This window comes from Ranitomeya variabilis, chromosome 4 (genome assembly GCF_051348905.1).
Source record: "Ranitomeya variabilis isolate aRanVar5 chromosome 4, aRanVar5.hap1, whole genome shotgun sequence".
NCBI classification, from domain to species: domain Eukaryota; kingdom Metazoa; phylum Chordata; class Amphibia; order Anura; family Dendrobatidae; genus Ranitomeya; species Ranitomeya variabilis.
Window position 1 is genome coordinate 345,240,655 of NC_135235.1, and position 1,153,433 is coordinate 346,394,087.

Sequence of the window (1,153,433 nt, forward strand, 5' to 3'; positions counted from 1 at the left end):
TTTGTGTTGAGGTAGAATTTAGAACACAAATCACGGAAAAAATAAATAGGCTTTCTATGGCCCACAATTAGAGAGAGAGGTGGCACACCCAGGAGTCAAGACTGGCACACAAGCTGAAAGGGCAATATTACTCTCCCACTGTTTTTTTATGTATTTTTTTTTTTTGTTTCAGGGAGACTTTAGAAACCAAATAATAACAAAAAAATAAATAAAAATAAATAGGCTTTCTATAGCCCACTGAATGAGAGATAGCACACACAGGAGTGGCACACAAGCCCTGACTGAGGCCAATATTTTTCTCCCACTGATTGATGTAGTGTTTTTGTGTTGAGGTAGAATTTAGAACACAAATCACGGAAAAAATAAATAGGCTTTCTATGGCCCACAATTAGAGAGAGAGGTGGCACACCCAGGAGTCAAGACTGGCACACAAGCTGAAAGGGCAATATTACTCTCCCACTGTTTTTTTATGTATTTTTTTTTGTTGTTTCAGGGAGACTTTAGAAACCAAATAATAACAAAAAAATAAATAAAAATAAATAGGCTTTCTATAGCCCACTGAATGAGAGATAGCACACACAGGAGTGGCACACAAGCCCTGACTGAGGCCAATATTTTTCTCCCACTGATTGATGTAGTGTTTTTGTGTTGAGGTAGATTTTAGAACACAAATCAAGGAAAAAAAAAAAAAAAGGCTTTCTATGGCCCACAATTAGAGAGAGAGGTGGCACACCCAGGAGTCAAGACTGGCACACAAGCTGAAAGGGCAATATTACTCTCCCACTGTTTTTTTATGTTTTTTTTTTGTTTCAGGGAGACTTTAGAAACCAAATAATAACAAAAAAATAAATAAAAATAAATAGGCTTTCTATAGCCCACTGAATGAGAGATAGCACACACAGGAGTGGCACACAAGCCCTGACTGAGGCCAATATTTTTCTCCCACTGATTGATGTAGTGTTTTTGTGTTGAGGTAGATTTTAGAACACAAATCAAGGAAAAAAAAAAAAAAAGGCTTTCTATGGCCCACAATTAGAGAGAGAGGTGGCACACCCAGGAGTCAAGACTGGCACACAAGCTGAAAGGGCAATATTACTCTCCCACTGTTTTTTTATGTATTTTTTTTTTTTGTTTCAGGGAGACTTTAGAAACCAAATAATAACAAAAAAATAAATAAAAATAAATAGGCTTTCTATAGCCCACTGAATGAGAGATAGCACACACAGGAGTGGCACACAAGCCCTGACTGAGGCCAATATTTTTCTCCCACTGATTGATGTAGTGTTTTTGTGTTGAGGTAGATTTTAGAACACAAATCAAGGAAAAAAAAAAAAAAAGGCTTTCTATGGCCCACAATTAGAGAGAGAGGTGGCACACCCAGGAGTCAAGACTGGCACACAAGCTGAAAGGGCAATATTACTCTCCCACTGTTTTTTTTTTTTTTTTTTTTTTTTTGTTTCAGGGAGACTTTAGAAACCAAATAATAACAAAAAAATAAATAAAAATAAATAGGCTTTCTATAGCCCACTGAATGAGAGATAGCACACACAGGAGTGGCACACAAGCCCTGACTGAGGCCAATATTTTTCTCCCACTGATTGATGTAGTGTTTTTGTGTTGAGGTAGAATTTAGAACACAAATCACGGAAAAAATAAATAGGCTTTCTATGGCCCACTCAGTGAGAGATGGCACACACAGGGATGGCACTGTAGCAGAAATGCCAATCTTAATCTCCCACAAGAAAAAAAAAAAAAAAACAGGGACTGTCCTACAATTACTATCTCCCTGCAGTAATCTAAGCCAGGTATGGCAGGCAGCAATAGGAGTGGACTGATGCACAAATTAAATAAAAAGTGTGGACAAATAAAAAAGATAGCTGTGCAGAAAGGAACAAGAGGATATGTGCTTTGAAAAAAGCAGTTGGTTTCCACAGTGGCGTACACACAGCAATACAGCTATCACGGAGCCTTCTAGGGCAGCCCAATGAGCTACAGCGCTGAGGAAAAAAAAATTTAGCTTCCACTGTCCTGCAAACAAAAGGTGGTATTGGACAGTGGAAATCGCTACAGCACAAGCGGTTTGGTGGTTAGTGGACCCTGCCTAACGCTCTCCCTGCTTCTGACGAAGCGGCAGCAACCTGTCCCTAAGCTCAGATCAGCAGCAGTAAGATGGCGGTCGGCGGGAACGCCCCTTTATAGCCCCTGTGACGCCGCAGACAGCAAGCCAATCACTGCAATGCCCTTCTCTAAGATGGTGGGGACCAGGACCTATGTCATCACGCTGCCCACACTCTGCGTTCACCTTCATTGGCTGAGAAATGGCGCTTTTCGCGTCATTGAAACGCGACTTTGGCGCGAAAGTCGCGTACCGCATGGCCGACAAGCACAGGGGTCGGATCGGGTTTCATGAGACGCCGACTTAGCCAAAAGTCGGCGACTTTTGAAAATGAACGACCCGTTTCGCTCAACCCTATATATATATATATATATATATATATATATATATATATATATACGCACACTGTTCGGGCATGTATGCCCGGACAGTGTTTTCAGATTACGGAGGATTCAGATTTCTAATGCTGATCATCATCATGATCTGGCTACAAATCGGATCGTAATTTAAAATAACGATCAGCCTGAAAATCGTAATAAATTACGATCTTCAGTGATCAGATCGGCCAGCACTAATTCCAAATATGCAGCATTGTACTGGCCATACCTGTCCTGGATGCTGCCCCGGAGTTCAGCCTCGCCTGTCTGGGGCATGCACGGGCTGAACTGCCATTGCCGGCTGATTCCTCGGCTCTCGTAGTTCAGTCCTGCAGATCCGTGGACAGGTCGGGCTGAACTCCGGAGCTCAGGTGAGATACGCCATGATTTGCAGAGGCATTTTGCCTGCTGCTTGCAAGCACTTTTTAAGCGCTTTGGCAAAACGCTTCTGCAAATAGGGGACGTGGCCAAGCTCTGCTATGGGCGTGGCCATGCCTTGCTATTGCCTAAACCGAGCGTTTTTCCAGTGGTTTGCAGGCATTTTTCAGGAGGTTTCCCTCTTGCCCATTCCCTTGAATGGGCAAGTTAAGCACGGGATCCGCCGGAAAATAGCTTTGAAGCTATTTTCCGGTGGGGCGTTTTCTGGCCCCAGCTGGAATCTGCCCGTAACCCGCACCATAGACATGAAAGGGCGGGTTTCATTCAGGAAACACAGCACGGAATACGCCTGTAAATCCAGCTTGTCTGGATAAAGCCTGAGGCTTCGTGCCCACTGATGGAAGGGGATTGCGGAGCGGCATCTCCGCAGCGGCTGTAATTGCGGTAGCAACTGCAGATCCCACAGGAATCTATTTGTGCCTGCAATTGTGGCCACTATTGTGGTACCCTAATTCTGTATCAAACTCTTCACTTAACTCTATGGATTTAGGTGCAGCTTTTAGTGCAGGATTTCAGCCTCTTATCTGAATGGCTGGAATTCTCTTTGTATAATGGCAGCATACATTGACATGCTGCACTGCATGTTTTTTTTTTGTAAACAAAATTTTTTCATCAGCATGTGGATGGGATTTACACATTAATGCTGCATATGACCCCAGCCTAATGGACCATTCAGTTATGCCTTAGGCCAAAAGCACACTGGTGATTTTACTGGCGTTTTTTGCATCCTGCACAATCCTCTCAATGAGACAGCATAGTCACGAACGTCCGCCCTGCCCACCCGACGACTAGCGCGCCCATCCGCTTGAATGGAACACCTCATTCAGGCGGGCGGCCCTCCCAGTCATTCATTCAGACGTCTAGCCGCACGCCGCGTCTGGATGCGGCTGTCAACTAGACGGCCGTTCAGCATGGCGGCGATCGGCCGTGCTGAACGGCCGTCTAGTTGAAGGGTCTAAAGGTACCCTAAAAATGTGACCTATTTCAAGTTTGGAAGTAATTTTAATTTTAAACAAAAATATATCATTTTCCACTGGGACAATATATGTTGTAAAAAACTATTGGTTGGCCCCTTCACACTAGATTTTGCTTCAGTTTTTTTATTATGAAATCCGAAAATCTGGAGCAAAATGTGTTTTTAATGTGAGATATGAACAGAGGCTTCTGATTAGGACATTTTTTGGGGGGAATTTATCCCAAAATTCTCTGTCTGCTGCTTGTTACACTTTTTCTGTTATTTCCTCTACTAATACTTTCATTTTAAATTAGGAAATGGACACAGCCGTATGTTGATATTTGGAACAAGAGACAATCTCCATCTACGTGCACAAAGTAAAGAGTGGTTTGCTGATGGCATGTTTTTCACTACACCAGCCTTGTTTAAGCAACTTTACACAATCCATGTAGTCCACAGCGGCCTTGTTGTTCCGCTAGTGTACACCTTGCTGACAGACAAGAGCCGTTCTACATACCAGAGGTTGCTGCAAGAGCTGAAGAACTTGCAGCCTGGACTGCAGCCAGACAACCTGATGTTGGATTTTGAACTAGCTGCAATACAGGCATTTGAAAGTGAATTCCCCAACCTTGTGAAGACTGGTTGCTTTTTCCACCTATCACAGTCGGTTTGGCGTAAAGTTCAAAATGAAGGACTCAAGATGCAATACCAAGGTGACCATGATTTTGCCCGTTGGATACGCATGATACCTGCCCTGGCCTTTCTACCACCACAGAATGTTGTGCAATCATTTGAAGAGTTGGTGGAAGATCCTGACTTTCCACAAGAAGCAATACCTATTGCTAACTATTTTGAAGACAGCTATATCGGTCGAATGAATCGCAGAGGACGTCAAGCACCTTTGTTTCCAATTCAATTCTGGAATGTGTATGAGCGTGTATGAACATTGAATGATCAACAGCGAACAAATAATGATGTCGAAGGATGGCACCGTAGCTTTCGAGAAACATGTGGTACTCTTTTCCAAAATATATACCGGTTCATTAACTGTCTGAAACATCAGCAAGAGCTCCATAGTTTTGAAATTATTCAGATAATAGCAGGAAATCCCATTGCTGCAAGAAACAAAAAGTATGCTGCAATTTCAGCAAGGGTTAAACGTATCGTGCAAGATTTCAATAATAGAAGCTTGATGGATTATCTGAGAGGCATTGCCTAAAGCTTTGAATTTTAGTTCATGGTCACATATTGTGTTTTGAGAGCAGTGTTCTTAGCTGTAAAATAATTCAAGCATTATAACCTGTAATTTGTATTTTCTCTTTTTCTCTAATCCTTCCCCTCTATACCTTTTTATGTTTCTTGTTTAAACAGTTTTGATACATACAGTTAAAGCATAACTCTACAAAAAATATGTTATGTTATAGTACCTGTGCCCATGATATTCATTTCCAAAGGAGACCTTCCAGCAGCTTCACTTCTGTGTGAAAAGTCTCATCCAAGTTAAAGCTCCATGTGCTGCAGGATTTCAGTGGTTGCTAAGGAGGTTGTTTCCCCTTAGTAGCAGTACTTGTGGATGGATTCTAGAGGGTGTGGCTGCACAGGAGCATGCAACTAGCAATATATTCCCTATGATGTATAAATAGCTGCTGGTTTACAGCCCTCTGCAAAGCCCCCCTATGTGTTCCATCCTGTAATGGCTTTACACAGGCAGGGGGAGCCCTCCTCTTGTCCAGGACAGAGCACATGAGCGGAGGGTGAAGGGGAGCTTTGCATAGGGCTGTGAACAAGCAACCCTGAATGTTTCATCGTGAGCCAGGATCCGTTCTGCTACCAAGGGGGCACGACCTCCTTAGTAACCAATGAAATCCTACTATTTTCCTGTCTGTTTGTAAAATTACTCATCTAGAAAACAGTTTTAAAATAAAAAAACTAATTTGATCAGAATTATATATCTTAGACTCATATGGTGTATTATTAGTGATAAGCAAACCTGCCAATGTTCAGTTCAGGCAGGTCTTTCCCGGATGCTTAAGATCCAGGAGCAAATTGCTAGAGGCAAAACATCCAGGGATGAACTGCTGGGGGCAAAACATCTGGGGGTGAAACATCCGTGGGCGAACTGCTGGGGGCGAAACATCCGGGGGCGAACTGCTGAGGGCGAAACATCCGGGGGCGAAACATCTGGGGGCGAAACATCTGGGGACGAAACATACGGGGGCGAACTGCTGGGGGCCAAACATCCGGGGGCGAACTGTATGGGGGCGAAACATCCGGGGGCGAACTGCTGGGTGCGAAACATCCGGGGCGAACTGCTGGGGGCGAAACATCCGGGGGCGAACTGCTGGGGGCAAAACATCCGGGGGCGAACTGCTGGGGGCAAAACATCCGGGGGCAAAACATCCGGGGGCAAAACATCCGGGGGCAAAACATCCGGAGGCAAAACATCCGGGTGCAAAACATCCAGGGGCAAAACATCCGGGGGCGAAACATCCGGGGGCGAACTGCTGGGGGCGAAACATCCGGGGGCGAACTGCTGGGGGCGAAACATCCGGGGGCGAACTGCTGGGGGCAAAACATCCGGGGGCGAACTGCTGGGGGCGAAACATCCGGGGGCGAACTGCTGGGGGCGAATCATCCGGCGGCGAAACATCCGGGGGCGAACTGCTGGGGGCGAAACATCCTGGGGGCGAAATGCTGGGGGTAAAGTGTACCTGGGGGCGAACTGCTGGGGGCGAACTGCTGGGGGAAAACTGCTGGGGGTGAACTGCTGGGGGCAAAACTTCCTAAAACCGTCTCCAGCATATTGCCCCCAGTCTGTCTCCAGCATATTGCCCCCAGTCTGTCTCCAGCATATTTCCCCCAGTCTGTCTCCAGCATATTGCCCACAGTCTGTCTCCAGCATATTACCCCCAGTCTGTCTCCAGCATATTGCCCCCAGTCTGTCTCCAGCATATTGCCCCCAGTCTGTCTCCAGCATATTGCCCCCAGTCTGTCTCCAGCATATTGCCCACAGTCTGTCTCCAGCATATTGCCCCCAGTCTGTCTCCAGCATATTGCCCCCAGTCTGTCTCCAGCATATTACCCACAGTCTGTCTCCAGCATATTATCCACAGTCTGTCTGCAGCATATTACCCACAGTCTGTCTGAGTCAGACATAAAGAAAAAAAAAAAAAAGTAAAATCCTCACCTCTCCCGTTCTCAGCGCAGGTCCCGTGCACTCAGCGTCTCTCCGGCTCTGCAACACTCAGGACAGAGAGGCTGAGCGCGCAGTGATGACGTCATCGCACCCTCTGCCCTGAGACGTCGCAGAGTCAGAGGGCGCCGAAGACGCTGCAGCTGCCGCAGGAACCAGGAGAGGTGAGTATTAGAAGGGGGGCCCAATGCCAGCGCTGGCGGCGGGGGCGGGGGCCTGGTCGTGGCGGCGGTCGGCGCCGCCCGAAGATTTAAAGGGCCCGCGTCTCCCTTTTTTTTTTTTTCTTCCTCCTCCTCCTCTCTGGGTCGGAGCCGCCCCCGGCATTGTGCCGCCCGGGGCGGCCCGCCCCCCGCACCCCCCTTCCTACGCCACTGCCTTCCTGTCTGACCGGTGAAGTCTGCGCCATTAACACCTTCCTGTCTGACCGGTGAAGTCTGCGCCATTAACACCTTCCTGTCTGACCGGTGAAGTCTGCGCCAGTAACACCTTGAGAAGTTCAATAAAAAAGCATTGGCTAGGTTCACATTGCGTTAGGGCAATCCGTTTAGCGCTAGCGGATTGCGCTAACGCAATGTATTTTTAGGGGTCGCGTTTGGGGTTCGCGTTAACGTCCCCGCTCTCGCAGATCCCCGATCTGCGAGAGCGGGGAACGGACTTCGGGCGCGCCGCGGACGCTGCAAGCAGCGTCCGAGGCGCGCTACAAAAGAGCGGCACATCGCTAGCGCGAGCCGAAAAAGGCACGCGCTAGCGATGCGCTTCAGGCAAAAAGAACATTGCTGTCAATGGGTGCGCTAACGGACCCGTTGCACGGCGTTAATTGCGACATTTTCGCCGTGCAACGCTGTCCGTTAGCGATCACCCAAAAACGAAATGTGAACCTAGCCTAAAAAACCCTGAATTGAGTATGAGGATCCAGGAACCAGCTCTGATGTAGAGGCCTCCGTGCTGAGCTGTGTACAGCGGAGGGATTGTCCGAGGTCCTCGCTCCCGCAGCTCCGAGCTACTGCCCTCATCCGTCTACAGAGGACGGAGTGGTTATGGGGAAATGCTGGAAATATCACCTCCGATGTAGACGCCACCCTCCCGCACACACAGCCGCAGAGCCGTCACCACACACACTGCAGCTGTACCGTCGCAAGTTCAGCCCTCCCACAGACACACAGACACACAGCAGTCACCACGATGCTGAAGTTGGTTTCTTATTCAGCAGTTTCTTATTCGGCTATTTTTTATTTTCTGTTTTTTTTCAGGTTTTTCAATAAAAATAAACCATTCTAAGTATATAATATTATGCGGTCATGTGCCCTCTTGTGAATACACTTAAAAACAGATAAAAATATTAGAAGGCTGGCACAAAAATGGGCATCAAAGTGGGCACTGAGGTATGGTATTAAAGGTGTTAAATGGCTTTGTGCCACTGATCTGACACCTGACTTGCATACCTTGTGATGCCACACATCAAGTTCCTGTCAATCCAGCCTGGCACAAATGGGTTCTGGGCATCAGAACTGGCATCAAAGTGGGCAGAGAACCAATTTTCACACATGCGAATAAGTAACAGCTATTTTTAAGGGGTTAAATGCCTTTGTGCCACTTATTAAACACCTGATTTACATACCTACTGATGCCCCACATGAAATCCATGTCACTCCAGCCTGGCACAAATGTGTTCTGGGCATCAAAACTGGCATCAAATGGGGCAAATCGCCCATTTTCACTGATTTGAATAAGTAACAGCTATTTTTAAGGGGTTAAATGCCTTTGTGCAACTGATCTAACACCTGATTTACATACCTACTGATGCCCCACATGAAATCCAAGTCAATCCAGCCTGGCACAAATGGGTTCTGGGCATCAGAACTGGCATCAAAGGGGGCAAATAGCACATTTTCACAGATTTGAATAAGTAACAGCAATTTTTAAGGGGTTAAATGCCTTTGTGCCACTAATCTAACACCTGATTTACATACCTAGTGATGCCCCACATCAAAGTCAAATCACTTCAGCCTGGCACAAATGGGTTCTGGGCATCAAAACTGGCATCAAAGGGGGCAAATCGCCCATTTTCACAGATTTGAATAAGTAACAGCTATTTTTAAGGGGTTAAATAGCTTTGTGCCATTGATCTAACACCTGATTTACATAACTACTGATGCCCCACATGAAATCCAAGTCACTGCAGCCTGGCACAAATCGGTTCGGGGCATCAAAACTGGCATCAAAGTGGGCAAAGCACCCATTTTCACAGATTTGAATAAGTAACAGCTATTTTTAAGGGGTTAAATAGCTTTGTGCCACTGATCTAACACCTGATTTACATACCTACTGATGCCCCACATGAAATACATGTCACTCCAGCCTGGCACAAATGGGTTCTGGGCATCAGAACTGGCATCAAAATGGTCAAATCGCCCATTTTCACAGATTTGAATAAGTAACAGCTATTTTTGAGGGGTTAAATGCCTTTGTGCCACTGATCTAACACCTGATTTACATACCTACTGATGCCCCACATGAAATCCATGTCACTGCAGCCTGGCACAAATGGGTTCTGGGCATCAGAACTGGCATCAAAGTGGGCAAATCGTACATTTTCACAGATTTGAATAAGTAACAGCAATTTTTAAGGGGTTAAATGCCTTTGTGCCACTAATCTAACACCTGATTTACATACCTAGTGATGCCCCACATCAAAGTCAAATCACTTCAGCCTGGCACAAATGGGTTCTGGGCATCAAAACTGGCATCAAAGGGGGCAAATCGCCCATTTTCACAGATTTGAATAAGTAACAGCTATTTTTAAGGGGTTAAATAGCTTTGTGCCACTGATCTAACACCTGATTTACATAACTACTGATGCCCCACATGAAATCCAAGTCACTGCAGCCTGGCACAAATCGGTTCGGGGCATCAAAACTGGCATCAAAGTGGGCAAATCACCCATTTTCACAGATTTGAATAAGTAACAGCTATTTTTAAGGGGTTAAATAGCTTTGTGCCACTGATCTAACACCTGATTTACATACCTACTGGTACCCCACATGAAATCCATGTCACTGCAGCCTGGCACAAATGGGTTCTGGGCATCAGAACTGGCATCAAAGGGGGCAAATTGCACATTTTCACAGATTTGAATAAGTAACAGCTATTTTGAGGGGGTTAGATGCCTTTGTGCCACTGATCTAACACCTGATTTACATACCTACTGATGCCCCACATGAAATCCATGTCACTCCAGCCTGGCACAAATGGGTTCTGGGCATCAAAACTGGCATCAAAGTGGACAAATCACCCATTTTCACAGATTTTAATAAGTAACAGCTATTTTTAAGAGGTTAAATGCCTTTGTGCCACTGATTTAACACCTGATTAACATACCTAATGATGCCCCACATGAAATGCATGTCAATACAGCCTGGCACAAATGGGTTCTGGGCATCAAAACTGGCATCAAAGTACTCAAATCACCCATTTTCACAGATTTGAAAAAGTAACAGCTATTTTTAAGGGGTTAAATGCCTTATTGCCACTAATCTAACACCTGATTTACATACCTACTGATGCCGCACATGAAATCCATGTCACTCCAGCCTGGCACAAATGGGTTCTGGGCATCAGAACTGGCATCAAAATGGTCAAATCGCCCATTTTCACAGATTTGAATAAGTAACAGCTATTTTTGAGGGGTTAAATGCCTTTGTGCCACTGATCTAACACCTGATTTACATACCTACTGATGCCCCACATGAAATCCATGTCACTTCAGCCTGGCACAAATGGGTTCTGGGCATCAGAACTGGCATCAAAGTGGGCAAATCGTACATTTTCACAGATTTGAATAAGTAACAGCAATTTTTAAGGGGTTAAATGCCTTTGTGCCACTAATCTAACACCTGATTTACATACCTAGTGATGCCCCACATCAAAGTCAAATCACTTCAGCCTGGCACAAATGGGTTCTGGGCATCAAAACTGGCATCAAAGGGGGCAAATCGCCCATTTTCACAGATTTGAATAAGTAACAGCTATTTTTAAGGGGTTAAATAGCTTTGTGCCATTGATCTAACACCTGATTTACATAACTACTGATGCCCCACATGAAATCCAAGTCACTGCAGCCTGGCACAAATCGGTTCGGGGCATCAAAACTGGCATCAAAGTGGGCAAAGCACCCATTTTCACAGATTTGAATAAGTAACAGCTATTTTTAAGGGGTTAAATAGCTTTGTGCCACTGATCTAACACCTGATTTACATACCTACTGGTACCCCACATGAAATCCATGTCACTGCAGCCTGGCACAAATGGGTTCTGGGCATCAGAACTGGCATCAAAGGGGGCAAATTGCACATTTTCACAGATTTGAATAAGTAACAGCTATTTTGAGGGGGTTAGATGCCTTTGTGCCACTGATCTAACACCTGATTTACATACCTACTGATGCCCCACATGAAATCCATGTCACTCCAGCCTGGCACAAATGGGTTCTGGGCATCAAAACTGGCATCAAAGTGGACAAATCACCCATTTTCACAGATTTGAATAAGTAACAGCTATTTTTAAGAGGTTAAATGCCTTTGTGCCACTGATTTAACACCTGATTAACATACCTAATGATGCCCCACATGAAATGCATGTCAATACAGCCTGGCACAAATGGGTTCTGGGCATCAAAACTGGCATCAAAGTACTCAAATCACCCATTTTCACAGATTTGAAAAAGTAACAGCTATTTTTAAGGGGTTAAATGCCTTATTGCCACTAATCTAACACCTGATTTACATACCTACTGATGCCGCACATGAAATCCATGTCACTCCAGCCTGGCACAAATGGGTTCTGGGCATCAGAACTGGCATCAAATTGGGCAAATTGCACATTTTCACAGATTTGAATAAGTAACAGCTATTTTTAAGGGGTTAAATACCTTTGTGCCACTAATCTAACACCTGATTTACATACCTACTGAAGCCCCACATGAAATCCATGTCACTCCAGCCTGGCACAAACGGGTTCTGGGCATCAGAACTGGCATCAAAGTGGGCAAATTGTTGTGAATTCTGTTTGTGGGCTCCCCCGGTGGTGTTTTATGGTAGTGTCACTTATGTGCCTTCTTCTATCCCTGATTACCTGTTGCCACCCATTAGGGGAGTTTCCTATTTAAGGCTGCTTGGCTGTTAGTTCTATGCCTGCCAACAATGTATCAGTAGCATTCTGTTGCATTCTCCTGCCTCCAGTTCCTGTTCAGCTAAGTTGAATTTTGTTTCTAGTTTATGCTATTTCTTGTCCAGCTTGCTGCAATGTGACTCTCTGCAGCTGGAAGCTCTTGTGGACTGAAATTGCCACTCCAGTGGCATGAGTTGTCACTGGAGTTTTAAAGTAATTTCAGGATGGTGTTTTTGAGTAGTGTTTTGAAGTTGACTGTGAAGTAACTCTTTCCTATCCTTCTGCTATCTAGAAAGCGGACCTCACTGTGCTAAATCTGCTGTTCATCCTACGTGTGTCTTTTCCTCTTAACTCACCGTCAGTATCTGTGGGGGGCCGCTATCTCCTTTTGGGGTTCATCTCTGGAGGTAAGGCAGGCCTGTATATTCCTCTGATAGGGGTAGTTAGATCTCCGGCTGGCGCGTGGTGTCTAGGGCATCGTAGGAACACCCCTCGGCTACTTCCAGTGTTGTGTCAGGTTCAGGTCACGGTCAACTTTAGTTTCCATCACCCGAGAGCTAGTCCGTTTTGTTATTTTTATTCCCCTGCCATTGGGGTAATCATGACGGTTTGGCCGGCCGCTATGTGTTAAAACTATGCACTAAAGCAGGAAAGGATGTGAAAAGGTTTTTTTTCTCTGTGTTTGGAAAGTGCATCTTAGTTGCTCATTTGTACTCCTTGCTTAAACTGCAGTCTTCAGCCTTTTTTTTTTTTTTTTCCTCTCCTCTTAATCTCTGAATGGCTTTGGTTACACCTGTTTGAGTCATGGATCCACAGAGTTTGGTTGCAGGTCTGAATAACCTGGCTACAAAGGTCCAGAACTTACAAGATTTTGTTATACGTGCTCCAATGTCTGAACCTAAGATCCCTATGCCTGAATTTTTTACCGGAGACAGATCCCGTTTTTTGAATTTCAGAGAGAATTGTAAATTGTTTTTGTCTCTGAGATCTCACTCTGCTGGTGATCCTGCACAACAGGTTAAAATTGTTATTTCTCTACTGCGGGGTGACCCACAAAGTTGGGCATTTGCATTGTCGCCAGGGGATCCTGCGTTATTAAATGTAGATGCGTTTTTTCTGGCTTTGGGGTTGCTTTATGAAGAACCTAATTTAGAGATTTTGGCTGAGAAAGCCTTGATAGCTCTTTCCCAAGGGCAAGATGAAGCTGAGATATACTGCCAAAAATTTCGTAAATGGTCGGTGCTTACTAAATGGAATGAGTGCGCTCTAGCAGCTAATTTCAGAGAAGGTCTCTCTGATGCCGTGAAGGATGTCATGGTGGGGTTCCCTGTGCCTACAGGTCTGAATGATGCCATGAAATTGGCTATCCAGATTGATCGGCGTTTACGGGAGCGCAAATCTGTGCACCATATGGCGGTATCTTCTGAGCAAAGACCTGTGCACCATTTGGCGGTGTCTTCTGAGCAAAAACCTGTGCACCATATGGCGGTATCTTCTGAGCAAAAACCTGTGCACCATTTGGCGGTGACCTCTGAAAAGGCACCAGAGCATATGCAATGCGATAGAGTTTTGTCTAGAGGCGAACGACAGAATTACAGGCGCAAAAATGGGTTGTGCTTCTACTGTGGAGATCCAGCTCATGTTATATCAGCATGCTCTAAACGCATAAAAAAGGTTGATAAAGAGGTTGATAAATCTTTTTCTATGGGTACCTTGCAGTCTAAATTTCTTTTGTCCGTGACATTGATTTGTACTTTATCATCTGTTACCGTGGATGCTTATGTGGATTCTGGCGCCGCTCTGAGTCTCATGGATTGGTCCTTTGCCAAGCGTTGTGGGTTTGATTTAGAGCCTTTGGAAGTTTCTATTCCCCTAAAGGGTATTGATTCTACACCTTTGGCTAGCAATAAACCACAATATTGGACACAAGTGACTATGCTTCTTACCCCAGACCATCAGGAGATTATTCGTTTCCTTGTCTTATACAATCTACATGACGTCTTAGTACTTGGATTACCATGGTTACAAATTCATAATCCAGTCTTGGACTGGAGATCAATGTCTGTGTTGAGCTGGGGATGTCGGGGGATTCATGGGGATGCACCTTTGGTTCCCATTTCTTCATCTACTCCCTCTGAGATCCCAGCATTTCTGTCAGATTTTTATGATGTCTTTCAAGAGCCTAAAATTGATTCTCTTCCTCCTCACAGAGAGTGTGACTGCGCTATTGAGTTGATTCCCGGTAGTAAATTTCCTAAGGGTCGCTTGTTTAATTTGTCTGTACCTGAACATACTGCTATGCGGGAGTATATCAGAGAATCTTTGGAAAAGGGTCATATTCGCCCCTCTTTGTCTCCACTAGAGGCAGGGTTTTTCTTTGTGGGTAAAAAGGATGGTTCATTGAGACCTTGTATCGACTATCGACTTCTGAATAAGATTACAGTTAAATACCAGTACCCGTTACCTTTACTGACTGATCTGTTTGCTCGCATAAAGGGGGCTAAGTGGTTCACTAAGATCGATCTACGTGGTGCGTATAATTTGGTGCGGATTAAGCAGGGGGATGAGTGGAAGACCGCATTTAATACGCCTGAAGGCCATTTTGAGTATTTGGTAATGCCTTTCGGTCTCGCGAATGCCCCTTCCGTTTTTCAGTCCTTTATGCACGATATTTTCCGTGAATATCTGGATAAATTTATGATTGTGTATTTGGATGATATTCTGATTTTTTCGGAGGACTGGGAATCTCATGTTCAACAGGTCAGGAGAGTTTTTCAGGTTTTGCGAGCTAATTCTCTTTTTGTGAAGGGCTCAAAGTGTATTTTTGGGGTTCAGAGAATTTCCTTTCTGGGATATATTTTTTCCCCTTCATCTATGGAGATGGACCCTGTTAAGGTTCAGGCTATTTGTGATTGGATACAACCTACTTCTGTAAAGAGTCTTCAGAAATTCTTGGGATTTGCTAATTTCTATCGCCGATTCATAGCGGGTTTTTCTGCCATTGCTAAACCTTTGACTGATTTGACCAAAAAGGGTGCTGATGTTGCTAATTGGTCCTCTGCGGCTGTGGAGGCCTTTCGGGAGCTTAAGCGCCGCTTTTCTTCTGCTCCTGTGTTGCGCCAGCCTGATGTGTCGCTCCCTTTCCAGGTTGAAGTAGATGCTTCCGAGATCGGAGCAGGTGCAGTTTTGTCGCAGAAAGGTCCTGACTGCTCAGTGATGAGACCATGTGCGTTTTTCTCTCGAAAGTTTTCGCCCGCTGAGCGAAATTATGATGTTGGAAATCGGGAGCTCTTGGCCATGAAGTGGGCATTTGAGGAGTGGCGTCATTGGCTTGAGGGTGCTAGACACCAGGTGGTGGTCTTGACTGACCACAAGAATCTAATTTATCTTGAGTCAGCCAGGCGTCTGAATCCTAGACAGGCGCGCTGGTCGTTGTTTTTCTCCCGATTTAACTTTGTGGTTTCATATCTGCCTGGGTCTAAGAATGTGAGGGCGGATGCCCTCTCTAGGAGTTTTGAGTCTGACTCGCCTGGTGATTCTGAACCTACTGGCATCCTGAAGGATGGGGTGATATTGTCAGCTGTCTCCCCAGACCTGCGGCGCTCTTTGCAGGAGTTTCAGGTGGATAGGCCTGATCGCTGTCCGCCTGGTAGACTGTTTGTCCCTGATGACTGGACCAGTAGAGTTATCTCGGAGGTTCATTCTTCCGCGTTGGCAGGTCATCCTGGAATTTTTGGCACCAGGGATTTGGTGTCTAGGTCCTTCTGGTGGCCTTCCTTGTCTCGAGATGTGCGTATTTTTGTGCAGTCTTGTGATGTTTGTGCTCGGGCCAAGCCCTGCTGTTCTCGGGCCAGTGGGTTGTTGTTGCCCTTGCCTATTCCTAAGAGGCCTTGGACGCACATCTCTATGGACTTTATTTCTGACCTTCCTGTTTCTCGTAGGATGTCTGTCATCTGGGTGGTGTGTGACCGTTTTTCCAAGATGGTTCATTTGGTACCTTTGCCCAAATTGCCCTCCTCCTCTGAGCTGGTCCCTCTATTTTTTCAGAATGTGGTGCGTTTGCATGGTATTCCTGAGAATATAGTGTCTGACAGGGGTACTCAGTTTGTGTCTAGATTTTGGCGGGCGTTATGTGCCAGGATGGGCATCGACTTGTCTTTTTCGTCTGCATTCCATCCTCAGACTAATGGCCAGACTGAGCGTACTAATCAGACTTTGGAGACTTACTTGAGGTGTTTTGTGTCCGCTGATCAGGATGATTGGCTTGATTTTTTGCCATTGGCAGAGTTTGCCCTTAACAATCGGGCCAGTTCTGCCACTTTGGTTTCTCCATTTTTTTGTAATTCAGGGTTTCACCCTCGTTTTTCGTCCGGTCAATTGGAGTCTTCGGATTGTCCTGGAGTAGATGCTGTGGTTGATAGAATGCATCAGATTTGGGGACAGGTTGTGGACAATCTGAAGTTGTCCCAGGAGAAGACTCAACAGTTCACTAATCGTCATCGGCGTGTTGGTCCTCGTCTTTGTGTTGGGGACCTGGTTTGGCTGTCTTCTCGATTTGTTCCTATGAAGGTCTCGTCTCCTAAGTTTAAGCCTCGGTTTATCGGCCCTTATAGGATTCTGGAGGTTCTCAATCCTGTGTCCTTTCGTTTGGACCTCCCAGCATCTTTTACTATTCATAATGTTTTTCATCGGTCATTATTGCGGAGGTATGAGGTACCGGTTGTTCCTTCTGCTGATCCTCCTGCTCCTGTGCTGGTTGAGGGTGAATTGGAGTATGTGGTGGAAAAGATCTTGGACTCCCGTGTTTCCAGACGGAAACTTCAGTATCTGGTTAAGTGGAAAGGCTATGGTCAGGAGGATAATTCTTGGGTGACAGCATCTGATGTTCATGCTCCTGATTTGGTTCGTGCATTTCATAGTGCTCATCCAGATCGCCCTGGTGGTTCTGGTGAGGGTTCGGTGCCCCCTCCTTAAGGGGGGGGTACTGTTGTGAATTCTGTTTGTGGGCTCCCCCGGTGGTGTTTTATGGTAGTGTCACTTATGTGCCTTCTTCAAATCCCTGATTACCTGTTGCCACCCATTAGGGGAGTTTCCTATTTAAGGCTGCTTGGCTGTTAGTTCTATGCCGGCCAACAATGTATCAGTAGCATTCTGTTGCATTCTCCTGCCTCCAGTTCCTGTTCAGCTAAGTTGAATTTTGTTTCTAGTTTATGCTATTTCTTGTCCAGCTTGCTGCAATGTGACTCTCTGCAGCTGGAAGCTCTTGTGGACTGAAATTGCCACTCCAGTGGCATGAGTTGTCACTGGAGTTTTAAAGTAATTTCAGGATGGTGTTTTTGAGTAGTGTTTTGAAGTTGACCGTGAAGTAACTCTTTCCTATCCTTCTGCTATCTAGAAAGCGGACCTCACTGTGCTAAATCTGCTGTTCATCCTACGTGTGTCTTTTCCTCTTAACTCACCGTCAGTATCTGTGGGGGGCCGCTATCTCCTTTTGGGGTTCATCTCTGGAGGTAAGGCAGGCCTGTATATTCCTCTGATAGGGGTAGTTAGATCTCCGGCTGGCGCGTGGTGTCTAGGGCATCGTAGGAACACCCCTCGGCTACTTCCAGTGTTGTGTCAGGTTCAGGTCACGGTCAACTTTAGTTTCCATCACCCGAGAGCTAGTCCGTTTTGTTATTTTTATTCCCCTGCCATTGGGGTAATCATGACAGCAAATCACCCATTTTCACAGATTTGAATAAGTAACAGCTATTTTTAAGGGGTTAAATGCCTTTGTGCCACTAATCTAACACCTGATTTACATACCTACTGGTACCCCACATGAAATCCATGTCACTGCAGCCTGGCACAAATGGGTTCTGGGCACCAGAACTGGCATCAAAGTGGGCAAACAGCCCATTTTCACAGATTTGAATAAGTAACTGATGTTTTAAGGGGTTAAATGCCTTTGGGCCACTGATCTGACACTTAAAATACACAGAAAGTGATGCCCTGCATCAAACCCAGGTCCCTTCAGCCTGGCCCAAATGGGTTCTGGGCACCAGAACTTGCATCAAAGTGGGCAAACAGCTAATTTTCACAGATTTGAATAAGTAACTGATGTTTTTAAGGGGTTAAATGCCTTTGGGACACTAATGCGACACTTAAAATACACAGACAGTGATGCCCTGCATCAAACCCAGGTCCCTTCAGCCTGGCCCAAATGGGTTCTGGGCACCAGAACTGGCATCAAAGGGGGCAAACAGCCCATTTTCACAGATTTGAATAAGTAACTGATGTTTTTAAGGGGTTAAATGCCTTTGGGCCACTGATACGACACTTAAAATACACAGACAGTGATGCCCTGCATCAAACCCAGGTCTCTCCAGCCTGGCCCAAATGGGTTCTGGGCACCAGAACTGGCATCAAAGTGGGCAAACAGCCCATTTTCACAGATTTGAATAAGTAACTGATGTTTTTAAGGGGTTAAATGCCTTTGGGCCACTGATCTGACACTTAAAATACACAGACAGTGATGCCCTGCATCAAACCCAGGTCTCTCCAGCCTGGCCCAAATGGGTTCTGGGCAGCAGAACTGGCATCAAAGTGGGCAAACAGCACATTTTCACAGATTTGAATAAGTAACTGATGTTTTAAGGGGTTAAATGCCTTTGGGCCACTGATCTGACACTTAAAATACACAGAAAGTGATGCCCTGCATCAAACCCAGGTCCCTTCAGCCGGGCCCAAATGTTTTCTGGGCATCAGAACTGGCATCAAATTAGGCAAACAGCCCATTTTCACAGATTTGAATAAGTAACTGATGTTTTTAAGGGGTTACATGCCTTTGGGCCACTGATATGACACTTAAAATACACAGAAAGTGATGCCCTGCATCAAACCCAGGTCCCTTCAGCCTGGCCCAAATGGGTTCTGGGCACAAGAACTGGCATCAAAGTGGGCAAACAGCCCATTTTCACAGATTTGAATAAGTAACTTATGTTTTTAAGGGGTTAAATGCCTTTGGGCCACTGATACGACAGTTAAAATACACAGAAAGTGATGCCCTGTATCAAACCCAGGTCTCTCCAGCCTGGCCCAAATGGGTTCTGGGCACAAGATCTGACATCAAAGTGGGCAAACAGCACATTTTCACAGATTTGAATAAGTAACTGATGTTTTTAAGGGGTTAAATGCCTTTGGGCCAATGATCTGACACTTAAAATACACAGACAGTGATGCCCTGCATCAAACCCAGGTCTCTCCAGCCTGGCCCAAATGGGTTCTGGGCACCAGAACTGGCATCAAAGTGGGCAAACAGCCCATTTTCACAGATTTGAATAAGTAACTGGTGTTTTTAAGGGGTTAAATTCCTTTGTGCCACTGATAGCAGAGTGCATACATATAGAACAGGGAGCCCCACAATAAAACCAGGTCTCTTCAGCCTGGCCCAAATTAGTTCTGGGCATCAGAACTGTCATCAAACTGGGCAAACAGCCAATTTTAACAGATTTGAATAGGACCTGCTGTTTTTAAGGGGTTAAATGGCTTTGGGCCACTGATCTGACACTTAAAATACACAAATAGTGATGCCCTGCATCAAACCCAGGTCTCTCCAGCCTGGCCCAAATGGGTTCTGGGCACCAGAATTAGCATCAAAGTGGGCAAATATAGTGGGTTGGTGTCGGGAATGCCTTGGTTACAGCATCAAAACCCTGTTATTAACTGGGTTACTGAGGAAATTGTTCACTGGTCCTTATCTAAGTCCTTGAAGTCTGTATCTGTGTTGTCTGTCGGTCTGGAAGCTATTCCGGAGTATCTGAAGGTCTTTGAAGACGTGTTCTCTGAAAGCGAGGCTGAGGTTCTACTGCCACATCCATCTTTTAATTGTGCCATCAATTTAATCTGCCTTGTCCTGAGCAGCTGCCCATGAAGGAGTATATTGCCGAGAGTCTTCGTAAGGGGCATATCCGCCCTTATGTTTCTCCTGTGGCAGCTGGCTTTTTCTTTGTAAAGAAAAAAGATGGTGGTTTGAGTCCTTGCCTCGACTTTCGGAAACTCAACAAAATCACTGTGAGAAAAATTTACCGACTTCCTCTCATTCCTGACTTGTGTAACCAGTTGTCTGGGGCCAAATGATTTTCAAAGTTGGATTTGTGGGGAGCCTATACTTGGATAAGTGTTTGAGAGGGAGACGAGTGGAAGACGGCGTTTCTCATGTGAGAAGTTCTTTTTGAGAATCTTTTTACGTCCTTCGGGCTAACAAACACCCCTGGCCATTTTTCAAAATTTTATTAATATTGTGTTTGCTGATCTGATCGGTCACTTTGCGATTATTTACCTTGACGACATCTTGGTTTACTCCCCTGACAGTGAAACCCATTTTCACTATTCGCGTAATGTCCTTCATAGACTCAGGGAAAAACTACTTTTTTCAAAATTTGAAATGTTAATTTTATGTACAGGAGTTATCATTTTTGGGTTTTGATTGTTTCCAATGAGGGGTTTCGCATGGATCCCAAGAAGGTGCAGGCTATTAGTGATTGGGTTCAGCCCCGTGACTTGAAGGGTTTGCAACTAGTGATGAGCGAGTATACTCGTTACTTGGGTTTTCCGGAGCACACTCGGGTGGTCTCCAAGTATTTATGTCTGATCAGAGATTTAGTTTTCCTTGCCGCAGCTGCATGATTTACAGCTACTAGACAGCTTGATTACATGTGGGGATTCCCTGGCAAACAGGCAACCCCCACATGTACTCAGGCTGGCTAGCAGCCATACATTATGCAGCTGCATCAACAAAAACGAAATCTCTGAGCAGTCACAAATACTCGGGAGACCACCCGAGCGTGCTCGGGAAAGCCCGAGCAACGAGTATACTCGCTCATCACTATTTGCAACGCTTCTTGGGGTTTGCAAACTACTATCGAAAGTTCATCAAGTGTTTTTTGCAGGTAGTTAATAGTGATGAGCGAATATACTTGTTGCTCGGGAAATCTCCGAGTATTTGTGACTGCTCATAGATTTAGTTTTTGTTGACGCAGCTGCATGATTTATGGCAATTATGGCACTTAGCCTCTCTCTTCCCACTGCCCTGTAGCGGTGGCAATGGGGTAATAGTTGGGTGGTTGATGTGACCTTTGAATTGTAAGGTCACATCAAGCCCGGCTTAGTAATGGAGAGGTGTCAATAAGACAGCTATCCATTACTAATCCTATAGTTGTTAGAGGTTCAATAAAGACACAGCCAGAATAAAGTCTTTTAATTAAATAAAACAATAAACACATTTTGCCATCTTTATTATTCAGCTAATCCATGAGACGCCCTCGATCTCCTGTAATGAATAATAAAAAAAAAAAACAACAATATACCTGTCCGTCGTTCTGTCCCACGCAGTAATCCATATCTGGGGAAAATACAGTTTGCAACCAGGACTGTGCTAAGATGCTACCAGCCCAGCTGCAAACTACTGGGGAATGAGGAGATGCTGCCAGCGCAGCTACAGAGACTAGTGGTGAAGTCACTGAGTCTACCCTCCCTGCTGGCCTGACCTGCGCTGAACTCTGGAGCGTGGGAAAATGCCAGTTCATTTTCCCACGCTGCAGAGTTCATTGCAGTTCAAGCCGGAAGGGAGGGCAGACTCAGTGACATCAGCACTAGTCTCTGTAGCTGCACTGGCAGCATCTCCTCATTCCCCAGTAGTTTGCAGCCATGGCGATTGCATTTCAGCACCGCTCCTAGTTGCAAACTGTATTTTCCCCAGATATTGATTACTGCGTGGGACAGAACGACTGACAGGTATGGTATATTGTTGGGGTTTTTTTGTTTTGTTTTTTTTTAATTACAGGAGAACAAGGGCGTTGTATGTATTAGCTGGATAATAAGGATGAAAAACTGTGTTTAGTGTTTTATTTCATTAAAATACTTTATCCTGGCTGCGTCTTTATTGAACCTGTAACAACTATAGGATTAGCAATGGATAGGAGTCTATAAAAAGAAGATACACTGGCACTGAAGAAAAGTACTGAAGAAAAGTATAGCTTGTTTCCACGTTATTTTAGTGGGCGGATCTTTTTAGCTTGCGGGAATCTAGCAACACTGGGAAGACCTAGGCGGTGCTATACATGAATTTGCAATAATCCGAAGAAATAGGCATGAAGAAAAAGAAAATTGCAGCACTCACCCGTCAGTCTTCAATTCTTTAATGCAAAAAACAATCCATTGTAGGATGTGGCACAGAGACGGCTTGGGCTAGTGAGGGGAGCGGGAGTGTGCAGGAACGAGACAGACGACGGCCGTTTCGCGCGATTGCGCTTCTACGGGTCCATGTGAGTTGTGTTTGTGGCGTCATTTCCTTTTATAGGATTCAGACATTACACATATTAAGTGAATACAAAAAATTAGTGCTTTAAAAACAACATCATATTACTCGAACTGCAATAAACAAAGGTACAACCATTTAGATGAACACCGACATATCTAATTTTTCATTTAATCCCCAGGGGCCCTGTGCACTTGTCTTCAGGATCCACCTGGCTTCCCTTTGCAAGAGTAATTTGTTATGATCGCCCCCTTGTTTAGGAAAATTAACTATTTCTAATCCGGCAAATTTTAATACATTTGGGTCACCTCTATGGCATTCCTGTACATGTTTAACAAGGCGTACTCTGCCTTTTCCTGTGAGTATGGAATTATAATGCTCACGGAATCGTATCATGAGGGGCCTGATTGTTTTGCCTATATAAAAGCGATTGCAGGGGCAGAAAATAACATAAACGATAAATTTACTCTTGCATGTTATGAAGTCTTTAACTGTATGGTAGTGCGTTCCTATCTTCAACGGGTTATCCGTTAGGTGAAGGGAGCACATACTACAGTTCCCACATTTGTGATTACCCGGTGGGGCAGATTTCTCGATCCAATTTGCATTCCGTTTTTCTATACGATTTTTTACTACCAGGTCTCCTATATTTTTCGAACGTGTATATGAAAATAAGGGGGTGGTTGCCGTGAAATCTGCATCTTTCTGGAGGACGTGCCAATTTCTGCGAATTGCCGCGTGTATTTGATTATCTAGAGGGCTGTGTTTAAATATAAAAGGAAATTTACGATTTGCACTATTTTTATGTGTCTCATTTGTCTTTTTATTTTTTCCTCTATTTCCCCTCTTTAGAAGATCTACTTGGGATAAAGCTGTTGCACGTATCTCCGCTTTATGTAATAGATGTTCTGGATACCCTCTTGATATAAAGCGTGTTTTTAGCTCGCTTATTTGTTTTTTATAAATTTCCTCACAGTTGTTTATTTTTCTTAGTCTTACCATCTGGCTAAACGGGATACCGCACTTAGTGTGGTGCGGATGGGCACTATTGAAATGTAAGACGCTATTAGTTGCTGTATCTTTTCTATGGACACACGTTACTAGTGTGCCCTCTTTAATTTCCACCTTTACGTCTAGAAACTCCAACTCACTCCCTCCATACACCGATGTGAATCTCATGTTTTCGTCGTTTTTTTCGTTTAAGAATTTTACAAAAGAATTAAAGGATTCCTCACCCCCATCCCAAATTATAAAAATATCGTCTGCAAAACGCAAAAATAAACGTATGTGTTTTAAGAAAGGGTTCAGGGGGCCGGTGACATGCCTCTCCTCAAACACTGCTGAGAACAGGTTTGCGAAGACGCATGCCACCGGAGTCCCCATCGCCGTACCAACCTTTTGGCGATACCACTTGTCCAAAAATTTAAATGTATTATTAGACAAAACAAAATCCAGACTGTCAGTTATAAATGATATGAAATCCTGATCTTTCCCCGTGTTCATTAAAATCCGGCGAATTGCATCTATTCCCTTTTGTTGTGGGATCCTGGTGTAGAGACTAGTAATGTCTATAGATGTTAAGATGTTAACATCTATAGACATTACTAGTCTCTACACCAGGATCCCACAACAAAAGGGAATAGATGCAATTCGCCGGATTTTAATGAACACGGGGAAAGATCAGGATTTCATATCATTTATAACTGACAGTCTGGATTTTGTTTTGTCTAATAATACATTTAAATTTTTGGACAAGTGGTATCGCCAAAAGGTTGGTACGGCGATGGGGACTCCGGTGGCATGCGTCTTCGCAAACCTGTTCTCAGCAGTGTTTGAGGAGAGGCATGTCACCGGCCCCCTGAACCCTTTCTTAAAACACATACGTTTATTTTTGCGTTTTGCAGACGATATTTTTATAATTTGGGATGGGGGTGAGGAATCCTTTAATTCTTTTGTAAAATTCTTAAACGAAAAAAACGACGAAAACATGAGATTCACATCGGTGTATGGAGGGAGTGAGTTGGAGTTTCTAGACGTAAAGGTGGAAATTAAAGAGGGCACACTAGTAACGTGTGTCCATAGAAAAGATACAGCAACTAATAGCGTCTTACATTTCAATAGTGCCCATCCGCACCACACTAAGTGCGGTATCCCGTTTAGCCAGATGGTAAGACTAAGAAAAATAAACAACTGTGAGGAAATTTATAAAAAACAAATAAGCGAGCTAAAAACACGCTTTATATCAAGAGGGTATCCAGAACATCTATTACATAAAGCGGAGATACGTGCAACAGCTTTATCCCAAGTAGATCTTCTAAAGAGGGGAAATAGAGGAAAAAATAAAAAGACAAATGAGACACATAAAAATAGTGCAAATCGTAAATTTCCTTTTATATTTAAACACAGCCCTCTAGATAATCAAATACACGCGGCAATTCGCAGAAATTGGCACGTCCTCCAGAAAGATGCAGATTTCACGGCAACCACCCCCTTATTTTCATATACACGTTCGAAAAATATAGGAGACCTGGTAGTAAAAAATCGTATAGAAAAACGGAATGCAAATTGGATCGAGAAATCTGCCCCACCGGGTAATCACAAATGTGGGAACTGTAGTATGTGCTCCCTTCACCTAACGGATAACCCGTTGAAGATAGGAACGCACTACCATACAGTTAAAGACTTCATAACATGCAAGAGTAAATTTATCGTTTATGTTATTTTCTGCCCCTGCAATCGCTTTTATATAGGCAAAACAATCAGGCCCCTCATGATACGATTCCGTGAGCATTATAATTCCATACTCACAGGAAAAGGCAGAGTACGCCTTGTTAAACATGTACAGGAATGCCATAGAGGTGACCCAAATGTATTAAAATTTGCCGGATTAGAAATAGTTAATTTTCCTAAACAAGGGGGCGATCATAACAAATTACTCTTGCAAAGGGAAGCCAGGTGGATCCTGAAGACAAGTGCACAGGGCCCCTGGGGATTAAATGAAAAATTAGATATGTCGGTGTTCATCTAAATGGTTGTACCTTTGTTTATTGCAGTTCGAGTAATATGATGTTGTTTTTAAAGCACTAATTTTTTGTATTCACTTAATATGTGTAATGTCTGAATCCTATAAAAGGAAATGACGCCACAAACACAACTCACATGGACCCGTAGAAGCGCAATCGCGCGAAACGGCCGTCGTCTGTCTCGTTCCTGCACACTCCCGCTCCCCTCACTAGCCCAAGCCGTCTCTGTGCCACATCCTACAATGGATTGTTTTTTGCATTAAAGAATTGAAGACTGATGGGTGAGTGCTGCAATTTTCTTTTTCTTCATGCCTATTTCTTAGCAATGGATAGGTGTCTTCTTGACACTTCTCCATTACTAAGCCGGGCTTGATGTGACCTTACAATATAAAGGTCACATCAACCCCCAAACTATTACCCCATATACCACCGATACAGGGCAGCGGGAAGAGAGAGGCTAAGTGCTGAAATTGGTGAATCTTAAAAATGCGACATTTCTGGGGAGGCTGAGAGCTAGTGTTTGTAGCCATGAGGGGTCAATATCCATGGCCCCTTCCTAGGCTATGAATATCAGCCCGCAGCTGTCTGCATAGCTTTTTCTGGAATTTAATTATAAGGGTACCCCATGTCATTTTTGGGGGGCCACCCTATTTTAATAGCCAGTAAACACTAAAAATACAGCTGTGGGCTCATATTCATAGCCTGGGGAGATCGATGGGTATTAACCCCTTCTTAGGCTATAAACATTGGCCTCCAGTCGCTGGCTTTCCCTCTCTGTATTGGAAAATTACGCGGGAGCCCGCAACATTTTTTCCCCCAAAAATAATCTTTTATTAATTACATACATGTCCTCTAATTTGCACACACACTATACTAATTGTATTGATCACTGACATATACAGCACATATCTAACTATTCTGCATCTACTTAGTGTATGTACACCATGTCTTCTATCCTGTCGGCTCCAGCAGTGATTTTAGAGAGGCTGACAAATGAATTACCGGCTATTCTTCTATGTATCTCTCTCTGCAATATAAAGACTATATATATATACAGTGTATATATATATATATATATATATATATATATATACATATATATATATATATATAACCATATGCAAGAAGAAAGAGAAGGCACTCACCGATCTAAATTTCCCAACTTTATTTCATCTTAATGTTAAAAAAATTCCATGGCCGGGGGAGTGAGGAGCGGAGTTCTTGTGAGCAGGGATAGACGACGGCCGTTTGTGCTTGCGCTTCCACGGGTCAGTATTTTTTTAACATGAAGATGAAATAAAGTTGGGAATTTTAGATCGGTGAGTGCCTTCTCTTTCTTCTTGCATATGGTCATGGATTTTTGTGTATTTTCAGAAGAGCACCTATGATCTTGATGCATGGCTGATGCTAGGACTATTATTCATTAACTAGATGGTGGCCCGATTCTAACGCATCGGGTATTCTAGAATATGCATGTCCACGTAGTATATTGCCCATTTACGTAGTGTATTGCCCAGCTACATAGTATACAGCACAGCGACGTAGGATATTGCGCAGCTACGTAGTATATTGCACAGAGCCACATAGTATATTGCACAGCTTTGTAGTATATTGCACAGCCTTGTAGTATATTGTCCAGCCACGTAGTATACAGCAGAGCCACGTAGTATATTGCCCAGCCTTGTAGTATATTGCCCTGCCACGTAGTATATTGCCCAGCTACATAGTATACAGCACAGCGATGTAGGATATTGCGCAGCTACGTTGTATATTGCACAGAGCCACATAGTATATTGCACAGCTTTGTAGTATATTGCCCAGCCTTGTAGTATACAGCAGAGCCACGTAGGATATTGCCCAGTGACGTAGTATATTACCGAGGCACGTATGTGACAGGGCCAAAAAATAAAAAATAAACATACTCACCTAACGATCCGAGGGCCCCTTGTAGTGTATCATACTCACCATTCTTGTCGCTGCTCCTCGGCGTCCCGTGTCTCCTCTTCCTGGGATCCTGTGCAGATGGTAGTGCTCGGCTTCAGGAAAATGGCCGCGGGATGCCGCGCATGCGCAGATCGAGATCGCGGCGGCCATTTTCCTGAAGCCGAGTTCCATTGCAAGTGCCAGGGCTGGTGGGAGCAGGACCTATGAAGACGTCGCGGTCACATGACCGTGACGTCACGGCAGGTCCTTGCCGCACACCAGCCCTGGGACGGGACCGAACCGCAAGCTGACGATTGTAATGGAGCGGTCCGGGGAGCGTGGCGAGGAGCGAGAAAGGCGGCGGAGGGTGAGTATAGCAGGTTTTTTTTTTTATTTATTATTTTTAACATTACATTTTGTACTATTGATGCCGCATAGGCAGCGTCAATAGTACAAAGTTGGGGACACACAGGGTTAATAGCAGCGGTAACGGAGTGCGTTACCCGCGGCATAACGCGGTCCGTTACCGCCGGCATTAACCCTGTGTGAGCTGTGTATGCGGGCGCGCCGGCAGTGAGTGCGGGGAGTAAGCGGCCATTTTTTTCTGGACTGTGCGCGTCACTGATTGGTCGCGGCAGCCATGACAGGCAGCTGCCGAGACCAATCAGCGAACGAATAACCGTTACAGAAGGACAGACGGAAGTACCCTTAGGCAATTATATAGTAGATACCTGAACCCGAAATTTTTGGAAAACCTCGTTTCACAGACAGCGCCGGTCGTTTTTGGTCTTCTTGGCGTTATATATATATATATATATATATATATATATATATATATATATATATATATACACACACACTAGCTATTGAACCTGTTCTACGCCCGGGTGGCGAGCATTTATATTGGTATATGGTCTCCATCCTGGTATGCGCCTCTTCCATCTTGCCCCCTAATCTTGTCATGTGCTGCTACCATCTTGCACCCCCATCCTGTCATACGCTGCTCCCATCCTGCGCCCCCTTCCTGTCATGTGCAGCCCCATCCTGCGCCCTCATCGTGTTTTGTGCGCCTCCATCTTGTCATGTGCTACTCTTTTCCTGTGCCCTCATCCTGTCATGTGCTGCTCCCATCCTGCGCCCCTATCCTGTCATGTGCTGCTTTCATCCTGCGCCCCATCCTGTCATGTGCTGCTCCCATCCTGCGCCCCCATTCTGTAATGTGCTGCTCCCATCCTGCGCCCCCATTCTGTCATATGCTACTCCCATCCTGCGCCCCCATTCTGTCATGTGCTACTCCCATCCTGCGCCCCCATTCTGTCATGTGCTGCAACCATTCTGCGCCCCCATTCTGTCATGTGCTGCTCCCATCCTGCGCCCCCATTCTGTCATGTGCTGCTCCCATCCTGCGCCCCATTCTGTAATGTGCTGCACCCATTCTGTGCCCCCATTCTGTCATGTGCTGCTCCCATCGTTGATGGCCCCCATAAGATGCTCCATAGCATAATATTCCCCGTATGCTGCTGCTGCGATTTTTTTTTTAAAAATGACAGACTCACCTCTCGTCGCTGGGCGCTGAGTGCCTAAGCAGGCGGGAACACCAGCGCACTATGGGGGTCAGGTGCTGGAGTCGCCGCTGGCTATTGCCCCCGGTGTAACAGCGTGTCCCTCCCCCGGCCTGTGTCCCTGGACTGCTATGTAATCAGGCTTGAGTCAACAACCAGAAGGGGGAGCTTTCCCTCATGGAGGGATGGATCCCAGGACACAGAACAATAGACTCATGTGTTGGCTGATTCAATTGTGTAGTGACTTGCGAAGGGCTGGGATCGTATGCTGAGGCGAGATCCTGGTGCCCGTGTGTGGAGGGTTAAAAGCTGCCACGTGGAATGGTGTTGTGTCCCTCATCTGTTGGATCCAGTAAACCCATCCCAGGATTATTTTTCTTTTCCCTGGCTTCGGATTGCCAGGTGGCGCCCCCGGATCTGCTCCCTTTGTGTGGACTCATTGTAGACTAATTACGGACGCTGCAGAATTACTTTAATTTGTGTTGTCCCAGTTCCCTGTTCCGATAAATTTTATTGGATTGATTACTGGCGTGGTGTCTCTTCCTGCTCCGTCGCATGCCCCATCACACCGGGCACTTGCGATATTCACCTGTCCCTGTTCCACCGCCGTGCGCCACTCTGTCATCTGTGTCCTCTGGCTGTGACTGTTGAGGCAGGGGGCACGCACTGACCACGTAATCGCGCCCTATGACCTGAACGTCACAGCCAGAGGATGCGGAAGACCCGGCGGTGGAACGTGGACAGGTGAATATAGCATGGCTCACCCTCCCCCTTCATACTCACCCTCCTGGTGCGTCTCTGCTTCTCCGTCGGAGATCGCGGAATTCGTTCAGTGCTTACTCATACCGCGATCTCCTGGGCCACAATCCTCCTCCCCGGATGCGTCACACTGTGGGATCCAGACTGTGCAGACGCGTCGCGCTTGCGCAGTCTATAAAGGCTTTGGACAGAGTGACGCTATCAGCGTTATATATATATATATATATATATATATATATATATATATATATATATATATACTGTATATATATATATTTGTATACACACACACACCACACATTTATTCTATGTGTATATCTCTATTCTATCGTAATCTAACCTGTCACTCTGATTAAAATGTACGTGGCTGATCATTTGCCGGCTTTTAATCTATCTATCTATCTAGAATATATATATACATTTTGAAGAATATTACGTTTTAAAACTATGTGTAAATGATTACGGTAATAACATTTCTGTATGTAAAATCTCATGTTAAAATCGCACTGCAGTCGGATGTAGATCGGGTGTTAGGTGTGAAAAGTCAGATTGTACTCACACACAAAACGCCTGACACTCACATGACACTTGCATTGCACTCGTCAGACTTTCCTAGTGTGTAAATCGCTAGTGTGTTTCCAGCCTGTGTATGTAATAGTGGTGTGAGATCAGTGGCCAAGGTCATTTAACCCCTTAAAATTCAGTTACTTATTCAAATCATTAAAATCAATGCCAACTTTGATGCCAATTCTCACGGCCAGAACCCATTTGGGAAAAGCTAAAGTGACATGAATTTCATGCAGGGCATCAAAATGCATGTAATAATGGTGTCAGATCAGTGGCCCAAAGTCATTTAACCTCTTAAAAAATCACTTACTTATTCAAATCTGTGAAAATGGGCTGTTTGCCTACTTTGATGCCCGTTCTGATGCCCAGTACCCATTTGGGCCAGGCTAAAGGGACCTGAGTTTGATGCAGGGCATCACTGTCTGTGAATTTTAATCGTCAGATCAGTGGCCCAAAGTCATTTAACCCCTTGAAAACATCAGTTGCTTATTCAAATCTGTGAAAATGGGCTGTTTGCTGACTTTGATGCCAATTCTGGTGCCCAAAACACATTTGGGCCATGCTGAAGGGACCTGGGTTTGATGCAGGGCATCACTGTCTGTGTATTTTAAGTGTCGTATTAGTGGCCCAAAGGCATTTAACCCCTTAAAAACATCAGTTACTTATTCAAATCTGCGAGAATGGCTGTTTGCCCACTTTGATGCCAGTTCTGGTGCCCAGAACCCATTTGGGCCAGGCTGGAGGAACCTTGGTTTGATGCAGGGCATCACTTTCTGTGTATTTTAAGTGTTGTATCAGTGGCCCAAAGGCATCCAACCCCTTAAAAACATCAGTTACTTATTCAAATCCGTGAAAATGGGCTGTTTACCCACTTTGATGCCAGTTCTGGTGCCCAGAACCCATTTGGGCCAGGCTGGAGAGACCTGGGTTTGATGCAGGGCATCACTGTCTGTGTATTTTAAGTGTCGTATTAGTAGCCCAAAGGCATTTAACCCCTTAAAAACATCAGTTACTTATTCAAATCTGCGAGAATGGGCTGTTTGCCCACTTTGATGCCAGTTCTGGTGCCCAGAACCCATTTGGGCCAGGCTGGAGGAACCTTGGTTTGATGCAGGGCATCACTTTCTGTGTATTTTAAGTGTTGTATCAGTGGCCCACAGGCATTTAACCCCTTAAAAACATCAGTTACTTATTCAAATCCGTGAAAATGGGCTGTTTACCCACTTTGATGCCAGTTCTGGTGCCCAGAACCCATTTGGGCCAGGCTGGAGAGACCTGGGTTTGATGCAGGGCATCACTGTCTGTGTATTTTAAGTGTCGTATTAGTGGCCCAAAGGCATTTAACCCCTTAAAAACATCAGTTACTTATTCAAATATGTGAAAATGGGCTGTTTGCCCCCTTTGATGCCAGTTCTGGTGCCCAGAACCCATTTGGGCCAGGCTGGAGAGACCTGAGTTTGATGCAGGGCATCACTGTCTGTGTATTTTAAGTGTCGTATTAGTGGCCCAAAGGCATTTAATCCCTTAAAAACATCAGTTACTTATTCAAATCTGTGAAAATGGGCTGTTTGCCCACTTTGATGCCAGTTCTGGTGCCCAGAACCCATTTGGGTCAGGCTGGAGAGACCTGGGTTTGATGCAGGGCATCACTGTCTGTGTATTTTAAGTGTCGTATTAGTGGCCCAAAGGCATTTAACCCCTTAAAAACATCAGTTACTTATTCAAATCTGTGAAAATGGGCTGTTTGCCCACTTTGATGCCAGTTCTGGTGCCGAGAACCCATTTGGGCCAGGCTGAAGAGACTTGGGTTTGATGAAGGGCATCACTTTCTGTGTATTTTAAGTGTCAGATCAGTGGCCCAAAGGCATTTAACCCCTTAAAAACATCAGTTACTTATTCAAATCTGTGAAAATGGGCTGTTTGCCCACTTTGATGCCAGTTCTGGTGCCCAGAACCCATTTGGGCCAGGCTGGAGAGACCTGGGTTTGATGCAGGGCATCACTGTCTGTGTATTTTAAGTGTCGTATTAGTGGCCCAAAGGCATTTAACCCCTTAAAAACATCAGTTACTTATTCAAATCTGTGAAAATGGGTGATTTGTCCACTTTGATGCCAGTTTTGATGCCCAGAACCCATTTGTGCCAGGCTGCAGTGACATGGATTTCATGTGGGGCATCATTAGGTATGTAAATCAGGTGTTAGATTAGTGGCACAAAGGCATTTAACCCCTTAAAAATAGCTGTTACTTATTCAAATCTGTGAAAATGTGCAATTTGCCCACTTTGATGCCAGTTCTGATGCCCAGAACCCATTTGTGCCAGGCTGGAGTGACATGGATTTCATGTGGGGCATCAGTAGGTATGTAAATCAGGTGTTATATCAGTGGCACAAAGGCATTTAACCCCTTAAAAATAGCTGTTACTTATTCAAATCTGTGAAAATGTGCAACTTGCCCACTTTGATGCCAGTTCTGATGCCCAGAACCCATTTGTGCCAGGCTGGAGTGACATGGATTTCATGTGGGGCATCAGTAGGTATGTAAATCAGGTGTTATATCAGTGGCACAAAGGCATTTAACCCCTCAAAAATAGCTGTTACTTATTCAAATCTATGAAAATTGGTGATTTGAGTACTTTGATGCCAGTTTTGATGCCCAGAACCCATTTGTGCCAGGCTGTATTGACATGCATTTCATGTGGGGCATCATTAGGTATGTTAATCAGGTGTTAAATCAGTGGCACAAAGGCATTTAACCTCTTAAAAATAGCTGTTACTTATTCAAATCTGTGAAAATGGGTGATTTGTCCACTTTGATGCCAGTTTTGATGCCCAGAACCCATTTGTGCCAGGCTGGAGTGACATGGATTTCATGTGGGGCATCAGTAGGTATGTAAATCAGGTGTTAGATTAGTGGCACAAAGGCATTTGACCCCTTAAAAATAGCTTACTTATTTAAATCTGTGAAAATGTGCAATTTGCCCACTTTGATGCCAGTTCTGATGTCCAGAACCCATTTGTGCCAGGCTGCAGTGACATGGATTTCATGTGGGGTACCAGTAGGTATGTAAATCAGGTGTTAGATTAGTGGCACAAAGGCATTTAACCCCTTAAAAATAGCTGTTACTTATTCAAATCTGTGAAAATGGGTGATTTGCCCACTTTGATGCCAGTTCTGATGCCCAGAACCCATTTGTGCCAGGCTGGAGTGACATGGATTTCATGTGGGGCATCAGTAAATATGTAAATCAGGTGTTAAATCAGTGGCACAAAGGCATTTAACCCCTTCAATACCATACCTCAGTGCCCACTTTGATGCCCATTTTTGTGCCAGCCTTCTAAATTTTGTATCTGTTTTTAAGTGTATTCACAAAAGGACACATGACCGCATATTATTATATACTCAGAATGGTTTATTTTTATACAAAAACCTGAAAAAAACAGAAAATAAAAAATAGCCGAATAAGAAACTGAACGAATAAGAAACCAACTTCAGCATCGTGCAGTCACCACGTACTGCGCTTCGTTTACCCCGCAACACCTCAGCACGTCATACGTCCGCGTCACGTGGTCCGGATGAGAGGCGTCTGGTGGGCGGGAGAGTGAGCGCCGTAGTTGGCTTTTCGCGGGAAAGCTGAACGTGGCTCCTTCTGGCGGCTGGCAGCGGAGGCTCCACTGGTCGAGGTCAGGCTCGCGTGCTTTCTTGTTGGGCTCTTCGCGCCGTCACCGCTGCGGTCTTTGCTGCGCTCCCGGTGTGTATGATGGAGCGCGCAGTCCGCCATCCCAGAGCGGCACAGCCGCAGAGGGCGGGAAGCTCCGCTTCTAGTCCGGCCTGTGCTGTCATTCAGACTTGTGCGGCAGGCCGGCTGGGGCCGTTTCCTTCCATCTCTCCCCTGTGTTTCTCTGGCTCCACCATAATTAACCGTTTGACCAAGTTTGTGCTTTTCACCTTCTTCCTAGCGCTATAATGTTTTTTTCTCGGCAGCATCAGTGCATGAGAGCTGGGATTGTAGAGAGAGGCGGCCAGCGCAGTGGGATTGGGAATAACCGGAAATTCCGCCCGTGCTGGGTTCCCGGTATTATGACCTGGGAATGTAATCCCCCGGATCTGGCAGTCACCACCGCACCAAAGCTGTCCTGTTTTTATATTATTAAGTGGGAAAACCGCTCCACAGTTTGAAGAAAATAAAATAAATCTCTATCTCCTGGCTTTCTGCCCCTTTCTAGTTACACTGGTGGCCCTGTGACGGTGTGGGGTGATTTTTCGCCCTGAGCTGACTGCTGCACATTTTTGATAGCATTTTTTTTGGGAGTGCAGAGACGAGGATTCTGGAGTTACCCATTCCCATTTTCTCTTTGGCATTTAACCCTCCGTCAGGGGCAATATGTTTCATAACGAGTTTAGGGGCATTGCACCTGTCCGGCACAGGCTAGAAAATTGGCTATATTTTCCTTTTTTAGCCCCTTCCCGACCTGTGACACCACGTAGGCGTCACGAAAGTCGGTGCCAATCCGACCTGTGACGCCTATGTGGCGTCATGGAGGGATCGCGTCCCTGCAGATCGGGTGAAAGGGTTAACTCCAATTTCACCCAATCTGCAGGGACAGGGGGAGTGGTACTTAAGCCCAGGGGGGGTGGCTTCACCCCCTCGTGGCTACGATCGCTCTGATTGGCTGTTTCACTTTCAACAGCCAATCAGAGCGATTTGTAATATTTCACCTATGAAAATGGTGAAATATTACAATCCAGCCATGGCCGATGCTGCAATACCATCGGCCATAGCTGGAAACCCTGATCTGCCCACCGCCATCGATCGTCTCCCCAGTCCTCCCCCCCCCCGTCCTCCTGTCCGCTCCCCCCCGTCCTCCTGTCCGCTCCCCCCCGTCCTCCTGTCCGCTCCCCCCCGTCCTCCTGTCCGCTCCCCCCCGTCCTCCTGTCCGCTCCCCCCCGTCCTCCTGTCCGCTCCCCCGTGCTCTGATCCCCCCTCATACTTACCAAGCCTCCCAGTGTCCATCCGTCTGCTCCATGGGCGCCGCCATCTTCCAAAATGGCGGGCGTATGCGCAGTGCGCTCGCCGAATGTGCCGGACGGCAGATTCGTTCTAGGTACAATTTTGATCACTGATAAAACCTATCACAGTGATCAAAATAAAAAAAAATAGTAAATGAACCCCTTCTTTATCACCCCCATAGGTAGGGACAATAATTAAAATAAAGAAAATATGTTTACTTTTATTTTTACACTAGGGTTATGGTTTAGGGCTAAGGTTAGGGTTAAAATTAGGGATGTGCACACGCTGCGGATTCTGCAGCGGTTTCCCATAAGTTTACAGTACAATGTAAACCTACGGGAAACGAAACCCGCAGTGCACATGCTGCGGAAAAAAAGCGCGTGAAACCCCGCGGTTTATATTCCGCAACATGTCAATTCTTTGTGCGGATTCCGCTGCGGGTTTACACCTGCTCCAATAGAAAACTGCAGGTGTAAACCCACAGCGGAAACCGCACTAGAAACCGCGATAAATCCGCAGTTAAAACCGCAGTGGTTTTGCACTGCAGATTTATCAATTCCGTTGCGGAAAATTCTGCAATGGAATCCGCAGCGTGGGCACATACCTAAGGCTATGTGCACACGGTACGGATTTGGCTGTGGATTGGCCGCTGTGGATTCGTAGCAGGTTTCCATCAGGTTTACAGTACCATGTAAACCTATGGAAAACCAAATCCGCTGTACCCATGATGCGGAAAATACCGTGCGGAAACGCTGCATTGTATTTTCCGCAGCATGTCAATTCTTTGTGCGGATTCCGGAGCGTTTTACACCTGTTCCTCAACAGGAATCCGCAGGTGAAATCCGCACAAAAAAACGCTGGAAATCCGCGGTTAATCCGCAGGTAAAACGCAGTGCATTTTACCTGCGGATTTTTCAAAAATGGTGTGGAAAAATCTCACACGAATCCGCAACGTGGGCACATAGCCTTAGGGTTAGGGTTGGAAATAGGGCTAGGGTTGGAAATAGGGTTAAGATTTGGCTTGTGGTTAGGGTTAGGGGTGTGTTGGGGTTAGGATTATGGTTAGGGTTGGGATTAGGGTTAGGGTTGTGATTAGGGGTGTGTTGGGGTTATGGCTAGAGTTTGGACTAGGGTTAGGGGTGTGTTGGGTTAGTGTTGGAGTTAGAATTGAGTGGTTTCCACTGTTTAGGCCCATCAGGAGTCTCCAAACGGAACATGGCGCCACCATTGATTCCAGCCAATCTTGCGTTCAAAAAGTCAAATGGTGCTCCCTCCCTTCCGAGCCCTGACGTGCGCCCAAACAGTGGTTTACCCCCACATATGGGGTACCAGCATACTCAGGACAAAACTGGGCAACAACTATTGGGGTCCAATTTCTCTTGTTACCCTTGCGAAAATAAACAATTGCTTGCGAAAACATAATTTTTGAGGAAAGAAAAATGATTTTTTATTTTCATGGCTCTGCGTTATAAACTTCTGTGAATCACTTGGGGGTTCAAAGTGCTCACCACATATCTAGATAAGTTCCTTGGGGGGTCTAGTTTCCAAAATTGGGTCACTTGTGGGGGGTTTCTACTGTTTAGGCAGACCAGGGGCTCTGCAAACGCAACGTGACGCCCGCAGACCATTCCATCAAAGTCTGCATTTCTAAACGTCACTACTTCCCTACTGAGCCCCGACGTGTGCCCAAACAGTGGTTTACCCCCACATGTGGGGTACCAGCATACTCAGGACAAACTGGGCAGCAACTATTGGGGTCTAATTTCTCCTGTTACCCTTGTGAAAATAAAAAATTGCTTGCTGAAACATAATTTTTGATTAAAGAGAAATTATTTTTTATTTTCACGGCTCTGCGCTATAAACTTCCGTGAAGCATTTGGGGGTTTAAAATGGTCACCGCACATCCAGATTAGTTCCATGGGAGGTCTAGTTTCCAAAATGGGGTCACATGTGGGGGAGGGCCAATGTTTAGGCACACAGGGGCTCTACAAACACGACATGGTGTCCGCTAACGAATGGAGCTAATTTTTCATTCAAAAAGTCAAATGGCGCTCCTTCCCTTCCAAGCCCTGCTGTGTGCCCAAACAGTGGTTTACCCCCACATGTGAGGTATTAGTGTACTCAGGAGAAATTGCCCAATACATTTTAGGATCCATTTTATCATGTTGCCCATGTGGAAATGAACAAATTGAGGCTAAAATAATTTTTTTGTGAAAAAAAAAAAAATACTTTTTCATTTTTACAGATCAATTTGTGAATCACCTGGGGGTTCAAAGTGCTCACTATGCATCTAGATAAGCTCCATGGGGGGTCTAGTTTCCAAAATGGGGTCACTTGTGGAGGGAGCTCCAATGTTTAGGCACACAGGGGCTCTCCAAACGCGACATGGTGTCCGCTAACGATTGGAGCTAATTTTTGATTGAAAAAGTCAAATGGCGCTCCTTCCCTCCCGAGCCCTGTTGTGCTCCCAAAAAGTGGTCCATCCCCCCATATGGGGTATCAGCGTACTCAGGACATATTGTACAATAACTTTTGGGTTTCAGTTTCTCTTTTTACCCTTGGGAAAATAAAAAAAATTGTTGCTAAAAGATCATTTTTGTGACTAAAAAGTTAAATGTTCATTTTTTCCTTCCATGTTGCTTCTGCTGCTGTGAAGCACCTGAAGGGTTAATAAACTTCTTGAATGTAGTTATGAGTACCTTGAGAGGTGCAGTTTTTAGAATGGTGTCACTTTTGGGTATTTTCAGCCATATAGACCCCTCAAACTGACTTCAAATGTGAGGTGGTCCCTAAAAAAAAAAATGGTTTTGTAAATTTCGTTGTAAAAATGAGAAATCGCTGGTCAAATTTTAACCCTTATAACTTCCTAGCAAAAAAAAAATTTTGTTTCCAAAATTGTGCTGATGTAAAGTAGACATGTGGGTAATGTTATTGATTAACTATTTTGTGTCACATAACTCTCTCGTTTAACCCCTTTCTGACATTGGACGTACTATCCCGTCGAGGTGGGGTGGGCCCGTATGACCACCGACGCGATAGTATGTCCAGCGCGATCGGCGGCGCTCACGGGGGGAGCGCGGCCGGGTGTCAGCTGACTATCGCAGCTGAAATCGGGCACTATGTGCCAGGAGCGGTCACGGACCGCCCCCGGCACATTAACCCCTGGCACACCGCGATCAAACATGATCGCGGTGTGCCGTCGGTACAGGGAAGCATCGCGCAGGGAGGGGGCTCCCTGCGGGCTTCCCTGAGACCCCCGGAGCAACGCGATGTGATCGCGTTGCTGCGAGGGTCTCTTACCTCCTCCTCGCTGCAGGTGCCCGGATCCAAGATGGCCGCAGCATCCGGGTCCTGCAGGGAGAGGGAGGTGGCTTACCAAGTGCCTGCTCAGAGCAGGCGCTTGGTAAGCCTGCAGTGCTGTAAGTTAGATCAGTGATCTGACAGAGTGCTGTGCAAACTGTCAGATCAGCGATCTGTGATGCAAAGAAGTAAAAGAAAAAAAAAATTCCACATGTGTTAAAAAAAAAATAAAAAAATAAAAATCCTAAATAAAGAAAAAATATATATATATTTTTCCCATAAATACATTTCTGTATTTAAATAAAAAAACAAACAATAAAAGTACACATATTTAGTATTGCCGCGTCCGTAACGACCCCACCTAAAAAACTACATAACTAGTTAACCCCTTCAGTGAACACCGTAGGGAAAAAAAAAACGTGGCAAAAAAACAACGCTTTATTATCATACCGCCGAACAAAAAGTGGAATAACGCGCGATCAAAAAGACGGATATATATAACCATGGTACCGCTGAAAACGTCATCTTGTCCCGCAAAAAACGAGCCGCCATACAGCGTCATCAAAGAAAAAATAAAAAAGTTATAGTCCTCAGAATAAAGCGATGCCAAAATAATTATTTATTCTATAAAATAGTTTTTGATCGTATAAAAGCGCCAAAACATAAAAAAATGATATAAATGAGGTATCGCTGTAATCGTACTGACCCGAAGAATACAACTGCTTTATCAATTTTACCAAACGTGGAACGGTATAAACGCCCCCCCCCCCCAAAAAGAAAGTCATGAATAGCTGTTTTTTTGTCATTCTGCCTCACAAAAATCGGAATAAAAAGCGATCAAAAACTGTCACGTGTCCAAAAATGTTACCAATAAAATCGTCAACTCGTCCCACAAAAACCAAGACCTCACATGACTCTGTGGACCAAAATATGGAAAAATTATAGGTCTCAAAATGTGGAGATGCAAAAACTTTTTTGCTATAAAAAGTGTCTTTTAGTGTGTGACGGCTGCCAATCATAAAAATCCGCTATAAAAAATGCTATACAAGTAAATCAAACCCCCCTTCATCACCCCCTTAGTTAGGGAAAAATAATAAAATTAAAAAAATGTATTTATTTATTTTTTCCCATTAGGGTTAGGGTTAGGGCTGGGGCTAGGGTTGGTGCTAAAGGTAGGGTTAGGGTTGGAGCTCAAGGTAGGGTTAGGGTTGGGGCTAAAGTTAGGGTTTGGATTACATTTACGGTTGGGATTAGGGTTGGGATTAGAATTAGGGGTGTGGTTAGGGTTACCGTTGGGATTAGGGTTAGGGGTGTGTTTGGATTAGGATTTCAGTTAGAATTGGAGAGTTTCCACTGTTTAGGCACATCAGGGGCTCTCCAAACGCGACATGGCGTCCGATCTAAATTCCAGCCAATTCTGCATTGAAAAAGTAAAACAGTGCTCCTTCCCTTCCGAGCTTTCCCGTGCGCCCAAACAGGGGTTTACCCCAATATATGGGGCATCAGCGTACTCGGGACAAATTGGACAACAACTTTTGGGGTCCAAGTTCTCTTGTTACCCTTGGGAAAATATTAATTTGGGGGGCTGAAAATCATTTTTGTGGGAAAAAAAAGGATTTTTTATTTTCACGGCTCTGCGTTGTAAACTGTAGTGAAACACTTGGGGGTTCAAAGTTCTCACAACACATCTAGATAAGTTCCTTGGGAGGTCTAGTTTCCAATATGGGGTCACTTTTGGGGGTTTCTACTGTTTGGGTACATCAGGGGCTCTGCAAATACAACGTGACGCCTGCAGACCAATCCATCTAAGTCTGCATTCCAAATGGCGCTCCTTCCCTTTCGAGCTCTGCCATGCGCCCAAACAGTGGTTCCCTCCCACATATGGGGTATCGGCATACTCGGGACAAATTGGACAACAACTTTTGGGGTCCAATTTCTCCAGTTACCCTTGTGAAAATACAAAACTGGGGGCTAAAAAAATCATTTTTGTGAAAAAAATAAAATAATAATTTTTATTTTCACGGCTCTGCCTTATAAACTGTAGTGAAACACTTGGGGGATCAAAGCTCTCAAAACACATCTAGATAATTTCCTTAGGGGGGTCTACTTTCCCAAATGGTGTCACTTGTGGGGGGGGGGGGTTAATGTTTAGGTACATCAGGGGCTCTCCAAACGCGACATGGCGTCCCATCTTAATTCCAGTCAATTTTGCATTAAGAAGTCAAATGGCGCTCCTTCCCTTCCGAGCTCTGCCATGCCCCCAAACAGTCGTTTACCCCCACATATGGGGTATCGGTGTACTCAGGACAAATTGCACAACGTTTGTCGTCTAATTTCTTCTCTTAAAGCAGGGTGTGATTAGTATAAGGCTGGTTTCACACTTGCGTTTTGATCTGCATGCGTTTTTGAAAAAACGCATGTGGTGAAAAAACGCATGTAATCGCGGCAAAACGCCGCGTTTTTTAGACGCATGCGTTTTTTTTTTTTTTCCCCCATGAAAAAATCAACTAGAAAATCCACTAATAGTAGAATTAGCTAGGGTTAGGGGTAGCTTTTTATTAGAAGAATGTCCTGGTCACCCTAACCCTAACCCTACCCCTAACCCCTAAACGTAACTGAAATACGTGGCACTGAAATACGTGGCACTGAAATACGTGGCACTGAAATACGTGGCACTGAAATACGTGGCACTGAAATACGTGGCACTGAAATGCGTGGCACTGAAATGCGTGGCACTGAAATGCGTGGCACTGAAATACGTGGCACTGAAATACGTGGTACGTGGCACTGAATACGTGGTACGTGGCACTGAAATACGTGGCACTGAATACGTGATACGTGGCACTGAAATACGTGGCACTGAAATACGTGGCACTGAAATACGTGGCACTGAAATACGTGGCACTGAAATACGTGGCACTGAAATACGTGGCACTGAAATACGTGGCACTGAAATACGTGGCACTGAAATACGTGGCACTGAAATACGTGGCACTGAAATACGTGGCACTGAAATGCGTGGCACTGAAATGCGTGGCACTGAAATGCGTGGCACTGAAATACGTGGCACTGAAATACGTGGTACGTGGCACTGAAATACGTGGCACTGAATACGTGATACGTGGCACTGAAATACGTGGCACTGAAATACGTGGCACTGAAATACGTGGCACTGAAATACGTGGCACTGAAATACGTGGCACTGAAATACGTGGCACTGAAATACGTGGCACTGAAATACGTGGCACTGAAATACGTGGCACTGAAATACGTGGCACTGAAATACGTGGCACTGAAATACGTGGCACTGAAATACGTGGCACTGAAATACGTGGCACTGAAATACGTGGGACTGAAATACGTGATATGTGGCACTGAAATACGTGGCACTGAAATACGTGATACGTGGCACTGAAATACGTGGCATTGAAATACATGGCACTGAAATAAGTGATACGTGGCACTTAAATACGTGGCACTATGACTGTCAGAAAATGTTCATTAAACGGTTAGGGGTGAGGTTAGGGGTAGAGTTAGGGTATGTTTCCACTGTCAGGATGGCCGGCGGTATCGCCGCAGCGGCGAAGCCGCTCGGCGCTAAGCCCCGCCCCCTTTCTGGGACGCGATCATGCCGGATGTGTTAACTCTTCACATCCGGGATGATCGCTCTCTCCCATAGCGCCCTGTGATATGCCTTGCGGGGACGCTGCGTCCCCGCAAGGTGAACGGACATGCTGCGATCTGAAAAGACGCGCAGCATGTCCGTAGTCGCAGGGCCGCCGCGTGCGGGTTTCCACGCATAGTGGAGACGGGATTTCATAAAATCCCCTCCACTATGCTGGAACATCTGGACGCTGCTTGTTTGATGCTGCAGCTCTGCGCAGCGTCAAAAAAGCAGCGTTTCCTGACCGTGGAAACATACCCTTAGGGTTAGGGTTTGGATCCCTTTATCACCTTGATGGTGGTGGGTGGCTTTTCAGTCTGTTTTCTGGTTTTTTTCTATAAAAACGCATGCGTTTTTAACGCAAACAAACGCATGTGCTTAAAAACGCATGCGTTTACATAGACAGCAATGCATTTTTTTGCCGCGAAAAAACGCATGCGTTTTTTCGCGGCAAAAAAAACGCGCAAAAAAATACTACAGGTTGCATTTTTGAAAAAGAACGCATGCAGAAAAAAAACGCATGCGTTTGAAAACGCGACCAAACGCGTACAAAAAAAACGCATGCGTTTTCAATGTTAACCCCTTCACCCCCAAGGGTGGTTTGCACGTTAATGACCGGGCCAATTTTTACAATTCTGACCACTGTCCCTTTATAAGGTTATAACTCTGGAACGCTTCAACGGATCTTGGTGATTCTGACACTGTTTTCTCGTGACATATTGTACTTCATGTTAGTGGTAAAATTTCTTCGATATATCTTGCGTTTATTTGTGAAAAAAACGAATATTTGGCGAAAATTTTGAAAATTTCGCAATTTTCCAACTTTGAATTTTTATGCCCTTAAATCACAGACATATGTCACGCAAAATACTTAATAAATAACATTTCCCACATGTCTACTTTACATCAGCACAATTTTGGAACCAAAATTTTTTTTTGTGACGGAGTTATAAGGGTTAAAAGTTGACCAGCAATTTCTCATTTTTACAACACCATTTTTTTTTAGGGACCACATCTCATTTGAAGTCATTTTGAGGGGTCTATATGATAGAAAATACCCAAGTGTGACACCATTCTAAAAACTGCACCCCTCAAGGTACTCAAAACCACTTTCAAGAAAATTATTAACCCTTCAGGTGTTTCACAGGAATTTTTGGAATGTTTAAATAAAAATGAACATTTAACTTTTTTTCACACAAAATTTATTTCAGCTCCAATTTGTTTTATTTTACCAAGGGTAAGAGGAGAAAATAGACCACAAAAGTTGTTTTCCAATTTGTCCTGAGTACGCTGATACCCCCTATGTGGGGGGGAACCACTGTTTGGGCGCATGACAGAGCTCGGAAGGGAAGGAGTGCCATTTGGAATGCAGACTTAAATGGATTGGTCTGCAGGTGTCACGTTGCATTTGCAGAGCCCCTGATGTACCCAAACAGTACAAACCCCCCACAAGTGACCCCATATTGGAAACTAGACCTCCCAAGGAACTTATCTAGATGTGTTGTGAGAACTTTGAACCCCCAAGTGTTTCACTACAGTTTACAACGCAGAGCCGTGAAAATAAAACATATTTTTTTTCCCACAAAAATGATTTTTAGCCCCCCAAATTTTTATTTTCCCAAGGATAACAAGAGAACTTGGACCCCAGAATTTGTTGTTCAATTTGTCCCGAGTACGCTGATAACCCATATGTTGAGGTAAACCCCTTTTTGGATGCACGGGAGAGCTCGGAAGGGAAGGAGCACTGTTTTACTTTTTCAACGCAGAATTGGCTGGAATTGAGATTGGACGCCATGTCGCGTTTGGAGAGCCCCTGATGTGCCAAAACAGTGGAAACCCCCCAATTCTACCTGAAACCCTAACCCAAACACACCCCTAACCCTAATCCCAACGGTAACCCTAACCCTACCCCTAACCTGACCCCTAACCGTTTACTGAACATTTTCTGACAGTCATAAGTGCCACGTATATAAGTGCCACGTATATAAGTGCCACGTATATAAGTGCCACGTATATAAGTGCCACGTATATAAGTGCCACGTATATAAGTGCCACGTATATAAGTGCCACGTATATAAGTGCCACGTATATAAGTGCCACGTATATAAGTGCCACGTATATAAGTGCCACGTATATAAGTGCCACGTATATAAGTGCCACGTATATAAGTGCCACGTATATAAGTGCCACGTATATAAGTGCCACGTATATAAGTGCCACGTATATAAGTGCCACGTATATAAGTGCCACGTATATAAGGTACTCAAAAATACGTGGCACGTAAATATTTCAGTGCCACAGTATTTCAGTGCCACGTATTTCAGGCACTGAAAAATACGTGGCACTGAAATACGTGGCACTGAAATACGTGGCACTGAAATACGTGGCACTGAAATACGTGGCACTGAAATATCGTGGCACTTATATACGTATATAAGTATATAAACGTATATTTCAGTGCCACGTATTTCAGTGCCACGTATTTCAGGTTAGGGTTAGGGGTAGGGTTAGGGTTTTTTGTTTTTTTTCTTGTTTTCTTGTGTTTTTCTATAAAAACGCATGCGTTTTACCGCGTTTACATGCATTTTTTCACACATGCGGTTTTTTTAAAAAACGCATGCAGATAAAAACGCAAGTGTGAAACCAGACTAAAAGACGCTTTTTATAGCAAAAAAGTTTTTGCGTCTCCACATTTTGAGACCTATAATTTTTCCACATTTTGGTCCACAGAGTCATGTGAGGTCTTGTTTTTTGCGGTACGAGTTGACGTTTTTATTGGTAACATTTTCGGACACGTGACCATTTTTTATCACTTTTTATTCCGATTTTTGTGAGGTAGAATAACCAAAAACCAGCTATTCATGAATTTCTTTTGGGAGAGGCGTTTATACCGTTCTGCGTTTGGTAAAATTGATAAAGCAGTTTTATTCTTCAGGTCAGTACGATTACAGCGATACCTCATTTATATCATTTTTTTATGTTTTGGCACTTTTATACGATAAAAACTATTTTATAGAAAAAATTATTATTTTGGCATCGCTTTATTCTGAGGACTATAACTTTTTTATTTTTTTTCTGATGATGCTCTATGGCAGCTCGTTTTTTGCGGGACAAGATGACGTTTTCAGCAGTACCATGGTTATTTATATCCGTCTTTTTGATCGCGTGTTATTCCACTTTTTGTTCAGCGGTATGGTAATAAAGCGTTGTTTTTTGCCTCGTTTTTTTTTTTTTCTTACGGTGTTTACTGAAGGGGTTAACTAGTGGGGCAGTTTTATAGGTTGGGTCGTTACGGACGCGGCGATACTAAATATGTGTACTTTTATTGTTTTGTTTTTTTAATTTAGATAAAGAAATGTATTTATGGGAATAATATTTTTTTTTTAATTATTTATTTAGGAATTTTTTTTTTTTTTTTTTACACATGTGGAAATTTTTTTTTTACTTTTTTACTTTGTCCCAGGGGGGGACATCACAGATCGCAGATCTGATAGTGTGCACAACACTCTATCAGATCGGCGATCATACTTTCATCGGAACAGGCTGCAGCTTTCATCTGCTGCCTGCTCCGACCCGGAAGTGCTCCCTGCAGGACCCGGATGCAGCCCCCCGGCCATTTTGGATCCGGGGCCTGCAGGGAGAAGACGTTCGGTACGAGGTGAGTACATCACCTTGTACCGATCGTCTCAGGGAAGCCCGCAGGGAGCCCCCTCCCTGCGCGATGCTTCCCTGTACCGCCGGTACACCGCGATCATGTTTGATCGCGGTGTGCCGGGGGTTAATGTGCCGGGGGCGGTCCGTGACCGCTCCTGGCACATAGTGCCGGATGCCAGCTGCGATATGCAGCCGACACCCGGCCGCGATCGGCCGCGCTCCCCCCGTGAGCGCGGCCGATCGCGTATGACGTACTATCCCGTCGGTGGTCATGGGGGCCCACCCCACCTCGACGGGATAGTACGTCTGATGTCAGGAAGGGGTTAAATATAGGGGGGAAAAAACGCATGCGTTTTTTGTGCAAAAAACGCTGCAGACAAAAACGCAAGTGTGAAACCAGCCTTAGACAATAAAAATTAACTTTTAATAAATATTATTTAAAATGGAACCAATTAGTAACCAAACACAAAAGGACTCACAAGAAAAACACATCCATAGGCATGCCTAAACCACAAACAAACCCCGAGACTTGGAGAGTCTGAATAATATCCGTCTCCGGGGAAAAGGATCTCTCACCGCATGAGATCCATAAGTAAACATTACTCTTCAGTCCTGTATTCCATATAGGCAATATCTATAGATTGCAAGAACCACGACCGGTATATAAATCAGAACGATCTCACCTCTTTCTTTTTCTTCCTCTAATATGGATGAGATCACCTGGTATTGGCACTGTGTCCGAGGGGGGGGCTAATTTCAGCCACGCACTGACCCACATTGCCAATAAAAAGCTCAAACCCAAAGTAGACCATGCATTTCCCTACGCGTTTCGTATATCAACTCATCAGGGGAAAAATCCATGTAACCTCTCCAACTTTATGGGAGAATTTGGATGCGGGGTACAGAAATCACTGACACGCAGCAATCGCTGCTATTAAATAGCCCGCTGAGCTCATACCTCTGCTCCTGGGCTCACGTCATTTCCTGGGCGCCCAGCATGATACGCAACGCTGGACCGCATACGTCACTTCCGGTGACGCGCTATTTGCTTCCATAGCAACGCGCCACATGACCATACTTCACGTCACTGGTCTGAGCGTCTCCGTTGCTAGGTGACTTCTGGAGTCCAAATACAGCGCTGCCATGGGCCAGGTAAAAAAAGGAAAGAAACCTGAGGCTGCGCTGTCATATAAGAAATGTATTGACCCTTGTGCCGTCAGAAAATGGCAAAAAACACGTGCCTCTCCGTACTCAATACTACAAGGGCATTTCTACCTAAAGTAATTCTACCTAAACCTCCTAATAGGAAGGGGAATCTCAATGTCCGACACGTACGGGTTAAGAAAAAAGGGGGAGAACTATGGATCAAGAGGCAGATGACCTCAGTGATCTGATCACAGCTTCAAATACACTGGCAAAAAATCATCCTGTAAGCACAGGACATTATACCCAGATTAAACCATAGAAAGAGGACACCTGAGAGAGACGGCGGGGGCCAGAGCCCAGGGCACATAAGAAGGTAAAAAAGAAAAAAACAACCACAAAAAAGGAAAATAGGGGGACTGGTGCACCGAAATAATAAGTTAGAGGGATAGTATCATGGTGCCACTCTCGGAGCTCACCCTAAACAAGCTCCTAGTATCTTTCACCTACCTTGCAATGGAGGTTGGCACCCTAGGACAGATGACGCAAGAAAGGCGCCCCCATTCCACGGCGGCTAGCCCTATTAATGGCCCTAACAGGCCCTAATGAGAGAAGCAGATAGAAGGTAGAATAGAATTAATTTCATATAGTTAAAACCCTTTATATTTAACCTTCCAAGAAACAACTATATGTCAATATTTCATTAAGGCCTCTCGGTGTTTGCGTCTTGAGGTGAAAAATCCACTTTGTTTCGCACTGTAGTAGCATCTGGTCCCAATTCCCTCCCCTCCTTGGTGCACCAATCCTATCAATCCCCATGAGTCTCAGATTCAGTCTGTCGCCATTGTGTTCATTGTTTGTGTCTGGCTAGGGGTGTATCCCTTTTTAGAGCTATATCCCTCAGGTGTTCGCCGACACGTCTTCTAAATTCGCGGATTGTTTTCCCTATATATTCTAAACCGCATGGGCATACTGCTCTATATATTACCCCCTTGGATCTGCAGTTTATAAAATGATAGATTTGATACTCTCTCCCAGTTACTCCACTAGAGAATTTGGATCCTATTGCGATCACGGGACATGCCACACAACCACTACATCTGTGGCACCCCTTCGGTAGACTTGGGAGCCACGTGTCCTTCACCGGTGGTGAGTAGTGGCTATGTATTAATCTGTCACCAACCGATTTGCCTTTTTTAAAAGTAATCCTGGGAATAACCCCCACCATCTCTCCAATGTCCTCATCCATGGCCAAAACCGGCCAGTGTTTCTGCAAAATAGTCCGTATCTTCTGGGCCCCATTATTATATGTAGTGACTTATCTGCACAAAGAAGTATCTTCCCTTTTCTGAGCTGGTACCAATAGACTACTCCTATCGACTTTATTGACCTCATTATAGGCTTTTCTAAGGATCCCCTCCAAGTATCCCCTGGCCAAAAAGCGCATCTGCAGATCATCTGCTTGTATTTTATATTCCTCCTCCGAGGAACAATTGCGCCGTGCTCTCAGATATTGGCCTTTAGGAATGCCCTTCTTCAGAGGTGTCGGATGTTGGCTATCCCATCTGAGAAGGGCATTCGTTGATGTCGGTTTTCTGTAAGTCTTGGTGCTCAAGTGTCCATCTGGCATTTTCTGGACACATAAGTCCAAGAACGGTAGCTGTTCCCTGTGATGCGCAAAGGTGAAAAACAGGCCCAAATCATTATTGTTTAATTTTGACACGAAATTCGTCAGGCCTATAACATCCCCATTCCAAATTAGCAGCACATCGTCAATATAGCGGGATCAAAAAGCTATATTGGCTTGCTCTTCCATAAAGGGATCCCCAAAAACAATGGTCTCCTCCCACCAGCCCAGGAGCAAATTTGCATACATAGGTGCACAAGAATTAATGTTACCTTCACACTGAACAACTTAACAGCGATATCGCTAGCGATCCGTGACGTTGCAGCGTCCTGGATAGCGATGTCGTTGTGTTTGACACGCAGCAGCGATCAGGATCCTGCTGTGACATCATTGGTCGGAGCTAGAAGGCCAGCACCTTATTTCGTCGCTGGATCACCTGCTGACATCGCTGGATCAGTGTGTGTGACACCGATCCAGCGATGTCTTCACTGGTAACCAGGGTAAACATCGGGTTACTAAGAGCAGGGCCGCGCTTAGTAACCCGATATTTACCCTGGTTACCAGTGTAAATGTAAAATAAGCCAAACACTACATACTCACCTTATGATGTCTGTCGTGTCCCCCGGCGTTCTGCTTCCCTGCACTGTCAGCGCCGGCCGGCCGTAAAGCAGAGCACAGCGGTGATGTCACCGCTCTGCTTTAGGGCCGGCGCTTACAGTGCAAGGAAGCAGAACGCCGGGGGATGCGACAGACATCGGAATGTAAGTATGTAGTGTTTGTTTTTTTTTACATTTACACTGGTAACCAGGGTAAACATCGGGTTACTAAGTGCGGCCCTGCGCTTAGTAACCCGATGTTTACCCTGGTTACCCGGGGACTTCGGCATCGTTGGTCGCTGGAGATCTGTCTGTGAGACAGCTCTCCAGCGACCACACAGCGATGCTGCAGCGATCGGCATCGTTGACTAGATCGCTGCAGCGTCGCTAAATGTGACGGTACCTTTACCCATTGCAGTACCCCTGAGCTGGTGGAAGACAGAACCATTAAACAAAAAGAAATTTTTAGTCAAACAGAACTCGAGTAAATCCATAATGAACCTAATATGTCCCAGATATTGTTGGCCCCTGCTTCTAATGAAGTACTCCACAGCCCGTAGGCCATCATTGTGTTTTATGGAAGAGTAGAGTGCCTCCACATCGATGCTACAGAGCAGGGCCCCTGGTTCTAGAATTAGACCATCTATTTTTCTTAATAGATCCATTGAATCTCTAGTGAACGAATTTAACGATGTTACGTAGTTCTTTAAAACTTCATCAAGGTAAATCCCAACATGGTGCCAGACTATTGATCCCAGAGACTATAGGTCTCCCCTTGAGGGGGACCAGTCCCTTGTGGACCTTTGGCAAACAATAAAACGTTGCCATCACTGGGTACTGAGGCAAAAGAAAATCATATTCGTGTTTATCAATCAAACAATCAGATAGGCCCTTATCCAAAATCACCTTGAGTTGTTTCTTAAGCAGAGAGGTAGAATTTAAGGAGATCTTTTCATAATTTTTAGGATCTTTAAGAATCTTTTCACACATAACCACGTAGTCCTCATGATTCATGATGACCGTGTTTCCCCCCTTGTCTGAGGGTTTAATTATGATCTTGGGGTCCTTCTCTAGGCCCCTTAAAGTCTCCATCTCTATTTTGGAAAGGTTATACTTCCCACCCATTGGTTCGTTTTCTAATCTCTCCAAATCTCTGGTTACCAGCTCTTCAAAAATATCAATTGCAGACCTGTCACTCTGCATTGAGGGCATTTTTCTACTTTTGTTTTTGAGCTTGGTAAACGGACCCACACCTGTAAATTCCGGAGTGGAGTCCGCTAGGTTGTACAAAAATCTCACATCCGCTAATAGGGAATCTGGTATATCCATATCTCTGCACGTCCGTTTATCCTCTCTAATAAAAAAAACTTTTTCCATTTAAGCTTTCTTGTGAAGAGGTGTAAATCTTTAATACCTTCAAAACTTTGAAAATTAGAGGTAGGTACAAAGTTAAGACCTTTGTTCAACACCTCAATTTCTAAATCGTTCAGATTTCTAGAAGAGAGATTTATCACTTGAGGGGCCAAAGGTTGTATCAATTCTTGTAAGACCGAGGGTGCTGTCAGTTCCCATTGGGCCGAGGATTGTGTCAATTCCCGTTGGGATTGGACCTGGTACTTAAAAAATATTCTCGATCTAAAAAACGAGCCCCTCCTGACCTATTGTTTGTACGCCCTCGTGGGTTACCCCTCCCTTTTTGTTTACCTCTAGTATTTCTTGGGCGTGTGTCAGAATCGGATATATCCGTATCTGTAGATGAAATGTCAGTTTCAAAAGTCCTATTAGGTGGTCTATTCTGTGGTAATTGGTACGCTTTGTTTTCTTTGAACTCTTGTAAATCTCTTACAAAGTTCCGGTGTTTCCTTTCTTTAAGATGGAATTGGTATAGTTCCACAGAGTTCTGTAGGACCGTTTCTTTGGAAGAGAAGTCAGGTTCTGCAGAAAACGTTTTAGTGATCTCTATATGCTCCCCAAAACTCACGTTCAAAGCTGTCAATGTTTTTTTCTCCTCTTCTAGGAGGATATTCATAAGTCTCAGGGAACTAAGAGTTGCCTCTTTTTCCCATTGCTCATTTAAACCATAGTTTCTTTATCTAAATCCTGGTTGTAAGTTAATCCTCAAATGGCGGGGAACTATGCCCGCCTTAATATAATTTTCCAGTCTTTGAACCTCCCACCAGCTACATATCTGATTTTTGTAAACCTTAGTTAGCTCTTTAAATGCATTGTTGTATGATGGTGTGTATTTTGGCTGCACAAAATTACCGTCCGAGAAAACTTCCTTCGCCTCCGCTACCCAAGATTCAGTATTTATCTCCCTCTTTAGAAAACCAGCCATGCCCCAAATGCTAGAAGATTTTTGTACAACCTAGCGGACTCCACTCCGGAATTTACAGGTGTGGGTCCGTTTACCAAGCTCAAAAACAAAAGTAGAAAAATGCCCCCAATGCAGAGTGACAGGTCTGCAATTGATATTTTTGAAGAGCTGGTAACCAGAGATTTGGAGAGATTAGAAAACGAACCAATGGGTGGGAAGTATAACCTTTCCAAAATAGAGATGGAGACTTTAAGGGGCCTAGAGAAGGACCCCAAGATCATAATTAAACCCTCAGACAAGGGGGGAAACACGGTCATCATGAATCATGAGGACTACATGGTTATGTGTGAAAAGATTCTTAAAGATCCTAAAAATTATGAAAAGATCTCCTTAAATTCTACCTCTCTGTTTAAGAAACAACTCAAGGTGATTTTGGATAAGGGCCTATCTGATTGTTTGATTGATAAACACAAATATGATTTTCTTTTGCCTCAGTACCCAGTGATGGCAACGTTTTATTGTTTGCCAAAGGTCCACAAGGGACTGGTCCCCCTCAAGGGGAGACCTATAGTCTCTGGGATCAATAGTCTGTCACCATGTTGGGATTTACCTTGATGAAGTTTTAAAGAACTACGTTACATCGTTAAATTCGTACACTAGAGATTCAATGGATCTATTAAGGAAAATAGATGGTCTAATTCTAGAACCAGGGGCCCTGCTCTGTAGCATCGATGTGGAGGCACTCTACTCTTCCATAAAACACAATGATGGTCTACGGGCTGTGGAGTACTTCATTAGAAGCAGGGGCCAACAATATCTGGGACATAATAGGTTAATTATGGATTTACTCGAGTTCTGTTTGACTAAAAATTTCTTTTTGTTTAATGGTTCTGTCTTCCACCAGCTCAGGGGCACTGCAATGGGTAAGTCTTGTGCACCTACGTATGCAAATTTGCTCCTGGGCTGGTGGGAGGAGACCATTGTTTTTGGGGATCCCTTTATGGAAGAGCAAGCCAATATAGCTTTTTGGTCCCGCTATATTGACGATGTGCTGCTAATTTGGAATGGGGATGTTATAGGCCTGACGAATTTTGTGTCAAAATTAAACAATAATGATTTGGGCCTGTTTTTCACCTTTGCGCATCACAGGGAACAGCTACCGTTCTTGGACTTGTGTCCAGAAAATGCCAGATGGACACTTGAGCACCAAGACTTACAGGAAACCGACATCAACGAATGCCCTTCTCAGATGGGATAGCCAACATCCGACACCTCTGAAGAAGGGCATTCCTAAAGGCCTATATCTGAGAGCACGGCGCAATTGTTCCTCGGAGGAGGAATATAAAATACAAGCAGATGATCTGCAGATGCGCTTTTTGGCCAGGGGATACTTGGAGGGGATCCTTAGAAAAGCCTATAATGAGGTCAATAAAGTCGATAGGAGTAGTCTATTGGTACCAGCTCAGAAAAGGGAAGATACTTCTTTGTGCAGATAAGTCACTACATATAATAATGGGGCCCAGAAGATACGGACTATTTTGCAGAAACACTGGCCGGTTTTGGCCATGGACGAGGACATTGGAGAGATGGTGGGGGTTATTCCCAGGATTACTTTTAAAAAAGGCAAATCGGTTGGTGACAGATTAATACATAGCCACTACTCACCACCGGTGAAGGACACGTGGCTCCCAAGTCTACCGAAGGGGTGCCACAGATGTAGTGGTTGTGTGGCATGTCCCGTGATCGCAATAGGATCCAAATTCTCTAGTGGAGTAACTGGGAGAGAGTATCAAATCTATCATTTTATAAACTGCAGATCCAAGGGGGTAATATATAGAGCAGTATGCCCATGCGGTTTAGAATATATAGGGAAAACAATCCGCGAATTTAGAAGACGTGTCGGCGAACACCTGAGGGATATAGCTCTAAAAAGGGATACACCCCTAGCCAGACACATAAACAATGAACACAATGGCGACAGACTGAATCTGAGACTCATGGGGATTGATAGGATTGGTGCACCAAGGAGGGGAGGGAATTGGGACCAGATGCTACTACAGTGCGAAACAAAGTGGATTTTTCACCTCAAGACGCAAACACCGAGAGGCCTTAATGAAATATTGACATATAGTTGTTTCTTGGATGGAAGGTTAAATATAAAGGGTTTTAACTATGTGAAATTAATTCTATTCTACCTTCTATCTGCTTCTCTCATTAGGGCCTGTTAGGGCCATTAATAGGGCTAGCCGCCGTGGAATGGGGGCGCCTTTCTTGCGTCATCTGTCCTAGGGTGCCAACCTCCATTGCAAGGTAGGTGAAAGATACTAGGAGCTTGTTTAGGGTGAGCTCCGAGAGTGGCACCATGATACTATCCCTCTAACTTATTATTTCGGTGCACCAGTCCCCCTATTTTCCTTTTTTGTGGTTGTTTTTTCCTTTTTTACCTTCTTATGTGCCCTGGGCTCTGGCCCCCGCCGTCTCTCTCAGGTGTCCTCTTTCTATGGTTTAATCTGGGTATAATGTCCTGTGCTTACAGGATGATTTTTTGCCAGTGTATTTGTAGCTGTGATCAGATCGCTGAGGTCATCCGCCTCTTGATCCATAGTTCTCCCCCTTTTTTCTTAACCCGCACGTGGTTTAGGTAGAATCACTTTAGGTAGAAATGCCCTTGTAGTATTGAGTACGGAGAGGCATGTGTTTTTTGCTATTTTCTGACGGCACAAGGGTCAATACATTTCTTATATGACAGCGCAGCCTCAGGTTTCTTTCCTTTTTTTACCTGGCCCATGGCAGCGCTGTATTTGGACTCCAGAAGTCACCTAGCAACGGAGACGCTCAGACCAGTGACGTGAAGTATGGTCGTGTGGTGCGTTGCTATGGAAGCAAATAGCACGTCACCGGAAGTGACGTATGCGGTCCAGTGTTGCGTATCATGCTGGGCGACCAGGAAATGACGTGAGCCCGGGAGCAGTGGTATGAGCTCAGCGGGCTATTTAATAGCAGCGATTGCTGCTTGTCAGTGATTTCTGTACCCCGCATCCAAATTCTCCCATAAAGTTGGAGAGGTTACATGGATTTTTCCCCTGATGAGTTGATATACGAAACGCGTAGGGAAAATGCATGGTCTACTTTGGGGTTGAGCTTTTTATTGGCAACGTGGGTCAGTGCGTGGCTGAAATTTGCACCCCCCCCCCCCCCCCTCGGACACAGTGCCACTACCAGGTGATCTCATCCATATTGGAGGAAGAAAAAGAAAGAGGTGAGATTGTTCTGATTTTATATACCGGTCGTGGTTCTTGCAATCTATAGATATTGCCTATATGGAATACAGGACTGAAGAGTAATGTTTACTTATGGATCTCATGCGGTGAGAGATCCTTTTCCCCGGAGACGGATATTATTCAGACTCTCCAAGTCTCGGGGTTTGTTTGTGGTTTAGGCATTCCTATGGATGTGTTTTTCTTGTGAGTCCTTTTGTGTTTGGTTACTAATTGGTACCATTTTAAATAATATTAAAAGTTAATTTTTATTGTCTTATACTAATCACGCCCTGCTTTGATATACATTTTTTGATTGGTGGTCATTGATTTATCCTAATTTCTTCTCTTACCCTTGGGAAAATAAAAAATTGGGGGCGAAAAGATAATTTTTGTGAAAAAATATGATTTTTTATTTTTACGGCTCTGCATTATAAACTTCTGTGAAGCACTTGTTTGGGTCAAAGTGCTCACCACACATCTAGATAAGTTCCTTAGGGGGTCTACTTTCCAAAATGGTGTCACTTGTGGGGGGTTTCAATGTTTAGGCACATCAGGGGCTCTACAAACGCAACATGACGTTCCATCTCAATTCCAGTCAATTTTGCATTGAAAAGTCAAATGGGGCTCCTTCCGTTCCGAGCTCTGCGGTGTGCCCAAACAGTGGTTTACCCCCACATATGGGGTATCAGTGTACTCAGCACAAATTGTACAACAACTTTTGAGGTCCATTTTCTCCTGTTACCCTTGGTAAAATAAAACAAATTGGAGCTGAAATAAATTTTTTTTTTTTTACACAAAAAAGTAAATGTTAATTTTCTCTAGTAACCCCCCACGACAGCACACCTGGAGGATGTTATCCCTTTCCTAATAGGGACAGGAGATGACCAAGAGGTTAAATAACCCCTCCCTCATCCTCCCCCCTCAGTGTTTTTTCCTGTCCCTACTAGGGATGAAGAGGTCATCCCAGGTGTACTGTGCCGGCAGCGGTCACCGGGGGATATAAGCATTATTGCCGGGCAGCTGGGACCGGACTTACGTCTCTTCCCCGTGCGCTGCTGCCGTCTCTTCTGACTCGGGACTCTCTGCCACCATTCCGCACCTTCAAGGCAAGGTCTGGGGCATTCTTCGGCTGGAGGCCTCTCTGAGCTCTCCAGTCCTTCTCCTCCTCCGTGCGCACGTGTGAGGACTTCCGGTCTGTAGCCGGCGGCAGGATGTGACTTCAGACGCCGGCCGGCTTCAGTGGATTGGAAGGTCCTTTTGCGTTCCACGCTGGAACGTAAGGTGAACGGCGCGGATTATGTCGGCGGTCTCCCTCCCACGTACATCCGGACATCGGAGAAGGAGGTCCTCTATCCATGAGGTCAGGTGCTGCAGTCCGGTCGCCTATATTAGTCCCCGGACAGGAAGACATCTCAGGTAGGACCACTGTGTGGTGAAGACCATGGAGATGTCTGCTTCCTCGCGCTCTGCATCTGCAGATCCCAGCACCATCCCGGCCCCAGTGAGTAGTCTGGCCCAGGGTGTCCACTCCCTGATGCGGGTTATAATCTTATGATTCCTTCTCCCCTTCTTTTTTAGGGGGACAAGGAACTCGCATCAGGAAGCAAATATACATCTACCCGCAAATGCGCAAGTTTGTATGAAGAAGCTGTCCTCTTCATACAAGAAACCATTGTGCAAGGAGTGCACAGAAAAAATTATCAGGGAAGAGCAGCCATCTCTGATGGAAGAGATCAAAGGCTTAATCCAGCATGAGATTAAGTCCTCGCTGGCCACTCTTTCCCAACCTACACCCTCTCCTAGTGCTCCGCCTGAGGCTAAGAAAAGGAAACTTAATCCACAGGATGAAGGGCAGGAGGACTCTCAAGGGGAGACGTCGGACGAGCCCCCAGAGGAGGGTGAATTATCCTTTGACTCTGAAGCTTTCCAGCAAGAGAGATATTACTTTTCTTCAACTGATATAGAAGAACTCCTTACAGCGGTAAGGAAGACTATGGAAATCGAGGAAGAGAAAACGGCTCAGTCAGTACAGGAAAAGATGTTCGGAGGGCTTCGCTCTAAGAAAAAACAGGTGTTTCCCATTCATAAGAATATCCGTGATTTAGTTCTAGAAGAGTGGGAATCCCCAGAAAAAAGGCTGACTACTCCAGCAGAGATTAAGGACAGATTTCCGGTAGATGACGAGACAGCTTTATGCTGGTCGGAGATTCCAAAAGTGGACATCCAGATTGCTAGGGTAGCCAAAAAACCACGCTACCGTTTGAGGATGCCTCCCAATTGAGAGAACCTCTGGAACGTAAGATGGACGGACTACTAAGAAAGTCGTGGGAAACGTCAACATCCTTACTGAATATCAACTCCGTATCTACCTGTGTTGCTAGGTCAATGCATCGCTGGCTGGGGCAACTAGAAGAGCACCTGTCCTCAGGTACCCCCAGAGAGGATATTCTAGCCTCATTACCTATCTTCCAAAAAGCAACAGGCTTCTTAGCGGATGCCTCCGCAGAAGCAGTGAGGGTAACAGCGAGATCATCTGCATTGTCAAACTCGGTAAGACAAGCACTTTGGCTAAGGTCCTGGTCTGGAGATATGACCTCTAAGATGAGGCTGTGTTCTATTCCCTTCAAGGGGAAGTATATGTTTGGACCTGCCCTGGATGATCTTCTGGAGAAGGCTTCAGACAAAAAGCAAACCTTACCAGAACCCAGGAACCCTAGAAAAAGGCCCTTCCGCACTCAGCAAGAGCATACTCCTCAGTATAGGGGAAAAGGCAAAACGGGGCGTTGGAGTTATCCAAAAGGGGGAAAAGACAGGAATCTTTTTCTCTCCCAGACCCAAAATCAAAGAAAGCAATGATGCCACCATGGTGGGGGGTCGAATCTCGAACTTCCTCCCATACTGGCAAAAGATCTGTGTAGATCAGTGGGCCTTAACATTGGTCAGAGAGGGGATGAAGATAGAATTTGTATCATATCCCCAAAAAAGACAACAAGATTATCGACACCAAAGCTACAATCTACATTAATAGCGGGAGTACAGGATCTCTTAGCCAACAATGTAATCTCCACAGTCCCGGAGAACGAGAAGAACAAGGGTCATTATTCCAACCTATTTATGATAAAAAAACAAATGGAACTCATCGGATAATAATCAATCTGAAACCTCTGAATCAATATGTAACCTACAGAAGATTCAGGATGGAATCCGTCAGATCGACAGTGCCCTTAATAGGACAAGATTTCTTCATGGCGACTATAGATCTACAGGATGCATATTATCACATCCCAATTCATCCAACTTAACGGAAATTTCTAAGGTTCACAGTCGCCAGAGGGAAAGAGAGAGACCAAACGGGAGGACATTGAATTGAAAGTGGTCTATCTTCAGCCCCAAGGATCTTTACAAAGATCATGTCCGAGGTAATGGCCCACATCAGAGGTCGGCATATATGCATAATCCCGTACCTCGACGACCTCCTGGTAGTGGCTCCCACAGTTCCAATTCTACAGGAGCATCTTCAAACAGTCCAGATCTTGTCGTCTCTAGGTTGGGTGATAAACCCCAAAAAATCGGATATGTTTCCATCAACGACAAAGATCATCTTAGGAGTACTGTTAGACTCCTACAACCAAACATCTTTTTTACCCGAACAAAAACGGACCCTGCTCACATCAAAGATAAGAATGTTGCTGGACAAGAAGAGAGTATCTCTGAGATGGGCCATGTCGGTTCTCGGGACCATGACATCATGCATCCAGATGGTGGCATGGGCACAAGCCCACACCAGAATACTCCAGACTCATATTCTGTCAATCTGGGATGGATCCCCAGATTCTCTAGACAAAAACATCCGAATACCACCGCACGTAAAGTCCTCATTGACATGGTGGTTGCAAAAGGAAAACTTAGCCAGAGGAGTTCCCTGGTTTCAGGACCCAGCGGTGACTATAACAGTAGATGCCAGCGGAAAAGGTTGGGGAGCTACGGTAGATCAACATATATTCCAAGGAGACTGGCCAATCGAAATAAGTCGACGATCCTCGAACTTCAGAGAACTAAAGGCGGTAGAGGAGGTCCTCAAAGCAGCAGTAGCTCTTGTTCAGAATTCCCACATAAAAATATACTCGGACAACATAACAGTTGCCCACCTTCGCCATCAGGGAAGCACAAGACACGAGGATCTAAAAATATCAGCCAGAATATTTTCGTGGGCCGAAGAACATGTTCTCTCTCTATCTGCCCTACATATAAGAGGAGAAATAAATATACAAGCCGGCTTCCTGAGCAGGACAAAGATCCATCCAGGAGAATGGAGCCTAGACCCGGAGGTCTTTCAGATACTGGCCAGAAGATGGGGACAGCCAGAAGTAGACCTATTCGCAAACGGTCAAAACACAAGTGAACCAGTTTTTCTCGCTAGATCCAACCAATCCGGGGCTAGGTGTGGACGCATTGGTCCAGCCATGGACATTTACACTGGCGTATGCGTTTCCTCCATTACCAATTCTACCAAGAGTCCTGCAGAAGATAAGAGCAGAGAAGGTCAAGGTAATCTTGGTGGCTCCATTTTGGCCCAAAATAAGCTGGTTCGGGATGCTAATCAGCCTAAAAATAGATGGACCGATAGTACTCCCTCCGGTCAGAGACCTCCTTTACCAAGGGCCAATACTTCATCCAGATCCCGAGAGATTACACCTGAATGCCTGGCTTCTGAATTCTCAATTCTAAAGGCCAAAGGGCTATCAAAGAACGTCATTAAAGGGAACCTGTCACCCCGTTTTTTCCGTATGAGATAAAAATACTGTTAAATAGGGCCTGAGCTGTGCATTGCAATAGTGTATTTTGTGGACCCCGATTCCCCACCTATGCTGCCGAAATACGTTACCAAAGTAGTCATTTTCACCTGTCAATCAGGCTGGTCTGGTCAGATGGGCGTGGTGTCTTCCACCAGATCTTGCTTAGTTTTCCGTTGGTGGCGTAGTGGTGTGCGCATGCCCAAGGTCCCGAATCCACTGCACAGGGGAGTGAAAAGAGCGCGATGTGCGCTATTTCATTGGTGATCGGTGGGGGCGGCCATCTTCCTTTGGCTGCGTGTGCGCAGAAGCAGCGCTCTGCTGGCCGCGGCTTCAGGAAAATGGCCGCGGGATGCCGCGCGTGCGCAGATGGAGATCGCGGCGGCCATTTTCCTGAAGCCGAGATGCGAACTCTGCTTCAGGAAAATGGCCGCCGCGATCTCCATCTGCGCACGCGCGGCATCCCGCGGCCATTTTCCTGAAGCCGCTTCTGCGCACGCGCGGCCAAAGGAAGATGGCCGCCCCCACCGATAACCAATGAAAGAGCGCACATCGCGCTCTTTTCACTCCCCTGTGCAGTGGATTCGGGACCTTGGGCATGCGCACACCACTACGCCACCAACGGAAAACTAAGCAAGATCTGGGGGAAGACACCACGCCCATCTGACCAGATCAGCCTGATTGACAGGCGAAAACGACTACTTTGGTAACGTATTTCGGCAGCATAGGTGGGGAATCGGGGTCCACAAAATACATTATTGCAATGCACAGCTCAGGCCCTATTTAACAGTATTTTTATCTCGTACGGAAAAAACGGGGTGACAGGTTCCCTTTAAAACATTATAAAAAAGCCGAAAGGCGGTAACCAATTCAATCTATCAAAAAATTTGGAAGACCTTCATCACATGGAGTGCTCCTGAACGGCCTAACCCAGACAGGCCAAACCTATCCAGGATCCTGGATTTTTTACAGGATGGGCTGGAAAAAGGTCTCAGACCCAGCACCCTCAAGGTACAGGTGGCAGCCCTGAGCTCTTATTTTGACCAATCTTTAGCCGACCATAGATGGATAAGAAGATTTATGACGGCGGCATCCCGCATTTCTCCAAGGCCCATAAATATAGTCCCATCCTGGGACCTGAATATAGTCCTGAAAGGACTTACACTTCCACCTTTTGAGCCCTTGTCATCAATAAGTATGGACAAACTCGCTTGGTAGACAACCTTTCTGGTAGCTGTAACTACAGCCAGAAGAGTCGGTGAACTACAAGCCCTGTCAATCAATGAGCCCTACATGAAGATTCTACAGGACAGGCTTATCCTGCGATTGGATCCATCCTTTCTCCCAAAGGTCATCTCTGATTTCCACAAGTCGCAGGAGATAATTCTTCCTTCTATCAGGAACCAAAGAATGAAGAAGAAGAAGAACAACAATTCCATACTTTGGATGTTCGGAGAATGGTACTTTATTATCTTCAAGCTTCAGAGAAGATTAGAAAGGATCAGAATCTGTTTATTCATCTTCTCGGCCAGAATAAAGGGAAGAAGACTTCCAAATCTACAATTGCGAATTGGATCAAAAGAGCAATTTTGGAGGCTTATCAGATTCAAGACCTCCCACTGCCAGAAAAATTCACAGCTCATTCTACTAGGGCAACAGCTGTCTCCTGGGCCGAAAAAGCCAGTGCTTCCATTGAGCAAATATGCAGAGCTGCTACGTGGTCCTCGGTCCACACGTTTTCCAAACATTACAGGCTAGACCTGATGTCAAAAGAAGACTTGGCCTTCGGAGAAAAAGTCCTTAGAGCTATAGTCCCTCCCTAAAGATTACTCTTGGGTACTGCTCCAGGTGTGCTGTCGTGGGCGGTTACTAGAGAAAATAGAATTATTCTTACTGTTAATTCGGTTTCTAGTAACCCACCACGACAGCAGGAGTAATCCCTCCCTTCGCTTAGTATATGTTCTGCAAAGAATAAATATAATTTGAAGCATTCCTTCTCCTGTGGTCCTTTATAATAACACTGAGGGGGAGGATGAGGGAGGGGTTATTTAACCTCTTGGTCATTTCCTGTCCCTATTAGGAAAGGGGTAACATCCTCCAGGTGTGCTGTTGTGGTGGGTTACTGGAAACCGAATTAACGGTAAGAATAATTCTATTTTTATGTAAACATTCCAAAAATTCCTGTGAAACACCTGAAGGGTTAATAAATTTCTTGAATGTGGTTTTGAGCACCTTGAGGGGTGCAGTTTTTAGAATGGTGTCACACTTGGGTATTTTCTGTCATATAGACCCCTCAAAATGACTTCAAATGAGATGTGGTCCCTAAAAAAAAAATGGTGTTGTAAAAATGAGAAATTGCTGGTCAACTTTTAACCCTTAACTCCCTAACTAAAAAAAAATTTTGGTTCCTAAATTGTGCTGATGTAAAGTAGACATGTGGGAAATGTTACCTATTAAGTATTTTGTGTGACATAGCTCTGTGATTTAAGGGCATAAAAATTCAAAGTTGGAAAATTGCGAAATTTTCAAAATTTTCGCCAAACTTCCGTTTTTAACGCAAGTTATATCGAAGAAATTTTACCACTATCATGAATTACAATATGTCACGAGAAAACCGTGTCAGAATCGCCAAGATCCGTTGAAGCGTTCCAGAGTTATAACCTCATAAAGGGACAGTGGTCAGAATTTTAAAAATTGACCCGGTCATTAACGTGCAAACCACCCTTGGGGGTAAAGGGGTTAACAGAATAAAAACTCAAAATTTGAAAATTGCGAAATATTCAAATTTTTTGCTAAATTTCCATTTTTTTACACAAATAAATGCAAAAATTATCGACCTAAATTTACCACTGACATGAAGCCTAATATGTCACGAAAAAACAATCTCAGAACCACTAGGATCCGTTGAAGCGTTCCTGAGTTATTACCCCATAAAGGGACACCGGTCAGAATTGTAATAAACGGCCTGGTCATTAAGGTCAAAATAGGCTGGGTCATGAAGGGGTTAAAAATTTCAATGCTCTAAAAATGATCAGTTACCTTAATAGGAATGTAATAAATGAGAATACACATAATCAGGTGGAAAAAAAAATGTTTAATAACCAGAAAAGTAATGTTTCTATGTCTTGAGCATCCTCCTCACTCTCTCCATCTTGATCTGTATCAGACACATCTGGACATTCATCCACATCATCTTCTGAATCAATGTCACTTTCTTCCCCTAAATCTTCTAGCTGTAAGGGGTCTGTCTCATTATCAAGCAGTATATTTTGCACTTGCTCAACATGAAGGGCATTTGACAAGTCAAATATTCTCCTCGCCATTTCAGAAGAAAAGCTGAAGCAAGAGAGAGAATGTGTTAGGGCGCAATGTGCCTGTGAAGCACACTCTTATTTATAACAAAACCTTCTATGACAAATCCACAAATTTAGCACTAGCTATCCATAAAACAAGCCAAAAAAAAACAATTGGGATGAATAAAAACAGCAAATGCTAAAAGTCAAAGGTGTTAAGCCCCCATCTCACTAAGCGAGATCGCTAGCGAGATCGCTGCTGAGTCACAAGTTTTGTGACGCAACAGCGACCTCAGTAGCGATCTCGATATGTGTGACACGTAGCAGCGACCAGGCCCCTGCTGTGAGATCGCTGGTCGTGTCGGAATGGCCTGGACCTTTTTTTGATCGTTGAGGTCCCGCTGGGTAGCACACATCGCTGTGTTTGACACCTTACCAACGACCTCGTTGACGACTCAGACACTGAATCGTCATAATAGCTCCCATTTGACATCGTTGTACAGGTCGCTACAGGTCGCTGGTGAGATGTCAAACAGTGAGATCGCAACAGCGATCGTTGGAAGATCTCACTGTTTGACATCTCACCAGTGTTGAGTCCTTCTCGGTCCCTGGCTTACTAGAAGTAGGGATCCGAGTAAAAATCACGCAGCACAAAAGTTGTGTGATCATATACAGGGGAAGCCCAGGAGCACGTCTGACTCACTGGACTCTACCCCTCCTTTAAAGAAGTGAGTTATACATTTACAGACATGCGCACAAGCGCTCATATTTACTAGAGATAAGGTACAGCTTCTGGTATCTAGGTAAAAGGTTACAATATCAAGAAGGAATGCGTCCATAAAAGGAAATGTCAACTTTACTTAAGTTTCCTGAAATAAGCCAGATGTCTCAGGAGAAAGACACAATGGATTCTTTCAGTCTGATCTCCACAATTCCCCCCTTTGACATATTCTTTTTTATTACCTCAGGGCCAAAGACAAAGCCTTTATTTTTGGTATTACACATGCACACACTTATATTATTAATAAGAGAATCAAATCTAGTATTAATTCTTCTATCGCAAATTATTTTCTTCTTTAGCAGTATACTAAAATATATAAAAACAAAAATTAGTACAGTAATATTAATTAGAATCACTAGAGGATAACATAAGAATAAAGGAAAAAAAAAAAAAAAAAAAAATTTATACTCTTGCATCTATTACACAAAGTTTATCTGTGCATACTGAGATACCCTTGAGCACAATCTGGAATAGTACGTATATGACTACAATAATCATAACTATATGTATTATGCTCTGCATAATCCCAGCAACCCACCCACCGATTCCTCTGAACCAGTTGGCTGGGTTAAGAAAAGAAAAGGTATCTGACCACCAGTTATCCTTATTCTGGTCATTATCTTTGTCATACTGATCTCTGAGTCGTTGTACGTCCTTTAATTTAAATGTCATGTACTAATTTTCTATGATGTTGTACGAATCTATTGTTCAAAGGGGCTAGAGAATTTAGTCTATCCCATGCCTCCGTTGAGATTATCATTATTAACATCAATATCATGAGTTTATACTGCTTTTTTGCAATGGCTTGCATGTATCCATGATGCCTTTCCTTCAAGCTTGACTGATGTAGGTGTTGTCAACAGGACTTGGAAGGGTCCGTCAAACCTTGGTTCTAGAGCCTTTCTGGTGTGTCTTTTTACATAGACTTGATCACCAGGTTCCAACTTGTGACTTCCTTCTGTGTTGTCAGGATCTGGAAGGGAAGCAAAAACTTGTGCATGCACCTTAGTTAATTGTTTCTGAAGATTTTGCACATAAGAAGTCAATGACTCAATATTTAACACAAGTTGCTGTGGAAAATAACATCCTAAATTGGCAGTCCTGCCAAACAAAATTTCATATGGAGACAGTTTAGTCTTACCCCTTGGGGTATTGCGTATTGAGTAAAGGGCCAGTGGAAGGCATTCTGTCCAAGGCTTTCCTGTTTCAGCCATGGCTTTCTGTATTTTTAATTTTAAAGTTCCATTCATGCGTTCCACCTTACCAGAACTTTGAGGATGATACGGAGTGTGTAACTGACTTTCAACACCCAACATTTTCAGTACATTTTGAAATATTTCTCCAGTGAAATGAGTACCCCTATCTGACTTGATCACTTCAGGGAGACTGTAACGGGGTATCAGTTCGGCAACCAGTTTTACAGCAGTGTTTTTAGCTGAAGCCTTCCGAACTGGATAGGCCTCTGGCCACCCCGAGAACATGTCCACACACACCAACACATACTCATACCCATTACTTTTTGGCAGCTGGATAAAGTCTATCTGTAATCGCTGAAACGGATAGAGAGGTCGGACGTGGTGCTTCATAGGGGTCTTTGTTTTCTGTCCGGGATTATGTGCCAGGCATATAACGCATGCAGCACAATAGTCTCTTGCGTAGTTGCCAAAACCTGGAGCCAACCAGACTTGCTTTGCCAGTAGTGTCATTGCATTCGCAGACACATGAGTAGGGTGGTGTAGTCCACCAACTACAATCGGGTACCAGGCTCTAGGTAGACATATTAGTCCATCTTTCTTCCAAATTCCCGCTTGTTCTTCTGCCCCTTCCTTTTTCCACCTGTCCCTCTCCTCTTCTCCTGCATCTTCCTGTGCTTGTCTCAGTCTATCTTCAGTATTTTCTGTGAGGTTTACAGTATGAACCTGTTGTAAGGGTTTGACTGCTGCTGCTTTGGCTGCTTTGTCAGCCCTATCATTTCCCCTAGATTCCCTAGTGTCGAGTCTCACATGTGCAGCTACCTTAATTACTGCTACTTCTTTTGTTTCTTGTGCAGCCTCTAAGATCTGTTTGATCAAAGAAGCATGTTTTACAGGTTGTCCTGACGCTGTCATGTAACCTCTAGCTCTCCAGATTACTCCAAAGTCAAACACAATACCATGTGCATACCTAGAATCAGTGTATATATTAGCTGTCTGATTCTCAGCTATTTTTAGCGCTTCGAACAATGCTGTTAGTTCTGCTTCTTGTGCAGACTGTTTTGATGGAAGTGGTTCTGCTTTGAGAGTTTCAGATTCTGACACAACTGCATACCCTGTATGGAAGTTACCTGTGTCATCTGCAAACCTACTACCATCTATAAACAGCTCTAAATCTGGGTTTTGAAGTGGTGTTTCGGATACATTGGGTAAGCCTGCCGTTTCTTGCAAAATGAGCTCTGTACAATCATGTGTGTCTGTAGGGAAAAAATTTGCGTGTGGATCAGTGTCCTTATTCCCCCCTTCAGACTCGAGAGGTAGCAGTGTAGCTAAATTGAGAGTCTGAAGCCTAGCAAATGTGATAGTAGAGGGGAGCAGCAAAGAACACTGCAGCCGTAAATGTCTAGCCATAGAAATGTGTTTTGGTTGGACCTGGTTTAATATCCCATAAACATCATGTGTAGTTTGAACTGTGAGTGGATGCTCTAGGACAATTTCTGATGCTTTGTCCAACAATAGCGAGACAGCAACAACCACACATACACAGGTTGGCGCTGCCCTAGCTACTGGATCTAACCTTGCTGAAAGATATGCAATTGGTCTTTGTTTCCCTGCATGCTTCTGGGTAAGAACTCCTGTAGCATGGGAATCAACTTCTGCAGCCATAAGCTGAAATGGTTTTGTGTAGTCTGGTAGCCCTAACGCTGGAGCTGAAACAAGGGCATCTTTTAATTGTTGAAACGAAATCTGACCTTCTTTTGTCAACAAATAAGGTTCACTTTTTACACAGTCATACAGTGGTTGCATTAGTTGACTGGCATGTATAATCCATTGTCTACAATGAGACACTATTCCTAAAAATGCTCGTAGCTGTTTATGATTTCTAGGCTCATTCATCTGTCTTATTGCTTCAGTTCTTTGAGGTGTAAGATGCTTTTTACCTTGAGAAATGCAATGACCTAGAAAGACCACTTTGGTCTGACAAACTTGTAGCTTTTGTCTATTCACTTTACACCCTTCTTTTTCTAGAAAACATAGTAAACTTACAGTGGACCTTTCTGCGGTTTCTAGATCTGGGCAGCAAAGTAGTATGTCATCCACATACTGTAAAATTACTACCTGTGGTTCGGGTTCAAACCTTTGAAGAACTGTTTGTAGGGCATTTGAATAAAGAGTAGGGGAGTGTATCATTCCCTGTGGAAGGCGTGTCCACGCCAACTGTTTGCCCTTAAATGTAAATGCAAACAAATGCCAACTATCTTGGTGTAAAGGAACCGAGAAAAATGCATTTGAAAGATCTATTACAGTAAACACTTGAGAACTGGCTGGTATCTGTGATAGTAACGTATGAGGATTGGGTACAACTGGGGTGATTGGATCTAGAACTTTGTTTATCTCTCTTAGATCGTGCACCATACGATATTTGGGTGTAGAGCCTTTATCTAAAGTTCTCTTTTTGACTGGAAACAGAGGGGTATTAGCAGGTGATTGGATTTCCACTAAAACTCCTTTTTCTCTGTAACCCTCTATTTGTTTTGTAATCGCTAGTTCCTGCTGGGCACTCACAGGGTATTGTCTGAGCTGTGGGAGAACAGTTCCTGGTTGCACAGATAGTTTTACAGGAGAGATATGCAATAATCCCACATCAGTGTCACCCTGTGCCCACAGTGTTTCTGGGACCGTTGAGAGGTCTAGATCTATGGTGTACTCTTTTTCTTCAGTATAATCCTCAAAAGCCTGAATTCTGACATATTGTTCTAATGATTCTGCATCATCAGGGATAGTCAGCATAACTGTGCCATCTTCCCTAAAATTGATGTTAGCTTCTAATTTCTTTAGTACATCAGTTCCTAACAGACATGTTGGGGCACCTCTGGCATACAAAAATCTGGATGCAAAACATTTAGGTCCTAACGAGACCTCTAGGGGCACAGTATATGGCAGTGTTCGAATTACCCCATCATAACCCTCAGCAAAAGTTGTTTGTTCTGAAATATCTTCCGGATTCGGAAGAAAATCTTGATTCAAAATTGAGGAAGTTGCACCTGTATCTATCAAAAATGGAATCTCTCTCCCCCCCACATTCACCTGTATCATAGGTCTTCTAGCTGGTAGGGAAGTTTGTAACACATCGAGTCAATCTGAATCTGGTATGGGACCATCTATGATGGTAGATTTCTGCTGGTTGTCAGTTTGGGGAGGGTTATTTCTGGGAACAAATTTGCCTGACTTTATATCTGCCAACTTTTTCCTGCACGCTCTTTGGAAATGACCTGGCTTTTTACAGTAGTGGCAAGGAAAATTATGTCTCGCTCTTCCTCCTGTATTAGCTTGTGCTATTCTAACAGGCTTGCGATTCTCTCTCATATCCATGGCTATTCCTAAACATCGTTGTTTCACAATATTTGGTTGTTCAATTGTTCTCCAATCTGGAGTAGAGGATTTAAATTTTTCTCTGATTTTCGGATCTAGCCCCTCTATTAATTGTTTTGTAAAAAGTCTCCTTACTGAAGCATCAGTCAAATCCAATCCTTCATCCCTAAAGCTATTTTCTAGTTCTTGACTATATTCTTCAATACTTTGCCCAAATTTCTGCATAATCACACCTGTAGACCCCCTTTCCCTCTGTTTTCCTCTCATGAAAATTATTAATGCCTCTGTGAACTGGGTGCCTGATGCTTCTGTCTGTAAGGCACCCCCTTCTGCCACTGGTCTGTTGGGCTGTAGGTGTGTCAATAATTCCTGAAAAAAGTCCGGGGGACATTTTCATTCTACATAATTCTTCCCCGTCCGCCCAGACCCCAGCATGAGTCTGCATGATTTGTTGTATGTATTGTGCAAATCGGATAGGATATTGAGTGGGATCAGGCGCATTATGCAGGAGGGACATACCCTCGGCTGGAGACCATGGAAAATACTGTCGGGTCTGATGATATCTAGTTCCCATTACCCCGTCAGCACCAGGTTCCCTAAAGGGTCTTGGTACTACCCTAACAGGGGCAAGTACAGTGCCATATCTAGGTGTACCACAGGCTAGGCAATCATTTCTCCAATCTGGATTTTGTTGTCCACAGTGTGAACATTCCCATCCTCCTACCCCACCAAGATTGGGATACAAGGCTGGAAATTGTTTTCCTCCTTCTGCTCTTCCAGATGGTACAAATGATTGGGCTTTTGGATCTAGGTAAGGTGGTGGGATTATGTCACAACTTTTTCCCTTCCCCATGATCCATTTGGAAGTGTCTGGATCGTACTTCCAATTCTCCTCTTTAGCTGTTTTTGAGACCTTTATCATACAGTGTATGATTTCTTCCCACCCATTGTCTTTGATAATTCCACCTCGTTCTTTACTCAGTCTTTCCCATTCTGTACTGAACATAAGTGCTTCTGAAATTCCCAATTTTTCTCTTACCCTTCTAATCTGTCTTCTGACTGTCTTTCCACATCTTTCCTGTATGATATCTGCTGCTTCCACTTGTCCTAAGACAGTTTTGGTCTGTTTATTTCCCATTTTTCTTTTCAATATTAGCTATGACTACCCTAGGTGACGTTTGGACAACCACTTCCTCTGTTGGTGGCGTCTCGTTGCCTTCTCTCCTAGGGAGCTAAAATATTGAAGGGCTTGTCTGCTCCATTCTTCCTAACGTGCAGAACGTACTTAAGTGCTATTATGCACGCAAACAGACCCAGCAACACCATACAGATCACAAAACTTTCTGTCTCAGCATACTTGTCCCAGGCTCATGAAACCGCGTCCTGGGCTCATTCTATCATACCTTATCCAGAAATGAAGGAGGTTAAGCACTTAATGAGAGTCAAGCATGGGCGGAGGTCTCCCAGAAGGACGCTACCACATGACCCAGTTAGGCTGACTTCCGTGTATAAGGAACTATATTCCGTGTATAAGGAACCCCAACTATTTCGGCTTATTTTTCTACGCACTTTTGCTCTTCTTTCACAACATGTCACAACCTTCACACTGCTCACACACTGCCAGGGACTAGACTCATAAATCTATACAATATGGTAACCCGAGTTCTATAGGTATCTACTCACTACTAGACTAACCCAGCATGACACGGCTCGTAGAGATCTTTCGGATAATACAGGGCAGATAAAAGAGAACTAATAATGTCTCTTACCTGGCCAGGTTTTTAGTTCATTTGCCGTCCATTATCCCAGATCTCCGTTGTCCGTATCCGCAGGTAAATCTCGAGCAAATACTCTCGCCTCGGGTCCCTGTTCGGTGCGCCAAAGAAATGTTGAGTCCTTCTCAGTCCCTGGCTTACTAGAAGTAGGGATCCGAGTAAAAATCACGCAGCACAAAAGTTGTGTGATCATATACAGGGGAAGCCCAGGAGCACGTCTGACTCACTGGACTCTACCCCTCCTTTATAGAAGTGAGTTATACATTTACAGACAAGCGCTCATATTTACTAGAGATAAGGTACAGCTTCTGGTATCTAGGTAAAAGGTTACAATATCAAGAAGGAATGCGTCCATAAAAGGAAATGTCAACTTTACTTAAGTTTCCTGAAATAAGCCAGATGTCTCAAGAGAAAGACACAATGGATTCTTTCAGTCTGATCTCCACACCAGCGACCACATAGCGACGCAGCAACGATCCCTAACAGGTCGTATCGTTGTCGGGATCGCTTTAGCGTCGCTAAGTGATACGGGGCCTTAACGCATTCAGGGGCAATGAGCCGGAGAAGCCAAAACACTGATATCTGATCTCCTGCAGCTCTGCAGCACAAGAGGCTTCTCAGGTTTCACACAGCCTTCAGTCTGTGTGCACACATTGCTGATTTTTCGCATTTTTTCCCGATAACGCTATAAAACCGCAAAAAAAAAGCATACAATATGCATCCTATCATTTAGAATGAATTCTGCAATTTTTGTGCACATGATGCGTTTTTTTCTGCGAAAAAGACGCTTCGCGGTAAAAAACGCAGCATGTTCATTAATTTTGCATTTTTTTTGTGGATTTCCCACTATAAAATGCATTGGGAATTGACGGGAAAAAAACGCACCAAAAGCGCGGCAAAAACGCATGCAGAATATCTTGCAGAAAATTTCAGGTTTTTCTTAGGAATTTTCTGCAAGAAATCCTGACGTGTGCACATAGCCTTAAAGTTAGGAAGGTACTGGGAGGAGGGTGTTTCCCAGACAAACCACTGAAAATAGAGAAATGAAACTAAGTGAGCTGCGCCTGTCAGATCAGTTGCCCCTGACGGAGTGTTAACATGACTTTAAATTGTAAATTTTGATCTGACTTTTCTTGGCCACAGTGTTGACAAAATGTGTCTTTTTTTCAGTTTCTTTTTTTGAGGGGCGTGAAACTTTTGAATTTTGTTACAAGGTTTTTTTTTTTTTTTTTTTTTTTTATGCCCCTGTGACTTGAAAGGAATCTGTCTCCAGGTGTTTGCCAAGTTATCCAAAAACAGAATGAAGAGGGGACAAACATCCTGAATCCAGTGATGTCACTTACTGGGCTGCTTCTGGTCTTGTTCATCAAGCAGGTCTCTAAATGAGGAGCTGTGTATAACCGTGCTGACACTGTGCATAGGCAGAAAGCTGCCAATCCGTGAGGGCTGGGGTTACATAGAGCTGTGAATATGGATGACCACATGGCAGCAGGTTTTAGTTCTCTAGTAGTAATCTACACTAAGCAGCTCAGTAAGTCTACGTTCACATTTGCGGTCTGCGCCGCAGCGTCGGTCGCCGCATGCGTCATGCGCCCCTATATTTAACATGGGGGCGCATGGACATGCGTCGCACTTGTGTTTTGCGTCGCATGCGTCACTGCGGCGCACGCGTCCGGGCGCAGAGGACGCAGCAAGTTGCAATTTTGCTGCGTCCAAAATCAATCAAAAAAAGGACGCATGCGGCGCAAAACGCAGCGTTGTGCATGCGTTTTGCTGCATTTTTGTTTGCGTTGTGCGTTGCGGCGCCGACGCTGCGGCGCACAACGCAAATGTTAACGTAGCCTAGGTAATACATCACTGGAAACAGGGTCTCTTGCCTTACATTATGCTGCTCTCCGATTAGTTGGCAAAAACCAGGTGACAGAGTCCCTTTAACCCCTTTACCCCCAAGGGTGGTTTGCACCTTAAAGGGACTCTGTCACCTGAATTTGGAGGGAACAATTCTCTGTCCTCCCTGGTACATGCCTGCACAAGGCAATCTTGCCTTACGCAGGCGTGTACTATGGAGGACAGAGAATGAACTTCATTCCAATATTGCAGCCAGCGGATAAGGAAAGGGTGAATCAAACACCCGAAAACCCCGCCCACATGACTGAAAATTGTTCCCTCCAAATTCAGGTGACGAGTCCCTTTAATGACCAGGCCAATTTTCACAATTCTGACCACTGTCCCTTTATGAGGTTATAACTCTGGAACGCTTCAACGGATCCTGATGATTCTGACACTGTTTTCTCGTGACATATTGTACTTCATGATAGTGGTAAAATTTCTTTGATATTACCTGCGTTTATTTGTGAAAAAAACGGAAATTTGGCGAAAATTTTGAAAATTTCGCAATTTTCTAACTTTGAATTTTTATGCCCTTAAATCACAGAGATATGTCACACAAAATACTTAATAAGTAACATTTCCCACATGTCTACTTTACATCAGCACAATTTTGGAACCAAATTTTTTTTTTGTTAGGGAGTTATAAGGATTGAAAGTTGACCAGCAATTTCTCATTTTTACACCACCATTTTTTTTAGGGACCACATCACATTTGAAGTCATTTTGAGGGGTCTATATGATAGAAAATAACCAAGTGTGACACCATTCTAAAAACTGCACCCCTCAAGGTTCTCAAAACCACATTCAAGAAGTTTATTAACCCTTCAGGTGTTTCACAGGAATTTTTGGAATGTTTAAATAAAAATGAACATTTAACTTTTTTTCACAAAAAATTTACTTCAGCTCCAATTTGTTTTATTTTACCAAGGGTAACAGGAGAAAATGGACCCCAAAAGTTGTTGTACAATTTGTCCTGAGTACGCCGATACCCCATATGTGGGGGTAAACCACTGTTTGGGAGCATGGCAGAGCTCGGAAGCGAAGGAGCGACATTTGGCTTTTCAATGCAAAATTGACTGGAATTGAGTTGGGACGCCATGTTGCGTTTGGAAAGCCACTGATGTGCCTAAACATTGAAACCCCCCACAAGTGACACCATTTTGGAAAGTAGACCCCCTAAGGAACTCATCTAGATGTGTTGTGAGAGCTTTGAACCCCCAAGTGTTTCACTACAGTTTATAACGCAGAGCCGTGAAAATAAAAAAATCTTTTTTTTTCCACAAAAATTATTTTTTAGCCCCCAGTTTTGTATTTTCCCAAGGGTAACAGAAGAAATTGGACCCCAAAAGTTGTTGTGCAATTTGTCCTGAGTACGCTGATACCCCATATGTGGGGGGAACCACCGTTTGAGCGCATGGCAGAGCTTGGAAGGGAAGGAGCCTCATTTGGAATGCAGACTTAGATGGATTGGTCTGCAGGCGTCACATTGCGTTTGCAGATCCCCTAATGTACCTAAACAGTAGAAAACCCCAAAAGTGACCCCATATTGTAAACTAGACCACCCCCAAGGAACTTCTCTAGATGTGTTGTGAGAATTTTGAACCCCTAAGTGTTTCACTACAGTTTATAACGCAGAGCCGTGAAAATAAAAAATCTTATTTTTTTCCACTAAATTTGTCCAATGTGTCCTGAGTACGTTGATACTCCATATGTTGGTAAACCTCTGTTTGGGCGCACGGGAGAGCTCGGAATGGAAGGAACACTTTTTCAACGCAGAATTGGCTGGAATTGAGATTGGATGCCCTGTCGCGTTTGGAGAGCCCCTGATGTGCCTAAACACTGGAAACCCCCCAATTATAACTGAAACCCTAATCCAAACACATCCCTAACCCTAATCCCAACGGTAACCCTAACCACACCCCTAACCCTGACACATCCCTAACCCTAATCCCAACCCTATTCCCAACCGTAAATGTAATCCAAACCCTAACCCTAACTTTAGCCCTAGCCCTAACCCCTAGCCCTAACCCCTAGCCCTAACCCCTAGCCCTAACCCCTAGCCCTAACCCCTAGCCCTAACCCCTAGCCCTAACCCCTAGCCCTAACCCCTAGCCCTAACCCCTAGCCCTAACCCCTAGCCCTAACCCCTAGCCCTAACCCCTAGCCCTAACCCCTAGCCCTAACCCCTAGCCCTAACCCCTAGCCCTAACCCCTAGCCCTAACCCCTAGCCCTAACCCCTAGCCCTAACCCCTAGCCCTAACCCCTAGCCCTAACCCCTAGCCCTAACCCCTAGCCCTAACCCCTAGCCCTAACCCCTAGCCCTAACCCCTAGCCCTAACCCCTAGCCCTAACCCCTAGCCCTAACCCCTAGCCCTAACCCCTAGCCCTAACCCCTAGCCCTAACCCCTAGCCCTAACCCCTAGCCCTAACCCCTAGCCCTAACCCCTAGCCCTAACCCCTAGCCCTAACCCCTAGCCCTAACCCCTAGCCCTAACCCCTAGCCCTAACCCCTAGCCCTAACCCCTAGCCCTAACCCCTAGCCCTAACCCCTAGCCCTAACCCCTAGCCCTAACCCCTAGCCCTAACCCCTAGCCCTAACCCCTAATGGGAAAATAGAAATAAATACATTTTTTTAATTTTTACATTTTGAGCTAACTAAGGGGGTGATGAAGGGGGGTTTTGATTTTACTTTTATAGCGTTTTTTTAGCGGATTTTTATGATTGCCAGCCGTCACACACTGAGACGCTTTTTGAAACTGTTAAACTGTAAAGCGCTGCGGAATATGTTGGCGCTATATAAATAAAGATTATTATTATTATTATTATTGCAAAAAATATTTTTTGCCTTACCACATTTTGAGAGCTATAATTTTTCCATATTTTGGTCCACAGAGTCATGTGAAGTCTTGTTTTTTGCGGGACGAGTTGACGTTTTTATTGGTAACATTTTCGGGCACGTGACATTTTTTGATCGCTTTTTTATTCCGATTTTTGTGAGGCAGAATGACCAAAAACCAGCTATTCATGAATTTCTTTTGGGGGAGGCGTTTATACTGTTCCGCGTTTGGTAAAATGGATTAAGCAGTTTTATTCTTCGGGTCAGTACGATTACAGCGATACCTCATTTATATCATTTTTTTTAATGTTTTGGCGCTTTTATACGATAAAAACTATTTTATAGAAAAAATAATAAATAATTATTTTTCCATCGCTTTATTCTGAGGACTATAGCTTTTTTATTTTTTCTTTGATGATGCTGTATGGTGGCTCGTTTTTTGCAGGACAAGATGACGTTTTCAGTGGTACCATGGTTATTTATATCCGGCTTTTTGATTGCGTGTTATTCTACTTTTTGTTTGGCGGTATGATAATAAAGCGTTGTTTTTTGTCTCGTTTTTTTTTTTTTTTTCTTTTGCGGTGTTCACTGAAGGGGTTAACTAGTGGGACAGTTTTATAGGTCGGGTCGTTACGGACGCGGCGATACTAAATATGTGTACTTTTATTGTTTTTTTAAATTTAGATAAAGAAATGTATTTATAGGAACAATATATAATTTTTTTTTTTTAATTTTTTTTATTTTTTTTTACACATGTGAATATTTTTTTTTTACACTATAACATTGCCCCGGGGGGGCATCATGTTATAGTGTAAGATCGCCGATCTGACACTTTGCTGTGCACTGTGTCAGATCGGCGATCTGACATGCACAGCTCCTGGAGGCTTCCCGGCGCCTGCTCTGAGGAGGCGCAGTGAAGCCACCTCCCTGCAGGACCTGGATGCCGTGGCCATCTTGGATCCGGGCCTGCTGCAGGGAGGAAGAGGTAAGAGATCCTCGGAGCAACGCGATCACATCGCGTTGCTCCAGGGATCTCGGGGAAGCACGCAGGGAGCCCCCTCCCTGCGTGATGCTTTACTATACCACCGGAACACTGCGATCATGTTTGGTCACAGTGTGCCGGGGGCGGTCCGTGACCGCTCCTGGCACATAGTGCCGGATGTCAGCTGCGATAGTCAGCTGACACCCGGCCGCGATCGGCCGTGCTCCCCCCGTCGGTGGTCATACGGGCCCACCCCACCTCGACGGGATAGTACGCCCGATGTCAGAAAGGGGTTAAACCTACATTCGCTTGATTGGTTACACAATATATTGCAAAACTACACCATTACAAAACCAAGCAAAACTGGAGCCACGACATGATCACATCATTAAAATTACATTAAGGCTATGTGCCCACGTTGCAGAAATGCTGTGGAATTTCCGCAGCATTTCCACAACTCCCTGCCGCGGGTAAAACGCATGTGGAATTCGCATGCGTTTTCCTGCAAAACACAAGCGTTTTGCAAGCTTTTTTATCTTGCAGAATGCTTGCGTTTTCCAAGCATCGCTTGGAAAAGTGATGGACAGGTTGGTCACACTTCTCAGGCATAGTGCTTGACAAGTGTGACCAACTTTTTGCCTATGCAGCATCAATAGTAAAAGATAGTATGTTAAAAATAATAAAAAAATAAAAAATATGGTTATTCTCACCTTCCGGCGGACCCCGATCTCAGCGGCGCTCGCGATACGTTCCGTTCCCATGGATACTTTGCGCGAAGGACCTTTGTGACGTCACGCTCGCTTGACCCCGACGTCATCTCAGGTGATTCACGCAATGCATCCCTGGGAACGGAAGCCGCTGCGTGCACCGCTAAGAGTCGGGAGGACTCCGGGGGCCATCAGAAGGTAAGTATATCCTTATTTTTTATTGTAATTCTTTTTTTTTACATGAATATGGATCCCAGGGCCTGGAGAGAGTCTCCTGCAGACCCTGGGTACCATCCGCACATGAAGCGCTCACTTTACGCATGGTGGGCATAGCCACATGCATAAAGTGAGTGTTTAAATGCAATCCTATGGATGCAGAATCACAGCGATTCCGCAGAAATAATGAACATGCTGCGGATTTTACCACTATGTGATTCGACAGCGGGAAAATCCGCAGCATGGGCACAGCAACTGTGGAATCCCATAGGATTGCATGAAAATGCATTTTTTAAGCGTTTCCGCTGCGGCAGAAACTCATAAAAAACGCAACGTGGGCACATAGCCTAAAACTTACAGAGATGTTAAGGTCTTTTGGTGATGGATCTGAACGAGTAGCAGCAAATTGATGAGACAGTCACTTATAGTAGTAAATATGGTTCAAATATCCCTTTTACTGTGAAATGGTAATGTACAAGATGCAAGTACCATATTCAGTTATTACGTAATCCAATGAGATATATAACCCAAAGTGCCAGTGCAGGGTCCCAAAATACTTAAAAAATCAACATGTGTTTCATGTGAAGCCCACCACCCGTACGCCGAGTGTAATCTCATGTGCTAGTATTGTATCACAGGTGTGCAGAAGTCGGAGAACTTAATGTCTCCATCCTGTGAGTCTGCATATATCAGTCTTCACTTGGATGACTTGTAAGTGCGATCCAATGTTTTGTGCACACCCGTAGACTTGTATGGGTGCGTGCAGGGGACATTGGCCAGCGTCTGACATAAGTTACGGGTTCGTGTCACTCCTGAGGCGGGAATCTTGAAAATGGCACCTCTTATAAAAGGTGCCTTTTCCCTACCATTTTGTCTGCACCTCCAGTGACCCTGCCGACAGAATTGAGGAAGGGAAACAAGCCCGAGAGATGCTGAAGAAGCAGGCCCTCCGTGTAGGGTAGTTTCCTGCTAAAGGGGTGGGTGAGTTAAATAACTCACCCCTTTTTTTACTTTAAACCAATGTGATGTCCCTCAAATGTATTTTATTATAGGACAGGCCTAGAAAAGTGCTCAATAAATCAAAGAATAAGGAATGTACACTTTTTAGAGCCAAATTCTTACCATCCTATGACAAAAAGTTTTGCCAATCTGGCATAGAGAAGACAGTGGTGGAGGAATCCTTGTCACTAATGTATAACTTGAAGGCTATTGTAAAAATGGAGGTTAGGAATGCGCTTAAGGGACTTAAGAATAGGACCCCCTATGTTCCTGCTGAGAAGTTGGGTACAAGCTCTTACAAGGGATGGGGAATTGGAAAGGTTTTATTCAGATGTCTCATCTCCATTCTCCCCTTCAAACGATAATGAAGGTATCTGTGTTTCCCAGCAGAGGACACAGACAAATTATTCAAGGCTTTTAGTTACAATGAAAATTGAGGACATGAGGGTATGTGTCCACGGGCCGGTTAACATCCGGATTAGCTGCGTATTGAACTCTGCATACAACCGCAGCGTTGAACCCGCAGCGTCCAGATGTTACAGCATAGTGGAGGGGATTTTATGAAATCTCGTCTCCACTATGGGTGCCAACACACATCCGGCGGCCCTGCGTTTACGGAACATGCGGCGCTTCTTTTTAGAACGCATGTCTGTTTACCTTGCGACGACTCTCCATCGCCGCAATGTACATAATAGGGTCCTATGTATAGGGTGGGGAAATTCCGGATGTGTGCAATGAACACATCCGGAATCACCAGGCGTACAGAAGGGGGGCGGTGCTTTGGGCGGAGCGGGTTTTCCGCTCCGTCCAAAGCACCTTCAGTCTGGACAGTGGACACGCACCCTAAAGAACCCAGAATCGTACAGGATGTGATGTTTGGGAGGTTGGAGGTGAGGAAACAAATGTTTCCCAGTTCATAAGGATGTATCCTCCCTGAAAAAAGAATGGGAGAAGCCTGATAAGAGGTTTCATTCCAAAAGGAGTTAAAGGAAAGTACCCCTTTGAAGGACATCATTCTGAGAGTTGGGAAAAGGCCCCAAAAATCAATGCAGCCATTTCTCTTACCCCCATGACGGCACCACGGAGAGAGGGATCCGCCCTCAGGGACAGGAAACCCACAGGTTAAAAAGGCGGGACCTCTCCTCCACCTCAGTTCAGTTTCCTGTCCCTGACGAGGAACCCACAGCTTACCACTCCATTGCGGGATTCCGGGTACCATCGGGCCGAATTCAGGCAGCGGGGGGCCCTGCCGTGGTCATAGATAAAGGCTTTCCCTGAAGGCACATTCCGGGGCCGGCGGGTCCTGCGCGGTATGTGCGGGGAGGAGGCAGTGAAGAGGAGCCAGTCTGCCTCTTCCCTGTTTTCTTCCACAATAGCTGGTAATAGGTAGCGGCGGCTACCTGGGATAACACCGCCGGCTTGAGGCCCAGGAGAGGAGGTGATGGGTGCTGCGATCCCCTCCGTCCCTCCTGGAGGCCAGTAACTGTAGCGCGCGCGTGAGGTCCGGCGGCAACTTACTGCGCAGGCGCGGGGGGTTACTTCTGGGGCGCTGCGCAAGGTACCTCTGGGTAGACTGGATGTTGCCTTGCGCCGCACACTGGAGATAAAATTGGCGGGGAAGCTGGACACCGCTGCTCAAACCATACCACGATGAGTGGAAAAGAGCAGTCGTGGAGGAGACTCCACAATCCCCACCGGGAAAAGACCCGCAGGAGCGCCGTCACCCACAGAGGAGACAAAAGCAGGACCAACCGATGCAGCGCCGCTGTTCAGGATCCCAACACAGCAGAGGCTCCAGTGGATCCAGGAGGAAAGCAACGGTTCAAATGGAGGAGGCATCCCCAAGACCAGAACCGGTATCTTCCTCACGTTAGGAGGGTAAGTGACCTCCGTGAAGGTATATATTCTAAATAGGGGTTTATTGTATTTCTTAGGGGAACAAATGCCAGGCGAAAACAAAACCTAGTGTGCCCGCTCTGCTCAGCAGATTTACCAGCTACGTGGACAAAAAAAGCTCTGTGCCTTATGCATAGAGAACACCTTAAATGAAGAGACCCCAAGATTTGTGCCTGAGCTCAAAGACCTAATTAAAACCCAAGTAGAAGATGCGTTAAAGAGTATAAAAAGCCATAAGAGAACATGCAGAAATAGGCCCCCGGATTATAGTTCCAGCGAGGAAGAGAGCGCACATTATAGTTTGGATAGCTCTACGTCCTCTGCATCATCCTCTGCATCCTCTGATGGCGGCCGCAACTGTTTCCCTATTGATGAAACAGATGCGTTGGTGAAAATGAACAACCATGGGGCTGGCAGACACTCGTTCTAAAAAAACCGCACAAGACCTTATGTTTAGTGGCCTAGAACAGAAGAAACATAGGGTATTTCCGTTAAACGAAAAAATACAGGCCCTAATAAAGGAGTGGAAGAGGCCAGACAAAAAAGTCCTGTTAACCCCTAAAAGGAAATATCCGTTTGACGACCCAGCTTGTGCTTCATGGGGAAAAGCACCAAAATTAGATGTCGCTATCGCTAAAGCTTCTAAATAATTCGCCTTACCCTTAGAGGATATGGGAACCCTCAAGGATCCTATGGATAAGAAAACGGATGTATTCTTAAAAGGATCCTGGGAAGCTGCTAGCGGAGGGTTGAAACCTGGGATAGCTGCCACATGCACGGCCAGGGCATTAATGTTTTGGCTGGATCACCTGGAGTCTCAATTAAAAAACAAAACACCAAGAGAGTCTATATTGGACTTTGTGTCAATTATGAGGGGAGCAGCGGCGTATTTAGCAGACGCCTCCATAGACTCAGTGAGGCTGACAGCAAGATTAGCTTCATTTTCAAATGCAGCCAGAAGAGCATTATGGCTAAAGTGCTAGCCAGGTGACTTACAGACGAAGGCAAAGCTATGCTCCATACCGTGTGAAGGGGAATTTTTATTTGGGCCTACCCTGGATGATATCCTCGAAAAAGCCGTAGATAAGAGAAAAGCTTTTCCTGGATTTCCCACCCAATCCGATAGGCGGCCCTTTCGTGGGAAGAAATTTATGCGAAGACGTCCCCCAAAAAACCAAAAAGATGGATGGGAAGATAAAAAATTTAAAAGGGGAGGCTTCATGTTCAACAAACCGGATAATAAAAAACGGTCCCAATGAAGGTGCGCCCCAGGTAGGAGGGAGACTGACGTACTTTCTCCAAGCCTGGGAAAAGATATCGGGGAGCACTTGGACTTTAAATATTATAGAGACAGGCTTCTAGGGTGTTTACAAAACTAATGGCGGAAGTAATGGCCCACATAAGGGAGCAAGATATATTGATTGTCCCTTATCTGGACGACCTCCTAGTGATGGGCAGATCTGCTCTACATTGCAGTCAGCAACTAGACAGAGTAAGGGTACCGTCACACAATGCCATTTTTATCGCTACGACGGCACGATCCGTGACGTCGCAGCGTCGTATGATTATCGCTCCAGCGTCGTAGACTGCGGTCACACTTTGCAATCACGGTGCTGGAGCGATGCCGAAGTCCCCGGGTAACCAGGGTAAACATCGGGTTACTAAGCACACGGCCGCGCTTAGTAACCCGATGTTTACCCTGGTTACCAGCGTAAACGTAAAAAAACCAAACAGTACATACTTACATTCCGGTGTCTGTCCCACGGCGTTCTGCTTCTCTCCACTGTGTAAGCACCATAGCCGGAAAGCACAGCGGTGACGTCACCGCTGTGCTCGCTTTCCGGCCGGCAGGCGCTCACAGTGCAGAGAAGCTGAGACGCCGGAGGACAGACACCGGAATGTGAGTATGTACTGTTTGTTTTTTTTACGTTTACGCTGGTAACCAGGGTAAACATCGGGTTACTAAGCGCGGCCCTGCGCTTAGTTACCCGATGTTTACCCTGGTTACAAGCGAACATATCGCTGGATCGCTGTCACACACAACGATCCAGCGATGTCAGCGGGTGATCAAGCGACGAAAGAAAGTTCCAAACGATCTGCTACGACGTACGATTCTCAGCAGGGTCCCTGATCGCTGCTGCGTGTCAGACACTGCGATATCGTAACGATATCGCTAGAACGTCACGAATCGTACCGTCGTAGCGATGAAAATGGCACTGTGTGACGGTACCCTTATGACAGCCCTATAAAATCTAGGGTGGTTATTGAATCTGGAGAAGTCCAGACTTATCCCAACACAAGTACAACAATACCTAGGGATAATAATAGACTCGATAAAGCAAGAATGTCGTCTTCCAGATGTAAAAGTGTCCAATATGATACAACTAGTGGACCATTTGAGACATTCTCCAGTCGTTACTTTAAGGAAAGCAATGTCCATTCTAGGATCAATGACGGCTTGCATTCCAGCAGTCCAATGGGCTCAGGGTCACTCCAGAGATCTCCAGTGGGAAATATTAGATGCAGAATTCCGCTTAAAAGGAGATTTAGAGAAGCGATTTAATATATCTTCACAAACAATAGCTTCCCTAGCGTGGTGGACAGACCCGTCCAATCTCATCAGAGGGGTTCCATGGGTATGGCCGGTTTCAGTAACCCTGACCATGGATGCAAGCCCATGGGGTTGGGGAGCCCACCTAAACGGTCAAATTGCTCAGGGTCCTTGGTCAGGGGAAGAAAAACCCCTCACTTCAAACATGAAAGAGCTTTTGGCAGTAAAATATGCCCTCAATCACTTTTTAGTTTCCCCTCCGTTCCCATCATGTAAGGGTACTAACAGACAACAGGGTGGTTGTGGCGTATTTGAATCATCGGGGGGACAAGGTCACAACCTCTGATGAAAGTGACAAAATTCATCCTGACACAAGTAGAAGCCAACCTGTCCTCCCTGACAGCCCTTCACATCAAAGGGACGGAGAATCAGACTGCAGATTTTCTAAGCAGAACACAACTAAAACACGGAGAATGGGAATTAAACACAGAGATATTCAATCACATAGTGGATCATTGGGGGTCCCGGATATAGATCTGTTCGCGAACAGTCAAAACCGGAAAACAAAGGCATTTTGCTCAATAGATCCACAGGGGAACCCGGTGACCCTAGACACCTTTCTAATTCCCTGAAATTTCAGACTAGCTTATGCTTTTCCTCCGATAGCTTTAGTTCCATTAGTTCTAAAGAAGATCAGGGAGGACAGAGCAAGGGTGATCATGATAGCCCCGTTCTGGCCAAAAAGAACATGGTTTCCATGGCTACGCCTAATGTCCATATCAGAGCCTTGGGTCCTCCCAGATATCCCAAACCTTCTGCGCCAAGGGCCAGTAAATTATCCACAAATAAACTTACATATGACGGCCTGGAATTTGAGAGGAAACTTTTAGGGGGAAGGGGGTTTTCTCCAAATCTAGTTTCAACTCTGTTGGCCAGTAGAAAACCAGTAACTGCGAGAGCATATAGTAAAGTTTGGAAAAAATTCCTCTCTAGTTCCGGTATTGGCCTATCAGAAAAAAATCCCAATTCATGAGGTACTGGAATTCCTCCAAAAAGGGTTAGAGAAAGGCTTGGCAACAAGCATTCTAAAAGTTCAAATAGCAGCACTAGGCGCCCTTTATAACCATGACTTGGCAGGGAACCACTGGGTTAAAAGGTTTATTAAAGCTTCAGCTAGGTCTAGGCCTGTCATTCATCACAGTTCTCCTCCCTGGGATCTGAACCTAGTTCTTTCGGCATTGACTAAAGCACCTTTTGAGCCCTTATCACAGGCTTCCTTAAAAATAATTTCATTGAAAACCTCTCTACTGGTATCTCTAACCTCAGCTCGCAGGATCAGTGATTTGCAGGCTCTTTCAGCCTACCCACCTCTAACCCAAATATTAGAGGACAGAGTGGTCCTTAGGACTGATCCATCTTACCTTCCTAAAGTGGCATCAAAATTTCATAGAACCCAAGAAATCTCTTTACCATCCTTTTGCCCAAATCCCAGAAATGAAAAAGAAAGAACTCTGCACATGCTAGATGTGAAGAGATGTCTAATCCTTTATTTATCAGCCACAAGGGAGTGTAGGAAAGGGAGGGCTCTGTTTGTCTGTTTTCAGGGGCCAAAAGAGGGACACAAAGCTTCAAAAGCCACGTTGACGAGATGGGTAAGGGATGCCATCACCCTGTCATACACCTCATCCGAGGAAGCGGTTCCAGACACAATTAAGGCCCATTCAACCAGATCGGTGGCAACCTCTTTGGCAGAGCGAGCTGGAGCATCGATTGACCAGATATGTAGAGCAGCCACTTGGTCCTCTCCCTCTACATTTTTTAAGCACTACCAACTTGACCTATCTCCTGCTTCAGACTTAACCTTTGGTTGAAGAGTTCTGGAGGCAGTAATCCCACCCTAAATACACATTCTTTGAAATTCTCCGTGGTGCTGTCATGGGGGTAAGAGAATATCGTAATTACTCACCGATAACTGTATTTCTCTGATCACATGACGGCACCCGTACATTCCCTCCCTTCACATATGGGTGTGCACACTACTAATGTTTGTCACGCGGTGTCGCAAAAAAAACCAAAAAATCAAAAACTGTATAGTTATGATGGTTTTTGTGCGTGTAAATAACCAATTAAATTACAGCTGAAGTCCTGTTAAGGCTCTGTAAACCAAACTGAGGTGGAGGAGAGGTCCCGCCTTTTTAACCTGTGGGTTTCCTGTCCCTGAGGGCGGATCCCTCTCTCTGTGGTGCCGTCATGGGATCAGAGAAATACCGTTATTGGTGAGTAACTACGATATTTGCATGTATCCAGAAAATTGGTTTTACCTTTAGATGACTCAGTGCTCTTAAATGGGACCCCTTAAATAAAAAGGCAGAAAGTTTCCTAAAAAGGGCTTGAGAGTCTGGTACTACAGCATTTATACCAAATATCTCTGCAACATGCATGGGAAGATCACTGATTATATGATTAGATCAGTTGCACTCTCAGGCTACTTTCACACTAGCGTCGTGCACTGCACATCACTGTGTCGTTTTGTAGAAAAAAACGCATCCTGCAAAGTGCTTGCAGGATGCGTTTTTTCTCCATAAACTTGCATTAGCGACGCAGCGCGATGCATTGCCCCACGTCGCAACCGTCGTGCGACTTTTGCGTCGGACCGTCGCCACCAAAAAACGTTGCATGTAATGTTTTTTGGTGCGTCGTGTCCGCTTTTTCCGGCCGCGCATACGCGGCCGGAACTCCGCCCCCTCCTCCCCGCACCTCACAATGGGGCAGCGGATGCATTGAAAAACAGCATCTGCTGCCCCCGTTGTGCGGCGCTTTCACTGCTTGCGTCGGTACGTCGCAACGATGCAATTCGTCGTGCGTCGTACGACGCTAGTGTGAAAGTAGCCTCAGATAAGAAAATAAATGCCCATGGGATCAGATTTTAGCCAGTTTTCCAACTATTCAGAAGGCGGATAATTTTTCTAACGGACGCCTCTGCAGACTCGGTAAGACTCGCGACCCCCTAGTGTGCATTATCCAAGTCTGCTCACCAGGCTCTTTGGTTGAAGAACTGGGAAGGAGATCTCCAGTCGAAAAGTAAGTTATTCAGTATTACATGCCAAAGAGAATTCCTTTTAGGGCCAGTCCTAGATGATACTAGCGAAGGCGGTAGATGGCAAAAACGGAGTCCCCGCTAATTCCTTTCAGAGAGGTCCTGGAAGAAGGCAGTTTGCCTTTATAATGACAAGAGACCCAAGATGGAAGGGGAAAGGCTTTAGCTGTGACTTTTCCCCTGATCCACTAAAGAGGTTAAAAAGTCATCCTGTCTGGGTAAAGATTTAGGAAAAAAAAACCAGATGGATCTTAGACACCATAGAGCAGTGGTTAGAGCTAGAATTCAATTCCCAGCCGCCAGAAAGATTCTTGGTTATACAAATCCACTTCTCGAAAGCAGAACAGTCCTTAGAGCATTTTCAGTTTTAAGCCCTTCCCTTCGGGTTGTCCATGACCCCGAGGGCGTTCTAAAAAAAATAATAGCGATATCTGCTCATTTCCGAGAAAGATGTATTGTTCGTCCCATAATTAGACAACTTCCTGGTAGTGGGGAAAAGAAGATTACACTGCAATCCGGTGGTAAATGTCGTGACCAGTGTTTTATCTTCTCTGGGATGGCTGTTAAATGCAAGTAAATCAAAAGTGATTCTGGAGCAGAGAAAAGTATTTTTGGGAATTCTGCTAGATTCATGCAAGCATGAGGTCTTTTCTCCCAGAGGAGAAAATAGACAAGATAGCGGCAGTAGTTTCCAGTCTGATCAGCAATCCAATAGTATCACTGAGGAGAGCCATGTCCATCCAGGTAACCTGTCATCATGCATTCGTGCAGTAGCATAGGCACATTCCATAACGCTCCAGTGGGGGTTCTGAAGGCAGAAAAGAGATGCAAATGGACACCTAGACTGGAGAATACGGGTGGCAAGGGCAACTCGGGAGTCCCTAGTTTGGTGGCTCTGTCGGGAGAGCTGTCACATGGAGTTCCTGGTAGCTTTTGAATCCATCTGTTATCCTCACGGATGAAAGTCCCTTTGGTTGGGGGCACTTGCGGAAAACAGAACTTTTCAGTGGCAGTGGTCACGGGCTCTGAGACAAGCTACCTCAAATCTGAAGGAACTGACAGCAGTCAGGTTGTCTCTGGTAGAAGCATTACCTGGCCTAAAAAAAAAAAAAAAAAAAAAATTGTAAAGATTCTTACAGACATCAGAACAGCAGTGTTTTACTAAAAAAAAAAAAAAAAAAAAAATCAAGGGGGCATGTCGCTGATGGCCAAAACCGAGAAACTCATGGTGGTGGCAGAAGATAATCTCCTGTCTCTATCAGCAAATTAACTGAAAGGAAAAGACGATATCAAAGCAGACTAAGCTGTCACCAGCTATGTTAGGACAGTGGTCACTAAACCTGTCAATATTTCAGAAGATAGTAGCACTATGTGATCAGCCTTAAACCTTTTTCTTCCAAGAACAACCGGAAGAAACACCAACCATAGTGGAACCTGAAACCGAGCTACCAGCCTAGACCTGCTCACCAACTGTATGAACCTCACTATCCATGGCTGGTCAGCAATTTCTTTCTCTGTCCCCGATGATGGCATCACGGAGAGGGGATCCGACCATCAAGGACAGGAAACCTACAGATAAAAAGGCGGTACCTCTCTCCCGCATCAGTTGGTTTCATGTCCAAGGATCATACCTGTGGATCGTCGTGTTATGCCAGGCCCGGCCAGACCGATCTAGGCTGCGGGGGTTCCCTGCCTCGGCTGGCGCGGTATCCTGTGGCGCCACCACCACAAATGAGATGTACTGTTCAGAGTGGAGGCTTAGGCTACTTTCTCTAGTCACCTTCCACGATGGCATATGGAGGTTGTCTCTTTGCCCTAATGGGGAACAGGAAACACAGAGAGGTTAAAAGGACCTCCCACCTCCCACTTGCCAGTGTCTTTCCTGTTCCCCATGGGACAGGGAGAGGTTTTCCATGTGCTGTAGTGGCCGGCGGCTACGGTACCTTCAAAGCAGGCTCTGCCTGTATAGCCGGGCAGCAGACTGTCGCTTCATGCCTCCTCTTTACGCTGCTCCCGTCGTCCTGCTCGCAGGTCCTCGGGACCCCCTCCCGGCCTTCCCGCGCCCCCACGAGGGCAAAGCAGGCCTGGTTCCCTGACCGGGCTCCTCCTGGAGTTGCCCGGCGTCCTCCTCCATGCTGTCGGCTCGGCGTCCCGGAAGTGACGTCAGCGGCTCGCGTGTGTCACTTCCGGTTTCTCCATACACTGAGAAGCCGGTACTTCCGGGTTTCGCCGGCTGGCGTGTCGGACCTCACAGCTCCCTCACCTGGATCCTGGAGGGGGATTAATCGCTGGAACAGGTGCTAGGACGGCGTCCATAAAACCCTGCTGAACCACCACTGAGGTAAGGCTATTTTCCCCAGTATGGATGGTTCTTCATGCCCCGTACCTGCGGAGCCCAGCGCCACCCCTGCCTCTGTGAGTGTTTGCAGGGATGGGATCCGGGAGGAGTGTAGCAGGGGTTAGAAGTCCTCACCCCCCTCTCCCTTTATATATTTCAGGGAGAAAAACCTGCCCCTAAAGGTGCCAATAGGAAGAAGTGCCCTGTCTGTTCCATTAAATGCCCTCCTAACTGGGATAAGAAACTCTTTCAGTCATGTACTGACAGAATAATAAGAGCTGAGCAGCCATCTCTGTTGGATGAGATTCGCTCACTAGTAAAACAGGAGGTACAATCTTCCCTGGCAGCTTTTACTCCTCCACCCCCACCTCCACCTCCGCAGCCGCAACCTCATTCCTCGGCTAAGAAGAGGAAGATTCAGGTTGTGGAATCCGACTCTGATTCGGACCTCTCTCATGCCTCCTCTGTTGGATGGGAGGATCCAGCATCACCTAAGGCTGAGGTCAGGAAATACCTTTTCTCCTCAGACTATATTGAGGATTTAGTCTCTGCTGTCCGTAACACCATGGGACTAGAAGAGGAACCTGTACCGCAGTCCATACAGGATCAGATGTTTGGGGGTCTTTCATCGGAAAAGAGAGTGGGCTTCCCAGTTCATGCTAACATTATCAGTATGATTAATCAGGAATGGGAACTACCTGAGAAGCGTCACAGTACCCCTTCAGAAATGAAGCACAGATTTCCGCTTGAGGATGATCTTAAATTGGACATTCCCAAGGTCGATGTGCAGGTGGCTAGAGTCGCCAAAAGAACTGCACTCCTCTTTGAGGATTCTTCACAATTGAAGGATCCCATGGATAGAAAAATCGAAAGTCTCCTCAGGAAATCATAGGAAACTTCTACGTCTGTCCTTAAGGCTAACGTCGCCTCCACCTGTGTGGCTAGAGCCCTCTACTGCTGGCTTGAGAAATTAGAAAATCACATATCTCAAGGTACCTCAAGAGGCGAGATATTGGATTCCCTCCCCATTCTTCATAAAGCTACAGGGTTTTTGGCGGACGCTTCTCTGGAATCCGTAAGAGTCGCCGCCAGATCCCTTGTACTTTCCAACTCCGCCAGAAGAGCTCTCTGGCTTAAGCTGTGGAGTGGGGATATCACCTCTAAAGGCCCCGTCACACATAGCGAGATCGCTAGCGAGATCGCTGCTGAGTCACAAGTTTTGTGACGCAACAGCGACCTCAGTAGCGATCTCGCTATGTGTGACACGTACCAGCGATCAGGCCCCTGCTGTGAGATCGCTGGTCGTGTCGGAATGGCCTGGACCTTTTTTTGGTCGTTGAGGTCCCGCTGACATCGCTGAATCGTTGTGTGTGACACCGATCCAGCGATGTCTTCACTGGTAACCAGGGTAAACATCGGGTTACTAAGCGCAGGGCCGCGCTTAGTAACCCGATGTTTACCCTGGTTACCAGCGTAAATGTAAAAAAACACAAACACTACATACCATCTGATGTCCGTCAGATCCCTCGCCGTCCGCTTCCTGCTCTGACTGAGTGCCGCCGTACAATGAGAGCACAGCACAGCAGTGACGTCACCACTGCGCTCTGCTCTCACTGTACGGCGGCACTCAGTCAGAGCAGGAAGCAGACGGCAAGGGACCTGACGGACATCAGATGGTGAGTATGTAGTGTTTGTTTTTTTTGGTAACCAGGGTAAACATCGGGTTACTAAGCGCGGCCCTGCGCTTAGTAACCTGATGTTTACCCTGGTTACCCGGGTGCTGCAGGGGGACTTCGGCATCGTTGAAGACAGTTTCAACGATGCCGAAGTCGTTCCCCTGATCGTTGGTCGCTGGAGAGAGCTGTCTGTGTGACAGCTCCCCAGCGACCACACAACGACTTACCAACGATCACGGCCAGGTCGTATCGCTGGTCGTGATCGTTGGTAAATCGCTATGTGAGACGGGGCCTTAAGGCTAAGCTCTGCGCCATACCCTTTAAAGGAGACTACGTCTTTGGTCCAGCCCTAGACGATATTCTTGATAAAGCTACCGACAAAAAGAAAGCGCTCCCGGAGCAAAAACAACCTAAAAAACGTTTTTTTCGTGGCCCACAACCTCAGCCCTCTCAAACAAGAGGTAAAGGAAAAACCGGTAGGTGGAGCTACGCAAAGGGTAGGGGAATAAATATTTTTGTCCCGCAGCAGCAGCAGTCCCAACAGGACAAACAATGACTCCGACCCGGTGGGGGGAAGACTCTCGAAATATGTGGGTCAGTGGGAGAATATCACCAGTTCCCACTGGGTTCTCAACGTCATCAAGGAGGGCCTTTTAATAGAGTTAATTTCTCCCCCCCCCTCAGGGTCTAAAGATCACTTCCCTTCCAACATCAAGGGATCGCAGTCTATTGTCCTTGGGTCTCAAGGATCTTATGAGATCAAATGTAATCTCCCCAGTACCACAATCAGAATGGGGAAAGGGACACTACTCCCGACTCTTCCTGGTTCCCAAACCTTCGGGAGACGTCCGGATTATTATAAACTTAAAGGGTCTGAATCAGCATGTGAAATATCGCAAGTTCAAGATGGAGTCTGTAAGATCTGCGATCCCTCTGATAGAACATCACTCCTTTATGGCTACCATCGACCTCAAGGACGCGTATTTCCACATCCCTATTCACCCGAGACACAAAAAATATCTCAGGTTTGCGATACAGGGGAGTCATCGGGTGGAGCACTTTCAGTTTGGAGTCCTTCTCTTTGGCATCTCCTCAGCACCGAGGGTGTTTTCCAAGGTGATGGCAGAAGTAGTGTCATTCATCCGGAAACAAGGTGTTTGCATAGTGCCCTATCTGGACGATCTTCTGATAGTAGCTTCCACCGAGATAACCCTAATATCCCATGTCTCAACCACCCTAGAGATTCTGAGATCCCTAGGTTGGTTTCCAAACCTAGAAAAATCTCAGCTTCAACCTGCAAAAACCAGGAGATTTCTGGGAGTAATTCTGGACTCAGCAAAGCAAATGTCCTTCCTCCCAGACGATCACAGACTTCCCTTACTAACAAAAATCAGCAAGTTCAAGGAGATGAGGTCTCCTACTCTACGAGAAGGAATGTCACTGTTGGGCTCCATGACAGCCTGCATACAGTTGGTGGCTTGGGCGGGCTCAAGCTCACTCAAGGACCCTTCAAGCCCACATTCTAGACAATTGGGATGGTCGACCTGGCACTCTTACCAAGAGGATCCACACTCCGGGCAGAGTGAAAGCTTCCTTGACATGGTGGATGAATCCCAGGAACCTTCTGAAAGGTGTATGTTGGATTCAGTCCCCTCTAACCACGATCAAAACAGATGCCAGCAAGAGGGGCTGGGGAGCCATAGTAGACCATGTCCCCTATCAAGGTCATTGGAGCCAATCAATCACCGAGAAATCGTCAAACTTCCGGGAGCTCAAAGCCGTGGAAGAGACACTATTAGCGGCAAGTCATCAGGTTTCTGGACAGCATGTCCAGATATACTCAGACAACATGACCACGGTGGCTCATATCAGGCACCAGGGCAGTACAAGGACCCTCAGTCTAAAAAAAGATCTCCGCTCGAATCTTTTCCTGGGCCGAAAAACACCTACTGTCCCTGATGGCAATCCACCTGAGGGGTACTACAAATATTCAGGCGGACTACCTAAGTCGCCAGGATATTCATCCTGGCGAATGGAGCCTGGATCTTCAAACATTCAACATGTTGGTACACAGATGGGGTCATCCAGACGTCGACCTCTTTGCCTCTCACCAGAACGCAAAAGTCGAAACCTTTTTTTCCTTGAACCCAAGAGGCAATCCGAGGGGGTTGGATGCTCTAACCCAAGATTGGCAGTTTCACCTGGCTTACGCATTTCCGCCAATCCCAATCCTTGCCAAGGTTCTACGGAAGATACGCCTGGAGAGGACTCAGACTATCCTGATAGCTCCATTGTGGCCCAAAAGAAATTGGTTCAACTTAATTATCCAACTACAAGTGGATGGACCGGTAATGTTACCGATAAAGCACGATCTTCTTTCTCAGGGTCCCATTCTCCACTCAGACCCTCAGAAGTGGAGCTTGGCGGCGTGGTTGCTGAAGCCCAGGTTTTAAGAGCTAAAGGACTATCAATCCCTGTCATAGCTACTCTCCAAAAATCAAGAAAACCGGTAACCAACGCCATCTACAATAAGATTTGGAAAAAGTTTTCCTCATTCTGTCTGCCTAACCTTCCAGACCCTCTCAAGCCTAATATACCCATCATATTGTACTTTTTACAAAAAGGCTTGGTAATAGGTCTCAGGCCCAGTACCCTCAAGGATCAGGTCTCTGCACTTAGCTCGGTCTTTGACCAAGATTTAGCGAGTCATCCCTGGATTAAAAGGTTTGACATCAGCTACTAGAATGAATCCTAGAAAACAGATCATAGTTCCCCCATGGGATCTCAATGTAGTACTCCAAGGTCTGACAGGTCCACCCTTTGAACCACTATCTTCTTGTTCTCCACAAAACCTAGCCTATAAAACTGTGTTTTTGGTAGCCATTACTTCAGCCAGAAGGATTGGTGAATTACAGGCCTTGTCTACACGAGAACCTTATCTTCTGGTGAGAGATGATTCAATTGTGCTTCGTCTTGATCCGTCCTTTCTTCCGAAGGTTATCTCTGACTTTCATCGTTCTCAAGAGATTTTCCTACCAACCTTTTGCCACAATCCAGCAAACTTGGAAGAAAGATGATTCAACACCTTGGATGTTCGCCGTATTCTTTTACAGTACTTGGACCAAACCCGTACGTTCAGAATTGATCATAACCTATTTGTCCATCTCTCAGGACAAAACAAAGGGAAAAAAGTAGATAAAAGTGCCATCGCTACATGGATCAAGAAAGCTATAACGGAAGCCTACCTCGCTCAAAACAAATTGCCTCCAGTAGGGATCAAAGCCCATTCAACAAGATCTACATCGGTTTCCTGGGCAGAAAGAGCAGGCGCATCTCCGGAGCAGATTTGCAGGGCAGCAACGTGGTCTTCACTCCATACCTTCTCTAAACATTACAGACTAGATGTATTGTCCAATAAGGACTTAGCCTTCGGCCGTAAAGTACTCCAGGCCGTTGTCCCTCCCTAGTGCCAAATTAGTTTGTATTCCTCCATATGCCGTCGTGGAAGGTGACTAGAGAAAATAGAATTATTCTTACCGTTAATTCGGTTTCTAGGAACCTTCCATGACGGCACTAATTTCCCACCCGATACATATTCCTGGATTAGTTCTGGGATTCTAAAGGTAAACCAGTGCTATGGTCTCAGTTGTAAGTCACTGGCAAGTGGGAGGTGGGAGGTCCTTTTAACCTCTCTGTGTTTCCTGTTCAACCTCCATATGCCGTCGTGGAAGGTTCCTAGAAACCGAATTAACGGTAAGAATAATTCTATTTTCACACTTGCGTTGGTACGGGTCCGTCGCTAAGCGTCGGCGCGCCGTACCGACGCATGTTGTGAAATTTGTGCACAACTTGGGCAGCGGATGCAGTTTTTCAACGCTTCCGCTGCCCATTCTAAAGTCCGGGGAGGAGGGGACGGAACGTTTTTTCGTGCCAATGGTCTGCCAAAACACGGCTGATCCAGTGCATCATGTCCATACGTCGCGATCCGTCGACAGTACAAGTCAATGGGCAAAAATGCATCCTGCGAGCACATTTGCAGGATCCTTTTTTTGCCCAAAACGACGGATTGCGACGTACGGTGAAAGAGGCCTTATCCGGATGTCTGAGAAATTTCTCTTTTGCTTGTAACTGTGGGCCTGTTTGGCATCTTCAAGCATGGCTGTAGCTCTATGCATTATATTGCGTGCCTCTGTGTATCATATTGCATCATAGTGCTTCTATGCATTATATTGCGTGCCTCTATGCATTATATTGTATGCCTCTGTGCATCATATTGCAGCATAGTGCCTCTGCATTATATTGCGTGCCGCTGTACATATTGCATCATAATACCTCTATGCATTATTGAGTGCATCATATTGCATTATAGTGCCTCTATGCATCGTATTGAGTGCCTCTGTGCGTTGTATTGCATCATAGTGCCTCTGCATCATGCGGAGTGCCTCTGTGCTTCATATTGCATCATTGTGCCTCTATGCATCAATATTGAGTGCCTCTGCATCTTGTTGCATCATAATGCCTTTATGCATCATTGAGTGCCTCTGTGCTTCATATTGTATCATAGTGCCTCTATGCATCATATTGAGTGGCTCTGTGTATCATAATGCATCATAGTGCCTCTGCATCATTGTATTATAGTGCTTCATATTGCATCATCGCGCTTCACAGTGCCTCTATGCATCATATTGCATCATAGTGCATCATTGTGCTTTTTTGTTTCATATTGCATCAGGGCTTCATAGCGCCTCTATACATCAAAATGTGTGCTTACGCGCATCTTATTGCATCATATTGCTTCAGTGCCCCTGTGCCTCAGGGGGTATCATTAGTGTGTCATAGTGCCTCTGTGCTTCATAGTACTTCGGGCTTGGTGCCTTTTTCGCCTCTGGGTCAGACCTTCTGACTTGTGCCTTGTTGCGTTGCTGCACATCGTATCGTCGGCCTATCACATCACATTTTTGTCTTGGGCCCCAACTCTGGCTTATAGAGTCCTAGTGGTTTTGTACCCAGATCCAACTTCTGTTGCTTCATTCTTTACAACAGGGCTTAGCCAAACAAACAGCTATGCTTGAATTGGCTTAGTAAATTAGCAGTTCTTCCGTTTGGAACAGATCTCTCAAGTGAGCTACTACCTTGAGTGCCAAAGGCAGGTCTCCTTAATAATTAGTTTTAAAAGGTGACATATTTTTTTTTTTTTTGGATCAGCCTTTAAAAGGACATACTACTGTCCTGGGAGCAGAAAATACCACGAGGTGGAAGGAAAGAATCCTTCCTGACTCCACACACGGCAATCAGGCTAGTTTCCTTGATCAACATCCGGTAAACAGATTCTCGTCCCATAAGTTTATTGTATTATGGTTACCAGTGACGGCATCTCTGCCTTTGGTACCTTGTGACGAATCAGCAGCACTGTCAGGTTGCAGAGGTTCACAAACTCTCTTCTCTTAGGGCTCCTAAGACAAAGGAAACTGTGTCTGTCTCTAGTAATTGTAGGAGATATTACCTGTTGGATGGTGTATTCCTTAGTTTCAATAATATCCAACCCTTACTTGGGGTTTAGACATCAAAGGATTCAGAATAGACGTGATCTCCTGGATGAGTAATGTGTGTACATCCCAATGCTCTGCCATTATCCATGTGCTAACTGTTATTGGTTTGATCTTCCCGCAGTCCAGGATCGGAGGCTAGGGCGCACACGCGGTGTGAGTGCGCCCCTATGACACAAGCAGACGCCGCGGTGCATGACTGGGTAATCCAGTCTGAACAGGCACGCGTCACTTCTCCAAGTCCCGTCCTCGTGGAAATATGGTGCAGGTGGTCGGGGGCCAGTACTCTGAGCCCTAATATGTGGCAATGGTCAAAAGTCTGGTCATGCAGACTTCACTGGTGCAACTCCTCAGAATATTAACCATAATATTGATTCTGAATGTTTCCAGGAGTGGAGAAGACCATATAGGAACTGTAACAAAACACTCCGGGATCGCCTTTGCTGGGGTCAAAGGTCACGTGGTTTGTGCATTGAATTCTAAGGCGACAGCAGGTTTCCAAGTTGGCTGACCTCAGGTCAGATTTATTAACGTGAAAGCAACATAGAAAAAACAAAACATAAAAAATAAATCCTAGCCTGTCCGGCACTAACTAAACCAATAAGCTGCTATCTAACAACTGGGGGGGCTTCTCCCACCCAGCTAACAACACACAGTCCTTGAGCACAGCTCTCACTCACGTTTGTCTCACACAGACAGGCAATCTGTGTGCCCCAGGCTGACACCGGAAACCCCCAGCTGGTCATGCTTTATTCCTGCACTCATTAACCCATCATTATCCTGAAGATACTGAGCGGTCTAATTCACATAGGACAAATACCTGGGCGAGATATACCTGCCCCCGACTACCAGACCGACATGATTCTTAGATATCCTCCCCCCCTGCTCAGACCACTCAGGTCGAGCAAGAACACTCTCGAAACAGTGTACTCGAGACAGGGCATCAGAGTAAGCCTGCAGGGCAAGGAACCACCGGGTTACCCGACTATTACGGTCTTTGTGGAGGTGCATCCACTTGAGAGGGGCATGGTCCGTGACCAGCCTAAACTTCGTACCTGCCAGGTAATACTTGAGGGAGTCGAGAGCCCATTTAATGGCTAGACACTCTTTTTCAACCACGGCATACCTCTGCTCATGTACATTCAGTTTCCGGCTGAGGTAGAGGACCGGGTGTTCGACTCCGTCCCTCACCTGGGAAAGTACAGCTCCCACCCCAGTATCAGAAGCATCAGTTTGCACCACATATTCGCTGCTGAAATCAGGAGTCACAAGTACGGGCTGAGAGCACAAAGCTCGTTTCAGGCTGTGGAAGGCCTCTCCAGCCGCTGAGGTCCATTTTACCATGACGGAATCCTTCCCTTTGGTAAGATCCGTCAAGGCCATGGCTGCAAAATTGGGTATGAACCGGCGATAATAGCCGGCGATCCCCAGGAAAGCCTGTACTTGTTTCTTGTTCACTGGTTGCGGCCAGCTCTGAATTGCCTGTATATTGTCGATCTGTGGTTTAACCACTCCTCTGCCAATCACGTAACCCAAGTATGTGAGTGAGTACCAGTGGTACGTGAGTACCAAGTATTTGGTGGGCGGGGCCCCTTATCCTCCGATTTGGTGGGCGGGGCCCCTTGGCCTCCGATTTGGTGGGCGGGGCCCCTCGGCCTCCGATTTGGTGGGCGGGGCCCCTCGGCCTCCGATTTGGTGTGCGGGGACCCTCGGCCTCCGCTTTCGTGGGCGGGGCCCCTCGACCTTCGATTTGGTGGGCGGGGCTCCTCGGCCTCCGATTTGGTGGGTGGGGCCCCTCGGCCTCCGATTTGGTGGGCGGGGACCCTTATCCTCCGATTTGGTGGGCGGGGCCCCTCGGCCTCCGATTTGGTGGGCGGGGCCCCTCGGCCTCCGATTTGGTGGGCGGGGCCCCTCGGCCTCCGATTTGGTGTGCGGGGCCCCTCGGCCTCCGCCTTCGTGGGCGGGGCCCCTCGACCTTCGATTTGGTGGGCGGGGCTCCTCGGCCTCCGATGTGGTTGGTGGGGCCCCTCGGCCTCCGATGTGGTGGGCGGGGACCCCCGGTCTCCGATTTTGGAGGGCGGGGACCCCCGGCCTCCGATTTGGAGGGCGGGGACCCCCGGCCTCCGATTTGGAGGGCGGGGACCCCCGGCCTCCGATTTGGTGGGCGGGGACCCTTGGCCTCCGATTTGGTGGGCGGGGACCCTTGGCCTCCGATTTGGTGGGCGGGGACCCTTGGCCTCCGATTTGGTGGGCGGGGACCCTTGGCCTCCGATTTGGTGGGCGGGGACCCTCGGCCTCCGATTTGGTTGGCGGGGCCCCTCGGCCTCCGATTTGGTGTGTGCTCTGCCTGGGGCCACTGTGCTCTGCCTGGGGCCCCATATGCTGCCTGGGGCCCCTGTGCTCTGCCTGGGGCCCCTGTGCTCTGCCTGGGGCCCCATGTTCTGCCTGGGGCCCCTGTGCTCTGCCTGGGGCCACTGTGCTCTGCCTGGGTGTAGGACACTGGTGACGTCACTTATCTCCGGACATTAGCTCCGGACATTAGCTCCGGACATTAGCTCCGGACAAAGCCACGGAAGTTGGCACAAATTGCCGGAAGTAGTATTCTAGGCAATTATATATTAGATTTTAATGTTATCAGTGTTTACCTTTGAACGTTTATATTGTATTGTCCTGTCACCAGCCATGTGTACGATTATCGGCCGAAAGCCTCTCTGGAACCAATAATCACCCCATGTAAAGGTATCTTTATAAGTTAAAGATTCAGAATACTATGACTTTTATCATATCCTGAACAGTCCAGTTTTTTATGAGCCGTTAAGGTTTTCTGGTTGAAGTAAAAAAAACTGAGTGTTTACAGTTTGAAACCATAAAATGTTGAAAAATTATGTCATTCTTGAGTATATCACTCAATGGTGCTCATAAACGTGTCAAATTTGATCTATAATATACTTTAATATACGTTACTTTAATCTTTAATATACTTAAGATCAGGGCCCCAGACATCACACGGGGGGTCTGAAACACCGCACAGTGGTCCAAAATATCGCTGTGCTGTGCCTGGGGCCCCATATGCTGCCTGGGGCCCCATATGCTGCCTGGGGCCCCTGTGCTCTGCCTGGGGCCCCTGTGCTCTGCCTGGGGCCCCTGTGCTCTGCCTGGGGCCCCATGTTCTGCCTGGGGCCCCTGTGCTCTGCCTGGGGCCACTGTGCTCTGCCTGGGCCCCCATGTTCTGCCTGGGGCCACTGTGCTCTGCCTGGGGCCCCATAAGCTGCCTGGGGCCCCTGTGCTCTGCCTGGGACCACTGTGCTCTGCCTGGGGCCCCATATGCTGCCTGGGGCCCCTGTGCTCTGCCTGGGGCCACTGTGCTCTGCCTGGGGCCCCATATGCTGCCTGGGGCCCCATATGCTGCCTGGGGCCCCATATGCTGCCTGGGGCCCCTGTGCTCTGCCTGGGGCCCCTGTGCTCTGCCTGGGGCCCCTGTGCTCTGCCTGGGGCCCCTGTGCTCTGCCTGGGGCCCCTGTGCTCTGCCTGGGGCCCCTGTGCTCTGCCTGGGGCCCCTGTGCTCTGCCTGGGGCCCCTGTGCTCTGCCTGGGGCCCCTGTGCTCTGCCTGGGGCCCCTGTGCTCTGCCTGGGGCCCCTGTGCTCTGCCTGGGGCCCCTGTGCTCTGCCTGGGGCCCCTGTGCTCTGCCTGGGGCCCCTGTGCTCTGCCTGGGGCCCCTGTGCTCTGCCTGGGGCCCCTGTGCTCTGCCTGGGGCCCCTGTGCTCTGCCTGGGGCCCCTGTGCTCTGCCTGGGGCCCCTGTGCTCTGCCTGGGGCCCCATAGGCTGCCTGGGGCCCCATAGGCTGCCTGGGGCCACTGCTCTGCCTGGGGCCCCATATGCTGCCTGGGGCCCCTGTGCTGTGCCTGGGTGTAGGACACTGGTGACGTCACTTAGCTCCGGACATTAGCCCCGGACATTAGCCCCGGACATTAGCCCCGGACATTAGCCCCGGACATTAGCCCCGGACATTAGCCCCGGACATTAGCCCCGGACATTAGCCCCGGAAGTTGGCACAAATTGCAGGAAGTAGTATTCTAGGCAATTATATATATATATATATATATAATAATATAATTGTCTAAGGGTTTTTCCATCTGTCTGTCTGTCCTGGAGATCCCGCGTCTGATTGGTCGAGGCCGCGAGGCGGAAGCCGGGGACCGGGAGAGGGCAAAGAGTGGAGGGTAGAGGGGGCTGCAAGAATGCCGGCCTGTGACGACGTATTGTGTGCGGGCACCCGGAGTCCTGCATGTGTGGACAGCCGGGGCGTGGGAGTCGGGGCACCGGGGAGAAGGAGCAGGGTCCCCCGGGAGAGGGAGCAGAGGCGCCCGAGTGAGAAGCAGGGGCGCCGGGAAGAGGGAGCAGAGCTGCGGCTACGCCAAGCATGTGCAAACCTCCAACATCTTGCGCCCAGAATCCCCGATATCCTGCACCCCCAACCCCCGACAGGCGCAGTCCTCTCGCGCATTGGCGCGGGATTTGAGACATGCTTCGCTGATTGGTCGCGGGCGGCCGGGAGCAACCAATCAGCGATATTTGTGCGGGATTTAAACACCACTCACAGCGCTACATACATACATGCATGCATGCATACATACATCTAAGGGTCACTTCTGTCTTTCTGTCTGTTACGGAAATCCCAAGTCGCTGATTGGTCGTGGCCATTATGCCGCGAACAATCAGTGACGGGCACAGTCCAGTGGCGAAATGGCCGCTCCTTACTCCCTGCAGTCAGTGCCCGCTCCATACTCCCCTCCAGTCAGCGCTCACATAGGGTTAACGGACCGCGTTATGGCTCGGTGTAACGCAGTCCATTAATGCTGCTATTAACCCTGTGTGACCAACTTTTTACTATTGATGCTGTCTATGCAGCATCAATAGTAAAAAGATCTAATGTTAAAAATAATAATAATAAAAAAAAATAGTTATGTACTCATCCTCCATGGGCCCCTCGGATCCATCACAGGCCTTTCCCGCTCCTCGCGACGCTCCGGTGACCGCTCCATGCATTGCGATCTCACGAGATGAAGACGTAGCGGTTTCACGAGACCGCTACGTCATCAGCTCGCAAGACCGCAATGCACTCTTGGGACCGGAGCGTCGCGAGGAGCATCGGTAAACGCCTCGCCTGGATCCGAGGGCCAACGGAAGGTGAGTATATAACTATTTTTTTTTTTAATTATTATTATTATTTTTTTTTTAACAGGGATCTGATGCCCACATTGCTATATACTGCGTGGGCTGTGCAATATACTGCGTGGGCTGTGCAATATACTGCATGGGCTGTGCAATATACTGCGTGGGCAGTGCAATATACTACGTGGGTTGTGCAATATACTACGTGGGTGTTCTATATACTACGTGGGTGTTCTATATACTACGTGGGTGTTCTATATACTACGTGGGTGTTCTATATACTACGTGGGTGTTCTATATACTACGTGGGTGTTCTATATACTACGTGGGCTGTTATATACTAGGTGGGCTGTTATATACTACGTGGGCTGTGTAATACACTACGTGGGTTGTTATACAGTCATGGCCAAAAGTATTCACACCCCTGCAATTCTGTCAGATAATACTCAGTTTCTTCCTGAAAATGATTGCAAACACAAATTCTTTGGTATTATTATCTTCATTTAATTTGTCTTAAATGAAAAAACACAAAAGAGAATGAAGCAAAAAGCAAAACATTGATCATTTCACACAAAACTCCAAAAATGGGCCTGACAAAAGTATTGGCACCCTCAGCCTAATACTTGGTTGCACAACCTTTAGCCAAAATAACTGCGACGAACCGCTTCCGGTAACCATCAATTAGTTTCTTACAATGCTCTGCTGGAATTTTAGACCATTCTTCTTTGGCAAACTGCTCAAGGTCCCTGATATTTGAAGGGTGCTTTCTCCATCTCCAAACTGCCATTTTTAGATCTCTGCACGGGTGTTCTATGGGATTCAGGTCTGGACTCATTGTTGGCCACTTTAGAAGTCTCCGGTGCTTTCTCTCAAACCATGTTCTAGTGCTTTTTGAAGTGTGTTTTGGGTCATTGTCCTGCTGGAAGACCCATGACCTCTGAGGGAGACCCAGCTTTCTCACACTGGGCCCTACATTATGCTGCAAAATTTGTTGGTAGTCTTCTGACTTCATAATGCCATGCACACGGTCAAGCAGTCCAGTGCCAGAGGCAGCAAAGCAACCCCAAAACATCAGGGAACCTCCGCCATGTTTGACTGTAGGGACCGTGTTCTTTTCTTTGAATGCCTCTTTTTTCCTCCAGTAAACTCCTTATGTTGATGCCTTTGCCCAAAAAGCTCTACTTTTGTCTCATCTGACCAGAGAACATTCTTCCAAAACGTTTTAGGCTTTTTCAGGTAAGTTTTGGCAAACTCCAGCCTGGCTTTTTTATGTGTCGGGGTAAGAAGTGGGATTTTCCTGGGTTTCCTAATATACAGTCCCTTTTCATTCAGACGCCGACGGATAGTAAGGGTTGACACTGTTGTACCCTCGGACTGCAGGGTTGCTTGAACTTGTTTGGATGTTAGTCGAGGTTCTTTATCCAACATCCGCACAATCTTGCGTTGAAATCTCTGGTCAATTTTTCTTTTCCGTCCACATCTAGGGAGGTTAGCCACAGTGCCATGGGCTTTAAACTTCTTGATGGAACAGATGATTGGCCTCGGGGAGACCAAAACATCCAACACCGCGGAGACACCATCACGTGTTTCTCAACGCAGTGATCCAGAACACTGCCCCCATCCCTTATGGGAAATATGCAAATGCATGTAGGATAGCTGCGGAGACACCATCACGTGTTTCTCAACGCAAGCAGTGAATAGCCAGACCTTTCCCCGGGAAGGAACAGCCGCGGGAAGGGCAGCATCCAGTAAAGGAAAACATCCAATACAGGAAAACCACCTATGCCAAGCATGGTATCCATCCACAGACAGCTGTTTCGGGGTGTTTGCCCCTCATCAGTGTGGAGTAGGAATCTGGCTATTAGGAGTAGTGCCTAGTAAAAGGCTGTGAAGGAACAGATGATTGGCCTCGGGGAGACCAAAACATCCAACACCGCGGAGACACCATCACGTGTTTCTCAACGCAGTGATCCAGAACACTGCCCCCATCCCTTATGGGAAATATGCAAATGCATGTAGGATAGCTGCGGAGACACCATCACGTGTTTCTCAACGCAAGCAGTGAATAGCCAGACCTTTCCCCGGGAAGGAACAATATTTGCATATTTCCCATAAGGGATGGGGGCAGTGTTCTGGATCACTGCGTTGAGAAACACGTGATGGTGTCTCCGCGGTGTTGGATGTTTTGGTCTCCCCGAGGCCAATCATCTGTTCCTTCACAGCCTTTTACTAGGCACTGCTCCTAATAGCCAGATTCCTACTCCACACTGATGAGGGGCAAACACCCCGAAACAGCTGTCTGTGGATGGATACCATGCTTGGCATAGGTGGTTTTCCTGTATTGGATGTTTTCCTTTACTGGATGCTGCCCTTCCCGTGGCTGTTCCTTCCCGGGGAAAGGTCTGGCTATTCACTGCTTGCGTTGAGAAACACGTGATGGTGTCTCCGCAGCTATCCTACATGCATTAAACTTCTTGATGACACTGCGCACAGTAGACACAGGAACATTCAGGTCTTTGGAGATGGACTTGTAGCCGTGAGATTGCTCATGCTTCCTCACAATTTGGTTTCTCAAGTCTTCAGACAGTTCTTTGGTCTTCTTTCTTTTCTCCATGCTCAATGTGGTGCACACAAGGACACAGGACAGAGCTTGAGTCAACTTTAATCCATGTCAACTGGCTGCAAGTGTGATTTAGTTATTGCCAACACCTGTTAGGTGCCACAGGTAAGTTACAGGTGCTGTTAATTACACAAATTAGAGAAGCATCACATGATTTTTCGAACAGTGCTAATACTTTTGTCCACCCCCTTTTTTATGTTTGGTGTGGAATTATATCCAATTTGGCTTTAGAACAATTCTTTTTGTGTTTTTTTTCATTTAAGACAAATTAAATGAAGATAATACCAAAGAATTTGTGTTTGCAATCATTTTCTGGAAGATACTGAGTATTATCTGACAGAATTGCAGGGGTGTGAATACTTTTGGCCATGACTGTATACTACGTGGGCTGTGCTATATACTAGGTGGGTTGTAATACACTTCGTGGGCTGTTATACACTACGTGGGCTGTGTTATACACTACGTGGGCTGTGTTATATACTGCGTGCGTGGGCTGTTATATACTACGTGGATGTGCTACATACTCCGTGGGCTGTGCAATATACTCCGTGGGCTGTGCAATATACTCCGTGGGCTGTGCAATATACTCCGTGGGCTGTGCAATATACTCCGTGGGCTGTGCAATATACTCCGTGGGCTGTGCAATATACTCCGTGGGCTGTGCAATATACTCCGTGGGCTGTGCAATATACTCCGTGGGCTGTGCAATATACTCCGTGGGCTGTGCAATATACTCCGTGGGCTGTGCAATATACTCCGTGGGCTGTGCAATATACTCCGTGGGCTGTGCAATATACTCCGTGGGCTGTGCAATATACTCCGTGGGCTGTGCAATATACTCCGTGGGCTGTGCAATATACTCCGTGGGCTGTGCAATATACTATGTGGCTGTGCTATTTACTACGTGGGCTGTTAAAACTACGTGGCTGTGCTATACACTACGTGGCCGGCTGCGAACAAACAGTGACAGGCGCAGTCCGGCCGCAAATTGGCGCAGGATTTGAACCACGCTTCTCTAATTTGTCGCGGCGGGCCGAATCCTGTGTATTGAATGTATTATTCTAAAATCTTCATAAATAAACAACATACATATTCTAGAATACCCGATGCATTAGAATCGGGCTACCATCTAGTTTGAAATAATCACACAGACTCCTTTATTGAATCTAAATTTACCATACTTGCTGAACACCTAACAAACAATCAAAAAATAATAATCCAACATATAATACTATCCTGTCTGACGTAGTCCATTTAATACCATGTGTTACACGGCGATCTCGTGTAGAACAGTACTGGTCTACCTGGCCTCCGGCGATACACTGACAGGAGGTAATTGCTCCCACAGTGTATCACTGAGCCGCCGTGAGAGTTCACCTGAGTTCATCAGCTCCGGTGCTTGCACACACACTACCGCTGTGTGAGAACTTTCTCACGCAGCGGTACTGTAAGTGAGAGCATCGGAGCTGATCAGCTGATGAACTCCAGTGAACTCTCACGTCGGCTCACTGATACACTGCGGGAGCGATCACCTCCTGTCAGTGTATTGCTGGCAGCCAGGTAGAGCAGTCACACATCCCAATGTGACTGTTCTACACGTGAGATTGCCGTGGGACACTCTGCATTAACCCCTTCATGACCGTGGGATTTTCCGTTTTTCCGTGTTCGTTTTTCACTCCCCTCCTTCCCAGAGCCATAACTTTTTTATTTTTCCGTCAATTTGGCCATGTGAGGGCTTATTTTTTGCGGAAGGAGTTGTACTTTTGAACGACATCATTGATTTTATCATGTCGTGTACTAGAAAACGGGAAAAATATTCCAAGTGCGGTGAAATTGCAAAAAAAAGTGCAATCCCACACTTGTTTTTTTGCTTGGCTTTTTTGCTAGGTTCACTAAATGCTAAAACTGACCTGCCATTATGATTCTCCAGGTCATTACGAGTTCATAGGTAAAAAATAACCTAGTCATGTTAGGTGTCTAAGTGGTGAAAAAAAATTCCAAACTTTGCTAAAAAAAAAATAAAAAAAAAATTGCGCCATTTTCCGGTACTCGTAGCGTCTCCGTTTTTCATGATCTGGGGTCGGTTGAGGGCTTATTTTTTGCGTGCCAAGCTGGCGTTTTTAATGATACCATTTTGGTGCAGATACGTTCTTTTGATCGCCCGTTATTGCATTTTAATGCAATGTCACGGCAACCAAAAAAACGTAATTCTGGCGTTTCGGATTTTTTTCTCATTACGCCGTTTAGCGATCAGGTTATTGCTTTTTTTTATTGATAGATTGGGCGATTCTGAACGCGGCGATACCAAATATAGTGTAGGTTTGATTTTTTTTTTATTGATTTATTTTGAAATTGGGGCTAAAGGGGGGTGATTTAAACTTTTATGTTATTTTTTTTCCACATTTTTTTTAACTTTTTTTTTTTACTTTTGCCATGCTTCAATAGCCTCCATGGGAGGCTAGAAGCAGGTACAACTCGATCACCTCTGCTACATAACAGCGATCATCAGATCGCTGCTGTGCAGCAGAAAATCAGGTGTGCTGTGAGCGCCGACCACAGGGTGGCGCTCACAGCTACCGGCGATCAGTAACCATAGAGGTCTCAAGAACCCCTATGGTTACAATACTGAAGCATTGCCGACCCCCGATCATGTGACGGGGGTCGGAGATGACGTCATTTCCGGCCGCCTGGCCGGATGCGGTAGTTGAATGGCGCTGTCTGCGTTTGACAGCGGCATTTAACTAGTTAATAGCGGCGGGTGAATCGCGATTTCACCCGCCGCTATTGCGGGCACATGTCAGCTGTTCAAAACAGCTGACATGTCCCAGCTTTGATGCGGGCTCACCGCGGAGCCCTGCATCAAAGCAGGGGACCTGACGTCGGACGTACTATCCCGTCCGACGTTAGGAAGGGGTTAAATGGACTACAGCGGAAAGGTTGATTTTTTTTTTTTTCAATTGTTTACCAGAGACATGGACATCAGGGGGATTAGGCGTTCAATGAGTATGTATTGTGTATGTGAACATGTAAATGTTTTGATTTTTTTTTTTTTTTTTTATTTGCAATTGAGCACAAGCGCCGGATGATGAGACTATTCTCCCATCATCGGCTCATGGTGTCTGTTATATGTGACAAAACACGTAGTTGTCCCATCAGACAACACCTGGGTACACACACACACGTGCACACTCCGCGCAAGCACAGACACATGCACACATTCTCCGCCAACGGACACACACGCGCACACTCCGCCCACGCACAGACACACGTTCGCATTCTCCGCCCACGCACAGACACGTGCACACTCCGCCCACGCACGCAGACACACGCGCACATTCTCCGCCCCTTCACACATGCCCGCACATTGTCCGCCCCTTCAGACACGGGCACATATTCTCCGCCCCATCACAGACGCGCGCGCACATTCTCCGCCCCTTCACAGACATGCGCGCGCACATTCTCCGCACCTTCAGACATGCGCGCGCACATTCTCCGCCCCTTCAGACATGCGCGCACATTCTCCGCCCCTTCACAGACATGCGCGTGCACATTCTCCGCCCCTTCAGACGCGCGCGCACATTCTCCGCCCCTTCAGGCGCGCGCGCACATTCTCCGCCCCTTCAGGCGCGCGCGCACATTCTCCGCCCCTTCAGACGCGCGCGCACATTCTCCGCCCACGCACAGAGACACACGCGCACATTCGCTGCCCATGCACTCTTCCTCTTTCTGACATCCTTTCCCTTTCGCAGCGTTTTTGGCAGCAGATACTCAGCAAATAAGCAAACCTTTTTTCAACTGCGTTTTTCCTGCAGAATTGACTGACAATTGAAGTCAGTCAAAAATGCTGCAGAAACCCCAAAAGAATTGACATGCTGCAGAAAATAAAACTCTGCAAATATGGAAGGAAATTTACTGATCATGTGCACAAAACTTCAGGATTGTCATTGAATTACCTTGCTTTAGTATTCCTTTGCGTCTTTGGAGCATTTACACACGTAAAAAAAGCTGTGAAAATGCATCAAAAACGCATCGTGTGCACAAGCTCATTCAGACGGCCGTATTACTCGCACATCGCATTCCTCGGACTGGCCATCGGCTCTCCTGACCTCAGCGTGACAGTATGTATTTCTATGCAGCTGTCACACTCAGGTCGGGAGAGCTGACGCCCAGTCCGTGAAAAGCAATGCAATTCTACTGCAAGTAATACAGCTTTGCGATGCAATCCTTCCGCGAGTAATACAGCTGTATTACTGCGCCCTGTTATCTTTGTGTAACCACAGGGATAACTGTCTCCAGAACAGACCACCGATAGCTGAATGTAATATAAGATCTTTTAGCTTTTCAGTTCTACTACTCACCAGAGCTGTCACTCGAGAAGGAGAGCCTGGCCTGCCAGAAACAAGAAAGTGAGGAAGCTGAAATGAATACATTGCTCTAAGCTGCTCAAGAGAGAACTTGAGAATACCTATTTAATAAAAATAAATATATATTTTCGTTTCAGGATTTTGGAATTCTGGAGTGTTCATCTTTGGCTTAAGGATGCAGCGCAGTATAAAGTAAGTTTAAAAAAAAAAATAGTGATACAAGCTTAATAAACTCTGCAGTTCTGCAACGTGTATAATAATTGCAATTATTACCTAGGAAAGCTTGTTTCTCGACTGTTGGCCTTTCTAAAGAGACTAACACTTACCAGATGAAAAAAGAAAATAAATGTTCATAAGACATTTTTGAGATTGCTCAAATATCAACTTTCTCGGCAGCACTTAATCCTGTGTAAACATAACTGCAAAGAGACAAAGATATTCTGTGCACACAGAATAATTGTTTGGATCATTGGGGCTGTTGGCCTAACACTTGGAATGAACTTTTATAACTCCTTAAATGCTGAGTACTTTGCTAATATCTCTGCACTTTAGAGGAGGCAAAATAAAAAAACAACAAACATTTAATAATTCCACTCTGCAGCCATTATTACATTGTGTTCAATTCAACATGAAAAAATTGTTGAAAGGTCCTCTGTAAAGGTTACCCTGGTCAAATTCCCTCTTTGTGTGACCATCTGAGATATCTAAGTGATCATTACAGAGGTTGTTTGAACATGATAAATGGGTAAAATTGCAATGTGCTTGTAAAATCAAGCGACTTATCAGTTTATTAAAAATCTTGTGTTTGAGAAAGAGAGGGGTTTTCTACAGTTTGCTGCTCATTGAAAAGGTTACTGGCCATTGCTGCGGCAGTCTGTCAGAGATGGCCGGTTTCCTAGGCAAGGGATGCATTTCTCTTTGCTTTAGGCCACTTTGATAGTAACATAGTAAAATGGTTAGCAATGCCAAAAAAAATAAAATTGTCCATCCAGTTCAGCCTTTATACCGTCAAAATAAATCCCCAGATCTACGTCCTAAAGAACTGTAAGATACAATATTGTTATGCTCCAGGAAGACATTCAGGTCTCTCTTGAACCCCTCGACTGAGTTCACCTTCACCACCTCCTCAGGGTAGGAATTCCAGATTCTCACTGCCATAACAGTAAAGAATCCTCTTCTATGTTGGTGGAAAAACCTTCTCTCCTCCAGCTGCAGAGAATGCCCCCTTGTGACCGTCACCTTCCTTGGTATAAACAGATCCTCGGAGAGATATTTGTATTGTCCCCTTATCTATCTATATATATATATATATATATATATATATATATATATATATGTATGTATGTATATGTATATGTATATGTATATATATATATATATAATCGTGTAAGGGGCACTTCCGTCTGTTTGTCTGTCTGTCTGTCACAGAAATCCCAAGTCACTGATTGGTCGCGGCTGGCTGGCCGTGACCAATCAGCGACGGGCACAGTCCAGCCGCGAAATGGCTGCTCCCTACTCCCCTGCAGTCAGTGCCCCCTCCATACTCCCCTCCCAGTCATCTCCCGCTGCCCACATAGTGTTTTAGCAGTCCGTTAAAACGACTGCGTTACACCGCGTCAGAACTCTGTGTCATGAACTTTTTACTATTGATGCTGCCTATGCTTCGCTGATTGGACCTGGCTGGCCGCGACCAATCAATCAGCGATATTGGCACGGGATTTAAACACCGCTTAAGTGATCGGTCGTTAGCGGCCGGCTGCGACCAATCAGCGACAGGCACAGTCCGGCCGCGAATTGGCGCCAGATTAGAACCAAGCTTCGCTGATCGGCCTGCCGGGTGCGACCAATCAGCGATATTGGCGCGGAATTAAACCCCCACTCACAGCGCGACGTACATACATACATACATACATACATACATACATACATACATACATACATACATACATACATACATACATACATACATACATACATACATACATACATATTCTATAATACCCGATTCGTTAGAATCGGGCCACCATCTAGTATCTAGTCTAGTATACATGGTTATTAGATTGCCCCTCAGTCGTCGTTTTTTTTTTTAGACTAACTAATCCTAATTTTGCTAATCTCTCTGGGTGTTGTAGTTCCCCCATCCCCTTTATTAATTTTGTTGCCCTCTTTTGTACTTGCTCTAGTTCCATTATATCCTTCCTGAGAACCGGTGCCCAAAAGTGTACACAGTAATCCATGTGCGGTCTAACCAGGGATTTGTACAGAGGCAGTATAATGCTCTCATTATGTGTATCCAGACCTCTTTTAATGCACCCCATGATCCTTTTTGCCTTGGCAGCCGCTGCCTGGCACTGGCTGCTCCTGGTAAGTTTATCATTAACTAGGATCCCCAAGTCCTTCTCCATGTCAGATTTACCCAGTGGTTTCCCGTTCAGTGTGTAATGGTGATATTGATTCCTTCTTCCCGTGTGTTTAACCTTACATTTATCGTTGTTGAGCCGCATCTGCCACCTCTCGGCCCAAGTTTCCAACTTATCCAGATCCATCTGTAGCAGAATACTATCTTCTCTTGTATTGACTGCTTTACATAGTTTTCTATCATCTGCAAATATCGATATTTTACTGTGTAAACCTTCTACCAGATCGTTAATAAATAAGTTGAAGAGAATAGGTCCCAACACCGACCCCTGCAGTACCCCACTAGTCACAGCGACCAAGTTAGGGAATAAACCATTTATAACTATCCTCTGCATTCTAACACTAAGGCAGTTACTTACCCATTTGCACACATTTTTTTCCAGACCCAGCATTCTCATTTTGTGTACCAACCTCTTGTGTGACACAGTATCAAACGCTTTGGAAAAATCAAGATATACCACGTCCAATGACTCACCTTGGTCCAGTCTATAGGTTACCTCTTCATAAAAACTGATTAAATTGGTTTGATAGGAGCGATTCCTCATAAACCCATGCTGATATGGAGTGAAACAGTTATTCTCATTGAGATAATACAGAATAACATCCCTCAGAAACCCTTCAACTATTTTACTAACAATAGATGTTAGAAATCATACGAAAAAACAATAGCCTAAACTCCCAAATGTAACCATAACATACTCAAATAACTACTATTTGCCATGCGATTCATTTTAGAAAAATATACATACAACTTTATTAGTAATACAATACAAAAAACAGGCAAACAATAAGTGCAAAGATAAAAACAAGATCACTGGACAGGTCAAACTACAATGATGCATACAGGTAATGACCGGTTATCCATACAGCCCAGGCTGCCCGGGGCTTCAGGAAAATGGCCGCGGGATGCCGCGCGTGCGCAGATGCAGATCGCGGCGGCCATTTTCCTGAAGTAGAGTTCGCATCTCGGCTTCAGGAAAATGGCCGCCGCGATCTCCATCTGCGCACGCGCGGCATCCCGCGGCCATTTTCCTGAAGCCCCGGGCAGCAGAGCGCTCCATCTGCGCAGGCGCGGCCACAGGAAGATGGCCGCCGCCACCGATCACCAGGGGAATAGCGCAGATCGCGCTCTTTTCCCTCCCCTGTGCAGTGGATTCTGTACTTGGGCATGCGCAAACCACTACGCCACCAACAGAAAAATAAGCAAGATCTGGGGGAAGAAACAGCGATATCACCACGCCCATCCGACCAGACCAGCCTGATAGACAGGCGAAAACGGCGACTTTGGTAACGTATTTCGGCAGCATAGGTGGGGAATCAGGGTCCACAAAATACACTATTGTAATGCACAGCTCAGGCCCTATTTAACGGTATTTTTATCTCGTACGGAAAAAACGGGGTGACAGGTTCCCTTTAAAGTCCCCCATAACAAAGACCTCATTATGGGTTGCAGCTTAATCTATCTGCCTTAGCATGATTTCTGTTATATTTGGGGGTCTGGATCAGACACCAATGTGAATTTTGTTACTATTTTTCCTCCATTTATTTCGACCCATATGGATTCGACATCCTCATCAGACGTCCGTGTTTGTTCGTGTACCCAAAATTTGATCCGCTTGTCATCAGTGTTTTGGATCAGAGTTTCATCAGTATTTGGTCTGTGTCCGTTTTTACCAGTAGTGTTTCCTAAGTAATTTTCACGTAAGATAAATATAAAACTTCCCTATCCAATAGAATGTTATTCTCAGACAATGCATGAATTACGCATTGATGCCCTCTATGCACTTTCTGTTTTTCACAGACCTCTAGACTTGTATTAGTATTTCTTTATCGCTTCTTTGGGGGACACAGTTAACCATGGGTGTATGCTCCTTGGTATTCCACGCTTCCTCCCCCGAGTTGGCCCTGGGGTCCGAAGCGGAGTCTCAGTCATTTTCTGACCCTGACACGGACCAGACTTCCAAGCTTCAGGATTTGGTCGACAGCCTCATATGGGCCGTTAATCAGACCCCCACAGGACAGTTCTCATTCAAAAAGGCTAAATGACCTTCCCGGATGTTTTCTAACCACAAGAAGTTTAAAGGAATCTTTACAAAACACTGGGAACACTTGAAGTTCTTTCCGAGTAAAAAATCAATTGGATACTCTATATCCTTTAGGCCGGAACTCATTAACAAATTGGACAGAGATACCGACCGTGGATTCCCTGGTCTTTTGCCTATCCGCCAAGACTGTTCTCTACCTGTCTGATGGTTCCTCTATCAAGCACTTCACTGACAGTCAGAAGCGAAATCAGCCTTTGAGGCTGTTAGTCCGTCCTTCGGTCTTGCCTTTACTGCCACGTGGGTAGCCAAGTCAGTCTTCTCCTTGGCAAAGCTTCTCCGGCAGGGCATTCTATCAGCAGCCCTCCCAGACGATCTGGCTGATCTTGTGGACCAGATTGCCCATGCAGGAAAATACTTACTCGCTGTGTCCCTGGATGCTGCCAGCTGTTCTGCCTGTGTCACTAGCAATGTTGTTGCCATGCAACGAATTCTCTGGCTTAAGACCTGGAATGTGGATCCGGCTTCCAAGAAGTCAGTTACAAATCTCCCCTTCCAGGGGTCACGACTCTTTTGGGTATAAGCTGTATCAGCTCATCTTGGACACTACCGGAGGTAAGAGCACCTCCTTTCCTCAGCCTAAGGGCTCATTTCCACATGCGAGGCACACGTCCGTGTCTCGCATGTGGAAACCAAGCTCTGGTGCCGGCACTCAGGAGCGGAGCTGTGTAGCTCCATGTGTTCCTATGCGGCCGCACGCTCCGCTCTGGAGTGCCGGCTCCACTGCTTGGTTTCCACATGCGAGACACGGACGTGTTTCTCGCATGTGGAAATGAGCCCTAAGCCTAAACACCATTTCATCAGAAGACGTTCTCTTCAGTTTTGTCACTTCTCCTCTTCTACGATCTCCTCTCAACAGGACCATTCCCCTGTCCAGCGGGAGAGAAGAATTCCATCGTTCATCGTGCTCCTAACTGACACACAAGGGATCACTCTTCCAAACCCTCAGGGTCTTGCTCTATTAGACTCTATTCAGCATGACAGGTCACCCCCACCTGGGAATCATCCCATGATGGGTGGACATCGTCTTCTTTTCCGAGACACGTGGCTGTTCGCGGTTGATGTGGCATGAGTCAGAGAGATCTTTACCACAGGCTAAAAGATAGAATTTTATTGTCCCGCCCTCCAGTGGCACCGGCTCAGGTTCCAGGGTTCTTTCAAGCCATCTCCTCTGAGTAGGATACATCTTGCCTGTTCCATTTCAAGAATGCTTTTCTGGTTTTCAATCCAACCTCTTTATTGTTCCAAATAAGGATTGTTCCCTCCGTCCGATTCTGGATCTCAAACATCTAAACAGTCTAGTGTGTCTCCTTCATGTCAGGATGGAATCCTGTCGCTTTGTAATTGCCTCTATGAAACACGACTAGTTTTTCTGCTCGGTGGACATTTAGGATGCCTACCTTCACATTCTGATTTGTGAACCATATCAGATTTCTGATTCCCGATTCAGGAGAAAAACTATCCGTTCACAGCTCTGCCTTACGGTATAGTGTGTACGAAGGTGGTGGCAACGGTCTTGGTCATTCTTCGATCCAAGGAGATAAGAGATAATTACTATCTGGATGATCTCCTGATCAAGGGCTTGTGTTTCCGAGACTGTTTTAAGAGACTTCAGATGACCATGGACACCATTGCCCATCTGGGCTGGATAGTCAGCACGACAACATTTTCCCAGACTCCAGCTCAAAGCCTAGAATTTCTAGTCTTGTTGTTTGATACCGCTCACGCCAGAGTCCTCAATTCAGTGGAAAAAATCTTGGCTCTGTCTGGAGATTCATTCGTTAGACACTCATCCCCCACATTCCTTTTGTCTTCATGAGCGTACTGGGGAAGATGATTGCCGCCATGGAAGTTGTGCCCAGTTCCATACCCGTCCCCTCCATCTGGCTATAGACTAGGAGTATGTGTTCTGTCTCTGAAAATCACAGATAGGACATGTACTTGAAACGCGGACATCTGATTGAGGCTTTATAAGTTGTGCTCTGGAGCTTGCCAGGTGGGTGGCTCCATTGCCTCTGCTCTCCTTGAATGCTGTCAGGCAAGACTGCTTCTGCTAACAGCATTGGAGAGAACTGGTGATCTTCAGGGTTGCTTCCCCCATCCTCCTTCAACAAGAAGGTTGTTGGGAACTCTCTGCTTGTAAAGTAATCGATATAACAGAAAATCTTTAACCCCTTCGTGACATGCGCCGTACTAGTACGGCGCTGCCGGCACTGCATTAGTGCCAGCCGCAGTAGTAGTACGGCGCATCGATCACCGCGGTCTCGCGTTGAGCGCCGCGGTGATCGGTTGCGGGTGTCAGCTGTATATGACAGCTGACACCCCGCAGCAATGCCCACGATCGGCGCTATCGCCGATCACGGGCATTTAACCCCTCTGATGCCGCTGTCAATAGTGACAGCGGCATAGAGGGGGATCGCGCAGGGACGGGGGCTCCCTGCGCTCTCCCACCGGAGCAACGCGATGAGATCGCGCTGCTCTGGTGACCTGGAAGGAGTCCCCGGATCCAAGATGGCCGCGGGACTCCTTCCGGGTCATGAGATGACCCTGCTTGCCGGCGTCTGCTGAGAATTCCTCATAGCAGGCGCCGGCAAGCCTCTGCAATGTGCCTGTCAGATCGGTGATCTGGCAGAGTGCTGTGCACACTGTCAGATCACCGATCTGTGATGTCCCCCCCTGGGACAAAGTAAAAAAAAAAAATTTTCCACATGTGTAAAAAAAAAAAAAAAAAAAAAAAAAAAATCACACAATAAAAGTACACATATTCAGTATCGCCGTGTCCGTAACGACCCCACCTATAAAACTATATAACTAGTTAACCCCTTCAGTGAACACCGTAAAAAAAAATAAAAAAACACGAGGCAAAAAACAACGCTTTATTCTCATACCGCCAAACAAAAAGTGGAATAACACGCGATCAAAAAGATGGATATAAATAACCATGGTACCGCTGAAAACGTCATCTTGTCCCGCAAAAAAAAAAGCCGCCATACAGCATCATCAGCAGAAAAATAAAAAAGTTATAGCTCTCAGAATAAAGCGATGCAAAAGCAATTATTATTTTTTATATAAAATAGTTTGTGTGTAAAAGCGGCAAAACATAAAAAAATTACATAAATGAGGTATCGCTGTAATCGTACTGACCCGAAGAATAAAACTGCTTTATCCTTTTTACCAAACGCGGAACGGTATAAACTCCCCCCCTAAAAGAATTTCAGGAATTGCTGGTTTTTGTTCATTCCGCCTCCCAAAAATCGGAATAAAAAGCGATCAAAAAATGTCATGTACCAGAAAATGGTACCAATAAAAACGTCAACTCGTCCTGCAAAAAACAAGATCTCACATGACTCTGTGGACCAAAATATGGAAAAATTATAGCTCTCAAAATGTGGTGATGCAAAAACTATTTTTTGCAATAAATAGCGTCTTTTAGTGTATGATGGCTGCCAATCATAAAAATCCGCCCAAAAAACGCTATAAAAGTAAATCAAATCCCCCTTCATCACCCCCTTAGTTAGGGAAAAATAATAAAATTTACAAAAAAAATATTTATTTCCATTTTCCCGTTAGGCTACTTTCACACTAGCGTCGGTACGGGGCCGTTGCGCTGCGTCGGCCCGACGTACCGACGCATACTGTGCAAGCGCCGCACAACGGGGGCAGCGGATGCTGTTTTTCCACGCGTCCGCTGCCCCATTGTGAGGTGCGGGGAGGTGGGGACGGAGTTCCAGCCGCGCATGCGCGGTCGGAAATGGTGGACCGTCGGCACAAAAAAAGTTACATGTAATGTTTTTTGCTGCCGGCGGTCCGCCACAACACGACGCAAAGCGTCGCTAATGTTAGTCTGTGGGAAAAAAACGCATCCTGCAGATGACTTTGCAGGATGCGTTTTTTCGCCAAAACAACGCATTGCGACGTATGCAAAAAAACGCTAGTGTGAAAGTAGCGCTAGGGTTAGGACTAGGGTTTAGGGCTGGGGTTAGGGTTGGGGTTAGGGTTTCAGTTAGAATTGGGGAGTTTTCACTGTTTAGGCACATCAGGGGCTCTCCAAACGCGACATGGCGTCCGATCTCAATTCCAGCCAATTCTGCTTTGAAAAACTAAAACAGTTCTCCTTCCCTTCCGAGTTCTCCTGTGCGCCCAAACAGTGGTTCCCCCCAACATACGGGGTATCAGCGTTCTCAGGACAAGTTGGACAACAACTTTTGGGGTCCAATTTGTCCTGTTACCCTTGGGAAAATAAAAACGTGGGGGCTAAAATATCATTTTCGTGGAAAAAAAATATTTTTTATTTTCGCGGCTCTGCGTGATAAACTGTAGTGAAACACTAGTTGGTTCAAAGTTCTCACAACACATCTAGATAAATTCCTCGGGGGGGGGGGGGTCTAGTTTCCAATATGGGGTCACTTGTGGGGGGTTTCTACTGTTTAGGTACATCAGGGGTTCTGTAAATGCAACATGACACCTGCAGACCAATCCATCTAAGTCTGCATTTCAAACGGCGCTCCTTCCCTTCCGAGCTCTGCCGTGCGCCCAAACAGTGGTTCCCCCCCAATGTATGGGGTATCAGCGTACTCAGGACAAATTGGACAATAACTTTTGTGGTCCAATTTCTCCTGTTACCCTTGGGAAAAAAAAGAAATTGTGGGCTAAAACATCATTTTGTGGAAAGAAAAAAAGATTTTTTAATTTTCACAGCGCTACATTCTAAACTTTAGTGAAACAATTGGGGGTTAAAAGTGCTCACCACACATCTAGATAAGTTCCTTAGGTGGTCTTCTTTCCAAAATGGTGTCACTTGTGGGGGTTTCCACTGTTTAGGCACGTCAGGGGCTCTCCAAACACGACATGGGTTCCGATCTCAATTCCGGCCAATTTTGCATTAAAAAGTCAAATGGCGCTCCTTCCCTTCCGAGCTCTGCCATGTGCCCAATCAATGGTTTACCCCAACATGTGGTTTCTCCTGTTACCCTTGGTAAAATAAAACAAATTGGATCTGAAGTAAAAATTTTGTGAAAAAAGTTAAATGTTCAGTTTTTTTTAAACATTCCAAAAATTCCTGTGAAGCACCTGAAGGGTTAATAAACTTTTTGAATGTGGTTTAGAGTACCTTGAGGGGTGCAGTTTTTAGAATGGTGTCACTTTTGGGCATTTTCTGTCATATAGACCCCTCAGTCACTTCAAGTGTGAGGTGGTCCGTAAAAAAAATGGTTTTGCAAATTTTGTTGCAAAAATTAGAAATCGCTGGTCAACTTTTAACCCTTATAACTCCCTAACAAAAAAAAATTATGTTTCCAAAATTGTGCTGATGTAAAGCAGACATGTGGGAAATGTTGTTTATTAACTATATTATGAGATATACCGTAACTCTCTAATTTAAGGGCATAAAAACTAAGTTTGAAAATTGCTAAATTTTCATAATTTTCGACAAATTTTTGTTTTTTTCACAATCATGAAGTACAATATGTCATGAGAAAACCATGTCAGAATCACCAGGAACCGTTGAAGCGTTTTAGAGTTATGACCTCATAAAGTGACAGTGGTCAGAATTCTAAAAATTGGCTGTGTCACTTAGGTGAAAACAGGCTTTGGGGTGAAGGGCAGGGGCGTAACTACCGCGGTCGCAGCGACCATTGCGACCGGGCCCCGCAGGTCAGGGGCCCCGGGTTGGCAGGTCAGTGCAAATGCCAGAAGAGCCGGTGCCAGTAGTGGGCCGCTGCACTGTTTAACCCCCCCCCGTGCCGCCGTGTCCTGGGCAGACTGCAGCCGCCGGGAGCAGCGCGGGCAAAAGGAAAGGTGAGGAGAGTTTTTTTTTTTCTTTATAACTGGACTGTGGGGCCATTGTCGGGGGGGGGGGGGGGGGGAAGAGAGATGTGCGGGCTCTGCTGTATATATCCCTGTGCGGGCTCTGCTGTATATATCCCTGTGCGGGCTCTGCTGTATATATCCCTGTGCGGGCTCTGCTGTATATATCCCTGTGCGGGCTCTGCTGTATATATCCCTGTGCGGGCTCTGCTGTATATACCCCTGTGCGGGCTCTGCTCTATATACCCCTGTGCGGGCTCTGCTGTATATATCCCTGTGCGGGCTGTGCTCTATATATCCCTGTGCGGGCTCTGCTGTATATATCCCTGTGCGGGCTCTGCTGTATATATCCCTGTGCGGGCTCTGCTGTATATATCCCTGTGCGGGCTCTGCTGTATATATCCCTGTGCGGGCTCTGCTGTATATATCCCTGTGCGGGCTCTCCTGTATATATCCCTGTGCGGGCTCTCCTGTATATATCCCTGTGCGGGCTGTGCTGTATATACCCCCTGTGCGGGCTGTGCTCTATATACCCCTGTGCGGGCTCTGCTGTATATATCCCTGTGTGGGCTGTGCTGTATATATCCCTGTGCGGGCTGTGCTGTATATACCCCTGTGCGGGCTGTGCTCTATATACCCCTGTGCGGGCTCTGCTGTATATACCCCTGTGCGGGCTCTGCTCTATATACCCCTGTGTGGGCTCTGCTGTATATATCCCTGTGCGGGCTCTGCTGTATATATCCCTGTGCGGGCTGTGCTGTATATATCCCTGTGCGGGCTGTGCTGTATATATCCCTGTGCGGGCTGTGCTCTATATACCCCTGTGCGGGCTCTGCTGTATATACCCCTGTGTGGGCTCTGCTGTATATACCCCTGTGCGGGCTCTGCTGTATATATCCCTGTGCGGGCTCTGCTGTATATATCCCTGTGCGGGCTGTGCTGTATATATCCCTGTGCGGGCTGTGCTCTATATACCCCTGTGCGGGCTGTGCTGTATATATCCCTGTGTGGGCTCTGCTGTATATATCCCTGTGCGGGCTCTGCTGTATATATCCCTGTGCGGGCTCTGCTGTATATATCCCTGTGCGGGCTCTGCTGTATATATCCCTGTGCGGGCTCTGCTGTATATATCCCTGTGCGGGCTCTGCTGTATATATCCCTGTGCGGGCTCTGCTGTATATATCCCTGTGCGGGCTCTGCTGTATATATCCCTGTGCGGGCTCTGCTGTATATATCCCTGTGCGGGCTCTGCTGTATATATCCCTGTGCGGGCTCTGCTGTATATATCCCTGTGCGGGCTCTGCTGTATATATCCCTGTGCGGGCTCTGCTGTATATATCCCTGTGCGGGCTCTGCTGTATATATCCCTGTGCGGGCTCTGCAGTATATATCCCTGTGCGGGCTCTGCAGTATATATCCCTGTGCGGGCTCTGCTGTATATATCCCTGTGCGGGCTCTGCTGTATATATCCCTGTGCGGGCTCTGCTGTATATATCCCTGTGCGGGCTCTGCTGTATATATCCCTGTGCGGGCTCTGCTGTATATATCCCTGTGCGGGCTCTGCTGTATATATCCCTGTGCGGGCTCTGCTGTATATATCCCTGTGCGGGCTCTGCTGTATATATCCCTGTGCGGGCGGGGGGACCCGGGGTGTGCTGGATCGCCCCCAGCACATTAACCCCCAGCACACTGTGATCAAACATGATCGCAGTGTTCCGGCAGTATAGGGAAGCATCGCGCAGGGAGAGAGCTCCCTGCGGGCATCCCTGAGACCCTCGGAGCAATGCGATGTGATCGCGCTGCTCATAGGGTCTCTTACCTCCTTCTCCCTGCAGGCCCGGATCCAAAATGGCCGCGGGGCTGCATCCGGGTCCTGCAGGGAGGTGGCTTACCAGCGCCTGCTCAGAGCAGGCGCCTGGAAGCCTCCCGGCTGTGCATGTCAGATCGCTGATCTGACACAGTGCACAGCAAGGTGTCAGATCATCGATCTGTCACTTTACTGTGAGCCCCCCCCCCCTTCCCGGGGCAAAGTAAAAAAAAAAAAAAAAAATCTTAAATAAATAATAATTAAAAAAAAATTGTTCCAATAAATACATTCCCTTATCTAAATAAAAACAAAACAAAACAAAAGTACACATTTAGTATCGCCGCGTCCGTAACGACCCGATCTATAAAACTGTCTCACTAGTTAACCCCCTTCAGTGAACACCGTAAAAAAAACAAAAACAAGAGGGAAAAAACAACGCTTTATCATACCGCCGAACAAAAAGTGGAATAGCACGCGATCAAAAAGGCAGATATAAATAACCATGGTACCACTTAAAACGTCATCTTGTCCCGCAAAAAACGAGCCGCCATACAGCATCAGCGAAAAAATAAAAAAGTTAGTCCTCAGAATAAAGCGATGCAAAAATAATAACCGTATTTTCCGGCGTATAAGACGACTTTTTAACCCCTCAAAATCTTCTTAAAAGTCGGGGGTCGTCTTATACGCAGGGTACAGACAAATGTGCATATGGTGGGGGGGGGGGGGGGGGAGTGGTCCCGATGACGAAGGGAGGGGGCGACTCACAGGAAAGTGTGAGTGGAGTAGCAGCCCCCTATTGCCTCATTGCGGCAGCGTGGGGGTCTCTGTGCTGGAGAGCGGCGGCTCCTCATTGCGGCAGCATAGGGTTTCTGTGCTGGGAGCTGCAGCTCCTCTTCGTGCCGTGGGGGCTCTGTGCTGTGGGGGCTCTGTGCTGTGGGGCGGCGCATCTTATTGCAGCATCGGGGCTCCTCCGGCATCTCAAGGGAGACGAGATCTGAATCTGAGCATGCGCCGCCCCCAGCGGCCATTTTCCCGGAGGCCACCGCATCACAGCAATGGAGGTGCCGGTGCCTCCGGGCTTTGAGGAGATGCCGGAGGAGCCCCGACGCTGCAAGAAGATGCACCGCCCCACAGCACGAAGAGGAGCTGCTGCTCCCAGCACAGAAACACTATGCTGCCGCAATGAGGAGCCGCCGCTCCCCAGCACAGAGACCCCCACGCTGCCGCAATGAGGTAACAGGGGGCTACTCCACTCACACTTTCCTGTTAGACGCCCCCTCCCTTCGTCATCGGGACCACTCCCCACCCCAAAAGGCACATTAGTTACCGGCCCTATAAGACGACATACGGCATATAAGAAGACCCCCGACTTTTAAGAAGATTTCATATTTTAACTGGAAAAGTTGGGGGGTCGTCTTATACGCCCAGTCGTCTTATATGCCGGAAAATACGGTATTTTTTCTATAAAATAGTTTTTATCGTATAAAAGCGCCAAGACATAAAAAAAGGATATAAATGAGGCATCGCTGTAATCGTGCTGACCAGAAAAATAAAACTGCTTTATCCATTTTACCAAACGCAGAACGGTATAAACGCCCCCCCCAAAAAAAAATAAAAAGAAATTCATGAATAGCTGTTTCTTGGTCATACTGCCTCACAAAAATCGGAATAAAAGGCGATAGTCACGTGCCCGAAAATGTTACCAATAAAAACGTCAACTCGTGCCGCAAAAAATAAGACCTCGCATGACTCTGTGGACCAAAATATGGAAAAATTATAGCTCTCAAAATGTGGTAACGCCAAAATATATTTTTCCAGGTCACCACCTGACAGCAGACTGGAGGACGTCCTTCTTATCCATCATGGGACAGGAAACACGAGAGGTTAAAAGGACCCCCCCCCCACCACCCTTCAGTGTTTTTCCTGTCCCATTATGGATAGGAACGGACGAGAGGTCTGACCGTTCTGTGCGGGAGGTGTGGATCGGGGGGCTTTGCCTCACCCTTCCTACCATGAGGCACCCGCTGGCCGACACCCGCCCGAGGGTCCCTCTGCCTACCAGTGTAGTGCTGCTCCTGGTATGAGGATCGCTTCTCCCTGCTGGGGGCTCTCGATCCTTACGTCGTGCCCTCTGGTGCATGCGATCCCGCGCGGCAGCCTCTGGTGATGTCGACGTTTCCATGCGGCCATCGGGGAAGCCAAAGCACGCTGCACCGCACTCTGTTTCCGGCCGCGCGTCACTTCCGGTTTGCGGCCTAAGGGGGCGGGCGGCATCTCTGCAGCCGCAGAAAGTTTGAAGCGGTCAGATGGCGCGAGATGCTCCAAGAAGAACAGAATAAAAAGGGTATGTGCTGGGGCATTAGCGATCTCCAGAGGAACATGGAGGACGCAGCTAGATCAGAGGGACAGGAGACCATAGCGCCAGTAAGTGGGGCAGGAGCCCTGTATTATATGAATTCACTATACTAGTGATTGCTATGTGTTCTTTATAGGCGGCCTCCTTGCCTGAGAAATCCTTAAAGAAGCCCAGCAGGAATAAAAAGTGTCCTATCTGTGCGTCTAAGATGAAGGATACCTGTCAGAAGCCCCTGTGTGAAGCATGCACCTGCAGGATCATAGGAGAGGAGCAGGCGTCTCTTATGACAAACATGAGAGCCATTATTAGAGAGGAGGTTCAGGCTTCCGTATCCGGCCTGGTACTTCCTCAGGCCTCACTTCCAGAAAAATCTAGGAAAAGGCCGAGGGAAAAGTACTCATCAGGAGACTCATCTTCCGTGTCAGACCTAGAAGAGGAAGAATAAAGTAGAGAACCTCCGGAGAAAGGGAGAAGATATTTATTTTCCGCTGCAGACATGGGAGAACTGTTAGAGGCTGTACGTCATACTATGCAGATTGAGGAGCCGCAGCCATCCTGTTCTGTTCAGGATGAGATGTTTGGTGGCTAAAGGTACCGTCACATTAAGCGACGCTGCAGCGATATCGACAACGATGCCGATCGCTGCAGCGTCGCTGTGTGGTCGCTGGAGAGCTGTCACACAGACAGCTCTCCAGTGACCAACGATGCTGAAGTCCCTGGGTAACCAGGGTAAACATCGGGTTATTAAGTGCAGGGCCGCGCTTAGTAACCCGATGTTTACCCTGGTACCAGTGTAAATGTAAAAAAAAAAAAAACACTACATACTTACATTGCCGTGTCTGTCGCATCCCTCGCCTTCAGCTTCCCTGCACTGTGTAAGCGCCGGCCCTAAAGCACAGCGGTGACGTCACCGCTGTGCTTTGCTTTACGGCCGGCACTGACACATTCAGTGCAGGAAGCTCTGAGCAGCAGCGCGGACGCCGGGGGACGTGACAGACATCAGAGGGTGAGTACCATATATACTCGAGTATAAGCCGAGATTTTCAGCCCAAATTTTTGGGCTGAAAATGCCCCTCTCGGCTTATACTCGAGTCATGATCGGTGGTGGGGTCGGCGGGTGAACACTGTCATATACTTACCTAGTTCCGGCGTTCCTGTCGCTCCCCCTGCCTGTCACACGGTCTTCGGTGCCGCAGCCTCTTCCCCTGAGTGGTCACGTGGGACCGCTCATTAGAGAAATGAATAGGCGGCTCCACCTCCCATAGGGGCGGAGCCGCCTATTCATTTCTCTAATGAAGCGGTGCCGGTGACCGCTGATAGAGAAAGAGGCTGCGGCACCGAAGAACAGCTGTCCGGGGGAAGGAGCGGGACGCCAGGAGCAGGTAAGTATCGCATATTCACCTGTCCTCGTTCCACACGCCGGGCGTCGCGCCATCTTCCCGGCGTCTCTGCGCTCTGACTGTGCAGGTCAGAGGGCGCGATGACGCATATAGTGTGCGCGCCGCCCTCTGCCTGATCAGTCAGTGCAGAGAGACGCTGGGAAGATGGCGCCGAGGAGCTGCAAGCAAGACAGGTGAGTATGTGTTTTTTTTTTTTTTTAATTGCAGCAGCAGCTATGGGGCAATAATGGACGGTGCAGAGCACTATATGGCACAGCTATGGGGCAATGGTGCAGAGCACTATATGGCACAGCTATGGGGCAATGGTGCAGAGCACTATATGGCACAGCTATGGGGCAATGGTGCAGAGCATTATATGGCACAGCTATGGGGCAATGGTGCAGAGCACTATATGGCACAGCTATGGGACAATAATGGTGCAGAGCACTATATGGCACAGCTATGGGGCAACGGTGCAGAGCACTATATGGCACAGCTATGGGGCAATAATGGTGCAGAGCACTGTATGGCACAGCTATGGGGCAACGGTGCAGAGCACTATATGGCACAGCTATGGGGCAGTGGTGCAGAGCACTGTATGGCACAGCTATGGGGCAATGGTGCAGACCACTATATGGCACAGCTATGGGGCAATGGTGCAGAGCACTGTATGGCACAGCTATGGGGCAACGGTGCAGAGCATTGTATATATGGCACAGCTTTATGTGGAGTATCTATGGGGCAATGGTGCAGAGCATTGTATATATGGCACAGCTTTATGTGGAGCATCTATGGGGCCATAATGAACGGTGCAGAGCATTATATGTGGCACAGCTTTATGTGGAGCATCTATGGGGCCATAATGAACGGTATGGAGTATCTATTTTTAATTTTGAAATTCACCGGTACCTGCTGCATTTTCCACCCTAGGCTTATACTCGAGTCAATAAGTTTTCCCAGTTTTTTGTGGCAAAATTAGGGGGGTCGGCTTATACTCGGGTCGGCTTATACTCGAGTATATATACGGTATATAGTGTTTTTTTTCACTTTTACAATGGTAACCAGGGTAAATATCGGGTTACTAAGCGCGGCCCTGCGCTTAGTAACCCGATATTTACCCTGGTTACCATTGTAAAACATTGCTGGCATCGTTGCTTCTGCTGTCAAACACGACGATGCACGCCGATCTGACAGTTATTAGAGCAAATATAGCAGCGACATCGGTTGGTTGCTCGCTCCATGCACCTGTGGTTAGATGACCTTCGGGATCAATTAACAGCTAAGACTCCTAGGGAAACTATTCTGAAATCCCTGCCTCTGTTAAAATTGGCAACCACCTTTCTGGCAGATGCCTCCGCAGAATCTGTTAGGTTCGCAGCTAGGGGTCAATCCCTATCTAATGCAGCCCGAAGAGCTATCTGGCTCAAAAGCTGGTCGGGAGATATGCATTCTAAGAATAAGCTGTGTTCGATACCCTTTTCCGGGGGCAGGGTCTTCGGACCTGTCCTCGATGATATCTTAGAGAAAGCCTCAGACGTAAAGAAAGGGTTCCCTGAAGAAAAGCCTAAAAAATTCCAGCCCTTTCGTAGACCCCGCTATAATCAAAAACCAGATTACAGGGGTAAAGGGAAACAAGGTAGATGGAGTTACCAAAAAGGAGGGGATAGCAGGCTTAAAACCAAAGACTCGAGCTACTCAGGTTCGGGTTCTAGCTACCGGAGAAAATGATGCCATCAGAGTAGGGGGTCGTCTAGCCGAATTCCTAGAGGGATGGCGGGAGATAACGACGAGTCCTTGGGCCTTACAGGTTGTGTCCCAGGGGTACAAAATAGAGTTTATATCTCTCCCTCCCGAAAGGTTCCTAGTTTCCAGCTCCCATCTAAAATTGTCATCCCCCATGTGGTCAGATATACAGGACCTCCTAAAAATGGCAGCAATTGTTCCAGTACCCCCTCAGGAAGAGTACAGAGGTCATTACTCTAATCTCTTCTCAATAATAAAGCCGTTGGGAGAATCGAGAACAATAATAAATCTAAAACACCTAAACAATTGGGTGTTATACAAGAGATTCAAAATGGAGTCAATTCGGTCAACCGCTCGGTGTGAGACAGCTGACAGGTGAGTATGAGGGACAGAGGACAGGGGGATGAAGGAGGATGGTAAGCCGCCCGCGCCATGCAAGATGGGAGAGGGAGCGGGAGCGGAGGGGGGGGGGGTGGAGAGATGAGCCATGCATACAGGGGGGGGGGGGGGGTGGTGGTGGAGAGATGAGCCACGCATAGGGGGGAATATGAGTCATGCATACAAGAGGTGGGGGGGATATGAGCCATGTATACAGGAGGAGGGGGAATATGAGCCATGTATACAGGGAGGGGGGAATTGTGAGCCATGCATAGGGGGATATGAGCCATGCATACAGGGGGGGGGGGAATTGTGAGCCATGCATACGCGGGGGGATATGAGCCATGCATACGCGGGGGGATATGAGCCATGCATACAGGAGGGGGGGGGATATGAGTCATGCAAACAGGAGGGAGGGGGCAATATGAGCCATGCATACAGGAGGAGGGGAGAATATGAGCCATGCATATGGGATGGGAGGAAGATGAGCCATGCATACAAGATGGGAGGGGGCATTATACACTATTGAGCATCATGTGGGGTCATTATACAGTATTGAACATCATGTGGGGTCATTATACAGTATGGAGCATAATGTGTGGCCATTATACAGTATGGAGCATCATGTGGGGTCATTATACAGTATGGAGCATCATGTGTGGCCATTATACAGTATGGAGCATCATGTGTGGCCATTATACAGTATGGAGCATCATGTGCGGCCATTATACAGTATGGAGCATCATGTGGGGTCATTATACAGTATGGAGCATCATGTGGGGCCATTATACAGTATGGAGCATCATGTGTGGCCATTATACAGTATGGAGCATCATGTGTGGCCATTATACAGTATGGAGCATCATGTGTGGCCATTATACATTATGGAGCATTGTGTGGCCATATTTTTTTTTTGTTATAATTATTGTGTGTGATCAGCAGTGCTAAATTGGTGTGGTTGGGACTTGGGTATGGGTGTGACTAGTTGTGAAATGGGTGTGGTCAGAGGTGTGGCCTAAAATTTGCTGCGGCGCAACCTTTATACCTCTTTCCCTTCAAGAGTTGGGAGGTATGGTACCACATTTGCCAGATCACAGCAAGTGCCGCAAATCCCATAGGGAATGAATGAAGCCAAACCGTTTTGCCGTAAGTGATCCGTTACGCGGCAGATGTGAAAAAACTGCCCGATCTGCTTGCAAAAGGCGACTTTCACATCAGCGATTCTTGCCAAAGTCACTGCCGATAGTGTCATACTCACCAATGGGAGAGGCAGCGCTAAAAGGGCCTAGGGCAGCAGAAACTCTAAATACGGCCCTGGGGAGGGGTATCGTAATGTGCACTCTAGATCTAAAGAGTGCATATTACCATTTACCCATTCATCTAAATCACCAGAAGTTTCTGCGGTTTGCGGTAAATATGGAAGGAAAAATCTACCATTTTCAATTTCGCTGTCTCCCCTTCGGCCTGGCATCTGCTCCCAGAGTTTTTACAAAACTTATGGTAGAGGTGGTCGCCTATCTGAGAAATCGGGATATAATGGTAATTCCTTGTTTAGACGACTTTTTAATAGCGGCAGACTCCATAGGCCAGCTCAGGTTCAACTGTCAATCCGTCATTTCCACACTGGAAACTCTAGGGTGGATCATAAATTGGGGAAAATCAGACCTAATACCAAAGTCAAAAATAAAATTCTTAGGAGTCATGCTGGATTCGGAGACAAGAATGTCCTACCTACCAGTAGACAGGCTAAAGGGCATAATAGAAAAAGTCCATCACTTTTCCCAAGGCCGGAACTCTATCAGAGACGGGATGAAAATCTTGGGATTAATGACGGCCTGCATCTCTTGCGTGAGCTGGAGCCAGTTTCATTCTCGGCAGCTTCAGCAGAGAGTTCTGATGAGCTGGAACAGAAAACATAACTCACTAAATCGGAGGCTAAAACTCTCTTTCCAGATCCAAAGATCCCTGAAATGGACTCTCTCCTGGAACCTTTGGCTAGGGGTACCATGGCTTCAAACCCCGAGTGTGTCAGTCACGACAGATGCAAGTCAGCAAGGTTGGGGAGGTCATGTTCAAGGAAGATATTTCCAAGGTCGTTGGGAAAGGAAGGACAGCAAGAAGTCATCGAACTACAGGGAACTACACGCAGTCTGGAAGGTCTTAACAGCTGCGCAGCAGCATGTAAAAGTCTTTTCAGACAATACGACAACTGTAGCCTTCCTTCGGCATCAAGGAGGCCCAAGACGTATGGCGTTGCAAGGTCTGGCGGAACAGATCTTCAGATCGGCAGAAAAGTCGGTACTGTCAATCTCGGCGTTGCATTTGGAGGGGTCCAAGAACCAGTTGGCGGATTTCCTCAGCAGGAAAAGAGTATCTCCGACAGAGTGGGAACTGAACAACGAAGTCTTCAAAAGTCTTTGTCACCGTTGGGGGAAGCCGGCTGTGGATCTGTTTGCTACCAAACAAAATGCAAAGGTCAAAACCTTTTACTCCCTAAATCCCGGGGAAAGCCCAGCTGCGATCGATGCCTTCTCACAACCCTGGAACAACGGTCTTCTGTATGCATTTCCTCCTCTATCAATGATTCCAAGAACACTCAGGAAAATCTGCGAGGGCAAGGCCAATGTCATTCTCATAGCTCCTCACTGGCCAAAACGGAGTTGGTTTCCGTTGTTAAGAAGGCTATCAGTAGAGAAACCCCTACGGTTACCAGGAAGAGAGGATCTTCTGCTACAGGGTCCAGTTCTACACCAGAATCCAGGAGCTCTTCAATTGGCGGCCTGGATCCTGAATGGAAGGTCTTGAAGGCAAAAGGTCTTTCAGATGACGTCATCTCTACCCTCCAAGCCAGCAGAAAACCTGTGACATCAGCTATCTACACAAAAATATGGAAACGATTTTGTGGGTTTTGCAGGGAGATGACAGTTGATACTGACCATCCAAATATCCCAAAGATCCTTGACTTCCTGCAGTCAGGATTCCAAAAAGGCCTTAGGCCTAGTAAATTGAGGGTCCAAATAGCGGCTCTGAGTGTGTTTTTGGATTTTCCACTTTCTACCCACCCCTGGATTAGTCGGTTCTCTAGAGCAGTCCAGAGGCTAAAACAGTTAATTAGGAGATCGGTCCCGCCATGGGATCTTAATTTGGTCCTGAATTTTCTATGTGAACAGGCGTGGGACATAACAGGGGGTATAGATATTAACAAACTCTCTCTTAAAACCGTGTTTTTAGTAGCAATCACGTCGGCAAAAATGTTGGGGGAACTACAGGGCTCTATCAGTGCTGAACCCGTATTTACAGATCTTTGAGGATAAACTAGTGCTAAGACTCGACCCGGCTTTTTTCCCTAAAGTCGTCTCACATACGAATATGAATCAGGAGATTGTATTACAGTCATTTTGCCAGTTCCTTAAAAACCAAAAAGAAAGATTTTATCATAATCTGGACGTGAGAGAGACGGTACTCATGTACCTTGAGTCATCTAGGCCCTGGAGACAAGATAACAACTTGTTCGTTCAGTTCAGGGGTCCGAATAAGGGGAAAAAAGCGTCTAAAGTGACTATTGCACGGTGGATAAAATCCACAATCAGTTTAGCTTATAAAGCTAAAGGGCAGTGTTCCCCGGTTAACATTAAAGCCCATTCATCTAGGGCCATGGCCACGTCATGGGCAGAGAAGGGGGGGGGGGGCTCCGGCAGATCAGATCTGCAGGGCTGCATCATGGTCTAATCCTAGTACCTTTTCTAAACATTATAAGTTAGATGTGGTATCGCCTCAGTTGGCTTTTGGTAGAAAGGTACTTCAAGCAGTGGTCCCACCCTAAATACCATTCTCCTTTGGTATTTCTCCAGTGTGCTGTCAGGTGGTGACCTGGAAAACAGTTATTAGACCTACTGGTAATTGTATTTCCAGGAATCCATCCTGACAGCACTATTAGTTCCCTCCCTATTGTATGATCTTTATACTCAAGTGATGTAACATTTGTATGATTGATTATTTTGTTGGAATAAATCTTGTTTTTTGCATCCATCCAGATGTGTTACTTTGGAAAAGCACTGAAGGGTGGTAGGGGGAGGGTCCATTTAACCTCTCGTGTTTCCTGTCCCATGATGGATAATAAGAAGGACGTCCTCCAGTGTGCTGTCTGGATGGATTCCTGGAAAAACAATTACCAGTAGGTCTAATTACAGTTTTTGCAATAAAAAGCGTCTTTTAGTGTGTGACGGCTGCCAATCATAAAAATCTGCTAAAAAACCCGCTATAAAAGTAAATCAAACCACCCTTCATCACCCCCTTAGTTAGGGAAAAATAAAAAAAATAAAAAAAATTATTTATTTCCATTTTCCCGCTAGGGTTAGGGCTAGGGTTGGGTTTGGATTACATTTACAGTTGGCATTAGGGTTAGGGGTGTCAGGGTTAGGGGTGTGGTTAGTGTTAGGGGTGTGTTGGAGTTGGGGTTAGGGGTGTGATTGGGATAGGGGTTAGGGGTGTGTTTGGGTTAGGGTTTCTGTTAGAATTGGGGGTTTCCACTGTTTAGGCACATCAGGGCTCTCCAAACGTGACATGGCGTCCGATCTCAATTCCAGCCAATTCTACGTTGAAAAAGTAAAACAGTGCTCCTTCCCTTCCGAGCTCTCCCGTGCGCCAAAACAGGGGTCTACCCCAACATATGGGTTATCAGCGTACTCAGGACAAATTGGACAGCAACTTCTGGGGTCCAATTTCTCTTGTTAACCTTGGGAAAATTAAAATTTGGGGAGCTAAAAAAATTTTTTGGTTCAAAGTTCTCACAACACATCTAGATAAGTTCCTTGGGGGGGTCTAGTTTCCAATATGGGGTCACTTGTGGGGGGTTTCTACTGTTTAGGCACCTTAGGGGCTCTGGAAACGCAGTGTGACACCTGCAGACCATTCCATCTAAGGGTACTGTCACACAGTGCAATTTTGATCGCTACGACGGTACGATTCGTGACGTTCTAGCGATATCGTTACGATATCGCAGTGTCTGACACGCAGCAGCGATCAGGGACCCTGCTGAGAATCGTATGTCGTAGCAGATCGTTTGGAACTTTCTTTCGTCGCTTGATCACCTGCTGACATCTCTGGATCGTTGTGTGTGACAGCGATCCAGCGATGTGTTCGCTTGTAACCAGGGTAAACATCGGGTAACTAAGTGCAGGGCCGCGCTTAGTAACCCGATGTTTACCCTGGTAACCAGCGTAAACGTAAAAAAACCAAACAGTACATACTCACATTCTGGTGTCTGTCCTCCGGCGTCTCAGCTTCTCTGCACTGTGAGCGCCTGCCGGCCGGTAAGCGAGCACAGCGGTGACGTCACCGCTGTGCTTTCCGGCTATGGCGCTTACACAGTGGAGAGAAGCAGAACGCCGGGGGACAGACACCGGAATGTGAGTATGTACTGTTTGTTTTTTTTACGTTTACGCTGGTAACCAGGGTAAACATCGGGTTACTAAGCGCGGCCCTGCGCTTAGTAACCCGATGTTTACCCTGGTTACCCGGGGACTTCGGCATCGCTCCAGCGCCGTGATTGCAACGTGTGACCGCAGTCTACGACGCTGGAGCGATAATCATACGACGCTGCGACGTCACGGATCGTGCCGTCGTAGCGATTAAAATTGCACTGTGTGACAGTACCCTAAGTCTGCATTCCATATGGTGCTCCTTCACTTCCAAGCTCTGCCATGCGCCCAAACGGTTGTTACCCCCCACATATGGGGTATCAGCGTACTCAGGACAAATTGCACAACAAGTTTTGGGGTCCAATTTCTCCTGTTACCCTTGGAAAAATACAAAACTGGCGGCTAAAAAATAATTTTTGTGGAAAAAAATATATATTTTCACGGCTCTGCGTCATAAACTGTAGTGAAACACTTGGGAGTTTAAATCTCTCACCACACATCTAGATAAGTTCCTTAGGTGGTCTACTTTCCAAAATGGTGTCACTTGTTAGGAGTTTCAATGTTTAGGCACATCAGGGGCTCCCCAACCCAACATGGCGTCCCATCTCAATTCCAGCCAATTTTGCATTGAAAAGTCAAACAGCGCTCCTTCCCTTCTGAGCTCTGCCATGCACCCAAAGAGTGGTTTACCCCCACATATGGGGTATCAGCGTACTCAGGACAAATTGCACAACAACGTTTTGGGTACAATTTCTTCAGGTAACCTTGGAAAAATAAAAAATTGGGGGCGAAAAGATATTTTATGTGAAAAAATATGATTTTTTATTTTTACGGCTCTACATTATAAACTTCTGTAAAACACTTGGTGGGTCAAAGTGCTCACCACACATCTAGGTAAGTTCCTTACGGGGTCTTCTTTCCAAAATGGTGTCACTTGTGGGGGGTTTCAAAGTTTAGGCACATTAGTGGCTCTCCAAACGCAACATGGCGTCCCATCTCAATTCCAGTTAATTTTGCATTGGAAAATCAAATGGCGCTCCTTCCCTTCCGAGCTCTGCCATGCGCCCAAACAGTGGTTTACCCCCACATATGGGGTATCGTGGTACTCAGGACAAATTGTACAACAACGTTTGGGGTCCAATTTATCCTGTTACCCTTGGTAAAATAAAACAAATTGGAGCTGAAGTAATTTTTTTGTGAAAAAAAAAATTAAATGTTCATTTTTTTTTAAACATTCCAAAAATTCCTGTGAAGCACCTGAAGGGTTAATAAACTTCTTGAATGTGGTTTTGAGCACCTTGAGGGGTGCAGTTTTTAGAATGGTGTCACACTTGGTTATTTTCTATCAAATAGACCCCTCAGTGGTCTTAGTGGTCCCTAAAAATGAGAAATTGCTGGTCAACTTTTTAACCTTTATAACTCCCTAATAAAAAAAAGTGTTTCCAAAATTGTGCTGATGTAAAGTAGACATGTGGGAAATGTTACTTATTAAGTATTTTGTGTGACATATCTCTGTGATTTAAGGGCATAAAAATTCAAAGTTGGAAAATTGCGAAATTTTCAAAACTTTCGCCAAATTTCCGTTTTTTTTACAAATAAACGCAGGTAATATCAAAGAAATTTTACCACTATCATGAAGTACAATATGTCACGAGAAAACAGTGTCAGAATCGCCGGGATCCGTTGAAGCGTTCCAGAGTTAAAACCTCATAAAGGGACAGTGGTCAGAATTGTAAAAATTGGCCCGGTCATTAACGTACAAACCACCCCCGGGGCTTAAGAGGTTAATGGATCCCACTGATTCTGAGATTTTTTTCCGTGACATATTGTCTTTCATGATGGTGATAAAATTTCTTCAATATGACTTGTTTATTTGTGAAAAAAAAAAAAAAATTTCAAACTTTTGATTTTTATTCCCTAATTCAGAGCGTTTTCTCTCTACTGTGCATCAGCATAATTTCTTTCCCCCATGACGGCACCACGGAGAGAGGGATCTGCCCTCAGGGACAGGAAACATACAGGTGAAAAAAGCAGTACCTCTTCCACATCAGTTCGGTTTCCCTCCCTTCACGTGTGGGTGTGCACACTAGGATTAGTTATCTATATATAGTGACGCTGTGCTTCTAAGCTTAAAATTAAAATATTTTGTTTAGTTTAACCGTTTAAGTTACAGCTGAAGTGCTGTTAAGGCTCTGTAAACCAACTGATGTGGGAGAGAGGTACCGCCTTTTTCACCTGTAGGTTTCCTGTCCCTGAGGGTGGATCCCTCTCTCCGTGGTGCCGTCATGGGATCAGAGAAATACCGTTATCGGTAAGTAACTATGATTTTTTGAAACATTTTTTTTTTCTTAGGAAGTTATTTTGTTTATAAGTTGACCAGCGATTTCTCTAATTTTTAAAGCAAAATTTACAAAACCATTTTTTTTACAGACCACATCTAGTGACGAGCGAGCACTAAAATGCTCCGGTGCTCATTGCTCGGGTCTAGCAAATTGGAATACTCAGGTACTCTGCCAGAACAACGTGCCCAATGTAAGTCTATGGGAAACTCAAGTATTTTTACTGCGATCCCCCCAAGTGTCCTTTTACGGTCTAAAAACGTCTGAAAATGATGGAAACACTGCTCAAATGACACGGGAACATCATGGGGATTGCCCCTGGAAACATTTTTGACTCCTAGGTCACAGCTGTAAGCAATGTTGTCAGAGTTTCACGCCATTTTTACAGGTGCACCAAAAAACATACAAAAACGAAACCAAAATAGATTTTGCTGGGAAATATGTTAAGGTACATACTTTCCAGGGTAATGACTTGTATATAAGGCAAAATAATTAACCCGAGACGAAAATGTTCCTCCACCACTTTGGCTATGTTAACATGCAGCGTTTTTGATGCATTTTTTAACTTTCACATTGCCTTCAACCAATACAAATGCATTCACTGGGAAATGTCATTATAACATTTAACAACCGTAGCTAGCCATGTGGTGTGTGACAGATAAGGAGACACATCTTATTTCATTTATGAAGGAGGGACTCCTAGGCTTCTTTCACACTTCCGTCTTCCAAATCTGCACAGGATCCGTCAAGACGTTGAAATGACGGATCCTGTGCAGATTGTGGAAAACGTGTGCACTGGGCCCGTCTTTCTGACGGACCCGTTGAGCCTATGTGCACCTGTTGTGTATGCGTCTTCGCAGCGGTTTTCCGCTGCAAAAACGCATACACAACACAAACCAGGTTAAAAAAAATAAAAAAATTGCAGTATTCTCACCTACCGGTGTTCCCGCGCAGCGATGCTCCCGGCAGCTAGCGTTCCTAGTAATACACTGCGAAATCTCACGAGACCGCGACTTCTCGCGAGATTTCGCAATGTATTACTAGGAAGTAACGCTAGCTGCCATGAGCATCGGTGACGCTGCGCGGGAACGCCGGTAGGTTAGAATACTGTGATTTTTTTTTTTTTTTTAATTATTTTTCACATTATATCTTGTTACTATTGATGCTGCATAGGCAGCATCAATAGTAAAAAGAGAAAGAGAGTGATGGGAAATTCTTCCACGCATGTTCTCTTTGAAAAGGCGGGACCTGCTTTTCACAGGCAGCGACGCATTCTGCGCCCATAGGCTGCTATTGTAGCCAGTGATGGGCAGATCAGGATGCGTCGCTGACCGTTTTTCTGACGTGCAGAAAAAACGTTCCTCTGAACGTTTTCTCTGCCCGACGGACCGTTTTTTTATGCAGGATCCAGTGAAAGACGATTGAAACGGATGGCCATCCGTCACAATCCGTCGCTAATACGAGTCTATGAGAAAATGCAGGATCCTGCAAATTTTTTTGCAGGATCATGCATTCTCAAAAAACTACGAATTGTGACGGGAGGTGAAAGACGGAAGTATGAAAGAGGCCTTAAAGTCACAAAGCCTATTTTTAGAGGGGCATGAGGCAGCATTAATATTCTTAACCCCTTAAACCCCAATGGGGGTTTGCATGTTAATGACCAGGCCACTGTCCCTTTATGAGGTTATAACTTTGGAATGCTTCAATAGATCCCGATGATTCTGACAATGTTTTCTCGTGACATATTGTACTTCATAATAGTGGTAAAATTTCTTTGATATTACCTGCATTTATTTGTGAAAAAAATGGAAATTTGGCGAAAATGTTAGAAAATTTTGCAATTTTCCAACTTTTAATTTTTAAGCCCTTAAATCACAGAGATATGTCACACAAAATACTTAATAAATAACATTTCCCACATGTCTACTTTACATCAGCACAATTTTGGAACCCAATTTTTTTTTTGTTAAGGAGTTATAATAGAGTCATTTTTACACCACCATTTTTTTTTAGGGACCACATCACATTTGAAGTCATTTTGAGGGGTCTATATGATAGAAAATAACCAAGTGTGACACCATTCTAAAAACTGCACCCCTCAAGGTGCTCAAAACCACATTCAAGAAGTTTATTAACCCTTCAGGTGTTTCACAGGAATTTTTGGAATGTTTAAATATAATGAACATTTAACTTTTTTTCACACAAAATTTACTTCAGCTCCAATTTGATTTATTTTACCAAGGGTAACAGGAGAAAATGGACCCTAAAAGTTGTTGTACAATTTGTCCTGAGTACGCCGATACCCCATATGTGGGGGTAAACCACTGTTTGGGCGCATGGCAGAGCTCGGAAGGGAAGGAGCGCTATTTGACTTTTCAATGCAAAATTGGCTGGAATTGAGATTGGACACCATGTCGCGTTTGGAGAGCCCCTGATGTGCCTAAACAGTGGAAACCCCCAACAAGTGACCCCATTTTGGAAAGTAGACCCCCTAAGGAACTCATCTAGATGTGTTGTGAGAGCTTTGAACCCCCAAGTGTTTCACTACAGTTTATAACGCAGAGCCGTGAAAATAAAAATTATTTTTTCCCCACAAAAAATATTTTTTAGCCGCCAGTTTTGTATTCTTCACAAAAATGATCTTTTCGCCCCCAATTTTGTATTTTCCCATGGGTAACCGGAGAAATTGGACCCCAAACGTTGTCTAATTTGTCCTGAGTACGCTGATACCCCATATATGGGGGGGAACCACCGTTTGGGCGCATGACAGAGCTTGGAAGGGAAGGAGCGCCTTTTGTAATGCAGACTTAGATGGATTGGTCTGCAGGCGTCACATTGCGTTTGCAGAGCCCCTAATGTAACTAAACAGTAGAAACCCCCCACAAGTGACCCCATATTGGAAACTAGACCTCCCCAAGGAACTTATCTAGATGTGTTGTGAGAACTTTGAACCCCCAAGTGTTTCACTACAGTTTACAACGCAGAGCCGTGAAAAAAGTATTTTTTTCCCACAAAAATGTTTTTTTTTTAGCCCCCCAAATTTATTTATTTTCCCAAGGATAACAAGAGAAATTGGACCCCAAAAGTTGTTGTCCAAATTTTCCTGAGTACGCTGATATCCCATATGTTGGGGTAAACCCCTGTTTGAGCTCAGAAGGGAAGGAGCACTGTTTTACTTTTTCAAAGCAGAATTGGCTGAAATTGATATCTGACACCATGTCGCGTTTGGAGAGCCGCTGATGTGCCTAGACAGTGGAAACCCCCAATTCTATCTGAAACCCTAACCCTAGCCCCAACCCTAGCCCCAAAATGGAAATAAATACATTTTTTTAATTTTATTGTTTTTCCCTAACTAAAGGGGAGATGAAGGGGGGTTTGATTTACTATTTATAGCGGATTTTTGTGATTGACAGCTGTCACACACTAAAAGACACTTTTTATTGCAAAAAATAGTTTTTACGTCTCCACATTGTGAGAGCTATAATTTTTTGCCATATTTTGGTCCACAGAGTCATGTGAGGTCTTGTTTTTTGCGGGTCGAGTTGATGTTTTTATTGGTAACATTTTCAGGGAAGTGACTTTTTTTGATCGCCTTTTAGTCCGATTTTTGTGAGGCAGAATGACCAACAACCAGCTATTCGTGAATTTATTTTTGGGGGGCGTTTATACCATTCCACGTTTGGTAAAATTGATAAAGCAATTTTATTGTTCGGGTCAGTGCTATTACAGCGATACCTCGTTTATATCATTTTTTTTGTTTTGGCGCTTTTATACGATAAAAACTATTTTATAGTTAAAAATAATTAGTTTTGCATCGCTTTATTCTGAGGACTATAACTTCTTTATTTTTTTCCCTGATGATGCTGTATGGCTGGACAACATGACGTTTTCAGCGGTACCATGATTATTTATATCTGTCTTTTTGATTGCGTGTTATTCCACTTTTTGGAATAACTTTTTGTTTGGCAGTATGATAATAAAGCGTTGTTTTTTTGCCTCGTTTTTTTTTTTTTTTTTAACTTTATAACATTGCCCCAGGGGGGGCATCATGTTATAAGGTCAGATCGCTGATCTGACACTTTGCTGTGCACTGTGTCAGATCAGCGATCTGACATGCAGGGCTGCAGGCTTACCAGCCCTTGCTCTGAGCAGGCGCTGTTAAGCCACCTCCCTGCAGGACCCGGATGCAACCCCGTGGCCATTTTGGATCCGGGGCCTGCAGGGACAAGAAGGTAGGAGACCCTTGGAGCAACGTGATCACATCGCGTTGCTCCGAGGGTCTCAGGGATGCCAGCAGGGAGCCCTCTCCCTGCGCCATGCTTCCCTATACCGCCGAAACACTGCGATCATGTTTGATCACAGTGTGCCGGGGGTTAACGTGTCAGGGGCGGTCCGTGACCGCTCCTGGCATATAGTGCCGGATGCAATAGTCAGCTGACACCCGGCTGCGATCGGCCGCACTCCCCCCGTGAGCGCGGCCAATAGCATATGACGTACTATCCCATCACTGGGAATTAAGTCCTAGGTCACCTTGATGGGATAGTACGTCATATGGGATTAAAGGGCCGTTATTAAACAGTGGGTCTCCTATGCTGTTATTGCCTATACAGTGAGAGGCTTGGCTGGCAAGAATTACGATACACCTCAATACCACTTTCACGAGCGGTACAGGAGGCTTCCTGAAAAAATGTTGCATTGAATGCAAGGCCTGCCCTGCTATCAAGTCATATGCACCCCAAGAATCCTTTTAACCCAGGTGCTGGATGGCCGCAGGAAAACCCACTTGACATTCTTCAGTAGGTCCTGCCATACTGTATCCTTCCTTATGCATTGAATGAAAGGGCTGCCTTGACAAAAAAAATTGCACACACCCCAATCTTCCCCTTGGAAGAAACATGGAGGAGGTCCTCCTGAAAAAAAAAAAAAAACCTGTCCCATTACAAGGACGGGGTCTCCTAGACTTGTAGTGCCCATACGCTAAGTTGTATGGGCCGAAAAATATTTCCACATGGGGGGTACAATTTTTAAATAATATTTTATGGGGATCATAGACACCCTTGCCAAAAAATTGACTGGCGGCTGTAGCAGCATAGAACACGTTGACCCTGGTGTTCTAGTGGCGGAGAAGGATGAGACGTGGAGCAAGGCCTCATTAAAAAAAAAATAGGCCCAATTTAAAGGAGCTGGTCTCCTAGACTCGTATTGCCCATACACTAAGTGTATGACAAACAATTTCCCATGGGGGAGTAACATTTTTTTTGGTTTAAAATTAGTAACAGGCATCATAAAAACACCCTTGCGCCAAAATTTTGTGGCTTTTGCATCACGGAATATGTTCACCCTGGTGTTCTTGTGTTTGTGGATGATGTGGATAAGGAGGAGGATAACACCAAATAGACCAAATCCGGAAGCGTATACCCATGTGTGGTTGTGAAGAGGTGCATGAGAATACACCTCCACAAAAAAGACAATGTATTAGAAAAGGTTATGTTTCGCTGTTTTCACTTGGTGTACAAAAGTATTGCCCAATCCAGCCCTTGTTCATTTTTATAAGAGTCAGCATTTTCAGTTGACAGGCGGATGTGCTTATCAGTTATAATTCCTCTAGCGGTACTAAAAACCCGCTCTGACAGAATGCTAGCAGCAGGGCAGGCCAGGCCAGGACCTCCATGGCATAGAGAGCCAGTTCATGCCAGGTGTCCAGCTTGGATACCCAATAATTAAAAGGCACAGAGGAATCACGGAGGACATTAGTACTATCAGCAAGATACTCCCTCAGCATCTTCCCAAACATTGCACTTCTTGTGACAGCACCCCTTGCCTCTGTGCCGTGGTGCGATGGGAGGGTCTGAGAAAACTGTCCCAGAACTTTACCATTGTTCCCCTGCCTGTGCTGGATTGTACTTCTGTCTCTCTCGCTTGTACTTCTTGGTTGTACAGCAAACTGACATCTGCTGCCAGCGTTCTCAGATGGGATTTTTTTTTTTTTTTAGTAATTCCGCTACAAGGATTTTCTAGTACTGCACCCTTTTAGTACACCTGTCTGCCTCTGTCACACATGACCATGCCTGGCTGTATGTTCAGCGTTGCCGATCAAAAATCTGACTGCTCTTTTAGCGCTGTCTACAAATCTTCAGCATTCTGCGGTTTGTCACCTTAGCAGATTAGCTTCAGCACAGCCTGTTGCCACTTGGCTGAGGCAGTGCTGCCAGCTTCTGACTGATGTGCTCATTTCAGAGATGGAGGCTGAAGAGGAGGAGTAGGTGCAGGAGCTGTAGACTGTATGGGCAACCCTGATTGACGTAGGGCCCGCAATCCTCAGCGTTGGGAGGATGTGTTCCATCCCAAGGTCCGACTGGGTCCCGGCTTCCACTATGTTAACCCAGTGTGCTCCCAGTGAGATATACCATCCCTGCCCACAAGCACTTGTCAACGTGTCTGTGGTTAGGTGGACTTTCCCAGAAACAGCATTGTTGAGGGCACGGGTAATGTAGTGGGACATGTGCTGGTGTAATGCCGATACGGCACACCGGGAGAAATAGTGTCGACTGGGGACCGAGTACCTTGGAACGGCCGCCATTCAGGTTGCGGAAAGCTTCCTTCTCAAAGAGCCTAAAAGGCAACATTTCGAGCTCAAACAAACGAGAAATGTGAGATTTTAGTACTGTGGCCTGTGGGGCATTGGCTGCGTATTTCTGCTTGCGTTTCAATGACTGGGGTATAGGCAACTGAAGGCTGCCCTGGGACAAGGACGTGGATGGGCTTGATGATGGTGCTGATTGACTGCGGGCAACAACAGTTGCAGGGCAGGAGGCATTTTCGCATGCACCGTGGACTGGGGATTGGCCTTTACGCAAAACAGTGGTGTCACCTGCAGACAGTGTTCCTGGAGCCTGTTGTTCGGCCAACAGTTGGGTGCTTTGCTGCCATGTGCCTGATCATGCTGGTGGTGGTCAGGCTGTTAGTTAGCTGATGCGGGCATTGCAGGTGCTGCAAATAGCCTTTTTGGGGTTATCGTCAGAGTCTTTAAAAAAATAACCAGACTCTGGAAGATCTAACAGTTGGAATGGCAACTTCCGTCATGTTGGTGGTATGGGGAACGGATGCACGCCGTCTGTCCGTGGCCACCACACTACTTCCTGCCTGTTGGGGTGCTATGCCTCCTTCCCCATATGTGCTGCTGTCCTCGCTCTGCATGTCCCCCTGCCAGGTTGGGTCAGTTACTATGTCATCCACCACCTTCCACATCCGCATCCTGGTCCTCCTGACCTTTCTGTCAATTGTCTCATCATCATCATCCACCTCTTGTGACACTTTCCCACCATTGCCTTCATGTGACCGTGGCTGCTCAAATCTTCGGGCATCGCTACATGCGATCTCATCTTGCCCCACTTCAAGTTGACCGGCCGAGAGTCTGGAATCTTTAACCCCTTCCCGACCTTTGACGCAGCGTATGCGTCATGAAAACCTGTGCCAATCCGACCTATGACGCAGCATATGCGTCATGGTCGGATCGCGTCCCTGCAGGCCGGGAGAAAGGGTTAACTCCAATTTCACCCAACCTGCAGGGACAGGGGGAGTAGTACTACAGCCCAGGGGGGTGGCTTCGCCCCCCTCGTGGCTACGATCGCTCTGATTGGCTGTTGAAAGTGAAACAGCCAATCAGAGCAATCTGTAATATTTCACCTATAAAAATTGGTGAAATATTACAATCCAGCCATGGCCGATGCTTCAATAGCATCGGCCCTGGCTGGAGACCCTGATCTGGCCCCCCCACCAACTGATGGCGATGATCTGCAGCCGCCGTCAGTGTTCCTACCCCTCCGTCCTGTCCTAAGCACCTTCCTCTCCCCTCTGACCCTCCCTGTCCTCCCCTCCGCCCCCCCCCCCGCTGTCCGATCGCACCCCCCCCCATACTTACCTAGTCCGGTGTCCCTCCCGGTGTCCTCTGTCTTCTCGCATGGGCACCGCCATCTTGGAAAATGGCATGCGCATGCGCAGTGCGTCCGCCGAATCTGCCGGCCGGCAGATTCGTTCCTTGTACATTTTGATCGCTGTGATAGGTTCTATCATAGCGATCAAAATAAAAAAAAATAGTAAATCACCCCCATAGGTAGGGACAGAAATAAAATACAGAAAACATATTTACTTTTGTTTTTCCGTTAGGGTTAGGGGGAGGGCTAGGGTTGCACTTAGGGCTAGGGTTGCACTTAGGGCTAGGGTTGCACTTAGGGCTAGGGTTGCACTTAGGGCTAGGGTTGCACTTAGGGCTAGGGTTGCACTTAGGGCTAGGGTTGCACTTAGGGCTAGGGTTGCACTTAGGGCTAGGGTTGCACTTAGGGCTAGGGTTGCACTTAGGGCTAGGGTTGCACTTAGGGCTAGGGTTGCACTTAGGGCTAGGGTTGCACTTAGGGCTAGGGTTGCACTTAGGGCTAGGGTTGCACTTAGGGCTAGGGTTGCACTTAGGGCTAGGGTTGCACTTAGGGCTAGGGTTGCACTTAGGGCTAGGGTTGCACTTAGGGTTAGAATTGGGTTAGGGTTACAATTAGGCTGCTTTCACACATCAGATTTTTTGTTTCAGGCACAATCCAGCAAATCCGGAAATAAAGGGATCCGTTTTTTTTACACGCCGGATCCGTTTTTTTCCCATAGAGTTGTATTAGCGCCGGATTGTGCCTGAAGGACATGCGTTTCATCCGTTTTGTTCTGGATCCGTCCCTTCAGGCTTTTTTGCCGGACACAAAAAAACGTCCCCTGCAACGTTTTTTCTGTCCGGCGAAAAAGCCTGAAGGGACATTTCCGTCAATAAACGCATCAATCCGTTCTTACACATCGGGCATGCCAAGAAGCTATGATTTCGCTTCTGGTGTCTCTCTCTCTCTCTCTTTCTCTTTCTCTTTCGCCTCTCACCTCTCTCGCCTCTCTCTCTCGCCTCTCTCGCCTCTCGCCTCTCTCGCCTCTCGCCTCTCTCGCCTCTCGCCTCTCTCGCCTCTCGCCTCTCTCTCTCGCCTCTCTCTCTCGCCTCTCTCTCTCGCCTCTCTCTCTCGCCTCTCTCTCTCGCCTCTCTCTCTCGCCTCTCTCTCTCGCCTCTCTCTCTCGCCTCTCTCTCTCGCCTCTCTCTCTCGCCTCTCTCTCTCGCCTCTCTCTCTCGCCTCTCTCTCTCGCCTCTCTCTCTCGCCTCTCTCTCTCGCCTCTCTCGCCTCTCTCTCTCGCCTCTCTCGCCTCTCTCTCTCGCCTCTCTCTCTCGCCTCTCTCTCGCCTCTCTCTCTCGCGCGCCTCTCTCGCGCGCCTCTCTCGCGCGCCTCTCTCGCGCGCCTCTCTCGCGCGCCTCTCTCGCGCGCGCCTCTCTCTCGCGCGCGCCTCTCTCGCGCGCGCCTCTCTCTCTCGCGCGCGCCTCTCTCTCTCGCGCGCGCCTCTCTCTCGCGCGCGCCTCTCTCTCTCGCGCGCGCCTCTCTCTCTCGCGCGCGCCTCTCTCTCTCGCGCGCGCCTCTCTCTCTCGCGCGCGCCTCTCTCTCTCGCGCGCGCCTCTCTCTCTCGCGCGCGCCTCTCTCTCTCGCGCGCGCCTCTCTCTCGCGCGCGCCTCTCTCTCGCGCGCGCGCCTCTCTCTCTCGCGCGCGCCTCTCTCTCGCGCGCCTCCCTCTCTCGCGCGCGCCTCCCTCTCTCGCGCGCGCCTCCCTCTCTCTCTCGCGCGCCTCCCTCTCTCTCTCGCGCGCGCCTCTCTCTCTCTCGCGCGCGCCTCTCTCTCATGCGCAATAACGAATGCCGGATCCGTTGCATCAGTATTTCGCACCGGATCCGTTTTTTAGCAAATTTGCCGGATTTAGCCTGAAACAAAAAGCCTGATGTGTGAAAGCAGCCTTAGGGTTGGAATTAGGGTTAGAATTAGGCTATGTGCACACGGTGCAGATTTGGCTGCGGATCCGCAGCGGATTGGTCGCTGCGGATTCATAGCAGTTTTCCATCACGTTTACAGTACCACATAAACCTATGGAAAACCAAATCCATTGTGTCCATGGTGCGGAAAATACAGCGCGGAAAGGCTGCGTTGTATTTTCAGAAGCATGTCAATTCTTTGTGCGGATTCCGCAGCGTTTTACACCTGCTCCATAATAGGAATCCGCAGGTGAAATCCACACAACACTGGAAATCCGTGGTAAATCCGCAGGTAAAGCGCAGTGCGTTTTACCTGCAGATTTTTCAAAAACGGTGCGGTAAAATCCGCACACAAATCCGCAACGTGGGCACATAGCCTAAGGGTTGGAAATAGGGTTAAGACTAGGGTTAGGGGTGTGTTGGGGTTAGGGTTGGGATTAGGGTTAGGGGTGGGTTGGGGTTAGTGTTGAAGTTAGAATTGAGGGGTTTCCACTGTTTAGGCACATCAGGGGTCTCCAAACGCGACTTGGCGCCACCATTGATTCTAGCCAATCTTGCGTTGAAAAAGTCAAATGGTGCTCTCTCCCTTCTGAGCCCCGACATGTGCCCAAACAGTGGTTTTCCCCCACATATGGGGTATCAGCGTACTCAGGAGAAACTGGGCAACAACTTTTGGGATCAAACTTCTCCTGTAACCCTTGGGAAAATGAAAAATCGTGGTCTAAAAAAATCATTTTTGAGAAAAGAAATTTTTTTTTTTTTTTCATGGCTCTGCGTTATAAACTTCTGTGAAGCACTTGGGGGTTCAAAGTGCTCATCACACATCTAGAATAGTTCCTTGGGAGGTCTGGTTTCCAAAATGGGGTCACTTGTGGGGGAGCTCCAATGTTTAGGCACACAGGGGCTCTCCAAACGCGACATGGTGTCCGCTAATGATTGGAGCTAATTTTTCATTCAAGAAGCCAAATGGCATGCCTTCCCTTCCGAGCCTTGCCGTGCGCCCATACAGTCGTTTACCCCCACATATGAGGTATCGACATACTCAGGAGAAATTGCCCCAAAAATTTTAGGATCCATTTTATCCTGTTGCCCACGTGAAAATGAAAAAATTGAGGCTAAAAGAATTTTTTTGTGAAAAAAAAGTACTTTTTAACGGATCGATTTGTGAAGCACCTGAGGGTTTAAAGTGCTCACTATGCATCTAGATAAGTTACTTGGAGGGTCTAGTTTCCAAAATGGGGTCAGTTGTGGGGGAGCTCCAATGTTTAGGCACACAGGGGCTCTCCAAATGCGACATGGTGTCCGCTAAAGATTGGAGCCAGTTTTTCATTCAAAAAGTCAAATGGCACTCCTTCCCTTCTGAGCCCTGCCATGCGCCCAAACAGTAGTTTACCCCCACATATGAGGTATCAGGTTACTCAGGAGAAATTGGACAAAAACTTACGTTGTCCAGTTTCTCCTTTTACCCTTGGGAAAATAAAAAAAAAATTGTTGCTAAAAGATCATTTTTGTGACTAAAAAGTTAAATGTTCATTTTTTCCTTCCATGTTGCTTCTGCTGCTGTGAATCACCTGAAGGGTTAATAAACTTCTTGAATGTGGTTTTGAGCACCTTGAGGGGTGCAGTTTTTAGAATGGTGTCACTTTTGGGTATTTTCGGCCATATAGAACCTTCAAACTGACTTCAAATGTGAGGTGGTCCTTAAAAAAAATGGTTTTGTAAATTTTGTTGTAAAAATGAGAAATCACTGGTCAAATTTTAACCCTCAAAACTTCCTAGTAAAAAAAAAATTTGTTTCCAAAATTGTGCTGATGTAAAGTAGACATGTGGGAAATGTTACTTATTAACTATTTTGTGTCACATAACTCTCTGGTTTAACAGAATAAAAATTCAAAATTTTCGCCAAATTTCCATTTTTTTCACAAATAAACGCAGAAATTATCGACCTAAATTTACCACTAACATGAAGCCCAATATGTCACGAAAAAACAATCTCAGAACCGCTAGGATCCGTTGAAGCGTTCCTGAGTTATTACCTCATAAAGGGACACTGGTCAGAATTGCAAAAAATGGCCAGGTCATTAAGGTCAAAATAGGCTGGGTCATAAAGGGGTTAGAGGGAAAACTGAACAGCTCTTCAGAGTGTCCAAATGTGGGATCAGTTGTCTCAGGGCACTCAGCTTGATGGGAGGAAGGAGGATCAGGGTGAGTAATATAGAGTCCACACTCACGGCTATTCAGACTTGACCTTGTGGAAGATGTGGTGGTGGTGGCTAAGTGACTGGAAGCATTATCTGCTATCCAACCAACAACCGTTTTACGCTGCTCTGGCTTCAATAGTGGTGTGCTGCGGTCCCCTAGAAACTGGGACAGGAAGGTCGAGCTAGTAAATGTGGGTCTTTGTTGTGGCCCAATTTTAGCTTGGCCACGGCCTCGTCCTCTGCATGCACCATGAGCATCACGTCCACTTCCCCGTCCCTTGCCCATTTTAAATGGACTACTGAAATATTTCAAAAGTTCAATACAAATTGATTAATTTTGAGAACTTGTGATCAGTGTGCTGAAAAAACACACTTTTGATTGTTGGTAATTTTTCTTATTTGTTTTTTAACAAATTTTATTAACCCCTTCCTGACGTCGGACGGGATAGTACATCCGACGTCAGGTCCCCTACTTTGATGCAGGGCTCCGCGGTGAGCCCGCATCAAAGCCGGGACATGTCAGCTGTTTTGAACAGCTGACATGTGCCCGCAATAGCGGCGATTCACCCGCTGCTCTTAACTAGTTAAATGCCGCTGTCAAATGCAGACAGCGGCATTTAAGTACCGCATCCGGCCGGGCTGCCGGAAATGACGTCATCGCTGACCCCCGTCACATGATGCTTCAGTATTGTAATCATAGAGGTCCTTGAGACCTCTATGGTTACTGATCGCCGGTAGCTGTGAGCGCCACTCTGTGGTCGGCGCTCACAGCACACCTGATTTTCTGCTGCATAGCAGCGATCTGATGATCGCTGTTATGTAGCAGAGGCGATCGAGTTGTGCCTGCTTCTAGCCTCCCATGGAGGCTATTGAAGCATGGCAAAAGTAAAAAAAATGTGAAAAAAATAAAAAAAACATACAAGTTTAAATCACCCCCCTTTCGCCCCAATCAAAATAAATAAATTAAAAAAAAAAAATCAAACCTACACATATTTGGTATCGCCGCGGTTCAGAATCGCCCGATCTATCAATAAAAAAAAAAAGCATTAACCTGATCGCTAAACGGCGTAATTAGAAAAAAATCCGAAACGCCAGAATTGTTTTTTTGGTCGCCGTGACATTGCATTAAAATGCAATAACGGGCGATCAAAAGAACGTATCTGCACCAAAATGGTATCATTAAAAACGCCAGCTTGGCACGCAAAAAATAAGCCCTCAACCGACCCCAGATCATGAAAAATGGAGACGCTACGAGTATCGGAAAATGGCGCAATTTTTTCTTTTTTTTTTTTTTAGCAAAGTTTGGAATTTTTTTTCACCACTTAGGTAAAATATAACCTAGTCATGTTAGGTGTCTATGAACTCGTAATGACCTGGAGAATCATAATGGCAGGTCAGTTTTAGCATTTAGTGAACCTAGCAAAAAAGCCAAGCAAAAAAACAAGTGTGGGATTGCACTTTTTTTGCAATTTCACCGCACTTGGAATTTTTTTCCCGTTTTCTAGTACACGACATGGTAAAACCAATGATGTCGTTCAAAAGTACAACTCGTCCCGCAAAAAATAAGCCCTCACATGGCCAAATTGACGGAAAAATAAAAAAGTTATGGCTCTGGGAAGGAGGGGAGTGAAAAACGAATACGGAAAAACGGAAAATCCCACGGTCATGAAGGGGTTAATAACTAGAGTAAGACACACCAAAACCAGTTCAAAGGAGCCCTCAAATGCAACAATTTTTAAAACAGATAGGTGGCATCTGACAGAAAAACCACAATGTTCAATATGTGGCTTTTTTTTTTTTTATATATTTTTGAAAAGAAAATTACTGTCACGAAGTAATCTAACACAACTCCAAGAAACTGGAATGTATGTCTGAAAAGCAAGTATTCGGAGACCACACATAGGCCAGGCGTCAGACGGAGATAAGACTAATCAAAATGTGGCCTTGATTTTTTATTTTTTTTGGCCCACCAAAATTGTCAATAAGTAGGCTGACACAAAAAAATTGAAGTACTAAAATTGTAAAATATTTAGCGCAATGATATGAGATGCGTGTGGTGTACAAATCACTGTGATAGGGGGCGTGGCTATGTAGTGAAGGAGAGAGGACGCACACCGAGAAAGCTCTGGAATCCTTTCACTATCCTGTACTCAAGACCCCTATTCACAGCGATATATTGCCACCGCTGGACCTCCCTGATTCCCGGCGGCTCTTCTGAACTCTGTGGGGAAACCACTGTGACCGGGAGGCTCCGGGGACAGAGGACTTCGGAGCAGACCCGTGGCGAGGAGGCGGCCATTTTCAGTGGAGCGCGCTTTGCTGGAAGGAAGTGCTGCGCAGATCCCTGTTGGAGCCCGGACCTTACCCTGATCTCCGGGTAGTTGCCGATGCCTGCGGTGGGTGCCGGGGGCCTGTAGTGCGGCGGGAGCAAAGGAGACCCGTGCGGAGGCGGTGCCTGCGTGGAGTGGCTGTTATCTCTAAAGCGCGCGCTCCAGCAGGTGGAGACGCGGCTCCAGCAGGTGGAGACGCGGCGCCATCTTTTTCATCTTTGCGGCGCTGTATGGGCAGGTGAGCAAGTATAAATTCTGGACACACTGAGGGGGCGTGTGGAGTGTGCTCTGAAAAATTGAGCCCAGCACCCCTCATATTTTCAATAAGACACTCTGCCTATTAGTGCCATTACTTTGGAGGGCCCCTGGAACCCCCTTCCTGGCTGCTACCGCTGAGGGCACAGTGAGTCCTCCCTGGTGCATAACACCCTAGTGAAACCCTGGGACCGTCGTACCTGTAGCCTCTCGGCTCGCTACAGATATCACTCTGCCATAGCTCTGCTGTGTCTGTACGATCTGCGACTCTGACCTTGTTAATCATGCAACGTAATAAGGGCTCGGGAGCAGCTGATAAATTAAAAGAATTTGCCAGAGTTGATCCCTCTGATAGTGCACTAACTCTTAAAGATAACCCCTCTCAGGCGCAACGCAAAAATCATCCCTCTGATGGCGCTGAGGGAGGCGAACAGGAGGAATTAACGCTCAAACAAGCGTTTGACCAATTAATGCAAGCTATTTCGCTAACCAGAACATCCCTCACAGAAAAAATAGAGAATGTGCATACTGAGGTGGGACGCCTCCGTCAAGATATGCAAACTATGAAGGGACGTATTACAGAGGTGGAGACGAGGGTGTCCCGTGCAGAAGATACCATTGTACCCATGAAAGCCAAGTTGACAAAAGTAGCTGACTCTATTAATGCCTGGAAACAAAAGGCGGATGACCTAGAGAACAGACTGCGCCGGAATAATATTCGATTTATTGGTCTGCCAGAACGTACAGAGGGTCAACAACCTGAGGTATTTTTGGAGGGATGGCTCAAATCTTCTCTGGATGTTGAATTTTCTTCAACGTTTGCTGTGGAAAGAGCCCATCGAGTACTTACAAAACCTCTCCCACCCGGGGCCCCACCTAGACCTTTTCTGGCACGGATCCTTAATTGCAAGGACAGAGATACGATCCTGCGATTGGCACTGCAAAAAAGCCCCATTAAATTTAATAACGCTGTGGTCTCGATCTTTCCGGATTTTTCCTTGGAACTTCAAAAACAAAGGGCCAGATTCATGGAGATCAAGAAGCAACTCAGAGATAGAAACATCATCTACTCAATGATCTAACTGGCTCGTCTCCGGGTTATCCATAAAGGCTCCTCTGTGTTCTTCACGGACCCAGCGGAGGTAGCTGAATGGCTACGGTCTCATGGGGCGTCTTGTGCAAAGGAATCCTAAATGCATCTAGTCAAGTCAAATTCTTTTGAGTACTAAATGTGAAGCTCTCTCGGGGAAATGTCCAGATTATCAACAATGCCGGACGCTGAATCCAGCGAGGGTATCCCCTTACTTTTTCGATAACGAGAGCACAGGACGTGGCTCCTACATTGTTTGGTTCTTGTTTAACTTTTCCTTTTCTATAGGTTTTCCTTGTTATTTTAGTAGAATCTGCCGCCGACGATGTTCTTGTCTTCTATATGTTACCTTTGACCTTTGCCTGAGTAATATCACATACCATATTTGGATAAGCTAACATGGGATCTGAAATAGTATGTATGACATGGAATGTACGAGGTATTAAGTCCCCCCCCGAAAGAAAATTAAGGTCTTTTCGCGGATTAGACGTCACCACCCACATATAGTAGCCTTGGTGGAGACACACCTGACCAGAGATACGGCCCGGTGTGTGCAGAAACCGTGGGTACAATGGCATATACATGCTTTCCATACTAGCTACTCGAGAGGAGTTTCATTATTAATACACAGAGATGTTAGATGGGAGGCTAGGGAGGCCCGAAGGGATTCTGAAGGCCGGTTTGTTTTTGTGCATGCGCTAATTAATTCTAGTGAATATGTGATTTTATGTATTTATAACCCTCCCCCGGCTAATATGTCAATCCTCCGGATGGCAATGAGCTTTGCTCTAAACTATCCAGATGCACAAGTCATTTGTATGGGATACTTTAATTTAGTTATGGATAATAGCCTTGATAGACTGAGATTGGATGATGAGAGATCTGGGGAGACCCCCTCTTTGGTCCCGACCCAGCTGGCATCATTTATGGAGGGCAGTGGATGGTTGGATCTGTGGCGGATGCGTCACCCTGGAGTGAAAGGGTATACCTGCTACTCATCTACTAAACGATCCCTGTCTCGCACAGATTACATATTTAGTTCCAGCGGGCTGGCGACATGGGTGGTTAGTGTGGAACACGGTAATAGGGGGATATCAGACCATAGTCCGATCATACTTAAACTCAAATTTGGGCAACCAAGGAGCGGTGTAGTCTGGAAACTGAACCCCTTTTGGCTGAAACTATTGGACCATAACGACAGAACAGTGGATCAGTTGAAGTGTTTCATTTTGTCTCATCCAGAGCCCCAGAATATCAATTTATTTTGGGATACCCTCAAGGCATACTTGAGAGGATGTTTGTCCTCCACAATTTCATATATAAAGAGAGTGACTTCGAGAGAGGATGATGGGGTGGAGCAGAGACTGAGAGAAGCGGAGGCCGCATATATATCTAATCAAACTAGTGGTAACAGAATGGAGTGGTTGACCTCACAGAGACTGTATACTCAACATATGGACACCAAGTCTTTAAAGACTCCATAATAACAGGGTCTGTACCACAGGACTGGCGTATAGCAAATGTGGTGCCAATATTCAAAAAAGGGGCAAAAACTGAACTCGGTAATTATAGGCCAGTAAGCTTAACCTCTACTGTGGGTAAAATCCTAGAGGGCATTCTAAGGGATGCTATGCTGGAGTATCTGAAGAGGAATAACCTCATGACCCAGTATCAGCACGGGTTTACTAGGGACCGTTCATGTCAGACTAATTTGATCAGCTTCTATGAAGAGGTAAGTTCCGGACTGGACCAAGGGAACCCAGTGGACGTAGTATATATGGACTTTTCCAAAGCTTTTGATACGGTGCCACACAAAAGGTTGTTACATAAAATGAGAGTAATGGGGATAGGGGAAAATATGTGTAAGTGGGTTGAGAGCTGGCTCAGGGATAGGAAACAAAGGGTGGTTATTAATGGAGCACACTCGGACTGGGTTGCGGTTAGCAGTGGGGTACCACAGGGGTCAGTATTGGGCCCTCTTCTTTTTAACATATTTATTAATGACCTTGTAGGGGGCATTCAGAGTAGAATTTCAATATTTGCAGATGACACTAAACTCTGCAGGGTAATCAATACAGGGGAGGACAATTTTATATTACAGGATGATTTATGTAAACTAGAAGCTTTGGCTGATAAATGGCAAATGAGCTTTAATGGGGATAAATGTAAGGTCATGCACTTGGGTAGAAGTAATAAGATGTATAACTATGTGCTTAATTCTAAAACTCTGGGCAAAACCGTCAATGAAAAAGACCTGGGTGTATGGGTGGATGACAAACTCATATTCAGTGGCCAGTGTCAGGCAGCTGCTACAAAGGCAAATAAAATAATGGGATGTATTAAAAGAGGCATAGATGCTCATGAGGAGAACATAATTTTACCTCCATACAAGTCACTAGTTCAACCACACTTAGAATACTGTGCACAGTTCTGGTCTCCGGTGTATAAGAAAGACATAGCTGAACTGGAGCGGGTGCAGAGAAGAGCGACCAAGGTTATTAGAGGACTGGGGGGGTCTGCAATACCAAGATAGGTTATTACACTTGGGGCTATTTAGTTTGGAAAAACGAAGACTAAGGGGTGATCTTATTTTAATGTATAAATATGAGGGGACAGTACAAAGACCTTTCTGGTGATCTTTTTAATCATAGACCTGAGACAGGGACAAGGGGGCATCCTCTACGTCTGGAGGAAAGAAGGTTTAAGCATAATAACAGACGCGGATTCTTTACTGTAAGAGCAGTGAGACTATGGAACTCTCTGCCGTATGATGTTGTAATGAGTGATTCATTACTTAAATTTAAGAGGGGACTGGATACCTTTCTGGAAAAGTATAATGTTACAGGGTATATACACTAGATTCCTTGATAAGGCGTTGATCCAGGGAACTAGTCTGATTGCCGTATGTGGAGTCGGGAAGGAATTTTTTTTCCCCATGGTGGAGTTACTCTCTGCCACATGGGTTTTTTTTGCCTTCCCCTGGATCAACATGTTAGGGCATGTTAGGTTAGGCTATGGGTTGAACTAGATGGACTTACAGTCTTCCTTCAACCTTAATAACTATGTAACTATATAAGTCCAAGCGTAAGCTATTTTTCGCACGTCAGTCATATTTTGAGTTGGGAAATCAAACTGGTAAATTTCTAGCCTATCTGGTGCGTCAACATAATACATCTAATACAATACTGCAGGTCCGCGCGCCAGACGGTCTACTGATTTCCACACCAGAAGGAATACTTCACTGTTTTTATAACTATTATGAGTCATTATATACCTCCAAAAGTGGCCTCGGCGTCTCGCAATGTTTGGATTATCTGTCAGATGTAATATTTCCCACATTGAATCCCACTCAGCGAGATTTTATGGATGCTAAATTTACATTGGAGGAGGTAGAATACGCAATAATGGACATGTCCTCTGGGAAAGCTCCTGGGCCAGACGGGTTTCCCGTTGAGTTATATAAGAGATATCGGGATATACTAGCGCCACTCCTATTGAAAGTACTCCAGGGTATATGGGAGGGGGGATGTATGCCCGAGACTTTCTATGAAGCACATATTGTCATACTCAAGAAAGAGGGGAAGGACCCTTTGGAATGTGGCTCCTATCGACCCATATCATTAGTTAATGTAGATTATAAAATCTTCACTAAAATCCTGGCCATTAGACTAAATTCCATTATACTAAATCTTATTCACCCAGATCAGACTGGCTTTATGCCGGGAAAAAACACCTCTATTAACATTAGGCGAGTTCAATCAATAATCCAATATAGTTCCTTAGTGACGGATAATAATTGGGCATTAGCATCCTTGGATGCGGCTAAGGCCTTTGATTCTCTTGAATGGCCCTTTTTGTCAGTATGTCTACAGAAATATGGCTTTGGAGACAAGTTTCTAAGGTGGATCAATGTATTATATATGAAACCTAAGGCGCGTATAATTATAAATAGCTCCATCTCTAAGTCTCTCTCATTATCTAGGGGAACTCGTCAGGGGTGCCCCCTCTCGCCGGCTCTTTTTGCTCTTGCGATAGAGGCATTGGCAATACGTATGAGATCCTCCCCTGATATCAAGGGCATAGACATAGCGGGTCGGGTAGACACCATCGGCTTATATGCCGACGATATGGTGATATTTATGGACAAGGCAGAGGAGACACTACCAAAAGTGATTGCTACTATAGATGTCTTTAGTAAATACTCCGGCCTGTATATAAACTGGGACAAATCTGCTCTATTGTCTCTCTCTTGTACCCCAATGCCAAATCTTGAAACTTTGTCCTTGTTACCTGTCGTGTCCAATTTCAAATACTTGGGTATCTATATGTCCCAAAGTAGTAACTCTGATCTACGACTCAATGCCTATCCATTATTAGATTTAGTTAAATCCAAATTTGCATCCTGGAGCAAGCTCCCACTATCTGTTGCGGGCTGTATTAACCTAATAAAAATGATTTTACTCCCGAAACTCAGTTATTGCCTTCAACATAGTGCAGTACCAGTACCTAAGTTCCTCTTTATAAATTTATTTAAACTCCCAGATCACTTCCTTTATATGGGGGAAATCCAGGCCCAAACTTAGATTGTCTGTTTTGCAGAGGCCTAAACGGGGGTGGGGGTGGGGGGGTGGAGCGGCATTACCGGATTTTTTTCTATATTACCTGGCCGGGCAGGCTAAAGCATTGGTCACGTGGATGCTTGGTGGTTGTCTTCCTAACTCTGAACATCATCTGCTTCATTCTGCTCGGGTGGAATGTCCACTGAGCTTTTTAGAATCAGAAAAAATAAGTACCCCTCACCCACTGCCCATGCTTCGATTGGCACGATTGGTCTGGAGACAAATAAAGGTTGTGGGATTTACAGATATTATTGCTGAAATGCCCCTTTGGAAAAATAACTACTTTCCGACGCTGCTAAATCACCCGTCCACTGATTTTTGGGTGATGCATGGTGTTACCTCGGTAGGAGATTTACATGACCAGGGGTCCTTCGAACAATTGCAGTCTAAGTACGATATTCCAAGATCCCAATTTTTTCGTTTTCTACAATTAAGATCAGCTTTCCAGTCGTATATGAGGGGGGTGGACATAGGCTGCACAATTTCATCTTTACCTCTGATAGGAATCCTCAAATCCCAGGGACCCCAGGGCCTTATTTCTTCTTTATATACACCTATTTGTTGTCAGTAGGGACGGGATCAATTATAAGACTCATTAAAGGGAAGTGGGAGAGACTCATCCCTGAAGTACAAGAAGAAGAATGGGAGGAAATTTTAGAATACCCACTTACAGTATCCCCGTTGGTTAATAATAGAATGACACAACTATATATAATATATCAATCGTATTTGACTCCCATACGGCTTTTTAAGATGGGTCGACTTCACTCCTCAGACTGTCTGCGTTGTCATTTACCAGACGCAGATTTTATCCACATGATGTGGAGTTGTCCTATTATCCTTCAGTATTGGAAAGAGGTGACATCTCTACTTTCATCCATAGTCGTACCTCCTGTTCCCCTTGAGCCATTAATTTGTCTATTTGGGGTGTGGGACGAGGAGGCCTGGGGTCATCATGTTGGGATTTTTTTACGGGAGTCACTCTTTATGGCGAGGAAGGTGGTTGCAATGCGGTGGATGGGAGGTTCATGCCCCTCCCTCAGAGCCTGGGTTGAGTTAGTCATTTCGGTCATACCATATGAACGTACGCTATGCCAAAACAGAGAATGTCCAGGTAAATTTGAGAAAATTTGTAGCGGATGGAACGCCTCTCACCTCACTTTATAAATTTCTTGTTAACTGTATTAGTGCAAAGTGTCAAATTTCTCTAGATGTTACGCAAAGGAGGATGCGAGCTTATTGTCAAGCGGCAGAAAGGTAGTTAGTAGGATATAGTTGTAGCTCTGGTTTAAGGACTAAATTTTCATGACTCCATGTTAGGTTGGAATGGAGAAAAAGATATGTTGAGCATAAATTGTAATTTTCAGTCATGCATACAATGTACATGTTCCACATTGACTGTAATACTAATGAATGCAAATATGTATATTGTATATTTCACTTTATGGTTAATAAACGAATTAAAAAAAAAAAATCACTGTGATAAACACAAGAACTGTAGCTAAATATTTTTTGGCCAGCTACAGATTTTTGGTCAGCAAAATGGTGTCCAAAAATGTTATAAGACACTCCAAAAAATACTGTAGTACCAAAAAAAGGCCAGAATTTTCTGCGCACTCACATCTGATGCCTGGGACAAAAAAAAAAAGACTTTTAAATTGTTAGATTTTCACGCTCTTGTATTGATATGACCTGGCTTTAGTCTATAGTGTGACCAAGCAAATTAATGTAGAAAAAAGTGGGCTATGGATTGCCTTCTAATAAAAATAGCAGATATAAGCTGCAAAAAGCAAAAAAAAATCCTACCAACTGATGCCTGCAGCTCGGTATATATAAAACACTCAGCAGCAGACAATAATGGAGCTTTTTGATGTATACAGGGATATCTATAGACTCATACAGTGCCTGCAGGCCTTGCACTGATGTGGATATGTGCACATAGACTCCCCTGCCTACCTAGCGCTGCAATCTATATACCCCCGAACTAGCCCTAAAAAGGACTGTTGGTTTATCAGGATTTGTGGATTGAACACTAGTAGACCCACACTAACTAATAAAAAGTAAGAATCTGACCCTATCTCAGCAGCAGCTCTCCTTACACTAGCTGACTCCGGAGCAGAATGTGGCGAGCAGGGCGGCGCCAGGTCTCTTATAGATCTGATGATGCTGTGTGGCCAGCCAATCACTGTAATACCACAGCAAAGATGGCTGCGGTATTAGTGCATGGCAGACAATCCCTGCATTGTTGATTGGTGCTCTAAAAAGCACCAAAATTAAAAGGAGGAGACCCGAGCTCCTGCCGAATAAGCCCAGAAATGCTTTGTGCTCGCTGAGCACACCGAGCACAGTGATACTCGGCTGAGTAGTGGCGAGCACGTTCGCTCATCACTAACCACATCACATTTGAAGTGACTTTGAGGGGCCTATGTGACATAAAATGCACAAAAGTGACACCATTCTAACAACTGCCCCCCTCGAGGTGCCCAAAACTGCATTCAAGTTTATTAATGCCAGTTTCACATTTGCGGTTGTGTCCGCAGCGTTTCTTCCGCAATAATCCGCATGCATTGTGTAGTCCTATATTTAACCCCTTCAAGGCCCTTTTTCGTTTTTGTTTTCGTTTTTCACTCCCCTCCTTCCCAGAGCCGTAACTTTTTTATTTTTCCGTCAATATAGCCATGTGAGGGCTTATTTTTTGCGGGACGAGTTGTACTATTGAAGGACACCATTGGTTTTACCATGTCTTTTACTAGAAAACGGGAAAAAAATTCCAAGTGCGGTGAAATTGCAAAAAAAGTGCAATCCCACACTTGTTTTTTTGCTTGGCTTTTTTGCTAGGTTCACTAAATGCTAAAACTGACCTGCCATTGTGATTCTCTAGGTCATTACGAGTTCATAGACACCTAACATGTCTAGGTTATTTTTTATCCAAGTGGTGAAAAAAAATTCAAAACTTTGCTTAAAAAAAATAAATAAATAAAGTGCCATTTTCCGATACCCGTAGCGTCTCCATTTTTCGTGATCTGGGGTCGGGTGAGGGCTTATTTTTTGCGTGCCGAGCTGACGTTTTTAATAATATCACTTTTGTGCAGATACGTTCTTTTGATCGCCCGTTATTGCATTTTAATGCAATGTCGTGGCAACCAAAAAAAAGTAATTCTGGCGTTTTGAATTTTTTTCTCGCTACGCTGCTTAGCGATCAGTTTAATGCTTTTTTTTTATTGATAGATCGGGCGATTCTGAACGCGGTGATACCAAATACGTGTAGGTTTGATTTTTTTTTTAATTTTATTTAGGATGGGGCGAAAGGGGGGTGATTTAAACTTTTATGTTTTATACATTTTTTCATATTTTTAAAAACATTTTTTTTTTTACCTGTGCCATGCTTCAATAGCCTCCATGGGAGGCTAGAAGCTGGCACAACTCGATTGGCTCAGCTACATAGCAGCGATCATCAGATCGCTGTTATGTAGCTGAAATGCAGGTGTGCTGTGAGCGCCGACCACAGGGGGGCGCTCACAGCAGGCCGGCATCAGTAACCATCGAGGTCTCAAGGACCTCTATGGTTACCATCCTGACACATCGCCGACCCCCGATCATGTGACGGGGGTCAGCGATGACGTCATTTCCGTCCGGATGCGGTAGTTAAATGCCGCTGTCTGCGTTTGACAGCGGCATTTAACAGGTTAATAGCGGCGGGAGAATAGCGATTTCACCCGCCGCTATTGCGCGCACATGTCAGCTGTACAAAACAGCTGACATGTCGCGACTTTGATGTGGGCTCAGCGCCGGAGCCCACATCAAAGGGGGAGACACGGCATGCGCTGTACTAGTACGGCGCATGTCGTGAAGGGGTTAACAATAGTAGCGCAAGCATCTGCGTTTGATTGCGTTTTGCCACGTTTGACGACGCATGCGTCGTTTCGCCGTCTGCGGTTTGGCGCGGTAAATGCTACATGTAATTTTAGAGGCGTCAATTTGCCGTCTAGAAACGTATGCGGTTGTTAGCGGCAGAAATGCGCAAAAAAACGCATTGCTGTCTGTGACAACGCATGCGGCCGCAAGCACATGCGTTGCACCAGAGAAAAACATGTCTAGACACTGATTAGCCACCCCCCACATACAAGGTGATAAAGGGAGGGAGTGGACAGTTGCATGTCACTATGAAGCAGACAGAGAAGCAGAGGAGACAGACAAAAGCAGCTTGGAGGAAACAAGAACAATGTGAGTATATCCTAGCCAATGCCTTTATTTTCTATTTTATGTCTCTACATGTCTTAATTTCTTTCATTTCTTCCTTTCTGCATGCATCAGAATGTCGTCTTCTTCTGATGAGGAGCAACGTCCTGGGCCTTATGAAGTAGAACATGTCAGGGAAGTGAGTGCTCACCTCCTCAGATTGGTAAGTATTCACTGTTGCATCTACACATATGACAATTTTTGGGTTTCATTTTTTTTTTAGAGCACTTCTTCTACTGCGGCAGAGACTGGGCAGGAGCAGCGGGTTCACGGACGAGTGTCAAGGCGGCAGCGAGTAAGTATACAAGGCTGACTGTTTACTGTATCCTCACTTCAGTATTCTTGAATCTTCCTTTCTGTACTTTACTCTTTCTTTAGAATTTTCTTCTGGACTCCTTTTGTATCTTAAGATAGCAACCACAGCCAATATGAAGCCACCCAGGGGTGCGCTGCATGGGACTCGGCTGACCCCTTATACAGGTATACTACAATATACATTCCTCCTCGGGCTGGACTATTATTGTGGGTGTGACAGTTTCATGAGATTTTTCAATAGGCACTGCGGTATATGGTTCAGTCTCCAGCTAGCCTGCTACTATCTAGGTCCGCAAAACTGTGTACTTGGTGTGGATTGTATAACTTATGAGTTCTGCACTGGTTTATACTTTTATATAAATTTTTTTATATATATCTGATTTTTGCCATTTTTTGCACATCCTTTAACACGTGGTTTGTGAAGCAAGTACACTACATCACAATTAAATATTGTAGTATCTTTATTATACTGTGCACCTATTGCGGATACTGTCAGTATATACCCTGGTGCTTTGGCACAACATTGCACATTGCACTTTATTTTGCCCACTTTTGCACACATATTATGAATTAATAGTGTCACATACATGCCATTTTAATTTAATAGTATATAATTCTATATTTATTCATCACATGGCACTTTAATGACCCCTTACACTATTAGTAGTAACTAATGAATTTTACATGCCCGCATGTCCTTATGTATATTCTACTCTGGGAGGTTGTATTAACCTGATATTCCAATATAAAAAGGTCAGCCTGTATAAACTCCCCTATTGCTTTTAGTATTCTAATTCTTTTAATTTTATTCCCATGTGTGCGCACAATTTCTATATATTATATGTATTATATATGTTATATTGCTGTCAATTTAAATAAAGGCATTTTATATCTCACTCCTGCTTGGTGTTATCTCTGGGTGGCTCCATATTGGCTGTGGTTGCTATCTTTGGGTAGTGGGTTTCCACACTTCTCTCCACAGAACACGTATCACTGGAGGTTATAGAAACTTATTAAGAATATTTTATTTATTTATAATCCATTGGTATACAGTGATCGTTGTTTCTGTGGTTGCGTTAATCCTTTTGTATCTTGACTTTCCTTATTCATGCCATTTCTCATCCTCTGTCAAGCAAAAAAGGCAGAACACTGCTGCGCTAACACATGCAAACATGAAACACAGAAATTTAACTGCATTACTGCACTAAAAATATGAAAAATGAGAGCGTTTAAATATTTACATGGAGACGTTTATTCTCAGCGAGGAAGGAAAGCGTAGGACCTGGTATAAGAGAGATGCCGTAAAGTGGCTACCAGGTACACATAAAATTGGCCTTTTTTATGCTCTAAACGCTCTCATTTTTCATATTTTTAGTGCAGTAATGCAGTTAAATTTCTGTGTTTCATGTTTGCATGTGTTAGCGCTGCAGTGTGCTGCCTTTTTTGCTTGACTGCATAGGAGTTGGTGACTCTAAGGTTCAGCACCTGTTCACACTTGATCTATGTTTGGATGTGACGGTCAGTTTTTTCAAATGTATTTCTCATCCTCTGTTTTCTTTCTTTTCCTTATGTTAATGTATCCAACATTAATGTCTTTACTTAATTTTTAGGTTCCAGAACGGGATGAAGACCTCATAGAAAATGACCTCCTCATCTCCCTGGTCCAGGAGCGAGGCCCTTTGTGGGACATCCGGGTTCCACAGCACTCGGACAATGTGACGATCCGTCACCTATGGAATGAGGTGGCCAAAGCGATGTGGGATGGCTGGGACAACGCCCCGACACGGGTCCGAACTGCATTTGGTAAGTATTGCAATGCAGTGTGAAGCAGCAGAGACCTTGGCCGTGCTCACACAACTGTGTGTGATGAGAGAAACTCCTGAGAGTTTCTCTCATCACACACAGTTGTGTGAGCATGGCCAAAAGACCATTGTCTAACCATTATGTTTTGTTTTTTCAACAGTGGGCAGAGTCAAAACACGTTGGCGTTCGATGAAGGACCACTTCAACAAGGACCTGCGTCAAGAGAGTTGTGTTCCCAGTGGTTCCGGAGCAAGGATCCGAAAGTACAAATACCATCGCATTCTGGCATTTTTAAGACCAGTCCTTGCCCAGAGAACGTAAGTATTTCTCCCGTGCATTAGATTGTGTTGTATTGCCATAATCTGTATGTTTCTATTCCACAGGAGTTGGCGTCTGGTTAATTTTTGGTATAATTTTTTTTTCCTTTCTTCACAGCACATGGAGCAGCACTGTTGGCCCAGGTTCTGGAGCGGTCCTTCATCAGACAGCCACGGACCCGTTCCAGCCATCCAGCAGCGCTGCAGCAAGTGGGCCTGCCACACAAACTGGAGACCAGGAAGCTGGTCCATCAGGTGTTCCCCTTTCCCAGTACTCTGCCTCTGCCCCTTTTTTTTTGGGCTCCTTCCGGCAGCAGCAGAGGGCATCGGGCAGGTCCCTCATGCGCGAGTTTTTGCACTTGAGCTCGGTTTTTCACGAAGGACTCAAGGCTTTGGGTGACCGAATGGATATTTCCCTTAGCCACATGAATACACGTATCCAGGAGGTCACCAAAAGCCTTGACCAAGTAAAAGCCGACCTCCAGAGGCCAGCACATCATTTTTTTAACCAAATTGAGCAGGGCATGTCGAAACACCTTACTCCTGATCTCCGACTTAGTGTCATGCAGGCCTGCAATGCTGCTTACGTGCAGGGTATGCAGCAGAGTCGGTATTTTCAGCAGACTGTGGCGGCATATCCACCTGTGCCTTCACTGTCAAGATTAACCTCAATGCCGACCTCTGCTGCATACCACTGCATGGCCACCTCTAATCCTAGCACTCCCAGTCACCACTACAGCACCACCATGCCGAGTGCCTTAGGACAGCCCACCGCCGCCACCACCATGACAACCACTGCTCCTGCTTGGACCTCCTCCACTGACACCACGATGCAGCAGCAGGACCCTGGCATGGCCTTCAGTACCGCCACCACCACAATGCAGCAGGACCCAGGCATGGCTTTCCGTACCGCCACCACCACGATGCAGCAGGACCCAGGCATGGCCTTCCGTACCGCCACCACCACGATGCAGCAGGACCCTGGCCATGGCCTTCCGTACCGACACCACCACGATATATATATATATATAATTAGACAAATGGAGTCAGAAAACTGTCTTTTTTAATAGATAAAAAGTTATAACATTTATTATATATCAAAATTATATTCAAATCATCGATTAAAATAGTAGTAAAACACATATAGTCAATACAGAGTTACTCTGTGAACAACGGATACAGGTAACAGAACCACACTCCACACTAATATAATCTAATCCGACCTGAGGTCACAGGTTCAGAAATGTAAATAGTCCATAGCATTATTAAACACTAAATGTCCCACTGGACCCCATCAAAAATCAATGTATAGGACTGGACCTCACCCATATTGGTCGTAGTGTGGAAGTGGAAACGCCAGCCCCTACGCGCGTTTCGCGTAGGCTTCTTCGGGGGGCCGTACAGAGTGTGTCACTGACAGCGTATTTATAAAACTACCGCACATGAAGTTAATTTCGGGACTCCATCATCGGCGCATGCGCACGCGACGCGAGCGCCGGAACTTGCATCGCCGCGCAGCTTTCCAAGCGACGCGAGAGGTCAGGGAGCCATAACCATGGCAACCGTGACCCGCACGCTTCACCCAATAGGCGCCAGCGGCGATGCTCCGGACCGCAAACGTCACAGGCATGCGCACAAGTCCCTAATAGAAAGCAGGTAAGAGCCGGGAAAAGTGCATATCACAATATAAGATGTGTCATCATTATAGGTTTGTCTCACCCTTCCAGTGCGTCTCAGGCCTCTCATGTGTCAAGCCCTATCCCTGAACTACCAGACCACACAAGTTTCATTGCCCCTTCTCCTGCCACCTCTGCGTCGTCCACAGTTAGCCAGGCCTCACCGCTTCACACCCCCGTTTACATCACTCTACCCCAAGCAGGCGCAGTTAAATAAAAAGTTTGTGTATAAAAAAATAAATAATATTGCTTTTCCCCCAATTATGTGTGGTTTACTTGTGTATTTTGCCGCCATCAACACACACCGTGCGCCGAACACTTAAAAGTTTTTTGGCCACATCATAGCTCCAGTAGTTAGCAAGTAAAAGATTGCAGCTTTGTGTGTCTTTAGTATAGAGATATGAGATGGGCCAAAAAATTAATAATTGTATTATCTCCATAATCTCTTCCTTCTGCTTAGTCTGTGACTAGTGTTGCAGACTGAAGAGAAAATGGCGGAAATAAATACAATGCAGAACTATACTCAACGGGTCAGGTGCCCAAAAACTCATTAGTTAGGACACCTGACCTTGTGAGTAGAGAACTGCCTTGTATAACCTCCATTTTCTCTTCTGTGTACGTAATCTATTTCACACAAAGTGAAGGGACGATGGCCTTCATTCAAGGCATACCTATGCTCACCTGGACATGTGTCAGAAATAGTGAATGCATGAGGTTGTTATATGTGCATCATGAATTCATTATTTCTGACACCTGACTTGATGAGTATAGATCTGTTTTGTATGACAGCCATTGTCTCTTCAGTCTGTGTCCAATGGATACTGCAGAACAGAATCAGGACGCAATGACGTTAACAACCTTTAAAACAACATGGCTGCCGTCACACTAGCAGTATGTGGTCAGTATTTTATATCAGTATTTGTAAGCCAAAACAAGGATTGGAACAATTATAGGAAAATTATAATATTAACATATCTAGCACCTCAGCCTTTATCACCCACTCCTGGTTTTGGATTACAAATACTGATATTAAATACAGACCAAATACTGCTAGTGTGAGGACAGCCTGGGTTTGTAGAGGAAAGACATAGGAGACACGGTCAAGACACCAAAAAATAAAGTTTATTAACGAGAAATATTTGTAACATTTAAGAAAATAACTTGTACAGATAAAATCCAAAAAGAACATTTACACAACATTGTCCTGCCATGACACACGTCCAATATCCGAATCAAAAAAGGCAGCAAATTGGTTCCGCATGTGGCCAACTTCAGCTGTTGAACGCAGCGGGTGATGCTGGTAATCTGGCAATGGGTTTCCAACAGGTTCATCCAGTTCAATGTTGGGCCGCTCCTTTGCCATCATGTAATTGTGCAGAACCACACAGGCTTTGACCACCTCGTCGACTGTCTCCATTTTTAGATTAATGGCTGATGCAAAAAAGTGCCATTTTGAGACAATCCCAAAGGTACACTCTACTGTTCTTCGGGCCCTGGTCAGTCTGTAGTTAAAAATCCTTTTAGTGTGGTTAAAGTCCCGGCTGGAATATGGCTTCAGTAGGTTTTTCACACATCTGAAAGGCCTCATCACCAACCAAAACAAATGGCATTGGTGGACCTTGAGTGTTGGGGAGAGGTCGTGGCCGTGGAAAATTAAAATTTTTGCCATACACACGGCGGCCCATATCAGAGTTCTTAAAAGTCTGTGAATCGTTGCCACGGCCAAAAGCTCCATTGTGCACGGCGATGAAGCGACAGTCCGCATCGGCTATTGCCATGAGCACAACATAAAAATATTTTTTATAATTGAAGTACTCTGATCCTGTTCTGGCTGGTTTGATAATGCGGATGTGCTTTCCATCCACCGCTCCCAAACAGTTGGGGAAATCACACTCACTCCAGAATTTTTCCGCAATTCCAATCCACATGCTCAAGGTGGGTAGGGGTATAAACTCATCCCGGAGTACATTCTACAACGTCTGGCAGGTGTCCGCAACTATTCCGGACAGGGTAGAAATTCCAAGCCGGTATTGGAAGTGGAGGGATGATAAACTCTCTCCGGTTGCCAGAAATCTGGAAGAAAAAAAAAAAATTACAATCAATTCTATTTATGGTGGTGTTATGCTAAAGACATAAAAGCAAATACCAAAAAAAAACATGTCAGAACACCCAAAATTAGCACTGCCATTGGTTTAGATTTGTTACGTACCTTAATGTAACCAGCAGACGTTCCTCTGGTGGAATCGCTCTAAGGAGCTGGGTGTCCTGTCTCCTTATGGCTCCTTGGACACGAGCAAACAAATTCCGGAACGAGTCTTGCGACATCCTTGTATATTCCGGGAATTTGTCCGGGTTGGCATTAAGCTCGCCATACAGCGTGTGATAGACTCCACTGCTCTCACATAATTCAATAATGGGGTGTCTCCAAAAACGCCTACGACGTCTCCTTCTCCATCTTTTGCGATTTCTGTCTTGCTCCCAAGCAAACGCACAGGCAAGAAACAGCTTGATGCATAAATCCAGGTTGAAATAAAAGCTCTCCATGCGAAGATCCATTATGACACAGGATACAGTAGTACAAAAAAGGTAGCGGGCACCACAAAGCATAAGTGAGTCAGGGATCAACCATATGCATATGAGAAAGACTATGAAGAAAAACTAAGAAAAAGGATATGCATAACACTGGGATCGACCATGAAAAGATAACAACTTTATTCAAAAAGGCACATCAAAACGAGACATACATTTAAAAACATTTAAAAACAGAAAAAACAGCACATAGCTAGTAGGCTACATGCTACCCCCCAGACAGTTGGAGACAAATGTCATTTTAGCACTGAACAATGTGACAAATATTTAGAGAAGGTGCGTGCATATGAATTGAAACACTTACACTAATAAATACTCATACCACCAAATTATACCATACAGACATCAAACAGTATTGTGGACAAAGGTATAATATATACAAAATTTAGGCTCAGAGTATGCCCCCTCATGCACCATAAGAATTCCAATGAAAGCAAAACAACCTATAGGATGTTAACCAAAGAACTGGGGGTAAGATAACCACATATTAGATAAAGATATACCACCCAGAAACAATAGCCAAGTTGTAAAGGAATATATCACCTAAAGACCAGGAGCGAGGCAGATAGTAAACAAGGAGCCCAAAGTGCAAGGATGCCGAGTAGAAATGAGATAGTTCAAATATAAAGTGCTAATGCTGGGGAGAACTGGAGCCCCACGCGTATCGATGCTACAAGGGCATCTTCCTCAGGGGAAATGAGCCTAAATTTTGTATATATTATACCTTTGTCCACAATACTGTTTGATGTCTGTATGGTATAATTTGGTGGTATGAGTATTTATTAGTGTACGTGTTTCAATTCATATGCACGCACCTTCTCTAAATATTTGTCACATTGTTCAGTGCTAAAATGACATTTGTCTCCAACTGTCTGGGGGGTTGCATGTAGCCTACTAGCTATGTGCTGTTTTTTCTGTTTTTAAATGTATGTCTCGTTTTGATGTGCCTTTTTGAATAAAGTTGTTATCTTTTCATGGTCGATCCCAGTGTTATGCATATCCTTTTTCTTAGTTTTTCTTCACAGGATACAGTAGCACACTGTTAAGATTTCAGCAGTCCTAGGGTCTATATATAGAGATCCCATAATACACGCCCTCTGTAGTCCCATTGGCGTTGTCTAGTTATCTACATTTCTCTAGTCACCTTCCACGACGGCATATGGAGGTTGTCTCTTTGCCCTAATGGGGAACAGGAAACACAGAGGTTAAAAGGACCTCCCACCTCCCACTTGCCAGTGTCTTTCCTGTTCCCCATGGGACAGGGAGAGGTTTCTTCATGTGCTGTAGTGGCCGGTGGCTACGGTACCTTGGCAGGCGCTGCCTGTGTAGCTGGGCAGCAGATGGTCGCCTTAGGCCTCCTCCTTGTGCTGCTCCCGTCGTCCTGCTTGCAGGTCCTCGGGACCCCCTCCCGGCCTTCCCGCTCCCCCACGAGGGCAAAGCAGGCCTGGGTTCCCTGACCGGGCTCCTCCTGGAGCTGCCCGGCATCCTCCTCCTCCATGCTGTCGGCTCGGCGTTCCGGAAGTGACGTCGGCGGCTCGCGCGCGTCACTTCCGGTTTCTTCATACACTAAGAAGCCGGTACTTCCGGGTTTCGCCGGCCGGCGTGTCGGACCTCACAGCTCCCTCACCTGGATCCTGGAGGGGGAGGGGGATTAATCGCTGGAGCAGGTGCTAGGACGGCGTCCATAAAAGCCTGCTGAACCACCACTGAGGTAAGGCTATTTTCCCCAGTATGGATGGTTCTTCATGCCCCGTACCTGCGGAGCCCAGCGCCACCCCTGCCTCTGTGAGTGTTTGCAGGGATGGGATCCGGGAGGAGTGTAGCAGGGGTTAGAAGTCCTCACCCCCCTCTCCCTTTATATATTTCAGGGAGAAAAACCTGCCCCTAAAGGTGCCAATAGAAAGAAGTGCCCTGTCTGTTCCATTAAATGCCCTCCTAACTGGGATAAAAAACTGTCAGCCATGTACTGACAGAATAATAAGAGCTGAGCAGCCATCTCTGTTGGATGAGATTCGCTCATTAGTAAAACAGGAGGTACAATCTTCTCTGGCAGCTTTTACACCTCCACCCCCACCTCCACCTCCGCCACAGCATCATTCCCCGGCTAAAAAGAGGAAGATTCAGATTGTGGATTCCGACTCTGATTCGGACCTCTCTCATGCCTCATCTGTTAGCTGGGAGGATCCAGTATCGCCTAAAGCTGAGGTCAGGAAGTACCTTTTTTCCTCAGACTATATTGAGGATCTAGTCTCTGCCGTCCGTAATACCATGGGACTAGAAGAGGAACCTGTACCGCAGTCCATACAGGGGTGGGTGAAGCCCAGGAACATTCTGAAAGGAGTATGCTGGATTCAGTCCCCGCTAACCACCATCAAAACAGATGCCAGCAAGAGGGGCTGGGGAGCCATAGTAGACCATGTCCCCTATCAGGGCCAGTGGAGCCAGTCGATTTCCGTGAAATCATCAAACTTCAGGGAGCTCAAAGCTGTGGAAGAGACCCTACTAGCGGCAAGTCATCAGATTTTGGGTCAACATGTACAGATATACTCGGACAACATGACCACGGTGGCCCATATCAGGCACCAGGGCAGTACAAGAACCCTCAGTCTAAAAAAGATCTCCGCTCGAATCTTTTCTTGGGCCGAAAAACACCTACTATCCCTGACGGCAATCCACCTCAAGGGTACTACAAATATTCAGGCAGACTACCTAAGTCGCCAGGAAATCCATCCTGGCGAGTGGAGCCTGGATCCCCAAACATTCAACATGCTGGTACACAGATGGGGTCATCCAGACGTCGACCTCTTTGCCTCTCACCAGAACGCAAAAGTCGAAACCTTTTTTTCCTTGAACCCAAGAGGCAATCCCAGGGGGTTGGATGCTTTAACCCAAGGTTGGCCGTTTCATCTAGCTTATGCTTTTCCGCCAATCCCAATCCTTGCCAAGGTTCTACGGAAGATACGCCTAGAAAGGACTCCAACTATCCTGATAGCTCCATTGTGGCCCAAAAGGAGTTGGTTCAACCTAATTATCCATCTACAAGTGGATGGACCAGTAATGTTGCCGATAAAGCACGATCTTCTTTCTCAGGGTCCCATTCTCCACCCAGACCCACAGAAGTGGAACTTGGTGGCGTGGTTGCTGAAACCCAGGTTTTAAGAGCTAAAGGACTATCAATCTCTGTCATAGCTACTCTACAAAAATCGAGAAAACCGGTAACCAACGCCATCTACAACAAAATCTGGAAAAAGTTTTCTTCATTCTGTCTGCCTAACCTTCCAGACCCTCTCAAGCCTAATATACCCATCATATTGGACTTTTTACAAAAAGGCTTGGAAATAGGTCTTAGGCCCAGTACCCTCAAGGTCCAGGTCTCTGCACTTAGCTCGGTCTTTGATCAAGATTTAGCGAGTCATCGCTGGATTAAGAGGTTTATGACATCAGCCACTAGAATGAATACTAGAAAACAGATCATAGTCCCCCCATGGGACCTCAATGTAGTTCTCCAAGGTCTGACAGGTCAACCCTTTGAACCACTGTCTTCTTGTTCTCCACAAAACTTAGCATATAAAGCTGTGTTTTTGATAGCCATTACTTCAGCCAGAAGGATTGGTGAATTAATTACAGGCCTTGTCTACACGAGAACCTTATCTTCTCGTAAGAGATGATTCAATTGTGCTTCGTCTTGATCCGTCCTTTCTTCCGAAGGTTATCTGACTTTCATCGTTCTCAAGAGATTTTTCTACCAACCTTTTGCCACAATCCAGCAAACTTGGAAGAAAGGAGATTCAACACCTTGGATGTCCGGCGTATTCTTTTACAGTACTTGGACCTGACCCGTTTGTTTAGAATTGATCATAACCTATTTATCCATCTCTCAGGACAAAACAAAGGTAAAAAAGTAGCCAAAAGTACCATCGCTACATGGATCAAGAATGCTATAACGGAAGCCTACCTCGCTCAAAACAAATTGCCTCCAGTAGGAATCAAAGCCCATTCAACCAGATCTACATCGGTTTCCTGGGCAGAAAGAGCAGGCGCATCTCCGGAGCAGATTTGCAGGGCAGCAACGTGGTCTTCACTCCATACCTTCTCTAAACATTACAGACTAGATGTATTGTCCAATAAGGACTTAGCCTTCGGCCGTAAAGTACTCCAGGCCGTTGTCTCTCCCTAGTGCCAAATTAGTTGGTATTCCTCCATATGCCGTCGTGGAAGGTGACTAGAGAAAATAGAATTATTCTTACCGTTAATTCGGTTTCTAGGAACCTTCCATGACGGCACTAATTTCCCACCCGACATATATTCCTGGATTAGTTCTGGGATTCTAAAGGTAAACCAGTGCAATGGTCTCAGTTGTAAGTCACTGGCAAGTGGGAGGTGGGAGGTCCTTTTAACCTCTGTGTTTCCTGTTCCCCATTAGGGCAAAGAGACAACCTCCATATGCCGTCGTGGAAGGTTCCTAGAAACCGAATTAACGGTAAGAATAATTCTATTTTTTCTCCTGTAAAATTTGTCACCATGCGCACCAAAAACGCAAACGCAGGGAAAAAAACGCATAGAAAAGCGTGCAAACGCTGCGTTTTTTTAACTGCATTCGTTCCCGCATGCCTCTAAAAAAAACTTAGCGTTTGCACGCTTTTCTATACATTTTTTCCTGCACTTGCGGATGCGGACTAAACGCTGCGGATTCTAACACAAATGTGAAACTAGCCTAACCCTTCAGGCGCTTCACAGGAACTGATGCAATGTGTAAGGAATAAAATACATTTACCTTTTTTTTTCAGAAAAAATTAACTTTAGACCTAAACTTTTTTCATTTTCACAAGTGTGACAATAGAAAATGGCCCCCAAAATTTGTTGTGCAATTTTTCCTGAGCATGCGATACCTTATTTGTTGGTGCACAGCAGGGCTCTGAAGGGAGGATTGCCGTTTTAAATGTAAAACATTCTGGAATGATTAGTAGACGCTATGTCGCGTTTGGAGAGCCCCTAATGTGCTTAAACAGTGGAAACCCCCCCACAAGTGACCCAATTTTGTAAACCACTACCCTCAAGGATTGTATCCAGGTGTATAGTGAGCATTTTCAACCTACAGGTACATCACAGAATTTGGTAACATCATGTTGTCATATTGTTGAGCACAAAGGCTCTCTACTCCAGTTTGCATCAGATGCTCGGTTATGCTCCAAATATCGCGTTTGCTCGAATGACGTGCTTGAATCCCCACCCCGTATGTTTTGCGGCTGTTAGACATGAAATAGATTAACTTTTTTTTTTTTTTCTTTTGATCTCTGCGATAGGATCTATCACAGTGCTCTAAAAGAACCAATAGGAAAAATTTGCTATCGTTGCTGGGTACCGGCAGGTAGATTTTTGCGGGTGCACTGCGCATGCTCCTGCCATTTTTTTTTTTTCTTTTTCAAGGCGACACCGGGCTGGGGGACAGATCAGGAGGGCCCCCATTTTTCTCTTTTCGGACATGTATATCACGACAGGAAGTAATTGCAACAGTGGTACCCTTTTTTTTGTGATTGTCGTTATTCCTTGAATAACTGCAATCATGAGATCAAGGATCGAAAAATCCTGCCCTAATTATGTTCTCCAGGGTCTCCGCTACAACCGATAGCTGAAACCCCTGAGATTTTCTGACTGGGGGCGCCACAGCCTTACTCCTGATTGTCGTTTTAAAATTGCAATGAGAGAATAAGTACCCTTAGCTGTCGCCATTTAAACACGTATCGGCGGTTGTTAAAAAAACTTTTCTTTTTCTTTTCCTAAGTTAGTTTTGAAGTTTTTCACAATCCTAAATCACATACAGTAAGAATGTTTGTTTGGATGTGAAGTCATGTTCTAAAGATTATCGAGACATTTTCCGAGTTCAGTAGCAACAATTCAATGTTTGTTCAGTTTATATGCACATACAAGGCGGATGGCAAATCTTCACGTTCCAGAAGGTTTAAGGCTGGTTTCACACTTGGCGTTGGGCAGAGCTGCGGAGGACTGCGTAGTTCCTCCGTTAAGCCCCGCCCACTGCCACACCTCTTCCATTCAGCTCCCCCTACGTCTGCATACCTATCTTTAACATTGGGTACGCAGGCCATGCTGATGTATGCGGATGCCTCCACATGCGTCGTTTTGATGCTGCACCAAACTGCATTGAGCACAACATGTTGCATTTTGTTGCGGTCGGCGCAGCGTCAAACCGACGCATGCGGACGCATCCACATACATCCGCATGGCCTGTACACCCAATGTTAAAGATAGTTACGCAGGCAGCGTCGGACTGGCCCACCGCAGAACCGGAGGATTCTCCGGTGGGCCCAGGCCCTGACACCTGCTGGCATACAGTGCCAGCAGTGCCTAGGGCCCCCGCTGTTCCAGGGGCCCCCAGCAAGTGGGGTGTCGCTAATAGCACACACCACGCTGCTGCTATGGGGCCCCCAGTACCAGCGGAGCAGCATCGGGTGACAGGAAGCCAAAGCCTGTCCCCGCTGCTAAAGTGAAATGAATATTCATGCTTCCCCACGCCCCCATGGGCGTGGGGAGGAGTGAATTCATTTCACTATAATAGCGGGCAGCGTTTGCCGCAAATTGCGGCAAAACACTGCCCGCTATCAGAGCCCGCAGACCCCCTGCCCCCCCCTGCTCCCTCAGGGGCCCCCCAGCTCACACGGCCGCTATGGGGCCGTAAGCCAGGGGTCCCGGCGCCAACGGCGCCCCCCAGCGCTCGTTAATGGGGAGAGAGCGTCAGATGATGCTCCCTCTCCCATGATTCCCCTCGCTGCTGACACACAGCTGGTGCGCGATGACGTCACTTCATCACGCACCTGCTGTGTGTGAGGCTGACAGCAGCACAGCTCCTGACATTGGAGTAGAGTCGCTGCTGGAGTCAGCGTGGGAGCGAGGAGGAGAGCTGAGTATTGTGCTTTTTCTTTTTTAAATTATTGAGTCCTGGTTGTATGGGGCAGGGGGGGGTTGGGGGGGGTGAGCTGCATGATGCCCTATGGGGCAGGGGGTGAGCTACATGATGCCCTACGGGGCAGGGGGGTGAGCTGTATGATGCCCTACGGGGCAGGGGGGTGAGCTGCATGATGCCCTATGGGGCAGGGGGGTGAGCTGCATGATGCCCTACGGGGCAGGGGGGTGAGCTGTATGATGCCCTATGGGGCAGGGGGGGTGAGCTGCATGATGCCCTATGGGGCAGGGGGGTGAGCTGCATGATGCCCTACGGGGCAGGGGGTGAGCTGTATGATGCCCTATGGGGCAGGGGGGGTGAGATGCATGATGCCCTACGGGGCAGGGGGGGTGAGCTGCATGATGCCCTATGGGGCAAGGGGGGTGTGAGCTGCATGATGCCCTATGGGGCAAGGGGGGGTGTGAGCTGCATGATGCCCTATGGGGCAAGGGGGGGTGTGTGAGCTGCATGATGCCCTATGGGGCAAGGGGGGTGTGAGCTGCATGATGCCCTATGGGACAAGGGGGGGGGGGGGGCTGCATTATACTCTGAGGCTGGTTGCATTATATTCTATGGGGGGACTACGTTATATTCTGTGAGGGGGATACATTGTACCCTATGAGGGGGCTACTTTATTTTCTATGAGGGGGCTACCCCAACCCCTTCTACATAATTAAGACGTGTACTACCTTATGTTATACCCTGATATTAGGGCGTTTTTTCGCCCAATTGGTGGTCTTGTATTTATTTCTATGAAGCTACATAGTGGGCCCCAAGAATGATTTTCTCTGGTGGGCCCAAGGTGCTCCAGTCCGACGCTGTACGCAGGACTCATGCAGATGCAGATGGAGCTGAATGGAAGAGGTGTGGCAGTGGGCGGGGCTTAACAGAGGAATTACGCAGCCCGCCGCAGTTCTGCCCAACTCAAATGTGAAACCAGCTTAAGCAGGTCATCACTCTGGTTTAGGCTTGGGCTATACATATTTCACCATGCTGAAATCGCAGCAACACATTACCACGTTGATTGTAATGATTTTCTGTAGTGTCGTATTCCATTGTTCGACAGCATCACAAATGTTTTCTAAATGTGTTGGATACTCTGTCGCTGGTCGCAAGTCATATGTAATACTCTTGCCATAGAATTCAATGCAAGGCGCATGTTACATGCCACTTGTCCAGACTTTGTTGTAGCTGTGCTGTTTTTCTTTACTGAAAAATCAGAGTTTTGAAATACTCATGTGACAGCAAGTTGCACAAACGTTTTATCGCATGACCCTTGTTACTGTGTAGCCTCAGCCTTATGGTGCTAGCTTCATACCAGTTCCAGCAGGGCTGGCTCCAGGTTTTCGTGGTCCCCGGGCGAAAGAGTCTCAGTGGGCTCCTTTAGATACCTCAATTCATGATGCACAGATACGGCAGAGAAATATAAGTATAGTACAATGCCAAAGAGTTCACTTCTTACATTACATGAGTGATATCTATAGCTCAGAAACTGGACAGTATAGTCCTCCATACAGTATTATGGGCACCACATAGTGCTCTATACAGAATAATGATCCCCATATAATGTTCCATACATAATAATGGACCACATATAATGCTCCATACAGTATAATTGACCCATATAATGCTCCATACAGAGTAATGGACCCCATATAATGCTCCTCCATACAGTATAATAGACCCCATATAATGCTCCATACAGTATAATAGACCCATCCATTATACATGGCTCCATCCATTCTCCCATTGATGCTGTGAAGTAGTCCTATGCCTTTAGCAGAGAAACACCCCCAAAACGCAATGTTTCTACCTCCTTGCTTGACATCCATACAGAATAATGGACCCCATATATTGCTCCATACAGAATAATGGACCCCATATAATGCTCCATAAAGTATAATGCCCCATATAAGGCCACATACAGTGGGGGGAATAATTATTTGATCCCTTGCTGATTTGCCCTCTGACAAAGACATGAACAGTGTATAATTTTAAAGGTTGGTTAATTTTAACAATGAATGAGAATATCAAAAATAAAATCCAGAAAATCACATTATATAAATTATATAAATTTATTTGCATTTTGCTGTGAGAAATAAGTATTTGATCCCCTACCAACCATTAAGAGTTATGGCTCCCACAGACCAGTTAGGGTAGATGCACACGTTGCGGATTTGACTGCGGATCTGCAGCGGATTTGGCCCTGCACATCCGCAGCAGTTTTCCATGCGGTGTACAGTATGTGAGGACTCGTGCCAAAAAACGAAAAAGGTGAACCCTCTGGACCGTGACGATGAACCCCTCACGGACGAGCTGACCAGATGGACCGCCCCCTATACAGGGAGTGTTAGGGGCAGGCCTGCGAGGGACTATCGCCACAGAAGCTGGAGGATCTAGACGGAAAATAACGGACTGGCGATGACGGCAGGAAGTCAGGATAGATGGGAACTGCAGAGACTAAGAACGGGAGGGTATGACGAAGACAGAGGCCTGGCGGGGAACAATACGGAGACACTGAGACTGACGGGAGCAAGGCAGGGACACGGGAGCATAGAGGGGTACCGCAGAGAAACTGGAACTGATGGTAACATGGCAGGTACACAGGAAACAGACACGGCACTGTAAAGAAAAGCAGAGACCCAAGGTCAGAGGACAAGGAACGCACAGGGACCATGGGCGGCCAGAAGCACTTGAAAACACAAATGATCATCAGGCACAGAGGGGCAGGCGGAAGCAGTTTACATACCAGAGCGGCGCAGCACTTCCGGGTGAAGGTCCTCCAAGATGATAGAGAGGATGGGAAGAAGCGCAGACAAGATTAGAAGTGCGCACGCGCAGTGCTGAACCTGGCGTGCTCACGCGCCCGACGACCAGCAGAGGGCGGAAGTGCGCGCTGAGAAGAAGATGCTGCAGGAGGAGAGACGCGCTGGGACGCCGAGAACAGGTAAGTATGACAGGGCGCAGGGAGCGGCGGCATGACACAGTACAATGTAAACCTATGGAAAACAAAAATCGCTGTGCACATGCTGCGGAAAAAAACATGCGGATTCGCAATGTGTTGAAGGTAAAAAATAACAAACAAAAAAAAACAGTACATATACAGTTCATACTCGCCATCTACACCTAATCCCCAAAGCCCTCGCTCACCTGAAACAAAAGCTAAAATAATAAGCCTGGGGAACCTCAGGCACCAGGGCCATTTCCGGCCCTCGATAACCTTTTATCAGGCCCCCGAGCAGATTCTCAGGCACCGCATTCTTGGGCAGGGAGCTGTATTTTGATTACAACCAGCTCATTAATTTCTTCTTGCTCTGTTAGCACACACATGCAGTGTTCACTACTGAACACTGAAGGGCATGCAATGAAAGATTTTGTCCTTAAACCAGTGCCAGAGTCAGGATGTACTTTGTGGGCGGAGTTTGTACTGCCCCCGAAGGATGGTATAAATATCCAAATGGCCCTTGGCAGAAAAAAGATTCCCCACCTCTGTAATAAACCAACAATGTACTCCCTGTGTCTGACGTAATCCAATTAATACGATTGTCCCACAACGATCTCCAGTGGAGAGCTGTAACATCAACTGATGCGACCACTCTCCAGGGGCTGCGGGATACAATGACAGAAGGTGTCCTTCCGCACTGTATCCCTCCACTGCTGTGAGTACAGTAAAGTTCTTACTGTCACTTGCGGCACAACTGCGTGGGAAAATTCCCACGCAGCATTGCCGTAAAGCGAGACAATGAACTAAAGTAACCTTTTCAGTGATGCACTGTCAGTGGTGTGTCACTGGAGGCCTACAGAGCAGTCACATCTCCTGATGTCACCGCTCTTTAGGGGAGATCGTCGTGGCACACTCGTTATTATTTGGACTGCATCTGACAGGGAGTATACGGTTGGTTTATTATTTTATATTTTTTTCAGGCGATCGAGGGCGTCGCAGGAATTAGGCGTGTTTGTAAGTATGGTGAAATTAAGAATATTAAAATACTTTTTCCAGGTCACCACCTGACAGCACCATGGAGGACGTCCTCCTTATCCATATAAAAGCGTCTAAGGCAACCATTGCGAGATGGATCAAATCTACAATTAGTTTAGCTTATGAAGCGCAGTGAAAGAGTTCCCCGGATGATCTTAGAGCCCATTCATCTAGAGTCATGGGCAGAAAAGGAGGGGGGGGGGGGGCCTTCGGCAGAACAGATCTGCAAAGCTGCATCCTGGTCCAGCCTTAGTACCTTCTCGAAACATTATAAGCTAGATGTAGTATCAACGCAGTTAGCTTTTGGTAGAAAGGTGCTTCAAGCAGCAGACCCACCCTAAATACCATTCTTCTTTGGTATTTCTCCATGGTGCTGTCAGGTGGTGACCTGGAAAACGGTAATTAGACCTACCGGTAATTGAATTGTATTTCAAGGAATCCATCCTGACAGCACTGTTAGCTCCCTCCCTAATGTTGTTCTGTATACTCATGTGATGTAACATTTGTATGACTGATTATTTTGCTGGAATAAACCTTCTTTTTGCATCCATCCAGATGTTACTTTGAAAATCACTGAAGGGTGGTAGGGGAGGGTCCTTTTAACCTCTCGTGTTTCCTGTCCCATTATGGATAAGAAGGACGTCCTCCATGATGCTGTCAGGATGGATTCCTGGAAATACAATTACCGGTAGGTCTAATTACCGTTTTTCTGGCTTTGTATCACGAAGTGACTGTCCAAGCGTGACACAACCCAACGGGTGGTCGGTCACAAAGCGGCGAGACTCACAAGGGAACACCTCGGACATTTTAACAACGGTGGGCCCTGCGATAGGGAACGGGGAAATGGACATCTCCTGCACTCTCCTAAGGATGTGCCCTGATCTCCCTGACGTCCCTATACAGGTTTTTTTCAACCTGTCGCCGAGCAGGATACCTAAGCCCTCGCTTGCCCTGCACCTATCCCTATAAGGCTTCTTTCACACTTCAGTTGTTTGGCATCAGTTTGCTCCGACATCATGACGGATCCGTCAAAATTGTTGAGAAAACCGTTCTAACGGATCCGTTTTTTAGACGGATCCGTTACATAGATGCGTCCGTTAGAACCGTTTTTCCATCCGTTGTAACCGTTTTTTGACGGATCCGTTTTTTAAAAAAGGAGGATCTCAATGTGATTGGCTACTGGAAACTACTGGGAAACTATATATACAGTGTATTTACACCACATCTTTGAAAGGTTGTAGAGAAAGTGGCAAAGATGGAAGGGGTGCTGGCGAATATTGTGAAGATATGTGTGGATTTCACTTTTGAGGCTAATCGGTTGGCAGTCATCGTTCGAGACAAGGAGGAAGAAAGACTGCGCATCCTGCGGCAGCGGCGGAAAAGAAGGCTGTGGATCCATCCTATCACAGCCCAACGCATGACCCGTGGCGTTTATTCCGCACTGTACATTGAATTGAGGGAAAATCCTGAAAAATTCTTCAGCTATGTGCGCATGAAAGCGGAAAATTTTGAAATTTTGTTAAGCAATGTTGAAGAATCAATACGGAGACGAGACATCCAGATGCGCTTCTCCATATCACCAGTGGAGCGTCTGATGGTGACTATTCGGTAAGCTATTCTTTTTTTTTTTAATGATTCTCATTCATCAGACTTATAACTGTAATGTTGTTTTTTGAAGTTTTTATTAATTATTGTCTTTTCCTTTTGTTAACAGATTCCTTGCAACTGGAGAATCGTTTTCATCCCTACATTTCCAGTACAGGCTTGGGATATCCACAATCTCAGGGATCATCAGAGAGACCTGGCATTGTGGGATTGCTTACAAGCTGAATACATTCCAGAGCCATCACAGGAGAGGTGGCTGGAGATTGCCTACAATTTTGAAGAAATATGCCAGTTCCCAAATTGTGTGGGAGCAGTCGATGGGAAGCATTTAAGGATTGTCAAACCTTATGGCTCTGGATCAGAATTTTACAACTACAAAAAGTACTTCTCAATTGTATTGATGGCCATAGCCGACGCACACTGCAAATTTATCACTGTGGATATCGGTGCGTATGGACGCGCAAATGACTCCCAGATTTTTAAAACTTCACCAATGGGGCGTCGTTTGTATGGAGAGACATTTGACTTTCCACCGCCTAGACCTCTCCCTGGAACCACCGGTCCACCATTACCATTTGTGTGCGTTGGAGATGATGCCTTCCAGCTTTCACCACACTTGATAAAACCCTATGGAAGTAGTGGACTGACCCAGAGGAAGAAAATTTTTAATTATCGCTTAACCAGAGCACGAACAGTTGTGGAATGTGCCTTTGGCATATTAACTGCTAAATGGAGAGTCCTACTAACTGCAATTAAACTGCAGACTGACACTGTTGATGATGTGGTGAAGGCTTGTGTGCTACTTCACAATTTTGTATTATCCAAAGAACATGTTTCCCTGGAGGATAATGTGTCAGAAATCACCTTGCGGGATTAACACAACACAAGATTTCGCAGTCCAGTAGCAGTCTCCAGAATGTGGGACAATTTTGCAGACTACTTCATGTCTCCTCAAGGATCAGTTGACTTGGCAGTACGAAATGGTGTAAATTTTTTTTTTTCACACTTGTAAATATACCATGTTTTTTGTTTTGTTACAAAACCTTTGGACTTTAACCTCGCAGTATTGTATGTTTTGTACCGGTACCCTATTACACATTTTCTACTGTTACTTTTACCATAACCTTGGTGGCTTTTATACAGTTAAAAAAAAAAAAAAAGACAGACAATAAAATTGTTTTTAAACCAAAAAAAGTTTTATTTATTTACAAGTTTACAGGTTCTCATAATTTGGGGTGGAGATAGTAGCGGAGGGGCTGACAGGGCGGACCACATCGATAGTGGGGGACAGGACATCACGGGGAGGAACAGAAGTGGAATGGGTGGTGAAAACATGAGGTTGGGCAGGGAGTTGAGGTACAAATGTGGACTGTGGGAGGTATGGTGAAGGTGTTGGTGGGATTGGGAACGGTGAAGTGAAAGGGGAAGAATGGAAAGGGGAAGGTAGGTACTGGGAAATACTAAGGGGAAGGAAGGAATGGCGAAGGAGTAGAAGGAGGATGGACGGGAGGAGGAGGATGGAGCGGAGGAGGATGGACGGGAGGATAGATGGCGGCTTGAGGGGGGAAAGGTGTTGAAACATGAAGGGTAGGTGGAGGGGCTTGGGACATCGCCTGCGCTAGAGCAGTATGGCAGCCTTGCATCACATGCATCTGCAGGTCAGGAGTTAAATTTTCCATGTGCCTGAGGACCGACTGAAAAAAACAGTGTCTTGGTGACTGGTTTGCATCTGAATGCATCCTATCCAGAGGACTGCTGAGTTCAAGTATGCTTTTGTTAAGCATATTGTACCCAGCAGATGTTTGCTCACCCAAAAGCTTGATGGCATTCTGGAAGGCTGCATTCAGATGCAAAAACTCCGGCGCATAGCTCCTTTCCTGACCTCTCTGGCGCTGCCGTCCTGACCCCAAAGGTGGTCTAGATGTTGTGGCAGTGTCAGACGGGTGGGGTAAAGGGAACTCTAACTCATCACCTACAGCTGCAAGTGACGAAGTCCGCCCTGCTGCTCCAGCGCTGGTGGATGGGGCCGAGGGATCACACAAAAGGGAAGGTACAGATACAGAGGGGTCGACGTGCTCCCTGGTGGCGGACTCCTGAGAGTGCGCTCCAGAGGGATGCAACTCTGATGCAGGCTGCCGAGTGCTGCAGACAGTGCTGTTAAAGAAGAAAAAAAATATAGTATCTTGATATTACAATTGCCCTTGCTGCCAAAAAAAATTGAAGGTTACACATTTTAGCAGTTTGACTGAAAACATGTGGTGTTGAATATTTACCTTCTGCTCAGCAGCGTCGACCGGAGGAACGAGAGGGCTCTGGCATATTTATACCTGCTCCTGCGTCTTCTAGATCCACTCGGGGCCTGCATCTCCTTGTTAAACTCCCTCTTGAAGCGATCCCTGAGTGACCTCCACCGCACGATAACCCTGTTACCTGGAAAGATAAAGCAAAAATTGGTTACTATACAACACATTAAATCATGCTAACCTAAGTTAGTGAAGTGTGAATACTTACGCGCTAGATCCTGGGCCCCAGCGTCGAGTTCCTCCCAGTTCTCCAGAACAGCACTGCACACTTCCTCCCATAGCCGTCGGATGATGAACTGGTCAGCATGGTGGCGGTCCGCCATGTTCCACAGCGGCTTCCGATTTTGAACCTCTTGTATGAGGGTGTCCACATCTATCCCCTCCACTTCCTCAGCCTGTTCTTGAGCACGCTGTGAAGCCTTAACAAAAAAAAAAAAAAAAAAATTTATAAAGGGAAAGATTATACCACATGAATTTTAAAGTTTACTATACACCAAACCAAAAAGGAACTTACTCTTCGGCGACCGCCGCGATTAGCATTCTGACTATGGGAGGTGCTTTGAGGAACTCTAGGTTGAGCCCCAGATTGTGAAGACTAATAAAAAAAGTAAATAAATAAATTATGTGCTTGGATGGAGGCATATGTACTGTGTATGTGCTGTGCTGAATGTTTGTTGGGTGTAGTGTGTTTTATGTGAGGATTTGTCTCTGCAAAACTTACACTATGCGCTCCCGCTCCTTGCATTTCTCCACCCTGCCAGTCTCCTTCTGGAAGCCCCTCTGCTTCAGCTTCCTGTGAAAACAGAATAAATACATATAGAGTTCAAAAACATATGTTACCAGAGATGTACCCAAAAAAATTTATGAAGAAAAAAAAAAAATCACCTCAGGTGGCTGACGATGTGAGGGGGAGCTCCCAGAAGAAGACATTATGGTCCTGTTTTCTAAACTTGGGGGGGCCTGGCTGCGTCTGTCTTGGGTCCTTGCTGCGTTTGTCTTGGGTCCCTAAGAATCTGCAAGTATAAAGAGAGTTCAAAGCTACTATTCAAAAGGATAGATACAGCTTTCAGGACTTTATACTTACATCTGTTTTCCAAACTTGGGGGGCCTGGCTGCGTCTGTCTTGGGTCCTTGCTGCGTTTGTCTTGGGTTCCTTGCTTGGTCCCTCTAAGAATCTTCCAATTTAAACACAGTTTTAATTAGAATGATTATGTATTGGTATGCCAACATACATTTTGATTCCCCCCCCAAAAAAAAAAATTATTACACCCTAAAAAAAAAAAAAAAAAAAAAAAGTGTTAACTGTTACCTTCAAACTTGATATGCTTGATGCGCAAGCTGCAAAACCCTCCACCTCCTGTTTCCCCCCCAAAATTCCTTGAAAGCAACACCAAAACTACTTCAAACTTGATATGCGCCATGCGCATGTTGGTAAACCTACCCCACCCCCTCCTCCAGACAGTTTCAACCTTATAAAAAATTTCCCTCATTCAAAGTTAAAATACCAATACCCAAAAATGTTAATTATGATTACCCTAGAGTTACTATTTTCTAAACCAGATAACATTTTCTATACCAAAGGTTTGCATTCCGCATTTGTATATAGAACCTCAAACACCTTTATTGAATGTAGACCCAGTTTTTAATTTATCTTGAAATCATACTACGAACAGTTTTGTGGAATTTTTATTACAATTTTTTTTTTTTGTTGGAAAGTAGGAGCTACACTGCTCTTTATTTTAAATACCAGTACAGTATGAAAAATAACTGCTGGCTGCTGGCAGGGTCTGTCTTGCTGGCTGCTGGCAGGGTCTGTCTTGCTGGCTGCTGGCAGGGTCTGTCTTGCTGGCTGCTGGCAGGGTCTGTCTTGCTGGCTGCTGGCAGGGTCTGTCTTGCTGGCTGCTGGCAGGGTCTGTCTTGCTGGCTGCTGGCAGGGTCTGTCTTGCTGGCTGCTGGCAGGGTCTGTCTTGCTGGCTGCTGGCAGGGTCTGTCTTGCTGGCTGCTGGCAGGGTCTGTCTTGCTGGCTGCTGGCAGGGTCTGTCTTGCTGGCTGCTGGCAGGGTCTGTCTTGCTGGCTGCTGGCAGGGTCTGTCTTGCTGGCTGCTGGCAGGGTCTGCCTTGCTGGCTGCTGGCAGGGTCTGCCTTGCTGGCTGCTGGCAGGGTCTGCCTTGCTGGCTGCTGGCAGGGTCTGTCTTGCTGGCTGCTGGCAGGGTCTGTCTTGCTGGCTGCTGGCAGGGTCTGTCTTGCTGGCTGCTGGCAGGGTCTGTCTTGCTGGCTGCTGGCAGGGTCTGTCTTGCTGGCTGCTGGCAGGGTCTGTCTTGCTGGCTGCTGGCAGGGTCTCTCTTGCTGGCTGCTGGCAGGGTCTCTCTTGCTGGCTGCTGGCAGGGTCTCTCTTGCTGGCTGCTGGCAGGGTCTGTCTTGCTGGCTGCTGGCAGGGTCTGTCTTGCTGGCTGCTGGCAGGGTCTGTCTTGCTGGCTGCTGGCAGGGTCTGCCTTGCTGGCTGCTGGCAGGGTCTGCCTTGCTGGCTGCTGGCAGGGTCTGCCTTGCTGGCTGCTGGCAGGGTCTGCCTTGCTGGCTGCTGGCAGGGTCTGCCTTGCTGGCTGCTGGCAGGGTCTGCCTTGCTGGCTGCTGGCAGGGTCTGCCTTGCTGGCTGCTGGCAGGGTCTGCCTTGCTGGCTGCTGGCAGGGTCTGCCTTGCTGGCTGCTGGCACGGTCTGTCTTGCTGGCTGCTGGCACTGCGTTCTCTCTGCTTGATGGCACATTGAGGTATGTCCTGTCCTGTTTATATAGTTTTGGGGTTGTCTGGGCAAAGTATCTACTTTTTGGAGCATGCTAAATTGAAAATAGCGGATTGGGGCGACAGATCCGCCAAATGACGGTTCGTGACGGATCCGTCGCCCATAGGTACCCATTCTAGGAAATGGCGGTCGTGACGGATCCGTCGCCCATAGGCACCCATTCTAGGAAATGGTGGTCGCGAACCAATTAGGCGCAGACAAAAAATGTTACAATGTCCGTCAATGTCTTAGACAACGTCCGCCAAATTTCGATGGATCCGTCTCATGGCGGATGGAACGGATGACCATCCGCCACAATCCGTCGCTAATGTATGTCTATGGGAAAATAGCGGATCCACAAAAAAAAAATGGCGGATCCGCTGTTTGAGGAAAATGGTGGTTTCAGACTGACGCCAAAAGACTGAAGTGTGAAAGATGTGAAAGAGGCCTAAGTAGGGAATTGGCAGGTGAGAGCACTGGTCCCACCGCTGCACTAATACAACACAGGGGAAGATAAAGACAACAAAGGGACAAAGAAACAATAACACCACACTTGGCTTTCTTTGCTGCAATGCACCGCAAAGCAGAGTGAGGCACCAGATAAGAATTCAGCAGAAGTACCACAGCACTCGGCCAGCTCATTCTCCACCCAGGTTGGTCTCCAAAAGGACCTGTATAACCAAGTGGTTACCACCAACATCAACTGACCCAGTAGCAATGCAATAACACCAGCGGCCACCGGGGGGGGGGGGGGACTGCATTAACCCCTGATGACCAGAAAGGAAAAAAAGGTTTTAATCAAAGGAAAACCAGATCTGCCACAGATCCAAACATGGTTCATGACAGTACCCACCTTTCAATGAAGGGCCTCTGGACACTCAACACCGTACCTCAGAGATAACCTACGGTGAGGATGCCTCGATCCACCAGAGTTCACCTCTGCAGTCACCTGACTCTCAGGTTTATGGCAAACGCGGCCTGATGAAAATGCGAACAACGTAGGCTCCGGAGGCGCCACAAATCTCCAGAGCGCCGACCTGGGGAATGAGTTGTGTACATGCGTAACTGGGGGTAACTCCAACTGAAAATTCCCCGGGCTGAGAATGGCCGACACTCGATATGGCCCAATCACCCTGGAACTCCAGGTCCCAGTAGCACACTTCCACCTGATATTTTTGGTGGACACCCATAAGTACTCACTTAAGTACTTCATAAGTAATTCACACATAGGTCTGGACCTGAACCTTTCTTTATTTTCACACATACTTTGTGAAAATTCTTTGAGGAATTGACAACAGAGGCGTCCCCCTGTGTCACTACACACATCCCCACCAAGCTCAAAGGGAACCACCACCCTCTCCTGACCCCTCCTGCTAAGGGGACTACGACACTCAGGGTTAGCATGTGGTGAGGGTTGTCTTGCCCCTACTCCCTGGCAGCACCTCTGCTGCCCCCACTGGAGAAGGAGTAGGTTGTAGAAGGACGGCAGAGATAGTCCCCCGGGCAGCAGCCCTCACGAGACTGATCCCAACTGACCACTTCCCTTGACCGCCAATCTATGACGGGATTGTGCTTTTTCAACCAAGGGAGTCCTAAAACAATGAGTGTTGGCATTCCCCCCAAGACGACAGGGACTCCCTATACGCAGGTGTATATCATCCACAACCTGGGTCACCCACCCCTGGCTGAGTGGTACAGAGTCAATGGCCTGGATGCTTAGGGGTTTAGTTAATGTCCTACACCTCAGGCCATGGGTCTGGACAAAAAGAGCATCCACCAGATTGACACCTGCTCCACTGTCCACAAGCATTGGTATACACTCAGTTACCCCACCAACCACTACTTCAGCTGACAGGGTACACTGAGGAGAAGAAATGGAGAAAATATACACTCCCTGGTCGCCTCCCTCCACATGACCAGGGGGTCACGGCTTCTTAGGTGGTAAAGGTATTTTGGCGTTAGCTGGGCAGACACCTATAAAATGACCGGTCTGCCCACAGTAAAAACATGCCCCCACACCACGGCGAACCGAAGGCAACCCCGTTTTGGATACAACTCCTCCCACCTGCATGGGTTAGTCCGCCTGCTCAGGTGGGTCCCCCTCCCTAGCAAGGACTACCGGGGGCATGTTTGGTGTATGTCTCTCCCTCAAGCTCCTATCTACCCGGATGGCAAGGGACATGGCGGCTTCCAACGACTTGGGGGCAGCGTACTGCACCAGAGTATCTTGCGACCTTGGGGACGGACCCTGCACAAAATGGCCCCTAAGGGCAGGGTCATTCCACTGTGTGGCCCACCTCCTGAACTCTGAACAATACTCCTCAGCCGTCCAGCCCCCCTGCTTCATCTTACGGAGTCAGGATTCCGCCAGAGTGACGCTATCAGGATCACCATACACCAGCACCAGAGCCGTAAAAAACGTGTCCACCGACCGTAGTGATGGAGACCGGGTCGGCAGGGAGAAGACCCAGGATTGGGGATCACCCTAAAGAAGGGAAACTATGATTCCCACCCTTTGTTCCTCACTCCCTGATGGACGAGGGTGGAGCCTGAAGTATAGCTTACAGGCCTTAACCCCTTCCCGACCCATGATGCCTATGTGGCGTCATGGAATGATCGCGTCCCTGCAGATCGGGTGAAGGGGTTAACTCCTATTTTACCCAATCTGCAGGGAGAGGGGGAGTGGTACTTCAGCCCAGGGGGGGGGGGTGGCTTCACCCCCCCCCGTGGCTACGATCGCTCTGATTGGCAGTTTCACTTTCAACAGCCAATCAGAGCGATTTGTAATATTTCACCTAAAAAACTGGTGAAATATTACAATCCAGCCATGGCCGATGCTGCAATACCATCGGCCATGGCTGGAAAACCTGAAGTGACCCCCCCCCACCCCACCGATCGCCCCCCCAGTGCTCCGTTATGGGGTCCGGTTCCCTCCGTCCTGTGCTCCGCTCCCCCGTCCTCCTGCCCGCTCCCCCCCTGCTCCTATGTCACCCCCCCGGTGCTCCGACGCCCCCCCCGTGCCCCGATCTCCCCCCCCTTATACTTACCAAGGCTCCCGGTGTCGGTCCGTCTCCTCGCTGGGCGCCGCCATCTTCCAAAATGGCGGGCGCATGCTCAGTGCGCCCACCGAATCGGCCGGCAGATTCATTACAAGTACATTTTGATCGCTGTGGTAGGTTCTATCACAGCGATCAAAATAAAAAAATAATAAATAAACCCCCCCCCCCTTTATCACCCCCATAGGTAGGGACAATATTAAAATAAAGAAAATATATTTTTTTCTTTTTCCACTAGGGTTAGGGTTAGAACTAGGGTTAGAACTAGGGGTAGGGTTAGGGTTACGGGTAGGGTTAGGGGTAGGGTTATGGCATGTGCACACAGAGCGGATCGGCAGCGGATCCGCAGCGGATCGGCCGCGGATCGGCCGCGGATCCGCAGCGGATCGGCAGCGGATCGGCAGCGGATCCGCAGCGGATCGGCCGCGGATCCGCAGCGGATCGGCCGCGGATCGGCAGCGGATTGGCCGCGGATCCGCAGCGGATTGGCCGCGGATCCGCAGCGGATTGGCCGCGGATCCGCAGCGGATTGGCCGCTGCGAATTCGAAGCAGTTTTCCATCAGGTTTACAGTACCATGTACACCTAAGGAAAACCAAATCCGCTGTGCCCATGGTGCGGAAAATTCCGTGCAGAAACACTGCATTGTATTTTCCGCAGCATGTCAATTCTTTGTGCGGATTCCGCAGCGTTTTACACCTGTTCCTCAATAGGAATCCGCAGGTGAAATCTGCACAAAAAAACACTGGAAATCTGCTGTAAATCCGCAGGTAAAACGCAGTGCCTTTTACCTGCAGATTTTTCAAAAATCGTGCAGAAAAATCTCACACGAATCTCCAACGTGGGCACATAGCCTTAGGGTTAGGGTTGGAATTAGGGCTAGGGTTTGAAATAGGGTTAAGATTAGGCTTGTGGTTAGGGTTACGGATAGGGTTAGGGGTGTGTTGGGGTTACAGTTGTGGTTACGGTTGGGATTAGGGTTACGGTTGGGATTAGGGTTAGGATTAGGGTTGGAATTAGGGTTACGGGTGTGTTACGGTTGTGGTTAGGGGTGTGTTGGGGTTAGGGTTGTGATTAGGGTTATGGCTACAGTTGGGATTAGGATTAGGGGTGTGTTGGGGTTAGTGTTGAAGTTAGAATTGAGGGGTTTCCACTGTTTAGGTACATCAGGGGTCTCCAAACGCAACATGGCGCCACCATTGATTCCAGCCAATCTTGCGTTCAAAAAGTCAAATGGTGCTCCCGCCCTTCCAAGCCCCGGCGTGCGCCCAAACAGTGGTTTACCCCCACATTTGGGGTACCAGCGTACTCAGGACAAACTGGGCAACAACTGTTGGGGTCCAATTTCTCCTGTTACCCTTGCAAAAATAAAAAATTACTTGCTAAAACATAATTTTTGAGGAAAGAACAATTAGTTTTTATTTTCACGGCTCTGCGTTATAAACTTCTGTGAAGCACTTGGGGGTTGAAAGTGCTCACCACACATCTAGATAAGTTCCTTCGGGGGTCTAGTTTCCAAAATGGGGTCACTTGTGGGGTGTTTCTACTGTTTAGGCACATCAGGGGCTCTGCAAATGCAATGTGACGCCCGCAGACCATTCCATCAAAGTCTGCATTTCAAATGTCACTACTTCCCTTCCGAGCCCTGACGTGTGCCCAAACAGTGGTTTACCCCCACATATGGGGTATCAGCGTACTCACAACAAACTGGGCAAGAAATATTGGGGTCCAAATTCTCCTGTTACCCTTGTGAAAATAAAAAATTGCTTGCTAAAACATCTTTTTTGAGGAAAGAAAAATGATTTTTTATTTTCACGGCTCTGCGTTGTAAACTTCTGTGAAGCACTTGGGGGTTCAAAGTGCTCACCACACATCTAGATAAGTTCCCTTGGGGGTCTAGTTTCCAAAATGGAGTCACTTGTGGGGAGTTCCTACTGTTTAGGCACATCAGGGACTCTGCAAACGCAACCTGATGCCCGCAGAGCATTCCATCAAAGTCTGCATTTCAAAACGTCACTACTTCCCTTCCGAACCCCGACGTGTGCCAAAACAGTGGTTTACCCCCACATATGGGGTATCAGCGTACTCAGGAGAAACTGGACAACAACTTTTGGGGTCCAATTTCTCCTGTTACCCTTGGGAAAATAAAAAATTGTGGGCTAAAAAATCATTTTTGAGAAAAGAAAAATTATTTTTTATTTTCATGGCTCTGCGTTATAAACTTCTGTGAAGCACTTGGGGGTTCAAAGTGCTCACCACACATCTAGATTAGTTCCTTGGGAGGTCTAGTTTCCAAAATGGGGTCACTTGTAGGGGAGCTCCAATGTTTAGGCACACAGGGGCTCTCCAAACGCGACATGGTGTCCGCTAACGATTGGAGCTAATTTTCCATTCAAAAAGTCAAATGGCACGCCTCCCCTTTCCGAGCCTTGCCGTGCACCCAAACAGTGGTTTACCCCCACATATGAGGTATCTGCATACTCAGGAGAAATTGCCCAACAAATTTTAGGATCCATTTTATCCTGTTGCCCATGTGAAAATGAAAGAATTGAGGCTAAAAGAAATTTTGTGTGAAAAAAAAGTACTTTTTCATTTTTGCGGATCAATTTGTGAAGCACCTGGGGGTTTAAAGTGCTCACTATGCTTCTAGATAAGTTCCTTGGGGGGTCTAGTTTCCAAAATGGGGTCACTTGTAGGGGAGCTCCAATGTTTAGGCACACAGGGGCTTTCCAAACGCGACATGGTGTCCGCTAACGATGGAGATAATTTTTCATTCAAAAAGTCAAATGGCGCTCCTTCCCTTCCGAGCCTTACCATGTGCCCAAACAGTGGTTTACCCCCACATGTGTGGTATTGGTGTACTCAGGAGAAATTGCCCAACAAAATTTAGGATCCATTTTATCCTGTTGCCCATGTGAAAATGAAAAAATTGAGGCTAAAATATTTTTTTTGTGAAAAAAAAGTACTTTTTCATTTTTACGGATCAATTTGTGAAGCACCTGGGGGTTTAAAGTGCTCACTATGCTTCTAGATAAGTTCCTTGGGGGGTCTAGTTTCCAAAATGTGGTCACTTGTGGGGGAGCTCCAATGTTTAGGCACACGGGGGCTCTCCAAACGCGACATGGTGTCCGCTAAAGATTGGAGCCAATTTTTCATTCAAAAAGTCAAATGGCGCTCCTTCCCTTCCGAGCCCTGCCGTGCGCCCAAACAGTGGTTTACCCCCACATATGAGGTATCAGCGTACTCAGGACAAATTGGACAACAACATCCGTGGTCCAGTTTCTCCTTTTACCCTTGGGAAAATAAAAAATTGTTGCTAAAAGATCATTTTTGTGACTAAAAAGTTAAATGTTCATTTTTTCCTTCCATGTTGCTTCTGCTGCTGTGAAACACCTGAAGGGTTAATAAACTTCTTGAATGTGGTTTTGAGCACCTTGAGGGGTGCAGTTTTTAGAATGGTGTCACTTTTGGGTATTTTCAGCCATATAGAACCCTCAAACTGACTTCAAATGTGAGGTGGTCCCTAAAAAAAATGGTTTTGTAAATTTTGTTGTAAAAATGAGAAATCACTGGTCAAATTTTAACCCTTATAACTTCCTAGCAAAAAAAAAATTTGTTTCCAAAATTGTGCTAATGTAAAGTAGACATGTGGGAAATGTTATTTATTAACTATTTTGTGTCATATAACTCTCTGGTTTAACAGAATAAAAATTCAAAATGTGAAAATTGCGAAATTTTCAAAATTTTTGCTAAATTTCCGTTTTTTTCACAAATAAACTCAGAAATTATCGAACTAAATTTACCACTAACATGAAGCCCAATATGTCACGAAAAAACAATCTCAGAATCGCTAGGATCCGTTGAAGCGTTCCTGAGTTATTACCTCATAAAGGGACACTGGTCAGAATTGCAAAAAACGGCAAGGTCATGAAGGGGTTAAAAACCAAAAATTTATCTCTCCCTCCAGAGAACCTGTCAGGGAGAGATCTTGGGTTCTGGTTGAGCCTGTACCTGAGCCGAGGCCCAGAATCCCAACAACTGCTGCAGATGTTGTACCACCTCACCACGCAGCATCTTAAACTTGTTAGTGAGGGTCTGAAGCATTAAGCCCCGATGACCAGAAAGGTTTTAATCAAAGGAAAACCAGATCTGCCACAGATTCACACTTGGATCGTGACACTTTTTTTTTTTTTTTTTTTAACTCTTTCGCTACTATAGGATTAGTAATGGATAGGTGTTTTATTGACACCTCTCCATGACTAACTGGGCACCTTACAGTAGCAAATGTCACATTAACCCCTTATTACCCCATATGCCACCGCTACACGGCAGTGGGAAGAGAGGGGCTAAGTGCCAGAATTGGCGCATCGAACAGATGCGCCATTTCTGGGGCGATTGCGGGCTGGTGTTTGTAGCCGGGGGTGGCCAATATCCATGGCCCCTTCTTAGGTTATGAATATCAGCCCGCAGCTGTCTGCATAGCCTTTCTGGCTATAAAATATAGGGGGACCTCACATCATTTTTTTTTTTTTTGGGTCCCCCTATTTTAATAGGCAATAAAGGCTATGCAGACATCTGCCGGCTGATATTCATAGCCTGGGAAGGGGCCATGGGTATTACCCCCTTCCCAGGCTACAAATATTGGGCCCTGGCCGTTGGCTCTCCCACTCTGGCACAGAAAATGATGCGAGAGCCGCATTTTTTCCCAGTTTTTTTGTTTTGCAAAATTAAACATATTATTCATTAATAAACATCGGCCTTGCTATTCTATATCTACGGATATAGTATTCCAAAAAAGGAAGCAGCACACTACTGTCTGTGAATAAGGAGCTATTTTATTTAGCCCAAGATGGCGACATTTCGGTTTAGTGTATCAAACCTTTTTCAAGCAGTGCTTTAACCCCTTAACGACCGCCGATACGCCTCTTAATGGCGGCAGTTAAGGGTACTTAAACCACAGCGCCGTTAATTAACGGCGCTGTGAAAAAAAGTGTATAGCGCCCCCCCAGAGTCGGATTTTCTCTTGGGTCTCGGTTGCTGGGGGTAGCCGAGACCACACATGATTCGGGTCGGTTTTTACTGACCCCCGAGTTGCGATCGCTGGTAATTAACCGTTTACTGGCGGTCGCAAAACGTCACGAAGGTCCTTCTCGGCACAGCATCTTTGGAACCGGAGCGCCGCGTGCAGCGCCGAGAAGATCCGGACATCAGAGGGTGAGTATAACCAATTTTTATTATTTTTAACATTACTATTGATGCTGCATATTGCTGCATATGCAGCATCAATAGTATAGGAGTAATCCCGCAGCGGAAATCGCAAAACAAACCGCGATAAATCTGCAGGGATAACCGCAGCGGTTTTGCCCTGCAGATTTATCAAATCCGCTGCGGGAGAACCCGCAGAGGACCCCGCAAAGTGTGCACATAGCCTTACTGTGACAATGACAGTAGATACATTTTAAAAAAACAGATCATAGAGCTTGTTGTAAAGGATAGTGTGCCTATTTCATTATTTTCATGACCAGCTTTTATGTGTCTGAATGGGGAAATGGCCCGCAAGCTTGGTGTTTCTCTGGAGAGAGAGAGAGTATTAGAAAATTAGTAATCGAAGAAGCTTTTAAACAAAAGGAAGAACTTAAACTCTCAAGGGACGCTTTTTGTTTCTTAAATTAAATGCCTGCACACGTCACAGAGTGAACTATTTTTGCCATCAATGTCCGATTTGTTTGTGACAAAAATTAAATAGTTACCAAGACATTGGCAGTAAAAGACACCAAAGCTCATCACACCAGTGAGTTTCTCCAGGTCTTGGTGGAAAAGGTTCTGCAAGACTATGAACTTAGAAAAGAGCAAGTTCTTTCTGTCGTAACTGACAATGCTTCAAATATGATAAGTACTATTAAGCTAATGAATGAGAGTAATGATGGTGACCAGAATCTAGAAGAACATTCTGAGTCCACAGACACAGAAATGTTTGAAATAGAGGATCACAGTATTGTAACTGAGGAACAAACTGAAGTTGCTTCAGATGAACAGCAACATGATAGTTTAGATGATCTTGTTGAAACTGTGTCAATAAGTTCTTTCATTCATCACATGCGCTGCGTTGTGCATACGCTACAGCTGGCTATAAGAGACAGTCTGCAAGAAGGACGTGCTGCTGCACTGATTGGCAAGGTGAGAAAATTGGCTACTGTTGCCAGAACCCCTAAAGTTGACTCAATTTTGAAGAGACGTGCTGGAAAAGGGGCAATTATTGATCAAGCCACACGATGGGGCAGTACTTACTTAATGATTCAGCGCTTGGTTGAACTGAAAACCTTTCTTGTAGACATGGCTAACCCTCAACTGACGCTAAATGAAAGTCAGTGGAATCAGGTGACTGAGCTGGAAAAATTGCTAGAGCACCCATTTACAGTGACTAAAAAATTACAAGCAGAGGACTTAACTCCAGGTATTTTCTTAAAGGAGTGGAAGAACCTGATGTTTCGTCTGTCCCAAAGAGGAGGGTTAATTGCAAGTGGCATTGCTACATCAATGAAACGGAGAGAGGAGCTACTAATACAAAATAACATTCTTTTGGCAGCTGTTTATGTAGACCCAATGCATCGGATTCTTCTAGATGATCAATAGCTAACTAAAGGAAAAGAAGATCTGTTTGAAATAGCAGTAAGGATGAAAGGGTGGCAGAACAGTCAGGAGGAACAAGAAGAATTTGGTTGTCCTGCCACATCTTCAGCCTCATCAACTGATGAAGAATTTAATTTCGAAAAATGTTTGGATCACAAGGACCGTGCAAAAGCGTTCCCGCATAGAAGGAGAGTCATCCCCATCAAAGAACACAGCCAGTACATTTCAGCAGAATTTTTCATGTGCACTAAAAGAAATTGAGAAATTTGAACGTTCATCAAAAATAACAGTGCAACAAGCGATTCCTCTGTATCCTGACACTGTCATAGATGTTGCCCGAGTGGTTACTGCTTTGCCACCAACCCAATTTAGTGTAGAGAGGTTGTTCTCTGCTCTCAAAATAATTAGATCAGATTTGAGGGCATCCATGAAGGAGGATCTGACAGAGGCAATACTTTTTCTAAGGACAAATTTATAGATTTATTATTAACTGCATAACCGTGTTTAATGCATATTTACTTACAAGAGTTTATAAAAGTTTATAAAAGTTATTTGCTATATTCTAATTGTATTCTAATATAGTTTTTGCTATAAGTGGTCTGATTACTTATATGATGGTGAGAAACTGAATACCCACGATGTTAATATTTTACAACAATTTACATTTATTGTTACGAATTGGCCATTTATGTAGGAGTCGGAGCCGGAGTCTGAGTCGGAACCTGATAAAATCCAGGAGTCGGAGTCGCAACTGTGGCTTACCGACTCCACAGCCCTGGTTTAGGCACATAAGGAGCTCTCCAAACGCGACATGGTGTCCAATCTCAATTACAGCCAATTCTGCATTGAAAAAGTCAAACGGCGCTCTTTCTCTTTCAAGCTCTGCCGTGCGCCCAAACAGTGGTTTACCCCCACATATGGGGTATTGGCGTATTCAGGAGAAATTGCACAACAAATTTGTGGTTCATTTTCTCTTTTTACACTTGTGAAAATAAAAAAAAAAAATGGTTCTGAAGTAAAATGTTTGCAAAAAAAGTTAAATGTTCATTTTCTCCTTCCACATTTTCAGTTCCTGTGAAGCACGTAAAGGGTTAATAAACTTCTTGAATGTGGTTTTGAGCACCTTGAGGGGTGTAGTTTTTAGAATGGTGTCAAGTTTGGGTATTTTCTGTCATGTACACCCCTCAAAGTGACTGTGAGATGGTCCCTAAAAAAATGGTTTTGTTAATTTTGTTGTAAAAATGAGAAATCGCTAGTCCACTTTTAACCCTTATAACTTCCTAACCAAAAAATGTTGTTTCCAAAATTGTGCTAATGTAAAGTAGACATGTGGGAAATGTTATTTATTTACTATTTTGTGTGTAATATCTCTCTGATTTAAACGGAACCTGTCACCCCCAAAATCGATGATTAGGTAAGCCCACCTTCACCAGGTTCTTATCTACAGCATTCTGTAATTTACCAAATAATTGTCTAAGGGTCACTTCCATCTGTCTGTGTGTCTGTTGCGGATATTCATTGGTCGCAGCCTCTGTCTGTCGTGGAAATGCAAGTCGCTTATTGGTCATGGCAAAACGCCCACAACCAATCAGCGATGGACACAGTCCGGCGGCAAAATGGCCGCTCTTTACTCCCCGCAGTAATTGCCCGCTCCATACCCCCCTCCAGTCAGCCCTCTTACATGGTTAATGCCAGCGTTACGCAGCTATTAACCCTGTGTGACCAACTTTTTACTATTGATTATGCGTATGCAGCATCAATAGTAAAAAGATCTAATGTTACAAATAAGAATAATAATAAAAAAAAGGTTATTCTCGCCCTCTGACGTCGCGGCTGTCCTCGGCAGTGCAAGCGGCAGGTTCCGGTGCCAAGGATGCTATGCAAGAAGGACCTTCCATGATGTCACGGTCATGTGACTGCGACGTCATCACAGGTCCTGTGCGCATACCAACCCTGAGACTAGAAGCTGACGCGTACTCCGAACACAGGCTCCAGGACTTCAAGGGGCCTTCGGAAGGTGAGTATATGTTTATTTTTTATTTTAACTCTTTTTTTCACCACGCATATAGTGCCCACATTGCTATATACTACGTGGGCTGTGATACATACTGCGTGGGCTCTGTTATATACTACATCTCTGTGCTATATACTAACGTGGCTATGTTATATACTGCGTGGCTGCTATGTACTGCGTGGGCTGTGTTATATATTACGTGGCCAGTGATATATACTGCGGGGCTGTGCTATATACTGCGTGTCTATGTACTGCGTGGGCTGTGCGTGGCTGTTATATATTACGTGGCCAGTGTTATATAGTGCGGGGGCTGTGCTATATACTGCGTGGCTGCTATGTGCTGCGTGGGCTGTGCTATTTATTACGTGGCCAGTGTTATATACTGCGGGGGCTGTGCTATATACTGCGTGGCTGCTATATACTGCGTGGGCTGTGTTCTATATTACATGGCCAGTGTTATATACTACGTCACCTGTGTTATATAATGCGTGGCTGCTATATACTGCGTGGGCTGTGTTATATAGTACGTGGGCTGTGTTATATACTGCGTGGCCTGTATTAACGAAAACAAGTACCACTGATACATCACCTAAAAATAAGTACCAGGATATAATATCCTATACATCTGGACAAACTCCCTATCACAAGGACACTCCGCAATAATCCAATCCTACAGCAAAAAATGGAGTAAATAGTCCCATACAAACGTATAAAAATAGTAACAATAACTTTTATTATAAATACTTAGATAAATACAGACTAACAAAACAAAGTACAGAATGGTGCACATACAGGAAACACAGGCTGTAGTCACAGAATGGGCAAGAAAAACGGCTCACACAATATAATGCATGCAATATAACTGCAATCATAGAAAGTGCCTAGTGCAGTGTAAAGTGCCTCAGTAATTGCAACTATATCCCTATCTCAGGCAGAGTTCCTATGCAAATCATGTCATACATGTGACTATAGGAGATATAGAAAACAAAAGTGAACCGCACATCTTACCCATAAATCTAAGCCAGTCTGTGTCAGTAGCAGCCCCTACTGGGGAGTATCATACCACTGCAAATCTACCAAGACCCGGCCGTCCCTCTAAACTTTCATCTCAAACAAGGAGAAGACTGATCAGAGATGTAGCCAAGAGGCCCATGATCACTCTGGATGAACTGCAGAGATCTACAGCTGAGGTGGGACAGTCTGTCCATTGGGACAACAATCAGTCGTACACTGCACAAATCTGGCCTTTATGGAAGAGTGGCAAGAAGAAAGCCATTTCTCAAAGATAACCATAAAAAGTGGTGTTTAAAGTTTGCAACAAGCCACCTGGGAGACTCACCAAACAAGTGAAAGAAGGTGCTCTGGTCAGATGAAACCAAAATCGAACTTTTTGGCTACAATGCCAAACAATATGTTTGGAGTAAAGGCAACACAGCTCATCACCCTGAACACACCATCCCCACTGTCAAACATGGTAGTGGCAGCATCATGGTTTGGGCCTGCTTTTCTTCAGCAGGGACAGGGAAGATAGTTAAAATTGATGGGAAGAAAACCTGTTGGAGTCTGCAAAAGACCTGAGACTGGGACGGAGATTTGTCTTCCAACAAGACGATGATCCTAAACATAAAGCAAAATCTACAATGGAATGGTTCACAAATAAACGTATCCAGGTGTTAGAATGGCCAAGTCAAAGTCCAGACCTCAATCCAATCGAGAATCTGTGGAAAGAGCGGAAAACTGCTGTTCACAAACAATCTCCATCAAACCTCACTGAGTTCGAGCTGTTTGCCAAGTAAGATTGGGCAAGAATTTGTCTCTCGATGTACAAAACTGATAGAGACATACCCCAAGCGACATGCAGCTGTAATCGCAACAAAAGGAGGTGCAACAAAGTATTAAGTTAAAGGGGCCGAATAATATTGAATGCCCCACTTTTCAGTTTTTTATACAAAAATAAAGAATACATTTCGTTCAACTTCACAATTGTGTTCCACTTGTTGTTGATTCTTCACCAAAAATGTATATTTGGTATCTTTATGTTTGAAGCATTATATGTGGGAAAAAGTTGAAAAGTTTAAGGGGGCCAAATACTTTCGCAAGGCACTGTATCTATATATATATATAGCTATATATGGATATCTATGGATATATCCATAGATATCTATAGATATCCATCTATAGATATATCCCTAGATCTTTCCATAGATATAGATATATACTCCTATCTATCTATCTATCTATCTATCTATCTATCTATCTATCTATCTATCTATCTATCTATCTATCTATCTCTCTCTCTCTCTATGGATATATCTCCATCTATCCATGGATATATCTATCTATCTATAGATAGAAGGAATGAGATAGAGAAAATTTAATTTTAAATTTGAAAAATTAAATTAAATTTAAATTTGAGCAGCACAAAAATACAAAAGAAAAGAAAGAAAAATCGGGTGCAGAGCCCCCCCAGGCATTGACCAAACCTCAATTATAGGAATCCCAAAAAAATGGAGGCAGCACGCCATTCTCAGTGAAAAAGCAGGAGCTACTTTTATTAGCCCATCTCATTGGACTCCTAGAAGGATAGATGGATGGAATGAGATAAATAGATGGAATGTTATAGATAGATGGAATGAGATGGATAGATGGAATGAGATGGATAGATGGAATGAGATGGATAGATGGAATGAGATGGATAGATGGAATGAGATGGATAGATGGATAGATGGAACGAGATGGATAGATGGAACGAGATGGATAGTTCTATACATAGATCTATAGATATTATTTAAAGATCTCTATCCCATATCTATCTACCGATCTATCTATTATCTATTATCTATCTACCTATCTATCATCTATCTATTATCTGTCTTTCTGTCTATCTGTGTGTAATGGAGTGGGTTGGACAAGAAATTACATCACATCTTTTTTTTTTTTTTGTTATTCAATAATAGATCTTTACTTAGCTTTCAAAACGCATACAAAAACGCTTCGAATCTGCGCAAGAAAACGCACCAAAAACGCCCCGATTTTTACCTGCCAAGAGATGTGGATTCAGTGCGGAAAAGTCCGCAGACAAATCCGCAGGTTGTGCACATACCCTTAGACACTCCTAATCAACTCGTTACTTGCATTAGAGACAGCTGTCATACAAAGTCTCCTATATAAAAGACTCCTGTCCAGACTCAATCAGTCAGACTGTAACCTTTACAATATAGGCAAGACCAAAGAGCTTTATAAGGTTGTCAGGGACAAGAGCATAAAAAATTGGGCAATTTATGAGCTAAGTATTCTCACTCTTTCATATTTTCTAGTGCAGTAATGCAATTCAATTTTCATATTTCCTGTTTGCATGCTATAGCGCTACTTTATTTAGTTGTGTATGGAGATGGCTACTCTTAGCAAGCACCTATTCATACCTGATTTCTGTTTGAAAGGGACGTTCAGTCTTTTGATATTTGTAGTGACAAAATCATAGACCCGCACAAAGCTGGAATGGGCTACAAAACCATATGTAAGACGCTGGGTGAGAAGGAGACAACTGTTGGGGCAATAGTAAGAAAATGGAAGAAATACAAAATGACTGTCAGTCCACATCGATCTGGGGCACCGTGTAAAATCTCACCTCGTGGGGTATCCTTAATCATGAGGAAGGTGAGAGATCAGCCTAAAACTACACGGGGGAACTTGTTAATGATCTCAAGTCAGCTGGGACCACAGTCACCAAGAAAACCATTGCTAACACACTATACTGTAAAAGTTTACAATCCTGCAGTGCCCGCAAGGTCCTCCTGCTCAAGAAGGCACATGTGCAGGCCCGTCTGAAGCTTGCCAATGAACACCTGGATGATACTGAGAGTGATTGGGAGAAGGTGCTGTGGTCACTTGAGACAAAAATTGAGGTCTTTGGCATTAACGCAACACGCCGTGTTTGGAGGTAGAGAAATTCTACCTATGACCCAAAGAACTGTCAAGCATGGATGTGGAAACATTATGTTTTGGGGGTGTTTCTCTCCTAAGGGCACAGGACTACTTCACCTCATCACTGGGAGAATGGATAGAGCCATTTACCTTAAATTCCTGAGTGACAACCTCCTTCCCTCCGCCAGGACATTAAAAATTGGTCGTGACTGGGTCTTCCTGCAAGACGATGACCCAAAACATACACCAAGGCAACAAAGGAGTGGCTCAAAAAAAAGCACATTAAGGTCATGGAGTGGCCTAGCCAGTCTCCAGACCTTAATCCCATAGAAAACTTATGGAGGGAGTTGAAGCTCCGAGTCGCCAAGCGACAACCTCAACATCTTAATGATTTAGAAATGATCTGCAAAGAAAAGTGGACTCCTGACATGTGCGCAAACATCATCATCAACTACAAAAAAGTCTGACTGCTGTGCTTGCCAACAGGGTTTTGCCACCATGTATTAACTCTTGTTTGCTAGAGGGGGCAAATACTTATTTCTCACTGCAAAATGCAAGTAAATTTACATAATTTATACAATGTCATTGTCTGGATTTTATTTTTGATATTCTCTCAATGTTAAAATTAACCTACTCTTAAAATTATAGACTGTTCTTGTCTGTCAGTGGGCAAACTTACAAAATCAGCAAGGGATCAAATACTTATTTCCCCCACTGTACATAATGGGCCTCATATATTGCTCCATGTATAATGAGCCCCATGTAATGCTGCATGCAGTATATGATGGGCCCTATATAATGCTCCACACAGAATGGGCCCCGTATAATGCTCTATATATGATGGGCTTCATATGCTCCAGTATATGATTGCGCCCCATATGCTGCTCCATATATAATGGGCCCCATATAATGCTTCAAACATTAAAAAAATAAAAGCACCTCTCCTCGCTGGCTGCTGCTCTGCTCCGGACTCCTCAGTGTCACCATCTTCCAACATCTGTACTGTCACTGTTTAGGCAGAGGGCGCACAGTCGTGACGTCATCGTTCCCTCTGACCTGAAATTTCAGAGTCAGAAGACGCTGAAGATGCCGCAGCGCATGAACAGGGAGAGGTAAGTATTGTTAGTACAGGGGCCCTGAGCAAGCGGTGGGAGGGTCCACTCATTGGGCTGGCACTGGGCTCCCAAAGTACACCGGTGTCCTCGACGGCGAATGGGGCCCCGGCACTTGCCCGGGTGCGAACACCAACCCTGAGTGCCAGGAAAGCTTATTCCACTGAGGCTATGCACACATCTTGCCCAGAAGAAGCTGAGGCTTCAGTAGATGCCATTTGAAGGATTTGTATTTGGTTTTCTACTTTTTTTTCAGCCACAAATTTTTCTTTTTCTTTTTTTTTTTGTACATCTGAAGTGATAACATATTTTGGCAACGTACCATCACTGTGGATGAGGGAAATACCTATTTGCTGACATCACAATTGTCACATTTTGACTAGCACAAGTAAAATCTAAAGTATGAACTGCTGACAATCACTGGCCACAACATTGTCAAGGCAAGATTTGTACATTGCTTGATCGTTCCCATGACAAGCACCTAAGAACAGAGTTTCCCTCCTCTCCTGAAAAGTAGTGAAGGTTCTTGATGGATGAGCAGTGTGTGTGTTTACACATAAATCATGATTTTCATTCCATTTGTATGTTCCTCTTGTAACAGAAGATGGGGCTGTAACTAAAGTTTTGAGTTTAAAATACCCCTTGTTTTCACATTACGTGAAAGCCTCATGTTATGTCTCTAAATCCATGCCAGTTGTGAATACCAAGCTTTCAGCAACAAGTTGTAGTACGTGTAAAAGGAAGCCTGCTATTTGTCCCCTGCCCTTATGGAACAGGTGGGATAGCGATCGTGCTGACAGAACAGATAATCAATGATACTGGACAGATGGGAAACCATAAACTATATCCAGAACCCTTTGTGTGGAAGTGGGCAAGGATCAGACACTGCTTCTGATCTTTACGTTATCCTTTGTCAAGGACTGATGACATTACGGTTTTCTCATATTTTATTAGGGGTTTGGATTAAATCCCGTGATAAAGCTTCTATCGGTGTCCTCTGGAATTTGTATGATTGATTTGCTAATGTAAATTTGCTTGTGTGTGCTCTATGGATGCTGCTGGTTTTGACCTTGGCGGCACTAGTGTTGCTGTTTTATTTATTATTATTATTATTATTATTTTTTTTTTTTTGTGGAATAAAACTTTACACACCATGCAAAGCATCTGTATTTGATTTCAAACTATATAGGTAGTTAAAATTTTTTTTTTTGCCAAATTGGCACTTTAAAGGTCCATCTACAGTAAAAGATTATCGTGAATGCGCATTGCTAGGGACAATGATTTGACCACAATCTTACAGTGTAAGCAGGCTCCCAGTCTCACAAATAAGCAAAGTGCCTGCTTTGTGTAAAATTACTTTTTTTTCTTTTTAATGATATAAACCAGGTTAAAAATGATCATTCTCGGCAACTCCTCATCCTGTGTAAACAGGACTTGTGCTGAGAACGATGGCAGCCTGTGCTCACAGAGAAGACTGTTTGTTCTCTACCTGCAGGTGTCTATGGGCTTTTCCAACCAACGATCAGTAATTCTTTCCCAAACAGCGGTCCTGTATTGCCGCAGTTGAATATGTGCAAGACCTTTTTAGTAGGGAAACATGCAGGCTGATGGCGGGGAAAATGACAAAACCATGTCATCCCAGGAGGGCCAAAATTCTGAGGGTATTTTCATGGAGGTCCTCTGACCCCTATCCTTCCTGGTGCCGCGGCTGCTGTGGGTGGAGACGTGGCTCTGTATGTGTTACTATCTCCATCGCTTTTATGGGAGTTTTGTGTGTGGTTTAGGCTGTGTGAGCTGTGTTCTGATCGCCCATAGATGTGGCTCTGGGGCATCAATAGTACTGTAAGAAGTGCCAATACAACTTGCTCAGCACAGTGCTTTTTCTTTCCGGGTGGCCACTGTTCTGTCTTCTGTGGGTCAGGTTTATAAAAAGCTCCGTGCATGTGGGATGTGAGCACATAGGGATCTCATTCCATGTCACTCAGAAGGGCTTCAGAGCGCATCTGACAGCTGCAGAGATTTGAGACTTCACAAATCTAAAGGCTAGTTAACACCCTTTGAATGAAGATCATGGTAGTGGGTGCAAATCACATGTTATAAACCTAATAGATTAAAAAATACATTGTTTATGTGAAACGGCTTAAGCTTTTTCTGTTCTGTGCAGCGACAGAGTTCTGTGGTCGCCTTTAGGTTAAAATGCCGTTTATATACAGTACTGGGCTTCTCGTAGATAACCATTGTGTATTGTTTCTCAGTTTCTTTTAGCTATACTGATATGTTTCCTCATTGCCCCTTCTGAAGTGTCGTCCCTTGCACGATGCATTTTTATGTCTGGAAGTACATTGCTTTGAATATTTGGAGACTACTGCAATAGTGGACATGTATGCTTGTGCTGACTTGGCAGCATAAAAAAAAAAATTTAAGTGGTTGCTTCATGATGATCGCTCCTGTGCATATGTCCTACCGTACTAAGGCGTATGGACATGTGAGCCAAAATGGCAGCCAGACTGTTCAAGTGTATCCTGTTGTAGCTGACTCGAGGTTACTTGTGTTATATGGACGGCCGCCATGTGGTGATACATTCCGCACTGAAGTGGCCGCTGCAGATGACATACCATGCTGCCAGTGACTTCCCCCAGAAAAATCGGAACTCTGCTAGCTGACCACCCATGGGGCTGAATTTTTAAAAGGGTCGTCATTTTATTTTACCATACATGACATTTTGTGTGTGTATTCCTACATATAATATATGCATTAATCAAGTGTGTGTGTGTATTTGTTTGTATCTTTGTGATGATTTTATTTTTTGGTTGCCAAATAAGGTTTTTTAAGATCACAATTCAATTTCATTCTCCAGATAGATGATTATATTTTAACTCGAGGATTTAATAATTTTACCTTTACTTTTACTCTCCAGGTCGTTTTTTCAGCCCAAAGGAGAAGCCGTTATAAAGAAAGAAAACAAATTAGCTGAGACTGAGCTTTGTCCTAAAGAAAGGAAATCTTGCATCAAAGGGAAAAGGTGCGTGGTTGTGCAGTGGGATAGTCTTGCTAGCCTTGGACTGCCAAGCATTGCTATTTTGTGTAGTGGAAGAAGTTGGGAGCATCTGTGATGAAGTGGCTACAATACTGCTTCATCCTGAGGGTCCGCTGTTAATGTCATATCATGCTTAGGAAAAACCCCTTTGAATTTTTTTTTGTTTTTGCGCGGGGTTTGTTTTTAACTACAGGCCTGTTACTTTAAGAAGCATTGCATTTGTAGCTGACCCTTACATATGTGGCCCTGGCTAGTTAGCAGAGACCTCCTTTGTGTCTATTTTCCATTTGAATCTTCTTTTCTCCTTTAAAGTACTGAGCTCCTGCTGAAAGAAAAAAATGGTAAATTGTCTGAAGAAGATGCCGATTCTCCCACAAAACGTGTTTCGAAGAAATCGGCACAAGTTTTGAGAAGTGAAAGTGAAGATGAAGAATTGATGGATGTTGAAGTGTCAATTGCAGGAAAAGATATTAAACCTGAACCAAAGGTAAATTGGAGATCCCAAAAAGGAATCTGTCACGCTCTTCGTGCCGTCCTACCTGAGGGCAGTGTGAAGTATTGATAGACCATGATTGCCATTGTCATAAGATCAGATGTGCCAGGAGGCGGACATGCAACGGTTACTCAGGAGTCCTCAGTATACATCAGTTGTCCATCGGTGACTGGCTGCTCATGGATACTAGGTCTCCTGCACATGCTCTGCAGATAATAAATATACATTTTCTGCAAACTATCACAAGAAAAATAATTGACCCAACATTGAACTTGGTGGTTTTGCCCCCCAGATGGAGCAGCCTAAAACTGGTGACATGGAAAACGGGTTAATGTATAGCAGATTGTAATAAAAGCTACAGCTGTTATCTGCAAGGCAACCAGCAGGGGGTGCACTTGGCCTATCTCCATTTTCTGCAAGTGGCACCTCACCTTACAGGCAGTGCATGTTTGGGTGAGCTGTGCAGGATTTCATGCCTCCAAGGCCAGTACTGACCAATGTAAATCAATAGGACTGTGTCAGATAACAGCTCCCCCACATGGGCCCGAGTGTACGTGTGAATAACATTGCAGCATGCACTATTCTCTTGCGAGTGTTCGATTACTCGCCTGTAAAGGGCCTAGAGGCAGCATGGCCCAGGACTACCCTTTCTTCTCTTCCAGAACTGTCAGCTTGTAAATGGAGGTTGTGTGCGGGTTCTGCACGTCTCCCAGCAGCTCTGAGGCCATGTTCACACTTTGCGGGTTTTACCGCGGAACCGCGGCGATTTTGATGCTGCGGGTCCGCAGCAGTTTCCATAGCGTTTCCATTTACATGTAAACCCTATGGAAACCGCAAACCGCTGTGCACATGCTGCGGGAAAAACCGTGCAGAAACGCAGCGGTTTACAACCCGCAGCATGTCACTTCTTTGTGCAGAATCGCAGCGATTCTGCACCCATAGAAATGCATTGATCCGCTTACTTCCCGCATGGGGCTGTGCCCACGATGGGGAAGTAAGTGGATAATGTGCGGTTGCTACCCAGGGCGGAGGAGAGGAGACTCTCCTCCAGGCCCTGGGAAGCATAAATAGTGTAAAAAAAAAAAAGAATGAAAATAAAAAATGATGCTATACTCACCTCTCAGCGCTGCACGCGGCCGTCCGGTTGCAGGGTTGCTGTGCGAGCAGGGCCTGAGATGACGTCGCGGTCACATGAGCGGGACGTCACGAAGGGTCCTTCTCAGCACAGCATCTTTGGAAACGGAGCGCCGCGTGCAGCGCCGAGGAGATCCGGACATCAGAGGGTGAGTATATAACCATTTTTTATTATTTTTAACATTACTATTGATGCTGCATATTGCTGCATATGCAGCATCAATAGTATAGGAGTAATCCCGCAGCGGAAATCGCAAAACAAACCGCGATAAATCTGCAGGGATAACCGCAGCGGTTTTGCCCTGCAGATTTATCAATTCTGCTGCGGGAGAACCCGCAGAGCACGCCGCAAAGTGTGCACATAGCCTGAAGGTTTCCATTCTTGGGCGTTTCCTTTTGAATCCTTTTGAATTATTAAATCTCAATTTCAAGTCCCAAACTTCTAAAGCACTAATCTGGCCGCTATTTACCACGCCGGATGCTAATATCTGTAGACGTGACCTCACCGGCCTGATCACCACCTAATGCAGAAGCGAGTGGGGAAAAATTAACCCTTTTATCTGTCGCCCAAACTCCCGCAGTTTCTCAGTCGTTTTAGTGAAATGGCGTGGGACTACTAATGGGTCCCGCTGGGAATTGGCTTACCTCTGACCGTCACGCTACATGAACTGCCTTCTCTGGGTTACAGATGTTGTGTTCTTGAGAGCAGCTGTTTTATTTTGGAGCATGTTACTATATGGGATGCTTTTCTCACAGACACTACTTTCTCTGTATTACCTGCTGCTGTGCCTTTAAAGGCTTCACTCCTCTTTATCCGGAGCGTTCCTGCCTTGTTTTGTTTTCCAATCCCTATCACAGGGAGCTGCGACCCGTCTCACTGTACACAAGCATTAACACATTTGAAAATACCTTGAGTATGTCATTTACACCCCTCTTTTAGTGCTTAATGAATTGATCATTGGCTGTTGTTTAGCTGCAACCACTTGTTACAACAGGTGCAGTTACAGATCTGACATTGCAAGTCCTACGGCTGTGGAGATTGCCATGACACTTAGGACTGTAGGCTGGACTCCAGCCAGGAGATTCTTGCTCTGTGTTGCCTGAAGCTTTTAGGATCAAGGCCAAAGAGGTCTAAGTATATCAAGGTGTCAAAAAAAGTGTTGAAGTTTGTTCCACCAAACCAGATCCTCATTTTCTTGCTTAAATAGGCAACATTGGCAATCCAGTCTAGTCTTAAGGTACCTTCACACTAAGCGACGCTGCAGCGATATTGACAAGGATGCCGATCGCTGCAGCGTCGCTGTGTGGTCGCTGGAGAGCTGTCGCACAGACAGCTCTCCAGCGACCAACGATGCCGAATCCCCGGGTAACCAGGGTAAACATCGGGTTGCTAAGCGCAGGGCCGCGCTTAGTAACCCGATGTTTACCCTGGTTACCAGTGTAAATGTAAAAAAACAAACACTACATACTTACATTCGCGTCCCCCGGCGTCCGCTTCCCTGCACTGTGTGAGCGCCGGCCCCAACAGCAGAGCGGTGACGTCACCGCTGTGCTTTGCTTTCCGGCCGGCACTGACACACACAGTGCAGGAAGCTCTGAGCAGCAGCGCGGACGCCAGGGGACGTGACAGACATCAGAGGGTGAGTATGTACTGTTTTTTTTTTTTTTACTTTTACAATGGTAACCAGGGTAAATATCGGGTTACTAAGCGCGGCCCTGCGCTTAGTAACCCGATATTTACCCTGGTTACCATTGTAAAACATCGCTGGCATCGTTGCTTTTGCTGTCAAACACGACGATACACGCCAATCTGACGACCAAATAAAGTTCTGAACTTTCAGCAACGACCAGCGATATCACAGCAGGATCCTGATCGCTGCTGCATGTCAAACACAACGATATCGCTATCCAGGATGCTGCAACGTCACGGATCGCTATCGTTATCGTTGTAAAGTCGCTTAGTGTGAAGGTACCTTAACTCTCTACTCTTAAAGGGGTTGTATCAATTCAGGACCCAATAGCACCTTATCCAAGCACGATCACTGATCACTAATAGCACGTTATCACCTATCATGTGGAAAACCAAATAAATATTGTATAGCTGTGTATGGAAGAAATTGCTTTACAAATAGTTACTGTAGGTCCATTTCTCCTATTACCCCTTGTGAAAATGAAAAATTAGGGGCTAAAGCGATATTTTATTGTAATCAAAATTTGTTTTTATAGTTTTCAAGCGTCTGCATTGTAAAATTCTGTGAAGGACTGGTGGGTCTGACATTTAGTATACGCCTAGATGAATTCTTTGAGTGGTTTAACCCCTTCCCGACTTGTGACGCCACGTAGGCGTCATGAAAGTCGGTGCCAATCCGACCTGTGACACCTATGTGGCGTCATGGCAGGATCGCGTTCCTGCAGATCGGGTGGAAGGGTTAGCTAAAATTTCACCCGACCTGCAGGGACAGGGGGAGTGGTACTTCAGCCCAGGGGAGTGGCTTTGCCCCCACATGGCTACGATCGCTCTGATTGGCTGTTGAAAGTGAAACCGCCAATCTGAGCAATTTGTAATATTTCACCTATGAAACTTGGTGAAATATTACAATCCAGCCATGGCCAATGCTGCAATATCATCGGCCACGGCTGGAAACACCGATCTGCCCCCGCCACCCACTGACAGCGGCGATCTGCCACTGTCAGTCTTTCCTCCCCTCTGTCCTATCCTCCGCCGCCCTCCCCTCCGTCCTGTCCTCTGACCCCCCAACCCCCGTACCTCCCTAGTCCTGGTGTCAGTCTTCAGCGATGGGCGCTGCCATCTTCCAAAATGGCACGGCAGATTCATTCCAGGTACATTTTGATCATTGTGATAGGTTCTATCACAGTGATCGAAATAAAAAAAAAAAGGCAAATAAAGCCCCCCTTTATCACCCCCATAGGTAGGGAAAATAATGAAATAAAGAAAATATATTTATTTTTATTTTTTCATTAGGGTTAGGGTTTCGGTTAGAGTTAGAATTAGGCTATGTGCACACGGTGCGGATTGGCCGCTGCTTATTCGTGGCAGTTTTCTATCACGTTTACAGTACCATGTAAACCTATGGAAAACCAAATCCGCTGTGCCCATGGTGCAGAAAATACTGTTCAGAAACGCTGCGTTGTATTTTCCGCAGCATGTCAATTCTTTGTGATTCCGCAGCGTTTTACACCTGTTCCTCAATAGGAATCCGCAGGTGAAATCCGCACAAAAAACACTGGAAATCCGCGGTAAATCCCCAGGTAAAACACAGTGCGTTTTACCTGCGGATTTTTCAAAAACGGTGCAGAAAAATCCGCACACGAATCTGCAATGTGGGCACATAGCCTTAGGGTTGGAATTAGGGTTAGGGTTGGAATTAGGGTAGGGGTGTGTTGGGGTTAGGGTTAGGCTTGTGGTTAGGGTTGGTATTGTTGTTGGGGGTGTGTTGGGGTTAGGGTTGTGGTTAGGGTTGGGATTAGTGTTAGGGGTGTTTTGGGGTTAGTGTTGGAGTTAAAATTGAGGGGTTTCCACTGTTTAGGCACATCAGAGGGTCTACAAACGCGACATGGCACCATCATTGATTCCAGCCAATCTTGCATTCAAAAAGTCAAATAGTGCTCCCTCCCTTCCGAGCCCCGACGTGCGCCCAAACAGTGGTTTACCCAAACATATGGGGCATAAGCGTACTTAGGAAAAATTGCACAACAACTTTGGGGGTCTAATTTCTCTTGTTACCCTTGGAAAAATAAAAAAATGGGGGCTAAAAAATTATTTTTGTGGGAAATTTTTTTTTTTTTATTTTCACGGCTCTGCGTTATAAAATTCTGTGAAGCACTTGGGTGTTCAAAGTGCTCACCACACATTTAGATAAGTTCCTTGGGGGGGTCTAGTTTCCAAAATGGGGTCACTTGTGGGGGGTTTCTAATATTTAGGTACATCAGGAGCTCTGCAAACGCAACGTAAGACGCCCGCAGACCATTCCATCAAAGTCTGCTTTTCAAAACATCACAACTTCCCTTCCAAGCCCCGACGTGTACCCAAACAGTGGTTTACCCCCACATATAGGGTATCAGCGTACTCAGGACAAACTGGTCAAAAACTTTTGGGGACAAAAAGAGAAATGATCCAGCTGGAGGTGGAGGCAGTTCAAACTTTGTGAGACTTTATTAGACAACTAAACCGATAAATAGTTCTTCAAAATGAAAAATCTTTACATAGCAAACACCTGGCACACCAGTGAGGAGGATCAACGCGTTTCAACTATGAAGTCTTACTCATGATCTACCTGATGCAATGAGAGCATATATATAGTGTGCACATGACATTGATTGGACAAACAATTAAAAATGCAAAAAAAAAGGAAAAGAATAAGGAAAATCACCGGTTAAAATTATCATAGAAATAACAGATTGACATATGAAGTACCCTTAAGAGACATTGCTTGAACATTACTTGAACATAAATTAATATTGCTTTATTAAATCATGTCTAGCATTAAGGCCATAGGGAATACGTGTGTCTAACATGAACATCCAATACGTTTCCCGATTAAAAAGTTTCTGCTGTAAATTACCTCCTCTCGGAGGTTTGTAAACCTTTTCTATTCCACAGAATCTGAGGCTAGTTAAATTACCTTTGTGCACGTTGTAAAAGTGTCTGGACACAGCTGAGGCAGAGAGGGCTTTAGAATTCACTGCATCTGATAGATGCCGTCTCACTCGTACTTTCAGTGGACAAGTAGTGCAGCCTATGTACTGAACTTTACATGTAATACATTCTATTAAATACACTACATTTTCGGTGTTACAATTAATGTAGTCATGTATATCAAATTGTTTATGGTTATGAAAAGATGAAAATTTGTTGGTTTTATGCACATAGTTACATGTTTTGCAACGAGTGGCTCCACATCTAAAAAACCCTGTGGCGTTGAGCCATGTAGCTCTGTTAGTGTCCCGTGGAGAGCTGGAGAATAGACTTGGAGATAGGATCGAGCCCAAGGTGGGAGCTCGTTTAGCAACGAATTTGATATCGCTCTGTATTAAAATTCGTTTTAGTTTGTCATCTTGTTTTAGCATGGGTAAATGATTCTTGACAATATCCACGATCTGCCTGTATTGTGAGCTATATGGGGTACTGAATACTACATTATTATTGTTTTTCTGGGGATTATTATAAGTAGATTTATAGTTTTTCGTTGTTAATAAACTTTTGCGATCTACTTTGGAGATTTTTCTACGTGCTTTGTCCAGATTCCATTTAGGATACCCTCTATGAGAAAGACGCTCACAGGTTTTCTCTGTCTCTGCCAAAAAACGTCATTATCAGAGCAATTCCTTCTTGTTCTGATAAGTTCACCATATGGAATGTTATTTATGACATGATTTGGATGGCAGGAATTGGCTCTAAGAATTGAATTACTTGAGGTAGGTTTTCTATAGGGAGTAATCTCAACCGTATGTTTTAGTGTATTACCTGAGAGATTCAAATCCAAAAAAATGGTGTGTTTTTTCTGAAAGGAATGGGTGAATTTTAAATTAAAATTATTATTATTAATATGATCAACAAATTTAGTCACTTCCTCTTGTGAACCCCTCCATACTAGGATCAAGTCATCTATATAGCGACCATACCATACAATATGTTTGCATATATCGTTATCATCATTGTAGATATGGCTCTCTTCCCATTTCAACATAACAATATTCGCTAAAGAGGGCGAAAATTTAGCGCCCATGCTCACTCCCGTTAGTTGTCTGAAAGACCTATTGTCAAAACAAAAGTAATTATGATTAAGTAAAAAGTCCACTGCGGAAATTGAAAAACTTTTTGTATCATTATTATAGGCAGAGTATGTATCCAGATAGTATGACAAACTCGACAATGCCACTGAATAGGGAATTGATGGATATAAGCCTACCACATCACATGTAAGCCATGCATATTCTTCCTTCCAGTAAAATTGATCAAAAACTGAGGTTACATATTTTGAGTCCCGTATGTAACTAGGGGTGTTTTGCACCAATGGTTGCAGGTAATGGTCCACCCAAGATCCCAATCTTTCCCCTATGGAACCAATACCTGCAACTATTGGTCTCATTGGGGGAGGAAACACATTTTTGTGTATTTTAGGGAATGAATGATAAATTGGTGTAACTGGATGATCATTTTTTAAAAATTCTGCTATTCTATCGTCAATAACATTCATATGTACACCTTCCTGTAACAGGTTGTGCAACAATGAGTTAAATTCTTCGGTGGGGTTAGAACTAAGTTCTGAATACATCTCCTTATTTTCCAAGTCTTGTAAATTCAGTTTTTTATACAGCCCTGCGTCTAGTAACACAATAGTGCCTCCTTTATCTGATTGTCTTATTATAATATCCTGGTTATATGTCTCTTAAAGGTACTTCATATGTCAATCTGTTATTTCTATGATAATTTTAACCGGTGATTTTCCTTATTCTTTTCCTTTTTTTTTTTTTGTTTTTTTTTTGTTTTTTTGCATTTTTAATTGTTTTTCCAATCAATGTCATGTGCACACTATATATATGCTCTCATTGCACTATCAGGTAGATCATGAGTAAGACTTCATAGTTGAAACGCGTTGATCCTCCTCACTGGTGTGCCAGGTGTTTGCTATGTAAAGATTTTTCATTTTGAAGAACTATTTATCGGTTTAGTTGTCTAATAAAGTCTCACAAAGTTTGAACTGCCTCCACCTCCAGCTGGATCATTTCTCTTTTTGTCTTCATTTGCTGTGGGCGCTCACCCTGAACCGTGCTGGGCGTTGGCAGGTCTGGGGATTTCGTCCAAGACCGGTAAGCTGACTATATTCCTTTTTTCTTTTGTTAAAAACTTTTGGGGTCCAATTTCTCCTGTTACCCTTGTGAAAATAAAAAATTGCGGGCTAAAAATAATTTTTTTGAGGAAAGAAAAATGATTTTTTATTTTCACTGCTCTGCGTTATAAACTTCTGTGAAGCACTTGGGGGTTCAAAGTGCTCACCACACATCTACATAAGTTCCTTAAGGGGTCTAGTTTCCAAAATGGGGTCACTTGTGGGGAGCTCCAATGTTTAGGCACACAGGGGCTCTCCAAAGACGACATGGTGTCCGCTAACGATTGGAGCTAATTTTTCATTCAAAAAGTCAAATGGCGCTCCTTCCCTTCCGAACCCTACTGCGCACCCAAACAGTGGTTTACCACCACATGTGAGGTATCGGTGTACTCAGGAGAAATTGCCCAGCAAATTTAGCTTGTTGCCCTTGTGAAAACGAAAAAATTGAGGCTAAAATTTTTTGTGGGGGGAAAAAAAAGTACTTATTAATTTTTACGGTTCAATTTGTGAAGCAACTGGGGGTTGAATGTGGTCATTATGCATCTAGATAAGTTTCTTGGGGGTCTAGTTTCCAAAATGGGGTCACTTGTGGGGGAGCTCCAATCTTTAGACACACAGGGTCTCCGAACACGACATGGTGTCCACTAAAGACATTGGAGCCAATTTGTCATTCAAAAAGTCAAATGGCGCTCCTTCCCTTCCGAGCTCTGCCGTGCGCCCAAACAGTTGTTCTTCCCCCTCATATGGGGTATCGGCGTACTCAGGACAAATGGTACAACAACTTTCGAGGTCCAGTTCCTCCTTTTACCCTTGGAAAAAAAATTGTTGCTAAAAGTTCATTTTTGGGACTAAAAAGTAAAATGTTCATTTTTTCCTTCCATGTTGCTTCTGCTGCTGTGAAACATCTGAAGGGTTAATAAACTTCTTGAATGTGGTTTTGAGCACCTTGAGGGGTGCAGTTTTTAGAATGGTGTCACTTTTGGGTATTTTCAGCCATATAGACCCCTCAAACTGACTTCAAATGTGAGGTGGTCCCTAAAAATAAAATGCTTTTGTAAATTTTGTTGTAAAAATGAGAAATCGCTGGTGAAATTTTAACCCTTATAACTTCCTAGCAAAAAAAAAAAAATTGTTTCCAAAATTGTGCTCGTGGAAAGTAGACATGTGGGAAATGTTATTTACTATTTTGTGTCGCATAACTCTCTGGTTTAACAGAATAAAAATTTGAAAATTGGGAAATTTTCTAAATTTTGGCCAAATTTCCGTTTTTTTTCACAAATAAACGCAAATATTATCGGCCTCCATTTACCACTAACATGAAGCCCAATATGTCATGAAAAAGAATCGCTAGGATCCGTTGAAGCGTTCTTGAGTTATTACATCATAAAGGGACACTGGTCAGAATTGCAAAAAATGGCTAGGTCATTAAGGTCAAATAGGCTGGGTCATGAAGGGGTGAACTTCCATAATGGGGTCATTTTTTTTTTTTTTTTTAAATTAATTTTTGGCACCTCTGAGTCTCTGGACATGCGGCATTATGTCCACGATCTATCCCAGTCAAATACTGATCCTTCCTTTCCGTGCCATGCCTTGTGCCCAAACAGAAGGTTCTGTCCACATATGGGCTATTGCCACTTAGTGTTAATTTGGTAACAAATTGTTGGGTCCGTTTACTATTCCCTGTTGTGAAAGTGAAAGATGTGGGGCTTAAACTAGTTTTAGTTAAAAGAATGTAATTTTGATTCCACTGTTCAGAACTGCTTAGGAAGCATCTGAAAAGTTAAGTCTTCATAAATATAGGTTTGCAGACTTCCAGGGGTGCAATTTTTAAAATGGTATCAACCTTGGGTAATAGTTGATATACGCGCACACCTTAAAGGGCCACTGTCTCCCCCCTCCAGACGTTATAAACTAAAAGAGCCAACTTGTGCAGCAGTAATGCTGCATTCTAACTAGGTGGCTCTTTTAGTTTTAGGTTCAAGTATACCCCAAAAAAAGCGATTTGATACTTAGCCACCATTGCTGTCTCTAGCCAGGGAGGCGGCTCCTCACTCCCCAGCTCGAAACGCTCCTCTGCCGTCACTCACATCTTCTTGGTCTTTCTGCGCCGCCCCCTCAGCGCTGTTTACGTTTTCAAACCGGCGCCTGCGCTGTGTAGTACTGTTCTGCGCAGGCGCAGTAAGCTCTGGCCGTCTGCCGTCCAAGCTAGGCTTGCACACTGCGCCTGCGCGGCAGTGCGGCCACCCACCTTTGGAATCCCAGCCCCGCACTGTGCATAATGCATAACACAGTGCGGGGCTGACGGCGACCAACGATCAGGCCCCTGCTGGGAGATCGTTGGTCGTTGGGGAATGATCAGGACCATTTTTTGGTCGCTGATCACCCGCTGTCATCGCTGGATCGGCGTGTGTGACGCCGATCCAGCGATGTGTTCACTTGTAACCAGGGTAAATATCGGGTTACTAAGCGCAGGGCCGCGCTTAGTAACCCGATATTTACCCTGGTTACCATTGTAAAAGTTAAAAAAAAAAAAAAAAAAAAAAACAGTACATACTCACATTCTGATGTCTGTCACGTCCCCCGGCGTCCACAGGGTTAAAACTGCTTTCGGCAGGAGCGCTGCTAATGCATGCGCTGCTGCCGAGAGCTTCCCTGCACTGACTGTGTAACACAAGACCTCTCTAAGAAACTCATATAGATAGGCCACAAGAATGTATAGTTAAAAAATACAAACTTTATTTCAAACAAAAGAGAAAAGGTATCTCAATCATAAATATAAACACATGAATGTAATGTTAATGATGCCTCCAATCTAACATAGGTCCTGGTGAAAAAAATCCATACAGTATCTAAATCTCATACAGTATAAACATATCATTCGATATGCCACCTAGTAGCTATTAATATAGGTGCATCAATATGATAACGGCAGCTATACAGACAGGTTAACCCCTTTCTGACATCGTACGTACTATCCCGTCGAGGTGGGGTGGGCCCCCATGACCACGGACGGGATAGTACATCCAGCGCGATCGGCGGCGCTCACGGGGGGAGCGCGGCCGATCGCGGCCGGGTGTCAGCTGCCTATCGCAGCTGACATCCGGCACTATGTAAAAATAGATCAATGGCTACATTAGTCTGTGCTAAAAACTAAGGAAAATGTGAAATATGTGAAATAGGAAATAGCATACTGGCTTATGAACTTTATGAACAAACACATGAGATTTTTAGCACAAGATTTGCAAACGTTGTGAGCCCATTCACCAAAACGTCAAGGTAATCTCAGATCGAATGGGTAACTACACTGACTGGTGTGAACACTTACTTGTGGTATCTGAGCTGACTGCCTAATGTGAACACTTACCTATGGCTAATAACAGGATAAAGCCTACTTATATAGGAGGCTCAGAACCAACTGTGTTGAGATGTGATTAAAACCTGGAGAAGGGCGGGACGTTCAAGTCAGAAAATAGTATATAGTAAATAGATCAACTGACCGAACAATATATATATGTATATAAATAATTTGTAGCCAAAAAAATTCAAATACAAAAATAGATCAATGGCTACATTAGTCTGTGCTAAAAACTAAGGAAAATGTGAAATATGTGAAATAGGAAATAGCATACTGGCTTATGAACTTTATGAACAAACACATGAGATTTTTAGCACAAGATTTGCAAACGTTGTGAGCCCATTCACCAAAACGTCAAGGTAATCTCAGATCGAATGGGTAACTACACTGACTGGTGTGAACACTTACTTGTGGTATCTGAGCTGACTGCCTAATGTGAACACTTACCTATGGCTAATAACAGGATAAAGCCTACTTATATAGGAGGCTCAGAACCAACTCTCATGTGTTTGTTCATAAAGTTCATAATCCGGCACTATGTGCCAGGAGCGGTCACGGACCGCTCCCGGCACATTAACCCCCGGCACACCGCGATCAAACATGATCGCGATGTGCCAGCGGTGCAGGGAAGCATCGCGCAGGGAGGGGGCTCCCTGCGGGCTTCCCTGAGCCCCCCGCAGCAACGCGATGTGATCGCGTTGCTGCGAGGGTCTTACCTCCCTCCCTGCCTGCTCCAGACCCGGATCCAAGATGGCCGCGGATCCGGGTCCTGCAGGGAGGGAGGTGGCTTCACAGAAGCCTGCTCAGAGCAGGCACTGTGAAGCAGCCTGCGCTTCTCTCAGATCGGTGATCTGTCAGAGTGCTATGCAAACTGGCAGATCACCGATCTGTATTGTCCCCCCCTGGGGCAAAGTAAAAAAGTAAAAAAAAATTTTTCCAAATGTGTAAAAAAAAAAAATAAAAAAAAATATTCCAAAATAATGAAAAAAAATATATATATTATTCCCATAAATACATTTCTTTATCTAAATAATAAAAAAAACAATAAAACTACACATATTTAGTATCGCCGTGTCCGTAACGACCCGACCTATAAAACTGGCCCACTAGTTAACCCCTTCAGTAAACACCGTAAGAAAAAAAGAGGCAAAAAACAACGCTTTATTATCATACCGCCGAACAAAAAGTGGAATAACACGCGATCAAAAAGACAGATATAAATAACCATGAAACCGCTGAAAGCGTCATCTTGTCCCGCAAATAACGAGCCGCCATACAGCATGATCAGCAAAAAAATAAAAAAGTTATAGTCCTGAGAATAAAGCGATGCAAAAATAATTATTTTTTCCATAAAATAGTTTTTATCGTATAAAAGCGCCAAAACATAAAAAAATAATATAAATGAGGTATCGCTGTAATCGTACTGACCCGAAGAATAAAACTGCTTTATCCATTTTACCAAACGCAGAACGGTATAAACGCCTCCCCCAAAAGAAATTCTTGAATAGCTGGTTTTTGGTCATTCTGCCTCATAAAAATCGGAATAAAAAGCGATAAAAAAATGTGACGTGCCCAAAAATGTTACCAATAAAAACGTCAACTCGTCCCGCAAAAAACAAGACCTCACATGACTCTGTGGACCAAAATATGGAAAATTTATAGCTCTCAAAATGTGGTAACGCAAAAAATATTTTTTGCAATAAAAAGCGTCTTTCAGTGTGTGACGGCTGCCAATCATAAAAATCCCCCCTTCATCACCCTTAGTTAGGGAAAAATAAAAAAAAAATGTATTTATTTCCATTTTCCCATTAGGGCTAGTGTTAGGGTTAGGGTTGGGGCTAGGGTTGGGGCTAGGGTTAAGGCTACAGTTAGAGTTGGGGCTAAAGTTAGGGTTAGGGTTGGGGCTAAAGTTACGGTTAGGGTTTAGATTACATTTACGGTTGGGAATAGGGTTGGGATTAGGGTTAGGGGTGTGTCAGGGTTAGAGGTGTGGTTAGGGTTACTGTTGGGATTAGGGTTAGGGGTGTGTTTGGATTAGGGTTTCAGTTATAATTAGGGGTTTTCCACTGTTTCGGCACATCAGGGGCTCTCCAAACGCGACATGGCGTCCGATCTCAATTCCAGCCAATTCTGCGTTGAAAAAGTAAAACAGTGCTCCTTCCCTTCCGAGCTCTCCCGTGTGCCCAAACAGGGGTTTACCCCAACATATGGGGTATCGGCGTACTCAGGACAAATAGGACAACAACCTTTTGGGGTCCAATTTCTCCTGTTACCCCTGGGAAAATACAAAACTGGGGGCTAAAAAATAATTTTTGTGGGAAAAAAAAAAGATTTTTTATTTTCACGGCTCTGCGTTATAAACTGTAGTGAAACACTTGGGGATTCAAAGTTCTTACAACACATCTAGATAAGTTCCTTGGGGGGTCTAGTTTCCAAAATGGGGTTACTTGTGCGGGGCTTCTACTGTTTAGGTACATTAGGGGCTCTGCAAACGCAATGTGACACCTGCAGACCATTCCATCTTAGTCTGCATTCCAAATGACGCTCCTTCCTTTCCGAGCCCTCCCATGCGCCCAAACAGTGGTTCTCCCCACATATGGTGTATCATCGCACTCAGGACAACTTGGACAACAAATTTTGGTGTCCAATTTCTCCTGCTACCCTCGGGAAAATACAAAACTGGGGGCTAAAAAAATAATTTTTGTGGGAAAAAATTTTTGTTTTATTTTTACGGCTCTGCATTATAAACTTCTGTGAAGCCCTTGGTGGGTCAAAGCGCTCAAAACACATCTAGATAAGTTCCTTAGGGGGTCCACTTTCCAAAATGGTGTCACTTGTGGGGGGTTTCAATGTTTAGGCACATCAGTGGCTCTCCAAACGCAACATGGCGTCCCATCTCAATTCCTGTCAATTTTGCATTGAAAAGTCAAACGGCGCTCCTTCCCTTCCGAGGTCTCCCATGCGCCCAAACAGTGGTTTACCCCCATATATGGGGTATCAGCGTACTCAGGACAAATTGTACAACAACTTTTGGGGTCCATTTTCTCCTGTTACCCTTGGTAAAATAAAACAAATTGGAGCTGAAGTAAATTTTTTGTGAAAAAAAGTTAAATGTTCATTTTTATTTAAACATTCCAAAAATTCCTGTGAAGCACCAGAAGGGTTAATAAACTTCTTGAATATGGTTTTGAGCACCTTGAGGGGTGCAGTTTTTAGAATGGTGTCACACTTGGGTATTTTCTATCATATAGACCCCTCAAAATGACTTCAAATGAGATGTGGTCCCTAAAAAAAAATGGTGTTGTAAAAATGAGAAATTGCTGGTCAACTTTTAACCCTTATAACTCCCTAACAAAAAAAAATTTTGGTTCCAAAATTGTGCTGATGTAAAGTAGACATGTGGGAAATGTTACTTATTAAGTATTTTGTGTGACATATCTCTGTGATTTAATTGCATAAAAATTCAAAGTTGGAAAATTGCGAAATTTTCAAAATTTTCGCCAAATTTCCGTTTTTTTCACAAATAAACGCAGGTACTATCACAGAATTTTTACCACTATCATGAAGTACAATATGTCACGAGAAAACAATGTCAGAATCACTGGGATCCGTTGAAGCGTTCCAGAGTTATATCCTCATAAAGGGACAGTGGTCAGAATTGTAAAAATTGGCCCGGTCATTAACGTGCAAACCACCCTTGGGGGTGAAGGGGTTAAAGTGCATGGTGCCTATGTTTTTTATATATATATTTAACCGTGGCTTATTTTTAGTTTTATTTTATAACAATACCACACATGATTAGAAAAAATCTATGGTGTACCCATACATATAATTAGCCACTGATATGCCTCAGATACTCCAAAGCCAAATACCGATATCAAACTTAATGGACTGATCTGCTCAGTCTCCCTGTAATAAAGTGCAAATGTGCTGACAGGAGGTACTATAGAGGAACCTGTGTCAGAGATCTAACAATAGTGTTGTAGCATAGCAGACCAAAGTCCTCAAAAGTGAGGACTTTGGTCTGCTATGCTACAACACTATTGTTAGATCTCTGACACAGGTTCCTCTATAGTACCTCCTGTCAGCACATTTGCACTTTATTGCAGGGAGGCTGAGCAGATCAGTCCATTAAGTTTGATATCGGTATTTGGCTTTGGAGTATCTGAGGCATATCAGTGGCTAATCATATGTATGGGTACACCATAGATTTTTTCTAATCATGTGTGGTATCGTTATAAAATAAAACTAAAAATAAGCCACGGTTATATATATATATATATATATATATATATATATATATATATATATATATATATATATATATATATATATATATATATATATATATATATATATATATATATATATATATATATATATATATATAAAACATAGGCACCATGCACTTTAACCTGTCTGTATAGCTGCCGTTATCATATTGATGCACCTATATTAATAGCTACTAGGTGGCATATCGAATGATATGTTTATACTGTATGAGATTTAGATACTGTATGGATTTTTTTCACCAGGACCTATGTTAGATTGGAGGCATCATTAACATTACATTCATGTGTTTATATTTATGATTGCGATACCTTTTCTCTTTTGTTTGAAATAAAGTTTGTATTTTTTAACTATACATTCTTGTGGCCTATCTATATGAGTTTCTTAGGGAGGTCTTGTGTTACCTAGTAATTTTGAATGTGTTATGCTATATATTTATGGACTAATTATGTATACCTGCACTGACTATGTCAGCGCCGGCCGTAAAGCAGAGCACAGCGGTGACGTCACCGCTGTTACTGCCGGCGCTGACACATTCAGTGCAGGGAAGCTCTCGGCAGCAGCGCGTGCATTAGCAGCGCTCTTGCCGAAAGCAGTTTTAACCCTGTGGACGCCGGTGGGGGACGTGACAGACATCAGAATGTGAGTATGTAGTGTTTTTTTTTTTTTACTTTTGCAATGGTAACTAGGGTAAATATCGGGTTACTAAGCGCGGCCCTGCACTTAGTAACCCGATGTTTACCCTGGTTACCCGGGTGCTGCAGGGGGACTTCGGCATCGTTGAAGACCGTTTCAACGATGCCGAAGTCGTTCCCCTGATCGTTGGTCGCTGGAGAGAGCTGTCTGTGTGACAGCTCCCCAGCGACCACACAACGACTTACCAACGATCACGGCCAGGTCGTATCGCTGGTCGTGATCGTTGGTAAGTCATTTAGTGTGACTCCAGCTTAAGACTGCATCTTGCCTGGCAGATGATGGCTAGGATTTTCAGCTATCTTCTGCCTCTAAGGCCAGTCTCACACGTCCAGATAATTCTGGTACCCGAGAAAACGTTACCGGAGTTATCCGTGTCCGTGGGATCCGTTTGATGTCCGTGAGTATGTTTTTAGGGTCCGTGTGCTGTACGTGTGCTGTATGTGTGTCCGTGTATTGCAACAATTTTTACAATTTTAACCCTATGACAGGAAAAACGCACACGGATGGCACACGGACAGCATCCGTGTGCGGTACGTGTTTACACGGACCCATTGACTTTAATGGGTCCGTGTAATCCGTGCGCTCCCACGAACACTGACATGTCTCCGTGTTTTGCAAACGGACACGGTCCGTGAAAACACGCTGACATGTGCAGAGACACATTTATTTTAATGTGTCTATGTGAGTCATTGTCTCCGGTAAAAGGAAACTGTCACCACAAGTACCGGAGCCACTGACGTGTGAAACCGGCCTCACAGCTGCTGGTGGAGCAGAACCACCAGCAGCTGTTAATCTGTTAAATGCCGCTGTCAATCTCAATCTCTGACAGTGGCAGTTACTGCTCGCCAGCAGAGAAGCGCATTATTCAATCTGCCTATTGGCTCCCCCAAACGCTATTGTGAAATGCCGATGGGTTGCTTTGATGCCTGGGGGTCTGTTTGAAATCCTACTGCCTGTTATAACAGTACTGACATTCATAACAGACATTTGATTTTTGCCATGTACAACACTACTGTAGTACATGGCACAAGCGATCAGACAATTACAAGTCTAAGTCCCTTAAGGGCACTAACAAATAATGAAAAGTGGAAAAAATGTTTTTACCCTCTTTCTGACCTCGGACGGGATAGTACGTCCGAGGTCAGATCTCCTGCTTTGATGAGGGCTCCGGTGGTGAGCCCGCATCAAAGCCGAGACGTGTCATCTGTTTTGAACAGCTGACATGTGCCAACAATAGCGGCGGGTGACAGTGGCATTTAACTACCGCTTTCGGCCATGCAGCCGGAAATGAGCGCATCGCTGAGGTCACGTGATCGGGGGTCAGCGATGTGTCGGCATGACAACCTGAGGTCTTCTTGAGACCTCTATGGTTGTTGATGTCGGCTTGCTGTGAGCGCCAATTTGTGGTCGGCGCTCATAGCAAACCTGTAATTCAGGTCTGATCTGATGATCGCTCCTATGTAGCTGAGCCGATCGAGTTGTGCCAGCTTCTATCCTCCCATGGAAAAAAAAAAATATGTGAAAGTTTAAATCACCCCCCTTTCGCCCCATTCAGAAATAAAACAATAAAAAAAACCCCTACACATATTTGGTATCGCCGTGTTGAGAATCGCCAGATCTATTAATTAAAAAAAAAAGATTAACCTGATTGATAAACAGCGCAGCGAGAAAAAAAAATTGAGACGCCCGAATTACGTTTTTTTGGTCGTCGCAACATTGCATTAAAATGCAATAACAGGCGATCGTAAGAACGTATCTGCACCAAAATGGTACCATTAAAAACGTCAGCTCGGCACGCAAAAAATAAGCCCACACCCGATCCCAGATCACGAAATATGGAGACACTACGGGTATCGGAAAATGGCACAAGTTTTTTTTTTTTTTTAACAATGTTTGGAATTTTTTTTCACCACTTAGATACTAAAGAACCTAGACATGTTTGGTGTCTATGAATTCGTAATGACCTGGAGGATCAAAATGGCAGGTCAGTTTTAGGGTATGTTCACACGTTCCTGATTTCAATCCTTTTTTTTGAGGACTAAAACCGCAGCTCTTGGCGGAAAACGCAGGTGCGTTTTTGGTGCGTTTTTTGATGCGGTTTTTGATGCGTTTTTTATGCAGTTTTCTCTGCAGATTGTGTTTGACACAAATAAAGCTTTAACTGCAGTGGGGGAAAAAAAAAAGAAATTGTCATTTCCTTGTCCAACCCTTTTCTTCTTCCATCCTCCATTTTGGGACTAAACACCAAAATGAGTGGACGTGTTTTGAATGACAGCGCTCCGCAGAGTGCTGAGCGTAGGCCAGATCACAGCCCGCGGATCCAGCTCTATCCAGCTATTTAAGTCTACGTTCACATTTGCGGTCTGCGCCACAGCGTCGGGCGCCGCAGCGTCGCCGCATGCGTCATGCGCCCCTATATTTAACATGGGGGCGCATGGACATGCGTCGCACTTGCGTTTTGCGCCGCATGCGTCACTGCAGCGCACACATCCGGGCGCAGAGGACGCAGCAAGTTGCATTTTTGCTGCGTGCAAAATCAATCAAAAAAAGGACGCATGCGGCGCAAAACGCAGCGTTGTGCATGCGATTTGCTGCGTTTTTGTTTGCGTTGTGTGAACATAGCCTAAGTGCCACGTATTTAAGTGCCACGTATTTAAGTGCCACGTATTTAAGTGCCACGTATTTAAGTGCCACGTATTTAAGTGCCACGTATTTAAGTGCCACGTATTTAAGTGCCACGTATTTAAGTGCCACGTATTTAAGTGCCACGTATTTAAGTGCCACGTATTTAAGTGCCACGTATTTAAGTGCCACGTATTTAAGTGCCACGTATTTAAGTGCCACGTATTTAAGTGCCACGTATTTCACGTATTTAAGTGCCACGTATCACGTATTTCAGTGCCACGTATTTCAGTGCCACGTATTTAACTGCCACGTATTTCAGTGCCACGTATCACGTATTTAAGTGCCACGTATTTCAGTGCCACGTATTTCAGTGCCACGTATTTCAGTGCCACGTATTTCAGTGCCACGTATTTCAGTGCCACGTATTTCAGTGCCACGTATTTAACTGCCACGTATTTAACTGCCACGTATCACGTATTTCAGTGCCACGTATCACGTATTTCAGTGCCACGTATCACGTATTTCAGTGCCACGTATCCCACATATATATAACGTATAACACACTGACAGGAGCCATAGTTCCTGTCGGTGTGTCACTGCGCATGCGCGAGCGAGTTTTCCGGCGGTCATTGACCCCGGCACTCTCGCTTAACGGCAGTGCTGCGTGGGAAAGTTCAACGCAGCTGTACTGCCGTTAACCGAGACGCCGGAGCCATTGAACTCCGGAACAGTACGCGATACACTGCTAGGAGCTTCGCTCCTGGCAGTGTATCGCCGGAGAGCAGCCGATCGGCGTGGGACACTCGTTTTATGGATTCTGCGGACAGGGAGTATGAATTTGATTTTTTATTTTGGGATTTTATCTAGGGGATCGAGGGCTTCGCCTACCAGTGTGCTGTTGGTGAGTATATACTCTGTGTTATATGTTGTATGTACTGTGTGTCATGTATGTGTATTGTGTGTAGGTGTTTTGTGTAACTTTACAATTGTGCTAAGTCGCCGGACACAGGGACAACTCTCCCATCCTAATACCGGATGGGAGTAGTAGTCCCATACGGCGACTTAGCACAGTGGTGGCACTAGCGTCGCATGGGAACACACACACACACACACACACACACACACACACACACACACACACACACACACACACACACACACACACATACCAAATTAATCAAACGGCCGACACGATCCCCATGCGACGGTATGCCTCCATGTCTCTCCGCCCAAGCACTTCCGCCCACGCACTTCCGGCCGCTTCCCCGCACTTCCTGCTGCAGCGGTTCTGCACCACAAACCGCAATAAAACCCGCGGATATATTTTTGATCTGCGGGTTTTACTGCGGGTTTGACCTCACAATGGAGGTCTATGGGTGCAGAACCGCTGCTGTTTCGGACAAAGAAGTGACATGCTCCTTCTTTTTTCCCGCAGCTATTCAGCGCGGCTTTTTTTTTGGAAATTCAGGATCGTGTGCACAGTGGTTCCTGTTTTCCATAGGGTACATTGTACTGTACCCTGCATGGAAAAAAGCTGCGGAACCGCAGCGGCAAAACCGCTGCGGTTCCGCGGTAAAAAACGCACTGTGTGAACATGGCCTTAGCATTTAGTGAACCTACCAAAAAAAGCCAAACAAAAAACAAGTGTGGAATTGCACTTTTTGGGCAATTTTCACCGCACTTGGAATTTTTTCCCATTATCTAGTACATGACCTGGTAAATCCAATAATGTCGTTCAAAAGTACAACTCCTCCCGCAAAAAATAAGCCCTCACATGGCCATACTGACAGAAAAATTAAAAAAATTATGGCTCTGGGAAGGAGGGGAGCAAAAAATGGAAAATCCCAAGGTCATGAAGGGGTTAAAGTATAAAAAAAAATATAAACTTTCAAATCGCCCAATTTTACTCAAATACTGCCATCATCTCCAAACTTGGTTTCACCTTTCTGACCAGGCCAAATTTTACAGTTCTGACCAGTGTCACTTTGTTTCATCTTCAACGGATCCCACTGATTCTGAGATTGTTGTTTTTTTTTTCCTGACATATTGTACTTCATGATTACTTACGTTTATTGTGAAAAAATCGGAAATTTGGCAAAAAATTCGCAATTTTCAAACTTTTTTATTTTTATGCCCTCAAATTAGAGAGTCATATCACACAAAATAGTTCATAAATAACATTTCACACATGTCTACTTTACATCACTTTGGAAACATTGTTTTCAATTTAGAAGGGTTTAAATTTAACATACTGTAGTAACATAGTTAGTAAGGCCGAAGACAGTTGTCCATCCAGTTCAGCCTACATTCCGTCAGAATAAATCGCCAGATCTACATCCTTCTAAAGAACCTAAGAATTGAGCAAATGAGCGATTTCTCATTTTTCCAATAAAATTTACAAAACCATTTTTTTAGGGACCTCATCACACTTGAAGTGACTTTGAGGGGTCAATATCACAGAAAATACCCAAAAGTGACACCATTCTAAAAACTGCACCCCTCAAAGTGCTCAAAACATTCAAGAAGATAATTAACCCTTAGATGTTTCACTGGAATGAATGGAATGTGTAAGGAGAAAATGAACGTTTTTAAAATTTTTATTTTTTTACTTTAGACCCCATTTTTTAATTTTGACTAGGGTAAAAAGAGAAAGTGGATCCCAAAATGTGTAGTGAAATTTCTCATGAGCATGTAGATACCTCATATGTGGGAGTAAACATGAAGAGATGAAGCGACATAATACTTTTTGAATGCAAGATTTGCTGGAATAATTAACGGACGCCATGTCTCTTTTGGATACCCCCTGATGTTCCTAAACAGTGTAATTCCCCCAAAAGTAAACCCATTTTGGAAACTAAACCCCTCATGCAACTTATCTAGATGTGTGGTGAGCACCTTGAACCACCAGGTGCTTCACAAAAGTTTATAACATTGTCATGAAAATAAAAAATCTAATTTTTCCCACAAAAATGTATTAGCCCCAATTTTTTTTGTTTTCACAAGGGTAACAGGAGAAAATGCACCATACAATTTGTTGTGCAATATTTCCTGAGTAGCCAATACCCAGTATGTGGGGGAAAACTGTTGTTTGAGATCATGGCAGGGCTCTGAAGGGAAACAGCGCCATTTGTCGAAATAGGTTAAAATTGTCTGGAATCCTTAGTGAACGCCATGCCGCATTTGGAGACCCCTGATTTGCCTAAACAGTGTAAACCCCCCACAAGTGACCCGATTTTGGAAACTAGACCCCTTAAAGAAACTTGTCTAGATCTGTAGGGAGCACCTTGAACCCCAGGTGCTTCACAGAATTTTATAACTTAGAGCCATGGGAAAAAAAAAGTTTTCCCACAAAAATGTTTTTAGCCGCAATTTTTTTTAAAATTTTCAAAGGGATTACAGGAGAAAATGGACCCCAAAAATCTGCTGTGCAATTTGTGTGCACAGATACCCATTATGTGAGAGAAAAATACAGTCTGGGTGCACGGCAGGACTCAGAAAGGAAGGCGTGACATTTTGGAACGCAGACTTTGATGCTGGTGTCATGTTGCCTCCTGGAGCGCAGATTTTTTAATAGTTTAGAATAGTCTGCAGACTCCATATACTGAGCCCCTAAGTGCTAGAAGAGCAGAATTCCCTCCCTCTTCAAGTGACCCCGTTTTGGAAATTGTACCCTTTTATGAATTTACAGATGTAGTGATGATTTTAATTCCATGAGTGTTTTCCAGAAACTTGCAACCGTATATGTTGCTGAGTGAAAATTGCAAACTACCATTGTAGTGCCCAGCTCACACTTCTGGAGACACACAGCCATAAATTAGGCGGGCTCTCATTGCTACAGAAATGCCAAAAATGTGGACGCTAAATGTGATTTAGGCACACTGGGGCTCAGAAAGGAGTAGGGCATTTGGATTTGAGAGCACAGTATTTGCTGAATTTGTTTTGGGAGCGAGAAGCGATTTAACTTTTCCAGAGCCCTTTGTACTACCAGCAACGTGGAAGCCCCCTATATTTCTGTTAACAGATGGCAGATCTGATTGGGGAATTGCTTTTTTTGTGGATTTATTTTAAGCTTTTGTTGGGAACATTTTACACAACATTTTGGAACAACATTTATACTGTGCACTATGTTGAGCACTTACTTTCCTTCTAAATCTCCGAGTGACGCAACAGATGAAACTCCCGAGGGATCCATTCACTATAATGAGGCAACAGAGTTACTCTGGACTCCGTCTGGCCTCTATTCAGCGTTGTCCTTCTTTTCAGAGGTGCATAAAACTTTGTGGCCAACTGTGCTTTTATGCATGCCTAGAAGGACGAACTCCGCTGAATCATAGGTTGCCAGACTGCATCCACAGTGCTTCCATCTGCCTCATTATAGGGAGTCTTCTGCTGGGGTTCAGCCTGAATCACATATTTCAGACATTTATACAGAAACTGCGCTCAGTGCAGGATAAATATGACTAGGAAAAAAAGAGCCAGCTCACCATTTCCAGCTGAGCACGGAACTTGATCCTGATGAGATATGAGATAATGGAAAAAACAACGTGTTCCAGCTTGATAAAAATAAAAAACTTTAATGAAAAACATTAAAAGCAAAATGCACAAAAGCTCCGTTCAAACAACACCATGACCCTAGTGAGTAGGGTATTTATTATTAAATACAGAAACAAATAAATACAAAAATATATGGAAAATAATAACATGAATACATAATAAATATAAATCAGTCATATTTTACTCAATAGTGGAACATAATTTCATTCCTTTTGTTTAACCTCGCCTGCATTACAGTGAGTTAAACATCTACCGTTGTAAATTTTTTTTTTTTTATATATAAACATTTTTTCTATACATCATCTGATTTTGCCAAAGACCGTCTTCAGAAAGCCGCACAACTTTTTTCTGATTCTTCCAATGGAAACATTGAGTCCTCTGATGTCTCGAATTTATGGACTCAGTTGCATAAATTAATGATTCAAGAGACTAAAACATGGTGGGATTACACCACCTAGAATAATTGTTTCCAAAGACATGATTCCCAGAGGTTTGAGAATCAAGAAAAAATGTACCACTGTTTTTTGTGAACAATTTTTTAATGAATGGAACAGTATCCTCAGTACCTGTTCATTGAATTTGATGCGTCTCATTATCAAATATGAGGAATCAAAATTGTCGGACATACAAAAGGAGATAGATGTTACTAAACAGAATTTAAATATACATGTTACAGCTATTGAGAATAATGCGTTTTTTAAAAAAAAACACAGGATGATATCAACAAATTGGAAGATGAAATTATGTCAAGAAAAAAAACGCAAATTCCAACGGGATTTGGAGGATTATTCTTCCAATAAAATTTATGATTGGAATGAAGATGATTCCTCAGCCAGAACACCAAGATCTATTTTGAGAAATACCTATTATAGGAAAAAACATAATAGACCGTATGTGAGTTTTAGCTCACGTGATGGTGATTCTGGTGATAACAATCCTAGTATGTCTGACTCCTCTACTAATGAATCTATCAGCTGCAGTTCAGCCAAACACTTTAAAGGGCCACTGTCACCCCCTCCAGCTGTTATAAACTAAAAGAGCCACCTTGTGCAGCAGTAATGCTGCAGTCTAACAAGGTGGCTCTTTTAGTTATTGATTCATTTATTACCTCAATAAAGCGTTTTAAAAATTGGCCACAAATACCAGATATTGTACCGGGAGGCGGTCCGAATCGTCCTCTAGCAATCTCCCAACTGCCGTCACTCTTCTCTTCAGGGGCGATGGTCGCCGCCCCCTTCGCGCTGTTGCTTCTTAAATCCGGCGCCTGCGCTGTGCGTGCCTGCCTGGGGCCCGCACTGTGTTATTCATTATGCACAGTGTGGGGCTGGGGTTCCTGGGCATTCGCACTGCGCTTGTCAGACGCTCCCCCGGTCCCCTGCCTTCCAGCATTGCCGGAATATACAGGTTTCATTGCCGACGTTTTGAACAGCCACAAAGAACAACGCTGGAAGGCAGGGGACCGGGGGAGCGTCTGACAAGCGCAGTGCGCATGCCCAGGAACCCCAGCCCCGCACTGTGCATAATAAATAAGAGTGCGGGGCGGGGATTCAGGAACAGGGTGGCCGCACTGCCCGCACAGGCGCAGTCAGGCACCCTGCGTCTGAGCTGTGACTGACAATGAAGACTGCGCAGGCCCCAGGCAGGCACGCACAGCGCAGGTGCCGGATTTAAGAAGCAACAGCGCTCAGGGGGCGGCGACCATCGCCCCTGAAGAGAAGAGTGACGGCAGTTGGGAGATTGATAGAGGACGATTCGGACCGCCTCCCGGTACAATATCTGGTATTTGTGGCCAATTTTTAAAACGCTTTATTGAGGTAATAAATGAATCAAAAACTAAAAGAGCCACCTTGTTAGACTGCAGCATTACTGCTGCACAAGGTGGCTTTTAGTTTATAACGGCTGGGGGGGGGTGTGACAGTGGCCCTTTAACAAGACAAAAAATGCAAGAGGCGCGGCGGGCGCAAGCACAGAAAGCAGTTCTGGCAGGCAAACACGCCGCAAAAAAACTACACAGAAATAAATGTGGATAATGTATTAAATTTATCTTCCAAAGTGTTTTTACAAGAACAATTGGAGGTTTTGTCTTATGGATTGAATTTTGTTCTTGATAATGACTTTAATTTATTTTTTACCATTTTGGACCGCAACACGTTTGTTCGTAATCTTACCATTAAAAAAAGCTTTTGGTCTGATGAAAGCATTACTGAACGCAGTTCTGAGGTGAATCATGAGAATGAATTTAACGCATTAGATTTTCATGAGCAGGTTTCTCTTTTGGCACTGCAGGAGTTGCAACATGTGAACGAAGCACCTGACAATTTGATTCATCAGTCTAATAACTTTAAAATCAAAAATCCTTTTTTTTATCCAGTTCAAACGAGACTGGACTGTATGAATAAATTTCAAGATGTTATTGAACGGGAACTTAAGAACTTGAAATATAATGCGTCTGCCAACAATAAATCTGGTAATTTATCCAGCAAACACAGGAAAGCTATTGAGGACATTAAGAATATGAACGACATTACTATTAAAATGCCTGTTCAGAAATGACCGTACAGATAAGCGAGGGGGAGGGGTGTGTCTATATGTAAAATCTTCCTTAAAACCCATCCTGCGTGATAATATAGGTGAATTTAATGAAAATGTAGAGTCCCTGTGGGTGGAGATAAGGGGAGGGGGAAAAAATAATAAATTACTGATAGGGATTTGGTATAAATCTCCAAAAATAATGGAAGCAATGGAGAATATCCTCGTAAAGCAAATAGATGAAGCTGCGACTCAAGGAGAAGTCATTATTATGGGGGACTTCAACTACCCTGAAATAGATTGGGGAACAGAAACCTGCAGTTCCAGCAAAGGTAATCGGTTTTTGACAACTATGAGAGACAATTACCTTTCACAACTGGTTCAGGACCCAACAAGGAGGGGGGCACTGCTAGACCTAATATTAACCAACAGGCCAGACCGCATATCAAATATAAGGGTTGGGGGTCACTTGGGGAATAGTGATCACAAAATAATAAGTTTTCATGTCTCCTTTAATAAGATGGGTAGTAGGTGGGTGACAAGGACACTAAACTTCAGGAGGGCAAATTTCCAACGGATGAGAGAGGATCTTGGTGCAATTAACTGGGACAATATCCTGAGACACAAAAATACACAAAGAAAATGGGAGACGTTTATTAGCATCCTGGATAGGACCTGTGCACAATATATACTGTATGGGAATAAACATACTAGAAATAGGAGGAAACCAACATGGCTAAATAGAGCTGTAAGGGGCGCAATAAGGGACAAAAAGAAAGCATTTAGAGAATTAAAGGAAGTAGGTAGTGAGGAGGCATTAAATAAATACAGAAAATTAAATAAATTCTGTAAAAAGCAAATCAAGGCAGCAAAGATTGAGACAGAGAGACTCATTGCCAGAGAGAGTAAAAATAATCCCAAAATATTCTTTAACTATATATAAGTAGTAAGAAACTAAAAAATGACAGTGTTGGCCCCCTTAAAAATAATCTGGGGGAAATGGTGGATGAGGATGAGGAAAAAGCCAATATGCTAAATGACTTTTTTTCATCAGTATTTACAAAAGAAAATCCCATGGCAGACAAAATGACTAGTGATAAAAATTCCCCATTAAATGTCACCTGCTTAACCCAGCAGGAAGTACAGCGGCGTCTAAAAATCACAAAAATTGACAAATCTCGGGGCCCGGATGGGATCCACCCCCGAGTACTGCAGGAACTAAGTACAGTCATTGATAGACCATTATTTTTAATCTTTAAAGACTCCATAATAACAGGGTCTGTACCACAGGACTGGCGTATAGCAAATGTGGTGCCAATATTCAAAAAAGGGGCAAAAACTGAACTCGGTAATTATAGGCCAGTAAGCTTAACCTCTACTGTGGGTAAAATCCTGGAGGGCATTCTAAGGGATACTATACTGGAGTATCTGAAGAGGAATAACCTTATGACCCAGTATCAGCACGGGTTTACTAGGGACCGTTCATGTCAGACTAATTTGATCAGCTTCTATGAAGAGGTAAGTTCCGGACTGGACCAAGGGAACCCAGTGGACGTAGTATATATGGACTTTTCCAAAGCTTTTGATACGGTGCCACACAAAAGGTTGTTACATAAAATGAGAGTAATGGGGATAGGGAAAAATATGTGTAAGTGGGTTGAGAGCTGGCTCAGGGATAGGAAACAAAGGGTGGTTATTAATGGAGCACACTCGGACTGGGTTGCGGTTAGCAGTGGGGTACCACAGGGGTCAGTATTGGGCCCTCTTCTTTTTAACATATTTATTAATGACCTTGTAGGGGGCATTCAGAGTAGAATTTCAATATTTGCAGATGACACTAAACTCTGCAGGGTAATCAATACAGGGGAGGACAATTTTATATTACAGGATGATTTATGTAAACTAGAAGCTTGGGCTGATAAATGGCAAATGAGCTTTAATGGGGATAAATGTAAGGTCATGCACTTGGGTAGAAGTAATAAGATGTATAACTATGTGCTTAATTCTAAAACTCTGGGCAAAACCGTCAATGAAAAAGACCTGGGTATATGGGTGGATGACAAACTCATATTCAGTGGCCAGTGTCAGGCAGCTGCTACAAATGCAAATAAAATAATGGGATGTATTAAAAAAGGCATAGATGCTCATGAGGAGAACATAATTTTACCTCTATACAAGTCACTAGTTCGACCACACTTAGAATACTGTGCACAGTTCTGGTCTCCGGTGTATAAGAAAGACATAGCTGAACTGGAGCGGGTGCAGAGAAGAGCGACCAAGGTTATTAGAGGACTGGGGGGTCTGCCATACCAAGATAGGTTATTACACTTGGGGCTATTTAGTTTGGAAAAACCAAGACTAAGGGGTGATCTTATTTTAATGTATAAATATATGAGGGGACAGTACAAAGACCTTTCTGATGATCTTTTTAATCATAGACCTGAGACAGGGACAAGGGGGCATCCTCTACGTCTGGAGGAATGAAGGTTTAAGCATAATAACAGACGCGGATTCTTTACTGTAAGAGCAGTGAGACTATGGAACTCTCTGCCGTATGATGTTGTAATGAGTGATTCATTAATTATATTTAAGCGAGGACTGGATACCTTTCTGGAAAAGTATAATGTTACAGGGTATATACACTAGATTCCTTGATAAGGCGTTGATCCAGGGAACTAGTCTGATTGCCGTATGTGGAGTCGGGAAGGAATTTTTTTCCCCATGGTGGAGTTACTCTTTGCCACATGGTTTTTTTTTGCCTTCCTCTGGATCAACATGTTAGGGCATGTTAGGTTAGGCTATGGGTTGAACTAGATGGACTTACAGTCTTCCTTCAACCTTAATAACTATGTAACTATGTAAAAAATGAGCGACAAAGGTGGACTGATTGTCGTCATGGATTCTGAGGATTACAAAAAGGGCATTTTGGGGCTATTATCCGATGTCGCTACATATAAAATATTATCCTCAGATCCCACCATTGCATTTAAGAAGGAAATAGACCAAATAATTGCAGAAGGTGTGACTTTGGGTATTCTCTCGGATAAACAAGCTGAATTTTTACAGGTGTCGCATCCTGTTATGCCCATATTACTTGGCTTACCTAAGACTCATAAAAAAGATATTTTTCCTCCGATGAGACCCATAGTTTCCAGTATTGGGTCTACTAATGAACACATGGGCCAATGGCTTGACTTTTTATTACAGCCCTTGGTCCTCAGGATTCCCGGTCACATCAAAGACACCAAGGATGTATTAAGCTCTTTATCTTGTAAAAAATGGTCTTCTGAATATAGTTGGCTTAGTTGTGATGTAATATCACTTTATACATGCATACCCCATGATGTAGCCATACAAGCCTTACAATTTCATTTGGATCGTTACAGTTCTTATTCTCAGGATTTGATTAATTATTTATTACAGGTGACTTTTTTTCTTTTGACACACAATTTTTTCTCTTTTGATCAGAAGTATTATTTACAACACACCGGTGTGGCTATGGGTGCTAAATTTTCACCATCGTTAGCTAATTTGGTTATGGCTTTATGGGTATATTTTTTTCTTTTTACACCCACTAATCAATTCTCTTCATTTATTCATTGGTATGGCAGATAAATCGACGATACATTAATTATATGGAAGGGCGATGTATCTGCCATACAATCTTTTATTATCCATATCAACAGTAACAATTACAATATAAAATTTATTTATGTTCATGAGAGATCTACTATTTATTTTCTTGATTTGGAATTGACTGGTACTCCTGATCATTTCATTTCCACGAGAACGTATTCTAAACCTATTTCTGGGAACACAATTTTACATGCTAACAGTAGCCATCCCAGGCACACAGTAAAGTCTATTCCAGTAGGTGAATTCTCCAGGCTTAAACGTAATTGCAATAACAATGACCATTTCAAAAATGATTTAATTAAATCCTGTAATAAATTTCATGAAAGGGGGATACCCAAATTGGATTCTGAATAGGGCATTCAACATAGTTTCCAATACAAATCAAAGTGATCTGATTTCACCTCACTTTCGTCATAATTCACACAGGCAAACGAAGGAATTCTCCAAAAAACCGTTTGTATGCTTGCAATATAGCCCTCAATTTTATGCCATCAAAGCTATCATTAACAAATCAATACCTATTTTATATGAGGATCCCATTTTAGCTAAAATATTAGATGAGGGTTGTAATATTGTGGTAAGGTGAGCACCAACATTGGACAATATACTATCTCCCAGCGTGTTTATTTCTAATAATAATAATAATAATAGATCGGGGACCTGGTTAGACTGTAAAGGTAGCTATAAGTGCGGCACAGTTAATTGCACTACCTGCAAACGAATGGTTACAACTAAAATATTTCATAACCATGATAATACTAATATTTTCAACATTCAGGAATTCATCAATTGTAACACTCGATATGTAGTCTACAAAATTGATTGCAGCCTTTGTCAGAAATCATACATAGGATGCACCATTAGAAAATTAAAAACTCGTATTACTGAGCATTTATATGACATTTCTAACACTAGAAATAACAGTTGTAATATTTCTTCTGTGGCCAAACATTTTATTGAACAACATGCACGTAACATCAACTCTCTAACAATTACCGGTATAGAAAAGATAAAAAAACCTCCTCGCGGCGGCGATATCGGCAGAGCTTTGCTTACTCATGAACCATACTGGATTTTCAACCTGGGGACTAGGTTTCCCGACGGGTTAAACAAAAGGAATGAAATTATGTTCCACTAATGAGTAAAATATGACTTTGATTTATATTTATTATATATTCGTTATTATTTTCCATATATTTTTGTATTTATTTGTTTCTGTATTTAATATATTCATTGTTTAAGTGTTTTTATATGTAACAGGACCTTCCAACATGTGACCTTCTTTGGGCTGCCGGATTGGCAGGGAGATCGCATTTATTCCAATTGGATTTATGGTAGTTGAGCTTTGACAAAGACCACAGCACGGTCGAAACGCGTTGCTTCACTCACTAGGGTCATGGTGTTGTTTGTACGGAGCTTTTGTGCATTTTGCTTTTAATGTTTTTCATTAAAGTTTTTTATTTTTATCAAGCTGGAGCTGGAACACTTTGTTTTTTTTAGGATAAATATGAACTGAGCCTTACTGCGATCTTTAAGCCACTTTGTTACCATTTTGGCAGTATGCTTCAGTTCTTCGATCATTTGGAAGACCCATTTCCACTCAAACTTTAACTTTTCCTGGCTGATGTCTTGAGATGTTGCTTCTGTATTACCACATAATCTTCTTTTCTCATGATGCCATCTATTTTGTGAAGTGCACCAGTCCCTCCTGCAGCAAAACAAACCCATAACATGATGCTGCCACTCCCGTGCTTCAAAGTTTGGATGGTGTTCTTGGGCCACTTTCACACATCAGTTTTTTGCTATCAGTCGCAAGCCATCGAATTTTCTTTTTCAAATATTTTTATTGAACTTTTAACATTTTAGAATATGGGAAAGGGGAAGGGAAGAAAAGTAGGGAAGGGAAAGAATTCCCCAAATGTTATGAGGAATGGAAAATCAGGCATTAGAAAACAGACCAAAGCACAGTAGCATAAATATACTCCAAGTATTTGTCACTTCATATTAGCATCTAATATTAAAGCATTCTTTCGATGTAGTAGAACAACAGGAAATTTTAGCAAGATAAAGTGTTGCTTAACCCCTTCCCGACATGTGACGGTATAGTACGTCACATGTCGGGACCCCCGCTTTGATGTGCGCTCCGGCGGTGAGCGCACATCAAAGCCGGGACATGTCAGCTGTTTTGAACAGCTGACATGTGCCCGCAATAGGCGCGAGCAGAATCGCGATCTGCGCGCGCCTATTAACTAGTTAAATGCCGCTGTCAAACGCAGACAGCGGCATTTAACTACCGCATCCGGCCGTGCGGCCGGATATGAGCGCATCGCCGACCCCCGTCACATGATCGGGGGTCGGCGATGCTCCTCCATTGTAACCATAGAGGTCCTTGAGACCTCTATGGTTACTGATTGCCGGTGGCTGTGAGCGCCCCCCTGTGGTCAGCGCTCACAGCACACCTGCAAATCTGCTGTGTAGCAGCGATCTTATGATCACTGCTGCATAGCAGAGCCGATCGGGCTGTGCCTGCTTCTAGCCTCCCATGGAGGCTATAGAAGCATGGCAAAAGTAAAAAAAAAAGGTTTTAAAAATGTGAAAAAAATAAAAAAAATATAAAAGTTTAAATCACCCCCCTTTCGCCCCAATCAAAATAAATCAATTAAAAAAAACCCCAACCTACACATATTTGGTATCGCCGCGTTCAGAATCGCCCGATCTATCAATAAAAAAAAGCATTAACCTGATCGCTAAATGGCGTAATGAGAAAAAAATTCGAAACACCAGATTTACGTTTTTTTGGTCGCCACGACATTGCATTAAAATGCAATAACGGGCGATCAAAAGAACATATCTGCACCAAAATGCTATCATTAAAAACGCCAGCTCGGCACGCAAAAAATAAGCCCTCACCTGACCCCAGATCACGAAAAATGGAGACGCTACGAGTATCGGAAAATGGCGCAATTTTGTTTTGTTTTGTTTTTTGCAAAGTTTGGAATTTTTTTTCACCACTTAGGTGAAAAATAACCTAGTCATGTTAGGTGTCTATGAACTCGTAGTGACCTGGAGAATCATAATGGCAGTTTTAGCATTTAGTGAACCTAGCAAAATAGGCAAGCAAAAAACAAGTGTGGGATTGCACTTTTTTTGCAATTTCACTGCACTTGGAATTTTTTTCCCGTTTTCTAGTACACGACATGCTAAAACCAATGATGTCGTTCAAAAGTACAACTCGTCCCACAAAAAATAAGCCCTCACATGGCCAAATTGACGGAAAAATAAAAAAGTTATGGCTCTGGGAAGGAGGGGAGCGAAAACGGAAAAACGGAAAAAGCTCCGGGGGTGAAGGGGTTAAGAACTAAACCTAGAAATAAATGCGACAATACTCAACTTAAAATTATAGTAGCTTAAGCGTAAAAAAACAAAAAAAAAAACCACTCTAAATACATGTTGCCTTCGTGTAAATCCTAAAAGTATTAGTGTTGTATCAGTATTATGTGTTGTTCAATAATGTTAATATACTTGCTTAAAAGTCTGTGAAGTAAAAGTAGATTAAATGTCGTATAATATATAATATAATGCCTTCGAAGTCCTAGAATGCGCATGGCAACCCTAAGACCTTGTGGAGGAAAGTTCGGTTTTGATGCAGGAAACAAACAAGAAAAGTAAAAATAAAAAAATAAACTTTGAAGTGGAATAAGTTGTTTCAGTTACTCAAATAACTAATCGTTGATTATTTGTAGATTTTTCATCCAGAACCAGTACCCATCCATGCTGTGGAGGGAGGACTGAAAGCGGCTTCAGAGGACTTGATTCCAGCACTTTTTAAAAATTCAATACCCTCGTCTGGAGAGGAAACGTGAAATAATCCTGACGGGAGCCTCACCCGGAGAGTTGATGATCTAGTCCAGGTGTAAGAGAGGCCAGCTCGTAGTAGTTCACGTGTGATATGCGAAAAAACTCTCCTATTTTGGAGAGTGACTTTTGACAAATCCTTATAAAAAACCAAGTGCTTGTATGGGGATGAAAGGAATCTCGGATTTTTTGAGATACCTAGGAGCGCGTTCCTCACCCAATTTGGGTAAAATGAAACAATAACGTCACATGACAGATCCTTAGGAAGCGTGGGCGGTCTACTTATTCTAACAGCTTTTTCGATCAGAGGACTTTCGTTAGAATTAGGAAATAAGTTGGAGATCATTGATGATACATAACTTTCCAACTGGGAAGCCTGGATCGTCTCTGGTATACCCCTAATCTTGATGTTATTCTTCCTTCTAAAATCTTCGAAATTGGCTAAATTAGTTTTTAGGAGATCCCTATTTTTCTGAATCTCCTCCAGCAATTCTGAGGGCTTGGATATAGTTTGGGAAATGTTATGCTCGTTTTTCCCGTATTTGTTGTTAAATGCAAATGATTCCGAAACAAGTGAAGTTCCAGCAGATATGACAGGAGGGTTTAACTCAGTGACAGTATTTACCGAAGCTATTATCTCTTAAAAAAGCTTTTTTATGAAAGCTTCGGATGCCTTTGAGTTGTTTGTTTGTTTAGGTTCAAGAATGACTTCTTTACCACAAAGATTCATTGTGATCAAAAATGTTTAAGAAGACACCATAAAACCCTCAGTCGGATAATCATCAGATGCCGGAATCTCTTCCAATAGTATTGAATCAGGGGAAGAATTTTTAAAACTGCGGTTTTCAGGCGCTTTAAATGACTCACAAGGAGCCTCATTTAATGAAGAACATCCAGAGAGGTCATCTGTATCATAATCAGAAATATCAGAATCATCACTGTTCGCATATAACTCCTTTGAGTTTGATCCCTCTAATCCCTCCAAAGATCCAGTAGAGCTATTAGATTGATCTGTCTCTGCTTCCTCTTCTTCTCCCCCCTCATGCACTCTTTTTTGAAGCTTCAAATCTATTAAAGGTAGTGAGTAGGGACTTATAAAACTCTGTATAAAACTTAGGATCGTCCATTATAGACTTTTGACTCAGAATTTTCCCCTAGTAGTGTTTCTATAAATCTCTCTTTCTGCATGCCTATGATGTTATGGCAGGAGGGGCTTGTTAGAATAGGGTTGCAGCTTAATTGTATTTTAGTTGTATCATGCTTCTCATTAATGCTGGTAAACCCAGCTAAATCCCCTGCAATGTGTTTACAGGGGAATGACTGCTCATGTGGAGTGGGAAGGTACAGCGCACTGCTTACCAACGCAGATGTGCCTCGGCCCTCTCCTGTCTTAAGTCCCGGTCTTATGTTGTCCGCTCCTGTAGCTGTGCTGTCCTCTTCCATGTCAGAGTTCCCTCGGTTCGGTGTCACGTCTCTCCTATGTGCAGCAGCTCACCGACTTGTATCTCCAATGTGAAGCTCCCCCGGCGCAATCTTGATACTGCTTCCTCTGCAGGCAGCGGCGCTCCTTCCTGTGTCCACTGTGCTGCGGTCTGTGCCGCAGTCTCAGTCCGGGTTCCTGTGGCTGCTAGGTTCTTCGGCACAAAGTCCTGTGCCCTGTGATTTAAGCTGTTCCTCCGGGTTTGGCTGGCCGGCTGCATCTTGAAGGGCGCCTGTTGTGGATGAGTCACCGCTTTGTTCTCAGCTGCTGCTTGCTTCCTCCCTGCACCCGGGTCCACCGCAGCTCCATGCTTCTTTCTGCTGCCGCTTGTTAGTGACAGCGTTGCTGGGAGAGGAGCTTTCAGCCCGGTCTGTGTCCCATGGGTCCGCTGTACTCCAGAGGTCCTCGGCTTAGGTGGGGTCCGGCAGAGTGTAGGCTTACAGGGTGCAGATCCGCCATGTTTATCTCCATGCGAGGGCAGCGCTCCTCCAGAGCCACGTCTGCATTTCTGTCCTGGAGAAGGATTTCTCTTCACCGAATTGGGTCCCTTCTTCTTATAATCGGTACCAGGCATGTTTATAAATGCTTTGGTACCTAAAATTTCCACTTTTGTAAGCTTTTAGTAGCTTGGATCTGGGAAATTACAGGAGCTCCTGTAAAATAGGTCTGCTCCTGTTCCCGTGCAAACCACGCCCCCCAAGCCGTCGAATTTTGAAAAAAAAAACAAAAACGGATCCGCCGACTGATACCGCCGGATCCATTTTTTTCTCATAGACTTGTATTAGCGACGGATGGCCTCACGTTTCATCTGTTGTTCGCCAAATCCATCAAATTGTTTGATCGGCGGCCGGAGACAATGGACAAAGTAACGTTTTGTTTCCATAAAAAAAAACGGATTAGTCGCCGTCCGTTTGCTAGAATGGAAGCCTATGGTGCCGGATCGTCAAATGACGGAATCCGGCGACGGATTCCATTTTTTTTTTAACTGAGCATGCTCCGATTTATTTGGCCAGCCCCCCTAGTTGGATCCGTCGAAACAACAGATCCGTCGCATCAGTTTTCCACAATCTACAACGGATCCGTCAAGCCAACGGATTGTGACTCACAGCAAAAAACTGATGTGTGAAAGGGGCCTTAGGCTTCCAAGCTTCTCCTTTTTTCCTACAAACGTAACAATGGTCATTATGCCCAAAAAGTTAAATTTTAGTTCGATCAGACCACAGGACATGTCTCCAAAACTTTGTTCCTGTGCATTTGCAAACATTTATCTGGCTTTTTATGTTGTTTTTTTTTTTTTTTTTTTTTTGAGTAATGGCTTCTTGGCAGACTGGCCTTTTCAGCCCATGTTGATACAGTACTCGTTTCACTGTGGATATGAACACAATCTTGCCAGCTTCCGCCATCATCTTCATAAGGTCTTTTGACCTTGGGTTCATATACACATGTCGGATCAAAGCACACTCCTCTCTGGGACACAGAACCCGTCTCCTTCCTGAGCAGTATGATGGATGGACATTCCCATCTTGTTTATACTTGCGTATAATTGTTTGTACAGATGAACGAGGCACCTTCATGTATCTTGAAATTATATCCAAGGATGAGCTGATTTCTCGAGACTTTCCCATGATACTACACACAGAAGCAGCGTGTTTCAGGTGTGCATTAAAATACATCCACAGATGTATCTCTAACTCTGATGTTTCCAAAAACATCTCGGGAGACGAGATCTCGGGACAAGATCTTGTTGCCGAGATTTGAATCTGAGCATGCGCCGGCCCGGCGGCCATGTTCCCGGATGCCACCGCAACATGGCATTAAGGCTACATTCACATTTGCGTCTTGCGACGCAGCGTCGTCGACGCATAACGACGCATGCGTCATGCGCCCCTATCTTTAACATTGGGGCGCATGTACATGCGTTGTCATGCATTTTTGTGCAACGCACGACGCATGCGTCGTTTGGCCGCACCTGGCGGGGCGCGGTCGACGCTACATGTTGCATTTTTGTAGCGTCGTAAAAACGCGTGCGTCGCACTTGCGTCGCCCGTGCGTCGTAACTGCGTTACAATCCCCATAGAAATCAATTGACAACGCATGGGACGCAATTGCGTGCGTCGTACATGCGTTGTGCGACGCATGCGTCGTTAAATAAAATTACACAAAAAGTGTCTAGACTGTGTCTAGACAGTGAAAAAACATCCCCCATATATAAAAAGCGTGTTTGCATTGTTTGTCACTTTTGCTACAGCGTACCACAGAGACCAGACCTACCAGAGCTCATCATCTGCTTTCAAGAGATGTAAGTATAGAATGATTCTGCGCATTTTAATGTTTTATTTTAAATTGTATTGCAAGTTGTGTATGTTTAGTTCTGCACTGTGGTTGTGTAATGGACATTGGTGTATTTTTATTCTGGTTGTGATGTATGGCGTTATATGATGGCGTTTCATTGTCTCCGGCCTTGTTGATTTTATTGTAAAGTATGGTGGTGTTTTCAGGATTGACTTTTTTTTTCCATTTTTTGGGGGGTGTTTTTTTATTCTGGTTGTGATGTATATTTCTGGCGTTATATGATGGCGTTTCATTGTCTCCGGCCTTGTTGGTTTTATTGTAAAGTGTGGTGGTGTATCCAGGATTGACTCTTCTTTCCTTTTTTTTTTGGTTGTTATTTTTTTTTCTGAAATCTATTGTGCTGTTTATTTTGGGTTGTTCTGTTCTGGGTGGTTCCACTGTGTTTTTTTTTAATAGAAATATTTTCTTTTTTAATCAGGTTCTGAAGAATTTTAGGGCTTCATATGTAGCTGTACTCTTTTATTTATTTTGTTATTTTTTTCTATTGTAACGTATGGCGGTATGGTTTGCCTTTTCTTGGGGCTTTTTGGAAATCAATGTTGTAAAAATTTGGCTTAAAAAAATCTTTGTCTTTTTGGTTTAGTACATAGGGTCTGTTGTTTATTTGTTTTGTTATCTTTCCTGGGACTGGTATTATGCTTTTGCTATACTCTGGCATTGTGTCGTCTCTGCCATTGTTTTTTCTTTCAATGTATGGCGGTGTTGTTTGCTCAGCGCATGTTCAGTTGTCATTGTACTATGCGTGCACTGTTCGTTGTGGTCGTAATGTTAATGTATGGATTTTTTGAGATTTTCCTATATGTGCCTCTGTATTGTGCATAACAAAATATATATATATTTTTTTCATTTTAGAATTTCATCTTATTAGTAGAATGGCAAGCGACTCGAGCCACACAACACCGCTGGGGAGTCCGGTGAGTACATGATCTACTGTTGCTTACTATTCGGTGTAATTTGTAGACTTGTCACTCAATTTTTTTTTAAACTATTTTCCAGGCTTCTTCAAGTGAGGAGGAACAGAGCCAGCAGGAGCAGCGACCTCAGGGCCAAGCTGTGGTGGCTAGACGGCGAGTAAGTATTTTTTCAAACAACCTAGTCAATTTTATTTTTTTTTTGGGGGGGGGGGGGAAGAAGGAAGGGAGGGAGACCAATTTTTATTTATATTGCAAACATTAATGTTTTCCTATTATTCTAGGTTTCACAACGGGACCAAGATGAGGGCATTGATGTAGACATCATGGTAGCATCAATCCAGGAGCGAGGCCCGTTGTGGGACCCCCGTGACCCCCGGCACGTGGACAAGGTGGTTTTGAGACTCATGTGGGCTGAGGTGGCCAAATCGCTGTGGGATGGCTTTGACAGCGCTTCACCCACAGACCAAGCTAAATTTGGTAAGTATTGCCGAAATGACGCTCTGACCCATCAGGCCAGGATACACAACCGTCTGTGATGTGTTTAACTTTTGTATCATCGCACACGGTTGCGTTATCAATTAAAAAAGTTTCTCTCAACCTAATATATTTGTTTGACTTTTTCACAGTCAAAAAATTGTCGTCATGACAGTTCCGACGATAAGCGTAAACCATGGCGGCCGTTACAAACGGCAACCATGGGTGAGTATAGCATGGTAATTTTTAAACACAAAATTTTTTTCAATTTTTAATATTGATGCGGCATCGGCAGTGTCAATAGTAAAAATTTGGTTACATCTTAACGGCGGCAACGGTTACCGCCGGTAAGTGTTTATCCATGACAGAGGGGAGTATGCGGGCGACAGGCATTCACTGCGGGGAGTAAGGAGCGGCCATTTTATTCAGGACTGTGCCCGGCGCTGATTGGTCGTGTCAGCCATGACAGGCAGCTGGCTGTAAGAATCAGCGAATTAACTTAGGACTGACAGACGGAACTGACCTGTTACTTTAAAATTTAAATTTGAAATAATTGTATGTGATGCAATGTTCACTTTACATTATACACAGGAGGTGGCGAATGTGAAATGTTATTTTTTGTATACTAATGTTTTCCTTATGTTTTCACAGAACACACAGCAGCACCCTCGAGCCTGTTCGGCCCTCTGGAGCGGTCCTTCGTGAATCGCCATCTGAACCGTCATAGCCATCCCACAGCGAGAGTAGGCTTGCACCACCATCTGGAGAACCGGCAGCCGGTCCATCAGATGTTCCCCTGGCCGAGGCCACTGGCGCTCCTTCCTTCGGGTTTTCCCGACAGCGTCAGCGGGCCTCGGACAGGCCGCTAATGCCCGAATTTTTCCATTTGAGCACGGTATTCCAGAATTGTTTCAAGGCGCTGGGCGATAGAATGGACACTGCTCTGTCCAATATCGACCGGCGCCTTGAAAATATGGAATTCGAGCTCTCGAGGCCGGCAAAACATTTCTTTAGTGCCATTGCGAAGGGCATGGTGGAACATCTTACGCTGGAACTCCAGATTTCGGTGATGCAGGCCTGCAACAATGTGTACGTGACTGCTCTGCAGCAGGCTCGGGTCATGGAGTCAGCGACTACAATGCCCGTAGTACCATCGCTGGCTAGCATGACTCCGACTCCTGCTGCAGAGCCGCCACACAGAGCTCTGCGTGCTGAGGGCCACCGCCGCCGCCACACCATAGAACAGAGCCACAAAGTCCTGCTCCTGCCAGGCCTTCAAGGACCCAAAGACGGCAGGCAGAACAACACCCAGAGGGAGAGAGGAGAAAACGGCCAAGAACAACAACCGCTACGGCGGCCCTGGCTGCTCCAATAACTACACCGAGCTCTCGGCAGGGGTCTAGCCGGAGCAGGAGTAGCCAGAGCCAGCCCACAGTGCCAAGGACACTGGTCGTGCCTCCTCCCTCCCCGCCTGCGTTGGCATTCTCGCCACCGTCGACCACAGGGTGGTCAGACGTTGGCATACCATCAAGTATTCTGCAGTATGGTGGTTCCTCCTCCTCCTCCACCCACTCCCAAACTGGTGGATATCAATCTCCCTTAATTGCAGAAGTTCCTACCCCTTAGAACCTTTCCCAATTTTTCGTTTTGTGTCACCCCTAATAAAATTGTTATTTTGGTAACCATATTGGAGTTTCTTGGTCTAAAATAAAGTTTGCACCAAATCACACCGTGCGCCGTATACACAAATCTTGTGTTTTTAACACCTCATATCTGCAATGTATGACAAAATTTTATGCAGTTTGTTTTTATTTTTTTGGCCTGTCTCTCATTGTACTATGAGTTGTTACAAAAACAAAGAGGCTTAAAAAATATATCAATTTTCAAACCTACTGTACTGGTACCGTCTCACATAACGATTTCGTTAACAATATCGTTGTTTTTTGTGACGTAGCAACGATATCGTTAACTAAATCTTTATGCGTGACAGCGACCTACGATCAGGCCCCTGCTGGGAGATCGTTGGTCGCTGCGAATGATCAGGACCTTTTTTTGGTCGCTGATCACCCGGTGTCATCGCTGTATCGGCGTGTGTGACACCGATCCAGCGATGTCTTCACTGGTAACCAGGGTAAATATCGGGTTACTAAGCGCAGGGCCGCTTAGTAACCCGATGTTTACCCTGGTTACTATTGTAAATGTAAAAAACAAAACAAAACAGTATATACTTACATTCCGGTGTCTGCCACGTCCCTCGCTGTCATCTTCCCCCACTGACTGACACTGTGAGTCACGGCCGTAAAGTAAAAGCAGAGCACACCGCTGACGTCAACGCTGTGCTGTGCTTTTGGCCCAGCACAGTGCGTGAAGCTGACGGCGATGGACGTGGCAGACACTGGAATGTAAGTATATACTGTTTTTTTTTTTTTACATTTACAATGGTAACCAGGGTAAACATCGTCTTAGCAAGCGGCCCTGCGCTTAGTAATCCGATGGTTACCCTGGTTAAACGGGGACTTCGGCATTGTTGGTCGCAGTAGAGCTGTCTGTGTGACAGCTCTCCAGCGACCACACAACGACTTACCAACTATCACGGCAAGGTCGTATCGCTGGTCGTGATCGTTGGTTAATCGTTTAGTGTAACGGTACCTTAAGGTTATTGGTCAGGTGAGGTGGTAGCAATGTTCACGTGGCCAAGTGTCGCCACTATTTGACTCTGGACGTATTCCAGCATCCTGAGTTCAATAGTGTTAACTCGCTAGAGTTGAGTGAACATGATCGTCTCCCTCCTTGTCAAGCAAAACACTTGCAGACTAGTAGCATATGGCCCCCGGCTTCATGGAGTGCGGATATGATCTGCAGCCACATGTTCAGAGGCTGTGTGACAGGCAGAACACATGCACATCCAAGGCCTATTTGTTGGCCTCGCCATGCATGTGTAGTGCCTGTCACACAGCCGCGGCACATGCAGCAGCAGAAAACCTGCTTCAGCCATCACGCTCCATGATGCCAGGTTCCATATGCAAATAGTCTGCAAGATTAATTGCTTGACAAGGTGGGAGCCGATCATGTTCGCTTTTAAAACTATGGAACACACGGCTATGTGAACAATTGGGTTGTTTTGTCAGAGTGAATTTGGGAACTGGTGCTCACATTCCTACATTTTGTGGTACACACATTTGGTTCTAGAACATTGGATTTGTTTTAATTTTTTTTTTTTATTGGCAACAACATTGTAACATAGGGGAGGATTTTTTTTTAAACGTAAAGACACAATAAAAAACTTTATTTCAAAACACAACACAGTAGAAAATCACGGTACTTAACAACATTTAAAAAACAGTACATTAGGCTGGTAAAATGTCATGGACTCAACAGTGTTTAATTATTTTTAAATGAGTGTTTAGATTTTTATTAATCACAATAATTTTACTTACAGTTACAGCAGGATAAAGTACAGTTTCAACATTAAACCATTTGATCTTGCCCTGACACACGGCCAACATCTGAAACAAAATATGAAGCAAATTGATCCCTCATCTGAGCAATTTCCAAAGTTGTCCTCAGAGGATGATCTTGGTAATCGGGCAATGGGTTTGGTATGGGTTCATCTAGTTCCACGTTGACTCTCTCTTTGGCAATAACATAATTGTGTAGAACCACACAAGCCTTCACCACCTGATCAACTGTTTCAATTTTCAGATTTATAGCGGATCCTAAAATCCGCCATTTGGAGACAAGGATTCCAAAGGCGCACTCCACAGTTCTTCTGGCCCTGGACAGTCTATAATTAAAAATCCTTTTTGTGTGGTCCAAGCCCCGACTGGAGTAGGGTTTCAGAAGGTTGGCACACATTTGGAAAGCCTCATCACCAACAACCACAAATGGCATTGCCGGCCCTTCGGTGTTGGGAAGAGGTCTTGGCTGGGGGAAATTAAAATTGTTCTCATATAATCTTCGGCCCATATCAGACTCCTTAAATGTCCGTGAATCATTGGCACGGCCAAACGCTCCAATGTCCACGGCGAGAAACCTGCAGTCCGCACCTGCAATGGCCATGAGGACGGTGGAAAAGTATTTTTTGTAGTTAAAAAACAGCGAACCACTTCTTGCAGGCTTTGTAATCCTAATGTGCTTCCCATCAACTGCTCCAATACAGTTAGGGAAAGAACACACTTGGTCAAATTTTTGGGCGTTGGCCTCCCATAACTCAGTTGTTGGGATTGGTAAAAATTCCTCCCGGAGATTGTCCCACAATGCGCGGCATGTGTCGGCAATAATACCCGAAAGTGTTGAGACTCCAATCCGAAACTGGAAATGCAGGGATCTCAAGGTCTCTCCGGTAGCCAGGAAACTGCCAAGAAGAAAAAGAAATAAATTTAATTAAAGTATGTACATTGTTATAAAATAAAATTACCATATTTTTCGGACTATAAGACGCACTTTTTTTCCTCCAAATTTGGGAGGAAAGTGTGGGTGCGTCTTATAGTACGGATATAGCATGTGGGGAGGGGGGCAGCAGCGAGTGGGATCGCACTGTTATCCCACTTCAGGATGTCCCCGCTGCCCGGAATCAGCTGCTGGGGAAAGCACATGGCCCCGCTGATTAAGTGCAGTGAATATTTATTAGCTGCTCTCCGCCCACCGATCAGCTGAGCGGGGAGCAGCAAATGAATACTGCACTTAAGCAGGGACACACAGTTTCCCCAGCACTGATTCTGGGGAGAATCTGTGTGTCCGGGGGAGGAGGAGGCAGCAGCAGGGGCCAGGAGATCGCTGTCTACCTGCCTGTGCTGGACGCTGAGCTGTCTGGTGCACAGGGAGGACCTGTGTGATGTCAGAAGTGGGCGGGCTGGAGCATCACATGGCAGCTCAGAGCCCTCCCTCTTCTGACATCATCATAGGTCCTTCAGACTCCCACCTAGAATCTGCAGCTTCCTCTTATGTCCTGCGCTGTGGAAAGGCAACAACAACAGGGAGGGCTCTGTGTGTGTGCAGCCATGGGATGCTCCAGCTTTTACCTCACAACAGTGTGGCTGGCTGCCACAATTAAGAGGTCAGTCTTTACAAAACACAATAAAGCACTCTGCCACTCCTTTGGTGAACTATAACTCCCAGCATGTCATAGGATCTGCAGGACATGCTGGGAGTTATAGTTCTCCCATGGGATTTTAAAGCAGCACTCCAGTGTTATTTTGCAGTGCTGGAGTGGTGCTTTCACTATAAGCCCTGTGCACCCATTCTTAGGGCTCATTTCCACATGCGAGGCACACGTCCGTATCTCGCATGTGGAAACCAAGCTGTGGAGCCGGCACTCCAGAGCGGAGCATGCGGCCGCATAGGAACACATGGAGCTGCACAGCTCCGCTCCAAAGTGCCGGCGCCAGAGCTTGGTTTCCACATGCGAGATACGGACGTGTGCCTCGCATGTGGAAATGAGCCCTTATACTCACCCTCCAGCATCTTCATATCGTACTTCACAGACACCACACTGGTCCCTCAGCTTCCAACATAATAACATACTATTATATATAATAACACCACATATAATAGTATGTTATTTATGTTATTAAATATTTTACCACATTTTTTTTGCTTCAAATATTTTTTTCCCTATTTTCCACCTCTAAAACCTGGGTGCGCCTTATAGTCTGGTGCGTCTTATAGTCCGAAAAATACGGTACATTTTACATCCCTCCCCCCCCAAAACAAAAAAAAAGGTTAATTAAAAATAGGGCACAACATAAAGTCCTTCAAATAGCTGCATTACGTACCGTAGAGTCACCAGCAGAGGTTCCTCGGCGGAAATTGATCTCCGGAGCTGCGTGTCCTGCTTGGTAATGGCTCCTTCCACCCAACGCAGAAGATAGCGGAAGCTGTCTTGAGACATCCTGGTATACTCAAAATATTTTTCCAGGTTCTCATTTAGCTCGCCAAACAAACAATGGTAGGCTCCACGGCTCTCTCAGACTTCCACTATAGGGTGTAGCCAAAAGCGCCGATGACTCCTCCGTTGTTTATCTCTTTTCCTTTGTTCATGAAAGGCGATAGCGTAAGCATTAGCCATGGCTAAGTCCAGCTCCATATTGAGGTAAATGCTCTCCATGGGACGCTCCATCTTGATGCTGTAAAATCACGCAAAATGGGAGGAATTCATCTATGCCGTGGTATATATACTAAAATTCCATTATACCCACCCTCTTCTATCCATTGGTGGTCTTATCTAGTGTCTAGACACTAATGAGGCTTTTCGACATGCTATTGGGTTAAAAAATTACATCATTGTTTGACAACGCATGCGTCGTAAAACGCTGCGTTTTTAAAAAAAAACGCAGTGAAACGCACAAAAAAAGCTGCGTTTTACGACGCATGCGTTTAACGCATGCGTCGAAAATGGTGCGTTTTTTGGTGCGTTCCTATTGCGTCATGCGTTGCGTCGACGACGCTGCGTTGCAAGACGCAAATGTGAACTTAGCCTAATGGATGAGCGGGTCCTCCGGGCTTTGACAAAATGCCAGCGGAGCCCCCCACGGAGCACAGAGAGTCGCTGCCACTGCCCCGGAGCACAGCCCACCACCACCACACCACAGAGCCCCCACCACAGCCGCACCAGCCTAGGAAGGGATTCTGCATCGGGACCACTGCCACAGGATTTATAAGTATATTGCGACCATGAGACGCACCCCTATTTTCCACCAAAATTTTGAGGGAAAAAAGTGCATCTTATGGTCCGAAAAATACAGTATTTTTTTTCCTTTTTAACTTGTTTCTGACCTCGGACTGGATAGTACGTCCGAGGTCAGATCCCCTGCTTTGATGCGGGCTCCGTCGGTGAGCCCGCATCAAAGCCGGGACATGTCAGCTGTTTTGAACAGCTGACATGTGCCCGCAATAGTGGCGGGTGGAATCGCGATTCACCCACCGCTATCAACTAGTTAAATGCCGCTGTCAAACATTGACATCGGCATTTAACTAGCGCTTCCGGCCATCCGACATGTGATCGGGGGTCAGTGATGCGTCAGCATTAACAACCAGAGGTCTCCTTGAGACCTCTATGCTTGTTGATGTTGCATTGCTGTGAGCGCCACCCTGTGGTTGGTGCTCATAGCAATGCAACATTTCTACTACAAAGGAGCGATCTGAGCTTCGCTCCTTTGTAGCAGAGGCGATCGAGTTGTGCCAGATTCTAGCCTCCCATGGAGGCTATTGAAGCATGCCAAAAGTACAAAAAAAAATAAATTTAACCCCGGAATAGTACTTCAGCTGGCAGATCCCCTGCTTTGAGGTGGGCTCCGGCGGTGAACCCACCTCAAAGCCACGACATGTCATCTGTTTTGTACAGCTGACATATGCGCGCAATGAGCGCGAGCGGAATCGCGATCCGCCCGCGACCCTTATCTAGTTAAATGCCGCCGTCAAGCGCTGACAGCGGCATTTAACTAGCGCTCCCGGAACTGCTCGCACCGCTGACCCCCGTCACATGATCGGGGGTCAGCGGTGCATTGCCATAACAACCAGATGTCTCCTTGAGACCTCTATGGTTGTTGATGGCCGATTGCTTTGAGCGTCACCCTGTGGTCGACGTTCAAAGTACACCTGGATTTCTGCTACATAGAGGTGATCTGTACTTCACCTCTATGTAGCAGAGCCGATCGAGTTGTGCATGGAGGCTATTGAAGCATGCCAAAATTTTTTAAAAAAAGTGTTTAAAAATATAAAAAAAATAAAAAATATATAAAAGTTCAAATCTCCAAATCAAATCAAAATAAAACAATAAAAAAAAAAATCAAACCTACACATATTTGGTATCGCCGCGTTCAGAATCGCCCAATCTATCCGTTACACCTTGGACATGCGCACACCACTACGCCACCAACGGAAAACTACGCAAGATCTGGGGGAGGACACCACACCCTTTTGACCTGACCAGCCTGATTGACAGGCGAAAACGACTACTTCGGTAACGTATTTCGGCAGCATAGGTGGGGAATCGGGGTCCACAAAACACACTATTGTAATGCTCAGCTCAGGCCCTATTTAACAGTATTTTTATCTCATACCGAAAAAACGGGGTGACAGGTTCCCTTTAAACTCTATAGCGCCACCTGTTGGAAGTCTAGCCAAATTAGTTCTCATGCTTCGCACTGACGAGGGCCAACAGCCCGAAACAGTGTCTGCGAATTGATACTGATTTGGCTTTTATCCGAAGTCATATTGCACGACTCGTTAAAGGGTTAATTGTGACTTGTAGGAATGCTACTTCCAACAGGTGCCGCTATAGAGTTTAACTCCTCTTTTTCTCTGCAGAGGCAATTTGCATATTATATTTCTGAGAGGAGCATTGCACGGCGAATAAGCCTCCTCACCTTAACGAGCAAGAGCTGGTTTGTCACTCTCCATAAGGAGAAACGTTACCCTTAAGACCCCAGTCCAGAGCCTCTCATCTAGGCAAATTAGTTCTCATGCTTTGCACTGACGAGGGCCAACAGCCCGAAACACCGAGTCTACGAATTGAGATACTGATTTGGCCTTTATCCTAAGTCATATTGCACGACTCCTTACCTTGACAAGCCAGAGATGGTATGTCACTCTCCATAAGAAGAAACGTTGCCACTTAAAAAAATATATAATAGTTTAAATCACCCCCCTTTTGCCCCATTCAAAATAAAATAAAAAAAAAATCTAATATTACTCATATTTGCTATTGCCGCATTCAGAATCGCCCGATCTATCAATAAAAAAAGGATTAACCTGATCTCTACACGGCGTAACGAGAAAAAAATTTGAAATGCCAAAAAACAAGTGTATGATTGCACTTTTTTTGCAATTTCACCACATTTTTTTCCCGTTTTCTAGTACATGACATACTAAAACCAATGATGTCGTTCAAAAGCACAGCTCCTCCAGCAAAAAATAAGCCCTCACATGGCCATATTGATGGAAAAATAAAAAGTTATGGCTCTGGGAAGGAGGGGAGAGTAAAACTAAAAAACAAGAATCCCCCTGGTCATGAAGGGGTTAAATAAAAAAATGGTGTTTTTTTTACCACTGTAAAGCAAAAACAAGCTGCATGTTTAGTAAAAAAATGCAATGGCCAGTAGGGTCTTGTCCTCATTTAGGTGTTGAGGATAAGACGCAGAACCGCTCACCTTTTGTGGTTGTCTGACACAACTGCTATAGAGCCTGTAACCAGGGGCACCAGCTTCCATGAAACATTAGGTGTAATTAGGCTACGTTCACATTTGCGTTGTGCGCCGCAGCGTCGGCGCCGCAACGCACAACGCAAACAAAAACGCAGTTGCGTTATGAACAAAAAACGCAGCGTTTTGCGCCGCATGCGCCCCCCCAAAGTCTAGACAATTTTTGCAATTTTTTTGGAAAACGCATGCGTCGTACAACGCACCACGACGCAAGTACTTGCGTCGTCTGCGTTGTCAATGCAAATCAATGGGAAAAAAAGGCGCATCGACGACGCAAAAGCGACGCAAACACGACGCATGCGTTTTTTAAAAAGTCGGCGCCGCAAAAAAAATGCAACATGTTGCGTTTGCCGCGCCCTGACAGGTGCGCCCTAACGCCGCATGCGGCGTACGACGCACCAAAACGCATGACAACGCATGTACATGCGGCGCCATGCGGCCCCAATGTTAAAGATAGGGCCGCACGACGCATGCGTTTTGGTGCGGCGACGACGCTGCGGCGCACAACGCAAATGTGAACGTAGCCTTAGCAGGATTGGAAGCATTGGTAGTGGTAACATTTGTAGGTTTACTGTCAACGCATGTCAAATATAGTGCTGGTGGGAAGTGGAAAAGAGCGAGAATACGAAGAACTGACTTGCTATGTGTCAGGCTATAATGCCGGCAAAAAAAATCTTTACATTTGTGCTTCCAAAAAAAAAAACCCCCTTGTAAAACCGCTTCATGATTTCACTTCTTAAAAGTGCACACACTGGAGGAGGTGATCAAAACTGTCTAATAGCAAAAGTGGCCCATAGCAACCAATCAAAGCTCTGCTTTCACTTATCAATATGAATTGTAATGAAATATCCACAATAAAACACTTGAGTATTAAGATTTTGTGGTTTCATTGTGCTGGCGAGGGATGAGAGCACTTCTATTTGTAAAATATCTAGAAAACCATGTATCATTTCCTATACACTTCACAAATACTTGTCGCTTTGTGTTGCCATTTCACATAAAATCCAAATAAAATAAATTTAAGTTTCTTGGTCTAACATGGAAAAAATGTGGAAATATGTAAGGTATGTGCACACGTTCAGGAATTTTCGCGTTTTTTTGCAATAAAAACGCATAAAAAACACATACATATGCATCCTATCATTTAGAATGCATTCCGCAATTTTTGTGCACATGATGCGTTTTTTTCTGCTAAAAAAACGCATCGCAGGGAAAAAAGCAGCATGTTTCATTAATTTTGCGGATTTTTTGCTCTTTTCCCACTATTTAATGCTTTGGGGAAAAAACGCGAAAAAAACGCATGCGGATTTCTGGCAGAAATATCAGTTTTTTGTCAGGAAATTTCTGCAAGAAATCCTGAACGTGTGCACATACCCTTACAGGGTATGAATACTTTTCAAGGCATTGACTATGTATCCATGATGCGCATGTGACAGTTATACTGTCTGTATGCTGACAGGCTGATCCTAAGGCAATGGTTCTGTAGATTGTAGCTTGTGAGCAGGGCCTCCCTCCTATAGGGGAGAATTATAATGTTTTTATAGTCTGTACATGTTCCCTCTCAACTGGAAAGTGCTGCCGAATGTGTTGTGCTGTAGAAATTAACAAATATTATCCTGCTCTGCTGCTATTACAGGCCAGTGCACTCAATGATGGCCCTGATAGGACCCAATGCTAGAATTGCTTTTTTCTGTGTCCTGCATCATAAAATGAAATGAAGGGAATAAAATAGTACCAATTAAACCCACTGCTAGTAACTAGTGATGAGCGAATATACTCGTTACTTCGAGATTTCTTGAGCATGCTCGGGGGTTCTGAGAGTATTTTTTAGTGTTCGGAGATTTAGTTTTTATTGCCGCAGCTGAATGATTTACATCTGATAGCCAGCATAAGTACATGTGGGGGTTGCCTGGTTGCTAGGAAATCCCCACATGCACTTATGCTAGCTAACAGATGTAAATCATTCAGCTGCGGCAATAAAAACTAAATCTCCGAACACTAAAAAATACTCAGAGAACCCCCGAGCATGCTCAAGAAATTTCGAAGTAACGAGTATATTCGCTCATCACTAGTAGTAACGCCAAAAACAACCCAGCATAAAGCTCTGTAAATGGAAAAGCTTAATTAATGGCTTCCAGAATATGATGCAGGAAAAAATTTCATTAGGAAGTATTTTTTTTCGTTTGCAGTTAGGAAACTGTAAAAAAATTTACAAATTGGGTAAGCATATTGATGCATAATATAAAACAAAATAATTTTTCTATTCTGCACAAAATGTATGCTGTATTGAAAAATAGTTTTTTTTGTTCATCCTGCCCCACAAAATATGAAAATGATGTAAAAGCTGTATTTATATAAAAAAATAACACTAGTGAAAACTACATCATGTTCTGCCACAAAATTTGCTTTCCTACTGTAATCTAAAGAGTTATTAGTTTCTGAATATGGTGACCCATGTGTATGTAATAGTAGTAAAGCATGACACTAAATAAATGTATTCCTAAAATTGACTTGTAGACGACCGTTAATGTCAATAATGAAAATAGTTTATAAATAAAATAAATCCTGAATTGCTGTTTGATTCCTCCTCCCAAAAAGTGGAAGCACAGGGCGAGAGCGCTCCATGTGAAAGCTACCCCGAGAGAGGGAGATACTCGCCTACTATGGTTATGTGAGCCAGGCACAACACTGAGGAAAAAGCATTGGAAGCCGAAAATCCTGTCGCGCTGCTGCACCTTCCGAATGCCCCTGGAAATGGCACAGGAGAGATGATGGGAGTAGTGAGCAGATTTCTCAGGGCGCCACGCTTGGAAACCTCCCAAAAAGTGTGATAAACCGTTACATGTGCATGAAAATGGCACCACTGAAAACTACATCTTGCCAAGGCAAGCAAAGTATAAGCCCACCTTCCGCTTTGCTGAAGGAAAAATGTGAAACTTATGATGCTCAGAACAGTACAACACAAACAAATGCATTTTATTACTTTTACAATACTTACAAAGAAAGAAAAAGCACATGGATTAGGTATGTCCATTATTGTATTGATCCACAGAATACAATTTGGACTCTGTGCAGCACATGAATAGATTAAAATTTATAAAACATCTAAAAAAAAAAAAAAGTTTTAATTTTCTTCTTCTCCCCTATTTTACCCCCACTTATAGTCAATGAAATTATCCCCGTGTGAGTGCCACTGACCAATACAACTCAAAAAGTCCTTCATACAGTACGTTGACTAAAAAATAAAATCATCATTTCTGGAATGTTATGAAAACAATTGCTTAGTCCTCAGTGCCCAAAATGTGCTAGTCCTGAATGGGTTAATATTAGTTAATGTATTCCTTCATGTAAGGTCGAGCATGTGCACTGGCAAACATGTAATTTAGTTTTTTTTTCTTATGGCTCAGATGGACCCCATTGAAGTTTCTGCTTCTGGCAGCAGCCCTTCCCCCAACACCTCCGGTCGCACTGGGTCACCCGATGTGCCGTGCGTTAGCATCCCTAAGCGGAAAACAGGTATTGTGCAAATAAAACCTTTTTCTACCCCAGGGCAAACTTCACCTGATGACCACAGAAATTGGCTAGCAGGGCTGAATCGTAAGGTCTCATTCAGACTGCTAGTTTTCACGGACACGTTCTGTGTTTTTCAAGGATATACAATGTGCCCCTTACAGCTTGTGGAGCAATGCACATGCCGGTGTTTCTTCATTGGCTGAGTGATTGAAAACATTCAGACATGTCCTATTTTGATCCATGTCTGTGAGAAAGGTGGACAGCACATGGATGCCAACAGAATGCAACCCATGCGCTATCCATTAACATTGCAGTGGCAATGATGAGGTTTGGCGATTAGTCACCACTTTCTATACACCCAGCACGTTCCAATCTGTCTCCGGCACAGTGAGTGCGCCGAGGTGTGATTACAGCGCACTCGCTGTGTAGTTCGCGGTGACAAACCGCCCCGCATTGCCCCAATGACTTAAAGGGAGCTGCTGCAGCGAGAATGTAACTTAATTTTCTCATTGTAGCTGTACGTCCCACAAGCCACACAGACGTTTCAAGATTACTTGTCATGAGATTGTGTCCAGTTTTTGCGCTTACTTTACCACTGCTCACCTGAGTATTCTGTGTTTTTTTTCTTGATTTGCTGTAAGCTTTCAGACTTTATTCAGCGCTATAGTCTTTACCATAGCTCATTGGGTAATAATGCAGTGCAGCCCAAAGCCCTGCCTCAGAGGATCCTGTGAGTCACGCTCACTTGGCAAAGGCAATAAACATTCGAACTAAATAAGTAGCCCAATGTATCTGGAACTGTATGGAGGAATGGAAAGCAGCAAAACAACTCTGGGACTACTCAAGGGAATAAAATAAGTGCAAAAACTGGTAACCGCTCCTTTAGTTCTGTTTACCTGCCGTTTACCCGATATCTGCCGGGAAATGCCATTTGTGGAGGTGACATGTTGTCTTTAAATTTGTGCTTGAAAATAATTTAAAGCAAATGTGCAAGTGATTTCCCAAATTAAATGATTTAAATTATTTTGTTTTAAGCACGTAAGCAGATACCAAAGAGGAAACTAGAATGTGCTGATGAAAAACCCAGCCTCCAGAAGGACGAACTCCATATCCAGGAAACAAGTGCGAAGCGCCAGCTGAAAGAAACCGGTAATTGTATAATTTGAGAATAGTATTGTTTGTTTAGGGTGGTTACTTGGGTATTGGCAGCACCCAGAAATTGTATACCTGTGTCTTCTAAAACAATCACTGACTAGTCCTCCAATCACGTGGCACTAAAGCAATGCATAGGGGATGTTTCTGGCTTGGAGCACCTTAATAGGATGCCTGTCAGGTTACCTAGCGGGACAATACACTGCAATACAAAGGAATTATGCAAGGGATCGACTGTTTGCCTGGCTTATAGTTAGACAAAGAAAATAGTTATAAGTTATAATATATGTGTAGGCACATGTTTAGTATGTGCATTATATTTATAGGAGCTGGAAAGTGGACAAGCACAGTGGGGTCTTACTCCCCGGCATAAAATAGAATAATTACTAAGAAAGGTTATACTAACCTAATGACATGGTTTTCATACCTTTACATTGCTGTGTGATCACAAACTGTGAACACGCGAGATGTCTGTGGTCAATTGTTTGTTGTCTGTGCTCTATAAATATTTCTAGACACAAAAATTACACAGAACTATACATATTTGACATTTTGTATGTTGTGAACAAAGAAATGAATTAAGAACCACAAATAATTTAACCCCTTAACCCCCAGAGCTGTTTTCGTTTTTCGCTCCCCTTCTTCCCAGAGCATAACTTTTTATTTTTCCGCCAATTTTGCCATGTGAGGGCTTATTTTTTGCGGGACGAGTTGTACTTTTGAATGACACCATTGGTTTTACCATTTCTTGTACTAGAAAACGGGAACAAAATTCCAAGTGCAGTGAAATTGCAAAAAAAAAGTGTAATCCCAAACTTGTTTTTTTGTTTTAACTTTTTTTTTACTAGGTTCACTAAATGTTAAAACTGACCTGCTATTATGATTCTCCATGTCATTACGAGTTCATAAACACCAAACATAAGTAAGGTTCTTTATCTAGGGGGCGTGGCCTGACTGTCCATGTGAGCGGACGCACGGCAGCGCGCTCCCGCTGCTGTTTCTAACTTTATCCTGACCGGTCGCCGCTGACCGGTTTCCTGTGGGGCTTACCGGCTGGTGGAGGGTCCTGGGAGCGCAGCGGTGCTCAGCGGCTGTCCCAGGGTCGGCAAATATGACCAGGAGACGGCAGAAGGATGTTGGAGCCGGGGAGGCAGGGGCTGGCCAAGATGGCGCCGATACCAGAGAGAAGGCTGACAAAGAGAACGCCGCATGTCAGAAGCGCATGGAGGTTGCGGCGAAGCTCCAGCAGTTCGCTAGAGTAGAAGCTGCAGAGGAGGCAGAGAAGGAAGCCGGAGCTGATACTGAGGAGGAGAGCCCAGCAGAAGAGCAAGAGGTACAGCAGGGGAGAAAGGAGAGCAGCATGGCGGATGTAGTGGGGGGACATGAAGATTTGGTGTCAGGAGCTGAGCCCACCCTCAGAGACGTTTTTGTGCTGGTTTCTTCATGCAAACAGTCCCTGACCTTGCAGATACAGGAGGTCAAGGGCGATACAGCACAGATAAACGCAGCCCTGCAGAAGATAGACAAACGTGTGGGGGTGGTAGAGGAGAGGGTGAGCACTGCTGAAGATCATATAGTACAGCTACAAAAAGCTGAGAAGAAGTTTGCTCAAGCAATATCAGAGCTGGCTGCAAAAAATGAGGATCTGGAGAATAGGTCCAGAAGGAATAACATACGTATAGTGGGTATCCCTGAAGAAACAGAGGGGAGGAATCCCACTGAGTTTATTGAAAATTGGCTGTTGGAGACCTTTGGTGGTGCGGCGCTGACAAAAGTTTTTGCGGTTGAGAGAGCTCATAGGGTCCCACCGAAACCACCTGTTCCTGGAGCGAATCCCCGTACCATGCTTGCCAAAATTCTAAATTACAGAGACAGAGACATTATCCTGAGGAAGGCTAGAGATATGACGGATTTGACGCTTGGAGGTCAAAGAATTGCTATTTACCCCGACTATTCTGCCCTGGTCCAGAAACAACGGATGATGTTCACTGGTATCAAGAGACGACTGAGGGAACTGGGAGTGCAATACTCCATGATGTTTCCAGCACGGCTAAGAGTAGTCGCTCTTGACAAAATTCACTTTTTCCAGATGCTGGAGGACACTACCCAGTGGATTGACATCAATGCTAAAAGACTTAAATGAAAAGGAGATTGAAATACTGGGGTCTTCCGGACGGGGGATATTTCACTGTCAATGGATAAGAGATTTGTGATTGATATTTGTTATGGGATGTGAAAGTATGAGGGTTGAGATGGGCATTACTCAGCAACTGGACTGGGAGTGTAACAATGTCTGCTGGATACGGGGGAGGAAGGGTATGCGGCGTACTAGAAGTTTATTTAGTTTCTTCGCATTTGCAATTTAATATATCTTGGAATGTTTTATTCTGTTAAGAAATGTACGGAATTTTGTTATATACGGTAGCGGGAGGCGGGTGGAGAAGGCAACGTTAAGAAGAGTGTTCGCAATGGGCGGTGGTGCCCCACTCTTGAAAAGAGGCAGAATGTGTAGTATTGGGGGGGCTAGGGGGGGGAAGTTGGGTTTTGGTAGGGGGGGTTAGGGAAGTTAGACAGCTCATAACCGGGAGCAATGACATAACTAGAGATGATGAGTCACATGATGGGGGGCCGCATTAAGATACTGAGCTGGAATGTGAGAGGTTTGGCGGATGTCTAGACGAGCCACGAGTTTGCAGTATGCAAGGGATCAACTTGCTTCAATGATATGTTTGCTGGAGACGTATTTAGTACGGGAGAGGGTGGATGTACTAAATAGACGATGGATTCAGAAGGGATACCATTCTACCTTTTCTACGTATTCAAGGGGAGTGTCAGTCTTGGTGCCTGTGGGAGTGCAGTATGAAGAGGTGAAGATATGCGTGGATGTTGATGGTCAGTACGTGGTGATACAGTGTATATTATATGGAGTGAGGTTGTGCGTTGCGGCAATGTATATTCCACCTCCCTATTCAAGTAAGAAGATTAGAGAGGTGTTGGAGCGGGTGGAACGATGGGGACCGACACCACTGTTGATTATTGGAGACCTGAATAATATTTGTGATGACTTTTGGGATAAAAATATAAACACCCAGAATAGGTCGGGGGGCACACTGCAACATTTGGCAGCTATGTTCGTGAAATAGGTATGATTGACCTATGGAGAGTTAGACATGTTGGGGAGAGAGGGTATTCATGTTACTCACCGGCTCATGCTACGTTGTCCAGAATTGATTTGGCTTTGGGTAATCGTCTGTTAGATACAATGGTGGGGGAGGTGCGACACCTACCAAGGGCCCTTTCAGATCACAGTCCAATTGAGGTGGAGTTTAGATTGTTGGGGATACAGAGGCCGTAAGTAGGAGAGAGTGGAAGATCCATCCTAATTGGTTACATAGTATGGATTTAGATAGTATAAGACAGGAGGTGATGGAATTCTTTGTTTTAAATGATGGGAGTACAGACGCTCTTAATGTTTGGGAAGCAATGAAGGCGTACTTGAGAGGGTTACTATTTAGAGATATTAGTAGATGTAAGCGGAGGACGAGGGAGGCAGAAAAGGCGGCGGTGGTTGAGCTGAGGGCTGCGGAAGACGAGATGGCAATATTGGGAACTCCTGAGGTTGGGAAAAGGTTGAGAACAGCGCAAAATCATATGGAGAAAATTCTGTTGGGAAAAGCTGAAAGGAAGAGGGAATTTCAGAGATTGATTTATTATCAGGAGGGAGAAACAGTGGGGGCATATGCAATCGCTGGTGGCTGCTGCCCAGAGAAGTACCTCATATGTCCACTCGTTGGTATCTGTCGATGGAAGCAGAGTATCTGAAACATCTGAGATTCTGAAGGTTTTTGCGGATTTTTATGCGGACTTATATTCTTCCCGGGTTGATGCGTCGGTCGGAGACGCACTGACTTTCTTGGAGGATCTGGGGTTGCCAAAATTGAGTGAGGTGGAAAGAGAGAGCTTGGAAGCCCCTATCACGGAGGAGGAACTGAGTCAGGCACTAAAAGGCATGGCTAATGGGAAGGCGTCTGGTGTCAATGGGTCACCCGCCGAAATTTATAAAAGCATGGGAGAGGTGTTAATTCCTAAATTAAAGCCTGTTCTAGAGGGAGCTAAGTGTCAAGGGTACCTGCCAGCTTCTATGAGAGAGGCCATAATAGTGGTTATTCCAAAGGAGGATAAGGATTTGGGGAAACTTGAGTCATATCGTCCAATTTCTTTGCTAACTATGGATGTCAAGCTTCTGGCCAAGGTGTTAGCTTCCCATCTGTCTAGTGTCATCACTAATCTGGTACATCCGGATCAGTCTGGCTTTATGCCTGATAGATCTACAGCGGTTAATCTGCGGAGGCTGTTTATGAATCTGCAGCTGAAGTCTGATAACTGTGGCCAGAGAGTTATTGCGTCCTTAGATGCCCACAAGGCAATTGACAGTGTGGAGTGGGGATATCTATGGCAGGTGTTGAAGTGTATGGGTATTGGACCGCAGTTTGTGTCTTGGATTCAACTGCTGTATTCGCTGCCGGTGGCTAGAATCGGAGTAAAGGGGGAGCTATCTCAACCTATAAAGCTGGCTAGAGGCACTAGACAGGGATGCCCGCTCTCGCCTCTTCTGTTTGCTCTGGCTGTGGAGCCTCTGGCCGCCAAAATTCGACAGTCTGTTGAAGTCCCCGGGTTTAGGTATGGGAAGGTTGAGGAAAAGATAGCGTTGTACGCGGACGATGTCTTGCTGTTTCTGGCTGACCCGGATGATTCCTTGAGGGGGGCCATTGGGATTATTGAGAGATTTGGATCCTTATCGGAGCTGACGATAAATTGGAGTAAATCGGTTCTGTTTAAGGTAGATGGCGTGGGAGAAAATGTGAGTGAGCCTATGGGGGAGGGGCAGCTTAGGGTGGCATCTCATTTTAAGTACCTTGGAATATGGATTTCGGTGCCAGTTATGGATTTTTTACATAGGAATCTGACTCCTGTCCTGGGTGTCCTTAAGGCAAAAGTGGATGCTTGGAATAAGCTACATTTATCGGTGGTAGGTAGGGTTAATCTTATTAAAATGGTGTTGATGCCCAAAATATTATATGTCCTTCATAACGCACCAGTTTGGATTCCACGTGGGAAATTTTGACAGATTAATTTTCTCTTTAGAGGTTTGTTATGTGGGAGGAAATATCCTCGTATTGGCCTGGAGACGCTTCAGCGACCCAAGGAAGATGGTGGTTTGGCTTTGCCTAACCCTGAAGTATATTTTCTTGCAGCCCAGAGTCAGCATTTGAGGGGCTGGGTACATGAGGCGTCGTCCAGTGCGGTACAACACTTGATGGAGGGGGTGACAAATCGACGTCCGGTGGTACAGTGTCTGGAAGATGGCTCATTGGGGGCTTTGGGGAAATTATATCCAACTGTGCTTTTGATACGTAAATTGTGGAACAGATTGAGGCAGATTCGGGAGGTTACGGGGCTAACTAGATTCTCACCGATATGGTTTAATAACAACTTACTGGAGTTTGCGGCATTGGGGGTACTACCGGAGTGGCAGGCTAAGGGAATCTATTATGTACATCAGATAGCTCAACGACGGGTGTTGAAATCTTTCTCCCAATTACAGTCAGAGTTTGGACTGAGACCCACAGGGGAATATCAATATGCACAGATGAAACACTCGTTTGGAGCTCAAAACAGGGGAGTAGGCATTAAGATCCAAGAAGATATAGTATTGGACTATGTATGTGGTGATGGGACTACAAGGGGGGTTATTTCCACCCTGTATAAAGACCTTCTACATACATATTTGTTAGACTTTCCTATAGAAGCGAGAGCTAAGTGGGAGAGAGATCTAGGCCCAATGGAGAATTAAACCTGGGAGTCGGTGTTGGAGTGGGTTCCACGAGTGTCATTAAGTGAACCGTATAGGCTGTCGCAGCTTTACATCATACATAGTCTATAAATCTCCGGAAGTTTTGCATAGAGCGGGGTTGCGCGCCGACTCTGAGTGCCCGAGATGCAAGACTGAATGCTGGAATTTACCATATGATGTGGACGTGTCCAAGATTGGCTGCGTTTTGGTTGGTTGTTCTGAGTCGTGTGGAAGGTGCGTATAGATGTTAGCTCCCGAGGGATCCGATAGTGTGCTTACTGGGATATGTGGATGAAATTGGAGTGGATAACAACTGGAAGATTGCAATTGCTAGGCTATTACTGTATTTTCTGGCGTATAAGACTACTTTTTAACCCCTGAAAATCTTCTTAAAAGTCGGGGGTCGTCTTATACGCCGGGTGCCGTCTTGTACGCCGAGTGCAGACACCAATGTGTATATGGTGGGTGGGGGGAGTGGTCCCGATGACGAAGAGGGGGCGTCTCACAGGAAAGTGTGAGTGGAGTATCCCCCATTACCTCATTGTAGCTGCAGCATGGGGTCTCTGTGCTGGGGAGAGGCGGCAGCTGCTGCTCCTCTTTGTGCCGCATGGGTGCTGTGCTGTGGGGCGGTGGCCGCCGCCCCTCCCCAGCACCCCACACTGCAGCTACAATGAGGTAATGGGGGATACTCCACTCACACTTTCCTGTGAGATGCCCCCTCTTCGTCATCAGGACCCCCCCCCCCCCAAAAGGCACATTAGTCACTGGCCCTATAAGACGACATACGGTGTATAAGAAGACCCCCGACTTTTAAGAAGATTTTATATTTTAACTGGAAAAGTTGGGGGGTCGTCTTATACGCCCAGTCGTCTTATATGCCGGAAAATACGGTATATATGGCTAGGAAAGTGATAGCACGGAATTGGATTAAGGAGGAACCGCCTGCGAGGGGAGAATTCCTTCAATATGTAAAGCACGGCCTCAAGTTGGAGAAGGGGGTTTACAAGAGACGCGGGAAAACAGAAACGTTCGATAAAATGTGGTCTCCGTGGATTGAATTGGGGTAGGGTAGGTAAAGGGAATGGGAAGCTAAAGGCCTTTGACTGGTGAAAATTGCTGGATGATTAGACGGCCTTAAGTGAGTTGAGTCGACTAAAGGTTCATTAATTCATTAATATTTTGATGGAGAAGTTCTAATGGAGATGAGCTGTTCTTTGGGGGCTGGGTGGGATTTGTTGGGAATGTTGGGGGTTTCTAAAGCTGGAAAACTTTGTATGTAACACTGTGAACTATGATGGAAAATGTAATGTTTATTCTTAATAAAAATCTACTTAAATTAAAAAAAAGGTTCTTTATCTAAGTGGTTAAAAAAAATTCCAAACTTTGCTAGCAAAAAAAAAAAGCGCCATTTTCCGATACCCGTAGCGTCTCCATTTTTCGTGATCTTGGGTCGGGTGAGGGCTTATTTTCTGCGTGCCGAGCTGACATTTTTAATGATACCATTTTGGTTCAGATATGTTCTTTTGATCACCCGTTATTGCATTTTAATGCAATGTCACAGTGAACCAAAAAAGCGTAATTCTGGTGTTCTGACCTTTTTTTATTGCTATGCCGTTTAGCGATCGGATTAATCCTTTTTTATATTGATAGATAAGTCGATTCTGAATGCGGCGATACCAAATATGTCTGTTTGATTTTTTTTTTTCTTATTTTATTTTGAATGGGGTGAATGGGGGGTGAGATATATGTATGTATGTATGTATGTATGTATGTATGTATGTATGTATGTGTGTATGTATGTATATATGTGTATGTATATGTATATGTATATGTATATATATGTGTATATATATATATATATTTTTTTTTAAAGACCTATTTTTTTTTTTTTTTTTTTTTTTTTAAATTTTGGCATGCTTCAATAGCCTCCATGGGAGGCTAGAAGCTGCCACAGCTTGATCTACTCTGCTACAAAGAGGCAATGCTCAGATCATCTGTATGTAGCAGAATTACAAACTTGCTATGAGCGCCGACCATAGGGTGGTCGAGGGTGCATACTGCTGTGCGAGATGTGAGCACGTTGTGCATTTGGAAACCCAGATACTGGATCTAAATGTGCAGCTGGCCACACTGAGATCCATAGACAATATGGAGAGGAGTCTTCTGCTCACAGAGCAGACGCTCAATGGGATAGATGAGGAGGGGGATGGTAGGATGGAGCTGCAGGACAGTGAAGTAGGTAGCTGGGTGACATTCAGAAAGCGGGGTAAAGGGAAGAGTGTCAGGGAGGCTAGTCCTGATCTTTCACACCCCAATAAGTTTGCTAAGTTGGCAGATGAGGGGGGTGCCAGTACAGGGGTAGCACTGCTGCAGCCAGGCACGTCCTCTGAAAGCCGGAGGAGTGACTGCTCCAGTAAGGAGGGAAATAGGAGAGCAGGGCAGGCCAGACAGGTGCTGGTAGTGGGGGACTCAATTATTAGGGGAACAGATAGGGCAATCTGTCACAAAGACAGGGATCGTCGAACGGTGTGCTGCCTACCTGGCGCTCGAGTCCGACACATCGCTGATCGGGTGGACAGATTACTGGGAGGGGCTGGTGAGGACCCAGCGGTCATGGTGCACATTGGCACAAATGACAAAGTTAGAGGTAGGTGGAAGGTCCTTAAAGATGATTTCAGGGAATTAGGCTGCAAGCTGAAAGCAAGGACCTCCAAAGTGGTATTTTCTGAAATACTGCCTGTACCACGTGCCACGCCAGAGAGGCAACGGGAGATTAGGGAGGTTAATAAGTGGCTCAAGAATTGGTGTAGGAAGGAGGGGTTTGGGTTCCTGCAGAACTGGGCCGACTTCTGAGTTGGCTACAGGCTCTACGCTAGGTATGGGCTGCACCTCAATGGGGAAGGTGCAGCTGTGCTGGGGGAGAAAATGGTTAGAAGGTTGGTGGAGTGTTTAAACTAGGGAATGGGGGGGGAGGGTATTCATTTTATAGGTGGGGAAGATAGTGCAGATAGAGACCTGGGCACAAATAAGGAAGTTGGGGGTGGCGGAGGCATGGGGGGTGGGGTTAGAACACTTAGTAATTTAAGAAAGAATAGAGGTACAGAGAGGAACATCAAGTGCATGTATACTAATGCCAGAAGCCTCGCCAACAAAATGGACGAATTAGAACTAATGTTGTTGGAACATAATTATGACATGGTGGGGATATCTGAAACATGGCTGGATGAGAGCCATGATTGGGCTGTTAACTTGCAGGGCTATAGCCTTTTCAGAAATGACCGTACAGATAAGCGAGGGGGTGGGGTGTGTCTGTTTGTAAAATCGACCTTAAAACCCATCCTGCGTGATAATATAGGTGAATCTAATGAAAATGTAGAGTCCCTGTGGGTGGAGATAAGGGGAGGGGGAAAAAAATAATAAATTACTGATAGGGGTTTGTTATAAATCTCCAAAAATAATGGAAACAATGGAGAATATCCTTGTAAATCAAATAGATGAAGCTGCGACTCAAGGAGAAGTCATTATTATGGGGGACTTCAACTACCCTGAAATACATTGGGGAACAGAAACCTGCAGTTTCAGTAAAGGTAATCGGTTTTTGACAACTATGAGAGACAATTACCTTTCACAACTGGTTCAGGACCCAACAAGGAGGGGGGCACTGCTAGACCTAATATTAACCAACAGGCCAGACCGCATATCAAATATAAGGGTTGGGGGTCACTTGGGGAATAGTGATCACAAAATAATAAGTTTTCATGTCTCCTTTAATAAGATGTGTAGTAGAGGGGTGACAAGGACACTAAACTTCAGGAGGGCAAATTTCCAACGGATGAGAGAGGATCTTGGTGCAATTAACTGGGACGATATCCTGAGACATAAAAGTACACAAAGAAAATGGGAGACATTTATTAGCATCCTGGATAGGACCTGTGCACAGTATATACCGTATGGGAATAAACATACTAGAAATAGGAGGAAACCAATATGGCTAAATAAAGCTGTAAGGGGCGCAATAAGTGACAAAAAGAAAGCATTTAGAGAATTAAAGGAAGTAGGTAGTGAGGAGGCATTAAATAAATGCAAAAAATTAAATAAATTATGTAAAAAGCAAATCAAGGCAGCAAAGACTTAGGCAGAGAGACTCATTGCTAGAGAGAGCAAAAATAACCCCAAAATATTCTTTAACTACATAAATAGTAAGAAACTAAAAAATGATAGTGTTGGCCCCCTTAAAAATACTGGGTGAAATGGTGGATGAGGATGAGGAAAAAGCCAATATGCTAAATGACTTTTTTTCATCAGTATTTACAAAAGAAAATCCCATGGCAGCCAATATGACTAGTGATGATAATTCCCAATTTAATGTTACCTGCTTAACCCAGCAGGAAGTACGGCGGTGTCTAAAAATCACAAAAATTAACAAATCTCCGGGCCCGGATGGGATACACCCCCGAGTACTGCAGGAATTAAGTACAGTCATTGATAGACCATTATTTTTAATCTTTAAAGAGTCCATAATAACAGGGTCTGTACCACAGGACTGGCGTATAGCAAATGTGGTGCCAATATTCAAAAAGGGGACAAAAACTGAACTCGGAGATTATAGGCCAGTAAGTTTAACCACTACTGTGGGTAAAATCCTGGAGGGCATTCTAAGGGATACTATACTGGAGTATCTGAAGAGGAATAACCTCATGACCCAGTATCAGCACGGGTTTACTAGGGACCGATCATGTCAGACTAATTTGATCAGCTTCTATGAAGAGGTAAGTTCCGGTCTGGACCAAGGGAACCCAGTAGATCAGAGGTCCCCAACCGCCGGTCCGCGGACCAGGACCGGGCCGTTGGGGTTTTTCAGCCGGTCCGCGGTGCCCCTGTTCAGCGGTCACGTGGGACCGCTCATTAGAGAAATGAATAGGCTGCTCCACCTCCCATAGGGGCGGAGCCGCATAATTCATTTCTCTAATCAGCGGTGCCGGTGACCGCTGACAGAGGAAGAGGCTGCGGCACCGAAGACCAGCTGTCCGGGGGAAGGAGCGGGACGCCGGGAGCAGGTAAGTATCGCATATTTACCGGTCCTCGTTCCACACGCTGGGCGCTGTCTCCATCTTCCCGGCGTCTCTCCGCACTGACTGTGCAGGTCAGAGGGCGCGATGACGCATATAGTGTGCGCGCCGCCCTCTGCCTGATCAGTCAGTGCGGAGAGACGCCGGGAAGATGGCGCCGAGGAACTGCAAGACAGGTGAGTATGTGTTTTATTATTTTTATTGCAGCAGCAGCAGCACAGCTATGGGGCAATAATGGACCGTGCAGAGCACTATATGGCACAGCTATGGGGCAACGGTGCAGAGCACTATATGGCACAGCTATGGGGCAACGGTGCAGAGCACTATATGGCACAGCTATGGGGCAATAATGGACGGTGCAGAGCACTATATGGCACAGCTATGGGGCAATGGTGCAGAGCATTATATATATGGCACAGCTATGGGGCAATAATGAACGGTGCAGAGCACTATATGGCACAGCTATGGGGCAATAATGGACGGTGCAGAGCACTATATGGCACAGCTATGGGGCAATGGTGCAGAGCATTATATATATGGCACAGCTATGGGGCAATAATGAACGGTGCAGAGCACTATATGGCACAGCTATGGGGCAATAATGAACGGTGCAGAGCACTATATGGCACAGCTATGGGGCAATAATGGACGGTGCAGAGCACTATATGGCACAGCTATGGGGCAATGGTGCAGAGCACTATATGGCACAGCTATGGGGCAATGGTGCAGAGCACTATATGGCACAGCTATGGGGCAATAATGGTGCAGAGCACTGTATGGCACAGCTATGGGGCAATAATGGACGGTGCAGAGCACTATATGGCACAGCTATGGGGCAATAATGGTGCAGAGCACTGTATGGCACAGCTATGGGGCAATAATGGTGCAGAGCACTATATGGCACAGCTATGGGGCAATAATGGTGCAGAGCACTGTATGGCACAGCTATGGGGCAATAATGGTGCAGAGCACTATACGGCACAGCTATGGGGCAATAATGGTGCAGAGCACTGTATGGCACAGCTATGGGGCAATAATGGTGCAGAGCACTATATGGCACAGCTATGGGGCAATAATGGACGGTGCAGAGCACTATATGGCACAGCTATGGGGCAATAATGGTGCACAGCACTGTATGGCACAGCTATGGGGCAATGGTGCAGAGCACTATATGGCACAGCTATGGGGCAATAATGGTGCAGAGCACTGTATGGCACAGCTATGGGGCAATAATGGACGGTGCAGAGCACTATATGGCACAGCTATGGGGCAATGGTGCAGAGCACTATATGGCACAGCTATGGGGCAATAATGGTGCAGAGCACTGTATGGCACAGCTATGGGGCAATAATGGTGCAGAGCACTGTATGGCACAGCTATGGGGCAATAATGGTGCAGAGCACTGTATGGCACAGCTATGGGGCAATAATGGACGGTGCAGAGCACTATATGGCACAGCTATGGGGCAATGGTGCAGAGCACTATATGGCACAGCTATGGGGCAATAATGGTGCAGAGCACTGTATGGCACAGCTATGGGGCAATAATGGTGCAGAGCACTATACGGCACAGCTATGGGGCAATAATGGTGCAGAGCACTGTATGGCACAGCTATGGGGCAATAATGGTGCAGAGCACTATATGGCACAGCTATGGGGCAATAATGGTGCAGAGCACTATATGGCACAGCTATGGGGCAATAATGGTGCAGAGCACTGTATGGCACAGCTATGGGGCAATTATGAACGGTGCAGAGCACTATATGGCACAGCTATGGGGCAATTATGAACGGTGCAGAGCACTATATGGCACAGCTATGGGGCAATTATGAACGGTGCAGAGCACTGTATGGCACAGCTATGGGGCAATAATAAACGGTGCAGAGCACTGTATGGCACAGCTATGGGGCAATAATAAACGGTGCAGAGCACTATATGGCACAGCTATGGGGCAATAATGGACGGTGCAGAGCACTATATGGCACAGCTATGGGGCAATGGTGCAGAGCACTATATGGCACAGCTATGGGGCAATGGTGCAGAGCACTATATGGCACAGCTATGGGGCAATAATGGTGCAGAGCACTGTATGGCACAGCTATGGGGCAATAATGGACGGTGCAGAGCACTATATGGCACAGCTATGGGGCAATAATGTTGCAGAGCACTGTATGGCACAGCTATGGAGCAATAATGGTGCAGAGCACTATATGGCACAGCTATGGGGCAATAATGGTGCAGAGCACTGCATGGCACAGCTATGGGGCAATAATGGTGCAGAGCACTGTATGGCACAGCTATGGGGCAATGGTGCAGAGCACTATATGGCACAGCTATGGGGCAATAATGGACGGTGCAGAGCACTATATGGCACAGCTATGGGGCAATAATGGTGCAGAGCACTGTATGGCACAGCTATGGGGCAATGGTGCAGAGCACTATATGGCACAGCTATGGGGCAATAATGGTGCAGAGCACTGTATGGCACAGCTATGGGGCAATAATGGACGGTGCAGAGCACTATATGGCACAGCTATGGGGCAATGGTGCAGAGCACTATATGGCACAGCTATGGGGCAATAATGGTGCAGAGCACTGTATGGCACAGCTATGGGGCAATAATGGTGCAGAGCACTGTATGGCACAGCTATGGGGCAATAATGGTGCAGAGCACTGTATGGCACAGCTATGGGGCAATAATGGTGCAGAGCACTGTATGGCACAGCTATGGGGCAATAATGGACGGTGCAGAGCACTATATGGCACAGCTATGGGGCAATGGTGCAGAGCACTATATGGCACAGCTATGGGGCAATAATGGTGCAGAGCACTGTATGGCACAGCTATGGGGCAATAATGGTGCAGAGCACTATACGGCACAGCTATTGGGCAATAATGGTGCAGAGCACTGTATGGCACAGCTATGGGGCAATAATGGTGCAGAGCACTATATGGCACAGCTATGGGGCAATAATGGTGCAGAGCACTATATGGCACAGCTATGGGGCAATAATGGTGCAGAGCACTGTATGGCACAGCTATGGGGCAATTATGAACGGTGCAGAGCACTATATGGCACAGCTATGGGGCAATTATGAACGGTGCAGAGCACTATATGGCACAGCTATGGGGCAATTATGAACGGTGCAGAGCACTGTATGGCACAGCTATGGGGCAATAATAAACGGTGCAGAGCACTGTATGGCACAGCTATGGGGCAATAATAAACGGTGCAGAGCACTGTATGGCACAGCTATGGGGCAATAATAAACGGTGCAGAGCACTGTATGGCACAGCTATGGGGCAATAATGGTGCAGAGCACTATATGGCACAGCTATGGGGCAATAATGGTGCAGAGCACCAGGGAAACAAGCATGGTGCTCCCACTCATTCTGAACCTATGGTAAGTTGAATCACATTCTCATTATAAATGTCATAATTATATGATAAGTATGCACTAAGCTCCATCCCTCCATAACCCCACCCCCATATGACCAAAGCCCCGCCCCTGCTCCACCCCCACCGGGCCATGGAAAACTGGTCTTGCTTAAAGCCGGTCCCTGGTGCAAAAAAGGTTGGGGACCTCTGCAGTAGATGTAGTGTATATGGACTTTTCAAAAGCTTTTGATACGGTGCCACACAAAAGGTTGATACATAAAATGAGAATAATAGGGATAGGGGAAAATATGTGCAAGTGGGTTGAGAGTTGGCTCAGGGATAGGAAACAAAGGGTGGTTATTAATGGAGCACACTCTGACTGGGTCACGGTTAGTAGTGGGGTACCACAGGGGTCAGTATTGGGCCCTCTTCTTTTTAACATATTAATGACCTTGTAGGGGGCATTCAGAGTAGAATTTCAATATTTGCAGATGACACTAAACTCTGCAGGGTAATCAATACAGGGGAGGACAATTTTATATTACAGGCTGATTTATGTAAGCTAGAAGCTTGGGCTGATAAATGGCAAATGAGCTTTAATGGGGATAAATGTAAGGTCATGCACTTGGGTAGAAGTAATAAGATGTATAACTATGTGCTTAATTCTAAAACTCTGGGCAAAACCGTCAATGAAAAAGACCTGGGTGTATGGGTGGATGACAAACTCATATTCAGTGGCCAGTGTCAGGCAGCTGCTACAAAGGCAAATAAAATAATGGGATGCATTAAAAGAGGCATAGATGCTCATGAGGAGAACATAATTTTACCTCTATACAAGTCACTAGTGCGACCACACTTAGAATACTGTGCACAGTTCTGGTCTCCGGTATATAAGAAAGACATAGCTGAACTGGAGTGGGTGCAGAGAAGAGCAACCAAGGTTATTAGAGGACTGGGGGGTCTGCCATACCAAGATAGGTTATTACACTTGGGGCTATTTAGTTTGGAAAAACGAAGACTAAGGGGTGATCTTATGTTAATGTATAAATATGAGGGGACAGTACAAAGACCTTTCTGCTGATCTTTTTAATCATAGATCGGTGACAGGGACAAGGGGGCATCCTCTACGTCTGGAGGAAAAAAGGTTTAAGCATAATAACAGACGCGGATTCTTTACTGAAAGAGCAGTGAGACTATGGAACTCTCTGCCGTATGATGTTGTAATGAGTGACTCATTGCTTCAATTTAAGAGGGGACTGGATACCTTTCTGGAAAAGTATAATATTACAGGGTATATATATTAGATTCCTTGATAAGGCGTTGATCCAGGGAACTAGTCTGATTGCCGTATGTGGGGTCGGGAAGGAATTTTTTTCCCCATGATGGAGCTTACTCTTACCACATGGGATTTTTTTTTGCCTTCCCCTGGATCAACATGTTAGGGCATGCTAGGCTATGGGTTGAACTAGATGGACTTAAATTCTTCCTTCAACCTTAATAACTATGTAACTATATAGCAATCCGGCATCAACAACCATAGAGGTCTCAAGGAGACCTGGTTGTCATGTCGATGCACCGATGACCCCCGATCGTTTGATAGGAGTCACTGGTGTGTGCATTTACTGCCGGATGTCCAGAAGCTCTTGTTAAATGCCGCTATCAGAGTTTGACAGCGGCATTTAACTAGTTAAAAGGCGCGGGTGGATTGCAATTCCACCCGTGCCTATTGCGGGCACATGTCAGCTGTTCAAAACAGCTGACATGTCACGGCTTTGATACGTGTTCACCTCCGGAGCCCACATCAAAGCGGGGGATATTGCCATCGGACGTACTATTCCATCTTATGGCGGTAAGGGGTTAAACTACTTTATATCCAAAAAATGGGAAATTAGTATTGGTAAAATTAGCCGTGTTGTGTTCGGGATTGAACTCTTGTTGCATAAATTATTTGTGTCTATGGTGTTTATTTACATGAGCCACATGAGTACATATGACAGTGTGTCACGCTTGGGAGTGTGTAATTGGAGGTCAGAAGGGAATCCCCTCTTTTCGTATTGTAGTGATCTGGTTTCACTACAATAAATTTATATATATATTTTTTTCAATAAACCACATATAAAATATCTTTTGAAACATGCATTTTCTCACTAATAATTTATTTTATGTATATTTTGTCATATGTACTCATGTGGATCACATAAATAAATACACCATTGACATTAATAATTCAGGCAACACGGATTCAATCCTGTATCCCAAACAAATCATTTTAAGCATATTACTGTATTTTTTGGACTATAAGATGCACCGGACCATAAGACGCACCCCAAATTTTCAGAAGGAAAATAGGGAAAAAAGTGTTAAATGGAGGTCCGTCTTACAGTCCTAATTCAACTTACCGGGGAGGGGTTTCGGCACTGGTGGAGGAGTAATCACAGAGGTTGTTCGGTGGTCCAGGCTGGTGGGTTGCCTCCGGGAAATCACATCCCAGGCTGGTGCGGTGGCCTGTGGGGCTGCGGGGCTCTGTGGTGTGGCGGCAGCGGGGCTCTGTTCTGCGTGGTGGGCTTCGCCAGCATTTCGTCAAAGCCCCCGCAGCTCCATTGCTGCGACGCTGTGGCCTCTGGAAAGATGGCCACCTGGGGTGGTGCATGCTCAGATTCAGATCTCGGCAACGAGATCTCGTCCTGAGATCTCATTGGCGAGATCTGAATGTGAGCATGCGCCGCCCCCGGTGGTCATCTTTCCGGAGGCCACAGCGTTGCAGCAATGGAGCTGCGGCGGCCTCCGGTCTTTGATCAAATGCCTGCGGAGCCCCCCACGCAGCACAGAGCCCCTCTGCCGCCACACCAGAGAGAGCCCTGACACCACCACACCACAGAAGACAGCTACAGCCGCACCAGCTGCATCGGGACCTCCGCTGCCAGGATTTGTAAGTATATTGCGACCATAAGATGCACACCCCCATTTTCCCCAAAACATTTTTGGGGAAAAAAAGTGCATCTTATGGTCTGAAAAATGCAGTAATTTCTCCTTTTTGGATACAAAATAGTTTATTTATTAAATTTGTTTTTTGTTGGTTTTTTTGTACTCGATATACAAAAGGTCAAATATATATAATTCTGTGTAACTTGTGTTTCACATCAAGTCTAGAAATCTTTATAGACCATAGACAGCAATTATTGAACTTTGAACTTCTTGGTGCCTTTATTTGAATTCAACTACTTTTTTTTTAAAGGCATAAAACTTCAAAATGATCTTAAAATTTCAGATATTTTCATAAACGCAAATCATATTGATTTAAATTTACCACATAATACAGTGTCAGAATCGCTGGAAATAGGTGGCAGTGTTCCACAGTTTTTACCCCATAGATTGACACTCTTCAGATTTGGAAATGTTGGCCTGGAAGCTGTAGTTAGGCTTTTAGAGGCGAATTTACTCATAATGTCATATTGTGAGTTTAGTTCCAGAAGGTTCTATGGCAGACACGCTGTGGGCCATTCCGACCTCCCCTCTTCTCACTCTGCCTGCTGCTTGTGTGTGTGTGAATCCAAAACCCCTCATTTCACCCCTCCCACAAGAATTTTTAAGGTATGTGCACACGCTGTGGATTACTCTGCAGATTTTTCCGGACTGATTTTTGTAAATCTGCAGGTAATCCGCACTGTGGATTTCCTGCGGAATTATTGTGTATTTACCCCATTTTTTTTTTGCGTTTTTTTGTGTGGATTTCACATGCGGTTTTACACCTGCCGATTCCTATTATGGAGCAGGTGTAAATCGCTCCGGAATCCGCACAAAGAATTGACATGCTGCGGAATAAACAGCGCTACGTTTCCGCGTGGTTTTTTTTTTTCCGCAGCATGTGCACTGCGGATTTGGTTTTCCATAGGTTTACATGGTACTGTAAATGCATGGAAAACTGCTGCGAATCTGCAGTTGCCAATCCGATGCGGATCCGCAGCAAAATCCGCAGCGTGTGCACATACCCTTATGGTTCTATGCTGCAGGCAGACCAGTCTCCCTAAAACTACTCATTCCCTCCTCCCGCATAATACCAGCCAAAACTGGTATAGCCACTTCCAAGCTGCATGGGTCTCTTTGTTCTATTAAAGGGATATATATTGGCACCTATCCGGCTAGAGATATAAGAATTATATATTCTGTATGTCCATCGATAGATCTATCACACACTGAAACCGCTAGCAGCTAAACGCAACGAGTGCCAAGAGTGGATTTCTCCTTCTGTGGGTCATGTAATTACTCCGTCTTTACATTTAAAAGAATCCCCATGATGTGGGGCATAATCTGACCGTGTCTTTCATATACAAGATTCATACAGCGAGCTAGGCATAAAAATACTTTTCATAATTCTAAGTAAAGGGGAGGTTTCAGCCTCTAATGTCACCACAGGGGGGAAAGCCTGGGATTTAGGCTAGGAAATAAGTAGTGAAGTGAGCACTCTTCAGTTGTCTTTTTGTCCGGGGTCTAGCTGCTATACAGCTGTTATATGCATCTTGATGTGTCTCCTGAGAACACGGCCAGCCATGATGATGCACTGACATAATGACCTGTAAACGTTCTTTTAAATTTTAATCCTTTTTTTATTTGTAATTGTATTGTACATATAATTCTCTCCTTTATAGTATCTTTTTAGGCTTTATAAACACTGCCTACCTTTTTTGAGTAAAATATAAAACTACTAGCTTGTCTCTTCATGCTCTATAACGAACTGTTGCGTCCTCTGAAGTGAATTACGCTACTGATTTGGGTTGACTCCGGACCCGGTAATCATTAGGAAATCGGATCTGATGGCAGCGGATTTGTCCTGTGCGTTGGGAGGCTTTGTAGTGACGGCGGTGTTGATAATTATGGTTCCCGCCTGAGTGGGAGTAGTTATATCGCCCTCGCTGCAGCGGGCCCGATAGCCAGTACATAGCAGGCAGCCTTTCTGGCGACTAATTACCCTAGGTGCAGTATCCTGACTGACCTGAGGGTAAAGGGGTGCTAGAGAGCTGCAGGTTCCAAACCGGAAATGGGATATAAATAAAACCCCTTCAGAAGGAACCAGGGGCAACCAAACAACCTCGGTTCGTGACAAATTGGTGTAAGCGGTGGGGATGATTAAGGTATTTTCCCTGTGTACTGTGACAGATTGGTGGGATCCCTGACATATCCGGTGGGATTCGTGACAACTCCTGTCAAATAAAATGTAAATGTGATCTATAATCTGAATCCATCAAGGTTTGTGTTTCTCCCAATAGTAATGCTTATTTATTGCGTCTCCTAAAGTGCTGCCAAATATGTTGGCTCTATAGAAATAAATGTTTTTGTTTTTTTTAACAGATCTAAAATCAATTAAATCGGAGCAGAAAGAAGATGCTGATAGTCTTGTCATTAAATCTTCAGAGCAGGTACAAGAAAAAAGTAAGTAGAAGAAATCTGAGTATAGTGCATTGGTGCAGTTACTTTAGTGTTCATGGCAATGCCAATTTAAGGGCATGTAAGTGTCATTAATCCCTTCACCCCCGGACCATTTTCCTTTTTTTTTGCGGTTTGCATGTGAGGGCTTTTTTTGCCGGACGAGTTGCACTTTTGAACGACACCATTGGTTTTACCATATTGTGTACTGGAAAACAGGAAAAAAATTGCAAGAGTCGTGAAGTTGCAAAAAAAATTCAATTCCAGAATTTTTTTAATTTTTTATCTATGTTTACTAAATGCTAAAAGTGACCTGCCATTATGATTCTCCAGGTCATTACGAGTTCATAGACACCAATTTATTTACGTGGTAAAATACAAATATTTGTATTTTAATTTTTTTTAATCAAAATTGGATATCTCTGTAATCGTACTAACCCGTAGAATAAAACTGCCTTATTATTATTAATAAATCAATTTTACCACACACGGAATGGAAAAACCTCCCCCCGCAACCCCCCCCCCCCCCCTGAATTCCAGAATTCTGTCTCCCAAAAATCGGAAAAGTGAAAATAATACATTAAAATTTTTGTGAAAAGGTTATGTTCACTTTTTCCTTCCACATTGCAAAAATTTCTGTGAAGCACCTGAAGGGTTAATAAACTTCTTGAATGTGGTATTGAGCACCTTGAGGGGTGCAGTTTTTAAAATGGTGTAACTTTTGGGTATTTTCTGTCATATAGGTCCCTCAAAGTCACTTCATATGTGATGTGGTCCTTAAAGGGAACCTGTCACCCCCAAAATCGATGGTGAGGTAAGCTTACCGTCATCAGGGGCTTATCTACAGCATTCTGTAATGCCGTAGATAAGCCCCCTATGTATCCTGAAAGAGGAGAAAAAGAGGTTAGATTATACTCACCCAGGGGCGGTCCTGCTGTGGTACGGTCCGATGGGCGTCTCTGGTCCGCTCCGGCGCCTCCTATCTTCATTCCATGACGTCCTCTTCTTGTCTTCACGCTGCTGCTCCGGCGCAGGCGTACTTTATCTGTCCTGTTGAGGGCAGAGTAAAGTACTGCAGTGCGCAGGCACCGGGCCTCTCTGACCTTTCCGGCGCCTGCGCACTGCAGTACTTGCCCTCAACAGGGCAGACAAAGTACGCCTGCGCCGGAGCCGCGGCGTGAAGACCAGAAGAGGACGTCATGGAATGAAGATAGGAGGCGCCGGAGCGGACCAGAGACACCCATCGGAGCGGGACCGCCCCTGGGTGAGTATAATCTAACGTTTTTCTCCTCTTTCAGGTAACACCGGCGGCGTATCTACAGCATTACAGAATGCTGTAGATAAGCCCCTGATGACAGTGGGCTTACCTCACCATCGATTTTGGGGGTGACAGGTTCCCTTTAAATAAAATGGTTTTGTAAATTTGGTGGAAAAATGAGAAATCGCTGGTCAACTTGAAACTATTATAAATTCCTAAGAAAAAAGTGTTCAAAAATTGTGCTGATGTAAAGTAGACATGTGGGAAATGTTATTTATTAACTATTTTGTGTGTGACAAAAAAAATTGCAACATTTTCCATGTACTTCATGATGAGGTAAAATTTGTTCGACAGGACTTGTTTATTTGTGAAAATATGTCCCCCCAAAAAAAATCTCAGAATCACCAGGATCCGTTGAAGCGTTCCAGAGTTATTACCTCATAAAAGTGGCAGTGGTCAGAATTGTAAAAATTGGCTTGGTCATGAAGGTGAAAACCGGCTTGGTGGTGAAGGGGTTAATGAGGAAAATAAATTTGGATTTCAGGCCTCTGCTGTAAGACCCTAACCATAGATTCTGCACTATGGAGCCTCCTGTGTTTTTCATTTTCCCTTCTTCTCTAGATATGGCAGTTGTGGCCATTTCATACAGTTGGGGGCACTGACTGGTTCACCTCATATTTGTCTCCATGAAGTGATGGAGCATAGCCCCCACCAGGGGAGATGATGTAGAGCCGTATCTGTGTGCAGTGATGAGGGATTTGATACCAGGAGATCCCCTCCCACAGTCTCCTGTGATACGGCGGGACTGCACTTACAGGAAAATGACATGTTAATAAGATTTACCTTTTCTGTATGTTTTTATATGTTTGGTAAATTATCAGTCTTTGTGTTTTTCTCAGTTTGTCTCATTTATACAGTAATAGCGCCACATTTGCTCTATGTAAATGCTATACATTTCATTCTTTATTTTTAAAATAGCTTTAAGCCATACATCTGTAAAGTCTGAACAAGATGTAGAGAAGTCTGAAAAATGTACTGCAGAAAAGTCTCCTGCGCCAGCAAAGGGGCCGAAAAACACTGGCAGGTGAGCCCCAAGTAGTTATTGAGCAATGTGTGTGTACTGTGATACTAATGGGGTCGTAGTGACTAGAGATGAGACGATTTGATCACTATAAGCTATAGCGCTTATCGAATGAGCTGCAGAGGGGACCCGGATACATGGAGCGAATCGGCCGATCAGCTGTCTGGCGCCGCAGCCTGTTTGTTGGACTCTCCATGCATGTGTTGTGAGTGTTGCACATCCGTGACACATGCAGCTGAGGTACTAAACAGCAGGAGCATGATCCGGGTTCTCTCTGCAGCTTATTTGGTAAGTGCTGTAAGTTTGCTGAATAAGCAGGAACCCGAACAACTTCGCTCACCTCTAGAAGTAACAATCCAGAAGTTGAGATTTGGTGCAGCCTATTAAACTTTGTGCACTCGTTCAGCATTTTTTGTGTTTTTTCGGCTGTTTTCCGCGGGAAAAAACGCTAAAGAAACATACATAAGCATTCCATCATTTTTAATGCATTCTGCAATTTTTGTGCACGTGCTGTGTTTTTTTCCACGAAAAAAACGCATCACGGTAAAAAACACAGCATGTTCATTAATTTTGCGGATTTTTCACGTTTTTGCCACTATTTATTGCATTGGGAAGCTCTGAAAAAGAAACGTGAAAAATCCGCAAAAAAAAGTGATAGAAAAAAAACGCATGCTCATTTCTTGCAGAAAAAGTCCGGTTTTGTTCATGAAAATTCTGCACACTTTCCTGAACATGTGCACATAGCCTAAAGAGGAGGCAGAACAGCTGGGCTGAGTGCCTCTTAGTTTCTGCTCACCCCTCGCTGAGCGCGGAGATGGTGATGCTTCCCGGTGTCCTGCGCTTGTTTGTATGAATCCAGGGAGGATGTCTGACTGCACAGACAGGTTCTGATCGGTTACTATACACCAGTGTTGCTGGCTGAGGTGTTGGGGTATTTATACCCGGTGAGTGACTTACACTGCATGGTAAGTTGGGTTGATACCATTTACACTGGACACAAGGTGTGTGTGTGACTTTGACTGTTGATTTAACCCATTGATGGGAATTCCCATATTCTTATATGGGTACAATTATAAAGTGAATCTACTGACAAGTAACTTTTGTTATTTTATTTAGTAGTAAAAATCCTTTCAATTCTCAAGAACAGAGTGACTTTATTTTTTTTGCTTATGCGTTGTTGCCCAGGTTTCAAGCCATCTCTGTAATCTTGTAGTTGTGTCTGAACCAATACAGTGATTACAAGATCTTTCCAATAGCGCTGCTGGCCAGGATCGCTGGAGTGCATGGTTAGCTCCCAATCTCAGTACCCCTCTACTCCTCCAACGTAGCGGAGGCAAAGCTGGCTTATATATCAACAGCTGGATCACACAGTTCAGACTATTGGCAAATCAGTGCAATTCGTTCAATGTGCTGCTATTGTCCTCATGTGGGCCTATAGAATAAGGATAACATGGCAGGTATACCTAATGGTGAATGGGGTTTAAAAAAATAATAATAAAATATAGATTTGCTGTTTTGATTTTCATTTTTCTGTTTAAAGAGTTAATGAAAAGTGATTAAAAAGTTGCAATAAAATGAATCCTCGAACTTCCCTGCTGACAGAAGGCTGTGGCACTCAGAATATGGCGACTCAAAAACAAAGGCAGCCTAACCTAAGTAAAATTGTCTTACACTGTAATATGCTATCACGCGTGTATAGAATATTCTAGATGAGTATAACCTGTATACTCAAAGCAAGGAAGTGTAATATCAAAAACTCGCCAAAAGATCGTTGGCCTTAACGGCTGACTATAATGCGCTGAACACAAATCTTTACTGATCACCTATACTGTGACTTTCTTATTAAATGTAAACCATTCAATTTTAGCTTTTTTGGTACCTCGAAGCAGGATGTTTCACAGAAAGAGACTGACTACAATCCTTCCAAAAGTGGCTACCATCCCATAAAGGATGCCTGCTGGAATATTGGCCAAATGTAAGTGTTTAACTCTGATTATACTTTGCTCATAACTGAATTTTTTATTTAGGATTTATGAAGAAGACATGAAATTTGCAGCTATGAGAATTCCCCTCCCCACATACCGTATATACTCAAGTATAAGCCGACCCGAGTATAAGCCGACCCCCCTAATTTTGCCACAAAAAACTGGGAAAACTTAATGACTTGAGTATAAGTCTAGGGTGGAAAATGCAGCAGCTACCGGTAAATGTAAAAAAAAAAAAAAATAGATACCAATAAAAGTAAAATTAATTGAGACATCAGTAGGTTAAGTGTTTTTGAATATCCATATTGAATCAGGAGCCCCATATAATGCTCCATACAGTTCATGATGTGCCCCATATAATGCTCCATACAAAATACGCCCCATATAATGCTCCATACAGTTTATGATGGGCCTCATAAGATGCTCCATATTAAAATATACCCCATATAACGCTGCACAAATGTTGATTATGACCCCATAAGATGCTCCATAGACACATTTACCCCATATAATGCTGCACGAATGCTGATTATGACCCCATAAGGCCTTTTTCAAATGTGAACGTCGCAATGCGTCATTCTGTGCAAAAAACGCATCCTGCAAAGTTGCCCGCAGGATGCGTTTTTTTGCACATAGACTTGTATTACCGACGCATTTCGACATATGGGCACACGTTCCATATGTCGTGCACTGGATGCGTCGGTTATTGGCGAACCGTCGTCACAAATAAAAGTTCATTGTTATGTTTTTTTGTGCGACGGACCCGCCATTTTCGACCGCGCATGCGCGGCCTAAACTCCGCCCCCTCCTCCCCGGACTGCAGAATGGCCAGCGGATGCGTCCATCCGCTGCCAAGTCATGCAGAGAATTCACAACGTCCGTTGGTACATCAGCCCGACGCATTGCGACGGGCCCGTACCGACGGAAGTGTGAAAGGGGCCCCATAAGATGCTCCATATAGATATTTGCCCCCATATAATGCTGCACAAATGCTGATTATGGCCCCATAAGATGCTCCATAGACACATTTGCCCCATATAATGCTGCACAAATGCTGATTATGGCCCCATAAGATGCTCCATAGAGATATTTGCCCCATATAGCGCTGCACATGGCCCCATTAGATACTCCATAGGGATATTTGCCCCATATAGTGCTGCACATGGCCCCATAAGATGCTCCATAGAGATATTTGCCCCATATAACACTGCACATGGCCCCATAAGATGCTCCGTAGAGATATTTGCCCCCATATATAATGCTGCACATGGCCTCATAAGATACTCCATAGAGATATTTGCCCCCATAGAGATATTTGCCCCATATAACACTGCACATGGCCCCATAAGATGCTCCTTAGAGATATTTGCCCCATATGCCGTTGCTGCGATAAAAAAAAGACATACTCACCTCTCGTCGCTCAGGCCCCCGGCACTTGCTATACTCACCTTTCTCGTTTCACCGCTGAGCGCCGCTGTGTCTTCTGCGTCCTCTGCACTGACTGTTCAGGCAGAGGGCGGCGCGCACACTAATCGCTTCATCGCGCCCTCTGACCTGAGCATCACTGCAGAGGACGCAGAAGACACAGCGGCGCCAATGGAGGAACGTGGCACAGGTGAATATGCCCCTGTTATACTCACCTGCTCCTGGTGCGGTCCCTGTAGCTCCCTGGTTCTCCGGGCCCTGACAGCTTCTTGCTGTAGGGATCAGTTACATGGCAACTCTCATTACAGTAATGAATATGTGGCTCCACTCCTATGGGAGTGAAGTTGGGTCCATATTCATTACTGTAATGAGCGGTACCATGTGACTGCTCACTACATGAAGAAGCTGTCAGCGCACGGAGAACCAGGGACCTGCAGGGACCGCGCCAGGAGCAGGTGAATATTATTAGACAGCTGCCGCTACCCCTCCCCTGCCGGCCCCTGGGAATGACTCAAGTATAAGCGGAGGGGGGCAATTTCAGCCTAAAAAAATGGGCTGAACGTCTCGACTTATATTCTATATACGGTAACTAATATGTACAAAGAGACTAACTTGTGTAATAACTCATAGTATGGCAGAGAAAACTCATGTTATAGCATCTAACAATAACACTTTATACACTTGTTCATATTAAAAATGTTTTTTATTTATATAGCACCAACATATACGGCAGCACTCAAAAATTAGGCAGGGACATGTACAGACAATAAAGATTATAGAGTAACACATAATTCAACAGTTACAGGAGTATTGAGGGTCCTGCTCACAAGCTACACGGATATAATGGGGGAGACACAATAGGTAAAAAGTGTTGTTCAGGTCCAGCCATGATTATAATGAAAGGGGTTATCAAATAAAGCTGCATGATCCGGTCACCATCCAGGTTCTATCGAAGTGCAGTTACCAAGTACTACTGGGTGCATGGAGGATGTGGAGACAGATGAATAGGAGGGACCAGATTCTGAAGAACAATTAGTAAGAGGGAACAATGAAGAGTTAGGTTAGTGAATTGAGGTTATGGGCCTGTAAAGAGGGATGTTTTAAAGCACACTTAATTATCTGGGGGCTAAGTATTCTTTTTGTCTGGGATAATGCATTCCAGAAAACTGGAGCAGCACGAGAGAAGTCTTGGAGATGGAAGTGGGAGGTTTGGTTAATATAGGATGTTAGTCTTAGATCAGTTGCAGAGCAGAGAGCATGGGTAGGGTGATAGAGATGAGGGAGGAGATGTAGGGTGGTGGGGATCCGTGGAGAGCTTAGTGAGTGTGAGGTAAGTTTATATTGTACTCTGAAGTGATTGGACACCTGGTGCAACGACTGGCACAAGGTGAAAGCATTGGCGTAGGAACAGTTCAAAAACATGAACCTAGCTGAGACATTCAGGATAGGTTGGCGATCCATATGTGAATGCATACATTTAAAAAAAAAAATCATCAATACAAAAATAAAATTGCCGACTTAGAACAGTGTCTAGACCGCTTGAAAAGTCAGCATAACGCCCTATCCATATCTTAACACCTTCCCATTATCCGCCATACATTTACAGTGCAAGTCTGGAGGGAGTGTATGAAAGCTGGCTTAGAGGCTGAGCTCTCCATATACCCAGCAAATAGTGGCTGTGACAGTTGTCTGCTTGTAAGGCCACGGTCAGTATTTGGTCAGTATTTTACATCTGTATCTGTAAGCCAAAACCAGCAGTGGGTGATAAATGCAGAAGTGACGTGTTTATATTAAACTTTCCCTCTGACTGTTCCACTCCTGATTTTGGCTATAAATACTGATGTAAAATACTGACCAAATGCTGAACGCGTGAACATGGCCGAAGAGCCGCAGTTGGATAGTCTAATGGCTTATTTTGAGCCAATAAAGGACTATTGATCAGTTGTAGAAATGCTCATTACCAATGATCGACACATCTCATCAGGCCAGCAATCCCCCCCCCCCCAATGAACAAATAAAACTCTTGTACGTTGGGTGTAACTTTTTTGTACCAGCATAGAAATCACTGTGTACTGCCAATAGTGTTCACGGCACACAGAACAATCATTTCACAGAAGTTCTTTGCGATACGAATTGTAGCTGGCTTGTGCTAACGGGCCATAGTACGACGGGTTGTGTATTAGGGACCAATACTCGATTTTCAGCAATTGCCGCACTTAAACAACATTATGTCAAACATAGTGGTGCTGGTTTATGTGTGTACATGAAATATCATATTGGTGAACAGAACTCTTCACACGCAAAGTATTATTATTGCTAATGAAAATCTGTGGAAATTTGCTTTATAGTGGTTTTTGCACTAAAGATCGAGTGTAGACTGTGATAGTGTGAGGTGCATGCAGCGTCTTATAATGTGCATGTGTGACTCCCTAACCTGTGAGAGCTGGGTGACACACTCATTATTTCACATGGCTCCTGATGTCAAGTGATGTGGCTGACAAGGCATGTTCCTATGACTAAGGGCGCTGTGGTGCGCCAGAAACGCGTCAGGCAAAGAGGGTTCCTCTCTCTTTTTTTAAAATTGTTTTTTAAAATGTTCTAATAAATTTTGGTTATTTTACTTACACTGGATGGAAGTGCTGGAAATTCCCATTTCTCCTTTCTGCTGACAAGGCATGCTAGCTCTGCCATAACATTCCGTCTTCTGCCATGGTTATTGACTTTCAGCACTGGTCGACGTTATTATTGCTATTTTTAGAGCACCATTGATTGCATGATGCTGTACATGAGAAGGGGTTACATATAAAACCCAAGTAGAAATTATAGTGGAAGATATAGAGCGAAGAGGACCCTGCCATTGTGGGCTTACAGACTGCTGGATAATGGGGACGAAGGCACTAGGTTCGGGTGGATTGTGGCAGCTCCGGTGAGGGTCAGGATGCATTGCCTGGCCTGGGAAGATGCAGTTTGAGTCTCTTTTACATAATGTCTTCTCAATTGCTCTTGCTACTATTTTTCTCTTGAGGTGTCGTTTTTTGACTTTCAGAGAAAGTCAGTATAATCAGCTCTTGTAATATCCAGTTTTTGTTACTAGTATCTATGGAAATGCATTGTGCATAATTTTGCCATAGTGAGGGGGGTTGTATGTGCAGTGCGTCTTCTGTGAAGTTAGGATGGATTGAATAATGGAAGGGTAAAAAGAGAAGTGCATTTATAAGTAAATGATAAATGGGTCTAGGAGTTTGGGATTTAGTTGGAGGGATCTTGCTGGAAGCAAATAATTTATTGCAGTAGGACGTATAGGTACAACATGCATAATATTAACCTTACTGCACACCATTAAATTCTGCATCTTGTGGTGTGGCTTGGCTGCCCATCCAGTGAGCTGCAAAACTCCTCAGCTCTGGTCTATTGGAGCTAAACAAGCATTAAACCTCTTGTCAGAGGAAAAGGTTGATAGTCTCCAGCTAAAATATTTTGAGCTCTTCTTGGAAGAGCACCTTGAAGATGTCACTGATGGTAGAGCACACTCTGCAGCCCCTCGCTCTCCTTGGACGTTTTCTGCAGCATTGATGTAGGAATTGATGCCTATTCCACCCCTTTACCTCCACATGTACTGCTTGTATGGCATGTGTGTACAGGCCGATTGGACACCGATTACTGGTAGCATATGGCCTCAGGGGTGAGGTTTACAGAGCAAGAGGAACAGAGCTATTAAATTCATATAATTAATCCGCAAAAATAGACAGGGATTAGAAAAAATATACAAGATGATTCAAAAAGGGAACAAAACATTACAATATGTACAATTACATGAAAAAATAAGGAATAGCAAAAGAAGATTTCTAAACCGCTCTATGAAAATGGCTCAGCGGAGAGACGCACGCCAATTGGGAAAATGAACAGAGCCAAAGGGAACTATGTCTTCCAAGCAGGGCTGTGGAGTCGGAGTCGTGGAGTTGGAGTCGGTGTCATGGAAATTGAGGAGTCACAGTCGGCGGTTTGGCTTACTGATTCCACAGCCCTGCTTCCAAGGACTGACAAATAACCCAGACCCAAATACTGCTTTTTATTAGCTTAGTTACACACCTCCCCTTGATTTGCTCATGTGGGGGCAGATTGTGGGATGTGCTGAATCTCTTAAAATTTTATGAGATCTCCAACTTACAGGATATCTTCGCCCCTGTAGGTTTCAGGCCGTAGATAATAGTCATATTTCTTATCGTGATTTTACCGTTGCCTAGAGATCAAACATGGCCTGGTTCGCATCATCTATTGGACATTTATTAAGTTGGAGGAGTTTTATTTGCACCATGTGCGATGTGAGTGAATGCGTCACTTCCATCCTTTCGCTATGACATGGAAAATCTACATCCCATAAATATTGGATCTATTGGATTTTTTCTACTTCTAGGTAGTTTTCCCTCTTCCCCATATGTTCAATGTGAGGGGGGCATGTCCCCCTCCCTGGAGATGTCTTATGGATTTTAATTTTTCACTATGATAAAGGGGTTAACAAAAAACTTTTCTTATATATTCACCTACCATCAGTGATCCAGCAGTGTGTAAAAGAGATGCCACAGTTTGGGCAACATGCATCCTCTGTCAGGTTCACTTTAAAGGAGTATTCTTGTGTTAAGAAATTGTTATATTTGAACAGCATGAAAACAAACACATTAAAAATTGACTGGGTTTTTCAATCTTCCTGTCATTCTTTTGCTTTGAGGGCTTTTATTTTACACAGTTTACAGCTTGTTGCCAAGGAGATTGATTGCCAGAGCTTGGCAGTGTGCGCAAAATTACCTTCCAAGCTAAGGAGTTAACTCCTGAGATATGCGCCATCTCCAGCCCATTAATTTGTATACAGCAGTCCGTTACTTACTTCCCCCTCTTCTGCAAAATGTATATATCAGAGTCCCCACCATTTTCCAGAGCAGTGTTCCTCATCACTGAATGGTAATCATGTTATTCAACTTCTGAACTGAACTACCTTGCATGACTTTTCACGCCATTCAATGTCAGCAAGCAACCTGAATGGTATCTAACTCATTCTGTGTCCGGCATTGAATCCTGCATGTATCTAGCTCTGCTAGCCATCTTAGCAAGCATATGTTATGGTATATAGCTATTCAACTTTTTTCTTCTTGTCCCTTATGCAGTGAGGTCATATAACTTGTTTTCAAAGTGGTGTATGATCTTCTTGACCTGGACATTTGTTTATCAGTTCACTACATTTATCGTGTCCTGCCGTCTCAACTTAGTTTGATTGCTAACGAGAGAAAAAAAAAAGTAAGATCTAAGAACTAGACTCCTATATATTAAGACATAGTCTGGGGAGGCATTTATGCGGGGGGGGGGGGGGGGGGTGTGTGCATTTTAATCGAAGTACAGTTATCAAAGTACTGGCAGCTATAACAGGGCCGGAGACAGGTAAGACAATCAAATAAATCAATTGCCTGTTCATTTGGAACAGAAAAACTACTCAACATATGCACATTTCGGCCCCTCTGTCCTTTCCTCTCCTATGTATAGCACTCACGCTTTGTTCACATTGCTAAACAGCGCAAAGCCATTCAGTCCCACCATCCAACACAAGAGACCCTCTCACAAATCACTTAACATCTGCTCACTCTTTCTATCCTCCTCCTAGTCGCAGGATACATCTCTCCCAACCCCGGCCCCCCTATGTTATAGCATGTCTAACTTCCCAACTGCTACACTCCGAAACCCTTCTAACGGGACATAGAATGAGTTATATACCATTCAGGTTGCTTGCTGACATTGAATGGAGTGAAAAGTCATGCAAGGTAGTTCAGTTCAGAAGTTGAATAACATGATTACCATTCATTCCATGCATGCTTTCTGCCTCTTTCAATTGTGCCCTTTGAAATTCTCGCTCAGTGTGTAATAAACTCCCCTTCATCCATGACTTCTTCCTTTCTAATTCTCTTAACCTCCTGGCTCTTACTGAAACCTGGATCCTGCAGTCAGACCCCACCGCTGCTGCTGCTCTTTCATATGGTGGACTACGCTTTTCTCATACCCCAAGATGGGACAACAGAGCAGGTGGAGGCGTTGGTCTGCTCCTTTCATCTAAATGTACCTTCCAAGTTATCCCCCAAGTACTCTCACTTGTCTTCCCTTCTTTTGAGGTCCATTCTGTCAGACTCTACATCACCTTCTCCATGCGAGTGGCGGTGGTGTATTGTCCTCCCGGCCCCCCTCATCAGTTCCTGGATCACTTTGCCACCTGGCTTACACATTTTCTCCTGTGACATCCCCATCCTCATCATGGGTGATTTTAACATCCTCATTGCTTTGCCCCCTCTCCCCATCTGATTCTCACCTTTTATCTCTAACTTCCTCTTTCGGCCTCTCGCAGCATACTAACTCTCCCAACACATGAAGACGGAAACTCCCTCGACTTGGTCTTCTCCCGGCTTTGCTCAGTGGACCTTTTCACAAACTCCTGTCTTCCGCTCTGACCACAACCTTCTTTCATTCTCTATCAAGAACTGCCATCCTGCTCAGGTCACCCCCACTTTCCAAACTTATGAAGAACTTGCAGTCATCATTGTCCCCTATCTCATCCATCTCATGTCCTGATTCTGCACTGAAGCATTACAATGAAACCCTGCAAAGTGCCCTGGATGAAATTGCACCTCCTATACATAGAACAACTCGGCATAGACGGTGACAACCGTGGCACGTGCTGCAAACACGTTTCCTGCACCGGTGCTCCCGGTGTGCCGAACGTCTGTGGAGAATTTCTTATCTACCCGAAGATTTCATCCATTATAAGTTCATGCTTAAAACATACAACTCTGCCCTTCACCTCTCCAAACAAACCTATTTCAACACCCTCTTCGCCTCACTGTCCAATAACCCTAAACATCTCTTTGACTCTTTTCATTCCCTACTCAACCCAAGAGTGCACGCCCCAACCACGGATCTCCGCGCTGACGATCTGGCCAACTACATCAAAGAAAAAATTTACCACATCTGACAGGAAATTACTTCCCAATCCCCTCATACCATGCACTGTCCTCCCTCCCCCACTGCATCTAGCTCACTCTCTAACTTTGAACCAGTCACAGAAAAAGAAGTAATCGGGCTCCTTGCATCTTCTCGCCCGATCACTTGCACCAGTGACCCCATTCCGTCACATCTCCTCCAGTCCCTTTCCCCTACTGTCACCTCTCACCTAACAAAAATATTCAACCTTTCTCTCTCTTTCGGTATCTTTCCCTCCTCATTTAAGCATGCCATCATACATCCATTACTTAAAAAGAACCATCCCTCGACCAAAACTGTGCCACTAATTATATACCTGTCTCTGATCTTCCCTTCATCTCCAAACTCCTCGAACGCCTGGTCCACTCACGTCTTATCCGCTCACTCTCTTCTCGGCCCTTTTCAATCTGGTTTCCACTCTTTACACTCTACTGAAACCGCTCTCACTAAAGTCTCTAATGATCTACTAACAGCTTAATCTAATGGTCACTACTCCATACTAATTCTCTTGGATCTCTCCGCAGCTTTGATACTGTGGATCATCAGCTCCTCCTCACTATGCTACACTCCATCGGCCTCAAGGACACCGTTCTTTCCTGGTTCTCCTATGTCTCCGACCGCTCTTTCACTGTATCTTTTCCTGGTTCCTCCTCCTGTCACCTTCCCCTTACTATTGGGGTTCCTCAAAGATCAGTCCTAGGGCCCCTCCTCTTCTCTTTGTATACCACCACTTTTGGACAAACAATCCATAGAGATGGTGCTGGAACCCAAATCTACTATGATGACACCCAATTAGACACTTCTCCTGATATCACGCCAGCCTTTTTAGAATACACCAGTGATTCTTACCACTGTCTCTAACATCATGTCCTCCCTCTATATGAAACTGAACCTGTCTAAAACTGAACTCCTCGTGCTTTCTCCCTCTACTATCCTACCTTTGCCTGACATTGTCATCTCCGTGTGTGGTTCCAGCATTACCCCCAAGCAACATGCCCGCTTCCTTTGGGTCATACTTGATTCCGAGCTTTCATTCACCCCCCACATCCAATCACTGGCTCGCTCTCTTCAAAAACATTTCTAGAATTTGCCCTTTTCTTAATTTCGACTCAGCATAAACTCTTACTGTTTCTTTTATTCATTCTCGTCTGGACTATTGTAACTCTCTACTAATCGGTCTCTCTCTTACCAAACTCTCCCCTCTCCAATCTGTCCTGAATGCTGCAGCCAGGATCATATTCCTCACCAATTTACACCGATGCCTCTACCTTATGTCAGTCAAAACACTGGTTACCAATCCACTCTAGAATCCAGTACAAAACTATTACCCTCACCCACAAAGCACTCCATGGCTAAGCACCGCCCTACATCTCCTCCCTGGTCTCAGCCTACCACCCTACCCGTGCTCTTCCTTCTCCTAATGACCTGAGGTTAGCTTCCTCAATAATCAGAACCTCCCACTCAGTCTCCAAGACTTTTCATGTGCTGCGCCAATTCCTTGGAATGCACTACCCAGGTTAATACGATTAATCCCCAATCCCCACAGTTTTAAGCGTGTCCTAAAAACGCATTTGTTCAGACTGGCCTACTTACTCAACGCATTAACTTAACTATCCCTGTGTGGCCCATTCAAAATGACTTAAACCATAATCAGGTTCCTTGCATCATGTTCTCATACACTTTATGCAGTTAGCCCTCTGTGTCTGTACTGTTACATATTTAGGCTGTTAACTGATTCATCCAGCTTTACATGAACACCTGGTTCTTACACTATGGCTGGTCCGAAAAACGAAAGCAACCATCCACGTCTCGTGTCTCCTTTTGTCCTCATAGTTTGTAAGCTTGCGAGCAGGGCCTTAATTCCTCTTGGTATCTGTTTTGAACTGTGTTTATTGTTATGATGTTATGTCTATTGTCTGTACAGTCCCCTCTATAATGTAAAGCGCTGCGGAATATGTTGGTGCTATTTAAATAAAATTATCACTTTTACAAGCCATGTGATTGTTCAAAAGCCTCATTATTTCTATACTAGATGGTAGCCCGATTCTAACGCATTGGGTATTCTAGAATATTTATGTTGTTTATTTATGAAGATTTTAGAATAATACATTGAATACACAGGATTCGGACTGCGCCTGTCACTGATTGTTCGCAGCCGGCCACGTAGTATATAACAGCCCACGTAGTATATAGCACAGCCACGTAGTATATAGCACAGCCACGTAGTATGTAACAGCCCACGCACGCAGTATATAACACAGCCCACGTAGTGTATAACACAGCCCACGTAGTGTATAACACAGCCCACGTAGTGTATAACACAGCCCACGTAGTGTATAACACAGCCCACGTAGTGTATAACACAGCCCACGTAGTGTATAACACAGCCCACGTAGTGTATAACAACCCACCTAGTATATAGCACTGCCCACGTAGTATATAACAGCCCACGTAGTGTATAACACAGCCCACGTAGTGTATAACACAGCCCACGTAGTGTATAACACAGCCCACGTAGTGTATAACACAGCCCACGTAGTATATAACAGCCCACGTAGTATATAACAGCCCACGTAGTATATAACAGCCCACGTAGTATATAACAGCCCACGTAGTATATAACAGCCCACGTAGTATATAACAGCCCACGTAGTATATAACAGCCCACGTAGTATATAACAGCCCACGTAGTATATAACAGCCCACGTAGTATATAACAGCCCACGTAGTATATAACAGCCCACGTAGTATATAACAGCCCACGTAGTATATAACAGCCCACGTAGTATATAACAGCCCACGTAGTATATAACAGCCCACGTAGTATATAACAGCCCACGTAGTATATAACAGCCCACGTAGTATATAACAGCCCACGTAGTATATAACAGCCCACGTAGTATATAACAGCCCACGTAGTATATAACAGCCCACGTAGTATATAACAGCCCACGTAGTATATAACAGCCCACGTAGTATATAACAGCCCACGTAGTATATAACAGCCCACGTAGTATATAACAGCCCACGTAGTATATAACAGCCCACGTAGTATATAACAGCCCACGTAGTATATAACAGCCCACGTAGTATATAACAGCCCACGTAGTATATAACAGCCCACGTAGTATATAACAGCCCACGTAGTATATAACAGCCCACGTAGTATATAACAGCCCACGTAGTATATAACAGCCCACGTAGTATATAACAGCCCACGTAGTATATAACAGCCCACGTAGTATATAACAGCCCACGTAGTATATAACAGCCCACGTAGTATATAACAGCCCACGTAGTATATAACAGCCCACGTAGTATATAACAGCCCACGTAGTATATAACAGCCCACGTAGTATATAACAGCCCACGTAGTATATAACAGCCCACGTAGTATATAACAGCCCACGTAGTATATAACAGCCCACGTAGTATATAACAGCCCACGTAGTATATAACAGCCCACGTAGTATATAACAGCCCACGTAGTATATAACAGCCCACGTAGTATATAACAGCCCACGTAGTATATAACAGCCCACGTAGTATATAACAGCCCACGTAGTATATAACAGCCCACGTAGTATATAACAGCCCACGTAGTATATAACAGCCCACGTAGTATATAACAGCCCACGTAGTATATAACAGCCCACGTAGTATATAACAGCCCACGTAGTATATAACAGCCCACGTAGTATATAACAGCCCACGTAGTATATAACAGCCCACGTAGTATATAACAGCCCACGTAGTATATAACAGCCCACGTAGTATATAACAGCCCACGTAGTATATAACAGCCCACGTAGTATATAACAGCCCACGTAGTATATAACAGCCCACGTAGTATATAACAGCCCACGTAGTATATAACAGCCCACGTAGTATATAACAGCCCACGTAGTATATAACAGCCCACGTAGTATATAACAGCCCACGTAGTATATAACAGCCCACGTAGTATATAACAGCCCACGTAGTATATAACAGCCCACGTAGTATATAACAGCCCACGTAGTATATAACAGCCCACGTAGTATATAACAGCCCACGTAGTATATAACAGCCCACGTAGTATATAACAGCCCACGTAGTATATAACAGCCCACGTAGTATATAACAGCCCACGTAGTATATAACAGCCCACGTAGTATATAACAGCCCACGTAGTATATAACAGCCCACGTAGTATATAACAGCCCACGTAGTATATAACAGCCCACGTAGTATATAACAGCCCACGTAGTATATAACAGCCCACGTAGTATATAACAGCCCACGTAGTATATAACAGCCCACGTAGTATATAACAGCCCACGTAGTATATAACAGCCCACGTAGTATATAACAGCCCACGTAGTATATAACAGCCCACGTAGTATATAACAGCCCACGTAGTATATAACAGCCCACGTAGTATATAACAGCCCACGTAGTATATAACAGCCCACGTAGTATATAACAGCCCACGTAGTATATAACAGCCCACGTAGTATATAACAGCCCACGTAGTATATAACAGCCCACGTAGTATATAACAGCCCACGTAGTATATAACAGCCCACGTAGTATATAACAGCCCACGTAGTATATAACAGCCCACGTAGTATATAACAGCCCACGTAGTATATAACAGCCCACGTAGTATATAACAGCCCACGTAGTATATAACAGCCCACGTAGTATATAACAGCCCACGTAGTATATAACAGCCCACGTAGTATATAACAGCCCACGTAGTATATAACAGCCCACGTAGTATATAACAGCCCACGTAGTATATAACAGCCCACGTAGTATATAACAGCCCACGTAGTATATAACAGCCCACGTAGTATATAACAGCCCACGTAGTATATAACAGCCCACGTAGTATATAACAGCCCACGTAGTATATAACAGCCCACGTAGTATATAACAGCCCACGTAGTATATAACAGCCCACGTAGTATATAACAGCCCACGTAGTATATAACAGCCCACGTAGTATATAACAGCCCACGTAGTATATAACAGCCCACGTAGTATATAACAGCCCACGTAGTATATAACAGCCCACGTAGTATATAACAGCCCACGTAGTATATAACAGCCCACGTAGTATATAACAGCCCACGTAGTATATAACAGCCCACGTAGTATATAACAGCCCACGTAGTATATAACAGCCCACGTAGTATATAACAGCCCACGTAGTATATAACAGCCCACGTAGTATATAACAGCCCACGTAGTATATAACAGCCCACGTAGTATATAACAGCCCACGTAGTATATAACAGCCCACGTAGTATATAACAGCCCACGTAGTATATAACAGCCCACGTAGTATATAACAGCCCACGTAGTATATAACAGCCCACGTAGTATATAACAGCCCACGTAGTATATAACAGCCCACGTAGTATATAACAGCCCACGTAGTATATAACAGCCCACGTAGTATATAACAGCCCACGTAGTATATAACAGCCCACGTAGTATATAACAGCCCACGTAGTATATAACAGCCCACGTAGTATATAACAGCCCACGTAGTATATAACAGCCCACGTAGTATATAACAGCCCACGTAGTATATAACAGCCCACGTAGTATATAACAGCCCACGTAGTATATAACAGCCCACGTAGTATATAACAGCCCACGTAGTATATAACAGCCCACGTAGTATATAACAGCCCACGTAGTATATAACAGCCCACGTAGTATATAACAGCCCACGTAGTATATAACAGCCCACGTAGTATATAACAGCCCACGTAGTATATAACAGCCCACGTAGTATATAACAGCCCACGTAGTATATAACAGCCCACGTAGTATATAACAGCCCACGTAGTATATAACAGCCCACGTAGTATATAACAGCCCACGTAGTATATAACAGCCCACGTAGTATATAACAGCCCACGTAGTATATAACAGCCCACGTAGTATATAACAGCCCACGTAGTATATAACAGCCCACGTAGTATATAACAGCCCACGTAGTATATAACAGCCCACGTAGTATATAACAGCCCACGTAGTATATAACAGCCCACGTAGTATATAACAGCCCACGTAGTATATAACAGCCCACGTAGTATATAACAGCCCACGTAGTATATAACAGCCCACGTAGTATATAACAGCCCACGTAGTATATAACAGCCCACGTAGTATATAACAGCCCACGTAGTATATAACAGCCCACGTAGTATATAACAGCCCACGTAGTATATAACAGCCCACGTAGTATATAACAGCCCACGTAGTATATAACAGCCCACGTAGTATATAACAGCCCACGTAGTATATAACAGCCCACGTAGTATATAACAGCCCACGTAGTATATAACAGCCCACGTAGTATATAACAGCCCACGTAGTATATAACAGCCCACGTAGTATATAACAGCCCACGTAGTATATAACAGCCCACGTAGTATATAACAGCCCACGTAGTATATAACAGCCCACGTAGTATATAACAGCCCACGTAGTATATAACAGCCCACGTAGTATATAACAGCCCACGTAGTATATAACAGCCCACGTAGTATATAACAGCCCACGTAGTATATAACAGCCCACGTAGTATATAACAGCCCACGTAGTATATAACAGCCCACGTAGTATATAACAGCCCACGTAGTATATAACAGCCCACGTAGTATATAACAGCCCACGTAGTATATAACAGCCCACGTAGTATATAACAGCCCACGTAGTATATAACAGCCCACGTAGTATATAACAGCCCACGTAGTATATAACAGCCCACGTAGTATATAACAGCCCACGTAGTATATAACAGCCCACGTAGTATATAACAGCCCACGTAGTATATAACAGCCCACGTAGTATATAACAGCCCACGTAGTATATAACAGCCCACGTAGTATATAACAGCCCACGTAGTATATAACAGCCCACGTAGTATATAACAGCCCACGTAGTATATAACAGCCCACGTAGTATATAACAGCCCACGTAGTATATAACAGCCCACGTAGTATATAACAGCCCACGTAGTATATAACAGCCCACGTAGTATATAACAGCCCACGTAGTATATAACAGCCCACGTAGTATATAACAGCCCACGTAGTATATAACAGCCCACGTAGTATATAACAGCCCACGTAGTATATAACAGCCCACGTAGTATATAACAGCCCACGTAGTATATAACAGCCCACGTAGTATATAACAGCCCACGTAGTATATAACAGCCCACGTAGTATATAACAGCCCACGTAGTATATAACAGCCCACGTAGTATATAACAGCCCACGTAGTATATAACAGCCCACGTAGTATATAACAGCCCACGTAGTATATAACAGCCCACGTAGTATATAACAGCCCACGTAGTATATAACAGCCCACGTAGTATATAACAGCCCACGTAGTATATAACAGCCCACGTAGTATATAACAGCCCACGTAGTATATAACAGCCCACGTAGTATATAACAGCCCACGTAGTATATAACAGCCCACGTAGTATATAACAGCCCACGTAGTATATAACAGCCCACGTAGTATATAACAGCCCACGTAGTATATAACAGCCCACGTAGTATATAACAGCCCACGTAGTATATAACAGCCCACGTAGTATATAACAGCCCACGTAGTATATAACAGCCCACGTAGTATATAACAGCCCACGTAGTATATAACAGCCCACGTAGTATATAACAGCCCACGTAGTATATAACAGCCCACGTAGTATATAACAGCCCACGTAGTATATAACAGCCCACGTAGTATATAACAGCCCACGTAGTATATAACAGCCCACGTAGTATATAACAGCCCACGTAGTATATAACAGCCCACGTAGTATATAACAGCCCACGTAGTATATAACAGCCCACGTAGTATATAACAGCCCACGTAGTATATAACAGCCCACGTAGTATATAACAGCCCACGTAGTATATAACAGCCCACGTAGTATATAACAGCCCACGTAGTATATAACAGCCCACGTAGTATATAACAGCCCACGTAGTATATAACAGCCCACGTAGTATATAACAGCCCACGTAGTATATAACAGCCCACGTAGTATATAACAGCCCACGTAGTATATAACAGCCCACGTAGTATATAACAGCCCACGTAGTATATAACAGCCCACGTAGTATATAACAGCCCACGTAGTATATAACAGCCCACGTAGTATATAACAGCCCACGTAGTATATAACAGCCCACGTAGTATATAACAGCCCACGTAGTATATAACAGCCCACGTAGTATATAACAGCCCACGTAGTATATAACAGCCCACGTAGTATATAACAGCCCACGTAGTATATAACAGCCCACGTAGTATATAACAGCCCACGTAGTATATAACAGCCCACGTAGTATATAACAGCCCACGTAGTATATAACAGCCCACGTAGTATATAACAGCCCACGTAGTATATAACAGCCCACGTAGTATATAACAGCCCACGTAGTATATAACAGCCCACGTAGTATATAACAGCCCACGTAGTATATAACAGCCCACGTAGTATATAACAGCCCACGTAGTATATAACAGCCCACGTAGTATATAACAGCCCACGTAGTATATAACAGCCCACGTAGTATATAACAGCCCACGTAGTATATAACAGCCCACGTAGTATATAACAGCCCACGTAGTATATAACAGCCCACGTAGTATATAACAGCCCACGTAGTATATAACAGCCCACGTAGTATATAACAGCCCACGTAGTATATAACAGCCCACGTAGTATATAACAGCCCACGTAGTATATAACAGCCCACGTAGTATATAACAGCCCACGTAGTATATAACAGCCCACGTAGTATATAACAGCCCACGTAGTATATAACAGCCCACGTAGTATATAACAGCCCACGTAGTATATAACAGCCCACGTAGTATATAACAGCCCACGTAGTATATAACAGCCCACGTAGTATATAACAGCCCACGTAGTATATAACAGCCCACGTAGTATATAACAGCCCACGTAGTATATAACAGCCCACGTAGTATATAACAGCCCACGTAGTATATAACAGCCCACGTAGTATATAACAGCCCACGTAGTATATAACAGCCCACGTAGTATATAACAGCCCACGTAGTATATAACAGCCCACGTAGTATATAACAGCCCACGTAGTATATAACAGCCCACGTAGTATATAACAGCCCACGTAGTATATAACAGCCCACGTAGTATATAACAGCCCACGTAGTATATAACAGCCCACGTAGTATATAACAGCCCACGTAGTATATAACAGCCCACGTAGTATATAACAGCCCACGTAGTATATAACAGCCCACGTAGTATATAACAGCCCACGTAGTATATAACAGCCCACGTAGTATATAACAGCCCACGTAGTATATAACAGCCCACGTAGTATATAACAGCCCACGTAGTATATAACAGCCCACGTAGTATATAACAGCCCACGTAGTATATAACAGCCCACGTAGTATATAACAGCCCACGTAGTATATAACAGCCCACGTAGTATATAACAGCCCACGTAGTATATAACAGCCCACGTAGTATATAACAGCCCACGTAGTATATAACAGCCCACGTAGTATATAACAGCCCACGTAGTATATAACAGCCCACGTAGTATATAACAGCCCACGTAGTATATAACAGCCCACGTAGTATATAACAGCCCACGTAGTATATAACAGCCCACGTAGTATATAACAGCCCACGTAGTATATAACAGCCCACGTAGTATATAACAGCCCACGTAGTATATAACAGCCCACGTAGTATATAACAGCCCACGTAGTATATAACAGCCCACGTAGTATATAACAGCCCACGTAGTATATAACAGCCCACGTAGTATATAACAGCCCACGTAGTATATAACAGCCCACGTAGTATATAACAGCCCACGTAGTATATAACAGCCCACGTAGTATATAACAGCCCACGTAGTATATAACAGCCCACGTAGTATATAACAGCCCACGTAGTATATAACAGCCCACGTAGTATATAACAGCCCACGTAGTATATAACAGCCCACGTAGTATATAACAGCCCACGTAGTATATAACAGCCCACGTAGTATATAACAGCCCACGTAGTATATAACAGCCCACGTAGTATATAACAGCCCACGTAGTATATAACAGCCCACGTAGTATATAACAGCCCACGTAGTATATAACAGCCCACGTAGTATATAACAGCCCACGTAGTATATAACAGCCCACGTAGTATATAACAGCCCACGTAGTATATAACAGCCCACGTAGTATATAACAGCCCACGTAGTATATAACAGCCCACGTAGTATATAACAGCCCACGTAGTATATAACAGCCCACGTAGTATATAACAGCCCACGTAGTATATAACAGCCCACGTAGTATATAACAGCCCACGTAGTATATAACAGCCCACGTAGTATATAACAGCCCACGTAGTATATAACAGCCCACGTAGTATATAACAGCCCACGTAGTATATAACAGCCCACGTAGTATATAACAGCCCACGTAGTATATAACAGCCCACGTAGTATATAACAGCCCACGTAGTATATAACAGCCCACGTAGTATATAACAGCCCACGTAGTATATAACAGCCCACGTAGTATATAACAGCCCACGTAGTATATAACAGCCCACGTAGTATATAACAGCCCACGTAGTATATAACAGCCCACGTAGTATATAACAGCCCACGTAGTATATAACAGCCCACGTAGTATATAACAGCCCACGTAGTATATAACAGCCCACGTAGTATATAACAGCCCACGTAGTATATAACAGCCCACGTAGTATATAACAGCCCACGTAGTATATAACAGCCCACGTAGTATATAACAGCCCACGTAGTATATAACAGCCCACGTAGTATATAACAGCCCACGTAGTATATAACAGCCCACGTAGTATATAACAGCCCACGTAGTATATAACAGCCCACGTAGTATATAACAGCCCACGTAGTATATAACAGCCCACGTAGTATATAACAGCCCACGTAGTATATAACAGCCCACGTAGTATATAACAGCCCACGTAGTATATAACAGCCCACGTAGTATATAACAGCCCACGTAGTATATAACAGCCCACGTAGTATATAACAGCCCACGTAGTATATAACAGCCCACGTAGTATATAACAGCCCACGTAGTATATAACAGCCCACGTAGTATATAACAGCCCACGTAGTATATAACAGCCCACGTAGTATATAACAGCCCACGTAGTATATAACAGCCCACGTAGTATATAACAGCCCACGTAGTATATAACAGCCCACGTAGTATATAACAGCCCACGTAGTATATAACAGCCCACGTAGTATATAACAGCCCACGTAGTATATAACAGCCCACGTAGTATATAACAGCCCACGTAGTATATAACAGCCCACGTAGTATATAACAGCCCACGTAGTATATAACAGCCCACGTAGTATATAACAGCCCACGTAGTATATAACAGCCCACGTAGTATATAACAGCCCACGTAGTATATAACAGCCCACGTAGTATATAACAGCCCACGTAGTATATAACAGCCCACGTAGTATATAACAGCCCACGTAGTATATAACAGCCCACGTAGTATATAACAGCCCACGTAGTATATAACAGCCCACGTAGTATATAACAGCCCACGTAGTATATAACAGCCCACGTAGTATATAACAGCCCACGTAGTATATAACAGCCCACGTAGTATATAACAGCCCACGTAGTATATAACAGCCCACGTAGTATATAACAGCCCACGTAGTATATAACAGCCCACGTAGTATATAACAGCCCACGTAGTATATAACAGCCCACGTAGTATATAACAGCCCACGTAGTATATAACAGCCCACGTAGTATATAACAGCCCACGTAGTATATAACAGCCCACGTAGTATATAACAGCCCACGTAGTATATAACAGCCCACGTAGTATATAACAGCCCACGTAGTATATAACAGCCCACGTAGTATATTGCACAGCCCACGTAGTATATAACAGCCCACGCAGTATATTGCACAACCCACGCAGTATATTGCACAACCCACGCAGTATATTGCACAACCCACGCAGTATATTGCACAACCCACGCAGTATATTGCACAAGAGTGCATTGCGGTCTCGCGAGCTGATGACGTAGCGGTCTCGTGAGAACGCTACGTCATCATCTCGTGAGATCGCAATGCATGGAGCGGTCACTGGAGCGTCGCGAGGAGCGGGAAAGGCCTGTTCTGGATCCGAGGGGCCCACAGAGGATGAGTACATAACTATTTTTTTTTTTATTATCATTTTTAACATTAGATCTTTTTACTATTGATGCTGCATAGGCAGCATCAATAGTAAAAAGTTGGTCACACAGGGTTAATAGCAGCATTAATGAACTGCTTTACACCGCGCCATAACGCGGTCTGTTAACCCTATGTGAGCGCTGACTGGAGGGGAGTATGGAGCGGGCACTGACTGTGGCGAGTAAGGAGCGGCCATTTCGCCGCTGGACTGTGCCCGTCGCTGATTGGTCGCGGCACAATGGCCACAACCAATCAGCGACTTGGGATTTCCGTAACAGACAGAAAGACAGAAGTGACTCTTAGATGTATGTATGTATGTATGCATGTATGTATGTATGTAGCGCTGTGAGTGGTGTTTAAATCCTGCACAAATATCGCTGATTGGTCGCGGGCGGCCGGGAGCAACCAATCAGCGAAGCATGTCTCAAATCCCGCGCCAATGCGCGGGAGGACTGCGCCTGTCGAGGGGTTGGGGGTGCAGGATGTCGGGGATTCTGGGCGCAGGATGTTGGAGGTTTGCACATGCTTGGCGTAGCCGCAGCTCTGCTCCCTCTTCCCGACGCCCCTGCTTCTCACTCGGGCTCCTCTGCTCCCTCTCCCGGGGGACTGTGCTCCTTCTCCCCGGTGCCACTGCTTCTCACTCGGGCGCCTCTGCTCCCTCTCTCGGGGGACCCTGTTCCTTGTCCCCGGCACCACTGCTCACTTGGGCGCCTCTGCTCCCTCTCCCGGGGGACCCTGCTTCTCCCCGGCACCACTGCTCACTCGGGCGCCTCTGCTCCCTCTACCGGGGGACCCTGCTCCTTCTCCCCAATGCCACTGCTCCCTCTCCCGGGGGACCCTGCTCCTTCTCCCCGGCGCCACTGCTTCTCACTCGGGCGCCGACTCTGCTCCTTCTCCCCGGCTCTCCGCACATGCAGGATTCCGGGTGCCCGCACACAATAGGTAGTCACAGGCTGGTGTCCTCGCAGTGCCCTTTGCTCTCCACTCTTTGCCCTCTCCTGGTCTCCAGCTTCCTCACCGCCTCCCTCTCTCACCCGGGCCGGTACAAGCACTGTCTGGTGCCCCGACTCCCGCGCCCCGGCTGTCCACACATGCAGGACTCCGGGTGCCCGCACACAATACGTCGTCACAGGCCGGCATTCTCGCAGCCCCCTCTACCCTCCACTCTTTGCCCTCTCCTGGTCCCCGGCTTCCTCCCCGCCTCCCTCGCTCACCCGGGACGGTACACACACTGTCCAGATGCCTCCATGTTCCCTCCTGGTCGGTACACTGTCCCGCTCCTCTCTCCTGTACACCGGCAGAGATGGAGACCACACCCCTTCCTGGAAATCAGCGTCGCTGATTGGTCGCGGCCGACTGGGCCCTGACCCATCAGCGACGCAGGATTTCCGGGACAGACAGACGGAAGTGCACCTTAGACAATTATATAGATATAGATGCCTGTATAGACTTCAGCACACTGATAATGTGTCACAGTAGCAGGAGAAGCTACTGACAAGAAGTATCACACTAGGAGGAATGCCTGCCCCCAACATCATGGAAGTAAACAGACTGGAAAGCAGTGTGCTGGTCAAGACTTTAGTTCAAATATTCCTTTAAGCAAATATGTTTGAAGAACATTTATTATGGCATTATTGAGTTCTACATGTCTGTCTAAAAATCCATTTATACTTAAATATAATTTATTTTCAAATTGTTTAGAGTGTAATTTTTTAAAGCACTTTACAAATTGTTATTCCTGTGATACTGCCACTTGTCTGACACCCAGAGAGCCTATCCCTAACAAAGGAGGTGCTTAGAGCGACCCCTTCCTTATAATGTGTGATAATGATCTTATTGAAGTCACTTTTTATGTTCTAGGGTCCCATATTTGGCTCTTGCACGCACTTTTGAGATGATAGAAAATGAGTCAGCTCGGTAAGTTTTCTTTTCTTATAGGGTACGTTCACACAAGATGCTTTTGCTGCTTTTTTTCCGCAGCAAAACCTGATCTTCTTGGCAGGAAAGAAGCTGTGTCAAAAACGCAGGTTTTGGTGCATTTTTTGTTGCGTATTTGGTGCGTTTTTGCTGCTTTTTTTCTTTGTCCATGCTAATGTCCTTGGATTTTCAGCAGCAAAAACACAGCCAATAATGATACCTGCGTTTTTGCTGCGTTTTTTCAACACCCATTCAAGTCAATGGGTGAAAAAACGCAGCTAAAACGCTGAAAGTGACATGCTCGATGTCCAAAAAAACGCAGCAAAGCACAAAATACTGATCAAACAGAAAACCAATGTATGTGCATGAGATTTCTGAAATCTCATAGGCTTTGCTGGTATTGTAAAAAGCAGCTGAAAATTAGCAAGCAAAATTAGCAGCAAAAAAAGCAGCAAAAACGCCTTGTGAACTTACCCTTAAAATGTAGAAAAAAATTGTGACCTAAGCCTTTGAGTTTTAGCTGCTGCTATTTTCAGTAATACACAGTAACCGTTCTTACAATGTCAGAAAATTGTGTAGTTTCTGAATAGTTAGCACTTGCCCATTTCTAGTAGATGTTAGGCTACTTTCACATTTGCATTCTGCGCCGCAGCGTAGGACGCTGCAGCGTCGCATGCGTCATGCGCTCCTATATTTAACATGGGGACGCATGGACATGCGTTGTTGCGTTTTGTGACGCATGCGTCTTTTTGGGCGCACGCGTCAGGGCGCAGAGGACGCAGCAAGTTGCGTTTTTTTTGCGTCCAAAATCATACAAAAAAAGGACGCAAAACAATGCGTTTTGCATGCGTTGTGCGTTGCGTCGCTGATGCGTCCCCGACGCAACACACAACGCAAATGTGAACGTAGCCTTAGGAAGAGTTGTGTTTGCTAATTTTTCAGAGCTTTGGTTTGTGTAAACCCTATGGCACTATAATTCATTAGGTTGTCCTTCAGTCAAGCACTCGGTCTCCGGCACAGCCTATCTAAGTAAGCACAGAGCAGGCTAGGGATCACAATTACTGTCCTGATCATGTCCATGTAATACGTATCACTAAGAGGTGAAACAGGAAAATGGCCTTAGAATCTTACTGCACCTTGATTTTTTCCTAGTACATACCTAGTGCTGTTAATGTGCATGTCCAGGTATGGAAAAATATTTAGAATTGCGAGTCCTCAGTGGTTGATACCTTTTAATGGCTAACTGAAAAGATGGTAACAAATTGCAAGCTTTCGAGACTACTCGGGTCTCTTCATCAGGCAGAGACTAATAAAAATTCTGAAGAATCACATATTTATGCACAACACAGCCCAGAAATAATGCCATAGATAAGACAGGTGACATGAAGCAGAACTACCATTATGTGAGTGATAAATGGTTGTGTCCGTAAATATTGGAATAGTTCATAGATTAGGAGTGTGAATGTTTTATTGTCCTCTGATTGGGGTCCGTTTCTGTTATGATGCCCCTACACGGTCTGAGGAACAAATTCCTTAATTGATGTAAAAAGACATAAATCCATGCGACACATTCATTCCTGCACTGAGTGTGTCAAAAATCGTCATCAGTTTATATTCCCATACTCTTCTGTCTCTCTGAGATTTAAAATTACCCTTTAATACAAGTAATTTCATGTCCATGATGCTGTGATCAGGGAGACAAAAATGTATTGCCACAGGTATGTCTATTCTTTACTTATTGTGTGGCGATGAGAGTTCATTCTTGTTCTAAGCTTTTGCCCTGTCTCCCCCACATACAGACCCCCAGTTGGACATTTAGTACAAATAATTGGGTACACCACAATAGATGTGATGCAGCTAAAAGCATCTGGGATCTTGTAGTCCTGATGTGAATTGGGGATCTCTATCTCTATCTTGTCTGTGGTCATTATAAATGGACAGGTTTTACATTTTTTCTGGTTGCAAGGATTTATAAGGTTTTATAAGAGAAAATTAGAAAAAAAAGTGAAGCAAAAAATGTGGTCATGACGCACTGTTATGGGGATCTGCTGCTGACACTATTATAGGGTAATGTCACCCAATTCTGTACTAATATCCCCCAACCTGGTATGTGTCATGATCCAGTCCTGAGTTTGTTTTCAGCTGTGTTGTCTCTGGACTGGTCATACAGCAGTTAATCCCCTCTGCCTCGTTTTGAAGTTGGCTGGGCTATTTCAGTCCTCTGCGGGCCAGTGTCAGCTATAGTTAATGCTTCCTGGCTTGAGCCCCTGACCTGTATAAGGCTAGTTTCACACTAGCGTTTTGGTGAGCTGCAGACTTCTCTGTGAAGCCCCGCCCACAGTCACAACTCCACCGCTCAGCTCCGCCCCTTCTGAATGCGGCCTGCGTACCTATCTTTAACATTAGGTACGCAGGTCGTGCGGATGTATGCGGATGCCTCCGCATGCATCGTTTTGACGCTGCAGAGAAAAAAATATTCCAACCAGCTGCATTTTACGTGGGTCGCCGCATCGTCAAAACGACGCATGCGAAGGCATCCGCGCGACCTGCGTATCTAATGTTAAAGATAAATTCCAGGTCGCATGCGGAAGTGGGCGGAGCTGAGCGGCTGTGGGTGTGGCTTCACAGAGGAAGTCCACAGCCCTCCGCAGCTCACCAAAACGCTAGTGTGAAGCTAGCCTTAGTGATCCTTGTGCTTCTGACTGCCTGTACTCGTGTATGACTCGACCTGATCTCTGGACTTCGCTCTTTGTTTTCCATCTCTGATACCACGCTCCCCGACTGGCTTCGACTCTGGCTTGTACCCCGACTTCGTCTTGCGTCTCACATTTTGGTTACCACGTTCCCGGTAGGCTCTAACTTCTTGTTTGTCCCTGACTACGTGTTTTGCTGTTATCTTTGGTACCTCAGCTCCTGACACTTTTGGATTCTACTCGTCTGACTACTCTTTCGTTACTTGTGGCACCTGTGCTGCTGCTCAGTGTTGCTACGCTGTGTGTGCATCCTCTCTTCCCTCACCAGCACCCCCTGGTGGAGGTTGCACTATACTGAACTGCAGCATCAAATTATAGTATGTATATGTTCCCAATCCAAGTATACATGGCCCCCTAATTCTCTTGTGTACATGGCCCCCCTCGTCCCCATGCTGGTACACATGGTCTTCCCATCCCCATGTTGGTATACATGGTCCCCTTATCTCCATGCTGGTATACATGGTCCCCTTATCCCCATGCTGGTATACTTGGCCTCCTTCATCCCCATGCTGGTATATATGGTCCCCTCATCCCCATGCTGGTATACATGGCCCCTCTCTTCCCCATGCTGGTATACATGGCCCCCTCATCCCCATGCTGGTATACATGGCCCCCTCATCCCCATGCTGGTATACATGGCCCCCTCATCCCCATGCTTGTATACATGGCCCCCTCATCCCCATGCTGGTATACATGGCTCCTCATCCCCATGCTGGTATACATGGCTCCTCTCATCTCCATGCTGGTATGCATGGCCCCTCTCATCCCCATGCTGTACTTGTTCCACTCATCCCCATGTTGGTATACATGGCACCTCTCATCCCCATGCTGGTATACATGGCAACGTAATCCCCATGCTGGTATACATGGCTCCTCATCCCCGTGCTGGTATACATGGCTCCTCATCCCCATTCTGGTATACATGGCCCCCCTCATCCCCATTCTGGTACACATGGCCCCCCTCATCCCCATTCTGGTATACATGGTCCCCTCATCTCCATGCAGGTATACATGGTCCCCTTATCCCCATGCTGGTATATATGGTCTCCTCATCCCCATGCTGGTATACATGGCGCCCTCATCCCCATGCTGGTATACATGGCGCCCTCATCCCCATGCTGGTATACATGGTCCCTTCATCCCCATGCTGGTATGCATGGCTCCTTATCCCCATGTTGGTATACTTGTTCCACTCATCCCCATGTTGGTATACATGGCGCCCTCATCCCCATGCTGGTATATATGGCGCCCTCATCCCCATGCTGGTGTACATGGCGCCCTCATTTCCATGCTGGTATACATGGCGACCCTCATCCCCATGCTGGTATACACGGCGCCCTCATCCCCATGCTGGTATACATGGGGCCCTCATCCCCATGCTGGTATACATGGCCCCCTCATCCCCATGCTGGTATACATGGCCTCCCTCATCCCCATACTGGTATGCATGGCGCCCTCATCTCCATGCTGGTGTTCATGGCGCTCTCATCCCCATGCTGGTATACATGGCCCCCTCATCCCCATGCTGGTATACATGGCTCCTTATCCCCATGCTGGTATACATGGCCTCCCTCATCCCCATACTGGTATGCATGGTTCCCTCATCTCCATGCTGGTGTTCATGGCGCTCTCATCCCCATGCTGGTATACATGGCCCCCTCATCCCCATGCTGGTATACATGGCACCTCTCATCCCTATGCTGGTATACATGGCACCTCTCATCCCTATGCTGGTGTACTTGGCCCCATCATCCCCATGCTGGTATACATGGCGCCCTCATCCTCATGCTGGTATACATGGCGCCCCCAACCCCATGCTGGTATACATGGCCCACTCATCCCCATGCTGGTATACATAAGTATGTGACCCTTTGTTTTCAGTATCTGGTGTGACTCATTGTTTAGCAAGCAGTAACTTCATTTAGAAATTGTCAGGAATTTTGGACCATTCCTCCCTACAAAACCGCTTCAACTCTGTTATGTTGGCAGGTTTTCTCCCATGATTGGCTCACTTCAGGTCATCCTACAACATTTCTATAGTATTAAGGTCAGGAGTTTGACTTGGCCATTTATTCTTCTTTCACCTTTGTTTTGTAGAATGTTCCATCTGCTCTGTGTCGTTGTCTTGCTGCATGGCCCTTATTCTTTTGAGATTCAGCTCAAGGACAGAAGTCCTGACCTTTTTCCTTGTTACATCATTTGTCCAGCTGTCCTGCCCCAGATACAGGCCCCCACCTTGAGACTGTCGTCGACGGTATGAGGTTTTCATGCTGTATTACAGTGTTTGTCTTAATTGAGACCTAAGGTTTCTTATTTAATCCTAAAAGCTCTATTTGGGTCTTGTCTATCCGCAAAACACTCCTCCAATGTCTTTCCTATGGGCATGAATGTTCTTCTTAGAAGGCAGTGACTTTCTCCTTGCGATCATGCAGTGCACACCATTGTTGTTCAGTGTCCTCTTGGTGGGTGATCCTATTAACATTAGCTAACCTGAGAGAGGCATTTTAAAGGGAACCTGTCAGCAGGATTGTGCACAGTAACCCACAGACAGTGTTAAGTCGGCACTGTTATACTGATTAATGAGACCTGGTAATGAAATCAGTCTTGTGGTTGTTGTGTAATCTTTATTTTCAGTTTTGAGTTAGATATGCTCCAGGGCGGCCTGTGGGGGTCTTTATGTGGTGCTCTGATTAGGTTTTCATAATGCAGACTGCTGACAGGTCACTGATGCCTAACTGACCGGCCCCCTAGTTTACATAATGAATATTATATACCGTATATACTCGAGTATAAACCGACCCGAGTATAAGCCGACCCCCCTAATTTTGCCACAAAAAACTGGGAAAACTTATTGACTCGAGTATAAGCCTAGGGTGGAAAATGCAGCAGGTACCGGTGAATTTCAAAATTAAAAATAGATGCTCCATAACGTTCATTATGGCCCCATAGATGCTCCACATAAAGCTGTGCCATATATAATGCTCTGCACCGTTCATTATGGCCCCATAGATGCTCCACATAAAGCTGTGCCATATATAATGCTCTGCACCGTTCATTATGGCCCCATAGATGCTCCACATAAAGCTGTGCCATATATAATGCTCTGCACCGTTCATTATGGTCCCATAGATGCTCCATAGAAAGCTGTGCCATATATACAATGCTCTGCACCGTTGCCCCATAGATGCTCCACATAAATCTGTGCCATATATACAATGCTCTGCACCGTTGCCCCATAGATACTCCACATAACTCTGTGCCATATATACAATGCTCTGCACCGTTGCCCCATAGATACTCCACATTAATCTGTGCCTTATATACAATGCTCTGCACCGTTGCCCCAAAGATACTCCACATTAATCTGTGCCATATATACAATGCTCTGCACCGTTGCCCCATAGATGCTCCACATTAATCTGTGCCATATATACAATGCTCTGCACCGTTGCCCCATAGATACTCCACATTAATCTGTGCCATATATACAATGCTCTGCACCGTTGCCCCATAGATGCTCCACATTAATCTGTGCCATATATACAATGCTGCTGCAATAAAAAAAAAAAGACATACTCACCTCTCTTGCTTGCAGCTCCTCAGCATCTCGTCCTGGCGTCTCTCCGCACTGACTGATCAGGCAGAGGGCGGTGCGCACACTATATGCGTCATCGCGCCCTCTGACCTGCACAGTCAGAGCGGAGAGACGCCGGGAAGATGGAGCGACGCCCGGCGTGTGGAACGTGGACAGGTGAATATGACATACTTACCTGCTCCCGGCGTCCCGCTCCTTCCCCCGGACAGCTGGTCTTCGATGCCGCAGCCTCTTCCTCTGTCAGCTGTCACCAGCACCGTCATTAGAGGAATGAATTATGTGGCTCCGCCCCTATGGGAGGTGGAGCAGCCTATTCATTTCTCTAATGAGCGGTCCCACGTGACCGCTGTACAGGGGAAGAGATGTGGCACCCGGAGACCGTGGAGACAGGGGGAGCGACAGGAACGCCGGAACTAGGTGAGTATATGACAGTCCTCACCCGCCGACCCCACCACCGATCATGACTCGAGTATAAGCCGAGAGGGGCACTTTCAGCCCAAAAATTTGGGCTGAAAATCTCGGCTTATACTCGAGTATATACGGTATATATATTAAAAAAAAATAAATGACATTTTGCAGGCAGGTGCCAGCACTGCAGCATGATTGCATCTATAATGTGTGATTAATTATTGTTTTTGATAGTGTACATACATTAAAAAAAAATCAGCCCAAAAATGATCCCGCTTGTGCAGTAGCAGCTATCGGTGATCCAAAAGGTGCTACTGCACTGGCACGTGATCTTTGTGGCCCTCACCTAGCGGTAATTCACAAGCATCGTTACTCTCCTATTAGTGCACAATCTGGCCATAGACTGATGGAGTGGGCAGCTGAGGACCGCCGGCTTCCCACAGTTAGGCAGCAGGGAGGCCGCTATCAGGAAGACCTCAGCAGTTATGCCCCTCTTTAACTTTATCTCATATCACTTTAGGTTTTTTCAACTGGTTAGCAGCACTCCTACATATTTATACTTTATTTTAAATATATATATTTTTTTATCTTTCTTTTTTAGTTTAAAAAACATAGAAACGTTGAGTAATTTTCTGCGCTCTGTCATCTGTTTGACTTCGGGGGATCTCTTGCCATGTATTTATCTCTGTCTGAACCGCCTGGGTCCTGCCTACGAAGGTCTGGAGCTGGGCATTGGAGAGACCATATTAATGAAAGCTGTAGCACAAGCAACAGGTAATGGAATTCCTAAACGTACAGAGCAAACTGGGGAGAGCGAACAATTTATAGCACCCAATTAAATTATATGCGAAGAAATTCTTAGAATCCCTTTATTTTTCACAAAGCACAGTAAATGCATTGTTGTTTTTAATATACTGACTGAGCCCAACATAGTTTTTCTTTTTGGTTTTTGTTTTATACTTTTTTCAATGCACTCACCTTCACTTTGCCTGGATTTGTTCCTATTGTTACCTAGTAAAACTTCATTTCCCATCCACATTTGCTTCTTCTCGGTGCCGCAGTCTGCTGGCTGGATCACCAAGTCATCTTTTGAGATAATTGTGCATTCCCTTTGATTGCTCCAGTGTAATGATGTCGGCGTTGCAGTCTGTGATAGTGAACACATCCGCTTATAGGGGCTGGGCAGAGAACGCCTGTGCCCTGCGTGGTGAAGCGGAGGTGTAATACCGTTCAGCTCTGAGCCTGGATCCTGCAAGAGTTAGCGCCGACGTCGCCAGGCTGGAGCCATCAATCACTTGGCCAGGATCCTGTACAGCTCTGATGACTGGGGTAACCATTTACACACAGAAGGAAGGTTTTATTTTTATAATAAAAGCAAATCCATAAAACAAGAACTGTAGCTACAAACACCATTTGCCTGCAAAAGCATGGGGTGAGATTAATAGGTGATTTTCTAATGTCAGCGTCCCTTTAATCTAGCGTTACATGATGCCATGTGATGCTCAACATCAGTCCTCGGAAAAGTCTTATTTGCGACTTGCTGACGCACGACTATTGTAGATTTCCGATGTTAATAATGCAGCCAAGTGGCTTGTAAGCCGCACATAAGTCACATGTCAAATGTGACTTACATTGAAGTCCTGGCAATTGTTGCCTGTGACCAGTGACATAAAAGCCAACAAATTTGGAAACATTTATGGCTCTTGGTTGCAGGTGATGATTCTACAACATAGAAATCATTATATGCAATGCTGCAATGTGTGGCTGTGATTTTAGTGTCACCCTACGCATTGCTGTGCAGCCATCGGCTTTAAAGGGTGTCTGTTAAATTAAAAAAAAAAAAAACAACTCACTGAAATTGTCCATATCCTTAACCCCCTCACAGTATAAGATGTGCAGTTACATCATATGTCGTATCCTTGACTTTCGCATCTTGCCCTGTAGATAATGGTGAATTTATTCAGCCATCATCTGCCTCTAACAGCCCCTCGTGGAGTTGAGCTCTGCTCGCTGTGCTTAACCTACCTAAATGTAACGTGCGCTGGGAGGGCGCATCATTTGCTCCCTGTGGCTGGCTTTCATAGATCATGATGTACTGCTCTTTATAGCACAAGCGATCGGATTGCATCTTCAACTCTCCTAAGGGGAATGTTAAATACACTAAAAATGGTGAAAAAAAGACAGCAAATGAATAATGTACAAAAGTTCAAACTTCCCTACTTTTGTCCCATTAAAAGCAAAACAATAAAAACCTAATTTTTGTGTATTTCTGCATTCAGAAAAGTCTAATTTATCAAAAAATAAAATAAATTAATTTATTAGTAAAGGGTGTACTGAAAAAAAAACAATTAGAATGCAAGAATTATGTTTTTTTGGCTGCTGTAATATTGCAATAAAATGCAATAATACGATCAAAATTGTATCTGCTCCAAAATGGTGTCTGTAAAAATGTCAGCTCAGAGCACAAAATATAAGCCCTCACACCGTACCAGATCCTGATAATTGAAAACGTACTGGTCTTCGAAAAAGGCGACATAAGAACATTTTTGGGTATTTTGTTTGAATTTTTATGTGCCATTCCATTATTGCATTAATTATTTTTTAAGTCTTATTTTTGTTTCCTATTAAAGAGTGAATATCTTATTAGTTTTCTCATGCTTGGAGCAAGGTCATTATATACCATGTAGAATTTAAAAGGCATCTGTCACCATATTTGACCCATCTATACGAATATGGGCAGACAGGCTACAGACTGCTGAAAAAATGTCCTCCCTGTGTGTCTCATATAGATGTCTTCTAGATAAATCCTCTTTTATGACATTATATAAATTACCACTTCCAGGCTCTGGGGAGGATGGTGCCCGAGAGATAATGTCACACCGCCATCGCCGTCTTCCCCCGACTCCCGCTATACTCACCTGTCCGCGGCGTCCCGGCGCGCTCCTGCTAGTCCTCCGGCATCTGCTGCTCTGCTCGCGCGGCCGGCTTCTGCTCCCCGTCGGATGCGTGCGCGCACTCACTTCAGCGGTGCACGCACACACTTCCCGTCTTGGTCTGGGCCGCTCCTTCCAGCCTCCTCTATGATCTTGGAGGACCCCGACCCGGAAGGTAACTCCCCGCACTGTTTATCTGCCTGCCTCTTTCTCATGACAGTGCCTGACTGTTATTTGTATCTTTCAAGTGATTAGGCTTCACGTTTCTGTGCTCAGCTTTTGCTCTGCTCCGTGATCCATGCTTCCCTGTGTTTCTCTGCCCTTTTTCTGTTACCTTGTCCTTCTCTTTTACTCTCTTCCAGTTCCTGCCTTCTTGTCTCCATCCTGTCCGAGTTCCCGTCATTCCCACCTGTCCGTGTTCCTGATACCTCGTCGTTCCAGCCTGTCCGTGGTCCCGTCATTCCTGCCTGTCCGTGTTCCTGTTACCTCGTTGTTCCAGCCTGTCTGTGTTCACGTGGTCCCGTCTTTCCGTATCATTCACCCCACCTGCCTTTCCGTGTCCCCGCTCTATTTTCGACTCCCAGTCCCTGGGTACCAGCTGCCTGGGCAGTAGTCTCCCCTGGGCCTGTCCCTAACGCTCCCTGTACAGGGGGTGGTCCACCAGGTCTACTCGCCCTAGGGAGGTTCGCTGTTGCAGTCCAGTGGGTTCACCTTTGGGTCCCACCAGCCCTTACAGCACAGTCAGGCCATGGACCCCGCTGGTGCCTCTGCCTCAACCCAAAAGGAACTGCTGTTCCTACGGGAGAATCAAACCAGGATCATGACCTTCTTAAAATCCATGGAGTTCCGTTTATCTGTGCTACAGCCCTCTGATCCGGGTAACACATCCCAACTGGCCGGTCTCCAGCAGGAACTCGCTCAACAACGCGACACCCAAGGTCATATCCACAGATGCCATATAATTGAGGATAACTGTCTTCTTTCCCTACAGTCAGCTGCCTCCGCCCCTCCCCAGGTTCCAGCTCCGCACCCACCGCCACGTCTGGCCAAACCCCCACGGTACAGTGGAGATCCTAAATATTGTCGGGGATTCCTAAACCAGTGTCAATAGGCATTTTGAATTATTCCCACAACAATACCCCACCGACCGAGCTAAGGTGACTTTTGTGCTGTCCCACTTGGAGGGAGAGGCGTTGGCCTGGGTTAATCCCGTCTGGGAGCGTGACAACCCTCTTGTCTCCCAACTTTCCACTTTTTTGGAGGCTTTGATGAGCCCGGACGTCTGTATTCTACCACTGAGTCCCTTTTTAACCTCCACCAGGGCACTCTTTCTGTTGGCCAGTACGCTTTTCGTACTTTGTCCTCCGAGCTGGGGTGGAACAATGAGGCCTTGGTGGGAGCCTTTTGGCGTGGTTTGTCTGCTCGGATTAAGGACGAGTTGGCGAGTCGAGACACACCAACGTCTTTGGAAGACCTCATCTTTCTGGCTACCCGCATTGATTTGCGCTTCCATGAACGTCTCTGTGAAGCAGCCAGGGAGAGATTTTCTCGTCCTTCTGTTCCTCGCAGTCCTCCTCGCTCGCGGAACCCTTTTGCTTCTGCGGTCTCCACACCTGAACCCATGCAAGTGGATCGCATCAAGCCAGCAGAACAGCGCCGCAAAAAAAGACTCGCACAGGGTCTTTGCTTCTACTGTGGCAGCGCCTCCCATCTTCTGCGTTCCTGTCCGGTGAGGCCGGGAAACGCCTCCGCCTAGGTCAGGTAAGAGAGGCCTCCCTAGGTGTCGGTGATACCTCTCTACCCTTGACTCTCTCTGTCTTATTGAATATAGGTTGTAGTCGCTTCTCTGAGGTAGTCTATGTAGACTCTGGAGCTGCAGGAAACTTTATTCAGCTTGAGGTGGTCAGCAAATTCCGGATTCCCGTTAGATCAATGGAGATTCCCCAGCAGAAAGCTTCGGTTGACGGTAGGCCCTTGCGGGAGACCATTACCCTGGTCACTGAAGAGCTGGAGCTACAAATTGGAGCCTTGCATCGGGAGAAGATTGCTTTCTATGTGTTGCCTTTGCTATCTTATACCTTTCTTCTGGGTCTTCCTTGGTTAAGAATTCATGAGCCCGTTCTGGTTTGGCATTCTGGTGATATTCTTCGGTGAGGCTAGACTAGACTAGATGCCTGCTCCCCGTTCAACCTGTAAGGTCTTCCCGGTCTACTACAGTGCCTGCAGGTTTGCCTTCGACCTACTCTTTCGCGGTTGTTTTCGACAAGAAGGAAGCAGAGCGTCTACCTCCACATAGTCCATATGATTGCCCTATCGACCTCGTTCCTGGCTCTATTCCCCCCAGGGGTCGAATTTATCCGCTGAACCCTCTTGAATCCCAAGCCATGACCGTGTATGTCCAGGAAAATCTAGCCAGGGGTTTTATCCGGAAATCCTCTTCACCTGCGGGCGCGGGTTTCTTCTTCGTTAAAAGAAAGGATGGAACGCTTCGTACCTGCATTGACTACCGAGGTCTCAACAGTATCACAATTAAGAAAAAATACCTGCTCCCTCTCATTCCGGAGCTCTTTGATCTGTTACAAGGAGCACAAATCTTTACTAAACTGGATCTCCGTGGGGCTTACAATCTAATCCGTATCCGCTCCGCATAAGAGTGGAAGACCACTTTTAACACCAGAGATGGACACTGAGTATTTGGTCATGCCCTTCGGTTTGTGTAATGCTCCAGCAGTGTTCCAGGAATTTGTTAATGATATCTTCCGAGACCTTCTGTACTCTTGTGTGGTAGTATACTTGGACGATATTCTTGTTTTCTCTCCAGATCTGTCTACCCATAGAAGGGACGTCCGTCTCGTTCTATTACGTCTGAGGGAGAATCGTTTTTACGCCAAGCTCGAAAAATGTGCCTTCGAATTGTCGTCTCTTCCGTTCCTGGGCTACATGATTTCTGATTCTGGTTTACGCCTGGATCTGGAGAAGGTATCCCCCGTGCTCAACTGGCCACATCCTCATGGTATCAAAGCAATCCAGCGTTTCCTTGGTTTCTCAAATTATTACCGGCCGTTCATCCCTCACTTTTCGTCTTTGACCAGTCCTATCATTTCTTTGATTCGCAAGGGGGCCAATGCTCACATCTGGACATCTAAGGCCGAAGATGCCTTTGTGTCTCTGAAACAAGCCTTCGCCACAGCTCCCATACTTCATCGCCCTGAGGTCAACAAACCTTTTGTCCTTGAGGTGGATGCTTCTGCTGTCGGGGCCGGAGCTGTACTTTCTCAGAGATCTCCCTCCGGGCGGCTTGTCACCTGTGGTTTCTTCTCCAAGACATTCTCCATTTCGTAACGGAACTATTCCATTGGTGACAGGGAGCTGTTGGCCATAAAGTTGGCATTGCAGGAATGGAGATACCTATTGGAGAGGGCTGTTCATCCTTTTAAGATCTACACGGATCATAAGAATTTAGCATATATCCGTTCAGCGCAAAGACTTAACCCTCGGCAAGCAAGATGGTTTCTATTTTTTGCCCGTTTTGATTTTGAGCTGCACTTCTGTCCTGGCAATAAGAATATCAAGGCTGATGCATTATCCAGGTCCTTCTTGTCTCTCGATATGGAGGAGGAACCAACGCACATTCTGGATCCCTCCAGGGTCATCATGGTAGCACCTGTCAGTCTGACTTCTTTACCTCCGAGTAAAACTTTTGTTGAAGAGTGCGACAGGAGGCTAGTCCTACGCTGGGGACATAACTCTAAACTTGCAGGTCATGTTGTACTCAAGAAGACTCACATGCTTATTTTTCTCAACATATCGTTTCTGACAGGGGAGTCCAGTTCACTTCTCGGTTCTGGAGGGCTCTCTGCAACTTTCTGAACATCACACTTGACTTCTCTTCTGCCTACCATCCACAGATCAAAGGCCAGGTGGAACGTACTAATCAAACTCTGGTGACTTATCTCCGCCATTTCTCTAACTCCCACCAAAATGACTGGTCTGATTTACTCCCGTGGGCTGAATTCGCATACAACAATCACGCCAGCGAATCTTCTTCCAAGGCACCCTTCATCGTCTACGGGCAGCATCCTGGTGTACCTCTATCGGTCCCTCCTGTCTCGGGTGTGCCGGCGGCTGATCTTCTGTCCAGGTAGTTCTCCTGGATTTGGCAGGAAACCAAGACCGCGCTCGAACAAGCACGCTACAGGATGAAAAAACATGCGGACAAGAGGCGTTTAGATTCTCCACTTTATCTTCCTGGTGATAAGGTCTGGTTATCTTCTAAGTTCGTCCACTTAAAGATCCCCTCGCGCAAGTTGGGTCCCCACTATATCGGACCTTTCGAGGTCTTGGCCCGCATCAATAATGTCTCAAACAAGTTAAGGTTACCCGCCTCGCTCCGCATTCCCAATTCTTTCCACTTTTCCCTTCTTAAACCAGTTGTCCTCAACTGGTTCCATGCTTCTACTACTCATTCTCCTCGGCCTGTCTTTGCTAATTATGTCTTTGAGGTTAAGGACATCCTTGTGATGAAAAAGCTAAGAGATAGGACCTTTTTTCTGGTTGAAAGGAAAGGTTTTGGTCCTGAGGAGAGATCTTGGGAGCCTCGGGAGAACATCCGGGCTCCCCGAATTTTGGCAAGGTTTCTTTCCGGTCTTAGGAGGGAGGTGCTTAAGGAGGGGGGTACTGTCACACCGCCGTCGCAGTCTTCCCCCGACTCCCGCTATACTCGTCTGTCCGCTGTGTCCCGGCGCTCTCCTGCTCGTTCTTCGGCCTCTGCTGCTCTGCCCTCACGGCCGGCTTCTGCTCTCCGTCGGATGCGCGCGCGCACTCACTTCAGCGGCGCACGCACACACTTCCCGTCTTGATCTGGGCCGCTCCTTCCAGCTATGATCTTGGAGGACCCCGACCCGGAAGGTAACTCCCCGCACTGTTTATCTGCCTGCCTTTCTCATGACAGTGCCTGACTGTCATTTGTATCTTTCAAGTGATTAGGCTCCACGTTTCTGTGCTCAGCTTTTGCTCTGCTCCATGCTTCCCTGTTTCTCTGCCCTTTTTCTGTTACCTTTTCCTTCTCTTTTGCTCTCTTCCAGTTCCTGCCTTCTTGTGTCTCCAGCCTGTCCAAGTTCCCGTCATTCTGTCATCCCGTCATTCCCGCCTGTCCATGTTCCTGTTACCTCGTCGTTCCAGCATGTCCTTGGTCCCGTCATTCCCGCCTGTCCATGTTCCTGTTACCCCGTTGTTCCAGCCTGTCTGTGTTCCCGTGGTCCCATCTTTCCGTGTCATTCACCCCTCCTGCCTTTCCGTGTCCCCGCTCTCTTTTCGACTCCCTGTCCCTGGGTACTAACTGCCGTGGCAGTAGTCTCCCCTTGGCCTGTCCCTAACGCTCCCTGTACAGGGGGTGGTCCACCAGGTCTACTCGCCCTAGGAAGGTTCGCTGTAGCGGTCCAGTGGGTTCACCTTTGGAGTCCCACCAGCCCTACCTCCAAAGCTTATTTTACATGAAGGGGAGTTACCAGTGTGATGTGTGTGGCCGCACTCTGCTCTCCTGATCTCACTGCAGAGCTGTGTGTGATTATACCTGACACATCTGCAGATTCCAGGCAGACAGAGCGGTAATACTGCTGCAATCCAGCAGAGCTGTGAGAGCTGCAGCTGATAATTTGTTTCCCAGAAAACGATTTTCATTTCTGTTCTGTGTACTTACAGTACTTGTCTCACACTGGTAACTCACATTTTTATTTAAAATAAACTCTTGAGTCAGCATTATCTTCCAGGAAACCTCCTCCCGTGATGCAGCTCATTTACATTTAAGAAAACCATGGATTTCTCTGGAATAAGACATCGGATCGCAGATATCAGGTTCCTATGACCTACATGCCCATTCAGACTGCTTAGGAGCGTTCATCCTAATGACAGATTCTCTTTTGAATCATTTTTGGAAATAAAGTGGTTGGCAGGTTTTAGAATGCTAACATATTTTAATGTTGCATGGACTTGAGTCCCAATGTTTTTTTCATTATACTGTTTATAAATGTTTGTCTTTTCCACATGTGCAGACCTATAGGGAATCTATGACCAAGATTCTGCTAGCTAAATCTGAAGGCGTGATGTAGGGGCAGATCCTTGGATTCCAGTGATATATCACTTACTGGGTTAATTGCTGCAGTTTTGATAAAATTAAAGTTTTGTTTGCTGCAGATATACCAGTGCTCTGAATGCTGATCTCTGAACAACCACGACCCACCACTGATGTTTGTACGCTGCACATAAGCAGAAAGCTGCAATCAGTGGAAGGCTATACAGAGCTCATGAATATGGAGGACTACATATCAGCAGGTTTACTAGTCCTCCAGTGATTTCCTGCTGATAAAACTGAGATTGTACCAAATCTGCAGCAAGCGACCCAATAAGTGAGGCACTGCTGCAATCAGGGTCTATGCCCCTGCATAATGCTGCTCCCAGATTAGATGGCAAGTAGCTTGTGACACATTCTTTGTACCATTTCATGTTTATTTAAATGTAATGTTTTCTCAGGTCGACAGTTAGACAAAATTAAGGCTGAAGCTCAGGAGAAGGGAGACCTAGGACTTGTTGCTGAAAGCAGTCGTGGTAATCAGCGAACCATGTTCACACCTCCCAAGCTCATGGTCCCAGGTGTTTTCAGCAAACTAAAAGAAATTGCCAGGATGACTGGGAGCGCTGTGAGTACCTTCATTGCAGACCCAGAAATACACATTGCTTCCCCTCTCAGGGGCCAGACTTTTTTGCGCTAGTTGTTGCACACCCTCTGATGCTGGTCATGCACATGAGATATGTGACTGAGACATCATTTGTCTGAGGGGAGACCGCAATGGCCAGATTGAGTAGGTTGGAATTTTGATAGTAGCAGCATATTACTCCTGTCGGTGCATTTTGGATTTTGCTTGGCAGCAGATTTACATATAATAATATATGTATGATGAACAGTTACACATTTTGATGTATATGTATTTTAAAATGAATGTAATATAAGGAACTTTTAACAAAAGCATCAATTCACCCATGGGCAGCAAGCCTCTGGAGACTAAGAGCCACGCTCCTGACACCAATACACTAAGCCTGGGGTCAGTGGCTACTCAGGCACATGAGGAAGAGTATTACACAGTCATTGGTTGCCACTAGGTTTACTTTCCCGCCGGAGGCCTTACACGTGTCCCCAGCGACATGGTCAAACAGTTGTCTATCAGACAAAAAATTGAAATATAATTTTATCCAAAAATTACCTGTAACCAAAATATAGTTCTGTTAGAGAATGTAACTTGATACCAAAAAAGTGTTTGGTCTCCTGTACATGCAATAGTGAAAAAAAATGGAAACCATTTGTTGGTCTTGAAAGCCAAAATAATCCCGTTCCTTTAAAAGATTAGTGCTTCATGACCAAGCCAATTTTGGCTTTTTTAAATTTTATTTTTTCTTCTCCGCCTCATTGGGGGACACAGACCGTTGGTGTATGCTGCTGCCACTAGGAGGCCGACACTAAGTGATACAAAGAAAGTTAGCTCCTCCCCTGCAGTATACACCTTCCTGCTGGCTCAAAGCTAACCAGTTCTTGCTTAGTGTCTGTAGGAGTCACTTGGGTCTGGTTCAGACCCCATCGTTTTTATTTTATTTATTACTTTTCTGTAAATTTTTATTTTTTAATTAACGGAGTGAAAGGGGCGACGGATCCTTTCAAGGTTCTGATCACCCCCGAACCATCAACAGGCGAGAACGTGGAGTGTCGCCTCCCCGTACGCTCTCCTGCGACGTGGGAAGCCATGCCTGAGCTCACTTTTGGGGCGACGGTTCCTCCAGGTCCCGATCTCCCCACACCAGCAACGGGCGAGCACGTGGAGTGACGCCTCTATTTATCCTCTCCTGGAGCCAGGCCTAATGCCGGACAACTGGTCCTGCCCACCCGGGGACTGAACTCCGTGGAAGTACAGAGGCCCCTCTCTATGGCGTCCGAGCTGCCCCCACTGTCCCACCACTGTGAAAGCGGATGGCACAAGGAGGCAGATGGTTCCTCTCCACCTCCCTAACAAAGGGATGATGGATTAAGGTTTAGCCCTCTATCCCTGCACTGTCCACGCTGCAATACCTGACCTGCAGCAGAACAGCATAGTCATCCACGGCGGCTCCATGCCGGGACGCGCACCAATTGTGAGTGGATCCAGTCAGCGATGGGCCCCTGCAGTGGGATATTAACATGCTGACAGGCAGACGCAGCTTCCCTGTGGCCCACCTCCCTAAGGTAACGCTCCGGACGGCTGCAAAAATTTACACCCCGGTTTCGGCCGATGTGTAGGCTGCATCCCGGAAGTCGCGCCCGCACTATGGCACGCTAAGGCGGCTCCGTTTTCTGTCTGGCACGGGCGCGTTCGCTTTTCTTGGCCCACTGCCCCTCTATTCTACCCCTGGCATTGCTCCCGCCGGCTGCAGAAATTTAGGCCCCGGCTTGGGCCTATTCATGGAAGTCACGTGGCTCCGCCCACATCACGTCTGTGGCTCTGCCCCCGAAATGGCTCGTCTCGCTCTCTGCGAGACTTTTATCACCTCTGCATCTACCAGTGGCCATCTTGGTCCACACGGCCGGCAGTGGCAATGGTTTTTTTGCATTAAGGGGCACAACGACTTTGCAGCCAAGTAAGGAAGTACTGCTCTCTTCCCTCCTGTACTTACGTGAATGACCCATGTTATTCCCCGGTCTTAAAGGGAACCTGTCACCCCCAAAATCGATGGTGAGCTAAGCTCACCGGCATCAGGGGCTTATCTACAGCATTCTGTAATGCTGTAGATAAGCCCCCGATGTTACCTGAAAGAGGAGAAAAAGAGGTTATATTATACTCACCCAGGGGCGGTCCCGCTGCGGTCCGGTCCGATGGGTGTCTCAGGTCCGCTCCGGAGCCTCCTATCTTCATTCCATGACGTCCTCCTCTGGTCTTCACGCCGCGGCTCCGGCGCAGGCGTACTTTGTCTGTCCTGTTGAGGGCAGAGCAAAGTACTGCAGTGCGCAGGCGCCGGGCCTCTGTCCTTTCCGGCGCCTGCGCACTGCAGTACTTTGCTCTGCCCTCAACAGGGCAGACAAAGTACGCCTGCGCCGGAGCCGCGGATTGAAGACCAGAAGAGGACGTCATGGAATGAAGATGGGAGGCGCTGTACTGGACCTGAGACACCCATCGGAGCGGGACTGCCCCTGGGTGAGTATAATCTAATGTCTTTTTCTCATCTTTCAGGTAACATCGGGGGCTTATCTACAGCATTACAGAATGCTGTAGAAAAGCCCCTGATGCCGTTGAGCTTACCTCACCATCGATTTTGGGGGTGACAGGTTCCCTTTAATGGAGGCGCATGACCAGTATTCCCTGGTTTTAAAGGCACATGATCAAGATTCCCTGGTCTAAAAGGCACATGACCAGCATTTCCTGGTCTTAAAGGCATTTGACTAGCATTCCCTTGTCTTAAAGGCACATGACCAGTCCAAAGCTGGTCACCCTAAATGAACTCAGGCACCCTCCGCCGCCAATCCCAGTTTATCCCAGAGTACCATAGTTCCCCTGAGTAGGCTTCATCACTGCCACATCCCATGGCTTCTCTGATCAAGAGATTGAAGCCCTCCGTGAACACTCTGTGACTCGGAGTGCTCGCAGGACCAATATATATGCTTCCTCTCCTACATGGGAGCCGTCGGCTAGCAGGGGCCGCAAGTATTCTAGAAACGTACAGGCATCTAGAAAATGGAAGCTTCATTTCCTGATCTCCCTCACCAATGATTTCCTGAGAACAAGACTCTGATATGGATCGGATACTGCCTTGTATCTGGACTCATCAGAGCTTCAGAAAAGGATGGATTTGCCTATTTATATCATCAACCAATCTCTGTTGATTGATGAGGGCTACAGTTCTACTCTAGATCACGCAGTGTCCCTCATAAGGAGACTAAACTCCCTCGCAGAGCATTTGTCATTCACCCGGACAGGGAGCGTCCAGATAAGCGATCCACTGGACAGAAGCCTCTGCAAGCGCGGTATCCTTTTTCAGCCAATATGCAAACACGTGGGGTGTCCCCTCCACGTATACCCCCCTGCGACGTGGGATGCCATGCCTGGTCTGATTCTTAGGGGCGACGGGTCCTTTTAAAGGGCACCGATCTCCTCACACCATCAATAGATGAGCACATGGAGTGTCACCTCCATGTATACTCTTCTGCAGCCAGGCCTAACACCGGAACCAGCCCTGTCCACCCGGTGACCTGAACTCTGTGGATGTACAGTGGCACCCTTTTTTGGCGTCCAAGCACCCCCCTCTGCATCTCCACTTATTTAGCAGATGATGCAAGAAGGCGGACGATCCCTCTCCACTTCCCTGTTAAGAGGGTGGTGGATCGAGGGTTCATCATTTTAACTCTGCACTGTCAAGAGCGCGGAGGTTGCAAGAAACAGCTTTTCCTGACCTTCTGGATGCATCCGCACATTCTGCCACTTGGCAGATTAACCGGGTAGAGCCTCCTGTGGTTTGTCTACCAGTATTCCTGCCCCAGGGGTCATCAATTAAAATTACAACGGACTGTCAGATAGTAAATCTGGTTCGGTCCGTCTTGCCGCCTCGGGTTGAGTGCTCTACCCTTCCTTAGCCACCGCATGGGTCGCTCGAGCAGTGGTCTCCTGGTCGGAGACCTTAATTACGTTGATTCACATCAGTAACCTTTTCCTGAAGACAGTACAGCTGGTCAATCAAAATTTCTTGAGCGGGTGACTAGCTGGTTCACGCCTCTCGGATGCAGCTAGTTGCGAGGCGCTGTCAGCAGCAAATGCCATTACACCCAGAAGGGCATTATAGCTCAGAGTATGGAAGCGTACTCTGCTTACAAAAAGCCTCTGACATCACTCCCTAGGATTGCATGTTTCCTATAGACCCAACCAGCAGTGGAAGAATTGTCCAGGACGTTCTAGATCTAAGGGATCTTGGTTCCAAAAAGGGAGTCCGAAAAATAAGACTGATTCTGGACCTCAAACTTTTACCAAGCTGGACATTGTCCTCCTTCTTCGGATGGAGTTCCTCCGCTCAGCCATTACTTCAACGGAAAAAGGGTGGATTTTCTGGCATCCACCAACATTCGGGATGCTTACCTTCACATTCCTATTTTCCCCTCTTCAAAAATTCCTTCACTTTTCCATTCGCAAACAACATTTTCAAGTCACAACCTTGTCTTTTGGCCTTGCTACCGCACCCTGAGTGTTTGCAAGGGTCATGGCGGCTGTCATGTTCCTCTTGCACCCTAGAGGCGTGGTCGTCCTGCCCTACCCGATCGACTTTCTAGCCGCTCCAGGACTACACTGAGTCATCTATATCAATTGCTATACCCTCTCTCTCCTGGGCTGGCAGCTTCATCTAGACAGGTTTTTCCTCTTTTCCAGCCCAGCAGATATCTTTTTTGAGGATTATCCTGCACACTTCCAAAGGGTTGGTATTTCTCCCTTGAGACAAGGCCGTGGCCCTTCAACTCAGAACTCACGTACTTGATCACTCATTCCATTAGATTTGCTGGGAGGGTCATGAGGAAAAAAGGTGACAGCAATGGAAGCGGTTTCCTTCGCTCTGTTCGTTTTCTGTAGGTCAAACAGGCATTCAGAGGATAGTCTCTGAGCTTCTTCCTCATTCAGGGGAGTTCCTTCCAGTTCAATGATTACTAGTGACTACCTATGCCAGCCTTCTTCTCCTAATCTTTGTTCTGGGGATCTGAACGATACGGCTAGTCCTACAGCAGGTCCTCTGCCTTCTGGCGGGTCACCCCATCCGAATTCAATTGGATAATGCCACGGCTGTGCCATACGTCAATCATCTAGCAGGTACCCTCCGTCAGTCTGCATGGACGAGGTACCTCACATTTTCTGATGGGCCGAGATCTATCATTCGGTGATCTAGGCAGTACACCTCCCAGGAGTAGATGTCTGGGTGGTAGACTTCCTCAGCCATCAGGGTCCCACCTCATGTGAGTGGGAACTTCTCCCGAAGTCTTCCATCAGATCTGTCTTCACTAGGGCACTCCAGATGTAGATCAGATGGTGTCCAGACTGAACGCCAATGTACTCGTGTTCATGGTTCGGCCTCAGGATCCAAGAGCCATTGCTGTGAGTGCTCTGGTTCTTCCGTGGTACCAGTTTCCATAACCCCCCCTTCCCCTACTTCCGAGAGTCGTTTGGAAGCAAGAAGGCCCCCTAGTTGTCCTGGGAGATCCGTACGGACCACGTTAGGTTTTTTGTTTGCGGAGCTAGTACTTTTTCCGACTTATTGCAACGAAACTGCAAGTATGGACTTTCTCGCAGGGAACACATGTGGTCCTTACCTTTCACATACCACTAGATCTTTGGGACCTTAAAGGGAACCTGTCACCCCTCCCCCCAGGCGTTTTTAACTGTATGAGCCACCTTTTGCTGCACTAATGCTGCATTCTGTCAAGGTGGCTCTTTTAGTTGGTGTCCCTGCCAACGCTGAAATAATCGGTTTCATAATTTGTCCCTCATACCTCTGTTTTGTCAGGGGGGCATGTCTTCCCCTCTGACACAAACTCCTCCCAGCTGTCACTCAGGGCCTCGGGGCACCGCCTCCATTTTCTTCATGAACGTCCCCGGCGCCTGCGATGTAAGTTCGAAGGGCAGCGCAAACTGCGCATACCCGAAAGAAATTAAAAAAAATAAATAAAAATGGTCCTGGGAGTCTTACAGTAGACTCCTTTTTTGATCAGGACAGACATTACTTTCAGGGAAGGTTGCTCCTTTTTTCTCTGCGATCTCTTCATCCTGACAAGTCTTCGGAGCTAGACGCTCTGTTCTTTCACACTTTTTTCCTTATTACCATAAAGGCAATGTTGTCCTCAGGCTATCTCCGTCCCCTGTTACCATGGTGGTATTGTATTCCCAATGTTACAAGGGCATCGTTCTTCCCTCATCTCTTTCGTCACCAGTCCATAAAACGGGAGGGATGGGTTCTCCATATTCTGGAAGAAGCGAGTGCTCTGAGTAGGTACGTATCGTGCACGGCGTCCATCCGAAGGTTGGACACCTTATTTGGGCTTCCTGACAGTCAGAGGAAGGCTTCCTGATGGTTACAGGAAGGGTTTAGCCATTTCATCGGCCATGTTAGCCTGGTGGATTGGTTACACCATCCAAGAGTTCTTCCAGGTTAGACTTCAGCCTAACTCCACTCCACTCTGTCGATCGATGTTTCTTGGTCTCTTGGCACCAGGCGTCGGTAAAGCACGCCTGCAAGCTTGCGGGTTTGTCCAGTCCGCATGCAGTCTTGAAGCACTATAATTCCCAGACTTCCGCAGATGTGAGTCTGGGCAGGCCGACTCTGCAGGCCACGGTGGCGCTCTTGTAAGTAGCGGTTTCACAGGGCCTGATCTGATGTTGTACCCACCCAGGGACTGCTTTGGGACGTCCCACTGTCTGTGTCCCCCCAATGAGGCGAAGGAGAAATAGGGATTTTTGTGTACTCACTGTAAAATCCTTTTCTCCGAGCCATTCATTGGGGGACACAGCTCCCACCCTGTTATTAACTTCTGCTTGTTTTATAGTTTGACATGCTATACTCTCATATATAATGCTATACTTTATGTTGTTGATCTCCTACTGCTTTTACACCGAACTAGTTAGCTGAGAGCCAGTAGGAAGGTGTATGCTGCAGGGGAGGAGCTAACTTTCTTTGTGTCACTTAGTGTCAGCCTCCTAGTCACAGCAGCATACACCCACAGTCTGTGTCCCCCAATGAATGGCTCGGAGAAAAGGATTTTACGGTGAGTACACAAAAATCCCTATTTTCCTTTCTATCAGCCTGTTCTAAAAGCCTAACTTTTTTTTCCCATTGCGGTTAGCCATGTGCTTGATTTCCCCCCCCAATCTGCACCATTTTGGGGTGCATAAAACATTAACATTCAAGGAGTCATCCATATTATCACATGCATGTCTATGCAACAGAATGAGGAGCTCTATACTCGTCAGATGCCCGCTGTGTGTTATAGCTGGGATCTGCATAGAACAGCAGCGATTTCGGGTAACGTCTTAATGACATGGACCAGTAGAAGCATTACAAATGCGAAACAGCCGTTGTCCTCTTTCCTTTCTCTTTCTGTATGCCTGCATGTCTTATGTCCTGAAGGTTGGAATAATGGACTTGAATTTTTATATGGATTGGTGAGTGCCACTCTTCCTTTTCTCTATCATGGACTCTAATCTACACACAGCTGAATGCCATTATATATCCATTACATCACACAGATTGAATGGCAAGGGAATAAATGAAAATACTGTGGCTTGATGCCGAATCATTTCATGGCTCATTTGTACATTTTAACTGATAGAGCTTGGAATAATAAATTCCACAATTGGATGTTTTAACCCCTTAACGACCACCTATAGGCTTTTTAACGGCAGCAGTTAAGGGTACTTAAACCACAGCGGTGCTGTGGAAACAGTGTACAGCGCCCCCCAGAGTCGGATTTTCTCTGTGGTCTCGGTTGCCGGGGGTAGCCATTTCCCCAGAGAACATGATTCGGGTAGGTTTTTACCGACCCCAGGTTGCGATCGCCGGTAATTAACCGTTTACCGGAGGCCGCAAAAAAATAAATAAATAACGCGATTTCCCTGCACCCGGCAGATCTTTGGGGTCTCAGCTGCCGGGGGTAGCCGAGACCCCAAAGAACATGATCAGGGTTTTTTCTGACCCCTGTTTTGTGATCGCCGGTAATTAACCATTTACCGGCAACCGAAAAAAAAGCGGTGTGTTATTCTCTGTCCTCTGATGTGATCGCACATCAGAGGACAGAGAAATAGAGGGATCGAGGACCCTGTTATACTTACCGGTGTCCCTTAGTCTTCTTGCTTCCCCTCCTGGCCGCCGGCTTCTTCCTCTGGGAAGAAAATGGCGGGCGCATGCGCAGTGCGCCCACCGTGATGTGCCGGGCGGCAGAGGAAGGTTCTTCCTCTTGTTTTATTTTGGTCACTGTGAGATCCTATCACAGTGATCAAAATTGAAAAAATAATAAATAATCCCCCCCCTTTATCACCCCCTCAGGTAGGAAAAAACAATTAAAAAAAATTATGTTTTTCCATTTTCCAATTAGGGTTGGGGTTGGTGCTAAAGTTAGGGTTGGGGCTAAAGTTAGGGTTGGTGCTAAAGTTAGGGTTACGATTGGGGCTAAAGTTAGGGTGAGTGTTGGTGCTAAAGTTAGGGTTTGGGTTAGGGTTGGGGCTTAAGGTAGGGTTAGAGTTGAGATTAGGGTTTGGGTTAGGGTTGGTATTAAAATTACATTTGTGATTAGGGTTAACGTTAGGGTTGGGATTAGGGTTAGGTTTGAGGTTGGGGTTGAGATTATGATTAGGGGTGTGTTGGGTTTAGGGATTTGATTAGTGTTAGGGTTGTAATTAGGTTTAGGGGTGTTTTAGCGTTAGGGTTGTGATTAGGGTTGGGATTAGGGTTAGGGGTGTCTTGGGTTTAGGGTTTTGATTAGGGTTATGGATTGGTTGGGATTAGGGTTAGGGGTGTGTTGGGGTTAGGGATGGAGTTAGAATTGGGGGGTTTCCACTGTTTAGGTACATCAGGGGGTCTCCAAACCCAACAGCCAATTTTGCGCTCAAAAAGTCAAATGGCGCTACCTCCCTTCTGAGCTTTGCCGTGTGCCCAAACAGTGGTTTACGCCCACATATGGGGTTTCAACGTACTCCGGACTAATTGGAAAACAACTTTTGGGGTCCAGATTCTCCTGTTACCCTTGCGAAAAAAAAATAAAAAATTAGGGGCTAAAAAATCATTTGTGGAAAAAAAAAAAGATTTTATATTTTCACGGCTCTGCATCAAACTTCTGTGAAGCAGCTGGGCGTTCAAAATGCTCACCACATATCCTGATAAGTTCCTTGGGGGTCTAGTTTCCAAAATAGGGTCACTTGTGGGGGGTTTCTACTGTTAAGGTACATCAGGCGCTCTGCAAACGCAACATAACGCTCGCAGACCGTTCTATCAAAGTCAGCATTCTAAAACGGCGCTCCTTCCCTTCCGAGCTCTGCCATGCGCCCAAACAGTGGCCCCGCCCACATATGGGGTATCAGCGTACTCCGCATAAATTGCACAATAAAGTTTGGGGTCCAATTTCTCCTGTTACCCTTGTGAAAGTAAAAATTTGGGTGTGAAAAGATCATTTTTGTGAAAAAAATGATTTTTTATTTTCATGGCTCTACATTATAAACTTCTGTGAAGCAGTTGGGGGTTCATAGTGCTCACCACACATCTAAATAAGCTCTTTGGGGGGTCTAGTTTCCAATATGGGGGTCACTTGTGGGGGGTTTCTACTGTTTAGGGACATCAGGAGCTCTGCAAATGCAACATGACGCTCGCAGACCATCCCATCAAAGCCTGCATTTTAGAACGTCACTACTTCCCTTCCGAGACCCGATCTGTGCCCAAACATTGTCTCTCCCCCCCTCCCCCCCCCCACATATGGAGTATCAGCGTACTCCGCACAAACTGGACAACAAATTTTCGGGTCCAATTTCTCCTGTTACCCTTGAGATAATAACAAATTGCGAGCTAAAAAATCTTTTTTTGAGGAAAATTATAAAGTTCTGTGAAGCACTTGGGGGTTCATAGTGCTCACCACACATCTAGATAAGTTTCTTAATGGGTCTAGTTTCCAAAATGGGGTCACTTGTGGGGGGGTTCCACTGTTAAGGCACATAAGGGGCTCTCCAAATGCGACATGGCCAATTCTGCATTGAAAAAGTCAAACGGCGCTCCTTCTCTTCCAAGCTCTGCCATGCGCCCAAACTGTGGTTTAACCCCACATATGGGGTATCTGCGTACTCAGGACAAATTGCACAACAACTTTTGGGGTCTAATTTCTCCTGTTACCCTTGTAAAAATAAAAATTTGGGGGCGAAAAGATAGTTTTTGTAGAAAAAATGTGATTTTTATTTTCACGGCTCTGCGTTATAAACTTCTGTGAAGCACTTGGGTTTCAAAGTGCTCACCACACATCTAGATAAGTTCCTTAACCCATTTCTGACATTGGACGTACTATACTGTCGAGGTGGGGTGGGCCCGTATGACTACCGACTGGATAGTACGTCATATGCGATCGGCTGCGCTCACGGGGGGAGCGCGGCCGGGTGTCAGCTGACTATCGCAGCTGACATCCGGCACTATGTGCCAGGAGCGGTCACGGACCCCCCCGGCACATTAACCCCCGGCATACTGCGATCAAACGTGATCGCAGTGTTCCGGCGGTATAGGGAAGCATCGCGCAGGGAGGGGGCTCCCTGCGTGCTTCCCTGAGACAATCGGTACAAGGCGATGTGCTCACCTTGTACAGAGCGTCTCCTCCCTGCAGGCCCCGGATCCAAAATGGCCGCGGGGCATCAACCGGGTCCTGCAGGGAGGTGGCTTGCCAGCACCTGCTCAGAGCAAGCGCTGGTAAGCCAGGAGCAGTGCATGCCAGATCGCTGATCTGACAGTGTACAGCAGTGTAAAAAGAAAAATATTCACATGTGTAAAAAAAAAATGTAAAAAAATTTCTAAAGATATATATATATATATATATATATATATATATATATATATATATATATATATATATATATATATATATATATATATATAATTTCCCATAAATACATTTCTTTATCTAAAAAACAAAAACCAATCAATAAAAGTACACATATTTAGTATCTCCGCGTCCGTAACGACCCGACCTATAAAACTATCCCACTAGTTAACTCCTTCAGTGAACACCGTTTAAAAAAAAAAAAAAAAAATGAGGCAAAAAACAACACTCTATTATCATACCACCAAGCAAAAAGTGGAATAACACGCGATCAAAAGGACGGATATAAATAACCATGGTACCGCTGAAAACGTCGTCTTGTCCCGCAAAAATCGAGCCACCATACAGCATCATCAGCGAAAAAATAAAAAAGTTATGGTCCTCAGAATAAAGCGATGGAAAAATAATTATTTTTCTATAAAATTGTTTTTATCGTATAAAACCGCCAAACATAAAAAAATTATATAAATGAGGTATCGCTGTAATCGTACTGACCTGAAGAATAAAACTGATCTATCCATTTTACCAAACGCGGAACGGTATAAACGCCCCCCCCCCCAAAAAAAAAAAAAAGAAATTCATAAATAGCTGTTTTTTTTGTAATTCTGCCTAAAAAAAAATCGGAATAAAAAGCGATCAAAAAAGGTCACGTGCCCAAAAATGTTACTAATAAAAACGTCAACTCGTCCCTCAAAAAACAAGACCTCACATGACTCTGTGGACCAAAATATGGAAAAATTATAGCTCTCAAAATGTGGTAGCGCAAAAAATATTTTTTGTAATAAAAAGCATCTTTTAGTGTGTGACGGCTGCCAATCATAAAAATCCGCTAAAAAACCCGCTATAAAAGTAAATCAACCCCCCCCTTCATCACCCCCTTAGTTAGGGAAAAATAATAAAAAAATGTATTTATTACCATTTTCCCATTAGGGTTAGGGCTACCGTTAGGGTTGGGGCTAAAGTTAGGGTTAGGGTTGGGGCTGGGGCTAAAGTTAGGGTTGGTGCTAAAGTTAGGGTTAGGGTTTGGATTACATTTACGGTTGGGAATAGGGTTGGGATTAGGGATAGGGGTGTGTCAGGGTTAGGGGTGTGGTTAGGGTTACCGTTGGGATTAGGGTTAGGGGTGTGTTTGGATTAGGGTTTCAGTTATAATTGGGGGGTTTCCACTGTTTAGGCACATCAGGGGCTCTCCAAACGCAACATGGCGTCCCATCTCAATTCCTGTCAATTTTGCATTGAAAAGTCAAACGGTGCTCCTTCCCTTCTGAGCTCTCCCATGCGCCCAAACAGTGGTTTACCCCCACATATGGGGTATCGGCGTACTCAGTACAAATTGTACAATAACTTTTGGGGTCCAAGTTCTTCTCTTACCCTTGGGAAAATAAATAATTGGGGGCGAAAAGATCATTTTTGTGAAAAAATATGATTTTTTATTTTTACGGCTCTGCATTATAAACTTCTGTGAAGCACATGGTGGGTCAAAGTGCTCACCACACATCTAGATAAGTTCCTTATGGGGTCTACTTTCCAAAATGGTGTCACTTGTGGGGGTTTTCAATGTTTTGGCACATCAGTGGCTCTCCAAACGAAACATGGTGTCCCATTTCAATTTGTGTCAATTTTGCATTGAAAAGTCAAACGGCGCTCCTTCCCTTCCGAGCTCTCCCATGCGCCCAAACAGTGGTTTACCCCCACATATGGGGTATCAGCGTACTCAGTACAAATTGTACAACAACTTTTGGGGTCCATTTTCTCCTGTTACCCTTGGTAAAATAAAACAAATTGGAGCTGAAGTAAATTTTTTGTGAAAAAAAGTTAAATGTTCATTTTTATTTCAACATTCCAAAAATTCCTGTGAAACACCTGAAACTTCTTGAATGTGGTTTTGAGCACCTTGAGGGGTGCAGATTTTAGAATGGTGTCACACTTGGTTATTTTCTATCATATAGACCCCTCAATATGACTTCAAATGAGATGTGGTCCCTAAAAAGAAAATAGTGTTGTAAAAATGAGAAATTGCAGGTCAAATTTTAACCTTTATAACTCCCCAACAAAAAAAAAATTTTGGTTCCAAATTTGTGCTGATGTAAAGTAGACATGTGGGAAATGTTACTTATTAAGTATTTTGTGTGACATATCTCTGTGATTTAATTGCATAAAATTTCTAAGTTAGAAAATTACGAAATATTCAAAATTTTTGCCAAATTTTCGTTTTTTTCACAAATAAACGCAGGTAATATCAAAGAAATTTTACCGCTATCATGAAGTACAATATGTAACGAGAAAAAAAATTGTTAGAATCACCGGCATCCGTTGAAGCGTTCTAGAGTTATAACTTCATAAAGGAACAGTGGTCAGAATTGTAAAAATTGGCTTGGTCATTAACGTGGAAACCACCCTTGGGGGTAAAGGGGTTAAGGGGTCTAGTTTCCAAAATGGTGTCACTTGTGGGGGTTTCCACTGTTGAGGCACATCAGGGGCTCTCCAAACGCGACATGGCGTCCGATCTCAATTCCAGCCAATTCTGCATTGAAAAGCCCTGCCGTGCACCCAAACAGTGGTTTTCCCCCACATATGGGGTATCGGCGTATTCAGGAGAAATTGCACAACAAATTTTATGGTTCATTTTCTTTTTTAACACTTGGGAAAATAAAAAAAAATTGGTTCTGAAGTAAAAAAAAAAAAATTAATGTTCATTTTTTCCTTCCACATTGTTTCAGTTCCTGTGAAGCACGTAAAGGGTTAATAAACTTCTTGAATGTGGTTTTGAGCACCTTGAGGGGTGTAGTTTTTAGAATGGTGTCAAGTTTGGGTATTTTCTGTCATGTACACCCACTCCCTCAAAGTGACTTTAAATGTGAGATGGTCCCTAAAAAAATGGTTTTGTAAATTTTGTTGTAAAAATGAGAAATCGCTGGTCAACTTTTAACCCTTATAACTTCCTAACAAAAAAAATGTTGCTTCCAAAATTGTGCTGATGTAAAGTAGACATGTGGGAAATGTTATCTGTTAACTATTTTGCGTGACATTTCTCTCATTTAAGGGCATAAAAATTCAAAATTAGAAAATTGCTAAATTGTAGTAATTTGCGCCATATTTCCATTTTTTCATAAATAATCGCAAGTAATATCGAAGAAATGTTACCACTAACATGAAGTACAATATGTCACGAAAAAAGTCTAAATCAGCAGGATCCGTTAAAACGTTCCAGAGTTATAACCTCATAAAGTGACAATGGTCAGAATTGTAAAAATTGGCTCGGTCATTAAGTACCAAATTGGCTCTGTCACTAAGGGGTTAAAGAAAATCTGTTCCTGTGCTGAGATAATCTTAAAAATGTGCCCATGCTGTGTAATAGCCATGCAGGAACATGCAGAAGACCCCTGTGCCGGTCATTGAGAATCTTCTGTGAACGCCAGCTCGTGGATGAAGCCATGCTATGCGTAGCACAAACAATCGAATGATCGCAGCTTCATGTCTCCTAAGGGGACAGTTAACCCCTTCACTCTGAAGCCTGTTTTCACCTTCCTGATCAGGCCAGTTTTTAAATTCTGACCACTGTCACTTTGACGTCATAACTCTAGAACTCTTCAATGGATCCAACTGATTCTGCGATTTTCTCGTGACATATTGTGCTTCCAGGTAGTAGTAAAAATTTCTTTGATATGACTTGTTTATTTGTGAAAAATTGGAAATTTGGTGAAAATTTTTCAATTTTCACTCTTAATTTTTATGCCCTTAAATCAGAGACTCATATCGCACAAAATAGGTAATAAATAACATTTCCACATGTCTACTTTACATCAGCACAATTTTTTAAACATTCTTTTTTTTGTTAGGACGTTATAAGGGTTAGAAGTTTGACCAGCGATTTCTCATTTTTACAACAAATTTAGCAAAACTTTTTTTAAGGGATCACTTCACATTTGGGGTGAGTTTGAGGGGCCTATATGACAGAAAATACCCAAAAGTGACACCATTCTAAAAGCTGCACTCCTCAAGGTACTCAAAACAACATTCAAGAAGTTTATTAACCCTTCAGGTGCTTCAGAGGAGTTTTTGGAATTGGAAGGAAAAAATAAACATTTACTTTTCTTTCACAAAAATTTTCCTTTAGAACTTTTTTTTTTTTTTTACTTTCACAAGGGTAACAGAAGAAAATGGACCAGACAACTTGTTGTGCAGTTTATCCTGAGCATGCTGATACTCCATATGTGGGGGGAAACCACTGGGCACACAACAGGGCTCGGTAGGAAAGGAGTGCCATTTCACTTTTTAAATGTAAAATTTGCTGGAATAATTAGCGGACGTCATGTCACGTTTGGAGAGCCCCTAATGTGCCTAAACGGTGGAAATCCCACAAGTGACACAATTTTGGGAACTTATATAGGTGTGTATTGACCACCTTGAACCCCCAGGTGCTTTACAGAAGTTTATAAAGTTAACCGTGAAAATAAAATCTAATTTTTCCCCAAAAAATCTTTTCTAAGCTCCAAAGTTTGTATTTTCACTTGGGTAGCAGTAGAAAATGGACACCAAAATTTGTTGTGCAATTTCTTCTGAGTTCACCGATACCTCACATATAGTCGAAAACTACTTTTCAGGCACAGTGCAAAGCTCAGAAGGGAAGAAACACTATATTACAGTCCAGATATAGCTGCTCTTGTTTGAGGGTGCCATGTTACATTGGCAGAGCCCTTGAGGTGCCAGAACAGCAGAATTCCCCGTAAGTGATGCCATTTTACAAACTAAACCTCTCAATGACTCAATCTAGGGGTACAGTGATTATATTGACTCCACAGGTGTGTCACAGAGTTTTATACCATTGGACAGTGAAGAAAAAATAATTTTCATTTTTATCACCAAGATTGTGTTAGTACAAGTTTTACATTTTCATACTAATAAATGGGTAAAAATGGCACCAACATTTGTCCCACAATTTGTTAAATGTAGAAATACCATATTTGTGGATGTACAGTACTGCTTAGCCATATGGAGAGACTCAGGAGGGAAGAAGCGCTATTTGCCTCCTGGAGCGTAGATTTTCCTACAGTAGTTTGCAGACTCCATATACAGAGTCCTAAGTGCTAGAAAAGCAGAAGTCCCTCCTTAAGTGACCAATTTTGGAAATTATACCCCTTTGGGAATGTATTTTCAGTAGTACCGTGTTTCCCCGAAAGTAGGACCCCCCCGAAAGTAAGACAGGGTGGGGGTTACGGGGGGGTCCTTCAATGTAAGGCCTCCCCCGAATGTAAGGCAGGGTTGGGGGGCCGCTGTGAAATGTGATGTCTTCACTGGTATCCATGGTAAACATCGGGTTACTAAGCGCAGGGCCGCGCTTAGTAACCCGATATTTACCATGGATACCATGGTAAAAGTAAAAAAAAAAAAACACTACATACTCACCGTCTGTTGTCCGTCACGTCCCCTGGAGCTTGCCGTAGTGACTGTCTCAGCGACGTCCGGCCGTAAAGCAGAGTCCAGCGGTGAACCTGCAGTAACAGCGGTTCACCGCTGGGCACCGCTGTTACGGCCGGCCGGCGCTGAAACAGTCAGTGCGGCAAGCGCCGAGGGACATGAAGGACGACAGAAGGTGCGTATGTAGCGTTTTTTTTTTTTTTTTTTTTTTTACATGGAGAGAGCTGTCTGTGCGAGCCCCCGACTCTGCAGCCGGCCCCTCTACAGTGAGAGCCCCCGACACCACAGCCGGCCCATCTACTGTGAGAGACCCTGACTCTGCAGCCGGCCCATCTACTGTGCAAGCCCCCTACACCGCAGCCAGCCCCTCTACCGTGCGAGACCCTGACTCCACATCCGGCCCCTCTACAGAGCGAGCACCAACAATGTATACAAGGAGGCCTGGAGGTCTTCCCTAATAAATATACCATGATGGGGGAGTGTGGAGCCAGGAAGGAGCGCTTCCCTAATACGGAGCAGCCAGTGTCGCACTAGTGGGGTCTTTACCTCACTGAGGATCAGCATCTTAGGGCGATGGAGACAAGTACGGCCGCTCCATACAGGCCACGTGCACCAGGGGCCACAGCTGTGTGGTGCAGGCACTTTTCCCATGTGGGGCCCCATAGTGCAGCCATGCCAGGAGCAGAGAGAGGGGCACAGTGCACCAATGCCTGCAGACCCATATGGGAGCAGTGATCTCCTGCAGGCAGACTACAAGCCCCAGCACAGCTCAGTGTGTTTTTTCTTCCTCCCCTTTCTTTCCCTTCTCCCCCGTCCTCGTTCCGGTCGGCCCATTTCCTTGGGTCTGGGTATCTCCATGGAGACTTCTTATACTTCCGGCGTCTATTCCTCCCTCTATGCGATCAGCGCGCATCTCCTCACTTCCGCCTCCTGCATGGCGGCAACCCAGCTGTATACACTCCGGATGATGATTGGTCCGTATATATGGTATGTAGGTTCTTACCACCACTACACTCACTTCCCCTGACGAAGCCGCTGCAGTTACCTTCGGCTAATGTAAGACCTCCCCCGAAAGTAAGACAGGGTGGCACTTTTTGGGGTAAAATTAATGTAAGACAGGGTCTTACTTTCGGGGAAACACGGTAGTAACGATTTTGACTCCATGGGTGTTTTCCAGAAACAAGCAGTAATTGATGTTGCTGAGTGAAAATCGCAAACTGCCGTTGTAGTGACCAGTACGCTTCAGTAACCAGTACGTTGCAGTCTCTTGCGTTATTCCCAGCCCTTGCTTCTGGAAACACGCACCTGTAAATTAGATGGGCTATCATCAATACAGAAATGCCGAACATGTAGGTGCTATATGTGGTTTAGGCACACTGGGGCTCAGAAGGGAGGAAGGCATTTGGATTTGAGAGCACAGAATTTGCTGAATTTCTTTTGGAGGGTGAGGAGCCATTTCACTTTTCCGGAGCCTTTGTGCTATCAGTAACATGTAAGCCCGCTATTTTTCCGTTAGCAGATGACTGACCTGAGTGGGGACTTGATTTTTTTGTATATTGAGTTGAAGCTTTTATTGAGAACCTTTTACATAACATTTGAGATCACATGTATCCAGAACTCTACGCTGACCACTTAAATATCAGGTGTTTTCATCAAAATCTCTGAGTGACGTGATTCAGATGAAACCCCTGGGGGAACCATTCACTACAATGAGGTAGCAGAATTACTCTGGACTCCGTCTGGCCTCTCTTCAGCTGTGTCCTTCTTTTCAGAAGTGCACAAAACTGTGGCCGATGGCATTTTTATGCAATCCCAAAAAGACTGATAATGCCGGATCACAGGTCCTATGGCGTCCACAGTGTCTCCATTTGCTGGGGGTTCTGTCTGAATCGCGTATTTAAGTGGTTTACCCCTGTGTAAGCACAGAGCGCTGGATAAAATTGAACCAAGCCTTACTGTGATCTTTGAGAGGCAGAATGAACAAATCAACAGCAGGTGAATAATTGGTTTTATTTAGTTTTTACGCTGTTCCGCTTGCAGTATAAGTGATCAGGCGACTTTATTCTTCGGGTCGGTTAGATTAGAGATACCAGATTTATATCGGGTTTTTATATTTAGCTGCTGTCACACACTAAAAGACGACCTTCTATTGCAAAAACTAGTTTTCGCATCCCTATATTTTGAGAGCTACAAATTTTCCATATTTTGGCTCATAGTCATGTGAGGGCTTGTTTTTGCGGGACGAGTTGACGTTTTTATTGGTACCATTTTCGGGCACATGACAGTTTTTGATCGCTTTCTATTCTGATTTTTGGGAGACAGAATGAACAAAAAACGGCAATTCAGGAATAGTTTTTATTTTAATTTTCTGTCCCACGTTATGGTAAATTGATTATGCAGCTTTAGGGTATGTTTCCACGGGCTGGATTAGCTGCGGATTGAACGCTGCTTACAGCCGCAACGTTCAATCCGCAATGTCCAGATGTTACAGCATGGGGGAGGGGATTTTATGAAATCCCGTCTCCACTATGCGTGCGAACATGCATCCGGCGGCCCTGCGTTTTGCAGATATGCGGGCGAGTCTTTTTAGACCGCAGCATGTCTGTTTACCATGCTATGACGCTCTGTCTCCGCCAGGGCTGTGGAGTCGATGTCGTGAAGTCGGAGTTAGTTTTGGTTGGAGTCGAAGTCGGTAGAAATGTACCGACTCCGACTCCAGCTTTAAAAAAAAATGTATTAATATTTCATAATTGAACTTTCATATGAATTTTATAAATGTTACTCAAATATATATGTTCTATCAAACTATGAACAACAGTGATAAGCAGTTCTGCTGGAGATAGACATTTCTTACTTCTTGCGTGTCACTGTTCTCCACTGCCCTTATCTAATCTTATACTCGGTTAACCTCATGCTGCCCCAACCCCCCTACTTACAATGTATGAAACTGAAAGTGAAAATGTGTTGCAAATTCTTAGTAGTAAAGCTCCTCCTCTAGACTAGATGTTTACTAGGTGTGCGTCTTCCAAGCATCTCACAGCTGCTACTCAGAAGAGGAAGACTGTAAGAAGTATTATCCTTTCAACAAACTTTGCATCAGTTAACTGTGAGTACATGAGGAATAACAGTATTACTGACCACTATATCAGTTGTACGACCTAGCAATAATTTTGTACAATTGTTTTTAGGAAAAACAATTGTTATTTGGATTGTAAATGCAGAATTAAAAACCTGAGAATGTCAAAGAAGCGTCACATTAAATCAGCTGTATTTGAACATTTCACCATCACTCAAGATAGAAAACATTATGTCTGTCAGTGTATGACAAATGATCCAGACGAAAACAAATGCTGTGAAGCCAAGATCAGTGCATATTCAGACAAAGATAAACATGCTCCTACCAGAGCTTCTAATCTAAAGAGACATTTACAGCGCTTTTATCCAGAAGTACTGAAAGCAGTGGATGAGAAAGACTGCATCCAAACCAATGAACCAGTGCCCAGCTCTTCCAGCCAACCAAAGGAGCAGAGAACTTTGCAGCCATCAGTTGCAAGATATTTTGTCAGTGACAAAGTTACTGTGACAATGACAGTAGATACATTTAAAAAACAGATCATAGAGCTTGTTGTAAAAGATAGTGTGCCTATTTCATTATTTTCACGACCAGCTTTTGTGTGTCTGAATAGGGAAATGGCCCGCAAGCTTGGTGTTTCTCTGGAGAGAGAGAGTATTAGAAAATTAGTAATCGAATAAGCTTTTAAACAAAAGGAAGAACTTAAACAAACTCTCAAGGGACGCTTTCTGTTTCTTAAATTAAATGCCTGCACACGTCACAGAGTGAACTATTTTTGCCATCAATGTCCGATTTGTTTGTGACAAAAATGAAATAGTTACCAAGACATTGGCAGTAAAAGACACCAAAGCTCATCACACCAGTGAGTTTCTCCAGGTCTTGGTGGAAAAGGTTCTGCAAGACTATGAACTTAGAAAAGAGCAAGTTCTTTCTGTCGTAACTGACAATGCTTCAAATATGATAAGTACTATTAAGCTAATGAATGAGAGTAATGATGGTGACCAGCAGCTAGAAGAACATTCTGGGTCCACAGACACAGAAATGTTTGAAATAGAGGAACACAGTATTGTAACTGAGGAGCAAACTGAAGTTGCTTCAGATGAACAGCAACATGATAGTTTAGATGATCTTGATGAAACTGTGCCAATACGTTCTTTCATTCATCACATGCGCTGTGTTGTGCATATGCTACAGCTGGCTATAAGAGACAGTCTGCAAGAAGAACATACTGCTGCACTGATTGGCAAGGTGAGAAAATTGGCTACTGTTGCCAGAACCGCTAAAGTTGACTCAATTTTGAAGAGACGTGCTGGAAAAGGGGCAATTATTGATCAAGCCACACGATGGGGCAGTACTTACTTAATGATTCAGCGCTTGGTTGAACTGAAAACCTTTCTTGTAGACATGGCTAACCCTCAACTGACGCTAAATGAAAGTCAGTGGAATCAGGTGACTGAGCTGGAAAAATTGCTAGAGCACCCATTTACAGTGACTAAAAAATTACAAGCAGAGGACTTAACTCCAGGTATTTTCTTAAAGGAGTGGAAAAACCTGATGTTTCGTCTGTCCCAAAGAGGAGGGTTAATTGCAAGTGGCATTGCTACATCAATGAAACGGAGAGAGGAGCTACTATTAAAAAATAACATTCTTTTGGCAGCTGTTTATGTAGACCCAATGCATCGGATTCTTCTAGATGATCAACATCTAACTAAAGGAAAAGAAGCTCTGTTTGAAATAGCAGTAAGGATGAAAGGGTTGCAGAACAGTCAGGAGGAACAAGAAGAATTTGGTCGTCCTGCCACATCTTCACCCTCATCAACTGATGAGGAATTTAATTTAGAAAAATATTTGGATCACAAGGACTGTGCAAAGCGTTCCCGCATAGAAGAAGTCATCCCCAACAAAGAACACAGCCAGTACATTTCAGCAGAATTTTTCATGTGCACTAAAAGAAATTGAGAAATTTGACCGTTCATCAAAAATAACAGTGCAACAAGCGATTCCTCTGTATCTTGACATTGTCATAGATGTTGCCCGAGTGGTTACTGCTTTGCCATCAACCCAAGTTAGTGTAGAGAGGTTGTTCTCTGCTCTCAAAATAATTAGATCAGATTTGAGGGCATCCATGAAGGAGGATCTGACAGAGGCCAATACTTTTTCTAAGGACAAATTTATAGATTTCTTCTTATTAACTGCATAAGTGTTTATTGCATATTTACTTACAAGAGTTTAGAAAAGTTTATAAAAGTTATTTGCTATATTCTAATTGTATTCTTATAAATCTAGTTTTTGCTCTAAGTGGTCTGATTACTTATATGATGGTGAGAAACTGAATAAGCACGATGTTAATATTTTACAACAGTAAATTTATTGTTACGAATTGGCCATTTATGAAGGAGTCAGAGCCGGAGTCGGAACCTGATAAAATCCAGGAGTCGGAGTCGCAACTGTGGCTTACCGACTCCACAGCCCTGGTCTCCGCAAGGTAAATAACACAGTCCTATGTATAGGGTGCGGAGATTCCGGATGTGTTCAGTGAACACATCCGGAATCACCGTGCGTACAGATGGGGGTGGAGCGGGCTTTCCGCTCCATCCAAAGCGCCGACAATACAGCCCGTGGAGACATACCATTATTCTTCAGGCAAGGAAGATCACAGCGATACGCCATTTAAATATATTTTTTTAACATTTTATCTTTCTGCTGATAGAGCTGCATGGTGGCTAGGTTTTTTGCAGTACAAAATGACATTTCCAGCAGTGCCATTTTTATTTAGATTCATCTTTTTAATCTCGTTTTATTGCACTTTTTGTTCAGCTGTATGAGAGAACATTTCTTTTTTTTCTTTTTTTGTGTAAATCAAGTTTATTAAGTTGCAAATGAAAACAGTTGAAATGAAATGTTCATATGCAATTATAGGCACATACAAGAATGTAGGAGTAATAAAATATATGGAAAACTTTATAAAAAAAACATATTTTGTCACTTTTGCATTAATCAACAAGTTGGTATAATTGCGATTTTGAGAGCAAATTGCCTCTAAGTTAAAGGTCTATTAATTTTGGTAATAGTCGCTTATAGTGTGTGTACCAGATGTTCCCACTATTCAACTGACAAATAGCCTGAAGTAAGACTAAATTGTCAGACAAAAGCAAGAGTGCCCAAACCCACCACAACTCCTAATGTCAGCTGGAGAATCTGGAAAGGGCTTAGACCATGTAAAGAGCAGAGAAAAAGTAGAGAAGAGAGGTAGGGAAAGAAGAAAGAGAAAGAAGAAAACAAAAAGGGGGGGGGGGGAAATCTGGTCCTCTGTCCCAACTGATTTGAATCTATGGTTCTTTATACGAAGGTATGGACGTTATATTGATGTTCGCTCTCTATAGAAGTGATGGATATGGGCCACAGGTGGTTCAACAGGGTCAATCAATGCAGCCAAGCATTCAGTTCCTCAGTCTGTCTGAAAGCAATCCAAGGAGACCAAGTATTAAACACTTTGCCTGAGGTTCCGGTATCCTGACCGATCAATTGTTCCATTCTATATATGTGGTTTAGTTCAAAAAGAAAATCAATACGTGAGGGGGACATTGATTGCTTCCAGAGACGGGGGATCAGGTTATGCGCTGCTGTTAGGAAATGTCATAGTAGGTTTTTCTTGAATTTGGCGATGGAAATATCGCATATAGACAGCAAGGCCAGTTCCATAGTAGGCTGGACTTTTGGAAGAGATAATTTGTTGTAAAGTGCAAAGCTGTTCAACCAGAAATTGTGTAAAGGCGGGCAGGACCGCCAGATGTGGGAGTATGTACCCTTGTCCCTCCAGCACCTCCAACAAGTATCGGGGGTAGTGGGGAACATGAGATGAACACTGGATGGACACCTATACCATCTAGTCAGAAGTTTATAGCTTCTTTCTTTGTAATCTGAGCAAAGTGAAGATCTAAAAGTGAATAGGAGACTCTTGAGGCGGACCTCTGGAGTCAATTTTTTGCTCAGTTCATTTTCCCATTTTAGGAAAAACATAGGAGGATCAAGTGAGGTTATTTGGTGTCCCTGGTACATTTTGTATAGCAGTGATATCGTATGAGTCGGGGGGACCCCACCCAGGCACGTGGACTCAAAGGGGGTAAGCTGTCTAAAGATGTCAGCCCGTCTAGACAACTCTATGAGATAGCTTTTAATTTGTTCATGGAAAAACCACGCACCCGGCGGCGGTTCCGTTTCGGCAAAGATAGTCCTCAAGGGCTTTATTGAGGTTTGATCTACATAGTCATGGACCACTGGACAACTATCTCTGTTTGTGTAAGAAAATGACCTTATCCTGGCCTGCTGGGAAGTCTGGATTATCGAAAATTGGAGTCAGGGGGCCTGGTATGGTGGAGAAATTTAATTTTTGAATGCCATATTTAACGAACAAAGTTAAATGTCTGGTAATAAAAGGCAGATAATCTCTCTGAGCCTTCCCAGGCCTTCCCTCCAGAAGTGTGTTGCTGAGTTATGTCCTGAGAGCTTCATCTCCAGGTCAACCCATTTCTTACTTAGCTTATGATGAAATAGGTCAAGAACGCATGTTCCAAGGGAAACATAGCTATAGAGCAAAAAGTCTGGAGGCCCAGTCCTCCAGACTGTTTACTTCTGCTCAGGAGATGGTACGCCAAACGTGGGCGTTTACCAGACTACACAAATCTCGTTATCGCTTTCTTGAGCCTGGAGAAAAAGGAAGCCGGAAGATATAGGGGAATGGTCTGGAAGAAATAAAGGAGACGTGGCAAAAGATCCATTTTGATTGCATTAATTCTTCCAAGCCAAGATAAATGTAGTTTGTTCCACTTCTCCAGGTCAAGCTCTGCGTTATTCAGGGCTATTTTATAGTTGGCATCATATAAATGTGAGGACTTGGCGGTTGTTTATACCCAAGTAAGTAAGGGAGTCTGAACGCCATCTAAATGGGAACGAGGAGCACAGTTGTGAAACTAGGGGGGGTGGTAACGAGATGTTTAATATTTCAGATTTATGAGTGTTAATTTTAAAATTACTTAAAGCTCCATAACTATTCAATTCTGATAAGATATTGGGTAAGCTGGTGATGGGAGAAGTAATATACATAAGTATGTCATCAGCGAATAGGGCTAGTTTGTGTTCTGCTGACTGGAGCTTCATTCCTGCTATGGAGGGGTTATTACGAATTGAAACTGCCAGGTGTTCCATGGTTAAACTATAGAGCAAGGGGGACACCCCTGTCTCGTGCCGTTTTGTATGCAGAAAGGGTCTGATAGTGAACCTTTCACCTTGTCCCGGGCAGAGGGGGAATCATAAAGGGCTTTAATACTCCACAGCGCTTTTTTTTGCAATCCAATACCTTTAAGTGTTTGGCACATGAATTCCCATTCAACTCTATCGAAAGCTTTTTCTGCATCTATCGACAGTAAACATAAAGGATCACCTTTTTTATTGGCTCTGTCAATCAGAGAAATAGATCTAATAGTGTTATCCCTTGCCTCTCTTCCGGGCACAAAACCCACTTGGTCCTGGTTAATCAGTAGGGGCAAGAGGCAGTTAAGTCTCTTTGATATCATTTTGTCATAGATTTTAACATCAATGTTTATAAGTGAGATGGAGCGGTAGTTTCTACACAGAGATGGGTCTTTGCCCGGTTTTGGGATAACTGTAATATGAGCAGTTAGGGCTTGGGGAGGGAAGGAGCCACCTGAGAGAATGAAATTGCATGTTGATGAGCATGAAGGGCACAACAGATCTGAGAACTGCTTATAGAAACCTGCTGTATAACCATCAGGACCTGGACTTTTGCCCAATTTCAAGTCTCGAATCACAGAGGTGACTTCATCCAGAGAAAAGTCGTTTTCGAGATCAGCTAAGTGCTCTGCAGGAATTGTGAGTAATTTGTTTAGTTGGATATATGAATTAATCTTTTCTTGGAACGAGTGGGCAGGGAGATCTTTGAATCGGCCCTTTGTGTTATAGAGTGAGCTTTAGTAATCATAAAAGCTAGATAGAATTTCCTTGGGGCTATGGACTTTCTTACCTTTAGCGTTTTTAATGTGTGGGATAAATGTTTGCGGGCCCCGTGGGTGTAAAGCTCTCGCTAGGTATTTACCGCTCTTGTTCCCTAGATGGTAGAATTGGCTTCTGATTCGCTCTCTAAAACAGCGAGACCTCTGGTCTAGGATTGTGAGTAGTTTCTGTCTAGCTGTGGATAAGCTTGACAAAAAGTGAGCGGGGAAAGGTCCTGCTTGTGTTGCGTCTCTAGTTTGTGAATCTGTGAGGAGAGATCAGCTATGTTAGTCAGGCGTTCTTTTTTAAGACTAGCTCCCTGAGAAATAAATACACCTCGTAGGACGCTCTTTAGAGCTTCCCATTGCATTGAGGGGGACGTTGGGTCGCCTGTATGGTTCGCTACAAAGCTCTCAATAGAACTCTTCACTGCCGATACACAAATCGGGTCCTGCAACAAGACTTTCATTTAGCCACCAGGAAAAGCTAGATCTCGTAGAGGGATCCATATGTATTGAAAAGTAGATAGGTGCGTGGTCGGACCATTACACAGACCCTATATCTGCACTCACCGCAAAATCCAACAAACACTGAGAGACAAAAAAAATAGTCGATTCTACTGTACGTAGAGTGTATATGGGAGTAGAAACTGTAGTCTTTTGTGCCCGGGTGGAGGACCCTCCACACATCTGCCAATCGTAAATCGTATATTTGTTTATTCTCTTTTTTAATTGAGGATGGTGGGTAAGAGGTTCTGCCCGATGAAACATCAACCAGAGGGTTCATTGGGAGGTTCAAGTCACCACCGAGGACTATTGGTAGGGTGCCTGCAAATTTCTCTAAGAGTCGTTTACATGTACTACCAAATCTTTGCTGGCCCTGATTGGGAAAGTATACATTTGCCAAGATGAGCGCACGTGATCCCAACGTCACCTTCAAGAAAACATATCGACCCTCCGTGTCAATTAATGATTCGAGGATCTCGGGGAGAAAAGATTTATGGAAGCCTATAGACACTCCCTTAGATTTAGAATGTGGGTTTGTACTATGGAACCACCTGGGGTAGTAGTGGGATGTACAATTAGGAGTCACTCCAGTCTTAAAGTGTGTTTCCTGGAGCATTAGGATTGAAATGTGTTGTTTATGATTAGAATACATAAGTGGTCTCCTTTTCTCTGGTATATTTAACCCTTTAACATTGTGAGAGCAGAATTTAATTCCAGCCATGTCGAAGGTGAGTTTCGAGGGCTTGGTAGTGTGGGCATTGGGACCAGATCCTAAGGGATTTTTGGCGTGGTTGTTGGGAAGAGGAAAAGAAGGGGGAAAAAAAACAAAAGAATGGAAAGGAAACTGAAAATAGAAAAAAAGAGCTAAGTGTATGGTAAGTGAGCACCTAAGGTGGGAAGACATAGTGTGGTTGTTTGGCAGGAAACCACCAAAAACTAGAGTCGGGGTGGGAAGAAGCCGCAGGAGAGAATCTGCCCCTATCCATCACCCCCGCAACCTAAGCAATAACAAATTATATCAAACTTTGATAACTGATATCTGGATCTGTTCAAACTAGATTCAGGTTCACGTTAAACGTGTGAGCAAAAAAGGAAGATTAATAGGTAAACCAACTATTCTATAACATTATCCCGGAGTCAAATAGCCGGGTTTGGAAACCAATAGAAAATTGTCCACGAGTAAGTATATGTAATTCAAAACCAAGTCAGTGGAAGCATCAGTGTAACTTATGACAATTTGTGAGAGTAAAGTAAAGTACTTCACAGGAGAATACATGCGATGAAGACTCCTCTTATGTTGGATCTGGAGGGGAGCCAGTCTTCTTGAGCTGCTTAGAGTGCTGTGCTTTCAGCCATCTTGGAGGGATATCTGGGAGTTGGGGAGAATGTGGCCAATCAGGAAGGTCGAGCTTTGGCAGCTCAAAAGTTCCCAAAAAGTTGGCCAGGTCACCCAGGTTACGAAAAATGGCTGTTTTCCCTCCTTTGAAGGCTATCGGCTGAAATGGGAATCCCCATTTATACGTAATGTCTTTCTTTGAGGAGAGATAGTAGGGGACGTAATGCCCTCCTGAGCTGTAATGTATGCCTGGATAAGTCTGAGAGTAATAGATTCTGTGTTCCACAGTAATTAATAGTGCCCCTCTGCCTGGCAGCTAACATGATGGCCTCCTTGATTTTATAATAATGTAGTCTGCAGATAACATCCCTAGGTCTCGACTCTGATGATGGCTTGGGTCCCAGGGATCTGTGTATACGTTCGAACTCTATTGAGCCTCCCTCTTCGTCATTTAAGAGTTCAAGGAATAGTTTCTGTACTGTAGAATCTAGGTCAGAGGGATTTATAGTTTCAGGGAGGCCACGAATTCTGATGTTGTTACGTCTGTTACGGTTTTCTAAGTCCTCCATTCCTGTCGCAAACTCCTCCAGTCTCTGAGCATGGCTAGCTATGACCTCTCTGAGTTTGTAATTCTTGTAGAATGATTTCCTGGGACTTCTCCACGTCTTCCACCCGGGACGTGAATTCTGATTTGAGAGCATGGAGCTCTTTTTTGTAAGAATTTTCAATATGGCAGGCAAAGACTTCCAAGTTTGTTTTGGTGGGAAGAGATCTGATAAATTTGCTAAGCTCATTTACAGACACATCATCTGGAAGTTCGTTGTTATCATCCCCTTCATCAGTCATTCTGTCAGGGGAGCCCTGGTGGGCTTGTGGATCATGTGGGTTGGAGCGATCACCTGAGGTCTTAGTGGAAGATTTGGATCTTGTGTTTCTGTGTTGGCTATGAGTATTAAGGAAACGATCTATGTTGCCGGAGTGGATATCAGAATCTGGAGGTAGTCCAGTATGTTTGTTGGTTTTGCCCATATATACCTGTGGGTCTTTAATAGCTGATATATGGTTGCGGGGAGGATCTGTGAGGCATGTGTGCCTACATCAGGCAGGTAATCTCCCCAGCAGCGAGTGCCTTTCCCCTATATAAGTTCTGAGCTCAGAGGGGGGTATGGTTTGGGGTCTTGTGGGCTGTAAGCAAGTCAATATATGCAGCCTTGTCTGTAATTGAGATTCTGCTCTCTAGTGGAGTCACTGCGTTTGGCGCCAAAGAGGGGGGAATCCAAGGAGGGGGGAAGAGAAGCTCAAGGAAGGCCACCACAATCCCAGACAGGCACAGCACCGCTCCCTCCACCTAGGTAAGACGAAGCAGCGGGATGCGAGGGGACGATAGAGGTAGGTAACGGGTGTACTGCGAACCATCATCAACAAGAGCTGGCGGCTCCCAGCTGCCCACGTGGTAAGATGGCCGCCGCTGCGATCAGTGTCCTCACCCTGCACCTCCGGCACTCCCACACTCACCGGGACCTTCTGTTTCGCTCCCTGCCTCGCGTCCCAGCACCTGCCCTGCAGATTCGTCCACCGCCGCGGCCCGTCCGTCGCTGGAGCTCTGTGAGGAGGCAGCAATGGCATCTCCCCTCCCGGCCGCTGCACACGCTGTCCAGCGCTCCTCTGCCTCGGGACCTCTCCAGCCGCAGGAAAGGCAAGGTGAAAAGCCTTATGTTCCCCTATCTCGTAAGGGTATTTTCTTATGTATAGATGCAGGTTTGGGGTCTCAGAACGGGAAAGTCTGGGGAGCCCAGGTTAGACACATCCACTCTGCTCTGAGTCCAGGCCACGCCACCTTTTTTTTTTTTTTAATACATTCTAGAACTGTTTGCATTTTTTCTGCTGCATCACACTGTTGACTAATGTACAGTCTGTGATCTATTAGTATACCTAAGTTTTTTCACACGTGCTGTTGCTTAGTTCTATTTCTCCCATTCTATAGATGTAATTTTTTGTTTTCTTGCCCAGATGTATAATCTTTCCTTTCTCCCTGTTAAATACCATTCTATTAGTCACTGCTTATTGTTCAAGCTTATTTAGATCCTTCTGAATCCTTTTTGTCTTCTCAAGTGTTAGCTATCCCTCCTAGCATAGCATCGTCTGCAAATTTGATCAATTTCTTCAGTTTCATTATCTAGATGTTTTATAATAAAGTTGATCGCTGGAGCCAGGACAGAGCCTTGTGATACCCCATTTGAAACACGCTTCCAACTCAATGTGCAACCATTTATTACCACTCTTTGACCTTGTCAAGCGCTGACAGTTTATAAAATAACATTGCGATGCTCCTGCATTGCCATGCTTCACAAGTGATCAGACTGCAAAAAGTGAAAGTCCCATAGTGGGACAAATTAAAAAAGGAATAAAAATTATATAAGGAAAAAAAAATATGTATTTTTGAGAAAAAAAAAATATACATTTGGTATCACCGCCTCTGGAATGACCCGACTTATAAAACTGTCCCAATAGTTAACCTAGTAACCACATCAGTGAACACCATAAAAAAATAAATGAAAAACAAGGCAAAAGCAATGCTTTATCATACCGCTGAAAAAAGTGGAATAAAACGCAATCAAAAAGATGATTGTAAATAAAAATGGTATAGCTGAAAACATCATCTTGTCCTGCAAAACACAAGTGGTCATACAGCTCCATCAGCAGAAAAATAACGTAGTTACAGCTCTCAATAAAGCGATGCAAAAATGTTATTGTGTAAAAGCGCCAACACACAAAAACAATTATATGAATGAGGTATTGCTGTAATTGTACGGACTCAAAGAATAATGCTGCCTTATCAATTTTACCACATGCGAAGCGACCTAAAAAAATACATAAAAAACAATTTCTGAATCGCTGGTTCATTCTGCCTCACAAAAATCGGAATAGAAAGCGATCAAAATATGTCATATGGCCGAAAATGGTACCAATTAAAACATGAACTCGTCTTGCAAAAAAAACAAACTGTCACATGACTCCGTTGGCAGAAATATGGAAAAATGGTAGCCATCAAAATATGGGGAGGCAAAAACTAGTAACATAGTAACATAGTTAGTAAGGCCGAAAAAAGACATTTGTCCATCCAGTTCAGCCTATATTCCTATATTCCATCATAATAAATCCCCAGATCTACATCCTTCTACAGAACCTAATAATTGTATGATACAATATTGTTCTGCTCCAGGAAGACATCCAGGCCTCTCTTGAACCCCTCGACTGAGTTCGCCATCACCACCTCCTCAGGCAAGCAATTCCAGATTCTCACTGCCCTAACAGTAAAGAATCCTCTTCTATGTGCTTGCAGAAAAAAAAAAAAAAAGTGTCTTGGTGTATGACCGCAACCACACATAAAAACCAATATATAGCTGGTATATTTTTAATTGCACCTATCCAAAGAATAAAGTCATCTAATCACTTATACCATATGAGGAACGGCGTTAATGATAAATCAATTCTTCACCTGCTGTTGATTTGTTCAGTCTGCGTTTCAAAATATCACTCCTTCCTTTCTGGACCTTGCCGCGTGCCCAAACAGTAGTTTTCCTTCACATAGGGGTATTTGCTTACTCCGGATAAATTGCACACCAAATTTAGTGGTCCATTTTCTCTTGTTACCTTTGTGAAAAAAAATTAGGGGCTACAAACATTTTAGTAAGAAAAATGATTTTTCTTTTCACGTATCTTTTATAAACTTTTGTGAAGCACCTTGGGGGTTCAAAGTGCTCACCACCCATCTAGATAAGTTACCTGAGGGGTCTCGTTGCAAAAGGGTGTCACTTGTGGAGCGATTCCACTGTTTACACGCATCAGGGGCACTGCAAATGCAACATAGCATCCGCTAATTATTCCAGCAAATTTTGCATTCAAAAAGTCAAATAGTTCTCCTTTCCTTCCAAGCCCTGCCGTGCACCAAAACAGTAGTTTTTGTCCACATATTGGGTATCGGTGTACTTCAGACAAATTGCAAAACAAATTGTATGGCGCAACTTCTCCTGTTACCTTTGTGAAAGTGCAAAATTTGGGGATAAAAAAAACAACATTTGTTTCGAAAAATGTAATTGTCTTTATTTTCACGGCTCAACATTATAAACTTCTGTGAAGCACCTGAGGGATGAAGGTGCTCACTGCACATCTAGATAAGTTCCATGAGTAGTCTAGTTTCCAAACTGAGGGCACTTGTGGGCATTTTTCATGTCTAGGCATACCAGGGTCTCTCCTAACGCAACATGGTGTCCGCTAGTTATTCCAGCATATTTAACATTAAAAAAGTCAAATGGCTGTTAGATATACTGAAATGATGTATGTCTGTGACCCTTAGGTTATTATATCTGTATGTGGCTCTTTATGTGAAGGTTGTTAATGATGTTGTAACAAAACTAAATGAGAAAAAATTGTTTCAATAAAAATGATTTGATTTAAAAAAAAAAATTAAAAAAATCAAACGATGTTCCTTCCCTGCCAAGAAACCAAAGAGTGCCCCCCCCACATACACATTGGGGTATCTGTGTACTCAGGAGAAATTGCACAACACATTTTTTGGTCCATTGTCTCCTATTACGCTTGTGAAAAAAAAATACAAAATTGGGGTTTATATTTAAAATTTTTGTGGAAAAAAAAAAATTAAATGTTCATTTTTTTCATTCCAGATTTTTTAATTCATGTCAAGCACTTGAAGGGTTAATAAACCACTTTAATGTGTTTTTTGAGCCCATTGAGGGGTGCAGTTTTTATAATGGTGTCGCGTTTGGGTATTTTCTGACAGCTTGCCCCTCAGTCACTTTAAATGTGACGTGGTCCCTTAAATAAAATGGTTTTGAACAATTTGTTGGAAAAATGAGAAGTCCCTGGTCAACGTTTAACCCTTATCGCTTCTTAACAAAAAAAGGTTTTAAATTGTGCTGATGTAATGTAGATATGTGGAAAATGTTATTTATTAACTATTTTATGTGACACAACTCTCTGATTTAATGGCATAAAAGTTAAGTTAAAAAATTGTGAAATGTAAAATAGTTTTGCCAAATTTTTCACAAATTTATTTTCACAAAAACACAAGTCATATAGAAGAAATTTTACCACTATCATAAAGTGGTAAATGTTACATATTGTACGTCATACATTTATGTATATGCTACATATTGTAATATGTCGCGAAAAATCCCCCCAGAATCCATGGGATACGTTTAAACATTCCAGAGTTGTAACCTCATAATGTGACATTGGTCAGAATTGTAAAATTTGGCTTGCTCATTAAGGTTAACCCCTTCATGACCTTGGGATTTTCCGTTTTTCCGTGTTCGTTTTTCACTCCCCTCCTTCCCAGAGCCATAACTTTTTTTATTTTTCCGTCAATTTGGCCATGTGAGGGCTTATTTTTTGCGGGACGAGTTGTACTTTTGAACGACATTAGTTTTAGCATGTCGTGTACTAGAAAATGGGAAAAAAATTCCAAGTGCAGTGAAATTGCAAAAAAAAGTGCAATGTCACACTGGTTTTTTGTTTGGCTTTTTTGTTAGGTTCACTAAATGCTAAAACTGACCTGCCATTATGATTCTCCAGGTCATTACAAGTTCATAGACACCTAACATGACTAGGTTATGTTTTACCTGTGGTGAAAAAAAATTCCAAGCTGCTAAAAAAAACAACAAAAAAAAACGCCATTTTCCGATACTCGTAGCGTCTCCATTTTTCATGATCTGGGGTCGGTTGAGGGCTTATTTTTTGCGTGCGAGCTGGCGTTTTTAGTGATAGCATTTTGGTGCAGATACGTTCTTTTGATCGCCCGTTATTGCATTTTAATGCAATGTCGTGGCGACCAAAAAAACATATACGCCGTTTAGCGATCAGGTTAATGCTTTTTTTTTTTATTGATGGATCGGGCGATTCTGAACACGGCGATACCAAATATGTGTAGGTGTGATTTTTTTTAATTGATTTATTTTGATTGGGGCGAAAGGGGGGTGATTTAAACTTTTACATTTTTTTTATTTTTTTCACATTTTTTTAAACTTTTTTTCTTTACTTTTGCCATGCTTCAATAGCCTCCATGGGAGGCTAGAAGCAGGCACAGCGCGATCGCCTCTGCTACATAGCAGCGATCTGCTGTTCGCTGCTATGTAGCAGAAAATCAGGTGTGCTGTGAGCGCCGACCACAGGGCGCTTTACTATTCTAAAGCATCGCCGACCTCCGATCATGTGACGGGGGTCGGCGATGCCATCATATCCGGCCGCCCGGCCGGATGCGGTAGTTGAATGCCACTGTCTGCGTTTCACAGCGGCATTTAACTAGTTAATAGGCGCGGGCAGATCGCGATTCTGCCCGCGCCTATTACGGGCACATGTCATCTGTTTAAAACAGCTGACATGTCCTGGCTTTGATGCGGGCTCACCGTCGGAGCCCGCATCAAAGCGTACTATCCCGTCCGAGGTCAGAAAGGGGTTAAAATTGGCTCGGTCCCCAAGGGGTTAAAACTATACAATTCCAGAACAGCCGTGCTCTATACACACTGCAGTGGTGTTCTTGGATACTGCAGCTCCTCTCCCATTAACTTCAATAACACCCCAGCTGATCTGATGATGATCTATATGCTAAGGCTGGTTCATCAATCGCATCTTGCTGATATATACAAGTTGTCTTCATAATGTAGCAAGATGCACAGTTGGGCTTTTCTGAAATGGCCCGTGGACTGATGCCTACACCTTAGTCTATATGCACATAATCCTGTCTGACATTTGGTGAATCGCATCCACAAATTGAAGATTCATCGGACTCCTTGTACAGCTCCAACACTCCTACCTGTCTGCATTGTGGACGGGTACACAAGCTTTGTGCCTCTTCGACTAGCATGGTCTCGTGACCAAAACAGACTATTGCATGCTGGAATATTTTTTTCACTGCCTTTGCGGAAAGGCAAAACCCAATTATCAAAACTATAGAACCCCCGGGGTTTGGTATCCAGGTTGTGGGTAGCGGAGGGTTAAATGGTAATCTGCCATCACTGTTCTGTCCTTCTAACAGGACAGGGGTTCGTTCCATGCATTAAAGGTTAATTACTATTAGTGTTTGGTTTTTGCTGTGTTATAGCACCACCCAGTGGTGGATAAATTTATAACCTGTGTTTTCCATGTAATAATAGAGTGTTGCATTATGGGATTGCACCAAAGCATCATGGGACAGGGGAATTCCCATTTTTTCTCTCTGTGTATTTTCCTGTTACACTCGTGTTATTCAGCTGTGTTGGAACTACTTCACTTGCTTGCCACCCTGGTTAGTTTATCCGGTAAGATTGCTATCCTTGTTCTTGTAATATAGTGTTCTATAGAATGTGATTACTGTATAGCAACTAGTACCCGGGAAATCTATTATTTGTGAGTTACTGTATGTAGCTGCATGTAGAAGTTGCATCATCCTGTATGCTTTCCCTGTTATAGTATCAGTTGTGCTGTTATGTGCCCAATACTTACTCAAATCATTTGTATTCTTATAGTTTTACCGCATTTCAATACCTGTTACCAATAAACAAGTTAGACTACAGAAAACAGTCTGCTTACTTTGGAAGACAGAAGTGGTTTATGCTGTATGTTGGATCACACACCGTATCAACGTGTATGAAGACAGAACAGTAAAACGGAAGCTAGGCGCCGGGATTACAGTAAAGGGAGGCTAGATGCCAGCGATAGCAAATACCACCTACGCAGCCGCTTGTACCACACCGCACTGCCTGCAGATACCGCAGCGGCCGCCATACAGTCACAAGTACCGAGAGTGCAGCCCACCAAACACCACACGTCTTAGTCCACGCTGAAGTCACCCCTACCCGCTCTGAGACGTCCTACAGCCTGCAAACGGACATAAAATGTCTGCAAGTCAAACATCTTCACTCAGGACGAGGTCCCAAACAAGCCGCTCTAGCAAGTCTTCCTCGAAAAGGTCTGCCACCCTCGCCCGAGCAGAAGCTGAGGCGGCGAAAGTGAGATCCTCCTTCGCTGCACAAGAGATGTAGTTGAAGTTAAGACAAGCAGACCAAGAAGCAGAAAGAGCTCGCCTGCAAGCAGAGCAAGAAGCAGAAAGAGCCCGCCAAGAAGCAGAAAGAGCTCGCCTGCAAGCAGAGCAAGAAGCAGAAAGAGCCCGCCAAGAAGCAGAAAGAGCCCGCCTGCAAGCAGAGCAAGAAGCAGAAAGAGCCCGCCAAGAAGCAGAAAGAGCCCGCCTGCGAGCAGAGCAAGAAGCAGAAAGAGCCCGCCTGCAAGCGACCTTAGAAAGGCTTTCCGCTGAAAAAGAAGCAGCAGCCGCAATAGCCAAAGCTGAGTTTTTAGAAGCCGTGGAGTTTCCTGAATCCGAGCGAGGCAGCGACATACGCGGACCAGACCTTGATCATCAGGACCCTGCTCAACACGTCTCAGAATATGTCCGCCAACATCCCAAAGTGGAAGACAACTCTGATCCGTTGCACCAACCAGCCTATACAGATTACCAGAGATCCTTCCTCCAAACACCGTACTGGAAGCAGGAAAGTATACTGCGAAACGACATTGATCACCACTACCGTCCTACGGAACAGAAGGTACGGCCTCCGCCCAGACTGACAGGGACACCCTTCGCCACTGAACGGGTTTATACAGACTTTCCTATGCCAGAAGCTCCTACCAGGTATGAGGATGCACCACAAACACCGCATAACAACAGCACACCAGCTCACGTCGGCACAGACTCAGCCACTATGAACTTTGCAAGGTTCTTTACCCGCCGGGAGCTGGTGACCAAGGGACTTGTAAAGTTCACTGATCGAGCTGAAAGCTACAGAGCATGCCGAGCCTCTTTTCAGAATGCCATCAGAGACTTGCATCTTTCCAGTAGTGAAGAGTTAGATCTATTGGTTAAGTGGCTTGGGAGCGAGTCAGCTGAACATGCCAAAAGAATCAGGAACATTAACATAAAGTACCCACACACAGGACTTCGTATGGTGTGGGAGAGACTCGAAGAATGTTATGGGTCAATAGAAGCTATAGAAAATGCTTTGTATTAAAAGAATTGATGATTTCCCCAAGATAGCAAATAAGGGTTATCAAAAGCTCAGGGAACTGAGCGACTTGTTAATGGAGGTACATGCTGCTCAGGCAGAAGGTGATCTACCAGGGTTGGCATTCCTGGACACTGCCAGAGGTGTCAACCCGATTGTCCAAAAGCTCCCTTACAACTTACAAGAAAAGTGGGTCAGTCACGGGTCCCGTTACAAACAGGCTCATAAGGTACCATTTCCTCCCTTTGGGGTGTTTGTAGACTTTGTTGCTCAGCAGGCTAAAGTTAGAAATGACCCTAGTTTCGATTTCACTATGTCATGTACCGCTGCCTCTGGTGTAAAACCCAGTAAAACACCAGTGGCAGTCCACAAAACTAATGTTACCTCCACAGGTTTTCCTTACAGGGCAAGTAAGTCCTCTCCAGAAGAGGACAAACCGCAGGATCTCAGCAAACACTGCCCCCTACACAAGAAACCTCATCCTCTACTAAAATGTAGAGCCTTCAGGGAGAAGTCCCTAGAAGACCGGAAGAGTTTCCTAAAAGAAAACAAGATATGCTTCAGATGCTGCGCGACAACCTCACACTTCGCCAAGAACTGTGAAACCAGTGTGAAATGCACAGAATGTAGTAGTGTGGAGCACAACACGGCCTTACATCCTGGACCACCCTCAGGGGTATCGTCGCGAGTAGAAGATTCTGCCGAAAAACAGATGGACACTGACATGAACACCCCAGTGGTCACTTCTCAGTGCACAGAGATCTGCAAGGAACTCGTAGCAGGAAGATCCTGCTCAAAGATCTGTCTTGTCAGAGTGTTCCCAGCGAGCCAGCGGGATAAGGCGATCAAGGTATATGCAATCTTGGATGATCAGAGCAACAGGTCTCTAGCTAAGTCCTTTCTCTTCGACACCTTCAACATTGCTGGTCCCGGCTCTCCGTACTCCTTGAAGACATGTGCAGGTACTGTCGAGACGGCGGGGAGGAGAGCAACTGGATTCAAAGTAGAGTCTATAGACGGTCAAACCTGCTTATCCTTGCCATCAATACTGGAGTGCAACCAGATTCCAGACAACAGGTCTGAGATACCTACACCAGAGGTAGCAGCTCATCACACCCACTTGAGATGTATAGCTCACCTGATACCAGAGCTCGACCAAGGAGCTCCTATCGTCTTACTTCTCGGAAGAGACATACTACGGGTCCACAAGGCTAGAGGACAGATCAACGGCCCACAAAACGCCCCATATGCTCAGAGACTTGACCTAGGATGGGTCATTGTGGGAGATGTCTGTTTGGGTGGAGCACACAGGCCGACATCAGTCAACAGCATGCTCACCAATACCCTTGAGAATGGACCCCCGTCTCTCTCCCAGCCATGCGAGAGCAGTTTCCTGGTTAAAGAATTGCCACACCACACCCCTCCACCTTGTCCGTTAGCTGATCCTTCCTGTGAAGACCATGCATGCGACGGTGAGCAAGATCATATAGGGTGCACAGTTTTCCACAGGAAAAGAGAAGACAACCAGGTAGCAATGTCCATAAAGGACAGACTGTTCTTGGACATCATGGAGCGAGAGATAGTAAGAGATGAATCAAAGAGTTGGGTCGCACCTTTACCATTCAAACCACAGAGGCAACGCTTACCCAACAACAGAGAACTTGTCTACAGTCAATTTGTCTCCCTTACACGCAAACTGCAGAAGGCACCAGAAACAAAACAACACTTCTTTACCTTCATGGAGAGAATATTCCAGAGTGGCCACGCGGAAATTGCACCTGTACTTCAAGATTCCGAGGAATGTTGGTACTTACCTATTTTCGGCGTGTATCATCCGAAGAAACCAGGTCAGATAAGAGTGGTATTTGACTCAAGTGCCAGATACGAAGGTGTTTCTTTAAACGACGTCTTCCTATCTTGTCCAGACCTCAACAACAGACTTCTGGGAGTACTTCTTCGTTTCCGCAAAGACGCAGTAGCATTTATGGCCGACATACAACAGATGTTTCACTGCTTTCTTGTTAAAGAAGAACACAGAAACTACTTGAGGTTCTTCTGGTACCGCAATAATGACCCCTACAAGGACATCATGGGATATCGTATGAAGGTTCACATCTTCGTGAACAGCCCTTCCCCTGCTGTCGCTATCTATGGCCTTAGACATTCAGCCAGAGAAGGTGAAGCGAAGTATGGATCGGATGTAAGATCTTTTGTGGAAAAGGATTTCTACGTAGATGACTGCCTGAAATCCACACCCACAGAGGAGTCGGCAGTCAGTCTCCTGAAAAGGGCACAAGAAATGCTCGCTTCATCCAATTTGAGGTTGCACAAAATTGCTTCCAACAGCCAGAAACTAATGGCAGCTTTTCCCTCTCAAGATTACTCAACTGATTTAAAAGACTTGGATTTAAGCACGGACTCCCTTCCCATGCATCGGAGCCTGGGTCTACTCTGGGATTTGAAAAAGGATGCATTCACCTTCCAGATCAGCGAAGAAGAGAAACCCTTCACGCGTAGAGGCGTCCTGTCCGTTGTGAACAGCTTGTACGATCCTCTGGGATTTGTAACCCCTGTAACTATCCAAGGTAAAATGATGTTGAGAGACTTCACCCAAGAGACATCCGATTGGGATGATCCACTTACCAGCGATAAAAGAGAATTGTGGGAAAGATGGAGAAATTCTTTAGAAACCCTGTCAAGTCTCTACGTGGCACGACCATATGCTTCTGTGCCTTCATCAGAAATCAAGGGGCAAAGGCTTTGTATCTTTTGCGATGCTTCAACCAAGGCAATTGCAGCAGTGGCGTATTTGAAAACAACTGACATCAATGAACAATGCCACGTAAGGCTTGTTATGAGCCGGACAAAATTGGCCCCACTCCGTGAACACACAGTACCCAGACTGGAACTCTGTGCAGCTGTGCTGGCAGTAGAGTTAGCTGAGCTTATCTCGACAGAAATGGACCTGGAAATCAAAGAAGTCGAGTTCTACACTGACAGCAAGGTAGTGCTGGGGTACATTTGCAATAAAACTCGTCGCTTCTATGTCTATGTCAGCAATCGGGTGCTAAGGATCAGGAGATCCACCGAACCTAAACAGTGGCACTATGTGTCCACGCACCACAATCCGGCGGACCACGCAACCAGATCCGTTGAAGCAAGACACCTTAAGGACATAACCTGGTTCACCGGCCCTACATTCTTATACCGTTCGATGCCATATGTGGACGAGTCAAACATCTTTGAACTGGTGGATCCAGAGGCAGATGAGGAAATCCGCTCTCAGGTATCCGTTCTACATACGGTGACTAAAGACAATCACCTCAAATCCCACCGTTTCAACAGGTTCTCAACTTGGGACTCACTTGTTCGTGCCCTCGTTCGTTTAATTCCTCAGACCAGTGACGGAACTTGTCTTACTGTTTTCGCCAAAAGAACCTGTAGGTGGCATCGGTTGATGCCAAGCGGGGAGTGTTCTGTCCTTCTAACAGGACAGGGGTTCGTTCCATGCATTAAAGGTTAATTACTATTAGTGTTTGGTTTTTGCTGTGTTATAACACCACCCAGTGGTGGATAAATTTATAACCTGTGTTTTCCATGTAATAATAGTGTTGCATTATGGGATTGCACCAAAGCATCATGGGACAGGGGAATTCCCATTTTTTCTCTCTGTGTATTTTCCTGTTACACTCGTGTTATTCAGCTGTGTTGGAACTACTTCACTTGCTTGCCACCCTGGTTAGTTTATCCGGTAAGATTGCTATCCTTGTTCTTGTAATATAGTGTTCTATAGAATGTGATTACTGTATAGCAACTAGTACCCGGGAAATCTATTATCTGTGAGTTACTGTATGTAGCTGCATGTAGAAGTTGCATCATCCTGTATGCTTTCCCTGTTAGTTATAGTATCAGTTGTGCTGTTATGTGCCCAATACTTACCCAAATCATTTGTATTCTTATAGTTTTACCGCATTTCAATACCTGTTACCAATAAACAAGTTAGACTACAGAAAACAGTCTGCTTACTTTGGAAGACAGAAGTGGTTTATGCTGTATGTTGGATCACACACCGTATCAACGTGTATGAAGACAGAACAATCACATATATCAAACAACCATGGAAAGAGTATTTACAGGGAAGCTGCCACTCGATTTATGCTACCCAATACATGGCCCACATGTATCAGAGCCTCGCCGCACAGTTACGGCCAAAATATTTTTCTCTTAAAACTGACGTTTAAAAGAAAACATAATTTGAGGATCTGGTCTGGGACTATAGGGAGAAACTGGATTAGTGCTCTGACTGCTTCTTTCAGCGCCGCTGCAGGTGATTGACATGTCTCTACCTATTTACTTAAATGTGAGAGACTTCTCAATCAACTAGAGCAGTGCTGAGAGAAGCTGACCCTGCTTTAGTCAATTGACAGGATTTGTGTGTGTTTACACTGTCCATAAATGTGTGTGAAAGCAGCCTTAGGCCCCCTTCACACGTCCTGGTGATTCATGTACTGGGAAAAAAACCAGTACTGGTGAGATCTGTGGTTTGTGTGCTATGCGTAAGTACCTATGTGACATTTGTATATCCGTTTGCTGTCTGGGAGTGGCATCCGTGTTCCCATCTGACACATACCGGTGCCTGGCAAAAGCAGTACAGTTAGCTGTTCCCAATTGCCAGGGGTAGAAGGAAGCTCTCATGATTGTCACTTTGTCTCCCTGAGATCAAGCGGTCAGGCGACAATGAGGAGAGTTGTATTCAGCATCCGCTGTGTGCATCATGTATTTAAAAAAAAAATAAAAAAAATGGCATGGGCTCCCTTGTAATTTTTTTTTAACTAGTTAATATTCTGGCATAAGGGCCAATAGCCATAAATGTTCCCAGGCTACTAGTATCAGCTCAGACCATTACTGGTTACTGTAGGGGAGACCTCTCAAAATTGACGTAGGGTCCCTCTAATAATCAAAAACCAGCAAAGGCTAAACAGACAGCTGTGGGCTGACATTGATAGCCTGGAAAGGGGCCAGGTATTATTGCCCCACCCCCCTCCCTCCCAGGCTACCAACATCTACCCTCAGCCGCCCCAGAAATGGCAAATCCTTGAAGATACACCAATTGTGGCGCCTAGCGTCTGCTCTTCTCAATTGCCCTGTGGTGGTGGAAAGTGGGGCAATAGGGTTGAGGTTGATATCACCTTTGTATTGTCAGCTGACATCAAGCCCAAGGGTTAGTAATGGAGCGGCATCTATAAAATGTCCCCATTACTAACACCATAGCAAGTTTTGAAATAAACACACAGCAATAAAAAAATCCTCTATTAGAAATAAATTGTCCCCGACCCACTTTTTCACATTTATTACAGTATGAATTAAAAATAAACAAAAAACATATTCTTCACCTGTTCAACTATAATCTATTTGTCCCACTGCGTAATCCATCTATTTTTTCTTCATTTGGATGCCTTTGCATGATGCGACCGTTCAGCTTGCTATCCAGGAGACACTAAGTTAAGAGTCAGTGGCCTTCGGTGATGTCATTGAGGTGACCACAGGTCACTGAAGCTGCGGTTCCCATGGGCGTCTTGTGTGCTTAGTGAGATCAGCCCTAGCATCTTGAGAATTTTCTCACTAGCGGTGACGTCATGAAGGTTACCGCAGTTCATCAGTCATCTCACAGTGAACAGTGTGGAAACAGCTGGCATTTTTTTCTGGTGTCCCCAGTAAAAGGGAAGGTGCCACCAGTTTTCTTGTAGTTTTTTTTTTTTTTGTGAAATTAAGCTTAAAATAGTAAATAAAATGTACTAATGCAATGTTTGCAAACATTTCTATATGAAAAATATTATATATTTTCTTACAAATATATATATTTACCACTAGGGGGAGCATTTTCCGTTTTAGACCTCAAGCAGCTATAGTGAGACTTACCAGCTTTACTGTTAGCTGGAAAATTGGGGCAGTAACTGCTGACATCACCATTTCCCTCCCCTTTTGGGTGGTCTAATATCCCTGGGGCAGATTGAAGAGCAGCATCACAGGGCAGCGCCATTTTGTGTGTGACTGCTCTGTGATCTGCCATCACCAGCAGTTACTGCATCAGAAACACAGCTACAGAGTTTACAGAAGAGCAGAAGAGAGTGGGCTCAGCAGCATGGTGGACTGGACTAAGAGTGAAGTGGTGTGTGTGTTAGTGATGTGTCGGTCGTGAACGAGCCAATACAAAGAGCTAGCTCCCTCCTGTGAATGAAAGGAGCCGAGTCTTTTTTTTTTTTTTCTTTCTTGTCTGGGCCTGGCAGCTTCTCAGATTCAGCCAGTGAAGTGTGACTGTGACTCATGTGGGAGGAGCAGACAGCAGAGAGGTAGAGTGGAGTCTGTGGACTGTAAATAAATGCATGTGAGTTACCATGTGACCCAAATAAAGGTGCAATATTACACTGGCTTGAGTGGCTTCCTCCCTGGTATGTGACTGTGTAGGAGGAATGACAAATGATATGTTCATCATCATCATCATCTGCAATGACCTCTGAGTTACCTTTTGTCCCAAATAAAGATACACTTTACTGTGGCCTCATCCATGGCATATATACATATATGGTACTAGATGGTGGCCCGATTCTAACGCATCGGATATTCCAGAAAATGCATGTCCACGTAGTATATTGCCCAGCCACGTAGTATATTGCCCAGCCACGTAGTATGTTGCCCAGCCACGTAGTATGTTGCCCAGCCACGTAGTATATTGCCCAGCCACGTAGTATATTGCCCAGCCACGTAGTATATTGCCCAGCCACGTAGTATATTGCCCAGCCAAGTAGTATATTGCCCATCCACATAGTATATTGCCCAGCCCTGTAGTATATTGCCCAGTCATGTAGTATATTGCCCAGTCACGTAGTATATTGCCCAGCCCACATAGTATATTGCCCAGACCCGTAGTATATTGCCCAGCCCACTTAGTATATTGCCCAGCCCACGTAGTATATTGCCCAGCCCACGTAGTATATTGCCCAGCCACGTAGTATATTGCCCAGCCCACATAGTATATTGCCCAGCCACGTAGTATATTGCCCAGACACGTATGTAACAGGTTAAAAAAGAGATAAAATAAAAAATAAACATATACTCACCTTCCGAGGGAGCCCTTGTAGTCCTGTCGCCTGTGTGCGGTGCACGAGGCAGCTTCCTGTCCCAGGGTTGGATGCGCGCAGGACCTGTGATGACGTCGCGGTCACATGACCGTGATGTCATGGAAGGTCTTTCTCGCATACCATCCTTGGCACTGGAGCCTGCCGCTTGCACTGCCGAGGAGAGGACGCGACGACGGAGGGTGAGCATAGCAGGTTTTTTTTATTATTTTTAACTTTACATTTTTTTACTATTGATGTCGCATGGCCAGCATCAATAGTAAAAAGTTGGGGAGACACAGGGTTAATAGCAGCGGTTACGGAGTGCGTTAAACACGGCATAACGTGGTCCGTTACCGCCGGCATTAACCCTGTGTGAGCACTGACTGGAGGGGAGTATGAAGCGGGCACTGACTGCGGGGAGGAAGGAGTGGCCATTTTTCCGCCGGACTGTGCCGGTCGCTGATTGGTCGTGGCTGTTTTGCCGCGACCAATCAGCGACTGGATTTCCATGACAGACAGAGGCCGCGACCAATGAATATCCGTGACAGACGGAAGGACAGACAGAAAGAAGTGACCCTTAGACAATTATATAGTAGATACAGGTTAAGACAACAAACGAGTAGCACGGGCTCTGTTCACAAGAGCCAACAATCTGAGGAAACAGCAATGCTAAACACAGTGTGTACTGCTTCACTAGATACTTATACAGGTGTGTAATGAGGCCCTCACTGTACAGGGAAAGACCTGGAACGATGACAGTATAAAAAGTATTTTTATTAAAAAAAGAGCCGGTTCACAAGCCGAAAGAGCCGGCTCTTTATGGTGAGCGGAGCCGGATCACGAATAAGAGACGGACTGCCCATCACTAGTGTGTGTATGGAGCAGCGTTTATCTGAGCCGAGCTGTCTGTGACTCATCCATCAGTAAAATAAGGAGCTCCAGGTCTGCAGTGAATGGCCAGGCATTGTGGAGGTAGAGATACATTGTATGGCAGAGAGAGACTGATGGGGGAGAGAGACATGTAGAATGATGAGTGAGACACATATGGAGCATGATGGGGAGAGAGATACACATGGAACAGCAGGGGTGAGACACGGAGCGTGATGGGGAGTGACCCCCCCCCATAGACCAGCACACTGCCATATGGATCATGCATAATGCTGCCATATCTATTCATCACATAATACTCCCATAAAAACCACACATTATACCGCCATATATATTTATTACATAATACTGCCATATAGATCACACATGGTGCCAGCATATATATTTTTTACATAGTACTGTCAAATAGACTACACTTGATGCGGACAAGTATTATGTGTGATCTGTATTATGGCATTATGTGTGATCTATATGTATTATGGCATTATGTGTGATCTATATGACGGGATTATATGTGATCTTTATGGTGGTATTATGTTTGATCAGTATGGTGGAATAATGTAAAAAATATATGACTATTATATGATAACTATATTGTGGGATTATGTGTGAGCTATGTGGCATTATTATGTGACAATTATATGGTGGTTTTATGTGTGATCTACATGGTGTTGTGTGTGATCTATATAACGGTATTATGTGTGATCTATATGGCGGTATTATGTGAGAAGTATATGGCGGTATTATATGAGAACACTGGCGATATTATATGAGAACACTATGGCGGTATGTGTGATCTATATGATGGTATTATATGAGAACTATATGGCGCCATTATGTGTGATCTATATGGCAATATTATGTGAGAACTATATGATGTGTATAGCCTAGGAAGAGGTTAATACCCATGGACCTTCCCAGGCTATGAATATCAGCCTGCAGCTGTATATTTAGCCTTTACTGGCTATTAAAATAGGGGGACTCCCCAAAAAACTGTGTGTGTGGTCCCCCTATAATTAACTAGTGTTGAGCATTCCGATACTGCAAATATCGGGTATCGGCCGGTGTGGGCGGTGCGTGGGCGGAGACTGCGTGTCTCTGTGCGGGCGGGGTCTGTGCGGGACCGTGGGTGGTCTGTGCGTGCCTGCCGGGGGGTCTGTACGGCCTCTCCGGGGTCTGTGCGGCCTCTCCGGGGTCTGTGCGCGACCGTGGATGGTCTGTACGGCCTGCCGGGGGGGCTGTACGGCCTGCCGGGGGTGTTTGTACGGCCTGCCAGGGGGGTCTGTACAGCCTGCCGGGGGGGGGTCTGTACGGCCTGCCGGGGGGTCTGTACGGCCTGCCGGGGGTCTTTGTGTCTGTGCAGGCATCGTCCGATGGGACTACAAGTCCCATCGGACGATGCCTGCTACACTGACAGTGATTGACACATTAGCCAATGATGGGACAGTAGTAGTCCCATCATCCGGCTAATGTGTTGAATATAAAAAAATACTCCATACATGCTACATACATGCTACATACATGCTACATACATGCTACATACATGCTACATACATGCTACATACATGCTACATACATGCTACATACATGCTACATACATGCTACATACATGCTACATACATGCTACATACATGCTACATACATGCTACATACATGCTACATACATGCTACATACATGCTACATACATGCTACATACATGCTACATACATGCTACATACATACATACTACATTCCTACTCCATACATACATATAACCAAATATTAGGCCTAAACAAAGAAAGCACTTCCATAGATGCAAAATAAATCAAAGGAACAACCGGAAGCTTGAATGCCAATAAAAATATCAATATTTTATTAATCACAAAAAACAAATAAAAACAAGTCTCATAGTAGCCAGTGGAGATACATGTGACAGAATAATACTGTCTGCATGCAGGAATATGCCACAAGATCAAGTGATACATACACACATGCCTAAAATAATAACAAAACAATTATATGTACAACTGTCCAAAATGTCTATATATGATCTATAAAGTTACAGTGAACCATGAAGGGAAGGGTTAACACCATAAGGTACAGTATGTAGCAAATATGCTTACAAGCAAAAGAGGAAACCCTATCCAGTTAAACAGGACATATAGCATATTGCACCACTAGTAGAAGGTGCTTATAGTGCATATATACGGCATGAGAGTAAATAAGGGCATATTACCAAAATACGCAGCTCAGTACAGGAACCCCCTCCTTCCTGACTAAAGAATGGGCAGCGGATGTGTTGAAAAACTGCATCCGCTGCCCACGTCGGGCACAAATTTCACAACGTGCGTCGGCCCGACGCATAGCGACGGACCCGTACCGACGCAAGTGTGAAAGAGGCTTTTATGAGCGTTGAATTAAAAAAAAAAAAAAAACACGGCATGGGCTCCCGTGCAATTTTCTGCGCCAGAGGGGGAAAGCTGACGGCCTGGGGCCAATATTTGTAGCCTGCTATGAATATCAGCCCGCAGCTGTCTGCGTAGCCTTTACTGCCTATTAAAATAGGGGGACCCCCCCAAAAAAAAATTACGTGGGGTCCCCCTATATTTTATAGCCAGAAATGCCTCGCTCGCAGACAGCTGCGGGCTGATATTCATAGCCTAGAGAGGGGCCATGGATATGGCCCCCCCCCCCCCCTGGCTACAAATACCAGTCCACAGCCGCCCCAGAAATGGCGCATCTGTAAGATGCGCCAATTCCGGCACTTAGCCCCTCTCTTCCCACTCCCGTGTAGCGGTGGGATATGAGGTAATAAGGGTTTAATGTTACCTTGCTATTGTAAGGTGACATTAAGACGGGTTAATAACGGAGAGGCATCAATAAGACGCCTATCCGTTATTAATCCAATAGTAAGAAATGGTTAATAAAACACGCACACATTAGGAAAAAGTATTTTATTATTCTTCATTTCACCATACTTGCCATACTTCAGCGCCTGCAAAAAACGTAAAATAATAAACCGTATGCTACCTGTCCGCCGTAGTCCAATTAATAACGAGTGTCTCATGACGATCTCCCCTATAGAACAGTGACATCGGGTGATGTCACTGCTCTATAGGACCCTCAGTGACACACTGACAGGAGACAATGGCTCCTGCAGTGCATCACTGAGAGGTTACCTTAGGACAAAATCTCACTTTATGGCAATTACTGCCTGGGAAAATTTATCATGCAGCAATGGCATAAAGTGAGACTAGGGCCTTTTTTTTTACAGCGGCAGAGGAATACAGTGGTGGAAGGATACCTTCCTGCCGTCATTGTATTCCTGGAGCCCCTGGAGAGCAGTCGCATTATCTGATGCTGCTGCTCTCCATGGGAGATCGTCGTGGGACACTCGTGGATTTCTGCGGACAGGGAGTATATGGGTTGTTTGTTTTTTTCATATTTTTTACAGATGACACTGGCTTCGGGGAACAAAATTACAAGTAATGGTGAGTATGTAATCTATGTTTAATGTACTGTATGTCTATATGTATGTATTGTATGTAATGTATGAATGTACTGTATGTAGTATGTATGTATGGAGTATGTATGTATGTAATGTATGTATGTATGTAGCATGTATGTAGCATGTATGTAGCATGTATGTATGGAGTATTTATTTTTATTTTTTTCATTCAACACATTAGCCGGATGATGGGACTATTACTGTCCCATCATTGGCTAATGTGTCAATCACTGTCAGTGTAGCAGGCATCGTCCGATGGGACTTGTAGTCCCATCGGATGATGCTTGCACACACGCACAGTGACCCCCCTCCCACGGCGCACAGAGACCCCCCCCTCCCACGGCGCACAGAGACCCCCCTCCCACGGCGCACAGAGACCCCCCGCCCATGGCATACAGAGACCCCCCCACGATGCACAGAGACCCCCCCACGATGCACAGAGACCCCCCCACGACGCACAGAGACCCCCCTACGCCGCACAGAGAGGGAGAGCGACACAGGGGGAGAGTGCAGCTTACCGGAGATCACTGGGACTGTGTGCAAGTGGCGAGGCGGAGACAGAGCAGGAGAAGCACACAGGGCAGCGTGTGAGGAGCAGGGGATGTCTGCCCAGAACGTGCAGTACCTGGAGTACAGAGGAGCAGGGAGGTAAATCACCCATACTCCCCACTCTCCTGGCTCCAGTCAGCGCTTCTGTCCTGCGATAGAGAGCAAGTGGAGCTCGGCAGATTGCACTGGGCTATAGTAAAATGGCGGCTAGTCACACCTACAAGCAGTGAGTTGTACAGCCCACAGAGGCGTGCCCAGCTCACTGCTAATGTGGCTGCAATGTTGGAGATAGGGTCAGCGCCGGGCTATTATCTCCTATGTCCATGGGGTGCCCTTTTCTGACACTGATAGTGTCGTGCTACTGCTGTGAACACGATGTCAGCCCCTAGTTCCTTCTTTCTACTCGTATAACACACGAAATCTGTTTTACATGCATTCAAGTCTTGGTTATAGCAGCATGTTATGCTACATTACATTGATTAATTAATGATCCACAAACGCGGCACCTTCCCTTTAAGGCTAAGCAAACAGATGTGAGCTATTAGTAGCCTTGGAACTTTTTGAGATATCTTCCCCTTTCCCAGATTAGTAACATCAGCCCCCAGCCATAGTCTTTTCCTCTGCTGATTATCAAAAATACGCTGGAGCTCAGGCCAATTTTCTTATTTAATTCTTTATTTTACAAACTGTCTACACAGCAAGTGCTGAATAAAACTCCTATCATTGTCACCTGGTCGCGCTGAGTTCAGAGGGATTAGGCGACAATGATCAGAGCTGTCTTCAGCACCCTGCGCCTGAGAACACGGTCCATATAAAAAAAAATAAATAACTTGACCTGTGCACACCACCATAAAATGCAATGGGTGTGTGTGTGTCCATATTTGCAGTCCTTAAAAAACAGACGTGTGCAGGTGGCATTACTCTGTGAAGAACTTCACTTGCTCTCCTTTACGTGCTCATTTTGTTTTATTGCAGGCTATGAACAAGAAGATTGATATCATTAAAGGATTATTTGTGGCCTGCAGACAGTCCGAAGCACGATACATAGCTAGGTATGTGCTTTCTAAAAGATCCTCTTATACTTTGCTTTATTCCTTTGTTTTTTCCCATTTTATGTTTTTTGTTACTTTTTTTTTTCTAGAGCTTTAGGAGGAAAACTCCGAATTGGACTGGCAGAGCTGTCTGTTCTTTCAGCTATTGCTCAAGCAGTTTCTCTAACGCCTCCTGGACAATGTGAGTATTGGCATGAATGTATCCCAATCCATTAATGTTACTGCATTTCTGAAAAGTGGAAGCGCAAGTGGTCATGTCTTCTAATGATGGGCCGGGGAAGCGTGGCTGTTCATGATCATAGGCGAGCACTGCAATTCAGCTCTGACCAATCACTTTAAGTGTTTTTGATCAAAACTAAAGTGACAAGGAGAAATTACTCTTAATTGCCAAGGTGGAGGTGGATCCATCCCAGTTACTAAGTTTCAGCCTTTTTAAAGTAACTACCAATGGGCATGCTTAATATAGTCACAAATAGATTCCAGGAGGAATGTTTGCCCCATCTATGTGTTCTCAGGCTTTGTTCATACGATAGTGAAAGAGGATTCATAGGAATCACAACCCTAAACACTGTGTTTATGTGGTCTATGAGTTTTGTGGTCTATGACTTTTGTGTCCAAAAATTCCAGATGGAACCACATGACCAAAACATATGTAGCAAATCGTCAGGGCCTGTACCACATCTTGCACACAAGTCATCTTCTCTTACCCCAATTTTAGGCATGAATTTGGGAGCCCTGTGTACCCGCTACAGCAGGTACATCTGTTAACAGCCTTTGTGCCTCACTAGTGGAAAGCTGGGGAATCAAGGATAATCTGTCATCCCACTGCTTGTTGTCAATTACCCCAACATCCTGCTCCCATTTGAAGACAAAGATATTTACTACTGCCAGATATGACCGGGACACATTTGAGATGGACGGCGACAAACTGGAAGTTGTAAAGGACTTCAACCTATTCTGATCAATGATCACTCAAGATGCAGCGACGACACAGGAAGTCGATAGGAGAATAGCTATGGGCAAATCAACAATTAAGTCACTGGACAAGGTCTTCAAATTGAGGAAACACTCACTGGCGACAGACGCTGCTCGTATATAGTCTGGTCTTTTCTGTAATAGCATATGGATGCGAAACTTGGATGATAATGAAACAAGATAGAAGAAGAAAAATCAACGTCTGTGAAACGTGGTGCTGGAGAAGGATGTTACCATTACCATGGATGGCAAGAAGAATAAACCAATTTGGATCAAATCAAGCCAGATGTGTCACTCGAAGCAAGGGTAACCAAGCTATGATATGCTTACTTTGGACACCTTATACGAAGAGAGCAATCACTGGAGAAAGACATCATGGTCGGAAGAATAGAAGGAACAAGGCAAAGAGAAAGATCAGCAGCTCCATGGCTGTTATTAACATTTCATCTGAATTAGAAAGCCAAAAATTGGAAGTGGCTCCACAATGCACGACATGTGAATTTTTTCAATTAGTTTTTTCCCCCTGTGTTGGTTTTACTTAAGATATTGGCAAAATCCTGACCAAATACTGATGTACGGTGAGGCCACAGTTAGGTTTTGTTCTGATTTTGATGCAGGTGTTATAGAGGCTAAAAAATAAATACATTCTTTCTCCCTATCCTCCAAATTACAAGTGTTGAGTTAAAAACAAAACTAACATTTCAGTGTGGTTTTGATTTACAAGCTTCATTTTGCAGTAAAAATGACCTGTTAGCTACGTTCTATGGATCGGCATGTTTTCGGCAATATCACATTAAACATAATATGTTTTTTTTTTATATTGCTCACTTAGGTAGAAAAAGGCTTCAGTTGCCATATTCTGAGAACCATGGGCAAAATAAAACAAAACGCTAAATAAGTGTGGTATTGCCGAATACATACTGATTGTAAAAAGGTAAAAAAATATTGCTTCGGTTGCCATATACTTAGAACCATTTTTGAGGGGGTCAACTAGCATTTTATGAGGGCTTTTTTTTGTGAGCGGAGCTGTTTTTATTTTTTATTTATTTTATTTTTTTCTGATCTCATTCATTTTCTTTTTCGAATGCAAAAAATGGTGATTTTGTCATTTTTTCCTTATATGCTCGAGTATAAGCTGAGGCACCTAATTTTACTACAAAAAACCTGGGACAACTTATTGACTCAATAGTATATTTGGCATTGTTCCCTCATCCCTATCCTGGTATGCATGGCCCCCTCATCCCTATCCTGGTATGCATGGCCCCCTCATCCCTATCCTGGTATGCATGGCCCCCTCATCCCTATCCTGGTATGCATTGTTCCCTCATCCCTATCCTGGTATGCATTGTTCCCTCATCCCTATCCTGGTATGCATTGTCCCCTCATCCCTATCCTGGTATGCATGGTCCCCTCATCCCTATCCTGGTATGCATTGTCCCCTCATCCCTATCCTGGTATGCATGGCCCCCTCATCCCTATCCTGGTATGCATTGTCCCCTCATCCCTATCCTAGTATGCATGGCCCCCTCATCCTTATCCTGGTATGCATGGCCCCCTCATCCCTATCTTGGTATGCATTGTTCCCTCATCCCTATCCTGGTATGCATGGTCCCCTCATCCCTATCCTGGTATGCATTGTCCCCTCATCCCTATCCTGGTATGCATGGTCCCCTCATCCCTATCCTGGTATGCATTGTCCCCTCATCCCTATCCTGGTATGCATGGCCCCCTCATCCCTATCCTAGTATGCATTGTCCCCTCATCCCTATCCTAGTATGCATGGCCCCCTCATCCTTATCCTGGTATGCATGGCCCCCTCATCCCTATCTTGGTATGCTTTTGGCCTCCTATATACAGCATGAGCCCCCACAGGTGTCAAGTCCTGCTGGTGAATTAAATTTCCATTTCCAAAAAGCTTGTCGGCAGAGGGAAGCATGAAGTGCTCTAAAATTACCTGGTAGACGGTTGCACTGACTTTGGTCTTGATAAAACACAGTGGACCTACACCAGCAGTTGACATAGCTCCACAAACCATCACTGACTGTGGAAACTTCACACCAGACCTCAAGCAGCTTGGATTGTGGCATTTCCACTGTTCCTCCAGACTCTGGGACCTTGATTTCCAAATGAAATGCAAAATTTACGTTCATCTGAAAACACCACCTTGGACCACTGAGCAACAGTCTAGGTCTTTTTCCCCTTAGCTTCTAGCATTGTCTATTGGTCATGAATGGCTTAATACAAGGAATGCAACACTTTTAGCCCATGTCATGGATACCTCTGTGTGTCTTGGCTCTTGAAGCAATGACTCCAGCAGCAGTCCACTCCTTGTGAATCTCCCCAAAATTTTTGAAAGGCCTTTTCTTAACCGCAGTCTTGAAAGGATTGTTATCCCGGTTGCTTGTGCACCTTTTTCTACCACACATTTTCCTTCCACTCAATTTTCCCTTAATATGCTTGGATACAGCACTCTGTGAACAGCCAGCTTCTTTAGCAATGACCTTTTGTGGCTTACCCTCCTTGTGGAGTGTGTCAATGACTGCCTTCTGGACATCTGCCAAGTCAGCAAGAAAAAAAGTTTACTTTATTGTGCCAAGTGCAACGTTTCAACCATAAAGGTCTTTTTCAAGCATACAATACAGTGGTAATGGCGGCCTTATATAGGAAGTGGTTTTACAACCACCAATCACCCACACAAGACTGCCCACATAATTTACTTAATGCAAGTTAACACTTACATAAATATACATATAAACTACAACGTTTCATAAAGGACGACCGGCAACATATAAATTGTGTACAAAGTGCATAGCAACATAATATAGTACAAATTTGTTATGTTGGGCTGGTGGTTAGGAACACTAGAAATGACCAGATGAGCAAACTAGCGATACAGGACGAGCTCTGGGAAGTGGGAGCTCTGCTGACCGCAACCCCTAATCCTATCACAACAACTAGAAATAGCCGTGGAGCGATCCTGATTCTGCCTAGACGCCTCTTCACAGCCTAAGAGCTATCTACCCCTAAAGATAGAAAATACAGCCTACCTTGCCTCAGAGAAATTCCCCAAAGAAATAGGCAGCCCCCACAAATATTAACTGTGAGTTAAGATGGAAGTTACAAACACAGGAATGAAATAGGTTTCAGCATAGGAGGCCAGACTTGACTAAACAGACTGAGGATAGAAAAGGTATCTTTCCGGTCAGCATAAAAAACTAACAAAAAACCACGCAGAGTGTGCAAAAGAAACCACCGCACCGGCTCACGGCGCGGTGGTGCCACTCTGCATCCCAGAGCTTCCAGCTAACAAGATAAATTCATTATAGCAAGCTGGACAAAAACACAGTGGTAACAAATAAGCTAGCAAGGACTTAGCTTTTGCTGAAGTAGACAGGTCATCTGAAAGATCCAAGTGAACTGAACCAGTACTAGGACATTGCCAGCTGGCATCAAGTAACGATCTGAGTGGAGTTAAATAGAGCAGCCAGCCGAGACCTGAACGAGATCAGCTGGAGAAGGAATCTCAGAACCAGCAGCTCCACTCACAGCCACCAGAGGGAGTCCATGAACAGAACTCGCCGAAGTACCATTCATAACCACAGGAGGGAGCTCGAGAACAGAATTCACAACACAAATTCCTGTTTAGGCCGTATGCCCAACTCCTAATACCCATTCACCAATCACTATTGCCCTCTCTTATATGTTTAAACTTTCAGCTAATAGCATAAGGCGTATCACAGCAGCAGGTCACATGTCGATATCCCACCAATAGATTGCAGAGCCAATCACCAGCTTCTACACAGCATGACACATTATAGATAAACCAATGCCCTTAAGCGTCATGTGTTGTTTATAGTAAACATTATTGCCAACCAATCGATGAGCTGCCGGCAAAAAGCACCAAAATCGCACAAGTACATCAGCCAATCAGCACTTACCTAGTGTTGAGTCCTCATCCGTCCCTGGCTTTCTGATGTAGAGAGATCCAAGTAAATAACACACAATACAAAAGGTTCGTGTGTACATAGACAGGGATCGCCCAGGAGCGCTTCTGGCCCCCCTGGTCTCTCACCCATCCTTTTTATAGCAAATGTTAGACTTTTTACAGACATGCGTACAAGTGCTCATATTCTCTAACAAAAGAGTATCTATTCTACTGATAACGTTCAACTTCTGGAATGTAGGTTAAAGGTCACAATAACAAGAAGGAATGCGTCCATAAAAGGAAATGTCTACCTTGCTCAAGTTTGCTCATATGAGCCAGACGTTTCTGAATAGGAAGACAAAATGGATTCTTCAATCTGATCTCTACAATTCCCCCCTTTGACATATTCCTTTTATAATCTATCACAAATCCCCCTTTAACATATCCATATTTTAGATTACCACAGGGCCAAAGACAAAGCCTTTATTTTTGGTATTACACATGTACACACTTATATTATTAATAAGAAAATCAAATCTAGTATCAATTCTTCCGTTTAACTCTCACAACCTTTTCTTTGTTTTGCAATAAGTATACTAAAATATAAAAACAAAAATTAGTACAGTAATATTAATTAGAATTACTAGAGGATAACATAAGAATGAAGAAGAAAATTTATACTCTTGCATCTATTACACAAAATTTATCTGTGCATACTGAGATACCCTTGAGCACAATCTGGAATAGTACGTATATGACTACAATAATCATAACTATATGTATTATGCTCTGCATGATCCCAGCAACCCACCCGCCGATTCCTCTGAACCAGTTGGCTGGGTTGAGAAAAGAGAAAGTATCAGACCACCAGCTATCCTTATTCTGGTCATTGTCTTTATCATACTGATCTCTGAGTCGTTGTACGTCCTTTAATTTAAATGTCATGTACTAATTTTCTATGATGTTGCACGAATCTATTATTCAAAGGGGTTAAAGAATTTAGTCTATCCCATGCCTCCGTTGAGGTTAATACTATTAACATCAATGTTATGAGTTTTATACTGCTCTTTTGCAATGGCTTGCATGTATCCATGATGCCTTTCCTTCAAGCTTGACTGATGTAGGTGTTGTCAACAGGACTTGGAAGGGTCCGTCAAATCTTGGTTCAAGAGCCTTTCTGGTGTGTCTTTTTACATAGACTTGATCACCTGGTTCCAACTTGTGACTTCCTTCAGTGTTGTCAGGATCTGGAAGAGAAGCAAAAACTTGTGCATGCACCTTAGTTAATTGTTTCTGAAGATTTTGCACATAAGAAGTCAATGACTCAATATTTAACACAAGTTGTTGTGGAAAATAACATCCTAAATTGGCAGTCCTGCCAAACAAAATTTCATATGGAGACAGTTTAGTCTTACCCCTTGGGGTATTGCGTATTGAGTAAAGGGCCAGTGGAAGGCATTCTGTCCAAGGCTTTCCTGTTTCAGCCATGGCTTTCTGTATTTTTAATTTTAAAGTTCCATTCATGCGTTCCACCTTACCAGAACTTTGAGGATGGTATGGAGTGTGTAACTGACTTTCAACACCCAACATTTTCAGTACATTTTGAAATATTTCTCCAGTGAAATGAGTACCCCTATCTGACTCGATCACTTCAGGGAGACCGTAACGGGGTATCAGTTCGGCAACTAGCTTTACAGCAGTGTTTTTAGCTGAAGCCTTCCGAACTGGATAGGCCTCTGGCCACCCTGAGAACATGTCCACACACACCAACACATACTCATACCCATTACTTTTTGGCAGCTGGATAAAGTCTATTTGTAATCGCTGAAACGGATAGAGAGGTCGGACGTGGTGCTTCATAGGGGTCTTTGTTGTCTGTCCGGGATTATGTGTTAGGCATATAACGCATGCAGCACAATAGTCTCTTGCATAGTTGCCAAAACCTGGAGCCAACCAGACTTGCTTTGCCAGTAGTGTCATTGCATTTGCAGACACATGAGTAGGGTGGTGGAGTCCACCAACTACAATCGGGTACCAGGCTCTAGGTAGACATATTAGTCCATCTTTCTTCCAAATTCCTGCTTGTTCTTCTGCCCCTTCCTTTTTCCACCTGTCCCTCTCCTCTTCTCCTGCATCTTCCTGTGCTTGTCTCAGTCTATCTTCAGTATTTTCTGTGGGGTTTACAGTATGAACCTGCTGTAAGGGTTTGACCGCTGCTGCCTTGGCTGCTTTATCAGCCCTATCATTTCCCCTAGATTCCCTAGTGTCGAGTCTCACATGTGCAGCTACCTTAATTACTGCTACTTCTTTTGTTTCTTGTGCAGCCTCTAAGATCTGTTTGATCAAAGAAGCATGTTTTACAGGTTGGCCTGACGCTGTCATGTAACCTCTAGCTCTCCAGATTACTCCAAAATCAAACACAATACCATGTGCATACCTAGAATCAGTGTATATATTAGCTGTCTGATTCTCAGCTATTTTTAGCGCTTCAATCAATGCTGTTAGTTCTGCTTCTTGTGCAGACTGTTTCGGTGGAAGAGGTTCTGCTTTGAGAGTTTCAGATTCTGACACAACTGCATACCCTGTATGGAAATTACCTGTGTCATCTGCAAACCTACTACCATCTATAAACAGCTCTAAATCTGGATTTTGAAGTGGTGTTTCGGATACATTGGGTAAGCCTACCGTTTCTTGTAAAATGAGCTCTGTACAATCATGTGTGTCTGTAGGGAAAAAATTTGCGTGTGGATCAGTGTCCTTATTCCCCCCTTCAGACTCGAGAGGTAGCAGTGTTGCTAAATTGAGAGTCTGAAGCCTTGCAAATGTGATAGTAGAGGGGAGCAGCAAAGAACACTGTAGCCGCAAATGTCTGGCCATGGAAATGTGTTTTGGTTGGACCTGGTTTAATATCCCATAAACATCATGTGTAGTTTGAACTGTGAGTGGATGCTCTAGGACAATTTCTGATGCTTTGTCCAACAATAGCGAGACAGCAACAACTACACGTACACAGGTTGGCGCTGCCCTGGCCACTGGATCTAACCTTGCTGAAAGATATGCAATTGGTCTTTGTTTCCCTGCATGCTTCTGGGTAAGAACTCCTGTAGCATGGGAATCAACTTCTGCAGCCATAAGCTGAAATGGTTTGGTGTAGTCTGGTAGCCCTAACGCTGGAGCTGAAACAAGGGCATCTTTTAATTGTTGGAACGAAATCTGACCTTCTTTTGTCAACAAATAAGGTTCACTTTTTACACAGTCATACAGTGGTTGCATTAGTTGACTGGCATGTATAATCCATTGTCTACAATGAGACACTATTCCTAAAAATGCTCGTAGCTGTTTATGATTTCTAGGCTCATTCATCTGTCTTATTGCTTCAGTTCTTTGAGGTGTAAGATGCTTTTTACCTTGAGAAATCCAATGACCTAGAAAGACCACTTTGATCTGACAAACTTGTAGCTTTTGTCTATTCACTTTACACCCTTCTTTTTCTAGAAAACATAGTAAACTCACAGTGGACCTTTCTGCTGTTTCTAGATCTGGGCAGCAAAGTAGTAGGTCATCCACATACTGCAAAATTACTACCTGTGATTCAGGTTCAAACCTTTGAAGAACTGTTTGTAGGGCATTTGAATAAAGAGTAGGGGAGTGTATCATTCCCTGTGGAAGGCGTGTCCACGCCAACTGTTTGCCCTTAAATGTAAATGCAAACAAATGCCAACTATCTTGGTGTAAAGGAACCGAGAAAAATGCATTTGAAAGATCTATTACAGTAAACACTTGAGAACTGGCTGGTATCTGTGATAGTAACGTATGAGGATTGGGTACAACTGGGGTGATTGGATCTAGAACTTTGTTTATTTCTCTTAGATCATGTACCATACGATATTTGGGCATAGAACCCTTATCAAGAGTTCTCTTCTTGACTGGATACAGAGGAGTGTTAGCAGGTGATTGAATCTCTACCAAAACTCCTTTCTCTCTATATCCCTCTATCTGTTTTGTAATTGCTAGTTCCTGCTGGGCACTCACAGGGTATTGTCTGAGCTGTGGGAGAACAGCTCCTGGTTGCACAGATAATTTTACAGGAGAAATATGCAATAATCCCACATCAGTGTCACCCTGTGCCCACAGTGTTTCTGGGACCGTTGAGAGATCTAGATCTGTGGTGTACTCTTTTTCTTCAGTATAATCCTCAAAAGCCTGAATTCTGACATATTGTTCTAATGATTCTGCATCATCAGGGATAGTCAACATAACTGTGCCATCTTCCCTAAAATTGATGTTAGCTTCTAATTTCTTTAGTACATCAGTTCCTAACAGACATGTTGGGGCACCTCTGGCATACAAAAATCTGGATGCAAAACATTTAGGTCCTAATGAGACCTCTAGGGGCACAGTATATGGCAGTGTTCGAATTACCCCATCATAACCCTCAGCAAAAGTTGTTTGTTCTGAAATATCTTCCGGATTCGGAAGAAAATCTTGATTCAAAATTGAGGAAGTTGCACCTGTATCTATCAAAAATGGAATCTCTCTCCCCCCCACATTCACCTGAATCATAGGTCTTCTAGCTGGTAGGGAAGTTTGTAACACATCGAGTCAATCTGAATCTGGTATGGGACCATCTATGATGGTAGATTTCTGCTGGTTGTCCGTTTGGGGAGGGTTATTTCTGGGAACAAATTTGCCTGACTTTATATCTGCCAACTTCTTCCTGCACTCTCTTTGGAAATGACCTAGCTTTTTACAGTAGTGGCAAGGAAAATTGTGTCTCACTCTTCCTCCTGTATTAGCTTGTGCTATTCTAACAGGCTTACGATTCTCTCTCATATCCATGGCTATTCCTAAACATCGTTGTTTCACAATATTTGGTTGTTCAATTGTTCTCCAATCTGGAGTAGAGGATTTAAATTTTTCTCTGATTTTCGGATCTAGCCCCTCTATTAATTGTTTTGTAAAAAGTCTCCTTACTGAAGCATCAGTCAAATCCAATCCTTCATCCCTAAAGTTATTTTCTAGTTCTTGACTATATTCTTCAATACTTTGCCCAAATTTCTGCATAATCACACCTGTTGACCCCCTTTCCCTCTGTTTTCCTCCTTCTGTTCTTCCAGATGGTACAAATGATTGGGCTTTTGGATCTAGGTAAGGTGGTGGGATTATATCACAACTTTTTCCCTTTCCCATGATCCATTTGGAAGTGTCTGGATCATACTTCCAATTCTCCTCTTTAGCTGTTTTTGAGACCTCTATCATACAATGTATGATTTCTTCCCACCCATTATCTTTGATAATTCCACCTCGTTCTTTACTCAGTCTTTCCCATTCTGTACTGAACATAAGTGCTTCTGAAATTCCCAATTTTTCTCTCACTCTTCTAATCTGTCTTCTGACTATCTTTCCACATCTTTCCTGTATGATATCTGCTACTTCCACTTGTCCTAAGACGGTTTTGGTCTGTTTATTTCTCATTTTAGCTGTTTCTACCCCAGGTGACGTTTGGACAATCACTGTGGTGATGTCTCGTTGCCTTCTCTCCTAGGGAGCTAAAATATCCTTTCAATATTTGCTATTTCTACCCCAGGTGACGTTTGGACAACCACTTCCTCTGTTGGTGGCGTCTCGTTGCCTTCTCTCCTAGGGAGCTAAAATATTGAAGGGCTTGTCTGCTCCGTTTCTTCTAATATGCAGGACGTACTTAAGTGCTATTATGCACACAGACCCAGCAACACCATACAGATCACAAAACTTTCTGTGTCAGTTAGCATACTTGTCCCAGGCTCATGAAAACCGCGTCCTGGGCTCATTCTATCACACCTTATCCAGGGAATGTAGAAACAAGTTCTATAGGAGAGTCAAGCATGGGCGGAGGTCTCCCAGAAGGACGCTACCTCATAACCCAGTTAGGCTGACTTCACCAATAACCTTGTTCTAACAATCGTGGCTTATTGTTCTACGTACTTCTATTCTTCTTTCACAACATGTCACAACCTTCACACTGTTCACACACTGTTCACACACTGCTCACACACTGTTCACACACTGTTCACACACTGTTCACACACTGTTCACACACTGCCAGGGACTAGACTCATAAATCTATACAATATGGTAACCCGAGTTTTATAGGTATCTACTCACTACTAGACTAACCCAGCGTGACACGGCTCATAGAGATCTTTCGGATAATACAGGGCAGATAAAAGAGAACTAATAATGTCTCTTACCTGGCCAGGTTTTTTTCATTTGCCGTCCATTATCCCAGATCTCCGTTGTCCGTATCCGCAGGTAAATCTCGAGCAAACACTCTCTCCTCAGGTCCCTGTTCAGGCGCCAGAATTGTTGAGTCCTCATCCGTCCCTGGCTTTCTGATGTAGAGAGATCCAAGTAAATAACACACAATACAAAAGGTTCGTGTGTACATAGACAGGGATCGCCCAGGAGCGCTTCTGGCCCCCCTGGTCTCTCACCCATCCTTTTTATAGCAAATGTTAGACTTTTTACAGACATGCGTACAAGTGCTCATATTCTCTAACAAAAGAGTATCTATTCTACTGATAACGTTCAACTTCTGGAATGTAGGTTAAAGGTCACAATAACAAGAAGGAATGCGTCCATAAAAGGAAATGTCTACCTTGCTCAAGTTTGCTCATATGAGCCAGACGTTTCTGAATAGGAAGACAAAATGGATTCTTCAATCTGATCTCTACACTAGTAAAATCAATGTTATTGCATTCTAAGATACGATCCTCAGAGCACTCAGGCGTGCGGACATCCAATCACACAAAGGTAAACAATGCCACATGGCTAATCATGTGACGCTGCCACCCCAGCCATGGGGACCGCACCCGCCCACAAACACGTCACCGGCACCTCACACAAGCACGCTAGCGTCACACCTTACCAGAGGACAGCCCCATCACATGAACGAACATGTGACGTCACACAAGGGAAGGGGGCGCGCATGTCGCTGAAAACACAATCGTAGTGGTATGGCCATATCCATAGCAACATACATAGGGCACCGCTAGGATGATGTAAAACAGCTATTATTACTCTATAACTCAAAAAAAGAAAAAGATAAGGATAACAAAACATAATATAGAATACACCTAGTGATTTCTCTACCCACAAAATAAATCAAATACAGGCGAACAGAGGAGGGGAAGCCAGGTCATCATATAGATAATTCAGGACACAAAGTCCCCTTTTCCATCGGTCGTCTAAGAACATTAAAACCTAAAATCAGATGATAAAATTACCAAAATACCGTATTTTCTGGACTATAAGACGCACCAGACTATAAGACACACCCAGGTTTTAGAGGTGGAAAATAGGGAAAAACATATTTGAAGCAAAAAAGGTGGTAAAATATTTAATAATATACTATTATATGTGTTGTTATTATATATAATAGTATGTTATTATTTTGGAAGCTACGGGACCAGTGTGGTGGCTGTGAAGTACTATATGAAGACGCTGGAGGGTGAGTTTAAGAATTGGGGGCACAGGGCTTATATTTAAAGCACCACTCCAGCACTGATAAATAACACTGGAGTGCTGTTTTAAGAACCCATGGGAGAACTATAACTCCCAGCATGTCCTGCAGATCCTATGGCATGCTGGGAGTTATAGTTAACCACAGGAATGGCAGAGTGCTTTATTGTGTGTTGTAAAGACTAACCTTTTAATTGTGGCAGCCAGCCATCTGTCGTGAGGTAAAATGCTGGAGCTTCCCATCCCATGACACCACAGAGCTCTCCCTGCCTCTCCACAGCACAGGAGGAAGCTTGCAGATTGTAGTGTGGTGTCTGCAGGACCTGTGATGACATCAGGAGAGGGAGGGCTCTGTGCTGCCATGTGATGCTCCAGCCCGCCCACTCCTGACATCACACAGGTCCTTGTGCTGGAGCACTCAGCACCCAGCACAGCCCCAGGCAGGTATGCAGTGATCTTTTGTCTCCCGTCTGGCTCCTGCTCCTGCCTCCACCAGACACATAGATCTCCCCAGCAGCTGCAGGAATCCAGTGCTGGGGAAACCATGTGTGTCCCTGTGAAGGACTATTTATTTGCTACTCCCGGCTCACCGCTCAGCTGACAGGTGGGCAGGGAAGCAACTAATGAATATTCACTGCACTTTAATGATCGGGACCATGTGGTTTCCCCAGCACTGATTCCTGAAGCCTGGCAGGGACATTTTTCTGCCTCCTGCCTCCCAGTGCAATCCCACTCGCTGCTGCCCCCTCCCCACGTTACATCCCTACCATAAGACGCACCCACACTTTCCTCCCAAATTTGGAGGAAAAAAGTGCGTCTTATGGTCAGAAAAATACGGTAAGTAACAATAAAAACAATCCCATACAGAATAGAGGCCACACAGTATCACACATCAGGAAGCACATATGTGCAAATTATAGTCCACACTTAGACCCCTAGGTTGTAATAAACCTAACCTAGAGATCCATTTAAGTTGTTTTTGTTTTAATAATTTAATCCTGTCTCCTCCCCTTCTAAGAATTGGTACACTATCAATAACTCTGAACCTCATTTGACTCACTGAATGCTTATTATCACAAAAATGCTTCGGAATTGGTAATTCCACCAGCTTAGTCCTGATGGTGCTCTTATGTTTACCGATGCGTGCTTTAACCTCCATGGTTGTCTCACCCACGTAGGTCAGCCCACATGGGCATACTATCATATACACTACATAACTAGATGTACATGTGTATCTATCTCTGATATAAATCCTTTTGCCAGTGTGTGGGTGTTAGAAACAAAAATTCCCTTTCAGCATATTACCACAGCAGGCACACCCAAGACAGGCAAAATTCCCTAATCTTGGGGGACACAATGTACTCTAGACAGAGACCTTCTCAGGGCCTATATCCGATTTAACGAGCCGGTCTTTCAGATTGCGTCCCCTTTTAAAAGAAAAAATAGGGGGTCGAGCAAATTCACCTACTTCCGGAAAACCTTGATGTAATAAATGCCAATGTTTCATAAGGATACCATTAATTTGCCTACTGGCTGTACTGTAGGTAGAAACAAAAGGAATTAGTTTGTTGTTACTTCTAATCTTCTTATTCCTTACGTCCGCTCTTGTCAAACTTCTCACTTTATTTCTATGGACAGTCACCTCCTTACTAGGGTAACCCATTAGTGAACTTCTTACACATCTCACCTAATCTGGGATCAAGTAACGAATCATCAGCTATTATACTACAAACTCTCATCATCTGGCTCCAGGGTAATGATTCAACCATCCTCCTCGGGTGGCGACTATTAAAATGCAATAAACTGTTTTTATCAGTACTTTTGACAAATAAATCCGTTTTCAGCACCAACCCTTTTTTATAAACCATAGTGTCCAAAAATTGAACACGTTCGCTGGAATACGTTAATGTAAAGTCCAATTCAGGGAAAACCCCATTGAGCTCACTATGGAACTCAATGAGCTCACTCAGATCACCTTCCCAAACTACAAAAATATCGTCAATGTAGCGCCACCAGGCCCGGACATGGGACCAGAATCTGGAACTGTACACATGCTGGTTCTCAAATACCGCCATGCAGATGTTGGCATACGTAGGGGCCACATTGGACCCTATGGCGGTACCTCTCAACTGCAAGTAGTAATCATCCCCAAAGAGGAAATCATTTCTCCTGAGGATGAACTCAAGCAGTGAGAGGAACAGCCGTGCACATCCCGGTACCATGGAAACAGGAACACATGGGCTACTTGCACAGTGAACAAGTCTGCAGGAACATGTTCACACACCACCAAGAAACTTGAAGACACAAAAGAGCATAGTAAAACCAAAAACACTCAGTTTCAAAAAATCACAGTAATCCGCAAGTGCTAGTAAAAAGATGTAAAAAACCAGGGTATTTGGTTGATACGTTTTTTGCAAAAAATGTATACTAAGCTGCTCCAACAAACGTGAAGGTATACCCATATAGAGCAGTCCTAACTGATGCATGCAATCCCTATCTGATGTATTTAAAAACCTGATCATCTGTATATTACCTGTGTGAACAGGGTTCAGAGAGGAAATGTCCATGTGGACACGCTGAGTGGAACAGCTTTTGTGCAGGTAGCCCACAAGGAGTGGTGGGTAACTCCCTAGTCTTGTAGACAAAAGAGAACAATTATAGAAACAGGAACACATGGGCTACTCGCACAGTGAACAAGTCTGTAGGAACATATTCACACACCACCAAGAAACTTGAAGACACAAAAGAGCATAGTAAAACCGAAAACACTTAGTTTAAAAAAAATCACAGTAATCCGCAAGTGCTGGTAAAAAGATGTAAAAAACAGGGTATTTGGTTGACGCAAGTGCCGGTACCATGTCCGAGACAGATAGCACCACATCAACTGCCGCCAGACCCCTAGCGTGTTCAATAGAGGTATACAAAGAAACAACATCAGATGATGCCAATATTGTATTTGACATTACAGTCATGTCCTCAATTTTATTCAGAAAATCATTAGTGTCCTTAATATAGGACATGGCTGATGAGGCAAGTTTACACAGAATTTTATCCAAAAAAATAGCAACTTTATTAAACATAGAGCCCCTGCCCGACACAATAGGGCATCCTGGAGGATTAAAATAATCCTTGTGTTTCTTAGGTAGTATATATATCAAAGGTCTAATTGGACAATCAACCAATAGATATTCGGACAACTTAGGGGTCAGTAAGACCATCAGACAAGGCATCATAACAAGAAGTTGGAGTTCTTTCTGAAACCGGATAGTAGGAGCTTCAGACTATCTGCAATACACGTTCTCATCAGCCAATTAGTGTAGTATCTCTGCCTTATACTTAATGCTATCCATCACAACCACTGCTCCACCCTTGTCCGCGGCCTTGATTGTAATGGAGTCATTCGTATACAGACTCTCAATAGCTTTCTTTTCTTCAGATGTTAAATTATGCTGATCACGATTCCTAAAATTCTTTTTTAATAATCCAAAATCCTTCTCCCCCGATTGAACATATGCGTCAACAAAATGATTCCTAGTCGGGGGTTGGAAAATACTCCTACACCCTGAAGAGAAAAACCTACAGTTATCACCCATTTGTTCCACATTTTCATGTTTTTTGTCCGAAAAAAATGTCAAACGGCATCTCCTAAAAAAAGAAAACAAGCCAATTTCAAGTTCAAACCAATCTGGTAAACTAGTAGGGCAGAAAGATAATCCCTTCTCAAGAACACTTAGTTCGGATTCAGATAGTGTAACAGATATTTACCACATAAGTCTTTTCAATTGGTTATTGATCCTTTATTTCTCTTCCCTGTTCTGTGTCTTCATCGTGGTATTGCTGGTTGTCCTCTGGTCCTGTAGCAGTCTTTTTCCTTTTATGCTTCCTGCCGATCGAATCCTTTGATAAAAAGTGAGCAGACCCAGATGCACCCATGTTGGAATCATCAGTTGAATCAGATTCCCCTATAGTGAAACCAAATTGCTGGTTCCTATCCAGTGCTCTCTTTCGCCTCTGTGGTTGGAACTTCTTGCTTCCTTTATTCTTATGAAAAGATGATTGCTGTCCCATATGCCATGGAAAAACCATTTTTATAGTCCTCCGTGTCACGGAACCATTAAGTTCTTTTCGTACTCTCAATATCCTTACGGAATTTCGAAGGAGTCTCCTCCAATCGGGTCTTATATGAACTCATGTCTTGTGCTGTCAACTGTGCAGCTATTTGCTGTTCCAGAACATTAATGTTCCTCTTAAGAGTTTCAGCTTCCATCTTTAAAAATTCAATGTTCAAAAGCATCAGATCAAAACAGAATTTGTTTGTGATGGACTCAAATTTCGCACAAAATTGTGTATTGTCAGCCATCAAAGTGGGCCGTAAGTGAGGTCGTAGGCCCCGAGGTATTCTGTGCACCTTATAGTATTCAGTCAATGTCAATATATGCAAATCAAGCGAAATGAGCCTCCTTCTCTCATTCTCAAATTTCCTCTTCAACATATCACTTGAAGGAATACTCAAAAATGAGTCATCAGTTTGAGTACCTGAAATGATCCGTGTAGCGTCGTCATCCGTATAGGAGAAAGCAATGGCACCATCCAGTTCACCCATATCTGGATTGATAGATTCAGTCATTATATATATCTCTCTGGTGCACGTCAACCAGAGCACAAAACAGTCTATATATAATTAGAAGATAACCGACAGCACAGCAGACATGTGGATGCAAGTCCTAGTTCCACTGGACCTGATGGAAAAAATACATACCAAGAAAAAATTGAAGGACCGCATCCAATCAAGGTGAAATATCCATTTCCTTTATTGTGCCAAATGCAATGTTTCAAACATAAAGGTATTTTTCAAGCATAGAATACAATGGTAATGGCGGCCTTATATAGGAAGTGGTTTTACAACCACCAATCACTCACACAAGACCGCCCACATAATTTACATAATACAAGTTAACACTTACATAAATCTACAATATAATTGTCTAAGGGTCACTTCTATCTTTCTGTCTGTCACGGATATTCATTGGTCGCGGCCTCTCTTTGTCATGGAATTCCAAGTCACTGATTGGTCGCGGCAAAACGGCCACGACCAATCAGCGACGGGCACAGTCCGGCAGCAAAATAGCCGCTCCTTCCTCCCCGCAAGCAGGGCCCGCTCCATAATCCCCTCCAGTCAGCGCTCACACAGGGTTAATGGCAGCGGTAACGGACCACGTTATGCCGCGGTGTAATGCACTCCGTTACCGCTGCTATTAACCCTGTGAGACCAACTTTTAACTATTGATGCTGCCTATGCGCATCAATAGTTAAAAGATCTAATGTTAAAAATAATTAAAAAAATAAAAAATCGTTATATACTCACCGTCCATCGGCCCCCGGATCAGGAACAGGCCTTCCCTGCTCCTCGCGACGCTCCGGTGACTGTTCCATGCATTGCGGTCTCGCGAGATGATGACGCAGCGGTCAAGACCGCTACGCCATCATCTCGCGAGACCGCAATGCATGGAGTGGTCACCGAAGCGTTGGTAACCGCTTCGCCTGGATGCGGGGCCAACGGAAGGTGAGTATATAACTATTTTTTATTTTAATTCTTTTTTTTTAACAGGGATATGATGCCTACATTGCTATATACTACGTGGGCTGTGCTATATAATGCGTGGGCTGTGCTATATAATGCGTGGGCTGTGCTATATACTACGTGGGCTGTGCAATATAATACGTGGGCTGTGCAATATACTACGTGGGCTGTGCAGTATACTACGTGGGCTGTGCAGTATACTATGTGGGCTGTGCAGTATACTATGTGGGCTGTGCAGTATACTATGTGGGCTGTGCAGTATACTATGTGGGCTGTGCAGTATACTACGTGGGCTGTGCAATATTCTACCTGGGCTGTGCAATATACTACGTGGGCTGTGCAATATTCTACCTGGGCTGTGCAATATACTACGTGGGCTGTGCAATATACTACGTGGGCTGTGCAATATACTACGTGGGCTGTGCAGTATAATACGTGGGCTGTGCAGTATAATACGTGGGCTGTGCAATATAATATGTGGGCTGTGAAATATAATATGTGGGCTGTGCAATATAATACGTGGGCTGTGCAATATAATACGTGGGCTGTGCAATATAATGCGTGGGCTGTGCTATATACTGCGTGGGCTGTTCAATATAATACGTGGGCTGTGCAATATAATACGTGGGCTGTGCAATATAATACGTGGGCTGTGTTATACACTATGTGTGCTGTGTTATACACTATGTGGGTTGTGTTATACACTACGTGGGCTGTGTTATACACTACGTGGGCTGTGTTATACACTACGTGGGCTGTGTTATACACTACGTGGGCTGTGTTATACACTACGTGGGCTGTGTTATACACTACGTGGGCTGTGTTATACACTACGTGGGCTGTGTTATACACTACGTGGGCTGTGTTATACACTACGTGGGCTGTGTTATACACTACGTGGGCTGTGTTATACACTACGTGGGCTGTGTTATACACTACGTGGGCTGTGTTATACACTACGTGGGCTGTGTTATACACTACGTGGGCTGTGTTATACACTACGTGGGCTGTGTTATACACTACGTGGGCTGTGTTATACACTACGTGGGCTGTGTTATACACTACGTGGGCTGTGTTATACACTACGTGGGCTGTGTTATACACTACGTGGGCTGTGTTATACACTACGTGGGCTGTGTTATACACTACGTGGGCTGTGTTATACACTACGTGGGCTGTGTTATACACTACGTGGGCTGTGTTATACACTACGTGGGCTGTGTTATACACTACGTGGGCTGTGTTATACACTACGTGGGCTGTGTTATACACTACGTGGGCTGTGTTATACACTACGTGGGCTGTGTTATACACTACGTGGGCTGTGTTATACACTACGTGGGCTGTGTTATAAACTACGTGGGCTGTGTTATACACTACGTGGGCTGTGTTATATTCTATGAGGGCTGTTATACACTCTGTGAGCTGTGCTATATACTCCGTGGGCTGTGCTATATACTACGTGGCTGTGCAATATACTACGTGGGCTGTGCAATATACTACATGGCCGGCCGCGAACAATCAGCGACAGACACAGTCCGGCTGCGAATTGGCGCGGGATTTGAACCACGCTTCGCTAATTGGTCGCGGCTTGCCGAATCCTGTGTATTCAATGTATTATTCTTAAATCTTCATAAATAAACTACATACATATTCTAGAATACCCGATGCGTTACAATCTGGCTACCATCTAGTATACATATAAACTACAACATTTCATAAAGGACGACCGGCAACATATAATTTGTGTACAAAGTGCATAACAACATAATATAGTACAAATTCCTCTTTAGCCCGTATGCCCAACTCCTAATGCCCATTCACCAATCACTATTGCCCTCTCTTATATGTTTAAACTTTCAGCTAATAGCATAAGGCGTATCACAGCAGCAGGTCACATGTCGATATCCCATCAATAGATTGCAGGGCCAATCACCACACAGCATGACACATTATAGATAAACCAATGCCCTTAAGCGTCATGTGTTGTTTATAGTAAACATTATTGCCAACCAATCGATGAGCTGCCGGCAAAAAGCACCAAAATCGCACAAGTACATCAGCCAAACAGCCCCGTCACATGAACGAAAATGTGACGTCGCCACACAAGGGAAGAGGGCGCGCACGTCTCTGAAAACACAATCAAAGTGGTATGGCCATATCCATGGCAACATACATAGGGCACCGCTAGGATGATGTAAAACAGCTATTATTACTCTATAACTCATCAGGAGAGGAAAAGAGAAGGGATATCGACATGTGACCTGCTGCTGTGATATGCCTTATGCTATTAGCTGAAAGTTTAAACATATAAGAGAGGGCAATAGTGATTGATGAATGGGTATTAGGAGTTGGGCATACGGCCTAAAGAGGAATTTGTACTATATTATGTTATGCACTTTGTACACAATTTATATGTTGCCGGTCGTCCTTTATGAAACGTTGTAGTTTATATGTATATTTATGTAAGTGTTAACTTGTATTATATAAATTATGTGGGCGGTCTTGTGTGGGTGATTGTAAAACCACTTCCTATATAAGGCCGCCATTACCATTGTATTGTATGCTTGAAAAAGACCTTTATGGTTGAAACGTTGCACTTGGCACAATAAAGGAAAACTTTGATATTTCACCTGGATTGGATGCTGTCCTTCACTTTTTTCTTGGTATGTATTTTTTCCATCGGGTCCAGTGGAGCTAGGACTTGCATCCACATGTCTGCTGTGCTGTCAGCTATCTCCTAATATACCGTATATACTCGAGTATAAGCCGACCCGAGTATAAGCCGACCCCCCTAATTTTGCCACAAAAAACTGTGAAAACTTAATGACTCGAGTATAAGCTTAGGGTGGAAAATGCAGCAGCTACCGGTAAATTTCAAAAGTAAAAATAGATACCAATAAAAGTAAAATTAATTGAGACATCAGTAGGTTAAGTGTTTTTGAATATCCATATTGAATCAGGAGCCCCATATAATGCTCCATAAAATTTGATGGGCCCCATTAGATGCTCCATATTAAAATATGCCCCATATAATCCTGCATAAAGGGTAATAAGGGCCCCATAAGATGCTCCATACAGACACTTGCCCCATATAATGCTGCACAAACGTTATGGCCCCATAAGATCATCCATACAGTCACTTGCCCCATTATAATGCTGCACAAGCGTTATGGCCCCATAAGATGCTCCGAACAGTCACTTGCCCCATATAGTGCTGCACAATTGTTATGGCCCCATACAGATGCTCCGTACAGTCACTTGCCCCATATAATGCTGCACAATGGTTATGGCCCCATAAGATGCTCCGTACAGTCACTTGCCCCATATAGTGCTGCACAATGGTTATGGCCCCATAAGATGCTCCGTACAGTCACTTGCCCCATATAGTGCTGCACAATGGTTATGGCCCCATAAGATGCTCCGTACAGTCACTCCCCCATATGCTTTTGCTGCGATAAAAAAAAATAAAAATCACATACTCGATCAGGACCCCCGGCACTTTCAATATTTACCTGCTCCTCGTGCGGCTCCGTCTTCAGCACTGACGTTCAGCAGAGGGCGTGCACTGACTACGTCACTGCGCCCTCTGACCTGAGCGTCACAGCCATAGGATGCTGATGGCACCGGAACGAGGAGCGGTAAATATCGCGCAGCGCTGCGCAGCGCTGTATACTCACCTACTGCTGGCGCGGTCCCTGCGCGTCCCTGCTTCTTCCAGCGCTGCATCGTCTTCCTGTATTGAGCGGTCACAGTTACCGCTCATTACCGAAATGAATATGCGGCATATTCATTTTGGTAATAAGCAGGACCATGTGACCGCTTAGTACAGGAAGAATATGCAGCGCTGGAAGAAGCAGGGACCGCGCCAGCAGTAGGTGAGTATAATTAGACAGCCCCCGCCCCCCTCCCCTGCCGACCCCTGGGTATGACTCGAGTATAAGCCGAGAGGGGGACTTTCAGCCCCAAAAAATGGGCTGAAAATCTCGGCTTATACTCGAGTATATACGGTATATCTGCCAAGTCAGCAGTCTTTTCCATGATTGTGGAGCCTACTGAAACAGACTAGGACCCTTTTAAATGCTCAGGAAGCCTTTGCTTTGATGTGTTTTGTTAATTATTCTAATTTACCAAGATACTGACTTTTGGGTTTTCATTGGCTGTAAGCCATAATCATCAACATTAACAGAAATAAACACTTGAAATAGCCACTTTCCCTGACGAAGCTACTTGGATTAGCGACACGCGTTGGGACCAGGCAGGCTCTTTCACTCCAGTGAGTGGCAAGTATATTCTATTCATTTTTTCTTTAATAGTGCAGACCACGAGCTTAATGTGGGACACCTATGCCTTTTTATATCATTGATCTATGTTGACCCATAGAGTTCTCTATTTTGTAAGTACTCTTATTATATGCACTTAAAATATGTGTTCATTATGTGTAATATGGCTATTATAGGTAAAAGAGTTTCCTACATTTTGAGCTTTTGGTTGTACTTTGCACATACATTGAATAATCTTCACTCACTGGAGTAGTTAAATTGTTTGGGAATATGTATTCCCCTCTGAGCCTGCTTGTTCACGTCCCTATGTTTTGAGGGGTGTTGATTTGGGTATGTTTTTATATGTTTTTAACCCCTTCATGACCCAGCCTATTTTGGCCTTAATGACCTTGCCGTTTTTTGCAATTCTGACCAGTGTCCCTTTATGAGGTAATAACTCGGGAACGCTTCAACGGATTGTAGCGATTCTGAGATTGTTTTTTCGTGACATATTGGGCTTCATGTTAGTGGTAAATTTAAGTCGATAATTTCTGCGTTTATTTGTGAAAAAAATGGAAATTTGGCGAAAATTTTGAAAATTTTGCAATTTTCACATTTTGAATTTTCATTCTGTTAAACCAGAGAGTTATGTGACACAAAATAGTTAATAAATAACATTTACCACATGTTTACTTTACATCAGCACAATTTTGGAAACAACATTTTTTTTTGCTAGGAAGTTATAAGGGTTAAAATTTGACCAGTGATTTCTAATTTTTACAACAAAATTTACAAAACCATTTTTTTTAGGGACCACCTCACATTTGAAGTCAATTTGAGGGTTCTATATGGCTGAAAATGCCCAAAAGTGACACCATTCTAAAAACTGCACCCCTCAAGGTGCTCAAAACCTCATTCAAGAAGTTTATTAACCCTTCAGGTGTTTCACAGCAGCAGAAGCAACATGGAAGGAAAAAATGAACATTTAACTTTTTAGTCACAAAAATGATCTTTTAGCAACAATTTTTTTTATTTTTACCCTAAAAGGAGAAACTGGACCACGAACGTTGTTGTCCAATTTGTTCTGAGTACGCTGATACCTCATATGTGGGGGTAAACCACTGTTTGGGCGCACGGCAGAACTCGGAAGGGAAGGAGCGCCATTTGACTTTTTGAATGAAAAATTGGCTCCAATCTTTAGCGGACACCATGTCGCGTTTGGAGAGCCCCCGTGTGCCTAAACATTGGAGCTCCCCCACAAGTGACCCCATTTTGGAAACTAGACCCCCCAAGGAACTTCTCTAGAAGCATAGTGAGCACTTTAAACCCCCAGGTGCTTCACAAATTGATCCGTAAAAATGAAAAAGTACTTTTTTTTCAAAAAAAAATATTTTAGCCTCAATTTTTTAATTTTCACATGGGCAACAGGATAAAATGGATCCTAAAATTTGTTGGGCAATTTCTCCTGAGTACACTGATACCTCACATGTGGGGGTAAACCACTGTTTGGGCACATGGTAAGTCTCGGAAGGGAAGGAGCGCAATTTGACTTTTTGAATGAAAAATTATCTCCATCGTTAGCGGACACCATGTCGCGTTTGGAGAGCCCCTGTGTGACTAAACATTGGAGCTTCCCCACAAGTGACCCCATTTTGGAAAGGAGACCCCCCAAGGAACTTATCTAGATGCATAGTGAGCACTTTAAACCCTCAGGTGCTTCACAAATTGATCCGTAAAAATGAAAAAGTACTTTTTTTTCACAAAAAAATTCTTTTAGCCTCAATTTTTTAATTTTCACATGGGCAACAGGATAAAATGGATCCTAAAATTTGTTGGGCAATTTCTCCTGAGTACGCCGATACCTCATATGTGGGGGTAAACCACTGTTTGGGCGCATGGCAAGGCTCGGAAGGGAAGGCGCGCCATTTGACTTTTTGAATGGAAAAGTAGCTCCAATCGTTAGCGGACACCATGTCGCGTTTGGAGAGTCCCTGTGTGCCTAAACATTGGAGCTCCCCCACAAGTGACCCCATTTTGGAAACTAGACCCCCCAAGGAACTTATCTAGATGCATAGTGAGCACTTTAAACCAACAAGTGCTTTACAGAAGTTTATAACGCAGAGCCGTGAAAATAAAAAATAATTTTTCTTTCCTCAAAAATGATTTTTAGCCCAGAATTTTTTATTTTCCCAAGGGTAACAGGAGAAATTGGACCCCAAATGTTGTTGTCCAGTTTGTCCTGAGTACGATGATACCCCATATGTGGGGGTAAACCACTGTTTGGGTGCACGGCAGGGCTTGGAAGGGAAGGCACGCCATTTGGCTTTTTGAATGGAAAATTAGCTCCAATCATTAGCGGACACCATGTCGCGTTTGGAGAGCCCGTGTGCCTAAACATTGGAGCTTCCCCATAATTGACCCCATTTTGGAAACTAGACCTCCCAAGGAACTAATCTAGATGTGTGGTGAGCACTTTGAACCCCCAAGTGCTTCACAGAAGTTTATAACGCAGAGCCATGAAAATAAAAAATATTTTTTCTTTTCTCAAAAAAATTTTTTTAGCCCTGAATTTTTTATTTTCCCAAGGGTAACAGGGGAAATTTGACCCCAATAGTTGTTGTCCAGTTTCTCCTGAGTACGGTGATACCCCATATGTGGGGGTAAACCACTGTTTGGGCACATGCCGGAGGTCGGAAGTGAAGTAGTGACGTTTTGAAATGCAGACTTTGATGGAATGCTCTGCGGGTGTCACGTTGCGTTTGCAGAGCCCCTGATGTGCCTAAATAGTAGAAACCCCCCACAAGTGACCCCATTTTGGAAACTAAACCCCCAAGGGAACTTATCTAGATGTGTGGTGAGCACTTTGAACCCCCAAGTGCTTCACAGAAGTTTATAACGCAGAGCCGTGAAAATAAAAAATCATTTTTCTTTCCTCAAAAATAATTTTTTAGCCCGCAATTTTTTATTTTCCCAAGGGTTACAGGAGAAATTGGACCCCAAAAGTTGTTGATCAGTTTCTCCTGAGTACGCTGGTACCCCATATGTGGGGGTAAAGCACTGTTTGGGCACACGTCGGGGCTCGGAAGGGAGAGAGCACCATTTTACTTTTTCAACGCAAGATTGGCTGGAATCAATGGTGGCGCCGTGTCGCGTTTGGAGACCCCCTGATGTGCCTAAAAAGTGGAAACCCCTCAATTCTAACTCCAACACTAACCCCAACACACCCCTAACTCTAATCCCAACCCTAACCACAACCCTAACCCCAACACACCCCTAACCCTAGTCTTACCCCTAATTCCAACCCTAAGGCTATGTGCTCACGTTGCGGATTTGTGTGGATTTTTCCGCAGTTTTTGAAAAATCTGCAGGTAAAACGCACTGCGCTTTACCTGCGGATTTACCGCGGATTTCCAGTGTTTTTTGTGTGGATTTCACTTGCGGATTCCTATTATGGAGCAGGTGTAAAACGCTGCGGAATTGCACAAAGAATTGACATGCTGCGGAAAATACAACGCAGCGTTTCCGCGCTGTATTTTCCGCACCATGGGCACAGCGGATTTGGTTTTCCATAGGTTTACGTGGTACTGTAAACGTGATGGAAAACTGATACGAATCCGCAGCGACCAATCCGCTGCGGATCCGCAGCCAAATCCGCACCGTGTGCACATAGCCTAATTCTAACCCTAATTCTAACCCTAATTCTAGCCCTAAGTGCAACCCTAGCCCTAAGTGCAACCCTAGCCCTAAGTGCAACCCTAGCCCTAAGTGCAACCCTAGCCCTAAGTGCAACCCTAGCCCTAAGTGCAACCCTAAGTGCAGCCCTAAGTGCAACCCTAAGTGCAACCCTAGCCCTAAGTGCAACCCTAAGTGCAACCCTAAGTGCAACCCTAAGTGCAACCCTAAGTGCAACCCTAGCCCTAAGTGCAACCCTAAGTGCAACCCTAAGTGCAACCCTAGCCCTAAGTGCAACCCTAAGTGCAACCCTAAGTGCAACCCTAGCCCTAAGTGCAACCCTAAGTGCAACCCTAGCCCTAAGTGCAACCCTAAGTGCAACCCTAAGTGCAACCCTAAGTGCAACCCTAACCCTAATGGAAAAACAAAAATAATTATATTTTCTGTATTTTATTATTATCCCTACCTATGGGGGTGATAAAGGGGGTGATTTATTTACTATTTTTTTTATTTTGATCGCTGTGATAGAACTTATCACAGCGACCAAAATGTGCAGGAACGAATCTGCCGGCTGTCAGATTCGGCCGGCGTACTGCGCATGCGCCCGCCATTTTCCAAGATGGCGGCGCCCATGAAGCAGACGGCCGGACACCGGGAGGGACATCGGAGCTAGGTAAGTATGGGGGGGTGGGACCGGAACACGGGGGGAGGATCGGAGGACCTGGGGAGCGGACAGGAGGACCGGGGGAGCCGACAGGAGGGAGGAGGGGAGCGGAACGGAGATCGGGGTAAAAAGGACGACTGGGGGGGCGATCGGTGGGCTGGGGTGGGGACAGATCGGGGTCTCCAGCCATGGCAGATGCTATTGCAGCATCGGCCATGGCTGGATTGTAATATTTCACCATTTTCATAGGTGAAATATTACAAATCGCTCTGATTGGCAGTTTCACTTTCAACAGCCAATCAGAGCGATCGTAGCCACGGGGGGGTTAAGCCACCCCCCCTGGGCTGAAGTACCACTCCCCCTGTCCCTGCAGATCGGGTAAAATAGGAGTTAACCCCTTCACCCGATCTGCAGGGACGCGATCATTCTGTGACACAGCATATGCGTCACAGGTCGGGAAGACACCGACTTTCATGACGCATACGCTGTGTCACAGGTCGGGAAGGGGTTAATGTTTTTATGACTGCAAGCACTTTGGTTTTTCAATAAAGCCCTTTTTCAGTATTTATGGGTTGTGTGCACACATTATTTGCGCTTCTTCTTTTTCTGTGCATTCTGTGTCTTAGGCGCATTAGTAGCACCCCTGGTATTTGCTTTATCTATGATGGTGCCCACTTATTTATTTCTTAAACACTTGAAGTAGATCACTCTGTTTGTAATGACTCTATATAATGAGTTCCTCTTTTTGTATTGAATAACTGAAATACCGTAAATTAATTTTTTGATGATATTCTAATTTAGTGAGAAGCACTTTTATATACCTCTAGTTAACTACCCAATATTTTTGGGAGTCCACTACTTGTACAATCAAAATACAAAATAATGCTTATCCTCTACTACAGTGCCGACGCTGTTCAAGCGATTTTGGCACTGACTCTCCTGGGAATTGTCATTGACATGTGATCTCTGCGACCAATCAGCGGCTGCTTCACTCTCCCCACCTTTAGACAATTAGCATACATCGGAGGAAGTGAGAGAATGCTGCTTTCTCTCCTTCGGATGTACAGTGAAGGAAATAAGTATTTAATCCCTTGCTGATTTTGTAAGTTTGCCCACTGACAAACACATGAACAGTCTATAATTTTAAGGGTAGGTTAATTTTAGCATTGAGAGAGAGAATATCAAAAATGAAATCCAGAAAATCACATTGTGTAAATTATATAAATGTATTTGCATTTAGCAGTGAGAAATAAGTATTTGATTCCTCTGGTAAACAAGAGTTAAAAGTTGGTGGCAAAACCATTGTTGGCAAGCACAGGAATCAGACATTTTTTGTAGTTGATGATGAGGTTTGAGCACGTCAGGAGGAATTTTGGTCCACTCTTCTTTGCAGATCATCTCTAAGGCTAGTTTCACATTAGCGTTCGAATCCGCAGCGTTTAATCCGCATCCGCAAGTGCAGGAAAAAACGCATGGAAACGCGTACAAACGCGGCGTTTTTAAGACGCATGCGGTTAAAAAAACACCTCGTTTGCACGCTATTCTATGCTTTTTTTCCTGCGTTTGCGTTGTCATGGTGACAAATTTTACAGGAGAAAAAGCGAGGTAACCAGAAACCGCCAATGGGACTACAGAGGGCGTGTATTATGGGATCTCTCTCTCTCTCTCTCTCTCTCTCGCTCTCTCTCTCTATATATATTATATATATATATATATATATATATATATATATATATATATATATATATATATATATATATATATATACCCTTGAACAGCTGAACTCTTCAGATTTTGCTCCTGTATGCTATGTCAGAATAGATCTTCGCATGGAGAGCTTTTATTTCAACCTGGATTTAAGCATCAAGCTGTTTCTTGCCTGTGCGTTTGCTTGGGAGCAAGACAGAAATTGCGAAAGATGGAGAAGGAAACATCGTAGGCATTTTTGGATACACCCCATTATCGAACTACGTGAGAGCCATGGAGCCACACGCTGTATGGCGAGCTTAATGCCAACCCGGAGAAATTCCATGAATATACAAGGATGTCGCAAGAATCGTTCCGGGATTTGCTTGCTTGTGTCCAAGGAGCCATACGGAGACAGGACACCCAGCTCTGTAGAGCGATCTCACCTGAGAAACGTCTGCTGGTTACATTAAGGTACGTTCCAAATCTAAACCAATGACAGTCCAAATTTTAGGTGTTCTGACATGTATTTTTTGTGAATTCTCCTTTCTGTCTTTAGCGTAACCACAACATAAATAGAATAGATTGTAATTTTTTGGGGGTTTGTTTTTCTTACAGATTTCTGGCAACCGGAGAGAGTTTATCATCCCTCCACTTCCAATACCGGCTTGGAATATCCACCCTGTCCGGAATAGTTGCAGACACCTGCCGGGCTTTGTGGAATGTACTCCAGGAAGAGTTTATACCCCTACCCACCTTGGACATGTGGCTTGAAATTGCGGAAAAATTCTGGAATGTGTGTGGTTTCCCAAACTGTTTGGGAGTGGAAGATGTAAAGCACATTCGCATTATCAAACCAGCCAGAACAGGATCGGAGTACTTAAATTACAAAAAATATTTTTCTGTTGTGCTCATGGCAATAGCCGATGCAGACTGTCGCTTCATCGCCGTGGACATTGGAGCTTTTGGCCGTGGCAACGATTTCCAGACTTTTAAGAACTCTGATATGGGCCGCCGTGTGTATGGCAAAAATTTTAATTTTCCACGGCCACAACCGCTCCCCAACACTCAAGGTCCACCGATGCCATTTGTTATGGTTGGGGATGAGGCCTTTCAGATGTGTGAAAACCTACTGAAGCCATATTCCAGTCGGGTCTTGAACCACACTAGAAGGATCTTTAACTATCGACTAACCAGGGCCCGAAGAACAGTAGAGTGTAACTTTGGCATTCTAGTCTCTAAATGGCGCATTCTTGCATCAGCCATAAATCTAAAAGTGGAAACAGTCGACGAGGTGGTCAAAGCCTGTGTGGTTCTGCACAATTATATAATGGCAAAGGAGCAACCCAACATTGAACTGGATGAACCAGTTGCACACCCACTGCCCGATTACCAGCATCACCCACTGCTGTCACCTGCTGAAGTTGGTCACATGCGGGACCAATTTGCTGCCTTTTTTTATTCTGATATTGGACGTGTGTCATGGCAGGACAATGTTGTGTAAATGTCCTGTTGTAATTTTATCTGTACAAGTAATTTTCTTAAATGTTAATAATATTTCTCATTAATAAACTTTATTTTTGGTTGTGTTGACCGTGTCTCCTATGTATTTCCTCTACAAACCAAGGCTGTCCTAAAACTGGCAGTGTTTGGTCGGTATTTAATATCAGTATTTGTAATCCAAAACCAGGAGTGGGTGATAAAGGCAGAGGTGCTAGTTATGTTAATATCATAATTTACCTATAATTGGTCCACTCCTTTTTTTGGCTTACAAATACTGATAAAAAACACTGACCACATACTGCTAGTGTGACGGTAGCCATGTTGCTTTAGTGGTAAGCTTGTTGACGTCATTGCGTCCTGATTCTGTTCGGCAGTATCCATTGGACACAGACTGAAGAGACAGTGACTGTCACACTAAAGAGATCTATAGTCATCAAGTCAGGTGTCATAAATAATGAATTCATGATGCACATATAACAGCCTCATGAATTCACTATTTCTGACACCTGTGCAGGTGAGCACAGATATGCCGTGTATGACCACCATCGTCCCTTCACTTTGTGTGGAATAGATTACGTACACAGAAGAGAAAATGGAGGTTATACAAGGCAGTTCTCTACTCACCAGGTCAGGTGTCCTAAATAATGAGTTTTTTGACACCTGACCTGTTGAGTATAGTTCTGCATTGTATTTCCGCCATTTTCTTTTCAGACTGCTACACAAGTCACAGACTAAGCAGAAGGAAGAGATTATGGAGATAATACATCTAATATTTTATGGCCCACCTCATATCTCTATACTAAAGACACACAAAGCTGCAGTCTTTTATTTGCTAACTACTGGAGATATGATGTGGCCAAAAAATAGTGTGTGGTGAAGTTTCTTATTTGGCGCACGGTGTGTGTTGCCGGCGGCGAAAGACACAATAAACCAAACATAATTGGGCCAAAAATTTTTTTTATTTTTTAACAACAAAAATATTTATTTAACTGCGCCGGCTTGGGGTAGAGTGATGTAAAAGGGGGGTGTAAATCACTGAGGCCTGGCTAACCGTGGACGACACAGAGGTGGCAGGAGAAGGGGCAATGAAACTATTGGGGTCTGGTGGTAGTTCGGGGATGGGGCTTGACACACGAGAGGCTTGAGATGCACTGGAAGGGTGAGACAAACCTGACATTACAGACACACTGGGAGGTGAAGGGGGAGGAATACTTAGTCCGCTGTTTTTTTTTGTTTGTTTTTTTTTGTGATTGCTGTGTTCTGGGAAGCCTCGGTGGGCTCATATGTCGTGGAATGGTCATGGTGGGTGACCTGTCAGGGTCCGGCTGTACTGTGTCAGAGTCCATAGTGCTCGTAGAGCGTGCAGCCATGCCAGAGTCCATAGTGCTCGTATAGCGGAAGGCCATGCCAGGGTCCTGCTGCATCGTTTTGGTGGCGGTACGGAAGGCCATGCCAGGGTCCTGCTGCATCGTGGTGATGGCGGTACGGAAGGCCATGCCAGGGTCCTGCTGCATCGTGGTGGTGGCGGTACGGAAGGCCATGCCAGGGTCCTGCTGCATTGTGGTGTTAGTGGAGGCGGTCCAAGCAGGAGCAGCGGTTGTCGTGGTGGCGGTGGGCTGTCCAACAGCACTCGTCATGGTGTTGGTGCTGTACTGGTGTTAGGCACTGCTAGGAATAGAGGTGGCCGTGCAGTGGTATGCAGCAGAGGTCGGCATTGAGGATAATCGTGACAGTGAAGGCACAGGTGGATATGCCGCCACTGTCTGCTGAAAATACCGACTCTGCTGCATAGCCTGCACGTAAGCAGCATTGCAGGCCTGCATGACACTCAACTGGAGATCAGGAGTAAGGTGTTCCGAAATGCCCTGCTCAATTTGGTAAAAAAAATGATGTGCTTTCCTCTGGAGGTCAGCTTTTACTTGGTCTAGGCTTTTGGTGACCACCTGGATACGTGTATTCATGTGGCTAAGTGAAATATCCATTCGGTCACCCAAAGCCTTGAGTCCTAAGTGAAAAACCGAGCTCAAGTGCAAAAACTCGGGCATGAGGGACCTGTCCGATGCCCTCTGCCGCTGCCGAGAGGAGCCCCCCAAAAAAGGGGCAGTGGCAGATGACTGGGAAAGGGGAACACCTGATGGACCAGCTTCCTGGTCTCCAGTTAGTGTGGCAGGCCCACTTGCTGCAGCGCTGCTGGATGGCTGGAACGGGTCTGTGGCTGTCTGATGAAGGACCGCTCCAGAACTTGGGCCAACAGTAGTGCTCCATGTGCTGTGAAATAAAAAGGAAAATTAAATACCAAAAATTAACCAGACACAAAATCCTGTGGAATAGAAATATACAGATTATGGCAATACAATACAACCTAATGCAAGGGAAGAATACTTACGTTCTCTGGGCAAGGATCGGTCTTAAAAATCCCAGAACGCGATGGTATTTGTGTTTTCTGATCCTTGCTCCTGAACCACTGGGAATACGGCTCTCTTGACGCAGGTCCTTGTTGAAGCAGTCCTTCATCGAACGCCAACGTGTTTTCACTTTGGCCACTGTTAAAAAAAACAAACAAAAACAAACAAACAAAAAAAACATTATGGTCAGAATAAGGACTTTTGGCCGTGCTCACATAACTGTGTGTGATGAGAGAAACTCCTGAGAGTTTCTTTCATCACACACAGTTGTGTGAGCACAGCCAAGGTCTCTGCTGCTTCACACTGCATTGCAGTATTTACCAAATGCACTTCGGACCCGATTCGGGGCGTTGTCCCAGCCATCCCACTTCGCTTTGGCCACCTCATTCCATAGGCGCCGGATCATCACGTTGTTTGACTGCAGTGGATCCCAGGTGTCCCACAACGGGACTCGCTCATTGACCAGGGAGATGAGGATATCGTTGTCAATGAGGTCCTCATCCCGTTCTGGAACCTAAAACCTAAATGAAGACATTAAATGTTGCATACATTAACATAAGGAAAACAAAGAAAACAGAGGCTGAGAAATGGCATGTATAAGGAAAGTCAAGATAAAAAAAGGAGTCCAGAAGAAAAATGTAAAGAAAGAGGAAAGTAAAGAAAGGAGGATTCAAGAATACTAAAGTGAGGATACAGTAAACAGACAGCCTTGTATACTTACTCGCTGCCGCCTTGCCACCCGACCGTGACTCCGCTGCTCCTGCCCAGTCTCTGCCACAGTAGAAGAGCTCTAAAAAAATAAAAAAAAAAAATTGTCATATGTGTAGATGTGACAGTGAATACTTACCAATCTGAGGAGGTAAGTACTCACCTCACTGACATGTTCTACTTCAGAAGGCCCAGGACGTTGCTCCTCAGAAGAAGACATTCTGATGCATGCAGAAAGAAAGAAATAGCAGAAATTAGGACATGTCGAGACAGAAAATAGAAAATAAAGGCAGTGGCTAGGATATACTCATTGTTCAGAGGCTTGTTTGCTCCAAGGTGCTGTGGTCTGTATGCTCTGCTTGGCTGTCTGCTGTGGTCTGTCTGCTCTGCTTGACTGTCTGCTGGGTAGTGACCTGCAAATGTCCACTACCTCCCTTTATCACCTTGTACCTTGTATGTGGGGGGTGGCTTATCAGTGTCTAGACATGTTTTTCTCTTGTGGAGCGCATGCGTTCACGAACGCAAGCAAACGCATTTGCTTGTGAACGCATGCGTTCATATAGACAGCAATGCGTTTTTCTCCTACCCCCATGACGGCACCACGGAGAGAGGGATCTGCTCTCAGGGACAGGAAACCCACAGGTTAAAAAGGCGGGACCTCTCTTCCACCTCAGTTCGGTTTCCTGTCCCTGACAGCTTACCACATCGTTGTAGGATTCCTGGGACCATCGGGCCGAATTCAGGCAGCGGGGGGCCCTGCCGCAGTCGCAGATGGAAGCCATCCCTGAAGGTACATCCGGGGTCAGCGGGCTCTGTGGGTATGTGCAGAGAAGAGGCATTGAAAAGGACCGAGTCTGCTCTTCTCTTCCGCAGCGACCGGTAATAGGTAGCGGCGGCTACCTGGTGTAATACCGCCGGTCCGAAGGCCTCATGGGGCAGGTGACGGCGGTCACTGTCAGGAGGCCCCAGCGCGGTGAAGCAGCGGCGGCTGCGGCGATTCCTCCATCCCTCGTAGCCGGCAGCCAGTGGAGTTGCGCGCGAGGTCGGCGACAATTTACTGTGCAGGCGCAGGAGGGGTCATTTCCAGGGCGGCGCAGGGTACCTCTGGGTAGACCGGATGTTGCCATGCGCCGCACAATATAGATAAAATAGGCGGAGAAACCGGTCACCGCTGCTCAAATTTTACCTCTATGAGTGGAAAAGAGCAGTCGGTGGAGGGAAATCCGCAACCCCCGCAGGAGAAAAACCCGCAGGAGCGCCGCCACCCGCAGAAGAAACAACCCATGCAGAACCACAGCTCAGGATCCCAATGCAGCAGAGGCTCCAGTGGATCCAGGAGGAAAACGGCGGTTCAAATGGAGGAGGCTTCCTCACGTTAGGAGGGTAAGTGACCTCCGTGAATGTATATATTCTAAATAGGGGTCTATTGTATTTCTTAGGGAAAGAAATGCTAGGCGAAAACCAAACATAGAGTGTGCCCGCTCTGCTCGGCAGATTTACCAACTGCATGGGCAAAAAAGCTCTGTGCCTTATGCATAGAGAACAGCATTAATGAAGAGACCCCAAGATTTGCGTCTGAGCTGAAAGATTTAATTAAAACCCAAGTAGAAGAAGCACTAAAGGGTGTAAAAAGCCGTAAGAGAAAACGGAAAGACAAATCCCCAAATTACAGTTCCAGCGAGGAAGATAGTGTACATTACAGCTCAGAGAGCTCTGCATCTTCTTCATCATCATCACCATCATCATCATCCTCTGCATCTTCAGAAGGCGGCCGCAAATGTTTTCTAATCGAAGAAACAGATGCGTTAGTGAAAATGGTTAGAACAACCATGGGGCTGACAGACACTCGTGCTAAAAAAAACGCACAAGACCTTATGTTTAGTGGCCTAGAACAAAAGAACAGGGTGTTTCCACTAAACAAAAAAATACAGGCCCTAATAAAGGAGTGGAGGAGGCCAGATAAAAAAGTCCTGCTGACCCCGAAACGGAAATATCCGTTTGACGACCCAGCCTGTGCTTCATGGGGGAAAGCACCAAAATTGGATGTCGCTATTGCGAAAGCTTCTAAAAAATGTTCTTTACCCTTTGAGGATATGGGAACCCTCAAGGATCCTATGGATAAGAGGGCGGATGTGTTCTTAAAAGGATCCTGGGAAGCCGCTAGCGGAGGGTTAAAACCTGGGATAGCCGCTACATGCACGGCCAGAGCATTAATGGTCTGGCTGGACCATCTGGAAACACAATTAAAAAATAAAACCGCAAGAGAGTCTATATTGGACTCTGTGTCAGTCATGAGGGGAGTTGCGGCATATTTAGCAGATGTTTCCATAGACTCAGTGTGGCTGACAGTAAGATCAGCTTCATCTTGTAGATTGTGAGCCTTCTTTGCAGGGTCCTCACTCCTCCTGTACCAGTTATGACTTGTATTGTTTAAGATTATTGTACTTGTTTTTATTATGTATACCCCTCCTCACATGTAAAGCGCCATGGAATAAATGGCGCTATAACAATAAATAATAATAATAATAATTTTCAAATGCAGCCAGAAGAGCACTTTGGCTGAAGAGCTGGCCAGGTGACTTGCAAACAAAGGCAAAGCTATGCTCCATACCGTGTGAAGATGATATCTTCGAAAAAGCCGTAGACAAAAAAAAAAGCTTTTCCAGGATATCCCAACCAATCCTATAGGCGGCCCTTTCGAGGGAAGAAATTTGTACGAAGACGCCCCCCCAAAAAAACCAAAAAGATGGATGGGAAGATAATAAAATTTAAAAGGGGAGGCTTCATGTTCAACAAGCCAGATAGTAAGAAACAGCCCCAATGAAGGTGCGCCCCAGGTAGGAGGGAGACTGACTTACTTTCTCCAAGCCTGGGAAAAAATATCTGGGAGTGTTTGGACTTTAAACATAATAGAGACAGGTCTGAAGCTGAAATTCCATACAAGGCCACACCACCAATTTGTAGTAACTCCGCAAAGGAAATCCGAAATCGAACAAATGAGCATCCAGAAAGAAGTCATCAGTCTCCTATCAAAAAATGTCCTACAGGAGGTGCCGCATCAGGAGGAAGCAACAGGGTTCTACTCTCCTCTTTTTCTTCGGACGAAGCCAGACGGGACTTTCAGAACAATAATAAATTTAAAGAAATTAAACAAATACCTAGTAACAGAAAAGTTCAAGATGGAGACAATAAAATCATGTGTCAGAACCCTTCATCCGTCTTGTTTCATGACCGTCATAGACTTAAAAGACGCATACTATCATGTGCCGATCCATCCGGATTGCCAAAAATATCTCAGGGTGGCAGTAATGATACAAGGGGAACTGAAACATTATCAATACAGAGCACTTCCATTCGGCCTTGCCATAGCCCAGAGGGTGTTTACAAAACTAATGGCGGAAGTAATGGCCCACATAAGGGAACAAGACATACTGATTGTCCCTTATCTGGAAGACCTCCTAGTGATGGGCAGATCGCCTCTCCATTGCAGTCAGCAACTAGACAGTGATGGCAGCCCTATCAAATCTGGGGTGGTTATTGAATCTGGAAAAATCCAGACTTATCCCAACACAAGTACAACAATACTTAGGGATAATAATAGACTCAACAAAACAAGAATGTCACCTTCCAGAAGCAAAAGTGTCCAACATGGTACAACTAGTGGACCATTTGAGACATTCTCCGGTTGTTAGTTTAAGGAAGGCTATGTCCATGCTGGGATCAATGACCGCTTGCATTCCAGCGGTCCAGTGGGCTCAGAGCCACTCCAGAGATCTCCAATGGGAAATATTGGAAGCGGAATCCCGCTTAAAAGGAGATTTAGAGAAGCAATTAAAAATATCCTCGCAAACAATAGCTTCCCTAGCTTGGTGGACAAACCCGTCCAATCTAATCAGAGGAGTCCCATGGGTATGGCCGGTTTCAGTAACCTGACCACGGATGCAAGTCCATGGGGTTGGGGAGCCCACCTAAACGGTCAAATTGCTCAGGGTCCTTGGTCACGGGAAGAAAGACCCCTCACTTCAAACTTGAAAGAGCTTTTGGCAGTAAAGTATGCCCTCAATCACTTTCTAGCCTCCCTCCGTTCCCATCATGTAAGAGTACTGTCAGACAACAGGGTGGTAGTGGCGTACTTGAATCATCAGGGAGGGACAAGGTCACAACCTCTGATGAAAGTGACGAAATCCATCCTGTCACAAGTAGAAGCCAATCTGTCCTCCCTGACAGCTCTTCACATCAAAGGGACAGAAAATCAGACTGCAGATTTTTTAAGCAGAACACAACTAAAACAGAGGGAATGGGAATTAAACACGGAGATATTCGATCACATAGTAGATCGGTGGGGGGCCCCGGATATAGATCTGTTTGCAAACAGTCAAAACCGGAAAACACAGGCATTTTGCTCAATAGATTCACGGGGGAATCCATTGACCCTAGACGCTTTTCTAATTCCCTGGAATTTCAGACTAGCTTATGCATTTCCTCCGATAGCGTTAATTCAGTTAGTTCTAAAGTAGATCAGGGAGGACAGGGCAAGAGTGATCATGATATCCCCGTTTTGGCCAAAAAGAATGTGGTTTCCATGGGTACGCCTAATGTCCATATCTGAGCCTTGGGTCCTGCCAGATATCCCAAACCTTCTGCGCCAGGGGCCGGTAAATCATCCACAAATAAAAAACTTGCATATGACGGCCTGGAATTTGAGAGGGAACTTTTAACTGACAGGGTGTTTTCTCCAAATCTAGTTTCAACTCTGTTGGCCAGTAGAAAACCAATAACTACGAGAGCATATGGCAAAGTCTGGAAAAAATACCTCTCTAGTTCAGGGGCTCCTCCCTGGGATCTGAACCTTGTTCTTTCGGCACTAACTAAAGCACCTTTTGAACCCCTGTCGCAGGCGTCCTTAAAAATAATTTCCTTGAAAACCTCTCTGCTGGTAGCACTAACCTCAGCTCGCAGGATCAGTGATCTGCAGGCTCTATCAGCTTACCCACCTCTAACCCAGATATTAGAGGACCGAGTGGTCCTTAGGACTGATCCATCCTACCTTCCTAAAGTGGCATCAAGATTTCATAGAACCCAAGAAATCTCCTTACTATCCTTTTGCCCAAATCCCAAAAATGAAAAACAAAAAAGAACTCTGCACACGCTAGATGTGAAGACATGTCTAGTCCATTATTTATCAGCCACGAGGGAGTGTAGGAAAGGGAGGGCTCTGTTTGTCTGTTTTCAGGGGCCAAACAAGGGGCACAAAGCATCAAAAGCCACGTTGGCGAGATGGGTAAGGGATGTCATCACCTTGTCATATACCTCATCCGAAGAAGAGGTTCCAGAGACAATTAAGGCCCAGTCAACCAGATCGGTGGCAACCTCTTGGGCAGAGCGAGCGGGAGCATCGATTGACCAGATATGTAGAGCAGCCACTTGGTCCTCTCCCTCTACTTTCTTTAGGCACTACCAACTTGACCTATCTCCCTCTTCAGACTTAACCTTTGGTAGGAGAGTTCTGGAGGCAGTAATCCCACCCTAAATACACATTCTTTGAAATTCTGTCCGTGGTGCCGCCATGGGGGTAGGAGAATATCGTAGTTACTCACCGATAACGATATTTCTCTGATCCCATGCCGGCACCCGTGTATTCCCTCCCTTCACATATGGGTGTGCTCACTACTAATGTTTTAGTCACACAGTGTCGCAAAAAAAAAAACATTATTTATATATATATATATATATATATATATATATATATATATATATATATATATATATATATATATATATATATATATATATATTAATAAAAAACCAAACATGTATGTATATGATGTTTTTGTGCGTGTAAATAACCAATTAAATTACAGCTGAAGTCCTGTTAAGGCTCTGTAAACCAAACTGAGGTGGAGGAGAGGTCCCACCTTTTTAACCTGTGGGTTTTCTGTTCCTGAGGGCGGATCCCTCTCTCTCCGTGGTGCCGTCATGGGATCAGAGAGATACCGTTATCGGTGAGTAACTACGATATTTTGGCGCATTCCTTGCGCAATCGACCGCATACGGTTCCAGGCGGCAAATTGACGCCTCTAAAAATTGCTACATGTTGCATTTCCGCGACAAGCCGCAGACGACAAAACGACGCATGCGTCGTCAAACGCGGCAAAACGCGAACGATCGCAGACGCATGCGCTCCTAATGTTAAAGATAGGAATACACAACGCATGTGGATATTTGCGTTAGAAACGCTGCGGACACAACCTCAAATGTGAAACCGGCCTTAATCATTAAGATTTTGAGGCCGTTGCTTGGCAACTCAGAGCTTCACCTCCCTCCATAAGTTTTCTATGGGATTAAGGTCTGGAGACTGGCTACACCACTCCATGACCTTAATGTGCTTCTTTTTGCCACTCCTTTGTTGCCTTGGCTGTATGTTTTAGGTCATTGTCTTGCTGGAGGACCCAGCCACAACCCATTTTTAATGTTCTGGCAGAGGGAAGGAGGTTGTCACTCAGGATTTTACGGTACATGGCTCCATCCATTGTCCCATTGATGTGGTGAAGTAGTCCTGTGCCCTTAGCAGAGAAACTCTCACAAAACATAATGTTTCCACCTCCATGCTTGACAGTGTGGATCTTTGGGTCATAGGCAGAAGTTCTCTTCCTCCAAACACGGAGGAATGCCAAAGAGCTCAATTTTTGTCTCATCTGACCACAACACCTTCTCCCAGTCACTCACAGAATCATCCAGGTGTTCATTGGCAAACTTCAGACAGGCCTGCACATGTGCCTTCTTGAGCAGGGGGGATCTTGCGGGCACTGCAGGATTTTAAACCCTTACCCCGTAATGTTACCAATGGTTTTCTTGGTGACTGTGGTTCCAGCTGCCATGAGATCATTTAAAAGTTTTTCCCATGTAGTCTTAGGCTTATCTCTCGCCTTCCTCATGAACAAGGATACCCCACGAGGTGAGCTTTTGCATGGTGCTCCAGATCGATGTGGATTGACATTAATTTTGTATTTCTTCTATTTTCTTACTATTGCACTAACAGTTGGTTCTTTCTCACCCAGCATCTTACTTATGGTTTTGTAGCCCATTCCTGCTTTGTGCAGGTCTATGATCTTTTCCCTGACATCCTTAGAAAGCTCTTTGGTCTTGTCCAAGTTGTAGACGTTTGTCTGACTGATTGAGTCTGTGGACAGGAGTCTTTTATAAAGGTGACTATATAAGACAGCTGTCTTTAATGCAGGTAACTAGTTGACTAGGAGCGTCTAACTGGTCTGTAGGAGCCAGAACTCTCAGGCTATGTGCACACTTTACGGATTGGTGTGCAGATTTTTCCGCACAGTTTTTGCAAAATCCGCAGGTAAACTACACTGCGGATTACCCGCTGATTTACCATGGTTTTTGTGTGGTTTTTGTGCGGATTGTACCTGTGGATTCCTATTGAGGAGCAGGTGTAAACCGCTGCGGAATCCGCACAAAGAATTGACATGCTGCGGAAAAAACACCCCTGTCTTTCCGCGCATTTTTTTTCCGCAGCATGTGCACTGCGGATTTTGTTTTCCATATATTTACATGGTACTGTAAACTCATGGAAAACTGCTGTGGATCCGCAGCAAAATCTGCAATGTGTGCACATAGCCTTAATGGTTGGTAGGGGATCAAATACTTATTTCTTACTGCAAAATGCAAATATATTTATATAATTTATACAATGTGATTTTCTGGATTTTATTTTTGATGTTCTATCTCTCAATGTCAAAATTAACCTACCCTTAAAATTATAGACTGATCATGTCTTTGTCAGTGGTCAAACTTTCAAAATCAGCAAGGGATCAAATACTTATTTCCTTCACTGTATGTGATACGTCTAAGGTGAGTAGAAGTGATATGTTATTGGGGGAACATAATGCTTCAGAAGACGTTGTGCCTAGTAGTTGACAACCCCTTTAAAACTGTGTTCACGTTTCGGATAGTCATTGTCTAGGTGATTTAGAATTTTGCCCTAAGAACCACAATCGGGGCTAGTGCATTAGATCTGCAGGCTGTGTGGAGAACTGTGTTTCTGGTGTTAAACGGGAAAACACATGCCAATTCCGCATGCTATATACCCGTGGCAGGAGTTGCAGAATTCCTGCGGAAATTTCCGCGGTAATTCTGCAACGTGTGCACTTAGCCTTAAGGAAATCCTGAAAACCTGATTTGTTGGGGACTGGAGTTTGGGAAACACTGATGTAAAGCATTGGTTGACTGTGATTCTTATTGTACAACATCTGTATACTCAGGTGTATGACTTCTAATTTGTTAGATGGGTTAAATGGTGTGCATAAGTGTTTGTTCTTATGTTATACGTTCATAGGTGGAAGTGCGCTCTCCTTCAGTTTTATAAGGGCCGATACAACCATTTTATGGTCCTCCTGAACCAATTCACAGATGACGTGTGGGGACAACAACATACCGTATCCATATATAGGGGGTTTTCTCCCATGCACAGCCATAATTTTGAAACCTAGAGGGGCAGAAAATAAGCACAACAAAAGTTTATATTTAGAATCTCTTCTTCAGCATTTCCAGATGGAGTATTAGATGCTTCAAAAGGAATGAGTACAGATGCCAAAAAAGCTTGGATTGAAGAGAACGCCATGATTTTGAAGCAGACATACTGGTGAGCTTCTTCTGTACATTGCACTTATAAATGTAAAGCAAATAAAGATGTAAAATCAAACAAATATGCTGATTTTATAATATCTGATTTGTCTTAAAGAATTGTATTGGATATTCTGGGGTGGCAATGCTCACTCAGCCAAACTTTCTATAGGCTCGTGACGGATGTATTGTAGTAAGTTACCGATGTGTGCAGCTGACGCTTTTGTGACGAGCTCACAAGCCATGTCTTAGACTAGGAATACCCAACCATCTCTGATTTGAGGTCTATACTATCACATTGATCCAATCCTAACCTCCCTAATAATGCATAAAGGGATATTAGCACCTAACACATTTTGTAGCGTATTAAAAGTATTACTTATTATTAATTTCTGTTAGGTTGTAATCCTGCACTCCAGAATGACTGAGACCATGCATGAGGCCATCTCTGTTATAGTTTGGGAGTTGCTAGAATGGCCCTGTACAAATATAATTAAGATAGGCGCACGCATACAGTGAAGATAGCCGCACGCATACAATGAAGATAGCCGCACGCATACAATGACGATAGCCGCACGCATATAGTGAAGATAGCCACACGCATACAATGACGATGGCTGCAACGCATGCACTGGGGTCAGGCAATACTCGGCTATTTTTTTGTATGGTGAATTCCAGAGATGGCCACCAGTAGTTCTTGTCATAGAATTTAATTGAGTACACGTCTAAGTTTAGTGCATTAAGATACAGTATGTATGAAAGTTACATTACTTTTCTTTAATGTTTTTTGCAATGACAGTTTCTGCACCTTTTTCTTTGTTAGTGAGTTGCCAAACTATGATCTGGTTATTCCTACCCTAGTGAAGCATGGCATTAAGGAGCTTCCTCAACACTGTAAACTTACTCCAGGTAATAAACATTCTTTTTTAGAATATTCTCTTGCAATTGAATGTTTTTCCAATGAGAAGTTATTAAATCACCTCTGTCCTCTTTTTTTAAGGGGTGCCTTTAAAGCCCATGTTGGCACACCCTACCAAGGGTGTTGGTGAAGTTTTAAAAAGGTTTGAAGAAGCTGCATTTACATGTGAATATAAGTACGATGGAGAGCGTGCCCAGGTATTCCTATCAGTTTAAAAACAAAATCTAACAACATGTTAAGCTATGTTCACACATCTGTTTTCCTCATAAATGAGCTGTAAAATAAGCAGCTTGCTGATTCAAAGAATCTAATGGAACACATCCACTTTTTTCAACGATTTCATGTGTCTGTGCTACTAAAATCAGTACATGTTATAATCCTGTTATCAGCTTTTTTTTCGGATCATATGTTGGCGCTATAGAAATAAAATTATAATTATTGATATTATCATAAGTTTCCAAACATGTCATTGGCTATTGGGATCCGTAAAAAAATAAAATGAAAATCTGAAGGCATTTTTGTTAGATTTTCAGCAGGTTTTATCTCTCCTATTTCGAAGTTGCGACAGGTGACCCTCCTTTAGTCTTTAAGAACTGAGAAAAAACATGAAAAGTGGATAACTTATGTGAGAATATCTGTCCATTTTTGATGGATGCAAGAACTGCAACAGATATGCATATGTAGTCATAGGCAAATGAATGAACATTTCACAGCAGCTAAATACATTATCCAAATATTTAATGTACCCATCTCTGCTTCATAGATCCATATACTGGAGAATGGGGAAGTTCATGTCTACAGCAGGAACCAAGAAAATAACACCACTAAATATCCAGATATAGTTGGCAGGATTCCACAGGTAATTGATTTCATTCCACTTGCTCCTCTCCATCCCTCTGTTCTAGCTTTTATTTTCTAGGTTCTTCTGTACTGTTTGTCGTCCACATCCATGAAGGTAATTGTGGTTCCGTCTGCCAGGAATTCTTCTCCTTTCTGATGTAAATATGCACACGTATCTCTGCTGGAAATCTGTGTCTAGATCAGGAGTGCGCAATCTATTTTCTCACATGAGCGTCTGTGACTGGTGTGGAGAGCGGAACCAATAGGATGTGATAAATTCTGCTCAATATTAATAACGTAATAATGTTAAAAACATTTTATTTTTGATAATAAAACATATTAATGTTCATTTTATTGCTTAACCTCTTTATGACATCCGCTATACATGTACAGCGCTGTGGGAGATGCGTTTCCGAAAAAAGTGCTGTACGGCGTGCCTATAGCGCGGGCTCACTCATTAAAAGCAGGTGTCATCACTATGAGAGCCGACATCCTGTGGCAATGCCCATGATCTCTGCTAGCGTCGGTCACAGAAGTTTAACCCCTTTGATATCGCTGTCAATAGCGACAATGACCTCGATCTGTTTGCAGAGTGGGAGAGCTCCACGTCTGCTCCGATTAACACAACGCAGGGCACGGAAAGTTACTGGGACAAGTTTTTAAAAAAAGGTAATAAACATTTATTTACATAACGTGTAATAATATTTTAACCCCTTAGTGACTGAGCCAATTTTGACCTTAATAACCAGGCCAATTTTTTACAATTCTGACCACTGTCAATTTCAGTGATAACTCTGGAACGCTTCAATGGATCCCACTGAGTCTGAGATTTTTTCGTGACCCGTTGTACTTCATGGTAATGGTAACATTTCTTCTATATGACCTGTTTATTTATAAAAGAAAAGATGAAATTTGGCAAAAATATTGAACATTTTTGCAATTTTCAAACTTTTAATTTTTGTTCCCTTAAATCAGTCACATCACACAAAATGGCTCATAAATAACATTTCCCACATGTCTACTTTACATCAGTACAATTTTGGAAACATAATGTTTTTTTTTGTTAGGATGTTATAAGGGTTATAATTTGACCAGCGATTTCTCATTTTTCCAACAAAATTTGCATAATTATTTTTTTTAGGGACCACATCACATTTGAAGTGACTTTGAGGGGTCTATAAGACAGAAAGTACCCAAAAGTGACACTATTCTAAAAACACCTCTCAAGGTACTCAAAACCTGTTAAAAAGCTGCACGGAGGAATAAGTACCCTTAACTAACGCCGTTAAAAGGTGTATCAGTGGTTATTAAGGGGTTAAATAAAAAATCACAAAATAAACAAATAAAAAATATTAATCCAATAAATACATATATTACTGTAAAATCAAAAAGTATAGATATTTTGTATCTGTGTCTGGAACAACCTAACCTATAAAACTGTCACACTTTTAACCCATTCAGTGAACACGTTTAAAAAAAAATATATATATGCTTTTTCATTATAACACTGAACAAAAAGGGGAATAAATTGTGCTTTGACCTTTTTAATGTATATAAAAAGGTATCTCAGAAAACGTCACCTTGTCCCGCAAAAAACAAGCCGATCTACAGCTCCATCAGCAGAGAAATTATAGCTCTCAGAAGAATTGTGGCTACACCCATAGATAAATTCACAGAATGGTGTAAATTCCAATAACTGGTCACTTGAGATGGGTTTACACTGTTTAGGCCCTCAGGGGCTCTGCAAATGGGACTCTGCAAACTATTCTAGAAATATCTGCACCGCAAAAGTCAAATAGCGCTCCATCACTCCCTGTCACGATATTGTATGAAATATAATATATGTTTTAGTCTTTTTTCTGTTAGTGCCATGCTGCGGGCTAACCCCCCCCCCCCCCCCCCCTCTCTCCCCCCTTTTCCCTCAGTGTGCTTGCTGGAAGGTGTGTGAAGCTGTTCTTTTCAATGGGTAATTTGAATCTAGTGTGTGAGCAGGGTGTGGCTTTAAACTGCAGGTGACCAATCCTGCAAAGCAACCTGTGGTTCATCCCTTCTCAGTCAGGAATGTCTTTGTCTCCAGAGTCCCAGAATGTAAAGATCTCTGACCTCAGTGAACTAATTAACCAGCCCTTTAGTGATGCCCCAAAGCTAGAGTATATAAGTCGCTACTCTTAACCCAGACTGCAGTCTGAGAGTTTTTGCCTGAGGAGCTGTATTATGCACTGGGACATCAGGGGTCTGCCTGCCAGCATGGGTTTGCCTCAAATGATCTGAACACATGTAAGTGTTATTTCTTATTTACTCCCCGTTTGTTTTATAATTACCTTGTACATATTTGCAATTGTCTCTTTTGTAACATCCTTGTAATATTTTTCTATAAACACTGCCTAAATTTTATGGAGTATAATATTTAATACTAGTTCGTTCTTCCTGTTCTAAAACGTACCCTAAGTCTTCTGAAGGGAATTACGCTACTGTGTTGGGTTAGCTTCGGACCCGTTTAATCGAAGCTGGTGGCAGCAATACCGTGTGCAGGCCTTCGGGAGTCATTGTAGCGACGGCGACATTAATAATTATTGTTCCTGCCTGAGCAGGAGTAGTTTATCGCGTCGTTGCGGCGTGCCCAATAGCCAGTACATAGCAGGCAGCCTTTCTGGCGACTAATTACCCTAGGTGCAGTACCTAATCTGACCTGAGAGTAAGGGGAGCGCCAGAGACCTGCAGGTTTCAAGTGGAACTGTAAGCGGGATATTCATAGTTCCCTGTAGTTCGTGGTATATGGAAGAGCAGTGGGATACCTAAAATAAGCCCCTGCTGTAAACTAAGTGGTCAATAGCCTTGTGTGTGTTTTTTTATCACATTGTAGCAGTGGAGGGATAACTAAGATAAGCCCCCCTGCGCATGTGATAGCCGTCTGTTGCCCTAAAGTCACCCCGATCCATGACATTGGTGGCAGAGGTGAGGAATCGTGACACTCCCGAGCCCTGCTGTGTGGCCAAATAGTAATGTGCAGCCTTATATGGGGTAGTAACACTTTCATGAGAAATTCTTTACCAAAATTACAGGGTTTTTTTTTTTTTTTTTTACCCATATTCCTTTGTGAAAATGAAAAAAATCTGGGGCTAAAACAGTATTTTAGTGATGATAATGTAATTATTAGTTAAATTAAAAGTCAAATGTTAAATTTCATTTCCACATTGCTATAATTCCTGTGAAGCTTCGTAACTACCCGACCTATAAAACTGTCCCACGAGTTAACCGCTTCAGTGAACACCGTAAAAATAGAGGCAAAAAACTACGCTTTATTATCATACCGCCAAATAAAAAGTGGAATAACACTCTATAAAAAAGTAGGATATAAATAACCATGGTACCGCTGAAAACGGCATCTTGTCCCACAAAAAACGAGCCGCCATACAGCGTCAACGAAAAAATAAACGTTATAGTTCTCAGTATAAAGCGATGCAAAAATCATTATTTTTTTATATAAAATAGTTATCGTATGAAAGCGCCAAAACATAAAAAAATGATATAAATGAGGTATCGCTGTAATCGTTTTGACTCGAAGAATAAAACTGCTTTACCAATATTGTCAAAAACGTGGAACAGTATAAGCGCTCCTGCAAAAGAAATTCATGAATAGCTGGTTTTTGTTCCTTCTGCCTCACAAAAATCTGAATAAAAAGCGATCAAAAAATTTCACGTGCCCGAAAATGGTACCAATAAAAACGTCAACTCGTCCCGCAAAAAACAAGACCTCTCATGACTCTGTGGACCAAAATATGGAAAAATTATAGCTCTCAAAATGTGGAGACGCAAAATCTATTTTTGCAATAAAGAGTCTTTTAGTGTGTTACGGCTGCCAATCATGATAATCCACTAAAACACGCTATAAAAGTAAATCAAACCCCCCTTCATCACACCGTTAGTTAGGGAAAAATAATAAATTTTTAAAAAATGTATTTCCATTTTCCCGTTAGGGTTGGGGCTAAAGTTAGGGTTAGGGTTGGGGCCAAAGTTATAGTTACGGTCGGGGCTAAAGTTAGGTTTTAGATTACATTTACGGTTGGGATTAGGGTTATGGGTGTGGTTATGGTTAGGATTAGGGTTAGGGGTGTGTTTGGGTTAGGGTTTGTTAGAATTGGGGGGTTTCCACTGTTTAGGCACATTAGGGGCTCTCCAAACGCGATATGGCGTGCGATCTCAATTCCAGCCAATTCTGCGTTGAAAAAGTAAAACAGTGCTCCTTCCCTTCCGAGCTCTCCTGTGCGCCCAAACGGGTTTACCCCAACATATGGGGTGTCAGCGTACTCAGGCCAAATTGGACAACAACTTTTAAGGTCCAATTTCTCCTTTTACCCTTGGGAAAATGCAAAACTGGGGCTAAAATATTTGTGTGGGGGAAAGAAAATGTTTTTTTTAGTTTTCACGGCTATGCGTTATAAACTGTAGTGAAACACTTGGGGGTTCAAAGTTCTCACAACACATCTAGGTAAGTTCCTTGGGGAGTCTAGTTTCCAATATGGGGTCACTTGTGGGTTTCTACTGTTTAGGTACATCAGGGGCTCCGCAAACGCAATGTGACGCCTGCAGACCATTCCATGTAAGTCTGCATTCCAAATGGAGCTCCTTCCCTTCCGAGCTCTGCCATGCGCCCAAACGGTGGTTCCCCCCACATATGGGGGTATCAGCGTACTCAGGACATATTGGGAAAACAAATTTTGTGGTCCAGTTTCTCCTGTTACCCTTGGGAAAATACAAAACTGGGGGCTAAAAAATAATTTTTGTGGAAAAAAAAAAAAGAGAATTTTTATTTTCACGACTCTGCATTATAAACTGTAGTGAAACACTTGGAGGTTCAAAGTTCTCACAACACATCTGGATAAGTTCCTAAGGGGGGGTCTTCTTTCCAAAATGGTGTCACTTGTGGGGGGTTTCAATGTTTAGGCACATCAGACAAACGCAACATTGTGTCCTAACTCAATTCCAGTCAATTTTGCTTTGAAAAGTCAAACGGCGCTTCTTCCCTTCCGAGCTCTGCCATGCGCCCAAACAATGGTTTACCCCCACATATGGCGTATCAGTGAGCTCATGGCAAATTGCGCAACAACTTTTGGGGTCCAGTTTTTTCTGTTACCCTTGGGAAAATAAAAAAAATTGGGGGCGAAAAGATCATTTTTGTGAAAAAAATATGATTTTATTTTTACTGCTCTACTTTATAAACTTCTGTGAAGCACTTGGTGGGTCAAATTGTTCACCACACATCTAGATAAGTTCCTTAGGGGGGTCTACTTTCCAAAATGGTATCACTTGTGGGGGGTTTAGGCACATCAGGGGCTCTCCAAACGCGACATGGCGTCCTATCAATTCCAATTTCAAGTCAATTTTGCATTGAAAAGTCAAACGGTGCTCCTTCCATTCTGAGCTCTGCCATGCGCCCAAACGGTTTACCCCACATATGGGGTATCGGCGTACTCAGGACAAATTTTACAACAACTTTTGGTGTCCAATTTCTCCTGTTCCCTTGGTAAAATAAAACAAATTGGAGCTGAAGTAAATTTTTTGTGAAAATGGTTATATGTTCATTTTATTTTTTTTAAACATTCCAAAAATTCCTGTGAAACACTGAAGGGTTAATAAACTTCTTGAATGTGGTTTTGAGCTTGAGATGTGCAGTCTTTAGAATGGTGTCACACTTGGGTATTTTCTATCATATAGACCCCTCAAAGTGACTTCAAATGTGATGTGGTCCCTAAAAAAAAAAATGGTGTTGTAAAAATGAGAAATTGCTGTTCATCTTTTAACCCTTATAACTCCCTAAAAAAAAAAAAAAAAAAAGTTTGGTTCCAAATTGTGATGATGTAAAGTAGACATGTGGGAAATGTTACTTATTACGGTAATTATTTTGTGTGACATATCTCTGTGATTTAAGGGCATAACAATTTAAAGTTGGAAAATTGCGAAATTTTCTAAATTTTCGTCAAATTTCCATTTTTTTTCACAAATAAACGCAGGTAATATCAAAGAAATTTTACTACTATCATGAAGTACAATATGTCACGAGAAAACAATGTCAGAATCAGCGGGATCAATTGAAGCGTTCCAGACTTATAACCTCATAAAGGAACAGTGGTCAGAATTGTAACAATTGGCCCGGTCATTAACGTGCAAACCACCCTTGGGGGTTAAAGGGTTAAAATATGATGCAGATGTGAATTAGTCATGTGGTAAATGTTAGTTATATCACACTAAATATTTAATAAATATCTGGTTTAAGGGCATAAAAAATTCCAAATTTGAAAAGTGCAACATTTCCAAAGCTTTTGCCAAAATTCAGATATTGAAATGTTTCATAACTATTACGTTATAAAGTGACACTAGTCAGAATTGTAAAATTTTGGCCTGGTGATGAATGTGAAAACAGGCTGAGGTGAAAGTTAACTGGTTTTCCCACAAACAAAAGTAATTTTAATCAACATTTTAATCAATATCAATAGATCTTGGAATGAAAGTCCCACAATTAGATGTGTTAAAAAAAAAAAAAAAAAAGTTTCTGTGCTGAGATAATATGAAAATTATTGAAAGCTAGATGGTGGCCCGATTGTAACGCATCGGGTATTCTAGAATATGTATGTAGTTTATGAAGTTTTCAGAATAATGCAATTTATATACAGGATTTGTTCTGCCGGGCACGACCAATTAGCGAAGCGTGGTTCAAATTCCGCGCCAATTCGTGGCCGGACTGCGCCTGTCGCTGATTGTTTGCTGCCGGCCACGAATTGGCCAGGGCCGGCTCCAGGTTTTTGAGGGCCCCGGGCGAAAGAGTCTCAGTGGGCCCCCCTCTTTCACATACCACGATTCATGACGCACAGATACAGCAGAGAAATATACCACAGCCAAGTAGCATATAACAAAGTCTACGTAGCATATAACACAGCCCACATAGCACAGGCCATGTAGTATATAGCACAGGCCACGTAGTATATAGCACAGCCACGAAGTATATTGCATAGCTACGTAGTATATAGCACAGCTCACTTAGTATATAACACAGACACGTTGTGTATTGCTCAGCCACGTAATATATTGCACAGCTACGTAGTATATTGCCCAGCCACGTAATATATTGCACAGCTACGTAGTATATAGCACAGCCCACGTAGTAAATAGCAGACACGCAGTATATAGCACAGCCACGTAGTATATTGCCCAGCCAATTATATTGCACAGCTACGTAGTATATAGCGCAGCCCACGTAGTATATAACAGCCACGTAGTACATTGCCCAGCCACGTAATATATATTGCACAGCTATGTAGTATATAGCACATCTCGCGTAGTATATAGCACAGCTCACGGAGTATATAACACAGCCACGTAATATATTGCCCAGCCATGTAATATATTTCACAGCCCACGTAGTATATAGCACAGAGATGCAGTATATAACACAGCTCACCCAGTATATAACACAGCCCACGTAGTATATAGCACAGCGATGTAGTATATAGCACAGCCCACGTAGTATATAACACAGCCCACGCATTATATAGCACAGCCCACGTAGTATATAGTAATGTGGGCACCATATCCCTGTTAAAAAAAAAAAGAATTAAAATAAAAAATAGTTATATGCTCACCTTCCGGCGGCCCCCGGATCCAGGCGAGGCGTTTAGCGATGCTCCTTGCGACGCTCCGGTCCCAAGAATGCATTGCGGTCTCGCGAGATGATGACGTAGCGGTCTCGCGAGACCGCTACTTCGTCATCTCGTGAGACCGCAATGCTGGCCCGGAGCGTCGCGAGGAACGGTAAAGGCGCCGGAAGGTGAGTATATAATGATTTTTTTAATTACTTTTAACATTATATCTTTTTACTATTGAAGCTGCATAGGCATCATCAATAGTAAAAAGTTGGTCACACAGGGTCACAGGGTTAATAGCAGCGTTAACGGACTGCGTTACACCGCGGCATAGCGCGGTGTAAAGCAGCCATTAGCCCTTTGTGAGCGCTGACTGGAGGGGGCACTGACAGAGAGTAGGAAGGGGCGAATACGTGGCCGGCCTGCGCCCGTTGCGGATTGGTCAGCAATCAGCGACGCGGGATTTCCGTTACCAACAGAAGTGCCCCTTAGACGGTTATATATATACTAGATGGCAGCCCGATTCTAAAGAATCGGGAGTCTAGAATCCATATATACTTTATTTATTCAAATGTAAGAATAATACAATTAATAAATAATAGTAAGAAAGAACAAAAAATGGCTGCACTCACCAGCTCTTGACAATTCTTGACAGTACGGCATATTTCTGATTGGTCGCTCGCGGCAGGCGGCAACCAATCAGAAAAGTGCCGCGCACCACGAAGGCATATATCTTTGTCCACCCTGAGCGGGTGTAGGACGCTGGTGACGTCACTTATCTCCGGACATTATCTCCAGACAAAGCCACGGAAGTTGGCACAAATTGCCGGAAGTAGTATTCTAGGCAATTATATATTAGATTTTAATGTTATCAGTGTTTACCTTTGAACGTTTATATTGTATTGTCCTGTCACCAGCCATGTGTACGATTATCGGCCGAAAGCCTCTCTGGAACCAATAATCACCCCATGTAAAGGTATCTTTATAAGTTAAAGATTCAGAATACTATGACTTTTATCATATCCTGAACAGTCAAGTTTTTTATGAACCGTTAAGGTTTTCTGGTTGAAGTAAAAAAAACTGAGTGTTTACAGTTTGAAACCATAAAATGTTGAAAAATTATGTCATTCTTGAGTATATCACTCAATGGTGCTCATAAACGTGTCAAATTTGATCTATAATATACTTTAATATACGTTACTTTAATCTTTAATATACTTAAGAACAGGGCCCCAGACATCACACAGGGGGTCTGAAACACCGCACAGTGGTCCAAAATATCGCTGTGCTCTGCTTGGGGCCCCATATGCTGCCTGGGGCCCCTGTGCTCTGCCTGGGGCCCCATGTTCTGCCTGGGGCCCCTGTGCTCTGCCTGGGGCCCCTGTGCTCTGCCTGGGGCCACTGTGCTCTGCCTGGGGCCCCATATGCTGCCTGGGGCCCCTGTGCTCTGCCTGGGGCCCCATATGCTGCCTGGGGCCCCTGTGCTCTGCCTGGGGCCCCATAGGCTGCCTGGGGCCCCTGTGCTCTACCTGGGACCACTGTGCTCTGCCTGGGGCCCCATATGCTGCCTGGGGCCCCTGTGCTCTGCCTGGGGCCCCTGTGCTCTGCCTGGGGCCCCATGTTCTGCCTGGGGCCACTGTGCTCTGCCTGGGGCCCCATAGGCTGCCTGGGGCCCCTGTGCTCTGCCTGGGACCACTGTGCTCTGCCTGGGGCCCCATATGCTGCCTGGGGCCCCTGTGCTCTGCCTGGGGCCACTGTGCTCTGCCTGGGGCCCCATATGCTGCCTGGGGCCCCTGTGCTCTGCCTGGGGCCCCATATGCTGCCTGGGGCCCCTGTGCTCTGCCTGGGGCCCCATGTTCTGCCTGGGGCCCCTGTGCTCTGCCTGGGGCCACTGTGCTCTGCCTGGGGCCCCATGTTCTGCCTGGGGCCACTGTGCTCTGCCTGGGGCCCCATAAGCTGCCTGGGGCCCCTGTGCTCTGCCTGGGACCACTGTGCTCTGCCTGGGGCCCCATATGCTGCCTGGGGCCCCTGTGCTCTGCCTGGGGCCCCATATGCTGCCTGGGGCCACTGTGCTCTGCCTGGGGCCCCATATGCTGCCTGGGGCCCCTGTGCTCTGCCTGGGGCCCCATATGCTGCCTGGGGCCCCTGTGCTCTGCGTGATAAAAACGCTAACATATGCCTCCTATTATTTACAGTGTGTTCCGCATTTCTTGTGCAAATGTTGCATTTTTTTCCACGAAAAAATCGCATCGCGGAAAAAAAAGCAACATGTTCATTAAAAATGCGGAATTGCGGGGATTCCGCACACCTAGGAGTGCATTGATCTGCTTACTTCCCGCACGGGGCTGTGCACACCATGCGGGAAGTAAGCAGATTATATGCGGTTGGTACCCAGGGTGGAGGAGAGGAGACTCTCCTCCACGGACTGGGCACCATATAATTGGTAAAAAAAAAAGAATTAAAATAAAAAATAGTCCTATACTCACCCTCTGATAGCCCCGAAGTGTTCCCGCCTCTCCGGTGCATGATCTCTCTTCCGTTCCTATAGATGGTGTGGTTCAGGACCTGTGATGACGTCACTGTCTTGTGATTGGTCATGTGACTCACGCGACCAATCACAAGCCGCGACGTCATCGAAGGTCCTGAACCACACCGGCATCTATAGGAAAGGACGCCGCTGAGGAGATCAGCTGTCTGCAGAGGGTGAGTATAACCATTTTTCTATAGTAAAAAGTTGGTCACACTTGTCAAACAGTATGTTTGACAAGTGTGACCAACCTGTCAGTCAGTTTTCCAAGCGATGCTACAGATCGCTTGGAAAACTTTAGCATTCTGCAAGCTAATTACGCTTGCAGAATGCTAAAAAAAAGCGAAAAAAACGCAAAAAAAAAAAAAATGCGGATTTCTTGCAGAAAATTTCCGGTTTTCTTCAGGAAATTTCTGCAAGAAATCCGGACGAGTGCACATACCCTTATAAGGAAGGCCGTTTTATCATTGGCCTTTATGAGCCACATATACAAATCTGTTCTAACTATTCTTTTCTATGTCTCCTAATAGAGAACCTTTTTATTACTTTATGTACATTGTTTTGATTGTTCTCAATCTGTTTTTGCTAGGTGAGGAAAACCACAGTAAAATCCTGTATCTTTGACTCGGAAGCCGTCGCATGGGACCCTCAAAAAAAGCAAATCCAGCCTTTTCAAGTTCTAACTACAAGAAAACGAAAGGTTTGTGTATTTTTTTTTTAAGATGAATATTTAAATTGTAAATTGTGTTGAATTGTGTTATCCACTGCCTGCTGCCTATGTAGAAAATAGGATGACCTCAAGATCCATTAGTTTAAAAAAAAAAAATATATATTTAAATTCCTATTGGTTGGACGAGCTGTAGTTTTGAATCTTTCACACTACAATGTCAGGTACAGGAATTAAAGGGTAATAATTAAGATGAGCTAAAATGGTGGGGAAATAAACAGCACATTTTTGTCTTTTCTTGTTATTTTTATGGTGTTCAAAGTGCAACAAAAATGACCACCATGTATCCTGATTTTACAGATTGTAATGATAGCAATACCAAACATATATGCAGAACCACAGAGTTGGTTATTACTAGTACTCTGCATACTTTTATTTATCATTGATAATTTCATGTAGGGATTTGTCTTATCACTGTGAATCAGCACTTAGTGCAGCAGCCCAGGTAGAAAGGAGTCGGACTCTCCACTGTGACAGTTGCCAGGCAGATTGTATGGTAAGTGAAGCATCTGGGTGAACTTAAAATGGCTGTAACCGTAATTCCAGTCAGAGTTCCAGTGAGCACCTCAGAGTAGTGTCACCAGCCAGTGAACTAGCCAGAAAACATGTGAGGGGGATTATATTTTTCCCCCTTCCAGTGGGCCGAATAGAGATGTACTGACTGGAAGAAACCTTTAGGATAGCCTGAGGATTAGGACCCTTGAGGCAGATGGCATTCCCTGGTCTGCACAGCACCCTTAGTCTACCTGAATATTACGCTGTGGACGCAGGAGGAGTACGGGCCTGGAGGGTGGTCCCCATAATGGAGCTGGGATAACAGGAAGGTCAGAGAAAGCAGGATATCGGGGTCTGTTGGGGAACCTGACTCCAGTGGGATAGAAGAAGACTATCGTGTCAGCTTGGATAAAAGGATGGACTCTGTTTACACTTGCTGTTTATCATGCCTCATATGTGCCGTTTCCGGAATCTGTCCCTCTGAGAAACTTTGTCATCTTCACATGTTATATTATATCATCTATGGCTGTGATCCTTTTTGTCTGTGTAACAAGTAAAAGTTTCATCTGTTTTTAACCTCTTTCCGACATCTGGTGTAATAATACGCCAATGTTGGATACCCTCACTTTTGATCTGGACTCCAGTAAGGTGAGACCACATAGTTTCTGGCACGTGTCAGCTGTTTTGAACAGCTGACATGTGCCGCTAACAACCGTGGGAGGAATTGTGATCCTGTTAACCCACTAAATGCCGCTGTCAAACTTACATTGGCATTTAACACGTGCCTCCAACAAGTGTGCCGTAAATCACGCCCATTGGTGACCCCCGTCACTTGATCGCGGGTCATCGATCGGTTGGCATGACAATCAGAGGTCTCCAGCAGACCTCTATGGTTGTGACTGCTGGATTGCTATGAGCACCACCCAGTGGTCAGCGCTCATAGCAAGTGAGGAATTCTGCTGCATACAGTTGATCTGATCATCGCCTGTATGTAGCAGAGCCGATCGAGTTATGGCAGTTTCTAGTCTCCCATGGATACTATTGAAGCATGCCAAAAGTGTAAAAAAAAAATAATTTTTTTTTTTTAAATATAAAAAAAAAAAAAATTCAAATCACCCCGTTTTGCCCCATTCAAAATAAAACAATCACAAAAAAAAACAAACCTACACATATTTGGTATCTCCATGTTCAAAATCGCCCGAACGATCAATATAAAAAAATAATTAACCCGACTGCTCAACGGCGTAACAAGAAAAATAGTCAAAACACCAGAATTACCTTTTTTTGTCGCTGCGACATTGCATTAAAATGCAATTACGGGTGATCAAAAGAACGTATGTGCACCAAAATGGTATCATTAGACTTCAGATCAGCGCGCAAAGAATAAGCCCTCACCCAATCTGAGATCACGAAAAAAAGGAGACACTACGGGTATCGGAAAATGCGTAATTTCTTTTTTTTTTTTGTAACAAAGTTTGGAAATTTTTTTCACCACTTAAATAAAAAAGAACCTAGACATGTTTGATGCCTATGAACTCGTAATGACCTGGAGAATCATAATGGCAGGCTAGTTTTAGCATTTAGTGAATAATAGTTAACAAGCAAAAAACAGTTGTGGAATTACACTCTTTTTGCAATTACACCGCATTTGTATTTTTTTTCCCGTTTTCCGGTACACGATATGTTAAAACCAATGGTGTTGTTCAAAAGTGCAACTCGGCCCGCAAAAAACAAGCCGTATTGACCGAAAAATAAAAAAGTTACGGCTCTGGGAAGAAGGGGAGCAAAAAATGAAAATACCTCTGGTCATGAAGGGGTTAAAGTTCATCTGCCTCCTGACTGTCCTGCCTCCTCACAAAAACCGTGGGGAACGCTACCATTACCACCACACAGAGAGGGAACAGTATAAGAACCAGTGATAATCCCCAGCAATTTTTGGCGTCACGAACAGGATCCAATCTCCGCATCTTCTATACCTTTAGAAGAAGAAGTTTATATGTTTCTCGAAGGAAGTTAATGAGAAAAATCTGCCTCAGAAAGTTGACGAAAATGTGTTTTTTTGCCTCAGAGTTAAAATGGCAGAACAAGTGACAGACTTGGAAAGAAAATAGCAGTCTATCGTAGTTGTGTACTTTCAAAAGAGCCTCAAAGATAACCCCGGCAACTGCGAGGAAAATGCATAACAAAATACACTCCATCGCAAACCAGTCCTGACTTCTAAGCCAAGACCCAATGTGCACCCCAAGGAAAGCTCCATTCCTGTGAGAAGCGTGATAGTGTTCCATCCTGGTAGTGTGTCTGACTACACCATCCTCATCAAGCATAAAGATGCAGTTACCGACACCTTTCTAACTGGGCTAAGGCCATGTTCACACTTTGCGGTTTTTGATGCTGCGGGTCCGCAGCAGTTTCCATAGCGTTTCCACTTACATGTAAACCCTATGGAAACCGCAAACCGCTGTGCACATGCTGCGGGAAAAACCGCGCAGAAACGCAGCGGTTTAAAACCCGCAGCATGTCACTTCTTTGTGCAGAATCGCTGCGATTCTGCACCCATAGGAATGCATTGAACCGCTTACTTCCCGCATGGGGCTGTGCCCACGTTGCGGGAAGTAAGAATGTGCGGGTGGTACCCGGGGTGGAGGAGAGGAGACTCTCCTCCAGGCCCTGGGAACCATATTTGGGGTAAAAAAAAGAATAAAAATAAAAAATCATGTTATACTCACCTCTCAGCGCTGCACACGGCCGGCCGGTCAGAGTTGCTGTGCGAACAGGACCTGCGGTGACGTCGCGGTCACATGACCGTGATGACGCCCGGGTCACATGACCGTGACGTCACGAAGGTCCTTCTCAGCACAGCATCTTTGGAACTGGAGCGCCGCGTGCAGCGCCGAGGAGATCCGGACATCGGAGGGTGAGTATAACCAATTTTTATTATTTTTAACATTACTATTGATGCTGCATATGCAGCATCAATAGTATAGAAGTAATCCCGCAGCGGAAATCGCAAAACAAACCGCGATAAATCTGCAGGGATAACCGCAGCGGTTTTGCACTGCAGATTTATCAATTCCGCTGCGGGAGAACCCGCAGAGGGACGCCGCAAAGTGTGAACATGGCCTAAGTGTTCATTCACAGTGATGATAAAACAAATCCCTGCATGAAATAATTCTAAACTTTAATAATAAATTAAAGTACCCAACTCTGGGGCCCTACATATAGTGTTGGTTTTTTTTTAATTTGTTTTGAACGTTAAAACTTTACTGTTTTGCCATTGATTTACCTTCCAATGGCTTGTTTTTTTGCATGGTAAGCTGACTTTTTAATGTTACATACAGCCTGCTTTTTACTACCGTTTTTGTGAGGAGCCGAGACTAAAAAATTGAACTTGTGCTGCCATTTTTATTTTTTTCTTACAGCCTGCTTATGATTTTTACTGGAGAGACAGGGGCTTCAGCTCTTCAGTCTCATTCCCATATGAATTCCAATGCTGATTTCTCAGTAATGGAGGAAAATGCTGGCCGTGCAAAGGTTTTGCTGGATTGTCTGTGAAAGAGCTACATGTGCATAAAGATAGTTTGGGGTGTGAAGATCTGATGACGGATTCCCTTTAAAAATTGTTGAACTGAACATTCGCTTTGCACGTTGTTACATACCCATATGTGTTTGATGTACTGCTGATTTATATTGCGCCTTAACGGTTTCCTTTGATCACCTGTCTTTGCTTTGGTTTATTCTACATCTTTATCTTATTGACTGTTGTAGGATGTTGAAGCTTCTGACATAAAAGTCCAGGTCTGTGTGTATGCTTTCGACATGCTGTACCTCAATGGAGAGGTAAGTAATGCACATGGGTTTTATCACTTCCATAAAATGTTAAAAACATAATGCTGTTCTTGTGTGGCTTTCTTACAGGTGTGACATTAATACTGACCATTTAACCCTTTGCATGCTGTGGTCAATAACAATTGTTATATAGGTAATTGGTTAAGGTAGGGGTCTCGTTCTCTCATCCCCTCCACCATGCTCCCAGTGACATGAAGCTGAGGATTGCTATTGCAACCCAGAGCTCTAATTATGTCCTTGAGATTTTACATTTAGGGCTCGCTCACACTGTGGGATAACACAACCAAATTTAATTCTGTTTTATTGGATAGCATTCTGCCCAATGTTATACTATGGGGCAGTGCAGATCTGCCATTTTTTTTTAAATCGGATCATGCGCCCCCAAACACGTCTATGGGTCTGTGTGAAACATCAGACAACACTTTAATGTCATCCAAGTGCAGTCCGACTTACACCTCCTTACTCCTCACCTGTGCTGTGTGTCTTTCAAGTTAGAGAATCAGAACACACTCAGATGACACTCAGATCAAACTTTGACAGAGTTTGTGCTGAGAGTCAACAGCAGATCCATAATCTATGGAAATTTAGGAGGTTTCTACAAAAAAAAAAATCTAACGATTCTCCACTCCGAAGATCAAATGCCCCAATTCCTGATGTGCCTAAAACTCATTTAGCTCAACACAATAGGGATGCAATGTATTGGAAACTAAGCTTGCATATGTGCAGTTTTCATTCTGCAACATCCACTCATGCTTATGTCTGGGAAAACACCCATGGAGACAAAATAGTCAGGAAATCTGTTAGGCTATGTGCACACTCTGCGGATTTTGTTGTGGATCCACAGCGTTTTTTTCCACACAGAATTGCACCAAATCCTCAAAGTGTAGCTCAGGCAATGTTAATCAATAGGAATCCAGAATAGGTGTGCACATACTCCGGAACATTCAGCACGGATTCCCAGCGTTTTATTTTCCGCAGCATGTCAATTCGTTTTGCAGATCTGCAGCGTTTCTGCACCCATTTACTTGCATTCAGTCGGTCAAATCCCCAGCTAAACCGCAGGTGTAAAAAGGTCTGCGGAAAAAACGCTGTTAGAAAGGAAGGAGGAAGAGTGTGTGAGCGGAGAATATGTGCGTGTCTGTCTTCGGGTGGCTGTGTCTGTGTCTGTGCAGCTGTGTGCGGGTGTCTGTGTGTTTAGCTAGGCATCGTCTGATGGGACAGTAGTCTCATCATCCAGTGACTGTGTTCAATTGTAAAACAAAAAAAAATAAATTCATACTTGCCAAACACCTAATCCCCGACGCCCGCTTCTCCTGCAACAAAAATAAAATAATAAACCAACATATATTTACCTTTCCGCCATAGTCCATTTTAATTACGAGTGTCCCACGACGATCTCACGTGTAGAACAGTCACATCGGGAGATGTGACCTCTCTACCCGGCCTCCGGCGCTACACTGACAGAAGGTAATCACTCCCGCAGTGTATCACTGCACCGCCGTGAGCGTTCATTGGAGTTCGTGCTGTCACTTGCGGCACCACTGCGTGAGAAAATTCTCACGCAGCGGTGCCGTGAGAGCATGAACTCTGGTGAACTCTCAGTGATGCACTGCAGGAGCGATCAGCAGGGTAGTGCTGTCACATCTCCCAATGTGACTTCTTCACTTGAGATCATCGCGGGACACTCATTACTAAATGGACAATGGGGCGGACAGGGAGTATTTACGTTGGTTCATTATTTTATTTTTGTTGCAGGAGAATGAAGAATTCGGGGATTAGGCGATGTTGTAAGTATGGTAAATTAAGATTCAATAAAGGAGTCTGATTATTTCAATTAAAGGACTTTATTCTGTCTGTGTCTTTATTTACCATATAACTATAGGATTAGTAATGGATAGGTGTTATAGACGCCTCTCCATTGCTAAACCATGAGTTTAATATCACTGGACAATACAAAGGTGACATCAACCCCACAAATATCACCATACTTGCCACCGCTACAGGGCAAGTGGGAAGAGCGAGGCTAAGTGCCAGAATTGGCACATCTATAAGATGCGCCATTTCTGGGGCGGCTGAGAGCTGATGTGTTGAGCCTGGGGGGTGCCAGTATACATGGCCCCTTCCCAGGCTATTAATATCAGCCTGCAGCTGTCTGCCTAGTCTTTGCTGGTTCGATTTTATATAGGGACCCCATGTCAATTTCTGGGGGGGGGGCCCTGTAAACCAGTAAAGGCTAAGGAAACATCTGTGAGCGAATATTAATAGCCTGGGAACCTTTATGGCTATTGGCTCCTTCCCCGAATATTAACATCAGCAGTCAACTTTCCATCTGCTGGTTATTAAAATTATGCGGGAGCCCACCCAATTTTTAAAAAAATATTTTTGAAAAATAAACAGATATTGCATTTCACGCAGATTTCTGAGGGTATGTTCCCACAAGTCAGTAAATGCGTCCAACCCGCAGCGGCCAGATGTTACAGCATAGTGGATGGAATTTCAAGAAATCCCATGTCCACTGTGCGTGCATCGGTGTCCGCAGCTTCCCTGCGGAGAAGGACATGCGGTGCTTCTTTCCAGACCACAGCATGTCTATTTATCTTGCTGACTTATTGTTTAGAGGTATTGCCAAGCCAAATGGAAATAGCCATCTGTAGACAATGTTTTTGCTTCTTACCGTTTCGTGTTAGTGGTTGAAGTTGTCTTCTTGAATCCAGAGTCAGTTTTGTGAGATCTTGGAATATTTGAATCTCATTTTCATCGTATTCAATTTTTTCCGTCTCTTGCTTATTGAGCGGTTTTGACATCATCCCTAATATCTGTGATCTCTTCTTTTATTGTTTGTGTAAAGTCTTTGAATAATTTTTTTATACATTCCGTTGTGGGTAAAGCCTTGATATAATCTTTTATATCTGGATCATTTTGAATTGTCAGTGTCTTCGCTATCTGACCATTGATTGGGCAAGGCTGCATCAAACGTCAGTTTGTGCGTGGAGCTGAGGGGTCTGCAGCCCTGGGAATATTCTGCAAGAGGACGTTTTTTGTTTTTGATTTTGTCTTGGTTTTTTGGGGGAGATTTGGATGGGTGTTGCAGGTCCGGGTCCGGCGCCTTCCATCTTGCAACGCCACCCTCCTGCTTCTTCATCGCTCCCTGGCGTTGGCGCTCCTGCTCAGGCATACTTCTCTGCCCTGTTGAGGGCAGAGTAAAGTACTGCAGTGCGCAGGCCCCGGGGAAAGGTCAGAGATTCCCAGCACCTGGGCTCAGAGTAAAGACTCTGCTCTCAACAGGGCAGAGAAGTATGCCTGCGCAGGAACGCCGATGCGGGGTAATGATGAAGAAGCTGGAGGGTGGCATCGGAAGATGGGAGGCGCCGGACCCGCAACACCCATCGGACCGGACCATCCCCCCCACGGGTGAGTATAATATGACTTATTTTTCTATTCTTTCAGGTCGGATCCAGGGCTTTTCTATAGCATTATAGAATGCTATACAATACAGTATATCAGCCCTGAAAGGCAGTGGCCATATCTTAAAGCAGCAAAATCTGCTGATATGTTCCCTTTAAAGGTTAAGTTTTATATGACAAAGAAGTTAAGTTCTATTTGGTGAATTCTATGTATTTTGGTGCTTATATACCTGATTTACGGTGAACAGTTTGCCAAAGAACAAATCAACTGGTCTAAAGAGAAATGGAGAAACATTTTGTGGACTAATGAAAGTAAAATTGTTCTTTTTGGGTCCAAGGGCTGCAGACAGTTTATCGGACGGACCCCAAACTCTGCATTCAAGTCACAGTACACTCTGAAAACTGTGAAGCATGGTGGGGCAAGCATGATGATATGGGCTGTTTCTCTTACTATGGTGCTGGGCCTATCTACCACATTCCAGAGATCATGGACCAGTTTGCATGTATTAAAATACTTGAAGGTCATGTTGACTTACACTGAAGAGGATATCTCCTTGAAATGGGTGTTTGAACAAGACAACGTCCCTAAGCACACCAGTAAATGAGCAAAATTTTGGTTCTGGTCCAACAAAATTGAAGTTATCGAGTGGCCAGCCCAATCCCCGGACCTTAATCTGATAGAACACTTGTTGTGTGATACTAAAAATAACATTTGAGGCAAAGCCAACAAATGCCAAAAAATGGGATGTAGTCAAAGCATCCTGGGCTGGAATAACAGTGACAGGAGCCAGAAGTTTGTTAGTTGGTTGACTGTATACAACATATAGATGTGAAGCAGTCCTAAAAAAAAAAAAACCCTGTGGGTATACGTCTAAATATTAGGTTAGTGATTCACAGGAATGCTAAATCCACACAAACCAGTACATATTGTGAGCTTGTAAAGACAAATACAGACACAATTTTTTTTTTTAACCACCCAATGTTCATTTCTGGTTTCCTGTTAAGTAGTTACAAATTCTATACATTTCTCTTCATGTTTTGAATTCGAAAACAGTGTGCAATGTTCCCAATACATGGAAATTAAAGCTGGTATAAAAATATTGTGATTAACTCGTGTTTTTGAACCCACTTTTATTTTGAACACTACTGTTTATACGGCTTACATGCATAAATGCCCTTAAAAGGAGAATGCAGAAAGTCACAGTATATTTCTCCTACGCCTTATTGGGGGACACAGGACCATGGGTGTTATGCTGCTGCCACTAGGAGGACACTAAGTAAACACAGAAAGAATAGCTCCTCCCCTGCAGTATACACCCTCCTGCTGGCTCTCGGTGAACCAGTTCTTGCTTAGTGTCTGTAGGAGGCACTTGGGTCTGTTTCAGACCCCACCGTTTTTATTTAAATTTTTGATTTTTTGTTCTATTTTTTCCTTTAACGGAGCGAATGGGGGCGACGCAGCCTTTATAGGCTTCGATCTCCTCCGAACTCCTCCGAACTATCAACAGGCAAATACGTGGAGCGTCCCTCCCGTATCCTTTCCTGCAATGTTGGATGCCAGCCCTGAGCTCATCTTGCGGGTGATGGTTCCTCCGCGTTCCGATCTACCCCCCCCCCCCTCCATAGCAGGCGACCACATGGAGTAGCCCTCCATCTACCTCTCCTGGAGCCAGGTGCATAGCCGGACATATTATGAATGGTGTCCGTGCAGCCCCCCTCTGCATCACCACTGATATAGCGGATGACGCATGGTGGCGGAAGCTCTCCACCCCCTCCCTGACTATGGCGACGGTGGATTGAGCCCCGGCCCACCGCATCTACCGTGAGCACACTGCGGGGGCCAAGGCGCTGGGGGGTCCTGGTCCCCAGGGTATGGGAGGTCCGCACCTTAAGCCTGTGTCCGTGGGTGGTCCGTAGTGCGGCAACCCCACAAAGGAGTGCAGCTAATGTTGGCGCTAATAGCGGTCGCGGCAATACAGACAGCAACCGCAGAGAAGTTTAAAAAAAAAAAACAATTTCCCTCAATACAGGCCGTAGTTTTGGCCACGCCCACTTTTCCTGGCGCTTCTCGTTCCCTGTGATGAGATCCCTCTTCCTGGTCTCGGCGGCCATCTTGGGACACCCACAGCCCTGATGCTGCAGCACTGCTCCAGCTTTTCCTATCACAGCCCTCAGGACTAGCGTTTTTCTCTGCCTACTCTGCGGACCTGCCCTGGGGACTCAAGACACAGGACCTGGGTAAGCTGCAGAAGCATAGCTTAACCCTTTCCCTGCTAGTAAGCGCTTTCCTCCAGGCTTTGCTATGTCTCAACCAAAGCCTCACAAAAGTCTGGGAAAACCCACACTGTATTCTTCGCTGCATGTACCTCTTGTAAGGTATCATTACCCCGGGGTCACAATACTGCATTATGCACAGCTTGTGAACCGGTGATGGCTCAGGAACCACCTGTTGCTGATACTGAACCCAATGAGCCTAGTCCCCCTGAGTGGGCTACCTTCCTTTCCCGGTCTATGGCATCCCTGGCAAAAGCGTTAGACTCGTTCCGAGACCCTACCTCTAACCAGGGCACTAATACGGACGAAGCTTCCGATGGTCAGAACCCCTCTTACTCCAGGGGTCGTACCTTGCCAAGGAGTTCTCACTCTTCCAGGAAAAGGACTCATGCCATATCCCCAGACCATCACAGGTTTTCGGGTTCTGAGAGCTCCACTTCTCGCTCCCCTTCCATTGGGGCTAATAGAGAACCTGTTTCAGAGGAAGATTCTGACACGTCCCTAGATCAGGAATTTCATCACGATCAGGAGACTCTCGACTCTCTAATTGTCAATGAATAAGGCTTTGAGACTTGAGGAGGAACCCTTATCTAAAACTGATCATGCCGTGTCCTTTAAGAGGACCAAACGAGCTCAAAGAGTGTTCGCCACTCATCCCGAGTTTAAGCAAATTGTTGAATCTCACAGGATCCGTCCAGACAAATGATTCACAGGGCAGAAGCCCATGGAGTCCAAATATCCCTTTGCCCAGGATCTAAGAAAAGATTGGTCACAATCTCCCCCAGTAGATCCTCCGGTATCGCGCCTGGCTACAAAATCTGTTTTATCCTCCTCGGAGGGCACCTCTATTAAAAATCCAACCGATCGTCAGATCGACAATATGGCGCGTTCAGCTTTTGAAGCCTCAGCGGCCGCACTCTTTCCATCTTTTGCCGCTACGTGGGTGGCTAAGGCTATGTCCCACTGGGCTGAGGTCTTGTTTTCAGCAGTACTGGATACCAATCCTCCCCCCGAGATAGCAGACCTCGCTACTCAGATAGCCAGAGCTGGAGATTTTGTAGTCACCGCGTCCCTAGATGCCGCTGACTGCGCTTCTCAAGCAGCAGCAAATACCATCACCATCCGGAGGTCCTTATGGCTCAGGGACTGGCGTGCGGATTCTGCTTCCAAAAAGTAATTGACTTCTCTCCCATATCAGAGCGGTCGCCTTTTTGGCAAAAAGCTCGACCAGTTAATTTCTGACGTCACTGGAGGGAAGAGTAAATTTCTTCCACAACAGAGACCCTCTCGGCCCTTTCGGAACCTGCAACCACAGGCTCGGTCCCGATTTTTTTCGTTACAACTCACACTGGTCCTCTACTTCCACAGCTACCGGTTCCGGCCGGGCACAACATGGAGACAGAGGTTCACAGGCCTCTTTTAAGCCTTCCCCTTCATGGAGAGGCAGGCCAAGGCAGCCGGGATCCAGAGGCGCCAGAACGGGCAGACCTTCCACACAATGACTCTGCGGTATCCGGGGGACACCCTCAAAGTAGGCGGCCACCTGCTTTCCTTCAGTGTCGCGTGGCTCTCGGTCGTTCACGACGAGTGGGTCCGCGATCTAGTGTCCTCCGGATACAAGATAGATCTCTTATCTCCAAACCGTTTTTTTCCTGTCTTCTCCTCCCAGGGCAAAGGCATCAGAGTTATTCAAAGCTATAAGCTCTCTGAGAAAAGACTGAGTTATTATTCCGGTCCCTCAAAGCGAAAGGTTTCAAGGTTTTTATTCAAACCTCTTCATTGTTCCAAAGAGGGATGGTACAGTACGGCCCATACTGGACCTAAAACTGCTGAACAAGTTCGTCAGGGTACGACTGTTCCGGATGGAATCGCTTAGTTCTATCATCGCCTCCATGGAAAAAGGCGAGTTCCTGGCGTCTATAGACATCCAGGACGCTTACCTCCACATTCCTATTTTACCTTCTCACCAAAGGTTTCTTCGCTTCGCAGTTCAGGAAGATCACTTCCAATTCGTTGCTCTGCCCTTCGGCCTCGCCACCGCTCCCAGGGTATTCACCAAGGTCATGGCGGCTGCCGTGGCTATACTCCGGAGAAGTGGTGGCGCTCCCGTATTTAGACGATATCCTCATCAAAGGCCCCTCTTTCCGCTCCTGTAAGAAAGCCGTGGCCATCACAAGATACCCTTTCTCACCTGGGGTGGAAGATAAACTTCAAAAATCTTCCCTAGTGCCGGCTCAGCGAATTTCCTTTCTAGGAATGATACTCGACTCGTCCTGGGGGTTGGTTCTTCTTCCCCCGGAAAACATCTGTCTTACAGCGAGAAGCTCAGAAGCGCTCTCAGCCTCGCTCTCACTCTCTGCGCTTCCGTATGAGAGTCCTCGGCAGGATGGTAGCAGCTATGGAGGCGGTTCCATTTGCCCAACTACACCTCCGTCCTCTAAAGCATGCCCTCCTGGCTGTTTGGGACAGGAACCCGTTCTCCCTAGACCGTCGGTTCCTCCTTCCCCAGCGAGTCAGACAGTCTCTCAGGTGGTGGACATTGAAATCCTCCCTGAATCAAGGGAAGTCTTTTCTTCCAGTACACTGGCTGGTTGTGACGACAGACGCCAGTCTTCTAGGCTGGGGAGCGGTGTTCCTTCATCACACTGCTCAGGGCCGCTGGTCCCCCCAGGAATCACGCCTTCCAATCAGCATCTTGGAAATCCGGGCGATTAGGCTGGCACTTCTGCAGTTCCATCGCTTCCTAGCAGGTCGCCCAATCAGGATTCAGTTCAACAACGCCACTGCAGTGGCATACATCAACCGCCAAGGGGGAACCTGCAGCACGGCGGCCATGACAGAGGTAGGCCACATCCTCCGATGGGCCAAGGAAAACCACTCAATGATCTCTGCGGTTCACATCCTGGGAGTGGACAATTGGGAGGCAGACTTCCTCAGTCGGCAATGCCTCGACTCTGGGGAGTGGTCTCTCCATCCGGAGATCTTCCACCAGATCTGCTGTCGTTGGGGAACCCCGGACGTGGATCTGATGGCCTCACGGCTGAATTCCAAGGTTCCCGACTTCATGGCTCGGTCCCACGATCCGGCAGCCATCGGGGCAGACGCTCTTGTACTCACGTGGCATCATTTTCGGCTTCTGTACATATTTCCCCCACTTCCTCTCCTACCGAGAGTCATCAAGAAAATCAGAGCGGAGAGGGTACCAGTAATCCTGATTGCGCCAGACTGGCCGCGCCGGGCGTGGTACGCGGGACTAGTTCAACTAGTTGCCGACGTTCCCTGGCGATTACCGAATCACGCAGATCTGCTATCTCAAGACCCCTTTTACCACCAGAACTCAGAGGCCCTGTGTTTGACGGCATGGCCGTTGAGTCCTGGGTCCTAACCAAGGTAGGTTTCTCTCCAGAAGTCATAGCTACCATAATCAACGCTAGAAAGCCTACGTCTGTGTATCTGTCATCGCATTTGTAAGACTTTCTTTTCATGGTGTAGCGACCGAGGACGTTCTCCCCTACATTTTTCCATCCCTTCCATTCTCGAGTTCTTACAAACGGGTTTGGACTTGGGTCTCGCCCTTAGTTCTCTCAAGGGGCAGATCTCAGCCCTGTCTGTTCTCTTCCAACGCAGGATTGCCAACAGATTACAGGTCAAGACGTTTATTCAGGGAGTCTCCCATCGGGCGCCCCCCCTATAAGGATGCTGTTGGAACCATGGGATCTTAATCTGGTCCTCGGAGTTTTGCAACAGGCTCCTTTTGTACCTCTACAGGAGGTTTCCCTGTCTCTCCTTTCATGGAAAGTTGCGTTTCTAGTTGCGGTCTATCAGACGAGTCTCCGAGCTGGCAGCCCTGTCCTCTCAAGTTCTGTTCCTGAATTTTTATCAGCATAAGGTGGTTTTGAGGACATCCCAGTCTTTTCTACCGAAAGGTGTATCCTCTTTTCATCTCAATGAGGAGATTGTCTTACCCTCACTCTGTTTGGCACCAGTCCATCGCATCGAGAAGGCCCTTCACACACTGGATTTAGTGAGAGCTCTTAGAAGATACATCTCGCGGACAACGTCTTTCCGCAAGTCAGATGCCCTACTCGTGCTCCCGGAAGGACCGAGGAAAGGGTTTCCCGCTTCCACGTTGACAATAGCCAAATGGATCCGTTCGGCTATTCAGGAGTCCTACTGAGTCAGAGGTCTTCCTGTCCCAGAAGGGATTAAGGCTCACTCCACTCAGTCAGTGGGTGTGTCTTGGGCCATCCGGCACCAAGCTTCGGCAGCACAAATTTGTAAGGCTGCGACTTGGTCCAGCCTGCATACCTTTACAAAACATTACCATATTCACTCTCAGGCCTTGGCAGATGCGACCGTCGGCAGATGAATTTTGCAGGCGGCTGTGCCGCATCTGTAACTTGTGGGTGCAAGAAGCAATTGCAGTTAATTGTTTCCCATCCAGGGACTGCTTTAGGACGTCCCATGGTCCTGTGTCCCCCAATGAGGCGTAGGAGAAAAGGAGATTTTTGTGTACTCACCGTAAAATCCTTTTCTCCGAGCCAATCATTGGGGGACACAGCACCCACCCTGTTAGCCTATTGGCTTTGGTTTTTGTTGAGTTAACTTGGTTTTTGACATAGTTCATCCTTGTTAAATATTAAGCTCCTACTGCTTTGTTACCGAACTGGTTCATTGAGAGCCAGCAGGAGGGTGTATACTGCAGAGGAGGAGCTATTCTTTCTGTGTTTACTTAGTGTCCTCCTAGTGGCAGCAGCATAACACCAATGGTCCTGTGTCCCGCAATGATTGGCTCGGAGAAAAGGATTTTACGGTGAGTACACAAAAATCTCCTTTTTTAAAGGGGTATTCTCAAGTTGACTCTTGAGCAGCTCTCTACTCTGCAGTTTCCTTCCTGGTTTCTGCCAGGACAGGCTTCCCTACTTGAGTGACAGCTCTGGTAAATAGAACTGTATTATTATTATTATGTATTTATATAGAACCATTGATTCCATGGTGCTGTACATGAGAAGGGGGTTACATACATATTACAGATATCACTTACAGTAAACAAACTAGCAATGACGGACTGATACAGAGGGGTGAGGACCCTGCCCTTGCAGGCTTACATTCTATTTTAGAACTATAAATCTCAGTAAATGTTCTGCTCTAGACACATAGCCATCAGTGGTTTGTTCTGGAGTCTACACAGTTACCCACTGTATTTACACAGAGACAACAGGGCATTTGAACAAGTACACATCAGTGATCTGTGATTAGGAGACATTCTCTCTGAGAAGCTGCTGCTTCGGTTTAGTAATTTTGGGAGATTTATAACAGTACCTTAATATGAACCCAGAGTGAGTGGGCTGGCTAAAGGGAGGCTTGTATGTTAGGAGTTAACCTCTTTCCTGGAATGTAACTACTGTGCACTCTGGCCTGTGTTGGCTCTTGTGCCCAATCTCCATGGAAATCAGCTGTACACTGTGAAAAATGGCACCTCTCTTTGCAGGAGAATGACAGCAATAGAAAAAGCAAGTCAATTGGAAACTTTCTTATTTCCATGCTGTTTAACTAATATTAATCCAATTCAATAACTTAAGAATTCCCCTTTAAGTGATACATTGTCATTTTTTTCTTTTCAGTCTTTAGTTAGAGAGCCATTTTCTAAGCGAAGGAAACTACTGAGAGAATCCTTTACTGAGCTAGAAGGACAATTCATGTTTGCTACATATATGGATACTTTAAACACAGATGAAATTTCTGAATTTCTTGATCAGTCTATAAAAGGTAATCAGGTAGCAAAAAATGTTTCCTCTGCTACATGAAAATATTTTTAAATAGCTAATTGTTAGTTCTTTTTGTTGTATGTAGATTCTTGTGAAGGCTTGATGGTAAAAACGCTGGAACAAAATGCAACATATGAAATTGCCAAACGTTCTCACAATTGGTTAAAGGTGGGTTTTGCGACATTTTTGGACTTTGTTTTATTTTTAGGTGGAGACTAGTAGTGAGCAGACCGATCTGTAAAGGAATGACAAAATAAATGCCTGACATCATTTCACATACTCATGAAAACTGAGACAGTTAGCAAATAGGTGGTGACCCAACGAGAAGTATAATATGTATAGCAGTTAGAGTAAAAATGTACTTTTAATAAATTTATTTAAAATGATAAACCGCACAAACAAAAACGCAAGGTGCAAAGATGAACACACATAAAGGTGTAAGGTATACACAGTACTTGCTGTAGACCTATTACTCTCCAGAATATTACTGGGGCATATGTTTGTTAGGGGATATAGTGTGTAAGGATCTTTAATTTAATTAATAAATGTATCAAGGCTGTGTATTATAGCATACCGTGTGCTTAGCATCTAGTATGTCATATGTTGCATCCGTTCAACCGTTCAATGAAACACAAGATTTAGTCAGCAGGTCTTGAATATGAATCAGATATAACGTATTCCTCGCTTTGTAAGACACTCCGGATTATAAGACGCACCCCAAATTTTGAGGAAAAAATAGGAAAACAAAATGGTGGTGCTTCTTATGATCCATGCGTCTTATTGCTTACCGGGGGTGGTGGCTGCGGTGAAGCTGGGTCGCTGTTGGAGGAGGCAGGAGTGGGGTGATGCTGCAGGCCACAGGCTGGGATGAATGGGTGTCCGACAGTGCTGCTGGTGTCTGGCGGCCATTTTACCAGAGTCCACCTCACAGGAAATCATGGGACTGCCAGGGGTGGAACCCGGCAGCATCGGAGACAGCTGCAACAGCATTGGGCAGCGCCGGCCGCGCACTAGCAGAGCAACGGGCAGCAGCGCCGGACACCCGCAGTAGCACCACCGGAGACACCCGCAGAGCACTGGGTAGCAGTGTCAGACACCCGCAGCACCGTCAGATGCCTCTTCATCCTGGCCTGCAGCAACTGTACCGATAAGGTACATTCACATTATAAGACGCACCCCTATTTCCCCAAAAAATTTTTTTGGGAAAAGTGTGTCTTATAATCCGAAAAATACGGTACTTAGGCCTCAATAGACACAACTTCGGGAATATGCCTCCGTTATTATCTTATTAACACGTTTCCAAATGATAAACATGCACCCCTCATAGGTATAGCATAGGTGATGGTGATTCTATAAACAGTCGTGTCTCCAAAATTATAACTCTTGTAGTATCATCTGGTCCCAGTCCTCCCTCTAGGAGGAGGGTTTATTCTGTCTATTCCCATAAAAGTTGTTTTTTTTTTTTACGATTGCTATCGTGAAAGTTGTTAAGGTGATTAACAACTGTCGTGTCCCTTATATTGACAATATCCCAAACATGTCCCCCTAATCTCTTACTGAACTCTCTTCTTGTTTTGCCTATGTATTCCATACCACACTCACATGGCCTTATAGACTACACCTATGGTCCAGCAATTGTTGAATTGTCTGATAAAATAGGTTCTGCCTGTGTAATTGCAATGTATTTGTTGGTTTTGCCGGGTTCACTTGGCATTGTTATGGCTACTTTCACACATCAGGTTTTCAGTATCAGGCTAAATCCGGCTAATTTTCAAAAAACCGGATCAGGCGAATGTTGCCGCCGGATCAGGTTTTTTTTTCCCATAGACTTGTATTAGTGCCGGATTGCATCGGATGACATCGCGTTTCGTCCGGTTTTTTGCCAAGTCCGGCAAATCTGCCGCTTCCAGTTTCTTGAAAAAACGTCCATTGCAACGTTTTTTGTCTCCGACGAAAAAACTTCCGGCTGTTTGCTACAATGAAAGCCTATGGGAGCCAGAAGGTGCCGGATCCAGCGGCCTGATCCGGTTTTTTAAACTGAGCATGCTCCAAATTTTTTTTATCCAATAAACTAGATAGGCTAGCCGGATCCGTCAAAAAAACGGATCCGTCGCATCAGTTTTTCAAAATCTGCGCCGGATCCAGTTTTTCCAACTTTCGCCGGATTTAGCCTGACACTGAAAACCTGATGTGTGAAAGTAGCCTTATACCATAAGAGCCCTGCAGCCAGTCGGTGGTCACTATTGCTTTGCTGTAGTCACTGCTTACGCTTGTCCCTCATTCATCCAGGGATTTGACTGATGGGCTCACATGGTAGAGCTCTCACGCAAACCTTGGCAGGCTCTGCTCCAATGGAACGGCGCTGGTGCAGGAGGCGACTGTATGTTTCTTTTACACAGGGGACTACTTCATTTAAAGGGGTATTGTTCAGGAAGTGGGCAACATAAGAGTACACTGATCAGATATCATGCCTATTTTTCTTTTTTTTGGTAATGATAGATGGTAATTAGTTCTCATATTTTATTTCAATATTTTATTTTTTCAGTTGAAGAAAGATTATTTAGAAGGTTTAGGAGACACCCTGGATCTAGTGGTAATTGGTGGTTATCTGGGAAGAGGAAAGCGAACAGGCATATATGGAGGATTCCTACTTGCATCATATGATGAAGAAAGTGAAGAATATCAGACCATCTGCAAGGTTTGTCTGAAATGTTAGACTGATGTGGTCAAATTGAATCCAGTAAATAACATGTTTTCTGTAGCTGCATTCACATCTTTGTGATGATTTCTCATTTTACAGAATAATAGATACATACAATAGTACCTATCTACCTGTGTGTGGCTGCACTTTTATTTAAAGGGGTCCTGTCACCAGGTCCAGTATTGTCTGTTACTGTGTTCCTGCTGCTCCTGAGTGTGTTTTTTTGTTTTTTTTTAAATCTGATATGATTGTAGATATACGGACTGCAGTTTTTCAACCATTAAACTGTAATTTACAATGGAGCATCATTCTCATTATCATTAACGCATCAGTCCAGGGTTTTTTTTATTTTTATCTCACCGCTGCAATGTTGCTTAACCCCTTAATCCCTTACGGCCTACTATCCCATCTAGGTGACCTGGGACTTAATTCCCAGGGACGGGATAGTACATCATAGGCAATCAGCTGCGCTCACAGGGGGAGTGCGGCCGATCGCCGCCAGGTGTCAGCTGATTATTACAGCTGACATCCAGCACTATGTGCCAGGGGCCGTCACGGACCGCTCCCGGCACATTAACCCCCAGAACACTGCAAACAAACATGATCGCAGCATTCCGGCGGCATAGAGAAGCATTGCGCAGGGAGGGGGCTCCCTGCGTGCTTCCCTGAGACCCTCGGAACAACGTGATGTGATCTTGTTGTTCCGAGCGTCTCCTCCCTGCAGGCCCCGGATGCAAAATGGCCGCAGGGCTTCTTCCGGGTCCTGCAGGGAGGTGACCTGGAGCACTGTCTGTCAGATCGCTGATCTGACACAGTGCTCTTCAAAGTGTCAGATCAGCGATCTGACACTATACTGTGTTGTCCCACACTGGGACAAAGTAAAAAAGTAAAAAAATATATATTTACATGTGTAAAAAAAAAAAAAAAACCTAAATAAAAGAAAAAAAAATATTGTTCCAATAAATACATTTCTTTATCTAAATAATATAAAAAAAATAAAGTACACATATTTAGTATCGCCACGTCCGTAACAACCTGACCTATAAAACTGTCCCACTAGTTAACCCCTTCAGTGAACACGTAAAAATAAAAAATAAAAATGAGGCAAAAAACAATGCTTTATTATACCGCTGAACAAAAAGTGGAATAACACGCAATCAAAAAGACGGATGGAAATAACCATGGTACCGCTGAAAACGTCATCTTGTCCCGCAAAAAACAAGCCGCCATACAGCATCAGCGGAAAAAATAAAAAAGTTACAGTCCTCAGAATAAAGCGATGCAAAAATAACTTAGCGCTAAAACATAAAAAATAATATAAATTTTGTATCGCTGTAATTGTACTGACCCAACGAATAAAACTGCTTTATCAATTTTACCAAACGAGGAATGGTATAAATGCCCCCCCAAAAGTAATTCATGAATAGCTGGTTTTTGGTCATTCTGCCTCACAAAAATCAGAATAAAAAGCGATAAAAAGTCACATGCCTGAAAATGGTATCAATAAAACCGTCAGCTCGTCCCGCAAAAAACAAGACCTCACATGACTCTGTGGACCAAAATATGGAAAAATTATAGCTCTCAAAATGTGGAGACGCAAAAACTATTTTTTGCTATAAAAAGCGTCTTTTAGTGTGTGACAGCCGCCAATCATAAAAATCCGCTAAAAAGCACGCTATAAAAGTAGATCAAACCCCCCTTCATCTCCTCCTTAGTTAGGGAAAAATAATAAAATTTAAAAAATTTATTTATTTCAATTTTCCCATTAGGGTTGGGGCTACAGTTAGGGTTGGGGCTACAGTTAGGGTTGGGGCTACAGTTAGGGTTGGGGCTACAGTTAGGGTTGGGGCTACAGTTAGGGTTGGGGCTACAGTTAGGGTTGGGGCTAAAGTTAGGGTTAGGGTTGAGGCTACAGTTAGGGTTGGGGTTAGGGGTGTGGTTAGGGTTGGGGCTACAGTTAGGGTTGGGGCTAAAGTGAGGGTTAGGGATGGGGCTACAGTTAGGGTTGGGGCTAAAGTTAGGGTTGGGGCTACAGTTAGGGTTGGGTTTAGGGTTGGGGCTACAGTTAGGGTTGGGGCTACAGTTAGGGTTGGGGCTACAGTTATGGTTGGGGCTACAGTTAGGGTTGGGGCTACAGTTAGGTTTAGGGCTACAGTTAGGGCTATAGTTAGGGTTGGGATTAGGGTTGGGGCTACAGTTAGGGTTGGGGTTAGGGTTGGGGCTACAGTTAGGGTTGGGGCTACAGTTAGGGTTGGGGCTACAGTTAGGGTTGGGGCTACAGTTAGGGTTGGGGCTACAGTTAGGGTTGGGGCTAAAGTTAGGGTTGAGGTTGGGGCTACAGTTAGGGTTGGGGCTACAGCTAGGGTTTGGGGCTACAGTTAGGGTTTGGCCTACAGTTAGGGTTTGGGCTACAGTTAGGTTTAGGGCTACAGTTAGGGCTACAGTTAGGGTTGGGGCTACGGTTAGGGTTGGGGCTACGGTTAGGGTTGGGGCTACGGTTAGGGTTGGGGCTACAGTTAGGGTTGGGGCTACAGTTAGGGTTGGGGCTACAGTTAGGGTTGGGGCTACAGTTAGGGTTGGGGCTACAGTTAGGGTTGGGGCTACAGTTAGGGTTGGGGCTAAAGTTAGGGTTGAGGTTGGGGCTACAGTTAGGGTTGGGGCTACAGCTAGGGTTTGGGGCTACAGTTAGGGTTTGGCCTACAGTTAGGGTTTGGGCTACAGTTAGGTTTAGGGCTACAGTTAGGGCTACAGTTAGGGTTGGGGCTACGGTTAGGGTTGGGGCTACGGTTAGGGTTGGGGCTACAGTTAGGGTTGGGGCTACAGTTAGGGTTGGGGCTAAAGTTAGGGTTTGGATTACACTAACGTTGGGATTAGGGTTGGGTGTGTCGGGGTTAAAGGTGTGGTTAGGATTATGGCCGGGATTAGGATTATGGCCGGGATTAGGATTAGGGGTGTGTTGGGATTAGGGGTGTGTTGGGGTTAGGGGTGTGGTTAGGGTTGGGATTAGGGTTAGGGGTGTGTTGGGGATCGGGTTAGGGGCATGTTCGGGTTAGGGGTGTGAGTTAGGGTTAGGGTTGGGATTAGGGTTAGGGGTGTGTTTGGGTTAGGGTTTCAGAATTGGGGGGTTTCAATGTTTAGGCACATCAGGGGCTTTCCAAACGCGACATGGTGTCCTATCTCAATTCCAGTAATTTTGCATTGAAAAGTCAAACTGCGCTCCTTCCCTTCCGAGCTCTGCATACTCCCAAACAGTGTTTTACCCCCACATATGGGGTATCGGCATACTCAGAACAAATTGTACAACAACTTTTGGGGTCCAATTTCTCCTGATATCCTCGGTAAAATAAAACAAATTAAAGCTGGGAAAAAAAAAAAAAAAAAAAAAAAACCATTTAACTTTTTCACAAATTTTTTTAAACATTCCCCAAATTCCTGTGAAATACCTGAAGGGTTAATACACTTCTTGAATGTGGTTTTGAGCACCTTGAGGGGTGCAGTTTTTAGAATGTTGTCACACTTGGTTATTTTCTATCATATAGACCCCTGAAAGTGACTTCAAATGTGATGTAGTCCCTAAAAAAAAAATGGTGTTGTAAAAATGAGAAATTGCTGGTCAACTTTTAACCCTTATAACTCCCTAACAAAATAAAGTTTTGGTTCCAAAATTGTGCTGATGTAAAGTAGACATGTGGGAAAGGTTACTTATTAAGTATTTTGTGTGACATATCTCTGATTTAAGGGCATAAAAATTCAAAGTTGGAAAATTGCGAAATTTTCTAATTTTTCACCAAATTTCCGTTTTCTCCTTCAGCTCATTGGGGACACAGACTGTGGGTATATGCTGCTGCCAATTGGAGGCTGACACAAAGTGATACAAAAAAAAGTTAGCTCCTCCCCAGCAGTATACACCTTCCTGCTGGCTCTCAGGTAACCTGTTCATGCTTAGTGTCTTAGGAGGCACAGGTCTGGTCTCCAGACCTCCCGTTTTTTCTTTTCTTTTTCTCCATGGAAGACGAGACGCAGGGGACGGACCTTTTTGAAGGGGTCCTATCTCCCTAAACCAACAGCAGGTGAGCACGTGGAGTGTCGCCTCCACGTATCCTCTCCCGCAACGTGGGACAATATGCCAGACTCAGCCCTGACCGCCCTAAGGTAGCAAATCCCTAGGCTGTACAGGCGCATATGGACAGTCCGTGCGGCCCCCACTGCATCACCAATGCTCAGACAACGGTGATGGAAGGAGGCGGACGGTCCCTCTCCTCATCCCCTGAAGGGAAGATGGAGCTATGGTGCCTGCACTGTCCTTTATACAGCCCCCTTCTAACCTTAATCTCTGGAGCCATGCGAGGTGGGGGGCTGGGAGGGCTTCTGCTGCGGCGCAGTTTTCCCCTGCCATTCAAGATGGGAAGCCTCGCTCCAGCCCCGTGCCCGTGTTCTCGGGCTTGTGCTTGGGAGTTCCCTGCTGCTGGCGGCGCCAGACCGCGGGCAGAGATCCCGTTCCTGCCTCCCTCTTCTGGGTCCGCCCCTCCATACTCGGGCGGGCCTCAGATAATTTAGTCCCTGGCTTCTAGTGCGGTTAGGCCGCAGGCAGAAGTCCCTCCCCTTTTAGCCGCTTCATCTTCCGGGGGCTCCGCCTCCTCATCCTCGGGCGGATGCCGGGGGGAAAAATTTAGCCCCCGGCTTCGGCCTCCGATAGGCCGTGAGTTGAACTCCGCCATTTCCAGCAGGACCATCCACCAATTGGGCGCATTTTTTATATGGGACATCACTGATGCTTCCTCCTGTGACGGGTTCCACAGGACAGCCGGAGACACAGGACTGGGGTAAGTGCTACTCCCCCCAGCCTGGCAGCTGCAATATATATATTCCTGCTGCTTATCCAAATTCTGATTATAACAGCAGCAGGTCCAGCATGTCTAGAAGGACCAAATCTCATACGCTTTTATATATGCCACATGTGTGGCCTGTCGGTCCGCTTTTCCGCTTGCCCATAGTAATCGTCTCTGTGAGGCCTGTGGTTCCGAGCACGCTCAGGAGTCTTCCCCTGCGACTCAGTCCAGTGTGTCAGGAGCAGAAAGTGTGGTCTTCCCCCCCCCCCCCCCCCCCGGAATGGGCTTTGTCTTTGTCGCAATCTATGGCGTCCCTAACAAAGGCCTTCAAGTCCCTTCAGACCCCATCTGGGCCCGGGCCCAGGGGCAGCGGTTCGCCTGCCCTGGAGAGGTCCTCTGACTCACAGTAGCCTCCGGCCTGCAGGGACAGCTCTCTCACTAGGCAGACACGGGGGAAACGAACCCACACCGCGTCTCTCGGTCCGTCGGGTGCATCTGCATCCCTTAGTTCCATCTCTCGTTCACCCTCACCGGCGGAGATTTGTGAACACGGTTCGGAGTACGATTTGGAAGGGTCCCTCAATTTAGAGGCGCCTGATTACTAGGAGTCAGTAGACAGCCTCATTAACGCCGTCAACCAAAACCTGGGGGTAGAGGTCGTATCCACCTTGGCTTCCGGTCATAAGATGTCTTTTTTAAGCAGCCCCATAGAGTTTTTGTTCTCATCCTGAGTTTAAGGATTTAGTACAGCGTTTATGGGAGCGGCCGGATAGGCATTCTCGGGGCAGAGGGTTCTAAATGCAGATATCCTTTTGTTCCGTAGGGAGTGGGCGGAATCCCCTTCGGTAGACCCGCCCGTATCTCGTTTGGCTTCTAAAGACGTTATTACCCATTCCTAATGGTCTTCTATTAGGGATCCAACCGATCGACTTATAGAAGGCCTGGTGTGTTCAGTATTTGAGGCCTCAGGCTCAACCGACTAGCCCTCTTTTGCGGCGTCTTGGGTGGCCAAGGCCATATCCTGATCAGAGTCTTTGAGGAGAGCTCAACAGGATAAGGATCTGCCATCAGAGGTGACCGGGATTTCGAATCAGGTCGCCCTAGTAGGTAACTATCTGATTAATACGTTCTTGGATGAAGTCTTACTGCTCTGCTCTATCAGAGCGGCCGATTATTCTGCAAAAAATTGGATCAGCTCATTTCTGATAACACAGGAGGAGAAAGCAAGGTTTAGGCAGCATTTCATCGCCAGTTTCAGGCACGTTTAAGTCTTTTCGGGTGGATCACAGCGGCAAATCCCGCTGGCCCAGGTTGACCTAATCAAGACAGAGATCGTCAGATCTCTTACAGAGCCAATCCATAGATCAGAAGGATCCTAGTCCCACAGATTTTCGGCCAAATATCTGTAGGCAGGCTCAGGTCGACACCAACATATAATTTTTTTCAGCCAATATGCAAACACGTGGGATATCCCCTCCACGTATACCTCCCTACGATGTGAGATGCCATGCCTGGTCTGATTCTTAGGGGCGACGGGTCCTTTTAAAGGTCTACTCCATGTATACTCCTCTGCGGCCAGACCTAACACCGGAACCAGCCCTGTCCACCCAGAGACCTGAACTCTGTGGATGTACAATGGAAACCCTTTTTTGGCATCCAAGCACTCCCCTCTGCATTACCACTGTTTAGCAAAGGAGGCGGACAATCCCTCTCCACTTCCCTGTTAAGAGGGTGGTGGATCAAGGGTTCATCATTTTAACTCCGCACTGTCAAAAGAGAGCGGAGGTTGCAAGAGACTGCTTTTTCTGACCTTCTGGATGCAGTCGGTCATTCTGTCACTTGGCAGATTACCTACCAGTATTCCTGCCTGAGGGGTTATCAATTAAAATTACTACGGGCTATCAGCAGATCTGATTAGTTCCGTCTTGCAGCCTCGGGTTTAGTGCTCTCCTTAACCACCCCTTGGGTTACTAGAGCAATGGTCTCCTGGTCGAAGACCTTTACTACTTTGATTCACAACAGTAACCTTTTCCCGAAGACAGTACAACTGGTCTATCAAATTTCATGAGCAGGAGACTAGCTGGTTCACGCCTCTTGGACGCGGCTAGTTGCGCGGCGCTGTCAGCAGCAAATACCATTACATCCAGAAGGGCATTATAGCTCAGAGTATGGAAGTGTACTCTGCGTTCAAAAATGCCTCTGACATCTCTCCCTTGGATCACATGTTTCCTATAGACAACCAGCAGTGGAAGAGTTTTCCAGGACGGTCTAGATCTAAGGGATTTTGGTTCCAAAAATAGGGACCGAAAAGTAAGACTAATCCTTGACCTCAAACTTCTTCCAAGCTTGACAAGGTCCTCCTCCTTCGGATGGAGTTTCTCCACTCAGCTATTTCTTCAACAGAAAAGGGTGGAGTTTCTGGCATCCACCAACATTCGTGATGCTTACTTTCCCATTCCTATTTTCCCCTCTTTTTCGCTTTTCCATTCGCAAACCAAACAGCATTTTCAAGTCACAACCTGGTCCTTTGGCCTTTCTACCGCACACTGAGTGTTCGCAAGGATCATGACGGCTGTCATGTTCCTCTTGCACCCTAGAGGTGTGGTCGTCCTGCCCTGTCCGGTTGACTTTCTAGCCGCTCTTCCAGGACTACGCTGAGTCTTCTATATCAATTGCTATACCCCCTCACCTGGATTGGCAGCTTCATCTAGACAAGTTTTTCCTCATTTCCAGCCCAGCAGATACCCTTTTTAACCCTAGTATGCGTGACATCAGAAATCTTCATATTAACGTATTGGGGCCTTTTAGGCCCCCATGCAAATCATATGGAAAAACACACTTGCATAACTTTTACAAGTTTGTTTTAAAACTGCTAAATAAAATATGATTAGTAAACAAAATTTTAATTATAATTTTTCACCGAAAACACCCCCAAATTTTTATTATTTCAAAATTTCACACAAACATATGAAAAAACGCATAGAACTCTATACCAAACTAGCTGCAGCTACATTTCTATTATGTTTCTTTTCTATTATGGACACATGAAACAGCGCTTCCTTTTTCTTCCTCCTGGCCCTGGAAACATCTGAAACTGTACGTCACACTGTTTCATTGCTTCTTTAGTTTGCTTTAGCAAGCCTTTCACGTCGCTTTGCTGTATCATGTGAGGCATTACAAGTTCATGACAAAGGTCCTTCAAAAATAGGTGTCTTCTGTCCTTCCTTTGTGCATTGAATTCTGGATGAGTTTCTGTTTAAATGAATGAATTTAGGGCTGCTACATCAAGCATATTTGAAAAAAGTACTACAGGCCATCATTTTGTTTGCCTCTTGCATGAATATTCTCCCACCATCTCATCCATTTTGTCTACACCTCCTTTTGTTTTATTGTAATGCAGGATGATTTCTGGTTTTAATTTTCTGTTATTGCTGTCAATACTGCAGTTGTGATGCATGGTACTGACTAAAATCACTGATTTCTCTTGCTTCGCTTTGTAAGATACCAAAGTCGCTTTGTTATTGAATCCAAAGACACTCTCATAAAGTGCTCGCTGACGATTGTGTTTCAGTGCTTCTGGAACTTCTTGTCGGTTTGGCTTGATAGTACCAACAAGTGTAATAACTTTTTGTAGCAGAAAATTGCCTAGTTCAATATTGGTGAAATAATTGTCCATGGTAATGTTTCTACCTGAATTGAATAATGGAACAGCAAGAGTTTTGACAATTTCTGACCCCAGATTCTTCTGTACTGGTGCACCAACCTCTTTGCCACCGTAGATTACGCCATTTATGCCATAATAATTTGCAGAATCACACAAGATTTTGATTCCATATTTGGCTGGCTTGCTGGGCATGTATTGTATGAAATTGCAGCGTCCTCTGAACGGTACAAGTTGCTCATCTACTGTAAGATTAGTACTAGGATTGTAAAGTTTGGTGCAGTTTTTTATAAATATGTAACACATATAACTGATAGGGGCTAATTTGTCTGTTTCAAACCTCAATGCACGTGTTAGCTTATCATCAAATTGAATGTGTCTTCTAATTTCCTCATATCTGTCCACTGACTGTCGCCTTATAGTGTGGATCAGAAAGTGGGTCCAGAAATAATTCTCGTTTTGGAACATCATACGATTTTTGACTCCCTGTCAGCAGTAAAAGTCCAATCTATGCATAAAGTTCCTCTTTTGAGATATTTTTCCTGGACTTATTTTTTGCAGAAGCGATACGTCTTCCTTCTAGGTTTGAACATAAAAGGACCTCTTCTGCAATATTGTCAGAAAAATAGTACAGAATGCGTCTTTAGGTGAAAAGTAACTGGGACTTCCCACCGCTCCTTGAGCCTGTCTCACAATATTATGGATTGCAGTATGTCCAACTAATGTAGGCTTACTGTCCCAAAAAACATTCGTTTTGGATGTTCTTCTTATCATTTCTTGAGGATCCACTGTATTCACTTATTCATCATCAGAGAAAGAATCACTTGAGGATGTCTGATTCTCTGGTGGCAGGTACTCGTCATCGGACAAAGATAATTCACTTTCATCATCATCACTTTGAAGCACAATTGCTTCAATCTCTTGGTCACTCAGACCCTTGGAGGAAGACTGTGCCATTGCTGACTAGATGTTAGCAAACTAAAAGAAAAAACAATGAACACAATCAGGGTTGTCCACTCTTTTCTTGTGTGTGACACACTGTAAGTGTAAAGTGCCCCCTTCCTCCTCTCATCCTCAGCAACTCTTAGGGTACTGTCACACAGTGGCACTTTGGTCGCTACAACGGCACGATCCGTGATGTTCTAGCGATATAGTTACGATATCGCTGTGTCTGACACGCTACTGCGACCAGGGACCCCGCTGAGAATCGTACGTCGTAGAAGATCGTTTGAAACTTTATTTCGTCGTCAAGTGTCCCGCTGTGGCGGCATGATCACAGCGTGTAACAAAGGTGTGCACAATATTCCCAATGTCCCGTATGACTTCTACATCGCAACTACGTCATGAAATTATCGCTCCAGCGCCGTGCATTGCAAAGTGTGACCGCAGTCTACGACGCTGGAGCGATAATCAAGCGACGCTGCAATGTCACGGATCGTGCCGTCGGAGCGATCAAAGTGCCACTGTGTGACAGTACCCTTACCCTTTATACTTTCTTTTAGGTGTTGTACAATTCCCTGGATGTCTGTAGCTCAATAGCTTGAGGCCATGTGCACACGTTCAGTATTTTTCGCGTTTTTTTGCTATAAAAACGCGAAAAAACGCTAACATATGCCTCCCATTATTTTCAGTGTATTCCGCATTTTTTGTGCAAATGTAGCCTTTTTTTCCGCGAAAAAAATTTCGCGGAAAAAAAAGCAACATGTTCATTAAAATGCGGAATTGCAGGGGGATCCGCACACCTAGGAGTCCATTGATCTGCTTACTTCCCGCACGGGGCTGTGCACACCATGTGGGAAGTAAGCAGATTGTGTGCGGTTGGTACCCAGGGTGGAGGAGAGGAGACTCTCCTCCACGGACTGGGCACCATATAATTGGTCAAAAAATAAGAATTAAAATAAAAAATAGTCCTATACTCACCCTTGATGTCTTCCCGCCTCTCCGCTACATGCTGCCGCTTCGGTTTCTGTAGCTGGTGTGCGGTGAAGGACCTGTGATGACGTCACTGTCTTGTGATTGGTCGTGAGCGGTCATGTGACCGCTCACGTGACCGCGACGTCATGGAAGGTCCTGCGCGCACACACCAGCTATAGGAAGAGGAACGGACGTCGCTGAGATCGTCTGGGTGAGTATAAGCATTTTTTTATTTTTTTTAATTATTTTTAAACATTCTCTCTTTTACTATAGATGCTGCATAAGCTGCATCTATAGTAAAAAGATGGTCACACTTGTCAAACGCTATGTTTGACAAGTGTGACCAACCTGTCAGTCAGTTTTCCAAGCGATGCTACAGATCGCTTGGAAAACTTTAGCATTCTGCAAGCTAATTACGCTTGCAGAATGCTAAAAAAAACGCGAAAAAAACGCGAAAAAAAAAAAAAATGCGGATTTCTTGCAGAAAATTTCCGGTTTTCTTCAGGAAATTTCTGCAAGAAATCCGGACGTGTGCACATACCCTTACCCTTTGCAGGCTTCTTAGAATCAGAGAAACTGAAACTGAATCAGACTTCCTCTCAACATCTTATCTTATCTCAGGTCCTTCACAATAAAGGTACCTTCACACGAAACGACTTTGTAACGATATCGCTAGCGATCCGTAACGTTGCAGCGTCCTCGCTAGCGATATCGTTTAGTTTGACACACAGCAGCGATCAGGATCCTGCTGTGATGTCGCTGAATAAAGTCCAGAACTTTATTTGGTCGTCCGATCGCCGTGTATCGTTGTGTTTGAAAGCAAAAGCAACGATACCAGCGATGTTTTACACTGGTAACCAGGGTAAACATCGGGTTACCAAGCGCAGGGCCGCGCTTAGTAACCCGATGTTTACCCTGGTTACCAGCGTAAAAGTAAAAAAAACAAACAGTACATACTCACCTGCGCGTCCCCCAGCGTCTGCTTCCTGACACTTACTGAGCGCCGGCCCTAAAGTGAAAGCACAGCGGTGATGTCACCGCTGTGCTGTTAGGGCCGGAGCTCAGTCAGTGTCAGGAAGCAGACGCTGGGGGACGCGCAGGTGAGTATGTACTGTTTGTTTTTTTTACTTTTACGCTGGTAACCAGGGTAAACATCGGGTTACTAAGCGCGGCCCTGCGCTTAGCAACCCGATGTTTACCCTGGTTACCCGGGGACCTCGGCATCGTTGGTCGCTGGAGAGCGGTCTGTGTGACAGCTCCCCAGCGATCAAACAGCGACGCTGCAGCGATCGGCATCGTTGTCGCTATCGCTGCAGCGTCGCTTCGTGTGAAGGTACCTTAAGCTCACAGTGTATACTCTCCTCATTACTCTCTACACAGCTCATTACTGTGTTCCTAAGGACCTGAGATGGTGTCATGGCCTTATCTCTTCCTCCAAAAATCACAGGACATCCTCATATGAAATAAATTATATGAACAACTGGATATTGCCAACTACGACATACTTGAGGATTGCCTGAAGTTTCAAAATTCTAACTTACGTAATTTTGCAGATAATAGCAAAAAAGTAAGCATGGGGGCCTTTTAGGCCCCCAATACGCATGCTAAGGTTAAGGATGATCCTGGACACTTCCAGGGGGTTGGTAATTTTCCCTTGAGACAAGGCCGTGGTTCTTAACTCAGAACTCTTACTTGACCTCTTATTCCATTCGATTGCGGGAAAGGTCATGAGGAAAAATGGTGACAGCAATGGAAGCTGTTTTCCTTCACTTCGCTCGTTTCTGTAGGTCAAACAGGCTTTCAGAGGGTAGTCTCTGAGCTCCTTCCTCATACTGGAGAGTTCCTTCCAGATCAGTGATTATTAGTAACTGCCGTTGACAGTCTTCTTCTCCCGATCGTTGTTCTGGGGATCCGAATGATACGGCTAGTCCTACAGCAGGTCCTTTGCTTTCTGGTGGGTCTCCCATCTGAGTTCAATCGAATAATGCCACGGCTGTTCCATACATCAATCTTCTAACAGGTACCCACGGTCAGGCATCATGGACGAGGTGCTTCACATTCTCTGATGGGCCGAGATCTATCATTCGGCGATCTCGGCAGTACACATCCCAGGCGTAGACCTCTGGACAGCAGACTACTTCAGCTATCAGGGTCGCGCCTCAAGTGAGTGGTAACCTCTCTCGGAAGTCTTCTATTAGATCTGCCTTCTCTGAGGCACTCAGATGTAGATCGGATGACGTCCAGACTGAATGCCATTGTACTCGAGTTCATAGTTCGGCCTCGAGATCCAAAAACCGTTGCAGTGAATGCTCTGGTTCTTCCGTGGTACCAGTCTCCGTAATCCCCCTCCGAGAGTCGTTTGGAAGCGGGAAGGGCCCCCGTGGTCTTGGAATATCCGAACGGACCACATTAGGTTTTTTTTTCTCTTTGGTTTGCGGAGCTAGGACTTTTCCGTCTTATTCCAACGAAACTGCGAGTAGGGTCTTTCTCGCAAGGAGTTTTCACATGTGGTCCTTCCCTTTCGCAAACCATTAGATCTTTAGGTCCTTAATGGTCCTGGGAGTCTTACAGTACTGTTTTTTTGATCCAGACAGACTTTACTATCAGGGAAGGTCTCCTCTTTTTTTCTCTGCGATCTCATCATCCTGACGAGTCTTTGGAGCTAGCCGCTCTGTTCTTCAGACTTTTTTTCTTATTACCATCAAGGCAAGGTTGTCCTCAGGTCATCCCCGTCCCTTGTTTACAGTCCACAAAAAGGGGGATGGGTTCTCCATATTCTGAACGAAGTTAGTGCTCTGAGTAGGTACGTATCGAGCTCGGCGTCCTTCTAAAGGTTGGACACCTTATTTGGGCTTCCTGACAGTCAGAGGAATGCTTCCTGATGGTTGCAGGAAGGGTTTAGCCATTTCATCGGTCATGTTAGCCTGGTGGATTCGTTACACCATCCAGGAGTCCTTCTGGATTAGACATCAGCCTAACTCCACTCCGTCGATCGAGGTTTCTTGGGCTCTAGGCACCAGGCGTCAATAAAGCAAGCCTGCAAGTTGCGGGGTCATCCAGTCCGCATGCAGCCATGAAGCACTATAATTCTCAGACTTCTACTGTTTTAAGTCTGGGTAGGCCGACTCTGCAGGCCGCGGTGGCGCTATTGTAAGTAGCATTTACACAGGGCCTGATGTTGTCCCCGCCCAGGGACTGCTTTGGGACATCCCACGGTCTGTGTCCCCCAATGAGGTGAAGGAGAAATAGGTATTTTTGTGTACTCACCATAAAATCCTTTTCTCCGAGCCATTCATTGGGGGACACAGTTCCCACCCTGTTATTAGCTTCTGCTTGTTTTGTAAATTGACATGTTATACTCTCATACATAATTTGACATGCTATAGTCTCATGTTGTTGTTGATCTCCTACTGCTTTTGCACCGAACTGGTTAGCTGAGAGCCAGCAGGAAGGTGTATACTACTGGGGAGGAGCTAACTTTTTTTTTGTATCACTTAAGGTACCGTTACACTAAACGACTTACCAACGATCACGACCAGCGATACGACCTGGCCGTGATCGTTGGTAAGTCGTTGTGTGGTCGCTGGGGAGCTGTCACACAGACAGCTCTCTCCAACGATCAGGGGAACGACTTTGGCATCGTTGAAACTGTCTTCAACCATGCCGAAGTCCCCCTGCAGCACCCGGGTAACAAGGGTAAACATCGGGTTACTAAGTGCAGGGCCGAGCTTAGTAACCCGATATTTACCGTGGTTACCATTGTAAATGTAAAAAAAAAAAACACTACATACTCACATTCTGATGTCTGTCACGTCCCCCGGCGTCCACAGGGTTAAAACTGCTTTCGGCAGGAGCGCTGGTAATGCACGCGCTGCTGCCGAGAGCTTCCCTGCACTGAATGTGTCAGTGCCGGCCGTAAAGCAGAGCACAGCGGTGACATCACCGCTGTGCTCTGCTTTACGGCCGGCGCTGACACAGTCAACCCTGTGGACGCCGGGGGACGTGACAGACATCAGAATGTGAGTATGTAGTGTTTTTTTTTTTTAACTTTTACAATGGTAACCAGGGTAAATATCGGGTTACTAAGCACGGCCCTGCGCTTAGTAACCCGATATTTACCTTGGTTACAAGTGAACACATCGCTGGATCGGCGTCACACACGCCGATCCAGCGATGACAGCGGGTGATCAGCGACCAAAAAAAGGTCCTGATCATTCCCATCGACCAACAATCTCCCAGCAGGGGCCTGATCGTTGGTCGCTGTCACACATAACGAGATCGTTAGCGGGATCGTTGCTTACGTCACCAAAAGCCTGACGTTGCAACGATATCGTTAACGATATTATGTGTGACTCAGCCTTTAGTGTCAGCCTCCTATTTGCAGCAGCATACACCCACGGTCTGTGTCCCCCAATGAATGGCTCAGAGAAAAGGATTTTACGGTGATTACACAAAAAATCCCTATTTTCTTGGTCTCCCATGACAACACTACGGAGAGAGAGGAGATCTGCCCTTCAGGGACAGGAAACCTACAGATAAAAGGGCGGTACCGCTCCCTCGCATCAGTTGGTCCTGTCCCTGACTGGGAACCTTTGTCGGCGCGGTACCTGCAAAAGAAGACGCCGTATCCAAAGGACAGGGACCGGTCAGCCGGGTTCCGGCAGCGAGGAGGCTCCTGCCGCGGCTCATCCAGTGCCCGAAGCTGCCATCGCTGGAACCGAGGGGTTCTTCAGGGTGTGCGGGAGGAGAATCGCCGCTACTCTGAGAGAGGAAGGGGCGCTAAGACACCCAGAGCTACTGTGCCGACAAGCGCACACTCCGGGTGTACAAAGATGGCCGCCGCTCCGGAAATTCGGTAGGACTTCCGGGTCATTGCCGCGCGCATGCGAGGTAGCGTTTTCTCCCCGGGGGACGTGACGTAAAAACCGGAAGCTCACCGGATGCTGGGAGGTGGCGCCAGATTCAAATAGGGAGATAGTGCACACATGCTTGTTGCACTACCTCCCTGGAAACATGGAGGACAGCGACGTGCAGCAAGAAGCGGAGCAGCAGCCGAGGCAGCAGCACCAGCATCATAAGAAGCAGGCAGACCCTAAGGGTACCAGGAGAAGTGGCTCCAGCAGTCATTCAACGCAGCGCAGCAGATCTGCTGCAGTGACCAATTCTCCTTCTCAAGAGTCTCCTCTACCAGACCTGGGCCTCCCTCCAGAACTGGTACCTACGTCCACGTCTGAATGGTGAGTGACCTCCGAGAAAGTTCATATTTTGTAATGGGGTTCCTTCTCCCTTAATAGGGAAAGAAGAGGTTGGAGAAAAAGAAAAATAGATCCTGTCCCACCTGTAACAAAGCTTTGCCGGTAGTCTGGAGCAAAAAGCTTTGTAACTCGTGTATTCAACGGTTATTATGTGAAGAGACCACCGATTTCGCATCTGAGCTGAAAACGATAATCAGATCTGAGGTTCAGAATGCCCTCACATCTTTCAAAAAAGTGAAAGATAAGAAAAAAGAGGTGGTATATTCCCACTCTGATCAGTCTTCATCTGAGGACACGGATTCCAATAAATCTGATTCCTCCTTTTCTTCCTCCAATGAAGATTCAGGCAGTCACTGCTTCCCGCTAGATGAGGTAGATACTCTAGTAAAAGCGGTTACAGCCACTATGGGGGTAGAGAATCCCCGTCCCGATAGAACGGCTCAAGACATAATGTTTGGTGGCCTGGGGCAGAAAAAGTGGAGAACATTTCCCGTAAATTCTAACGTCCAAACTTTGACTAAACCGAGGCATCTACTTCTTGGGACAAGGCACCTAAATTGGATGTCGCTGTAGCCAAGGCCTCGAAAAATTCGCTCTCCCATTTGAGGATATGGGTACCCTTAAAGACCCTTTAGACAAGAAAGCAGATACTTAAGGGGGCGTGGGAATCGGCTGGGAGTAGCTTGAGACCTGCGGTTGCTGCGACATGCACCTTCAGATCTTTAATGGTGTGAATTTACCGATTGGAAAAACAGATTAAAGACGGGTCACCCAGGAATAAAATGCTAGATTCAATCCCTGTAATTAGAGCAGCAGCAGCGTTCTTGGCAGATTGCTCAGCGGACTCCGTGCGCTTAACATCCAAGGCTGCAGCCCTCTCCAATGCAGCCAGAAGAACATTATAGCTTAAAAGTTGGCCGGGGGATCTTCAGACGAAACTTAAATTATGTTCCATTCCATGTGAGGGAAATTTCTTGTTTGGGGAGACCTTGGATGACATCCTCCAGAAAGCTGGGGATAAAAAGAAAGGATTTCCAAACCTGGCACCAGCTCCATTCAGACAGTCCTTTCGGAACCGGAGATTTTTTCGCTGAAGGCCCCCCCAGAGAACAGAGTAAATGGGACGAAGGAAGAAGGGACAGGGGTTACCTTTTTGGCAACTCCCGTGACAAAAATTCCTCTAAATTACATTTTTCCCTCGGCGGGGGGGGGGAAGACTCACTTTGTTTCTTCCCGCCTGGAAGAAAATATCCAACAATACTTGGATTTTAAATTTGATTCACTCCGGTCTAAAAATAGATTTTCTCTCCTTACCCCCCCCCAAAATTATGTAGTAACAAGAACAAGGTCCTCAGCTGCAGAGCAAACCGCACTAGAAAAGGAAATTATTTCCCTATTACAGAAATCTGTAATTCAGGAGATCTCGTCTCAAGAAATAGGAAGAGGGTTTTACTCCCCACTATTTCTAGTGCCAAAACCCGATGGCTCTTTTCGACCGATAATAAATCTAAAAAACCTGAACAAATACATAAAAAAACAAAGATTCAAAATGGTAACAAAATCTACCATAAAAAACTCTTCCCGAACTGCTACATGGTCGTGATAGACTTAACCGATGCATATTACCATGCACCCATCCACAAACAATCCAGAAAATTTCTCAGGATGGCGGTCTCCATAGATGGACAAGTAAGAAATTTCCAATACAGAGCCCTCCCGTTTGGAATCTCAATTCCTCCACGAGTATTCACAAAAAGTAGCAGAAATGATGGCCCACATAAGGGAACAACATATATTAATAGTCCCTTACTTGGACGATTTCCTTATTGCAAGCGACTCGGCTCATAGTTGCAGGGAACAGCGAGACCGAGTGATAACTATTCTGACTGACTTAGGCTGGCTAATAAATACAAAAAAAATCAAGGTTAGAACCCTGCCAAATTCAGGAGTTTCTCGGATTAACATTAGACTCCTAAGTTCAAGAATGCCAGCTCCCAGTTTCCAAAAAGGACAATATAATGAGTATGGTAGCGCAAACTCTACACAATCCCTCCATGACACTAAGGAGGGCGATGTCGCTACTGGGCTCTCTCTTTATGTCTGCCAGCAGTACCTTTCGCACAATTCCACACGAGAGAGCTTCAATGGCTTATGCTGGAATTGCAGTCAAAACTAAAAAACAATTTAGAATGTCGTATCACTCTAAATTACTCAGTTATTCATTCCCTTCTCTGGTGGGGAAAGAACCAAAACCTTTTAAAAGGAATCCCTTGGATAGCAAAAATATCTCGGGTAATAACAACCGATGCGAGTCCCAGGGGGTGGGGGGCTCACATGGAAAACAGAGTGGCTCAGGGAAACTGGACAGTTCAGGAACTATCAGCATCCTCAAACCAAAAAGAACTTTGGGCGGTGCATCGAGCTCTTCTATTTTTTGTAACTTACGTTCAAGGTCATCATGTCCGAATTTTTTCGGACAGAAAAGTGACAGTAGCGTATATAAATCACCATGGGGGAACAAGGTCTCAATCACTGATGAGTTCCTCCGCCAAAATTATCAGTCTTGCAGAGGAAAACCTACTATCCCTTTCTGCACTACATATTCAGGGGTTAAACAACGAAAAAGCAGATTACTTGAGTCAAACTCCGTTAAAACAAGGCGAGTGGTCCCTAAACCAATCTATCTACAACCAGATTACAGAAATGTGGGGGACCCCAACGATAGATTTATTCACCAATTTCAAAAACAAAAAAGTAAACATGTTTTGCTCACTGAACCCGAAAGGGAATCCCCAGGCCCTGGATGCTTTTCTGATTCCATGGACCCACAAACTGACATATGCTTTTCCTCCAATTGTTCTGATCCCGGCAGTCATTCGGAAAGTCAGAGAGGACAAAACAAAAATGATCCTTATAGCTCCGTTTTCTTGCCAAAAAGGACATGGTTTTCCTGGCTAAGGATACTATCGGTCTCAGACCCATGGATCCTACCGAATATACCAGACCTACTACAGCAAGGACCGATCTTCCACCCGCAGGAGTCGAACTTACATTTCACAGCCTGGATATTGAACGGAGACTATTAAAAGAAAGGGGGTTTTCGGACAACTTAGTAACTACTTTATTAAAAAGTAGGAAACCTGTTACTACTAAAGCCTACGGGAAAACTTGGAGAAAATTCTTATCTGTCTCCAAGGTGAAAGTCCAGGATGGACCTTCAATTGATAAAATACTTGAATTCCTACAAAAAGGTCTGGAACAGGGGTTGGCAGTCAGTACTCTAAAGGTACAGATAACAGCTCTGGGAGCACTCTATAATCAAAATATTGCAGCCAATCCATGGGTAGTAAGATTTATTAAAGCGGTAAAAAGGTCAAAACCTCTAGTTACTCAAAAAATACCCTCGTGGGACCTAAACGTAGTCCTTTCTGCACTAACGGGTCCTCCATTTGAACCCATAGACACAATTCCCATAAAAACACGATCACTTAAGACCATTCTTCTGGTAGCTTTAACATCTGCACGCAGAATAAGTGACATTCAAGCCCTATCCTCTAACCCACCCTTTACAAAAATATTAGATGACAGAGTCACTCTTAAACCTGACCCGGCATATTTGCCAAAAGTGACATCCACTTTTCATAGGTCACAAGAAGTATCCCTGCCGTCCTTCTGCCCAAACCCAAAAAATGAGAAAGAGCGAAAATTCCATAATTTAGATGTCAGGAGATGTCTAGTTCAATATGTAGATTTCACCAGGGAGTATAGGAAGGAAGGCTCTTTGTTTGTCTGTTTTCAGGGTCCCAGAAAAGGATTTCGGGCATCCAAAGGTACCTTGACAAGGTGGATAAAGGAGGCAATAGCCTTGGCGTATTCATCCACGGGGAATACGATCCCGGATGGCATAAAAGCACATTCCACAAGAGCGGTAGCTACCTCATGGGCTGAGAGGTCAGAGGTATCAATTGAACAAATCTGTAAAGCGGCCACCTGGTCATCACCATAAACTTTTTTTAGACACTATAGATTAAATCTAGCCTCTGTGTCTGACTTGACCTTCGGGCGAAGGGTTCTCGAGGCAGTGGTCCCTCCCTAAACTTAGTCTCTGCAATTCTCTCCGTAGTGCTGTCATGGGAGACCGGGAAAGTCATAGTTACTCACCGATAATGGTGTTTCTCGGAGCCCATGACAGCACCCGCTTATTCCCTCCCATCACGAGTGCGGTGAGCACTTATATATAACTTACGTAACATAATATAGGCACGGTGTTCCTCTAATAAGCAATGTTATAATATATTTTTTCTCTGTTGTAACTAACCTGGAGGTCCTCCGATGCTCTGTAAACCAACTGATGCGAGGAAGAGGTACCGCCCTTTTATCTGTAGGGTTTCCTGTCCCTTAAGGGCGGATCCGCTCTCTCTCCGTAGTGCAATCATGGGCTCCGAGAAACACCGTTATCGGTGAGTAACTATGACTTTTGTTTTCACAAATAAACGCAGGTAATATCAAAGAAATTTTACCACTATCATGAAGTACAATATTTCACGAGAAAACCATCTCAGAATCAGGATCCGTTGAAGCTTTCCAGAGTTAGAACCTTATAAAGGGACAGTGGTCAGAATTGTAAAAATTGGCCCGGTCATTAATGTGCAAACCACCCTTGGGGGTAAAGGGGTTAAAATCCACTGTGGCAGTGGTGGAAAAAGTGTGGGATCTCACAATAAGATCACAGACAGCTGTTTTATTCTCATGAGGATCACATTACTCTGACTGCCCATTGGCTCTTCTGAACTGAGTATGACCGCTGCATAGAAATGCATACTGTCAGTCAGGTCAGGAGAGCCGATGGCCAGTCGGAGCGATGCGATCCTCACGCTATACGGCTATTTACCACGCAGATCTCATGCTCTGACAGTGAGGAAGGTTGTGAAGGGTTTTCAGTTTTCACGCAGCATGTCGGGCCCCTAACTGAGATGTTTGTATTAGACAAAGTTGAGGGGAATGGGTCCTTTCAGTCATGTGGCTGAATTTCATAGGAGATCATTAGTTTCACCATGCATACTATATGCACATTCAAGTCCCTTTTTAAAGACAAGAAAAGTGTAAAAAATGGTTAAAGTTTAAGAAGACAATTAAAGTTTTGAGTCTCAGAAAATGGCGGCACAATCCCCTTTTTTAAACAGGTCTGAATATTCTAGAACCAGTGTAAACTATATGTAAAAGCTGTAAGTTTGGGGGGTGTTGGCCTGAGCGGCATGTGTGACAGATGGGCTGTGTCAGAGCTCCCACTCCGAATCTGGCTTTATCCTGAAATACCAGCAATAGTTTACCTCCATGGCAAAGTTTATAATACAGAAACTTTCTGTAGACACCGGGGCCCTGACCGAGAAGTCGAATATTGGCATGACCTACAGGAAGAGACAAGAAATGGAGTCGGTGAAGCTGCTGCATCCAATATAGGACCGGCGCTGAGCACCCTCACTCTATAAACAGAAGATCTGGAGCAGCAGCAAAGCTGGAAAGATTCGCCCACATGACTTCTGAACGAACAAGTACAGAGGACTGCAGTGATGAGGATTATTCCAGTTTGGCTCCGGAGGCAGAGACAGCGCCCAGGACCAAAGACTCCACAGCTAAGATGAATGCTGCCTTCCTCTCACAGTATTGTGAAGATCCCATGCTGATCGATACTGAGGGGAATATAAGGATGAATGCTGCAAATACAGCGTCACTGATGGCGGAACCCACAAGTGGGGTTGTATTGACTGCAGTAAATTGGGTAACTCCATTCTGGCCACACAAAGCACACAAATGTGAGACATGAGAACAGACATATTCTGTGTTAAGCAATCTTTGCTTTGCTTGGGGTTAATAAAAGGATGATGGGACTGGAGGGGTAAGTCAGCCATATGGAAGACAAACATCCACTACTGACTGGAGATCTAGGGAAGTTGGTGACCTAGAGAATAGGTCATGTAGAAACAACTTGCCTTTAGTGGGAGTTCCTGAGAAAGCAAGAGGCAGAAATCCTGTGGCATATTTTGAAGCATGGCTGCCAAAGATCCTGGGAAAAGAGGTTCTCACAGTTCATTACTAGTAATAAGCGAGTGTGCTTCTTACTTGGATTTCTCCGAGCATGGTCGGGTGGTCTCAGAGATTTAGTTTGTCAACACAGCTGCATGATTTGCAGCTGCTAGATAACTTGAATACATGTGGGAGTTGCTTAACAAACAGGCAATCCCCACATGTATTCAAGCTGTCTAGCAGCCGCAAATCATGCAGCTGCGTCGACATAAACTAAATCTCTGAGCACGCCGAAATACTCGGTGACCACCCGAGCATGCTCGGAGAAACCCGAGTAATGAGCATACTTTCTCATCACTATTCTTCACAGTAGAAATGGCACACAGGATGCTCACTCCATCCCCTCCACCTGGAACACCCCCAGTCCCTGTTATGCGACTGCTGCATTTTAAGGACAGAGACTCTATTTTCTGGAGGACCAGGGACCTCAGAGGCACCGTGGATGGCAATAGGATCACTTATTTTCCCTGCTTTCTCAATGGAAGTACAGAAAAAAGAGCACAATTTCAAGATATGTAAGAATGGCTAAGGAATCTGCAAGTACCATACTCGATGATGATTCCTGCCAAACAGGAGGTGACTGTTCATGGAAATATACATCTTTTTGACTTTCCCAATACTGTAATGATCTGGCTGGATACCAAAGAGAAGGCCATACGCAAGGGGGGACACTTGAATTTCATGTCACTTCTACTGATGTACGGTCCACAATTGTTAATGTACTGGCACCTTTGTTGTCCTAAACTGGACATGAAGAAAGCAGAATGCATCTCTAAACACCCTTGTTCAATCTTTCAATAAGATGTGAGACAGGTTGGTCTCGGACTCATTTGGGCTGTGGTCGTTAGCTAGATCTACTTCTCTCCATTTGAGAGAAGTGTCAAGACTTTTATGTTGATTATTTTTTCTATTGTCCTCTTCCCCTCCCCCCACCGATTTGGTGGGCGGGGTCACTCTGGGTCCGATTTGGTGGCCCGGGTCACTCTGGGTCCGATTTGGTGGCCCGGGTCACTCTGGGTCCGATTTGGTGGCCCGGGTCACTCTGGGTCCGATTTGGTGGCCCGGGTCACTCTGGGTCCGATTTGGTGGCCCGGGTCACTCTGGGTCCGATTTGGTGGCCCGGGTCACTCTGGGTCCGATTTGGTGGCCCGGGTCACTCTGCGTCCGATTTGGTGTCCCGGGTCACTCTGCGTCCGATTTGGTGGGCCGGGTCACTCTGGGTCCGATTTGGTGGGCCGGGTCACTCTGGGTCCGATTTGGTGGCCCGGGTCACTCTGGGTCCGATTTGGTGGCCCGGGTCACTCTGGGTCCGATTTGGTGGCCCGGGTCACTCTGGGTCCGATTTGGTGGCCCGGGTCACTCTGGGTCCGATTTGGTGGCCCGGGTCACTCTGGGTCCGATTTGGTGGGCCGGGTCACTCTGGGTCCGATTTGGTGGGCCCGGGTCACTCTGGGTCCGATTTGGTGGGCGAGGCCACTCGGGGTCCAATTTGGTGGGCTGCGCACCTCGGGATCCGATTTGGTGGGTGGGTCACTTTAAGAGTTGATATTATCTGGCAAAACTGTGTCTTGGTAGAGTTCGTAGGCGTTGGCATAGAGTCTGACTGCGCATATCAACGAGCTAATCAGCCAGGTGGCAGTTGGCAGTTATTTTTAGAAATTGCCTCAGAAATCAGGCCCATTATAAACGTATGGTAAAATTTACCCTATTGAAATGCATTGAAACACTTTTTTCAAACGCAAATTGCGCCAAAACTACAAATCCGATCGACACGAATAATACTTAGCACACCTCTTGGGGACGCTGGCTTCGAAATGACACCTCACTGGAGTCTGTGAGTGAAGCGGTTCGGGCCGCATTACGTGTGGACTGAATAATAAGAAGAACTAGATGGGTATTTCCTGAAGGAACTACAGATAGTGCTTTGGAATGGTGCCCGGGTTGCCCCAGCAAGACTTTCACACTTGGGTGCCCCTCAGGCGCTGTTTTGGTAGTTGTAGCCACTCTGGGTCCGATTTGGCGGGCGGCGCCACTCTGGGTCCGATTTGGCAGGCGGCGCCACTCCGGGTCCGATTTGGCGGGCGGCGCCACTCCGGGTCCGATTTAATGAGCGGCGCCACTCCGGGTCCGATTTGGCGGGCGGCGCCACTCCGGGTCCGATTTGGCGGGCGGCGCCACTCCGGGTCCGATTTGGCGGGCGGCGCCACTCCGGGTCCGATTTGGCGGGCGGCGCCACTCCGGGTCCGATTTGGCGGGCGGCGCCACTCTTGGTCCGATTTGGCGGGCGGCGCCACTCTTGGTCCGATTTGGCGGGCGGCGCCACTCTGGGTCCGATTTGGCGGGCGGCGCCACTCTGGGTCCGATTTGGCGGGCGGCGCCACTCTGGGTCCGATTTGGCGGGCGGCGCCACTCTGGGTCCGATTTGGCGGGCGGCGCCACTCTGGGTCCGATTTGGTGAGCGGGGCAATAATTATAGTCACAGATAGTGCTTTGAAATTGTGCTGTGCTATCACTTTAAGAGCTGATATTATCTGGCAAAACTGTGCTGGTGTGGTCATGTACAGTTCGCAGGCGTTGGCATAGTAACTGAGTCTGACTGCGCATATCAATGAGCTAATCAGCCAGGTGGCAGTTATTTTTAGAAATTGCCTCAGAAATCAGGCCCATTATAAACGTATTGGAAAATTTCCCTATTGAAACGCATTGAGACACTTTTTTCAAACGCAAATTGCGCCAAAACTACAAATCCGATCGACACGAAAAATACTTAGCACACCTCTCAGGAACGCTGGCTTTGAAATGACACCTCACTGGAGTCTGTGAGTTTAGCGGTTCGGGCCGCATTACGTGCGGACTGAATAATAAGAACTAGATGGGTATTTCCTGAAGGAACTACAGATAGTGCTTTGGAATGGTGCCCGGGCTGCCCCTGCAAGACTTTCACACTTGGGTGCCCCTCAGGCGCTGGTTTGGTAGTTGTAGCCCCTCAGGGTTGAGGCCACTCTGGGTCCGATTTGGTGGGCCGGGTCACTCTGGGTCCGATTTGGTGGGCCGGGTCACTCTGGGTCCGATTTGGTGGGCCGGGTCACTCTGGGTCCGATTTGGTGGGCCGGGTCACTCTGGGTCCGATTTGGTGGGCCGGGTCACTCTGGGTCCGATTTGGTGGGCCGGGTCACTCTGGGTCCGATTTGGTGGGCCGGGTCACTCTGGGTCCGATTTGGTGGCCCGGGTCACTATGGGTCCGATTTGGTGGCCCGGGTCACTCTGGGTCCGAGTTGGTGGCCCGGGTCACTCTGGGTCCGAGTTGGTGGCCCCGGTCACTCTGGGTCCGAGTTGGTGGCCCGGGTCACCCTGGGTCTGAGTTGGTGGCCCGGGTCACTCTGGGTCCGAGTTGGTGGCCCGGGTCACTCTGGGTCCGAGTTGGTGGGCGGCGCCACTCTGGGTCCGATTTGGCGGGCGGCGCCACTCTGGGTCCGATTTGGCGGGCGGCGCCACTCTGGGTCCGATTTGGCGGGCGGCGCCACTCTGGGTCCGATTTGGCGGGCTGCGCCACTCTGGGTCCGATTTGGCGGGCGGCGCCACTCTGGGTCCGATTTGGCGGGCGGCGCCACTCTGGGTCCGATTTGGCGGGCGGCGCCACTCTGGGTCCGATTTGGCGGGCGGCGCCACTCTGGGTCCGATTTGGCGGGCGGCGCCACTCTGGGTCCGATTTGGCGGGCGGCGCCACTCTGGGTCCGATTTGGCGGGCGGCGCCACTCTGGGTCCGATTTGGCGGGCGGCGCCACTCTGGGTCCGATTTGGCGGGCGGCGCCACTCTGGGTCCGATTTGGTGGGCGGCGCCACTCTGGGTCCGATGTGGTGAGCGGGGCAATAATTATAATAAGACTACAGATAGTGCTTTGAAATTGTGCTGTGCTATCACTTTAAGAGCTGATATTATCTGGCAAAACTGTGCTGGTGTGGTCATGTACAGTTCGCAGGCGTTGGCATAGTAACTGGGCCTGACTGCGCATATCAATGAGCTAATCAGCCAGGTGGCAAGTGGCAGGTACATTTCAAATTGCCTCAGAAACCCGGCCATTATAACCTATGGGAAAATTTCCCTATTGAAATGCATTACAATGAGGGGAAAAAACATTTTCAAACGCAAATTGCGCCAAAACTACAAATCCGATCGATACGAAAAATACTTAGCACACCTCTTGGGGACGCTGGCTTCGAAATGACACCTCACTGGAGTCTGTGAGTGAAGCGGTTCGGGCCGCATTACGTGCGGACTGAATAATAATAACTAGATGGGTATTTCCTGAAGGAACTACAGATAGTGCTTTGGAATGGTGCCCGGGCTGCCCCTGCAAGACTTTCACACTTGGGTGCCCCTAAGGCGCTGGTTTAGTAGTTGTAGCCCCTCAGGGTTGAGGCCACTCTGGGTCCGATTTGGCGGGCGGCGCCACTCTGGGTCCGATTTGGCGGGCGGCGCCACTCTGGGTCCGATTTGGCGGGCGGCGCCACTCTGGGTCCGATTTGGCGGGCGGCGCCACTCTGGGTCCGATTTGGCGGGCGACGCCACTCTGGGTCCGATTTGGCGGGCGGCGCCACTCTGGGTCCGATTTGGCGGGCGGCGCCACTCTGGGTCCGATTTGGCGGGCGGGCGCCACTCTGGGTCCGATTTGGCGGGCGGCGCCACTCTGGGTCCGATTTGGCGGGCGGCGCCACTCTGGGTCCGATTTGGCGGGCGGCGCCACTCTGGGTCCGATTTGGCGGGCGGCGCCACTCCGGGTCCGATTTGGCGGGCGGCGCCACTCCGGGTCCGATTTGGCGGGCGGCGCCCCTCTGGGTCCGATTTGGCGGGCGGCGCCACTCTGGGTCCGATTTGGCAAGCGGGGGCACTCTGGGTCCGATTTGGCAAGCGGGGGCACTCTGGTCCGATTTGGTGGGCTGGGTCCGATTTGGTGAGCGGGGCAATAATTATAAGACTACAGATAGTGTTTTGGAATTGTGCTCTACTGTCTACTGTTTATAGGCGTTGACATAGTAACTGGGTCTCACTGCGCATATCAATGAGCTAATCAACCAGGTGGCAGTTATTTTTAGAAATTGCCTCAGAAATCAGGCCCATTATAAACGTATTGGAAAATTTCCCTATTGAAACGCATTGAGACACTTTTTTCAAACGCAAATTGCGCCAAAACTACAAATCCGATCGACACGAAAAATACTTAGCACACCTCTCAGGAACGCTGGCTTCGAAATGACACCTCACTGGAGTCTGTGAGTTTAGCGGTTCGGGCCGCATTACGTGCGGACTGAATAATAATAAGAATAATAACTACATGGGTATTTCCTGAAGGAACTACAGATAGTGCTTTGGAATGGTGCCTGGGCTGCCCCTGCAAGACTTTCACACTTGGGTGCCCCTCAGGCGCCGGTTTGGTAGTTGTAGCCCCTCAGGGTTGAGGCCACTCTGGGTCCGATTTGGTGGGCCGGGTCACTCTGGGTCCGATTTGGTGGGCCGGGTCACTCTGGGTCCGATTTGGTGGGCCGGGTCACTCTGGGTCCGATTTGGTGGGCCGGGTCACTCTGGGTCCGATTTGGTGGGCCGGGTCACTCTGGGTCCGATTTGGTGGGCCGGTCACTCTGGGTCCGATTTGGTGGGCCGGGTCACTCTGGGTCCGATTTGGTGGGCCGGGTCACTCTGGGTCCGATTTGGTGGGCTGGGTCACTCTGGGTCCGATTTGGTGGGCCGGGTCACTCTGGGTCCGATTTTGTGGGCCGGGTCACTCTGGGTCCGATTTGGTGTCCCGGGTCACTCTGCGTCCGATTTGGTGGCCCGGGTCACTCTGGGTCCGATTTGGTGGCCCGGGTCACTCTGGGTCCGATTTGGTGGCCCGGGTCACTCTGGGTCCGATTTGGTGGCCCGGGTCACTCTGGGTCCGATTTGGTGGCCCGGGTCACTCTGGGTCCGATTTGGTGGCCCGGGTCACTCTGGGTCCGATTTGGTGGCCCGGGTCACTCTGGGTCCGATTTGGTGGCCCGGGTCACTCTGGGTCCAATTTGGTGTCCCGGGTCACTCTGCGTCCGATTTGGTGTCCCGGGTCACTTTGCGTCCGATTTGGTGGCCCGGGTCACTCTGGGTCCGATTTGGTGGCCCGGGTCACTCTGGGTCCGATTTGGTGGCCCGGGTCACTCTGGGTCCGATTTGGTGGCCCGGGTCACTCTGGGTCCGATTTGGTGGCCCGGGTCACTCTGGGTCCGATTTGGTGTCCCGGGTCACTCTGCGTCCGATTTGGTGTCCCGGGTCACTTTGCGTCCGATTTGGTGGCCCGGGTCACTCTGGGTCCGATTTGGTGGCCCGGGTCACTCTGGGTCCGATTTGGTGGCCCGGGTCACTCTGGGTCCGATTTGGTGGCCCGGGTCACTCTGGGTCCGATTTGGTGGCCCGGGTCACTCTGGGTCCGATTTGGTGGCCCGGGTCACTCTGGGTCCAATTTGGTGTCCCGGGTCACTCTGCGTCCGATTTGGTGTCCCGGGTCACTCTGGGTCCGATTTGGTGGCCCGGGTCACTCTGGGTCCGATTTGGTGGCCCGGGTCACTCTGGGTCCGATTTGGTGGGCCGGGCCACTCTGGGTCCGATTTGGCGGGCCGGGTCACTCTGGGTCCGATTTGGCGGGCCGGGTCACTCTGGGTCCGATTTGGCGGGCCGGGTCACTCTGGGTCCGATTTGGCGGGCCGGGTCACTCTGGGTCCGATTTGGCGGGCCGGGTCACTCTGGGTCCGATTTGGCGGGCCGGGTCACTCTGGGTCCGATTTGGCGGCCCGGGTCACTCTGGGTCCGATTTGGTGGCCCGGGTCACTCTGGGTCCGATTTGGTGGCCCGGGTCACTCTGGGTCCGATTTGGTGGCCCGGGTCACTCTGGGTCCGATTTGGTGGGCCGCGTCACTCTGGGTCCGATTTGGTGGGCCGCGTCACTCTGACTGACAGCAGGACAAGGGAATGGCTGATAACAGAGAGAAATAAACTGACAGCAGGACAGGGGAATGGCTGATAACAGAGAGAAATAGACTGACAGCAGGATGGAGGAATGGCTGATAACAGAGAAATAGACTGACAGCAGGATGGGGGAATGGCTGATAACAGAGAGAATAGACTGATTGCAGAACGGGGAATGGCTGATAACAGAGAATAGACTGACAGCAGGACAGGGGAATGGCTGATAACAGAGAGAAATAGACTGACAGCAGTACGGGGAATGGCTGATAACAGAGAGAATAATTGCGGGAAAAAAGCCTAATAAGAATAAATAGACTGACAGCAGGACAGGGGAAGGGCTGATAACAGAGAGGAGCTGATATTATCTGACTGACAAAACCTGTTTCCTAGTGGGCTCGTAGGCGTTGGCATAGTAACTGCATCTGACTGCGCATATCAATGAGCTAATCAGCCAGGTGGCAGTTTTGAAATTGCCTCAGAAACCAGGCCATTATACCCTATGAGGAAATTTCCCTATTGAAATGCATTGAGCAATGCTTTCCAATGGGGGGAAAACAATTTTCAAACGCAAATTGCGCCAAAACTACAAATCCGATCGACACGAAAAATACTTAGAACACCTCTCGTGGACGCTGGCTTCGAAATGACACCTCACTGGAGTCTGTGCGTTTAGCGGTTCGGGCCGCATTAATTGCGGAAAAAAGCCTAATAATAACTAGATGGGTATTTCCTGAAGGAACTACAGATAGTGCTTTGGAATGGTGCCCGGGCTGCCCCTGCAAGACTTTCACACTTGGGTGCCCCTCAGGCGCTGGTTTGGTAGTTGTAGCCCCTCAGGGTTGAGGCCACTCTGGGTCCCATTTGGTGGGCCGGGTCACTCTGGGTCCCATTTGTTGGGCCGGGTCACTCTGGGTCCCATTTGGTGGGCCGGGTCACTCTGGGTCCCATTTGGTGGGCTGGGTCACTCTGGGTCCCATTTGGTGGGTCGGGTCACTCTGGGTCCCATTTGGTGGGTCGGGTCACTCTGGGTCCGATTTGGTAGCCCGGGTCACTCTGGGTCCGATTTGGTGGGCCGGTCACTCTGGGTCCGATTTGGTGGGCCGGGTCACTCTGGGTCCGATTTGGTGGGCGGCGCCACTCTGGGTCCGATTTGGCGGGCGGCGCCACTCTGGGTCCGATTTGGCGGGCGGCGCCACTCTGGGTCCGATTTGGCGGGCGGCGCCACTCTGGGTCCGATTTGGCGGGCGGCGCCACTCTGGGTCCGATTTGGCGGGCGGCGCCACTCTGGGTCCGATTTGGCGGGCGGCGCCACTCTGGGTCCGATTTGGCGGGCGGCGCCACTCTGGGTCCGATTTGGCGGGCGGCGCCACACTGGGTCCGATTTGGCGGGCGGCGCCACTCTGGGTCCGATTTAGCGGGCGGCGCCACTCTGGGTCCGATTTGGCGGGCGGCGCCACTCTGGGTCCGATTTGGCGGGCGGCGCCACTCTGGGTCCGATTTGGCGGGCGGCGCCACTCTGGGTCCGATTTGGCGGGCGGCGCCACACTGGGTCCGATTTGGCGGGCGGCGCCACACTGGATCCGATTTGGCGGGCGGCGCCACACTGGGTCCGATTTGGCGGGCGGCGCCACTCTGGGTCCGATTTGGCGGGCGGCGCCACTCTGGGTCCGATTTGGCGGGCAACGCCACTCTGGGTCCGATTTGGCGGGCGGCGCCACTCTGGGTCCGATTTGGCGGGCGGCGCCACTCTGGGTCCGATTTGGTGAGCGGGGCAATAATTATAATAAGACTACAGATAGTGCTTTGAAATTGTGCTTGTGCTATCACTTTAAGAGCTGATATTATCTGGCAAAACTGTGCTGGTGTGGTCATGTACAGTTCGCAGGCGTTGGCATAGTAACTGGGCCTGACTGCGCATATCAATGAGCTAATCAGCCAGGTGGCAAGTGGCAGGTACATTTCAAATTGCCTCAGAAACCCGGCCATTATAACCTATGGGAAAATTTCCCTATTGAAATGCATTACAATGAGGGGAAAAAACATTTTCAAACGCAAATTGCGCCAAAACTACAAATCCGATCAATACGAAAAATACTTAGCACACCTCTTGGGGACGCTGGCTTCGAAATGACACCTCACTGGAGTCTGTGAGTGAAGCGGTTCGGGCCGCATTACGTGCGGACTGAATAATAAGAACTAGATGGGTATTTCCTGAAGGAACTACAGATAGTGCTTTGGAATGGTGCCCGGGCTGCCCCTGCAAGACTTTCACACTTGGGTGCCCCTAAGGCGCTGGTTTAGTAGTTGTAGCCCCTCAGGGTTGAGGCCACTCTGGGTCCGATTTGGCGGGCGGCGCCACTCTGAGTCCGATTTGGCGGGCGGCGCCACTCTGGGTCCGATTTGGCGGGCGGCGCCACTCTGGGTCCGATTTGGCGGGCGGCGCCACTCTGGGTCCGATTTGGCGGGCGACGCCACTCTGGGTCCGATTTGGCGGGCGGCGCCACTCTGGGTCCGATTTGGCGGGCGGCGCCACTCTGGGTCCGATTTGGCGGGCGGCGCCACTCTGGGTCCGATTTAGCGGGCGGCGCCACTCTGGGTCCGATTTGGCGGGCGGCGCCACTCTGGGTCCGATTTGGCGGGGGCGACGCCACTCTGGGTCCGATTTGGCGGGCGGCGCCACTCTGGGTCCGATTTGGCGGGCGGCACCACACTGGGTCCGATTTGGCGGGCGGCGCCACACTGGGTCCGATTTGGCGGGCGGCGCCACACTGGGTCCGATTTGGCGGGCGGCGCCACTCTGGGTCCGATTTGGCGGGCGGCGCCACTCTGGGTCCGATTTGGCGGGCGACGCCACTCGGTCCGATTTGGCGGGCGGCGCCACTCTGGGTCCAATTTGGCGGGCGGCGCCACTCTGGGTCCGATTTGGCGGGCGGCGCCATTCTGGGTCCGATTTGGCGGGCGGCGCCACTCTGGGTCCGATTTGGCGGGCGGCGCCACTCTGGGTCCGATTTGGCGGGCGGCGCCACACTGGGTCCGATTTGGCGGGCGGCGCCACTCTGGGTCCGATTTGGCGGGCGGCGCCACTCTGGGTCCGATTTGGCGGGCGGCGCCACTCTGGGTCCGATTTGGCGGGCGGCGCCACTCTGGGTCCGATTTGGCGGGCAGCGCCACACTGGGTCTGATTTGGCGGGCGGCGCCACACTGGGTCCGATTTGGCGGGCGGCGCCACTCTGGGTCCGATTTGGCGGGCGGCGCCACTCTGGGTCCGATTTGGCGGGCGGCGCCACTCTGGGTCCGATTTGGCGGGCGGCGCCACTCTGGGTCCGATTTGGCGGGCGGCGCCACTCTGGGTCCGATTTGGTGAGCGGGGCAATAATTATAATAAGACTACAGATAGTGCTTTGAAATTGTGCTGTGCTATCACTTTAAGAGCTGATATTATCTGGCAAAACTGTGCTGGTGTGGTCATGTACAGTTCGCAGGCGTTGGCATAGTAACTGGGCCTGACTGCGCATATCAATGAGCTAATCAGCCAGGTGGCAAGTGGCAGGTACATTTCAAATTGCCTCAGAAACCCGGCCATTATAACCTATGGGAAAATTTCCCTATTGAAATGCATTACAATGAGGGGAAAAAACATTTTCAAACGCAAATTGCGCCAAAACTACAAATCCGATCGATACGAAAAATACTTAGCACACCTCTTGGGGACGCTGGCTTCGAAATGACACCTCACTGGAGTCTGTGAGTGAAGCGGTTCGGGCCGCATTACGTGCGGACTGAATAATAATAACTAGATGGGTATTTCCTGAAGGAACTACAGATAGTGCTTTGGAATGGTGCCCGGGCTGCCCCTGCAAGACTTTCACACTTGGGTGCCCCTAAGGCGCTGGTTTAGTAGTTGTAGCCCCTCAGGGTTGAGGCCACTCTGGGTCCGATTTGGCGGGCGGCGCCACTCTGGGTCCGATTTGGCGGGCGGCGCCACTCTGGGTCCGATTTGGTGGGCGGCGCCACTCTGGGTCCGATTTGGCGGGCGGCGCCACTCTGGGTCCGATTTGGCGGGCGACGCCACTCTGGGTCCGATTTGGCGGGTGGCGCCACTCTGGGTCCGATTTGGCGGGCGGCGCCACTCTGGGTCCGATTTGGCGGGCGGCGCCACTCTGGGTCCGATTTGGCGGGCGGCGCCACTCTGGGTCCGATTTGGCGGGTGGCGCCACTCTGGGTCCGATTTGGCGGGTGGCGCCACTCTGGCTCCGATTTGGCGGGTGGCGCCACTCTGGGTCCGATTTGGCGGGCAACGCCACTCTGGGTCCGATTTGGCGAGCGGCGCCACTCTGGGTCCGATTTGGCGGGCGGCGCCACTCCGGGTCCGATTTGGCGGGCGGCGCCACTCCGGGTCCGATTTGGCGGGCGGCGCCCCTCTGGGTCCGATTTGGCGGGCGGCGCCACTCTGGGTCCGATTTGGCAAGCGGGGGCACTCTGGGTCCGATTTGGCAAGCGGGGGCACTCTGGTCCGATTTGGTGGGCTGGGTCCGATTTGGTGAGCGGGGCAATAATTATAAGACTACAGATAGTGTTTTGGAATTGTGCTCTACTGTCTACTGTTTATAGGCGTTGGCATAGTAACTGGGTCTCACTGCGCATATCAATGAGCTAATCAACCAGGTGGCAGTTATTTTTAGAAATTGCCTCAGAAATCAGGCCCATTATAAACGTATTGGAAAATTTCCCTATTGAAACGCATTGAGACACTTTTTTCAAACGCAAATTGCGCCAAAACTACAAATCCGATCGACACGAAAAATACTTAGCACACCTCTCAGGAACGCTGGCTTCGAAATGACACCTCACTGGAGTCTGTGAGTTTAGCGGTTCGGGCCGCATTACGTGCGGACTGAATAATAATAAGAATAATAACTACATGGGTATTTCCTGAAGGAACTACAGATAGTGCTTTGGAATGGTGCCTGGGCTGCCCCTGCAAGACTTTCACACTTGGGTGCCCCTCAGGCGCCGGTTTGGTAGTTGTAGCCCCTCAGGGTTGAGGCCACTCTGGGTCCGATTTGGTGGGCCGGGTCACTCTGGGTCCGATTTGGTGGGCCGGGTCACTCTGGGTCCGATTTGGTGGGCCGGGTCACTCTGGGTCCGATTTGGTGGGCCGGGTCACTCTGGGTCCGATTTGGTGGGCCGGGTCACTCTGGGTCCGATTTGGTGGGCCGGTCACTCTGGGTCCGATTTGGTGGGCCGGGTCACTCTGGGTCCGATTTGGTGGGCCGGGTCACTCTGGGTCCGATTTCGTGGGCTGGGTCACTCTGGGTCCGATTTGGTGGGCCGGGTCACTCTGGGTCCGATTTGGTGGGCCGGGTCACTCTGGGTCCGATTTGGTGTCCCGGGTCACTCTGCGTCCGATTTGGTGGCCCGGGTCACTCTGGGTCCGATTTGGTGGCCCGGGTCACTCTGGGTCCGATTTGGTGGCCCGGGTCACTCTGGGTCCGATTTGGTGGCCCGGGACACTCTGGGTCCGATTTGGTGGCCCGGGTCACTCTGGGTCCGATTTGGTGGCCCGGGTCACTCTGCGTCCGATTTGGTGGCCCGGGTCACTCTGGGTCCGATTTGGTGGCCCGGGTCACTCTGGGTCCGATTTGGTGGCCCGGGTCACTCTGGGTCCGATTTGGCGGGCCGGGTCACTCTGGGTCCGATTTGGCGGGCCGGGTCACTCTGGGTCCGATTTGGCGGGCCGGGTCACTCTGGGTCCGATTTGGCGGGCCGGGTCACTCTGGGTCCGATTTGGCGGGCCGGGTCACTCTGGGTCCGATTTGGCGGGCCGGTTCACTCTGGGTCCGATTTGGCGGGCCGGGTCACTCTGGGTCCGATTTGGCGGCCCGGGTCACTCTGGGTCCGATTTGGCGGCCCGGGTCACTCTGGGTCCGATTTGGTGGCCCGGGTCACTCTGGGTCCGATTTGGTGTCCCGGGTCACTCTGCGTCCGATTTGGTGGCCCGGGTCACTCTGGGTCCGATTTGGTGGCCCGGGTCACTCTGGGTCCGATTTGGTGGCCCGGGTCACTCTGGGTCCGATTTGGTGGCCCGGGTCACTCTGGGTCCGATTTGGTGGCCCGGGTCACTCTGGGTCCGATTTGGTGGCCCGGGTCACTCTGGGTCCGATTTGGTGGCCCGGGTCACTCTGGGTCCGATTTGGTGGCCCGGGTCACTCTGGGTCCGATTTGGTGGCCCGGGTCACTCTGGGTCCGATTTGGTGGGCCGGGTCACTCTGGGTCCGATTTGGCGGGCCGGGTCACTCTGGGTCCGATTTGGCGGGCCGGGTCACTCTGGGTCCGATTTGGCAGGCCGGGTCACTCTGGGTCCGATTTGGCGGGCCGGGTAACTCTGGGTCCGATTTGGCGGGCCGGGTCACTCTGGGTCCGATTTGGCGGGCCGGGTCACTCTGGGTCCGATTTGGCGGCCCGGGTCACTCTGGGTCCGATTTGGTGGCCCGGGTCACTCTGGGTCCGATTTGGTGGCCCGGGTCACTCTGGGTCCGATTTGGTGGCCCGGGTCACTCTGGGTCCGATTTGGTGGGCCGCGTCACTCTGGGTCCGATTTGGTGGGCCGCGTCACTCTGACTGACAGCAGGACAAGGGAATGGCTGATAACAGAGAGAAATAGACTGACAGCAGGATGGAGATTGGCTGATAACAGAGAGAAATAAACTGACAGCAGGACAGGGGAATGGCTGATAACAGAGAGAAATAGACTGACAGCAGGATGGAGGAATGGCTGATAACAGAGAGAATAGACTGACAGCAGGATGGGGGAATGGCTGATAACAGAGAGAATAGACTGATTGCAGAACGGGGAATGGCTGATAACAGAGAATAGACTGACAGCAGGACAGGGGAATGGCTGATAACAGAGAGAAATAGACTGACAGCAGTACGGGGAATGGCTGATAACAGAGAGAATAATTGCGGGAAAAAAGCCTAATAAGAATAAATAGACTGACAGGAGGACAGGGGAAGGGCTGATAACAGAGAGGAGCTGATATTATCTGACTGACAAAACCTGTTTCCTAGTGGGCTCGTAGGCGTTGGCATAGTAACTGCATCTGACTGCGCATATCAATGAGCTAATCAGCCAGGTGGCAGTTTTGAAATTGCCTCAGAAACCAGGCCATTATACCCTATGAGGAAATTTCCCTATTGAAATGCATTGAGCAATGCTTTCCAATGGGGGGAAAACAATTTTCAAACGCAAATTGCGCCAAAACTACAAATCCGATCGACACGAAAAATACTTAGCACACCTCTCGTGGACGCTGGCTTCGAAATGACACCTCACTGGAGTCTGTGCGTTTAGCGGTTCGGGCCGCATTAATTGCGGAAAAAAGCCTAATAATAACTAGATGGGTATTTCCTGAAGGAACTACAGATAGTGCTTTGGAATGGTGCCCGGGCTGCCCCTGCAAGACTTTCACACTTGGGTGCCTCTCAGGCGCTGGTTTGGTAGTTGTAGCCCCTCAGGGTTAAGGCCACTCTGGGTCCCATTTGGTGGGCCGGGTCACTCTGGGTCCCATTTGTTGGGCCGGGTCACTCTGGGTCCCATTTGGTGGGCCGGGTCACTCTGGGTCCCATTTGGTGGGCCGGGTCACTCTGGGTCCCATTTGGTGGGCTGGGTCACTCTGGGTCCCATTTGGTGGGCTGGGTCACTCTGGGTCCCATTTGGTGGGTCGGGTCACTCTGGGTCCCATTTGGTGGGTCGGGTCACTCTGGGTCCGATTTGGTAGCCCGGGTCACTCTGGGTCCGATTTGGCGGGCGGCGCCACTCTGGGTCCGATTTGGCGGGCGGCGCCACTCTGGGTCCAAGTTGGCGGGCGGCGCCACTCTGGGTCCGATTTGGCGGGCGGCGCCACTCTGGGTCCGATTTGGCGGGCGGCGCCACTCTGGGTCCGATTTGGTGGGCGGCGCCACACTGGGTCCGATTTAGCGGGCGGCGCCACTCTGGGTCCGATTTGGCGGGCGGCGCCACTCTGAGTCCGATTTGGCGGGCGGCGCCACTCTGGGTCCGATTTGGCGGGCGGCGCCACTTTGGGTCCGATTTGGCGGGCGGCGCCACTCTGGGTCCGATTTGGCGGGCGACGCCACTCTGGGTCCGATTTGGCGGGCGGCGCCACTCTGGGTCCAATTTGGCGGGCGGCGCCACTCTGGGTCCGATTTGGCGGGCGGCGCCACTCTGGGTCCGATTTGGCGGGCGGCGCCACTCTGGGTCCGATTTGGCGGGCGGCGCCACTCTGGGTCCGATTTGGCGGGTGGCGCCACTCTGGGTCCGATTTGGCGGGCGGCGCCACTCTGGGTCCGATTTGGCGGGCAACGCCACTCTGGGTCCGATTTGGCGGGCGGCGCCACTCTGGGTCCGATTTGGCGGGCGGCGCCACTCCGGGTCCGATTTGGCGGGCGGCGCCCCTCTGGGTCCGATTTGGCGGGCGGCGCCACTCTGGGTCCGATTTGGCAAGCAGGGGGCACTCTGGTCCGATTTGGCAAGCAGGGGGCACTCTGGGTCCGATTTGGTGGCCCGGGTCACTCTGGGTCCGATTTGGTGGCCCGGGACACTCTGGGTCCGATTTGGTGGCCCGGGTCACTCTGGGTCCGATTTGGTGGCCCGGGTCACTCTGCGTCCGATTTGGTGGCCCGGGTCACTCTGGGTCCGATTTGGTGGCCCGGGTCACTCTGGGTCCGATTTGGTGGCCCGGGTCACTCTGGGTCCGATTTGGCGGGCCGGGTCACTCTGGGTCCGATTTGGCGGGCCGGGTCACTCTGGGTCCGATTTGGCGGGCCGGGTCACTCTGGGTCCGATTTGGCGGGCCGGGTCACTCTGGGTCCGATTTGGCGGGCCGGGTCACTCTGGGTCCGATTTGGCGGGCCGGGTCACTCTGGGTCCGATTTGGCGGGCCGGTTCACTCTGGGTCCGATTTGGCGGGCCGGGTCACTCTGGGTCCGATTTGGCGGCCCGGGTCACTCTGGGTCCGATTTGGCGGCCCGGGTCACTCTGGGTCCGATTTGGTGGCCCGGGTCACTCTGGGTCCGATTTGGTGTCCCGGGTCACTCTGCGTCCGATTTGGTGGCCCGGGTCACTCTGGGTCCGATTTGGTGGCCCGGGTCACTCTGGGTCCGATTTGGTGGCCCGGGTCACTCTGGGTCCGATTTGGTGGCCCGGGTCACTCTGGGTCCGATTTGGTGGCCCGGGTCACTCTGGGTCCGATTTGGTGGCCCGGGTCACTCTGGGTCCAATTTGGTGTCCCGGGTCACTCTGGGTCCGATTTGGTGGCCCGGGTCACTCTGGGTCCGATTTGGTGGCCCGGGTCACTCTGGGTCCGATTTGGCGGGCCGGGTCACTCTGGGTCCGATTTGGCGGGCCGGGTCACTCTGGGTCCGATTTGGCGGGCCGGGTCACTCTGGGTCCGATTTGGCGGGCCGGGTCACTCTGGGTCCGATTTGGCAGGCCGGGTCACTCTGGGTCCGATTTGGCGGGCCGGGTAACTCTGGGTCCGATTTGGCGGGCCGGGTCACTCTGGGTCCGATTTGGCGGGCCGGGTCACTCTGGGTCCGATTTGGCGGCCCGGGTCACTCTGGGTCCGATTTGGTGGCCCGGGTCACTCTGGGTCCGATTTGGTGGCCCGGGTCACTCTGGGTCCGATTTGGTGGCCCGGGTCACTCTGGGTCCGATTTGGTGGGCCGCGTCACTCTGGGTCCGATTTGGTGGGCCGCGTCACTCTGACTGACAGCAGGACAAGGGAATGGCTGATAACAGAGAGAAATAGACTGACAGCAGGATGGAGATTGGCTGATAACAGAGAGAAATAAACTGACAGCAGGACAGGGGAATGGCTGATAACAGAGAGAAATAGACTGACAGCAGGATGGAGGAATGGCTGATAACAGAGAGAATAGACTGACAGCAGGATGGGGGAATGGCTGATAACAGAGAGAATAGACTGATTGCAGAACGGGGAATGGCTGATAACAGAGAATAGACTGACAGCAGGACAGGGGAATGGCTGATAACAGAGAGAAATAGACTGACAGCAGTACGGGGAATGGCTGATAACAGAGAGAATAATTGCGGGAAAAAAGCCTAATAAGAATAAATAGACTGACAGGAGGACAGGGGAAGGGCTGATAACAGAGAGGAGCTGATATTATCTGACTGACAAAACCTGTTTCCTAGTGGGCTCGTAGGCGTTGGCATAGTAACTGCATCTGACTGCGCATATCAATGAGCTAATCAGCCAGGTGGCAGTTTTGAAATTGCCTCAGAAACCAGGCCATTATACCCTATGAGGAAATTTCCCTATTGAAATGCATTGAGCAATGCTTTCCAATGGGGGGAAAACAATTTTCAAACGCAAATTGCGCCAAAACTACAAATCCGATCGACACGAAAAATACTTAGCACACCTCTCGTGGACGCTGGCTTCGAAATGACACCTCACTGGAGTCTGTGCGTTTAGCGGTTCGGGCCGCATTAATTGCGGAAAAAAGCCTAATAATAACTAGATGGGTATTTCCTGAAGGAACTACAGATAGTGCTTTGGAATGGTGCCCGGGCTGCCCCTGCAAGACTTTCACACTTGGGTGCCCCTCAGGCGCTGGTTTGGTAGTTGTAGCCCCTCAGGGTTAAGGCCACTCTGGGTCCCATTTGGTGGGCCGGGTCACTCTGGGTCCCATTTGTTGGGCCGGGTCACTCTGGGTCCCATTTGGTGGGCCGGGTCACTCTGGGTCCCATTTGGTGGGCCGGGTCACTCTGGGTCCCATTTGGTGGGCTGGGTCACTCTGGGTCCCATTTGGTGGGCTGGGTCACTCTGGGTCCCATTTGGTGGGTCGGGTCACTCTGGGTCCCATTTGGTGGGTCGGGTCACTCTGGGTCCGATTTGGTAGCCCGGGTCACTCTGGGTCCGATTTGGCGGGCGGCGCCACTCTGGGTCCGATTTGGCGGGCGGCGCCACTCTGGGTCCAATTTGGCGGGCGGCGCCACTCTGGGTCCGATTTGGCGGGCGGCGCCACTCTGGGTCCGATTTGGCGGGCGGCGCCACTCTGGGTCCGATTTGGTGGGCGGCGCCACACTGGGTCCGATTTAGCGGGCGGCGCCACTCTGGGTCCGATTTGGCGGGCGGCGCCACTCTGGGTCCGATTTGGCGGGCGGCGCCACTCTGGGTCCGATTTGGCGGGCGGCGCCACTCTGGGTCCGATTTGGCGGGCGGCGCCACACTGGGTCCGATTTGGCGGGCGGCGCCACACTGGGTCCGATTTGGCGGGCGGCGCCACACTGGGTCCGATTTGGCGGGCGGCGCCACTCTGGGTCCGATTTGGCGGGCGGCGCCACTCTGGGTCCGATTTGGCGGGCGGCGCCACTCTGGGTCCGATTTGGCGGGCGGCGCCACTCTGGGTCCGATTTGGTGAGCGGGGCAATAAGTATAATAAGACTACAGATAGTGCTTTGAAATTGTGCTGTGCTATCACTTTAAGAGCTGATATTATCTGGCAAAACTGCTGGTGTGGTCATGTACAGTTCGCAGGCGTTGGCATAGTAACTGGGCCTGACTGCGCATATCAATGAGCTAATCAGCCAGGTGGCAAGTGGCAGGTACATTTCAAATTGCCTCAGAAATCCGGCCATTATAACCTATGGGAAAATTTCCCTATTGAAATGCATTACAATGAGGGGAAAAAACATTTTCAAACGCAAATTGCGCCAAAACTACAAATCCGATCGATACGAAAAATACTTAGCACACCTCTTGGGGACGCTGGCTTCGAAATGACACCTCACTGGAGTCTGTGAGTGAAGCGGTTCGGGCCGCATTACGTGCGGACTGAATAATAATAACTAGATGGGTATTTCCTGAAGGAACTACAGATAGTGCTTTGGAATGGTGCCCGGGCTGCCCCTGCAAGACTTTCACACTTGGGTGCCCCTAAGGCGCTGGTTTAGTAGTTGTAGCCCCTCAGGGTTGAGGCCACTCTGGGTCCGATTTGGCGGGTGGCGCCACTCTGAGTCCGATTTGGCGGGCGGCGACACTCTGGGTCCGATTTGGCGGGCGGCGCCACTTTGGGTCCGATTTGGCGGGCGGCGCCACTCTGGGTCCGATTTGGCGGGCGACGCCACTCTGGGTCCGATTTGGCGGGCGGCGCCACTCTGGGTCCAATTTGGCGGGCGGCGCCACTCTGGGTCCGATTTGGCGGGCGGCGCCACTCTGGGTCCGATTTGGCGGGCGGCGCCACTCTGGGTCCGATTTGGCGGGCGGCGCCACTCTGGGTCCGATTTGGCGGGTGGCGCCACTCTGGGTCCGATTTGGCGGGCGGCGCCACTCTGGGTCCGATTTGGCGGGCAACGCCACTCTGGGTCCGATTTGGCGGGCGGCGCCACTCTGGGTCCGATTTGGCGGGCGGCGCCACTCCGGGTCCGATTTGGCGGGCGGCGCCCCTCTGGGTCCGATTTGGCGGGCGGCGCCACTCTGGGTCCGATTTGGCAAGCGGGGGCACTCTGGGTCCGATTTGGCAAGCAGGGGGCACTCTGGTCCGATTTGGTGGGCTGGGTCCGATTTGGTGAGCGGGGCAATAATTATAAGACTACAGATAGTGTTTTGGAATTGTGCTCTACTGTCTACTGTTTATAGGCGTTGGCATAGTAACTGGGTCTCACTGCGCATATCAATGAGCTAATCAACCAGGTGGCAGTTATTTTTAGAAATTGCCTCAGAAATCAGGCCCATTATAAACGTATTGGAAAATTTCCCTATTGAAACGCATTGAGACACTTTTTTCAAACGCAAATTGCGCCAAAACTACAAATCCGATCGACACGAAAAATACTTAGCACACCTCTCAGGAACGCTGGCTTCGAAATGACACCTCACTGGAGTCTGTGAGTTTAGCGGTTCGGGCCGCATTACGTGCGGACTGAATAATAATAAGAATAATAACTAGATGGGTATTTCCGGAAGGAACTACAGATAGTGCTTTGGAATGGTGCCTGGGCTGCCCCTGCAAGACTTTCACACTTGGGTGCCCCTCAGGCGCCGGTTTGGTAGTTGTAACCCCTCAGGGTTGAGGCCACTCTGGGTCCGATTTGGTTGGCGGGGTCACTCTGGGACCGATTTGGTGGGCGGGGTCACTCTGGGTCCGATTTGGTGGGCCGGGTCACTCTGGGTCCGATTTGGTGGGCCGGGTCACTCTGGGTCCGATTTGGTGGGCCGGGTCACTCTGGGTCCGATTTGGTGGGCCGGGTCACTCTGGGTCCGATTTGGTGGGCCGGGTCACTCTGGGTCCGATTTGGTGGGCCGGTCACTCTGGGTCCGATTTGGTGGGCCGGGTCACTCTGGGTCCGATTTGGTGGGCCGGGTCACTCTGGGTCCGATTTGGTGGGCCGGGTCACTCTGGGTCCGATTTGGTGTCCCGGGTCACTCTGGGTCCGATTTGGTGGGCCGGGTCACTCTGGGTCCGATTTGGTGGGCCGGGTCACTCTGGGTCCGATTTGGTGGGCCGGGTCACTCTGGGTCCGATTTGGTGGGCCGGTCACTCTGGGTCCGATTTGGTGGGCCTGGTCACTCTGGGTCCGATTTGGTGGGCCGGGTCACTCTGGGTCCGATTTGGTGGGCCGGGTCACTCTGGGTCCGATTTGGTGTCCCGGGTCACTCTGGGTCCGATTTGGTGTCCCGGGTCACTCTGCGTCCGATTTGGTGGCCCGGGTCACTCTGGGTCCGATTTGGTGGCCCGGGTCACTCTGGGTCCGATTTGGTGGCCCGGGTCACTCTGGGTCCGATTTGGTGGCCCGGGACACTCTGGGTCCGATTTGGTGGCCCGGGACACTCTGGGTCCGATTTGGTGGCCCGGGTCACTCTGGGTCCGATTTGGTGTCCCGGGTCACTCTGCGTCCGATTTGGTGGCCCGGGTCACTCTGGGTCCGATTTGGTGGCCCGGGTCTCTCTGGGTCCGATTTGGTGGCCCGGGTCACTCTGGGTCCGATTTGGCGGGCCGGGTCACTCTGGGTCCGATTTGGCTGGCCGGGTCACTCTGGGTCCGATTTGGCGGGCCGGGTCACTCTGGGTCCGATTTGGCGGGCCGGGTCACTCTGGGTCCGATTTGGCGGGCCGGGTAACTCTGGGTCCGATTTGGCGGGCCGGGTCACTCTGGGTCCGATTTGGCGGGCCGGGTCACTCTGGGTCCGATTTGGCGGCCCGGGTCACTCTGGGTCCGATTTGGCGGCCCGGGTCACTCTGGGTCCGATTTGGTGGCCCGGGTCAGTCTGGGTCCGATTTGGTGGCCCGGGTCACTCTGGGTCCGATTTGGTGGGCCGCGTCACTCTGACTGACAGCAGGACAAGGGAATGGCTGATAACAGAGAGAAATAAACTGACAGCAGGACAGGGGAATGGCTGATAACAGAGAGAAATAGACTGACAGCAGGATGGGGGAATGGCTGATAACAGAGAGAATAGACTGACAGCAGGACAGGGGAATGGCTGATAACAGAGAGAAATAGACTGACAGCAGGATGGAGATTGGCTGATAACAGAGAGAAATAAACTGACAGCAGGACAGGGGAATGGCTGATAACAGAGAGAAATAGACTGACAGCAGGATGGGGGAATGGCTGATAACAGAGAGAATAGACTGACAGCAGGACAGGGGAATGGCTGATAACAGAGAAATAGACTGACAGCAGGATGGGGGAATGGCTGATAACAGAGAGAATAGACTGATTGCAGAACGGGGAATGGCTGATAACAGAGAATAGACTGACAGCAGGACAGGGGAATGGCTGATAACAGAGAGAATAATTGCGGGAAAAAAGCCTAATAAGAATAAATAGACTGACAGCAGGACAGGGGAAGGGCTGATAACAGAGAGGAGCTGATATTATCTGACTGACAAAACCTGTTTCCTAGTGGGCTCGTAGGCGTTGGCATAGTAACTGCATCTGACTGCGCATATCAATGAGCTAATCAGCCAGGTGGCAGTTTTGAAATTGCCTCAGAAACCAGGCCATTATACCCTATGAGGAAATTTCCCTATTGAAATGCATTGAGCAATGCTTTCCAATGGGGGGAAAACAATTTTCAAACGCAAATTGCGCCAAAACTACAAATCCGATCGACACGAAAAATACTTAGCACACCTCTCGTGGACGCTGGCTTCGAAATGACACCTCACTGGAGTCTGTGCGTTTAGCGGTTCGGGCCGCATTAATTGCGGAAAAAAGCCTAATAATAACTAGAAGGGTATTTCCTGAAGGAACTACAGATAGTGCTTTGGAATGGTGCCCGGGCTGCCCCTGCAAGACTTTCACACTTGGGTGCCCCTCAGGCGCTGGTTTGGTAGTTGTAGCCCCTCAGGGTTGAGGCCACTCTGGGTCCCATTTGGTGGGCCGTGTCACTCTGGGTCCCATTTGTTGGGCCGGGTCACTCTGGGTCCCATTTGGTGGGCCGGGTCACTCTGGGTCCCATTTGGTGGGCCGGGTCCCTCTGGGTCCCATTTGGTGGGCCGGGTCACTCTGGGTCCCATTTGGTGGGCTGGGTCACTCTGGGTCCGATTTGGTGGGCCGGGTCACTCTGGGTCCGATTTGGTGGGCCGGGTCACTCTGGGTCCGATTTGGTGGGCCGGGTCACTCTGGGTCCGATTTGGTGGCCCGGGTCACTCTGGGTCCGATTTGGCGGCCCGGGTCACTCTGGGTCTGATTTGGCGGCGTGGGTCAGTCTGGGTCCGATTTGGCGGTCCGGGTCACTCTGGATTCGATTTGGCGGCCCGGGTCACTCTGGGTCCGATTTGGTGGCCCGGGTCACTCTGGGTCCGATTTGGTGGCCCGGGTCACTCTGGGTCCGATTTGGTGGCCCGGGTCACTCTGGGTCCGATTTGGTGGGCCGGGTCACTCTGGGTCCGATTTGGTGGGCCGGGTCACTCTGGGTCCGACTTGGTGGGCCGGGTCACTCTGGGTCCGATTTGGTGGCCCGGGTCACTCTGGGTCCGATTTGGTGGCCTGGGTCACTCTGGGTCCGATTTGGTGGCCCGGGTCACTCTGGGTCCGATTTGGTGGCCCGGGTCACTCTGGGTCCGATTTGGCGGGCGGCGCCACTCTGGGTCCGATTTGGCGGGCGGCGCCACTCTGGGTCCGATTTGGCGGGCGGCGCCACTCGGGGTCCGATTTGGCGGGCGGCGCCACTCGGGGTCCGAATTGGTGAGCGGGGCAATAATTATAATATGACTACAGCTGTATGCTGCGGGGCTCCGCGCTGTATGCTGCGGGGCTCCGCGCTGTATGCTGCGGGGCTCCGCGCTGTATGCTGCGGGGCTCCGCGCTGTATGCTGCGGGGCTCCGCGCTGTGTGCTGCGGGGCTCCGCGCTGTGTGCTGCGGGGCTCCGCGCTGTGTGCTGCGGGGCTCCGCGCTGTGTGCTGCGGGGCTCCGCGCTGTGTGCTGCGGGGCTCCGCGCTGTGTGCTGCGGGGCTCCGCGCTGTGTGCTGCGGGGCTCCGCGCTGTGTGCTGCGGGGCTCCGCGCTGTGTGCTGCGGGGCTCCGCGCTGTGTGCTGCGGGGCTCCGCGCTGTGTGCTGCGGGGCTCCGCGCTGTGTGCTGCGGGGCTCCGCGCTGTGTGCTGCGGGGCTCCGCGCTGTGTGCTGCGGGGCTCCGCGCTGTGTGCTGCGGGGCTCCGCGCTGTATGCTGCGGGGCTCCGCGCTGTATGCTGCGGGGCTCTGCGCTGTATACTGTAATAATAATAAGACTACAGATAGTGCTTTGAAATTGGGCTGTGCTGTCACTTTAAGAGCTGATATTATCTGACAAAACTGACCTGGTGGAGTTGGTAAGCGTTGGCATAGTAACTGTGTCTGACTGCGCATATCAATGAGCTAATCAGCCAGGTGGCATTTGGCAGTTAAGTTATTTTTAGAAATTGCCTCAGAAACCAGCCCATTTTAAACGTATAGGAAAATGTCCCTATTGAAATGCATTGAAACAATGCTTTCCAATGAGGGGGAAACAATTTTCAAATGCAAATTGCACCAAAACTACAAATCCGATCGACATGAAAATAACTTAGCACACCTCTCGTGGACGCTGGCTTCGAAATGACACCTCACTGGAGTCTGTGCGTTTTTCGGTTGGGCCGCATTAATTGCGGAAAAAAGCCTAATAATAATAAGAATAAAAAGAAGAATAAGAAGTTATCCACGATGGAATAACAGTATAGTGCTTTGTTCCAAAGCACTATAATAAGAAGAAGTTTACCACGGTGGAATAACAGTATAGTGCTTTGTTCCAAAGCACTATAATAAGAAGTTTACCACGGTGGAATAACAGTATTGTGCTTTGTTCCAAAGCACTATAATAAGAAGAAGTTATCCACGATTGAATAACAGTATAGTGCTTTGTCCCAAAGCACTATAATAATAAGAAGTTTACCACGGTGGAATAACAGTATAGTGCTTTGTTCCAAAGCACTATAATAATAAGTTTACCACGATGGAATAACAATATAGTGCTTTGTGCCAAAGCACTATAATAATAAGAAGTTTACCACGATGGAATAACAGTATAGTGCTTTGTTCCAAAGCACTATAATAAAATCTAAGAAATCGGATTACAATATGTTGCTTGAACCTAGGGGGTTCAAGCACCATAATAAAATATAAGAAATTGGATTACAATATGTTGCTTGAACCTAGAGGGTTCAAGCACCATAATAATAATAAGAAGTTAACTACGGTCGGATTACAATATAGTGCTTTGTTCCAAAGCACTATAATTACTGAAAATAGTTCAGAAAATCACCGCATCCAAAATAAGAAATTATATGGGGGCAGTTCTACGCTAAATTAGCACAAGCATTTAGACAAAAAAAGCGTATATTGAACAAAGTGGAAAAAACTTTACTAATATCAGAACAACATGTATATGTCACATATTGAAAAGTAGCCAATGGTGCTTGAAAATGCAATAATGTCATAGGACATGCCCACGGTTATGTAGAAATAACCAAAGCGTACTGCACTTATACTACCTAAAATAGTGACAAAGCTCTTAAAATTGCATAGAAAAATAACTTACCGCTGCCCAGGTGATGGTGCCACTTCCCCTACGCGCGTTTCGGCAGCGTGCCTTCGTCGGGAGGAGTGGCATCATAACCTAATCATACCCCTTTTAAACCCAGAGAGACCAATCACAACACAGCAGGTCCCAGATCATGTGACTAGTGAACAGGAAAATGGTGCAGGGGACGCCGGTATTTGTAGTTTATTCCTCAAGTAATAGCTGGATAAAGAGAGTACCGTCATGGGACCGTGGTGGATAGGAAGTCAGGAGAGAGTATGTCAGTATTTGTAGTCGATTATAGTTTTAAAGTATTTGCCGGGTAGAAGCCAAGTTAAATAGCCAAATGTCGGCGCATGCAGATGCCGACAGAAACGGATCAAATGGAGTGGACGAGGGCGTCACGGCAGAAGGCGAGGCGCCGTAGCCGGTCCGCAACCCATGCAGATATGTGGGCGGAGACCCTATCCAGTGCCCCGCCCACCGCCGGAGATTGACAGTCGTCGGCAACCTGTCCAGTGCGTCAGCACGCATACGCACCGGCCAAGAAAGTTTTACCCAGAATGGTGCGTAACCCACCCACTGCCCATCAAACCTACCACATCCGGGGCGGATGGATTACAAGGAGAATTTTTTAAGATGTATGCTTCCTTTCTGGTGCCCCGCTTGCTAAGTGTGAATGAGAACACATAGAGACGGGGATCGCTTCCTATGTCTGAGAGAGGCCATAGTTGTACTGATTTTAAAACTTGGGAAGGACTCTTCTCTCCTGGAGTCCCATTGCCATATCTCTCTCCTTCCAGTTGATGTCAAATTGTTTAAGTTACTGGCTCATAGTTTGTCCCGGTTTAAAACATCAGTAGTGCGTGAAGACCAAACTTCATTTATCCCACATAAATCTACTTTCATAAATATTAGACATCTGTTTCTGGGTCTTCAGCTTGGCTCAGTTAGGGAGGGCAATTCTGTCACTGGATTCTGCAAAGTGCTTTGACAGCGTGAAATGGAACTATTTATAGGCTGTTCTGGACAAAACGGATTTTGGATTTAGCTTCATAAGTTGGGTTAAACTATTGTATGTTTCTGCCAGAGCAAGAATTTGAGTTAATGGATGCATTTCTGAGCCTTTTAATCTCGGAAGAGCTACCTGGCAGGGGTGCCCCGTCTCCCTGTTGCTATTTGGGATCACTATAGTGCCATTGGTGGCCTTGGTTCAATCCCCTGGGGAAATTAGTGGATTTAGATTTGAACAGAGTATCCTTCCACGCTGACGACGTACTTCTATATTTAGAAGAGGTTCAAACTTCTATAATACTGGTGATGAATATTAGTGAGGAATATCGAAAGTGGTCTGATCTCCTGATAAATTAGTCAAAGACCGTTCTGATGGGGGGCCGTGGCTATGTAGTTGAAAAGAGCGGACGCACCTTAGGAGAGCTCCTATCATCCTGTGGAAATCCTGTTACTTAGACCCCCTTTAGAGCGGTTCTTTGGACTGATTTATAGTCCCTCTGGACCGTGGAAGACATCTGGCTGCCGTGGGAGTTCGAGAGGGGTGCGGAGGAGAACTAAGCTCGGCGGAGTCTGGGGGAGCACGAGGACCGGAGTGCAGTGGCGGCCATCTTGCAAGCGCGCGCTCTGATAACATAGAGCGGCGCCGACCTCTCATCAGTGCCGGAGTCTCCCCTGGCGTTCTGGGGATCTCCGGTGCGCACGCTACGGGCGGCAAGCTTCGGTGTGGCGGACGAAGGGGACTGCGGAGGGGTACTGGCAGTGGAGGTGACTCACCCATGAGCGCACTCTCTGACAGTGGAGACGCGTTGCAGAAGCCCATAACTGCAGCACTATTGGGAAGGTGAGCACACATCCTAGGCTTGTTACTGAGGGGACGAGCAGTGAGTGCTCTGAAAGACTGGGCCCTGCGTTCCCCTATCTGAGAGACATCTGTCCCATTGGTGCTTGAAATTTGGACGGTCTGGCCCCCCTCCTACAAGCCTCTCCTGTCGGTGCTGTGGGGTCCCCCCCTGTTCTCCAGACATACTGGACATAGTGTCTCTGAGACTGCCTAACAACAAAGAGGTGGGTGCGGTGTGTTTGCCCTGAGAAATTGGGCCCTGCACTCCCCTGTCATATAGATACTCTGTTCACCAGTGCCATAATATTAGAAAAATTAACCCCCTCCTTGCTGCTCCCCCCCCCCTCCCTGTGGAGACTGAGAGAACTAACGCCATAACATCAAAGGGACTAACCCCTTTCCTGCTGCTCCCCCCTGTGGTGACTGTGAGACCACACGTGTGTTGAAGTGGCTATTTCTATAAATTCTATCACTTAGGCCATGTGCACACGTTCAGGATTGTTAGCGTTTTTTTCGCGTTTTTTTCGCGTTTTTTCGCTATAAAAACGTGATAAAAACGCGAAAAAAAACGCTTACATAAGCCTCCTATTATTTACAGGGTATTCCGCATTTTTGGTGCAAATGTTGCGATTTTTTCCGCGAAAAAATCGCATAGCGGAAAAAAAAGCAACATGTTCATTAAAAATGCGGAATTGCAGGGATTCCGCACACCTAGGGGTCCATTGATCTGCTTACTTCCCGCACGGGGCTGTGCACACCATGCGGGAAGTAAGCAGATTATATGCGGTTGGTACCCAGGGTGGAGGAGAGGAGACTCTCCTCCACGCACTGGGCACCATATAAGTGGTCAAAAAATAAGAAATAAAATAATAAACAGTCCTATACTCACCCTCGATGTCTTGCCGCCTCCTCGCACGCTGCCGTTCGGTTTCTGTACCTGGTGTGCGCTGAAGGACCTCGCCGAATGACGTCACTGTCCTGTGATTGGTCGTGAGCGGTCATGTGACCGCTCACGTGACCGTGACGTCACGGGAGGTCCTGTGCGCACAGACCAGCTATACGGAACGGACGCCGGTGAGATGTCTGGGTGAGTATAAGCATTTTTTTATTTTTTTTATTATTTTTAAACATTCTATCTTTTACTATAGATGCTGCATAGGCAGCATCTATAGTAAAAAGTTGGTCACACTTGTCAAACGCTATGTTTGACAAGTGTGACCAACCTGTCAGTCAGTTTTCCAAGCGATGCTACAGATCGCAGGGAAAACTTTAGCATTCTGCAAGCTAATTACGCTTGCAGAATGCTAAAAAAACGCGAAAAAAACGGAAAAAAAACGCAAAAAAAAAAATGCGGATTTCTTGCAGAAAATTTCCGGTTTTCTTCAGGAATTTTCTGCAAGAAATCCGCAACGTGTGCACATACCCTTAAATTACCTGTCCAGTGGTCTCTTGAGGTACAATCTTGTGCTTAATAATACGGGACCTGAAATTGGAGTCCAACCTACCTATAATTACCTCTGAGACCACTTTGTGGAGTCCCTTTTGTCTGCCCACCATGCAGCACTCTAGAGGAGCAGCGGCTGCTGAAAAACTAAAAAAATACGCCAAGGAAGATACTCCTGATAATGTGCGCAATCTTAGAAATAATCCTGCACCATCTCAGCGCAAAAGTCATCCCTCTGATAGTAACGAGGAGGGAGAACAAGATGAACTGACTCTTAAACAGGCATCCGAGCAGTTAATGCAGGCTATCTCCCTCACTAGATCATCTCTTACGGAGAAAATAGAAGATGTGCATACTGAAGTGGGCCGCCTGCGACATGATATGCAAGCTATGAGAGGGCGTATTTCGGAGGTTGAAACGAGGGTGTCTCATATAGAAGACACTATCACTCCTATGGAGGCTAAACTGACAAAAGCTGCTGGTTCCGTCAATGCTTGGAAGCAGAAGGCAGATGATTTGGAAAACAGACTACGCCGCAACAATATCCGAATTATAGGTCTCCCGGAGCGGTCGGAGGGTCAGCAGCCCAAGCAATTTCTGGAGGATTGGCTTTAAGTCTTCACTAGGAGACGGATTCTCCTCGACATTCTCTGTGGAGAGGGCCCATAGAGTCCCGACGAAACCTCTTCCTCCTGGAGCTCCGCCACGACCTTTTCTGGCACGTCTCCTTAATTGTAGAGACAGGGATGCCATTCTTCGTCTGACGCGGCAGAAGGGCCTCATTAAATTCAATAATGCTACCATATTGGTTTTTCCAGACTTTTCCATGGAGCTCCAAAAGCAGCGGGCACGATTTATGGATATCAAGAAACAACTTAGAGATAAGAACATCATCTACTCCATGCTTTATCCAGCCCGGCTCCGTATTGTCCATAAGGGCTCCTCTTTATTCTTTACAGACCCAGCGGAAGCGGCCGAATGGTTGAGGTCTCGCGGGGGTCTAATGTGGAAGACTCCTAATCTGGGTTCTTTGACTAACGGCAATATAAATGGAGCTCTCTGTCTGGGTGCGAAAGATGTCAACAATACCGGACACTGAATTCAGTGAGGGTATCCCCTTTTCAATTTGACTGTGGGAGTATGGAGATATACTCCTCTATTGTTCAAGTTTTGTTTGGTTTGGTTTTATGTACCAGTTTTGATTGTTTACTGGGTATGGTTGCCGCCAATACCAGCTCTTTGCTCTGTGTGATGTCTCTGAACTGCACCCGAATAATAATGATCTGCATTAGTTCTTCCTTTAGGTGTAAACATGGGGTCTGAAATTATATGTATGACCTGGAACATACGAGGTATCAAAACCCCTCGAAAGAAAATCATGGTATTTTCGCAGATAAAAAGATGTCATCCTCATGTTGTAGCACTAATAGAGACACATTTAACGAGGGACACGGCTCGATGTATGCAAAAACCGTGGGTACACTGGTCTCTACATGCCTTTCACACTAGCTACTCAAGAGGGGTCTCTGTTGATACACAAGGAGGTTAGGTGGGAGGCCAGGGCGGCGAGACGTGATCCAGAGGGTCGTTTTGTCTTTGTGCATGCATTCATTAATTCACGAGAATGTGATATTGTGCATTTATAACCCACCCTGCTAATATGTCGGTCCACCGTATGGCTCTGGGCTTCTCCCTAAAATATCCGGATGCCAATGTTATTTGTATGGGTGACTTTAATCTAGTTATGAACCAATTTATAGATAGACTGAGATTAGATGACGCAGCATCCGGAGAAGCTTTACCTCAATCCCCCTCTCAATTGGCACTGTTCATGGAAGGTAGCGGTTGGCTGGACTTATGGAGAATAAGTCATCCAGAGGTCAGGGGGTATACTTGCCACTCATCTACTAAGCAGTCTTTGTCTCGAATAGACTATATATTTGGGTCGGGTGGTTTGGCATTATGGGTGGATAGTATTGAACATGGTAGTCGAGGGATCTCAGACCATAGTCCAATTATTCTTAGACTTAAATACGGGCAGTCCGATAATAATAAAGCCTGGAAATTGAACCCCTTTTGGTTAAAATTAATAGACTCTAGTGATAGGACAGTCGACCAGTTAAATTGTTTTATTTTAACACACCCGGAACCCCAGAACCTTGGTTCATTTTGGGATACCCTGAAGGCATACCTAAGGGGATGCTTATCTTCTAACATTTCCTATATCAAGAGGATGACGGCGGGGAAGGATGATGAGATAGAGCAAAGATTAAAGGACTCAGAAGCCACTTATATAGCTAATCAGACTAGCAGTAACAGAATTGAATGGCTCACTTCTCAGAGGCTATATACCCAACATGCAGATGTTAAGTCAAAACACAAACTATTATTTACCCGTCAGTCCTACTTTAAGCTGGGGAATCAGGCCAGTACACTCCTGGCCTTCTTAGTGCGCCAACATAATGCCTCCAACACAATATTGCAGATCCGTGCATCAGATGGCTCATTAGTTTCCTCTACTGACGATATACTTAAAGGTTTTTATGATTATTATAACTCATTGTATAAGTCTAGTAGTGGTTTTGATGTTTATGAATGTTTAGATTACTTATCGGATATAACGTTCCCCTCACTGAGCCCATCCCAGCAAGCCTTTATGGAGGCTAAATTTACTCTGGAGGAGGTAGAACATGCTATAGCAGACATGGCTACTGGGAAGGCCCCGGGACCTGATGGGTTTCCCATTGAATTCTATAGGAAATACTGTGACAAATTAGCACCTATCCTACTGAAGGTAATCAGGGGAATATGGGGAGGAGAGTCTGTGCCTGAAATGTTTTATGATGCCAACATTATCGTGCTCAGGAAGAAGGGGAGGGATCCTCTAGATTGTGGATCATATCGACCAATCTCTTTAGTGAACGTAGACTACAAAATCTTTACTAAAATTCTAGCTACCAGACTGAATACGACCATATTAGATCTTATACACCCGGACCAAACTGGTTTTATGCCTGGGAAAAGTACTTCCATTAATATCAGGCAGGTGCAATCGGTTATTCAATATAGTTCACTAGAACCGGATAATAAATGGGCATTGGCTTCGCTGGACGCAACCAAGGCTTTTGACTCCCTTGAGTGGTCCTTCCTCTTTGCATGTTTGCGGAAATATGGACTTAGGGACAAATTTCTAAGAGGGCTAGGCACACTATATGCAAAGCCTAGGGCGCGCATGGTGGTGAATGGCTCTATGTCTGCACCGTTTCCTTTACATAGGGGAACTCGCCAGGGATGCCCTCTCTCCCCGGCTTTATTCGCCTTGGCGATAGAGGCTTTGGCAATACGGATGAGGTCCTCTGTAGACATTAGGGGGATACATATTGCTGATCGAGTGGACATTATTGGTCTTTATGCTGATGATATGGTGGTGTTTATGGACCAAACAGAAGATATGTTACCAAAAGTAATAACGATGATTGATAAATTTAGTAAATTTTCTGGTCTCTATATAAATTGAAATAAATCTGCCCAAATGCCTCTCTCCCATGCCCCAATGTCATGCCTTAAAACTCTCTCGCTATAACCCATTGTCTCCAATTTTAAATATCTGGGAATACATATGTCTCAACGCAGTCAACTAGATTTACATCTTAATATATACCCACTACTGGACCTGGTTAAATCCAAATTTGCTACCTGGGATAAACTCACACTCTCTATGGCTGGTCGTATCAACCTGATCAAAATGATACTACTCCCCAAATTGAGCTACTGCTTCCAGCACAGCGCTATCTCAATACCTAAATCTTTCTTTGCAACCCTAAACTCCCTTACTACATCTTTCATATGGGTGAAGGCTAGGCCTAAACTTAAGTTAACCACTCTGCAGAGACCCAAACAGGGGGGAGGGGCGGCCTTGCCAGACTTCTACCTATATTATCTTGCCGGACAGTCTAAAAGGATAAATTCATGGATGCCCGGGAACTCCCTTCCTAACTCTGAAAACCATATACTACACTCAGCCAGAATCGATTGCCCGCTGGGGTTTTTGGAACTGGAGAGAATTAATGTTCCCCGTTTGCTGCCTCTGCTCCGATCGACACGATCAATATGGAGGCAAATTAAAAAAATAATTAAATTTGTTGACATAGCAGTCGAAATGCCACTGTGGAATAACATTTATTTTCCGGAATTATTGGGCCACCCGTCCACTGAGTTTTGGATATCGCATGGTGTTCTCTCAGTGGGTAACATACATAGCCAGGGGATTTTTATCTCCTTTGAACAATTACAAAATACTTATAATATACCGTATTTTTCGGACTAAAAGACGCACCGGACCATGAGACGCACCCCAAATTTTCAGAATAAAAATAAGGAAAAAAAAAAAATCAAATGGGGGTACGTCTTACAGTCCGAATTCAACTTACCAGTGAAGGGATCGGCACAGGTGGAGAAGTGGTCACGGGTTTTTCGGTGGTCCAGGCTGGTGCATTGGCCTCCAGGAAATCCCATCCCAGGCTGGTGCTCTCTGCTTGGGCAGAGGTGGAGGCTCTGTGCCCCGGGGCAGTGGCTGGGCCCCGGGGCAGTGGCTGTGCTGCAGGCAGTGGCTGTGCTGCGGGGCTGTGGCAGCGGCTCTCTGGGCTCAGTGGGGGCTTCGACAGCATTTCGTCAAAGCCCGGAGGCCCCCGCTCATCCGGCATGTTGCGGTGGCCTCCGAGAACATGGGCCCCGGAAAAATGGCCGCCGAGCCGGCGCACGCTCTGATTCAGATCTTGTTGCCGAGATCTCGCCCCGAGATCTCGGGAGACGAGATTTGAATCTGAGCGTGCGCCGGCCCGGCGGCCATTTTCCCGGCGCCCATGTTCTCGGAGGCCACCGCAACATGCCGGATGAGCGGGGGGCCTCCGGGCTTTGACGAAATGCCGTCGGAGCCCCCACTGAGCCCAGAGAGCCGCTGCCACAGCCCCGCAGCACAGCCCCTGCCCGCAGCACAGTTCCTGCCCGCAGCACAGCCACAGCTGCACCAGCATGGGAAGGGAGGCTGCATTGGGACCGCTGCCGCATAATTTGTAAGTACCATATATTCCGACTACAAGACGCACCCCCATTTTCCCCTTACATTTTTGGGGAAAAAAGTGTGTCTTGTAGTCCGAAAAATATGGTACCGAGGTCTCAATTTTTCCGCTATTTACAACTAAGATCAGCCTTTCAGTCACACGTACGGAATATGGGTGCAGGTCGAGCTATCTCATCTCTACCGTTAATAGGAATCCTTAATTCGCAAGGCCCTCAAGGACTCAATTCCTCTTTATATACCTATCTATTATCCATAGGCGGAGGATCTATTATAGACTCAAGGGGAAGTGGGGGAGGCTCCTCCCAGATACACTGGGAGAAGAATGGGATGAAATCTTGGAATCTTCACTTAAAGTCTCCCCATCAATCAATAATAGGATGACCCAATTGTACATTATATATCAATCCTATTTGACCCCGACTCGTCTCTTTAAAATGGGTCGTCTCCAATCAGCAGACTGCTTGAGGTGTCACTCCAGTAATGCGGATTTCATTCATATGATTTGGAAATGTCCTATTGTTTTTCATTATTGGAAAGCGGTGACGACACTATTGACATCCTTGGTGTCGATCCCTGTCCCACTTGAGCCATTGATATGTTTGTTTGGAGTATGGGAAGCGGATGCCTGGGACCATTACACTGGGATTTTTCTGAGGGAGACACTGTTTATGGCACGAAAGTTGTTGGCACTACGGTGGATGGGTGGTTCTAGCCCATCTCTCAGAGCATGGGTTGAATTAGTGAATTTGATTATTCCGTATGAGCGGACATTGTATCAAAATAGAGGTTGTCCAGCTAAATTTGAGAAAATATGGGGAAGATGGAACTCCTCCTGTCATACTTTATAAGTAGTAATAACTCCGTATATGCGTGAGAAGTGGGGTGTATGATTTTGGAGGCATTACTTACTTGCAGGGCGGAATTTATATAGAATTCTCCTTTTGGCGGCACTATATGTTAGTTTTAGAAGTTTTATTAGATGTTATTGTAATTAAGGTTATAAAATAGGATATTAACGATCAATATGCACTGTTTGCTATCCTTGTAATACTTTAGACATGGTAATGCATGGTAATTATCTGTAATTTATGGATAATGATGGATACAAAGCAAATGTGTGTGTGATTTATTCTGCAATTAATAAACGAATTAAAAAAAAAAAATAGACCGTTCTGATGGCAGTTGATCCTTTCCCACCAGACTTTATAACTCTACAATTACAGATACCAGTGGTAGATAAGTTTAAATATCTTGGGAAAAATAGAGTGAGACCAATGGAATCCGCCCACTCCACACTCACCCATCCTCGCAGAAATCTCAAACACCTCAATTTACACTCTGAGTCCCTTCCCCCTCTTACAGACATAGCTTCCTTACATGACACAGATGCTGCTTCCACTTTATACTACACCACAACAGCAGCACTTGATTCGGCCGCCCCCTTCAAAACTTGTACAATCAACAGGCAACCCTGACTGAACAGCCAAACCAAAGAACTGAGTGTCAGGACTCTGAACATTTTTTACCTTTTGCGCATTACTGCCCTTTTCCAAGATGGCGTCTTTGGTCTCATGTGCACTGTGTCTTCCTGCTATAAAACTCCACCCCAGCCTACAGTCTGTGCTAGAGTATTCTGCCTTGCATCCAGCTCCTGACCTCTGATTACTCCCTGGCTATACACCTGCTCCTGTGAACCTGTGTGGTGATCCTGCTACTCTGCTCTGAGTTCGTGCTGCATACACAAGTTTCCAGTAATCCTTCATCTGTTGTTCGTGTTTACTTCCATCTGCATTTGCTGGACATGTAAGCTGTTTCTGCTTTGCAATAACCTGAGACTATTAACCAGGCCTCCTTGGTTGAGCTAAGATATGATTTGAACTGCCTAATAAGCATATCTATCTGTGCCTGGACTAAGACAAGGATTTATTCGTGTCAAGTATCCTCAAGAATAACTGTGCTTCATAGACTTTCTGCTTGATTGCATTTTCCTCTGAAGTTTCCTATAGACTGCTAAGCTGCGTTTATTATTTGCACCAAGTGTTGTGGACTTGATTTTCTCTCTGCACCTGTTTGAAGCACCGTGTGATAATATAGACTTAACCACTTATAAAACTGTGTCCTGTAGTTGTCTTGTTCCACGCAAAGATTCTCCTGAGTTATTCCCTATAATTATTACAGGATACTCTAGCCTAAAAAAAAAAAGGAGACTGCTGGAACAATGACTGCAGAAAGCAAATTAGAGCAGGTGTTTTCCATAATTAGATCACTGCAGAAAGATGTGGAAGATCTGCAAAAGAAGTTTGGAAGCTTTGAACACAATCAACAAGTGTTTGGACAAACTTTGCAGGACTTGAGCAACTTCATGGCAGCCCAGGAAAACAAACTTGCTGGCATAGAGTCCCAGTATGGACGGGCTTTTCAGGACATAAGCACGCAAATAGCTGCACAAGTGACTTTACCCTCTGGGCCACCTCCACCAGCTGGCCCACCTAATTTGCCTCCATTCAGATTTAATGGTGATCGCGACAAATTTTGTGGCTTTGTGAATCAATGTATGCTATATTTTGATGTGCATGCTGACCGTTTTCCTACTGATAGATCCAAAGTATTGTGTGTAATAATGCTACTGACCTCAAGAGCGCTCGCCTGGGCGAATCCGATGTTTGAGTCTCGTGACCCACGGTTAAATGACTTGGATGATTTCTTGGCCGCTATGGCATTAATGTTTGATGACCCTAATCGCCGTGCAACCGCTGAATCTGCTTTGTTGTCTTTACGCCAGGCTAAATGTTCTGTTATTGAGTATGCCACTGAATTCAGGAGATTGGCGGTAGATACCAATTGGGACAGTTATGCACAATTGCCTATTTTTAAAAGGGGTCTGTCTAGTATTGTAAAAGATGAACTAGCCCGCTCTGAGTCACCACAAGAGCTAGAGACATTTATACAGCATTGTGTGCGCATTGACATTTGCCTTACTGAGCGTAGGCAGGAGAAATTTGCTGCATATAACTGTGTTTCTAACTTTTCCCTTCCTTCCAAATAGCCTGCAGGTAAAACCTCTCGGGAGGTGGAGGAGGTGCCCATGCAAACTGATTCCGTTCAGAGGCGCGAGATCAATGAGCGCTGGGAGCATCACCTTTATGAAAGTCTATGTTTCTACTGCGGCCAGTCTGACCACTTCTTGATCAATTGTCCTAAGTGTCCTAGACGGCCTAACAAGGTGCTAGCAGCAATGGGGGAGTATGACAACTGTGATGATGAATCTGACATCTCTGAATGTAGCCTGCCTTTAAATGCTGTATTCCATTCACTTTCTATGACTTCACCCCCCAAGCAGCTGAAGGAAAAGAACTCGCTGTTCTCTCCCTATTAAGATCCTGTGTTTAGGACAGTGGATTTCCAGTTCAGCTATGATTGACTCTGGTGCAGGTGGCAATTTCATGGATATCGCATTTGCCAAGGAACATGGTATTAAAATTCAGCAAAGAGCCTCTCCAATTACTATGGAAACAGTGGATGGGTCACCTTTAATCTCTGGGCCTGTGGATCAGGAGACCGTACCCCTTGAAATTTTGTTGGAGCCTAATCATCAGGAGCAACTTTCTTTCTTGCTAATTTCTTCTCCTCATTTTCCTGTGATTTTGAGGACATGGACACTTTGGATGGACACTTTGAATCTCTTGTGATGCCCTTCGGGCTTTGTAACGCCCCTGCAACATTTCAACACCTTGCTAATGACATTTTCAGAGATTTGTTGGACCAGTTTGTAGTGATCTATTTGGACGATATGCTAATCTTTTCTGACTCTCTACAGGAACATGAAGAACATGTCAAAACTGTTTTATGACGTCTGAAAGAGAACTATCTGTATATTAAGCGGGAGAAATGCGAGTTTCATCGTTCTGAGACACAGTTCTTAGGTTATATCATCTCTCCCCAGGGGCTGAACATGGAATCTGGTAAGATTCAGGCTATCCTTGACTGGCCGGTACCCAAGAACGTTAAGGAGGTCCAACATTTTATTGGTTTTGCAAATTTCTACAGACGCTTCATTCGAAATTTTTCTGATATTGTCCGTCCCATTACTTCCTTGACAAAGAAGTAAAAGCCCTTTAAGTGATCATCACAGGCTCAAGAAGCTTTTGATCGGCTTAAGATCTGTTTCACATCAGCACCGCTGTTGATAAACCCAGATCCAACACTTCCTTTCACTTTGGAGGTGGACGCTTCTGATAATGCTTTGGGGGCTATTCTCTCCCAAAAAACTGGAGAGAAGGGTCTGCTACATCCTTGTGCTTTCTTTTCCTGTAGACTAACCTCAGCAGAGAAGAATTACGACGTGGGAGACAAGGAATTGCTGGCTATTATTGCGGCTTTCAAAGAATGGAGGCATCATCTGCAAGGAGCTGCACAACAGATCATAGTGCTAACTGACCATCGCAATCTAGAGTTCCTTAGATCCGCTAGATGTCTTTCTTCTCGTCAGGCTCGTTGGAACTTATTTTTAAATCAATTTAACTTTATCTCGTACCGTCCAGGTTCTCGTAATGGGAAGGCTGATGCTTTATCCCGAATCCATGCTGCGGATTCCGTACCTGGAGCCCCGTCCAAGACCATTCTATCTGATGCCAATTTCATCGGAGTTATCCACGATCAGGACTTGTGGAAGGAGTGCAGGGAGGCCTATGAAGGTGATGTATTTCTGTCCAACCCTCCTGTGGATATTAATCTTGTCTTTAAGGGTGGTATGTGGTTCAGATATTGACGTATGTATGTCCCGGAGGTCGTCCGTCTGCAGATCCTCAAGTTGGTACATGACTCCAAGTTGGCTGGTCACAGGGGGTACAGAAGACACAAGAGTTCCTGAGCCGATTCTTCTGGTGGCCAACTTGCCTGAAGGATACCAAGGACTATGTTCTCTCTTGCGAGGTATGTGCCCATTACAAGACTCCTCATGTGGCACCTACGGGTCTTCTACAACCATTACCTGTTCCGTCCCGCCCTTGGGGGTCTATATCAATGGACTTTATTGTGGAGCTGCGTACATCGGGGGGCATGAATACAATCATGGTGGTAGTTGATCGCCTGACTAAAGCTGCTCATTTTGTTCCGTGCACCGGCCTCCCCTCAGCTAAAGATACAGTGAACTTGGTTATACAGAATGTCTTTCGGTTGCACGGGGTTCCGGATGAGATCGTCTGACCGTGGAGTACAGTTCACTTCAAGATTCTGGAAGGGGTTTTGCTCTGCACTCAATATTAATGTCTGTCTCTCTTCTGCTTACCATCCCCAGACAAATGGTCAGACTGAGCGTACCAACCAGACACTGGAACAATATCTAAGATGTTATGTCAGCCATCTCCAGGATGATTGGTTGAAGTTGTTGCCGTTAGCCGAATTTTCATATAATAATTCTCAGAACGCCTCCACTAAATTTACACTTTTCTTTGCCAATCTGGGTTATCATCCGTGTATTTTACCTAGGTCTCCAATTAATTCTCCGGTTCCGGCAGTGGAGGAAAGGCTGACTGCGATGAGACTGAATCTGGGGGTTCTGAAGGAATCCCTGACCACAGCTCAAGAACGTTATAAGAGATCGTCTGATAGATTCCGTAAACCTGCACCCATGTTCAAGGTAGGAGATTCCGTGTGGTTAGCAACTAAGAATCTGAAGTTAAACGTTCCTTCACAAAAACTTGCACAGAAATTCATTGCCCTTTCAAGATCAAAGGTATTGTGAGCTCTGTGGCCTGCCGGCTGAAGCTGCCTAGGACAATGAAGGTACCCCCAGTTTTTTATGTATCTTTACTAAAGCCTGTATCTCCTAATACCTTCCAGGGACGTGTTGTGCCACCTCCGCAGCCTGTGGTGATTGATGGGCAAGAACAATTCGTGGTGGAGGAAATTATTGATTCCTTGATTCGCAGGAATCGGCTCCAATATCTGATAAGATGGCAGGGATATCCCCCTGAGGAAGACTCCTTGGAACCTGTGGGAAACATCAATGCCCAACAGAAGATTTCTCCTTTTCATCAGAGATTCCCTGAGAAACCAGGTCCAGGATCGTCCTGAGGCCGCTTCTAAGGAGGGAGTAATGTCAGGACTCTGAACATTTTTTACCTTTTGTGCATTACTGCCATTTTCCAAGATGGCATCTTTGGTCTCATGTGCACTGTGTCTTCCTGCTATAAAACTCCACCCCAGCCTACAGTCTCTGCTAGAGTATTCTGCCTTGCATCCAGCTCCTGACCTCTGATTACTCCCTGGCTATACACCTGCTCCTGTGAACCTGTGTGGTGATCCTGCTACTCTGCTCTGAGTTCCTGCTGCATACACAACTTTCCAGTAATCCTCCTTCATCTGTTGTTCGTGTTTACTTCCATCTGCATTTGCTGGACATGTAAGCTGTTTCTGCTTTGCAATAACCTGAGACTATTAACCAGGCCTCCTTGGTTGAGCTAAGATATGATTTGAACTGCCTAATAAGCATATCTATCTGTGCCTGGACTAAGACAAGGATTTATTCGTGTCAAGTATCCTCAAGAATAACTGTGCTTCATAGACTTTCTGCTTGATTGCATTTTCCTCTGAAGTTTCCTATAGACTGCTAAGCTGCGTTTATTATTTGCACCAAGTGTTGTGGACTTGATTTTCTCTCTGCACCTGTTTGAAGCACCGTGTGATAATATAGACTTTACCACTTATAAAACTGTGTTCTGTAGTTGTCTTGTTCCACGCAAAGAGTCTCCTGAGTTATCCCCTATAATTATTACACTGAGACTGGCTTTCAGGGTTGCTGAGCGGAGATGGAAGTGATTCTGTTCTGTCGAGCACTTAATCGCATACAAGCAGTCCCTCGCAAGCTTCAAGTCTACGCTCACTGCCGCAAAACAAACTTACTTCTCATCTCTCATATCCTCCCTGTCCACAACCCTAAACAGCTTTTTAACACTTTCTATTTTCTACTCCATCCCCCAGCACCACCTCTCATTTCTGCTGAAGACTTTGCCTCTTTCTTTAAGCAGAAGATCGGTAATATCAGAGAAAGCTTTGGCCTGCAGCCCCCAATGCCCCTCCTCTTAACTGATCAGCTCTGTTCACCCAAAACCAGCTTCCCCACAATAACAGATCAGCTCTCCACCCTTCTGTCAAGATCACATCTCACCACTTGCACACTTGAACCGCTCCCATCCCACCGCTTTCCTAACCTCGCCACAGTCTTCATCGCAACCCTAACACGTCTCTTCAACCTTTCACTTGCAAATGGTGTCTTCTCCTAATCCTTCAAACATGCCTCAATCACACCCATCCCTCGACCCATCTCTTTGTATAGCTATCGCCCGATATCACTCTTCCTTATGCCTCAAAACTACTGGAACAGCATGTACATCTTGAACTGTCCTCCCACCTCTCCTCCTGCTCCCTCTTTGACCGGTTACAATCTGGCTTCCAACCGCATAACTCAACTGAAACTGCCCTATCTAAAGTCACCAATGACCTACTAACCGCCAAGAGCAAGCGACACTACTGTCTTCCTTCTCCTGGACCTGTCTTCTGCCTTTGGCACTGTGGACCATTCCTTCTTGTTACAGATTGTCATCTCTTGGCAACACAGATTTGGCACTATCCTGGATCTCATCATATCTAACAGACTGGACATTCAGTGTCTCCCTCTGCCACACCGCCTCCTCACCTCGCCCCCTGTCTGTCGGTGTTCCCCAGTGCTCAGTTCTAGGACCCCTACTCTTCATCTACACCTTTGGCCTGGGACAGCTCATAGAATCCCATGGTCTGCAGTATCATCTCTACGCTGATGACACGCAGATCTACCTATCTGGACCTGACCTCACGTCCTTACTGACCAAAATCCCACAATGTCTGTCCGCTATTTCATCTTTCTTTTCTACTCTCTAAAACTGAACATGGACAAAACAGAATTCATCATCTTTCCCCCCTCTCACTCTACCCCTCCACCAGACCTATCCATCAATGTTAATGGCTGCTCACTTTCCCCAGTCCCAGTCTTTGTCCAAGAAACTGCAAAAGTGCTCGTGCACGCCCTCACCATCTCCCGCCTTGACTATTGCAACCTGCTACACTCTGGCCTCCCCTCCAGCACTCCTGCACCACTCCAATCTATCCTAAACTCTGCTGCCCGACTTATCCACCTGTCTCCCCGTTATTCACCAGCCTCTCCTCTCTGCCAAGCCCTTCACTGGCTTCCTATTGTCCAGAAGCTCCAGTTCAAAACCCTAACTATGACATATAAAGCCATCCACAACCTGTCTCCTGCATACATCTGTGACATGGTCTCCCGGTACTTACCTACACGCAGCCTTCGATCCTCTCAAGATCTCCTTCTCTACTCCCCTCTTATCTCTTCTTCCCACATCCACATACAAGACTTCTCCCCGTGCTTCCCCCATACTTTGGAACTCTCTACTCCAACACATCAGACTTTAGCCTACCACGGAAACTTTCAACAAGAACCTGAAGACCCACCTCTTCCAACAAGCCTACAAACTGCAGTGATCCTCAGTCTACTGAACCGCTGCACGACTAGCTCTACCCTCTCCTAGTGTATCCTCACCCCCTGTATACTGTGAGCCCTCACGGCCAGTGTCCTCTCTCCTTCTGTACTTGTGTGTGCCTTGTATTGCTCATGTTTATTGTACTTGTCTACACTGTGTTCCAAATCATTATGCACAAAGAATTTAGGAGTGATAAGGTTAGAATTTTTTTGTTTGTCATTTAAACTCATTGATGGTGTTGTATATCACTGAAAGCAATTGCAGATACCTGTGCAAATTAGTTTGGCAGGTGTGTCCAAATAAAGGCAAGACTACTTAAGAAGGCTGTTCCACATTATTAAGCAGCCTACATTTTTTGCCAAAATGGGAAAGAAAAAGGATGTGTCGGCTGCTGAGAAGCAACAAATTGTGGAGTATTTAGGTCAAGGCATGACTACAATCAGCATTGCTAAGACACTTCATCGTGATCATCGCACAATCAAGAAGTATGTAGCTGATTCCCAGCACACTTGTGTGCGTGCTAAGGAAAAATTGAGGACTCTTTCCAACAGGCAATTGCGTAAGTTTACAAGAGCAGCTGCAAAAATGCCTTGTCATAGCAGCAGACAAGTTTTTGAAGCTGCTGGTGCCTCCAACGTCCCCAGAACAACAAGATGCAAGGTCCTTCAGAGGTTTACAGCTGTGCGTAAGCCATCCTGTTGACCACCTCCATCCACTTCACACAAGCAGAAACGGCTCCAGTGGGCCAAACAATACATGAAGACTGACTTCCAAACTGTTTTGTTCACCGATGAGTGCCGTGCAACGTTCGATGGTCCAGATGGATGGAGTGGAGGATGGCTGGTTGATAGACACCCCATGAAAACACGGCTAAGGTGCCAACAAGGAGGAGGTGGAGTAGTGTTTTGGGCTGGAATCATGGGGACAGAGATTGTCGGCCCCTTTATGATCCCTGAAGGGGTAAAGATGAACTCCATAATCTATGCTGAGTTTCTAAAACAACACTTCCTGCCATGGTTCAAGAGGAAGAACCGTGCTTTCCGCAGCAAGATCATTTTCATGCATGATAATGCGCCGTCTCATGCTGCAAAAAACACATCTGCATCTCTGACTGCTATGGGCATAAAAGAGGACAAACTTATGGTGTGGCCACCATCTTCCCCTGACCTCAACCCCATTGAGAACCTCTGGAGCATCATCAAAAGGAGTGTCTATGATGGCGTGAGGCAGTTCACATCTAAGCATCAGCTCTGGGAGGGTATTCTGTCCACATGCAAAACAATTGAAGCAGAAACCATCCAAAAACTGACAAATTCAATGGACGAGAGAGTTCCGAAGCTTCTTTCGAACAAGGGGTCCTATGTGCAAATGTAACATCACCTAGAATAAAGTTTTCACTTGAAAACTGTTTGATTTCATTTTGTAATAATCTGATAATGCTTATAACTTCACAATTGACCATTTTTTGTTCAAAATAATAAAAAAAAAGGTTGAAAACTCTGCTGTGCATAATAATTTGGAACATGCATTTTGAGTGTTTATTTATTTATTTTTTAAAGATACTGTTTTCATAGGCAGTTTGTTTCAAAACATTGCAATTATACTAGAATAGTAGATGACTGGAAAATAACAATGACTGCAATTCAGATGGGTAATTTAGAGAAAATATGAGGAAATATTATTTGCATAATAATTTGGAACACGGTGTATGTATGCTCCTTTTTTCACATGTAAAGCGCCTTGGAATAAATGGCGCTATAAAAATGAAAATACCAATCCCTTAATTTAGACGCCCTGCTAGCCCAATTCAGAACTTAGGTCAACAACTTCTGCTTTAACTTCTATACCTCTTAAATAATGCTCCGATCTGGATGCATAGGCAATTTTTCAATAAGATTAATACTTTGTTCAGAGCACTTATTTGGAAGAAACAAAATGCGAGGGTTAGATAAAAGATACTTCAGAGGAAAAAGGGGGATGGGGTCTTGGCAATACAAAATCCTTATGTGTATTAGATTTCATCACAAATGCAGCAGTTTAGAGGGTGGGCACCAGAAGAGGCATGTGATATGGGGGGACAATTGGTAAAAGAGGGTTCATGACTCATTTAATTTTCTTAGGGTAATACTGACCATTCTTATACCTGGGATGTTCAATCATATAGAATTCTGAGGACCTGATAATTGTTAAGGCCTTGTTACAGGCCGAAACATCTTGGTTCTAGATGTCCACTGGCTGATCTGACTGCATGTAACTGTCCTCTTTTATATTTTTCTACTATTCTGCAATAAAATGGAAGTTTTACACATAAGACCTCTGAAAGTGCAGCGGATTCTTCATCGTCGGGTCATACACATTTTTTTTGGATAATTGTTGGTTGTGCTAATCTATAATATAAAAGCCACTGCTGTAATGATATTACTTTTTATTAATTTATGTTGATATACTGTATGTAAAAGGCAAGCATATACACTGCTCAAAAAGAATAAAGGGAATACTAAAATACCACATCCTAGATATCACTGAATAAAATATTCCAGTTGTAAATCTTTATTCACTACATAGTGGAAAGCGTTGAGAACAATAAAACATAAAAATTATCAATGTAAATCAAAATTAAGATCTCATGGAGGCCTGGATTTGGAACGATACTCAAAATCAAAGTTGAACATCAAATTACAAGCTGATCCAACTTCAGTGGAAATGCCTCAAGACAAGGAAATGATGATCGGTAGTGTGTGTAGCCTCCACGTGCCTGTATGACCTCCCTAAGATGCCTAGATGCCTGGGCATGCTCCGGATGAGGCGGCGGATGGTCTCCTGAGGGATCTCCTCCCAGACCTGGACTAAAGCATCTGCCAACTCCTGGACAGTCTGTGGTGCAACGTGACGGTGGATGGTGCGAGACATGATGTCCCAGATGTGTTCAATCAAATTCGGGTCTAGGGAATGGGCGGGCCAGTCCATAGCTTCAATGTCTTCATCTTGCAGGAACTGCTAACACTCCAGCCATATGAGGTCTGGCATTGTCCTGCTTTAGGAGGAACCCAGGGCCAACCGCAACAGTATATGGTCTCACAAGGGGTCTGAGGATCTCATCTCGGTACCTAAGGGCAGTCAGGCTTCCTCTGGCGAGCACATGTAGGGCTGTGCGGCTCTCCAAAGAAATGCCACCCCACACCATTACTGACCCACTGCCAAACCGGTCATGCTGAAGGATTTTGCAGGCAGCAGATCGCTCTCCACGGCGTCTCCAGACTCTGTCACGTCTGTCACGTGGTCAGTGTGAACCTGCTTTCATCTGTAAAAAGCACAGGGCGCCAATGGCGAATTTGTCAATCCTGGTGTTCGGTTTCAAATTCCAAGCGTGGACGTCGGGCACTCAGACCATCCTCATGGAGTCTGTTTCTAACCGTTTGTGTAGACACATGCACATATGTGGCCTGCTGGAGGTCATTTTGCAGGGCCCTGGCAGTGCTCCTCCTGTTCCTTGTTGCACAAAGGCTGAGGTAGCGGTCCTGCTGCTGGGTTGTTGCCCTCCTACTGCCCCCTCCACATTTCCTGGTGTGGCATGTGTCCTGATAGCGCCTCCAGCCTCTGGACACTATGCTGACACACAGCAAACCTTCTTGCCACAGCTTGCATTGATGTGCCATCCTGGATGAGCTGCACTACCTGAGCAACTTTTGTGGATTGTTGAGTCCATCTCATGCAACCACGAGTGTGAAAGCAAAACCAACATTCAAGTGACCAAAACATCAGCCAGAAAGCATTGGTACTGAGATGTGGTCTGTGGTCTCCACCTGCAGAACCACTCCTTTATTGAGTGTGTCTTGATAATTGCCAATAAGTTCCATCTGTTGCCTATTCCATTTGCACAACAGCATGTGAAATTGATTGACAATCAGTGTTGCTTCCTAAGTGGAGAGTTTGATTTCAGAGAAGTTTGATCTACTTGGAGTTATATTCTGTTTAAGTGTTCCCTTTATTTTTTTGAGCAGTGTATTTTGTACTACATTCAGCTTCTTTGTTCTACTTGTAACTGTTTATTGTAAATTATAAGAAAAACTTGATTAATAAAATGAGCCTGTTAAAAAAAATAAAATAAAATAAAGCAGTAAGTTCGGTGTCACTGTAGTTATACTGTCCTGCAGAATCCTGTTGCTAGGTCATATTTACCGCACTGTGAAAGGCATAAAAAAAAAAAATACAATGGAGGAGCTGGGCTTTTTTTTCACCATTTCATTCCACTTTAGTTCTGTTTTCCAGTATTTTATATGGTAAAGTGAATAGTGTAATTCAAAATTACAACTCCCCTGCAAGAAAACGTCCTCATACGACTGTTTACCCGAAAAATACAGACATTATGGCTCTTAGAAACGGGGAGAAGGGGTTGAACACATTGTGCAGAGACCAGCAGTCAGAATTTGGCTGGTGGAGGCACGTACCGATTACACGCAGCTCATTTTAACTCACCTGCCCTCACCGGCTCAGCTTTTGAAGAGCTGCATGTAAACAGATTTTTATTTCTGTTGGGTATGTGGTCATCTGGAGAAGATGCCAATCTCAAGACTGGAATGAATTTTGTGTGTGTCAATAGTAGCGCTGTCTGTTTTCTGAACAAGTACTATTAACCCCTTTCTGTCATTAGACGTACTATTCCGTCCATGTGGGGTGGGCCCTACTTCCCAAGGACGGAATAGTACGTCCAGCACGATCGGCCGCGCTCACAGGGGGAGCGCGGCCGATCGCGGCCGGGTGTCAGCTGACTATCGCAGCTGACATCCGGCACTATGTGCCAGGAGCGGTCACGGACCGCCCCCGGCACATTAACCCCCGGCACACCGCGATCAAACATGATCGCGGTGTACCGGCGGTATAGGGAAGCATCGCGCAGGGAGGGGGCTCCCTGCGGGCTTCCCTGAGACCCCCGGAGCAACGCGATGTGATCGCGTTGCTCCGAGGGTCTCCTACCTCCCTCCTCGCCGCAGGTCCCGGATCCAAGATGGCCGCGGCATCCGGGTCCTGCAGGGAAGGGAGGTGGCTTACCGAGTGCCTGCTCAGTGCAGGCGCTGGTAAGCTTGCTGCACTCTAAGTGAGATCGCCGATTTGACAGAGTGCTGTGCACAATGTCAAATCACCGATCTGTAATGTCCCCCCCTGGGACAAAGTAAAAAAGTTAAAAAAAAATGTCCACATGTGTAAAAAAAAAAAAAAAAAAAAAAAAAAAATTCCTAAATAAATAAATAAAATAAAAAAATTATTCCCATAAATACATTTCTTTATCTAAATAAAAAAAAAATCAAACAATAAAAGTACACATATTTAGTATGGCCGCGTCCGTAACGACCACACCTATAAAACTATATCACTAGTTAACCCCTTCAGTGAACACCGTAAAAAAAAAAAAAAAAAAAGAGGCAAAAAACAACGCTTTATTCTCATACCGCCAAACAAAAAGTGGAATAACACACGATCAAAAAGACGGATATAAATAACCATGGTACCGCTGAAAACGTCATCTTGTCCCGCAAAAAACGAGCCGCCATACAGCATCATCAGCAAAAAAATAAAAAAGTTATAGTCCTCAGAATAAAGCGATGCCAAAATAATTATTTTTTCTATAAATTAGCTTTTATCATATAAAAGCGCCAAAACATAAAAAAATTATATAAATGAGGTATCGCTGTAATCGTACTGACCCGAAGAAAAAAACTGCTTTATCAATTTTACCAAACGCGGAACGGTATAAACGCCTCCCCCAAAAGAAATTCATGAATAGCTGGTTTTTGGTCATTCTGCCTCACAAAAATCGGAATAAAAAGCGATCAAAAAAATCTCCCGTGCCCGAACATGTTACTAATAAAAACGTCAACTCGTCCCACAAAAAACAAGACCTCACATGACTCTGTGGACTCAAATATGGAAAAATTATAGCTCTCAAAATGTGGTAACGCAAAAAATATTTTTTGCAATAAAAAGCGTCTTTCAGTGTGTGACGGCTGCCAATCATAAAAATCCGCTAAATAACCCGCTATAAAAGTAAATCAAACCCCCCTTCATCACCCCCTTAGTTAGGGAAAAATTAAAAAAAAATTAAAAAAATGTATTTATTTCCATTTTCCCATTAGGGTTAGGGCTAGGGTTGGGGCTAAAGTTAGGGTTAGGGTTTGGATTACATTTACGGTTGGGAATAGGGTTGGGATTAGTGTTAGGGGTGTGTCTGGGTTAGGGGTGTGGTTAGGGTTACCGTTGGGGTTAGGGTAAGGGGTGTGTTTGGATTAGGGTTTCAGTTATAATTGGGGGTTTCCACTGTTTAGGCACATCAGGGGCTCTCCAAATGTGACATGGCATCCGATTTCAATTCCAGCCAATTCTGCGTTGAAAAAGTAAATCAGTGCTTCTTCCCTTCCAAGCTCTCCCGTGCGCCCAAACAGGGGATTACCCCAACATATTCCAAAATGGTGTCACTTGTGGGGGGTTTCTACTGTTTAGGTACATTAGGGGCTCTGCAAACGCAATGTGACTCCTGCAGACCATTCCATCTAAGTCTGCATTCCAAATGGCGCTCCTTCCCTTCCGAGCCCTCCCATGCGCCCAAACGGTGGTTCCCCCCCACATATGGGGTATCAGCGGTCCAATTTCTCCTGTTATCATTGGAAAAATACAAAACTGGGGGCTAAAAAATAATTTTTTGGGGAAATTTTTTATTTTTTTTATCTTCACGGCTCTGCGTTATAAACTGTAGTGAAACACTTGGGGGTTCAAAGTTCTCACAACACAACTAGATAAGTTCCTTGGGGGGTCTAGTTTCCAATATTGGGTCACTTGTGGGGGGTTTCTACTGTTTAGGTACATTAGGGGCTCTGCAAATGCAATGTGACGCCTGCGGACCAATCCATCTAAGTCTGCATTGCAAATGATGATCCTTCCCTTCCGAGCTCTGCCATGCGCTCAAACGGTGGTTCCCCCCAGATATCAGGTATCATCGTATTCAGGACAAATTGGACAACAATATATAGGGTCCAATTTCTCCTGTTAACCTTGGAAAAATACAAAACTGGGGGCTAAAAAATAATTTTTGTGGAAAAAAAATATTTTTTATTTGCACGGCTCTCCGTTATAAACTGTAGTGAAACACTTGGGGGTTCAAAGCTCTCAAAACACATCTAGATGAGTTCCTTAGGGGGTCTACTTTCCAAAATGGTGTCACTTGTGGGGGGGGTTTTACTGTTTAGGTACATTAGGGGCTCTGCAAACGCAATGTGACGCCTGCAGACCATTCCATCTAAGTCTGCATTCCAAATGGCGCTCCATCCCTTCCGAGCGCTCCCATGCGCCCAAACGGTGGTTCCCCCCCACATATGGGGTATCAGCGTACTCAGGACAAATTGTACAACAACTTTTGGGGTCCAATTTCTTCTCTTACCCTTTGGAAAATAAAAAATTGGGGGCGAAAAGATCATTTTTGTGAAAAAATATGATTTTTTTTTACGGTTCTGCATTATAAACTTCTGTGAAGCACTTGGTGGGTCAAAGTGCTCACCACACATCTAGATAAGTTCCTTAGGGTGTCTACTTTCCAAAATGGTGTCACTTGTGGGGGGTTTCAATGTTTAGGCACATCAGGGGCTCTCCAAACCCAACATGGCGTCCCATGTCAATTCCAGTCAATTTTGCATTGAAAAGTCAAATGGCGCTCCTTCGCTTTCGAGCTCTGTCATGCGCCCAAACAGTGGTTTACCCCTACATATGGGGTATCTGCGTACTCAGGACAAATTGTATAACATCTTTTGGGGTCCATTTTCTCCTGTTACCCTTGGTAAAATAAAACAAATTGGAGCTGAAGTAAATTTTGTGTGAAAAAAAGTTAAATGTTCATTTTTATTTAAACATTCCAAAAATTCCTGTGAAACACCTGAAGGGTTAATAAACTTTTTGAATGTGGTTTTGAGCACCTTGAGGGGTGCAGTTTTTAGAATGGTGTCACACTTGGGTATTTTCTATCATATAGACCCCTCAAAATGACTTCAAATGAGATGTGGTCCCTAAAAAAAAATGGTGTTGTAAAAATGAGAAGTTGCTGGTCAACTTTTAACCCTTATAACTCCCTAACAAAAAAAAATGTTGGTTCCAAAATGGTGCTGATGTAAAGTAGACATGTGGGAAATGTTACTTAAGTATTTTGTGTGACATATCACTGTGATTTAATTGCATAAAAATTCAAATTTGGAAAATTGCGAAATTTTCAAAATTTTCGCTAAATTTCCATTTTTTTCACAAATAAACGCAGGTAATATCAAAGAAATTTTACCACTATCATGAAGTACAATATGTCACGAGAAAACAATGTCAGAATCACCAGGATCCGTTGAAGCGTTCCAGAGTTATAACCTCATAAAGGGACAGTGGTCAGAATTGTAAAAATTGGCCCGGTCCATAACGTGCAAACCACCCTTGGGGGTGAAGGGGTTAAAGGGAACCTGTCACCCCCAACATCGAAGGTGAGCTAAGCCCACCGGCATCAGGGGCTTCCCTACAGCATTCTGGAATGATGTAGATAAGCCCCTGATGTATCCTGAAAGATGAGAAAAAGAGGTTAGATTATACTCACCCAGGCGCGGTCCCGCTGCTGTCCGGTCCGATGGGTGTCGCCGTCCGGTCCAGCGCCTCCCATCTTCTTACGATGACGTCCTCTTGTCTTCACGCTTCGGCTCCGGTGCAGGCGTACTTTGTCTGCCCTGTTGAGGGCAGGGCAAAGTACTGCAGTGCGCAGGCGCTGGGAAAGGTCAGAGAGGCCCAGCACCAGCGCACTGTAGTACTTTACTCTGCCCTCAACAGGGCTGACAAAGTGTGCCGGAGCCAAAGCGTGAAGACAAGAAGAGGACGTCATCGTAAGAAGATGGGAGGCCCCGGACCTCGACGCCCATCGGATCGGACCGCCCGTCCAGGTGAGTATAATCTAACCTCTTTTTCTCATCTTTCAGGATACATCAGGGGCTTATATACAGCATTCCAGAATGCTGTAGATAAGCCCCTGATGCCGGTGGGCTTAGCTCACCTTCGATTTTGGGGGTGACAGGTTCCCTTTAACTAAACAGTATAGACTGTTGGTAGAACCTTGTGTTCCCCATCTCCTGTTTTCAAGAGCCACCATTTTCAGCATTATTTTAGTATTGCACATTTGATAGGTTTATCACCGGTGCAATATTAATGAAATCCGTAACATATAATCTGTTGGTTGATCTTAAGGACTAGAGATGTGGAAGGTATAGCAGAAAACCCAATTAACAGATTTGTTTTTTCATCTGTAAATAGGACTTTGGCAGTATGAGGGCCTTTCCTTTTTATAGCTATAATATCCTCTCATCAGCTGTTATTGATTCACTTAGCTATAGCCTAGGTCTTCACCCTATCTAGTCCTTGCTTATTATAGAAAGAACAGATAGCAGAAATACATTTGTATGCATTATTTAGCTACATTTAAAACTTTTTTTTTTCCCCAGATTGGAACAGGCTTTACAGATGAAGACTTAGAAAAGCATCACCGTTTTCTAAAGGTAACGGTTTCAGTGTAGTCTGATAATATACTGTTTTGTACGCATAATCATCCTATATGTAAAGTGTCTCTTGAGAGAGAATGAGGACTTGAACTCTTATCACCTCCTATTGGATGTAGCAATCTTAAGAGTCAATATCAACTCTTTAACAAGCCTTGCAATATGACTTGGGGTAAAAGCCAAACAAGAATTTCAATTTGCAGACAGTGTTTCAGCTTGCTGCCCCACATCAGTGCAAAGTATGAGATCTGAATTGACTAGGTGAGAGACTGAACGCCTTAATGACCACCGATAAGCCTTTTAACGGCAGCAGTTAAGGGGCATTATTCATCAGCGCCGCTTTGTAATGGTGCTAAGAAATAAGGTTATAGCACCCCCTGCATCGGAAATTCTCAATTTTTTTTTTTCGCAAATAATCACAAGTCATATCAAACAAATGTTACCACTATCATGAAGTACAATATGTCACAAGAAAACAATCTCTGAATCAGTGGGGTCCATTGAAGCGTTGCAGAGATATGACAACAGAAATTGACACTGGTCAGAATTGTAAATATTGGCTGGGCCTTAGGTCAAAATAGAATTGGTCACTAAGGCGTTAAAGATCAATGTATACAAGGCATTCTGCAGTCAGGTAGTATCAGGTTAGTGAACCAGATCGGGAACATTAGAATTGTTTTGTCCATAACATTGTGGATATAAAGATACTATCAGCTTCGCAATAAACTCCCTGTCTTATTTACATTATCTGCACTATTGATACTTTTGTGAGCAAGTTCAGCTATGACCATAATTTTTGAGGTTATGTTTCCCGATATTTGCTGTCTTCGTGTTAGTGGGATTTTGAATTTTGACATATATGCTGCACTGACTTTTCATCATCTTTTACCTCACCTGTATTCCCACCTCTTCATCTGATTATAATAGGGCATAACAGGGGAAGAGTGAGGGCACCAATCTCGTATCTTATAGGGGGCCAACCTCCAGAGTTATTTAGTATTAGAGAGGGAACACTAGGATTTTTTTGGGGGTAATTACTTTGGGTATAACTATGCACAGAGGACCTGTTTACACGATTATTGGAGTAATAATATATCCTGCACCCCAGGTAAAAATTAGAATACTGTAGGTTACACTGGTGTATTAGTGTTTTTTAGTCATTGTCAAAATAAACTAGATGGGTATTTCCTGAAGGAACTACAGATAGTGTTTTGGTATGGTACCCAGGCTGCCCCTGCAAGAGTTTTACACTTGCATGCCCCTCAGGACCGATTTGGTGGGTGGGGCACCTCAGGTGCCGATTTGGTGGGCGGGGCCCCTCGGGCCGATTTGGTGGGCAGGGCCACTCGGGGTCCGAATTGGTGAGCGGGGTAATCTACTATATAATTATCTAAGGGCACTTCCGTCTTTCTGTCACCGTTATTCGTTCGCTGATTGGTCTCGGCAGCTGCTTGTCATAGCTGCAGCGACCAATCAGCGACGCGCACAGTACGGAAGAAAATGGCCGCTCCTTACTCCCCGCACTCACTGCCCGGTGCCCGCATACTCCCCTCCGGTCAGCGCTCACACAGGGTTAATGGCAGCGTTGACCGTGGTGTAACGCACTCGGTTAACGCTGCTATTAACCCTGTGTGACCACCTTTTTACTATTGATGCTGCTTATGCAGCATGAATAGTAAAAATATCTAATGTTAAAAATAATAAAAAAAAATAAAAAATAGTTAAATACTCACCCTCCGGATCAGGAACCGGCCTTTCCCGCTCCGCGCGACGCCCCGGTCACCGCTGCATGCATTGCGGTCTCGCGAGATGATGACGTGCGGTCTCACAACACCGCTACGTCATCATCTTGTGAGACCGCAATGCACTCTTGGGACCGGAGAGCGCAACAAGCATCGGGTACCGGCTGCTCCAGGAGGTGCAACAAGCATCGTGTACCGGCCGCTCTAGGAGGTGCAACAAGCATCAGGTACCGGCCGCTCCAGGAGGTGAGTATGTAACTATTTTTTATTTTAATTCTTTTTTTTTTTTAACAGGGATATGCAGTATACTATGTGACTGGACAATATACTACGTGACTGGGCAGTATAACTACGTGGCTCTGCGCTGTATACTGCGCGGCTCTGCGCTGTATACTGCGCAGCTCTGTGCTGAATACTGCGCGGCGCTGCGCTGAATACTGCGCGGCTCTGCGCTGAATACTGCGCGGCTCTGCGCTGTATACTGCGCGGCTCTGCGCTGTATACTGCGCGGCTCTGCGCTGTATACTGCGCGGCTCTGCGCTGTATACTGCGCGGCTCTGCGCTGTATACTGCGCGGCTCTGCGCTGTATACTGCGCGGCTCTGCGCTGTATACTGCGCGGCTCTGCGCTGTATACTGCGCGGCTCTGCGCTGTATACTGCGCGGCTCTGCGCTGTATACTGCGCCGCTCTGCGCTGTATACTGCGCCGCTCTGGGCTGTATACTGCGCCGCTCTGGGCTGTATACTGCGTGGTGTTGCGCTGTATACTGCGCGGCTCTGCGCTGTATACTGCGCAGCTCTGCGCTGTATACTGCGCAGCTCTGCGCTGTATACTGCGTGGCTGTGCAATATACTACGTGGACATACATATTCTAGAATACCCGATGCGTTAAAATCGGGCCACCATCTAGTAATAATAATAATAATAAGACTACAGATAGTGCTTTGGAATTGTGCTGTGCTGTCACTTTAAGAGCTGATATCTGACAAAACTTTTGTGCTGGTGGGCTCAAGTACAGTTCATAGGCGTTGGCATAGTAACTGTGTCTGACTGCGCATATAAATGAGCTAATCAGCCAGGTGGCAGTTGGCAGTTATTTTTAGAAATTGCCTCAGAAATCAGGCCCATTATAAACGTATGGGAAAATTTCCCTATTGAAATGCATTGAAACACTTTTTTCAAATGCAAATTGCGCCAAAACTACAAATCCGATCGACACCAAAAATACTTAGCACACCTCTTGGGGACGCTGGCTTCGAAATGACACCTCACTGGAGTCTGTGAGTGAAACGGTTCAGGCCGCATTAACTGCGGACTGAATAATAATAAGAATAACTAGATAGGTATTTCCTGAAGGAACTACAGATAGTGCTTTGGAATGGTGCCCGGGCTGCCCCTGCAAGACTTTCACACTTGGGTGCCCCTCAGGCGCTGGTTTGGTAGTTGTAGCCCCTCAGGGTTGAGGCCACTCTGGGTCCGATTTGGTGGGCCGGGTCACTCTGGGTCCGATTTGGCGGGCGGCGCCACTCTGGGTCCGATTGGGCAGGCGGCGCCACTCTGGGTCCGATTTGGCGGGCGGCGCCACTCTGGGTCCGATTTGGTGGGCCGGGTCACTCTGGGTCCGATTTGGTGGCCCGGGTCACTCTGGGTCCGATTTGGTGGCCCGGGTCACTCTGGGTCCGATTTGGTGGGCCGGGTCACTCTGGGTCCGATTTGGTGGGCCGGGACACTCTGGGTCCGATTTGGCGGGCCGGGTCACTCTGGGTCCGATTTGGCGGGCCGGGTCACTCTGGGTCCGATTTGGCGGGCCGGGTCACTCTGGGTCCGATTTGGCGGGCCGGGTCACTCTGGGTCCGATTTGGCGGGCCGGGTCACTCTGGGTCCGATTTGGCGGGCCGGGTCACTCTGGGTCCGATTTGGCGGGCGGCGCCACTCTGGGTCCGATTTGGCGGGCGGCGCCACTCTGGGTCCGATTTGGCGGGCGGCGCCACTCTGGGTCCGATTTGGCGGGCGGCGCCACTCTGGGTCCGATTTGGCGGGCGGCGCCACTCTGGGTCCGATTTGGCGGGCGGCGCCACTCTGGGTCCGATTTGGCGGGCGGCGCCACTCTGGGTCCGATTTGGCGGGCGGCGCCACTCTGGGTCCGATTTGGCGGGCGGCGCCACTCTGGGTCCGATTTGGCGGGCGGCGCCACTCTGGGTCCGATTTGGCGGGCGGCGCCACTCTGGGTCCGATTTGGCGGGCGGCGCCACTCTGGGTCCGATTTGGCCGGCGGCGCCACTCTAGGTCCGATTTGGCCGGCGGCGCCACTCTGGGTCCGATTTGGCCGGCGGCGCCACTCTGGGTCCGATTTGGCCGGCGGCGCCACTCTGGGTCCGATATGGCGGGCGGCGCCACTCCGGGTCCGATATGGCGGGCGGCGCCACTCTGGGTCCGATATGGCGGGCGGCCCCACTCCGGGTCCGATTTGGCGGGCGGCGCCACTCTGGGTCCGATTTGGCGGGCTGGGTCCGATTTGGTGAGCGGGGCAATAATTATAAGACTACAGATAGTGTTTTGGAATTGTGCTCTACTGTCACTTTAAGAGCGGACATTATCTGACAAAACTTGTGACCTGGTGGGCTGATGTAGAGTTTATAGGCGTTGGCATAGTAACTGGGTCTCACTGCGCATATCAATGAGCTAATCAGCCAGGTGGCAGTTATTTTTAGAAATTGCCTCAGAAATCAGGCCCATTATAAACGTATTGGAAAATTTCCCTATTGAAACGCATTGAGACACTTTTTTCAAACGCAAATTGCGCCAAAACTACAAATCCGATCGACACGAAAAATACTTAGCACACCTCTCAGGAACGCTGGCTTCGAAATGACACCTGACTGGAGTCTGTGAGTTTAGCGGTTCGGGCCGCATTACGTGCGGACTGAATAATAATAAGAATAACTAGATAGGTATTTCCTGAAGGAACTACAGATAGTGCTTTGGAATGGTGCCCGGGCTGCCCCTGCAAGACTTTCACACTTGGGTGCCCCTCAGGCGGTCCGATTTGGTAGGCAGAGTCACTCTGGGTCTGATTTGGTGGGTTGGGTCAATCTAGGTCTGATTTTGTGGGCGGGGCCACTCGGGGTCCAATTTGGGGGGCGGGGCCACTCGGTGCACTTACTTTTCACACACGGGATCGAGGGTGCACTTACTTTTCACACACGTGACGAGAGGGTGTCATAGTCACTTTATTCCGATGTTTGACTTTGATAAATGATCATGTCCAAAATGGACACCATACATTTGCATAGCTGCCATCTTTGGAAGGTCAAGTTGGGGGTAATGGAAAGTTTGCCATTATTTCCTATGGGAAATTTTTTTTTTAAAATGCACTTTTAAAAAAAACTACAAATCAGATCGACACGAAAAATTCTTAGCACACCTCTCGTGGACGCTGGCTTCGAAATGACGCCTCACTGGAGTCTGTGCGTGCAGCGGTTTGGGCCGCATTAATTGCGGAAAAAAACTGAATAATAAGATTTCCATGTTCGGATTACAATAATAATACTAGATGGGTATTTCCTGAAGGAACTACAGATAGTGCTTTGGAATGGTGCCCGGGCTGCCCCTGCAAGACTTTGACACTTGGGTGCCCCTCAGGCGGTCCGATTTGGTGGGTTGGGTCAATCTGGGTCTGATTTTGTGGGCGGGGTAAATCTAGGTCCGATTCGGTGGGCGGGGTCACTTTTGGTCCGATTCTGTGGGCGCGGCCACTCTGGGTCCGATTCGGTGGGCGGAGCCACTCTGGGTCCGATTTGGTGGGCGGGGCACCTTAGGGACCAATTTGGTGGGTGGGGTCACTCGGTCCGATTTGGTGGGCTGGGCACCTCAGGGTCTGATTTGGTGGGCTGGGCACCTCAGGGTCCGATTTGGTGGGTGGGGTCACTCTGGGTCCGATTTGGTGGAAGGGGTCACTCTGGGCCCGATTTGGTGGAAGGGGTCACTCTGGGTCCGATTTGGTGGAAGGGGTCACTCTGGGTCTGATTTGGTGGAAGGGGTCACTCTGGGTCCGATTTGGTGGGCGGAGCCACTCTGGGTCTGATTTGGTGGGCGGGGTCACTCTGGGTCCGATTTAGGGGGCGGGGTCACTCTGGGTCCGATTTGGTGGGCCGGGCCCCTCGGGGTCCGATTTGGTGGGCCGGGCCTCTCGGGTTCCGAATTGGTGAGCGGGGTAATCTACTATATAATTGTCTAAGGGCACTTCCGTCTTTCTGTCCCACAACACTGCTACGTCATCATCTCGTGAGACCGCAATGCACTCTTGGGACCAGAGCGCGCAACAAGCATCGGGTACCGGCCACTCCAGGTGCAACAAGCATCGTGTACCGGCCGCTCTAGGAGGTGCAACAACCATCAGATACCGGCCGCTCCAGGAGGTGAGTATGTAACTTTTTATTTTAATTTTTTTTTTTTTTTAACAGGGATATGCAGTATACTATGTGACTGGACAATATACTACGTGACTGGGCAGTATGACTACGTGGCTCTGCGCTGTATACTGCGTGGCTCTGCGCTGTATACTGCGTGGCTCTGCGCTGTATACTGCGTGGCTCTGCGCTGTATACTACGCGGCTCTGCGCTGTATACTACGCGGCTCTGCGCTGTATACTGCGTGGCTCTGCGCTGTGTACTGCGCGGCTCTGCGCTGTGTACTGCGCGGCTCTGCGCTGTGTACTGCACGGCTCTGCGCTGTGTACTGCGCGGCTCTGCACTGTACTGCGCGTTCTGCGCTGTATACTGCGTGGCTCTGCGCTGTATACTGCACGGCTCTGCGCTTTGTACTGCGCGGCTCTGCGCTATATACTGCGTGGCTCTTCGCTGTATACTACGCGGCTCTGCGCTGTGTACGGCGAGGCTCTGCGCTGTGTACTGCGCGTGTCCGTGCTGTGTACTGCGCGTGTCTGCGCTGTATACTGCGCGGCTCTGCGCTGTGTACTGCGCAGCTCTGCACTGTGTACTGCACGGCTCTGCGCTGTGTACTGCGGGGCTCTGCACTGTATACTGCGGGGCTCTGCGCTGTATACTACGCGGCTCTGCGCTGTATACTGCGCGGCTCTGCGCTGTATACTGCGCGGCTCTGCGCTGCATACTGCGTGGCTCTACGCTGTGTACTGCGCGGCTCTGCGCTGTATACTGCGCGGCTCTGCGCTGTATACTGGGTGGCTCTGCGCTGTGTACTGCGCGGCTCTGTGCTGTGTACTGCGCGGCTCTGCACTGTGTACTGCGCGGCTCTGCGCTGTGTACTGCGTGGCTCTGCGCTGTGTACTGCGCGGCTCTGTGCTTTGTACTGTGCGGCTCTGCGCTGTGTACTGCGCGGCTCTGCGCTGTATACTGCGCGGCTCTGCGCTGTGTACTGCGCGGCTCTGCGCTGTGTACTGCGCGGCTCTGCGCTGTGTACTGCGCGGCTCTGCGCTGTGTACTGCTCGGCTCTGCGCTGTGTACTGCGCGGCTCTCCGCTGTGTACTGCGCGGCTCTGCGCTGTGTACTGCGCGGCTCTGCGCTGTGTACTGCGCGGCTCTGCGCTTTATACTGCGCGGCTTTGCGCTGTGTACTGCGCGGCTCTGCGCTTTATACTGCGCGGCTCTGCGCTTTATACTGCGCGGCTTTGCGCTGTGTACTGCGCGGCTCTGCGCTGTGTACTGCGCGGCTCTGCGCTGTGTACTGCGCGGCTCTGCGCTGTGTACTGCGCGGCTCTGCGCTTTATACTGCGCGGCTCTGCGCTGTGTACTGCACGGCTCTGCGCTGTGTACTGCGCGGCTCTGCGCGGTATACTGCGCGGCTCTGCGCTTTATACTGCGCGGCTCTGCGCTGTGTACTGCACGGCTCTGCGCTGTGTACTGCGCGGCTCTGCGCTGTGTACTGCGCGGCTCTGCGCTGTGTACTGCGCGGCTCTGCGCTGTGTACTGCGCGGCTCTGCGCTGTGTACTGCGCGGCTCTGCGCTGTGTACTGCGCGGCTCTGCGCTGTGTACTGCGCGGCTCTGCGCTGTGTACTGCGCGGCTCTGCGCTGTGTACTGCGCGGCTCTGCGCTGTGTACTGCGCGGCTCTGCGCTGTGTACTGCGCGGCTCTGCGCTGTGTACTGCGCGGCTCTGCGCTGTGTACTGCGCGGCTCTGCGCTGTGTACTGCGCGGCTCTGCGCTGTGTACTGCGCGGCTCTGCGCTGTGTACTGCGCGGCTCTGCTCTGTGTACTGCGCGGCTCTGCGCTGTGTACTGCGCGGCTCTGCGCTGTGTACTGCGCGGCTCTGCGCTGTGTACTGCGCGGCTCTGCGCTGTGTACTGCGCGGCTCTGCGCTGTGTACTGCGCGGCTCTGCGCTGTGTACTGCGCGGCTCTGCGCTGTGTACTGCGCGGCTCTGCACTGTGTACTGCGCGGCTCTGCGCTGTGTACTGCGCGGCTCTGCGCTGTGTACTGCGCGGCTCTGCACTGTATACTGCGTGGCTGTGCAATATACTACGTGGACATGCATATTCTAGAATACCCGATGAGTTAGAATCGGGCCACAGTCTAATAATCATAAGACTACGGATAGTGGTTTGGAATTGTGCTGTACTGTCACTTTAAGAGCTGATATTATCTGACAAAACTTGTGACCTGGTGAGCTGATGTAGATTTCATAGGCGTTGGCATAGTAACTGTGTCTGACTGCGCATATCAATGAGCTAATCAGCCAGGTGGCAGTTATTTTTAGAAATTGCCTCAGAAACCAGCCCATTATAAACGTATAGGAAAATTTCTCCATTGAAACGCATTGAAAGACTTTTTTCAAACACAAATTGCGCAAAAACTACAAATCCGATCGGCACGAAAAATACTTAGCACACCTCTTGGGGACGCTGGCTTCGAAATGACACCTCACTGGAGTCTGTGAGTTTAGCGGTTCGGGCCGCATTACGTGCGGACTGAATAATAAGAATAAGAAGAAGTTTACCACGGTGGAATAACAGTATAGTGCTTTGTTCCAAAGCACTATAACTAGATGGGTATTTCCTGAAGGAACTACAGATAGTGCTTTGGAATGGTGCCCGGGCTGCCCCTGCAAGACTTTCACACTTGGGTGCCCCTCAGGCGGTCCGATTTGGTGGGTTGGGTCAATCTGGGTCTGATTTTGTGGGCGGGGTAAATCTAGGTCCGATTCGGTGGGCGGGGTCACTTTTGGTCCGATTCTGTGGGCGGAGCCACTCTGGGTCCGATTTGGTGGGCGGGGCACCTTAGGGACCAATTTGGTGGGTGGGGTCACTCGGTCCGATTTGGTGGGCTGGGCACCTCAGGGTCTGATTTGGTGGGCTGGGCACCTCAGGGTCCGATTTGGTGGGTGGGGTCACTCTGGGTCCGATTTGGTGGGCGGGGTCACTCTGGGCCCGATTTGGTGGAAGGGGTCACTCTGGGTCCGATTTGGTGGAAGGGGTCACTCTGGGTCCGATTTGGTGGAAGGGGTCACTCTGGGTCCGATTTGGTGGAAGGGGTCACTCTGGGTCTGATTTGGTGGAAGGGGTCACTCTGGGTCCGATTTGGTGGGCGGAGCCACTCTGGGTCCGATTTGGTGGGCAGGGTCACTCTGGGTCCGATTTAGGGGGCGGGGTCACTCTGGGTCTGATTTGGTGGGCCGGGCCCCTCGGGGTCCGATTTGGTGGGCCGGGCCTCTCGGGTTCCGAATTGGTGAGCGGGGTAATCTACTATATAATTGTCTAAGGGCACTTCCATCTTTCTGTCTCACAACACCGCTACGTCATCATCTCGTGAGACCGCAATGCACTCTTGGGACCGGAGCGCGCAACAAGCATCGGGTACCGGCCACTCCAGGTGCAACAACCATCAGATACCGGCCGCTCCAGGAGGTGAGTATGTAACTTTTTTATTTTAATTCTTTTTTTTTTTTTTAACAGGGATATGCAGTATACTATGTGACTGGACAATATACTACGTGACTGGGCAGTATAACTACGTGTCTCTGCGCTGTATACTGCGTGGCTCTGCGCTGTATACTGCGTGGCTCTGCGCTGTATACTACGCGGCTCTGCGCTGTATACTACGCGGCTCTGCGCTGTATACTAAGCGGCTCTGCGCTCTATACTGCGTGGCTCTGCGCTGTGTACTGCGCGGCTCTGCGCTGTGTACTGCGCGGCTCTGCGCTGTGTACTGCACGGCTCTGCACTGTGTACTGCGCGTTCTGCGCTGTATACTGCGCGGCTCTGCGCTGTATACTGCGCGGCTCTGCGCTTTGTACTGCGCGGCTCTGCGCTATATACTGCGTGGCTCTTCGCTGTATACTACGCGGCTCTGCGCTGTGTACTGCGCGGCTCTGCGCTGTGTACTGCGCATGTCCGTGCTGTGTACTGCGCGTGTCTGCGCTGTATACTGCGCGGCTCTGCGCTGTGTACTGCGCGGCTCTGCACTGTGTACTGCACGGCTCTGCGCTGTATACTGCGGGGCTCTGCATTGTATGCTGCGGGGCTCTGCGCTGTATACTACGCGGCTCTGCGCTGTATACTGCGCGGCTCTGCGCTGCATACTGCGTGGCTCTACGCTGTGTACTGCGCGGCTCTGCGCTGTATACTGCGCGGCTCTGCGCTGTATACTGGGTGGCTCTGCGCTGTATACTGTGCGGCCCTGGCTGTGTGCGGCTCTGCGCTGTGTACTGCGCGGCTCTGCGCTTTATACTGTGCGGCTCTGCGCTCTGTACTGCGCGGCTCTGCGCTGTGTACTGCGCGGCTCTGCGCTGTATACTGCGCGGCTCTGCGCTGTGTACTGCGCAGCTCTGCGCTGTGTACTGCTCGGCTCTGCGCTGTGTACTGCGCGGCTCTCCGCTGTGTACTGCGTGGCTCTGCGCTGTGTACTGCGCGGCTCTGCGCTGTGTACTGCTCGGCTCTGGGCTGTGTACTGCGCGGCTCTCCGCTGTGTACTGCGCGGCTCTGCGCTGTGTACTGCGCGGCTCTGTGCTGTGTACTGCGCGGCTCTGCGCTGTGTACTGCTCGGCTCTGCGCTGTGTACTGCGTGGCTCTCCGCTTTATACTGCGCGGCTCTGCGCTGTGTACTGCGCGGCTCTGCGCTGTGTACTGTGCGGCTCTGCGCTGTGTACTGCGCGGCTCTGCGCTTTATACTGCGCGGCTTTGCGCTGTGTACTGCGCGGCTCTGCGCTGTGTACTGCGCGGCTCTGCGCTGTGTACTGCACGGCTCTGCGCTTTATACTGCGCGGCTCTGCGCTGTGTACTGCGCGGCTCTGCGCGGTATACTGTGCGGCTCTGCGCTTTATACTGTGCGGCTCTGCGCTCTGTACTGCACGGCTCTGCGCTGTCTACTGCGCGGCTCTGCGCTGTATACTGCGCAGCTCTGCGCTGTGTACTGCGCGGCTCTGCGCTGTGTACTGCGCGGCTCTCCGCTTTATACTACGCGGCTCTCCGCTTTATACTGCGCGGCTCTGCGCTGTGTACTGCGTGGCTCTGCGCTGTGTACTGCGCGGCTCTGGGCTGTGTACTGCGCGGCTCTGCGCTGTGTACTACGCGGCTCTCCGCTTTATACTGCGCGGCTCTGCGCTGTGTACTGCGCGGCCCTGCGCTGTGTACTGCGCGGCTCTGCGCTTTATACTGCGTGGCTTTGCGCTGTGTACTGCATGGCTCTGCGCTGTGTACTGCGCGGCTCTGCGCTGTGTACTGCGCGGCTCTGCGCTGTGTACTGCGTGGCTCTGCGCTGTGTACTGTGCGGCTCTGCGCTGTGTACTGCGCGGCTCTGCGCTTTATACTGCGTGGCTTTGCGCTGTGTACTGCATGGCTCTGCGCTGTGTACTGCGCGGCTCTGCGCTGTGTACTGCGCGGCTCTGCGCTGTGTACTGCGCGGCTCTGCGCTGTGTACTGCACGGCTCTGCGCTGTATACTGCGCGGCTCTGCGCTGTGTACTGCCCGGCTCTGCGCTGTGTACTGCGCGGCTCTGCGCTTTATACTGCGCGGCTCTGCGCTCTGTACTGCGCGGCTCTGCGCTGTGTACTGCGCGGCTCTGCGCTGTGTACTGCACGGCTCTGCGCTTTATACTGCGCGGCTCTGCGCTGTGTACTGCGCGGCTCTGCGCTGTGTACTGCACGGCTCTGCGCTGTGTACTGCGCGGCTCTGCGCTGTGTACTGCGCGGCTCTGCGCTGTGTACTGCACGGCTCTGCGCTTTATACTGCGCGGCTCTGCGCTGTGTACTGCGCGGCTCTGCGCTGTGTACTGCGCGGCTCTGCGCTTTATACTGCGCGGCTCTGCGCTGTGTACTGCGCGGCTCTACGCTGTGTACTGCGCGGCTCTGCGCTGTGTACTGTGTGGCTGTGCAATATACTTCGTGGACATGCATATTGTAGAATACCCGATGAGTTAGAATCGGGCCACCATCTAATAATTATAAGACTACGGATAGTGGTTTGGAATTGTGCTGTACTGTCACTTTAAGAGCTGATATTATCTGACAAAACTTGTGACCTGGTGAGCTGATGTAGATTTCATAGGCGTTGGCATAGTAACTGTGTCTGACTGCGCATATCAATGAGCTAATCAGCCAGGTGGCAGTTATTTTTAGAAATTGCCTCAGAAACCAGCCCATTATAAACGCATAGGAAAATTTCTCTATTGAAACGCATTGAAAGACTTTTTTCAAACACAAATTGCGCAAAAACTACAAATCCGATCGGCACGAAAAATACTTAGCACACCTCTTGGGGACGCTGGCTTCGAAATGACACCTCACTGGAGTCTGTGAGTGAAGCGGTTCGGGCCGCATTACGTGCGGACTGAATAATAAGAATAAGAAGAAGTTATCCACGGTGGAATAACAGTATAGTGCTTTGTTCCAAAGCACTATAATAATAACTAGATGGGTATTTCCTGGAGGAACTACAGATAGTGCTTTGGAATGGTGCCCGGGCTGCCCCTGCAAGACTTTCACACTTGGGTGCCCCTCAGGCGCTGGTTTGGTGGGCCGGGTCACTCTGTTTCCGATTTAGTGGGCCGGGTCACTCCAGGTCCGATTTTGTGGGCCGGGTCACTCCGGGTCCGATTTGGTGGGCCGGGTCACTCCGGGTCCGATTTGGTGGGCCGGGTCACTCCGGGTCCGATTTGGTGGGCCGGGTCACTCCGGGTCCGATTTGGTGGGCCGGGTCACTCCGGGTCCGATTTGGTGGGCCGGGTCACTCCGGGTCCGATTTGGTGGCCCGGGTCACTCCGGGTCCGATTTGGTGGCCCAGGTCACTCCGGGTCCGATTTGGTGGCCCGGGTCACTCCGGGTCCGATTTGGTGGCCCGGGTCACTCTGGGTCCGATTTGGTGCGCCGGGTCACTCTGGGTCCGATTTGGTGCGCCGGGTCACTCTGGGTCCGATTTGGTGGCCCGGGTCACTCTGGGTCCGATTTGGTGGCCCGGGTCACTCTGGGTCCGATTTGGTGGCCCGGGTCACTCTGGGTCCGATTTGGTGGGCCGGGTCACTCTGGGTCCGATTTGGTGGGCCGGGTCACTCTGGGTCCGATTTGGTGGCCCGGGTCACTCTGGGTCCGATTTGGTGGCCCGGGTCACTCTGGGTCCGATTTGGTGGGCCGGGTCACTCCGGGTCCGATTTGGTGGCCTGGGTCACTCCGGGTCCGATTTGGTGGCCCGGGTCACTCCGGGTCCGATTTGGTGGCCCGGGTCACTCCGGGTCCGATTTGGTGGCCCGGGTCACTCTGGGTCCGATTTGGTGCGCCGGGTCACTCTGGGTCCGATTTGGTGCGCCGGGTCACTCTGGGTCCGATTTGGTGCGCCGGGTCACTCTGGGTCCGATTTGGTGGCCCGGGTCACTCTGGGTCCGATTTGGTGGCCCGGGTCACTCTGGGTCCGATTTGGTGGGCCGGGTCACTCTGGGTCCGATTTGGTGGGCTGGGTCACTCTGGGTCCGATTTGGTGGGCCGGGTCACTCTGGGTCCGATTTGGTGGCCCGGGTCACTCTGGGTCCGATTTGGTGGCCCGGGTCACTCTGGGTCCGATTTGGTAGCCTGGGTCACTCTGGGTCCGATTTGGTGGCCCGGGTCACTCTGGGTCTGATTTGGTGGCCCGGGTCACTCTGGGTCCGATTTGGTGGCCCGGGTCACTCTGGGTCCGATTTGGCGGCCCGGGTCACTCTGGGTCCGATTTGGCGGCCCGGGTCACTGTGGGTCTGATTTGGCGGCCCGGGTCACTCTGGGTCCGATTTGGCGGGCCGGGTCACTCTGGGTCCGATTTGGCGGGCCGGGTCACTCTGGGTCCGATTTGGCGGGCGGCGCCACTCTGGGTCCGATTTGGCAGGCGGCGCCACTCTGGGTCCGATTTGGCGGGCGGCGCCACTCTGGGTCCGATTTGGCGGGCGGCGCCACTCTGGGTCCGATTTGGCGGGCGGCGACACTCTGGGTCTGATTTGGCGGGCGGCGACACTCTGGGTCCGATTTGGCGGGCGGCGCCACTCTGGGTCCGATTTGGCGGGCGGCGCCACTGTGGGTCCGATTTGGCGGGCTGGGTCCGATTTGGTGAGCGGGGCAATAATTATAATAAGACTACAGATAGTGCTTTGAAATTGTGCTGTGCTATCACTTTAAGAGCTGATATTATCTGGCAAAACTGTGCTGGCGTGGTCATATACAGTTCGCAGGCGTTGCCATAGTAACTGGGCCTGACTGCGCATACCAATGTGCTAATCAGCCAGGTGGCAGGTACATTTCAAATTGCCTCAGAAACCCGGCCATTATAACCTATGTGAAAATGTCCCTATTGAATTGCATTACAATGAGGGGAAAAAACATTTTCAAACGCAAATTGCGCCCAAACTACAAATCCGATCGACACGAAAAATACTTGGCACACCTCTTGGGGACGCTGGCTTCGAAATGACACCTCACTGGAGTCTGTGAGTGAAGCGGTTCGGGCCGCATTACGTGCGGACTGAATAATAATAAGAATAAGAATAATAACTAGATGGGTATTTCCTGAAGGAACTACAGATAGTGCTTTGGAATGGTGCCTGGGCTGCCCCTGCAAGACTTTCACACTTGGGTGCCCCTCAGGCGGTCCGATTTGGTGGGTTGGGTCAATCTGGGTCTGATTTTGTGGGCGGGGTAAATCTAGGTCCGATTCGGTGGGCGGGGTCACTTTTGGTCCGATTCTGTGGGCGTGGCCACTCTGGGTCCGATTCGGTGGGCGGAGCCACTCTGGGTCCGATTTGGTGGGCGGGGCACCTTAGGGACCAATTTGGTGGGTGGGGTCACTCGGTCCGATTTGGTGGGCTGGGCACCTCAGGGTCTGATTTGGTGGGCTGGGCACCTCAGGGTCCGATTTGGTGGGTGGGGTCACTCTGGGTCCGATTTGGTGGGCGGGGTCACTCTGGGCCCGATTTGGTGGAAGGGGTCACTCTGGGTCCGATTTGGTGGAAGGGGTCACTCTGGGTCTGATTTGGTGGAAGGGGTCACTCTGGGTCCGATTTGGTGGGCGGAGCCACTCTGGGTCCGATTTGGTGGGCGGGGTCACTCTGGGTCTGATTTAGGGGGCGGGGTCACTCTGGGTCCGATTTGGTGGGCCGGGCCCCTCGGGGTCCGATTTGGTGGGCCGGGCCTCTCGGGTTCCGAATTGGTGAGCGGGGTAATCTACTATCTAATTATCTAAGGGCACTTCCGTCTTTCTGTCTCACAACACCGCTACGTCATCATCTCGTGAGACCGCAATGCACTCTTGGGACCGGAGCGCGCAACAAGCATCGGGTACCGGCCACTCCAGGTGCAACAAGCATCGTGTACCGGCCGCTCTAGGAGGTGCAACAACCATCAGATACCGGCTGCTCCAGGAGGTGAGTATGTAACTTTTTTATTTTAATTCTTTTTTTTTTTAACAGGGATATGCAGTATACTATGTGACTGGACAATATACTACGTGACTGGGCAGTATAACTACGTGGCTCTGCGCTGTATACTGCGTGGCTCTGCGCTGTATACTGCGTGGCTCTGTGCTGTATACTACGCGGCTCTGCGCTGTATACTACGCGGCTCTGCGCTGTATAATGCGCGGCTCTGCGCTGCATACTGCGTGGCTCTACGCTGCGTACTGCGCGGCTCTGCGCTGTATACTGGGTGGCTCTGCGCTGTGTACTGCGCGGCTCTGTGCTGTGTACTGTGCGGCTCTGCACTGTGTACTGCGTGGCTCTGCGCTGTGTACTGCGCGGATCTGCGCTGTGTACTGCGCGGCTCTGCGCTTTATACTGTGCGGCTCTGCGCTCTGTACTGCGCGGCTCTGCGCTGTGTACTGCGCAGCTCTGCGCTGTATACTGCGCGGCTCTGCTCTGTGTACTGCGCGGCTCTGCGCTGTGTACTGCGCGGCTCTGCGCTGTGTACTGCGCGGCTCTGCGCTGTGTACTGCGTGGCTCTGCGCTGTGTACTGCTCGGCTCTGCGCTGTGTACTGCGCGGCTCTGCGCTGTGTACTGCGCGGCTCTGCGCTGTGTACTGCGCGGCTCTGCGCTGTGTACTGCACGGCTCTGCGCAGTATACTGCGCGGCTCTGCGCTTTATACTGTGCGGCTCTGCGCACTGTACTGCACGGCTCTGCGCTGTCTACTGCGCGGCTCTGCGCTGTGTACTGCTCGGCTCTGCGCTGTGTACTGCGCGGCTCTCCGCTTTATACTGCGCGGCTCTGCGCTTTATACTGCGCGGCTTTGCGCTGTGTACTGCATGGCTCTGCGCTGTGTACTGCGCGGCTCTGCGCTGTGTACTGCACGGCTCTGCGCTGTGTACTGCACGGCTCTGCGCTTTATACTGCGCGGCTCTGCGCTGTGTACTGCACGGCTCTGCGCTGTGTACTGCGCGGCTCTGCGCTGTGTACTTCACGGCTCTGCGCTTTATACTGCGCGGCTCTGCGCTGTGTACTGCACGGCTCTGCGCTGTGTACTGCGCGGCTCTGCGCTGTGTACTGCGCGGCTCTGCGCTTTATACTGCGCGGCTCTGCGCTTTATACTGCGCGGCTCTGCGCTGTGTACTGCGCGGCTCTGCGCTGTGTACTGCGCGGCTGTGCGCTGTGTACTGCACGGCTCTGCGCTTTATACTGCGCGGCTCTGCGCTGTGTACTGCACGGCTCTGCGCTGTGTACTGCGCGGCTCTGCGCTGTGTACTGCACGGCTCTGCGCTTTAAACTGCGCGGCTCTGCGCTGTGTACTGCACGGCTCTGCGCTGTGTACTGCGCGGCTCTGCGCTGTGTACTGCGCGGCTCTGCGCTTTATACTGCGCGGCTCTGCGCTGTGTACTGCGCGGCTCTGCGCTGTGTACTGCGCGGCTCTGCGCTGTGTACTGCACGGCTCTGCGCTTTATACTGCGCGGCTCTGCGCTGTGTACTGCACGGCTCTGCGCTGTGTACTGCGCGGCTCTGCGCTGTGTACTGCACGGCTCTGCGCTATATACTGCGCGGCTCTGCGCTGTGTACTGCACGGCTCTGCGCTGTGTACTGCGCGGCTCTGCGCTGTGTACTGCACGGCTCTGCGCTTTATACTGCGCGGCTCTGCGCTGTGTACTGCGCGGCTCTGCGATGTGTACTGCGCGTCTCTGCGCTGTGTACTGCACGGCTCTGCGCTGTATACTGCGTGGCTGTGCAATATACTACGTGGACATGCATATTCTAGAATACCCGATGAGTTAGAATCGGGCCACAGTCTAATAATCATAAGACTACGGATAGTGGTTTGGAATTGTGCTGTACTGTCACTTTAAGAGCTGATATTATCTGACAAAACTTGTGACCTGGTGAGCTGATGTAGATTTCATAGGAGTTGGCATAGTAACTGTGTCTGACTGCGCATATCAATGAGCTAATCAGCCAGGTGGCAGTTATTTTTAGAAATTGCCTCAGTAACCAGCCCATTATAAACGTATAGGAAAATTTCTCCATTGAAACGCATTGAAAGACTTTTTTCAAACACAAATTGCGCAAAAACTACAAATCCGATCGACACGAAAAATACTTAGCACACCTCTCAGGAACGCTGGCTTCGAAATGACACCTCACTGGAGTCTGTGAGTTTAGCGGTTCGGGCCGCATTACGTGCGGACTGAATAATAAGAATAAGAAGAAGTTTACCACGGTGGAATAACAGTATAGTGCTTTGTTCCAAAGCACTATAATAAGAAGAAGTTATCCACGGTGGAATAACAGTATAGTGCTTTGTTCCAAAGCACTATAATAAGAAGAAGAAGAAGTTATCCACGGTGGAATAACAGTATAGTGCTTTGTTCCAAAGCACTATAATAATAACTAGATGGGTATTTCCTGGAGGAACTACAGATAGTGCTTTGGAATGGTGCCCGGGCTGCCCCTGCAAGACTTTCACACTTGGGTGCCCCTCAGGCGCTGGTTTGGTAGTTGTAGCCCCTCAGGGTTGAGGCCACTCTGGGTCCGATTTGGTGGTCCGGGTCACTCTGGGTCCGATTTGGTGGCCCGGGTCACTCTGGGTCCAATTTGGTGGGCCGGATCACTCTGGGTCCGATTTGGCGGGCGGCACCACCCTGGGTCCGATTTGGCGGGCGGCGCCACTCCGGGTCCGATTTGGCGGGCGGCGCCACTCCGGGTCCGATTTGGTGGGCCGGGTCACTCTGGGTCCGATTTGGTGGGCCGGGTCACTCTGGGTCCGATTTGGCGGGCGGCGCCACTCTGGGTCCGATTTGGCGGGCGGCGCCACTCTGGGTCCGATTTGGCGGGCGGCGCCACTCTGGGTCCGATTTGGCGGGTGGCGCCACTCTGGGTCCGATTTGGCGGGCGGCGCCACTCTGGGTCCGATTTGGCGGGCGGCGCCACTCTGGGTCCGATTTGGCGGGCGGCGCCACTCTGGGTCCGGTTTGGCGGGCGGCGCCACTCTGGGTCCGATTTGGCGGGCGGCGTTACTCTAGGTCTGATTTGGCGGACGGCGCCACCCCGGGTCCGATTTGGCGGGCGGCGCCACTCGGTCCGATTTGGCGGGCGGCGCCACACTGGGTCCGATTTGGCGAGCGGCGCCACACTGGGTCCGATTTGGCGGGCGGCGCCACTCTGGGTCCGATTTGGCGGGCGGCGCCACTCTGGGTCCGATTTGGCGGGCGGCGCCACTCTGGGTCTGATTTGGCGGGCGGCGCCACTCTGGGTCCGATTTGGCAAGCGGGGGCACTCTGGTCCGATTTGGTGGGCTGGGTCCGATTTGGTGAGCGGGGCAATAATTATAAGACTACAGATAGTGTTTTGGAATTGTGCTCTACTGTCACTTTAAGAGCGGACATTATCTGACAAAACTTGTGACCTAGTGGGCTGATGTAGAGTTTATAGGCGTTGGCATAGTAACGGTCTCACTGCGCATATCAATGAGCTAATCAGCCAGGTGACAGTTATTTTTAGAAATTGCCTCAGAAATCAGGCCCATTATAAACGTATTGGAAAATTTCCCTATTGAAACGCATTGAGACACTTTTTTCAAACGCAAATTGCGCCAAAACTACAAATCCGATCGACACGAAAAATACTTAGCACACCTCTCAGGAACGCTGGCTTCGAAATGACACCTCACTGGAGTCTGTGAGTTTAGCGGTTCGGGCCGCATTACGTGCGGACTGAATAATAAGAAGAATAATAATAACTAGATGGGTATTTCCTGAAGGAACTACAGATAGTGCTTTGGAATGGTGCCCGGGCTGCCCCTGCAAGACTTTCACACTTGGGTGCCCCTCAGGCGCTGGTTTGGTAGTTGTAGCCCCTCAGGGTTGAGGCCACTCTGGGTCCGATTTGGTGGCCCGGGTCACTCTGGGTCCGATTTGGTGGCCCGGGTCACTCTGGGTCCGATTTGGTGGCCCGGGTCACTCTGGGTCCGATTTGGTGGCCCGGGTCACTTTGGGTCCGATTTGGTGGGCCGGGTCACTCTGGGTCCGATTTGGTGGCCCGGGTCACTCTGGGTCCGATTTGGTGGGCCGGGTCTCTCTGGGTCCGATTTGGTGGCCCGGGTCACTCTGGGTCCGATTTGGTGGCCCGGGTCACTCTGGGTCCGATTTGGTGGCCCGGGTCACTCTGGGTCCGATTTGGTGGCCCGGGTCACTCTGGGTCCGATTTGGTGGCCCGGGTCACTCTGGGTTTGATTTGGTGGCCCGGGTCACTCTGGGTCCGATTTGGTGGCCCGGGTCACTCTGGGTCCGATTTGGTGGCCCGGGTCACTCTGGGTCCGATTTGGTGGCCCGGGTCACTCTGGGTCCGATTTGGTGGCCCGGGTCACTCTGGGTCCGATTTGGTGGCCCGGGTCACTCTGGGTCCGATTTGGTGGGCCGGGTCACTCTGGGTCCAATTTGGTGGGCCGGGTCACTCTGGGTCCGATTTGGTGGGCCGGGTCACTCTGGGTCCGATTTGGTGGGCCGGGTCACTCTGGGTCCGATTTGGTGGGCCGGGTCACTCTGGGTCCGATTTGGTGGGCTGGGTCACTCTGGGTCCGATTTGGTGGCACGGGTCACTCTGGGTCCGATTTGGTTGGCCTGGGTCACTCTGGGTCCGATTTGGTGGGCCGGGTCACTCTGGGTCCGGTTTGGTGGGCCGGGTCACTCTGGGTCCGATTTGGTGGGCCGGGTCACTCTGGGTCCGATTTGGTGGCCCGGGTCACTCTGGGTCCGATTTGGTGGCCCGGGTCACTCTGGGTCCGATTTGGTGGGCCGGGTCACTCTGGGTCCGATTTGGTGGGCCGGGTCACTCTGGGTCCGATTTGGTGGCCCGGGTCACTCTGGGTCCGATTTGGTGGCCCGGGTCACTCTGGGTCCGATTTGGTGGCCCGGGTCACTCTGGGTCCGATTTGGTGGCCCGGGTCACTCTGGGTCCGATTTGGTGGGCCGGGTCACTCTGACTGACAGCAGGATAAGGGAATGGCTGATAACAGAGAATAGACTGACAGCAGGACAAGGGAATGGCTGATAACAGAGAGAATAGACTGACAGCAGGACAGGGGAATGGCTGATAACAGAGAAAAATAGACTGACAGCAGTACGGGGAATGGCTGGTAACAGAGAGAAATAGACTGACAGCAGGACGGGGAATGGCTGATAACAGAGAGAATAGACTGACAGCAGGACAGGGGAATGGCTGATAACAGAGAGAATAGACTGACAGCAGGACGGGGAATGGCTGATAACAGAGAGAATAGACTGACAGCAGGACAGGGGAATGGCTGATAACAGAGAGAAATAGACTGACAGCAGTACGGGGAATGGCTGATAACAGAGAGAAATAGATTGGTATTTCCTGAAGGAACTACAGATAGTGCTTTGGAATGGTGCCCGGGTTGCCCCAGCAAGACTTTCACACTTGGGTGCCCCTCAGGCGCTGGTTTGGTAGTTGTAGCCACTCTGGGTCCGATTTGGTGGGTGGGGCCCGTCAGGGGCCGATTTGGTGGGCGCTGTATACTGCGCGGCTCTGCGCTGTATACTGCGCGGCTCTGCGCTGTATACTGCGGGGCTCTGCGCTGTATACTGCGGGGCTCTGCGCTTTATACTGCGGGGCTCTGCGCTGTATGCTGCGGGGCTCTGCGCTGTATGCTGCGGGGCTCTGCGCTGTATGCTGCGGGGCTCTGCGCTGTATGCTGCGGGGCTCTGCGCTGTATACTGCGGGGCTCTGCGCTGTATAATGCGCGGCTCCGCGCTGTATGCTGCGCGGCTCTGCGCTGTATAATGCGCGGCTCCGCGCTGTATGCTGCGCGGCTCCGCGCTGTATGCTGCGCGGCTCCGCGCTGTATAATGCGCGGCTCCGCGCTGTATACTGCGCGGCTCCGCGCTGTATACTGCGCGGCTCCGCGCTGTATACTGCGCGGCTCTGCGCTGTATACTGCGGGGCTCTGCGCTGTATACTGCGGGGCTCTGCGCTGTATACTGCGGGGCTCTGCGCTGTATGCTGCGGGGCTCTGCGCTGTATGCTGCGGGGCTCTGCGCTGTATGCTGCGGGGCTCTGCGCTGTATGCTGCGGGGCTCTGCGCTGTATGCTGCGGGGCTCTGCGCTGTATGCTGCGGGGCTCTGCGCTGTATGCTGCGGGGCTCTGAGCTGTATGCTGCGGGGCTCTGCGCTGTATGCTGCGCGGCTCTGCGCTGTATGCTGCGCGGCTCCGCGCTGTATGCTGCGCGGCTCCGCGCTGTATACTGCGCGGCTCCGCGCTGTATACTGCGGGGCTCCGCGCTGTATACTGCGGGGCTCCGCGCTGTATGCTGCGGGGCTCCGCGCTGTATGCTGCGGGGCTCCGCGCTGTATGCTGCGCGGCTCTGCGCTGTATGCTGCGCGGCTCCGCGCTGTATGCTGCGCGGCTCCGCGCTGTATGCTGCGCGGCTCCGCGCTGTATAATGCGCGGCTCTGCGCTGTATACTGCGCGGCTCTGCGCTGTATGCTGCGCGGCTCCGCGCTGTATGCTGCGGGGCTCTGCGCTGTATACTGCGGGGCTCTGCGCTGTATACTGCGGGGCTCTGCGCTGTATACTGCGGGGCTCTGCGCTGTATACTGCGGGGCTCTGCGCTGTATACTGCGGGGCTCTGCGCTGTATACTGCGCGGCTCTGCGCTGTATGCTGCGGGGCTCTGCGCTGTATGCTGCGGGGCTCTGTGCTGTATACTGCGGGGCTCTGCGCTGTCTGCTGCGCGGCTCTGCGCTGTATGCTGCGCGGCTCTGCGCTGTATGCTGCGCGGCTCTGCGCTGTATGCTGCGCGGCTCTGCGCTGTATGCTGCGCGGCTCTGCGCTGTATGCTGCGCGGCTCCGTGCTGTATAATGCGCGGCTCCGCGCTGTATACTGCGGGGCTCTGCGCTGTATACTGCGGGGCTCTGCACTGTATACTGTAATAATAATAAGACTACAGATAGTGCTTTGAAATTGTGCTGTGCTGTCACTTTAAGAGCTGATATTATCTGACAAAACTGTGACCTGGTGGAGTTGGCATAGTAACTGTGTCTGACTGCGCATATCAATGAGCTAATCAGCCAGGTGGCATTTGGCAGTTAAGTTATTTTTAGAAATTGCCTCAGAAACCAGACCATTTTAAACGTATAGGAAAATTTCCCTATTCAAATGCATTGAAACAATGCTTTCCAATGAGGGGGAAACAATTTTCAAATGCAAATTGCACCAAAACTACAAATCCGATCGACATGAAAATATCTTAGCACACCTCTCGTGGACGCTGGCTTCGAAATGACACCTCACTGGAGTCTGTGCGTTTTACGGTTTGGGCCGCATTAATTGCGGAAAAAAGCCTAATAATAATAAGAATAAGAAGAATAAGAAGTTATCCACGATGGAATAACAGTATAGTGCTTTGTTCCAAAGCACTATAACTAGATGGGTATTTCCTGAAGGAACTACAGATAGTGCTTTGGAATGGTGCCCGGGCTGCCCCTGCAAGACTTTCACACTTGGGTGCCCCTCAGGCGCTGGTTTGGTAGTTGTAGCCCCTCAGGGTTGAGGCCACTCTGGGTCCGATTTGGTGGGCCGGGTCACTCTGGGTCCGATTTGGTGGGCCGGGTCACTCTGGGTCCGATTTGGTGGGCCGGGTCACTCTGGGTCCGATTTGGCGGGCGGCGCCACTCTGGGTCCGATTTGGCAAGAGGGGGCACTGGTCCGATTTGGTGGGCTGGGTCCGATTTGGTGAGCGGGGCAATAATTATAAGACTGCAGATAGTGTTTTGGAATTGTGCTCTACTGTCACTTTAAGAGCGGACATTATCTGACAAAACTTGTGACCTGGTGGGCTGGTAGAGTTTATAGGCGTTGGCATAGTAACTGGGTCTCACTGCGCATATCAATGAGCTAATCAGCCATGTGGCAGTTATTTTTAGAAATTGCCTCAGAAATCAGGCCCATTATAAACGTATTGGAAAATTTCCCTATTGAAACGCATTGAGACACTTTTTTCAAACGCAAATTGCGCCAAAACTACAAATCCGATCTACACGAAAAATACTTAGCACACCTCTCAGGGACGCTGGCTTCGAAATGACACCTCACTGGAGTCTGTGAGTGAAGCGGTTCGGGCCGCATTACGTGCGGACTGAATAATAATAATAACTAGATGGGTATTTCCTGAAGGAACTACAGATAGTGCTTTGGAATGGTGCCCGGGCTGCCCCTGCAAGACTTTCACACTTGGGTGCCCCTCAGGCGGTCCGATATGGTGGGTTGGGTCAATCTGGGTCTGATTTTGTGGGCGGGGTAAATCTAGGTCCGATTCGGTGGGCGGGGTCACTTTTGGTCCGATTCTGTGGGCGCGGCCACTCTGGGTCCGATTCGGTGGGCGGAGCCACTCTGGGTCCGATTTGGTGGGCGGGGCACCTTAGGGACCAATTTGGTGGGTGGGGTCACTCGGTCCGATTTGCTGGGCTGGGCACCTCAGCGTCTGATTTGGTGGGCTGTGCACCTCAGGGTCCGATTTGGTGGGTGGGGTCACTCTGGGTCCGATTTGGTGGGCGGGGTCACTCTGGGTCCGATTTGGTGGAAGTAGTCACTCTGGGTCCGATTTGGTGGAATGGGTCAGTCTGGGTCCGATTTGGTGGAAGGGGTCACTCTGGGTCCGATTTGGTGGAAGGGGTCACTCTGGGTCTGATTTGGTGGAAGGGGTCACTCTGGGTCCGATTTGGTGGGCGGAGCAACTCTGGGTCCGATTTGGCGGGCGGCGCCACTCCGGGTCCGATTTGGCGGGCGGCGCCACTCCGGGTCCGATTTGGCGGGCGGCGCCACTCCGGGTCCGATTTGGCGGGCGGCGCCACTCTGGGTCCGATTTGGCGGGCGGCGCCACTCTGGGTCCGATTTGGCGGGCGGCGCCACTCTGGGTCCGATTTGGCGGGCTGGGTCCGATTTGGTGAGCGGGGCAATAATTATAATAAGACTACAGATAGTGCTTTGGAATTGTGCTGTGCTATCACTTTAAGAGCTGATATTATCTGGCAAAACTGTGCTGGTGTGGTCATGTGCAGTTCGCAGGCGTTGGCATAGTAACTGGGCCTGACTGCGCATATCATTGAGCTAATCAGCCAGGTGGCAGGTACATTTCAAATTGCCTCAGAAACCCGGCCATTATAACCTATGGGAACATTTCCCTATTGAAATGCATTACAAATGAGGGGGAAAACAAATTTCAAACGCAAATTGCGCCAAAACTACAAATCCGATCGACACGAAAAATACTTAGCACACCTCTTGGGGACGCTGGCTTCGAAATGACACCTCACTGGAGTCTGTGAGTGAAGCGGTTCGGGCCGCATTACGTGCGGACTGAATAATAATAATAACTAGATGGGTATTTCCTGAAGGAACTACAGATAGTGCTTTGGAATGGTGCCCGGGCTGCCCCTGCAAGACTTTCACACTTGGGTGCCCCTCAGATGCTGGTTTGGTAGTTGTAGCCCCTCAGGGTTGAGGATTTGGTGGGCGGGGCCACTCTGGGTCCGATTTGGGGGGTGGAGCCACTCTGGGTCCGATTTGGTGGGCCGGGTCACTCTGGGTCCGATTTGGTGGGCCGGGTCACTCTGGGTTTGATTTGGTGGCCCGGGTCACTCTTGGGTTTGATTTGGTGGCCCGGGTCACTCTGGGTCCGATTTGGTGGGCCGGGTCATTCTGGGTCCCATTTGGTGGGCCGGGTCACTCTGGGTCCCATTTGGTGGGCCGGGTCACTCTGGGTCCCATTTGGTGGGCCGGGTCACTCTGGGTCCCATTTGGTGGGCCGGGTCACTCTGGGTCCCATTTGGTGGGCCGGGTCACTCTGGGTCCCATTTGGTGGGCCGGGTCACTCTGGGTCCCATTTGGTGGGCCGGGTCACTCTGGGTCCCATTTGGTGGGCCGGGTCACTCTGGGTCCCATTTGGTGGGCCGGGTCACTCTGGGTCCCATTTGGTGGGCCGGGTCACTCTGGGTCCCATTTGGTGGGCCGGGTCACTCTGGGTCCCATTTGGTGGGCCGGGTCACTCTGGGTCCCATTTGGTGGGCCGGGTCACTCTGGGTCCCATTTGGTGGGCCGGGTCACTCTGGGTCCCATTTGGTGGCCTGGGTCACTCTGGGTCCCATTTGGTGGCCTGGGTCACTCTGGGCCCGATTTGGTGGCCCGGGTCACTCTGGGCCCGATTTGGTCAACCCGGGTCACTCTGGGCCCGATTTGGTGGCCCGGGTCACTCTGGGCCCGATTTGGTGGCCCGGGTCACTCTGGGTCCGATTTGGTGGCCCGGGTCACTCTGGGTTCGATTTGGTGGCCCGGGTCACTCTGGGTCCGATTTGGTGGCCCGGGTCACTCTGGGTCCGATTTGGTGGCCCGGGTCACTCTGGGTCCGATTTGGTGGCCCGGGTCACTCTGGGTCCCATTTGGTGGGCCGGGTCACTCTGGGTCCCATTTGGTGGGCCGGGTCACTCTGGGTCCCATTTGGTGGGCCGGGTCACTCTGGGTCCCATTTGGTGGGCCGGGTCACTCTGGGTCCCATTTGGTGGGCCGGGTCACTCTGGGTCCCATTTGGTGGGCCGGGTCACTCTGGGTCCCATTTGGTGGGCCGGGTCACTCTGGGTCCCATTTGGTGGGCCGGGTCACTCTGGGTCCCATTTGGTGGGCCGGGTCACTCTGGGTCCCATTTGGTGGGCCGGGTCACTCTGGGTCCCATTTGGTGGGCCGGGTCACTCTGGGTCCCATTTGGTGGGCCGGGTCACTCTGGGTCCCATTTGGTGGGCCGGGTCACTCTGGGTCCCATTTGGTGGGCCGGGTCACTCTGGGTCCCATTTGGTGGGCCGGGTCACTCTGGGCCCGATTTGGCGGGCGGCGCCACTCTGGGTCCGATTTGGCGGGCGGCGCCACTCTGGGTCCGATTTGGCGGGCGGCGCCACTCTGGGTCCGATTTGGCGGGCGGCGCCACTCTGGGTCCGATTTGGCGGGCGGCGCCACTCTGGGTCCGATTTGGCGGGCGGCGCCACTCTGGGTCCGATTTGGCGGGCGGCGCCACTCTGGGTCCGATTTGGCGGGCGGCGCCACTCTGGGTCCGATTTGGCGGGCGGCGCCACTCTGGGTCCGATTTGGCGGGCGGCGCCACTCTGGGTCCGATTTGGCGGGCGGCGCCACTCTGGGTCCGATTTGGCGGGCGGCGCCACTCTGGGTCCGATTTGGCCTGCGGCGCCACTCTGGGTCCGATTTGGCGGGCGGCGCCACTCTGGGTCCGATTTGGCCGAACGGCGCCACTCTGGGTCCGATTTGGCGGGCGGCGCCACTCTGGGTCCGATTTGGCGGGCGGCGCCACTCTGGGTCCGATTTGGCGGGCGGCGCCACTCTGGGTCCGATTTGGCGGGCGGCGCCACTCTGGGTCCGATTTGGCGGGCGGCGCCACTCTGGGTCCGATTTGGCGGGCGGCGCCACTCTGGGTCCGATTTGGCGGGCTGGGTCCGATTTGGTGAGCGGGGCAATAATTATAATAAGACTATAGATAGTGCTTTGAAATTGTGCTGTGCTATCACTTTAAGAGCTGATATTATCTGCCAAAACTGTCCTGCTAGGGTCATGTACAGTTCGCAGGCGTTGGCATAGTAACTGGGCCTGACTGAGCATATCAATGAGCTAATCAGCCAGGTGGCAGGTACATTTCAAATTGCCTCAGAAACCCGGCCATTATAACCTATGGGAAAATTTCCCTATTGAAAAGCATTACAATGAGGGGAAAAAACATTTTCAAACGCAAATTGCGCCAAAACTACAAATCCGATCGACACGAAAAATACTTAGCACACCTCTTGGGGACGCTGGCTTCGAAATGACACCTCACTGGAGTCTGTGAGTGAAGCGGTTCGGGCCGCATTACGTGCGGACTGAATAATAATAAGAACTAGATGGGTATTTCCTGAAGGAACTACAGATAGTGCTTTGGAATGGTGCCCGGGCTGCCCCTGCAAGACTTTCACACTTGGGTGCCCCTCAGGCGGTCCGATTTGGTGGGTTGGGTCAATCTGGGTCTGATTTTGTGGGCGGGGTAAATCTAGGTCCGATTCGGTGGGCGGGGTCACTTTTGGTCCGATTCTGTGGGCGCGGCCACTCTGGGTCCGATTCGGTGGGCGGAGCCACTCTGGGTCCGATTTGGTGGGCGGGGCACCTTAGGGACCAATTTGGTGAGTGGGGTCACTCGGTCCGATTTGGTGGGCTGGGCACCTCAGGGTCTGATTTGGTGGGCTGGGCACCTCAGGGTCCGATTTGGTGGGTGGGGTCACTCTGGGTCCGATTTGGTGGGCGGGGTCACTCTGGGCCCGATTTGGTGGAAGGGGTCACTCTGGGTCCGATTTGGTGGAAGGGGTCACTCTGGGTCTGATTTGGTGGAAGGGGTCACTCTGGGTCCGATTTGGTGGGCGGAGCCACTCTGGGTCCGATTTGGTGGGCGGGGTCACTCTGGGTCTGATTTAGGGGGCGGGGTCACTCTGGGTCCGATTTGGTGGGCCGGGCCCCTCGGGGTCCGATTTGGTGGGCCGGGCCTCTCGGGTTCCGAATTGGTGAGCGGGGTAATCTACTATCTAATTATCTAAGGGCACTTCCGTCTTTCTGTCTCACAACACCGCTACGTCATCATCTCGTGAGACCGCAATGCACTCTTGGGACCGGAGCGCGCAACAAGCATCGGGTACCGGCCACTCCAGGTGCAACAAGCATCGTGTACCGGCCGCTCTAGGAGGTGCAACAACCATTAGATACCGGCCGCTCCAGGAGGTGAGTATGTAACTTTATTTTAATTCTTTTTTTTTTTAACAGGTATATGCAGTATACTATGTGACTGGACAATATACTACGTGACTGGGCAGTATAACTACGTGGCTCTGCGCTGTATACTGCGTGGCTCTGTGCTGTATACTGCGTGGCTCTGCGCTGTATACTACGCGGCTCTGCGCTGTATACTACGTGGCTCTGCGCTGTATACTGCGTGGCTCTGCGCTGTATACTGCGTGGCTCTGCGCTGTGTACTGCGCGGCTCTGCGCTGTGTACTGCACGGCTCTGCGCTGTGTACTGCGCGGCTCTGCACTGTGTACTGCGCGTTCTGCGCTGTATACTGCGCGGCTCTGCGCTGTATACTGCGCAGCTCTGCGCAGCTCTGCGCTTTGTACTGCGCGGCTCTGCGCTATATACTGCGTGGCTCTTCGCTGTATACTACGCGGCTCTACGCTGCGTACTGCGCGGCTCTGCGCTGTATACTGGGTGGCTCTGCGCTGTGTACTGCGCGGCTCTGTGCTGTGTACTGTGCGGCTCTGCACTGTGTACTGCGCGGCTCTGCGCTGTGTACTGCGCGGCTCTGCGCTGTGTACTGCGCAGCTCTGCGCTGTGTACTGCGCGGCTCTGCGCTTTATACTGTGCGGCTCTGCGCTCTGTACTGCGCAGCTCTGCGCTGTGTACTGCGCAGCTCTGCGCTGTATACTGCGCGGCTCTGCGCGGCTCTGCGCTGTGTACTGCGCGGCTCTGCGCTGTGTACTGCTCGGCTCTGCGCTGTGTACTGCGCGGCTCTGCGCTGTGTACTGCGCGGCTCTGCGCTGTGTACTGCGCGGCTCTCCGCTTTATACTGCGCGGCTCTGCGCTTTATACTGTGCGGCTCTGCGCTCTGTACTGCACGGCTCTGCGCTGTCTACTGCGCGGCTCTGCGCTGTGTACTGCTCGGCTCTGCGCTGTGTACTGCGCGGCTCTCCGCTTTATACTGCGCGGCTCTGCGCTTTATACTGCGCGGCTTTGCGCTGTGTACTGCATGGCTCTGCGCTGTGTACTGCGCGGCTCTGCGCTGTGTACTGCACGGCTCTGCGCTGTGTACTGCACGGCTCTGCGCTTTATACTGCGCGGCTCTGCGCTGTGTACTGCACGGCTCTGCGCTGTGTACTGCGCGGCTCTGCGCTGTGTACTGCACGGCTCTGCGCTTTATACTGCGCGGCTCTGCGCTGTGTACTGCACGGCTCTGCGCTGTGTACTGCGCGGCTCTGCGCTGTGTACTGCGCGGCTCTGCGCTTTATACTGCGCGGCTCTGCGCTTTATACTGCGCGGCTCTGCGCTGTGTACTGCGCGGCTCTGCGCTGTGTACTGCGCGGCTCTGCGCTGTGTACTGCACGGCTCTGTGCTTTATACTGCGCGGCTCTGCGCTGTGTACTGCACGGCTCTGCGCTGTGTACTGCGCGGCTCTGCGCTGTGTACTGCACGGCTCTGCGCTTTAAACTGCGCGGCTCTGCGCTGTGTACTGCACGGCTCTGCGCTGTGTACTGCGCGGCTCTGCGCTGTGTACTGCGCGGCTCTGCGCTTTATACTGCGCGGCTCTGCGCTGTGTACTGCGCGGCTCTGCGCTGTGTACTGCGCGGCTCTGCGCTGGGTACTGCACGGCTCTGCGCTTTATACTGCGCGGCTCTGCGCTGTGTACTGCACGGCTCTGCGCTGTGTACTGCGTGGCTCTGCGCTGTGTACTGCACGGCTCTGCGCTTTATACTGCGCGGCTCTGCGCTGTGTACTGCACGGCTCTGCGCTGTGTACTGCGCGGCTCTGCGCTGTGTACTGCGCGGCTCTGCGCTGTGTACTGCACGGCTCTGCACTGTATACTGCGTGGCTGTGCAATATACTACGTGGACATGCATATTCTAGAATACCCGATGAGTTAGAATTGGGCCACAGTCTAATAATCATAAGACTACGGATAGTGGTTTGGAATTGTGCTGTACTGTCACTTTAAGAGCTGATATTATCTGACAAAACTTGTGACCTGGTGAGCTGATGTAGACTTCATAGGCGTTGGCATAGTAACTGGGTCTCACTGCGCATATCAATGAGCTAATCAGCCAGGTGGCAGTTATTTTTAGAAATTGCCTCAGAAACCAGCCCATTATAAACGTATAGGAAAATTTCTCCATTGAAACGCATTGAAAGACTTTTTTCAAACACAAATTGCGCAAAAACTACAAATCCGATCGACACGAAAAATACTTAGCACACCTCTCAGGAACGCTGGCTTCGAAATGACACCTCACTGGAGTCTGTGAGTTTAGCGGTTCGGGCCGCATTACGTGCGGACTGAATAATAAGAATAAGAAGAAGTTTACCACGGTGGAATAACAGTATAGTGCTTTGTTCCAAAGCACTATAACTAGATGGGTATTTCCTGAAGGAACTACAGATAGTGCTTTGGAATGGTGCCCGGGCTGCCCCTGCAAGACTTTCACACTTGGGTGCCCCTCAGGTGCTGGTTTGGTAGTTGTAGCCCCTCAGGGTTGAGGCCACTCTGGGTCCGATTTGGTGGCCCGGGTCACTCTGGGTCCGATTTGGGGGGCCGCGCCACTCGGGGTCCGATTTGGGGGGCCGCGCCACTCGGGGTCCGATTTGGGGGGCCGCGCCACTCGGGGTCCGATTTGGGGGGCCGCGCCACTCGGGGTCCGATTTGGCGGGCCGCGCCACTCGGGGTCCGATTTGGCGGGCCGCGCCACTCGGGGTCCGATTTGGCGGGCCGCGCCACTCCGGGTCCGATCTGGCGGGCCGCGCCACTCCCGGTCCGATTTGGGGGGCCGGGTCACTCCGGGTCCGATTTGGGGGGCCGCGCCACTCCGGGTCCGATTTGGCGGGCCGCGCCACTCCGGGTCCGATTTGGCGGGCCGCGCCACTCCGGGTCCGATTTGGCGGGCCGCGCCACTCCGGGTCCGATTTGGCGGGCGGCGCCACTCTGGGTCCGATTTGGCGGGCGGCGCCACTCTGGGTCCGATTTGGCGGGCGGCGCCACTCTGGGTCCGACTTGGCGGGCGGCGCCACTCTGGGTCCGATTTGGCGGGCGGCGCCACTCTGGGTCCGATTTGGCGGGCGGCGCCACTCTGGGTCCGACTTGGCGGGCGGCGCCACTCTGGGTCCGATTTGGCGGGCGGCGCCACTCTGGGTCCGATTTGGCGGCCGGCGCCACTATGGGTCCGATTTGGCGGGCGGCGCCACTCTGGGTCCGATTTGGCGGGCGGCGCCACTCTGGGTCCGATTTGGCGGGCGGCGCCACTCTGGGTCCGATTTGGCGGGCGGCGCCACCCTGGGTCCGATTTGGCGGGCGGCGCCACCCTGGGTCAGAGTTGGCGGGCGGCGCCACCCTGGGTCAGAGTTGGCGGGCGGCGCCACCCTGGGTCAGAGTTGGCGGGCGGCGCCACCCTGGGTCAGAGTTGGCGGGCGGCGCCACCCTGGGTCAGAGTTGGCGGGCGGCGCCACCCTGGGTCAGAGTTGGCGGGCGGCGCCACCCTGGGTCCGAGTTGGCGGGCGGCGCCACCCTGGGTCCGAGTTGGCGGGCGGCGCCACCCTGGGTCCGAGTTGGCGGGCGGCGCCACCCTGGGTCCTATTTGGCGGGCGGCGCCACCCTGGGTCCGATTTGGCGGGCGGCGCCACTCTGGGTCCGATTTGGCGGGCGGCGCCACTCTGGGTTCGATTTGGCGGGCGGCGCCACTCTGGGTCCGATTTGGCGGGCTGGGTCCGATTTGGTGAGCGGGGCAATAATTATAATAAGACTATAGATAGTGCTTTGAAATTGTGCTGTGCTATCACTTTAAGAGCTGATATTATCTGCCAAAACTGTCCTGCTAGGGTCATGTACAGTTCGCAGGCGTTGGCATAGTAACTGGGCCTGACTGAGCATATCAATGAGCTAATCAGCTAGGTGGCAGGTACAATTCAAATTGCCTCAGAAACCCGGCCATTATAACCTATGTGAAAATTTCCCTATTGAAAAGCATTACAATGAGGGGAAAAAACATTTTCAAACGCAAATTGCGCCAAAACTACAAATCCGATCGACACGAAAAATACTTAGCACACCTCTTGGGGACGCTGGCTTCGAAATGACACCTCACTGGAGTCTGTGAGTGAAGCGGTTCGGGCCGCATTACGTGCGGACTGAATAATAAGAAGAAGAAGATGAAGAAGAAGTTATCCACGGTGGAATAACAGTATAGTGCTTTGTTCCAAAGCACTATAATAAGAAGAAGTTTACCACGATGGAATAACAGTATAGTGCTTTGTTCCAAAGCACTATAATAAGAAGTTTACCACGGTGGAATAACAGTATAGTGCTTTGTTCCAAAGCACTATAATAATAATAATTAGAAGTTTACCACGGTGGAATAACCGTATAGTGCTTTGTTCCAAAGCACTATAATAAGAAGTTTACCACGGTGGAATAACAGTATAGTGCTTTGTTCCAAAGCACTATAAATAAGAAGTAGTTATCCACGATGGAATAACAGTATAGTGCTTTGTTCCAAAGCACTATAATAATAATAAGAAGAAGAATTTACCACGATGGAATAACAGTATAGTGCTTTGTTCCAAAGCACTATAATACTAAGAAGTTTACCACGGTGGAATAACAGTATAGTGCTTTGCTCCAAAGCACTATAATAAGAAGTTAAACACGTTCGGATTACAATATAGTGCTTTGTGCCAAAGCACTATAATAATAAGAAGAAGTTTACCACGATGGAATAACAATATAGTGCTTTGTGCCAAAGCACTATAATAATAATAAGAAGAAGAAGTTATCCACGATCGGATTACAATATAGTGCTTTGTTCCAAAGCACTATAATAACAAATTTTAGGGAATTATATGTTCACATATGCTAATTTTAGAAGAAAAATGGTCAGCTTACCGGTCTTCGAAGAAATCCCCAAACCTGCCAACGCCCAGCACGGATCGGGGTGAGTGCCCACGCCAAATGGAAACAAGAGGAGAAATGATCCAGCTGGAGGCGGCTCAAACTTTATAAAGCTTTATTGGACAACTAAAAAAAATATAACGTTCTTCAAAAAATCTGCATAGCAAACACCTGGCACACCAGTGAGGACGATCAACGCGTTTCAACTATGGAGTCTTACTCATGATCTACCTCATAGTGCATTGAAAACATATGTATAGTATACACGTGACATTGATTGGACAAACAATTAAAAATGCAAAAGAGCATATTTAAGTGTAGAAAGAAGTAATTACCAGTTAAAATTGTCATGCATATAAATAGAATTAACATGATATTTACCCTTAGGAAATATTTCTTAGACATTAATATTGCTTTATTAAGTCTTGTCTAGCATTGAGACCGTGAGGGGTAGGAGTGTCAAGCATAAACATCCAGTATGTTTCCCGATTACAAAGTTTCTGTTGTAAGTTACCTCCTCCCGGAGGTTTATAGACCTTTTCTATTCCACAGAATCTAAGACCAGTTAAATTACCTTTGTTCACGTTGTAAAAATGTCTAGATACGGCTGAAGCAGAGAGTGCTTTAGAATTTACTGCATCTGACAGATGCTGTCTGACTCGCACTTTTAGCGGACATGTAGTGCAGCCAATGTACTAAACTTTACATGTGGTACATTCTATCAGATACACCACATTTTCAGTGTTGCAATTAATGTAATCATGTATGTCAAATTGTTTATGATTATGGAAAGATGAAAATGTATTTGTTTTTTTAACAGAATTACATATTTTACAACGATTGGCTCCACATCTAAAAATCCCTGTGGTGTTGAGCCAAGTAGCTCAGTTAGTATCCCGTAAAGAGCTAGAGAATAGACTTGGGGACAAGATCGAGCCCAAAGTGGGAGCTCATTTAGCGACAAATTTAATATCATTCTGTATTAATATTCGTTTTAATTTGTCATCTTGTTTTAACATGGGTAAATGATTTTTAACAATATCCACGATCCGCCTATATTGTGAACTATATGGGGTACTAAATACCACTTTATTATTGTGTTTCTGTGGATTATTAGATAGATTTACCATTTTTTGTTGTAAATAGATTTTTACGGTCTACTTTAGAGAATCTTTTACGTTCTTTGTCTAGATTCCATTTAGGATATCCTCTATCAGAAAGACGCTCACAGGTTTTCTGTGTCTCTGCCAAAAAAACATCATTTTCAGAGCAATTTCTTCTTATCCTAATAAGTTCACCATATGGAATATTATTTATGACATGATTTGGATGGCAAGAGTTAGCTCTGAGAATTTAATTGCTTGAAGTCAGTTTTTTTTATAGGGGTAATCTCATCTCAACAGTATGTTTGAATGCATTGCCAAGGAGGTTCAAATCCAAAAAATGAGTGTGTTTTTTCTGAAAAGTATTAGTAAATTTTAAGTTAAAATTATTATTATTTATATGATCGATAAATTTAACAGCCTCCTCCTGTGTACACCTCCATACTAGGATTGTCGTCTATGTAGCGACTATACCACACAATGTGTTTGCATATATCATTATCATCATCATAAAAATGACTTTCTTCCCATTTCAGCATAACAATATTCGCTAGAGAAGGCGAGAATTTTGCACCCATGCTCACTCCTGTTAGTTGTTTGAAAAACCTGATATCAAAGCAAAAATAATTATGGTTTAGTAAAAAATCTACTGCGGATATCAAAAAGTCTGTTCTCTAGCTCTTTACGGGATACTAACCGAGCTACTTAGCTCAACGCCACAGGATTTTTTTAGATGTGGAGCCAATCTTTGCAAAACATGTACCTTATTTTTCGCATTGTAAGACGCACTTTTGTTCCCCCAAATTTTGGGGGAAAGTGGGGGGTGCGTCTTATAATCCGAATCTGTGTGCTGTGCTGTAGAGGGGGGAGGGCTCTGGAGCGGTGTCAGGGGGCTGGAGTGGGCTGCTGAGACAGCAGGAGGTCCTGTGCTCCCTCTCATTAGCCTCATGTAATATTCACTGCACTTGCTGTCCTTCACCTTGGTGCTGAACCTGTGCCGAGTTGATTCACAAGGGAGCAGTGAATATTATATGTGCCTGCATCTCTCCCCCCCCCCCCCCCCCCCCCATCATGGATATGGCCCCCGGTCACTCTTATATGCCTCCCCCTGTACTGCTGGCAGGCACATGATAACATAACAAACACTTAACTCACCTTCTGATGATGGCTCCGTGCTCCCAGCTCCTCGGTACAGCACAGTAATGACATCACTGTTTGCCCAGGTCACATGATCCGATGCCTGGCAAACAGGAAGCACAACCGAGGAGCTGTGAGCACAGAGCCATCATCAGAAGGTGAGTTAAGTGTTTGTTATTTTATCATGTGCCTGCCAGTAGCACGGGGGGGGGACATGTGTCTGCCAGCAGCACAGGGGGGCATGTGTCTGCCAGCAGCACGGGGGGGCATGTGTCTGCCAGCAGCACGGGGGGCATGTGTCTGCCAGCAGCACAGGGGGGCATGTGTCTGCCAGCAGCACGGGGGGGCATGTGTCTGCCAGCAGCACGGGGGGGCATGTGTCTGCCAGCAGCACGGGGGGGCATGTGTCTGCCAGCAGCACGGGGGGGCATGTGTCTGCCAGCAGCACGGGGGGGCATGTGTCTGCCAGCAGCACGGGGGGCATGTGCCTGCCAGCAGCACAGGGGTGGTCATGTGATTGCGAGCAGCACACGGGGGGCATGTGTCTTCCAGCAGCACAGGGGGGGGGCATGTGTCTGCCAGCAGCACAGGGGGCATATAGTGACCGGGGGGGCTGTACCTGTCAGCAGCACAGGGGGGCATATTGTGACCGGGGGGCATGTGCCTGCCAGCACAGGGGGGCTTTTAGTGACCCATGGGGGCATTTAGTGACCCAGGTGGGCATATTGTGACCAGGGGGCCTATAGTGACCCAGGGGGGCATGTGTCTGCCAGCAGCACTGGGGAGCATATAGTGACGTAGGGGGCATGTATCTGCCAGCAGCACAGGGGGGCATGTGTCTGCCAGCAGCACAGGGGGACATATTGTGACCAGGGGGGCATATGCCTGACAGCAGCACAGGGGGGGGCATATAGTGACCCAGGGGGGTATGTGCCTGCCAGCAGCATGGGGGGGCATATAGTGACCCGGGGGGGGGGGGGGGCATATAGTGACCAAGGGGGGGCATGTCTGCCAGCAGCACAGGGGGGCATATAGTGACCAGGGGGGCATGTGCCTGACAGCAGCACAGGGGGGCATGTGCTAGCACAAGAATGGGGGTTATATAGATACCAGGATGAGTTAAATATGATTTGTAAGACTTCCACTGGCATTATAAGACAGACCCCCATTTAACATAAAAAAATATTTTTTTCTCTTTTTCTTCATTTTGGGGATGCGTCTTATAAAGCGAAAAATACAGTAATTATATTTATAAAAAAAAAAAAATTCATCTTTCCATAATCATAAACAATTTGTCATACATGATTATATTAATTGCAACACTGAAAATGTGGTGTATCAGATAGAATGTACCACATGTAAAGTTCAGTACATTGGCTGCACTACATGTCCGCTAAAAGTGTGAGTCAGACAGCATCTATCAGATGCTGTAAATTCTAAAGCACTCTGCTTCAGCTGTGTCTAGACATTTTTACAACGTGCACAAAGGTAAATTAACTGGTCTTAGATTCTGTGGAATAGAAAAGGTCTATAAACCTCCGGGAGGAGGTAACTTACAACAGAAACTTTGTAATCGGGAAACATACTGGATGTTTATGCTTGACACTCGTACCCCTCACGGTCTCAATGGTAGACAAGACTTAATAAAGCAATATTAATTAATGTTTAACCCCTTCATGACCTTGGGATTTTCAGTTTTTCCGCGTTCGTTTTTCGCTCCCCTCTTTCCCTGAGCCATAACTTTTTTATTTTTCCGTCAATATGGCCATGTGAGGGCTTATTTTTTGCGGGACGAGTTGTACTTTTGAACGACATCATTGGTTTTAGCATGTCGTGTACTAGAAAACTGGAAAAAAATTCCAAGTGCAGCGAAATTGCAAAAAAAGTGCAGTCCCACACTTGTTTTTTGTTTGCCATTCTTCCTAGGTTCTTTAAATGCTAAAACTGACCTGCCATTATGATTCTCCAGGTCATTACGAGTTAATAGACACCTAACATGACTAGGTTATTTTTTATCTAAGTGGTGAAAAAAAATTCCAAACTTTGCTAAAAAAAAAAATAAATAATAAAAATTGTGTCATTTTCCGATACCCGTAGTGTCTCCATTTTTCATGATCTGGGGTCATGTGAGGGTTTATTTTTTGCGTGCGAGCTGGCGTTTTTAATGATACCATTCCGGTGCAGATACGTTCTTTTGATCTCCCGTTATTGTATTTTAATGCAATGTTGCGGCGACCAAAAAAACGTAATTCTGGCGTTTCAAACTTTTTTTCTCGCGATTAGCGATCAGGTTAATCCTTTTTTTTATTGATAGATCGGGCGATTCTGAACGCGGCGATACTAAATATGTGTAGGTTTGATTTTTTTTTTTATTGATTTATTTTGAATGGGGCGAAAGGGACTGATTTAAACTTTTATATATTTTTTATTTTTTCACATTTTTTTTTACTTTTTTTTTTACTTTTGCCATGCTTCAATAGCCTCCATAGGAGGTTAGAAGCTGGCACAACGCGATCGGCTCTGCTACATAGCAGCGATCATCAGATCGCTGCTATGTAGCTGAAATGCAGGTGTGCTATGAGCGCCGACCACAGGGTGGCGCTCACAGCTACCGGGGATCAGTAACCATAGAGGTCTCAAGGACCTCTATGGTTACAATACAGAAGCATCGCTGACCCCCGATCATTTGACGGGGGTCGGCGATGCGCTCATTTCCGGCCGGAAGTGCCGGTTAAATGCCGCTGTCTGCGTTTGACAGCGGCATTTAACTAGTTAATAGTGGCGGGTGAATCGCGATTTCACCCGCCGCTATTGCGGGCACATGTCAGCTGTTCAAAACAGCTGACATGTGCTGGCTTTGATGCGGGCTCACCGCCGGAGCCCTGCATCAAAGAGGGGGATCTGACCTCGGACGTACTATCCCGTCCGAGGTCAGAAAGGGGTTAAGAAATATTTCCTAAGGGTAAATATCATGTTAATTCTATTTATACCCATGACAATTTTAACTGGTAATTACTTCTTTCTACACTTATATATGCTCTTTTGCATTTTTAATTGTTTGTCCAATCAATGTCACGTGTATACTATATATATGTTTTCAATGCACTATGAGGTAGATCATGAGTAAGACTCCATAGTTGAAACGCGTTGATCGTCCTCACTGGTGTGCCAGGTGTTTGCTATGCAGATTTTTTGAAGAACGTTATATTTTTTTAGTTGTCCAAAAGCTTTAAAAAATTTGAACCACCTCCAGCTGGATCATTTCTCCTCTTATGCTAATTTTACTCCCCTTTTGTTAATCTTTTATTTCACACTAAGTTGGTGAAGTAAGAAAGAACAAAATAAAACAATTATAAATTTGAGATCAATTAACTAAAAATTGGCACGTGCATATGTATTCACACCTTTTGCTATGAAGCCGTTATATTTTTGGTGCAAGCAAATACCTTACTTACTAAATTACATGCTTAGTGACAGGAAGTCCACCTGTATGCAATTTAAGTGTCACGTGGTCTGTCAGTATATACACACTTTTTCTGAAAGGTCACAGAGGCTGCACCATTAAGAAAGAGGCACCAATAAGCAAACACCCTGAAGACCAAGGACTTCTCTTCAACAACTTTATCCCTGACTTGTTTGAAGTCCAAGTCAGGATTGGGCTCTAAAAAAAAAAAAATTAAATATCTCAATCTCTTATGATCCCCGGAATACTATCACATCCATTATCATCAAATGGAAAGAACATGGTACCACAACAAACCTGCCAAGAGAGGATCGCCCACCAAAACTCTCAGCCTGTGATGAGAGCATCAATCAGAGAGGCAGTACGACCCTTAAGGAGCTGCAGAGTCCCAAGCAGAGACTGGAGTATCTGTCCATACGACCACAATAAGCCGTACATTCCATAGAGGTGGTTTTTATAGAAAAGTGAACAGAAAAATGCCTATATTTATAAGCAAGAATTGTAAAGTTCAGTTTGTTTGCCAAAAGGCTTGAGACTCTCGAAATGTATGGAGGATGGTGCTGTTGTCAGATGACACCAAAATTTAACTTGTTGGCCACCAAGGTAAATGCTATGTCTGGCTCCAAACCAACACAGCTCATCATTCCAATAACACCATCCCTACAGTAAAACATGGTGGTGGCAGCATCATGCTGTGGGGATGTTTTTCAGCAGCAGGGACGATGGTCTGAGTTGAGGGGAAGATAGGTGGTGGGAAATACAGGGATATTCTTGAACAAAACCTGTTTGTCAGTGCTTTGAGTCCAGGTCAGTTGTTCTAACATGACAATCACCTAACTCATACTGCTAAAGCAACACTCGAGTGGTTTAATTGCAAATTTGTAAATGTTTTCGAGTGGCCTAGTCAAAGCACACACCTTGATCCAATTGGAAATCTGTGGTCAGATTTGAAAATTGCTGTTCACCAGCAGAAGCCATCTAACCCGAAGGAGCTGGAGCAGTTTTGCCTTAAAGGGAACCTGTAAGCAGTTTTGGCTGATATAAGATACGGCCACCGCCTTTCAGGACTTATCTACAGAATTCTATAATGCTGTAGATAAGCCCCCAATCCGACATGAAAAAAAATGTTTATTATGTCGCAGGTCCGGCGCCTCCCATCTTATGATTGCTGCCCCCCTGTTGCTTCATCGCTCCCCGGCATCGGCGCTCCTGCGCAGGTGTACTTATCTGCCTTGTTGATGGCAGGGGAAAGTACTGCAGTGCAGTGCACAGGCGCTGGGCCTCTTTGACCTTTCCCAGAGCGCGATGTCGGGGAGCCATGAAGCAAGCAGGATGGCGGCAATCATAAGATGATGGGAGGCGCTGGACCTGCGACACCCATCGGACCAGACTGCCCCGCGGGTGAGTATAATAAAACTTATTTTTCTTATCTTTCAGGTCAGATCGGGGGCTTATCTACAGCATTATAGAATGCTGCAGATAAGCCCTGAAAGGCGGTGGCCGTGTCTTATATCGGCCAAAACTGCTGACATGTTTGCTTTAAGAATCGGGAAAAAATCACAGGTTGCAAGATGTGGAAAGCTCATAGAGACTTATCCAAAGTGACTTGCAGCTGCAAGTGCCACAAAAGAAGGCTCTACAATGTACTGACTTTAGGGGGGTAAATAGTTTTGCACACTGAAGTTTTCAGCTACTTTGTCCTGTTTGTTGTTTGTTTAACAATAAAAAGAAAACAAATGTTCACAGTTGTATACATGTTCTTTACATGAACTGATGCAAAACCTAAAAATAACCACATAAATTCCAGATTGTGAGGTAGCAAGGCACGAAAAAAAGGTGGTTTGCACGTTAATGACTGGGCCAATTTTTACAATTATGACCACTGTGTCTTTATGAGGTTATAACTCTGGAATGCTTCAATGGATCCCGGTGATTCTGACATTGTTTTCTCGTGACATATTGGGCTTCATATAGTAGAAAAACTCCGGCACACACAAATATAATAAATGAAAAATGTATTATAATAAACAATTCCAAAGTTCAGACTCCAGTAAGGAAAGAAAAAATATATTTTTGGAGATTCTTACAGACATGTATTAAACTCAACGTTTCGGCTATTTTGCCCTTTTCAAGAAATGTCTGTTATCTGTAACATATATAAACATTATTATATTAACATTGGATTCATGTCATAAGAGACTAATATAAAAAAAAGTTTAACCAAAACAAAAAACAGAAACAAAGGGAAGGTAGAGGATATGTGTGATATATTGCATAGTGTCCTAGCAATAATCATCGTGCATCCCATGTATTTTGTTATGCCAGAAACCACAATTGACAGCCCCTGTTATAGGTGTGACCAAACATAAGTGGTGCTGAGAAAGTATATACCACAAATTTGAAAAATTAGTACTTTACTTGATTATGCTCCGTTTTAGGAGAAACAGTGAGTCATTCTGTGGGATAGAATAAACACAATATGAGGAGCAGTCCATGCCAATAATATGGCCTAACACGAAAAAAGGGAAAGATAAGGTCATGATGACGTTACCTGGTAAACTTAGCCTAGAGGTAAAAGGGAAGTGCCCAAGTGGAAAGAGGCTGCGGGATCCAAGGAGACACGTCGGCGGTGGATTCGTGGTGAGGCTGATGGAGGAGGACGCAAAGTGCCGGCTTTTATATGTTTCCGGTATTGTATAGTTTCCGGTGGGGAAAGAAAAATAAAAGGTAATGTGCTGCAGCGCATGTGCCCAACGAAAAAGGCCGAATCTCGTGCTGGAGAGCCAAAGACCATTCGGTGTGCACTCGTAGATGCATTGTGGGATGCTCCAGAAAAGGCCGAAGAATCTCTACCGGAGGTGGTGTGCTGTGCTTATGCGTCCTTTACGATATGCTCCGGAAAAAGCCGACCGACTCGGGCAAAGTCGGAATAATAGGTGAGCATGCGTAGTCCTATCTTGGATCGCCGCCTGCAAGCTGTGGAAATAATAAGGGAGTTAATAACCTGCGTGGAACTTACCACTTTGTTATAATGGAACACCTTAATCTTTTTATATATTGGGCTTCATGATAGCGGTAAAATTTCTTTGATATTACCTGCGTTTATTTGTGAAAAAAATGGAAATTTGGCACAAATTTTGAAAATTTCTCAATTTTCCAACTTTGAATTTTTATGCCCTTAAATCACAGAGATATGTCACACAAAATACTTAATAAGTAACATTTCCCACATGTCTACTTCACATCAGCACAATTTTGGAACCAAATTTTTTTTTTTGTTAGGGAGTTATAAGGGTTAAAAGTTGACCAGCAATTTCTCATTTTTACACCACCATTTTTTTTAGGGACCACATCACATTTGAAGTCATTTTGAGGGGTTTATATGATGAAAAATAACCAAGTGTGACACCATTCTAAAAACTGCACCCCTCAAGGTACTCAAAACCACATTCAAGAAGTTTATTAACCCTTCAGGTGTTTCACAGGAATTTTTGGAACGTTTAAAAAAAAAAATGAACATTTAACTTTTTTTCACAAAAAATGTACCATATATACTCGAGTATAAGCCGACCCGAGTATAAGCCGACCCCCCTAATTTTGCCACAAAAAACTGGGAAAACTTATTGACTCGAGTATAAGCCTAGGGTGGAAAATGCAGCAGGTACCGGTGAATTTCAAAATTAGAAATAGATACTCCATACCATTCATTATGGCCCCATAGATGCTCCACATAAAGCTGTGCCATATATAATGCTCTGCACCGTTCATTATGGCCCCATAGATACTCCACATAAAGCTGTGCCATATATACAATGCTCTGCACCGTTGCCCCATAGATACTCCACATAAAGCTGTGCCATATATACAATGCTCTGCACCGTTGCCCCATAGATAGCTGTGCCATATATATAATGCCCTGCACCGTTGCCCCATAGCTGTGCCATATAGTGCTCTGCACCATTGCCCCATAGCTGTGCCATATAGTGCTCTGCACCGTTGCCCCATAGCTCTGCCATATAGTGCTCTGCACAGTTGCCTCATAGCTGTGCCATATAATGCTCTGCACCGTTGCCCCATAGCTGTGCCATATAGTGCTCTGCACCGTTGCCCCATAGCTGTGCCATATAGTGCTCTGCACCGTTGCCCCATAGCTTTGCCATATAGTGCTCTGCACCGTTGCCCCATAGCTGTGCCATATAGTGCTCTGCACCGTTGCCCCATAGCTGTGCCATATAGTGCTCTGCACCGTTGCCTCATAGCTGTGCCATATAGTGCTCTGCACCGTTGCCCCATAGCTGTGCCATATAGTGCTCTGTACCGTTGCCCCATAGCTGTGCCATATAGTGCTCTGCACCGTTGCCCCATAGCTGTGCCATATAGTGCTCTGCACCGTTGCCCCATAGCTGTGCCATATAGTGCTCTGCACCGTTGCCCCATAGATAGCTGTGCCATATAGTGCTCTGCACCGTTGCCCCATAGATACTCCACATAAATCTGTGCCATTGCTGCTGCTGCTGCTATAAAAAAAAAAAAAAAAAAAAACACATACTCACCTCTCTTGCTTGCAGCTCCTCGGCGCCATCTTCCCGGCGTCTCCCCGCACTGACTGATCAGGCAGAGGGCGGCGCGCACACTATATGCATCATCGCGCCCTCTGACCTGCACAGTCAGTGCAGAGAGACGCCGGGAAGATGGTGCGGCGCCCGGCGTGTGGAACGAGGACAGGTGAATATGTCATACTTACCTGCTCCCGGCGTCCAGCTCCTTCCCCCTGCCTGTCTTCTGTGCCGCAGCCTCTTTCTCTATCAGCGGTCACCGGCACCGCTTCATTAGAGAAATGAATAGGCGGCTCCGCCCCTATGGGAGGTGGAGCAGCCTATTCATTTCTCTAATGAGCGGTCCCACGTGACCGCTCAGGGGAAGAGGCTGCGGCACCCGGAGACAGTGGGACGTGCAGGGGGTGCGCCAGGAGCCCCGGAAGCAGGTAAGTATATGACAGTGCTCACCCGCCGACCCCACCACCGATCATGACTCGAGTATAAGCCGAGAGGGGCACTTTCAGCCCAAAAATTTGGGCTGAAAATCTCGGCTTATACTCGAGTATATACGGTACTTCAGCTCCAATTTGTTTTATTTTACCAAGGGTAACAGGAGAAAATGGACCCCAAAAGTTGTTGTACAATTTGTCCTGAGTACGCCGATACCCGATATGTGGGGGTAAACCACAGTTTGGGCGCATGGCAGAGCTCAGAAGGGAAGGAGCGCCATTTGACTTTTCAATGCAAAATTGACTGGAATTGAGATGGGACGCCATGTTGCGTTTGGAGAGCCACTGATGTGCCTAAACATTGAAATCCCCCGCAAGTGACACCATTTTGGAAAGTAGACCCCCTAAGGAACTTATCTAGCTGTGTGGTGAGCACTTTGACTCATTAAGTGATTCACAGACGTTTATAATGCAAAGCCGTAAATTAAAAAAATCATATTTTTTCACAAAAATTATCTTTTTGCCCCCAATTTTTTATTTTCCCAAGGGTAAGAGAAGAAATTGGACCTCAAAAGTTGTTGTACAATTTGTCCTGAGTACGCTGATATTCCATATGTGGGGGTAAACCACTGTTTGGGCGTAAGGGAGAACTCGGAAAGGGAAGGAGCACCGTTTGACTTTTCAATGCAAAATTGACAGGAATTCAGATGGGACGCCATGTTGCGTTTGGAGAGCCACTGATCTGCCTAAACATTGAAACCCCCCACAAGTGACACCACCCTAATTGGAAAATGGAAATAAATACATTTTTTCAATTTTTCCATAACTAAGGGGGTGATGAAGGGGGGTTTGATTTACTTTTGTAGCTGTTTTTTTAGTGGATTTTTATGATTGGCAGCCGTCACACACTAAAAGACGCTTTTTATTGCAAAAAAATATTTTTGGCGTTACCATATTTTGAGAGCTATAATATTTCCATATTTTGGTCCACAGAGTCATGTGAGGTCTTGTTTTTTGCAGGACGAGTTGACGTTTTTATTGGTCACATTTTCGGGCACGTGACATTTTTTGATCGCTTTTTATTCCGATTTTATTGAGGCAGAATGACCAAAAACCAGCTATTTTTTAATTTCCTTTGAGGGGGGGGGGGGGGGAGTTTATACTGTTCCGCGTTTGGTAAAATGGATAAAGCCGTTTTATTCTTCGGGTCAGTACGATTGCAGCGATACCTCACTTATATCATTTTTTTATGTTTTGGCGCTTTTATACGATAAAAACTATTTAATAGAAAAAATTATTATTTTTGCATCGCTTTATTCTGAGGACTTTAACTTTTTTATTTTTTCGCTGATGACGCAGTATTGCAGCTCGTTTTTTGCGGGACAAGATGACATTTTCAGCGGTACCATGGTTATTTATATCCGTCTTTTTGATCGCGTGTTACTCCACTTTTTGTTAGGTGGTATGATAATAAAGCGTTGTTTTTTGCCTTGGTTTTTTTTTTTTTTTTTTTATGGTGTTCACTGAAGAGGTTAACTAGTGGGACAGTTTTATGTCGGGTCGTTACGGACGCGGCGATACGAAATATGTGTACTTTTATTATTTTTTTTTATTATTTAGATAAAGGAATGTATTTATTGGAGCAATATATATATTTTTTATTTATTTAGGATTTTTTTTTTGTTTGTTTTTTCACGCATGTAATTTTTTTTTTTTTTTACATTTTTACTTTGCCCCAGGGGGGGGACATCACAGTAAAGTGACAGATCGCTGACTGCAGGGAGGCTTCCCGGTGCCTGCCCTGAGCAGGCGCTGTGAAGCCACCTCCCTGCAGGACCCAGACGTAGCCTTGTGGCCATTTTGGATCCGGGGCTTGCAGGGAGGAGACGCTCGGTACAAGGTGAGTACATCGCCTTGTACCGATCGTCTCAGGGAAGCACGCAGGGAGCCCCCTCCCTGCGCGATGCTTCCCTATACCGTCGGAACACTGCGATCATGTTTGATCGCAGTGTGCCGGGGGTTAATGTGCGGGGCGGTCCGTGACCTCTCCTGGCACATAGTGCCGGATGTCAGCTGCGATAGTCAGCTGACACCCGGCCGCGATCGGCCGCGCTCCCCCCGTGAGCGCGGCCGATCGTTCTGGACATACTATTCAGCCCTTGGGAAGTAAGGCCCACCCCACATGGACGGAATAGTACGTCCGATGGCAGAAAGGGGTTAAATGGCATCTGGCAAATGTCACTTTCAGGGAGCCTTATTTCAGGTTTCTGGTTGCCTTTCATGCACTTTCAACAACTGATGGGATTGTCTGATGGTACATCCCTATAGACTTTTGCAAGGACACCTGACATCTAGAGAGCACTTACTACGGCCATGCGGCAAGCAAGCCAAGTTAATTCTGTAACTACACAAATGTCTTATACTTGCTGTTATCACAGTTATTTTTATAAGCATGATGATCTATAAAGAAATCAATTTTACATCGGGTCTAGTCTTAACGAAATCCTACGCTCAAAATTTTTTATCATTTTCTCTTATTCATTCTAGGATCATGTTCTTGACAGTCCAAGAAGTTACTACCGCTGGGACAGTGCTGCAGAGCCAGACTATTGGTTTGAACCTGTTCAAGTCTGGGAAGTAAAATGTGCAGATCTTTCAGTTTCTCCTGTTCATAAAGCTGCAATTGGACTGGTAAGTCTTTATGCATCAGTAATAGCACTGCATATTTAATCAAAGATGGAGGAGAGGCAGTGGGTGCTTATGTACTGTTGAATGTTTACAACAGGGCTGTGAAGTCTGAGTCATTTAAAATGGACCGACTCACTCCTAAAATATATAATAAATTGGTACAGTAGTTCAGTGCAGAATGTGCTGTAAATTTTCTTATAATAATTTTGGAAACTTCTGAAATGTCCTATAAATGTCTGTTATGTTCCTGATCTAAGGATCTGGGCTTTTAGCTGAGATGAATCTGTGCTGCACTTTATGTACAGGCTAAGTAGTGACCAGTGCTGGGGAGTTGGAGTCGAAAGTCTGGGAAATTGCGGCTTCTGAGTCAGTGGTTTGGCTTACTGACTCTCCAGCCCTGGTTTACACAAATCCTGCCCTTGTCCCAAAACATCCACCAGGTTGTCCTCTCCATCAAAGGAGACTACATATAAAAAGCCCACGGACATTCCTACCTCAACTGTAAGGCATGCTTAGAAGAAATCAGGACAGAGCAGGTACGCAGATAAGTAGAAAAAAAATAAGTTAAGAATTTGATTAAGGTCAGCAGCCATGGACTTATAAGATACCGTATTTTTCGGACTATAAGACGCACCTTTTTCCTCCCAAAATGGGGGGTACATCTTATAGTCCGGATGTATGGGCTCTGGCTGAGGTGGGGGAGCGGTTTTGGTGGAGCATCGGGTCACAGGAGGCTGGATCCGGCGGCTCCGGCTAACTCCTGTGCCCGCTACTAAAGAGAAATGAATATGCACTGCAATTCACGCCCATGAGCGTGGAGGGCAATGCATATTCTTTTTTCTGGCATCCCTGGTACAATTGGCCCCATCCCTGTTCCTGGAATGTTGGTCCCATCCTTTTTCTTTTATAATTGGCCCCATCCTGTTCCTGGTATCCATGGCCCCATCAGGAAAGATTTTTAAAAAAAAGTCACCTACACAGCGCTCCCTCACAACGTCCTGCTCCGGTGCCAGCAGCTGCTTAATGCTTGTAAGCAGCGCATGGCAGGGACATCATGCACTGCTTACAAGCAGAGCACAGCTGCCAGAATACTCACCGGGACCGTTCATCAGAGGTCGCGGTGAGTATCCATTTCTCTTCAGTAGCGCGCCCTGTCGGCCGCCTGCTTCCTGCTGGGGCCAGCGGTCACGTGTGCCAATACTTAAAAGAAATGAATGTTCTGAATATTCATTTCTCTTAAGTATTGACATACGTGACTGCTGGCCCCAGCAGAAAGCAGGCGGCCAACAGTGCGCTCTACTGAAGAGGAATAGATACCCACCGCGACCTCTGATGAACAGTCCCGTAAGTATTCCGGCAGCTGTGCTCGCTCTGCTTATGAAGTAGCACATGATGTTCCTGCAATGCGCTGCTTACAAGCATTAAGCAGCTGCTGGCACCGGAGCAGGACGTTGTGAGGGAGCGCTGTGTAGGTGACTTTTTTTTTTTTTTTTTTTTTAAATCTTTCCTGATGGGTCCGTGGATACCAGAAACATGATGGGACCAATTATGAAAGAAAAAGGATGGGTCCAATCATACCAGGAACGGGATGGCGCCAATTATGATAGAAAAAGATGGGGCCAATTATACCAGAATAGGGATGGGACCAATCAAACCAGGACCGTGATTGGGCCAATCATACCAGGACTGGGATGGGGTCATGCATACCAGGACCGAGATGGTGCCAATCATACCAGGATAAGGATGGTGCCAATCATACCAGGATAGGGATGGGGCCAATCATACCAGGATAAGGATGGGGCCAATCATACCAGGATAAGCATGGGGCCAATCATACCAGGATAGGGATGGGGGGCCAATCATACCAGGTTAAGGATGGGGCCAATCATACCAGGATAAGGATGGGGCCATGCACACCAGGATAGGGGATATTACAGTACAATATTGACCATTTTTTTTGCTTCAATTTTTTTTCTCTTAATTTCCTCCTCTAAAACCTAGGTGCGTCTTAGGCCTCTATCACACTTCCGTCCTTTCAGATGTGTCGCACTGCATCGGCACGACGTATCGACGGATGCGTCAAAAATAGTGAAAACCGTATGCAACGCATCCAGTATTTCGACGGATCCGCTAGACGGTTCTGTCGAAAAACTGGATCCATTGTGTCCTTTTTTACTATCCGTTTTTTTAACGGAGCCGTTTTCCATACCAAAAAAAAAATGGGAGTCTCCCAAATGTGATTGGCTACTGGAAAATAGAGAAAACTATATATTGACTGTTTTTACACCCCATCTTTGACAGGGTTTAGAGAAAGTGGCAGAGATGGAAGGAGTGCTTGTGAAAATTGCGAACGTAGTTACTGATGTTATTTTTGAGACCAATAGGCTGGAAATAATAGTTCGGGAGAAGGAGGCAGCAGCAACAAGGAGGATTCTTCAACAGTGACGTCGCCGGCGACGCCTATGGATACTTCCCATAAACGCACAGCGGATGACCCGGGGCGTCTATTCAACTCTCTACATGGAGTTGCGGCAAAACCCGGATACATTTTTTAATTATGTTCGGATGAGGTAGGAACACTTTGATGTTTTGGTGGAACTTGTTGGGGATGTCATCCGAAGGAAGGACACATATATGAAGTTTTCCATCTCACCGGCTGAGCGGCTGATGGTGACACGGCGGTAAGCCTACTTGTTGTTTTAGTTTTTTTTACCGTTCATATTTTATGCCATGTAAACATGTTTTAACCAATGGATAACCACTTCAGCAGTGAACATGCTGCAGAAAATACTGCGCTGAAACAGTGTTGCATTTTCTGCAGCATGTCAATTATTTTATTGTTTGTGCCCATTCCACAGTGTTTAACACTTGCTCCATAATAGGAATGCACAGATGTAAAAATGCTGGTTTAAATGGGCACTAAAACAGAACAAAAACTTCCGCAGTGCCGTTTATCAAAACCGTAAAAAAAAATTAAAAAAAATTATATTTTTGAAAATTGCTTCAAAATGTAATGTTGGTGTTTGAAATTTTTAATAACATTTTTACAGTTGTGGCCAAAAGTATTGACACCCCTGCAATTCTGTCAGATAATACTCCGTTTCTTCCTGAAAATGATTGCAATCACAAATTCTTTGGTATTATTATCTTCATTTAATTTGTCTTAAATGAAAAAACACAAAAATAATTGTCCTAAAGCCAAATTGGATATAATTCCACACCAAACATAAAAAAGGGGGTGGACAAAAGTATTGGCACTGTTCGAAAAATCGTGTGATGCTTCTCTAATTTGTGTAATTAACAGCACCTGTAACTTAACTGTAACTGTGGCACCTAACAGGTGTTGGCAATAACTAAATCACACTTGCTGCCAGTTGACATGGATTGAAGTTGACTCAACCTGTGTCCTTGTGTGTACCACATTGAGCATGGAGAACAGAAAGAAGACCAAAGAACTGTCTGAGGACTTGAGAAACCAAATTGTGAGGTACCATGAGCAATCTCAAGGCTACAAGTCCATCTCCAAAGACCTCAGTGTTCCTGTGTCTACCGTGCGCAGTGTCATCAAGAAGTTTAAAGCCCATGGCACTGTGGCTAACCTCCCTAGATGTGGACGGAAAAGAAAAATTGACCAGAGATTTCAACGCAAGATTGTGCGGATGTTGGATAAAGAACCTCGACTAACATCCAAACAAGTTCAAGCTACCCTGCAGTCCGAAGGTACAACCGTGTCAACCCGTACTATCCGTCGGCGTCTGAATGAAAAGAGACAGTATGGTAGGAGACCCAGGAAGACCCCACTTCTTACCCCGAGACATAAAAAAGCCAGGCTGGAGTTTGCCAAAAAAAAAGCCTAAAACGTTTTGGAAGAATGTTCTCTGGTCAGATGAGACAAAAGTAGAGCTTTTTGGGCAAAGTCATCAACATAGAGCTTACAGGAGAAAAAAAGAGGCATTCAAAGAAAAGAGCACAGTCCCTACAGTCAAACATGGCGGAGGTTCCCTGATGTTTTGGGGTTGCTTTGCTGCCTCTTGCACTGGACTGCTTGACCGTGTGCATAGCATTATGAAGTCAGAAGACTACCAACAAATTTTGCAGCATAATGTATGTCCCAGTGTGAGAAAGCTGGGTCTCCCTCAGAGGTCATGGGTCTTCCAGCAAGACAATGACCCAAAACACACTTCAAAAAGCACTAGAAAATGGTTTGAGAGAAAGCACTGGAGATTTCTATGGTGGCCAGCAATAAGTCCAGACCTGAATCCAATAGAACACCTGTGGAGAGATCTAAAAATAGCAGTTTGGAGAAGGCACCCTTCAAAAATCAGGGACCTGGAGCAGTTTGCCAAAAAAGAATGGTCTAAAATTCCAGCAGAGCATTGTAAGAAACTCACTGATGGTTACCGGAAGCGGTTGGTCGCGTTATTTTGGCTAAAGGTTGTATTAGGCTGAGGGTGCCAATACTTTTGTCTGGCCCATTTTTGGAGTTTTGTGTGAAATGATCAGTGTTTTGCTTTTTGTTTCATTCTCTTTTGTGTTTTTTCATTTAAGACAAATTAAATGAAGATAATACCAAAGAATTTGTGATTGCAATCATTTTCAGGAAGGAACTAAGTATTATCTGACAGAATTGTAGGGGTGTCAATACTTTTGGCCACAACTGTATATGTTTTTCACAGATTCCTTGCTACCGGAGAATCCCTAACTTCACTGCATTACCAGTTTCGCCTTGGAATATCGACTATTTCCGGAATTGTGAAAGTGACCTGCCGCGCACTCTGGGATACTTGGCATCAAGAATACATTCCAAATCCGACTATGGACATCTGGCTGCAGAGTGCTGAAAATTTTGAGAAACTGTGCCATTTCCCAAATTCCTTGGGTGCTGTAGATGGCAAACATATCCGTATTTCAAAATCTGCAGGATCTGGCTCAGAGTACTTTAATTACAAAAAGTACTTTTCAATAGTACTCATGGCCATAGCGGATGCCAACTGTAAATTTATTGCTGTGGACATTGGAGCCTATGGCCGGTCAAACGACTCACAAGTCTTCAGAACTTCTCCGATGGGGCGTCATCTATATGGAGACAGCTATGATTTTCCTCCAGCAAGACCACTCCCGGGAACATCTGGACCACCTATGCCATTTGTGTGTGTTAGTGATAAGGCATTCCAGCTGTCATCACACCTACTAAAACCTTATGCAAGTAGAGATTTGACCCGAACCAAAAGAATATTTAATTACCGCTTAACAAGAGCCAGACGAGTGTTGGAGTGTGCGTTTGGCATTTTAACCGCAAAGTGGCTAGTGCTGCTAACTGCCATAAAACTGCACACAGAGACTGTGGATGAGGTTGTCAAGGCCTGTGTGGTGCTGCATAATTATGTTATTTCCCAGGAGCCAGTTTCCATGGATGATGAGGACTCACAGACAACCTTGTGGGATTACCAAAGCAACTCTGTTCGTGCGGCAGGTAGGTTTCCAGAATGAGGGACCACTTTGCTGAGTATTTCATATCACCTGAAGGCAGCGTTCCATGGCAAGACAACATAGTTTGAGATCTTTCTTTGATGTCTCTGTCAATAATGTTTCTGTACAAAGTGTTATGATTTTATTGACACCAAGTTTTATTACTTATTTCCCTAAAGTTTGGTATGTTTTCTAATTAACCTAATATGTTATACCTCTTAAACGTGTGTTATGTTTTTGTACCTTTTGTTTCTGTACTTAAATGAAGACACTTAACAATAAAATAGTTTTGAAACCAAACAAAATTTTATTTAACATATTTTTATAAAAAAAAAATTATAAACTTTGTGTCACACCAAATTTTTTGGAACCCTTTTTGGGGTAAACACTAATAAAAAAAATTATTTCAAAAAAAAAAAAAAGATTCCACATGTTTATTTTCAGACAAAAGATTTAAATTTGCTATAAGTCTGTAAAATGTAGTGTGGAGATACTACTGGAAGGGCTGGAAGGTTAGACCACGTCAATGGGGGAAAGCCTACTGGGTTGGGGTTGATGTGAAGTGGAGGGGGGGGGCAAAAACATGAGGCTGAGCAGGGAGGTCTGGTTGGACAGGGGATGGTGTTGGTGTAGGTGGCAAAGTAAACGGGGAAGGAAAGTTTGACAGGGAAGAAAACGCTGGGGAGGGCCTGGGTTTGGATTTGGGCCTGGGTTGGGAATTGGGGCTGGGTTGGGAATTGGGCCTGGGTTGGGAATTGGGATGGTAGTTGGGCCTCGGTTGGGAAAGGGCAAGTGGCTTGGAAAGGATTGGTAGGAGAGACAGTGGCTGTGTGAGGAGATGTGGGAGTTGGAGGGGCTTGGGTGATGACATGCACTAGAGCAGCATGACCCTCTTGCATTACCTGCATCTGCTGGTCAAAAGTCAGCTTTTCCATGCTCCTGAGCATTGACTGGAAAAACAGGTTGTTTGGAGAATCCCTTGCATCTGAATGCATCCTATCCAAGCGACTGCTATGTTCACTGATGCGTGTTTGCACCATGTTGAACCCAGCAGCCACTTGCTCTCCCAAAATTTTGAAAGAGCTCTGGAAGGATGCATTCAGATGCAGGGACGCAGGAGCATAACTCCTTTCCTGACCCCTCAGTCGCTGCCGCCACGAACCTAATTGTGGTCTAGAGGTGGCAGGATCAGAGGGGTGGGGTAAAGGGAACGCTAACTCTTCACCAGCAGCTTCAAGTAACGAAGGCTGCAATGATGCTTCAGTGCTGGCGGGGGTTGAAGTGGATGGGGCAGAGGTATCGGAAGGGCCAGACGAGGGGTCAGAGGGGTGGGGTCTACCGACGTGGTCCACGGTGGCGGACTCCAGAGAGATTGCTCCAGAGGGGTCCAAGGTAGAAGCAGGCTCCCGAGTGCTACAGAAGTTGCTGTGAAATAGAAAAAAAAACTATTTATATATTGTTATATATTGATAGGAAAAAGCCCTGCCTGAAACCAAAAAAGTTAGACAGGTAAACATGGTGAATTATTCAATGGGTTGTTGAATATTTACCTTCTTCTCAGCATCGTTGCCCGGAGGAATGACAGGGCGCGGCTGTATTTGTATTTTGACCGGCGTCCTCTTGAGCCACTCGGGGCCTGCATCTCCTTGTTAAACTCCCTCTTGAAGCGATCCCTGAGTGACCGCCACCGCTTCATAACCCTTTCACCTGTAAAGAGAAGAATGACATAAAAAAATGGGTTAAGTACAACACAATCCGACCTGCTCCACAAATTACTGAAATTAGACTACTTACGTTCTAGAGTCTGCTGCCTTGGATCAAGGTCCTCCTAGTTGCCTACAATGTTGTGACATACTTCCAACCAGAGCCGACGTGTGACTAACAGATCTGCATGCCTGCGGTCAGCCATATTCCACAGCGGCTCCCGCTCGTGGACCGCTTCGATGAGGCGGTCCACATTAAGTCCGGCTTCATCATCTGAGTCGGGAGCACGTTTTGAATCCTGTGAAAAGAGCAAAAAAAAAAAAAAACACATTAGTACACTGAAACACAAAAGCACCAAGAAAAAAAAAAACAAAAAAAACTCACTGCTGGCTGACCGCTGCGGCGATTACGACACTGACTCTGGGAGCTGCTGGGAGGGACCTTCATGTGCAGCAGACTAAAAAAAAAGGAAAAAGAATTATGTTGGATGTAGGCATATGTTGTATGTGTACTGTGATGTATGATGAACTGTTTTGTATGTGTTGGGTGCACTGTGATGTGTGAAGCGACTGTTTGGGCACAACTTACACTCTGTGCGCCTGCTCCTTTTTTCTCCATCCCGTCTCCTTCTGAGAGGCCCTCGGCTGCTTCAGCTTTCTGTGAAAACATAATGCATATAGTGTTTAACAGAAATTTTAACTAGAACACCAAAAACAAAATAATTTTTAATTTACCTCACTACGCTGACGCTGTTGAGGAGGGCTCCCAGAAGAAGACATTTTCTGCCGACTCGTTGGTCTCTGGTGTATCTGCAAGTATAAAGACACTTGTAAGCTACTATACAAATGATATTCGAAGGTTTGTGGTCTTTAATACTTACATCAGGAAACTGGCTTGATGGCTCAGTGTTCCCTGGTTGCTCGGTGGTCCCTGGTGTATCTGCAAAAATAAAGACACTTGTAAGCTACTATACATCAGGAAACTGGCTTGATGGCTCAGTGGTCCCTGGTGTCCTGGTGGTCCCTGCTGCCTGAGTGTTCCCTGATGGATCTGTAAGTATGAAGAATTTATACTTAGACCCACAAACCCCTCAAAGTAGCTAAAGTTAAAGATTTAAAAACCACCCTGCTCAAATGATCTGAGCAATGTTCAAGCAGGCCAACAAACGTTTTGAGAAACAACTTCAAAAAAATATACCCAAGGAAGACCTGTCTGAGCTGGATTACCTAGTTAATGTGCAAGCTGTAAAACCATTTCCCCACCCCCAAAAAAATACCCTCATGTAAAATTGAAATGCCTACACACCAGTTTAAAATGTCTTGACCACATATGTGATTTGAAAAGAGACCTAAAACTAACTTAAAAAAAATACACCATAAAAAATTTGCTATAACCTTTTATATTAAAAAAATAAACACTCAACCAACTGTGTATTGCATGTGTGGACACTTGTACATACACCATTTTAAAGTTTACCTTTGTGAAATGATACTACAGACATTTTGAATTTAAAAAAAATGTATTTATTTATTTTTTTTTACATTTTTTTTACCATCATAATTAGGAGCTAGAATGCTACAATACAATTAAAAAAAATAAATAAATAGCAAAAAACCAAACACACACGCAAGACACACACCCACACCACCATTATACCCACACACTGAAATCACACCACACTACTTTTAATTAACTACATCACAGTAGAAAAACATGCACGCGCAATCACCCAGACGCACGCACCTGAAAGCACACAGGAGCTCGCACAACACATGCACACGCACAAAAGCACACAAACGCATGCACAACACATGCACACACACAAAAGCAAACAGGCACACACACAGTGCATGCACACCCACGAAAGCACACAGGTGCACGCCAACACACAGAGATGCACATGCACAAAAGCACACAGGCAGACACACACACACGCAGACACGCACACACATGCACACAGACGCACGCAAAAATGGCAGTACTCACACTGACTGGTAGTCCTCTAGCTTGACGCTGGCTTCTGGCAGCACAGTCAGGCCTCTGGCTGCATAGGGTTTATAGCAGGCCTCTGGATGCTGGCTGGCTGGATGCTGTCTTCTTGCTGGCACATTTGGGGGTGAAGCCCCAGGCCAGGTTTATATAGATTTGGGGCTGTCTGGTGAAATTGGCTAAAAAATCCTGATTCTGAGCATGCTCAGTGTAAAAAAAAAAAAGGATTCCAGCTCTGGATTCCGTCATACGACGTGTCACGACGGATCCTGTGTCCATAGGCTTCCATTCTAGTCAACGACTTATGCTGCAGGATCCGTCACGACACGTTTTCCCTACTCAAGACAAAAAAATGTTTTTTCCAGACAACGGGCCGCCAAATTCCGACGGATCCAGTGCACGACGGACGCGACGTGTGGCAATCCGTCGCGAACCATTGCTAATACAAGTCTATGGGAAAAAAAACGCATCCTGCGGGCACATTTGCAGGATGCGTTTTTTTCCCAAAACGACGCTTTGCAACAGTTTCAAAAAGACGGAAGTGTGAAAGAGGCCTTATAGTCCGTAAAATACCGTATGTTCTGGCTACTAATGGCCGTATGTCAGCCTATATCACAGCTTCACAGATTCTTAGCTGTAAAACAACACCGGAATTGCGACTTAAAAACAATTGCACAGTAGAATTTTTTTTATCATTTCATCACACTTTTTTTCCCCTTTGTTTTATGGTAAAGTGGATAGTGCGATTCAAAACGACTAAATAACTTTCCCTACAAAAACACGCCCTTGAAACACCTGCATCAATTGAAAAATGAAAAAGTTATATCTTTTGAGAGATGAGGAAAAAACAAAAATGCAAAAACAAAAGTTCTGTGTTTAGAATGATGAGGGCACTTTGACAGGCATGGCCTCCAGGAAGGCAACTGCATTGAACAATTTCCTGAGCTGACAGTTGTCATCCAGCTGCCCTGAAAATAGGTTTTCCACAAGGGCAGTTTATACTCATGAGAAATCATTCATCCTTCTTGAACTCCTACTCACAGATCTCTTCTCTGTGTGTAGAGTTCAGAGGCTGGATTGTCCAGAATGGGTGCCGAGATACTCCTTTTAAGCATGCAGCTGTTCAATCAACATCTGATCTGCTAGTACCCACCATGAGGGGAGGCGGATCAGACTGATAGGTACCTTCCATAAGAAGTCTATGGAGGTGAAGGATCTCTTGAGATTCTACTGGTTGAAATTGGATGGTGGTGTTGGAGCAATGGTGTTGGATTATCCATTGGTCCACTTGACTCCTGAGGCATTGAATGTTACATGGCTTAATAAATGTAATTTGAAGGGGGCTTTTAATTATTCTTTTAATTGTATTTGTCAGGACACCACCTTCTAAAGTTTTTCCACTGGCTTGATAAATAAGAACAGAGAGTTTGTAAACTGTAAGTCATCGGGGCTGGTTATTTGGTGGCATGCCCGACGGAATTATGTGGGCAAGGCGAATTTTATAACATGACTGATGTAGACAAGCAAGGAAAATCAGTGACAACACTTGTACGGACTTTTGTATCATGGTGGTGATGGGAGATGCCTGAAATTTCCAGTGATTAAGTTGGTTCGGCCCTTTGCAAGAAGGTATAGGTTAGAAAACAAGGTCTTCCATATGGAAGCTCAGTGGATCTTTTGCCTGAAAAGTATTATGTCACGGAGTGTAATTGATGGAATCTGCTTTGTTTAATGTATCCAGTGGATCTTTGACGGCATGTTCTGTATGATTGGGGAGCATTTGCTCAGTTTTGTCAGTAGAAGTAATGAGTTGCTTTTTTTTGAGTGTTCTTAGCTGTGTAAGTGCTTCCTGATTTAATTGTGATAATTTGTGATTGTAATTTTTTATTGTTATATCTGTGGACCTTATGGGCAACTTTGGCCTTGCACTTGATATGGATGTATGCTGCATTATAGAATTTTGTAAGTTTTGCAATATTTTGTGTGATGTGTGGTAGAACTTAGTTATTTTGGGGATATACAGACTTCATAAATATGGAAGACTACATGGAAACTGGTATACCACTCCTCCAGTGATAATCTCCTTCTGATAAAACTGTGATTTTATCAAAACTACAGCAAGTAGCCCAGTAAGTGACATATTGCTGGAATCTGGTCTGCCCATTATGCAGCTTTCAAACTAAGTGACAAAAACCTGCTAGTAGATTCTGTTTAAAGTAGAGTCCTATGTACTGAGGCCTTGATGGTAGTCACATACTGGGACAAAAGGTGTCCTCATGTTGACCTCCTTTCATAGGAATAAAATACCTCTTTATATGCTTGGGACAGATTCTGCCATTACCAAGTTATTCTGTGTGTGAGAGTGTAACCAGCATATAGAAGGTGTTGACCTTGCCAACCAAATGTTACAGCCGCATAGTGCAGGGGAAAAAATTCAGGGTCTGGAATAAAAATGTACTCTCTTGCCAAAATGGCTTTCGCTTGTTCCCTCATAGTTTACTGAAAAGTAGAAGATCGGGTATCTTACCTCAAATATAAGGAGTTGATTATAGATATGTGTTTATATTATATTGTATAATTTATTATATTTTTGCCTTTCAAAGTAAATGCACAACTTTCATCAGGTCTAAGAAATCTTACGGTAGACAGTATTGCAATCGGCTGCTGTAAGATATCTGTTGACAGATCTGCTTTAACCCCTTCATGACCTTGGATGGATCCATACGTCCAGGTTGGTAGGTACTTACCAACCTTGGACATATGGATGTGTTGGGGTGATTTTGCGCTGACATGACAGCTGAGACCTGGCACTCACTGCCGTGAGCGGTGCCTTCCCCACTCCTGGCAATCAAATGCATCCTCAGACCATTCCAGCAAAATGTGAACTCCAATATGGCGCTCCTTCCCTTCTGAGCTTTGCACTGTGCCTCAAAAGTAGTATACCCCCACATAAGGAGTATCTGTGTACTCAGGAGAAATTGCACAACAAATTGTATGGTCCATTTTTCTGCTTTTACCCTTATAAAAATAAAAAATAGGTATGAAAGAATATTTTAACATTTTTGGATTTTTTTTTTATTTTTACAACTCATTGTTAAAAAGGTCTGTGATGCACCTGGGAGGGGGTTCAAAGTGCTCACCACACATCTAGATAAGTTCCTTCAGGGGTTCAGTTTCCAAAATAAGTTCACTTGTGGGGGAATTTCCACTGTTAAGGCAAATCAGGGGCTCTCCAAACGCGGCATGGTGTCGGTTGATGATACCAGACAATTTTGCATTAAAGTCAAACATGCTCCTTTCCTGGGGTATTTGCGTACTCAGGAGAAATTGTGCAACATATTTCAGGGTCAATTTTCTCCTGTTACCCTTATGAAAATAATAAAAAATTGTGGTCTAAAGTAAAATAAAATTTTTGTGCAAAAAAAAGTAAAATGTTCTTTTTCTCCTTCCACATTGTTTCAGTTCCTGTGAAGCACCTGAAGAGATAATGAACTTCTTGAAGTGGTTTTGAGCTCTTTGCGGATGCAATTTTTAGCATGGTGTTAATTTTGGGTATTTTCTGTCATGTAGACCCCTCAGTCACTTCAAATAAGATGTGGTTCCAAAATCTATTTACCGTATATACTAGAGCATAAGCCGACCAGAGTATAAGCAGAGACACCTAATTTTGCCACAAAAAATTTGAAAAAATTACTGACTCGAGTATAAGTCTAGGGTAGGAAGTGCAGCAGCTACTGGTAAATTACAAAAATAAAAATCGATACCAATAAAAGTAAAATTGATTGAGACATCGGTAGGTTAAAAGTTTTTGAATATCCATATTGAATCAGGAGCCCCATATAATGCTACATACAGTTCATGATGGGCCCCATAAGAAATACAAAAATATGCCTCATATAATGCTGCACAAAGGTTAATAATGGCCCCATAAGATGCTCCATTGAATAATATGCCTCTTATAATGCCCCATAAAGGTTGATGGCCCCATAAGATGCTCCATAGAATAATATGCCCCATTTGCTGCTCCATAAAGGTTGATGTACCTATAAGATGCTCCATAGAATAATATGCCCCATATGCTGCTCCATAAAGGTTGATGACCCCATAAGATGCTCCATTGCATAATATGCTCCATATGCTGCTCCATAAAGGTTGATGACCCCATAAGATGCTCCATAGAATAATATGCCCCATATGCTGCTGCAATTAAAAAAAAAAAAAAAAAAAAGAGAAACTCGCCTCTCATTGCTGGGCGCCGAGTGTGCTGTGTACCGAGCAGGAGAAGACACCGGCGCGCTATGGGGGCCAAGTGACTGAGTCACCACTGGCTCAGGCCCCGGCACTTACGATATTCACCTTTCCCCATTCCAGCACCGCTGTGTCTTCCGGCTCTCTGCAGTTACTGTTCAGGCAGAGGGCACACACTGAACACATCATTGCGCCCTCTGACTTGAACGGCAGTCAAACGGGGATAGGTGAATTTGGCATGGCTCATCCTCCCCTGTCATACCCCTTCCTTGTGCGGTCTCGGCAAGTCCCTGCTTCTTCGATGGTCTCCAGCGTGCGCCGGCAGCTTGTTCTTGTGTTCAGCGGTCACATGGTACCCCTCATTAAAGTAATGAATATGCGCTCCACGCCTATGGGAGTGGAGACACATCCATATTCATTACTTTAATGAGCGGTACAACGTGAATGCTGAACACAGGAAGAGCTGCAGGTGCTAGAGACCATCTGAGAAGCAGGGACGTGCAGAGATGTGTCAGGTGGGAGTGAGTATGATGTAACAGCTGCCGACCCCCTGGGACAATTACTCGAGTATAAGCCGAGAGGATGGGCTCTTTCAGCCTAAAAAAAAGGGCTGAAAATCTCAGCTTATACTCGAGAATATACGGCATATGATTTTGTAAATTTTGTTGGAAATAACTTTTAATTGTTATATCTCCTCAAAAAAAATTGACAAAAATTTTACTTATGTTAAGTAAACTTGTGGGAAATGTTATTTAGTAAATGTTTTCTGTTAACATAACTTTTATGCCCTAAATCAGAGTTGTTTGAAAATTGTTTAAATTTTTCACCAAATTCCGATTATTTTCATAAACGTAAGTCATATTGAACACATTTTATCACTATTTACCCCCACTAAAAAAAACAAAAAAACAATCTCCGAATCAGTGTGACCTGTTGACGCGTTCCAGAGTTATTACCACATAAAACGACACTGGTCAGAATTGTAAAAATTGGGCTCGATAAAAAGGTGAACACAGGCACGTGGGTGGAGGGGTTATTAAAGTGCACTCAGAATTCTACAATTCTGCAATCCCCAGCAGCCGCCTAATAGTGTGATGGAGCTGTGATGTTCTGCACCATTCATGGTGTACATTTGGCCTCTGTTGGAGCCAGTTATAGCTGATTGGTGGGGTGTCTGACCCCACTGAGCAGATAGTGATGCTATTGTGAGGTTTGGTTTACGAAGACCTCTTCACTGCCACTACAATCCTGCTCATAGAGGTATTACATTTACTTATTACAGCGTCATTGGGTCTCAGAAGAGCACAGATAATTTTTTTTTCTTGCACAGTTGTGCAGATGGCTCCATGGTTCCCTGCTCTTTTATTTGGCATTTGAAATAAATTAGTGACTGCAGCAGTCATTGTCAGTAGTGAGTGTGACATGTCCCGCATGTGCTCAGTCAATACCAGCATGGGAATATGGCCCCAGTAACATCAGGTGTGTGAATGGCATGTACTAATTACTCACGGACAGATATTACTGATGGATTTTAATGCCAGATGACTATGTAACATGAGGCAAAGACGTTGGCTCTTCCTAAATTTCATTTAAAATACACTGCTCAAAAAAATTAAAGGGAACACTAAAACCTCACATCCTAGATATCACTAAATGAAATATTCCAGTTGTAATCTTTATTCATTACATAGTGGAATGTGTTGAGAACAATAAAACCTAAAAATTATCAACGTAAATCACAACTAATATCCCACGGAGGTCTGGAGTTGGAATGATGCTGAAAATCAAAGTGGAAAATGAAGTTACAGACTGATCCAATGTCAGTGAAAATGCCTCAAGACAAGGAATTGATGCTCAGTAGTGTGTGTGGCCTCCACGTGCCTGTATTATTATTAATATTATTTTTTATTATTATTCTACATTTTTTTATAGTGCCATTTATTCCATGGCGCTTTACATGTGAACGGGGCAAAAATAGACAGGTACAATAAACATGAGTAAAACAAGGCACACACAAGTACAGGAGGAGAGAGGACCCTGCCCGCAAGGGCTCACAGTCTACAGGGGATGGTTGAGGATACACTAGGAGAGGGTAGAGCTTGTCATGCCGCGGTTCAGTAGACTGGGGATCACTGCAAGTTGTAGGCTTGTCGGAAGAGGTGGTATGACCTCCCTACAATGCCTGGGCATGCTCCTGATGAGGCTTCGGATGGTCTCCTGAGGGATCTCCTCCCAGACCTGGACTAAAGCATCCGCTAACTCCTGGACAGTCTGTGGTGCAACGTGACATTGGTGGATGGTGCGAGACATGATGTCCCAGATGTGTTCAACCGGATTCAGGTCTGGGGAACGGGCGGGCCAGTCCATAGCTTCAATGCCTTCATCTTGCAGGAACTGCTGACACACACTAGCCACATGAGGTCAACAGCACCTGCATATAGTCTCACAAGGGGTCTGAGGGTCTCCTCTCGGTACCTAATGGCAGTCAGGCTACCTCTGGCGAGCACATGAAGGGCTGTGCAGCCCTCCAAAGAAATGCCACCCCACACCATTACTGACCCACTGCCAAACCGGTCATGCTGAAGGATGTTGCAGGCAGCAGATCGCTCTCCATGGCTTCTCCAGACTGGCAAGTCTGTCACATGTGCTCAGTGTGAACCTGCTTTCATCTGTGAAGAGCACAGGGCAGGGCGCCAATAGCGAATTTGCCAATCCTGGTTATAACGGTCAAGGTTGGAAGAGAGTGGACCCTCTGGACCGTGGGAAGACCTACCCCGAGAGCGGACCTAGATGGAACCGACCCCTATACAGGGACCGTCAGGGCAGGCCCAGAGGTCACTTACCCACGGTGAAGTACCGAGAGGGACGGCTCACAGGAGGAGAACAGAAGGAAAACCGGAAAAGCGGGGACAAACTGGAGGCAAGAGACTGGAACGGAAAGGGACTGTGGAAAAGTAACAAAAGACAAAGTAAGCAAACACAAGCAAGCACAAGAGGTATAACCAAAGGAATATGAATAACAAAGAACGGAGATGGGAAATGCTAAGCACAGAACGGGCGGTACGGAGTACAGAGCATTGAACGGAAGATACCGGAAGTGCAGGGGGACCGCTGGCAAGGCTGGACCCGGAAGTGGAATGCCGGGCGTGCGCCGCTGTAGGAGAGAAGCGAGTGCCCGAGCGACGGGAGCGCGCAGCAGCAGGAACGGAAGCCCCAGCCGAGGAGGCAGAGCGGGGACACCCGGAGTCAGACAGGAGTGCGGCGGGCAGCGGAAGCGGTGAGAGTGCGGGGGGCAGTGGCAGCGGTAACAGTACCCCCTTCCTTACAATTCCCCCTGTGTAAACTGGCAAAAAATTTGTTACGAATACGAGGAGTGTCAATGTTCTCCTTAGGCTCCCAAGATCTCTCCTCAGGACCAAAACCCTTCCAATCAACCAAGAAAAAGTCTCTTTTACGAATCTTTTTAACAGCTAAAATATCCTTCACCTCGAAAACATTGTCGGTGCAAACAGGTTGTGAAGAGAAACCAGAGGAAGGATGGAAGCGGTTAAAGACCACTGGTGTAAGTAGAGAAACATGGAAGGTATTGGGAATACAGAGCGAGGCAGGCAATCTCAGCTTGTAAGCGACGTTGTTGACCCGACGCAGAATCTCAAATGGACCGACGTAGCGTGGACCAAGCTTGTAGGACGGAATCTTGAGCCTTATGTATCTTGAAGAAAGCCAAACTTTATCACCAGGCATGAAAGGAGGGGAATCCAAACGCCTCTTGTCGGCCAGTCTTTTCATCCTTAAGGAAGCTTTAACAAGCAAGTTCTTAACCTCATTCCAGATTGTGGAAAAGTTGCGAGCTAAAGAGTCTGCGGCTGGAACCCCAGAGACAGAAGACACTGGAAGAGGAAGACTAGGATGCTGTCCGGAAACCACAAAGAAAGGAGTCTTCGCTGATGCTTCACTGGAGTGGTTATTGAAAGCAAACTCGGCCCACGGAAGCAAATCGACCCAGTCATCATGATGAGCATTAGTGAAGTGTCGCAGATAGGCAGCTAAAGTCTGGTTGGTTTACTCAGCTTGACCGTTAGTTTGTGGGTGATAGGCGGAAGAAAAGTCCAGAGACACCCCAAGAAGTTTGCACAAAGCTCTCCAGAAGCGGGAAGTAAACTGAGTCCCCCTGTCAGACACGATGTGAAGAGGGGAACCGTGGAGTCTGAAAATGTTCTGGATGAATATCTTCGCTAGCTGAGGAGCAGAAGGTAGCCCAGATAACGAAACAAAGTGAGCCATTTTGGAGAACCGATCTACTACGACAAGGATAACTGTACATCCGGAGGAACTTGGTAAATCAGTAACGAAATCCATGGCAATATGCTGCCAAGGTGCCGACGGAACCGGAAGAGGAAGGAGATTGCCAAACGGTAAGTGTCTGGGTACCTTGTTCCTAGCACAGGAAGGGCAAGATGCGACAAACTCGTTGACGTCCAGACGTAACGTAGGCCACCAATAATAGCGAGAGATGAGGAGGAAGGTCTTCTTTGATCCTGCATGTCCAGCCACTTTTGAAGAATGACCCCAGGACAATACTCTCACTTTGTCTCTTATCAGAGACGAGGGTTTTACCAGGCGGAGGAAGAATCACTTGCAGTGGCGCCACCGTTAGGACTTTGGAGGGATCAATGATGTATGCCGGTTGTTCCACAGTATCGGAAGGCTGAATAGACCTGGACAATGTATCTGCCTTGACATTCTTGTTGCCGGGTCGAAAACGTAACTCAAACTCGAAGCGGGCAAAGAGAGACCATCTGGCTTGTCGAGGATTAAGTCTTTGCAGTTTGAAGATACGCAAGATTCTTATGATCAGAGTAGATTACGAATGGATGCACAGAACCCTCCAACAAATACCTCCATTCCTCCAAAGCCATTTTAATGGCCAACAACTTACGATCTCCAATAGTATAATTTTGTTCGGAGTTCGAAAAGGCTTTAGAATAGAAGCCACAGGGCACCACTCGACCTTCAGAAGTTTTCTGCGAGAGCACCGCTCCGGCACCCGTAGAAGAAGCATCTACTTCCAGAATGAAGGGTTTATTAACTTCAGGGTGATGCAAGACTGGTGCGGAGAAGGACTTCTTTAGAGACTCAAAGGAATTCTCAGCATCCAAGGTCCAGGCTTTTGGTTAGGAACTCTTACGGGTGAGAACAGAAAGAGGCTGGATCACAGATGAGAAATGCGGAATGAATTGCCTATAATAATTGGCAAACCCAATAAATCGTTGGATGGCTTTTACTCCACAAGGATGTGGCCAATTAAGAATAGCTGTTACCTTTTCAGGATCCATCTTCAGGCCGGAGTCCGAGATGATGTACCCGAGGAACGGCAGGGAAGTCTGTTCGAATAGACATTTCTCATACTTGGCATACAAGTGGTTCTCTCTCAGACGTTGCAGGACTTGGCGAACACTTCTTCGATGAGACGGAAGATCGGGGGAAAAAACAAGGATGTCATCCAAATATACCACTACACATGAGTAGAGAAGATCTCGGAATAAATCGTTGACGAATTCTTGAAAAACTGCGGGGGCATTACAAAGGCCGAAAGGCATGACCAAATACTCGTAGTGGCCGTCCCGAGTGTTGAATGCTGTTTTCCATTCGTCGCCGGAGCGGATACGAACCAAGTTATAAGCTCTCCGCAAGTCAAGTTTCGTAAAAATACGAGCACCATGAAGACGGTCGAAGAGTTCTGGAATGAGAGGCAGAGGGTACCTGTTTTTAACAGTGATGTTGTTCAACCCTCGATAGTCGATACAAGGACGTAAAGAACCGTCCTTTTTCTTTACGAAGAAAAATCCCGCTCCTGCGGGGGAGTTAGATTTCCGGATGAAACCTCTGGCCAGATTCTCCTTAATGTATTCAGTCATGGACTGGGTTTCTGCTGCCGACAAAGGGTAGATTTTTCCTCTAGGCGGAGAACAACCGGGCATGAGATCAATTGGGCAATCATAGGGCCGGTGTAGAGGAAGGCTCTCAGCCTCTTGCTTGTTAAAAACGTCCGCATAAGACCAGTAAGGAAGAGGTAATCCTTCAGGGACACAGATGGATTGTGTAGAGGTAACTGGACGAACAGACTGAAGACACTGTGCATGACAAGTGGCACCCCATCGCTGCACATCTCCGGTACGCCAATTAAGGATAGGCTCATGAACACGAAGCCAAGGGAGTCCGAGCAGTATGGCGTGAGAGAGGTTAGGCAGAACGTAGAAAGCGATCTTTTCATGATGAAGAGCCCCGATTTGTAACTCCACCTCTTCTGTAACCGAAGAAATTGTTTCTTGTAAGGGCCTCCCATCCACAGAAGCAATTAAACGAGGAGAGTCCAAAGAGAAGACTGGAATGCGAAGCCTCCGAGTCGCTTCAAGGCTGATAAAATTACCTGCCGCGCCCGAATCCACATACGCAACCTCGGAGGAACGACCCTGGTTAGAAATGAGTAAAACCGAAAGTTAAAGGTTGAGAAGGGAGTAGGAACACCTAGAAAGGCCTCTCTTACCTGTCCTAGGCGGAGGAGTTTTCCGGTCTCTCTGGACAGCTACGTAGCAAATGGGCGGCACTACCACAATAGAAACAGAGACCCTGAGTACGTCTCTCCTTTCGGCGTTGTTCTGCCATCTTTACTCGATCTATTTGCATAGGTTCAGATGAAGCGAAGGTAGTAGAGGTTGAGACAGGAACTCGAGGACTGCTGGACTGACGGGAGGAAGGGGAAGAGTAATTAGGTCTCCTCTCTCTAGCCGACTCACGAGAACGTTCTTGGAAGCGAAGATCTATGCGGGTAGTGAGCGAGATAAGATCCTCTAGAGTGGTTGGTGTGTCACGTCCGGCGAGCTCGTCCTTAATGCGGCTAGACAGGCCCCGCCAGAAAGCGCCTATAAGAGCCTCGTTATTCCATCCCAGTTCCGAAGCCAGAGTACGGAAGCGGATGGCATACTTGTCCGACAGAGAGGGAACCTTGACGTAAACAAAAAAGAGACTCCGTCGTGGAAGCTAAACGTCCTGGCTCATCGAAGACTTTGCGAAAGGTCTCTAAGAATTCCTCTTAAGTGAGACACTACGGGGTCATCACGCTCCCACAAGGGATTGATCCAAGCCAGAGCCTCCCCCTCCAAATGAGACACAATAAAAGCAACTCTAGCATGATCAGTAGGGTACTGCTGGGGCAGAAGTTCAAAATGGAGCCGACATTGGTTTAGAAACCCCCTGCAGAGTTTAGGATCTCCACTATACCGGGGGGGTTTACCCAAACGAGGAGGAGGATGAGAGGAGGGAATAGGAGTGGAATCTAGAGAAGATGCCGAGGCGGAGGTGGCAGGTACCGACTGAAGACTAAACAGGCGATCGTCTATAGATGCCATGTAACTCAGCATGCGGGTCTGAGTATCACGTTGTTGGGACAACTCCTGCTGAAGAGTCGCCAACTGAGCGGCATTCACAGGATCCGCTGCTTGCAGAGAAGTTAAGCGTGACTCCATGGTCTTCATGAACGCCATTATGCGCTGCTGATTATCGCGCAAATGGGCCAGCTCCTTCTGAGCCGAAAAGGGTGTACTAGTGGGGTCCATGGCCTGATTGTACTATAACGGTCGAGGTTGGAAGAGAGTGGACCCTCTGGACCGTGGGAAGAGCTACCCCTGGGTGAGCGGACCTAGATGGAACCGACCCCTATACAGGGACCGTCAGGGACAGGCCCAGAGGTCACTTACCCACGGTGAAGTACCGAGAGGGACGGCTCACAGGAGGAGAACAGAAGGAAAACCGGAAAAGCGGGGACAAACTGGAGGCAAGAGACTGGAACGGAAAGGGACTGTGGAAAAATAACAAAAGACAAAGTAAGCAAACACGAGCAAGCACAAGAGGTATAACCAAAGGAATATGAATAACAAAGAACTGAGATGGGAAATGCTAAGCACAGAACGGGCGGTACGGAGTACAGAGCATTGAACGGAAGGGCCAGACGCACAGACAATGCTATGACAATCAGGCACCCAAACGCAGGAGAGACTGCCTCTTATAGCAGAGGCAGAGACTGGATTGGTGGAGAAATTACTGACCTTTAGAAACCAGGAAGTGGATTACGCACAACGCGCCTGCGCTTGTTAGAGAAACTAGGGCGCCTGCACAACCCCTGCACTCCCCCAGAGACCGAAGATACCGGAAGTGCAGGGGGACCGCTGGCAAGGCTGGACCCGGAAGTGGAATGCCGGGCGTGCGCCGCTGTAGGAGAGAAGCGACTGCCCGAGCGACGGGAGCGCACAGCAGCAGGAACGGAAGCCCCAGCCGAGGAGGCAGAGCGGGGACACCCGGAGTCAGAGACAGGAGTGCGGCGGGCAGCGGAAGCGGTGAGAGTGCGGCGGGCAGTGGCAGCGGTAACACTGGTGTTCTGTGGCAAATGCCAAGCATCCTGCACAGTGTTGGGCTGTGAGCACAACCCCCATCTGTGGACGTCGGGCATTCAGACCATCCTTATGGAGTCGGTTTCTAACCATTTGTGCAGACACGTACATTTGTGGCCTGCTGGAGGTCATTTTGCAGGGCTCTGGCAGTGCTCCTCCTGTTCCTCCTTGCACAAAGGCTGAGGTAGCGGTCCTGCTGCTGGGTTGTTGCCCTCCTACGGCCTCCTTCTTGTCTCCCTGTGTACTGGCTTGTCTCCTGGTGGCGCCTCTGGACACTACGCTGACAGACATCGCAAACCACCTTGCCACAGCTCTCATTGATGTGCCATCCTGAGTCCGTTTCTCGACATCAGGCTGCTGGTCCAGGAAGATGGAGCTATACACACTGATATTTCCCGTAAGGAGACACCGGTGAATGCACTTCTCCATTCTTCCTCCTCTCATACTTATTCTACTATCGGGGCGATCCCAATAGGCAAATTCCTTCGAATGAGAAGGATATACACTTCTGAGGAATCTTTTGAGAGACAGTCCGTGGACCTTGGGAAGAGATTCCTGGCGCGTGGCTATAGCAGAAGTAGTATAAAAAGGGGCTATGCCCGTGCCAGGAATTCTAGATGTGATCTACTTCAGAGGTGTCAAACCGCATTCCTCGAGGGCCGCCAACAGGTCATGTTTTCAGGATTTCCTTGTATTGCACAGGTGATAATTTAATCACCTGCACAGAATGATTCCAGCACCTTGTGGAATGCTAAGGAAATCCTGAAAACATGACCTGTTGGCGGCCCTCGAGGAATGCAGTTTAACACCTCTGATCTACTTGCAGGGAAGAAGGAAATAAGACAACAGCGGGTCAAAAAATTAGGTACATTATTACTTTCAATCATCAATGGGAGACTATGCGAAAGATTATGAATATACATTTGCCAATTCTCAAAACTGAACCCACTCGCAAGATTCCTCCCAAATATACCCCTCTTGACTGCGAGAAGAGGGAAAAATTTGAAGGATATCTTGGTTAGGAGCCACTATGTGGCAAAAGAACCCAGGATGTTTGGGACGGGTAAGGGAAAATGGGGTTTCTACCCATGCGGTGATTGCATGGCCTGCTGGAATCATGTGCGAGCAACGTTGGTAACATCGTCCGATGGCCAAAGGGAGTTTAAGATCACTGAATATATCTCTAGCAGCACCACATATGTGATTGATATGGCTAAATGCCCGTATAACAAATTTTACATTGGTCTCGCATGACAGGAGTTGAGTTTGCACTCGCGAACATGTTAGAGACATTATGGCCGTGGGTGATGTGAGCGACGTTGCCCCGTTAAAGACCATCCCTCGCCACTTCACATCACACCATCAATGTAACCCTAAAGGCTTCAAAGTACTTGGCATTGACCGGGTAAGTTGTGGCATTAGGGGTGGCGATTGGAAGTGGAATTTGACACAACTCGAGTGCCGGTGGATAAATGTCTTGGATACTATGATTCTGGCAGGCTTAAATGAACAGTTAAGCTTTTCTTCCTTTTTATAGGTTATTGTATCTTCCCTACTTGGATTTTAATCTGTGTGTTTTTAATTTATCTATACAGTATATGTTCGTCCTATCATCTAATGTCGTCCACATTTCCACCCTTTGGTCTTTGAAAACCCGGACTATGATGCCTTTTTATTGAAGAAGCTCTGATTAATATCTGATGTCTGAAGTAACCATATCTCTGAATGGGATCTTAAAGCCTGCAGCTCAACACTCTAGAAATTTCAATATATAAATTCATTTATCTTTGTTTATTATCCTTATTTTTTGTTTTCTGTTTTTCAGTTTTTTATGTCTTGTTATTCAGAAGGACATTAGGATATGTTGGGCAATTTAATGGTGGTAGGGCCCTTTAAGGTGAAGGAGAAGGGCCATGTATCCAGTATTTTTGGACATACTATACTGACCCCTTTTGGGGCTGTACATGTATTTATTTGACCGCATCTATTATTATTTGGGTTTCTGGCCACCTTTCACATAATTTATTCTCCATCTGCTTATTTCTGACTTACTCTTCCCCTCTCTGGCATCACGAGCAGTTGCGCATGCCCGCTGCGGCCGGGTCCAGCATGCATCTCTCTGGTTTCCGTCTGTGACGCGGTTGGTATTTGACGTCACGAGGGATTTCCGTCTGACCCGCCGCGTCACGTGAGAAATTGTGGGAGTGGCGTCCACACGGGCCCAGTGCGCATGCGCCGGTAATGGCGCTCGATGTCCGGCACCTGTAACACACGCTTTTAAGGACTTAGAGGGACACACACAGCTACAGCCCCCGAGGAAGCACTACGCAAAACGCGCGTTGGGGCTGTGTGGACCCACACTAGCAGGCCATATGGGTAACAAGCTGCTGTCTGAGCTCCGTTGTAAGCTGCTGGGGTAGTGTAATTGGGCTGGTGGGTGCAGTTTGAGTGTTTTACACTCTCCCAGACAGAGCCCCTTTCCCCAGTTTGATCTCTGGCATTTTTGCACTATGCACTTTTCTTGCCATACCATGTAGCTTCAATGGGCTATAACTCTTTGATGTCAACCTTCCCAGCTGGTCCTGTTTTGGTGTTTGTGTGTCCCTAGTAGTTACACAGAAGCTCCCTCTGTACCCCATCCATGATAAGCTGTTTTAATGTTACATGTTTGTCATGTTTTGTAAGATTGTTAAATAAAAATAAATTTTTAGTACTTGGTTTGGACATGTACTCCATGTGTTTTTGTAGGAATTACAAAGGCTGAGGTAACGGTCCTGCTGCTGGGTTGTTGTCTTCCTTTGGCCCCCTCCACGTCTCCTGGTGTACTGGACTGTCTCCTGGTAGCGCCTCCAGCCTCTGGACTCTACGCTGACAGACACAGCAAACTTTCTTGCCACAGCCCGCATTTATGTGCCATCCTGGATGAGCTGCACTACCTGAGCCACTTGTGTAGGATGTAGAATCCGTCACATGCTTCCACGAGTGTGAAAGCACAACGAACATTCAAAAGTGACCAAAACATCAGCCAGAAAGCATTGGTACTGGGATGTGGTCTGTGGTCCCCACCTGCAGAACCACTCCTTTATTGAATGTGTCTTGATAATTGCCAATAATTTCCATCTATTGTCTATTCTATTTGCACAACAGCATGTGAAATTGTCAAACAGTGTTGCCTCCTAAGTGGACAGTTTGATTTCACAGAAGTTTGATTCACTTTGAGTTATAGTCTGTTGTTTAAGTGTTCCCTTTATTTTTTTGAGAAGTGTAGTTAAATTGACTGTTTAAATTATTTTGTTTTAGGTGGAAGATGAAAAGGGAATCTCTCTGCGTTTCCCTCGCTTCCTTCGCATTCGAGAAGATAAAAGGCCTGAAGAAGCAACAAACAGTTTTCAGGTACCTTATTATATAGATGTTTTCTCCCTGTACTGTTTTATCATCGCTGACATATATTAGCAGGTGTGGACAGCTGACAGGCTGTTAATTTGCATGGTCTAGATGAATGTGTTGTTGCCTTGTTGCGGACTATGTAGTTTTCAGTCTCTTTCGATATAATCTTCAATATGTGCTTTTAACACTTCCATTCTTTATGTATGTACTTTGTATCTATCGAATTGGCTGTTTTGAAAGTAAAACATATGATGTTCTCTCATCCTTCATCTAGTGTCATCTATTGAAAGTAGCAATCCCACAAGTCCGTATTGACCCTTTAATTAGCCTTGCAATTTGACTGGGAATAAAAGCCAAATCAGAATCTCAAATAGCAGATGCTGTGTTTCTGGGTATTGCCCCTTGTCAGTGCAAAGTATGAGATTTGATTTGGCTAGATGAGATCTAAGGGGTAAGTTTTCTCCTTGTGGAGAGTGACCTGCCAGGTCTGGCCTGCCACTATGAGGAGACTTAAATGTGTTGCAAACATAGCATGCCAGGCCTGGCATGTCACTCTTCACAAGGAGAAAACTTACTCCTTAGATCCCAGTCTTAGCCTCTCACCTAGCCCAGTCAGGGCTGATGAGGGGCAATACCCTGAAACACCGTGTCTGCAAATTGAGATTCTGATATAGCTTTTAGCCTAAGTCACGTGGCAAGGTTCATTAAATGGTCGATATTGACTTGTAGGATTGCTACTTTCAACAGGAGGCAGTAGAGTTCATGTCCTCTTCTTCTCTGAAGAGACCATTAGAATATTCATACTTCATGGCATCTGGCATGTTTAGCTTCAGTTCAAAGTCTTAGATTTGAGATCACTAATAAAAATGTGCCTGCACTGTATGTAGATAGACTTTAAACACTGTATAACACAAAACCTCAGTCATGGATAAAGCTAGAGGTGGGAAGAGAAGTATTCAAAGCGTTTCATATTCCAGTAAGGCTAGGTTTACATTGCGTTAGTGTAGTCCGTTCAACGCATGCGTTAAACGGACTGCGTTGCGTTAACACAAGTGCCGAAAAAGATTGCGTTATGCGATTGCGCTAGCTCAGATGCTCTATCTGCGCTAGCGGTGACGGACCCCGAAACGCTTCAGACCGCGTCCGAGGGTCCGTCACAGAATGACGGCACATCGCTAGCGCATGCCGATTATGGCATGCGTTGGCGATGCGCCCGTTAATAGGGGTTAATGGCAGCATTAACGGTCTGCGTTACACCACATTATGCCGCGGTGTAACGCAGTCCGTCTAACGGACTGCCATAATGCAGTGTGACCCCAGCCTAACTCTTGCCATTGTAGAGTTAACTATAGGCTTTTGGAAAAAGGAATAATGTTGAATGTGAAAACACTGGGTTCTAGAGCCCTGATCACTGACAGTCTGGACGGATGGACCTCCAGCGATTTAACAAGTTATTTTGGTAATAACACTTAAAAAAATAATAATACAGTGTATTATGTCAGAAATATCTGGATATTGCAAAATCATATTTAAAAAGTAATTTGCCTTTTTTTCTCCTTTTTTTTAAATTATGTATTCAATATTGTAGCTGTGTAATTTATTACAAAAAAATCTGTTGGAAGGCCATAGTGAAGACACATTTTCCTCCTGTATATCATTATAACCCAGTACACCGGATGTGTGTGCTTTATGGCAGCTGAAATATTTGGCAGCTGTTTAATAAAGAAATGTTTTTAGTTACAGGGAAAGCTACAATACAGTCTTTTTTGTCTCTTCTGTGTAAACTGTTATCCTAATTTACTGTAGATCTCACTTTATAGCAGTCATTTTGTCGTCTTAGGCTACTTTCATACTAGCGTCGGGCTCGGCCCGTCGCAGTGCGTCGGGCTGAGGTTACCGACGCTAGCGTTCTCTGCGCCGCACAACGGGGGCAGCAGATGCATTTTTCCAGCGCATCCGCCGCCCCATTGTGAAGTGCGGGGAGGTGGGGGCGGAGTTCCGGCCGCGCATGCGCGGTCGGAAAAAGCGGACCGCCGGCGGCAAAAACGTTACATGTAGCTGTTACATGTAGTTTCACACTAGCGTTAACTGCAAACCGTCACAAATCGTCTTATTGCAGAAAAAACGCATCCTGCAAAAGTGCTTGCAGGATGCGTTTTTCCACCATAGACTTGTATTGGCGACGCATAGCGACGGATTGTCATACGTCATGTACGTCGTACGACATATGCGTCGAAATTTGGCGACACGTCGTCTGGAAAAACGTTGATTGTAACGTTTTTTGTCTCCGCCTAAAAAACGTGTCGTGGCGCATCCTGCGGCATGCGTCGTTGGCTACAATGGAAGCCTATGAACGACGGATGCGTCGAGACACGTCGTACGACGCAATGCAGCGCTGCAATACTTATTTTACACTGAGCATGCTCAGAAGCAGGATTTTGTAGCCAATTCACCAGACACCCCCAAATCTATATAAACCTGGCCTGGGCCTTCAACCCCACATATTACCAGCAAGACCCAGAGAAGATAGAAGCCTGCCACAAGACTCCAGCCAGCCTGCCACAAGACTCCAGCCACCATAGAGCCAGTGTGAGTATTGCAATTTTTGTGTGCGTCTGTGTGCGTGTGCATTTGTGTCTGTATGGTACTGACTACAGCAAGAGCTTAAAACCTGAAGAGAACCAAAGGTCTGCCATCGTCCTGCAACAGCCAGTGCCCTGCTAGAGTCCAGATCCACCCTGATGCCAGCCACTGTGAAGACATGCAGCTCCAGCCGTGTGCGTATGCGTCTTCTGTTTGGGTCCGCCTTTGTGCCTTTGTACATATGTGTATTTGCATAAAGCTTATGTGCTTTTTTGTGTGTGTGTTTATCTGTGTATTTTCGTACGGCTGTGTGCTTTTGTATGTATGTCTTCATGTGCCTGCACCTTATTATGCCTTCGCCAATCTTATGCCTGTTCATGTGTTATGCTTGTGTTATGACTGCGCCTGTGTGCTTGCAGGCATGTTTGTGTGCGTCTTGTTGATTGCATGTGCATTTGTCCATGCCCTTAATTGGTTAATTGCCTTTTTCAGATGTATTTACTAAGTATAGTGGTCTGTGCAGCATGTGGTTTAAATGTGTGTTTGTTTGTTTTTCTCTTAAATTTTTTTTTTTTTTTTTTTTTTTTAAATCGGATGCATTTTTGTAAAGTCTAGTTGTCTGCAGCTTGTGGTTTGAATGTGTGAGCGTGCGTTTTTTTGTTTTTTTTTTCTATAAAGTGTTGATTTTTTAATTACTGTTGAAACCATTCCCAGTTACATAGTTACATAGTTATTAAGGTTGAAGGAAGACTGTAAGGGTACCGTCACACAGTGCCATTTTCATCGCTACGACGGCACGATTCGTGACGTTGCAGCGTCGTATAAGTATCGCTCCAGCGTCGTATACTGCGGTCACACGTTGCAATACACGGCGCTGGAGCGATAATTTCATGACGTATTTGCGATGTAGAAGCCGTTGGTTACTGTGCGCACATCGTATACAACCTGTGTCACACAATGCAATCATGCCGCCACAGCGGGACACTAGACGACGAAAGAAAGTTTCAAACGATCTGCTACGACGTACGATTCTCAGCGGGGATCCGGATCGCAGTAGCGTGTCAGACACAGCGATATCGTAAATGCATCGCTGGAACGTCACGAATCGTGCCGTCGTAGCGATCAAAATTGCACTGTGTGACGGTACCCTTAGTCCATCTAGTTCAACCCATAGCCTAACCTAACATGCCCTAACATGTTGATCCAGAGGAAGGCAAAAAAAAACCATGTGGCAAAGAGTAACTCCACACACACACACACAGTTGATGTACTTGCATTTAAAATAAAGAGCATTTCTGCACCTAATTGTGATGTAAAAAAGAAAAGAAAAAAGAAAATAATAAAATGTTTATTAAAAAAATGTCCGTAGTATCATTTCAGAAAGGTAAATTTAAAACTGTTGTATGTACCAATGGTTACACATGCAATACAGAGATGGTTGAGGGCTCATTTTTTAATAAAGGTTATACTTTAAAGGTTTTTTGGGGGAGGTGATTTTTGATAATAAAATGTGGTAAAATGTGGTAAATATATTTTTACATGGTGGGTTCACATTTCAAATTATTATTATTTTTTTTTTTTTGGACATGGAAATGAATGGTTAGGTGCACCTGTTTTGGGGTTTTGGTGTTCACCTTGATGAACATTTCTCACATCATTTTAGCAGGGTGTTTATCGTTAAACATTACCTAGTTCGGGGGGTGGTCTTAACTATAAATCCATTATACTTATTACAGATACACCAGGGACCACAGCCACTGACCAGCCCACCAGGACCACATCTTCACATCTTTAAAAGTAAGTTTTGAAGACCCCAAATCTGCTACTTCAATGTGTAGAGCAGATTGCAAGTGTCTTTTAACTTACAGAGACACCAGGACCACAGCCACCGGCCTTCCCACCAGGACCACAGCCACCGGCCATCCCACCGCCACAATGTCCTCTTCTGATAGCCCTCCTCCACAGCAACAGCGTGTATCGGTAAGTTAACCATAAAATTGTAATTTTTTTTTTTTAATTTACATTTTTGTTAATCACTACATGCATTAATTATGTTTAAACAGGAAGCTGAATCAGATGAGGAGCTGTCAGGGGACGAGACGGGTGGAGAGATGCAAGTGGAGAAGGAACCAAGTGTAAGTAGTGGTGAAACAGTTGCTTCACACATCACACTGCACCATACCCAAAACAGATTTTCATATATAACTTAACACAGAAAACATATGCCTACATTACAGAGAATTTGTCTCCTGCTGCTCCTGCTGCTGCTGAACAGTCAGCAAACCGTGAAGGTTCTCCCAGCCGCTCCCAGAGTCGGCGGAATCGTCGCCGCGGTCGGCCATCAGTGAGTTGTTTTTTTGGGGGGATTCTATTGGTACTTTTGTGTTTCAGTGTACTCATTTTTTTGTTTTTCTTCTTTTTTTCACAGGCTTCACAGCGTGCTCCCGCCGAAGACTTCGATGACATTGATGTTGACTGTCTCATCGAGGAGGTTCGCGAGCGGGAGCCGCTGTGGAACATGGCTGACCGCAGGCATGCCGATACCAGTGTCACCCGTCGGCTCTGGGAGGAAGTATGCCAGTACATCTTTCCGAGGTGGGAGGACCTTCTTCCACAACAGCAGAGCAAACTATGTAAGTATTCACTTTTCAGTGATGTTTTGAGCTGAATGTAATGTATTGCATTTGACAAATTTTTTTTTTCTTTTCATTCTTATCTTCACAGGTGGAAAGGTTAGGAAGCGGTGGCGGTCACTGAGGGATCGCTTTAAGAGGGAATTTAACGAGGAGATGCAGGCCCCGAGTGGCTCAGCAGGAAGGAAGAGGAGCAAATATAAACATGGCCCTGCCCTCTCCTTCCTGAGGCGAACCATGCTGAGTAGAGTGTAAGTATTCTACAGCCCACTAATAACCATGTTAACCTGTCTAACTTAGTTTAGTTTCAGTCAGGGCTTTTTCATATCAATATAATAATTTATTTTGTTTTTTCTTTCACAGCACCTTCTCCAGCCACCGGGCGCCTGCATCTTCCTCTGCGCCCTCTGGAGCGATCCCTCCTGAGTCCGCCACCGAGGGCCACGTCGGTAGGCCCCACACCTCTGACCCCTCCTCTGACCCCTCTGTCCCCTCCACTTCATCCGCCCCAAGCACTGGAGCATTATTGCAGCCTTCCTTACTCGAATCTGATGCTCAACAGTTAGCGTTCCCTTTACCCCACCCCTCTGATCCTGCCACCTCTAGACCACCATTAGGTTTGTGGCGGCAGCGACAGAGGGGTCAGGAAAGGAGCTATGCTCCTGAGTTCTGACATCTGAATGCATCCTTCCAAAGCTCTTTCAAAATTTTGGGAGAGCAAGTGACTGCTGGTTTCAACATGGTGCAATCACGCATCAGTGAAACCAGCCGTGAAACCAGCAGTCGCTTGGATAGGCTGCATTCAGATGTAAGTCAATCTCCGGCCAATCTTTTTTTCCAATCCATGCTCAGGAGCATTGAAAAGCTTTCTTTTGAGCAACAGATGCGGGTAATGAATACCTGCCATAATGCTCTACTTAAGGCCCTTCACAAACCCCAATCTACCCCCACACCTCCCCACACATCCACTACATTTTCGCCCCATTTCCACCCCAGGCCCCATTTCCACCCCAGGCCCCATTTCCATCCCAGGCTCCACCCCAAGCCCCATTTCCATCCCAGGCCCCATTTCCACACCATGCCCCCCATTACCAAACCCAGTCCCAATACCCACCCCAGTCCCAATACCCAACCCAGTCCCAATACCCAACCCAGTCGCAATGCCTAACCCAGTCCCAATACCCAACCCAGTCCCAATACCCAACCCAGTCCCAATACCCAACCCAGTCCCAATACCCAACCCAGTCCCAATACCCATCCCGGCCCCCAAACCAAATTTCTTCCCCAATGTTTTCTTCCTTGCCCAGCTTTTCTTCCCCATTAAGTATTCCCCCTACCCCAACACCACCCCCCTCTGGTCAGCCTCCTGCTTTTACCCCCCCCTTCCACTGCACCCCAACCAAGTAAGGTTTCCCCACCTATCGACGTGGTCCAACCTTCCAGCCCCTCCTCCGCTCGTATCTCCACCCCACATTTTGAAGAATTGTGATGTTATTTAAATGTTAAATTTTGTTTATTTTTAACAAAAAAAAGTTGAAAAGTTATTTGAAAAAAACAAATATCTGTTTTTTTGAAAAGAAGAAAAAAATATTAAAAAAGAGTTCAAATAAAATTTTTGATTTAAATTTAACTGTGTGTGCGCATTCAGTAAGGTATGGTAAATAATTAAAAGGGTAAAATAAAATTAAACACCACGTTTTAACGGTATAACATATTGGGTTTATTACCAGGAAAACCACGCTTTTGTAACTTTTTTTTTTTTTTTTTGGAGAAACACAATTTTTACAATCAAAATTCATGAAAAACATGTCACACAATGATGTCTTGCCATGGAATCTGCCCGACAGGTGACACAAAATAATCCGCAAACTGGTCCCTCATCCTGGTAACAGAACCTGTGGAGCGAACAGAGCTGCTGCGGTAATCCCACAAGGTTGTCTCCAGCTCTTCGTCATCCAAGGAAACGGGCTCCTTTGAAAGGACAAAGTTATGGAGCACCACACATGCCTTAACAACCTCGTCTACAGTTTTGGTTTGCAGTTTGATTGCCGTCAGCAGGACTCTCCACTTTGCCGTGAATATACCAAAAGAACACTCTACTACTCTTCTTGCTCGAGTAAGGTGGTAATTAAATACCTGTTTGGTACGGTTTAAGTCACGGCTACTATATGGTTTAAGTAGGTGCGGCGAGAGTTGAAACGCTTCATCACCTACACAAACATATTCCATGGCTGGTTCACTTGTTCCTGGCAGTGGTCTGGCTGGCGGGAAATCGTATGTGTCTCCATACAGGCAACGGCCCATTGGAGAGTTTTTAAAAACTTGAGAATCGTTGGACCCGGCCATAGGCTCCTATGTCCACAGCAAGGAACTTGCAGTTGGCGTCTGCTATAGCCATGAGTACAAAGGAGAAGTACTTCTTGTAGTTGTAGTACTCAGAGCCTGTTCCTGCCGGTTTAGCAATCCTGATGTGTTTCCCGTCTACGGCACCAACACAATTTGGGAAATGGCAAATTTGCGCAAACTGTTCTGCACTTCTCAACCAGATGTCCATTGATGGTTGGGGGATATACTCCATCTGTAAAGTATTCCAGATAGCCTGACAGGTCTCTTTCACTATCCCGGAAATTGTGGAAATGCCAAGCCGGAATTGATAATGGAGCGAAGTCAGAGATTCACCCGTAGCTAGGAAGCTGTAGAAAAAAAAAAAAAATGTTAGAAAAAATTGCACAGACCAACAATTTTAAATTTTTGGTTTCATGGTAAAGTTTCAATAAATGGCACTGTGAAATGTTTTTTTCTGATGGGACGCACAATAAAACCTGCATGAAACCGGTGTAAAATAGTGGAATGGCCTCAAACAATAAAAAAAAATTACATGCTGCAGAAAATGTTACGCAATGTGTCAGCGCAGTATTGTCTGGAGCATGTAATATGACATTCAATATGAGCAATGACATAAAAAAAAAAACAGTGGAATGTCCACAAGCAAAAAAAAAAAAAACATTCTGCAGAAAATGCAACGCAATGTTTCAGCGCAGTATTTTCTGCAGTATGTTATGACATTCAATATGAGCAATGACATAAAAAAGAGGCTTACCGCAGGGTCACCATCAGCCGCTCCGCCGGTGTGATGGCAAGCCTCATCCGTGTGTCCTGCCTTTGGATGACATCCCCTAGTTTTTCAAGCAAATAGTCAAAATGTTCCATCCTCATCCGTACGTAATTGAAGAATTTGTCTGGGTTGTGCCGCAACTCCAGGTAGAGAGTGGACTGGACACCCCGGGTCATCCGCAGTTCATTTATCGGATGTATCCAGAGTCATCTCCATCTCCGTCTCCGTTGCTGCAGAAGTATCCTCCGTCTTTCTGCTGCCCCCTCCTTCTCCCGCACTATAATATCCAGGCGATTTGTCTCAAATATAACGTCAGTTACCACACTCGCAATCCTACCAAGTACACCTTCCATCTCTGCCACTAAACTAAAACCCTCAAAGATGGGCTGTAAAAACAGTCACTATATAGTTTTCCATATTTTCCAGTAGCCAATCAAATTTGGGAGCCTCCCATTTTAAAAACGGATCCGTCGTAAAAACGGATGCAAAGGATGGTAAAAACGGATGCAACGCATCCAGTATTTCGACGGAACCGTTTAGCGGATTTGCGACAGATCCGTTGAAATGCTGTATGCGTTGCATACGTTTTTCACTTTTTTTGACGCATCCGTTTTTTCTGCAAAACGACGATTTGTGACGGTTTGCAGTTAACGCTAGTGTGAAAGTAGCCTTACAATGAAAAGTGCCATGTGTCCCACCGGTACTAAGCCTCGGTAATGTAGGACCCAGAGGAGCAGGCTCCAGCACATTTAGTGCTGAGAGGTGTTTTTATTAACCCACAGGTCCTGGTTTTAAGAGCAGCTGAAAGAGCTGGGTGGGATCTGCTGCCCACTTACCTCCAGTCCAGGTCTTGGACTGTCTAATTTAAGGCAGCTGTGGCTGTCTCACTTGGTCTGTGTGTTTTTCAAGGTGAAGAGGCCTTGCATGTGCTGCTCAGACCCTGCTGGAGTCTGAGAGGAAGAGACTTACATTTAAACGGGTGAGTCCGTGTGTTATATGGACTGGTTGTTTTTCTGTTTTGTTTGGTTACATATTTTGTTTACCCCAAAAATTCTGTGTTGTTTTTGATAACGCTGACGATTTATGCAGTCTTGGTAAACCGCCTCACCTTGTCATGCAACATCTATCACAGAGTCAATCCCTTACTATATATATATATATATATATATATATATATATATATATATATATATATATATATATATATATATATATATATACCGTATATATATATATATATACCGTATATGTGTGTATATATATATATATACCGTATATGTGTGTATATATATATATATATATATATATATATACCGTATATATATATATATACCGTATATATATATATATATATATATATATATACCGTATATATATATATATATATACCGTATATGTGTATATATATATATATACCGTATATATATATATATATATACCGTGTATATATATATATATATATATATATATATATACCGTATATATATATATATATATATATATATATATATATATATATACCGTATATATATATATATATATATATATATATATATATATATATACCGTATATATATATATATATATATATATATATATATACCATATATATATATATATATATACCGTATATATATATATATATATCATATATATATATATATATATATATATATATATATATATATACCGTATATATATATACCGTGTATATATATATACCGTATGTATATATATACCGTATGTATATATATACCGTATGTATATATATACCGTATGTGTATATATATACCGTATGTGTATATATATACCGTATATATATATATATGTGTATATATATACCGTATATATATATATATATATATATATATATATATATATATATATATACCGTATATATATATATATATATATACCGTATATATATACCGTGTATATATATATATACCGTATGTATATATACCGTATGTATATATATACCGTATGTATATATATACCGTATGTATATATATACCGTGTATATATATATATATATATATATATATATATATATATATATATATATATATATATAGATGTAGTACAGACAAAAAATTTGACACCTCATTTAAAGATTTTTCTGTATTTTCATGACTATGAAAATTGTAAATTCACACTGAAGGCATCAAAACTATGATTTAACACATGTGGAACTATATGCTTAACAAAAAAGTGTGAAACAACTGAAAATTTGTCTTATATTCTAGGTTCTTCAAAGTAATTATTATTATTTATTGTTATAGCGCCATTTATTCCATGGCGCTTTACATGTGAGGAGGGGTATACATAATAAAAAGAAGTACAATAATCTTGAACAATACAAGTCATAACTGGTATGGTAAAGTAGCCACCTTTTGCTTTGATGACTGCTTTGCACACTCCTGGCATTCTCTTGATGAGCTTCAAGAGGTAGTCACTGGGAATGGTCTTCCAACAGTCTTGAAGGAGTTCCAGAGATGCTTAGCACTTGTTGGCCCTTTTGCCTTCACTCTGCGGTCCAGCTCATCTCAAACCATCTCGATTGGGTTCAGGTCTGGTGACTGTGGAGGCCAGGTCATCTGGCGTAGCACCCCATCACTCTCCTTCTTGGTCAGATAGCCCTTACACAGCCTGGAGGTGTGTTTGGGGTCATTGTCCTGTTGAAAAATAAATGATGGTCCAACTAAACGCAAACCGGATGGAATAGCATGCTACTGCAAGATGCTGTGGTAGCCATGCTGGTTCAGTATGCCTTCAATTTTTAATAAATCCCCAACAGTGTCACCAGCAAAGCACCCCCACACCATCACACCTCCTCCTCCATGCTTCAGGGTGGGAACCAGGCATGTAGAGTCCATCCGTTCATCTTTTCTGTGTCGCACAAAGACACGGTGGTTGGAACCAAAGATCTCAAATTTGGACTCATCAGACCAAAGCACAGATTTTCACTGGTCTAATGTCCATTCCTTGTGTTCTTTAGCCCAAACAAGTGTCTTCTGCTTGTTGCCTGTCCTTAGCAGTGCTGTTAACCTGCAATTTCTGAGGCTGGTGACTCTGATAAACTTATCCTCAGAAGCAGAGGTGACTCTTGGTCTTCCTTTCCTGGGGCGGTCCTCATGTGAGCCAGGTTTCTTTGTAGCGCTTGATGGTTTTTGCAACTGCACTTGGGGACACGTTGAAAGTTTTCCCAATTTTTCGGACTGACTGACCTTTACTTAAAGTAATGATGGCCACTCGTTTTTTCTTTACTTGGCTGCTTTTTTCTTGCCATAATACAAATTCTAGCTGTCTATTCAGTAGGACTATCAGCTGTGTATCCACCAGACTTCTGCTCAACACAACTGATGGTCCCAACCCCATTTATAAGGCAAGAAATCCCACTTATTAAACCTGACAGGGCACACATGTGAAGTGAAAACCATCCTCGGTGACTACCTCTTGAAGCTCATCAAGAGAATGCCAAGAGTGCGCAAAGCGGTTATCAAAGCAAAAGGTGGCTACTTTGAAGAACCTAGAATATAAGACAAATTTTCGGTTGTTTCACACTTTTTTTGTCAACGCATGTGGAATTATATACTTCATAGTTTTGATGCCTTCAGTGTGAATGTACAATTTTCATAGTCATGAAAATACAGAAAAATCTTTAAATGAGAAGGTGTGTCCAAACTTTTGATCTGTACTGTGTATATATATATATATATATATATATATATATATATATATATATATATATATATATATATATAATATTTATTTATTTACATTTATTTATTTTTTTCACAAATATTTGAGCCCATGGATCCGTTATGTGTCCAGTCCACTTTGCAAGCCGGCGAGAAAATCTCGCCATACGGATGTCACACGGATGCTTACATGCGAGTAAATCGCATCCTCTCATTGCGCACGGATGACATACGGATCACTGTTCAGGCAATATTTCTGCGATTCTCGTCCTTGTAAAACGGACCGTTTTTTTTGTTTTTTTTAGAAGTTGTGTGTGACTCCAGCCTAAAGTAGATCCCCCACCATTAAACATAATTGTATTTTACTTACTGAGCAGAAGGGGTCTGATTGTCAAGACCTTGCAAAAGAACAGAGGCAGCAGCATTTTTTTCTCCTGTACAGCAGCACTGCCATCTATCTGCAGTGTAGGGAAGTGCAACACAGCCCTATGTATGTGAACGGAACAGCTCCCTGTACACCAGTGACACTTTGACGCTACGGGTATCGGAAAATTGCGCATTTTTGGTTTTGTTTTGTTTTTTTTGAAGCGAAGTTTGGAAATTTTTTTTACCACTTAGTTAAAAAATAACCTAGACATGTTTGGTGTTTCTGAACTCGCTTCTCTGCCCCTGACGAAGCCACCGTGAGTGGCGACACGCGTTGGGCTTTTGCCCCCCATGGACCCCATCCAGATCTTGGTCAATAATCTTGGCTCCTGTGGCTTTTAGCATGGCTGCTTGCATCTCCCTGTAGCCTGTCTGCCGTAATGTATACCTTTTGCCTCTGTCTGTGCTTGGGTTGGTCGTGTTCAATGGTTATCTGTACTGACATATACCATATATTGATGCCTTAATATTCTGAGAATCACTATTATTCCTTGTAGATTATCTCACATGCGCATATAGTACACCTTAGCATTATTATGTACTTTGATTATCATTATTACTAGATGGTGGCCCGATTCTAACGCATCGGGTATTCTACAATCTGTATGTAGTTTATTTACGAAGTTTTCAGAATAATGCAATTTACACACAGGATTCGGCCGGCCGCGAGCAATTAGCGAAGCGTGGTTCAAATTGCCACGTAGTATATTGCCCAGCCACTTAGTATATTGCCCAGCCACTTAGTATATTGCCCAGCCACTTAGTATATTGCCCAGCCACGTAGTATATTGCCCCGCCATGTAGTATATTGCCCAGCCACGTAGTATATAACACAGCCACGTAGTATATAGCACAGCCACATAGTATATAACACTGCCCATGCAGTATATAACACAGGCCACATAGTATATAGCCCAGCCACGTAGTATTTTGCACAGCCACGTAGTATATAGCACAGCCACGTAGTATATAGCACAGCCCATGCAGTATATAACACAGGCCATGTAGTATATAGCACAGGCATGTAGTATATAGCACAGCCATGTAGTATATTGCCCAGCCACGTAATATATTGAACAGCCACGTAGTATATAGCACATAGATGTAGTATATAACGCTGCCCATGCAGTATATAACCCAGGCCACGTAGTATAGAGCACAGCAATGTAATATATAGCACAGCCACGTAGTATATAGCACAGACGTAGTATATAACACTGCCCATGCAGTTTATAACCCAGGCCACGTAGTATATAGCAATATGGGCACCATATCCCTGTTAAAAAAAATAAAATAATAATAATAATTAAAATAAAACATAGTTATATACTCACCCTCCGTCGGCCCTCCGGATCCAGCTGAGGCGTTTACCGATGCTCCTCGCGATGCTCCGGTCCCAAGAGTGCATTGCGGTCTCGCGAGATGATGACGTTAGTCTCGCGAGACCGCTACGTCATCATCTCGCGAGACCGCAATGCATGGTCCGGTCACCGGAGCGTCGCAAGGAGCGGGAAAGGCCTCGGCTGGATCCGGGGGTCCAACGGAGGGTGAGTATATAATGATTTTTTTTTATTATTATTTTTAACATTAGATCTTTTTACTATTGATGCTGCATAGGCAGCATCAATAGTAAAAAGTTGGTCATACAGGGTTAATAGCAGCGTTAACTGACTGCGTTACACCGCAGTATAACGCGGTGCATTAACGCTGCCATTAACCCTTTGTGAACGCTGACTGGAGGGGATTATGGAGCTGGCACTGACTGCGGGGAGTGAGGAGCTGCCATTTTGCCGCCGGACTGGGCCCGTCGCTGATTGGTCGTTTTGCCGCGACCAATCAGCGACTTGGGATTTCCGTGACAGACAGAAGGACAGACAGAAAGAATGCAGTGGGTATTCTAGAATATGTATGTAGTTTATTTATGAAGGTTTTAGAATCCAATTAGCGAAGCATGGTTCAAATCCCGCGCCAATTCGCGGCCGAACTGCGCCTGTCGCTGATTGTACGCGGCCGGCCATGATATAGCACAGCCACGTAGTACACTGTGTTCCAAATTATTATGCAAATAATATTTCCTCATATTTTCTCTAAATTACCTATCTGAATTGCAGTCATTGTTATTTTCCAGTCATCTACTATTCTAGTATAAGTGCAATGTTTTGGAAAAAACTGCCTATGAAAACAGTATCTTTTTTTAAAAAATAAACACTCAAAATGCATGTTCCAAATTATTATGCACAGCAGAGTTTTCAACCTTTTTTTTTTTTATTTTGAACAAAAAAATGGTCAATTGTGAAGTTATAAGCATTATCAGCTTATTACAAAATGAAATCAAACCGTTTTCAAGTGAAAACTTTATTCTAGATGATGTTACATTTGCACATAGGACCCCTTGTTTGAAAGAAGCTTCTGAACTCTCTCGTCCATTGAATTTGTCAGTTTTTGGATGGTTTTTGCTTCAATTGTTTTGCATGTGGACAGAATACCCTCCCAGAGCTGTTACTTAGATATGAACTGCCTCCCGCCATCATAGACACTCTTTTTGATGATGCTCCAGAGGTTCTCAATGGGGTTGAGGTCAGGGGAAGATGTTGGCCACACCATACGTTTGTCCTCTTTTATGCCCATAGCAACCAGAGATGCAGATGTGTTTTTTGCAGCATGAGATGGTGCATTATCATGCATGAAAATGATCTTGCTGCGGAAAGCACGGTTCTTCCTCTTGAACCATGGCAGGAAGTGTTGTTTTAGAAACTCCACATAGATTATGGAGTTCATTTTTACCCCTTCAGGGATCATAAAGGGGCCGACAATCTCTCTCCCTATGATTCCAGCCCAAAACATTACTCCACCTCCTCCTTGTTGGCGCATTAGCCATGTTTTCATGGGGTGTCCATCAACCAGCCATCCTCCACTCCATCCATCTGGACCATCGAGCGTTGCACGGCACTCATCGGTGAACAAAACAGTTTGGAAGTCAGTCTTCATGTATCGTTTGGCCCACTGGATCCGTTTCTGCTTGTTGTAGTGGATAGAGGTGGTCGACAGGATGGCTTACACACAGCTGCAAACCTCTGAAGGACCCTGCATCTTGTTGTTCTGGGGATGTTGGAGGCACCAGCAGCTTCAAAAACTTGTCTGCTGCTATGACAAGGCATTTTTGCAGCTGCTCTTTTAACCTTATGCAATTGCCTGTTGGAAAGAGTCCTCAATTTTTCCTTATCAGCATGCACACGTGTGTGCTGGGAATCAGCTACATACTTCTTGATTGTGCAATGATCACGATGAAGTGTCTTGGCAATGTTGATTGTAGTCATGCCTTGTCCTAAATACTCCACAATTTGTTGCTTCTCAGCAGCCGACACATCCTTTTTCTTTCCCATTTTGGCAAAAAAATGTAGGCTGCTTAATAATGTGGAACAGCCTTCTTAAGTAGTCTTGCCTTTATTTGGACACACCTGCCAAACTAATTTGCACAGGTATCTGCAATTGCTTTCAGTGATATAAAGAGCCCTGACACACATCACCATCAATGAGTTTAAATAACAAACAAAAAAATTCCAACCTTATCACTCCTAAACTCTATGTGCATAATAATTTGGAACACAGTGTATATAACAGTCCACGTAATAAATAGCACAGCCACGTAGTATATAGTACAGCTACGTAGTATAGAGCACAGCCACATAGTATATAGCACAGCCACGTAGTATATAGCTAAGCCACGTAGTATACAGCACCGCCACGTAGTATATAGAACAGCCCACGGCGTATATTGCACAGCCACGTAGTATATAACACAGCCCACGGAGTATATAGCACAGCCACGTAGTATATAGCACAGCCCACGGAGTGTATAACAGCCCACATAGCATATAACACAGCCACGTAGTTTATAACAGCCCACGTAGCATATAACACAGCTCACGCAGTGTATAACACAGCCCACGCACGCAGTGTATAACACAGCCCACGTAGTGTATAACACAGCCCACATAGTGTATAACACAGCCCACGTAGTGTATAACACAGCCCACGTAGTGTATAACACAGCCCACGTAGTGTATAGCAATGTGGGCATCATATCCCTGTTAAAAAAGGAATTAAAATAAAAAATTGTTATATACTGACCATCCGTTGGCCCCCGGATCCAGGCGAAGCGTTTACCGATGCTCCTCGCGTGCTCCGGTCCCAAGAGTCATCATCTCGCGAGCCCTCAATGCATGGACCGGTCACCGGAGCATCGCGAGGAGCGGGAAAGGCCTGGGCTGGATCCGGAAGGTAAGTATATAATGATTTTTTATTATTTTTAACATTAGATCTTTTTACTATTGATGCTGCATAGGCAGCATCAATAGTAAAAAGTTGGTCACACAGGGTTAATAGCAGCGTTAACGGAGTGCGTTACACCGCGGCATAACGCGGTCCACTAACGCTGCCATTAACCCTGTGTGAGCGCTGACTGGAGGGGAGTATGGAGCGGGCACTGACTGCGAGGAGTAAGGAGTGGCCATTTTGCCGCCGGACTGTGCCCATCGCTGATTGGTCGTGGCTGTTTTGCCGCGACCAATCAGCGACTTGGGATTTCCGTTACAGACAGACAGAAAGATGGAAGTGACCCTTAGACAATTATATAGTAGATGGTAGCCCGATTCTAATGCATCGGGTCTTCTAGAATATGTATGTAGTTTATTTATGAAGATTTTAGAATAATACATTGAATATACAGGATTCGGCCGGCCGCGACCAATTAGCGAAGCGTGGTTCAAATCCCGCGCCAATTCACAGCCGGACTGTGCCTGTCGCTGATTGTTCGCGGCCGGCCATGTAGTATATAACAGGCCACGTAGTATATTGCACAGCCACGTAGTATATAGCACAGCCACATAGTATATAACACAGCCCACGGAGTATATAGCACAGCCAAGTAGTATATAGCACAGCCCATGGAGTGTTTAACAGCCCACATAGCATATAACACAGCCACATAGTTTATAACAGCCCACGTAGCATATAACACAGCTCACATAGTATATAACAGCCCACGCACGCAGTGTATAACACAGCCCACGTAGTGTATAACACAGCCCACGTAGTGTATAACACAGCCCACGTAGTGTATAACACAGCCCACGTAGTGTATAACACAGCCCACGTAGTGTATAACACAGCCCACGTAGTGTATAACACAGCCCACGTAGTGTATAACAACACAGCCCACGTAGTATATAACAACACAGCCCACGTAGTGTATAACAACACAGCCCACGTAGTGTATAACACAGGCCACGTAGTGTATAGCACAGGCCACGTAGTGTATAGCACAGGCCACGTAGTGTATAGCACAGGCCACGTAGTGTATAGCAGAGGCCACGTAGTATATAGCACAGCCCACGTAGTATATTGCACAGCCCACGTAGTATATTGCACAGCCCACGTAGGATATTGCACAGCCCAAGTAGTATATTGCACAACCCACGTAGTATATTGCACAGCCCACGTAGTATATTGCACAGCCCACGTAGTATATTGCACAGCCCACGTAGTATATTGCACAGCCCACGTAGTATATTGCACAGCCCACGTAGTATATTGCACAGCCCACGTAGTATATTGCACAGCCCACGTAGTATATTGCACAGCCCATGCAGTACATTGCACAGCCCACGTAGTACATTACACAGCCCACGTAGTACATTTCACAGTCCACGTAGTATATGGCACAGTCCACGTAGTATATTGCACAGCCCGCGTAGTATATTGCACAGCCCACGTAGTATATAGCACAGCCCACGGAGTATATTGCACAGCCCACGGAGTATATAGCAGCCCACGTATTATATTACACAGCCCACGTATTATTTTGCACAGCCCATGTATTATATTGCACAGCCCACGTAGTATATAGCACAGCCCACGCAGTATATAGCAATGTGGGCATCATATCCCTGTTAAAAAAAAGAATTAAAATAACAAATAGTTATATACTCACCTTCCGTTGGCCCCGGATCCAGGCGAAGCGGTTACCGACGCTCCTTGCGCGCTCCGGTCCCAAGAGTGCATTGCGGTCTCTTGAGATGAAGACGTAGCGGTCTCGCGAGACCGCTGCGTCATCATCTCGGAAGACCGCAATGCATGGAGCATCGCGAGGAGCGGGGAAGGCATGTTCCTGATCCGGGGGCCGACGGACGGTGAGTATATAACAATTTATTTTATTTTTTGTATTATTTTTAACATTAGATCTTTTAACTATTGATGCCGCATAGGCAACATCAATAGTAAAAAGTTGGTCACACAGGGTTAATAGCAGCGGTAACGGAGTGCATTACACCGCTGCATAACGCGGTCCGTTACCGCTGCCATTAACCCTGTGTGAGCGCTGACTGGAGGGGATTATGGAGTGGGCGCTGACTGCGGGGAGGAAGGAGCGGCCATTTTGCCGCCGGACTGTGCCCGTCGCTGATTGGTCGCGGCAAAACGGCCTCTACCAATCAGCGACATGGATTTCCATGACAGACAGAGGCCGCGACCAATGAATATCCGTGACAGACAGACAGACGGAAGTGACCCTTAGACAATTATATAGTAGATTATTAAGGCTGAGGTAGTACAAGTTACAGGTGAACCTACCAAGAGGTATTTTCCTCCTTTGGGCATTAGGGTGAACCCCACTTATTTATTCAGACATTTATCCATTCACTTTACGGTATCTTTTGGTTTAGTTATAGAGGACTGAGTATCAACCCGCCCTACCAGGTGCCAATATAAGTATTTGTTTCTGACTATTGTATGGGTTATACATGCCAGATCTGTATACAATGTTGTGACTAGCATTTATTTGTGGTCTCTTTTTTGGGGGGGGGTCTCCATCCATCAGAGAATTGTGTGTGTTTTTAAATGTTTTTAAGGTACTGTTGGGTCTGTTTGCACACTGTAATAAAGCTTTCATTGTTTACATTTTCGGTGATCTCCTTATCAGCGTGTCCTTTTCTCTTTTTGTGGATATCAGGAGCTTATTTACAGCATTCTATAATGCTGTAAATAAGCCCCCAATGTAAACTGAAAGATAAGAAAAACAAGTTAGATTATACTCACCCAGCGGCTGTCCGGGTCCGATGGGCGTCGCGGTCCGGGTTATACGATGACATCCTCTTCTTTGCTTCCTGTCGCGGCTCCTGCACAGGCGTACTTTGTCTGCAGAGCAAAGAATTGCAGTGCGCAGGCGCCGGGAAGGTCAGAGAGGCCCGGCGCCTGCACAGTGCAGTACTTTACGCTGCAGTCAACAGGACAGACAAAGTGCGCCTGCGCCGGAGCTGCAACAGGAAGCAAAGAGGACGTCATCGTATGAAGATGGGAGGCGCCGGACAGCGACGCCCATCAGACCTGACCGCATCGGGACCGCCTCTGGGTGAGTATAATCTAACCTGTTTTTCTCATCTTTCAGGTTACTTCCGGGGCTTATCTGCAGCATTACAGAATGCTGTAGATAAGCCCCTGATGGCGGTGGCCTTAGCTTATAGGTGAAAAATGGAGTGACAGATTTCCTTTAATTTTTGTTAAATTTTAGTTATTTTCGAAAATAGGATTTATTTTTATAGTCCTAAATTTCACACGATCATAAAGTAGAATGTGTCACTAAAAACAATCTCAGAATCACTGAGCTATGTACAACATAGAAGCATTCCAGACTTATTACCTCAGAAAGTGACATGTCAGACTTTAAAAATTAGCCTTAGCTACTACAGGTCATGTTTGCCATACTAGAGTCCTGGAGGTTGGTATAATACACTTTATTCAAGAATGAAAGGTAACGTATCACCTCAGAAATCACTCCTTACCTGCAGCTAGGGAGTTAATCTTTAGATAAGTAGCGTACAACGCTGCCTGTCCGCCATACTTCCAGTAGAAAATTAACTTATTTCTTCCCAGGATATGCCGGTCATGTGAGCCTGCACGGAGCAGCTGCAGTCACGTCTCTCAGCGCAGCTCACTATACTGAGGGCGATGGTTGTAAGCTTGTCCCGTCACTTTGACAGCTGACTCTGCAGCACAAAGTGCTGGAGCACGGTCGCAGCATAGAGAGCGGAGACTGTAGCCAGTCTGTGAACGCCTCTATGATTGAAATGATAGTTAATTTTTTAAGGTAGCTGCACTTTCATTATAGCAGTTGGGTAGGAATTAAACACTTTAATTAAGATAAAAGATGTTTTCTGAGGTGAAAGGTTCACTTTAATGGAAAAAAACACATGCTCCAGCAGTGAATAAGTGAGCTGAAGTTGTATTAGGTATCCATAGGAACGTGGAATTTTTTAAAAAAAATGTAGTAGTTTGCTTTATTTTATTTTTTGTTTAAACTGACGTTTCTATATTTGCACTTAATTATATTTTTATCTTTACTAGGTTGCAGAACTGTACAAAAAGCAGCAGCAAATACAAAATGTATCTGCAACAGAGAAAGGAGATGACGACTTCTATTAGAAATGTGCATGTAATTTGCACTCTTGTGATGGAGTAAACCGAAACTTAACGTGTAACTATTTTTTAATAAAGACTACCTTACAATTTCCTTCACATTTTCTTCTTTTCAAACAATTCAAAATATATGCATCTCTCCTGTTAAAAGTTACGTTATATTTATTGCTTGATGATGCTCTGTGAGACTGAACCATGTGTACAATTGTGTGTGTGTATGTGTATGTATGTATATGTATATATATATATATATATATATATATATATATATATATATATATATATATATACTAGATGGCAGCCCGATTCTAAAGAATCGGGAGTCTAGAATCCATATATACTTTATTTATTCAAATGTAAGAATAATACAATTAATAAATAATAGTAAGAAAGAACAAAAAATGGCTGCACTCACCAGCTCTTGACAATTCTTGACAGTACGGCACATTTCTGATTGGTCGCTCGCGGCAGGCGGCAACCAATCAGAAAAGTGCCGCGCACCACGAAGGCATATATCTTTGTCCACCCTGAGCGGGTGTAGGACGCTGGTGACGTCACTTATCTCCGGACATTATCTCCGGACAAAGCCACGGAAGTTGGCACAAATTGCCGGAAGTAGTATTCTAGGCAATTATATATTAGATTTTAATGTTATCAGTGTTTACCTTTGAACATTTATATTGTATTGTCCTGTCACCAGCCATGTGTACGATTATCGGCCGAAAGCCTCTCTGGAACCAATAATCACCCCATGTAAAGGTATCTTTATAAGTTAAAGATTCAGAATACTATGACTTTTATCATATCCTGAACAGTCAAGTTTTTTATGAACCGTTAAGGTTTTCTGGTTGAAGTAAAAAAAACTGAGTGTTTACAGTTTGAAACCATAAAATGTTGAAAAATTATGTCATTCTTGAGTATATCACTCAATGGTGCTCATAAACGTGTCAAATTTGATCTATAATATACTTTAATATACGTTACTTTAATCTTTAATATACTTAAGAACAGGGCCCCAGACATCACACAGGGGGTCTGAAACGCCGCACAGTGGTCCAAAATATCGCTGTGCTCTGCCTGGGGCCCCATATGCTGCCTGGGGCCCCTGTGCTCTGCCTGGGGCCCCTGTGCTCTGCCTGGGGCCCGATAGGCTGCCTGGGGCCCCTGTGCTCTACCTGGGACCACTGTGCTCTGCCTGGGGCCCCATATGCTGCCTGGGGCCCCTGTGCTCTGCCTGGGGCCCCATGTTCTGCCTGGGGCCACTGTGCTCTGCCTGGGGCCCCTTAGGCTGCCTGGGGCCCCTGTGCTCTGCCTGGGACCACTGTGCTCTGCCTGGGGCCCCTGTGCTCTGCCTGGGGCCACTGTGCTCTGCCTGGGGCCCCATATGCTGCCTGGGGCCCCTGTGCTCTGCCTGGGGCCCCATATGCTGCCTGGGGACCCTGTGCTCTGCCTGGGGCCCCATGTTCTGCCTGGGGCCCCTGTGCTCTGCCTGGGGCCACTGTGCTCTGCCTGGGGCCACTGTGCTCTGCCTGGGGCCCCATAAGCTGCCTGGGGCCCCTGTGCTCTGCCTGGGGCCCCATATGCTGCCTGGGGCCCCTGTGCTCTGCCTGGGGCCCCTGTGCTCTGCCTGGGGCCCCTGTGCTCTGCCTGGGGCCCCATGTTCTGCCTGGGGCCACTGTGCTCTGCCTGGGGCCCCTGTGCTCTGCCTGGGGCCCCATATGCTGCCTGGGGCCCCTGTGCTCTGCCTGGGGCCCCATATGCTGCCTGGGGCCCCTGTGCTCTGCCTGGGGCCCCATATGCTGCCTGGGGCCCCTGTGCTCTGCCTGGGGCCCCATGTTCTGCCTGGGGCCCCTGTGCTCTGCCTGGGGCCACTGTGCTCTGCCTGGGGCCCCATAGGCTGCCTGGGGCCCCTGTGCTCTGCCTGGGACCACTGTGCTCTGCCTGGGGCCCCATATGCTGCCTGGGGCCCCTGTGCTCTGCCTGGGTGTAGGACACTGGTGACGTCACTTATCTCCGGACATTAGCTCCGGACATTAGCTCCGGACAAAGCCACGGAAGTTGGCACAAATTGCAGGAAGTAGTATTCTAGGCAATTATATATTAGACTAGATTGTGGCCCGATTCTAACGCATCGGGTATTCTAGAATATGCATGTCCCCGTAGTATATGGACAATGATGATTCCAGAATTCGCAGCAGACTGTGCCCGACGCTGATTGGTCGAGGCAACCTTTATGACATCATCGTCGCCATGGCAACCATTATGACATCTACGTCGATACTGTGCCCATCGCTGATTGGTCGAGGCCTGGCGGCCTCGACCAATCAGAGACGCGGGATTTCCATTGTGACATCATAGTCGCCATGCTGTGCCCGTCTCTGATTGGTCGAGGCCCGGCGGCCTCGACCAATCAGAGAGGCGGGATTTCCAGGACAGACAGACAGACAGACAGACAGACAGACAGACGGAAAAACCCTTAGACAATTATATATATAGATGGGCATTTCCTGAAGGAAATACATGGTGCTTGAACAGCGCTACCAGCTTTACAGCAGCACTTTTCACACACGGGACTGGGGGGCACGCTTACTTTTGCACCCAGGGGCGCACTTACTTTTGCACCCGGAGGCGCACTTACTTTTGCACCAGGGGGCGCACTTACTTTTGCACCCGGGGGCGCACTTACTTTTGCAGTAAATCCTTTGTAAGTAAATCCTCCGATTTGGTGGGCGGGGACCCTCGGCCTCCGATTTGGTGGTCGGGGACCCTCGGCCTCCGCTTTGGTGGGCGGGGCCCCTCGGCCTCTGATTTGGTGGGCGGGGTCCCTCTGCCTCCGATTTGGTGTGCGGGGACCCTCGGCCTCCGCTTTGGTGGGTGGGGCCCCTCGGCCTTCGATTTGGTGGGCGGGGCCCCTCGGCCTCCGATTTGGTTGGTGTGGACCCTCGGCCTCCGATTTGGTGGGTGTGGACCCTCGGCCTCCGATTTGGTGGGCGGGGACCCTCGGCCTCCGATTTGGTGGGTGGGGACCCTCGGCCTCCGATTTGGTGGGCGGGGACCCTCGGCCTCCGATGTGGTGGGCGGGGCCCCTCGGCCTTCGATTTGGAGGGCGGGGACCCCTCGGCCTCTGATTTGGTGGGCGGGGACCCTCGGGGAGACTTCGCTTTTGTTGACGCAGCTGCATGATTTACGGCTGCTAGCCAGCCTGAGTACATGTGGGGGTTGCCTGGTTGCTAGGGAATCCCAACATGTATTCAAGCTGTCTATCAGCTGTAAATGATGCAGCTGAGGCAAGGAAAACTAAATCTCCATGCACTTACAAATACTCGGAGATCACCCGAGCGATGAGTATACTCGCTCATCACTAGTCCTTAATTATCTGGAGTCCATTTGGTGGAGGTGTGAATTGTATCCATGTAGTGACTCATAAATACAGGTGTTAAATTAAAGTGACTCAACCTGGATTTGAGTAACTTCATGGATACAATTCACACCTCCACCAGACAGACTCCAGATAATGAAGGATGCCTCTCCATTTGTAAGAAAATGCCTAATTTGATTTCCTTGGCTTCTTTCGGAGGAATCACACTTCCCACCCCCTGAACAAATGTTCTACTGTAGTATTTTTTAAATGTTGTGCTTTTTTCTTATTAATCTATTTGTAATCTTGCCTGAAGAAGGAGCCACTGTTCTCTGAAAGCTTGCTAACATGTTATTTTCTGGTTAGCCAATAAGGGCATCACTCCTAGAATACTTTTGGCAGAAAAGCATTCTCATCGATATGTAGTATAAGGAAATACAGCTAAATCACCTTGGTGCACCAAGAGAGGAATATCATGTTCCAATTTTTTTTTTTAGTAGTCCGCAATGTTGCAGGTTAAGCAAACTTCTCAAAAGGGTACTTTTTTTTTTTTACAGCCTGGTTTATCAATCAAATTAGATCCATCCATAATAGAAGTAACAAAGTACAAAGAAAATAACTTATTTTCATAAAAATATAAATTATGCAAAAAATATTAGAATTAGTTTATCAAAATTAAGAGCTTGTTACCAATAGAACCAAGAACAGTTTGCCTCTCAATTTTACCTTTTGGGAAACACTTAGTGTCTTTAAACATCAAAGAAGTACCCCATTAACTGTTAGGAAGATTCATTAATCAGCGTTGAATTGCACTTCTGAGCATTGTTGCATTATTATCTTACATTAAGCATTAACAATATACGGCTAGTGGGCTGCATGTGGCCCATCAAAGAGTTTCTTGGGGCCCACAGATTTGTCCAGAAGACATTGGCTCCCTTCTCCATTTATTCAAGTGTGCCGGAACTAGGGCAGATGGTGCCAGTCAGCCCCCGACATGCAGCAGCATGGTAAGGTCAGCACAATACTGACCTCATCACTTTGTCTCCATCACCAAAGAGGCAGCGAACACTGCAGGGAGGGACCAGTAGGCACTCCATGGAGGAGCTGAAGATTAAATGTGCATTCATGTTAGATGAGGGTCGGGGGAGGGGCTGTTTGGTGTGTTGTCGCAGGTCTCGACCTACTCTCTGATGAGTCCACTGTAGAGATGACGTCACGGCACCGGAGAGACAAGACACAGTACGCCAGGGCTGTATCTGAAATATCTCTAGTTTTTAATGAGCTTACACACACTTTTATGCATTCTTGTGTTGGAGGCGGATTCCCCATGTATTGGCTAAAGGTACCGTCACACTAAGCGACGCTGCAGCGATAGCGACAGCGATGCCGATCGCTGCAGCGTCGCTGTTTGGTCGCTGGAGAGCTGTCACACAGACCGCTCTCCAGCGACCAACAATGCCGAGGTCCCCGGGTAACCAGGGTAAACATCGGGTTGCTAAGCGCAGGGCCGCGCTTAGTAACCCGATGTTTACCCTGGTTACCAGCGTAAAAGTAAAAAAAACAAACAGTACATACTCACCAGCGCGTCCCCCAGCCTCTGCTTCCTGACGCTGACTGAGCTCCGGCCCTAACAGCACAGCGGTGACGTCACCGCTGTGCTTTCACTTTCAGTTTAGGGCCGGCGATCAGTAAGAGTCAGGAAGCAGAGGCTGGGGGACGCACTGGTGAGTATGTACTGTTTGTTTTTTTTACTTTTACGCTGGTAACCAGGGTAAACATCGGGTTACTAAGCGCGGCCCTGCGCTTAGTAACCCGATGTTTACCCTGGTTACCAGTGTAAAATATCGCTGGTATCCTTGCTTTTGCTGTCAAACACGGCGATACACGGCGACCTAGCGACCAAATAAAGTGCAGACCTTCTAGCAGCGACCAGCAATTTCACAGCGGGATCCAGATCGCTGCTGCGTGTCAAATACAGCGATATCGCTATCCAGGTCGCTGCAACGTCACGGATCGCTGGCGATATCGCCTAGTGTGACGGTACCTTAAGCGTCGGAGTGTTTTACTCCCTAATCTCCCTACGGTTTTGCAAACATATTTTACACAGTACATCATTCGTTATTTTACCAAGGACATTCACTCCTTCAATTAGTTCTTAGGAATCAGCGATAACCGCACAATGAAGAATAGTGAATTATATCTCACTTTTCTGACCTCTAATAACACTTATACAAAATGGAGGCAAGCAAGATAAAATGGATCCTGCTCTAACAAATTCCCCCATTTTACTCACTATTCTGAATAAGCTGTACCCCCTTTTTTTGTATGGCTGTAGGATTTGTTAATATATATCATCATCATCATCAGCTGTGTGAGTGCAGAATTTCCCAGTACATACAGAGATACACTTAAAAACTATTTTAAACACTATATATGCAATAAGGACAATCGCAACTATATGCAATAAGCTTTGTAAAATCCCAGCTACCCAGCCCCCGATCCCCTTAAACCAATTGGCTGGGTTTAGGAAAGAGAAAGTATCTGACCACCAGCTGTCCGACAGTAGTGTTCCACAACTGAACATTGTTCGTGGCATTGTTGGCAAGTGTGTCAGAACAATCAGTCCAGGCAAGCAGTTCCTCAGGTGACACAGGGATAGCTAGGAAGGGGATACTTGTGGCTGACGTTGGTGAATGCATACAGATCCAACTAGGTTTTCCTTCGAGCTTGACAGCTGTAGCTGTGGTCAGGAGCACTTACATAGTTACATAGTTATTAAGGTTGAAGGAAGACTTTAAGTCCATCTAGTTCAACTCATAGCCTAGCATGCCCTAACATGTTGATCCAGGGGAAGGCAAAATAAACCCCATGTGGTAAGAGTAAGCTCCATCATGGGGAAAAAAAATTCCTTCCCGACCCCACATACGGCAATCAGACTAGTTCCCTGGATCAATGCCTTATCAAGGAATCTAATATATATACCCTGTAAAATTATACTTTTCCAGAAAGGTATCCAGTCCCCTCTTAAATTGAAGCAATGAGTCACTCATTACAACATCATACGGCAGAGAGTTCCATAGTCTCACTGCTCTTACAGTAAAGAATCCGCGTCTGTTATTATGCTTAAACCTTTTTTCCTCCAGACGTAGAGGATGCCCCCTTGTCCCTGTCACCGGTCTATGATTAAAAAGATCAGCAGAAAGGTCTTTGTACTGTCCCCTCATATTTATACATTAACATAAGATCACCCCTTAGTCTTCGTTTTTCCAAACTAAATAGCCCCAAGTGTAATAACCTGTCTTGGTATTGCAGACCCCCCAGTCCTCTAATAACCTTGGTCGCTCTTCTCTGCACCCGCTCCAGTTCAGCTATGTCTTTCTTATACACCGGAGACCAGAACTGTGCACAGTATTCTAAGTGTGGTCGCACTAGTGACTTGTATAGAGGTAAAATTATGTTCTCCTCATGAGCATCTATGCCTCTTTTAATGCATCCCATTATTTTATTTGCCTTTGTAGCAGCTGCCTGACACTGGCCACTGAATATGAGTTGGTCCGTCAAAACTTGGTTCCAGGCTCTTCCGGACGTGCCGCTTTATCACTACCCAGTCTCCTGGCTCCAAAGGATGGTGTCCAGGATCCTTGTCTGGGTCTGGAAGAGAACTGAAGACAGTTAAATGCACTTTGGCAAGGTGTCCATGTAAGGCCTGCACATAGCTAGTCAAGTCCTGGTTCTTGAGCTGCAACTGTTGTGGAAAGAAACATCCAAGATTGGGGCCCCTGCCAAACAGAATCTCATAAAGTGACAGTCCTGTCTTCCTGTTTGGGGTATATCTTACTGAAAACAAAGCTAGAGGAAGGCATTCTGTCCATGGTTTACCAGTCTCTGCCATTGCCTTCTGGATTTTAAGCTTAAGAGTTCCATTTAGTCTCTCCACTTTTCCACTGCTCTGTGGATGGTATGGAGTATGCATGCTTGACTTTACCCCCAGTGCTGCCATTACCTCTGACATGATCTCTCCAGTAAAATGGGAACCCCGATCGCTTTCAATGACTTCAGGAACTCCATACCTGCATATGATCTCAGCCATCAGTTTCTTCACTGCTGCCTTAGCCGTAGCTTTGGCAACTGGGTAGGCTTCTGGCCAACCTGAAAATAAATCAATGCAGACCAACACATACTCATGCGTCCCTACCCTAGGCAACTGAATATAATCAATCTGCAGTCTCTGGAATGGGTAAAGGGGCCGGGGAGTGTGTTTGGATGGAGTTTTCACTGTCCTACCCTGATTATGTGTGGCACATATCATGCAGCTCTGTACCTGCCTTTCTGCGCAGGTGGAAAACCCGGGGGCAATCCATTGTTTCTGTAGGGTGTCACACATGGCCGTCTTCGAGTGGTGCACATTCCCGTGCAGAACCTGTGCCATCATTGGGTACAGTACCTGTGGTAGGCAGACCTTTTCACCCCTCCCCCATAGTCCAGTGACGGTATCAGAGCAAACCCCTATCTCTTGCCACCTATCTTTCTCCTCCTTACTTGCCTTTTCTTGTAACCGGGCTAAGATGTCTTTTGACACAAGTGGAGATGGTGGGGTGTCAAGGTGATGTACTTTAGAGGCTACAGGAGTGCTTGCTGCTTTCTTGGCAGCCTGGTCTGTCAGTGCGTTACCCTTTGTCTGTCCATCAGTGCCTTTGGTATGTGCCTTTACCTTTATGATGCCTGCTTGGGTGGGAAGCTGTAGTGCATTCATAAGTTGCTGGACTGCCTCAGCATGTTTAATGGGGTGGCCATTTGGTGTCAGGAAAGCCCTGGCTCTCCAGATAGGCCCATAATCGTGTGCAATGCCAAAAGCATACCTGGAATCAGTGTAGATATTTACAGTCTTACCTTCTGCTAGTTTGCACGCTTCTATGAGCGCCTTGAGCTCTGCTTCTTGTGCAGACATGAGCTGGCATTGACTCTGCCTTGATTACCTCATGTTCTGAGACCACAGCATATCTGGTACAGAAGCGTCCTTGGTCATCTTGGTGACGGGATCCATCTACAAAAAGCTCAAAATCAGCATTAGATATCGGCACACTAGAGACAGTAGGGAGGCCAGCCGTTTCCTAAGACATCAATTCTAGACAATCATGTGGTTTGGAAACCTGATCTTGTTCCTCTGGATCCATTCTAGAAAGAAAAAGAGTGTCCTTTTCCATGTCACCTACCCCTCCCCCATTTGGATCCATAGGAACTGGAAGAAGAGTAGCGGGGTTTAGGACAGTGCACCTTTTCAAAGTCACATTAGTAGGCATGAGAATAGCACACTGAAGTCGCAGCTGTCTGGTCATGGACAGGTGGCTAGGTTGTACTTTGTTAAGGATACTATGTACATCATGTGGGGTATGGACCGTCAGTGGGTGATCCAAAACAATCTCTGAAGACAGCTGGACAGACAACACGGCCCGAACACAGGAGGGGCTTTCTCTTGCCACTTTATCCAGGCGGCCGCTGTAAGAAGCGACAGGTCTCTGTTTGTCTCCATGAAGCTGAGTCAGCACACCCGTAGCATGTCCTGCATTTTCGTGAAGAAAAAGGTTAAAAGGAAGGGCATAATTGGGGATGCCCAAAGTTGGAGAAGAAACAATGCATAATTTCAGAGAGTAAAAACAGTCAAATGCCTCTGGTGTAAGACAGAAGGGAACAGGTTGCATACGGTCATATAGAGGTTGCATTAAGATGGAGGCAGACCGAATCCATGGACGACTGTAGGAAGTTAGTCCTAGAAACACACGGAGGCCCTGCAAATTCCATGGTGGCTGCATGTCCATGATAGCCTGTTTTCGCTCAGGGGTGAGGTGCTTTTTCCCTGGAGAGAGACAATGTCCTAGAAACACAACAGTACTTAAGCAAAACTGTAATGTTTGTTTGGATACCTTGCACCCCTGTTCATGGAGGAAAAAGAGTAAAGAGATTGTGGCCATTTTACACAGAGAATGAGAAGGAGCACACAGCAATAGGTCATCAACATACTGAATGAGAACTGCTCCTTTAACATGCCAGCCTTGTGATACTGACAAACTAGGTGCAATGGAACACTGAAAAAGGCATTTGCTAAGTCAATCACTGAAAAACAAGTACTGTTAACAGGTATGTGTGCCAACAAGGTGTGTGGGTTAGGAACCAAGGGAGCAAGCAGTTCTGCTGCGGCATTGACTGCTCTGAGGTCATGGACCATTCTATAATTCACCGGCTCCCCAAGCCTAACCTTCTTCTTTACTGGATACAGGGGAGTGTTGCAAACAGACTGTGTAGGCACAACAACCCCTGATTCCAGCAATTTTTGTAACTGTGCGTCTATTGCAGCCTCCTGAGCAGCACTCAAGGGGTACTGACGCAATAGGGGTGGTGCTGCCCCTGGTTTCAATTTGACTATTATGGGAGGAACTTTGAGTTTTCCCACATCAGTTTTGCCTTTTGCCCACAGATCAGTGGGGAGTTGATCCAAGGCAGGTGCAGTGAACGGATCACTTTCTGCAGTACTTGCAGCTGCATCCAGGGCCATAATCTTGCAGAGGGTACTGGGTTTAAGTTGAGGGGTCATAGTCACTGTTCCGTCATCATGATAAGTAATAACCGCCTGTAGTTTCCGTAAAAAGTCAGCACCTAGCAAATTGCATTGTCCCCTGGGGGCTACCATTAACTGAGTCAGAGTGGTCTTCCCACAAATGGAGAGGGGAATTCCCAAGGTCTGGGTCGGCGCTTTGAAAGGTGTGGCCATGACTAAGTCGGTGGTGTCACGGAAGGATAATGGACAGTCTGAAAGCATGATAACTGAGTTGTCAGCTCCTGTATCAACCTGAAAGTCAGCTGTAGTTCCTCCTGGCAGGCTCACCTGTACTGTACAGTCGGGGGTGGGAGGTAGAGTGACTAGAGGACACAGTTGCAGGCTGCCAGTTATCTATTCGTCGGTCTGGGGGGTAGCAGGGGTGGGAACCTTATCTGGGTATGGGTTTGTGCGACAATCTTTCCTAAAATGTCCTGGTTTCTTACATCCGTAACACAATCTAGGACCCATAGTGGGTCCTCCACGTCCTCTACCTCTCTGTGAGGGTCCACTCCTCTGAAAGTGAACCTTAGTTTTCTGCTTCAGCGAGTCCAAACTGACTCCATGCGCAATCTTAGCAAGATCGCCTGGGGGGCAGGATCTCCAATCTGGTCTACTTGCCATCACCTTCTCTCTCACATACTTATCAATCCCTTGCATATATGCATGACTTAACAAACGTGTCGCAGTTCTATCATCTTCACCATAACCCATATCAGACCACCGTTGTTGCAACCTGTAGAAATAATCAATGGGGAGCTCCTTCGGGTCCTGGACACAGTCTTCTAAATGCACTGATACTTCCTCCTGTCTAATCTTACAGGCTTTTTCCAGTGCCTCAACAAAGTCAGACCCTGACCTGGCATTGTTAGGTTCTCCGTCTTGGGGACCATTTCCCCCTGGGTACATTTTAAATGTCTCAGCTGTCAGTCGGGTGGAAGGTGCTTCCCCCAGGGCTGAACGCACTAACTGTTACACGTCCTGTCTGGTTGCCTGGTAAATGTGCTGTATCACCCCACACTGTCTGGCAAAAGTCATAGGTCGTTGGTTAATGTCTGGCAGCTGGGCAGTCAAAGACATCTGTTCTGTGGGAGACCATGGCTGATACCTACTAGTAACATAGTAAGTCGGAGGTCCACTGTCAGTTGCACCGTGTGGGTTTTCATGAAGTCATGCCATTTACCTGATTCTAATTCCCCTGAGGGGTGGAAGCCTCCTGTCTTCAAGAACACACTAACCTGCTTCTGGGATTCCTTCCCTTCTGGACTATTCTCTGGACTAATTCTCTAGCACTATGGAACCCTGTACTTAGTTCCCAATTCTATTGCTAGTATACGTGCAGGCTGAAAACTATCAGACAGACTTTTCCTCCTCACCTAGAGTAGGCTATGTACTCCTACGATACATGCAGGCTGAAAACTATCAGACGGACCTTTCCTCACCTAGAGAAGGCTATGTCCTCCTGCCTTAGTCCTAAACCTAAACTATAGGTTTACTGTGCTTACAGGTTACTGTATTAGCTTGCTTCCAAGATTGATAACACAGGTATATGAACAGACAAACAACCAACACTCCACAAGCACAACATACAAAGAGTCAATCATTTTAGTCTAACAGTGGAGTCATCAGTAACCACACAATGAGGGTCAATATCTGGGTTCAAGGGTACCTGAGCCGGGCAAAGCCCGTGATCTTACCTGGTCCCGGTCGACTAGAAGCAGGGGAAAACCCGTCCACAAGTGGAATGACGTAGGCAGAATATAATCAGTATTCTCACCCCAGCACTGTGTGTTGCCACTAGTCCCGGGAAGTCCCCTGGTCCATTACTGGAATCAGCTGGGTCCCAGATGAAGCACTCAGGTCCCTGTTCGGGCGCCAGAATTGTTGTCGCAGGTCTCGACCTACTCTCTGAGTCCACTGTAGAGATGACGTCACGGCACCGGAGAGACAAGACACAGTACGCCAGGGCTGTATCTGAAATATCTCTAGTTTTTAATGAGCTTACACACACTTTTATGCATTCTTGTGTTGGAGGCGGATTCCCCATGTATTGGCTAAGCGTCGGAGTGTTTTACTCCCTAATCTCCCTACGGTTTTGCAAACATATTTTACACAGTACATCATTCGTTATTTTACCAAGGACATTCACTCCTTCAATTAGTTCTTAGGAATCAGCGATAACAGCACAATGAAGAATAGTGACTTATATCTCACTTTTCTGACCTCTAATAACACTTATACAAAATGGAGGCAAGCAAGATAAAATGGATCCTGCTCTAACAGGTGTTGGTGTGAGGGCAGGCACATTAAGAGGCAATTGGTGAATTGTGAAAGGGAGCATAGTATAGCGTGAGGTAGGGGGGACTATGGAAAGGGATAGTTTGGGGGGATATTATGGAAAGGGGCAGTTTGGGGGATATACTGTATAATGGATTTGGGCAGTGTGGGGTGGAATAGTATGGAAAGGGGCAGCGTGGGAGAGATTTTCAATTGAGAAGGACTTTACAAATTTTTTTGGGAGCAAAAACTGAGCAGAAACTTTCCATATCCTACTCAAATACTCAAAAATTGGTTCTAATAATGTATTCAAGTACCCATTTATAGTTCTCCTTTGCCTCATTGGGGGACACAGACCGTGGGTGTATGCTGCTGCTGCCAATAGGAGGCTGAGACTAAGTGATACAAAAAAGTTAGCTCCTCTCCTGCAGTATACACCTTCCTGCTGGCTCTCAGCTAACCAGTTCTTGCTTAGTGTCTGTAGGAGGCACTTGGGTCTGGTTCAGACCCCAACGTTTGTATTTTTTACTTTTCTGTAAAAAAATTTTTTTTTAATTAACGGATTGAAGGGGGCGTCGGAACCTTTCAAGGTTTCGATCTCCCCCGAACCATCAACAGGCGAGAACGCGGAGTGTCACCTCCCCGTACCCTCTCCTGCGACGTGGGAAGCCATGCCTGAGCTCACTTCAGGGGCGACGGTTCCTTCGGGTCCCGATCTCCCCATACCAGCATCGGGCGAGCACATGGAGTGTCACCTCTATGTATCCTCTACTGGAGCCAGGCCTATTGCCGGACAACTTGCCCAGTCCACCCGGGGGCTTGAACTCCGTGGATGTACAGAGGCTCCTACTCTTTGACGTCCGAGCAGCCCCCACTGTCACACCACTGTTAAAGCGGATGGCACAAAAAGGCAGACAGTTCCTCTCCACCTCCCTAACAAAGGAACGGTGGATTGAGGGTTATTGGTTTATCCCTGCACTGTCCACGCTGCAATACCTGACTTGCAGCAGAACAGCACAGTGCGCTCTTTTCTCGGAGCTGTAACCCAGTCATCCGCGGACACGCACCAATGGTGAGTGGATCCAGTCGGCGATGGGCCCCTGCAGTGGCTTCCCTGTGGCCACCTCCGTAAGGTAACGCTCCGGCCGGTTGCAAAAATTTACCCTCTGGCTTCGGCCGATGTGTAGGCGGCATCCTGGAAGTCACACCCGCACTATGGCTCGCTAAGACGGCTCCGCCCATCTTTTCTGGCGTTTGCTGTCTGGCACTGGAGCGTTTGCTTTTCTCCACCCAATGCCCCTCTATTCTGGTATTATTCCCACCGGCTGCAGAAATTTAGGCCACGGCTTGGGACTATTCTTGGAAGTCATGAGACTCCACCCACATCACGTCTGTTGCTCCGTCTCAAAATGGCTCCTCTCGCTCTATGCGAGACTTTATCAACTCTGCAACTCCCGGTGGCCATCTTGGTCCACCCAGCCGGCAGAGGTGATGGTCTTTTGCATTAACCCTGCTGTTGTCTTCGGTCAAAAACGACCGATTTTGAACTTTAATATTTTTAAAAAAAGTTCAAGATGCGGTTCTGAATCTTGTGGTTGATTGACTTTTCCTCATTTGAGGGGTTCTTACTATGCGTATTTTTATATATATTTTTTTATGTTTACTTTTTGCTCCACAATTTTTTATACACTTGTACTCTTCAGTTAAAAATGACCGATAGCCTTTTATACTGATCTCCAGCAATTTTATGAGTAAAATAAAGGAGCTATAATTTCATTTTGGACTATATTTATTTTGTTTATTTAGGTCCTGTTCGTCCATGCAGACTTACACATGCATTTATTGTTATTAGTTATAGTTTACAGTTGGATGAATCGTTATTTTTGTATGTGCAAACATGCAATATGCATAAATATTCCAATAAAGCCATGTTAAATGTTTTGACAAAAAAAAAATAAAAAGTACGTTTTTCTTTCCATTTTTCATTTGTTTATAAACAACCAGGTTCACATACAATATAATACTGCAAAAATTATTCAATTAAAACACTTAAATTAGCTAAAAATCAAGACTTTATTAGGTCCGGTCAAAAATGACCGGAAGATAACAAGTGTATAGTGGTAACCAGGAGAATAGCAGGGTTAAAGGGGATCAACGACTGCAGCCAGGTAAGGAAGTACTGCCCTCTTCCCTCCTGTACTTACATGAATGACCCGTATTATTCCCTGGTCTTAATGGAGGTACATGACCAGTATTTCCTGGTCTTAGAGGCACATGACCAGTGTTCCCTGGGTTTAAAGGCACATGATGAAGATTCCCTGGTCTAAAAGGCACATGACCAGCATTTCTTGGTCTTAAAGACATTTGACTAGCATTCCCTTGTCTTAAAGGCACATGACCAGTCTGAAGCCGGTCACCCTAAATGAACTCTGGAACCCCCCGCTGCCGATCCCAGCCTATCCCAGAGTACCTAGTTCCCCTGAGTGGGCTTCATCACTGCCACATCCCAGGGCTCCTCTGATCAAGAGATTGAAGCTCTCCGTGAACCCTTTGTAGCTCAGAGTGCTCGCAGGACCGGTATACATGGTTCCTCTCCTACATGGGAGCCATCGGCTAGCAGGGGCCGCAAGTGTTCTAGAAACGTACAGGCGTCTAGAAAATGGAAGCTTCATTTCCTTATCTCCCTCACCAATGATTTGCTGAGAACAAGACTCTGATATGGATCGGATACTGCCTTGGATCTAGACTCGCCAGAGCTTCACAAAATAATTAATTTGCCTACTTATATCATCAACCAATCTCTGTAGATTGATGAGGGCTACGGTTCTACTCTAGATCACGCAATATCCCTCATAAGGAGACTAAACTCCCTCGCAGAGCATTTGTCATTTACCCGGACAGGGAGCGTCCGGATAAGCGATTCACTGGACAGAAGCCCCCGCAGGCTTGGAGCCAATATGCAAACATGTGGGGTGTCCCCTCCTCGTATACCCCCTACGATGTGGGATACCATGTCTAGTCTGATTCTTGGGGGCGACAGGTCCTTTTAAAGGGCACCGATCTCCCCACACCATCAATAGACGAGTGCATGGAGTGTCGCCTCCATGTATACTCTTCTGCAGCCAGGCCTAACACCGGAACCAGCCCTGTCCACCCGGTGACCTGAACTCTGGATGTACAGTGGCTCCCTTTTTTGGCGTCTGAGCACCCCTCTCTGCATCTCCACTATTTAGCCAATGATGCAAGGAGGCGGACAATCCCTCTCCACTTCCCTGTTAAGAGGGTGGTGGATCAAGGGTTCATCATTTTAACTCCGCACTGTCAAAAGAGAGCGGAGGTAGCAAGAGACGGCTTTTCCTGACCTTCTGGATCCAGCCGCCCATTCTGCCACTTGGCAGATTAACCGGGTAGAATCTCCGTGTGGTTTGTCTACCAGTATTCCTGCCCGATGGGTCATCAATTATAATTACAGCGGACTGTCAGATGGCTAATCTGGTTCGTTCCGTCTTGCAGCATCGGGTTGAGTGGTCTACCCTTCCTTAGCCACCGCATGGGTTTCTAGAGCAACGTTGACCTGGTCGGAGACCTTAACTACTTTGATTCACATCTAGTAACCTTTTCCCAAAGATAGTACAGCTGGTCAATCAAATTTCTTGTGCGGGAGACTAGCTGGTTCACGCCTCTCGGATGCAGCTAGTTGCACATCACTCTCAGCAGCAAATGCCATTACACCCAGAAGGGCATTATAGCTCAGAGTATGGAAGCGTACTTTGCGTTCAAAAAGCCTCTGACATCACTCCCTAGGATCGCATATTTCCTATAGACCCAACTAGCAGTGGAAGAATTGTCCAGGACGGTCTAGATCTAAGGGATCTTGGTTCCAAAAAGAGGGACCGAAAAGTAAGACCGATCCTGGACCTCAAACTTTTACCAAGCTGGACAAGGTCCTCCTTCGGATGGAGTTCCTCCGCTCAGCCATTACTTCAACGAAAAAAGGGTGGAGTTTCTGGCATCCATCGACCTTTGGAATGCTTACTATTGTCCCCTCTTCAAAAATTCCAAAGTCACGATCTTGTCCTTCGGCCTTGCTACCGCACCCTGATTGTTCGCAAGGGTCATGGCGGCGGTCATGTTCCTCTTGCAACCTAGTCGTGGTCGTCCTGCCCTATCCAGTCGACTTTCTAGCCGCTCTTCCAGGACTACGCTGAGTTGTCTATATCAATTGCTATACCCTCTCTCTCCTGGGCTGGCAGCTTCATCTAGACAGGTTTTTCCTCTTTTCCAGCCAAGCAGATATCCTTTTTGAGGATTATCCTGCACACTTCCAAAGGGTTGGTATTTCTCCCTTGAGACAAGGCCGTGGCCCTTCAACTCAGAACTCACTTACTTGATCACTCATTCCATTCGATTTGCTGGGAGGGTCATGAGGAAAAATGGTGAAAGCAATGGAAGCGGTTTCCTTCGCTCCGCTTGTTTTCTGTAGGTCAAACAGGCTTTCAGAGGGTAGTCTCTGAGCTTCTTCCTCATCCAGGGGAGTTCCTTCCGGTTCAATGATTAGTGACTATCGATGCCAGCCTTCTAATCCCAATCTTTGTTCTGGGGATCCGAACAATACGGCTAATCCTACAGCAGGTCCTCTGCCTTCTGGCGAGTCACCCCATCCAAATTCGATTGGATAATGCCACGGCTGTGCCATACTTTAATCATCTAGCAGGTACCCACCCTCAGGCATCATGGACAAGATACCTCACATTCTCTGATGGACCGAGATCTGTCATTCGGTGATCTCGGCAGTACACATCCCAGGAGTAGATCTCTGGGCCGTAGACTTTTTCATCCATCAGGGTCCCACCTCAAGTGAGTGAGAAATTCACCCAGAAGTTTTCCATCAGATCTGCCTTCACTGGGGCACTCCAGATGTAGATCGGATGGTGTCCAGATTGAACGCCAATGTACTCGTGTTCATGGTTCGGCCTCAAGATCCAAAAGCCATTGCAGTGAATGCTCTGGTTCTTCCGTGGTACCAGTTTCCCTAACCCCTCTCCCCTACTTCCGGGACTCGTTTGGAAGCAGGAAGGGCCCCTAGTGGTCCTGGGAGATCCGCTCGGACCACGTTAGGTTTTTTGTTTGTGAAGCTAGTACTTTTTCCGTCTTATTGCAACAAAACTGCAAGTATGGACTTTCTCCCATGGAGTTTTCACATGTGGTCCTTCCCTTTCACATGCAACTAGATCTTTGGGACCTTAAAGGGAACCTGTTACCCCCCCAGGTGTTTTTAACTGAAGGAGCCACCTTGTGCTGCACTAATGCTGCATTCTGTAAAGGCTCTCTTAGTTGGTGTCCCTGCCAACGCTGAAATAATTGTTTTTATAATTTGTCCCTCATACCTCAATTTTGTCAGGGGGGCATGCCTTTACCCCCTGAAACAAACGCCTCCCAGCCATCACTCAGGGCCTCCGGGCGCTGCCTCCATTTCCTTCATGAATGTCCCCAGCACCTGTGCTGTAAGTTCGAAGGGCAGCGCAGACTGCGCATGCCTAAACAAAAAGGGGGGTCCTGGGAGTCTCTTTTCTGGGAGTTTCTTGGGCTCTAGGCACCAGGTGTCAGTAAAACACGCCTGGAAGCTTGCGGGTTCATCCAGTCTGTATGCAGTCTTGAAGCACTATAATTCCCAGACTTCTGCAGATGTGAGTCTGGACAGGTGGACTCTGCAGTCTGCGGTGGCGCACTTATAAGTAGCGGTTACACAGGGCCTGAACTGATGTTGTACCCACCCAGGGACTGCTTTGGGATGTCCCACAGTCTGTGTCCCCTAATGAGGCAAAGGAGAAATAAGGACTTTTGTGTACTCACCGTAAAATCCTTTTCTCCGAGCCATTCATTGGGGGACACAGCTCCCACCCTGTTATTAGCTTCTGCTTGTTTTATGGTTTGACATGCTATACTCTCATATATAATTTGACATGCTATACTTTGTTATTGATCTCCTACTGCTTTTGCACCGAACTGGTTAGCTGATAGCCAGGAGGAAGGTGTATACTGCAGGGGAGGAGCTAACTTTTTTTGTATCACTTAGTGTCAGCCTCCTATTGGCAGCAGCAGCAGCATACACCCACGGTCTGTGTCCCCCAATGAATGGCTCGGAGAAAAGGATTTTACGGTGAGTACACAAAAATCCTTATTTTTTTGTGGCCTTTGAAATTGGTTCAGTATTGCAATGTGGTCCTAGTATCTTAAAAAAAAAAAAATGTTGTGCAACCCTGCCTTACATGCTATGGACAAAAGTATCTTCAATATCTACGAGATTGACGGAGAGTGGCAGGTCTGTTTGATAACCCGTTGATGCTCAGCAATAAGTTATTGATTGTTGGCATGGCAGCAGGGTCTTTAGCAAAAGAACTTAGGCTTGCCATAGACTGTGCTGTGCACAGACTTGTATATCGCCTGTCGGGTTTACTCTGGGGAGCAATAGGTGCTGAAACATAGCATTCACTCATAGTTCACCACACTCCTCTTTCTTTCATTGTCCATGATCTATATTTGATGGGTGTATATATTCTGTTTACCACGAGATATATTAAACCAAATTATAACAATATACAACACATCCATATGGATAAAATAACATTTTTATTTCTATGTAATTTGAAATTATCTGTCCACAGACTGATGCATTTCCAAAACTCTCTGCGTTATTAATCATGGTCATCAAAGGGAGTGTCAGTACAAGTATTCAAAACCACATAAACCAGTCACGTGTAAAAAACATCATTACAAACTCAGAGGACACTCGAGCGTGCTCGGGAAATCTCGAGTACCGAGTATACTCGCTCATCACTAATGCTTAACTCTTTCTACAGCAAAGAATTGAAAACTGCTACACTATTTCCATTCACCTCCACAAAATGGATCAATGCCCCTGAATAAGTTTTATTAGCACTTGCTATGTTTGACAGATGTTCTGCCATTTTTTTTTCTTTATTTCTTTAGTTGTAATACCCATATATTTGATTCCATGTGCAGTGGCTTTCAATTATTCAGCACCTTGGGTTTTTTTTTTTTTTTTTCCATTACAACCTGTGTTTAAATATTTTAGTAATCAGATTTGTGTGTGATGCATCAGCAAATATAGACATAAGTTAAATTTATGGGATCAAATAGCTAAAAATTGCCATGTGCATATGTAGTCACTCCTTGTGCGATGAAGCCGCTAACATTTTTTGTAGGAAGCAATTACCTTCATAAGTCCAATGCATGTTGAATGGAAGTCCACCTGTGTGCAATCCAAGTGTCACATGGCCTGTCAGTATATACACACCTTTTATGAAAGGCAATAGGCATCACTAATCAAACACCATGAAGCCCAAGGAGATCTCCAAACAAATCAGGGTTGGGTTATATACAGTACAGACCAAAAGTTTGAACACACCTTCTCATTTAAAGATTTTTCTGTATTTTCATGACTGAGAATTTTACATTCACGCTGAAGGGATCAAAACTATGAATTAACACATGTGGAATTATATACTTAACAAAAAAGTGTGAAACAACTGAAGTTATGTCTTGCATTCTAGGTTCTTCAAAGTAGCCACCTTTTGCTCTGATGACTGCTTTGCACACTCTTGGCATTCTCTTGATGAGCTTCAAGAGTTAGTCACCGGAAATGGTTTTCACTTCACAAGTGTGCCCTGTCAGGTTTAATAAGTGGGATTTCTTGCCTTATAAATGGGGTTTGGACCATCAGTTGTGTTGAGCAGAAGTCTGGTGGATACACAGCTGATAGTCCTACTGAATAGACTGATAAAATTTGTATTATGGCAAGAAAAAAGCAGCCAAGTAAAGAAAAACGAGAGGCCATCATTACTTTAAGAAAAGGTCAGTCAGTCCGAAAAATTGGGAAAACTTTGAAAGTGTCCCCAAGTTCAGTTGCAAAAACCATCAAGTGCTACAAAGAAACCTGGCTCACATGAGGACCGCCCCAGGAAAGGAAGACCAAGAGTCACCTCTGCTTCTGAGGATAAGTTTATCAGAGTCACCAGCCTCAGAAATTGCAGGTTAACAACAGCTCAGATTAGAGACCAGGTCAATGCCACACAGAGTTCTAGCAGCAGACACATCTCTACAACAACTGTTAAGAGGAGACTTTGTGCAGCCGGCCTTCATGGTAAAATAGCTGCTAGTAAATCACTGCTAAGGACAGGCAACAAGCAGAAGAGACTTGTTTGGGCTAAAGAACACAAGTAATAGACATTAGACCAGTGGAAATCTGTGCTTTGGTCTGATGAGTCCAAATTTGAGATCTTTTGTTCCTGGTGACACTGTTGGGGATTTATTAAAAATTGAAGGCATACTGAACCAGCATGGCTACCACAGCATCTTGCAGTGGCATGCTATTCCATCCGGTTTGCGTTTAGTTGGACCATCATTTATTTTTCAACAGGACAATGACCCCAAACACTCTTCCAGGCTGTGTAAGGGCTATTTGACCAAGAAGAGTGATGGGGTGCTACGCCAGATGACCTGGCCTCCACAGTCACCAGACCTGAACCCAATCGAGATGGTTTGGGGTGAGCTGGACCGCAGAGTGAAGGCAAAAGGGCTAACAAGTGCTAAGCATCTCTTGGAACTCCTTCAAGATTGTTGGAAGACCATTTCCGGTGACTACCTCTTGAAGCTCATCAAGAGAATGCCAGGAGTGTGCAAAGCAGTCATCAAAGCAAAAGGTGGCTACTTTGAAGAACCTAGAATATAAGACAATTTCAGTTGTTTTACACTTTTTTGTTAAGCATATAATTCCACATGTGTTAATTCATAGTTTTGATGCCTTCAGTGTGAATTTACAATTTTCATAGTCAAGAAAATACAGAAAAATCTTTAAATGAGAAGGTGTGTCCAAACTTTTGGTCTGTACTGTACAGTATATACTCGTGCATAAGCCGAGTTTTTCAGCACATTTTTTTTTCCGAAAATGCCCCCCTCGTCTTATACACGAGTCACTGTCCCAGAAGGAGGGGGGCCAGCGGATCACAGGAGGCAGGAGCCGGCGGCTGCGGCTAAAGCCTGTGCCCGCTGCTAAAGAGAAATGAATATTCACTGCCCTGGCAATGAATATTCATTTCTTATAACGTGTGCACAGTTACAGCAGCAGCCACCGGCTTCCAGCAGCTGCTGGGCTATCACAGGTACCCTCTCATGAAGGTAATGAATATTCACCTGTCTCCACTCCCATAGGCATGGAGGAGAGGTGAATATTTATTCCCTTAATGAGCGGAGACACGTGATCGCTCGGCCGCAGGAGCTGCTGGCAGCGGAATGAGATGCGAGAACGTGCAGGGAAGGTAAGTATGATATATATAATTGTTTTTTTATTCATGGTACAAGGATGGGGACGAGGAACCATGCATAGCAAAATAGGGATTAGGGGACAATGCATACCCAGCTTATACTGAAGTCAATATGTTTTCCCAGTTTTTCAAGGCAAAATTAGGTGTCTCAGCTTATACTCGGGTCGACTTATACACGAGTATATATGGTATATAATATATATTTCACAATTAATATGTTATCAGTAGATCACATTGTGAGGTCCTCTGCGGAGACAAAAAAAAGTAAAACAAATTTTTTTTTTTCACTAACATTGGTTTTATTGTATTAAATTGTAAAGAAGGAAACTCAAATATATTATATTACTACAACAGTAAAAACTTGGTGGTGTTGGTCAAAGGTAAAATACATAAGTATATACAGAATGTTTGATATAAACTTGAATATACTGATCCACAAATATAAGTAACATTTTTTTTATGTTGAGCAATAAAAGGTGGTGATTTAAAACACAGAAAATAGCAAAATTGCTGTTTTTTTCAATCACCACACCAAGGTATGCAAGTCAAGAAATAATGTACCCCCAAAAAATGCCATTAATAAATACATCTACCCTTTTAAGGAAAAAAAAAACTTTCATACACAATTCATGGCCCGAAGTATGTTGAGGCACAAAACATTCTGCCAAAGTGGGCTTAGGAAAGAAATGGGTGGGGTAAAACCTCCCATACTGTAATAATTAAAGGAGATGTCCACCGCTGGGCTACGCAATCAATTCACAGGACCCCAATTAAGATTAAACCAATGTACACTCACTGCAGTGGTGCCTTTACAGTAGTGCCAGTGCCGCTGGTCCCTGACTTGACATTGTCACGTGCCCGCAGTACTCGATGAGCGGCCACTGTTTGACTGCAGCCTTTGCTATTTTGTCAGCACAGACATCTGCCCTGATGGACTATTAATGAGCTGCAGCCAGTCTGCAGCTGCTCTGGCGACATCACTGTAATGGGGCTGCTGTGGTGGGTGAGAAAAACAGTGCATTGCGTTAATTGGGGTCCTCAGTAGATTAAGCAGGGGTTGTCCAATAGTTGACTACTCCTTTAAGTAAAAATGCTGAAGTGGCTTTCAAGGTGCAACAGGGACAGTTCATGTATTACTCAATTTTTCTTTTTTTAAATGTGCATTATTTCTTATAGCAAAGTATGGATTTTGCTGATGTACTCTCTAGCATTTTTTTTTCATGTTTTCATTACTTTTTATACATAAACTTGCTTTTAAATAAGCAGTAAGTTTTATGGTGTAATCAAGAGTTGCAGTTCTACAATCTTTTCTACTGCAGCTTTTATGCTATTCTATAAGAATATAATAGAGATTAACTACAGTTCTGTTGGCAGAATGGATGCATGTATGAAACATGCACAGGCTCTCATTCAGACATGTCCATATTCCAGGTGCAGTTCTCTACACTTCTATTGTACTAAATGTGCAACTATCGGAGAGTCTGAATGAGGTTGTACAATCATAAATGTCATTTCGTTAATATGACAACATTTTGTATTTGTTGGATTTAAAACATATTTTCCAAGGTGACTTGACATATTTTATGACTTCAGTTGAGGCACATCTCTTGTTTGGGTCTGGCACAAGCAAGTTTTTCAGCATTTCTAGGGCATCTGTGCTAAATGTATTCCACTGGTATGGAAGCCTAAATATCTTGCTGCTTTTATGCCACTTGGTATATTGAACAAAATTTTTATCACCTGAGACTGCGGAAGTCCATGGAAAATATCCTGTCAAAATGCAAAAGAGTAGTACTCCAAATCCCCAAGTATCCAAACTTCCTTGCACATTAAGCTTATCAGCTGATCCTAAGCTGCACATCTCGGGAGCTGTATATGGCAAATTTTCAGACATTGATTCAACATATGTTCCTGCTGTGCATGAAAGACCAAAATCAGTCAGTTTAACCTTGCGACATTCTTGATCAAAGATGAGAACATTTTCAGGTTTTATGTCACGATGAACAAGGCCTTTCTTGTGTATATACTCTAGGGCACTAGAAAGTTGGATAGCACACCGTTTAACTGTGTTTTCTGGCAATCCAATCTATGAATGACAAAAAAAAAGTAGAATACGTTACACAGTAAACAAAATGCAAATGGAAACCATATCATTTTTATGGCTATAATGACCACTTACTGTACATAACAAAATATTGCAGTTGGAGCCTTGCATAAGAGATCCATAGTTGTAGGCTCGCAAAAGAGATCTATTTTTCATTAGTCTAAAAAAATGTACCCATTACTTGCTTTCCAGAAAGGGCTGAGACACATAGTAACAAACTGTGCTAACCATTTGCAGTGTGTAAAATAGGCGCAGGTCACTGAGGGATTAGTGGCCTGTCATAAGCCATACAGATGAATGTGTAAGCACAACACCAAATAAAGTCACACAGGCCACCCTGGATCATGAGAATCTCATTAACTGAAAACTACCGATAAAGATTAACAACCACGAGACGGATTTCATCACCAGGTGTCATTTTAATCAGTATTGTGTACAATCCTTCTGACAGGTTCACTTTAACTTCAAGAGCTTGAGATTAGATGACTTCTTCATGGTATATTACCCACACTTCCAACTGATTAAATGGGTACTCCCTATTGCAGTGCTGGCAAACCATTTAGAGACCGAGTGCTCAAACTGCAACCACAAACAAACTTATTTATTGCAAAGTGCCAACATTGCAAATTAACCTGAATACTGAAGTTTTAGTTTAGAAAAATCAACTCCTCCAGAGAGCAGGCGGGGCAGCAGAATGCAGGTGGGTGAAACGGACAGCAGTCACAGACAGGAGCAGGGGTAGCAGACTGCAGATATAAAGGAATATGCTGCCCCCATCCTAGTATATGCCCCTCATCCTGGCATATTCCCTCACATTGTGGTATTTGCACCTCATCTTTGTATTTGCCCGTTATCCTTGTATATACCTCTCATTCTTGTATTGTGATAGAAATATATATATCATGTAGATCTCACTTGCATGTATACTCCTCTATAATCAAATATATACTTATATGCTCACAGCAAATATATACATTATAATCAATGGTTTAAAATGGCTGACACGAACTGAACTGATATAACCCAGACAGATCATATGGGGTTTTCCACCCCTAAAAGCAGAAGAGAGTCAGATGTTTGGTGACTGCTGGTCAGGTGTCTCCACTTTGTCCTAGACAGAGAACTCGAGTTTAGTTGCTTGATCAGCAGTCATATGAGCATTAATCACAATATTCCATATATGTTTAGATAACCAATGACAGAGGAGCTAGACAATATGATAATTAACTAACCACCCCTGACAACCCCTAACCACTCCTTTCTATGTGAAAATATAAAACTATGTATGTACAATAAAGTATCAGTATTGATGGAATGTTGTTCTGTCACAGTTGTGTACAGTCCATTCTTGATGAGCGCTCAAAATACTCAGTCTAATTGGGAGCGGCCACAGCACACACAGGGATATATTTATCCAACCCTAATATTTCCATAACATTAATGGCCCCCAACAGCGAGGCCCGGATGAAAAGCATGTGATCCTTCTTACCGGAGATACGGAAGTTGTAGCGTGGCCTGGCACAGGGGCAGGAGACTGCGCAGCTCCATAAGTAAGGTAAGAAAATGTTATCATCTTACCTGAAAGTCCCCTGTGCCCAGTCCTTGTCTATGCTTCTTGCCGGTAAGATGTGGTCACAAATTCCCAGGTAGTGTAAAAAATCCGGAGCCACGAATCCACCCTGGGAGGTGTCTGCTGTGGACCGTGTATGTTTTGTGTAAAATCCGAGAGAGGAAGGGAAAGTGACTTTTGTTTGTAGTTGCTGAGAAACAGACCGCAGGATGTCAAATCGCTCGATAAGTTATTGCAGGATTCCCGTGCATAGGAGGAACACGCAGAGTTCCGGGGCAGGTGGTCCCATGATCCAGGCACGGGTAGTGATAACTTAAGAGGGCTACTGCAGATTCCCGTAGTGCCGGCGATCCAGTCAGGACGTCCGGACCGGGGTGGTAGAACCCGGGCGCAGGTGCGTCCAGTGCGATTGGCAGTAGTCTGTTCCCAGCTCAACCTGCATGTGTCACAGAATTTAAAAGGGAATCTCTCGGATTGTCTATCTGTCTGTTTGTGTCATGTACTATTGCCGCTTTAAGAGCATGAAATAGTAAGAGAAAGTTTTGTTTTTTTTTTCCTCTCTTGAACTTCCTCTTTTTCAGCTGAGAGGAGAGATATGCATTGTAAATCACACTGTCATATCTGTTTTTTTTCTTTTTCTTTTGCAATGCTGGCTATGTGTAGCTTTTTGTGAAGAAGTTAAATTGTATCCATCATTTTTGATGTGACATACGTGATTTTAGTGACATTTGATATTATTACAATAGCATACGGAATATAAAAAGAGGAAGTATGTCTCTGACTGCATTTGAGCGCAGAGATTTTTACTCTCTTAAAGGGTCTTTTTCTTTTTGCGGCATTTTAAAGTTTTTTTTAATTAAGTTTTCCTCAATCTTCAATCTCTTTACCTTTTTATTTTTTATTTATTTATTTTTTTGAAAAAAGTTTTTCTTTCCTTTTGTATCAAAATTTTGAGTTTTTGGTTGTGAACTAAGTTTTTGACGGTTTTTCTTATCGTTTTGGGTTTTTCTTAGAGTTTTATATACTCATTTTTAGAAGTTTTTTCTTTTTCTTAGTACTGTTTTTTTTTTCATTTTTGTGTGTTTTTTTCATTTTTTGCTTTTGCCATGGGGAATAGAGTGGCCGAGCAACAGGAAAGTCTTTTTACTTCCTGATGAGAAAACAGCCCCTAGATAGTGACAGAATACGAAGGTATTAAGTATGTGAAGATTTTGGAAGGTACAAAGTACGTGAAATTCATTAGAATGGCAGACTTCAAGCTGCGGAGTGGCATGACGTAGAAAGGAAAATAGAGGAAGTTAGCTGATGTTAGATTGCTGAAAACTAATACATGGTATGAAGTGGCAGCAGAGCTTACATCGTTTAGATGGTACAGAAAGTTATGTGAGCAAACCAGGAAGTGATTTTTGTGGGTATGAGACGGGAGAATCTGCGCAGTCTGCTTTTAGCAGAATCCATGGTATAGGTAGTTATTTTTGCACAGTATGTGGTGCGCCCCGTCTCTCCCTACAGGGAGAAGGCATAATTGCTCCTCTCTATTATTCTTGTTGTTCTAATCTATCCTCTTTTTCCTCTGTCAGTCTTTTCTCTCCGCACTCTCTCTCTCTCTCTCTCTCTCTCTCTCTCTCCTTTCCTCTTCCTCCACATTTTTTCTCTTCTCTCTCTTCCCCTCTTTCTCCACTCCTCTCTTCTCCTCCCTCTCTCCTCCCTCCACCCTCCATCTTCTCCTCCCTCCTTATCCACTCCCCCACCACACCTTTCTTCTCTCTCTCTCCACATTCTCTCTCCCCTCCTACTATTCCTTTGTCTCACTCCTCAACCCCTCCTCCTTCTTCTTCCTCTTTTTTTCCTCCGTGTTGCCGGCTGGGCCAACGCCCAATTCAAACAATATGGTGCTTACAGCACAAGGTGTCCCTGGCACAGTCCAGCCATTGCCAGTTGTGATATCGGGGAAAGAAGGTGAAAGCCCCCCCTACAGTGGGCAGCCCCAGACATATCAGGCAGCAGTCAGCTCAGCCCTGGGTGCAGAGGGGGGAGGAGTGATATCAGAACGAGCTCACTGACAGATCCTCCGTTACCTCATTTCACAGTCAACAATATTGACAACGTGGGGCCTTAAGGTTTTACATGAACATTGATATCACCATGTATTGATAATGTACAGCTTCAGCACCGGTCAGAGCTGCCTACATCCACATTCACAACAACATGAAACTATAATCCTAATCCATCATAGCTTCAGCAAGGGGGGAGACATCCTCACATAAAAAAGCAACTTCTAAGTTCAAAATCAGTCAGTGTATGACCCCAGTACAAGCTGTCACAACTATTCTTCTGATGAAGATGAAGAGGGAACATCATACATGCTGTCTAGTACTAGAAAAGAAACCCACAGGCACCAAGAATGCAAGGGCAGATAGAAGCACCACCATTACACTATGTGCACTGCACTTCAAGTCAGGTGACAATAGTCCAGACCCAGGGATGCATCCCATGCCATTTTACCGAAGAATGTAGCAGAAGCAGCAAACATATGCAGCCAGCTGGAATGATCTCTGGGCCATGAATGAAAATAGAAGCAGGTGATGCACTCTGGCCAATCATGAAGGAACAATTCAAACTTCCAGCAGAATCAGATGTACACGTTTGGGAGTCAGGGACACAGCTAATTGAACAGCTCAGAGAGTGAGCCATGACATGAGCCAAGATAAGACAGAGTCTGTAAAGAAGTTTCATTGCAGAGTAATGCAAGTATCCCAAGACTTGGGCTTTACCATTCATGACCAGATACACAGGCCTTTGGGCATGGACTGAGACAGCCAATCAGGAAACCACTGATAGTGGCTAGGCCTAGGAACAGGTCAATAGCAGTGGACTGACCCAGAAAAAATGTTTTATGTGCGCCTAGGAGACTGTTTATTGCCGATTGTCACCAAAACTGCCGCCATTATAGCACAGCAAAGAGCGCGAAGAAGGAAACGGGTGCCGTGCTGCTGAGAACGCTGGAAGGGGAGCCAGAGGTGAAGACGCTGCAAAGTGCCGACCAACACACCAGAAGAACCGCTGCAGACTCCAGAGAGGAGACACCGACCTCAATAAGGTTAGCAAAGGGGAGAAGCTATGTCGGAGCAGGAGGAAGAAGTGATGGCAGATGCAGCCACAGCCCCTGTAACGCCCCAAGACCTTGGGTTGGATGCAGCCGCCGGTCTCATGGCACCCCGGGCCTCGCCACGAATGCACTTGCAGGCCCCGTCTTACCACCGCAGCTTCAATCAGCAGGCCGGACCCCGCTGCCGCTACAGTACCCATCATGCCGTTGTCCACAGTAGCCAAAGGGATTGAGTCCCAACCAGGGGTGCAGAAGACAGCCCCTCTCATGGTGACCACTGACCTGAAAGCGCAACCACCCTACAAAGACAGAAAAAGTGTCAAGTGTTACATCTGTAGCAAGTTTGGCCATTTCCAGAACCAGTGCAAAGCACTCACGCCCCCGAAGAGACTGGACCCATGCAATCCAAGAGTTGGTCCAGAGAAACAGGTCAAGGAGGAAGTGCAGAAAGCAGTGAAGTACCCCGTCCATAGGACAGAGGCAAGCAAGCCAGGTCTGCAAGACACTACGCTCCTGACATGTAAAACTTCATCTGCAAGACCAGTACCTCAAATTACCCTTAAAATGGATGGCGTTGTCAGATCCAAAGTGGTGCAGCCAGAAGTGTGATGACACCTGTGGAACTCGCTGATCCCACCTGCCTATCAGAATCCTCTGTGTCTCGCATGGGCATTGGTGGTCAAGTCAGACATTCTCAGCTTACAAAGCCACTGAGCGTGTGCACTCAGCCAGGACACTCTATCCTGTCCCAGTTTGTGGTGTAAAGGACCTGCCACTCAACCTGCTGGGAGCGAACCTACTGCAGAAGCTGAAGGCAACCACAGTGTTCCAGGAAGATGGGACAGTGACATTTTCTTCATCCCTGACCCGAGAAGAGTCATGCTGGCAGCGCTACAAGAACATTAAACAATCGATGAGGCCTACCCAAGGAGGTACTGGATGTAGTACCAGAAAGTCTATGGTCTAAGGGACCCCAGCACATGAGAAAACCTCAAGTTGCCCCAGTACGGGTGTCACTCAAGCCATGTACCCCGTACCCTCGTAAGGCCCAGGCCAGGCCTAGAGTCAAGCTGCCTCTGACCAACTGAAGGTCCACCTGGAAATAGGAATCATTGTTCCTCGCAAATCGCCTTGCAATACCCCGCTTTTCCCCGTCAAGAAAAAGACTGTAAAAGGAGAGCCAGCCAAGTTCAGAATGGTATATAACCTGAGAGCTGTGAATGACACCACAGTGTTTGAAACTGCAATTATGCCGAATCCGCACACTCTGCTCTCGAATGTGCCTGCCACAGCAAAAGTGTTCACAGTGACCGACCTGGCTAAGGTTTTCTTCAGTGTTCCCCCTCATCCGGAAGACCAGTTCCTGTTTGCCTTAATGCACCAGGGGGGACACCACACATGGACAGTGATGCCACAGTGGGCCCAGAACAGCCCTTCACAGTTCACCAAAGCAATGTCCACAGTTCTCACCAACTGAGTCACAGAACAAGCAGAAGTAACCCTGCTACAATACATGGACAATCTACTCCTTTGTGCAGTTGACTTTGACACGTGTAAAGCCCATTCCTTGTATCTCCTACTCTACCTGGCGGAGCAGCACTGCAAGATCTCAAAGAACAAAGTCCAGTGGTGTCTGAAGCAAGTTACGTTCCAGAGACACTGTATTGCTCACCAGGTGAAATACCTGACAGATGACCGGAAGACCACAGTAGAGAAGATGGTCCCTCCGACAACTCCAAAGGTGCTACAGGCCTTCCTTGGTCTAGTTTCATATTGCAGAGCCTGGATCCCTGATGCTTCCGTCCTAATGCAGCCTCAGTGTGAATACGTCAGTGTGACCCCGTTCCTCCAGACAGATGTGGCCTTCAGTTCGTTCAAGAAGTTAAAAGGCTCTGTAGTCTCAGCACCAGCACTAGGCCTATCTGACTACAAGAAGCCATTCCGTCTCTACTTGATGAGAAGAGAAGGCCTTGCTACTGGAGTCCTGACACAGCTTCAGGGGGGAAAACAGAGACTTTCGGACTACTTTTCAGCTTGCCTGGATCCAGTTGCAAGGGGAGCCTCTTCCTCCCGCATGAGAGCAGCAGTTGCAGCACACGCCCTCCTGGACAGGACTACTGACATCAGTGGAAAAACCATTGGAAATCCTGGCTCTGCATGACATCTCAGCAATCCTCAACCAAACCCAGCTAAAACATCTCTCCACCGCCAGGCATCTTCGCCTCCAGTGCTCTCTACTCCTGCCCAACAATGTCACCATCTCCAAATGCACAGTCCTCAATCCGCCCACTCTACTCCCACTCCCAAGGGGGGATACAGATACGGATCCTCAGATAAAAAGTCTGATCAAAATCGGCATGATACCTTCTGCAGGGATCTGAATTTGCTCCGGACGGATGACCATGATTGCTTCAGCATCATGCAACAGGAAACAGCAGGACTACCCAAGGTGGCAGAAGAGCCACTGACCAACCCAGAGTTGATCCTCTATGTGGATGGCTCCAGATTTGCAGATGATGAAGGAAGATTCCACACGGGAGGTGCAGCGACCAGCAATCAAGAGATCCTGTGGTCCAGAAGTCTGCCGCCCAGTCTGTCAGCCCAGGAAGCAGAACTGATAGCGCTGATGAAGGCCTACCAGATGGCAGAAGACAAGACTGAGAAAATGTTTACCGATTCAAGGTACTTGCATGGCATAGCACACGACTTTGGACCCATCTGGGCTGCAAGGGACTTCCTCACAGCAAGCGGAACAACCGTGAAGCATCAATGGAGCCATTAAGGACCTGCTGAACACACTTCAACTTCCAAAAGTGGTGACAATGCTAAAAGTCAAAGCGCATGGAAAACTGAACACAGTAGGGGCACGAGGCAACAACATGGCGGATATGGCAGCCAAAGAAACAGTCAAGGGAAGACAATATGGACAAGTGGAAGAGGTCGTAGAGCCGGACAGCTACTACAGGACGGCTGAAGACAGGAAACCTGACAAGATGACATCCTGGGATCTGCTCAAAAAAGTTGCAAGAGCAAGCCCCAAAGGACAAGAAGGAATGCTGGGTGCAGAAGTGAGCAACACATGAAGAAGGAAGGGTATACTAAATGGACTACAAACCCTGTTTACCCCGAAGCATGTACCCTATGGTGGTCCAGTGGGCACATGGGCCCACACACAGATTAAAGACACAGATGAATGATCCGATTGGTGCTTACTGGTTCGCTCCAGAAATCTCCACCCTAACAGCCAAATTCATAAACAGCTGTCTAACCTGTGGCAAATGCAACCCTGGAAGAATGAAGAAAGTTCCCACACATCAACTTGCCAGACCACTGTACCCCCTTCCAGAGGATCCAGATAGACCACATCCAGACGCCGCCAAGTGGAGGATTCGAATATGCCCTTGTGGTCGCGGACGTGTTCTCAGGATGGCCAGAAGCTTTCCCAGTGAGGAACCAGTCAGCAAAGACTACTGCAAAGAAGCTACTCTCAGAGACGAGATATGCAGCTATGGGGTCCCAGAAGTGATAGAGAGTGACCAGGGACCTGCATTCACAGCAAACCTCACATGAGAGATCTAGTCAGCAGTAGGGTCAGACTTAGGCCTACACACTCCCAATCACACTACTCAGTGTTCAGGCACACTCCCAGAGGCCCAGAAAAGCTGTCACCATATGAAATTTTGTTTGTGTCTAGTCCCAGGTTAGGGGTATCCTTTCCCTTAGCAGCTGACTATGTAATATGATACTTTGTCTGCTTATGTAATTGAACTCACCAAGAAACTTGCTAACATCCATTCTCGAGTTTTTTTCTTCATTGCCAGATCCAGATTCAGTGTCCGGTATGCACTCCTAGAAGCCAGGAGACTGGGTGTTGGTGAAAAAGCTTGTAAGGAGAACACCACTCGTTCCCAGATTTGATGGTCCTGCTCAAGTGCTGCTGATGACACCAAACTCTGTGAAACTGGAGGGAAGACTCGCTTGGATCCACTCATCGCATGGCAAGAAAGCTCCCCTACCAGAAGATGACACCCAAGCCAGAATGATGTCGTGGATGCCCTGCCTGACCGAAGAGATGACCTACCTGATAAAGACTACACATCGCTCACTACACATGCTATTGACTAAGAGACTGATTGCAACGAACCCCCGTTAGGGACAGATCTCCTGACCGCCCATTTGCGAAAAGTCTGTATGGAGTGGGGCACAGGCGTTAGGCTTGTGTCAGTTCGCCAACAGCACAAAAGAGTTGCAGCGCTTTGGGACAGGAGGCTAGGATTAGGGCAAGTGATATCTAAGGGGGGCTTGTGATAGAAATATATATATCATGTAGATCTCACTTGCATGTATACTCCTCTATAATCAAATATATACTTATATGCTCACAGCAAATATATACATTATAATCAATGGTTTAAAATGGCTGACACGAACTGAACTGATATAACCCAGACAGATCATATGGGGTTTTCCACCCCTAAAAGCAGAAGAGAGTCAGATGTTTGGTGACTGCTGGTCAGGTGTCTCCACTTTGTCCTAGACAGAGAACTCGAGTTTAGTTGCTTGATCAGCAGTCATATGAGCATTAATCACAATATTCCATATATGTTTAGATAACCAATGACAGAGGAGCTAGACAATATGATAATTAACTAACCACCCCTGACAACCCCTAACCACTCCTTTCTATGTGAAAATATAAAACTATGTATGTACAATAAAGTATCAGTATTGATGGAATGTTGTTCTGTCACAGTTGTGTACAGTCCATTCTTGATGAGCGCTCAAAATACTCAGTCTAATTGGGAGCGGCCACAGCACACACAGGGATATATTTATCCAACCCTAATATTTCCATAACAGTATATGCTCCCCATCAATGTACATTTCTGGAAAAAAGTGTTTCCCCCATCCTGTTTTCCAATTCTTGTACGTTTGTCAAACTTAAATGTTTCAGATCATCAAGCAAATTTAAGTATTAGATAAAGCTAACAAAAGTAAACACAAAATGAAGGTATTTATTAAGGGAAACATAAATCCAAACCTACAGGCCCCTGTGTGAAAAAGTGATTGCCCCCTCCCTTCTTAAAACATAAATTAGCTGTGGGTTATCACATCGTTGAGATGTGGAGTTCAAATTCCCTATCCATACCCAGGTCTGATTACTGCCACGCCTGTTCTTAATTGAGAAATCACTTAAATATGAACTGCCTGACAGTGTGAGTAGACACCATGCCGTGATCCTAAGAAATTCTGGATCAAATGAGAAACAGTAATTAAAATATACTCCTCCTTGGTCAGGCTTCATCTGAAATACTGTGTCCAGTGCTGGGCAAAATATTTGAAAAAAGCCATTGAAAATGAGCAAGTTCAAAGAAGAGCTACCAGGATGGTGAGCGGACTGCAAATTATGTCCTACAAAGAACGGTAAAAGAATCTGGAAATGTTTAGCTTAACAAAAGAAGGCTAAGGAGACTTAATAGCTGTCTACAAATATCTGAAGGTATGTCACAGTGTAGAGGGATCATCCTTATTCTCATTTGCATATGTAAATATGAGAAGCAATGGGATGAAAGTGAAAGGGAGAAGATACAGATTAGATATTAGAAAAACAACTTTTTGACAGTGAATGTGATCGATTGGAACAGGCTGCCATGAGAGTTGGTGAGTTCTCTTTCAACAGACTGGACAGACATCTGTCTGAGATGGTCTATTGAATCCTGCATTGAGCAGGGGGTTGGACACGACCCTTGAGGTCCCTTCAAACTCTAAAATTCTATGATTCAATGAGAGCTATAGTTCTGGGAAAGGTTATAAAGCCATTTCTAAAGCTTTTGGGACTCCAGCGAACCACAGTGAGAGCCATTATTCACAAATGCCAAAATCATGGAACAGTGATGAACCTTCCCCAGAGTGGTCAGCTGACCAAAATTACCCCAACAGCACAGTGACAACTCATCCAAGCGGTCACAAAAGACCCTACAACAACATCCAAAGAACTGCAGGCATTACTTGCCTCAGTTAAGGTCAGTGTTCATCACTCTGCTGTAAGAAAGAGACTGGGTAAAAATGGCCTGTACAGAGTACAAAGATGAAAACTACTGCTGAGCAATAAGAACATACAGACTCATCTCAGTTTTGACAAAAAAAAAAAAACATCTTGATGATCCCCAGTACTTTTTTGGGGAGAATTCTCTGTGGACTGACAAAAGTTTGTTTTTGGTGGACGTTTGATACAATTTTTTTTAGAGGTCCTACCGTACATCTCACATATTGAACATGACATCAAGCAATCTATCAGATGTAGAACACCCACTGTATTACAGTTTATAAAGCTGCTAATGTTAAAGCTGCCTCATGGGGAAAGAGGCAAAATACTTAGGCTACATTGTCAGAAGGGGCAAAATAAAGCCGCAAGTGAATAAAGTGGAGACAATCCAAAAGTGTTCGCCTCCAATCTCTGAGAAACTGGTTGTGGCATTTCTGGGAATGGTGGGATACTATCAGCGATTTATCCCAAATTTTGCCATGAAAGCAGCATCCCTCACCGACCGTCTTAAAGGCATGAATACGTTGATGGCCAAATGGTCTTTTGAAGCAGAGCTGATGTTCCAAGAGTTGAAGCTCATCTTGTGTAAGCAGCCGGTCTTGATCGCACCTGAATTCAGTAAGGAGTTTGTGGTCTAGACGGACGCCTCAGAGGTCGGGTAAGGGGCTGTGTTGTCCCAAGCAGTAAACATAAGAACATCCCATCCTGTATCTAAGCAGAAACTTCCTGTTAAAAAAAAAAAAAAAGCTATGGTGGAAAAAGTTTGGCCATAAAATGGGTAATTGACACCCCGAGGGTACTGTAGCTACATTAAAAAAGGGATCTTTAAAACATAGCCTTTAATACACTGGTTAAAAACTAGTACTAAAAAATGACACACACAACTTATAACATATAAGTCTTAGGTCCGATGTCACAGACCAAATATGCACCAATCAAATTAGTCAGACATCATCTCGCCACAAATAACCAAGGGTCTAATAACCTCTATATTGCTGAACTTCTGCTATACAGCTTACAACCCATTAATTCATAGTGGATTTCTCCAGTTTGAAGTCTCGTTTCAAAACATACCAACACCTATTACCAGCCCATCAGGATGCAGAGACCAACACATATCCGCTCTTATGCATCCATTCCTAAGGGCAGTATAGGGGAAAGTTTAACCGGACAAACGACCACCTCCTGACGCCTTTCTTCCTTTCTTAGGATTCATCAGGGGATTTTGTAGCCTGATAGTAAGGTTCATATGTGCACCTCTTGGACGATCAAACTGTGGGGGAGACTGCTCTAATATAAGTTGCTGAATGATGTTGCATATTCAAAACGGAACATGATACTCGCCTATATGCATGCGTCATGCTCCCCTATATTTAACATGGGGGCGCATGGACATGCGTTGCACTTGCGTTTTGCGCCGCATGCGTCACTGCGGCGCACGTGTCCGGGCGCAGAGGACGCAGCAAGTTGCATTTTTGCTGCGTCCAAAATCAATCAAAAAAAGGACGCAGCGTTGTGCATGCGTTTTGCTGCCTTTTTGTTTGCGTTGTGCGCTGCGTCGCCGACGCTGCAGTGTACAACGCAAATGTGAACGTAGCCTTAGCCGTATACCACGAAGTTGAGTTTTTGGTTCTCCCGTATAGATAAATTGAGGAGAAATCACCAAGGAATTAAAGGGTTGTAAGCTGTATAATAGAAGTTCAGCAATATAGAGGTTATTAGACCCTTGGATATTTGTGCTGAGATGATGTCTGTCTAATTTGATTGGTGCATATTTCTCACTGTACTGCATATTTCATAAGGTTGCATATAATTGGAAGGCAAGCGGTACTTGATATAGGACCAATTTGTTGATTCCCACCCCGAGGTACTACCTGTTGGGGTGGAATTTCAGGCTAGTGTCCAATCATGTGCCTTGAGTAGTAATGAGCGAATATACTCCTTACTTGAGATTTCTCGAGCATGCTCGGGTGTCCTCCGAGTATTTTTTAGTGCTGAGAGATTTAGTTTTTCTTGCTGCAGCTGAATGATTTACATCTGTTAGCCAGCATAAGTACATGTGGGGATTCCCTAGCAACCAGGCAACCCCCACATGTACTTATGCTGGCTAACAGATGTAAATCATTCAGCTGCGGCAAGAAAAACTAAATCTCCGAGCACTAAAAAATACTCGGAAGACACCCGAGCATGCTCGAGAAATCTCGAGTAACGAGTATATTCTCTCATCACTAGCCCTGAGGCAGACAAGGGAAAGAATGTCCAAGTGACTAGGTGGTTTCAGGCGCTCTGCAAGACTTTAGTTTTCATGTGGACCACAGGCCTGGGAAGCTAAATGGTAATGCCGATACCCTGTCTAGACTTCCCTGTTTGGTGACTTGAAGGTGCCAAAACCCCCAGCTTTGGACAGAGGGGTGGGATATGCGACAGTCACTGGCAAAGTACTGGAGGGGGAGATATGTTTCACTGAGGCTATTAGCTTCAGTGATTTGAAACCTGGAATTTTGCTCCAGCACACTAAGTTCTAAGAGGAGTTAATCAGCCATTGTAATAGCTAGACTTTTAAGTGAAGAGCGGGTGGGAGGCTGGTCACCATATCACCTCCCTAGGTTGGGAAGGTAGAAGGTAAATAGTCGGCCTCCTAAATCATTCGGTGAATCTTTAGACAGCAGCTGAAGAGAAGTGTTTTATGTTAAACTGTACTGAACATGGTTGTTATATCCTGGTGGATCCCCACAGTTGCTTAGGCTATATACCATTTTGTTCTCCTGATTTGCCTGAAGGGCCATGTTTATTTTCTCTTCACACTAGGGCATGCCGCCTGTATATGATAAACCAGTGGAAAATTTAAAGAAACTGTACCTGTGTCTACCTGCACGTGCAGCCGAGTTAGCCAATCTACCACACCTTCCTACTCTGCACTCATTACCTGTATTAATTGCACCTGTTTGAACTTGTTACCTGTATAAAGACACCTGTCCACATGCTCAATCACATTCCAGCCTCTCCAATATGGCCAAAACCAAAAAGCTGCCTAAGGACATCAGGGACAAAATTGTAGACGTACACAAGGATGAGATGGGCTACAGGACAATAGGCAAGCAGCTTGGTTAGAAAGCAACAACTGTTGGCTTAATTATTAGAAAATGAAAGAAACACAAAATGACTGTCGATCTTTCTCGATCTGAAGCTCAATGCAATATCTCGCCTCGGCAAGGATGATTCTGAGAAAGGTCAGGAATCAGCCCAGAACTACACAGGAGTACCTGACCAATGAGCTGAAGAGAGCTTGAACCACAGTCTCAAACATTACCGTTAGTAACACACTACGCCATCATGGAATTAAATCTTGCCGGGAACCAAGGTCCCCCTGCTCACACCAGCATATATCCTGGCCTTTTTCCACATATCCAGTGGCAATCAGGATGATTGGAGGGAGCTGAAATTCAATGTTGTTCTTGTCAACAAAGGTTTCTGTACCAAATAGTTTTGTTTTTAGTAAGTAATAGTAAGTTTTGTTTTTCTATTGTATCAAATACTTTTTCATGTAATAAAATGCAAATTAATTATGTAAAAATAATACAATGTGATTTTTTTTTTTTTTTTTTTTTTAGACTCACAGTTGAAGTGTACCTATGATAAAAATCACAGACCTCTCCATTCTTCGTAGGTGGGAAACCTTTCAACATCAGCAGTGTATTAATGCTTATTTTCCCCACTGTACAGACGAAGCAGCATCTGATGTTTTAACTACCCAGTCTATTACGTAAAAGAAAGGTAAATTTGTGACCAAAATTATTGGAATACTTGCAAATTGCTGAACAGTAGGCTCCCCGAGAGTCAGTTACTGGTGGGCTCTGACACTCTAGTCCGATACTATTAGTGATAGTTTTGTCATCATTATTTGCTGTCCTGTGTAAACAGGCTGGTAAAGGAATCCTGGATAATTTGAATGTAGCCGGTCGGTGAAGCCCATTATTTCTGCAGTGTAAATGGGCCCTTAGTTTCCTTCTGGCAGTCAATAATAGTCCCTTACTATTTTTCTTGCAGAATTATGCTTTTCAGCAATACTGCCATGTTACGGCAGAGGTGCTTACATGAGAAGCCATCCTGAAGGCCACTTGCATTGGCTGCTCTGTAGTAAACAAAGTATCGCTATGCTGTATGGGGAGCAGGGCCAAAATTGGGTGTCCAAGGAATTGCTAGCATCAGACTTCCTGAGCAATTAGTTCCCTGATTTGCCATCCGCTGTAACTCTGAGCATATGATATGTCTGAGCACATTCCTCTGATCTTTCAACACCCCAGGAACACCTCAATTCCCACCAACACTCAGCTCATTAGGTGGGTGTACAAGTTGCTTTAAACTTTGACCACCAAGTGGTACCAAAAATGTCTTCACTGCATGATGTTCTTTAATTCGTGGGTTGGCTACGTAATGCTGAATTTGTTACATTTTAAATCCATAAAAATGTGCATGTCTAATTTAATAACAGATAGATCAATGATCAGATACATTAATAATCTTATGGGGCAATTTATCAGTTCCCCTACATTATATTCTACTAGGACTTTACTGTATATACTGTTAATTCATATAAACGCCTTGTGGTATTCATGTCATGGGATGCATTATATACATTAACTACATTAGTGTTTTGCACTCTTAATTACCAGTACGGAAAAAAAAGTAATTGCCCAAAAAGTAAGAGTCCTAATACATAATCCAGGTTTTGTTCAGGTTTTTAGATGTCATATTTTAAGCCACAACAAGCAGTGAATTGGAAAAGACAAGAAATGATATCTGCCCTTTATGCATTACTGCATCAAAAAGCCTGATTAAAACCTAAAATTTGTAATAGCACCCTTAGAGTATATTCACACTCAGTCTTTTTGCTGAGTTTTTTGTAGTGGAAATGGAGCCCAAACACCAAGTTTTTGATTAGTTTTTGGTTTTTTTTCAGGAGGGTTTTGAAGCATTTCCGCTCAGTTTCTGCTCCAAAAAGTCTTTAAAAAAAAAAAAAAAAAAAAAACCTTAGTGTGAACATACCCTTATTCTGTCAACGGAGTAACACAAATTGTTGTTCAGCCATTACCTTTGCGTTGTCTGGTGCTGATAATGCACAGTTTGCCACTGGTTGGCAGCATGCACTTAGCATTGCCATTGTTTCAAATGGCAAGTGCTTTACAGGGGCTGCCCTGCATTCTGCAGTAAACTGTATGGATGCTAAAATACATATAAAAGCACCATAAGTATATGTTCACAGGGGTGGGGGTTTTTAGTACATTTTTCCTGCGTTAAGAAAATTGCATTTTACACATTCACTGAATGGAAATCACATAGAGTTACAAAACATAACGGGTCAAAACTCCAATAAACACAGTTCTACTTGTAGAGGAGGGTACAAAGATCCCAAAAAAGAATATATTAAACCATGCAATTCTTTATTCATTGATATAGAGTCCAACCATACACAATGGAAAAATTACACACGTAAAAGCCCTGAAAAATGCATGCAAAAAAGCAGCAAAAACACACATATTGTACTCAGTGTTTTTCCTGTCTGTTGGACAGAAAACAATTCTGGAAGAACACATTGTGTGAACATACCCTGTGTTAAATTACAAGGATGAATTTTTGGTGAGATTTTGCTGCTACATATTTTAAAATGCATCGACATGCTGCTTTCACACTAGCGTCAGTACGGGGCCGTCGCGCTGCGTTGGCCCGACGTACCGACGCAAGCAGTGAAAGCGCCGCACAACGGGGGCAGCGGATGCTGTTTTTCAACGCATCCGCTGCCCCATTGTGAGGTGCGGGGAGGAGGGGGTGGAGTTCCGGCCGCTCATGCGCGGTCGGAAATGCTGGACACGACACCAAAAAAGTTACATGCAATGTTTTTTGGTGGCGACGGTCCGACGCAACCGTCGCACGGCGGTTGCGACGTGTGGCAATGCGTCGCACTGCGTCGCTAATGCAAGTCTATGGAGAAAAAACACATCCTGCAAGCACTTTTGCAGGATGCGTTTTTTCTACAAAACGACGCATAGCGACGTGCAGTGCACGACGCTAGTGTGAAAGTAGCCTTACCGTTCCACCACAGTGGATGGGTTTTACAGGAATCTCGTTTCTACTGTTTTTTATGCTGTGTAAACTGACATGCAGTGCGTGTTTGAAATCAGCAACTTATCAATTTCTCTTGCAGGTACACTGAATGTTATGTGCAGATTTTTCCCTTAAAATTACATTAAGTGTGGAAAATCCACAGAGAAAAAAAAGTATGTGCGATTTAAGTGTGTTCTGCTACAAAAATAACACATTTAATGCCCACTTGACTGTATCAATAAAGTTTTATCAAAGCAAATTCCAGGAAGTATCAAAAAGAAAAGGAAAAACAAGAGGAGGAAAAACAGCATCAAAAATGCAGTAAAAACACACCTAAAAATATAAATAATCTTAGCTGATAGATGCAGAAATGCTGCAGCAAATCTGCTACAATGGAAATGAACCAGATACTGTACTAATCATTATTGATGATAGCAAGTGTTCGTTACTCAAGTTTGCAGAATGTACTCGGGTGCTCGACTGACATGTTTGAGTCCCTGTGGCCGCACGTTTCGCGGTTGTTAGACAGCAACAAAATACGCAGGGATTGCCTGACAAACAAAGGAAATCCCTGCGTAGTTTGTGACGAACAGCTGTGAAACATTCGGGCATGGGGACTCGTACATGTCAGTCGAGCACCCGCGATACTCAGTGCACACCCGAGCACCCTCTGCAAAGTCGAGTAATGAGCGCTTGCCCTCAACACTACTAATCATCTTAAAACGTTAAACAAAAAAAAATTAATACATACCTGAGGTTTCAAAATAGAGAATAGATTATCATGTGCTATTTCTTGTGCAAATATGTAATGTCTTTCTGTCTGAAAGGCAATTCCAAAAGTATTGATAATGCATGGGTGCATTGATAGGCACAGGGAAACACAGTACTCGATGAGGAACATGTGAAGATCTGTCTTGTTCTTTTGCATGAACTTCAGAGCCATTAAATTTCCTAAAAATGGAATGAGATTTCATTACTTCTTTCTTAGGTTATGTACTGTATATAAAGTAATACTCAGTGTCATTAATATTATTAAGAACAAAATGAGAAAAGGAATGTGTATCACCATCTTTTTCATGCCCGTATTTTCTTGTTTCATGCACTTTAGGTCTGATTCACAGATCCACGTTTAAACAAGTATGTGAAATAATGGTATTCGTGTCATCATGTGTGGTGCATGCGTCAGTTTTACCATCGGTGTCATTTTTCACAGATGGATAAATGAATTATAAGCTTTTTCTATCCTTTTCAGTGTTAAATATGAACAGTACATTGATACCATCTTTCTGTTGCACACATTTTTCACAGAACCTTAGGGTATGTGTCCACGTTCAGGATTGAATCAGGATTTGACGCAGGTAAAATCTGCACCAACTCTGCACCTGAGGTCACTGGCAGGTCACCTGCGTTTTTCATGCGTTTTTTTACTCGTTTTTGACGCGTAATTCATGTGTTTTTTTAATGCATTTTTATCATGCGGATTTGTGTGTGTTTTTGTAAGCTCAATAAACATATACAAAAAAAAGAATTGTTTTGTCATTTCTTGTCCAACCTCTTCATTTACATACTCCATTGAAGAATATACACACACAGCTAGATAGATACGTTAGATGGATACAATAGATAGATATGTATCGTATCTATCGTATCTATCTATCTATCATATCTATCTATGGATCTATCGTATTTATCTATGGTATCTATCGATATATCCATCTATTGATATATCTATATATAGAAATATCAATAGATATATTGATAGATAGATAGATAGATAGATAGATACGATAGATAGATGGATACAATAGATGGCTCACGCAAGCGAGAAACTCGGACGAGTCTCGCATCTTAATACCCGGCACTGCCACCGGCACTCGGGAGAGGAGCATGCTGTTGCATGTATTTCTGTGCAGCTGCACGCTCCTGTCCTGAGTGCCAGTGGCAGTGCCGGGTATTAAGATGCAAGACTCGTCTGAGTTTCTTGCATGTGTGATCCCGGCCTTAAATAAAGACACACATGAAATCTGTGTCACACTCGCGAGAAACTCACACAAGTCTCTCACTTCAATACCCGGCACTGCCACGGGCACTCGGGATCGGAGTGTGTGGCTGCATGTATTTCTATGCAGCTGAACGCTCCAGTCCCGAGTGCCCGCAGCAGTGTCAGGTATTTACCCCGGCCTTAACTGCAATATGTTTAATTTAAAAAAAAATACATTAAAAAAAATGGCGTGGGCTCCTGCGCAATTTTCTGCGCCAGAGAGGGAAAGCCAGCGACTGTTGGACTGATATTTGTAGCCTGGGAAGGGTTTAATACCCATGGAGCTTCCCAGGCTATGAATATCAGCCCGCAGCTGTCTGCGTAGCCTTTACTGGATATAAAAATAGGGGGACCCCCCAAAAAAATGATGTGGGGTCCCCCTATAATTTATAAATTTATAGCCAGAAAGGCTACTCAGACAGCTGCGGGCTGATATTCATAGCCTAGAGAGGAACCATGGATATTGGGCCCCCCCCAGCTACAAATACCAGCCGCCCCAGAAATGGCGCATCTATAAGATGCACCAATTCCGGCGCTTAGCCTCTCTCTTCCCACTCCCGTGTAGCGGTGGGATATGGGGTAATAAGGGGTTAATCACACCCTAGGTGACATTAAGCCCGGTTAATAATGGCGAGGCGTCAATAAGACGCCTATCCATTATTAATGCTAGTAAAGTGTAAATAAAACACAGACACTAGAAAAAAGTATTTTAATGAAATGATTACACAGACTTTTTGACCATATCTTTATTGTACGCTCAATCCTCTTGAAGACCCTCGTCCTGCAAAAAAGCAAAAAAAAGCAAACCAAATTCATACTCATGTCCGAAGATATCCCATAGCGAGTGTCCCACGACGAGTCCAGCTCTGCTACATCTGGATGCCTGACATCCAGCCATAGCAGAGCTTGTAGATGATCGCTGGAGATAACTCTCCAGGGATCTCCTACATTCTAGCACTCATGGTCAGCTGACAGTGAGAACCAGCCTAGTGTGACCGGAGATAACCCCCGATCACGTGCACAGCAGTTCTCACGGTAAGCTAAGTTATCGCGAGAAATTATCTTACCGCGAGAACTGCAGTGGACGCGGGGATCCCGACGGCAGGACAGGTAAGCCGGCATGTGACATGCGTAGTAAGCTGCAACGCAGTTTCTACGCATTTTCACTAATCATTAGATGCGATTTTATCGCATCTAATGATTATCCATGGTAAATTTTACGGGGTAGCGACGGAGCGTCGCCGCTTTGTAAACAGAAATGCTGCGTTCTGTAAAGATGTGCCGCATATCCTTTTACGCGGGTCTGCCGCCTGGCTTTTTTAACGCATAGTGGAGACGGGATTTCATGAAATCCCCTCCACTATGCTGTAACATATGGACGCTGCGTGTTTGACGCTGCGGCTCTACGCAGCATCAAACACGCAGCGTTTCCTGAACGTGGAAACATACCCTTAGACTTGTGTTTGCTCTTTTCACACGTGATAGCAGACGTACTAGCATTTTTTTTTAAAACCTTGCCCATCACCAGAAAAAACATTTCTTTGCCTATTAATTTGTCCTAAAGAACTTCAAATCTTTTCTTTTTAAGGCTATGTGCACACGTTCAGGATTTTTCGCGTTTTTTCGGCCGTTTTCCCTGGGAAAAAAGCTTAAAAAGGCATACATAAGCATCCCATAATTTTTAAATGCATTCTGCAATTTTTGTGCACATGATGCGTTTTTTTCCGCGAAAAAAACGCATCGCGGTAAAAAATGCATCACTTTCTTTACTTTTGCGTATTTTTCGCGTTTGTCCCGCTATTTAATGCATTGGGAAGCTCTGGAAAAAACTCACAAAAAAGCATCAAAAACGCAAAAAAAAAAAAAAAAAAAAAAAGCGTCAATAATGCTAAAAAAACGCGTACGGATTTCCTGCAGAATAAGTCCAGTTTTGTTCAGGAAAATTCTGCAGAAGATCCTGACGTGTGCACATAGCCTAAAGATTATCTCCATTTATCTTAAATGTGTCTCCTGCACTCAGCATAATAAGGCTATGTGCACATGCTGCGGATTTTGCTGTGGATCCGCAGCGTTTCCGCAGCTGCGGGTCCTCAGGAGTTTCCGATGAGTTTACATTATACACTGTGTTCCAAGTTATTATGCTAATTGGATTTGTGACAAAATGATTTAATTGTTTTGTTTTTCAAATAAACTCATGGATGGCATTGTGTCTCAGGGCTCAATCGATCACTGAAATCAATCTTAAACACATGTGTTAATTAGTTTTCCAGGTGATTCTAATTAAAGGAAAACTACTTCAAATGATGTTCCACATTATTAACCCCTTAATCCCGTATGACGTACTATCCCGTCAAGGTGACCTGGGACTTAATTCCCGGTGACGGGATAGTACGTCATACGCGATCGGCCGCGCTCACGGGGGGAGCGCGGCCGATCGCGGCCGGGTGTCAGCTGCATATCGCAGCTGACACCCGGCACTATGTGCCAGGAGCGGTCACGGACCGCCCCCGGCACATTAACCCCCGGCACACCGCGATCAAACATGATCGCGATGTGCCGGCGGTGCAGGGAAGCATCGCGCAGGGAGGGGGCTCCCTGCGGGCTTCCCTGAGCCCCCCCGCAGCAACGCGATGTGATCGCGTTGCTGCGAGGGTCTTACCTCCCTCCCTGCCTGCTCCAGACCCGGATCCAAGATGGCCGCGGATCCGGGTCCTGCAGGGAGGGAGGTGGCTTCACAGACGCCTGCTCAGAGCAGGCACTGTGAAGCAGCCTGCACTTCTCTCAGATCGGTGATCTGTCAGAGTGCTATGCAAACTGACAGATCACCGATCTGTATTGTCCCCCCCTGGGGCAAAGTAAAAAAGTTAAAAAAAAAATTTCCAAATGTGTAAAAAAAAATAAAAAAAAATATTCCAAAATAATGAAAAAAAAAAAATAAATATTATTCCCATAAATACATTTCTTTATCTAAATATATAAAAAAAAAACAATAAAAGTACACATATTTAGTATCGCCGCGTCCGTAACGACCCGACCTATAAAACTGGCCCACTAGTTAACCCCTTCAGTAAACACCGTAAGAAAAAAAAAAAAAAAAGGAGGCAAAAAACAACGGTTTATTATCATACCGCCGAACAAAAAGTGGAATAACACGCGATCAAAAAGACTGATATAAATGACCATGGTACCGCTGAAAGCGTCATCTTGTCCCGCAAATAACGAGCCGCCATACAGCATGATCAGCAAAAAAATAAAAAAGTTATAGTCCTGAGAATTAAGCGATGCAAAAATAATTATTTTTTCAATAAAATAGTTTTTATCGTATAAAAGCGCCAAAACATAAAAAAATGAGATAAATGCGGTATCGCTGTAAGCGTACTGACCCGAAGAATAAAACTGCTTTATCAATTTTACCAAACGCGGAACGGTATAAACGCCTCCCCCAAAAGAAATTCATGAATAGCTGGTTTTTGGTCATTCTGCCTCACAAAAATCGGAATAAAAAGCGATCAAAAAATGTGACGTGCCCAAAAATGTTACCAATAAAAACGTCAACTCGTCCCGCAAAAAACAAGATCTCACATGACTCTGTGGACTCAAATATGGAAAAATTATAGCTCTCAAAATATGGTAACGCAAAAAATATTTTTTGCAATAAAAAGCGTCTTTCAGTGTGTGACGGCTGCCAATCATAAAAATCCGCTAAAAAACCCGCTATAAAAGTAAATCAAACCCCCCTTCATCACCCCCTTAGTTAGGGAAAAATAAAAAAAAAGTATTTATTTCCATTTTCCCATTAGGGCTAGGGTTGGGGCTAGGGTTAAGGCTACAGTTAGGGTTGGGGCTAAAGTTAGGGTTAGGGTTTGGATTACATTTACGGTTGGGAATAGGGTTGGGATTAGGGTTAGGGGTGTGTCAGGGTTAGAGGTGTGGTTAGGGTTACTGTTGGGATTAGGGTTAGGGGTGTGTTTGGATTAGGGTTTCAGTTATAATTGGGGGGTTTCCACTGTTTCGGCACATCAGGGGCTCTCCAAACGCAACATGGCGTCCGATCTCAATTCCAGCCAATTCTGCGTTGAAAAAGTAAAACAGTGCTCCTTCCCTTCCGAGCTCTCCCGTGTGCCCAAACAGGGGTTTACCCCAACATATGGGGTATCAGCGTACTCAGGACAAATAGGACAACAACCTTTGGGGTCCAATTTCTCCTGTTACCCCTGGGAAAATACAAAACTGGGGGCTAAAAAATAATTTTTGTGGGAAAAACAAAGATTTTTTATTTTCACGGCTCTGCGTTATAAACTGTAGTGAAACACTTGGGGGTTCAAAGTTCTTACAACACATCTAGATAAGTTCCTTGGGGGGTCTAGTTTCCAAAATGGGGTCACTTGTGTGGGGCTTCTACTGTTTAGGTACATTAGGGGCTCTGCAAACGCAATGTGACGCCTGCAGACCATTCCATCTAAGTCTGCATTCCAAATGGCGCTCCTTCACTTCCGAGCCCTTCCATGCGTCCAAACGGTGGTTCCCCCCCACATATGGGGTATCAGCGCACTCAGGACAAATTGGACAACAACATTTGGGGTCCAATTTCTCCTGTTACCCTCGGGAAAATACAAAACTGGGGGCTAAAAAATAATTTTTGTGGGAAAAAATTTTTGTTTTAGTTTTATGGCTCTGCATTATAAACTTCTGTGAAGCCCTTGGTGGGTCAAAGTGCTCACCACACATCTAGATAAGTTCCTTAGGGGGTCTACTTTCCAACATGGTGTCACTTGTGGGGGGTTTCTACTGTTTAGGTACATTAGGGGCTCTGCAAACGCAATGTGACGCCTGCAGACCATTCCATCTAAGTCTGCATTCCAAATGGCGCTCCTTCCTTTCCGAGCCCTCCCATGCGCCCAAACAGTGGTTCTCCCCACATATGGTGTATCATCGCACTCAGGACAACTTGGACAACAAATTTTGGGGTCCAATTTCTCCTGCTACCCTCGGGAAAATACAAAACTGGGGGCTAAAAAAATAATTTTTGTGGGAAAAAATTTTTGTTTTATTTTTACGGCTCTGCATTATTAACTTCTGTGAAGCCCTTGGTGGGTCAAAGCGCTCAAAACACATCTAGATAAGTTCCTTAGGGGGTCTACTTTCCAAAATGGTGTCACTTGTGGGGGTTTCAATGTTTAGGCACATCAGTGGCTCTCCAAACGCAACATGGCGTCCCATCTCAATTCCTGTCAATTTTGCATTGAAAAGTCAAACGGTGCTACTTCCTTTCCGAGCTCTCCCATGCGCCCAAACAGTGGTTTACCCCCACATATGGGGTATCAGCATACTCAGGACAAATTGTACAACAACTTTTGGGGTCCAATTTCTCCTGCTACCCTTGGAAAAATACAAAACTGGAGGCCAAAAAATAAGTTTTGTGGGAAAAAAAAGATTTTTTATTTTCACGGCTCTGCGTTGTAAACTGTAGTGAAACACTTGGGGGTTCAAAGTTCTCACAACACATCTAGATAAGTTCCTTGGGGGGTCTAGTTTCCGATATGGGGTCACTTGTGGGGGGTTTGTACTATTTGGGTACATCAGGGGCTCTGCAAATGCAACGTGACGCCTGCAGACCAATCCATTTAAGTCTGCATTCCAAATGGCGCTCCTTCCCTTCCGAGCTCTGTCATGCGCCCAAACAGTGGTTCCCCCCCACATATGGGGTATCAGCATACTCAGGACAAATTGGACAACAACTTTTGGGGTCCAATTTATCCTGATACCCTTGTAAAAATACAAAACTGGGGGCTAAAAAATCATTTTTGTGAAAAAAAAAAAAGAATTTTTATTTTCACGGCTCTGCGTTATAAACTGTAGTGAAACACTTGGGGGTTCAAAGTTCTCACAACACATCTAGATAAGTTCCTTGGGGGGTCTAGTTTCCAATATGGGGTCACTTGTGGGGGGTTTGTACTGTTTGGGTACATCAGGGGCTCTGCAAATGCAACGTGACGCCTGCAGACCAATCCATTTAAGTCTGCATTCCAAATGGCGCTCCTTCCCTTCTGAGCTCTGTCATGCGCCCAAACAGTGGTTCCCCCCCACATATGGGGTATCAGCATACTCAGGACAAATTGGACAACAACTTTTGAGGTCCAATTTATCCTGATACCCTTGTGAAAATACAAAACTGGGGGCTAAAAATCATTTTTGTGAAAAAAAAAAAAGAATTTTTATTTTTACGGCTCTGCATTATAAACTTCTGTGAAGCACTTGTTGGGTCAAAGTGCTCACCACACATCTAGATAAGTTCCTTAGGGGGTCTACTTTCCAAAATGGTGTCACTTGTGGGGGGTTTCAATGTTTAGGCACATCAGGGGCTCTGCAAACGCAACATGGCATCCCATCTTAATTCCAGTCAATTTTGCATTGAAAAGTAAAATAGCGCTCCTTCCCTTCCGAGCTCTTCTATGCGCCCAAACAGTGGTTTACCCCCACATATGGGGTATCGTCGTACTCAGGACAAATTGCACAACAACTTTTGTGGTCTAATTTCTTCTCTTACCCTTGGGGAAATAAAAACATAGGGGCGAAAAGATCATTTTTGTGAAAAAATATGATTTTTTTATTTTTACGGCTCTGCATTATAAACTTCTGTGAAGCACTTGTTGGGTCAAAGTGCTCACCACACATCTAGATAAGTTCCTTAGGGGGTCTACTTTCCAAAATGGTGTCACTTGTGGGGGGTTTCAATGTTTAAGCACATCAGGGGCTCTCCAAATGCAACATGGCGTCCCATCTCAATTCCAGTCAATTTTGCATTGAAAAGTCAAATGGCGCTCCTTCCCTTCCGAGCTCTGCCCTACGCCCAAACAATGGTTTACACCCACATATGGGGTATCAGCGTACTCAGGACAAATTGCACAACAATTTTTGAGGTCCAATTTCTTCTCTTACTCTTGGGAAAATAAAAAATTGGGGGCGAAAAGATCATTTTTGTGAAAAAATATGATTTTTTATTTTTACCGCTCTACATTATAAACTTCTGTGAAGCACTTGTTGGGTCAAAGTGCTCACCACACATCTAGATAAGTTCCTTAGGGGGTCTACTTTCCAAAATGGTGTCACTTGTGGGGGGTTTCAATGTTTAGGCACATCAGGGGCTCTCCAAATGCAACTTGGCGTCCCATCTCAATTCCAGTCAATTTTGCATTGAAAAGTCAAATGGCGCTCCTTTCCTTCCGAGCTCTGCCATGCGCCCAAACAGTGGATTACCCCCACATATGGGGTATCAGCGTACTCAGGACAAATTGTACAACAAATTGGGGGGTCTATTTTCTCCTGTTACCCTTGGTAAAATAAAACAAATTGGATCTGAAATAAATTTTGTGTGAAAAAAAGTTAAATGTTCATTTTTATTTAAACATTCCAAAAATTCCTGTGAAACACCTGAAGGGTTAATAAACTTCTTGAAATTGGTTTTGAGTACCTTGAGGGGTGCAGTTTTTAGAATGGTGTCACACTTGGGTATTTTCTATCATATAGACCCGTCAAAATGACTTCAAATGAGATGTGGTCCCTAAAAAAAAATGGTGTTGTAAAAATGAGAAATTGCTGGTCAACTTTTAACCCTTATAACTCCGTCACAAAAAAAAATTTTGGTTCCAAAATTGTGCTGATGTAAAGTAGACATGTGGGAAATGTTACTTATTAAGTATTTTGCATGACATATGTCTGTGATTTAAGGGCATAAAAATTAAAAGTTGGAAAATTGCGAAATTTTCAAAATTTTTGCCAAATATTCATTTTTTTCACAAATAAACTCAAGTTATATCGAAGAAATTTTACCACTATCATGAAGTACAATATGTCACGAGAAAACAATGTCAGAATCGCCAAGATCCGTTGAAGCGTTCCAGAGTTATAACCTCATAAAGGGACAGTGGTCAGAATTGTAAAAATTGGCCCGGTCATTAACGTGCAAACCACCCTCGGGGCTTAAGGGGTTAAGCAGGCCACAGTTTTCAAGTAACATGGGAAAGAAAAAGGATCTCTCTGCTGCCGAAAAGCATCAAATAGTGCAATGCCTTGGTCAAGGGATGAAAACATTAGATATTTCTTGAAAATGTAAGCGTGATCATCTTACTGTTAAGAGATTTGTGGCTGAATCTGAGCACAGTCATGTTCGTGCTGATAAAGGCATAATGAGGAAGGTTTCTGCCAGGCAAGTTCATCGGATAAAGAGAGCAGCTGCTAAAAAGCCATTACAAACCAGCAAACAGATATTTGAAGCCGCTGATGCCCCTGGAGTCCCTCGAACCTCAAGGTGTAGGATCCTTCAAAGGCTTGCTTTGGTTCATAAACCTACTATTCTGCCACCCCTAAACAGTGTTCACAAGCAGAAACGGTTTTAGTGGGCCCAGACATACATGAAGACTAATTTTCAAACAGTCTTGTTTACTAATGAGTGTCGAGCAACCCTGGATGGTCCAGATGGATGGAGTAGTGGATGGTTAGTGGATGGCCACCATGTCCCAACAAGGCAGCGACGTCAGCAAGGAGGTGGAGGAGTCATGTTTTGGTCCGGAATCATGGGGAAACAGCTGGTAGGGCCCTTTAAAGTTCCTGAAGGTGTGAAAATGACCTCTGCAAGGTATATAGAGATTCTGACTGACAACTTTCTTCCATGGTGTAAAAAGCAGAAATGTGCCTTGAGGAGCAAAATCATCTTCATGCATGACAATGCACCATCTCAGGCTGCAAAGAATACCTCTGAGTCATTGGCTGCTATGTGCATAAAAGGAGATAAACTCATGGTGTGGCCACCATCTTCCCCTGACCTCAACCCTACCTTTGGAGTAACATCAAGCAAAAGATCTATGAGGGTGGGAGGCAGTTCACATCAAAACAGCAGCTCTGGGAGGCTATTCTGACTTCATGCAAAGAAATACAAGCAGAAACTCTCCAAAAACTCACAAGTTCAATGGATGCAAGAATTGTGAAGGTGATATCAAAGAAAGGTTCCTATGTTAACATGTAACTTGGCCGTTTAGGATGTTTTGGAGTTAAATAGCTTTTTTGTTCAGTGAATGTGACCTGTTAATGCTGCAAATTCCACAAATGAGCATTTTCAGTTCTTTAAAACATATCAAATGTCTAGAAATTCGACTGTGCCTAATAATTTGGAACAGTGCATTTTGAGGTTTTATTCATTTTGGAGATTATGCTGTTATTATTGGGAGGTTTCTTCAATAAAATTCGATGTATACTCTAAAGCAGAGGTGTCAAACTGCATTCCTCGAGGGCCGCCAACAGGTCATGTTTTCAGGATTTCCTTAGCATTCCACAAGGTGCTGGAATCATTCTGTGCAGGTGATTAAAGGGAACTTGTCACCTGAATTTGGCGGGACCAGTTTTGGGTCATATGGGCGGGGTTTTCGGGTGTTTGATTCACCCTTTCCTTACCCGCTGGCTGTATGCTGGCCGCAATATTGGATTGAAGTTCATTCTCTGTCCTCCATAGTACACACCTGCGTAAGGCAATATTGCCTTGCGCAGGCGTGTACTCCGGAGGACAGAGAATGAACTTCAATCCAATATTGCGGCCAGCATGCAGCCAGCGGGTAAGGAAAGGGTGAATCAAACACCCGAAAACCCCGCCCATATGACCCAAAACTGGTCCCGCCAAATTCAGGTGACAGGTTCCCTTTAAATTATCACCTGTGCAATACAAGGAAATCCTGAAAACATGACCTGTTGGCGGCCCTCGAGGAATGCAGTTTGACACCTCTGCTCTAAAGGGTGATGACTTTTATTAGACTGACTGTCATTTGGACCGACCATTTAGGAAAATCCGAGAAAAATATAATTTGCATAATAATTTGGAACATAGTGTAACATGGGAAACAGAAAACGCTGTGCTCATGCTGTGGAAAAAAACGTGCGGAAACGCAGCGGTTTACATTTCGCAGCATGTCACTTCTTTCTGCGGATTCTGCAGCGGTTTTACACCTGCTCCAATAGAAAACCGCAGGTGTAAAACCACAGTGAAATCCGCACAAAAACCGCAGTAAATCCGCGATAAATCTGCAGCAAAAACGCCGCGTTTTTGCCCTGCAGATTTATAAAATCCACTGTGGAAAAATCCGCAGAGGACCATTCTACATGTGCACATACCCTAAGAAAAACATGTCTGTTTTCTGTCAGAATCAGGAGTTGTGCCTGTGGAATCCACAGCAAGAGATGGCTGTTAGGCTATGTGCCCACATTGCAAAATATATGCAGAATTTTCCTTATCACCCTTGGCAGGAAAATGTATGCGGATTTGTACGCGTTTTTGACACGTTTGTCGCGTTATTGCTGTGTTTTTATGTGTATTTCATGTGTTTTTCTTGTGTTTTTCTAATACATGTCTATGGCTGTGGAATCGCCGCGATTCCGCAAAAATAATGAACATGCTGCGTTTTTTTACAGCGATGCGTTTCCGCTGCGGAAAAAAAGCAGCATGGGCACAGCAATTGCGGAATGCAAGTAAAATTAATGGGCTGTATTTTGTTAGCGTTTTTAAGCATTTCCGCGGAAAAACACGGCGGAAACGCTTTAAAAAAAAAAAAACGCAACGTGGGCACATAGCCTTGTACATAGGCACAGACTAGAAGTGGTCACAGAACTTTAAAGAGAACCTGTCAGAACCAACTGATCTATAAAACTGGCACATTATTTATTTAACGAGGCGCGAACACCGTAAAAGAAAAAATTAAAAACATGCCAAAAATGTGGCTTTTTCATCATACTGACACACAAAAACTGTATAAAAAGCGACCAAAAAGACAGATGTAAAAAATAATTGGATAAGTGAAAACCGTCTCGCAAAAAAGAAAGCCTTAATATGGCTCATTTGGAGATAAAAAAAAGTTACAGAATAGGGTGATTCAAAAACAAATTAATTTTTCTAAAATATTGTTTATAGTGTGCCAAAGCAGAAAAGCTTTAAAAAGTATAAATCTTGTATTGCTGTTATTGTACTGACTTGATGAACAGTGCAGTTGTATCACTTTACCGGGCTATGAACCGCGCAAAAAAAACAAATTGATTGTTTTTGTTCAATTGGCATCTAAAGAATCTAAAAAGTGATCAAAAACTACCCTTTCTATGCTGGTCAGAAACATGCAGCTCCATTTCAGCTGCTTCTGATCTGGTCATTACCTTTCCCTATAAAACCTGTCCAGACCTTCTCCTCTTTGCCAGTGAAAGCTTTTCTTCCTAGCTCTTTGGAGACGCTGTGCTGAATTGGAGATCATTATTGCTACTGGAGATTGTTTGCTGTTTTTAGATGTATGCTTTGCTCATTGTTCTATTCACGTTTGGTTGGTACATCCCTATCCTTCCTTTTATACCTCTCTACCTTTGGTGAGTGTGTTTGTTGCTTTCTGTTATCCCTATCTGTCTTACGTGTTAATACACTAGCATTTCTGTCCCGGGCCTCCTGGTTGAGGGAGAGGGAACAGCTTAGGGTATAAGAGGAGAACAGTAAGGCTGGTGGCTCAAATCTCCTCACCTTTAGAGGTACCTTTGGGAGCAGGGATAGTCAGAGGTGCATCTGGGGGGCAGCTAATGCGGCAGTCCGAAGTGTCTCCCCCGGTGGCTGCATTCTGCCGCTCCCCGGACTGGGAGTCGGCAGTCCTCTGAGCCAGCTGCCAAGCTGACAGCCGGCACAGAGAAGCTACAGCATGCCAGCTCCCAGTGTTCAATTGTACTCACATCCAACAGACATGAGGACAATTAAAGTTCTGCCCGCCGGTCAGAGCGACGCCAGCAGTGTGATCAGGTCATGTAATCAGGCTGCTCTCATTACTCGACGGTGCAGATGAGTGGTAAGTGCTCCACGTTAGTTGAGCTAAAGGCACCGAAGATGGGGGGTATTTACTGGGTGGAGTTTACTAGGGGGGTGGTGTATTTAGTGTGTGGGGTGTATTTGCTGTGTGTGTGTGGAGGGTGGTAATTACTGTGTGTGTGTGTGTGTGTGTAGCGAGGGGAAAATGCATGAGGACACATTAAGGGGGGTGTTGGGATGGGTGCGGACACAGTATGGGGAGTCAGAGGGATGTGTGAGCAGGTAGTATGGAAATGAAAGGGTAAGGCTATTTGCCCACTTTGCGGATTTGCGTTTTACCTGTGGATTACCTGCGGATTTACCATGGATTTCCTGCGTTTTTTGTGCGGATTTCACCTGCGTTTTTACACCTGCGAATTCCTTTTGAGGAGGAGGTGTAAAACACTGCAGAATCCGCACAAAGAATTGAATTGCTGCGGAAAATAAACCGTAGCGTTTCCGAGCTGTATTTTCCACAGCATGGGCACTGCAGATTTGGTTTTCCATAGGTTTAGATGGTACTGTAAACAGCATGGAAAACTGCTGTGAATCCGCAGCGGCCAACCCGCTATGGATCTGCAGCGAAATCTACAACGTGTGCACATACCCTAAATGTATAAGGAGGGAGGGGGAAATGTGCGAGGAGACAGTATGGGGAAAAAGTGTGAGTGGGCACAGAATAGAGACTGAGTAGTGTGGGGGGTGTAGCATGGGGCAACAGTGTAAGGGCACAGCCAGGAGGTGACAGTATACCAAAGGGGGTGATGAGGGGGCACAGTTTAGAGACTGGGTCCTATAGAGCAGAGGTCCCCAACCGCCGGTCCGCGGACCGGGACCGGGCCGTTGGGGTTTTTCAGCCGGTCCGCGGCGCCGCAGCTCTTCCCCTGAGCGGTCACGTGGGACCGCTGATTAGAGAAATGAATAGGCTGCTCCACCTCCCATAGGGGCGGAGCCGCCTATTCATTTCTCTAATCAGCGGTGCCGGTGACCGCTGACAGAGGAAGAGGCTGCGGCACCGAAGACCAGCTGTCCGGGGGAAGGAGCGGGACGCCGGGAGCAGGTAAGTATGTCATATTCACCTCTCCTCGTTCCAGACGCTGGGCGCTGTCTCCATCTTCCCGGCGTCTGTCCGCTCTGACTGTTCAGGCAGAGGGCGCGATGACGCATATAGTGTGCGCGCCGCCCTCTGCCTGATCAGTCAGTGCAGAGAGACGCCGGGAAGATGGCGCCAAGGAGCTGCAAGACAGGTGAGTATGTGTTTTATTATTTTTATTGCAGCAGCAGCACAGCTATGGGGCAATAATAAACGGTGCAGAGCACTGTATGGCACAGCTATGGGGCAATAATAAACGGTGCAGAGCACTGTATGGCACAGCTATGGGGCAATAATGGTGCAGAGCACTGTATGGCACAGCTATGGGGCAATAATGGTGCAGAGCACTGTATGGCACAGCTATGGGGCAATAATGGTGCAGAGCACTATATGGCACAGCTATGGGGCAATAATGGTGCAGAGCACTGTATGGCACAGCTATGGGGCAATAATGGTGCAGAGCACTGTATGGCACAGCTATGGGGCAATAATGGTGCAGAGCACTGTATGGCACAGCTATGGGGCAATAATGGTGCAGAGCACTATATGGCACAGCTATGGGGCAATAATGGTGCAGAGCACTGTATGGCACAGCTATGGGGCAATAATGGTGCAGAGCACTGTATGGCACAGCTATGGGGCAATAATGGTGCAGAGCACTATATGGCCCAGCTATGGGGCAATTATGAACGGTGCAGAGCACTATATGGCACAGCTATGGGGCAATTATGAACGGTGCAGAGCACTGTATGGCACAGCTATGGGGCAATAATGGTGCAGAGCACTATATGGCACAGCTATGGGGCAATAATGGTGCAGAGCACCAGGGAAACAAGCATGGTGCTCCCACTCATTCTGAACCTATGGTAAGTTGAATCACATTCTCATTATAAATGTCATAATTATATGATAAGTATGCACTAAGCTCCATCCCTCCATAACCCCACCCCCATATGACCAAAGCCCCGCCCCTGCCCCACCCCCACCGGGCCATGGAAAACTGGTCTTGCTTAAAGCCGGTCCCTGGTGCAAAAAAGGTTGGGGACCTCTGCTATAGAGGGACTCAGTATGAGAAAACAGTGTGAAGAAGGGGGTCAGTATGGAAAGGAGGTAGCAGTGTGGAGAGCATGTACCATAAGAGGGACAGTGTGGGGTCATATTTTGTGCAGGGAATATAGTGAGGGGCAATTTTTTATTTAGGGGCTTAGCGTAGAGCAGATATTTTTATTCTGAACATTATAATGAGACTGCTATCTTTAAGGGCGTCGTGGGGAGGTGCTACACAAGACCAGAGAAGATGGAAGTCTGCAGAGAAAGCTGTGGATGAAAAAATTGAATTGAAGAAGAAAAGAAAGAGAACCACTCCAGAGATAACGTCATCCATAAGGTACCTGGATGTAAATGTTTTTTGTGATACTAATTCTCTTAATTTTATTTATGGTAGGAGCAGGGGTTGTCCAAGTTTTGAGATGAGTCTGCAATCATTCTATGTGACTGCTGACTTCTGAATTCTCACAGTGCACACTACATGCTGTCAGGATTCTCTGGTGCCATTGATTTGCATACATCTGGTCACGTGCTGACTAGACATGTGTGGCCTTACTCAATGAAAATTAATTGAGTGAGGCCGTGCATGTCTCATCGGAATGTGGCCAGAAGTATCCAAATTACATACTTGTGCATGGGAGAATCCTAAAAGTGTGCAGTGTATGCACTGTGAGAATTCAGAAGCCTGCAGCCAAACTATAGTGACTACAGACTTTCATGTTAAACCTGGATGCACCCTTTAATTATACAAATAAGCCCTGCAGCCAATCCTAACACCCTGAAATATACTCACTGTCAGGATTCAGCTCTGTTTGCTGGTTCCAGCAGTCATCACATGGCCGCTTCACTCATATGCGATTTTCATACTTGCTGTTACGTGACAATGAGCTTCTCTTCCTGCTTCTCTCAGTTTTTCACTGAACATTAAATTAGAGTGAGCAGCCCGTCGGCACGTGACTAAGTGTACAAATCGCATATGTGCTTCGGTGGGCGCCAAACTGTATTCTTGCCCCTGGTGACAGAAAACCTAGATACACCTCTGGGGATAGTTAAGGTCCCAGTCCTAGGGACCGTTCAGAGCCCCTTTCCCTAATCATGAACAAACTCAGTGTGACAGGATTTTGTTTTAGTAGCAAAAATAGCACTGAGGGATTAAATATTATTCTCCTTGTTTGCAGTGTGTGAAGAATAATAAAATGCTGTTACTGCAGTATAACACAGTCAATCAATTCACAGATCAAGCTGTAGTGATTGTACAGCTACAGCACCTCTCTATGTATCACTTCGATTAGCATTCACAGACTGACAATTGTGCTCCCATTTTCTGTCTGCTTCATCACTGAAATAGTACATCACAATCAGATTTGCACAAAATGTTGCCCATCCTTCTCTCGTGATAGCCATTCTGATTGACTGCACTAAAATGTGATATACAGTAGTCGCAAAGCATCATGGAAAAGGCTGTGCCTGACCGCTTTAGCGAGTCCTCAGCAGTGTGTGAAATGGCATTGAGTATTTTGTGTGGCCAACCTTTACCTTTTTTTGCCAATCGAATTGCAAAGCGTTCAAATTCGCAGTGACCTGCAAATTTCAGGAAATTCTACTTGAACTTAATCTGCTTATCTATTGTCTGAAATGTGAAGAAAATGCGAAAATAAGAGACACGTGATATCTAATTTTGAGTTCTTTCAAATGACATAGGATGTTACATGGCCAGAGGGATTTCTTGGGTTTTCTCATTTGAAAAAAGACATGAGTGTTATAAATGTTCTCACCCAAACAATCCAATATGTTAACTCAATGGATATATTTTATTTACAGTAGATTAAATATTGCATCTTATTACAAATTACAAATGTCTCACTATATCTCTTGTACCTTTAGTTTGGTTTAAAGCAAGCAGAACATGTCCATAAGATCCACTGCCCAGCTCTTTGACAATGACATAGTTATCTTCTACCTTGATCATGGGAAGATTTTGGGAAGTAAGAATGAGCATTTCTTCTAGATAGTTCCCATTCCACGTTTTCTCATTGAGATTCATTATTCTCAGATGATAGACTTCTTTCTGTATTCAGTTAAAATTATATAGTCAGATAATTGTCTGATTATCTTGTACTCATTATCACATTTTGTATTACACTTTTATATCATTGTTGTTACCCCATCCCTTTTACACTGTGAGCCCTTGCAGGCAGGGCCCTTTCTCCCTCTGTACCGGTAGGTGACTTTTATTGTTTAAGATTATTGTACTTGTTTTTTATTATGTATACCCCTCCTCACATGTAAAGTGCCATAGAACAAATAATAAAAATAATTACAATATCTACAATAAGTATTAATGTGATCTCTTGCTTAATGGGAATCTGTCACCAGATTTGTGCCACCTAACCTGAGTGCACATAACCATCAGGCGGGGACTCTGTAATCTTTACCCCTTTTCATAATTTATCCTTACAATCCTTTTTAAATTTATACTAATTTTTTATCTTATTTCATTTCTTGTATAATTGCACGGCTTAATATTCTGTTCCATTTGCACACGTGGTCTATAACCTGTTTTTTTTCTAAGTGTTTTTTAAGTTATATTTATATATATTTTTATTAGCTTAATCTAATATATAAAGCTGAATGTGTGTATGTATGTGTGTATGTATGTCCGGGATTGGCATCTGAACCGTCGCAGCTACAGCCACAAAATTTTGCACAGTCACACGTCTGGACCTCGACAGCGTCAAAGCTATGTTGTGAGGTGAAATTTTAACCCCGCGCTTTCCAATTCACCAAACAATTTTGCCCCTATCTACATAATGGGGAAAAAGTGAAAGGAAAAGTGTTGGAGGCGTCACAGCTACAGGCACAAAATTTTGCACAGTCACACGTCTGGACCCTGAGAGCGTCAAAGCTATGTTGTGAGGTGAAATTTTAACCCCGCGCTTTCCAATTCACCAAACAATTTTGCCCCTATCTACATAATGGGGAAAAAGTGAAAGGAAAAGTGTTGGAGGCGTCACAGCTACAGGCACAAAATTTTGCACAGTCACACGTCTGGACCCTGAGAGCGTCAAAGCTATGTTGTGAGGTGAAATTTTAACCCCGCGCTTTCCAATTCACCAAACAATTTTGCCCCTATCTACATAATGGGGAAAAAATGAAAGGAAAAGTGTTGGAGGCAAATTAACAGCTGCCAGATGTGAACAAGGGGGACTGAAAGAATGAGAGCGATGGCGCCAAAGAGTATATACTGTACAGTTGCTAAGGTGGGGCCCCGACATGGGATAATCACCACACCACCACGGGGATATGAACACACACACAAAATGCGCCACACACTACCACGTGCTCGAACACATATACCACCCTCAGCGCACATTTCACCACACATACACCAACCTCGCCACATAAAAGTTGAAACACAAAAGTCGCCGCTCAAAACTCGCCACGCGCAAAACTCTCCACATGCAAAACTCGCCACACGTGCAAAACTCACCTCATGGAAAACTCGCCACACGCAAAACTTGCACACGTGGAAAAATTGCCACATGCACAAAAGTTGCAACACATGCAAAAGTTACCTCACACAAAACTTGCACATACTCAAAAGCCACCACGCATAAAACTCGCCACGCGCAAAACTCGCCATGCGCAAAACTTGCTGCACACAACTTGCTACACTAACCTGTCACATGCAACTCGACACACAAAAAGTTGCTACACGCATGTCGCCACACAAAACTCATCTCACAAAAGTCGCTACATGCATGTCGCCACACGCAACTCAACACACACAACTTGACACACGAAACTCGCCCTAAAACACACACAAGTCTGGTATTATCCTTCAAAAATAAAAATCTGATTAATAAGCTGACAAACTACAAGAGCAACAAATGTACCATATAGGAATCCGGCAGCTGTCAGTCACATGACCAGTCTATTATGTGTATGTGTGAGCTAATATATACTGCCAGGGGGTGGGCTTACTGTTGGCTGGGGATTTATCAGGCTGCCAATTTAGCTTACAAATACTGAGGTAAAAATACTGACCAAATAACGTGTGAACGAGGTCTAATACAGGAGGAGATGACACACAGGTATATACTATTTACAGGGGAGATGACACACAGGTATATACTATATGCAGGAGGAGATGACACACAGATATATACTATATACAGGAGAGATGACACACAGGTATATACTATATAGAGGAGGAGATGACATACAGGTACATACTACATACAGCAGGAGATGACATACAGGTATATACTATATACAGAAGGAGATGACACACAGGTATATACTATATACAGGAGCAGATTACCTACAGGTATATAGTATATACAGGAGGAGATGACATACAGGTATATGCTATGTATAGGAGGAGATGACATACAGGTATATACAGGAGGAGATGACACACAGATATATACTATATATAGGTGAGATGACACACAGGTATATACTATATACAGGAGGAGATTACATACAGGTATATACTATATATAGGAGGAGATGACATACAGGTATATACTATATACAGGGGAGATGACACACAGCAGGTATATACTATATACAGGGGAGATGACATACAGGTATATACTATATACAGGAGATGACATACAGGTGTATACTATATATAAGGGAGATGACAAACATGTATATACTGAGGTGAAAATGAGAGGTGTGAGGTGAAAATGAAAAGGTGTGAGTGCAAAATGAGAGGAGTGAGGGAAAATAGTGGAGTGATCGGAAAATGACAGATGTGAGGTCGAAATGACAAGTGTTAAAGGGGAATGAGAGGAATGAGGGGGAAAATGAGAGGTGTGAGGGAGAAAATGAGAGATGTGAGGGGGAAAATGAAAGATGTGATGGGAAAATGAGAGGCGTGATGGGAAAATAAGAGAAGTGAGGTGCTATAACTAACCACAGATATTTACTATGCCCAGGCAACACCGGGCTCTTCAGCTAGCTTAGATTTACAATCTCCATGCTTTTCTCATGGTCAACTTTGTGGCCTGTTCAAGAGTTGGAACAGCCAAAAATCTGTTTGTCTTTGCACCTGAAGGAAAAACTAAGAATGTCGTTTATCAAAAGGCTCTCGAATAAGTAGTAGAAGATTACTTCACATTACTTGGCCAATTTAGTTAAATCTGTGTGGAATATCTCTGGTGTTGAAATATATGTTGTAAAATGCTTCTATTAGCTTAGTTTTTGCCTTTTAATAATTACATTTCTATCTATTTGTTTTGTGGTTTTTTTGTGCAGAATAAATTTTTGTTAACACATTCTATTTTGCTAACAGCAGTTATTACCCCGGGCGAAGCCGGGTAGTACAGCTAGTTTTAAATAATTCTCAATATATATTTTTTCCTTTTTATTATTGATTTTCACAAATAAACTATTAAATACTTTTATTTTTGAGTCTCGCTATACATGTTTTTGTATATACCCAATTCCTTTCTTTTCTGCATATACTTGCTTTTTTCTTTAACTTCAGATTCAGGCATCATTGGAGTGGCTCGCAACCTTATTCCCTGGATTCTATATCTATACACATTCTCCTTCACCAGTTCAAATCCCAACTACCATTATTCCTTCTCATACAGAGACTCATTTCTATTTATACAGGATGATTTTATGCTATTTTCCAATAACGTTTTTTGACTATTTCCAAAGAAGACTTAAAGGGAACCTGTCACCCCGTTTTTCCCGTATGAGATAAAAATACTGTTAAATAGGGCCTGAGCTGTGCATTACAATAGTGTATTTTGTGGACCCCGATTCCCCACCTATGCTGCCGAAATACATTACCAAAGTAGCCGTTTTCGCCTGTCAACCAGGCTGGTCTGGTCAGATGGGCGTGGTGTCTTCCCCCAGATCTTGCTTATTTTTCTGTTGGTGGCGTAGTGGTTTGCGCATGCCCAAGTACAGAATCCACTGCACAGGGGAGGGAAAACAGCGCGATCTGCGCTATTCCCCTGGTGATCGGTGGGGGTGGCCATCTTCCTGTGGCCGCGCGTGCGCAGATGGAGCGCTCTGCTGCCCGGGGCTTGAGGAAAATGGCCGCGGGATGCCGCGCGTGCGCAGATGGAGATCGCGGCGGCCATTTTCCTGAAGCAGAGTTCGCATCTCGGCTTCAGGAAAATGGCCACCGCGATCTCCATCTGTGCACACGCGGCATCCCGCGGCAATTTTCCTGAAGCCCCTGGCAGCAGAGCGCTCCATCTGCGCACGCGCGGCCACAGGAAGATGGCCGCCCCCACCGATCACCAGGGGAATAGTGCAGATCGCGCTCTTTTCCCTCCCCTGTGCAGTGGATTCTGGACTTGGGCATGCGCAAACCACTACGCCACCAACGGAAAAATAAGCAAGATCTGGGGGAAGACACCACGCCCATCTGACCAAACCAGCCTGATTGACAGGCGAAAACGGCTACTTTGGTAACGTATTTCGGCAGCATAGGTGGGGAATCGGGGTCCACAAAATACACTATTGTAATGCACAGCTCAGGCCCTATTTAACAGTATTTTTATCTCATACGGAAAAAACGGGGTGACAGGTTCCCTTTAATAACTTGTCAATGTATTCTTTATTTTTTTATGTTACAATTTAGTGTATGTCAGATATTAACTTTAGTCCTGTGCTAATGTTGAACTTTGACATTGACATGTGCTCAGTTCTGCGGTTTGTTTGTTTTTTAAAAAAGACCACATATAAGAGAGCCATTCTTGACAGTCACTACTAGGTTTTTATCCTGATGAAGAGGTCTTGCGTGACCTCGAAACGTGTTGACTCTTAAAACCTGCATAATAAATTCTTCCAAGTATATTTCGATTTGGATCCTTCATTAGCCATGCTTTGTATGAGACCTCCATCCCGTCTCTAGATCATGTGAAGTAATTAATCCCTACTCTACTCCTCCTTGGTCAGGCCTCATCTGGAATACTGTGTCCACTACTGGGCACCACATTTTAAAAAAGACATTGAAAAACTTGTTCAAGTTCAGAGAAGAGCTACCAGGATGGTGAGTGGACTGCAAAGTATGTCCTATGATGAATGGTTAAAGGATCTGGAAATATTTAGCTTCCATAAAAGAAGGCTAAGAGTAGACATAATAGCTGTCTACAAATATCTGAAGGGCTGTCACATTGTAGAGGGATCATCATTATTCTCATTTGCACATGGAAACACGAGAAGCAATGGGATGAGACTGAAAGGGATAATATACATATCGGATATTAGAAAAAACTTTGACAGTGAGGGTGATCAATAACTGGAACAGGCTGCCACGAGAGGTGGTGAGTTCTCCTTCAATGGAAGTCTTCAAACAGTCTGGACACACATCTATCAGAGATGGTTTAGTGAATTTAGTTGGACACGATGACCATTGAGGTCCCTTCCAGCTCTGATATTCTATGATTCTATGATCCTACTAGAAAAGTAGTAAATCTTCTGCCATGCAGTCCTCCATCATGAGGTCTGTATAGCCCCAATCCCACCACCCACTGGCATCTTACTGCCATTGTTTCGGAAGCTGTCAATCAGTGATGTGGGCTGAGTTATACAGAGCTCAGCAATCAAAGAGTTGATTGATCCAAGCTCTTTTTTTAGCCAAACTGCAGCAAGAAGACCAGTAAGTGATACATTGCTAGAGTCAGCATTTCTGCCCCTACTTAATACTCCTCTCAGATGGGGTAGCAAAAACATGGTGACAGATTACCTTTAAATACGCGCACCACTGACCTCCGTCACGTGATCGGGGGTCATCGGTGCATCAGCATGACAACCAGAGGTCTTCTTGAGACCTCTATGGTTGTTGATGCCGGATTGCTGTGAGCGCCACCCTGTGGTCGGCGTTCATAGCTATGCAGTAATTCTGCTACATAGAGGAGATCTGAGCATCGCCACAATGTAGCAGAGTTGTGGCAGCTTCTAGCCTCCAATGGAGACATTTGAAGCATGCCAAAAGTAAAAAAGAAGTGTTTAAAAATATAAAAAAAAACAAAGTTCAAATCATCCCCCTTTCGCCCCATTCTAAATAAAACAATAAAAATAAAATCAAACATACACATATTTGGTATCGCCGTGTACAGAATCGCCCGATCTATCAATAAAAAAAAAGATTAACCTGAGTGGTACACGGAGTAGAGAGAGAAAATAATCAAAATGCCAGAATTAGGTCAGCGCCACATTGCATTAAAATGCAATAACGGGCGATCAAAAGATCGTATCAGCACAAAAATTGCATCATTAAAAACGTCAGCTCGGCATGCAAAAAATAAGCCCTCACCCAACCTGTGATCACAAAAAATGGAGATGCTATGGGTTTTGGAAAATGGTGCAACTTTTTTTTTAATAGCAAACTTTGGAATTTATTTTCACCACTTAGATAATAAAGAGCCTAGACATGTTTCGTGTCTATGAACTCGTAATGACCTGGAGAATCAAAATGGCAGGTCAGTTTTAGCATTTAGTGAACCTAGCAAAAAAGCCAAACACTGCAGTTTGAAGTTTCACTGCACTTGGAATTTTTTTCCGAATTTCTGTTACACGACATGGTAACACCAATGGTGTCGTTCACAAGTACAACTCGTCCGACAAAAAATAAGCCCTCACATGGCCATATTGATGGAAAAATAAAACAGTTATGGCTCTGTGAAGAAGGGGAGCATACAAAGCTCTGGTCATTAAAGGGTTAAAACACATACATAGTAGTGGTTCAGGAAGGCAGCTGTATACCAACAAAGTAGATATTATGTAACAAATCATGAGATGAGAGCCCTGCGCAAATGACCTCCCCATCTAAATTTGGCATTGAGAAATACAGTGAATTTTGTTATAGTAATAGTTTCTGCTAGTTTCTTATTCATGCATAACTTCTAGAATATATTATACATTGTTTTACAGTAGAAAACAGGAGTGAAGCTATATAGGCTATATACTATAAATGGTACATGGCAGTAGGAGGTTCCTCTTCAAGTAAGGGTACTGTCACACAGTCACACTTTGATCGCTACGACGGTACGATCCGTGACGTTCCAGCGATATCCATACGATATCGCTGTGTCTGACACGCAGCAGCGATCAGGGATCCTGCTGAGAATCGTACGTCGTAGCAGATCGTTTGGAACTTTCTTTCGTCGCTTGATCACCCGCTGACATCGCTGGATCGTTGTGTGTGACAGCGATCTAGCGATGTGTTCGCTTGTAACCAGGGTAAACATCGGGTTACTAAGCGCAGGGCCGCGCTTAGTAACCCGATGTTTACTGTGGTTACCAGCGTAAAAGTAAAAAAAAACAAACAGTACATACTCACATCCCGGTGTCTGTCCTCCGGCGTCTCAGCTTCTCTGCACTGTGAGCGCCTGCCAGCCGGAAAGCGAGCACAGCGGTGACGTCTGACGTCACCGCTGTGCTTTCCGGCTCTGCTGCTTACACAGTGGAGAGAAGCAGAACGCCGGGGGACAGACACCGGAATGTGAGTATGTACTGTTTGTTTTTTTTACGTTTACGCTGGTAACCAGGGTAAACATCGGGTTACTAAGCGCGGCCCTGCGCTTAGTAACCCGATGTTTACCCTGGTTACCCGGGAACTTCGGCATCGCTCCAGCGCCGTGATTGCAACGTGTGACCGCAGTCTACGACGCTGGAGCGATACTCATATGACGCTGCGACGTCACGGATCGTGCCGTCGTAGCGTCCAAAGTGTGACTGTGTGACAGTACCCTAACACTTCTGGGAGATAAGAGATAGTTATAGAGAGTATTTTAGCAACTGTTTAAAAGTGAGGTATGTCTAACAGGACAAGGGAGAGAACTTTAATAGAATGCGGCCTGATTGTGTGAAATCCTACGACAATACATGGGAAAAACTACACTGTGTGCAGAATTATTAGGCAAGTTGTATTTTAGAGGATTATTTTTATTATTGATAAACTATGTTCTCAATCAACCCAAAAGACTCATAAATATCAAAGCTTAATATTTTTGGAAGTTGGAGTGGGTTTTTTTTAGATTTGGCTATCTTAGGAGGATATCTGTTTGTGCAGGTAACTAGGGTTGAGCGAAACGGATCAGACAAATTCAAAAATCGCCGACTTAAGGCAAAGTCGGGTTTCATGAAACCCAACCCGATCCTAGTGTGGAATTGGCCATGAGGTCGGCGATCTGCGCGCAAAAGCCGCGTTTCGTATGAAGTTTTCAGCGCCATTTTTCAGCCAATGAAGGAGGACGCAGAGTGTGGGCAGCGTGATGACATAGGTCTCGGTCCCCACCATCTTAGAGAAGGGCATGACAGTGATTGGCTTGCTTTCTGCGGCGTCACAGGGGCAATAAAGGGGCGTGCACGCCGACCGCCATCTTACTTCTGCCGATCTTAGCATAGGAAGAGGTTGCTGCAGCTTCATCAGAAGAAGGGATATAGTTAGGGAGGGAAGATTAACCCCCAAACCGCTTGTGCTGTAGCGATTTCCACTGTCCAACACCACCTTTTTTTTTACAGGGACAGTGGAGGTTATATTTTTGTGCATCAGCTCTGTAGCTTATTAGGCTGCCTTATAAGGCTCCCTGATAGCTGCATTGCTGTTTGCACGCTGCTGTGCAAACCAACTGCTTTTTTAAAAGAAAAATCCTGTTGCTCCTTTCTGCACAGTTATCTTGTTTATTTGTCCACACTTTTGTGTGCAGCAGTCCTTTTTATTGCTGCCATACTTGTCCTGAGATCATTGTAGGGAGATTGAAATTGTACTACAGTCCTTGTATTTTTTCATATATCCTCCAGCCACTTTCTGCCACTTACATTGTGTTGTTTTATACACTGGGCCTGAGTTTTGGTTCAGTCTCCCCCCCCCCCCCCCAAAAAAAAAAAGTGAGATTCAAATTCTCACAAAGTGGATATACTTCAGTCCTGTTAGTTTGTCGTATATCAGCCAGCCACTTTCTGCCGCTTACATTGTGTTGTTTTATACACTGGGCCTGAGTTTTGGTTCAGTCTCCCCCCCCAAAAAAAAAAGTGAGATTCAAATTCTCACAAAGTGGATATACTTCAGTCCTGTTAGTTTGTCGTATATCAGCCAGCCACTTTCTGCCGCTTACATTGTGTTGTTTTATACACTGGGCCTGAGTTTTGGTTCAGTCTCCCAAAAAAAAGGGAGATTTAAATTCTCAACAGGTCTATATACACCTTCTACCTTGTTTTACAGTACCATATAACGGTTGTTATTTTGGTTAGATTTTCCAAAAAATGAGGAAGTCAGGTGGAAGAGCCTGTGGGCGGTGGTTGCCAGCTGGTACTGATGGTGGTGGTGCATCTGGTGGTAGTGGCAAAAGCACAATAGCACCTAAGGCCTGAGGTGTTGAGCCAGCGTCATCGTCTGGCTACACAAGGCCTCGAAGGCTCCGTTATCTGGGAGTAGGAAAACAGCTTTTAAAGCCGGAGCAGCAGGAAAAAGTTTTTGCTTTCCTTGCTGACTCAGCCTCTAGCTCTTTTGCCTCCTCTTCAGAAAGTTCCAAATATAAAAGCAGCGAGTAGTCGGTGGATGCTCCCGGTCAGGAACAAGATGTTTCCTTGTGTCCTTCACCCAAACCAAAAGTGAAGGATGCGTCAGGCGACACTACAGGTTACTCCATGGAGCTCTTTACACATACCGCGCCTGGGTTAGAAAACGAAATTAACTGCCCATTACAAGATGAATCGGACATGGAGTGCACTGATGCGCAGCCACAGCTGGATGATTATACTGTTCCATTGACTCAGATCACTACATTGCCCTCGCAGTGTACTGAGCCACAATCTGACCCTGATGAGACTATGGTGCCCCGTCCCGAACGCTATAGCATCTTACACGGTGACACAGAGGAAGGTGCACATGACATTGAAGAGGAGGTGATAGATGACCCAGTTGTTGACCCAGATTGGCAGCTGTCACGACTCCGCACCTCTGCCACCAATATGTTACGGATTCACACCGTGACCGTCACCCCTACGTCATGGATCGGGGTGACTTTAGGCCAACAGACGGCTATCACATGTGCAGGGGGGGCTTATCTTAGTTATCCCTCCACTGCTACAATGTGATGAAAAACACACACAAGGCTATTGACCTCTTAGTTTACAGCAGGGGCTTATTTTAGTTATCCCACTGCTCTTCAATATACCACAAACTGCAGGGATTTATGTATATCCCGCTTACAGTTCCACTTGAAATCTGCAGCTCTCTGGCACCCCCTTACCCTCAGGTCAGATTAGGTACTGCACCTAGGATAATTAGTCACCAGAAAGGCTGCCTGCTATGTACTGGCTATTGGGCACGCTGCAGCGAGGCGATTTAACTACTCCCGTTCAGGCAGGAACAATAATTATCAATGTCGCCGTCGCTACAATGACTCCCAAAGGCACAGTGCACGGTATTGCTGCCACCAGCTTTGATTAAACGGGTTCGAAGCTAACCCAAAACAGTAGCGTAATTCCCTTCAGAAGACTTAGGGTACTTTTTAGAACAGGAAGAACGAACTAGTATTAAATATTATACTCCATAAAGTTTAGGCAGTGTTTATCAAAAAATATTACAAGGATGTTACAAAATGAGACAATTGCAAATATGTACAAGGTAATTATAAAACAAACAGGGATAAAATGAGAAACAACACTTACATGTGTTCAGATCATTTGAGGCAACCAGGCTAGTGGGCGGAATTCCCAAATGTCCCAATTCATCAGGGCTCTGGAGTAAGTTCAGGCTCACACAGACTCCAGCAGACAGACTCCAGGCTGGGGTGAGGGTAGAAACTTATAAAGTGTAGCTCGGTGACATCACAAAAAGGGTTGGTTTTCCCAGACCCTCCTATCTCTTCAGTTTAACTAAATTCAACCTAAATTTGTCTAATGCCTATAACTCCGCTACAGAACATGGCATAGTCATAACAAACTCAGCATTCATCTCGTATTAACGTTGGCATTCTAATGAGATCAAATATGTCCTATTTGTGATGCATAATTACAGAGAAACACCTACTTTTTACCTGATGGAGTTAGAAGCACTTGTCTAGAGTGGCTGATAGGTCCCCTGAAGGACATTAACAATATGTATTTATTATTTTCTTAGCCTAAATGGTTGGCCCAATATCTTACTAAAACAGAACAAAGACCCTCATGGATTAAAAGGGAGATCAGACCAGTTTCTGCTAGAACAACTTTCGACTGCAGCATGCCAGTCGTAAATACCTTTCTTCAATAAAACTCCCCCACATACATTGACAAGGCAAGCTCTTGCCTGAGTGAAAGGGAAGGGGGGTTTTTAGCCCACAGCCTGGGCTAACAAGAGAAACTAAACTTATATGATATTGCATACGATATCGTGACAGCAGCCATTGGGGGAAGAGGGTGCTGCTGCCAGTAGCTCAAAAGCGGAGGAGGATGATCCGCAGCAGCCATCTACATCGCAACAGCGGTCATCTGGCAGGCCCGTATCAGGCCAAAAACGTTTGTCAAAAACAAAAACAGTTTTAGGACAGTGTGGCCATCCGGTGAAAGTAGCACAGCGTGCAATGCCTGAAAAGGTATTCCATAGTAGGAAGAGTGTAGTGTGGCAATTTTTTAACCAAGATCCGAATGATCAGTCAAAAGTTATCTGTAAGAAATGCTCAAAGACCTTTAGCAGAGGGAAGAATCTTAAAAATTTAAATACAACGTGCACTTGCAAGTCTGGACTAACTATCAAACGTCCTGTACCGTTGGTGCACCTGCTCAGAATGAAGGTAGTCAGCAACGCTACATTGCTTCCCTCACTGTAAGCCCACCAGTTAGGACACCACCAGCAGCAAATGTGGAGGTATCGTCGCAAGGCCAAAGCAGTCAGGGAATCACAAGGTTATTGGTAGGAAACACTATGTAGGCCAACATCAAGAATACCATCACCAACCCTCCCTCTATCCGCCATGTCCACCACCACCCCCGCTAGTTCCACCATATGCAGCTCTCCAGTCCAACTCACCCTACAGGAGACTCTCGTTAGGAAAAGAAAGTACTCATCCTCTCATCTGCGTACACAGGGTTTGAACGCCCACATTGCTATACTAATCTCGTTAGAGATGATGCCCTACCCGTTGGTTGAAAGCGAAGCTTTCAAAGACCTGATGGCCTGCGCAGTACCACGCTATGACCTACCCAGTCGGCACTTCTTTGTGAGAAAAGCCATCTCAGCCCTCCACCAGCATGTCAATGACTTCATTGTCCATGCAATGAGGCAATCAGTCAGTGGAAAGGTGCACCTCACAACAGATGCATGGACCAGTAGGCATGGCCAGGGACGTTACGAGTCATCACGGCGCACTGGGTTAATGTGGTGGATGCAAGGTCCACAGGGGACAGCCATAGTGGGACAGTTCGGCTTAGCCCATGGTCTAGAAAACAGTTGGCTGTAGGCGTTCGCCACCCCTCCTCCTCCTCCAGAAACGAAAGCTCGTCCACAGAGCGCAGTCGCATGACCACTCCATCCGCAGCTGCCAGTGTTGCACATGAGGTGTCCCATTATCGAACAGCTAGTGGTAAGCGTCAGCAGGCTGTGTTACAAATGAAGTGTTTGGGCGACAACAGACACACCGCGGAAGTACTGGCCGAGTACTTACAGCAACAAACTCAGTCATGGCTTGTCAGTGTACATCTTGAGGCAGGCAAGGTAGTCAGTGATAACGGAAGGAATTTTATGGCTGCCATAGCCCTTTCAGAACTGAAACACATACCTGACCTGGCTCACACCTTGAACCTGGTGGTGCAGTGCTTCCTCAAAAATTATCTGGAGGTACCAGCCCTGCTCCTGAAGGTGCGAAGACTTTGCTCGCACATCCGCCGGTCGCCCGTACACTCCAGCCGTATGCTGAACCATCAGCGATCGCTGAATCTTCCCCAGCACCGCCTAATAATTGACATTCCAACAAGGTGAAACTCCACACTGCACATGATTCAGAGGCTGTGCAAACAGAGGCATGCTGTAATTAATTTGTGGGAGGATATACGTACATGGGCAGGTACTTGGATGGCAGACATGGAGTTGTCTGGTGTGCAGTGGTCGAAGCTGCAAGACCTCTGTCAAGTTCTTCAGTGTTTTGAGGAATGCACACGGCTGGTAAGTGCAGACGACCCCATCATAAGCATGAGCATCCCACTAATGCGTCTGCTCATGGAAAGTTTAACGCACATTAAGGAGCAGGCGTCTTCAGCCGAGGAGGAGGGAAGCCTTGATGACAGTCAGCCATTGTCTGCTCAGGGAACTCTCCTGGACGAGGTGGTGGATGAAGAGGAGGAGGAGGATGATGGGGATGAATATTTATGGGAGGAGGATGCTTCTCAGGGGCAATGAAACTGGTGGCGTTGCAAGGTCTGGTACAGGGTTTTTGCGGGACACAAGTGATGTTGATTTGCCAGAAAGTGCTCCTCAACCCAGCACAAGCAGTGAATTGACACCTGGAACATTGGCCCACATGGCTGAGTATGCCTTGCGTATCCTAAAAAGGGACCCCCGCATTATCAAAATGATGACCGATGACGATTACTGGTTGGCCTGCCTCCTGGATCCACGATATAAAGGAAAATTACAAAATATCATGCCACATGAGAACCTTGAGCAAATATTGGCTACCAAACAAGCAACTTTTGTAGACCGTTTGGTTCAGGCATTCCCAGCACACAGCGGCGGTGATGGTTCTCACACGAGCCGTAGGGTGAACATGGCAGAGGAATTAGAGGTGCATAAATCCGAAGTGGCGTTGGACAGAGGGGTTTTATGACCAGGTTGTGGAGTGATTTCGCAATGACCGCTGACACCACAGGTACTGCTGCATCGATTCAAAGTGACAGGAGACAGCATTTGTCCAGTATGGTTACGAACTACTTTTCCTCCCTTATCGATGTTCTCCCTCACACGTCATTCCCCTTTGATTATTGGGCATCTAAAACAGACACCTGGCCTGAATTGGCAGAATATGCATTACAGGAGCTCGCTTGCCCTGCTGCTAGTGTGCTATCAGAAAGAGTCTTCAGTGCTGCTGGTTCAATACTGACCGAAAAAAGGACACGTCTGGCTACCCAAAATGTTGATAATCAAACCTTCATTAAAATGAACCAATCATGGATTTCAAATGATTTTGCCCCACCTTCCCCTGCTGACACGTAGCTTGCCTGAAAAATGTCTTGCTTTTGGCCTCCTCTTACTGACTTCTCCAATTCCTCCATTTGCAGCTGCTGAATGTCCACCATAGGCCATTTTTATACCTCCCTAAATGGGCTGACTCCCCTCACAGCGCCGTAGTCAGCACCTGGCGCAAGCACCCGTGCGAGTGCTGTTTGCCTGGACAGGTGGGTGGCCCACTCTTGGGCGACGGCACTGGCACAGGGTCCCTCATAGTATAATGAAGTGTCTCTGATGGTGGTGGTGCACAACCAACGTCAGACACACCATCGTAATATGAGGGGCCCTGTGCCAGTACCGCCGCCCACGAGAGAGTGTTCTCCCCCAGCACGAACAGTGCTCTACCACTTGCAATACTTACCTCTCCCTGCTCCACCACTGTGTAGTCTGTGCTGTTAAATCCTTCAATGGCACTGCCAATACAAATTTGTTGAAATGATAGATGATAGTTAAAATATGCATGGGCCCTGGCCTCCATTTAGACCAGTTAATACTTTGCGCCTACTACCACTGTCTGCTACTCAGCAGAGGAGCCCAACCCTGTACCTAGCTATGCCACCTGTTTATTTATGAACATTTTTTTGGCAGACATTTAGCCCACTTTATTATTTGGGCCTACTAACTGTGTCTGCCACTCATTACAGTTTTCCTCCACTGAACAAAGCAATGCTGCCTGTTTAGTCCTGTTACCACATTTGAACTGCATTTAGCCTACTTTATTATTTGGGCCTACTAACTGTCTGCCACTCATTGCAGTTTTCCTCCACTGAACAAAGCAATGCCGCCTGTTTAGTCTTGTTACCACATTTGAACTGCATTTAGCCTACTTTATTATTTGGGCCTACTAACTGTGTCTGCCACTCATTACAGTTTTCCTCCACTGAACAAAGCAATGCCGCCTGTTTAGTCCGGTTACCACATTTGAACTGCATTTAGCCTACTTTATTATTTGGGCCTACTAACTGTGTCTGCCACTCATTACAGTTTTCCTCCACTGAACAAAGCAATGCCGCCTGTTTAGTCCTGTTACCACATTTGACCTGCATTTAGCCTACTTTATTATTTGGGCCTATATCTGTGTTTCCTCCTCATCCTGCCCATTGCCCAGCCACTGCTAGATGAGTCTGCTGGTACATTGACCCAGACCACTACATTCCCCTTGCACTCTACACAGCAAGAATCTGACCCTGCTGAAAGTCCGGTTCCCTTTCCCGCATACTATACCACCTTACACTGAGACAAAGAGGAAGGTGCAGATGAAAGTGCAGGTTCCTTCATCAGGTGGGGGGCATACTCATTGGCGACGTCACTGGCACAGGGCCCCTCATAGTACGCAAAAGTGTCTCTGCCAGTGGGAGGCGCCACCCGCCGTCAAACACACCGCCGTACTATGAGGGGCCCTGTGCCAGTGCCAACGAGTGGGCCCCCCTGCTTGCTCACAATCACAGCACTTTTAAAGTTGAAATACTTACCTCTCCCTGCTCCACTGCCGTGACGTATTCCGCGTTTCCTGGGCCCACGAAAATCTTGAGCCAGCCCTACCCCCCCACAACTTTAGCCAAATGACCCCCAGTTTTCAATGCCTAACTATTATTATAAAGTAAATTAAGATTGACAAGCTTAAGTAATAAGAATTGATTTTTTGGCATTAAAATGGGCACTGTAGGTGTTTTCCTGTCCTCCACTCACTGCCGACTTTGATTCCCCATTGACTTGCATTGGGTTTTGTGTTTCAGTCAGCCCTCGACTTTTCGCAATAATCGGCCGATTTCACCCAACCCGACTTTTGACAAAGTCGATCCGAAAAAAGTAAAAGTCACTCAACTCTACAGGTAACTATTACTGTTCAGAATTATTAGGCAACTTAATAAAAACCAAATATATTCCCATCTCACTTGTTTATTTTCACCAGGTAAACCAATATAACTGCATAAAATTTAGAAATAAACATTTCTGACATGCAAAAACAAAACCCCAAAAAATTATTGACCGATATAGCCGCCTTTCTTTATGATGATACTTAACAGCCTTCCATCCATAGATTCTGTCAGTTGCTTGATCTGTTTAGATCAACATTGCGTGCAGCAGCCACTACAGCCTCCCAGATGCTGTTCCGAGAGGTGTAATGTTTTCCCTCCCTGTAGATCTCACTTTTTATGAGGGATCACAGGTTCTCTATGGGGTTCAGATCAGGTGAGCAAGGGGGCCATGTCATTATTTTTTCTTCTTTCAGACCTTTACTGGCCAGCCATGCTGTGGAGTAGTTGGAGGCGCATGTGATGGCGCATTGTCCTGCATGAAAATCATGTTTTTCTTGAATGATACAGAGTTCTTCCTGTACTACTGCTTGAAGAAGTTGTCTTCCAGAAACTGGCAGTAGGTCTGGGAGTTGAGCTTCACTCCATCCTCAACCCGAAAAGGTATCTTTGATGATACCAGCCCATACCAGTACCCCACCTCCACCTTGCTGGCGTCTGAGTTGGAGTGGAGCTCTCTGCCCTTTACTGATCCAGCCTCTGGCCCATCAAGAGTCACTCTCATTTCATCAGTCCATAAAACCTTTGAAAAGTCAGTCTTAAGATATTTCTTGGCCCAGTCTTGACGTTTTATCCTATGTTTCTTGTTCAAAGGTGGTCATTTTTCAGCCTTCCTTACCTTGGCCATGTCCCTGAGTATCACACACCTTGTGCTTTTTGTTACTCCAGTAATGTTGCAGCTCTGAAATATGGCAAAACTGGTGGCAAATGGCATCTTGGGAGCTTCACGCTTGATTTTCCTCAATTTGTGGGCAGTTATTTTGGCTATTTGCCATGAAACCAGGGGCGGATTACAATGGGGTCAATCTGGGCGGTAGCCCAGGGCCCAGCGGTGTGAGGGGCCCTCGGCTACCGCTCAGATTGCCCGCCGCCAGTCAGGGCATTACTGCCCTGACTGGCATGTGGGCCAGGTGGGCAGAGAGGGGGCCCACATCGGGCCCCGTCTCATCTGCTCACCGGGCCCCTACCGGCGCTGCAGCAGATTCACCTGCATGTCAATAGTTAACAGCCGCCAGCCAACTGGAGGCTGGCAGCTGAAGTCGGCCACAGGGGCAGCGCACACGTCACCGGCATCTGACATCATTGTCAGTCGCCGGCGAGTGTGCGCTGCTGGAGGGAGCTCGCCGCTGGAGCACACAGGTCAGGTGAGGAGAACTCGTTTTTTTTTTTTTTGCTAACAGTAATCCGGGGGGCCCGGGCAGGCCAGAATGCTGGACACACTGGGGCAGATTGCTGGACACACTGGGGGCAATGCTGGAGACACTGGGGCAGATTGCTGGAGACAATGGGGCAGATTGCTGGAGTCGGACACACTGGGGGCAATGCTGGAGACAATGCTGGAGACACTGGGGCAGATTGCTTGTGGACACACTGGGGGCAATGCTGGACACACTGGGGCAGATTGATTGCTGGTGGACACACTGTCTGGGGGCAATGCTGGACACACGGGGCATATTGCTGGTGGACACAGTCTGGGGGCAATGCTGGACACACTGGGGCAGATTGCTGGTGGACACACTGTCTGGGGGCAATGCTGGACACACTGGGGCAGATTGCTGGTGGACACACTGTCTGGGGGCAATGCTGGACACACTGGGGCAGATTGCTGGACACACTGTCTGGGGGCAATTGTGGACACACGGGCAGATTGCTGGTGGACACACTGGGGGCAATGCTGGACACACTGGGGCAGATTGCTGGACACTCTGTCTGGGGGCAATGCTGGAGACACTGGGGCAGATAAAAAAAAAAATGTGACAAAACCAGCTCACCTACTAGGCATTTGTTGTGGGGAAGCCCGGATAACGTGCAGTCTTCACGTGAGGCAATGGAACAAATAGAGGAGAAAATCCAGCTTCCAAAAATTTCAAAATTTATTGAAGATAAAATCCAAGATCCAAAAACATGGTTCACAGGAGAAGAAATGGCAGCATGCTACATGTTTCGAACAATAAGTTCTTTTTCAAAGCTGCAGCTTTGAAAAAGAACTTATTGTTCGAAACATGTAGCATGCTGCCATTTCTTCTCCTGTGAACCATGTTTTTGGATCTTGGATTTTATCTTCAATAAATTTTGATATTTTTGGAAGCTGGATTTTCTCCTCTATTTGTTCCACTGGGGCAGATTGCTGGTGGACACATTGGGGGTAATGCTGGAGACACTGGGGCAGATTGCTGGACACACTGGGGGCAATGCTGGACACACTGGGGCAGATTGCTGGTGGACACACTGGGGGCAATGCTGGAGACACTGAGGCAGATTGCTGGACACACTGTCTGGGGGCAATGCTGAACACACTGGGGCAGATTGCTGGACACACTGGGGGTAATATGCTTGACACACTGGGGCAGATTGCTGGACACACTGTCTGGGGGCAATGCTGGACACACTGGGGCAGATTGCTGGACACACTGGGGGCAATGCTGGACACACTGGGGTAGATTGATGGTGGACACACTGGGGGCAATGCTGGAGACACTGAGGCAGATTGCTGGACACACTGTCTGGGGGCAATGCTGGACACACTGGGGCAGATTGCTGGACACACTGGGGGCAATGCTGGACACACTGGGGGCAATATGCTGGAGTCAGACACTGGGGCAGATTGCTGGACACACTGGGGCAATATGCTGGACATACTGGGGCAGATTGCTGGACACACTGGGGGTAATATGCTGGACACTCTGGGGCAGATTGCTGGACACACTGGGGCAATATGCTGGACACACAGGGCAGATTGCTGGACACACTGGGGGCAGGACTGGAGGCATGGGCAGAATGTAGATACGGGGCATGATTGGAGACATGGGGCAGAATGAAAGACATGGGGCAGGATTGGATCATGGGGCAGGATGGATAAGATGGAGACAGATGGGGCAAGATGGGGAGATCATATGGGGCAGGATGGGGAGATCATATGGGATAGAATGGATACTCAGGAGGGCAGGATGCGAGAACATATGGCTGGAGCCAGGAATGAGATAAACGGGGCCAGGATGGGGAATATTATTACCATAGGGCTAATTAAGGAATATTATTACTGCAGTGATGTATTTATTTTATTTTTTGAGTATACTGTTTTTGAGTATACGGTTTTAAATGGGGGGGGGGCGGTCCTGTTACTGTGCAGAGTGACACTGTCGCCTTTTTTTCTTCATGTGGTGTAATGTAGAAGTTGGGAAAAATTAAGTAATGTGTTCTGCAAGTGGAGCTTGAGATAAATGTGTTCTTTTCTGCAGAAACGAGTCCTGGCTGGAAGAAATGATGGCGGTCTGTGCTGGATGAAAGATGAAGGACTTCACCTAGAGACGTCACTGGTGAGTCAGTGTTACCTATACACTGACACTATACACTGTATACTATATACAGAGCTCCTGTGTACAATGTCACCAGTGATCACCGTATTACCTCTACACAGACACTGCATACTAAGTACAGATCTCCTGTGAATACTGGCACTTATGGTGATAGTATTGTGTTTTTTTTTTTTTAATTACTGATCAGTATTGTAGTATTCAGTCACTATGTGGTGGTAATATGTGGTCTGGAAATGGTGTTGCGGTATTTGTCCCTGGTATGTGCTATTTGGTCACCAAGTGGTGGTAATATGTGGTCTTGACATGGTGTAGCGGTATTTGTTCCTTGAATGTGATATTATTCGATCACTGTGGTTTTAATATGTGGTCTGGTCATGGTGCGGTGGTATTTGTTCCTTGTATGTGATATTAATCATTTTAAAAATTGAAAAATAAATCGCAATATACCTAAATTGTATTGCATATTTTAACAAATATTTAATAGGTTACAGTAGAGTAGGGGCCGGCCAAAAGTGTCTACTGTGTTATGGTGGCGGCTTACAAAATCTTTGTAACATGACACACATGACCCCGTCACATGACCGGGGGGCCCACAGTGTCTGAACAGCCTGGGGCCCTGGCTACCCTTAACCCACCCCTGCATGAAATGCTTGATTGTTCGGTGATCACGCTTCAAAAGTTTAGCAATTTCAAGACTGCTGCATCCCCTTGCAAGACATCTCACAATTTTGGACTTTTCAGAGCCCGACAAATCTCTCTTCTGACCCATGTTTTCAAAGGAAAGGAAGTTGCCTAATAATTAATAATACCTTATATAGGGTTTTGATGTCATTAGACAACACCCCTCCTCATTACAGAGATGCACTTCACCTGATGTACTTATTTGATGGTTGGCTCTCAAGCCTCAACAGCTTGGAGTAGGACAACATGTATAAAAAGTATCATGTGATCAAAATACAACTTGCCTAATAATTCTGCACACAGTGTAGTGAAAGAAGATAAATCAAAGTGCATGGGTGTATTTTACAAGCAAGACAAAAAGTCTCTTCCATAAGTGTATTTGTCATCCATACTTGATCCGTTTTTCACCTAAGCCTTTAGGGCTATTCACACGGCTGTTTTATTTTCCATGTTTCCATGTGCTATTTGAGCATGTGCCATTTTGTTTTGTTTTACAGATGAATACACCCATTAAGCTACAGTATATGGAAATAAAATCTTGATGCATCATTATATTAGTATTTCATTAGATTTTGCAGCTGTATTTGCATTCTTTGATATTATTTTGAATTGGGTAAATGGATATCTGTTTTTGCTCAGTAGAAAAAAATAGCAATGAATGCAAATGCAGAATCAAAAACTAATCAAATATTGAGGAAATACTGCTGGAATAATGATACATTCCCTTATATGTCCATACTGATGACCTGTTATAAAGGTAGCCAGTAAGTTTATTCTCGCTTCCCAAACACTAGAGCATTTCAGGGAAAATATACCTGGCTGCAAAATGAGTTTGATTTTCCATCACACCCAGTCTTAGCAACATTTTATTGTCTTCCAAAGGCTATATCCTCTTAAAGGAAGACCTATTATTTCGGGAGTGGGTGGTCTTGCCAGAATGAGGGTATTTTATATTAATGAGATATAGGGATGAGCGAGCCCGAATGGTAAAGTTCGGGGTCCACATCAAATACCTAGTGTCCATGCAATGAACCTGAACATGGACTTCTCCAGGAAGTCCTGTTCGGGTTCAGCAGTTCGAACATCGGGTGTTTCCCATGCTGTCATCTGTGTGACAGCGCGACAAACATCGGCTCTGGCAGTAACTAAATATTAGTATGAAAAAAAAATAATAAAATATATATGTATATATATATATATATATATATATATATATATATATATATATATATATATATATATATACATACAGTATATATATATATATATCTATATATATATATCTATATATATATATATATAGATATATATATAATAAAAGTGCACATATTTGGTATTGCCATGTCTGGAACGACCTGTCCTTTAAAACTGTCACACTAGTTAACCTTTAGTGAACACCATGAAAAATAAATAAATTGCAAGGCAAAAAAACAATGCTTTATCATAATATCGCTGAACAAAAGCTGGAATAAAACGCGATCAAAAGACGAATATAAATAAACATGGTACCACTGGAAATGTCATCTTGTCCCGCAAAAAACAAACTGCCATACAGCTTGATTAGCAGAAAAATAAAAAAGCTATAGCTCTCAGAATAAAGTGCTGCCAAAATAATTACTTTTGCTATAAAAATAGTTTTTTTTTGTAAAAGCGCCAATACATTAAAAAAATAATTGTGGTATCTCTGTAATCGTACTGACACGAAGAATATAACTGCCCTATCAATTTTACCACACGCACAATGACATAAAAATGACATTCTGCCTCTCAAAAATTGGAATAAAAGCAATAAAAAAGTCATGTATCTGAAAATCTTACCAATAAAAACAGCAACTCGTCCCGCAAAAAACAAAAATTCACCTTCACATGACTGTGGGCCGAAATATGGAAAAATTATAGCTCTCAAAATATGGTGATGCAAATAAAAAACAATTTTTAGTGTGTGACAGGAGTCAAACAGAAAAACCCAGTATAAATCTGGTGCCGCTGTAATAGCACCGACCCGAAGAATAAAGTCTCCTAATCACTTATACTGCATGAGTAACGGCATAAAAAATAAATAAAACCAATTCTTCACCTGCTGCTGATTTTTTTTCATTCTGCCTCCCAAAGATCGCAGTAAGGCTCAGCTTACATTTATCCTGTGCTCTGTGCTGAGCGCTTACACCAGGATTTCCTTGTAAATCTCTAAACTACGTGATTCAGACAGAACCCCAGGCAGAAAATTCCCTATAATAAGGCAGATGGAGGCACTGTGGATGCCATAGGACCTGTGATCCGGCTGTGTTAATTGGAGCGGCCCCCAGACGCAGGACGGCAGAGTACTCGCTACCGGGTCTATCGGTTCTGAGGATGTCACGGTGGCCCGACCCGGTCCGTGGTCCTGCAAAGGGGCGCCCAATAAAAGGTGTAGGTGGTGGTGTAGGTCGCAGTAAATAACGAGGACACAGGATTGCAGTCTCTTTACCTCTTTACTGAAGGCTTCGGCATCCGCAATCCAGAGCACTGTTAACAGGGCTGGCTGAGACCGGCTGGTCCGAAGGCACATCCAGAGTTCCCTTTGCAGGTGGAAATCAGTGCCTACCTACTAGCGCCTGGGTGTTGTAGTACTTCCCTGCTGAGCACCACGGGATAGTCCTCACAACTGTTGTGTATGTTTCTGTTCTCTCTCTCCGTCCCCCAGATGATATGGATAGGACGCACCCGTATGACGGGGTAGGCCTGGAGTTATTTTATAGGGACCCTAGAGACGCCCTTCTCCCACAATTGCCTCCATTGTCTTCATTAGGTGATTTAGGTGAGGCAGCAAACCTAAAATTAACTGCCCTACCGTTGGTTTGAAGTAATGCGTGGAGCCCAATACTTCCTCGGCGTTCCGGCTACGCGCCTCAGTAGAATGTTGCCGATCTCGGGGCACGACTCCTACTGGTTCTATCGCCTTTGTGCTGTGATCTCGTTTCTCACTTCTCCACAATATACTTCGCTTTGTGTCCTTTCTTAAGATGCCACCGCAATGAAGTGCAGGCGCGGCTCCATAACGATCTGTCCTTTTCGCTAGGCCTCTGCCAGGATCCCACCCCTGAAAAAAGAGAAAAGGCAAGGCGCCCCCAATGTGTCACACTGTTTAAAAAACACACATACAGTCCTTTGTAGGGAATGTGCTCACCTATTGGTGTTGTGAACCTGGGTCACAACTCCCAAGAAGGCATAATCGTAGCAGCAGGTCTCCACAAGAATCCAAAGGGATGCTGGAGGTAATAGTCTTAGGCGAACTGAAGACCGCGCACACGAGGTAGATTTAAGGTGGTTTATTGAAGCCTACGCGTTTCAAGAGCTATCTTGCTCTCTTCTTCAGGGCATATAGTACAAAACACAAATATGGGGTATATTTATACGAAAAGGAAGGGGAGGGGCCCCAAGGCCCTTGTACAATGATACATAAACACCTAATAAAACACATATTTAATAACATATAAAAACATTATTCTTAATAAAGAATAATAGTCGCCTAAGACTAGGATCCCACCCCTGACAGGGACCCCCTGAATCTTCCCAAGCAACCTCTTCTCTCACTAGGTGTTGCCTGGGCAAAACCTAGTCAGCTTCTCCCTAACTTCCTATCCAGCCCTCAGTTTTACCAGTGTGTGAGGAGTGGCCTAATACATAGAACCCTTTGCTCCCCCTGGTGGCCGGATTGTGAAGTGTAATGTGTGACTGTGATACCTGGTCAGGTGAACTCCTTTAGTGCCATCAGACGTACCATCACTCCCCTTAGTGGCGGAGCATCAGTACTGCAACGACCAGGACTCTGGGGCGCTGCATTAATCTTTTTAGGATTGCATAAAAGTGCTCTCGGCCACAATTTTGTGCACGTCTGAAAATGACAATGCTGAACAGAGGCCAGACGGAGTCCAGAGTAACTCTGCTGCCTCATTATAGTGAATGGATCCCTCGGGTGTTTCATCTGAATCTCATCACTCAGAGATTTAGATGGAAACCCCAAAGTAAGTGCTCAGTGTAGAATGCTGGATTAATGTGATCCCAAACATTATGCAAAATGTTCCCAATAGAAGCTTCAAATCAATCCACAAAAAAGCAAATCCCCACTCAGGGGTCATCTGATGGCACAAATACTGATAGCACAAAAGCTCTGAAAAAGCAAAATGGTGCCTCACCCTCCAAAATAAATTCAGCAAATTCTGCACTCGCAAATTCAAATGCCCCCTTCCTTTTAAGCCCCTCAGTGTAGCTAAACCACATATAGAGTCCGCATGTTTGACAATTTCAAAGTGATGAGAGCCTGCCTAATTTATGGGTGCGTTTCTTCAGGAGCATTAGCTGGACATAATGTACTGGAAACTTTAACATACCAGTCACTACAGCATACTGGTCACTACAACCGCAGTTTGCAATATTCACTTGACAACATTCATTACTGCTTGTTTCTGGAAAACACTCACGGAGTCAAAATCATCACTACACCTGTAGATAAATTCGCAAAGAGGTATAATTTCCAAAAGGGGGTCACTTGAAGGGGGGGATTCTGTTCTTCTAGCAATTAGGGGCTCTGTATATGGAGTCCACAAACTGTTCTAGGAAAATATGCGCTCCAGGAGGGAAATGGCGCCCTGTTCCTCCCAAGTCTTTCCATATGGCTAAGCAGCACAGTTCTTGTGTGAAAATGTAAAATCTGGGGCTAAAACAAAATTTTGGTGGTAAAAATGTTTTTTTTTTTTCTTCACTGCCCAATGGTATAAAATTCTGTGACACACCTGTGGTGTCAATAAGATCACTGAACCCCTAGATTAATTTGCTGAGAAGTGTAGTTTGTAAAATGGGGTCACTTATGGGGGGTTCTGCTATTCTGGCAACTCAGAGGCTCTCCAAGTGGGTCATGGTACCCAAAAACCATAACAGTTACATTTGCACTATAGTATGGCGCTCCTTCCCTTCTGAGCTTTGCACTGTGCCTGAAAAATATTTCCGGATTACATGTAGGGTATTGGCGAACTCAGAAAAAAATGAACCGCAGTCTGTTGTAGGAAAAAAAAATCCTATTAGCCCTTAGAAAAATTAAAAACTTGGGTCTCAAATAACATTTTTGTGGGGAAGTTGTGATTTTTTTTTTTCACAGCTCAACGTTATAAACTTCTGTGAAGCACCTTGGGGTTCAAGGTGCTCACCACACATCTAAGTACATTCCTTGAGAGGTCTAGTTTCCATTATGGGGGCACTTGTGGGGGCTTTCCTGTTGTGAATTCCGTTCTTGGGCTCCCTCCTGTGGTTGTGAATGGTACTTTTGGGAGTTCTGCCCTTGGGCTCCCTCTGGTGGGTTTGAGTGGAACTGCTGCTCCTGGAGTTTGGCCTGGCAGCTGACTTCACTAATCGGCTCCCTTGGCCTTGGTATTTAACAGGGCTCTGGTCTGTAATTCATGCCAGCTGTCAATGTTCTTCTAGGTTAGACTCAGTCTTCTCCTTTGATTTCTCTGATGGCCTGTCCATGTCAGCATAAGATAAGTTCTTGCTAGTTCTTGTACTTACTGTTCAGTTTAAAGTTATGTCTCTTTTTGTCCAACTTGTCATTATGAAACATTCAGGCTAGCTGGAAGCTCTGGGGAAGCAGAGTTGCCCCTCCACACCGTGAGTCGGTGTGGAGGTTATTTTTGTAATCTCTACGTGGATTTTAGGGTTCTATATACTGACCGCACAGTGCCCTTTCCTATTTCTGTCTATCTAGTCAGAGTTGGCCTCCTTTGCTAAAATCTGTTTTCATCCCTGCGTTTGTCATTTTCCTCTCCACTCACAGTCAATATATGTGGAGGGCTATCTTTACTTTGGGGAATTTCTCTGAGGCGAGATAGTTTTCTATTTCCATCTTTAGGGGTAGTTAGTTCTTAGGCTGTGAAGAGGCATCTAGGAAGTGACAGGAACGTCCCACGGCTATTTCTAGTGTTTGTGTTAGGATTAGGGATTGCGGTCAGTAAAGCTACCACCTCCTCAGAGCTTGTTCATGATCTATTTTACCCACCAGGTCATATCAGTGCTGCTCCGTACCCACCAGGTCATATCAGTGCTGCTCCGTACCCACCAGGTCATTTCAGTGCTGCTCCGTACCCACCAGGTCATATCAGTGCTGCTTCTTTCCCACCAGGTCATATCAGTGCTGCTCCATTTCCACCAGGTCATAACACTTTCCACTGTTTAGGCACATCAGAACCTCACCAAACGTGACATTGTGTTCGCAAATTGTTCCAACAAATTTTGCATTCAAAATGTTAAATAGCGCTCCTTTCCTTCTGAGCTCTGTCTTGCGCTCAAACAGTGTTTTTTCCCCATATATGGGATATTTGCATATTTGGGTCTAAAGTAAATTTTTGTGAAAAAAAGTTAAATGTTCATTTTTTTTCCACATTCCAAATATTCCTGTGAAGCACCTGAAGGGTTAATAAACTTCTTGAATGTGGTTTTGATTACCTTGAGGGTGCAGTTTATAGAATGGTATCATTTTGGAGCATTTTCTATCATATAGACCCCTCAAAGTCACTTCAAATGTGATGTGGTCCCTAAAAAATGGTTTTGTAAATTGTAAGAAAAAGGAGAAATCACTGGTCAACTTTTAACTCTTATAACTTCCTACCAAAAAGAAAAATTTAAAAACTGTGCTGATGAAAAGTAGACATGTGGGAAATGTTGTTCATTAACTATTTTGTGCGACACATATCTCTCAATTAAGGGCATAAGAATTCAAAGTTTGAAAATTTTAAAATTTTCTAAATTTAAACCAAATTTTCATTTTTTCCAAATAAACATAAGTTATATCAAAGAAATTTTACCACTGTCATGAAGTACAATATGTCACACAAAAAACAATCTCCGTTTCAGGGGGATTCGTTAAAGCGTTCGACCTATTACCTCTGTGAGGCAGTGAGGGGGATCATATGCGAGGGTCGATATGTGTCCCGCAGGATGCAGATGGAGTCCTATTAAACCTGTTAGAGTGCCTTGTGTTCACAGCAGGATGCCTGTGAGTCTCAAGGCAAAATAAAAGAAAGAATGGATTGGGTCCAAGTAGTGACTGTCAGATTTTTAAAAAAACCTGTTAAGGGCTTTTATTTTTAGAGGGATTTGCAGGTTTGGTAGTGGGGCGAATCCTTCTCTCCACTCTGGGTTTTGGAAGTGGCTCTATGACCTCAATTCCATTTAAATTTGTCAGTTTTACCTCGGGTGTGTAAGTGTTGGAGTTTGCAAGCTGCAGAGCAGGTGGCTCTGTGCAACCCAGGTCTGTGTGAAGCTAACACGGAGCCAGGGACTTCCAGGCGGCTAATGCACCCAAAAGACACAATGGTGCCATTGTCCATGGCAATGGGTTTTGAGTTGTGGACTGTGTGTGCAGAAACCTGGCTGCGATCCGGAGGACATTACTCCTATGTGTGAGTTCTGAAAATAAAGACACCATTTATGTTGAACTTTCTGTGGTCCCTGCCTATCTGTCGCACTGCACCAACCCCGTTGCACTATACCTCATAAAGTGACACTGGTCAGAATTGTAAAAATTGGTCTGGTCATTAACGTGCAAACCACCTTGGGGAGTAAAGGGGTTAAATGGGGTTTTCCTGATCCTGCCATCTACCATGGGATTTTCTTGCGTAAAAACTGTAAATATAAAGGTATTTAGTATACTCACCTAATTATCTTCCAACATTTAGCCAGATTATTTTTGAGGGGGCCAACACTGCCATCTTTAGTTTCTTACCGTTTATGTAGTTGAAGAATATGTTTGGATTATTTTTACTTTATTTGGCAATGTCTTAATCTTTGCTTTATTGATTTGCTTTTTACACATTTTTTTTCTAGTTATTTAATGCCTCTTGTTTGAATCTCTAATCTTTAATTTTATCATTTATTTCGCCCCTTACAGGTCTATTTAGCTATAGAGGTTGCCTCCTATTTCTAGCTTGTTTATTCCCATAGGATATACAGTGACTTGCACAAGTACTCATACCCCATGAACTTTTCCACATTTTTCACATCACATCCACAAACTTAAAAGTATTTTATGTGATATACCAACACAAAGTAGCAAGTATTTGTGAAGTGTAAAGGAAATGATACATAGTTTTCCAATTATTTTAAAAGGATAAATCTGAAAATTGTGACATATATTTGTATTCAGCCCCTTGTAGTCTGATACCCCTAAGTAAAATCCTGAGTGACCAATTGCCTCTGCCTCCTAAAGTCACATAATTAGTAAATTTAGTCCATCTGTGAGTAATTTATTCTCAGTATAACTACAACTGTTCTGTGAAGGCCTCAGAGGTTTGTTTGAGACCTCAACTAAAACTACTAAAATGTAGTCCAAACTCTGAACATCTCACAAAGCTCTGTTCAATCAATCATCCAAAACTGGAAGAAGTATGACACTACTGCAAACCTACCAAGAGATAGCCATCCACCTAAACTGACATCCCAAGCAAGGAGAGCACTAATTAGAGAAGCAGCCAAGAGGCCCATGGTCACTCTGAATTAGCTGCAGAAATCCACAGCTCAGGTGCGAGGATCTGTCCACAGCACAACTATTAATGCTCTCTCACACGAGCACATAACATGGCCGAGTGCTATCCCATGTTTTATTGGATAGCACTCTGCCCAATGTTATATTACGCATGCAGTGCCAACTAACACTCTTTTTCTCATGCCGATTTGGCATGGCAGCTGATTGTTGTTTGCATAGATGACCGAATTCTCTTGCATGAGAGAACATACGGTCATCTGACTTCAGCCTTAATCGTATACTCCACAAATAATGTGGATATACCATACCCACTGCAATGGAGCAGGGTTACTGCTGGAGGAGACAAGAATGGAGCGTTGCAGCAGGCTGGGATGAGGGGGTGTTCAGATGTGTGCCGCTGCAGGTATTCGGTGGTGCGGGGGCTCCGCCGACATTTTATGACAGCCCTGAGCCCCACACTTACATGGTTTACTATGCGGTGGACTACGGGAACATTTTAAGGGTATAAGAGCCAAGAAAAGGTCATTTATTTCTGATCTGCAACACTAAATGGCTTTAAATTTTTTCTATAGTACTTGGGCTAGGTTTCGGATATACCTGATAAAAATGGTGATTATAAGGAAAAGTTACAAAGATTGAGAATAATACCACCATTTAAAAGCAAAGTTGTGGCCCTGGCAAGTTTACCTTAGTCCACGACCGTAGTAGAAGTGAAAAATGATAATGGCTTTTTGTACTGCAGAGTTTTGTAAAACAAGGAAGCGGTAGGTGTTTACAGCGGTCGAACTTGGAGCTTAGTGACGTCACAATTTTCAGCCTCCAATCAAGTCCCTCCTTGGGATGCTGATTAGCTCTTGTGTTCTGATCGACACATTTCAAAAACAGCACTTTTCTTTGGCGGGATAATTAGCAGCATTGGCTGAATAGGCTCCACTATATAGTTCCTATTGCAGTGCCGCCCTCCAATTGTGTTAATTTCTAGTGGAAGCCGAATAGATCTATTTCGCTGTTTAATCCTTCTGGCTTTATAGTGTCCAGCTCAAATATCCACTGACATTTCACCCATGACATTTGTTTAACATAGTTGCCCCCTCTCCAATTTTGTTTCACTTTTTGAATGCCCCAAATCTGAGTGTCTTTGCAAAGATCTTTATGACAGACTAATGGTTTGGGTGATCCCAATTTTTTACTATTTTTAAGCAGATGTTCATTAATACATTTATTCATGGGTCTCTTTGTTCTTCCCACATAAATCTTATTGCAAGGGTATTGAATATAATAAATAATTCCATTAGAACTACAAGTGATATGGTCTCTGATCATGACTATCTCATCCATTTTGGAAATTCCTTCCTGTTAATGAGACGTAGTATACGGCATGTTTTGCACGTATTACATGGATAAAATCCCACTACTCCATTAGAGCTAGTTCATGGCATGGGTTCCTTTGTACAACCTACCTGAATACTAGCTTTACCTAAGCTTATTAGTCTTTATTAACCCTTGCACCTCCACTGAAGTGCGGGTTCAACATATATTATAATTATATCAGTTTGCAACAAGTGGATTTGTCAGATTTCCTGCATCTAGTGTGAGAAGATGCTAGTGTGCGCAATTGTAACCTCTTTATTGCATATCGACATTATAGGACTGCTATGACTGTCTAAGGGTGTCAACTCAACTGATAGAGCATAAGATAAACATATTGTATTGTGTAAACACAGGTCTTTATGTGTTTTTCCTTTCTGAGTTACCTGCTGATTTTATTATATTTGTATGTTCTTTCAATAGTGTCATAATAAACTCTGTTTTATGATGTATGATATTATTATTACTTAAGGTTGATTAATTGATTGGACCGTCAATATTGATTTCATTGTAGTAGTCTCCTGTTGATAAAACATTGTATTGAAAAAACTGCACACAGCCTAATAAGTGATACATTGCTGAAATCAGTGTCTCAGCCCCGACCACATGCTGCTCTCAGATTACATGGCAAAAACTGCTGACATATTCCCTTTAAGTTTGTGGGTGTAGGGTAAAATAATGTGGAAGAGTTCACAGGGTAGGGTATGAATACTTTATCAATGCACTGCATATTTTGGTTAATCTGCAGGTTAATAGCGTTATTCTGACAGGCGCCTGCACGCAGCTGAATGCGGGGGGGAGAAAAATAACTTCATTCTCCCTGGCAGCATTCGGTATGTTATGGAGGTGGGGGAAGTACTCTGAATATACAGAGCGAGCGCTGTACCCGCAGCTCCAGCCCTAGCCCTGACTGACACTGGCTCTACATTGAAGCCGGCTGTCAGATAGGGCCGGGGGCATGGTTACAGCGGCCACTCTGTATACTCAGAGTGGTGACTGACCGGCGCCACCCCGAATGCTACCCTTCCTGGTATATGCACCCCCGTCTTATAATATGCTCCCCCATGCTGATCCTCCATCCTGGTTCTCCAACCTGGTATATTCTCCTCCATCCTGGTCCCCATCCTAGTATATGCTCCCCCAAACTGGTATATGCTTATCCAGCCTGTCCCCCAACCTGATATATGCTCCCTTATCCTATAATATGCTCCCCCATGCTGATCCCCCATTCGGAAACATGCTCCCCTATGTTGGAATATGCTCCCCATCCTGGAATATGCTCCCCCATCCTGTTTCTCCATCCTGTTATATGCTCCCCCATCCTCCTGGTCCTCCATTTTGGTATATGTGCGTCCATCCTGGTCCCCCCATCCTGGAATATACTCTCCTATGATCGAATATGCTCCCCCTTCTTGATTCCCCATCCTGTTATATGCTTCCCTATCCTGGTCCTCCATTCTGGTATATGCTCCTCCATCCTGCGCCCTTCATCCTGGAATATACTCCCCCATCCTGGTCCCCCAACCTGGTATATGCTTCTCTATCCTGGCCCTCCATCCTGGTATATGCTTACTCATCCTGGTCCCCCAACCTGGTATATGCTCCCCCATCCTGGTATATGTACCCCATCCTGGTATATTTCCTGGTATATGCTCCCCCATCCTGGTATATGCACCTTATCCTGGTCCCCTATCCTGGTATAGGCTCTTCCATCCTGGTTCCCCTTCCTGGTAAATGCTACTCCATCCTGGTATATGCACCCCATCCTGGTAAACGCTCCCCTCATACTGGTCCCCCAAACTGGCATATGCTATGCTCCTCCATCCTAAAATATACTTCCCTATCGTGGAATATACTTCCTCATTCTGGTGTATGCTCCCCCATCCTACTATATGCTCTCCAACCTGCCTGCACTGCTTTTGATCCATCTATCCATCCATTCACCCACCAATACATACACACATGTAAGGAGGTGGCAGGTTGCCTCAGTTGCGCCCTCTCCTTCTCATTGTGGCCCCCGTACATCCTATATAAATATGTTGCATACCTTATTGCAAAATGTCTGTGTATTGTCATATGTAATGCTATGCACCATTTAATGTTATCCCCTTGTGCATTACACTGCACTGTGTTCATATTGTGTAATGTGGTTTAGTTCCCCTTTAAGTATCTGTGTTGTACTAAGTTAGGGACAGATGATAGTTAAATTGTGGGCTGGGTCAGCAGCAGGAAAGGCGGCAGGAAGCTGCTGTCCCCAGTCAGAAGCAAAGGTACCCTAGCCCTGAGCAGATGTATAGTAACAGCTGTGTCATTGCCAGACTCCCAGATGTGGAAAGATCTGTTGCCCCAGACTCAAGGACTCAAGAGGACCTGGTCCAAAGAACTAGAAAGAACTAAGGACCCCAACACGGGTCCCAAGGACTAAAAAGTACTAAAGACCGCAACACGGGCCCCAGGACTCTGGAAGGGCCCCCGCTGGAGGGGTTTTAAGCCCCCAGATCCCAGCGAGTGGACTACTGTGAATCTTTGGCACACTTTATGCAGTTAATAGCCTCTGTGTCTGTACTGTTACATACTTAGGCAGTTAACTGGTTCATGCAGCTTTACATGAACACCCGAGCCTTACACTATGGCTGGTCCAAATAACTAAAGCAATTGTTACCATCCACCTCTTGTGTCTCCCCTTTTCCTCATAGATTGTAAGCTTGCGAGCAGCAGGGCCCTCATTCCTCCTGGTATCTGTTTTGAACTGTGATTTCTGTTATGCTGTAATGTCTGTTGTCTGTATAAGTCCCCTCTATAAGTTGTAAAGCGCTGCGGAATATGTTGGCGCTATATAAATAAAATTATTATTATTATTATTATTTGGCTGCTGCAGCTGCTGTGGGTGCAGCTGTGGAGAGTGTCAGGGAGAGATCAGGAATCCAGTGTTGTACTCTTCTCCTTATATTCCATCCCTGTTCACTAAAAGTTATTCCCTGTTGGACAACAGTTGCCTTCTAGAACTCTAATTTGCCTGGACTACCATGGCTGGAGAGAGAGAGCAAGGTAAACTGCGGGAAAAGCTGTGTCGGTCCCATCTATTTATGTACAAGGGGTCGGAGGTGCTCGCTGACAGTATGCTCAGTGGACTGCGACTTAAAGTAACTCGGCCATAACTACCCTCCTGATCCGCCTTGTTACACATGCATAAAAAAATCCATTCTTACTCACCCTTTTCACACTTCCCTGCAGCGTGTCATCTGTGTTATTTAACCCCTTCATGACCCAGCCTATTTTGGCCTTAATGACCTTGCCGTTTTTTGCAATTCTGACCAGTGTCCCTTTATGAGGTAATAACTCAGGAACGCTTCAACGGATCCTTGCGGTTCTGAGATTGTTTTTTCGTGACATATTGGGCTTCATGTTAGTGGTAAATTTAGGTCGATAATTTCTGAGTTTATTTGTGAAAAAAAACGGAAATTTGGCGAAAATTTTGAAAATTTTGCAATTTTCACATTTTGAATTTTTATTCTGTTAAACCAGAGAGTTATGTGACACAAAATAGTTAATAAATAACATTTCCCACATGTCTACTTTACATCAGCACAATTTTGGAAAGAAATTTTTTTTTTGCTAGGAAGTTATAAGGGTTAAAATTTGACCAGTGATTTCTCATTTTTACAACAAAATTTACAAAACCATTTTTTTTAGGGACCACCTCACATTTGAAGTCAGTTTGAGGGTTCTATATGGCTGAAAATACCCAAAAGTGACACCATTCTAAAAACTGCACCCCTCAAGGTGCTCAAAACCACATTCAAGAAGTTTATTAACCCTTCAGGTGTTTCACAGCAGCAGAAGCAACAAATAGGGGAAAAATTAACATTTAACTTTTTAGTCACAAAAATGATCTTTTCGCAACAATTTTTTTATTTTCCCAAGGGTAAAAGGAGAAACTGGACCACGGATGTTGTTGTCCAATTTGTCCTGAGTACGCTGATGCCTCATATGTGGGGGTAAACCACTGTTTGGGCGCACGGCAGGGCTTGGAAGGGAAGGAGCGCCATTTGACTTTTTGAATGAAAAATTGGCTCCAATCTTTAGCGGACACCATGTCGCGTTTGGAGAGCCCCCGTGTGCCTAAACATTGGAGCTCCCCCACAAGTGACCCCATTTTGGAAACTAGACCCCCCAAGGAACTTATCTAGAAGCATAGTGAGCACTTTAAACCCCCAGGTGCTTCACAAATTAATCCGTAAAAATGAAAAAGTACTTTTTTTTCACACAAATTTTCTTTTAGCCTCAATTTTTTCATTTTCACATGGGCAACAGAATAAAATGGATCCTAAAATTTGTTGGGCAATTTCTCCTGAGTACTCCAATACCTCATATGTGGGGGTAAACCACTGTTTGGGCACATGGTAAGGCTCGGAAGGGAAGGAGCGCCATTTGACTTTTTGAATGAAAAATTATCTCCATCGTTAGCGGACACCATGTCAGGTTTGGAGAGCCCCTGTGTGCCTAAACATTGGAGCTCCCCCACAAGTGACCCCATTTTGGAAACTAGACCCCCCAAGGAACTTATCTAGATGCATAGTGAGCACTTTAAACCCTCAGGTGCTTCACAAATTGATCCGTAAAAATGAAAAAGTACTTTTTTTTCACACAAAATTTTTTTTAGCCTCAATTTTTTCATTTTCACATGGGCAACAGGATAAAATGGATCCTAAAATTTGTTGGGCAATTTCTCCTGAGTACGCCGATACCTCATATGTGGGGGTAAACCACTGTTTGGGTGCACGGCAAGGCTTGGAAGGGAAGGCGCGCCATTTGACTTTTTCAATGGAAAATTAGCTCCAATCGTTAGTGGACACCATGTTGCGTTCGGAGAGCCCCTGTGTGCCTAAACATTGGAGCTCCCCTACAAGTGACCCCATTTTGGAAACTAGACCCCCCAAGGAACTAATCTAGATGTATAGTGAGCACTTAAAACCCCCAGGTGCTTCACAGAAGTTTATAACGCAGAGCCATGAAAATAAAAAAAATATTTTTCTTTCCTCAAAAATGATTTTTAGCCCAGAGTTTTTTATTTTCCCAAGGATAATAGGAGAAATTGGACCCCAAATATTGTTGTCCAGTTTGTCCTGAGTACGATGATACCCCATATGTGGGGGTAAACCACTGTTTGGGCGCACGGCAGGGCTCGGAAGGGAAGGCATGCCATTTGGCTTTTTGAATGGAAAATTAGCTTCAATCATTAGCGGACACCATGTCGCGTTTGGAGAGCCCCTGTGTGCCTAAACATTGGAGCTCCCCTACAAGTGACCCCATTTTGGAAACTAGACCCCCCAAGGAACTAATCTAGATGTATAGTGAGCACTTAAAACCCCCCAGGTGTTTCACAGAAGTTTATAACGCAGAGCCATGAAAATAAAAAAATATTTTTCTTTCCTCAAAAATGATTTTTAGCCCGGAGTTTTTTATTTTCCCAAGGATAATAGGAGAAATTGGACCCCAAATGTTGTTGTGCAGTTTGTCCTGAGTACGATGATACCCCATATGTGGGGGTAAACCACTGTTTTAGCACACGTCGGGGAGCGGAAGGGAAGTACTGACGTTTTGAAATGCAGACTTTAATGGAATGCTCTGCGGGCGTCACGTTGCATTTGCAGAGCCCCTGATGTGCCTAAACAGTAGGAACTCCCCACAATTGACCCCACTTTGGAAACTAGACCCCCAAGGGAACTTATCTAGATGTGTGGTGAGCACTTTGAACCCCCAAGTGCTTCACAGAAGTTTATAACGCAGAGCCGTGAAAATAAAAAATGTGTTTTCTTTCCTCAAAACTATTTTTTTAGCCCAGAATTTTTTAATTTTCCCAAGGGTAACAGGAAAAATTTGACCCCAAAAGTTGTTGTCCAGTTTCTCCTGAGTACGCTGATACCCCATATGTGGGGGTAAACCACTGTTTGGGCACATGGCGGGGCTCGGAAGGGAAGTAGTGACGATTTGGAATGCAGACTTTGATGGAATGGTCTGCGGGAATCATGTTACGTTTGCAGAGCCCCTGATGTGCCTAAACAGTAGAAACCCCCAACAAGTGACCCCATTTTGGAAACTAGACCCCCCAAGGAACTTATCTAGATGTGTGGTGAGCACGTTCAACCCCCAAGTGCTTCACAGAAGTTTACAACGCAGAGCCGTGAAAATAAAAAATAATTTTTCTTTCCTCAAAAAAGATGTTTTAGCAAGCAATTGTTTATTTTCACAAGGGTAACAGGAGAAATTGGACCCCAATATTTGTTGCCAGTTTGTTGTGAGTACGCTGATACCTCATATGTGGGGGTAAACCACTGTTTGGGCGCACGTCAGGGATCGGAAGGGAAGTAGTGACATTTGAAATGCAGACTTTGATGGAATGGTCTGCGGGCGTCACATTGCATTTGCAGAGCCCCTGATGTGCCTAAACAGTAGAAACACCCCACAAGTGACCCCATTTTGGAATCTAGACCCCAAAAGGATCTTATCTAGATGTGTGGTGAGCACTTTCAACCCCCAAGTGTTTCACATAAGTTTATAACGTAGAGCCGTGAAAATAAAAAATAATTGTTCTTTCCTCAAAATTATGTTTTAGCAAGTAATTTTTTTTTTTGCAAGGGTAACAGGAGAAATTGGACCCCAATAGTTGTTGCCCAGTTTGTCCTGAGTACGCTGGTATCCCATATGTGGGGGTAAACCACTGTTTGGGCGCACGTCGGGGCTTGGAAGGGAGGGCGCACCATTTGACTTTTTGAACGCAAGATTGGCTGGAATCAATGGTGGCGCCATGTTGCATTTGGAGACTCCTGATGTGCCTAAACAGTGGAAACCCCTCAATTCTAACTTCAACACTAACCCCAACACACCCCTAACCCTAATCCCAACTGTAGCCATAACCATAATCACAACCCTATCCCCAACACACCCCTAACCACAACCCTAACCCCAACACACCCGTAACCCTAAATCCAACCCTAATCCTAACCCTAATCCCAACCCTACCCACAACTGTAACCCCAACACAACCCCAACCCTATCCTTAACCCTAACCACAAGCCTAATCTTAACCCTATTTCCAACCCTAGCCCTAATTCCAACCCTAAGGGTACCGTCTCACATAACGATTTACCAACGATCACGACCAGCGATACGACCTGGCCGTGATAGTTGGAAAGTCATTGTGTGGTCGCTGGGGAGCTGTCACACAGACCGCTCTCCAGCGACCAACGATGCCAAGGTCCCAGGTAACCAGGGTAAACATCGGGTTACTAAGCGCAGGGCCGCGCTTAGTAACCCGATGTTTACCGTGGTTACCAGCGTAAAAGTAAAAAAAAAAAAACGTACATACTCACATTTCGGTGTCCTTCAGGTCCCTTGCCGTCTGCTTCCCGCTCTGACTGAGTGCCGCCATACAGTGAGAGCAGAGCGCAGCGGTGACGTCACTGCTGTGCTGTGCTCTCACTTTCCAGCCGGCAGACAGTCAGAGCGGGAAGCAGACGGCAAGGGACCTGAAGGACACCGAAATGTGAGTATGTACGTTTTTTTTTTTTTTTTTACTTTTACGCTGGTAACCACGGTAAACATCGGGTTACTAAGTGCGGCCCTGCGCTTAGTAACCCGATGTTTACCCTGGTTACAAGTGAACGCATCGCTGGATCGCTGTCACACACAACGATCCAGCGATGACAGCGGGAGATCCAGCGACGAAAGAAAGTTCCAAACGATCTGCTACGACGTACGATTCTCAGCAGGGTCCCTGATCGCTGCTGCGTGTCAGACACAGCGATATCGTATGGATATCGCTGGAACGTCACGGATCGTACCGTCGTAGCGATCAAAGTGCCACTGTGAGACGGTACCCTAACTCTAATTCCAACCCTAACCCTAAGGCTATGTGCCCACTTTGCGGATTCGTGTGAGATTTTTCCGCACCATTTTTGAAAAATCTGCAGGTAAAAGGCACTGCGTTTTACCTACGGATTTCCAGTGTTTTTTTGTGCGGATTTCACCTGCGGATTCCTATTGACGAACAGGTGTAAAACGCTGCGGAATCCGCACAAAGAATTGACATGCTGCGGAAAATACAACGCAGCGTTTCTGCCCGGAATTTTCCGCACCATGGGCACAGTGGATTTGGTTTTCCTTAGGTGTACATGGTACTGTAAACCTGATGGGAAAACTGCTTCGAATTCGCAGCGGCCAATCCGCTGCGGATCCGCGGCCAATCCGCTGCGGATCCGCGGCCAATCCGCTGCGTATCAGCTGCCGATCCGCTGCGGATCCGCTGCGGATCCGCTGCGGATCCGCGGCCGATCCGCTGCGGATCCGCGGCCGATCCGCTGCGGATCCGCGGCCAAATCCGCACTGTGTGCACATGCCATAACCCTAACCCTACCCCTAACCCTAACCCTACCCCTAGTTCTAGTTCTAACCCTAACCGTAGTGGAAAAAAAAAATATATATATTTTCTTTATTTTATTATTGTCCCTACCTATGGGGGTGATAAAGGGGGGGGGGTTATTTATTATTTTTTTATTTTGATCGCTGTGATAGAACCTACCACAGCGATCAAAATGTACTTTGCTGGCCGGCAGATGCGGCGGGCGCACTGCGCATGCGCCCGCCATTTTGGAAGATGGCGGCGCCCAGGGAGAAGACGGACCGACTTCGGGAGGCTCGGTAAGTATGAGGGCGTGGTGGGGGGGTGGATCGGAGCACAGGGGGGGGATCGGAGGACCGGGGGAGCGGACAGGAGCACGGGGGAGCGGACAGGAGCACGGGGGAGCGGACAGGGGGACGGAGGGGGGTACCGGAGAGAACGGAGGACTGGGGAGGAGATCGGGGGCGGTGGGGGGGGGCAGAACATGATTTCCAGCCATGGCAGATGCTATTGCAGCATCGGCCATGGCTGGATTGCAATATTTCACCATTTTCATAGGTGAAATATTGCAAATTGCTCTGATTGGCTGTTGCACTTTCAACAGCCAATCAGAGCGATCGTAGCCACGTGGGGGCAAAGCCACCCCCCCTGGGCTGAAGTACAACTCCCCCTCTCGCTGCAGATCGGTTGAAATAGGAGTTAACCCTTTCACCCGATCTGCAGAGACGCGATCATTCCATGACGCATACGCTGCGTCATAGGTCGCATTGGCACAGACTTTCATGACGCAGTGTATGCGTCAAAGGTCGCGAAGGGGTTAAACACAATATTGCCGGAGTCAGCGCATACCTCGGTATTTAGCACCATTTTGTTGAAGATACTATGAGCAAATTTGTCTTTATCAAAATGGCGCTAGAGTTTGCGCTATGTGCAGGCGCTGATTCTGGTACCACACACCTACTCCAGCCTTGCCGGAGAACACGGTATGTCCTCATGGTGCCGGAGATTGCGGTATGCATAGGCGCTGACCGCACACAGCGATCTCCAGCTCTGCATTCCTCCATCCTCGTCCTCCTTCTTATCACCACTGGATGTGTCAGAGTTCAGCCAAACTGCACAGGCACAGTCTATAGATGCTTTTAATATAGTTGCTTTTCCTTTAGCTGAAATACAACCTGCAACTCACTGCAATGTCTACAAAAGACCATTCAATGTGGAGGAATGTAAATTTATGCACATGGACACTAATAATATGTGGGCAGCTTATGCTCTAGAAGTAAAACTAGGAGAATCACTTTGTGAGAAGGATCAGGGTGTACTTGTAGATGATAGACTAAAGAACAACATGCAATGTTAATCATTGGCTTCAAAGGCCAGCAGGATATTGTCATGAATTAAGAGATATGAACTCAAGGGACAGGGATGTAATACTGCCACTTTACAAAGTGAAATACTACTCTTTATTACGATCACATCTGGAATGCTCAGATTTGGGCATCAGTTCAAAAAAGGATGCCATTGAACTAGAAAAGGTAGAAAGAAAAGCCATAAAACTGATAACAGGTATTGAAAATAATTATTGTATTTATTATAATTTGTATTTTAATTATTATTATAGGTATAGGGAAAAATTAAAAGGATTCCATTTGTTTAGTCTTGAGAAAACTGTGCAAATACATAAATAGCTGATACAAAAAGAATGATCAAAGCCTTTTCATGTAAAACCCCCTAAATACAAGGTGGTATGCCCTCTGTATGGGAAAAGACAGGTTAGTTCTCCAAAAGAGACAATGCTTCTTTACCATGAGAACTACTAATCTGTGGCATAGTCTACATCAGGAGCTGGCTACAGTGGGAACAATTCATGATTTTGGATGTTTTTAGGCAAAAATTACGTAAATAATGTCAATGTTTAAATTCTTCTGAAAGTTTGTTCCAGTGGATCAACAATTGGGAACAGATGCGAAAGATTGTCTCTTAGGCCGGGGTCACACTTGCGAGTGCGATGCGAGAAACTCGCATCAATACCCGGCACTCAGGACCCCACAGTGTGCAACTGCATAGAAATACATGCAGCTGCATGCTCCAGTACGAGTGTCAGGTATTGATGCGAGAGACTCGTGTGACTTTCTCGCATCACACTCGCAAGTGTGACCCCGGCCTTAGGCTCAGACTTGATCATGCATTATGGTTGTACATATATTCCATCCCTTTTATAATCTTCCATCCTGTGGTAGAACTTGATGATTGTGTATTTTTTTCACCATATTAATTGTGTAACTGTAAGAAACAGAAGAAATAAAGCTATGTTCTGTCCTTATCTCAGGACCATCCATTTTTCCATATAAAGGAGTCCATGACATTGGTATTGTTCGATAGCTCGGTAGGACTCTCCCACCTTTCAGCCCCAACCCCCAATTTCACCAGATAAACCCCATCCCCAATAACGACAGGATTCAAAACTTGGATAATAATTGACCACAGCGGCCTTTATTATAAACATACAAACATAACAGTAAAGTAACGTGGGGAGGTCCTTGAAGCTCCAAACTGGTGGTAAACTATGATATAGAGTGGACAGAAAACAGACCATAATTTACTCCCAGCCATTACCACACTGGCTCGGGAGCACCAAAATACCTCGAAGGGTTACCATTGTCCACTTAACAGTTGGGAATCCGGCCCACCATTGCCAAGATCCCCCCAAACCACCAGACCTGAAACCAAACTTTACACCAACTGAAGAATCCGTATCCCGACGGATCCCCCAGGCCAATGTAGCTCCAACTCCAAGGACCCTTCCCACCACCACAACGAGGGTAATTGAACACCTCAAATACCCGAGGCCCCCCCACACTTGACCGCTATGGCCCTTTCAATGCTGCTCTGCAGTCCGAGGACCCACAAATCGATGTCCACCGCATTCAAATGGACACTGTCTCCCAGGAGAAAATCCTCCCCCCCTTTCTCCAATTCAAAATGATGGATGAACAGGCCTCCGTTCCTGACGACAAAACTAGATACCGCCCGATTTACCTTAATTCTAGCTTTGTTAATCCTGTCCACAGATCTGGCATGTCGCCAGTACCTCCTTGGGACGATTTCGGACCATACCACGAGCAAATTTCAGAAAGACACCCATAGCCTGAGCAGATCGTGTTTAATATCCTGTATTAATTCACGACATGGGCGAACCCCCAAATCATTTCCCCAAACGTGCAAAACTAAAATGTCAGGAGGTCTATCTAACCGAATACCATTATGTACCTCCTGCATAACCCCGCTCCAACACAAACCCCGAAAACCCAACCACCTGACCACAGCCACGTCTTTGGATAAACCGAGTTGACGTCCTTCCCCCCCGAACATCCGCATGCCTCGCGCCCCAATAAATGTAGGAGTGGCCAACGATCCAAACCAACAGAGGACTTCGACCTAGAAAATACAAACAACTTAGAGTCCACTCAAATGAAACAGCAAATACAGACCTTCAAGAAAAAACCCAAGCCTTCACGGTCTAACATAGCTCTTGTAACGTCCAGACTCCCATCTGCCGATCCTCTGAACCAATTCAGGGGTCAAAACCCCCAAAGCCAGCTCAGGCGCGGCCCCAATACGAAATGAGTGTGATGCAAAAGGAGAAACATCTAAACCCAGCCCCGACAAAAAAAAAAAACTGCAACAAACTGGAATTTGGATTGGAAAGATCCATCCTCATGACACAACAAAGGACCATTCACGGACGGCCGAAAACTATTAAAAACCTGCCAACAATGAACAGGACACATGAGCGAACCATGGACCGCGCCCAACTCTACTCGTTTACCTTTCCCTGCCTGGTCCATCTTTGATCGACGTATCCAGGAATGTAAATGACCCTCAATAAGCACCACGTCCCTGGCCCAAAGCCCCCCTTGTCTATATGTGGTGGGAGACACAATCTCCCCAACCCTCAGAGCCCCAAAAAATGCCAGGGAAAAGGCTAGATGAAAAAGAGCCGCCTCAAAGTTGGATATGCAAATCTCATCCAAACGCGCGCCCACCAGTTCCAACATGCGAAAAGAGACCGGGCGCCTGTGATCCCCTTGCCCCACCTTTCTTCTAAAACCTTTTACCGCCTGCCTTACCAGAAACAACTTTGTCAAGTCCCGCAATCCTCGAAGCTGGAAACCGAAGTCCAAAGCTGCCCGAACTCTATCCACCTTCGTTGCCGACCACCCCTCATCAGCGCCGCATCTCAACCACAACAACAAAGCACCCAGTCGGTCATCACCCGCGTTAGTAGCCCCACATGACACCAACCAAGATTCCCAATCACACCATACCGACCGATACGCCGACCACGTGCTGGGTGCCAAAGATGCGTGAATCAAAGGTCCTGCAGCCCGGATACCACGCTCCAAAGCTCCGGCGGGTGGTCCAGACCCATCTCCTCCGCATCCGGGGCCAGAGACTGAAAACGTTCCCACTGAAACCAAGACAAAGAGTCAGCAACAGAATTCTCCACTCAAGCACATGAGCCGCCGTAATATACGCATTGATAGACATGCAAAACAACACCAACTGATGAAGAACCCTGATAACCGGGGGAGAATATGCCGTCAAACTATTTATGACACACAACTGCCATATTGTCACAATTAAAACGGACCCTTCGATTGCACAAATCCTCCTTCCACAGATAAACAGCAACCAGCATAGGAAAAATTTCCAACAAAGTGACATTTTTTACTAAACCAGACGCGAACCAGTCATCGGGCCACCTAGTGGAACACCACCGGCCTCCAAAAAAGGCACCAAAACCAACACCGCCCGAAGCATCGGTAAACAAATCCAAATCAGCGTTGCCCACCACATCCTCCATCAGCAATGAACGGCTATTGTACCGTGCCAGAAAACTGTCCCACACTGCCAAATCGACCTTGTGCTCGCTAGACAAGCAAACAAAATGATGCGGGGCCTTAACCCCCGCTGTGGCGCCGGCTAGCCTCCGCAGAAACACCCTCCCCATCGGGATGATCCTGCAAGCAAAATTCAATTTTCCGAGAAGAGACTGAACCTCACGCAATGGCAGCTTTTTTAAGCGAAGTGCCCGAGCCACTTCGCTTCTCAATCCAATCACTTTCTCCTCAGGTAACCGAAACTCCCAGTTAACCAAGTCGATAACAATGCCCAGGAACGAAAGACTCGTGCTAAGCCCTTCTGTTGTCTCTGGCGGCAACGGAACACCAAAACGTTCCGCTACCCATATCACTGTCCTCAAGACCATGTCACAACATCCGGAATGACCCGGCCCAATGCACAAAAAGTCATCCAAATAGTGTATCACTGAATCTAAACCTGACACATCCCGAACGACCCACTCAAGAAAGGAACTAAAAGCCTCGAAGTATGCGCAAGACAACGAGCAACCCATCGGCAAACACCTATCAACGTAAAAACCTCACGCTATCTGGATGAACGGGTAATAAACGAAAAGCCGACTCAATATCGGTCTTGGCCAACAGCGCACCCCTACCACAACTACACACCCAGCGTGCAGCCTCATCAAAGGACGCATAAACCAAGGAGCAAATCTCTGGGTCTATCCCGTCATTCACGGACCTTCCCCAAGAGTAAGACAAATGCTGAATCAGCCTAAACTTGTTCGATTCCTTCTTCGGAACCACGCCCAATTGCGAAACTACCAAATCCTCTAGCGGCAGAATGGGAAAAGGTCCGGACATTCTCCCCAACGAAACCTCCTGACTTAACTTGTCCGAAACCACAGCAGCGTGTAACTCAGCTGATCTTAAATTCTTCAAAACTTGAGGGATACCAAAAGGAGGAGCGGGTATACGAAAACCATCCTGAAAACCTAATAACAACTCAGCTTTTTCCTTATCCGGGAACCTATTTAGATAAGGGGGACCATCGCGTCCAGCCTCACTGGCGTCGCCCCTTTTGAATTACCCTCTGGCTTCCCTTTCTTCTTAAAGCACTTGGCGGCACCATGGGAAGATCCAGTGCAGTGCGAGCACGCGTGCTTGAACTTACAGGTAGCTCCGAATTTGCACTGGCCGTTGTTAAACTGCCAGCATAAACCGTGCTTCTGGCCTCCCGATTGTCCGGACTGACCCCCTGATCCCGAAGAACTTCCTTGTGATGTGGTGTGGCTGGCAGTTCCGGCCCCACCTTGAAAGGAATGGCCAAATTTCGTCAGTGCCATAACCCGCAACCACAAACCGATGTCCTTCTGATCCCATCTAATCGCCGGACGAACCGCCTTCCGCTGCCTAAACTGCTCGTCGTACCGGAGCCAGACCTGACCCCCATATGCCCTATGCACCTCACCTATCAAATCCATATAGCAAAATAAGGCGGAACAGTTTTCAGGAGCCTTCTCGCCAACCATGCTTGCCAAAATCGCAAACGCTTGTAGCCAATTCACGAAAGTCTGAGGAATAAGACGCCATCTCCACTTTTCCTCATACTCCTTCTTGCTGTCCTCCTTCTTGCTCTTATCTAAATTAAATTTCTCCAAAGGAAGGAGCGAGAAGATCTCCACGTATTCATCCTTCCTAATCTTCTCCCTGACTTCCTTTTTTAAATGAGCCCCCAACGGCCCTTCAAAACAAACCTCGCCCCGCACTTTATCGTCCAAACGAATCCCGCTTTCCTTCTCTTTTTCAGTCTGCACTGACACAGACACGGGTTTCTGATGACCTACTCAGTGCCGCAGAACCCCCGCCAGGCACCCCTAGACCTAAATCCATAGCACCCACCCACGCCGCCAGCGGTGGCGGCACCGACCTAACGCCTCCCAACCGTGTAAGCAACTCGCGGATGCTAGACAACTACCCCTTCATTCCCCAAATTCGACCGAACCCTCGAATGCTCCCCTGTAACCACAGCCCCACCCGCCTGACTAACCCCAACTACCGGGGAAAGCGATAACATCGGTGACAAAACAGACATATAGTTGTCCTCACCAAGCTGCAGGGGAGATGGAGTCCCCCCAGCCGCAGTCGTCCCGCTCGTCCAGCCGTCACCTGCTCCTGATCCGCTCTGTGGCACCCCTGGATCTGAGGCTCGCAGTGCAATGTGGACCGTAATGTTCCGGCCCCGTCCAGGCCTGCTGCCATCGATCCTGATGCGGCCCGATACGAAGGTACCCCGAGCACGGGCCCACCGCCGGAGATGTTCCCAACAGACCCTCGGGTACGGCTCCCTCCAGATCCGGCCAACGATGCAGGAGAAGGTCCATTGTCCCTGGTCGGGCACGGCAGTCCCGCAAGTCTGGCGGCGCTGCCCGCCGCTGCAGCCGCAGAAGCTCTCCCCCGCTGTCTCGATCGTGCTGGGGAAGCGGGCCGCCCGGCGGCAGCATCACCGTGGCGCCCCGCTGTGACGTCACCGGAAGTACCCGACGATCCGGTGCATGAAGGCCCCACCCCTTGGAGCGAAAGAGGAGAGGGCCTATCAACCGCCGCAGGCCCCAGCGCGGCAGGCAGATTCGTCCCGGACCGGGCCCTGCTTGGACACTTGCGAGCGGGCACTCGGTCTGGAGGGTCTCTGGCAGGGCTCCTGCGCTGAGGCTGAGGCGCATCCGGGGACAATCGCTCTGGGGGCCGGACCCGCCGGGAGCGACGCTCACCTCCAGCCACCGACGGGACATCCCCACTGCCTCCGCCCAATATGCCGGTCACCTGGGCTTCTAGCCAGCCAGGAGGCTGATTTGCAGCAGCCACCTGCAGCCTCTGCAGCACCTGCTCGACCGACGCCATCTGGTATGTCTCTCTTGATTGGCCTCCAAAGCGGGAACTGGCCAAACCCCACCCCCTCATTGCTCTATAAACCCCCCAATGCATATTTCCCCCCTTCCCTTAAACATAACCCCACCCTCTACCCTTCTGCTCCAAACCCTGGTCATGTCGGCCTGCACGTACGCCGTCTGGGGGAGGGGACGGCTCGCTCCGGCCTGCTCTTTATACAACAATTACCTAAACCACGAGATGAAGTACACCTCTATATGGATTTATTTCAAATGACAATTCAAGCAAGAGAAAAAAATTGCCCAAGTCAAAGCTATCTTCATCAAAGATAACGTACAAATAGGACTTCCGCACAAAACTTTTGATTCACAAATATGGCAACTACCATATCCTAATTAAACCAGAATATGATATAGGATGGCTTCAGAACTGGGATCTTACCTTTCAGAATTCGTCTTCAAAACCAGGACCAAATATTTTTTGCAAATCCAAAGCTTGTGGAGCGACTATTTAGATTTTGTATAACCAGAGGTGCAGTTCTTCTTGATCGCGTATGCCTAATACGGTTTTCCGTCGGGCGTAAACCTAAATACCAACAACCCCGACATACTGTCCTGACCCATTCCTTGCATAAAACACAAACAATATGTTCTTTGGATAATTTTTGGCCACAGCGGCCAACTTTTATTAACAAAACAATAACATAAACAGTAATACAATCAGAATATAAATGCGAGAGGAGGGTTCTGGGAGCTAAAAGATCTGGCAAAACCCCCAAAATGAAGATCAACCACCATGTTACCCTCAGCCGTACATCACCAGCTCGAGGGCACCGTACATCCCGTTCCGGGAAGAGAAACCACCAAAAGCTCCCAGGGTAAAACCCCGTCCAGAGCCCATACCAAATGCCAGATCAAACCCCACACCATTTTCAATTGTCTGTAATTATGTTACAATTCGTTCCCCCTACCAATCAGCGTGAACTCCAAGAACCCCCACCCCCCACCAACCACGAACAGCCCTGATCACCTCAGGCTCGTGAGTGCCCCAACGCCACCAACGCTCTCTCCACCCCCTCTTGTAAAGCCAATGTACACAAATCGATCCCAATCGCATTTAAATGAACTCCATCCTCCAACCAGTAATTACCGACCGCCGATTCCAATTCGAAATGCCTGACGCTAATACCCCCATTTCTGGAAACAAAACCTGACACTGCCCTGTTTAATTTTACCCTAGCTCTGTTAATCCCCTTCAAAGATCTAGCTACCCTCCACCTCTTCCTAGGCACAATATCCAACCACACGGTCAAAACTCCCAGAAACGATCTCCACAACCTCAAAAAATTGAACCGTATATCTCTGATTAATTCTCTAACCGGTCTTACCCCCAAATCATTCCCCCCCATATGCACGACCAAAATGGCAGGCTGTCTATCCAAGCGAACAGCCCTGGAAAATTCAGAAAGGACCCTAACTCCAAACCATCCCCCTATATCCCAACCAACGAATGACCACTTGCTGCCTACTAAAACTCAGTTGCCTACCGTCCGGCCTGACATCGGCACGCAGCGCCCCCCAATGCACGAACGAATGTCCGAAGATCCAGGCTAAATAGGGGAAACCACCTGCAACAAGATACATGAAAACACTCAACTTCAGCACAATAACATGACATGCCACCCAAAAATTAATGACGAACATAACTTAACTTAAGTATCGATCCAAAGTCCACCTGCCAATTCTCCATATTGCATCCGCACCTAAACCCAAACTATCAGCTTCCGATGCGGCCCCAATCCTAAAGGAATGCGACCCGAACATATCCGGAGGAAGCCCCAACGCCTGCAAACCCCTTTTCAATACCGCAATAAACTGAAATCGAGACAGAAATGCACCCCGCGTGACACAACAAAGGGCCTACTCTACCTGACCACAAGCGTCAATAGGCTTTCAGACATCCTCTCGGGCACATCAATGACCCGTTAACCCAACACCACACGTTTTTCTCTTCCAAACTGGTCAGTCTTCGAACGTCGAATCCAAAAAACAATACCCCCCGTCCAAAAATCGACATCCTCTGCCAACAAACCTCCTGCCCTGTTCCTGGAGCTTGACACAAGCTCGCCAACGCACATGGCACAAAAAAAAGGCTAAAGAAAAAGCAAGTCGAAACAACGCCAACTCAAAATTAGAACAACAAATAGTTTCCAAAACCCCACCCAACCAAAAGGCTGAAAGAAATTGGACGGCGCCTATCAAGCGTCTGATTACCTCTCCTAAAACCCCTTAGTGCCTGTCTAACCCAAACATTTTTTGTAACGTCCGCCAACCCCTGCAACTTAAAAGCAAAATCAAGTCCAGCCACAAATTTATTCAGTTTTGAAATTGACCAATCTACCTCGGCCACCTTGCCAATTAAAAATAACACCGCCAACATCGTATCTTCTTCGGACACCAAATCGCCCCAACAAGACACCCAACTTTGCCATACACGCCACGAGGCTTCGTATGATGACCAGGTTTGGCTTGTAACAGACTCCTGAATCAACTGGCATGCTCGTCCATAATCACGTTCCATAGATGCAAAGGGCATTCCTCTCCCGAGACCTCCGCGTCCGGTGCCAATTCCTGAAAAAGCTCCCACTGAAAAACGAGACAATGCATCCGCTATTGAATTCTGGACACCTGGCACATGAACCGCAGAAATACAATCATTCAGCTCCAAGCACCTGAGAACCAGCTCCCTCACCAACTTAATCACAGGGGGGGACGAAGCCGATAAACTGTTAATCACCGACACCACACTCATATTGTCGCAATGAAAACGAACTCTCCTGTTAGCGATCATTCCCCCCAAATGGAAACCACCACTACAATAGGAAACAATTCCAACAAAGCCAGGTTTTTTGTAAGGCCCAACTTCCTCCAAAGCTCCGGCCATCGTCCCGCACACCACCTTCCCTTGCAATAGGCCCCATAACCAGCCGCACCAGCTGCGTCCGTGTATATCTCGCAGTCAAAATTGGTCAAAATCTCCTGTTGAATCAAGGACCGCCCATAGTAAGTTTTCAAAAAACGTTGCCACACTCGCAAATCATCCCTGTGCTCCTTGTTCAAACAAATGAAATGGTGAGGCATCTTCACACCAGCCGTCGCGCCCGACAACCTGCGACAAAATATCCTGCCCATGGGCATGATCCTGCACGCGAAATTCAACCTACTCAACAAAGACTGCAACTCTTTCAAAGTCAGTTTCTGCATCTTCCTAGCTCTATCCACCTCTTGTTACAGGAGGGCCAGCTTGTCTTCTGGCAACCGACACTCCATTCTCTCGAAATCAATTAGAATGCCCAGAAAACTCAAAACGGTACTAGGACCTTCCGTCTTTTCCTTCGCTAACGGAACCCCAAAACGCTCAGCAACCCAAAACATAGCCGTTAACTCATTCCTGCACACTGCTGAATCAGGTGGACCAATAAACAAAAAGTCATCCAGATAATGAATAACTGACTGAACTCCTGCAACATCCCTAACCACCCACTCCAAGAAAGTACTGAACGTCTCGAACAAGGAACAAGAAATTGTGCAACCGATTGGCAAACACCTATCCAAATAGTAACCACCATTCCAAAAACAACCTAACAACGGAACACTGTCCGGGTGCACCGGAAGCAAGTGGAAGGCCGATTCAATATCCATCTTTGCCAACAAGGCTCCAGGGCCGTGTCTCCTTACCCACTGTACCGCCGCATCAAACGATGTATATTCCTGTCACGATATGGTATGAAATATCATATAAGTTTAGTTCTCTTGCTAGCCTGCTGTGGGCTAAGCCCCCCTTCTTGGAGTGATTCTGCGGCAGCTTGTGGCTGCAAATACCTGACTTTCAGCTCACAAGCCCGCATCCCCTGCACCAAGGTATTTACGACCGGCATTTCCTGTAGTAGAAAGTGCCCAGCTTTAACTGGATTAGAAACTTCTAGAATCTTGAAAGTCCTTTGTTCTGTTATTGTGAGATATTAGGCAAACTATTTAAGATAGGAGAATGATAAATACATATTTGGAATCTCCCTCGGTCGACCTACCCCTCACTCTAAGCATCAGCTTCTAACTCCATCAGGTGAAGAAGTAGGGATTTCTCTGTAAATATACATCCCAAATAGGACATATTTGATCTCACTAGAATGCCAGCGATAATACGAGATGAATGCTGGGAATGGTACGATTATGACATGTTCTGTAGCGAAGTTACGGGCATCAGATATATTTCATGCCCTGTTAGTAAAAAGGAAGAGGTAGGAGGGATTGGAAAAGCCAGCCCTTTCTGTGAGGTCACAGGCTGTAGGTTTTAAGTGCTGGCCGGCGTCCAAGAGGGTCAGATTTGAGTTTTTACCTGAAGAGCCCAGAGTGCACGCCCTGATGCACTGGGATAGATGGAAAGTTCCCCTAGCCTGTTGCCTGCAATGCTTTGAACAACTGTAAGTGTTATTTCTCATGTTATTCCCTGTTTTTTTTATAATTACCTTGTACATATTTGCAATTGTCTCATTTGTAACATCTTTGTAAAATATTTTGATAAAGCACTGCCTACATTTTGTGGGGTATATTATTTCATGCCAGTTCTTTCTCCATGCTCTAAAAACTAATTCTTCTGAAGGGAATTTACGCTACTGTGTTGGGTTAGCTTCGGACCCGTTTAACCGAAGCTGGTGGCAGTAATACCGTGTACTGTGCAGGCCTTTGGGTGTCACTGTAGCGACTGCGGCTTGATAATTATTGTTCCTGCCTGAGCGGGAGTAGTTTATCGCGTCACTGCAGCGTGCCCAATAGCCAGCACAAAGCAGGCAGCCTTTCTGGCGACTATTTACCCTAGGTGCAGTACCTAATCTGACCTGACAGTAAGGGGGGCGCCAGAGAGCTGCAAGGTTTAAGTGGAACTGTAAGCGGGATACACAAAAATCCCTGCAGTTCATGGTATATTGAAGAGCAGTGGGATACCTCAAATAAGCCCCTGCTGTAAACTAAGAGGTCAATAACCTTGTGTGTGTTTTTTTTATCACATTGTGGCAGTGGAGGGATAACTAAGATAAGCCCCCTGCACATGTGATAGCTGTCTGTTGGTCTGAAGTCACCCCAATCCGTGACATATTGGTGGCAGTGGTCAGGAATCCCTGTGGATTTCGTGACAAACTGCTGGCCGTGGCTAAGGGATCTTGACAGTCACAGTGTGAATCGTGACAATTCCAGAGAGCACAACTCTTGGGCGATGCCATCGTTCACTGACAGGCCTTTTGGATATGACCAATGCTGAATCAACTGAAATTTATTCCGCTCTTTTTTAGGCACCACCCCCAAAGGGGAAACAACCATCCCCTCAGTCGGCGGATGCAAAAACGGACCTGCCATCCTACCCAGCTCCACTTCTTTTTTAAGCTTAACATCAACAACCTCAGCATGCAACATTGCCGACCGCAAATTCTTAATCGAGAAAGGAACCTCGTGACCCAGAGGGGGAATCCTAAAACCGTCTGCCAAACCATGAAAAATAACACCAGCCTTCACTTGATCTGGGTACCTATTTAGAAAGGGGGCCATCTCTTGAAGTCTCACTGGGCTCTCCCCCTTGACCGGCACCCAATGATGGCTTTCCTTTCCCTTTCTTGAAGCATTTTGAGGCCCCATGGGAGCTTCCATTACAATGGGAACACACATGCTTAAACTTACAGGTATTTCCGTACTTACACTGGCCGTCATTAAACTGCCAGCATGTTCCGGATTTTTCCTTTGATCCCTGTGCCCCCTGACTACCGCTTCCGTGTCCCGCCTGCTGGTTGCCACCACCTCCACCCCCGTGAAAGGACTGCCCATGCCTGGCTGGGGCAATAACCTTCAACCAAAGCCCTATATCCTTCTGGTCCCACCTAATTTCCGGCCTCACCGCCTTCCTTTGCCTTAGCTGCTCATCATACCGCAGCCATGTCTGACTGCCATAGGTACGATGCGCTTCCCCAATAGAGTCTAAATAACAAAACAATCCCGAGCAATTCTTGGGCGACTTCTCCCCCACCACACTCGCCAATATTGCAAATGCCTGCAACCAATTTACAAATGTCTGCAGAATTAATCTCCACCTCCGCTTTTCTTCCTCCTCCTTTTTGCTATCATCTTTTTTCCCTTTATCTTAATTAAACTTTTCTAAAGGGAGAAGGGAAAAAATTTCCACGTACTCATCCCGCCAAATCTTCTCTTTTACCACCTTCAAATGAGCTCCCAAAGGCCCTTCAAAGCACACGTAAACTTCCCCTTTTGCTCTGTCATCTAATTTAACCGTATCCCCTTTTTCCTTTTCTGTCTGAACCGAAACTGATACACCTGAGGATGCAACCTCCGCCACCCGACCAGGACTCAACAATACACTTCCCGACTGGGGCTCTACCCCCTGTCCTGCCATCCATACCCCCACTGGCGACGTAACGATCCCAGTTGCCGCCCCGCCATCTAACCTCCGCAGAATTTCCGACATACTATGCAATATATCCTGCAGGCCTGGCACCTCCGCCATAATAGGCCCACCCCGCTGCCGCTCCTCACTCCCTACCACCAGACCCCCCCTAGCTTTCTGCAACCTGGCCCCTGCAGGCAACAAACAAGATATGGAATCATACTCACTCAGCTACGCGGGTGCTGTGTCCCTGCCAGCCGAACCTCCGGATCCCTGCTGCTCTGTCCCTCCGTGACGATCGCTGCCGGACGCCAACACCACCTCATTATGCTGCCGCCCCAGGCCCGTGCCCCTGGCCTCCTCATCACCAGGGGGGACCCGAGCGTGTTGAGACCACTGCACCGGCAGCCCTCTCTGTCCCAGGCCCATGCCCCTGGCCTCCTTGTCATCAGGGGGGACCCGAGTGTGTTGATACTACTGGACCGAACTTCTCCGTCCATGGCCAGTGCCCCCGGCCTGCTCATTGCCAGACGGGGTCCGGGTACGTGAAGCTGTACGCGCTGCAGACCTCCCAGGTGACCTTTACCGGTCTTGATGTGCAGACCCGGACGGGCCAGCCCGGTCGTAAACCCTCCCTCGCTGACCGGCAGGCAGCTCGACACTGCTGCCTGCCTCTCTCTCATCACTTTGCTGCACACTGGATACAGGCAGCAAGGGAGCTCCCTGCTGCTGCTTGTCGGCGCCTGGTGTTGAGCCCGGCAGGCACCCTGGAGGGAGCTGCGCCGGGGGTACCTGCCACAGACGGTGGAGACAGACTCCTACTTGCCGCCGCTGCTGGTCCCGGCTGTGTCCCTCCACGTGCTGTTGCTGACCGCCCCCTGCGCACCGGGGACCATCTGGATTCCGAGATAGCGCCGGCCACGTGCTGCCTGGATTACTCAGGCCGCACTTCCGGTCCGGCGCTCACTGCAGCAGCAGCGGTGTCCTGGGCTCGTCGACGGGCGCATGCAGGCCGGGTAAGTGGATTCCTGCCGGAGCGTGCGTGGCGGGGGGGACCGTGCCACTGCACTCACCACCCGCAGGGTCCCTGGAGGGGCTCCGGAGCCTGCGCCTGCCACACGCCGCCATTTCAGGAGATAGTCTTTCGGGGGGCCTGGTCCCCCTGCCCCTTGCACTCACTGCCGATCGCTCTGCCGCACCAAGTATGGAGGACAGCTGGGCTTCCAGCCAACCTCCCCACCTGGACTGAGCCACCTCCTGCAGCCGGGCCATCAACGCTTCCGCCGACTCCATGAGGTTCGTCTGCTTCCTCCGTGAATATGGGATGGAATGGCAGTTTTCCCGCACTTTTCCCTACACCCCAGATCCCTCCTTGTTACAGCTCCCCCCCCCGCTACCATCCACCTATCACAACCCTTAGTTTATATTTGAAAACCTCCCGGCCAAATGCAGTCATGGGGGGGCCTCCATATAGCTGCGCCCTATTCCTGCCCCATCTTGAAACAGAATTTCTAGTATATCAAAAATAGCAGGCTACCTTACCTGCTTTCTTTTCTGCAAGTTTGACAAGTGAGTTAGGGAGACCCATTAATCTTTCTGTATATGTAGAGTTTTTTCCCAATTCCCCATGTCAATGAGGACTATATCACTTGTAAGAACATTGGATTTGCTAATCATACAGCTCTCTGAAGTTCTATGTTAAAAGCATCATGTAATAACTAATTATGGAACTTATGGAATTATGTTTACTCTCTTTTTTTCAAGGAAACACAATTTCTAAACATAATTTCCTGCAATTTTCAAATAAAAGATTTTCTCCAATTCTTATTGCTGACTTCAATACGAAGAAAGCAGTTAAAGACACAGTGAACTTTCAACCAGTATTATACGTGGTAGATGAGGGAAAATATTACTTGCCCTGATCTGACAAACTGAAAATACCTTAGCAAAAATCAGATTTTTAATTGTATGATTAACTTCCTAAAATATGTCAAGATAATGTAATCCTCTGGCGACTTTAATATTAGATGCAAAAATGGACTTGAGTTCCCAGAACAGGAGGTCTCATCCCAAACTTGTTCTAGGTTACAAGAGCTGTAATGTTTTTAGATATCTGAATTCTTTTTTCTTTCTGATTGGATAATCCTGTTACTCACGGAAAAATTCTTAGTTAGCGCTAAAGCCTCTGCCATACATGGCACAACCCGTTCTGACCACAACCCGATACACCTAAACATTTCACTTTCCTCATCACATCTATATACACTCACTGGCCACTTTATTAGGTACACCTGTCCAACTTCTTGTTAACACTTAATTTCTAATCAGCCAATCACATGGCGGCAACTCAGTGCATTTAGGCATGTAGACATGGTCAAGACAATCTCCTGCAGTTCAAACCGAGCATCAGTATGGGGAAGAAAGGTGATTTGAGTGCCTTTGAACGTGGCATGGTTGTTGGTGCCAGAAGGGCTGGTCTGAGTATTTCAGAAACTGCTGATCTACTGGGATTTTCACGCACAACCATCTCTAGGGTTTACAGAGAATGGTCCGAAAAAGAAAAAAAATTCAGTGAGCGGCAGTTCTGTGGGCGGAAATGCCTTGTTGATGCCAGAGGTCAGAGGAGAATGGGCAGACTGGTTCGAGCTGATAGAAAGGCAACAGTGACTCAAATCGCCACCCGTTACAACCAAGGTAGGCCTAAGAGCATCTCTGAACGCACAGTGCGTCGAACTTTGAGGCAGATGGGCTACAGCAGCAGAAGACCACACCGGGTACCACTCCTTTCAGCTAAGAACAGGAAACTGAGGCTACAATTTGTACAAGCTCATCGAAATTGGACAGTAGAAGATTGGAAAAACGTTGCTTGGTCTGATGAGTCTCGATTTCTGCTGCGACATTCGGATGGTAGGGTCAGAATTTGGCGTAAACAACATGAAAGCATGGATCCATCCTGCCTTGTATGGAGCATCTTTGGGATGTGCAGCCGACAAATCTGCGGCAACTGTGTGATGCCATCATGTCAATATGGACCAAAATCTCTGAGGAATGCTTCCAGCACCTTGTTGAATCTATGCCACGAAGAATTGAGGCAGTTCTGAAGGCAAAAGGGGGTCCAACCCGTTACTAGCATGGTGTACCTAATAAAGTGGCCGGTGAGTGTATATAATTGTCTAAGGGTTTTTCTGTCTGTCCTGGAAATCCCGCGTCTCTGATTGGTCGAGGCCGCCAGGCACAGTATCGACGTAGATGTCATAATGGTTGCCATGGCGACGATGATGTCATAAAGGTTGCCTTGACCAATCAGCGACGGGCACAGTCTGCCGCGAATTCTGGAATCATCATTGTCCATATACTACGGGGACATGCATATTCTAGAATACCCGATGCGTTAGAATCGGGCCATAATCTAGTAACTGTATAATGTGGCAAAAAAATACTTTTGCCCTGTAGCTTTCTCAGTAAAGAGATAAAATCAATTGCTGCTTAAAATAATATTTTACTATCAAGGATACCACAGACCTGGATGCATTTTCCTTATAATGCTCATAAGGTTGTTAGGCTCTTAGTCCAATATCAAATTCCAAGAATCTTTCCATTTTAACCCCTTAACGACCGCCGATACGCCTTTTAATGGCGGCCGCTAAGGGTACTTAAACCACAGCGCCGTTAATTAACGGCGCTGTGGAAAAAGTGAATAGCGCCCCCCAGAGTCGGATTTTCTCTGGGGTCTCGGTTCCCGAGGGTAGCCGAGACCCCAGAGAACATGATTCGGGGGGTTTTTACTGACCCCCGAGTTGCGATCGCCGGTAATTAACCGTTTACCGGCCATCGCAACAAAAAAAAACAAAACGCGATTTGCCATTTAATTTCTCTGTCCTCCGATGTGATCACACATGGGCGCCGCCATCTTTTTCTGGGGAAAAAATGGCGGGCGCATGCGCAGTGCGCCCGCCTCCCGGCACCCGGAAGATCTTTGGGGTCTCGGCTGCCGGGGGTAGTCGAGACCCCAAAGAACATGATCAGGGTCGGTTTTTACCGACCCCTGTTTTGCGATCGCCGGAAATTAACTGTTTACCGGAGACCGCAAAAAAAAAAAGCGATCTATAATTCTCTGTCCTCTGATGTGATCGCACATCAGAAAACAGAGAAATAGGGGGATTCGGGGACCCTATCATACTCACCCGGTGTCCCTGGGTCCTCCTGCCTCTCCTCTTGCCGGCCGGCTTCTTCCTCGGGAAAGAAAATGGCGGGCTCATGCGCAGTGCGCCCACCATCTGCTGCCATCTGCCGGCCGGCAGGAGAGACGAGTTGGGGCTATAATTAGGGTTAGGGTTAGGGTTAGGGCTAGGGTTAGGGTTAGGGCTAGGGTTAGGGTTAGGGTTAAGGCTAGGGCAAAATTTAGGGTTAGGGTTAGGCTACTTTCACACTAGCATTTTTTGGCTTCCCTCGCAATGCGTCGTTGGAGAAAAAACGCATCCTGCAAAAGTGCTTGCAGGATGCGTTTTTTCTCCATTGACTTACATTAGCGACACATTGCGACGGATTGCCACACGTCGCATCCGTCGTGCGACGGATGCGTCGTGCTTTGGCGGACCGTCGGCACAAAAAAACGCTACATGTAACTTTTTTTGTGCGACGTGTCCGCCATTTCCGACCGCGCATGCGCGGCCGGAACTCTGCCCCCGCCTCCCCGCACCTCACAATGGGGCAGCGGATGCGTTAAAAAAACAGCATCCGCTGCACCCGTTGTGCGGCGCTTACAAGCGTTGGTACGTCGGCCCGACACACTGCGATGGGCCGAGTACGACGCTAGTGTGAAAGTAGCCTTAGGCTTCTTTCACACTTGCGTCGGTACGGGGAGGTCGCAATGTGTCGGCCCGACGTACCGACGCACGTTGTGAAAATTGTGCACAACGTGGGCAGCGGATGCAGTTTTTCAACGCATCCGCTGCCCAGTCTATGTCCTGGGGAGGAGGGGGCAGAGTTAAGGCCACGCATGCGCGGAAATGGCGGACGCGACGTACAAAAAAAAGGTTACATTGAACTTTTTTTGTGACGACGGTCCACCAAAACACAACGGATCCAGTGCACGATGGACGCGATGTGTGGCCATCCGTCGGTAATACAAGTCTATGGGCAAAAAAGGCATCCTGTGGGCACATTTGCAGGATCTGTTTTTTGTCCAAAACGACGGATTGCGACGGATGCCACACGACGCAAGTGTGAAAGTAGCCTTAGGGTTAGGGTTGGGGCTAAAGTTAGGGCTAGGGTTAGGGTTAAATTTAGGGTTAGGGTTGGGGCTAAAGTTAGGGTTAGGGCTAAAGTTAGGGTTAGAGTTGGGATTAGGGTTAGGGTTTGGATTAGGGTTGGTATTAGGGTTACGTTTGGGATTAGGGTTACGTTTGGGATTAGGGTTACGTTTGGGATTAGGGTTGGGATTAGGGTTAGGGTTGGGATTAGGGTTAAGGTTAAGGTTAGGATTACGGTTAGGGGTGTATTGGGATTAGGGTTAGGTTTGAGGTTAGGGTTGAGATTAGGGTTAGGGGTGTGGTGGATTTAGGGTTTTGATTAGGGTTATGGTTAGGGTTGAGATTAGGGCTGTTTTGTGGTTAGGGTTGTGATTATCGTTAGGGTTGTGATTAGGATTATGGATCGGGTTGAGATTAGGGTTAGGGGTGTGTTGGAGTTAGGGTTGGAGTTAGAATTGGGGGGTTTCCACTGTTTAGGTACATCAGGGGGTCTCCAAACAAGACTGCCAATTTTGCGCTAAAAAAGTCAAATGGTGCTCCCTCCCTTCTGAGCTCTGCCGTGCACCCAAACAGTGGTTTACCCCACATATGGGGCATCAGCGTACTCGGGATAAATTGGACAACAACTTTTGGGGTCCAATTTCTCCTGTTATCCTTGTGAAAATAAAAACTTGGGGGCTAAAAATCTTTTTTGTGGGAAAAAAAATATTTTTTTATTTTCACTACTCTGCATTATAAACTTCTGTGAAGCACTTGAGCATTCAAAGTTCACACCACATATCTAGATAAGTTCCTTGGGGGGTCTAGTTTCCAAAATGGGGTCACTTTTGGGGGGTTTCTACTGTTTAGGTACATCAGGGGCTCTGCAAACGCAACATAATACCCGCAGACCATTTTATCAAAGCCTGCATTCCAAAATGGCGCTCCTTCCCTTCCGAGCTCTGCCGTGCGCCCAAACAGTGGTTTACCCCCACATATTTGGTACCAGCATACTCAGGACAAATTGGACAACATCTTTTGGGGTCCAATTTCTCTTGCTACCCTTGTGAAAATAAAAATTTGGGGGCTAAAATATCTTTTTTGTGGGAAAAAAATATATTTTTTATTTTCACTACTCTGCATTATAAACTTCTGTGAAGCACTTGGGCATTCAAAGTTCTCACTACACATCTAGATAAGTTCCATGGGGGGTCTAGTTTCCAAAATGGGGTCACTTGGGGGCTTTCTACTGTTTAGGCACATCAGGGGCTCTCCAAACGCGACATGGCGTCCGATCTCAATTCCAGTCAATTTTGCATTGAAAAGTCAAATGGCGCTCCTTTGCTTCCGAGCTCAGCCATGCGCCCAAACAGTGGTTTACCCCCACATATGGGGTGTCGGCGTACTCAGGACAAATTGTACAACAACTTCTGGGGTCCATTTTCTCCTGTTACCCTTGTGAAAATAAAAATTTGGGGGCAAAAAGATCATTTTTGTAGAAAAAATGCGATTTTTTTTATTTTCACGGCTCTACGTTATAAACTTCTGTGAAGCACTTGGGGGTTCAAAGTGCTCACCACACATCTAGATAAGTTCCTTAAGGGGTCTAGTTTCCAAAATGGTATCACTTGTGGGGGGTTTCCACTGTTTAGGCACATCAGGGGCTCTCCAAACGCGACATGGCATCTGATCTCAATTCCAGCCAATTCTGCATTGAAAGTCAAACGGTGCTCCTTCACTTCCATGCTCTGCGGTGCGCCCAAACAGTGGTTTACCTCCACATATGGGGTATCAACGTACTCAGGAGAAATTGCACAACAACTTTTGTGGTCTAATTTCTCCTGTTACCCTTGTGAAAATAAAAATTTGTGGGCGAAAAAATCTTTTTTGTGAAAACAAATGCGATTTTTTATTTTCACGGCTCTACGTTATAAACTTCTGTGAAGCACTTGGGGGTTCAAAGTGCTCACCACACATCTAGATAAGTTCCTTAAGGGGTCTAGTTTCCAAAATGGTATCACTTGTGGGGGGTTTCCACTGTTTAGGCACATCAGGGGCTCTCCAAACGCGACATGGCGTCCGATCTCAATTCCAGCCAATTCTGCATTGAAACAGTCAAACGGCACTCCTTCTCTTCCAAGCTCTGCGGTGCGCCCAAACAGTGGTTTACCTCCACATATGGGGTATCGGCGTACTCAGGAGAAATTGCACAACAAAATTTGTGGTCAAATTTCTGTTTTTACACTTGTGAAAATTAAAAAAAATGGTTCTGAATTAAAATGTTTGCAAAAAAAAGTTAAATGTTCATTTTTTTCTTCCACATTGTTTCAGTTCCTGTGAAGTACGTAAAGGGTTAATAAACTTCTTGAATGTGGTTTTGAGCAGCTTGAGGGGTGAAGTTTTTAGAATGGTGTCACACTTGGTTATTTTCTATAATATAGACCCCTCAAAATGACTTCAAAGGTGATGTGGTCTCTAAAAAAAACATGGTGTTGTAAAAATGAGAAATTGCTGGTCAACTTTTAACCCTTATAACTCCCTAACAAAAACAAATTTTGTTTCCAAAATTGTGCTGATGTAAAGTAGACATGTGGGAAATGTTATTTATTAACTATTTTTCTCTCTGATTTAAGGGCATAAAAATAGAAAGTTTGAAAATTGCTAAATTTAAAAAAATTTCGCCATATTTCCGTTTTTTTCATAATTAACCGCAAGTAATATCGAAGAAATGTTACCACTAACTTGAAGTACAATATGTCATGAAAAAACTTTCTCAGAATCACCGGGATCCGATAAAGCGTTCCAGAGTTATAACCTCTTAAAGTGACAGTGGTCAGAATTGTAAAAATTGGCTCGGTCATTAAGTACCAAATTGGCTCTGTCACTAAGGGGTTAAAAAACAAGGTACAAAAAACATAGGCTCTTTCAACCAATTAAACACCCTTAGCTTAAAATGAACCTGTCATGTGCAAAAATGTTATTTACAAGCAGATACAGGGTTAATCTACAAGTGATTAGTGTTAAAATGCTTCCTTGCTGTCTTACTGAAAAGCACGGCTACCGGCAGAAAATGAACTTATATCCTCCATAAGCCGAATTCTTTCAGGCATAGAGGAAGATGTGGGGCTGCTACAATCACCACCCGCTATGTTGGAATAAATAAAAAACAAAGTAATTGAGATCTATCAGTCTTGAAAAGGTTATAAAGCCATTTCTAAAGCTTTGGGTCTCCAACGAATCACAGTGACAGCAATTATCCACAAACGGTGAAAACATGGAACAGTGGTGAACCTTCCCAGGAGTGGCCGGCTTACCAAAATTACCCTAAGAGCGCGGCGATGACTCATCCAAGAGTTCACAACAGACCCCACAACAACATCCAAAGAACTGCAGGCCTCACTTGCCTCAGCTAATGTCAGAGTTTATGACTCCACCATAAGAAACAGACTGGGCTAAGATGCCCTGCGGGGTAGAGTTCCTAGACTGCCAAGCCATAATTACTTGACTCAGTTTTGCCAGATGTCCCAGGACTTTTGGGAGGATACTCTGTGGACTGATGAGACAAAAGTTGGTCTTTTTGTAAGGTGTATGTGCCATTTCATCTGACGAAGAAGTAACACAGCATTTTATAAAAGGAACATCATACTAACAGTAAAATATGGTGGCCATAGCATGATGGTCTTGGGCTGTTGTTTTGCTGCTTCAGGCCCGGAAGACTTGATATGGTAAGTGGAACCATGAATTCTGTCTACCAAAAAATCATGAAGGATAATGTCCGGCCATCTGTTTGTGCCCCTAAGTGGATGCGCACTTGGGTTATGCAGCAGGACACTGGTCCAAAACACACTAGTAAGTCCACCTCTGAATGTCTTAAGAAAGACAAAAGTAAGACTTTGGAGTGGCCTAGTCAGTGTCTGGAGCTTAATCCAACTGAGACGCTGCGGCATGACCTTAGAAAGGCGGTTCATGCTAGGAAACCCTCCATTGTGAATGAATTACAACAATTCTGCAAAGATTACAAAGTTGACTGGGCCAAAATTCATCCAGAGTGTTTTAAAAAACTAATTTCCAGTTATCGCAAATGCTTTACTAGTTGTTGCTGCTAAGGGTGGCCCAACCAGTTACCACACAGCTCCTGTAGGTTTGAAATTCTTTTTTCCTTAATAATAAAGACCTTCATTTAAAAGCTGCATTTTGTGATTACTTGTGTTATCTTTGTCTAATATTTACATTTTAGAGAAAAAGAAAATGACAAACAGCTTCACAGGAGCGCCAAGCTGGTGTTTGGAGTGGTTAAAACGGAATATACGCTGCAGCTCCAGCCGGATGCCTCGCAAGAGGATCAAACAAGAAGGGACAAAAAAAACGGTCATAAGAGCGCATGCGAGACGGTGAGTTGATATAAAATCTTCATTTCCACTGGAAACTAATAAATGAAGATTTTATGTCAACTCACCGTCTCGCATGCACTCCTATGACCGTTTTTTAGTCCCTTCTAATATTTAAATTTGTCAGGAAGGAGGCAAACTTTTTTTTTCACAGGACTATCTATTAGTTATGGAGTCTTGTCAATTATATAAGATATAAGTGTAATGATTAATTTTTTTAAAGTGGAAAATCCAGCAACCGTAAAATTTCTTGAAAAAAATCACATTTATTTGTAGATTAAAACATGAAAAAGTAAAATTTAAAAAATCTGTTAGCGCAGCGGTCGACGTGTTTTGAGCTACACTAGCTGTTTGGGGGGTCAATATGACAGAAAATACCCAAAAGTGACACCATTCTAAAAACTGCACCCCTCAAGGTGCTCAAAACCACATTCAAGAAGTTTATTAACCCTTCAGGTGCTTCCTTCACAAGAACGAAAGCAATGAGGAAAGGAAAAAATGAAGATTTTACATTTTTTGCAAAAATGTATTTTAGACCCAAACTTTTTTATTTTGTTGTGCAATTTGAGTACATCCATACCCAGTATGTGGGCGAAAGCCACTGTTTGGGCGCATGGCAGGGCTCAGAAGGGAGGGAGCACCGTTTGAGTTTTTTAACCCAAAATTGGCTAGAATCAATGTCGGGCGCCATGTCACGTTTGGAGACCCCCCTGATGTACCTAAATGTTGTGGATTCTGTTTTTGGGCTCCCTCTGGTGGTTACAACTGGTACTGGGTGACTTTGGTGGGTTGCGGCCTCTGGTTTCCACCTGTCCATCTGAGGCTGGGTGTTTCCTATTTAACCTGGCTTTCCTGTCATTCCCTTGCCGGCTATCAATGTATCAGTGTGTTTCTGTTACCTTTGCTACCTGCTCCTAAAGCCTTCAGGACAAGCTAAGTCTGATTCCCCTGTTTCATGTTTACTTTCATGCTTTTAGTCCAGCTTGCAGATATGTAATTCTCTGTTGCTGGTTGCTCTAGTGGGCTGAAATTACCACTCATGTACCATGAGTTGGCACATGAGTTCAAGTAATTTCAGGATGGTATTTTGAAGGGTTTTAAGCTGACCGCGCAGTTCCCCTTTTGTATCCTCTGCTATCTAGCTTTAGCGGGCCTCATTTTGCTGAATCTGTTTTCATAACTACATTTGTGCCTTCCTCTTATTTCACCGTCATTACATGTGGGGGGCTGCTATTTTTGTGGGAATATTTCTCTGGAGGCAAGAGAGGTCTATTATTCTTCTGATAGGGGAAGCTAGATCTCCGGCTGGCGCGAGACATCTAGAGTCCCCCCAGGAACGTTCCCCGGCTGCTGTTAGTTGAGTGTTGAGGTTCAGGATCGCGGTCAGCTCAGGTTCCATCACCCTAGAGCTCGTCCTGTTTTTTGCCCGTGTTCTTTTGTTATTTCCCTGCCATTGGGAACATGACACCTAAATAGTGGAAACCCCCCAATTCTAACACCAACCCTAACACAGCCTTACCCCTGACCCTAATCCCAACCCTAACTGTAACCACAACCCTAGCCGCCACACCACAACCGTAACCCAAACTCAACCCTAACCTTAGCCCCAACCCTAACCCTAGCTATAACCCCAACCATAACCTTAGCCCCAACCCTAACCCTAGCTCTAACCCCAACCCTAACCCTAATGGAAATATGGAAATAAGTACTTTTTTAATTTTATTATTTTTACCTAACTAACGGGGTGATAAAGGGGGTTTGATTTACTATTTTTTTTATTTTTATCACTGTGATAGGGTCTATCACAGTGATCAAAATGAACCAATAGGAAAAATCCCCTATTGTTGCCGGGTACCAGCCGGCAGATCTTGGCAGGCGCATTTCGTTTGTTATTGTTATTGTTTTGTTATTTCCCTGCCATTGGGAACATGACAGTATAGCCGGCCCACAAAGTGTTAATTGTTTGGGCTGAAGCAGGAGAAAAAGAAGTGTTGAAGGGAAATTTTTTTTTTTTTTTCCCTCAGAGTTTTGCTGCCTAGCCCTTAATTGCTGTCTAGCTGCTTCTTACCTCCTCTTAACCCTTGAATGGCTCTGACCTTAGCTGTTTAACATGGATGTCCAGATTTTGGCTTCCAGCCTGAATAATCTTGCTGCAAGAGTTCAAAACATACAGGATTTTGTTGTTCACACTCCTATGTCTGAACCTAGAATTCCTATCCCAGAGTTTTTTTCTGGAGATAGATCTACCTTCCTGAATTTCAGGAACAATTGCAAATTGTTTCTTATTTTGAAATCTCGCTCCTCTGGAGACCCTGCTCAGCAGGTCAAGATTGTAATATCTTTCCTGCGGGGCGACCCTCAGAATTGGGCATTTGCATTGGCTCCAGGGGATCCTGCATTGCTCAGTGTGGATGCGTTTTTTCTGGCACTGGGATTGCTCTATGAGGAACCTAATCTGGAGATTCAGGCTGAAAAGGCTTTATTAGCCCTCTCTCAGGGGCAAGATGAAGCGGAAGTATATTGTCAAAAATTTCGGAAATGGTCGGTGCTTACTCAGTGGAATGAGTGCGCCCTGGCTGCAAACTTCAGAGATGGTCTTTCTGAGGCCATTAAGGATATTATGGTGGGGTTCCCTGCGCCTACAGGTCTGAATGAGTCTATGACTATGGCCATTCAGATTGATCGGCGTTTACGGGAGCGCAAACCTGTGCACCAGTTGGCGGTGTCTTCTGAACAGGCACCTGAGACTATGCAATGTGATAGAATTCAGTCCAGAAGTGAACGGCAACATTATAGGCGGAAAAATGGATTGTGTTTTTATTGTGGTGATTCAGCTCATGTTATATCAGCATGCTCTAAACGCACAAAAAAGGTTGATAAATCTTTTGCCATTAGTACTCTGCAGTCTAAGTTCATTTTGTCTGTAACTCTGATTTGTTCATTGTCATCCATTTCCGTCGATGCCTATGTGGATTCGGGCGCTGCCCTGAGTCTTATGGATTGGTCATTTGCCAAACGCTGCGGTTTTAGTCTGGAGCCTCTGGAAGTTCCTATTCCTTTGAAGGGAATTGACTCTACACCATTGGCTATGAATAAACCGCAGTACTGGACACAAGTGACCATGCGCATGACTCCCGTTCATCAGGAGGTGATTCGCTTCCTTGTACTGTATAATTTACATGATGTACTAGTGCTTGGTCTGCCATGGTTACAAACTCATAATCCAGTCCTGGATTGGAAAACAATGTCTGTGTTAAGCTGGGGATGTCAGGGGGTTCATGATAATGCACCTCTGATTTCAATCGCTTCATCTACTCCTTCTGAGGTCCCTGCGTTTTTGTCTGACTATCGGGATGTTTTTGAGGAGCCTAAGCTCAATTCGCTCCCTCCTCATAGGGATTGTGACTGTGCTATAGAATTAATTCCTGGCAGTAAGTTCCCTAAGGGTCGTTTATTTAATCTGTCAGTGCCAGAGCATACTGCTATGCGGAATTATATTAAGGAGTCCTTGGAAAAGGGACATATTCGTCCATCTTCGTCCCCTCTGGGAGCAGGTTTTTTTTTCGTGGCTAAAAAAGACGGTTCCCTGAGGCCTTGTATAGATTATCGCCTTCTGAATAAGATTACAGTCAAATATCAGTATCCATTGCCATTATTGACTGATTTGTTTGCCCGCATTAAGGGGGCTAGGTGGTTCACTAAGATAGATCTTCGCGGTGCGTATAATCTTGTGCGGATAAAGCAGGGTGATGAGTGGAAAACCGCATTTAATACGCCTGAGGGCCATTTTGAGTATTTGGTAATGCCTTTTGGACTTTCTAATGCTCCTTCAGTTTTTCAGTCCTTTATGCACAATATTTTCCGTGAATATCTGGATAAATTTATGATTGTGTATTTGGATGATATTTTGGTGTTTTCTGATGACTGGGAGTCTCATGTTCTACAGGTCAGGAGGGTGTTTCAAGTCCTGCGGGACAATTCTCTGTTTGTGAAGGGCTCAAAATGTCTCTTCGGAGTCCAAAAGATTTCTTTTTTGGGGTACATTTTTTCTCCTTCTACTATTGAGATGGATCCCGTCAAGGTTCAGGCGATTTGTGACTGGACACAACCTACATCTGTTAAGAGTCTTCAGAAGTTTTTGGGTTTTGCTAATTTTTATCGTCGCTTCATTACTAATTTTTCCAGTGTTGTTAAACCTTTGACTGATTTGACTAAAAAGGGTGCTGATGTTGCTAATTGGTCTCCTACGGCTGTGGAGGCCTTTCAGGAACTTAAGCGCCGGTTTTCTTCTGCTCCTGTGTTATGTCAACCAGATGTTTCACTTCCTTTTCAGGTTGAGGTTGATGCTTCCGAGATTGGAGCGGGGGCGGTTTTGTCACAGAGAAATTCCGATGGCTCGGTGATGAAGCCATGTGCGTTCTTTTCTAGAAAATTCTCGCCCGCCGAGCGCAATTATGATGTGGGTAATCGGGAGCTTTTGGCCATGAAGTGGGCATTTGAGGAGTGGCGTCATTGGCTTGAGGGTGCTAGACATCGTGTGGTGGTCTTGACTGATCCCACAAAAATAGATCTCCGGCTGGCGCGAGACGTCTAGAGTCCCCCCAGGAACGTTCCCCGGCTGCTGTTAGTTGAGTGTTGAGGTTCAGGATCGCGGTCAGCTCAGGTTCCATCACCCTAGAGCTCGTCCTGTTTTTTGCCCGTGTTCTTTTGTTATTTCCCTGCCATTGGGAACATGACACCTAAATAGTGGAAACCCCCCAATTCTAACACCAACCCTAACACAGCCTTACCCCTGACCCTAATCCCAACCCTAACTGTAACCACAACCCTAGCCGCCACACCACAACCGTAACCCAAACTCAACCCTAACCTTAGCCCCAACCCTAACCCTAGCTATAACCCCAACCATAACCTTAGCCCCAACCCTAACCCTAGCTCTAACCCCAACCCTAACCCTAATGGAAATATGGAAATAAGTACTTTTTTAATTTTATTATTTTTACCTAACTAACGGGGTGATAAAGGGGGTTTGATTTACTATTTTTTTTATTTTTATCACTGTGATAGGGTCTATCACAGTGATCAAAATGAACCAATAGGAAAAATCCCCTATTGTTGCCGGGTACCAGCCGGCAGATCTTGGCAGGCGCATTTCGCGTGCGCCTGCCATTTTCTTCCTGGAAGAAGACACCAATGCCTAGGGAGACAGAGCCGGAGGGTACAGGGACACCAGAGGTACCGAGGTGGCTTGGGGGACCTCATTTCTATTTCCTTTGATATGCTAGATCCTCGAAGCTGAGGAATAAGTACCCTTAAAAGGCGTATCTGGTTGTTAAGGGGTTAATACATTATTATAAATTTTTGAGGCACCATTAATTTCTGGATGCTGTACATGTGAAAAGAGTTACATACAGGTAATATATTATAGTAAACAAATTGACAGACTGGTGAAAAGGTGCAGAGGACTTTGCTTTCATGGGCGTAAGCCCAATCTACAGAGTGAGGCCACATTCACACGTTGAGTATTTGGTGAATATTTTACCTCAGTATTTGTAAGCCAAAACCAGAAGTGGAACAGACAGAGGAAAATTATAATAAAAACATGTCACCACTTCTACATGTTTCCCCCTCTCCTGGTTTTGGATTACAAATACTGAGGTTAAAAAACTCTTCAGATACTCAATGTATGTGGACTAATGTAGAATGACTAGGTAGGTGAGGGTTAGGAACAACTCAGGTGGTAGACTTTTTTGTGCTGATTTCCTCTGTAACTGGGGCTGGTTTATATGCCAAAGTTACAGAGAAAATTCAGCTTACTGGATGCAAAGCAGAGGTGAAAGGGTGTTGTAGGACTCAGCAGTTCATGCTCTCTCACTACACCTGGCAATCACATGATCACTGCTTTCTAATCTATGCATACAATTCTGTTTCAGCATTGTGTAACACGTGATCGAGAAGCCAGAGATGGTAATAAAGCAAGCTTGCCTTCTCTGTGGGGGGCCTGACAGCCAACTCATTGCCGCAGCAGCTGTACAATCAAGCTACTGACTCTGCATTAACATTTTAGAATGTTAGTGCAGAGTAAAGTGTTGACTGCCTCAACATATAAAGTCTGTGGGCATTCCAGAAGTAGTTAATTATTGAACGTAACATTTAACCTTTGATATGAGCATCAAATATCGCATCTAAATGCACATGCTCACATGCAAATAGAACCTGATGAAGACCCTAGCCCAGGATCAAAATCATGTTTGCTCTTTATAAACGTTTTGTATTCTTTTACTTTTTTTATTTAACCCCTTCCCGACATCTGACGGTATAGTACGTCACATGTCGGGACCCCCGCTTTGATGTGCGCTCCGGCGGTGAGCGCACATCAAAGCCGGGACATGTCAGCTGTTTTGAACAGCTGACATGTGCCCGCAATAGGCGAGGGCAGAATCGCGATCTGCGCGCGCCTATTAACTAGTTAAATGCCGCTGTCAAACGCAGACAGCGGCATTTAACTACCGCATCCGGCCGTGCGGCCGGATATGAGCGCATCGCCGACCCCCGTCACATGATCGGGGGTCGGCGATGCTCCTCCATTGTAACCATAGAGGTCCTTGAGACCTCTATGGTTACTGATTGCCGGTGGCTGTGAGCGCCCCCCTGTGGTCGGCTCTCACAGCACACCTGCAAATCTGCTGTGTAGCAGCGATCTTATGATCACTGCTGCATAGCAGAGCCGATCAGGCTGTGCCTGCTTCTAGCCTCCCATGGAGGCTATAGAAGCATGGCAAAAGTAAAAAAAAAAAGTTTTTAAAAATGTGAAAAAAATAAAAAAAATATAAAAGTTTAAATCACCCCCCTTTCGCCCCAATCAAAATAAATCAATAAAAAAAAAATCCAACCTACACATATTTGGTTCAGAATCGCCCAATCTATCAATAAAAAAAAAGCATTAACCTGATCGCTAAATGGCGTAATGAGAAAAAAATTCGAAACGCCAGATTTACGTTTTTTTGGTCGCCACGACATTGCATTAAAATGCAATAACGGGCGATCAAAAGAACGTATCTGCACCAAAATGTTATCATTAAAAACGCCAGCTCGGCACGCAAAAAATAAGCCCTCACCCGACCCCAGATCACGAAAAATGGAGACGCTACGAGTATCGGAAAATGGCGCAATTTTGTTTTGTTTTGTTTTTTGCAAAGTTTGGAATTTTTTTTCACCACTTAGGTGAAAAATAACCTAGTCATGTTAGGTGTCTATGAACTCGTAGTGACCTGGAGAATCATAATGGCAGGTCAGTTTTAGCATTTAGTGAACCTAGCAAAATAGGCAAGCAAAAAACAAGTGTGGGATTGCACTTTTTTTTGCAATTTCACTGCACTTGGAATTTTTTTCCTGTTTTCTAGTACACGACATGCTAAAACCAATGATGTCTTTCAAAAGTACAACTCGTCCCGCAAAAAATAAGCCCTCACATGGCCAAATTGATGGAAAAATAAAAAAGTTATGGCTCTGGGAAGGAGGGGAACGAAAAACGAAAACGGAAAAACGGAAAAAGCTCCGGGGGTGAAGGGGTTAATTTTCACAATAATCTAAGTGGAGATCTGTTTTGCAACTAGTGTCAAATAATACTCCTGATTTTACATAGTTTCCCTTGCTTACTGGAGTGACATTGAGCCAGCATGTACCCAGTATGTTCTCTTAAAACAGATGCTGACAGTACAGCAGATTGGCTGGATCAAATGTCCCATGTATGACTGTTACTGTATATACTCCGTATTCTATTGTTCACCTTTATTGAATGACAAATTTCCCAACATTTGCCTACTGCTGACACCGACAGGAGTGGCAGAAAATTAATATTAGGCATAATAAATTACAGGACAATGCTGGGCATGCCTAATAGCATGAAATTGTCCTGCTTCTATCTACTTGGAGGGAAGGTAGGTGGTCTACAAAGGGATGGTTTTACACATTTGTGCATGCACAAAGCCATCATTTCATTCACTTTTCTATGCAATAAATGCATATTCCCATGAATACAGGTCAGAGGATCCAGGACAGTGAATGCATGCACAATCACCAGATAGCGGGCTGGGCAGTAGAGTTAGCTGTTCTACTCATATCCAACTATAAGAAAATAATAATAGAAGATGCAGTATGTGGTGTACATAGAAGCCATCTTATTAACTTTTATAGATTTCTGTATAACAGAAGAACAAGAAGCTGCTGCCAATAAGCACATATGTGTTGCTATATATTCAGGTCAGACGCAGTAGGGAAGGATGGAGCATACATGCACAGTCACTGGACAGAACACTAGTGGACATGTCTAATGGACAGCAGAAAAAAATAATAGCCTACCACTAGATCTTGGTAAGAATTGATCAAGATATAGAGGAGTTTTGAAAATACGATTTAGTGATGGAAATGCAGTATGCAGAATTGCAAAATACTATAATATCACTATCAATCTATTTTTGTATCAGACGTTTGTTGTAAATTATTAATGCATTTGATAGAGACTTCTGCATAGTGATGTGGAAGCACATTTCAAAGTGAAAAATGATAAACAGCTAAAATACTTATAAAGGTGACAAAGTGCTATTTACATGCACAAGACCTTCTATTTTAGAATGAAATCTACTGATATAACAGATATATTTCTCATTGCATACCTTCAGGTGGAGAAGTTTGATGCTATCCTCCTAACTTGAAAATGTCCCCTTGACCACAATGTAACAGTAGCGATAGCCCACTGTGAATAAACCTTTTCTTCCTTTGCTACAATTTATTTTGGATGGACTCAAACCTTATTAATGAGAAGCTGCAGTATCTGCCACTGTTTATTCATGACCGTTAGAACAAAATAGAGCTAGAGGTGAATCTGCATGTGTGTCATTTATAAAGCACTTTCCAGAATGTGCTTCTAAATTTAGTAGACACCCTCCTCATACTTGAACTTGTTATTAACATCATTGAACTAGTCTGAACCAGCACCTTTCTAGCATACATAGTTATCCACCATTTTCTGTTATCTGTAGTTCTGTTTAGAATTCCTGTTACCATGTAAATATTGCTGGACTCTGCACAAAAACCAGAAGCATAGCATTTATAATACCCATTTTCATTCAATGAAGCTGAAGCCGTTATTCAGTTGCACACAATAACATTAATAACAAATAAACCTTGAGCCTATCTATATAAGCAGAAAAAAAAACACACAGTTGTGGCCACGAGTTTTGAGACTGATACAATTTTAGGTTTTCACCAAGGTTGCGGCATCAGTGTTTTTAGGTCTTTTAGTCACAAATTTCTATGGTTACTGAAGTACAATTATTAGCATTTCATAATTTTTTCAACTTTAATTGACAAATACATCAAGTTTATGCTAACACTCAATATATACAGGATTTTTTTAAAGAGGTTGTCCAGTCTAAATCGATAAGTCTGTAGGCATTCTGTGTGACTGAAGACTTAAGAATCTCCCCAGTGCACACACTGTGGTTTCTGGGCCAGGACCGGCAGGTATACAGTATATGCGTTATACCTACCCACGACCGAGGCCCGTCTAATGGACCTGGCCTTGCTCAATACATTTGTATTGAGCGAGGCTCCCTGTCTGGTGACGCAGTCATCCAGTGGGCATGGCCATCCAGTGGACCTGATCTTGCTCAATACAAGTGTACGAAGCAAGGTTTTGCCCACTAGTTGGGTTCTGGTCAGGAGTGTACATAACACATACATACCCACTAGTCCCGGCTCAGATATCAGCAAATCCCCACAGCACACAGTGAAGGCTCTGGGGAGATTCAGAAGTCTGCAGTCACACAGAGTGACTGCAGACTTATTATCAGGGCCAGAGTGGGACAAAAAAGCAGTCCTGCCACACAAACCCCACCAACCCACATACTATAACACTCCCCCTACTCCCAATCAGTGGATTTTGCTATACTTTGTCATGCTCCTCAACACTCCTCTTAAAGGCATTATTTGAAGAGCCTTGTGTGAATGGCACTGCAGTGCGCATGATCGACCACAGGTCCATTTACATGGTGCTCTTTAAAGCAATGGTTTTCGGGATCATGGGGGTCCCAGCGGTTGAACCCAGCAATTCCAAGGTTCTCAGGATAGGGGTTTACTTGTGATAATTTATTAAAATGGGTTTTCCAATTTTTTTTTATTTTCCCATAGGAATACTGAAAATAATAAAACAATATTAACCCTCCCAAAGTCCCAATGTTGTTTCTCCGAAAACAGGAAAGAAGTGTTGCTGTGCAGTGTTCATATACAGGACAGGAGGAGTGATACTGTACAGTGTATATGTACAGGAGGAGTGGTACTGTGCAGTGTATATATGCAGGAGGAGTGGTACTGTGCAGTGTATATTGTAAGCTTTTATGCACATACTGATTACAAGCAGACCCATTTGTGTCAACTTCTGTGCATGTTATCAGGCCAAAATCACCAGCGTACGTGAACTTTTGACCAGGGTAATTTGGATGTTTTGGGTTGTCATTATGATTTAAAAAGAGAAAACACACTAGTTTGACAATAAATGGCTTCACCCAACCACTAACCATGAGTGGAGAAACAGTTTTGGTGTTATCATTCATATTCTTTGATAAAAGGCCAAGAACGCAAAAATTCTGCAGGGGTATGTAGACTTTTGAGCACAACTGTATGCGGGACAGGATGAGTAGTACTGTGCAGTGCAGGGGAGGACACTGACCGCTTGGGGCCCCTCCTTTTATGGCGACAAAGCTACATATATAATAATATATATATATATATATATATTATATATTATATATATATATATATATATATATATATATATATATATATACACATAAAAAGAAAAACTGGAACAGCATCTAGTGTTACCTAAAGTATTATGCAGAGCTTTCCCAACCAGCAATCAAATGGTTTCCAATAATAGAGTAAATAAAGGAAAACAGCACAAAAGAAGTATGAAGAAAAGTGGTCCCAATAAAGTCCACTTTTTTCATACTACTTTTTTGCTGTTTTCCTTTTTTTAATGTTTTTTGCTGTTTATATATATATATATATATATATATATATATATATATATATATATTCTATCCACATAATAAATATAAATATGTATATATATACATACGTATCCAGGCACTTACCACTGATTATAGCCGCTGTTTGTCCTATTGTTCTCCATCTGGTTAGACCTACATGTAGACATTTCCCAGCCACAACTCGTGTTGTCACAATAATCTTCGCAGCCCTGAAAATAACAAGGTCACATACATTGTATACATACATGTCTCCCCCCCCCCAAATACAGATATGTAACCCACCATTAACATACTATTAGCCACGCACCATTAAAAATATAAGCACTGTGCCTCCATTACCTTCTCTGCCACCCAATAATATAAATTATTCAGTCTGTGAATTAACTCTAAGGCTATGTGCACATGGAATATATGCAAAGTTTTACAGTACAAGCGAAGTGAATGAGATCCCTGAAGTCTCATGCACACGTTGCTTATCTACAGCTGATTAAAATTTGCATGATGTCAATTCTTGCAGTGTATATCATTGCCTTTGCCTTCACCACCTCCATCGTTGCCTTCTCCTTCACCGTCCCCATCATTGCCTCCTCCCCTACCACCCCATCATTGCACTTTCCATCACTTCCATCATTGCTCTCTCCCCCAGTGGCGTATCTAGGGGGAAGGCAGCCGGGGCATGTGCCCCGGGCGCAGCTGCAGGGGAGCGCAGTCGGGCCACCTAATGCGGTGGTCCGCAGTGTCTTCCCTGGCAGCTGCATTCTGCCACCCCCCGGACTGGGAGTCAGCTGTTCTCTGTGCCGACTGTCAAGCTGACAGCCGGCACAGAGAAGCTGCAGCGTGCCGGCTCCCAGTATTCAATTGCACTCCTATCTTAGACACGAGTACAATTGAAGATCTGACTGCAGGGCAGCGTCTAAACTGGAGTTGATTTCTTGAGGGTGAGGAATCGATTGCAGGAAGCTGCTGGTGGAGAAGAGAAGCCGGAAATGAGGAGCTGCAGCATGGAGCCGTTCGAAGAGAGGACCAAGGGGCTGCAGCATGGAGCCGTGCGAAGAGAGGACCAAGGGGCTGCAGCATGGAGCCGTGTGAGGAGAGGAGCTGCACCATGGTGGACCCAGGGTACAAGGGAATGAGGATACAGAACTCGGTGTGTGATAGAAATATATATATCATGTAGATCTCACTTGCATGTATACTCCTCTATAATCATATATACTTATATACTCTTATACTCACAGCTAATATATACATTATAATAAATGGTTTAAAATGGCTGACACAAACTAATATAACCTAGACAGATCATAAAATGGCTGACATGAACTAATATAAACCAGACAGATCATATGGGGTTTTCCGTCCCTAAAAGCAGAACAGAGTCAGATGTTTGGTGACGGCTGATCAAATGTCTCCACTTTGTCCTAGACACAGAATTCAAGTTTAGTTGCTTAATCCTCTGTCATATGAGCATTAATCACCATATTCCATATATGTTTAGATAACCAATGACAGAAGAGCTAGACAATATGGTAATTAACTAACCACCCCTGACAACCCCTAACCACTCCTTTCTATGTGAAAAGATAAAACTATGTATGTACAATAAAGTTTCAGTATTGATGGAATGTTGTTCTGTCACAGTTGTGTACAGTCCATTCTTGATGAGCGCTCAAAATACTCAGTCTAATTGGGAGCGGCCACAGCACACACAGGGATAGATTTATCCAACCCTAATATTTCCATAACAAATGGCGCCCAACGTGGGGCACGGATGAAAGCACGGGATCCTTCTGACCGGAGATACAGAAGTTGTAGCGTGGCCTGGGCACAGGGACAGGAGACTGCGCAGCTCCATAAGTAAGGTAAGAAAATGTTATCATCTTACCTGAAAGTCCCCTGTGCCCAGTCCTTGTCTATGCCTCTTGCCGGTCAGGTGTGGTCACGAATTCCCAGGTAGTGTAAAAAATCCGTAGCCACGAATCCACCCTGGGAGGTGTCTGCTGTGGACCGTGTATGTGTTTGTGTAAAATCCGAGAGAAGAAGGAAAAAGTGACTTTTGTTTGTGGTTGCTGGGAAACAGACCGCAGGAGGTCAAATCGCTCGATAAGTTATTGCAGGATTCCCGTGCATAGGAGAGACAGGAGGTCTCGGGACAGGTAGTCCCATGTTCCAGGCACGGGTAGTGATAACTTAGAGGGGCTACTGCAGATTCCCGTAGCCGGCGGCCAGTCAGGAGACGACCGGAGCGGAGGGTGGTAGAACCCGGCATATGCGTGCCAGTGCGATTGGCAGTAGTCTGTTCCCAGCGCAACCTGCATGTGTCACAGAATTTAAAAGGGCGTCTCTCGGATTGTCTATCTGTTTCTGTTTGTGTCATGTACTATTGCCGCTTTAAGGGCATATAACTGTAAAAGAAAGTTTTTTTTCTTTTCTCGCTCTTCTCCGAACTTCCTCTTTTTCGGCTGCTGAAGGAGATCTATGCATTGTAAATCAAACTGTCACATCTGGGTTTTTTTTTTTTTTTTTTACTGACTGTTTTCAGCTGCAATGCTGGCTATGTGTAGCTTTTTGTGAAGAAGTTAAATTAAATTGTATCTATCATTTTTGATGTGACATACATGTTTTCAGATATGTGATTTTAGTGACATTTGATATTATTGCAATATCATACGGAATAAAAAGAGGAAGTGTGTCTCTGACTGCATTTGAGCGCAGAGATTCTAAAAGAAAAAAAAAAAAGAGGAGAAGAGAAAAGCCATTTTTATTTTTAATTTTTTTTACTCTCTTAAAGGGTCTTTTTCTTTTTGCGGCATTTTAAAGTTTTTTTAATTAAGTTTTCCTCAATCTTCAATCTCTTTACCTTTTTATTTTTTATTTATTTATTTATTTTTGAAAAAAAAGTTGTTTTTTTTTCCTCTTGTATCAAAGTTAGGAGTTTTTGGTTGTGAACTAAGTTTTTGACGTTTTTTCTTATCGTTTTGGGTTCTTAGAGTTTTATATACTCATTTTTAGAAGATTTTTCTTTTTCTTAGTACTGTTTTTTTCATTTTTGTGTGTTTTTCATTTTTTGCTTTTGCCATGGGGGAATAGAGTGGCCGAGCAACAGGAGAGTCTTTTATTTCCTGATGAGCAAACAGCCCCTAGATAGTGGCAGGACACGAAGGTGTTAAGTATGTGAAGATTTTGGAAGGTATAAAGTACGTGAAATTCATTAGAATGGCAGACTTCAAACTGCGGAATGGCATGACGTAGAAAGGAAAATAAGGGAAGTTAGCTGATGTTAGATTGCTGAATACTAATACATGGTATGAAGTAGCAGCAGAGCTTACATCGTTTAGGTGGTACAGAAAGTTATGTGAGCAAACCAGGAAGTGATTTTTGTGGGTATGAGACGGGAGAATCTGCGCAGTAGGTAGTTATTTTTGCACAGTATGTGGTGCGCCCCGTCTCTCCCTACAGGGAAAAGGCATGATTGCTCCTCTCTATTATTCTTGTTGTTCTTATCTATCCTCTTTTTTCCTCTGTCAGTCTTTTCTCTCCGCATTCTCTCTCTCCTTTCCTCTCCGCTTCCTCCACATTTTTTTTTCTCTTCTCTCTCTTCCCCTCTCTATCTCTCTCCTTCACACCCTCCATCTTCTCCTCCCTCCTTCTCCACTCGCCCACCACACCTTTCTCCTCCTTCTTTTCCTTCTCCACACCCATCTCTCCTCCCTCTTCCCCTCACCCTCTTTCTCCCCTCCTTCTCTCTCCTCTCTTCTCCTCCCTCTCTCTCCACATTCTCTCTCCCCTCCTACTATTCCTTTGTCTCACTCCTCAACTCCTCCCTCTTCTTCTTCCTCTTTTTTCCTCCTTGTTGCCGGCTGGGCCAACGCCCAATTCAAACAATATGGTGCTTACAACACAAGGTTTCCCTCTATGCCCCTGGCACAAACCAGCCATTGCCAGTTGTGATATCGGGGAAAGAAAGTGAAAAATCCCCCTACACCCAATGCAGTGGGCAGCCTCCAGACACATCAGGTAGCAGACAGCTCAGCCCTGGGTGCAGAGGGGGGAGGAATGATATCAGAACGAGCTCACTGACAGATCCTCCGTTACCTCATTTCACAGTCAACAATATTGTAACCCTTAAGGTTTTACATGAACTTTGATATCACCATGTATTGATAATGTACAACTTCAGCACCGGTCAGAGCTGCCTACATTCACACCAACATAGAACTATAAGCCTAATCCATCACAGCTTCAGCAAGGGGGGGAGACATCCTCACATAAAAAAGCAACTTCTAAGTCCAATATCAGTCAGTGTATGACCCCAGTACAAGCTATCACAACTATTCCTCTGATGAAGATGAAGAGGGAACATCATACATGCTGTCCAGTACTAGAAAAGAAACCCACAGGCACCAAGAATACAGGGGCAGATAGAGGCACCACCATTACACTATGTGCACTGCACTTCAAGTCAGGTGACAATTTTCCAGACCCAGGGATGCATCCCATGCCATTTTACCGAAGAAAGTAGCAGAAGCAGCAAACATATGCAGCTAGCTGGAATGATCTCTGGGCCATGAATGAAAATAGAAGCAGGTGATGCACTCTGGCCAATCATGAAGGAACAATTCAAACTTCCAGCAGAATCAGACATACACGCTTGGGAGTCAGGGCCACAGCTAATTGAACAGCTCAGAGAGTGGGCCAAAGGCAGATTGGCAGGACAAGCCATGACATGAGCCAAGATAAGACAGAGTCTGTAAAGAAGTTTCATGGCAGAGTAATGCAAGTATTCCAAGACTTGGGCTTCACCATTCATGACCAGATACACAGGCAAATGTTGGCACAGGCCTTTGTGCATGGACTGAGACAGCCAATCAGGAAACCACTGATAGTGGCTAGGCCTGAGAACAGGTCAATAGCAGTGGACTGACCCAGCAAAATGTTTTATGTGCGCCTAGGAGACTGTTTATTGCTAATTGTTGCCAAAACTGCCGCCATTATAGCACCACAAAGAGCGCAAAGAAGGAAAAGGGTGCCGTGCTGCTGAGAACACCAGAAGGGGAGCCAGAGGTGAAGACGCTGCAAAGTGCCGATCAACACACCGGAAGAACCGCTGTAGACTCCAGAGAGGAGACACCGACCTCAATAAGGTTAGCAAAGGGGAGAAGCTATGTCAGACCAGGGGTAAGAAGTGACGGCAGATGCAGCCGCAGCCCCTGTAATGCCCCAAGACCTTGGGTTGGATGCAGCCGTCGGTCTCATGGCACCCCCGGGCCTCGCCACGAATGCACCTGCAGGCCCCGTCTTACCACCGCAGCTTCAATCAGCAGGCCGGACCCCGCTGCCGCTACAGTACCCATCATGTTGTCCACAGTGGCCAAAGGGATTGAGTCCCAACCAGGGGTGCAGAAGACAGCCCCTCTCATGGTGACCACTGACCTGGAAGCGCAACCACCCTGCAAAGACAGAAGAAGTGTCAAGTGTTACATCTGTGGCAAGTTTGGCCATTACCAGAACCAGTGCAGGGCACCCACGCCCCCGAAGAGACTGGACCCATGCAACCCAAGATTTGGTCCAGAGAAACAGGTCAAGGAAGAAGTGCAGAAAGCAGTGAAGTACCCCGTCCATAGGACAGAGGCAAGCAAGCCAGGCCCGCAAGACACTATGCTCCTGACATGTAAAACTTCATCTGCAAGACCACTACCTCAAATTACCCTTAAAATGGATGGCGTTGTCAGATCCAAAGTGGTGCAGCCAGAAGTGTGATGACACCTGTGGAACTCACTGATCCCACCTGCCTATCAGAATCCTCTGTGTCTCGCATGGGCATTGATGGTCAAGTCAGACATTCTCAGCTTACAAAGCCACTGAGCGTGTGCACTCAGGCAGGACACTCTATCCTGTCCCAGTTTGTGGTGTAAAGGACCTGCCACTCAACCTGCTGGGAGCAAACCTACTGCAGAAGCTGAAGGCAACCACAGTGTTCCAGGAAGATGGGACAGTGACACTTTCTTCATCCCTGACCTGAGAAGAGTCATGCTGGCGGCCCTACAAGAACATTAAACAATCGATGAGGCCTACCCAAGGAGGTACTGGATGTAGTACCAGAAAGTCTATGGTCTAAGGGACCCCAGCACATGAGAAAACCTCAAGTTGCCCCAGTACGGGTGTCACTCAAGCCATGTACCCCGTACCCTCGTAAGGCCCAGGCCAGGCCTAGAGTCAAGCTGCCTCTGACCAACTGAAGGTCTACCTGGAAATAGGAATCATTGTTCCTCGCACATCGCCTTGCAATACCCCGCTTTTCCCCATCAAGAAAAAGACTGTAAAAGGAGAGCCAGCCAAGTTCAGAATGGTATATGACCTGAGAGCTGTGAATGACGCCACGGTGTTTGAAACTGCAATTATGCCGAATCCGCACACTCTGCTCTCAAATGTGCCTGCCACAGCAAAAGTGTTCACAGTGACCGACCTGGCTAATGTTTTCTCCAGTGTTCCCCTTCATCTGGAAGACCAGTTCCTGTTTGCCTTAATGCACCAGGGGGGACACCACACATGGACAGTGATGCCACAGTGGGCCCAGAACAGCCCTTCACAGTTCACCAAAGCAATGTCCACAGTTCTCACCAACTGAGTCACAGAACAAGCAGAAGTAACCCTGCTACAATACGTGGAAGATCTACTCCTTTGTGCAATTGACTTTGACACGTGTAAAGTCCTTTCCTTGTAAATCCTACTCTACCTGGCGGAGCAGCACTGCAAGATCTCAAAGAACAAAGTCCAGTGGTGTCTGAAGCAAGTTACGTTCCAGAGACACTGTATTGCTCACCAGGCGAAACACCTGACAGATGACTGGAAGACCACAGTGGAGAAGATGGTCCCTCCGACAACTCCAAAGGTGCTACAGGTCTTCCTTGGTCTAGTTTCGTATTGCAGAGCCTGGATCCCTGATGCTTCCGTCATATGCAGCCTCTGTGTGAATAAAACAGCGTGACCCCGTTCCTCCAGACAGATGTGGCCTTCAGTTCGTTCAAGAAGTTAAAAGGCTCTGTAGTCTCAGCGCCAGCACTAGGCCTATCTGACTACAAGAAGCCATTCCGTCTCTACTTGATGAGAAGAGAAGGCCTTGCTACTGGAGTCCTGACACAGCTTCAGGGGGGAAAGCAGAGACTTTCGGACTACTTTTCAGCTTGCCTGGATCCAGTTGCAAGGGGAGCCTCTTCCTCCCGCATGATGGCAGCAGTTGCAGCACACGCCCTCCTGGACAGGACTACTGACATCAGTGGAAAAAACCATTGGAAATCCTGGCTCTGCATGACATCTCAGCAATCCTCAACCAAACCCAGCTAAAACATCTCTCCACCGCCAGGCATCTTCGCCTCCAGTGCTCTCTACTCCTGCCCAACAATGTCACCATCTCCAGATGCACAGTCCTCAACCCGTCCACTCTACTCCCACTCCCAAGGGGGGATACAGATATGGACCCTCAGATAAAAAGTCTGCATGGGAACTGAATTTGCTCCGGATGGATGACCATGATTGCTTCAGCATCATGCAACAGGAAACAGCAGGACTACCCAAGGTGGCAGAAGAGCCACTGACCAACCCAGAGTTGATCCTCTATGTGGATGGCTCCAGATTCGCAGATGATGAAGGAATATTCCACACGGGATGTGCAGTGACCAGCAATCAAGAGATCCTGTGGTCCAGAAGTCTGCTGCCCAGTCTGTCAGCCCAGGAAGCAGAACTGATAGCGCTGATGAAGGCCTACCAGATGGCAGAAGACAAGACTGAGAAAATGTATACCGATTCAAGGTACTCGCATGGCATAGCACACGACTTCGGACCCATCTGGGCTGCAAGGGATTTCATCACAGCAAGCAGAACAACCGTGAAGCATCATGGAGCCATTAAGGACCTGCTGAACACACTTCAACTTCCAAAAGTGGTGGCAGTACTAAAAGTCAAAGCGCATGGAAAACTAAACACAGTAGAGGCACGAGGCAACAACATGGCGGCTATGGCAACCAAAGAAGCAGTCAAAGGAAGACAATATGGAAAAGTGGAAGAGGTCGTAGAGCCGGACGGCTACTACAGGACGGCTGAAGACAGGAAATCTGACAAGATGACATCCTGTGATCTGCTCAAAAAAGCTGCAAGAGCAAGCCCCAAAGGACAAGAAGGAATGCTGGATGCAGAAGAGAGCAGCACATGAAGAAGGAAGGGTATACTCAATGGACTACAAACCCTGTTTACCCCGAAGCATGTACCTCATCGTGGTCCAGTGGGCACATGGGCCCACACACAGATTAAAGGCACAGATGAATGATCCGATTGGTGCTTACTGGTTCGCCCCAGAAATCTTCACCCTAACAGCCAAGTTCATAAACAGCTGTCTGACCTGTGGCCAATGCAACCCTGGAAGAATGGAGAAAGTTCCCACACATCGTCTTCCCAGACCACTGTACCCCCTTCCAGAGGATCCAGATAGACCACATCAAGATGCCGCCAAGTGGAGGATTCGAATATGCCCTTGTGGCCATGGACATGTTCTCAGGATTACAGCCAGAAGCTTTCCCAGTGAAGAACCAGTCAGCAAAGACTACTGCAAAGAAGCTACTCTCAGAGACGAGATATGCAGCTATGGGGTCCCAGAAGTGATAGAGAGTGACCAGGGACCCGCATTCATAGCAAACTTCACACGAGAGATCTAGTCAGCAGTAGGGTCAGACTTAGGCCTACACACTCCCAATCACACTACTCAGTGTTAGGCACACTCCCAGAGGCCCAGAAAAGCTGTCATTATATGAAATTTTGTTTGTGTCTAGTCCCAGGTTAGGGGTATCTTTTCCTTCAGCAGCTGATTATGTAATATGATACTTTGTCTGCTTATGTAATTGAACTCACCAAGAAACTTGCTAACATCCATTCTCGAGTTTTTTTCTTCATTGCCAGATCCAGATTCAGTGTCCGGTATGCACTCCTAGAAGCCAGGAGACTGGGTGTTGGTGAAAAAGTTTGTAAGGAGAACACCACTCGATCCCAGAATTGATGGTCCTGTTCAAGTGCTGCTGATGACACCAAACTCTGCGAAACTGGAGGGAAGACCCGCTTGGATCCACTCATCGCATGGCAAGAAAGCTCCCCTACCAGAAGATGACACCCAAGCCAGAATGATGTTGCGGCCTGACCGAAAAGATGACCTACCTGATAAAGACTACACATCGCTCACTACACATGCTATTGACTAAGAGACTGATTGCAACGAACCCCCTTTAGGGACAGATCTCCTGACCGCCCATTTGCGAAAAGTCTGTACGGAGTGGGGCACAGGTGTTAGGCTTGTGTCAGTTCGCCGACAGCACAAAAGAGTTGCAGCGCTTTGGGACAGGAGGCTAGGATTAGGGCAAGTGATATCTAAGGGGGGCTTGTGACAGAAATATATATATCATGTAGATCTCACTTGCATGTATACTCCTCTATAATCATATATACTTATATACTCTTATACTCACAGCTAATATATACATTATAATAAATGGTTTAAAATGGCTGACACAAACTAATATAACCTAGACAGATCATAAAATGGCTGACATGAACTAATATAAACCAGACAGATCATATGGGGTTTTCCGTCCCTAAAAGCAGAACAGAGTCAGATGTTTGGTGACGGCTGATCAAATGTCTCCACTTTGTCCTAGACACAGAACTCAAGTTTAGTTGCTTAATCCTCTGTCATATGAGCATTAATCACCATATTCCATATATGTTTAGATAACCAATGACAGAAGAGCTAGACAATATGGTAATTAACTAACCACCCCTGACAACCCCTAACCACTCCTTTCTATGTGAAAAGATAAAACTATGTATGTACAATAAAGTTTCAGTATTGATGGAATGTTGTTCTGTCACAGTTGTGTACAGTCCATTCTTGATGAGCGCTCAAAATACTCAGTCTAATTGGGAGCGGCCACAGCACACACAGGGATAGATTTATCCAACCCTAATATTTCCATAACAGGTGTGAGGCTCTCAGGATGTAATTTGGAAAGGGGCTGATGAGATGCTGTATGGGGAATGGGGGATGATGAGGAGCTGTGTGGGGAATGGGGGATGATGAGGAGCTGTGTGGGGAATAGGGAATGATGAGGAGCTGTGGGGGATGAGATGCTGTGGTGGGGAATGGGGAGATGATGAGGAGCTGTATGGGGAATGGGGGATGATGAGGAGCTGTGTGGGGAATAGGGGAATGATGAGGAGCTGTGTGGGGAATAGGGGAATGATGAGGAGCTGTGTGGGGGATGATGAGATGCTGTGTGGGGAATGGGGGCTGATGAGACGCTGTGTGGCGCATGGGGGCTGATGAGACGCTGTGTGGGGAATGGGGGGAATGATGAGGAGCTGTGTGGGGAATAGGGGGATTTATTGTGTGGGGAGATTTGGAGAGGAGATGGGGGGATTTAAGGACACAAAATGAAGAGCAAAGGGGGAGATGGGGGGCATATATGAGGAAACAGTACAGGGGAATGGGTTGGAATGTATGAGGAAACAGTATTGGGGAATGAGGGCATGTATGAGGAAACATGTATGCGGGTGACTGCAGACTTCTGAATTCTCACAGTGCGCACTGCACGCTGTCAGGATTCTCTCGTGCTTGTGATTCACATACATGTGGTCACGTGCTGACTAGATATGTGTGGCCTCACTCAATGAAAATGAACTGAGTGAGGCTGGGCACATCTAGTCAGAAGTATACAAATCACATACTTGTGCTAGTGCAGCGCCCCAGAGTCCTGGTCGTTGCAGTACTGATGCTCCGCCGCTAAGGGGGGTATTGGTACGTCTGATGGCACTGAAGGAGTTCACCTGACCAGGTATCACAGACACCAATACACTTCACAGTCTGGCCTCCAGGGGGAGCTAAGGGTGCTATGTATTAGGCCACTCCTCACAATCTGGTAAAACTGGGGGTTAGATAGGAAGTTAGACAGAAAGCTGACTGGGTTGGAACCAGGCAACATCCTGTGGCAGAGGGTGTTGCAGGGGAATATTCAGGGGGGTCCCTGTCAGGGGTGGGATCCTGACAGAGGCCTAGCGAACAGAAAGAACGTTACGGGACCGCGCCTGCACTTCATTGCGGCGGTACCCCAAGAAAGGACAAGAAGCGAGGTTTATTGTGAAGAGTGAGAAACGAGATCAACGCAACAAGGAGAATACCAGTAGGAGTCGTGCTGTAAGACCGAGGCAACATCCTACTGAGGCGCGTAGCCGGTGGCCGGAAACGCCGAGGAAGTATTGAGCTCCAAGCCTTACTTCAAACCTATGGCAGGACAGTCAGTTATAGGGGGGCTGTCTCACCTAAATCACCTAAGCAGACATAGGGGGCAACATTTGGAGAGGGTCGAATCTAGGGTCCCGGAAGAACTCCAGGCCTACCCGTCATACGGGTGCGTCCTAGCCATATCATCTGGGGGATGGAGAAGAACATCAGAATCAGTTGTGAGGGAACTTCAGAAACAGACACAACAGTTGTGAGGACTATCCCGTGGTGCTCAGCAGGGAAGGACTACAACACACAAGTGCTAGAAGGTAGGCACAGGTTTCCACCTGCAAAGGGAACTCTGGAGGTGCCATCGGACCGGCCAGTCTCAGACAGCCCAGTTAACCGTACTCCAGATTGAGGATCCTGAAGCCTTCAGTAAAGAGGTAAAGAGACTGCAACCTGGTGTCCTCGTTATTCATCGCGACCTGCACCACACCACATCGTTCTCAACTTTCACTGGACGCCCCTCAGCAGGGTCACGGACCGGGTCTAGCCACCGTGACACTCCCAGAACCGAGACAGAGAGGCCTGGTACCAGGTACCCCTCGGCCCTGCGGCAGTAGGGGCGCTCCACTGACATGACCATCCACAGGCAAGGGAGAATCCTAAAAATGTGCAGCGCATTATTTGTGAGAATTCAGAAGCCTGCAATGTCAGTATTCGCCTCTGCAGGTTCCAGTAGTTGTCACATGGACACTTCACTCATATGTGATTTTCATACTTATGGTCCTGTGACAACGAGCTTCTTTTCTGCTTCTCTATTTTTCACTCAACATTGAGAGCATTAGGGAGAGGAGCTCGTGGGTACATGACTAAGTGTTCAAGTCACATATGTCCGGGGGGGGGGGGGGGGGGCTCCAAACTGAATTCTTGCTCCGGGTGCCAGAAACCCTAGATACGCCTCTGTTCTCCCCAACACCCCATCATTACCCTGTCCACCACCTCCATCATTGCTTTCTCCCCTACCACTTCTATTATTGCCCTCTCTTATGATCTGGTGGTTTAGGAGCAACATGGGACGTGCTCTGGAGGAGGTGGTACCTGTACTGACCGCAGTTCCTGAGCTTAACACAACACTAGAAGTAGCCGTGGGATGTTCCTGTCACTACCTAGACACCTCGTCACAGCCGGAGGACTAACTACCCCTAAAGATAGAAATAGGAAAGCTATCTTGCCTCAGAGAAAATCCCCAAAGGATAGGACAGCCCCCCACAAATATTGACTGTGAGTGGAGAGGGAAATTACATATGCAGAATGAAACCAGGATGTAGCAAAGGAGGCCAATACTAGCCAGACAGATAGTACAGGACAGAACACTGTGCGGTCAGTAATAAAAACTAGAAAAAGTCCACCGCAGAGAATGCAAAAATCTCCACACCTGACTAAAGGTGTGGAGGGGAAAATCTGCTGCCCAGAGCTTCCAGCTTAGCTGAATAGATCCATACTGATAAGCTGGACTAAGAGAAAAACATAGAATGTGCTGACTACTAAATCCAAGGAGCAGCAGTACCACTTAAAACCACCGGAGGGAGCCCAAGAGCAGAACTCACAAAAGTGCCACTTGCAACCACCGGAGGGAGCCCAAGAGCGGAATTCACAACAGTACCTCCCCTTGAGGAGGGGTCACCGAACCCTCACAGAGCCCCCAGGCCGATCAGGACGAGCCAAGTGAAAAGCACGAACCAAATCGGCGGCATGGACATCGGAGGCAACAACCCAAGAATTATCCTCCAGGCCATAACCCTTCCACTTGACAAGATACTGAAGCCTCCGCATCGAAAAATGAGAATCCAAAATTTTCTCCACCACATATTCCAACTCCCCATCAACCAACACCGGGGCAGGAGGATCAACAGAGGGAACAACGGGCACCACATATCTCCGCAACAAAGATCTATGGAAAACATTATGGATGGCAAAAGAGGCTGGAAGAGCCAAACGAAAAGATACCGGATTGATAATCTCAGAAATCTTATAAGGACCAATAAACTGAGGCTTGAACTTAGGGGAAGAAACCTTCATAGGAACATGACGAGAAGATAACCAGACTAAATCCCCCACCCGAAGCCGGGGACCAACACACCGACGGCGGTTAGCAAAACGTTGAGCCTTTTCCTGAGACAACGTCAAATTGTCTACCACATGAGTCCAAATCTGCTGTAACCTGTCCATTACAGAATCCACACCAGGACAATCAGAAGGCTCAAACTGCCCCGAAGAAAAACGAGGATGAAAACCAAAATTACAAAAGAAAGGTGAAACCAAAGTAGCCGAACTAGCCCGATTATTAAGGGCAAACTCGGCCAACGGCAAGAAAACCACCCAATCATCCTGGTCAGCAGACACAAAGCATCTCAAATAGGTTTCCAAGGTCTGATTAGTTCGCTCAGTTTGGCCATTTGTCTGAGGATGAAACGCCGAAGAAAAAGACAAATCAATGCCCATCCTAGCACAAAAGGCCCGCCAAAACCTAGAAACAAACTGGGAACCTCTGTCAGACACAATATTCTCCGGAATGCCATGCAAACGAACCACATGCTGAAAAAACAATGGAACCAAATCAGAGGAGGAAGGCAATTTGGGCAAAGGTACCAAATGGACCATTTTAGAGAACCGGTCACAAACCACCCAGATAACAGACATCCTCTGGATAAACAGGAAGATCCGAAATAAAATCCATGGAAAAATGCGTCCAGGGCCTCTCAGGGACCGGCAAAGGCAAAAGCAACCCACTAGTGCGGGAACAGCAAGGCTTGGCCCGGGCACAAGTCCCACAGGACTGCACAAAAGAACGCACATCCCGCGACAAGGAAGGCCACCAAAAGGACCTAGCAACCAAATCTCTGGTACCAAAAATCCCAGGATGACCAGCCAACACCGAACAATGAACCTCAGAAATTACCTTACTTGTCCATCTATCAGGAACAAACAGCTTCCCCACAGGACAGCGGTCAGGTTTATCAGCCTGAAATTCCTGAAGCACCCGTCGTAAATCAGGGGAGATGGCAGAAAGAATCACCCCTTCCTTAAGAATGCCAACCGGCTCAAGGACTCCGCTCTTCGCCAGTCATTACACTGGCTGCCCATTCATTACAGGATACAATTCAAAGTACTTGTTCTCACCCGCAAAGCTCTCCACAGTGCGGCACCCCCTTACATCTCCTCCCTCATTTCTGTCTATCGGCCTAGCCGACCGCTGCGCTCTGCAAACGACTTTCGACTAACCTCTGCACTAATCCGTACCTCCCACTCCCGACTCCAAGACTTCTCCCGTGCTGCGCCAATCCTCTGGAATGCTCTACCCCAAGATATTAGGACCATCCACAACTTGCATAGCTTTAGGCCATGTGCACACGTTCAGGATTGTTAGCGTTTTTTTCGCGTTTTTTCGCTATAAAAACGTGATAAAAACGCGAAAAAAAACGCTTACATAAGCCTCCTATTATTTACAGGGTATTCCGCATTTTTTGTGCAAATGTTGCGATTTTTTCCGCGAAAAAATCGCATAGCGGAAAAAAAAGCAACATGTTCATTAAAAATGCGGAATTGCAGGGATTCCACACACCTAGGGGTCCATTGATCTGCTTACTTCCCGCACGGGGCTGTGCACACCATGCGGGAAGTAAGCAGATTATATGCGGTTGGTACCCAGGGTGGAGGAGAGGAGACTCTCCTCCACGCACTGGGCACCATATAAGTGGTCAAAAAATAAGAAATAAAATAATAAACAGTCCTATACTCACCCTCGATGTATTCCCGCCTCCTCGCACGCTGCCGTTCGGTTCCTGTAGCTGGTGTGCGCTGAAGGACCTCGCCGAATGACGTCACTGTCCTGTGATTGGTCGTGAGCGGTCATGTGACCGCTCACGTGACCGTGACGTCACGGGAGGTCCTGTGCGCACAGACCAGCTAGAAGAGGAACGGACGCCGCTGAGGAGATGTCTGGGTGAGTATAAGCATTTTTTTTATTATTTTTAAACATTCTATCTTTTACTATAGATGCTGCATAAGCTGCATCTATAGTAAAAAGTTGGTCACACTTGTCAAACGCTATGTTTGACAAGTGTGACCAACCTGTCAGTCAGTTTTCCAAGCGATGCTACAGATCGCTTGGAAAACTTTAGCATTCTGCAAGCTAATTACGCTTGCAGAATGCTAAAAAAACGCGAAAAAAACGGAAAAAAACCGCAAAAAAAAAAATGCGGATTTCTTGCAGAAAATTTCCGGTTTTCTTCAGGAATTTTCTGCAAGAAATCCGCAACGTGTGCACATACCCTTAGGCGCTCACTCAAAACTCATTTGTTCAGAGCGGCCTATCACGTTCCCTAATCAGTCATTTTATGTTTGTGTGTGTGTGTGTGTGTAGCCCATTCACTATCTCATCTACCCCCCACCCCCTGAAGATGGCTGGACCATCATTGTAAATACATCATTGTAAATACACACCTGTACTTTGTATCTCCCCACCTCATGGTAGATTGTAAGCTCTCACGAGCAGGGTCGTCTTATTTTGCTTTATTGTTGTATTGTTAACATTGTTACCTATGATTGTTGTTTGAAACTGTTAAACTGTAAAGCGCTGCGGAATATGTTGGCGCTATATAAATAAAGATTATTATTATTATTATTAAGGACTCCAGGAGAATCAGGCAAAAAACTCCTAGAGAGGGCATCAGCCTTAACATTCTTAGATCCCGGAAGATACGAGACCGCAAAATCAAAACGGTAGAAAAACAGGGACCATCGAGCCTGTCTAGGGTTCAGCCGCTTGGCCGAGTCGAGGTAAATCAGATTCTTATGATCGGTCAAGACCACAATGCGGTGCTTGGCTCCCTCAAGCCAATGTCGCCACTCCTCAAATGCCCACTTCATGGCCAACAACTCCCGATTGCCGACATCATAATTGCGCTCCGCAGGCGAAAACTTTCTGGAAAAAAAGGCACACGGTTTTATCAAAGAACCATCAGAACTCCTCTGAGACAAAATAGCCCCTGCCCCAATCTCAGAAGCGTCAACCTCAACCTGAAAAGGAAGAGAAACATCCGGCTGACGCAACACAGGGGCAGAAGTAAATCGGCGTTTAAGCTCCTGAAAGGCCTCAACAGCCGCAGAGGACCAATTCGTCACATCAGCGCCTTTCTTCGTCAAATCGGTCAGGGGCTTAACCACACTGGAAAAGTTGGCAATGAAACGGCGATAAAAATTAGCAAAGCCCAAAAATTTCTGAAGACTCTTCACAGATGTGGGTTGAATCCAGTCATGAATGGCTTGGACCTTAACAGGATCCATTTCTATAGACGAGGGAGAAAAAATGAAACCCAAAAAAGAGACATTCTGAACTCCAAATAGGCACTTAGACCCCTTCACAAATAAAGCATTGTCACGAAGGATCTGGAATACCATCCTAACCTGCTTCACATGAGACTCCCAATCATCGGAAAAAATCAAAATATCATCCAAATACACAATCATGAATTTATCAAGATAATTGCGGAAAATATCATGCATGAAGGACTGAAATACAGAAGGAGCATTAGAGAGCCCAAAAGGCATCACAAGGTATTCAAAATGGCCTTCGGGCGTATTAAATGCAGTTTTCCATTCGTCACCCTGTTTAATACGAACAAGATTATATGCCCCTCGAAGGTCAATCTTAGTAAACCAACTAGCCCCCTTGATCCGAGCAAACAAATCAGAAAGCAAAGGTAAAGGGAATTGGAATTTGACCGTGATCTTATTAAGAAGGCGATAATCAATACAGGGTCTCAAGGAGCCATCCTTCTTGGCAACAAAAAAGAATCCCGCTACCAATGGTGACGAAGACGGCCGAATATGCCCCTTCTCCAAAGACTCCTTAACATAACTCCGCATGGCGGCATGCTCTGGCACAGACAGATTGAAAAGTCGGCCCTTAGGGAACTTACAGACAGGAATCAAGTTAATAGCACAATCACAGTCCCTATGTGGAGGAAGGGAACTGGACTTGGGCTCATCAAATACATCCTGGAAATCCGACAAAAACTCAGGAACTTCAGAAGAGGGGGAAGAGGAAATTGGCATCAAAGGAACGTCACTATGAACCCCTTGACAACCCCAACTAGTCACAGACATAGATTTCCAATCCAGCACCTGATTATGTCCCTGTAACCATGGAAAACCCAGTACAACAACATCATGCAAATTATACAACACCAGAAAACAGCAATCTTCCTGATGTGCTGGAGCCATGCACATGGTCAGCTGAGTCCAATACTGAGGTTTATCCTTGGCCAACGGTGTAGCATCAATACCCCTCAAAGGAATAGGGCTCTGCAAAGGCTGCAATGAAAAACCACAGCGCCTGGCGAATTCCAAGTCCATCAAGTTCAGGGCAGCGCCTGAATCCACAAATGCCATGACAGAAAAGGACGATAATGAGCAAATCAAGGTCACAGATAAGAGAAATTTAGGCTGTAGAGTACTGATGGTAACAGACCTAGCGACCCTCTTAGTACGCTTAGGGCAATCAGAAATAACATGAGCAGAATCACCACAGTAAAAACACAGCCTATTCTGGCATCTGAATCCCTGCCGTTCTGCTCTAGTCAAAATCCTATCACATTGCATAGGCTCAGGACTCTGCTCAGAGGATACTGCCATATGGTGCACAACTTTGCGCTCGCACAGGCGCCGATCAATCTGAATGGCTAGAGACATAGATTCGCTCAAACCAGCAGGCATGGGGAACCCCACCATAACATCTTTAAGGGCTTCAGAAAGACCCTTTCTGAAAATTGCTGCCAGAGCCTCCTCATTCCATGTAGTGAGCACAGACCATTTTCTAAATTTCTGGCAGTATACTTCTGCCGCTTCCTGACCCTGACACAGGGCCAACAAGGTCTTTTCTGCATGATCCACAGAATTAGGTTCGTCATACAATAATCCGAGCGCTTGAAAAAATGCGTCTACATTAAGCAATGCCGGATCCCCTGATTCATGGGAGAATGCCCAGTCCTGAGGGTCACCACGCAGCAGAGAGATGACAATTTTAACCCGCTGAATGGAATCACCAGAGGAACGGGGTTTCAAGGCAAAAAACTATTTGCAGTTATTTTTAAAGTTCAAAAACTTGGATCTGTCCCCAAAAAACAAATCAGGGGTTGGAATTTTAGGCTCTAAAGCCGGAGTCTGGACAACATGATCTTGGATACTCTGTACTCTTGCAGCAAGTTGATCCACAGGAGAAAACAAACCCTGAACATCCATGCCAGCGCCAAAATCCTGAACCACCCAGAGATTAAGAGGAAAAAAAAGACAAAACAGACTGCAGAAAAAAAATGCCTCAGAACTTCCTTTTCCTTCTTTTGAGATGCATTTAATTCATTTTTGGCCAGTTGTACTGTTATGATCTGGTGGTTTAGGAGCAACATGGGACGTGCTCTGGAGGAGGTGGTACCTGTACTGACCGCAGTTCCTGAGCTTAACACAACACTAGAAGTAGCCGTGGGATGTTCCTGTCACTCCCTAGACACCTCGTCACAGCCAGAGGACTAACTACCCCTAAAGATAGAAATAGGAAAGCTATCTTGCCTCAGAGAAAATCCCCAAAGGATAGGACAGCCCCCCACAAATATTGACTGTGAGTGGAGAGGGAAATTACATACGCAGAGTGAAACCAGGATGTAGCAAAGGAGGCCAGTCTAGCTAGATAGATAGAACAGGACAGAATACTGTGCGGTCAGTATTAAAAACTAGAAAAATCCACCACAGAGTTTACAAAAATCTCCACACCTGACTAAAGGTGTGGAGGGTAAATCTGCTTCCCAGAGCTTCCAGCTTAACTGAATAAATCCATATTGACAAGCTGGACTAGAAAAAACATAGAAAGTGCAGAAAGATTAAGTCCACAACAAGTGGACTGCAAAAGAACAAAGCAAGGACTTATCTTTGCTGAACTGGTCAGAATATCAGGGAAATCCAAGCAGAGATGTGAATCCAACCAGGAACCATTGACAACTGGCACAGGCTGAAGGATAGAACCAGGCTAAATAGCCGAGCCAGAAAGACAATCAGTGGAAGCAGCTGCTGACTACTAAATCCAAGGATCAGCAGTACCACTTAAAACCAGCGGAGGGAGCCCAAGAGCAGAACTCACAAAAGTGCCACTTACAACCACCGGAGGGAGCCCAAGAGCGGAATTCACAACACCTCTCCATCACCCGCATCATTGCCTTCTCCATCACCTACACACACATCTCCACCACCTACACACACATCACCACCTATGCACACACACAACACCACTCACCTCTGCATGTTCGCCTTCAGCCACATACACACACACACACCTCTCCGCACCACACACATACAGACACACACCACTCACCTCTGCGCATGTTCCCCACAGCCGCAGCATCTTTGTCTCTGTCAGCTTTCCCTCTGACACAGCCGTGTGCTGAATGCTGACATCATCCAGCCACGCTGATGTGTCAGACAGAAAGCGCGGGCAGGAAGCAGAGGACGGATCCTTACAGTTCCGCTGCAATGTTCTCCTGTAGGCAGCTGATGAGGCAATCTGGCAAGTGCCCCCCGGAGCCTCGGGGCCCGATAAACTGGCCAGATTGCCCTCAGTGTTAGCTGCCCTTCAGGGTCTACCCTCCACCTCCGAGTCCCGGTAGAGCCGCACCGGCTGCACATGCGGAATGTCAGCCCCTGGTGCAGTGTATATATATATATATATATATATATATATATATATAAATATATATATATATGTATGACAGGAGGAGTGGTACTGTACAGTGTATACATACAGGACAGGAGGAGTGGTACTGTGCAATGTATAGATACAGGAGAGGAGAAGAGGTACTGTGCAGTGTATAGATACAGGACAGGAGAAGAGGTACTGTGCAGTGTGTATATATACAGGACAGGGGGAGTGGTACTGTGCAATGTATAGATACAGCACAGGAGAAGAGGTACTGTGCAGTGTATATATACAGGGGTGGTACTGTGCAATGTATAGATATAGGAGAGGAGAAGAGGTACTGTGCAGTGTATATATACTGGACAGGAGGAGTGGTACTGTGCAGTGTATATATACAGGAGTGGTACTGTGCAATGTATAGATACAGGACAGGAGAAGAGGTACTGTGCAGTGTATATATACAGGACAGGAGGAGTGGTACTGTGTAGTGTATATATACAACACAGGAGAAGAGGTACTATGCAGTGTATATATACAGATACGTAGATTTACACCACACATGATAAAATAATAAAGCCTATGCTCACCTCTCATGCCAGCACACTTCCCACAGTGGCTGTGATGACCCCCCAGGGCTGTGATGCGGTGGAATGACACATGATGCCAGGCGCCAATCAGTGCTGGCGTTACAGTCTCCATTAGTGATGAGCGAACATGCTCGCCACTACTCGTCAGTCACCCGAGTATCACTGTACTCGGCGAGCACCGAGCATTTACGGGATTACTCGGGGGGAACTCGGGTCTCCACCCTGCATTTTTGGCGGTCTTTACAGACATAATCAACATGCAGGGATTGTCTGACAGGCACTGTAACGCCGCAGCCATCCTTGTTGTGGTCTTGCAGTGATTGGCTGGCTGCACAGCATCATCAGGGGTATAAGAGACGTGACACCACCCTGCTCAGTGCATTCAGCTCTAGAATCAGATAGTCTAAGGAGAGCTGCTGCTGAGATAGGGTCAGATTTGAGGATTTCTTAGTCAGTGTGGGGTCTACCATCCTAAACTACTCAAATCAAGCTAAAGCAACAGTCCTTCTAAGGACTAATTCCTGAGTATATAGGTTGCAGTGTTAGGGAGGCAGGGTGTGTACGTTACTCTATACATATCAGTGCAAGGCCTGCAGGCACTGTATGTGTGTATAAAGATATCCTTGCATACATCAAGAGGGTCCATTCCATTACTGTCTGTTGCTGCTGCTAACTATAGCATATATTGACCGTATATACCTAGCCCCAGGTATAATTTGCTAGGAAATTTTTTTTTGCTAGGTTAATAGAGATTATTTTATTGCAAAGCAATCCAGAGCCCTTTTTTTTACCTCCATTTGCTTTTTGACACTACACAATACAGCCAGATTCTTTTCCTAGCACAACGTGAAAATCCAGCAATTTTAAAGGGGTCCCAAAAATCAATTACGAGTGCTTTTTCCTGTCTGTTACTCTACTTATATACAGCACTATTAAGAAAACCTAAAAAAAAATACAGGCCACATATTTGGCAGTGTGGTATTTCCGTGACAGGACTCATATATCTGTGTGCTTCAAGTTTGGGCATTTTAGTCCGGTATCCCATTTTTTTTTTTTCCTCTGTTACTCTACTTATATACAGCACTATTTTGCATTAAAAAAAAAATAAAAAATTCAGGCCACATATTTGGCAGTGTGGTATTTCCGTGACAGGCATCATATATCTGCGTGCTCCAAGTTTGGGCATTTTAGGCTGGTATTCCAGTGTTTTGCCTGTCTGTTACTCTACTTATATACAACACTATTAAGAAAACCTAAAAAAAAATACAGGCCACATATTTGGCAGTGTGGTATTTCGGTGACAGGCCTCATATATCTGTGTGCTTCAAGTTTGGGCATTTTAGGTCCTTATTCCAGTTTTTTTCCTGTCTGTTACTCTACTTATATACAGCACTATTTAGCATTTAAATAATAATAAAAATACAGACCACATATTTGGCAGGGTGGTATTTCCGGGACAGGCCTCATATATCTGAGCTAAAAATTTGGCCATTTTAGGCCAACATATTCTAGTGTTTTTGCTGTCTTTTACCCTACTTACTGACACCAATTTGATAACCAAAAAAACATTTTTTACTACAGTCCAGATAGTTTAAAGTGTGGTTTTCCCGCAGACGTATCACATACAAGTTCGCTCCCAAATCAGTCATTTGTAGTGAATGTGTAAAATATTCTAGTCCATTTACAATGGGCAATGCGTGTGGCAAGGGATGGGGAAGTGGACATTATGGTGATGGTGAATGCCGAGGCTGTCAGCAAGCTGAAATTGGGCCACAAAAAACACCCACATCTTCTCGCTGGACCTTAGTGTCCGAAGTCCTAGGGGACCACAGCAAGACAGCATTATTGAAGCCAGAGCAGCCTGAAAAGGTTGTTGGTTGGATAGCGGATAATACTTCCAGTTACTTGGCCACCAACACCTGTCTTCCACCCAGTCAAGTCTGAGTAGCCATGAATCTGGACTGCATATTACTCACCCTGATCCTCCTTCCTCCCACCATGCTGAGTGCCCTGAGACAACTGATCCCACACTTGGACACTCCGAAGAGCTGTTCACTTATCCATATATAGATTCAGCCTTCTCGCCCGGTCCACTTGAAGTGGAGCAAGATGAGATTCCATGTTGTGATGAACAAATATATGAGCAGCCACAGTCACAAGAGGTGGATGATGATATGAGACAATTGCCAGAAAGTCAGCAGGAGGACCAGGGTGCAGAAGTGGAAAATGAGGTGGTGGATGATATAGTAACTTACCCAAGCTGGCATGAGGACATGCAGAGTGAGGACAGCAGCACACAGGGGGAGAGAGGCGTAGCACCCCATCAGGCAGGAAGAAGCAGTGTGGTGGCTGCAGACAGAAGGCAGGCAAACGTTCCCCGGTAACACCAAAATGACGGAAGTTACCAGTCCAACTGTTAGGTGTTCCTGAGTCTGGTTATTTTTTAAAGACTCTGCCGATAACCTCAAACAGGCCATTTGCAACACCTGTCATGCAAGCATCAGCAGGGGTAGCAAAACTACCGGCCTTGCCACCACCAGCATGATCAGGCACATGTGTTGTGAATTCCTCTCTTGGGCTCCCTCCGGTGGTTGTAAGTGGCACTTTTGTGAGTTCTGCTCTTGGGCTCCCTCCTGTGGTTTTGAGTGGAATGGCTGCTTCTTGGATTTAGCATCAGCAGCTGCTTCCACTGATCGTCTTTCTGGCTCGGCTATTTTAGTCTGGCCTTATCTCTCAATCAATGCCAGTTGTCAATTGTTCCTGCTTGGAATCACAGCTCTTTTGGATTTTCCTGACACTCTGACCTGTTCAGCAAAGATAAGTCCTTGCTTGTCCTTTTGCAGTCCACTTGTTGTGGACTTGATTGTTCAGCACATTCTATGTCTTTCTCTTAGTCCAGCTTATCAGTATGGATCTATTCAGCTAAGCTGGAAGCTCTGGGCAGCAGATTTTGCCCTCCACACCTTTAGTCAGGTGTGGAGATTTTTGCATTCTCTGCGGTGGACTTTTTCTAGTTTTTATTACTGACCGCACAGTGTTCTGTCCTGTACTATCTGTCTAGCTAGTATTGGCCTCCTTTGCTACATCTTGTTTCATTCTACGTATGTCATTTCCCTCTCCACTCACAGTCATTATTTGTGGGGGGCTGTCCTATCCTTTGGGGATTTTCTCTGAAGCAAGATAGCTTTCCTGTTTCTACCTTTAGGGGTAGTTAGTTCTTAGGCTGTGACGAGGTGTCTAGGGAGTGACAGGAACATCCCACGGCTACTTCTAGTGTTGTGTTAAGATCAGGAACTGCGGTCAGTATAGTTACCACCTGCTCAGAGCTAGTCGCATGTCGCTCCTAAATCACCAGTCCATAACAGTACAACTGGCCCAAAATGAGTTAAATGCATCTCAAAAGAAGGAAAAAAAAAAAGAGTTCTGAGCCATTTTTTTTTTTTTCTTTAGTCTGTTTTGTCTTTTTTTTTTTCCTCTTAATCTCTGGGTGGTTCAGGATTTTGGCACGGGCATGGATGTTCAGGGTTTGTTTTCTCGTGTGGATCAGCTTGCTGCAAGAGTGCAGAGTATTCAAGATTATGCTGTTCAGACTCCAGCTTTAGAGCCTAGAATTCCTACTCCAGATTTGTTTTACGGGGATAGATCCAAGTTTTTGAACTTTAAAAATAACTGCAAATTATTTTTTGCTCTGAAACCCCGTTCCTCTGGTGATCCCATTCAGCAAGTTAAAATAGTCATTTCTCTGCTGCGTGGTGACCCTCAGGACTGGGCATTCTCCCTTGAGTCAGGGGATCCGGCATTGCTTAATGTAGATGCATTTTTTCAATTGCTCGGATTATTGTATGACGAACCTAACTCTGTGGATCATGCAGAAAAAACCTGTGTCAGGGGCAGGAAGTGGCAGAATTATACTGCCAGAAATTTAGAAAATGGTCTGTGCTCACTAAATGGAATGAGGAGGCTCTGGCAGCAATTTTCAGAAAGGGTCTTTCTGAAGCCCTTAAAGATGTTATGGTGGGGTTCCCCACGCCTGTTGGTTTAAGCGAATCTATGTCTTTAGCCATTCAGATTGATTGGCGCCTGTGCGAGCGCAAAGTGGTGCACCATATGGCAGTGTCCTCTGAACAGAGTCCTGAGCCTATGCAATGTGATAGGATTTTGACTAGAGCGGAACAGCGGGGATACAGACATCTGAACGGGCTGTGTTTTTACTGTGGTGATTCTGCTCATGCTATTTCTGATTGCCCTAAGCGTATTAAGAGGGTCGCTAGATCTGTTACCATCAGTACTGTACAGCCTAAATTTCTCCTGTCTGTGACCCTGATTTGCTCATTGTCATCCTTTTCTGTCATGGCATTTGTGGATTCAGGCGCTGCCCTGAACTTAATGGACTTAGAATTCGCCAGGCGCTGTGGTTTTTCTTTGCAGCCTTTGCAGAGCCCTATTTCTTTGAGGGGTATTGATGCTACACCGTTGGCCAAGAATAAACCTCAGTATTGGACTCAGCTGACTATGTGCATGGCTCCAACACATCAGGAAGATTGCCGTTTTCTGGTGCTGCATAATTTACATGATGTTGTTGTACTGGGTTTTCCATGGTTACAAGTACACAATCCAGTGCTGGATTGGAAATCTATGTCTGTGACTAGTTGGGGTTGTCAAGGGGTACATAGTGACGTCCCTTTGATGTCAATTTCCTCTTCCCCCTCTTCTGATGTTCCTGAATTTTTGTCAGATTTCCAGGATGTATTTGATGAGCCCAAGTCCAGTTCCCTTCCTCCACATAGGGACTGTGATTGTGCTATTAACTTGATTCCTGGCTGTAAGTTCCCTAAGGGCCGACTTTTCAATCTGTCTGTGCCAGAGCATGCCGCCATGCGGAGTTATGTTAAGGAGTCTTTGGAGAAGGGGCATATTCGGCCGTCTTCGTCACCATTGGGAGCAGGATTCTTTTTTGTTGCCAAGAAGGATGGCTCCTTGAGACCCTGTATTGATTATCGCCTTCTTAATAAGATCACGGTCAAGTTCCAATACCCTTTGCTTTCTGATTTGTTTGCTCGGATTAAGGGTGCTGGTTGGTTTACCAAGATTGACCTTCGAGGGGCATATAATCTTGTTCGTATTAAACAGGGTGACGAATGGAAAACTGCATTTAATACGCCCGAAGGGCATTTTGAATACCTTGTGATGCCTTTTGGGCTTTCTAATGCTCCTTCTGTATTTTAGTCCTTCATGCATGATATTTTCCGCAATTATCTTGATAAATTCTTGATTGTGTATTTGGATGATATTTTGATTTTTTCCGATGATTGGGAGTCTCATGTGAAACAGGTCAGGATGGTATTCCAGTTCCTTCATGATAATGCCTTATTTGTGAAGGGGTCTAAGTGCCTATTTGGAGTTCAGAATGTCTCTTTTTTGGGGTTTATTTTTTCTCCTTCGTCTATAGAAATGGATCCTGTTAAGGTCCAAGACATTCATGACTGGATTCAACCCACATCTGTGAAGAGCCTTCAGAAATTTTTGGGCTTTGCTAATTTTTATCGCCGTTTCATTGCCAACTTTTCCAGTGTGGTTAAGCCCCTGACCGATTTGACGAAGAAAGGCGCTGATGTGACGAATTGGTCCTCTGCGGCTGTTGAGGCCTTTCAGGAGCTTAAACGTCGATTTACTTCTGCCCCTGTGTTGCATCAGCCGGATGTTTCTCTTCCTTTTCAGGTTGAGGTTGACGCTTCTGAGATTGGGGCAGGGGCCGTTTTGTCACAGAGGAATTCTGATGGTTCTTTGATGAAACCGTGGGCCTTCTTTTCCCGAAAGTTTTCGCCTGCGGAACGCAATTATGATGTCGGCAATCGGGAGTTGTTGGCTATGAAGTGGGCATTTGAGGAGTGGCGACATTGGCTTGAGGGAGCCAAGCACCGCGTTGTGGTCTTGACCGATCATAAGAATCTGATTTACCTCGAGTCGGCCAAGCGGCTGAACCCTAGACAGGCTCGTTGGTCCCTGTTTTTCTCCCGTTTCGATTATGTAGTCTGATATCTTCCAGGATCTAAGAATGTTAAAGCGCATGCCCTCTCTAGGAGTTTTTTGCCTGATTCTCCTGGAGTCCTTGAGCCGGTTGGCATTCTTAAGGAAGGGGTGATTCTTTCTGCCATCTCCCCTGATTTACGGCGGGTGCTTCAGGAATTTCAGGCTGATAAACCTGACTGCTGTCCTATGGGGAAGCTGTTTGTTCCTGATAGATGGACAAGTAAGGTAATTTCTGAGGTCCATTGTTCGGTGTTGGCCGGTCATCCTGGGATTTTTGGTACTAGAGATTTGGTTGCTAGGTCCTTTTGGTGGCCTTCTTTGTCGTGGGATGTGCGTTCTTTTGTGCAGTCCTGTGGGACTTGTGCCCGGGCTAAGCCTTGCTGTTCCCGCGCTAGTGGGTTGCTTTCGCCTTTGCCTGTCCCTGAGAGGCCCTGGACGCATATTTCCATTGATTTTATTTCGGATCTTCCTGTGTCCCAGAAGATGTCTGTTATCTGGGTGGTTTGTGACCGGTTCTCTAAAATGGTCCATTTGGTACCTTTGCCTAAATTGCCTTCCTCCTCTGATTTGGTTCCATTGTTTTTTCAGCATGTGGTTCGTTTGCATGGCATTCCGGAGAATATTGTGTCTGACAGAGGTTCCCAGTTTGTTTCTAGGTTTTGGCGGGCCTTTTGTGCTAGGATGGGCATTAATTTGTCTTTTTCTTCGGCGTTCCAACCTCAGACAAATGGCCAAACTGAGCGAACTAATCAAACCTTGGAAACCTATTTGAGATGCTTTGTGTCTGCTGATCAGGATGATTGGGTGGCTTTCTTGCCATTGGCCGAGTTTGCCCTTAATAATCGGGCCAGTTCGGCTACTTTGGTTTCGCCTTTCTTTTGTAATTTTGGTTTCCATCCTCGTTTTTCTTCAGGGCAGGTTGAGCCTTCTGATTGTCCTGGTGTGGATTCTGTGATGGACAGGTTACAGCAGATTTGGACTCATGTGGTAGACAATTTGACGTTGTCTCAGGAAAAGGCTCGACGTTTTGCTAACCGCCGTCGGTGTGTTGGTCCTCGGCTTCGGGTGGGGGATTTGGTCTGGTTATCTTCTTGTCATGTTCCTATGAAGGTTTCTTCCCCTAAGTTCAAGCCTCGGTTTATTGGTCCTTATAAGATTTCTGAGATTATCAATCCAGTGTCTTTTCGTTTGGCCCTTCCAGCCTCTTTTGCTATCCACAATGTTTTCCATAGATCGTTGTTGCGGAGATATGTGGTATCCGTTGTTCCCTCTGTTGATGCTCCTGCCCCGGTTTTGGTTGAGGGGGAGTTGGAATATGTGGTTGAGAAAATTTTGGATTCTCGTTTTTCAAGGCGGAGGCTTCAGTATCTTGTCAAGTGGAAGGGTTATGGCCAGGAGGATAATTCTTGGGTTGTTGCCTTCGATGTCCATGCCGCCGATTTGGTTCGTGCTTTTCACTTGGCTCGTCCTGATCGGCCTGGGGGCTCTGGTGAGGGTTCGGTGACCCCTCCTCAAGGGGGGGTACTGTTGTGAATTCCGTTCTCGAACTCCCTCCGGTGGTTGTAAGTGGCACTTTTGTGAGTTCTGCTCTTGGGCTCCCTCCTGTGGTTTTGAGTGGAATGGCGGCTGCTTGGATTTAGCATCAGCAGCTGCTTCCACTGATCGTCTTTCTGGCTCGGCTATTTTAGTCTGGCCTTATCCCTCAATCAATGCCAGTTGTCAATTGTTCTTGCTTGGAGTCACAGCTCTTTTAGATTTTCCTGACACTCTGACCTGTTCAGCAAAGATAAGTCCTTGCTTGTCCTTTTGCAGTCCACTTGTTGTGGACTTGATTGTTCAGCACATTCTATGTTTTTCTCTTAGTCCAGCTTATCAGTATGGATCTATTCAGCTAAGCTGGAAGCTCTGGGCAGCAGATTTTGCCCTCCACACCTTTAGTCAGGTGTGGAGATTTTTGCATTCTCTGCGGTGGACTTTTTCTAGTTTTTATTACTGACCGCACAGTGTTCTGTCCTGTACTATCTGTCTGGCTAGTATTGGCCTCCTTTGCTACATCTTGTTTCATTCTACGTATGTCATTTCCCTCTCCACTCACAGTCATTATTTGTGGGGGGCTGTCCTATCCTTTGGGGATTTTCTCTGAGGCAAGATAGCTTTCCTGTTTCTACCTTTAGGGGTAGTTAGTTCTTAGGCTGTGACGAGGTGTCTAGGGAGTGACAGGAACATCCCACGGCTACTTCTAGTGTTGTGTTAAGATCAGGAACTGCGGTCAGTATAGTTACCACCTGCTCAGAGCTAGTCGCATGTCGCTCCTAAATCACCAGTCCATAACACACATGATAGCAAAGCACCTGACTCTGTGGGCCCAACCCCAGTCTCCAGGATCAGTGTCTGCGAGTGACACCACTGCTTCTTCCACTGTTGTGCATGCAAGCCAATCCCCTGTCCGTGGTGCATGCGAAGATGCCTCCTGCCCTGCACCTGCCGTTGCCCACACTCAAATAGCACCATCATCATTCACGTCCACATCCTTGTCCCAGTGCAGCCTTCAGTTGTCCATACCCCATTCATTGGAACGCAAGCGGAAATACGCAGCCAACGCCCCACAGGCTACAGTACTAAATTCACATATTTCTCATCCACTTGTGCTGGAAATGTTGCCTTGTTGCCTTTTAGGCTCATTGACATGGAATCTTTCCGCAACCTGATGGTGGAAGCTGTCCCATGGTACACGGTCCCCAGCCGCCACTATTTCTCCCGCTGTGCCATCCCGGCATTACACAAGTACGTGTCCCACAACATTACTCGTGCCCTCAACAATGCAGTTACTTTGAAAGTACACCTAACCACAGACACGTGGACAAGTGCTTGTGGCCAGGGAAAGGTACATCTCGCTGACGGCACACTGGGTAAACATAGTGGAAGCTGGGACCCAGCCAGACCATGGGATGGAACATGTCCTCCCGACGTCAAGGATTGCGGGCCCTATGTCAATCAGTGTTGCCCCCACAGTCTACAGCTCCTGCATCTCCTCCTCCTCTTCAGCCTCCATCTCTGAAATGAGCACATAAGTACAAAGCTGGAAGCACTGCCAAATCCAAGCGGCAATTGGCTGTGCTGAAGCTAATCTGCTTAGGTGACAAACCGCACAATGCTGAAGAGTTGTGGCCAGCTCTGAAAGAGCAGGCAGGCCTGTGGCTGACACTGCTGAACCTCCAGCCAGGCATGGTTGTGTGTGACAATGGCAGGAACCTGGTGGCGGCTCTGAGACGAGGCGAACTGACACACGTACCATGCCTGGCCCATGTGCTTAACCTCATTGTTCAATGGTTTCTAAAAAGTTACCTGGAGCTGCTGGATCTGCTTGTGAAAGTACACTGCCTGTGTGCCCATTTTAGAAAGTCAGCTACAGGTTCAGCCACCCTTGCCATGCTTCAGCAGTGATTGCAGCTTCCGGCTCACCGACTGGTGTGTGGTGTCCCCAAGCATTGGAACTCTACACTGCAGATGTTGGAAAGGGTTTGTGAGCAGAAGAATACCAGCATCAACAAGGCCATCGTTATTCAATTCAGACTCCACACATAAGACCTCAGGATTGGACATGGATGTCAGACATATGTAACATCCTCCAAAACTTTGAGGAATCCACCAAGATGATGAGAGGCGATGATGGCATAATTAGCGTCACCATTCCACTTCTCTGCATTCTGAAAAGCTCTCTGCTAACAATGAAAGAGGAGGCATTGCAGGCGGAGCAGGAGGACATGGAGCAAGGAACCATACAGGGTGATTATACACAGCCCAGCCTCACGTCATCCCAATGTGGATTGTTTGACAATGAGGAAGAGGAGGAAGAACAGGAGCTACTTTCATGCGCTGTAGACGATACTACAAGCACAACTGTCATATCGTTTTTTCAGTGTGGATGGTCTGAGGACAGGAAGGAGGAGGAGGATACCTTGGTCAGTCCTCCTGTTGGTGAGGACACAGAAGGCTTGCCTGTTACCAGTCTGGTATGCATGGCTGACTTTATGTTGCGCTGCCTTTCCCGTGACCATCGTATTGTAAAAATTTTGGGTGACAGTCGTTACTGGGTAGTGATACTTTAAGACCCATACTACAAGGAGAAATGTAAATCTCTTCTTCCAGAGATAGACAGGTGTACTAAAATGCTGCATTACCAGAGGGCCATTGTTGCAGAATTAGTAAAAAAAAATTCCCACCTCAAAAAGCTGACGACAGACATAACAGTTCGTTGGACAACAAAGGAGTATGGGCGAGAGTGACACAACTCCAAACCAGCAGAGGCAGGGGAACACTGACAAAGTTCTGGGACAGTTTTCTCAGACCCTCCCATCACCCAGGCCCTGAGGCGCTGGGTAATGTCACAAGTAGTGATGAGTGAGTGTACTCGTTGCTCGGATTTTCCTGAGCACGCTCAGGTGGTCTGCGAGTATTTATGACTGCTCGGAGATTAAGTTTTCATTGCCGCAGCAGCATGATTTACAGCTATTAGCCAGCTTGATTACATGTGGGGATTACCTAGCAACCAGACAACCCCCACATGTACTCAGCCTGGCTAATAGCTGTAAATCATTCAGCTGCCGTGATGAAAACTAAATCTCCAAACACTAACAAATACTTGGAGGTCACCCGAGCAACGAGTACACTCGCTCATCACTAGTCACAAGTAATGGAATGTTTTCTAAGATGCTGAGGGAGTACCTTGCTGACTTTACCAACATTCTCCGTGATTCCTCTATTCCTTTTAATTATTGGGTATCCAAGCTGTACACGTGGCATGAACTGTCTCTCTACACCTTGGAGGTCCTGGCCTGCCCTGCTGCTAGCGTTTTGTCAGAGCGGGTTTTTAGTGCCACTGGTGGAATTATCACAGATAAGCGCATTCGCCTGTCAATGGAAAATGCAGAAACGCTGACTCTTATAACAAGGGCTGGATTGGGCCAGACTTCTTTACACCATCAAATGACAGCGAAACATAACCTCCAATACAGTGTCTTTTTGGGAAGTGTATTCCCATGCACCTCTTCACACTCAAACATAGGTATACACTTCCTGATTTTGGCTATTTGGTGTACTCCTCCTCCTTGTCCTCATCCTCATCATCCACCACCACTAGAACACCAGGGTGAACCTGTTCTATGCTGCTACAGCCAGTCAGTTTTTTGGCAAGGGTGTCTATGATCCCCATAAAAAATTTTTTTTAAATGTACCCCCCATGGGGAAATGTTTGTCAGCCCATACACTTAGTGTATGGGCATTCCATGTCTAGGAGACCGGCTCCTTTAAATTGGGCCTATTTTTTAATGAGGCCTTCCTCCACGTCTCATCATCCACTGCCACTAGATCACCAGGGTTAACATGTTCCGTGCTGCTACAGCCACTCTAGTTTTTTGAAAGGGTGTTGATGATGCCCATAATAAAAATATTTACACAGTATGTTGATGTGTACCCCTCAGGAGAAAATGTTTGTCAGCCCATACACTTAGTGTATGGACATTACGAGTCTAGGAGACCTGCTCCTTTGTAATGGGACAGTTTTTTTTATGAGGCCCTCCTCCATGTTTCTTCCAAGGGGGATTTGGGGTGAATGCAACTTTGGGTCAAGGCGGCCTTTGCATTCAATGCATAAGGAAACAGTATGGTTTTCCAGCGGGGTGGGCTGTAGGAACGCAGTTAACGTAAGCCCCCCATGACTGCGTTGCCAAGGGAACTTTGGGGAGCATCGTTTAAATTGAGGCAAGGGCAGTGGGGATTGGTTTAAGGGATGGGGAGGAGAAGGGGGTGGTCCTGATTGGGGGGCGGTGCGTGGAAAAGTGCGGGAAAGGGGGCCATTACCTTTTTACTGGGTGAAGCGAGAAGACGTGCACAATGTCTGTGGAATCCATCCTGGGACAACTGCGGGAGATGGCGTGGTCCAGGCGCGGCGGCTGGCTGGAGGATCAGCTGTCTTCCTTGCTGGGCAGTCCTGGAGTGCAGGGGACCAGATCGCGGAGGACCCGTCCCCCGGAGCGCTTGTCCCCGGAGCTCGGGGCGCGCGGCAGCCGCCGGCCACGGAGCCCCTCTTGGGACCCTGCGGGGGGCGCAGGCCGTGGGTCACCTATCCACCCCGGCCCGCCCTCCGGCAGGAATCCTTCGGCCGGCGCTGCTGGCGCTGGGCGGCGGTCGGGAGCAGCGGCGGCGCAGGCCAGAAGAGGTGCGCAGGCCGCACCGGAAGTGCCTGCAGAAGATCCGGTTCAGAGGGCAAACATGGCGGTGGTGAGCAGGAGCGGTACCCGGCGAGGAGCAGCTGGCGCTGCGGCACCGGTGACGGCTGCAGCGACGAGGAGGAGACCCCAGGGAGCAGCGGCAGCGCAGAGGAGCACCAGCGATGGAGGCAGTGGTTCGGCGGCGGGTAACCTGGGGTCTGACTCACCCCAGGTGCCTGGCAGGGCTGGCGTGCAGAGTGGCAGGGTGGCGGGCAGGCGTTCTTCAACCCCTCAGCCTGGCCCAGTCCGGAGGGGGCGCAGTGTGGCAGCGGCTGGGGCTCGGGGCAAGGCCCAGCAAGAAGACAGGCTTGGAGATGGGCTGGCAGTCGTCAGGTCCAGGTCACCCAGGAGGTCGAGAGAGAGGTCCATCTCTTCTGCTCTGGTCCCCCCTGGTGACGAGGAGGCCAGGGGCGCGGGCCAGGAGCAACACAGCGGCGCGGAGGATTCCGGATCCGGGAGTGACCCACGAGAATTTTGTGATCGCATGGCTGGCGGGGACACAGCACCTGTGCAGCTTCGTGAGTATGAGGCTGATTCTTTTGCGATAAGGGATAGTGGAGTTCGGTCTAGGGATAGTTGGTATAGCGGGGTCGATTTGGCAGGGAGACGAGGGGCTAGCACTGTCGGGGTTCCGGGGGTCAGGGAGCTTTTGGTGGGTATGTCTCAGATTTTGCGGAGATTGGACGGGGGAGGCTTTGATAGTGCACGGTCGTCTCCAGTAGGTGCATGGTTGCCGGCGTCTGGCCAGGGTGCTGGGGTGGTCGTGGGGTCTGATGGAGCGAGTGGCATTGAGCAAGCTTCGGCGACAGGGGTGTCTGTCTCGGTTCAAACTGAAAAGGACAAGGGGGATACGATTAAATTGGATGATAGAGCTAAGGGCAAGGTTTATGTGTGCTTTGAGGGGCCGTTAGAGGCGCATTTAAAAAAAGGTAAAAGAAAAAATTTGGAAAGATGAATATGTTGAGATTTTCTCCCTCCTGCCTTTAGAGAAGTTTAATTTAGACAGGGGCAAGAAGGAGGATAGTAAAAAGGAGGAGGAAGAAAAGAGGCGCTGGCGCTTGATTGTTGTGGATTCTGTTTTTGGGCTCCCTCTGGTGGTTACAACTGGTACTGGGTGACTTTGGTGGGTTGCGGCCTCTGGTTTCCACCTGTCCATCAGAGGCTGGGTGTTTCCTATTTAACCTGGCTTTCCTGTCATTCCCTTGCCGGCTATCAATGTATCAGTGTGTCTCTGTTACCTTTGCTACCTGCTCCTAAAGCCTTCAGGACAAGCTAAGTCTGATTCCCCTGTTTCATGTTTGCTTTCATGTTTTTAGTCCAGCTTGCAGATATGTAATTCTCTATTGCTGGTTGCTCTAGTGGGCTGAAATTACCACTCATGTGCCATGAGTTGGCACATGGGTTCAAGTAATTTCAGGATGGTATTTTGAAGGGTTTTAAGCTGACCGCGCAGTTCACCTTTTGTATCCTCTGCTATCTAGCTTTAGCGGGCCTCATTTTGCTGAATCTGTTTTCATAACTACGTTTGTGCCTTCCTCTCATTTCACCGTCATTACATGTGGGGGGCTGCTATTTCTGTGGGAATATTTCTCTGGAGGCAAGAGAGGTCTGTTATTCTTCTGATAGGGGAAGCTAGATCTCCGGCTGGCGCGAGACGTCTAGAGTCCCCCCAGGAACGTTCCCCGGCTGCTGTTAGTTGAGTGTTGAGGTTCAGGATCGCGGTCAGCTCAGGTTCCATCACCCTAGAGCTCGTCCTGTTTTTTGCCCGTGTTCTTTTGTTATTTCCCTGCCATTGGGAACATGACAGTATAGCCGGCCCACAAAGTGTTAATTGTTTGGGCTGAAGCAGGAGAAAAAGAAGTGTTTAAGGGAAATTTTTTTTTTTCCCTCAGAGTTTTGCTGCCTAGCCCTTAATTGCTGTCTAGCTGCTTCTTACCTCCTCTTAACCCTTGAATGGCTCTGACCTTAGCTGTTTAACATGGATGTCCAGAGTTTGGCTTCCAGCCTGAATAATCTTGCTGCAAAGGTTCAAAACATACAGGATTTTGTTGTTCACACTCCTATGTCTGAACCTAGAATTCCTATCCCAGAGTTTTTTTCTGGAGATAGATCTACCTTCCTGAATTTCAGGAACAATTGCAAATTGTTTCTTTCTTTGAAATCTTGCTCCTCTGGAGACCCTGCTCAGCAGGTCAAGATTGTAATATCTTTCCTGCGGGGTGACCCTCAGAATTGGGCATTTGCATTGGCTCCAGGGGATCCTGCATTGCTCAGTGTGGATACGTTTTTTCTGGCACTGGGATTGCTCTATGAGGAACCTAATCTGGAGATTCAGGCTGAAAAGGCTTTATTAGCCCTCTCTCAGGGGCAAGATGAAGCGGAAGTATATTGTCAAAAATTTCGGAAATGGTCGGTGCTTACTCAGTGGAATGAGTGCGCCCTGGCTGCAAACTTCAGAGATGGTCTTTCTGAGGCCATTAAGGATATTATGGTGGGGTTCCCTGCGCCTACAAGTCTGAATGAGTCTATGACTATGGCCATTCAGATTGATCGGCGTTTACGGGAGCGCAAACCTGTGCACCAGTTGGCGGTGTCTTCTGAACAGGCACCTGAGACTATGCAATGTGATAGAATTCAGTCCAGAAGTGAACGGCAACATTATAGGCGGAAAAATGGATTGTGTTTTTATTGTGGTGATTCAGCTCATGTTATATCAGCATGCTCTAAACGCACAAAAAAGGTTGATAAATCTTTTGCCATTAGTACTCTGCAGTCTAAGTTCATTTTGTCTGTAACTCTGATTTGTTCACTGTCATCCATTTCCGTCGATGCCTATGTGGATTCGGGCGCTGCCCTGAGTCTTATGGATTGGTCATTTGCCAAACGCTGCGGTTTTAGTCTGGAGCCTCTGGAAGTTCCTATTCCTTTGAAGGGAATTGACTCTACACCATTGGCTATGAATAAACCGCAGTACTGGACACAAGTGACCATGCGCATGACTCCCGTTCATCAGGAGGTGATTCGCTTCCTTGTACTGTATAATTTACATGATGTACTAGTGCTTGGTCTGCCATGGTTACAAACTCATAATCCAGTCCTGGATTGGAAAACAATGTCTGTGTTAAGCTGGGGATGTCAGGGGGTTCATGATAATGCACCTCTGATTTCAATCGCTTCATCTACTCCTTCTGAGGTCCCTGCGTTTTTGTCTGACTATCGGGATGTTTTTGAGGAGCCTAAGCTCAATTCGCTCCCTCCTCATAGGGATTGTGACTGTGCTATAGAATTAATTCCTGGCAGTAAGTTCCCTAAGGGTCGTTTATTTAATCTGTCAGTGCCAGAGCATACTGCTATGCGGAATTATATTAAGGAGTCCTTGGAAAAGGGACATATTCGTCCATCTTCGTCCCCTCTGGGAGCAGGTTTTTTTTTCGTGGCTAAAAAAGACGGTTCCCTGAGGCCTTGTATAGATTATCGCCTTCTGAATAAGATTACAGTCAAATATCAGTATCCATTGCCATTATTGACTGATTTGTTTGCCCGCATTAAGGGGGCTAGGTGGTTCACTAAGATAGATCTTCGCGGTGCGTATAATCTTGTGCGGATAAAGCAGGGTGATGAGTGGAAAACCGCATTTAATACGCCTGAGGGCCATTTTGAGTATTTGGTAATGCCTTTTGGACTTTCTAATGCTCCTTCAGTTTTTCAGTCCTTTATGCACAACATTTTCCGTGAATATCTGGATAAGTTTATGATTGTGTATTTGGATGATATTTTGGTGTTTTCTGATGACTGGGAGTCTCATGTTCTACAGGTCAGGAGGGTGTTTCAAGTCCTGCGGGACAATTCTCTGTTTGTGAAGGGCTCAAAATGTCTCTTCGGAGTCCAGAAGATTTCTTTTTTGGGATACATTTTTTCTCCTTCTACTATTGAGATGGATCCCGTCAAGGTTCAGGCGATTTGTGACTGGACTCAACCTACATCTGTTAAGAGTCTTCAGAAGTTTTTGGGTTTTGCTAATTTTTATCGTCGGTTCATTACTAATTTTTCCAGTGTTGTTAAACCTTTGACTGATTTGACTAAAAAGGGTGCTGATGTTGCTAATTGGTCTCCTACGGCTGTGGAGGCCTTTCAGGAACTTAAGCGCCGGTTTTCTTCTGCTCCTGTGTTATGTCAACCAGATGTTTCACTTCCTTTTCAGGTTGAGGTTGATGCTTCCGAGATTGGAGCGGGGGCGGTTTTGTCACAGAGAAGTTCCGATGGCTCGGTGATGAAGCCATGTGCGTTCTTTTCTAGAAAATTCTCGCCCGCCGAGCGCAATTATGATGTGGGTAATCGGGAGCTTTTGGCCATGAAGTGGGCATTTGAGGAGTGGCGTCATTGGCTTGAGGGTGCTAGACATCGTGTGGTGGTCTTGACTGATCACAAAAATCTGATTTACCTTGAGTCTGCCAGGCGTCTGAATCCTAGACAGGCTCGTTGGTCGTTATTCTTTTCTCGTTTCAATTTTGTGGTTTCATACCTGCCAGGTTCAAAGAATGTGAAGGCGGATGCTCTTTCCAGGAGTTTTGTGCCTGACTCTCCTGGAGACTCTGGGCCTACTGGCATCCTTAGGGATGGGGTAATATTGTCCGCCATCTCCCCAGACTTGCGACGTGCATTGCAGGAGTTTCAGGCGGATAAACCTGATCGTTGTCCACCAGAAAGACTGTTTGTTCCGGATGATTGGACCAGTAGAGTCATCTCCGAGGTCCATTCTTCTGTGTTGGCTGGTCATCCTGGAATATTTGGTACTAGAGACTTGGTGGCCAGGTCTTTTTGGTGGCCTTCCTTGTCAAGGGATGTGCGCACCTTTGTGCAGTCTTGTGAAGTGTGTGCTCGGGCTAAGCCTTGCTGTTCTCGGGCCAGTGGGCTGTTGTTATCCTTGCCTATCCCGAAGAGGCCTTGGACGCACATTTCCATGGATTTTATTTCAGATCTCCCTGTCTCACAGAAAATGTCCGTTATCTGGGTGGTGTGTGACCGCTTTTCTAAGATGGTTCATTTGGTACCCTTGCCTAAGTTGCCTTCCTCCTCTGAGTTGGTTCCTTTATTTTTTCAGAACGTGGTTCGTTTGCATGGGATTCCGGAGAATATCGTTTCTGACAGAGGATCCCAGTTTGTGTCTAGATTTTGGCGGACGTTTTGTGCTAAGATGGGCATTAATTTGTCTTTCTCGTCTGCATTCCATCCTCAGACGAATGGCCAGACAGAGCGAACTAATCAGACCTTGGAAACTTATTCAAGGTGTTTTGTTTCTGCTGATCAAGATGACTGGGTTGCCTTTTTGCCACTGGCCAAATTTGCCCTTAATAATCGGGCTAGTTCTGCTACTTTGGTTTCTCCTTTCTTTTGTAATTCGGGGTTTCATCCTCGTTTTTCCTCTGGTCAGGTGGAGCCTTCAGATTGTCCTGGAGTGGACGTGGTGGTGGACAGGCTACATCAGATTTGGAATCAGGTGGTGGACAATTTGAAGTTGTCTCAGGAGAAGGCTCAGCAGTTTGCTAATCGCCGTCGCCGCATGGGTCCCAGACTTCGTGTTGGGGACTTGGTGTGGTTGTCTTCTCGTTTTGTCCCTATGAAGGTCTCTTCTCCTAAGTTCAAGCCTCGGTTCATCGGTCCTTATAAGATCTTGGAGATTCTTAACCCTGTATCTTTTCGTTTGGATCTCCCAGCATCGTTTGCTATTCATAATGTGTTCCATCGGTCATTATTGCGGAGGTATGAGGTGCCCGTTGTTCCTTCGGTTGAGCCTCCTGCTCCGGTGCTGGTGGAGGGAGAATTGGAGTATGTTGTTGAGAAGATGTTGGATTCTCATGTTTCCAGACGTAAACTCCAGTATTTGGTTAAGTGGAAGGGTTATGGTCAGGAGGATAATTCCTGGGTGGTCGCCTCTGATGTTCATGCGACTGATTTGGTCCGCGCTTTCCATAGAGCTCATCCTGATCGCCCTGGGGGTTCTCGTGAGGGTTCGGTGACCCCTCCTCAAGGGGGGGTACTGTTGTGGATTCTGTTTTTGGGCTCCCTCTGGTGGTTACAACTGGTACTGGGTGACTTTGGTGGGTTGCGGCCTCTGGTTTCCACCTGTCCATCAGAGGCTGGGTGTTTCCTATTTAACCTGGCTTTCCTGTCATTCCCTTGCCGGCTATCAATGTATCAGTGTGTCTCTGTTACCTTTGCTACCTGCTCCTAAAGCCTTCAGGACAAGCTAAGTCTGATTCCCCTGTTTCATGTTTGCTTTCATGTTTTTAGTCCAGCTTGCAGATATGTAATTCTCTGTTGCTGGTTGCTCTAGTGGGCTGAAATTACCACTCATGTGCCATGAGTTGGCACATGAGTTCAAGTAATTTCAGGATGGTATTTTGAAGGGTTTTAAGCTGACCGCGCAGTTCACCTTTTGTATCCTCTGCTATCTAGCTTTAGCGGGCCTCATTTTGCTGAATCTGTTTTCATAACTACGTTTGTGCCTTCCTCTCATTTCACCGTCATTACATGTGGGGGGCTGCTATTTCTGTGGGAATATTTCTCTGGAGGCAAGAGAGGTCTGTTATTCTTCTGATAGGGGAAGCTAGATCTCCGGCTGGCGCGAGACGTCTAGAGTCCCCCCAGGAACGTTCCCCGGCTGCTGTTAGTTGAGTGTTGAGGTTCAGGATCGCGGTCAGCTCAGGTTCCATCACCCTAGAGCTCGTCCTGTTTTTTGCCCGTGTTCTTTTGTTATTTCCCTGCCATTGGGAACATGACACTTGATACCGCAGACTTTTGTGAATTGGCAGCAGGCGTTTTCAATTTTGGCAAGTGTTATCGCTGAAAAGTTTCCGGAGAACTGTTTGGGCCTGTTTTGTTACCAGGATGCTATAGGGGAGGCACACAGGGTGTACGGGGGCCAGGCATGGCTCCGGTATGACGAGCAGTTTCGGCAAAGGAAGGCGGTCAGGCGGAGATAAAATGGGAGCAAAAAGATATAGGGTTGTGGTTGAAAGTTATGGCTCCAACGGGTTTTGGGCAGTCCTTTCATGGGGGGGGAGAGGGTAGCGGTCAGCAGTCTGGACAGGGAGCTGGGGGACAGGGGTCTCAAGGGGCTAAGGACAAAACAGGGACATGTTGGCAGTTTAATGACGGCCAATGCAAATATGGCAGTACATGCAAGTTCAAGCATGTCTGTTCTCACTGCAGTGGGGCCTCGCATGGAGCGGCCAAATGCTTTAAAAAATCAAGGGGTAAACCAGCAGTGGGAGGCGGTCAAGGGGGCGACACCAGTGAAGGTTCAAAGGATGGCTCCCTATCTAAATAGGTATCCGGATCAGGAAAAGGCGAGGCTACTGTGGGACGGTTTTTCGGAAGGTTTTCGGATTCCTCATCCGGTTCATGATATCCCGTTTTCAAAAAAGAATTTGAGGTCGGCAAATTTACATGCGGAAGTAGTTACGGCTAAATTGGCGAAGGAGGTTGAGTTGGGCCGCATGGCGGGGCCGTTTAGTGTTTTACCAATGGAAGGGGTGGTTTGCCTTTGGGGGTGGTCCCTAAAAAGGAGCCTAATAAGTTTCGTCTTATTCAGCATCTGTCATATCCAAAGGGCCAGTCAGTTAATGACGGCATTGCTGAGGAGTAGGGTTGAGCGACTTTCATTTTTTTAAGATCGAGTCGGGTTTTGGGAAACCCGATTTTGTCCAGAGTCGAGTCGAGTGCAGTCGGCCGATTGTCGCTAAAAGTCGGGGATCGACAGAAACACGAAACCCAATGCAAGTCAATGGGGAAGCATAGTCGGCAGTGAGTGGAGGCCAGGAAAACACCTACAGTGCCCATTTTAATGCCAAAAACATCCATTCTTGTTTCTGAAGCTTGTCAATCTTAATTAACTTTATAATAATAGTTGGGCATTGGAACTTGGGGGTCATTTGGCAAAAGTTGTTGGGGGTAGGGCTGGTTCAAGGTTTTAATGGGCCCAGGAAATGTGGACTACGTCACGGCAGTGGAGCAGGGAGAGGTAAGTATTTCAACGTTGCAAGTGCTGTGATCCTGAGCAAGCAGGGGGGGCCCACTCGTTCGCATTGGCACTGGCACAGGGCCCCTAAAAGTATGGCGGTGTGTTTGCATGGCGGGGGCGCCTCCCACCAGCAGCGACACTTTTGCGTACTCTGAGGGGCCCTGTGCCAGTGACGTCGCCAACGAGTATGCCCCCTGTTATGACCCCAATGGCAGAGGGTCTCAAAAGTACATACCAAGTCTGCAAACACAAAAAAACCCCAGCTCTTAGGGCAGTGGTAACTGGGCTGACCATATATCTAATCCTAGCACCACAAATAGCAGCAGCCGGGGAACGTGCCTACGTTGGTTCTAGACGTCTCGCGCCAGCCGGAGAACTAACTAACCCTAGAAGGGAAAAGATAGACCTTTCTTGCCTCCAGAGAAAAGACCCCAAAAGTTGGATACAAGCCCCCAACAAATAATAACGGTGAGGTAAGGAGAAAAGACAAACGTAAGAATGAACTAGATATTTAGCAAAGAGAGGCCCACTGACTAATAGCAGAATATAGTAAGATGACTTATACGGTCAGCAAAAACCCTATCAAAATTTCCACGCTGGATATTCAAGAACCCCCGAACCGTCTAACAGCCTGGGGGGGAGAACACCAGCCCCCTAGAGCTTCCAGCAAAATCAGGAATCACATTTAGTACAAGCTGGACAAAAAATAAGAGCTATGCAAATAACCAAAAAACAGGACTTAGCTTAATTTTGCAAGATCCAGGACCAGCAGACAGGAGCAAACAGAAAGGAACTGATTACAACGATGCCAGGCACAGGACTGAGAATCCAGGAAGTTTATATAGCAACACCCCTGGACTAACGACCCAGGTGGGTGCCAAACTGAGGAAAGACAATCCCAGAGTCATATCACTAGTGACCACAAGAGGGAGCCAAAAAAGTCTAATTCACAACAGTACCCCCCCTTTAAGGAGGGGTCACCGAACCCTCACCAAGACCACCAGGGCGATCAGGATGAGCAGCGTGAAAGGCACGAACTAAATTGGCCGCATGCACATCAGAGGCAACCACCCAGGAATTATCCTCCTGACCATAGCCCTTCCACTTGACCAGATACTGAAGCCTCCGCCTGGAGAGACGAGAATCCAAGATCTTCTCCACCACGTACTCCAACTCGCCCTCAACCAACACCGGAGCAGGAGGCTCAACAGAAGGAACCACAGGTACAACGTACCGCCGCAACAAAGACCTATGGAACACGTTGTGAATGGCAAACGACACCGGAAGATCCAAGCGAAAGGACACAGGATTAAGGATTTCCAATATCTTGTAAGGACCGATGAAGCGAGGCTTAAATTTAGGAGAGGAGACCTTCATAGGAACAAATCGAGAAGACAGCCATACCAAATCCCCAACACGAAGTCGGGGACCCACACCGCGGCAGCGGTTGGCAAAACGCTGAGCCTTCTCCTGTGACAACTTTAAGTTGTCCACCACATGATTCCAGATCTGCTGCAACCTATCCACCACGGAATCTACCCCAGGACAGTCAGAAGGCTCCACATGTCCCGAGAAAAAACGAGGATGGAAACCAGAGTTGCAAAAAAATGGCGAAACCAAAGTAGCGGAACTAGCCCGATTATTAAGGGCAAACTCAGCCAACGGCAAGAAGGTCACCCAATCATCCTGATCTGCAGAAACAAAACACCTCAAATAAGCCTCCAGAGTCTGATTAGTTCGCTCCGTTTGTCCATTAGTCTGAGGATGAAAGGCAGATGAAAACGACAAATCAATGCCCATCTTAGCGTAAAAGGATCGCCAGAACCTGGAAACAAACTGGGATCCTCTGTCAGACACAATATTCTCAGGAATGCCGTGTAAATGGACCACATTCTGAAAGAACAAAGGAACCAGATCGGAAGAGGAAGGCAGCTTAGGCAAAGATACCAAATGGACCATCTTGGAAAAGCGATCACATACCACCCAGATGACAGACATGCCCTGAGACACCGGAAGATCTGAAATGAAATCCATGGAAATGTGTGTCCAAGGCCTCTTCGGGACAGGCAAGGGCAAGAGCAACCCGCTGGCACGAGAACAGCAAGGCTTAGCTCGAGCACAAGTCCCACAGGACTGCACATCCCGTGACAAGGAAGGCCACCAAAAGGACCTAGCCACCAGATCTCTGGTGCCAAAAATTCCCGGATGCCCTGCCAACACCGAGGAATGAACCTCGGAAATGACTCTGCTGGTCCACTTATCAGGAACAAACAGTCTGTCAGGTGGACAAGAGTCAGGTCTACCAGCCTGAAATCTCTGCAACACACGTCGCAAATCCGGAGAAATGGCTGACAGGATAACTCCCTCTTTGAGAATACCAACTGGTTCTGCGACTCCAGGAGAGTCAGGCACAAAGCTCCTTGAAAGAGCATCAGCCTTTACATTCTTTGAACCTGGTAAATACGAGACCACAAAGTCAAAACGGGAGAAAAACAATGACCAGCGGGCCTGTCTAGGATTCAGGCGTTTAGCAGACTCGAGATACATCAGATTTTTGTGATCAGTCAAGACCATCACACGATGCTTAGCACCCTCGAGCCAATGACGCCACTCCTCAAATGCCCACTTCATGGCTAACAACTCCCAATTGCCAACATCATAATTCCGCTCAGCAGGCGAAAACTTCCTAGAGAAAAAAGCACATGGTCTCATTACAGAGCAACCAGGGCCTCTCTGCGACAAAACGGCCCCTGCCCCAATCTCAGAAGCATCCACTTCAACCTGAAAGGGAAGTGAGACATCAGGCTGGCACAAAACAGGCGCCGAAGTAAACCAGCGCTTCAACTCTTGAAAAGCTTCCACGGCTGCAGGAGCCCAGTTAGCAACATCAGAACCTTTCTTGGTCATATCCGTCAAAGGTTTAACAATGCTAGAAAAATTAGCGATAAAACGACGGTAGAAGTTAGCAAAACCCAAGAACTTCTGAAGACTCTTAACTGACGTGGGTTGAGTCCAATCATGAATAGCTCGGACCTTGACTGGGTCCATCTCCACCGCAGAAGGGAAAAAAATAAAACCCAAAAAGGGAACCTTCTGTACTCCAAAGAGACACTTTGAGCCCTTAACAAACAAAGCATTCTCACGCAAAACCTGAAACACCATCCTGACCTGCTCTACATGCGAGTCCCAATCATCACAAAAAACCAGAATATCATCCAGATAAACAATCATAAATGTATCCAGATACTTCCGGAAAATATCATGCATAAAGGACTGAAACACTGAAGGAGCATTAGAGAGCCCGAAAGGCATCACCAAGTACTCAAAATGACCTTCGGGCGTATTAAATGCAGTTTTCCATTCATCTCCTTGCCTAATGCGCACAAGGTTGTACGCACCACGAAGATCTATCTTGGTGAACCACTTGGCACCTTTAATCCGGGCAAACAAGTCCGACAACAGAGGCAAAGGATACTGAAATTTAACAGTGATTTTATTCAGAAGCCGATAGTCAATACAAGGTCTCAAAGATCCGTCCTTCTTGGCCACAAAAAAAAAAATCCCGCACCAAGAGGGGAAGAGGATGGACGGATATGCCCCTTCTCCAGAGATTCCTTGATATACGAACGCATTGCGGTATGCTCAGGTACAGACAGATTAAATAATCTTCCCTTAGGAAATTTACTACCTGGAATCAAATCTATAGCGCAGTCACAGTCCCTATGAGGAGGAAGAGCACTGGACCTGGACTCGCTGAATACATCCTGGTAATCAGACAAATACTCAGGAACTTCCGAAGGAGTAGAGGAAGCAATAGACACCGGCGGGGAATCACCATGAATTCCCTGACAGCCCCAACTTGACACAGACATTGCCTTCCAATCCAAGACTGGATTATGGGTCTGTAACCATGGCAGACCCAAAACGACCAAATCATGCATTTTATGCAGAACAAGAAAACGAATCACCTCCCGATGTTCAGGAGTCATGCACATGGTTACCTGTGTCCAAAACTGCAGTTTATTTTCCGCCAATGGCGTAGCATCAATACCTCTAAGAGGGATAGGATTTACCAACGGCTCAAGAACAAAACCACAGCGCTTGGCAAACAACAGATCCATAAGACTCAGGGCAGCACCTGAATCCACAAACGCCATAACAGGGTAGGAGGACAATGAGCAAATTAAAGTCACAGACAAAATAAATTTAGGTTGCAAATTACCAATGGCGACAGGACTAACAACCCTAGTTAGGTGTTTAGAGCATGCTGATATAACATGTGTAGAATCACCACAGTAAAAACACAACCCATTCTGACGTCTATGATTTTTCCGTTCATTTCTAGTCTGAATTCTACCACATTGCATTAAATCAGGTGTTTGTTCAGACAACACCACCAGAGGATTCGCGGCTTTGCGCTCCCGCAAACGCCGGTCAATTTGAATAGCCAGCGTCATGGAATCATTCAGACCTGTAGGAATGGAGAAACCCACCATCACATTCTTAATGGCTTCAGAAAGGCCATTTCTGAAATTTGCGGCCAGAGCACACTCATTCCACTGAGTAAGCACGGACCATTTCCGAAATTTTTGGCAATACACTTCAGCTTCATCCTGACCCTGAGAAATAGCCAGCAAGGCTTTTTCTGCCTGAATTTCAAGATTGGGTTCCTCGTAAAGCAATCCGAGCGCCAGAAAAAACGCATCAATATTTGCCAATGCCGGATCTCCTGGCGCTAGCGAGAAGGCCCAATCCTGAGGGTCGCCCTGTAAGAAAGAGATAACAATTTTTACTTGCTGAGCTGAGTCTCCAGATGAACAGGGTCTCAGAGATAGAAACAATTTACAATTATTCCTGAAATTCCTAAACTTAAATCGGTCTCCAGAGAACAGTTCAGGAATAGGTATTTTAGGTTCAGACATTGGACTACTGGTAACAAAATCTTGTATGCCCTGCACACGAGCAGCAAGCTGATCCACACTTGTAATCAAAGTCTGGACATTCATGTCTGCAGCAAGCACAAGCCACTCAGAGGTAAAGGGGAGGAAAAAAGAGAGGAAAGAAAAAAAAAAAAAAAAAAACTCAGACTTTCCTTTCTTGTAATCCCACTTCTGCAATGCATTAAACATTCAACCTTGGCCTGGCATACTGTTATGACCCCAATGGCAGAGGGTCTCAAAAGTACATACCAAGTCTGCAAACACAAAAAACCCCAGCTCTTAGTGCAGTGGTAACTGGGCTGACCATATATCTAATCCTAGCACCACAAATAGCAGCAGCCGGGGAACGTGCCTACGTTGGTTCTAGACGTCTCGCGCCAGCCGGAGAACTAACTAACCCTAGAAGGGAAAAGATAGACCTTTCTTGCCTCCAGAGAAAAGACCCCAAAAGTTGGATACAAGCCCCCAACAAATAATAACGGTGAGGTAAGGAGAAAAGACAAACGTAAGAATGAACTAGATATTTAGCAAAGAGAGGCCCACTGACTAATAGCAGAATATAGTAAGATGACTTATACGGTCAGCAAAAACCCTATCAAAATTTCCACGCTGGATATTCAAGAACCCCCGAACCGTCTAACGGCCCGGGGGGAGAACACCAGCCCCCTAGAGCTTCCAGCAAAATCAGGAATCACATTTAGTACAAGCTGGACAAAAAATAAGAGCTATGCAAATAACCAAAAAACAAGGAAGCAGGACTTAGCTTAATTTTGCAAGATCCAGGACCAGCAGACAGGAGCAAACAGAAAGGAACTGATTACAACGATGCCAGGCACAGGACTGAGAATCCAGGAAGTTTATATAGCAACACCCCTGGACTAACGACCCAGGTGGGTGCCAAACTGAGGAAAGACAATCCCAGAGTCATATCACTAGTGACCACAAGAGGGAGTCAAAAAAGTCTAATTCACAACAGCCCCCCCCACCTGATGAAGGAACCTGCACTTTCATCTGCACCTTCCTCTTTGTCCCTGTGTAAGGTGGTATAACATGCGGGAAGGGGAACCTTACTTTCAGCAGGGTCAGATTCTGGCTGTGTAGAGTGCAAGGGGAATGTAGTGGTCTAGGTCAATGTACCAGCAGACTCATCTAGCAGTGGCTGGGCAATGGGCAGGATGAGGAGGAAACAGATATAGGGCCAAAGAATAAATTAGGCTAAATGCAGTTCAAAATTGGTAACAGGACTAAACAGGCGGCATTGCTTTGTTCAGTGGAGTAGCAAACCCAAAAGCAGCAAACACTTTTTCAAGGGCCCAACCACACCAGTAGGCCAAATGCAGTTTAATATCTGATACTATAGGCCAAAAGCCAGAAGGTAGAAGCTCAGCTGTATTCAGTTGAGGACAAACACCAGGCAGGGGCAGACACCGTTAGTAGGCCCTAAACACCATTTTTTAAAAAAATAAACAGCACTTAATGAGAGCCAGAAGGTTGAAGCTCAGCTGTATTCAGTTGAGGACAAACACCAGGCAGGGGCAGACACCGTTAGGCCCTAAACACCATTTTTTAAAAACACAGCACTTAATGAGAGCCAGAAGGTAGAAGCTCAGCTGTATTCAGTTGAGGACAAACACCAGGGAGCAGGAAACAGAGGTATTAGGCCCCATCCAGCAATTAAAAAAAAAAAAAAAAAAAAAAAAAAAAAAAAGCTTAATAGGAACCAGAAGGTAGAAGCTCAGCTTTATTCAGTTGAGGACAACACCAGGGAGGGGCAGACACTGTTAGTAGGCCCTAACCACCAATTTTTAAAAACACAGCACTTAATCAGAGCCAGAAGGTAGAAGCTCAGCTTTATTCAGTTGAGGACAACACCAGGGAGGGGCAGACACCGTTAGTAGGCCAGAACCACCAATTTGTTTAAAAACAGCAGTTAATCAGAGCCAGAAGGTAGAAGCTCAGCTTTATTCAGTTGAGGACAACACCAGGCAGGGGCAGACACCGTTAGTAGGCCGGAACCACCAATTTGTATAAAAACAGCAGTTAATCAGAGCCAGAAGGTAGAAGCTCAGCTTTATTCAGTTAAGGACAACACCAGGCAGGGGCAGACACCATTAGTAGGCCGGAACCATAAATTTGTTTAAAAACAGCAGTTAGTCAGAGCCAGAAGGTAGAAGCTCAGCTTTATTCAGTTGAGGACAACACCAGGGAGGGGCAGACACCGTTAGTAGGCCCTAACCACCAATTTTTAAAAACACAGCACTTAATCAGAGCCAGAAGGTAGAAGCTCAGCTGTATTCAGTTGAGGACAAACACCAGGGAGCAGCAAACAGAGGTATTAGGCCCCATCCAGCAATTTAAAAAAAAAAAAAAAAAAAAAAAGCTTAATAAGAACCAGAAGGTAGAAGCTCAGCTTTATTCAGTTGAGGACAACACCAGGCAGGGGCAGACACCGTTAGTACGCCGGAACCACCAATTTGTTTGAAAACAGCAGTTAATCAGAGCCAGAAGGTAGAAGCTCAGCTTTATTCAGTTGAGGACAACACCAGGGAGGGGGGCAGACACCGTTAGTAGGCCGGAACCACCAATTTGTTTAAAAAAAGCAGTTAATCAGAGCCAGAAGGTAGAAGCTCAGCTTTATTCAGTTGAGGACAACACCAGGCAGGGGCAGACACCGTTAGTAGGCCGGAACCACCAATTTGTTTAAAAACAGCAGTTAATCAGAGCCAGAAGGTAGAAGCTCAGCTTTATTCAGTTGAGGACAACACCAGGCAGGGGCAGACACCGTTAGTAGGCCGGAACCACCAATTTGTTTAAAAACAGCAGTTAATCAGAGCCAGAAGGTAGAAGCTCAGCTTTATTCAGTTGAGGACAACACCAGGGAGGGGCAGACACCGTTAGTAGGCCCTAACCACCAATTTTTAAAAACACAGCACTTAATCAGAGCCAGAAGGTAGAAGCTCTGCTTTATTCAGTTTAGGACAAACATCAGGGAGCAGCAAACAGAGGTATTAGGCCCCATCCAGCAATTAAAAAAAAAAAAAAAAGCTTAATAAGAACCAGAAGGTAGAAGCTCACCTTTATTCAGTTGAGGACAACACCAGGCAGGGGCAGACACCGTTAGTAGGCCGGAACCACCAATTTGTTTAAAAACAGCAGTTAATCAGAGCCAGAAGGTAGAAGCTCAGCTTTATTCAGTTGAGGACAACACCAGGGAGGGGCAGACACCGTTAGTAGGCCGGAACCACCAATTTGTTTAAAAACAGCAGTTAATCAGAGCCAGAAGGTAGAAGCTCAGCTTTATTCAGTTGAGGACAACACCAGGGAGGGGCAGACACCGTTAGTAGGCCCTAACCACCAATTTTTAAAAACACAGCACTTAATCAGAGCCAGAAGGTAGAAGCTCAGCTGTATTCAGTTGAGGACAAACACCAGGGAGCAGCACACAGAGGTATTAGGCCCCATCCAGCAATAAAAAAAATAAAAAAAAAAAAAAAAAAAGCTTAATAAGAACCAGAAGGTAGAAGCTCAGCTTTATTCAGTTGAGGACAACACCAGGCAGGGGCAGACACCGTTAGTAGGCTGGAACCACCAATTTGTTTAAAAACAACAATGAATCAGAGCCAGAAGGTAGAAGCTCAGCTTTCTTCAGTTGAGGACAACTTGAATTAGGGACTGCAGACAGACTTAGCAGGCTGTCCCCTGTGTGGACCATGCATCCAATACATTAACCCATTGAGCCACAAAGGACACGTAACCTTCCGTGGCCATGCCTACAGGTCCATGTGTCTGTTGTCAGGTGTACCTTTGGACTCACAGATTGACAGAATGCAAGGACAATGCGGTCTTTAACATGCTGGTGGAGGGGTGGGATGGCTTTTCTTGCAAAAGAATTGTCTACTGGGTAGCTCATAGCGTGGTACATCGTAGTCCATCCTGGCTTTATTAATATTAAATAAAATAAAAAAATAGGCTCTATGCACTTTATAATTGGTTCCAGGGGTACACGGGCAGCAGTGGTCTGGTCAGTGGAGGCCTAGTGGAAGGAGGGACCACAGACAGGCTTCGAAGGCCTAACACAATAAAATGGGCTGGCTGGAGGCACTTTATAATTGGTTCCAGGGGTACACGGGCAGCAGTGGTCTGGTCAGTGGAGTCCTAGTGGAAGGAGGGACCGCAGACAGGCTTCGAAGGCCTAACATAATAAAATGGGCTGGCTGTAGGCACTGTAACATAGTTTCCAGGGGTACACGGGCAGCAGTGGTCAGGTCAGTGGAGGCCTAGTGGAAGGAGGGACCTCAGACAGGCTTCGAAGGCCTAACATAATAAAATGGGCTAGCTGTAGGCACTGTAACATAGTTTCCAGGGGTACACGGGCAGCAGTGGTCAGGTCAGTGGAGGCCTAGTGGAAGGAGGGACCGCAGACAGGCTTCGAAGGCCTAACATACTAAAATGGGCTGGCTGGAGGCACTTTATAATTGGTTCCAGGGGTACACGGGCAGCAGTAGTCTGGTCAGTGGAGGCCTAGTGGAAGGAGGGACCGCAGAAAGGCTTCGAAGGCCTGACACAATAAAATGGGCTGGCTGGAGGCACTTTATAATTGGTTCCAGGGGTACACGGGCAGCAGTGGTCTGGTCAGTGGAAGCCTAGTGGAAGGAGGGACCGCAGACAGGCTTCGAAGGCCTAACACAATAAAATGGGCTGGCTGGAGGCACTTTATAATTGGTTCCAGTGGTACACGGGCAGCAGTGGTCTGGTCAGTGGAGGCCTAGTGGAAGGAGGGACCGCAGACAGGCTTCGAAAGCCTAACACAATAAAATGGGCTGGCTGGAGGCACCTTATAATTGGTTCCAGGGGTACACGGGCAGCAGTGGTCTGGTCAGTGGAGGCCTAGTGGAAGGAGGGACCGCAGACAGGCTTCGAAGGCCTAACACAATAAAATGGGCTGGCTGGAGGCACTTTATAATTGGTTCCAGAGGTACACGGGCAGCAGTGGTCTGGTCAGTGGAGGCCTAGTGGAAGGAGGGACCGCAGACAGGCTTCGAAGGCCTAACACAATAAAATGGGCTGGCTGGAGGCACTTTATAATTGGTTCCAGGGGTACACGGGCAGCAGTGGTCTGGTCAGTGGAGGCCTAGTGGAAGGAGGGACCGCAGACAGGCTTCGAAGGCCTAACACAATAAAATGGGCTGGCTGGAGGCACTTTATAATTGGTTCCAGGGGTACACGGGCAGCAGTGGTCTGGTCAGTGGAGGCCTAGTGGAAGGAGGGACCGCAGACAGGCTTCGAAGGCCTAACACAATAAAATGGGCTGGCTGGAGGCACTTTATAATTGGTTCCAGGGGTACACGGGCAGCAGTGGTCAGGTGAGTGGAGGCCTAGTGGAAGGAGGGACCGCAGACAGGCTTCGAAGGCCTAGCATTATAAAATGGGCTGGCTGTAGGCACTTTATAATTGGTTCCAGGGGTACACGGGCAGCAGTGGTCTGGTCAACGGAGGCCGATTGTAATATGAGTGTCTGCCAGTTAGTAGTCAAAAAACAACAAATAAATGTGAATGTCTCGCATTAAAACAAAACAAAAACACTAAAGGGTGCAATCATTAGGTTCAGGGGTGGGATCCTCTGCGTTGTTTCAGACCTACTAATTTAGCGCAAAGTATTTACTGTGGTAAATAGAGGACACTGCCCCTGACTATGTTAAGAACCATCATACATGTCAACACAATGGTATTGTCAGTGGCAGGTATGGAAGGATGTCAGCGCATAGACTAAACATTGGTGGAAGTGTGAGAGATAACTGTGGAAGTGGTAGAGCAATGTTTGACCTGGGGGTGGGTGAACTCTCTTGTGGCCAGCGGTACAGGCCCAGGGCCCCTCATGTTACAACAGTGTGTCTGATGTTGGGTGCGCACCACCACCGCCAGAGACACTTTATTGTACTATGAGGGACCCAGTAGCAATGCCGTCGACCAAAAGCGAGCACACCCACCTCTTCAGACAAACAGCAGTCTCACGGGTGCTTGCGCCAATTCGCGATACCACGGCCCCGTGTGGGGAGTTTGGCCATTTAGGGAGGTGTAAACATGTCGTATGCTGGACAATCAGCTGCAGAAAATTAGACATTAGAAAAGTAATTCACAGTAGTCCACAGGCAAGAGCTTTTCATAGGAAAGCTAGGTGTCGCCCGGGCAAGGTGGGGCAAAAGATTTCGAAATCCAGTTGTGGTTCATTTTAATGAATGTTAGATCGTCAACATTTTGGGTAGCCAGACGAGTCCTTTTTTCGGTTAATATTGAACCTGCAGCACTGAATACTCTTTCTGATAGGACACTTGCTGTCGGGCAAGCAAGCTCCTGCAATGCATATTCTGCCAATTCTGGCCAGGTGTCTAATTTTGATGCCCAGTAATCAAATGGGAATGACGGTTGAGGGATAACATCGATAAGGGATGAAAAATAGTTAGTAACCATACTGGACAAATGTTATCGCCTGTCACTTTCAATTGATGCAGCAGTACCTGTCCTGTCTGCGGTCATAGCAAAATCACTCCACAACATGGTCAGAAAACCCCTCTGTCCAACGCCACTTCTGATTTGTGCACCCCTAACACTCCTAGTCTGCTGCCCCCTGGAGCTCGTGTGAGAACGATCACGTGCGCTGTGTGCTGGGAATGCCTGAAGCAAACGGTCAACAAGAGTTGATTGTTTGGTTGCTAATATTAGTTCCAAGTTCTCATGTGGCATAATATTTTGCAATTTGCCTTTATAGCGTGGATCAAGGAGGCAGGCCAACCAGTAATCGTCATCGTTCATCATTTTCGTAATGCGTGTGTCCCTTTTTAGGATACGTAAGGCATAATCCGCCATGTGGGCCAAAGTTCCAGTTGTCAAATCTCCGGTTGTGATTGGTTGAGGGGCAGTTTCAGGCAAATCTACGTCACTTGTGTCCCTCAAAAAACCAGAACCCGGCCTTGCCACGCAACCAATTTCCAGTGCCCCCGGGAAAGCTTCCGTATTAAAAATATACTCATCCCCATCATCCTCCTCGTCCTCCACCTCCTCTTCGCCCGCTACCTCGTCCTGTACACTGCCCTGACCAGACAATGGCTGACTGTCATCAAGGCTTTCCTCTTCCTCTGGTGCAGACGCCTGATCCTTTATGTGCGTCAAACTTTGCATCAGCAGACGCATTAGGGGGATGCTCATGCTTATTATGGCGTTGTCTGCACTAACCAGCCGTGTGCATTCCTCAAAACACTGAAGGACTTGACACATGTCTTGTATCTTCGACCACTGCACACCTGACAACTCCATGTCTGCCATCCTACTGCCTGCCCGTGTATGTGTATCCTCCCACAAAAACATAACAGCCCGCCTCTGTTGGCACAGTCTCTGAAGCATGTGCAGTGTTGAGTTCCACCTTGTTGCAACGTCTATGATTAGGCGATGCTGGGGAAGGTTCAAAGACCGCTGATAGGTCTGCATACGGCTGGAGTGTACAGGCGAACGTCGGATATGTGAGCAAAGTCCACGCACTTTGAGGAGCAGGTCGGAGAAACCAGGATAAGTTTTCAATAAGCACTGCACCACCAGGTTTAAGGTGTGAGCCAGGCAAGGAATGTGTTTCAGTTGGGAAAGGGAGATGGCAGCCATGAAATTCCTTCCGTTATCACTAACTACCTTGCCTGCCTCAAGATCTACTGTGCCCAGCCACAACTGCGTTTCTTGTTGCAAGAACTCGGACAGAACTTCCGCGGTGTGTCTGTTGTCGCCCAAACACTTCATAGCCAATACAGCCTGCTGACGCTTGCCAGTAGCTGGCCCATAATGGGACAACTGGTGTGCAACAGTGTCATCTGCCGATGGAGTGGTTGGCCGACTGCGGTCTGTGGAAGAGCTGTAGCTTCTGCAGGAGGACGAGGAGGAGGAGGAGGAGGGGGTGCGAACGCCTACAGCCAACTGTTCCCTAGACCGTGGGCTAGGCACAACTGTCCCGAAATTGATGTCCCCTGTGGACCCTGCATCCACCACATTCACCCAGTGTGCCGTGATGGACACATAACGTCCCTGGCCATGCCTACTGGTCCATGCATCTGTAGTCAGGTGCACCTTTGTACTCACAGATTGCCTGAGTGCATGGACGATGCGCTGTTTAACATGCTGGTGCAGGGCTGGGATGGCTTTTCTGGAAAAAAAGTGTCGACTGGGTAGCTCGTATCGTGGTTCAGCGTACTCCATCAGGGCTTTGAAAGCTTCGCTTTCAACTAACCGGTAGGGCATCATCTCTAACAAGATTAGTCTAGCTATGTGAGCGTTAAAACCCTGTGTACGCGGATGCGAGGATAAGTACTTCCTTTTTCTAACCAGAGTCTCATGTAGGGTGAGCTGGACTGGAGAGCTGGAGATCGTGGAACTTTCGTGTGTGCCGGTGGACATGGCAGACTGAGAGACGGTTGGAGACGGTATTGTTTCCGCCGGTGCCCTAGATGCAATATTTCCTCCTACAAAACTGGTGATTCCCTGACCCTGACTGCTTTTGGCTGGCAAAGAAACCTGCACAGATACTGCCGGTGGTGCGGAAAATGGTGGCCTTACAGTGACGGAAGGGATGTTGCGTTGCTGACTAGCTTCATTGGCCGAGGGTGCTACAACCTTAAGGGACGTTTGGTAGTTAGTCCAGGCTTGAAAATGCATGGTGGTTAAGTGTCTATGCATGCAACTAGTATTTAGACTTTTCAGATTCTGACCTCTGCTTAAGCTAGTTGAACATTTTTGACAGATGACTTTGCGCTGATCAATTGGATGTTGTTTAAAAAAATGCCAGACTGCACTCTTCCTAGCATCGGATCCCTTTTCAGGGATTGCAGACTGAGCTTTAACCGGATGGCCACGCTGTCCTCCAACAGGTTTTGGCTTTGACACGCGTTTTGGGCCAGATACGGGCCCGGTAGATGGAACCTGTTGCGATGTTGATGCCTGCTGCGGCCCCTCCTCCACCTCCGCTTCTGAACTACTGCCGCCTGCACCCTGTTCCCCCAATGGCTGCCAATCGGGGTCAACAACTGGGTCATCTATTACCTCCTCTTCGAGCTCGTGTGCAACTTCGTCTGTGTCACTGTGTCGGTCGGTGGTATAGCGTTCGTGGCGGGGCAACATAGTCTCATCAGGGTCTGATTGTGGATCAGTACCCTGAGAGGGCAATGTGGTGGTCTGAGTCAAAGGAGCAGCATAGTACTCTGGCTGTGGCTGTGCATCAGTGCACTCCACGTCAGAATCTACTTGTAATGGGCATGGCCTGTTAAGTGTTTCACTTTCTAAGCCTGGGACGGTATGTGTAAAGAGCTCCATGGAGTAACCCGTTGTGTCGCCTGCTGCATCCTTCTCTCTTGTTGTAGTTTTTGCTGAAGAGGACAAGGAAGCGACTTGTCCCTGACCGTGAACATCCACAAGCGACGCGCTGCTTTTACATTTACCAGTTTCAGAAGAGGAGGCGAAAGAGCTAGAGGCGGAGTCTGCAATGTAAGCCAAAACTTGCTGTTGCTGCTCCGCCTTTAAAAGCGGTTTTCCTACTCCCAGAAAAGAGAGCGTTCGAGGCCTTGTGTAGCCAGATGACGAAACTGGCTCCACAGCTCCAGACTTAGGTGGAATATTTTTATCCCCACGACCACCTGATGCTCCACTACCACTACCATCATTACCAGCTGACAATGAACGCCCACGGCCACGACGACCTCTTGCACCAGACTTCCTCATTGTTTTAAAAACTTAACCAAAGTAACTTTATTTGTTGCTGTCAAACAACTTACACGGTGAGCTATAACTTCAGTATGATTTCAATATCCCTTAACAGGTTGGTGAGACCACAAGGAAAATCAGGCACAATGTTACACACTCTGTTTTCTGTGGCACCAAATCACAGAGATGCCACACACGCAGGACTGTCACTCAAGCACAAATGTCAATATTAATCTCCCACTGTTTTTTTTTCTTTTCTTTTTCAGGGAGACTTTAGAAACAAAATAAAAAATAAATAGGCTTTCTATGGCCCACTGAGTGAGAGATGGCACACACAGGAGTCAGGAGTGGCACACAAGCAGAAAGGGCAATATTAATCTCCCACTGTTTTCTTTTTTTTTTCTTTTTCAGGGAGACTTTAGAAACAAAATAATAAAAAATAAATAGGCTTTTTATGGCCCACTGAGTAAGAGATGGCACACACAGGAGTCAGGAGTGGCACACAAGCCCTGACTGAGGCCAATATTTTTCTCCCACTGATTGATGTAGTGTTTTTTTTTTCAGGTAGATTTTAGAACCCAAATCAAGCAAAAAAATAAATAGGCTTTCTATGGCCCACTGAGTGAGAGATGGCACACACAGGAGTCAGGAGTGGCACACAAGCAGAAAGGGCAATATTAATCTCCCACTGTTTTATTTTTTTTTTCTTTTTCAGGGAGACTTTAGAAACAAAATAATAAAAAATAAATAGGCTTTCTATGGCCCACTGAGTGAGAGATGGCACACACAGGAGTCAGGAGTGGCGCACAAGCAGAAAGGGCAATATTAATCTCCCACTGTTTTCTTTTTTTTTTCTTTTTCAGGGAGACTTTAGAAACAAAATAATAAAAAATAAATAGGCTTTCTATGGCCCACTGAGTGAGAGATGGCACACACAGGAGTCAGGAGTGGCACACAAGCCCTGACTGAGGCCAATATTTTTCTCCCACTGATTGATGTAGTGTTTTTTTTTCAGGTAGAATTTAGAACCCAAATCAAGCAAAAAAATTAATAGGCTTTCTATGGCCCACTGAGTGAGAGATGGCACACACAGGAGTCAGGAGTGGCACACAAACAGAAAGGGCAATATTAATCTCCCACTGTTTTCTTTTTTTTTTCTTTTTCAGGGAGACTTTAGAAACAAAATAATAAAAAATAAATAGGCTTTCTATGGCCCACTGAGTGAGAGATGGCACACACAGGAGTCAGGAGTGGCACACAAGCAGAAAGGGCAATATTAATCTCCCACTGTTTTATTTTTTTTTTCTTTTTCAGGGAGACTTTAGAAACAAAATAATAAAAAATAAATAGGCTTTCTATGGCCCACTGAGTGAGAGATGGCACACACAGGAGTCAGGAGTGGCACACAAGCAGAAAGGGCAATATTAATCTCCCACTGTTTTATTTTTTTTTCTTTTTCAGGGAGACTTTAGAAACAAAATAATAAAAAATAAATAGGCTTTCTATGGCCCACTGAGTGAGAGATGGCACACACAGGAGTCAGGAGTGGCACACAAGCAGAAAGGGCAATATTAATCTCCCACTGATTGATGTAGTGTTTTTTTTTCAGGTAGATTTTAGAACCCAAATCAAGCAAAAAAATTAATAGGCTTTCTATGGCCCACTGAGTGAGGGATGGCACTCTAGCAGAAATGCCAATCTTAATCTCCCACAAAAAAAAAATAAAAAAAAACAGGGACTGTCCTACAATTACTATCTCCCTGCAGTAATCTCAGCCAGGTATGGCAGGCAGCAATAAGGAGTGGACTGATGCACAAATTAAATAAAAAGTGTGGACAAACAAAAAAGATAGCTGTGCAGAAAGGAAGGAACAAGAGGATATGTGCTTTGAAAAAAGCAGTTGGTTTGCACAGTGGCATACACACAGCAATACAGCTATCAGGGAGCCTTCTAGGGCAGCCCAATGAGCTACAGCGCTGAGGAAAAAAAAAAAAATGTAGCTTCCACTGTCCCTGCACACCGAAGGTGGTGTTGGACAGTGGAAATCGCTACAGCACAAGCGGTTTGGTGGTTAATGGACCCTGCCTAACGCTCTCTCTGCTTCTAATGAAGCGGCAGCAACCTCTCCCTAAGCTCAGATCAGCAGCAGTGAGATGGCAGTCGGCGGGAACGCCCCTTTATAGCCCCTGTGACGCCGCAGACAGCAAGCCAATCACTGCAATGCCCTTCTCTAAGATGGTGGGGACCAGGACCTATGTCATCACGCTGCCCACACTCTGCGTTCACCTTCATTGGCTGAGAAATGGCGCTTTTCGCATCATTGAAACGCGACTTTGGCGCGAAAGTCGCGTACCGCATGGCCGATGCAACGCTGGGATCGGCTCGGTTTCATGAGACGCCGACTTTGCCAAAAGTCGGCGACTTTTGAAAAAGAACGACCCGTTTCGCTCAACCCTACTGAGGAGCTTTGTTCCGTGGTATATACTTCGTTCGATGCCGCGGTACAATGGGTGCGTAGGTATGGAGCTGGCGCCTTAAAGGCTAAGACAGATGTTGAATCGGCGTTTAGATTGCTTCCGGTTCACCCCGATAGTATCCCGCTGTTGGGATGTTTTTGGAACGGGGTTTTTTATTTGGATAGGTGTTTGCCTATGGGTTGTTCGATTTCATGTTCGTTGTTTGAGTCTTTTAGTACTTTTCTGGAAAGGGTTGTTCGGGATGTTTCCCAAGTTCCGTCTGTCATTCACTATTTGGATGATTTTTTGTTTGTCGGCCTGCCTGATTCTTTTTTGTGTGGAAATTTGTTAGCTAGCATGGAATGGGTGGCGGGTCACTTTGGTGTGCCTCTAGCGCGGGAAAAAACAGAGGGCCCGTGCACGGTTTTGAGTTTTTTGGGTATTCTCATAGATTCGGAGAGGATGGAGTGCAGGTTACCTGAGGAGAAGTTGTCGGCTTTACGGCAGGAGGTGCAGAGATGTGAAAAGTTGTGCAAGGTTACGTTAAAAGAGTTGCAGTCGTTGTTGGGGTGTTTGAATTTTGCGTGCCGCATCATACCTATGGGCAGAATATTTTGCAGGCGATTGTCCAGGGTGACTGCGGGAGTGCGTTCCACACATCATTTTGTTCGTTTGAATAGGGAGCATAGGGAGGATTTAGTCATTTGGCGGCGTTTTTTGGATAAATACAACGGCAGGGCTTTGATTCAACAGGAAGATTTGAATGATTTTGATTGCGAGATTTTTACGGATGCAGCTGGCAGTGTTGGCTATGGGGCCTATTGTGCAGGTCAATGGAGTGTTGGCGGATGGCCTGATTGGTGGCGTGCAGCTGGTTTAACTAAAAATTTGGTGTTGCTGGAGCTTTTTCCTATTGTGGTTTCGGTGTTCATTTGGGGTCGTTTGTTTCAAGACAGGCGGATTCGTTTTCATTGCGATAATTTGAGCGTAGTGGCGGTGATTAATAGTCTTTCTTCTTCTCCCCCAGTAATCAGATTGGTTCGGGAGTTAGTTTTGCGTTGTCTGGAGTTGAATACCTGGATCTCGGCGGTACATGTTCCCGGCGTTCATAACTCTATAGCCGATGCTTTGTCTCGTTTGCAGTGGGAGCGTTTTCGGGAGTTGGCGCCAGAAGCGGAGGATGCAGGAACAACATGCCCTTCTCATTTGTGGCAGATTGTTGCGGACGAGGAGGTCGGTTAATACAGGCCTCGGTATCGGGCAGGACATGGTCAGGTTACGAAGCATCGTGGAATATGTGGGAGGGGTGGTTGGAGCAGTTGGGTTCGGTTGATTCGGATCGTGATAAGGTGATGGCGATTCTGCTTTTGATTGGGTCGGCGGAGGAATGGGGTTGGTCGGTGTCGAAGCTGAATAAATTTATAGCTGGTTTGGCTTTCGGTTTCAAGCTTCAGGGTTTCGTGGATGTTACAAAAGATTTTTTGATTCGTCAGGCATTGAAGGGTTTTCGGAAGGGTTCGTCAACTTTTGATGCGCGTAGGCCTATATCTTTTGCGACGTTGGAGCGTTTGGGGGAGGCGTTGTGGGGACTTTGTAGTTCTCATTTTGAGGCAGTTTTGTTTAGGTTGGCGTTTTCATTGGCTTTTTTCGGGGCGTTGAGGCTCGGAGAGTTGGTGTCCCCTAATCGGTACATGTGTTGTGAATTCCGCTCTTGGGCTCCCTCCGGTGGTTGTAAGTGGCACTTTTGTGAGTTCTGTTCTTGTGCTCCCTCCTGTGGTTTTGAGTGGAATGGCTGCTTCTTGGATTTAGCATCAGCAGCTGCTTCCACTGATCGTCTTTCTGGCTCGGCTATTTTAGTCTGGCCTTATCTCTCAATCAATGCCAGTTGTCAATTGTTCCTGCTTGGAGTCACAGCTCTTTTGGATTTTCCTGACACTCTGACCTGTTCAGCAAAGATAAGTCCTTGCTTGTCCTTTTGCAGTCCACTTGTTGTGGACTTGATTGTTCAGCACATTCTATGTCTTTCTCTTAGTCCAGCTTATCAGTATGGATCTATTCAGCTAAGCTGGAAGCTCTGGGCAGCAGATTTTGCCCTCCACACCTTTAGTCAGGTGTGGAGATTTTTGCATTCTCTGCGGTGGACTTTTTCTAGTTTTTATTACTGACCGCACAGTGTTCTGTCCTGTACTATCTGTCTAGCTAGTATTGGCCTCCTTTGCTACATCTTGTTTCATTCTACGTATGTCATTTCCCTCTCCACTCACAGTCATTATTTGTGGGGGGCTGTCCTATCATTTGGGCATTTTCTCTGAGGCAAGATAGCTTTCATGTTTCTACCTTTAGGGGTAGTTAGTTCTTAGGCTGTGACGAGGTGTCTAGGGAGTGACAGGAACATCCCACGGCTACTTCTAGTGTTGTGTTAAGATCAGGAACTGCGGTCAGTATAGTTACCACCTGCTCAGAGCTAGTCGCATGTCGCTCCTAAATCACCAGTCCATAACAGTACAACTGGCCCAAAATGAGTTAAATGCATCTCAAAAGAAGGAAAAAAAAGAGTTCTGAGCCATTTTTTTTTCTTTAGTCTGTTTTGTCTTTTTTTTTTTTTCTCTTAATCTCTGGGTGGTTCAGGATTTTGGCATGGGCATGGATGTTCAGGGTTTGTTTTCTCGTGTGGATCAGCTTGCTGCAAGAGTACAGAGTATTCAAGATTATGTTGTTCAGACTCCAGCTTTAGAGCCTAGAATTCCTACTCCAGATTTGTTTTACGGGGATAGATCCAAGTTTTTGAACTTTAAAAATAACTGCAAATTGTTTTTTGCTCTGAAACCCCGTTCCTCTGGTGATCCCATTCAGCAAGTTAAAATAGTCATTTCTCTGCTGCGTGGTGACCCTCAGGACTGGGCATTCTCCCTTGAGTCAGGGGATCCGGCATTGCTTAATGTAGATGCATTTTTTCAATCGCTCGGATTATTGTATGACGAACCTAACTCTGTGGATCATGCAGAAAAAACCTGTGTCAGGGGCAGGAAGCGGCAGAATTATACTGCCAGAAATTTAGAAAATGGTCTGTGCTCACTAAATGGAATGAGGAGGCTCTGGCAGCAATTTTCAGAAAGGGTCTTTCTGAAGCCCTTAAAGATGTTATGGTGGGGTTCCCCACGCCTGTTGGTTTAAGCGAATCTATGTCTTTAGCCATTCAGATTGATTGGCGCCTGCGCGAGCGCAAAGTGGTGCACCATATGGCAGTGTCCTCTGAACAGAGTCCTGAGCCTATGCAATGTGATAGGATTTTGACTAGAGCGGAACAGCGGGGATACAGACGTCTGAACGGGCTGTGTTTTTACTGTGGTGATTCTGCTCATGCTATTTCTGATTACCCTAAGCGTATTAAGAGGGTCGCTAGATCTGTTACCATCAGTACTGTACAGCCTAAATTTCTCCTGTCTGTGACCCTGATTTGCTCATTGTCATCCTTTTCTGTCATGGCATTTGTGGATTCAGGCGCTGCCCTGAACTTAATGGACTTAGAATTCGCCAGGCGCTGTGGTTTTTCTTTGCAGCCTTTGCAGAGCCCTATTCCTTTGAGGGGTATTGATGCTACACCGTTGGCCAAGAATAAACCTCAGTATTGGACTCAGCTGACTATGTGCATGGCTCCAGCACATCAGGAAGATTGCCATTTTCTGGTGTTGCATAATTTACATGATGTTGTTGTACTGGGTTTTCCATGGTTACAAGTACACAATCCAGTGCTGGATTGGAAATCTATGTCTGTGACTAGTTGGGGTTGTCAAGGGGTACATAGTGACGTCCCTTTGATGTCAATTTCCTCTTCCCCCTCTTCTGATGTTCCTGAATTTTTGTCAGATTTCCAGGATGTATTTGATGAGCCCAAGTCCAGTTCCCTTCCTCCACATAGGGACTGTGATTGTGCTATTAACTTGATTCCTGGCTGTAAGTTCCCTAAGGGCCGACTTTTCAATCTGTCTGTGCCAGAGCATGCCACCATGCGGAGTTATGTTAAGGAGTCTTTGGAGAAGGGGCATATTCGGCCGTCTTCATCACCATTGGGAGCAGGATTCTTTTTTGTTGCCAAGAAGGATGGCTCCTTGAGACCCTGTATTGGTTATCGCCTTCTTAATAAGATCACGGTCAAGTTCCAATACCCTTTGCCTTTGCTTTCTGATTTGTTTGCTCGGATTAAGGGTGCTGGTTGGTTTACCAAGATTGACCTTCGAGGGGCATATAATCTTGTTCGTATTAAACAGGGTGACGAATGGAAAACTGCATTTAATACGCCCGAAGGCCATTTTGAATACCTTGTGATGCCTTTCGGGCTTTCTAATGCTCCTTCTGTATTTTAGTCCTTCATGCATGATATTTTCCGCAATTATCTTGATAAATTCTTGATTGTGTATTTGGATGATATTTTGATTTTTTCCGATGATTGGGAGTCTCATGTGAAACAGGTCAGGATGGTATTCCAGATCCTTCGTGATAATGCCTTATTTGTGAAGGGGTCTAAGTGCCTATTTGGAGTTCAGAATGTCTCTTTTTTGGGGTTTATTTTTTCTCCTTCGTCTATAGAAATGGATCCTGTTAAGGTCCAAGACATTCATGACTGGATTCAACCCACATCTGTGAAGAGCCTTCAGAAATTTTTGGGCTTTGCTAATTTTTATCGCCGTTTCATTGCCAACTTTTCCAGTGTGGTTAAGCCCCTGACCGATTTGAGGAAGAAAGGCGCTGATGTGACGAATTGGTCCTCTGCAGCTGTTGAGGCCTTTCAGGAGCTTAAACGTCGATTTACTTCTGCCCCTGTGTTGCGTCAGCCGGATGTTTCTCTTCCTTTTCAGGTTGAGGTTGACGCTTCTGAGATTGGGGCAGGGGCCGTTTTGTCACAGAGGAATTCTGATGGTTCCTTGATGAAACCGTGGGCCTTCTTTTCCCGAAAGTTTTTGCCTGCGGAACGCAATTATGATGTCGGCAATCGGGAGTTGTTGGCTATGAAGTGGGCATTTGAGGAGTGGCGACATTGGCTTGAGGGAGCCAAGCACCGCGTTGTGGTCTTGACCGATCATAAGAATCTGATTTACCTCGAGTCGGCCAAGCGGCTGAACCCTAGACAGGCTCGATGGTCCCTGTTTTTCTCCCGTTTCGATTTTGTAGTCTGATATCTTCCGGGATCTAAGAATGTTAAAGCGGATGCCCTCTCTAGGAGTTTTTTGCCTGATTCTCCTGGAGTCCTTGAGCCGGTTGGCATTCTTAGGGAAGGGGTGATTCTTTCTGCCATCTCCCCTGATTTACGGCGGGTGCTTCAGGAATTTCAGGCTGATAAACCTGACCGCTGTCCTATGGGGAAGCTGTTTGTTCCTGATAGATGGACAAGTAAGGTAATTTCTGAGGTCCATTGTTCGGTGTTGGCCAGTCATCCTGGGATTTTTGGTACTAGAGATTTGGTTGCTAGGTCCTTTTGGTGGCCTTCTTTGTCGTGGGATGTGCGTTCTTTTGTGCAGTCCTGTGGGACTTGTGCCCGGGCTAAGCCTTGCTGTTCCCGCGCTAGTGGGTTGCTTTCACCTTTGCCTGTCCCTGAGAGGCCCTGGATGCATATTTCCATGGATTTTATTTCGGATCTTCCTGTGTCCCAGAAGATGTCTGTTATCTGGGTGGTTTGTGACCGGTGTTGTGAATTCTGTTTGTGGGCTCCCTCTGGTGGCTACTGGTGGTACTGGTTGACTTCTGTCTTCTATCTCCAGTGCACCTGTTCCCATCAGGAAATGGGAGTTTCCTATATAGTCTGGCTTCTCACTCATTTACTTGCCGGCTATCAATGTTACCAGAGCTCCTCTGTTTCTTGCTACCTGCTCCAAGTCTGCTGATTCAGATAAGTTGGATCATCTGTACCTTTTGTCCAGCGTGCATTTATATGAATCTTGCTGCTGGAAGCTCTAGTGAACTGAAATGACCACTCCGGTGTCATGAGTTGATACCGGAGTTTAAAGTCATTTCAGGATGGTATTTTGTAGGGTTTTGAGTTGACCGCGAAGTCCACTTTTGTATTTTCTGCTATCTAGTTAGTGGGCCTCTCTTTGCTGAACCTGTATTTATACTGCGTATGTGTTTTCTTCTTAACTAACCATCATTATATGTTGGGGGCTACTATCACTTTGGGGTTTTCTCTGGAGGCAAGCCAGGTCTGTGTTTCCTCTATTAGGGGTAGCTAGATCTCCGGCTGGTGCGAGACGTCTAGGGATAAAACGCAGGTACGTTCCCCGGCCATTGGTAGTTGTGCGTGAGGTTCAGCATCGCGGTCAGCTTAGATTCCATCTTCCTAGAGCTAGTCCTGTTTTTGCCTATGTCCCTGCCATTGGGAATCATGACAGACCGGTTCTTTAAAATGGTCCATTTGGTACCTTTGCCTAAATTGCCTTCCTCCTCTGATTTGGTTCCATTGTTTTTTCAGCATGTGGTTCGTTTGCATGGCATTCCGGGGAATATTGTGTCTGACAGAGGTTCCCAGTTTGTTTCTAGGTTTTGGCGGGGCTTTTGTGCTAGGATGAGCATTAATTTGTCTTTTTCTTCGGCGTTCCAACCTCAGACAAATGGCCAAACTGAGCGAACTAATCAAACCTTGGAAACCTATTTGAGATGCTTTGTGTCTGCTGATCAGGATGATTGGGTGGCTTTCTTGCCGTTGGCCGAGTTTGCCCTTAATAATCGGGCCAGTTCGGTTACTTTGGTTTCGCCTTTCTTTTGTAATTTTGGTTTCCATCCTCGTTTTTCTTCAGGGCAGGTTGAGCCTTCTGATTGTCCTGGTGTGGATTCTGTGATGGACAGGTTACAGCAGATTTGGACTCATGTGGTAGACAATTTGACGTTGTCTCAGGAAAAGGCTCAACGTTTTGCTAACCGCCGTCGGTGTGTTGGTCCTCGGCTTCGGGTGGGGGATTTGGTCTGGTTATCTTCTTGTCATGTTCCTATGAAGGTTTCTTCCCCTAAGTTCAAGCCTCGGTTTATTGGTCCTTATAAGATTTCTGAGATTATCCATCCAGTGTCTTTTCGTTTGGCCCTTCCAGCCTCTTTTGCCATCCACAATGTTTTCCATAGATCGTTGTTGTGGAGATATGTGGTATCCGTTGTTCCCTCTGTTGATGCTCCTGCCCCGGTGTTGGTTGAGGGGGAGTTGGAATATGTGGGTGAGAAAATTTTGGGTTCTCGTTTTTCAAGGCGGAGGCTTGAGTATCTTGTCAAGTGGAAGGGTTATGGCCAGGAGGATAATTCTTGGGTTGTTGCCTTCGATGTCCATGCCGCCGATTTGGTTCGTGCTTTTCACTTGGCTCGTCCTGATCGGCCTGGGGGCTCTGGTGAGGGTTCGGTGACCCCTCCTCAAGGGGGGGGTAATGTTGTGAATTCCGTTCTCGAACTCCCTCCGGTGGTTGTAAGTGGCACTTTTGTGAGTTCTGCTCTTGGGCTCCCTCCTGTGGTTTTGAGTGGAATGGCAGCTGCTTGGATTTAGCATCAGCAGCTGCTTCCACTGATCGTCTTTCTGGCTCGGCTATTTTAGTCTGGCCTTATCCCTCAATCAATGCCAGTTGTCAATTGTTCTTGCTTGGAGTCACAGCTGTCATGGATCTCTAATGGCAAGAGAACATAAATACAGACTAGCTCTTGGAAGATGGCAACTCGAGCTGACCGTGAGCTAAACCTATAGCACAACTAGCAGTGGCCGGGTAGCGTGCCTATGTTTTTATCCCTAGACGCCCAGCGCCAGCCGGAGGACTAAATAACCCTAGCAGAGGAAAGTACAGACCTGGCTTACCTCTAGAAGATTTACCCCAAAGGCAGACAGAAGCCCCCCACAAATATTGTCGGTGAATGCAGAGGAAATTGACAAACGTAGTATGATGATAGGTTCAGCAAAGGGAGGTCCGCTTACTAGATAGAAGAAGACAGAAAAGGGAACTTCACGGTCAACTGAAAACCCTTACAAAAAACCATCCTGAAATTACTTTAAGACTCTAATATCAACTCATGATACCAGAGTGGCAATTTCAGCTCAACAAGAGCTTCCAGTCACAGAAATAATCAATCACTGAGAACTGGAACAAAAATGCAAAACAAACATGGGACAAGAGTCCAACTTAGCTGATAGTTGACTAGAAGCAGGAACATGCAACAGAAAGGCTTCTGGTTACATTGATGGCCGGCATAGGAATGACTGAGGAGCAAGGCTAAATAGAAAACTCCCACATCCTGATGGAAACAGGTGAACAGAGAAGGTGAAACACACAAGTTCAATACCACCATTGACCACCGGGGGAGATTCACAAAAACCAAAATCACAACAGTACCCCCCCCTCAAGGAGGGGGCACCGAACCCTCACAAGAACCACCAGGGCGATCAGGATGAGCCCTATGAAATGCACGGACCAAATCGGAGGCATGAACATCAGAGGCAGTCACCCAAGAATTATCCTCCTGACCGTAGCCCTTTCACTTGACCAGATACTGAAGTTTCCGTCTGGAAACACGGGAGTCCAAGATCTTCTCCACAACGTACTCCAACTCACCCTCAACCAACACCGGAGCAGGAGGCTCAACGGAAGGCACAACCGGTACCTCATACCTGCGCAATAATGACCGATGGAAGACATTATGAATAGAAAAAGATGCAGGAAGGTCCAAACGAAAGGACACAGGGTTAAGAATCTCCAATATCTTGTACGGGCCGATGAACCGAGGCTTAAACTTGGGAGAAGAAACCCTCATAGGGACAAAACGAGAAGACAACCACACCAAGTCCCCAACACTAAGACGAGGACCAACCCGACGACGGCGGTTGGCAAAATGCTGAGTCTTCTCCTGGGACAACTTCAAATTGTCCACCACCTGCCCCCAAATCTGATGCAACCTCTCCACCACAGCATCCACTCCAGGACAATCCGAAGACTCCACCTGACCGGAAGAAAAACGAGGATGAAACCCCGAATTACAGAAAAAAGGAGAAACCAAGGTGGCAGAACTAGCCCGATTATTGAGGGCAAACTCCGCCAACGGCAAAAGGGCTACCCAATCATCCTGATCCGCAGACACAAAACACCTCAAATAAGTCTCCAAGGTCTGATTAGTTCGTTCGGTCTGGCCATTAGTCTGAGGATGGAAAGCAGACGAAAAAGATAAATCAATGCCCATCCTAGCACAGAACGCCCGCCAAAATCTAGACACGAATTGAGTCCCCCTGTCAGAAACGATATTCTCCGGAATACCATGCAAGCGAACCACATTCTGAAAAAACAGAGGAACCAACTCGGATGAGGAAGGCAATTTAGGCAAGGGAACCAAATGGACCATCTTAGAGAAACGGTCACACACCACCCAGATGACAGACATTTTCTGAGAAACAGGGAGATCAGAAATAAAATCCATCGAGATGTGAGTCCAAGGCCTCTTTGGAATAGGCATGGATAACAACAATCCACTAGCCCGAGAACAACAAGGCTTGGCCCAAGCACAAACATCACAAGACTGCACAAAACCTCGCACATCTTGCGACAGGGAAGGCCACCAGAAGGACCTAGCCACCAAATCCCTGGTACCAAAGATTCCAGGATGACCTGCCAATGCGGAAGAATGAACCTCCGAGATGACTCTACTGGTCCAATCATCAGGAACAAACAGTCTACCAGGCGGGCAACGATCAGGTCTATCCGCCTGAAACTCCTGCAAGGCCCGTCGCAGGTCTGGGGAGACAGCAGACAATATCACTCCCTCCTTAAGGATACCTGTAGGTTCAGAATTACCAGGGGAATCAGGCTCAAAACTCCTAGAAAGGGCATCCGCATTCACATTCCTAGAACCCGGCAGGTAAGAAACCACAAAATTAAACCGAGAGAAAAATAACGACCAGCGTGCCTGTCTAGGATTCAGACGCCTGGCAGACTCAAGATAAATCAAATTCTTGTGGTCGGTCAATACCACCACCTGATGTCTAGCCCCCTCAAGCCAATGACGCCACTCCTCAAAAGCCCACTTCATAGCCAAGAGCTCCTGATTACCAATATCATAATTTCGCTCGGCGGGCGAAAATTTACGAGAAAAGAACGCACAAGGTCTCATCACGGAGCAGTCAGAACTTTTCTGCGACAAAACCGCCCCAGCTCCGATTTCAGAGGCGTCGACCTCAACCTGAAAAGGAAGAGCAACATCAGGCTGACGCAACACAGGGGCGGAAGAAAAGCGGCGCTTAAGCTCCCGAAAGGCCTCCACAGCAGCAGGGGACCAATCAGCAACATCAGCACCCTTTTTAGTCAAATCAGTCAATGGTTTAGCAACATCAGAGAAACCAGTTATAAATCGACGATAAAAATTAGCAAAGCCCAAAAATTTCTGAAGGCTTTTAAGAGAAGAGGGTTGCGTCCAATCACAAATAGCCTGAACCTTGACAGGATCCATCTCAATGGAAGAGGGGGAAAAAATGTACCCCAAAAAAGAGATCTTTTGAACCCCAAAAACACACTTAGGACCCTTCACACAAGGAATTAGACCGCAAAACTTGAAAAACCCTCCTAACCTGTTGGACATGAGAGTCCCAGTCATCCGAAAAAATCAAAATATCATCAAGATACACAATCATAAATTTATCCAAATATTCACGAAAAATGTCATGCATAAAGGACTGAAAGACTGAAGGGGCATTTGAAAGACCAAAAGGCATTACTAAATACTCAAAGTGGCCCTCGGGCGTATTAAATGCGGTTTTCCACTCATCCCCCTGCTTAATTCGCACTAAATTATACGCCCCACGAAGATCAATCTTAGAGAACCACTTAGCCCCCTTTATTCGAGCAAACAAATCAGTCAGTAGTGGCAAATAGGGTTGAGCGACTTTCATTTTTTTAAGATCGAGTAGGGTTTTGGGAAACCCGATTTTGTCCAGAGTCGAGTCGAGTGCAGTCGGCCGATTTTCGCTAAAAGTCGGGGATCGACCGAAACACGAAACCCAATGCAAGTCAATGGGGAAGCATAGTCGGCAGTGAGTGGAGGCCAGGAAAACACCTACAGTGCCCATTTTAATGCCAAAAACATCCATTCTTGTTTCTGAAGCTTGCCAATCGTAATTAACTTTATAATAATAGTTGGGCATAGGGAATTGGGGGTCATTTGGCAAAAGTTGTGGGGGGAGTAGGGCTGGCTCAAGTTTTTCGTGGGCCCAGGAAATGCGGACTACGTCACGGCGGTGGAGCAGGGAGAGGTAAGTATTTCAACGTTGCAAGTGCTGTGATCCTGAGCAAGCAGGGGGGGGCCCACTCGTTCGCATTGGCACTGGCACAGGGCCCCTCAAAGTACGGCGGTGTGTTTGCATGGCGGGGGCGCCTCCCACCAGCAGCGACACTTTTGCGTACTCTGAGGGGCCCTGTGCCAGTGACGTCGCCAACGAGTATGCCCCCCCACCTGATGAAGGAACCTGCACTTTCATCTGCACCTTCCTCTTTGTCCCTGTGTAAGGTGGTATAACATGCGGGAAGGGGAACCTTACTTTCAGCAGGGTCAGATTCTGGCTGTGTAGAGTTCAAGGGGAATGTAGTGGTCTAGGTCAATGTACCAGCAGACTCATTTAGCAGTGGCTGGGCAATGGGCAGGATGAGGAGGAAACAGATATAGGGCCAAAGAATAAAGTAGGCTAAATGCAGTTCAAAATTGGTAACAGGACTAAACAGGCGGCATTGCTTTGTTCAGTGGAGTAGCAAACCCAAGAGCAGCAGACACTGTTTCAAGGGCCTAACCACACTAGTAGGCCAAATGCAGTTTAATATCTGATAGTATAGGGCGAAAGGCAGAATGTGGAAGCTCAGCTTTGTTCAGTTGAGGACAACACCAGGGAGGGGCAGACACCTTTAGTAGGCCGGAAAAGCCTATTGCATTTTTTAAAATGGTAATTTGGAGCAGAAGGTTGAAGCTCAGCTTTATTTAGTTGAGGACAACACCAGGCAGGGGCACACAGACAGACACCTTTAGTAGGCCGGAAAAGCCTATTGCATTTTTTAAAATGGTAATTTGGAACAGAAGGTTGAAGCTCAGCTTTATTTAGTTGAGGACAACACCAGGCAGGGGCAGAAGCCGTTAGTAGGCCCTAACCAACATTTTGTTTTTTAAAAACCACTTAATGAGAGCCGGAAGGTTGAAGCTCAGCTTTATTTAGTTGAGGGCAACACCAGGGAGGGGCAGAAGCCGTTAGTAGGCCCTAACCACCATTTTGTTTTTTAAAAACCACTTAATGAGAGCCGGAAGGTTGAAGCTCAGTTTTATTTAGTTGAGGGCAACACCAGGGAGGGGCAGAAGCCGTTAGTAGGCCCTAACCACCATTTTGTTTTTTAAAAACCACTTAATGAGAGCCGGAAGGTTGAAGCTCAGCTTTATTTAGTTGAGGGCAACACCAGGGAGGGGCAGAAGCCGTTAGTAGGCCCTAACCACCATTTTGTTTTTTAAAAACCACTTAATGAGAGCCAGAAGGTTGAAGCTCAGCTTTATTTAGTTGAGGACAACACCAGGCAGGGGCAGAAGCCGTTAGTAGGCCCTAACCACCATTTTGTTTTTTAAAAAACACTTAATGAGAGCCGGAAGGTTGAAGCTCAGCTTTATTTAGTTGAGGGCAACACCAGGGAGGGGCAGAAGCCGTTAGTAGGCCCTAACCACCATTTTGTTTTTTAAAAACCACTTAATGAGAGCCGGAAGGTTGAAGCTCAGCTTTATTTAGTTGAGGGCAACACCAGGGAGGGGCAGAAGCCGTTAGTAGGCCCTAACCACCATTTTGTTTTTTAAAAACCACTTAATGAGAGCCAGAAGGTTGAAGCTCAGCTTTATTTAGTTGAGGACAACACCAGGCAGGGGCAGAAGCCGTTAGTAGGCCCTAACCACCATTTTGTTTTTTAAAAACCACTTAATGAGAGCCGGAAGGTTGAAGCTCAGCTTTATTTAGTTGAGGGCAACACCAGGGAGGGGCAGAAGCCGTTAGTAGGCCCTAACCACCATTTTGTTTTTTAAAAACCACTTAATGAGAGCCGGAAGGTTGAAGCTCAGCTTTATTTAGTTGAGGGCAACACCAGGGAGGGGCAGAAGCCGTTAGTAGGCCCTAACCACCATTTTGTTTTTTAAAAACCACTTAATGAGAGCCGGAAGGTTGAAGCTCAGCTTTATTTAGTTGAGGGCAACACCAGGGAGGGGCAGAAGCCGTTAGTAGGCCCTAACCACCATTTTGTTTTTTAAAAACCACTTAATGAGAGCCAGAAGGTTGAAGCTCAGCTTTATTTAGTTGAGGACAACACCAGGCAGGGGCAGAAGCCGTTAGTAGGCCCTAACCACCATTTTGTTTTTTAAAAACCACTTAATGAGAGCCGGAAGGTTGAAGCTCAGCTTTATTTAGTTGAGGGCAACACCAGGGAGGGGCAGAAGCCGTTAGTAGGCCCTAACCACCATTTTGTTTTTTAAAAACCACTTAATGAGAGCCAGAAGGTTGAAGCTCAGCTTTATTTAGTTGAGGACAACACCAGGCAGGGGCAGAAGCCGTTAGTAGGCCCTAACCACCATTTTGTTTTTTAAAAACCACTTAATGAGAGCCGGAAGGTTGAAGCTCAGCTTTATTTAGTTGAGGGCAACACCAGGGAGGGGCAGAAGCCGTTAGTAGGACCTAACCACCATTTTGTTTTTTAAAAACCACTTAATGAGAGCCGGAAGGTTGAAGCTCAGCTTTATTTAGTTGAGGGCAACACCAGGGAGGGGCAGAAGCCGTTAGTAGGCCCTAACCACCATTTTGTTTTTTAAAAACCACTTAATGAGAGCCAGAAGGTTGAAGCTCAGCTTTATTCAGTTGAGGACAAACACCAGGCAGGGGCAGACACCGTTAGTAGGCCGTAACCAAAGTTGAAGGCCAAATGCAGTTTAATTTCTGATACTATAGGCCGAAAGCCAGAAGGTGGAAGCTCCGATTTAGACAGTGGAGGACAATTTGAATTAGGGACTGCAGACAGACTTAGTAGGCTGTCCCCTGTGGACCATGCATCCAACACATTAACCCATTGCGCCGTAATGGACACGTAATCTTCCGTGGCCATGCCTACAGGTCCATGCGTCTGTTGTCAGGTGCACCTTTGTACTCACAGATTGCCAGAGTGCATGGACAATGCGGTCTTCTACAAGCTGGTGGAGGGTTGGGATGGCTTTTCTCGCAAAAGAAGTGTCGACTGGTTAGCTTGTAGCGTGGTACAGCGTAGTCCATCATGGCCTTATTAATATTAAATAAAATATATAACTAGGCTCTATGAACTTTTAAATAGGTTCCAGGGGTACACGGGCAGCATTGGTGTGGTCAGTGGAGGATTATTGCAAGTAGGGGCCGCAGACAGGCTCACAAAGGCCTAAAATAACAAACAGTAGGCAGTCATGGCAGTTTGAAATCGGTTACATGGATACACAGGCAGACACTCCAGGCAGCATTGTGGTCAGTGGAGGAGTATTGCAAGTAGGGGCCGCAGACAGGCTCACAAAGGCCTAAAATAACAAACAGTAGGCAGTCATGGCAGTTTTACATCGGTTACATGGATACACAGGCAGGCACTCCAGGCAGCATTATGGTCAGTGGAGGAGTATTGCAAGTAGGTGCCGCAGACAGGCTATCAAAGGCCTAAAATAACAAACAATAGGCTCATGGCAGTTTTACACCGGTTACATGGATACACGGGCAGGCAGCTTGGTGGTCAGTGGAGGAGTAGGGACCGCAGACAGGCTATCAAAGGCCTAAAATAACAAACAATAGGCTCATGGCAGTTTTACAGCGGTTACATGGATACACAGGCAGCTTGGTGGTGAGTGGAGGAGTATTTAAAGTAGGGACCGCAGACAGGCTATCAAAGGCCTAAAATAACAAACAATAGGCTCATGGCAGTTTTACACCGGTTACATGGATACACGGGCAGGCAGCTTGGTGGTCAGTGGAGGAGTAGGGACCGCAGACAGGCTATCAAAGGCCTAAAATAACAAACAATAGGCTCATGGCAGTTTTACAGCGGTTACATGGATACACAGGCAGCTTGGTGGTGAGTGGAGGAGTATTTAAAGTAGGGACCGCAGACAGGCTATCAAAGGCCTAAAATAACAAACAATAGGCTCATGGCAGTTTTACACCGGTTACATGGATACACGGGCAGGCAGCTTGGTGGTCAGTGGAGGAGTAGGGACCGCAGACAGGCTATCAAAGGCCTAAAATAACAAACAATAGGCTCATGGCAGTTTTACAGCGGTTACATGGATACACGGGCAGGCAGCTTGGTGGTCAGTGGAGGAGTAGGGACCGCAGACAGGCTATCAAAGGCCTAAAATAACAAACAATAGGCTCATGGCAGTTTTACAGCGGTTACATGGATACACAGGCAGCTTGGTGGTGAGTGGAGGAGTAGTGCAAGGAGTGTCTGTCCCAGTACTCCCAAAATATAAATAGATGTTAATGTCTCGCAAAACAACCAAAACAAAAAAAAAGGTGGCATACTTAGGTACAGGGGTGGGCTCATCTGCTGAGTTTCAGACATAGTAATTTGGCAGTAACTATTTAATGGTGCCAATATAGCACACAGACACAGACTACTTTAAGTTGCATCATAGATGTCTACAAATTTGTATTGTCAGTGCCAGACATTGAATGATGTCAGCGAATAGACTAAAGATTGGTGGAGCTGTGCGACATAATTTTGCACGTGGTAGAGCCCATTTTGAGCTGGGGTAGGGGGGAACTCTCTTGAGGCCGGCGGGACCGCCCCAGGGCCACTCATGTTACAACGGTGTGTCTGACGTTGGGTGCGCACCACCACCGCCAGAGACACTACATTGTACTATGAGGGACCCAGTAGCAATGCCGTCAACCAAAAGCGAGCACACCCACCTCTTCAGACAAACAGCAGTCTCACGGGTGCTTGCGCCAAGTCGCGATACCACGGCCCCGTGTGGGGAGTTTGGCCATTTAGGGAGGTGTAAACATGTCGTATGCTGTACAATCTGCTGCAGCAAATTAGACATTAGAAAAGTAATTCACAGGCAAGAGCTTTTCATAGGAAAGCTAGGTGTCGGCCGGGCAAGGTGGGGCAAAAGATTTTGAAATCCAGTTGTGGTTCATTTTAATGAATGTTAGATTGTCAACATTTTGGGTAGCCAGACGAGTCCTTTTTTCGGTTAATATTGACCCTGCAGCACTGAATACTCTTTCTGATAGGACACTTGCTGCCGGGCAAGCAAGCTCCTGCAATGCATATTCTGCCAATTCTGGCCAGGTGTCTAATTTGGAGGCCCAGTAATCAAATGGGAATGACGGTTGAGGGAGAACATCGATAAGGGATGAAAAATAGTTAGTAACCATACTGGACAAATGTTGTCTCCTGTCACTTTCAATTGATGCAGCAGTACCTGTCCTGTCTGCGGTCATAGCAAAATCACTCCACAACCTGGTCAGAAAACCCCTCTGTCCAACGCCACTTCTGATGTGTGCACCCCTAACACTCCTAGTCTGCTGGCCCCTGGAGCTCGTGTGAGAACGATCACGTGCGCTGTGTGCTGGGAATGCCTGAAGCAAACGGTCAACAAGAGTTGATTGTTTGGTTGCTAATATTAGTTTCAAGTTCTCATGTGGCATAATATTTTGCAATTTGCCTTTATAGCGTGGATCAAGGAGGCAGGCCAACCAGTAATCGTCATCGTTCATCATTTTCGTAATGCGTGTGTCCCTTGTTAGGATACGTAAGGCATAATCCGCCATGTGGGCCAAAGTTCCAGTTGTCAAATCTCCGGTTGTGATTGGTTGAGGGGCAGTTGCAGGCAAATCTACGTCACTTGTGTCCCTCAAAAAACCAGAACCCGGCCGTGACACGCAACCAATTTCCTGTGCCCCCGTGAAAGGTTCCGCATTAAAAATATACTCATCCCCATCATCCTCCTCGTCCTCCACCTCCTCTTCGCCCGCTACCTCGTCCTGTACACTGCCCTGACCAGACAATGGCTGACTGTCATCAAGGCTTTCCTCTTCCTCTGGTGCAGACGCCTGCTCCTTTATGTGCGTCAAACTTTGCATCAGCAGACGCATTAGGGGGATGCTCATGCTTATTACGGCGTTGTCTGCACTAACCAGCCGTGTGCATTCCTCAAAACACTGAAGGACTTGACACATGTCTTGTATCTTAGACCACTGCACACCTGACAACTCCATGTCTGCCATCCTACTGCCTGCCCGTGTATCCTCCCACAAATAAATAACAGCACGCCTCTGTTCGCACAGTCTCTGAAGCATGTGCAGTGTTGAGTTCCACCTTGTTGCAACGTCTATGATTAGGCGATGCTGGGGAAGGTTCAAAGACCGCTGATAGGTCTGCATACGGCTGGCGTGTACAGGCGAACGTCGGATATGTGAGCAAAGTCCACGCACTTTGTGGAGCAGGTCGGAGAACCCAGGATAAGTTTTCAATAAGCACTGCACCACCAGGTTTAAGGTGTGAGCCAGGCAAGGAATGTGTTTCAGTTGGGAAAGGGAGATGGCAGCCATGAAATTCCTTCCGTTATCACTCACTACCTTGCCTGCCTCAAGATCTACTGTGCCCAGCCACGACTGCGTTTCTTGTTGCAAGAACTCGGACAGAACTTCCGCGGTGTGTCTGTTGTCGCCCAAACACTTCATAGCCAATACAGCCTGCTGACGCTTGGCAGTAGCTGGCCCATAATGGGACAACTGGTGTGCAACAGTGTCATCTGCCGATGGAGTGGTTGGCCGACTGCGTTCTGTGGAAGAGCTGTAGCTTCTGCAGGAGGACGAGGAGGAGGAGGAGGAGGGGGTGCGAACGCCTACAGCCAACTGTTTCCTAGACCGTGGGCTAGGCACAACTGTCCCTAATTTGATGTCGCCTGTGGACCCTGCATCCACCACATTCACCCAGTGTGCCGTGATGGACACATAACGTCCCTGGCCATGCCTACTGGTCCATGCATCTGTAGTCAGGTGCACCTTTGTACTCACAGATTGCCTGAGTGCATGGACGATGCGCTGTTTAACATGCTGGTGCAGGGCTGGGATGGCTTTTCTGGAAAAAAAGTGTCGACTGGGTAGCTCGTATCGTGGTTCAGCGTACTCCATCAGGGCTTTGAAAGCTTCGCTTTCAACTAACCGGTAGGGCATCATCTCTAACGAGATTAGTCTAGCTATGTGGGCGTTAAAACCCTGTGTACGCGGATGCGAGGATAAGTACTTCCTTTTTCTAACCAGAGTCTCATGTAGGGTGAGCTGGACTGGAGAGCTGGAGATCGTGGAACTTTCGGGTGTGCCGGTGTACATGGCAGACTGAGAGACGGTTGGAGACGGTATTGTTTCCGCCGGTGCCCTAGATGCAATATTTCCTCCTACAAAACTGGTGATTCCCTGACCCTGACTGCTTTTGGCTGGCAAAGAAACCTGCACAGATACTGCCGGTGGTGCGGAAAATGGTGGCCTTACAGTGACGGAAGGGATGTTGCGTTGCTGACTAGCTTCATTGGCCGAGGGTGCTACAACCTTAAGAGACGTTTGGTAGTTAGTCCAGGCTTGAAAATGCATGGTGGTTAAGTGTCTATGCATGCAACTAGTATTTAGACTTTTCAGATTCTGACCTCTGCTTAAGCTAGTTGAACATTTTTGACAGATGACTTTGCGCTGATCAGTTGGATGTTGTTTAAAAAAATGCCAGACTGCACTCTTCCTAGACTCGGATCCCTTTTCAGGGATTGCAGACTGAGCTTTAACCGGATGGCCATGCTGTCCTCCAACAGGTTTTGGCTTTGACACGCGTTTTGGGCCAGATACGGGCCCGGCAGATGGAACCTGTTGCGATGTTGATGCCTGCTGCGGCCCCTCCTCCACCTCCGCTTCTGAACTACTGCCGCCTGCACCCTGTTCCCCCAATGGCTGCCAATCGGGGTCAATAACTGGGTCATCTATTACCTCCTCTTCGAGCTCGTGTGCAACTTCGTCTGTGTCACTGTGTCGGTCGGTGGTATAGCGTTCGTGGCGGGGCAACATAGTCTCATCAGGGTCTGATTGTGGATCTGTACCCTGAGAGGGCAATGTGGTGGTCTGAGTCAAAGGAGCAGCATAGTACTCTGGCTGTGGCTGTGCATCAGTGCACTCCATGTCAGAATCTACTTGTAATGGGCATGGCCTGTTAAATGTTTCACTTTCTAAGCCAGGGACGGTATGTGTAAAGAGCTCCATGGAGTGATCCGTTGTGTCGCCTGCTGCATCCTTCTCTCTTGTTGTAGTTTTTGCTGAGGAGGACAAGGAAGCGACTTGTCCCTGACCGTGAACATCCACAAGCGACGCGCTGCTTTTACATTTACCAGTTTCTGAAGAGCAGGCAAAAGAGCTAGAGGCTGAGTCTGCAATGTAAGCCAAAACTTGCTGTTGCTGCTCCGCCTTTAAAAGCGGTTTTCCTACTCCCAGAAAAGAGAGCGTTCGAGGCCTTGTGTAGCCTGACGACGAAACTGGCTCCACAGCTCCAGACTTAGGTGGAATATTTTTATCCCCACGACCACCTGATGCTCCACTACCACTACCATCATTACCAGCTGACAATGAACGCCCACGACGACCTCTTGCACCAGACTTCCTCATTGTTTTAAAATCTTAACCAAAGTAACTTTATTTGTTGCTGTCAAACAACTTACACGGTGAGCTATAACTTCAGTATGATTTCTATATCCCTTAACAGGTTGGTGAGACCACAACGAAAATCAGGCACAATGTTACACACTCTGTTTTCTGTGGCACCAAATCACAGAGATGACACACACGCAGGACTGTCACTCAAGCACTAATGTCAATATTAATCTCCCAAGTAATTAATTAATTTTTTTTTCTCAGGGAGACTTTAGAAACCCAAGAATATTTAAAAAAAAAAAAAGCCTTTCTATGGCCCACTGAATGAGAGGGACAGAGGTGGCACACCCAGGAGTCAAGACTGGCGCACAAGCTGAAAGGGAAATATTACTCTCCCACTGTTTTTTTAGGTATTTTTTTTTTTTCAGGGAGACTTTAGAAACCAAATAATATTAAAAAAAATAAATAAATAAATAGGCTTTCTATAGCCCACTCAATGAGAGATAGCACACACAGCAGTGGCACACAAGCCCTGACTGAGGCCAATATTTTTCTCCCACTGATTGATGTAGTGTTTTTGTGTTGAGGTAGATTTTAAAACACAAATGAAGGAAAAAAATTAAAAGGCTTTCTATGGCCCACAATTAGAGAGAGAGAGGTGGCACACCCAGGAGTCAAGACTGGCACACAAGCTGAAAGGGCAATATTACTCTCCCACTGTTTTTTTATGTATTTTTTTTTTTCAGGGAGACTTTAGAAACCAAATAATATTAAAAAAAAACAAAAAAAACAAGGCTTTCTATGGCCCACTGAATGAGAGATGGCACGCACAGGAGTGGCACACAAGCCCTGACTGAGGCCAATATTTTTCTCCCACTGATTGATGTAGTGTTTTTGTGTTGAGGTAGATTTTAAAACACAAATGAAGGAAAAAAATTAAAAGGCTTTCTATGGCCCACTGAATGAGAGAGAGAGGTGGCACACCCAGGAGTCAAGACTGGCACACAAGCTGAAAGGGCAATATTACTCTCCCACTGTTTTTTTATGTATTTTTTTTTTTCAGGGAGACTTTAGAAACCAAATAATATTAAAAAAAAAAATAAATAAATAGCCTTTCTATGGCCCACTGAATGAGAGAGAGAGGTGGCACACCCAGGAGTCAAGACTGGCACACAAGCTGAAAGGGCAATATTACTCTCCCACTGTTTTTTTTTTTTTTTTTCAGGGAGACTTTAGAAACCAAATAATATTAAAAAAAAAAAAAAAAACCAAGGCTTTCTATGGCCCACTGAATGAGAGATGGCACGCACAGGAGTGGCACACAAGCCCTGACTGAGGCCAATATTTTTCTCCCACTGATTGATGTAGTGTTTTTGTGTTGAGGTAGATTTTAAAACACAAATGAAGGAAAAAAATTAAAAGGCTTTCTATGGCCCACAATTAGAGAGAGAGAGGTGGCACACCCAGGAGTCAAGACTGGCACACAAGCTGAAAGGGCAATATTACTCTCCCACTGTTTTTTTATGTATTTTTTTTTTTCAGGGAGACTTTAGAAACCAAATAATATTAAAAAAAATAAAAATAAATAAATAGCCTTTCTATGGCCCACTGAATGAGAGAGAGAGGTGGCACACCCAGGAGTCAAGACTGGCACACAAGCTGAAAGGGCAATATTACTCTCCCACTGTTTTTTTATGTATTTTTTTTTTTTTATTTTCAGGGAGACTTTAGAAACCAAATAATATTAAAAAAAAAAAAAAAAAAAAAATAGGCTTTCTATAGCCCACTGAATGAGAGATAGCACACACAGCAGTGGCACACAAGCCCTGACTGAGGCCAATATTTTTCTCCCACTGATTGATGTAGTGTTTTTGTGTTGAGGTAGAATTTAGAACACAAATCACGGAAAAAATAAAAAGGCTTTCTATGGCCCACTCAGTGAGAGATGGCACACACAGGGATGGCACTGTAGCAGAAATGCCAATCTTAATCTCCCACAAAAAAAAAAAAAAGAAAAAAAAAAAACTGTCCTACAATTACTATCTCCCTGCAGTAATCTCAGCCAGGTATGGCAGGCAGCAATAGGAGTGGACTGATGCACAAATTAAATAAAAAGTGTGGACAAACAAAAAAGATAGCTGTGCAGAAAGGAAGGAACAAGAGGATATGTGCTTTGAAAAAAGCAGTTGGTTTCCACAGTGGCGTACACACAGCAATACAGCTATCAGGGAGCCTTCTAGGGCAGCCCAATGAGCTACAGCGCTGAGGGGAAAAAAAAATAGCTTCCACTGTCCCTGCACACCGAAGGTGGTGTTGGACAGTGAAAATCGCTGCAGCACAAGCGGTTTGGTGGTTAGTGGACCCTGCCTAACGCTATCCCTGCTTCTGACGAAGCGGCAGCAACCTCTCCCTAAGCTCAGATCAGCAGCAGTAAGATGGCGGTCGGCGGGAACGCCCCTTTATAGCCCCTGTGACGCCGCAGACAGCAAGCCAATCACTGCAATGCCCTTCTCTAAGATGGTGGGGACCAGGACCTATGTCATCACGCTGCCCACACTCTGCGTTCACCTTCATTGGCTGAGAAATGGTGCTTTTCGCGTCATTGAAACGCGACTTTGGCGCGAAAGTCGCGTACCGCATGGCCGACAAGCACAGGGGTCGGATCGGGTTTCATGAGACGCCGACTTAGCCAAAAGTCGGCGACTTTTGAAAATGATCGACCCGTTTCGCTCAACCCTAGTGGCAAAGGATACTGATATTTAACCGTGATTTTATTCAAAAGCCGGTAATCAATACACGGCCTCAAAGAGCCATCTTCTTTAGATACAAAGAAAAAACCGGCTCCTAAGGGAAATGATGAAGGACGGATATGTCCCTTTTCCAAGGACTCCTTAACATATTCACGCATAGCAGCATGTTCAGGCACAGATAGATTAAATAAACGACCCTTAGGGAATTTACTGCCCGGAATCAAATCTATGGTACAATCGCAATCTCTGTGCGGAGGTAGTGAACCAAGCTTAGGCTCCTCAAAAATGTCACGATAATCAGATAAAAATTCCGGAATCTCAGAGGGAATAGATGACGAAATGGAAACCAAAGGAACGTCCCCATGAGCCCCCTGACATCCCCAACTTAACACAGACATAGCTTTCCAGTCAAGGACTGGGTTATGAGATTGCAGCCATGGCAATCCAAGCACCAAAACATCATGTAGATTATACAACACAAGAAAGCGAATAATCTCCTGGTGGTCCGGATTAATACGCATAGTTACTTGTGTCCAGTATTGTGGTTTATTACTAGCCAATGGCGTGGAGTCAATACCCCTCAGAGGTATAGGAACTTCCAATGGCTCTAAATCATACCCACAGCGCTTGGCAAAGGACCAATCCATAAGACTCAAAGCGGCGCCAGAGTCGACATAGGCGTTCGCGGTAATTGATGACAAAGAACAAATCAGGGTCACAGACAGAATAAACTTAGACTGTAAAGTGCCAATTGAAACAGACTTATCAACCTTCTTAGTACGTTTAGAGCATGCTGATATAACATGAGTTGAATCACCACAATAGAAGCACAACCCATTTTTTCGCCTAAAATTCTGCCGTTCGCTTCTGGACAGAATTCTATCACATTGCATATTCTCTGGCGCCTTCTCAGTAGACACCGCCAAATGGTGCACAGGTTTGCGCTCCCGCAAACGCCGATCAATCTGAATAGCCATTGTCATGGACTCATTCAGACCTGCAGGCACAGGGAACCCCACCATAACATCTTTCACGGCATCAGAGAGACCCTCTCTGAAATTCGCCGCCAGGGCGCACTCATTCCACTGAGTAAGCACAGACCATTTACGAAATTTTTGGCAGTATATTTCAGCTTCATCTTGCCCTTGAGACAGGGCCATCAAGGCTTTTTCAGCCTGAATCTCTAAATGAGGTTCCTCGTAAAGCAACCCCAAGGCCAGAAAAAACGCATCCACATTGAGCAACGCAGGATCCCCTGGTGCCAATGCAAATGCCCAATCCTGAGGGTCGCCCCGGAGCAAGGAAATTACAATCCTGACCTGCTGTGCGGGATCTCCAGCGGAGCGAGATCTCAGAGACAAAAACAATTTACAATTATGTCTGAAATTCTGAAAGCGAGATCTATCCCCGGAGAAAAATTCAGGTAAAGGAATTCTAGGTTCAGATACAGGAGCATGAATAACAAAATCCTGCAAACTTTGAACCTTCATAGCGAGATTATTCAAACCTGTAGCTAGACTCTGAGGATCCATTTTACTCAGGTGAGATCAGAGCCATTCAAGGATTAGAAGGAGAGAGAGACGAAGGCTGCAGTATACAAGGAGATGCAAGATTCAACTATAGAGCAAAAAAAAAATAAAAAAATTTTCCTGCAGACTTCTTTTTCTCTCCTTTCTTCTGCCAATTATTTTAACCCTTGGCCGGCCATACTGTCATGGTTCTCTAATGGCAAGAGAACATAAATACAGACTAGCTCTTGGAAGATGGCAACTCGAACTGACCGTGAGCTAAACCTATAGCACAACTAGCAGTGGCCGGGTAGCGTGCCTACGTTTTTATCCCTAGACGCCCAGCGCCAGCCGGAGGACTAAATAACCCTAGCAGAGGAAAGTACAGACCTGGCTTACCTCTAGAAGATTTACCCCAAAGGCAGACAGAAGCCCCCCACAAATATTGTCGGTGAATGCAGAGGAAATTGACAAACGTAGTATGATGATAGGTTCAGCAAAGGGAGGTCCGCTTACTAGATAGAAGAAGACAGAAAAGGGAACTTCACGGTCAACTGAAAACCCTTACAAAAAACCATCCTGAAATTACTTTAAGACTCTAATATCAACTCATGATACCAGAGTGGCAATTTCAGCTCAACAAGAGCTTCCAGTCACAGAAATAATCAATCACTGAGAACTGGAACAAAAATGCAAAACAAACATGGGACAAGAGTCCAACTTAGCTGATAGTTGACTAGAAGCAGGAACATGCAACAGAAAGGCTTCTGGTTACATTGATGGCCGGCATAGGAATGACTGAGGAGCAAGGCTAAATAGAAAACTCCCACATCCTGATGGAAACAGGTGAACAGAGAAGGTGAAACACACAAGTTCAATACCACCATTGACCACCGGGGGAGATTCACAAAAACCAAAATCACAACACACAGCTCTTTTGGATTTTCCTGACACTCTGACCTGTTCAGCAAAGATTAGTCCTTGCTTGTCCTTTTGCAGTCCACTTGTTGTGGACTTGATTGTTCAGCACATTCTATGTTTTTCTCTTAGTCCAGCTTATCAGTATGGATCTATTCAGCTAAGCTGGAAGCTCTGGGCAGCAGATTTTGCCCTCCACACCTTTAGTCAGGTGTGGAGATTTTTGCATTCTCTGCGGTGGACTTTTTCTAGTTTTTATTACTGACCGCACAGTGTTCTGTCCTGTACTATCTGTCTGGCTAGTATTGGCCTCCTTTGCTACATCTTGTTTCATTCTACGTATGTCATTTCCCTCTCCACTCACAGTCATTATTTGAGGGGGGCTGTCCTATCCTTTGGGGATTTTCTCTGAGGCAAGATAGCTTTCCTGTTTCTACCTTTAGGGGTAGTTAGTTCTTAGGCTGTGACGAGGTGTCTAGGGAGTGACAGGAACATCCCACGGCTACTTCTAGTGTTGTGTTAAGATCAGGAACTGCGGTCAGTATAGTTACCACCTGCTCAGAGCTAGTCGCATGTCGCTCCTAAATCACCAGTCCATAACACACGATAGCAAAGCACCTGACTCTTGTGGGCCCAACCCCAGTCTCCAGGAACAGTGTCTGCGAGTGACACCACTGCTTCTTCCACTGTTGTGCATGCAAGCCAATCCCCTGTCCGCGGTGCATGCGAAGATGCCTCCTGCCCTGCACCTGCCGTTGCCCACACACAAATAGCACCATCATCATTCACGTCCACATCCTTGTCCCAGTGCAGCCTTTAGTTGTCCATACCCCAGTCATTGGAACGCAAGCGGAAATACGCAGCCAACGCCCCACAGGCTACAGTACTAAATTCACATATTTCTCATCCACTTGTGCTGGAAATGTTGCCTTGTTGCCTTTTAGGCTCGTTGACATGGAATCGTTCCGCAACCTGATGGTGTAGGCTGTCCCATGGTACTCGGTCCCCAGCCGCCACTACTTCTCCCGCTGTGCCGTCCCGGCATTACACAAGCACGTGTCCCACAACATTACTCGTGCCCTCAACAATGCAGTTACTTTGAAAGTACACCTAACCACAGACACGTGGACAAGTGCTTGTGGCCAGGGAAAGGTACATCTCGCTGACGGCACACTGGGTAAACATAGTGGAAGCTGGGACCCAGCCAGACCATGGGATGGAACATGTCCTCCCGACGTCAAGGATTGCGGGCCCTATGTCAATCAGTGTTGCCCCCACAGTCTACAGCTCCTGCATCTCCTCCTCCTCTTCAGCCTCCATCTCTGAAATGAGCACATAAGTACAAAGCTGGAAGCACTGCCAAATCCAAGCGGCAATTGGCTGTGCTGAAGCTAATCTGCTTAGGTGACAAACCGCACAATGCTGAAGAGTTGTGGCCAGCTCTGAAAGAGCAGGCAGGCCTGTAGCTGACACTGCTGAACCTCCAGCCAGGCATGGTTGTGTGTGACAATGGCAGGAACCTGGTGGCGGCTCTGAGACGAGGCGAACTGACACACGTACCATGCCTGGCCCATGTGCTTAACCTCATTGTTCAATGGTTTCTAAAAAGTTACCTGGAGCTGCTGGATCTGCTTGTGAAAGTACACTGCCTGTGTGCCCATTTTAGAAAGTCAGCTACAGGTTCAGCCACCCTTGCCATGCTTCAGCAGTGATTGCAGCTTCCGGCTCACCGACTGGTGTGTGGTGTCCCCAAGCATTGGAACTCTACACTGCAGATGTTGGAAAGGGTTTGTGAGCAGAAGAGGGCAGTTGTTGAATACCAGCATCAACAAGGCCATTGTTATTCAATTCAGACTCCACACATAAGACCTCAGGATTGGACATGGTATCAGACATATGTAACATCCTCCAAAACTTTGAGGAATCCACCAAGATGATGAGAGGCGATGATGGCATAATTAGCGTCACCATTCCGCTTCTCTGCATTCTGAAAAGCTCTCTGCTAACAATGAAAGAGGAGGCATTGCAGGCGGAGCAGGAGGACATGGAGCAAGGAACCATACAGGGTGATTATACACAGCCCAGCCTCACGTCATCCCAATGTGGATTGTTTGACAATGAGGAAGAGGAGGAAGAACAGGAGCTACTTTCATGCGCTGTAGACGATACTACAAGCACAACTGTCATACCGTTTTTTCAGTGTGGATGGTCTGAGGACAGGGAGGAGGAGGAGGACACCTTGGTCAGTCCTCCTGTTGGTGAGGACACAGAAGGCTTGCCTGTTACCAGTCTGGTATGCATGGCTGACTTTATGTTGCGCTGTCTTTCCCGTGACCATCGTATTATAAAAATTTTGGGTGACAGTCGTTACTGGGTAGTGATACTTTAAGACCCATACTACAAGGAGAAATGTAAATCTCTTCTTCCAGAGATAGACAGGTGTACTAAAATGCTGCATTACCAGAGGGCCATTGTTGCAGAATTAGTAAAAAAAAATTCCCACCTCAAAAAGCTGACGACAGACATAACAGTTTGTTGGACAACAAAGGAGTATGGGCGAGAGTGACACAACTCCAAACCAGCAGAGGCAGGGGAACACTGACAAAGTTCTGGGACAGTTTTCTCAAACCCTCCCATCACCCAGGCCCTGAGGTGCTGGGTAATGTCACAAGTAGTGATGAGTGAGTGTACTCGTTGCTCGGATTTTCCTGAGCACGCTCAGGTGGTCTGCGAGTATTTATGACTGCTCGGAGATTAAGTTTTCATTGCCTCAGCAGCATGATTTACAGCTATTAGCCAGCTTGATTACATGTGGGGATTACCTAGCAACCAGGCAACCCCCACATGTACTCAGCCTGGCTAATAGCTGTAAATCATTCAGCTGCCGTGATGAAAACTAAATCTCCAAACACTAACAAATACTTGGAGGTCACCCGAGCAACGAGTACACTCGCTCATCACTAGTCACAAGTAATGGAATGTTTTCTAAGATGCTGAGGGAGTACCTTGCTGACTTTACCAACATTCTCCGTGATTCCTCTATTCCTTTTAATTATTGGGTATCCAAGCTGTACACGTGGCATGAACTGTCTCTCTACACCTTGGAGGTCCTGGCCTGCCCTGCTGCTAGCGTTTTGTCAGAGCGGGTTTTTAGTGCCACTGGTGGAATTATCACAGATAAGCGCATTCGCCTGTCAATGGAAAATGCAGAAAGCCTGACTCTTATAACAAAGGCTGGATTGGGCCAGACTTCTTTACACCATCAAATGACAGCGAAACATAACCTCCAATACAGTGTCTTTTTGGGAAGTGTATTCCCATGCACCTCTTCACACTCAAACATAGGTATACACTTCCTGATTTTGGCTATTTGGTGTACTCCTCTTCCTTGTCCTCATCCTCATCATCCACCACCACTAGAACACCAGGGTGAACCTGTTCTATGCTGCTACAGCCAGTCAGTTTTTTGGCAAGGGTGTCTATGATCCCCATAAAAAATTTTTTTTAAATGTAACCCCCATGTGGAAATGTTTGTCAGCCCATACACTTAGTGTATGGGCATTCCATGTCTAGGAGACCGGCTCCTTTAAATTGGGCCTATTTTTTAATGAGGCCTTCCTCCACGTCTCATCATCCACTGCCACTAGATCACCAGGGTTAACATGTTCCGTGCTGCTACAGCCACTCTAGTTTTTTGAAAGGGTGTTGATGATGCCCATAATAAAAATATTTACACAGTATGTTGATGTGTACCCCTCAGGAGAAAATGTTTGTCAGCCCATACACTTAGTGTATTGACATTACGAGTCTAGGAGACCTGCTCCTTTGTAATGGGACAGTTTTTTTTATGAGGCCCTCCTCCATGTTTCTTCCAAGGGGGATTTGGGGTGAATGCAACTTTGGGTCAAGGCGGCCTTTGCATTCAATGCATAAGGAAACAGTATGGTTTTCCAGCGGGGTGGGCTGTAGGAACGCAGTTAACGTAAGCCCCCCATGACTGCGTTGCCAAGGGAACTTTGGGGAGCATCGTGTAAATTGAGGCAAGGGCAGTGGGGATTGGTTTAAGGGATGGGGAGGAGAAGGGGGTGGTCCTGATTGGGGGCGGTGCGTGGAAAAGTGCGGGAAAGGGGGCCATTACCTTTTTACTGGGTGAAGCGAGAAGACGTGCACAATGTCTGTGGAATCCATCCTGGGACAACTGCGGGAGATGGCGCGGTCCAGGCGCGGCGGCTGGCTGGAGGATCAACTGTCTTCCTTGCTGGGCAGTCCTGGAGTGCAGGGGACCAGATCGCGGAGGACCCGTCCCCTGGAGCGCTTGTCCCCGGAGCTCGGGACGCGCGGCAGCCGCCGGCCACGGAGCCCCTCTCGGGACCCTGCGGGGGGCGCAGGCCGTGGGTCACCTATCCACCCCGGCTGCCCTCCGGCAGGAATCCTTCAGCCGGCGCTGCTGGCGCTGGGCGGCGGCCGGGAGCAGCGACGGCGCAGGCCAGAAGAGGTGCGCAGGCCGCACCAGAAGTGCCTGCAGAAGATCCGGTTCAGAGGGCAAACATGGCGGTGGTGAGCAGGAGCGGTACCCGGTGAGGAGCAGCTGGCGCTGTGGCGCCGGTGACGGCTGCAGAGACGAGGAGGAGACCCCAGGGAGCAGCGGCAGTGCAGAGGAGCACCAGCGATAGAGGCAGTGGTTCAGCGGTGGGTAACCTGGGGTCTGACCCACCCCAGGTGCCTGGCAGGGCTGGCGTGCAGAGTGGCAGGGTGGCGGGCAGGCGTACTTCAACCCCTCAGCCTGGCCCAGTCCGGAGGGGGCGCAGTGTGGCAGCGGCTGGGGCTCGGGGCAGGGCCCAGCAAGAAGACAGGCTTGGAGATGGGCTGGCAGCCGTCAGGTCCAGGTAGCCCAGGAGGTCGAGAGAGAGGTCCATCTCTTCTGCTCTGGTCCCCCCTGGTGACGAGGAGGCCAGGGGCGCGGGCCAGGAGCAACACAGCGGCGCGGAGGATTCCGGATCCGGGAGTGACCCACAAGAATTCGGTGATCGCACGGCTGGCGGGGACACAGCACCTGCGCAGCTTCGTGAGTATGAGGCTGATTCTTTTGCGATAAGGGATAGTGGAGTACGGTCTGGGGATAGTTGGTATAGCGGGGTCGATTTGGCAGGGAGACGAGGGGCTAGCACTGTCGGGGTTCCGGGGGTCAGGGAGCTTTTGGTGGGTATGTCTCAGATTTTGCGGAGAGGCTTTGATAGTGCACGGTCGTCTCCAGTAGGTGCATGGTTGCCGGCGTCTGGCCAGGGTGCTGGGGTGGTCGTGGGGTCTGATGGAGCGAGTGGCGTTGAGCAAGCTTCGGCGGCAGGGGTGTCTGTCTGAAAAGGACAAGGGAGATACGATTAAATTGGATGATAGAGCTAAGGGCGAGGTTTATGTGTGCTTTGAGGGGCCGTTAGGGGCGCATTTAAAAAAAGATAAAAGAAAAAATTTGGAAAGATGAATATGTTGAGATTTTCTCCCTCCTGCCTTTAGAGAAGTTTAATTTAGACAGGGGCAAGAAGGAGGATAGTAAAAAGGAGGAGGAAGAAAAGAGGCGCTGGCGCTTGATACCGCAGACTTTTGTGAATTGGCAGCAGGCGTTTTCAATTTTGGCGAGTGTTATCGCTGAAAAGTTTCCGGAGAACTGTTTGGGCCTGTTTTGTTACCAGGATGCTATAGGGGAGGCGCACAGGGTGTACGGGGGCCAGGCATGGCTCCGGTATGACGAGCAGTTTCGGCAAAGGAAGGCGGTCAGGCGGAGATAAAATGGGAGCAAAAAGATATAGGGTTGTGGTTGAAAGTTATGTCTCCAACGCGTTTTGGGCAGTCCTTTCATGGGGGGGAGGGGGTAGCGGTCAGCAGTCTGGACAAGGAGCTGGGGGACAGGGGTCTCAAGGGGCTAAGGACAAAACAGGGACATGTTGGCAGTTTAATGACGGCCAATGCAAATATGGCAGTACATGCAAGTTCAAGCATGTCTGTTCTCACTGCAGTGGGGCCTTGCATGGAGCGGCCAAATGCTTTAAAAAATCAAGGGGTAAACCAGCAGTGGGAGGCGGTCAAGGGGGCGACACCAGTGAAGGTTCAAAGGATGGCCCCCTATCTAAATAGGTATCCGGATCAGGAAAAGGCGAGGCTACTGTGGGACGGTTTTTCGGAAGGTTTTCGGATTCCTCATCCGGTTCATGATATCCCGTTTTCAAAAAAGAATTTGAGGTCAGCAAATTTACATGCGGAAGTAGTTACGGCTAAATTGGCGAAGGAGGTTGAGTTGGGCCGCATGGCGGGGCCGTTTAGTGTTTTACCAATGGAAGGGGTGGTTTGCCTTTGGGGGTGGTCCCTAAAAAGGAGCCTAATAAGTTTCGTCTTATTCAGCATCTGTCGTATCCAAAGGGCCAGTCAGTTAATGACGGCATTGCTGAGGAGCTTTGTTCGGTTTTGAGTATTTTTGGTATTCTCATAGATTCGGAGAGGATGGAGTGCAGGTTACCTGAGGAGAAGTTGTCGGCTTTACGGCAGGAGGTGCAGAGATGTGAAAAGTTGTGCAAGGTTACGTTAAAGAAGTTGCAGTCGTTGTTGGGGCGTTTGAATTTTGCGTGCCGCATCATGCCTATGGGCAGAATATTTTGCAGGCGATTGTCCAGGGTGACTGCGGGAGTGCGTTCCACACATCATTTTGTTCGTTTGAATAGGGAGCATAGGGAGGATTTAGTCATTTGGCGGCGTTTTTTGGATAAATACAACGGCAGGGCTTTGATTCAACAGGAAGATTTGAATGATTTTGATTGCGAGATTTTTACGGACGCAGCTGGCAGTGTTGGCTATGGGGCCTATTGTGCAGGTCAATGGAGTGTTGGCGGAAATCATATTGCAGGCAGATGAGCAAAAAAAATATTCAAACAGAACTTATCTTATCCTGAAGAGGCAGAAAACAAGATAATCAGGAGTAATCAGAATAGCACTGAATACATTGACAGCCGGCAACAAGTGGAAGTGAAGCAGAGCTAAATAGGAGCCTCCCTGGTGAATAACGAGGCAGCTGATCCAGCCAGACCCGCAGGATAATAAACCAAACCACCAGGGGGAGCCAAAAAACCAAAGTCACACAATACCATCTGTGACCACAAGAGGGAGCCCGAAAACGGAGTTCACAACAGTCGTCTAACCGGTACTTGTCTTATGTTCGCAATTGATGTTGGTTATTTGTTGTGGGTGTTAATTGTTGTTGTATTTTGCAGGTCGGACCCCACTGCTGGCTTGGATATTCGGACATTCTTTTGTGCATTTGGGTGCGATTCGTGCTGATGCCAGGCGTGATGGTAGGCAATTGGGTTTTAGGAGGGATGTGGTGTTGGTCCGATGTGTTATGGACCTGGTGGTTAGGTGCACCAGGAATGACCTGATAGTTAAACACGGAATCGGGATGAGCTCTGGGGAAATGGGAACTCTGCTGACCGCAAACCCTACTCCTATCAACACAACTAGAAATGGCCGTGGAGCGTGCCTGACTCTGCCTAGATGCCTCTTCACAGCCTAAGAGCTAACTACCCCTAAAGAAAGGAAACAAAGCCTCACTTGCCTCAGAGAAATTTCCCCAAAGGTAAAAGCAGCCCCCCACAAGTATTGACTGTGAGTTAAGAGGAAATCATAAACACAGGATGAAATATGTTTTAGAAAAGGGAGGCCAGTCTAACTAAACAGATTGAGGATAGAAAAGGGATCTTTGCGGTCAACACAAAAATACTACAAAAACCACGCAGAGTGTGCAAAAAATACCCCACTCTGCACCCCCAGAGCTTCCAGCTAGCCAGGCAGTTTCATGATAGCAAGCTGGACTAGAACATAGCAAGAAAAACCATATGTAACAAATGAACAAGCAGGAACTTAGCTTATGCTGGAGTAGACAGGTCCTCAGAAAGATCCAGGAGAGATCTGAACCAGTACTAGAACATTGACAGCTGGCATGGAGTAACGATCTGAGTGGAGTTAAATAGAGAATCCAGCCTAGCCCTAAATGAGGGCAGCTGGGGAAGGAATCTCAGAACCAGCAGCTCCACTCACAGCCACCAGAGGGAGTCCACAAACAGAACTCACCGAAGTACCATTCATGACCCTCACCGAACCCTCACCAGAGCCCCCAGGCCGATCAGGACTAGCCAAATGAAAGGCACGAACTAAATCGGCAGCATGGACATCAGAGGCAACAACCCAGGAATTATCCTCCTGACCATAACCCTTCCATTTGACCAAGTACTGAAGTTTTCGTCTTGAAATACGAGAATCTAAAATCTTCTCCACCACATACTCCAACTCCCCCTCGACCAACACCGGAGCAGGAGGATCAACGGAGGGAACCATAGGCGCCACATATCTCTGCAGCAACGACCTATGGAACACATTATGGATGGCAAAAGAAGCAGGAAGGGCCAAACGAAATGATACAGGATTAAGAATTTCAGAAATCTTATAAGGACCAATGAAACGAGGCTTAAACTTAGGAGAAGAAACCTTCATAGGAACATAACGAGATGATAACCAAACCAAATCCCCAACACGAAGTCGGGGACCAACACGGCGACGGCGGTTAGCGAAACGTTGAGCCTTCTCTTGGGACAAGGTCAAATTGTCCACCACATGAGTCCAAATTTGTTGCAACCTGTCCACCACAGAATCCACACCAGGACAGTCCGAAGGCTCAACCTGCCCTGAAGAAAAACGAGGATGAAAACCAGAATTACAAAAAAAAGGCGAAACCAAAGTAGCCGAACTGGCCCGATTATTAAGGGCGAACTCAGCCAATGGCAAGAAGGTCACCCAATCATCCTGATCCGCAGAAACAAAGCATCTCAGATAAGTTTCCAAAGTCTGATTGGTTCGTTCGGTTTGGCCATTTGTCTGAGGATGGAAAGCCGAAGAAAAAGACAAATCAATGCCCATCTTAGCACAAAAGGAACGCCAAAACCTTGAAACAAACTGGGAACCTCTGTCAGACACGATGTTCTCCGGAATGCCATGCAAACGAACCACACGTTGGAAAAATAATGGAACCAAATCAGAGGAAGAAGGCAATTTAGGCAAGGGTACCAAATGGACCATTTTAGAGAAGCAATCACAAACCACCCAGATGACCGACATCCTTTGAGAAACAGGAAGATCTGAAATAAAATCCATGGAAACATGCGTAAAGGGCCTTTTCGGGACCGGCAAGGGCAAAAGTAACCCACTGGCACGAGAACAGCAGGGCTTAGCCCGAGCACAAGTCCCACAAGACTGCACAAAAGAACGCACATCCCGCGACAAGGAAGGCCACCAAAAGGACCTAGCCACCAAATCTCTGGTACCAAAAATCCCAGGATGACCAGCCAGCACCGAACAATGAACCTCAGAGATAACTCTATTAGTCCATCTATCAGGGACAAACAGTTTCTCCGCTGGACAACGGTCAGGTCTATCAGCCTGGAACTCCTGCAGCACCCGCCGCAAATCAGGGGAGATGGCAGACAGAACTACCCCCTCTCTGAGAATACCAGCCGGCTCAGGAACCCCAGGAGAATCAGGCACAAAACTCCTTGAAAGGGCATCAGCCTTCACATTCTTAGAACCCGGAAGGTACGAAACCACAAAATTGAAACGGGAGAAAAACAGCGACCAACGAGCCTGTCTAGGATTCAACCGCTTGGCAGACTCGAGATAAGTCAGATTCTTGTGATCTGTCAAGACCACCACGCGATGCTTGGCTCCTTCAAGCCAATGTCGCCACTCCTCGAATGCCCACTTCATAGCCAACAACTCCCTATTGCCAACATAATAATTACGTTCAGCAGGCGAAAACTTTCTCAAAAACAAAGCGCATGGCTTCATTACAGAGCAATCAGAACTTCTCTGAGACAAAACATCCCCTGCTCCACTTTCAGAAGCATCAACCTCGACCTGAAAAGGGAGCGAATTATCTGGCTGACACAACACAGGAGCCGAAGAGAAACGACGTTTCAACTCCTGAAAAGCCTCAACGGCCGCAGAGGACCAATTCACCACATCAGCACCCTTCTTGGTCAAATCAGTCAACGGTTTAACAACACTAGAAAAATTAGTGATGAAACGACGGTAAAAATTGGCAAAGCCCAGAAATTTCTGAAGGCTCTTCACATATGTAGGCCGAGTCCAATCATAAATAGCTTGGACTTTAACAGGATCCATCTCGATAGTAGAAGGGGAAAAAATGAAGCCCAAAAAGGAAACCTTCTGAACTCCAAAGAGACACTTAGATCCCTTCACAAACAAGGAATTAGCACGAAGGACCTGGAACACCATTCTGACCTGCTTCACATGGGACTCCCAATCATCCGAAAAGACCAAAATATCATCCAAATATACGATCATGAATCTATCCAGATACTTTCGGAAGATGTCATGCATAAAGGACTGAAACACAGAGGGAGCATTAGAAAGGCCGAATGGCATCACCAGGTACTCAAAATGGCCCTCGGGCGTATTAAATGCTGTTTTCCATTCATCACCCTGTTTAATACGCACGAGATTATACGCCCCTCGAAGGTCTATCTTGGTGAACCAACTAGCCCCCTTAATCCGAGCAAATAAATCAGACAGTAGAGGCAAAGGGTACTGAAATTTGACCGTGATTTTATTAAGAAGGCGGTAATCTATACAAGGTCTCAGAGAACCATCCTTCTTGGCCACAAAAAAGAACCCTGCTCCCAATGGTGACGACGACGGGCGAATATGCCCTTTCTCCAAGGACTCCTTTATATAACTCCGCATAGCGGCGTGCTCTGGCACAGACAAATGATGAACAGTCGGCCCTTAGGAAACTTACTACCAGGAATCAAATTAATAGCACAATCACAATCCCTATGAGGAGGTAGGGTACTAGACTTGGGCTCATCAAATACATCCCGTTAATCTGACAAAAACTCAGGGACTTCAGAAGGAGTGGAGGAAGAAATTGACAACAATGGAACATCCCCATGTACCCCTTGACAACCCCAACTGGACACCGACATTGATTTCCAATCCAATACTGGATTATGGACCTGCAGCCATGGCAAACCCAACACGACCACATCATGCAGATTATGCAACACCAAAAAGCGAATATCCTCCTGATGCGCAGGAGCCATGCACATGGTCAACTGGGTCCAGTACTGAGGCTTATTCTTAGCCAAAGGCGTAGCATCAATTCCCCTCAAAGGAATTGGATGCTGCAAGGGCTCCAAGAAAAAACCACCTGAATCCACAAATGCCATAACAGAATAGGATGACAAAGAGCAAATCAGAGTAACGGACAAAAGAAATTTAGGCTGTAATAGTACCAATGGTGACGGACCTAGCGAACCGCTTAGTGCGCTTAGGACAATCAGAGATAGCATGAGTGGAGTCACCACAGTAAAAACACAGCCCATTCTGACGTCTATGTTCTTGCCGTTCAGCTCTGGTCAAAGTCCTATCACATTGCATAGGCTCAGGCCTCTGCTCAGAGGATACCGCCAAATGGTGCACAGTTTTGCGCTCACGTAAGCGCCTATCGATCTGTATGGCCAAGGACATTGATTCATTCAGACCAGCAGGCGTGGGGAACCCCACCATAACATCCTTAAGGGCTTCAGAAAGACCCTTTCTGAAAATTGCTGCCAGGGCACACTCATTCCACTGAGTAAGCACAGACCACTTTCTGAACTTCTGGCAATATACCTCCGCTTCATCCTGACCCTGACACAAAGCCAGCAAAATTTTCTCTGCCTGATCCACAGAATTCGGTTCATCATAAAGCAATCCAAGCGCCAGAAAAAACGCATCTACATTACGCAATGCAGGATCTCCTGGCGCCAGGGCGAATGCTCAGTCTTGAGGGTCGCCACGCAACAAAGAAATAATGATTCTTACTTGCTGAATAGGGTCACCAGAAGAGCGGGGTTTCAGAGCAAGAAACAGTTTACAATTGTTTTTGAAATTCAGAAATTTAGATCTATCCCCAGAAAACAAATCAGGAATTGGAATTCTAGGCTCCAACATAGGATTCTGAGCTACATAATCTTGAATGTTTTGTACCCTTTCAGCGAGTTGATCTACACTAGAGGACAGACCTTGAATGTCCATATCCACACCTGAGTTCTGAACCACCCAGAGTTTAAGGGGAAAAGAAAGGCAAAACACACTGCAGAGAAAAAAAAAAATGGTCTCAGAACTTCTCTTTTCCCTCTATTGAGATGCATTAACACTTTGTTGGCCAGCTGTACTGTTATGCTCCTGGTGGTTAGGTGCACCAGGAATGACCTGATAGTTAAACACGGAATCGGGACGAGCTCTGGGGAAATGGGAACTCTGCTGACCGCAAACCCTACTCCTATCAACACAACTAGAAATGGCCGTGGAGCGTGCCTGACTCTGCCTAGACGCCTCTTCACAGCCTAAGAGCTAACTACCCCTAAAGAAAGGAAACAAAGCCTCACTTGCCTCAGAGAAATTTCCCCAAAGGTAAAAGCAGCCCCCCACAAGTATTGACTGTGAGTTAAGAGGAAATCACAAACACAGGATGAAATAGGTTTTAGCAAAGGGAGGCCAGTCTAACTAAACAGATTGAGGATAGAAAAAGGATCTTTGCGGTCAACACAAAAATACTACAAAAACCACGCAGAGTGTGCAAAAAATACCCCCGCACCGACTCACGGTGCGGTGGTGCCACTCTGCACCCCCAGAGCTTCCAGCTAGCCAGGCAGTTTCATGATAGCAAGCTGGACTAGAACACAGCAAGAAAAAAACATATGTAACAAATGAACAAGCAGGAACTTAGCTTATGCTGGAGTAGACAGGTCCTCAGAAAGATCCAGGAGAGATCTGAACCAGTACTAGAACATTGACAGCTGGCATTGAGTAACGATCTGAGTGGAGTTAAATAGAGAATCCAGCCTAGCCCTAAATGAGGGCAGCTGGGGAAGGAATCTCAGAACCAGCAGCTCCACTCACAGCCACCAGAGGGAGTCCACAAACAGAACTCACCGAAGTACCATTCATGACCACAGGAGGGAGTTCGAGAACGGAATTCACAACACCGATGGTTGGGTTTTCGGGGCATGTTGTGGTGTAGGATACTATCCGAGTTTGCCCACGTTGCGAGTTTGGATCGTTCCCCGGACATTGTTGTGGTGCATTTGGGTGGGAATGATTTGGGGTCTAAGCCGGTGCGTGAGCTTATTCGGGATATCCGTTTTGATTTTTTGAGACTGTGGGTATCCTTTCCAGGGATGGTGACATTCTGGTCTGACATTGTGTCCAGGAAAACGTGGAGGGCGGTTTGTTCCCTTAAAGGGATCAACAGGGCCCGGGTGAAGCTCAACAGGGCTGTGGCAAGTTTTGTCTCTAGGAATGGGGGTGTGGCAGTTCGGCACTTTGAACTGGAGGCTGGTGTTAGAAATTTCTGGAGGCCGGATGGCGTTCATTTGAACGATATTGGTTTGGATTTGTGGATGTTGGCCTTACAGGAGGGCGTTGAGAAAGCAATGGCGGTGGTGGGGCACTCGCGAGCCTGAGGTGTTCAGTGCTGCTCGTGGTTGGCGGGGGGTGGGGTTCTTGGAGTTGGTGTTTTATGGGGTTGATCTGGCTTTGGTTTACTGGCTCTGGACGGGGAGTTTACCTCGGGAGCTTTGGGGTTTGTTTGCCCGGAAAACGGGTTACATGGTGCCCTCGAGCTGGTGGTTACGGCTGAGGGTAAAGATGTTTTTTTCCACTTAAAAGTTGGTTTGGGCTTTTGCCCATTGGGTGCCAGATTTATTAGCTCCAAGAACCCTCCCTTCATGTTTTTTTATACAAATGTATAAACGGTATTATTTATGTTTGTTTTGTTAATAAAATGGCCGCTGTGGCCAAATTATCCAAAGAAATAGTTGTCATGTTTTTATCGAGGGAAGGAGGCTTTTCTTTGGGTAAATGTGGTCGGGGGAAGGCACTATGCGGGTCTTGAAGGTCAAATCTTGGGATACACAGTCATGTGGCCATCCAGTACGTGGGTTCAAAGGCTTACTGGGGTACATATGACTTGGTAGCAGGGCAGGCCTTGCAATTAATACATAAGAAAACAATATGGGAGTAGAAAATGAATAATGTGAAGTGGGTTTTCATGTGGCCATCCAGTATGTGGTTTCAAAGGCTTATTGGGGTGCATATGACTTGGTAGCAGGGCAGGCCTTGCAGTCAGTGCATAAGAAAACCGTATGGGAGTACAAAATGAATAATGTGAAGTGGGTTTTCCTGTGGCCATCCAATACCTGGGTTCAAAGGCTTATTGGGGTGCATATGACTTGGTAGCAGGACAGGCCTTGCAGTCATTGCAACATTTTTTCAGGAAGCCCTCCTGTACCTCTTGTGAAAGGGTATTGGGGTGCGTCGTAATTCTTGGCAGCCCAGCCACTCACTGCATAGGCAATAACAGCATAGGAGACCCACTGTTTAATAATAATAATGGCCCTTTAAGAATATTAATGCCGCCTGATGCCCATCTAAAAATAGGCTTTGTGACTTTAAGAGTCCCTCCTTCATAAATGAAACAAGATGTGTCTGCTTATGTGTCACACACCACATGGCCAGCTAGGGTTGTTAAATGTTACAATGACATTTCCCAGTGAATGCATTTGTATTGGTTGAAAGCAATGTTAAAGTTGAAAAACGCATAAAAAACGCTGCATGTGAACATAGCCCACGTGGTGGAGGAACATTTTTGTTTGGAGTTAATTATTTTGCTTTATATGCAAGTCATTACCCTGGAAAGGATGTTCTTTAACCCCTTCACCCCCAAGGGTGGTTTGCATGTTAATGACCAGGCCAATTTTTACAAGTCTGACCACTGTCCCTTTATGAGGTTATAACTCTGGAACGCTTCAACGGATCCCGGTGATTCTGACACTGTTTTCTCGTGACATATTGTACTTCATGATAGTGGTAAAAATTCTTTGATAATACCTGCGTTTATTTGTGAAAAAAACAGAAATTTGGCAAAAATTTAGAAAATTTCGCAATTTTCCAAATTTGAATTTTTATGCAATTAAATCACAGTGATATGTCACACAAAATACTTAATAAGTAATATTTCCCACATGTCTACTTTACATCAGCACAATTTTGGAACCAAAATTTTTTTTTTGTTAGGGAGTTATAAGGGTTAAAATTTAACCAGCAATTTCTCATTTTTACAACACCATTTTTTTTTAGGGACCACATCTCATTTGAAGTCATTTTGAGGGGTCTATATGATAGAAAATACCCAAGTGTGACACCATTCTAAAAACTGCACCCCTCAAGGTGCTCAAATCACATTCAAGAAGTTTATTAACCCTTCAGGTGTTTCACAGGAATTTTTGGAATGTTTAAATAAAAATGAACATTTAACTTTTTTTCACACAAAATTTATTTCAGCTCCAATTTGTTTTATTTTACCAAGGGTAACAGGAGAAAATGTACCCAAAAAGATGTTGGACAATTTGTCCTGAGTACGCCGATACCCCATATGTGGGAGTAAACCACTGTTTGGGCGCATGACAGAGCTCGGAAGCGAAGGAGCGCCATTTGACTCTTCAATGCAAAATTGACTGGAATTGAGATGGGACGTCATGTTGCGTTTGGAGAGCCCCTGATGTGCCTAAACATTGAAAACCCCCACAAGTAACACAATTTTGGAAAGTAGACCCCCTAAGAAGCTTATCTAGAGGTGTGGTGAGCACTTTGACTCACCAAGTGCTTCACAGAAGTTTATAATGCAGAAACGTAAAAATAAAAAATCATATTTTTTTAAAAAAATTATCATTTCGCCCCCAATTTTTTATTTTCTCAAGGGTAAGAGAAGAAATTGGACCCCAAAAGTTGTTGTACAATTTGTCCTGAGTACGCTGATACCCCATATGTCGGGGTAAACCACTGTTTGGGTGCATGGGAGAGCTCGGAAGGGAAGGTGCGCTGTTTGACTTTTCACTGAAAAATTGACAGGAATTGAGATGGGACGCCATGCTGCGTTTGGAGAGCCACTGATGTGCCTAAACATTGAAACCTCCCACAAGTGACACCATTTTGGAAAGTAGACCCCCTACGGAACTTATCTAGAGGTGTAGTGAGCACTTTGACCCACCAAGTGCTTCACAGAAGTTTATAATCCAGAGCCGTAAAAATAAAACAAAATTTTTTTCCCACAAAAATTATTTTTTAGCCCCCAGTTTTGTATTTTCCCGAGGGTTACAGGAGAAATTGGACCCCAAAAGTTGATGTACAATTTGTCCTGAGTACGCTGATACCCCATATGTTGGGGGGAACCACTGTTCGGGCGCATGGGAGGGCTCGGAAGGGATGGAGCGCCATTTGGAATGCAGACTTAGATGGAATGGTATGCAGGTGTCACATTGCAGAGCCCCTAATGTACCTAAACAGTAAAAAAACCCCACAAGTGACACCATTTTGGAAAGTAGACCCCCTAAGGAACTCATCTAGATGTGTTGTGAGAGCTTTGAACCCCCAAGTGTTTCACTACAGTTTATAACGCAGAGCCGTGCAAATAAAAAATATTTTTTTTTCCCACAAAAATTATTTTTTAGCCCCCAGTTTTGTATTTTCCCAAGGGTAACAGGAGAAATTGGACCCCTAAAGTTGTTCTCCAATGTGTTCCGAGTACGCTGATACCCCATATGTTGGGGTAAACCCCTGTTTGGGCGCACGGGAGAGCTCGGAAAGGAAGGAGCACTGTTTTACTTTTTCAACGCAGAATTGGCTGAAATTGAGATCGGATGCCATGTCACATTTCGAGAGCCCCTGATGTGCCTAAACAGTGGAAACCCCCCAATTATAACTGAAACCCTAATCCAAACACACCCCTAACCCTAATCCCAACGGTAACCCTAACCACACCTCTAACCCAGACACACCCCTAACCCTAATCCCAACCCTATTCCCAACCGTAAATGTAATCCAAACCCTAACCCTAACTTTAGCCCCAACCCTAACTGTAGCCTTAACCCTAGCCCCAACCCTAACCCTAACCCTAGCCCTAACCCTAGCCCTAACCCTAGCCCTAGCCCTAACCCTAGCCCTAACCCTAGCCCTAACCCTAGCCCTAACCCTAACCCTAGCCCTAACCCTAGCCCTAACCCTAGCCCTAATCCTAGCCCTAACCCTAATGGGAAAATGGAAATAAATACATTTTTAAAATTTTTTAATTTTTCCCTAATTAAGCGGGTGATGAAGGGGGGTTTGATTTACTTTTATAGCGGCTTTTTTAGTGGATTTTTATGATTGGCAGCCGTCACACACTGAAAGACGCTTTTTATTGCAAAAAATATTTTTTGCGTTACCACATTTTGAGAGCTATAATTTTTCCATATTTGAGTCCACAGAGTCATGTGAGGTCTTGTTTTGTTGCGTGACGAGTTGTCGTTTTTATTGGTAACATGTTCGGCACAGGAGATTTTTTGATCGCTTTTTATTCCAATTTTTGTGAGGCAGAATGACCAAAAACCAGCTATTCATGAATTTCTTTTGAGGGAGGCGTTTTGTTGTGAACTCTGTTTCCAGGCTCCCTCCTGTGGTCGTGAGTGGTACTGTGTGAGTTCTCTCTTTGGGCTCCTCCTGGTGGCTCTTTTTGTTAGTTTGCAGGTTTCTGGCTCGGATCAGCTGTCTCGTCATCTGCTAGTCAGGTTTCCTATTTAATCCACCTGGTCCTTCATTCCTTGCCTGTTGCCGTTGTATTCAGTGCTATTCTGATTGCTCCTGTCTACATCCGTTATCAGTCTCTTAAGAGAAGCTAAGTTTTGTTTGCTTATTTTTGCTCATCTGTGTTCAAGATGTCTCCTAGTATATGATGAGTTTTGTCCAGCTTGCTAATATGTGATTTCCTTGCTTACTGGTGCTCTGGGGTGCTGAGTTGCTCCCCCCACATCGTTAGTTGGTGTGGGGGTTCTCGCATTCTCTGCGTGGATATTTTTGCATAGGGTTTTTTACTGACCGCACAGATCCCTTGCTATTTTCTGCTATCTAGCGTTAGCGGGCCTCATTTGCTCAACCTGTTTCATCTCTGCGTTTGTCTTTTCCTCTTAACTCACCGTTATTATTTGTGGGGGGCTTCTATATCTCTGGGGTTATTTCTCTGAGGCAAGTGAGGTCTTTACTTTCTCTTTAGGGGTAGTCAGTTTCTCAGGCCGTGAAGAGACGTCTAGGATTTCAGGAAACGTTCCACGGCTGCCTATAGTGTTTGCGGTTAGGATCAGGTTTGCGGTCAGTCCAGTTACCACATCCCCAGAGCTCGTCCTATTATCTTCTACTTAGCTGGTTAGATTTGTGATCCTCAGCCACTAGGATCATAACAGTGCAACAGGCCTAAAAGTGTTTAATGCATCGCAGAAGTGGGATAAGAGAAGTCCTGAGTACAATTTTTTTTTTTTCCCTCTCCCTTTGCTGCAGTCTGTCCAGCTTCTCTCATCCCCTTAATCTCTGGGTGGCTTTGAGTTCAGCTGCAGACATGGATATTCAGTGTCTGACTTCTAGTGTGGATCATCTTGCTGAAAGGGTGCAAAGCATTCAGGATTTTATTGTTCACAGTCCTATGTCTGAGCCAAATGTACCTATTCCTGAGTTGTTTTCTGGAGATAGATCTAGGTTTCTGAATTTTAAGAATAATTGTAAATTATTTCTTTCTTTGAGACCTCGTTCCTCTGGTGATTCCGCTCAGCAAGTTAGAATTGTTATCTCCCTGTTACGTGGCGACCCTCAAGATTGGGCCTTCTCCCTGGCGCCAGGAGATCCTGCATTGCTGAATGTGGATGCGTTTTTTCTGGCGCTTGGATTGCTTTATGAGGAACCTAATCTTGAGAACCAGGCAGAAAAGGCCTTGCTGGCTCTCTCTCTGGGTCAGGAGGAAACTGAGGTGTATTGTCAAAAATTTCGGAAATGGTCGGTGCTTACTCAATGGAATGAGTGTGCCCTGACTGTAAATTTCAGAGAAGGTCTTTCCGAAGCCATTAAGAATGTTATGGTGGGGTACCCCACGCCTGCGAGTCTGAATGAGTCAATGGCTTTGGCCATTCAGATTGATCGGCGTTTGCGGGAACGCAAACCTGCGCACCATCTGGGGGTGTTTTCTGAACAGAAACCTGAGTCTATGCAATGTGATAGGACTCTGACCAGAATTGAACGGCAAAATCATAGACGTCAGAATGGGTTGTGCTTTTACTGTGGTGATTCAGCTCATGTTATCTCAGCATGCTCTAAGCGTACAAAAAACTTCGCTAAATCTGTCACCATTGGTATTGTACAGCCTAAATTCATTTTGTCTGTTACTTTGATTTGCTCTCTGTCATCCTACTCAGTTATGGCTTTTGTAGATTCAGGTGCCGCGCTGAATCTGATGGATTTGTCATTTGCCAAGCGCTGTGGTTTTATTCTTGAGCCATTACAGTTCCCTATTCCATTGAAGGGAATTGATGCTACACCATTGGCCAAGAATAAACCTCAATACTGGACTCAGGTGACCATGTGTATGACTCCTGCACATCAGGAGGTGATTCGCTTTCTTGTGTTATATAATTTGCATGACGTTGTCGTGTTGGGTCTGCCATGGTTGCAGGCTCATAATCCAGTCCTGGATTGGAAAGCAATGTCTGTGTTGAGTTGGGGTTGCCAGGGAATTCATGGCGATGCTCCATTGGTATCAATTGCTTCCTCTACTCCTTCTGAAGTCCCTGAGTTTTTGTCGGACTATCAGAATGTATTTGATGAGCCCAAATCCAGTGCCCTACCTCCTCATAGGGATTTTGATTGTGCTATAAATTTGATTCCTGGTAGTAAGTTCCCTAAGGGACGACTGTTTAATTTGTCTGTACCAGAGCATGCCGCTATGCGGAGCTATGTAAAAGAGTCTTTGGAGAAGGGACATATTCGCCCCTCCTCGTCCCCTCTTGGTGCGGGATTCTTTTTTGTGGCCAAGAAGGATGGTTCGTTGAGACCCTGTATAGATTATCGCCTTCTAAATAAAATTACAGTCAAATTCCAGTATCCCTTACCATTGTTGTCTGATCTGTTTGCTCGGATTAGGGGGCCTAGTTGGTTCACCAAGATACATCTTCGCGGTGCGTATAATCTTGTGCGTATAAAACAGGGCGATGAATGGAAAACAGCATTTAATACGCCCGAAGGCCATTTTGAGTACTTGGTGATGCCTTTTGGACTTTCTAATGCCCCTTCTGTGTTTCAGTCCTTCATGCACGATATCTTCCGAGAATATCTGGATAAATTTATGATTGTGTATCTGGATGATATTTTGGTCTTTTCAGATGATTGGGAATCCCATGTGAAGCAGGTCAGGATGGTATTTCAGGTCCTGCGTGCCAATGCCTTATTTGTGAAGGGTTCCAAATGTCTCTTCGGAGTCCAGAAAGTTTCCTTTTTGGGCTTTATTTTTTCTCCTTCTTCTATTGAGATGGACCCAGTCAAGGTCCAGGCTATTCATGATTGGACCCAACCTACATCGGTTAAGAGTCTTCAGAAGTTCTTGGGTTTTGCTAATTTTTACCGTCGCTTCATTGCTAATTTTTCTGGTGTGGTTAAACCTTTGACGGATTTGACCAAGAAGGGTTCTGATGTGACTAACTGGTCTCCTGCGGCCATTGAGGCCTTTCAGGAGCTGAAGCGCCGGTTTTCTTCGGCTCCAGTTTTATGACAGCCAGATGTCTCTCTTCCCTTCCAGGTCGAGGTTGATGCTTCTGAAATTGGAGCAGGGGCTGTTTTGTCACAGAGAAGCTCTGATTGCTCTGTGATGAAGCCATGTGCCTTCTTTTCAAGAAAATTTTCGCCAGCTGAGCGAAATTATGATGTTGGTAATCGGGAGTTGTTGGCAATGAAGTGGGCATTTGAGGAGTGGCGACATTGGCTCGAGGGAGCTAAGAATCGTGTGGTGGTCTTGACTGATCATAAAAATTTGATTTATCTTGAGTCGGCCAAGCGGTTGAATCCTAGACAGGCTCGTTGGTCGTTGTTTTTCTCACGTTTCGATTTCGTGGTCTCGTACCTTCCTGGTTCGAAGAACGTGAAGGCTGATGCTCTTTCTAGGAGTTTTGTGCCTGACTCCCCTGGAGTTTCTGAGCCGGCTGGTATCCTCAAAGAGGGGGTAATTTTGTCTGCCATTTCCCCAGATTTGCGACGGGTGTTACAGGAATTTCAGGCGGATAGACCTGACCGTTGTCCATCAGAGAGACTGTTTGTCCCAGATAGATGGACCAGCAGAGTTATTTCCGAGGTCCATTCTTCAGTGTTGGCGGGTCATCCTGGGATTTTTGGTACCAGAGATTTGGTGGCTAGATCCTTCTGGTGGCCTTCTTTGTCGCGGGATGTGCGTTCCTTTGTGCAGTCCTGTGGGATTTGTGCTCGGGCTAAGCCTTGCTGTTCTCGTGCCAGTGGTTTGCTTTTGCCTTTGCCGGTTCCTAAGAGGCCTTGGACGCATATTTCCATGGATTTTATTTCGGATCTTCCGGTCTCTCAGAGAATGTCTGTCATCTGGGTGGTTTGTGATCGTTTTTCTAAAATGGTCCATTTGGTGCCCTTGCCTAAGTTGCCTTCTTCCTCCGATTTGGTTCCGTTATTTTTTCAGAATGTGGTTCGTCTGCACGGCATCCCTGAAAACATTGTGTCTGACAGAGGATCCCAGTTTGTGTCCAGATTTTGGCGGTCCTTGTGTGCTAAGATGGGCATTGATTTGTCTTTTTCATCGGCCTTCCATCCTCAGACGAATGGCCAAACCGAGCGAACTAACCAGACCTTGGAAACTTATTTGAGATGTTTTGTTTCTGCTGACCAGGATGATTGGGTGCCTTTTTTGCCATTGGCCGAGTTTGCCCTTAATAATCGGGCTAGTTCGGCTACTTTGGTTTCGCCTTTTTTTTGTAATTCTGGTTTTCATCCTCGTTTTTCCTCGGGTCAGGTTGAGTCTTCTGACTGTCCTGGGGTGGATTCTGTGGTGGATAGGTTGCAGCAGATTTGGAACCATGTGGTGGACAATTTGACGTTGTCACAAGAGAAGGCTCAGCGCTTTGCTAATCGTCGTCGCTGTGTGGGTCCCCGACTTCGTGTTGGGGATTTGGTGTGGTTGTCTTCTCGTTATGTTCCTATGAAGGTTTCTTCTCCTAAGTTTAAACCTCGTTTTATCGGTCCTTATAAAATTTTGGAAATCCTCAACCCTGTGTCATTTCGTTTGGCCTCCCGGCATCATTTACCATCCATAATGTGTTCCATAGGTCTTTGTTGCGGAGGTATGTGGTGCCTGTGGTTCCTTCCGTTGAGCCTCCTGCTCCGGTGCTGGTTGAGGGAGAATTGGAATACGTGGTGGAGAAGATCTTGGATTCTCGTATTTCAAGATGGAGGCTTCAGTATTTGGTTAAGTGGAAGGGCTATGGTCAGGAGGATAATTCCTGGGTTGTCGCCTCTGATGTTCATGCGGCCGATTTGGTTCGTGCCTTCCATGTGGCTCACCCTGATCGCCCTGGGGGTTCTGGTGAGGGTTCGGTGACCCCTCCTCAAGGGGGGGTACTGTTGTGAACTCTGTTTCCAGGCTCCCTCCTGTGGTCGTGAGTGGTACTGTGTGAGTTCTCTTTTTGGGCTCCTCCTGGTGGCTCTTTTTGTTAGTTTGCAGGTTTCTGGCTCGGATCAGCTGTCTCGTCATCTGCTAGTCAGGTTTCCTATTTAATCCACCTGGTCCTTCATTCCTTGCCTGTTGCCGTTGTATTCAGTGCTATTCTGATTGCTCCTGTCTACATCCGTTATCAGTCTCTCAAGAGAAGCTAAGTTTTGTTTGCTTATTTTTGCTCATCTGTGTTCAAGATGTCTCCTAGTATATGATGAGTTTTGTCCAGCTTGCTAATATGTGATTTCCTTGCTTACTGGTGCTCTGGGGTGCTGAGTTGCTCCCCCCACATCGTTAGTTGGTGTGGGGGTTCTCGCATTCTCTGCGTGGATATTTTTGCATAGGGTTTTTTACTGACCGCACAGATCCCTTGCTATTTTCTGCTATCTAGCGTTAGCGGGCCTCATTTGCTCAACCTGTTTCATCTCTGCGTTTGTCTTTTCCTCTTAACTCACCGTTATTATTTGTGGGGGGCTTCTATATCTCTGGGGTTATTTCTCTGAGGCAAGTGAGGTCTTTACTTTCTCTTTAGGGGTAGTCAGTTTCTCAGGCCGTGAAGAGACGTCTAGGATTTCAGGAAACGTTCCACGGCTGCCTATAGTGTTTGCGGTTAGGATCAGGTTTGCGGTCAGTCCAGTTACCACATCCCCAGAGCTCGTCCTATTATCTTCTACTTAGCTGGTTAGATTTGTGATCCTCAGCCACTAGGATCATAACAGCGTTTATACCGTTCCGCATTTGGTAAAATTGATAAAGCAGTTTTATTCTTCAGGTAAGTATGATTACAGTGATACCTCATTTATATCATTTTTTTTATGTTTTGGCACTTTTATACGATAAAAACAATTTTATAGAAAAAATAATTATTTTGGCATCGCTTTATTCTGAGGACTATAACTTTTTTATTTTTTCGCTGATGATGCTTTATTGCAGCTTGTTTTTTGCGGGACAAAATGACGTTTTCAGCGGTACCATGGTTATTTATATCCGTCTTTTTGATTGCGTGTTATTCCACTTTTTGTTTGGCGGTATGAGAATAAAGCATTGTTTTTTGCCTCGTTTTTTTTTTTTTTTTTTACGGTGTTCACTGAAGGGGTTATCTAGTGAATATAGTTTTATAGGTGGGGTCGTTACGGACGCGGCGATACTAAATATGTGTACTTTTATTGTTTTATTTTTTTTTATTTAGATAAAGAAATGTATTTATGGGAATAATATATATATTTTTTTATTTATTTAGGAATTTTTTTTTCTTTTTTTTTTACACATGTGGGAATTTTTTTTTAACTTTTTTACTTTGTCCCAGGGGGGGACATCACAGATCGATGATCTGACAGGTTGCACAGCACTCTGTCAGATCACCGATCTGACTCACAGCACTGCAGGCTTACCAGCGCCTGCACGGCACCTGGAAGTAATCCCTGCAGGACCCGGATGCAGCCCCGCGGCCATTTTGGATCCGGGGCCTGCAAGGATAGGAGGTAAGAGACCCTCGCAGCAACGCGATCACACCGCGTTGCTCTGGGGGTCTCAGGGAAGCCCGCAGGGAGCCCCCTCCCTGCGCGATGCTTCCCTGTACCGCCGGCACACCGCGATCACCACGGCGGTGTGCCGGGGGTCAATGTGCCGGTGTGTCCGTGACCGCTCCTGACACATAGTGCCGGATGTCAGCTGCGATAGGCAACTGACACTCGGCCGCGCTCCCCCTGTGAGCGCGGCCGATCGTGCTGGACGTACTATTCCGTCCTTGGGAATTAGGGCCCACCCCACATGGACGGAATAGTACGTCCAATGGCAGAAAGGGGTTAACATATTTCCCAGCAAAATCCATTTGGGTTTTGGTTTTGTATGTTTTTTGGTGCACCTGTAAAAATGGCATGAAACTCTGACAATATTGTTTACAGCTGTGACCTAGGAGTCAGAAATGCTTCCAGGGACATTTGCCATGATGTTCCCGTGTCATTTGAGCAGTGTTTCCATCTGTGATGCTGTAAGAATCAGGCTGCACTCAGATGTCATCCGAGTGCAGTCCCATTTGAGAGAGTAGATTCAAACAGGGACTACGGAGAGTGGACCCACTGGCCCGAGACGACCAACCCCTCTCGGACGAGCTGACCAGGTGGACCGCCCCCTATACAGGGAGCGTTAGGGGCAGGCCCGTGAGGGACTATCGCCACGGAAGCTGGAGGGTCGACTGAGATAAGAAGGGTACACTGCAGGAACACAGGGACCGAAGGAAACAGCGGAGAAAACAGAGGGAATGGCAAGGAACTACGGAGACGAGGGAGGAGATGGCAATGCTACAGAGACACGGAGGCTGACGAGACAATATGGAGACACAGAGGCTGACAGGAGCAAGGAAATGGTAAAGGAGCCGGGCAGGTACCAAAGAGAAACAGGAACTGAAGGAACAAAGCAGGAACACAGGAAAATCAGGCAGGTACTGCAGAGGAAGGAGGATTCCCAAGGTCAGAGAGCTAGGAACGCACAGAGACCACAGGTGACCAGAAGCACTTGTAAACACAAATGATCATCAGGCACAGAGGAGCAGCAGGAAGCAGCTTATATACCAGCATGAGAACTACTTCCGGGTTACAGTCCTCCAGGATGATGGAGAGGACAGGAAGGAGCGCCAACAGAGGAATCAGATGTGCGCACGCGCAGAGCTGAATGCGCCGCGCACGCGCACCCGGCGAGCTGCAGAAGCCGGGGGCGAGCGCTGCATGACAGTACCCCCGTCTTTACGCCCCTCCTTTTTAAGACTTGAAAGAAACCGGGACAAAATACGAGGGGCCTGAATGTTCTCACGAGGCTCCCAGGACCTCTCCTCAGGACCAAAACCTTTCCAGTCAACCAAAAACAAAGTTCTCCCTCTAAGTTTCTTCATGGCTAAAATGTCCCTAACTTCAAAGACATCATCCTCGGAAACAGGCGAAGGAGAACAAAGGTTAGAAGAATGAAACTGATTAAAAACTACGGGTTTAAGGAGAGACACATGAAAAGAATTAGAAATACGCAGAGAGGCAGGCAACTTAAGTTTGTAAGAAACGTCATTAATACGAGACAAAACTTCGAATGGACCGATATAGCGAGGACCCAGCTTATGAGAAGGAATTTTGAGACGGATAAATTTAGAAGAAACCCAAACCTTGTCCCCAGGATGGAATATAGGAGAATCGAGGCGTCTTTTGTCCGCATGTCTCTTCATCCTGACTTGAGCCAACTCAAGGGCAGACTTGGTCTCCTGCCAGACCCCGGAGAACTCTCTAGACAGAAGATCAGCCGCTGGTACAGTAGAGACAGGAGGAACCGGAAGAGGAAGACCAGGATGTTGACCGTAGACGATAAAAAATGGAGATTTGTTAGTAGCTTCACTGGAATGGTTATTGTAAGAAAACTCAGCCCATGGCAGCAAGTCAGACCAATCATTCTGATGGGAATTGGAAAAATGACGGAGATAAGTTACCAAGGTCTGATTAGTACGTTCCACCTGGCCATTGGACTGCGGATGGTAGGCCGAAGAAAAGTCAAGCGAAATGTTCATAGATTTGCAGAGGGATTTCCAGAAGCGGGCGGTGAATTGAACACCTCGGTCAGAAACAATATGTAAAGGAAGACCATGAAGACGAAAAATATGGTGAACAAAAATCTTTGCCAATTCGGGAGCAGAAGGCAAACCAGGTAGTGCAATGAAATGAGCCATCTTGGAGAAACGATCCATGACCACAAAGATGACGGTACAACCAGATGAAGAAGGCAGGTCAGTGATGAAGTCAATCGATAAATGTTGCCACGGAGTGGAGGGTACCGGTAAAGGATGCAAAAGCCCAGAAGGTAGTTGCCTGGGAATTTTATTCTTGGCACAGGAGGGACAAGAGGCGACAAAACTTTGGACGTCCTTGGACAAAGTAGGCCACCAGTAATAGCGAGAGATCAGACGGAGGGTTTTTTTGAGACCAACATGTCCAGCTAATTTGGAGGCATGACCCCAAAGTAAGACGCGTTCTCTGTTCTCTTCAGCAACTAAGGTCTTACCCGGAGGCAACGAGGAAAGAGAGAGAGGAGCAACTGTGATGACTCTTTCAGGATCGATGATGTGCGCAGGTTCTTCCTCCATATCCACCGCCTGGAATGACCTAGACAGAGCGTCGGCTCTGGAGTTTTTATCTCCTGGCAGGAAACGAAGTTCGAAGTCAAACCTGGCGAAAAACAAGGCCCACCTGGCCTGCCGAGGATTTAGTCTTTGCGCAGAGCGGATATATGCCAGATTCTTGTGATCTGTGTAAATTACAAAACGATGTAAAGCCCCCTCCAAGAGGTACCGCCACTCCTCTAATGCCAACCTGATTGCCAAAAGTTCTTTATCACCGATAGAATAATTCTTCTCAGAGGAGGAGAAGATCTTAGAGAAAAAACCACAGGGCACAAGACGACCAGAAGAGGATTTCTGCGAGAGCACAGCTCCAGCTCCAATTGCAGAAGCATCTACTTCAAGGATGAAGGGTTTATTGGCCACAGGACGATGAAGAATAGGAGCGGAGGCGAAGGCCTGCTTGATGGACCGGAAAGCCTCTTCGGCCTCAGACGACCATAGATGAGGATTGGCACCCTTCCGAATCATGGAGGAGATTGGAGCAGAAAGAGAGGAAAAGTGAGGGATAAACTGCCGATAGTAGTTAGCAAATCCAAGAAATCGCTGAATTGCTTTCACTCCAAGAGGACGTGGCCAGTTGAGCACGGCAGAAACTTTTCCTGGATCCATACACAAACCAGCGTCGGAAATGATGAAACCCAAGAAGGGAAGAGATGACTGTTCGAAGACACATTTTTCCAGTTTTGCGTACAGCCGATTCTCTCTCAAACGCTGAAGTACTTGCCGTACATCTCTTCTGTGAGTAGACAGATCTGGAGAGAACACAAGGATATCGTCCAAGTACACTACAACACAGGTGTAAAGTAGATCCCGAAAAACATCATTTACAAACTCCTGGAAGACTGCGGGTGCATTGCATAAACCGAATGGCATAACCAAATATTCATAATGACCATCTCTGGTATTAAACGCAGTCTTCCACTCGTCACCGGAACGGATACGGACCAAATTATAAGCTCCTCTGAGATCCAATTTGGTAAAGATTCGTGCTCCACGTAGACGATCAAAGAGTTCTGGTATGAGAGGAAGTGGGTACTTGTTCTTGATCGTGATAGTGTTGAGACCCCGATAGTCTATACATGGGCGAAGAGAACCGTCCTTCTTGACGAAGAAGAACCCAGCTCCTGCAGGTGAGGAAGACTTTCGAATGAAGCCTCTGGCCAGATTCTCTTGGATATATTCGGACATGGCTTGAGTTTCGGTAGGAGACAATGGGTAAATACGTCCTCGAGGTGGAGTAGAACCAGGAACAAGGTCTATCGGGCAGTCATAAGAGCGGTGCGGCGGCAAGATCTCCGCCTCCTTCTTGTTAAAGACATCCGAGAAGGCGCAATAGGCTGGAGGAATTCCCGTGGATTCCGAAGCAGACCGAAAGGAGGATGCAGGCTTGACAGGAAGCAGGCACCTGTTCAGACAAGACTGTCCCCACCGTAGAACATCTCCAGTGCGCCAGTCCAGAGTGGGTTCGTGATCTCTCAGCCAAGGAAGACCCAAAAGGAAAGAATGAGACAATGAAGGTAAAACATAAAAGGCCAGTTTCTCACGATGAAGAGCTCCAATCTGAAGTTCAACTTCCTCCGTAACTAAGTTGACGGTCTCCCGCAAAGGCTGACCATCGACTGAAGCTATTTGTCTAGGAGTCTCCAAGGGTCTAACAGGTATCCCAAGCCTGTTAACAACCTCGAGCTGAACAAAGTTCCCAGCCGCTCCTGAATCAACATAAGCCTCCAGAGAAAAGTGACGGGAACCTAAATGTAGAATAACAGACAAAACCAGAGGTGGAGAGGAGTCATAACCACCTAGGAAGGCCTCTCTTACCTGTCCTAGGCGGAGGCGTTTCCCGACCTCTGAGGACAGGCGCGTAAGAGATGAGAGGCACTACCGCAGTAAAAACAGAGACCTTGTGCGAGTCTCTCCTTGCGGCGCTGCTCGGAAGACTCAAAGCGATCGACCTGCATGGGTTCAGGAGAAGATGAAGAAACCACCGGGGCTGTTTGAGAAAAAGAAGTCCCTCGAGCAATAGTGGTCTGGCGAAGAGGTCTCTTTTCTCTGGCAAGCTCGCGAGTGCGCTCCTGAAAGCGCAGATCAATGCGTATGGCCAAGGAGATAAGATCATCCAAAGAGGTGGGAGTGTCCCATCCTGCCAGCTCATCCTTAATCCGTGAAGACAAACCACGCCAAAACGCTCCAACCAAAGCCTCATTATTCCACCCAAGGTCTGAAGACAGAGTCCGGAAGCGGATGGCGTACTGAGCTACAGAGAGAGTAGCCTGGCTAAGGTTAAAGAGGGACTCTGTGGTAGAGACCAGACGTCCAGGTTCATCAAAAACCTTGCGGAAGGTATCCAGGAACAGAGTGAGTTGGGAGACCAAAGGATCATTACGCTCCCAGAGGGGATTAACCCACGCCAAAGCCTCACCCTCCAAATGGGATACTATAAAAACAACCTTAGCTCGATCGGTGGGATAAAGTAGTGGAGACAATTCAAAATGCAACTGGCATTGATTAAGAAAGCCGCGGCACGCTTTAGGATCCCCACCATACCGAGGAGGTCTAGCAAGTCGGGGCAAGGGTTGTGGCGCAGAGACAGGAGTGTAGACGGAGGCCACATTCTGGAGGGCGAGAAGCCGATCATTAATAGAGGCCAAAAAATTCGAAATATGGGACTGAGTGTCCCATTGTAGACCTAGCTCCAGCTGAAGGGCAACCAACTGCGGAGCAATACCAGGATCAGAAGGCTGTAAAGCCGCTAGGCGAGACTCCATATTTTTTAAAAACGACATGATCCTAGTCTGGTTTTCATGCAAAAAGAGTAAGTCTTTTTGAGTAGCGGAAGCTCCAGCGGAGTCCATGGCCTGATGATACTGTGATGCTGTAAGAATCAGGCTGCACTCAGATGTCATCCGAGTGCAGTCCCATTTGAGAGAGTAGATTCAAACAGGGACTACGGAGAGTGGACCCACTGGACCGAGACGACGAACCCCTCTCGGACGAGCTGACCAGGTGGACCGCCCCCTATACAGGGAGCGTTAGGGGCAGGCCCGTGAGGGACTATCGCCACGGAAGCTGGAGGGTCGACTGAGATAAGAAGGGTACACTGCAGGAACACAGGGACCGAAGGAAACAGCGGAGAAAACAGAGGGAATGGCAAGGAACTACGGAGACGAGGGAGGAGATGGCAATGCTACAGAGACACGGAGGCTGACGAGACAATATGGAGACACAGAGGCTGACGGGAGCAAGGAAATGGTAAAGGAGCCGGGCAGGTACCGAAGAGAAACAGGAACTGAAGGAACAAAGCAGGAACACAGGAAAATCAGGCAGGTACTGCAGAGGAAGGAGGAGTCCCAAGGTCAGAGAGCTAGGAACGCACAGAGACCACAGGTGACCAGAAGCACTTGTAAACACAAATGATCATCAGGCACAGAGGAGCAGCAGGAAGCAGCTTATATACCAGCATGAGAACTACTTCCGGGTTACAGTCCTCCAGGATGACGGAGAGGACAGGAAGGAGCGCCAACAGAGGAATCAGATGTGCGCACGCGCAGAGCTGAATGCGCCGCGCACGCGCACCCGGCGAGCTGCAGAAGCTGGGGGCGAGCGCTGCATGACACCATCATTTTCAGACCTTAAAAGGACCCCCAGGGGTGATTGCGGTAAAAATGCCCCGGTCTCCCAGAGACCTACATTGGGCTTGTTGTTCTGTCTGAGTACCCGAGTATTACAATTTGCTCGACCCGAGCAACAAGAACCCGAGCATTTTAGTTCTCGCTCATCACTAGTCTCCATCTTTGGACAAACTGAACATGAAGAGGAAGTCTGGGATCAAGCAGCTCATCCTGTTCTTCCGCTTCATGTTCAGTTTGTCTGAAGGCTGAGACAGTGACACCAGCACTGATTGGTGCCGGGCATCATATGTCACAACACCGCATCACAACCCTGGGGTGTCATCATAACCACTGTGGGAATGAAGCCAGCATGGATGTGAGTATAGGCTTTATCATTTTGTCCAGGCCAAGCATTTACTTTAAGACGAGTGTCATGATTCCTCACCTCTGCCACCAATATGTCACAGATTCACACCATGACCGTCACCCCTACGTCACGGATCAGGGTGACTTTAGGCCAACAGACGGCTATCACATGTGCAGGGTGGCTTATCTTAGGTATCCCTCCACTGCTACAATGTGATGAAAAAACACACAAGGCTATTGACCTCTTAGTTTACAGCAAGGGCTTATTTTAGTTATCCTACTGCTCTTCAATATACCACGAACTGCAGGGATTTATGTATATCCCGCTTACAGTTCCACTTGAAACCTGCAGCTCTCTGGCGCCCCCTTTACCCTCAGGTCAGATTAGGTACTACACCTAGGATAATTAGTCGCCAGAAAGGCCGCCTGCTATGTACTGGCTATTGGGCACACTGCAGCGAGGCGATTTAACTACTCCCGCTCAGGCAGGAACAATAATTATCAATGTCGCCGCCGCTACAACGACTCCCAAAGGCACAGTGCACAGTATTGCTGCCACCAGCTTCAATTAAACGGGTCCGAAGCTAACCCAAACCAGTAGCGTAATTCCCTTCAGAAGACTTAGGGTACGTTTTAGAACAGGAAGAACAAACTAGTATTAAATATTATACTCCATAAAGTTTAGGCAGTGTTTATAGAAAAATATTACAAGGATGTTACAAAATGAGACAATTGCAAATATGTACAAGGTAATTATAACCTAAAGGGATTAAATGAGAAAAGGTAAAACTCACATGTTCTCAGTTCATTTCAGGCAACCAGGCTACTGGGCGGAGTTCCCAAATGTCCCAATTCATCAGGGTTCTGGAGTAAGATCAGACTCACACAGACTCCAGCAGACAGACTCCAGGCTGGGGTGAGGGTAGAAACTTATAAAGTGTAGCTCGGTGACATCACAAAAAGGGTTAGTTTTCCCAGACCCTCCTATCTCTTCAGTTTAACTAAATTTAACCTAAATTTGTCTAATGCCTATAACTCCACTACAGGACATGTCATAGTCATAACAAACCCAGCATTCATCTCGTATTAACGTTGGCATTCTAATGAGATCAAATATGTCCTATTTGTGATGCATAATTACAGAGAAACCCCTACTTTTTACCTGATGGAGTAGAAGCACTTGTCTAGAGTGGCTGATAGGTCCGCCGAAGGACATTAACAATATGTATTTATTATTTTCTTAGCCTAAATGGTTGGCCCAATATCTTACTAAAACAGAACAAAGACCTTCATGGATTAAAAGGGAGATCAGACCAGTTTCTGCTAGCACAACTTTCGACTGCAGTATGCCAGTCGTAAATACCATTCTTCAATAAAACTCCCCCACATACATTGACAAGGCAAGCTCTTGCCTGAGTGAAAGGGAAGGGGTTTTTTTAGCCCACAGCCTGGGCTAACAAGAGAAAGTAAACTTATATGATATTTCATACAATATCGTGACAACGAGGTTGTCCATGTACGAGACAATCCCTTTAAGCAGCCCATATCAATTGCCACATGGGCTAATAAAAAGTCCTCCACTTTTTCACAATCAGAGCGGTGTGTGTATGTGTGTGTGTTTATATACACTCACCGGCCACTTTATTAGGTACACCTGTCCAACTTCTTGTTAACACTTAATTTCTAATCAGCCAATCACATGGCAGCAACTCAGTGCATTTAGGCATGTAGACATGGTCCAGACAATCTCCTGCAGTTCAAACCGAGCATTAGTATGGGGAAGAAAGGTGATTTGAGTGCCTTTGAATGTGGCATGGCTGTTGGTGCCAGAAGGGCTGGTCTGAGTATTTCAGAAACTGCTGATCTACTGGGATTTTCACGCACAACCATCTCTAGGGTTTACAGAGAATGGTCCGAAAAAGAAAAAAAATCCAGTGAGCGGCAGTTCTGTGGGCGGAAATGCCTTGTTGATGCCAGAGGTCAGAGGAGAATGGGCAGACTGGTTCGAGCTGATAGAAAGGCAACAGTGACTCAAATCGCCACCCGTTACAACCAAGGTAGGCCTAAGAGCATCTCTGAACGCACAGTGCGTCGAACTTTGAGACAGATGGGCTACAGCAGCAGAAGACCACACTGGGTACCACTCCTTTCAGCTAAGAACAGGAAACTGAGGCTACAATTTGTACAAGCTCATCGAAATTGGACAGTAGAAGATTGGAAAAACGTTGCTTGGTCTGATGAGTCTCGATTTCTGCTGCGACATTCGGATGGTAGGGTCAGAATTTGGCGTAAACAACATCAAAGCATGGATCCATCCTGCCTTGTATGGAGCATCTTTGGGATGTGCAGCCGACAAATCTGCGGCAACTGTGTGATGCCATCATGTCAATATGGACCAAAATCTCTGAGGAATGCTTCCAGCACCTTGTTGAATCTATGCCACGAAGAATTGAGGCAGTTCTGAAGGCAAAAGGGGGTCCAACCCGTTACTACCATGGTGTACCTAATAACGTGGCCGGTGAGTGTATATGTATATATATATATATATATATATATATATATATATATATATATATATATATATATATATATATATATATATATATATATATATTGTGGTGATACGCTACCTGAGTGTGTTGGGGGACACTCGCTTAGCATGGGATTTAAGCACTCAGGCACGATTTCTCCACTTTAAACAGTCTATTCTGGTTTATTATACGTCATAAACACAAACAGTTCATTATATATGGCTTACAAATCCTTCAGTGGTCACACTGGTATCCCTCCAGTCACCGGGTGACTGCACAGTTCAGCAATAGTTCCTTTTTCCCCATACCAGGGGTTACCTCTTAGGAACTCCTGCTCCACAGGTAGACTCCACGTCAGTCCAAGGTCCACAACAGAACCGTCCAGGTCGATGGTCTCACAGTGCTTCCAGGCCGACTCCACCAGCCAGGAGCCTCCAACACTGACCATACATCAGGTCCACAGTCTCACAGTGCTTCCAGGACTTCAGTCCATACCAGGACAGTCCAACACCGACCGTCTAGGACCTTACACAGGAACCTCACAGGCTCCACACACAGGAACCTCCCAGGCACATGTGACCCACACCCTGGTCACATTATCTACCTGTAACCACTCCCCTGGGTGGGAGTGTGGGTGTGTGTGGCTAGTTCGACCCTCCCATCTCTCATAACTAGCCATGCCAATCTCCCATTAGCATTAGACAATAACATGTGGGACTACAGGTCCCAGCACACCAACTTAACTGCAGATTGACAGCGCAGAGTGACCTCCTCTGCGACACACATACCGGCCATTTATAATCCTGCCGGACATTCTCTCATCACTATTATGCCTCCAAGCGCATCTTGAAGCGCACACACAGTGCCCCCTGGCTGTAACATTGGTCACTGCACCACTATATATATATATATATATATATATATATATATATATATATTCCAATGGCGAAGAACAAAAAGGCAGCACTCACCGATCCTCCGAGTCAGGTAACTTTATTAGCTCACAGTAAAATCTTCACGGCCGGGGGTGTTTAACCCCTTCCTGACATCTGACGTACTATCCCGTCGAGGTGGGGTGGGCCCGTATGACCACCGACGGGATAGTACGTCATCACCGATCAGCGGCGCTCACGGGGGGAGCGCGGCCGATCGCGGCCGGGTGTCAGCTGCATATCGCAGCTGACATCCGGCACTATGTGCCAGGAGTGGTCACGGACCGCCCCCGGCACATTAACCCCCGGCACACCGCGATCAAACATGATCGCAGTGTACCGGCGGTATAGGGAAGCATCGCACAGGGAGGGGGCTCCCCGCGGGCTTCCCTGAGACCCCCGGAGCAACGCGATGTGATCGCGTTGCTGCAAGGGTCTCCTACCTCCTTCCTGGCTGCAGGTCCCGGATCCAAGATGGCCGCGGCATCCGGGTCCTGCAGTGAAGGAGGTGGCTTACCGAGTGTCTGCTCAGTGCAGACACTGGTAAGCCTGCACCGATGTAAGTGAGATCGGTGATCTGATAGAGTGCTATGCACACTATCAGATCATCGATCTGTGATGTCCCCCCCTGGGACAAAGTAAAAAAGTAAAAAAAAATTTTTTCCACATGTGTAAAAAAAATAAAAAATATTCCTAAATAAATAATAAAAAAAAATATATATATTATTCCCATAAATACATTTCTTTATCTAAATAAAAAAAACAAAACAATAAAAGTACACATATTTAGTATCGCCACGTCCGTAACGACCCAAACTATAAAACTGTCCCACTAGTTAACCCCTTCAGTAAACACCGTAAGAAAAAAAAAAAAATCGAGGCAAAAAACAACGCTTTATTACCATACTGCCGAACAAAAAGTGGAATAACACGCGATCAAAAAGACTGATATAAATATCCATGGTACCGCTGAAAACGGCATCTTGTTCCGCAAAAAACAAGCTGCGACACAGCATCATCAGCAAAAAAATAAAAAAGTTATAGTCCTGAGAATAAAGCGATACCAAAATAATTATTTTTTCTATAAAATAGTTTTTATCATATAAAAGCGCCAAAACATAAAAAAATGATATAAATGAGATATCGCTGTAATCGTACTGACCCGTCAAATAAAACTGCTTTATCAATTTTACCAAACGCGGAACGGTATAAACGCCTCTCCCAAAAGAAATTCATGAATAGCAGGTTTTTGGTCATTCTGCCTCACAAAAATCGGAATAAAAAATGATCAAAAACGGTCACGTGTCCGAAAATGTTACCAATAAAAACGTCAACTCGTCCCGCAAAAAACAAGACCTCACATGACTCTGTAGACCAAAATGTGGAAAAATTACAGCTCTCAAAATGTGGAGACGCAAAAACTTTTTTGCTATAAAAAGCGTCGCTGGTTTCACACTTGCGTTTTTGTCTGCAGCGTTTTTTGCACAAAAAAACGCATGCGTTTATTCCCTATATTTAACATTGAAAACGCATGCGTTTTTTTGTACGGGTTTGGTCGCGTTTTCAAACGCATGCGTTTTTTTTCTGCATGCGTTCATTTTCAGAAATACAACCTGCAATATTTTCTTGCGTTTTTAAGCACATGCGTTTGCGTTAAAAAAGCATGCGTTTTTATCGAAAAAAAACAGAAAACACACTGAAAAGCCACCCACCACCATCAAGGTGATAAAGAGATCCAAACCCTAACCCTAACTCTACCCCTAACCTCACCCCTAACCGTTTAATGAACATTTTCTGACAGTCATAGTGCCACATATTTCAGTGCCACGTATTTCAGTGCCACGTATTTCAGTGCCACGTATTTCAGTGCCACGTGTTTCAGTGCCACGTATTTAAGTGCCACGTATCACGTATTTCAGTGCCACGTATCACGTATTTCAGTGCCACATATTTAAGTGCCACGTATTTCAGTTGCACGTATTTCAGTTGCACGTATTTCAGTTGCACGTATTTCAGTGCCACGTATTTCAGTATCACGTATTTCAGTGCCACGTGTTTCAGTGCCACGTATTTAAGTGCCACGTATCACGTATTTCAGTGCCACGTATTTCAGTGCCAAGTATTTCAGTGCCACGTATTTCAGTGCCATGTATTTCAGTGCCACGTATTTCAGTGCCACGTATTTAAGTGCCACGTATTTCAGTCACGTTTAGGGTTAGGGGTAGGGGTAGGGTTAGGGTTAGGGCTAGGGTTGGAGGTAAAGTTAGGGTTAGGGTTGGGGCTAAAGTTATGGTTGGGGCTAAAGTTAGGGTTTGGATTACATTTACGGTTTGGATTAGGGTTGGGATTAGAATTATGGGTGTGTCAGGGCTAGGGGTGTGGTTAGGGTTACCGTTGGGATTAGGGTTAGGGGTGTGTTTGGGTTAGGGTTTCAGGTAGAATTGGGGAGTTTCCACTGTCCAGGCACATCAGGGGCTCTCCAAGCGCGACATGGCGTCCAATCTCAATTCCAGCCAATTCTGCGTTGAAAAAGTAAAACAGTGCTCCTTCCCTTCCGAGCTCTCCCGTGCACCCAAAAAGGGGTTTACCCCAACATATGTGTTATCAGCGTATTCGGGACAAATTGAACAACAACTTCTGGGGTCCAAGTTCTCTTGTTATCCTTAGGAAAATAAAAATTTGGGGGGCTAAAAATCATTTTTGTGGGAAAAAAAAGATGTTTTATTTTCACGGCTCTGCGTTATGAACTGTAGTGAAACACTTGGGGGTTCAAAGTTCTCACAACACATCTAGATAAGTACCTTGGGAGGTCTAGTTTCCAATATGGGGTCACTTGTGGGGGGTTTGTACTGTTTGGGTACATCAGGGGCTCTGCAAATGCAACGTGACGGCTGCTGACCAATCCATTTAAGTCTGCATTCCAAATGGCGCTCCTTCCCTTCCGAGCTCTGTCATGCGCCCAAACAGTGGTTCCCCCCCACATATGGGGTATCAGCGTACTCAGGACAAATTGGAAAACAAATTTTGGCGTCCAATTTATTCTGTTACCGTTGTAAAAATACAAAGCTGGGGGCTAAAAAATCATTTTTGAGAAAAAAAAAAAAATTATTTTCACAGCTCTGCGTTATAATCTGTAGTGAAACACTTGGGGGTTCAAAACTCTCAAAACAAATCTAGATAAGTTCCTTAGGGGGTCTATTTTCCAAAATGGTGTCACTTGTGGGGGGTTTCAATGTTTAGGCACATCAGGGGCTCTCCAAACGCAACATGGCGTCCCATCTCAATTCCAGTCAATTTTGCATTGAAAAGTCAAATGGCGCTCCTTCCCTTCCAAGCTCTGCCATGCGCCCAAACAATGGTTTACACCCACATATGGGGTATCAGCGTACTCCGGACAAATTGCACAACATTTTTTGGGGTCCAATTTCTTCTCTTACCCTTGGGAAAATAAAAAATTGGGGGCGAAAAGATCATTTTTGTGAAAAAATATGATTTTTTATTTTTACGGCTCTGCATTATAAACTTCTGTGAAGCACTTGGTGGGTCAAAGTGCTCACCACACATCTAGATAAGTTCCTTAGGAGGTCTACTTTCCAAAATGGTGTCACTTGTAGGGGGTTTCAATGTTTAGGCACATCAGGGGCTCTCCAAACGCAACATGGCGTCCCATCTCAATTCCAGTCAATTTTGCATTGAAAAGTCAAATGGCGCTCCTTCCCTTCCAAGCTCTGCCATGCGCCCAAACAATGGTTTACACCCACATATGGGGTATCAGCGTACTCAGGACAAATTGCACAACATTTTTTGGAGTCCAATTTCTTCTCTTACCCTTGGGAAAATAAAAAATTGGGGGCGAAAAGATCATTTTTGTGAAAAAATATGATTTTTTTTTTACGGCTCTGCATTATAAACTTCTGTGAAGCACTTGGTAGGTCAAAGTGCTCACCACACATCAAGATAAGTTCCTTAGGGGGTCTACTTTCCAAAATGGTGTCACTTGTAGGGGGTTTCCACTGTTTAGGCACATCAGGGGCTCTCCAAACGCAACATGGCGTCCCATCTCAATTCCAGTCAATTTTGCATTGAAAAGTCAAATGGCGCTCCTTTCCTTCCGAGCTCTGCCATGCGCCCAAACAGTGGTTTACCCCCACATATGGGGTATCAGCGTACTCAGGACAAATTGTACAACAACTTTAGGGGTCCATTTTCTCCTGTTACCCTTGGTAAAATAAAACAAATTGGAGCTGAAATAAATTTTGTGTGAAAAAAAGTTAAATGTTCATTTTTATTTAAACATTCCAAAAATTCCTGTGAAACACCTGAAGGGTTAATAAACTTCTTGAATGTGGTTTTGAGCACCTTGAGGGGTGCAGTTTTTAGAATGGTGTCACACTTGGGTATTTTCTATCATATAGACCCCTCAAAATGACTTCAAATGAGATGTGGTCCCTAAAAAAAAATGGTGTTGTAAAAATGAGAAATTGCTGGTCAACTTTTAACCCTTATAACTCCGTCACAAAAAAAAAATTTGGTTCCAAAATTGTACTGATGTAAAGTAGACATGTGGGAAATGTTACTTATTAAGTATTTTGCGTGACATATGTCTGTGATTTAAGGGCATAAAAATTCAAAGTTGGAAAATTGCGAAATTTTCTAAATTTTCGCCAAATTTCCATTTATTTCACAAATAAACACAAGTTATATCGAATAAATTTTACCACTAGCATGAAGTACAATATGTCTCGAGAAAACAATGTCAGAATCGCCAAGATCCGTCAAAGCGTTCCAGAGTTATAGCCTCATAAAGGGACAGTGGTCAGAATTGTAAAAATTGGCCCGGTCATTAACGTGCAAACCACCCTTGGGGGTGAAGGGGTTAAAATACAGAGTGCGCAAAGCCAGACAACGGCCGTTTTGCACCTGTCGGGCGCTTTTACGGGTCAGTGAGTGAGCGATCATGGTGCAGGGGGAAGTAGGTGTTCGGTGCCAAGCTCCTCTTCCCATACACACCCCCCTACACCTGTGACGCTCCTCTCCTTGACAAAATACATAAAGTCATATTAAAAACAATGATGTTAACCAATCACTGAATACAATAATGCATCTTATCTATATTAAACAGCTTTTTCTATTATTATTCAAATAAATATGAGCCTTCCTTCTACTGTGGGGGTACTTAAGCGATTGAATAAACCTTACTGCCTTGTAACTCCCACTTATTCCAGCAGGGGGGATATATACGGGGATAGGACCAGATCAACACCTTACGCGATTACCTCTTCTAGGACACTCTGCTACTTTGACTTAGCATAAAGAACCGTTTACGGGCAGCTTTTTACACTACTTCAAATTAAACCCAACACAACAGAAATGGAGTAAGCATAGAATCTCACAAATCATTATAAAATACTCAATTTATTAAATAAATACCAAAGAACAATTCAGTCATATAAATATGGTACATAGAACACAGGAACAATCCAAGGAACAGACTAGTGGTACAGCAGGAAATTCATGGGAACACAGAAAGATAATTTATTATACCATGGTAGAAGCCCAGTATGTCTACCAGTGTACACAATGCAGGAGGCACAGCATGCCATCAAATGCATAGTCACATAGTGTCAATTGTAATGCGGCCAAACGCAGGGTACACCGGTGTAATTATAAATGCTTACCCATGGAGAGAAGTCAGTCCCTGGCACCCCTGACGCGCGTTTCGCGGTCCAGCTTTTTCGAAGGGGAGACCCCTTCAAATTACTACGTACAAATATTAATATGATTATCTGCTACCTCATAAAAATATTGACATATCGACTCTGTCATTGAACCCTAACGAGCCCATTGCCCTAGTCTGCATAATCCATCTTGCTTCCCTTTTTAGCAGCATGTTGTGCAAATCTCCCCCTCTTACGGGTAATGTCACTCTCTCAATCCCTGCAAACGTCAAAACATTGGGGTCTCCCCCATGTGTGTCACGAATATGACCAATCAATCTGGGTACCCCCTTGCCAGTGGCTACCGACTTGTAATGCTCACGGAACCGTACATGAAGGCAACATATAGTTTTTCCTATGTAAAACCGTCTGCAGGGACAGTACACTACATACACTACATACTCGGTCTTGCAAGATATGAATGCAGTTACTGTATGCCTAATGGGGCCTATAGTTAAAGTTTGTCCTGTAATATGGTACCTACAGTATGCACAATGCCCACATCGGTGGTTCCCCTTAGGAGCACTTTGTTCTAGCCAGTTACCTTTGTCTTTCGACACACGGTTACGGACCAAAACATCTTAGTCTTGTACTACGTCTAATGGATATTAATGGACCTCTAGATACAATTCCCGCTAGATCTTTGTCCTTTTCCAAAATATTCCAATTTTTTCGAATAGCGGCCCGTATCTGCTGGTCCATGGGACCGTACTGAAAGCAGAGCGTGAACCGTTTACCGCTGGGGCTCCCTACTTTCCATTCTCGACTAACTAAGGTTGTATTCGTTCTTTTCATAGCTTCTGGTAAAAATGTATGTGGGTACCCTCTTCTCTCAAACCTTTGGCATAACTCTGATGATTGTGACTCGAACCCCTCTTGTGTGTTGTTCACCCTGCGTACACATAAGAGTTGACTATATGGCAATGACTGTTTGGTGTGGGATGGGTGATAGCTATTATAATGCACGACTGAGTTAGATGCTATTGGTTTTCGATATAGTGCCGTGCACATGACCCCTTCTTTCACTTCTACTGTCACATCCAAGAAATCAAGTCGTGATTCCCCAAAAGAGGATGTGAAGGACATGTTCATCGTGTTATGGTTGAGGTGGGCAACGAACAGAGTAAAGCTTTCCTCTGGTCCGTCCCATATGAAGAACATGTCATCCACATATCTACAGTATAATTTAATATGCTTAAGAAATATGTTAATGGTTGAATACACATACTTCTCTTCAAAAAGGCCTAAGAATAAATTTGCAAATGTACATGCTGCCGGACTCCCCATGGCAGTCCCGGTTGTCTGAATATACCACAAATCCATAAATGTAAATGCCTTATGTGTCAGAATAAACCTTAATCCATCACAAATAGTGTTGAGCATTCCGATACTGCAAATATCGGGTATCGGCCGATATTCGCTGTATCTGAATTCTGATACCGAGTTCCGATATTTTTGCGTTATCGGAAATCGGAATCGGGATGCATATTCATGTAAAAAATAAAGAATAACAATAAAAAATATGGATATACTCACCCACCGATGTTCCCTGGCTCTCAGCGGTGCAACCGGCAGCCTCCGTTCCTAAGAATGCAGTGAGTGTAGGACCTGCGATGACGTCGCGGTCTTGTGATTGGTCGTGTGACCGTTCACATGACCGCGACGTTATCGAAGGTCCTTCACTCTGCATTCTTAGGAACGGAGGCAGACGCTTGCAGCGGTGACAGCCAGGGGCTGTCCGAGGGTGAGTATATCCATATTTTTTATTTTTATTCTTTATTTTTTACATGAATATGGATCCCAGGGCCTGAAGGAGAGTTTCCTCTCCTTCACACCCTGGGAACCATCCAGGATCAAGTATTGGTATCGGGTATCGGTATCGGCGATATCCGATATTTTTTGGATATCGGCCGATCCATTCCAATACCGATGCTTTCAAATATCGGAAGGTATCGCTCAACACTAATCACAAATAAAATCAATAAAAGTCTTACTTCGGTCTGTCGTATTTAATATATGTCTTACTGCTTCTACCCCTTCTTCCTGGGGAATTCGTGTGTACATATTGACCACGTCCACTGATGCCAGTGCAAAACCCAGTTGCCACTGAAATTGTTTAATATTTTTCAGAAATGCATCAGTGTCCTTTATGTATGATGGAATACTTGTCAGCATAGGTCGTAATAGCCAATCTATATACTGTGAAAGTGGTTCAGTTACCGACCCAATCGCGGACACTATTGGTCGTCCGGGCGGATCGGTTATCGATTTGTGTATCTTAGGGACATAGTACCAGTGCGGTACTCCGGCAGCAATTTCTCTGCCTTTCTCTGTGTGATAACACTTGATTCCACTGTTTGCCTCAAAAAGGATCGTAGTTCTCCCTTAAATTTTTGTGTAGGATCTCTTAATAATTTAGTATACGTACTTGTATCCGCCAATTGCCTATTGGCTTCCTTAACGTACATTACCTTAGGAATCAATACAGTTTTACCTCCTTTGTCTGCTTGTCTCACTATTGTATCCGACCAACTAGCTATTTCTTTTAATGCTTTCTTTTCAGAAAACGAAAGATTAGAAGGGGCCTTATGATAAACTAACGCCTCTACATCCTTGATTACTTGTGTCTCGAAGAGGTCTATTATATTACCCGTTGACACTGGGGGCATGTACCTTGAAGGCACACCTCCCGTGAATGGTTCTACCGGTTCTTTGTGCCCTGTATTATTATTCACTCCTTCATCAGTCAGGCTCAAAAAGAGCCTTGCATCCCCCCTGCTATCTGCCGATACTTGTTCTCCTACCCCCGCCAAAAAACCAAGTAGACCTATATTAACGGGTTGCTCCCCCTCCATAACTTCCGGTCTACCTTGGTTGGTGAGGAAAGCTTTATGTAAATGTATTTTTCTGACCGCTTTAAATAAGTCAATTTTAAAGTCCGTCAAGTTAAACTCATTGGGAATGCAGTAAGAGAGTCCTTTACTCAGCAAGGAGAGATGTCTTGAGTCCAGTTGGTGATCAGTCAAATTAAGTACGTGCTGGTCCGCCTCAAATTCTACCGTCTCTGCCTCCACGACACACTCTTTTTCTTGTGGCGTAATCCGTAACGGCTTTCTCCTTCCTCCTTGCCGCGTTCTCCTCCTAAAGGGAACCCAGATTCTGCAATATCAGCCGCAGGTACCCCTTCCATAGGACTCACTGGGGCTGATGCCCCTTCACTAAGACTTGAGTCCGACTCAGTCGTTAAATAGTCTTTTCTACGGTAATGCTTGTGTTTCTTATTCCTATTGCTCATCAGAATCGGGTTTTCTAGTCCTTTATTCTCCCCTCTTTGTTTTGTTCCAGGTGAATACTTGTCCTACCTCAAAATCATTTTTATCACGGATGAATTTATCTCGCTTCCATTGCTTAATATCGGCTTGTATCGGAATCATCTTACCTTCCAATTTTTTATTTAATTGTATCCATTGATTTTCTGCCAGCCTACTTATTAACTCATCTTGTGTTTTCCACATTTCGGTATTATCCTGTTCATAACTTTGCATGTTTGATTTTAATACCAGTTGTAACAAGTCCTGTGAACATTTAAGCATGATATTCTCCCATTCAGTTCTAAAAGTGGAATCGTTCGTGAAGTGTGAAACCTCCTTCCAAACCCTCAATCCTCGAGGGACTCTGCCACTGTCAACATAAGATCTGAGGGAATTATTTGTCCAGAATAATCTTATCTCCCTCTCGGTTAAGTTCATAAGTTTAAATTCAAGCGATTTGGTACTTAATGTCTGTATCTTGTCAGCTTGCTCGCACTCTTTAAAATAATTTATTACATCCTCCCGGCCGGCTTGTAAACTTGCTCTCACAGCCATAGCTTCCATCTCCAACCAGTCGTAAATTATGCACCTCTCTGATCTGGTTTGGTAACTGCAATCACGCTAGCAATCAGCTGCGAAATGGTGTGCTGGATCAAGTACATGCAAAACATCAATCTCATAGAGACACAGCTGACCGAACCACCGCTTCTTATAATAGCCGAGCCTGCTCACCTGCAGTAGAAGCTAGCTGCCGGATCACGGGTGCTGTAGCCAAAGACACATGCTGAACATTCCAATGGCGAAGAACAAAAAGGCAGCACTCACCGATCCTCTGAGTCAGGTAACTTTATTAGCTCACAGTAAAATCTTCACGGCCGGGGGTGTTTAAAATACAGAGTGCGCAAAGCCAGACGACGTCCGTTTCGCGCCTGTCGGGCGCTTCTACGGGTCAGTGAGTGAGCGATCATGGTGCAGGGGAAGTAGGTGTTTGGTGCCAAGCTCCTCCCATACACACCCCCCTACACCTGTGACGTTCCTCTCCTTGACAAAATACATAAAATCATATTAAAAACAATGATGTTAACCAATCGCTGAATACAATAATGCATCTTATCTATGTTAAACAGCTTTTTCTATTATTATTTAAATAAATACGAGCCTTCCTTCTACTGTGGAGGTACTTAAGCGATTGAATAAACCTTACTGCCTTGTAACTCCCACTTACTCCAGCAGGGGGGATATATATGGGGATAGGACCAGATCAACACCTTACGCGATTACCTCTTCTAGGACACTCTGCTACTTTGACTTAGCATAAAGGACCGTTTACGGGCAGCTTTTTACACTACTTCAAATTACTACGTACAAATATTAATATGATTATCCGCTGCCTCATAAAAATATTGACATATCGACTCTGTCATTAAACCCTAACAGGCCCATTGCCCTAGTCTGCATAATCCATCTTCCTTCCCTTTTTAGCAGCATGTTGTGCAAATCTCCCCCTCTTACAGGTAATGTCACTCTCTCAATCCCTGCAAACGTCAAAACATTGGGGTCTCCCGCATGTGTGTCACGAATATGACCAATCAATCTGGGTACCCCCTTGTCAGTGTCTACTGACTTGTAATGCTCACAGAACCGTACATGAAGGCAACGTATAGTTATTCCTATGTAAAACCGTCTGCAGGGACAGTACACTACATACACTACATACTCGGTCTTGCAAGATATGAATGCGGTTACTGTATGCCTAATGGGTCGGTGAGTGCTGCCTTTTTGTTCTTTGCCATTGGAATGTTCAGTATGTGTCTTCGGCTACAGCACCCGTGATCCGGCGGCTAGCTTCTACTGCAGGTGAGCAGGCTCGGCTATTATAAGAAGCGGTGGTGCGGTCAGCTGTGTCTCTATGAGATTGATATATATCTATATATATAATTGTCTAAGGGTTTTTCTGTCTGTCTGTCTGTCCTGGGAATCCCGCGTCTCTGATTGGTCGAGGCCTGGCGGCCAGCGACGGGCACAGCATGGCGACGATGATGTCATAAAGGTTGCCTCGACCAATCAGCGATGGGCACAGTCTGCCGCGAATTCGCCTCGACCAATCAGCGACGGGCACAGTATCGACGTAGATGTCATAATGGTTGCCATGGCGACGATGATGTCATAAAGGTTCCCTCGACCAATCAGCGACGGGCACAGTCTGCCGCGAATTCTGGAATCATCATTGTCCATATACTACGGGGACATGCATATTCTAGAATACCCGATGCGTTAGAATCGGGCCACAATCTAGTATATATACACTAGCTGAAGAGCCCGGCATTGCCCAGGCATAGTAACTAACTGTGGTTAGTTATAACAAATTACAATGATTATGTTGCATATAAAAACATTTCACATCATATACTCAACACTACAGATTTGCAACACAAATTAACTAAACGATTATCTAAGTATTGATAGTATTTTACTATCAATTTTGAGTATTTACTCATTCAATAGCCTTTTGGATAAACAACATTTATGGTTTTTCCTTCCGGGGCAAAGATGAACAGATTTTTGGCAGTTCCAACTCTTGAACAGGCCACGTAAAGTTGACCATGAGAAAAGCATGGAGATTGCAAATCGATCCTTACTACTTTCAAGGTCTGTCCCTGAGCCTTGCTAATGGACATTGCAAATGCCAGCCGAAGTGAGGCCTTTAAAATCAAAAGGCAAATCAGATGGAATGAGTAGAATTCTTGGAATAAAAACGCCCTCTCCTTTGGCACATCCTGTTGCTGAGCCGTGTATCTAATCGCATCCTGTGTGATACCATCTGCTGAGCTGTGTACCTAATCCTATCCTGTGTGATACTGTCTCCTGAGCTGTATACCTAATCCTATCCTGTGTGATACTGTCTCCTGAACTGTGTATCTAATCCTATCCTGTGTGTTACTGTCTGCTGAGCTGCGTATCTAATCATATCCTGTGTGATACTGACTGCTGAGCTATGTACAGTTGTGGCCAAAAGTATTGACACCCCTGCAATTCTGTCAGATAATACTCAGTTTCTTCCTGAAAATGATTTCAAACACAAATTCTTTGGTATTATTATCTTCATTTAATTTGTCTTAAATGAAAAAACACAAAAGAGAACAAAGCAAAAAGCAAAACATTGATCAGTTCACACAAAACTCCAAAAATGGGCCAGACAAAAGTATTGGCACCCTCAGCCTAATACTTGGTTGCACAACCTTTAGCCAAAATAACTGCGACCAACTGCTACCGGTAACCATCAATGAGTTTCTTACAATGCTCTGCGGGAATTTTAGACTATTCTTCTTTGGTAAACTGCTCCAGGTCCCTGATAATTGAAGGGTGCCTTCTCCAAACTGCCATTTTTATATCTCTCCACAGGTGTTCTATGGGATTCAGGTCTGGACTCATTGCTGGCCACCTTAGAAGTCTCCAGTGCTTTCTCTCAAACCATTTTCTAGTGCTTTTTGAAGTGTGTTTTGGGTCATTGTCCTGCTGGAAGACCCATGACCTCTGAGGGAAACCCAGCTTTCTCACACTGGACCCTACATTATGCTGCAAAATTTGTTGGTAGTCTTCTGACTTCATAATGCCATGCACACGGTCAAGCAGTCCAGTGCCAGAGGCAGCAAAGCAACCCCAAAATATCAGGGAACTTCCGCCATGTTTGACTGTAGGGACCGTGTTCTTTTCTTTGAATACCTCTTTTTTTCTCCTGTAAATTCTATGTTGATGCCTTTGCCCAAAGAGCTCTACTTTTGTCTCATCTGACCAGAAAACATTCTTCCAAAATGTTTTAGGCTTTTTCAGGTAAGTTTTGGTAAACTCCAGGCTGAATTTTTTATGTCTCGGGGTAAGAAGTGGGGTCTTCCTGGGTCTCCTACCATACAGTCCCTTTTCATTCAGACGCCGACGGATAGTACGGGTTGACACTGTTGTACCCTCGGACTGCAGGGCAGCTTGAACTTGTTTGGATGTTAGTCTAGGTTCTTTATCCAACATCCGCACAATCTTGCATTGAAATCTCTTGTCAATTTTTCTTTTCCGTCCACATCTAGGGAGGTTAGCCACAGTGCCATGGGCTTTAAACTTCTTCATGACACTGCGCACGGTAGACACAGGAACATTCAGGTCTTTGGAGATGGACTTGTAGCCTTGAGATTGCTCATGCTTCCTCACAATTTGGTTTCTCAAGTCCTCAGACAGTTCTTTGGTCTTCTTTCTTTTCTCCATGCTCAATGTGGTACACACAAGGACACAGGACAGAGGTTGAGTCAACTTTAGTCCATGTCAACTGGCTGCAAGTGTGATTTAGTTATTGCCAACACCTGTTAGGTGCCACAGGTAAGTTACAGGTGCTGTTAATTACACAAATTAGAGAAGCATCACATGATTTTTTGAACAGTGCCAATACTTTTGTCCACCTCTTTTTTATGTTTGGTGTGGAACTCTATTCAATTTGGCTTTAGGACAATTATTTTTGTGTTTTTTCATTTAAGACAAATTAAATGAAGATAATAATAACAAAGAATTTGTGTTTGCAATCATTTTCAGGAAGAAACTGAGTATTATCTGACAGAATTGCAGGGGTGTCAATACTTTTGTCCACAACTGTATCTAATCCTATTCTGTGTGATACTGTCTGCTGAGCCATGTATCTAATCCTGTCCTGTGTGTTACTGTCTGCTGAGTCGTGTATCTAATCCTATCATGTGTGATACAGTCTACTGAGCCATGTGTCTAATCCTATCCAGTGTGATACTGTCTGCTGAACTGTGTATCTAATCCTATCTTGCGTGATTCTGTGTGCTAAGCTGTGTATCTAATCCTATCCTGTATGATACATTCTGCTGAGCCGTGTATCTTAATCCCATCCCGTGTGATACTGTCTGCTGAGCCATTTATCTAATCCTATCCTGTGTGTTACTGTCTGCTGACGTGTATCTAATCCCATCCTGTGTGATAGTCTGCTGAGCCGTGTATCTAATCCTATCCTGTGTGATACTGTTTGCTGAGCAGTGTATCTAATCCTATCCTGTATGATACATTCTGCTGAGCCGTGTATCTTAATCGCATCCTGTGTGATAGTCTGCTGAGCCATGTATCTAATCCTATCCTGTGTGATAGTCTGCTGATCTGTGTACCTAGTCCTATCCTGTGTGACACTGACTGCTGAGCTGTGTATCTTAATCCTATCCTATGTGTTACTGTCTGCTGTGTTGTGTATCTAATCCTATCCTGTGTAATACTATCTGCTGAGCTGTGTATCTAATCCTATCCTGTGTGATACTGGGCTGTGTATCTAATCCTATCCTGTGTGATACAGTCCGCTGGGCCGTGTGTCTAATCCTTGTTAGATATTGGGCTCCCCCTGGGCTCCCTCTGCAGTCTGTGTCAGAGGGTGGGTGGTCTGGGTCGGCAAGGTAATAAATTGTTATTTCCAGCTTTACAGAAGGACAATAACACCATAGAAATGAGAATAGTAGGCCTCAGTTACCACAACTGTCTACAAGGAAAACTGTTGCTCATAGCAACCAATCACAGTTCAGCTTCTTATAAACAGCTCTGGTGAAATGAAAGATGCTTAGTGATTGGTTGCTATATGGAGTGGGCGTGGCTGATACACACACATGCTTAGTGATTGGTTGCTGATACATACACACACACACACACAGGTACACACGCATACACTCATTTATATATTCCAGAATTTGCGGCAAACTGTGCCCGTCGCTGATTGGTCAAGGCAACCTTTATGACATCATCGTCGCCATGGCAACCATTATGACATTTACGTCGATACTGTGCCCGTCGCTGATTGGTCGAGGCCCAGGCGGCCTCGACCAATCAGAGACGCGGGATTTCCAGGACAGACAGAAAAACCATTAGACAATTATAAATATAAATATATATCTAATATATAATTGCCTAGAATACTACTTCCTGCAATTTGTGCCAACTTCCGTGGCTTTGTCCGGAGCTAATGTCCGGAGCTAATGTCCGGAGCTAATGTCCGGAGATAAGTGACGTCACCAGTGTCCTACACCCAGGCAGAGCACAGGGGCCCCAGGCAGCATATGGGGCCCCAGGCAGAGCACAGTGGCCCCAGGCAGAACACAGGGGCCCCAGGCAGCATATGGGGCCCCAGGCAGAGCACAGTGGTCCCAGGCAGAGCACAGGGGCCCCAGGCAGCCTATGGGGTCCCAGGCAGAGCACAGTGGCCCCAGGCAGAGCACAGGGCCCCAGGCAGCATATGGGGCCCCAGGCAGAGCACAGGGGCCCCAGGCAGCATATGGGGCCCCAGGCAGAGCACAGTGGCCCCAGGCAGAGCACAGGGGCCCCAGGCAGAACATGGGGCCCCAGGCAGAGCACGGGGCCCCAGGCAGAGCACAGGGGCCCCAGGCAGCATATGGGGCTCCAGGCAGAGCACAGGGGCCCCAGGCAGCATATGGGGCCCCAGGCAGAGCACAGTGGCCCCAGGCAGCATATGGGGCCCCAGGCAGAGCACAGTGGCCCCAGGCAGAGCACAGGGGCCCCAGGCAGAACATGGGGCCCCAGGCAGAGCACAGGGGCCCCAGGCAGAGCACAGGGGCCCCAGGCAGCATATGGGGCCCCAGGCAGAGCACAGGGGCCCCAGGCAGCATATGGGGCCCCAGGCAGAGCACAGTGGCCCCAGGCAGAGCACAGGGGCCCCAGGCAGCATATGGGGCCCCAGGCAGAGCACAGTGGTCCCAGGCAGAGCACAGGGGCCCCAGGCAGCATATGGGGCCCCAGGCAGAGCACAGTGGCCCCAGGCAGAACATGGGGCCCCAGGCAGAGCACAGTGGCCCCAGGCAGAGCACAGGGGCCCCAGGCAGAACATGGGGCCCCAGGCAGAGCACAGGGGCCCCAGGCAGAGCACAGGGGCCCCAGGCAGCATATGGGGCCCCAGGCAGAGCACAGGGGCCCCAGGCAGCATATGGGGCCCCAGGCAGAGCACAGTGGCCCCAGGCAGAGCACAGGGGCCCCAGGCAGCATATGGGGCCCCAGGCAGAGCACAGTGGTCCCAGGCAGAGCACAGGGGCCCCAGGCAGCCTATGGGGCCCCAGGCAGAGCACAGTGGCCCCAGGCAGAACATGGGGCCCCAGGCAGAGCACAGGGGCCCCAGGCAGAGCACAGGGGCCCCAGGCAGCATATGGGGCCCCAGGCAGAGCACAGTGGTCCCAGGTAGAGCACAGGGGCCCCAGGCAGCCTATGGGGCCCCAGGCAGAGCTCAGGGGCCCCAGGCAGCATATGGGGCCCCAGGCAGAGCACAGGGGCCCCAGGCAGCATATGGGGCCCCAGGCAGAGCACAGTGGCCCCAGGCAGAGCACAGGTGCCCCAGGCAGCATATGGGGCCCCAGGCAGAGCACAGGGGCCCCAGGCAGAGCACAGGTGCCCCAGGCAGCATATGGGGCCCCAGGCAGAGCACAGTGGTCCCAGGCAGAGCACTGGGGCCCCAGGCAGCCTATGGGGCCCCAGGCAGAGCACAGGGGCCCCAGGCAGCATATGGGGCCCCAGGCAGAGCACAGGGGCCCCAGGCAGCATATAGGGCCCCAGGCAGAGCACAGTGGCCCCAGGCAGAGCACAGGGGCCCCAGGCAGAACATGGGGCCCCAGGCAGAGCACAGGGGCCCCAGGCAGAGCACAGGGGCCCCAGGCAGCATATGGGGTTTCAGGCAGAGCACAGGGGCCCCAGGCAGAGCACAGGGGCCCCAGGCAGCATATGGGGCCCCAGGCAGAGCACAGGGGCCCCAGGCAGCATATGGGGCCCCCGGCAGAGCACAGTGGCCCCAGGCAGAGCACAGGGGCCCCAGGCAGAACATGGGACCCCAGGCAGAGCACAGGGGCCCCAGGCAGAGCACAGGGGCCCCAGGCAGCATATGGGGCCCCAGGCAGAGCACAGGGGCCCCAGGCAGCATATGGGGCCCCAGGCAGAGCACAGTGGCCCCAGGCAGCATATGGGGCCCCAGGCAGAGCACAGTGGTCCCAGGCAGAGCACAGGGGCCCCAGGCAGCTTATGGGGCCCCAGGCAGAGCACAGTGGCCCCAGGCAGAACATGGGGCCCCAGGCAGAGCACAGTGGCCCCAGGCAGAGCACAGGGGCCCCAGGCAGCATATGGGGCCCCAGGCAGAGCACAGTGGCCCCAGGCAGAGCACAGGGGCCCCAGGCAGCATATGGGGCCCCAGGCAGAGCACAGTGGTCCCAGGCAGAGCACAGGGGCCCCAGGCAGCCTATGGGGCCCCAGGCAGAGCACAGTGGCCCCAGGCAGAACATGGGGCCCCAGGCAGAGCACAGGGGCCCCAGGCAGAGCACAGGGGCCCCAGGCAGAGCACAGTGGTCCCAGGTAGAGCACAGGGGCCCCAGGCAGAGCTCAGGGGCCCCAGGCAGCATATGGGGCCCCAGGCAGAGCACAGGGGCCCCAGGCAGCATATGGGGCCCCAGGCAGAGCACAGTGGCCCCAGGCAGAGCACAGGTGCCCCAGGCAGCATATGGGGCCCCAGGCAGAGCACAGTGGTCCCAGGCAGAGCACTGGGGCCCCAGGCAGCCTATGGGGCCCCAGGCAGAGCACAGGGGCCCCAGGCAGCATATGGGGCCCCAGGCAGAGCACAGGGGCCCCAGGCAGCATATGGGGCCCCAGGCAGAGCACAGTGGCCCAAGGCAGAGCACAGGGGCCCCAGGCAGAACATGGGGCCCCAGGCAGAGCACAGGGGCCCCAGGCAGAGCACAGGGGTCCCAGGCAGCATATGGGGCTCCAGGCAGAGCACAGGGGCCCCAGGCAGAGCACAGGGGCCCCAGGCAGCATATGGGGCCCCAGGCAGAGCACAGGGGCCCCAGGCAGCATATGGGGCCCCCGGCAGAGCACAGTGGCCCCAGGCAGAGCACAGGGGCCCCAGGCAGAACATGGGGCCCCAGGCAGAGCACAGGGGCCCCAGGCAGAGCACAGGGGCCCCAGGCAGCATATGGGGCCCCAGGCAGAGCACAGGGGCCCCAGGCAGCATATGGGGCCCCAGGCAGAGCACAGTGGCCCCAGGCAGCATATGGGGCCCCAGGCAGAGCACAGTGGCCCCAGGCAGAGCACAGGGGCCCCAGGCAGCATATGGGGCCCCAGGCAGAGCACAGTGGTCCCAGGCAGAGCACAGGGGCCCCAGGCAGCTTATGGGGCCCCAGGCAGAGCACAGTGGCCCCAGGCAGAACATGGGGCCCCAGGCAGAGCACAGGGGCCCCAGGCAGAGCACAGGGGCCCCAGGCAGCATATGGGGCCCCAGGCAGAGCACAGGGGCCCCAGGCAGCATATGGGGCCCCAGGCAGAGCACAGTGGCCCCAGGCAGAGCACAGGGGCCCCAGGCAGCATATGGGGCCCCAGGCAGAGCACAGTGGTCCCAGGCAGAGCACAGGGGCCCCAGGCAGCCTATGGGGCCCCAGGCAGAGCACAGTGGCCCCAGGCAGAACATGGGGCCCCAGGCAGAGCACAGGGGCCCCAGGCAGAGCACAGGGGCCCCAGGCAGCATATGGGGCCCCAGGCAGAGCACAGTGGTCCCAGGTAGAGCACAGGGGCCCCAGGCAGCCTATGGGGCCCCAGGCAGAGCACAGGGGCCCCAGGCAGCATATGGGGCCCCAGGCAGAGCACAGGGGCCCCCCCAGGCAGCATATGGGGCCCCAGGCAGAGCACAGTGGCCCCAGGCAGAGCACAGGGGCCCCAGGCAGAACATGGGGCCCCAGGCAGAGCACAGGGGCCCCAGGCAGATCACAGGGGCCCCAGGCAGCATATGGGGCCCCAGGCAGAGCACAGGGGCCCCAGGCAGCATATGGGGCCCCAGGCAGAGCACAGCGATATTTTGGACCACTGTGCGGTGTTTCAGACCCCCTGTGTGATGTCTGGGGCCCTGTTCTTAAGTATATTAAAGATTAAAGTAACGTATATTAAAGTATATTATAGATCAAATTTGACACGTTTATGAGCACCATTGAGTGATATACTCAAGAATGACATAATTTTTCAACATTTTATGGTTTCAAACTGTAAACACTCAGAGTTTTTTTTACTTCAACCAGAAAACCTTAACGGTTCATAAAAAACTTGACTGTTCAGGATATGATAAAAGTCATAGTATTCTGAATCTTTAACTTATAAAGATACCTTTACATGGGGTGATTATTGGTTCCAGAGAGGCTTTCGGCCGATAATCGTACACATGGCTGGTGACAGGACAATACAATATAAACGTTCAAAGGTAAACACTGATAACATTAAAATCTAATATATAATTGCCTAGAATACTACTTCCGGCAATTTGTGCCAACTTCTGTGGCTTTGTCCGGAGATAATGTCCGGAGATAAGTGACGTCACCAGCGTCCTACACCCGCTCAGGGTGGACAAAGATATATGCCTTCGTGGTGCGCGGCACTTTTCTGATTGGTTGCCGCCTGCCGCGAGCGACCAATCAGAAATGTGCCGTACTGTCAAGAATTGTCAAGAGCTGGTGAGTGCAGCCATTTTTTGTTCTTTTTTACTATTATTTATTAATTGTATTATTCTTACATTTGAATAAATAAAGTATATATGGATTCTAGACTCCCGATTCTTTAGAATCGGGCTGCCATCTAGTATATATATATATATATATATATATACTAGACTGTGGCCCGATTCTAATGCATCGGGTATTCTACAATATGCATGTCCCCGTAGTATATGGACAATGATGATTCCAGAATTCGCGGCAGACTGTGCCCGTCTCTGATTGGTCGAGGCAACCTTTATGACATCATCGTCGTCATGGCAACCACAGTAGCGTTGATGGTTTTTGCCACTGCACTTGTGGACACTTTCAAAGTTTTCCCAATTTTTCGGACTGACTGACCTTCCTTTCTTAAAGTAATGATGGCCACTCGTTTTTCTTTACTTAGCTGCTTTTTTCTTGCCATAATACAAATTCTAGCTGTCTATTCAGTAGGACTATCAGCTGTGTATCCACCAGACTTCTGCTCAACACAACTGATGGTCCTAACCCCATTTATAAGGTAAGAAATCCCACTTATTAAGCCTGCAAGTGCACACCTGTGAAGTGAAAATCATTCCCGGTGACTACCTCTTGAAGCTCATCAAGAGAATGCCAAGAGTGTGCAAAGCAGTCATCAAAACAAAAGGTGGCTACTTTGAAGAACCTAGAATATAAGACATAATTTCAGTTGTTTCACACTTTTTTGGTAAGTATACAATCCCATATGTGTTAATTCATAGTTTTGATGCCTTCAGTGTGAATTTACAATTTTCATAGTCAGGAAAATACCGAAAAATCTTTAAATGAGACTGTGTGTCCAAACTTTTGGTCTGTATTGTGTATATATATATATATATATATATATATATATATATACTAGACTGTGGACCGATTCTAACGCATCGGGTATTCTAGAATATGCATGTCCCCGTAGTATATGGACAATGATGATTCCAGAATTCGCGGCAGACTGTGCCCATCGCTGATTGGTCGAGGCAACCTTTATGACATCATCATCGCCATGGCAACCATTATGACATCTACGTCGATACTGTGCCCGTCGCTGATTGGTCGAGGCGAATTCGCGGCAGACTGTGCCCGTCGCTGATTGGTCGAGGCAACCTTTATGACATCATCGTCGCCATGCTGTGCCCGTCGCTGATTGGTCGAGGCCTGGCGGCCTCGACCAATCAGAGACGCGGGATTTCCAGGACAGACAGACAGACAGAAAAACCCTTAGACAATTATATATATATATATAGATACACACACACACATATATATATATAACACCACCACCCTGTTTGTATATTAAACACATGAGGTAAAGAGTTTTTTCTTCCAAATATTTATTTATACAAAACAATTTATTTACATAAAAATTAGAGTACCACAAACCAAGCAGGTTTCAAGGAGACATATAACCAGGTATGTAACATTATCAAAATTATATAGATATAAGAACCACCATATGGCAATTGATCAGATATGTCTCTATATATATGCTTTGGGGATTAATATATTATTATGAAGATCAGGAACCTAACTTTCTGGGGAGGAAGATGGACTCCGAAGGATTCTATGAAAAATTATTGAGCACAAGATGGAAGAAAATTATTTATTTATTTTTATATATTTATTATTAATATTTTGATATGATATATATTATATATTGATATATATTTATATGTATGCTATTTTGTCTGCACATTGCACTATGCTATTATATCAGGTGATTAAGCTTTTCATTTGATATTAAGACACATATTTATATATAGTATTATATCGTTCACATTATTCTTTATTTATATATTTATATCAGTTTAATTGATATTTTTATATCATTAATACATGATTTTTTATATTTTATATATATATATTCCATATAAATATGTTATGTTGCAACACATATTGCACTATGATATATATTATATAGGTAATGTTTATAGCACTTATATATCTTATTATCTAATGCACTATAAAATACACTATAATAGTAATATTTATAATATTCACTAGTTTTTTCTTATTTATCATTTTTTATAAAATATTAATTTTCACACACACTGGCACTATGATATATATTTATTATGGATCTTGATGTGGTTATATTGTATGTGTTGCATACGTTTAAGTATAATTTTATATTTTTAGAATGATGTTGTTGATTATAGTTATATTGTATTCATTGTGCCCAAGTTGTTTCATGGGTTGGCGAGCTATTATAATGTGATGGCCTCTAATAGGTTGTGGCTGTTATTATAAGTTTTTTATACATTTATTATTCGGTGTTCAAGGGCATTTATTTACTGTTCTGTCCGTATGCGGTTGCCAATAATGCCCCTTACTTTATATGTTGTCCCTTTATATATATATTAATTGGGGTTCAAGGGTATTTATTCACTGCTTTGCCCGTATGCGGCTATTAATAGTCTCATTCACCTGATATGGCTTGAGTCGTATTGGCTGCTAATTCCCCTTACTCTATATGTTGTCCCTTTATATATATATTAATCGGGGCTCAAGGGTATTTATTTATTGCTTTGCCCGTATGCGGCTGTTAATAGTTTTATTCATCTTATATGGCCTGAGTCTTCCCCCTTTTGATATGTACGCAGCCAGTGCGCATGCTCGGATACTTCCATGCCCGGATCTTCTCAATGCGCTCACGTGGTGCGCGAGCGTCTCCCGCTGCCAAGCAGCGGTTGACAGCTTGCGTCTCAGGAGCGCAGGAGGAAGTATCCCCATATGGGGCGGGATAGTACTGGCGCATGCGCCGCACATTGGCTGATGTCATCCGCATCTCTTCCATCCTATTGGATAATCCCCATATATATACGGATATGAGCTCAGTACTTAGCCACGCCTCCTGAAGAAGAGAAGCAAGCGAAACGCGCGTCGGGGCGGCAGGTGGAGACACCAGGCTTTATTCATTTAATAAGTAAGTTTTCGCTGACTTAGGTCCTTTAATTTTGGGTTAAATATACTATCTTTGTTTCTGGTAGGACTGTTGGCTACGGCACTTGCCCTTTTTTTCTTTGAAATCTTAACACCGGTCCTAATGATTAACACAGGAAAAATGGGCATTTTGTATTTAAGCGGTCCTTAGTCAGTGTTGCTTGCTTTTACCTGGAGAGTCTGTTACCCTTTTGTTATTATATATAATACTTAGTAAAAATACAATATAATATACGGGTTTATATGACATCTACTATGGTGGTTCTTATATCTATATAATTTTGATAATGTTACATACCTGGTTATATGTCTCCTTGAAACCTGCTTGGTTTGTGGTACTCTAATTTTTATGTAAATAAATTGTTTTGTATAAATAAATATTTGGAAGAAAAAACTCTTTACCTCATGTGTTTAATATACAAACGGGGTGGTGGTGTTATGATTAGTATAGAGTTATATTATAATTGATCCGGTAGTGTCTAATTGCTTGGCTTCTGTTTTATAACAGTTTTTGGATCTTGCAGAATGGATATTAAGGCTAGAGAAAAAGTCTGGCTGGATAAAGCTACTGATTTATTTAAACAGAGTACCACTACCAATTTTAATGTTACCCATAATGACAATAAGGAACTAATGAATAAATATAAAAACGTCTATAATAAAAAATTGAGAATTTGGTGGACCAAAACTACCCTGAATAACTATATACAACAGGGCATTATTCCACGTGGACTCAGAATTCAGCTGTATCCAACATTTGGATTAGATGACATAGAACTAACTGCTAAATGGATTAATGCAGCCTCTTCATGCTCCCTATCGTTCATGGAGATCATCAATGCTAAAAATACAACATTATTGGAAGAATTGGATGTAGAATTAAATCAGATACATAAAGAATTGACATCAAAATTAACAGCAGATGAGCTCAACAAATTTACCCAAGATTTTAATGTGCAAATAGAAAAATGGGAGCAGCAAATTAGTACGGCTAAAATGAAGAAATATATGCGTGATAAACAGGACTTTGAGCAGAAGAAGATTTTCCGCTGGCAAAATAAATCTTTTGGGAATGGAAATCCTGGGTCCCAAGATCGAAGTATGTCTGTTTCTTCGATGTCATCATTATCCAGTAGTACTCCTTCTATTCAGGAACAAGAATATCGTAGTCAGAGATATATGAAAACCCGTTTTGGTGGAAGAGGTGGCCACCAAGGGAGACGTGGATCCAACTATGGTAATAAGAGGAATGACCAATTTAAGGTAATAAATTTATCATCCCATGTTCTCTCTGATGACCACCTGTCTCTACTGCAAAAGGGTCTAACTTTTTCTCCCCCTCAATCTCTAGACCTTTTCACAACCGTAAAAGATGTCCATTTATTTGCACGAAAACTTATTTTAAAAAGATATCATGAAAAAAATAATATGGGATTGGCATTGAGTCCTGTGGAGGAATCTGAAGTATTAACAATTCTTGAATCTTTGGCTGAAGAAGGGGATCAGCAGAATGCGGTGAGCAAATTTCCTAATTTTTTGTTTAACAAATCAAAAAAATTTCCAAACATCAATAATTGCCCAGCGGTAGAGATATTTGTAAAAATGGTTACGAATGATTTGGAAAATATCAATCACAAATGTTACAATAGACCTTCTGACATAAAAGAGAGGAAAATTATTCAGGAATTACAAGGGTGGAAGGATGTAACTTTTAAAATGGCCGATAAAGGTGGTAATTTGGTCATCTGGCCTAACCACCTATATGAGAAACAGGCCTTTAAATTGCTTCATGATGTCAAATGCTATAGAAAATTATCTTACACTCCCTTACAAGAATTTCAGCAGGAGTTGATTGACATCATGATGGAAGCATATGGTAATGGAATTATTCCTAAAAAACTGTTGGAATCAATTGAAATATTAAAACCAAAATTACCGACCTTTTACCTACTTCCGAAATTGCACAAGAACTCGAGTGATCCACCCGGCCGACCTATAGTGTCCGGTAATGAAGGTCTTAATGAATTAGCTTGTAAGATCATTGATTACTATTTGAAGCCTTTAGTCTCATGCCTACCCTCGCACATTTTGGATACAACAGCTGCGCTAAGGAGACTGGATCAACTCCATTTGGATGATCACATGATTCTAGTCACAGCCGACGTCGAGGCGTTGTACACGTCGATTAGGCATTCTCAGGGATTAGCGGCAGTGTCTTGGTTTCTGCATAATAGCAATTTAGATAATGAATTGGTGAAATTTATTTTGGTACTTTTAGAATTTGTGCTCACACACAATTGTTTTACCTTTAAAGAACAGGTGTTCCTCCAATTACAGGGGACTGCTATGGGGGCGGCTTGTGCCCCCTCATATGCTAACTTATTTTTAGGCCTCTGGGAGAGGGACATCTTCCAGTGCTCTTCCATTCCAGGTATGGAGAAAATCCATAACTGGATAAGATATATTGATGACATTATGTTTGTTTGGGAGGGCACTGAGGAAGAATTAAACAATCTGATGAGATATATCAATAACAACGACCTAAATATACATTTAACGTATTCTTTTGGTCGCAAAGTTACATTTTTGGATATTGATATATCTGTTAATGATGATGGTACTATCTTTACAACTATTTTTAGAAAACCAACATCCACCAATTCTTTGCTACATGCAGAATCATCTCACTTGCCCTCCACTATTAGATCCATTCCAGTGGGTCAATACTTGAGAGCTAAAAGGATTTGCTCTACCGAACAGGCATTCCAAACTCAAGCAGCTGATCTCTATTCTAGGTTTCGAGAAAGGGGATATGGACATCGACCCATTCGTCATGCCTACAATAGAGCACAGAAGGTCACAAGAAATCAACTTCTTTATGCCAATAAGGATAAGAGCTCAAAATCAAACCAAGTACGGCTGATTACCACGTATAATGGCCAATGGAATGAATTGATAAAAATCATACATAATCGTTGGGCCATCTTATTGGCCGATCCAATTTTGAAGAGAACTTTGACTTCCAAACCCCTCATAACCGCTAAAAGGTCAAAAAATTTATCTGATCTACTTGTAAAGAGCCATTATGCCCCAAAGAAATCTATTCAGATGAATATGTTTGGTGAAGTGCAAGGTTTCTTTCCATGTAAAAGATGCAAAGCCTGCGCAAATACAGTCAAAAGTAAGGAATTTCATAATTTTGATAATACTCGTACTTTTTCCATTAGGAAATACCTCACTTGTACATCAGAGGGAGTAATCTATGTGGCGTCCTGCCCCTGTAAAAAACTTTATCTGGGCATGACCACATGTGAACTTCGCATCAGGATACGCGAACACATACGCGATATAGAAAAGTCAAAAGAAGCCAAGGACAATGAACATTTAAAAACGCTCGCCAGACATTTCCATGCTGTACACAACTCTGATGCCAGTAATCTTCGTTTTATGGCAATTGATCAGGTAACACTGGGTATTAGGGGAGGGAATTTATTTAGAGTTCTTTCACAAATAGAAAGTCGTTGGATTTTTAGGCTGAATACATTGGTCCCATTTGGATTAAATGAGAGTCATGGATTTGGATCCTATCTTTGAATTGTTGATTATGGGTAAATTTATCTTATTCGCGTTGTTCTGAGTTTTGTTTTATCTGTTTTTAAATGTGTGTATTGATTTATTTTTATTGTATATATTTTTAGATATGTCTCTATATATATGCTTTGGGGATTAATATATTATTATGAAGATCAGGAACCTAACTTTCTGGGGAGGAAGATGGACTCCGAAGGATTCTATGAAAAATTATTGAGCACAAGATGGAAGAAAATTATTTATTTATTTTTATATATTTATTATTAATATTTTGATATGATATATATTATATATTGATATATATTTATATGTATGCTATTTTGTCTGCACATTGCACTATGCTATTATATCAGGTGATTAAGCTTTTCATTTGATATTAAGACACATATTTATATATAGTATTATATCGTTCACATTATTCTTTATTTATATATTTATATCAGTTTAATTGATATTTTTATATCATTAATACATGATTTTTTATATTTTATATATATATATTCCATATAAATATGTTATGTTGCAACACATATTGCACTATGATATATATTATATAGGTAATGTTTATAGCACTTATATATCTTATTATCTAATGCACTATAAAATACACTATAATAGTAATATTTATAATATTCACTAGTTTTTTCTTATTTATCATTTTTTATAAAATATTAATTTTCACACACACTGGCACTATGATATATATTTATTATGGATCTTGATGTGGTTATATTGTATGTGTTGCATACGTATAAGTATAATTTTATATTTTTAGAATGATGTTGTTGATTATAGTTATATTGTATTCATTGTGCCCAAGTTGTTTCATGGGTTGGCGAGCTATTATAATGTGATGGCCTCTAATAGGTTGTGGCTGTTATTATAAGTTTTTTATACATTTATTATTCGGTGTTCAAGGGCATTTATTTACTGTTCTGTCCGTATGCGGTTGCCAATAATGCCCCTTACTTTATATGTTGTCCCTTTATATATATATTAATTGGGGTTCAAGGGTATTTATTCACTGCTTTGCCCGTATGCGGCTATTAATAGTCTCATTCACCTGATATGGCTTGAGTCGTATTGGCTGCTAATTCCCCTTACTCTATATGTTGTCCCTTTATATATATATTAATCGGGGCTCAAGGGTATTTATTTATTGCTTTGCCCGTATGCGGCTGTTAATAGTTTTATTCATCTTATATGGCCTGAGTCTTCCCCCTTTTGATATGTACGCAGCCAGTGCGCATGCTCGGATACTTCCATGCCCGGATCTTCTCAATGCGCTCATGTGGTGCGCGAGCGTCTCCCGCTGCCAAGCAGCGGTTGACAGCTTGCGTCTCAGGAGCGCAGGAGGAAGTATCCCCATATGGGGCGGGATAGTACTGGCGCATGCGCCGCACATTGGCTGATGTCATCCGCATCTCTTCCATCCTATTGGATAATCCCCATATATATACGGATATGAGCTCAGTACTTAGCCACGCCTCCTGAAGAAGAGAAGCAAGCGAAACGCGCGTCGGGGCGGCAGGTGGAGACACCAGGCTTTATTCATTTAATAAGTAAGTTTTCGCTGACTTAGGTCCTTTAATTTTGGGTTAAATATACTATCTTTGTTTCTGGTAGGACTGTTGGCTACGGCACTTGCCCTTTTTTTCTTTGAAATCTTAACACCGGTCCTAATGATTAACACAGGACAAATGGGCATTTTGTATTTAAGCGGTCCTTAGTCAGTGTTGCTTGCTTTTACCTGGAGAGTCTGTTACCCTTTTGTTATTATATATAATACTTAGTAAAAATACAATATAATATACGGGTTTATATGACATCTACTATGGTGGTTCTTATATCTATATAATTTTGATAATGTTACATACCTGGTTATATGTCTCCTTGAAACCTGCTTGGTTTGTGGTACTCTAATTTTTATGTAAATAAATTGTTTTGTATAAATAAATATTTGGAAGAAAAAACTCTTTACCTCATGTGTTTAATATACAAACAGGGTGGTGGTGTTATGATTAGTATAGAGTTATATTATAATTGATCCGGTAGTGTCTAACATATATATATATATATACTAGATTGTGGCCCGATTCTAACGCATGAACATGCATGTCCCCGTAGTATATGGACAATGATGATTCCAGAATTTGCGGCAGACTGTGCCCGTCGCTGATTGGTCGAGGCAACCTTTATGACATCATCGTCGCCATGGCAACCATTATGACATCTACATGGATACTGTGCCCGTCGCTGATTGGTCGAGGCCTGGCGGCCTTGACCAATCAGAGACGCGGGATTTCCAGGACAGACAGAAAAACCCTTAGACAATTATATATATATACCCCAAGCGTGATACCATTTTAAAAACCGTACACCCTGACATATTTTAAACTGCTGTCAGGTAGATTATTAACCCTTCAGGTCAGTGGCGTAACTACAAAGTTATGGGCCCCGATGCGAACTTCCAAATGGGGCCCCCCCGCCATAAAATTCAATGTAACCCCCATAGAATACAATGCAGCCCCCATCATAGTATAATGCAGCCCCTCCATTCAGGGGCAGTGAGAAAGACACGAGCAAATGGTGACGAGGGGGCAGGGGAGAGGGCACAAGGGGGCAAGGAAGACAGACACATGGGGGCTAGGAGGCAGGGGAGAAGGTTACAAGGGGACTAGTGGGCAAGGGAGACTGACACAAGGGGACAATGGAGACTGACACAAGGGGCACACGGGGACAAGTGGGCAAGGGAGACTGACACAAAGGGCACACGGGGACTAGTGGACAAGGGAGACTGGCACACGGGGACACAGGGACTAGTGGGCAAGGGAGACTGACACACGGGGAATAGTGGGCAAGGGAGACTGATACAAGGGGACTAGTGGGCAATGGAGACTGACACAAGGGGACACACGGGGACAAGGGACAAGCACAAGGGGACAAGGGAGACAGGCACAAGGGGACACACAGGGACTAGTGGGCAAGAGACCGACACAAGGGGACAAGGGATACAAGCACAAGGGGACACACAGGGACAAGTGGGAAAGGGAGACTGACACACAGGGACTAGTGGGCAAAGGAGACTGACACAAGCACAAGGGGACATAGGAGACAGGCACATGGGGACACACAGTGACTAATGGGCAAGGGAGACTGGCACATGAGGACACAAGCATAAGGGAGACAGGCTCAAGGGGACACACGGCCCCCTGACCTGCCAGAGCCGCTTGCAGCTGCGACCGTGGTAGTTACGCTGCTGCCTCACACACACACATACTACAGATATCACACACACACTACAGATATCACACACACACACACATCATACTACAGATATCACACACACATCAGTTATCACACACACACACACATATACTACAGATATCACACACATACTACAGATCTCACACACACACACACACACACTACAGATATCACACACATCATATTACAGATATCACACACACACTACAGATATCACACACACACACACACACAGACATACTACAGATATCACACACACACTACAGATATCACACACACACATTATACTACAGATATCACACACACATACTACAGTTATCACACACACACACTACAGATATCACACACACACACACACACATACTACAGATATCACACACACACACACACACATACTACAGATATCACACACACACACACACACACACACACACACACACACACACACACACACACCAGCTCATATACACAACTCACAATCTCCTCTCTGGTACAGGGGTGGCTAATGTAAACCGGCTGCAGCTCCTCAGCTTCTCCTGACTAAAGCGGCTCTGTCCCGCACCTCCCCCCTGCTCTCGCCTTCTGTCCCGGGGTTATTTTGGCTTTCTCTTAAATACGATCTCATTCAGACGTACATGAGATGTATGAGGGGGGAAAAATACAGACTGAGAAGCTGTCTCATCATGATGACTGGAGCTGCTTCCTGTCTCTCACGTGCCCCGGCTGCCCCCTTCCCCTAGATACACCTCGGACTGTTGCCGTGCAGGAGGAATCTCCTGCACTGCAACATGGTGTTGGGTGCCAGCACAGCCCGCACAGTGGTCTATCCAGCACAGCTCGCACAGTGGTCTATCCAGCACAGCCCGCACAGTGGTCTATCCAGCACAGCCCGCACAGTGGTCTATCCAGCACAGCCCGCACAGTGGTCTATCCAGCACAGCCCGCACAGTGGTATATCCAGCACAGCCCGCACAGTGGTATATACAGCACAGCCCGCATCTCTCGCCCCCCCCCACTCTCCTTACCTTTCCTCTTGCCAGCGTTGCTTCCTGCTCCAGTCTCAGGCTCGGCTGCAGTCTGCCCAGGATCGCGCACCCGCAGTGTCAGAGGCAGAGCGCGGAATGATGGGAGAGGGAGCGTCTGTAGACGCTCTCTCCTCCGTCATTGCATTCAACTCTACCGGAGTCATAGACGCCGGTATAGTTGAATGCGACAGCAGGGGGGGTGAGTCGACAGCGGCGGGGGGAGGCGGATCGAGCGGCCCATGACTGGCACCGGCTCTTCTGGCATTGGCCAGTCCGGCCCTGCTCTGACCTGCCGGCCCCGGGCCCCTGACCTGCTGGGCCCGGTTGCAATGGCGATCGCTGCAACCGTGGTAGTTACGCCCCTGTCCATACTGTACAATGGCCACACATAGTGCTCCATACTGTACAATGGCCACACATAGTGCTCCATACTGTACAATGGCCACACATAGTGCTCCATACTGTACAATGGCCACACATAGTGCTCCATACTGTACAATGGCCACACATGATATTGCCTACAGTATAATGGCCACACAGTTACTCCTACACATGCGGCTCCCCTCCGTACACCTCGTACACACACGGCTACGCTCCGTACACCTCGTACACACACGGCTACGCTCCGTACACCTCGTACACACACGGCTACGCTCCGTACACCTCGTACACACACGGCTCCGCTCCGTACACCTCGTACACACACGGCTCCGCTCCGTACACCTCGTACACACACGGCTCCGCTCCGTACACCTCGTACACACACGGCTCCGCTCCGTACACCTCGTACACACACGGCTCCGCTCCGTACACCTCGTACACACACGGCTCCGCTCCGTACACCTCGTACACACACGGCTCCGCTCCGTACACCTCGTACACACACGGCTCCGCTCCGTACACCTCGTACACACACGGCTCCGCTCCGTACACCTCGTACACACACGGCTCCGCTCCGTACACCTCGTACACACACGGCTCCCCTCCGTACACCTCGTACACACACGGCTACGCTCCGTACACCTCGTACACACACGGCTACGCTCCGTACACCTCGTACACACACGGCTCCGCTCCGTACACCTCGTACACACACGGCTCCGCTCCGTACACCTCGTACACACACGGCTCCGCTCCGTACACCTCGTACACACACGGCTCCGCTCCGTACACCTCGTACACACACGGCTCCGCTCCGTACACCTCGTACACACACGGCTCCGCTCCGTACACCTCGTACACACACGGCTCCGCTCTGTACACCTCATACACACACTGCTCTGCTACATCCACACAAACCCCTCCTGACCTCACACAAAAGCTTACCCTCCAGCATGATGACGACCAGCACTGCACTACTGTCCTGCACTACACGGAAGCCCTTGATCATGTGACTCCGACTCCTCCCCTCCTGTGACCTCATCAAAGGTCCTGTGCGCACAGAGCAGTGGCAGCTATAGTAGTGGTGTGCGGCTCTCTGTGGTGGAGGGACTCTGCTGCCGTGACAAGTGCAGTCCCACCCGTGATCGCGCATGCACTGAGAGAGTGCACGCGCACCAGGGCCTGTAAAGAAGGTTTATTTAAAGGGCCGCCGGCCCATTTTGTAGCTCAGAGTCGGGGCCCCTAAGCACTGTGGGCCCCGTCGCAATTGCGACCCCTGCGACCGCGGTAGTTACGCCCCTGCTTCAGGTGCTTTACAGGAATTAATGCAAAGTGGTATGACAGAAATGAAAATGTGTATTTTTACCACCTAAATGCCGCTAACTTCTGAACAGATTACTACAGCCGTCTGACTCTAAGGCCACTATTTGGTTGTGAAGTGCCATGGCAAACATCAGGACCACACAATCATGATCTGAGGGCACCAATTTGGATAAAGTGGAAGCTCTCACACTGTTAACCATTTATAATGATGTGTGGCCCGATTCTAACGCATCGGGTATTCTAGAATATGCATGTCCCCGTAGTATATGGACAATGATGATTCCAGAATTCGCAGCAGACTGTGCCCGTCGCTGATTGGTCGAGGCAACCTTTATGACATCATCGTTGCCATGGCAACCATTATGACATCTACGTCGATACTGTGCCCGTCGCTGATTGGTCGAGGTGAATTCGCGGCAGACTGTGCCCGTTGCTGATTGGTCGGGCTGATTGGCCTGGCGGCCTCGACCAATCAGAGACGCGGGATTTCCAGTACAGACAGACAGAAAAACCCTTAGACAATTATATATATAGATACATACAGTATATAGATAGAAGCTTGGTTATACTGAGAATGTCCTTTGTTGCCTATATTAACCAATCAGAGCTCAGATTAATTAAATGTAGCAAAATAGAAGCTGAGCTGTGATTGGTTGCTATTGGCAGCCTTATGAATCCCCTGCCAACAGGAAGCCCTCCCCCTGGCAGTATATATTAGCTCACACATACACATAATAGACAGGTCATGTGACTGACAGCTGCCGTATTTCCTATATGGTACATTTGTTGCTCTTGTAGTTTGTCTGCTTATTAATCAGATTTTTATTTTTGAAGGATAATACCAGACTTGTGTGTGCTTTAGGGCGAGTTTCATGTGTCAAGTTGTGTGTGTTGAGTTGCGTGTGGCGACATGCATGTAGCAACTTTTGTGAGATGAGTTTTGTGTGGCGACATGCGTGTAGAAAGTTTTTGTGTGTCGAGTTGCATATGACAGGTTAGTGTAGCAAGTTGTGTGCAGCAAGTTTTGCGCATGGCAAGTTTTGCGCGTGGCGACTTTTATGTGTGGTGCGTTTTGAGTATGTGCAAGTATTGTGTGAGGCAACTTTTGCATGTGTTGCAACTTTTGTGCATGTGGCAATTTTTTCGCGTGTGCAAGTTTTGCATGTGGCGAGTTTTCCATGAAGTGAGTCTAGCACGTGTGGTGAGTTTTGCATATGGCGAGTTTTGCATGTGGTGAATTTTGCGCCTGACGAGTTTTGAGCGGTGACTTTTGTGTTTCGACTTTTATGTGGCGAGGTTGGTGTATGTGTGGTGAAATGTGTGCTAAGGGTGATATGTGTGTTCAAGCACGTGGTAGTGTGTGGCGCATTTTGTGTGTGTGTTTATATCCCCGTGTGTGGTGAGTATTCCATGTCAGGGCCCCACCTTAGCCGCTGTACAGTATATACACTTTGGCGCCATCGCTCTCATTCTTTAAGTCCCCCTTGTTCATATCTGGCAGCTGTCAATTTGCCTCCAACACTTTTCCTTTCACTTTTTCCCCATTATGTAGATAGGGACAAAATTGTTTGGTGAATTGGAACATGTGGGGTTACAATTTCGCCGCACAACATAGCCTATGATGCTCTCGGGGTCCAGACGTGTGACTGTGCAAAATTTTGTGGCTGTAGCTGCGATGGTGCAGATGCCAATCCCGGACATACTGTACATATGTCACTGGAAGACTAGGTGGGCAAGAGCTAATAACCCGGGCCCCTGCAATTTCTCTCAGACTAGGGAAAGGTGTGCATGCCTAGGCCTCGACCCTCACCCTGTCTCCTGTTTCAACCCTAGGCTGAAACCACCGCCCACCACTCAGTGAAAAGATAATACACCAATACCCACAGTTAGCACAGACAAGGATAACGGAAAATATACACCATGCCGCAGTCACTCAGGAATACACTATAAATGCGCAGGGCAAAATAAATACAAATATAGGAAGGAGTAAATAAGACAAAGGGAAATACACCACCAGATATGATACTCCAACTCCTAGCTCACCACTCCAGACCGAGATAACCAAGCACTAGACAGAAGCTATAATCGGCGACGCCCAATGTTCAGAAGAACTATTTAAAGGCAGTGGGCGTGGCCCAGCTTCCAATCCGAGCACCAGCTAAATTAACCCCGGACCAGCTAGATAAAAACTAGCCGACGCCACTGAGCACATAGTGGACAAAAGCGGAATTACCGCTGTCTGTCGAACGCCCTGGTATGAACAGCGTCCGACATGGCAACATACATACATACTGTACATACATAAATACACACACAGACATTCAGCTTTATATATTAGATATATATCTACTATATAGTTGTCTAAGGGTCACTTCCGTCTGTCTGTCTGTCTTTCTGTCTGTCTGTCCCGGAAATCCCACGTCGCTCATTGGTCGCGGCTGCTATTAACCCTGTGTGACCAACTGCATAGGCAGCATCAATAGTAAAAAGATCTAATGTTAAAAATAATAATAAAAAAATTAATCATTATATACTCACCTTCCGTGGGCCGAGGCCTTTCCCGCTCCTCGCTATGCTCCGGTGACCGGTCCATGCATTGCGGTCTTGCGATATGATGACGTAGCGGTCTCGCGAGACCGCTACATCATCATTTCGCGAGACCGCAATGCACTCTTGGGACCGAAAAGCATTAGTGTGCATGCGCACTAATGCTTTTCGGCTTTGCCCGCAGTTGGGCAAAGCATACTGCGCGTGCACAAGGCAAGATTGCCTTGCGCAGGCGTGTTCTACTGAGGAAAGCGAATCAACTTCAAGACAATATTGCGGCCAGAGTGAGGCCAGCGGGAAAGGAGGGGGTGAATAAAAGACCCGAAAACACTGCCCATCGGACCGAAAAAAGGGCCCGCCAAATTCAGGTGACAGGTTCCCTTTAAAAAGCATGAATATCTAAGAATATACAAAACCATAACAAAATGTATGGTTAACCCCTTCCCGACATGCGCCGTACTAGTACTGCGCTGCCGTCACTGCATTAGTGCCAGCCGCAGTACTAGTACGGCGCCCCGATCACCGCGGTCTCACGCTGAGCGCCGCGGTGAACGGGTGCGGGTGTCAGCTGTATATGACAGCTGACACCCCGCAGCAATGCCCACGATCGGCGCTATCGCCGATCGCGGGCATTTAACCCCTCTGATGCCGCTGTCAATAGTGACAGCGGCATAGAGGGGGATCGCGCAGGGACGGGGGCTCCCTGCGCTCTCCCACCGGAGCAGCGCGATGAGATCGTGCTGCTCCGGTGACCTGGAAGGAGTCCCCGGATCCAAGATGGCCGCGGGACTCCTTCCGGGTCATGTGATGACCCTGCTTGCCGGCGTCTGCTGAGAATTCCTCATAGCAGGCGCCGGCAAGCCTCTGCAATGTGCCTGTCAGATCGGTGATCTGACAGAGTGCTGTGCACACTGTCAGATCACCGATCTGTGATGTCCCCCCTGGGACAAAGTAAAAAAGTAAAAAAAAAAATTTCAACATGTATAAAAAAAAAAGAAAAAAAAAATCCTAAATAAAGAAAAAAAAAAAAAATTCCCATAAATACATTTCTTTATCTAAATAAAAAAAAACACCACACAATAAAAGTACACATGTTTGGTATCGCCGCATCCGTAACGACCCCACCTATAAAACTATATCACTTAGTTAACCCCTTCAGTGAACACCGTAAAAAAAAAAAAAAAACGAGGCAAAAAGCAACGCTTTATTCTCATACCGCCAAACAAAAAGTAGAATAACACGCGATCAAAAAGACGGCCTGACATACCAACGCATACTGTGCAAGCGCCGCACAACGGGGGCAGCGGATGCTGTTTTTCCACGCATCCGCTGCCCCATTGTGAGGTGCGGGGAGGTGGGGGCGGAGTTCCAGCCGCGCATGCGCGGTCGGAAATGGTGGACCGTCGGCACAAAAAAAGTTACATGTAACGTTTTTTGCTGTCGGCGGTCTGCCACAACACAACGCAACCGTCGCACGACGGTTGCGACGTGTGTCAATACGTCGCAATGCGTCGCTAATGTTAGTCTCTGAGGAAAAAACGCATCCTGCAGATGACTTTGCAGGATGCGTTTTTTCGCCAAAACGACGCATTGCGACGTATGCAAAAAAATGCTAGTGTGAAAGTAGCGCTAGGGTTAGGACTAGGGTTAGGGCTAGGGTTGGGGTTAGGGCTAGGGTTAGGGCTGGGGTTAGGGTTGGGGTTAGGGTTTCAGTTAGAATTGGGGAGTTTTCACTGTTTAGGCACATCAGGGGCTCTCCAAACACGACATGGCATCCGATCTCAATTTCAGCCAATTCTGCTTTGAAAAACTAAAACAGTGCTCCTTCCCTTCCGAGTTCTCCTGTGCGCCCAAACAGTTGTTCCCCCCAACATATGGGGTATCAGCGTTCTCAGGACAAGTTGGTCAACAACTTTTGGGGTCCAATTTGTCCTGTTACCCTTGGGAAAATAAAAACGTGGGGGCTAAAATATCATTTTCGTGGAAAAAAAATTTTTTTTTATTATTTTCGCGGCTCTGCGAGATAAACTGTAGTGAAACACGTGTTGGTTCAAAGTTCTCACAACACATCTAGATAAGTTCCTTGGGAGGTCTAGTTTCCAATATGGGGTCACTTGTGGGGGGTTTCTACTGTTTGGGTACATCAGGGGCTTTGCAAATGCAACATGACACCTGCAGACCAATCCATCTAAGTCTGCAATTCAAACGGCGCTCCTTCCCTTCCGAGCTCTGCCATGCGCCCAAACAGTGGTTCCCCCCCATATATGGGGTATCAGCGTACTCAGGACAAATTAGACAACAACTTTTGTTGTCCAATTTCTCCTGTTACCCTTGGAAAAATAAAAACGTGGGGGCTAAAATATCATTTTCGTGGAAAAAAAAATATTTTTTATTTTCGCGGCTCTGCGTGATAAACTGTAGTGAAACAGTAGTTGGTTCAAAGTTCTCACAACACATCTAGATAAGTTCCTCGGGGGGTCTAGTTTCCAATATGGGGTCACTTGTGGGGGATTTCTACTGTTTAGGTACATCAGGGGCTCTGCAAATGCAACATGACACCTGCAGACCAATCCATCTAAGGCCGGCGTCACACTCGGCGTAAGACAATACGGTCCGTATTTTACGGCCGTAATACGGCCGAAATACGGTGAAATGTTCCCAAAATAGTGATCCGTAGTCAGGGTGTGTCAGCGTATTTTGCGCATGGCATCCTCCGTATGTAATCCGTATGGCATCCGTACTGCGAGATTTTCGCGCAGGCTTGCAAAACCGACATCTAATGGATTTATGTGCTCAAATGTTCGGGAAAACATATATACAGTATATATATATATATATATATGTCATTGAGACACATATATATATATATTCTGTATTTAGATTTCATTCAGCGCGATATGTGTTAAAAGCCGGTAATTCAATTGCCGGCTTCTCATTTCTCCTGCACAAACCCGACAGGATATGAGACATGGTTTACATACAGTAAACCATCTCATATCCCCTTTTTTTTTGCATATTCCACACTACTAATGTTAGTAGTGTGTATGTGCAAAATTTCAGCGCTGTAGCTGCTGAAATAAAGGGTTAAATGGCGGTAAAAATTGGCGTGGGCTCCCGCGCAATTTTCTCCGCCAGAGCGGTAAAGCCAGTGACTGAGGGCAGATATTAATAGCCAGGAGAGGGTCCATGGTTATTGGCCCCCCCGTGGCTAAAAACATCTGCCCCCAGCCACCCCAGAAAAGGCACATCTGGAAGATGCGCCTATTCTGGCACTTGGCCACTCTCTTCCCACTCCCTGTAGCGGTGGGCTATGGGGTAATGAAGGGTTAATGCCACCTTGCTATTGGAAGGTGACATTAAGCCAGATTAATGATGGAGAGGCGTCAATTATGACACCTATCCATTATTAATCCAATTGTAGGAAAGGGTTAAAAAACACACACACACATGATTACAAAGTATTTTAATGAAATAAACACAGCGGTTGTTGTAATAATTTATTGTTCTCTCAAATCCATTTGCAGTCCCTCGCTTGGCAACATAATAAACGCACAAGATACATACCTTCTGATGTACTGTCAGGTCCAACGATGTAATCCATCTGAAGGGGTTAACTAATATTACAAGCAGGAGCCCTGCAATAATGCAGCTGTGCTCCGTGCTTGTAATTCCCCTGCGAATGAATGAAATGTAGGTCATTGACCTACATTTCATTCATTCGCGGTGATGCGCCCTCTGGTGGATGTTCTCATGAACTGCAGCCTGGGAACTTTTTCCCACGCTCCAGGTCATATGAGGACATCCACCAGGGGGCGCATCACCGCGACTGAAGGAAATGTAGGTCAATGACCTACATTTCATTCATTCGCAGGGGAATTACAAGCACGGAGCACAGCTGCATTATTGCAGGGCTCCTGCCTGTAATATTAGTTAACCCCTTCAGATGGATTACATCGTTGGACCTGACAGTACATCAGAAGGTATGTATCTTGTGCGTTTATTATGTTGCCAAGCGAGGGACTGCAAATGGATTTGAGAGAACAATAAATTATTACAACAACCGCTGTGTTTATTTCATTAAACTACTTTGTAATCATGTGTGTGTGTGTTTTTTAACCCTTTCCTACAATTGGATTAATAATGGATAGGTGTCATAATTGACGCCTCTCCATCATTAATCTGGCTTAATGTCACCTTCCAATAGCAAGGTGGCATTAACCCTTCATTACCCCATAGCCCACCGCTACAGGGAGTGGGAAGAGAGTGGCCAAGTGCCAGAATAGGCGCATCTTCCAGATGTGCCTTTTCTGGGGTGGCTGGGGGCAGATGTTTTTAGCCACGGGGGGGGCCAATAACCATGGACCCTCTCCTGGCTATTAATATCTGCCCTCAGTCACTGGCTTTACCGCTCTGGCGGAGAAAATTGCGCGGGAGCCCACGCCAATTTTTTCCGCCATTTAACCCTTTATTTAAGCAGCTACAGCGCTAAAATTTTGCACATACACACTACTAACATTAGTAGTGTGGAATATGCAAAAAAAAAGGGGATATGAGATGGTTTACTGTATGTAAACCATGTCTCATATCCTGTCGGGTTTGTGCAGGAGAAATGAAAAGCCGGCAATTGAATTACCGACTTTTCACTAACACCGCTGCGTATTTCTCGCAAGTCACACTGCTGGTCCGTGTGGAATCCGTATTTTTCTCGCCCCCATAGACTTTCATTGGCGATTTTTTTGCGCAGTACGCTGACAAACGCAGCATGCTGCGATTTTGTACGGCCGTAGAAAGCCGTATAATACTGAACCGTAAAATACGGCTAATAGGAGCAGACCCATTGAGAATCATTGTGCCGTATGTTATGCGAGTTTTACGGACGTAGTTTCTGCGCTCTTACGTCCGTAAAACTCGCCAGTGTGACGCCGGCCTAAGTCTGCATTTCAAACGGCGCTCCTTCCCTTCCGAGCTCTGCCGTGCGCCCAAACAGTGGTTCCCCCCAATGTATGGGGTATCAGCGTACTCAGGACAAATTGGACAACAACTTTTGTTGTCCAATTTCTCCTGTTACCCTTGGGAAAATAAAAACGTGGAGGCTAAAATATCATTTTTGTGGAAAAAAAAATTTTTTGCGGCTCTGCGTGATAAACTGTAGTGAAACACTAGTTGGTTCAAAGTTCTCACAACACATCTAGATAAGTTCCTCAGGGGGTCTAGTTTCCAATATGGGGTCACTTGTGGGGGGTTTCTACTGTTTAGGTACATCAAGGGCTCTGCAAATGCAACATGACACCTGCAGACCAATCCATCTAAGTCTGCATTTCAAACGGCGCTCCTTCCCTTCCGAGCTCTGCCGTGCGCCAAAACAGTGGTTCCCCCCAATGTATGGGGTATCAGCGTACTCAGGACAAATTGGACAATAACTTTTGTGGTCCAATTTCTCCTGTTACCCTTGGGAAAAAAAAATTGCGGGCTAAAACATCATTTTGTGGAAAGAAAAAATGATTTTTTAATTTTCACAGCGCTACATTCTAAACTTTAGTGAAACAATTGGGGGTTAAAAGTGCTCACCACACATCTAGATAAGTTCCTTAGGGGGTCTTATTTCCAAAATGGTGTCACTTGTGGGGGTTTCCACTGTTTAGGCACGTCAGGGGCTCTCCAAACACGACATGGGTTCCGATCTCAATTCCAGCCAATTGTGCATTGAAAAGTCAAATGGCGCTCCTTCCCTTCCGAGCTCTGCCATGCGCCCAAACAGTGATTTATCCCCATATATGAAGTATCAGCGTACTCAGGACAAACTGCACAACAACTTTTGGGGTCCAATTTATCCTGTTACCCTTGGGAAAATAAAAAATTTGGGGCAAAAAGATCATTTTTTGTGAAAATTAATATGAATTTTTTTTTACGGCTCTACATTATAAACTTCTGTGAAGCACTTGGAGGTTCAAAGTGCTCACCACACATCTAGATTAGTTCCTTAGAGGGTCTACTTTCCAAAATGGTGTCACTTGTGGGGTTTTCCACTGTTTAGGCACATCAGGGGCTCTCCAATTGCGACATGGGTTCCGATTTCAATTCCAGCAAATCTTGCATTGAAAAGTCAAATGGCGCTCCTTCCCTTCCGAGCTCTGCCATGTGCCCAATCAATGGTTTACCCCAACATGTGGTTTCTCCTGTTACCCTTGGTAAAATAAAACAAATTGGATCTGAAGTAAAAATTTTGTGAAAAAAAAGTTGAATGTTCAATTTTTTTTAAACATTCCAAAAATTCTTGTGAAGCACCTGAAGGGTTAATAAACTTTTTGAATATGGCTTTGAGTACCTTGAGGGGTGCAGTTTTTAGAATGGTGTAACTTTTGGGCATTTTCTGTCATATAGACCCCTCAAAGTCACTTCAAGTGTGAGGTGGTCCGTAAAAAAAATGGTTTTGCAAATTTTGTTGCAAAAATGAGAAATCGTTGGTCAACTTTTAACCCTTATAACTCCCTAACAAAAAAAAATTATGTTTCCAAAATTGTGCTGATGTAAAGCAGACATGTGGGAAATGTTGTTTATTAACTATATTATGAGATATAACTCTCTAATTTAAGGGCATAAAAACTAAAAGTTTGAAAATTGCTAAATTTTCATAATTTTCGACAAATTTTTGTTTTTTTCACAAATAAATGCAAGTCATATCGAAGAAGTTTTACTACTATCATGAAGTACAATATGTCACGAGAAAACAATGTCAGAATCACCAGGATCCGTTGAAGCGTTTTAGAGTTATGACCTCATAAAGTGACAGTGGTCAGAATTCTAAAAATTGGCCGTGTCACTTAGGTGAAAACAGGCTTTCGGGTGAAGGGGTTAAATCCCTCAATGTGACAGATGTCAATAAATCACAAAACAGGTAATAACATAGCAACTCCAATACATACTGTATCATATGTTTCTAGATGGTGCAGATAGCAATAGTTTTCTCACAGAGACACTGTAATATATTTCTTCCCGAGTGAAAGTTGTTATAGATGGACCCTTGGGTTGGTCTCAAAAAGAAATGATAAAATATATATAAAAATAGCATGGATGCAATATTTTGCCACATAAAAAAGTGTCTAAGCTTCAAAAGCAAGGGAATATATAAGAAACTAGCTGTACTACCCGGCTTCGCCCGGGTTAATAACTGCTGTTAGCAAAATAGAATGTGTTAACAAAAATGTATTCTGCAAACAAAAACCAAAAAACAAATTGATAGAAATGTAATTATTAAAAGGCAAAAACTAAGCTAATAGAAGCATTTCACATCTTGTATTTCAACACCAGAGATATTCCACACAGATTTAACTAAATTGGCCAAGTAATGTGAAGTAATCTACTACTTATTCGAGAGCCTTTTGATAAACAACATTCTTAGTTTTTCCTTCAGGTGCAAAAACGAACAGATTTTTGGCTGTTACAACTCTTGAACAGGCCACATAAAGTTGACTATGAGAAAAGCATGGAGATTGTAAATCGATTCCAACTACTTTCAAGGACTGTCCCTGAGCCTTGTTGATGGACATAGCAAATGCCAGTCAAGCAGGAAACTGGAGGTGTTTAAAATCAAAAGGCAAATCAGATGGAATTAGAGGAATCGTTGGAATGAAAACATCTCCTGTGGCACATCCTGTCAAAATGGTTGACTCAATTACATGTGGAAACAGGTTCTTAATCAAGAGTCTTGTTCCATTACACAGCTTTGGTGGATCCAAATTTCTCAATAGCAGAATAGGTGCTCCAGGTTTTAGAAAGAGGTTATGAGGAGGAAGTCCTTGTGGCTCCAAGGAATTGAGGATCTCAGGTGGATAAAATAATGCTTGAGCGGGATCTATTACTGTATCCACTGACTTGTAGGTTGTGCACACACCTGGAAGGAGATTTAGAATTTGAAGATTGATCTTGTTGACGTTGTCATTTTTGGGAGCTGGAATAGCCCTTTCAAACAACCAGCCAAAATTTTTGAAACGGAGTTGAATGTTTGGAAAAACCTTTGCTTTCAACTCCTCAATGGAAGTCACAATGCAACAAAAGTTGCTTGGGAAGGTGATCTGTCCAGTGGTTGAGTTTACTGGTGTCTCGCCATCTCTAACAGTCAACTGCTGGCTCGAAAACAGTCCAGCAGAAACATCGCCTGTCATGTAGACCCTCATGTTTTTGTTCAGTGACATTTTCTTTACTTTTCTCCAAAGGTACGATGCTTTGAGACAGGCATTGAGTTCGTCTACAGGGGTTGATCTTGGAATAACAGGTAGTGTTTGGCAGAAGTCACCTGCCAAAACAACAACTACTCCTCCCATGATATATTTGTTGCTATGCAGGTCTTGCAGCAGTCTGTCCACTGCTTCCAGAGCCCTTTTGTGTGACATGGTGCATTCATCCCAAATGATGGCACTGCATTTTTGAAGCAATTTGGTCAGTCCTGATCCCTTGGCAATATTACACACAGGGCTGTCACTATGAGACAGGTTAAGTGGTAGTTTGAATGTTGGATGTGCTGTCCTGCCACCTTTTAAAAGCGTGGCTGCAATTCCAGAAGATGCCACTGCAAGTGCAATTTTTTTTGTTGTCGAAATTTTGCCAGGAGCAAGTTGATTACAAATGTCTTTCCTGTTCCACCTGGAGCATCAAGGAAGACAATCCCACCTTTGTTGGTTTCACTGAAACTTAAAATGTAGTTATAGGCGTCCCTTTGATCTGGTACCAATATTGGCTCGTTCTGAGACACAAATGCTGTCAGTTCATCAATATTGTAGTTTGTTTCTATGAAAATCTCCCTACACATTTGGATGCCTTTAGGATTTCTTACTGGAGCAGGCAAACCAAGCAACTGTAAGGCTTTTCCTGACATTGCTATGCACTGATCTTCAAGGAGCATTAAAGTTTCATTGAACATTTCCTCAGTGAAGTTGATGAGTTGCTGAGGATTTTCCCTTCTAATCTGCATGAGGATGTCCTCACTGAGATCAGTTTTGTACTTTGTCCAAATCTCAAGAGAATTTGAAATGCTACAGGTTGTTAGAATAATAGCAAAGAGGTGTCTTAGTTGCTTTGGGGTTTGTGTGGCTGCTGCTTCACTGAGGGTCATGTCCCAGTGTCGATCATTTTCCAGAAGTACTTTTCTTTGGCAAGCTTCCCTGAATGTTTCACACACATGACCTCCGACGGTCTTCAGGTCAGAAAATGATGTAGGGCCTTTGACAACAAGAAGTAACATGTGCAGGTAGAATCACTCTGCATTTGATGGATGAACAGTGTAGACATGACCAAGAGTGTCAGTTGCTTTCACCCCTGGATAGCCTTCAATATCAAGCCCCCGTTTCCTCTGTTCCAGTGTTTTTCTGGAGGCATTCCAAGGGTAGTACTTTGGTAAATCACAGTAGAGAATTGTTTTTGCAAAAGGGTCTTGTTGACACAGCTCAAAAAATGCCAAGAGGGTGGTCTTAGGTGGTGTTAGGAGCTGCTGCTGCAAGTTTGCTGGGTTAAAGTAAATTATCTGTCCATTTTCCAAGTGCACACTCAGATGCACAACTGGTGGGTAGCGCTCATGAATGGAGAATCCTAGTATTCTCCAAACAGCTTCATTGCTGCTTATGTACCTGCCCATCTGGAATGCCTCCACTTCATCAATAATAGGTCAATTTTTCTGGAGTTCAAAAACTGCTTGATCACTTCTTTTGTGGACATATTTGCAGATATACTTGATTGATTTCACAGAGTGGCAAGATTCGACATTTATGTGGGCCTGGAAGATTTTTGAGAGCAAAGGGATGTAAGGCACTACCCACCTGTTGTCAATTTCTATCTCTTGGAGTGATGATCCAACATGCATTTTGAGCTTTGCTGTGAAACCACCATCCCCTGGCTTTCTTCTTTGGTAGACTGGATATCCATCTTGTCCTGTTTGGGTTTCTTGGACCAGGAATCGTGGGCAATGCTTTGAACACCTGCCATCAATCATACAGGGAGGATTTTTGTTGAGACTCCCACACAGACCATGGGCCAGCAATGAGTCAATCTGAAGGTCTGGCAATTTGGCACTGATGATATTGTCAATTTCGGTAGGCTGTATTTTTTGCTTCAGCCAGATCAAGATATGTGCGTGAGGAAGGCCTCTTTTTTGCCATTCAACTGAATACATCCAGCAGTGCATCTCACCATAAATGTGATTTTGTGATTAGTAATTTTTGAAAGTTTCTGTTTGAAAACCCAAGCAATATGTTCATGGCGATTCACTGTTTTTTGGCCCGGCAACAGGTGCCCTCCAATTTCCTCCCAGGCAGGATTGCAAGTAAAGGTGATGAAAAGATCTGGACGGCCACACTTTCTCACATAAGTCATTGCATCCTGTGTGTATTCATGCATGTGTCGTGGGCTTCCAGTGACAGTTGATGGAAGAATAACCATTTTCCCCAACTTTTTTGGATCAGCATTATTTGCAACAGCATCTCTAAGGTGAATATATTCCTCTGCCCTGAGCTTCTTTTAATTTAGTCGGATATATAAAAGACGTTCACTCTCAATCTTTGCATACATGTCAACAATAAATTGGTGGAAGAGGCATTTGTATTTCAAGATGTGATTTTCCTCTGCAAATCTTGTCATGATCCTATATGCATAGAAGTCCATGGCAGACACTTTTTTTCTGAAGGGTTGCCTGTTGTAGGATCTGTCTGAAGTATTCCAAAGTGACAGCTATCCTGTCCCTGCCAAAAGATGATTGGATATTGCAGACCATCATAGGACCTGTAAGTTTCTGCTACTCGTTGCAAACTATTGTTCCTTTTCTGAAGCACAATGTCACGGCTTTGAAAATCATTACCTACAATCAAGATGGCTACCTCATCAAATGTGGGAGCATTGAAACGTTGCTGATGTTCACCTTGTGGTGTTTTGTCAGCTCAAATTACAACCTTGTAATCGTCATTTGGCATACATTCAAGTGCAGTCTTGAAAAGTTGAACATATGGATTGTTGGAGTGAAGGAACTGCTGCAAAATAGTGACAATATCAAGGCAAGTGTTAGGAATTAAAGAGCATCTCCGCTGAGCCTCTGCTTCTGCATTTCCCATGAAGAAGAGTTGAAGAAATTGAGGTTCTTCGCCTTGTAATGGAAGCAGTGAGCCAATTGAGAGGTAAACCTGTCCTTGAACTTTAAATGTCAGCATAAATCCTGTTGTAAACATTTCTTTTGTTGCACCAAATTATGTCATTTGGAAGCAGGAGTTGTACTTCCTGATGTTGTCCAAGAAATGCTTTGATATTGTACTGGTACCTGTCATCAGAGACTTTAGGGGATCTGGTGGTGACAGGAGAGGTGGAAGTTTTATCTTGCCATTTGCACAGCATAAACCTGGCGGTTCATCTTTCCTTTTCAGGGCACTGCAGTACATGCAGACCACATCCATTTTTCCTATCTGAACTTTAGGATTATCCTGATAGTTTATGTCTGACTGGTAACAAAAGGCAGCATGTTTCAAATCTACAACCATTTTTTTTGCCCTGGTGGAAGAAATAGCAATTCTCTTAGTGGCAAGATGGCCTACTCTCTGCTTAGATGACTTATTGGCCCTTGAGGAAGCAGCTCCTCTTCTCTTATCTGCAAGCCTCGCTTCCCTCTCCTCAGAACGTTCATTGGCTCTTGAGGAAGCAGTTCTTATTCTCTTGTCTGCAAGCCTCACTTCCTTCTCCTCAGAAAGTTCATTGGCTCTACAGGAAGCAGCGCTTATTTTCATGTCAGCAAGCCTCGCTTACCGCTCCTCTGAAAGTTCATTGGCCCTTGAGGAAGCAGCTCTTGTTCTCTTGTCTGCAAGCCTCGCTTCCCTCTGCTCAGAAAGATGAGATGAGATCGCGCTGCTCCGGTGACCTGGAAGGAGTCCCCGGATCCAAGATGGCCGCGGGACTCCTTCCGGGTCATGTGATGACCCTGCTTGCCGGCGTCTGCTGAGAATTCCTCATAGCAGGCGCCGGCAAGCCTCTGCAATGTGCCTGTCAGATCGGTGCATGCGCACTAATGCTTTTCGGCTTTGCCCGCAGTTGGGCAAAGCATACTGCGCGTGCACAAGGCAAGATTGCCTTGCGCAGGCGTGTTCTACTGAGGAAAGCGAATCAACTTCAAGACAATATTGCGGCCAGAGTGCGGCCAGCGGGAAAGGAGGGGGTGAATAAAACACCCGAAAACACCGCCCATCGGACCGAAAAAAGGGCCCGCCAAATTCAGGTGACAGGTTCCCTTTAAAAAGCATGAATATCTAAGAATATACAAAACCATAACAAAATGTATGGTTAACCCCTTCCCGACATGCGCCGTACTAGTACTGCGCTGCCGTCACTGCATTAGTGCCAGCCGCAGTACTAGTACGGCGCCCCGATCACCGCGGTCTCACGCTGAGCGCCGCGGTGAACGTGTGCGGGTGTCAGCTGTATATGACAGCTGACACCCCGCAGCAATGCCCACGATCGCGGGCATTTAACCCCTCTGATGCCGCTGTCAATAGTGACAGCGGCATAGAGGGGGTTCGCGCAGGGACGGGGTGCTCCAGTGACCTGGAAGGAGTCCCCGGATCCAAGATGGCCGCGGGACTCCTTCCGGGTCATGTGATGACCCTGCTTGCCGGCGTCTGCTGAGAATTCCTCATAGCAGGCGCCGGCAAGCCTCTGCAATGTGCCTGTCAGATCGGTGATCTGACAGAGTGCTGTGCACACTGTCAGATCACCGATCTGTGATATCCCCCCTGGGACAAAGTAAAAAAGTAAAAAAAAAAATTTCCACATGTGTAAAAAAAAAAAGAAAAAAAAATTCCTAAATAAAGAAAAAAAAAAAAAAATTCCCATAAATACATTTCTTTATCTAAATAAAAAAAAAAACACACAATAAAAGTACACATATTTGGTATCGCCGCATCCGTAACGACCCCACCTATAAAACTATATCACTTAGTTAACCCCTTCAGTGAACACCGTAAAAAAAAAAAAAAAATGAGGCAAAAAACAACGCTTTATTCTCATACCGCCAAACAAAAGTAGAATAACACGCGATCAAAAAGACGGATATAAATAACCATGGTACCTCTGAAAACGTCATCTTGTCCCGCAAAAAAAAAGCCACCATACAGCATTATCAGCAGAAAAATAAAAAAGTTATAGCTCTCAGAATAAAGCGATGCAAAAACAATTATTTTTTTATAAAAAATAGTTTTTATTGTGTAAAAGCGCCAAAACATAAAAAAATTACATAAATGAGGTATCGCTGTAATCGTACTGACCCGAAGAATAAAACTGCTTTATCCTTTTTACCAAACGCGGAACGGTATAAACGCCCCCCCCTAAAAGAATTTCAGGAATTGCTGGTTTTTGTTCATTCCGCCTCCCAAAAATCGGAATAAAAAACGATCAAAAAATGTCATGTGCCCGAAAATGGTACCAATAAAAACGTCAACTCGTCCCACAAAAAACAAGATCTCACATGACTCTGTGGATCAAAATATGGAAAACTTATAGCTCTCAAAATGTGGTGATGCAAAAACTATTTTTTGCAATAAAAAGCGTCTTTTAGTGTGTGATGGCTGCCAACCATAAAAATCCGCTAAAAAACGCCATAAAAGTAAATCAAATCCCCCTTCATCACCCCCTTAGTTAGGGAAAAATAATAAAATTTTAAAAAATATATTTATTTCCATTTTCCTGTTAGGCTACTTTCACACTAGCGTCGGTACGGGGCCGTCGCGCTGCGTCGGCCCGACATACCGACGTATACTGTGCAAGCGCCGCACAACGGGGGCAGCGGATGCTGTTTTTCCACGCATCCGCTGCCCCATTGTGAGGTGCGGGGAGGTGGGGGCGGAGTTCCAGCCGCGCATGCGTGGTCGGAAATGGTGGACCGTCGGCACAAAAAAAGTTACATGTAACGTTTTTTGCTGCCGGCGGTCCGCCACAACACGACGCAACCGTCGCACGACGGTTGCGACGTGTGTCAATACGTCGCAATGCGTCGCTAATGTTAGTCTCTGAGGAAAAAACGCATCCTGCAGATGACTTTGCAGGATGCGTTTTTTTGCCAAAACGACGCATTGCGACGTATGCAAAAAAACGCTAGTGTGAAAGTAGCGCTAGGGTTAGGACTAGGGTTAGGGCTAGGGTTGGGGTTAGGGCTAGGGTTAGGGCTGGGGTTAGGGTTGGGGTTAGGGTTTCAGTTAGAATTGGGGAGTTTTCACTGTTTAGGCACATCAGGGGCTCTCCAAACGCGACATGGCATCCGATCTCAATTTCAGCCAATTCTGCTTTGAAAAACTAAAACAGTGCTCCTTCCCTTCCGAGTTCTCCTGTGCGCCCAAACAGTTGTTCCCCCCAACATATGGGGTATCAGCGTTCTCAGGACAAGTTGGTCAACAACTTTTGGGGTCCAATTTGTCCTGTTACCCTTGGGAAAATAAAAACGTGGGGGCTAAAATATCATTTTCGTGGAAAAAAATTTTTTTATTATTTTCGCGGCTCTGCGAGATAAACTGTAGTGAAACACGTGTTGGTTCAAAGTTCTCACAACACATCTAGATAAGTTCCTTGGGAGGTCTAGTTTCCAATATGGGGTCACTTGTGGGGGGTTTCTACTGTTTGGGTACATCAGGGGCTTTGCAAATGCAACATGACACCTGCAGACCAATCCATCTAAGTCTGCAATTCAAACGGCGCTCCTTCCCTTCCGAGCTCTGCCGTGCGCCCAAACAGTGGTTCCCCCCCATATATGGGGTATCAGCGTACTCAGGACAAATTGGACAACAACTTTTGTTGTCCAATTTCTCCTGTTACCCTTGGAAAAATAAAAACGTGGGGGCTAAAATATCATTTTTGTGGAAAAAAAATATTTTTTATTTTCGCGGCTCTGCGTGATAAACTGTAGTGAAACAGTAGTTGGTTCAAAGTTCTCACAACACATCTAGATAAGTTCCTCGGGGGGTCTAGTTTCCAATATGGGGTCACTTGTGGGGGGTTTCTACTGTTTAGGTACATCAGGGGCTCTGCAAATGCAACATGACACCTGCAGACCAATCCATCTAAGTCTGCATTTCAAACGGCGCTCCTTCCCTTCCGAGCTCTGCCGTGCGCCAAAACAGTGGTTCCCCCCAATGTATGGGGTATCAGCGTACTCAGGACAAATTGGACAATAACTTTTGTGGTCCAATTTCTCCTGTTACCCTTGGGAAAAAAAAATTGCGGGCTAAAACATCATTTTGTGGAAAGAAAAAATGATTTTTTAATTTTCACAGCGCTACATTCTAAACTTTAGTGAAACAATTGGGGGTTAAAAGTGCTCACCACACATCTAGATAAGTTCCTTAGGGGGTCTTATTTCCAAAATGGTGTTACTTGTGGGGGTTTCCACTGTTTAGGCACGTCAGGGGCTCTCCAAACACGACATGGGTTCCGATCTCAATTCCAGCCAATTGTGCATTGAAAAGTCAAATGGCGCTCCTTCCCTTCCGAGCTCTGCCATGCGCCCAAACAGTGATTTATCCCCATATATGAAGTATCAGCGTACTCAGGACAAACTGCACAACAACTTTTGGGGTCCAATTTATCCTGTTACCCTTGGGAAAATAAAAAATTTGGGGCAAAAAGATCATTTTTTGTGAAAATTAATATGAAATTTTTTTTACGGCTCTACATTATAAACTTCTGTGAAGCACTTGGAGGTTCAAAGTGCTCACCACACATCTAGATTAGTTCCTTAGAGGGTCTACTTTCCAAAATGGTGTCACTTGTGGGGGTTTCCACTGTTTAGGCACGTCAGGGGCTCTCCAAACACGACATGGGTTCCGATCTCAATTCCAGCCAATTTTGCATTGAGAAGTCAAATGGCGCTCCTTCCCTTCCGAGCTCTGCCATGCGCCCAAACAGTGGTTTATCCCCATATATGAAATATCAGCGTACTCAGGACAAATTGCACAACAACTTTTGGGGTCCAATTTATCCTGTTACCCTTGGGAAAATAAAAAATTTGGGGCAAAAAGATCATTTTTTGTGAAAATTAATATGAATTTTTTTTTACGGCTCTACATTATAAACTTCTGTGAAGCACTTGGAGGTTCAAAGTGCTCACCACACATCTAGATTAGTTCCTTAGAGGGTCTACTTTCCAAAATGGTGTCACTTGTGGGGGTTTCCACTGTTTAGGCACATCAGGGGCTCTCCAATTGCGACATGGGTTCCGATTTCAATTCCAGCAAATCTTGCATTGAAAAGTCAAATGGCGCTCCTTCCCTTCCGAGCTCTGCCATGTGCCCAATCAATGGTTTACCCCAACATGTGGTTTCTCCTGTTACCCTTGGTAAAATAAAACAAATTGGATCTGAAGTAAAAATTTTGTGAAAAAAAAGTTGAATGTTCAATTTTTTTTAAACATTCCAAAAATTCTTGTGAAGCACCTGAAGGGTTAATAAACTTTTTGAATATGGCTTTGAGTACCTTGAGGGGTGCAGTTTTTAGAATGGTGTAACTTTTGGGCATTTTCTGTCATATAGACCCCTCAAAGTCACTTCAAGTATGAGGTGGTCCGTAAAAAAAATGGTTTTGCAAATTTTGTTGCAAAAATGAGAAATCGTTGGTCAACTTTTAACCCTTATAACTCCCTAACAAAAAAAAAATTATGTTTCCAAAATTGTGCTGATGTAAAGCAGACATGTGGGAAATGTTGTTTATTAACTATATTATACTCTCTAATTTAAGGGCATAAAAACTAAAAGTTTGAAAATTGCTAAATTTTCATAATTTTTGACAAATTTTTGTTTTTTTCACAAATAAATGCAAGTCATATCGAAGAAGTTTTACTACTATCATGAAGTACAATATGTCACGAGAAAACAATGTCAGAATCACCAGGATCCGTTGAAGCGTTTTAGAGTTATGACCTCATAAAGTGACAGTGGTCAGAATTCTAAAAATTGGCCGTGTCACTTAGGTGAAAACAGGCTTTGGGGTGAAGGGGTTAAATCCCTCAATCTGACAGATGTCAATAAATCACAAAACAGGTAATAACATAGCAACTCCAATACATACTGTATCATATGTTTCTAGATGGTGCAGATAGCAATAGTTTTCTCACAGAGACACTGTAATATATTTCTTCCCGAGTGAAAGTTGTTATAGATGGACCCTTGGGTTGGTCTCAAAAAGAAATGATAAAATATATATAAAAATAGCATGGATGCAATATTTTGCCACATAAAAAAGTGTCTAAGCTTCAAAAGCAAGGGAATATATAAGAAACTAGCTGTACTACCCGGCTTCGCCCGGGTTAATAACTGCTGTTAGCAAAATAGAATGTGTTAACAAAAATGTATTCTGCAAACAAAAACCAAAAAACAAATTGATAGAAATGTAATTATTAAAAGGCAAAAACTAAGCTAATAGAAGCATTTCACATCTTGTATTTCAACACCAGAGATATTCCACACAGATTTAACTAAATTGGCCAAGTAATGTGAAGTAATCTACTACTTATTCGAGAGCCTTTTGATAAACTACATTCTTAGTTTTTCCTTCAGGTGCAAAAACGAACAGATTTTTGGCTGTTACAACTCTTGAACAGGCCACATAAAGTTGACTATGAGAAAAGCATGGAGATTGTAAATCGATTCCAACTACTTTCAAGGACTGTCCCTGAGCCTTGTTGATGGACATAGCAAATGCCAGTCAAGCAGGAAACTGGAGGTGTTTAAAATCAAAAGGCAAATCAGATGGAATTAGAGGAATCGTTGGAATGAAAACATCTCCTGTGGCACATCCTGTCAAAATGGTTGACTCAATTACATGTGGAAACAGGTTCTTAATCAAGAGTCTTGTTCCATTACACAGCTTTGGTGGATCCAAATTTCTCAATAGCAGAATAGGTGCTCCAGGTTTTAGAAAGAGGTTATGAGGAGGAAGTCCTTGTGGCTCCAAGGAATTGAGGATCTCAGGTGGATAAAATAATGCTTGAGCGGGATCTATTACTGTATCCACTGACTTGTAGGTTGTGCACACACCTGGAAGGAGATTTAGAATTTGAAGATTGATCTTGTTGACGTTGTCATTTTTGGGAGCTGGAATAGCCCTTTCAAACAACCAGCCAAAATTTTTGAAACGGAGTTGAATGTTTGGAAAAACCTTTGCTTTCAACTCCTCAATGGAAGTCACAATGCAACAAAAGTTGCTTGGGAAGGTGATCTGTCCAGTGGTTGAGTTTACTGGTGTCTCGCCATCTCTAATAGTCAACCGCTGGCTCGAAAACAGTCCAGCAGAAACATCGCCTGTCATGTAGACCCTCATGTTTGTGTTCAGTGACATTTTCTTTACTTTTCTCCAAAGGTACGATGCTTTGAGACAGGCATTGAGTTCGTCTACAGGGGTTGATCTTGGAATAACAGGTAGTGTTTGGCAGAAGTCACCTGCCAAAACAACAACTACTCCTCCCATGATATATTTGTTGCTATGCAGGTCTTGCAGCAGTCTGTCCACTGCTTCCAGAGCCCTTTTGTGTGACATGGTGCATTCATCCCAAATGATGGCACTGCATTTTTGAAGCAATTTGGTCAGTCCTGATCCCTTGGCAATATTACACACAGGGCTGTCACTATGAGACAGGTTAAGTGGTAGTTTGAATGTTGGATGTGCTGTCCTGCCACCTTTTAAAAGCGTGGCTGCAATTCCAGAAGATGCCACTGCAAGTGCAATTTTTTTTGTTGTCGAAATTTTGCCAGGAGCAAGTTGATTACAAATGTCTTTCCTGTTCCACCTGGAGCATCAAGGAAGACAATCCCACCTTTGTTGGTTTCACTGAAACTTAAAATGTAGTTATAGGCGTCCCTTTGATCTGGTACCAATATTGGCTCGTTCTGAGACACAAATGCTGTCAGTTCATCAATATTGTAGTTTGTTTCTATGAAAATCTCCCTACACATTTGGATGCCTTTAGGATTTCTTACTGGAGCAGGCAAACCAAGCAACTGTAAGGCTTTTCCTGACATTGCTATGCACTGATCTTCAAGGAGCATTAAAGTTTCATTGAACATTTCCTCAGTGAAGTTGATGAGTTGCTGAGGATTTTCCCTTCTAATCTGCATGAGGATGTCCTCACTGAGATCAGTTTTGTACTTTGTCCAAATCTCAAGAGAATTTGAAATGCTACAGGTTGTTAGAATAATAGCAAAGAGGTGTCTTAGTTGCTTTGGGGTTTGTGTGGCTGCTGCTTCACTGAGGGTCATGTCCCAGTGTTGATCATTTTCCAGAAGTACTTTTCTTTGGCAAGCTTCCCTGAATGTTTCACACACATGACCTCCGACGGTCTTCAGGTCAGAAAATGATGTAGGGCCTTTGACAACATGAAGTAACATGCGCAGGTAGAAGCACTCTGCATTTGATGGATGAACAGTGTAGACATGACCAAGAGTGTCAGTTGCTTTCACCCCTGGATAGCCTTCAATATCAAGCCCCCGTTTCCTCTGTTCCAGTGTTTTTCTGGAGGCATTCCAAGGGTAGTACTTTGGTAAATCACAGTAGAGAATTGTTTTTGCAAAAGGGTCTTGTTGACACAGCTCAAAAAATGCCAAGAGGGTGGTCTTAGGTGGTGTTAGGAGCTGCTGCTGCAAGTTTGCTGGGTTAAAGTAAATTATCTGTCCATTTTCCAAGTGCACACTCAGATGCACAACTGGTGGGTAGCGCTCATGAATGGAGAATCCTAGTATTCTTCATTGCTGCTTATGTACCTGCCCATCTGGAATGCCTCCACTTCATCAATAATAGGTCAATTTTTCTGGAGTTCAAAAACTGCTTGATCACTTCTTTTGTGGACATATTTGCAGATATACTTGATTGATTTCACAGAGTGGCAAGATTCGACATTTATGTGGGCCTGGAAGATTTTTGAGAGCAAAGGGATGTAAGGCACTACCCACCTGTTGTCAATTTCTATCTCTTGGAGTGATGATCCAACATGCATTTTGAGCTTTGCTGTGAAACCACCATCCCCTGGCTTTCTTCTTTGGTAGACTGGATATCCATCTTGTCCTGTTTGGGTTTCTTGGACCAGGAATCGTGGGTAATGCTTTGAACACCTGCCATCAATCATACAGGGAGGATTTTTGTTGAGACTCCCACACAGACCATGGGCCAGCAATGAGTCAATCTGAAGGTCTGGCAATTTGGCACTGATGATATTGTCAATTTCGGTAGGCTGTATTTTTTGCTTCAGCCAGATCAAGATATGTGCGTGAGGAAGGCCTCTTTTTTGCCATTCAACTGAATACATCCAGCAGTGCATCTCACCATAAATGTGATTTTGTGATTAGTAATTTTTGAAAGTTTCTGTTTGAAAACCCAAGCAATATGTTCATGGCGATTCACTGTTTTTTGGCCTGGCAACAGGTGCCCTCCAATTTCCTCCCAGGCAGGATTGCAAGTAAAGGTGATGAAAAGATCTGGACGGCCACACTTTCTCACATAAGTCATTGCATCCTGTGTGTATTCATGCATGTGTCGTGGGCTTCCAGTGACAGTTGATGGAAGAATAACCATTTTCCCCAACTTTTTTGGATCAGCATTATTTGCAACAGCATCTCTAAGGTGAATATATTCCTCTGCCCTGAGCTTCTTTTAATTTAGTCGGATATATAAAAGACATTCACTCTCAATCTTTGCATACATGTCAACAATAAATTGGTGGAAGAGGCGTTTGTATTTCAAGATGTGATTTTCCTCTGCAAATCTTGTCATGATCCTATATGCATAGAAGTCCATGGCAGACACTTTTTTTCTGAAGGGTTGCCTGTTGTAGGATCTGTCTGAAGTATTCCAAAGTGACAGCTATCCTGTCCCTGCCAAAAGATGATTGGATATTGCAGACCATCATAGGACCTGTAAGTTTCTGCTACTCGTTGCAAACTATTGTTCCTTTTCTGAAGCACAATGTCACGGCTTTGAAAATCATTACCTACAATCAAGATGGCTACCTCATCAAATGTGGGAGCATTGAAACGTTGCTGATGTTCACCTTGTGGTGTTTTGTCAGCTCAAATTACAACCTTGTAATCGTCATTTGGCATACATTCAAGTGCAGTCTTGAAAAGTTGAACATATGGATTGTTGGAGTGAAGGAACTGCTGCAAAATAGTGACAATATCAAGGCAAGTGTTAGGAATTAAAGAGCATCTCCCCTGAGCCTCTGCTTCTGCATTTCCCATGAAGAAGAGTTGAAGAAATTGAGGTTCTTCGCCTTGTAATGGAAGCAGTGAGCCAATTGAGAGGTAAACCTGTCCTTGAACTTTAAATGTCAGCATAAATCCTGTTGTAAACATTTCTTTTGTTGCACCAAATTATGTCATTTGGAAGCAGGAGTTGTACTTCCTGATGTTGTCCAAGAAATGCTTTGATATTGTACTGGTACCTGTCATCAGAGACTTTAGGGGATCTGGTGGTGACAGGAGAGGTGGAAGTTTTATCTTGCCATTTGCACAGCATAAACCTGGCGGTTCATCTTTCCTTTTCAGGGCACTGCAGTACATGCAGACCACATCCATTTTTCCTATCTGAACTTTAGGATTATCCTGATAGTTTATGTCTGACTGGTAACAAAAGGCAGCATGTTTCAAATCTACAACCATTTTTTTTGCCCTGGTGGAAGAAATAGCAATTCTCTTAGTGGCAAGATGGCCTACTCTCTGCTTAGATGACTTATTGGCCCTTGAGGAAGCAGCTCCTCTTCTCTTATCTGCAAGCCTCGCTTCCCTCTCCTCAGAAAGTTCATTGGCTCTTGAGGAAGCAGTTCTTATTCTCTTGTCTGCAAGCCTCACTTCCTTCTCCTCAGAAAGTTCATTGGCTCTTCAGGAAGCAGCGCTTATTTTCATGTCAGCAAGCCTCGCTTACCGCTCCTCAGAAAGTTCATTGGCCCTTGAGGAAGCAGCTCTTGTTCTCTTGTCTGCAAGCCTCGCTTCCCTCTGCTTAGAAAGTTCGTTGGCTCTTGAGGAAGCAGCTGCTGTTCTCATGTGTGTCAGCCTTGTTTCTCGGTCTTCACATTTTTCATTGGCCCGTAATGCAACTTTTCTTTTCACATCAGCTGACATTCGTATCATGGAATTCCTTTTCTAATGAAGCATTATTGTGGTAAAAAGAGTCTGTAACTGGTAGTTTCTATATCCTCTCACATAGAGGTAATGTGACTGACATCAGCCTTTCCACCAACACACCCTAACTGACATGCTATTACCTCACACAAGCTTTGTTATACTGAGAATGTCCTTTGTTGCCTTTATTAACCAATGAGACCTCAGATTAATTAACTGTAGCAAAATAGAAGCTGAGCTGTGATTGGTTGCTATTGGCAGCCTGATAAATTCCCAGCCAACAGGAAGCCCTCCCCCTGGAAGTAAATTTTAGCTCACACTTACACATAATAGACAGGTCATGTGACTGACAGCTGCCGTATTTCCTATATGGTACATTTGTTGCTCTTGTAGTTTGTCTGCTTATTAATCAAATTTTTATTTTTGAAGGATAACACCAGACTTGTGTGTGTTTTAGGGCGAGTTTCATGTGTCAAGTTGTGTGTGTTGAGTTGCGTGTGGCGACATGCAAGTAGCGACTTTTGTGAGAAGAGTTTTGTGGGGCAACATGCGTGTAGCAACTTTTTGTGTGTCGAGTTGCATGTGACAGGTTAGTGTGCAAGTTGTGTGCAGCAAGTTTTGCGCATGGCGAGTTTAATGTGGTGTGTATGTGCAAGTTTTGTGTGAGGCAACTTTTGCATGTGTTGCAACTTTTGTGCATGTGGCAAGTTTTATGTGTGGCGAGTTTTTAATGAGGTGAGTTTTGCACGTGTGGCGAGTTTTGCATGAGCCTAGTTTTGCATGTGGCGAATTTTGCGCGTGGCGAGTTTTGAGTTTTGAGTGGCGACTTTTGTGTTTTGACTTTTATGTGACGAGGTTGGTGTATGTGTGGTGAAATGTGTGCTGAGGGTTGTATATGTGTTCAGGCACGTGGTAGTGTGTGGCGCATTTTGTGTGTGTGTTCATATCCCCGTGTGTGGTGAGTATCCCATGTTGGGGACCCACCTTAGCAACTGTACGGTATATACTATTTGGCGCCATCGATCTCATTCTTTAAGTCCCCCTTATTCACATCTGGCAGCTGTCAATTTGCCTGCAACACTTTTCCTTTCACTTTTTCCCAATTATGTAGATAGGGGCAAAATTGTTTGGTGAATTGGAACACACAAAATTTCGCCTCACAACATAGCCTATGACGCGCTCAGGGTCCAGACTGTGACTGTGCAGATGCCAATCCCAGACATACATATATATACATACATACATACAGTTGTGGCCAAAAGTATTGACACCGCTGCAATTCTGTCAGATAATACTCAGTTTCTTCCTGAAAATGATTGCAAACACAAATTCTTTGTTATTATTATCTTCATTTAATTTGTCTTAAATGAAAAAACACAAAAATAATTGTCCTAAAGCCAAATTGGATATAATTCCACACCAAACATAAAAAATCATGTGATGCTTCTCTAATTTGTGTAATTAACAGCACCTGTAACTTACCTGTGGCACCTAACAGGCGTTGGCAATAACTAAATCACACTTGCAGCCAGTTGACATGGATTAAAGTTGACTCAACCTCTGTCCTGTGTCCTTGTGTGTACCACATTGAGCATGGAAAAAAGAAAGAAGACCAAAGAACTGTGTGAGGACTTGAGAAACCAAATTGTGAGGAAGCATGAGCAATCTCAAGGCTAAAGAACCTCGACTAACATCCAAACAAGTTCAAGCTGCCCTGTAGACCAAGGGTAAAACCGTGTCAACCCGTACTATCCGTCGGCATCTGAATGAAAAGAGACTGTATGGTAGGATACCCAGGAAGAACCCCACTTCTTACCCCGAGACATAAACAATCCAGGATGGAGTTTGCCAAAGCTTACCTGAAAAAGCCTAAAACGTTTTGGAAGAATGCTCTCTGCTCAGATGAGACAAAAGTAGAGCTTTTTGGGCTAAGGCATCAACATGAGTTCATAGGAGAAAAAAAGAGGCATTCAAAGAAAAGAACACGGTCCCTACAGTCAAACATGGCGGAGGTTCCCTGATGTTTTGGGGTTGCTTTGCTGCCTATGGCACTGGACTGCTTGACCGAATGCATGGAATTATGAAGTCTGAAGACAACCAACAAATATTGCAGCATAATGTAGGGTCCAGTGTGAGAAAGCTGGGTCTCCCTCAGAGGTCATGGGTCTTCCAGCAGGACAATGACCCAAAACACACTTCAAAAAGCACTAGAAAATGGTTTGAGAGAAAGCACTGGAGACTTCTAAGGTGGCCAGCAATGAGTCCAGGCCTGAATCCCATAGAACACCTGTGGAGAGATCTAAAAATGGCAGTTTGGAGGAGGCACCCTTCAAATATCAGGGACCTGGAGCAGTTTGCTAAAGAAGAATGGTCTAAAATTCCAGCAGAGCATTGTAAGAAACTCACTGATGGTTACCTGAAGCGGTTGGTCGCAGTTATTTTGTCTAAAGGTTGTGCAACCAAGTATTAGGCTGAGGGTGCCAATACTTTTGTCTGGCCCATTTTTGGAGATTTGTGTGAAATGATCAATGTTTTGCTTTTTGCTTTGTTCTCTTTTGTGTTTTTTCATTTAAGACAAATTAAATGAAGATAATAATACTAAAGAATTTGTGTTTGCAATAATTTTCAGGAAGAAACTGAGTATTATCTGACAGAATTGCAGGGGTGTCAATACTTTTGGCCACAACTGTACACATACACACACTCACATACTCACACATACTCACACATACATACTCACATACATACCTACACTACCGTTCAAAATGTTGGGGTCACCCAGACAATTTTGTGAGTTCCATGAAAACTCACACTTTTATTATTCAAAAGAGTTGCCAAATGATTTTATAATCTAGTCCAGACATTGACGAGGTTCGAAAAAATATATTTTTATTTGAAATAATTATTTTCTCCTTCAAACTTTGCTTTTGTCAAAGAATGCTCCCTTTGCAGCAATTAGAGCATTGTAGACCTTTGGCATTCTAGCAGTTAATTTGCTGAGGTAATCTGGAGAAATTTCACCCCATGCTTCCAGAAGTTCCTCCCACAAGTTGGTTTGTCTTGATGGGCACTTTTTGTGTACCATACAGTCAAGCTGCTCCAACAACACTCAATGGGGTTGAGATCTGGTGGCTGCGCTGGCCACTCCATTACAGATAGAATACCAGCTGCCTGCTTCTTCCCTAAATAGTTCTTGCATAATTTGGAGGTGTGCTTTGGGTCAGTGTCGTGTTGAAGGATGAAACTGGCTCCAACCAAACGCTGTCCACAGGGTATGGCATGGTGTTGAAAAATAGAGTGATAGCCTTCCTTATTCAAAATCCCTTTTACCTTGTACAAATCTCCAACTTTACCAGCAGCAAAGCAACCCCAGACAATCACATTACCTCCACCATGCTTGACAGATGAGATGGCGTCAGGCACTCTTAAAGCATCTTTTCAGTTGTTCTGCATCTCACAAATGTTCTTTGTGTGATCTAAACACCTCAAACTTGGATTCTTCTGTCCATACCACTTTTTACAATCTTCCTCTGTCCAATGTCTGTGCTCTTTTGCCCATATTAATCTTTTCCTTTTATTAGCCAGTCTCACATATGGCTTTTTCTTTGCCACTGTACCCTGAAGGCCAGCATCCCAGAGTCGCCTCTTCACTCTAGACGTTGACACTGGTGTTTTGCGTGTACTATTTAATGAAGCTGCCAGTTGAGGACCTGTGTAATAATATACTGGAAAACTCAGGAGTGTCTTTGCGTGGAACAAGACAATACATAAGGCTACTTTCACATTTGCGTTTGGAGCCAATGCGGAGGGCTGTGGACTTCCTCCGTGAAGCCCCGCCCCCCGCCGCTAGCTCCGCCTACTTCTGCATGCGGCCTGCATGCGACCTGGGTACCTATATTTAACATTAGGTACGCAGGTCGTGCCGCAGTATGCGGATGCTGCCGCATGCGTCGTTTTGACGATGCGGAGACCAGCGTAGGACGCAGCTCGTAGCAATTTTTTTTTTTCCGCATCGTCAAAACGACGCATGCGGCAGCATCCGCATACTGCGGCACGACCTGCGTACCTAATGTTAAATATAGGTACCCAGGTCGCATGCAGGCCGCATGCAGAAGTAGGCGGAGCTAGCGGCGGGGGGCGGGGCTTCACGGAGGAAGTCCACAGCCCTCCGCAGCGGCTCCAAACGCAAATGTGAAAGTAGCCTTACACAGTTTGTAGGTGAAAAAGTCTATATTGTAAACACACGGTACTTCAAACAAGTGCAGAGAAAACTCAAGTCCATAACACTTAAACAACTTAACAAGTCTGTAGGAAATCTCAGGGAGAAATGCAATCAGCAGACAGTCTGTAGGGCACAGTCTATACTTGAGAATGCTGGAAACAAATAAGTCCGTGTCTAGTCCATGCACGGATAAGCAAGTCCAAACAAAGTGTTAAATTATCCAGGAAGGCCTGGGTAGAAGTCTTAAGGTACCGTCACATTAAGCGACGCTGCAGCGATATAGACAACGATGCCGATCGCTGCAGCGTCACTGTTTCGTCGTTGTGTGGTCGCTGGAGAGCTGTCACACAGACAGCTCTCCAGCGACCAACGATGCCGAAGTCCCCAGGTAACCAGGGTAAACATGGGGTTACTAAGGGCAGGGCCGCGCTTAGTAACCCGATGTTTACCCTGGTTACCAGTGTAAATGTAAAAAAACCCAAACACTACATACTTACATTTCAGTGTCTGTCGCGTCCCCCGGCGTCCGCTTCCCTGCACTGTGTAAGCGCCGGCCCTAAAGCAGAGCGGTGACGTCACCGGTGTGCTCTGCTTTATGGCCGGCCGGAGCTGACACAGTGCAGGGAAGCGGACGCCGGGGGACGCGACAGACACCGGAATGTAAGTATGTAGTGTTTGGTTTTTTTTACATTTACAATGGCAACCAGGGTAAATATCGGGTTACTAAGCGCGGCCCTGCGCTTAGTAACCCGATGTTTACCCTGGTTACCAGTGAAGACATCGCTGAATCCGCGTCACACACGCCGATTCAGCGATGTCAGCGGGTGATCCAGTGACAAAATAAGGTGCTGGCCTTCTAGCTCCGACCAACGATGTCACAGCAGGATCCTGATCGCTGCTGCATGTCAAACACAACGATATCGCTATCCAGGACGCTGCAACGTCACGGATCGCTATCATTATCGTTGTTAAGTTGTTCAGTGTGTAGGTACCTTTAGATAAAGCAGAGCAGTCCAGAGCTTTGCAGTTAATTAAATGAAGCAGAACCAGAGCAGCAACCAGCTTACGTGTTTAGCAATTGCAGGTGTAGGTCAGCGGCATAGAAGAAGCAACACAAGCTGTCTGGAGCAGGAGGTGCGCTGGCACAGATGGATGCAGCAGGATCTCAGAGATCTAGGAGCAAAATGTTCACACAGGTTTGCAGGAGCAGCCAGAAAGTCAGGAAGCCACCAGGAGCAAGAACACCAGCAGAATACTCAAGCACAGACCAGAGCATGGGGTGGAGTTATAAGGCAGGAAGACAAGGAGCACATGAAACAAAAGACACCATCTTGGAAAAGGGCAGGCATGCCCTAAAGGTAACCAAAAACCATTCAGAGTCCTGACATTACTCCCTCCTTAGAATTGGCCTCAGGACGATCCTGGACCTGTTTTTTCAGGGAATCTCTGATGGAAACGAGAAATTTTCTGTTGCGAATCCTGGAATCAATAAATTCTTCCACCACAAATTGTTCTTGCCAATCAATCACCACAGGCTGCGGAGGTGGCACAACATGTCCCAGGAAGGTATTAGGAGATACAGGCTTTAGTAAAGATACATGGAAAACTGGGTGTACCTTCATAGTCCTAGGCAGCTTCAGACGGCAGGCCACAGAGCTCACAATACCGTTGATCTTGAAAGGGCCGATGAATTTCTGTGCAAGTTTTTGTGAAGGAACGTTTAACTTCAAATTTTTAGTGGATAACCACACGGAATCTCCTACCTTGAACATGGGTGCAGGTTTATGGAATCTATCAGCCGATCTCTTATAACGTTCTTGGACCGTGGTCAGGGATTCCTTCAGAACCTCCAGATTTTGCCTCATCGCAGTCAGCCTTTCCTCAACTGCTGGAACCGGAGAATTAATTGGAGACCTAGGTAAAATACACAGAAGATAACCCAGATTGGAAAAGAAAGGTGTGAACTTAGTGGAGGCACTCTGAGAATTGTTATATGAAAATTCGACCAACTGCAGTAACTCCAACCATTCATCTTGGAGATGGCTGACATAGCATCATAGATATTGTTCCAATGTCTGGTTGGTACGCTCAGTCTGACCATTTGTCTGGGGATGATAAGCGGAAGAGAGACAGACATTAATATTGAGTGCAGAGCAAAACCCCTTCCAGAATCTTGAAGTGAACTGTACTCCATGGTCAGAGATGATCTCATTCTGGACCCCATGCAGCCGAAAGACATTCTGTATAACCAAGTTCACTGTATCCTTAGCTGAGGGGAGGCCGGTGCATGGAACAAAATGAGCGGCTTTAGTCAGGCGATCAACTACCACCAAGATTGTATTCATGCCCCTCGATGTAGGCAGCTCTACAATAAAGTCCATTGAAATAGACCCCCATGGGCGGGATGTAATAGGTAATGGATGCAGAAGACCCATAGGAGCCACATGAGGAGCACATACCTCGCAAGAGATAACATAGTCCTTAGTATCCTTCAGGCAAGTTGGCCACCAAAAAAATCAGCTTAGGAACTCTTGTGTCTTCTGTACCCTCCTGTGACCAGCCAACTTGGAGTCATGTACCAACTTGAGGATCTGCAGATAGACAGCCTCAGGGACATATGGAGCGCCCCCAGACGCAGGGCCGTGGGGCACTCGGTACCGTGCTCCTCTGTCTCAATCCTGGGGTTCTCACGGTGGCTAGACCCGGTCCGTGTCCCTGCTAAGGGGCATCCAATGAAAGGTGTGATGATGGTGCGTGGTGCAAGGTGCGATGAATAACGAGGACACAGGGTTGCAGTCTCTTTACCTCTTTACTGAAGGCTTCAGGATCCGCAATCCAGAACACTGCTAACAGGGCTGGCTGAGACCGGCCGGTCCGAAGGCACATCCCGGGCTTCCTTTGCAGGTGGAAATCAGTGCCTACCTTCTAGTGCCTGTGTGTTGTAGTACCTCCCTGCTGAGCACCACGGCATAGTCTTCACAACTGTTGTTCTGTTTCTGATGTTCTTTCAATCTCCGTCCCCCAGATGATTTGGCTAGGATGCACCTGTATGACGGGGTAGGCCGGGAGTTATTCTGGGACCCTAGAGATGCCCCTCTCCCACAATTGCCTCCGTTGTCTGCTTAGGTGATTTAGGTGAGACAGCCAACCTAGAGTTAACGGTCCTGCCGCTGTTTGAAGTAATGCTTGGCGCCCAATACTTCCTCAGCTTTCCGGCCACCGGCTACGCGCCTCAGTAGGATGTTGCCACGATCTTAAGGCACGACTCTTACTGGTCCTATTCTCCTTTGAGCTGTGATCTCATTTCTCACTTCTCCACAATAAACCTCGCTTCGTGTCCTTTCTTAAGATGCCACCACAACGGGTGCAGGTGCGGTTCCGTAACGTTCTGTCCTTTTCGCTAGGCCACTGTCAGAATCCCACCCCTGACAGAGACCCCCCTGAATCTTCCCAAGCAACCTCTTCTCTCACTAGGTGTTGCCTGGGCAAAACCCAGTCAGCTTCTCCCTAACTTCCTATCCAACCCCCAGTTTTACCAAATTGTGAGGAGTGGCCTAATACATAGAACCCTTTGCTCCCCCTGGTGGCCAGAGTGTGAAGTGTAATGTGTGACTGTGATACCTGGTCAGGTGAACTCCTTTAGTGCCATCAGACGTACCATCACTCCCCTTAGTGGCAGAGTGTCGGTACTGCAATGACCAGGACTCTGGGGCGCTGCACTCCCCCCGGTTAAATCCAGTACTCCCGGACTGGGAAGAAGAACAACAATACATGTTAGCAAAAGACATACAAATTTTTGGAATCCAATGAACAAGTAAATTTAACAGTGCTTCCCTTTATGGGTGAGGACGCTTGAACGTTACAAACAGAAACATATTTACATTTTTACTCAAGGTTATAAATAACACTTATGACTAACTCGACTATAAATAACCATCATTACCCAGCCGGGTATTCTATCTACTAAGTGCAAATTTTGAACAATAATTTAACTTTTCCTTTAACGGCGTATAAGCTGAACCCACTAAAGGCCTACTATAAAGCTAAGATATAAATTAACTTTGTCTTTATTTTCTAAATACAACACTTTTACTTTGAACATGCAGGACCGCCTGGCTACTCGTCCGGGCCTACTGCCTCTTTTCTTCTATTAGCTCAGTTTTTATTCACAGTATAAGATCAATCAACCATCTCTCTATGGTTTCCAGGAGGACTCACTAACCCCTACGGGTTCACTTTATTGAAATTCGGCTTTCAACTCTTTCTTGTCCTCAATCTCTAGTAACATCATTAAACAATTCCTATTGCTATCTAACTAACTACATACTATTCCTATGTAAACATTATTACAATCCAACTTTTTCTTAAGGCAACATTGTACTTAAGTGCAACACGTGAACATTCCCTTTAAGAGGGACTCAAGTCTCTTTGAGGTAGTGCAAACTCTCTATCTGCAAGTCCGTGTAAGGCAAGAACTTCTGCGCTGTATTCAAGAACAGTCTCTTCAAAAAGTTCTCCTTTTTGTAGAACCAGTAGGGCGCACCTTTAAGAAGGTGAGAACTATTTACAACACAGTTTGTGAACCATTTACCGTCCATGATTCGGCAGTCTTTGTAAATAACGATGAACAAAAGCAAAAACAAAAAGCAAAAACAATAGGGATCCCGGGTAAACAAAGGGATCCCTTTAAGAATAACCCTGGTCGGGTTTAAAGCAGCAAAACATCAGGAAGACAAACAAGTAACTATTTACAGTTTCAGAGTATCGGAGCTTACTCTGGTTCTGGCGGCCGCGGCTTCACCTCACCGACCACCCTCCTCAGCCGAGAACGGGTGGGACCCATAGTCACAAGATGGGCCTGGGCAGCCTGGTGGTCCATAGCGGAGGCTTCTGTCATCTTTCCCGCAACGGATACGGTCCCCTGAGTCTCAGTAGCGGCCTGAAGAGTTGCGCACCGCTGGACGCCCCGGGCCGTCCAACCGGTCCCTCTTTTCCACCGGGTGTAGGTCACGGCATCCCCGGGTTCCAGGTCGCGATCCGCATCGATCTCTCCATAGCAAGGCTCCACCTCGCTCCGGGTGACGTGGACCTTTAGTGGCTCCCCAATCTCCTGGATGACTCCCCTTCCTTCCTGGGAGTTAAAGATGACCATCACACCCCACTTTGATGGTGGGACCTCCACATCGCCCGTTAGGTCGATCGTGGCCACAGGTCGGGGCTGTTTCCTCCACGCCGCCACCAGGTGTCGTCGGCGTTCCATCACTGGCAGGATCCTCAGGTCCGGCTCCCGCAGCTCACGATCCACTGGCAGGGTTCGTGGGTCTGCCGCGGTCGGAGCGGGTAGAGTGAGGGACACGGGGGACAGGCAGATCTCCATAGGATGGCCCAACCGGAAACTCATACAAGCGTGGGCTTCTTGGCAGCTCGACAGCTGCCGGGCTTCAGCTGTGGCTTCCCAGTCATCAGGCGACTGTTTGCTGGGCCTCCTCATCAGCAGGTCCGCGATGGTCAGTCCCTGAAGCAACGGTGAATCCGGGACTGCCGCGGGTGATGCAGCCCTGCGCTGGGCTGAGACGTCCCCATGCGGTGTTCTGGAAGTCGCCATCTTTGTCCACTCCTCTGGATCTTCTTCTCGCACTCTTTTTCGGGGGCAGCCCCGTCTCCACGGTCTCCACCCTCCATAGAGAATGAGGAGGCAGACCTCAGCCGCTGACAGACACGTCCTCAGGATACAGCAATACTTAGACTGGGCGGCCATTGTCTTTCGCACTCTTCAGCTCGCGTACGCCTACTCCACGCCCTTCTTCTTCTCCTGCGCTCCTCTTAGTGTAGTAATTGCTGAGGTTTTGGCGGGAAGCGGCAATACACAGTCTTTGCAATAAGTCACAATTCAAGCACAATTCAGACACAGTTCCAAGGCACACATGAGCTGATTCTTCAGGCTTAAGTAGATCCTGTTCGTGACACCAAGTTGGAGCGCCCCCAGACGCAGGGCCGCGGGGCACTCGGTACCGGGCCTCTCTGTCTCGGTCCTGGGGTTGTCACGGTGGCTAGACCCAGTCCGTGACCCTGCTAAGGTGTGTCCAATGAAAGGTGTGATGATGGTGCAGGGTGCGATGAATAACGAGGACACAGGGTTGCAGTCTCTTTACCTCTTTACTGAAGGCTTCAGGATCTGCAATCCAGAGCACTGCTGACAGGGCTGGCTGAGACCGGCCGGTCCGAAGGCACATCCAGAGTTCCCTTTGCAGGTGGAAATCAGTGCCTACCTTCTAGCGCCTGTGTGTTGTAGAACTGCTGAGCACCACGGGATAGTCCTCACAACTGTTGTTTCTGTTTCTGATGTTCTTTCTCTCTCCGTCCCCCAGATGATTTGGCTAGGATGCACCCGTATGACAGGGTAGGCCTGGAGTTATTCTGGGACCCTAGAGACGCCCCTCTCCCACAATTGCCTCCGTTGTCTGCTTAGGTGATTTAGGTGAGACAGCCAACCTAGAGTTAACTGTCCTGCCGCTGTTTGAAGTAATGCTTGGCGCCCAATACTTCCTCGGCGTTCCGGCCACAGGCTACGCGCCTCAGTAGGATGTTGCCACGATCTTTAGGCATGACTCCTACTGGTTCTATTCTCCTTTGTGCTGTGATCTCGTTTCTCACTTCTCCACAATAAACCTCGCTTCGTGTCCTTTCTTAAGATGCCACCGCAACGGGTGCAGGCGCGGCTCCGTTTTCGCTAGGCCACTGTCAGGATCCCACCCCTGACAGAGACCCCCCTGAATCTTCCCAAGCAACCTCTTCTCTCACTAGGTGTTGCCTGGGCAAAACCCAGTCAGCTTCTTCCTAACTTCCTATCCAACCCCCAGTTTTACCAGATTGTGAGGAGTGGCCTAATACATAGAACCCTTTGCTCCCCCTGGTGGCCAGAGTGTGAAGTGTAATGTGTGACTGTGATACCTGGTAAGGTGAACTCCTTTAGTGCCATCAGACGTACCATCACTCCCCTTAGTGGCGGAGTGTCAGTACTGCAACGACCAGGACTCTGGGGCGCTGCACATAAATACGTCGATCTCTGAACCACATGCCACCCTTAAAGACAAGATTAATATCAACAGGTGGGTTGGCCAGAAATACATCACCATCATAAGCTTCCCTGCACGCCTTCCACAATTCCTGCTCATCGATAACTCCGATGAAGTTGGCATCAGAAAGAATGGTCTTGGATAGGGCTCCAGGTACGGAATCCGCAGCATGGATTCGGGATAAAGCATCAGCCTTCCCATTACGAGAACCTGGACGGTACGAGATAACAAAATTAAATTGGTTTAAAAATAAATTCCAAGGAGCCTGAAGAGGAGAAAGACATCTAGCGGATCTAAGGAACTCTAAATTGCGATGGTCAGTCAGCACTATAATCTGTTGTGCAGCTCCTTGTAGATGATGCCTCCATTCCTTGAAAGCGACAATAATAGCCAGCAGTTCCTTGTCTCCCACGTTGTAGTTCTTCTCTGCTGAGGTTAGTCTATGGGAAAAGAAAGCACAAGGATGTGGCAGTCCCTTCTCTCCAGTTATTTGGGAGAGAATAGCCCCCAAAGCATTATCAGAAGCGTCCACCTCCACAATGAAAGGAAGTGCTGGATCTGGGTGTATCAACAGTGGTGCTGAGGTGAAACACATCTTTAGCCGATCAAAAGCTTCTTTAGCCTGTGATGACCACTTAAAGGGCTTTTCCTTCTTTGTCAAGGAAGTAATGGGATGGACAATATCAGAAACATTTCTAATAAAACGTCTGTAGAAATTTGCAAAACCGATAAAACGTTGGACTTCCTTAATGTTCTTGGGTACAGGCCAGTCAAGGATAGCCTGAGTCTTATCAGATTCCATGTTCAGGCCCTGGGGAGATATGACATAACCTAAGAACTGTATCTCAGAACGATGGAACTCGCACTTCTCTGGCTTGATAAACAGATGGTTCTCTTTCAGACGTCTTAAAACAGCTTTGACATGTTCTTCATTTTCCTGTAGAGAGTCAGAAAAGATTAGAATATCGTCCAAATAGATCACCACAAACTGGTCCAACCAATCTCTGAAAATGTCATTAGCAAGATGTTGAAATGTTGCAGGGGCGTTACAAAGCCCGAAGGGCATCACGAGATATTCAAAGTGTCCATACCAGCATCTGAATGCTGTCTTCCACTCATCCCCGGGACGAATACGCACCAAATTATAAGCCCCACGAAGATCCAATTTGGAGAACACCTTAGCATGGCGGACTCTTTCCAATAATTCAGGAATCAGAGGCAAAGGATAACGATTTCGTATGGTTACCTTATTGAGTTCCCGATAGTCAACACAGGGTCTCAGGGTCTCATCCTTCTTTTTCACAAAAAATATAGGTGCCCCTGCTGGTGAGGAAGAAGGGTGTATGAAGCCTTTGGCCAGATTCTCATCAATGTACTCTTTTAAGGCTTGAAGCTCAGGCGCTGCCAAAGGGTATACGTTTCCAAAAGGAATAGCTGTCCCAGGAAGCAGCTCAATGGGACAGTCATAATGCCTATGTGGAGGAAGCTGATCTGCATTCTTCTTATCACAGATGTCAGAGAATGAGAATTCTTTATACGCTAAAGGTAAAGTGAATACCTGTACAGGTGGTTCCGTAGCCATGGACTCATGGACAGCTTCAGTTAATGCTGAGTTGTTTCTTGCTGGAAAGACAATCTCCTTGGTCTCCCAGTTGAGAGTCGGGTTCTGAGAATGCAACCAAGAGATGCCTAGAATCACAGAAAAATGAGGAGAGGAAATTAACAGGAAAGAAAGTTGCTCCTGATGATTAGGCTCTAACAAAATCTGAAGGGGGACAGTCTCCTGATCCACAGGCCCGGAGATTAAAGGTGACCCATCCACTGTTTGCATGGTAATTGGAGAGGCTCTTTGCTGAATCTCAATACCGTGTTCTTTGGCAAAGGTAATGTCCATAAAATTGCCCCCTGCACCAGAGTCAATCATAGCTGCACTGGAAATCCACTGTTCTGAACACAAAATCTTAATAGGTAGTGAACTGTGAGAGTTCTTTTCCTTCAGCTCTCTGGGAGGTGAAGTCATAGAAACAGATTGGAACACTGCATTTAGTGGTAGGCTACATTCGGAGATGTCAGATTCCTATTCACAGTTGTCATACTCCCCTACTGCTGCTAGCACCTTGTTAGGCCGTCTGGGACACTTAGGACAATTGATCAGAAAGTGGTCAGATTGGCCGCAATAGAAACCTAAACTTTCCCGAAGGCGGTGCTCCCAGCATTCATTACTCTCACGCTTCTGCACAGAATTAATCTGCATGGGCACCTCCTCTACCTCCTGAGATGTTTTTCCTGCAGGCTCTTTGGAAGGAAGGGAAAAATTAGACATACAGTTAAATACAGGCAATTTCTCCTGCCTACGATCAGTAAGGCGAATGTCAATGCATACACATTATAAAACGTATAAACGTTTCTAGCTCTTGTGGTGACTCAGAGCAAGCTAATTCATCTTTTACAGTACTAGACAGACCCCTCTTAAAAATAGGCAATTGTGCATAACTGTCCCAGTTGGTATCTACCCCTAATCTCCTGAATTCTGTGGCATATTCAATAACAGAACGTTTACCCCGGCGTAAGGACAATAAAGCAGATTCAGTGGTTGCACGTTGATTAGGGCCATAGCGGCCAATAAATCATCCAAATTATTTAACTGCAGGTCACAAGACTCAATCATAGGATTAGCCCAGGCGAGTGCTCATGCGGTCAGCAGCATTATTACACACAATACTTTAGATCTGTCATTAGGCATGCACATAAAAAAATAGCATACATTGATTTACAAAACCACAAAATTTGGAGGCAACTTAGGTGGGCTAGCTGGTGGTGGTTGCCCAGAGGGTAAAGCCACTTGTGCCGCCACTTGCGTACTTAAGTTCTGGAAAGCCTGTCCATACTGGGACTCCACACCAGCAAGTTTGTTTTCCTGGGCCGCCATTCCGGTATTTAAGTCCTGTAAAGACTGTCCAAACACTAGTTCATTGCGATCAATGCCTCCAAGTTTCTTTTGCAGACCTTCCACATCTTTCTGCAGGGATCTAATCACAGCGCACACCTGCTCCAATTTGCTTTCTGCAGACATTGTTCCAGCAGACTCCTTTTATGGCTTGAGTATCCTGTAATAATATACTGGAAAACTCAGGAGTCTCTTTGCGTGGAACAAGACAATACAGAACGCAGTTTGTAGGTGAAAAAGTCTATATTGTAAACACACGGTGCTCCAAACAAGTGCAGAGAAAACTCAAGTCCATAACACTTAAACAACTTAACAAGTCTATAGGGAAGTCTCAGGGAGAAATGCAATCAGCAGTCTGTAGGGCACAGTCTATACTTGAGAATGCTGGAAACAAATAAGTCCGTGTCTAGTCCATGCATGAATAAGCAAGTCCAAACAAAGTATTAAATTATCCAGGAAGGCCTGGGTAGAAGTCTTAGATAAAGCAGAGCAGTCCAGAGCTTTGCAGCTAATTAAATGAAGCAGAACCAGAGCAGCAACCAGCTTACGTGTTTAGCAATTGCAGGTGTAGGTCAGCGGCATAGAAGAAGCAACACAAGCAGTCTGGAGCAGGAGGTGCGCTGGCACAGATGGATGCAACAGGATCTCAGAGAGCGAGGAGCAGAATGTTCACACAGGTTTGCAGGAGCAGCCAGAAAGCCAGGAAGCCATCAGGAGCAAGAACACCAGCAGAATACTCAAGCACAGACCAGAGCATGGGGTGGAGTTATAAGGCAGGAAGACAAGGAGCACATGAAACAAAAGACACCATCTTGGAAAAGGGCAGGCATGCCCAAAAGGTAACCAAAAACCATTCAGAATCCTGACAACCTGTGAGGCGTTGATTTCTCAAACTACAGACTCTAATGTACTTGTCTTGTTGCTCAGTTGTGCAGCGGGGCCTCCCACTTCTCTTTCTACTCTGGTTAGAGCCTGTTTGTGCTCTCCTCTGAAGGGGTACACACCATTGTAGGAAATCTTCAGTTTCTTGGCAATTTCTTGCATTTCTCTTCATTTCTAAGAGTCGAGTTTCACATGAAAGTTCTTTTTTTCTGGCCATTTTGAGAGTTTAATAGAACCAACCAATGTAATGCTCCAGATTCTCAACTAGTTCAAAGCAAAGTCAGGATTATAGCTTCTCTAATCAGGCAAACTGTTTTCAGCTGTGCTAACATATTTGCACAAGGGTTTTCAAGGGTATTCTAACCATCCATTAGCCTTCTAACACAGTTAGCAAACACAAAGTACCATATGAACACTGGAGTAATGGTTGTTGGAAATGGGCCTCTATACACCAACATGAAGATATTGCATTTCAAACCAGACGTTTGAAGCTAGAATAGTCATTTACCACATCAACAATGTATAGTGTATATTTCTGAATCATTTAATGTTACCGTATATACTCGAGTATAAGCCGACCCGAGTATAAGCCGACCCCCCTAATTTTGCCACAAAAAACTGGGAAAACTTATTGACTCGAGTATAAGCCTAGGGTGGAAAATGCAGCAGGTACCGGTGAATTTCAAAATTAAAAATAGATACTCCATACCGTTCATTATGGCCCCATAGATGCTCCACATAAAGCTGTGCCACATATAATGCTCTGCACCGTTCATTATGGCCCCATAGATGCTCCACATAAAGCTGTGCCATATATACAATGCTCTGCACCGTTGCCCCATAGATAGCTGTGCCATATATATAATGCTCTGCACCGGTGCCCCATAGCTGTGCCATATATATAATGCTCTGCACCGTTGCCCCATAGCTGTGCCATATATATAATGCTCTGCACCGTTGCCCCATAGCTGTGCCATATAGTGCTCTGCACCGTTGCCCCATAGCTGTGCCATATATATAATGCTCTGCACCGTTGCCCCATAGCTGTGCCATATATATAGTGCTCTGCACCGTTGCCCCATAGCTGTGCCATATATATAATGCTCTGCACCATTGCCCCATAGCTGTGCCATATATATAATGCTCTGCACCATTGCCCCATAGCTGTGCCATATATATAGTGCTCTGCACCGTTGCCCCATAGATGCTCCACATAAATCTGTGCCATTGCTGCTGCTGCAATAAAAAAAAAAAACACATACTCACCTCTCTTGCTTGCAGCTCCTCAGCGTCCCGTCCCGGCGTCTCTCCGCACTGACTGATCAGGCAGAGGGTGGCGCGCACACTATATGCGTCATCGCGCCCTCTGACCTGCACAGTCAGTGCGGAGAGAAGCCGGGAAGATGGCGCTGTGCCCGGCGTGTGGAACGAGGGAGGGTAAATATGACATACTTACCTGCTCCCGGCGTCCCGCTCCTTCCCTCGGACAGATGGTCTTCGGTGCCGCAGCCTCTTCCTCTGTCAGCGGTCACCGGCACCGCTTCATTAGAGAAATGAATAGGCGGCTCCGCCCCTATGGGAGGTGGAGTCCATATTCATTTCTCTAATGAGCGGTCCCACGTGACCGCTCAGGGGAAGAGGCTGCGGCACCCAGAGACCGTGGGACGGGCAGGGGGAGCGACAGGAACGCCGGGACTAGGTGAGTATATGACAGTCCTCACCCGCTGACCCCACCACCGATCATGACTCGAGTATAAGCCGAGAGGGGCACTTTCAGCCCCAAAATTTGGGCTGAAAATCTCGGCTTATACTCGAGTATATACGGTAGCTTTATTGGAAAAAAACTGCTTTTCTTTCAAAAGTAAGGACATTTCTAAACGACCCTAAACTTTTACACGGCAGTGTACATATACATGCATACATACATATATACATATAATAAGAGTAGATGCTGAGAATTACACTATGTATACAGGACAGGAGAAATATACACAGCGCCACAATATATGGTATAATCAATTATATGCACACATAACTCCTCACTATATACTGTGCAAAATTGTATATATATTACACACAGCAGTATAACCTATATTATGTATTTACAGCAGTCGCAGCATTATATATATATATATATATATATATATATATATATATATATATATATATATATATATATACACTCACCGGCCACTTTATTAGGTACATCATGCTAGTAACGGGTTGGACCCCCTTTTGCCTTCAGAACTGCCTCAATTCTTCGTGGCATAGATTCAACAAGGTGCTGGAAGCATTCCTCAGAGATTTTGGTCCATATTGACATGATGGCATCACACAGTTGCCGCAGATTTGTCGGCTGCACATCCCAAAGATGCTCCATACAAGGCAGGATGGATCCATGCTTTCATGTTGTTTACGCCAAATTCTGACCCTACCATCCGAATGTCGCAGCAGAAATCGAGAGTCATCAGACCAAGCAACGTTTTTCCAATCTTCTACTGTCCAATTTCGATGAGCTTGTACAAATTGTAGCCTCAGTTTCCTGTTCTTAGCTGAAAGGAGTGGTACCCGGTGTGGTCTTCTGCTGCTGTAGCCCATCTGCCTCAAAGTTCGACGCACTGTGCGTTCAGAGATGCTCTTAGGCCTACCTTGGTTGTAACGGGTGGCGATTTGAGTCACTGTTGCCTTTCTATCAGCTCGAACCAGTCTGCCCATTCTCCTCTGACCTCTGGCATCAACAAGGCATTTCCGCCCACAGAACTGCCGCTCACTGGATTTTTTTTCTTTTTCGGACCATTCTCTGTAAACCCTAGAGATGGTTGTGCGTGAAAATCCCAGTAGATCAGCAGTTTCTGAAATACTCAGACCAGCCCTTCTGGCACCAACAACCATGCCACGTTCAAAGGCACTCAAATCACCTTTCTTCCCCATACTGATGCTCGGTTTGAACTGCAGGAGATTGTCTTGACCATGTCTACATGCCTAAATGCACTGAGTTGCCGCCATGTGATTGGCTGATTAGAAATTAAGTGTTAACAAGAAGTTGGACAGGTGTACCTAATAAAGTGGCCAGTGAGTGTATATATATTATACTCTGTGTGAACTCGCTCACCTTTTTGGGGTCTTGAGATAATGCCTGTAGATCCAATCCATGGATCACTCCATTCCTCTTTCCATTCAGTTTGCTGCAGAGATCTGGGAACTAATGAGAGCACTGAACAGTGCTTTCATAGGCGATAATACTTTGTAAATATTTCTCCCAGAAATATGCGCTCCTGAAGGAAAATTATTTTATTTCAAACTAAAATTTTAGTTTTATTATTTTGGACTGGACAACCCCATTAATAAGTTCTGCAATTTGCCTGTGTTTGCCTGTGTAGGTGGATATCAGCTTCTGAGCCAAATCCTGACTGATGGCAATCTTTTATTGTCTGTTCAGTGCTTGGCACTTATCATAATGTCTGTGTTTTTGTTTGTCCACCCACTTTTTAAGAATTGACAACAAGTTCTAAATCGGATTGAGAGATGAGGCGATTCCTGGCCATAGACCCAAAATTTCAGAGTATTATTCACTAAGCCACTTGGTTATCGCTTTTGCCCTGTGACAATGCTCCATGATACTTGAAAAAGCATTGCTCATCACCAAATTGCTCCTAGCTTTTTGGGAGATGTTGCTCTTGGAGGATGTTTAGATACAGGGTCGGACTGGCCCACCGGGAGATCGGAGAATCCTCCAGTGGGCCCGCCTCCCAGTGGGCCCTCCCCCTCACCAGCCACAGACTCTGAGTCCTGCCTCATTCATTAGTGCATGCTCTGCCCTGTATTAGGATTGTGTGCACCCAGTGGTGAGTTCGTTATTCCATACCCGGTGCCAGCCGTCTGCACTGCTCAGCAACAAGTGATGTGAGCGCTTTCTCATCATTTGCTGCGGCTTCTACTGATCTCGTGGCTCTCACCGCTCTATCAGATGTGGGGTGCTGAATGAGATCAATAGAAGTGGCAGCAGCAGGTGATGAGAAAACGCTCACCTCACATCACTTGTTGCTGAGCAGTGCAGACGGCCGGCACTGGGTGTGGAATAAAGCACCACGCACAGCACAGAGCCACAGGCTGTGAGACTGCACTGCACACAGCACAGAGCCTCTAGAGCGGAGTTGATTTTTTGGGGGGCAATGGCATGATGTCACCAGAAGGGGCGGGGCCTCCATCAGACCAGTGACCAGGAAGCATCGTTGTTCTGAGGCTGCTGAGCCTGGAGAGGAATGAAATGAGAGGCTGCCATGGAACCCTGTGAGGAGAGGACTGAGGGTCTGTACAATGGAACTGTGTGAGGAGAGGATTGAGGGACTGCACAATGGACCCTTGAACAAGTAGGAATGAAGACCCAGGATTCAGTGAGAGTGGTGAGAGGATGTATTTTGGAAAGGGTTGATGTAACTTGAGCAGGACTTGTATAGGGAAGATGATGAGGGGCTGTGTGGAAAAGGGGAGGTGATAATTATGGGCTGCATGGAAAAAGGGTCATGATGAGGGGCTGTGTGAAAAGGGGATGATGACGGGGCTGTGTGGAAAAGAGGGGGTTATGAGGAGGCTGTGGAGAAGGAGGGATGATGAGGGGCTGTGTGCAGAAGGAGGGAATGATGAGGAGCTGTGTGGAGAAGGAGGGATGATGAGGGGCTGTGTGCAGAAGGAGGGATGATGAGGGGCTGTGTGCAGAAGGAGGGATGATGAGGATCTGTGTGGAGAAGGGGGGTGATGAGGGGACTGTGTGGAGAAGGAGGGATGATGAGGAACTGTGTGGAGAAGGGGGATGATGAGGCACTGTGTGCAGAAGGAGGGATGATGAGGAGGGTGTGTGGAGAAGGAGGGATGATGAGGAGCTGTGTGCAGAAGGAGGGATGATGAGGAGGGTGTGTGGAGAGGGAGGGGTGATGAGGGGCTATGTGCAGAAGGAGGGATGATGAGGAGCTGTGTGCAGAAGGAGGGATGATGAGGGGCTGTGTGCAGAAGGAGGGATGATGAGGAGGGTCTGTGGAGAAGGAGGGATGATGAGGAGCTGTGTGGAGAAGGGGGGTTGATGAGGAGGCTGTGGAGAAGGAGGGATGATGAGGGGCTGTGTGCAGAAGGAGGGATGATGAGGGGCTGTGTGCAGAATGAGGGATGATGAGGAGGGTCTGTGGAGAAGGAGGGATGATGAGGAGCTGTGTGGAGAAGGGGGATGATGAGGAGGCTGTGGAGAAGGAGGGATGATAAGGGGCTGTGTGCAGACGGAGGGATGATGAGGAGCTGTGTGAAGAAGGGGGGGTGATGAGGGGACTGTGTGGAGAAGGAGGGATGATGGGGAGCTGTGTGGAGAAGGGGGGGATGATGAGGGTCTGTGTGCAGAAGGAGGGATGATGAGGGTCTGTGTGCAGAAGGAGGGATGATGAGGAGCTGTGTGCAGAAGGAGGGATGATGAGGGGCTGTGTGCAGAAGGAGGGATGATGAAGGGCTGTGTGCAGAAGGAGGGATGATGAGGAGCTGTGTGGAGAAGGGGGGATGATGAGGGGGCTGTGTGGAGGAGAGATGATGAGCTTTGTGGAAAAGGAGGGTGATCACGGGCTATTTGGAGAATGGGGGAGTGAGAAAAAGCATCTTGGTACATGGTTGAGTTCACCAATAGAAATTACTCAAAGTGAACTGCTATGAACTCACCTCTGCACCGTGGGACTTTCTCACTGTGCTAGTGGGGATCTCACCAAGGACACCGCAGTTCAGTGGCCCAGCTGGGAACACAGCCTCAGTGACCTGCCGTAACCTCGATGAGGTTAGCCGACGCCAGTGACCGGAGGTAAACTTTATACCTCCGATAACAGCTGCGGGCTCACATCATTTGACAGCGTTGTGGACCTCAGCTGTCTGACTGGCGGGGATGATTTTACCGCTGATCAGAAGCAGTGTTTGCCACGCTGTCTTGCACCACAAAGAGTGGTAAACACTGGATGTTCGTGCCCCCCATTCAAGTGAATGGGGTCTGGGTACTGTTTTGTACCCGAACCTGACTTTTTTTTAACTGTTTGGCCGGTCCCGAACATCCAAGGGTTTGCTCATCTCTAATCCTGTGTCTAGTGTGTGACTGGTGTTTGTATGCTGTGTGAGTGTGTCATGTGTCTAGCGTGTGACTGGTGTGTGTCACGTGTATGTATCCTGTGCCTAGTGTGTGACTGGTGTGTGTCATGTGTATGTATCCTGTGTCTAGTGTGTTACTGGTGTGTGTAGGATAGCTGCGGAGACACCATCACGTGTTTCTCAACGCAAGCAGTGAATAGCCAGACCTCTCTCCGGGAAGGAACAACCACGGGAAGGGCAGCAGCCTATAAAGGAAAACATCCAATACAGGAAAACCACCTATGCCAAGCATGGTATCCATCCACAGACAGCTGTTTCGGGGTGTTTGCCCCTCATCAGTGTGGAGTAGGAATCTGGCTATTAGGAGCAGTGCCTAGTTAAAAGGCTGTGAAGGAACAGATGATTGGCCTCGGGGAGACCAAAACATCCAACACTGCGGAGACACCATCACGTGTTTCTCAACGCAGTGATCCAGAACACTGCCCCCATCCCTTATGGGAAATATGCAAATGCATGTAGGATAGCTGCGGAGACACCATCACTAGAGTTGAGCGACTTTCATTTTTTTAAGATCGAGTCGGGTTTTGTGAAACCCGATTTTGTCCAGAGTCGAGTCGAGTGCAGTCGGCCGATTATCGCTAAAAGTCGGGGATCGACCGAAACACGAAACCCAATGCAAGTCAATGGGGAAGCATAGTCGGCAGTGAGTGGAGGCCAGGAAAACACCTACAGTGCCCATTTTAATGCCAAAAACATCCATTCTTGTTTCTGAAGCTTGTCAATCTTAATTAACTTTATAATAATAGTTGGGCATTGGAAATTGGGGGTCATTTGGCAAAAGTTGTGGGGGGTAGGGCTCGTTCAAGGTTTTAGTGGGCCCAGGAAACGTGAACTACGTCACGGCAGTGGAGCAGTGAGAGGTAAGTATGTAAAGTTTGCAAGTGCTGTGATCCTAAGCAAGCAGCCAGGGCCCACTCGTTGGCACTGGCACTGGCACAGGGCCCCTGAAAGTACGGCGGTGTGTTTTCATGGCGGGGGCGCCTCCCACCAGCAGCGACACTTTTGCATACTCTGAGGGGCCCTGTGCCAGTGACGTCGCCAACGAGTATGCCCCCCCACCTGATGAAGGAACCTGCACTTTCATCTGCACCTTCCTCTTTGTCCCTGTGTAAGGTGGTATAACATGCGGGAAGGGGAACCTTACTTTCAGCAGGGTCAGATTCTGGCTGTGTAGAGTATAAGGGGAATGTAGTGGTCTAGGTCAATGTACCAGCAGACTCATCTAGCAGTGGCTGGGCAATGGGCAGGATGAGGAGGAAACAGATATAGGGCCAAAGAATAAAGTAGGCTAAATGCAGTTCAAAATTGGTAACAGGACTAAACAGGCAGCATTGCTTTGTTCAGTGGAGTAGCAAACCCAAGAGCAGCAGACACTGTTTCAAGGGCCTAACCACACTAGTAGGCCAAATGCAGTTTAATATCTGATAGTATAGGGCGAAAGCCAGAATGTGGAAGCTCAGCTTTGTTCAGTTGAGGACAACACCAGGGAGGGGCAGACACCTTTAGTAGGCCGCAACAGCCAATTTAAAAAAAAAACAGCAGTTAATAAGAGGCAGAAGGTAGAAGCTCAGCTTTATTCAGTTGAGGACAACACCAGGCAGGGGCAGACAGACACCTTTAGTAGGCCGGAACAGCCAATTGCTTTTTTAAAAATGGTAATTTGGAACAGAAGGTTGAAGCTCAGCTGTATTCAGTTGAGGGCAACACCAGGGAGGGGCAGAAACCGTTAGTAGGCCCTAAACACCATTTTTTTAAAAAAAAAACAGCAGTTAATGAGAGGCAGAAGGTAGAAGCTCAGCTTTATTCATTTGAGGACAACTTGAATTAGGGACTGCAGACAGGCTTCCTAGGCCTAAAATACCTAAAAATAGGCTTATGGCAGTTTTACATCGGTTACATGGATACACAGGCAGCATTGTTGTCAATGGAGGAGTATTTAAAGTAGGGACCGCAGACAGGCTATCAAAGGCCTAAAATAACAAAACATAGGCTCAAGGCAGTTTTACATCAGTTACATGGATACACAGGCAGCATTGTTGTCAGTGGAGGAGTATTTAAAGTAGGGACCGCAGACAGGCTATCAAATGCCTAAAATAACAAAACATAGGCTCAAGGCAGTTTAAAATAGGTTACATGGATACACAGGCAGCTTGGTGGTCAGTGGAGGAGTATTTAAAGTAGGGACCGCAGACAGGCTATCAAAGGCCTAAAATAACAAAACATAGGCTCATGGCAGTTTTACGTCAGTTACATGGATACACAGGCAGCTTGGTGGTCAGTGGAGGAGTATTTAAAGTAGGGGCCGCAGACAGGCTATCAAAGGCCTAAAATAACAAAACATAGGCTCATGGCAGTTTTACGTCAGTTACATGGATACACAGGCAGCTTGGTGGTCAGTGGAGGAGTATTTAAAGTAGGGACCGCAGACAGGCTATCAAAGGCCTAAAATAACAAAACATAGGCTCATGGCAGTTTTACGTCAGTTACATGGATACACAGGCAGCTTGGTGGTCAGTGGAGGAGTATTTAAAGTAGGGACCGCAGACAGGCTATCAAAGGCCTAAAATAACAAAACATAGGCTCAAGGCAGTTTAAAATAGGTTACATGGATACACAGGCAGCTTGGTGGTCAGTGGAGGAGTATTTCAAGTAGGGACCGCAGACAGGCTATCAAAGGCCTAAAATAACAAAACATAGGCTCAAGGCAGTTTAAAATAGGTTACATGGATACACAGGCAGCTTGGTGGTCAGTGGAGGAGTATTTAAAGTAGGGACCGCAGACAGGCTATCAAAGGCCTAAAATAACAAAACATAGGCTCATGGCAGTTTTACGTCAGTTACATGGATACACAGGCAGCATTGTTGTCAGTGGAGGAGTATTTAAAGTAGGGACCGCAGACAGGCTATCAAAGGCCTAAAATAACAAAACATAGGCTCATGGCAGTTTTACGTCAGTTACATGGATACACAGGCAGCATTGTTGTCAGTGGAGGAGTATTTAAAGTAGGGACCGCAGACAGGCTATCAAAGGCCTAAAATAACAAAACATAGGCTCAAGGCAGTTTAAAATAGGTTACATGGATACACAGGCAGCTTGGTGGTCAGTGGAGGAGTATTTAAAGTAGGGACCGCAGACAGGCTATCAAAGGCCTAAAATAACAAAACATAGGCTCATGGCAGTTTTACGTCAGTTACATGGATACACAGGCAGCTTGGTGGTCAGTGGAGGAGTATTTAAAGTAGGGACCGCAGACAGGCTATCAAAGGCCTAAAATAACAAAACATAGGCTCATGGCAGTTTTACGTCAGTTACATGGATACACAGGCAGCTTGGTGGTCAGTGGAGGAGTATTTAAAGTAGGGACCGCAGACAGGCTATCAAAGGCCTAAAATAACAAAACATAGGCTCATGGCAGTTTTACGTCAGTTACATGGATACACAGGCAGCTTGGTGGTCAGTGGAGGAGTATTTAAAGTAGGGACCGCAGACAGGCTATCAAAGGCCTAAAATAACAAAACATAGGCTCATGGCAGTTTTATGTCAGTTACATGGATACACAGGCAGCTTGGTGGTCAGTGGAGGAGTATTTAAAGTAGGGACCGCAGACAGGCTATCAAAGGCCTAAAATAACAAAACATAGGCTCAAGGCAGTTTAAAATAGGTTACATGGATACACAGGCAGCTTGGTGGTCAGTGGAGGAGTATTTAAAGTAGGGACCGCAGACAGGCTATCAAAGGCCTAAAATAACAAAACATAGGCTCAAGGCAGTTTAAAATAGGTTACATGGATACACAGGCAGCTTGGTGGTCAGTGGAGGAGTATTTAAAGTAGGGACCGCAGACAGGCTATCAAAGGCCTAAAATAACAAAACATAGGCTCAAGGCAGTTTAAAATAGGTTACATGGATACACAGGCAGCTTGGTGGTCAGTGGAGGAGTATTTAAAGTAGGGACCGCAGACAGGCTATCAAAGGCCTAAAATAACAAAACATAGGCTCATGGCAGTTTTACGTCAGTTACATGGATACACAGGCAGGCAGCATTGTGGTCAGTGGAGGAGTATTGCAAGGAGTGTCTGTCCCAGTACTCCCAAAATATAAATAGATGTTAATGTCTCGCAAAACAACCCAAAAAAAAAAAAAAAAAAAAAAAAAAAGGTGGCATACTTAGGTACAGGGGTGGGCTCATCTGCTGAGTTTCTGACCTAGTAATTTGGCAGTAACTATGTAATGGTGCAATATAGGACACTGACACAGACTACTTTAAGTAGCATCATAGATGTCTACAAATTTGTATTGTCAGTGCCAGACATTGAATGATGTCAGCGAATAGACTAAACATTGGTGGAGCTGTGCGACATAATTTTGCACGTGGTAGAGCACAGTTTGAGCTGGGGGAGGGGGGAACTCTCTTGTGGCCGGCGGGACCGCCCCAGGGCCCCTCATGTTACAACGGTGTGTCTGACGTTGGGTGCGCACCACCACCGCCAGAGACACTACATTGTACTATGAGGGACCCAGTAGCAATGCCGTCAACCAAAAGCGAGCACACCCACCTCTTCAGACAAACAGCAGTCTCACGGGTGCTTGCGCCAAGTCGCGATACCACGGCCCCGTGTGGTGAGTTTGGCCATTTATGGAGGTGTAAACATGTCGTATGCTGTACAATCAGCTGCAACAAATTAGACATTAGAAAAGTAATTCACAGGCAAGAGCTTTTCATAAGAAAGCTAGGTGTCGGCCGGGCAAGGTGGGGCAAAAGATTTCGAAATCCAGTTGTGGTTCATTTTAATGAATGTTAGATCGTCAACATTTTGGGTAGCCAGACGAGTCCTTTTTTCGGTTAATATTGAACCTGCAGCACTGAATACTCTTTCTGATAGGACACTTGCTGCCGGGCAAGCAAGCTCCTGCAATGCATATTCTGCCAATTCTGGCCAGGTGTCTAATTTTGATGCCCAGTAATCAAATGGGAATGACGGTTGAGGGAGAACATCGATAAGGGATGAAAAATAGTAACCATACTGGACAAATGTTGTCTCCTGTCACTTTCAATTGATGCAGCAGTACCTGTCCTGTCTGCGGTCATAGCAAAATCACTCCACAACCTGGTCAGAAAACCCCTCTGTCCAACGCCACTTCTGATGTGTGCACCCCTAACACTCCTAGTCTGCTGCCCCCTTGAGCTCGTGTGAGAACGATCACGTGCGCTGTGTGCTGGGAATGCCTGAAGCAAACGGTCAACAGGAGTTGATTGTTTGGTTGCTAATATTAGTTCCAAGTTCTCATGTGGCATAATATTTTGCAATTTGCCTTTATAGCGTGGATCAAGGAGGCAGGCCAACCAGTAATCGTCATCGTTCATCATTTTCGTAATGCGTGTGTCCCTTTTTAGGATACGTAAGGCATAATCCGCCATGTGGGCCAAAGTTCCAGTTGTCAAATCTCCGGTTGTGATTGGTTGAGGGGCAGTTTCAGGCAAATCTACGTCACTTGTGTCCCTCAAAAAACCAGAACCCGGCCTTGCCACGCAACCAATTTCCAGTGCCCCCGGGAAAGCTTCCGCATTAAAAATATACTCATCCCCATCATCCTCCTCGTCCTCCACCTCCTCTTCGCCCGCTACCTCGTCCTGTACACTGCCCTGACCAGACAATGGCTGACTGTCATCAAGGCTTTCCTCTTCCTCTGGTGCAGATGCCTGCTCCTTTATGTGCGTCAAACTTTGCATCAGCAGACGCATTAGGGGGATGCTCATGCTTATTACGGCGTTGTCTGCACTAACCAGCCGTGTGCATTCCTCAAAACACTGAAGGACTTGACACATGTCTTGTATCTTCGACCACTGCACACCTGACAACTCCATGTCTGCCATCCGACTGCCTGCCAGTGTATGTGTATCCTCCCACAAAAACATAACAGCCCGCCTCTGTTGGCACAGTCTCTGAAGCATGTGCAGTGTTGAGTTCCACCTTGTTGCAATGTCTATGATTAGGCGATGCTGGGGAAGGTTCAAAGACCGCTGATAGTTCTGCATACGGCTGGCGTGTACAGGCGAACGTCGGATATGTGAGCAAAGTCCACGCACTTTGAGGAGCAGGTCGGAGAACCCAGGATAAGTTTTCAATAAGCACTGCACCACCAGGTTTAAGGTGTGAGCCAGGCAAGGAATGTGTTTCAGTTGGGAAAGGGAGATGGCAGCCATGAAATTCCTTCCGTTATCACTAACTACCTTGCCTGCCTCAAGATCTACTGTGCCCAGCCACGACTGCGTTTCTTGTTGCAAGAACTCGGACAGAACTTCCGCGGTGTGTCTGTTGTCGCCCAAACACTTCATAGCCAATACAGCCTGCTGACGCTTGCCAGTAGCTGGCCCATAATGGGACAACTGGTGTGCAACAGTGTCATCTGCCGATGGAGTGGTTGGCCGACTGCGGTCTGTGGAAGAGCTGTAGCTTCTGCAGGAGGACGAGGAGGAGGAGGAGGAGGGGGTGCGAACGCCTACAGTCAACTGTTTCCTAGACCGTGGGCTAGGCACAACTGTCCCGAAATTGATGTCCCCTGTGGACCCTGCATCCACCACATTCACCCAGTGTGCCGTGATGGATACATAATGTCCCTGGCCATGCCTACTGGTCCATGCATCTGTAGTCAGGTGCACCTTTGTACTCACAGATTGCCTGAGTGCATGGACGATGCGCTGTTTAACATGCTGGTGCAGGGCTGGGATGGCTTTTCTGGAAAAAAAGTGTCGACTGGGTAGCTCGTATCGTGGTTCAGCGTACTCCATCAGGGCTTTGAAAGCTTCGCTTTCAACTAACCGGTAGGGCATCAACTCTAACGAGATTAGTCTAGCTATGTGGGCGTTAAAAGCCTGTGTACGCGGATGCGAGGATAAGTACTTCCTTTTTCTAACCAGAGTCTCATGTAGTGTGAGCTGAACTGGAGAGATGGAGATCGTGGAACTTGCGGGTGTGCCGGTGGACATGGCAGACTGAGAGACGGTTGGAGACGGTATTGTTTCCGCCGGTGCCCTAGATGCAATATTTCCTCCTACAAAACTGGTGATTCCCTGACCCTGACTGCTTTTGGCTGTCAAAGAAACCTGCACAGATACTGCCGGTGGTGCGGAAAATGGTGGCCTTACATTGACGGAAGGGATGTTGCGTTGATGACTAGCTTCATTGGCCGAGGGTGCTACAACCTTAAGGGACGTTTGGTAGTTAGTCCAGGCTTGAAAATGCATGGTGGTTAAGTGTCTATGCATGCAAATAGTATTGAGACTTTTCAGATTCTGACCTCTGCTTAAGCTAGTTGAACATTTTTGACAGATGACTTTGCGCTGATCAATTGGATGTTGTTTAAAAAAATGCCAGACTGCACTCTTCCTAGCATCGGATCCCTTTTCAGGGATTGCAGACTGAGCTTTAACCGGATGGCAACGCTGTGCTCCAACAGGTTTTGGCTTTGACACGCGTTTTGGGCCAGATAGGGGCCCGGCAGATGGAACCTGTTGCGATGTTGATGCCTGCTGCGGCCCCTCCTCCACCTCCGCTTCTGAACTACTGCTGCCTGCACCCTGTTCCCCCAATGGCTGCCAATCGGGGTCAACAACCGGGTCATCTATTACCTCCTCTTCGAGCTCGTGTGCAACTTCGTCTGTGTCACTGTGTCGGTCTGTGGTATAGCGTTCGTGGCGGGGCAACATAGTCTCATCAGGGTCTGATTGTGGATCTGTACCCTGAGAGGGCAATGTGGTGGTCTGAGTCAAAGGAGCAGCATAGTACTCTGGCTGTGGCTGTGCATCAGTGCACTCCATGTCAGATTCTACTTGTAATGGGCATGGCCTGTTAAGTGTTTCACTTTCTAAGCCAGGGACGGTATGTGTAAAGAGCTCCATGGAGTGACCCGTTGTGTCGCCTGCTGCATCCTTCTCTCTTGTTGTAGTTTTTGCTGAGGAGGACAAGGAAGCGACTTGTCCCTGACCGTGAACATCCACAAGCGACGCGCTGCTTTTACATTTACCAGTTTCAGAAGAGGAGGCAAAAGAGCTAGAGGCTGAGTCTGCAATGTAAGCCAAAACTTGCTGTTGCTGCTCCGGCTTTAAAAGCGTTTTTCCTACTCCCAGAAAAGAGAGCGTTCGAGGCCTTGTGTAGCCAGACGACGAAACTGGCTCCACAGCTCCAGACTTAGGTGGAATATTTTTATCCCCACGACCACCTGATGCTCCACTACCACTACCATTATTACCAGCTGACAATGAACGCCCACGGCCACGACCTCTTGCACCAGACTTCCTCATTGTTTTAAAAAATTAACCAAAGTAACTTTATTTGTTGCTGTCAAACAACTTACACGGTGAGCTATAACTTCAGTATGATTTCTATATCCCTTAACAGGTTGGTGAGACCACAAGGAAAATCAGGCACAATGTTACACACTCTGTTTTCTGTGGCACAAAATCACAGAGATGACACACACGCAGGACTGTCACTCAAGCACTAATGTCAATATTATTCTCCCACCTAATTTTTTTTTTTTTTTTCTCAGGGAGACTTTAGAAACCAAATAAGATAAAATGTTTTTTTCAGGGACAATTTAGAAACCAAATACTAATAAAAAAATAAAAAAATAAATAAAAATAAATAGGCTTTCTATGGCCCACTGAATGAGAGAGAGAGAGGTGGCACACCCAGGAGTCAAGACTGGCACACAAGCTGAAAGGGCAATATTACTCTCCCACTGTTTTTTTATGTATTTTTTTTTTTTTTTCAGGGAGACTTTAGAAACCAAATAATATTAAAAAAAGCAAAAAAATAAATAGGCTTTCTATGGCCCACTGAATGAGAGATGCCACACACGCAGGACTGTCACTCAAGCACAAATGTCAATATTAATCTCACACCTTTTTTTTTTTTTCTCAGGGAGACTTTAGAAACCAAATAAGATCAAATGATTTCTTTCAGGGACAATTTAGAAACCAAATACTAAAAAAATAAAAAGACTTTCTAGGGCCCACTGAGTGAGAGATGGCACACACAGGAGTCAGGAGTGGCACACAAGCCCTGAGGCCAATATTAATATCCCACTGATTGATGTTTTATTTTTTTTTCTGGTAGATTTTAGAACCCAAATCAAGCAAAAAAATAAATAGGCTTTCTATGGCCCACTGAGTGAGAGATAGCACACACAGGAGTCAGGAGTGGCACACAAGCCCTGAGGCCAATATTAATCTCCCACTGATTGATGTTTTATTTTTTTTTCTGGTAGATTTTAGAACCAAAATCAAGCAAAAAAATAAATAGGCTTTCTATGGCACACAATTTGAGAGAGAGAGGTGGCACACCCAGGAGTCAAGACTGGCACACAAGCTGAAAGGGCAATATTACTCTCTCACTGTTTTTTTATGTATTTTTTTTTTTTTCAGGGAGACTTTAGAAACCCAATAATATAAAAAAAATAATAATAATAATAATAAATATGCTTTCTATGGCCCACTGAATGAGAGAGAGAGAGGTGGCACACCCAGGAGTCAAGACTGGCACACAAGCTGAAAGGGCAATATTACTCTCCCACTGTTTTTTTATGTTTTTTTTTTTTTTTTCAGGGAGACTTTAGAAACCCAATAATATTAAACAAAAAAAAAATAATAATAATAAATATGCTTTCTATGGCCCACTGAATGAGAGAGAGGTGGCACACCCAGGAGTCAAGACTGGCACACAAGCTGAAAGGGCAATATTACTCTCCCACTGTTTTTTTATGTTTTTTTTTTTTTTCAGGGAGACTTTAGAAACCCAATAATATTAAAAAAACCAAAAAAATAAATAGGCTTTCTATGGCCCACTGAATGAGAGATGGCACACACAGGGATGGCACTGTAGCAGAAATGCCAATCTTAATCTCCCACAAAAAAAAAAAAAAAAAAAAAAAACTGTCCTACAATTACTATCTCCCCTGCAGTAATCTCAGCCAGGTATGGCAGGCAGCAATAGGAGTGGACTGATGCACAAATTAAATAAAAAGTGTGGACAAACAAAAAAGATAGCTGTGCAGAAAGGAAGGAACAAGAGGATATGTGCTTTGAAAAAAGCAGTTGGTTTCCACAGTGGCGTACACACAGCAATACAGCTATCAGGGAGCCTTCTAGGGCAGCCCAATGAGCTACAGCGCTGAGGGAAAAAAAAAAAAATATATAGCTTCCACTGTCCCTGCACACCGAAGGTGGTGTTGGACAGTGGAAATCGCTACAGCACAAGCGGTTTGGTGGTTAGTGGACCCTGCCTAACGCTCTCCCTGCTTCTGACGAAGCGGCAGCAACCTCTCCCTAAGCTCAGATCAGCAGCAGTAAGATGGCGGTCGGCGGGAACGCCCCTTTATAGCCCCTGTGACGCCGCAGACAGCAAGCCAATCACTGCAATGCCCTTCTCTAAGATGGTGGGGACCAGGACCTATGTCATCACGCTGCCCACACTCTGCGTTCACCTTCATTGGCTGAGAAATGGCGCTTTTTGCGTCATTGAGACGCGACTTTGGCGCGAAAGTCGTGTACCGCATGGCCGACAAGCACAGGGGTCGGATCGGGTTTCATGAGACGCCGACTTAGCCAAAAGTCGGCGACTTTTGAAAATGAACGACCCGTTTCGCTCAACCCTAACCATCACGTGTTTCTCAATGCAAGCAGTGAATAGCCAGACCTCTCCCCGGGAAGGAACAACCACGGGAAGGGCAGCATCCTATAAAGGAAAACATCCAATACAGGAAAACCACCTATGCCAAGCATGGTATCCATCCACAGACAGCTGTTTCGGGGTGTTTGCCCCTCATCAGTCTGGAGTAGGAATCTGGCTATTAGGAGCAGTGCCTAGTAAAAGGCTGTGAAGGAACAGATGATGGCCTCGGGGAGACCAAAACATCCAACACCGCGGAGACACCATCACGTGTTTCTCAACGCAGTGATCCAGAACTCTGCCCCCATCCCTTATGGGAAATATGCAAATGCATGTAGGATAGCTGCGGAGACACCATCACGTGTTTCTCAACGCAAGCAGTGAATAGCCAGACCTTTCCCTGGGAAGGAACAACCACGGGAAGGGCAGCATCCTATAAAGGAAAACATCCAATACAGGAAAACCACCTATGCCAAGCATGGTATCCATCCACAGACAGCTGTTTCGGGGTGTTTGCCCCTCATCAGTGTGGAGTAGGAATCTGGCTATTAGGAGCAGTGCCTAGTAAAAGGCTGTGAAGGAACAGATGATTGGCCTCGGGGAGACCAAAACATCCAACACCGCAGAGACATCATCACATGTTTCTCAACGCAGTGATCCAGAACACTGCCCCCATCCCTAATGGGAAATATGTAAATGCATGTAGGATAGCTGCGGAGACACCATCACTAGTGTTGAGCGATACCGTCCGATACTTGAAAGTATCGGTATCGGAAAGTATCGGCCGATACCGGCAAAGTATCGGATCTAATCCGATACCGATACCCGATACCAATACAAGTCAATGGGACACCAAGTATCGGACGGTGTCCTGTATGGTTCCCAGGGTCTGAAGGAGAGGAAACTCTCCTTCAGGCCCTGGGATCCATATCAATGTGTAAAAGAAAGAATTAAAATAAAAAATAGGGATATACTCACCTCTCCGGCGAAGCCTGGACTTTACCGCAGTAACTGGGAGCCGTTGTACCTAAGAATGCGCGCTTGAAGGGCCTTAGATGAGGTCACTGCGCTCTGATTGGTCCGTAGCGGTCGCGTGACCGCTACGCGACCAATCACAAAGCCGTGACGTCACCTAAGGTCTTTCAAGCGCTTGAAATACCTTAGAAGACGTCCGCAGCTTCTGATTGGTCTCGTAGCGGTTGCGTGACCGCTACGCGACCAATCACAAAGCCGTGATGTCACCTAAGGTATTTCAAGCGCTTGAAAGACCTTAGGTGACGTAACGGCTTTGTGATTGGTCGCGTAGCGGTCACGCGACCGCTACGGACCAATCAGAGCGCAGTGACCTCATCTAAGGCCCTTCAAGCGCGCATTCTTGGGTACAACGGCTCCCGGTTACGGCGGTAAAGTCCAGGCTGCGCCGGAGAGGTGAGTATATCCCTATTTTTTATTTTAATTCTTTCTTTTACACATTGATATTAATCCCGATACCGATTCCCGATACAACAAAAGTATCAGATCTCGGTATCGGAATTCCGATACCGGCAAGTATCGGCCGATATCCGATACTTATCAGTAATAGTATACCACCATGTGTATACAGGTACGCGCAAAGAATAGCACAATCTTATAACAGGCTTGACCTTTAATTAATATGAGTCTTCCTACCTCCGTAGGTGGATGAAAGTCCGTAATGTCTCTGCTTTCGTTCTGAAGTCCAGCATAGAACGTAGTAGGAACAGGTGGCTGCCCCGGCCGGCAGCAAGCCACCACTAACTAACCTCCTGTGAAGAGCGGGGTCCGGCAGAGTTTAATACCGCGAGGAGTTCCAGCGGTGAGTGCGGGCAATGTACAAGCATGCAGGACCTGTGTGACGCGTGTGGTCACGTGACCGCAATTCTCAGAGGGTGAGGTACGGAGTGCGGATGGGATCAAAAACCAACGCGTTTCGGAGACTCCTGTCACCCCGAAACAGCTGTCTGTGGATGGATACCATGCTTGGCATAGGTGGTTTTCCTGTATTGGATGTTTTCCGTTACAGGATGCTGCCCTTCCCGTGGCTGTTCCTTCCCGGGGAAAGGTCTGGCTATTCACTGCTTGCATTGAGAAACACGTGATGGTGTCTCCACAGCTATCCTATATGCATTTGCATATTTCCCATAAGGGATGGGGGCAGTGTTCTGGATCACTGCGTTGAGAAACACGTGATGGTGTCTCCGCGGTGTTGGATGTTTTGGTCTCCCCGAGGCCAATCATCTGTTCCTTCACAGCCTTTTACTAGGCACTGCTCCTAATAGCCAGATTCCTACTCCACACTGATGAGGGGCAAACACCCCGAAACAGCTGTCTGTGGATGGATACCATGCTTGGCATAGGTGGTTTTCCTGTATTGGATGTTTTCCTTTATAGGATGCTGCCTTTTCCGTGGTTGTTCCTTCCCGGGGAAAGGTCTGGCTATTCACTGCTTGCGTTGAGAAACACGTGATGGTGTCTCCGCAGCTATCCTACATGCATTTGCATATTTCCCATAAGGGATGAGGGCAGTGTTCTGGATCACTGCGTTGAGAAACACGGGATGGTGTCTCAGCGGTGTTGGATGTTTTGGTCTCCCTGAGGCCAATCATCTGTTCCTTCAAAGCCTTTTACTAGGCACTGCTCCTAATAGCCATATTCCTACTCCACACTGATGAGGGGCAAACACCCCGAAACAGCTGTTTGTGGATGGATACCATGCTTGGCATAGGTGGTTTTCCTGTATTGGATGTTTTTCTTTATAGGATGCTGCCCTTCCCGTGGTTGTTCCTTCCCGGGGAAAGGTCTGGCTATTCACTGCTTGCGTTGAGAAACACGTGATGGTGTCTCCGCAGCTATCCTACATGCATTTGCATATTTCCCATAAGGGATGGGGGCAGTGTTCTGGATCACTGCGTTGAGAAACACGTGATGGTGTCTCCGCGGTGTTGGATGTTTTTGTCTCCCCGAGGCCAATCATCTGTTCCTTCACAGCCTTTTACTAGGCACTGCTCCTAATAGCCAGATTCCTACTCCACACTGATGAGGGGCAAACACCCCGAAACAGCTGTCTGTGGATGGATACCATGCTTGGCATAGGTGGTTTTCCTGTATTGGATGTTTTCCGTTACAGGATGCTGCCCTTCCCGTGGCTGTTCCTTCCCGGGGAAAGGTCTGGCTATTCACTGCTTGCATTGAGAAACACGTTATGGTGTCTCCGCAGCTATCCTATATGCATTTGCATATTTCCCATAAGGGATGGGGGCAGTGTTCTGGATCACTGCGTTGAGAAACACGTGATGGTGTCTCCGGTGTTGGATGTTTTGGTCTCCCCGAGGACAATCATCTGTTCCTTCACAGCCTTTTACTAGGCACTGCTCCTAATAGCCAGATTCCTACTCCACACTAATGAGGGGCAAACACCCCGAAACAGCTGTCTGTGGATGGATACCATGCTTGGCATAGGTGGTTTTCCTGTATTGGATGTTTTCCTTTATAGGATGCTGCCCTTCCCGTGGTTGTTCCTTCCCGGGGAAAGGTCTGGCTATTCACTGCTTGCGTTGAGAAACACGTGATGGTGTCTCCGCAGCTATCCTACATGCATTTGCATATTTCCCATAAGGGATGGGGGCAGTGTTCTGGATCACTGCGTTGAGAAACACGTGATGGTGTCTCCGCGGTGTTGGATGTTTTGGTCTCCCCGAGGCCAATCATCTGTTCCTTCACAGCCTTTTACTAGGCACTGCTCCTAATAGCCAGATTCCTACTCCACACTGATGAGGGGCAAACACCCCGAAACAGCTGTCTGTGGATGGATACCATGCTTGGCATAGGTGGTTTTTATGTATTGGATGTTTTCCGTTACAGGATGCTGCCCTTCCCGTGGCTGTTCCTTCCCGGGGAAAGGTCTGGCTATTCACTGCTTGCATTGAGAAACACGTGACGGTGTCTCCGCAGCTATCCTACATGCATTTGCATATTTCCCATAAGGGATGGGGGCAGTGTTCTGGATCACTGCGTTGAGAAACACGTGATGGTGTCTCAGCGGTGTTGGATGTTTTGGTCTCCCCGAGGCCAATCATCTGTTCCTTCACAGCCTTTTACTAGGCACTGCTCCTAATAGCCAGATTCCTACTCCACACTGATGAGGGGCAAACACCCCGAAACAGCTGTCTGTGGATGGATACCATGCTTGGCATAGGTGGTTTTCCTGTATTGGATGTTTTCCTTTATAGGATGCTGCCCTTCCCATGGTTGTTCCTTCCCGGGGAAAGGTCTGGCTATTCACTGCTTGCGTTGAGAAACACGTGATGGTGTCTCCGCAGCTATCCTACATGCATTTGCATATTTCCCATAAGGGATGGGGGCAGTGTTCTGGATCACTGCGTTGAGAAACACGTGATGGTGTCTCCGCGGTGTTGGATGTTTTTGTCTCCCCGAGGCCAATCATCTGTTCCTTCACAGCCTTTTACTAGGCACTGCTCCTAATAGCCAGATTCCTACTCCACACTGATGAGGGGCAAACACCCCGAAACAGCTGTCTGTGGATGGATACCATGCTTGGCATAGGTGGTTTTCCTGTATTGGATGTTTTCCGTTACAGGATGCTGCCCTTCCCGTGGCTGTTCCTTCCCGGGGAAAGGTCTGGCTATTCACTGCTTGCATTGAGAAACACGTTATGGTGTCTCCGCAGCTATCCTATATGCATTTGCATATTTCCCATAAGGGATGGGGGCAGTGTTCTGGATCACTGCGTTGAGAAACATGTGATGGTGTCTCCGGTGTTGGATGTTTTGGTCTCCCCGAGGACAATCATCTGTTCCTTCACAGCCTTTTACTAGGCACTGCTCCTAATAGCCAGATTCCTACTCCACACTAATGAGGGGCAAACACCCCGAAACAGCTGTCTGTGGATGGATACCATGCTTGGCATAGGTGGTTTTCCTGTATTGGATGTTTTCCTTTATAGGATGCTGCCCTTCCCGTGGTTGTTCCTTCCCGGGGAAAGGTCTGGCTATTCACTGCTTGCGTTGAGAAACACGTGATGGTGTCTCCGCAGCTATCCTACATGCATTTGCATATTTCCCATAAGGGATGGGGGCAGTGTTCTGGATCACTGCGTTGAGAAACACGTGATGGTGTCTCCGCGGTGTTGGATGTTTTTGTCTCCCCGAGGCCAATCATCTGTTCCTTCACAGCCTTTTACTAGGCACTGCTCCTAATAGCCAGATTCCTACTCCACACTGATGAGGGGCAAACACCCCGAAACAGCTGTCTGTGGATGGATACCATGCTTGGCATAGGTGGTTTTTATGTATTGGATGTTTTCCGTTACAGGATGCTGCCCTTCCCGTGGCTGTTCCTTCCCGGGGAAAGGTCTGGCTATTCACTGCTTGCATTGAGAAACACGTGATGGTGTCTCCGCAGCTATCCTACATGCATTTGCATATTTCCCATAAGGGATGGGGGCAGTGTTCTGGATCACTGCGTTGAGAAACACGTGATGGTGTCTCAGCGGTGTTGGATGTTTTGGTCTCCCCGAGGCCAATCATCTGTTCCTTCACAGCCTTTTACTAGGCACTGCTCCTAATAGCCAGATTCCTACTCCACACTGATGAGGGGCAAACACCCTGAAACAGCTGTCTGTGGATGGATACCATGCTTGGCATAGGTGGTTTTCCTGTATTGGATGTTTTCCTTTATAGGATGCTGCCCTTCCCGTGGTTGTTCCTTACTGGTGTGTGTCCCGTGTATGTATCCTGTGTCTTTTGTGTGACTGGTGTGTGTCACGTGTATGTATCCTGTGTCTAGAGTGTGACTGGTGTGTGTCACGTGTTTGTATCCTGTGTCTAGCGTGTGACAGGTGTGTATCACGTGTATGTATCCTGTGTCTAGCGTGTGACTGGTGTGTGTCACGTGTATGTATCCTGTGTCTAGCGTGTGACTAGTGTGTGTGTCACGTGTTCGTATCCTGTGTCTAGCGTGTGACTGGTGCGTATGTGTCATGTCTAGTGTGAGTATGTGGCACATGTCTAAATAATAAAATCTTTCTGTTCTTATAGAATATCATTGTTCTCGACAGCACTTGTCTTGTTTACCCAAAATTATGTGCTGCAGATAAGGGTGCTTGACTAAATGGAAGCTAAGGGAAGACTGCAGCTAGTACTGCTTAAGCATGGTGGGCCCTTAGAATGATGTTCTCTGGTGGGTCCAAGCTACTACAGTCTGACGCTGTTTAGATACAATTCTTTATATGAATAATTATTTACAGAACTTGTGATCTAGCAGTATTCTATGCAAAATTGTGAGTGAGCTCATTCCCTTGCATGAAAAGTAACCATGTACATAAATGGTCTCATGATCCTTTACTGTTGGCTTGAGACAGGACTCATGATAGCTCTCACATTTTCATCTCCAAACAATTATTGTCGATGTCCTAAACAGTCTGAAGAAGAAAATAAGAGAAAATAACTTTAGCCCTGTACCCTGCAATCTAATCGCTGTACGACCTGCAGACTGTCAATCTGTCCTTGATTTTTTCTTTTTCTTTTTTGCTGTTCTTCTGCACAACAGGCTATCCTCCAAAAGTCTTCAACTGCCCTGTACATGTAGATGCCTTTACACCTGCCTGCTGCCATTTCTGAGCAAGCTCTGCAGTGGTGTTGATCAATCCTGTAACTGATCTTGTTTAGGAGTTAGTTACATCACTTGTTGGGTTTTCTTGGGTACCCTAAAGCTTCTTAGCAGCAATTGAACCTTTGTCTTTGACGTTCTTGATTATTCGATAAATGGTTGATTTACAAGAAGTAATTTCCTTGCATATAAAGCCGTTTTGAAGAAAAGCAATGAAAACTGATTGTGTTTACTTGGAAGTAAGCATGATTAACTGATGAAGACAATTATTTCATGTACGAGTCCCTTTTTAAAGAAACCTGCCAAATAATTAAATTAAAAAAACACAAAAATTGAGCTTAACTTGAGTTGGTGCACATGCAAAGGTTAAACGCATGTTCACATTGGCCACAAAACATTAAAACCTACAAGAGAAAAAAGTAAGCAAAAACCCTGATGTAACTAAGTAAAAAAGCAAAAGTGCATTTAAATAACACAGAGTTTTTAGTAATACTGTTTTTTGATAAAAAAAATAGCACAAAAGCCATCCCACCTCGTCAAGGTAACGCTGATAGGGACAGTCTTACACTGTCTAATATTAAAACCTTACTATGGGTCAATGTGCATTCTGTGCAAGCCGGGGTGTGGCCTCCCTGTTTCTGAGCTAGAGACTATATATAAGGCTTCCCCAGTCTGGTGTTTCACTGGTTGGGCCCAGTCCTTTTGTCTGCCCTTATTCACACTGAGGTCAACATTGACACATGGTAAGGTTTTAATATTAGACAGTGTAGGACTGTCCCCATCAGATTTACCTTGACGAGGTGGGATGGCTTTTGGGCTATTTTTTGATCAAAAAACAGTATTACTAAAAACTCTGTGTTATTTAAATGCACTTTCGCTTTTTTACTTAGTTACATCAGGGTTTTTGCTTACTTTTTTCTCTTGTAGGGTTTAAATAATTAAATTAGTATGACAGAGGGAAATCATCATCCTTGTCCTTGTTATGCTTTTCTTGAGCTAATGAGAACATCAGTGAAATGATGTAAGCAGGCTGTATTGTGACAGATTTGGAATTCAATGGAAATGTAGTTTTTGTAATATAAGATGCTTGGGACTTTTTTCTATTAAGCTGGAGTTACACTAAACGACTTACCAACGATCACGACCAGCGATACGACCTGGCCGTGATCGTTGGTAAGTCGTTGTGTGGTCGCTGGGGAGCTGTCACGCAGACAGCTCTCTCCAGCGACCAACAATCAGGGGAACGACTTCGGCATCGTTGAAACTGTCTTCAACGATGCCGAAGTCCCCCTGCAGCACCCGGGTAACCAGGGTAAACATCGGGTTACTAAGTGCAGGGCCGCGCTTAGTAACCCGATATTTACCCTGGTTATCACTGTAAAAGTAAAAAAAAAAAAACACTACATACTCACATTTTGATGTCTGTCATGTCCCCCGCCGGTGTCCACAGGGTTAAAACTGCTTTCGGCAAGAGCGCTGCTAATATGCATGCGCTGCTGCCAAGAGCTTCCCTGCACTGAATGTGTCAGTGCCGGCAGTAACAGCGGTGACGTCACCGTTGTGCTCTGCTTTACAGCCAGCGCTGACACAGTCAGTACAGGGAAGCTCTCGGCAGCAACACGTGCATATTAGCAGCGCTCTTGCCGAAAGCAGTTTTAACCCTGTGGACGCTGGGGGACGTGACAGACATCAGAATGTGAGTATGTACTGTTTTTTTTTAACTTTTACAATGGTAACCAGGGTAAATATCGGGTTTTTAAGTGCGGCCCTGCGCTTAGTAACCCGATATTTACCCTGGTTACAAGTGAACACATTGCTGGATCGGCGCCACACACGCCGATCCAGCGATGACAGCAGGTGATCAGCGACCAAAAAAAGGTCCTGATCATTCCCATCGACCAACGATCTCCCAGCAGGGGCCTGATCGTTGGTCGCTGTCACACATAACGAGATCGTTAGCGGGATCGTTGCTATGTCACCAAAAGCGTGATGTTGCAACGATATCGTTAACGACTGTGTGACTTTAGCCTAAGCACTTATCAGCAGGTAGCTACTAACTTACCTGCCTCTGCAGCCATACAACGATATCTCCGGGCTCAGAGCAGTCACGGACCTCTCCTGGTGCGCATTTTCCTGCTTTCTGTGACATCCTCTACTGCTCTGCTCTCTTGACAGTATGAGAATGCTGACATCATATTTATTTGATAACTGTCGCCCCTCAGTTTTCAGTTAGGCAGTGGAAGCCAGATGTCAATCCACATGATGTCGGCAATGACGCCCCGTTGACAAAACAGAGGGGAAGAGAAGGAACTTCTCTGTTGACATGACATCACAGGAAGCAGGAAAATCACTGCCAGGATTTGTCCATGACCAGGGCTGCCATCACGGCATTACTGCCCTGACTGGCGTATGGGGCCCGATGAGCAGAGGGGGCCCACATTGGGCCCTGTCTCTTCTGCTCATCGGGCCCTAGCGGCAGGATTCTGCCGGTGCAGAAACTGAACCTAATTCCAAGATGCAGGTTCAAAACTCTATTGCCATGTGGATCGGAGGCTGGCAGCTGATGTCAACGCGCACATCGCTGGCATATGACGTCATTGTCATTCACCAGTGAGTACACACTTGAAATACCTGGGGTGGAACATCGGCGCTGGAGCGCGGCCAGGTAACGAGAAAGTGTTTTTTTTTTCATTTTTCTTGAAAAGGGCAAGCCTGGGGCAGAATGGAGACACGGGGGCAGGATGGGAGATGGGGGGGGCAGGATGGGAGACACAGGAGCAGGATGGAGACATGGGGCAGAATGGAGACACGGGCAGAATGGAAACACTGGGCAGAATGGAGACAAGGGGCAGAATGGAGACACGGGGCAGAATGGAGACATGGGGCAGGATGGGATACACAAGGGGCAGGATGGAATACACAAGGGGCAGGATGGAGACACAAGGGACAGGATGGAGATGGGACAGGATGGAGACACGGGGCAGGATGGAGACTCGGGGCAGGATGGAAACATGGGGCAGGATGGAGACAGATGGGGCAGAATGGAGACAGATGGGGTAGGAAAATGGAGCAGAATTGAGGCAGATGGGGCAGGATGGAGATAAATGGTGCAGAATCATGGGGCAGGATGGAGACAGATGGGGCAAGATAATGGGGCAGATGTGGCAGGATCATGGGACAGATGTGGCAGGATCATGGGACAGATGGGGAAGGATCATGGAACTGATGGGGCAGGATCATGGGGCAGGATGGGACATCACATGGGCAGAATGGATACTCTTGAGGGCAGGATGGGAGAACATATGGCTGGAGCCAGGAATGAGACACATGGGGGCCAGTATGTGGGGTATTATTATCATAGGGGCTAATTAAGGGATATTATTACTGCAGTGATGTATTTATTTTATTTTTTGAGGATACTGTTTTAAATGGGGGGTGGTCCTGTTACTGTGCGGAGTGACACCTTTTTGTCTTCATCTGATGTAGTGTAGATTTTGTAAAAAAATTAAGTAATGTGTTCTGCAAGCGGTGCTCTAGATAACTGTGTTATTTCCTGCAGAGACAAGCCCTGGCTGGAAGAAGTGATGGCGGTCTGTGCTGGATGAAGATGAAAGTGAAGATGAAGGACTTCACCTAGAGATGTCACTGGTTAGGACGTGGTGCAGATGTGGAGTTTTTCTATGAGTGGGCGGTGGGACTGTGGAAGGTTCGAGGGGTGGAAGCGGGGCTAGGGTGGAGCCTGGGCGGACTCTCAAGGGGGCGCTGATAATTTTGCCTGTATGGGGCCCTGAAATTCCTAGTGGCAGCCCTGTCCATGACCACTCAAAACCATAAGAGATTGTTGCATGGCATAGCATGCAGTTAGTTAGCAACTACCTACTGACAGGTACTAAGCTCCGTAGAAAAATAAAGTCCCCGATAATACTTTTAATTTAATTTTAATGGCAAGGATTGACTTTGCAATGTTTTGCAATTCATCTGATCATTCTTCATAATAATCTACAGTTAATGCAAATTGCCAATATGAAAACTATAGCAGAAAACTTTGTGAAAAACTAAATTTTGTGTAAAGCTTAAAACTTTTGGCCATGACTGTATGCTAATAATACATGTCAATATAATGCTGAAAAATAGGTCCATAGTGTAAGAGCTATGACCTTGATTCATTTAGCCAGTTTGTAAAACACCTTTAAATGTCTGAAAATATTTGTGCAACTCAAAGTTACTCAAAAAGTTTGTGACTTTTTCAATTTTTAATCCAGTCCTGGCCAGTTTTAACAAAATGGGTGAAACATAGGCAGGATGGGGCCTAATGAAACCTGTCCAAAACTTTTCAAGAAAGGCATCCAGTTTCTTCTTAAATTTTAGTAGTGAATCACTCATTATAACATCATACGGCAGAGAGTTCCATAGTCTCATTGCTCTTACAGTAAAGAATCCAGGTCTGTGATTATGATTAAACCTTCTTTCCTTCAGACGTAGAGGATGCGCCCTTGTCCCTGTCTCAGGTCTATGATTAAAAAGATCATCAGAAAGGTCTTTGTACTGTCCCCTCATATATTTATTAGTTGTAATAAGATCACCCCCTTAACCTTCGTTTTTCCAAAAACCCCAAGTGTAATACAGACCCCAGTACTCTAATAACCTTGGTCGCTTTTCTCTGTACCCGCTCTAGTTCAGCTTTGTCTTTCTTATACACCGGAAACCAGAACTGTACACAGTATTCTAAGTGTGTTTGCACTAGTGACTTGTATAGAGGTAAAATTATGTTCTCCTCATGAGCATCTATGCCTCTTTTAATTCATCCCATTATTTTATTTGCCTTTGTAGCAGCTGCCTGACACTGGCCACTAAATGTGAGTTTGTCATACTCCCAGGTCTTTTTCAGTGACAGTTTTGCCCAGAGTTTTACAATTAAGCACATAATTATATATCTTATTTCTTCTGCCCAAGTGCATGAGCTTACATTTACCCCCATTAAAGCTCATTTGCCATTTATCAGCCCAAGCTTCCAGTTTACATAAATCCTCCTGTAATATAAGATTGTCCTCCTCTTTATTGATTACCCTGCAGAGTTTAGTGTCATCTGCAAAAATTGAAATTCTACTCTGTATGCCCCCTATAAGATCATTAACCCCTTCACCCCCAAGGGTGGTTTGCACGTTAATGACCGGGCCAATTTTTACAATTCTGACCACTGTCCCTTTATGAGGTTATAACTCTGGAACGCTTCAACGGATCTTGGCAATTCTGACATTGTTTTCTCATGACATATTGTACTTCATTATAGTGGTAAAATTTCTTCGATAAAACTTGCGTTTATTTGTGAAAAAAATGAATATTTGGCGAAAATTTTGAAAATTTCGCAATTTTCCAACTTTGAATTTTTATGCCCTTAAATCACAGACATATGTCACACAAAATACTTAATAAGTAACATTTCCCACATGTCTACTTTACATCACCACAATTTTGGAACCAAAATTTTTTTTTGTGACGGAGTTATAATGGTTAAAAGTTGACCAGCAATTTCTCATTTTTACACCACCATTTTTTTTTAGGGACCACATCTCATTTGAAGTCATTTTGAGGGGTCTATATGATAGAAAATACCCAAGTGTGACACCATTCTAAAAACTGCACCCCTCAAGGTACTCAAAACCACTTTCAAGAAGTTTATTAACCCTTTAGGTGTTTCACAGGAATTTTTGGAATGTTTAAATAAAAATGAACATTTAACTTTTTTTCACACAAAATTTATTTCAGCTCCAACTTGTTTTATTTTACCAAGGGTAACAGGAGAAAATAGACCCCAAAATATGTTGTACAATTTGTCCTGAGTACGCTGATACCCCATATGTGGGGGTAAACCACTGTTTGGGCGCATGGCAGAGCTCGGAAGGAAAGGAGCGCCATTTGACTTTTCAATGCAAAATTTACTGGAATTGAGATGGGACGCCATGTTGCATTTGGAGACCCCCTGATGTGCCTAAACATTGAAATCCCCCACAAGTGACACCATTTTGGAAAGTAGACCCCTTAAGGAACTTATCTAGATGTGTGTTGAGCACTTTGACCCAACAAGTGCTTCACAGAAGTTTATAATGCAGAGCCGTAAAAATAAAAAATCATATTTTTTCACAAAAATGATCTTTTCACTCCCATTTTTTTATTTCCCCAAGGGTAAGAGAAGAAATTAGACCACAAAAGTTGTTGTGCAATTTGTCCTGAGTACGTCGATACCCCATATGTGGGGGTAAACCACTGTTTGGGCGCATAGCAGAGCTCGGAAGGGAAGGAGCACTATTTTACTTTTCAATGCAAAATTGACTGGAATTAAGATGGGATGCCATGTTGCGTTTGGAGAGCCCCTGATGTGCCTAAACATTAAAAACCCCCACAAGTGACACCATTTTTGAAAGTAGATCCCCCAAGGAACTTATCTAGATGTGTTGTGAGAGCTTTTAACCCCCAAGTGTTTCACTACAGTTTATAACGCAGAGCCGTGAAAATAAAAATTCTTATTTTTTTCACAAAAATGATTTTTTAGCCCCCAGTTTTGTATTTTCACAAGGGTATCAGGATAAATTGGACCCCAAAGTTGTTGTCCAATTTGTCCTGAGTACGCTGATACTCCATATGTGGGGGGGAACCACTGTTTGGGCGCATGACAGAGCTCGGAAGGGAAGGAGCGCCATTTGGAATGCAGACTTAAATGGATTGGTCTGCAGGCGTCACGTTGCATTTGCAGAGCCCCTGATGTACCCAAACAGTACAACCCCCCCACAAGTGACCCCACATCGGAAACTAGACCCCCCAAGGAACTTATCTAGATGTGTTGGGAGAACTTTGAACCCCCAAGTGTTTCACTACAGTTTACAACGCAGAGCCGTGAAAATAAAAAATCTTTTTTTTCCCACAAAACTTATTTTTTGGCCCCCAGTTTTGTATTTTCACAAGGGTATCAGGATAAATTGGACCCCAAAAGTTGTTGTCCAATTTATCCTGAGTACGCTGATACTCCATATGTGGGGGGGAACCACTGTTTGGGCGCATGACAGAGCTCGGAAGGGAAGGAGCGCCATTTGGAATGCAGACTTAAATGGATTGGTCTGCAGGCGTCACGTTGCATTTGCAGAGCCCCTGATGTACCCAAACAGTACAAACCCCCCACAAGTGACCCCATATTGGAAACTAGACCCCCCAAGGAACTTATCTAGATGTGTTGTGAGAACATTGAACCCCCAAGTGTTTCACTACAGTTTATAACACAGAGCCGTGAAAATAAAATTCTTTTTTTTTCACAAAAATGATTTTTTAGCCCCCAGTTTTGTATTTTCACAAGGGTATCAGGATAAATTGGACCCCAAAAGTTGTTGTCCAATTTGTCCTGAGTACGCTGATACCCCATATGTGGGGGGGAACCACTGTTTGGGCGCATGACAGAGCTCGGAAGGGAAGGAGCGCCATTTGGAATGCAGACTTAAATGGATTGGTCTGCAGGCGTCACGTTGCATTTGCAGAGCCCCTGATGTACCCAAACAGTACAAACCCCCCACAAGTGACCCCACATCGGAAACTAGACCCCCCAAGGAACTTATCTAGATATGTTGTGAGAACTTTGAACCCCCAAGTGTTTCACTACAGTTTACAACGCAGAGCCGTGAAAATAAAAAATCTTTTTTTCCCACAAAACTTATTTTTTGGCCCCCAGTTTTGTATTTTCCCAAGGGTAGCAGGAGAAATTGGTCCCCAAAAGATGATGTCCAATTTGTCCTGAGTACGCTGATACCCCATATGTTGGGGTAAACCCCTGTTTGGGCACACGGGAGAGCTCTGAAGGGAAGGAGCACTGTTTTCCTTTTTCAACGCAGAATTGGCTGGAATTCAGATGCCATGTCCCGTTTGGAGAGCCCCTGATGTGCCTAAACAGTGGAAACCCCCCAATTATAACTGAAACCCTAATCCAAACACACCCCTTACCCTAATCCCAACAGTAACCCTAACCACTCCTCTAACCCAGACACACCAACCCTATTCCCAACCATAAATGTAATCCAAACCCTAACCCTATCTTTAGCCCCAACCCTAACTGTAGCCCCAACCCTAGCCCCAACCCTAGCCCTAACCCTAGCAATAACCCTAGCCCTATCACTAGCTCTAACACTAGCCGTAACACTAGCCCTAACCCTAGCCCCAACCCTAGCCCCAACCCTAACCCTAACCCTAGCCCCATCCCTAGCCCCAACCCTAACCCTAGCCCTAACCCTAGCAATAACTCTAGCCCTATCACTAGCCCTAACACTAGCCGTAACACTAGCCCTAACCCTAACCCTAGCCCCAACCCTAGCCCTAACCCTAGTCCTAACCCTAGCCCTAACCCTAGCCCCAAATCTAGCCCTAGCCCTAGCCCCAACCCTAGCCCCAACCCTAGCCCCAACCCTAGCCCTAACCCTAACCCTAGTCCTAACCCTTGCCCTAACCCTAGCCCTAATGGGAAAATGGAAATAAATACATTTTTTAATTTTTTTTATTTTTCCCAAACTAAGGGGGTGATGAAGGGGGGTTTGATTTACTTTTATAGCGGGTTTCTTAGCAGATTTTTATGATTGGCAGCCGTCACACACTGAAAGACGCTTTTCATTGCAAAAAATATTTTTTGCGTTACCACATTTTGAGAGCTGTAATTTTTCCATATTTGAGTCCACAGAGTCATGTGAGATCTTGTTTTTTGAGGGACGAGTTGACGTTTTTATTGGTAACATTTTTGGACACGTGGCATTTTTTGATCGCTTTTTATTCCGATTTTTGTGAGGCAGAGTGATCAAAAACCAGCTATTCATGAATTTCTTTTGGGGGAGGCGTTTATACCGTTCCGCGTTTGGTAAAATTGATAAAGCAGTTTTATTCGTCAAGTCAGTACGATTACAGCGATATCTCATTTATATCATTTTTTTTATGTTTTGGCGCTTTTATACGATAAAAACTATTTTATAGAAAAAATAATTATTTTGGTATCGCTTTATTCTCAGGACTATAACTTTTTTATTTTTTTGCTGATGATGCTGTATGGCGGCTCGTTTTTGCGGGACAAGATGACGTTTTCAGCGGTACCATGGTTATTTATATGCGTCTTTTTGATCGCGTGTTATTCCACTTTTTGTTCGGCGGTATGATAATAAAGCGTTGTTTTTTGCCTCGTTTTTTTTTTTTTTTTCCTTACGGTGTTTACTGAAGGGGTTAACTAGTGGGGCAGTATTATAGGTTGGGTCGTTACGGACGCGGCGATACTAAATATGTGTACTTTTATTGTTTTTTTAATTTTATTTAGCAAAAGAAATGTATTTATGGGAATAATATATATATATTTTTTTCTTTATTTAGGATATTTTTTTTATTTATTTTTTTACACATGTGGGGAATTTTTTTTTAACTTTTTTACTTTGTCCCAGGGGGGGACATCACAGATCATTGATCTGGCAGTGTGCACAGCACTCTGCCAGATCTGCGATCTGCTGTGCAGGGCTGCAGGCTTACCAAGTGTCTGCTCTGAGCAGGCACTCGGTAAGCCACCTCCCTCCCTGCAGGACCCGGATGCCGCGGCCATCTTGGATCCGGGACCTGCGGCGAGGAGGGAGGTAGGAGACCCTCGGAGCAACGCGATCACATCGCGTTGCTCCGGGGGTCTCAGGGAAGCCCGCAGGGAGCCCCCTCCCTGCGCGATGCTTCCCTATACCGCCGGTACACCGCGATCATGTTTGATCGCGGTGTGCCGGGGGTTATTGTGCCAGGGGCGGTCCGTGACCGCTCCTGGCACATAGTGCCGGATGTCAGCTGCGATATGCAGCTGACACCCGGCCGCGATCGGCCGCGCTCCCCCCGTGAGCGCGGCCGATCGCGTATGACGTACTATCCCGTCGGTGGTCATACGGGCCCACCCCACCTCGACGGGATAGTAGGTCGGATGTCAGGAAGGGGTTAATAGATATGTTAAAAAGAAGTGGGCCAAATACCGACCCCTGTGGTACCCCACTGCTAACCCCGACAAAGACCAAGTGTGCTCCATTAATAACCACTCTTTGTTTCCTATCCCTGAGCCAACTCTCAACCCACTTACACATATTTTTCCCTATTCCCATTGTTCTCATTTTATGTATCAACCTTTTGTGTTGCACCGTATCGAAAGCTTTTGAAAAGTCCATATACACCACGTCCACTTCATTTCCTTGGTCCAGTTCGGAACTTACCTCTTCATAGAAGCTTATCAGATTAGTCTGACAGGAACGGTCCCTAGTAAACCCATGTTGATGTTGAGTCATAAGGTTATTCCTCTTCAGATACTCCAGTATAGCATCCCTTAGAATGCCCTCCAGGATTTTACCCACAGTAGAGGTTTAGCTTACTGGCCTATAATTTTCAAGTTCAGTTTTTGTCGCCTTTTGAATATTGGCACCACATTTGCTATGCGCCAGTCCTGTGGTACAGGCCCTGTTATTATGGAATCTTTAAAGGTTAAAAATAATGGTCTATCAATGACTGTACTGAATGAAATGTACTCAAGTCCAGTACTGGAATAATAATTCTGGGGAGCCGCACACCAGTTGTAAGATGCTGTTAATTTATTAAATCGTGTGTACCCCTTAAAGTATAAGGCACATCTTACTACAGGAATCCCTTCACTAAGACTGACATACACAACACCAGTCTTAATGAATTGGGCCTATAAGTCTAAAGAGTATGAACAATAAAAGCAAACTAAAATCTGACTAATGTATTACATGATTGTATTTGTTTTATTTCAAATTGAAGGGAACCTGTCACCAGGTTTTCCCTATATAAACTATGTCCATCACCTTGAAAGCCTATTTTACAGCAATCTAGCAAGCTGTGTCTAAGTCCTACACCCCCTCTGCGAAGTCCAAAAAATACCTTTATCACTTATAGTGTATAGCAGTAAATACAAAAATAGTGATTGTGTAACTTTTAAAGGGAACCTGTCACCAGTTTTAGCCGATATGAGATACAACATCACCTTACAGGACTTATGACGCGCCCATAGAGCAGTGGGATACTCGGTACTTGGTCCGGTCGCAAAGGGGGATATCACGGTAGTAGTAGAGCATAGGGCCCTTTCGTCAAACTCAATTTGACAGGTGGACCCGCCCCTATCAAAGTGTATCAGAGTGTGTAACCCCTCCCCTCCCTGGCTGCTGTCAGCAGCTGTGTGCCTGCTCCCCCCTCCCTTTTTTATATAGTTTAATTTGTTAATACAGTGAATATTATCCCCGTAATTGTTTTTTATATTAGATGTTTATATGTAACTGCTGTGAGATAAAGGGCATTGTGTCTTATTTTATACTAGTTTTCGTTACTGACTTGGGATTATTCTGTAAGATGTGATTCATTACCAGTTTTTTAGAAGTCATGTTTCTGTTCTCATTTATTTGTGCTTTATAGAATAGTCCACTCGTCTATGTGAAAGCCTGGGACAGGAACTACTTCCTACATAAACACTACCAATTTTTTTTTTTGTTTTTTTTAGAAGTCGTGTTTCTGTTCTCATTTATTTGTGCTTTATAGAATAGTTCACTCGTCTATGTGAAAGCCTGGGACAGGAACTGCTTCCTACATAAGCACAATGTAAGAGCCCGTGATACTGGGATATGTCTGCAAACAGCATTTTACACAAGATTCACATGACATGTCAGTTCCTGGCTCATCAAGCAACACAGCGAAAACTGTCTACACTTCCTGTTCACAGGCAATAAGCATCTGAATGCTGTATGTGAAGCGGGGAAATGGGGGTCCCCACGGATGCTCTTCCTTTCTGAGAACCCAGACAGATGTTCAAAAACACAGAAAGCTTTAAAACCTTTATTGCGGGAAGAAAAAAAGTACATTTGGCTTAAATTTATTACTGGTCAGACATTTAGATTGCGGAAGAAAAAGTACATTTGGATTAAATTTATTCCTGTTTAGAGATTTAGATCAACGAAGCCGGCAATAGCAAGTGCATTTTTGGTTAAATTGATAACCACGATTAGAACGAGTTAAATTTGAAAATGTTGATGCAATAAAATCTGATACGGTTCTATCGTTTCTTTGTACATCGGTAGTGAAATTTTGTAAAACATTCTTGAATGGTAATCCGAGCGCTAAATGATGCAAAGCATATACGCAGTAATGTCTGCACGTGTGACTATACATATCTTGGATTTGGGCGTCTTGATAACAATACACGTCACAATTCTTATTTCATTGGGATTACAGCATGATGTACAATAGCACACAGTGGTGCTGAGTTTAATAATATATAGTATCACTGATTTTACAAGTGTTCAGAAAGTGGTGATAGAATAATTTTCAACACTGTCAGGGTGTGTGTTAAGAGGTGTTTACCAAATATGTGCTCTGACCAGCAGATAATTAATTAAAATCGCATAAAGTGTATTAAATAGACATCATACGGATATCGTAGTGAATCAAAATGTATTAAATTGATTACTGATACGATTCCAACAAATTGATAACAAATTGTTATCAAAGTGGCAGCAAAGCATATTAAATAGATATCACACCGAAATCATAGTGTATCAAAGTGTATTATTACACCTATTATTATATAGGACCTTTTATTTATAGTCCCAATAATATTTATTCTCTTTTATTGACATTTTCATACACCGATAGTCCCAATAATGTTTATTCTCTTTTATTTACATTTTCATACACCTATAGTCCCAATAATATTTATTCTCTTGACAATTTGATACATCTATTATTATATAGGCCCTTTTATTTATAGTACATGCATGTACTATTGGAACCGTCTGCTTCATTCTGAAGAGCACCCGCATTTACATAGACTAGCTGTCGTGCTTACACAAACAGATGTGTCTCTGCAAGAGATGCACCAAATGGTTCTCTGTGTAGCTGAGATTAGTTGTCTATGAGTTCGAGTTTCTGTTGACTCAAGCAGTAAAACAGGTGTAGAACTGAGTTTGCTTCTGTAATTAGAGCAGTGTATTTTAGACCCAGTGTTTCTGTCTGCAGCATGTAATGTGTAAGATGTTCTCATCAGTGATTATTATCACAGTGTTGGATTGTTTTTATATCCTATTAGATTTTTATATTAAATGTAACTGCTATGAGTTGAATGAGTCTGTTACTATAATTGCTAGATTATCCCAGTATTGGAATGTTTTTATATCCTATTAGATTTTGATTTTATATGTAGCAGCTATGAGTTTGAATGAGTCTGGTACTATAATTGTTAGCAGCTGCTAAAATGTATCTCTACTGTCCATTAACTAGACAGCCAGAGTTTCTGTGTTGGAGATATACAAACATTCCATACAAACAGTCCATACAAACATTCCTTAAACCATACAGAATCTCTCTACTGACCATTAACTAAATGACGGTTATAAAAAGCAGAGACACACATAATATAAAATTCTTACAGAATATAAAAAAGCAAACATTAAATAGCACAATGATCATACATCAACACACTTCTTACAAAATAAAAAATAGTATCACAAATATGATTAACATACATCATTACACTTCTTACAAAATAAATATAGTGTTACAAGCCAAGTACAGGTGGGCATATTATGTATATCCTGTGTTTTTGCAGCATTATTTGATACTGTGATTACAGAATATAAAAAAGCAAACATTAAATAGCACAATGATCATACAGCAACACACTTCTTACAAAATAAAAAATAGAAACACAAATATGATTAACACACATCATTACACTTCTTACAAAATAAATATAGTGTTACAAGCCAAGTACAGGTGGGCATATTATGTATATCCTGTGTTTTGCAGCATTATTTGATACTGTGATTCACACTTTATATCTGTTTTATAACACACCAGGCTCATTGTATTGGGCATATTATGTATATCCTGTGTTTTTGTCAAGTATAAAGCGGGTGTTTTATACATTTCTAAAAAAGCAAAGACACGGTATTGTAAAATTTTTAAAGATTTTAATGTAATAAACTAAATACATCTCAAAGACATTTCAATACTATAAAATTTGTACAGGATGATATAAAAATCATCACATGTACAATTAACATACATCATTACACTTCTTACAAAATAGATAATATAGTGTTATAGTTCAGCTACAACAGCACATTTCAGTGGGATTACAGCGTGATGTACAATAGCACACAGTGGTGATGGGTTTAATAATATATAGTATCACTGATTTTACAAGTGTTCAGAAAGTGGTGATAGAATAATTTTCAACACTGTCAGGGTGTGTGTTAAGAGGTGTTTACCAAATATGTGCTCTGACCAGCAGTTAATTAATTAAAATCGCATAAAGTGTGTTAAATAGACATCATACAGATATCATAGTGAATCAAAATGTATTAAATTGATTACTGATACGATTCCAACAAATTGATAACAAATTGTTATCAAAGTGACAGCAAAGCATATTAAATAGATATCACACCGAAATCATAGTGTATCAAAGTGTATTATTACACCTATTATTATATAGGACCTTTTATTTATAGTCCAATAATATTTATTCTCTTTTATTGACATTTTCATACACCTATAGTCCCAATAATGTTTATTATCTTTTATTTACATTTTCATACACCTATAGCCCCAATAATATTTATTCTCTTTTGACAATTTGATACATCTATTATTATATAGGCCCTGTTATTTATAGTACAGGCATGTACTATTGGAAGCGTCTGCTTCATTCTGAAGGGCACCCGATCTGAGCATATGTGGCTGGCAGTATAATGACTGTTGATTAGCGTTTATTTATAGTTAAATAATATTTTTCTCTTTTATTGACAATTTGATACACCTACAGTATTTATATAGGTAGGACCCTCTTTTATTGACAATTTGATACTATAAACAGTACTGATCTTTGTAAAATAAAGAACGAGAGAACTTTTTCAGATAAAAGTAATAACGTTTATTGAACAAAATCAATTACATTTTATAAAAAAGTCGTATGAATAAATTTCGCTGTTCAATTAGATTCAAACAGCTACTTCTTGAAATCCACAATACACCGCAAATAAACAAATCAAATCAATTATCACTGAACACTCATTATTACACTCATATAGATGGCTTGGAATGTAATAATGTATATACAGTACACAATATTTCGTCCATAATAATTTATAGCAATACAATTGATAACGGCTACATAGTGAAGCATGTGGCTTGTAGTATCGGTGATTCTCTTTTTTGAGCCTCAGTGGTCCTTGAGCGATACCTAGTGGGGTGGAGTGTAAAGGACGGATCGCACGGGGTGATGTGAATAGAGTTTGTGGCTTAGATGTTCCATCAGTTTCATTCATTGGAATTTTTAATCGATCAAATTGTTCTCTAGTAGCGGAATTACCAACAACGGTGGAGGGCACATTTAATTCTGACATAGCCTGCATAAGCGAATCCCACCCCCGGGGGAAATTCCTGCTGGACATGGCATGGGAGGGAAATTCCTGCTGGACATGGCATGACTCTGAGTTGTGTTACGCACCAAATCCAGCATGTTAGAGCCGGGAATTACAGTTCCTTTGAATAGAAATTCGCTTTTCTCATTCCACGATGTAATACTTTGGGTCTGTAACAGTCTGCGTAGTAAAAATTCAGCATTCTTTTTATATCGCTGATTTACATGACTTACAATTTCATTAACACCTGTATTTTTATCAGGTTTTGAATTCAACAATTGTTGGTGATCAGATTGAAGAGTGCTAATGATCTTTAAAGTTGATATTTCCTCTGCATCATGTTTAACATGAGCCAAGTAGCTCTGTAGTACATCACTATATTTTTTAATTTTCACATCGTCTGGTTTATCACGACATTGTAAAATGTCAGCAATTTCTGCATCAAGATGTTGGCTAACACTCTGGCGTATGTTGGTTGTAATAGGGGGTCTTAGTTTAATTAGTTCCTGCTTGGGAACAAGATACATTTTCTCGGTATGTTCCATTAATTATCGCTGAGAAAACTTGTTAATATCGTAATCGCAAAACCTAAAAGAGGCCCTATAAAGCCACTGGTCTGATTTAGTAGACGCTTTTTCATTATGCTGTGTATGTTCAAAAGAAAAAGAAAAGTGAATTTCTATTCAAAGGAACTGTAATTCCCGGCTCTAACATGCTGGATTTGGTGCGTAACACAACTCAGAGTCATGCCATGTCCAGCAGGAATTTCCCCCCCATGCCATGTCCAGCAGGAATTTCCCCCGGGGGTGGGATTCGCTTATGCAGGCTATGTCAGAATTAAATGTGCCATCCACCGTTGTTGGTAATTCCGCTACTAGAGAACAATTTGATCGATTAAAAATTCCAATGAATGAAACTGATGGAACATCTAAGCCACAAACTCTATTCACATCACCCCGTGCGATCCGTCCTTTACACTCCACCCCACTAGGTATCGCTCAAGGACCATTGAGGCTCAAAAAAGAGAATCACCGATACTACAAGCCACATGCTTCACTATGTAGCCGTTATCAATTGTATTGCTATAAATTATTATGGACGAAATATTGTGTACTGTATATACATTATTACATTCCAAGCCATCTATATGAGTGTAATAATGCGTGTTCAGTGATAATTGATTTGATTTGTTTATTTGCGGTGTATTGTGGATTTCAAGAAGTAGCTGTTTGAATCTAATTGAACAGCGAAATTTATTCATACGATTTTTTTATAAAATGTAATTGATTTTGTTCAATAAACGTTATTACTTTTATCTGAAAAAGTTCTCTTGTTCTTTATTTTACAAAGATCAGTACTGTTTATAGTATCAAATTGTCAATAAAAGAGGGTCCTACCTATATAAATACTGTAGGTGTATTAAATTGTCAATAAAAGAGAAAAATATTATTTAACTATAAATAAACGCTAATCAACAGTCATTATACTGCCAGCCACATATGCTCAGATCAGGTGCTCTTCAGAATGAAGCAGACGCTTCCAATAGTACATGCCTGTACTATAAATTAAAGGGCCTATATAATAATAGATGTATCAAATTGTCAAAAGAGAATAAATATTATTGGGGCTATAGGTGTATGAAAATGTAAATAAAAGATAATAAACATTATTGGGACTATAGGTGTATGAAAATGTCAATAAAAGAGAATAAATATTATTGGACTATAAATAAAAGGTCCTATATAATAATAGGTGTAATAATACACTTTGATACACTATGATTTCGGTGTGATATCTATTTAATATGCTTTGCTGTCACTTTGATAACAATTTGTTATCAATTTGTTGGAATCGTATCAGTAATCAATTTAATACATTTTGATTCACTATGATATCTGTATGATGTCTATTTAACACACTTTATGCGATTTTAATTAATTAACTGCTGGTCAGAGCACATATTTGGTAAACACCTCTTAACACACACCCTGACAGTGTTGAAAATTATTCTATCACCACTTTCTGAACACTTGTAAAATCAGTGATACTATATATTATTAAACCCATCACCACTGTGTGCTATTGTACATCACGCTGTAATCCCACTGAAATGTGCTGTTGTAGCTGAACTATAACACTATATTATCTATTTTGTAAGAAGTGTAATGATGTATGTTAATTGTACATGTGATGATTTTTATATCATCCTGTACAAATTTTATAGTATTGAAATGTCTTAGAGATGTATTTATTTTGTTACATTGAAATCTTTAAAAATTTTACAATACCGTGTCTTTGCTTTTTTAGAAATGTATAAAACACCCGCTTTATACTTGACAAAAACACAGGATATACATAATATGCCCAATACAATGAGCCTGGTGTGTTATAAAACACATATAAGGTGTGAATCACAGTATCAAATAATGCTGCAAAAACATAGGATATACATAATATGCCCACCTGTACTTGGCTTGTAACACTATATTTATTTTGTAAGAAGTGTAATGATGTATGTTAATCATATTTGTGATACTATTTTTTATTTTGTAAGAAGTGTGTTGCTGTATGATCATTGTGCTATTTAATGTTTGCTTTTTTATATTCTGTAATCACAGTATCAAATAATGCTGCAAAAACACAGGATATACATAATATGCCCACCTGTACTTGGCTTGTAACACTATATTTATTTTGTAAGAAGTGTAATGATGTATGTTAATCATATTTGTGATACTATTTTTTATTTTGTAAGAAGTGTGTTGATGTATGATCATTGTGCTATTTAATGTTTGCTTTTTTATATTCTGTAAGAATTTTATATTATGTGTGTCTCTGCTTTATATAACCGTCATTTAGTTAATGGTCAGTATAGAGATTCTGTGTGGTTTAAGGAATGTTTGTATGGACTGTTTGTATGGAATGTTTGTATATCTCCAACACAGAAACTCTGGCTGTCTAGTAAATGGACAGTAGAGATACATTTTAGCAGCTGCTAACAATTATAGTACCAGACTCATTCAAACTCATAGCTGCTACATATAAAATCAAAATCTATTAGGATATAAAAACATTCCAATACTGGGATAATCTAGCAATTATAGTAACAGACTCATTCAACTCATAGCAGTTACATTTAATATAAAAATCTAATAGGATATAAAAACAATCCAACACTGTGATAATAATCACTGATGAGAACATCTTACACATTACATGCTGCAGACAGAAACACTGGGTCTAAAATACACTGCTCTAATTACAGAAGCAAACTCAGTTCTACACCTGTTTTACTGCTTGGGTCAACAGAAACTCGAACTCATAGACAACTAATCTCAGCTACACAGAGAACTATTTGGTGCATCTCTTGCAGAGACACATCTGTTTGTGTAAGCACGACAGCTAGTCTGTTTAAATGCGGGTGCTCTTCAGAATGAAGCAGACGGTTCCAATAGTACATGCATGTACTTATAAATAAAAGGGCCTATATAATAATAGATGTATCAAATTGTCAAGAGAATAAATATTATTGGGACTATAGGTGTATGAAAATGTAAATAAAAGAGAATAAACATTATTGGGACTATAGGTGTATGAAAATGCCAATAAAAGAGAATAAATATTATTGGGACTATAAATAAAAGGTCCTATATAATAATAGGTGTAATAATACACTTTGATACACTATGATTTCGGTGTGATATCTATTTAATATGCTTTGCTGCCACTTTGATAACAATTTGTTATCAATTTGTTGGAATCGTATCAGTAATCAATTTAATACATTTTGATTCACTACGATATCCGTATGATGTCTATTTAACACACTTTATGCGATTTTAATTAATTATCTGCTGGTCAGAGCACATATTTGGTAAACACCTCTTAACACACACCCTGACAGTGTTGAAAATTATTCTATCACCACTTTCTGAACACTTGTAAAATCAGTGATACTATATATTATTAAACTCAGCACCACTGTGTGCTATTGTACATCACGCTGTAATCCCAATGAAATAAGAATTGTGACATGTATTGTTATCAAGACGCCCAAATCCAAGATATGTATAGTCACACGTGCGGACATTACTGCGTATATGCTTTGCATCATTTAGCGCTCGGATTACCATTCAAGAATGTTTTACAACATTTCACTACCGATGTACAAAGAAACGATAGAACCGTATCAGATTTTATTGCATCAACATTTTCAAATTTAACTCGTTCTAATCGTGGTTATCAATTTAACCAAAAATTCACTTGCTATTGCCAGCTTCGTTGATCTAAATCTCTGAACAGGAATAAATTTAATCCAAATGTACTTTTTCTTCCGCAATCTAAATGTCTGACCAGTAATAAATTTAAGCCAAATGTACTTTTTTTCTTCCCACAATAAAGGTTTTAAAGCTTTCTGTGTTTTTGAACATCTGTCTGGGTTCTCAGAAAGGAAGAGCATCCGTGGGGACCCCCATTTCCCCGCTTCACATACAGCATTCAGATGCTTATTGCCTGTGAACAGGAAGTGTAGACAGTTTTCGCTGTGTTGCTTGATGACATGTCATGTGAATCTTGTGTAAAATGCTGTTTGCAGACATATCCCAGTATCACGGGCTCTTACATTGTGCTTATGTAGGAAGCAGTTCCTGTCCCAGGCTTTCACATAGACGAGTGAACTATTCTATAAAGCACAAATAAATGAGAACAGAAACACGACTTCTAAAAAAAAAAAAAAAAAAAATTGGTAGTGTTTATGTAGGAAGTAGTTCCTGTCCCAGGCTTTCACATAGACGAGTGAACTATTCTATAAAGCACAAATAAATGAGAACAGAAACATGACTTCTAAAAAACTGGTAATGAATCACATCTTACAGAATAATCCCAAGTCAGTAACGAAAACTAGTATAAAATAAGACACAATGCCCTTATTCTCACAGCAGTTACATATAAACATCTAATATAAAAAACAATTACGGGGATAATATTCACTGTATTAACAAATTAAACTATATAAAAAAGGGAGGGGGGAGCAGGCACACAGCTGCTGACAGCAGCCAGGGAGGGGAGGGGTTACACACTCTGATACACTTTGATAGGGGCGGGTCCACCTGTCAAATTGAGTTTGACGAAAGGGCCCTATGCTCTACTACTCACAGTGGCTGCGACCCGATACGTGGCCCTGGGCATCAACGTTAAAGGGGGTTAAATGTTCAAAGTTTGTCGTGACGTCACCTGTTGAGTTCGATCAGTAGTTGGACCGTCGCTGCATTAAAGGGGTCCCCTGGGTGATGTTTCGGCAGCCCAGATGTTATGCTTCCCACAGGTGAAGACCCCAGGGGTCCTATGGTATGTGGCGTAGATGGTGAATAAATGGAAGAGACAAGTGATAAGTAGTGTTGAGCGATACCTTCCGATATCGGAAAGTATCGGTATCGGAAATTATCGGCCGATACCGTCAAAGTATCGGATCTAATCCGATACCGATACCCGATCCCAATGCAAGTCAATGGGACGAAAATATCGGAATTAAAATAAACCCTTTCTTTCCTTGTAGGTTCATTCTACATGAAGGAAAACAACTAAGAATAATGTAGGATGTATTGGGGGAGGTGGCGGAGACATTAAAGGCACAGAGGTTTAGCCCAAATAGAATAGCAGGATTTTTTTTTTTTTTTTATGACGTTCGGCGTTAGAAAGATTTTGACTGTTAATTTTTTTTTTTATTTTGTCAGATATTGATGTTTCACTACTTCCACGCCCTTCACCTTCTTTTTTACTTCTCCCACACTTTCTTCTTCATTATCCTCATCATCAGCTTCTTTGACATCAACTTCTTCACCTTATTCATCTTCTTCTTCATCTTCTACCTATTATTTTTTTTGTTACATTGTTCATATTCTTTTTATTTAACTATTATCTTCTTCATATTCAACTTCTTCATCATATTCTTATTTGTGACAGGCATTCCCGTAGTTGTTATCTATAAAAGTTAGAAGATTACACCTTCCGTTCTGCCTGTCACAAAAAAGTTACATTTGTCCGCGTTCAGTTTGGACTGCAGCATCAGGCTTTATCCAGGGGCACCACGAGGAGGAACAGACTCACCCCCATACACTGCTTAGTCTTCTTCTGCTTATAATTTAGATAATATCTTTTGCTCTGATATTTAGTCTTATGCTTAATGTTCTTCTGCTCTTTGTTCTGCAGCCTCTTGTTCTTCTGCTTCTCGGTCTTCCAGGTCGTCGTTGTCTCCAGGGTCGTCGTCTCCGGGGTCGTCGTCATTGGGGTGGTCTTCAGGGTCATCGTCTCCAGGGTCGTCGTCATCTCAGTGGTTGTCTTCTCTGGTGTCGTCGTCATCTTAGGGGTGGTCTTCCGGGTCATCGTCTTTAGTCTCTTGAACTTGGAAATGTAGCAGAAGGTACAAGAAGGCTGAGAAAATGCCGAGAAACAGCTGATGTAACTGGAACTCGGATGGCTACCCGAAGGTCCAAGAGCCAATGGAACTACCGAGGACCAGCTGACATTACTGGAACCCGGTTACTAAGCAGGAGGTACCCGTGCCTGAAAGCACTACCAAGGACCACCTGACGTTGGTGGAACTCGGATACCCAGAGGGAGGCACCTAAGCCAAAGCCTCTGCCCAGAACCAGCTGACGGTATTGGAACCAGGATGGGGAGCAGAAGGTACAAGAGCAAAAGCCACTGCCGAGAACCAGCTGACGGAACTGGAACCCGGATGGGTAGCCAAATGTCCAAGAGCCAATGGAACTACCGAGGACCAGCTGACGTTACTGGAACCCGGTTACTAAGCAGGAGGTACCCGTGCCTGAAAGCACTACCAAGGACCACCTGACATTGGTGGAACTCGGATACCCAGAGGGAGGCACCTAAGGCAAAGGCTCTGCCCGGAACCAGCTAACGGGACTGGAACCAGGATGGGGAGCAGAAGGTACAAGAGCAAAAGACACTGCCGAGAACCAGCTGACGGTACTGGAACCCGGATGGGTAGCCGAAGGTCCAAGAGTCAATGGAACTACCGAGGACCAGCTGACATTACTGGAACCCGGTTACTAAGCAGGAGGTACCGATGCCTGAAAGCACTACCAAGGACCACCTGACGTTGGTGGAACTCGGATACCCAGAAGGAGGCACCTAAGCCAAAGGCTCTGCTCGGAACCAGCTGACGGTGCTGGAACCAGGATGGGGACCTATTCAAGCTTGTCTTCCTAGAGCCCCAACTAGCAGTGTTGGAGCAAAGGGTCAGCAGGGGGAGCAGAGTGTAGGACGAAGCCTGCACTGGCGTCAGCTTTGGGTCTGTTGTGTCTGCGTGGCTGTTGCAGGACACAATGCCGGCTACACAGCAGGGGAACAGCTGGCGGTGCTGAACACCACTGACACATTGGCTGGTGTTTTTCTCTGTGCAGCTAGCAGTACCGGGCGCCAATTGGCGGTGTTAGAGCCCAGGGTCAGCAGGAGGAGAGGGAGCAGAGTGTAGGCCGAAGCCTGCACTGGCGGCAGCTTTGTGTCTGCGTGGCTGTTGCAGGACACGTTGCCGGCTACACAGCAGGGGAACAGCTGGCGGTGCTGAACCCCACTGACAGAGTGGTGGGTGTTTTGCTCTGTGCAGCCAGCACTTCCGGACAGCAACTAGCGGTGTTGGAGCCCGGGCTCTGCAGGTGGAGCAGAGTGTAGGCCGAAGCCTAATTGAACCGATTTTAAAGTTAACCTTTAACCCCCCCTCAGGGGTTACAAACTACAAGAGCCACAGCTTGGGCAGCAGTAATGCTGCACAAGTCTAAGGTTGCTCTTTTAATTTTGCTCCTTGCACACGCAGAAAGAAACACGTATAACATTTAGGCCCTTAAGCAGTCAAACTGTTTTGGAGGCGTGAGTTCCCTTCGTAATGAGACGCAGCACAGCTGTCAAAAATCCCACCTTGGTGCTGGGCGCGGCCTCCTGAGCGTCGTTATTTGCTGCACAGGAGTCTGCACTGTCGTGTTATCCCTTGGCCTTGCGCTGTTAGCGCTGCCCATCTTCTGACATCATTTAATGTCTGCCGGTGCGGTTCGCGATGATGCGATGACCATGAATCCCAGCCCCGCAGTGTCTTTACATTGTTAAAACACTGCGGGGCTGGGATTCATGGCCTGGCGCAGTACATATGTTCGCCGAGGCACTCGGGTCCTTACACCTGCTTCAGACTGTGCGGCGTCAGCTGATCCCTTATCGCATGCCACGGCCATGAAGCCGCACAGTCTGAAGAAGGCGGAAGGAGATGAGGGACAGGCGAACATATGCACTGCTCATGCCCATCTATCACACCCTCGCAGTCAAAATAAATAAGACACCGAGGGGCGTTGTGTGGGGCAGGGCGGCCACAGAGGCGCAGCCAGCCAAACAATGATGCCAGAAGACGGGCAGCGCTACCAAGGGGGTTGCAGCGTGTCATTACAAAGGAAAGTCACACCTCAGGGACAGTTTAATGGTCACAGAGGACACATTTTAGACGTGTTCAGTTCCACATGTGCAAGGAGAATAAGTTTCTGAGCCACCTTGCACACATGCAGCATTACTGCTGTACAAGGTGGCGGTGAAACATACAAACGCCTGGGGGAGGGGGACAGGTTCCCTTCAATTTCAGTTCTTGTGTCTGCGTGGCTTTTGCAGGACACGATGCCGGCTACACAGCAGGGGAACAGCTGGCGGTGCTGAACCCCACTGACACATTGGCTGGTGTTTTTCTCTGTGCAGCTAGCAGTACCGGGCACCAACAGGCGGTGTTAGAGCCCAGGGTCAGCAGGAGGAGAGGGAGCAGAGTTCAGGCCGAAGCCTGCACTGGCGGCAGCTTTGTGTCTGCGTGGCTTTTGCAGGACACGATGCCGGCTACACAGCAGGGGAACAGCTGGCGGTGCTGAACCCCACTGACACATTGGCTGGTGTTTTTCTCTGTGCAGCTAGCAGTACCGGGCGCCAACTTGCGGTGTTAGAGCCCAGGGTCAGCAGGAGGAAAGGGAGCAGAGTGTAGGCCGAAGCCTGCACTGGCGGCAGCTTTGTGTCTGCATGGCTGTTGCAGGACACGTTGCCGGCTACACAGCAGGGGAACAGCTGGCGGTGCTGAACCCCACTGACACATTGGCTGGTGTTTTTCTCTGTGCAGCTAGCAGTACCGGGCACCAACAGGCGGTGTTAGAGCCCAGGGTCAGCAGGAGGAGAGGGAGCAGAGTGCAGGCCGAAGCCTGCACTGGCGGCAGCTTTGTGTCTGCGTGGCGTTTGCAGGACACTTTGCCGGCTACACAGCAGGGGAACAGCTGGCATTGCTGAACCCCACTGACAAATTGGCTGGTGTTTTTCTCTGTGCAGCTAGCACTCCCGGGCGCCAACTGGTGGTGTTAGAGCCCAGGATCAGCAGGAGGAGCAGAGTGTAGGCCGAAGCCTGCAGTGGAGCAAGTTGAAAGGGAACCTTTAACCCCCCCCCCCAAGGCGTTTGTAGCTGAAAGAGCCATCTTGTACAGCACTAATGCTGGAAAAGGTAAACTTAGCTCTTTTAATTATGGTCCTTGCAAACGCTGTACTTGACACTTATGAAATGTGTTCCCATCCCACCGTTAAACCGTCCGGTAGGTGGAACTTTCCTTCGTAATGTGACGCAGCACAGCCGTCATTCTTACCCCCTTGGCGCTGTGCGCCGCCTCCTCAGTGTTGTTTGAATCTGTCCCGGAGCCTGCACTGGTATGTTAGCCCTTGGCCATGCACACATTTTGCGCTGCCCGTCTTCTGACATCATTTGGTGTCAGGATGGCTGCGCCTGTGCGGCCACGCTGGCCAAGATCCCGCCTCGCTGTGTCATCTAATGTAATCACTCTGCGGACCTGTGATCCATGGGCATGAGCAGTGCATATCCTCGCCTCTCACTCCCCTCCCTATGGCTTCTTCAGACTGTGCGGCGTCACGGCCGTGGCATGCTATTAGGGATCAGCTGACGGAGCACAGTCTGAAGAAGGCGGAGGGAGATGAGTGAGAGGCGGATGTTAAGATATGCACTGCGCATGTCCATGGATCACAGGCCCGCAGTGGGATTAAATCAGAAGACACTACGAAGCGGGATCTCGGCCAGCGCGGCCGCACAGGCGCAGCCAGCCTGACACCAAATAATGTCAGAAGACGGGCAGCGCTAAGTGTGCATGTCCGAGGGCTAACATAACAGCGCAGGCTCCGGGACAGATTCAAACAACGCTGAAGAGGCGGCGCACGGCGCCAAGGGGGTAAGAATGACGGCTGTGCTGCATCACATTACGAAGGAAAGTTCCACCTACCGGACGGTTTAACGGTGGGAGGGGACACATTTCATAAGTGTTAGGTTCAGCATGTGCAAGGAGCACCACGAAAACAGGCACTTTTTCCTTTTGCATCATTACTGCTGCACAAGGTGGCTCTTTCAGTAAGAAACGCCTGGGGGGGACAGGTTCCCTTAAATTTAAGTTGTTGTGCCTGCGTGGCGGTCGCATGACACGTTGCCGTATACACAGCAGGGGAGCAGCAGGCATTACTGAACCCCACTAACACATTGGCGAGGTGTTTGGCTCTGTGCGGACAGCACTTCCAGACAACAACTAGCGGTGTTGGAGCCCAGGGACAGAAGGAGGAGGAGGTGGAGGAGAGAGGAGGGATTGCCACACACACAGCTGGGGAACAGCTGACGTTACTGAACCCCAATAACAGGAGCGACTGTTGACTGTGTGGACAGCACTAACAGGCAACAACTAGCGGTGTTGGAGCCCAGGGACAGCAGGAGGAGGAGGTGGAGGACATAGGAGGGATTGCCACACACACCGCTGGGGAACAGCTGACGTTACTGAACCCCAATAACAGAGGAGTGACTGTTGACTGTGCAGACAGCACTACCAGGCAACAACTAGCGGTGTTGGAGCCCAGGGACAGCAGGAGGAGGAGGTGGAGGAGAGAGGAGGGATTGCCACACACACAGCTGGGGAACAGCTGACGTTACTGAACCCCAATAACAGAGGAGCGACTGTTGACTGTGCGGACAGCACTACCAGGCAACAACTAGCGGTGTTGGAGCCCAGGGACAGCAGGAGGAGGAGGTGGAGGATAGAGGAGGGATTGCCACACACACAGCTGGGGAACAGCTGACGTTACTGTACCCCAATAACAGAGGAGCGACTGTTGACTGTGCGGACAGCACTACCAGGCAACAACTAGCGGTGTTGGAGCCCAGGGACAGCAGGAGGAGGAGGTGGAGGAGAGAGGAGGGATTGCCACACACAGCTGGGGAACAGCTGACGTTACTGAACCCCAATAACAGAGGAGCGACTGTTGACTGTGTGGACAGCACTACCAGGCAACAACTATCGGTGTTGGAGCCCAGGGACAGCAGGAGGAGGAGGTGGAGGAGAGAGGAGGGATTGCCACACACACAGCTGGGGAAGAGCTGACGTTACTGAACCCCAATAACAGAGGAGCGACTGTTGACTGTGCGGACAGCACTACCAGGCAACAACTAGCGGTGTTGGAGCCCAGGGACAGCAGGAGGAGGAGGTGGAGGAGAGAGGAGGGATTGCCACACACAGCTGGGGAACAGCTGACGTTACTGAACCCCAATAACAGAGGAGCGACTGATGACTGTGCGGACAGCACTACCAGGCAACAACTAGCGGTGTTGGAGCCCAGGGACAGCAGGAGGTGGAGGAGAGAGGAGGGATTGCCACACACACAGCTGGGGAACAGCTGATGTTACTGAACCCCAATAACAGAGGAGCGACTGTTGACTGTGCGGACAGCACTTCCAGGCAACAACTAGCGGTGTTGGAGCCCAGGGACAGAAGGAGGAGGAGGTGGAGGAGAGAGGAGGGATTGCCACACACAGCTGGGGAACAGCTGACGTTACTGAACCCCAATAACAGAGGAGCGACTGTTGACTGTGCGGACAGCACTTCCAGGCAACAACTAGCGGTGTTGGAGCCCAGGGACAGAAGGAGGAGGAGGTGGAGGAGAGAGGAGGGATTGCCACACACACAGCTGGGGAACAGCTGACGATACTGAACCCCAATAACAGAGGAGCGACTGTTGACTGTGCGGACAGCACTTCCGGACAACAACTAGCGGTGTTGGAGCCCAGGGACAGCAGGAGGAGCAGAGGAACACAGTGTAGGCCGAAGCCCGATTGGAGAAAGTCGAAAGGGAACCTTTAACCCCCCCAAGGCGTTTGTAGCTGAAAGAGCCAGCTTGTGCAGCACAAAGGATGCAAAAGGAAAAGGTGGCTCTTTTCATTATGCTATTTGCAAACACAGAACTAAACACATATTATAAAATGTGTCCCCTGATACCGAGAGACCGTCCCGGAGGTGGGACTTTCCTTCATAATATGACGCAGCACAGCCGTCATTCCTACCCCCTTGGCGCCGTGCCCCGGCTCCTCAGCGTTGTTTCATTCCGTCCCGGAGCCTGCGCTGTTGTGTTATCCCTTGGCCAGGCACACTTAGCGCTTCCCATCATCTGACATCATTTGGTGTCAGGCTGGCTGCGCCTGTGCAGCTGCACTGGCCGAGAGCCCGCCTCGCAGTGTCGTCTAATGTAATCCCACCGCGGGCCTGGGATCCGTGGCCATGCGCAGTGCATATCCTCGCCTCTCACTCTCCTCCCTTCGGCTTCTTCAGACTGTGCGGCGTCACGGCCGTGGCATGCTATTAGGGATCAGCTGACGGGGCACAGTCTGAAGAAGGCGGAGGGAGATGAGTGAGAGGCGGAGATTCAGATATGCACTGCGCATATCCATGGATCTCAGGCCCCCAGTGGGATTAAATCAGAAGACACTGCGAGGCGGGATCTCGGCCAGCACGGCCGCACAGGCGCAGTCAGCCTGACACCAAATGATGTCAGAAGAGGGGCAGCGCTAAGTGTGCCTGGCCAAGGGATAACATAACAGCGCAGGCTTCGAGACAGAATCAAACAACGCTGAGGAGCCGGCGCACCGCGCCGGGGGGGGGGGTAAGAATGACGGCTGTGCTGCGTCACATTACGAAGGAAAGTCCCACCTCCGGGACGGTTTAACGGTATCAGTGGACACATTTTATAAGTGTTAAGTTCTGCGTGTGCAAGGAGCTAAACAAAAATAGCTACCTTTTCCTTGTGCAGCATTACTGTTGCACAAGGTGGCTCTTTCAGTAACAAACGCCTTGGGGGGGGACAGGTTCCCTTACATTTAAGTTGTTGTGTCAGCGTGGCGGTCGCAGGACACATTGCCGGCTACACAGCTGGGGATCAGCTGACGTTACTGAAACCCAATAACACTGGGTCGTATGTTTTGACTGTGCAGACGGCACTTCTGAGCCTCAACTGGCTGTGTTGGAGCCCAGGAATTTAAGTTCAGGTGGTAGAAAGATGAACACAACAGGAGACCTGGATACTGTAGACAGTCACCTAATTATTTAATCAGGAAGAGGAGTGGCAAATTCCTGCGAGATCCAGGCCTTGTTCATTTTCAGGAAAGTAAGCCGGTCAACGTTATCGGAGGATAGTCGCATGCGACGGTCAGTTAGTACACCACCAGCAGCACTAAAGACGCGTTCCGATAATACACTAGCTGCAGGGCAAGCCAGCACCTCCAATGCATACTGGCTTAGCTCTGGCCATGTATCCAGCTTTGAGACCCAAAACTTGAAAGGGGAAGAGCCGTCTGGGAGTACAGCAAGAGGGCAAGACATGTAGTCTGTCACTATCTGACGGAACCGTTGCCTCCTGCTGACTGGAGACGTCTGTGATGGTGTAGACTTTTGTGGCGGGCACACAAAACTGTGCCACAGTTGGGCCATACTGGTCTTGCCTTGGGCAGAGGCACTGCTTCTGCTCCCTCTTTGTGCAGAGCCTCCTCCACTGCCTGGACGCACTGAGCTGCTTTGTAATGCACTAGCAGCACTTCTCTCAGTTGGACTGGAGAAGATGTCTTGGTACTCCCGCATTTTTCGCTCCCGGTTCAACGGTGTGATGAGGCTTTCTACGTTGTCCCGGTAGCGAGGATCGAGGAGGGTGAACACCCAATAATCAGACATGTTGAGAATGTGGGCGATGCGGCGGTCGTTTCTCAGGCACTGCAGCATGTAATCCACCATGTGCTGCAGACTGCCAACTGGCCAAGAAACGCTGTCCCCTGCTGGAGGCGTGATCTCTGCCCGCTCGTCATCACCCCACCCTCGCTGTACACACTGAGTACTGGACAATTGTGTAACTCCCTCCTCTGGACGGATGCCTTCCTCCTCCATTGACTCCTCCTCATCCTCCTCACAAAGTGTCCCCTGCCTACGCGTTTGTGAGGAACCACGTGGCGCTGACTGTCCAGAAGATGATGGAAATGGTGAATCCTCATCCTCCACCTCTTCCACAACATCATCCCTTAGCGCTTGCAGTGATTTTTCAAGCAGGCAGATAAGGGGGACAGTCATGCTGACTAGTGCATCATCTGCACTCGCCATCCGCGTGGAATAATCGAATGGACGCAAAACCTGGCAGACGTCCTTCATAGTGGCCCACTCTGTGGTTGTGAAGTCTGAACGGCGCGGAGTGTGACTTCTTTGCGCCTGATGCAGCTGGTACTCCATTACAGCTTGCTGCTGCTCACACAACCGCTCCAACATATGTAACGTGGAATTCCACCTGGTAGGTAGGTCACATATGATGCGATGTTCCGGCAGGCGGTGTCGGCGCTGCAGAGCCGCAATGCGCGATTTTGCCGTGCTGGAACGCCGCAAGTGAGCACACTCTAGGCGGACCTTGTGCAGCAGTGCATCAAGATCCGGATAGTCCCTCAAAAAACTCTGCACAACCAAATTGAGCACATGTGCCAGACATGGGATGTGAGTGAGGTTGCCGAGGCCCAGAGCTGCCACCAGATTTCGGCCATTATCACACACTACCATGCCTGGCTGGAGATTCGCTGCCACAAACCACACATCGCTCTCCTGCTTGATGGCATTCCAGAGCTCCTGCGCTGTGTGGCTTCGATTCCCCAAAGAAATTAATTTCAAGATGGCCTGTTGACGTTTGGCCACGGCTGTGCTCATGTCGGTAATAACAGGTAAACGTTCATCACGGGTCCATGTGGAGGTGGACTGTGACGGCTCCTGCAGCGATGATTCTGAGGAACTGGTGTAAGAGGAGGAGTCAATGCGTACAGAATGGATTCCTGCAATCCTTGGAGTGGGCAGGACACGTCCTGCGCCACTCGCACGATCTGTACCCGGCTCAACAACATTAACCCAATGGGCAGTGAGGGAAAGGTATCGCCCCTGTCCATGTTGACTGTTCCACGCATCGGTGGTGAGGTGGACCTTGCTACTGACGGCGTTCAGTAGCGCGTGTTTTATGTGTCCCTCCACATGCTTGTGCAGGGCAGGGACAGCTTGCCTGCTGAAGTAAAACGGCTGGGCACATTGTACTGTGGGACTGCCAATGACATCAAGTCACGGAAGCTGTCAGTCTCCACCAGCCTGAGTGACAGCAATTCCAGTGACAGAAGTTTGGCAATGCCTGCAGTCAGAGCCTGTGCTCGTGGGTGGTTTGACGAGAAAGGCCGCCTTTTCTCCCATGCCTGTACTACCGATGGCTGTAGACTGAGCTGGGAGTGTGAGGATGCCTGGGAACGTGGTGCTGTGGGTGGAATTAGAGTGGGTCTCTGGACAACAGGGCCAGAGGTTCTTCCACGGCGATCCTGGGAGGAAGCCGAACCAGCTGCGTGTGAGCTGGAGGAAGAGGCAACACGAGCTGAAGTGGTGGTAGCTGCCGCTGTTGGTTGGCCTAGCTCTTCAGTGTGTTTTTCTAACTCCGCCACGTGCCTGGTCCGCACATGTTTCCACATGTTGGAGGTATTGAGGTTGCTGACATTTCGACCTCTTTTGACTTTGTGATGACACACCTTGCATTTGACATAGCAAATGTCATCTGCAACTGTGTCAAAAAAGGACCAGGCACTGCAAGTCTTGGGAGCGCCCTTTTTGGCTTTTGAAAGAGACATGCTCCTAACGGGTGCCAAAGTGGAGGCTGCAGGATCCGCAGTCTTCCCCCTCCCTCTCCCTCTTTGGCCCGTTCGGGGAATCTCTTCCTCAGAGCTGCTCCCACCACCTTCCTGTCCCTCACGCCAAGATGGGTCAAGGACCTCATCATCTACACTACCCTCTGCCACCAACTGCTCCTCCTGGGTAGTCTCAGCAGCAGAGCACGCACCAGAAAGTGGCACCTGAGTGTCATCAGCGGATGCGTCCTGCGATGTGGTGACCGGAGGCACTGGCCCACCCGCCTCTTCAGAGGAAGAGAGAAAAAGCGGTTGGGCATCACTGCACCCTGCCTCTTCTTCCATTTCTCCAATGCTGCTTTGCTGGCCCCCTGTTTCCAAGCCAAGAGATTCAGAGAACAGAAGTAGAGACGGCTCCTGTCCTGGGCTCTCTGTCTGCCTGGGCAATTTGGCAGGTGGTGAAGAGACAGATGGCTGCTCTCCAGTGCTCTGTGTCTGAGAGGATGTGGCACTAATTGAAGTCGATGCGTTAGCTGCCTTCCATCCGACAACGGCTTCAATTTGTTCTTCACGCAGTAGCGGTGTACGGCGCTCTGCGACAAAGCTGCGCATGAAGGACTGTTCCCTGGTGAAACTGGGTGCTGAGGAGTCACCGGTGCCCGCAGCAGGCACAGAATCCCCACGTCCTCTCCCTGCTCCGCACCCACGCCCACGTGCCTTACTCCCTGCCTTCTTCATCTTGGTTGACTGATAAAGATAAGCAGAAAAGTACTAACGGGTAACGGCTTTGTGTGCTTATTCCTGAACAGCTCCTAACAGGTATAAGAAACACTAATTTTCTAAAGTGTGGACTAGACTTTAATATGAGCTAATGTGGCCTACACAAATGTAAAGTGGTGTGTTTGGTGAACTTTATTATTTATTTATTTTTTGGGGGCTGAACTGACAACAGAGAGAGCTGCAGTCACACGGAGACCGTGCAGACAGCCGTAAACGGCGCTGCAAGGCCCAAAAACCCTCCTCTACGTTATCCTATGTAGTGTTTTTCCACAAGTTAGCTGCATACGGGTGGAAAGACACTAATAGGAATTTTTTGAAAAATGTGCAGCAGCCTGCACTACTTAAAACAAAAGGAAAATTGATTTGACGGTATGACGCAGTGAAGAACCCTGAGCTGGATACAACCAGGCTATGGCTGCTCACAGACTACAGGGCAAGCTGCAGTCACACAGAGACCGTGCAGACAGCCGTAAACGGCGCTGCAAGGCCCAAAAACCCTCCTCTACATTATCCTATGTAGTGTTTTTCCACAAGTTAGCTGGATACGGGTGGAAAGACACTAATAGGAATTTTTTGAAAAATGTGCAGCAGCCTGCACTACTTAAAACAAAAGGAAAATTGATTTGACGGTATGACGCAGTGAAAAACCCTGAGCTGGATACAACCAGGCTATGGCTGCTCACAGACTACAGGGCGAGCTGCAGTCACACGGAGACCGTGCAGACAGCCGTAAACAGCGCTGCAAGGCCCAAAAAACCTCCTCTACTTTATCCTATGTAGTGTTTTTCCACAAGTTAGCTAGATACGGGTGGAAAGTCACTAATAGGAATTATTAGAAAAAATGAGCAGCAGACTACACTACTTGAAAAAAAAAAAAAAATAGAACAGTATGAGGCAATGAACCACCCTCCCTGAACTGAATACAACCAGCTATGGCCTATGGCTGCACACAGACTAGAGAGTGGGCTGCACTCACACACACACACACACACACACACAGACCTTGCAGAGCGCTGCAAGGCAAAAGCAAGGTGATTAGTAGGTGAACACAGCGGTTGCTAAATTAGCCTTGGAAAAGAACAATGAAGCAAATTGCTATCTCTTAACTTGCCCTCAGTCAGCAAACAGCGTCCTGTCACTAACTGAATTCACAGCAGAGTGAGCGCAAAATGGCGCCAGCGACTTTTAAACTGCAGCATGACATCATTTCAGCAGCCAATCACAGCCTTGCCAGTAGTTTCATGCCCTCCATGCTGAACAGGATGTGCCCACACTTGGAATCATTCTCATTGGCTGAATTCGTGCAAATTTGTGCAGTTTGAATCCTGGGAACTTCCGATTCCGGTATCCGATACGCGGCAAGTATCGGATCTCGGTATCGGAATTCCAATACCGCTAAGTATCGGCCGATACCCGATACTTGCGGTATCGGAATGCTCAACACTAGTGATAAGTCTTTAACTGGTTTACTTGTGGGTTACAGGCCACAGTCCAGGGTACCAGGCATGATTGATGGTGGTCTGGCTGACTCAGAGGCAATTAGAGTTCTCTTTTCTCAGTAGAGGTCCATGAGCCTTTCCTACTTGCGCCTTTCTAATGCTACGTTCACATTTGCGTTGTTGTGCGCAGCATCGGCATGCATAACGCAGCGTTTTGTGATGCATGCGTTCATTTTTTTGACGCCAAAAAACTGCATCATGCAGCGTTGTCTGCGCCCTGACAGTTGCGCCAAAAATGACGCATGCGTCACAAAATGCTAGACAACGCATGTCCATGCACCCCCCATGTTAAATATAGGGGCGCATGACGCATGCGTCGCCGCGGCTGCGCCCGACGCAACGCAAATGTGAACGTAGCATGAGTGAGGTCCCTGCTGCTTTAAGCTTCCTACAAGGTACAGGTATCTGCACGACGGGCAGCTTGAGCCTTTTTTACAGAGACTCTCAGATGCTCCGGGCTCCTCCAGTGCTGCTGCATCTCAGGCGTGATGCAGGCAGGAGACGTGTAGTGTTATGCCCTCCGGTTCTGCTCCGTGTCATAGAGTCCACGAAAGCCTCGGGCTCCCGGTACCCGGATTCTGCGATCAGCTCCGAGGGTGCCCTACCACAGTTCCCCTCTGAGCTCTGCCTCTCTCCTGTGTTCCTTCCCTTCTGGCAGCTCCACATGCAACCCAACAGGTTACTCCTTCCCAGAGGCAGCAGCTCCCTCATGGCTGCCAGGCCTCTCTGTCTGCACTCAATTCCAGATTTCCTTCTGCTATCTCTCCCTCCTGAAGACTAACTAGCTCCTTCTCCAGGTTAGGATCTTTATACAGGGAAGCTCCCCTGAATCCGGGTCTTGAGCTCCCCCTCCTGGCCTGGATTCAGAATGTGTTGCATGTGTGTACCGTACCTGGTGAAGAGAACTCCTTTGCCTCTGAGTATGACATCACCTTCCCAGAAGGAAAAGCAACATCACTGCAGCAACCGGTAACCTGGAGTGCTGCACTTACATACAACATTATATAATGCTGCATCATCCACACAGTCTCCTCGACACCGCACCGCACAGTCTCCTCGACACCGCACTCATGCGCAGGCGTACTTATCTGCTCTGTTGAGAATAGAGCAAAGTACTGCTTTGCAGAGGTGCTGGGGCTCCTTAACCTTTTCCAGCGCCTGCGCACTGCAGTACTTTGCTGTGCCCTCAGCAGGGCAGATAAGTACACCTGCGCAGGAGCATGGTGCTGCGGAGACTGTGTGGGTGATGCAGCAACGCGTCATCCACACGAAGCAAGCAGGAGGATGGCATTGCAAGTAGATGGGAGGTGCCTGACCAAGAAGAGCGACACTCCTCGAACCGGACTGCCCCACAGGTGAGTATAATAAGTTATTTTTCTTCTCTTGCAGGTTGGGTTGGGGGGCAGAATTATTATAGAATGCTGTATATCAGCCTTGAAAGGTGATGGCCGTAACTTATATCAGCCAAAACTTCTGACAGGTTCACTGTAATATTGAAACCTCATATACAGTTGTGCTCAAAAGTTTACATACCCCAGCAGAATTTTTGCTTCCTTGGCCTTTTTTCAGAGTATAACTTTTTCTCCACTCATGGTTAGTGGCTGGGTGAAGCCATTTATTGTCAAACTACTTTTTCTCTTTTTAAATCATAATGACCATCCAAATGACCCTAATCAAAAGTTTAAATACCCTATTTATTAATACTGTGTATTTCCCCCTCTAACATCAATGACAGCTTGAAGTCTTTTTGTGTTAGTTATGAATGAGGTTCTTTATTTTCTCTGATGGTAAGCTGCCCACTGTTCTTCACAAAAAGCCTCCAGTTCCTGTAAATTCCTGGACTGTCTAGCATGAACTGCGCACTTGAGATCTCCCCAGAGTGGCTCAATGATATTGAGGTCAGGAGACTGAGATGGCCACTCCAGAACATTCACTTTGTTCTGCTATAGCCAATGACAGGTTGACTTGGCCTTGTGTTTTGGATCATTATCATGTTGGAACATCTAAGTACGTCCCATGCGCAGCTTCTGGGCTGATTAGGGCAAATTTGCCTCCAGTATTTGCTGCATTCATCTTTACTTCAACTTTGACCAAGTTTCCTTTGCCTTTGTAGCTCACACATCCCCAATACATCAGCAATACATCTCCATGCTTTACAGTAGGAATGGTGTTCCTTTCATGATAGGCCTTGTTGACCTCTCTCCAAATGTAAGGTTTATTGTTGTGGCCAAAAAGTTCAATTTAGGTCTCAACACTCCAAATTACCTTGCTCGAAAAGTTTTGAGGCTTGTCTCTGTGCTGCTTTGCGTATTGTAGGTGAGATACTTTGTGACCTTAGCATTGTAACGGCTTTCTTCTGGCAACTTGACCATGCAGCCCATTTTTCTTCAAGTGCCTCCTTATTGTGCATGTTGAAACAGCCACACCATTAGTTTTCAGAGAGTCCTGTAATCAGCTGATGTTATTTGTGGGTTTTTCTTTGCATCCCGAACAATTTTACTGACAGTTGTGAATGACATGTTTTTGGTCTATCTGACCATGGTTTTGTTCTTACAAAGCTCCTGATTATCCATTTGTTAATCATAGTTTGAACGCTGCTGACTGGCATTATAAATTCCTTGGATACAGTATGTTTTTGTATTCCTTTCCTGTTTTATACAGTTCAAGTACCTTTTCCCGTCCTTTTCCCGTATATCCGTTGACAATTCTTTTGCTTTCCCCATGACTCACAATCCAGAAACTATAGTGGCTGGATGAAAGATGCATGAGTCTGTCTGGATCCCAGAAACTCATTCAACTTTTCTGCACACACACTGATTACAAGGAAACAGGTCACAGGTGAGGATGTTACCTTTAGTAGCCATTCAAACCCATTTGCATCAACTCCTGTGCATGTTATCAGGCCAAAATCACCAGGGTATGTGAACTTTTGATCAGGGTCATTTGGATGTTTTGGGTTGTCATGATTCAAAATGAGAAAACACAGTAGTTCTCTGAAAAAAGGCCAAGAAAGCAACAATTCTGCCTTGGTATGTAAACCTTTGAGTACAACTGTATACAGTTTATATTGGAGCTTGTGGATTTACTATGGTAAGACTAGGTGATCATTTTTCAGTAGCTTCCCTAACATAATCATACTTTTTGCAGTAGCCTGAAACCATTTACCAAATTCTACAGGCATCAGAAAAGCACTTAGCATGAATTGTCGGAAAATCCAGTTAATCAATAGATTGAACATAACATGTCAAAATTTACCCAACTGTAAGGTACACCTAATATTAGCACTGTTACTAGCAATAGTTAGTCTAGAAGAGCCTGTTAAAGGATTACTGTAAGTGGGGTTAGCTATTCTGTCATTCCATTCCCCACACTTGTTTTTCAAAGTATAAGCAGCAGTACAGATTTTAACTTTCCGGCAACTGAATTCATGTCTAATTTGGTAGTTCTAAGAAAATGATTGTAATGAATAAGAAATTGCTTGGTTTTCTGAGTCCAAATCTCCTATCAAATAGCCTACTGGGAATTCTGTAAACTGCAACTAAAATTAGTACTGCTACTGTCAATGGTAAATCTAGAGGAGCCTATTGGAGGCTTACAGTAAGCGAGGTTAGCTATTTTGTTGTTTTCCCATTCCTTACAAATCACCAACCAGACACAATTCAACTTGCTTTTAGTTGAATTCTTTTTTTAATTTCACAAATCTAAGTGAATGATAATTACGATAAAGGGTACATTTGCGCGTTCACATTATCTGATTAACTGTATTTCTATCCTATCAGGCCAAAATTGTATGTAAAAGATTATTTCATCTCAATAAAATCAGTCTCGTTTTCCTGAAGGATGATCTTTTGTGCTTATAAACCTGCATGCTGTAGCATGCAGCTAATCTACACTGTTGCCAGTGCAGAAGCAGCAGTCATGGTGGGCACTGGTAAGCCCTCCATGGAGGAGCTGAAGATTAAGTGTACCATCATTTTAGATGAAGGGACAGGGTGAGGGTGTAAGGAGATGACCAAGATCGCCACATGCCTCCCCCTCTCTGGACATTATTCACCTTGACTGCGTGCAGCACCTTGTCATTCATTAATGTTAATATAATGTTGCTGTATTGTTTACTCACTGTAATATGGATATGTATGTTTTGCATAGGACATAGAAGATAGCATAGGACAATAGTGAGATTAGCTTAGTGGGGCACATTAGTGATAGAGAATCAGAGTCTAGAGTAGGTATAGTGAGCATTAGGGGTTTGTCAGTTGGGAGGAGCTATAGGGTAGTGCAGCATAGAGCAGTGGAATATTAGGTGGCACTTCCTGTTTGGGAGTCATTCAGGGATGCAGCAGTGAAGTGAGACAGGACAGTCTGCTAGCCATGCGGATAACGCAGGTAAGGCAGGAAAGGGCTCCAGGTTGAGTGGTGTGCAGATGGTCACCAGCTTGAATAGAAACCAACCCGAAGAGGATCCGACACCTTTTCCTTTTTGAAGCCGGACAAGAGAATAGTAGGAAGCTGGTGGGCCTGAAGGCATGGACAGAACAGAGATTGGCCAGAAGTGAGGCAGGGATTTCCAGATGCGAGGCAGGGACTGCCAAAAGGAATAGAGATTGCCAGGAAGTCAGGGAAAGCTGGAGAGATGTCACTCTGTGTACATTGTGCTGCATATGTGATGGATGCCCTACTGCTCAGTAAAGATGAACTGTTGGAAAAAGACATTGTCTCTGAAATGGTTTGTGGAGCTCGGGGATGTGGAGCCAGAGTGGCAGAAGCTGAGGGGACTCTGAAGGTGCATGTGAGTGTACTGTTGCGCATGCTACACATGCAGCAGAAGGGACATTGTATTTCATCTGTGGAGTGCCAAGATGTGGGAGCACTAAGGCCCGTTGCCATGACTACCACCTTGGCAGCCTTACAAGGGGTGGATTGGAATAACTGTGATAGCACATTATAGAGTAATTGGGCAATTGTGAAAGGGGGCATAGTATAGCAAGGGGCAGAATTTATGTAGGGAGACAGTGTTCGTGAGATATGGAAAGGGACAGTTTGGGGTAATATCAGTAGCATAGCTACCAGGGGCAAAGGGGGCAAAGGGGGCGGTCGCCTTGGGCCCCGGTCTGTGAGGGGCCCACCCAGAGCTAGGCTACTGTAACTGTATTGGTGTGTACAGTGTGCCCATAAAGTTACTCTATGGCAGAGCAGGGAGACACGATCTACCTGTACTGCCACCTGGCCGTTATGAAGCCCCTGAGCAGGCGAGGGGCTTGGTGCCAGCAGTGGGCCCCCGCTTGTCATCGCAAGTTCATCTGTATTGGCAAGACCTTTACGCTCCCTCTCCCATCATGCCCCTGTCAGCTTCTGACATCACTGATGCCATCACTGACAGGGGGTCGCGATGACATCACTACTCGGCACCTGCAGTCCGAAGATGTGCAGGCGCTCGGAGCAGAAGAGGAACCAGGAGGAAAGGCGAGTATTGGATTTATTGTTTTATGGGACTGCATTATACTATAGAGGCTGCCTGTGGGGGTGCCTTATATTAGGGGCTGCATTATACTACAGAGTCTGCCTATGGGGGTGCATTATTTTAAGGGCTGCATTATACTACAGAGTCTGCCTATGGGGGTGCATTATGTTAAGGGCTGCATTATACTATAGAATCTGCTTTTGGGGTGCACTATATTGAGGGCTTCATTATACTATAGATTCTGCCTATGGGGGTGCATTATATTAGGTTCTGCATTATACTATAAAGTCTGCCTATGGGGGTGCATTATGTTAAGGGCTTATTTTATAGGGTCTGCTTATGGGGGTGCATTATATTAAGGGCGTCATTATACTATAGAGTCTGCCTATGGGGTGCATTATATTAGGTGCTGCATTATACTATAGAGTCTGCCTATGGGTGGTGCATTACATTAGGGGCTGTGTCATGAATATATACACACACACACACACACACATTGAAGGCTACTGCATCTTCCTCCTTTTGTAAGTGACATGCGGCCCAGACACATGCTGTGGGCTTTCTGACCCCCCCTCTTTACTCTGTGAAATTCTAAACCACTCATCCCTCTCCCGCCTGATACCAGCTAAAAGTGGTAGAGCAGCTTTCAAACCGCATGTGGACTTCTTTGTTTTTGAAAAGCTACGTATAATGGTACCTATTAGCGATAGAGATATAAAAGTTACATATTACGGATGTCCACCGATATATCTATACCCCACTGAAATCTCTAGGATCAAAACCCAATGAAATTCAAGGAATGAATTTCTCTGTAAGCAGGTCATGTATCCACTTCGTGTTTATACTTAATCAAACCCCCATGTCACGCTGAGCATAGTGATAATGGTGTTCTCCTTCTACGAGGTTCATATGCCGAGATATGTTTAGAAATGGTTTTTCATATCTTTCATAAAGGGGAGTATTCAGCCACCCAGTGAGGTCACCACAGGGGGAGTGCCTTGGTTTTAGGTACAGGTATAAGACAGGGAGACCTCATTTTTCACTAATCTTTTTCCAGGGAACTAGCTGAGAGACACTCTGTGATGCACTTTGATGTATCGCCCCTCCCCCCGCACAGCATAGTCTGCTATGAAAGGACATTAGAAACTTAAAGTTTATTTTCATGTTTAATCCCTTTTATTTTTGTAATTGTGTCATGTCGCCGCCATCACCACCGCTGCCCCTGCTGCCCACTTATACTTACGTTTCCACGGCATCCCGGCGCGCTCCTGTTCTCCCTCCAGCGCCGGCTCCTCTGCTCGCACTCCCAGCTCCTGCTTCCTGTCGGACACGCGCGCACTAGGTTTCACTGCGCACGCGCACACTGTGTTCCATCTTCAGCCGCTCCTTCCGCTGTTCTCTTTGCCCCCGGAGGACCTTGACCCGGAAGGTACGCTGCCGCTCTGCATATCAGGCCACCTCTTCCTTTCAGCTGTGCCTGATTGTCATTTGTTTCCTAGCAAGTGTCTCTGGCTCTCACGCTTCTTAGCATGCTCTGCATTCTTGTCTTCCGTTTCTTGCGCTTAACCATTGTTTGTTTCCCTGTTTCCTTTCAGCTCCAGTCCTCCTGTCTCTCCATTTTCCTCGGTGCTCCTGTTCCTCAGCCTAGTCCTCCTGCCGCCATCCACTGCTCATCCGTAATCCTGTGTCCTCATCTTGTCCTCTGGTTTGTCTCTCATCGTCCGTCTGTTTTTCATCAGTCTCCCGTGTCCACGTCTCGTCGTCTTTCTTGTTTTTTCCTGTCGTCCCTGCCTAGCCCTTTTACCTTCCCTCCTTCTTTTGGTACCAGCTGCCATGCAGTAGTCTCCCCTGGGCCTGCTCCTAACGCTCCCTGTATAGGGGGTGGTCTACCTGGTCCACTCGTCCTGGGGAGGTTCGCTGTCGCGGTCCAGTGGGTTCACCTCCTTTAGTTCTCCTAGCCCTAAAGCGTAACAATTGTCTGTACATACGATAATTGTCTCCTTTTCTAATATCTTTTTATACTTTTGTAAGCACTGCCAACCTTTTGGAGTAAAATATATAAAATTACTAGCTTTGCCCCATTGGGGACAGCGATGATAATGTGTGCAAACTGTAAAGCGCTGCGTAATATGTTAGCGCTATATAAAAATAAAGGTTATTATTATTAGCTTTGTTTCTCCTTGCTCTGTAACGTACTTTCACGTCCTCTGAAGTAAATTATGCTACTAATTGGGTTGGCTCCTGACCCATTATTAATTAAGAAATAGGAGTTGGCGGCAGCGAAAGTGTCCTGAGCCTTTGGGAAAACTGGCAGCGATGGATGGCTTTGATAATTATTGCTCCTGCCTGAGTGGGAGTAGTTATATCGCCCTCGTTGCAGTGTAACCAATAGCCAGTACATAGCAAGGCAGCCTATCTGGCGACTAATTATCCTAGGTGCAGTTCCCTGTCTGACCTGAGAGTAAAGGGGGCGCCACAGAGCTTCAAGTTCCAAACCTAAACTGGGAAGTGTGATATAAAAAAAGCCCCTTCAGAAAAGAACCAGAGCAACCAAACAACCTCAGTTCATGACATATTGGTGGCAGAGCGGTGAGATATAGAGCATTAGTGATTGGGTTTGAGCAATTATTCCTCTTACTAAAAACTTGCACGGGCCCTGCGCAATAGTTTTGAAGAACAAACTAAGTGTTTATTAGTCCTGAGACAGTAGTGTGTATAGCAATTACCCCTTATCCTTCTCTTACCCCCTAAAAGCCAACTGGTCGCAGATCTGGTGCAATGGGAAGCAGTTCAAAACCGCTGTCAGAGCCCAGTGGATGCAGAAGCCAGCACCAGCACAGGTGGTGCTGCGGCTGAGGTCCAACTGCTGAATGCCGGCCCTATTTGCAACCAGGGTGGCATGGACCCCCGCCTACAGCTGGCTCTGCAACAATACTCCGCAGATGACACAGAGAGATGTCTGCAGCTGGTCCTGCAATTCTAAGAGGCAGAGAGAGCTGAGTGCCAGACTGAGAGAGCCGAGCGAAAGACTTAAGCTCAGAGGGCCCATGAACTGCAGATGGCCCAACTTGGGGCAGTACCATCTACCACACGGAACAGTGAGTCCAGCAACGCTCGGTCCCCTAAACCCCGACCAGAGCATTTTCCTGTGATGGAAAAGGATGGGGACTTGGACACTTTTCTGTGGGCATTTGAAAAAGCCTGCAGACAGTACCGGCTGCCTGAGGACCAATGGGCCTGATATTTGACCCCAGGGCTCAAAGGCAAAGCTCTGTAGGTGTTTGCTTCTCTCCCGCCAGACCAAGATGAAGACTATGAGGCCATCAAGCATGCCCTGATAACAAAGTACCAGCTTACACCTGAGGTTTACCGTAGAAAGTTCCGAAACCTCCAACGTGGCCCATACAACAGTTACAGCGATATGGCGCATGGACTCGGGACCCACTTTGACCAGAGGACCCAAGGACTGTCAGTGACCACCTTTGCACAGCTGCAAGACCTGATGATCAAAGACAAGTTCCTACATCTTTGCCCAGCTGAGGTGACACATTTCGTGATGGACAGAGAGCCTAAAGACGTGGCTAAAACAGCGCAGATTGCCGATGCCTGTGAGGCCAACTGTAAACCAGAAGTGTGGAAGCCAGTCACCGCCAGCTGGAGAGGGGTGTCACAGGTTCCTTCTCCGGTATCACACAATCAACAGAGCAAGAGAATAGTGTACAATTCCAAGACCTTTATTTAGGCAAAACACGAAAGGTCCATATATACGATCCATCACACAAAGGATTAAATATTCCAGAATAAAAGTCCAACAATCCAGCACAGTCCATATTCCCTTCTTTCTCTCTGATATGCTCTTCACATCATGGTTCCACATCAGACTGACCTCTGTGTCTCAACTCCCTGATATTTACAAATCTCCCCCCTCATTCACAGGCCAGGAGGGGGAAGGTCTCAGGGCTCATTGTGTCAACAAGCTAGGTCAGCATGGCATTAGCATATTAACAAACAACATTATTCACTGACCAAGTGGAGAGATAACAATACAGAACTGTGGGGAGAATATCAGATGGCAAATAACTCAACACATGAAAATAAGTAAAATAGAAATATACACAAAATGATACCCACATAGCATATCACACCATCACAACCTCTCCCCCCTCATAATAAGTGAGCACGCACTTAGGTCTACACAGACCTCTGGCCTGCTCACTTTAGTCCACTTTGCTCCACTGTTTATAGTTCCTTGTACAGTGGCAGGGGTTGCAATAATCATGAGCACTTGTTGTCCATAAATTCCCGGGTCCTGGCTTTATGGTTCTACTAGGCTTTTTGACTGGACTGGGCCGTTCGCTGATGTTCATTAGCCAAGGTAGCTAGCTGGGCGAGACAGTCTCTGAACTCTAGAACGTAGGGAATGATGGGCATTACGGTATCTGCGATATCTCCCTCCAATTGTTCTTTCAGAAGAAGGAGAGGCCCACGGACCTTCTGCTCCCACAAAATGACTTTGCAACTCCCCAATGTCATTTCCAAGGAGGATATCTGCAGGAAGTCCTCCCATAACGCCAATCCAACACATTTTTCTCCAAAACCGAAATCCAAATGTACCAAAGCTCTCTGTATATATTTGCGGACACCCCCTGCCAGGAAAATAGGAATTCCGGGCCCTGGTGAATTGCCTCGGGTCGAACCACACGGGGGTCAGCGATAGTCAGGAATGCCCCGTGTCTCTAAATCCCGACACTTTGTATCCATCAATTAAGACATCCTGCAGGTGGCAATGCCGTTGCTGTGTATTTCTGATGGACAAAGGCCGGAGTCCGTACACTCCAGGAGGGGTATCTATGGTGCCATGGTCCACTCTTGGGGTGGTGGTAGCTCTTCCTCAGGTGGGATGGAGTGCACAAGATGCACTGGACGAGGTGGGGCTCCCTCTGAATCCTTGAGGGACAGCCAGACTGCAAATGTCCAGGTTGCCCACACTTGTAACATCTCCTCTCTGCGATACCCGCAGGTCGTGGTCGGAACTGTTGGGGCCCAGGATTGTGAGCTGTGATTGTCATCGGTATGCGGCTGGGTGGAGGGGCAGATATAATCGGAGGGGGACGGGGCGCGGTCAAAGGCCGTGGTTCATTGTCCAGAAGCCTCCTCCATTGTGGCCGGATAGTAAGGGCTTCATCTGCTAGGGCTGCAGCTCTATCCACGGTACATGGCTTGCGCTCTCGGACCCATTCCCGTACCTCTGCGGGGCACTTGGCAAGAAATTGTTCTATAAGGAACGCCTGTATAACAACTTCCACAGTACATGTGTTTTCTGCTTCCAGCCATCTCCAACATGCCTGGGACATCTTATGTGCATACATCCTAAACGATCCCCCCTGTTATGAACTATACTTTTGGGCTCCCTCTTGTGGCCACTCGCGGTATGGCTCTTGGATTTCTTTCCTCAGTTTGGTAGTCACCTGTTCGTTAAGACTCTGGGTGTTTCTATTTAAACTTCCTGGAATCTTAGTCCAGTGCCTGGCATCCATGTAATCAGTCCTAGTCTGTTTGCTCTTGTCTGCTGGTCCTGATTTTTGCAACATAAGCTAAGTCCTGCTTTCTTGTTTTTTGTTTGTTTGTATTATTCTGTTTTTTGTCCAGCTTGTTCATAATGTGATTCCTGATTTTGCTGGAAGCTCTTGGGGTGCTGATATTCTCCCCCCATACCGTTAGTCGGTACGGGGGTTCTTGGATATTCAGCGTGGATATTTTTGCAGGGTTTTTCGCTGACCACATAAGTCCTCTTTCTATATTTCTGCTATTATTTAGTGGGCCTCTCTTTGCTGAATCTAGTTCATACTTACGTTTGTCCCTTCCTCTTACCTCACCGTTATTATTTGTTGAGGGCTTGTATCTACTTTGGGGTATTTCTCTGGAGGCAAGCGAGGTCTGTATTTTCTCTGAAAGGGTTAGTTAGATCTCCGGCTGGCGCGAGACGTCTAGAACCAACGTAGGCACGTTCCCCGGCTGCTATTATTTGTGGGCTAGGATCAGGTATGTGGTCAGCTCAGTTACCACCTCCCTAAGAGCTAGTTTTTATGTTTGCAGACTTTGCTTAAAGACCCTGAGATCCTTTTGCCATTAGGATCACAACACCCCTTGTAGTGCATGGGAGGTCTCGGAACTTGGCCCTATATGAGTCTGGGGTGATAGCATGGTCATCCAGCATAGTCTGCTTTACAATGTCATAATCGCGATTCCGCTGTGAGTCAGTGGTTCGGTAAGCCTCCGCCAGGCTACCGTTCAGGAGTCCAACTAACAAACGCATCCAGCCAGAGTGGGGCACCTCCATCACAGCACACTGCTGCTCAAAGTCCTTGAAGAACCCCTCCACATCTCCGGAAGCCTCATCAAATGGCTTAAACTCTGTCTGGGTGATCCGTACAGGCTCCCGGATTGTTGGGTTTACATTCCACATTGCGTTACTCCCTCTTTCAAGCTCCATTGCTTCTTGTCTCTGCTGTGCCCGGTGGGCAGCCTCCTCCTTGTACTCCTGAGAGACGCCTGGGCCCAGAACCGCCATCTCTTCTTCGTACCACACCACCCACTGGCTTTTTGGGGTGGGGGTCCTGGTCTCCATTGCTCGCCCTTCAGACATATGGGAGTAGGTGGTCTGGCTAGCACCCACCAGTAGATCGATTAAGGCCTCTTTAGTCAGTCCCTGGTAGTTCAGGCCCAGGTCTCTGGCTCTCTCCTGTAAACTGGAAACAGTCCAATTTCTGTACTCACTCTGTGTGTGGTTCTCCATTAGATTATGCTCTGTTGATCCCGCTGCTTGCCACCAGTTGTCACAGGTTCCTTCTCCGGTATCACACAATCAACAGAGCAAGAGAATAGTGAACAATTCCAAGACCTTTATTTAGGCAAAACACGAAAGGTCCATATATACGATCCATCACACAAAGGATTAAATATTCCAGAATAAAAGTCCAACAATCCAGCACAGAGGATAACAGTCCATATTCCCTTCTTTCTCTCTGGTATGCTCTTCACATCATGGTTCCACATCAGACTGACCTCTGTGTCTCAACTCCCTGATATTTACAAATCTCCCCCCTCATTCACAGGCCAGGAGGGGGAAGGTCTCAGGGCTCATTGTGTCAACAAGCTAGGTCAGCATGGCATTAGCATATTAACAAACAACATTATTCACTGACCCTGTGGAGAGATAACAATACAGAACTGTGGGGAGAATATCAGATGGCAAATAACTCAACACCATGAAAATAAGTAAAATAGAAATATACACAAAATGATACCCACATAGCATATCACACCATCACAAGGGGGTAAGCCTGCAACCAACCCCAGTACCCCTGTCAATTGACTCACCAGAGGCCCTGTCCCCGGGGCCAGCACCAGATCTACCACCGATTTTCACAAGTCTTTTACTTGCAATATGACTGGTCATATCAGCGCCAACTGTCTGGATAAGCAGAAGAACCCCCTAGCCAAGGCCCCAGGGCCTAATGCAGCAGTTCTTTTGGTGGGTGGAGCAGTTGGGAGGGTCTATGACAACGTGCAGCACGTCACCATGGGGGACCATGTCGCTACAGGCCTCAAGGACACAGGGGCTGATCGAACCCTCATCCGACCCAAACTGGTGGCCCCTGAAGAGATTATTCCAGGGAAAACCCTGACTATCACCAAGATTGGGGTCATTCGTTGTCCCTTGCTGATGGCCTGGGTGTTTATAGATTGGGGTGCCGGGAGCGGGGTGAAGGAAGTGGGGTTGTCTGATAACTTGCCAATCAATGTTTTCTTGGGGACAGATTTGGGGAGAATACTTGCCTATTAAGTCACTGATCCCCCTACCCAATCTGATGCTGATGATAATGATGGCAAATTGCATGTGTTACCGGACAATGCTTTACCGTTTAATGACTTACGTGATAACAATTTTTCTGAAAATGCCAAGGGTGATACTGATGATGATGATGATGAAAATGTGCATGTTTTACCTGCTAACCATTTATCTCCTAATATGTCTACAGGTGCAGTAGTGCTTGGCTGAGAAAAGGCTCTTCGGGGTGAAATGGCTGAGAAACCCCTAACAGGAGCAAGCGATGGTGCTAAGGGAAATGGGGAGATGCATGGGAACCATGAGGAAGGTGATGCCATGCAACTGACCAGTGCCACACAGGAAGGTAACTGCCCCATAGGTAGCACTGCTCCTGAAGTATTGGGGGTGGATGGGGAGGTAGAACCCATTGCAGCGCCGGCTGATGGGTTTGTGTAAATCCCCGGGGAGACAGCCTACGTAGCTGCTGTCACCCACAGTCAGAGTGCCCGGAAAGCAGATAACATTCTGCCTTCTGGACCTTCCTCAGTCACAGGGGTGACTGAACCGGAAATGGACCCAGAGCAGGTCCCAAAGGGTTACCGTGGGGAAGGGACCCTGACTTCACTTCTGGCTGCCTCCAGCCAAGAGTTCCAGGCTGCTCTGCACTCAGATGTGAGCCTGGAGAACTTGAGACACCTCGCTGAGATGCCCACCTCCGTGACTGATAAGGAGAGGGTGTTCTGGATACGAGGAAGGTTGTACTTGTTCAATCCCAAAAGGAGTGGTTAAGGGAAAGACAGCTGGTCATCCCATACCAATTCAAGGGTGAGTTGTTGCGGATTGCCCATGAGATTCCACTTGCTGGACACTTGGAGATCAGCAAAACTAAGGCCCGGCTGTCTCAACACTTCTATTGGCCCAAGATGGAGACAGATGTGTCAAACTACTGCCGCTCCTGTATCACCTGCCAAAGAGTGGGGAAGGTGGGGCCTGCTCTTAAGGCTCCCCTGATCCCTTTCCCAGTGATAGAGGAGCCTTTCCAGAGGATCACGGTGGACATTGTGGGTCCGCTGGCTGTCCCCAGCAGCTCTGGAAAGCAATTCGTCTTCATCGTGGTAGACTACACTACCCAGTACCCAGAGGCAGTGGCTCTATTCTCCACTAGGGCGGATAAGGTGGCAAATGCACTGTTGACCATCTTTTTAAGGATAGGATTTCCCAAGGAGATGCTTATCGACCAAGGGACCCAATTCATGTCTCGCCTAATGGAGGCTCTCTCTGTAAGAAAATGCAGGTGAAGCGTCTGGTATCGAGTGCGTATTGCAGCGCCCCAGAGTCTGGTCGTTGCAGTAACGTCGCTCTTCCACCAGAGGGAGTGATGGTATGTCTGATTGCACTAAAAGAGTTCACCTTGCCAGATATCACAGTCACATATTACACTTCACACTCCCGCCACCAGGGGGAGCAAAGGGTCCTATTTACTAGGCCACTCCTCACACATGGGTAAAACTGGGGGTTGGATAGGAAGTTAGGGAGAAAGCAGCCTGGAAGAGTTCCAGAGAGGATCTGTCAGGTGTGGGATCCTGACAGCGGCCTAGCACAGACTGATCGTTACGGAGCCGTGCCTGCACCTCATTGCGGCGGCATCCTAAGAAAGGACACGAAGCGAAGTATATTGTGCAGAAGTGAGAAACGGGATCACAGCACAAAGGAGATAGAACCAGAGGGAGTCGTGCCCCAAGATCAGCAACATCCTTCTGATTCGTGTAGCCGGCGACCGGGAACGCCGAGGAAGTAATAAGCTCTACGCATTACTTTGAACTACGGCAGGGCAGTTAACTTTAGGTTGGCTGTCTCACCTTTACACCTAACGAAGACAACGGAGGCAATTGTGGGAGAGGGGCGTCTCTAGGGTCCTTATAAAATAACTCCAGGCCTACCCCGTCATACGGGTGCGTCCTATCCATATCATCTGGGGGACGGAGAGACAGAATAGAAACATACATGACAGTTGTGAGGACTATCCCGTGGTGCTCAGCAGGGAGGTACTACAACACACAGGCTCTAGTAGGAAGGCTACTGATTTCCACCTGCAAAGGTAACTCTGGATGTGCCTTCGGATCGGCCGGTCTCAGCCCGCCCTGTTAGCAGTGCTCTGGATTGTGGATGCCGAAGCCTTCAGTAAAGAGGTAAAGAGACTGCAACCCTGTGTTCTTGCCATTTACTGCAACCTACACCATCACCTACACCTTTTATTGGGTGCCCCTTAGCAGGGCCACGGACCGGGTCGGGCCACCGTGACATTCCCAGAACCGAGAGACCCGGTACCGAGTACCCCGCTGCCCTGCATCTGGGGGCCGCTCAACGTATAACCCACAGACCAATGATTTGTGTGAGCACTTCAACGGTTCTGTCACAGCCTCCGTTCCTGGTGCCATGCCTGCCACCTCCCTTCCTGCTCGCCGGCATACTTATCGGCTCCGGCGCTGGTCCTGCAAGTTCGCGTCCTCCTCTTCATGATTCACCGCTTCTTCCGGGATCTCGCCGTGTGCGCGCGCACCTCACTCTAGCTCCCTCTGTGCACGCGCACCTCCTCTCTCTGATCTACAGGCACTCCATACCACCACTCGGTGATCCTGGAGGATCCTAACCCGGAAGTCCTCCTGCACGCCGTATATTTAAGGTGACTCTTTCCTCTACTCCTTGCCTGTCTGTCATTTGTGCTCATTTGACCCAGGTCCTCCTTTTCCTCTGCTCGGTCAGCCCTGTGTCACTCTCTGCCCAGCCAGTCTAGCCTTCCCACCGTTCCTAGCCTTCCTTGCCTCGCCATTCCTGCTCAGTCCGTCTTGTGATCTCTCCATCCCTTCTCCTTCTTGTGTCGCCTTCCTACCTATCTGCCCAGCATCCTATTTCGCCTAGTCTAGTCTAAGTTCTAAGTGTCTCACAGGTACCCTCAAACAGATGCTACGCATGCTCGTTGAGTCCCATGCGACTGGGAGTGGTACCTCCCCCACCTGCTATTTACTTACCGAGAGGTTCCGCAGGCCTCAACGGGGTTTTCCCCCTTCGAGCTCCTGTATGGCAGGCGAGTCTGGGGACCCCTTGAGTTGGTAAGGAAATCCTGGGAAGAAGAGCCAAACTATTCAGAAGTGTCTATCGTGGATTATGTCAAGCGCTTCGGTGACAAAATGCAGACACAGTTGATGCATGACAACAAGGGTCAGGCTTACCAGAAGCACTGGTACGACCAGAATGCCTGGGAGCGGACCTACCATGTGGGTGAATAGGTGTAGGTGCTGGTCCCCGTACCAAAAGATAAGCTTCAGGCAGCCTGGGAAGGCCTGTACGTCGTCCACCAACAGCTCAACCTAGTCACCTACTTGGTCACACTTGACAACGCCTGGGGTAGGCGCAAAGCTTTTCACGTCAATATGATGAAGGCTCATCACGAACATGAAAACCTATGAATTTATACTTCCAAATTTATAAAAAACTCCCAAAAACATCAATCGATGTATTCACATTTTACCTATCGCCACATAGTCCTAGATTTGCCACAACATAATAATGTTGCTTAGTGCATCCCGGGCTATATAGATTGAAGAGGAGACCAAATAATAGTCTGTACATATATAACGGATTATAGCAAATTTTATTATATATATATATCAAAATAATACGTAAAATCACATGGACAAGTCAAATACTGTGAGCAAGTACAAAGAAGGCAATCCAAGAGACAAAACAACAACATCCACCATAGTGGGACTAGCCGGGGATGCCAATGAGCCAAAGGTACTAGAGATGGAACACATGAAAAACCTCAATGAGAGGAAACATAAATATACCTATGCTGAAGTATATAGATAGCTGAGACCAGGGATATCAAATTATATCTACACAAGTGGAGAAACTATACCAACATATTATCATTAATATGGCATAAGTCCCTAACACAATACACAAATAGTGGAACTTATATAAGCCTATACCTAAGTCTAGTCACCAACTTGTGAAAGAGTCACAACTGGTCATAGCATGAACAAATATTCATGTAGTACCTGTGGCCATAGCTAAAGCTGGTGTATCTCCCCTGCTGTCACGCTGGTGGGCACCTCAATGCGCGTTTCGCCACTAAGGTTTCGTCAGGAGGCGTGGCTAACATGAGGGAAGTGAGTTCCCTATATAGTGCCGTCTATTAGAGTGTATATGGAACTGGTGTGTAAATAGGGCGTTACATAGTTACATAGTTACATAGTTACATAGTTATTAAGGTTGAAGGAAGACTGTAAGTCCATCTAGTTCAACCCATAGCTTAACCTAACATGCCCTAACATGTTGATCCAGGGGAAGGCAAAAAAACCCCATGTGGCAAAGAGTAACTCCACCATGGGGAAAAAAATTCCTTCCCGACTCCACATACAGCAATCAGACTAGTTCCCTGGATCAACGCCTTATCAAGGAATCTAGTGTATATACCCTGTAACATTATACTTTTCCAGAAAGGTATCCAGTCCCCTCTTAAATTTAATTAATGAATCACTCATTACAACATCAATGGCTATTGGCCATAGGATCAGCATATTCAAAGCCATCTCTAGTTCCTTTGGCTTATTGGCACCCCCGGCTAGTCCCACTATGGTGGATGTTGTTGTTTTGTCTTGGATTGCCTTCTTTGTACTTGCTCACAGTATTTGACTTGTCCATGTGATTTTACGTATTATTTTGATATATATATATAATAAAATTTGCTATATTCCGTTATATATGTACAGACTATTATTTGGTCTCCTCTTCAATTTATATAGCCCGGGATGCACTAAGCAACATTATTATGTTGTGGTAATCATCACGAACATGAAGCCTGCATTCTACTGGTCTGCAGGCTGCCCGAAGACAGGTAGGAAAATCCTCTCCTGGACATGCTGGCCCAAGCCAAGGCCGGTGGGTCCATCGAGGATGTGGAGGTAAGCGCATTGCTGTTTGAACCCCAGCGGTTGTAGTTACGGACCACGTTGGAGCCCTTTCGGGTCGTGTTCTCCAACCGACCTGGAAGGACTGAGTTAGCAGTCTATGAGGTGGACAACGGGAATTATGCCCCACTACAGTGAACACCCTATCGGATCTCTGACGAGGTACAGCAGGTTATGCGCCAGGAGATCGATGAGATTTTACAGCTGGGGGTAACTCAATGGTCCAAAAGCGCGTGGGCCTCACCCTGTAGTCCTCAAGCCAAAGAAGGATCAGACCACCCGGTTCTGCCTGGACTTCAGGGGGCTCACCGCCATTACAGCCCCTGACGCGCATCGAGGAGCTGTTTGAGCGGTTAGCTGGTGCAAAATATCTGTCCATAATGGATCTGAGTCGGTGATACTGGCAGATTCCCCTGAGCCCAGAGGCGCAGGAGAAGTCGGCCTTTATCACCCCCTTTGGACTGGATGAGTCCACGGTCCAAGGACTGGGGTATCGACAGCTGGACTCTGCGCTGGGACAAGGACATGGACGTGTTTGATGATGGTGCTAGTTGAGTGTGTGAAACGACAGGTGCAGGGCAGGAGGCATCTTCGCATGCACCATGGACAAGGAATTGGCTTTCACTCACAGCAGTGGAAGAAGCAATGGGGTCACCCACAGACACTGTTCGTGGACTCTGTGGATCGACCCATGGAGTGCCTGGTCTCCTCCTCCTCACATGGGTAAGCATTAGTTCTCTTTTTAGACCGGATGAGCAGTATATTTTTCTTCTTCCAGGGCTTTGCCTAGCACTTGCTGGAAAGATTGTCTCTTTCTATGGAGAATTGCACATGCACTCGTTCTGCTCTGGGTCATTATTATTCCTGTGCTCTTTTGCTGTTAATATTTAAGTGGAGGTCCCTCGGCAGTTTGTGACGCTTATTGGTATGTCCTCCCCATTTTATCCTGTCTTGTACTTTGTATTTGGGCTATACGCTAGTATGTATTTCTGTGAGTGAGTTTATACAATAAAGACATGTTTTGTACTATATAATAAGTCTCTTTGGAGAGTCTAACTTCACATTATATTAATATATGTATTTCTGAGAGGTTAACTCCTTGTTCTCTGTAGGATGAAAATTTGACAGTAGCCCAGAAATGGCAGAATTTTCAGCGCATTCAGATGTGAACCCTGTCACAGCCAAATCCCTGTTTAAAATAGCTGGCCTGTAGGTAACTTTTTTTTCAGCAAACTGGTGTCAATAATTTGTATAAGACACTCCAACAAAATTTTACAGTAGGCCAGAAATAGCAGAATTTTCTGCGTACCCAGATGTGAACCATGTGACGGACAAACCCCTGTTTAAAATAGCTGGATTTTCATGCTGTAAAATGGAAGGGATCTGGCTGTATTCTGCACTGCCTACAAGTAAATGTAGTTGTCACGATATGGTATGAAATATCATATAAGTAGTTTCTCTTGCTAGCAAGCTGTGGGCTAAAAAAACCCCCTTCCCTTTCACTCAGCCAAGAGCTGCCTTGTCAATGTACATGGGGGAAGAGGGTTTTATTGACGAAAGGTATTTACGACCGGCATTCCCCTGACGAAGCCTCCTGTGAGGGGCGACACGCGTCGGGTCTCCGCTGTTCCTGCGCCTCCATCACTAGGGTCCCATTAGGGTTGTACTGGAGTCATCCTGGGTATCGTATTGCATCTTTGCACATGGGGCCTCATGCACCTTTACTCACTTTGAGCCTTACATGGTGATGTGAGTTAGGAATCTTACCTCTGCAGATTGTTCATTGTATATGTCTTATGTCTAGTCAGCAGCGTGTGTTACCTTTGCAGTAACTATTTTGCATACACTGCACACATGCCACGCATTGGTGACATCCTCTGTCATTCGGTTCATTGTTATTTATCTGCATGTGTTTGCCCCAGGTTGTTTTGACATATCCGCCCTATTATGTCATATGTATAAATGAGTGATGTCCACACAGGCATATAGGTATTTTCCTATTTAATATTGACCCAGTATATTTGGCGCAGGTGTAAGCCCTATTATGGGCTGTGGTTTTTAGGAACTAGTATGTTCCCTTTTTAATTGTTTTTATGTGTGTTTTCTTTATTGCTTTTTTCCTACGTATTGCATTATGTTAATAAATTTTGTTCACTTTTGCTAAATCCTTGTGTGGTGATCCCCATTGTGTATGGCCTCCACTTTTTTTCTTTGTTCTTTTGGGCATTTCCTGCCGTGTAAGCTCTTGCCCAGCTTTAACTGGATTAGAAACTTCTAGAATCTTGAAAGTCTTTTGTTCTGTTTTTGGAAGATATTAGGCAAATCGTTTAAGTTAAGACCACGAAAACATATATTTGTAATCTCCATCGAAGGAGCTACCCATCACTCTAAACATGAGCTTTTAACTCCATCAGGTGAAGAAGTAGGGATTTCTCTGTAAATATACATCCAAAATAGGACATATTTGATCTCACTAGAATGCCAGCGATAATACGAGATGAATGCTGGGTATGGTACGATTATGACATGTTCTGGAGCGAAGTTACGGGCATCAGATATATTTCATGCCCTGTTAGTAAAAAGGAAGAGGTAGGAGGGATTGGAAAAGCCAGCCCTTTCTGTGAGGTCACAGGCTGTAGGTTATAAAGTTGCTGGCAGGCTTCCAGGGGGGAGTTGTGAGTTTTTACCCGAAGCGATCAGACTGCGAGTGCAAATGCACTGGGATAGATGGAAAGTTCTCCTAGCCTGTTGCCTGCAATGCAATGATCTGAGAATATGTGAGTGTTACCTTTTCTTCATTTAATCCCTTTATTTTTATAATTACCTTGTACATATTTGCAATTGTCTCATTTGTAACATCTTTGTAAAATATTTTGATAAAGCGCTGCCTAACCTTTCTGGAGTATAATATTTAATACTAGTTCGTTCTTTATGCTCTAAAAACGTACCCTGTCTCTTGAAGGGAAATTACGCTACTGTTTTGGGGTTAGCTTCGGACCCGTTTAATTGGAGCTGGTGGCAGCGACCGTGTGCAGGCTTTTGGGTGTTGTTTCAGCGACTGCGGCTTGATAATTATTGTTCCTGCCTGAGTGGGAGTAGTTATCGTGTCGCTGCAGCGCGCCCAATAGCCAGTACATAGCAGGCAGCGTTTCTGGCGACTAATCACCCTAGGTGCAGTACCTAATCTGACCTGACAGAAAGGGGGGCGCCAGAGAGCTGCAAGGTTTAAGTGGAACTGTAAGCGGGATATACACAAATCCCTGCAGTTCATGGTATATTGCAGAGCAGTGGGATACCTAAAATAAGCCCCTGCTGTAAACTAAGAGGTCAATAGCCTCATGTGTGTTTTTTCATCACATTGTGGCAGTGGAGGGATAACTAGGATAAGCCCCCTGCACATGTGATAGCCGTCTGTTGGTCTAAAGTCACCCCAATCCGTGACATATTGTGGGCAGCGGCTAAGGGATCTTGACAGTCACGGTGTGAATCGTGACAATTGGTGGCAAGGCGGTGGGATATTAGAGCATTAGTGATTTGGTTTGAGCAATCATTCCTCTCACTAAAAACTTGCAGAAAGTTCTTGCGAGAACTCTGCGCAAATAAGTTTGGGAGAACGAACTCCGTGCTTATTAGTTGTGAGACAATTGTGTACTGGTAATTATCCCCTCCCTTTCTCTTCGTTTTTCTATCCTATCTTTTATTTGGCAACCATGGCTGCGAAAAGAGAAACCTGGTACACCCAGCAGAAGAAGGACACTCTTGCTGGGATATGCACGTACCATGGCCTGAACCCCCAGGGTAAGAACAAGGCTCAAATGGTCGCTGAACTGATGCAATTTGAAGCAGACCAAGCCAGGCCACAGAGCCCAGAGGCCGCAGAAGCCGGCACAAGTGAACATGGTGCTGCAGCAGAGGTCCAACCACTGAATACGGGCCCCACTGGCAACCAAGGGGGCGCAGACCTCCTCCTGCAGCTGGCTCTGCAACAATGCCCCGCAGATGACCTAGAGAGACGTCTGCAGCTGATCCAGCAATACCAAGACCGAGCCGAGCGAGAGGCCCAAGCGCAGCGGGAGTACCAGTTGCGGATGGCCCAACTGCAAATGCAGGGGTCGTCCCAGTCCAGCCTTGAGCCCAGCAGCGCTCAGATACCGAAGCCCCGGCCTGACCACTTTCCTGTTATGGAAAAGGATGGGGACTTGGACACTTTTCTGCGGGCCTTTGAGAAAGCCTGCAGACAGTACCAGCTGCCTACACAAGAATGGGCACGATACCTGACACCAGGGCTGAGAGGCAAAGCTCTGGAGGCGTTTGCTGCCCTCCCTCAAGAACAAGATGGTGACTATGAGGCCATCAAGCAGGCTCTGATAGCCAAGTACCAGCTTACACCCGAGGTGTACCGTAAAAAGTTTCGGACCCTCCAACGTGGCCCACACGACAGTTACAGTGATGTGGTGCATGGACTGGGGACCCACTTTGACCAGTGGACCCAAGGACTGTCAGTGACCACCTTTGCACAGCTGCCAGACCTGATGATCAAAGACCAGTTCTTCCATCTTTGCCCAACTGAGGTGCGACAGTTCGTGATGGACAGAGAACCCAAAGAAGTGATGAAAGCAGCGCAGATTGCCGATGCCTATGAGGCCAAACGTAGATTAGAAGTGCGGAAGCCAGTCACCTCCAGCTGGAGAGGGGGTAAGCCTGCATCCAACGCCAGTACACTCCAGAGGTCCTGTCCCCGTGGCCAACAGCACCAGACCTACCACCGAACTTCGCCAGTGTTACCACTGCAGGCAGCCTGGTCATATCAGTACCTTCTGTCCAACCAAGCAGAAGAACCCACCAGCCAAGGCCCCAGGGCCGAATGCAGCAGTTCTTTTGGTGGGTGGTGTGGTTGGGAGGGTGTGTGACAATGTACAGCACGTCACTGTGGGAGGTCATGTTGCTAAAGGCCTCAAGGACACCGGGGCTGAACGAACCCTCATCCGACCCGAACTGGCGGCCCCTGAAGAAATCATTCCGGGGAAAACCCTAACTGTCACTGGGATTGGGGGCATCAGCTGTCCCTTACCGATGGCCCGGGTTTATATTGATTGGGGTGCCGGGAGAGGGGTGAAGGAAGTGGGGCTGTCTGATAATTTGCCCACTGATGTTTTGTTGGGGACTGATTTGGGGAGGTTGGTTGCATACTACATCATTGACACCCCTCCCCAATCTGCTAATAAGGGTAACATTAACCCTGATGATGATGATGATGATGATGGGAAATCGCATGTGTTACCTGACCATGCTTTATCTTGTAATGATGCATCTGTTAACAATTTTTTCCCTAGGATCGATGGTGAAAATGTTGTACCTGTGCCAACTGAATCTGATAATGATGTTTCTGTGCAAGTTGATGTGTCCATAGGTACAGGAGTGCTCAGCCACGTTGCTCTGCGGAGTGAGACGGCTGAGGAACCCCTAGCAGGGGCAAGTGTCGGTGCTACAGGAAATGGGGAGATACATGGGAACCGTGAGGAAGGTGATGCCATGCAATTGACCATTGCCACCGAGGAAGGTAACTGGCCCATAAGTAGCAATGCTCCTGTGGTAATGGGGGTGGATGGGGAGGTAGGGCCCATAGCAGCGTCGGCTGATGGGTCTGTAGAAATCCCCGGGGAGACAGCCTACGTAGCTGCTGTCACCCGTAGTCAGAGTGCCCGGAATGCAGATAACTGTTTGCCTTCCGGACCCTCCTCAGTCATCAGTATGACTGAACCAGAGGTGGACCCAGAGCAGGTCCCAGAGGGCTCCTGTGGGGAAGGGACCCGGACGTCGCTTCTAGCTTCACCTAGCCAGGAGTTTCAGTCCGCTCTGCACACAGATGCGAGCCTAGAGAGTTTGAGATAACTCACCGGGACGCCATTCTCCGAGACTGATAAGAAGAAGGTGTTCTGGGAAGGAGGAAGATTGTACCGGGAGACAGTACCCGGAGAATCACAAAAGGAGTGGTTGAGGGAAAGACAGCTAGTCGTCCCGCAGCAATTCCGGGGTGAGTTGTTGCGGATTGCCCATGAGATCCCGCTAGCTGGACACTTGGGGATCAGCAAAACTAAGGCCCGGCTGTCTCAACACTTCTATTGGCCCAAGATGGGGACAGATGTGTCAAACTACTGCCGCTCCTGTGTCACCTGTCAAAGAGTGGGAAAGGCGGGGCCTGCTCGTAAGGCTCCCCTGATCCCTTTGCCAGTGATAGAGGAGCCTTTCCAGAGGATTGCGGTGGACCTTGTGGGCCCGCTGGCCGTCCCCAGCAGCTCTGGAAAGCGATTTATTCTTACTGTGGTAGACTACGCTACCCGGTACCCAGAGGCAGTAGCTCTGTCGTCAACTAGGGCAGATAAGGTGGCGGATGCCCTGTTGGCCATCTTTTCACATGTAGTATTTCCCAGGGAAATGCTTACTGATCAAGGGACCCAATTTATGTCTCACCTAATGGAGGCTCTCTGTAAGAAAATGCAGGTGAAGCACCTGGTATCGAGTGCGTATCACCCACAGACCAATGGCTTCTGTGAACGCTTCAATGGTACCCTCAAACAGATGCGGTAGCTCCCACACCTGCTATTCGCTTACCGAGAGGTTCCACAGGCCTCGACGGGGTTCTCCCCCTTCGAGCTCCTGTACGGCAGGCGAGTCCGGGGACCCCTTGGGCTGGTAAGAGAATCCTGGGAAGAGGAGCCGAACCCTTCTGAAGTGTCCATAGTGGAGTATGTCATGCACTTCCGTGACAAGATGCAGACCTTGACGCAGTTGGTGCATGACAACATGACGCAGGCTCAGGCTGATCAGAAGCACAGGTACGACCAGAACGCCCGGGAGCGGACCTACCACGTGGGTCAAAAGGTGTGGGTGCTGGTTCCCATACCAACGGATAAGCTTCAGGCAGCCTGGGAGGGCCCATACGTCGTCCACCAACAGCTCAACCCGGTCACCTATGTGGTCACGCTTGACCAAACTCGTGGTAGGCGAAAGGCCTTTCACGTCAACATGATGAAGGCTCATCACGACCATGAACCTTTCGTCCTACCGGTCTGCAGTGCACCCGAAGAAGGGGAGAAAGACACCCTCCTGGACATGCTGGCCCAAGCCAAGGCCGGTGGGTCCATTGAGGATGTGGAGGTAAGCGCCTCGCTAGATGAGCCACAGCGGTTGCAGTTGCAAACCACACTGGAGCCCTTCCGGGTCGTGTTCTCCAACCGGCCGGGAAGGACGGAGTTAGCCGTCCACGAGGTGGACACCGGGAATCACGCCCCACTACGGCGAGCACCCTATCAAATCTCTGACCAGGTGCAGCAGATTATGCGCCAGGAGATCGATGAGCTGTTACAGCTGGGGGTGATTCGACGGTCAAAGAGCACGTGGGCCTCACCGGTAGTTCTCGTGCCAAAGAAGGACCGGACCACCCGGTTCTGCGTGGACTACAGGGGGCTCAACGCCATTACAGCCTCTGACGCGCACCCAATGCCGCGCATCGAGGAGCTGCTTGAGAAGTTAGCTGGCACAAAATACCTGACAATAATGGATCTGAGTTGCGGATACTGGCAGATTCCCCTGAGCCCCGAGGCGCAGGAGAAGTCCGCCTTTATCACACCCTTTGGACTGTACGAGTCCACGGTCATGCCCTTCGGCATGAAGAATGCCCCTGCCACTTTCCAGCAGATGGTCAATCTCCTGCTTCAGGGACTGGAGAAGTACGCAGTGGCGTACTTGGATGACATTGCCATCTTCAGTCCCTCCTGGGGGGAACACCTGCAGCATCTCGAGAAGGTGCTCAGGCGAATTCACTGAGCAGGACTGACTATCAAGCCGGGAAAGTGCCAGATGGGCATGAGGGAGGTCCACTACCTGGGGCACCGGGTAGGTGGAGGCACCCTGAAACTGGAGCCTGAGAAAGTGGGCGCGATCGTGAACTGGCCCACTCCTAGGACCAAGAAACAGGTGATGTCCTTCCTGGGCACTGCAGGGTACTATAGGCGCTTTGTGCAGCACTATAGTAGCCTGGCAAAACCTTTGACGGACCTCACCAGGAAGAAGCTACCCCACATCGTCAACTGGACAGATGGCTGTGAGGGGGCCTTCCAGGCATTGAAAACAGCACTGTGCAACGCCCCTGTGTTGAAAGCAGTCGACAGCAGTCGACCGTTCTTGGTACAGACCGACGCCAGAGAGTTTGGCCTTGGTGCTGTGCTCAGCCAGGTTGACTCGGAGGACCAAGAGCACCCCGTGTTGTACCTGAGCCGGAAACTTTTGCCGAGGGAAGTGGCCTACTCCACCATCGAGAAGGAGTGCCTGGCCATAGTCTGGGCCCTGCAGCGCTTGCAGCCCTACTTGTACGGTCACCCCTTCACTGTGGTGACTGACCACAACCCTCTGCGCTGGCTAAGCACCATGTGTGGAACCAATGGCAGGTTGCTACGCTGGAGCCTTGCCCTTCAGCAATTTGACTTCACCATTAAACACAAAGCGGGCAAAGAGCATGGGAATGCAGATGGACTCTCCCGCCAGGGTGAACCCACGGAGGTGCGCATGGAGGCATACCGAGAGGTTCTGCCGCCGTAGCGCACGCAAAAGGGGGAGGTGTCACGATATGGTATGAAACATCATATAAGTAGTTTCTCTTGCTAGCAAGCTGTGGGCTAAAAAAAAAACCCCTTCCCTTTCACTCAGCCAAGAGCTGCCTTGTCAATATACATGGGGGAAGAGAGTTTTATTGATGAAAGGTATTTACGACCGGCATTTCCTGCCGTGTAAGCTCTTGCCCAGCTTTAACTGGATTAGAAACTTCTAGAATCTTGAAAGTCTTTTGTTCTGTTTTTGGAAGATATTAGGCAAATCGTTTAAGTTAAGACCACGAAAACATATATTTGTAATCTCCATCGAAGGAGCTACCCATCACTCTAAACATGAGCTTTTAACTCCATCAGGTGAAGAAGTAGGGATTTCTCTGTAAATATACATCCCAAATAGGACATATTTGATCTCACTAGAATGCCAGCGATAATACGAGATGAATGCTGGGTATGGTACGATTATGACATGTTCTGGAGCGAAGTTACGGGCATCAGATATATTTCATGCCCTGTTAGTAAAAAGGAAGAGGTAGGAGGGATTGGAAAAGCCAGCCCTTTCTGTGAGGTCACAGGCTGTAGGTTATAAAGTTGCTGGCAGGCTTCCAGGGGGGAGTTGTGAGTTTTTACCTGAAGCGACCAGACTGCGAGTGCAAATGCACTGGGATAGATGGAAAGTTGGAGGTATGTATCACAGAGAAGGCTTGTCGCTGTGATGTAACCCAGAGTGTTTTCTGTAAGGTACATAAAGCAATAAGGAGTTGCTTGGTATATTTGGGTCCGGGTTACGGGTAGCTATGAGAGATGGGAGGGTCTGGCTACCCATATACCTCACCCCTGGGTAAGGGGCATAACCATGCCTGTCTGTTTGTTTCAGGACCTGTGGTGATGTCAGAACCACATGTCTAATCATGTGACAGGTACCTGGGTGTGGTTTCAGGCTACATAATAGAGGTGTGTTTGGCACATGGTAGTGAGTGTGGGAGTCTGTCATGGTGGACAGATTTCCATGTGTTCAGGGCGGACACTACAGACAGGAGTCTGTGTGTGTGGAGGGGCAAGCCTCCACAGTGTGTTAAGGCTTCAGGACTGAGCCTGAAGGAACGGACATTTGTTTCCCTATGCCTGAGCCAAAGGCTATTTGTAAGACTGTTTACCTTTATTTTGCTGACTTAAATGGTTTTTGGAGTGAATAACCCTACATGAACACTGAAGAGAATGTGCCTCCTGTTTCATCCTACGCATCTGAGCGAGTGAATCCCTACAATTGGTGTTTGGAATGCGGGCAAAGATCCAAGGAGCACATGTTGCAGCGCTGGCTGGTCTGAGCCAGAAGATTGGATGGTCTTGAAAAACCGTGAGTAAAAACTGACCGGGGTCAGTGAGAAACTGCTGTTTTGGGATACCTCTGAGGAGAAGAGGGATCCGGGAACCTGTGTGGCCGGCACCAACAGGTAACGGACAGGTGTCCGTGTGTACTGACTGGGGTCTGAGTGGAAGAAAACAGAGACAGTGCGTCTGGGTATCTCTGAGGCTGAGGGGTTTCCAGGAACCCGTGAAGTTGCCAACGGCTGACGGTCTGAAAACCATGTATTGTTCTGATCGGGATCAGTGAAAAACTATGTTTGGGCTGTGTGTAAAGCCGGGTGCGTAACAGACCGGAGTCTGTGGTGTTCTGACCTGGGTCAGTGAGAGACTGAGTTTTTTTTTCCTGAGAGTCAGCTTGCTGTGGCTCGGTGAGGCCACGAAGTTTCCTGTGGCTCGGTGGGGTCACGAAGGTGACAAGCGGCTTGCTGTGGATCGGCGGGTCCACGAAGGTGACAAGCGGCTTGCTGTGGATCGGCGGGTCCACGAAGTCTGCGGTTGAGCTGTGCAGCGCAGTTGCAGCAAAGAGAGAAAAGAGAAAAAAGAAAAAAAAAAGACATTGCTGGTTTAGAGTGTACAGACTCTTATAGGGCCAGTGCCAGGCCAAAGTCACATTGGTGTGCTGTGCGAACTGGGACCTGAGAGTGCTGTGGGAAGTCCACAGGGTGTACCCCAGAGTGGGGTGGAGTCCCAAAACGGAGCGGTGACCCCAAATAATTATGGTTGGCCAAAAAGTGGCTGCGTCTCAAAAGGGGGTAGTTGCCCGGAAGGGGGTGGAGTCCCTAAAAGGGGTGGTGGCCCTAAAGGAGAAAATGGTCCACAAGGGGGCGGTAACCCAAAAGGGGGTGGAGTCCAAAAAAGGGGCGGCGGCGAATGCGCTCATGGACTGTTGCCGAATTCAGTGTTTGAACAGCGCATATTCAGAATGTTGTACTGACTTTTCATCTGACAAAATGACACAGAGCTGTTCTGTAGTCAATGGAGTGTGCGTGACTGGACTTCTGGACTCAGGGAGCCTGGTGACGCTGGTGAGCGCCACACTCCCTGTCTATCTGATTCCCGGAAGGTAGATCAAAGCCCACTGCGTTCATGGGGTCGCTAGGGATTATCCGGTGTCCAGGGTAATCATTGAGACGCCCACTGTTATTGCCAGCCATGATGTACCTGTAGTCCCAGACTTGCCATTCCCTGTTGTAATAGGCCAGGACTTTGAAAGGTTTTGGGACTTGTGGGAGGAAAGGGGAGTGTCTGATTGCTCAGAACGGTCTGAGTGACCCTAAGGGAGCCTCACCACAACAGGCGGCTGTAGTGATTCCGAGTGGTGTGATGTGTAAAGAGAAAGTAGCGCCACCTAATGTCAATAGTCCAGAGTTACGGGTGACTGGAAGAAAGTGTGGGTCTGACACCTGTTTAAGTGGGGACTTGCTGTTCCAGGATGACAGGGTGAGAGGGGGTGACTCCTATCCCGACTGTGACTCGAGCGCAAAGAGAAAAGTGTGCAGTAAGGAGGAGCCCAGTAACAATCACAAATCTTCATCTCATCGCAGGGGATGCAAAAATGTGGGACAGGTTACACGCTCTGAGAAGAAATATGGTGAGGAAGAGACAGGGTCAGGTGCAGATAATGTTATTGTCCTTGATGAGGAGGTCACTTTATCTCTGACAAACCCTAGCACTGAGATAGTTAGTGACGGGCTGGGGTTAGAACAGACCTGTAGTAGACCCACATCTGCAATGCCTGGAAAGAGTGAAGTGGCTCAGTATGATGAAGTACCTGATGCTGAAGAAATGGAGAACTCTGAAGTTACCAAGAGTCCAGAGGTACCTAAGAGTAAACAGACAGAGAGCCCTGGAGAGACCATAGAGGTCGATGCAGAAACAGGTGGAACTCTGAAGAGGCAGAGTGTGGGTGGGCAAGAGCCCCCATTTGAAAGTTTAATTAAAGAACTGGTGGTGCGACATGTGCTAGCCAAAAGAGAGCAGGACCATGAGATAGAGCTGCTTAAAGAGACAGTCGAGCAAGAAAGGGTCCTGAGACTGGCGATTGAGCACAGAATGGATGAGCTCGAGAAGGAAGTCTCTGAGCTCAGAGGTCACCTATCAGCGTGTCAAACCATGAATAGGGCCATATTGAAAGATATGGAGGTGCTCAGAGAGGCCCAAGAGAAGAATCAGCAGGAGCTTCTCCAGAGAGAGGAACGTCGCTGCCTGGCAGAGGAGTTGCCAATGCCCATCTTGGCGAAGGCTCAAGCGGAAAAAAAGACTGAGGAAGAGTTCGTGCTAAAAGCGGAACAAGAGTCACCCGGTCGTGACAGACGTCTTGGTGGAAAGGACAGAGGCAAAAAGGTGCCATCTGTCTATGAAGAGAGTGAGACCCCGCTCTTCAAGACCGTGATTGATGTACCCGAAGACATGCGAGAAGCGTGCGCCAGGAAGGGTGTGCATGAGGCATTTAGAAAGGCAGTAGAGGCGTGTAGTGTGCACTGGGCACCTGAGACTCAGCAATTGGTCATACTGTCGACTAAGGAAGTCACAGTGAAGCGGGTGTCTGTCCTGAGGGATATGCATCTACACTGCCTCCGTACAAAACAGAGGATCATTTTGAAGAATGATGAAACCGTTCGACGTTTGGAGCGTGAAAGGAAAGCTCTTAGTCGGTCGGGCTTAGTGGAAGACACAGTCCAAGTACCCAAAGCTCTGGTGGCGAAAGTCATTGGGAATCTTGGGAGAGTGATGCAGGAGATGGTGGATAAATCCGGTCTGAAGAGACTGAGGATACCGGCTGATGAAGAGGTCCAGGTCATGGATGAAGATGGGATGGTTCCGTTCCTGGTTGTTGGATCCAGAGAGAGTCTTAGGAATTTCCGCATGCTTCTGGAATATCGCATGGCATACATAAGGGAGGTAGAGCAGCTGAGACTTGAGAGACTGCAAGTTAATAAACAGCTGCCAGAGAGGCGAAGAACTTTGCGTAAGAACAGAAGTCCTCAAGCTGAAGCTAACAGAGGACATAGAGAAAAGTGGATGGATTCTTCTCCAGGCAATAAAGACCATGGGAGAAGGTGGCCTGATGAAACAGGTAGAAGCAGTGATGCTTCAGTCAGCTCAGGGTTAAGTGACCTAAGCAGGAGATCCTGTAGCAGACGAGATGACAAGGGGTCATTGTTATCAAAGGATGTGACGGAAAGGGATGACAAATGCCGACGAAAGGGTTCAATGACAGGCCCTGACTTAGACGGTTTGACTGTCAGGGATGACTGAGAGGGGTCTCTAGTCAGTTTGAGACAAGTGCCAAGCCCCACGGCTTTAGGCAGAGGGGGAGGTATGTAGCGTGGCTAAAGGTTGGATAGTCGACGGGAGGTATGTATCACAGAGAAGGCTTGTCGCTGTGATGTAACCCGGAGTGTTTTCTGTAAGGTACATAAAGCAATAAGGAGTTGCTTGGTATATTTGGGTCCGGGTTACGGGTAGCTATGAGAGATGGGAGGGTCTGGCTACCCATATACCTCACCCCTGGGTAAGGGGCATAACCATGCCTGTCTGTTTGTTTCAGGACCTGTGGTGATGTCAGAACCACTTGTCTAATCATGTGACAGGTACCTGGGTGTGGTTTCAGGCTACATAATAGAGGTGTGTTTGGCACATGGTAGTGAGTGTGGGAGTCTGTCATGGTGGACAGATTTCCATGTGTCCAGGGCGGACACTACAGACAGGAGTCTGTGTGTGTGGAGGGGCAAGCCTCCACAGTGTGTTAAGGCTTCAGGACTGAGCCTGAAGGAACGGACATTTGTTTCCCTATGCCTGAGTCAAAGGCTATTTGTAAGACTGTTTACCTGTATTTTGCTGACTTAAATGGTTTCTGGAGTGAATAAACCTACATGAACACTGAAGGGAATGTGCCTCCTGTTTCATCCTACGCATCTGAGCGAGTGAATCCCTACAGTATATACGGTAAATATCTGTAATAGGCAGCAGCAGACAGTAATGGAATGGACCGTCTTCTTGCTGTATACAATGAAGTATGCCACATACAATGCCTGCCTACCCTACCAAGCGCTGATACCTATATACACTGTAATTAGTTCTCAGAAGGACTGTTGGTTTAGATGGATTTGTGTTTTCAGTATAGTATACTCACACTAAATTATACACCACCAAATCTGTCCCTATCTCTGCAGCACCTCACCCTACACTGCTTAAGTCCAGAGCTGACTGTGTTGAGCAGGGTGGCACGAGGTCAAATTTAGACCTGATGATGCTCTGCGGCCAGCCAATCACTGTAATGCCACATTCAACATCACTGCGGCATTACAGTGTGTGGCAGACAATCCCTGCATGTTGATTGGTGCTCTAAAAAGCAGCAAACATGCAGGGCAGGGACCCAAGCTCCCACCGAACAATCTCAGAAATGCTTGGCGCTCGCCAAGCATCACAAGAAGCGAGATGCTCGGGCTAGCACCCAGCACTTCCGAGCATGCTCGCTCATCACTAATTATAAGGAGAATTTTGCAACTTTCTGTTTCGGATTCGGATCACAGGTGCTGGTGTGGTCCGGCTGGCTTGGAAGCAACTCAAGAATACCCCTAGCCTGGTGATGTTGGAAGTCCTCCTCTCTGTACTGTGTTGTAGTCCCTTGCTACCTTAGGCCTCACACAAGGTCCTTACTTTCTCTCTGTCCCTTAAGGTAGGACACTACCTGCATGGCAGGCAGTGCAAGCCTTTTTATAGGGGTCTCTCAGGATGACTCCGGGCTCTATGTGCTGCTGTGTCTTTGGGTGTTAAAGGTGGGCAGGCGACCTGCAAACTTCTGTCTATCGGTTTCTGCTGTGGGGCAGAGTTACCCCCACAACCTCAGTCTTCCGGCTACAGATATTCTGCGCTTCAGCGTGGAGGAAGCTCAGTCGCAGCTTTCCTCTAGCTTTTTACTTTTCCTGTACCTCTCTTCCCCTTTCAGTCTCCTACAGACTACGGTTTCTCTCTCCTTCCAGGAGCTGCAGAACCACTCATCTACACGGCCACAGCTTTCCTCTCTCCATCTCTCTCTGTCTGCTTCTTCTCTTCTCACTCTCCTCTCACAATCTGACTAACTCCTCCCCCAGGCCAGAATATATAGGGAAGTTCCCCTGAATCTGTATCTTGAGCTCCCCCTTCTGGCCTGGAGTCAGAACAGTATTGCATGTACTGGTTACCTGTTAAAGGGATCCTTCCTTGCTTCCAAGCATGGCATCACCCTCCCCGTGAATAAGGCAATGCCACTGTCACAACCGATTACATGGGGTGTTACACAAGTACCCTTGTAGTTTTTTTTGCCGCTCTTAGGATTGCTTCAGTATGGCAATGTGGGCCTTGAACCAAAAAATGTTGTGCACTTCTGTTGTAGAATGTAGACCGATATCTGAGAGACAACTCCTCCATTATAAGGAAAAAGAAGGCTAAATTTTAGGATGAGAATACTAGTGTATAAAGCTAACTCAGAGCCATCTGTTTAAACACAGCTTAAAAAGTTGACTGGTTTGGTGCACCCAGCACTTTTATCTGGTGGCGTACTACAGTTGTTTAATCTGAAATGTTGCTAGCACAACTTGTCCACATGTCAGTTGTTAAGTGGATGGCAGAGCAATGGAATGTGCAATAGATAAAAGCTTTTTTTCTAATGATGTCCTTGTATATCTAGGGTGAGAACAAACAGGGCACAAAGGAAATGCGTGAAGGAATATGATAGTATAGACCTATGACTGTTTCAGAGTTAATTGTTTGTGTAGTCTTGGTGACAATGGTGCGATCCTTCTTGAAAGAATTTCACTTTCAGCAACCCTTTACTCCTAAGTGCTCAAGGATTCCTGGAAATGTAATTAGCAAATAATAACTGTTTACATTTTTGTCTAAAGAAATTGATTCAGATTTGAGGATGGTTTTGACAGACGCCACTATGTGTCAATGGTCCTGCCATTAACATTTCCACACATAAAAAGCAAACCAAAGACCAAACTTAAAATTCATTGTGAGTCGCCCGCCAGGGCCGTGGGATACCCGGTACCGAGTCTGGTGTTCACAAGGGGATGTCACGGTGGCGACCCGGTCCGTGGCCCTGGGCACCCATGTAAAAGGGGAAATTGAATAAAGTTTATGTTCGTGATGCCACCTGTGCTATTCGGTCAGTGGGGACCGAGGCTGCTTTAAGGGGTCCTCCGGGGTAATGTTATGGCAGCTAGATGGTATAACTTCCCACAGGTGAAGTATATCCCCAGGGCTCCCAGTGTGTAAATAGAAGATGGTGAATGGTGCAGTAAAGAACGAGGACACAGGTTTGCAGTCTCTTTACCTGGTTTACTGAAGACTTCAGGCAGCCACAGTCCAGGGTACCAGATCACAGGGCAGGCAGGGTCCGGCCGGCTTGAAACCGAATCCAGAGTCCCCTTTACCAGGTGAAGTTAAAAGCCTTCCTCTAGCACGGTGGTGTTGTAGTCCCTTACTGCCTATGGCTTCAGATAAGGTCCTCACAGTTCTTCTCTCTGTCCCCCATATAGGATAGGACAATACCTGTATGACAGGTAACTCAAGCCTTTTTACAGGGACTCTAGCACACCCCGGGCTCTATGTGTTACTGTGTCTTCAGGTGTGTGTGGTGGACAGGTAACTTGCAGTTCAGCTGTCCTGCCGGTCTCTGCTATGTGTCTTAGAGTCCCACAAACGCCCCAGTGTTCCGGCTGCTGGTTATCTGTGCTTTGCCAGGGAGACAGTCTGCTCGCTGCTGTCCTCCCCCTGGTGTCCTCCTGTGCTTTGCTCTCCTGCAGGCTCAATGAACAATGTTCGGCTTTCTGTATGTCTTTCTTTGGCAGCTGTAGTGCTTCAGACTACATGGCCCCTTCCTATGTTCTTCCTGCCTCAGACTGCTCCAGTCTGCTTCCTGGCACTCTCTGACTGAAACTGCCACTAACTTCCCCTCCAAAACCACAATATAGATGCATATGCAGGGGAGTCATCTAGGAATAGGATCAAAAGCTCCCCCTTGTGGCCTGGAGTGTGAACATGATGTGTGTATGGTGGTTACCTGATAAAAGATATCCTTCATCGCTTCCACACATAACATTACTCTCCCTGTGAGGAAAGCAATGCTACTGTGACGAACAGGACCCTGGGGCGCCACCCATTGTACCTAAACATATAAGAAAGTTCCTTCAATTAACATATTATTAGGTAAAATTTACATGAAATACAGCAGTTTTCAGTAGAAATGAGCAAACTTATTCGGAAAAACATTTGTGAATTTCATATTCAGCAGTAGCTCATTCGGATTTGTGTTGGGATTCCTCAGCATTTTTCCTAAAAATTGGCAAAAGTCAGCCAAAGTTCGATAAATGACCAAGTTCACTAAGGGCTCTTTCAGACGTCAGTGTTTCTGGTAGCAGCATGGACCGCAAAAGATCTCACAAAAAACGTGCACACTAGTGATGAGCGAGCATGCTCAGAAGTGCTCGGTGCTCGCCCGAGCATTTCCGGGGTTGTTTAGGGGGAGTTCAGGTCACCGCCCTGCATGTTTGGGGTTCTTGAGTGCCAATCAACATGCAGGGATTGTCTGCCGCACACTGTATTGGAGCAGCCATGTTAGTTGTGGCATTACATGGAAAAACTGAAAAAAGACTAGACTAATGAAGGCATGCACAACCACATGTAAAAAATTACAAAAACCTTTATTATCACCTTAGTGAATACATTTAAAACCATTTCAAAATATATGTGAAACACCAAAAACCACATCCCCACTATCAAATTTATATACATTTTCATGAAATGGGAGCCTATACAAGCAACAATATATAAATTGCAGAGCCTGCTATAGAAAGAAATGCATATAAAAGACCTTGCCTATATCAATGAATAAATCCTAACATTCCGGCTGTATGCCTTTAAAATTTCAAAGAGCATGTGTATAATACACAGACAAAAAGAAACTCTGGATAAATGCCATATATAATGGGCCTTTAAAAAGATACCATGATATCATTCACAAGGGTATATTCATGGATAAAACCTGGCAGTTGCTCACAGAGGCCTGTTACTGGAGTAGAGTGCTTAAGGTAGACGGATAAGCCAGGATGTCCAATGATATATGCATCAAGACCGCCATGTATCAGGCTCAGAAATAGGCTCCAACAATGGAGTCAAGCTGGTACAATGACCCAAAAGTAAAATGGGAAGTGAGGAAAGCCCCACGCGTATCGCTGCGGCAGCAGCTTCGTCGGTGGAAGTGAGTCTAAGGTGAGTATACCCGGTTTAAATATGTCCATAATTTAAATAAACAACATACCGCTGTGTTAGGGTTGAGCTAGAAAGTGCCATGGTAGACCACATGAGAGATAGGTGGGGGATAAGTTGCCGAGCGGAAGTATATTGCGTAGCTTAGGCAAAAAAAGTGCATGCGCACTCGCAGCTCAATGCAGAGTCACAGTGTGCGTTTGCCAATAAAGCATAAGAATGGAGAAGCGGGGAAAGGAGTGTGCGCAAGCGCTGGTACCAGCCGAATCGAGCGACCAGAAAAGCAAGTGCCCATTGGAATAACACGTCCCTGAGTATCCTATTGGGCATAATTTACTTAGACATCAACAAACTTTCATTTGTTAACACTGCTGAGGGTTATAATGGACCAGAATAATGGCAAAGAAAAAGAATGTAAGGGAATGCCAAGAGTGTGCAAAGCAGTCATCAAAGCAAAAGGTGGCTACTTTGAAGAAGCTAGAATATAAGACATAATTTCAGTTGTTTCACACTTTTTTGTTAAGTATATAATTCCACATGTGTTAATTCATAGTTTTGATGCCTTCAGTGTGAATGTACAATTTTCATTGTCATGAAAATACAGAAAAATCTTTAAATGAGAAGGTGTGTCCAAACTTTTGGTCAGTACTGTATAGCGCCACGAAATTTTATTGTCAACATACAAATATATGGGCCAATATGTCATGATAAGTGTATACCCACTACATACATGAAGGTAAAGAACAATACAGTAGTTTCTTTAAGGAATCCCTTAAGTCATTCATTTATATACTTTCCGATAGGACGACCAGGTTGTTCATAACTTTCATGGATACCATCCATACAGTTAGCCAAAAGGACCATGTACTTTCACCTCTATGTTCTTTCCTCATCATATGTCCTGATGAGTGTGCTATTTCCATATGCTTCCCATGATCCTTTGCTAGGTGAAGAGAATGGGGCATCAAACTGCGCTGCTCGCCTGTCAGGATAATGTACCAGAGAAGTCCAAGTAGATGTAATAGAGAGTAGACTTTATTTCTACACGTTTCGTGGTGATCACACCACTTAGGCTACTTTCACACTAGCGTCGTACTCGGCCCGTTTCAGAGCGTTGGGCCGACGTACCGACGCTAGCAATGTTTGCACTGCACAACCGGGGCAGCGGATGCATTTTTCCAGCGCATCCGCCGCCCCATTGTGAGGTGTGGGGAGGTGGGGGCGGAGTTCCGGCCGTGCATGCGCGGTCAGAAATGGCGGTCTGTCGGCAGCAAAAAACGTTACAAGCAATGTTTTTTGCAGCCGACGGTCCGCCACAACACGGCGCAACCGTCGCACGACGGTTGCAACGTGTGGCAATGCAGCGCAAATGCGTCACTAATGTTAGTCAATGGTAAAAAAACACATCCTGCAAGCACTTTTGCAGGATGCGTTTTTTAGCCAAAACGACGCATTGCGACGTATTGCAAAAAACGCTAGTGTGAAAGTAGCCGTACTCAGGACATTTTATACGCATACACATACAGGGTCTTGTATTTATAGCAAAAGAAGGCACATGAGACGCCTCTTGTCAAAAAAACGCCACACCCAGTGGGCGGGGAATCAGACTTAAGCACATATTATATTATATATTAATATTAAGCATATTTAAACACAAATGTACATCATAAAACACACAAAACAATCATCTATATATATAATTGTATAAGGGGTACTTCCGTCTGTCTGTAACGGAAATCCCGGGTCGCTGATTGGTTGCGGCCAGCTGGCCGCAACCAATCAGAAACAGGCGCAGTGTGGCCGCAAATTGGCTGCTCCCTACTCCCCTCCAGTCAGTGCCCCCTCCATACTCCCCTCCAGTCAGCGCCCACATAGCGTTTTGGGACTGCGGCATAACGCGGTGTAACGCAGTTCGTTAACGCTGCCATTAACCTTGTAAGTGTGCCCATCTTTTCACTATTGATGCTGCCTATGCAGCATCAATAGTAAAAACATATAATGTTAAAAATAATAATAATAATAATAATAATAATAATAAAAAATCATTATATTCTCACCTTCCGCCATCCGCGCCAGCCTTTCCCACCCCTCGGGCGACGTTCCGGTCCCAAGAATGCAAGCAATGACCGGAGATGATGTAGTGATCTCGCGACACCGCTACATCATCACGTGTTACTGCCGCTAGGCATTACTGGGCACGGAGCGTCGCGAGGAGCATCGCTAAACACCTAGGCTGGATTCGGGGGCCGCTGGAAGGTGATTATATAACAATTTTTTATTTTAATTCTTTTTTTAAAAGGGATATGGTGCCCACATTGCTATATACTATGTGGGCTGTGTTATATACTATGTGGGCTGTGTTGTATACTGCGTGGGCTGTGTTATATACTGCATGGGCTCTGCTATATACTACGTCGCTGTGCTACATACTATGTGGCCTGTGCTATATACTATGTCGCTGTGCTATTTACTACATGGGCTGCGCAATATTCTACGTGGGCTGTGCAATATACTGTGTGGTCTGTGCAATATACTGCGTGGGCTGTGCAATATACTGCGTGGGCTGTGCTATATACTATGTGGGCTGTGTTATATACTGCCTGGGCTGTGTTATATACTGCCTGGGCTGTGCTATATACTACTTGGCCTGTGTTATATACTGCATGGGCTTTGCTATATACTACTTGGCCTGTGCTATATACTATGTCGCTGTGCTATTTACTACATGGGCTGTGCAATATTCTACGTGGGCTGTGCAATATACTACGTGGGCTGTGCAATATACTGCATGGGCTGTGCAATATACTGCGTGGGCTGTGCAATATACTACGTGGGCTGTGCTATATACTATGTGGGCTGTGTTATATACTGCCTGGGCTGTGCTATATACTACTTGGTCTGTGTTATATACTGCATGGGCTGTGCTATATACTACGTGGCTGTGCTATATACTACGTTGCTGTGCTATATACTACGTGGCTGTGCTATATACTACGTGGCCGTGTTATATACTACGTCGCTGTGCTACATACTATGTGGCCTGTGCTATATACTGTCGCTGTGCTATATACTACATGCGCTGTGTTATATACTGCGTGGGCTGTGCAATATTCTACATGGGCTGTGCAATATACTACATGGCCTGTACAATACTGAGTGGGTTGTGCAGTATACTGCGTGGGTGGTGCAATATACTACGTGGGCTGTACAATATACTACGTGGGCTGTGCTATATACTACATGGCTGTGCTATATACTACGTGGGCTGTGTTATATACTGCCTGGGCTGTGTGATATACTGCGTGGGCTGTGCTATATCCTACTTGGCCTGTGTTTTATACTGCATGGGCTGTGTTATATACTATGTGGCTGTGCTATATACTATGTGGCTGTGCTATATACTATGTGGCTGTGCTATATACTATGTGGCTGTGTTATATACTACGTGGCTGTGTTATATACTATATGGCTATGCTATGTACTACATGGCTGTGCTATATACTATGTGGTGGTGCTATATGCTACGTGAGCTGTGAGACTCTTTCGCCTGGGGCCCTCAAAAACCTGGAGCTGGCCCTGGCTACACTGATTAGTCATGCCCAGCCAGCCACGCATAATCAGCGACAAATGCAGTCCGGCCACGAATTGGCACAGGATTTGAACCACGCTTCGCTGATTGGTCACGCCCAGGCAGCCGAATCCTGTGTATTCATTGCATTATTCTGAAATCTTCATAAATAAACTACATGCATATTCGAGAATACCCGATGCGTTAGAATTGGGCCACCATCTAGTAAAATATAATTGAGTATAGCACTTAAAACCATTGCTCAAACATGTAAAAGTCTAAATACAGAGAAAAATATTTAGAATTAAGAGTCCTCAGTGTTTGATACCTTTTACTGGCTAACTGAAAAGATGGTAACAGATTGCAAGCTTTCGAGACTACACAGGTCTCTTCATCATTATCATCATCATCATTTTTATTTGGTGATAGTTTCACAAGAGTCTGTGAAATCAAAGAGATAACAGTGGAAAACAACAACAACCTCCCCCCCACCGAAAAAAGTCCCTGAGAATTTTTTTCTTCCTTTTCTTTTTCCTCCCTCCTTTTTATCCCCTTTCTTCTTTTCATTTTTCCTTTTGTAAAAAGTTAATAAACACAAACGTTATAACGTGCAGAGGAATAATGAGGTTCTACAGGGAAACAGAGCAGAATCCATAGAAATATCCAAATCAATTGAACAAAACAGTTGTTTCGTTGAGTCCATAGGGATTTATAGTGTTCAGCTTGTGAATCCAGAAGATCTCTTTCCTGTCTGGACTCGATTAGGATTATCAAGGGGGACATGGTCAATAGGGATCACCCTGAAGGGGATCCTTTTGTTGTGATATATTGCATAATGCCTGGAAAGGCCATGCTGTAAAAATCCTTCTTTTATATTATACCTGTGCGAGTTTATTCTTTTATGCAGCTGTTGCGTTGTCCTGCCCACATATAATTTCTTACATTCGCATATAATGACATAGTGACAAAACTGGATTGGCAAGGTAAATTGTACTTGATTTGAAACTCATCTGAATTTCCACTGTCTGATGAAAAAGTTTTTGCATCATGAATGATCCTGGAGCAACATAGGCATCTTGGGATGCCACATCTATAGGAGCCTTGTCTGGGCTTTTTTGTAGAGGGATTGAGATCCTCTTTTTTTTCTTTAGGCGGCTGGGGGCCAACATGTTTTTTAATGTTGGGGCCTTTCGAAAAGTTATCAGGGGATTGCTGGAAAGAAGCTTCCCCAATATGGGATCATTAAGAAGTATGCCCCAATGTTTTTCCAGAACCGGACGAATTCTCTTGTTCTGGGCTGAAAAAGTGGTAATAAAACTGAAGCTGAACTTAGTATCAGATGCTGATTTTTTTAGTTTTTATATTATTAGAGATTAAGTCTATCTGTTCTATTTTTTTGCTTTCAGAGAAGGCTCTGTGGATCAATTTTTTGGGGTAACTTCTTTCAAGAAATCTATGTGATAAAACTTTTGATTGGTTAATGAAATCTATGTCCATACTACAGTTCCTCTTGATTCTTTTGTATTGGTTAAGCATAATATTCCTCAACCATTTGATGTAGTGTCCACTTTGATAATGGACATAACTGGAACACTTGGTCCACTCCCGTCTAATCCGCTATCTCTCGGATAACTCTCTTCTCGACCCCTTACAATCTGGTTTCCGCTCTTGACACTCCACTGAAACTGGCCTCACTAAAGTCTTTAATGATCTAATAACGGCTAAATCCAAAGGTCATTGCTCCCTTCTTATTCTGCTGGATCTCTCTGCTGCATTTGACACTGTGGATCATCAGCTCCTTCTCACTATGCTCCACTCTATAGGCCTCAAGGACACAGCACTCTCCTGGTTCTCCTCCTACCTCTCTGACCGCTCCTTCACTGTATCTTTTGCCGGCTCCTCTTCCTCTCCTCGTCCTCTTACTATCAGGGTTCCGCAGGGCCCAGTCCTAGGCCCCCTCCTCTTCTCTCTATACACTGCCCCTATTGGACAAACAATCAGCAGATTTGGGTTCCAGTATCATCTCTATGCTGACGACACCCAATTATAGACTTCTTCCCCTGACATCCCCCCTACCCTAATTCAAAATGCCAAGGATTGTCTGTCTGCTGTCTCTAACATCATGTCCTCCCTCTATCTGACACTATAGCCTTCCAAAATGGAACTTCTTGTGTTTCTCCCTTCTACTAACCTCACTCTACCCAACATCGAAATTACCCTGGAGAGTTCAACCATAACTTCCAAGCAGCATGCCCGCTGTCTCGGGGTCATATTCGACACTGAACTTTCCTTTACTCCCTATATCCGATCACTCACTTGCTCTTGTCACCTGCATCTTAAAAACCTCTCCAGAATCTGACCTTTTTTCACCTTTGAAACTGCTAAGACTCTTACTGTCGCTCTTATTCATTCTCGTCTGGACTACTGCAACTCTTCTGATCGGTCTCCCTCTTACCAAACTTTCTCCTCTCCAATCCATCTTGAATGCAGCAGCCAGGGTCATATTTCTGTCCAGCAGCTTCACCGATGCCTTCATCTTGTGACAGTCATTACACTGGCTACCCATTCGCTACAGGGTCCAGTATAAATTCATCTCTCTCACCCACAAAGCTCTGCACAGTTCTGCACCGCCTTTTATCTCCTATCTCATCTCTGTCTATCGCTCTACACGTGCACTCTGTTCTACAAATGACCTAAGACTAACATCCCCCATAATCCGAACCTCGCACCTTGTCTCCGACTACTCTCGTGCTGCGCCATCTCTCTGGAATGCACTTTCCCAGACGATCAGGCTGATACTTAGCCCCGACCTATTCAAGCGCGCTTTGAAAACCCATCTCTTCAAACAAGCCTACCACATTAGCTACTCAGTAAACTAACTTTGCCCTGTTCCCTCCTTCCAAATATTATTCTGAATCTGCACCCTACTATTCATCTGTCTCCACACCCTCCATGCACATAACTGCACTTGATACTTGACTATTGCACTTAAACACACGGGCTGATGACCGGATCATGCAGCTTTATATGAAAATCCCTATTTATTATAATTGCCAGACAGTAAAATAACAAGCACTTTTCACCTATTGTGTCCCCCCATTTCCTTGCAGATTGTAAGCTTGCAAGCAGGGACCTCACCCCTAATGTCACTGTTTAAATTGTCTTAACTTGTATTGAATGTATTGTCTGTACATGTCCCTGTTTAATTGTAAAGTGCTGCGAAATATGTTGGCGCTATATAAATAAAAATTATTATTATTATTATAACTGTTCGCATCCACAGGTTTGAGGTAGGTTCTTGTATGAATTTTTATATTGTCATGAAAAAAAGTGAGGTCAAGGAAGTCAACTGTGTCAGGGTTTACTACGGGGGTGAAACCCATACCCCAGGTGTTATCTTCAAAGCTCCTGAGGAAAGACCCCACATCATCGTTTGAATTATCATAAATAAAGAATAAATCATCTATGTAACATTTGTAAATGATGATGTTGGGTGCATATATACTGCTGTATATGAAGATGGACTCGAAGATGGCCATAAACAAATTTGCATAAGTTGGTGCCACCTTCGAGACCATCGCGGTCCCAGGTATCTGATGTATAGGGTATCTTGAAAGGTAAAGAAATTATTATGGAGTATGAACTGCATGCTTTCATATAAAAAATCTTTTTGTATAGGTGTCAACTAGGGATGAGCGAAACGGATCGGACAAATTAAAAAATTGCCGACTTTTGGCAAAGTCGGGTTTCATGAAACCCGACCCGATCCTAGTGTGGGATCGGCCATGAGGTCGTCAATCTTCGCGCCAAAGTCGTGTTTCATATGATGCATTCAGCGCCATTTGTCAGCCAATGAAGGAGGACTCAGAGTGTGGGCAGCGTGATGACATAGGTCTCGGTCCCCACCATCTTAGAGAAGGGCATGACAGTGAATGGCTTGCTTTCTGCAGCGTCACAGGGGCTACAAAGGGGCGTGCACACCGACCGCCATCTTACTTCTGCCGATCTTAGCATAGGGAGAGGTTGCTGCAGCTTCGTCAGAAGAAGGGACATAGCTAGGGAGGGCAGATTAACCCCCAAACCGCTTGTGCTGTAGCGATTTCCACTATCCAACACCACCATTTTTTGCAGGGACAGTGGAGGCTATATCTTTGTGTATCAGCTCTGTAGCTTATTAGGCTGCCTTATAAGGCTCCCTGATAGCTGCATTGCTGTTTGCACCGCTGCTGTGCAAACCAGCTGCTTTTTTAAAAGCAAAAATCCTGTTGCTCCTTTCTGCACAGTTATCTTGTTTATTTGTCCAGACTTTTGTGTGCAGCAGTCCTTTTTATTGCTGTCATACTTGTCCTGAGATCATTGTAAGGAGATTGAAATTGTACTACAGTCCTTGTATTTTTTCATATATCTTCCAGCCAGTTGCTGCCACTTACATTGCGTTGTTTTATACACTGTGCCTGAGTTTGGGTTCAGTCTCCCCCCCAAAAAAAAGTGAGATTCAAATTCTCACAAAGTGGATATACCTCAGTCCTCTTAGTTTGTCGTATATCAGCCAGCCACTTTCTGCCACTGCCATTGTGTTGTTTTATACACTGTGCCTGAGTTTTGCTTCAGTGTCCAATAAAAAAGTGAGATTGAAATTCTCACACAAAGTGGATATATTTCAGTCCTGTTAGTTTGTCATGTGTCAGCCAGCCACTTGCTGCCACTCACACTGCATTGTTTTATACAATGGGCCTGAGTTTGGGTTCAGTCTCCCCCCCAAAAAAAGTGAGATTCAAATTCTCACAAAGTGGGTATACCTCAGTCCTCTTAGTTTGTCGTATATCAGCCAGCCACTTTCTGCCACTTACATTGCGTTGTTTTATAAACTGGGCCTCAGTTGTGGTTCAGTCCCCCCCCCAAAAAAAAGTGAGATTCAAATTCTCACAAAGTGTATATACCTCAGTCCTCTTAGTTAGGTCTGTCCAACGCCACTTCGGATTTGTGCACCTCTAACACCTCTGCCATGTTGCCCACTACGGCTCGTGTGAGAACCATCACCGCCGCTGTGTGCTGGGAATGCCTGAACCAAATGGTCTACAAAAGTTGCTTGTTTGGTAGCCAATAATTGCTCAAGGTTCTCATGTGGCATGATCTTTTGTAATTTTCCTTTATATCGTGGATCCAGGAGGCAGGCCAACCAGTAATCGTCATCGGTCATCATTTTGATAATGCGGGGGTCCCTTTTTAGGATACGCAAGGCATACTCAGCCATGTGAGCCAATGCTCCAGGTGTCAATTCACTGCTTGTGCTGGGTTGAGGAGCACTTTCTTGCAAATCAACATCACTTGTGTCGCGCAAAAAACCCTGTACCTGACTTTCCAACGCCACCAGTTTCGATTGCCCCCTGAGAAGCATCCTCCTCCCATAAATATTCATCCCCATCATCCTCCTCCTCCTCCTCTTTGTCCGCCACCTCATCCAGGAGAGTTCCCTGAGCAGACAATGGCTGACTGTCATCAAGGCTTCCCTCATCCTCGGCTGCAGACGCCTGCTCCTTAATGTGTGTCAAACTTTTCATCAGCAGATGTATTAGTGGGATGCTCATGCTTATGATGGCGTCGTCTGCACTTACCAGCCATGTGCATTCCTCAAAACACTGAAGGACTTGACAGAGGTCTTGTAGCTTCGACCACTGCACAACAGACAACTCCATGTCTGCCATCCAACTGCCAGCCCGTGTATGTGTATCCTCGCACAAATAAATTACAGCACGCCTCTGTTTGCACAGCCTCTGAAGCATGTGCAGTGTGGAGTTCCACCTTGTTGCAATGTCTATTATTAGGCAGTGCTTTGGAAGATTCAGCGATCGCTGATGGTTCAGCATACGGCTGGAGTGTATGGGCGACCGGCGGATGTGCGAGCAAAGTCTTCGCACCTTCAGAAGCAGGGCTGGTAACCCCGGATAATTTTTCAGGAAGCACTGCACCACCAGGTTCAAGGTGTGAGCCAGGCAAGGTATGTGTTTCAGTTCTGAAAGGGCTATGGCAGCCATAAAATTCCATCCGTTATCACTGACTACCTTGCCTGCCTCAAGATGTACACAGTTCCATGCTATGACCTACCCAGTCGGCACTTCTTTGCGAGAACAGCCATCCCAGCCCTCCACCAGCATGTAAAAGACCGCATTGTCCATGCACTGAGGCAATCAGTCAGTGGAAAGGTGCACCTCACAACAGATGCATGGACCAGTAGGCATGGCCAGGGATGTTACGTGTCCATCACGGCACACTGGGTTAATGTGGTGGATGCAGGGTCCACAGAGGATAGCCATAGTGGGACAGTTCTGCCTAGCCCACGGTCTAGAAAACAGTTGGCTGTAGGCATTCGCCACCCCTCCTCCTCCTCCGCCTCCTCCTCCAGAAGCCAAAGCTCATCCACAGAGCGCAGTCGCACGACCACTCCATCCGCAGCTGCCAGTGTTGCACACGAGGTATCCCATTATCAAACAGCTAGTGGTAAGCATCAGCAGGCTTTGTTGCAAATGAAGTGTTTGGGCGACAACAAACACACCGCGGAAGTTCTGGCTGAGTACTTGCAGCAAGAAACTCAGTGAAACTTCTAGAATCCATGAAAGTTCTTTGTTCTGTTTTTGTAAGATATTACGCAAACCGTTTAAGTTAAGACCACAAAAACATATATTTTTAATCACCATTGAAGCATCTATCCAGCACTCTAAAGATGAGCTTTTAACTCCATCAGGTAAAGAAGTAGGGATTTCTCTGTAAAAACACATCCCAAATAGGACATATTTGATCTCACCAGAATGCCAGCGATAATACGAGATGAATGCTGGGTATGGTACGATTATGACATGTTCTGTAGCGAAGTTACGGGCATCAGATATATTTAATGCCCAGTTAGTCAAACCGAAGAGGTAGGAGGGTTTGTAAAAGCCAGCCCTTTCTTTGAGGTCACAGGCTGTAGGTTTTAAGTGCTGGCCGGCGTCCAAGAGGGCCAGATTTGAGTTTTTACCTGAAGAGCCCAGAGTGCACGCCCTGATGCACTGGGATAGATGGAAAGTTCCCCTAGCCTGTTGCCTGCAATGCTTTGAACAACTGTCAGTGTTATTTCTCATGTTATTCCCTGTTTTTTTATAATTACCTTGTACATATTTGCAATTGTCTCTTTTGTAACATCCTTGTAAAATAACTTTTTATAAATACTGCCTAAAAATCATTTATGGGGTATAATATTTAATACTAGTTCGTTCTTCCTGCCCTAAACCGTACCCTGTCTCTGAAGGGAATTACGCTACTGTTTTGGGTTAGCTTCGGACCCGTGTAATCGAAGCTGGTGGCGGCACTACCGTGTGCAGGCCTTTGGGTGTTGTAGCGATCACGGCTTGATAATTATTGTTCCTGCCTGAGCGGGAGTAGTTTATCGCGTCGCTGCAGCGTGCCCAATAACCAGTACATAGCAGGCAGCCTTTCTGGCGACTAATTACCCTAGGTGCAGTATCTAACCTGACCTGATAGAAAGGGGGGGCGCCAGAGAGCTGCAAGATTTAAGTGGAACTGTAAGCGGGATACACAAAAATCCCTGCAGTTCGTGGTATATTGAAGAGCAGTGGGATACCTAAAATAAGCCCCTGCTGTAAACTAAGAGGTCCCTAGCCTTGTGTGGGTTTTTTCATCACATTGTGGCAGTGGAGGGATAACTAAGATAAGCCCCCTGCACATGTGATAGCCGTCTGTTGTTCTAAAGTCACCCCAATCCGTGACATATTGGTGACAGTGGTCAGGAATCCTTGTGGATTTTGTGACCAATTGCTGGCCGCGGCTAAGGGATCGTGACAGTGAGCCAGTGCGCTATACATCTTGAGCTACTGGCTGCATGTTTTCCCATGGAACGGACTAAAGTGGGATTTATTATATCTCTTCTGTCGGGCAGGGCGTTGGAGTGGTTAACGCCGCTGTGGGAGCATGGTGATCAAGTGGTGCAGAGTGCTCCCAGGTTGCTGGACACTCTGAAACATGTCTTTATGGGACCTCACGTCACCCATGATTCAGCACTTTAACTGTTGGCATTGACACAGGGTTCGTCCTTGGTCAGCCATTTTGCCCTCCACTTCCAGACATTAGCATCTGAGCTGGAGTGGTCGGATAAAGTTCTGATTCCAGTGTTTTGGAGAGGACTGGCTGACCATATAAAGGACGCCTTGGACACTATGGAGATTCCCGCTACACTGGAGGAGTTAATAACTTTATCCACTCGCATAGACCTCTGTTTTAACAAGCGAAGGTTGGAGCGAGCCCAGTGTAGACAGAGGTTTCGGTTGGCGCCTACCTTCGCTAAACCTCTGGAGTCACCTGTCCAGGTGTCCGAGCCCTATGAGGCCATGGTGGTATCTCATGCAGGTCCTAAGTCTTGGGCTGCTCGAACATCCATGGTCTGTAGTGTCTGCCAGCAGTTGGGACATTATTCCAAGAATTGTCCACAGCGGCAGAGAAACGACCGTGTCTAGTAACTGTAGGAGGAGATCCACTAGACAAAGCGGCATTTTCCTCCAAATTGTCCTTCAAGGGGACAATTGCTTTTGGCCCTTCCACTTTTATGGTTGAGCTTTGTGTGGATTCTGGGGCGGAGGGAAATTTCATGTCTTCTTCCTTCGCCCAACGGCACGCAATACCCCTGGTTATGCTAGCCAAACCAGTGACCATAAGAGTGGTGAATGGGTTGGCACTACCTTCACAGATCACACATCAGACTATCTCCTTTTCTTTAACCATGTCTCCATGTCATCAGGAGATCATCTCCCTTCTCGTCATTCCCGAGGGAATAGATGAGATTCTTCTAGGGATACCTTGGTTGCGTTACCACTCCCCACATATTGAGTGGTCTTCTGGGAGAATTCTGGTGTGGAGTAAATCCTGTGAAGGTAGATGTCAGAGGGAGTGTGTTCTGGTTGCCACTACGGAGATACCCACAGATCTTAGTTCTCTTCCTCAACACTACTGGTCCTATGCAGATGTTTTCTCCAAGAAAGCTGCAGAGACTCTTCCGCCTCACCGCCCTTATGACTGTCCTATCGACCTCTTGCCAGGGGCAGAGCCTCCTCGGGGACGTGTCTATCCCCTGTCTCTCCTGGAGATGAAGGCAATGTCACAGTACATCCAGGAGAATCTGGCAAGAGGCTTCATTAGGAAGTCAGTGTCACCTGCGGGGGCGGGGTTCTTCTTCGTGCAGAAGAAGAGTGGAGAATTACGTTCATGTATAGACTACAAGGGTCTTAATGCCATTACCGTTAAGAATAAGGACCCTATTCCCCTGATATCTGAGCTCTTCGATAGGCTCCGGGGAGCTAGGGTATTTACTAAGCTAGATCTGGGGGGTGCCTACAACCTGATTCGCATCCGTGAGGAGGATGAGTGGAAGACAGCCTTTAATACCAGAAATGGGCACTATGAATATCTCGTGATGCCCTTTGGGCTCTCTAATGCCCCAGCCGTCTTCCAAGACTTTGTAAAAGACATCTACCGGGATATGCTTTCCACCTCAGTGGTGGTCTATCTGGATGATATTCTCATCTTCTCTCCAGATATTGATTCCCACTGGAAAGATGTTGCCCTGGGAGATGGTCGGGATGGACTTTGTGGTAGGCTTACCCAAGTCCCATGGCTGTACTGTTATTTGGGTAGTTACTGACCATTTCTCTGAAATGGTGTATTTGGTGCCTCTCCCATGGTTACCTTCTGCACAAGCCTTGGCGGCATTGTTTGTCAAACATGTCTTCCATTTACACGGTACGCCTGACAAGATTGTCTGTGACCGGGGTCCCCAGTTTGCGTCTCGGTTCCGGAGAGAGCTTTGTCGCCTACTTAATATTGAGCTGAATCTCTCTTCAACATTCCATCCCGAGACGAATGGGTTGGTAAAGAGGGCCAACCAGACCCTGGTCACATATTTACGACATTTTGTCTCAGCCAGGCAGGATGACTGGGCATCCCTGCTACTTTGGGCAGAGTGTGCCTTGAACAAGGCCATAGCCGACTCCACTGGGCAGACCCTATTCCTCCTTAATTACGGCCAGCATCCACGGGTTGCTGTGCCCATGACCATGTCTTCTGCTGATTCTAGGGTGGCAGACTGGGCAGTGGAAGCACGGGACATCTGGAACTGTACACAGGATGCTATCTGGGCTTCCAAGGAGAGAATGAGGATCTCTGCTGATGCACATCGGCATCCCGCTCCGACCTTTGCTCCTGGCGACTTAGTGTGGCTCTCCACCCACCATATCAGGCTGCGAGTTGAGTCCACTAAGTTTGCGCCTTGCTACTTAGGGCCTTTCAAGGTTCTGGAACAGGTTAACTCTGTTGTCTATCGCCTGGCCCTTCCTCCACACCTGGGTATCACCGACACCTTTCATGTGTCCATCTTAAAGCCGTTCATATGTCCCGGTTTTCTGAGTCATCTGCCGGGACATCAGGTTAGTCCACGGATGATTATGAGCTGAACGCTATCTTGGGGTGCAAGGTGGTGCATGGCAAAAAGTTCTATCTGGTGGACTGGAAGGGTCACAGCCCAGAGGACAGAACCTGGGAGCCTGTGGAGCACATTCGCGCTCCGCTGCTCATTGCAGCCTTTGAATGTAGCGAGGCCCAGGGATGAGGGTAATGTTAGGTGCCAAGTTCCCGCCTCCACACAGTGGGAATCTCGAACCATGTCCACTGCAGTCTCCCATTCTTCTCCAGCCACAGTGGAGCCTGCTCAACGGAGACGTCGTTCCCAGCGTCTGGCTCAGGCTGATACTGTGCGACTGGTTACTGCTGCCTTTCCAGGCTCTGCCTTTGTAGCCAGCACTGATCAGCAGCGAGCAGGTCTTTCTGGGACTAAGTCCTGCTTTTCCCATACTGAGCATGCCCACGGGACAACCTCCCATTGGAGGTCGGGGGTCACATGCTCAGGTCCTGTTGCACCTCCAATTGAACCATCTGGAAGGTCCCGTAGCTCTACTGCTATAAAAGGTTTGCATGGCCACTTGGCCATGCGCTAGTGTATACTTGAAAACGTGTGTGTGTAGATGTGTGAAAGTCATCATCCCCTTTCATAGAATTGTTGTCAGCTCGCGTATGGTGGATGTTTGCTATCTAGCGCCCAACAGTGCCATCTGAACACGAAGCACACGCTACAGTGCCTTTGCAGTGCCCGCTTATACACCACCATGCGCAATCAGTGCGCTTTCCTGACAGCCTGTCAGTGTAGGGTGGGAATTCCCGCTTGGACTCAGCATCTGACTCAGGGCATCCTCAGGCACGGGCTCAAAAGCCACTGAGGGTCAGAGCGGGTCCAATCACCAGCTTAGTGAGGGAGATTCATTGGGATCCTACTAGTGTCTTTCAGCTGCACCCTGTGACTGCTAACAGGGCGCAGCATATTTGTGGTGACTCTGAAGCAACAGAGTTCGCTTCTATTCACGCTGGGTGAAGTCTAACCCATGTGTGAGTGAGCGTCCGTCCGCCAATACTCAGCATCAGGTGTCATCTCTGCACGATGGACCCCAGGCTGCGAACGCATGTCATATTCCCTATTACTATTATTTGGTGCTTTCCGCCAGTCCTAACAATGTATGCCTGCGAAGCAAAGATTTTTCCACCACAGATACACAAGGCGTCTGACGGAGATAACAGACTGTATAAATTTTTTTCCATTTTTTTTTAATAAGTTGGCTTTGACCCTAAAAAAAAATTGGAGTACTAAAATTTTAAGATATTTAGCGCAATGATATGCGATGCGATGCGTGTGGCGTTTAACTCACAGTGATAAATATAAGAACTGTAGCTAAATATTTTTGGGCCAGCTACAGATTTTTTGGGCAGCAAAATGGTGTCCAAAAATGTTGTAAGACACTACAAAATATTAGATAGTACCAAAATAAAGGACAGATTTTTTTGCGCACTCACATCTGATGCCTGGGACCAAAAACACATTTTTAAAGTCTTAGATTTGCACGCTCTTGTATTGCAATGACCCGGCTGTAGTCTGCAGCTTGACCAAGCAAATAAATGTAGAAAAAGGGGGCTATGGATTGCTGTATAATAAAATGAGCAGGTATAAGCTGCAAAAAAAAAAAATTGCCACCGATAACTGCAGCTAGGTATATATAAAATAAGCAACAGTAGCAGACAGTAAGGGTATGTGTCCATGTTCAGGATTGCATCAGGATTTGGTCAGGATTTTTCATCAGTATTTGTAAGCCAAAACCAGGAGTGGGTGATAAATGCAAAAGTGGAGCATATGTTTCTGTTATACTTTTCCTCTAATTGTTCCACTCCTGGTTTTGGCTTACAAATACTGATGAAAAATCCTGACCAAATCCTGATGCAATCCTGAATGTGGACACATACCCTAATGGAGCTTTTTGACATATGCAGTGAGATCTATGTACTCACATACAGTGCCTTCAGGCCTTGCACTGATGCGGATATGTGCACATAGACTCCCCTGCCTACCTAGCGTTGCAATCTATGTACCGCCGAATTAGCCCCAAAAAGGACTGTTGGTTTATCAGGATTTGTGGACTGAACAGTTGCAGACCCACACTAACTATTAAAAGCAGGATTCTGACCCTATCTCAGCAGCAGCTCTCACTACACTAGCTGACTCCGGAGCTTAATACGGCGAGCAGGGTGGTGTCCGGTCTCTTATACCCCTGATGATGCTGTGTGACCAGCCATTCACTGCAACAACACAACAAAGATAGCTGCGGTGTTACAGTGCCTGGCAGACAATCCCTGCATGTTGATTGGGTCTCTAAAGACCACCAAAAATGCATAGTGGAGACCCGAGCTCCCGACGAATAATCCCAGAAATGCTTGGTGCTTGCCGAGTACACCGAGAACAGTGTTACTCGGGTGAGTACCGAATAGTGGCAAACACGTTCGCTCATCACTATTGAAGATGCTTTTGGAGTCAAAATCATTGCAAGTTTTTTTTTATAAATAACTGTGAAGGTATAAATTTCAAAATAGAGTAACCTCTAGAAGCTCACAGTCTATTAATTTTGGAGTAACTCTGCAAATGTTATAATTAGTGATGAGCGAGCATGCTCGCCACTACTCAGTACTCGCTTGAACATCTCACGGCTTGATATGCCGAGGATTTCGGGGGTTGCTCAGTGGGAGCTCGGGTCCCCTCCCTGTTTGGTGCTCTTTAGAGAGCCAATCAACATGCAGGGATTGTCTGCCATACATTGTAATGCCGCAGCCATGTTAGTTGTGGCACTACTGTCTGGGCCGCCATCAGGGCATTACTGCCCTTGCTGGCGTACGGGGCCCAGGAGCAGAGAGGGACCCGGACGGGGCCCCTCACTTTTTGCTTCTGCTCCCCTTTTACTAAGCTGGCGTGTGGGTCATCAGCACGGCTGCACGCACTCATTCTCTGCTCCTTAACACTATGCATAGTGAGGAGCAGAACGTCGGCGGTGCGCGCGGCCGTGCAGAGAGTTGCTGGCTGCAGTAGAGCAGGGACACGCAGTCACATAAGCTGTGACAATACTCACCCCCTGCGCCCAGGGCCACCATCAGGGCATTAGTACCCTTACTGGCGTATGGGGCCCAGGAGCAGAGAGGGTCCTCATATGGGGGCAGGATGGGAGCTCATGGGGCAGGATGGGAGATCATATGGGGGCAGGATGGGAGCTCATATGGAGGCAGGATGGGAGCTAATATGGGGCAGGATGGGAGCTCATATGAGGACAAGATGGGGGCTCATATGGGGCAGGATGGTAGCTCACATGAGACAGGATGGTAGCTCATATGGGGCAGGATGGGAGCTCATATGAGGACAGGATGGTAGCTCATATGGGGGCTGGATGGGAGCTCATATGAGGACAGGATGGTAGCTCATATGGGAGCTCATATGGGGACAGGATGGGAGAACATATCGCTGGAGCCAGGAATGAGACACAAGGGGGCAGGATGGGGAATATTATTACTGTAGGGGCTAATTAAGGGATATTATTACTGCAGTGATATATTTTCTTTTTGGAGGATACTGTTTTCAATAGGGGGTCCTGATACTGTACAGAGCGACACTATGTCACCTTTTTTCTTCATCTGGTGTAGTATAGAATTTGGAAAAAAATAAGTAATGTGATCTGCAAGTGGTGCTCTAGATAACTGTGTTGTTTCCTGCAGAGACCTGGCTGGAAAAGTGATGGTGGTCTGTTCTGGATAAAGATGAAAAGCGAAGATTGAGGACTTCACTTAGAGACATCACTGGTGAGTTAGTGTATTACACATACACGCACAGTACACACTGTATATTATATACAGAGCTCCTGTGTATAATGTCACTGGTGATCCCTATATTACCTGTAGACTGACACTATATAGAGAGCTTCTGTGTGCAATGTCACTGGTGATCACTGATTTACCTGTACATTGACACTACACAGAGCTCCTGTGTGCAATGTCACCAGTGATCACTGTATTACCTGTACACTGACACTATATACAGAGCTCCTGTGTATAATGTCACTGATGATCTCTGTATTACCTGTCCACTGACACTAAATACAGAGCTCCTGTGTATAATGTCACTGGTGATTACTGTAGCAACGGTACACTGACACTATACACAGAGCTCCCTTTTATAATGTCACCAGTGATCACTGTATTACCTGTACAGTGACACTATATACAGAGCTCCTGTGTATGATGTGAATAGTGATCACTGTATTACCTGTACACTGACACTATATGTCACCAGTGATCACTGTATTACCTTACACTGACACTATATACAGAGCTCCTGTTTATAATGTCACTGGTCATCACTGTATTACCTGTACGCTGACACTATATTCAGAGCATCTGTGTATAATGTCGCTGGTGATCCCTGTATTATCTGTACACTGACACTATATACAGTGCTCCTGTGTATAATGTCATTGGTGATGATTACTGTATTCATTGTGCACTGACACTATATACAGAGCTCCTGTGTATAATGCAACTGGTGATCACTGTATTACCTGTATACGGACACTGTATTCTAAGTACAGATCTCCTGTGTATAATGTCACTTATGGTGATATTAGTATCGTGTTTGTTTTTTATTAATGATCAGTATTTAGTATTCGGTCACTATGTGGTGGCAATATGTGATCTGGTCATGGAGTGGTGGTATTTGTTACTTGTATGTGGTATTATTGGTCACCATGTGGTGATAATATGTGATTCGGTCATGGTGCGGTGGTATTTGTCCCTTGAATGTGATATTATTGGTCTTTTTAAAAGTAAATAAAAATATATCTAAATTGTATTGGATATTTTAACAAATGTTTAATAAGTTACAGTAGAGTAGAGCCCGGCCAAAAGAGTCTACAAAAGCTGCTGGCTATGTATGTGATCTGGTGATGGGAACTGTTAAAGTGAACCTGTCACCAGGTTGGGCGAATATGAGATACGGCCACTGACTTTCAGGGCTTATCTAAAGCATTCTAAAATGCTGTAGATAAGCCTCTGGTCCGACCTGCAAGTGAAGAAAAATAAGTTATTTTCATCATCGTTCCCCAGCATCGGCGCTCCTGCGCAGGCGTACTTCTCTGCCCTTTTGAGGGCAGAGTAAATAACTGCAGAGCGCAGGCGCTGAGAATCTCTGACCTTTCCCAGCACCTGTGCACTGCAGTACTTTATTCTACCCTCAACAGGGCAGAGAAGTTCGCCTGTGCAGGAGCACCGATGCCGGAGAGCGATGAATAAGCAGGAGGGCGGCATCAGAAGAAGATGGGAGGCACTGGACCTGCGACGCCCATCGGACCGGACTGTCCCCCCCGGTGAGTATAGTATAACTTATTTTTCTTTGCTTGCAGGCCAGACCAGGGGCTTATCTACAGCATTATAGAATGATTTAGATAAGCCCTGAAAGGCAGTGGCCATATATTATAGCAGCAAAATCTGCTGACAGGTTCCCTTTAATGTGTGATTGGTGAGGACGTGGTGCAGAAGTGGAGTTTTTTCAAGAGGGGGCGGTGGGATTGTGGAAGGTTTGAGGGGTGGAGGCGGAGTTATGGTGGAGTCTCAAGGAGGCCCGGAAAATGTTGCCAGTATGGGGCCCTGAAATTCCTAGTGGCAGCCCTGATTACAGTGACTGGCTGGCTGCACAGCATCATCACATCTATATCAGACCTGGCACCGCCATGCTCATCAGTCTATTACAGAATCAGGGAGTGTAGGGAGAGTTTCTGCTGAGCTAGGGAGATATTTGCTTATTTCTTAGGGCAGTCTCACACGTCCAGATAATTCAGGTACCGGAAAAAAACGGTACCGGAATTATCCGTGTCCGTGTGCCCCTGCTTTTCTGTGGCACATCAGTGTGGCACACGTGTGCCTCCCGTGTGCCCACTGGGTACCACACGCACTGTGCAGGAGACAGCGCTAAAGTTTACCGCTGTCCCCTACATCGTGCTGAAGCCGCGATTCATGTCTTCTGTGCAGCAGCGTTTGCTGTAAAGAAGATATGAATAATCCATTTTTTTAGTGGTATTTCGTGTTTAAAATAAAGCTCCATGTCCCCACCCCCTGTTCGCCCCCCCCGCTGTTCTGGAAATACTCACCCGGCTGCCTCGTTGGCTGTCGCTGCTTCCTGTCCTGGCCGCACCTTCTACTGTATGCGGTCACGTGGGGCCGCTCATTTACAGTAATGAATATGCGGCTCCACCTCTATGGGAGGTGGAGCCGCATATTCATGACTGTAATCGGAGGCCCCACGTGACCGCATACAGTAGAAGGTGCGGCCAGGACAGGAAGCAGCGACAGCGACAAAATGGATTATTCATATCTTCTTTACAGCAAACGCTGCTGCACAGAAGATATGAATCGCGGCTTCAGCACCATGTGGGGGGGACAGAGCTTACTGGAGCACTGTCTCCTGCACGGCACATGGAGAACGTCCGTGTGCGGTACGTGTTTTACACGGACCCATTGACTTTAATGGGTCCATGTAATACGTGCGCTCCCACGAACACTGACATGTCTCCGTGTTTGGCACACGGAGACACGGTCCGCAAAAAATCAATGACATCTGCACAGATGCATTGATTTTAATGTGTCTACCTGTGTCAGTGGCTCCGGTATGTGAGGAAACTGTCACCTCATGTACCGGAGCCACTGACGTGTGAAACTGGCCTCAGTTAGTGTAGGTATAAAAAAAAAAGTCACAGAGAAAAAAGCAGAGATGTTTACCTGCTGAAGCCTCCAACCAAATGCACTGGCAGGGTGCAGCGGACCCGATTAATGATGGCAAGAGCCCAGGTGCAAAAAATACTGATAAAACAACCACTTTCAATCCAGTGTTGGCTGTTTGGTATTAGAGATAAGAGATAATAGTCTGTATGTGACATTGTTCACACAGGCAATGCAGAGCATCTAGTTTACAGCCTATTTCTAACACACATAAAGGCGGGCCGCCCAGTGCTAGTTGTTTTATCGATATTTTTTGCACCTGAGTTCTTGCCATCATTAATCGGGTCCGCTGCACCCTGCCAGTGCATTTGGTTGGAGGCTTCAGCAGGTAAACATCTCTGCTTTTTTCTCTGTAACTTTTTTCAATTTTTTGGAGGATTTTTATTCCTCTGTTTGTGTCAGTGAGCTTTTATTCTAGGTTTAGCGTTAGGACTGGCAAAATGTAAGGACCCTTGACGTGGGTTGCCAGCTTACGTATTGAGGCCCCAGTATAAACTAATACCTTGCATACATTGATATATGGTTTTTTGTTGCACTTTATGTTGCAGGGTGCAGTCGGACCAGGATGGCTCTGTAAACTGTTGGCCTCTGTTCACACAGCATGCATTTTGTAGCACTGGGCTTTATGTGCATTAGCAATAGGCTGTAAACCAGATGCTCTGCATTGCCTGTGTGAACAATGCCACATACAGACTATTATCTCTTATCTTTTTGTGCACTAATACCAAACAGCCAACACTGGATTGAAAGTGGTTGTTTTATCGGTGTTTTTTGCACCTGTGTTCTTGCCATCATTAATCGGGGTCCGCTGCACCCTGCCAGTGCATTTGGTTGGAGGCTTCAGCAGGTAAACATCTCTGATTTTTTCTCTGTGACTTTTTTCAATTTTTTGGAGGATTTTTAGTCCTCTTTTTGTGTCAGTGAGCTTTTAGTGTAGGTATACCACAATATATCATATGCATATCCACCACAACTAACAGTCCTTCTGAGGACTAATCCAGCTGCATAGATATCAGTGTTAGGCAGGCAATGTTTATGGCAGACAGCAGTGCATATAGCAAGAGGGTCCATTCCAGTTCTGTCTGCTGCTGATGCTTTTGCAGATATTTCTAGACAGCCTCAGGTATCAGGGGTCAGGAATATGTTTTTTGGATCTTAATCCTGATTATTTGCTTAAAAAGCAATCCAGGGAACACAGTTTTTCTGCTCCATTTCTTTGTTGGCACTTCAGAATACAGCCAGATCCTTTTCTATATTACAGCACTAAAAATCCATCTATTTAAAACTGTGGTTTGTCCGTCACATGGATCACATATAAGTGCGCTCAAAATTCTGCCATTTCTGGCCTCCATTTAAATTTTGTTGCAGAGCGTTAGCGCAGTTATTGACACCAGTTTGTTGTTAAAAATAGTTACCTACAGGCCAGCTATTTTAAACTGTGATTTGTCCATCACACGAATCACGTATATATGCGCTCAAAATTCTGTCATTTCTGGCCTCCATTAAAATTTTGTTGCAGTGTGTGTTAGGATTGGCGGATCGCACTAAATATAAATTAAGATGAAGTGCGAGCGCATCCCCGGGTCCACCGCGCAGAGATGGAAAACTGCAGTTAGTGTGAACAATGGCGGAACAAAACAGCGAGCGTTAGCTCGCACAGAGTTAAATGTCACTCAGTATATAGCCCACGTAGCTGTGTCAATCGCACACAGCAACAGAAAAGATGATCTGCAGTAGAGCTGTGTCACTCGCACACAATACAGATTAGGAATGGCGCTAAACGCGAACCCTGTTAAGTTCACAGGCGAACACTACCATCACTGGGGCAAGGGAACAGGTAGTGGACACAAACACAGTGTGTGCATACACATGAACTCCTCTCTGGAGGTGCCAGAATTCTAAAGGCTTAACGCCTGCCCTGAATTCACTCAAACTCCTCTCCGTAGGTGCCAGGATTCTAAAGGCTATACGCCTGCCCTGAGTTCACCAGACAAGTCCACACTACTATTAGGTTCCACACACTCACAAAGCATAAATGATCTTAGTGCACTGACGGGCGTGTCAAAAATTCTTTTAGAGACTGTGCCAATCAGACAGGACCTTGCTCGCGGGCCAATCCAGAGCCGGCGCAGGACCTGAGCAGCTGACAACTGACTACCAATGAGAGGTTGCCACCTCACGAGCATGCTCAGTAGAGCGAATCTTGGACTCAGTCTCAGGAATGACAGCTCTCTGCTGTCTATTATTAGCTACCATAGCTGAACCTGGAGAGGCAGTGGTAACAATGCGCTCAACCTGAGTCTGAGCAAGATGCTGAGACCGACGTCTTTACTGAGCAGCATCCACTGCTGTCGAGACTGAACGAGAGACCACAGAGGAAGGTAAGGTTGGGATTTATCCTGTGCAGAGGAATAATCCCAACGCCTAACATTACCCCCCAGAACCACCCCCTGCGAGCCTCATCATGCTCAAAGGCCGCAATAAGCTGGGGGGCATGGATGTGCACAACCGGATCCCAAGTCCTATCCTCCGGACCATGACCCTTCCAATCAACCCCCCCAATTTTTTTGCCACGCACCACCATGGCACCAACAATAGCGTTTACCTCAAAATCGTCCAAAGATGAACTCGAAGTCCCAGCAGAAGACTCAGAAAACCGAGACATGATGGGGTTTAAAGAGGGAGATGTGAAAGGTGTCAGTGATATTCAAGAGACAGGCGTTATACTACAGGATTAACCTGTTCAAGGACTTTAAATGCACCCAGATAGTGGTGAGCAAACTTAGTGGACTCTATGCACAGCTTGCTATTACGAGCTGAAAGCCACACTAAGTCGCCGGGCTCGAAGACCGGAGAGGGGCAGCGATGCACGTCAGCAGAGACCCTCATTCTCTCCTTAGAAGCCTGAATGGCATCATGTGTGGGGTCCCAGATGTCAAGAGCCTCCACAGCCCAGTCTACCACTCTAGAGTCAGAAGACGCAACGGGCATGGACACGGGAACACGTGGATGCTGACCGTAATTAAGGAGGAACGGTGTCTGCCCTGTAGAATTCCGCGACGGCATTATTAAGGACAAACTCTGCCCATGGTAGTGAGCATGCCCAGCCATCATACCTGGCAGAGACAAAGTGCCATAAATACGTGACCAGAGTCTGATTGGCCCGCTCTACCAGTCAGTCTGTCGTCTCGGGATGATATGCTGAATAGAGATTAAGCTCAATACTGAGCAGCAGACAGAGCTCTCTCCAGAACCAAGAAACAAACTGGAGACCCCGGGCACTGACTATTTTATCAGGCATCCCGTGGTGACAGAAGACATGCTTCACGAAAAGCATGGCCAGAGCCCGTGCCGACGGTACATGCAGAAGAGGAACTAGATATGCCATCTTGGAGAAATGGTCGGTGACTACCCAGATGACAGTATTATTAGGGGACTTGGCCAAGCCCACAATGAAGTCCATTCCGACCATTTACCAGGGCCTATCTGCCACCAGCAGGGGATGTAACAAGCCTGCGGGCCTCTGCCAGGAAGGCCGGTTCTTGGCACAAGAAACACATGCCTGAATGTAGTCCCTAATGTCATGTGCCATCCGCGGCCACCAATATGACCTCGCCAGAAGCTCAGTAGTCCTCTTGGTCCCAAAGTGCCCACCCAATTTAGATGTGTGAGCCCAAGAGAGGACCTCAGGTTCGGTGGTACAAGTGTCTTGCCCGGAGGCACCGACTCTAGCGAAACCAGAGCCACCATTTGCAGACTCTCCAAGGCAACGATAAGCCGTGGCTCGTATTCTAGAGAAAACACCACAGAATAAACAGGCAAAGGTGCTTACCTGTCCAGGCCTCAAATCGAATGCACTGACATGGTGCAGTGGGCCCAAGTAAAGATGGCGACTGCACAGGTGCGGTAATACCAAATGAGACAGCCAGCCTACAATTGGGGATTGGCCGCTTGGCACACCAGTGCAAATAATAATCTCCAGCAGTGTTCACACAGAGTATGCAAAGCATCTGGATCATAGCCTATTAGTAACGCCCGCAATAATATTACACGCCCCACTTTTCAGTTTTTGAATTTCAACAAAAATTTAAAATAACCAATAAATTTCATTCAACTTCACAACTGTGTTCCACTTGTTGATTTTTCACCAAAAATTTACATTTGCTATCTTTATGTTTGAAGCATGATATATGGGAAAAGGTTGAAAAGTTCCAGGGAGCCGCATAATTTCACAAGGCACTGTATATAGTATATAATGTACAGATAGTTATATAGTATGTTGCTGTGTATATAGTATATAGTGTGGAATTCACACTATATACACTGACCCATCTCTACACTATACACTATATGCACAGCTCCACTCTATATTCCTTACCACAGCATATGTATGCTATGTATGCGGTGTATACTTTTCCTGTCCTGTATACATGGTGTAATTCTCAGTATCTGGTCTTATTATGTGTGTGTATATATATATATATATATATATATATATATATATATATAATATTTTCACTCCGATAACTTGTGAAAAAAGTGACGGACTCTTTATTAGCAACATTGTGGCAACGTTTCTGATCCATAACATACCCTTTCTCTGCGGAGGAACTGAAATGTTGCCACATGGGCTAATAAAGAGTCCACCCCTCCCCCGCTTGCTCAGGGTCCCAGCACTTGCGATACTTACCTCTTCCAGCTCCTCCGCTGCGGCATCTTCTGTGATGTTTCAGGTCAGGGGGTGCAGTGCACCCTCTGTCTGAACAGTCACAGTGCAGAGAGCCGGAAGATGCCGACGCTGAGGAGTCTGGAGCAGAGCAGCAGCTAGCGAGGAGAGGTGAGGATTTTAATATTTTCATTTTGTTTGTAAATGTTTTGAGCAAAATTTGGGGCCCATCATATAGTGGAGTATCATATGAGGCCCATCGTACACTGGAGCATTATATGGAGCATCATATGGGGCTCATTATACTGAAGCATAATATAGGTCCCATTATATACTAGAGCATCATATGGGGCCCATTATATGGGCCCATTATATATGGACCTCCATATGGGGCCCATTATATATGGAGCATTCTGTTTTGAGTTTGTAGCAATATATGGGGCCCAACAAGTGCAGCGCCCCAGAGTCCTGGTCGTTGCAGTACTGTGGCTCCGCCACTATGGGGAGCCATGGTGCGTCCGATGGCACTGAAGGAGTTCATCTGATCAGGTATCACAGACACCAATACATTTCACAGCTGGGCCTCCGGGGGGAGCTAAGGGTGCTATTCATTAGGCCACTCCCCACCATAGTGGGTAAACTGGGGGTCAGGCAGGAAGTTAGATCAGAAAGCTGACTGGATTGGACGAAGCAACACCTGGTGGCAGAGGGTGTTGTGGAGGAAGAGACAGTAGGGTCTCTGTCAGGGGTGGGATCCTGACAGAGGCTTGGCATTGAAAAGAACGTAACGGGTCCGCGCCAGCTCCGGGAAGCGGCGGGACCCAAGAAAGGACTAGAAGCGAGATAGATTGTGCTGAGTGAGAAACGAGATCAAGCAATAGGAGAACACCAGTAGGGGTCGTGCTGTAAGACCGGAGCAACACCCTACTGAGGCGCATTACCAGTGGCCGGAACGCCGAGGGAGTATTATAACATTCAGCTTCAAGCAGTACTCTAAACAGCGGCAGGACAGTCAGTCTCAGGCGGGCTGTCTCACATAAATCACCTATGAAGTCTTGGGGGGCACCTTGTGGAGAGGGGCGACTCTAGGGTCCCGGAAGAGCTCCGAGCCTACCCGTCAAACGGGTGCCGTCCCAACCAGAACAACAGGGAGGGACGGAGGATTAGAAGAACATCATTTAATCGAGTTGTGAGGGAACTTAAGAAACAGACACAACGGTTGTGGGGACTTTCCGTAAGCACAGCAGGGGAGGACCGCAACACATAGCGCTAGTAGGAAGGCACCGATTTCCACCTGTGAAGAGAGCTCTGGAGGTGCCATTGGAATGGCCGGACTTGCGCAGCCTGGTGAACCGTATTCCGGACTGAGGACCCAGAGATCTTCAGTAAAGAGGTAAAGAGACTGCAACCTGGTGTCCTCGTTATTTACTGCACTGCACCACTACCACCATTACCCACACCTATCATTCACTGTGCGCCCCACGGCAGGGTCACGGACCGGGGCCTAGCCGCCGTGACAACCCCCAGAAGCAGAGACCCGTAGGCCCGGTACCGGGTACCCCTCGGCCCTGCGGCGGTGGGGGCGCTATACATATACTGTATGGAGCATTATATGGGGCACATTCTGTTTGGAATTTGGAGCATTATATGGGGCCCATCATATTCTGTATGGAGCATTATATGGGCCCTTTCTGTAAGGAACAAGTTATGGGGCTCATTATACTGTATGGAGTATTAAATGGGGTGCATTATACTGTTTTGAGCATTTTATGGGGCTCATTATACTTTTTGGAGCATTTATATGGGGCTCATTATACTGCATGGAGCAATATATGGGACTCATTATACAGTATGGAGGATTATATGGGGATTATTATTCTGTATGGAGCAATATATGGGGCTCATTATTATGTATGGCGCAATATACGTGGCTCATTATGTTGTATGGAGCAATATGTGGTACTCATAATACTATATGGAGCAATATATGGGGCATGTTATTCTGTATGGAGCACTATGTGATGGCCACAATGCTGTATGAGGACTATGTGGTGCCCATAATATTGTATGGAGCAATATATGGGGCATGTTATTCTGTATGGAGTGCTATGTGGTGGCCACAATACTATATGGAGGACTATGTGGTGCCCATAATACTGTATGGAGCAATATATTGGGCTCATTATACTGTATGGAGCACTATGTGGTATCCATAATGCTGTATGGAGCAATATCTGTTGCTCATTAAACTGTATGGAGCAATATATGGGGCATGTTATTCTGTATGGAGGGCTATGTGGTGCCCATAATACTGTATGGAGTGCTTTGTGGTGCCCATAATACTGTATGGAGCACTATGTGGTACACATAATACTGTATTGAGCACTATGTGGTGCACATAATATTGTATGGAGCTCTATGTGGAGCCCATAATACTGTATGGAGCAATATATGGGGCTCATTATTCTCTATGGAGCAATATATGGGGCATGTATGGAGGGCTATGTGATGCACAGAATACTGTATGGAGCGCTATGTGGTGCCCATAATACTGTATGGAGCAATATATAGGGCTCATTATACTGTATGGAGCAATATATGGGGCTTGTTATTCTGTATGGAGGGCTATGTGATGCCCAGAATACTGTTTGGAGCACTATGTGGTGCCCATAATACTGTATGGAGCAATATATGGGACTCATTATTCTCTATGGAGCGCTATGTGGTGCCCATAATACTGTATAGAGCAATATATGGGGCTTGTTACTCTGTATGGAGGGCTATGTGGTGCCCAGAATACTGTATGGAGCACTATGTGGTTCCCATAATACTGTATGGAGCACTATGTGGTTCCCATAATACTGTATGGAGCAATATATGGGGCTCATTATACTGTTTGGTGCAATATATGGGGCATGTTATTCTTTATGGAGGGCTATGTGGTGCCCATATTACTGTATGGAGCACTATGTGGTGCCCATAATGCTGTATGGAGCACTATGTGGTGCCCATAATACTGTATGGAGCAATATATGGGACTCATTATTCTCTATGGAGCGCTATGTGGTGCCCATAATGCTGTATGGAGCAATATATGGGGCATGTTATTCTGTATGGAGGGCTATGTGGTGCCCAGAATACTGTATGGAGCGCTACGTGGAGCCCATAATACTGTATGGAGCACTATGTGGTGCTCATAATACTGTATGGAGCACTGTGTGGTGCCCATAATACTGTATGGAGCAATATATGGGACTCATTATTCTGTATGGAGCGCTATGTGGTGCCCATAATACTGTATGGAGCAATATATAGGGCTCATTATACTATATGGAGCAATATATGGGGCTTGTTATTCTGTATGGAGTGCTATGTGGTGCCCAGAATACTGGATGGAGCACTATGTGGTGCCAATAATACTGTATGGAGCAATATATGAGGCTCATGATACTGTATGGAGCTATATATAGGGCATGTTATTCTGTATGGAGGGCTATGTGGTGCCCATAATACTGTATGGAGCACTATGTGGTGCCCATAATACTGTATGAAGCATTATGTGGTGCCCATAATACTGTATGGAGCAATATATGGGACTCATTATTCTCTATGGAGAGCTATGTGACGCCCATAATACTGTATGGAGCAATATATATAGGGCTCATTATACTGTATGGAGCAATACAGTATATGGGGCATGTTATTCTGTATGGAGGGCTATGTGGTACCCAGAATACTGTATGGGGCGCTGTGTGGTGCCCATAATACTGTATGGAGCAATATATGGGGCTCATTATACTGTATGGAGCAATAAATGGGGCATGTTATTCTGTATGGAGGGCTATGTGGTGCCCAGAATGCTGTATGTAGCGCTATATGGTGCCCATAATACTGGATGGAGGACTTTACTGTCTGATTTATGACTTATTGTAGAATGTACAATAGTTATCACTCATGTAAAGTAAGAAGTGAAATCTTTGGCATTGTTCTATACCTATATTTCTCAGCTGTATTTGTGCATTATGAATTGTGGTATGTGTTAAAGGGGCCCACTGATACTCTTCCACCCACGGTCCACAAAAACCTGGAGCCGGCCCTGTATACACTGCACAGTAACACTTCTCCTGTTGTCGAAGAGGCGACATTGGACTTTGGGAGGGTCAATATTGGTTTAGTATTTTCAATATTACTATGGCCATATAAAAATAAAATATTAGAAAAGCTGTTTTAATTGATTATCCCAAGTAACCCACTCTCCTCTGGTTAGGGGATAACTTTGCAATTGCTGGAGATCCGACTGCTGGGACCTCCATGATCCTAAAAATCAGAGCTCTGTAGATCACCATGTAAATGCAACTGTGGTCGATCATACGCACTGTGGTGGCTCTTCAAATATCTCCTTTTAGGAGACTGAAGGGCACGACAAAGTAAAGCAAAATTTACTGATCGGGGTGAGGAGTGTTTTAGTATGTGGGTTGGTGGGGTTTGTGTGGCAGGGCTGCTTTTTTGTCCCAGTGCGGCCCTGTTCTGACCCCTATAATCTATGCAGGGATGAAGTTCCCCTTTCTTCTTTTGGACATCAGGAGGAGGACCAGGGTGCGGAAGTGGAAGATGAGATAGTGGATGATATAGTAACTGATGCAACCTGGCAGGCGGACATGCAGAGCGAGGACAGCAGCACACAGGGGGAGGGAGGCATAGCACCCTAACAGGCAGGAAGAAGCAGTGTGGTGGCCACAGACAGAAGACAGGCAACTGTTCCCTGTAACACCAACATAACGGAAGTTCACAGTATAACTGTTAGGTCTTTCCAAGTCTGGTTGTTTTTCAAAGATGCTGCCGATAACTACAAAAAGGCCATTTGCACCACCTGCCGGGCAAGCATCAGCAGGGGTAGCAAAACTACCAGCCTGACCACCACCAGCATGATGAGGCACATGGCAGCAAAGCACCTGACTTTGTGGGCCAAACCCCAGAGTCCAGGAACAGTGTCTGCGGGTGACACCATTGCTTGTGCATGCAAGCCAATCCCCTGTCCATGGTGCATGCAAAGATGCCTCCTGCCCTGCATCGGTCATTGCACACACTCAACTAGCACCAACAGTAAGCACGTCCACATCCTTGTCCCAACGCAGCGTTCAGTTGTCCATACCCCAGTCCTTGGAATGCAAGTGCAAAAACGCAGCCAACACCCCACACTACTAAATTCCCACATTTCGCGACTGCTTGCGCTCGAAATGTTGCCTTTTAGGCTCGTGGAGACTGAAGCTTTCTGCAACCTGATGGAGGTGGCTATCCCTCAGTTCTCGGTCCCCAGCCGCCACTATTTTTCCAGGTGTGCTATTCCCACATTACACAAGCACGTGTCCCACAACATTAGTTGTGCCCTCAACATTGCAGTTACTGGGAAAGTCCACCTAACACATGGAGAAGTGCTTGTGGGCAGGGACGGTACATCTCACTGACGGCACACTGGGTTAACATAATGGAAGGTGAGACCCAGTCAGATCTTGGGATGGAACACGTCCTCCTGACGCTGAGGATTGCAGGCCTTAGGTTAATCTGGGTTTCCCCCACAGTCTATAGCTCCTGCACCTCATCCTTCTCCTCCTCCTCTTCAGCCTCCATCTCCGAAAGGACCACATCAGTACCCAGCTGGAAGCACTGCAGCATTGCTTCAACCAAGCATCTTCAGGCTTTGTGGAAGCTAATATGCTTAGGTGAAAATCCACACAATGCTGAAGAGTTGTGGAGAGCTCTGAAAGAGCAGACAAATCTGTGGCTGACAACGCTGAACCTACAGGCAGGCATAGTCATGTGTTACAATGCCCGGAACCTGGTGGTGGCTCTGAGGCGAGTTCACACATGTGCCATGCCTGGCCCATGTGCTTAACCTCGTGGTTCAGCTGTTTCTGAAAACCTACTGGGAGCTGCCTTATCTGCTTGTCAAAGTATGCCGCCTGTGTGCCCATTTTGGAAAGTCGGCTACAGCTTCCGCCACTCTTGCCATGCTTCAGCAGGCGCGCTGTCTGGGTGTTATGTTTGACTCCGATCTCTCCTTCACATCCCATATACAATCTCTTGCTCGCTCTTGCCGCTTACACCTAAAGAACATCTCTAGAATAAGCCCTTTTCTCACCATGGAAACAACAAAAACCCTCACTGTCGCCCTGATGCATTCCCGCCTGGACGACTGTAATGCTCTATTACTTGGCCTCCCCCTCACTCGACTTTCCCCTCTCCAGTCCATCCTTAATGCAGCAGCCAGGGTTGTCCATCTGGCTAATTGTTACTCGGACACGTCCGCTCTTCTCCAGTCATTACACTGGCTGCCCATTCATTACAGGATACAATTCAAAGTTCTTGTTCTCACCCACAAAGTTCTCCACAGTGCGGCACCCCCTTACATCTCCCCCCTCATTTCTGTCTAACCGACCGCTGCGGTCTGCAAATGACTTTCGACTAACCTCTGCACTAATCCGTACCTCCCACTCCCGACTCCAAGACTTCTCCCGTGCTGCGCCAGTCCTCTGGAATGCTCTACCCCAAGACATTAGGACCATCCACAATTTGCATAGGTTTAGGCGCTCGCTCAAAACACATTTCTTCAGAGCGGCCTACCACGTTCACTAATCAAAGTCATTTTATGTTTGTGTGTAGCCCATTCACTACTTCCATCTATCCCCCACTCCCTGAAGATGGCTGGACCATCATTGTAAATACACAATTGTAAATACACACCTGTATTTTGTATCTCCCCCACCTCATGGTAGATTGTAAGCTCTCACGAGCAGGGTCATCCTATTTTGCTTTAATTATTGTATTGTTAACGTTGCTACTTGACTGTTGTGTTTGAAACTGTTAAACTGTAAAGCGCTGTGGAATATGTTGGCGCTATATAAATAAAGATTATTATTATTATTCAGCAGCATTTGAAGCCTCTGGCTCACCGACTGGTGTGTAATTTCCCCATGCATTGGATCTCCACACTGCAGAAGAGGGCAGTTCTTGGCTACCAGCATCAACAGGGCCATCGGTATTCAGTTCAGACTTCATACATAAGACCTCAGGAGTGGACATGGATGTCAGACATATGTACCATCCTCCAAAACTTTGAGGACTCCACCAAGATGGTGAGCGGTGAGGACGCCATAATTAGCATCACCATCCGGCTTCTCTGTGTTCTGAAACACTCTCTGCTTACAATCAAAGAGGATGCATTGCAGGCAGAGCACAATGAAATAGAGCAAGGAACCATACAGGGTGATTGCACACAGCCCAGCCTCATCTCATCCTAATGTGGATTGGTTCAGTGTCTTTTTTTAGGAGGTCTATTCTCATGCACCTCTTCACACCCACACGTGGGTATACGCTTCCTGATTTTGGCTATTTGCTGTTGTCCTCCTCCTTCTCCTCATCCTCCACCACCATATCACCAGGGTGACCATGGTCCATGATGGTCCATGATGCAACACCCACATAGTTTAACAAATTGTTATGCAGTATGTTTATGTATACCCCCCAGGGGTAAATGTTTGTCAGCCCATAAATTTAGTGCATGGGTGTTATAAGTGTAGGAGACCTGCTCCTTTCTAATTGGAAAATTTTTTTATGAGGCCCTCCTCCATGTCTCTTCAAAGGGGCGTTGAAGTGCCTCCAAATTTTTGTCAGCCCTTGCATTCACTGCATAGGCAAACAGTATGGGAGACCCACTTCCTAATAATGGGAACATTGTTTTCAGGAGCCCCTCCTGTACGTCTCTTCAAAGGGTATTGGGGTGCGTCCAAATTTTTGTCAGCCCTGCTACTCACTGCATACGCAATAACAGTATAGGAGACACACTGTTTAACAATGGGAACAACAAAGCATAGCCGCTGATGGCTCTCGAAGAATAGTGAGGGACGACTGCTGGCCCTTTAAGAATAGTAAAGGCAGCCTGATAACCCTATAAAAATAGGCTTTCTGACTTTCAGAGTCCCTCCTTCATAAATGAAACAGGATATGTCTGATGATGTGTCACACACCACATGGCCAGATAAGGTTGTAAAATGTTAAAATGACATTTCACAGTAAATGCATTTGTCTTGGTTGAAAGCAATGCTAAAGTTCAAAAACGCATCAAAAACGCTATGTGTGAACATAGCCGAAGGTGTGGAGGAGCATTTTTGGTTTTGGTTACTTATTTTGCCTTATATACAAGTCATTATCCTGGAAAGGATGTTCCTTAACATATTTCCCAGGAAAATCCATTTGAGGCTGGTTTCACACTTGCGTTTTGATCTGCAGCGTTTTTGGAAAAAAAAAAGCATGCGTTTTTTTTCCTATGTTTAACATTAAAAACGTTTTTTGGCTGCATGCCTCATGTTGCAGAAATGCAACATGTAGTAATTTTCAGGGGCGTTTTTTTGACGCATAAAAACGCATGCATTTGTTTGCGTATGGTTTGCGTCAAAAATTACATTGATGTCTATGGAAACGCATGCGTTTTTGTGTACATGCGTTTGCATGCGTTTTTGAACGCATGCGTTTCAATTAAGATAACCATGTCTAGACACTGATAAGACACCCCCTACCAACAAGGTGATAAAAGGGAGGTTGGGGAAAGTTTCAGGACACTTCTCATCAGACTCTCAAGAAGACAAGACACTTGCAGGATGCATTTTGGAGGACAAGACCCAGATCAATGTGAGTATATGCTACCAATGCCTTTATTTTCTAATTTTTGGCTCTACATGTCCTAATTTCTTTCATTTCTTTCTTTCTACATGCCTCAGAATGTCTTCTTCGGAGTCTTCATCTGGTGAGGAGTTTGAGCCACGTCAGTCGGAAGTGGAGCATGTCAGTGAAGTGAGTGTTTGCCTCGTCAGATTGGTAAGTATTCACTGTCACATCGCCACATGTGACAATTTGATTTTTCCTTTTTTTTAGAGCACTTCTACTGAGGCACAGACCGGGCAGGAGCAGCGGAGTCAGGGTCCGGATTGGAAGACGGCAGCGGGTATGTATACAAGGCTGACTGTCCTCATTGTAAAATTCTTGAATCTTCCATTCTTTACATTCGTATATCTTTAAATTTTTCTTATGGAATCCTTTTGTATGTTTACTTTCGTATTCATGCCATTTCTCATCATCTGTTCTCTTTCTTTTCCTAATGTGATTGAGCAAACTGTAATGATTGTCTTTAATTTTTAGGTTTCACGACGGGACGATGACCTTATTGACAACGACCTCCTAATAAGCCTGGTCCAGGAGCGAGTTCCGTTGTGGGACAGCCGGGATCCACTGCATTCGATCAACACCACTCTCTGACATCTGTGGAATGAGGTGGCCCAAGCGTTGTGGGATGGATGGGACAATGCCCCGCCACCGGTCCGTAGTGCATTTGGTAAGTGTTGCACTGCAGTGTGAAGCAGCAGAGACCTTTGCCGTGCTCTCTTGACTGTGTGTGATGAAAGAAACTCTCCGGAGTTTCTCCCATCACACACAGTTGTATTTGAACTGCAAAAATTCAATGTCCTGACCATAATTTTTCTTTTTCTTTAACAGTGGACAAAGTCAAAACACGTTGGCGTTCCATGAAGGACCGCTTCAACAAGGACCTGCGCCAAGAGAGTCGTGCTGCCAGTGGTTCTGGAGCAAGGATCAGACAGTTCAAATATCATCGCGTGCTGTAATTTTTAAGACCGGTCCTTGCCCAGAGAACGTAAGTTTTTCTCACATGCTTTTGGTTGTATTGTATTGACAGAATCTGTATTTTAAAATTCCACAGGATTTAGCGCCTGGTTATTTTTTGGTATTAATTTTCTGTTTCCTTTTTTCACAGCACACACAGCACGACTGTCGAGCCAGGTTCTGGAGCGGTCCTTCAGCCGGCAGCCACGGACCCATCCCAGCCATCCAGCAGCGCAGCAGCAGGTGGGCCTTCCACAGTAACTGGAGACCAGGGAGCTGGCCCATCAGGTCTTCCCCTTTCCCAGTCCTCTTCCACTGCCCCCTTTTTTTTGGGCTCATCCTGGAAGCGACAGAGGGCTTCGGACAGGTCAATCATGCCCGAGTTTTTGCACTTGAGCTCGGTTTTACACGAAGCAATCAAGACTTCAGGTGACCGAATGGATGTTTCTCATAACCTCTTGAATTGCCGTATCCAGGAGGTCACCAAAAGCCTTGATCAAGTGAAAGCCGACCTCCAGAGGCCAGCTCATCATTTTTTCAACCAAATTGAGCAGGGCATGTCGGAACATCTTAGCCCTGATCTCCAGCTCAGTGTGATGCAGGCCTGCAATGCTGCTTTTGTGCAGGCTATGCAGCATAGTCGTTATTTACAGCAGACAGTGGCGGCATATCCAACTGTGCCGTCACTGTCACGATTAACCTCCTTGCCGACCTCTGCTGCATACCAATGCACGGCCATCTCAATTCCTTCCACAGGCGGACTCCACTACAGTGCCAACACCATGACGAGTGCAGTTGGACAACACACCGCCACCACCGTGACCACCGCTGCTCCGGCTTGGACCTCCTCCACTGACACCACGATGCAGCAGGACCCTGGCGTGGCTTTCAGGCCCGGACCCACCACGATGCAGCAGGACCCTGGCATGGCTTTCAGGCCCGGACCCACCATGATGCAGCAGGACCCTGGCGTGGCTTTCAGGCCCGAACCCACCACGATGCAGCAGGACCCTGGCATGGCTTTCAGGCCCGGACCCACCATGATGCAGCAGGACCCTGGCGTGGCTTTCAGGCCCGAACCCACCACGATGCAGCAGGACCCTGGCATGGCTTTCAGGCCCGGACCCACCATGATGCAGCAGGACCCTGGCGTGGCTTTCAGGCCCGGACCCACCACGATGCAGTAGGACCCTAGCGTGCCTTTCAGGCCCGGACCCACCACGATGCAGTAGGACCCTAGCGTGCCTTTCAGGCCTGGACCCACCATGATGCAGCAGGACCCTGGTGTGTTTTTCAGGCCCGGACCCACCACAATGCAGCAGGACCCTGGCGTGGCTTTCAGGCCCGGACCCACCATGATGCAGTAGGACCCTAGCGTGCCTTTCAGGCCCGGACCCACCACGATGCAGCAGGACCCTGGCATGGCTTTCAGGCCCGGACCCACCATGATGCAGCAGGACCCTGGCGTGTTTTTCAGGCCCGGACCCACCATGATGCAGCAGGACCCTGGCATGGCTTTCAGGCCCGGACCCACCACGATGCAGTAGGACCCTAGCGTGCCTTTCAGGCCCGGACCCACCACGATGCAGCAGGACCCTGGCGTGGCTTTCAGGCCCGGACCCACCATGATGCAGCAGGACCCTGGCGTGTTTTTCAGGCCCGGACCCACCACGATGCAGCAGGACCCTGGCGTGGCTTTCAGGCCCAGACCCACCACGACGCAGCAGGACTCTGGCATGGGTGAGCGCTCGACAAGCGCAATGGACTGTGAGACAGTGCAGCCGGACCCTTTTGGGTCTCCCGCCACCATGATACAGCATATGAACCCACCCATATGACGTCCCCCTACCAGGCAAACCCCAAAAAAGTCAGAAAAAAAAAACTCTTAGTATTCCTCCCCCTTGACCTACCGATGTGTCTGTATTGTCAGTTTTGTCTCACCCTTCCAGTGTGTCTCAAGCCTCTCATGTTTCTAGCCCCATCCCCGAACTTCCAGACCCTTATAGTTTTATTGCCCCTTCTCCTGCCTCCTCTGCGTCGTCCACGGTTAGCCAGGCCTCCGTTCTTCACACTCCCTGTTTACATCACTCAACCCCAAGCCGGCACGGTTCAAAAAAATAATTTTTTAAAATTGTTAACTAAATAAAAAAAGTTTGATTTGCCACAATCTTGTTTGGTTTATTGTGTCTAACGCCGCCGCTAACACACACCGTGCGCCAAGAAACTTGGCCACACACTTACTTTTTGGGCCACAACATATCTCCAGTAGTTAAAAATACAAGACTGCAGCTATATGTGTGTCTTTAGTATACAGATATGAGGTGGCCGCAAAAATATAACATGTATCTCCATAATCTCTTTTTGTATATGCCTAGTGTGGCAGTATTAAGAGAAAATGGTGGAAATCCAGTGCAGTCCTCTACTGAACAGGTCAGGTGTCCAAATACTCAAAAGTTATGACACCTGACCTGTTGAGTAGATAACTGCCTTGTATAACCACTAGGGTTGAGCGAAACAGATCTGCCAATTTCAAAAGTCGCCTACTTTTGGCAAAGTCAGGTTTGGTGAAACTCCCACCCGATCTCACTGTGGGATCGGGTCGGCCGTCGGCGATCTTCGCTCCAGTCGGGTTTCTTGTTATATATATATATATATATATATATATATATATATATATATATATATATGTATATATATATATATATATATGTATATATATGTATTGTGTCGTTGAGACACACATATATATATATATATATATATATATACAGTATATATATATACATTTATATTTACTTCAGTGCGATATATGTTAAAAGCCGGAAATTCAATTGCCAGCTTTACAAACCGAACATGATGACATGGTTTACATACAGTAAACCATGTTTATCCCCCTTTTTGTTGCATATTATTATTATTATTATTGTTTATTTATATAGCACCATTAATTCCATGGTGCTGTACATGAGAAGGGGTTACATCAAAATACAAATATCACTTACAGTAAACAAAACTAACAATGACTGACTGGTACAGAGGGGCGAGGACCCTGCCCTTGCGGGCTTACATTCTACAGGATTATGGGGAAGCTGACAGTAGGTCGAGGGTTGCAGTAGCTCCAATGGTGTTGAGGTGGCTGTGTGGTCTTTACAGGCTGTAAGCTTCTTTGAAGAGATGGGTTTTCAGGTTTCTTTTGAAGGATCCAAAAGTAGTGGATAACCGGATGTGTTGGGGCACTGAATTCCAGAGGATGGGTGATATTCGGGAGAAGTCTTGGATGCGATTGGGTGAGGAGCAAATAAGCGTGGAGGAGAGGAGGAGGTCTTGGGAGGACCGGAGATTACGTGAGGGAAGATATTGAGAGATTAGTGTGGAAATATACGGAGGAGAAAGATTATGGATGGCTTTGTAGGTCAGTGTTAGTAATTTAAACTGGATACGCTGAGAAATTGGGAGCCAGTGAAGGGATTTGCAAAGAGGGGAAGCAGGAGTGTAGCGAGGAGAGAGATTAATTAGACGGGCAGCAGAGTTAAGGATGGACTGGAGGGGTGCGAGAGTGTTAGAAGGTAGGCCACAGAGGAGTATGTTGCAGTAGTCGAGGCGGGAGATGATTAGGGCATGCACGAGCATTTTGGTAGAGTGTGGGTTGAGGAAAGGACGGATTCTGGAAATATTTTTGAGCTGCAGGCGACAGGAGGTGGCGAGAGCTTGGATGTGCGGTTTGAAGGACAGGGCAGAGTCAAGGGTGGACAGGGCAGAGTCAAGGGTTACTCCGAGGCAGTGGATTTTGGGGACAGGGGAAAGTGTGATTTCATTTATTTTGATAGATAGATCAGGTAGGCAAGATATGCGAGAGTGAGGAAAGATAATTAGTTCAGATTTGTCCACATTGAGCTTGAGGAAGCGAGAGGAGAAGAAGGAGGATATGGCTGATAGACACTTTGGGATTCTGGAGAGCAGGGAGGTGACATCTGGACCAGAGAGGTAGATCTGAGTGTCATCGGCATATAAATGGTACTGGAAGCCATAGGACCTTATGAGTTGTCCCAGGCCGAGTGTATAGATTGAGAAGAGTAAGGGTCCTAGGACAGAGCCTTGAGGGACACCAACAGAGAGGGGGCGAGATGAAGAGGTAGTATGGGAGTAGGAAACGCTAAATGTGCGGTTGGCAAGGTATGAGGAGATCCAAGATAGGGCAAGGTCTTTGACCCCAAAGGAAGAGAGGATCTGTAGTAGGAGGCAGTGGTCAACTGTGTCAAAGGCAGAGGACAGGTCTAGGAGGAGGAGTATAGAGAACTGTCTGTTAGCTTTGGCTGTAAGTAAGTCGTTAGTAATTTTGGTCAGGGCAGTCTCAGTGGAATGGTGGAGATGGAAGCCAGATTGTTTGAGTGCAGTGAAATCATCTTGTGAATGCGTTTTCTTCCAACGCCGTTCTGCAATTCTGGACACTTGCCGATGCTTTTTAGTGATGTTATTGTGCCAGGGTTGTCTATTGGTTCGTCGCGCTCTGCTGTGCATGACAGGGGCAACCGTGTCAATAGCTGATGCAAGAGTGGCATTGTAGAAAGCAATGACAGTGTCTGTGTCGTGTAGTGAGGATATAGAGGACAGTGGTAGGATAGAGTCAGAGAGTGTGTGGGTGTCTAGGTGTGTGAGGTTCCTGCGTGGGTGTGCATGGTGCTGGACATGGGTGACAGGTGAGGAGGGCAGGGATGAGAAAGTGAGTAGATGTTGGTCGGATAGAGGAAGAGGGGAGGTTGTGAAGTTAGATAGGGGGCATAAACAGGTGAAGACCAGGTCTAATGTGTGTCCATCTGTGTGGGTGGCTGAGGAGGACCACTGAGTAAGTCCAAAGGATGAAGTAAGGGACAGGAGTTTGGAGGCTGCTGACTGGTGGGTGTCAATGGGGATATTGAAGTCACCCATGATGATGGTGGGAATGTCAGCAGACAGAAAGTGAAGGAGCCAGGTGGAGAATTGGTCAATAAAGGCAGTGGCCGGGCCCGGAGGTCGGTATATGATGGCCATTTGGAGGTTGTAGGGGGAGTAGATGCGGACAGAGTGGACTTCAAAAGAGGAGAGGATAAGGAAGGGTAGAGGTGGGATTGCGTTAAAGGTACAGTTGGAAGAAAGGAGAAGGCCCACTCCTCCACCATGTTTGTTGCCAGGGCGAGGAGTGTGGGTGAAGTGGAGGCCACCGTAACATAGTGCAGCAGGGGAGGCTGTGTCAGAGGGTGTCACCATGTTTCAGTGATGCCCAGAAAGAAAAGATTACGAGAGGTAAAGAGGTCGTGAATCACATGGAGTTTATTGCAGATGGAGCGGGCATTCCATAGTGATCCAGAGAGAGGTTGCAGGGGGGTGGGTGTCATGGGCACGGATTTGAGGTGGGCAAGATTACGGGTATTTATAGTGGGTTGGGAGCGATAGGAGGGGGTAGTAATGGTTGGTATGAGCTGTGGGGGTCCAGGATTGGGAGATATGTCACCAGCAGTGAGGAGAAGCAGAGAGAGACAGAGCAGGTGAGAGAAGGAGAGTGGGCGGCTTGTTTTGTGTTTTATTAGGAGAGATCTGAGGTTGAGGAGAAGGTCAGCAGAGGAGGTCAGGTGGGGAGGCAGGAGGGAAGGAGAGATTATTACTTGGTTAGGGGGTGCTGGTGTTTGAAGATAGCGAAGGAGAGTGAGGAGTAAGGGAGCCAAAACTGTTATAGCGTATGTCAGCATAGTGTGGCAGAAAGTTAATGAAATTGAGTACAGTTATTAACAGGGGTTAGTCTTACCTTCTGTTCACTTCTGGCTCATTTCTGGCATATTTCTGCTATAATATTTGTTATTATCCTTTTAGCGACATCCTTATAGAGACAGACCAAGGTCCAGACAGACCTGTGACTCTGAATTTATAGTGAAATGTTTGTAGTGTGTATGTGCAAAATTTTGGCGCTGTAGCTTTTAAAATAAAGGGTTAAATCGTGGAATAAATTGGCGTGGGCTCCCACGCAATTTTCTCCAACAGAGTGGTAAAGCCAGTGACTGAGGGCAGATATTAATAGCCTAGAGAGGGTCCATGGTTATTGCCCCCCCCGGCTACAAACATCTGTCCCCAGCCACCCCAGAAAAGGCACATCTGGAAGATGCGCCAATTCTGGCACTTGGCCTCTCTCTTCCCACTCCCGTGTAGTGGTGGGATATGGGGTAATGAAGGGTTAATGTCACCTTGCTATTGTAAGGTGACATTAAGCCAGATTAATAATGGAGAGGCGTCAATTATGACACCTATCCATTATTAATCCAATTGTTTGAAAGGGTTAAAAAAACACACACACATTATTAAAAAGTATTTTAATGAAATAAACACACCGGTGGTTTTAATATTTTATTGCTCTCTCAATCCACCTGAAGACCCTCGCTGTGAAAAATAATAAACCAACAATATACATACCTTCAGATGATCTGTCACGTCCCACGAGGTAAATCCATCTGAAGGGGTTAAAATATTTTACAGGCAGGAGCTCTGCTAATGCAGCTGTGCTCGTGCCTGTAAACCCAGGGGAATGAAGGAAATGTAGGTCAATGACCTATAGTTACCTTCAGTCCCGGAGCTCCTGCCTGTAAAATATTTTAACCCCTTCAGATGGATTTACCTCGTGGGACGTGATAGATCATCTGAAGGTATGTATATTGTTGGTTTATTATTTTTGACAGCGAGGGTCTTCAGGTGGATTGAGAGAGCAATAAAATATTAAAACCACCGGTGTGTTTATTTCATTAAAATACTTTTTAATAATGTGTGTGTTTTTTTAACCCTTTCATACAATCGGATTAATAATGGATAGGTGTCATAATTGACGCCTCTCCATTATTAATCTGGCTTAATGTCACCTTACAATAGCAAGGTGACATTAACCCTTCATTACCCCATATCCCACCGCTACACGGGAGTGGGAAGAGAGAGGCCAAGTGCCAGAATTGGCGCATCTTCCAGATGTGCCTTTTCTGGGGTGGCTGGGGGCAGATGTTTGTAGCCAGGGGGGGCCAATAACCATGGACCCTCTCTAGGCTATTAATATCTGCCCTCAGTCACTGGCTTTACCACTCTGGCGGAGAAAATTGCACGGGAGCCCACGCCAATTTTTTCCGCGATTTAACCCTTTATTTTAAAAGCTAGAGCGCCAAAATTTTGCACATACACACTACTAACGTTTGTAGTGTGGAATATGCAAAAAAAAAAGGGGGATATAATATGGTTTACTGCCCGTTTTTGGGTAACCTTGGTTTGGAGAGGAAAAAGATAGGAGACACGGTCAACACAACCAACACTAAAGTTTATTAATGTGAAACATTATTTTCATTGTAGAAAACTACTGGTACAGATAAAGATACAACAGGACATTTACACAACATTGTCCTGCCATGACACCCGTCCAATATCTGAATCAAAATAAGCAGCAAATTGGTCCCGCATGAGACCAACGGCTGCAGTTGACCGCAGCGGGTGATGCTGGAAATCAGGCAGAGGGTGTGCAACTGGTTCATCCAGTTCAATGTGGGGTCGTTCCTTAGTAATTATGTAATTGTGGAGAACCACACAGGCTTTGACCACCTCGTCAACTGTTTCCACTTTTAGATTTATGGCTGATGCAAGAATGCGCTATTTAGTGACCAGAATGCCAAAGGTACACTCTACTGTTCTTCGGGCCCTCGTCAGTCTGTAGTTGAAGATCCTTCTAGTGTTGTCCAAGTCCCGACTGGAATAGGGCTTCAGTAGATTTTCACACATCTGGAAGGCCTCATCCCCAACCATAACAAATGGCAGCAGTGGGCCTTGAGTGTTGGGGAGAGGCTGTGGAGGGGGAAAATTAAAATTTTTACCATACACACACCAGCCCATATCCAAGCTCTTGAAAGTCTGGGAATCGTTGCCACGGCCAAAAGCTCCAATGTCCACGGCGATGAAGCGACAGTCCGCATCAGCTATTGCCATGAGCACTACAGAAAAATATTTTTTGCAGTTGAAAAACTCCGATCTGGTTCTGGCAGGTTTGATAATGCAGATGTGCTTTCCATCCACCGCTCCTAAACAGTTGGGGAAATCACACACATTCCAGAATTTGTCAGCAATTTCAAGCCACATGTCCGTGGTGGGTAGTGGTATAAACTCCTCATGGAGTGCATTCCATAATGCCCGACAGGTTGTCCACAACTATTCCGGACAGGGTGGATATTACAAGCCGGTATTGGAAGTGGAGGGAAGATAAACTCTCCCCTGTGGCAGGAAATCTAGAAGAAAAACACAAACAAAAAACAACATTACAATCTACTCTTTTTATGGAGTGGTTAAAAATTAAAAAAAAAAAAAAAAAAAAAAAAAAAAAGAAAATACCCCCCCAAAAAAGGCAGAATAACAAAAATTTGGACTGTCATTGGTTTAGATTTTGAACGTACCTTAATGTCACCAGCAGACGTTCCTCGGGTGGAATCACTCTATGGAGCTGGGTGTCCTGTCGCCGTATGGCTCCTTGGACACGAGACAGCAAATCCCGGAACGATTCTTGCGACATTCTCGTGTACTCCTGGAATTTCTCCGGGTTGGCATTCAGCTCGGCATAGAGCGTGTGATAGGCTCCACGGCTCTCACGCAGTTCAATAATGGGGTGCCTCCAAAAACGCCTACGTTGTCTCCTTCTCCATCTTTCGCGGTTTCGGTCTTGCTCCCAAGCAAAAGCCCAGGCCAGAAACATCTTGAAGCTGAAATCCAGGTTGAAATAAAAGCTCTCCATGCGAAGATCCATCAGGACACAGGATACAGTAGCAAGCTGTTAAAATTTAAGTAGCCGTAGGGTCTAAATATAGAGAGCCCATAATACACGCCCTCTGTAGTCCCATTGGTGGTGTCTGTTTATCTTGTTTTTGCTATTGTGAAATTGCTCTTCTTGCGCAAAAAAACGCAAACGCATGAAAAACGCATGTAAACGCGGTCAAACGCTGCATTCTTTAAAACGCATGCGAAAACGCATACGTCTAAAAAACGCAGCATTTGTACGCGTTTACATGCGTTTTTTCACCACCTGCGGTTTTTAAAAAAACGCTGCAGATCAAAACGCAAGTGTGAAACCAGCCTGAGTTTCGTTTTTGTATGTTTTATTGTGAGTCTGTAAAAGTGGCGTAAGACTCTGACAACATTGTTCACAGCATTGACTTGGGAGTCAGAAATGCTTCCAGGGGTCTTCCCCATGCTGTTCCCATGTCATTTTAGCACTGTTCCCATTGATTTTCGCAATTTATAGTCCCTCTGCAGACCGCCAGGGGGCACCAGAAAAATGCTCGAGTTTCCCATAGACGTACATTGGGCTCATTGCTCGGGTTGTGCGCCCGAGCATTCCAATTTGCTCAACCCGAGCAACAAGCACCAATATTTTCGTGCTCACCCATCACTAGTGATAATGCAATGGAAAGTCTTTCCAGCAAAATTTGAGCATCAAAAGTAAAATGGTGTTCCTTACGTTTTGAGCCCTGTCATGTATCTAAACATTAGTGTACAAACAAGAATAGGCTATTGTACATTAGGAAAATGGCATAACAAATTGTGTAGTTCTTTTCCTCCCAATACTCCTTGAGAAAATGAGAAATGTAGGATCAAAGCAATATTTTTATACAACAAATAGATTTGTTCATTTTTTCATTCCACTTTGCACTTTTCCTATGAAGTAGGTGAAGGGTATACAAACTTCATGAGTGTGGTTTTGAATACATTACAGGATTCACCTTTAAAAATTGTTGAGAAGTGGGGGTTTCTAACGTGCTCACCAAAAGCATTTGAAAACAGAGTTGATCCCTAAAAAAATCCCTTAGAAATTTTGAAAAAAATTACTATTTAACTTTTAAGACATCTACTATCAACTGTCTTCAAAAACAAGTTGACATATAAAAATAATAACAATATATAGTAGGTATGAGTATCTGCTTGAAGGGCAAAAACATTAAATGTTTGAAAAATGCTAATTTTTCCCAATGTAATTTTTTTAAGAAATTCAAAATATAAATTTAATATGTTCAGGAAATGCAATGTGTGGCAAAAACATTCTCAAAATCATTCGGATACATGAAAGTGTTCGAAAATTATTACTGCCTAAAGTGGAATATGCCAGATTTGAAAATTAGGGCTACATCCTAATGTCCCTATTAGGCCATCTAATTAATTTCCTCTAAGTTTTTGATGTTTTCTTCTGTTGGTGTAGTGGTATTCGATTAATTTTGCTTACCATTCCTACTCTGTTACTTCTTAGATGTTTAATATTCTAATTTCTCTGGGGTACATGGTGAGAAACTGATTACTGCAGTGCTCACAATTCTACTAGGATCATATTACAAGTTAAGTATTTCAAACTGACCTCCTTAACTTATCTAATGATGGCTATGAACCTTACCCTCTGTATTTGAGAAAAATTACATTATATAACAGGTGGCTCTCATTTCATACTAATTCTAACAGGGCATTTTTTTTAAATATGTCAAAAAATTATCTAACATATATGTGTACTGACTTAAAGGGGTATTCTCAAGTTTGAAAGTTATTCTCTATCAAAATCACTGTGACGCTGGGGTCACACTTGCGAGTGTGATGCGAGAATTTCGCCCATCAATACCCAGCACTGCCACCGACACTCGGGGCCGGAGTGTGAGGCTGCATGTATTTCTATGCAGCCACACACTCCGGTCCCGAGTGCCGGCGGCAGTGCCGAGTATTGATGCAAGAGACTCATGCGAGTTTCTCGCATCACACTCACAAGTGTGACCCCGGACTAAGGCCTAAGTCTGACCACCATTGTCCCCATCAATCCTGAGAACTGGGGCTCTAAAGAGTTGATCATGCACATTGCCGCTAAATTCATTTTAATAGGAATGACAAGGACCAGCTGAGTGCAGCATTCGGCAATCTCTGGCACTCCCGTTGAGAGTGAATTGTGTATGATCGACCTCCGTTCAATTCAAGAATTTCAGATCTTGGGATCACTTAGGGCCACTGCGTTCATACCCACAGTGATTGGAAAATTATAAATAAGTGAAAAATCACTCACCCCTGAGGCGTAATTCCAGTCCAGGATAGGAGCCCAGGAATCCAGCTGCTGCACAGCACTCGGCAACTTGAATAATGTGAAATACATCAACCCCTATTTTATATTTGCAATGTTGTCTGAGACGTCCTAATTGATGTTGTACCATTTTAAAAAGAGTTCTTACAAATAAAGCTGAATAAAATATTTTTATCAACACCCTGGTGTGTGAATTGGAAAATTATCCATTATTCTGTGGATAGGAGATAACTTTCAAACTAAAGAATGGACTTTTAGGCAATGTGCGCATGTTGAGTATTTGGAGAGATTTCTGCAAAGGTATTGCATCTCTTGGCAGGAAAAACGCTGCAGAAATAACGCACGTTTTTGTATCCATTTTTTGCATGCTTTTTTGTACAGCAATTAATGCCTCTTTGAGCTAAATAAAGATATTTTTTAAAAAAGTTTTGTGATGTAATTTCTTGGTTCAACACCACCTTTTTCAAGCTGATGCAGTAGCATCAGGGAAATGGGATTAGGGCTTGGTGTCAGCAGCTGTCATTGACACCTAGCTCTAGGCTAAAGGTACTGTCACACTCAGCGACGCTGCGGCGATATAGATAACGAGCCGACGTAAACTAGATCGCTGGAGCGTCGCTGTTTAGGTCGCTGTAGAGACATCAAACACAGCAACTCCAGAACGATGCAGGAGCGATCCAGTGACGTAACGGCGACTCACTTCTCGTTCTCGCTGGTTGTTAGCTCCATGTCAAACAGCCGGAGTGTACCGACTGGCTAGAAGGAGACGCTGCGATACCCCCTATGCTCGTTGCTGGCGTCGTTGCTTTTGATGTCAAACATGACGATACACGCCAACCTGGTGACGAAATAAAGTTCTGGACTTCTAGCTCCGACCACCGATGGCACAGCGTGATCCAGATCGCTGCTGCGTGTCAAACACAACGAGATCGCTATCCAGGATGCTGCAACGTCACGGATTGTTGTCGTTCTCTTTGCAAAGTTGCTGAGTGTGATGGTACCTTTAGTAATGAAAAGGTGTCAGCCAGAAACCCTCAGTACTAAGCCGATAAGTAAACATACACGCATACATACACAAACCTACACACACATTGTCACCAGCCTATGGAGGAGTGTTAACAGAACGAATAAAAGCTGTAACCAGACAGCAAATGATAATTTTAAAGAAAAAATTGAAAAAAAAATTGCGTGGGCTCCCACATAATTTTAATAACCAGCAGAGGGAAAGCTGATGGCTAAGGGCTGTTGTTAATATTCTGGTAAGGAGCCAATAGCTATAAAGGTTCCCAGGCTATTAATATCAGCTCGCAGTGGTTTGCTTAGACTTTACTGGCTACTTTACAGGGGGACCCCAGGAAAAAATTGACATAGGGTCCCCTATAAAATCTAACCAGCAAAGGCTAGGCAGACAGCTGCGGGCTGATATTAATAGCCTAGGAGAAGGGCATGGATACTAGCACCTCCTAGACTAAAAACATCAGCTCTCAGTCTCCCCAGAAAAGACGCATCTATAAAATGTACCAAATCTGGTGCTTAGACTCGCTCTTCCCACTTGCCCTGTAGCGGTGGCAATTAGGATATTTGTGGGGTTGATGTCACGTTTGTATTGTCAGGTCACATCAAGCCCACAGGTTAGTAATGGAGAGGCATCTATAAGACACCTATCCATTAGTAACCCCATAGTGATTTTGTATAAAACACAGACACCCAGAATAAAGTCCTTTATTTGAAATAATGACACAGGCACCTTTAATAATCTTAATTAAATAAATCATAAACCTACCCTATAAAAACAGATTTTATTATTCCTTATTAAAAGCCAAAATGTGGTAACACATCAAAATCAAAACAATGTGGAATTCCAAAACAACCCTTTGGGGATTTTTGGGGATCCCTAGTATGGTACCTATGCTTGCACCTTCCTATCAGCGGAGGTTGGCACCCTATGGGATACGTATTGGTGCCCCCGCTTAGCGATGGCTGCTCCTGATGGCCCTAAATATTTCAATGAACCATATGCTCCCTCCCAAGATAGGGAATAAAGGGCACCTCTAATATCTAAACAATGATCACTGCTAATTTCTAGGAATACCCTAGTCCCCAACAAAAGTGCAATAAAAACAATGATGAACACAATCGGCGTTCGGTGGTAACAATAATCATTTAGATTCTAATTTTCAATGCTGGTAAGATAACCATCCAGGAAGATCAACCTCTTTAAATAGTTATAGATACTTATATGATGGGGTACCAATTAGCCATGACCATTAGTCACATTAGTTGCTGCAGTCCAACAATGTCCTAACTGCCCACTACGGTCATAAACAAAAATTCAAACATGGCATATAAACTTGATCGTACTCATCCATGCAACACCACCCACCAGTTCTGCCTCAACATGTTTTGCCCCTCTGGCTCATCAGGAGGCCCAATATATAGAATGTGTTCCAATCTGGATATGATGCTTAATTAATATTAATTAAACCATACTCGCCGAATGCCTAATGCATCGCAGCCTTTGTCTCCTGCAGCAAAAATAAAATAATAAACCACAATATTCCTCACCTGTCCGCAGAGAAGGTGACTGCTCACAAGGACAGTCAGCGATGCACTGACAGGAGGTAATCGCTCCCGCAGTGTATCCCTGAGCTGTCATGAGAGAGTTCACCGGAGTTCATCAGCTGATCAGCTTTGGCGATCTCCCTTATGGCACCACTGCTGCGTGGGAAAGTTCTCTTGCAGGGGTGCCATAAGTGAGAGCACTGGACTGAACTCTGATGAACTCTCATGGCAGCTCAGTGATACACCGTGGTAGCGGTTACCTCCTGTCAGTGTATTGCTGGCAACCGGGTAGAGCTGATGTGACTGTTCTACACTTGAGATCCCGTGAGACACTCGGGATTACCTGGATTACTGTGGACAGGTGAATATGTATTGGTTTGTTATTTTAAATTATTTCTTGGAGATGAGGGCATCGGGGATTTGGTGTTAGGTGAGAATGTTTTTTTATTTTTATTTGAATATGTACAGTATGTAATTTTTTTTAACTGTGAGCACAGGCGCTGGCAGATGATACTACGTCTCCCTTCAGCAGCACCTGCTGTCACTGTTAGCAGACATAACCTGATGGGAGCAGTAGTCTCATCAGCCCATGCCTGCAGGTCACAGTCACAGCTGCAGGGTCACGCAGGCATCTGACAGCATGATCCCGCAGCACTCTGACTGACAGTACAAGCAGTAACTTTACTGCAGATTACAGTTACAGCTGTGGGGTCATGCTGACATCTGACAGCATGACCCCTCAGCACTCTAACCGACAGTGTTAGCAGCGGTAGCATTACCACATAGAAGAACTACCGCGCCGTGTTTCCCACACTGTCACACAGATGACAGGGTGGGAAACATCATAGAAAGATGGTAAAATGCAAAAAAGCCTCAGCAAATCTGCAAAGATTTGTATACCTGTGTTTTTGCTTCTGATTTGACTGACTCAATTGAAGTCAATGGGTGTAGAAAGGCTACGGAAACGCAAAAAGAATTGACATGCTGCAGAAAAAAACACACTGCAAATACGCATGGAAATTTTACTCATCATGAGCACAACACTTCAAGATTGTCATTGAATTTCCTTGCTTAAGGATTCCATTGCGTTTTTGGACCATTTCCGCCCAGAAAAAAATGCCGCAAAAATGCATCATGTGCACAAAGCCTAAAGATCACTAAAGATTCTCAAAAAGTTTTTCTTATTCCTTAACAGTTGTTTATCGAATAATTATAACTATAATTCTATTATATTGCCATTCCCACTGCAAATCCTGTGCAATCTCCTTTCTATGACTGTGTTTATTGAACTCCTGCTATTTTTCTGTGCCAATCAAATTAAATAACTGCTGACAATGATTGGTCATTATTTCACATTGGATTTCCAGAGTTGGATTAAAAAATGCATAAAAAAGCTATTCTGTCAAACATTAAGGAAAATATGCTTTTATTTTATAGGAATATGTCCGAAACGTTAACCCTTCCAATTCATTTATATGGCTGTGTAGCCCTTTATATGATAAGTTTATTCTCTTTGTGACCCCAAAGCACTGCTCCAGTAGTGAGAAATTACATTTTGAAGTTGTGCCTGGATGCACATTGGGGCCTTAACAATACACTTCTGGATTCTCTGCCTCATGCTGTGTTCCCTACTTAGCACCAACCTCCCATGACTGATTGACAAGTCAGTGGCCAAGTACCAGAGCGAACAATCTGTCAATAAGTTGGAGGAGTGAGCTACAAGGTAGGAAATACAGCATGATTTGGGGATGGGGTGGAGTGGGGTTAAAGTTTCTGAAAAAAGGAAAATCCAGCTCAACGAAATAGTGAAAAAGACGTGTGTCGTTCCTTTATTCACTTCAATAGTATATGTGGAGGATAAAAACATCAGCAACAACAGAAATAAAAACAGTATCAACGCGTTTCTGGTGACAGAGCACCCTTAATCATGATATCTGTTATAAGATTTGTCTCATACCTTTATACCAAGATCCGGTGAACACACCGGTGCTGCAGTTGATTAGCATAATTACAATTGTTGAAAAAGTAAAAACACATGTGAGTGCATGTAAAGCAAGATATAAGACAAGACAGAAAACACAAAAACAAGTAAAATGGCTAGATGGGAATACAGAATTTTGATCACACAATTGTAAAGTATTAGAAAAAATTATTACTGCAGAAATACAGAATATAATTTAACACAATTATATGAGAATGATGAATTTCATCAAAATAATCTGACATCAGATATAAGAGCAAGCTTAATCCTAAGCAATGTCCACATTGTAACCTGGTATTCTATGCTGGCATCAACAAAAAAAAAAAAAAACCCAACCCCCCCCCCAAAAAAAAAACCAAAAAAAAACCAAAACAAAAAAAAAACCAAAAAAAAAACCGGTTTTTACGTACCGGTAATAGGATTTTACGGAGCCACGACAGCACCCCTACGAGAGAGGGGATCCGCCCACCTTCCGGACAGGAACCTACAGGATTTAAAGGGGCGGTCCCCCTCACCACTCCAGTTTGTGTTTCAGAGTATAAGGGACACCGCCCATTGAGTTAGTACATAAACATATATACTTAAACATTACTAAATACCATCACCTCTAAAGAGTGATAACTAATGGCACACCTTTTAATAGAGTGCAGGAAACCAGTGATTAACTACGGGGGGGAATGTGCGGGTGCTGTCGTGGCTCCGTAAAATCCTATTACCGGTACGTAAAAACCGGTTTTCCTATCGCCACGACAGCACCCCTGCGAGAGATTTTCAAAGATCAATCACCTGGGAGGGATTACAGTACTAAGTACTGAACGGCCAAAAGTTAAATTGGCCTCTGATAGGTCAAGACGGTAATGTCTATAAAAGGTGGAAGGAGATGACCAGGTTGCCGCCTTACATATCACGTCTATGGAGACGTCCGCTCTTTCCGCCCAGGATGAGGCCATGGCTCGAGTGGAGTGGGCTCTGATGCCATCTGGTGGTGTTTGGCCTTTGGCAATATAAGCAAGATATATGGCATCTCTTATCCATCTGGCGATAGACGCTTTCGTTACCCTCGCCCTCTTTCTCGGGTTCTGAAAGGAAACAAACAGAGCCCTACTCTGCCTCCCTGGCTCTGTTTTGTGGAGGTACTCTAACAGCGTTCTTCTAACGTCTAACATATGGCATTTCCGCTCCTCAGCTGAGACTGGATTGTCACAAAATGATGGTAAAACTATTTCCTGGCTTCTATGAAACTTGGAAGCTACTTTTGGTAGATATGCTGGATCTGGTTTTAACACGATCCTATCCTGAAAGACCATTAAATAAGGGGAATCTACCGATAAAGCCTGCAAATCACTCACTCTCCTAGCAGAAGTTAGGGCAACTAGGAGGGCGGTTTTTAAAGTTAAAAATTTAATGGAGACTGAATCAATTGGCTCAAAGGGGGGTTCAGTTAAGGCATCCAAAACTAAACTTAAATCCCATGGTGGCAGACTGGGCACATGCACTGGATTAGAACGTTCAGTGGCCTTAATAAATCTGGATACCCATCTGTTCCCTGCCACATCACTGCTATATAATGCCCCCAGAGCTGAAATTTGGACTCTAAGGGTATTTACTGCCAAGCCCAATTCTCGGCCCTTCTGTAAGAATTCCAGAATAGCCAGAATTGGAACCTTGCCTGAAAAGGGTTTCTGGTAGAAGGCAAGGAATTTTTTCCAAGTCTTAGCATAGATCTTGGTAGTAATCTCTTTTCGACTATTTAAAAGGGTAGCTATCAGAGCCTCTGAAAACCCTCTTCTCCTCAATAACTCCCTCTCAAATTCCACGCCGTCAGATGCAGGGATTCCACATTGGGGTAACGGAATGGACCCTGCGAAAGAAGCTCCGGACTGACTGGCAATACCCAGGGATCGGTTACAGACATTGTCCTGAGCAACGAGAACCATGCCCTCCTGGGCCAAAAGGGGGCAATCAGGATCACTCTCGCCCTCTCTTCCCTGATCTTCCTGAGTACTATAGGGATCAGACACATTGGGGGGAACGCATAAGCCAGAGGGAAATCCCAGTGTATTTGAAGGGAGTCTATTATACAGGGCTTGTCCGCCACCCGAAGAGAAGCAAATCTGTTGGTCTGTCTGTTCGCTCTCGTTGCAAATAGATCTATAACGGGCAGTCCCCATAGGTCTACTATCCGTTTGAACACCCGTCGACTTAGAACCCATTCCCCCTGATGCAGAGAATGACGGCTGAGGTAATCTGCCTCTGTGTTGAGCACTCCCTGAATGTGAACGGCTGACAGAGAGCGAAAATGGGTTTCGGCTATGTTGAAGATGTCTGTAGTGGTGTTCATTAGCGATCTTGACCTTGTACCTCCCTGATGGTTGAGATACGCTACCACTGTTGTGTTGTCTGATTGGACTCTTACATGCGAATCCTGCAGAGTTGGTAGTAACCTGAAAAGGGCCTTTTTTACTGCCGTGAGCTCCTTCCAATTGGAGGACTCCTGGGCCTCTAAGAGAGACCATTGCCCTTGAGTCCAAACATCTCCTATATGAGCTCCCCATCCTATGAGACTGGCATCGGTTGTAACCACGCTGTCTGGAATTATACTCCAACGTACTCCTTTTCCTAAATGTCGCTTGTTTAACCACCATCTCAGACTGTGTAGAGTGGCGGCAGACAGCCTGAGTTTTCTGCTTAATTGCCCTTGAAGCCTGCTCTCTGCATTCAAGACCTGGGCCTGCAACACCCGAGTGTGGAATTGAGCCCACTGAACGGCTGGTATGCAAGACGTTAAGGACCCCAGCAGGGACATAGCGTCTCTCAAAGTCAGAACTGGTTTTCTTGTTACCGTACTGACTTTGTGCAGAATTTTCTGCTTTTTCTCTTCTGGAAGGAAACATAGTTGCTCTTCCGAATTTAGCAGAATGCCTAGGAAAGTCTGAGTCATTGATGGTTCCAATCTTGATTTTTCCATATTGACTATCCAACCCAAGTCCTGTAAGGAAGATATTACATGATTTAGGCGACCACCACACTGGAAATACGAATTTCCCACTACCAGGAAGTCATCCAAGTAGGGTACAATTAACGTATCCTGTTCTCTGACATAGGCCATCACTTCCGCCATGACCTTAGTAAATACTCTTGGTGCCATAGATAGACCAAATGGCATTGCAGTAAACTGAAAATGTCTGACCTGATCGTTTAAGCGCACCGCCATTCTGAGGAATTGTTGATAATCCTGGTGAATGGGCAGATGGTAATACGCATCCTTTAAATCCAGGACTGTCATATAACATCTGGGAAAAAGAAGTTTAGATGCCGTTTTAATAGATTCCATCTTAAAGGCATGATATTGTAGATGTTTGTTCAATCTCCGTAAATTTATGATGGTTCGAAAAGATCCATCTGGTTTGGAGATTAAAAATAAAGGGGAATAGAACCCTTTCCCCTGCTGATGTTTAGGAACCTCTACTATAACTTTCTTCCGTATTAACGTCTGGACCTCTTTCTCAAGGGCCTCTTGTTGGTGTAAGGAATCGGGGGCAGTCAAAATATAAAAATCAGAAGGTCTATCCCGGAACTCTAATTTTAAACCTGAATTAATTATACCTAAAACCCAGTTACTTGCAGTTATTTTAGCCCACTGAGCATAGAAATATTTTAATCTGCCCCCTACTGGAAGATCTTTATTAGCGATAATTTCTTCTTCTTCTTGAGGAAGATGATGAGGTATTAAGGTCCGAACCTTTCTTTTTTGGGTCCGTTGGTTCCCAATCTCGGTTGTGGTAAGGTCTTCTGTATTGGAAGCGTCTTCTGAAGGTATTCCTAAATGTAGGATTGAAAGTTTTAGGAAAACCTTTCTTCCTATCCTCAGCCTTAGCTAGGATGTCATCCAATACTGGGCCAAACAGGTACTCACCCCTACACGGTATTGTACACAGTTTAGCTCTCGCCTGGGCATCCCCTTTCCAGGTCTTGAGCCATAGGGCTCTGCGAGCAGCATTTGAGAGACCCGCCGATCTCGCTGCTAATTTCAAGGAATCCACTGACGCGTCCGCTAAATACGCCACACCATCCCGTATTTGCGAAAGGGAGTTCAGCATCTTGTCTCTGGGCACCTTGGATTTCAGCTGCTCCTCCAGCTGGGATATCCACACCATAGCGGATCTAGCCGTACAAGTGCTAGAGATAGCAGGTTTGAACGCCCCCGCAGATGACTCCCATACTTTTTTCAAAAACATGTCCGCCTTCCTATCGGACGGATCTTTTAGAAGGCCCACATCCTCCAGTGGTAAGGTACCGGCTTTAGATGTGGAAGCTACCGCTGCGTCCACCTTCGGGACTTTCATCCATTCTGCCAGATCATTGTCCTCAAAGGGATACCTCCTCTTGGCTGATGACGGCAGGAAACCTTTATCCTGCTTGTCCCATTCTCGCTTTATAAGGGTTTTAACTGTATCCACAACTGGGAACGCTTTACGACTCCTCTGGCACAAGCCCGCAAACATTATGTCCTGTGCGGACCTTGGTTCCTTGCTCTCTGTAACACCCATGGTAGCTCGGACTCCTTTAACTAACGCGTCCATGTTATCCACCGAGAAACAAGGCCTTCCCTCTTCATCTGAGGAGGATGGAGATGAGGAGCGGGAACATTCCCCTTCCTGCAGGGACAGACTAGACCCTGGAGATATGTCCCTGCCCGACCTTCCCTGGCGGCTGCTTTTAAGGGAATAGCTTATTTCCTCCCTGATGACCGCTCTAAGGTCTGATGACCGGAGGGGAGCTTCCTCTTCTAAGGTCTGACATATGCAAGCTTGACACAGTCTCTTGGTATAACTGTCAGGCATTGGAGTCGTGCATAGAGCACATTGCTTGTGCTTAGATTTAGTTGTTCTTTTCCCCTAAAACAAAGCACACAATAACAGACCATATCAGCACCAGGAGTTTTTGTTTAACACTCACCATAAGGCTGACTTTGTGAATACCGATTCTGGAGGAGTGGGATTCAAATGTGACGCTGGGGCGCTCGCACGTTGCCCCCGTACCACGCTGCTGCTGCTTCGTCTAGAACGACCGCTACCGTCTTTACTGCGCTGCTCCGTTCCCTCTCCCTGAGGGTGCTCGGCGTCCCCGACTGAGGACATAGCTGCACGCATTGTTTCAAACGCGGCGCTCTTTTACGACGCTGCAGCGTTGCTCCTCCCCCGGCTTACCCCGGAAGTGTAAGAACTACTTCCGGGTTCACCAGCGCCGGTGTGTACCGCGCTCCACTGCGGAACAGGACGGCACCGCCTGACTCCTGGGACGCGATCCTCTTGACCAGACGAGGGGGGGTCTGCCAGCAGTACACCCCCGACGCTGCCTCCGAGCCCCCGATTCTGCCGTTCCTAAAAGATACCGCGCAGAGGCATGGAGGCCCGGGTAACTTTCCTTTCTGCAGGCTCCCGCCGTCCGGACAGGAACCCAAACTGGAGTGGTGAGGGGGACCGCCCCTTTAAATCCTGTAGGTTCCTGTCCGGAAGGTGGGCGGATCCCCTCTCTCGTAGGGGTGCTGTCGTGGCGATAGGAAAAAAAAAATTAAACAAAAGACCTAGCGCTATAAATTATATAGAGTAAAAGCTGGGAATTAATTCAAAGCATTATGTAGATAAGTTTCAATGCGGACTCTTCTGTTCAAAGAATCTGAATGGACATATAAATGGACTAGTAGTTAAATGCTCTGGGGTGGAGACCAAGGGGCCAAGCGAGTCATGTTAGACCGCCTGTAAGAAATTCAATCACTGGAACAGAAGTGAAAAGCCACATTATGAAGACAGGATCTATACTTGGGCTATAAATAAGGACCTGCCGAGAGAGAAAAAAAAAACCAAAAACAAAAAAATCCAAAATTAAATTTTTCTTACTATTATATATATAAAGGAAAAGATTAATAAAAGAGCATAATATCCTTCCTTTTGTTAAGACCATGTGGTGTTCTGGTCCCGAGTTTAAAATAAAATAAAATAACCTCTGTGTCTCCTCCTCTGAACGGTTTGTGCGTTTTTTCAATCGCATAGACTCTCAGTGACTCCAAATTAGATTGATGTTGATTAATAAAATGTTGTGAGACCTGGGATGTATTCCTATTCATGTTGACATTCTCTACATCATAAATGTGTTCCCGTATTCTCGTCTTCAGTGGGCGTATAGTACTGCCAACATATTTCAGGTGGCAGGCGGAGCATTCCATGATGTAAACTACGTTCTTTGTATTACAATTCAGGAAAGTTTTAATTGTGTACGTTTTCTGATTGCCAGCATCAGTGAAGTCAAGACATTTTTTTGAAAATTTGCAGATTTTGCAAGTTGTAGCCCCACATTTATGGAAGCCCTTAGTACTAAGCCAATTAGCAGGCTGGGTATGGGGAGTATCCAAAGAACTCGGTGACAGGCTGGAACCCAGGGAGGGTGCTTTTCTAGATACAATTCTACATCCACTTTTAAGAATTTCAGCTATATCTGGATCTTCTTTCAGAATATTCAAATTATTTCTGATCAGTTTACTGATCAAAGAGAATTGATTGCTGTACTGAAAGACCACAGTAATAGGGTTTGTGGGACGTGTGCCTTTATTTTGTTTAGATTTAAAGCGCGGTCTTTGTGCAACTATTTTTTCAGCTCTTTGTAAGTGCCATTGGCTATATCCTCTCTGTGTGAGTCTGTCCTTGATATTCTCAACCTCCTGATAGTAATCTTCCTGCATGCTGCAGTTACGTTTGGCTCTTACCATTTCACCTACGGGTATACTTTTGATCGTGTGTTTGGGATGGTGACTATTAGCCCGCAATATCGTGTTACCTGCTGTGGTTTTTCTGAAAGTGGATGTAATGACAGGAAAATTTGATACACCCCTGAGTTTTAGATCTAAAAACTCTATACATGTGGATTCCTGACGAGCAGTGAATTTAAGATTAAAAGGGTTACAATTGAAATAATTGGTTAAATCCTGTACGGTAGATACATCGGAATTCCAAATCATAATGATATCATCGATGTATCTACCGTACCAACATATACAGTCTCTGAAAGGGTTTTCAACACAATAGACATATGATTCCTCCCACCAACTCATCACCAGATTAGCGAGGGAAGGCAAATATTTGGCCCCCATTGAAACACCGCTAATTTGCATATAGTAAGCCTATAGACGTATATAAGGAAACAACATCTGAGGTGATCCACGAAAAGTTAGACTGTCATCTAAGGGACAGCACAGACATCCTTAATATCATGAAGGATTTCTCCTGGCAGTCTAACTTTTCGTGGATCACCTCAGATGTTGTTTCCTTATATACGTCTATACCACACGAGGTAGCGTTATACGCACTCAAATTTCATATGGAAAAATACGGCAATTTTTCTCCAGATCTTCAGTCTTACGTGATAGAAGTAACTTTTTTCCTTATGACCACAAACTTTTTTTGCTTCAACCAGGCTTACTATATGCAAATTAGCGGTGTTTCAATGGGGGCCAAATATTCGCCTTCCCTCGCTAATCTGGTGATGAGTTGATGGGAGGAATCATATGTCTATTGTGTTGAAAACCCTTTCAGAAACTGAGACACAGAGGTTATTTTGAGAAATAGAGTAACCTGGTGGATCTTTAAACTCGGGACCAGAACACCACATGGTCTTAACAAAAGAAAGGATATTATGCTCTTTTATTAATCTTTTCCTTTATATATATAATAGTAAGAAAAATTTAATTTTGTTTTTTTTTGTTTGTTTTTTCTCTCTTGGCAGGTCCTTATTTATAGCCCAAGTATAGATCCTGTCTTCATAATGTGGCTTTTCACTTCTGTTCCAGTGATTGAACTTCTTACAGGCGGTCTAACATGACTCGCTTGGCCCCTTGGTCTCCACCCCAGAGCATTTAACTACTAGTCCATTTATATGTCCATTCAGATTCTTTGAACAGAAGAGTCCGCATTGTAACTTATCTACATAATGCTTTGAATTAATACCCAGCTTTTACTCTATATAATTTATAGCGCTAGGTCTTTTGTTTAAATTTTTTTTTTTTTTTTGTTGCCAGCATAGAATACCAGGTTACAATGTGGACATTGCTTAGGATTAAGCTTGCTCTTATATCTGATGTCAGATTATTTTGATGAAATTCATCATTCTCATATAATTGTGTTAAATTATATTCTGTATTTCTGCAGTAATAATTTTTTCTAATACTTTACAATTGTGTGATCAACATTCTGTATTCCCATCTAGCCATTTTACTTGTTTTTGTGTTTTCTGGCTTGTCTTATATCTTGCTTTGCATGCACTCACATGTGTTTTTACTTTTTCAACAATTGTAATTATGCTAATCAACTGCAGCATCGGTGTGTTCACCGGATCTTGGTATAAAGGTATGAGACAAATCTTATAACAGATATCATGATTAAGGGTGCTCTGTCACCAGAAACGCGTTGATACTGTTTTTATTTCTGTTGTTGCTGATGTTTTTATCCTCCACATATACTATTGAAGTGAATAAAGGAACGACACGTTTTTTTCACTATTTCGGTGAGCTGGATTTTCCTTTTTTCTTTGATCCCTCCACACCCTGACACAGCGGTTCCGTGCTCCGAATATTCAGAGATGTCAACTATGGTGAGCTGGACTTTGCTTTGTTTTATTAAAGTTTCTGGCAGATTTCCTTTAAAGGCTATTATTTAATTACAATTCACAGTATAGGTTTGTGCATTTTTGTATGCAGTTTTATCTTTTAACTTGAACTTTGATAATTATTTAACACATACTGAAATAATAGCATTTAAATAAAAGAGGCCTAATTAGCTATGAATAAATATTTATCCTGTTCTATTGAAAAGACAGCTGACCTTCTCTAAAAAAGCCTAGTGTGAAATTATTTATAGAATTGGATGAACAGAGAATAGAGTGTGTGGAAAAAAACAGCTGTTGTAACTGCGTGGGAGGAGAACCCGGGATCATTTCTCTACAGCTCAGGTGGAAAAAAATCTTGTCAAAATGCAATATGAGATTGCAGGATGATATCTAGTAAATGTGCTAGTGTCTTGTGATACATTAACAGGAAACCATCTTGCTCCTGGAACAATATATCATGTTACCATTTTATTTGATGGAAATACATTTATTTAGTCCTTCATGATTTTAAAGTTTTGAATTCCATCACAACTTAAAAGTAACATAGCTAGTGTAACCATGCAGGATTGTCTGAAGTTTTCAGCATTAGTTTGAAATTATTCTACAGATTTGTAAGTAAAAATATAAAGTTAGTGATCCTTGCAAGGTTATGTAATGAGATTTTGAGAGAAACTAAAACTAAAAAAAAATACATTTTGCAGGCACTTTAATTTTCTGTGGATAGGTAGGGGTCCTGATCCTGAGATCCCACTGATTGCTCAAAAGCCCCCCTAAAAAGTAAGTAATTTAGGAGACTGAAGCGCCCCGCTTCTCCCTCAGAGAAGCTTTCAAGATAGTCATCATATAGCAACACAGAAACAAATTATTTTAAAAAATACAAAACATAAAATCCTACAAAATTGGTATCACTTTCATTGTACTAACCAGCCTAAAACAGTAACCTTTCATGTTGTACTGCACAGTATGCATAATGGTGAATTTAATAATTTTATCTATTGAACTCCCAAACCACATTGGCAGTAAACAGTTAACTTTCAGGGCTTGAAAAAAAGACATAAAGCTTATGCATCTTCTTTACAGTAAATAGATGTCCAAAATGACATTGTTTACAAAATTTAAAATAGGAAAAGCTAATTTAGTTTGTTTGTTCCTTTTTCTGTACATTTTAAACTAGGATCAAAATCTAATTTCTTAAAATATCCCGAGTATCCCAATCATAAAAAATGGCATATAGAGGTGGATTCTTCTCTGCACCACTCATACACTTTGAATGTATTTAAGAACTGCCAAACATGTATCTATGTATTTTTCATGTGGTATCCTGATGAAGGAGCCATGGTGCTCCGAAACACGTTGAAAGAAAGCCACTTTTTCTTTGCATTACTGAATTCGACTTCTAAGTTTATGAGCGGCGCAGAGAAGAATCCACCTCTATATCCCATTTTTTAATCTTTGGTGTGGTCACGAGGAAACCGGTGGATCTGCAGCAGCTTAAGTCTCTATAAGCCTTTGTAAGGGCTGGATCTGGTGAGTAAAGGTACCGTCACACTCAGCGACGCTGCAGCGATATAGACAACGAGCCGATCGTTGCAGCGTCGCTGTTTAGGTCGCTGTAGAGATGTCAAACACAGCAGCTCCACAACGATGCAGGAGCGATCCTGTGACGTAGTGGTGACTCACTTATCGTTCTCACAGGTCGTTAGCTCCATGTTTAACATTGCTGACATCATTGCTTTTGCTGTCATACACGACGATACACGCTGATCTGACAACCAAATAAAGTTCTGGACTTTTAGCTCCGACCAGCGATATCACAGCGGGATCCAGATCGCTGCTGCGTGTCAAACACAACGAGATCGCTATCCAGGAAGCTGCAACGTCACGGATCGTTGTCGTTCTCGTTGTAAAGTTGTTTAGTGTGAAGGTACCTTAAATTTGATTGGAATTTATCTATTTATACCCAGATAAGACCCTATTGCGCTCCTATTTCCTTCTAGCCCTTCACTGAAGTATCCCAATAACAAAAGTAGCTAAATGTTACACTGCCCCTTTTATCCTTATTCTTCAGTTGACTAAACTTCTTTGAGAGACTGTGACATAGAATCATAGAATCATCAAATGCTACAGTTGGAAGGGACCTCCAGGGTCATCGTGTGCAACCCCCTGCTCAATAAAAATGCAGGATTCACTAAACCATCTCAAACACATGTCTGTCCAGCCTCTGATTGAAGACTTCCATTGAAGGAGAACTCCCCACCTCTTGTGGCAGCCTGTTGTACTCATTGATCACCCTCACTGTCAAAAAAGTTTTGTATCTTCTCCCTTTCAGTTTAATTCCATTGCGTCTTGTTATTCTCTGTGCAAATGAGAATAATGATGATCCCTCTACACCTTGACATCCCTTCAGATATTTGTAGACAGCTATTAAGTCTCCTCTTAGCCTTCTTTTTTGCAAGCTAAACATTCCCAGATCCTTTACCTGTTCCTCATATGACATACTTTGCAGTCTGCTCACCATATTGGCAGCTATTCTTTGAACTTACTCCAGTTTTTCAATGTCTTATTTAAAATGTGGTGCTCAGAACTGGACACCGTATTTGAGATGAGGCCTGACCAAGGATAAGTAGAGGGGGATAATTAATTTGGTCTTGACTATGCTTCTCTTAATACATCCTAGAACTGTGATTGCCTGTTTTGCTGCTGCATCACACTGTTGACTCATGTGCAATCTGTGATCTATTTGTTTGCCCAAGACTTTTCCAGACATGCTGATGCTAAGTGCTATTCCTCCCATTCTGTAGATGAAATTTTAGCTTTTCTTGTCCAGATCTAGAATCTTGCATTTCTTCCTGTTAAATTCCATTCTATGTGGAGCTGCCCATTGTTCAAGCTTATCTAGATCCTTCTGAATCATTTCTATGTCTTCTCTAGTGTTAACTATCCCTCCTAGCTTTGCATCATCTACAAATTTGATTAGCTTACATTCAGTTCCCTTATCTAGATTATAAAAATATTGAACAACACTGGGGCCAGGACAGAAATTTTTGGTACTCCACTTGAAACACTCTTCCAATTGGATGTGCAACCATTTATTACCACTCTTTGAGTACGACTACTGAGCCACTTATGAAACCATCTAACCATAGCCTTGTCAATCCCATACTTCGTAATTTTTTTCAATAAGGACAGCATGAAATACTTTATCAAATGCTTGACTGATGTCAGGATATACTATGTCTGCTGCATTTTCTTGATCCACCCAGTCAGTGATTACATCATAGAAGGAAATTAAATTAGTCTGGCATGACTTGTTTGCTACATACCCATCTTGGCTCTGGTTAATTACTGAATTCTTATCCAAGTACTCATATACAAGCTGTTTAGTGCTTTGTTCTAATATCTTTCCTGGTATAGAAGTAAGGCTTACTGGCCTATAATTTCCTGGCTCCATCTTCTTTTCTTTTTTGAAGATAGGGACAACATTTGCCCTTCTCCAATCTTCTGGGACTTCTCCTGTTCTCCAGGATTTTTCAAAGATTCTGGCTGGTGGTTTTGCAATTTCCTTTGCTAACTCTTTCAGTATGCTAGGATCCAAGAATTAATGTCTTCAAAGGGAAATTTGTAGTTAAAATTCTGCGCTGCCGCTAAGTTGAATTTCAGGAGAGTATAGTTGATTCACAGTGGTTTTATTTAACGCGTTTCAGGGGTCTCATGCCCCCTTCATCAGGAAATACCACACCTGCTACTCTAATCTCATCCTAACCAGGTGAGCAAATTTGGTGTATATTCTCTTCTGTGTAACATGGATAAGACCCTATTGCGCTCTTTGTCTCCCCATTGTTTTACAATAGGATCCAAGAAGTATCATTTCTCCTTGCGGAGAGTGACATGTTAAGCACGTCGAGGTGAGGAGACTTAAAGCCACAATACTCTGAGAAATATGCAAATTGTCTCTTCAGAGAGGAAGAGGGCTAGAACTCTAGTGCCACCTATTGGAAGTAGCAATGCTAACAGTCAAGAAACAATATTTCTTGGATCCCGGTCAGACACCTCTCACTCAGCCAAACTAGATCTCCACTTTGCACTGACGAGGGGCAGTACCCCGAAACACAGTGTTAGGGTTCGAGAGCCCGCCTCTGCACAGGGGGAATCTCAGGCCATCTCCTCTGCGGTCTCCCATTCTTCTCCGGCTGCATTGTAGCCTGCTCAGCGGAGACGTCGGTCCCAGCGTCTCGCTCAGTCTGACTCTGTGCAAAGGGTTACTGCTGCCTTTCCAGCTTCTGCCATTGCAGCCAGTGCTGGGCAGCAGTGAGCAGACATTTTTGGGACTAAGTCCTGCTTTTCCCCTTCTGAGCATGCCCATGGTGAGATCTCTCATTGGAGATCAAGGGTCACATGCTTAGATACTGCAGCAAATCCCATTGGTCTTCCAGGAAGGTCCTGGAGGTGCTCAACTTCTGTGGCAGCCTCCCATTGGTCCTTCTGGGAAGGTCCTGCCCTTGCTGCAGCTATAAAAGGTTCACATGACCGCACGGCCATGCGCTAGTATCAATTCATGTCATGAGTTTTGCGCCAATGTGGTCATTCATGTGTGCATTCAGGGCCCCGGCTGAAATAAGCCACTAGAATACTGGCTCCTCCGGTGAGGAGATTGTATGATTGCCTCTTTGACAGTATGACCACAGACTGCTATCTGCTCGGCAGTTGCTGTGTACCCCTATGAGCTAAATAGGACACAGTGCTTTCTTTATAGACCACTCTGTGAAGTAATAAAGTTCGCTTCAACCACCATATAGGGCCGCCATTTGCCAGCAGTAGGTTCTCTCCTGCACGGTGGACCCCGGGCTGCGAACGCACCAAATATCATCTCACAATTTACTCGGTGCGTTCCGCCAGCCCTAACACACAGTGTCTGCAAATTGAGATCTGGTTTGGCTCTTATCCTAAGGGTACCGTCTCACAGTGGCACTTTGGTCGCTACGATGGCACAATCTGTGACGTTCCAGCGATATACTTACGATCTCGCTGTGTCTGACATGCTACTGCGATCAGGGACCCTGTGCGCTCATTCGACAGACGTAGTACTATTGTTCCCGGCTGATAAAACCGCAGCTGTCGAGCGCTGTATTCTTTTCTCTCTGGAGCACGTGCTTGAACCAGAACTCCTGGATTTCCTGGACTTTAAACTACAGACTTTTACCGCAAGAGGTATGTACAAAGCTACAGCGTAGCAGATAGTGCCCTTCAACGAGGATGTTACCTCCTGTTTACCGCTGGAGCGTGGACGATTGTTCCTTATGGAGAGTAGGGTAGGCCAGAGCGCCTCAAGTAGACAGCTGTAGCGTGGCCTATTTTATCCTTTTACAGATCTAGCTGTTGCGCGGTGGACTGCCCCATTTATGCCGTAGCACCATATATACAGGTCCTTCTCAAAAAATTAGCATATAGTGTTAAATTTCATTATTTACCATAATGTAATGATTACAATTAAACTTTCATATATTATAGATTCATTATCCACCAACTGAAATTTGTCAGGTCTTTTATTGTTTTAATACTGATGATTTTGGCATACAACTCCTGATAACCCAAAAAACCTGTCTCAATAAATTAGCATATCAAGAAAAGGTTCTCTAAATGACCTATTACCCTAATCTTCTGAATCAACTAATTAACTCTAAACACATGCAAAAGATACCTGAGGCTTTTAAAAACTCCCTGCCTGGCTCATTACTCAAAACCCCCATCATGGGTAAGACTAGCGACCTGACAGATGTCAAGAAGGCCATCATTGACACCCTCAAGCAAGAGGGTAAGACCCAGAAAGAAATTTCTCAACAAATAGGCTGTTCCCAGAGTGCTGTATCAAGGCACCTCAATGGTAAGTCTGTTGGAAGGAAACAATGTGGCAGAAAACGATGTACAACGAGAAGAGGTGACCGGACCCTGAGGAAGATTGTGGAGAAGGACCGATTCCAGACCTTGGGGAACCTGAGGAAGCAGTGGACTGAGTCTGGTGTGGAAACATCCAGAGCCACCGTGCACAGGCGTGTGCAGGAAATGGGCTACAGGTGCCGCATTCCCCAGGTAAAGCCACTTTTGAACCATAAACAGCGGCAGAAGCGCCTGACCTGGGCTACAGAGAAGCAGCACTGGACTGTTGCTAAGTGGTCCCAAGTACTTTTTCTGATGAAAGCAAATTTTGCATGTCATTCGGAAATCAAGGTGCCAGAGTCTGGAGGAAGACTGGGGAGAAGGAAATGCCAAAATGCCTGAAGTCCAGTGTCAAGTACCCACAGTCAGTGATGGTGTGGGGTGCCATGTCAGCTGCTGGTGCTGGTCCACTGTGTTTCATCAAGGGCAGGGTCAATGCAGCTAGCTATCAGGAGATTTTGGAGCACTTCATGCTTCCATCGGCTGAAATGCTTTATGGAGATGAAGATTTCATTTTTCAGCACGACCTGGCACCTGCTCACAGTGCCAAAACTACTGATAAATGGTTTACTGACCATGGTATTACTGTGCTCAATTGGCCTGCCAACTCTCCTGACCTGAACCCCATAGAGAATCTGTGGGATATTGTGAAGAGAAAGTTGAGAGACGCAAGACCCAACACTCTGGATGAGCTTAAGGCCGCTATTGAAGCATCCTGGGCCTCCATAACATCTCAGCAGTGTCACAGGCTGATTGCCTCCATGCCACGCCGCATTGAAGCAGTCATTTCTGCCAAAGGATTCCCGACCAAGTATTGAGTGCATAACTGAACATTATTATTTGATGTTTTTTTTGTTTGTTATTAAAAAACACTTTTATTTGATTGGACGGGTGAAATATGCTAATTTATTGAGACAAGTTTTTTGGGTTATCAAGAGTTGTATGCCAAAATCATCAGTATTAAAACAATAAAAGACCTGACAAATTTCAGTTGGTGGATAATGAATCTATAATATATGAAAGTTTAATTGTAATCATTACATTATGGTAAATAATGAAATTTAACACTATATGCTAATTTTTTGAGAAGGACCTGTATTTAGATCAATGGTCAAAACATTTTGTTTGTTAGCACGTGTATTTATTGTACATTTGTTTTCTTTTTAGCAAGTATGCTGACTTCCGGTGAGAGGTCTGTCGTTGCTGCTGCCCTGGTGTTTGAGGCAGCACGGCTCCTAGAGGAGAGATGTCCAAAATGAAAACGTCACATGTGGACCAGGAGCTGGCTGCAGAAAAGGTCAACATTGTCACACATTGGTCTCATAAGAGAGCTACGTGATAACAACCCTCATGATTTCCGAAACTACCTTAGGATGTCAGAGGAATCCTTCAAGATAATACTTGCTGCTGTTACGCCACTCATACAAAGGTGGGATACGCCGATGCGTGCATCCGTGCCCATGGATGAAAGGTTGGCGGTGACACTGTGGTTCCTGGCCACAGGAAGGTCTCTTCAGAATTTGCAGTTTTCCGCTGCTGTTTCCAGGCCTTTACTGAGCGTTATGATTCCGGAGACATGCGAGGCCATTGTGCAGAGCTTAAGTCATAATATGGAGGTGACTGTATGTTTCCTACTACTGGTTTTTGCTGCTGTGTTAGGTTATGTCGATATAGTGTTCAGCAACTATCTCAGTCAGTGAAGCAGTCTGATAAAATGGCTGCCTGCATACTCAGGATTGTTCACTTTGTTTGACTACTCCATACTGCGCGTCAGTCACTCTAAGGATGTCCACATGAGAGTGTATGTGCACACCAATATATTTTTCCTAATTTGTACATGTTTCCTTTTCATCTTGCAGTTTCCCAAGACGGCGGATGACTGGAAGAAGATTGCTTCCGATTTTGAGCAGCTGTGGTAGTTTCCAAACTGCGGTGGCGCCTTGGATGGAAAGCATGTGCGCATGTCATACCCGCTGCTGCAGCTCCTGCTCCTATCGGCTCTTCCCGCTGCAGCCGCCGCCCTCTGTGCCGCGCCGGTTCTCCGGTTCCTCCTGCTGTCTTACCCGCTGCTGCGGCTCCTGCTCCTGCCGGCTCTTCCCGCGGCAGTCGCCGCTCTCTGCGCCGCGCCGGTTCCCTGGTTCCTCCTCCTGCTGTCCGGGGATTCCGGCGTGGTGTCCGCGCTTCCTCTCTCCCTGTGTCTGCCCCGCACATGCGCCTTAGGACGCGGGCGCCCGCTCCTCACTCCTCTTAACCTCTTCCACGCTTCCCCTTCCTCCTATCAGGTACCTCCCACGGCTATATCAGGCGGCTCCTCCATAATGGAGGCGCCTGATTATTATTGTGCTTCTTGTGCTTAAACTCAGGTCCTTGTGGTTCGTTCTCCTGCCCGTTCCTGTCTATTCCAGCTCTTGCAGTCCTATTCCCTAGTTTTTCCCTTCCTCCATTCCCCTTGCCTGCCTTCGGTTCTCTTCTCCTTCCTTCCATTTGTTTCTGTTGCCATACCTAAACCTGCCTTTCTTTGAGCCGTCCCTCTTGGCATCAGCTGTTGCGGTACTCGACCTCCTTTGGCCTGCTCCCAACTGTCCCTGTATAGGGGTAGCCCTCCGGGCCCGCTCGCCCTTGGGTGCGTCAGTACCGTGACCCAGAGGGTCCACTCTCTGTCCGTCTCCTCGGACGTCACAGCGCATCACGCAACCAGCCAACTCGGGATCATTTTTCTACAACTACAAAGGATATTTCAGTCTGATCCTCATGGCCCTTGTCAATGCGAACTATGAGTTCGTGGATGTGGATGTTGGCATGAATGGTCGAGTCTCCGATGGTGGTGTTTTGGAACACACTTCATTTGGGGAAGGCTTGAGGAACAATCAACTGCAGTTGCCACAAAATGAAGACACAAAAGGAAACCTCAATTTTGTTTTCATCGCTGATGAAGCTTTCCCTCTTCATCCACATCTGCTGAAGCCATTTGCGCAGAGAACACTCACAGCGGAGCGGAGAATCTATAACTACCTGTTGTCTAGGGCCCGTCGTGTGGTCGAAAATGCCTTTGGGATTATGGCGAATTGGTTTAGAGTTTTCCACACAGCTATCAACTTGAAGCTGCCGTCTATAGACTTAGTGGTTTTGGCATGCTGTGTGCGGCATAACTTCCTGAGACGCTACGATACCAGCTCCTACTCTCCTACTTCATTTATTGATTCTGTGGACCCAAGAACCGGAGATATTGTGCCTGGGGAATGGCGGACACAAGAAGCAAATTTTGCAGGTCTTCAAGCGCTGGGATCTGGCAGACAGGCAGACGATGCAAGGGACTGTAGAGAAAAATACTGCCTGTACTTTAATGGTTCTGGAGCTGTGCCCTGGCAGGATCACGCCGTATAAAAACAAACTTGTATGTTTAGCGTAAACTCAACAATCTATATTTTATGCTTTGGTTTCCACAATGTCATAGTTTGAATAGGCAACTCTCTTTTGTTTAATAAAATTGTATTGCATTACTCCCGTTTATTCATGGTTGTTCTTTTTATATAAAGTGGTTAACTCCTTAATCCCATATGACGTACTATCCCGTCAAGGTGACCTGGGACTTAATACCCAGTGACGGGATAGTACGTCGGTCAATTTTGCATTGAAAAGTCGAATGGCGCTCCTTCCCTTCCGAGCTCTGCCATGCACCCAAACAATGGTTTACCTCCACCTATATGGGGTATCGGTGTACTCAGGACAAATTGTACAACATCTTTTGGGGTCCATTTTCTCCTGTTACCCTTGGTAAAATAAAACAAATTGGAGCTGAAGTAAATTTTGTGTGAAAAAAAGTCAAATGTTAATTTTTATTTAAACATTCCAAAAATTACTGTGAAACACCTGAAGGGTTAATAAACTTCTTGAATGTGCACCTTGAGGGGTGCAGTTTTTAGAATGGTGTCACACTTGGGTATTTTCTATCATATACAGGTCCTTCTCAAAAAATTAGCATATAGTGTTAAATTTCATTATTTACCATAATGTAATGATTACAATTAAACTTTCATATATTATAGATTCATTATCCACCAACTGAAATTTGTCAGGTCTTTTATTGTTTTAATACTGATGATTTTGGCATACAACTCCTGATAACCCAAAAAACCTGTCTCAATAAATTAGCATATTTCACCCGTCCAATCAAATAAAAGTGTTTTTTAATAACTAACAAAAAAAGCATCAAATAATAATGTTCAGTTATGCACTCAATACTTGGTCGGGAATCCTTTGGCAGAAATGACTGCTTCAATGCGGCGTGGCATGGAGGCAATCAGCCTGTGACACTGCTGAGATGTTATGGAGGCCCAGGATGCTTCAATAGCGGCTTTAAGCTCATCCAGAGTGTTGGGTCTTGCGTCTCTCAACTTTCTCTTCACAATATCCCACAGATTCTCTATGGGGTTCAGGTCAGGAGAGTTGGCAGGCCAATTGAGCACAGTAATACCATGGTCAGTAAACCATTTACCAGTGGTTTTGGCACTGTGAGCAGGTGCCAGGTCGTGCTGAAAAATGAAATCTTCATCTCCATAAAGCATTTCAGCCGATGGAAGCATGAAGTGCTCCAAAATCTCCTGATAGCTAGCTGCATTGACCCTGCCCTTGATGAAACACAGTGGACCAACACCAGCAGCTGACATGGCACCCCACAACATCACTGACTGTGGGTACTTGACACTGGACTTCAGGCATTTTGGCATTTCCTTCTCCCCAGTCTTCCTCCAGACTCTGGCACCTTGATTTCCGAATGACATGCAAAATTTGCTTTCATCAGAAAAAAGTACTTGGGACCACTTAGCAACAGTCCAGTGCTGCTTCTCTGTAGCCCAGGTCAGGCGCTTCTGCCGCTGTTTATGGTTCAAAAGTGGCTTTACCTGGGGAATGCGGCACCTGTAGCCCATTTCCTGCACACGCCTGTGCACGGTGGCTCTGGATGTTTCCACACCAGACTCAGTCCACTGCTTCCTCAGGTTCCCCAAGGTCTGGAATCGGTCCTTCTCAACAATCTTCCTCAGGGTCCGGTCACCTCTTCTCGTTGTACAGCGTTTTCTGCCACATTGTTTCCTTCCAACAGACTTACCATTGAGGTGCCTTGATACAGCACTCTGGGAACAGCCTATTTGTTGAGAAATTTCTTTCTGGGTCTTACCCTCTTGCTTGAGGGTGTCAATGATGGCCTTCTTGACATCTGTCAGGTCGCTAGTCTTACCCATGATGGGGGTTTTGAGTAATGAGCCAGGCAGGGAGTTTTTAAAAGCCTCAGGTATCTTTTGCATGTGTTTAGAGTTAATTAGTTGATTCAGAAGATTAGGGTAATAGGTCATTTAGAGAACCTTTTCTTGATATGCTAATTTATTGAGACAGGTTTTTTGGGTTATCAGGAGTTGTATGCCAAAATCATCAGTATTAAAACAATAAAAGACCTGACAAATTTCAGTTGGTGGATAATGAATCTATAATATATGAAAGTTTAATTGTAATCATTACATTATGGTAAATAATGAAATTTAACACTATATGCTAATTTTTTGAGAAGGACCTGTAGACCCCTCAAAATGACTTCAAATGAGATGTGGTCCCTAAAAAAATGGTGTTGTAAAAATGAGAAATTGCTGGTCAACTTTTAACCCTTATAACTCCCTAGGAAAAAAAAAATTTTGGTTCCAAAACTGTGCTGATGTAAAGTAGACATGTGGGAAATGTTACTTATTAAGTATTTTGCGTGACGTATGTCTGTGATTTAAGGGCATAAAAATTCAAAGTTGGAAAATTGTGAACTTTTCTAAATTTTTGCCACATTTCCGTTTTTTTCACAAATAAACACAAGTTATATCGAATAAATTTTACAACTAACATGAAGTACAATATCTCACGAGAAAACAATGTCAGAATCGCCAAGATCCGTTGAAGCGTTCCAGAGTTATAACCTCATAAAGGGACAGTGGTCAGAATTATAAAAATTGGCCCAGTCATTAATGTGCAAACCACCCTCGGAGCCTAAGGGGTTAATTTCAACTCGCCAGAGCGACACGGTCTGAACGCTCATTGTATATGCCGGTCGTAGATGTAAATTTTATTACGCCTGAGCGGCACGGAAAGAACGCACATAGTCAATGCCGTTCGATGGATGTGTACATATCGCCGGAGCGGCACATAATGTACGCTCGTAGTCTATGAAGGCGAGATGACGAACGTACGTTACAGCGTGCGTTCCTGCGCTAGCTTGCTTTGGTTCCCAGACATCCTGAATATGGCTGCCAGACGACGTGATCCACCAATGGCATCCCGGAGCTGAAGCTCTTGATTGGCACAATGGATCAGCTGCAGTACAATACCACAGGGCTGGAGCTGCACCGCAACCAGCACAAATAGGAAGTCGTGCGTGCGGTGTCTGAGGGCCTCAGGAAGCAGTTTGGAATAACCCGAAGCAAGGCCCAGATCATAAAAAAATGGGGTGATCTGAAGTCTAAATGCCCTGAGCGCCTGCAGGACCTTCGCCGCGAGATCTGCAGAGGTGAGTACTCAGGTACCGGAGAGTATGGTACGCCGAAGGGTGAATAGGGTGATTAATGTGAATGGGGGGTACGCTGCAGGGACTTTTATAGGGCATTTTTATTAGCCTGTCCTCGTGGGATCGGTACGACATACGCTGACTGTTTTTTTTTTTTTAACATTCGAAGAGCAAAAGACACAGCGCCGCCGCCACGAGGCATCCCACACCGCCTCTGATATATACACTTTTTTTTTTATTATTATTTTTTTTTTAAACAATTAACAAACTAATTATTATTATTATTATTGTTTATTTATATAGCACCATTAATTCCATGGTGCTGTACATGAGAAGGGGTTACATCAAAATACAAATATCACTTACAGTAAACAAAACTAACAATGACTGACTGGTACAGCGGGAAGAGGACCCTGCCCTTGCGGGCTTACAATTAACAAACAATAACAAAAAAAAAATAAAAATTATCTCCTCCCACGGCCCAACAGGTGTCGCAGTGTGCGGCCCTGCTGCTGAACTTGATCCAGCAGGAGCACTGCTGTCCACTCCAGTCTCTGTTGTCTAGCCAGGAGCTCTCTCATGGTGGGCGGTTCTGTGGATAGAAGAGGTTGGAGAACGGACGGTGATTACGCTGCAAATATGGCATGTGTGAACATACCCTGACATTTACTACACACTCAATTTGGTCCTGTCCCAGAGGGCGAGAAAGTTTTTTTTTTTTTTTTTTTCGTTTTTGTTGTCAAATGTGACATCCCACCGATAACCCCTCCCACTGTCTGTATACTTACGGAGAAGGGACGCCAGTTCTTCATCGCCGGAACAAGAGCTGCTCATTTCCCAGCCCCTCGATCGGGCCACAGCTGCCACAGCTAAAAGGAAACAATAACATATCTGGTTAACAATGGAACACGCTGTTGGGAAGCGCTCGCAGTTTTGGTCACTTATGAAGGTTCGCTTCTGGGGAGAAGGCCGCCGACCCAGGGTAGGAAGATGAGTGGCGGAAGGGAGGTGTCAAGGATGGTGGAGGGGTGGTAGGGCGCCTGGTCCTAAGTTGGCAACCATGAGCGCGAGTCTCCCAATTCCCCCCTCCCGGCAGCGTGCGTCTCCCAATTCCCCCATACTGGTACTTGCCTCGCCTTGTCTCTGCACGCAACTCTGCCAGATGTTGTGGGTTTTTGTAGCGGAGGTCAGCCCACTTTTTCCGCAGCTGCAGCACACTGCGGCGGATGCCGAACCTCCTCTCCATCATGTGCCCAATGCGGCGCAGCACCTCCTGCTTGTGGAGGTTCGGGTGAGCAGGTCGAGTCTCCAGGCCCTCGTAGTCCAGGGCATCCATTTTGCTCACTAAAAAGTGAAGCTCAGTCTGCCCCAGAGGAGCAGATCGTTGTCTCGCTGCCATTTTAGCTGGAAAGACGCTGTACGGCACCGCCTAGCAACGCCCAGAGGAGGTCCTTGACTCAGCCGTGCTGCCGCGCGATCCGCATCGCTATAGCGTCTCCGTTTATGCACAGCATCGCGGTTGTGACGCCGGTATGCACAGCGTCGCGGTTGTGACGCCGGTATACTCAGCGTCGCGGTTGTGCCGCCGGCTCAAGAAATGCATCTTCGGCGTTCCCGTTTTTTAGCTCATCAACTGTATGACATCTTTGAGTTCTTGTTTGTTTCTTCTGGGTATAGTGTATGGCTATGCAGCAATGCTTATCTATGTACTAGGTAAAAAGATGTATAAAACATCTCTGGCAGCCATCTTGTGCATCTGGCAAGCGGACGCACAAAATGGAGGCACTTTAGGATGCGGTTTGCAAACTCTTTTGCTATGGCTGCCATTTTGTGCGCACACTATATGGAAAGGTAAACCTACTCTTTTGTGTCTGCCTTGGCTTGGCTGGCCCTGGCCTGCTCCACTAGTTAATTAATACAGCACACAACATAACGGTTAAATATACCTCTTTTTTTGGCCACGAGGCATCCCACACCGCCTCTGATCCAGCGGTGCCCTCCGGGTCAATGCCTCAACATCCTAGTAGGTTTCCACAATAATGTGATTGGGATTTGGTTGCAGGTACGCCCCCCCGCAGTCACTGTTGCCATGTATGCTGGCAGCACCTGTTTTTTTTCATTCAAAGAGGCAAAAACACAGCGCCGCCGCCACGAGGCATCCCACAACGCCACTGATCCAGCTGTGCCCTCCGGGTCAATGCCTCAACATCCTAGTAGGTTTTCCATGTTAATTGTATTGTTCATGATAAGTTTATTTTTTTTTAACAACATTTCAAATGTCAAGAATATAATAAGAAATAATAATAGTAATAATAATTTTTTTTGATCTTCATGTTATAGCTGCACATAGTCATGGATGGAAACATGTTGGGAGTCCCTGTGGAACCACCCCTGAGTCTGCGCAGTACTGGCCCCCTCATTCACTTCCGGTCTTCTCTCCTTCGGAGAATATGTCCCCAGATGAGGTCTTGCCACGTAAGTTTTTTTAAACACGCTTAAGATTGTCACTCCCTGCCTCTCTCTATCTAACCCGGGACAGCAAGGGCAGTTTCTGTGACTCCCCCGCCACAGAGAGGTTTCATTCATCCTAAACGCTAGTATGGGGATGTCATCCCAGCCCAGTATCGGGAGACTACTGTGTTATTAATGTTATGCTTTTTGACCCACAGCAGCCGGCAGTGTGACCATGGAGGATCTAGAAGCCGGAATTGAAAGGCTGTTAGACACTCTGGCGTGGATTCAGGAGCAGCAGAATGTGGCAATGGGGGAGCTTCAGAAGCTTAGGGACATGTGCCAACAGTTGGAGGCGGGGCCAAATTAAAAACTAGTGTCTGTTTGTAAAGTTTATAGTATATGTTTATAGTTTGTGTTGTAAATTAAAAAAAATATATTTACTTTTATTCCATTCTCAATGTTTTGTTTTTTGTAAAGTACATTTCTTTGTTAAGTTCATTTCTGCCATCATACTCTGCTGTGGACCCATTTTGTCTCTGTGATCGAGACCCACCAATCAAGCTGTCGAGATTGAAGTTCAAGAAAAAAGGTTTTATTAAAAACACATTATTAACAAGACAAAAAACTAAAAAACAGTAAAAAACCAAAGTATCACAATTCGTTTCTTCATTTCTAAGATTAAGGTGCCTGATGGGCGAAGCCATGTGAGATGGAATGGTGGGGTAGGAGTTAGGGGGTGACGGGCAGAAGTGGGACACGGGGACATTGGGGCGTATTGGTGTTTGTGGCCAAGCATGACAATATGCCGACTCTGGCCGCTCCATTGGCTGGGAACAAACCAAGCGCGTGTGCTCGTCCATCAGAACCCTTATTAACTGCATCCATAATAAGACGCTCCGTAAGAGTTCTTTGCCTCTCGTCCATTTTTGAAAGTTTGTTGACAATGTAATGTCCAAACCCCTGCAACGCTGGGCTGACATTTTTGGTCAAGGCCTTTTTGGCCAGGGTCAAAAGTTCAAGGGAGACGTCAGAGGTGGCTTTACGCTTCCTGGAACCTTGCCTCCATTGAGTCGGGGCAGGTGCAGCCTCCACTGTTTGACTCTGCAAGCAGTCCTGTGCACTGTCCTGTACACTGTCCTGTTCACTGTCCTGTGCACTGTCCTCCTGGGGAGAATAAAAAGGAAGTTTTTTTTAAAAAAAAAAGAAAACTATTTACACCACCCTAACCGCATTCAAACTATATATTCTTATACATGCGAAAATGTAGTAATATATTATTATATTAGTAATATTATTTAACATTCCCATTTATTTATTACTTTGCACTCAACTGTTCAGACTAGTAGGGGAACCTGATTACTAATTAGGGTCGAAATAGTTTCACCAAGAATACTTATCTGTAGCTGGAAGCGATACTATTTTTTAATTAGTTTAGATGGTATGGGTTATGAAGGTCGCCATTTAATACTTTTCTGCGACAGGGTTACTTATCTATACAGGAAAATGTTATAACTTCTAATTGATGGTATAATCTGATGGATAAAACAGAAAATGCAGATAAATTATATATAATTATAGGACACATTGGTGAACCAGTCGTGCAAAGAGGTACTTACTTGTTGCCCTTGAGAGTCCAGCTCGACGAGGTTCTGTGACAATGTCGTTTCCACAGATGCGAACGAGCGCATAGACGTAGATGACCGTGGCACCTCTTGGTCCCGAAGAAAATTGAGATGCTCAAAGTACCAGAGCTTGGGCACGTAGACCTCTTCCGTTGAAGCCCCGGACTTTGAACTGTGCAGGACCTTAGTCAGCTCCTTCCTCCACACCGTGCGCAGCGCCTGAATTTTCTTTTTAACGACAGCTTCGTTTGCTTTCTCTTCTGGTGCATGGACATGGTAAAATTCAATTAGCCTTGAATATCCTTCCTTCCTCTTTTCCCTGTTGGAATACTCTGGAGATTTTATCTTCCAGAGGCAGGGAAAAGACTGGTATATCTCAATGAAATCACAGATAAACTCCACACGATTAGACATCTGAAAAATAACAAAAAAAGTTAGGCGTTTGACAAAGAGTACATTAAAACAGCAACAGCGAAAGGGGGACAAAAACATAAAAAAAATAAAAGGTTCACATACAGAGGTGCAAACGCCACTCCAAAAACAGCAGTCAGCGTTCCATCCGCCACGCCCCAGCCCACCATAACCCAAAACAGAGCGTACCATCTGCTTCACTACAGCGGCGGCACAAAGCGCTCATGCCGACCATACATCGTTCCATCCACCACGCCCAAGCGCTTTACATACCTCAAAGCAGAGGTGCAAATCATGGATAGTCTGGGAAATACAAAATCAGACATCCAGGTCCACCAAGTGTTCAAGTACAAAGTGAAGAAGGTAATTTTGAAAGCTAAGGTGGCGTCGGGAACAATAGCGCTCAGGTGACAATTTTTCCAACCAATGTGCGCACAGTAACCAATGGCCAATCAGCACATTACAGGTGTAGTTAGCTAGCAGCACAACACGCCCCTCGTGAACAACGTCACGCATAGATTATGCAAAATGTGCTCTGAATTGTGAGAGCACCTCCTGTGTGACATGCCCGTACGACTGTCCCGTACGACTTCTACATCGCAAATACGTCATGAAATTATCGCTCCAGCGCCGTGCATTGCGAAGTGTGATCGCAGTCTACGACGCTGGAGCGATAATGAAGCGAGGCTGGAGCGTCACGGATCGTGCCGTCGTAGCGACCAAAGTGCCATTGTGAGACGGGACCTTAAGTCATGTGAAAAGGCTCGTTAAAGGGTCGATATTGACTGTTAGGACTGCTAATACGCTTCGGCCTTGAAAGAGGAGTTGCATTATGGTATGGTTGAACGGTTTCTAACCATTGAGGAAAAAAATCTGCCCCAGGGGACTAAGACTGACTCATGCATCACCTTCTCCTGGGGACGGTGAGTTCTCTAAAGGAACGGAACTCTATTCTTTCTTATTGCATGCATAACATTTTGTCTTGTTTTTTTTTAGAAAAATGACTAAATTATCCGAGCTAGCTACTACTAAAGCATATCAGATAACTAATATGTTAAGAAGATTCTTTTCACATCCTGAGTTAAAAAAAATAAACATTCATATCACCATAAATATAATGCAGATCGAACATGATACAATCATTAGGAAAGCCAGAAACTCAATAGGGATAGGGAGGACTGTAGCAAAAACAATAAGGGGATTCCCGATAATAAGAACCCTAACGAATTCCAAAAGAAAAACCTATCCTAGTCATTGCCTTCTCCCTTTGGCAGTGGAAGAAGTTTTTTTTTAATAAAAACAATATCTCTGCCTACAAGAACAGCTTACCTGTGTAGCAACATTTTACACTTCCCCTCATTCAAGCAATGAACCTAATACAGTTAAAACAAGAAAGACTTCTTGGTCACATCCAGTTAAAATAACAGAGTCAAACTGCTACTGATTTATTGCAGGACTGCAAAGAAAGTATCAGCACTGCCATCCCAATGCATAAAGTCAGCAATCTTGATTTAACATTGGATATTTGTAATCAGTCAATTCTGGCTAACCAGCCTTCTATGCCTCCCTTGCTATCCAAAGTTGGTCAGTTGAACCCCACATCCTTAGATACTTGTGGTGCCCTTGAGGGTCCCATCGCCACAGAGGTACTGCACCTCAGCCAGAGGTGTGGTGCTCCAACTCTCTGGTAAGGAGGGGACACTATACAGAACCCTGACACTAGCACCCATCAGTAGACCTCTCCAGGCCAGGGAGGGATTAGGTAGAAGGTGTGGGTGGAGAAAATGGAGAATGGCGGGAGTTAAGTAAGTGAAGTGAGAAAGAGAGAGGGTCAGACGTTAGGAAAGAGGAGCTCGCAGAAGGAACAAAGGAGTCCTAGGGGCACGGAAAGTGTGGAAACCACCTGTGGGGCCGCATCCACGCTGACTGTAGTCAGGCAGAGGGACCAGGTCACAGTAGGGGACCGGCCCCGAACTAGTGGAGGAACTACAAGTCCCAGATAGAAATCCAGAGGCTGTTGTGTCTGCATGTGTGACAGCCAGATCCACACATATCTCGCTAAAAAGGGAGCCATAGAGGGTCAAGGGGACAGTGAGGACGTCGCTCGACAGCATGTGGCGACCGGCTTAGGACACTGTGTGTGAGGCGCAGGGCAGGAGAGGTGGAAGCCAGTGCAGTGAGTCGGCCAGGAAAGGAAGCACACGAAGGGGGTCCAAGCCAAGTGCCCCAAGCTACCAGAGAATTGGCTGGACCACTGACCTGGAGGACACAGCACCTGGCTGAGTACCGTACTCTGAGAACTTTGAGTAAAATGTGAAGACTGCATCCTACTGTGTCCTCTCACTTCTTTTTTTGTGACAGTTTCCCTGCACTGCTACCATCCATCAGTAATCTTAACACCTTTATTTGCCCTGGGTTCTAGCTCTACCCGTGGAGAGCTGTAACAACTCAGCTGCGTCAACATCTGCCCCAGTGGATCTGAACTGCAGCGTCGGCTATTCCTGGCTGAACACCACAGGTGGCATCACAAACAATTCCCTTATCCCCTATAGACTTTAGTCTCATACACAAATCTACCTTTGAATATTTCATTGCATGTCCAGAGTCACCGCTGCAGTGACCACCCCTTTAAGAACCGTCCGACCGTGTTCCGCGAACCTCACTGTCCTAGCAGGCATTGCATACTCCTACCCAGTCCTCCATTTCAGAGGCATTGAAACATTTTGAGAAAATCAAATCCCAAATTGACATAATTAATATTGAACGGCTGAGAGTAGGTCCCCCTCCAACTATTACGCTAAAAGCTGCAAGTGATGCCCTAGCACTCACATCTGCAAAAACCATCAATCCATCAAAAACAAATTTTTCCTCTTCGCTCATTGAATTACCATAGCTGATCCTTTATCTCCTCATGTCATCGATTTGGACACACACAAAACACTTCCTAGCAACTCTGCAGGTTCAGAGATTAATATTATCGCACTGGATAATACCACGGCAGACACCTCAGGATCGGTTCCTTTTTTACCCCTAGTCTGATCACCGAAACCGACTCGGATAAACCAGTTTTTTCCACAAAAACCTGGAAAAAGGAAAATCCTACTGAGGAACGGCGGCAGAGAGAAAAGGCAAACCATCATGAGAATGTTAATACATTGAGGTAAAAGTAATATTTTTAATTTGTCCAGTTATCAATTATAACCCTAAGAAACTTCTCTTTTGGAAAAAGGCTTGTCCTTGTGTCCCACATCTACACCCAAAAAGTTCAATCTATTTCTTGATTTACAAACTTTTATCAGAAAACTTACCTTGAAACGGCATTTTCTATCAATGAAGACAAATTCAAGACACCAAATTCTGGCACTACAACTATCGATACAGACTTTCATGTCAACCTCAAAAGCAAATCTAATTTTTATCCCATGAAAAGTAGGTTCCATCATCTTAATACTTTACCAATACCAATAAGGGAGTAAAGATTAACCCTACTCGGAAGAATCTCACTCGTGTTGATATAGAAGCCCTTATGTCTCTGAGTAGTAATAAGGACATTGTTATTAGGTCTGCTGACAAAGGTGGAGGAATGGTCATTCAAGATTATGAGGATTATATATATATATATCTATAATATAACGGAGGGAGCGTCACTCTGTCAGAAGCCCTTATAGACTGCGCAAGCGCGACGCACCGCGCCTGCGCAGTCTGGACCAGAGTGACGCAGCCGAACTTACTTATCCCCCCCCCATATACTGGCCATGGGGGCTCCACACATCCGCGTATCCCCCACAATATAGCAGCCATGGGGGCTCCACACACACCTGTATCCCCCCTAATATACCGGCCATGGGGGCTCCGTGCTCTGCAGCTCCAGTCAGGGTAACTGTAGAGCACAGCGGAGCTCCAGGACCTTCGATGATGTCACCACCAGCATGTGACCAGTGACACGAGTGGGCGGAGTCAGCCCTCGCTTTGCTGGCTGCAGGGGTGCTGTATCCATTATAGCCAGCGCCGCACTCAGGCAGTAAGTACAGCCGCCCGCACTCAGCACAGCCACTCACAGCCGCCCGCACTCAGTACAGCCACGCACAGCCGCACGCACTCAGCACAGCCACGCACAGCCGCCCGCACTCAGCACAGCCACGCACAGCCGCCCGCACTCAACACAGCCACGCACAGCCGCCCGCACTCAGCACAGCTGCGCACAGCCACCCACACTCAGCACAGCCGTGCACAGCCGCCTGCACTCAGTACAGCCACGCACAGCCGCCCGCACTCAGCACCGTCACGCACAGCCGCCCGCACTCAGCACCGCCACACACAGCCGCCCGCACTCAGCACTGCCATGCACAGCAGTCCGTACTCAGCACAGCCACGCACAGCCGCCTGCACTCAGCACAGCCACGCACAGCCGCCTGCACTCATCAGAGCCAAGCACAGCCGCATACACTCAGCACCGCCACGCACAGCCGACCGCACTCAGCACAGCCACACACAGCCGCCCGCCCGCAGCACAGCCACGCTCAGACGCCTGCACTCAGCACAGCCACGCACAGCCGCCCACACTCACCACAGCCACACACAGCCGCCCGCACTCAGCACAGCCGCCCGCACTCAGCACAGCTACGCACTCAGCACAGCTACGCACAGCCACCCGCACTCAGCAAAGCCACGCACAGCCACCAGCACTCAGCACAGCCACCCGCACTCAGCACAGCTACGCATAGCCGCCCGCACTCAGGACAGCCACGCACAGCTGCCCGCAATCAGCACAGCCACGCACAGCTGCCCGCACTCAGCACAGCCATGCACAGCCAACCTGTTGTGAATTCCGCTCTTGGGCTCCCTCCGGTGGTTGTAAGTGGCATTTTTGCGAGTTCTGCTCTTGGGCTCCCTCCGATGATTTTAAGTGGTACTGCTGCTCCTTGGATTTAGTAGTCAGCAGCTGCTTCCACTGATTGTCTTTCTGGCTCGACTATTTAGCCTGGTTCTATCCTTCAGCCTGTGCCAGTTGCCAATGGTTCCTGGTTGGATTCAAATCTCTGCTTGGATTTCCCTGATATTCTGACCAGTTCAGCAAAGATAAGTCCTTGCTTTGTTCTTTTGCAGTCCACTTGTTGTGGACTTAATCTTTCTGCACTTTCTATGTTTTTTCTAGTCCAGCTTGTCAGTATGGATTTATTCAGTTAAGCTGGAAGCTCTGGGAAGCAGATTTACCCTCCACACCTTTAGTCAGGTGTGGAGATTTTTGTAAACTCTGTGGTGGATTTTTCTAGTTTTTAATACTGACCGCACAGTATTCTTTCCTGTTCTATTTATCTAGTTAGACTGGCCTCCTTAGCTACCTCCTGGTTTCATTATGCGTATGTCATTTCCCTCTCCACTCACAGTCAATATTTGTGGGGGGCTGTCCTATCCTTTGGGGATTTTCTCTGAGGCAAGATAGCTTTCCTGTTTCTTTCTTTAGGGGTAGTTAGTCCTCCGGCTGTGACGAGGTGTCTAGGGAGTGACAGGAACATCCCACGGCTACTTCTAGTGTTGTGTTAAGCTCAGGAACTGCGTTCAGTACAGGTACCAACGCCTCCAGAGCACATCCCATGTTGCTCCTAAACCACCAGCTCACAACACCAACCGCACTCAGCACAGCCAAGGACAGCTGCCCGCATTCAGCACAGCCACGCAGAGCCGCCCACACTCAGCACAGCCGACCGCACTCAGAACAGCCGCCCGCACTCAGCACAGCCAGCCGCACTCAGCACAGCCGCCCGCACTCAGCACCGCCACGCACAGCTGCCCGCACTCAGCACAGCCACGCACAGCCGCCCGCACTCACCACAGCCACGCACAGCCGCCCGCACTCAGCACAGCCACGCACATCTGCCTGCACTCAGCACAGCCACGCACAGCCGCCCCCACTTAGCACAGCCACGCACAACCGCCCGCACTCAGCACAGCTGCCCGCACTCAGCACAGCCACGCACAGCCGCCCGCACTCAGCACAGCCGCCCGCACTCAGCACAGCCTCGCACAGCCGCCCGCAATCAGCACAGCCGCACACAGCCACCCGCACTCAGCACAGCCGCCCACACTCAGCACAGCCACGCACAGCCGCCCGCACTCAGCACAGCCACGCACAGCCGCCCGCACTCAGCACAGCCGCGCACAGCCGCTCGCACTCAGCACAGCCACGCACATCCGCCTGCACTCAGCACAGCCACGCACAGCCGCCCCCACTTAGCACAGCCACGCACAGCCGCCCGCACTCAGCACAGTTGCCCGCACTCAGCACAGCCACGCACAGCCGCCCGCACTCAGCACAGCCGCCCGCACTCAGCACAGCCTCGCACAGCCGCCTGCAATCAGCACAGCCGCACACAGCCACCCGCACTCAGCACAGCCGCCCACACTCAGCACAGCCACGCACAGCCGCCCGCACTCAGCACAGCCACGCACAGCCGCCCACACTCCGCACAGCCACGCACAGCCGCCCACACTCAGCACAGCCACACACAGCCGCCTGCACTCAGCACAGCCACGCACAGCTGCTCGCAATCAGCACAACCACGCACAGCTGCCTGCACTCAGCACAGCCGCCCACACTCAGCACAGCCACACACAGCCGCACGCACTCAACACAGCCATGCACAGCTGCCCGCACTCAGCACAGCCACCCACAGCTGATTGCAATCAGCACAGCCACGCACAGCCGCCCGCACTCAGCACAGCCGCCCGCAATCAGCACAGCCACGCACAGCCGCCCACACTCAGCACAGTCAACCGCACTCAGAACAGCCACGCACAGCCGCCTGCACTGAGCACAGCCACGCACAGCCTCCCGCTCTCAGGACAGCCACGCACAGCCGCCCGCACTCAGCACAACCACGCACAGCCGCCCGCACTCAGCACAGCCACGCACAGCCGCCCGCACTCAGCACAGCCACCCGCACTCAGCACAGCCACGCACAGCCGCCCGCACTCAGCACAGCCACGCACAGCCGCCCGCACTCAGCACAGCCACGCACAGCTGCTCGCAATCAGCACAGCCACGCACAGCCGCCCGCACTCAGCACAGCCACCCGCACTCAGCACAGCCACGCACAGCCGCCCACACTCAGCACAGCTGCCCGCACTCAGCACAGCCACGCACAGCCGCCCGCACTCAGCACAGCCACGCACAGCCGCCCGCACTCAGCACAGCCATGCACAGCCGCCTGCATTCAGCACAGCCACGCACAGCCGCCCGCACTCAGGACAGCCATGCAGAGCTGCCCGCAATCAGCACAGCCACGCACAGCCGCCCGCACTCAGCACAGCCGCCTGCACTCAGCACAGCCGCTTGCACTCAGCACAGCTATGCACAGCCGCTCACACTCAGCACAGCCGCCCACATTCAGCACAGCCACGCACAGCCGCCCGCACTCAGCAAAGCCACGCACAGCCGCCAGAACTCAGCACAGCCACCCGCACTCAGCACAGCCACGCATAGACGCCCGCACTCAGGGCAGCTACGCACAGCTTCCCGCAATCAGCACAGCCACGCACAGCCGCCCGCACTCAGCACAGCCACGCACAGCCAACCGCACTCAGCACAGCCACGCACAGCTGCCCGCATTCAGCACAGCCACGCAGAGCCGTCCACACTAAGCACAGCCACCCACACTCAGCACAGCGATCCACACTCAGCACAGCCGCCCAGAGCTGCCCGCACTCAGAACCGCCACGCACAGCCGCCCGCACTCAGCACAGCCACGCAGAGCCGCCCACACTCAGCACAGCCGCCCTCACTCAGCACAGCGATCCACACTCAGCACAGCCGCCCACAGCCGCCCGCACTCAGAACCGCCACGCACAGCCGCCCACACTCAGCACAGCCGTGCACAGCCGCCCGCACTCAGCACAGCCGCGCACAGCCGCCCGCACTCAGCACAGCCACGCACAGCCGCCCGCACTCAGCACAGCCGCCCGCACTCAGCACAGCCACGCACAGCCTCCCGCACTCAGCACAGCCATGCACAGCCGCCCGCACTCAGCACAGCCGCACACAGCCGCCCGCACTCAGCACAGCCGCACACAGCCACCCGCATTCAGCACAGCCGCCCGCACTCAGCACAGCCGCGCACGGCCGCCCGCATTCAGCACAGCCACGCACAGCCGCCCACACTCCGCACAGCCACGCACAGCCGCCCACACTCAGCACAGCCACGCACAGCCGCCCGCACTCAGCACAGCCACGCACAGCTGCTCGCAATCAGCACAACCACGCACAGCTGCCTGCACTCAGCACAGCCGCCCACACTCAGCACAGCCACACACAGCCGCACGAACTCAGCACAGCCACGCACAGCCGCCCACACTCAGCACAGCCACCCACAGCTGATTGCAATCAGCACAGCCACGCACAGCCGCCCGCACTCAGCACAGCCGCCCGCAATCAGCACAGCCACGCACAGCCGCCCACACTCAGCACAGCCACCCGCACTCAGGACAGCCATGCACAGCCGCCCGCACTGAGCACAGCCACACACAGCCTCCCGCACTCAGGACAGCCACGCACAGCCGCCCGCACTGAGCACAGCCACGCACAGCCTCCTGCACTCAGGACAGCCACGCACAGCCGCCCGCACTCAGGACAGCCACGCACAGCTGCCCGCAATCAGCACAACCACGCACAGCCGCCCGCACTCAGCACAGCCACGCACAGCCTCCCGCACTCAGCACAGCCATGCACAGCCGCCCGCACTCAGCACAGCCGCACACAGCCGCCCGCACTCAGCACAGCCGCACACAGCCACCCGCATTCAGCACAGCCGCCCGCACTCAGCACAGCCGCGCACGGCCGCCCGCATTCAGCACAGCCACGCACAGCCGCCCACACTCCGCACAGCCACGCACAGCCGCCCACACTCAGCACAGCCACGCACAGCCGCCCGCACTCAGCACAGCCACGCACAGCTGCTCGCAATCAGCACAACCACGCACAGCTGCCTGCACTCAGCACAGCCGCCCACACTCAGCACAGCCACACACAGCCGCACGAACTCAGCACAGCCACGCACAGCCGCCCACACTCAGCACAGCCACCCACAGCTGATTGCAATCAGCACAGCCACGCACAGCCGCCCGCACTCAGCACAGCCGCCCGCAATCAGCACAGCCACGCACAGCCGCCCACACTCAGCACAGCCACCCGCACTCAGGACAGCCATGCACAGCCGCCCGCACTGAGCACAGCCACACACAGCCTCCCGCACTCAGGACAGCCACGCACAGCCACCCGCACTGAGCACAGCCACGCACAGCCTCCTGCACTCAGGACAGCCACGCACAGCCGCCCGCACTCAGGACAGCCACGCACAGCTGCCCGCAATCAGCACAACCACGCACAGCCGCCCGCACTCAGCACAGCCACGCACAGCCGCCCACACTCAGCACAGCCGCCCGCACTCAGCACAGCCACGCACAGCCGCCCGCACTTAGCACAGCCACGCACAGCCGCCCGCACTCAGCACAGCCTTGCACAGCCACCTGCACTCAGCACAGCCACGCACAGCCGCCCGCACTCAGGACAGCCATGCAGAGCTGCCCGCAATGAGCACAGCCACGCACAGCCGCCCGCACTCAGCACAACCGCCTGCACTCAGCACAGCCGCCTGCACTCAGCACAGCTATGCACAGCCGCTCACACTCAGCACAGCCGCCCGCATTCAGCACAGCCACGCACAGCCGCCCGCACTCAGCACAGCCACGCACAGCCGCCCGCACTCAGCACAACCGCCTGCACTCAGCACAGCCGCCCGCACTCAGCACAGCTATGCACAGCCGCTCACACTCAGCACAGCCGCCCGCACTCAGCACAGTCACGCACAGCCTCCCACACTCAGGACAGCCATGCACAGCCGCCCGCACTCAGCACAGCCACGCACAGCCGCCCGCACTCAGCACAGCCACGCACAGCCGCCTGCATTCAGCACAGCCACGCACAGCCGCCCGCACTCAGGACAGCCATGCAGAGCTGCCCGCAATCAGCACAGCCACGCACAGCCGCCCGCACTCAGCACAGCCGCCTGCACTCAGCACAGCCGCTTGCACTCAGCACAGCTATGCACAGCCGCTCACACTCAGCACAGCCGCCCACATTCAGCACAGCCACGCACAGCCGCCCGCACTCAGCAAAGCCACGCACAGCCGCCAGCACTCAGCACAGCCACCCGCACTCAGCACAGCCACGCATAGACGCCCGCACTCAGGGCAGCTACGCACAGCTGCCCGCAATCAGCACAGCCACGCACAGCCGCCCGCACTCAGCACAGCCACGCACAGCCAACCGCACTCAGCACAGCCACGCACAGCTGCCCGCATTCAGCACAGCCACGCAGAGCCGCCCACACTCAGCACAGCCGCCCACACTCAGCACAGCGATCCACACTCAGCACAGCCGCCCACAGCCGCCCGCACTCAGAACCGCCACGCACAGCCGCCCGCACTCAGCACAGCCATGCACAGCTGCCCGCACTCAGCACAGCCACCCACAGCTGATTGCAATCAGCACAGCCACGCACAGCCGCCCGCACTCAGCACAGCCGCCCGCAATCAGCACAGCCACGCACAGCCGCCCACACTCAGCACAGTCAACCGCACTCAGAACAGCCACGCACAGCCGCCTGCACTGAGCACAGCCACGCACAGCCTCCCGCTCTCAGGACAGCCACGCACAGCCGCCCGCACTCAGCACAACCACGCACAGCCGCCCGCACTCAGCACAGCCACGCACAGCCGCCCGCACTCAGCACAGCCACCCGCACTCAGCACAGCCATGCACAGCCGCCCGCACTCAGCACAGCCACGCACAGCCGCCCGCACTCAGCACAGCCACGCACAGCTGCTCGCAATCAGCACAGCCACGCACAGCCGCCCGCACTCAGCACAGCCACCCGCACTCAGCACAGCCACGCACAGCCGCCCACACTCAGCACAGTCGCCCGCACTCAGCACAGCCACGCACAGCCTCCCACACTCAGGACAGCCATGCACAGCCGCCCGCACTCAGCACAGCCACGCACAGCCGCCCGCACTCAGCACAGCCATGCACAGCCGCCTGCATTCAGCACAGCCACGCACAGCCGCCCGCACTCAGGACAGCCATGCAGAGCTGCCCGCAATCAGCACAGCCACGCACAGCCGCCCGCACTCAGCACAGCCGCCTGCACTCAGCACAGCCGCTTGCACTCAGCACAGCTATGCACAGCCGCTCACACTCAGCACAGCCGCCCACATTCAGCACAGCCACGCACAGCCGCCCGCACTCAGCAAAGCCACGCACAGCCGCCAGCACTCAGCACAGCGACCCGCACTCAGCACAGCCACGTGTCACGATTCACACCGAGACTGTCACCAATTGTCAAGATCCCTTAGCCGCTGCCCACAATATGTCACGGATTGGGGTGACTTTAGACCAACAGACGGCTATCACATGTGCAGGGGGGTTATCCTAGTTATCCCTCCACTGCCCCAATGTGATAAAAAAAAAAACACCCACGAGGTTATTGACCTCTTAGTTTACAGCAGGGGCTTATTTTAGGTATCCCGCTGCTCTTCAGTATACCATGAACTGCAGGGATTTGTGTCTATCCCGCTTACAGTTCCACTTAACACTTGCAGCTCTCTGGCGCCCCCCTTACTCTCAGGTCAGATTAGGTACTGCACCTGGGGTAATTAGTCGCCAGAAAGGCTGCCTGCTATGTACTGGCTATTGGGCGCACTGCAGCAACGCGATAACTACTCCCACTCAGGCAGGAACAATAATTATCAAGCCGCAGTCGCTACAGGGACCCCCAAAAGCCGGCACACGGTCGCTGCCACCAGCTCCAATTGAACGGGTCTGGAGCTAACCCCCAAAATAGTAGCGTAATTCCCTTCAGAGACAGGGTACGTATTTAGAGCAGGAAGGACGAACTAGTATTAAATATGATACCCCATAAATGATTTTTAGGCAGTGTTTATAAAATATTTTACAAAGATGTTACAAATGAGACAATTGCAAATATGTACAAGGTAATTATGAAAATAAAAGGATTAAAGGAAGAAAAGATAGCACTCACATATTCTCAGATCATTGCATTGCAGGCAACCAGACATCCCAGCTCATTGGTCATGCTGCTCAGGCCTCACAGGAAAAGACAAGAAGAGAGAGCTGGGGATCTGGCCACAAACTTAAGACCTACAGCTAGTGACATCACAGAAAGGGCTGGCTTTTCCAGATCCTCCTACCTTTCAGTCTGAGTACTTTGAATACAAATTGGTCTAATGCTTATAACTCCGTTCCAGTACATATCAGAATCATATCACACCCAGCATTCAGCTTGTATTAACATGAGCTTTCTTATGAGATCAAATATGTCCTATTATTTACAGAGCAATCCCTACTTCTTCCCCCGATGGAGTTAGACGACTGTGTTTAGAGTGATGGGTAGATGCTTCGATGGAGATCAAGAATATGTATTTATCATTCTACTATCCTAAATAGTTTGTCTAATATCTCACAATAACAGAACAAAGGACCGCATGGTTCTAGAAGTTTCTCTAACAGTTCCTGCTAGTACAAATTTCCCTTGCAGCTATGCCATCGTAAATACCTTTCGTCAATAAAACTCCCCCACAAGGCAAGCTCTTCTACACAGACAGATAGAAACACAGGGAAGGGAAGAGGAAAAGAGAGGGGGGGGGTTTAGCCCCCGCATGCTAGCAAGAAAACTAACTTATGATATTTCATACCATATCGTGACACCTCCCCCTTTTGGCGTGCGCTACGGCGGCAGAACCTCTCGGTATGCCTCCATGCGCACCTCCGTGGGTTCACCCAGGCGGGAGAGTCCATCTGCATTCCCATGCTCTTTGCCCGCTTTGTGTTTAATGGTGAAGTCAAATTGCTGAAGGGCAAGGCTCCAGCGTAGCAACCTGCCATTGGTTCCACACATGGTGCTTAGCCAGCACAGAGGGTTGTGGTCTGTCACCACTGTGAAGGTGCGACCGTACAAGTTGGGCTGCAAGCGCTGCAGGGCCCAGACTATGGCCAGGCACTCCTTCTCAATGGTGGAGTAGGCCACTTCCCTCGGCAAAAGTTTCCGGCTCAGGTACAACACGGGGTGCTCTTGGTCCTCCGAGTCAACCTGGCTGAGCACAGCACCAAGGCCAAACTCACTGGCGTCGGTCTGTACCAAGAACAGTTGACTGCTGTCGACGGCTTTCAACACAGGGGCGTTGCACAGTGCTGTTTTCAACGCCTGGAAGGCCCCCTCACAGCCATCTGTCCAGTTGACGATGTGGGGTAGCTTCTTCCTGGTGAGGTCCGTCAAAGGTTTTGCCAGGCTACTATAGTGCTGCACGAAGCGCCTATAGTACCCTGCAGTGCCCAGGAAGGACATCACATGTTTCTTGGTCCTGGGAGTGGGCCAGTTCACGATCACGCCCACTTTGTCAGGCTCTGGTTTTAGGGTGTTTCCGCCTACCCGGTGCCCCAGGTAGTGAACCTCCCTCATGCCCATCTGGCACTTTCCCGGCTTGATAGTCAGTCCTGCTCGGTGAATTCGCCCGAGCACCTCCTCGAGATGCTGCAGGTGTTCATCCCAGGAGGGACTGAAGATGGCAATGTCATCTAAGTACGCCACAGCGTACTTCTCCAGTCCCTGAAGCAGGAGATTGACCATCCGCTGGAAAGTGGCAGGGGCATTCTTCATGCCGAAGGGCATGACCGTGGACTCGTACAGTCCAAAGGGTGTGATAAAGGCGGACTTCTCCTGCGCCTCGGGGCTCAGGGGAATCTGCCAGTATCCGCGACTCAGATCCATTATTGTCAGGTATTCTGCGCCAGCTAACTTCTCAAGCAGCTCCTCGATGCGCGGCATTGGGTGCGCGTCAGAGGCTGTAATGGCGTTGAGCCCCCTGTAGTCCACGCAGAACCGGGTGGTCCGGTCCTTCTTTGGCACGAGGACTACAGGTGAGGCCCACGCGCTCTTTGACCGTCGAATCACCCCCAGCTGTAACATCTCATCGATCTCGTGGCGCATAATCTGCTGCACCTGGTCAGAGATTCGATAGGGTGTTCGCCGTAGTGGGGCGTGATTCCCGGTGTCCACCTCGTGGACCGCTAACTCAGTCCTTCCAGGTCGGTTGGAGAACACGACCCGGAAGGGTTCCAGTGTGGTTTGCAACTGCAACCGCTGTGGTTCATCTAGCGAGGCGCTTACCTCCACGTCCTCAATGGACCCACGGGCCTTGGCTTGGGCCAGCATGTCCAGGAGGGTGTCTTCCTCCCCGTCTTCGGGTGCGCTGCAGACCGGTAGGACGAAAGGTTCACGTTCGTGATGAGCCTTCATCATGTTGACGGGAAAGGCCTTTCGCCTACCCCGAGTGTGGTCAAGCGTGACCACATAGGTGACCGGGTTGAGCTGTTGGTGGACGACGTACGGGCCGTCCCAGGCTGCCTTAAGCTTATCCGTTGGTACAGGCACCAGCACCCACACCTTTTGACCCACGTGGTAGGTCCGCTCCCGGGCGTTCTGGTCGTACCAGTGCTTCTGATCAGCCTGAGCCTGCGTCATGTTGTCATGCACCAACTGCGTCAAGGTCTGCATCTTGTCACGGAAGCGCATGACATACTCCACTATGGACACTTCGGAAGGGTTCGGCTCCTCTTCCCAGGATTCTCTTACCAACCCAAGGGTTCCCCGGACTCGCCTGCCGTACAGGAGCTCGAAGGGGGAGAACCCCGTCGAGGCCTGCGGAACCTCTCTGTAAGCGAATAGCAGGTGTGGGAGGTACCGCTCCCAGTCGCGCCCTTGTGTCTCAACCAGCATGCGTAGCATCTGTTTGAGGGTACCATTGAAGCGTTCACACAAGCCATTGGTCTGTGGGTGATACGCACTCGATACCAGGTGCTTCACCTGCATTTTCTTACAGAGAGCCTCCATTAGGTGAGACATAAATTGGGTCCCTCGATCAGTAAGCATTTCCCTGGGAAATCCTACACGTGAAAAGATGGCCAACAGGGCATCCGCCACCTTATCTGCCCTAGTTGACGACAGAGCTACTGCCTCTGGATACCGGGTAGCGTAGTCTACCACAGTAAGAATATATCGCTTTCCAGAGCTGCTGGGGATGGCCAGCGGGCCCACAATGTCCACCGCGATCCTCTGGAAAGGCTCCTCTATCACTGGCAAAGGGATCAGGGGAGCCTTAAGAGCAGGCCCCGCCTTCCCCACTCTTTGACAGGTGACACAGGAGCGGCAGTAGTTTGACACATCTGTCCCCATCTTAGGCCAATAGAAGTGTTGAGACAGCCGGGCCTTGGTTTTGCTGATCCCCAAGTGTCCAGCTAGCGGGATCTCATGGGCAATCCGCAACAACTCACCCCGGAATTGCTGCGGGACGACCAGCTGTCTTTCCCTCAACCACTCCTTTTGTGATTCTCCGGGTACTGTCTCCCGGTACAACCTTCCTCCTTCCCAAAACACCTTCTCCTTATCAGTCTCGGAGAAGCGCGTCCCGGCGAGTTGTCTCAAACTCTCTAGGCTCGCATCTGTGTGCAGAGCGGCCTGAAACTCCTGGCTAGGGGAAGCCAGAAGCGACGTCAGGGTCCCTTCCCCACGGGAGCCCTCTGGGACCTGCTCTGGGTCCACCTCTGGTTCAGTCATTCTGATGACTGAGGAGGGTCCGGGAGGCAGACAGTTATCTGCGTTCCGGGCACTCTGACTGCGGGTGACAGCAGCTATGTAGGCTGTCTCCCCGGGGGTTTCTACAGACCCATCAGCCGATGCTGCTATGGGCTCTACCTTCCCATCCACCCCCATTACCTCAGGAGCATTGCTACTTATGGGCCAGTTACCTTCCTCGGTGGCACTGGTCAATTGCATGGCATCACCTTCCTCACGGTTCCCATGTATTTCCCCATTTCCGGTAGCACCGACACTTGCCCCTGCTAGGGGTTCCTCAGCCGTCTCACTCCGCAGAGCGACGTGGCTGAGCACTCCTGTACCTATGGACACATCAACTTTCACAGAAACATCATTATCAGATACAGTTGGCACAGGTACAACATTTTCACCATCAATCCTAGGGAAAAAATGGTTAACAGATGCATCATTACAAGATAAAGCATGGTCAGGTAACACATGCGATTTCCCATCATCATCATCATCATCATCATCAGGGTTAACGTTACCCTTATTAGCAGATTGGGGAGGGGTGTCAGGGACGTAGTATGCAAACAACCTCCCCAAATCAGTCCCCAACAAAACATCAGTGGGCAAATTATCAGACAGCCCCACTTCTTTCACCCCGCTCCCGGCACCCCAATCAATAAAAACCCGGGCCATCGGTAAGGGACAGCTGATGCCCCCAATCCCAGTGACAGTCAGGGTTTTCCCCGGAATGATTTCTTCAGGGGCCGCCAGTTCAGGTCGGATGAGGGTTCGTTCAGCCCCGGTGTCCTTGAGGCCGGTAGCAACACGACCTCCCACAGTGACGGGCTGTACGTTGTCACACACCCTCCCAACCACACCACCCACCAAAAGAACGGCTGCATTAGGCCCTGGGGCCTGGGATGAGGGGTTCTTCTGCTTGGCTTGACATTGGTGACTGAGGTGTCCAGTCTGCCTGCAGTGGTAACACTGGCGAAGTTCGGTGGTAGGTCTGGTGCTGTTGGCCACGGGGACAGGACCTCTGGTGTGTTGGCTGGCAGGGGTACTGGCGTTGGCTGCAGGCTTACCCCCTCTCCAGCTGGTGGTGACTGGCTTCCGCACTTCCGATCTACGGTTGGCCTCATAGGCATCGGCAATCTGCGCTGCTTTCGTCACGTCTTTGGGTTCTCTGTCCATCACGAACTGTCGCACCTCAGTTGGGCAAAGACGGAAGAACTGGTCTTTGATCATCAGGTCTCGCAGCTGTGCAAAGGTGGTCACTGACAGTCCTTGGGTCCACTGGTCAAAGTGGGTCCCCAGTCCATGCACCACATCACTGTAACTGTCGTGTGGGCCACGTTGGAGGGTCCGAAACTTTTTACGGTACACCTCGGGTGTAAGCTGGTACTTGGCTATCAGAGCCTGCTTAATGGCCTCATAGTCACCATCTTGTTCTTGAGGGAGGGCAGCAAACGCCTCCAGAGCTTTTCCTCTCAGCCCTGGTGTCAGGTATCGTGCCCATTCTTGTGTAGGCAGCTGGTACTGTCTGCAGGCTTTCTCAAAGGCCCGCAGAAAAGTGTCCAAGTCCCCATCCTTTTCCATAACAGGAAAGTGGTCGGGCCGGGGCTTCGGTATCTGAGCGCTGCTGGGCTCACGACTTGACTGGGACGACCCCTGCATTTGCAGTTGGGCCATCTGCAGCTGGTACTCCCGCTGCGCTTGGGCCTCTCGCTCGGCTCGGGCCTCGGCTCACTCCTGGTATTGCTGGATCAGCTGCAGACGTCGGTCCAGGTCATCTGCAGAGCATTGTTGCAGAGCCAGCTGCAGGAGGTGGTCTGCACCCCCCTGGTTGCCAGTAGGGCCCGTTTTCAGTGGTTGAACCTCTGCTGCAGCACCACGTTCGCTGGTGCTGGCATCTGCGGCCTCTGGGCTCTGTGAGTGGTCTAGAGCGGCTTCCCATTGCACCAGTTCAGCGACCATTTGAGTCTTGGTCATGCTCTGGGGGTTCAGGCCATGATACGTGCATATCCCAGCAAGAGTGTCTTTCTTCTGCTGGTTGTACCAGGCTTCTCCTTTCGTTGCCATGGTTGCCAAATAAAAGATAGGATAGAAAAACGAAGAAAAAGGGAGGGGATAATCACCAGTACACACAATTGTCTCAAGACTAATAAACACTGAGTTCGTTCTCCAAACTTATTTGCGCAGAGTCCTCGCAAGAACTTTCTGCAAGTTTTTAGTGAGAGGAATGATTGCTCAAACCAAATCACTAATGCTCTAATATCCCACCACCTTGCCACCAATATGTCACGATTCACACCGAGACTGTCACCAATTGTCAAGATCCCTTAGCCGCTGCCCACAATATGTCACGGATTGGGGTGACTTTAGACCAACAGACGGCTATCACATGTGCAGGGGGGTTATCCTAGTTATCCCTCCACTGCCCCAATGTGATAAAAAAAAAACACCCACGAGGTTATTGACCTCTTAGTTTACAGCAGGGGCTTATTTTAGGTATCCCGCTGCTCTTCAGTATACCATGAACTGCAGGGATTTGTGTCTATCCCGCTTACAGTTCCACTTAACACTTGCAGCTCTCTGGCGCCCCCCTTACTCTCAGGTCAGATTAGGTACTGCACCTGGGGTAATTAGTCGCCAGAAAGGCTGCCTGCTATGTACTGGCTATTGGGCGCACTGCAGCAACGCGATAACTACTCCCACTCAGGCAGGAACAATAATTATCAAGCCGCAGTCGCTACAGGGACCCCCAAAAGCCGGCACACGGTCGCTGCCACCAGCTCCAATTGAACGGGTCTGGAGCTAACCCCCAAAATAGTAGCGTAATTCCCTTCAGAGACAGGGTACGTATTTAGAGCAGGAAGGACGAACTAGTATTAAATATGATACCCCATAAATGATTTTTAGGCAGTGTTTATAAAATATTTTACAAAGATGTTACAAATGAGACAATTGCAAATATGTACAAGGTAATTATGAAAATAAAAGGATTAAAGGAAGAAAAGATAGCACTCACATATTCTCAGATCATTGCATTGCAGGCAACCAGACATCCCAGCTCATTGGTCGTGCTGCTCAGGCCTCACAGGAAAAGACAAGAAGAGAGAGCTGGGGATCTGGCCACAAACTTAAGACCTACAGCTAGTGACATCACAGAAAGGGCTGGCTTTTCCAGATCCTCCTACCTTTCAGTCTGAGTACTTTGAATACAAATTGGTCTAATGCTTATAACTCCGTTCCAGTACATATCAGAATCATATCACACCCAGCATTCAGCTTGTATTAACATGAGCTTTCTTATGAGATCAAATATGTCCTATTATTTACAGAGCAATCCCTACTTCTTCCCCCGATGGAGTTAGACGACTGTGTTTAGAGTGATGGGTAGATGCTTCGATGGAGATCAAGAATATGTATTTATCATTCTACTATCCTAAATAGTTTGTCTAATATCTCACAATAACAGAACAAAGGACCGCATGGTTCTAGAAGTTTCTCTAACAGTTCCTGCTAGTACAAATTTCCCTTGCAGCTATGCCATCGTAAATACCTTTCGTCAATAAAACTCCCCCACAAGGCAAGCTCTTCTACACAGACAGATAGAAACACAGGGAAGGGAAGAGGAAAAGAGAGGGGGGGGTTTAGCCCCCGCATGCTAGCAAGAAAACTAACTTATGATATTTCATACCATATCGTGACACCACGCATAGACGCCCGCACTCAGGGCAGCTACGCACAGCTGCCCGCAATCAGCACAGCCACGCACAGCCGCCCGCACTCAGCACAGCCACGCACAGCCAACCGCACTCAGCACAGCCACGCACAGCTGCCCGCATTCAGCACAGCCACGCAGAGCCGTCCACACTAAGCACAGCCGCCCACACTCAGCACAGCGATCCACACTCAGCACAGCCGCCCAGAGCTGCCCGCACTCAGAACCGCCACGCACAGCCGCCCGCACTCAGCACAGCCACGCAGAGCCGCCCACACTCAGCACAGCCGCCCTCACTCAGCACAGCGATCCACACTCAGCACAGCCGCCCACAGCCGCCCGCACTCAGAACCGCCACGCACAGCCGCCCGCACTCAGCACAGCCGTGCACAGCCGCCCGCACTCAGCACAGCCGCGCACAGCCGCCCGCACTCAGCACAGCCACGCACAGCCGCCTGCACTCAGCACAGCCACGCACAGCCGCCCACACTCAGCACAGCCACGCACAGCCAGCCGCACTCAGCACAGCCACGCACAGCCTCCCGCACTCAGCACAGCCATGCACAGCCGCCCGCACTCAGCACAGCCGCACACAGCCGCCCGCACTCAGCACAGCCGCACACAGCCACCCGCATTCAGCACAGCCGCCCGCACTCAGCACAGCCGCGCACGGCCGCCCGCATTCAGCACAGCCACGCACAGCCGCCCACACTCCGCACAGCCACGCACAGCCGCCCACACTCAGCACAGCCACGCACAGCCGCCCGCACTCAGCACAGCCACGCACAGCTGCTCGCAATCAGCACAACCACGCACAGCTGCCTGCACTCAGCACAGCCGCCCACACTCAGCACAGCCACACACAGCCGCACGAACTCAGCACAGCCACGCACAGCCGCCCACACTCAGCACAGCCACCCACAGCTGATTGCAATCAGCACAGCCACGCACAGCCGCCCGCACTCAGCACAGCCGCCCGCAATCAGCACAGCCACGCACAGCCGCCCACACTCAGCACAGCCACCCGCACTCAGGACAGCCATGCACAGCCGCCCGCACTGAGCACAGCCACACACAGCCTCCCGCACTCAGGACAGCCACGCACAGCCGCCCGCACTGAGCACAGCCACGCACAGCCTCCTGCACTCAGGACAGCCACGCACAGCCGCCCGCACTCAGGACAGCCACGCACAGCTGCCCGCAATCAGCACAACCACGCAGAGCCGCCCGCACTCAGCACAGCCACGCACAGCCGCCCACACTCAGCACAGCCGCCCGCACTCAGCACAGCCACGCACAGCCGCCCGCACTCAGGACAGCCACGCACAGCCACCCGCACTTAGCACAGCCACGCACAGCCGCCCGCACTCAGCACAGCCATGCACAGCCACCTGCACTCAGCACAGCCACGCACAGCCGCCCGCACTCAGGACAGCCATGCAGAGCTGCCCGCAATGAGCACAGCCACGCACAGCCGCCCGCACTCAGCACAACCGCCTGCACTCAGCACAGCCGCCTGCACTCAGCACAGCTATGCACAGCCGCTCACACTCAGCACAGCCGCCCGCATTCAGCACAGCCACGCACAGCCGCCCGCACTCAGCACAGCCACGCACAGCCGCCCGCACTCAGCACAACCGCCTGCACTCAACACAGCCGCCCGCACTCAGCACAGCTATGCACAGCCGCTCACACTCAGCACAGCCGCCCGCACTCAGCACAGTCACGCACAGCCTCCCACACTCAGGACAGCCATGCACAGCCGCCCGCACTCAGCACAGCCACGCACAGCTGCCCGCACTCAGCACAGCCACGCACAGCCGCCTGCATTCAGCACAGCCACGCACAGCCGCCCGCACTCAGGACAGCCATGCAGAGCTGCCCGCAATCAGCACAGCCACGCACAGCCGCCCGCACTCAGCACAGCCGCCTGAACTCAGCACAGCCGCTTGCACTCAGCACAGCTTTGCACAGCCGCTCACACTCAGCACAGCCGCCCACATTCAGCACAGCCACGCACAGCCGCCCGCACTCAGCAAAGCCACGCACAGCCGCCAGCACTCAGCACAGCCACCCGCACTCAGCACAGCCACGCATAGACGCCCGCACTCAGGGCAGCTACGCACAGCTGCCCGCAATCAGCACAGCCACGCAAAGCCGCCCGCACTCAGCACAGCCACGCACAGCCAACCGCACTCAGCACAGCCACGCACAGCTGCCCGCATTCAGCACAGCCACGCAGAGCCGCCCACACTCAGCACAGCCGCCCACACTCAGCACAGCGATCCACACTCAGCACAGCCGCCCACAGCCGCCCGCACTCAGAACCGCCACGCACAGCCGCCCGCACTCAGCACAGCCGTCCACAGCCGCCCACACTCAGCACAGCCGCGCACAGCCTCCCGCACTCAGGACAGCCACGCACAGCCGCCCGCACTGAGCACAGCCACGCACAGCCTCCTGCACTCAGGACAGCCACGCACAGCCGCCCGCACTCAGGACAGCCACGCACAGCTGCCCGCAATCAGCACAACCACGCAGAGCCGCCCGCACTCAGCACAGCCACGCACAGCCGCCCACACTCAGCACAGCCGCCCGCACTCAGCACAGCCACGCACAGCCGCCCGCACTCAGGACAGCCACGCACAGCCACCCGCACTTAGCACAGCCACGCACAGCCGCCCGCACTCAGCACAGCCATGCACAGCCACCTGCACTCAGCACAGCCACGCACAGCCGCCCGCACTCAGGACAGCCATGCAGAGCTGCCCGCAATGAGCACAGCCACGCACAGCCGCCCGCACTCAGCACAACCGCCTGCACTCAGCACAGCCGCCTGCACTCAGCACAGCTATGCACAGCCGCTCACACTCAGCACAGCCGCCCGCATTCAGCACAGCCACGCACAGCCGCCCGCACTCAGCACAGCCACGCACAGCCGCCCGCACTCAGCACAACCGCCTGCACTCAGCACAGCCGCCCGCACTCAGCACAGCTATGCACAGCCGCTCACACTCAGCACAGCCGCCCGCACTCAGCACAGTCACGCACAGCCTCCCACACTCAGGACAGCCATGCACAGCCGCCCGCACTCAGCACAGCCACGCACAGCTGCCCGCACTCAGCACAGCCACGCACAGCCGCCTGCATTCAGCACAGCCACGCACAGCCGCCCGCACTCAGGACAGCCATGCAGAGCTGCCCGCAATCAGCACAGCCACGCACAGCCGCCCGCACTCAGCACAGCCGCCTGAACTCAGCACAGCCGCTTGCACTCAGCACAGCTTTGCACAGCCGCTCACACTCAGCACAGCCGCCCACATTCAGCACAGCCACGCACAGCCGCCCGCACTCAGCAAAGCCACGCACAGCCGCCAGCACTCAGCACAGCCACCCGCACTCAGCACAGCCACGCATAGACGCCCGCACTCAGGGCAGCTACGCACAGCTGCCCGCAATCAGCACAGCCACGCAAAGCCGCCCGCACTCAGCACAGCCACGCACAGCCAACCGCACTCAGCACAGCCACGCACAGCTGCCCGCATTCAGCACAGCCACGCAGAGCCGCCCACACTCAGCACAGCCGCCCACACTCAGCACAGCGATCCACACTCAGCACAGCCGCCCACAGCCGCCCGCACTCAGAACCGCCACGCACAGCCGCCCGCACTCAGCACAGCCACGCAGAGCCGCCCACACTCAGCACAGCCGCCCTCACTCAGCACAGTGATCCACACTCAGCACAGCCGCCCACAGCCGCCCGCACTCAGAACCGCCACGCACAGCCGCCCGCACTCAGCACAGCCGTCCACAGCCGCCCACACTCAGCACAGCCGCGCACAGCCTCCTGCACTCAGCACAGCCACGCACAGCCGCCTGCACTCAGCACAGCCACGCACAGCCGCCCACACTCAGCACAGCCACGCACAGCCGCCCGCACTCAGCACAGCCACGCACAGCCTCCCGCACTCAGCACAGCCATGCACAGCCGCCCGCACTCAGCACAGCCGCGCACAGCCACCCGCATTCAGCACAGCCGCCCGCACTCAGCACAGCCGCGCACGGCCGCCCGCATTCAGCACAGCCACGCACAGCCGCCCACACTCCGCACAGCCACGCACAGCCGCCCACACTCAGCACAGCCATGCACAGCCGCCCGCACTCAGCACAGCCACGCACAGCTGCTTGCAATCAGCACAGCCACGCACAGCCGCCCGCACTCAGCACAGCCGCCCGCAATCAGCACAGCCACGCACAGCCGCCCACACTCAGCACAGCCACCCGCACTCAGGACAGCCATGCACAGCCGCCCGCACTGAGCACAGCCACACACAGCCTCCCGCACTCAGGACAGCCACGCACAGCCGCCCGCACTGAGCACAGCCACGCACAGCCTCCTGCACTCAGGACAGCCACGCACAGCCGCCCGCACTCAGGACAGCCACGCACAGCTGCCCGCAATCAGCACAACCACGCAGAGCCGCCCGCACTCAGCACAGCCACGCACAGCCGCCCACACTCAGCACAGCCGCCCGCACTCAGCACAGCCACGCACAGCCGCCCGCACTCAGGACAGCCACGCACAGCCACCCGCACTTAGCACAGCCACGCACAGCCGCCCGCACTCAGCACAGCCATGCACAGCCACCTGCACTCAGCACAGCCACGCACAGCCGCCCGCACTCAGGACAGCCATGCAGAGCTGCCCGCAATGAGCACAGCCACGCACAGCCGCCCGCACTCAGCACAACCGCCTGCACTCAGCACAGCCGCCTGCACTCAGCACAGCTATGCACAGCCGCTCACACTCAGCACAGCCGCCCGCATTCAGCACAGCCACGCACAGCCGCCCGCACTCAGCACAGCCACGCACAGCCGCCCGCACTCAGCACAACCGCCTGCACTCAGCACAGCCGCCCGCACTCAGCACAGCTATGCACAGCCGCTCACACTCAGCACAGCCGCCCGCACTCAGCACAGTCACGCACAGCCTCCCACACTCAGGACAGCCATGCACAGCCGCCCGCACTCAGCACAGCCACGCACAGCTGCCCGCACTCAGCACAGCCACGCACAGCCGCCTGCATTCAGCACAGCCACGCACAGCCGCCCGCACTCAGGACAGCCATGCAGAGCTGCCCGCAATCAGCACAGCCACGCACAGCCGCCCGCACTCAGCACAGCCGCCTGAACTCAGCACAGCCGCTTGCACTCAGCACAGCTTTGCACAGCCGCTCACACTCAGCACAGCCGCCCACATTCAGCACAGCCACGCACAGCCGCCCGCACTCAGCAAAGCCACGCACAGCCGCCAGCACTCAGCACAGCCACCCGCACTCAGCACAGCCACGCATAGACGCCCACACTCAGGGCAGCTACGCACAGCTGCCCGCAATCAGCACAGCCACGCAAAGCCGCCCGCACTCAGCACAGCCACGCACAGCCAACCGCACTCAGCACAGCCACGCACAGCTGCCCGCATTCAGCACAGCCACGCAGAGCCGCCCACACTCAGCACAGCCGCCCACACTCAGCACAGCGATCCACACTCAGCACAGCCGCCCACAGCCGCCCGCACTCAGAACCGCCACGCACAGCCGCCCGCACTCAGCACAGCCACGCAGAGCCGCCCACACTCAGCACAGCCGCCCTCACTCAGCACAGTGATCCACACTCAGCACAGCCGCCCACAGCCGCCCGCACTCAGAACCGCCACGCACAGCCGCCCGCACTCAGCACAGCCGTCCACAGCCGCCCACACTCAGCACAGCCGCGCACAGCCTCCTGCACTCAGCACAGCCACGCACAGCCGCCTGCACTCAGCACAGCCACGCACAGCCGCCCACACTCAGCACAGCCACGCACAGCCGCCCGCACTCAGCACAGCCACGCACAGCCTCCCGCACTCAGCACAGCCATGCACAGCCGCCCGCACTCAGCACAGCCGCGCACAGCCACCCGCATTCAGCACAGCCGCCCGCACTCAGCACAGCCGCGCACGGCCGCCCGCATTCAGCACAGCCACGCACAGCCGCCCACACTCCGCACAGCCACGCACAGCCGCCCACACTCAGCACAGCCATGCACAGCCGCCCGCACTCAGCACAGCCACGCACAGCTGCTCGCAATCAGCACAACCACGCACAGCTGCCTGCACTCAGCACAGCCGCCCACACTCAGCACAGCCACACACAGCCGCACGAACTCAGCACAGCCACGCACAGCCGCCCGCACTCAGCACAGCCACCCACAGCTGATTGCAATCAGCACAGCCACGCACAGCCGCCCGCACTCAGCACAGCCACCCGCAATCAGCACAGCCACGCACAGCCGCCCACACTCAGCACAGCCACCCGCACTCAGGACAGCCATGCACAGCCGCCCGCACTGAGCACAGCCACACACAGCCTCCCGCACTCAGGACAGCCACGCACAGCCGCCCGCACTGAGCACAGCCACGCACAGCCTCCTGCACTCAGGACAGCCACGCACAGCCGCCCGCACTCAGGACAGCCACGCACAGCTGCCCGCAATTTGCACAACCACGCACAGCCGCCCGCACTCAGCACAGCCACGCACAGCCGCCCACACTCAGCACAGCCGCCCGCACTCAGCACAGCCACGCACAGCCGCCCGCACTCAGGACAGCCACGCACAGCCACCCGCACTTAGCACAGCCACGCACAGCCGCCCGCACTCAGCACAGCCACGCACAGCCACCTGCACTCAGCACAGCCACGCACAGCCGCCCGCACTCAGGACAGCCATGCAGAGCTGCCCACAATGAGCACAGCCACGCACAGCCGCCCGCACTCAGCACAACCGTCTGCACTCAGCACAGCCGCCCGCACTCAGCACAGCTATGCACAGCCGCTCACACTCAGCACAGCCGCCCGCATTCAGCACAGCCACGCACAGCCGCCCGCACTCAGCAAAGCCACGCACAGCCGCCAGCACAGCCACCCGCACTCAGCACAGCCACGCATAGACGCCCGCACTCAGGACAGCTACGCACAGCTTCCCGCAATCAGCACAGCCACGCACAGCCGCCCGCTCTCAGCACAGTCACGCACAGCCAACCGCACTCAGCACAGCCACGCACAGCTGCCCGCATTCAGCACAGCCACGCAGAGCCGCCCACACTCAGCACAGCCGCCCACACTCAGAACAGCCGCCCGCACTCAGCACAGCGATCCACACTCAGCACAGCCGCCCGCACTCAGCACTGCCACGCACAGCTGCCCGCACTCAGCACAGCCACGCACAGCCGCCCTGCACTCAGCACAGCCGCCCGCACTCAGCACAGCGGCGCACAGCCGCCCGCACTCAGCACAGCCACACACAGCCGCCCACACTCAGCACAGCCACGCACAGCTGCTCGCAATCCGCACAACCACGCACAGCCGCCTGCACTCAGCACAGCCGCCCGCACTCAGCACAGCCACACACAGCCGCCCGCACTCAGCACAGCCACGTACAGCCGCCCGCATTCAGCACAGCCACGCACAGCCTCGCGCACTCAGTACAGCCACGCACAGCCGGCCGTACTCAGCACAGCCACGCACAGCCACACGCACTCCGCACAGCCACGCACAGCCTCCTGCACTCAGCACAGCCATGCACAGCCGCCCACACTCAGGACAGCCACGCAGAGCTGCCCGCAATCAGCACAGCCATGCACAGCTGCACGCAATCAGCACAGCCACACACAGCCGCCCGAACTCAGCACAGCCACGCAAAGCCAACTGCACTCAGCACAGCCACGCACAGCTGCCCGCACAGCCGCCCACACTCAGCACAGCCGCCCACACTCAGAACAGCCGCCCGCACTCAGCACAGCCACCCGCACTCAGCACAGCCGCCCGCACTCAGCACAGCCACGCACTGCCGCCCACACTCAGCACAGCCGCCCGCACTCAGCACAGCCACGCAGAGCTGCCCGCATTCAGCACAGCCACGCACAGCCTCGCGCACTCAGTACAGCCACGCACAGCCGGCCGTACTCAGCACAGCCACGCACAGCCGCACGCACTCCGCACAGCCACGCACAGCCGCCTGCACTCAGCACAGCCACGCACAGCCGCCCGCACTCAGGACAGCCACGCAGAGCTGCCCGCAATCAGCACAGCCACGCACAGCTGCACGCAATCAGCACAGCCACGCACAGCCGCCCGAACTCAGCACAGCCACGCACAGCCAACTGCACTCAGCACAGCCACGCACAGCTGCCCGCACAGCCGCCCACACTCAGCACAGCCGCCCATACTCAGAACAGCCGCCCGCACTCAGCACAGCCACCCGCACTCAGCACAGCCGCCCGCACTCAGCACAGCCACGCACAGCCGCCCACACTCAGCACAGCCGCCCGCACTCAGCACAGCCACGCAGAGCTGCCCGCATTCAGCACAGCCACGCACAGCCACCCACACTCAGCACAGCCGCCCACACTCAGAACAGCTGCCCGCACACAGCACAGCCGCCCTCACTCAGCACAGCCACGCACAGCCACCCACACTCAGCACAGCCGCCTGCACTCAGCACAGCCACGCACAGCCACCCACACTCAGCACAGCCGCCCGCACTCAGCACAGCCAAGCACAGCCTCCCGCACTCAGGACAATAATAAAAAATAAACATTCATATCACCATAAATATAATGCAGATCGAACATGATACAATCATTAGGAAAGCCAGAAACTCAATAGGGATAGGGAGGACTGTAGCAAAAATAATATGGGGATTCCCGATAATAAGAACCCTAGCGAATTCCAAAAGAAAAACCTATCCTAGTCATTGCCTTCTCCCTTTGGCAGTGGAAGAAGTTTTTTTTTAATAAAAACAATATCTCTGCCTACAAGAACAGCTTACCTGTGTAGCAACATTTTACACTTCCCCTCATTCAAGCAATGAACCTAATACAGTTAAAACAAGAAAGACTTCTTGGTCACATCCAGTTAAAATAACAGAGTCAAACTGCTACTGATTTATTGCAGGACTGCAAAGAAAGTATCAGCACTGCCATCCCAATGCATAAAGTCAGCAATCTTGATTTAACATTGGATATTTGTAATCAGTCAATTCTGGCTAACCAGCCTTCTATGCCTCCCTTGCTATCCAAAGTTGGTCAGTTGAACCCCACATCCTTAGATACTTGTGGTGCCCTTGAGGGTCCCATCGCCACAGAGGTACTGCACCTCAGCCAGAGGTGTGGTGCTCCAACTCTCTGGTAAGGAGGGGACACTATACAGAACCCTGACACTAGCACCCATCAGTAGACCTCTCCAGGCCAGGGAGGGATTAGGTAGAAGGTGTGGGTGGAGAAAATGGAGAATGGCGGGAGTTAAGTAAGTGAAGTGAGAAAGAGAGAGGGTCAGACGTTAGGAAAGAGGAGCTCGCAGAAGGAACAAAGGAGTCCTAGGGGCACGGAAAGTGTGGAAACCACCTGTGGGGCCGCATCCACGCTGACTGTAGTCAGGCAGAGGGACCAGGTCACAGTAGGGGACCAGCCCCGAACTAGTGGAGGAACTACAAGTCCCAGATAGAAATCCAGAGGCTGTTGTGTCTGCATGTGTGACAGCCAGATCCACACATATCTCGCTAAAAAGGGAGCCATAGAGGGTCAAGGGGACAGTGAGGACGTCACTGTGGCGACCGGCTTAGGACACTGTGTGTGAGGCGCAGGGCAGGAGAGGTGGAAGCCAGTGCAGTGAGTCGGCCAGGAAAGGAAACACACGAAGGGGGTCCCAGCCAAGTGCCCCAAGCTACCAGAGAATTGGCTGGACCACTGACCTGGAGGACAAAGCACCTGGCTGAGTACCATACTCTGAGAACTTTGAGTAAAATGTGAAGACTGCATCCTACTGTGTCCTCTCACTTCTTTTATGTGACAGTTTCCCTGCACTGCTACCATCCATCAGTAATCTTAACACCTTTATTTGCCCTGGGTTCTAGCTCTACCCGTGGAGAGCTGTAACAACTCAGCTGCGTCAACATCTGCCCCAGTGGATCTGAACTGCAGCGTCGGCTATTCCTGGCTGAACACCACAGGTGGCATCACAAACAATTCCCTTATCCCCTATAGACTTTAGTCTCATACACAAATCTACCTTTGAATATTTCATTGCATGTCCAGAGTCACCGCTGCAGTGACCACCCCTTTAAGAACCGTCCGACCGAGTTCCGCGAACCTCACTGTCCTAGCAGGCATTGCATACTCCTACCCAGTCCTCCATTTCAGAGGCATTGAAACATTTTGAGAAAATCAAATCCCAAATTGACATAATTAATATTGAACGGCTGAGAGTAGGTCCCCCTCCAACTGACACGCTAAAAGCTGCAAGTGATGCCCTAGCACTCACATCTGCAAAAACCATCAATCCATCAAAAACACATTTTTCCTCTTCGCTCATTGAATTACCATAGCTGATCCTTTATCTCCTCATGTCATCGATTTGGACACACACAAAACACTTCCTAGCAACTCTGCAGGTTCAGAGATTAATATTATCGCAGTGGATAATACCACGGCTGACACCTCAGGATCGGTTCCTTTTTTACCTTTAGTCTGATCACCGAGACTGACTCGGATAAACCAGTTTTTTCCACAAAAACCTGGAAAAAGAAAAATCCTACTGAGGAACGGCGGCAGAGAGAAAAGGCAAACCATCATGAGAATGTTAATACGGTACATTAAGGTAAAAGTAATATTATTTTTAATTTGTCCAGTTATCAATTATAACCCTCAGAAACTTCTCTTTTGGAAAAAGGCTTGTCCTTGTGTCCCACATCTACACCCAAAAAGTTCAATCTATTTCTTGATTTACAAAGTTTTATCAGAAAACTTACCTTGAAACGGCATTTTCTATCAATGAAGACAAATTCAAGACACCAAATTCTGTCACTACAACTATCGATACAGACTTTCATGTCAACCTCAAAAGCAAATCTAATTTTTATCCCATGAAAAGTAGGTTCCATCATCTTAATACTTTACCAATACCAATAAGGGAGTAAAGATTAACCCTACTTGGAAGAATCTCACTCGTGTTGAGATAGAAGCCCTTATGTCTCTGAGTAGTAATAAGGACATTGTTATTAGGTCTGCTGACAAAGGTGGAGGAGTGGTCCTTCAGGATTATGAGGATTATATACACTATGTTCCAAATTATTATGCAAATTACATTTTTATCAGATTTTCCTAAATGATCGGTGCAAATGTCAGTCAGTCTAATAAAAGTCATCACCCGTTAGATTATACATCGAATTTTATTGAAGAAACCTCCCAATGATAACAGTATGATCTCCAAAATGAATAAAAACTCAAAATGCACTGTTCCAAATTATTATGCACAGTAGAATTTCTAAACATTTGATATGTTTTAAAGAACTGAAAATGCTCATTTGTGGAATTTGCAGAATTAGGAGGTCACATTCACTGAACAAAAAAGCTATCTAACGCCAAAACATCCCAACAGGCCAAGTTACATGTTAACATAGGACCCTTCTTTGATGTCACCTTCACAATTCTTACATCCATTGAACTTGTGAGTTTTTGGAGAGTTTCTGCTTGTATTTCTTTGCATGAAGTTGGAATAGCCTCCCAGAGCTGCTGTTTGGATGTGAACTGCCTCTCACCCTCATAGATCTTTTGCTTGATGATCCTCTAAAGGTTCTCTATAGGGTTGAGGTCAGGGGAAGATGGTGGCCACACCATGAGTTTATCTCCTTTTATGCCCATAGCAGCCAATGACTCAGAGGTATTCTTTGCAGCATGAGATGGGGCATTGTCAGCATGAAGATGATTTTGCTCCTGAAGGCACGTTTCTGCTTTTTAGGCCATAGAAGAAAGTTGTCAGTCAGAAAATCTATATACTTTGCAGAGGTCATTTTCACACCTTCAGGAACCTTAAAGGGCCTTACCAGCTGTTTCCCATGATTCTGGCCCAAAACATGACTCCTCCACCTCCTCGCTGACGTTGCAGCCTTGTTGGGACATGGTGGCCATTCACCAACCATCCACTACTCCATCCATCTGGACCATCCAGGGTTGCTCAACACTTATCAGTAAACAAGACTGTTTGGAAATTAGTCTTCATGTATGGGTGGGCCCAATACAACCATTTCTGCTTGTGAACACTGTTTAAGGGTGGCCGAATAGTAGGTTTATGCACCACAGCAAGCCTTTGAAGGATCCTACACCTTGAGGTTCGAGGGACTCCAGAGGCACCAGCAGCTTCAAATATCTGTTTGCTGCTTTGTAATGGCTTTTTAGCAGCTGCTCTCTTAATCCGATGAACTTGCCTGGCAGAAATCTTCCTCATTATACCTTTATCAGCACAAACACATTTGTGCTCAGATACAGCCACAAATCTCTTAACAGTACGATGATCACGCTTATGTTTTTGGAAAATTTCTAATGTTTTCATCCCTTCACCAAGGCATTGCACTATTTGATGCTTTTCAGCAGCAGAGAGATCCTTTTTCTTTCCCATATTGCTTGAAACCTGTGGCCTGCTTAATAATGTGGAATATCATTTTTAAGTAGTTTTCCTTTAATTAGAATCACCTGGAAAACTAATTATCACATGTGTTTAAGACTGATTTCAGTGATCCACTGAGCCCTGAGTCACAATACCATCCATGAGTTTATTTGAAAAACAAAACGATTAAATCTTTATGACACCTAAATCCAATTTGCATAATAATTTGGAACACAGTGTATATATATCTATAATATAACGGTGGGAGCGTCACTCTGTCAGAAGCTTTTATAGACTGTGCAAGCATGACGCACCGCGCCTGCGAAGTCTGGACCAGAGTGACGCAGCCGAACTTACTTATCCTCCCCCCCATATACCGGCCATGGGGGCTCCACACATCCGCGTATCCCCCACAATATAGCAGCCATGAGGGCTCCACACACACCTGTATCCCCCCTAATATACCGGCCATGGGGGCTCCATGGGGACCTTCGATGATATCACCACCAGCATGTGACCAGTGACGCAAGTGGGCGGAGTCAGCCCTCGCTTTGCTGGCTGCAGGGGTGCTGTATCCATTATAGCCAGCGCCGCACTCAGGCAGTAAGTACAGCCGCCCGCACTCAGCACAGCCACGCACAGCCGACCACACTCAGCACAGCCACGCACAGCTGCCCGCACTCAACACAGCCACGCACAGCCACCCGCACTCAGAACAGCCGCGCACAGCCGCCCGCACTCAGTACAGCCACGCACAGACGCCTGCACTCAGCACAGCCACGCACAGCCGCCCGCACTGAGCACCGCCACGCACAGCCGCCCGCACTCAGCACCGCCACGCACAGCCGCCCGCACTCAGCACCACCACGCACAGCCGCCCACACTCAGCACCGCCACGCACAGCCACCTGAATTCAGCACCGCCACGCACAGCAGTCCGCACTCAGCACAGCCATGCACAGCCGCCCGCACTCATCAGAGCCATGCAGAGCCGCCAGCACTCAGCACCGCCACGCACAGCCGACCGCACTCAGCACAGCCACGCACAGCCGCCCGCCCGCAGCACAGCCACACACAGCGGCTCGCACTCAGCACAGCCACGCACAGCCGCCCACACTCAGCACAGCCACACAAAGCCGACCGCACTCAGCACAGCCGCCCGCACTCAGCACAGCTACGCACAGCCGCTCACACTCAGCACAGCCGCCTGCATTCAGCACAGCCATGCACAGCCGCCCGCACTCAGCAAAGCCACGCACAGCCACCATCACTCAGCACAGCCACCCGCACTCAGCACAGCCACGCATAGCCGCCCGCACTCAGGACAGCCACGCACAGCTGCCCGCAATCAGCACAGCCACGCACAGCCGCCCACACTCAGCACAGCCACGCACAGCCAACCGCACTCAGCACAGCCACGCACAGCTGCCCGCATTCAGCACAGCCATGCAGAGCCGCCCACACTCAGCACAGCTGCCCATACTCAGATCAGCCGCCCGCACTCAGCACAGCCACCCGCACTCAGCACAGCCGCCCGCACTCAGCACCGCAACGCACAACCGCCCGCACTCAGCAGAGCCGCGCACAGCTGCCCGCACTCAGCACAGCCACGCACAGCCGCCTGCACTAAGCACAGCCACGCACAGCCGCCCTGCACTCAACACAGCCGCCCGCACTCAGCACAGCCGCACACAGCTGCCCGCACTCAGCACAGCCGCGCACAGCCGCCCGCACTCAGCACAGCCACGCACAGCCGCCCGCACTCAGCACAGCCACATACAGCCGCCCGCACTCCGCACAGCCACGCACAGACGCCCACACTCAACACTCAGCACAGCCACATACAGCCGCCCACACTCCGCACAGCCACTCACAGCCGCCCACACTCAACACTCAGCACAGCCACGCACAGCTGCCCGCACTCTGCACAGCCACGCACAGCTGCTCACACTCAGCACAGCCACGCACAGCCGCCCGCACTCAGCACAGCCACCCACAGCAGATTGCAATCAGCAAAGCCACGCACAGCCGCCCACACTCACCACAGCCTCCCGCAATCAGCACAGCCACGCACAGCCGCCCACACTCAGCACAGCCACCCGCACTCAGGACAGCCACGCACAGCCGCCCACACTGAGCACAGCCACGCACAGCCTCCCGCACTCAGGACAGCCACGCACAGCTGCCCGCACTGAGCACAGCCACGCACAGCCGCCCACACTCACCACAGCCTCCCGCAATCAGCACAGCCACGCACAGCCGCCCACACTCAGCACACCCGCCCACACTCAGCACAGCCAAGCACAGCCGCCCACACTCAGCACAGCCACGCACAGCTGCCCGCACTCAGCACAGCCGCCCGCACTCAGCACAGCCACGCACAGCCGCCTGCAGTCAGCGCAGCCGCCCGCACTCAGCACAGCCACACACAGGCACCCGCACTCAGCACAGCCACGCACAGCCGCCCACACTCAGCATAGTCACTCACAGCCACCAGCACTCAGCACAGCCACCCGCACTCAGCACAGCCACGCACAGTGCCCGCACTCAGCACCACCACGCACAGCCACCCGCACTCAGCACAGCCGCGCACAGCCGCGCGCACTCAGCACAGTCGTGCACCGCCGCCCGCACTCAGCACAGCCAAGCACAGCCGCCCGCACTCAGCACAGCCAAGCACAGCCGCCCGCACTCAGCACAGCCACGCACAGCCGCACGCACTCAGCACAGCCACGCACAGCAACCCGCACTCAGCACAGCCACGCACAGCCACCCGCACTCAGCACAGCCGCGCAAATCCTCCCACACTCAGCACAGCCACGCACAGCCACCCGCAGTCAGCACAGCCGCCCGCACTCAGCACAGCCATGCACAGCGACCCACACTCAGCACAGCCACGCACAGGTACCCGCACTCAGCACCGCCACGCACAGCCGCCCGCCCGCAGCACAGCCACACACAGCGGCCCACACTCAGCACAGCCACGCACAGCCGCCCACACTCAGCACAGCCACACAAAGCCGACCACACTCAGCACAGCCGCTCGCACTCAGCACAGCCGCCCGCACTCAGCACAGCTACGCACAGCCGCTCACACTCAGCACAGCCGCCTGCATTCAGCACAGCCATGCACAGCCGCCCGCACTCAGCAAAGCCACGCACAGCCACCATCACTCAGCACAGCCACCCGCACTCAGCACAGCCACGCATAGCCGCCCGCACTCAGGACAGCCACGCACAGCTGCCCGCAATCAGCACAGCCACGCACAGCCGCCCACACTCAGCACAGCCACGCACAGCCAACCGCACTCAGCACAGCCACGCACAGCTGCCCGCATTCAGCACAGCCATGCAGAGCCGCCCACACTCAGCACAGCTGCCCATACTCAGATCAGCCACCCGCACTCAGCACAGCCACCCGCACTCAGCACAGCCGCCCGCACTCAGCACCGCAACGCACAGCCGCCCGCACTCAGCAGAGCCGCGCACAGCTGCCCGCACTCAGCACAGCCACGCACAGCCGCCTGCACTCAGCACAGCCACGCACAGCCGCCCTGCACTCAACACAGCCGCCCGCACTCAGCACAGCCGCACACAGCTGCCCGCACTCAGCACAGCCGCGCACAGCCGCCCGCACTCAGCACAGCCACGCACAGCCGCCCGCACTCAGCACAGCCACATACAGCCACCCGCACTCCGCACAGCCACGCACAGCCACCCACACTCAACACTCAGCACAGCCACGCACAGCTGCCCCCACTCAGCACAGCCACGCACAGCCGCCCGCACTCAGCACAGCCACGCACAGCTGCCCGCACTCAACACAGCCACATACAGCCGCCCGCACTCCGCACAGCCACGCACAGCCGCCCACACTCAACACTCAGCACAGCCACGCACAGCTGCCCGCACTCAGCACAGCCACGCACAGCTGCTCACACTCAGCACAGCCACCCACAGCTGATTGCAATCAGCACAGCCACGCACAGCCGCCCACACTCACCACAGCCTCCCGCAATCAGCACAGCCACGCACAGCCGCCCACACTCAGCACAGCCACCCGCACTCAGGACAGCCACGCACAGCCGCCCACACTGAGCACAGCCACGCACAGCCACGCACAGCCTCCCGCACTCAGGACAGCCACGCACAGCTGCCCGCACTGAGCACAGCCACGCACAGCCGCCCACACTCAGCAAAGCCACCCGCAATCAGCACAACCACGCACAGCCGCCCGCACTCAGCACAGCCAAGCACAGCCGCCCGCACTCAGCACAGCCAAGCACAGCCGCCCGAACTCAGCACAGCCACGCACAGCTGCCCGCACTCAGCACAGCCGCCCGCACTCAGCACAGCCACGCACAGCCGCCTGCAGTCAGCACAGCCGCCCGCACTCAGCACAGCCACACACAGGCACCCGCACTCAGCACAGCCACGCACAGCCGCCCACACTCAGCATAGTCACTCACAGCCACCAGCACTCAGCACAGCCACCCGCACTCAGCACAGCCACGCACAGTGCCCGCACTCAGCACAGCCACGCACAGCCACCCGCACTCAGCACAGCCGCGCACAGCCGCCCGCACTCAGCACAGTCGTGCACCTCCGCCCGCACTCAGCACAGCCAAGCACAGCCGCCCACACTCAGCACAGCCAAGCACAGCCGCCCGCACTCAGCACAGACACACACAGCCGCCCGCACTCAGCACAGCCACGCACAGCGACCCGCACTCAGCACAGCCATGCACAGCCACCCGCACTCAGCACAGCCGCGCAAATCCTCCCACACTCAGCACAGCCACGCACAGCCACCCGCAGTCAGCACAGCCGCCCGCACTGAGCACAGCCACGCACAGGCACCCGCACTCAGCACAGCCACGTACAGCCGACCACACTCAGCATAGTCACGCACAGCCGCCCGCACTCAGCACAGCCAAGCACAGCCACCCGCACTCAGCACAGTCACGCACAGCTGCCCGCACTCAGCACAGCCGCCCGCACTCAGCACAGCCACGCACAGCGACCCGCACTCAGCACAGCCAAGCACAGCCGCCTGCACTCAGCACAGCCAAGCACAGCCGCCCGCACTCAGCACAGCCATGCACAGCCGCCCGCACTCAGCACAGCCATGCACAGCGACCCGCACTCAGCACAGCCACGCACAGGCACCCGCACTCAGCACAGCCATGCACAGCCGCCCACACTCAGCATAGTCACTCACAGCCACCCGCACTCAGCACAGCCGCCCGCACTCAGCACAGCCACGCACAGTGCCCGCACTCAGCACCGCCACGCACAGCCACCCGCACTCAGCACAGCCACGCACAGCCGCCCGCACTCAGCACAGTCACGAACCGTGGCCCGCACTCAGCACATCAAGCACAGCCGCCCGCACTCAGCACAGCCAAGCACAGCCGCCCGCACTCAGCACAGCCACGCACAGCCGCCCGCACTCAGCACAGCCACGCACAGCGACCCGCACTCAGCACAGCCACGCACAGCCACCCGCACTCAGCACAGCCACGCAAAGCCTCCCACACTAAGCACAGCCACGCACAGCCACCCGCAGTCAGCACAGCCGCCCGCACTGCGCACAGCCACGCACAGGCACCCGCACTCAGCACAGCCACGCACAGCCGCCCACACTCAGCATAGTCACGCACAGCCGCCCGCACTCAGTACAGCCGCCCGCACTCAGCACAGCCACGCACAGCGCCCGCACTCAGCACCGCCACGCACAGCCGCCCATACGCAGCACAGTTGCGCACAGACACCCACACTCAGCACAGCCGCGTACAGCCACCTGCACTCAGCACAGCCGCACACAGCCACCCGCACTCAGCACAGCTGCGCACCGAAGCCCGCACTCAGCACAGCCAAGCACAGCCGCCCGCACTCAGCACAGCCAAGCACACCTGCCCGCACTCAGCACAGCCAAGCACAGCCGCCCACACTCAGCACAGCCACGCACAGCCGCCCGCATTCAGCATAGTCACTCACAGCCGTCTGCACTCAGCTCAGCCGCCCGCACTCAGCACCGCCACGCACAGCCGCCCATACACAGCACAGCCGCGCACAGCCGCCCGCACTCAGCACAGCCGCGCACAGCCGCCCGCACTCAGCACAGCCGCGCACAGCCGCATGCACTCAGCACAGCCGCCCGCACTCAGCACAGCCACGCACAGGCACCCGCACTCAGCACAGCCACGCACAACCGCCCACACTCAGCATAGTCACGCACAGCCGCCCGCACTCAGCACAGCCACGCACAGCGACCCGCACTCAGCACAGCCACGCACAGCCACCCGAACTCAGCACAGCCACGCACAGCCTCCCACACTCTGCACAGCCATGCACAGCCGCCCGCAGTCAGCACAGCCGTCCGCACTCAGCACATCCACGCACAGCGCCCGCACTCAGCACCGCCACGCACAGCCGCCCATACGCAGCACAGCCGCGCGCAGCCGCCCGCACTCAGCACAGTCGCGCACAGCCACCCGCAGTAAGCACAGCCAAGCACAGCCGCCCGCACTCAGCAAAGCCACGCACAGCACCCGCACTCAGCACCGCCACGCACAGCCGCCCGTACGCAGCACAGCTGCGCACAGCCGCCCGCACTCAGCACAGCCGCGCACAGCCACCCGCACTCAGCACAGCTGCGCACCGCCGCCCGCACTCAGCACAGGCAAGCACAGCCTCCCACACTCAGCACAGCCGCCCGCACTCAGCACAGCCACGCACAGGCACCCGCACTCAGCACAGCCACGCACAGCCACCCACAGTCAGCATAGTCACGCACAGCCGCCCGCACTCAGCACAGCCACGCACAGAGACCCGCACTCAGCACAGCCATGCACAGCCACCCGCACTCAGCACAGCCACGCACAGCCTCCCACACTCAGCACAGCCACGCACAGCAGCCCGCAGTCAGCACAGCCGCCCGCACTGAGCACAGCCACGCACAGACACCCGCACTCAGCACAGCTGCCCACACTCAGCATAGTCACGCACAGCCGCCTGCACTCAGCACAGCCGCCCGCACTCAGCACAGCCACGCACAGCGCCCACACTCAGCACCGCCACGCACAGCCGCCCACACTCAGCATAGTCACTCACAGCCACCAGCACTCAGCACAGCCACCCGCACTCAGCACAGCCACGCACAGTGCCCGCACTCAGCACCACCACGCACAGCCACCCGCACTCAGCACAGCCGCGCACAGCCGCGCGCACTCAGCACAGTCGTGCACCGCCGCCCGCACTCAGCACAGCCAAGCACAGCCGCCCGCACTCAGCACAGCCAAGCACAGCCGCCCGCACTCAGCACAGCCACGCACAGCCGCACGCACTCAGCACAGCCACGCACAGCAACCCGCACTCAGCACAGCCACGCACAGCCACCCGCACTCAGCACAGCCGCGCAAATCCTCCCACACTCAGCACAGCCACGCACAGCCATCCGCAGTCAGCACAGCCGCCCGCACTCAGCACAGCCATGCACAGCGACCCACACTCAGCACAGCCACGCACAGGCACCCGCACTCAGCACCGCCACGCACAGCCGCCCGCCCGCAGCACAGCCACACACAGCGGCCCACACTCAGCACAGCCACGCACAGCCGCCCGCACTCAGCACAGCCGCGCACAGCCGCCCGCACTCAGCACAGCTGCGCACCGCTGCCCGCACTCAGCACAGGCAAGCACAGCCTCCCACACTCAGCACAGCCGCCCGCACTCAGCACAGCCACGCACAGGCACCCGCACTCAGCACAGCCACGCACAGCCACCCACAGTCAGCATAGTCACGCACAGCCGCCCGCACTCAGCACAGCCACGCACAGAGACCCGCACTCAGCACAGCCATGCACAGCCACCCGCACTCAGCACAGCCACGCACAGCCTCCCACACTCAGCACAGCCACGCACAGCAGCCCGCAGTCAGCACAGCCGCCCGCACTGAGCACAGCCACGCACAGACACCCGCACTCAGCACAGCTGCCCACACTCAGCATAGTCACGCACAGCCGCCTGCACTCAGCACAGCCGCCCGCACTCAGCACAGCCACGCACAGCGCCCACACTCAGCACCGCCACGCACAGCCGCCCACACTCAGCATAGTCACTCACAGCCACCAGCACTCAGCACAGCCACCCGCACTCAGCACAGCCACGCACAGTGCCCGCACTCAGCACCACCACGCACAGCCACCCGCACTCAGCACAGCCGCGCACAGCCGCGCGCACTCAGCACAGTCGTGCACCGCCGCCCGCACTCAGCACAGCCAAGCACAGCCGCCCGCACTCAGCACAGCCAAGCACAGCCGCCCGCACTCAGCACAGCCACGCACAGCCGCACGCACTCAGCACAGCCACGCACAGCAACCCGCACTCAGCACAGCCACGCACAGCCACCCGCACTCAGCACAGCCGCGCAAATCCTCCCACACTCAGCACAGCCACGCACAGCCATCCGCAGTCAGCACAGCCGCCCGCACTCAGCACAGCCATGCACAGCGACCCACACTCAGCACAGCCACGCACAGGCACCCGCACTCAGCACCGCCACGCACAGCCGCCCGCCCGCAGCACAGCCACACACAGTGGCCCACACTCAGCACAGCCACGCACAGCCGCCCACACTCAGCACAGCCACACAAAGCCGACCACACTCAGCACAGCCGCTCGCACTCAGCACAGCCGCCCGCACTCAGCACAGCTACGCACAGCCGCTCACACTCAGCACAGCCGCCTGCATTCAGCACAGCCATGCACAGCCGCCCGCACTCAGCAAAGCCACGCACAGCCACCATCACTCAGCACAGCCACCCGCACTCAGCACAGCCACGCATAGCCGCCCGCACTCAGGACAGCCACGCACAGCTGCCCGCAATCAGCACAGCCACGCACAGCCGCCCACACTCAGCACAGCCACGCACAGCCAACCGCACTCAGCACAGCCACGCACAGCTGCCCGCATTCAGCACAGCCATGCAGAGCCGCCCACACTCAGCACAGCTGCCCATACTCAGATCAGCCACCCGCACTCAGCACAGCCACCCGCACTCAGCACAGCCGCCCGCACTCAGCACCGCAACGCACAGCCGCCCGCACTCAGCAGAGCCGCGCACAGCTGCCCGCACTCAGCACAGCCACGCACAGCCGCCTGCACTCAGCACAGCCACGCACAGCCGCCCTGCACTCAACACAGCCGCCCGCACTCAGCACAGCCGCACACAGCTGCCCGCACTCAGCACAGCCGCGCACAGCCGCCCGCACTCAGCACAGTCACGCACAGCCGCCCGCACTCAGCACAGCCACATACAGCCACCCGCACTCCGCACAGCCACGCACAGCCGCCCACACTCAACACTCAGCACAGCCACGCACAGCTGCCCCCACTCAGCACAGCCACGCACAGCCGCCCGCACTCAGCACAGCCACGCACAGCCGCCCGCACTCAACACAGCCACATACAGCTGCCCGCACTCCGCACAGCCACGCACAGCCGCCCACACTCAACACTCAGCACAGCCACGCACAGCTGCCCGCACTCAGCACAGCCACGCACAGCTGCTCACACTCAGCACAGCCACCCACAGCTGATTGCAATCAGCACAGCCACGCACAGCCGCCCACACTCACCACAGCCTCCCGCAATCAGCACAGCCACGCACAGCCGCCCACACTCAGCATAGCCACCCGCACTCAGGACAGCCACGCACAGCCGCCCACACTGAGCACAGCCACGCACAGCCTCCCGCACTCAGGACAGCCACGCACAGCTGCCCGCACTGAGCACAGCTACGCACAGCCGCTCACACTCAGCACAGCCGCCTGCATTCAGCACAGCCATGCACAGCCGCCCGCACTCAGCAAAGCCACGCACAGCCACCATCACTCAGCACAGCCACCCGCACTCAGCACAGCCACGCATAGCCGCCCGCACTCAGGACAGCCACGCACAGCTGCCCGCAATCAGCACAGCCACGCACAGCCGCCCACACTCAGCACAGCCACGCACAGCCAACCGCACTCAGCACAGCCACGCACAGCTGCCCGCATTCAGCACAGCCATGCAGAGCCGCCCACACTCAGCACAGCTGCCCATACTCAGATCAGCCACCCGCACTCAGCACAGCCACCCGCACTCAGCACAGCCGCCCGCACTCAGCACCGCAACGCACAGCCGCCCGCACTCAGCACAGCCACGCACAGCCGCCCGCACTCAGCACTGCCACATACAGCCACCCGCACTCCGCACAGCCACGCACAGCCGCCCACACTCAACACTCAGCACAGCCACGCACAGCTGCCCCCACTCAGCACAGCCACGCACAGCCGCCCGCACTCAGCACAGCCACGCACAGCCGCCCGCACTCAACACAGCCACATACAGCTGCCCGCACTCCGCACAGCCACGCACAGCCGCCCACACTCAACACTCAGCACAGGCACGCACAGCTGCCCGCACTCAGCACAGCCACGCACAGCTGCTCACACTCAGCACAGCCACCCACAGCTGATTGCAATCAGCACAGCCACGCACAGCCGCCCACACTCACCACAGCCTCACGCAATCAGCACAGCCACGCACAGCCGCCCACACTCAGCACAGCCACCCGCACTCAGGACAGCCACGCACAGCCGCCCACACTGAGCACAGCCACGCACAGCCTCCCGCACTCAGGACAGCCACGCACAGCTGCCCGCACTGAGCACAGCCACGCACAGCCGCCCACACTCAGCAAAGCCACCCGCAATCAGCACAACCACGCACAGCCGCCCGCACTCAGCACAGCCAAGCACAGCCGCCCGCACTCAGCACAGCCAAGCACAGCCGCCCGCACTCAGCACAGCCACGCACAGCTGCCCGCACTCAGCACAGCCGCCCGCACTCAGCACAGCCACGCACAGCCGCCTGCAGTCAGCACAGCCGCCCGCACTCAGCACAGCCACACACAGGCACCCGCACTCAGCATAGCCACGCACAGCCGTCCACACTCAGCATAGTCACTCACAGCCACCAGCACTCAGCACAGCCACCCGCACTCAGCACAGCCACGCACAGTGCCCGCACTCAGCACAGCCACGCACAGCCACCCGCACTCAGCACAGCCACGCACAGCCGCCCGCACTCAGCACAGTCGTGCACCTCCGCCCGCACTCAGCACAGCCAAGCACAGCCGCCCGCACTCAGCACAGCCAAGCACAGCCGCCCGCACTCAGCACAGCCACACACAGCCGCCCGCACTCAGCACAGCCACGCACAGCGACCCGCACTCAGCACAGCCATGCACAGCCACCCGCACTCAGCACAGCCGCGCAAATCCTCCCACACTCAGCACAGCCACGCACAGCCACCCGCAGTCAGCACAGCCGCCCGCACTGAGCACAGCCACGCACAGGCACCCGCACTCAGCACAGCCACGTACAGCCGACCACACTCAGCATAGTCACGCACAGCCGCCCGCACTCAGCACAGCCAAGCACAGCCACCCGCACTCAGCAATGTCACGCACAGCTGCCCGCACTCAGCACAGCCGCCCGCACTCAGCACAGCCACGCACAGCGACCCGCACTCAGCACAGCCAAGCACAGCCGCCTGCACTCAGCACAGCCAAGCACAGCCGCCCGCACTCAGCACAGCCACGCACAGCCGCCCGCACTCAGCACAGCCATGCACAGCGACCCGCACTCAGCACAGCCACGCACAGGCACCCGCACTCAGCACAGCCATGCACAGCCGCCCACACTCAGCATAGTCACTCACAGCCACCCGCACTCAGCACAGCCGCCCGCACTCAGCACAGCCACGCACAGTGCCCGCACTCAGCACCGCCACGCACAGCCACCCGCACTCAGCACAGCCACGCACAGCCGCCCGCACTCAGCACAGTCACGAACCGTGGCCCGCACTCAGCACATCAAGCACAGCCGCCCGCACTCAGCACAGCCAAGCACAGCCGCCCGCACTCAGCACAGCCACGCACAGCCGCCCGCACTCAGCACAGCCACGCACAGCGACCCGCACTCAGCACAGCCACGCACAGCCACCCGCACTCAGCACAGCCACGCAAAGCCTCCCACACTAAGCACAGCCACGCACAGCCACCCGCAGTCAGCACAGCCGCCCGCACTGCGCACAGCCACGCACAGGCACCCGCACTCAGCACAGCCACGCACAGCCGCCCACACTCAGCATAGTCACGCACAGCCGCCCGCACTCAGTACAGCCGCCCGCACTCAGCACAGCCACGCACAGCGCCCGCACTCAGCACCGCCACGCACAGCCGCCCATACGCAGCACAGTTGCGCACAGCCACCCACACTCAGCACAGCCGCGTACAGCCACCCGCACTCAGCACAGCCGCACACAGCCACCCGCACTCAGCACAGCTGCGCACCGAAGCCCGCACTCAGCACAGCCAAGCACAGCCGCCCGCACTCAGCACAGCCAAGCACACCTGCCCGCACTCAGCACAGCCAAGCACAGCCGCCCACACTCAGCACAGCCACGCACAGCCGCCCGCATTCAGCATAGTCACTCACAGCCGTCTGCACTCAGCTCAGCCGCCCGCACTCAGCACCGCCACGCACAGCCGCCCATACGCAGCACAGCCGCGCACAGCCGCCCGCACTCAGCACAGCCGCGCACAGCCGCCCGCACTCAGCACAGCCGCGCACAGCCGCATGCACTCAGCACAGCTGCGCACCGCCGCCCGCACTCAGCACAGCCGCCCGCACTCAGCACAGCCACGCACAGGCACCCGCACTCAGCACAGCCACGCACAACCGCCCACACTCAGCATAGTCACGCACAGCCGCCCGCACTCAGCACAGCCACGCACAGCGACCCGCACTCAGCACAGCCACGCACAGCCACCCGCACTCAGCACAGCCACGCACAGCCGCCCGCACTCAGCACAGTCGTGCACCTCTGCCCGCACTCAGCACAGCCAAGCACAGCCGCCCGCACTCAGCACAGCCAAGCACAGCCGCCCGCACTCAGCACAGCCACACACAGCCGCCCGCACTCAGCACAGCCACGCACAGCGACCCGCACTCAGCACAGCCATGCACAGCCACCCGCACTCAGCACAGCCGCGCAAATCCTCCCACACTCAGCACAGCCACGCACAGCCACCCGCAGTCAGCACAGCCGCCCGCACTGAGCACAGCCACGCACAGGCACCCGCACTCAACACAGCCACGTACAGCCGACCACACTCAGCATAGTCACGCACAGCCGCCCGCACTCAGCACAGCCAAGCACAGCCACCCGCACTCAGCACAGTCACGCACAGCTGCCCGCACTCAGCACAGCCGCCCGCACTCAGCACAGCCACGCACAGCGACCCGCACTCAGCACAGCCAAGCACAGCCGCCTGCACTCAGCACAGCCAAGCACAGCCGCCCGCACTCAGCACAGCCACGCACAGCCGCCCGCACTCAGCACAGCCATGCACAGCGACCCGCACTCAGCACAGCCACGCACAGGCACCCGCACTCAGCACAGCCATGCACAGCCGCCCACACTCAGCATAGTCACTCACAGCCACCCGCACTCAGCACAGCCGCCCGCACTCAGCACAGCCACGCACAGTGCCCGCACTCAGCACCGCCACGCACAGCCACCCGCACTCAGCACAGCCACGCACAGCCGCCCGCACTCAGCACAGTCACGAACCGTGGCCCGCACTCAGCACATCAAGCACAGCCGCCCGCACTCAGCACAGCCAAGCACAGCCGCCCGCACTCAGCACAGCCACGCACAGCCGCCCGCACTCAGCACAGCCACGCACAGCGACCCGCACTCAGCACAGCCACGCACAGCCACCCGCACTCAGCACAGCCACGCAAAGCCTCCCACACTAAGCACAGCCACGCACAGCCACCCGCAGTCAGCACAGCCGCCCGCACTGCGCACAGCCACGCACAGGCACCCGCACTCAGCACAGCCGCCCACACTCAGCATAGTCACGCACAGCCGCCCGCACTCAGTACAGCCGCCCGCACTCAGCACAGCCACGCACAGCGCCCGCACTCAGCACCGCCACGCACAGCCGCCCATACGCAGCACAGTTGCGCACAGCCACCCACACTCAGCACAGCCGCGTACAGCCACCCGCACTCAGCACAGCCGCACACAGCCACCCGCACTCAGCACAGCTGCGCACCGAAGCCCGCACTCAGCACAGCCAAGCACAGCCGCCCGCACTCAGCACAGCCAAGCACACCTGCCCGCACTCAGCACAGCCAAGCACAGCCGCCCACACTCAGCACAGCCACGCACAGCCGCCCGCATTCAGCATAGTCACTCACAGCCGTCTGCACTCAGCTCAGCCGCCCGCACTCAGCACCGCCACGCACAGCCGCCCATACGCAGCACAGCCGCGCACAGCCGCCCGCACTCAGCACAGCCGCGCACAGCCGCCCGCACTCAGCACAGCCGCGCACAGCCGCATGCACTCAGCACAGCTGCGCACCGCCGCCCGCACTCAGCACAGCCGCCCGCACTCAGCACAGCCACGCACAGGCACCCGCACTCAGCACAGCCACGCACAACCGCCCACACTCAGCATAGTCACGCACAGCCGCCCGCACTCAGCACAGCCACGCACAGCGACCCGCACTCAGCACAGCCACGCACAGCCACCCGAACTCAGCACAGCCACGCACAGCCTCCCACACTCTGCACAGCCATGCACAGCCGCCCGCAGTCAGCACAGCCGTCCGCACTCAGCACATCCACGCACAGCGCCCGCACTCAGCACCGCCACGCACAGCCGCCCATACGCAGCACAGCCGCGCGCAGCCGCCCGCACTCAGCACAGTCGCGCACAGCCACCCGCAGTAAGCACAGCCAAGCACAGCCGCCCGCACTCAGCAAAGCCACGCACAGCACCCGCACTCAGCACAGCCGCGCACAGCCGCCCGCACTCAGCACAGCTGCGCACCGCCGCCCGCACTCAGCACAGGCAAGCACAGCCTCCCACACTCAGCACAGCCGCCCGCACTCAGCACAGCCACGCACAGGCACCCGCACTCAGCACAGCCACGCACAGCCACCCACAGTCAGCATAGTCACGCACAGCCGCCCGCACTCAGCACAGCCACGCACAGAGACCCGCACTCAGCACAGCCATGCACAGCCACCCGCACTCAGCACAGCCACGCACAGCCTCCCACACTCAGCACAGCCACGCACAGCAGCCCGCAGTCAGCACAGCCGCCCGCACTGAGCACAGCCACGCACAGGCACCCGCACTCAGCACAGCTGCCCACACTCAGCATAGTCACGCACAGCCGCCTGCACTCAGCACAGCCGCCCGCACTCAGCACAGCCACGCACAGCGCCCACACTCAGCACCGCCACGCACAGCCGCCCATACGCAGCACAGTTGCGCACAGCCGCCCGCACTCAGCACAGCCTCGTAAAGCCACCCGCACTCAGCACAGCCGCGCGCAGCCGACCGCACTCAGCACAGCCGCGCGCCGCCGCCCGCACTCAGCACAGCTGCGCACCGCCGCCTGCACTCAGCACAGCCAAGCACAGCCGCCCGCACTCAGCACAGCCAAGCACAGCCGCCCGCACTCAGCACAGCCAAGCACAGCCGCCCACACTCAGCATAGTCACGCACAGCCGCCCGCACTCAGCACAGCCGCCCGCACTCAGCACAGCCACGCACAGCGCCCGCACTCAGCACCGCCACGCACAGCCGCCCATACGCAGCACAGTTGTGCACAGCCGCCCGCACTCAGCACAGCCGCGTACAGCCACCCGCACTCAGCACAGCCGCGCACCACCGCCCGCACTCAGCACAGCCAAGCACAGCTGCCCGCACTCAGCACAGCCAAGCACAGCCACCCGCACTCAGCACAGCCACGTACAGCCACCCGCACTCAGCACAGGTGCGCACCGCCGCCCGCACTCAGCACAGCCAAGCACAGCCGCACGCACTCAGCACAGCCAAGCACATCCGCCCACACTCAGCACAGCCAAGCACAGCCGCCGCACTCAGCACAGCCACGCACAGCCGCCCGCACTCAGCACAGCCACCCACACTCAGCACAGCCAAGCACAGCCACCCGCACTCAGCACAGCCGCCCGCACTCAGCACAGCCAAGCACAGCCGCCCGCACTCAGCACAGCCACGCACAGCCGCCCGCACTCAGCACAGCCACCCGCACTCAGCACAGCCACGCACAGCGACCCGCACCCAGCACAGCCACGCACAGCTGCCCGCATTCAACACAGCTGCCCGCACTCAGCACAGCCACGCACAGTGTCACGATATGGTATGAAATATCATATAAGTAGTTTCTCTTGCTAGCAAGCTGTGGGCTAAAAAAAAATCCCCCTTCCCTTTCACTCAGCCAAGAGCTGCCTTGTCAATGTACATGGGGGAAGAGAGTTTTATTGACAAAAGGTATTTACGAAGGGAAATTACGCTACTGTTTTGGGGTTAGCTTCGGACCCGTTAATCGAGGCTGCTGGCAGTGATACCGTGTACTGTGCAGGCTTTTGGGTGTTGTTTCAGCGACTGCGGCTTGATAATTATTGTTCCGGCCTGAGTGGGAGTAGTTATATCGCCTCGCTGCAGCGTGCCCATTAGCCAGTACAAAGCGGGCAGCCTTTCTGGCGACTAATTACCCAGGTGCAGTACCTAATCTGACCTGATGGTAAGGGGGCGCCAGAGAGCTGCAAGGTTTAAGTGGAACTGTAAGCGGGATACACAAATCCCTGCAGTTCATGGTATATTGAAGAGCAGTGGGATACCTAAAATAAGCCCCTGCTGTAACCTAAGAGGTAAATAAACTTGTGTGTGTTTTTTTTTTTATCACATTGTGACAGTGGAGGGATAACTAAGATAAGCCCCCTGCACATGTGATAGCCGTCTGTTGGTCTAAAGTCACCCCAATCCGTGACCTATTGGTGGCAGTGGTCAGGAATCCCTGTGGATTTCGTGACAAACTGCTGGCCGCGGCTAAGGGATCTTGACAGTCACGGTGTGAATCGTGACAATTGGTGGCAAGGCTGTGGGATATTAGAGCATTAGTGATTCGGTTTGAGCAATCATTCCTCTCACTAAAAACTTGCACAAAGTTCTTGCGATGACTCTGCGCAAATAAGTTTGGTAGAACGAACTCAGTGTTTATTAGACTTGAGACAATTGTGTACTGGTAATTATCCCCTCCCTTCTCTTCGTTTTTCTATCCTATCTTTTATTTGGCAACCATGGCTGCTAAAGGAGAAGCCTGGTACACCCAGCAGAAGAAGGACACTCTTGCTGGGATATGCATGTACCATGGCCTGAACCCCCAGAACAAGACCAAGACTCAAATGGTCGCTGAACTGGTGCAATGGGAAGCCGCTCTAGACCACTCAAAGAGCCCAGAGGCCGCAGATGCCAGCACCAGCGAACATGGTGCTGCAGCAGAGGTCCAACCACTGAATACGGGCCCTACTGGCAACCAGGGGAGCACAGACCTCCGCCTGCAGCTGGCTCTGCAACAATGCTCCGCAGATGACCTAGAGAGACGTCTGCAGCTGATCCAGCAATACCAGGAGCAAGCCGAGCGAGAGGCCCAGCGAGAGGCAGAGAGAGCAGAGCGAGAGGCAGAGAGAGCAGAGCGAGAGGCCCAGCAAGCCGAGCGAGAGGCCCAGGCCCAGCGAGCCGAGCGCCAAGCCCAGCGAGAACATGAACTGGAGATGCTCCGGCAGGGGGGAATGCTTTCCACTGCCCAGAGCCGTGAGCCCAGCAGCGCTCAGACACCAAAGCCCCGGCCCGACCACTTTCCTGTTATGGAAAAGGATGGAGACTTGGACACTTTTCTGCGAGCCTTTGAGAAAGCCTGCAGGCAGTACCAGCTGCCTACACCAGAATGGGCACGATACCTGACACCAGGGCTGAGAGGAAAAGCTCTGGAGGCATTTGCTGCCCTCCCTCAAGAACAAGATGGTGACTATGAGGCCATCAAGCAGGCTCTCATAGCCAAGTACCAGCTTACACCCGAGATGTACCGTAAGAAGTTCCGGACCCTCCAACGTGGCCCACACGACAGTTACAGTGATGTGGTGCATGGACTGGGGACCCACTTTGACCAGTGGACCCAAGGACTGTCAGTGACCACCTTTGCACAGCTGCGAGACCTGATGATCAAAGACCAGTTCTGCCATCTTTGCCCAACTGAGGTGCGACAGTTCGTGATGGACAGAGAACCAAAAGACGTGACGAAAGCAGCGCAGATTGCCGATGCCTATGAGGCCAACTGTAGATCGGAAGTGCGGAAGCCAGTCACCTCCAGCTGGAGAGGGGGTAAGCCTGCATCCAACGCCAGTACCCCTGCCAGCCAACACACCAGAGGTCCTGTCCCCGTGGCCAACAGCCCCAGAACTACCACCGAACTTCGCCAGTGTTATCACTGCAGACAGACTGGTCATATCAGTACCTTCTGTCCAACCAAGCAGAAGAACCCCCCAGCCAAGGCCCCAGGGCCGAATGCAGCAGTTCTTTTGGTGGGTGGTGCAGTTGGGAGGGGGTGTGACAACGTACAGAACGTCATTGTGGGAGGTCATGTTGCTACAGGCCTCAAGGACACCGGGGCTGAACGAACCCTCTTCCAACCCGAACTGGCGGCCCCTGAAGAAATCATTCCGGGGAAAACCCTAACTGTCACTGGGATTGGGGGCATCAGCTGTCCCTTACCGATGGCCTGGGTTTTTATTGATTGGGGTGCCGGGAGCGGGGTGAAGGAAGTGGGGCTGTCTGATAATTTGCCCACTGATGTTTTGTTGGGGACTGATTTGGGGAGGTTGGTGGCACACTTCGTCATTGACACCCCTCCCCAATCTACTAATGAGGGTAAAGTTAACCCTGATGATGATGATGGAAAATCGCATGTGTTACCTTACCATGCTTTATCTTGTAATGTTGCATCTGATAACCATTTTTTCCCTAGGATTGATGGTGGAAATGTTGTACCTGTGCCAACTGTATCTGATAATGATGTTTCTGTGAAAGTTGATATGTCCATAGGTACAGGAGTGCTCAGCCACGTCGCTCTGCGGAGTGAGATGGCTGAGGAACCCATAGCAGGGGCAAGTGTCGGTGCTACAAGAAATGGGGAGATACATGGGAACCGTGAGCAAGGTGATGCCATGCAATTGACCAGTGCCACCGAGGAAGGTAACTGGCCCATAAGTAGCAATGCTCCTGAGGTAATGGGGGTGGATGGGGAGGTAGAGCCCATAGCAGCATCGGCTGATGCGTCTGTAGAAACCCCCGGGGAGACAGCCTACGTAGCTGCTGTCACCTGCAGTCAGAGTGCCCGGAACGCAGATACCTGTTTGCCTTCCGGACCCTCCTCAGTCATCAGTATGACTGAACCAGAGGTGGACCCAGAGCAGGTCCCAGAGGGCTCCCGAGGGGAAGGGACCCTGACGTCGCTTCTGGCTTCCCCTAGCCAGGAGTTTCAGGCCGCTCTGCACACAGATGCGAGCCTAGAGAGTTTGAGACAACTCGCCGGGATGCCATTCTCCGAGACTGATAAGGAGAAGGTGTTCTGGGAACAGGGAAGGTTGTACCGGGAGACAGTACCCGGAGAATCACAAAAGGAGTGGTTGAGGGAAAGACAGCTGGTCGTCCCGCAGCAATTCCGGGATGAGTTGTTACGGATTGCCCATGAGATCCCGCTAGCTGGACACTTGGGGATCAGCAAAACTAAGGCCCGGCTGTCTCAACACTTCTATTGGCCTAAGATGGGGACAGATGTGTCAAACTACTGCCGCTCCTGTGTCACCTGTCAAAGAGTGGGGAAGGTGGGACCTGCTCTTAAGGCTCCCCTGATCCCTTTGCCAGTGATAGAGGAGCCTTTCCAGAGGATTGCAGTGGACCTTGTGGGCCCGCTGGCCGTCCCCAGCAGCTCTGGAAAGCGATTTATTCTTACTGTGGTAGACTACGCTACCCGGTACCCAGAGGCAGTAGCTCTGTCTTCAACTAGGGCAGATAAGGTGGCGGATGCCCTGTTGGTTATCTTTGCACGGGTAGGATTTCCCAGAGAAATGCTTACTGATCAAGGGACCCAATTTATGTCTCACCTAATGGAGGCTCTCTGTAAGAAAATGCAGGTGAAGCACCTGGTATCGAGTGCGTATCACCCACAGACCAATGGCTTGTGTCAACGCTTCAATGGTACCCTCAAACAGATGCTACGTATGCTGGTTGAGACACAAGGGCGCGACTGGGAGTGGTACCTCCCACACCTGCTATTCGCTTACCGAGAGGTTCCGCAGGCCTCGACGGGGTTTTCCCCCTTCGAGCTCCTGTACGGCAGGCGAGTCCGGGGACCCCTTGGGTTGGTAAGAGAATCCTGGGAAGAGGAGCCGAACCCTTCTGAAGTGTCCATAGTGGAGTATGTCATGCGCTTCCGTGACAAGATGCAGACCTTGACGCAGTTGGTGCATGACAACATGACGCAGGCTCAGGCTGATCAGAAGCACTGGTACGACCAGAACGCCCGGGAGCGGACCTACTACGTGGGTCAAAAGGTGTGGGTGCTGGTTCCTGTACCAACGGATAAGCTTCAGGCAGCCTGGGAGGGCCCGTACGTCGTCCACCAACAGCTCAACCCGGTCACCTATGTGGTCACACTTGACCACACTCGGGGTAGGCGAAAGGCCTTTCACGTCAACATGATGAAGGCTCATCACGAACGTGAACCTTTCGTCCTACTGGTCTGCAGCACACCCGGAGAAGGGGAGGAAGACACCCTCCTGGACATGCTGGCCCAAGCCAAGGCCCGTGGGTCCATTGAGGACGTGGAGGTAAGCGCCTCGCTAGATGAACCACAGCGGTTGCAGTTGCAAACCACACTGGAACCCTTCCGGGTCGTGTTCTCCAACCGGCTTGGAAGGACTGAGTTAACCGTCCACGAGGTGGACACCAGGAATCACGCCCCACTACGGCGAACACCCTATCGAATCTCTGACCAGGTGCAGCAGATTATGCACCAGGAGATCGATGAGATGTTACAGCTGGGGGTGATTCGATGGTCAAAGAGCGCGTGGGCCTCACCGGTAGTTCTCGTGCCAAAGAAGGACCGGACCACCCGGTTCTGCGTGGACTACAGGGGGCTCAACGCCATTACAGCCTGTGACGCGCACCCAATGCCGCGCATCGAGGAGCTGCTTGAGAAGTTAGCTGGTGCAAAATACCTGACAATAATGGATCTGAGTCGCGGATACTGGCAGATTCCCCTGAGCCCCGAGGCGCAGGAGAAGTCTGCCTTTATCATACCCTTTGGACTGTACGAGTCCACGGTCATGCCCTTTGGCATGAAGAATGCCCCTGCCACTTTCCAGCGGATGGTCAATCTCCTGCTTCAGGGACTGGAGACAGGATGACATTGCCATCTTCAGTCCCTCCTGGGATGAACACCTGCAGCATCTCGAGGAGGTGCTCAGGCGAATTCATCAAGCAGGACTGACTATCAAGCCGGGAAAGTGCCAGATGGGCATGAGGGAGGTCCACTACCTGGGGCACCGGGTAGGCGGAAATACCCTAAAGCCAGAGCCTGACAAAGTGGGCGTGATCGTGAACTGGCCCACTCCCAGGACCAAGAAACAGGTGATGTCCTTCCTGGGCACTGCAGGATACTATAGGCGCTTCGTGCAGCACTATAGTAGCCTGGCAAAACCTTTGACGGACCTCACCAGGAAGAAGCTACCCCACATCGTCAACTGGACGGATGGCTGTGAGGGGGCCTTCCAGGCGTTGAAAACCGCACTGTGCAACGCCCCTGTGTTGAAAGCAGTCGACAGCAGTCGACCGTTCTTGGTACAGACTGATGCCAGTGAGTTTGGCCTCGGTGCTGTGCTCAGCCAGGTTGACTCGGAGGACCAAGAGCACCCCGTGTTGTACCTGAGCCGGAAACTTTTGCCGAGGGAAGTGGCCTACTCCACCATCGAGAAGGAGTGCCTGGCCATAGTCTGGGCCCTGCAGCGCTTGCAGCCCTACTTGTACGGTCGCACCTTCATGGTGGTGACCGACCACAACCCTCTGCGCTGGCTAAGCACCATGTGTGGAACCAACGGCAGGTTGCTACGCTGGAGCCTTGCCCTTCAGCAATTTGACTTCACCATTGAACACAAAGCTGGCAGGGAGCATGGGAGTGCAGATGGACTCTCCCGCCAGGGTGAACCCATGGAGGTGCGCATGGAGGCATACTGAGAGGTTCTGCCGCCGTAGCGCACGCCAAAAGGGGGAGGTGTCACGATATTGTATGAAATATCATATAAGTAGTTTCTCTTGCTAGCAAGCTGTGGGCTAAAAAAAAAACCCCCTTCCCTTTCACTCAGCCAAGAGCTGCCTTGTCAATGTACATGGGGGAAGAGAGTTTTATTGACGAATAGTGTTGAGCGATACCTTCCGATATCGGAAAGTATCGGTATCGGAAAGTATCGGCCGATACCGTCAAAATATCGGATCCAATCCGATACCGATACCCGATCCCAATGCAAGTCAATGGGACGAAAATATCGGAATTAAAATAAACCCTTTATAAACTTGTAGGTTCATTCTACATGAAGGAAAACAACTAAGAATAATGTAGGATGTATTGGGGGACGTGGCGGAGATATTAAAGGCACAGAGGTTTAGCCCAATGTAATAGAATAGCAGGTTTTTTTTTGTTTTTTTTATGACGTTCGGCGTTAGAAAGAATTTGAGTATGTAATTTTTTTTTTTTTATGTCAGATATTGATGTTTCACTACTTCCACGCCCTTCACCTTCTTTTTTACTTCTCCCACGCTTTCTTCTTCATTATCCTCATCATCAGCTTCTTTGACATCAACTTCTTCACCTTATTCATCTTCTTCTTCATCTTATACCTATTATTTTTTGGGTGACATTGTTCATATTCTTTTTATTTTACTATTATCTTCATCATATTCTACTTCTTCATCATATTCTTATTTGTGACAGGCATTCCCGTAGTTGTTATCTATAAAAGTTTGAAGATTACACCTTCCGTTCTGCCTGTCACAAAACAGTTACATTTGTCCGCGTTCAGTTTGGCCTGCAGCATCAGGATTTATCCAGGGGCACCACGAGGAGGAACGGACTCACCCCCATACACTGCTTAGTCTTCTTCTGCTTATAATTTAAATAATATTTTTTGCTCTGATATTTAGTGTTATGCTTAATGTCCTTCTGCTCTTTCACTGCAGCCTCTTGTTCTTCTGCTTCTCGGTCTTCCAGGTCGTCGTCGTCTCCAGGGTCGTCGTCTCCGGGGCGTCGTCATCGGGGTGGTCTCCGGGGTCGTCGTCATCGGGGTGGTCTTCAGGGTCATCGTCTCCAGGGTCGTCGTCATCACGGTGGTTGTCGTCTCTGGTGTCGTCGTCATCTTAGGGGTGGTCTTCCGGGTCATCGTGTTTAGCAGGGCCGGACTGGCCATCGGGCACTTCTGGCAAATGCCAGAAGGGCCGGTGCCAGTAGTGGGCCGCTCGATCAGCCTCCCCCCGCCCCCGCCGTCGCATTCAACTAGGTACAGTTGAATGCAATGATGGAGGAGAGAGCGTCTACAGACGCTCCTCTCCCATCATTCCCTGCTCTGCCTCTGACACTGCGGGTGCGCGATGACGTCATATCATCGCGCACCTGCTGTGTCCCGGGCAGACTGCACGCTGCTGAGACAGAGACAGGAGCAGGAAGGCGGAAGCAACGCTGGCAAGAGGAGAGGTGAGGAGAGTTTTTTTTTTTTCTGGACTGTGGGGCCATTCTCGGAGGAGGTGAGGGGAGGAAGAGAAGAGATGTGGGCTGTATATAGTTCTCTGTGGGCTGTGCTCTGTGCTGTATACTGCTGTGGGCTGTATATAGTTCTCTGTGGGCTGTGCTGTATACTGCTGTGGGCTGTATATAGTTCTCTGTGGGCTGTGCTCTGTGCTGTATACTGCTGTGGGCTGTATATAGTTCTCTGTGGGCTGTGCTCTGTGCTGTATACTGCTGTGGGCTGTATATAGTTCTCTGTGGCTGTGCTCTGTGCTGTATACTACTGTGGGCTGTATATAGTACTCTGTGGCTGTGCTCTGTGCTGTATACTACTGTGGGCTGTATATAGTTCTCTGGGCTGTGCTCTGTGCTGTATACCACTGTGGGCTGTATATAGTTCTCTGTGGGCTGTGCTCTGTGCTGTATACCACTGTGGGCTGTATATAGTTCTCTGTGGGCTGTGCTCTGTGCTGTATACTACTGTGCTATATATAGTACTCTGTGGCTGTGCTCTGTGCTGTATACTACTGTGCTATATATAGTACTCTGTAGCTGTGCTCTGTGCTGTATACTACTGTGGGCTGTATATAGTTCTCTGGGCTGTGCTCTGTGCTGTATACCACTGTGGGCTGTATATAGTTCTCTGTGGGCTGTGCTCTGTGCTGTATACCACTGTGGGCTGTATATAGTTCTCTGTGGGCTGTGCTCTGTGCTGTATACCACTGTGGGCTGTATATAGTTCTCTGTGGGCTGTGCTCTGTG

At 46.6% G+C, this 1,153,433-nt stretch overlaps 4 protein-coding genes and 1 long non-coding RNA gene across 7 annotated transcripts; 4 read left to right on the top strand and 1 right to left on the bottom strand.

The window, feature by feature from the left end:
• The first annotated feature begins 33,880 nt into the window (after positions 1 to 33,880).
• Positions 33,881 to 606,047, top strand: LIG1 (DNA ligase 1). Of its 3 annotated transcripts, none has more exons than XM_077250677.1 (27): positions 33,881 to 34,056; positions 107,182 to 107,236; positions 201,371 to 201,475; positions 201,803 to 201,977; positions 253,336 to 253,444; positions 254,477 to 254,590; positions 274,241 to 274,321; positions 276,552 to 276,657; positions 278,522 to 278,629; positions 301,239 to 301,295; positions 308,653 to 308,825; positions 317,513 to 317,679; positions 367,003 to 367,079; positions 367,169 to 367,260; positions 408,517 to 408,616; positions 409,421 to 409,506; positions 409,598 to 409,713; positions 410,280 to 410,375; positions 421,110 to 421,220; positions 425,508 to 425,579; positions 436,891 to 437,035; positions 437,120 to 437,202; positions 439,580 to 439,732; positions 512,961 to 513,014; positions 559,639 to 559,782; positions 584,937 to 585,029; positions 605,882 to 606,047. In XM_077250677.1, exons 2-27 carry the CDS (start codon positions 107,220 to 107,222, stop codon positions 605,957 to 605,959), a joined length of 2,712 nt encoding a protein of 903 aa, XP_077106792.1. In that variant the 5' UTR covers positions 33,881 to 34,056; positions 107,182 to 107,219; the 3' UTR covers positions 605,960 to 606,047. The 3 variants fall into 3 exon arrangements, with proteins under 3 accessions (XP_077106792.1, XP_077106793.1, XP_077106791.1); XM_077250678.1 differs by having other exon boundaries at positions 33,993 to 34,124; XM_077250676.1 differs by lacking the exons at positions 33,881 to 34,056; positions 107,182 to 107,236 and adding an exon at positions 175,591 to 175,723.
• On the top strand, positions 159,213 to 161,025 carry LOC143768919 (uncharacterized). Its single transcript, XM_077257530.1, has 3 exons — positions 159,213 to 159,516; positions 159,677 to 159,833; positions 159,952 to 161,025. Exons 1-3 carry the CDS (start codon positions 159,468 to 159,470, stop codon positions 160,898 to 160,900), a joined length of 1,155 nt encoding a protein of 384 aa, XP_077113645.1. The 5' UTR covers positions 159,213 to 159,467; the 3' UTR covers positions 160,901 to 161,025.
• Positions 588,844 to 589,741, top strand: LOC143768920 (uncharacterized). The gene is made up of 3 exons (XR_013214118.1): positions 588,844 to 589,403; positions 589,475 to 589,586; positions 589,670 to 589,741. It is a non-coding gene; the product is annotated as an uncharacterized LOC143768920 (long non-coding RNA).
• On the top strand, positions 589,891 to 592,598 carry LOC143768921 (uncharacterized). Its single transcript, XM_077257531.1, has 4 exons — positions 589,891 to 589,950; positions 590,035 to 590,239; positions 590,331 to 590,490; positions 590,603 to 592,598. Exons 2-4 carry the CDS (start codon positions 590,125 to 590,127, stop codon positions 590,910 to 590,912), a joined length of 585 nt encoding a protein of 194 aa, XP_077113646.1. The 5' UTR covers positions 589,891 to 589,950; positions 590,035 to 590,124; the 3' UTR covers positions 590,913 to 592,598.
• Positions 606,048 to 627,895: 21,848 nt separating the features above from the next.
• Positions 627,896 to 735,647, bottom strand: LOC143764751 (serine/threonine-protein kinase SBK1-like). The gene is made up of 4 exons (XM_077250679.1): positions 735,481 to 735,647; positions 664,369 to 664,558; positions 647,207 to 647,406; positions 627,896 to 629,610 (listed from the first exon to the last, which is right to left on the bottom strand). The coding sequence occupies exons 2-4, from the start codon at positions 664,532 to 664,534 to the stop codon at positions 629,041 to 629,043; spliced, it is 936 nt and encodes a 311-aa protein (XP_077106794.1). The 5' UTR covers positions 664,535 to 664,558; positions 735,481 to 735,647; the 3' UTR covers positions 627,896 to 629,040.
• Positions 735,648 to 1,153,433: the final 417,786 nt, after the last annotated feature.

Coding starts and splice junctions, on each gene's coding strand:
- LOC143764751 (XM_077250679.1), bottom strand. CDS start 664,534: ATGAATCTCAATGAGAAAACGTGGAATGGGAACTATCTAGAAGAAATG. Junction 647,407..664,368: donor TGCTTTAAACCAAACTAAAG/GTACAAGAGATA, acceptor TTCCATTTTTAG/GAAATTTAATGGCTCTGAAG. Junction 629,611..647,206: donor TCTCTATTTTGAAACCTCAG/GTATGTATTAAT, acceptor TGTCATTCATAG/ATTGGATTGCCAGAAAACAC.
- LOC143768919 (XM_077257530.1), top strand. CDS start 159,468: ATGTGGGATGGCTGGGACAACGCCCCGACACGGGTCCGAACTGCATTT. Junction 159,517..159,676: donor ACGGGTCCGAACTGCATTTG/GTAAGTATTGCA, acceptor TTTTTTCAACAG/TGGGCAGAGTCAAAACACGT. Junction 159,834..159,951: donor CCAGTCCTTGCCCAGAGAAC/GTAAGTATTTCT, acceptor CTTTCTTCACAG/CACATGGAGCAGCACTGTTG.
- LOC143768921 (XM_077257531.1), top strand. CDS start 590,125: ATGGCTGACCGCAGGCATGCCGATACCAGTGTCACCCGTCGGCTCTGG. Junction 590,240..590,330: donor ACAACAGCAGAGCAAACTAT/GTAAGTATTCAC, acceptor TTATCTTCACAG/GTGGAAAGGTTAGGAAGCGG. Junction 590,491..590,602: donor CGAACCATGCTGAGTAGAGT/GTAAGTATTCTA, acceptor TTTCTTTCACAG/CACCTTCTCCAGCCACCGGG.
- LIG1 (XM_077250676.1), top strand. CDS start 175,662: ATGGATAAGAAGGACGTCCTCCATGATGCTGTCAGGATGGATTCCTGG. Junction 175,724..201,370: donor TCCTGGAAATACAATTACCG/GTAGGTCTAATT, acceptor TTTACTCTCCAG/GTCGTTTTTTCAGCCCAAAG. Junction 201,476..201,802: donor TCTTGCATCAAAGGGAAAAG/GTGCGTGGTTGT, acceptor TCTCCTTTAAAG/TACTGAGCTCCTGCTGAAAG.